Source organism: Ornithorhynchus anatinus, chromosome 13 (assembly GCF_004115215.2).
Source record: "Ornithorhynchus anatinus isolate Pmale09 chromosome 13, mOrnAna1.pri.v4, whole genome shotgun sequence".
Classification (NCBI taxonomy): Eukaryota; Metazoa; Chordata; class Mammalia; order Monotremata; family Ornithorhynchidae; genus Ornithorhynchus; species Ornithorhynchus anatinus.
In genome coordinates, this window is record NC_041740.1 from 6,857,703 (window position 1) to 7,970,685 (window position 1,112,983).

At 43.1% G+C, this 1,112,983-nt stretch overlaps 4 protein-coding genes, 1 long non-coding RNA gene and 2 other non-coding genes across 10 annotated transcripts; 3 read left to right on the forward strand and 4 right to left on the reverse strand.

The window, feature by feature from the left end:
• Nucleotides 1-77,461: 77,461 nt before the first annotated feature.
• PTPRN2 (protein tyrosine phosphatase receptor type N2) lies at nt 77,462-892,518 on the reverse strand. The gene is made up of 24 exons (XM_029077350.2): nt 892,449-892,518; nt 798,767-798,817; nt 673,735-673,848; nt 585,294-585,411; nt 577,057-577,219; nt 563,644-564,121; nt 547,892-548,140; nt 545,845-545,885; nt 544,171-544,559; nt 519,202-519,288; nt 498,342-498,421; nt 352,497-352,561; nt 325,019-325,048; nt 197,409-197,621; nt 173,194-173,388; nt 144,385-144,532; nt 137,416-137,489; nt 129,601-129,678; nt 118,844-118,963; nt 116,414-116,580; nt 110,822-110,875; nt 106,824-106,888; nt 87,898-87,971; nt 77,462-83,165 (listed from the first exon to the last, which is right to left on the reverse strand). Exons 5-24 carry the CDS (start codon nt 577,081-577,083, stop codon nt 83,094-83,096), a joined length of 2,706 nt encoding a protein of 901 aa, XP_028933183.1. The 5' UTR covers nt 577,084-577,219; nt 585,294-585,411; nt 673,735-673,848; nt 798,767-798,817; nt 892,449-892,518; the 3' UTR covers nt 77,462-83,093.
• MIR153-2 (microRNA mir-153-2) lies at nt 114,294-114,353 on the reverse strand. Its single transcript, NR_127413.1, has one exon. It is a non-coding gene; the product is annotated as a microRNA mir-153-2 (primary transcript).
• On the forward strand, nt 741,381-741,914 carry LOC120638771. The gene is made up of 2 exons (XR_005660709.1): nt 741,381-741,597; nt 741,675-741,914. It is a non-coding gene; the product is annotated as an uncharacterized LOC120638771 (long non-coding RNA).
• LOC114816318 lies at nt 883,438-883,575 on the forward strand. Its single transcript, XR_003764081.1, has one exon. It is a non-coding gene; the product is annotated as a small nucleolar RNA SNORA7 (small nucleolar RNA).
• A 15,664-nt stretch (nt 892,519-908,182) lies between the features above and the next one.
• On the reverse strand, nt 908,183-964,357 carry NCAPG2 (non-SMC condensin II complex subunit G2). Of its 2 annotated transcripts, none has more exons than XM_029078202.2 (28): nt 964,272-964,357; nt 959,923-960,025; nt 959,204-959,392; nt 957,725-957,839; nt 956,908-957,062; nt 955,540-955,674; nt 953,715-953,809; nt 952,936-953,005; nt 952,290-952,376; nt 946,760-946,855; nt 945,419-945,544; nt 943,657-943,836; nt 941,505-941,657; nt 936,658-936,880; nt 936,306-936,409; nt 935,509-935,682; nt 934,126-934,196; nt 933,402-933,555; nt 933,129-933,302; nt 931,381-931,497; nt 931,149-931,292; nt 930,025-930,124; nt 928,002-928,189; nt 925,707-925,847; nt 920,794-920,897; nt 920,501-920,601; nt 919,470-919,569; nt 908,183-909,220 (listed from the first exon to the last, which is right to left on the reverse strand). In XM_029078202.2, the coding sequence occupies exons 2-28, from the start codon at nt 959,998-960,000 to the stop codon at nt 909,169-909,171; spliced, it is 3,426 nt and encodes a 1,141-aa protein (XP_028934035.1). In that variant the 5' UTR covers nt 960,001-960,025; nt 964,272-964,357; the 3' UTR covers nt 908,183-909,168. The 2 variants fall into 2 exon arrangements, with proteins under 2 accessions (XP_028934035.1, XP_028934036.1); XM_029078203.1 differs by lacking the exon at nt 908,183-909,220 and adding an exon at nt 913,852-913,869.
• Nucleotides 964,358-971,104: 6,747 nt separating this feature from the next.
• Nucleotides 971,105-1,063,590, reverse strand: ESYT2 (extended synaptotagmin 2). 2 transcript variants are annotated; one of them, XM_029077444.2, is made up of 23 exons: nt 1,063,039-1,063,590; nt 1,031,324-1,031,365; nt 1,030,771-1,030,905; nt 1,024,480-1,024,556; nt 1,019,845-1,019,917; nt 1,019,459-1,019,548; nt 1,000,660-1,000,715; nt 998,416-998,536; nt 996,505-996,681; nt 995,694-995,776; nt 995,410-995,458; nt 994,365-994,454; nt 993,646-993,741; nt 988,418-988,480; nt 986,455-986,529; nt 984,926-985,012; nt 983,209-983,358; nt 981,589-981,974; nt 978,901-978,999; nt 977,934-978,065; nt 976,252-976,357; nt 974,644-974,693; nt 971,105-974,559 (listed from the first exon to the last, which is right to left on the reverse strand). In XM_029077444.2, exons 1-23 carry the CDS (start codon nt 1,063,405-1,063,407, stop codon nt 974,514-974,516), a joined length of 2,652 nt encoding a protein of 883 aa, XP_028933277.1. In that variant the 5' UTR covers nt 1,063,408-1,063,590; the 3' UTR covers nt 971,105-974,513. The 2 variants fall into 2 exon arrangements, with proteins under 2 accessions (XP_028933277.1, XP_028933278.1); XM_029077445.2 differs by lacking the exon at nt 988,418-988,480.
• A 5,537-nt stretch (nt 1,063,591-1,069,127) lies between these two features.
• Nucleotides 1,069,128-1,110,721, forward strand: DYNC2I1 (dynein 2 intermediate chain 1). Of its 2 annotated transcripts, none has more exons than XM_007667850.3 (25): nt 1,069,128-1,069,226; nt 1,074,441-1,074,491; nt 1,075,209-1,075,632; nt 1,077,003-1,077,163; nt 1,077,728-1,078,036; nt 1,079,855-1,079,913; nt 1,081,210-1,081,267; nt 1,084,106-1,084,171; nt 1,088,292-1,088,369; nt 1,088,964-1,089,165; nt 1,090,132-1,090,234; nt 1,091,837-1,091,966; nt 1,094,216-1,094,327; nt 1,096,195-1,096,289; nt 1,097,126-1,097,255; nt 1,099,031-1,099,203; nt 1,100,009-1,100,171; nt 1,100,827-1,100,940; nt 1,101,038-1,101,099; nt 1,101,558-1,101,609; nt 1,102,807-1,102,867; nt 1,104,776-1,104,875; nt 1,105,232-1,105,363; nt 1,106,468-1,106,691; nt 1,110,112-1,110,721. In XM_007667850.3, exons 1-25 carry the CDS (start codon nt 1,069,212-1,069,214, stop codon nt 1,110,281-1,110,283), a joined length of 3,246 nt encoding a protein of 1,081 aa, XP_007666040.1. In that variant the 5' UTR covers nt 1,069,128-1,069,211; the 3' UTR covers nt 1,110,284-1,110,721. The 2 variants fall into 2 exon arrangements, with proteins under 2 accessions (XP_007666040.1, XP_028934039.1); XM_029078206.1 differs by having other exon boundaries at nt 1,079,858-1,079,913.
• Nucleotides 1,110,722-1,112,983: the final 2,262 nt, after the last annotated feature.

Genomic DNA, 1,112,983 nt, shown 5'->3' on the forward strand with positions numbered 1-1,112,983 from the left:
CAAGCTTTCAGGTTCCACCTCAGCCTTGCAGAAAGATTGATTTGGAAATCTAGGGGAAAAGGGCCCAGACCAACCCTTGAGGATATCTCAGGCTAGTAAAAAACAGAATAATTTCACAGCAATGGGTTGTCTGGCCACCCTCACCCCGAGGCAGCACGCAGAAAAGGGGCAATTTTAAAAAATCAAATTAGCAAACACTCAGAAGCTGGAAACTATAAACAGTACAAAGATATGTCATCCCTGCCCTAAAGGACCTTAAAATCTAAATGAAACTGTGTTCAAGCACAGACATAGAAAGGCATCTTGTCAATTGCTTTAAAAAATCCTACGCTCTCCAATTCTTCTTGTTTTTCCTCCCAAATGTAATAATCCTGGCTGCCAGGTAGCGGGGATTGTGTGGGGTGATGGAGGGCAGTTCAGTAAAACATGGAGGATGACTCTCAATTTCGAAGGTTAGTCATATCCAGTCCAGGTTTTGCCAAGTGCACTTCCTGTACTCCCTCTGACTCTGCAGGAACATGTAAACCTGATATTCCAACCAGTCAGTGGGTAGGGAGGATTTTCTTGGGCTGGAAAGAAGGTAAGTACTTCCTTATCAAATCGATCAATGTTATTTACCGAATGCTTAGTGGTCTGGAGCACACCAAAAGCAAAGCAAACGTACTCTGCCCTCAAAAAGTTTACAATCAAATCTCTGTCTATGCCCATACTAAGAACAGTGTTCACTAAGAACTGAGACATTATTGCCCGTAAAATATGAAAATCTCGGTGAGTCAATCAATCAATGGTATTTTTTGAGCACTGACTGTGATTAGATAAAGCACTATTCTGGGGAAATGCTATATGCATCGAAAGTTTTCACTGTTTTAGCCATGGTATATTAATAATATATTATTGACCAAGTTTTTTTCAGTGAGAACTGTATGTTTCTCCTCCTAAAGCCATATTTCATCCAGAAAATCTATGTGGATTTTTTTGTGCTATCTATTAGGCATTTATGATGTGCCAGGCACTGTAGTAAGCACGAGGGTAAATACAAGCTAATCAGGTTGGACTTAATCCATATCCCACATGGGCCTCACAGTCTTAATCTCCATTTTACAGATCAGGTAACTGAGGCACAGATAAGTTAAGTGATTTGCCCACTCTTACAGAGCAGATGTGGCAGAGTGGGATTAGAACCCAGGTAGGTCCTCTGACTGCCAGGTCCATGCTCTTTCCAATAGGCCATGCTGTTTCTTCAATTTATGAATTCATAAAGGGCCTAACTTCATTAAGAGCCACTGATTATTCTGTAGCTAAAGGAAATGTCGATAGATGCTTGATATTAATATACCTTATCTTTGTACAGAGTCTTTTTCCTGATGATTCATTCATTCAATTATATTTATTGAGTGCTCTCTGTGCACAAAGCACTGTATTAAGCGCTTGGGAGGGTACAATGTAACAATAAGCAGACATATTCCCTGCCAGCAACGAGCTTACAGTCTAGAGATCTTTGATAGGTGACAAAAGACGGCCAATTGCCCATCATAACCGGTTAGTTCAGATTAAAAAAAATCACGATAGCCATATCCACTGGGTTTGTTTTTCTTGGACAGGTGTCTGCCCAATTGTTTGCAACCACCTGGCACTTCTGAAAGATAATCTGGGGTACGAATGAGTCAGCTCTCCATGCGGGGAACCTTTCTCGATTATTTTGTCCCTGCTGTTCTTCATGTGGAAATTCTAAGTCCAATTCAAAATACAAACTGGGACAAGAAAGTGCCCAACCAAATATCAAATAGAGAGGTCCAATTTCATTTTAAGGTCTCAACAAACTCTATTCCTCTTCACGGCAGAGACTTGAGTGGATGTTGCCTGTTCTCTGTTGTTTTTGCGGATGGAGGATTGTTTGCTCCAGGACTGATCACACAAACTCTTCAGTACCAGATTCAACAATCCACACTAATTAACTTTCTCTGCCCCTCCCAACAGGGATCCTTCATCACCTCAACACATATGAGGTTCAGACTGTCCCTAGAATTCTACCAAATGCCAGGTCCAAGAAGCACCGTGACCTAGGGGAAACAGCATGGGCCTGGGAGTCAGAAGATCTGGGTTGTAATCCTGCTGCTGGGTGACCTTGGGAAAAACACTTAGGATCTCTGTATCTCTGTTTCCTCATCTGTAAAGTCGGGATAAAAAACCCATTCTCCGCTCCCCCCACCCCTGGCTTAGGCTGCGAGTCCCATGTGGGATAGGGACTGTGTCCAACCTGATTATTTTACATCTACCCCAGTACTTAGTATAGTGCCTTGGCACAAAGTAAGCACTTGACAAATACCATAATTATGATTATTCGATCAGTGCCATCTCCTATTCAAACTCTCACGTCAGCCTTCATAAATGGGAAGATGAGAAACAGAATCCCCCAAGTTCCTGAGAAGCCTGAGTAACTCCGGAGGAAAAGTGTTTTCCTCAGGCTTGAACAGGGCCTGAATGCTCATCTGTGAGCTCGTTGTGGGCAGGGACTGTCTCTCTTTCTTGCTGTATTGTACTTTCCCAAGGGCTTAGTACAGTGCTCTTCACACAAGTGCTCAATAGATATGATTGAATTGCATATTTAGCAAGTTTCTGTGACGTAAATCCAATAAGTCAACTCTCTCTACCCCCTGCCCCCCAACCCTGTGCAATGTATTTGGCTCTAGGACAATGGATAATTTTACAATGCAGTTTTTGCAGAAGCCACTGGAGGGACACCTCCACAAAAGAAAACAGGACAGTGCCTGTGTCCATGGCTGGACCTCTACATACAGAGAGAGAGAGAGACAGAGAGAGAGAGACAGAGAGAGAGAGAAGGGCACATAAATAGGTCCTACTTCATGTTTAAGGGAATCAGAACAGAAATTTATAGGGAAACTGAGTCAGTAAAGAGGATGGGGAGGATTGGGTTATAGAATTACAACTGCTTCCTTCGGGAAGCAGCATGGCATAGTGGATACAGCATGGGCCTGGGAGTCAGAAGGTAATGGGGTCCATTACTGGCTCTGTCACTTGTCTGCTGGGTGGCCTTGGGCAAGTCAATTCACTTCTCTGTGCCTCAGTTACCTCATCTGTCAAAAGGGGATTAAGAATATGAGCCCCTTGTGGGAGAGGGACTGTGTCTAACCTAATTTGCTTGTACTCACCCCAGTGCTTAGTACAGTGCCTGGCACATAGTAAGCACTTATCAAGTACCACAATTATTATTATTTGGAGAAATAAAATAATTCATTTCATAAAGATGGGGATAAGCCAATTGAGAGGTTCTCTAAGTGCAAGATTTAACAAGTCTCCAGTGTCAGAGAATTCCTTTGAACACAATTCATTATCATAGATTATATAAAAAACAGTAAAAAATAATCCCCCAACAATTGTGCTGTCTCTCAGGTTAACATAAAATTGTCATTTTCTTCCTGCCTCTCCAGGATCCTACAGCCAACTTGCACATGTTTTAACCAAATCACATCTGACAAATTGTAATTTATGTTTTCCTGGACAAATAGAGAAAGTAATATTCTGGCAGTGATTTCCAGTACCTTTCAGCTAAAATAATTCAATAACTAAAAAACCCCAAAACAAACCAAAAAAAAACCCAACCCAAAAATGCAAGTGGTAATAGGAAGAAATGTCAAACCTGTCCAAAATATATCAGAGAGTAGTTAGGAAGGCAGATTATTCTAGGTGCTTAAGAGAATAGGAAATAAATTTCATATTTTCCCATGTCAAAACTGCTCTACAAATTGTTTGTTAAACCATTGGTAAGGGTGTGAGGCTGTTAGACTTAATTTGGACTTTTACCATTAATAATTTCTCAATGGAGCTCTCCAACATACCAGACAATGCCTTGGTAGATAGGTATGAAAATAAGTTTTTATTTTAACTATTTTTCTTTTTCTCCTGAGGACATTGCCATGAAACAGTGACTTACTTCTAACACATCTGTACTTCTAAAGTGTGTGATATTGAGCCCCCCAAAGTCCTGATTTACTGTCACTGAACAAAAGGCCAAGTTCCTCAGAATCTGATAAAAATCAAACTGTGATAGAATTTTATTTACCAAAAAGGTTCAAGTCTGAAGATTCACAATATGTTCATAAAAAACAAGGGACCTCTCATGTTCTTTAAGAACAAGCCATCCTCCTGAATTTGGTATCAACTGAAATTGAAGACCCTTGACTTTAGGTGGCCATTTCATGGGTGTCCTTTTTTGACGTCAGGGATTTACTGTTAAATTTGAAGAAGCAAAGAAATGAAGGAAAAGAGCCTGTAAAATGTGAAATCCCACTGTTGCCAACAGCTCTCTTTGAATCTAAACACACAGCCCTCTTGTGCAATGGAAAAGCCATGATTCATGTAGAAGCGTCAAACAATATTCATGCTTCCAGCCAACCTCAAAATTGACATCTATATTTTCTAAATGTGTTTGATGGTAAAGATACTATGATAATTTTCTTTTTTGCTATCATCTAGAAACACCAAATGCCAGAAAAATAAAATGTATATTTTGGAGTGAATTCTGTCTAACCTCTTATCTTCACACTCTTTTTAATCATTTTTGTTTAATAGCTACCTGCATTGAAAGATGCTTAAATATATTTACCAAGTATCTTAGTGAATATATAAGTAAGAATTTGGTTTAACAGTTAAAGTAAATTTTATCAAGGTTTGATATGTTTCATGTCTTTAGCTTTGCAGTATGAATTCATTTCCAATCAAGAAGATGCCTAAGGAACTCCTGTATTCGATTTCCATGGACCAGGTCTATACAAAAGTCATCAGAATAACAGTACCAACTACTGTATTTATAATGTAGCTGATTTGAATCTCTACATTGTGATTTTCACCTTTGCCTATTCTATGGATTTTCCTAAAGTGACATTATAATCCTCTCTTCACAGGTTATATTTATCACAGCTGGTTTAGACAGTTTGAATTAATTAGGAAATGTCTCAAATGTCAGATCATTAAATGAAACTGCAAAAAGTAAATTGTAGTCTTTAGTGATCAGGTATTTCACAAAACGAGATCTCTCTAAAATGAAGCTGTAATTGCCTTGAAACTATATATTTTTACTATCACTTTTAGGGATTCAGATTAACACCTAAAAATTTCTCATTTGATACCAATTTGAAAGTACTATAGATGTCAAGAGAAAGAACTGAATTTAATCTCTAAAGGATGACTAAAGACTGAATGAATATTCAATGACAATCTACAGCAAATTAAATGCACATGTATAGTTTTAACACCTGTCACTAGTTCTTAGGATTCGAAAAGGCTTTTGTGAAGACTAAGGCACTTTAGATATATTAGAAAATATTTAGAGACGTATTTTTACGAATTTTAGCGATTTTAAAACAAATTCACACTGATAAGAAATGACCTTTAGTGCAACATTGAAAAATATGTTTAAGTTAGGGATGTGTCTTCTGCACATGCCATTTGTGGTGCCTAATGAGGGAAACTATCACCAATAATTTCAGAAATGCCTCAAAACTGAGAATCTTGCCTCTTTCCTAATATTTGATTCTGATGATGCAGGATCAGTTTCTATTCCAATATGTTAAACATTACATTAAACAAACTCTGTCCAACTAGTTAACAGCTGAAAAAAAGTTATTAAAATGAATTTTATCCTGTGTTATTCTGTTCAATACTTTTATTAACAGTTTCAAACATCAATTAAATACTCAAAAAGCTAAGTGTCTCATACCCATTTTATAGGTAAATGGCGCTAATTTAAAGGTGTACATATTAATACAGAGAAACCATCTGCAAAGAGATAAGAACATTTCTTTGTGGAACACTATGCTTTTGTCAGGGAATTCAATATGCACAATCTCATATAGAGAGAGCATGAAGGCTAAATTTGCAATCATAATAATAGTCAAAAGGGTCTAGCTTGCAGGAGCTGATGGGAATGAATTGAAGTGAGAATAGAGGTCACTTTTATATATCTGGCATTGTTACTGCCCTCTGGTATTGTCATTTGCACCCTTGCTTACCACCTGCAAGAAGGTGAGTGCATACAGTAGCACACTGCAAACAATTCTGCCATTATTGCATCAGGCCAGACTAATATCAGAGCACTCGAGGAAAAAATTACAAACCCTGAATTGTGCCGGGATACGCCAATAATAAATCTGATATGAAAAATTCTCTTTCATATAAAGTTGTTTAGGCATGTCTTGATCCCAAAGACTTGGTTTTAGAAGTCCTAATGCTACTACCACCATACTGTGAAAATATGAAATACCTGTTATTGTACCATGCAATTTGAAATGCCTTGAAAAAAATTACACAGTGTCCTTGCACAGGTTATTCTGGACTTTCAGAATGCATTTACAAGCAAATGCAGTACATTTCAACTTCGTCAAACAGGGTAAGGCCAGTGTGACCTGGTGGAAAGAGCCCAGGCCCGGGAGCCAGGACACCTGGGTTCTAATCCTGGCTCAATCACTTAACGTTGGGCAAGTCACTTAACTTCTCTGGGCCTCAGTTTCCTTATTTGTAAAATGGTGATTAACTACCCATTTTCCCTCCCTCTTAGACTGTGAGCCCCATATGGGACAGGGACAGATCGTGGCTGATATGATTCTCTTAGTGCTTAGTGCTGTGCATGGCACATGCAAGTTCTTAAAATGCCACAAAATGAACAAGTACCACAATTATTATTATGTTATCTACAACAATACAGTCTACTAGAGGAACATTGATTTTTAATGGCTATTAGGGTTTGAAACCAATTCTATCCCAATCTGATGGATCATCATTTAATGACTTCTCAAGCATGTTGCTTTTCTTTTTCAAGCTTTTCCACTCTTCATTTATATTCTTGCCTGTGATCACATTCCTCTTCCTATTGAAAGAACAAATGCGAATCACCTGTTTTGGAAGGGACTTCAGCATTAGCTCCAGGAAGGCATACTTTTTTTGGTTTCTCTTTGTGAAAGGCTCTCAATTGCTTTTTGAAGATGGGGATACTCTTAACAGGTGTCTCTGCTCCCTCTCCTTTCCCTTTAGATGCAATTTTCTGTGCATGTCATAGATGCCTTCTTTGCTTCCAGGGAAGGCATAATTATGTTATTGTCCCCTTCCTTTTCAGAAGTTTCCTTTGTATCAACAAGCTTAGCTTAGAATTTTACAAAAGGAACCAAGAAATGGGTGTGTTGATGGGGGCATGAATTTGTGCCCTGTTTACTTTTGTTTTTTATTAGATAGCTCTCCCAGAAACAGTATTGAAGCCATTTGCCACTAGCTCACTGCTGATCTTCCACCCTGGGGCCTTTTTCTTATTTCCCCCTTCCCCTTGCTTCTTAAGATGAAGGAAGGATGTTTTTCATTCGCCCATGGCCTGAAGAAAGCAGAAGGTGGAACAGAAAAACAATATGAATTTAGGAACTGTACATTATGGACTCGGGGACTATAATTTGAGACAGTAGGATTGTTTTATGGATTAGTCAGATAGGGCAGACAAGTCTATCAAATGTGCAGGGTGTCATGTACAGATTTCTGTTTAGTGGACTTTTCTGTCTCAGCCTCCACATCTATCATTATCTCTCTGACAGGAGTGCTGCCCTGTTACCCTTTCACACAGACTTGTATGTCATTTATCAGTGTTAAGTACAACAAAGGAGTATCTCTTTAAAACCCCCTTTACCCTTTCACATGCTTCTACCCTTGAATAATGACATCTGTCCGAACAGCCACAAATATCCCATTTCGTCTCTCTTCTCTAGGTTCGGTTCTGCTCACTACAGGATTAAAATGGCCCCGGAGCAATTAAAAAAATCAGAATTATTGTATTATTGTCCAAACCATGAGTCCCATAAATAACAAATGATTCTCATTCTTCCCATAATAATAATAACTGGCATTTGTTAAATACTTAATATGTGCCACCCATTGTACTACTCCCCTGCAGTGGATGGAATACAGATTAGACACAGTCCCTGTCCTATGTGGGGCTCAGAGTCTAAAATATTTAATCCCCATTTTTACAGACAAGGGGGCTGAGGCACAGCCAAGTTGCCCAAGGTCACACAGGAGCGGGCAAGTGGCAGGGCTGGGGATTAGAACCCAGGTCTCCTGATTCCCAGTCGAGCACTCTTTCCACTACAGGTTAGGGTGCTTCTCGTTGCTTCCCCACCTACCTGTTCCAGAAAAAATTAATTCTAAATTTCTAAAGGATCAAACTGACATCAACCCCTCCTAGCTGCCCCTTCCCACCCCGCCCCACCCCCAAACAAAAGCGACTCGACTCCCCATGGGTTCTCACTAGACCTCAAATCGTCCACTTCCAGAACGAATGCAGTTCTGAGGTGGCTGCAGCGCCTGTGCTGATAAAACTCTCCTTGAATTGTGCTTGAGTTAAGTGCGGAGCCTCAGGTGGCCCGCCATTACAGATGTGTTTTCTGCTATTAGTAATTCCTGCACATTATACACAATCTGTTCTGGCAGGTATTATTGCTTCCGATCTATTTATGGCCAACATAACACTACACTAAATGCCAGAAAGTTAAAGGAGAAAGGATTTATTTCCAGGGAAGAAAATGGTGGGTTATACATTTATGTAAGGTGCTTAATAACATTTCTCGGGAAGGCATTTATCACAAGATCTCCCTTCTCCACCCCTGGCCCGGGCGATCGGCTGGTAATGCAACGGATGGAATTCCACGTGCGGCCCTGCGGATCTCCGGAGACAAGCCAACTCAAAATGGTCCTGGGAAATGGCCGGGACTGTCCATCTCATCACTGCCCCGGCCCAGGCGGGGTGAAGGAGAGTGGCTCAGAGGTCATGGGTTCAAATCCCGACTCAGCCACTTGTCAGCTGTGTGACTTTGGGCAAGTCACTTAAATTCTCAGTCACCCTATCTGTAAAATGGGGATTAAGACTGTAAACCCCATGTGGGACAACCGGCTCACCTTGTATCCTCCCCAGAGTTTAGAACAGTGCTTTGCATATAGTAAACGCTTAACAGACGCCATCATATTATTATTATTACTATTAAGGAGGAAACGGGATTTTTTTTTCACCCCTGCCCCATGTACCTTCCAGTTGAGCTCTGATTCCAGCCACCTGCGGCTTGTTGGGCGGCTGTTGGGGCCTAGTGATTAGGGTCGCCTCCGACCGGTTCGAAACCTACAGCCACCCCAGCCCCTCAGGGGTTCGTCCAGAAGCTGCGTGGATCAGTGGAAATAGCCCGGGCGTGGGTTCTAATCCCGCCTCCACCACTTGTCAGCTGTGTGACTTCGGGCCTCACGTCCCTTCTCTGGCCTCATCTGTAAAATGGGGAGGAAGAGGGTGAGCCTCACGTGGGGCAACCTGATTACCTCGTATCACCCTCAGCGCTTAGAACAGTAATTGACGCTTAATAAATACCATCGTCGGTCAACCCACCTCTGCCCCACCGCCGGGCTGTAGGGAGGGCGCCCGGAGAGACCCTCCAAAAGGGACACAGGCTTTGGTAAGAGACTGTCATTCATTCAATCGTATTTATTGAGCGCTTACTCTGTGCAGAGCTTTGTACTAAGCGCTTGGAATGTGCAATTGGGCAACAGATAGAGACAATCCCTGCCTAGTGACAGCCTCACAGTCTAAACGGGGGAGACAGACAGCAAAACAGAACCAAACAAGTAGTCTGGTGTAGATATCATTAAGATAAATAGAATCATAGATATATGCACATCATTAACAAAATAAATAGAGAAATAATATATACAAATATGCACGGTGCTGAGGGGAAGGGGGAAGAGCAGAGGGCAGGAGAAGGGGGAGTGGAGAGAGGAGGAGTAGAGGGAAAGGTGGGGCTCAGTCTGGGAAGGCCTTCTGGAGGAGGTAAGCTCTCAGAAGGGCTTTGAAGAGGGGAAGAGAGTTACTAAGCCCGCATGCGAGGAGCAGAAGTGTCCGACCCAAGTTCCCCTCCCTACTTCCTCCCTCAGAGAAGCAGTGTGTCTTAGTGGAAAGAGCACGGGCTTGGGAGTCCGAGGTGGTGTGTTCCAATCCCAGATCCGCCACTCGTCTGCTGCGTGACCTCGGGCGAGTCACTTCACTCCTCTGTGCCTCAGCTGCCTCATCCGTAAAAACGGGGATTAAAAAAAGTGAGCCCCACGTGGGACAATCCGATTACCCTCTATCTGCCCCAGCGCTTACAACAGTGCTCAGCACATAGTAAGCGCTTAACAGATACCATCATTATTATTAGGAGGGAAGATTGCCCTCCACCCCCCACCAGGAGGGGTTTTTTGTCTTTGTTTTCCTTGGTAGGGCGGCAACTCTAAGCAGGGGCGTGGGTGGGTGGAGCAGCGGTTTGCGTGGGAGGTGGAGGTGGGCCACTGCTGCGAGAAGCGTTAGGCCCGGCGGGGAGCGCCCATGTGGCCGCCGGCCCACCTGGCCCCTGCCCGCTGCACCTGGCCGGTCCTGCCCGTCTTCGTCAGCCCTCGCACCCCCCGATCGGTCAAGGTAAGGAAACTTACCCCGCATCATGACAACGGGGCACCCCAGGGTAACGGCACAGTGTGGGAAGTTGGTGCCCCCCGGCCCCAACTTTCCGTGTCGACATCAGTCAGGTCCTTAGGACCGCCGAAACGGTAGGCATGACGCCTTGTAATGATAATAACGGGGGTATTGGTTCAGTGCTTACTGTGTGCCAGGCACTCTGCTAAGGGCGGGGTTCGTACAAGCAAATCGGGTTGGACACAGTTTCTGTTCCCCGTGGGGCTCACAGTCTTATGGAGAATAATAATAATAATGTTGATATTTGTTAAGCGCTTACTATGGGCAGAGCACTGTTCTAAGCGCTGGGGTAGATACAGGGTAATCAGGTTGTCCCACGTGAGGCTCACAGTCTTAATCCCCATTTTACAGATGAGGTACACAGATGACTTTATATATAATTATGTATATGTGTATATAATGTTGGTATTTGTTAAGCGCTTACTATGGGCAGAGCACTGTTCTAAGCACTGGGGTAGATATGGGGAATCAGGTTGTCCCATGTGAGGCGCACAGTCTTAATCCCCATTTTACAGATGAGGTAACTGAGCCACAGAGAAGTTAAATGATTTGCCCACAGTCACACAGCTGACAAGTGGCAGAGTCAGGATTCAAACCCATGACCTCTGACTCCCAAGCCAGTGCTCTTTCCACTGAGCCACCCTGCATAGCGCTTACTATGTGCCAAGTACTGTTCTAAGTGCTGGGGTAGATATAAGGTCATCAGGTTGTCCCACGTGGGGCTCCCAGTCTTCAACCCCATTTTACAGATGAGGTAACTGAGGCACAGAGAAGTTAAGTGACTTGCCCAAGGTCACACAGCTGACAAGCAGCAGAGCTGGGATTAGAACCCATGACCTCTGACTCCCAAGCCCGTGCTCTTTCCACTGAGCCACGCTGCTTCTTACATATGTTGACATATATTGTGTGTATATGTGTATATATGTACTTATATACACGTGTATGTGTATATATGGATATACACGTACATGTGTATTTATACATATGTTGACATATATTGACATGTACGTGTGTGTATATATATATCTCAGCATGCTGTAGTGGAGAGAACATGGGCCTGAGAATAAGAAGGTCATGGGTTCTAATCCCCACATCACCACTTGTCTGCTCTGTGGCTCCGACCAAGTCACTTAACTTCTCTGCACCTCAGTTACCTCATCTGTAAAAAAAATGGGACTTACGAGTGTGAACTTGAAGTGGAAAATGGACTCTGTCCAATCTGGTTAACCGCTATCTATCTCAGTGTTTAGAACAGGGCTTGGCGAAAAGTAAGCGCCAAACAAGTACCATAATAATTATTAGTAGGCGTGAAAACAAACTTTTATGGCAGCTTTTTTCCAGCCTTCCAATTTCTGGATGAATTGTTTGAGGGATTTCCATTTTACCCTCACAGGAAGTGTTCCCCAGTGGTGAATAGTCTTTTGAGGCAGGCAATATCTCCTAGCACTTGAATGCCAGAGAAAAGACAAGGGAATTAAAGGGCAGTTTTATTACATATGTGCTTCAGCAACTTCTTCAGTAAATTAGAACTAGTAATTTAGTTCTTTCAGTTATAATTCAGTACGGCATTTCAAATACCTTATGATCTTAGAGTGAACATTACTGTTGATAGGCATTTGCCCTATCCTTTCTGTTTGCAAAGTACTTCACAGATATTTTAATGTTTCATACTGTAACCCTGGTAGAGACTCTTGTCTAGGATTGTGTAGTTTAAGGGGGTTCTAATCCTGGAAAGTTGGAAGGCGGAAGACAGGGATTGTGTCTATTTACTGTGTTGCACTTTCCCAAGCATTTAGTACTCTGCTTCGTAGGCAGTGCTCAATAAATTCCACTGATTGATTTGAAGTGTGGCAGGGCTATCACCAAGCTACTGTACAGTCTTCTTTAAGGGGAAAAAGTGAGCAGTTGCACAAGGAGTTAATTCCAGATCCAAAATCTATTCTTATGGTCATGGAAAAACTCAAAGAGCCAGCCGCCTTTTCTACTTTGAGTGTAGGGATGTGTGTTTATTCAGACATATGTAGGAGAAGCAGTGTGATCAAAATCAATGAATTAATTGTATTGGAGTGTTGTGTGCAGAGTACTGTACAGCACTTGGGAGAGTACGATATAACAGACACATTCCCTGCCCACAATGAGCTTAGAGTCTAGAGAGGGAGACAGACAATAATATAAATTGTATATATTTTAATATGTAATGTAAATATATATAAATAAAAATAAGTTACGGATATGCACGTAAGTGCTCTGGGGCTGAGGGTGAGGTGAATAAAGCGTACAAATTCAAGTGCAAGGGTGATGCAGAAGAGGAAATGAGAGCTTAGTTGGGGAAGGCCTCTAGGAGGAGATGTGCTTTTAACAAAAGGCTTTGAAGTTGGGAGAGTGGTGGAGAACTCGTAGACAGAGCATGGGCTTGGGAGTCTGGAGACCCAGTTTCTATTTCTGGATCTGCCCCTTACCTTCCTTGGCTGTTGTTTGTCCTTGGGCAAGTCATTTACCTTCTCTATACCTCAGCTTCCTCACTTGTAAAATGGGGATTCAATTTCTCGTCTCCCTCCTACTTAGATTGTGAGCCCCATGAGGGACTGTGTCTGTGGCTGACCTGATTATCTTGTATCTACCCTAACTCTTAGTACAGTGCTTGACACATAGTAAGTGCATAACAAGTACCACGGTAATAATAATAATAATATTTTATGTGTACCAACCTGGGGCAAGCCATTGTGAAGGGATCAAGAGATCAGGGAGAAGTATATCCACCCTTTCCAAACAAAGATTAGAAAAGGCTCAATGTCAAAGGAGATCTTGATAAAACATCACCACAAATTGTTGGAATTAATATTGAAATAAAAGCCTTAAGCACAAAATTGGATTTAAAGAATACTGGTACTTTCCAAAGCCATTGGAAGGATATATACAGCTCTTCTTAGGCAAAGAATGAAGTAGAAAGCCTCTCATTAAAATCTATGACTAGTAAGAAAAGAAAGTAGACTAAGAAAAATAAGGTTCATGGGTAGAATTTTGTATGTGTGTTCATGGAACATTTCAGTTTTAGAGGTTTTCAGTTTTTATCTCTACAAATCATGACTATCTGGCAAAATTCAAATTTTATCTTTGTGGAAACAGTTCAAGGTTTTCTTGTTTGTCCTTCTGTGTGCATCTCTGACTTAAAAGTGAATTTGAAAAATGTTTACTTAGAAATTTTCTCTACGTAACTTCCACCCACATTTTTTATGGGAATATAAAATGCCAAGAGCCTTCCAATGCTTACATACTCCAGCTCACCTCTCCTGTGCATAGTGGGAAGAACTGGCCTTGGTGTCGAGTGGATAATTTGTTTAATTTTGGCAATTTTGAAGGATTTTTTTTAGTTTTTCTGCCCTCCAGCACCCTTGCAGATAAGACTGCAAGAAATTCATACTGGCCCTCCAAATTTTCACCAGAATTTTTGAAGAATTATTTTCTGATTCTTCTGCCACCCAGCAGCCTTGCACGAGACTGCAAAAGAAATTCTTACTGTCCCACAAAATTTTCTCCAGTATTTTCAAAGTATTTTTTCTATTTCTTGGGCCCTTTGGCAGCCTTACAGATAAGACTGCAAAAAAATTTGTAGTGTCTCACTAAATTTTCACCAGTGTTCTTGAAGAATTTTTTTCTTAATTTTTCTGCCCTCCAACAGCCTTGCTGATAAGACTGCAAAATAGTCTTATTGGCCCCCCAAAATGTTCAGTAGCTCATACACCTGTCCTAGCACTCAATTTTTGTGGTCTAATTTTGTAGCTCTAGTAATTGCCATTCTAGTAATGCTGAAGAGGTGAATCCATTTCTCAGTTTTCATTCATTGTTAAAGTTATTCATTGTCTGGTTTACTCAAGCTTTAGATCCAAGGGTTTGGGCAGATGTGACTGGCACTTTTGAAGTATGGCATCTATGGACAGGGTGATGTCACTTGTCCAGTCTGGTCTCCACATAGCTGGCTCTCCCTTTTATCCGGCTCCTCTCTGGCTCCCGTTGGGAGATCAAGTGAGAATGGAGTGTACATGGTCCTCAGCTTTCTGACTGGTAACCAGAATTTAAAAATGGTGCCAGAAATGTATTTCTTCTGGGCTCTGGAAGGGAGGGATCCTCTCCTGCCCCTGGAGACAAGTTTGCCATGGTTTGGGGGTTGGGGCTGCAATCAGAGGACTACTAGAAGAGGCTCCTGAAGGGGTTGGTTGATGATTGTACTAGCTGCCTCTAGTAACCAACTTTACTGGGGCTGGCTTGTGTTTTGCCTCTAGCAAGTGGGTGAGTCAAAATTACAGTCTTTTTTTCCAACAGCCATCTATTCCGATATAATAATAATGATAATGTTGGTATTTGTTAAGCGCTTACTATGTGCAGAGCACTGTTCTAAGGGCTGGGGGAGATACAGGGTCATCAGGTTGTCCCGCATGAGGCTCACAGTTAATCCCCGTTTTACAGATGAGGTAACTGAGTCACAGAAGTTAAGTGACTTGCCCATAGTCACACAGCTGACAAGTGGCAGAGCCGGGAGTCGAACCCATGACCTCTGACTCTGAAGCCCAAGCTCTTTCCACTGAGCCACGCTGCTTCCCCCAATATGGAAATCCCGATATGGAATCACTAAAGATGATTTGGAAAGTCTCGTCTCAGAGGTGCCAAACACAGTGTCGCTACTGGGTAACCAAGGCTTCTGGGAATACAGGAAAACCCCAGATCTGTGTCGAGTCTAATAGCGAGGGCGTTGTTTCAAAATGCCTGGCTACAGGATCAGTGCCTCCCTTAGCATCTTTGGGAACTAGACTGTAAGCTTGTTGAGGAAAAGGATCATGTCTACCAACTCGATTGTACCCTCCTAATTGCTTACTATGGTTCTGTGCAGACCATAAACACTCAGTAAATACCATTGATTGAGCTGTAAAATGGGGTTGTTAACATCCCTCCTTTTCTCCACTTTCCAGGAAGGCTGTAAGAATTACAAGGGTAAAGTGCTCTAAATTTCTTGGAGATGTCAGACCTTCAGATTTAGCACTTTTAAAATGGGGCTACCTTGCGGCTTATCTCACTGAACTGATAGGAGGATGATCGAGCATTTGTTGGCAAAAAGCTCTGAATATTTCTTTGAAGGGGAGCTGTCTTGTGTAAGGGGATCATGTTTCCATTAAAATAACAGCACTGTTAGTGAAGGTAGCTTTGACTTTGAAATGTCCTTCCTGTAGAGGATGCTACTGAAATGTAAACACAGTACCGCCCGGATTTCCTGAGAATATCAGACACATGTGGTTATTGAATACAAAACAAAAAAATGACCACTTCAGAAGTGAAGGGCAAATTGCAATATTAGCTCTGGAATTCAGTCAACATTTTGGCCAGTCAGGATATGGCCGCGGTTGATGGTTTGTGCCTAAGATATATATCTCAGAGTCTCTTCCACACATTTTCCTTTTCCTCCTTGTCTTTCTTTCCGGCTGCTTGGAGTTTGGGCTGCAGAGTATTGCTCAATGCGGCCAGCTCTCTTCTCAAAGAAGATGCCACTGTTGTGCTTTTCAGTTGCCCTAGTGTTTTTGTTTCTCCCCAGCCTCTAAGTCTCAGCATTTAGAGGCCTGGACAGATTATTTTTGAAGTGTTGGCTGCCGGACCCTGGGAGATTTTGAGTCAAACAGAAGCCGCTTCTGTGAAGCTTGAGTTTGTGTGTCTACATTGACCATTTTTTACTTTTTCATTCCCAATGATCTTGGAGCATCCAGGATGCCAAAGGGTAGGATGCTAAGGCGTTCCTTTTCTCCCGTGTGTTTGAGTCCATATGTCTGCGCATGGATCCGAGTGAGAGGTGCCTTGCTGGATGAGGAGGAATTGATAGGAGAGGTTGAAACCCACACAAAACACTTACCCATAAATTTGTATGCGATGAGGTTTTTGGTCTTGGCCTTTTTCTTGCTCTCCAAAGTGTCGAATTTGGCAGGGAGGGCACGGAGAGAGGTTTTATTGTTTTTAATTATTTAAAATTTTCTTTTTAAAAGCCAACGCTGTTCAATAATTAACTTTTCCCTAAATCCTGCTGTTTCCTAAATGGAAAATTAAGGCAAAAGGAGGTGGGGACAGCCAGTAATTGTAAAAACGGATCTTTCCTAATCAGCCCTGGTTTACTGGTGAGAGGGAGCCTGCTGGCCCTCCCCAGTGCAGGAAGCCCATTGGATGGCGGCAGGGAGAGAGGAAGTGATGGAGCTGAGTCACCAGGCAGAGTGGGATGACTTGGAAAGATGCAACAAGTGTAAATTCTTGGCCGATTTCTAGAGCTGAAATAGAGCTCCACCTGGACAGAGGCTCGTCCGCAGGCTCTCCGTCTCTGATTCAGGTGTAGCTTTCAGGGCTTCTGGGCCCTGCCCAGGGAAGAGCCTGCTCTTGAATAACACTGACAGGAAAGGGAGGGCCGGAAACAAGTCTGGAGCCAATCACTCCACCTGAGCACCAACCTGGATGGGGGGGCTGATGGGGAGGGCCTCTTCTTCCAGTCCCCGACCCTTTGGCACCCACACATCAGAGAGAATCTGAAGAGCCTCTGCGAACCCTGAGAGGTATGCCTGGAATAAATGCACATGCTGAACCACCCTTCCTTATGAGAGGGACCCCGACTTTCTTCTGAGCTTTCCAGGGGTTATTCGCTTTGGTTCAAACGCTGGGCTTTTGGAGGCTTTTCCCCAACTGGTGAAACCCTCATGGGTTTTCACCTCCTTGCCCATCGGTGCTCTCTTCACGTCCCTGCCATGATAGAACTCCCGCCGCACTCTACGGCAGGAGGCTGTGTGTTGGGGACGGGGCGTAGATGAATAGCAAATGACTTTGAGTTTGGAAGGAGTGGAGGTATTGTATTCTTTCATCCTGATTTTCTGTGGCCTCTTCATTCTGTGGTCTCCTTCAGCATGCCCTTGTTCAGCTTACGCAGTAAGGCAAAAAAAATCATGTCTCTTTAACAACAGAAAAAAAAGGCTAGTTAAGCTTACTTCGGGAATGTGTTCTTTAATCAGAACCATGACAATTTATGGCTGTGAGTCTTGATTACACCTCTCCAGCAGGCACCCCCTGATTTCATGCCTCGTCCCTGATTTTTTTTTCTTTTTTTTTTTTTTCCCTCTCTCCTCCCTGATTTCTAGGTCAGAGAGTTTGAGACTTATTCTTGCTTCAAATGGGTTTTGTTGTTTGGCAGTTGTGTTCTCCCTATCCTATGGAGCCGGGGGTTAACAGATGCACTCCCATTCTGGAACTTGCGTGAAATTCCACCAATCACATTCTCCCCTATTCCTCATTTTCCCAACCCCTGTGGAGAAAGAGCTGGACCGAGAGTCTTTCTTTCTGACCTCTTCTGAACCCTAGCCCCCTACAGAGCCAAAGGTCAAGGGTCACTTTCTCAGACTCCCTCTGGCGGAAAGAACCAAAGGTCATCTCCCTTCCCCTCCTCCGTTCCCTCCCCCACCTCAACCCCTCAGCCCCTCCAGCTTCCCTCAGACTGAATGGAGCATCGAGTCATTTTTAAAACTTTTGTTCAGGGAGGGGAGCGTCTGCGATCTCCCTCCATGAGAACTCTCCCTCCACATCCCTGCTGTGTGGCTCTCCCCGGCCATCCTCTAGGGAAGAAAAGACTTTGTGAAGAGAGGAGGTCCACTCTGCTTCTCTTTGCAAATGGCAAGACCAATGCTATTTTCCCAGCCCTCCCCCTCTCCTCCCCTCTTAAAATACCAGGGGCCGTTCTCCCAGTCTCCCTTTTGGCAGGGGGAAAGGGAAAAGAAAAAAAGAAAATTCAGTGATTGCTTTAGTGGAGTTAGTTCCCTGGGCTCCCCTTCTGGAGGCAGAAAAGGGACAGGAACAATGGTCATTTCTCTGGTGCGCTCTAAAGAAGAAGGGAACAGCATGAGTCATTTCCTCTGGCTTTTCCCCTCCCCATTTTGCCTCCCTCCCCACAAAAGGAGGGGAAGCCATGTGTCATTGCCACGGCTGCTTTGGTTGAAGGCTGCATTAATGGGTCATTGCCATATCTCTGGGCCACATCTTCTCATCTCTCCTTTTCCTCCAGTTCTTCTCCACTCTACTCCCCTCCCACACAAACACACACATGCAACATCTCTTTCAGAAGGAGGGAAGAATTATCCTGGAAGTGCCATTTTCTGTTTTGGTTTCTTTGGAATCCTTAAAATTAAAATCGGGTGGAAACTAGAATTGTGGCTGGTGGGGGAGGAAAGAGGCCCTTGTTTGAGTTTTCTGCTTCTCCCTTCATCTCTGTGGAGAGTTTCTAGATTGCCCTAATCACCACTTCAACCTCCTATCCCATCAACTACTTGGGGAAGACCAAGGAACCAAACCCAACCACATTAAAATCCTTAAACTCCACTTTTGACTCTATTAAAGACATGGTGGGTGTTTTGCATTAGTCCAGTGAAATATTTTTTATGAAGATTTCAAAGAAAACAGGACATTCCATGCAGGCCAGGGTTTTCATAAACTTCTGAGATCCTCTCAAAGCATCAATCTATCAATATATGGTATTGAGTGCTTACTGTGTGCAGAACATTGTACTGAGCACTTGGGCGATAACAATATCATGTTGGAAGACACGTTCCCTGCCCACAATGACCTTACAGTCTAGAGGGGAACCCAGACACTAGTATAAATACATTACAGATAGGTATACAAGTTCTGTGGGGCTGAGGGTGAGGTGAATAAAGGTGGAAATCCAAATACAACAATAATGCAAAAGTGAGCGAGGAGAAGAGGAAATGAGAGCTTAGTTGGGAAAGACTTTTTGGTGTAGTTGAGACTTTAATAAGGCTTTGAAGGTGGGGAGAGTTATCTTTCAGATATGAAGGGGGAGGGAGTTCCAGGCCAGAGGCAGGATGTGGATGAGAGATGAGTGGAGAGATAGATGAGATTGAGATACAGGGAGTAGGTTGGCAGTAGAAGAGCAAAGTGTGTGGGAGGGGTTGTAATAGGAAATCAGAGAGTTGAGGTCAGAGGGGGAAGGTGATTGAATGCTTTAAAGCTAATGGTAAGGAGGTAGGTGGGCAACCACTGGAGGTTCTTGAGGAATAGGGAAACGTGGATTGAATGGTTTTGTAGAAAAATGGTCCATGCATTCAATCACATTTATTGAGCGCTTACTATATGCAGAGCACTGTACTAAGTACCAGGCAGCAGAGTGAAATATGGACTGAACTGGGGAGAGACAGGAGGCAGGGAGGTCAGCAAGGAGGCTAATGCAGTGATCAAGGAGGGCTAGTGGTATCACTCACTGGAATCCAAATCCATGATGATAGCAACCAATAAAACTGATGCATCATCAGTGTAGAAGAGTTCATAGGGGCTGTTTAATGTGGGTGGCTATGTGCTTTGTGAGCTGGACTTCCTGGCTGGTTCATCCCACCACTCTGAGGAGATGTGAGAACTTCCGTCTGAGCTGAAGTGGCCCTACGTGGCCGTTTTCCAGTCTGCTGGTATTTTGGTAGCTCCCAATCCCTTACCCTTCTGTCCCATCCCACTTAAAATCCCTGTTCCTCCTTGCTTGGCATGAAAAGTGGGCACCTATGCCTAAGTGCAACCTTTAGTGCCGTAGAAATTCCCTGGAATGGATTTGTTTCGATGCCCTTGTGCTTACCCTTCCATCAGAGTATACAGTGGTTTGTTAGAGTAGAAGGTGGTAAGAATAGGCTTATTTGAAACCCCCCTAGTTCCACCACCTGGATGAAAGGCAAGAACAGTGGGTTTTGCCATCAGCAACTTATAGGAAATGAGCTTCTCCATGCGCTGGGAGCTGTGTCCATTATTTCTAAATGTTTCCTTCTTTGCCATGACCTGATGCAAATCCTTTCTCTGCCCCTCTAAGCTTTATGTTCTTGAGATTCAGTTGGTTAAGGAGCTTATGTTTTCGCTAGCCATGCAACGAGGAGTTGGGATTGTGATTGTCTTTTTAATAAACAAAGTACAAATCCACTTAAAATACCAGAGATCTTTTCACTTTTATCATCAACTTGTAACCGTGTGAGAGGAAAGGAAATTCATTAGTTGTATGATCCCAACAGCTCATTAGAGTGTCTGGTGCCTTCCACTTGGAGAGGGCTTAGGTGGAATCTGTCGAAGTTAAGGATGCAAGAATGAGACCATTTATCAATCCTGCAAGGCAGTTCCTTATTTTTAACTCTGTGGGCCATAGGATTCATTAAATGATTTTAATGAACAGTTTCAGACCTTGTGTGTGTGTGTTTGTGCATGTGTGTGCGTATGCACAACTCTCCTTTTCATTTATGACTAATTGTAACCAAAATATTAAGCTAATAAATACCAACCATCCTCCTAGGAAAATAAAATGTAAATTTAACTTTATGGCCAGTTCCTGTAATCATGCTTGGCTCTTCTTTGACACTAATTGTCTGTCTGTCTTTCTGCCTCACTGTCTCATACCATAGGCGTCTTGGTTTCCTTTTTAACTATGCAGCACTGGAAGAATTTTATTGTAACTCCAAATCACTGCCTTCTCCGGAATTTTATTTTAATCAGATTGTAGGAAGCAACATATTTATGCTGAAAGAAAAAGGAGAAATTCCTCAGTTTTTCAAAATCAACCCTTCACTCTAAGATAGCCAAATGATCAAAGCAGCCTCTGAAGCAGTGTTTGTGCATGAAGGAGCAGTGAGTCACACAACATATTGTGTTAGAACTCTTTCAGAAAGAATTGTCGTGTGCAAGTACATCACCCCCAGAGTTTTTCCAGGTTTTAGTCAGTTTGTGCACATTCTGTAAAGTTCAAAACAGGATCTTTGGTCCTAAAATATAATGGAAACTTCATATCTCACTAGCTGAGCTACATCTGTTGTGGAGTGGGTTGAGGACCCAAACACTGTTGGTTAAAGTTAAGCACCTCAGTTGAAATTCCTTGTGAGTTTGGATCACTGAGTTGTCTTTCACATATTTGTAAGATAAATGCTAAGGAGTCCCCTTGTTTTATTCTTTATGCGTACATGGCAAGGATTAAACATTTTCAGGTGCCTTCAGTTAATAGGCTGATGAAATCACATTTCAAGAAATGTTTCCCATGGGGTAGATCATATGAAATGGTCTGGTCAACGACTGTGTACTTGTTTAAATTATTCTCCATGCTTGCAAGGAACACAAAGGACAATCTGTTTGTATTTGGGGGGGAAAAAGTGTTTTGATTCTAGATTGGCCAGAACACTGTATAGTAGAATTCCATGTAGTAGGGCAGGCACAGATTTTGAACCCTTTATTTCTGTTTAAAGTGCAGGCTGCAGATTATCAATTTGCTGTTGTTTCTAGATGTGTACTGAGTTGCTTTGTTGGAGTGATGGTGTTTTCAATAAAGCCCTTTTCTTCAAGAATAGCCAGCACACTGCTGGTATAAGATGTCGGTATTCTCTCAGGATAAAGTCACAGATAAGGCAATTATTGTGGCAGGAAAGGAAACCTCTTTTATAGGCCAAATCAGAAACCCAACATTTCAAAGGCAGAACTCCTAGGATCTCTTATTTGTGAAATGTCAATGGCTTTAAACCAGGTTTAATGGCTCACCTGTTCAGCTTTTTATAGGGCAGCACTGTGGCGTGTAAAAGACATATTCTTCTTATGTCGCTCCTAACCTATTCAGGATCAGATGGTCAGGAGGAAAAAAGTGGATTTCCTATTTTATGCCTAAGCCTGCAAACAGACACGTCAAGAACACTTCTCAACAGAATTCTAAAGCCAAACAGTGATTTTTGAAGATGAAAGACAAGGGCTGAAATACAGCCTTTCACTAAAAAAAAAAAACCAACAACAAAAAACCCCACAACCTCCTCAAGTATTCATAAAGGTATTCCTTCAGAAGAACGTGAGTCCAAGGTGCATTTTCTGTTGAAGCTTCTACCACTTCAATGCATAGTAATATTTTATTTTGAGTAATATAGTACCCTTCATTCTTTAGACCAATTTAAATCTTGTCTTGTATCTCCCTCTCTCTCTCTCTTTCTCTCTCTCTCTCTCTCTCTCTCTCTCTCTCTCTCACACACACACACACACATACACACACACACACACACACACACACACGAACCACATCAGATTTAGGATTTAGTTAATATTTTCACAGGGGCAAATCTCCCCATGTTTTTTCCCTAATCAAAATATTAATAGTTTAAAAAGTCCAATTGGTTGAAATTAGGCTCAGGACAGAATTTCCACTTGGTAGACAACCGATCTGTCTCTTGTCGTCTTCCCCAATTGGTTATTCGGGATCAGAAAACCTGACACAGGATTGGCTAGGGTTTACCGCTGTTGCTATGACTCTGTTGCTAGGATCACGGCTGTCTCCAGCCCCTGCAGGAAACATGTAATGAATTATGGATGGTTGATTTTCTCAAAGAGGCCTGATCTGTAATGCAGATGAGGTTCAAGTCCTCCCCCCAGCCCCCACCCCCCCAAACCACCTTTTCTTCTGGGTTCTTTAAAAAAAAAAAATCAGTTTTAAATCAGAATCTGGCATTTACAGAGTCCCAGTTGCCACAGCAGTAACTCTTGAATACTGATGTTAATTCTTATGCAAAGAGAGGGCTAGAGGTCACTATCTGTTATTTGTTCAGGAAAAGCTTGTAGGATTTTCACTGAACTCTGTGACCCTTTGGGGTCTCTCTTTTTTTGTTCAGAGACAAAATAGGATACAAACACTAGAAGTGGTATTTTCTAAATATTAGAGAACAAATCTTCTCCTTGGACTGTGTCGTTGGAGTTTGGAGAGCTTTGGTAGGAGAGTATGCTGGCAGACGAGTTAAGAGAACGTGTGGGTCCCTTTTTTTTTAATACTGAGTCAAAGAAGTATTTGCCTGAATATGACCTAGGACCTTCCGTCTGCAGACCGTATGCAATTTAGCCCTCTTTAATCACCATCCTCAATAGCTTTCTGCAGGAGAGGGGAGCCTCATTTTGTGTCAGCGACTGTTACATTTACAATGCGCTTACTTTTTTACACAAGTGAAAACCAGAATGTTATTACACACATGTAGCACACCAGCTGGTGCTCATGTCTTGAACAATACCTCAGGCTCAGGGAGTGGAAGCCCTGGAAGTCAATAGCCATTGGAGTTCTTCCCTCCTTACCAAGCGATGCTCATACACACCCACATGCCTACTCGCATACACATAAATCTATGAATCGGCAGAAATTAGAAAGGAAAACACTCTACGAGCTCATCTTCAGGACTAAATTACTGTGCGTGACAGTTTTTCTGTGTAAAAGTGAGGTTCCCCTCATGGATTTCACTTCCTAGGAACTGCTATAGGAGCATTTCCTAATATTAATAGCTTGATTTTTTTTAAATCATGCTCATAGGGGATGCTAGTAAGTAGCTAATACAATAGAAATGAGTTGGCTTCAGGGTATTTTTTTATCAAAATCAAAGACATCATCTTCAAAGGTGGCATCATCTACCTCAAGTTAACTAACTTAATCCAAAAATCCCTTATAGGGCTATTAATGGAATTAGCTCCATCACTATAAGTCTTTAAAGTTTCACGGTCAGTGTTTTGGATTATCCCATGACCCTCAGTAAGAGGTAAATGATTTGAAGTGGAGCAGATCTAACTGAATCCTTAGGAACTGCTATAGGAGCATTTCCTACTATTAAGTTTTTTTTTTTTTTAAATCTTACTTGTAGAGGGTGCTGGTGAGAAGCTAATGCAATAGAAATGAGTTGGCGTTAAGGCATTTTTTTCCAAAATCAAAGACATCATTTTCTAAGGTCATCATCCACCACAATAATAGTAATAATAATGTTGGTATTTGTTAAGCGCTTACTATGTGCAGAGCACTGTTCTAAGCGCTGGGGTAAACACAGGGGAATCAGGTTGTCCCACGTGGGGCTCACAGTCTTAATCCCCATTTTACAGATGAGGGAACTGAGGCCCAGAGAAGTGAAGTGACTTGCCCACAGTCACACAGCTGACAAGTGGCAGAGCTGGGATTCGAACTCATGAGCCCTGACTCCAAAGCCCGTGCTCTTTCCACTGCGCCACGCAAGTTAACTAACAACCCAAAATTCCCTAATAGGACTGTTAATGGAATTAGCTTCATCACTACAAATCTTTAAAGTTTCATAGTCAGTGTTTTGGATTATCCCGTGACCCTCAGTAAGAGGTAAATGATTTGAAGTGGAGCAAATCTAACTAAATCGTTCATGATCAAAGAAACAATCTTGCATTACCTCCAGAATTGAACTAAACAAAATATGCTATGTTAAAAAATCAAAGAGCATGAAAAATAAACCACTGGAAATGCAGCGAACAGAGCTAAGGCCGAGACTGAAAATACCTGTTGTTACCTGCCTCAACCAGCAGGTAATCTCTCACCAACGTGGATAGAGTGACTATAATTAAGAAAGGAGAAAAAAAATTAAAGAGAAAAAGTCTTTACATGCAGAAAAGCAGTTCAGGTGAAAATTACGTTTTTCACCCCCGTATTAGAGTGTTTATTGAACTTCCTTAAAAAATAGACTTGGTGTGAGATTTAGAACCCTGGTGATAAAGCCTAAAAATATCAGAGAGATAGAAGACTGAAACTAATCTAATAAGGATTAATAGAGTAATTTTCTACAATAACCAATAGTCTTTGAGTACCTACTTTATGCAGAGCATTTTACAACAAATTTGGGAAAGTAGGATAGAGGGTAAAGATAGACTTCCGGCCCTCAAGGAGCATGGAATCCAGTGGAGGAGGCAATCATAAAATAATTTATAGATAGGAAGAAAAAGAGAATGGAAAGAAGGATAAGTGCTTAAATAGAGGTTGAAAGTCAATATGTATATAACTGCTATTGGTGATTGTGGGTATGTAGATACTGAGGTGGTAGATGGAATATGTGAGCTGAGGAGATGAGAAATTTTTCATGGAAGGCTTCCTGGAGGGGGGATTTGAAGATGGGGAAAGCTGTGGTTTCGTAGATTTGAAGGGGAAAGAGTTCCAGGCAGGACAACAGGCATGAGCAAGGGGTTGGAGGAGAGGGTAGCAAGGATGTCTCCTGGGTGACTTAGGCTTTAGCTCAAAGGCTAACACGTATACATTTCACACATTTTGTTCTGGAATTTTTTTTTGTGTATGTGTGTGTGTGTGTGTGAGTGATCTGAATCTTTTAATAGCAATTCTCATGCACAAGAATGAGTAGAGCAGTGAGGTAGATTGCTAGGAATAGGCCAGTTTCTTCGTTTTCAGGTCTATATCTTGCTAAGTTGAAGGGACCCAATGAAGTGAATTTCTGGATAATTCAGACCAAACAAAGCACTTTTACATGGCATGTTCAGATAACTGAATAGTCTGTGACTAAGTACAGTCCTGACCTAGGGTTACCTATTTGTACAGCGCAGATATCGAAATTGATAGACTTAGGGGAAACATAGTTTAGTGGGTGACTAAGATGCATTGATCATATGAAGTGTTGGATAGGTCTAGAACTGCCTTCCCCCTAAAATCAACCAAACCCTAACTCTCCTCACCTCTTAATGTTCTTCATAAGAAACTCCTCCAAAGCATTCCCTGACTAATCCTTCCTTGATCCAGTCATTCCTGCTAAACGGTAAGCTCATTGTGGTTAGGGAACATGTAAACCAACTCTTTAATATTGAACTCTCCCAAGTGCTTGGTGTAGTGCTTTGTGCACAGCATTAAATAAATACAATTGATTGATCTATCCCAACCGTCTGTCCGTAGCACTTATATGCATTTCTATTACTTATTCATTATTGGCTTATTTTTATTATCAACTGCATCCATGTTTTCCCTTTTGTTTCCATTGTAATGTGTTTTCTCTCTGTCCGCCTGTTTTCCCCATTACATTGTAGCTCCTCGAAAGCAGAGGCTCAGTTTACTTGATGCTTTTTTAAAAATGGCATTTATTAAGTGCTTATGTGCCAAGAATTGTAGTACGTGCTGGAGTAGATACAAGACCATCAGACTGGACACAGTCCATATCCCATGTGGGGCTCACAGTCTGAATTCCTATTTTACAGATGAGGTAATTGAGGTTCAGAGAAGTTAAATGACTTGTGCAAGGTCACCCAGCAGGAAGTGGAGGAGCCAGAATAAGAACTTGCATCCTTTGACTCCCAGATCCTACTCTTTTTACTAGGCCATGTTGCTTATATGCATTCAGTAAAGTCGTGAGTGTCAAGTACAGAAGACATTAAAAGCTGCTGCTGATGAAGTATTAGGTCATTGCCAAACATTCTCTTTGATTTGTCAGAATCATAAGGAGTTCGTGGGAAACTGTGGCTTCTCAGACTAGAGAATGTTTCCCGTGAAAATAAGTGAACAAAATGTCAGAAAAAATTTCATCCAGGATATCCTTCATCTTCATGAAGGAGGAGATAGGATTTTTTCAGATAAATTGGAAAAAAAGGCAACTTGTGAATATCTCTTATAGATAAATAAACCACCATCACTTGAAAGCACTATTGATTCTATTATGAAATCTTAGCTTGTTTGGTTTACTGGGTCTTAAATAGTTATTAATACATTATTAATACTGTCTAAGCTGTCTAGTTGTCAGATATTTTCCCCAGGGAAGATGATCGTGTTTCAAATTAGGTAGAAGGTAAACAGTATATAGAGTAGCCTGTACAAGCAGGGATGGGATGGATTCATAAGTACATTCATAGCATCTGTCCAAACCCGTCCTTATAGCAGGGCCCCAAAGTGAGCACTTCCACCCCCTAAAGCAAGGCCTTTTAATAATACTAAAACCTGCAGCCAGTATGCCAGAATCGTGATGGATGGCTTGTATATATTACTGATCAAATTACTCTTTGCTATTTTAATGCTCTCTAACTTTATTCAGCATACTCTGAGGGTTTTCCCCACCAGGTGTCAGCTGATTTGGGAACCTGGCCATATCCAATTTTTCCATTTCTCTCATCTACCCCTTTCACTCTCTGGAGCTGTACTCCAGTAAAATGAGGTATATTTACCCCTGAGAGAATATTTTGGATCATTTAGAAAAATCTATAACAGTGCCTGATACATAGTAAGTGCTTAACAAATGCCATAATAAGCAGAAGAGGGTCTTTGGTCCAAATATGGCAATTGATTCAAATAGCCAGGTGATGGCAAGTTTAGCTTCTGTGCACTAGGTATGTTAGTATCTACTTGTTCCTTCTGTCCAATGAAAACCTTTTCCCCATCCCCACAAAGCTCCCTATGTCTTCAGGCACTAATCCCCACTAGTATATTCATGGAAATATTGGTTTGATTCAAGTTTATTCTCTCAGATGTAACTTTCATATAATTTGTGTCTCAGTTATCTTTGTGAATGGGGGATACTTCGAGTATAGAAATCAGAAATCAGGCCCACAGAAAAAGTTTCTGGAATCTACTTCTTTCCATATATCACACCAGGCTGTCACCAGACAACTTGGAACATCACAGCTAAAATCTCCAGCAACTGATCCCCGAAGCTTCATTAAAAAGTAAACACACCATTCTCATCTTCCTGGAGGATCCTGGGACAAGAAGGACTTTAAGAGCGAGCCAATCTGTCCCTATTTCTAGGCCCACATTTAAGTACCCACCCCTATTGAGATCCACCCTGTTTTTAAAGATATTCAGAGCAGGGGGTTCCATAAGTTCTCTGTTTAACCCATCTCTCACTGCTCCCAATTAATTCTCCTAACTTGAATCCTTTATGCTGCAGTTTAAGCTCATTTCCTCTCGGCCAACGCAGAGAGAAAACCTACTGGTCCTCATCCTCTGGGTTTGAAGTGTCTCTTATTCTTGAGCCCATCAAGGCTGCTTGAAATGAATAATAGGTTAACTTTCAAGCATTGAAAGAGGATTACACATGAGAAGAGAACACAGTATAACCCTTCCTTATGGAAGTGTTTTGAAGGGGTTCTAAACTGTAAGCTCCTTGTGGGCAGAGAACATGTCTGTTATATTGTACTCTCCCAAGCACTTAGAACAACGCTCTGCACATGGCCTTCAGTAAATATGATTATTTGCAGGGCTGGCTAATTGGCAGGCTCATGATATGGGGAATGTATCTAGTTTCTATTTTTCCCAGCACTTAGCTCAGTGCTATGCGCACAGAAAGCGCTCAATAAATATTATTCTTACTCCTGAGTGGATTTCATGTTCAGAATGATTTGTTCCAGCACTCTGCTCTATCAAGCCCTCGTGTGGCTTTGTTTTCCACTGCTGGTTTTCAATCTGGTCCTAGGTAGGTGGCTGAGAATTTTAAAGAGTCTACCACTATACAGCGATGCTGTAGTTGGGCTTATAAAGGCCCAAGTATGTCCTTGGTGTAGCTCAACATAGAACAGTGGTCACTGTAGCCCAAACATTATGTGCTTCACTCTCCTCTGGGCAGTTCACCATGAGAGAATACCTAGGAGATGGCTGAGGGGAGAAAAGTTGCTAGAAGCTCCAGGGTCTTCGGATGAGTTTACCTGTTGCTCACAACCTCCCGTGAACCTAGAACTCCCTCTCACTTCATATCACACTGTCCTCGAGACCCTACTGAAATGACACCTCCTCCAGGCGGCCTTCCCTGACTAACCTCTCAACTCACCACCCTATTTCCCCCCCCACACTGCATCATTAATGCCATTGGTGAGCACTTAGGTATTCAACCCACCCCTACCCACAGCAATTATGTACATATCTTTAAACTCTGTTGCTTCCCCTACCTGACTCCACTAGTCCTACTAGACTTCTTGAAGGCAGGGATACAGTGCTTTGCACACAGTAAGTGCTCAATAAATAAGATTGAATGAATCTCTGGAGCACTTAATATAGTGCTCCTCACACAGGAGCTACTGGTTGATAAAGTGATAAGACGTTTCACCTGGCAAATAAGAGTTCAAAGTTTGCTAGGGTGTAAAATTTTGACCACCCTATCTTCCTCACAAGAGGTACACTGGTACTATGTCCTTATTCTTTTCCATTCACCCGTTGTAATTTAATACCCACCCTGGGTGAGTAGGCAAGTGACTCTTTTTTTGAAGATTGTGCTATTTTCATTAGTGCTGTCAGTCCTCATAAAGGTGAATGATTTTGCTAATAAAGCCCAACAAGACCTCTGTTGTGACAAAGGGAAAAGATAAAGTCAAAATATTTGCTTCTTGAAATTTCAGGAGACTTGTCTAATTATACACCGTTGTGCAAATGTGGGTTAATAATCCTATTCCTTTGATAGTAAATGAGCATCCTGTGTGTGTGTATGTGTGTGTGCGCATGCGTGCAAAATAAGATTCTGGGCCGTGTTTAATATACGCTGGAGTTAAAGATAGTCCTCAGGGTCATGAACTAGATGACTTTTAGACTATCTCTAATGGGTCTGATTCACATTCATAACTTGTCCTGCTCCAAAAACCAATGCCTGAGTCAACACCTCGAGTGGCCAGGAGGTACGGAGAGTGTAATTTGATTTCTGTAAGTATAAGGAGGATGAAGGGCTTTGAAAGAAGTGCCCAACAGCTTAGGGAGGCTTTTCTGCTCCTCCCAACTCTTTCTTTTCTGCCACTGCCAGTGGTCTGTCACAACTAAATCTTGAGTTTGAACTGCACACAGCTTGGAGGATCGCTGCTTTTCAGTGAGTGAGTGGGTCCCTCAGCTGTGCTAAACATTAGATCAGGGATTGGGTGATGTGCTTGCTGAGTTTCTTGGGGCCTTGGTTTCATCTCCTGAAAAATGGTCATAACCAAAATGGCATCTACTCCTTCCTTTTAAGCCCAAGCACAGGCCCCCGTGGTCCCCAAAGAGCAATGGTGGTCTGACGGAAGCGTGGTTTGAGTGATTATAAAGTGTGAAGAAATATTAATAAGGATTAGTATTACCAGGATATTGTATCTTTGAAGTGTCATCTCTGCCCCCTTCTCATTCCCCTTTTAAAGCTCCTCACAGAACCTGCCTATCTTCATCTCTTTTCCTTGCTGGATGTCTTTCCTCCTGTACTTGGACGTTTACAGTTGTCCTTCACAGTTGTCTCCATTGCTTTCCCCTTGTTATTTCCACTGCTATGTGAGCAGTCCGTCCCTCCTCACTTATTAACTTTTGGAGCATATGAATGAGCAGGTTAAAGATGGAAATAGGAGCTAAGACTGCCGCTGCAGAAATCCCCCAGATCCATAAAAAACAATTTAGATCAAAAATCCCTCTAGATTGGGTTTACAAATTCTCAGAGATGTGTTTCGGCCACTATGAGCTCTGTATTTTTCTTCCGTCGAGCTTGGAATTGTTGTGGAGGATGCAGTCCCTTGCTGCCGAGATAATAACTAAGTATTCTTTTGTATTGCCGCCGCCACCTTCCGTAGGCTTTCTCAAACAATCTCCTGGCCAAGATAGGGCCATCTATCTCACTCCTCACACAAGGACAGCAGCCCTTGGCTCTCAGGGGGGTCTCGGAGGAGCCTTTGGGAAACGGGTGGTTTCATGAAAATTAAACACAAAGATGCCAACTCCCCGGTTAAATTTCATCTGCTTAATGGAAAAAAAATTCCGGGAGCTCCTTTGTCCTTCTACTTGACTGCGTTCCTGATGGGGGTGGCGGGGGCGGGGTGTTCATTCTTGTCAGGCTGCTCATTTCAAATGCAGGGTTGGGTGACCTTCCCAAAGAAGGGCAGAGTGACCGTGTGTGCTTTGTGACGCTGAAATCTGGCTTTTCAGGTCAGGAAACCGGGGTCCAAGGGAGAAACTGAGGCCACTTGGGCGTCTCTCCCAGCCAAATGCAGGTCACCAGGACCCCAAACCTTAATAATAACCATAATAATAATGTAATAATTGTGGTATTTTACTATCAATCACTCGTATTTATTGAACACTTACTATGTGCAGAGTACTGTACTAAGTGCAAGGGAGAGTACAACAAAACGTTACAGACATGTTTCCTGCCCACAATGCACTTACAGTCTAGATGGAGAGACAGACATTTAAATAAATTATGGATATATACATAAGTGCTGTGGGGCTGGGGGGTGGGGGGTGGTGAGTATAGGGAGCAAGTCAAGAAGACACAGAAGGGAGTGGGAAGAGGGGAAATGAAGGCTTAGTTGGGGAAGGCCTCTTGGAGATGTGTCTTCAATAAGGCTTTGAAGGGGGGAAGAGTAATTGTCAGATATTAAGAGGGAGGGTGTTCTAGACCAGAAGCAGAACACTTCCAGAGGGCAGCAGCAAGATAGATGAGATCGCGGTACAGTGAGTAGGTTGGCATTAGGGGAGCGAAGTATGCGGGCTGGGTTGTAATAGGAAAATAGCAAGGTGAGGTAGGAGGGAGCAAAGTGAATGCTTTAAAGCTGATAGTAAGGAGTTTCCATTTGCAGAAGTATATGGATAACTACTGGAGGCTTTTGAGGAGTGGGGAAATGTGGACTGAACATTTTTGTAGGAAAATGATCCAGGCAACAAGATGAAGTATGGAATTGAGTGGTGGAAAACAGGAGGCAGGGTGGTCAGTAAGGAGGCTGATACAGTAATCGAGATCAATGTGGTAGCAGTTTGGATGGAGCTCTGGATTAATACAGTATGAACAGAGTGGACACAATCTGTGTCCCATATGGGGCCAGCCTGAGTAGGAGAACAGGAATTTTATCCCCATTTTACAGATAAGGAAACTGAGGCACAGAAATGAAGTAACTTGTCCAAGCTCCTACAACAGGCAAGTGGCATTCATTCATTCAAAAGTATTTATTGAGCGCTTACTATTTGCAGAGCACAGTACTAAGTGCTTGGAACGTACAATTCGGCAACAGATAGAGACAATCCTTGCCCAATGACGGGCTTACAGTCTAATTGGAGGAGACAGATGGACAAAAGCAAGACAACATAATCACAATAATAGAATCAAGGGGATGTACACCACATTAACAAAATAAATAGAGCCCAAGTTTCCTGACTTCAAGGCCTGTGCTCCTTCCACGAGGCCCTGCTGCTTCTTCCTTTGCTCAGTCTAGTCTGGGCCTCCAACTGACTTACACTGAGAGAGCGAGGGGTTCTCTACCCAGCCTGCCTCCCCCACGATCCAGCCCTCAGCCAGAGAGGAGACTAATGGAGAAGGGAGCTGAAAATTGTGTCTTCTTTCCTCACCTTGCCGCTGGGCATCCTGCAAAAACCTTAGATAGCCATTCCTGGGTGCAGGGGCCTTAGCTTTGGATGACTTTCTCAAATGTGGAGTTATTATTGTTACTGAGCTAAGTGACTTTATGAATGCACATAGGCTAATGATAAAGCTCCCAAGTCCTACAAGTCCAGTTGGAGGGCTTTGCATTCATTCATTCATTCATTCATTCAATTTGTGTGCAGAGCACTGTACTAAGGACTTGGAAAGTAGAGTTTGGCAGCAAATAGAGACAATCCCTACCCAACAACGGGCTCAGAGTCTAGAAGGGGGGAGACAGACAACAAAACAAAACAAGTAAACAGGCATCAATTTTGTGTGCGGTACTCCACATCTAATAATAATAATGTTGGTATTTGTTAAGCACTTACTATGTGCAGAGCACTGTTCTAAGCGCTGGGGTAGATACAGGGTAATCAGGTTGTCCCACGTGAGGCTCACAGTTAATCCCCATTTTACAGATGAGGGAACTGAGGCACAGATAAGTGAAGTGACTTGCCCACAGTCACACAGCTGACAAATGGCAGAGCCAGGATTCGAACCCATGACCTCTGACTCCCAAGACCAAGCTCTTTTCACTGAGCCACACTGCTTCTCTACCCTGAGAAACACTGAGAATGTTCACTGAGTCAAATGAAGGAACCTGTAGAAGGGGTAGAAACCATTCAGCAGAAGAGAAAAGAGCATGGGAATAAGGGACAGAGCAGCAGGGTGTAGTGGAAAGAAGCACGGGCTGGGGAGTCAGAGGACCTGGGTTCTAATTCCAGTTCAGCTACTTGTCTGCTGGGTGATCTTGGGCAAGTTATTTTACTTTTCTATGTCTCAGTTACCATGTTTGTGAAATAGGAATTAAATCTTCCTCTCTCTGATGTAGACTGTGAGTCCCATGTGGGACAGAGTTTTGTGTCCAATCTGATTATTATGTGTCTACCCCAGCGCTTAGTACAGTGCCTGACACATAAATGTTTAATATGTTCCATTAAAAAAAAGTGACTGCATCCTTTCTTTGTTCTTTAATGAATCTAGGTTTCAAATACTGTACACTAGAAAATTAAGCATGGTGCTGAAAAGTAAAATTTAGGCACTTGGGTGTAGCCCAGTTCTATCCTCTCCCAGAACCATTAGCGCAAGAGAAAAAGACATAGTAAAAACAAGCACTGATTAGTATCCATTGTAGATACCAAGGCCATGATAAGTGTGAAATCTTGGCTTCTGATCTAGTCTCTCTCCTGGATGTCTTCCTACACTCAATATTGTCTGGACTCATCTCGTGGGTGCCTGATATTGAAAGCTATGGATTTGTCTTCATGACAGGTGTTCTGGCTAACGGTGGCTTTATCTAATGGGCAAGTGGCTCTGTTTGTCTTTTGTACTGGAGTTCTCCATTATTTTGAGAATCTCATTCATCCTTTCTTAGAGATACAGGAGAAGTAATTATTGGGTGGCAGGTCTACTGCATTTTCACGTGAAGCCTCAGTATTGGAAAAATAAATTTCCCAAACCACAATCTCTAAATAACAAAAACAGATACACATTGACAGAGGTATATAGAAAAGATTTCCCCGCCCCCAAACACAGAAATTTTAGCCTCTACTTTCTTTCTATGGGAAGCTGAGGCCACACACAGTAAAGTGGGAAATTGCACTTATGAATGAAGAATCTAATGGCTTGAATCTAAATAAGCCAAAAATTCTCAATAAATGATTGTGTTGTGGGTGGTAATATGTCTTGCTGGATTGCTAATAAAACCATCTTGACTTCTTTTATTTTAACATCTGACTGTACCCTCCAGACATTAACCTCCTTTGGACAGGGATTGTCTACCAAGTCTACTGATTTGCACTTTCTCAAGTGCTTAATATGATGCTCCACACACAATAAGTGCTCAGTAAACATTATAGATTGATCCTCTAGACTCATTGTGGACCTGGAAAGTGTCTGTTGTTGTGTTGTACTCTCCCAAGTGCTTAGAATGGTGCCCTTCACAGAGTAAGTACTCAATAAATACAATTGATTAATTGATTATACTATCTCTCTTTGAATGAATTATCCCGATAATTGACTCATCTCTATACTATCCATGACCAGTGTAGATGAAGAATTAATAAAAATGACCTTTGATATTTCATCATGTCTCTCCATCTCTCTTTCACTTTAAGGTAGATATAAGGTGAAAATGAGGCCTTCAGGGCAAAGATCACTGAACTAAGGAAATGCATGGGAGTCCCTGGGAGGGCTTTGTTCCTCCAGAAAGTGTGAGGACTGGATGAATCTCGCTAGTTCAGTCCCTAGCCAGACTCCCTTTCCTTCCTTTAGAGTGTAAGCTTGTGGTGGGCAAGGAGTGTGTCTGTTATATTCTCCCAAACATTTCATACAGAGCTCTGCAGACAGTAACAACTCAGTAGATACAATTGCCTGACTTTCTTTCCCTAGCGAATACATGTGTGCATATTGGTGGATGGAAGGGTCAGGCATATCCAAGCCCCTCCTTTTTCAGCCCAAATCTGCCAGACCATAACCTTCCCCATATTCTGAAAGCCCACCGCCTCCAACATGTCTTCTCCGATTGAATGCCCATCAACCATCTCTAGCACTTATGTACTTATACCCATCAACAATGCTTATGTCTCAGCCCTCTTTCAGTTGTCCATTCAGTTCTTCATTTGGACCAGGCACAAAGGAGACTCCTCTGATTCTTCCAGGGCTCTATGCCCAGGCAGAGGGAAACTGTAAAATGTCAGATGCAAGGCTAGCGCACTGGTCCAACCAAACTCGTTTTGGACCTTGGGTAGGGGGAGCTACACATCTGTGCCTAGGTGTCTGAACACACTACTTGGGTGGTTGGTGTCTCTTTTCCTATCTTCACACTCTGGATAAGCCAATGGACTTTGATTAGTCTGCTCATCCTCTTGAGGGGCCTGGCCAGGATGACAGGATCGGTTCACCGAAATTGATCTTGATCAAGTCTTCCTCCTGGGAGTTTCCAGTAAGCTGAGTCTCGACTTGTGGTGGTTCTAGCCTTGAGGAGGGATTTCTCTGGAGTGTTCTGTCTCCTGCACACACCTTTGGCATTCCATCCTCTTTCGCTGAGTTCAGCTCTCCTCTCCAAAAACTTTTCTTCAATTATAGGTAAACATTTGGGAAAATCAGTCTGTGGTATTTGAGTGCTGCAGAGCACTGTATTAAGAACTTTTGATGGCATTTGTTAAGTACTTCCTATGGGCCAGGCACTATACTAAGTGCTAGGGTAGATACAAGTTAGGTTGAACACAGTTCATGTCCCTCATGGGGCTCCCATTCTTAATCCCTGTTCTACAGATGAGGTAACCAAGGCACTGAGAAGATAAATGACTTATCCAAGGTCACACAGTAAGCAAGTAGCAGAATTGGGATTAAAACCCAAGTCCTCTGACTCCCAGGCCCATGTTTTATCCATTAGGCCATGCTACTAAGGGAAGCATTCGGAAGAGTAGAATACATCAGAGTTGGTAGAAAAGATCCCTGCCCACAAGGACCTTACATTCTAGAGGGGGAGAAAGCCATTAACATTGTCATAGAAGAAAAGGTGGTATTATTAACAGTCCAGTAAATCCCTATCCCACCATCCTTCTATTAAACCATTCAAAGTCAGTCACCTAGAATCTTTCTGCATTTGAAATCCTTTAAGATTTTCTCTCCCTCTACATGAGCTCCAGCATACTTAGAAATGCTTTTCCTGTCTTATCCCAAGAAAAACTCAAGTTCGTGATGACCCTGCCTGTGCCTTTTCCTCTGCCTACTTCTTTTGACAGGGGCTCTGCTTTGGAGTTAGGAAAGGAAAGCAATCAAATGTCTGCTACAATCTGGTCACACGGGAGTTTGGGGTCTCACACCACAACTTTCTCTAAGACCATAGTACGCTCAAGGATTAGCCTTCCCAGCATTTTAAATCAACACACATGGCAGGAAAACAAAAGACTCAATGAAAATCAGCGAAGGCTTAACCTGAAGCGATTGATCTTGCCGTCCAGGCAACCAGCTCTCTCCCTCCCATTTGAAATCAGCTCTGTTACTTCTCTGCACAGTAACTTTTTTTTTCTAACACAAACTTTTTGGGGGCTGTCAGGCTGAATGGGCTTTTTTTTTCTTTCCACCCCGACCATGGCATAAGTTGCTCTCTTTCTTGTCTATTTCCTTTTCTTCATTCTCCTCTCCCTCCCCTCTTACCTCTGCCCAAGCCCTCCACTGGATTAATGGGCAGAGTTTTCTGGCTAGGAGGGATTGGGTGATGAATCCCACATGGCAGAAAAGGGTTAGGAGCTTTGAGTCTGAATCCTTGTCACATGACCCTGGGGAAGGCATTGCCTTTTCTTGCTCTCATTCCTGGAAATGGTGACCCATCTTTTGAGCAGTGGAATCACTGACTACACAAATGCTTTATGTTAGCAAGACACAGAATTCCATCCAAAGCTCCCCCACAGCACCCCCCGCACCCTGACACACACCTCCAACACTGTTCTTGGGTTTTCTTTATCCCTGCAAAGTGAATATTTTGCCGATGATGCCAGCCAGAGGAGTTAAAAAAGACACTTGTTGCTACTCTAGCACCTGAAGCTGCCGAAGACCTAACGGGTTTTGGCAGTGTCTCGCATATCTCGCCAAAAGCCCTTGGAGTGGAATTGTCCCCTTGGATTTTTTAATTAAAGGCTGCAGCTCATTTAAAAAAATGACCCCATTGGATCTAATTATTGCCACAGCTCTAATCCTGAAGATTTTATTCCCTTTCCAGGCCCCCAAGATGCCTGGTGTCTCTGGGTTTACTCTCCTGCATACTGCCATTCCAACCTCAGTACCTGTCATTTCCCTTGCCTTAGCACATGGAATTACTCCTCCTCAAAAGGGGCAGCACAGCAATTTCTTAACTGTATCCTCTCTCCTGAATATTGCTCCAATTTGCCCCTTTCTGGCTACCCTAAATCCCTTGTCAGGCTCCTGCATATTTGCTGGTCTCAGCCTTTTCTGGGGAGTTTGGCCCAAGAGAGCAGTCCTGTCAGTCAATCGTATTTGAGTGCTTATAGAGAAGCAGCATGGCTTAGTGGAAAGAGCACAAGCTTGGAGGTCAGGACATGGGTTCTAATCCTGGTCTGCCACTTAGTTGTGTGACTTTGGTCAAGTCCCTTAATTTCTCTGTGCCTCAGTTACCTCATCTGTAAAATGGGGATGAAGACTGTGAACATCATGTGGGACAACCTGAGTACCTTGTATCTACCCCAGTGCTTAGAACAGTGCTTGGCACATAGTAAGCACTAACAAATACCATCATTATTATTGTTGTGTACAGAGCACTGTACTACACTTAGGAGAATACAGTATAACAGACACATTCTCTGCTCATAACGAGTTTACAGTCTAGAGGGGGAGACATTAATATAAAGAAATTAAATTACAAATATGTTCATAAGTACTGTGGGGCTGGGAGGGGGAATAAATACAGGGAGCAAGTCAAGGGGGTGCAGAAGGGAACTGAAGAAAAGGAAAAGAAGGCTCAGGGAAGGCCTCGTGGAGAGACTATTTGTCGGATATAAAGAGGGAAGGCGTTCCAGGCTTGAAGGGTACTGAATGCATAATGTGTGCCTTGCCCAGGCCATTAGCATTGTCCTTGGCCACTTCTGACCCAAATATCTTGTGATCTTCTCCTGGAAACATGATCTAGCTGTGACTTCACCTACACTATCCTCTCCTGGTTCTCCTCCTGTCTCTCCTCTTCACTAGTTTCACTAAGCACTTACTTCTCACCCAGACCACTGCATCAGATTTCTTGCTGACCATCCTGCCCCTCACTTCTGCTTCCCTTAAGCACTTGTAGGGCCGGTGGGGGTGTGAATAACAATACTTTGGGGCAAATTGGTAATACTCTTCCATTTCCCTTATCAGTACTTTATTTTAATGTCTGTCTCCCCCTCTAGACTGGAAGCTCCTTGTGGCAGGGAATATGTGTATCAACATTACCATGTTGTTTACTCCCAAGTGCGTAGTACAGGGCTTGGCCCACAGTAAACACTTAGTAAATACCACTGAGCACACCTGGCTCAGTTCGGGCCATAGGGTTTCACCAGTTCTCACCTAAGTGCAGAAGCTGGCCACATCCCCCAGAGAGCTGTCTGTCTTGCCCCCTCAACCCCCCCGCCGCCACAATAATTTTAGCCTTCAACGCTTTCTCTCTTTTTTATGAAGAGGTACTGTGAGGGCAACTTTAGGTTCATGGATGAAAGTTGAGGGTGTTCTGCGCGGTATGGTATGTTTTTGGGGAAAAAGGCAGAATCCATGACAGGGAACTCAATTTTCCATACCAGCTGGGTGGCTTGGTCCCATGCAAGTATGAATTAGCATGAATAAAAGTCAAGTGAGGAGCGGCTATGCCTCCTTCCAGGAAAGCAGATGAATATTTCATTGAAATGAAGCTGGTTTCATATGTAATTATACAGCATCTATAATTGTAGCACACACTATAATTTTTATTGCCATTATGCACAAGCTCCCCAAGAAGTAGGTCAGTAATCTCTGCCCCCCCCCCTTTTCTATAAGCAGAAGCATTTATTGAGTGTCCACTTGGTGCAGTGGAATTGGGTTAGGCACTTGGGAAGTACAGATTAACCAAGTGACACCCTACCTACAAGGCGCTTATTCCCTAGTGGGGGAAGGCAAAGCATAAAAGTATTTACAACACTATTAATATCAATAAAATGAGATATGTGCAAGAGGGCTGGAAGTGGCAGAAAGGAAGATAGGGCTCACGTTGCTGGGAAATGAATCGAGGAATCAGTGGCTTGGAAGAATAACTAACCGAGGTTCATGATGCCAGTGGTCAGAACTTAACTTAGAGCCCTTCAAACCTCAGGTCCTGAGTCAACCTCTCCACATGGACTATTTCTGATCACCCCCGCCCCCACCAAGCCAAGCCCCAGCTCCCAGGGGAAGTGATAGCTTCTCCTCGAGTTCTTCAGTTACAGAGAATGGCAAAAGCCTTAAACATGCAAATGAGTTTTGATCAATGAATGTTAGCGATGCCTGATACGTTTAGATTCGAGGTGTTTTCCACCGTTGGATTATATGAAAAGAAGAGCTCTCCTGTCTGGCAGGTTATATTTTGATTCCCATGAAACTAAATGGGTTAAATGAAGTGATTAATGAAGTGAGCATCTGCACAATTAGGTGGGTATTTTCATTCCATTTAACTTTTCCATTTGGTGCTGGTTGAGAAGAAAATCCCAACCCAGTCACAGACAGCCCAAGTGAAATATTCTCCTGGTGCTGTTATTCTTGTGGGTCTCTATTGTCTGTGATTCGTGTTTCCCTTGTGAAAATCTGTTCTATTCTAACTGTCTTGGCCAGGAGAAACTGGGGAGCTGGAATCCGATTTTTAAAGTTATTTTTATGTTTTAGGAATGCTACAAAAATATATCTTTTTTAGGTTGTCTCTACTCCGTTTCCCTCCTACCCTCTTCTCTGCAAAAGGTTAGTGTAAGATGTTTCATCTCTGTCTTCGTGGCCTAATGAATAGGAGTTCAAACCTGGGATGCAGAGGGCATGGGTTCTAATCCTGGCTCCTGCCACTTGCTTGCTGTGTGACCTTGGGTAAGTCACTTCTCTTGCCTCAGTTTCCTACTCTATGAAATGGAGAGTCAATACCTTCTTAAATTGGGAGCCCAGTGTGGGACAGGGACTGTGATGTTTGTTTTGTACCTAACCCAGTGTTTATTGCAGTGCTTCCCACATAGTAAGCACTTAACAAACATCAGGATTATTATTCCACTGAATCAGGAGCCTGCAGAAAAATTAAAAGAGATAAAAGAGTCTGAACAGGATTCGAATATGAGCTCCAGAGCTCCCTTGTTGACTGATGTCTCTCTGCTTGCCCAGTGTAACATACACAGTCTGGAAGGGCCATCAGGGGCCAACCTGATGGAACTTAAATGTGAACACTCTGGCTCTTTCTCTTTCTCCACCAACTGTCCAGCAGGAATATTTTTTGATTCATGGAATTCTCTTTGTAACTCTGAGCTGCTTGAAGAAAGGGATTTTATAAATATTAATTCTTGTTTCACGTGGTAAGCATCGCTTGCTGTAATGTACTGTAATACACTGGTTCCTTAGGGCCAACTACTGCTCCAGTGGATACAGTAAGAATTTTGGGGTCTGTAACTTCAGTTACACAGGTCTGTGAAAATCAAAGATGGGAAACACAACATTCTAGTTGACAATTTTGCCTTTGACAGCCCCATGAACTTCCCATTACCCTTCAAACTAAGGGAGAAGCCAGCTCCACAGTTAATCCAAATGTTGCGTTTCCCAGCGTGTGAGTTCCTCCGTGTGTGTTTGTACATGGGCATGTTCATGCATACGTATATGTTGAGAAGCAGCATGGCCTAGTAGAAAGAGCACAGGCCTAGGAGTAGGAGGACCTGCTACTTGTTTTCTGTGTGGCCTTGGTCAAGTCACTTAACTTCTCTGTTCCTCAGTTTTCTCATCCGTAAAATGGGAATTAAATTCATTCATTCAGTAGTATTTATTGAACGCTTACTATGTGCAAAGCACTGTACAAGCACTTGGAATGTACAATTCGGCAACAGATAGAGACTATCCCTGCCCAATGACGGGCTCAAAGTCTAATCGGGGGAGACAGACAAAAACAAGACAACATAATCATGATAAATAGAATCAAGGGGTTGTACATCTCATTAACAAAATAAATAGGATAATAAAATATATACAAATGAGCACAGTGCTGAAGGGAGGGGAAGGGAGAGGGGGAGGAGCAGAGGGAAAGGGGGCTCAGCTGAGGGGAGGTGAAGGGGGAGGGAGCAGAGGGTGGAGGGGGAGCAGAGAAGGAGCGGAGGGAGCAGAGGGAAAAAGGGTAGCTCAGTCTGGGAAGGCCTCTTGGAGGAGGTGAGCTCTCAGTAGGGCTTTGAAGTGGGGAAGAGAGTTAGTTTGGCGGAGGTGAGGAGGGAGGGCATTCCAGGACAGCGGTAAGACGTGGGCCAGAGGTCGACGGCGGGATAGGCATGAATGGGGGACGGTGAGGAGGTGACGGGCAGAGGAATGGAGCCTGCGGGGTGGGCAGAAGAAAGAGAGAAGGGAAGCAAGGTAGGAGGGGGCAAGGTGATGGAGAGCCTTAAAGCCAAGAGTGAGGAGTTTTTGTTTTGTGTGGAGGTTGATAGGCAACCACTGGAGGTTTTTTAGGAGGTGAGTTCTACTCCTTCCTACCTAGACTGTGAGCCCTATGCAGGATAGGAACTGTATCCAAACTGACCTGGTATCTACCCCAGCCCTTGGAACAGTGCGTGGCACGTCGTAAGTGTTTAACCAATGTAACAATTATTATTATAAAATATTTTTAAAATCAAGCAGTAATTTGAAACATTCTTGAATGAATGACTGTGAATAACCTTGACTTGGTCTTCCAAGGAGGAGCCAGGACCCTCTCCTTGCCTTTCTTTCTCTCCCTCAACATTTCATTAGGCCTCTGCCTCCTTTGTGAACCATTCGGGGTTTCTTCTTTCTCAGCAAAACCCAAGGCATCCAATGACACTTTGTTATCTTTGGGCTTGAACTGAGTGAAAACTAGCTCCATTTTGGCCTGAAAATCCTAGAGCGGGAAGGACTGGCTCACTGTTTTAATGTACCCTCCCAAGCACTTAGTATAGTACACTGCCCTCAACCATTGATGGATTGATTAAAGGGACCCGGGAAGCAGTGTGCTTTAGTGGATAGGGCACGGACCTGGGGATCAGAGGACCTGAGTTCTAATCCTAGCTCCACCATTTGTCTGCTTTATGACCTTAGGCAAATCACTTAACTTCTCTGTGACTCATACCCCATTTGTAAAATGGGGATTAAGAATGAGCCCCATGAGTGACTTGGACTGTGTCCAACCTGATTATTTTGTACCTGCCTTGGCATTTCGTACAGTGCTTGGTACACAGTAAGTGCTTAACAAATAACATTAAAAAACAAAAAATGCTGCAGTCCCTTCACGGTCTTCTTTCAGGAGGGAGTCCCCCCACCATGCCTGGCTGAGAAAAGTCTACCCTGTTTTCAGAGGCTTCTGGAGGTCATTTTATAACCCTTGTTTAAACCCATTGCTGGTTGGAAAAATCTTCTTTGTGCCTAGGTGCTTAGCTTTTTTTCAAAAATTGGTATTGTTATGCACTTACTATGTGCCAGGCACTGTACTAAATATTGGGGTAGATACAAGATCATTGGATTGGATACAATCCCTGTCTGACATGGGGCTCACAGTCTTAATCCCTGTTTTACAGATGAGGCAACTGAGGCACAGAGAAGTTGAATGACTTGCCTAAGGTCACACAGCAGACAAGTAGCCAAGCCAGGCCAGAACCCAGGTCCTTCTGACTCCCAGGCCTGTGCTCTATGCACTAGGCCATGCTGTTTCTTAGTCCCTCCAGCTGCAGGGTGAGCCTATTCCTTTTTGTTCTGTTGAGTTGCAAAACACCTTTTAAACAAAATCATGCCAAATTTCATAGGTCATTAGCCTCCACAAACAAAACAAACTCTATCCCCACTTCAATGCACTTCAATGTGCATTTGGAATAGTTCTATAGGACTGTCCTTCTACCATGTGAAAATACTGTATTTTGGATTGGCTTTTTGGAAGTTTAGAACAATCACAATAGCCATGGTAGAAATGAAAAATGTGCCAAATTTGATTTTGAAGATAATGAAATGATTTGAAGATTGTGTAGGATGAAAAACAACTCTGTTGTCATTCCCAGCATCTTGTTTGTATTATTTCAATTTACAGTGCAGAAATCATGCATATAATTGCTTTCTTGCTAAATCCCTCTGAACATTTCAGCCCTGTATCACAAGCTACCTGACCCGGGGGTAGCTTTAGTGGTCAGGGAGGATTTTGAATCCACGAACCAAAGAAGAGCAGTCATGTTACCACAGCCCAAAATGTAATCAACAGCCCTAGGATATCCATCTTAAGAACCATTTAAGTATAGAATGCAAAGTGGCAGAGATAGAAATGTAACTCCAGTGAAATCATCAAAGAATGCAATAACTGCATTAGAATGCAATGACAGAGCTAATTAATGAAATAAATTATAATCCAGTCCAAGAATAATTGTCATTAGAAGCAAAATTGCATTTATCTCTGAAACAGCCACTCATCAGGTTTGCTGTGGTGACTGGCTGTCCTTGGCAAAACCTAGAATGAACCTCAGTCTCATCACTTGTTTAATGCAATTATTGCACACAAAAATTGGTCATGAAACTGAGGATGCCAGATTCACAGTCTAGTCCCCACAAGGAAAAACATGCAATTTTAGTGTCACATTACCAATTTGTGGTGCATGTTCTTTTGTGCCTAAGCATGACACTCTATACTCTTTATTTGGAATTTTCAGAGGAACAAAGTACCTGTGTGTGTCCCTGTTGTTTTTTTTTGGACAAGATGGTATTCTTCTGCATTCAAATAATGGGCCAATTAATTTTAATATTGGCCTGCCTGTGCATCTAAGTCAGTTGGAGGGTATGTCATAGGAGGAAAATACTAATAGGATATGCACCAATTTGCAGTTTAAGTAAGGCTGCCTCTAATATGAGCTGAAGAGTTTTTGTATTAACCTCTAACAATGGATAAAATCAGCCACTGAGGCTGATTACTTAAGCAACCTCCAGATATATTCACACAGCAGATTTAAATTCCAATCATTTCACATACTATTCCCACCTATATAATTGTCAACTGGCCCTTTATCATTGTTTATTATGCAAAATTGAATTTTTTTGAAGCGTGAAGAATGGAGTAATTTAGTATGCAAACAGTTAAAACTCTCATGTGTATTCTGATTCTGTATGTGTTGATAAATTCACTTATGATGAGTGACAGTGTGAGGTTTTTGGGGTCGTATCGGTCAATCCATGGAAGACACTGATGAAAATGATAAACTAAATGCCAGAAGTGTCCCTGGCGCATCATGGGATGAAATGTATAAAATGTCAGTGTCTAGCCAGTGTCTATTAATAACTAAATATGATTGTGTGTAATGAGGAGAGATTTTCATGGTGATTGAAGTATGATTTCTTTTGATCTTCCAGATGTTGCTGCTTAGAAATTCATATTGCTCTTTTGCTGCTAAATGCATAATGACCTTTTTAAAACCTTTTAACCATTAAAAACCCCTATTATTTTCAGAGCCGATGTCAAGGCTATGGATTTATCCTTCCTCCATGTTGGCTTGAAGTTTCTTCATCCTCTTTTTTTCGCTTCTCTTCCTCCATATTTCTCTCTATCTCCCTTCCACCCATTCCTCCGTATGGCTTTAATCAATCAATCAACGATATATATTGAGTACTTACTGTATGCAGACCAGAACACTAAACTCTTGGGAAAGTACAGTATTACAGAGTTGGTAGACACTTTACCTACCCATAGTGAGCTTAGAGTCTAGAAGGGGAACACATTAATATAAATAAATACCTTGTGAGATATAATTCATAGATATATACAGGAGTGCTATGGGGCTGAGGGTGGGTCAAAAATGAAATCCTCTTAGATCTTGCATCCAAGTTCATAGATGGCGCAGAATCGAGAGGGAGCCAGGAAAAAGAGGGCTTAATTGGTGAAGACCTCTTGGAGGAGATGCTACTATAGCTTTTCTGAATTTGGCTACCCAGAGCAGCTCAGGAGAACAAACTGTAAGGATACACAAGCGGGCAAATCTTATAGGAAATCTTTGGCCCTTGATGCAAGGCCTGGGAAAGGCTCCCTCCACAACATGGGCCTGGGACTCAGAGGATCTGGGTTCTAATGCTGGTTCTGCCTTTTCTCTTCTGTGTGACTTTAGGCAAGTCACTAACTTTTCTTGTCTCCATTTCATTATCTGTAAAATGGATATTCAGTACCAACAGCTACATCTGACCTGGTTATTTTACATCTGCTCCAGTGCTTAGTACAGTCCTCGGTACATAGTAAGCACTTAACAAGTACAACCATTATCATTATTATTACTACTCAATCTCAGAATGAGCTCAGGCTTGCCTAGACATTGGGATGGAAGGCTTTTTAATTTTTTTTAAAAATGGTATTTGTTAAGCCCTTACAATGTGTCAAGCCCTGTTCTAAGCGCTGACATAGATTCATGTTAATCAGGTTGGACCCAGTTCCTGTCCCACATGGGGCTCACAGTCTAAGGCAGAAGGAGGAAAGGTATTGAATCCCCATTTTATAGTTGAGGAAACTGAACCACAGAGAAGTGAAGTGACTTGCACAAGGTCATGTAACAGGTAAGTGGTGGATTTGGGATTAGAACCCTGGTTCTCTGACTCCCAGGTCCATGCTCTTTTCACTAGGCTGCACTACTTCCCTAATTCCATATGAAGAAATATTTCTTCCTCTTTCTGAGCACATTCATCAATCAATTACCATATTAAGCATGTTGCTTGTTCTCACCCTGCCAGTGCTTGAATTCTATGGAAGAAAATGTGCAAATGCAGGCAAACAGTGTATTTTGGCCCATTCCTTTGTTAAATAGCAATTCATTAGTTAATAATCGTCAGTGTTCTGTTAACTCAGTTTCTGTTTCTTCCTCCATTTCTCCCTCTCCCGTTCCCTCTGGCCTCCCCACATGTGATTTCAGTCAACTGTGTTTCTCCCACAGAGGGATCCACTTTCTCTATCCAACTTGGGGATCTGCGATAGGAAAATGTCTTTCCTTCGTTCACTTGTATTTATTGAGCACTTACTGTGGCAGCACACTGTACTGAGCTCTTGAGAGAGTACAATAAACAGGCACATTCCCTTCCCCAGACAGTCTTGACGGGGGCTACCCTCTGGTTCCCATGACTAGGCACCAGCAGGTCTTTTGGAGCAGTGCCCCAATATCATTCGGGGATTCTGCCCGAGGAAGGTATAAAACGAGTGAGAAGGGAGCGGTACAGGCTAAATGGAAAAGGCTGGCATAGGTGGGAATGGTGCAGGTGGGAAGGGGTCACAGGAGTGACCGACAGAGACTATCTGTAGCCTAACAGTAAAGCATCAGTGTGTTTGATGCTATTAAAACTTCCCTTATTTCCTTTCTCCCCTCTGCATCATGTATACGCTTGGCTCTTACCACTCAAGCACTTAATATTCACCCCACTCTTAGCCTCACATTCATGTCCATATCCTTACACTTGGCCATTTCCCCATCAGTAATTTTTTTTTTTAAATCTATCTCCCCCTCTGGACTGTTAGCTCCATATAGGCAGAGATTGTGTTTCCCAATTCTACAGTAATGTACTTTCCCAAGTGCTGGTAGAGTGCTCTGCACACAGTAAGGGCTCAATGAATAAACACTGATTGATTTGGTTACTAAACACCTTGTGTTTGGCTCGGATCACATCTGCAAAAACAGAGAAGCAGATGGGTGCTGAGAGCCAAAGGAATCACCATCCTGGGGTTTTCCACACGGCTTGGGGTGCTTTTGGATAAAAACCCGAGCAGAAAGGGAAGGAGTTTGAGCAGAGAGGCGGGGGCATGAATTGTAAATGCATGGCAGATTCAGGACTTCCAGTAGGGCGGCAAATTTGTCTGACCTCCAGTTTAATGTATTTTCTGAGTGGCCCGGGGGAGGGGGAGCCCCCCGCCCGTTACTACCTATTTATCCTCCAGAATCAGGCACAAGGCCTTTCCGAAATGTAGCAAGGATGAGTCGATCCTTCTGCTCCCAATCCCTCCAGCAAATCTCACCACCCTGGAGCAGCCTCAGGCAGAGCAGAGAGGTTTCCCTTCCTGTTCCTCTATACCAATAACCTTCCAGGGAAAAACGACCTCCTGTGTCCATGCTGTCATTGTGGGCTACCCGTCTGAGTGCGAAGCAGCCTGGCACAGTGGAAGGAGCCCGGGCCCGGGTTCTAATTTTGACCCTTTCATTCATTCATTCAATAGTATTTATTGAGCGCTTACTATGTGCAGAGCACTGTACTAAGCACTTGGGATGAACAAGTTGGCAACAGATAGAGACAGTCCCTGCCGTTTGACGGGTTTACAGTCTAATCGGGGGAGACGGACAGACAAGAACAATGGCAATAAATAGAGTCAAGGGGAAGAACATCTCGTAAAAACAATGGCAACTAAATAGAATCAAGGCGATGTACAATTCATTAACAAAATAAATAAGGTAATGGAAATATATACAGTTGAGCGGACGAGTACAGTGCTGTGGGGATGGGAAGGGAGAGGTGGAGGAGCAGAGGGAAAAGGGGAAAAAGAGGGTTTAGCTGCGGAGAGGTAAAGGGGGGGTGGCAGAGGGAGTAGAGGGAGAAGAGGAGCTCAGTCTGGGAAGGCCTCTTGGAGGAGGTGAGTTTTAAGTAGGGTTTTGAAGAGGGGAAGAAAATCAGTTTGGCGGAGGTGAGGAGGGAGGGCGTTCCAGGACCACGGGAGGACGTGGCCCAGGGGTCGACGGCGGGATAGGTGAGACCGAGGGACGGTGAGGAGGTGGGCAGCAGAAGAGCGGAGCGTGCGGGGTGGGTGGTAGAAAGAGAGAAGGGAGGAGAGGGAGGAAGGGGCAAGGTGATGTAGAGCCTTGAAGCCTAGAGTGAGGAGTTTTTGTTTGGAGCGGAGGTTGATAGGCAACCACTGGAGTTGTTTAAGAAGGGGAGTGACATGCCCAGATCGTTTCTGCAGGAAGATGAGCCGGACAGCGGAGTGAAGAATAGACTGGAGCGGGGCGAGAGAGGAGGAAGGGAGGTCAGAGAGAAGGCTGACACAGTAGTCTAGCCGGGATATAACGAGAGCCCGTAGCCGTAAGGTAGCCGTTTGGGTGGAGAGGAAAGGGCGGATCTTGGCGATATTGTAGAGGTGAAACCGGCAGGTCTCGATAACGGATAGGATGTGTGGGGTGAACGAGAGAGACGAGTCAAGGATGACACCGAGATTGCGGGCCTGAGAGACGGGAAGGATGGCCGTGCCATCCACGGTGATAGAGAAGTCTGGGAGAGGACCGGGTTTGGGAGGGAAGATGAGGAGCTCAGTCTTGCTCATGTTGAGTTTTAGTTGGCGGGCCGACATCCAGGTGGAGACATCCCGGAGGCAGGAGGAGATGCGATCCTGAAGGGAGGGGGAGAGGACAGGGGCGGAGATGTAGATCTGCGCGTCATCTGCGTAGAGATGGTAGTCAAAGCCGTGAGAGCGAATGAGTTCACCGAGGGAGTGAGTGTAAATGGAGAACAGAAGAGGGCCAAGAACTGACCCTTGAGGAACTCCAACAGTTAAAGGATGGGAGGGGGAGGAGGCGCCAGCGAAGGAGACAGAGAATGACCGGCCAGAGAGGTAAGAGGAGAACCGGGAGAGGACAGAGTCCGTGAAACCAAGGTGAGATAAGGTATGGAGGAAGAGGGGATGGTCGACGGTGTCAAAGGCAGCAGAGAGGTCGAGGAGGATCAGAATGGAGTAGGAGCCATTGGATTTGGCAAGAAAGAGGTCATGGGTGACCTTAGAGAGAGCAGTCTCGGTAGAGTGGAGGGACGGAAGCCAGATTGGAGGGGGTCTAGGAGAGAATGGGAGTTAAGGAATTCTAAGCATCGATTGTAGATGACTCGTTCTAGGATTTTGGAAAGGAAGGGTAGTAGGGAGATAGGGCGATAACCCTGACACTTGTCTGCTCTCTGACCCTGTGCAAGTCCCTCAACTTCTTGATGCCTCAGTTACCTCATCTGTAAAATGGAATTCAAGACCATGAGCCCCATGTAGGTTATGGACTGTGTCCAATCTCATTAGCTGTATCTACCCTAGAGCTCAGTACAGTTTCTGGCACATAGTAAGTGCTTAACAAATACCATAAAAAGGTGGGGACGTTCCTCCCTGGAACATTTCCCTAGGAAGATTATAGGAGCAAGGTTTAGAGGTCAGTGTTTTGGTGGTCTTTCTGGGGTTTATGCATACTACCTTTAATGCTCCTTCTCCCCCCCCCCCACCCCACCCCTTTTAGTCCTCCTTACTTTCCTCCTTCTCTTTTACCTCCCCTTTCTACTTCTCCTCTTTCCTTCCCTACCTCCTCTTTCTATTTCTTTCTTTCTTCCTTCCTTCCCTGCCTTCCTCCTTTCCTGGTCCTATTCTTCCTTTCCATTTTCCTATTATTCTTTCTCTTTCTCCTCCTCCTCCCCCTTCTCCACCTTACTTTCAGAAGCTGAAGAAGTGGAGGGTTAGGAGTGGGGGAGAGTAGCGCTGCAGAGCCAATTGGAAGTGCCTCTGTGGGAACCACGGGTGACCCACAGATGCCACAAATCTCCTAGGCCAGTACAGAGCCCGGTCTGTCACTTGGCTTGTGGTTGTTGCCCTTCCTGTCCCATCTCTCCTTTGTGTGAAACACTTTAGTAAGCCCTGGAGCAGATATGAGCTAATCAGATTGGACACAGTCCCTAGCCCACCTAGGGCTCACAGTCATAATCCCCCTTTTACAGATGAGGTAACTGAGGCACAGAGAAGTTAAGTGACTTGCTCAAAGGCACACAGCAGATGTGGCAAAACTGGGATTAGAACCCAGGTCCTTCTGACTCCCAGGCCCATACACTTTCCAGTAGACCATGCTATTTCTCCTTCCTTTGGCTTCCCTGTTTCCAGAGCCCACTCCTCTGGAACATTTGAGCATGGGGGTAAGGGATTAATTTGCCAGGGGGTTGGTTTGTGGGGTGTGCAGAGAGGGGGAGGAAATGGTTGTCTGGGTTGTTCTGTGGATGGTTTCCATATTGCCCCCTGAGAAGTGGCAAAAGGCACCATGCCACATGGTATGATAGCTTGTGGTTCTTGTTAGAACTCAATATTTAACAACATCAATGATTAAACAACAATACATCTGAGGCTAATCAGACTTCCCCCAACCTTCTGGCTGTCAGCCTTGCTCTAGTCTCTGTTTTTCAGCTGGGAATATTGCCATCCTTGACAGCTTCTTGCACACTGCATGAGCTGTTATTTCAGTGCCTTCAGTGTATTTTTCTGACTAATACCAAAGAGCCCTAGATTTGTTCACAAGAACACAAGAAAGGCCAAACTGGGTCAGGCCAATGGTCTATCCAACTCAATCTTCCACCTCTGACAGTGACAAAAGGATTCTTGGGGTGATGGTTTCTCTCTATGACATCTGTCCTTTCTCCTTCCCTTCCTGACTCTGCCCATCTCTAATTCCATCCTCATGATAAGTCTAACACATGGAGGCCTCAGTGGTTTTCGCCTCCAGGGTGCATAAGGAGAGGCAGAAATTTAAGTACAAAGCCCAACCAGTGGGTAGGCCATAAAAATATAAAGGGACAGCTGGTTGGAAAAGTGGCCAATCAATGCTATTTGTGTGCTTACTTACAGATCTCACTTTAGTCCTTGCCTAGAGCTTCACAAGTGTCTATGAAGAACTGGGAACTCAAGGCCAACTCTGCCTGGCCCTGGGTAGGAGCGGGGTCACTGGAGCAGTGGGTAGAGTGGGAAGCAGAGGCTCCCTGAGAGGAGGGATTGAGAGAGTGTTGGATAGGAAGCAGAAGCAACATGGCCTAGTGGATAGAGCTCGGACCTGAGAGAATGACCTGGGTCTTAATTCCAGCTCCGCCACTTGTCTGCTGTGTGACTTAACTTCTCTGTGTCTGTTACCTTATCTCTAAAATGGCGATGAAGACTGCAAGCCCCATGTGACCTAGGGACTGTGTCCAACCTGCTTAGCTCATATCTACCCCAATGCTTAGTACAGTGCCTGGCAAGTAGTGTTTTACAAATGCCATAAAAAGTAGGGGGGTTTGCATCTTACCTGTCCTGCTATGCTTCTTTCATGCCACCATCCCCTCTGTAGCATGAAGAACTTAAATGGTGGGAGGGAGGTGGTCCTGGGCTTGCGACTAGGCAGGGACTCCCCTGTGTATGTCTTTTCCCCCCAGCCCCGCACTAAGAAGCCACTGGGTCATGTAGCTCCTGGAATTTTGGAGAAATTACTGTCATGGAAAGTTCAATTAGTCAGTCTATCGTATTTATTTGTGCAGAGTGCTGTTCCAAACTCTTAGGAGAGTCCGATATAACAGAGTTGGTAGACACATTCCCTGCCCATAAGGAGCTTAAAGTCTAGAGGGGGAGATGGACATAAAAATAAATTACAAATATGTATATAAGTGCCGTGGGGCTCAGGGTGGGATAGATAAAGAGTACAAAGCCAACTTACCAACCACGAGTAAATAGGGCCAACTGGTTTGTCAATAGTTTCACAGTCCAGTTAGGGGACTGAAGCCACCTGATTCCTTTATCCCAGGTAAAGTTAGTTTTAGAGGATGGGCAGAGAATGGTTTCTTTTCCCTGTTAGTGTGAGCTCCCTGTGGACAGAGACTATGTCGTTTCTAGGTTTTGTGCTCCCCAAGTAAATACTGCCGCTAATTAACGTCCCAGAGAGTTAGGCATGTTCCAAGAATCCTCCTAAGAGGAGGGCCAAGAAGTAGGATCTCTTTGAGCAGACCACAGGGCCTTGCTTACATCTGATGACATCCACTGGTGCAGTGTGTCCATGACAGAGAGCCTGAACTTTCTCCATAGAGTGAGGGCAGGCATATAAAGACATTAAACTAGCAAAAATGTGAATTAGCTTGGGAAGGTGAAATGTAATCTTTTCCCCCTCTGATTATTTATGTAATCAGTGGTAAGTGCATGATGAAGGTAGGTCCATGGAGCTTCCACTGACAGTTCCTTTGATAGAAAGACTCGGCTGTGAATAAGCTCCATGAGCTGAAGGTAAAGGTTCCAGGTTAGCCCTTTCTGTCCACTCTCTCCTCCCCTCCCCACCCTCTCCCACTTCTCTTTGGAGTGGCACCAAGATGGAAAAGTGACCGAGCAGTCGCTCTCAGACAAATGAACAGGATCAACAGACTTTTCAAGCTGTGGTGGTCAATACTGTATCAGTCAATCAGTTGTATTTATTGAGCACTTACTGAATGCAGAGCACTGTACTAAGAGCTTGGGAGAGTACAGTACATGGAGCTTACATTCCAGAGGGGGAGACAGACATTCAATAAATTGTAGATATTTATTTAAGTGCTCTGGGGCTGAGGGTGGGGTGAATATCAAGTGCTTAAAAGGTGCAGATTCAAATGGATAGGTGACAGAGAGTAGGGGAAAAGTGGGCTTAGTCAGGGAAGATCTCTTGGAGGACATATGATTTTAGTAACTCTTTAAGCGTGGCTCAGTGGAAAGAGCACGGGCTTTGGAGTCAGGGCTCATGAGTTCGAATCCCAGCTCTGCCACCTGTCGGCTGTGTGACTGTGGGCAAGTCACTTAACTTCTCTGTGCCTCAGTTCCCTCATCTGTAAAATGGGGATTAAGACTGTGAGCCCCACGTGGGACAACCTGATTCCCCTATGTCTACCCCAGTGCTTAGAACAGTGCTCGGCACATAGTAAGCGCTTAACAAATACCAACATTATTATTATTATTATTTAAACACTTTGAGGAGAGTGGTGGTCTGTCATTATGGAGGAGGAGGAGGAGGAGGAGAAGGGAGTTCCAGGTCAGAGGGAAAGGGGTCAGCAGCGAGATAGATGAAATTGAGGTACAGTGAGCACTTTGGTGCTAGAGGAGTGACTTTTGAGGCTGGGCTATAGTAAGGGATCAGTGAGGTAAAGTAGGAGGGACAAGGTGATTGAGGGCTTTAAAGACAATGGTCAGGAGTTTCTGTTTGATGCAGAGGTGGATGGGCAACAATTAGAGGTTCTTGAGTGGGGAGCATGGACTGAACCTTTTTTTAGAAAAGTGACCTGGGCAGCAGAGTGAAGTATGGACTGGAGTTGGGAGAAACTGGAGGCAGGGAATCAGTGAGGAGTTTGATGCAGTAATCAAGGTGGGATATTGTGAGTGCTTGAATCTGCATAGTAGTAGTTTAGGTGGAGAGGAAAGGGTGGATTTTAATGATGTGAAGGTAGAACCAACAGGATTTGGTAACCCACTGAATATGTGGGTTGAATGAGAGAGATGGGCTGAGGGCAATATTAACATTATGGGCTTGTGAGACAGGGACGGGTGGTGGTGCTGTCTATAGTGATGGGAAAGATGGGCAGGACAGGGTTTGGGTGGGAAGGTGAGGGGTTCTGTTTCGGACATGTTTAGTTTGAGGTGCCACTGGGACATCCACATAAATATGTCTTGAAGGCAGGAGGAAATGTGAAACTGCAGAGCAAGAGAGAGGTCCGGGCTCGAGAGAGAAATTTGGGAATCATCTGTGTAAAGATGGTAGTTGAATCCATGGAAACAACTGGTTGTCCTAAGGAATGAGTATAGATGGAGAATAGAAGGGGAGCCAGAATTGAACCTTGAAGGCACCCCCCCCCACCCCCGCCGATTAGAGGGTGGGAAGCAGGAGAGGATCCTGCAAGAGAGACTGAGAAGGAGACCGAGAATCTCCTAGAAAGATAGGAGATTCTTGAAAAGCTAAACCTTTCATCATCTGACTTCCTTCACACCATTTGCACATCATTTGCTCCATGTTGGTGTTCCAGTACAATAAAACTGCCATATAGAAGAAGGTATTAATTACAATGTAGGCAATAGAATAGACCAATAAAAACAAATGAGGATTTTGTCTGAAGGAACCTTGAATTGGCGTGACTTTTGAGTTAGAGGTGTGTGTGTGTGTGTGTGAGAGAGAGAGAGAGAGAGAGAGAGAGAGAAAAGAAGAAAAGAAAAGAAAAGAAAAGAAAGCATTTGTGGTCCAGCTAGGGACTTGAGGGAATGAGCCTGTAGCTGAGCTGTTTTAAGCATAAAGCAAATGGAGGAATAATAAAAGACAGATGCTTCTTTTTTTGCTTAGGAGCAAACTCAACCTGCCCAAACTGTTGACCATATCTCATGATCCTAACCTATAGTTCCTGTGGAATAGGCTTGCCACCCTCTCTTTTTGGCCCCATCAGTGGGTCTCTGCCTTGAGACTGCTTCCTTCATCTCTTTCCTATTGTATCCTTCAAATCTGAATGGATGACCCAGCACTGGAAGGCTGGGGAGGCCAAGAGGAAGAAGTCAATGACTTGAAGGGGTGAGGTAGCCCAAAGCATAGGGTGACTTGAGGCTGGGTTTTTGGGAGAGGCTGGAAAACATGTCATAGCTTTGAGGGGTGTGTACATGGAGTTTGGTTTGTGTTTAGTGTATTGTTCATTTTGCAATCTGTTCAATTGCTCCTGCTGAGAATTTCACACATTCTCAGTGTAATGAAACATATGACAGACACCATCTACCCAGGACTACAGAGAAGTCCAATATAAAGCATTCATTAACACCTAGACAGTGGTAATTAATGACAAAGATGTTGAAAGGAGTTAGGCTTTTCACCCATTCAGTTTCATCTTCAGTTGAATTCCACAATGCAAATGGAAAACCCATCCATCACTACCAAGTTTTCTATTTAATCTTCAAACCACGTATTGATGGGAGAGGAAGAGGCTTGCTTGAAGTTTGCCTAATTCATCTCAGAGGCTCTTGAAACGTGGGGGTCCCAATAGCCCTTCCCTTTCTCCCTCCCTCAAACACTCTCACAGTGAAAGGATGCCTGGGTGCCTCCCCTCAAAATGAGCAATTGATCCAGGAAGATGAGTGTGGGCTTGATCTAAAGGGAAATCAGTCAGTGATATTTGAGCACTTTTTTTCCAGTGGTATTTTTTAAAGCACTTACTCTCCATTAAGCACTGTTCTGAGCACTGGGCAATTAGCTTGGACACAGTCCCTTTCTCGCATGAGGTTCACAGTCAAAGTATTGAATCCCCATTTTACAGTTGAGGAAATAAGCACAGAGAAGTGAAGTGATTTGCCCGAGGTCACATACAGGCAAATGGCAGAAGTGGGATTAGAACCCAGGTGCATAGGGCTGAACTAAGAAACACTTGGGAGAGTACGATACAGTAGAGTTGGTAGACATGATCCTCACCCTTAAGGAGCATGCAGTCTAGTGGGGGAGACAGGCAGTAAAGTAAGTTACAGGTAGGAGAAGCAGGAAAAAAAATAAGAAATTTGCCCAGGAAGTGAATCTTGAGAGAGATGTGATTTTTAGGGTTAGAAATGACTAAATCTTAAGAACTCAGGCAGTCAGACTTATACATTTAATAGTCTCTTTTTCCCCTTTCTGCTTTGTTTTCATGGTTGGTTTTCATGGAAATCTGTGATACTTTGAGTATACACTTCTTGTTCTGAGTCCGCTGATTTGGAGAGTGGTAGATGAGGGAGAAGTGAACTTCAGAGAAGTAAAGTGACTTGCCCAAGATCACACAGGGGGGAAGATGCCAAGCCAGGTGTAGAACCAAGGTCTTGTGACTCCCAGTCCTGGAATTCTGGAATTCAACATTGCTAAAATACACCCTTTCCACTCCATCGAAACTACTATGTTGACCCAAACATAGCCTTTTCTGCCTTGACTACTGTATCGATCTCCTTGCTGACCTTCCTGTCTTCTGTTTCTCCCCACGTCCCTTCATTCTTCACTGCCCAGATCATTTTTTTAAAAAAAATTCAGTTCATGTTTCCCCCTTCCTCAAGAACCTCCAGTGGTTGCCCATACACCTCCACATCAGATACTCCTTCCTATTGACTGTAAAGCACTCAATCACCATGCCCCTCCTATTTTACCTCACTGCTTTTCTATTACAACCCAGTGTGCTCCTCTAGCGCCAACCTACTCACTGTACCATGATCTCATCTCCCTTGCCACATCCTGCCAATGACCTGGAATTCCCTCCCCGTTCACACCTAACAGACCACCACTCTCCCCATTTTCAACGTCTTATTAAAATCACATCTCCTTCAAGAGGCCTACTCACTCTCTCTTCTGTGTTGCCTTGGCACTTGTTTTTGTATACTTTATTCACCCCACCCCCAGCCCCACAACACTTAAATACATATCTGTAATTTATTTTAATGTCTATCTCCCTCTTTAGACTCTAAGCCCCTTGTGGGCAGGGAATTTGTCTACCAACTTTTTTGTATTGTAATTTTTCAAGTGCTTAGTACAGTGCTCTGCACACACTAAGCGTTCAATAATTACAATTTCTTGATTGATTCTCCCTCCCCCAAGTTAGATTGTGAGCCCCGTATGGAACAGGGACTGGGTCTGATCTGATTGTATAGTATCTACCCCAGTGGTTAGCACAGTGCTTGGCACAGAGTAAGATCTTACCAAATTCCATGATTATTACTGTTGTTATTATTACTGCAATTCTCTGTAGCTAGAGGTGGCCTTTGGACAGGCAGAGCAAATCATCAGTCCTTATGTGCTGCTCCTATTTTTTTCGGCTTCTCATCTAAAGCATCCCGAGGAGAGGTGGAGAGTGTATGCATTGAGAGGAAAGGCTAAGGGGAGTTAAATCATCTTGCCCTATGGGGAAGCAGCAGAAATACTGTCAAGGCCTGGAGTCATTCCGTAGACCTGAGGTGTTCTAGCTGTTGGGGAAGGGGGGGACAGAGGGGTCAGTCCACACAAATGGGAGTTTTTTAAACAGTTCCAGATCTTGCAACTTGACTTTGATGAGACTGTATATCATTAATCATGCCAAAGCCCAGGAGCAGTGTTCTCTCTCCAAATCCCACCTCTAAGATGTGGCCACAAAGCCCTCCCACCCACACTTGATTATTCTCCCTCCTTGGCTTTTTTTCCATCCGCATCTACTCTTGGTTGGCCTGCTTGATGCTTTTTGAAGAGTAAACAAGTAGAACCAAATTTGGTGGTTTTTTGATGAGACAAATGGAGAAAACCCAATCTATTGAATCCGGGGAGAATATATGATCGATGGAGTCCATATTTTCAAAGTAGTACCAGTCAACAAATCTATTCTCTTAGGTTCAAGGGAAGCATTTATTGTTTTCAGTTTTATCTTTGAAGTAACTTCTGGCTTCAGCAGGGTACCCTTCTTTCTTCTGAAGTAGATAGGCAGAGTTCCCTAATATCAAGCGCTGGTCCTTTCTAACTCTTTTTTTCCTCCCCTTCCCCATTGATTTGTCGACAAAATGTCCCTGGACACAATGGGCTGTACTAGATGCTAATTTCATATATAAAATGATTGTCTTTCATATTGGACAAAGACATCACTGATGGTGAAATTCACCTATGAGTAGTAATAATATTAATTAATCAGTGGTATTTGAGTGCTTACTGTGTGCAGAGGACTGTGCTAAGCGCTTGGGAAAGTACAGTGCAACAGAGTTGGTAGATGCGATCCCTGCCCATGAGAAGCTCATGGTCTACAGGGGGAAACATGTTAAAATAGATTATGGATAGGGGAAATAGAGTATAAGATTATTTATAAGAGTTCTGGTGGGCTGGAGTGAGTATCAAAGTGCTTAAGTGCACTGTATGAAATTCTAGGAAAGAATATATAGGTGGGAAATAGAACGGAGCCCTATCCCTCAGGGGGCTCACAGTCTAAAAATAAGTAGGGGGAGTAGTGGATTTAGGGGGAGTAGGGGATTGCAACAGAAACATAAGGTGAGATGAATGTGTGTGGTTGAAAAGGCCAGTGTGGGACTCATGGTCCCAGTCACACTGGCCTCATAAAAAGGTGGCTCCTCGTTCTGTGGTGACATTTAGTATTTGTATCACTCGACAGTGTTTTCTCTTCAGCCTTCTGGTCTTCCCTTCACATAGCATTGTGAGGTGTGAGGTTAATGATAGCATTAACTGCAGAGAGCGAGAGAGATGAGGGCTGGAGATGTAGATTGTGAATCATCTCCATAGAGGTGGTAGTTGAAGCCCTGTGGGACGGGGACTGTATCTGGCCTGTTTAACTCGTATCTACCCCAGTGCTTAGAACAGTGCTTGACACATAGTAAGTGCTTAACAAATACCATTTTTTAAAAAGCAACAACAAAACGGATTCATTGTAACTAAGAATGACCTCACTGCTTCAGTAGGCACGGGGCAAAGTTCATTTATGCTAGAATCAAAATGCAAACATTTATCCAGGTCATGTGGAAGTTAATTCAAAAAGCCTTCATCGGTATTCCTCTTTAGTGGTTTTGATAAAGCATTTTCCATAAACGCTAATAATTAATTTCCTTTTGCTGAGTAGTTAGGCTGACTATGATTCAAGGGTCCTGATATAGTAACTGACCCAGAACAGGACTGGCCTAAAAATTTTTTTATCATTAGCCAACTAAGTATACACATTTAATAAACGAAGTTTGGTCCTTGGTTTGAATTTCAGCCACGCGATTGTGATTGGTGTTTATATAACCAAGCTACCATCCTTTCCTGAAATTTGTGTGTGCTCTGGTTGGTATGAGGGCTCACAGTAGACAGTGAAACAGTCCGGGAGGGAACTGGGAGCTAGATAAGATGCTCTGCCAGTGAGGGGTTAAGCAAGAAAGCTAATGGAGTGGCCCCCTTCCTTCTCCTTCTTCCTTCCCTCTTCTTTTTCCTGCCCTCTTTTCTCTCCTTCCACTTTCTTATTGAAAGATTAGATTAGATTAGATTAGACTGCATCCTATTAGACTGTAAACCCATCAGTGGGCAGGGGCTGTCTCTATCTATTGCTGATTTGTACATTCCAAGCGCTTAGTACAGTGGTCTGCACATAGTAAATGCTCAATAAGTACTATTGAATGAATGAAAGCATATCTCCTCCGTGGTAGCTTCCCTAAACCCTCATTTCCTCTTCTCCTACTCTAATCTGCATCACCCAGATTTGCTTCCTTTATTCATTCAATAGTATTTATTGAGCACTTACTATGTGCAGAGCACTGTACTAAGCGCTTGGAATGTACAAATTGGTAACAGATAGAGACAGTCCCTGCCCTTTGACGGGCTTACAGTCTAATCGGGGAAAAAGCACTTATGTATATATCCATAATTGATTTATATTAATGCCTGTCTCCCTCTCCAGACTGTAAGCTCATTGTAGGTAGGGAATGTGTGTACCAACTCTTATTTTGTACTCTCCCACGCACTTAGTACAGTGCTCTGCACACAGTAAGCACTCAATATATACGATTGATTTTTTTGTCCTCCCTCTCCCCTCTTTGCCCCTCCCCTTTCCTCGCCTCCACTTCCACCGCCCACCTCCTTCCTCACATCATTATCATTGTCAAGGAGTGTTGATTGTGTACCGATGGGGGCATGACACTCTACCAGCTGCAATGAGACTGCTGAATGGGGATTTGTTTTTTATTTTATGAATGGATTCTAGTGTCTAAGAACCTCATCTAGAGTGCGAGCAGCATGGAGGTGTGTGTATTTGAGAATCAGAGTGCGAGACGAGGTGGGGGCATGTTCCCGAGGTTGTGAGGAGGGGGAGATGTGGGAAGTCTCCTTGGCCCAGAGCTTATTAGTATCATCAATCATCTGGGGTGTCATTTCCAAATTCCCTCTCCCTCACCTAATTTGCTAAACCTAATTCTTTATCACACTACAAAAGCCAGTATGAGAGATGGAAGTGTTAATGAGAGTTGGCTTGTTGCTCATCCATGCTCTACTGTACTGAAGCATCCAGAACCTGGCTTGTCCCTTAGAGAGGTTTCCGTTTTCTCATTCCCATCACTTAAGGCACTCTCCTTCCACTCAGCCCCTGGAAAATAGCATCTTAATCTCAACCTGAAATCTTTCATTTTACGGAGTGTTGTTTTTTTTAAAAATGGACCAAGATAACATGATGTTTATTGTGGGTGGACCCATCCAAAGTAATTGTCAAACTGCTTTTGTGCCATCTTAGAAATGCAAGAATAACTTGCTATGTCTCTGACTTTAGGGGCATTTTGCAGGCATGCAAAACATTCGCTGATGCTTTTATTCTCAAAAACCCCCCAACCAGTCTTCATTAATTTTGAAACCCCAGTGTCTCTTTATGCCACTGGAAATTGAAATGAATCTGGGGGGGGAAGAGTCCTCATCATCCACGTTTGTGGTATCGACTTAGATTTTATTGACTGGATCAACCGTCGTGTACTTGTAAAAATCAGCTCCCATGCTATAAAATTAGGAAAAGTAAACAGCCATTGAAGAATGATCACATTTAATTCACCTGAACTCCCCAATGCCTGTGAGCACAGTCCTCTGTACAAGTGTTCAAACAAAGGCAGGTACCAAAGCCATCAGAACAAAACCAAAAATGAATAGAATTAGCCATCCCTCAGATCAGGGGGTCCCCAGTAGTCAGTAACCTTCAGAGTTCAATAGGGGAACCTGTTAATGTCAGAGCCAAAGCATGATGAACTTGCTGTGAGAGTGTTTAACGTCAACACAGAGCAACAGCAAGAGGCAAAATTAATACACACACTACTCTATTTGAAGAACAATGAGGCAGAATTGGAATGCAGAGGAGATACAATTTTTTTTTATGGTTCTTGTTAAGTGATTACTATGTGCCAAGCACTGGACTAAGCCCTGGGGTTGAAACAAGATAATCAGGTTGGACACAGTCCCTGTCCCACATGGAGCTCACAGTGTAAATAGGAAGGAACAGGATTTAGTCCCCATTTTACAGATGAGATTACTGAGGCCAAGAAGAGTTAAGTGATTTGCCCAAGGTCACATAGCAGAAAAACGGCAGAGGTGGTATTAGAACCCAGGTCCTTTGACTCCCAGGCCTGTGCTCTTTCCATTAGGCTATGCTACTTTCAAAATTAAAAAACCAAAAAACATAAAAACTTCATTAGACAAATTTGTATTTTTAGAAAGGGTTTAATGTAGGAAGAATTTAGCACAGGACTTGGAGCTGGCAAACCAGAGTTCTAGTCCCACCTCTACCTCTGGTCTGCTGTATGACCTTAGGAAAGTCATTTAAGTTCTCTGGGCCTTAGTTTCTTCATCTGTAAAGTGGGGATAAAATGGTTAGTGGAAAAGGGACTGCATCTGATCAGATAACTTTGTGTTTACCCCAGCACTTAGTACATACTGAATCCTTAATAAGTGCCATGATTGATTAGAATCTGTGGGATTCTTTTTAATATGATCAGAAGTTTTCAGATAAGGAGTAGGGTAAGAAATGCTTAGTGTAGTTGCATACTGAGGTGCTGGGGTTAAAATCTTTCACAAATCTTTCACAAATCTGATCAAAGAAATAAAATGCTTGCTATAATTAGTTACTCAGGAAAAATACCACTCAACTGTCCCCGAGATTTATATATATATATATTTACATTACAAGCTAGGGTGTTCATAGTTTTTTATGGTGTGGCAATACAAAGGTAAAATTTTCCATTGAGGATGAATTGGGGCTGGGAGCAAGGAAGGTTGGAGGATGCAAGTCAAAGGAGCAGCTCTTAGGGCAAAGGAAAGTTCCAGGCAAAAGGGATCTCTGCTATTTTCAAATTACAAATTCTCTTTCAAGAGTTTCCACAAAGGGGCTTGAAAGGATAAGCATTGCCTTGGGCTGTCAGTAAAGGGGAAAAAAGGTATGTTTTCCTGTCACACAATTGTAGCAACTGCAGTGTGGATTTCTAAGTAACTCCATTTCCACTTGGGATGATATTATCAATCAGCTAATCAGTCCATGGTATTTGTTGAGTGCTTACTGCATGCAGAGCACTGGGATAAGCTCTTGGAAGAGTACATTACAACATAGTCTGTAGGCACAATCCCTGCCTCGGGAACTTTCAGCCTAATGAGTTACTTAGCAAAACCCACTCAGTATGAATTCCATTATTTTCACTAGACTTATTTTAGGGACTAAAAATGTATAAAGAGTAGGTGTGTAATTTTCATCATCAACAGCAATCATTATCAGTGGTATTTATTGAGTGCCTATTGTGTGCCGATCACCGTACTAAGCAGTTGGAAGAGTTCCATACAACAGAATTGGTAGGCACATTCCCTGTCATGAGTCTTTGTTTTGAGAGAAATGACTCTTCAAACTGGTTACTTTCTAGTTCCTCCTGTCTGATGAACAATTCAGAAATCCATCTTTTCAAAGTTAAAAGCAACCTACCTTCTCTGTAACCTTGGGCTAGTCACTTAGCTTCTCTGTGCCCCAGTTTCCTCATCTGTAAAATCTGTAAAAAAAAAAAAAAAAAAAAGACTAATCCCCATGTGGGACACAGGCCGTGTCTGTTATGATTATATTGTATCTTTCCACCTCGTAGAGCAGTGGTTGGCACTTAGTAAACTCTAAATACTGCAGTTATTGTTACTTCCCTCAGTTCTCCTTTGAGCTATGGGGTATGCTCCTGATGAATCCCATATTAAGAAGGACATGTGCATTAGAAAATGTACCTTGGTTGGTGCCACATACCTGCACACAGCCACCTCTCCCAACATCCAGTACTTTCTGTGCAGAAAGATGCAGGCTGTCAGAAGAAAGGTCCCTAATACCCTAACCGTGATCTAGCCACAGCATTTAGTGAAAACCCAGGTATCGAAAGATCCAAGCAGACCTGTGGGGCAGATAGTGCTAATGGAGGGTCTTTCTTTCCAGTCAGGTTTAACCCAGAGAGTCCGGCTAATTAGAGTCACTGAAGAGCCCAAGTGTCTGTTCCAGGATGAGAACTCACGGCCTCACGACCAAAGCCACTTTAAGGTAATTACCCGACTCCTTGGTGATTTCTTTTTAAAGTGTAAGAAGGAGGATTTAAGGGTGCAAGGGTGGGTTGGGGTTGTTTTCCCTTCAGGATGGCTGAGACATGAAGAGGAAGGATGGATGACAACTTCTCCAGCTGGCAGTGATGTACATTACCTGGGGTCAATAGTAAGTGAAAAAATCAGTCACCCTCAGCCAGGACGTAGTCAATTCAGGTTAAATCCTGTGATATGCACCTGGCTGCTGACTTGAATTTCCCTTGAATGGAGGAGAGGGCATGGTTTCCTCTCTGTGGTCTTTGCTCACTCTCTCTACCCGCAGGTAAATGGGAGCCTCTTGTGGCCTCCTCTGGCGCAAAGCTGAACTAAGGTTTGTTGTTCCATTAGCAAAGTCCGGGAGGCCCTGAAAGATGGCAAGCAAAGTGTCTATCGTTATTGCTTGAACAATTTGGGCTTCCAGTGATCTGGTAGGTCACCCAAATTCCCAAGTCTCCACAAGCCCAAGGCCTGAAAGAAGTCTTGCAATAAGCCCAATATAATTTTAAAGCAGACAGCATCTTCCTTTTATGTTGGATTTTCATAGAGTTTATTTCAGGAAGGAAGTTCTGAGAGTATTTTTTGCTGACGGTAGTTCAGGTTAACTTGACTGGGCAGTGGGGAAGAGTAGGAAATGATGGACATGTTGGGGAGTGGCTGGAATAGGTGTGGCCAGTATAAAATTTATACACTGGTAAAAATATGATGGACCCATAGTTGTTTGGAGCCTATCTTCAAGGCTTTGGTAGAAATGCGGTTCGTTTTCTAAACTCGACCAAATCATCCATGTCACTGTGTTCCTAGGGGACCATGCCAGGATTTTATTCTCCCACAGACAGAACTTTTCTCCAGGACTGTGACATTGGATCATAAGGGATGTGGTTGTGAAGAGGTTTCCAGCTCTCTAGCCATTCTGGTTGAATTCTGATTGAATTTCATAAAATCTCACAATTTTCAAAGTGGTTATAGAGTGGCATACTCTCTGTTGATGCTCAGATAACTTCTAGAAACTGTGCTGGGCTTTTAAAAGAGGATAAATTGGGAATCCTTCACCCTAAAGACAACTAAATTTCTGTCAGACCTACTACTTTGGCAATTCTCTCGGTAAGAGAATGGTATTTATAGTGATTCTGGTATACCTCCTGGTGATAATTTGTACTTGCGATCCTAATTTAATTGGCAAATATCCCAAAATATTCCTGCAGGCCAAGCAGATGTGAAGTCAGATGACTAGAATATTTCCCCCAGGGCCCCTAACCAATAAAAGCTCAGCTGTGTGCTAGGGCAAAACGACGTAAATTTTCACCTTGGAGAATAATTTTTTGTAGACCTCCTTGTTTTCAATTTTCAGCTTTTGAGGTGTGTAACTTTCTCAGGTTTATAGATCTTTCTGAGTGAAGATCTCTCACCTGCAGTTGATGTGCCTAGTCATTGATTCTCTCTATTTGACTGCATGGTCACGATGGGATGATAACTAAGACAACATGGCTCCCAAGTTTATCTACCATGGGATGGTCACTAATTCAGTTTCCAAACTTCACCTTGGTAACAAGTGGTACATTGTTATTACCAAGGAGAGTTTGGCCACAAAGCAAATTGGAAATCAATTTTTGAAGGGAGTCTTCAAAGTAAATAGATAGGTTCTAGTCAGATGCCAAGCATTTGGTTGGGTGGTAGGAGTTTCAGGTCACAAAGTTACACAGCTTGGCCTAAGAGAAGCAGCGTGTCCTAGTGGATATTAATAATAATAAATCTTGGGGGTGTTTTTTTGCATCATCATGATTATCGTTTTCATGATCACCTTTACTGTGCATGTATTGTTTGCTGAGATACCTGAAACAGTGCCATCAAGGAATTAAGTTGAAATGTGCTTATGTGTGAAAGCTATTTACTTGGGGTATTTTTTTAGCTGAAATGCCTTGAAGATTGAAGAGATTTCAGGGCCTTTGGGGAGGAGGAAGGCAGAAAGAAGATGAAGAAAAAGAGTGCTTGTGTCATGAGTGAGATGCATGCTTTCCCAGACTTAGGCTCAGAAAATGGGGGAGCTGGTGTTTCTACCCATTTTATGTTTAAATTATATGACATAAACTATATTAATGTCAGTCTCTCCTTCTCGAACTGTAAGCTCATTGTGGGCAGGGAATGTGACTGCCAACTCTGTCATACTCTCCCAAATGCTTAGTACAGTGCCCTGCACATAGTAAACACTCAATAAATAATGACGATGATGGTATTTATTGAGTCTTATTGTGTGCTTATTGTAAGTCCTCATATTGTAAGGCCTTTTGGAGATGTGATTTTTAGTAAGACTGTAAAGGTAGGATTTAGGAGTTCTCTAAAAATAATTAAGTTCACAACAAGTGCCCCTAGGTTGTGCCCATTCTGTTTTATTAATAAGTCTGAAGTTGATGAGCATCACAACATCCAGACAGAAAAAGTAGACAAGGTATTTGTAGATTTGGTCCTGCTGGGTGGAAATTTGGAAAAAAAAAGATGAAGATGTCAAAGGTAGATTTGTGTTTGGAAATAAGTTATAAAGAAGACATGTGCATGTGGTAGACTTATACAGCAGTGGCTGGGACTGAGTTGAGGAAATATTTGTTGAAGACTTTTTAAAACTTTAAAGGAACATTTTTAATGTAGAAAATTGCCATTAAATTGTAAATACCCATTTTGCTATTTGGCTTTTTTCCCCTGCAGATTTTGGAATCAGTAGACTGTGTAATGAGTTCTTTGGGAAAGTCATCAGGGCGCCTTTGTGCATCTCTTGGGACCAGATTTCTTCCAAAATTCTAACCGGTTGCTTGAGAGTGGAGGAATAGGAAAGAAGAAAGGATTGTAGGGCCTGGGCCACTCATTGAGCCAGTCACAGGCCTAGTGACTGGTAGGCCAGGAGACCTGCGTTCTAATTCCAGCTCTTCCACTTACCTGCTGTCTGACCTGGGGCGAGTCATTTAACTTTTCTATGCCTCAACTTCCTCATCTGTAAAATGGGAATTAAATACCTCTTTTCATTAGATTGGGAGCGCATGTCGAGCAGGGAGTATGTCAGATCTGGTTGTGTTCTATCTACCTCAGCACTTAGTGTGGTGCTTGGCACATAGTTCTCAAATATAATTATGATCATTATTGTTATTACCATCACTAATAATAATTATTCCTGAGCATGGGCTAGTCTGGCCCGGGTGTCCACTTTGGCAATGATCAAACCCCATCTTCGTAGTGAGAAACAGTGTTGACTAGTGCATAGAGCACTGGCCTTGGAGTCAGAAGGACCTGAGTTCTAATCCTGGCTCTGCCACTTGTCTGCTAGGTGACCTTGGGCAAGTCACTTAACTTCTCTGTGCCTCAGTTACCTGTAAACTGTAAAATGGGGATTAAGACTGTGAGCCCCATGTGGGACAGGGTCTATGTCCTATGTGATGATCTCGTATCTACCCAAGTGCTCAGTACAGTGCCTGGCAAAGTGCTTAACAAATACCACAGTTATTATTATTATTATTATTACAATGGGATCCTTGGAGACAAGGTGATCACTCTTTGAGCTTCCACATGGACATTCTGATCCTCCTGGACACACTGACGTGGGAGGCAGGGACAGTTTTAAAAATCATTTCCCTGGCCCAGTCTCAGCGGTGGGGAGGCCACCCCTCAGGAGGGGTGCTGCTTTGGCTGGCAGCCAACCTCAGACCCCGCTGATGCAGCGGGGAGAAGAGAGCCGTATGTTTCCCTCCTTAAGCCCAGCTCTTCCCAGAGCCTGCCATGGGCCCACCTACAAGCTCAAACGTCCAGAGGAGGAGGGTAGGGGTGGCTTCCTGGTGAGACGGAGCCACTGGGCTCCCGGCCCTGGATGGATAGTGAGTAATAATAATAATAATAATAATGTTGGTATTTGTTAAGCGCTTACTATGTGCAGAGCACTGTTCTAAGTGCTGGGGTAGATACAGGGTAATCAGGTTGTCGCACGTGAGGCTCACAGTTAATCCCCATTTTTACAGATGAGGTAACTGAGGCACAGAGAAGTTAAGTGACTTGCCCACAGTCACACAGCTGACAAGTGGCAGAGCTGGGATAGTAGCCATGTTGAGATGGTCACGTTTTTGAGCATTTCCTCCGCCATGGTTGGCATGGCCTTCACACCTGGCCCCCAAGCCTGGGCTTCTGCCATACAGATACCCTCTCATGGAAACCTCCTTCCACCCAGCTGTCCCTGGTGCTGTAACTCTCCTTCCCAACACACACCTCCTGCCCCCCAACACACATACACTGCCAAAGACTAAACACAAAACCTTCCAAAAGTAAGGAATCAGAAAGGGACGCTGTCCCCTCTGGCTCAGTTCTGGAGCTCTTAACCCATCGGTTTTATTTCCATTTGTTTGGAAATTACAGCCCATTCATGACGCAGGGCACACAGGAAAGTTTTTTTTTGTTGTTGTTGTTATTGTGTTGAAACTTTATGTTCGTAACAGATGTGATTTTCTTTTTAAAGCTCTGGGAGGAAGGAGCCCAATAGGCCTCTCAGGTGGCTGCCAGAAGTAAAAACCATTTCATCTGTCAGTCAGGGCTGGCTTTTCATTAATTCCATTTCAACGTGTTTTATATGACTGAACTCTTTCCTTTGCAGCAGCACGGAGCCTCAGCAGGGAAGAGCCGCTCAATCGATCGGCAATACCAGTAACCCAGAAAGGGTGTTAATTAGCCTGAATACTTTAAACACGAGACCCTGACTGACCTATTCCCCAGCCCTAGAGGAATCAAGCCAATTTTCTTCTAGAAAGCAGAATTTTTTAAAAAGCCCCACAGAGTAATCTCATAATGTTCTTCCTGTCTCAGAACTTTGCCCTTCCTTCTTTCCCTTCCCTTTTCCCCCTCCCTCCTTTCCCCCCCTTCCCTTTTCCCCCCTCCCTCTTCTCTCCTCCTTCCTTTGCTTCCCTCCCTGCTTTCCCCCTCCTTCCTTTTCCCCCTCCTCTCCCTCCTCCTTTCTTCCTTCCTCCCCTCTTCCTCCCTCCCTCCTTCCCCTCTTCTGTAGTGGATAGAGCATGGACCTGGGAGTCAGAAGGTCTTGGGCTCTAATCTTGGTTTCCCCACTTGTCTGCTGTATGACCTTGGGCAAATGATTTCACTTTTCTTGTGCCTCAGTTACCTCATCTGAAAATGGGGATTGAGACTGTGAGCTCCACATGGGACAGGGACTGTGTCCAACCCAATTTCCTTGTATCCACCCCAGCGCTTAGTACAGTACCTGGCACAGAGTAAGCACTTCACAAATACCATCATCATCATTCTTTTCTCCCTCCTTCCACTCCTCCTTCCTCCTTTCCTCCTCCCTCTCCTCCCTTCCCTCTCTCCTTCCCTTCTCCCTTTCCTCCTCCCCTCTCTCCTTCCCTTCTCCCTTTCCTCCTCCCCTCCCTCTTCTCCCCTTCCTCTTCTCCCCTCCCTCTCCCCTTCTCTTTTCTCCTCCCTCCTCCCAAGGACTTAAATGGGACAATGACCCATGTCTACTCTTTAACCCAAGGTGCCTCGTTGGTCTGATAAGGGCACAGAGGAGCTGTGTATTGACAGAGGGCAGTGCTGTGTGCATAAGAACTCTGAGACATGGGTGAATCCTAGTTCCCATTCTGGGAAGAGAACACAGTCCTCTGATGGGTTCGAGGTGGTCCAGACCCTTTGCAGGGGATTAGATCCTGAGGTGAGGAGACAGTATGTGCTTGGGCTAGGAAGATCTTAGAAATATAGTCTGTAAGCAGGCTGGAGATTCAATCCAATATTCACTCATGACTGCCCTCCTGCCCAGAAACCCCTTCCCCTCCCTCTACCTTCACATTTAACAGATCATTCATCTCCCCATCTTCAAAACTCTTCCAAAATTGCCTCTCATCCTGAGGCCTTCCCTGATTAATCTCTAATCTTCCACTCTACAGCCCCCCCAGTACTACCTCCATCCTCCCAGCACTTTTACACTGCCCAAACAGTTGAGTACTTACAACCCTCCCACATCATTTATGTCCATGTCTTTATGGTCTTAATTCCTACCTGAAATTTATTTTAATGCCTATCTCCCTTGCTAGATTTTAAGCTCCTTGAGGGCAGGGATCATGTCTTCTCATTTTATTATACTCTTTCAGGCACTGAGTACAGTGGTCTGCCCACAAGTGCTCAGTAAGTATTATTGATTAATTGCTCTTCCACAAGACAGGAGTGTGAATGCAAGGAGACTGGATGAAGGTAGGGTGAATCAATATTCTAGCTGTAAAACCTGTGAAAGAGGTCAAACCAGAGGGGCCACTATGGGCTCTGGGCAGAAAAATAATAACAGTAGTCATGGAAAGACTGAATAAATTCAGTAGCCCCACAAAAGAAACCAAACAATCACAGGTCTAAAGTGCTATTCTCAATCCTCAAAACAATCATTTCCTTGGTTACCATGGCTGCTGAAAAGTAGTAATAAAATCTCTGGGAATGAGAGCCACCCTAATTGCCTGTCGTTTGAGAAACTTTGGAAATTTTTTTCATCTCTTGGATTAAGGGTCTTTCTTGATTTTTTTTTTCCCCAAGAAGAAAGATGGAGTAATGGTCTTTGTACTAGAGAAATATAGTATAAATAATAATAAGGATGATGGTAATTATGGAATTTGAAGCCCGTACTATACACCAAGCACTATGCTAAGTGCTAGGATATAGACAAGACAATCAGATTAGACTCAGTCTCAGGCCGCAGGTATCCTATCAATCAGTTGTATTTGTTGAGCACTTGCTCTGTGCAGAGCACTGTACTAAGTCCTTTGAGAGTACAGTATAACAGTTGGTAGACACATTCTTTGACCACAAGGAGTCTACAGTTTAGAGGAGGAGACAGACATAAAAAAAATTACAGATATATAAAGCTGTGGGGCTGGGAGACTGTGAACCCATTATTGGGCAGGGATTGTCTCTATGTTGCTGAATTGTACATTCCAAGCGCTTAGTACAGTGCTCTGAACATAGTAAGCACTCAATAAATACTATTGAATGAATGAAAAGAACCCTTCATCACCTAGTTCATGTCAGAAATCTCGCTATCAGATTGTGGCCCAACTGCAACCCAGAACCAACGTGGCTATGAGGTCCACTTCCTCTGCTGTACGATGGGGTGCTAGAGGACAGCACACAATCTGGCCATCATTTGGCCAAGGGGAAGTTAGCAGAGGGGACCAACCCTCCAATGAGACAATCAGAACTGCACAACTGAGAGTTGGTTCAAGTCTGCTCGGACACCCCCCTCGTAGCATCCAGGGCCCCTCCTTCTCACCTTCCATGATTGTTAGGATGCAGCATTTTTTGAGACTTTGTTTAACTGAGTCTTTAAAACTCTCCCGCTCTCCTCCGAGCTCTCAGTTTCCCAGTTTCAGCCCCCCATACAACAGTTATTTGGATATCCCACTGTTGTTCATTCTCCTCAGGGGTCCTAACCAGTGTAGCCATGATTAAGTGAGCATAGCTGCAATGCTAGGAGACTGGCTACATTCATTGTTCATGATCTGCTCTTGCCATGTGATATTGAGCCTGGCCCATAAAAGATGCCAGTGGAACTGCTTTAGAGCCGGTTCCTCTAGGTCTCATAGCTGCAGAGAAAATTAAAGGCAGGATTAGGGCTCAGGTTTTCTGAGCTCTTAGCACAGTGATCTTTGCATGAGTCCGTACCGATGCTACTCTAAATTCCTGTAAGATTCATCTCTCACAGGTGAAGGATATGAGGGTTATCAGGCCCTGGAGTGAGAGGGAAGGAGTAAGCTCTTCGGAGATTTTTAGAAAAACAGGTAGTCTCCTCTGGCTACAGGGGGAACCTAAGGTTGCTTGTCAATGTTTAGTTCTGTAAACCTCTGATCAAATAATACACATCCTGCAGCTGGACTCCATTTAGGGGTGAAGCAAGGAGGTGAGGCCGACTGCTCTCTCCACACCTGATTAAAAGCCTGTCTGATTAGGATCAAGTGGTCTTCAGGGCTCTCTGGGATAATTAGCATTCATTGGCAATCAATAATAATGGGGGAGTTTAAGAGTTGCTGATCTGGTTTATGATACTCCCTGCCTCATTCGCATTAATTGACTATGCCTACAGTAAGTGTGGGTTATTGTCATTTTCGGTTGTAGTGGAGTGGTGCTGTGTGCACACATTCTGGGCAAACACTCCCACCCTCCAGAATCCTGCCTCCTGCTCCTCCGAGCCTGGATCTGCTCTTCTCCATTTCTGTTGGAGTGAGTCTCTGAGGAAATATCAAGAAATGGTGTGGCCTAGGGGAAAGAGCTCAGGTCCGGCAGTCGGAGGATCTCTGTTCTAATCCCGGCTCTGCCCTTTGCCCACTGTGTGCTTAGGCAGGTCACTTAACATCACTGTGCCTTAGTTTCCTCATCTGTAAAATGAGGATTAAATACCTGTTCCCCCTCCTATTTATACTGTGAGCCCATTGTGGGACAGGGACTGCATCCAACCTAAGGATCTTTGTCTGCCCTAGTGCTTAATCACAGTGCTTGGCACATAGTAAATTCTTATCCAGTACCATTAATATTAGTTTTAGTAATAGTAATAATAAGTCAGGGAAGGGTCAGGGTCAGCCTCGAGGGATCTGGATTTGGGTTCCATTTGTGAGATAGCAAGCAGCAGCCCACCTGGAAAGAAGCTTTCTAACACTTTCATTCTTGACAACTCAGCTGCCCGCCCCCCCCCCCCCCAGAACACGAAAGCACATCCTGTTTCCTCTTAAAACCATTCTTTTCTCTCTGCCTCCCTCTTGATATTGTAACCTCCTTGAGGTTAGGGACCTTGTGTCCTGTTTCTGTCACACTCTCCGAAGTGCTTAATACAGTGTTCAGCACACAATAAATGCCATTATGAAATGCCTGGATAAAGGCTGTGTGGTAAAATTTCTGGGCCTCTGGGAAGGGTTTTACCTGTTTCTGATATGATGAGGTTCTTGCCCGAGAGGACTGGTGAGGTAATGTGGTGTGGTGGCAGGGATTATGGGCCCATTGGGTGGCCGTTGGAGAAGCAGCAAGGCCTAGTGGAAAGAGCACAGGCTTAGGAGTCAGAGGACCTGGGTTCTAATCCCAGCTTTGCCGCTGTCTGCTGGGAAAGTCACCTAACTTTTCTCTGCCTCAGTTACCCGTTCTCCTTCTTCCTTAGACTGTGAGCCCTACGTGGGAAAGGGAATGTTTCCACCCTGATTATTTCTTATCTCCAGGGCATTTAGTACCGAGCATGGCACCTAGTAAGCACTTAACAGTACTACAATTATTATTATTGTCATTATTATTATTATAGAGAAAGGTTAAGGATAGTTGAAGGGTCTAAATAGATTAATGGATGATCCCTCCATGCTGGGTTATGAGCACTTACTCTGTGTAGAGCACTTGGGAGAGTTCAATAGAGTAAGTAGACAAAATCCCTACCATTAGGGACCCTTTGGCCTAGGGGCATGACCTGAAAGAAATTTGGCAGCTTAAACAAAATCAGACAGCATTATAAGATCAATTTGATATGTCCAGAGCTCCTTTCTATTCCTCTTTGTTTGGTTTTCATGGAACTCGCTGAGGAAACTGAGTGTATCTGGGGCAGGCAGCTGCTTGGACTCCTATCCTCATGACTGGGAGCCATGGCAGAGGAGGTTCTGGCCAGGAAGGAGAGGGTGGGATGGACAGGGCCAAGGCCCCCTCTCTGATAGGCCCACTGATGTTAGGAAAGCCATTTCAAAGTTGCTGTCAGGCTCTTCCATCCTGAACCTTCAGAATGAGGCCTGACCTTTCCTCAACTTCTGTTGGCCATCGGTTCGGCCTTTGCCAGGGTGAAAGGCAGCCAGGCCCGCATCAGGGCTGCGGGAAGATTAAGGACTCCGCAAGAGGCAGGAGAAACAGCAGGAACTGCTGAATAGAGCCAAATGGGAGTGGAAGAAAGTCTAAAATCTACAGCACCCGCAGAATTATTTCTAAATATGGCCACGAACAAGCTTTTCTGGGAGGCATCATCTGGGTCTTAAATGCATGTTTAAAAATAAATGCTCGAGGATTAAATCTGTGTTCTTTATCTTTCCCTTGCTTAAAATACATTTCTGTATGCGCACACACACACATATACACCCAGCTAGAATGACTTTGTGTTTGTTAGACGCCTTTCTGCAGGAAGTGCTAAGAGTCCCCTAGGTACTCACCGCACTGCCTTGGCAGCATGCTGATGAAGTAGTTAGGGAGCAGGCCACGAGAAGCTGCATGCTTAGTAGGAAGAACACAGGGCTGGGAATCAGAGACCCAGCTTCTCATTCCGGCTCCTCCGTATGCCTGGGGTGTGATCCTAGCCAAGTCACTTAACCTCTCTGGGCCTCGGTTTCCTCATCTGTAAAACAGGGATTAGAAACCTATTCCCCCTCCCCTTGTGTCCGAACTGATCATCTTGTATCTGTCCCGGCACTTGGCACTTAGTACGTGCTTAACAAATTTGATGTTTATTACTGTCAAGTTACCACCTTCCAGAGCACGGAGGGGTTGAATGACTTGACCAGGCATATAGCTGGCCTGGTTGGGGGGTGGCCAGAGTCTGGCCAGGGAGGGAGGGAATTCTGGCAGCCAAGCCCAGACCTCACCTATTCAGAGTAGTGGACTTTCTGTGGCAATGGAACTAGAGCTGCACCCAATATATTTGGCTTTTACTCTTCCCCTCAACCATCTTCTCCCTGCGAATCCTGATTCCGATAGGTCTTTTCCTCTAGGAAGAGGCCTTACCACCCTTGCAGTGAAGTAACCTCACTGGACTCCTCCCTACACTCTGTCTCCCTTTCCTTGCCCCTTTCCATATGCCCCTCTGCTTCTCTTGGAGGCTGTTCTAGTTCCACATGTGGCAGGGAGACTGCTGTTCTGGGCCTTTAACCACCTGCACACGACCATGGCCAGCTGTGGCTTCAGGGAGTTGAGGAAGTTGAGGAACCAGACGATTCGTTAAGGAAAAGACCAGATTTTGATGGCTTCCGATACAAAAGGTGGATGAAACTGGAAGTTTGTTGACCTGAGTTTTAGTTCAGTCTCTGCCACCACCACTGTGGGACCTTGGGCCTCTCTGGGCCGCAGTTCCTCAGTGAGTCCATCAATCAGTTGTATTTATTGAGTGCTTACTGTGTGCCAAGCACTGTACTGAGAGCACTAGGGAGAGTACAATGCAACAGATTTCATAGATACTTTCTCTGCCTGCAAGGAGCTTACCATTAGTAAAATGAGGATAATCACCCCTACCTCTTGGGAATGTTGTGAGTATCAGAGAAGATAGAAGGCAGGAGAGTGCTTTAAGTCTTTCAAAAGAAAGAACCCTAGAAATACAAGCCTTTGCTATCATGCCTGCATTTTGGAGAGACAAAGTAGTTTTCTCCTCCCACTACAATGACCTTCTTCTGTCATACTCAGTTTTACAAAATCCATGGCACCTTAGGTTTGCTTCTTTTTTGGCTAGTTTTCATTTGAAACCCCTCCTGGCCTTATTTGGGGGGACGGAGCAGAGGTAGGAGGGGAAGGGGGTGAAGGGAGGAAAGAATGGAGTTGACACCCCTCGCTCCCTCCTTCCCATTTGAAACCAATTCTGGAGCCTGCTTGTTTCCCCCCTCCCCACCCCCGCCATTGAAACTTCTTGCTGCTGAAGTGGGGGCAGGAGGGGTGGGGTATGCAGGTTCGAGAAGAGGTTTTCAAGCTGGTTCTTCAGCCTTGGATCTCTTCTCCTTTCCACATCCCCACCAGAGGAAAAGTGATGAACTTTGGGACATCTCTTCTGCAGGCAGCTATTACTTGGTGCTGTTGCCAGTTCATTTTTCTTCTTTTCAAATCTTGGGAATCTATGATGTTGCCTGTTCCTGTCTGCCTCCTGGGGCTTCTAACCTTCAGCAGTTCTTAAAATACTCAAATTACCTCGGCTGTATTCTGACTCATACAAAAAGATTCAATTAGAATCCTTATAGCAGACTTAGTGTTTTAAACACACACCTAAGAGGAAATTCAAGCAGCTTCACTAATTAAATTGCTTTTCCATGACTTAGAATGCTAATATTATTAAATGAGCTTTAACAGATGATGGACAAAATATAAATCATAATGGAACGCTCACTCAGGGCTTAATTGTTAAATGGCATGTAAGCGCCTGGCTTGGAAATGGTGCCACGCTGTGGGAGGTGTTCCCGGAGAGTCAGAGTGGAAAAGTGTTGGAGGACACGGGCTGGGATGAGGCGGGGAGCCCCCTCCCCCCCCCCACCGACCCCTTCCCCACTCCACCCCGTGGACCAGCTCCTCTGTCCTTTGCAGACTTTTATCAATCCATCCATCAGTGGTATTTATTTGCACGCTTACCATATGCAGAGCACTCAACTAAACGCCTAGGACACTAAGAGTAGGTGGACAGGTTTTCTGCCCTCCAGGACCTTAGATTTGAGCATAAGCTTCTTGTAGGCAGGAACTTGGCTTGTGCTTCAGCTGTTCTGTCCTCAGCACTTAGTACAGAACACAACACTCATTAGATGCTCAATAGGCACCTCTGGTAGGTGGGAAGGGGTTGGAAAGGAAGAGGAAGGTATGTGTGGGATGGTTGTAGTGTTATAAGGGGCAGAAATGTCAAAGAGCTCCTTTGTCTTCAGGGCTATTCTTCAGGAGAATGTGAAATAGGTTCATTCATTCAGTCGTATTTGTTGAGCACTTACTGTGTGCAGAGCCCTGTACTAAGCGTTTGGAAAGTACAATTTGGCAATGAATAGAGACAATCCCTACGTGGACTATTTTGTTGAGTGTCTTTCTCATCTCCTGTCCCGAGGCTGGGGATGATACTAGATGAATTATTGCAATCAGTCAGGGGTACTTATTGAGTGCTTGCTGTGTGCAGAGCACTGTACTAGGCACAGCCCCTTCCAGCCCTCCATTCGAACCAGTTCCACCCACCACTTTGAGGGAAGAACCACAGGCTCTAGAACACATTCCCCATTCGTGTCTAAGACTCATTCTCAAATACCCCGGGAGTTGCTGTGTCCAAACTGATGATCTTAGATCTACCTCAAGCACTTAGCCACAATTATTATTCCTATGCTAACCAGGGCTTGGAAAAGCTGTTAAAACACCCCAAGAAGATATCGCTAAAGCCGTAGCTATATTCATTCTGACATGAAAGTGACCACTTTTTCCTGGAAGAGTTAGAGAGTTCACTGTGGCTAATACATTTTAACCGACAATAGGGAGAAGAAAAACCTGATTCTTTCTATGAGTATCTATCCAAGACAAGCGGCTGCATAATGTTTGAACTTTATCACCTTTCTGCTTGTCTTAAGGAAAAGTTACCCCCCAAATCCAGGCATTTTGGAAAGAAAAACTTATGACCTGGACTTTTTGATAATATCAACTACACTTTTTTCATGCTTGCCCTTCCTGTGAGACTTGGTACAAAAATTCCAGGAACTCTGCTTCCCTACTGCCCCTCAAGAAAGATGGAAGGGTCTGTAGTTTCAAAATGCCATATTTTCTCTCACAATTGACCCCACTGCATAATTCCCACCCTCCCCCTGCCCAACCCCAATTTTTGAGGAGGAGATACAAGATTATTTTTGCAAGCAGTTATAGCAATGTGAGGTGGGATAGGAGGAGTAGAAGGGTCAAGCAAGCCAAAGGCACAAATACGGGATCACAGCAGAAAGTTTCTTCTTTGAAACATTTGTGCGCGCACTAGAGAAGGAAGAGGAAATGGGGTGGAGTGGGAAAAAGTCCCAGATTCAGACAAGGGCTGGGGGGTGGGGAGCTTCTTCTTTGAAAAGGGTTTGCTTTGGGGGAGGCAGAGGAAGGAGTCTGAAACCGAAATAAGACACACAATCTCAAGTGTCCTCTTACATTTTTCCTCATCTTTTTCCATGTTTTTTCTCCACCTTTATATCTGCCCCCCTTCTGCCTGACTTAATTCCTTATTTAACAGTCCCATCTCTAGATTGTAAACTCATTTTGGGATGAGAATGTGTCTGCCAACTCTGTTGTACTCTCCCAACCACTTCGTACAGTGCTCTGCATATAGTAAGCATTCAGTAAATACCACTGATGATGATGATCCCTGTTTTTGGGTTGCAAAAACTGCAAAAGAGTGGGGCAATTATGCAAGTAAATATGGTACTTAAATTATGAAGGAGTCATGAGAGACTCTTTGAGTCAACCTTAGCGTGTTCAATTTCTGCAGAGCCCAGGCGCTTTGAGCCTCCTAGCAACCAAACATCCAAGAATGGGACAGAGCACATTTCTGTATTCACAGTACCGCACAGACAGTGTGACTTTATTCACAAGTGAAATCTTGACAGAGGTAGAACAAAATACTCTGTATATTTTTTAATATGTACAAATAAAGAATCAAATTGCACAAGGAAAGAAACATCTGACGACAAACGAATGCCATCAAATACAAAGAGCATGCACAAGAACATCCTCAATATGATGTTGCTGGTGTCCCATTTTCATGTCTTAGAATGGAAAATTAAATATGTTGAGAAAATATCATGCCTTGATCGGATTATGTAGGCCATACTTTCAGCATATATAATTTCAGTGATAAATGGGTCTGCCAAAGTAGGTAGCAGTGTGTTTTTTTAAACTAAATTAGGATGCCAAAATATGGAAAAACTTGAAAACACTCAGAAAAATGGAACCATCAAATCTACAAATTGGACACAATTTGAAAGGCAAATAATGTAAACTCCACAATTTAAAAAAGTGGATTGTAACAGCTTCTAAATAAATATGCAGAATGAAAATTAAAATAGCTATTGTTTAGTGACAAAGGCCTAATCAAAATCTCATTTTCTATTCCAATAAACAATTTAAAATTAATGCCTATTCCACTAATTATGAAGGGTTTTTATTAATGTTCTACTTGATTAATAAAGCACAAAACACAATTACATGTGATGCTGCTGTCATCTCCCCATGGAATGGGCAGGGGCTATTTTATGCATGCATTTAAAAGAGGAAACGGGAGTGAAAAAAAGAGGGGAGAAGAAAGAATGAGAGAGCATGCAAATCGATTGTTTTTAATGCTGCATTCCCATTTGGTTAAAAACATAAAAACAATCAAAGTACTGTTTCGCACCATCCTCAAAACTATAAAATCTTAAATATAGGTTCTTGGTTTGAACATTTTAAAAACACAAAACTCACAATCTGTAGATTTGATTTTTATAAATGAGGTTAAAAAGGCAGATTTGTTAAATGGGAGCGTTTACCTCAGCTAAGAAAAGGGAACCTCAATCCCAAACCCTCTGACCATGAAATTGAACATCGTTGTAACCCCGACCCCCAAGATCTTTACACAAGGAACGATTTTTGTATTTCAGTTGACCTGAGGCTTTGCTCACCCAGACTCACTCGTAAACAGATTCAGAATGCAACACCCCGAAGAGGAACAAATTCTAGAAGCACCGGCTTTAGCTCATAGACCCGAAAGATGGAGGTCTCAGATAAATCAAGTGGAGGTTGAAGCCTGTGTTTCCCTCATCACTCAAACAGTGGGCCTATTAGCTTAACTAAAGTAGGAAGTGAAAACAAAATATTGTTTTTCATTTTTTATTTTCTTGCATATCAGAGTGCGGCAGCCAGAGAGGACATGTAGGTTCCCGGGCACTGAGGCTATCATTCAAGTGCTTCTTACAGTGCTTTGCACATTGTAAGTGCTGAATAAATTCCATTGATTGACTGACTGATTGATTGAGAGGTTGAAGTGTGGGGGATAGGATTGGGAGCAGGCTTGCCAGGGTCTAGCCAGAAATAAATGATTTTGAGGTCTGCCTCTGGACCAACCAACCACTATGTTGAGTTCAAACTGGTGGCTGACCTTGCCTAGGAAAGGTGGGCTTTTTCACTGACGGCTTGGGAGCTTGACTGTAACTTCAGCCAGCCTGATGTGCATCTATTTCCAGAAAAATCAATCAGTGGTATTTATCGAGGGCTTCTATGTGTTGAGTGCTTGGGAGAGTATGAATCAATAGAGTAGGTAGACATTGTAGTTGTAAGGCCATGGACATTTTCTGAATTGTCCTGCCAGCCTTTTTAGCTTCCCTCAATTCATAATTTGGCCCAGTCTGGAGAGGTAGTTTTAACCAAAAGCTTAGCTGGAGTGGCTGACTACTAATTACTATGTGAGTGAAGCTGGATTAAAAACGGTTTTATTGGAATTTGAAGAAGAGACAGAAAAGAAGAAAACATGGCACAAGGTAATAAACAGGAAGAAACATGGATAAGATACTGAGAGGACAGTTACTGTATGACTCTGATCTGGCTTCAGGCGGTGAGTGAGGCTATTGCCTCAGAGTGTACCAACCACCATGAGTTGGCTGTGGTGAAAAGTTTGAAAGTTCCCTGTCTCTCTCTGCCTGAATCGGAAGCAGCCTGTGTTAACATTGGAAGGGAAGTGCAGTGGCTCTTAGGTGAGGTGGAGGGGGGTCGGGTCCCCCTGAGGGAACACTCCAAGTTCTGAGGTTTGGGCAGACTTTTGTATGAAGTTATTCTGGAGCGATGCCTATAGCGTAGTGTGGTGACGCTAGAGGGTGGCCTGTATGGCACCTCCGGTGGGCTGAAGCCATCCCGTAGGGATGTGAGTGCTCAATGAATATTGTTAAATGACTGATGGGTTCACTGTTTGGCTCAATTCTCTCATATTTTGAAGAATGAGTTCATCTTTCTGGAAGGTTGGTGATAAAGTGATCATGACCCTTCAGAGATACTCTCCTACATTTCAGGTCACAATACCTTTTTCTAACACAATCCATATAGTTCAATTTGTGTACCTTCCAAATAATGGGAGCACCAGGTTCCTCAGGCATGGGTAAGTGATTTGTTTCCTAGAGGCGGTGGGAAGTCTTGGAATGTGATTCCTGGGCAGGGCCCACCCTTTGCAAGAAGACCAACATTTAAAAAAGGCAACTGATGCTATCATACATTCCCTCATTTTCCTGGCCCCATTGTCCTGGACAGCCATTCTGGTTTTGGTTTGAAAGTGAGCCATCTCATGAGAGACATGGCTAGTGGCAGAACCCCTACAGTATGGAGTGAGCCCTGGCTTTGCAAGGATATACCAGCAATTGATCAACTGCGACCAAGTGAGGTAGCCGTCCCTCCCATCTTGGAAATCCCCAAATAGTAGAAGAGAGAGAAGCAATTTTTTATTCCCTGTCCCAAACACAACCAAACAGAACCATCTATGCCCTTCTTGCCAAGAGGCTGAGACCGTTGTCTTTCTTTGAAATTAGTTAAAACGGATTAGGAGGGAGCCCAAGATTAACATCCTGGAAATTCAGTCTAGAAGCAGCTGCCTATGCCTTCAGAAGTTGTTTGGAGCGACCCCTTCCTGACTCAGTAGAACTCAAAAGTGCAAAGCTGTTGTTCAGATCTTATTTAAGGGTGATGAATTAATTTTACTAAACTTCATATTATTTAGTATTTGATAAAGAGATTTGGATTTAAAAAAATTTATGACATTTGCCTCCACTGGCTTTTTGTTGTTGCTCTCTATTGCTTAGAAATGCTTTCGGTGGGAATCGTTTAATAATTGGCTTCAAACTCACAGAAGGTCATTAAGCAAAGAATAGGTGATAAGCCACTCTTGCCTTCTGAAGGAATGGATTTAAACTGCAGTGTGGCAGATTTAGATGGGCTAACAGGAAGCACTTCCTTACAGTGAAGGGTTAAGCCCTGGAAAAGGGTATTGGTTACTGAGGGGGCTGTGAGAGTTTTTTCCCTGGAGGCCTTTAAGAACAGATAAATATGTTTACATATATTTAGATGAAGTTTAGATGAAGTTTACATAGAAGGAGACTTTTGAAGCTTCTTATGAGTACCTGTCAATGAATGTAAAATTCAGATGAAGTCGGTAACTGGAGTCGCTTCTCCCACACTGCTTGGGACTCTAGCCTGAAAACTCCCCTCTAAACTGTAAGTTCCTTGTGGGCAGGGAATGTGTCTACCAACTCTATTCTATGGTACTCTCCCAAGCACTCAGTACAGTGCTGTGCACACAGTAAGTACTTAATAAATACGATTGATTGCTGGAGTAATGCGGTGCACAAATATGAAGTGGTGAAAACTCAGAAGATAATATAAAAAAACACTTAGGAAAATTCCCTCAATAAATTTGATCCAATTCTTTAATCTCATAAATAAAAGGTAATTGCATAGACCCTCAGGCTTTCAAAACCCACCCCTTGCAGTAGATCAGATAGCAACTTTAGACAGTGAGTAAGAAGTCCCCCAAATGAAGACCATGCAAGTCTGAATTCAAAAGTTTAATCTTGACACAAACGAATATTCCACATTTGATTTTGAAACCTATGAAGCTATTGATTACAACTGGATGGTTCTCTTAGTTCAGATAGTCATGTCCTAGAAGTGATTTTTATTCCTTTTAAGAGAAATACATTCTAGAAAATGGTAGATGGGTTAAAGCAGAATCACATTACTATATCATTAACAGACAGACACTAATATTTTGGCATCTCTTGTCCCTCTAGTAGGTCCCAGAACGTAGATAGCATCTACTGACCGGACTGGTTTTCCAGAAACAGTCATAGCTAGTTACAATCTTGTGGCGTGGAGGGAGAAATGAAAATGATCAACAGGTTGGGAAGAGCCTTCATTTCGTTCAAACTGCAAGTGAAGCCTGGGAACACACAGAAAATGTGCATGGCTGGTTGGGCATGGTAGCTGTGAATGCCACAAAGGCAAGAAGAAATTGGGGTCTTTGAGGGTTAAACTGAGTATGACAATGCTGTGAGGAGTAAGGAAATCCTCCTCAAATTAAGAAGGCAAAGATATTACATTCAGGGGATTTCCTTTCCCTCCCCTTCTCCCATTTTATAAAATGGGTAATGATTCCCATTGTACATTCCTGGGGCAGCTGTCAGCCTGGACAGCCCTCATGTAGGAACCATAGTACTTAATACAGGTGCATGACTACAGTTGGTGTGCTCTTCAGAAATATAATTTCTTGTTAATGGCACTGACTTGTCCTTCCAAATTCTGAAAATCAAACAGCAGCAAAACTACTGAGCTCCTGCCCCAAAACAGACTGCAGTGTGTGAAGAAATAGATCTGATCAAGCCCGAAACTGTAGCTTTGCCTAATGAACAGGTACAGCAGATAAGGTGAAATGGCCTATAACCATAGATGATGCCCTTTCACCATGCCACCCAAGCACTCCTGGTCTTTCTCTGTGATGCGCACCGTAGCTCGCTGTAGAAACATCAGCAGGTTGTTTTCTGCTTCCAACAACAACTCTCTTGTTGAAGTCAGAGAACCAACCTATTGCCTAATTCAGCGGGGCTACAGAGGCCATTTATATTCTCTTGTAGTTGCCGGCATAAAAAAAACTTGATCGACAGCTGGAAAAACTTCCTTTTCCGCTGCCCAAGCTCAGGCTGAGAAGGTAGACTTTCCTACTCTTGTCTGTAAAACAAAAAAAAAATCAAGTTTTTTCCCTCCTTCCCTCTATTCTTTGGAAAATTACGGACTGAACCAGAACCCTTTTCTCCCAAAACATGAACTGAATGCACCAATTACTGTATCACCAGTGTGGCCTCATTTGTAATTAAGAATGTAATATGTGCTTTCAGGAAGTGTAAAGCAATTTATCCGAGAAGACAAAATTAGATGAACTGTTCTGTCCCTTAATTGGATGTTTCCATATATTTCTGTTTTTTAAATTTTGTTAAACAAAAATACACATTTTAACTGTCGGACTGTACTGGCTATAAGACTTTTAAAGACCCTATTACTATGCGATTACAATAGAAGACACACAGTTAAGGTCGGGTCATGGTTTCCAACAACATTCACAGGGACCGAGGACGAGAAGATGAGCGATGAACCCTCAGAAAGCCTCAGGGACAGTTACTGGGGAAGGGCCTTGAGAATTGCATTTACTTCCTCTGCCACCGCTGTCAATGCAAACTCAAACTGCTCCTGTAGGAGATTGGAAAAACAAAACAAAACAAAAAAACATTGATAGTATTTGTGAGAGTACTCCCCTACTCCGCCCCAAACCTTCTTTCTGCTGCATTATTCACAGTGAAGTATCAGAGAGAACTTGTTAAACAACTGCATCGAACAATCCCGCTTTCTTATGTTAGTGGAAGCAAAAGCAAATCACTTGATATTGCGCATGGGCCTGGGAGTCAGGGGACCTGGGTTCTAATCCTGGATCTGCCAACTGCCTACTGGGTGTCTTTGGACAGATCACTTAACTTCTCGGTGCCTGTTTCCTCATCTGTAAAATGGGGATTCAATCAATACCTGTTCTCCCTCTCTCTTATACTGTGAGCACCATGTGGGACAGGGACGTGTCTGATCCGATTATCTTGCATCTGCTCCAGGGCTTAGTACAGTGTTTGGCACAGAGTAAACGCTTAACAAATACCATGATCAGTAGTACCATATCCTAAGGGAAAAATTAAATCTTTTATCAGAGGGGAGGAAAAAGCTGCTGGTAGAAGTGTGTGACCACGGAATCACTTTCAAACAGGAGAGCTGAAGGAGAAGGCAAAATAGTATCTTATTCCAAATCAGAAAAGAGTTAACTCTCCCTGAGGGAAAAGTGGGAAGATGAAAATAAAAATCTTTAGCTGTTAGCTGCCATTCCAGACAATATCAGCTACAATTGATCTTTCAGTTTACAGATTAATCTTTGTCTGCTCTCTGTACAGAAGAATAAAAGTCCCTCGAAAGCAGGGCCTGTGTCTTTAGCTTCTGCTGTATTCGCCCAAGTGATGATGATGGTGGCATTTGTTATGCGCTTACTATGTGCCAAGCTCTGTTCTAAGCACTGGGGAAGATACAAGGTAATCAGGTTGTTCCATGTGGGGCTCACAGTCTTAATCCCCATTTTACAGATGAGGTTAACTGAGACTCAGAGAAGTTGTGACTTGCCCAAAGTCACACAGCTGACAGGTGGCGGAGCCTGGATTAGAACCCACAACCTCTGAATCCCAAACCCATGCTCTTTGCAGTAAGCCACGTGAGTGCTTAGTACAGTGCTCTCTAGGTGGAAGGAACACAGTAAACACCATTGATTGAAGTGCACACAGTGTAGAGAACGATACTGTAATTGCTGCTCAAAGGAAGTATTTCTATTGCCACAACTCACAAGTCTTTGTCGACTGTGTTTTTCCCTCTTAAACCAATGGTCAGGCACACCATGTTAACACCCCCACCCCCCAAATCCCCCGGTCTGAAAATGCTATTAACGTGGCTGTGTTGCTATGAGCTTTGTCTCAGGGTGGACTGTTTCAGGATCACATTGTGAGTTATCTTGTCCTGACGTTTGGTCGCAAAAGAATGGCACCGCATGATAGCGGGGAAGGGGGTAATGGAGAAAAGCCTGATGAAATTGGCTTGTTGCACACACTCATAAAAAGTGTATCTGATTACATAAATGCCTCTGTATCTGAGGATTGTGTCTTCCTGATGAGACCCAAGCATTTGCTGGTGCCATATTCTCATTTTAATTTTTCAGGCACCCTAAAATAAAAATATCAACCTGTGTTTGCTTCTTCCCCAAGAAGAAGCACAGGCAGGGTCCCTAGTAAGCTAAAACAGCTGTTGTAGTTACCCATCATTTTCCAAGATGACATTCCTGATGGTAAAATCTTATCCACACATGTGGGTGTACTTGTAAAAATCACTGTTTGGCTGACACTATGGCCAGCCTTCTCTCTATGACTCCTTGCCAGGTTAGTCCACTTCTCTTATTAGATTGAGACTGTGCTGTACTCTGTCTTTAAACTGTTTATTCTGCCCTTCCTCTCTGTATGCACCCCCTCCCCTTTCAGTTCACCATCCAACAGGTGTTTGGGTATGCTGCCAGGGCTGTTTCATCTCACGTGTCCCGCCTAGTGAAGCTGTGCGCTGTCAGCAGTGCTGGAATATGGGTGGGTTGAAATGTTGATGATTATCTTGTCTGGCCTTCTGATGTTGACTACGGTTCATAGGTGATCCTCGAGAAAAAAAGATGTGTTTCAGTAGCCAAGACATGTCTCCCAAATAGACGGTTGGATCCTATTGGGTGCCTTACTGGTATTCAATTTGATATGAAGCTTTGCTGGGGTTTTCTAGGTTTGGGCTAGTATATGCAGTCAGTTTTCTTCAGGCTCACTGTCAGTCCAAAGTGCTGTACTGACTCTCCAGATGGGTTCATAATCATTTGCAAGATTTTTTTATCTGTCTCAAAATCCCAGTCACTGCTTCAACTGTGGGAATTGTTTTCTTAAAACTTGCAGTTAAAAACCATGACTTCTTGTTGTAGTCAATTTTCAATTATTATTATCTTTTTAATGGTATTTGTTAAGCCCTTACTATGTGCCCTGCACTGTAATAAGCTCTGGGGTAGATACAAGCTAATCAGGTCAGACACAGTCCAAGTCCCAAGTCATAGCCTTAATCCCCATTTTACAGGTGAGGTAACTGAGGCCCAAAGAAGTGAAGTGACTTTCCCAAGGTCATACAGCAGACAAGGGGCGGAGCTGGAATTAGAACCCAGGTCCTTCTGACTCCCAGGCCCCTGCTCCATCCATTAGGCCACACAACTTCTACTCCACATTCAGATGATGGTGAGAGTGCCCTTGCCCTCTGGGCAGGGTTCCCATTTGTCCTCTTCAGTGGTATTGGGCAGAAGGGTGTTTGGGACATTCAGCATTTGTACTGTTGAGCCCAAATCCTCAGTTTGATGAAAGCAGCGTGTCCCTGGGCCCCTCCCACTCCAGCAACTCAGCACTCGGCCTGTGTGGCCTGCAGAGCATTTTGAAGCTTCCACTTGTTACTGTCCTAAGGAGCCGCCAGTTGTTGTCGATGGCCTTTTGCCCTGTTATGAGCCATTTTTGATTTTCATCAAACCAGGCCTGATGGTTTCTCCTGGCCAGACACCCAGTTTTCAGGGTGGCCTGGAAGTGTCATGTGTTGTTTATGTCATCACTTGAAGCTGAGGTTCCTGCTGTGATGTCACAGAGACCTTGGAGGGTTTTGTCATGTCTAGGAGGAGCTTGCCCTTCCCTTCTCTTGATGGTTGGTTTGGATGCCGCTTTTTGATACACTAGTGGATTGAGAGCTTGCGCTTGAAGTGTGGGGGTTGAAGGTCAGCCCAGCCCCAGCCCCATGTGTGTTTGCATCAATTCATGCCTAGTGATTAAATGTATAAGAGATGCCATTGTTTAGACCTTGAATGTACCCATGGTGACTTTCTCTTATGTGGGAGGCAGCATGTAAAGTCAGTGATTCAAAACCGATGGTAGACACATTTGGAAACTGTAAAACTATCCCTTTTAGCTGGCATTGTCCCAGGATATTCTGGACATTGCCATTTTGAAATCTAGCCAACTCCACTGTGTTCAGTGGGAGGGATTTATTTTGGGGGTCTGATTGGGACCTCACTAAACCCTACTGGTCCTGACCCCTGCAAGCTCGGCTCCATTAGGAGTTGGGGCTGATTTGAACCCACGTGGGACTCCAAGGTCAATGAGAGCCACTGGAAAACCCAGTGACCTGGGACTCAGGGGTCCAAGGGTCAATGTGATGGAAATGAGTGAAAGGGGAGAAATGCACACCAGATTTCTGGAGGACATGGAAGGATCGCAGACCATAGAGAGGGGCCAGGAAAGGAAAAGGAGAGCACTTCTGTTCACTCCATGGATATACTTTTTTTCTTCTGGTGCAGGTGATACTGTCTTGAATGTAGGCTTCTTGTCTTTGGTTAACTTTGTTAACTTTTACTGTGGAGTGATGAGAAACACATCGCCCAAGGATGTGTTACGGAAAAACCTGGACACTTTGATTGGTAATAATCACTTTTATCAGATACACTGATAGGAAGGGAAAAAAGAATATGTTCACAAGCTCACCATCATAGCATTTACTCTCCCAAAGTGATTAATTTCTCCTCTCATGGCTGTGATTTTTAAGGCATATCGGGATGTGTGTCTCCCATCTAGTCTTTTACGATGCTAGTGCAAATTTAGGATGACAGAAATCCTAATAATAATAATAATAATGGTATTTGTTAAGCACTTACTGTGTGCGAGGCACTTTACTAAGCGCTGGGGTGGGTACATGCAAATTGGATTGGACAAAGCCCCTGTCCCAGGTGGGGCTCACAGTCTCAATCCCCATGTTATAGATAATGTAACAGGGACAGAGAAGTTAAGTGACTTGCCCAAAGTCACACAACAGACAAGTGGCAGAGCCAGGACAATTTCATGAAATCAGATGCTTAAGAATCTCCTAGAAATAAAGTGCTGCATTAAGATCACAGCCTTTAAAAATTCAAAAGAAAAATTGAATAGATCCAGAGATCAGCCTTGCAGGCAAGGGATCTGGGGATCTCTAGGGTACCAACAGTTGGGACCATTCTTTAATATGACTTTTAACCCATGGTCTTGAGGACACCCCAAAGCCATTTCTTATGTGTACTGCTGCACTAGCAAGGGAAGGGGATAAACCCTCAGATTAAGGAGCCCAGAAGGCCCCTCTCCTCTTGGTCTGGAAGAAGTTACTTAGTTTGGAATATTGTCTAACTAGTTGGGGAAATTTTATTTTAAAAATAAGGTGAGGGACCGGTACTACAGGCCTCTGTTTTCTCTCTCCCAAGAATGATGATGGGGAAGACCTTTAGTGCCGGTAAAATCCAAGGGGATGGTATTGACAGTACCTTAGTCTGGACCATGCCTGGTCGCTGGTCCCTCAAGTGCTCCAGGGTAGCGGCAATATCAATCTCTTTCGCACCTGTAACAAACCACAAATTGGACCGAGTTCAGAGAACAGGATAATCTACGCCACATCTGTCAATCTCCCAGTCTTGGGTTCCCTTTAGGCTAACAGTCCGATTGAAAATGATTGCATTCGTTCCTCAATCCAAGTGGTAGACAGCTCCAATTTCTAGGTTCAGAGAGGAAAATAAGAAGTGAGGGCAGGTTTGATTAGTATTAATTGAAGAAATCTCAGGGACAGATTGTTACGAGGTTTTATGAAGTGCTTCTACCAATACTTACGAAATAAAATCCAGAACCTAATTCTTGGAAAATAAAGAACTTACCGTGGTTATTTCTCTATTTCCCACGCGTAACAGTTTAAGAAATGCACAGTAGTTTCCAAGTGGAATGTGGACAGTTGTATGGTTATATAGCTAGATGATAATCTTTTAAACCTACAAAGAAAACTTTTTAACTCAGCTGTTTAATGTGTTTAATCTTCCAAATTTGAGAACAAATCATGTTGACAAAGCTAAGTTCACAATGAAAAAAATAATGTAAAGATTATATTGCTTGGCAGGATATGAAAACTTCAATTCAGAGTGATTATGAATTGATATTTCAAAGAAGCCATCTTATTACAATTTGTTACTTGAATTTTGTGTTTGGGAAATTAAATCTTGCCAGTCAATCAATGGTGTTTACTGAGCACTTACTGTATGCATACAGTATAATAGTAGACGTTCTCTGCGCACAAGGAGTGTAGCACAGTGTTCAGACCTACTCAGTTATGTTAAGGGCACTAGACAGGGAGATGGAAAACCTCAATATGACTGAGGGGCTCACAGTATCTCAGCACTTCATTTCCCCTATGTGAAAAATGGTGGGGGAATTTGCCTGGATTCTTCAGGAGGCTGTTGCCATGTGGGAGGGTGACTGAGGTCATTAGAAGAAAGCTTTCCAATTTAAGGATATACACTGGATATAAAAGAGTGCGTGCAAGTGCGCACACACAGACACTCTTATACTGGGGGACATGGGGAGGAGGAGACATTGCCTCTACCCTTGAGGACCACCCAGTCTAAGGGAGGGAGAGGATATACATACTTCCCTTACTCCGCACTCCCTAGAAGCAGCGGAGGAAATTGAGGAAAGTGTTAAGAATGAACATTCTTTATTTCCCCCGATGTCTGTAGGAAGATTGGAAAACATGTAGGGGAGCCCTCGGGATCCACACCCTGGGGCTCAAAGAAAGCTGCCAGGGGCAGGCCCCTAGGCTGATGGTGGCAGTATCTGACTCATGGCCTTTCTGAGCCGCTTCACTAGGAGGCATCTCGGAGATAACTCTGGGTGAGGCCTGCCTCCAGAGAATTTGCCCTCAGAAGCCATCCCCTTCTTCCTCCTCCGGCTCATCTCTGTGGTGGCATTGTGGAGACGGTGGTGGGTGTTGCGTGAGCCAGAATCCAGCTCCCACTACTGCCTGCGCCTCTCCAGAGAAGCCACGGACCAGGAGAGCATGTGGGTAGTGTGGGGCGTATTCGGGGGTTGGGGGAAGTGAGTGCCCCACCTCTTAAGTGGGCAGGCACCTCTGTCATATTGTACTCACCCCAGCACACAGTACAGTGCTCTGCACACCGGAAGGGCTCAGTAAATATGATTGATTATCCTCGGAGGTTCATTTGTAAATAGAAATAGAACTAAAGAGGGTACCATCCCAGTGATGGTTCAGAAAGGGTAGCAGCTCTGCCAGAGCCATCAGAGTAAGAAAAGAATCCCAAACAGATGATCTGAGTCAACATTCCATGAGTTGTTGCTCTGTTCTTGAGCAATTCTCCTCCTTCTCTTCCTGCTACTCCTCCTTAGATCAACGATGCCATGTGCTCAGTGCCTATTTAGCAAATTTCCAGCAGTAATTACATGGAGAATTGCCTTTATAGAACACAGTTACTAGAAGAGATGAGGCAGTTACTAAATAAAAGAGGATGACTGCTTCTCTTAAATTGTATGGTTTTTCTGTTATTGGGGAACTTCACTATAGGGACAAATCTAGGGTTGCCAGATGTGCGGATTTGGGCCCTAGCTGCATGTCCGCCTCCACCGTGGGTAGAGAGGCAAAACTTACACCTGCGAACTATAGGGCATGGATGGGTTTCTTCCCACAGGCCTTTCCCAGGGTCATGGGGTCCCAGCCGCCCAGGGCCAGTGAGAGGCAGGGAGATTCCCATCAGGCACTTTGCCCTCTGAGGCTCTGCTACATACGAGGGGTGGGGCCTGGAATCGGCAACTTCTTCAAGTTAGAGACTCCAGACAACCACCTGCTTTACCCCTCCCCATCTCCCGAGTCACTTCACTTTTCTGTGCCTCAGTTACCTCATCTTCAAAATGGGCATTAAGAACTATGAGCCCCATTTGGGACAACCTGATTATCTTGTATCTACCCCGGTGCTTATAACAGTGCTTGGTACGTAGTAAATGCTTAACAAATGCCATCGTTATTATTCTGCTCTCCTCCATGGCCTCCTGCATTTTTCCCAAACCTGATGTGTTCCAAAGACCATGGCTGCTGCTTGAGGGCAAGGAGCATATCTACTAACTTTTATTGGATTCTCCCAGGTGCTTCGTACAGTGCTCTTATACAGAGTAAATGCTGAAAACATACTATCATTTGATGGGTCGTCGCACGATGGCCTGATGTTACCTTGATTCTGAGAGCCCATTTTTAAAAATGTTTTTTGTAAGTGCTTACTCTGTGCCAGGAATTGTACCAAGTACAAGTATGGGGCAGGTACAAGCTAATCACAGTGGACACACTCCATGCCCCATAGGAGGCTCATAGTCTTAATCCACATTTTACAGATGAATTCACTCTGAGGCACAGAGAAGTTAAGGGACTTGCCCAAGGTCACACAGCAGACCAGTGGCGAAGCTGGGATTAGAACCCAGGTCCTCTGACTCCCAGGCCCATGCTCTTTCCTCTAGGCCACGCTGCTTCTCTCTGCAGGCTTGTGCAGCTGCTTTGTTAGGCCACATCACATGGTTAAAGATGGTCTGTGTAGTCGCTCCAAGGGGACCTGGTGGGATTTTGCTAGCCAGGCAGGCCAAAGGGATTCCATGATAGTTTCTGTGGTCAGCTCTCTTAACCTTTCTCCCTGAAGGTGGAGTGATTGGTGTCTCTGAAATCCTATGGTGGCACTTTCTCATTCTGCCATTATGTCGAGGCAATCCCAGATGGGAAGACAGTCCTTTCCTCGCCTTCAGGTCTGGGGAAGGATCCAGTCAGATCCAGATCCAGATCCAGATCCATTCTGCACAAGTCTAGAAGCAGGAGGGACTAGGCTGTGTGGTGGAATGCAGTAGCAGGCCCTGTTTCCCTGAGGAGACAGGGGAATTAGTCTTTGTTGAGCATCGTGGTTAATGGTGAGAGCTGTGTGAAGGTGACCGTTGAAGGGTTGTTGCCAATCTTTAAGCGTCTGTCCTTATCCAGGGCTGAGGTTGGCACCATCTTAGTTCTTCCGTGGGGCTGTGGCCTGTTTTGATCTGCAGAACCTTGGCTCTTCTCTGCCTTGGTGTCCCCTGGTCTATGGACTGTTCCTCAGCTTGTTTGGCATGCCACAAAGTCGGCTCTGTAACAGTCCCTTCGTGTGGTCAGGATGTGTTGTTGATGCATCACTTGCTTTGCTACAGGTAGCTCTTTGATCTCAGGTCATTATTATTATTAGTAGTAGCAGTAGTATTGTATCTGTTAAGAATTTACTATGGGTCAGGCACTGTTCTAAGTGCTGGGGTAGGTACAAGTTCATCAGGTTGGACATAGTCCCTGTCTCACTTGGGGCTCATGGAGTAGGAGAGAGAACAAGCATAGAATCTTCATTTGACAGATGAGGAAAATGTAGCACAGTGAAGTTAAATGACTTGTGCTATGTCACACAGCAGGCTGTGGCAGAGCTGGGATTAGAACCCAGGTCCTCTGACACCGAGACCCAGGCTGTCTCCACTAGGCCACACTGTTCCTCTCATCAAAACAGTCCTGATGTATCTGCCCTTAGTCTTATGGCCACTGGGTAGACAGTATCTCACAGACACTCTGTACCCAGATGAGGCTACTAACTGCTGTGGCATTCCTGAGGTTATGGAAAGGTACCAACTTCACTCAAGGTGTTGGAGTCCCAGTGATATGGAGGCCCTGGGCTATGTGTTCCTGCCCATCCTCCCCTACTGTGGGAGCATGGGGGTTCATTTGCAAGGCGGGGAGGTGAGAGAGGGAGAGTGGACCCTTGAAGCCCTGGAGAAATGGAAGCTTTGGGCTGTCCTTCCCATGCTCACCCTTGTATTTGGAGGATTTGCACCCTTTATTCACCTCTCCCTCAGCCCCACAGCACTTATATACAATTACTTTCCAAATGTTTAGTACAGTGTTCTGCACACAGTAAGCAATTAATAAATATGATTGACTGAATGAATATGTACTTATCTGTAATTTATTTATTCATATTTATATCGGTCTCCCCATCCAGACAGTAAGCTCACTGTGGGCAGGGAACCTGTCTACCAACACTGATATATTGTACTCTCCCCAAGACATACTACAGTGCTTTGCAAACAGTAAACGCTCAGAATATAAGTTGACTGATTGACCTACTCATATGCAGATCTGTTGCTGGGCCATTTCTGAACCCTTTGGGCAAGTGAAGGGGGCTGCCTATTGCCCCAAAATGGGCCACTGCCATGCCAACCAGTGGGTGTCATGAGCCAGGGGGCCAGTTCCGAGCCATTCTTAGGAGATTTTGTTCCCCCACTCCTGCTGGGCCTGGAGGAACAGTTAATGGCTAACTGACACTATTAGTACTCTGTACTCAGTGAAATGATTCAGCAGTTCATGAGGTCTGCAGCTTCTTGAGGTGTTCCTGTTCTTCCCTGGTGGCATAAAAGTGACTAGACACAGGCTCCAGTGGATGCTACCCTTTGCAAAAAGCATTCAGTGTCAGAAAATAATACCAGACCTTGTCGTGGCATCAGAAAATGTCACTGCGTCAGGCGGGAGAAACATCTCCATATGCTCCTTTCATAAATTTTTAAAAATAGCTGATGAATGTTAAAGCTGTTTCAGGCAATGAATTTCTTTCATCTCCAATCCAATCTTCCCTACCACATCCTTAAACTCAGTAGTAAAGTCATGATGCTAAATTTGTCACATTACTAATAATTATTCCAGTAGTGCTACAAAGGCAAGCTAAGTGGGAAATATTAGATAGATGGGAAATATTTCCATGGAAACAGGTTTGTGTCAAAATGCAATATTAACTATGATTTCACTGCAGGTTTTAGCAACAAGATGAATCAGGTGGGAATGGGAGGAAAGAGGGGTGGAAGAAAGGACTCAAAAATCTAAAATGACAATTAAATGCAGGAAACAGATGGCCACGGACATTTCTGTCTGGGTCTTTCAAATCAATCAGTCAAATCAATGGTGTTGACTGAGTGCTTACTATGTGCAGAGCACTATACTAAGTGCTTGGAGAGTACAGATCAACAGAGTTGGTAGAAACATACTCTGCTCACAACGAGTTTTCAAATCTGGTCCAAGAAGGTGGCACATATTTAATGTGCCATTTACAGCTCACTCTGATATAGATTTGCATTTTAAAAAGGGAAAAAGGAAACCCGGATGCTTCTCCAAGGAGGAAAGCATTTTGGAGCAGGCATAGGTGTTCAAGGATGAGTGAACAGTTGCAGGGCAATTCCGATTTGGAACCACAGGGAGTCAAGATCTTAGTGTACATTAAACATGGATTTGCTTGTGGAACCTGGGTTGTGTAGTGGGAGAGCACCTGATCTGCTAACCAGTGCTAAAAGCTGGCACACCCCATTTGCTATTCCCCAGCCAGCAGTGTGATTTTGACAGTGGGTACCTAGATGTCTGAATCCATGGGACATGCTTCAGAGTAGGGCAGGAATGGCAAGTGTGACCAATGCCATAGTTGCCGCACAAGTGACAGATGGTGGGGAGAGGGGGGTGGTAAAACACTCATTTTTCTCTTGGGGGCGTGAGGCAGTGGGAGAAGCAGATGCTTTTGCCTTTGCCTCACGCCCCACCCCCCCCACAACTAAGATGCCACCCAACCGGACAGTGGTATCAGGGAGTGTGGCGGAGCTGGCGGGTGGATGGGGAGTGAGGAAGGGAATAAAGAGGCATGACTCTTTGTGACAGCACCTCTCACTGTGATCTTGAGTATTGTGATTTGGCCTTAAAGTTGTACTGATGAGAGGGAAGAGGTGTGATTAGATGTGTGATTGGGACTGTGCCACGGGCCCTTTGTAAGGTCTTGCCAGTATTTTAGATGAAATAATTTGTGCGAGGCACAGAATGGTCTCAGCAGCAGGATTACTTGTGCTAGGCACAGAATGGTCTCTGTGGCCCAAATGCCTTTTACACTGAGTAGTTTCTCAAAGAAAAATCAACTTTATTCCCCTCCTTTTTTGTGCAAATTGCGGTCACTGAAGAGCCTTTTTGTCTCTTTGAATTGAGCAAGTTATATTCTTGCAGCAAGTAATTTGGGAGAACATCCCTTAGTGATCTTTTAGTGTCCGACCCAATTTGTTTGCATCCACCTCAATGCTTAGGACAGTGCCTGGCATATAGTAAGCACTTAACAGATACCATAATAAGTAGTATCGTTGCATTTTTTTTCACAAGAGCCCTATGAGAGAGAAGCCAGGATGTCGCTTTCCAACCAAGAAAACCAAGGCATGGAGTGATTAAGCCAAGTTGTCAGAGGTCACAGGCAAGTCTGGAACTAGAATCCAAGATCCCCTGACTCTCAGCATTTGTCTGGTTCTTCCATCAGACCATGTGCCTCCCTTACTTTTAGATTAGATAAGCAGGTGTGCTGTTATAAGTAGAGTTTTCCTTAGGGATAGAAATGCATGCCCTGACAACTGGGGGAAGGAGAGGAGAAGGGAGGTACCTATTTTTTTGTTGGCCACGACTCTAGAATGTAAACTCTTTGTGGGCAGGAATCGTTTCTACCAACTCTATAGTACTGTACTCTCCCAAGCACTTAGTGCATTCATTCATTCATTCAATGATATTTATTGAGCGCTTACTATGTGCAGAGCACTGTACTAAGCACTTGGAATGTACAGTTCGGCAACAGATAGAGAAAATCCCTGCCCCACAACGGGCTCCCAGTCTAAACGGGGGAGACAGACAACAAAACAAAATAAAACATGCTGTGCACCACAGTAAGCCTTCGATAAATACCACTGGTTGACATCCTTTTGGTGACAAGATTTCTGTCACCTTCCCTCCCCATCTCTCCTTTTTCCATTCCCTCTGCTGCTCCAAATCTGGTCCCCTAACTTGAGCACCTGCATCTGTGAAGGCTCTCCACCCAAAATTCACTCGTTGACTATAGGGCCCTCTGCAAGTGCAACCAAACCATTGGTAATTCTACATACAGTGTAAAGCCACAAGGTTACTCCGGCAAAATAGTTTCTGTTTGCTGATTTCCTTCAGAGTGTTGCTCAACTTGAATGACCATAATTTGTTTTAATGTCTATCTCCCCTCTAGACCGTAAACTACTTCTAGGCAGGGAACATGTCTATGAACTCTGAAGACACTGTACAGTGCTGTGATTTGGCCTAAAAGTTATACTGAGGAGAGGGAAGATGTGTGATTGGGAATATGCCATGGGCCCTTTGTATGGCCTTGCCAATATTTTAGATGAAATAATTTGTGCGAGGCACAGAATAGTCTCAGCAACAGGATTACTTGTAAGTGCTCAATACCATTGATTGAGGTTTATCTGTCAATATACATATATAAGCATAAGGTGATTTTGATATTTACACTTGTAAATTACATTCACTTGGCCTGTGCAGTTGAGGTTGTAGAATTCTCATGTGAATCTGGGCCCAAATTTTTAAATTGTCAAATGCTTTCTTCTGCATGATTGGCTTTACACTATCTTTTAATAGCTGTATCCCCCAGTGTAAAGTCAGGGAGAGCTGCCCTTTCTAAATGGTTTAGGAGGGCTGGCAGTTTAGAAATTTGAGCAATTCTCTGATTCATTAAGCACATTTTTAAGATAACAAAAAAAATAATTAAAAAAAGTTTTAATATTTAATAGCAAAGATTCAGAGACAGCCAAAAGACAATCAAGAAAAGAGATCATTCGTATTTCTTTATACTAGAGTTTGCATTCCTTGTGGAGTTTGGCTATTGATTGAGCGAGACAGATGATCCAGTTAATTACATTAGACCAGTCTCCATGAAGGCACACACTGAAGTGTAAAAGAACTGGATTTCATTGTCAAAACAGACAATCCTTCAATTTGGAATGGAAAAAAGCAACTCCTGGCCGTAGGCAGATATATATGTGAGAGCTCAGGGTGTATGTGTCTCTGCTCAATTTTTCAACCCTCAGAACAATAGTTTCCCAGTAGTAATATGCAAAATTCATCATAAAGCAAATCAGCTTACATTGGAAAAAAGGCTGTTTAGCTACGAGCTCAGGGAGGCTTGAATGGGCTGGGTTTATTTAACCCAAGGGGGTCTGGAAAGCAACAGCTATTGGATCTTTTCAAACTCAAAGACCTCCCTTGGCTAAGATTTCTTTTTCCACCTGATAGTGGGAGAGGCCCTTAACTGAGCACATATCTCTAGTAGAGCTGAGCAATTCATCTGCTTCTATGCAGTATGGGGTCTAAAGAAAAAATTTTATGGTCTTAAAAATGCTTACGTAGGATCATCACTCCTTCAGATTAAGTGACATCTTCAGTACCAGTAAAACTGACTGCACTGGAAACTTGCAGCTTTCCTCAAATATCCTGCTAAAATGCCTTCTTAACACTATGACATTCAAAGCCTTGAAATCCTTAAGGAAAAATTATAATCGATATTATTCTTGCCCAGACCAGGGGTTTTTTTAATCTTGCAATTTCTAAATGTAAGCAAATAATTCAAGTTCGCACTGTACTCATTAAATGCGAGAACTTCAGTAGTGAGGCAAGCTTGATGCTCTCAATGACTACTTTTTTCTTCTGATAAGTTTTTAACTGTGCTCTAATTCCTGGGAGAGTGTAGGAGCATCTAATTGGAGGGCTGACCGTCTATAATGAAAATAGAATATCTAAATCACACCTATCGTTGCAGAGCTTTCATTTTTTTAAATGATCATTTTTAGGCCATTATTATTCATCAATGGGGGAGAGAGTAAGTGCCCCAGCTAAATATTCTGGCAATTGTGTATAAGCTACTGGAGAGCACTTTCAGCTTATTGACAGCATGAATATGAAGAAACCAGTCACTGGGTATCTAGATGTAAATAGATGCTAATTAGTTATTTACAAAGAGAAATTTAGGGGGAGGTAATTAGTAAAGCTAAAAAAAGGGGGATGATAAAATGCATCCTAGGAGAACCACTGCCTATGCAAGATGATGGTAACAGTGCAATGTTAGGAATAATTATGATTGTGCAGGTAATCTTAGCACTGTGTTTCATTTGTAGTCATGTAAAAAACCACAAAATTTAGGACCTAGAAGAAATTACCAAGTTTTTTTTTATGGTGTTTCTTAAGCACTTACTATATACCAGGCACTGTACTAAGCACTGGGGTAGATAAACTCTAATCGGGTTGGACACAGTCAGTGTCCCACTTGGAGCTCACGGCCTTATATCCCCATTATACAGATGAAGTAATTGAAGCGCAGAGAAGTTGTGACGTGCCCAAGGTCACAAAGCAGACAAGTGTCAGAGTTGGGATTAGAACCCAGGTCCTACCGACTCCCAGACCCATGCTCTATCTGCTAGGCTATGCTGCTGTCCACTTAAATTGTATGACACTGTGTTAAACTTTTCAATACTCTCTAGACGACAGTGATGGGTTGGGGTAGGTTAAGTAGCAAATGGGAGGGGTCGGGAAGACCACATTCTTTTTCAGCAAGGAATATCCTTTCTCAAGTCTTAAAAAAAAAAAAAATAGGGCAGATTCCCTTTGGCTGGGAGTGGTCTGGCTCAGGTGGAGAAGTGTGAGGAGTGGAGGGAAGGAGGGGCAATCCTTTCCTTTACTCTAATCAGACTTGGCCTTCTCTTCCAAGACAATGGGAGAGCTGTGGTTTGGACCCCCTGTTGTCCTTTCTCGGCCCTTCTCCCCTTCTTGCTGGGGCCAGAGAATGTCCATTCCACCTATGGCTTTCAGTCGCTCCAGGCCCTAAAAGTCTTGGGTGTGTGTTACCAGACTCAGCAACTAGGGGGCATATGTGCACCAGTGAGTGAGCTGCTCGGCGTTATCCGGGTGGGGAATGAAGCACAAGCATCCAGCAGGGAAAAGATATATGCTTATGGCAGGACCTCTCCTCTGCAGGTGAGTGAAAAAACGAGGAGAAAGCCTGATCACAGGAACCGACAACATGGGATTATTCACACACTGAATGTCTAAAGTGTTTCCATTTTCAACAACATGGAGCTAGAAGCAGGGGCATCAAGGAGAGGTGGAAAGTCAAATCAGTGAGAAATCCACCAAAGAGGGGCAGAAGCAGTGACTCTCCAAAGCCAGGGTAATTCAGCCCAAGTCAGTGCTAGCTGCCCCAAACTATGGCTGTACATCAGTCAGCCAAGCACTGGGATTTACTGAGCATGAACTGTGTGCACAGCATTGTACTAAGTGTTTGGAAGACTATAATACAACAGAGTTGGAAGACACATTTCCCACCCACAAGGATCTTACAGTCTATATGTATGTCATGTAACAGGCCACTTTTGTGCTGTGCCCAATACTTCTGGGTGCAGAATCAATATGCAGAGGGCCTTGCGAAGTTAATTTGAAAATGTTAAGTTACTAAGTAAGCCACTGGCAGTCCTGTATTATGCTAGAAATGCCCTCTTGTCTAGCAGCAATTTTATTTTAGGCATCTGGAAAATTGAAAGACCAGGAGACCATCATTCTGTTCCCTAGCGATTTCTCTTCCGAATTCTAGAAACCAACAAATCTACTCTTAACCCCAGCTCTGACAATCAGTTTCTTGAAAACAGCTACTCATTCCTTCACCTAACTCCAACCGCTGATGCCTCCGTCTCCCTTGGTAGTTTGGGGAAGAAATGATGGACAAAATCTTCAGACTCTCACCTCACACAGCTCAGAGAAGCTGAAAAACATATTTAAGTGCTGATCTTCACCCTAGAAAATGGAGGCTTGACACTATTGTATCATACTTTCCCAAGTGCTCAGTACAGTGTTCTGCACATAGTAAGTGCTCAATTAATATCACTGATTGATTGGCTATTCCCCCTTTCAGACACATGACGTGTGGCCTTTTTGAAAAAGGGCAATAGAGATCTAGTTTACCTTTTGATTATTGCCTCTGACACGTCATGGGGAAATAACAGAACCCTCCCTACCCAGTCTTTATTGTGGGAGAGGTAAAGTGTTCCAGCCCCTGGCAATTTTTTAAAAGTTGGTTGGAGAAGGAAAGCTGAATGTATAGGGTCTCAGCTGCTGGGAGATGACCAGAGGGTTTTAACTCCCATCCTCCTCTGTGTGCCTGGCCCATCAGCCGACTATCAAGTTAAAAGTTCAATCCTCCATCACTCCCGCCTCGCCTTATCATCCTCATTCCGTTCCTGTGGTCTGCCCTTTCCCTTCTTCTCCGGGTGGCTATCTCTACTGTAGGCCAGTAGTTCTACATCTCTGTGTGTGTGTGTCAGTGTGGGGAGACAAAGAGGGGCGAGAGAGACCACGTGTGTTATTGAGTGGGTGATGGTCACGGACAAGTTTGGGGTGGGCTGACAGAAGCAGGGAGTGTTACTGGTGCCCCACGGGCCTCAATCTACACAATCAGTCTGCGGAAGACATGAAAAATGGGTGGGGAAATCAACAATTGAGTTCTTGGTACACTGGAGGTTTGTGCTTTATGCTGTTTATGAATAATAGCCTGGGCTCCACAAGGACAGCCGTCCATTTAAAAGATGAACAATGGGACTACTGGCCGCGAGATGCTTTATAGAAATACCACTGTAAGATGCACTCTCAAATAATGTTTCTCCATAACAACGGGCCCCATTTCAAGGCAGGCCCTTCCATTAAATAATTGACCTCCGTATCCCTTATGCACCCCTGCCTGCGGCTTGGGGCACAACTCCTGTCGCGGTCAATTATCTGCTGGTAGAACCCACAACAACAAGCAATATTGCTTAACTGTGCTTCCTTGGTAACTCATTCCCAGTTTATATTGCATAATGGAATCACACTTGCAGACCTACCCTTGTTAATATACACTATGTCTACTTGGCTGCAAAGGACACTTCCTAAAATGTGGTTGTGGCATTTCTACCACCACCAGACTGTCATTATTTTTAATCCCCTGATGACCTAATTGGAAGGGAAAAAATGCTTTTTTAAAAAATCCACATTTCTGCCTTCCTGACCTTACATTATTTTGGGGATAACTACTTACAGCTGGACACAACAAAGCATTTTTTTTCCACTCATGTCTCTGGACAGGCTTAAGACTTAGCCTTTTGTGATCTAAAATTTCAGCCACTCTAGCTGAAAAAGCAAGCTGAGGACCTAATGTTGCTGTACAATTCCATTTTTTTACCATTTGCACTTCAACCTGCTTTAAATTGTAGCTAAATTCTATCCTTTTCCCCTTGCTGCATTTTATTCTAGACATTTTGCTGCCCAATTTATGGGCAAATTATGTTTTTCAGCATGAAAATGAGAATGCTCAAAGAGAAAGTTCTCAAAACGTACTGCTTTTGCTTCTTCTGAGACCTCACTTCTTAGTGGAGATGCCATGGTTGCTTTATTTCAACCCGACTTGCTTTTATCCATCCCAGCATTTACCAGAGTGCTTGGCACATAGTAAGTGCTTCACAAATACTATTATTATTATGTGCTTGGTTGCAAGGGTTAAAATGTACCACAAGGCAGAAGTAGTGGAGTATTCTGGCAAGAAAATCAAATTGTTTCAAAATGTTATAAACCAGTATGGATGAACATTAAAATTCATTCATTCTCATTTAATTTCCCTCCATTTTTTTCTTCTTTGTGGCTTCCCAATATTTAAAGGTAGAACTTAGCTGAGGTTTTGGAGGGAGCATAGGAAATCTGTAACGTCTCTGATGTGAAAGCTCCAGGGCAGGTGCTTTATACAAAGTTTGAGTAACAGAAAGTCTGCAAAATTGTCCTGTTCTGGAAAGTCATAACAGGAGATCAACTTGTACAATTATAGTGTTTTATGCTCCTGGTCTGGTGGGTGGGAATACTGCAAGAAGTCCTTCCAGATTTTGGCACTCCTCTTTCCAGGCCAAGCAGGAACCAGGAAGAAATACAGAGGTATTAAGGAAAGGAAGGCTTTATAAACTAAAATACCCTAGGTTTGGCCTGTTTTTTTGGGGGGGAAAATTAGGACAGATTTGATTGGGTCTGAAACTTCATGCAATCCAAATCAGTCCAGCAAATTCAGTATTAATGGTCAGCATTCCTTGTAGATTGTAAGCCCCATGAGAGAGAGGGAGTCAATTGTATTTATTATGTGTAGGGCACTGTAGTGAGCATTCGGGAGAGTACCAAACAACAGAATTAGCAGATATGTTCCCTGTCCATGACTAGCTTACAGTCTAGAGTGGAAGACAGACTAATGTAAATAAGTAATTTATAATATATAATTTAAAGATATGTATGTAAGTGCTGTGGGGTTGGGAGTGGGGCAAATATCTAATGTCTATAGGTCACAGATAGAATTGCATAGATAACGCAGAAGGGAGAGCAATCCAGGAAAAGCATAGTGCCTGGCACATAGTAAGCGCTTAACCAATTACCATAATTGTTATTATTATTATTATTAAGAGGAGTTAATCGGGGACGGCCTCTTGGAGAAGATGTGACCTTAATAATGCTTTGAAGGAGGAGAGAATAGTGGTCTGTGTAAATGGAGAGGGAGGATGCAGGAAAGGCGTTGGCTGTGAGATAGACGAGGGCACAGTGAGTAAACTAGTGCTAGAGGAGCAGAGTGTGCAGGCAGAGCTGTAGGAGGAGATTGGTGAGGTATGATGGGGCAAGCTGATTGAGTGTTTTAAAGATGATGGTAAGGAGTTTGTTTGACACAGAGGGGGATTGGCAGCCATTGGAGGTTCCTGAGGAGTAGGAGACATGGACTGAACGCTTTTGTTACGTGATCCATGCAGCAGAGTGATGTATACATTGGAGTGATCAAAAACAGGAGGCTGCAAGGCTCTACATCACCTTGCCCCTTCCTCCCTCTCCTCCCTTCTCTCTTTCTACCGCCCACCCCGCACGCTCCGCTCCTCTGCCGCCCACCTCCTCACCGTCCCTCGGTCTCGCCTATCCCGCCGTCGACCCCCGGGCCACGTCCTCCCGCGGTCCTGGAACGCCCACCCTCCTCACCTCCGCCAAACTGATTCTCTTCCCCTTTTCAAAACCCTACTTAAAACTCACCTCCTCCAAGAGGCCTTCCCAGACTGAGCTCCCCTTCTCCCTCTATTCCCTCTACCCCCCCTTCACCTCTCCGCAGCTTAACCCTCTTTTCCCCCCATTTCCCTCTGCTCCTCCCCCTCTCCCTTCCCGTCCCCTCAGCACTGTACTCGTCTGCTCAACTGTATATATTTTCTTTACCCTATTTATTTTAATGATTTGTACATCGCCTTGATTCTATTTAGTTGCCATTGTTTTTACGAGATGTTCTTCCCCTTGACTCTATTTATTGCCATTGTTCTTGTCTGTCTGTCTCCCCCGATTAGACTGTAAGCCCCTCAAACGGCAGGGACTGTCTCTATCTGTTGCCGACTTGTTCATTCCAAGCGCTTAGTACAGTGCTCTGCACATAGTAAGCGCTCAATAAATACTATTGAATGAATGAATGAATCAGCCAGGAGGCAGATGCAGTAGTCAAGGCGGGATAGGTTAAGTGCTTGGATGGAAAGGTAAGAATGGATTTTAGCAATGCTGTGAAGGTAGAATGATAATAATAATAATAGTGATATTTGCTAAGCACTTACTTTAAGCCGGGCACTGTACTAAACTTGGCTGAATACAAGCAAATTGGGATGGACACAGTCGCTATCCCACATGGGGCTCACAGTCTTAATCCCCACTTTACAGATGAGGTAACTGAGGCACAGAGAAGTGAAGTTACTTGTCCAAGATCACACAGCAGGCAAGTGGCAGAGCTGGAATGAGAACCCAGGTCCTTCTGACTCCCAGGCCCGATCTATCCACTAGGCCATGCTACTTACAAGATTTGGTGACAGATTGAATATGTGGGTGGAATGTGAGATGAGTCGAGGATAACACCAAAGTTACAGGCTTGTGAGATAGGGAGGATAGTGGTATTGTCTACAGTGATAGGAAAGAGGGAGAGGACAGGGTTTGGGTGGGAAGATAAAGAGTTTAGTTTCAGACATGTTAAATTTGAGGTGTTGGCGGGACAATCAAGTAGCTGGGGTGGGTACATGTTTAATTTCTACTTGTGTGTTCTCTTCCAGTGCTTAGTATAGTGCTCTGCACTCAGTAAGCACTTAATAAATACTATTACTACTACTGTTGCACTTGGCCTTTGAGGACAACCACACATTATATTGAATTTAGGGACAAAGAAAACTAAATTTGCCATTTCATGCTAACACAGAATGGATTTTCAATATTTAAAGATACTATCTACACTATTAAGAAAAAAGATTTATTTCAGTCCTTCTCAAAAATGGAAACCGTATCTTAATTTGAATAACACAAACTAAATTCATTCAAAAGCACAAAGTCTGGACTTGAGTACATTCCCAAGAACCTCAATAGAAAACACTTTCACTGTTTTGGCTCCTGGAAAAGACTAACAGTTAAAATGGAATATCATTTGTGAAGCTTGCTTCTTTTAGGGAACTGTTCTGCATAATGAATATAGCAGAACAAAATTAAATTGAATGACAAATATAAAATGGGCCGTTAAGCATAAACACTTACTCCACTTACCTCATGCAAGAACATATTTACCAATGCACATTTTGTGCCACAGAAAAACATTATCGACTTGCTCAGATTTGCGAGGATGAGAATTTTAAGGTTGAATAGTTAATATCATCATCATCTCACTTCTATCATTCTTGCAATTATATTATTTAGATTAGCACTTGGTGCTAATATAGTTTAGAAGACAACTGTTGACATGCCAAACTTAAGTTTGTGAATGGAAATTCCCATTCGTCTGTCCCGAGCCAAACAAAAGGAACAGGACCCCCCAAAATGCCTTTGAATAACAATTGCAACTGAGATACAAGAATGTGTTTACTCAGCATTGTACTTCCTCTGGCATCTAGAGACCTTTTCAAATTCTTCTTCCATCAGTCCAAACTAGATCTTGGGCCACAAAATGAAAATCTTAACAGAAGCCTTCCATAATCACAATGCTAGTCTACAAATGAACTTGACAACTATCTTGGGGAAAAAAACACCATTTGCCAGAAGTTCATTGTGGCCAAGTGGGTAGAGCATGGGCCTGGGAGTCAGAAGGACCTGGGATCTAATCCTGGCTCTGCCATTTGTCCGATGTGTGACCTTGGGCAAGTAGTCACTTCACTTCTCTGTGCCTCAGTTCCCTCTTCTGTAAAATGGGGATTAAGACTGTGAGGCCTACGTTAGACAGGAACTGTGTCCAACTGATTACCATGTATCTACCCCAATGCTTAGTACAATGCCTGACACATAGCAAGCGCTTAACAAATACCACAATTATTTTTATTATTTTCTCTTCTCAAAGGTTTACCCAAAAAACTGCATTATCTTATCAGTGACAATGTTTCACTATGCATTTTAATTACCACCTACATAACTATAATAATGATGGTATTTGCTAAGGACTTATTATGTGCCAAGCACTCAAAAACACTACTTTAGTGAAAGATTTCAATCAGGTGAATGATTAGGCTAACAAAATAATTTCTGCTGCAAAGTGTAAGTGATCTGAAAAATGGAAGCCTTCAACTCAATGTGTATCACTAAAAAAAAGTAAAGAGCAAAAACAGTTGATATCTGCTTTCTCACTGCAAAACAAAACTAAGTCGCCTCCTGTTTACTTTGATTTAAAAAACTATTATTGTCTACTCTCTAATAAACCAGACAGTGGAACAAGAACTTAAATTATTCTAAGTTTATTCTTAAAAGTCCTTTAAAAAGACTGAAGGCCTTAATCCTTAAAAGCCTTTATGAAAGAAATGTTATAGTAGATGCTGCAGTTGCAGCTGGGCCGAGACTGAAAGTGCACTTCCATTTTTATGTTTAGGGCTCTAAAGTTAGTGCTAGCACTCCACATAAAAGCTTTGGAAATGGCATTCTTTGGTCCTCGTGCAATTCATTCTTTTTAAGAAAAGGAAATGGAAAGAAAGATTTCATGTCCAGGGCTTCAGGCCTTTGATCATTTGATGAACATTGGCTCCTCAACCTGGGCCTCAAACTTCTCAGGCCAGACAAAGAAGGCCTAGGCCTCACAGACCGGGCCTAGATTCCTGTCAGAACAAAACCTTTGGCTGCCTCACAGTGTGACGGCCTGGGAAAGGCCCACCTCAGCAGGGCTGAGATGCCCGCTCTGCCCTTTGATCTTTCATTTAAACTACAGCCAAAGCACCAGGTCAGAGGATTTCAAATTGCACACCCCATTGGCAGAGGGGAGCAGGTCAAGAACAAAATGGGGGGGAGAAGAGGGGGGAGCGACCAATCTTAAAAAAAAAAAGCCCGGCAACTCCTTTCTTTGGCCAGTTTCACATGACTTGTCTTGTATTGTGCAACACTAAGCCCACACTTAAAATGGAATTTGACATTACATGGTACAATGGAGTCAATAAATGGCATTCTTTGGTGCTCTTGCAACAAAGTCAACCCTTCCTTAAGTGGTTTAGAGCCCAAAACTGGAAAATACTTCTCCTTTACTTTTCTATGAAACTAAATGGCATATATTTTAACTCTAAATTTCATCCCATTCTCCTAGTGGTGAACACCAGAATACTCCAAACATATTTAAGATGTACTTTGGCTGCTTTTAGCAAGTTTCCATTTGAAGCGGATAGGCATCCAGGAGTTTTTCCATAAATACAGATATTGCACTCATTTAAAAATATTTCAAAAAAACCAAGCTTCTACTCTGGAATATTTCAGGGTATAAATGAGGGCTTGTATATCAGTTCCTAAGTGGCCACAAGAAAATTCAGTAGAAAGTGGAGCAACATCAAACTTCTTATTGGGAAAATGGAATGGTGTTACTTCTCTTTAAAAATCTGGACAAAAGCAATGGCAAAGTCTTCTTCTGGTTAATTTGTTTCTAAAGATGCAGTAGAACACTTAGATATTATATAAGGATTTAAACACTCATTACTAAAATGTAAATTACTCTTTGCTCTCCTCACCCAAGCAAAGAACTCTCTCTAGATACTGACAGCAAGGGATTTAGAACTTTGAGAGAGAGAAATCCCATAGTAAAAAGTAATTATGTTTACAAACTATTTACAACTACTTAGTATTATTTGTGTCAGGAATAAAGATTGTGCCCAAAATATGCATCAGTCCATTCACTCAGTGAATATAAATCATAGAGGATATAATGTAGTTAGAAATTCTGAACCAGTTAGACTTAAAAATATAATGGCTACCTTTTCCCAAAGGATAAAATTAGTAACATCATGCATGCATTCCACTCACAAAGAACATACATTTTATTTCAAATTCATTAGGAGGCCTGCAAATGATTTAATATAGTCCTGGAGAAGGGACTCACTTCTCTAATTTATTTGAGGCCTTCTGTGACTATTGCATCCTATGTTACTATGACAACACCAGCACCTAGCTCAGCTCTGACAAAGCGATGGGGCTTTTGAATCTCACCTTTGGCCATCTTATTGAGAACCATGTCAATCAGCACGTAGGTGCCGCTTCTTCCAGCGCCATCACTGTCAATAGAAGGAGAGAAAATGAAAATGCTATCTATATACACCGGAAAGCAGCAACCACTTTTTACCTTGTTGGTATACGGAGGGGAGAGGCAGAGATAGAGAGACAGCCAGAGAGGGAGAGACAAAGAAAGCTCGCAATGGCCTGTAATCAGCACCAGCGCTCAGGAGGGGAGTAACTATTCTACATGGTTAGGATTTTTCCTTTTTTCAATAAAGCCGAAGAGGTCTTCATCCACTTTGGAGAGGAGAATGAAAATCCAATGAGGAGAATGTTTGGCTGCCTTAAACATGCTGGCAATTTTATGCAAAAGACTATACCTAGAAGTTACTCATTTCCGAAACCAACCACTGCTTAACTCACCAGAATAAGCTGGACACAGAGGATGAAGAAGGTGACTAGCTAGGATCCTTCAACCAGACAGAAACTTATGTTTGGGTGCAACTAAAGATTAGATACTGAAATGTACAAAGATGAAAATGCATTTACAGTATGAAATGTAAATGTGGTTCTGTCGTGCAGGGGGCCCACCTGCAGCTCACTAGATCCCTTGTATCAAAAGGGCAGACCTCCCTGCTCCACTTTGGGTGGCCTGTGTTTCTCAGGACTGGCTCCTGACATGCTAGACTGTTCTAACGTTGGGGAATGTCTATGTGTTGTGAGCATATTCCCATTGTCATTTTTAGAATTCATCTGGCACCCAAGAGACAGGGCTGCAGACTGTTCCATCTCCGCAGTCTCCTAGAAGTGAAAATTACCCAGTTATGCAATCAAGAGGGGAAAACTGGCCAGATGTTGGGGGGAAGCAGAGTACTGTCTTGTGGTGTGCTTCCCTACCTCTGTCACCTGAACTGTTTATGCTATCTAGCCTGAGCTTTTCTGAGGGAAAGAAGCACTAATAATGTGCATCTTGAATTCATCTCAGCTGGTAGTTTGGAATAAATTGGCATTACTAATGACCTACTAAGCAGTGGAGTTTCTCCTAGTTGTCCTCATATAGTGACAATACAATAACTTTCATAAGCACCTTTATCCATCTTGTCCTGTAAAGAAGAACAGTAGCAAACTGTTGGGGCTATGTTCTCATGTAATATCACTTCCCTTCCTTCTCCTCCTCAGAACAAATGCTCCCAACAGCCTTACTTTGTTTTAAACCTCCTTCTCCCAAGTCCAGGTATGACAACTCTTCTCTTGAACAGCATGGGAAAGGCTCCAACTGGGGAGAAGGCTAATAATATTAATTTCCCCAAAGATCTATTACTATAGCCCTTCTCCTGTAAGGACATAAAATCATGTTTCTGGGTTAATAGATATAATGTAGAACAAGAGTTTGATCCATGATGGGTGTCCAGGATATAAATTGACACTCACTATGAGTCAGGATTAGATCAAATAAGCCTGAAGATCTTCTAGACTGTAATCTCCTTATGGGCAGGGAATGTGTCTACCAATTTTACTGTATTGTACTCTCTCAAGCGCTTTAGTACAGTGCTCTCTATACAGTAAGCACTCGGTAAATACCATTGATTGACTGATTGATTAAGAGATATTTGTATTTATATTTGGGAGATCAGAAATGTACTCTAGGAAATTTGTGCCCGTGGGTAAAAATGCAGCAAGGAGGAAAACTGAAAGGTTAATAACCAGGGACCATCTGAATTGCTTGAACATAAATGCAAGATGCATGGGAAATTGATAAGCAATCTTAGTGGTCTTGGTTCAGGACTGAGATAATGATGTGCACCCAGTTCTTTATAATGTGGTGCTTGCATTCTTGCAGAATGCTATGTTGAGGAAGCTAGTAATACTCACCTTCTCTAATGCAGTGTGCCATGCCGTATCCAGACAGGTTTGCACTGACAGAAGAACTTTCCCTAATTCTGCCATTGCATTCTACCCAAAATGCCCAATAAAGGCATGCATTACGGCAAACTGCGTGCAGAGTTGTTAATCTAATAACTGAGAAATGGACACAACATTCAGGAAGAAGTTCTGGAGAGGGAGTTAAGGTTGTTCAGGAAAGATAGGCAGTGGTGTTTCAGAAGAAAAGGGGGTGATTCTGCTAGGGGTACATCTCAGGACTCCAGACCAGGAAAGCCAGCAAGATGAGGCCTAAATTCAACCCAGTGATTTTGGATCAGAAGAAGATGGAGTAATAATAATAATCACGGTATTTGCTAAGCGCTTACTATGTGCCAGCACTGTTCTGAGCACTGGGGTGGATATAAGCAAATCGGGTTGGACACAGTCTCTGTGCCATGTGGGGCTCACAGTCTCAATCACTCAATCAGAGAAGCAATTCAGGGGGCTCCCCTCACTGCAGACAATGTTTGCAGTGGGAGCAGTTTCCTAGAACCATAAGTAGAGGAATCAGCTAGGCCAGATGACCTCCTTGATTTGATCCTCTCTGCCAAGATATTAGTTGCTCTCATTTTAGAGGACAGGAAAATAAATTCCAGGTGACTGTGATAAATTATAGAAACTCTCAAAACAGGATGAAAGCACATTAAGGAACCAAAACTCACAGTTCAAGTGCTGGATGAGACATGATTGGTCAGGCACCAGTGAATAACTGAATGCATCAGTACCATTATGTAAGAAACCAACATGGTACTAGGATGCATTGATGGAATCTCCCATTGAGATAGACAGATAGATGACCCTCTGTCCAGTCACAAATCAATCAAGCAGTGGTATTTATTCAGCACTTGCTATGTGCACAGCACTGTGCCAAGCATTTAGTTAAGAAGAGTACAAGACAATAGAGAGACCCAATCCCTGCCCAAAAGACATTGGGACTTGAGAACCTGCATTAAGGAATTGACTGTAGTGCTATAGTGCCATACATACTCTCTCACCCCTGCCAGTCATGGTCCCGTCGGGGTAGTGGATACAGCCAGTGAGTAGGCAGGCCAGGATGCAGCCCATTGTAAACTGCAAGCAAGAAATTTACATGCGAAACCAATTTATGACCTAAATAACTACAACAGAGCTTACAGCAGAGCATCAAGATGTCTACCCTGGCAACTGCCTGCCTGCAAGATGTGGTAATCTTGGTAATATTAGAGGTTCTAAAATTTGAGTTTTATGCCTGGTTGGGACATCATACTTTGAAGACCAAATGGAGAAACTGGAGACAGCAGCTAGAAGAGAGTATAGTGAAGGAGATGACAAGCAGGTGCCGAGAGGAAAGATTAAAGAGCTGAGTTAGATAAGTCTGGGGAAAAGAAAACTGGGTGAGGAGGTGGAGATCAAAACTGTCTTCAAGTATATGGTGGCTTTTTAGGATGAGGAAGTTGACTGGTTGAAGGCCGGACAAGAAGAAATGGGCTTAAAGTCCTGAAAGAGATATTTGGGTTGGATGTAAGGAAAAAATTCTGGAATGCCTCCGTGAGAAAATGCTAGGCAAGCTATTGGGAATTTAATGCTGGGAGTCTAACCCCCATTTTTCCTGGATGGTTTAGGCAACCTGAATGCCCTCAGATTCTCTCTCCCAATTAGTTTCTCCCCAAATCTAGGGAGAACCAATCTACTTCACTTACAGAAATGATATTATTTGGTTAGCTATTTTTTGCCAGTTAGGGAGAATGGCAGATAACTCTGTGCATTTACAGCATGATCAGGTGACAGAAGTGTCTACACCATGCAGAAGGCATAAGATCTAAACAATTTTAAAATTACAAAGGACAAATATTCCCCTGTTAAAATGCTAGTGAAGGCACACCATTATGATTGTGGGATGGGAAGATGTATTATGAGACCATTAATATCCAATTATCATTAGCATAAAAAGATTATAAAGTTACTCCCAAGTTGTCTGGGGAGGGCAGCTCTTTATTATTATTTGACTGGAGTTTTTCCATTTTGCTGTTTGTATAGAAATGTATTTATGTTACAAAACCTTCTAAATCCATTTTAAAAATTGTACTTGCCTGCAATGAACAATTATTGGACAAGAACGACCCCTGTAGCACTTGTTTACTTTTCTGTAATGAAAAGAAATACAAAAGTTATAAAAATATCATGCAGATTTCGCCAGAAAATTGAAACTTAAGCAAAATTCACTCTTGGAAACGATTCATGAGTCTGTCTGTTTACAGTATATTCAAAAGTCTTTTAGTTTTCTGTCTATAACAAACAATTTCAACCCCAAAATAGAGTCCTTGAATATGTGATTTTGATGTTGCAACGGTAAACTCAAACTCATGGAGAGAGGGAGAAAGAGAGGAGACTCTTCCTAGTCTGAATTATTCTACTGCATTGAAGATCACTAGAACAAGCTTCTGATTTTGGGGAGATGGGGGTCCAATTTTCAGATTCTTCTCAGAAATGCTTGCTCATGATTTATGGCTCAAATCCCAATACTCCAGTTGTTTGGAGGGAAACAGTCAGGCACTCCTAAGACATAAACATTAGCCAAGAAATTCAGGCTAAGTCTGAGTTGGCTATTTTATATATATTCTTATGATTAGCAGAGTGTCCAGCACATGGTAAGTACTTAATAAACACCATAATCATTTTCTTCATTCTAAGCACTTAAAAAAAATGTGAACTTGAGTTAAACACATATAAAACAACCATAAACCCAGAGATATCTTTCAGTTGGGTCATTTAGAAGTTGCTCCATTCTATCAATTTCAAAGCACACACAGTCTTTCCCACTCATTTACATCGATCAAATCAATTAGTAACACTTATTGAACAACCATTGTGTGCAGAACACTGCATTAAGTGTTTGGGAGAGTACAACAGAATTAGCAAACATGATTCCTGCCCTCAAGGAGCATACAATCTATTGGGGGAGGCAGACATGTTAGTTACAGATTAGGAGGAAGTAATACAGTATAAATGATTCATACAAAAGTGCTATAGGAGATGGGCCTTTTGAGTATTTGAATGCTTAGGAGGTGTGGAAGGGCTGATGTGGGATTTAGGGTATATAATTAAGGGAGAATAGTGCTTAATCAGGCCTCTGAGAGGAGATGTGATTTCAGAAGGGTATTGAAGATGGAGAATGCTGTGGTCTATCAGATTTGAAGGGAAGAGAAGTTCAAGGCCTGGAGGAAGGTGTGAGCAAGAACTTGGCTATGGAGAGATGTTAATGAGGCACAGGTGGTGGGTTAATTTGAGAGTAATAAAGAGTAAAAGCTGGGGTATATCGAGAGGAGGGAGTGGATAAATGGGAGGAAGAGAGCTGACTGATTGCTTTAAATGTTAGGAGTTTCTGCTTGACTCAGAGAAGAATGGGTAGCCATTGGAGATTTTTGAGGATTTGGAAGACATGTGCAGGAAGATGTTTTAGAAAAACACAAACCTATCTCAAGATTAATTGGAAACCAAAACGTCACCCAAAGTACTCAAAATTTATATCAAAGGGCTTGATATATTAATTTGAAATTTCTACTGGGAAATGCAGAAAAAAGACTAGATGTTTTAGAGGAGGGAAAATGAATATATTCCTCACCTCAAATAGAAAACAGGTACATATTTCTGTATTAAAGCTGGAAAAAAACAAGTAGTTACTTCTAACAGAAATGAGAGGTCACCATTTCCTTCCACTACAGGTTGCATTTTACCCCATGGCCAGTGACCATCTGTCTGAGCAGATAATTTCCTAATATAGAATCAACTTTCCCCAGTTTAGAATGAGGTGAAGTACTCGAAGCATCACAACTTCTGAAATAAGATTAAACATGGTCACAGTGCTTTGGCTGGTTTACACTAGGTAGTATTTCTGATCAATCCTTCTATGCTGCAGTACCTGATCTATGACTGTTCCCTTCTCTGTAATTTTGTGAAAATCCTCCACTGGCCCTCCATCAGCAGCCTTAAAATGACTGATGCTGCTTTCTGAATACCTAGATAATGGATTCTTGATGACAAAAAGTCACCTAAGCTGGAGGAAAGTGAGTTAGCTCATACAGTAAGTGTTCACTTCCCCACCCACAGATCTCCTTTAGGGCTACTCTGAGGTCACTGATAAGCATCAGGGGGAGGTTAGGGGAGAGGTGACCTTGCCACAGCCTGGCATGGAAGTAAACAGTGGAAGTACTTGGCTTTTAGAGTATAAAGCAGTTGGCAGGAGGAGACAGTCTCCTTGCCACATATAAAGTCTCTCATGGTTCAGGTGAGCAAGGCACATCTAGCTCCAATAAAAGAGACGCAAGCCTTCTTGGCAGCCTCTTAAATTAGAAGTTGCAGAACCTTCCTCAAACATTATGCCTTTTTTCCCTTAGCAAATCAGCCGAGCTTACTGTCAGAGATATTTAGGATGGTTTTACCTTTAATTAAAGTATTTATTGAATGTTTACTTTGTGCAGAGCTCTCTACTAAGCACTTGACAGTTCTGCCCTCAAAGGGTCATAGTCTACTTTTAAGGGCTTTTTAATGGCAAATAAAATATTTTAAAAGATATTTCCCATTAGCTCAGTCTTTTCACATGACAACGGTTACCCCCCCCTCAATTCTGCATCCACCTTGTGACTTTTCATATTCAAGAGCCCAATCCTCATTGGTTGGAGTTTCAGGCTAGACCTTTTTTATATGCTATTCAGTGTCTTGGCAGCCATTAGTGTACAATGAAAGTATATTTTAAAGCACTGAAAATAACAGAAGCCCTTCTTCAGAATTCTTAGACATTCAAAATTGGAACCACCATCAGGCAGAAGAGTATTACGGTCAAAGACAGCCCCCTCCCTCTTTCCACACTCATTGAGAGAAAAACCTCCCACTTAGAAATGTTGTTTAAAAAGCCTAATTATTAACTAATTTGTTTGTAATTTGGCTCAGCACTACTGTAATTGCTTTTTGCATTCTGTGGTATGTTAAAATGTTGTGACTGGCTGCCTCTGCAGAATTTAGAAAGGTTGTGAGATAATTTTAATAAAAACCTTTCTAACCCTATTTACAAGAATCCCAAGCAGCTAAAGAAACATGTTATGTAAATACCACATGGTTTCTTACAAAAATTCAAACACATATACCATTACAGTTGGGGTTGAACAAAACAAAAAAAGCAATAGAAAAACTTAAAAGCCAACTACCACATCAAACAAAAGATTTTTAACCGCTTGTCCTTCAGAATAGTTTACCAATGATTAATGAAGATATTTCAGCAATACACCCAAGTTTTACTCTAAGTTTGTCCGCTAGAGGGAATTGAAAATGTATCAGCAGGCAATAGGTCTCAAACATTTAAGAAAAAAAAATATATGTATATATAGGTATATTTATCCAGGAAGAATTAACAGAGAAAGAATGATTAGTAATACAAACCAACCCATGGGTCATTGAGTGAAAAAGAAATCGTCATGCAAACCATCAGCAAGCAAAGGTCAGAGGTCGTTAGAGGCTCAGAAAAGGGGTTTCCCACATTGTCCCTGCAGCAGAGTCACAGTTTCCAATGATCACTTTTGTGACTATGCAACTGGGCTCATATTACTAGCTGCAACATCACAAAAATGACACTGGCAACCGCTAATTAGCTGGCAAAATAAGAATTTGTCCATTTTTAAAGTGAGCAGTGTTAGTAAATGCCATTGCACACAGCAAGAAGTGATAGCATAATATATATATTTTAAGCAAAGCCCTCACATGTGATGCTAATTATCTTTTAGCTTAGCAGTCTCTCTTTAAAGTGTAAATGTGCTCCCTCTGGGCTCAAGAAATATTTAATTACACATATCAGTGCATGACTAACAAGCTAGTCCAGAGCTATAAAGGTTGGTCTATTGTTCAGAATGAAATTAGGATTTTAGAAGCATTACACTGACCGGTGGTTTCAACGTAGCTTCCACCTTTTCAAATACCACATTTTGTGTGGAGATTTTACACCTAAAACATTAACTCTGGTAGCAGTTTGTATCCAGGTGTTCTGCATTCATAGAGTATGGTCTTTTTAGCTCAACTTTCAGATTAATCTCTGAAATGCAACATCATCTGAACCATGGCCTAGTGTAGAATAAGCAAAGAAATAGAAACTTTCCATTTCCAAAGAGATTTGTAAGAATGTATTGTATTTTTAAAAAGTAAAAGCACCCTCAAAACCCCTTCTCCTAAAAACAAAATATCTTCAAGTATTGTACCCATATCTCCACAGACTCTGAGGCAAGGGAATTTTGGGAATCCTATTTTTCTTGGAAATGAACTATAAAATTAGAGGGTTGGTTATGTATGCATCTATCATATATGTATGTGGCCATATAAATATACACACATGCATATATACAAACACACTGAATGCACATAAAGAGATGAATCATGGGAGTAGCCACCTGCTGGTATTATCTTAAAGATACATCAGTGTTTTTCTAGAGAAATAAATTTAAGACTCCAATACTTGTTGGAGATAATTTACTCTAGGTAAATTTTTAAATAGTTTGTCTTAGATTGCTATGAATTGACATCATAAAAGTACACAAAGTGGCCAAGAAATTAAGATCTTAATGGTGGCAATCCAGCTCTTAAGTCATTGCTTTTCTTAGAGATTTTACTATGCATTCAGCATTCTGGATCTATAATACACAATTTGTTACAGGAAAGGTGATAGAGAAGGTCAGGGTCAGGTAAAGTGTATTATATGTGCCACAGAAAATTGGGTTCTCTTGTCATGGGCTCATTCATTTGCTACCTGGTCCAAGGAAGCATGTCAATGAAAAAGTTTTCTCTTTGTTCTAAATTTGATAAAATAAGCCAAAATTTTGACATCAAATTAACAGTGAGAGTCTCCCTTGAATTGACTATGATTTGGAAAATCTACATTTAAGGCTAGAATTCATTCATACCAGAGGATGTATGCTCTGTATGCTCTTTCCCAACTCCCTCTACAATAGATCACTTTAGTACTATGAAAATGACCTAAATTAACAACTCAGAACTCTGTTGATACTGCCCCAAACTTTGAGCTCCCTTGAGCTCATTAATTTATCACTATGAAATAGCCAATACTAGCCAACCAACCACTGTAGATAATGCAACGAGTGCAGCATGCAATGAAGGATTTCCTTCAAAAAATTTGCTGTCACTGATTGCACCTCCTAGTATCAAATTAAGTCTAGTATATCTCTAGCCAGACAAATGCAGTTAGTAGTACTTTTTGTCTTCCACTGAGCCTGGACAAAATGTTTTGCATATTTTCTTGATACTGTAAGTAACCCACCTGTATATTTAAGACTGTCACCGCTTGTTGAACAGAGCCAAAACTTGCTTCTTCCTATGCCTAGCAGAATCTAGTTTAGGCCCTGTTTCTCACTTGGCCATCCTTATGTCAGTGTGAACCATAGGTAGTTATCAAGTAGAGAGATAAGGTGACTGAGTTTCAAAGCCCTATTGCATTTTCTTAAATTTAGGAGATTGAATAGTTTCAGGAAGTATCAAATGAAACTTAAAAACAAGAATTTGGTATCTCTTCCCCAGAGGCATTCTCACTTAAAGTGATTACATATGTACTTCCTTTAAACCAGTAGGCAGAGGCATTGATCCACATCGTCTCGGCATTAACATGAGACAATGCTTCCTGTGTGTACCTGCGGAAGTCCAAGAGTGACCTCGTAGAAGAAGGAACTCCTTGGTCGTACCAACTGAGGAAATGGAACTGGGTCACGGTACGTGTCTCATTGGTCTGAAGGTTTTTCAAATAAAAGCTTCTCACCAGGAAATCTTCACACCAGATGTGCTCAGAGACCAGATTTACCTGTATGGAAATAGGAAGGGGAGACACACACACACAGAAACAAAAGAGTGTACATTAGATTTGTTTGTTTAATCTTTTTTACTGTATGTGTGCAAAGTAGGTATCAATCCTTGAAGCCATCCTACAGCTGTGTTGCTGATTCAGAGACAGTGGATAAACTTGTAGCCAGGACTGTCTTTTTCTTTTTTAAACCAAACACATTCAATCTTTCACTGTCATTTCCTTATCAGTAATATCTAAATTGGGTCTGTGTCACCCATGGATTTTCAGAAGGATGTAAGCTAAACATGCCTTCGGGTCGCAGTGGACATTCCTTCTAGTTCCCTATTCCTTTCTGTTAACCCTGCTAAGATAGTAAACTCTCTGAAGTCAGGGATCAATTACACCAATTCTATTATATTCTCCCAAACGTTTATTACAGTACTCTGCACACAGAAGATGCTCAATAAAGACTGTTAAGTTGACAAGTGTTCACTGGGCATGACCTGGAAGGGAGAATTGCTCACTTTGTAGTAGGAGCTCTCTACGGACACTGACAACCCAGTTCTCTGGTACTACCTGAGAAATGGGGCGAGTGTGGAAATGTGCCAGTTATCTGGCTTCCACATCATGGGCATCTTAGCGGGCCTACCCACCACTGGTGAAGCCCCCGCCCCTTGCAGGCTCTTGGGGTGGGGAGGAGAGATGGGATGCCATACATAAACAACAACAATTAGGATATTTTTTATGCTTTTGCAATGTGCCCAGCACTGAACTAAGGACTGGGGTAGATACAAGATAATCAGGTTGGACACAGTCCCTGTCTTGCATTGGGCTCACGGTCTAAGAGGGAATGGGCTCACGGTCTAAGAGGGAAGGAGTTCGGAGTGATGAACAACCTGTTCCACAAAAATGAGAAAATCTTAATTGGGCAATATGCTTGAGCTCTGCCCCTTTGAAATTGAATAAACCTTCAAGAAACATATCCTGGGGAAATCAGTATTGCTAGTTAAAAACAGCAAATATATTGACCTAAAATTATTTCAGCCAGACATGTTCTTATATTGACCTGAAATTATTTCAGCCAGACATGTTCTGTGGGTAATGAAATGTGATCTAGGACTGGAGGTTTAGAATCGGCCCACCTTATAAATAAGGAATTCCAACTCAACTTAATAGACGACCTTTATGTCTTCAGAGCCTTCCTGACTTAAAAGAACTAAATGGTGATCTCCTGTCAATCCCTCAATCCAATTCTCCTGTGTGGTTCTAGAATTCTTGTTCTGAAACTCTGTTACTTTATTTGAACACAAAACAGAACAAAAGAACAGCATACATTCTCCTTGGACTTTGTAGTCTAAAGGCATTTAGCCTCACATTTCTAAAATGTTTTCTGAGGTGGGACTTAGGCACTCTGACCTATTTTAATGCAAAACTGTACCAAAGGGAGGAAGTAGGCCCTCCTTTACTTTAAACTCCAATTTAATCAACCCTCATGGTAGGTAGGGAGTCTAGCAAGGGCAATAAGACTATTTGGCAGGCTATCCTAAAATATAAAGGTCAAATGTTACAAATATAAAAGCTTGGACAGTGCTGTGGTTAGGACTACATTTACTGAGCCAAAGCAATAAAACCGAGAATTTAAAAAAGGAGGGCTGACCCACTTGAAAATAGGCCTCATCTCAGGGCATTTAGCACTTAGGTGCTCTGCACACAGTAATCACTCAATGAATACCATTGGTTGATTGACAGACTGAGACTTTAAACTCACCACCTTCTGGATGAAAACAGTTTGTTTTTAAATCAGTATTGTAATCAGTAAAAATGAGAAAAGATTTGAATTACAGACCCACTTGAATTCAGCTACTTTAAGAGAAAAAAAATTCAGCTTGTTTCACGATGCATTCTATTCATTCAATAGTATTTATTGAGCGCTTACTATGTGCAGAGCACTGTACTAAGTGCTCTATAGCTCCATAACACTGTCAATAGTCTAGGGAAAAGGATGAAATAAAGAATATTGGCTCCCTTGTCTCTAATAAAATTGACCTGTCATTTTCTTGCTTGGTTTCCTCCCCAAAGCTCCCTAAATCAGCTTAGTATTTCAATTGCTGCAAAGTAGAAAACTACCATGCTCATGCTCTCCTCCCTGTCTCTCGACTCCTGACTTTTATGGCAGGCCTCAGCACAGTTTTTAGGGCAAATCAGATTAAGTAATATTTTGTCCCACATGAAATCAATCCACATAGCGTCAACTTTACAGCTAGAGATGTTGCCTAAGTACCTCATAGATGTGGTAAAGGTTTGACCCTTCATCTGGCCAGTAGTGGTAGCACTGCTTGACTCCATTTTCGGTGAGGGGAGTCAGCATGACAATGACGACACAGCCGTTCTCCCAGACCATCTGCAGACAAAGAAAGACACCGTGGCCACACTGTGACTGTCTAATTACTGTGTGACATGTATAATTACTGCACTCGGAGACACAATCAAAATCTATTCCATTCACAGGAAATTTATTTCATTTTCATTAGACACTTTTACTCTGCAGCTGCTTTCAAATCCCTGAATAAACTGGCACCATATTTTCTGTGCTTCCATGAAATATTAAAAAAAAATTCCCAATGAATTCATTCCAGGCTTTTTCAAATCTCCTCAGTTCTGTGTTCAGCTGTTTGCTTAGAAACTTTTGGTGTGTGAGGGAAACTTCCCATAAGGCTGAAGAAAACATTCAATGCAACATCAGATGTTTCCTACTTAACACAGCATATCAATTCAGTCATGGAAATGCTGATGTACTCTGAGTCAAAATGAAATCAGCAACTGCCTGGTACCTGGTTATTTTCAGGTCTCACAAGTAGTCTACCTGATCGATTGAAAGAAAAAAAATATTGCACCCTGCCTAGGTGATAGTATTTCCCAAAGAAAAAGTTCTGAAACAGGCTTCGTTATTGAAACGATTGCACTTAAAAAAATGTTCGTTAAGCAAAAAGCATTTTGTAATTTGAATTTCATCTTTGACATACACAGAAATTTCATGCAAATGTCCAAACTACATTAAGTACATAAGAAAACAAATAGTGAATCTGAATTAACTGCCTGATGGTTTAATAATGTATAATAGCCCCAACTGAAAGATAAGATCAGTGGCACATTCAACAAAAGGATAAACAGCTAGAGCAAACAAAGATGTTCCTGCAAAACTGCCTTTCAAAGGCAGCTCCTCACTGCAAACACTCCTATGAATAAATACTTAACAGCATAATCACTAAAACCCATTATTATTATGGGGCACATTGATGTTATATTTACAGACAACTTTTATTAGCATATTGAATTGCAGAGTGAAAAGAAACCTGCCCTTTGCATTAAGGGTTACATTAACTTCACAGAAATATTTATAAGCAACTGTATTTAAATGTAAATTCAGTGCACAAAAAAGGCCTCCTTTCTCTTAAATGCACAAGGATGGTAAATTCAATTAAGCTCTGACTCTTTTTAAAGCCACATATACAATTTCTCAAATAGAAATGGTTTCTCTTCATAGTTCAAGTTATTAAATTCCCACTTTGTTATATTTTACAAATCAGATGTATAGGTGAACTTTTCCTCCTTTAACATTGATATATATTCCCATGTAATAGAAGCAGTCACTACCCTTAAGAAAACTCACTGGTCTCCTTAACACTGCAATTTAGTGGAACCCAGTGAAGAATACTTAAGGAAAAAACTCCCACAATAAATATGAATTACATTCAGTTCCCCATACGGCTATATTTTTAGTGCAAATCAAACAATAAGACAGGAATTCAAGATGTGTGTTTTACTTTAAAATATCTGGGCTTTGGAACAGGTCTCACTAAATCGGTTCTTTCATCACATAACAATTTAATGTGCCTTTAGAAGGTACAGAAGCTCATTGAGGCCATTACGAAAATGAGGAGAAACACAGATTTTATGAGTGTAATAAAAATACAATGATCTAGACCATAAACTAATCATCTAGCACTCTACTTGTGCCACCCAAGTGTAACATTAGAAAGCCCACTCGTTTAAAGAGGAATCCTTACAGTTTGGCAACAACTTTCATTGGTTCAAACACACAGCATTTCATTACAGAGGGATGCCTGACTCTCTGAAGATTTGGTTAAGACTAAATCCAAATGAAACTTAATTTAAACAAACAATTTCAATGGTTCTCTTGGGTATAATACTTCTTCTAGGTCACTAGGTAAGAAGCATAGAGAGGAACTTAGTAAATCATACAAAAAGGCAACACAATGAGGTAGAGATGTCATTATTTGATTTAAGGCAACTGTGAGTTTATCCAACGCTTACCACTCAAAGTATTCCTTGCAACAGAACAGTGGAGATTGTGAACTGAAAAGATGGTGCTTCATCATGTTTTTTGAAGACACACATGAGTTATCACGCAGCCCGACAGCCAAAGGGTGGAACCTTTATTCAAGATGGACTTCTCTCTGAAGGCCTTTCAGCAACTATAATAACAACTGTGGTAATTGTTAAGTATTTACTGTGTAGCAATCACTGTACCAAATGTGGGGTAGATAGAAAATAATCAGGTTGGACATAGCCCTTGTCCCATAAGGGACTCAGACTCTAAGTGGGCGGGAGAACAGGTATTGAATCTCCGTATTAACAGATGACAAAACTGAAGCCCAGAAAAGTTAAGTGATTTGCCCATGGTCAAAGAGCAGGCAAGTAGTGGACATGGGATTAGAACCCAGGTCCTCTGACTCCTAGGTCATACTTCTTCCTAACCAAGGTCAAGGGTCATCACAAATGGCTCCCAAAACTCTACAATGCACTCTGAACTGAAAGCATCCTCCTTCCCTGCCTGGGAGAGCCGGGTTTCCTATCACTGGATCATTCTAGACACTTGTGGGCTCAGCCCTGTGATGTCCCATGTTCAGTTGGAGAAGGTTATTCAGGCTGCCTCTCAATAATAGTAATAATAATGATAATAACAATAATTATGGTACTTGTTAAGTGCTTACTACGTGCCAAGCACCTTTCTAAACTAATCAGGTGGGACACAGTCTCTGTCCAACATGGGGCTCCCACTCTTAATCCCCATTTTACAGATGAGGTAACTGAGGCCCAGAGATGTTAAGTGACTTGTCCAAGGTCACACAGCAGACGTGATGGAGCCAGGATTAGAACCCAGGTCCTTCTGACTCCCAGGTCCATGCTCTATCGAGGTGTTGCTTACATGTTTCTGAAAAGATGTTTACATTTAACTCAAAGAACTGAGAAGCAGTTTGGCCTAATGGAAAGAGCACAGACCTGGGAGTCAAGGGCCCATAGTTCTAATCCCACCTCTGCCACTTGTCTGCTGTGTGACCATGGGCGAGTCATTTAACTTCTCTGGGCTTCAGTTACCTCATCTGTAAATTGGGGATTAAGACTGTGAGCCCCATATGGGAGAGGGTCTGTGTTCAAACTGATTTGCTTTTATCTACCCAGCACTTAGTACAGTGCCTGGCACATAGTAAGTGCTTAACAAGTACCATTAAAAAAATAGCCAAAACAAAACCCAAAATACACTTGCCTGTTACACGACCTTGGACAAGTTACTTAACTTCTTTGTGACTCAATTTCTTCATCTGTAAAATAAGGATTAAACTTCTGTTCTCCCTATGAGCCCCACAAGGGTCAGGGACTATGTCTGATCTGATTGTGTTACATCTACCCCAGTGTGTAGTACAGTGCTTGGCACATATAATAAGTGCTTAACCAATACACAGTTAATGTTATTGTTATTATTAAGTCTATGTCTTTATATTCTTCCCAAAGGCAGCCTGTCTCTAAACCATACTTCTTCCCTTAAAGGTTTCACAAATTTTTAAAGAATTAGTTTGGGTTGAAAAATTGGTGTGACAATACAGAAGTGTATCTGGTTTATTAAAAGGAAATCAAAGACCCAAAACAAGAAATAACATGACTCACAGATGGATCAGTTCCTTCACCTTCAAAATACAGGTAATGCATCCCACGTTCAGATAAACAAATCAAATTGAATAGAATTTCTTAGCCTATTCTCCAGTTTCCCTAGGGTGGGTTGATGTGAGCACATAAAACTCTGTCAAATATGTAACGTAGATATTGCACTTCTGAAGCTACTTGTCTATTACATGTTAACTCAGAAGCATGTGAAGCAAATTGGAATTTGGCAAATAAGGCTCAAAATAGTCAAGTACAGAAATGCCTTTGGACATTTCTACTGGAACAGGTTTCTAATCACATCTGACTTTCAGAGAGCAGAAAAATTACTATGGAATTTTCCTTGAGAGACACCGGACTTGAATAGGCAATGACTGCTACTCTGGATCTCATAGAAACTAAATGTGGAGTAACCCGAAACTAAGTATGGATACAGTAATCAGAAAAACACACTTATTCAATCATTTTAAAACACATGCACACTCCAAGTAACATAGCCAGAAGCTGGTACTCAAACTAATCATCGATAAATAGCAATATCCATCTCGAAGGTAATTTCACAGTAGCAACCAACAGTGGGGTAATTTCATACTACCCTTGGGGGAAAAAAAGAAACTGTTAAAACCTGATGCTATTAAAACAGAAGTTAAGAGAAACTTTTTGGAAAAGGGTTTAGGAGTGTGCTTCCTTTGGCAAGCTCCCAAATTCAGTTCAGCCTGGTGTAACCACCCTGTGATTTAGGAGTTACCATGACGAATGCATATTCACATACTACACTTGTGCAATTATTGTTGATGTATTTATTCTCTGTAGCTTGACATGTACAGTAAGCTACCTAAGCCGCAGGGAGCATGGTTATTTATGATCTACTTTCTCTCCTCTGCCTGCTTTTAAGTAGAAATTAAATATGCATATTTTACACCTTAGATACAAGTGACTCTTTCAGGCTGATGTTCCTTTGAAGATGAGCAACCACTAGGAATGCATCAAGTTAGTCAAGTGCCAAAAAAGGCTGGTGAACTAAAGCCAATCTCGAAAGCCAAACGGTCTGCACGTTTTCTACTGTGGGCTGTTAGTAAACTCAGCAGAAAGAAACACCGAGGTTCCCTCCTCTCCAGAATTAATGTGGGGGCTCTATTAATGGTCACCATTGCACAACTGTTGTACATGGGCTTCAAAATGGAAGACATGGAGGTTTCTGCAGCCCGTTTCCTCTCCCCATCCTGACGCCTCGGACCCTCTGAGTTTGACTGCTTTTCAAGTAAATCGGCATTATCTGGAGATTGGGTCCAAAAGGTATTGGAAGGGCAAGACTCTGCACCCAGCCTTACTAACTCCAAAACTGGCAAGGTTCATCCATGTCAACTAGAGTGTAAGCTTATTTCTTGTGGGCAGGGAACATGTCTACCAACTCCATTGTAGTTATACTCTCCCATGCACTTAGTAGAGTGCTCTGCACAAGTAAGTGCCAAATACCATTGACTGATCCCAAAAAATGCATTGGCCCATGCAAATCCTTTCTTTCTGGGATAAAATGACCAACTTTGATGATTATATCCATGAAAAAGCCTTCTGTCCACTACTAAGTAAACTTAGTAGCAGAATTCCCCCAGTGGCCAGGTGACAAAGCCCAAGGCAGGGCAGGAAGATAGTGCTTTTATTTATTAACTGTTTTGGAAAGAATGCTAGAATACTCACCTGTTTATTAAAAATGACTGCAGGTAAAAATGGCTTATAGACACATCTCAGATGACAAAACCATCTTAAATGGATGTTATCAATGTTAAAAGTACAGCATGTATTCATTTTGTAAATAAGTCATCAGTAATATCCTTTAGTGCCTGTCTCCCTACCATGATTGCAAGCTCCTTGAGGGCAGGGATTAGGTCTATGAATTCTTCCTCTCCCAAGCACTTTGTAGAGTGCTCTACACAGAGTAAGTGTTCAATAAATACTATTGATTGAGACCATTTTTAATGGAATTGCATGTTGGAGTAAATAAAAAGTTTAGCTCTCTTTGCAGGTGAAGCTGACACTTGTTCATGGTTTATTAAAAGGAAATCAAAGACCCAAAACAAGAAATACCATGACTCACAGATATTAATGATAATAATAATGTTGGTATTTGTTAAGTGCTTAATATGTGCAGAGCACTGTTCTAAGCGTTGGGGTAGATACGGGGTAATCAGGTTGTCCCAAGTGGGGCTCACAGTCTTAATCCCCATTTTACAGATGAGGTAACTGAGGCACAGAGAAGTTAAGTGACTTGCCCACAGTCACACAGCTGACAAGTGGCATAGCTGGGATTCGAACCCATGATCTCTGACTCTCAAGCCCGTGCTCTTTTCACTGAGCCACGCTGCTTCCCATATTACTGTATGGGATCCTAAAATAGAAGTTCAGTATGGATGAATATTAACAGGTCTCTGAAGGCTACTGGCACCCTTCAATTAGGTCCTTTCCATTTGATGCTTCTTGACAAAAGTGGAATGATTAAATTTTTGCCTTCCACAACTGTCCGAATGGCACTAACTTATTTTTTGGCTGCTTGGAAAGCACAAAAACACATTTAAATGCCTTCAACAGGAATACACCTTAAATTCAAGTTTGATCTACGTTTAACCAGGTCCTACATTCAGGCTAGTTGTTTTGGAGAAGGCTAGTGAAACTGACCTCTTTCCACTGTCAATATATAGCAAAAAGAAGTCTGAATCGAGCTGTAATTAATGGATTCCTTTTGTGAATTTGATTTGTGTGATCTAAGGGATCACAACTTCTAAATTTTTTGTTGTAAATCAAACAACTTCCTCCTGAGGAAGTCATTAGCCAGAAGATTAGCCATAATCTAGCTGCTGGAGAGGCAGCATCATTTGCAGAAAAAGTCAAGAATTCAAGAGCCAGGAATTATAATTATGACTTTGCCACCAACTCATTTAGTTCCCTAAAGAAAGTTACTTAAATTCTCTGTAAATATAAGTCTACTGTTCCATGTGAAACAATAGCATTTTTTGTTACATAATATGCCATTTTCCCATATAAAGTGCAATACAAACGGTAAATAATATCCCAAAGAGCCTTTTCCTATAACTAAAGGCAAGTGTAAGGTAGTCCTCATATATGAATACTCATTCTCTTAGACTGTGAGCCCCATGTGGGATGGGATTCTGTCAGACCAGATTAACTTGTATCTAGCCCGGTGCTTAATAGGGAGTTTAGGACACAGTAGGTGCTTAACAAATACCATGAGAAAAACAATTTTGATAAAATGAATGAGCATCTCTGAGACACAACTCAGTGATAAGTATGTCTTCATGAGCAAGTATCCTGAAGACTTTACACAGTGCGCATGGTTGGGATAGTGGGGCAGAAGCATACCCACAAAGAGATTAAGGAAGAGGTGGAAGGAAGTGTTAGGAAGGTGTTGGAAGGAAGGAGCTCTAAGTTTTTAAAAGCACCTAGCTCCATAATTTGCATTTGTTGAACACCTACTGCATGCCAAGTGAGCTAGTGGACAGAGCATGGGCCTGGGAGTCAGAAGGACCTGAGTTCTTATCTTGGACAAGTGACTTCACTTTTCTGTGCCTCCGTTACCTCATCTGTAAAATGGGGATTAAGATTGTGACATGTGGGACATGGACTGTGGCCAACCTTGTATCAACCCCAGCACTTAATACAGTTCCTGGCACATAGTATAGTGCTTAATAAATACCATTAAAAAAAAGTGGTGTCACTATAGTTCTTAGGTTCATTCTTAACCAGAGATTACAGTGTCACTCCTGAAACTATTACATTACTTAGGAACAAAGATGGGGTTATTTTCTGTGGGGGAGGGATGGCATCTGTTTTTAACAAAACACTTAAATATTCAATGTACAACTGTGATTTCAGCAGGGGTGGCACCTGAGGCTGCCCTGCCTCCATATACCTCCATACCCAGAAAGTGACCAATCAATCAATGAATGGCATTTTTGAGTGCTTACTGTGTGCAGAGCACTATACTAAGCATTTGGGAGATAGAGTACAACAGAGTTGGTAGACATGATCCCTGCCTACAAGGAGCTAGGAGAGATAGATATTAAAATAAATTCACCACTGAGCTCCAACAGAGCAGCTACACACTATCTTCCTCCCTTCTGCACAAGGCTCACAGAACTGTGAGGGTTACTGGGGGGGTTGGCAGGGGACCTCCCCTCTCCTCCCTTCTCTCTTTCTACCGCCCACCCCGCATGCTCTGCTCCCTTGCCGCCCACCTCCTCACCGTCCCTCGGTCTCGCCTATCCCGCCGTCGACCCCTGGGCCACGTCCTCCCATGGTCCTGGAACGCCCTCCCTCCTCACCTCCGCCAAACTGATTCCCTTCCCCTCTTCAAAACCCTACTTAAAACTCACCTCCTCCAAGAGGCCTTCCCAGACTGAGCTCCTCTTCTCCCTCTACTCCCTCTACCACCCCTCCTTCACCTCTCCGCAGCTAAACCCTCTTTTCCCCCTTTCCCTCTGCTCCTCCCCCTCTCCCTTCCCATCCCCTCAGCACTGTACTAGTCCGCTCAACTGTATATATTTCCATTACCCTATTTATTTTGTTAATGAAATGTACATCGCCTTGATTCTATTTAGTTGCCATTGTTTTTACGAGATGTTCTTCCCCTCGACTCTATTTATTGCCATTGTTCTTGTCTGTCCGTCTCCCCTGATTAGACTGTAAGCCCGTCAAATGGCAGGGACTGTCTCTATCTGTTGCTGACTTGTTCATTCCAAGCGCTTAGTACGGTGCTCTGCACATAGTAAGCGCTCAATAAATACTATTGAATGAATGAATGAAAGGGGAATGAGTAGCTCCTGACAGGGAGGGAAGACTGGAAACCGAGGGCAGGTGCCTTCCTCCGGATCCCCGATGGTGTGAAGAGGTGGCCAATCTGGAGAGGGGAGTTAGGGAATGGAACCCAGGAAATATTTTTTTTTCCAAGATGAGAAAAGTGAACAGTTTGTGAATAAGCTTATTCTTGGGCAACAAAGGCTATCAGAGACCTAGATGCTCCCAAAGGTTTCATGAGAAATGTAAAATTTTCCTTATCATGACTCTAACTACGGCAATAAAATTGACCAGAATTTTCCTATTTTTTCCCCCCCATTTCTCTCCTCCTGTGCCTTTTCTTTCTGGATTGCTTCACTGGTCACTATCACTTCTTTGCTTTCTTTCTCATTTTAACTCCATCTTTCTCCTTCTCTTCCCCTCTCCTGCTGTCCTGAGCAGATGCCGGCAGTTTAAAATTTCCACCCCTCACCTCAGATTCAGACTTCAAGAACATACCAAGTTGAACTCTCCATGTTTCATAGTAAGTAAGGTCAATTTAGAAAAATACTGTAACTGGGGCACATCTCTGAAGGAACCCTGTTATTGCTCTTATAAATGTCAAGGATGAAAAACAGACAAGTAATGACATAATGAAGAAAAAAACAAAGTCACTTGAAAATGAGGCCCAAGAGTCTTGGAAGCAGGAAACTATCTTGCCATCTCTTTTTCCAATGAAGATGGTTTACAGAGATTGGAGAATGTGTCTACCAACTCTACTGTATTATACTCTCCCAAGCACTTAGTACAGTGCTCTGCACACAATGTACTCAATAAATACAATTGATTGATTTATAGGTACCTGGACAGGTAGGGGAAGATATGGAGAGGAACATTATTTTTCCTTTGTCAAGCATCCAACTGAAGGAGATTCATATTAAATCTGGGCTTCTTTGTGTTTCTGAGCTAGTATGTTGGTCTCCCATCTCCCAGGCAGACAGGAGAACCATGGAAGGTGAGGATGAGAGCCATTCTCAACCCTCTTGGCAACAATTACCACAATTATTACTATTTGTAGTAGTAGTATCAAAACTACAAATAATAACCATTTCTCCTGTCCTCACAATATCTGACTGGCCAGAATTTTAGTCCCATTTTAATCTTTAAAAATATTCAAAGAGCATTTGCTCCTCACCCTAAGAAGCAGTGTGCCCTAGTGAAGAGAGCATGGGCCTGGGAGTCAGAGTTTGTGGGTTCTAAATTTTGGCTCTGCCAGTTGTCTACTGTGTGGCCTGCCTATGCCTCAGTTACCACATATGTAAAATGGGGATTAAGACTATGAGCCTCCTGTGGGACATGGACTGTGTCCAACCTGATTACCTTATATCTACCCCAGCACTTAGTAGAGCTCCTGGCAGATAGTAAGCACTTAAATGCTGTAACCCCACCCAAAAAACCAAAAAAATCCCACCCCTCCTGAAAAAAACCCCTCCTAATGTTTACAGGATGGCACCCTCCAGGGTGTTTCTTACAATCTTCAAAGCAGAGACCTAAGAGGCCCTGTCTGAAAACAAAATATTTGCCTTTCCATGGATGAAGGATCATTTTGCCACTATTCTTGAACAGTTACAAAGTTAAACCATCACAGACAAAAGGCAGAATTTGATAGGATGTAATCTGAAAATAAATCTGAACAGCTACTGATACTTTTCAATACAGGACACAGTGAAAACAAGTCAAATTGGGAAAAATCTCCCCCAGGTCAGTCTTTATACCTAAATGTCTCAGTGTGTGTGTGTGTGCAAAAGTCATAATATTGCTAAAGTTCAGGCTTTTTTTTTAACCATAATTATTCAGATGGAAAAACCTAGGACTCTGTTTCAAACCACGAGTTGGTGGAATACTAGAAATAAATTTCAGTATCCTGAGCCTTACCTTCCAGCTATGCAAACTCCAAAAGAAAGTTTATATTCATGCTGTTCTGGGTACATTCAGTTCAAGCTTAAATATTCTAAAAGAGAGCCACTTTGGTTAATTCTCACTTTTTGAAAACATGAAAGAACCAATAGATCTTTAATCCAGGCGGCAAGAGTCTTATCAAGAAGGTGAATATATATTCTAATCATTAGATTCTGAATTCATGGAACACCAAGACCATGTCCTTTGCTTCTGGTGTCCTCTCCCAAGCGCTTAACACAATGCTTTCCACATCTAAGTACCATTGGTGGATTTCAAAGACCCTAATTTAATAAACTGCACTTTCAAAAAGGTTTAAAGAACAAGGCTCACCTGCCAGAAGTCAGCCACCGTAGCAGGAAGTGGTCCTTGAGTAGCAATATAAGCTGGGTTCCTGGGATCGTGATCCATCTGAATAGACAAAAGTGAAGCAAAGATTTACCTCTTTATTTTTGGTTTTTGCTTTAAAAAACTGGACAAAAGAAACATATGTTAAAAGAACTTCAAGGAAGAAAATATGAATCACAAACCTTCCAGAGTAATACTAGAATTTTGGAAAAACGAGAAGGTTCTCCAGTCCCTCAGCATTAATAAATGAGCCTTACCAATGAGACAGTCACAGAAGATGGAAACACGTGTTGGCTCAGGGGAAGATCAATCAATCAATGATATTTATTGAGCGCTTACTAGGTGCAGAGCCCCCTATTATGCACTTGGGAGAGTACCACACAACAGAATTTCCTGCCCGTAACAAGCTTTCAGTCTGGGGGGAGAGGGAAAGAAATCAGTCAACTGCGAAGTGTGACCTGGGGGCAGGGGGTCCACAGTACTCAAGCCACCCAGTCCTCAGTTTGTTAGTGTAAAGCTGAAAGAAATTGGCACTTGACAGTTGGGAGGCAGAATTGGAAAAGGTTGCAAAGTCTCAGCCTAGTGCACTGGCTTGACCATTATGGCACTCAGCTCCTCCAGGGGTGGCTAAACCCCTTTCAGCCTGATTTCCATGTCCCTTCCCTCTGTCATAGAGCTACTTCCTTTTGCTTCCCCACAAGGTATCAATTAGATTCAAGTCAGTGGCAGCTCTGTGTGAAGCACGAGATGAGAAAACAGATCCCATGTCCCCTTGAGTTTGAGATGCTTTATTTCACCCAAGATTGGGGTTTCAAGAGCAACATTAGTAGAAATGAGGATCAGTGCCTCAAATAAATCAGATACTGACAAATAATTTACTCAGAATGAACACTCTCCTTCCTTAAGCCACCCAGATTCCATTACACTGGTGATGTTCCTTGATGGAAATGGAAGGTGTGTGTGTTGGGCGGGTGGGAGGGAGAGAGATCATTCTAGAACATCCCAGGCTGAGCAATATGCAAATCAGCACAGTCTATTTCTCACTAATCCGGTCCCAGTTCTGAAAGCAAATGATTTCAATTTCCACCACTGGCGACGGGTATGTTGAAAATACCGAGCCCACCTTGAGGCTGCAGAGGCAGGATGATGACAGACTGTCATCAGGAAGTTAAATCGCCACTCGGCCACACAAAGGGGGGCAGAGGTAAGCTAACAACTGGCATTCTGGTGCCCTGAAAGAGTGCATTCACCACCACCCCTCCTCCCAGCCGACTCAGCGTGCGGCTGCACCCACTTAATATTATTCATTAAGTGCCCACAGTGTGGTAAGCACTTTACAAAATATTGAGGAGATGCGGTCTCAGCCTTCAAGGAGCTAATTTCCTATTCTATTTCCACCATGCCTGTTAACAAGGAACTAAAAACAAACAAACAAAAAAGAATGCAGTTGTGGATTTTCTGGCTAGTTGATTTGTCCAAATGCATCCTGCTAGCCTCAACAGAGGAAACTGGGATTAAAGGACCTTAATTATAACATTTAATTCAGAGACTGACTGAGCAGAAAAAAAAGAATTCAAGAAACAAAGCCTTCTGAAGCAAAGAGGATTAGAGTGCTACACTGAGGGTTTTCAGACCCACTGATAGGGGTCTGTTTTTCTTTCTCTTCACCCTCCCCCACCCCCACAACCCCCATAACTCTTTAGCCATCCTGTTGGACAACAGGGAGAAGTTTGGCTGAAAGTCCAAGAACATTTTCTGACAGCAAGGCCTGGGCTTGCTTTAGAAGTGCTGGAAGTGATATCTAACTGGATGAATTCTCTACCCTGTAGGGAATGTGCCGGAGACATAAGAGACTGCCCACTGGGCTTGGGATTGAGTGGTGGGGGATGTACCTGGTGCTCCTTTCCATTTCTATTTTGAGGATAAGCAATACTATTTGGAGAGAAATTGTGCTTCAGCAATCTAACCCATCGTTCTGCAAGAGTATATGTGGGTTGGGAATTTGCTTTTCTGATTATGCAATCCAAAAGCCACAATCTCAATTTAAGTATTGTTGCCATTAAAGATGCATTTCCAGTATACTGAAAGACATGAGATAACATTTTCTCCTCTTGCAAGATGAAGCCTACGAGTTTACTCTGTCACAGATATTTCTGAACGAAGTTACAAACCTCAATGTTGCCCTAAATTTTGCTGCTCTAAGTTTAGATTTCACTGTGACCTAATGCAAAAATTTCATATTTCCTTCAACAGACATGTATGGGATTTATTCATAATCTATCTAAATTTTCAGCGATGATAGTTGTCAGTATAAAAGAATGCTCTTTATAATTATGTGCGCTATAAAAGAGAAAAAGAGCATACAAGAACAGATGTAAGGTATTCTAAGAGAACAACAATTGTGATGCTCATTGCAAAAAAAATGAAGCTGAAAAGCTTTTTATTCTTCAAATTCCTTGATTCATAATTAAAACTGGACCTGGTGTTAAAATTCACTGTGACAAAACACAATGCAGGTAAAATTATGTTACTTCTACTGAAAGCCCTAATTAAAATGTTGCAGTAAGAAAAAAAGCTCAACAGAAATAAAGGGTTTTAATTTTTAAAATACGCACTTGCTGGGTAAAAGATATTTTCTGAGACCCTAGGTCTCTTCTCTGAAAAGAGTTGAAAAGAAAAATTAAAGCACCACTTCCTTTGCTGATGGATCTTTTGCCAAAAGCTATTTGGAAGGCAAAGAATTTTAAACCACCAGTATGGGCAAACCAAGCATACTTTAACTATATTCAAAATGGGAAATATGTGATTAATGGAAAAAAACTGAGACTGGTAAGGGGAGGGGAAGTCAGTCAACATTTATGAAAGGTCATAATTTGCTTTATTCTGTATTTTTTTAAAAAATATTTTTTAAGCCAACCACCTGTTTATGGGCTAGAAAACAAAGGCAAAGAAAAGTCAGTGATGATGTAAGTAGTACTGTCATAGAAGAAATACTTGCAAACACTCAGTTCTATGGAAAATCAGGAACAGGCCACTGTTGGCATTTCAGGACTAATCAGCTGCTGTCACAAAGATGCTATTTGGGATGTGGCAAACATCATAATGAGCACAGAGTGCTGAAATGTGTCATCAATTTAACAATAACTCAAAAGACAATTACAATTATTACATTCTAGGCACATTCTGTTGTACGGAAAACAATTATGGGCAGAAACACATTTTGCTCTCAGAGCAAATATAAGGCGACAGAAAGCCCTATCATGTTATTAGCCGGTCTGTAATGGAACAATATAAAGCAAAGATTTAACTACTTGAACATAAATACAAGTTTTTATTAACTTTTGGAATTTTTTTGATGGCTCAAATTAAGGATTCATTGAGGAAAGTAAGTACATTTTCCCTGAACTCAAATTCCCACTGAAAATGTTCTCTTGGCCACTGCAACATGACAGACATGTCTCTACTTCTCCAGTGTTAAATGTACAGTGAATGAGTCTCCCTCTGCCACCTCCAGAATTCCGATCTGTCTCAGGCGACCCTTCCTTCTGCCTTTCTACCAGCATCCTGTTTGTCATCCCTTCCCATATCAATGGTTTACCTTGCTCTCACTCACCATTTCACAAACTTAATTAGTCAAAAAGTCTTTTACTGTGATACTAATGAACTTATTTTCATCATAATCAGATTACCAGGTTTTCAGAAGCCTCTTGGAATATGCTCTGAAACCTACTTGATAGACTCCACAAGTTGAAGAGGGTTTTCTCCCAAAAGCTCAGAGTTTACGTGGTTTCCAGCAAACGCTAAGTGGGCTCTGCATTTTGTGAGGGAAAGTAGGGCAATTATTAAACATTTTCTCCCATAATGGAATTTTCCACTGTAACCCTGCTGCTGCGGCAAACAAGACAGTATCACAGCGAATCAATCGTGATTTGTTGCCTTGTGATTTCATGTAAAAGAGGATCAAAGATCATCACAACCCAAGTGTAATTAACTAGCATAATTCTGCATTTACTATGACTTAAAAAAAAATAGAAATAGCTCTTTTCAGCTGTAGCTGTTTCTATGAAGAAGGCTACATTTTCAACTCTCCCCCCCACCCTCCTTCTCCAACAACAACAAAAAGAGGAAGCCAGAACGCAGTTGTCTTTTTTCATCAAGATCTAGTAGGTATGGCTTAAACAAGAGATTTGCACAATTAAAAGAAGATACCTAACTTCTCTTCCTGATTTGAAATTAAGAAACGTCGAAGCTTGTGAAGGAAACGATTTTCTTAATATCATAAACAATTCTGATTTTTACTTTATACATATTCAATGGGCAGCACTCTGTGGTGTCTGCCTCCAAGTTCAAGAATGTCTCATGATTGAAGAGCTTTCTACTGATGTTCCTGGCGACATGAGGGGACAAATGATCAAAATTCTAAAATGCAAATGAGCAGTTAACACTGGATCTCCGGTTTTTGTTAACTATTACTTGTAACAGGCTTAGATATGGGCCAGCTCTGGTTCACATGTCCTACTCTGAAACCTTGTGCAAATAGTGACTTTGCGTTGCACTGTACTGGATAATTTCTATAAGCAAATTCCTATATTTTGCTCCCGGTTTCACACTAACATTTCTGGCACAGGGACCACGATGTAAATAAAGCTAGTACATTATTACATACACCCTATACCTGTATGATTTTTCCAAAGTTTAGTACTTTTCATTTTCTTAGCTGGCCACTTATCCTGATATCACTGCATCTTACACATTTCTTTCCCTCAACCTGCATGATAAATCAGTACCTATTTGGCTCAGTTTTAATTTGTTCTGAATTAAAATTTTAAGCAATTTGGAATTTTTTCCCAAGTTAAGTAGAATGGAGAATTTAATCTGTTTTTAAGTATGTTTTATGAATTTCAGAATTGTTCTTGTAATAAAATTTGTATGCTATGCTTGAGCAAACTGTCACGTTAATGACATTCCTCAGTCTGGTGTCTTCAATAATAAGCAAGCTGAGTTTTAAAACGTAGCTGATGGGTTTCTCTCTCAAACACCCTGTGAGGGAAAATAGAATTCCCATTTACTTTCATGACCTCTGATTTAAAAGCAAAGATTGCACATTATTTACTACTGGATGATTTCCCTGAAATTTAATGAGGACTAAGTACAAATATGACAGATGTAATTATCACAGTTTTATTCTGCACAGTCAGGGTCTCCTTGTGCTATAATTGCAAGCTTTTCATTCAACTGCTGGTAGTGAAGTTATTATCATTGTACTTTCTGTTATTTCACAGAGAGAGTTGTAAAGTACGTTTCCCTCAGCTCACTCTTCCCACCCAGAATTGGGAAAGAATCCCATCTGCCTGCTCATAGGAGGCAATAAGAAAAATCACAGAATAGTATTGAAGGATCACCCTGCCCTGGCAGCATCTCAACATTTTCCCACCATGTGAGATCAACAGCAATTTGTGAGAAATGTGTAACAAAATTAAGAATGGGGACTCTGTGATGGAAAAAAAATCAACCCTTCCACCCCCTTCTTACCCCCCACATGCACACACACTCTGTGTGGGCAAATAGCCAACTTTTATCTCCAGCACAATTTCTTCAGCCAAAGCTGCTGCAGTCATTTAGACTTAAGTTAAGGTTGAGTGAGCTGGGCCCCTGACCTCATAAGCCAGAGATAGCGGGATAGTACACCAATGGAAGCCTTTTCTTCCTAGGCTGGAAAATAATTGCTTTATTTTACACTCTGCCCTCATCAAAAAGCTCAGACTTGGGGAACACTCTTTTCACTCTCTTCAGACCATTCTGATCTTGTGTTAATGTCCTTTCAATCTAAGCACTGCAAGATTTGTGCCAGAAATGTCACCAGGGTGACATAATCATAATGAGAGTTATTTCAGTGGTAAGGGGACCTTGTTAGTAAATACGGAATGATTTTCATAAGCCAGAACAAAGGGAGGGAAAAAGTCTTTATCACATTTCAGCCAAGCATTAAGTGACAAGGACTAATTTACGTATGCTCTGCCATTAGAAATACTTGAAAGCCAGATACAGTATTTCTTATGAGCAACGACTGTGCCAACACTAGAAGAAAAAAAATCGAAATCATTGAACCCATAGCTGCCTTTTTTTTATTTTGGGTTTTTGAGGAACAGGAGAGCAGTCAATACTTGGAATCACTTAAGAAGACTTAAACTCGCCACAAACCACACCTGACCAAACTTTGACTTTAAAAGGCTCACTTTCCTTTCACAAGTACCTGCCTTTTCAGTTTTGTACTGTGGTCAAGGGAAAGGGAACCAGAACATCAGAATTAATATCTCAAAATTGGCCTTGCAGATTCATACTACAAATTTACTTTCCCTGATACTGGTTCCACAGAATTCTTTCCACAGGTATTCAAAATATGAAAACAATTTCTGCAACTAGCCCACCTTGGGCAAATGTGCTGGACCCTCATCCAATACAGATTAAGGAAGATGGATGGCTTTTGAGCTCTCTTTGCTATTTAGGTGCATTTTACATTTAGGACTAAAATGGCTTGATAACTTCCTGTTGTAGTTAATAAGCTCGGTTTTTTTAGCTCAACTACGGGACTAAATTTCACTGTGCCATCCCTCATAATAGATTTTGAACCAGTACAACTTTGAATCTTCAGGGGCATTTCTTGATGGCTTTCCAAGAGACCAACTTTGTGGAACAGCAAGAACAAAAACTTTGAAAAGGGAATGTTGTAGAAAGGACATCCGTTCAAAGCTCATCATTATTTCCTACCATTGCTTTGATACCAGTTAGAAATTCAATATAATCTCCTCTTTTGGAATGTCTGATGGGACAGTTCAGATCCTCTGCCACCTGTATTCAGACTCATCACATTCTCTTTCCACTAAAATGTAAGGTCTTCCACTAGACTGACTAAGCTCTTCAATGGCAGGAAATCAGCACCTACCAACTCTATTGTGGTCTCCCAAGTGCTTATACAGTGCTCTGCTCACAGAGAATTTTCAATAAATACCACTGATTGATTAGAATGACAATAGGAGGGGAGTGAGAGGTGAAAGTTGGGCTTTCATTACGACCCAAGGTAGTCTTTTTCAAAATCCGATTCAAATGACTGACTACCTGGAGCTGCCAGAAAGGGAAAACAATTGGCAGCAGCATTAAGATAAAAAGAAAAAGAGACTGACTTGGCCCTCGAGAGCTCTGCTTCTGCAGGAGGAGTGTTTTTCCTCCTGTGTTCTCTTAAGGAAACACTTTCAAGCAGTGGGTGATAACTGTGTGTGGAATTCATTAACACACAAAGTAATCCCAGAAGGATTGATAGATGAGAAGTCCATAAAGGGTTCTTCCTGGCAGTTGGGTTGGGGGAGGTTGAAAGGAGAAGTTAAAGATGCTGGAGAGAGAGGATGGAGATTCCATAAAATTCAACTACCATTCCATTCCTCCAAGCACACTGTATGGATTCTGCCGAAAGACAAAATTCCAGGGCTGGATAAACCACTGAGCTGATCCAATATGACACTTATGTTCTTATGTTTTTAACCTTTGTGATCTCAGCCCAGTTTCCACACTGCCAAATTGCTATTTGGTCTCGGGACACCTTTTCTGGAAACTCCATCCCAAGGTTAGGGAATAGCCATTCAAGATGCAGAACTACTTAGCTCAGCTGACAGCTGCAGCAGATCAAGGCTATTTATTAGGTCTGACATGGGGCTCAAGGCATCTAATGCAGTGTTGGTTAACTTTCAGATTAAATACATTTTAGGTGATGTGAATCGTATATTTGCAGGGAGATCATGTACTTACAATGGGGCTTGCATTGATGTAGTCAGAATGGTCGTGGCTATTTTCAGATTTCAAAAGGATCCTAGAATGATCATCTGCAAACCCCAAAAAAACAGAACAAAAGGACATGTCATTGTTTTTGGCAATTCTTCCGTACAAAAACACATAAGTGCACTAGACTGCTTTAGTGAATATCAACCCAAAAGTTCCATCCTCTACTAGCATCTGGCATTGGCTTAGCCCACACCTTCCCTCTTTCAGACCCTCATCAAAATCTTCCTTCTGTGGAGACTTTTTCAGTCCATCTGAAAAATTTACTATTCTGCCTCAGCCTCCACGTGTATTCTTCCTCTGGGGTTTCTAAAGAATAGAAGATGGGGGAGGGACCAAGACAAATCGATCAATTAATCAATCTTATTCATTGAGCACTTAATGTGTGCAGAAAACTGTACTAAGCACTTGGGAGAGTACAATATAACAGACTTGGTATATATGTTCCCTGCCCACAATGAGTTTAGTCTTGAAGACATTAAGGAAACAAATCTTTCACCTGATACCCTGGTATTGATGTGTTCTGGAGTGTTTCTCTTATTAGCACGGGGTTCTTGCTCTGCCTGTATTTGTTAGCAAACAGACAGAAAATGAAAAAAAAAACAAAGTTGCAGCCACATTTCCGACCCAGAGTCAAAGGGGAAGAGTAATAGAGTAGAGTAGTAAGAATAAGAGTAGAAGTTCCTCTCTAATATTACGAGCGCAGGATTGGGGCAGGCTCCGCTTCAGAAGGGGAACATCATACCTTTGGCTAATGCCTGTGCAATTTATCAGGGACCAAAGGGGGAGACCCTACTCAGACCTTAACGGATGCTGACTGTAGGAGAGCAGCAGATAAAAGGAAAAGAGGTTTGTCCTGGGGTTAGGGCTTTTTTGTTTTCCCTTAGAACTCATTTAGGGAAAGCTGGGTTCTAGTCCCAGCTCTGCCACTAGCCCTGCTGAATGACTTTGCACAGTGTCACTGAACCCCTCTGAGCCTCAATTTCCTCATCTGGGAAATGGGGATAAGATTCCTGCTCTCCCTCCATCTTAGCTTGCGAACCCCAGGTGGGGCAGAGACCAGGTCCAATCTGATTATTATGCATTTACCCCAGGGCTTAGCACAGTATCTGCACATAGTAAACTCTTAATAAATACCATCATTACTACTTTAGAAGGTGGGAAAGTGGTGAAAAACCCCAGCCCAAACTCATTCAGAATCAGCGCATACGATGCATTTTATTCTTCATTTAAGAGTGCACCAGGGAAGGAGAAAGGATAGATGTATTCAGAGGGGATGAAATGGTTTCTACGTGACATTGTCACCTCAGCGATCAAATCACTCCATCAGCACAGAAGGGACTGATAAAATAAGAATAGTGATAAAGAAATAATGAAAGCAGTGATTTTGTTCTCCTGTATATTATGCTCAAGGAGGAATGGGAAACCAGAAAAAATAAAGTATTCTCAGGAGAAAGAAATAAGTAAAGGCCCACCCTGCCATCTTGGTCCCACCAAAGCCATTCCCTGCAAATTCACTCTCTTCAAAGACAATGTAACATCGGGACCACCAGTTTGCATTCTGCTTAGCCGTAGAAACCCTTTTCTAAAGGAATGCAGTGGGACTGGATTGTGCAAGTCGCCATATAATACTGGAATCAGAGAATAGGATTTCTGGCCGCTCCAATGGGTCTCCCAGGAGCTCGGCCTCATTATAAATATTTTCAACACAGGCAACTTTAGGCACTTGTGACAGCAAAAAACAGGGGACTCCTCCTAATTGTCAGAGAAAGCTTCACAATAAGCAAGTTCACTAGCCAAAGAGGGGGGAGCGAGGGGATTGAGCAGACGAATTACAGTTTTGCAATTTCCTGGCTTCGGGAGGTGCTTGCTTTATACACACTAAATGTGGTCTGGAGGCCCTCCTTGCTGTGCTGAAGAGGCACTTGGAGAGACCTCAGGCTTTGAAAAGCAGGCCTTCCTGATGGGCCCGAGTCAACAAACGGGGACACAGCTTTGTAAGGAATAAGCAGGAAAGAGAAAGCAAGCTTGTGCTTTCAGTGGGGTTTGGGAGATTTCTGTCATCTGGTAGAAAATTTCAAGGAAGGCTTAATAAATTTGGGAATCTAATGGCAATACCACTTGACTATCACTGGAAGAACTCTAGATTTTGGGTGGAGGAGAGTGGAAGAGGAGTGAAGAGAGATTTCATCATCATAGAAAAACAGGGTTATCTCACTTTGTGGAGAAGAGTGAGATACCTGTGCCTTCCTCTGATCGGGTAATTGCTTACACCAAGTATGACTGAGCAGAGCTTATGCAGTTTCCTCTGTTGCCAAGGAACACATCATGCTGCTTGTTCAATTCTAGGGATGTCCCCAAAGCCAACTCTTTAGGGTCTGTGGCCTGTGGCTATGTCCCTGCCTGCCTCCTACCCAAAACACTTTAAATGGCAGGAAGACTGTTCTGATGGAGACTATCCATTCTGACTCCTGAGGATCAAATACTACTTATTTTTACTAATATCAGCTCTGGACAAGAGATGGTGCTTGGGTTATCGATCGGTCATTTGTTGTCTTTGCATGATGAAAGAATGAATCATAAGGCTGCCCAGACCCTTGTTGGAATGTATGAGTGACTTTCCGTGATGTCAGAGAGGAGAGTAATTATAACAGCTCCTATTTTCCCCCGGGGAAGGAAATTAGTGTGTTTGAACAACTAAAGAAGCGTGTGGCCCTGTGTTCGAGGAGAAAACTTAAAACTTGAACAACTGAAGCAGTTACTGTCTTATTCTGTGGAAAGAAAATTTCAAATTTGACCACATCAAGAGCCTAAACTTGGGTTAAAATCATGGTATTTAAATGCCAAGTAGTAAACTGGTGGATCCCTGTAGCAGTGGAAAGAGTAGAGGTCTCCTAGCTCTGCCCCTTGCCATGTGACCTTGGGCAAGTTGCTTAACCTCTGTGCTTTTGTTTCCTCATCTGTGAAAATGGAGGTTATATAACCTGTTTTCCCTCCCCTTAGACTGTAAGCCCCATGTGGGTCAGGGACTGTGGTCCGATCACATTATCCTATATCTACCCCATATCACAACTATCATTAGTATTATTACTATAGCACTCAAGCAGTAAAATGGGCCCCTGGCATAAACAAGTTAATTCTCACTTGCTGGAAGGTCAGAAACAGCACTTTTTGATAGGCGGTTCATGTCTAAGTAGCCCCTAGGTGGCCGAACAGTAAAGTGCTAATATCACAGCCCCACCAACCTCACAACTGCCATCTTTTGTTGGGTGTCTCCATGGATAGCATAGAAAACTCTACTCTGAGGCTGGCGAGCTGTTGAGGCAGGAGCCGGCCTGGCTGTTTGCCTGCCCCATATCTGCAGGGAAGCCTCTTCTCCCATTCTGTCAAACTGACGGTGTTCTCAGTCATTACTGAACGGAAATACCCGCCACTAAAACAAACAAAGGACGGAGGCACAAGCAGAGCCGCCAGGCAGAACAAAAAGAGGTCACAGTGTAATGTGTCTCTCTAACTGTGGCCTTCACCTAATGGTGAAACTTGCTCTGAGGCTTTTAGAAAAGCTCCCTCAGCTGCTTCTGAGTTATTAGTTATCCATGTTTTCAATTAAAAAAACAAATTAGGGTTGTTTTTTTTTGGTGGGGGTGGGGGTTGCTCAGAACTAAGTGAAGCAAAACATTTCAAACTGTGCATGTGACTAGCATTCAGAGATTAGAATATGCTTTGTCAGAAAAAAATTAAAAGCTTTCTTTTTTTCAAAGAAACGTTGCTTTTGGGAGCTCTTATGAGGGATCTGCTCAGATTTTAATAGAGGGTCAAGGAACTTGACCATTACTAAGGTCATTACAGAGAAAACCATCTGCTCTCTATTCCTCCTAGACCAGCACAGGGGCCGTTGTTAGGAACAGAGATGAGGTGAGGTTTGAGTAAAATCAATTGATGGTATTTATGGAGCACTTACTATATGCATAGCACTATACTAAGCACTTGAGTAAAAACTGTTCCATTGCTCTATAAAGGCATATGTTGAGGAATTAACATTACATTTTTTATTTAACATACATTACTTAGTGGTAATGCATCAACTGAAACTGCCGTCTCAGAGGTCACAAATGATCTCGTTCTTGCCAAATCCAAGGGCCTCTACTCCATCCTAATCCTTCTCCATCTTTTAGCTGCCCTCGAAACTGTCGACTACCCCCTTCTCAACCTCAACTTCACTGATACTGCCCTCTCCTGGTTCCCCTCTTATCTCTCTGGCCGCTGATACTTAGTCGCTTTCGTGGGCTACTCCTCTACCTCCCAGCCCTTAACTGTTGAGGTCCCTCAAGGTTCAGTTCTGGGTCCCCTTCTATTCTCCATCTACACCCACTGCCCCGGTTGCTCCCATGACTTCAACTACCACCTCTATTCAGGCGATTCCCAAATCTACATCTCCAGCCCTCATCTCTATCCCTCTCTGCAGTCTCACATTTCCTCCTGCCTTCAAGACATCTCTATTTTGATATCCTGCCATTATCTCAAACTTAACACGTCCCAAACAGAACTCCTTATCTTCCCACCCAAACTCTGTCTTTCCCCTGTCTTTCCCATCATTGTCTCACAAGCCCCTAACCTTGGTATTATCCTTGACTCATCTCTCATTCAACCCACATATTCAATCTATCTCTGAAATCCTGCCTGCTTGATTTTCACAATATCACTAAAATCCACCCTTTCATTTCCATACAAACTGCTACCATGCTAATCCAGGCACTCATCCTCTCCTCCCTGTCTCCTGTCTCTCCCAACATACTTCACTCTGCTGCCCAGATCATTTTTCTACAGAACCATTCAGTCCATGTTTCCCCACTCCTCAAAAGCCTCTAGTGTTGCCCTTCTAATTCCACACTCAGTCACCATACCCCCTCTTACCTCACCTCATCGCTCTCCTACAACAACCCAGCTCGCACACTTCACTCCTGTAATGCCATCCTACTCACTCAATCTCTCTTATCTTGCCACTGACATCTCACGCATGTCCTGCCTCTGGCCTGGAATACCCTTCCTCTTCAATCTTACAGAAAATTACTCTCCTAACCTTCAAAGCCTTACTGAAGGCACATCTCCTCTAAGAGGCCTTCCCTAAGCCCTCATTTCCTCCTCTCCCACTCCCCTCTGTGTCGTCCTGACTTGCTCTCTTTATTCATCCTCATCCCCGAGCCCCAAAGCATTTAAGCACATATCCATAATTTATTTATATTTATAACTGTCTCCCCATCTAGACTGTAAGCTCAGTGTGGGCATGTGCTCTGCACACAGTAAGGATTAACCTGATCCTGGATATCAATCAATTGTATTTATTGAGCGCTTATTGTGTGTGATGCACTGTACTAAGTGGTTGGGAGAGTACAATACAACAGAGTAGGTAGGCATGAGACTGTCTGGCTTTCTGGCAACTCAAACTCAGACCCATGGGTGGTGGTTATTCAGAAATGGGGAACCAAAAACCTATAGAAGTGGCTAGACAGAGCGGAGATACCTCCCTCAAACCATCTATCCAGAGGGTGCCCAGTCCAAACCTGACCCATATCTCACTTAAGAACTTGGTCAGACTCAAGAATCCATCAGGATGCATCTTTTGATCTCATTTTAAAAACAAGCTCAGATAATGAATTCACCTTCAGCTAAGATTCTTGGGGCAGGGAGAACCAAGGGGAAGATAGAAAAAGGAGAATGAAGGGAGGGAGGGAGGAATGTAGATAAGATGCCACTAAAACCCCTGTCAACTTATTCGTGACTTCTCAAACAGCAAGAGCCAACAAGCTTGGGCAGGTGGAGCAGAGTCAAACAATAAAGCCCTCAGGCCGCTCCCCTCAGTTCTTTCCTCCTGTTCCTCTTCCCCCAGGCCCTGAGGTCCTGGGGCCAGGGAGAGCCCCATGAATTCTGGTCCTTAGTGGCTGACATCAGCTAGGAGGCCATCAGTCAGCTATCTCCCATTCTGGCCAGCTGGTGAGGTTTGTTTGTCTTTTTGCTTCTTTACTGATCCTTCAACCTTTTGCTCTCATCCGACTGGCCACCGTACTGATTTGACATAAGGAAAATTGGTTCCTCTTTCCTTCAATTTTCTAGTTTACCCACTGCACTCAAGCAAAGGCACTTCTGGATCACAACTTGCTCAGAGAAACCCATATTTTCCTTCTCAGAGTTCTTTTAAGAACCCTTTAGCCTTTCACACCAAGGGAGACTCTGCTTCCAGCCAATGAATTCATCTAATGAGAAAATATACAACACTTCATTCTAATATTTGGAGTTTGGGTTCACGCAATCCTATCACTTCCCCAGTTGTTCCTCTCAGACGAAATGAGATTTTTTTTGAGCTATCAATATTGATCACTCTTTAGCCTGCCATTCATTATCTATCGAACATTAAGAAACAGCCAGTCCCGGTAGATTTTTCAAGCCATGATAAAGGGGTCATTCGCCAGCAGTTTAAATATTTGGTGAACGGCCTCACTCTACCTCTATTTGCTAACTTCTGGGGTTAAGACTTGGGATGCACGTGGAATTGCTCTCTTAAAGCCAAGGCAAATTCATTGCTCTGAAATGGCTATTATGGCAGCTCTTCCACCTGAAACTGCAATGGGTATTGATTTACATGCTACTGTGCACTCGCAGCATTGAAATTTAGTGGAGCACATCTGGGATTTTTACAAATAAAAACGCCAGTTGATAATCCAAATATCCTACTATATTAGCAGAATAGGTGAATACCAGGAGCTGGTAAGAATCCAGCTGGGGAACACACTGCAAGTCATTTTTTTTTTAGGGAAAAAGAAAAAAGAATCAGAGCACATTTACAATGGCAATGGACCAACACACACAATTCTCCCATTCTCACCCAATAAAAACCACAGGGCCACAAGAGAGGCTCAATCACTGAGCTGAAATTGCACCTACATGTTACTACACTTGGAGAGCGATTCTTCTGGGCATTCTCTTCCTTCTGGGCCACCACGGCTGCATTGGGTTCAGCTTGATAGGCACACAACGCCTCCCACTCCTTCTCCAGGCGGTTCTTATTCTTCAAGTGATCTTCCATATAAGACTGAAATGGAAAAACATAGAAGTCAGGACAGTTTTTTCTTTCTGGGCTTTCAGGACTGCACAAATAAGAGCCAATATCCAATTCAATAAGAGGTTTGAATTGGATTCCAAAATCATAATAGGTCATTGACTGATTGGAAATCACCTAGGGTGAATAAATTCCTCTTGGTGTAGATAAAGTGCATAGTATTCTCCTCTCAAGAACTCGGAGCATTTTGTAACATTTTGCAATATACGAGTGAGGCGTAAGAGATGGGGATTTCTTTTGGTTATCCGAGAAATTATGAGAGAAAAGGGGATTAGGAATCTGTTCCAGGTCACTCGGGAGGAGCTGGGAACAGAAACCAGGTCTTCTGGCCCTGGGTGTCCTTTCTCCTGTTTTTCACCATACAGAGCTTCCCTGAGTAAACAAGCTTCAAATCCCAATTTGGAAACTTCACAGTTTGCAAACTCATCAATCAGTGGCATTTCTGGAGTGCTTACTGCGTGCAGAGCACAGTACTAAGTGATTGGGAGAATACAATGTAACAGAGTTGGGAGACAAGATCCCTGCCCACAGCGAGCTTCTGTGTTGCAAATCCAAACTATACAAGGCAGAGACTGCAGCTAGAGGGATTAACAGAATCTGGGAATTAAGTGGTAGTCATCAGGGAAGGCAGACTTCGGTTGATGCACCCCTCCACCAATAAGAACTTGGGGAGGGCCCCACAGTAATGTATTTACACTTTCAAGGTTTCTTACTTTCCTTTTCCCGATGGAACAATCAGCCTATAGACACTACAGTACAAATGATTCGTGGAAAAGGTTTCACCGAACAAGTCATTCCAATTCACTTTGTTTACTGCAAAATATTTTACATATCCAATCAGCATCGTGTCAGCCTCCTACTTCAAAATGTATTTCAGGAAGGAAAGGCCACCGTGCCCTTTATGAGTGCCTTTTAGAGAAGGTTTCAAAAGCTTTAAGAGAATCTTGTAAAGGAGGAAAAAAAACCAGTTTGCTAAATTGCAATTCCTTCAAGTTTTTACAGCTTGCTAGGATGTGGATTCATCCTACCTGCCAAATGCAACATAATTTGTCAATTAAGAAATACTGTTCCTTAACACAGCCCCAGTTTCTGCTAATTGCAATTATAGACTTTTGGACCATTTCTCAGGTGTGCCATAAAGAATTCATGAACAAAACGACCAAGTGAATGCAGACTGGATATTGGAGCAATGAGGCTTGCATAGAGAAGCAATTTATTGCTCGATGACCACTTATGTTAAACACCAGTCACTGGGTAAGTCTTCCCCCAGGAACTTCTTCCTTTCCTATTTCTTATTTCCTACTTGACTGCTCTTGTTTGTGCCAAATATTAAACAGCTTGTACCATGGAAAAAATGGACCCTAATAATCTGACCCACTGTAATGTCTTGGGTAAGAGCCTTTCTCTAGTGACCAATGGGAGGCCCAAAGAAGGAAACAATAGTTCTCAAGTCAGAACAGGAGAAGCAGTGTGGCCTAGTGGATAGAACACGGGTCTGGAAGTCAAGAAATACCTGGGTTCTAATCCTGGCTCCACTACTTGTCTCCTGCATGACCTTGGGCAAGTCACTCAACTTCTCTGTGCCTCAGTTACCTGATCAGCAAAATGGGGATTAAGACTGTGAGCCCCATTTGGGATAGGGACTGTGTCTAACCTGATTAGGTTGTATTTACCTCAGCACTTAGTAACAGTGCCTGGAACATAGTAAGCACTTAACAAACACCATAAAAACGAAACAAAACAAAATACATTTGGCTTTCAGTGACAGCCAGGCCCCAATCCCATTCAGTGACCCACTTTTTTGTAATGATTTGTCCAACAGAGAAACAACTGTTGGATTCAGGGAAAGCAAGCAAAGTAAAGAACATGTCTGTAAAATGCCCAAAGGAAGCCATATTCTCTGAGGGATAAACTCCCTGTCAAGAAATCATATTTGTTGAATGGATGGCCATGTATGCTCACATTGAAATCAAAATTCATGCAGAAAAGTAACTGCTCCACCCTGTGCAAAAACCATGTTTTCCAGTTAACAGGAACTTGAAAAATGCAGCTAGGTTGGGGCTCCAGGGCACTTGTTTCTATTTATCATCTCTATTATCTTAACAGCTTCCTCCTTCTCCTTTTGGCCTTTCAGCTATTTCATTGCTTATTAGCACCTTGATCCCTCCACTGGGGGTGGGCAGAGGGAGGGGACCTCGGGGAGTTCTCTGAAGATTGGGCATCACAGCTCACCTGCTCATTGGAGTGCCTTGTTTTGCTTTCGCCTCCTCAACTGCAGAGAGATGTGCAGGGGTGAGCTGGTGTCCCCGACTCATCAGCCGTGCTGCCAAGCTGTGAGAGTCCTAAATTGTGTGGTGGACTGGGGCTCCCAGGCCTATGGGGATGGAGGTCCAGGTGGGGGTCTGCAGTAGTAGCATCAGGGAGACTGCTCTGGATCAGAACTCTCAGGGAGGCAAGTGGATTCTGAGTTCCTCCTCTGATGCCTGAGACCGAAGCAGATCTCCCAGTCCACTCCAGGCCCCATGAGTCCCCCGGGGTGGCTCCAGGAATGCCCCAAAAGACCCTGGGTTCCAGTGAGTGTGGACGGGGTTGCCACCAGCTGTTGGCTAGTTGGCGTTGAGCAAGCAGCTGAATGTTTGGGGCCTTTCTTCCATTGTCTGTGATTATAATGATAATTGTGCTACTTGTTAAGTGCTTACTATATGCCACACACTGTACTAGGGGCCAGAGTTGATACAATGTAAGCAGATTGGACACAGTCCTTAACCCTCATGAGGGATACAGTTTAATGGGAAGATAGAGAAAAAAGGTAAAATCCCTATTTTACAAATGAGGAAACTGAGGCCCAGAGAAGTTAAATGACTTTCCCAAGGTCTCTTAGCAGGCAAGTGGCAGAGTAAAGATTAGAACCCAGGGTCTCTGACTCCCAGGCCTGGGCTCTTTCCACTAGACCATGCTAATTCTCACATCTGTGGTTGCAGCGTGTTGGCACCTTGCACTGGTGAGAGGAAAAATGTTGCAATTTAACTGACAAGTCTGTGAGGAAAGAAATGTTTGGACTCCATTTATCCATATTATTCCTGGCCTCATTAATTAGCCCAAATAACCAAGAGAAGATGACAATGTAAACTGATTTCAATGAGAAACAGAGTGCACTAGTGGAAAGAGCATGGGCCTGAATGTGTCTGTTTATTGTTTTATTGTACTCTCCCAAGCACTTAATACAGTGCTATGCACACAGTAAGCACTCAATAAATATGACTGAATGAACAAATGAGTCAGAGACCCTGGGTTCTAATTCTTATCTGCCACTTGCCTGCCATGAGACCTTGGGAAAGTCATTTAACTTTTCTGGGCCTCAGTTTCCTCATCTGTAAAATAGGGATTCAGTACCTGTTCTCAGGTATCTACTTATCAATAATAATAATAATAATATGTATTAAGCACTTACTATGTGCCAAGCACTGTTCTAAGCACTGGGGTGGATTCAAGCAAATTGGGTCAGACACAGATCCTGTCCCACATGGGCCTCATGGTCTCAGACCTCATTTTACAGATGAGGAAAGTGAGGCTCAGAGAAGTAAAGTGACTTGCCCAAGGTCACATAGCAGACAAGTGGTGGAGCCTGGATTCGAACCTATGACCTTCTGATTCCCAATCCTGTGCCCTATCCACTACGCCATGCTGCTAATTATTATTATTATTATTAATAATAATAATGTTGGTACTTGTTAAGTGCTTACTATGTGCACAGCACTATTCTAAGCGCTGGGGGAGATACAAGATCATCAGGTTGTCCCACGTGAGGCTCACAATCATAATCCCCATTCTCCAGATGAGGTCACTGAGGCACAGAGAAGTGAAGTGACTTGCCCACAGTCACACAGCTGACAAGTGGCAGCGGCGGGATTCAAACCCATACTATTCTCCCTTTTACTTAGACTGTAAGCTCCATCTGGCACAGGGACTGGGTTATCCTGATTATCTTGTATCATATCCCAGTGTTTAGTTACAGTGCTTGGCACATAGTAAGCCCTTAACATATACCACAATTATTTTTTTTTCCCCAAACTTCCTACTGTCTACCTGAATTTCACACATCTTTCAAGCTAGTCTCAAGAAAATGCCTCTGCTCTCCTTTGTATTAGAAGGGATAAAGGAACTAGTGTATTCATGCCTGTGTCTCCGCCCAGACCCTACTCTCCACACCTATTACCATTATTGTCGTACTTACTAAGTATTTACACGGTGCTAAGCACAAGACTGGAAGCAGTTCCCAACTCTAAAAGGGCTCACAGTCTAAGACGTAAGGACAACAGGTACCTCAGGCCCATTTTACAGATGAGGAAATAAAGGCATTCATTCATTCAAATGCCTCTTGTAAAGCTCTGTACTGTTTGGGAGACTACAATACAACAATAAACAGACACACTCCCTGCCCACATCGAGCTAGAGCAGTTCTGTTTGGACAGTGCTGACACTAGAATTCAGGTCTCCTGATTCCCAGGTCCATGCTCTTTCCATTAGGCCAATCCTCTCTCTGAATATAAATCCTGATTACTTCACAGGAGCTTAGCAGCTTTGAAAAATCATTCCAATGTGATGTCTAGTGTTATAAAAGTATAACCACGCTTTAAATGGCAGGCTGATTTGAATCTTAAAATATAAACCACATACTCCTCACTGTTTGGCTGCCTGGTAACAAAACCTGTCACACCGAATGGTCGTTAACTCTGTCACAAATGGAGGTGTACTGCACAGTGTCATCCCGATACAGAGAATCATGGTGACAGCATGTTTTTGATATCGCATTATCTAACATTTAAACCAGATGTAAATATTGATCAACTTCTCCTGCCTTAAATGAACAAAGGGAATTGATTAATTACCACTTCCAGTTTCAATATCTTTTTGCAAGGAGCGATTGGAGATGGTTTTTAAAGCCCAGTCTGGAAAATGGAGGCAAAAACATTTCCCAGCAGGCCACTTTTGGTCCTGGCTCTGATTTGGGCAAATGCTCTTTTCAGACATGTCATCATGAGCAGAAAATGCCTCTCAGTAAAACATGAGCAATCTTCAAATGAAAAGCCATGGCAGGTTTCATTTAATCTCAGTCATTACCTATGAAAGGGATGGTGGATAGTATCTTAATTCCTAAACAGTGCTATGCAACCAGTTTGGGGGGAGTTAATAAATGCTAAATAAATAAATAAATGGTTCTGCAAGTATTCTTGAATTTCTAAATTATATTGCAAGGAATTCAAAATAAGAACTCAATGTTGAATTTAGGTTTGTGACATTATTTTCCTCACTGATAATTAGGTGATCAAAAGACACAGTTTATTACATCTAAATGGAAATAAAATGTTCACTCACTGCATAGTAATAGACTCAGTTCTCCCATCACACATCTTTTCACTGCATGTCTTGGATAGAACACTTCTAGTGAATTTGGAAACCTTTTTCTGACAACATGTGCCTATCTAGGTAGAACACAGTGAGCTATCAGAAAGAACAATTGGTCACACGCTTATTGTGTCAGTGAAGTTACATGTATTAAAATTGCTAGTTTGTATACTATATTGCATATACACATGGTTGTATAAATGTAGTGTAACCTTACAATATTGACTGCTGGATTATAAACTTGAGGGCAGACTTTGTGTCTACAAATTCTTATTATACTCTCCGATGTGCTTAGTGGAGTGTTCTGCAAAGAATCTATGTTTAATGCAAACTATTGATTGATTGGGTGAATATAAACACAGGTTTTTCTGAATGTGAAGCTTATCAGGAATGAAACACCCATGTTATAGGAGAACTGAGAATAAAAGCAAGCTTGCTGCTGACTGTCTATGCCTTTTCCTCACAATTGGATCTGCTCCGAATTTTTCTATTAATATTTTGATACAATGCTATTTCTACAATAAAGTTATTTTACAGTAGAATCATCTCCCCTTGTTAGATATGCACATCTCTACAGCTATTCTTTTTTCAGCTTTCTGGGTAATGAAGGTCATCACCTCTTAGAAAGGTTCCTCGAGAGAAGGAACCAGCCTGAAAAGGCCCAACAGTTTAGCCACTTATTTCAAGCAATAACAAAATGAACCTCGTAGTATATTTTCCTTAAAAACACCACAGAAGGCTAAATGGCCCTGGTTTTCCCCTTTTAAGAGGAGAGGGGGATTGATGTTACAGACTTGGAGAACAGCATTCAATTATACATTCTATTGCTTTGTTTCTCACATGTTCACTCCTAGCTGCCAATTTGGGAAAGCAGCCCTTAGCCTCCCAATCTCACTTGTTTTGTTTTTCTTACCAACACCTAAATTCTTTCCGGATGTCAAAGCCCAGGCTGAAATGTCAGAGGATTCCTGCCTCTTAAGTGTTGGTCCTAGTAAGGCCCAAGCCATTGATGGTTTTATGTGACAATTAAACAGAATCCCAGAATAAGCATTAGCCAGGAGAAAGATGGAGAAATGAAAAGAAGGGAATTTAAAATTAACTGATCAATCCCTCTCAGGTATTTTATCTTCTTGCAGAGCGTTCCAATTGTCCTTTTAAAGAGACAGATTGCATCATATTTTGGTGCCCATCCCGGGTGGCTGGAATGTCTTAACGAAGTGCCCATCTGTCCATGAAGGCGGCTGGAGGACTTGTCCTGCAGTGCTGCCAATAGCGGCAGTTTGTATCCCCTACCTGCAAAGTCTTGACTGACCCAAAGCTTGAGCCTCCATGGCCCTGGGTGCCACCCTGGGGAGGAGGATGACCTGAATTGGTGCAGGCCAGGAACTGACCTTGCAAACCTCCTCTGGACCTGGACCAAACCTGACCCCTCAGATCCGGGCCTGGTGTGGGGAGGAAGAGGAGGAGTCAGAGGAATGCCAACGGCCGATTGGATTGTTATCTTGTTTGGGGCTCACTCGACTGACCCACTAACCCTTCATGCCTCTGGGATGTGTCTCTGCTGACTCCTCCCCTGGAGCCTGTTCCTCAACTCCAGGAAGCTGGGGAATGGGATGAGGAGCCCCTCTCCTACCAGGGCTGGAGTCCAAAGGGGTAGGAGGGTTTGGTTTTTCCCTGGTCTGCTCCAGCCCAGGCTGACAGAGGAAAAAGTCTAGGAGTACTGAAGGGGGGTAGGTTGATGGATGAAGTGTGATGGAGAATCAATAAATCAGTGGCATTTAGTAAACAATTACTGTGTGCAAACCACTGTTCTATATGCTTGGGAGAGTACACTGTAATAGAGTTGGTAGACAAGATCCTTGCCCTCAAGGAATATACAACCTAATCAATCAATGGTATTTACTGAGCTCCTACTTTGTGCAGAGCACTGTATTAAGCACTTGGGAGAGTACAGTGACAATATAATAATAATGATGATGATGATAATAATTATGGTATTTGTTAAGTGCTTACTATATGCCAGGTGACTGCACTAAGCGCTGGGGTAGATACCAGGTAATCGGATTGGACCCAGTCCCTGTCCCACATGGAATTCAGAGTCTTAATCCCCATTTTACAGATGAGGAAACTGAGGCACACTACAACAGAATTAGTAGTCACGTCCCTGCCCATAACAAGCTTACAACCTAGTGGATAGAAACCAAATATTGGGGGAGAGAAGACAGTAAGAGACGTCCTACAGTCACATTTGTACATAAATATTGGTATAAAGGATTCTGTTTTTTAATAATTTTTACAAAGCCCATGACCTCTAGAACTGAACCCCCTATTTCTCACAGACTCAATGGCTCAGGAGAAGAGTTTCAAGGTGAGTTGTTTTCCGAGAATGCAACAGTTTTCAAGAAAGCAAAGCTGTTCTGAATAATGTTTCACCTGCAATAATAAGAGCAATTTTAATCTCAAGGTGACATCTTACTGCTTAAATTTGGCTTAAATAATTCACACTATCACCACGAATCCTGGAAGGGGCTGCAGCTTTATCACACACATATGTGGGCACATTAACCCTTATCTAATGAAATGGAATGCGCTTTACCTAAGTCTCCCCAAATTGAAATCATTGCCTGAAATTTCCACTACAGAATCCAAAGGATAAATAATTACCATAATTCAGTACTTTAAATGCATTTGTTCATACTTATCAATATTTTATCATATTTGGGAAGGATAATGGCATGTTAGGTCGATTACTCATACTTGCCTTATTAAAACAGTATCGCTTTCACTGGAGTCAGGCCTAGTACCTTCAGGCTTGAGTCCTCTCTTACCCCTTTAAGAAACATTATTAAGACTCCCGTTTCTCTTGCCCACTGACCTAAGTTCCTCTTCTTCCTCAGAGTGGATGTCACATAAGCCACCTCGAGGAGAGGATCTGGGGCAACTGGCCGTTTTCGAGATACCCTACTGCACTTATGTACATATCTTTAAATTATATTTATAATAGATTTATATCCATTTATATTGATGTCGGGCTCCCCCTCTAGACTGTAAGCTCAATATGGACAGGGAATGTATTTGCAAATTCTGTTGTACTGTACTCTTCCCAGTATTTAGTACAGTGCTCTGCATGTAGGAAGTGCTCAATAAATGATTGATTGGTAAACGCTCAGTAAATACCACAGATTGATTGATTGATTAGAACCTTGATAAATGTGTCTCAAGGCTCTTCTTTATGAGACTACCTTGCCTGGGGACTGCACAGAGACAAAAATGACTGTAACTGATTGGGTACTGAGATTGCTTCTTGGACGTAATTTAATTGGGGTGTCATTAGAATCGAAGGGAAAAATCTCCGCAATCTCTAAGAAGCCGAATCTGTTAGTACTAACCATCGTATCATAGCAGATACAACTAAAACTTACAGCCGATATGAAGTAATATAATTCTTTCAGCTCACAAGGTGTTAAGTGGCAACTAGTGCTTTATTTGCCTCAATTAATACACCCCTTGATGCAGTGGATAGTGTTGTCTCCCCCTCTCTTAATGCTGTGATAATGGAGTTTTGTAGCGGGTAAAAGGATTATTTCAATCCAATCAGCAGGTGCTGGGATCAGTGTGTGTCAGACAAACACTTGGCTAATCCTTTTTCTTACAGTTCCCAGCTGCCAAAGGGGCTCAATGAAATCCAAATGAAATAGCAGCCTACAACCTGGTGTGGACTGACACAGGTTTTTCAGCTCTGTTAAAACTCCTGAAAATTACATGTTATCTTGACCTTTGTTCGAGTTGAAAAGGACAGGGTGTGAATTTTTTTGAGAGAGAGAGAGAAAAAGAGTCACTAAAAAGGAATAGTGAAACAGTAAGGATACTGGAGCCTTGCCTTAACACACACACACACAAACACACACACACACACTCCTCCCCCCTCTACTCCCCATCTTCTCTTTTCAAGAAAGCTACAGTGCACTCCTGTCAGTGATCTCTAGAGATGGCCAATGCCTTCCAGGTCTGCAGCCATAAAATAAATCTAAACTGTGCCATTGAAGCTGCAGCCACACAATTACAATCCTATAAGTGAACTTTCACCAAAACACGAGAGATGGATTAAAGTTAGTTTTTTAAAGGAATATACTGACTTCTCTGAAAGCACTACTTTTAACCTGTTCCTTGCATTCCTGCATACTTTCATTTACTGAAGCAATAATAATAAATAATAAAGATAATAATAATAATTAAGTGCTTACCATGTACCAAGCACTGTACTAAACCCTGGGGCAGGGGCAAAATGATCAGGATCCACATGGGGCTCACAGCACGAGGAAGAACGGTTATTAAATCCCCATTTTGCAGATGAGGGAACTGAATCACAGACAAGTTCAGTGACTTGCCCAAGGTCACACAGCAAATAAGTGGTGGAGCTGGGATTAGAATCCAGGTTCTCTGACCCTAGGCTCATGCTCTTTCCACTAGGCCACACTGATTTCTTACTGAACTGACAAGTACAGGTATTTAAAGTACATGTGTTTTGTGAAGTGACTTTAAAGATAAGTGCTTTAAAAATCAAATAAAATTAAAGTTATGCTAATTAAGACAGGAAGAAAAAAACCAACCAGAGAATAGTACAGCCCACCCTCTCTCGGGATCATGAGCCTCTTCTGGACCAGGAGCTTGGAGTGAACCAATGTACTGCATTTTTTCTCTGTTCTTGCCCGGTTTGCAAGACACACACTAGACAATCTTAATCAATGCAATTGCACATACACATACATACACAAACACCCTCCCCTCTCTATTCCCCTCTCTTCTTATCAGAAAAATACAGTGCATCCCAGTCAGCGTGCCCTTCCATGATCTCAAGTGCTTAGTACAGTATTCCACACACAGTAAATGCTCAATAAATACGATTGACTGATCTCTAGAGGTGGTCAATGCCATTTTGCAAACTCATGAGGCATGCTGCCATTTGGCTTCACCACCACCTTGAAATGTAATGTTAATTTTACTGTTAAACTCCAAGAAAGAATATTAAAAGGGCAAGCTAATTGTTTTGAGCTGGCATATATCCACAGAGATATCAATGGATACAGATTAAATTCAAAGACTTTTGTTTGGGGGTGACGTGCATTTTACATATTGACTATTATATAGAAAATATATGATTTTGACAGTTGTATACAAAATGCACCCTACTGAAAACAGCAATGATAAAATAGTCACTTAACTTCTCGGTGCCTCAGTTACCTCATCTGTAAAATGGGGATTAACTGTGAACCTCAAGTGGGACAACCTGATTACCCTGTATCTATCCCCGTGCTTAGAACAGTGCTCTGCACGTAGTAAGCGCTTAACAAATACCAACATTATTATGCATTCTTGCCAAATGACATGCAAATTGTTTGCAAATATATTTTTATATTTTTAAAATATTTTTTAACACACACACACAATTTCCCACCAAATCCCCAGGATGGTTGGGATTAGATGGATCAGCTGAAAAGTCTAACTTTCAGCTTCAAGTAACCTCGCTATACACAAAATTTATAACCGAGAGTAAATGGAACAGATATTAAAATGGAACCTGCATAAAAAGACCAATACAATCCAACTCCCCATCGACAGGGAGAATTCTGTTTTGAATCCCAAATCACATGCCACCTTAGCCTCACCTGGCCTGAGGACTGGGTGCTTCCAGGGCGCTCCCAATAAAGAGATGTTGAAGGGCATGTCCGGAGAACATTCTCCTACTCTCCCAAACACTTAGTACAGTGCTTTGCACACAGTCAGTGCTCAATAAACATGACTGAATGAAGTCCAGCAGACAAGATGGAACACAAAAGCTGGTTCCCAGTTTGGGCCGGGGAGGGGTGGGGGAAAGCATGCATATGTGTTCATGTGTATGTGTTTGTGTGTGTGCTTATGATACAGCGAATTCTACAGCATGAAGCCTGTACATTCAGGCAACCTGATGTTGGGTGAAGGGTGGATACATTTGTGAGCAGAATGAAAATAAGCATGAAAATAACACTAGCCTGTGAGCCTAGGGAGGACTTAAAAGAAAATTGGACATCAGGCCAAAAAACAAATAAATAAATAAATAACCAATGACTATATTCTGCTTCTCCTTTCCACTCCCTTTTTGTTTGGTTTCCATGGGAACCTATATTCGTGGAGGAGATTCCTGAGGGTATTTGATGTAGGCAGAGGCTTGGTTCTCAAGACCGTGGAGACGGGATGCAGTAGGATGAGTCAGGAATGGCTGACAAAAGAATCAGTGAGATTATTTTTTTATCGGTTTTGTACATTTTTACATTCCCTTAACTTGGAAATTATACAGACTTAAAAATGCAGCCTCCAAATCCAATTCAGGCAAGACCTTCGAAATAAAAAAGCGATATACGGAACTGCATCACAGAAGGCAATCTGGAAGAGTGAAAAATCAGATATAATGTGCCTGTGGGTGTCTGCCCTGAGCTATATAAGAACTCTGGAATCAGTTCCCCTAGTCCCATTGACTTTTGTGTTAGCTCCTCCCTGGACTTATATCCCCCTGGCCGGAGCACGTTTGACACTTAGGCAGGAGCATTCTCTTTTTTGAGCCCCAAGATAGCTTCTGGTACAGGACTCCTGTTTTTACAGATTCTATCCATTTTTGTGGGTCTTTTAGGCAATCCCAAAACCCTAAACCATTATTTCTGGATTTTTGGAAAGATTTCACAGGTATTTGAGAGCTCTTGGCTTTCATCCATTTGATGCTCCAGAAAAGACTAAAATCCAGATGTTGCCTTGATTTCTCTTCCAGCAGCTGCTGGTCACCTCTTCCCCTGACCTGACTGCCCGAGGCCCGAGGCTCGCTGGAGCCCTAGGCTTCGGGACTTCCAGAAGCAGAGGCAGGAGTAGGAAAATGGAAGGGCTGCCTTTGGACCTCTAAAATGAAATCTCAAGGTGACTTTGTATGAAGGAACATGCATTTGTGTGCTTGCAGGTGCCATTGTCTTGTGAGGATGTTTCGTTCGTTTCTATTATAATGGGTCTTTCCAAGGCCAGAGAAAAAATGATGCATCAGAACTGCCATAACATGTGTGACCTTGGGCAAGTCACTTAACTTCTCTGTGCCTCAGTTACCTCATCTGTCAAATGGGGATTAAAAAAACTGTGAGCCCCACGTGGGACAACCTGATCACCTGGTATCCCCCAGTGCTTAGAACAGTGCTTTGCACATAGTAAGCACTTAGCAAATACCACAATTATTATTATTATTATGTGTCTTCAGTATCCAATTTGGAGCTCAACATGATGGAAGAATTACAGAATGTTCTTCCCCAAACATGAGTCTTGTTCTAGTATAACATGACCTACAAGCTGCTGCAAGTAGACTTACAGAGGAAGCAGTTGTGCACATATTTGTGGTATTGATCACACTGTGAAGCTGTGAAACTCTGCCTCCGCCTTACTATGCTCTTCTGATTCAGAATTTGATGTTTCTTTCTGTTTTTTCAACTTTATAGGATTTAATGCAGTAAAACGAGTGACAAGAGTATAAAGTGTTCTGCTGGTGATGGACATAAGTGTCACTCATAGTGGTATCCTCAAATTACCTGTTTCCCACCCATGGATAATAATAATCATGATAATAAATGGTTACTACGTGCCAAGCACTGTGCTAAATGTTGGAGGTAGATACAATACAATCAGATTGGACACAATCTCTGTTCCCACATGTGTGGAACAGCTTCTTGAGAAAATAACAGTAGAATGAGAAAAGTAAGGGATGGGGAAAAGGCAGCAAAAAAGACTGAGAAGGAATAGACTGAGACAGAGGAAGAGAAGTGCTTTGCTGAAACCAAGGCTGGAGATTTTCTGGGAGAAAGGAGTGATCCGTGGTGTCAGAGGAAGCTGAGAGGTCAAGGGGGACTGGGACTGAGTAGAGCTCGTTAGTCTTCCTCAAAAGGATGTTACTGGTGAGTTCAGTCTCAGTAACAACCAGATTGCAGGCAGTTGAGAAGAGAGTATTTCCAAATTAGCTCAAAGCTGTTTAAGGTCATGCAGACTTGGATTTTAGGTCAGGTGGCTTCATCTGTGGCATGATTCCTGGGAATATGTCTTTTACGTTGTACTCTCCCAAGCACTTAATAAAGTGCTCTGCACACAGTAAGCTCTCAAGCAATATAACTGACTGATGGACTGCTCAAATATTTCAAAGAACCACAGTCAACCACAAGACCCACGGAACATGTAAAAACTTTAAACACCTTTTTATTCTTAGTGTACGCAACATTTTGTCCCTGCTTGCACAGTGCAAATGGGGGCTGCACGGAACGCAAGAGAAAGAAGCTGTGCTCACCATGTGTGGGCAGAAAGCAGCAACGGGAGGTCCTTTGGCCAAGTCAGCAGAGCAGTAGCAGGAGGCCTGGGCCAGAAAAGCTGAGGCTTGGCGAAAGCAGGGGCCAACATGAGAAGGCAGCAAAGTCTATAGGAGGAGATTGGCAATGGGACCTGCCAGAGAAGACTGCTGACCGCAAGCCCAAGGAAGGCTGACAGAAGACAGCAAAGGCTGAAGGAGGTGGGCCCAGCCCACAAAGAGTGAGCGGGAGGAGGAGGGAGTGAAGGCAGTCTGTTGGATGTGAATGCTCTTAGGGAGATGCTGGGAGGGAGCAGTGTCTAGAGCCACCTAAGCTACAGAGACCCGAGGTCCTGCCGAGGTCCATGGTCCTGCCTTACCTCCAAGGCCACTTGTCTCTGGGGCCCAAGACCCAGAAAACAGAGAAGGGCACGTGGGGCCCAGAGGAGTCAGGTAGAAGACCAAAGAGGTGGGGGAAGGCAGAAAAAGAGAAGAGGAAAAGAGGGACATTTGGAGAAGTGGGAAGATCTCGAGGGATGAGCTGAAAGAGCCGGGTTCTAATCCTAGCTCTGTCACTGTCCTGCTCTATGATCGTGGGTGAGGCACTCACTCTCTGACCATCAGTTTTCACCTCCTTAGAGTGGGGTAAGATACCTGCTCTTCATGCTCTTTAGATTGTGAGCCCCACGTGGGGCACTGTATCCAATCTAGTTACCTGTCTCTGTACTTCAGAGCCAAGCAAAGGGCTTGGCCCATAGTGCTCCCCTCTGAACTGTAAGCTCGTTTTGGGCAGGGAGTGTGTCAGTTTATTGTTATATTTTACTCTCCCAAGTGCTCAGTACAGTGCTCTGCACACAGTAAGCACTCAGTAAATACGATCGACTGACTACACCTTACTATCATTATTACTATTATCATCACATGTGGGAAGAGAACCTGCCTACCAACTCTGTGGTACTGTACTCTCCCAAGCACTTAGGTCAGTGCTCTGCACACAATAAGTGCCCAATAAATCCTACTGATTGACTGATCATCATAAGGAGCAATGAGGAGAATAAAGGAGGGGGCAGGAAGAAACTAAAAGAACTGATGAAATTAGAAGATACATTAACAAAAAAGTGAGGAAACCCAGGGGAATGGAGGGGAACAGAGATAGATATGCCAAAATAGCATGGACGATTTACTGGTCTCAGCTGGTTTAAGAATAATGTGGTTTGCACAGGCTTTCCTAGAATGAAGGGCAAGCAGTTTCATTAACAACAACAATCATCCCTTACACCTTGTTCCTTGTTTTTTGCAGATTCAGAACACTTCTAAGTCACACAGCTAGGAAACCTGGTTCACTTTTTCAATAGAGATGAAATGGACAAAAGCAAGGCAAGAAAGACGTTAAGAAGCAACCAAAATTGATTTTGGTTCAGATCATTTACAGTGTGGATAACCTAGGACATTTTCCCTGAAATGTTGGAAACCTAACATTTTGGCTTTAAATTCTGGTCCAAGAGGTCTGTGAAAAGTGTTCTCTGTTTGGACTGAGCTACCCCTTGTTCTAGTTTTGTTGGCAGCTTCTAATCCATTTTTCAGTTTGGGTAATTTTGGTATCAAGCCTAAGCCCCCTCTTCATTCTCAACTCAATAGGGTCCTCTTCCTTTCCTGCCCTACACTGAGAACATCAGTGATAAACCTTCCCATAAACTCTTTATTTTGCCAAGTCCTGTCATTTTAATTCATCATCTCCCACACCACCACAGAGAGGTAGGATACTGCCAATACTGGATATCAGTTTTACAGGTGGGAATGAAGCCCACAGAGGTGATAGTTTGCTCACTCACTCTGCAGGTTAGGAGTCAATGGTTTTAGCTCGTTGAATGTAAATCGTTCAAAGCATTTGCATTTCTAGAAAAATATTGAATGCATTTCAGCCTGGGAGGAAAGTATAAGGTTATGTGTGTGTGTGTTCAATTCCACATTCATGTGCACAAAAACAGTCTATGTATATAGTAAGGCAGCTCCTCCCAGTGCACAAATCAAGGCCTGACAGTTCTGTATTAACTCTTTCAGGCCACCTGGGTTCCATTTATGAAATTGCTATCACAGTCCCCTGAAAGGTACCCAGGTGGGCTGGACGGAGTTAATGCCAGCCACACAAATTACAGGGGACCCAAAGGCCCTGGGCCTAAGAGAAATTAGACCTGGCCTAAAAAGTAATCAGCCTCTGGGCAAGAATGGATTTTAATAAAACCTGGCAGAGCACAACCCACAACTCTCGTTCTGCACATCTTTGGGCTTCCACTGAGTGGCAGCTTCTGCTACTCGCTCCTACTGGATGTAGCATCGCTAGAGCACTGGATATATTTTTTTGTTTGCTGACGGATTTTCTGAAGCTATTCATTAGGCAACCCAACTTGCCACCAATAAGTAAACACATGCACTGAAAGAATCTTGCTGAAAGAATGCATATAAACAGCATACCCTCTCCACAACAGCATTCTGCCTGCAAATCCTCACTGAATCCACAGAGGGTTTCAGACAGATTGATGGTAATCTGGCTACTCATTAATAAAGTGTGTTGGAATCCAGTCTGATCAAAGGAGGTGTAATTAACCAGATATTTGCATAGCCCAATAGATTGCCAAGACCATCATTCCTGAAATGGTTCTGGAAAAATTACACCGGATAATTCTTCAGACTATATTCATGACCTCCTTTAAAGTAGACAACCGTTCAGATTAGTGGGAAGACTAGTCAAAAGTGGTAGATATGAAATACTACCAATTTTAATCATAATTTAAATAATACTACTAGTAGTAGCAGTATTCACTGAACACCCACTCGGGGTGGTGATGGCACTCAAGGAGCTTACAACTCTCTTCTAAGGCAGACATCTTGATGCATCTTACCTTCACTGATGCCCCTTTCTCTATTAAAATACAGGGGTACTAATCCCCAATTCACTCCTGGAATACACATGCAGCAAGTAACCTCACCAGCAGCTTTGTCTCCCACGAAATATTCCTTCATTTAAAAAAAAAAAATATTTGCCCCCTGCTGTCAAACTCAGACAAATTCAAACTGCTTCTCAGAAAATGGCTGTTTCAAATGGTAAATGCCTGTCTCAAAAACCTCTTTTAACTAAGCCAGTTTCCTCAAAATTATTTTAATAAGAAAGATTAACAATTTCAACATTAGCTGCTAATCCCCTTTCATTTGAAACTGCTGATAAAATTCTTTGCTTGTCATTCAAATAGTAAGTAATAATTACAGATTGGAGGCTTCCTTCTCTTGCTTCATTAATAGTAAATTGTATGGAAGTCAGAAGCATAAGTCAGCTTTGATACATCTCAAAATGCAATTTCCATAGCTTTCCTAGGCTATGTACAATTAATTACACAGTTAATAAGGGAAATATGTTAATGAACGAAAATGCATTCATCCAAACCACCTGCCTTTACTGAGTTTCTTTTGTGTTTTTTCTTCTTTATTTCTGTAAATTTGGCCTATAGACAATGAAAAACAGCATGGAAAATTTTCACTACCTTTTATTCTGTTCACACAAGTCAAAAGAAAAAATATAACCAATTCATAAAGTGTTTTGATTTTATGAAAGTTAAATGCTTTTGTCATTCTTTAAGAATCTAACTATGCATCCATTGCATTTTTCAACTAAGGTGCGTTCCTCAAGCAGACATATTCTTAAAAAGATCTTATTTCTATCATTGAGGCATTAATTTCCCTGCACTACACATTTTAATAAACACTGGAAAAACTATGGGAATAGAAGGAAAGTATAAACTCAGACAAACCTCAATCATTCTAAATTTATTCATAGATCCTAATTTCTAGTCTCATCCTTTATAATTCAATTCCTGTCACTGTTTGGTAATCAAAGTCTGACTAAAGACAGCACAATACAGAAACCAGTCTTAACTTTTCTAGGAAAGTTCATGTCACTTCTGAGTTTTGATATTAAGCAGAAATCAGCATAATGTAACCAGGAAAAATAACAGCCGGTCTGATGAAAACACAAGTTTCTGGATGCCTTTTACAAATGATATTACCCATAATGAAGAATTGATTAGCAAGTGAGCATGAGTAACATAAGACCATATAAATGTGTAAATATATGTTCTTCCTAAAATTGGAAAATTGAGAATTTGGTTTCAACATTTCCCTCATTATGTGGATATTCAAAATCCTCTACGAGGTTAATAACTTTCCAGCTATATTAATATGTAGAGATCAATTTAATACTGACAGTGGTAGTAATGGTAGAAAGGCATTGTGGGGAGAGGCAGGGAGATGAGTGAGCTTCAGGGGAATACAATCCCGGAACCTCATAGTATTGTTTAACAACATACCCTTAATTAAGAGAAGGGCCCTCAGAGAAAATAATTTCAATCTTATTGAGGGAAGAGAACCGTCGACTGAGAAGCTGCAGAGCAAAGTAACCCAAGGACTGTTACAGAGTACCTTTGACCAGAAGCAGCATGGCCTAATGGAAAGAACCCGGGCCCGGGGAGTCAGAAGGACCTGGGTTCTAATCCTGGCTCCACCATTTATTTGCTGGGTGATCTTAGGCAAGCCAGTTAACTTCTCTGTGTTTCAGTTACCTCATCTGTTAAATGGAGATTAAGACTTTGAGCCCCATGTGGGATATGGACTGTGCCCTATCCGATTAGCTTGTATCTACTCCAATGCTTAGCACAGTGCCTGGCACATTCATTCATTCATTCAATTGTATTTACTGAGTGCTTACTGCATGCAGAGCTCTGTACTAAGTGCTTGGAATGTACAATTCATTGTAAGCACTTAACAAATACCACAGAAAAAAGACCTCACAGCATGTAATCAACAAGGAGCAGTACTCCTTCAGTTGGGGAAACTGAGGCACATTGCCAGGAATTAATGTTGCTGGCTGGCCGGCTGGTCCGGAAGCCAGAACTCCCAGTGTTCAGGCCACATGCTTATCATCAGACCACTATCTTCCCAGGGTGATATGAAAAAGCCCCCAGTAATCGCTTTGACTCTTCAAATGACGTCAGTGGTTACAACAGGGAGACCTTTCAGGAAGGGGGAAGAGAGGAGTTGGTTGCCTAGCAACACACAGACAGCTTCTCTCCCATTAAAAAGCACTGGGTCTTTTCTTAGCAGTAGTCTTTTATATGCTGCACCACTGATGTACTTATTATCATTTTGTGATTAAGTTTTTAGTAAGGATAAGGGATTCCTACTAGCGCAGTTAGGGTTACCTGGACTAGCAAGTAGTTGGTCAAAACTCAATCCTAGAACAACCCCTTGAAAACCACACAGGAAGACTTTGGCAAGCTCACTCCCAAAGAAGATTGCTCTCACTAAAATTATTCTCTTTCCACTCTTAAACTTTCCCGAATGGGCAGGGAAGAGTGTGCATTGGTGAAGACCTAAAAGTATAATCATCTCACCAGGGATCTGGCTAAAATCAATGAGATCCTCAGATAGCCCCAAAGTTCAGTTGAACCTCTTCCCCAACCCAATTATTTTCATGGGACAGCTAAGAAAGAGGAAACCCTGATTGCTTTGATTTTCACCTTCTTCAGCGAAGGTTGATATGGTTGGAATTTAAGCATCAAGAGGAAGTATGAGGAAAAGCAAGAAGCCTGGATAATTTCATAAACTTTGTCATCATTCCCTAAATAAGAGTTTGTTGTCAATTAATTTTAAGGGTGGGACATGGGAGGATGTCTCTCTTGTCAATGATTTAAACTCTTGAGGGTAAATGATAATGGCCCTTGCTAAATGCATTATGAAAAATATACATACCCAGGGTTGTACCAAGTGTTTTAATCGATCCATCAATGATATTCATGATGATGTTTTTGATAATAATAATAATAATGGAATTTGTTTTCTATATGCCAACTGCTGGGTATTCAAGATAATCAGATTGGACCCAGTCCCTGAACCATAGGGGGCTCACAGTCTAAGGGGAAGGGGAAACAGGTATTAAATCTCCATTTTACAGGTGAGGGAACTGAGGCACAGAAAAGTTAAATTAGCAAGTGGTAGAGTTAGGATTATAATCCAGGTCCTCTGACTTTTGGGCCCATGCTCTTGCCACCAGACCATGCTGCTTCTCGCTTATTGTGTATAGAGCATTGTACTCAGTACTTGGGCGAATACAACACACCAGAGTTCATAGAAACAAGCCCTGTCTTCAGTAAACTTTCAATCTAGCTGGGGAAAACAGACATTAAAATAGCTTACAGGTAGGAACCATTGAACCAGATAGGATTTCACGCAATTTCATTCTTTTTGTTCCCCTTTCCACAAATGGTTGGACCATCAGACCTACTATATCCAACCACGAGCAGCCTTTATAATTGCAATAAGAGAAGCAGCAGCAGCAGCAATACATTAGGCTCTTTCTGGCACCCCAGATCATGCAATCTCATACTGTAGCACAAGAAGCAGGACTTCTAAGTTAAGGAAATTGGCAGCTAGTGATATCTGCCCCACTTCCTGATTTTCCTATCAACAAATCAATGGTATTTATTGAGTACTTACTATGTACACAGCACTGCACTAAGCACTTAAAAAAGTACAATACACAGAGTGGGTTCCTGACCACAAGGAGCTTAGAAGAAGACAGGCATTAAAATAAATTACAAAGAGGGGCATTTACTTAGCACTTATTGTGTGCAGAGCACTACTACTAAGTGCTTAGGATAATTCAGTGCAATAGAGTTGGTAGAGACAATCAAGGCATTAACAATCTAGCCTGAAGAGAGGAAGACCAAGACAGGATGAAGGGGGAAAACAAAGGAAAGCAAGCTTTATTTGAACACATTTTACCTAGGAAAATGCCTGTGTGTTTTGTAGGAGGCAACAGAGGGGAAAAAGTAAGGGAACTCTTTAGCTACTGTTTAGAACATAAGATCAATGAATTAGTGCAGTACTTTCTGGACTAGGGCAGTCTGGGAATCTACTTCGGTAATTAATAGTTATTTAGTTTTTTCAAAAATGAAGGGTTCTCCATTAAAAAGTTTTCCATTAAGGTCTCTGGGTCCATAAATTTGGGAGGTTTGGGGTCAAATTTAGGCTGGCATTATTAAAGTCTAATTTTTCCAGGAGTCAATCTAGTATCACTTGTTCTGCCACCTAATCTGAGCAGCGTAGTTCAGTGGAAAGAGCACGGGCTTGCGAGTCAGAGGTCATGGGTTCGATTCCCGGCCTTGCCACTTGTCAGCTGTGTGACTATGGGCAAGCCACTTCACTTCTCTGTGCCTCAGTTACCTCATCTGTAAAAAGGGGATTAAGACTGTGAGCCTCACGTGGGACAACCTGATTACCCTGTATCTACCCCAGTGCTTAGAACAGTACTCTGCACATAGTAAGCGCTTAACAAATACCACCATTATTATAATATTCATCCCTTTCTAACTCCAAGTGATGAAAGGAGATAAAAATTCACCTTGTCCCTTTAAATTTGAGGTCTTGTTCAAGGAATTAATTCAGTGCTCGGTACAGAGTACCTGCTTAACAAATACCATCAATTACTACGATTAAGTTAGAAAGGTTGCAGATTATGGCAGAGGACAGGGCATTCTGAACAAAGTATCAGAAATGACTCGATGGCACAATGATAATATAATAATAATTTACCACCTAATTAATCCCTTTTCATGTGCTTTGAGTGGTATTAATAATATTTTATGCTTCCTCTGTATTTTGATTCATCAACACTGTATTACACATTAGAATTACCAGATTTTAGTTTTGTGACAATAAGATCAATGCTGCCTGGCTTCACCTGCCTTTTACCTGTGTAGAGTGGAGTTTGTGTCACTCAAATACAAAATAATTGGGCATTCCCCTTACAGAAATAGGAGACATTCCACATATAGTAACCAGGATATCCACCACCCCTAATTAGTATGCTACAGCCCATCCTTCTGGTGTAACATCTGAGAAAGTTTAAGAGTTCAATTCCTTCCCATTCCTCAGATTGTCATTAGATACAGGAAGGCAAGGTCTGAATGAGCAAGAAGCACACACAGGGCCTAGGAAAACTCACCTACTAGTAGAAAGCAAGCACAACTAAGCCAACAAGGAAACTGTATCCCTTACAACTAGAAATGCACACCCCCAACAGGACATGCAAACCCCAATATCAACAGGAAATGTGCACCCCCCACCAACAGGAAATGCAAGCCCCCAAAAGGAAATGCACCCCCCCACCAATAAGAAAAAGGTGCTCCTGCCAAGAGGAAATGTACACCCCCACCAAAAAGAAACATGAGTTCATGCCAACAGGAAACATGCACCCCTGTCAAGAGGAAACATTATTATAACAGTAAACATGCACTTCTGCTAACAGGAAACATGCACCTCTGCTAACAGGAAATGAGAAAGACTCACACTAGCTCTGAAAATATTTCTCTGCTCCAATACGCACTGACCTATTTAAAATGAGGTCCATTCAATGTAACATACTTTGGAGTTAGAATTCAGTAGTACTGCCAAATATATCTTCTTCAAACTCACTTGAAAAAATATTTCCTTTTCTTTCTTCACTGTAACCAAAGGCATCCCTATTGGAGTATTTCTATGGATTTTTTTTCAAAAAGCTTCTTTGAACTGAGCAAGACTGAGCTATGCCAGCTTCTTGGCAACTTACTTCAAATAGGGTTGTATTTTCACATAGTTTGGTAAATATTAATGGCAGTTTACATTACCAGTGTGACTTTTGTTGGTAAACTGACTTTGCCCCCCAGCTCAGAGATGCACCTTTTACTCAAGGAGTTTACAGTCTACTGACTGCCATTAGGAAGGTGACAGGGTGGCAGCCTAAGACAGCCCAGGTGGCCCTGCAGCAAAGATTAAAATGCCCTCCCTGTTCTCTTCCCTTTTTAATCTCTCTTAACCATTATCCTTCTCCCCACCCTTCTCTGGCACTGGGCAGAGTCTTTTGAGGCCCTCCATAGGCTACAGGGCTGGATATGGGGCTTTTCTTACCTCCACATGCCTAACTGCCAGGCACTGGAGGCTGGGGAGACCGGGGGGGGGGGGGGGAAGGGGTGCTGCAGACAGGGACCTTCAAACTGCTTAAAGCACCCCTCGCACAAATGTGCCCCTACTCTCAAAATGAAAAGAGGCCACCCCTGGTATTATAGAGTCATTTGGCTACAGGAAGTGCTGCATCCTTCTTGTGATAATCCATTTTAGATTGCACATCACCTGCCATCTGGGGGACAGGCACAGTCCAAACCCTAGGGATTTAATTTAGCCACAGACTCTAGATTCAAGGAACTGCTTCTCAGTGAAAGGAGATGGCTAATTACCCGGCGGCTAAGATGGATTATGGTTTCCAAGTTATAATTCTAAGAGTGAAAGGGGAGGAAGAGTGGAGTTTCAGAATCCAGGTTCTCTCCAGAGACCCCAGGGCCGGTCAGTTTTCCCAGTAGAAACCGGAAGACTAACACGCAGAATCTCATCGTCCCACAAGGCTGCAGCAGTCAACGTGATGCTCGCACTGTGGTGTGAATGTGGGTTAAAAAAAGATATGTTTTCAAGAGTTCATTTTCAGAGCTAATTGGTATTTGCTGCTTGCAATGTCCCCCTTCCAACCCGGTTTCTTAGGCCTCGTTAATATATTTAGATTGTAGCACACTGAGCAGGAACTGTGCTCGCCTTCAATTTCCGCTCGGCAGAACTGAAAGCAGTGATGATATATACTGGCCTCTACCTCCCTTGCAGGATGTAGGGAGGATTAATTAGGTGGATCTGGACCGCTTTTACATTGTTATTATTAATACGGCTCTTGTTTAAAATGCATTCAGTCCTCACAGCGTCCCAGCCCCTAGACAGAACACAGAAAATACCCAGTGCGGACACGGAAATCACATTCGCTAATAATAATGATGATGATGATTAATAAAAGATTCCAAAAGCCCAATTTTGGTCCACCATCAAATCAGGTTACATTTAACTAAAGCCCACGAGCCCTCTGGGCTGAATGAGAAAAAAACTAGTGGTGTGAATCTGACGTCATGTGAGCTGCATCAGGCTTAGGGCTACATTCTATTATTGAATATGCATCTTTAGCCCTAGCTCTTCTGAGCTTTCCTGAGTGAACAAACAGTCCTCCTGCCTCACGTCGTTCACATCACAGAGTGCCTTTGTTCACACCAAAAACCGGTTGTGCACATTCAGCCAGTGACTGGTACGTGGATGCAAGGGCAGGGAGCTCCAGGATAAAATGTCCAGATGCTCCAATGGCTTTATTTTAGCCAAGTGTTCAATCTCTTCCCCCACCCAACAGCTCACCAGAGCGATTCCCCTCCAACCTGCGCTCCTTAATGTTGGCTTTAAAGCACTCACTAAGTTTCCCCCATCCAAATTTACCTCGATGATCTTCTACCACAATCTAGCCCTCACTTCACTCCTCTAACTTCAACCTCCTCACTACACCTCAATCTCTACTCCCTCGCTGCCGACCCCTTGCCCGCATCCTCCCTTTGTGCTGGAACTCCCTCCACCTTTGCATCTAACAGACTCTCTCCACCTTCAAGGCCTTATTAAAATCACATCTCCTCCAAGAGGCCTTCCCTGACTAAGCCCTTATTTCCCCTAATCCCTCTCCCTTCTGTATCACCTATGTTCTTGGATCTGAAGCCTTTAGGCACTTGATAGTCACCCCACCCTAAGCCCTACAGCACTTATGTACATAGCCATAATTTATTCTAATGTCTTTCTCCTCTGCTAGACCGTAGGCTCCTAGTAGTTCAGTCAATCAGTGATATTTATTGAACACTTACTGTGTGCAGTGCTCTGGGAGAGTACAACAGAGTTGGTAGATGCGTCCCCAGCCTACAGTGGCCTTACAGTCTAGAGGGGGAGATGAGTTGGAAGAGTTTTCCAGGGATCAAAAATGTATGCCCGCTTCCTGCTGCTTCCTCAAATGATGGACTCGCCCATCAAGAATGACGGATGAGCCTCGACCCTCTGGACTGTAAGCTCTTTATGGGCAGAGAATGTGTCTAACCAACTCTGTGTATTATACTCTCCCCCAGGGGCTTAATATAGTGCTCTGACAAAGTAAGCACTCAATAAATACTATTGATGATGATCCTGAAGTTTCAAGAGCAAGAAACTGCATAAAGGAATTGATTACAGTGGTAGCGGTTTGGGTGGTACCACTGGCCCTCTCTCATCACTGTTGGTGGTGTTCCTGCTGGGATTCAGAGTGCAACAAACAAGGAGGCCTGCAGCATATTGCGAACTGCCCACAAAGGTTACGTGCAGGATCCATTCCACTTTCAGAGGTGGTGACCGCAGCATAGTAACAATGCTGTGCAGTAGAGCCTTAGCCAAAAGGTGGTTGCCTTGGTAGCCACTGCAGTCTTTGCCACCCATGCTAGATAGCCATTTGTCATATCTGGAGCTCCAAAGCACAGAATTCCCACATCTGCTGCCGGGGGGTGACAGATGAGCGAGGCGTTTGGGGGCATAGTATTTGGGGAGCGGGCACCTGGAAGCAGTACCAGGCACATTCTGGAAAGGCCAGAAAAGGGTGACATGGAATTATTAATCCAGGGGGAACTCTCAGAGTTAACAGAAATATTCTATTGGGTGATTATGGGAAAGATGAAAGATGTCTGTGCAAAGGATTTTGGGTGGTGGGGGGAGAGGGAGCGAGAGATTATTCATTTCAGTGCACTGTCCTTGCCCTCTGGTGATAAGCTTGTTGCTTTATAGCTCAAAAGACCCCCACATAAGCAGCCACGGACCACAGTTAGGGCTGTGCCATAGGTATGTAACTGAATGTCTTCATTCTTGGCATCACGGGGGCTCTGTTTATTAGGAAAAAAAGTTTTCAAAGCTGTCTGTCAAAGACTCATGGATCTTGGACTTGAAAGGGATTCTACAGCCCCGATGGAAATATAGAAAAAGCACCCACAAATGGGTTAAGTTTCTTTCACACTCTGCCTGCATTTAAAAGTCAAGGGACCTATCTGAGAAAGTGCATCTTGCTGAACCTGAAGCATTAAATGTTTTGAGGCCTTTGATAACATCTCCTGCCAAAGGGATTATTCTGAGGCAAATTCAAGAAAAACAGGAAAAAAGTCACATTCTTATTTCTCAAAATCAGACATTAAAAAGCTAACCTAAGAGAAGGCCAAAAAAAGAGAGCTAGAAGATAAGAGGAACAAGAAGAAAGCAAAGAAAGATTTCAACTGATGAGTCAAACTGGTGAGCCTTCTATTGGGCAAATATAAAGCTGAAAATCAGGATGATGCTGTAAATGTGTGTTTTTTGGTTTTTACATTAATCCCAGTTGCCCTAACGGAAAATGAAAATAGGGCTTTTGTTATCAATATGCACAATCTCCAAGACATATATCACCCCTATATAATTACATGGTCAATTACTAACTTCTAACTCTAACAAAGGAGAAAGAAAGGGATTTGGAAGATACAATTGGGGCAGGTTTAAAATTAATGTACAGCATAAGTTCTAGGTTTCTAATACAGTAAAAAGATGCCTGCTGCGCCCAATTACAATGGATACATATCATTTAGGTATTATGGAGTGACAGCATGTGTGAGTGGAACCTTTCACCAAGTTTTATGTGCAAATGTTCTGAAAGAGTTTCATTTTTTAACTGAGGCTAAAAGTGCTTATATAAAAACAAAATGAAATAAATAAATATGGAACCAATAAAAATGGTTGGGAAGCACTCCAGAAAGGCAAAGTGCTAAGAAAATAACAAGTCATTAAAATACATTGTTCCTTCAAAATGTATAGATTTAGCCCTAAAACCAGGTCCCACTCAAGGGGTGGAAGGAATCCAATGAGCCTAGAGGGATGCTTGGAAAGCAAGGTGTTTTGAAGATCAAGGAGAGGAAGAGAATTACATTGACTGTGGCCCTATTGGAAACATATTTCAATCAATCAAGTGCTCAATATATTGAGCACTTACTCTATGCAGAGCACCTTACTAACAAACTTGGGAGAGGTCAATATAACAATATATATATTGACACCTCCCAAGGGCTTAGTATTGTTAAAAAACAAATTCCTTGCCCAAAATAAGTTTACAGTCTAAGGTATTTCTCCTGCTGTCTGAGATTCTGATTTGGGGAACAATTGCAGGTCATTTCCATCATCCCTGCTATATGAGTAGAGAGCGGGAGACAATTTCTAATTGAGAAAACAAAGACATTTCTACACATTTAGGTTGGGACTGAGACCTGAGGAGGAAACCTCATTACCATGTGAACCAACTAGTCAGGTTTCATTATCCCACTGGAATGAATGTGAACACTAAGTGGGCTTTAAAGAACAATCTTAGCCAGGGGCTCTCCTGTGTCCGACCACAGTTTCTCTTCCTGCCCTGATCTCCAGTCAACCAAGCGGGATCAACCACAGCATGGCATCTCCCAGTACTGTCAGATGTAGGCAAATCCATGCAAGGAAACCCATTTGTCAGATAACATGGAGTCGCTGCAATTTCTTTTCATCTCCTCTGACTGGGAAGTTGGCTGGGGGTGAGCGGGGAGAGCCGGGGAAAGAGACAGAGGAAAGGAAATACACAATCACGGAGACCACCCTGAAATGGTGCTCAGATTCGATAAACTCCGTATCACAGTGTAGTCGCCTGGTAGGGTGATAGCCTGGGTTAGTCTATGATTTGGTCAAAATGGGGTCCCAACGACCCTTGAGTCCAGGATACCATTTCACTGGGCTTGGCTGGGGTTAATTATATTGGTAACACTGCTTTCAAAAAGATGAGTATTGCTTTTTTACTTGGCAGGGCCTGCTTTGAGCCTTTGGGAATTAGCTACAAGAGAAACACAATTCCTGGATCCATACAACCATGCGAATATATCAGGAAGGCATTGAAATGAGGTTCTGTTTTCATCAACAGGAAGCTCCCTCTACTCCAATCTGAAAAATAATTTCACTAGAGTGTTTTACATTCTAGGCTTCACAATTACTGAACAGAAAAAGGCTGCCTTCAGCTTTCCCAATTCAGAGCATCATTCGACTTCTCCCTCCAGGAGGCAAGCAGTTAGATAAGTTGAATTGGGAACACATCTCTTAATAAACTTAGCTATTAATTATATATCACACAGCAATTTTCCACCCTTCCATCTATAGCAGCTCTCCAAATGATTAAAAAAAAACACTTTGGGAATGTGACAAATGAATACAAGTATTTTTTTTTTTGAGGGTGTCAAGCTCAAGTTTCTGAATGCAAGAGCCCACCTTATATTAGCCATTTAGGTAAAACAGTAAGGACCTACAATTCAAAACTCTTAAATCTCATCAGGTTCCCTTTTCATTGTAAGAAACCTATGGTTGATCTTCATTTACCCAAATGATTCTAGGGGAGCTGAAAATCAAGGGAGAAAAAATAACTGCTTTTTATTGGTCCTTAAAAAAAAGGCCACATCCCCATTTAGGTCTGATAGATGTGGAGGTTACCAGTTTTTGAAACAAGGAACCAGTGAAAATCTTGCACAAGCTTAAGTGTGTGTGAGATAAAGCACTGTAAGCAAAAAAAGCGGGGCGATCCCAGTGACGTGGGGGGACAATCCCCGTGGGGCCTATGAATTGTGCTCATTGAAATGAAGAGGAAGAGCTGTAGAAAGAGCCCTGACATTCAGACTTTTCTTATTTCTGTTTGTCCCTTTCCTAAGAGGGTTTGATTCTGTCATCAATCTTCTTGTCAGTCCTGGTTTAAAAAACAAGATGTGTCGTGTGGGTGTGTGATGGGAACGGAGGGCAACTGCGAATGTTTAATTGTAACAACAAAAAATTGTTTTGTTGTTAGAAACACCTTTTTTTAATCTGGGAAACGGCCTCAATGTTTTTTTCATTTGACAAAACAGAAAAACTGCCTTACCAAGATCATGTGACCGGTGGAGATGTCCATGTTAGACTGCACTGGCTCTTCAGACCACGAAGAGGTGCTGCTCCGAGCAGAGGGGCTCGGTATGGGCCCATCGCTGAACTGTGACGAGACACTATTGATGCGAGAAGTGTGCAGGGGCTCTGGGCGATCGGATGACTTGACAGCCATGCGCTGACGGCACAGCTCCTGGAAGGGAGGGAGGGAGAGAGAGAGAGAGAGAGAAGGAGGGAGGAAAGGGAGCGATGGGGAGAGGAGGGATGACAGAGAGAGAAAGCGAGAGGGAGAGACAGAGAGCGAGCATAATCTGTGATTAATGGCTTCCACCAAGGAATACAGTCTGTCAGCTCAGGGTAAGAAGCAAAAGGTTTTCAATTCACATCTCTTGCTGTGGTACCTTGCCTCTCTTCCAGTTATTATTCCTAGGATCCAAAACTTCACAGAAATTGCCTTCAATATATGGGTTTACCTGCAGCTAATCTTCAACTGCAGTTAGCCAATCCAAATAAAAGAAATATAGTAACTTAGCCTAAATTAGAAAGATGAGTTATGAAATCTGGTTGCACTCATTTTCAGAAGTGACACTCTGTGTTTCTGGCCTGGAATCTTATCTATGATAGGTTGAAAATTACTACGTGATACCTCTCTGTGCTCTTGCTCTCTGCAGATTCAGCAAGAAACAACCAATTAGATTGATAATAGCTTGTGATAATGTAACATCTACACATCAGCTGTTCCATTTTCCTCATTAAAATAATAGTACAAAAACAGGGCTAGATAAGAGAAACAAAATATGTTTTTCTATGAATGAAGTACAGATATTAGTCAATCCTTCCAAAAGGGAGACTTAAGAGATGTATCCCGGAAATGAAATCAATGTTAACAATAAACCACACCTAGGTCACCAAGGAAGACTGTTTGTTTAAACAGCTGCAGTGTTTTAAAATCTAAGTCTGCCTGCCTAATAGGACATCAACTGCATGGTTATTACAATGTATTTAAAATAGCTCGCAAGCCGAAAGATTTACACTCCACCATAAAATGAGCACGTTTAACTCCAGCCTACTGTCCACGAATGATGACATGGGATCTCCACACTCTGACAGAACTGACTGGCCAGTGTATGTGCCCTCTGTGCATTATATATGTGGGGTTGCTACACACTGGCTGCTGATTAGCAGAACCTTCCTTACTTGCCTTTAGCTAACAAGATATCTGATCTGAAGTGTTCAGACAGTTAAAATGCAATAATCTCTATTCATTCTCTTGACCACTGTACATATAATTGCAACCCAGGAGTCATCATATTGAGAACAATTTTTCCTCTTGAGATTCTTAGTTTGAATGGGTTATTTTTAAAATGTATTTGTTCAAAAGGGAGCCATTTTCAGAATTAAATGGTTCACCTGGGCCCCCATTTCTTTATAATTTCTTGTGGCAGCCACTCCAGGCATCCAAATGGGGGTCATGCTGCCCACCTGAAACTGACCAGAGGTATATATCAAAGGAGCTCTCAGCACCCCAAGGCATGTGCTAAAGATCACGAGGCACTTACATGTCATTCTTCCCCTGCTCACCCTGGGCTGCCAATCCTTGGCATTAAAGACCTCTATCAGGTGGCCTTATAGGTGACCTCTATAAGGCCACCTGACATTTTAGAGAGAATATCCTCTTTAGGTACAGCTCTCTGTGTGAATTGGAGCATGTGTCTCTGAACTTCTTTTTCCCAATTATTCATTAATAAATTTCTATACCTGGAATTTTTTTTTGAGAAAGGCTACCAGCAACAGTAGGGAAGCCCAATCCAGCTGGCTGCAATAGAGATTACTATGGATTTAGGGAAAAGGAGGGATGAAAGGCAGAAATAGGTTAACTTTCCTCAAAATTCCTGTTGGGAGGAAAAGGACAACAGAAGGAAAAAATAAAGTGATGCCACAGTAAAAATTACACAGGTACTTCCATTTTTCTGCCCAGATTATTTCCAAATGCTTATTACCTTCTTAGCCATTTCAAAAACAATGGCTTTGTTTCCATGTTATGTTCAAGTTTTTCCTGCCAAGTGATTATTTTAGGGACAACAGCACTTGACAACTTATTTTCCTTCCCCTTGAAGGGCACATGAAATTTCCTAAAAATTAGGGAAAATTCAAGCAAAGGTTTTTTTCTATTTCTGTGGATGAATAAACCTTGTCTAGAAGGACACTAATTCTATGATGCTCCACGAGGTATTAAAGCATTAAAGCTAAACAATATATAGGAAGAAAATCCAACACATATTTAATAGATCAGAATTATTACTGGGAAGAAGCTTTGAATGTCTTGAATTTCATCTATTTAAAAATCTTACTGAACTTGAGCTTCTCTGAACTCGGTATGTAGCTCATAAAATAATCATTGTCCTTTGAATTTGCAGGTCATGCACAATCGCCATAATGAATTCTGTATTTAAAGGTTTTCTCTCTGCCAAAGCTTCATAGTGGCACCAATGTACTAAAAAAAAAAAAAAGCTTTGCCATTCTCCACAACAATACAAATTGAGAGGGCTCACCTTATTAAAAGGAGTCTTCTAAATGGGGTGAGCTCTTAAAGCTTTAACTCAGTGAGAGAGAAGAGGCTGAGAAAGCATCAAAGAGGAGTGAGTTACTCCTCTGGCTGTTCCTAGGGCCATTTTTGTCTACTGATTTAATGCATAAGGGCCAGAACTCTGAATTTTCCAGGAAAAGTGAGAAAAGGTCTCAAGAAGTCACTTTCCTCTCCTGTCCGACTCCGAGATTTGTGAATACGGCAAGGTTTGCTCTATTCCTGCCAACTGTACAAGTTAACTGCCTGCTTTCCTCCTATTTCTGCCCTCAGATACAAGTGGAAGGGCAGATGGGGAAAGAGAAAAGGTGAGAGAGAAATGGGACAAGGACACCTACAGCAGTTGAAAATCCTGGATAATGGAGTTTAGACCCACTGGGGTTGGAGAGACTGCAGCAGTAATTTTCCTAACCATGTCCCCTCCCTGTTCTCAAAGCCTTCCTAAAAAGCTACCTCCTCCAGGGAGCATTTCATGATTAATCCCCTCTCCCCCACCTTCCTGGCTACCTCACCTGTCAACCACCTCAGCACTCCTGAATTAACCTGCTTCTATACTGACTAGCTTATTCACTTGTATCCTTTTATGGTATTAACCATCTCACTCCTCATGACTATATATCTTCAATTTATATCACCTGCCTCCATCATTAGATAGTTCCTCAAGGACAGGGACTGGGTCTTTCAATTTTCTCTATGCTCCCTTACCTCCTGGTATAGTGCTCTGCAAAAGCAGGCGTCCAATAAATGCTTCTGACTGATAGGAAGCTGAGAGAGAGGAGGACTGTGGGTCTTTCTGCGTGTGTGCGCATACACACAGACACACACATGCCTCCCCTGCCCATATCTGAAGATCACTTTGCCAAAATTTTTTTTTCCTGTGTACTTTTGTGTTACTGAAAGAAACATTTGAAGATTTGCTCTCCCTCCTTTACTGGGAGCCCATCTAACCTCACCCTTTCCTTGTGGCTCAAAGGACCCCTTTTCATTGTCATTCCCTCCATGTTTGCGACACAAATTACCTTTCAGCCCCAGGCGAGTGAGCCATCTACCACTTCTGGTAGCCGAGGGCCAGCATGAGGAGTTGGGCCAATATTTCTTCTGCCTACCTCTGCCTGACTTCAGGACAATCTTGTTGGAATCTGGAACCCATTTCCTTTAAGTAGTCATAGTAATCAATCAGTGATATTGACTGAGAAGCAGAGAAGCAGCGTGGCTCAGTGGAAAGAGCATGGGCTTTGGAGTCAGAGATCATGGGTTCGAATCCCAGCTCTGCCACTTGTCAGCTGTGTGACTGTGGGCAAGTCACTTCACTTCTCTGTGCCTCAGTTACCTCATCTGTAAAATGGGGATGAAGACTGTGAGCCCCACGTGGGACAACCTGATTCCCCTGTGTCTACCCCAGCGCTTAGAACAGTGCTCTGCACATAGTAAGCGCTTAACAAATACCAACATTATTATTATTATTATTACTGAGTACTTCCTGTGTGCAGAGCACCTTACTAAACCCTTGGAAGATTACAGAATGAATTGGTAGACCCATTCCCTGCCCACAAGGGGCTGACAGTCTAGTATTAGTAGCAGCTGCAGTAGTATTTATTAAATGCTTAAGTGCTCTGTACATTGTGTTTAGTGCTTGGGAGAGTACAATACAACAGAGTTGGTAGACAGATTCTCTGTCCACAAGGAGCTTACAAGTCAGATAGTAGTAGTAATAGCAGAAGTATTTATTTTGCATTTGCATTTACAGTACAGAGCACTGTACGGTATTTAGAACTGGGAAAGACTGTATCGATGGAAAATGGTATCTGGCTAGAATTTTAGAAAGTCAACTGTCTCCTAGAATAATGCTATCTATTGAATGCCATCCTGCAAATGATCCATGAGGGAGCATGTGCCTCTCAGCATATAAATGCCTTAACCCCACCCTTCACGGAAGACTCATTTACCCATTTGTCAACCTGACAGGTCACATCTTCACATTTCCATCAGGGAGTCAGGGAGGTTTGAACGTGGAGACAGGGGAGGATAGGAGTTGGAAGTTCCATCCCCTCTCATAATTCCAAGCCTGGAGAATTTTTTGTGACCACTGGGGCCTCAACCTACCAGAGAGGGTTTTGGGGTGGTCAGGGTAGTATGAGGGGTGACAGAAAACTCACTGCCCGCACATGGCAGACTTGGACGTCTATAAAGGTGGGAAGCAACCCATTTCACTCCTAGGGCTGCTTCTAGCTGTCGCGGTTCAGACTGCAGTGAACAAGAATACCAGCCAGCTAACCACTTCACCTGCTTATTTGAAATATGCGTCTTAAGAAAAAGGTTTTAAAGGAGCACAGTTTAAATATTGTAACAATGAGGTTAATGAATACTTTTATCTATGTCTTTCCCATGCGAATGAAAGCTCTTTGTGGGTAAGGAATGTGTCTTATGCCCTTGTTGCACTTTCCCAAATGCTTAGTGCAGCACACCGCACCCAATGGGCACTTGGTAAATTCTGTCATGACTACTACTAGTCCAAGTAGTCCTTCCAACTTTTTAACAGCATTTTGCTAATAGTTCTGTAGCAAAATCATTAGGCCTGACATCATCAGTAGCTGAGCTTCTTCTCCAGAGATACCCATATTTTCCAAATCTCGATGGACAGGCACCTCCTCTCTTCCCTTTATATTTAGAGCACACAAGGCAATTGCCTCTATCTTTGTTGAGGCAAAGCCAGTGTGCTTTATCATTCTTCATTTTAAAAAGATAATCTATGCTTCAAAAAGCAATTGTGACACACCCAATGACCGATGAAGGTATGATCCTGCTCACCCTTTAGGCTCTGATTTAATGGATGGGTTGGGCATAATACATTTATTTAAAATGTACTTTGAAGTTTACCACATTATTTCCCATTACAAGGGAATTGCTATCAGTCTGAGGCACGTCCTTCATTTTTATTGTCCTACACTTATTATCAAACTTACGTGGCAGACACATGTAGTATAATAGAAAACTAATATCAGTCTGTGATCAAAAAACTGTCATAGTCAAGATAAATATTCTGTGAATAATGTCCAGTTAAGTGAGTTTGAAGTATAAAGCTATGATCATATGTAAGGGGTCTTTTATTTGAACAAGAGATAATTGATAATGCTAAGCAAACCCTACAAGCATGCTGCAGAAGAAATCTTGACACCAGCCCAATTATGTTCAAAATCTTCCCAATTTCATCCTGACAAAGAGCAGGGAGAGGAAAGGAAACCAACGTCCTGGTCCTCCCAAATCCCTCTTTCAGATTATGAATAGCCCGAAGAATGGCAGGACCACCTAGAACATAACCCAAAGTGGGTGGAATAGGCAGCAAAATTGTGATTGGAGGGCACAACAAAAAGCTCAGGAAACAGGAAACCTGCTAGCCTGAGCAGAGAGATTCATTCCACTGTGTATTTGTCCATCCCACCAGTAGAGATCAATCAATCGATCAATGGAATTTATGGAGGGTTTACTGTGTGCAAAACACTGTGCTATGCAACTGAGGGAGTCCAATATAACAGAGTTGCTAGACTTCATATAAAATGACAGGGACCTCACATCCACTAATCTGCTCAGCATGCTGCACTTAATACAGAGAGATCCTAGGGTGTCTCTCCAAATGTCATCATCATTGATTCAATACTGGAAAAGACGTGTACTCACGATGGATTGATGGGTGATGACTTTGGTAGAACATTACCACTCATGGTTAGAAACTCTGCATGCAAACAGAGGCAGGAGGCACTGTTTTTTATAGAGAGTGAAGAGTCCACCAAACCCATTAAGCATGTAATCTACATGTTTTGACAATGCACTTCTCTCTTGCTATAGCCTAAGGCACTTTCTCCAGAGAAAAGTAGAAGCTGTGTGGCCTAATGGCTAGAGCACAAGCCTGGGAGTCAAAAGGACTTGGACTCTAAACCCGGCTCTGCCACCTGTCTGTTGTGTGACCTGGGGCAAGTCACTTAAATTCTCTGTGGCTCTGTTACCTCATCTGTAAAATGGGGATTAAGAAGGTGGGTCTTATGTGGAACAGGGACTAGGTCCATCTGATTTTATCTACCCCACACTTAGTACAGTAAAAAAGATCCAAAGAGTCATTAGTTGTTTATGTTGGGATCCATAACTGATATCTTCCCCAAACTCCTCTAGGCTCATTCTCTAACCAACAGGTGGGGCTCTGGGGCAGGGAGGGACGGGGAGGATAGGAAATGTGAAGGAGTCCACAAAGTTTAGCCGAGACATCTTATTTTAGGGAAAAAGAGATCCAACCAGATTCAGAGCCAGGTTCTCATGCTGACTGTGCCTTAGGCTTGTTGCAAGTAGTTGGGAAGAAGTCAGTCCAATCAACCCACACTTATTGAGCATCTGAGTGCCAAGCACTGTACTAAATGTTTGTGAGAGTACAAAAGAAGACACACGTTCCTGTCCTCAAGGAGCTTACAATCTAGTGGGAGAGTTAACCTCTCAAATGACTATTAGCCTTCAACTCTATCCTGTGGTTTCCCCAAGTGCAAAACTAGGTTAGTCCCATTTCTTCCCCACATAAGGCACTGAAGTGTTGAGAGGAGCAATGAGATAATGTCTAGGAGGCACTTCAAGTTCCTTGGGAAAAAGAACTATATAATTACTTTGATTATTATGATTTTTGCATAAAGTCCCCGCTCTCCAACAATAGCAAACAATGATTGCCGTGTGCCTTTATACTCCGGAAGCCAACATCATTCAAGTGCTGCCAACAGGTTATTAAAAAGAAGATAATAGGTACTGCAGATACTACAGCGTAGGCTGCAATTCATCAGGGCATAGGAAACTTAAGGCTAAGACAACTTGGCTTAATCAAAATGTCTGCAGTGAAAGGCAGGCCCACGTGCATCCCATTAAAAAGTATCTGCCCACAGCAGATCATGGAACTCTCCAATCAAGCCTTAAAGGGAAACTAAGAAGGCATTCTTCCCTTCCCCCTCAGGAGAAGCACAGGTGAGCTTGAAAAAATACATGAATTCTTCACAAACACCACCAAGTTTAAATTCTCCATTCAATCACCAAGGAATCTAGAATGCAAAGAGAACGTTCCACAGTGTGCCTCTTCTCTAAGAGGTGCACATTCTGTAAATGGGGCAGAATTCTGAGTGGTTACAATTACCTCTCAGACCATCCAGAAATGGAAAAAAAAAGTCTCCTGAGTTCTGCAAAATACCCATAATCATGTGGTACACTAAGCAGGAGCACACAAATAAACATACCAGCATGCACAGACTCATGATCAAACTATTCAACTCAAAGGTACATTCAGAGATGCTTTGGCTATCACAAGAAAGCTTACGTTCCCATTTTCGACTCTCGAATCAGTCATAAAGGGGAGCCTTAATGTATCCTATCTATAAAATCCAGCACTTCCTTTCCTATAAATCATAGAAACTCACGTTATCTAGATGAAAAGACCTCAATGTTGTAAGGATCTAGGCTCAGGAAATGCTTTTTTTCCATGACCAATCGATTATTCAATGGCATTCATTGAGTTCTTACTTTGTGCAGAGCACTGTTCTTAGTGCTTGGGAGAGAATGATACAAAAGAGTTGGTAGACATGATGCCAAGGAGCTTACAATCTAATGGGATAGAACACTGTCAGTGAATTGTGAGAGGGGAGGATCTGAAAGCCCGACTCTGGCTGAATAGAATGGAGTGTGATGTTGGAAGAAATAGTTGCTCACATGCATTAGGTGACAGTCCAGGAGCACACTCTATGGCGTGTTTTCCTTAATACGAGGTTCGTCAAGAATGTAACCCCCTCATTATAGAAGAATTGAGTGTTGTTACTGGTGACATCCATGCCGATGTTGGTATCAGCGTCAGTAATAACAACTGCCTTGGTAGTCAGTCAGTCAGTCAGTCAGTCAGTCAATCATACTTACTGAGCATTTACTGTGTGCAGATCACTGTATTAAGCACTTGGGAAGGTGCGATATAACAGATACATTCTTTGCCCACCCTTCCTGTTTTTCCCTTTCCAAAGTTGAAGTCTGGTCCATTATGTGCTGGATTCTTTTCTTGGAGCCTAAGTCCATTCTTGGGTAGAGGGGTCTTTGAATATTTGAAGGCCCGGTCACTCCTTCAGATCACTAAGGTTCAATTTAAAGCCGATGATAAGGCCACGTAGTACCCAAAGATGGGGATCCAGGGTCTGCCCTCGCTGCCCCATTGCAGCCATAACCTCTGCCAATACCAGCAGGGAGTCTCATTCCAAACTTCACAGGTTTTACAAAGATTAATAATAATAGTAATATCAATAATTGCAGTATTTGTTAATTTCTTACTATATGCCAAGCACTGTACTAAGCAATGGGGGGAGATACAATATAAGCAGATTGGACCCAGGCCCTGTCCGATACAAGGTTCACAGTCTAAAGGAGAAGGATGGTTGGTAACTAAGGTCTCTTCACTTGGAGCAGTAGAGAATCTGAGGGCTACAAATTCCAAGAACTATTTATGTACTAGCTTGGACATTGTTGTCTGGTTGTTGTTTGCAATCCATTACCACCACTGTTCTTCTCTGCCTACCCTCACCAGGAAAGGGTGTCTCTCATCTGTTATAGTTGTGTCTACTCCAGTGTTTAACACAGTGCTTGGCACATAGTAAGCATTTAATTAATACCATAAATAACAAACTAAAGAGCAAGCACTATATAAAGAATGACAGTCCAGAGATATTGCACTGGGGAACCAGCAAGGGAGTGTAACCCTGAAAAGCAACCAGGCTACTAAAACTTTAGCACCCAAAGCCAGTGGGGGCTTAGGGACTCACTCCAACTACGACGTTTGTGGTTTTGGTTTTTTTTGGCCTTAAGTCCCAATCAGGCAGCAAGAACAAGAGATGAGTCTCTTGCAACTCTGTCAGTTCATCAATGTGACATGATACGTTTTCATAGTTCTGTTCATAATGGGAGGAATATAAGAACAGAAAATATAACTACCTCAGTTCACTATTCAGAGTGGGAATCACTCTGAGGGTGAAGGAGTTGGTATACTCATATTCTGCCAGAAAGAAAAAAAGGCTCATTAGTAGAAATAGAGTCAAATAAGGAAAATTTAGGCCAAAAACAACAAGACCACCAATTTAGAAAACACAGGAAAGGAAACAGACACTCTCCTAAACTGATTGGGGTTTAATCTTCTGCGGCTTGAATTTCTAAGCCTCTGTTGCTACAGATAACAACCTAAATCATTTTGTTATAAATGACACAAAATCTGCAAGGTAATTTATAATTTTAAGGAAAGACTCTCTGGTAACATTAGCCCCCCGTTCACAATGCTGGGTTATTTAAAGGAAGGTTGGATGTTAACACAGAAACAGTAACTAATGACTTAAGTCACTAGCTCTACTTTGCAATAAAGGTTCTATCAGTAAATAGGGCATCTATTCTGGATGTCTATGAGAGGGAAAAATGACAGCATTGTGCCTTCTGAGGAACACCGCTGCTCACGATACTAATAAACCTGTATTCAAATGGGTCCATAGATATTTCACAAAAAGGAATACTCATATGTTTAATTTGTGTTTGAAAACCACAGCAGCATGTGAATAACAATGGGGGGAAAAACAGAGTTCAGAGATGGAGAAGATTTATTAAGGCATTCTGCCCTTAACACACAGTAAGATTTGTTCCCTACTATATATTGCAAGTGTTCAACCCCATATCATTTTAAATGACTCAACATGGCCTCCATCACTACCTGGGGAAACTATTTCACAGTCTAATAGATTTTATGGATGGAAATCAAGTAATGCTTTGATAAGTTTTTAATTTAACTAATGGACATTTTCTACACCCACCTCCTTTCCCCCCTCCTCGCTTTCCTCTCCAAATTTAAACAAAATCACCAATTGCTTAAATTATTTTAAGTGACTCCTGGGGATCAGGTTCAATCAATCACTAATGTATCAATACTACATCAAGTTTGCCATGCATTGCCCTAATATCATTCATTCATTCAATAGTATTTATTGAGCGCTTACCATGTGCAGAGCACTGTACTAAGCACTTGGAATGAACAAGTCGGCAACAGATAGAGACAGTGCCTGCCGTTTGACAGGCTTACAGTCTAATCAGGGGAGACAGACAAGAACAATGGCAATAAATAGAGTCAAGGGGAAGAACATCTCGTAAAAACAATTTCTTTCTCCCCTTCCTCCCCAACGTGCTAACTAGTAGTACTCGAACACTGAAAACTTATGTTCTCAAAGTCAGAGGCTGCCACCCCATTTTATTCATTCAATTGTATTTATTGAGCGCTTACTGTGTGCAGAGCTTTTAAGTGTTGAGCTCCCCAAATTGACCAGCAAAGTGAAGTAACTTTATCAAAAAGAATATTTACACAACAATTAAGGATGTTTTTTCCCAGCTTTGTGAGAGTTTTCCCTGAGGACAGACACACTCTAAAGTTATGTATCAAACTGAGTTTGGTCTACATTTAAAGGAGCCTAACACACCAGCATTTATCTAATTGCAGGACAGGCTCATAGCAGAAACCGATATGCAGAGAATAATCTGGATTTTAATATATGTTGACTGTAGTATACTTTTGAAAGTTTGCCTCCAAGCTATGTTGCTCAGAGTTTGACCACTATTTTTCAAGAGCAAGTGGCCTAGTAGATAAAACATGGGCCTTAGGAGCCAGAGGACCTGGGCTCTAATCCTGGCTCTACCACTTGCCTGTGGTGTGACCCTGGGCAAGTCACTTCACTTCTCTGGGCCTCAGTTTCCTTAGCTGCAAAATGGGGATTCGATACCTGTTCTCCCTTCTACTTGACTCCATGAGGGACAGGGACTGCATCTGGCTTGATTAACTTGCGTAACCCCAGCACTTAGAACAGTGCTTGAAACATAATAAGGTTACAAATACCATCAAAAAAAGGGCTGAAAATGGTTATTAATACAAGTGGATATTAAAATCACTTTATGCACTGTATCATTCCATGTGGTATTCAGTCTAAGGGAAAAAAGACAAAATGAATTTTTTTAGAAAGCACCAGTTCTCTCTCAGAAGGAAAACAAAATATTCTTCTCTTTTTCCTGCCCAGATGAAAGACCACAGGAAAGAGAAAGTTGGGTAAACAAAAACAAATGTAGTTAACTTCAAATTTTGCACCACTCCCAGTAAGACAAAAAAAAAAAACCCCAAATCTTCAACTAGAATCCTAGCAAAATCTAGAATATATCTTGAAAATGAAAGATTCATAAAGAGAGGGAGAGAGTGATTGCACTTAATTGAATCACCAACATCCTGAAAAACTGCCAGCTAATGATCAGAGACACAGCACTGACTCTCCTCCTGCCAGAGACCAAGCTCAGACAAATTCAGGAGAGAACCCAAACAAACAAATCACTGCACTTCCTCAGCTTCCTCATCTGATGACTCACTGCTCAATTAAGTTCACAGGTTCAACTAATCAGGGTTGTTTAAGAAAATCCACGGGTTGACTCTGACTTCCGAACAAGGTCAAATTACATCAGTCCCCTAGGCAATCCCCCCTCTGCTTTTTGTTTCATTATCAGGCCCCTTATAGGTGAAGTTGTGTCAATAGAGAATTACCATCAGCATCTTTATTTCACCAAGCAAGAAGTTTGACACAGGGACAAGGTGTGATGGTTCTCTCCCCAACATGAGTCTTATCCCCAGACATAGTATGAACTAGACTGAAAGTTATACAGAATTTGCTTAACTCTCACATGGCACATCCCAGGCCCATGCCGCCTGCCCTTAGACCAACTCAGTTCCCACAGAACTCAACTAGATATCTGCCATTATGGTGAGAACAACCCTAATTCCACATTATCCTATTGCCAAGCTGCGCATCCTATGTGCCCAATGTGAGTTATTCTTCTTGCTTCTTTTCTTCTTTTGATTCCTGGGAAAGAGATAAAATTTACTTTATCCCTATTCTTTCGTCCTAGATTGGGTGAATGACATGAGAAACCGGATTGGGCTGCTCTGGGAGAGACTTTTCATCTCTGCCTTCCAACATCTCTGAAATTAAAAAAAGCAGCCATCTGTTTCAGATGGTCTAAGTGCCGTCCCTGCTGAAGGTAGGGAACCAAACCACAGTTGATTTCCCTTCCAGTTTTTGGATGATACCCGACAGCCCTCTGTTTTTCAAGTGATGGAAGCCCTTGAAAAATCAAGGCTTCGTGTCATCTTTTGATATTCGGATTCCAGCAAAAACAAACACTGGGGAGTCATCTCTAGGGTAAGATTTGAAAAGGGGCATAATTGTCTTTTGGAGTCATCTGGAGGTTGGTCTGCAAGTGAGAATTAGCTGGACATGTCCATCCTTTTTGAGAAAGTCAACTCGACTGCGGTGGCATTCTATGGGCTTGCAGAAGCCCATGAAGAGGAAAGATTTTACCTCATTTGTAAAATGGAGGTAAACATTGTGAGCCCCATGTGGGACAGGGATTATGCTCAACCTGATTAACTTGTTCCTACCCCAGCATTTATTACAGTGCCGGCAACACAGTAAGCACTATGGGGAGTAAGACTGTGAGCCTCACATGGGACAACCTGAAAACCTTGTATCTACCCCAGCGCTAAGAACAGTGCTTGGCATACAGTAAGTGCTTAACAAATACCATTATCATCATCATCCCTTAACAAATATCATTTAAAAAAAAGGAATTCATCTGCTTATGGGCAGAAGATGGGCACGATCTATGATTCCCATCTCTTCTTGAGGAGGGACCTGTCTAACCCAGGATGAGCACGCTATGGGCAAAGCCACCACCAACTGCTCCCTTTGTCCCACCTGGGGAGCAAGAAAATGATATTCACATGTCACATCCCGCACAGCTCTGAGGTGCCTAATCCAGGTGATTTTCATACTTATTTCACACATGCACGGGCTTGCACCTGAGCAGCGGGGGAGCACAACTGGCCTGCCCAGTGGAACAAATCCAAATTCTCGCCAAACATCGTGGCTGGTATTAAATGTTCTGGATGCAAATATTTTAAGCAATTAATGGTATTTATTGAGTGCTTACTGTGTGCAGAGCTCTGTACTTGGTTCTTGGGAGAGTACAGTCCAACAAAGTTGGTAGATATGTTCCCTGCCCAAAAGGAGCTTACAGTCTAGTAGTTAATATCTTCCAGTTTCATTTTTGTTAAGGTAAAACCAGAAAATAAAATTTAGTAGGGGTAGCAGTAGTAGTTGGTGGGAATGATGGTGTTGTGGTGCAGTGTTTGTGTGTGTATGTGTCAGTAATGAGAAAGCCACATTAGCACAGTGCCAAGACCACTATTATGAGGCCAATATGTTACCTGCTCTCACACTTGCCCGGTGAAGTTAAGACTGCATGCCATAAATTACGATTGTCAGAGTACTTTGGCACCATTGGGTGATTTGAGATTGATAGATACAAGATGACATAAAAAACCAAACCCTATCTAAAACCAATGGACTGTACAGAACCAAAAAACCTGAACAGAATGGAGACTATCATCATCTGGATCTAAATGTTCAAAGTCAGCACCTAGTGCAAACTAAAAGGTGATGAAGGAGTCTCCCTTAGACATTAAGAGAGGACCCAAGGTGAGTGCTAATCCTTCCCTTGCTCTAAGAGGCTTTGGTCTCCCCTCACAAGTCCTTAGAAGTATCAGTGCCACTTGTGTGCTGCAGCACTCAAGTTGCTGAGGTGTAGGGAGGTAAAAAGTTTTTTGTTTCTAAATGTTATCTATTAAATGCTTACTATGTGCCAGGCACTATACTAAGCACTGGGGTAGATATAAGATGATCAGGTTGGCCACAGTCCATGTACTACGTGCAGTCTTAATCCACATTTTCCGGATGAGATAACCGAGGTACAGATAAGTGAAGTGACTTGCCTAAGGTCACAAAGCAGACTAGTGGAGGAGCCGGAATTAGAACCCAGGTCCTTCTGACTCCCAGGTCTGTGCTCTATCCATTAGGCCTTGCTGCTTCTAGTTAAACACAAATACTGGATATAAAAGGGTGTCCGGTGATGTACTGGTTCCAGGCAGAGGCAGACCAGCTGAAAACTGGACTGGCCCGTATAAAACCAAATGGCCACCCCAGCTGAAAAAGAGGCATATACACAGTTACAAAATAATCATGGCTCTAACTATCAGCACTGTAGCAATTTCAATATGGTATTGTATCATCAGGATGTGACATTCGTGTCCTACACATAAATCGACACAGTATTTTAGGTGGTTGCATTTGAAAACTGGTTTTGCCTTAATGACCTTTTCTGGTAACTTGTTCCACTGTGTAATTGGCTTTAATGAGATTTTTTTCTTCCTATTTTACTATCCAACCTAAATGCACTTTGAGGGTCAAGCCATTACCCTCCTTCTACCATCTTCTACAATTCCTTACATTCATCTGAGATCGGTAGATGTATTTTGTTAGAAGTCAAACATTAATATTTTATAACAGGCTAATACTCCATGCATTTTACTGCAGACAATCTATTATGCTATGGATTAATTCTCTGTTACATTGTGACATGAAAAGCCCATTGAAAGCAACAGCCTAAAAATGTGGTGTGTGCTTTTTTAAAACCAGAGAAGGAATTCCAGTCCATGTGCCTTTGTACCCTTCACAGTGGAATGTGTTCTGAAGTTTTATATACATTCTGGGGTATGGTTGGGGAGCCACGGGGGATACCCTTAAGATTTGGGAAGTGTTTGATTTCTGGACTCGAAAGACTTTCTCTTTGGGATTATCTGTTTAGTCCATTTAACCTGTTTACACCAGATGACCTTGGCATTTTCCTCAACTCATCATCGTTCAACCCACATATTTAGTCTATCAGTTCTACATTCACAGTATCTCATTGTGGGCAGGGAATGTGTCTGTTTATTGTTGCACTGTACTCTCCCAAGTGCTTAGTACAATGCTCTGCACACAGTAAGTGCTCAATAAATACGACTGAATGAATCTCTAGAATCCATCCCCTTCCTCTCCACCCAAACTACTACCATGCTGATCCAAGCACTTGTCATATCCTGCCTTGAATATTGTATCAGGCTCCTTGCTGACCTTCTTGCCCTCTGCCTCTCCCCTCTCCAGTCCTAACTTCACTCTGCTGCTCAGATCATTTTTTCTTAAAAACAGTTCAGACCAAGTCTCTTCTCCCCATAAAAACCTCCAATGCTTGCTCATCCATCTCCTCAAATGGAAATCTCTTGACCACTAGCTTTAAAGCACTCGATCGGCTTTCCCCCTCCTACCTTAAAAGCTCATAGATCTTCGATGACAATCCTGCCTGTCTGCTTCACTTCTCTAATGCCAACCTGCTCACTGCATCTTGATAATAATAATGATAATAATAGCATTTGTTAAGCTCTTACTATGTGCCAGACACTGTTCTAAGTGATGGGGTTAGGTACAAGATGATCAGGTTGGACACAGTCCATGTCTCACATGCAGCTAAGTGATGGGGTTAGGTACAAGATGATCAGGTTGGACACAGTCCATGTCTCACATGCAGCTCAGAGTCTCAATCCCCATTTTACATATGAGGTAACAGAGGCCCAGAAAGGGAAGTGACTTGCCCAAGGTCACACAGCAGACAAGAAGTGGAGGCAGGATTAGAACCTTCTTGGAGCACAAAGGACAAATATATATGTGTGTGTCCGTGTGTGTGTGCGCATATATATATATATATATATACTATTATATATTATACATAGAATAGATTTTTTGTGTATATTGAGATAGCATATACTAAAATATATATTAAGCGTGAACTATGTTACCATTGGCTTCAAAGCACTCAATCACCTTGCCCCCACCTACCTCACCTCGCTACTCTCCTACTATAACCCAGATGGAACACTTTGCTCCTCTAATGCCAACCTCCTCATTGTACTTCGGTCTCATCTATCTCGCTGCTAACCTCTCACTCAGATCCGACTTCTGGCTTGGAATGCCTCCCCTTTTCATATCCAACAGACAATTACTCTCCCCACCTTCAAAGCCTTATTGAAGGTATATCTCCTCCAAGAGGCCTTCCCCGACTAAGCCCTCATTTCCTCTTTTCCCATTCCCTTCTGCGTCACCCTGACTTGCTCCCTTGATTCACCTTTCCTGGCTCCAGCTCCACAACAGTTAAGCACATATCCATAATTTATTTATTAATGTCTGTTGCCCTCTCTAGAGTGGAAGCATGTTGTGGGCTCAGAATGTTTTGCTATATTGTTGTGTGGTACCCTTCCAAGCATTTAGTACAGTGCCCTGAATGCTGTCAGTAAGTGCTCAATGAATATGATTGCTTGACTGATTGCAGAACACTATGCTATATATATATATACTGCTGCTGCTGATGATAATGATGATGGACTTGTGGAAGAGATTTCATTTCCCTACTGCAGTGAGAAACTGAAAAGGGGAATTGGAAGGAAGGCAAAACAATCAGACTGGATGAATGAGTTACTTTAACAGGACAAAAAAAAAAGGGATGGCCTAGTTGTACCCTCTTATGCAATATTTTGCCTATTTTTCTTATTTCTTTCATTTTCTCTCCTTTCTTTTGTTCCCTCCTCTACTTCCACTCTGCTTCTTTATCTTTTCCATTTTTCCCTGAGGTCCAGTCTCCCTGATCCTAGGAGCCAATTAAATGCTAATTGCCATAAAGCCACACTGCAAAAATCCACTCCTGACCCTTCCACTGCCAGAGGACCCACCCCCAGTTCTGGCCAAGTTCCAAACTTCTGGAATCACCCAGATTAGGGTGGCCCAAGGGTCTGTTGGGCACTCTGACTCCACTCCAGTCTAGATCCACGCATCCAATACTGGGACCAGAACTCAACACATCACAAGGGAAGTTGCAGGAAGAAGCAAGACAGGTTTTTTTTGCCAGGTTGGAGAACAAGGGAATGAACGTGGCCTCACCCATATATGTGGTGAGCCCCTTGGGGGCCAAGAGCCCTGGCTAATTCTCACCCGCATATTCTTTCCCAGTGTTTACTACGGTGCTTTGCACACAGTAAATGTTTGGAAACACTATAACTGCAACTACTGACCAGGACCCCTTCTAGCTTGTCAGTTCATTGTGGGCAGGAAATGTGACTACCAACTTTTTATAATGTTGCACTGTACTCCCCCAACCATTTAGTACAGTGCTCTGAACACAGAAAGTGCCCAGTAAATATGACTGATTGACTGAAGAGGGTGAAAGGACTGAATACGGCAGCAGTTCTTCTACCCTGAGTGAGCATAGTAAGTGGTCAATAAATACCACTGATAGATTGATAAAGCTGTGAAGAAGGGAATCTACACTGTCCCCCTTCCTCAGAAGCCAAGCTAAAAGGTGGTGAAAACAGGCAGATGGAGGGGCAGAATGCCTTACCTGTAAAGGTCACAACGGCCCAATACCTTACCAAACTCTTCTCCACAAATAGCAATCACAGTGCAGTTCACATGATTCCAACCTGTTGAGCCACTTTACCAACCTCCCTTAAAGTTTTAGGTAACTTAAGAGAATTAAACTAAGCTCTGTCAGGGCAGAGAACTGTCTTGCACTTATAATGCATGCCCCCAAGTGCCTAGCACAACAGTAGGTCAGGAGTCCCAACTCGGGTGGACGGTAGGTACTCTCTGTGTGTTTAGTACATTGATCTGCACATTGTTAGCGCTTAATATGATGATGGTATTTGTTAAGCGCTTACTAGATGCCAAGCACTGTTCTAAGTGCTGGATAAACACCACTGACCACCACTGACTGTCTCTCCTTTTCTCCAGATCTCTCCCGGGAGCCCACCCAAGTCCAAAGGAAGAGCTGCCTCCATCCCTGTGGGAGGCACTTAGTAAATGCTGTTGCTGTTGATTATCTAAAGAATGTTCGGGGCCCAGATAAAAGGAAGGTAATGAAACAAGAGAACTGTGTCAACACAAAATTTCCAAGGAATGAATTCTCCAAAAAGTTTTATATATCAAGGACATTGCAATCCTCTGAGGCTCTCTGATGGTCTGCGGAGCATTATATTGTTTTAAATTAAACTCTTGACATTATCAGAACCTGACCTAAGGACTGACATACCAAAACAGGAGAGAGGATACATGCTTTATTTTTGTTTTCTGATGTTTGTTTGGCAAGCTTAGCAGATTTTCATGGTCTTTAGAGAAAATACTGCAGCATCAGAGAATGGCAGCTCAGGAAGCATTTAAAAGGAATAAAACTGCAGGCTGATCAGGTGGATGACGTATTTGGGAATTCAAGACTGATAAGGATAATGGACTGTAAGTAAATATTTTGAAAATTACATCCAGACTCATAAATGAGAAGGTATTTGAGTCAATTGAGCTTGTCCATAAATCTGTAAACTATGGGAGTTTCCTTTTTCCCAAACACTTAATCAGTCTAACGTATGCATCAATTTCAAATTCATACTCACAATATTTGAAAAATAAAATGTGTCCTTCACTTACCCACCAACATAAGTTCTGCAATGGACTGGGACATCACAGCTTTTAAAAACTGTGCCTGCTTCACAGAATTAGACATTTATTCTCTCTTCTTTTTTTGCAAAGAAACCATCCTAAGCTTCAGGTGTTAATGGGCCATACAAGTCTCTGAGTTTTAAACTGAATGGCATCTACTGCTTAGAGAATTTCAAAAATTACACAAGGAAGCACTTCATCTCATTACATTCAAACAAATTAAAGCTATTTTGAGCTCGGAATGTAAAGGGAAACAATCATTCCTATCCCCCACCCCCCTATCATTCAAAAGAAAAGAAAAATCCCTCACATCTTAAAACAAATGGACCGCTGACAAGGAGAGTTCACTCCCACAGCAAGGGCTCTCAAGTTTGGTAGTGATGCCGAGAAAGCAACGGACAATTTAACTGTTTTCTAAAGAATAAAAAGCATTCCACCTCTGCTTCTGACACCCCTCACTGTCCGCTGGTGAGGCAGCAGAAACTAACTCGGAGGCACTATGGTTCTCTTAATTCAAAGCCAAAGATGCAAAGCAAACCTGAAACATGACATCTCTTTGTATAGCCCAGCATTCCCTTCAAAGCAGAGGTTAAAAGTCAGGGTGCAGTTGGACTCACAAATTCATCACCCTGAGCCAATGGAGCATCCCTAAATAGCAGCAATCACCAACGCATGCTGTCATTACATTAATAATCACTTGCTAATGGGAGCAATGACAACCAAGATGCACACTTAGAGGCTCTGTTTACAGGCGGTCCCCAATGCCTGAATGTGTGCTTATCTTTGGGTTAGGTGCCAAAGGCCTCAAAGGGCACAAAGAAATCTGCTCAGTGTTGTGAAATAAGCCATCAAAGGCTACTAGCTGAAAATTCCCGAGGAGTGTCTGCCCTAATGTCACAGGAGGAAGAGTGGACTAGCAGAATACTAACCTTGCTGTTCAGAGATGATCAAAGCATCAAAGTAATGGGAGCGACATTAAAAAAACAAAACGCCATATCAATGAAGAAAAAGAAAGAGAGTCTCGTTTTAATTATTGAATAAGTTATTAGGGCTATTCTTTTTAACCCAGTGGTCACACACCTGAATGAATAAAGTCACATCTGAATTAAAATAAATATAAAATATGTATCACACACACACACACACACAAATGCATCCTATTTGTGCCTTTACATTTGCTGTGTTTTACACAATGCCCCTTTTACATTAGTTTGAAGAAAATATTTAAATGTAAGCCACTAAAAGAATTTAGGTTACATGGGGAAAAGATTGGGAACAAATTAGAACTAAGCGATACACTTATAAACTCTAATTTTGAAGAAAAAGCAAAATGTACAGATGATTCTACATTGGTGATTGGTAGCTTCATCAGACCTTATTCGTGGCTGTCTTTAAAGGTCCAGATTTTCCAAAAATTAACCCATCCAAAGATTGCACACGGAATCATCTTGGATAGAATTTTCTGAATCCGAGGGATTTTAGAGATTGTTGATTTGAAACTGGATCAACCCAACAAAGAAATAAGGAAAAACAAAGTTCCAAGGTGAAATTCTTGTTTGGCATACATACTGAACCGAATGGTTCAGAGTGGAATAGAAGAACAATCAATGCTTCAACTGCCTAATTTTTATCTGTATCTTGGAAAAATGTATAACCCATATGGGCTCTGCCAACAATCGTGCCTGAGAAACAGTTATTTATCGCTCATGGTAGAAGAACATTAACCCTCTACCTTCCAAGCCCCATACCACAAATTACATGCCCATACCTTTGATGGACCCTGTGTGGGAAGACTGTCATTGTAACTGCTGCAAAGCCTTCCAGATCTAGCAGGAGTCTTATAAGGATGACAAGGCAAAGATCATTTCAGAGGAAACAAGTTGTGAACTTTCTGATACTAGCACTTCAACTTCACAGTTCTAACATACAAATACACTAGGTACTAGTGTACAACAAGCTTTCAGTGCTGTGTTTTTGTGTGTACAACAGTCTATATTAGACTCTATATTAGTAAACACAAAAACACTACATTAAAAGCTTGTGGTGGGCAGGGAATGTGTCTATCAATTCTGTCATACTGCAGTTTCCCAAGTGCTTAGTATAGTGCTCTGAACATAGTAAGTGCTCAATAAATACCTTTGATAATGGTGGTATTCACAAAATAAAGAAAGCTAGGCACCTCAGCCCCAGGTCCTACTGCTTTTCTACAGCAGTACATCAATTTCTATTGCTACCCATTTTCTTTTATCACCAAAAAAGTGTGAGATAGCTATGTATGCTTAGAGAAAAAAAAAGAACTACCTGCAGTGATGTGCAATGATACTTGCACAGAATTGCTGTTTGACTATTACTTCTCTAGGTCTCACCTCTTGACCATCTTATTCATTCATTGATTTTCTCCCTCAATCAGTCACTAAATGCAAGTCCATTTTCCAGCCAAGCTGTAGAAAAGGGCTCATTATTTAACAGTTCAACTTTCAACTTAAGCCAGCAGAGGGGCACCCTTTGCCTGCCCAGGATTCCATTGTTTTATTATTGCCTTCACTGAGCACTGAAATCAATTCAGTCATAAAAGAAAATGCAGAAACAATTAAACATTTTTTTCTTGAAACATTTCAGATGATGCTAACTTCTCACCTCTCACTCTCAAAGAATACATAAGACAGAAGAGCTTCTTTTAGTCAAGTCAGAGAAGATAAGCTACGGAGATGTTTTGGTGAGTTAGAGTTAATATCAATTTTGCTTATGGAAGCCAATATCTTCTATCCACCCCCTTAAATTAAAAATATAAAAAAGAAAAGAATACTAAGGATTTCACACTGTTAAACTGTTCAAGCTCCAGAACTGCATACACTTCCTTCCTGTTAAGAATAGAATAGAGGAGCATTTTGCTATAATCTGATGGGCTAAAACTTGGCTCTGCCCAAACTGTGAATAATCTGCTCAGTAACCTTGCAGACAAGAAACACACTTCATCCAACTATTTCCCTATATTTCCCTAATGAAAATATTTCAGGGACATCCAAACTGAGAAAATGAGTACTAAACAAGGTTTTCAAATTTCCTGGACTAGATTCTTAAGTCTTATTTTTAGAATGTTTTCTATATCAATCTGGAAAAAAGTAGTAAAGCACACATTTCATTTAGTGTCTGGATTACAAATTCTTATTAAACAAACCAGAGCTCATTAGAAAATCAATATCAACTTAACCACCGTGCCCCCAGGAGAAATGGCAAAAAGGTCACTCCAAGAAATTCAAACAATTTTCCTGCTGGAAGGGCACGATTTTAATTACAGATACTATTAATTAGAGCTGTCACTGGGAAGATTTTTTTTCAGTTAATTATCACAAATGCATTTCTAAGTATAAATTTTGAACCTGCATTTTTTTTAATTAGGCATTCCTGCCTGCATGTTCAATCTTTCCATTTCATTAATTCTTTTTATATTTGAATTTCAAAATATATCAAAGGCTGCCATACTTTCTGAAAAATCTACATCAGTATGGTCCTCTCCCCCCACGTGGAACATAACCAGTGTAATAATTTATTAATTTGTTGACAAAGTCTTAGCCCTTGAAGATTGGGCTTCATACACTGCTGATCACCTTCAATAGGAACCCTCGATAAATCCAGTTTTCCTACATGTGACATTTTTAAGGTTTCTCCTTTTAAAAGAGTTTTCTTTTGCTTTGAACTCAAGCTGAAAGCCACTCTCTTGAAATGCCACCTTTGGCACGTGTTTGAAGTCACTGCTCTTTTATGAAAAAGTATTCACTGACCATAACAGCTGTACTTGGTTAAGACGACGATCTAGATTTCTTAACACAACGGCAGTAGAAAAGTTTAAAATTTTGGGGGAAGAAAGATAATTTATGCTTCTGACATACTGAAGCACAAAACACACAGTTCACCAATTCAAGTTTCCTAGGGGATTTTGGGGTGGATGGGGTGGCAGGGAAACTCTCCAATATTCTAGAAGGCATGTGGGGTCAGATGGGTGTAGAGTGCAAGTGGATATTTGTTCAGGGCCCCTCTGTGAGTGGGGAGCATCTCTGGAAAGACCCATTCTGATATGTGCGAGAGTCCTCGCTGAATGGAAGGGACCCATTAATTTTATCAGCCAAAGAGATCTCTTTTCTGTGAGTGCAAATCTGATGACAGAGAGTAGTGGCAATTATTACCATTGCCAAGCTCTAAATATATCATTTTTTAATTAAAAATAATGATGAGTTGTTCGAGGAAACAAAGAATAAGGAATTAAAAACTCTGCCTATGCCCTATATGGTTTAGGTGGTGCAAAACCAACTTATTTTACGTTTCCAAATGTGCATATGTCCTTAAAATTTAATAATTACAAGAAATAGAAAAAAATTCCATATATTGGGTTGCAATGGTCCTGGGTATTAAGCTCCTGGACAAGCTACAGTAATTGAGTTGAATATACATTTTCATTAAAGATCATTATTAACCATGAAATATGGGCTGGCGAAACCATAAAAACACTGTAGCATTTTTTTTTTCCTTGCCCAATCATTCTAATTCTGCCTTCTCTATATCCCCCATTGGTTTCTGATTTATTTCACAGATTCATCTGTAATATTTCTGTATTACTCGCACACAGCTGCTTCCATTGTTCTCCCAGAGACATTCTTGGTTTACCTCCCATCTATCAGCATTATATTTCACTTTATCTGAATAATGGCAGAAGGTGGCAACAGATCAGGTCAAGAGATCTTTTCATATAAAACCCCGAGGAAGTTGATAATTCAAGAGACATCTTCAAATACCTACATGATCCATTTATCATGCACCTCCAGCATTTTTTCATTAATAGTGGCCAAACTAAGAAAGACTGTGGCTAATACATAATTCATGCATTGTATAGTTTTCCACATTTCTAATTAGCAAACCAGCTTTCCCCACTACCACAAAAATAAACATAAGATGAATACAGAGCAGTAAAATTCTACTGGTATGAATTTTGATGGAACGTCCCATATTGTCACCAAAAGAGAAACTATATTATAAATACAAGAACAATTTCTGGGAATGGAGATGGGTCCCAAGACCAAGTAATGGTTTAGGCACCACACAGCTGGTAGATTTATTGGAAAGGAAATTAATAAAAAGATTATTTATTCTTATTCTTACCTGGTAAGCAGCAGTAGCATCGGAGCTTGGATCAGTACCTAGAGCTGACAGCTTCTCCTTCAGTTTGTGGTGGGAACTGTGGCGGAGGCAGTAGATGACTCCTGAAGCTACTAGGACTCCGATGATGCAGGCAATGGAGATCAGCGTGAGGATAATGAATTTGGTGGATTCCTCTTGCTCTACATGATGAGGCAGAAGCTTCAGTTTGCTTTTCTACAGAACACAGTGGATGGCAGGAAGGAGGAGGAACAGCATATTAATATACAATACATTCCCACCTCTAAAAACTAAACAGAAGCACTCTTTTGAAACATAAGGGGATCTTAAAGTCAGAAAACTGTACGTGGTTATACTGTAATTAAAATTATAAAGGAAAGGGGATGGAGGGAGGGGGGCTGGACAGGAGATCATCCTCAATTCAAACAATGTTTTATTCTGAAGATCTACATTACTGAGTTGAATGTTTAGGAAGGGCAAACAATGCAGACATGGGAAAAAATATTAATTTTCCCAATTTTCAAAAATGGGAATTACTTGACAGGCAAATTCACTTCCTTAATAAACACACACATACACACAGGCACCCACATTCACATATACCAAAAGCCCACAAACATCTACACTCTCCTTCCAAACAGGTCAGAGAAAAAAAAAGAAATTGCTTCAGGTCAGCACAACAAACACAAACAGTTTGTTAGAGTAATACTCTATCACCAGCCACAGTAAAGTCTGATAATAGTAAGATATGCTCATCTTTATACTGTAGCAAGTAGGAAAATATCATTATCATCATCATTACTACTACTACAGTATTACAGAATTGTTATTGCTACTATTATCAACATCCCCACAACTCTACCATGGGGGCAAGATCCCCAATGATTGGCTAGCCTGAAAACCATTCTGCTTGCTTGAAAAATTATGTTTGCTAGGAAACAGACTGAAAACCCTGGCCAGCTCAAGTCATTGGTTAGTTGGGCAAACACGAGCTTTTGTGTGCCTTTGGGGCATACAGGCATACATTCACCTAGGCAGGCATATGCCTCCTTCCATTCCCGGCATTTTCCTAGGAAGGAATTTTTTTTTTAAAGGAGAAGACAGGGCTAGAGCTTGAACTTCTGTCTTTAAGCTGATATACAAAAGTAATGGAAAGGTTCCAAACTCCACCAAATTCCTTTTCATTCTGGTTTGAGTTTTTTTGTGTGTGTGTGTGTGTGTGTGTGTGTGTGTGTGTGTGATTGTGAATGTGTGTGCGTGTGTGTGTGTCTGTCTGGAAGGAGGATTCAGAAATACAGGAGAATCCTTCTGCTGCATTTTACTTGTCTCCGTGTGCTAAAAGTTGTCCCATAATTTCCCCTCATTAGCTTCATTATAAGGTATATTAGCAACAATTAAAAACGCAACATGAAAATGAAAAGACCAGGCACGCCAATTGCAGCAAGACTCATTTGGCCAGCATTCCCCTCTCACAATTACCAGGGAAATGAATTGAAAAGCACGCCCCTGCCTCAGCCCTGGTTGCTACAAGATGAGAACAATTAGCAAACTCCTTTCCACCACCTAATTTCGCGTGGTAACAAAATGGATTTTTCCCCATGAATGCCTAGCCGGCCTATTCATTATCTCGCTTCTATTAGTAATTTTCTGCTCCGTATTCAGCTAGCCAACTCTTAATTTCCTCCTGTCTTGCAGTGTACACAGTGCCTCTTATGTCAGGCCCGGTCCATTTTTATCTTGTAATCATAAAGGCCACCAAAGCAATTATCGCTGGTCTTGACTGGAAACGCTGGTCATTAATTAGCCTCCTTTTGCCTTCAGTGCGGCGGATTAGCTAGGGCTGGGGCTGAGTTAATGGAAACGCGGATTCAATGAGAAAAGACTTCCAGATTTTCGTGCCTGGATGCGCAGCTCAGAGGAGGATTGTTAGGTTTGGAAACCCCGGGAAGTGGAAAGGGGGGTGGGGGGGAGAGAGAGAAAGAGAGAAGAGGGAGGCAGGAGGAGAGCCGTGCGGTGGAGAGGAAAGGAGGAAGAGCTGGGGAGGGAGAGACGAGGAAGGAAGGGAGGAGGAGAGGCGGCCAGAGAAGTCACGATGGGCACGGAATGTGTTTGCGATGCATGTGGGGCTACAATTCGCTTTGCTTGGGAGCTGTAGGGTGAGCTCTGCAATTTGGCTTTCGGCGGCCGCCTGTGCTTGTCGAGACAGCCACCCCCCCAACACACCCCCAACACCTTATCCTTCTCTCCAGAAACGAGTCCCTCCCCGGAGTCACACTCCCACACACAAACACAAACACAGAAAGAGCCCTGGCTCTCTCGGGTCCTCCCCTCCTTCCCTTGTGCCCCCACGCCCGAGCAGCCGCGGAGGGAAAGCCCGGCCGCCCACCGTTGGATGGACGGATGGATGGACGGATGGTTGGATGGACGGATGGATGGATGGACGGACGGATGGATGGACGGACGGACGGATGGACGGATGGTTGGATGGACGGACGGACGGACGGACAGCAACTGCCCACCCACCCACCGCCGCCAGGCAAGGCAGTGCAGTGGATGGTCCCAGGGTGGCTGCCCCGGTAGGTGTTGGGGTGTGTGCGTTGTGTTGCGGGGAGGGCGGGGGGAGGCGGGGCAGGGCGCGGAGGCTCCTCCCCGCAGGTCCCCGCACAAGGCTCAGCCACCGCCTACACCGTACCGTCCCCTCCTCCTCCTCCTCCCGCCCCCAGCTAGCGGCATTTGATTGTTCGAGTCTGTCCAGCGGTTCATTTAAAGATGCGCCACCGGAGACACAGCACGCCCCCCCCTCCAACCCCCAACCCCTCTGCTTAGCCTCCTACCTCAGTTTACCCCATCTCACTTGGCAGATGGGCGAGGAGGTCCATGGAGAGGGGAAATTTTCGGGGGGGGGGGGGAGCGGGGAAGGGTCCGACTCCCCTCCCCCGGGGCGCGGCCCTTGGCTGCCCCAGGGGCTGCCGCCTGGGAGTTACAACTCTCCTCTCCTCGGCCACTGCCCCAGGATTAGCATTTCACAGAAAAGAATTTCTGCCCCGCGCCGGGTGAAAGGTCGAAATCTACATTTAAATGGGTGTGTGTGTTGGGGTGGGGGGGAGCTGTTGAAAAATGATAGTGTCCCCCGGGCCTCCCCCAGCCCCTCATGCGATGGGCGGCCTGCGCCCAGGTCAGGACCGCCAACCGTTACCCCTTGGGCTGGGCCCCGGGGTCCCTCTGTCCGGGGACGGCGGACCGACCGACCGACAGACCGACCGGACAGCTGTCCTCGTCCGGGCCCCTCTCGGCCCTAAACGCCTTTAGTCCCCAACCTGCCCCTACCCCATGCAGCTGGACAGAAGCGCCTCTCCCCTCCCAAGCCGACAAGGAGAGAGATGCTAACAAAGGGAAACGTGTCCGCCCAACGGTGGGGAGATAGCCCCAGCTGCCCACCGGCAAATAGTTATATACACACACAGACACACAGAGACACACAGACACACACCTCCCCCATGCCACGAAGAGCTGTACCCACACATGAATATGTAAAGAAGAACCGGGGTCTGACTCCCAGCAACTGAACACGCTAATGAAGATAGTACCCGCACTCACTAACCTTCTCACAGGCAGGAAAGGGGTTGCGGAACCATCTGCAAGAAGCCCCTAGCACAGGTTCGTGGCCTCGCCGGGCTAACACCGCCGAAACACGCAGGCCTCTGCGGAGCTTCGTGTGCGTGGGAAAATACAAGCTCAAAGCTCACAGGGCCTCCCGTTTTCACACAACTGCCCACTGAAATAGAGGGATGCCACCGGAACACACCAACTCACAGACCACGTGCATGAACAAGTACGTCCCTGTTACACGCAGACACCGACCGATACACAACGAAACCCATTGACAACGCATTCGCCTCCCTACACCCGGAGAGGCTTCATCGTAACCGCCTCCTCGGCATACTCGGAGGGGGCGGTTAATCCACACAGCCTACAAATATATCGAGCATCAGGCCGGGTTTTTTTTTAACCTCGTAAAATAAAATACCCAAAGAATCGACTTGGAATTGAGTGTACCAACGTAGCGCGGAAGGCCACGGAAACGCCGCGGGTTTTAGCAACAGATATAACATCGCATTCTGGATTGGGTCTGTCTGCGTTTTATTTCATTTTGTTTTGTTTCAAAATTGTAGCAATATATTCTCGCCTCCCAGGCAGTGATAGATACTTCTGTCCCTCCCTCTCGATTAGTCGGCCCACTTGGTCTGCAAGTTTTACGATCTTTGTCTTGTCCCCCGCTTATTCCCGTTTATCTCTCTTCTCCTCCCTCGCCCGGCTCCAGAAATAAATAAATAGATATACAAATACATAACGAGCCCGGCCGTTTGGGTGCCAGGGACAGAAGCTTCGTTGTGGCGATGTCGAGGCTGTCTGTCCCGTTGACCCCATACACGCCTCGGGCAGGGAAGGCCCAAGGCGGCGGCCCGGGCGGGTGGGCGGGCAGGTGGGCGCAGGGGATTCCCAGCGACTCAAGTGTCCAGTCCTGGCCGGAGGGGTGGGGGGAAGAAGGAAGGGGTTGCGGGGAGGGGAGGGGGGACGCCGGGCTCCCTCCCTAGAGGGAGGGGCCGTTGTACTCTCCAAGCGCTTAGTACAGTGTTCTGCACACAGTATGCGCTCAGTAAATACGACTGAATGAATGGAAACGACCAGGCCGACGACGCTGGAAGAGATCCGGGCCCGCATTCCGCCCTCCTCCTGCTCCTCTCCATCCCTCCTTACATCCAGGTGTCCACTGCTTTTTGAAAGAAGGGGGAAGAAGCAGGGTCCAAAACGCACACTGGCTCCTCCCCAACCCCCCAGGCGGCCTGAAACCCTGGACACCCCCATTCCTCTCCAAACGCCTCCCGCCCCGGGGCATGGGTCAGGAGGGCCAGGAGGGCGAAGAGCACGGGGGGAGCGGCGAGCTGCGAGGCAGGACAGGAGGCGAACCCGGGCGGGGGGTCCGTGTCTGCCGCTGCCGCCGCCACCGACGACCATCGGCCAGGGGTCTCCGGGTCACTCTATCGGCTCTGGCCCGAGGATGGGGAGAGTCCAGTCTGCCTGGCCTGGCCCGGGGAAGGTCCAGTGGTCTCCCCTGACCCAGGGGGAAACCCCCGGGGGGGGGAGGATGGCTCCGGAGAGGAGGCAGCATGGCAGAGGTAGGGGGCTTCCCGGGTCCTGGGGGGCTGTAGGGGTCGAGAGGAGGAGTGGACCCCAGGTGCAGGCGGCGGCCCGGCTGCAGCTGAACTCAGAAAACACACACACACACACACACACACACACGGATGAAAGGAAAGGGTACTGGAAATTCATTTAGTCCAACCCCCTGCCTTCAGGCAAGGCCACCCTAATCCAGCCCACACCGCTGGGAATCTGCATTGGAGCAGATCCAACTTGTCTGCCGATCCTCTGAGCTAACCACGCCGTCTCTACTCAAATGCCCCTACCTGGAGGCTCAGAAAGGACACGTGGGTGGTTACTAAGACGAGGAAACAAGATACATTATCCAATAAACATCAGTTCCGGCTCTAACCGAAGTATTGACGGAGATAAATCCACCCCGCTGCCTGGATCCACGAAGAGACAGAACCGGCGCATATTAAAAACTTGCCATTTTGGGTCCTTTTTGCTAAGCCGGTGCGATTTACTTAATATAAAGCAACAACGAGATGTTTGTCTTGCAATACATTTCTTCCCCCTCCAAACAAGTTGTGGTTTTAGGGATCTCTAATTATTTCGGAGGATGGACGTGAAGCCCAAATTTGACTTCGTGTTGCCCTCCCCACCCCCAAATATTTACCTCCTGCCCCCTTTTCCCACCCGTTCCCCACACCCTCGCCCCAGCCTCGAAGGCCTCCCCGTCTGGCTGTGTCGCGGGTCCCTTCCTCCAGCTCAGCGCTCAGGCTTCCCGCCGGAAGAGAACCCAGGGTTAATTAGAGGCATCCTGTCAGCCTTGACTTGAAATTGAAAGAAAAATGTTTAAATATTTATGAATTTGACATTTACAGTCAGACGTCTTTTAAAAGCAGAACACCTCTCCCTGTGCAACAGAGTTCAGCTTGCTCCAGGGGTTGGGGAAGAGGGGTGGGGGTGTTTCGAAGAGGGGAGACAGAGGACGGTGAAGAGGAGAAGGAGAAGGAGGAAGCTGGTGAGAGGAGGAGAGGGATGGGAAGGGAAAGAAGGGAGGACCCATCAAGAGGGCTGTGTCAGAAGAAAAATAAATATCCTGAATAGCGTTTTAAAAACCAGTTCTAATTAAACAAATATTCATCCACTGAGGTGTAACTGCACTTGAAAAGGCCCCCTGAGCAGTCCTGGAAATCTGTTCCATTGACGGCCTCAACCCCCTCCTTATCTCCCCCCTTCTCCTAACACCGCCCCCCCCCCCCCCCATTCAGAATACAAAGTACCTCAGAAGATTATAGAGCAGTGATAAGCAGTAAAAACCCTAGCTGGGAATGTATTGGCAATGTTCTTAAAAAAAACCCTGAATTCACAAGCTTTAACGCAAACGGTTTATATGATCTTAGTCTGTGCTTAAAGGTGAAGAAAGGCCGGTGGGACTTGACTTACAGCTGGTTCTGAGTCATTTACTGAAAGTTGTATTCAAAACCATGTTTAAGTCTGTAATGTCTGCTTCATCTGATTAACTTTTTAAAAGAGAAAAAGAGTACTTTGGAGTTGAATCAAATGCTACTCTGAGCCATTCACGCAAATTCAAAACTGGGATAAAAACATCTGAAAAGTGAACCAACAATGGAATCAGGACATTATTTTTGCCATTAGGTAAGGGATGCCGCTCTACCTCGGACAATGAACTCAGATAACTTTCAATGTTCTTACCTCTACTTACTTCGATGAGTGGACGAGCAACATCTAACCTGTCTAAATATCATTTCTCCATTTTTATTTTGATTCAGGTGATGTAACAATCCGGTGATAATTTCAATTTGAAAGGTCCCATTCCCGAAAATGCAGAAGTTGGCTGCTTGTGCACCAATAAGGTCATTTTTTTCAGTGGTTTGATAAATAAACTGAGCAATATTTTACATTTCATTCCACGTTTGACAAATTTTATTTCCTAGCCCCCTCTAAGGAGTAAGAGAACAGTTAAGAGTTTTTAGCTGGAGTAAAGAACCAAACAAATCAATTTCAGAATACTGCTTTCTGTCTTAAAACATTTTGAAAAAGTTTTTCTTGGGCTGTTAGGGGAACTATTTTTAATTTGGAATTCGCCACAGAAATGTAATAAATGAGAGAAGTCAGGCGGAAATAATCATGTATTAATTCTCTGCATTACAAAATCTTTTCAGAAGCTATTATCAGAGCAAGAGGCATTGTGGTCTGAATTCAGGGTGGGAGAAAATCCTTTGTGCCACTGAAAGCTATTGTTCCTCTGTGCAGATGAAATTGTACTTGCAAATCCGCCATTCAAGGAAGCTAAAAGATGCCTATATGGGCAAAAGAAAAGCATTCTACAAGAAAATAATTATCCTTAAACATAAACTTTCATGAAAATAAGTTTTGGGTAAGCCGTTTAAAGGAGCGTTTTGTTAAAAATGTACAGGCATTGATATTACGGTAAAACATATATCGTAAGTCACTTATCTTTAAATAGTATTCAAACATCCACTCTGAGGAAACGAATGCCTATTTTTAATGGAGCCCTCAAGATTTAAGACGGGGTTAAAAAAAAATCACTCACGTGAGCAGTTTTTAGTAACGCTGATACACAATATGCTGTCTAGGTTATTCTACACAGAAAACAATCCGCCGTAGAAAAGGTCAAAACGGAGAGCAGCATGACCAAACGGAAGCACCCTCACGGCATCTTTCAGATTCACTGCAGACAATTTTACTTCCTTAAAAACCAACCTCGGCCAGGACAGGTAGCTCTTTCCCTTTCGGACCCGCCGTTTGCATTCCTATTTGTTTTAGTTTTTTTTTTTTCCAAGTCCGGTTTAAGGAGCAAGAGCGTTTGCAAAACACAAATACCCGGGGTCTACAAACTGTGTGCCCAACACACGCGGATTCTTCCTGGGTAGAGTGTGTGCAAGCGAATATAAAATATTAGAACTGTGAGTGGCTAGAATGCCTTTCTCCTTGAGAAGTCCCTGGCAGAGGTCTGCCCCGCGCTTGGGCCAAACCTGTTCGGGGTGGAGTCCCAGGGTGGGGGGTCCCAGGGTTGGGAGGTCACAAGGTGGGGGTGGGGGTCCCGGGGGTAGAGCTGGAGGACGAGGCTGGAGCCCCCGGCCCCTACCGGGCTTGCTGTTGGCATCCCTGTGGGCGGAGGTCAGTTGGCACGGCGGGTCAGACTTGGGGCTTTTCCTGGGGAAGGCTGCCCTCGGCTGGGATGGAGCCTTTTTCTAAGGCTTCGCAGAGAGGTCGCCAAGATTACACCGCCATCTCCGGACACAAAGGCTGGCGGGGTTCCTGAGGGACCCCCTTGCCCCCTCCTGCTCCCGCACCCCCAGCTTATTCACATCACTGAGAAAGGTCAGCGCGAGGAGCCACTGTCCCATTGACTGGCCGGGGACACAATGCTGCCGCCTCCAACCTTCCCCCGCGCCACAAAGCTTGCAGAGGCCGCGCCCGACCCACCCGGGGGATTAATATCCCCAACAACGACCGGAGAAGACCAAGAATTCCGCGAGTTCGACGAGGCCCTGGTCAACTGCAAACATCCTCGACTCCCTTCCTCCTCTTGCTCTCCCCTCCCGATTCCCCGAGGGCAATAAACCAGAAACCAACTGGAGTTCTGCGTACCTCTTGGTTCCTTTTTCTATTTTTTTTGTGGGGGGTAGGGGGTGGCGAAAGAGGGAGGAAGAGGGTTGCGGGTTTATTCTGCAGATAAATCTCCACAAACCACCTTAAACCCGGGTTGGGCGGTCCCCCATTCCCGCTGTTTTACACCTGTCATGAACTTCCTCCATCCAGACCTAAAAGAAGAGAGGGGCCCATAAAAAACCCACCTCTAAAGGAGATTTTAAACAGGTCTCTGGAGCAGAGACTGCCCTGTACAAGATTTCCTTAGGAGACTCGACTTGGCGCAGGCCGCCGTATCTTGGGCTGAAGTCACCGGTTTAGACAGGGGAAAAAGGAGGAGATTAAGGTGGAGGAGAGGAGGAAGAGACCATGCAAGGAGAAGGACCTCTGCTCTGCCCAAAGTTTGGCGCACCCTGGTACTACGAGGAGGGAATATGTCGCTTTACTGTTGTACTGTATAGTGTGTACAGTGCTCTGCACACAGTAAGCCCTCAATAAATACGGTCGAATGAATGAATGAATGAAGGCATCTCGGGGGCATCCTGGCCAGTTGAGTGGAGTTGTCCACGGGGAACGGGGGAGACGCCATCAGCTCTTGTCCGGGCCTGGGCAGAGCCGAAACCTCAGGCCCCCACTGGCCGGGAGAGAGAGAGAGAGAGAGAGAGAGAGAGAGAGAGGGACGGGCGACCGGCTGAAGCCCCCCCATCCCAGGCCTCGGAAAGGTTGGGCAGACCCAAGACCAACCTGAGAAAAATGCTGCGAAACCACAGCCCCAGCCAGCTCCAGGATCTGGGGGTGGGCGAGGAGACGCGACCAGTTGTCAAGGCTCAATGGATTAATTTGGAAAAGATCTCATTTCGGGATCCGGAGAAGTGTCCCACAGGAGTCTACCCCAGAGAGAGGCGGGGTGGGGTGGGGGTGAGCATTCACTCGTAAAGTGGGTGCATACAGCCGTGGGGAGAGGGATGGGGGGAGAGAGGGGACACACACATGAACGTATGTTGTGTGTGTGTAGGCGTGCGCGCACGCACGAAAAAAAATCAATCCATAACCCGGCAGGTCTGCGCGCCGGTTAGTTTTGTGGTTTTTTTTTTGCCTAGGTCTCTCGGGCGTTGGGCTGGGAGAGAGATCGCCGTTCCCGTGGTGGGAGGCGGAGGGAAGGGAGAGGTAGGGGCGGGAAAGTTATTCTTGCAGTTTCCAAGAGGAGAAGGAGGAGGAAAAGGAAGCGGCGGAAGCGGGAAAGCTCGCCTTCGCAGAGGGCGCGGAGAGAGTAATGGGATCTTCCCGGGCGCTCGATTCCCCCCGTCCCAACTCAACCTGGGACCGACGGGGACAGTCCCACCCCCAAATCCAAATTCCAAACCAGGCCCCCAGGGCGGGTGGGACCTGAAGGGGGTCACCGGGGATTGGGCAGGGGAGAAACCCCCCCCCCAATTCATGCCCCCCTCTCCCTCCCGCCGGGTCCTGAAACTTTCAAGGACCGGCGGCCTGAACCGCGACGCAGAACGCAAGAATGGAAGGGGACACAAGGATGGAGGGGGACACCCCCCTCCCCGCAACCCATCCCAGCAATGGGGTGCTGCCTGGCGCTGTCCACTCACGTCCCTCCCGCCAGGCCGCGGTAGGCCACGGAGCAGTCCAGCGCCATCCCTTCCGCCCCCCACACCCCTCCACTGGGGCGGCCCAGACCCCCTGCCTGGTGCGTGGCTCCCACCTCACCTCGCCCTGCGAGATACCTTTTTCCGCCTCCCCAGAAGCAAGAAGTTTGTCCAGAAAGGGCTCCTCCCTCCCCCGCCCGCCCCTACCTCCATTCCCCCCCCCCTTCCCGCCCCCCACTCCCATCTTCAATCCAAACCGGCGCAGCCTCTGCCGGCCAGCGACCCCTGGTTACCTGGTACCTTCGGGGCGCTCAGGGCCCGAGGAGGGGCCTTCTGTCCGAGGTTGGGAAGACCAAACGGCATGCACCCTCCCGGCTTGCTCTCCAAACAAATCCTTCTTCTGGCCACAAACTTCTTGGCTTTCTCGGCCGAGACAAAGGCGCAAGACGCAGCCGTCGCCGCCAGAGCAGCAAGAGCATCAGCAGCATCAGCAGGAGGAAGGGGGCTCCGAGCCCCCTGCGCACGGGGGGCGGTGGCAGGCAGCAGGCAGGGCAGGCAGGGCCGGCCGCCCCCCGTGCTCCCTCCCCCAGCCCCCACCCACCCCCCGGGGCGCGGGGCGGTGCGGGACCGGCCACGGGGCGCCCGGGCTGCGGCGCGGAGCTGTCCGTCCCCGCGGGCCGCGCGTGGAGGAGCAATTCCGGAGCGTCCCGGCGCGGCCCCTCCTTATATCGGCCCGCCCGCTCCCACCCAGCCCCTGCCGGCTGCAGCACATGGCCCCATCCACCGGTTGCTATAGCGATGTCTCCCCCCACATGTTGCTGACAGCAATTGGCTAAGGGGGCCTAGGCTGTTAAACCCTCTCCGGAGTGAGACTATGAATGGGCCCGGGCTTTGTCAGTCATTTGTAAAAAGCTGCAGCTTGGGGGCTAGCTTCTTTTCTTTCTTTCTTTTATCTTTCTTCCTTTCTCCTTTTTTTAAACCGCTTTTATTTTCTTGTTCTTTCATCATTTTTGCCTTAGTCCTTACCACATGGAAGTTGAGGGTACGTCTATGGCGGGAGAGGAAGGGGATGGGCGCCGATAAAAATAAAGTTCCAAAAACAACCCGCACTATTAATACCAAATATTTAGCAGAATCTTCCCCCCCCCCAAACACACTCAAGCACACACATGAGCTGGCTGATATATTTGGAAAATAACTGAATCGGATTTTTCTTGCCCGGTTGAGGTGGGCCCGTGTATTCTCTTTCAGCCAATGGATTTAGCAAGGCGACCATCTCTCAAAGTAAGACAGACGGTGCCCCGGCCCGACCCAAGACAGAAGTTAACCGACAGGCCTTTACCCTCCACGTGTCCTAGGGACTCCCGAGGCGACCCACACTGCTCACACCTTCTTATGACCGCGCAAATCTCATTCCCCGTCCCCCAACCTTCCGCTGCGCTCCCCAAACTTCCCGGATCCCTTCCCTACGAGGCCTTCTCCATCTCTAGCTAGTCCCAAGGGGCAGGGTGGGCTCGCTCTCCCCAAGGAAGGCTGTCTCTGCCTGCCACGCTAACCGGGAGGTGAGGGGGGAGAGGAGAAGGGGAGGGGGAGGTCAGGGTTGGATGTGGGTTTGGAAGACGCGGGGGTTCAGAGGACCCCAAGCCGAATAGAGACAAAGAGGCAGACCCTCCAAGTTCAGAGGCCTCAAAACGCTCCCGCCTTAACTTGCCGCCTGGGCTTCGGCCTCATCTCACCCCAATCCCGTAGGCTACAGGGGTCAGGGCCCCCCTCTCCCTCTCCCCAGCAGCCCCCAGTCCCCGACACGGCTCCGGTCGCCCCCCTACCCCCACCCCTCCCAACATGGGCTCCGGCCCCGTTTCCAGGGTGTGGGGAGTGGGGGAAGGAGGAGGGAGAGGAGAGGAGAGGAAAGGAGAGGAGGGGACGGGATGGCCGGGAGGAGAGGGAGGGAAAGGCTGAAAACCCAACATCTGTTTCTCTAATGAACTCTCCAAAGCCCACAGCTGCAGCCAACAAGGGGAAGAAAGAAAGAGAAGTGGGGGGTGGGAGGGGGCGAGGGGGAAGGGGATATTGTCAGAAGCAGATGACAAGTCTGGGGAGGATTCTTTAGTTTCTCTTTTTCTTACTCCTCCCCACCCTCTGCTGCCGCCCCCGGCCCTCCCCTCCGGGCTGGGCCAGCTGGGGCCAGCCTGGCCCTCGCAGGGGCCGGCTGCCCTGACCCCGGCCCCAGCCCATTCCTCCCCGGGCCCCAAGCACCGCTGGGAGGGGACACTCCTGCCCCCGACCCCGGCTCCGTCCTGCCGCCAGCCAAGAGCCACTGCCAACCCCTGGAGGCTCGGGGCGCCCTGCCATCTCCCCCTCCGCCCCCTTAGGGCATCCCGCTCCGCTCCCCTTGGCCCGGGTCATCCACCTCCCAGGGTCCCCATACCCAAAGTACCCGCAGACGGTCCCTGGATGCCCGGGCCCCAATATCACCCGGAGCTGGACCCGCAAAGATTCCCCGCGCCGCCCCTCGACTGGGCAGGCTGCGGGGCAGCGGGGTGCGGGGCAGCGGGGCACCGGATTCGGCTCCAAGCCCGGGGCGATGTTGAGGCGGACTTCGCAGGAGCGGAGAGTAGCCTCAGCCGACCGCACGGACTGACCACCATCTGGCTACGCGAGGGGAAAAAGGGGATTTTCATCCCGTTCCCGCAGCGCGCGTCCTTGCCCTCTTGCCCCTTTCTGACAAACGGGGACCCCGGGGGAGGGATGGGCGGCGCCGGACTCTCTCTCTGTGTCTCTCTGTCTCTGACTTTCCCCTGGCTCCCGCCGCTCCGAGGAGCCTGGATGGCACACCGTCTGTGTCTCGGGAGTTTTCTCCCCACGCTCCTCTGGGGCGGGGCTACCTTCTCCCTTCTCCATCTTCAGGGTCGGGCAGTCATCACCAGCAAGAAATTCTCCAAACGGACACTGGTCAAGGTTGGGGAAGGGTGAGGAGGGGGCTGTAGGGTGGGAGGGGAGCTGGGGAGTGCTGGTAGGAGGAGGGGGAAGCATTGCATTTCTTAAAAGGTCAATAATTGTGTGGTTATTTCTCACACGGCTCTCTCTTCTCTCCCCAGGTGGCCAGGTAGGTGGGGGAAAGTCGGGGCTGAACACCCCCTCCCCAGGAAGGCCCCGGGAAGCGGCAGGAGATGGGAGGGGGCGGGGGGGGGGCAGGAGGAGAGAGACGCGCGTTTTCTCTCTGTCCCTCACTTTCCTCTCTCAGACCCACTTGTTGTAAAGAGGCCTCTCCATAGCAACACGGCCGCGGGTCGGGGGTGGGGGGTCCGGCCACCAGGGAGGCGGCAGGGCCGGATTGGGGGTGGGGTGTGTGTGTGTGTGGGAGGGTAGACCCCGAAAGCCTGTCTGGGTGGGGGCAGAGGGGAGAGGAGACGGGCAGGGGGTGAAGGGCCTGGAAGGGTCCAGAGGTACCAGCCTCCTTGTGATGGAGGAAGAGGAAAGGGAAGGGGAGGTGGAGTTGGGAGAGGAGGAGGGAGAGGAGGAGAAAGATGAGGAGAAGGAGGAGGATGAGGAGGACGTCACCAAGCCGGGGGCGGGATGGGAAGGATGAGCGCCGGTCCCGACCACCCTGCCCCGCTGCCGGGGGACACAGGCACAGGGCTGATGCGGGATCGGGATCCTGCGGGACTGGGGTCCTGAGGGATCGGGATCCTGGGGCGGGGTTTTTCGTGGCCTTTGCTACTCAGCCCTCGAGGAGTCCTATCCTAAGGCTCGTGGCCCGGCCGCAATTCCAGGCTGCAATTCCCAGGCGCAATTCCCAGGCGCACCCCGCCGCCAAGAGCGCTGTGAAAACGGGCGGGGGGCTTGGAGCCTGGGGCGGGGGTCCGGGGCGCGGAAAAGGGTTAGCTCTGGTCCGGAGCCGGCGGGGACAGAAAGGGATGGAGGCGCTGCGGGATGGAGCTGTAGGGGCGCTGCGGGATGGAGGTGACGATGATGCTATTTGTTAAGCGCTTCCTATGTGCCAAGCACTGTTCTAAGCGCCGGAGCACTGTTCACTGGAGGGGCGAGGGAGGTGCCCGGTGAGCCGGGCAGGTGCATGCCTGAGCGAAAGCCACAGGTGTGAAGCCGCCCCTCCTCCTCCTCCTCCCCCCACCCCCAGTTTCTCCGGTTGGCGCCTCCCCCGGCCCAGTCCGGGCCGGTCCTTCCCCGAAACGCTGCGCTCCGGCCGGCCTAGCGCTCCGCGGGGGCTGCGGCCCCAGGAGTTCTCCGGCCCCGGCGGGGTTTTCTCAGCGGGGGGGGGGGAGGAGGAAGGGGGGAAACCAAGGCTGAACGTCGCAGGGTCCAGCTCTTCCCCGCCTCGGGACCCCGCGCCAGGCCGCTGCTTTGACCGCGCTAGGAGGCCGTGAGCCGCCTTGGCATACTAACCCCGACCCTTCACAGCCCCACGACCGGGTCCCTAGTTTCCTCCCTTTCACGTTAAAAAAAAAAAGAAAGAAGTTTCCAAAGTATCTAGGAAATACTGCGAGTCGGGGGTGGGGAGCAATCGCGACTGCGGAGGGAGAGCCGGCGACAGTCTCGGGGAAATCTAGTTACCACCAAAGCGCGGACGCCACCGCTGCCCCGGCGAGAGGCAGGAGGGTCCCGGGACCTTCCCGGCTCCGTCTGTCCGTCCCTCCCTCCCTCCCTCCGTCCGTCCGCCTGTCCGGCCGGGGCCGAGGCGGGGCGGGGGGCTGCCCGGGGGGCTGTCCGAGGTCCTGCCTTCAGGGGCGCGGCCGCCGCCGACACCAAACTCTGTAGGCAACGTGCGCTCCGATGGCGGGAGGGGGACAGACGGGAGGCACGGGGGGCTGGAGAGAATGGGGGACAAGCAGTGGGGACATGGGCTGGAGAGAAATGGGGAACAGGCAGGAGGGGCATTGAGGGCTGGAGAGAAAAAGGGGACAAACGGGGGGACATGGGGGCCGGGAGAGAAAAAGGGGACAATCAGGGGGGACATGGGGGGATGGAGAGAAATGGGGGACAGGCAGGGGGGACACGGGAGGCTGGAAAGAAAAGGGAGGCATACAGGGGGAGCATGTGGGGCTGGAGAGAAAGGGGGACAGGCAGGAGGCGCATGGGCTGGAGAGAAAAGAGGGACAGGCAGGGGGCACGGGGGGCTGAAGAGAAATGGGGGACAGGCAGGGGGGACAAGGGGGGCTGGAGAGAAATGGGGGACAGGCAGGGGGGGACACGCGCGGCTGGAGAGAAAAAGGGGACAGGCAGGGGGACATGGGCTGGAAAGAAAAAGGAGGCAGGCAGGGGGGCATGTGGGTCTGGAGAGAAAAGGGGGACAGGCAAGGGGGCATGTGGGACTGGAGAAAAAAGGGGGATAGGTAGGAGGGGCATGGGGGCTGGAGAGAAAAGGGGGACAGGCAGGGAGGCATGGGGGGCTGGAGAGAAAAGGGGGACAGGCAGGAGGCTGGAGAAAAAAGGGGGATAGGCAGGGGGTCAGGGGCTGCTGGAGAGAAAAGGGAGGAAAGCCGGGCGGGGGGCATGGGGGGCTGGAGAGAAAAGGGGGACAGGCAGGAGGGACGGAGAACGAGAGCCCCCTCTCCCTCCTGGGAACCCACCCTAGAACCTTTAAACCCACTTCAGCCCTCATCCCCAGAAGCGAGGCGCAGGCTGGGCCGGGCCAGGCCTTTGGAGTCAACGGGCCAAATGCAGCAAAAACCTCCCAGTGCCGCCAGGGCCTCCTCGACCGTTCCGGGCCTCGGCGCACGAGAAAGGCCCTGAGCGTACGCTCAAGTACACTCCCGCATCCTCCCGCACCCTCTGCGTGTGCCCCCGGCAGATGCCTTCACGGGGGGCCACAGCGGCGGCGGGGTTTATCTGGGGAGGGCGACCACCTGCTGCTTCCTGGCCTGACCGACCTGCTCCCCTCCGGGGGGCATTCCTCATTCTTTGGAGTGCTCACCTTCTCGGTCCCACTGTTCCCGAAAACGGAGAAATCAGGTCTCCGGACGGCCACGGTGTTGACCCGAATCTCTCTGACCATCCCCGGTCTTTTTCCGGCACAAACTTCCCCAGACACCAAACGAATCTACTGTACGTCCGAAAAAACACACCCGTATTCAGCTAGGACCTGCGAGGGTCTTACAGAGTGAATGATGATTCCACCAATCCTTTTTAAAAAAATAATGAGAGCTCAGGCTTCATTTAACAATAAATTCCAATTTCCATGATTTCGGTGACATTTCCACCGAAAAACTTTGAAGCATGAGGCAAAATATTCTTGAGAGGCATGTGGATTGAAATTATATATATATATGATAAATAATGAATGTATTATTCATATATGAGTTAGGATAGTTTGGCAGATAAATGAAAAATACAGCCTATGCAAAAATTTCCTATGACCTATGAAACAGCTAAACAATCTAAATAGTTTAAAATGATTTGTTGATACTACTCCTACTTATTTTAAAGTGCATTTTGCATTGGTTATTTATAAAACCTAATGTTCTGTGATAAAATCTCATTTTCAATTTAAGGAACACCAAACTGTTATAGATCACATATTTAAGTGATTAGAATAAATCTCCAACGTATTAAATTATCATAGAAAAATGTATTTTTAAACAAAATGGAGAAAGCTGACACGGGCAATAGGATTTTCATAAACCGGCACAGTACCTACAACGTGAATTTAAAACGATGAAGCAGTGCAGAAAAATGAAATAACCACCAAATCCGTGACCCTTTCCTCTTGGTTTAAAAAAAAAAAAATCCCCAATCAAACTTGATTTTTGAAAAGAGCCAGTAGCTTTTAGAGCGGTGTGAAATATTCTTGATTCTGAACTCTGTGACAAAGGGGATTGTTTGTAATTGTAAGCAAGAAATAAAATTAGATCCATCTAGATAGGATTCTTGCATTTGTCATTTTCTTTGCATGTGCATAACCAACTGTAAAGAAACACATGTTTATTATTTGTGGCAACTTATGATCATGGATGAGTGAATTTTGAAACATTCTTTTTGACCTGTCCTGACTGCACAACTCCTTGGTCTTCTTTGAAACTAGTAAATTTGAATATACGTAATGTATAACAAGAATTATCCATTACCCTTTGCATCAACAAGTTAAATCTACAGGATCTCCTAAAAAAACCTTTCCACATCTATACTAGTCGACAAAATTAACTGGCATGTTTTGCTTTGATTTAATTTTTTTTTCCATGTCTGTGATTAGCTTCTACGAAGTCTCAAATTTGGTTTGGCTCTTTAAAGACAGATTTTTTCTCACTGGGGACTGTGGGAATTGAAGTTCATTAGTTTTCAGTGTATTTCTAAATACTTGCCTCAAGTTCAGAAGCCACTATGAAACCTTGAGACCATAGTTATTTTGTAATACTTTCTACATTTATTTTTCACTTGTGCTTTCTGAGGGATGGCACAGTAGTATAGTTATGCAACTCAGTGGAGAAGGAAATCAATTGGTGTTTTTGTCCTTCCAGTAACTTTTACAAGGCCAAAAACTTAGTGAAATTTACATGGTCATTTTTTTTTTCCGTTTGTCTTGAAGCAGAAACAGACTGACTTTAAGCTGGATGTGTTCCTTTTTCTTTCTTTTTTTTCTTCTCTCAGACCCAAATTTAACCTGAATATTTTAAAACCTTGAAATCAGTCATTCTATTTATAATCATTCTTGAAGTATTCCAATTGGAAAAGTAAAACAGGCATTTTTCTATAGCTAAACATCATTAAATGAAAAACCTTTTATGACACCTGAAAACATGCACCCAGCTGCTTGAATAAAATTTAGGGTGGTTTTTTTTAAACATTACTCTAAAATAATGAACACGGGGCTTTCCCTTTTTATAAAGCACAACCCTAGAGCAAGTTATTAGCATTCTGAAAACCTATTTGCTTGAGAGAAGAGCCCTTGGTCTAAACATCACTGACTTCATATGTTTTAAATCATGCTTTTCATAATCTGGAACATGAGCTGCCTCTAATCCACTCTACATAATGGCTGTAAATTTTCATTAATTTAGAAAGACTACAGTAAGTGCATATTTAGTAGTTGATAGTTCTGCCTAGTAAATGATGGCATCTGTTCACGGCTTGCTTTTAGACTTGGTATTTGGGCTTCTGAAAAAAGCAAGGCAAAAGCTCTATATCGAGGTCCGCTGATGGCCCTTGCCGACACCGCTGTTGCACTCGTTAGGCCAAGTACAAACAGCATAATGTGATGATGTCACATGCACCACATTGCGGAAGTTTGCCAATTTTGAGCCATCCGCTGGGTATTTCTCTGGGGAGCCTCTGAACCCTTACTTGCACCAAACCCAAATTTTGTTTCCCTTCCAGACTGAGTTGAACTCTATCGCCAGGTCAAAACTGTGGAACTCAATAGCCAGAGCCACTGTGGGAGGAAAACTTGGCGCTGAAAATTCTGAGGTCATAAAAGCATCCAATACCATACTGGTAACCGGACAAGGGGCAGACCAGCCAAAAACCGGACTGTCCATTGTAAAATTGGATGACTGGTCACCCTAGCCCTATATTGATGACTAACCTGTAAATGGAGGGTTGTAAAAAAGACTACCTGGAAAGTGAACAGCTAGAAACCAAAAGATAGAGGAAAAGGGAATTCTGGTGTTCTAAATGTGGGATATGTAGGTATCCATCTATCTATACATCATCTCTCATCTATCCAGCCCATACAAATATTTCAATTAGAAGGCCTGTCAGATAATACTTACCTTTCATCTTCAAACAGGTCTATGGTAATAGTTGGGAATTTTTTTCTCTCAAAACTGTTCTGGAATTAAAGTTAGGCAGAACAGCATCTTTATCAAATGTTTTTCATGCAATTATTGCTTCAGAAATGGAATCAATAATGCACTGGATGCTCACGCCCAAACACACACATTTTAAATGTAAATGTAAATTTCAATGGGTGAAACTAAACTTCAGTTACATGTAAGAATATCGCTGAAACCACTTGACAAAACTAGCCCTAGCATCTGGTTCATTTTGCAAAAGAAGTCTTTTAACTCAACTCTCTAGGCTTCTGATGTGATGCAACAAATCATAACTGTACATACATTTAGTTATGACAAAATGTGGATTTAAATTCATGAAGCACCCAATTACCTTTTATGGTGACAAAATATCTGATTAATCTGAAGCAATAAAAACGAAAGGTTGAGTGCTGGTTATCACATTCTGAAGAGGCAACAAAGTGTGAGGTCCTCTCCTTGAAAAACTGAACAAAAAATGACAGCACTGAATGAGATTCCATATTTACTCCCCATAATAACTTCCATTTCAGAGTCTCATCTTACAGTGGGAAGAGTTCCTATATTATTCAATTAAAATCTTAAAGTTTGCTTCCTGAGCACTCTCAGGATATGGCACTGTACTAATAATGTTGGTATTTATTAAGCGCTTACTATGTGCCGAGCACTGTTCTAAGCGCTGGGGGAGATACAGGGTCATCAGGTTGTCCCACGTGAGGCTCACAGTTAATCCCCATTTTACAGAAGAGGTAACTCAGGCACAGAGAAGTCAAGTGACTTGCCCACAGTCACACAGCTGACAAGTGGCAGAGATGGGATTCGAAGTCATGACCTCTGACTCCCAAGCCCGTGCTCTTTCCACTGAGCCACGCTGCTTCTCTTAGACACTATATTTTCTAGACACTATACAGCAGCATCCAGCTGGCTCTAGCCTTCCCATCACTGTTAGCGGCCTCACTATCTGGCTTGCTTTTCGGGTTCACAATCTCCCTTATCTTTACTTCCCATCTCTACGCCACTGCCAAATTCTGCCACTTCTATCGCCCAAAATCTCTTAACTTTACCCTTTCCTTTCCAGGCTCACCAAAGTCCTTTTCCTTAGGGAACTCTCGACAGGACTACCGCAACTCTTACACTTCCAGTCTTTACCTGCTTCCCTCTGCCCAATGCACTAGAGCCAGGCAAGCCTCCCAGGCAAGCATTTCCAGTCTCATCCCACTCACTCCCTCTCTCATTCCCTCCAGAGGCTCCCTGTCATCCAACAGATCACACTCCTGCCTGGGCTCTCTCCCCCCTTCTCCTATTTCATTCCCCGGTACTCCTGATTCACCTCGCTATCTTGATCTACCTTGGCTATCCTCTCTGCTCCAGTCAGGTTCAGTGGGTTTGCAGAAGTCATGCTATGGGTTTGGAAAGCATGGCCATGGACCCCCTTTTCACACTCACAGCCTCCCCTACTCTCCGCTTGCTGGTAGGTAAAGATGCAGGCACAACCTGGGGGAGAGGGGCCACCGTGTGGCAGTGGGAGGCATAAGTCATCGAGACACCAGTAAACCCCACACGAAACCTAAACTCCCCACATAACCAACATCATTGGCAAAACCCCCAAGGAGGAGGGAAATGCCTGTGAAGAGAGAAGGAGTGCAGGATACCAGAGGCAGCCCTGCTACTCAGCCTTATTGTGCCCACGGGCATACACTGAGGGGTAGAGAAGCAGCGTGGCTCAGTGGAAAGAGCACGGGCTTGGGAGTCAGAGGTCATGACTTCGAATCCCGGCTCTGCCACTTGTCAGCTGTGTGACTGTGGGCAAGTCACTTCACTTCTCTGGGCCTCAGTTACCACCTCTGTAAAATGGGGATTAACTGTGAGCCTCACGTGGGACAACCTGATTACCCTGTATCTACCCCAGCGCTTACAACGGTGCTCGGCACATAGTAAGCGCTTAACAAATACCAACATTATTATCATTATTATTATTAGGAGCATGAGGGTGGGGGTAAGCGGGTGAAGAGAGGAGACTGTGATAGGGCCTCAGCATAGGTATAGGCTTGGTACCTAATTCAGTGTGGAAGCACAAAAGGTATGATAACAATAATGATGGATAATTTTTTTGATGCTGAAAGGAAGATACCAATCATCACATGGTTTCATATTGCTATGGAATGCCGAGACAATAGTAGAACATTTCTCCCATAAAAAAGAAAAGAACTAGATGATACAGACTGCATTTACGATGTGGCGAGCACTTATTCATTCAATCACATTTATTGAGCAATTACTGTGTGCAGAGCACTCTACGAGGCGCTTGAGAGAGTACAATAAACAGACATATTTCCTGCCCACAAGGAGCTTGGAGTCTAGAGGGGGAGTTTACAGTCTATATTGGTCTAAGCACTGGGGTAAATATGAGTCAATTAGTTGGATACAGTCCCCTGTCCCACAACCTAAATAGGAGGGAGAGGAGGCATTGAATCCCCATTTTGCAGTTGAAGAAACTGAGGTACAGAGAAATTGCCTAAATCCACCCAGCAGGCAACTGGCAGGGCAGGGATTGACCCAAGTCCTCTGACTCCCAGGTCCGTGCTCTTTCCATTAGGCCACACTGCTCCTCACTATTCTGTCTATGCTCTATGCAAGCTCGTTGCAGACAGGGAACATGCCCATCAACTCTGTAGTACTGTACTCTCCCGAGCGCTTAGTTCACTGCTCTTAACACAGTAGGTGCCCAATACCTACCATTATACTGTTATAAGGGTTCAAGTCATAAAAGCCAGTCAGTGTGTCTTTCTACCTAGGTCAATTTCCTAACACCTCAGGTTCTTGAGAGCTATGCACATCCCTGAGAGCAAATCTGGATCTGTCATTGGCCTTTATCAATGATCATCGTCTCTCATCTCCATTCACGGGACCCAGATTCACAGTGCCCCATTATCACCGGAAGCTGTGTGAGAGAAGCAGCATGGTCTAGAGGATGGACCATGGGCTGGGGAGTCAGAAGGACCTGGGTTCTAATTCTGGCTCTACCACGTGTCCATTATGTGTCCTTGGGCAAGTCACTTAACGTCTCTGTTCCTCAGTTACCTCATCTATAAAATGGAAATTTAGACTGTGAGCCCCATGTGGGAAATGGACTGTGTCCAACTCCATTACGTTGCATCTACTTAGAACAGTGCCGGGCACATAGTAAGCACTTAACAAATATTATTTTTAAAAAAAAAGCCTCGAGTATCATCTTGGAAATCCAGCAAAAAGACTAAGCAACATATTAAATGGCCACGGATGTTTTCTATATTACTTTCAAGGTGGTCAGTAGAGTGATTTTTCATTTCTACATTTAGCTAATTTGGTTAAACCCTGAGAAATCACTTCCTGTTTATATTAAAAAAAATTACTGATGGCTATACCCTGAACACACTCCACGCTGGATTCTCACCACAGTCTGTGGAAGTTTTGTATTAAGTTGAACCACAGAGCTATGCTTTCATTCATTGAACGGGGTAATGGAAAACATAAAGGGAGATCGAAGTAGCAATGAGGAATTCACCCACAATTAAGTGTGACTCTGTCTCCTAGTTCCCAGTGTGACTCCTAGTTCCTCCAACCAAATGCATACACATATGCACACAGAGTTTTATAATCCTTTGGTGAACTCCAAAAGAGGTGTGTCATCTACTTTCCAGGTTGACACTTGGCTTCTCTTCCACCTTTCTTGCTTGCTCCCCGCCCATTTCATGGCTCTGTGGCCCCTCCTCTGAAGGAGCAACAGGAGGAAGCGGGAGCTGCTGAAATTCAAATCAGTCAGTTCCCCTGTTTAATAAAATTCAAGTAGAAGAGGGTTAAACCAACAGTGGAAGGAAGGTGTGGAATTATGTGTGGTTTACACGGGGCTAGTGTGGGCTGAGCTCATGGGCCTGGAGACATGCTGGAGAAGACTGAGGGTGTTGGGAACTGTGCAGGACTGGACTGGTTTTCTGACCACCCTCATGGCTTGGATCCCCTGCAGTTTCCATTAGGAAACTGGGAAGTTGGCCAGTGAGGCTGCTTCCCCCTACTCGATGGCACTGGCAGGTATTGCTGCCCAGGGGATTGGGCTGGTTACTCAGAAAGATAAAAGTTGCTCCGTTGCGCCATTTGTGCAAGAATTCTACTGAAAGACGGATGGCGTTGACTCATTAATGGAGGCTAAGGGAATGTGGCAGATTGCCAGCAACCTCTGAGGCAGAAGAAAATAAAAAAACTTAGAATGAGCAGCTCTTTGCGGGGCAGCCCGGTGAAAAGGGTTTCCTGTTCTGGTGGATTTGTTTTCTCTGGGAAGCCAATCAGAATGCAGAAGGGAAAGAGCATCTTTGTTCCCTGGATGCACAGACTCCTCCTCAAAACGGTTTCAGAAAATAATTCTCAAGTGCAAGACAGTGACCAAGCTTTCAGTACTAAGGGAAAGTTAGGAGGATTATCTTGTAAAGGCAGGGCAGACATCTGGAGAGATGACTTCACTTTTCAGAACTCACCCACATCCCTCTTGCTGGTGTTGGCATTTTGGACTCTTACAGATATCATTCCTATCCTCAGCATTTACATGCCTACATACAATCTTATTTAGTTACACATTCAATTTTTGATTCAGCTATTCATCCTGACACATTTGTACTATGTCCTGTTATAACCTTGTTCTTCCTTCTGTTCTCATTATTTGTAAATAATATTTCTGTCTTCCTTCCTATTCCATTCACCTTGAGCTCTTTGAGGGTACACAATGTTAGAAACTGTAGTTTAAAAACATTTAACAATAAACATTCCTTAAATGATTAAAACTACAAGGACATCTACGAGTGATTCACCCCCAGTTTTGCTTGTTTTCTTTACACAATTTGGGTAGAACACAATGGAGGGATTAGGGAACACTTCTCCCACTAAAGTTTGTCCTGATATGATTCACAAGTTGGCACAAGGAGATTTGGTGAAGGTTCTTATGGTGCTTGAGGCATTGGCTGAAGGGTATGGGGGCTACAGTTCCCAGCCTCTACCTTAGCATTACTGTTATAGAGCATTTTGTGTTTCTTTGTGTTATTGCAACATCAAAGTTCTGAATACAGTAAAAGGACAATATTTGACAAGGGTGTAAAACATTCTGCTAGTGGAGGACATCACAGCAGTGTGGTTTTTGCATTATTATTAATAATAATAATAATAATGATAACAATTGTGGTATTTGTTTGTGTGTCAAACACAGTTCTAAGCGCTAGGGTAGATATAAGAGAATCAGGTCAGATGCAGTCCCTCTCCCACAGTAGTAGGGAGAACAGGTACTGAAAACCCACTGTGCATATGAGGAAACTGAGGCACAGAGAGGTTAAGTGACTTGTCCAAGGACACCCAGCAGACAATTGGTAGAGCTGGGATTCAGACCCAAGTCCTCTGACTCCCAGGCCCTCGCTCTTTCCAATAGATCATGCTGCTTCTCTTGAAAAATGTATTGAATAAAGTTCAGAAAAAATATGTCAGTCATGGAGGCATCTTTGAACCACTTACCCCCTAACCCAATACTATTTTTCAATTTTCCCAAAACACATGGTTCTTGAAGAACACAACATGTGCATTGAAGGAAAACTGGCTGCTTTTTTTCCTTGTGATTTGTGGGATATGATGGGATTTTGCTGTTACCTGCTTTTGAAAAAAAAATTAAAATTGCTAATCATTACCTAAGAAAACACACTTGGTCCACATAGTCACTCTGACAAAGGACAAGGAGTAATAATAATAATAATAATAATAATGTTGGTATTTGTTAAGCACTTACTATGTGCCGAGCACTGTTCTAAGCACTGGGGTAGACACAGGGGAATCAGGTTGTCCCACGTGGGGCTCACAGTCTTAATCCCCATTTTACAGATGAGATAACTGAGGCACCGAGAAGTTAAGTGACTTACCCAAAGACACACAGCTGACAAGTGGCCGAGCCGGGATTTGAACCCATGACCTCTGACTCCAAAGCCCGTGCTCTTTCCACTGAGCCATGAGACTGAAGTGTCTCCCAGGTGCAGGGTACAGATACTGGGCCATCATTTGCAAGAACAGGAAAAAAATATTTCCCTCAATAAAAATAATAGTATCTGTTAAGCACTTACTATGTGTCAAGCACTGTTCTAAGCACGGGGGAAAATACAAGATAATTAGATCAGACATGGTCCTTTTCTCACAAAGGGCTCACAATCCAGCTATGCATGGCACAAATTCCATCTTCTTTACAGACGTTGGCCCAAAGCTGATGGGTTTGGCAGAGTTGCTAATTAATGAACAACTACCCCAGATTCCAAAGACTCTCTTTAAGGATGTAGGCAGAATCACACAATTAATATAAGCATGCATATCTGTGTGTATATAAATACAGAGAGAGAGAGAACCCTTGTATTCACTCACTGACTGATGCCACATGGCTAATACAGACCACAAAATAAATTAGATTTCTATTTTATTTTTCTTCCTAGCCGAAAGATGTCAACTTCTGTATGATGAATGATCAGAAAGACAAACTGGTAATCAATGCATTTAACATTCTGAATGAAGAGAACTGGAACAGCTTGATGCCGCTTTGCTGCCCAGGGAGACACCCATTTGTGGTGTCTCATTCACTGTCATTAGGAATTGAACTGTTGCTGTTGAACAGTGTGTTTAGCCCTGCGGGACTGTGTGTTTGTGTGTGCATATAGTGCACAAGTCCATGTTTATATAGGCAGTGTGTGTGTGTGTGTTTGTGTGTAGTCAACGTCCCTATGGCAATAAAAATAAGTCATTGTCAAGCGTCGAGCATCCTTTTAAATGTGGTAAGCCAATACTGTTTCCTTCTCTTTAATAGACTCAGACAGTTAAATTGATGGTAGAGTTCACAGCAGTTGGTCTGGAGTTCATGAGAAAGTATAAATTTACAGAGTTTACAACAGAATATTACCAATCCCTTCTGGACCGTCATCTATGCATTTAATTTGCAACAGGCTTAGAGGACTGAACAGAGAGCAAGCAACTGGTTCCTTGAGCAAACACATTCAAGCCCTTCCTTGCACACACCACTGTTCCCGGGTCAGACCCCCTCTTGAAAGAAGATATTACAGAAGGAAAAGGCAAAAAAAATATACTATGTACAGATTTCAAGTTAGCCAGGTAGTGTTTTCTGCTTCCTCCTATTTCAATTTCTAACACCGCAGTTGGCTTCTGAAACCTAGAAAATGAACCACAAATTCAAGTTTTTCACTGATTTCAAATCATCGTCTTCGAAGAATAACAGCAGTAACTATTGTGGTATTTGTCAAATGCTTACGATGTGCCATGCCCTGTACTAAGCGCCTGGGTAGAAACAAAATAGCCAGTTCGGACATAGTCCCTGTCCTACATGGGATTTACAGTCCTAAGAAGGAGGGAGAACAAGTTTTGAATCCCCATTTTACAGCTGAAGAAATGGAGATGCAGAGAAGTCAAGTACCTTGTCCAAAGTCTCACTGCAGGCAAATGGCAAAGCCAGGACTAGAACCCAAGGCCTCTGACTCTCAGCCCATGCTATTTTCACTAGGGCACAATTTAGTTTTCTGTTCAGTGAAATCACAGGCAGGGGATTTTGGGAATTGGGAGTCGGGGGAATAAAGTCCATCCTCGGGGAGACATCCAGGGGAGCTGAAAGGTCATCAAAGATAATAGTAGGAGTAATGACTCTTACTGACTACTTATTTAGTGCTATGCACTGTGCTAAACCCTTGGATTAAAACAACAGATTAAAAAGAGGACAGAGAATCAACAGATTAAAAAGAGGACAGAGAATCATTTATTTGTGGTGTCACAGAATTGAACCTGAACCCCACTGGTGGACTTTACCTCATTCTGAGAGTCCTACCTTTTGGATAGTCACTATCCCATGGAGTGTGAGGATACTGCTTTTATCCCTAAATCTGGATCCTTCACTAAAGTCTCTGGGCTCTCTTGCCTCTAGGTTCACCACAGCAGTTTGCGGCAGACAAAATTTCATGAGGTCATATAAATGATTCCTCTGATAGAGTGGGCAAGTCAGGCTCTTCTCCTACAGTGGCCGGCTGCCTGGTGACTTCACGTAAGTCTGAAGCGCTGTTACGGTGGGATGACTGCCTCAGAAGCCTGACTGGAAAGGAAGCGCGACAGAGCCTGTCTCTGCAGGTAGTGTGAAATTTGTGACTGAACATGCCAGTCCCCACGGTCCGTGCCAAGACGGGCAGAGCAGGAATAAACCATTCCCCATCCAACTCTGCCTCGCTTCCTTCTACTTAAGGGGATGCATGGGCATCCCTCCAGGCACTTGGAAGATCTCCAAAAGGAGGAGAGTGATAAATGACAATCTCAGCAGCTGGCTTCAGGAACTTTGGATTGAAAATCATCTGGCCCACAATCCCTTTCACCCACTTATCTGAGACTCTGTTTCCTCCATTCTCCCAAGGGCAATGGACTGATACTAAGAACAAGCTGGGGGAATGAAATTATCAGGAGAGAGGGAGGTCGGGGGGAGCACTTTCTGGAGAAAGCTAACTGGGAAAGTGTAGCACACAATTAGGGCCAGGTTATCTGTCCCTGGAATGCAAATGCTCTTGGCCCACAAATTCCTGAGGGTCTAAATTCCAGACCAATCCAGTGCCATCCACCTCTGTACACCTGTTCCACAAGCCAGGGAAAGATGCCAGTTTAGACTGGAAAGTACAGATTAGTAAATCAATTCCTTCGAGTCTCTGTCACCAACAGTGTCACAAAAATAATCCAGGGCTGGAAAAAGAAGTGCTCTGAAATCCATTCATAAATATTTTTGGAAAACAAGACCAATTAAAATTCTAGGTCTTGGGTCAAGAAAAATTGCATTTCTTCCCATTGATCACACTTTGCGTCACAGACTCTATGAAAAGCTGATGATTTGTCATGCAGGCAAACTGGCTGCCTCTGTCAAGCTCCTCAAAAAAAAGAAAACAAAAATGAACAAGGCTGCACATTTAGCAACTATCAATCCCTTCAATTAAAAAAAAAATTTAAAAAAATCAAAGATGCACCCCCGGGCTACCTACGGAACAGGTGACTCCAATGGGATGGCTGTTTCCACTTCAAATAAGCTTGATCTACCATCAGCATGACCAGTCTTCTTTTTGAGGCTTAAAATCCAATCTGATTTTTACCCTCTGATCTTCCTGGTTTACGAGAAGACAAGGCCTGGTGAGTTCTAATCTCGCATTGCCAGAGCAGCTTGGTTGTGAACAACAAGGGAGGTTGTGTCAACACAGCATGTGTCTTTCCAGCCATATGGGCCCACACAGATATAATAAACTAAATATATGTGACTGTGAGCTCATGGTGGGCAGGGAATGTGTCAATTATATTGTTCTCTCCCAAGTGCTTTGCATAGGGCTCTGAACCCAGTAAGTGCTCAATAAATATGATCTACTGACCTACTAATAATAATGCTGTGACATTTGTTAAGCGCTTACTATATACCAAGTACATACTAAGTGCAGGGGAAGGTACAAGACAATCAGGTTGGGCACAGTCACTGTCCCCCCCATGGGACTTGTGTTCTAAGTATGAGGAAGAACATGTATTTAATCCCCATTTTACAGATAGGAAACTGAGGCCCAGAGAAGTAAAGTGGCTTGTTCAACATCCCAAGGCAGGCAACTCACAGAGCTAGAATTAGAACCCAGGTGCTCTGACTCCCAGGCCTGGGTTCTTTCATCAAGACAATGCTGCTTCTCAACATGCACAGAGTGTGAGACAGTCTGGGGTCACAGACTATTCTAAGCCACAAACAGGACCCGAGTGGTGATAGCCCCAACCGAGCTCTAGATGCCAGGATGTATTTTTCATTCCTTATCACGTCAGCTGTAAAGGCTTCAAGAGCAGAGCCGGCACATTCATCACTTCCCAAACAGTTAGATTTTTTTTTTTTACCATGAAAGAAAATTAATCGCTTTTATAACTGTGTTACTTTAAGATGTTAATATGAAGCAATTTGTCAGTCTCTCTGTAAATTACTATGAAACACACATACTGTGGTTTTCATTTATCTACACACTCACAGGCACGGGCCTAGGCCGTTCCTTTGCTGAAATGCAAATTTTAATTCTGTGATCCAGGCATGCTCCGTCCTTAACAATCCTGGAGGTTGTCTCCTGGCTGTGGTTATGTTCTCCTATTATAAACCACCTCTTGTCATTTCCCCCTAAGATAGCTAACAGGGTGAAAAACTGTGATCAAATCAACCTTCTATGAATGCTGGATTTGGGAGAATGATCAAATCTGAGTGACTTGACCTAACAAGCTTAACGAAATGTGAATCTTTTATCCACGAAGCTAATTCCAACAATCCTTCTCCCAAAGCAGGGAGCATTTTTAACAGCCTTCTCTCCTTGCCCCATCTCCTAACTAGAGAGACAGGGTGGTCTAGTCAAAGGAGAACAGGATCAGGTGTCAGGAGACCTGGATTCTCGTCCTGGCTCTGCCACTTGCCTGCTGTGTGACCCTGGGCAAGTTGCTTAACCTTTCTGTGCCTTAGTTTTCTCATGGGCAAAAAGAGGATAAAATGTCTGTTTTCCCTCCCTCTTAGATTATGAGCCTCATGTGAAGCAGGGACTGTGTTGGGTCAGTTTATCTTAATTCTATATTAATAGAGAAGCAGCGTGGCTCAGTGGAAAGAGCATGGGCTTTGAAGTCAGGACTCATGAGTTCGAATCCCAGCTCTGCCACTTGTCGGCTGTGTGACTGTGGGCAAGTCACTTAACTTCTCTGTGCCTCAGTTCCCTCATCTGTGAAATGGGGATTAAGACTGTGAGCCCCACGTGGGACAACCTGATTCCCCTGTGTCTACCCCAGCGCTTAGAACAGTGCTCGGCACATAGTAAGCGCTTAACAAATACCAACATTATTATAATTATGATAATAATATTTGTTAAATGTTTACTATGTGCCAAGCACTGTGCTAAGCACAGAAGTAGCTGTGGGATAATCAGATCAGAACCAATCCCTGTCCCTCATAGGGATTAGTGCTTGGGTCAATGCATAGAATACATTTAATAAATAGTCTCCTATATTGTACTCTCCCAAGTGCTTACCACAATGCTATGTATACAGGAAGCCCTCAATAAATACCATTGATCGATGGACCGGTTAATACTATCATTAAACTGTAAGTGCCCCGGGAATGGCACACACTTTCCCAGAGCCAAGACTTAGAGCAACTGACTTGGTCTGGTACGTGGACCGGATGTCGGCTTTCGAGCCATGCCACAGATCTCATCTCTAGAATCATGCATTTCTTCTACACCCACAGGATGGATGGCACCATATTAGGCACTAGCCACAGTCTATGTCAGAAAGGTGTGGGGAGGCCAGACTTTTGGAAGGGAGAGACCACAACTGAAAGATTCTGGTCCCGAGTGATAGGGCTGCTGAAGACTAAACAGGTGGAAGAAGTTTGGGGAAAACCACAGAGATGATTTTCCCTAGAGACGCAGCCAACTAAGCACTGTAAGCAGAGGGGATGCTGGGCCAGGCCGCTGTAGCTATATTCCTACAAGCTACAGCCTCTCAAAGGTCTGTCCTAAGTTTCCCTCCCCACTTCTTCCTGGGCTCCATATGGAAAGTTGGCATCTTTGCCTCTCATTTCCCACCACTGCCTTGAAGGAAGCAGCTGCTCCAGTCAGAACTTCTTTCCCTCTAGGTCCAACTAGACCTGGAAGAGCAGTGGGAAGGAGGAAGTGTGCAGGAGAGGGGCTGACACAGAGGGGCATACATGCCAGTCTGGTCCTGAGGTCTGGACCCTTGGTAAGGAGATAAGAGAAAGGTTCTGACATCCTATCAGATTCACCCATTCCTGCTCCATAACCATCCAACTCTCTGGTTTTCTAAGAAAAGACTCTTTGTGATCAGGCAAGGTTCTATCTTCCTCCCCATGTATAAAGCCTTCAGCTCTTTATTGATTCTGATCTTGTTTAGTAGAGGAGGTTCTTTTTTAATTGTATTTGCTAAAAGGAGTGGTTGAGATTGTTCCCTTTCTCCCTATCACTGCCTCACAATGTGTGCCTCTCGACACAGGGGGCCCGGGTGAGGGTGTGTGGATGGCTCAGTGCAAACCACTCCACTATTGCATAATCACCTCCAACACATGTTCTGCTGGTGGTAATAATAATAATGATGGTATTTGTTAAACTCTATGTGGCAAGCACTGCTCTAAGTGCTAGGGAAGAGACAAGATAACCAGGCTGTCCCAAGTGGGGCTCTCAGTTTTAATCCCCATTTTCCAGATGAGGTAACTGAGGCACTGAGAAGTTAAGTGACATGCCCAAAATCACACAGCCAACAAGTTGTGGAGCTGGGATTCGAACGCTTGACCTCTGACTCCCAAGCCCGTGGTCTTTCCACTATGCCACGGGACTCATCTTTCTCTCTTCAACCACTGGTATCTGAGCAATGTCCACTCATCTGTCCGACAAGGAGTCAGAAGATGTGCACTACTGTGTCCTGGACAAATGCGTAAGGAGAAACTCTATCAAGACACTCACACTCATGGATGGAGTCATAGCGTCTTCAGACCAAGGGACAACTCTACTAAAAGTGTTATGGATGGAGAGGAGAATCAAAGCAAACCCCACACCAAAATCTCAGCTCCAAGTGGGACTTTGTTAGGGAAGGAGCTACTGGCTCTGTGCCTCAGGATCCAGCACAATTCTGGGACTTCCTTGTCAGACTCCCAGCTGGTAATTATGCCTAGAAAGCTCGGCTCCTAGAAAAGTTAGGAAACCAAGCACTCGACTTTCCAAGCTGAAAGTTTGCAATCCTCTGAAGCATTCCTGATTCTTGGACTCACCCCTCACTGATTTGCTTTTTCTTTAAAATCTTTTTTCATGTTATAATTTTCCTATCCCTTCAGTTTATTTCAACATCATGCACCAATCAAGTCAATGAAACCACAGTAATGGGGGTCATTGTGTAGCACACGCTGTCCTCTGCACAATGTTTGCCGAGAGAATGAGCTGTCACAATATTTTAATGTCTGAGCCCCTCTATGAATTACAGAAGAGCTGGCTGTGCTTAACACTTCTTGATCATATGTTTAACATTTTTCGGCTTGAGTTGTCTTACATCTTGTAAAAATCATATCCAGCACAGCCTGAAAACGTTATTTACGGCGGAGCTGCCCTAGCTGCACGCCTCTGTTCATTTTCTAAGGTGACTTTCCGTAGAATTAATGTTCGTGCAAATGCCACCCATCCGGCTTGATGCCCTTCTTGGCCTCTCCAGGGTCCACTGTATAGAGCAGAGGGGTACAGGGTGCTAGTGCGACTTGATTCTGTGGTCAGAGAATGACAGTGCCCTGAAAAAACACTGACAGCTCCACCAGGGGTCATCCCTCCTCTGAGGGAAGAAGCCCAAGGAGACCAAACCCACTCCAAATCAATCAGTTGCATTCATTGAGTGCTTAGTCTGGCAGAGCACTGTACTGAGCTCTTGGGAGAGTACAATATGACAGTATAACAGAGTTGGTAGACACGTTCCCTGCCCACAGCGAACTTAAGGTTTCGGCTCTGTATTTGGACTCACTGATGATGCACTATTTAGCACTTAGAGATTCCAATCTCGATCATGGGGCTTTGACATCTTCTGTCTTCCGCACCTTGGCTTGACCAGCAGGAGGGGAGAACCAGGGCCTGAAATTAACACTCCTGCTTAGGTAGAATGAATAAACCCAAATGGCTAATTGCTTTTGTCTCTCCTCACAAGTGAGTGTCTAGGGAAAGGAATTGCAATCAATCTAAATATATGCTTCTGATACACTTAAATCACTAACAGCTCACTGCTATAATGAACAAATAGATCCGGCACAAAAATCTTGAGTTTTTTTTCTTTTTGGTAGTGTGTGTGTTGGGGAGGAGGTACAAGGAGTGGGGAAGATTGTAAATAGAACTGAAAATGGTGAAAAATGATCTATTTTTGTGACAAAAATTGTAAAAAGATGGGAAAATGGCATAAAGTTCACCCATTATCATTACGGTGCTAAGACTGTAATTTCACAGTCCTCCTTGGGTGCTGTAATAGGCTGTGGATATGAAAAGTCAGGCAATCTATTTCTCTTCTCCACCCCCTACACCATGAGATACAAAAGTGTCTCTAAAATTTAATGAGGTGGCTATTCACTGATAGTTTGAAAAAAGCTATTTCACTTCAGAAAAATCCTGCCTCTGTTTAGCTGTAATCTCTTTCGGGGGTCGGGGAGGAGGGGAGAGTGGGGCACAGACAAAAAGCTGCAGACGGTTTGGCAAATGCCAAGAGCTAAGAGTCCATGCAAGGGAGTTCAAATTTTATATCGGATTCTCCTACCTTGCTAGTTTTGGGGAGAGGTTAAGGGGGATGGCTTGAGTTGACCTTTGGTGCTACAACCAAGCTGGAAAGTGAAGAGGGTGGCCTAGAGGTTAGGGGAGAGGTGAAGGAGTTTCACACCTTTACAATGCCAATTTGCTCATCAAGGGGGAGTGTCCAGTTGGATTGGTCACTTCAGCCAGCCACTTCCCACAGGCTTGATCCCCCTCACCTTTCCAGCTGGCCCCTCCCTTAGCAGAAATCTCCCTCTTTGTTCACACTGTCCCTTCTAGCTAGGAACTCAGCAGCCCCTCCTCAAAAAAAGTCCCCTGCCATAAACCATTCCTACAATCCTCACAAGCTTTTCTACCTAGACTCCTTTTAATCTCTTTTAGGGGAGGAGCCATGAATTCACTACTATTGTATTCTTCCAAGTGTTTAGTACAGTCCTTAGGGCACACAGTTAGTGCTTAGTAAATACTTCTGATGGTCATAATGATTTTGCAGGCTAATACATTGCCCTAGGGATCAATATTTTAATGGTCGTTTTGGAGTGATCATTTACCCTGATCACTTGGATGTTTAAATTCTGGGTAAAACAAAATAAGCTAGCGCTCTTTTCTGGGGTACAACTTCAGTGAAAATTTGCTTATATCATGTGGAAGATTAATGCACTATAATAGCAGGGACATTATCCAATTTACAAAGCAGGGAAAATATTTTCAGGTGCCCTTACTATATTGTTAAGAAATACTACAATTCCACATAACCAAATTCACTTCAAATATTCATTTAACAGGGAACAGACTGATTAAAATAATAACAGATTGCATTCATCTCAAAGACCTCTGCCCCTATTAAAACAGCCTTGGAAATAGTTGAAGTCTCCCCTCCCCTCTTCAAATCCCTACTTAAAGCTCATCTCCTCCAAGAGGCCTTCCCAGACTGAGCTCCCCCCTTTTTCCCTCTGCTCCCTCTACCCCCCTTCACCTCACCGCAGCTAAACGCTCTTCTCCCTCCTTTCCCTCTCCTCTCCCACCCCCCTCCGCACTGTACTCCTCCACTCAACTGTATATATTTTTATCACCCTATTTATTTTTATTTTGTTTAATGAGATGTACATCACCCTGATTCTATTTAATTGCCATTGTTTTTATGAGATGTTCTTCCCCTTGACTCTATTTATTGCCATTGTTCTTGTCTGCCTGTCTCCCCCCATTAGACTGTAAGCCCCTCAAAGGGCAAGGACTGTCTCTATCTGTTGCCAACTTGTACATTCCAAGCGCTTAGTACAGTGCTCTGCACATAGTAAGCGCTCAATAAATACTATTGAATGAATGAATGAAGCCTATTTACCTAGGGCAGATCACAATTATACTAGGAGAATGAAAGGAATGCTGGGAGAGCAGTGGTCTCAATATTTTTGATTGATTTTTGTACTTATTTTCAAAACAGAAATTAAGCTCTCTTAAGGATATCTCTATCAGCCAGTTCACAATTAATCATACCTATTGAGCGTTTATGGAGGGCAGAGCACTCTAGTAAGCACTTGAGAGAGTATTATATAACAGACTCAGCAGACACATTCTCTGCCCACAATGAGTTTACAACTTGGGAGTGGGAGGGGCAGATAGTAATGTAAATAAATAAATTACAGATAGGTACACAAGTTTTGTAGGGATGAATAAAGTCCACCTACATAAAAAATTAAGGAACATATTCTGCTTTGGGAGCAGAATACAATCGACAGTCCAGGATTCCTGATTCTTTGTTTCTCCTCTGGGTTAACAAATTCAGACAGGACTAGACAACACTGATGCCAAAATGAAAATACAGAAAACAGACTCAAATGAAGGGGAGTCATTAGGCAGCCAGCACTATACACAGTGTGTGAGTAGTTCACTGACAATGCCTAGTTTAGCCTAAGTATATTTCCTAATCAGGGCTTCTATTAAGCTATAAGACTCCCAAAGTCTAAGGGAAAGGAGGCTCAGAAAACATCTCTGTTGAAAAGACACAAGCATTGTAGTTCTCTGAAGTTATGACATTTTGCCTTTGGATGATCTTCTTGACATATACTATAGTCCAGTGTCAGGAGGGAATCCGAGAAAGGGAAACTGTACAATACTTTCTATTATATGCATCACATGGTGTCTTCCGGTTCAGTAGACAAAACAGCTTTAAAGTTCAAGGCTAATTCAAATTGGATTTTAGAAACACAAAGTCTTAAAACATTTGTACCCAACTAAGGGATTACATTCTTATCTTATCCTCATAAAAGCTTTTGAAGAAGGAAAAAAGGTAGTTCAAATTTTAAATTGGGTCCTCAAAACTTGCTTGTCTGGGGCAGTCGCCTCTGATTGGCTGCCTATTGTCAAAAGGTAAAAACATCTTATATTATTGAGAAAAGGATTTACATAAATTGCCTTCACCTACTGGCCATCCTGGGTTAATAAAAATGAAAAACACCAAACAAAACAAGAATCCCTCAAAACCTTGAGTCCCCAAATCCCCAAACTCAATTGTCAAGCTGTAAATTCATGAAAGCTATTTAACTCTTTCCATGCCACAACACAGATATTGCCCTGGCTGTTGTGTCAATACAACCATTATCCATTTGCCTCTAAGGCATTAAAACAAAAACAAAACCCAAAACCAACTGGAAATAAGTTAGTGGGCTTGAAAAGTGCTTTTTATCTGAGCCCCAGTGAAGGGGGTTCAAAGATATGAAATTGATTAACCCTTCAGGTGCTCTGAGAGGATTGTTATACAGGCAGCTATAAAGCAGATACAATCAGCAATCTCCATGAAATTTATGGAAGGGGAAAATAACCTAGGAGGAAAATGTAGAAGGAGAAAAAAAATCACATTGAGTTATCTTTTTCTCAGCTTCAAAGCTCATTTCTTCAAGGTGCTATTCAAAACACCTCGTCCAAGAAGCCTTCCCAGCCTAATTCCAATTGACTCGTTACAACTGCTCCAGGCATCTCCCATCCAACTCCCCACCTTTCCAATTACTCAGCACTTGTTTTTTCCCTTCCAGCAATCGATGGTACTTACTGAGCACTTACAGTAAGCAGAGAACAGTACTATGTGCTTGGGAGAGTGCAATATAACAGAGTTGGTACTCTGCACTGATGTAGCTGCTTTTGAATATATATATGGCTATTTCTCCACTGCTTTATGCATCGTATTTGCCCTATCTTGTTGGATGATAGGTGATACTTGACAAATCAAGAGAGGAAACCATTTCCAGAAGCAAGGAAAACACATTAGTCTTTGCCTTAACAGAATGATTGATTTGGACTATTTAGGAAGCTAACATTATGGGGATTTGATTCTAATGCCTTTTGTTGCCGTTCAGTACAAAGGAGCTGGAAAGTGTTTGAGGTAGTGTGGACAGGCTATTTTTTCTTCACAACTGTAACAATCAATCGTATTTACTGAGTGCTTACTGTGTGCAGAGCAATGTATTAAGCACTTGGGAGAATACAATGTAACACATTTGTAAGACATATTGCTTATGAATGCATCCTAATTAAAAAAGAATCTAAACTCCCCATGGGCAAGGATCACACCTACCAACTCTGTTGTACTGCACAACAACTATATCAAATGAGAAGCAGCATGGCCTGATGGATAGAGCCCAGGCCTGGGAGTCAGAAGGACCTGGTTCTAAACCCGGCTCTGCAACTTGTCAGCTATATAACCTTGAACTAGTCACTTCACTTCTCTGTGCCTCAGTTCTCTCATCTGTAAAATAGGGATTAATAACAATAATAATAATAATAATGGTATTTGTTAAGCACTTACTATATGCAAAGCACTATTCTAAGGGCTGGGGAGGATACAAGGTAATTAGGTTGTCCCACGTGGGGCTCACAGTCTTAATCCCCATTTTACAGATGAGGTAACTGAGGCACAGAGAAGTTAAGTAACTTGCCTAAAGTCACACAACTGACAAGTGGTGGAGTTGGGATTAGAACCCATGATCTCTGACTCCCAAGCCCATGCTGGGAAAAGATGGGGGGGGGAGTCAAAGAAGGGGTAGGAGGAGGGAGGAACTGGAGAGGAGCAAAGGAGATCCTTAGGGAGATCATCCCTATAGTTTCAATTTTCTCACTAAAATATGTGACCAGGTGGGAGTAAAACAGATATCCCATTGTATGTACTCTCCCAAGAGTTTAGTACAGTGCTCTGCAAAAAGTAAGCACTCAATAAATTCCACTGATTGACTGCTATCCCAGAAGAAATATCATTGAATGAACAGTTGAATAACTTTAAGTGCCAAGGATGGGTAGAAAGAGACACAGAGGTGCTAGTGACTCGTCAATGCCCGTTGGCTCTACAACTCTCCCCAGTCACTCACCCCTCCTTCTGCTGCCTTGTTAACCTTCCTTGCTGGCCATCCTTTAGCCCCCTCCTCCACCCCTACTCCTTAAACATCTTTAAAGTTTGAGTGACCGTGGGCTGTACTGCTGCAGAATGCTGAGGTAATAGTTTCTAAGCCAAGGGACAACAGTATTCCTCAACAAACTTCAAACTCCTCTCTCTGTGCCAGCTGTAAGGGAAAATGACATTTTTAAAGGGTGGAATAAATTTGCTGCCGCTTCAAGTGCCCTTTGCAGAGGCTTCATGTTGGCTCCCAGGGCAACATGTTCTTTTGAAGAGCCAACCTCAGCCAATAATCACAATGGACACCTTGGATACACATAGACGGACAGTGTCCCCTGGTTCCGCTCTATTTGTTCCAAACATTCATTAAAAAAAAGTAATTTCATCTCAAATATTGTTGAGGGCTTCCTGGAGATCCTGCAAATATTTCCAAGTCATTTGCCTGTTTTTATATCTCCCCTTCCCCCGACTCTACCAGCTCTCGATTTCTCCTCCCAGTGGTGTTTCCGAGTGAAACTGAGAAGGTTAAAGTATTAGAAAGGCCAGAAGTTCTCCTCTAAACTGATCAGGGCTGCCTGAGCCAAAAGCATTTCTGGAAGAGACTATTCCCATAACCAAGACCACTGTGGCCCAGATGTGCATGGAGTTAACCTAATGTGAAGTCCGGCCTAATGTCCATTGACTCTGTGCCATCAGGACAGCAGCGACGTACAATGTCCATCCTTCTAAGGGAAGTTGGCATGCATACTTGCTCCCCAGATAACTTTTGGATTGTTCCTGCTGCTCCTCTCCCGCCATCCTGGATTTGGGGGCTCCTGCCATGGTAATGTGCAAGTCCAGATGGTTCAGTGAAAAGAGCACGGGCTTGGGAGTCAGAGGTCATGGGTTTGAATCCCGGCTCTGCCACTTGTCAGCTCTGTGACTGTGGGCAAGTCACTTAACTTCTCTGTGCCTCAGTTACCTCATTTGTAAAATGGGGATTAAGACTGTGAGCCTCATGTGGGACAACCTGATTACCCTGTATACCCCACTGCTTAAAACAGTGCTCTGCATATAGTAAGCGCTTAACAAATACCAACATTATTATTATTATTATTATTATTAAGATGAACGGGCAGCACAGAGCCACTAATGCCCCAGGGCAGAAAGTGTCAATTAAGAGGCCATCAGAAGGCACAAAGATGGATGCAACAACCTCCTAGGAAAAAATGTCCTGTTGACATGAGTTTCACTTAACACCTTCCAGCTCTGTGCCGCAATGAATTGCCCTGTTTTAGCAGTTAAATTCCCCTTACGTTTACTGAATGGAGTAGAGAAATTGATGGTGATGTTATGACCCAAGCAGATGCCATGAAAGACTTTCAACCTACTGTACAGGCCCAAATCTACTAAATGCTAGGAGAAGTCCCTATGTCTTGTGACATGATACAGTTTGATTAGTTCTCCAGCCTAGAGAGCAGCAGGCTTTTCTAAGCAATGCCCCACTGCCCAGGAACTAAGAGACTCTCAGTGACCATCCTCCAGTGTTTACCATTGCTCCAAACTGTTGCTAAATTTAAACTCTCTGGGGAGGCTAGTTTATAACCATCACTTTGGAGGGTTGGGAGTGTAACCACCACTTAGGCCTGGGTTCGCAGGTTGTCAGCTCATTGCTAACTGACCCAGGGAAGGCAACTGAAATTAGAAAGTTCTTATGGCAGGGTTCCTTTAGCCATGGCTTCACAGCAGCTGCGCTACTGCTAATTCTATCCATTAAATCACAACCATTTATAGCTGAAGCAGTATCATCCATCGTAGCATTAAGCCCAACATTTGAGTGAGATATGCTGCTTTTAACATTAATCCTGGTCTTCTGGGGGGCTAATTAAAAACGCACAGAGTAAATTGAAATATAAAAATATCCTTGAAGCCTCTCTGCTCTGATTAGAAGTGAAAGCCCGCTCTAGTAGGGGTGCAATACTTTGGAGTATTCAACATAATGAATTTTTACACATCTTAGGATCTTGACCTCTGCCAAGCAATTATGAATTGACCAACAACATGAAGAGCTGAGATTGCCAGCAGATCTGATTCCCTGGCCCCGGAAGGCTGAAGTGTTCTGGGCTTGGAACCACAGTCCTTGGAATATCAGATTTAGCGCTTACACACCACATCTCAAGTCCCCAGCACTGAGAGCTTCGGGAATTAATCAATTTTTTCAAGTGATTAATTCCCCTGGCCATCGCCCGGCCCCAGCCAACATATCAAAATTAGTCTTCTTTTTTAAAAAGGTTCACATATCAAAATTAGTCTTCTTTTTTAAAAAGGTTCACATTATTGTGATTCAGCAGGCAAGAACTTCACTGATAACATAGGCTTTCACGGTATCCATGGCCAGGTTTTGAATGTTGTGTTAACTCCCACAATTATGGCCTATCCACCCTGGCCACACCTACCCCCACTCTCGAACTAAAATTAAACAGCTTAGCTGTGCAGGTCAGCTCCCTTTGCAATGATGTGAGATGACAGCGGCTCAGAAGTGGGGTTCGATTTACAGCGGTGACTAGTTTGCCTGCAATCTTCTCATCTTCAAAACTTTACTTAAAATCACATCTTCTTCAAGAGGCCCTTTCCGAGTAAGCCCTTATTTCCCCTACTCCCTTTCCCTTCTGGGTTGCCTATGCACTTGCATCTGTACCCTTTAGGCACTTGATAATCACCCCACACTCAGTTCTACAGGACTTGTGTCTATATCTGTAATTTATTTTACTGCCCAACTCCCCCTCTAGACTGTAAGCTCCTTGTGGGCAGGGGATGTGTCTACCCACTCTGTTGCACTGTATTCTCCCAAGGACTTAGTTGAGTGCTCTGCAATCAATCAATTAATCACATTTATTGAGCACCTGTTGTTTACAGAGCCCTGTACTAAGCACTTGGGAGAGTAATAATAATAATGTTGGTATTTGTTAAGCACGTACTACATGCCAAGCACTCTTCTAAGCACTGGGGTAGATGCAAGGTAATAATAATGTTGGTATTTGTTAAGTGCTTACTATGTGCAGAGCACTGTTCTAAGCGCTGGGGTAGACACAGGGGAATCAGGTTGTCCCACATGGGGCTCACAGTATTAATCCCATTTTACAGATGAGGTAACTGAGGCACAGAGAAGTTAAGTGACTTGCCCAAAGTCACACAGCTGACAAGTGGCAGAGCGAGGATTTGAACCCAAGACCTCTGACTCCAAAGCCCGGGCTCTTTGGTTGACCCACATAGGGTTCACACTTTCCATCCCCATTTTACAGATGAGGTAACTGAGGCACAGAGAAGTTGAGTGACTTGCCCAAAGTCACACAGCTGACAGGCGGCAGAGCCGGAATTTGAACCCATGACTCTGACTCCCAAGCCCGAGCTCTTGCCACTAATCCATGCTGCTTCTCTACAGTATAACAGAGTTGTTAGACAAGAGCCCTGTCCACAACAAACTTGGAGTCTAGAGATGGGTTTACAGTCTAGAGTCAACAGTCTACACACCATAAGCACTCAACAAATACCACTGCTTGATTCATTTCCCTGCTCTTGAGAGCTTCATACATACCCTCAGAATTGGCAACTTAGCTCTCAGAAACAGCTATGGAAAAGGCCTGTAAGTAGAAGTCCTGTCTAGCTTCGTTTAACCCTTATTCTGCTGTTTTGTCCTGATTTTCCTGCAAAGGTCAATAGAATGTGGATGCAGAACTGACCTATATTTGAGAGACACAGGTTGAAGGAGGGTGAGGGTGGCAGCAGCTGGTATCCCAATCTCCCCAAACTGAAATCTGCCAACACTTATTTCCCATCCACGTTCACCCCACTGACAGGAAAGAAGGTAAACCCTGAGAAGATGTTATTTGATATACCATTTTCCCTATGGAAGGCTCCAACAGTGACCTGATCCAGACTTTGTACTCTAGCTACCCTCATTCTATACCTTTTTCATCTTTCAGAAGAAGTAAATACTTGCTGACTGACTGACAGGAGAGATAGACTGGTATAGGAGGCTCAAGGTTGCTCAGCATGTGTGTCTAGAGCAGCTGTGGGTTTTAATCTTAGCTTGTTTCCTGATTGCTAACCTGATTTGAGGAAGATTACTTAGTCTTTATGTCCTGTTCTCCGTACAAAGGAGCAAGGAGAGTGATCAGCAATAGTACCGACTTACCACCCTCACAAGAGTTGGAAGGAAAAAATAAATACCTTAGTAATGATGTGCTTTGAAGAAAGTGTACAGTTTCCATTGGTTTAAGATTTCTGTGGCACACTGGAGGGATAGAGCCTCGAACAGTTATTATTAGCAGGCAATGAGGAGCTCTTTTATACTGCAAGCCTTATTAAAAACAATGAAGTATTTCCCAAATTTAGAAAATCTGTCTCCGGCATCTGCAGTAATTTAAATTATTGGACCATCATTCTGGGATGTCCTGGTGGCGGTGAGGCTATACAGAGAGAAGTGATGTAAAATGATCTGATCACTACCGTTTTTGGGGAATTTGAATCTCGTCTGTGGAAGTGATCATAAAAATTGAATGAGTTCTGGAAATAATAAATTATACTCCTCTGATCATGCCCCAAATTTCATTTTAATTTTTTTCAAATTAAAAATATCTCTTCATTTGAAACCCATAAAAAGATGCAACATCCCAGCACTTGGTACATTCAATTTAGAATGCCCACTTGTTCTACTTTGGAGCTTCCTATGCCTAGAATCAAATCACTAATTTTCATTTTCACTTTCCCCACCTTCCCTCTAAATACTTAAAAACATTTTGGCATTATTAGAGAATAAATAAAAATAAGGGGAGGGCACAAACAACTAAGTGTGCTGTGCTGCCATTTACAATTACAAAATCAATTCCTGCTATTCCTATTAGTTAATTAGATCACGGAAAAATATCCAGATCTCAGTAAAGACCTTGAGAGTTGGATGCCGATAAAATAACTCCCTAATATTCTATGCTTTTTTTTCCAACAGTGACTATAGGCCTTCTGTCTGCTAAGGATACTGAGAAGCGATATCAGGGAGCACCTGTGAAGTATTTTGAGACCTTCAGATAGGAACAGTCATTCAATAGATGATATTTATTGAGCATTTTCTGTGTGCAAAGCACCTGGGAGAGTACAATACAACAGAGTGTATTGTAGATGTGTGGGGGGAAACAAATAGTAGTTATTAGAGATGCGGCCCACCTCCAAGTAGGACTAACACTTCTCCACTTCTCTTTATATCACATCTTCCTTTGAAGAGTTCACAGAGAAGTTTTGAGAAATGATCTAATTTAATCCTCTCAGGGGTGTGGAGAGAAAAGTGGGATTAACACCATTTTAGAAGTGAGGACACAGATTCAGAGAGGTTAAGTGACCTCCTTGGCATCATCATCCAGTTAGCAAGTGGCAAAGAAGAAGTGAAACCAAGCCTCTGGGGTGTCCAGTGCTCTCTATGGATGCCAATACCTGGGCTAATGCAAAAATCTTCATTCTTTCCCCCTGTATGGGATTTTGATATTTCTTGAAGGCTGGTCAAAAAGATTCTCTCTCAAGGTCACCCGCATTCAAGGACTCAGGACCAGTGTCAGCAGCATCATCATCTGAGAACCGAGGACAACTTTAACATCCTTCAAATAGACGCTCTTAGATCATTTTAAATGATCCAGGATGAGATTGCTAGGGGAATTCTATCCAATGTCTGGGATATCTGATGTCCACATAAAGAAGGGGAAAAAATTGTTTCCCTCATGCCATGAGCACTAAAAGGGATCAGAATGAAGAATAACACGAGAAGCAAATGGAGATATGTGATTTTTTTTTGCCTTAGCCATCTCTTTATGTATATAGATCACCATAAAAGAGAGAGGGAGAATAGCTGCTTAGGGAATAAATTACCCCTCTAGACTATAAGCTCACTGTGGACAGGAAATATGACTACTACTTTGTTGTACTGCACTCCCCCAAGTGCTTAGTACAATGCTCTGCACCCAATGAATACCACTGATTGACTGATTGATTAGTGCACATCAACCAGTCCTGTAGTACCCTAAGCCAGTGACCTAGCACAGAGGGCTGAGAACCCTGTAGGCACTCAATAAATACTACTGAATAATAGTTCTGGGAGTTCTCATACATATGCAAAGCAGGACTGTGTATAAAATATGATTTCTAGCTCGGCGTACCCAGGAAGTCAGGTCTTGCGATGAAATCCTACTGCCCCTCCACTCTCCTTGGTAAACTCCGTCATAATAGATGACCTGCCAAGTCATGAAGCTGGTAATAATGATTTTATGCACTAGAGGCAGGAGGGGGAGAGAGCGAAGGACGGAGGAAAAGAGGAGCACCTCATATTTCTCTGGATTCTGGTTCAGAGCTAAGACATTCCCTCTCGTCGCAAACATCGATTTTCTTTATCCAGCCAAAAATAAAGTAAACAGGCGCTATTTCATCCCTTCAAAAAAAATGGCCACTCCTTGGACTTATTCTGCCCATTTTCCTAGCGACCAGAATTCAGTTTCCATAGCAAGCGACAGTTTCTAATGACATCGGGGACCCATTGTGGGGCACTGATGGGCTGGGGGCCCACATGGTCGCAAGGCACGGCAGGGTCTTCCATCACGGCTGAGACGTTCTGGCTCTGGGGCTCTTCTGGGCCACTTGCTCCTCTTAGCACTCTGCCCCAGAGTGGCTGGCTTGTGTGGTTATCCCGCAGCTCAAACTGGACATGGGGCCGGTGATTTCCTTTTGCCCGAAAGTCCCCACTCAGGGCCTGGCTCTAAGAGGTATCCCCTCAACACCAGGCCCACATTCAGCTCCACAGAACAAAGGAAAACACACACTTGGTTTCCGGCTGCTCTCTTTACAGGGAATGTGACCCTGTGATGTGATGTTGGCTGAGAAGCCTGGCTGACTATAGCTCTCTGATGCGCCTGTGCTTCCAAATTTGCCCCCTCCCCTGAACGATTCTCCCCTGAAGCATGAAAGATATGTGTCGTGTATTAGTTACCATGCATTTTGTGTACTGTGGGGTTTGAGGCTGCTTCTGGGCTCAGTAGAGGCCTCTGCTAATCATAATGATGCTGTAGCTAAAATGGTGCTTAATAGTACAGGGGGTTTCCGGCATGCACAATTCATTGTTTGCTGGCTAGTGAAATCATCTTAGCACACATGCCTTAGGTTTCCATTGGCTTTACCAATTTAGCCAAAAAAAATAATAATATGGTGTTTAAAAATCCAGTTTACATCACTTACCATTCAGGCAAACACATTCAGTCTTTACAATATTAGCATTGTTAACATTCTGTTTTACAACCACAGAATCAAAGGAAGCTGGAATAATCCAAGGAATTTCCTTATGCATTACACCTTGATATTACAGTGGGTCAACCCTTCTAAATGCTGGCTTGTCAGGGACTGCTATCTCTTGTGATAGTCAACTGCGTGAATAAGGTCAGAGGCTTTAAGACGGAGAAGCAGATTTTGGGAGTGAAAATATCAACCGGGACAGCAGCTGCCCCTTTGCCCCTTCCCACACTGCACTCACATGGCAGAAGTGACTCTAGAGATTCCAGATCCCAGAGGATAACTGACCGACATGTTGCGGCTTGGGATCCTTAAGACACTCTGGTCACCTCCCTGCAGTCGGTGGCCCCTAGCCTCACTGTGATTTTAGGACTTTCATTCATTCAATTTTATTTATTGAGCACTTACTGTGTGCAAGCACTGTTCTAAGCACTTGACCTTCTCCCAAAGCAATGGATGCAGACACTGGCACCCTGAGCACAATCAGAGTGGCCCTTCTCCTTTAAGTCAAGCTTGTAGCCACAGTGGCAGTGATACTCCAGGACCCTGCTCTCTCTGACCCTAAGGGACCCAATCATGTGCTGTGTGGGGAGACTGGAAGTGTTGCCTTCCCCTCTTCACAAAAATGCTACCCACAACCTGAAGACTCTTAGGAGCAGCAACAGCAACACCCACTATCAGCATCCGCAGAGAACACACATACCTTTACCGACTCGGAAATAACAGACATATATTAAATCGGATTGGCAACAGAACGTAATATGGTCATATGGAACATTTTTTGGAAATCTGCCAAACCTAAAGTATGCAAAGGGGGTGGTGAGGGCAGGCTGAACTCCCAGCCCTTGTTCCAGAGTCCTTGCAGTCCTTTCCCAGTTTCCTGAAAACTCATGTTCCTCTATGGCCTGTGGACCTTGGCAGCAGGATGTGAGGTTGAGGGAAGTTGGGAGCTTAAAAAAAAAGAAACGAACACATCTAGTGGCAAATCCATAACACAAAATAGGGTAGGCCAGACGAAAAACAGTCAGCCCAAGATAAAAAGGCCAACAATTTTATCCTCCCTCCTTCACCTGCTGCTGCCAGAGTCCAGCTGGGATCTTTGTGGTCATGATGGAAGCTCTCAAGTTGCTGTTTTGTTGATCAACTAAAAGTCCAAGAGCAAATCTGACCACTTCAGTTGTACAAAGTGCTGACCATCTTAAATTCCAGAAAAAATTTCCCACCAGTAAGCACCTACTCAGGCAAAAATCAGCCCAAATCAGCTGGCATGAATCTGTTGTGTCCCACTGACCACAAAAGCAAGAAAAGGCACAGGTTATCCAAAATTACCATGAGGAATGTTGATAATGCTGAGGAAGTGATTTCATTCTTCATTATATACTCAGTAAAAATTATTTATTTATATTAATGTCTGTCTCCCCTCTAGATTGTAAATTTGTTGTGGGCAGGGAACATGTCTACAGTATGACTTAGCGGCTGGAGCATGGGCTTGGGAGTCAGAAGATCTGGGTTCTAATTCCGGCTCTGCCATGTTTGCTGTGTGACCTTGGGCAAGTTGCTTCACTTCTCTGGGCCTCAGTTTCCTCATCTGGACAATGGGGATTAGGACTGTGAGCCCTACGTGGGACAGAGACTGCATCCAATCTAATAACCTTGTATCTACCCCAGCACTTAGTACAGTGCCTGGAACATTGTAAGTACTTAACAAATACCACAATTATTATTATTACCAGTTACAACTCTGTTGTATTCTCCCAAGTGCTTAGTATATTAGTCTGCACATAGTAATTGCTCAATAAATAGCACTGATGATGATGATGATATCGCAAATAGAGACAAGTTGAAATGCCAAAGAAGGCACTCCCCAGATTAGATTGGGAATATTCAGAATGAAGATTTCTGTTCGTGTGAAATGGGAGGCGAGGTTCATTCCAAGGAATATCCCTCTGACTAATCTGGCAGAGTTTATTTTTGAATGGAAGCAATGTGGGTTTAAATTAAATGTCAAATATAATTTAGCATTAAGGCATGAAGTGGCTGACTGTGTTCTTAGAAAAACTGACAGCCCTTCTGAGTGGTTAATTGCTCTACCCCCTATATTGCCCTATAAAAAGATCTGTTTTTGATAGGAGAGTCTTCAATCTACTTCAATGGGAGTCTTTAAAAGGACAAAAAGCAGAAGCCTTTTCAGTAAACTGGGGTGCATCATTAAAGACCTCTTCCAATGAATGTTTACTTGAGGATCCCATAAACCTTCCTGGCTGACAGTGGTGCTTGTCTTACTCTACCCTGAAGACCGATGGAAGTTAAATAGGTGGTAGGTAGCCCAGCCCAGATAGAACAAGAGCCGATCAGAATCGCCACTTTCAACCAGAACCAAAGCCAACGTGAACCTGGCCGAAGGAAGGAAAAGGTTCGAGTAATGTGTTTCTTTCAAAAAAGGAAGAAGAAGAAAGAAGGAATTACATGCCTCTCTGCACTTCCTGATTTGGGCTGAGGATTGGAACTGGCGTCCCGAGGCAACTTGGTCTCATGGGATTTCCACTTTGGCTGGAGCCAAGCAGGGCTGAAAATCGTGTTAGAGAGCCTGGTCTTGTGAGATTTACCATCCAATTTTCAGACCGAAGAGGTTTAGATACATTCCGATAAACTTCAGCTTCCAGGCTACCAGCTAATGGATGCTTATCCGTACCACCCCGAATCCTCAACCCTGTCGAGCTCAGCCACCGGCTGCATCCTCTCGGGGACCGTTTTGCAGCTCAGACTCTCCCGGGTGGTCCTGCTTCCACCAGCCTCAGTTCTTCAAGACTGACTGTGGGCAAAGGCTGGAAGGCAGCAGGATTCCTGCCCAAACACTCCTTGCTAAGCAGAGTTGGGCAACTGCTTGCAGGAGGGGAAGAAGCATGATAGAGCCTTGTCTAGAGCACAGCTTATGGCTGAATGGGAGCCACAGCAGCAGATGGACCAGGCTGGCAGGCAGCAAGCACAGCAGAGCGGACAGGCCATGAGGCAGAGGGAGAGGTCAAGCGGGAAGTCACTAGAGATCCCACGAGCTGGCCCTGCGGTCACTGCCCATCCAGAGAGAAGGCTGTACTTGGACTCGGAGGGTTTTTTCCTACTAAAAATGGGTTTGGATCTGTTGTCTTCCAAGTTCAAGCTGGGTTTTCAGATCAATGCAAATGTAAATACAGAATGGAAAGGAGGAAGGGGTGAGATTCTCCAGTCTTAGAAGCCACAGATTGGGGGGCGGGAGGGCTATAAAGAGCTATTTCATGGTGGCAGGGCCAGGGCAGCTCTTTAAAATAATGTTTGCTATTTCAACCAGGATGAAGGCTTTCTGGCCCTTACTGCCTATTGATATTTATTAACCCCTATTGTATGCTTTTCCCTTCCTCCAGCACCAGTAGCCAGGTGTGGTTACTAAAATGGGGGAATTTCCATCTAGGATAGGAATTCCCTGAGAAGTGGTAGCAACCGTTTGGTGATAGGGCCTTGTGTCCTCAAGCCCCAGACAAAGGTCTCCGGGTTCCTCATGCTGGTCCTCAGATTCCCTGGCCATCACAGCTCCCCTCACTTCCCCAGTTGCTTGTCCACTTCTACTATGTGGGTCAGACCAGTGGTTCATCCACAGATTCAGAGTGGCATCAAAGGAGGCCCTCTTCATGTGAGAGCTGCCATCCTTTACATCCATTCTCATGTAAGCTCCTCCCTAGACTGTAAGCCCCACCATGTTGGCAGGGATCGTGTTTACCAACCCTATTACTTTGTATCAATCGGTCAGTAAATGGTCTTTTCTAAGTGCTTACAGTGTGCAGAGCACTGTATTAAGCACTTAGTACAGTGCTCTGCACACAGTAAGCGCTCAATAAATACGATCGATTGATTGCTCTGCACACAGTAAATGCTCAGTAAATACCAATGACTGATTAATTAAACTGCAAATTGGAGGATTGACCAGGGATAGAGAGGCTTCTTGCCACATGCTCAGGGCAGGCCTCAGGGCACGTCGAAACCTTCTCCTCCATGCCTTCTGCTCGGAGGAAAGTGGGAGAACCCTAAAACCCCATAAAAGTCCTCAAGTTCTTGGCTTATTTTCACTATAGGTCAAGCAAAGAGAGACAAAGTCACCAGAAGCCTTTAGGTTATATTGGAAGCAAACCCTCTCCTCACAGTCAGTAGGTCAAAAGCAGGCAGAAGCAGAGGGGCTTTGGAGTCTTTGCAGCTCCTTATAAAGGCAACTCCACCTTCTGCAGAGAAAGCCAACTCCTTGCAGAAAGTCCCAGTGGCTGCTGGGAAATGTAGGCAATCAGCCCCTTTGATTCCTGGGAAATGAAATGTTGTTCTTCCCTTTCCCTGCAATTAACTCCCTTGTCAGCTCCCAACCAGACCTCTAATTGAATGCTTTGAAATCCTTCAACTCTCACAAAGATAGACTGTGACAGGGCCTTCTTACAGGTTTCCTTCTAATGTCTCTATGCTTCTTGGAGTTCACTCAACTGTCCATTTCCTTGCCTCTGCCCCATCCCCTAGATTTGCCAGAGTTCTTTATATGCCTTGTACCTCGGGGGCACATTTGTGGGGAGCTGAGCAGGAGCTGTGCGGATATGGCAGAAGAGAAGAGGAGTGGGAGAAGATGGATGGGCTTGACTAAGATTATGGCACAACCAGGACTATGTAAACCGGCCACAAGTTTCACCCACCTAGGAGAAAACACTGTCATCCTGAGACAAGTCTCCAAATGAGGTGGATGTGAACAAATCGCCAGCACGTACAGCAATAGTTCTGATGCCCAAATGTTCTTTCTCTTTAATTATTGGGCAGCCTAATTATAATACCACGTGTGTCAGTGAAGATTAAATTCAAAATAAACATCTGAATATTGAAAAATATTAAGAAAAGTAAAATCTCATGTTTCTACCTACCATATGTTCATGGATTATTCAAGGAAAAAGCAAGCAGAAGTTCCAGCTAATCAGATGTTGTTTGCTTCTGCATCAACAGAGGCTGAGATTTACAAGTATTATAAATGAGGTTCACCTTCATAAACTTCCTTGGGAAAAATGCAAATATTATAATTTTCGATTCTAAAATCTGGCAAAGTCTTGAACAAGTTGGAAGAATGACTTAGGAGAGGGTTGGATCCTTGACACATTTTGAACAAGCAGGAAGACTACAGCTCCAAATATTTAATTCTCGGTATTTTTCTTACTTTTCTCATTATGATGTAGTATTTGTGGAGTTTCTTTCTTTGCGGTACTAATTGAAAACCTTACAACTTTACATTTTGGTTGGGTACCTGAGAGGAAGATATTACAATATGTTTCCTTCTTTTTTTAATGGTATTTGTTAGCACTTACTGTGTGTCAAACACGGTTCTAAGCACTGAGGTAGATATAACAATCAGGTCAGACACAGTCCCTGTTCCGCATGGGGTTCACAGTCTAAGTAGGAGGGAGAACAGTATTGAGTTCCCATTTTATAGATGAGGGAACTGGGTCACAGAGAAGTGACTTGCCCAAGTTCACACGGCAGGTAAGTGGTAGAGACAGGATTAGAACCCAGGTTCTCTGGTTCGCAGGCCCATGCTTATCCACTAGGCCACACTGCTTCCCTGCTTCTATTACATCAAAGTTAGCTTTCTTGCCTTCTCCAAAACCTCCCTGAGAGCTGCAATATACCGAAGTGCTTACTATGTTCCAAGCACTGTATTAAGAGCTGGTGTAGATGAAATACAAATAGATTGGACCCAGTTCCCAGCCCACATGGGATTCAAAAGTCTAAGGTGGAGAGAGAACATTTAATTTCCATTTCACAGCTAAGGAAATTGAAGCACAGAGAAATTACGTGATTTGTCCAAGGTCACAAAGCAGGCAAGTGGCAGAGCTGGGGTTGAAACCCAGGTCTTCCTTTTTACCGAGGAATTTGAAAGTGCAGCCGTGAAAGGGTATTGCTCTGAAGGTAACTCCGAGATTTAGGATTAGGGTTGGCTCTAGTCTTGGCTGCATCTCTGGTTCAACTCCTTCGCCAGCCACTGATGTGCTACTGGTTCTGGTGGCTATGACTGGGCGTGGGCCTCCCCCCTCTTATCCTAACAGCACCCCATCTGTTCTCCAGCTACTATCCCCACAGCTACAAGCTGGATTGCAGAATGGGGCAGAGAAGGGAAGGGGAACAGTCAGTGACCTGTCTCCCTGGCCGGACTTGAACACCCTCTCTGTGTCCCGCAATAAAGTTAGGAGTACAGTGACTGTGCATCAGGCTTTAGAGAAGAAAGTTTTTTGCCACACATTTGGCACATTTATTGGAAATATCCAATAATAATAATAATAATGATGATGGTATTAAGTGCTTACTATGTGCCAGGCACTGTACTAAGCGCTGGGGTGGATACAAGCAAAGCGAGTTGGACACAGTCCCTGTCCCATATGGGGCTCACAGTCTCAGTCCCCATTTTACAGGTGAGGGAACCGAGGCACAGAGAAGTTAAGAGACTTGTCCAAGGTCACACAGCAGACAAGTGCGGAGTTGGGATTAGAACCCATGACCTTCTGACTCCCAGGCCCCTGCTCTATCCACTACGTCAAGTTGCTTCATCTAGGCAATAGCATGGGACTGGGAATCTCCAGTCTGCCATGGGCAAGTCATCACCTCTCTGGGCCTCAGTTTCCACATCTGTGAAATGGGGATAAGATACTTCTTAGATTGTGAGCCTCCTGTGAGACAGGGACTGAGGCCGATTGGATTATCTTGTATCCAACCCAGTGCTCGGCACAGTGCTTGGTAGACAGTAAATCCTTAATAAATGCCATAGCTAACTAATGGAAAAAAAAATCCACCCAAACAAAATAGACCACCAAACCAGGAAGAAAAGTTGAGCCGGTTCTCTGCAAATGACCATGAATTCGGAGAAAATTACTACTAAGAGATTTGTTAGCCACCACTGGAGAAGTTCTGCTGTGTTCTGCCAAGGTAAATTTAGCCTGAGAAGCCATCACGGCTGATGTCCCTGCAACCAGGACAGGGTGATTTAGAGACTCAGGGCTGCATCTGTGGGGCCTGGAAAAGTGAAGAGGAGCAATTTCCAGCCTGTATGAAATGCTACTAGAGTATTGTAGTCACCACACTCTTTTAGGGAGCCAGGAAGGAGGAGATAAACCGTCAGTCGAATACCAGGTTCAAATATGGAAGCATCTGAATGTTCCACAATTACAGTAAAATGATCTTTTCATTTTACCCATGGAGTTTATTTTGCACTTTGAAGGTTACCTAGAACTAATTTATTCCATCCCACATGTATTCCACACAAATGATAAAAAAATCCATTCCCCCATAACTAGGGGCTATGACCAAATGCAGAAGATTCAGGTTGAAACATCACAATGGTTGAAGGAGATAAGTGGAAAAGGGATCAAATTTAGCATGATCAAGTGGCAAATTTGTTGCTCTAATTAATGGAGCAAATTCTGCCCTCAGTCAGGAGAAACTTCAACTGACTTCAGAGGGAGCAGTTCAGATACACCTGAGGACAAAATCTGGCCCAATTCGCCAAAAGCAATGGGAAGATTAATTACGCTGGCAAAATGATGTATGATATTAAACTGGAAATGAGATATGGTACCTCCTTTTGCCCAACGGATTAAAGTTCCACAGTTACGCTTGCCAATAATTTTTCGTTTTGACACCCACACAGTTCACTTTCTTCATTCTAAACCTTTTCAACAAGTCAATAGTCACCTCTTAAAATACTATAAGTGCTAATGATTGATGTAAAAATGCAAAATAGATCAAGCAAAGTACCTTAAAATGTGGAAAGGTTAGGGAATTTGGCATACTTTTGGCTAGGAGATTTGTAAACTTCTTAAATTTGAGCAGTTTCTAAATGGTCTTCAGAAAGCCAAGTACCTCTTTTACAGTTTCAAAGGGTCAAAGCAAGTGACCTGTTCCCTGTCCACAAAGACCTTACACTCTAATGGAAACTGGAAAGCTTATTCCAGTCATTGGACTCAGCCCCTTCTCTCAACTGTCACTGATATTTTTGGGGATAAGCTTGAGTTTTCATTAAATAGTCTCTTTGTCTCTTCTCAATCTGATGTCATCCTTTCTTAAATATATAAAGGACTCAGCCATTCATATTTAAATATTAAAGCAAGACCCTAATGTAAAAGACGAGTTTTCCTTTCAAATTACTTCAAATGAAACCACTAAAATGAACAGCTTTCTGCAGTTTCATGTCTTTTTTCTTCAAAGACAGAACCTCCTCTCAACCCCCATCCCAGAGGTTTGCATTTTGATCAATAATCTCCCCGTTGGAACTACAAAACATACTCTTTGCCCCCTATTCATCACATGTGTAGATTTAAAAAAAATTCCCCTTTAAAAAAAACCCCATCTTGGTGGCAACTGAAGGATTTTTCTTTTAGGTAATGAAGCTCTGGAATATATGTACACATCCATAATTTCTTTATTTATATTAATGTCTGTCTCCCTCTGCAGACTGTAAGCTCCTTGTGGGCAAGGAACTTGCCTTCCAACTCTGTTGTACTGTACTTTCCCAAGCGCTTAGTACAGTGCTATGTGCATAGTAAGCATTCAATAAATACCTCTCTCTCGCCTTCTTATTCCCCATTATGTCTTCAGGCTGAAGAGTTCTAATTTTTTTCATTCATCCTTGTATAAAAACATTTCCATCTTTCTAATCATCTTGTTTCCTAAACTTCAAAGGACCTGAAATTTGCTGTTTCTCAATACAGTTTCATAAAATTGTCTAAGATATCAAGTTCCTAGAGGGCAAGGATCCAAGTGTATTTAACTTGTTTTTCTTTCTCCACACACTCTACTCCCCTGTTTTCACTCTTTGTTTTTCCCAAAGTCATAATAATACTAACTATGGTATTTGTTAAGTGCTTACTATGTGCTAGGCAGTGTATTAAGTGCTGGGGTGGATACAAGATAATTGGGTTGGACTCAGTCCCTGATCCACATAGGGCTCACAGTCATAATCACCCATTTTACAGATGAGGTAAATGAGACTGAGAGAAGTTAAGTAACTTGCTCACAGTCACAGACCAGATAAGTGGCGGAGCTGGGATTAGAACCCAGGTCCTCTGACAACCAGGCCTATGTTCTTTCCACTAGGCCATGCTGCTTCCCTAAGTCATCTTCTAACTCTGTCCTAATCTTGAGTCTCCCACTTGTGGCACACACTGTTCTCTGGGAGCAGAAATTCCTCTCTCTTACACGAATAACTCTCATTTTAAAGTCTTTTGAAAATTCCATCTTCTCTAAGAAGCCTTTTCCATTAATTCCCAACCCTCAAAGTCTGATCAACCTAACAGCCATTACCACTCAGATATTTATACCTACCCTAAGCACTGAATGCATGTATATTTCAATTGTTTATTCAGTGATTGTCTGATATTTCCTGCCAATCTCACTTTGCTACTCTAACTGATCTCTGTTCTTCCTCCAGTTTCTTCATTCACTCATTCAAAATTTTATTGAGAAGCAGCATGGCTTAATGGGTAGAACACTGGTCTGGGACTAAGAAGGACCTGGGTTCTAATTCTGGCTCTGCCACATGTCTGCTGTGTGACCTTAGGCAAGTCACATACATCTCTGGACCTCAGTTCCCTCATCTGTAAAATGGAGATTAAGAGTGTGCGCCCCATGTGGGACAGAGATTGTGTCCAACCTGTTTAAGATGTTAATCTACCCCAGTGCTTAGAACAGTGTTTGGCACATAGTAGGTGCTTAACAAGTATCATAATTACTATTATTATTATTGAATTTTTACTATGCGCAGAGCACTGTAAATTATTTTGTACTAGAACATATACAATTCTTACTCGGCACAGAGCACTGTACTAAGTGTTTGGGAGAGTGTAATACAACAGAGTTGGAAGGCAAGTTCCTTGCCCACAAGGAGCTTATAGTTTACAGATCTACAGATCTAAAAATCTTCTCCGTTAGATTGTAAGCGTCTGGTCGACTTCTGTTGTACTCAAACGAAACTCAGTCCACTGATAAACACCTTTACTACTATCACTACCAGTGGAGTCATGGTAGTTAGTGGGACAATTGCTCTAGCTTTCTGGGTGTTCTAGAATTGTTCCCAATGGACAGGTAACTCCCAGATTGTTAATGATTCTGTCCTTCCCACTCTGCCCAGGAAACAGGGATGAGAGGAATGGGAGGGCCAAGCCTCCCTCCTCTTTGTTCATGAGATCAGCATGGTGATGTCAGGGTTCCTGCAGCGGGTGTGGAGGCATGTGCCCATCTCTAATAATAAGAATTAATGATAATAATAATTATGGTATTTGTAAGCCCTTAGTTAGTGCCAGGCACTGTACTAAACGCTGGGGTGGATACAAGCAAATCGGATTGGACACAGTCCCTGTCCCGCATAAGGCTCACAGTCTTAATCCCCAATGAAGTAACTGAGGCACAGAGAAGTGAAGTGACTTATCCAAGGTCACACAGCAGACATGTGGCGGAGTAGACATTAGAACCCATGACCTGCTGATTTCCAGGCCTGTGCTCTCTCCACTACACCATGCTGCTTGCCAAAGTGCTCCTACAAAGTGGGATCACCCACTCACTGACAACCCCGGTGGTAAGAGAGTGGCATGTCCTATGTGGAATCCGGGCAACCGCAGAAGTTTGTTCATTCTTTCTCCCCCGTCTCTGTCTTCCTTTACAATACCATTCATTTAGGAAAAACACTCTTGACTCTAGACTGTGAGCTCATTGGGGGCAGGGAATGTGTCTATTTGTTGTTCTATTGTGCTCTCCCAAATGCTTAATACAGTGCTTTGCACACAGAACGCTCAATAAATATGGTTGAATGAATTAATTGCCTGAGGTAGACACTCATTATACATCTGCCTGTTATCTGAGCAAGTTGGAATGGTGTTTCTCACTGCTGTGTCTGGCAGCATCTCCTCCCTCCACCCCACCCCACCGCACTGGGGTGTCTGACCAGAGTCTAACAGGGATCACAAGCTGGCGCCCGCTGAGGGACTCCTCAGAGAGAGGTTTATTTCTTTGCTGAAGCAGCAACTTCTACTTACACGCTCCTCTGTCCTTATTGTTTTTAATTTTAAATTTCAGAAGGCCTCCTCCCAGGAACCCAGAGAGGTCTCAGTTAAGAGGCGTTACAGACCTGAAGACACAGTAATGGAAAATGTGTCCTACTCTAGTTTCTACTTACTGCTGATGCTAAGCAATAAAGAGAGAATTGCTACCATGAATCACAAACACTACTGCGCTGTCCTAATATTGCTCTTCAAAAACTGGAGAGACAAACTCCACCGAAGTAAGCCCTGTTCCTCAAGATCCTGTGTGATCCATCTTGATTTATAAGAGAAACAAAACGGAACTCCGTTCAAGAAGAAAAAATCCTGAGCTGGGCAAAACCTATCCTTTTAAATTTATGTGGATTGGAAAGACCAGTGGAACTTTAATAAATCTCTCTACGGAAGATGACTAAGGAGCTTGTGTTTGCCGAGTTCATTTGGCAGTAAATAAAATGTAATTTGCTTTTCTAAATGACTCATTTGCATTTACTTGTCTAATCTGAGTGCATCTATTGAGGCATGCCACACGCACACGCTCACACACACACACAACACACTTATTTAATAGGGCTATTCTTTTGCATCATGAAGTGTGCCTGTCACAGGGGAAGGGTGTGGACTTTGGTCTGTGGGCAGGGCAAGTTCTCGTGGTGCTTGGATAGGATGGTCTTCTCCTGGCATAAATGCAAGAGTCTCATCTTTGTTTCACGGGTTCATCCTTACAAGGTGACACAGTGCAGGGGTTTCTGATGGAAACAAATAGGAACCTTCCAGGGTGGGAAGTGGTGGTGGGGGGAGAGGGAGGGGGAGGTCAGGTCTGATTTGGGGATTTAAAAAAGAGAGAGAGAAGAAGATTTATATCTCCAGCTAGCAGGTTCCCCCAGAAAAACTGGTACATAAAAAACCAAAACAAAAGGACCGCCAGGAGAATCATTTCAAATTTGTAAGATGTATTTCTTCTCTATCGTGGTTATTTATCTTGATCACATTTGTTCTGCTCAGGAAAAAGGAGGCTTGTAGTCTTTGCTTTAATTGCTGGGCCCTTTCTTTAGTAAACAATGAAAAGTGATTAGAGATGTTTTTTGGCACTCACAGTCCAATGCCACCTAGTGAGAGTTCAAAGAACAAAGCAAATGCTTATTGGAAGAAATTACTCAGCTAACTCAACTTGTATATCTTTGAGTCAGACATTTTTTCGACATCTTTGCCCCATTTATCAATGCACAATTACTGTCACTATTGTGTTGTGTCACTGGGCGTAAGGTTACAAGTGCCAGTTGGAATAAAAAAATTGCAGTAATGTTGGCATAATTTTTCATTATCATCTTCATTAACCACAGCTAGTGGGAGTAAGAGTTTACCCTTGCTCCTGTCATCGCCATGACAACGCCTGCAAAGCTTGTCTGCCGAGTGTCCAGCAGATAGAAGAGGCTGAATGTCCTTATTATTCTGCCTCTCACACTCCTCACCCATGCCAAGGGTGAAACGAGATGCACAGGGCCCTTGATTTATCCCCTGTGATTTCTCTTGACAGCCTGGTATGGTGTCTCAGCTTAAGGCAATCGGTCTGATTTCACAGTTTAATTACTGCTAATCTGAGGGACCGTGGCCAATGCTAACGAGCCAGCAGCAATCAAAGCAATAATGGCTGAACTCCCCCCTGTTGGATTCTGGTTTGGGTTTTTTGGTGGTGTTTTTTTTTCCTCAAACATCCATGCTCTGGAATAGGAAAGTTGCCTTACTGCCCCCTGAGTGAGGGAAGAAGACAAGAAACAAAATGAAGGTTATACAATTGCTTCTCATGTAATTCCAAACCTGCATCTAAAATACAACACAATATAAAGAGATGTAATACACGGATCAGAGAGTGTGTTTCTATGCTCCACATTCTGAATAATCCTTTCCTCTTCATTTGTTTATAACAACTTTAAGGATGGCACACACCAAACCCAACCATATAACAGGCATTCTTTGCACTCCAAGGTAAAAAAAAAAAAAAGTCTAATAAATATTGTCTATCTCCTCTAATCCTCAGTATACTGAACTGCCCCTCAAAACACTGTTCCCTCTATGCATTGGGCAATCTAGACAAGAAAATATATCTTTATAACCACATATTTAATCTACTGCATAAAAATTCTGCAGTGTGGTGGAGATTTCATATTTCAGATGACAGGAAATACACATAAGTGCTTACTAAATACCATATTATTATTAGTATCAATAAAGGTGAATTTCACCATCAGTTGTGTTGTCTTCAAATACAAATGGCATAAATGCATATATATATATACATATATATAAAATCTTCCATTCTGAATGTTTTCCCTTTTAGAATAGATGGTTTTTACTAATATCAATCAATCTGTTACCAAATGCACAGAGCCATTCCAAGATAATTCTTATTATTACTTAGTGCTAATGCTAAATAAGGTACTAAAATAGCGACTTGTTGTGTAATAAAATTCTAAATTAAACATTTTCAAGGTCAAGGTTCCTCCTAGTTTATTCTTTCTCTGCCTCGCCTGTAAGCTTTTCTGTTACTGTTAAAATGTGCGAGACCAAAACTTATAAAAACACAAATGTACGAAGCTCATTTCTTTCCAGTGGTATCAATTACCATCATTTGTATTATGAGCTTTCCCCAGCATATTTATTTCACTCCTTTCTCTGGGACAAAATTTCTGTTAAAATTAGCCAGTACTGTCTGGATACTTCTGCACATTGTTATATAAAATTATCACTCCATAGTTTCCAGGACATCAATCCATTCAGGTTAAATTAAATTTACATTCCTTCCGATGGATGCTTTTAAAGTAGATTGGGGTTTTGAAAAACATGTACGGGGATAAAAGGAATGTGTGTGGGAAATGTGGGCTTGAGCATTTAGATGAAAGAAGAGCAGTACCTTGTATTTAAGACAAACACAGACAAAAATGGTCTTGCCAGTCCTCCCAGCCAAGGACCTCACTCTATCAATCAATCAATAATATTTATTGAACTCTTACTAAGTACAGAGCACGGAAGTAAGATTCCACCTATTACTTATGCCATTCCCCATTTTAGTTCACCATTCCAACTCAGTTTCTTCAGCTGCATCCTTCCGCTTCTTCACCTACACAGCTACATACTCAAGGATCACCTTATGTGCTTATTTACTTGTTATTGATTCACTGATCCTTGTTATTTTTGTCAGTTCTTCTCTCTATTCCTCAAAAATCTTCAGTGGTTCCCATCCCTCTCCACATCAAACAAACTCCTGACCACTGGCTTTAAGATCAGCTCTCTCCCCACTGTTCATCCATTCTATTTTTTCCACTATGTTCGTACCCTTCATTCCTACTCACTATGCCTTGTTCTGGTCTCTGTTCTGCCAGTGATTTGGACCCTCTGAAGGAAGCACACTCTATGGGACACAAAGTCTCTGGGTGGCCGACGGCTACCTCTGTCCCTGCTCACTCATGATAGGCAGCATAGTGGCCAAACCTCAAGCCTGAAGATGACTTGACATCCAATCCCTGAATCCCAGTGCTAATAGGGGTAACTGATGACATGAGTGAATCACGCCCATGGTCACTCAGCAACTACACTATAGCCAATAGTTTCAACACGCTCCATCAAATTTTCAAGAGTAATAATAATGATAGTAATAGTGACATTTGTTAAGCAGTTATGATGTGCCAAATATTCTAAAGTGCCGGGGCAGATACAAATTAATTGGATTGGACCCTGTCCCTTGTCCCCTGTAGGGTTCCCAGTGGAGGGAAGGGACAGAACACGTATTTAATCCTCATTTTACACATGAGGAAACGGACGCCCGAGAAATTAAATGATTTGCCTAAGATCACACAAGAGGCAAATGGCAGAGCTGGCATTAGATCTCAGGTCTTCCAACTCCCAGGCCTGTGATCCTTCCACTAGGGCACACAGGCAGCAAAAATGCCTTATTCGAATATTTCCTCCTCTCATTTCCCCTTCCTTACCCTCTGATGGAGTTATTAGCAAGGTGTGAAATGACTAATAGGAGGATGAGGAGAGGTGGGGTATAGGACAACTTGCCCTGAACAATTAAAAGCTTCCCCGGCTCAAACCAGATTCTTCATAAATATGTAAATATTGCCAGAAACTCCACTCCCTTTCAGGACAGTGCCTAAGCACTGATTCACACCATTCTTTCTTTCAGATTCAATGTTGTATAAATCAGTTGATACCAGCCAACCAGGCATCACTCTGGAATGATATTTAAAAAAAAAACCCAAGCACTTCAAATGAAAATTATTCTGTGTGTGTCCAACAGGATTTATGATCTGCTGGTGGCCTCGTTCACAAGGGTTAGTGTCTGGGGGCCAGACTATACACGTTCCTTATCCACTGGCACCCCCAGTGGGGCAGGGGATAGAACCCTGGGGATTGGATCGTCCAACCTCCCCGTAACGGCTACAGTGAGATAACGGGGAGACCGATGCCTTCCAACAATGACTTCATTTTGGAGGACTGAGTTTATTGCTAATTAATCCAAGAAGCCCCAAGAGCCTATTTGATTCTGATTTCCTAAGGGACCGGTAACTACTAGAGCTCCAGGAATTCATACATTCTCCACAGCTGAGTGAGATTTCTTAGGTTTTTTCTTGCCTCATGACCTGGGGCTCCTTTTCTCGGGAAAGTGCCCCACCCATCTTTCTCTGTTAACTGCCAAGGAACCCAGAACAGACCCAGCTTCTCACTGGAGGCTCCAGAAGTGGTCCAAAAGGACTCTGAAACCCTTGGGGTCCAGGAGGTGGAATGGGAGAGGTGGAATGGGTGCTGGATAGACAGCGGGAGGGACTGAGGAGAGGAGAGTTTTACATCCCTGGGGCTGGGGATCTAGACCACATTTCCATTACCCCAGTTGTAGTTATCCTAAGGTGGGGCCACAGGACTCTTAACAGACCAAAGCAAAGAGGGAGAGAAGTAAAGAAAACTGTTCTTTCAAGGCCCTACAAACAAATGAGGGTAAGCACACCACAAAGTTGATTCAGGACAAAGAATCCTGGGTGAGATAAAGTTGGCAGGAAGAGAATAAGGATGGAATGGAAAAGGAAGTTCAAGGGTCAAGACAGCTGCTCTCCGGTTCCCTCTGCTTTTTCCTCCCTCCCTCACTTGGGGCATCTGGCTCTCATCAGCCTGGGCAGTTGAGGGGCATTTAGAGACTTCAATAAGAAAACAAGGACTGGTGTTGTAGGAAAGGAGGTGGAGCCCGCTGTGTGAGGGTGACTGTGAGGAGGTGGAGCCCTCTGCCTCGTGTTGGAAATGGCTCATAGGTGCCCCTCGACTTGAGACCCAGGTGGGGAAGAGGTTTTGTGAATGAAGATGGGCCGCTGTCCAAGGGAGGGCAGTTTCAGACCACAATGCCAACTGCTTCACAACTATGGGCCTGAACCACCAGATCAGGAATAGAGAATTTCCTCGAAAAAGGAACATTTTTGTCCCAGGAGGAAAGGAGGACGAGAGAATGAAACATGCAAGTGGAGTATGGCTGTAGTACTCATGGAAGGCCAGTCCTAGAAGCTAGAGAACAAAGATTGGGGGTGTCAGCGGGTGTCAGGGCTCTTCTGGTTATAATAATAATAGTGATATTTGTTAAGTGCTTACTAGGTGCCAAGCACTGTCCTAAGCGCTGGGGTAGATACAAGATAACCTGGTTAGACACAGTCCCTGTTCCACCTGGGGCCCACCATCTTAACTAGGAGGGAGAACGGGAATTGAATCCCCATTTTACATATGAGGAAACCATGTCATCGAGAAATTAAGTGACTTGCCCACGGTCACAAAGTAGGCAAACAGCAGAGCCAGGATCAGAACCCAGGTCCTCTCACTCCCAGGCCAACCCTTACTCTTTTCACTAGGACAGAGAGCTTCTCAAAGATGACTTTAGCATTTCAGTGGGGTTTTGGGATGGCTGTGTAGCTCACAGGGTAGTGCCTTCCCAAGTTGTAATTTCTCAAATGGTATTCCACTCACTGGCAAGGTCTGATGTTATTGAAATGGTATTTCTTGAATTGTTTGAACAGCTTCAATTTATAACCTATAATAAAGCTGCCGCTTCCTGTTATTCTAAAGGAATGGTATTGTGCTCCTACCTCAAGAAGAGTGAGGCAGCTGTTCAGAAATGAAGAAATCAGAGACACAGAAGAAAAGGAAATCGGGCAGGGAGATATTTGAAACACAAATAGTGAGAATAAAATGGAAAAGAAATGAGATGAAGGAAGCAGGACCCAACTTGCCTGCCCCTCCCACCTCCCAACATGAAAATAAAGAAAGGAGAAGACCTTCAAGGGTCAAAAAATACCCAGTGTGTAGTTCATTTTGCTAAACGAGCATCAGCTTCCCCCCTCCCTGACAGAAAAGACCTTGCACAGAAATCAAAGATTAAGTGTTCTCTGAACCCCACTCAGGCGATTGGGAATATCTTGATTAGATGTGTATTTAAAAGGATTGTAATAACTCCAATTATTGGAGGCACTGGAGCCAAGTGTTCTTTCTAGTTAGAGCTAAATTATCCAATCCCAAACAGAAAGTGAACCAATACTGATACCCACCATCACCTGCTTTGTGCAGTCATGAATGAGAGCGAGGTCATTTTCTCTGCTTGCCAGTAGACCTGCTGTCACTGAGGGGTCACCTCATATGTCCCAAGGGCTTTAGAGGGATGTCAGTGAGGACTCTTGCAAATATTGGACCAAGAGACAGAAGTAATGTCTCATGGCTTATGCAGGACATGCAGCATAATGTGATGACATCACACCTGCCATTTTGCAGACGTATGCTGGTCTTGTCCAATCCTAGGGCATTTCTCCAGCAGAGTCCCACTGCTTACTTCAGAGCTTTCATACCTACTTCTCTTCATCCTTGCCGATTTGTACATTCCAAGAGCTTAGTACAGTCCTCTGCACATAGTAAGTGCTCAATAAATACTATTGAATGAATGAATCCTTAGCACTTGTGCATACAGGTTTATTCAACTGCACATTCGGCTACCTATGTTGATTACTCTGTAAATACTTTGATGTTTCTCCCCCACTAAAGCGTAAGCTCCTATAGGGCAGGGAATGTATTGCTTGTTTTGTATTTCCCAAGTGTTAGCACAGTACACTGCATCCAGTGGTGACTCAATACATACTATTAAAAGTACCGCTACTACTATTATTACTATGTTTTTGTTTCCTTCCCAGAACTCTCTGAATGTGGCTGCATTTCTGAGCCATGGAACCCAGAGGCAGGAGTAGAGGTGAAGGGAGACTGATAGCATAAAATAAAATTCCAAAAATAAAGGTGCCCAGGGGCCAAATCAGCAAAGACAGGGGACAGACCAGCTGTAAAGTTGTAAACTGGACTGACCAGAATAAAACAGATGGTTGGACACCCTCACGCTTTGCCCCCAAGATCTTGAGTTATTTCACAACCCACCCCATCTCCATTCATTCAATTGTATTTATTGAGTGCTTACTGTGTGCAGAGCACTGTACTGAGCACTTGGGAGAGTATAATATAATATAATATAATAAATGGACACATTCCCTGCCCACATTGAGCTTACAATTGTAAGGAAGAAACAGTAGGTGGAAAATATAATTCATATTACATATGGGGAAAGCTAAAATTCCCACTGGCTCTCTTTATCTTTCAGTGATGGGGATGATGGCATTTCCCATCGAGAATGAAAGGTAAGCCTTAGCCTGAGACTATTCCCCATCTTACTTTTCACTCCTCCTAAGTTTTAAAGAACTTTAAAACTCTCCTGAAGTCTCATTTTTTTCCTGGAGGTCTTCCCCACTGAATTCACAAAGCACTGAATCCCAACAGCCATCCTTTAGCACGTCTTCATTTTATGTCCATACTCAGCACTTACGTGTATCCAACTATTATTCGGCTGATACATTTATTGTTACATTGTTGCTCTTTCTTCTGTTCCCATGGTTTGTAATTTGTGTTTGCTTAGATTTACCCTTAGATGGTAAGCTCTTTGAGGGGAGGGATCATGTGTATTGCTTCTGTTGAACTCTCCCAAAGGCTTAGTATCATGATCTGCATTTAAATGATCAATAATGACCACTGATTGATTGTTAGATTAAGGTCTATTACTTACACTTAGGAAACCTCTGACCGGGAATGGATTAAATGATAATCTCCACTCACCTACTTAGTAGATAACTGCCCTCCTCTACTATGTTAGGGTCAGGGCACTTGTAGTGACCAGTTTTATTTGGTTCAAATCAATCTTGCTAATAAGTACAAAAACTGTACTAGTTCACTAACTTTCCCATTGCCCTCCCCTCACCCTAAGGGGAAAGCAAAAGCAGTCACCCTTCTTTCCCATTCACTCAGAATGAATTCTCCAGCGGTTGCTTGCCAGACTATAATTAATCCATGCAAATGGGCTACAAAAGGAAGAAGTTGGTGCCCTGACCACCAAGGTCCTGGAATGGGCACGGAGGCTCAATTTCTGCTGTGGAAAACACATGCTGAGCAATTCTCACCATGCCTTCCAAGGCACTCAAGACACCTAATGCAGCCCATTTCTACACATATCATTCATGGGCTGATCCAACAATCCAGGTGCAACTAACCCATAGTGCAGTAAACAATGTTACAACCTGTGTTAATTGTTTTTCTGCATTTCATTCATGAAATGTTTCTCTTTGTGCTGTCCTCCTTGCATCTTAATTCTAAGCAGAGTTTGGTCCAGGCAACTGTCAAAAATTTACTTCTTTACCAAAAGAGCAATAGGAATAAAAGAAGAGCATTACTAAGTGAAATTATCAGATGTTGACTATTATTATACCTTGGAATTTTTGGACAGGAAATTAGGAAATGATCTCCAACATTAAAAAAACACCCCTACCTAAATGAGAAAGTGAAAAGCCATTCTGCGGAATTACAAAATACCTACATGTTGTTACCTTGGCAAACTCCAGGTTCCCAAATTCTCTGGGTAAATAACAATTAAAAAAAATATCCAAACAGCTACTATTCTCCCCTGCCTTCCAAATAAAAATTACTGAAGACTGGACTGGCTATCAGAAGGGATGATGAGAAATCACCCATAGCGAGACACTTTAATGAAAAAGATCACTCAGTTGCGACCTTTAGATATATGGGAATTGAACAGGTGGCAGGGCTCAGAAAAGGGGGATAGGAAATGTATATTTTGCCCCAAGGAGAAGCATTCTGGATTCCTCATTTATAGTCATGAAACCCTCCTCTGACTCCCGCCACCACCAGATGGGAGAAGGATGCCTAGATTTCGCCTATTGTTTCTAATGTTCTCCAGAGGATAATTTTGGTGAGAAGCGAGTAACGTAGATTGGCTAAAATTGGCCCCAATGGTCGACTCCATTCTGTGTACAATGGGAGTGGATTGGAGGCTTAGCAATCAATGAAAAGCTATCAATCTGGAGAAATTCACAGGAACTCTTTCCTTAATACCAAATGCGACTGATTTGGAGAATATCAGATGGATGTGGCCTCTGGTGTAGGAAAATGATCAGAGGCTTTTCTTAGGGGCACAGCTCCATTATTTTAGAGGGATGGGAATATAGTTTTAGGACGTGACTAGGATGGTTTCCTACCTCTTTAATTCTGATTTTCTCAGTGATTGATTTGGACATTACACCTTGATATTTTAAAGTCTTTGCATATTGAAGATGATTGGAAATATATTCCAAAACATGTTCCATTTTATTTATAATTCAATCGTATAAATCCTTCCCTCGGCAGCACTGAAATGATTACACAAGTACAACTTTGCATAATGAGATCAATAAACATTAAGATTTACGTTTCTATGTTTTGAAATGTAAAGAATTTGAATGCCTGCAAACAACAGCATTCAGGCTGAGCCCTTTTAGGACAGTCAAAGTAAAAGTAATATACTTACAAGGAAACAGACTTGATGGTCTCAACAAGTTTTAAGACAAGAGAAATTCAAGTGCTATTGAGAAGGTTCAATATCTGGCTACCTAATGGCCTTTTTTAAACCTCCTTTCTCTTTCCATCTCAGTCTCCCAGATGTAGAATAGAAAAAAAAGAAGGGATCACCTTTATGAGAACAGTTTAGCATATTACGTTAGGTCATTCATCTTAGGAGTGATATGAAATGTAACTTTAAAAACTGAACATAAGGCTTTCAAAGTGTCATTACTGTATCCTAGAATCACATTGGAAACACTTATAAACTGGTCTTTCCAAAGGATAAAATACTCACTTTTTTATTCCCACTTCTCTAATACATAGATAACTAGAATAATGACTAAAAACAATGAAAATGCAAAAATGTTAAAGAGATGTCCCCAGGGGGCAAAAGGTCAAATACTGGAATCCATAAGAATAAGCAAATACAATGTAAATATCACTGATAAGAAATTGCCCTTCTGTAGATAAATGCAGACATTTCTAACCTCACTTTGTTAAGAGATAAAAGCCAGCCAGGGCCAAATGATGGTTTACAGGTGGCAAAGCCTTGAACATAAATGAGGTTTTTGAGTGGTTTGAGTTCAATACTATTTTGAAATAGGCAAGTCCTTGCAGCTTTTGGCTGTTCCTGTTCAACATACACCAGTCAAGGTTTTTTCTACCCAGTTATTTCTCTGAACACGAAAAGCCAAATGAGGAAACCAGATTTCATCTTCATTGACTCACAGGGGGGATAATGACAGAAAAGGGCCCCCTTCTGGGGGGGCTCCCGGGAAATTTTAGCTAGTTGAGTTGGGTGCCAAAGGGCCATTGAGAAAATGTCCCATGTAGGAGACTTGTGTTGCAAGCTGGTGAAGGAATACCATAAGAAAGCACAGAAGATAAGCTCAGAACTAAGAGCAGGAGTGGGGTTATTCCTGGGGAAATTGTGGAAGGATGGGGGAGGCAGGGAGAGAGATGGTAGGAATAAGAGAGGTAGTGGTCAGGGAGGGCTCTATCAGTTAAGGGGAGCTCTGGGGGTGGAGGGAAAAAGGGGACAGTGTTAAAAGAGCAGAAGAGCAGAACTATCTACTGGTGGTCAAGTTCTACCCTTAAATCTCACCAGCACTGAAACATTTGGGTGCTCCTTAAAACTAACCTGACAAAAACGTGATCATGTTTGTGATGATAATGATGGTGAAAACAGTACTGGCAGAATGCCTCTCTCAGGTCTGGGGTCGCCCTCACCAGGAATGACAGGGTTACCTACGACACGTGGTCTAGGTCAACTGCTGCATATCAGTCTCCGAGCTCTGGACAGGCTTCCAGATTCAATGTAAGAAAGCCAGTTTCCTCTCAGTTTTCCCATCTGCAAAATGGGCATACAGGTTTCTGCCAACAGCGTCCTAGTTTAAGTACCTAGTGAGATTTAGGAAGACAATGCTTCTTTGAAGAAGAGCACTCTGAACATGAGTTATTCAAGCTTCAGTAGTTCAGCAATCATATTTACGTAGCCCTTACTTTGTGCAGAGAACTGTCCTAAGTGTTTGGGAAAGCACAGTATAACAGAGGTGGTAGGTAGACATCTTTCTTGCCCACAAGGAACTTAGAGTCTAGAGGATTACCTGAACTGCCACTGTCAATTCCAGTGAAAGGAAGCTGCTCATTTTCTTTTAAATTCTAATTCAGGTAATACTCTTCTTCACAATATTAAGTCTTTTTGAGAGCTTTTTTTTTATGATGTTTTTAAAGGTCGAGTATTTCCGTAAAAATGTTGTTAAGCTCCTTAACAGTGTTCCTTACAAGCAGAACAGCTTTAACTTTCATAACATTAACCTTTTTTGAAATTTACAGATGGGAGAGGAGGGAGAGAGAGGAGGGTGGGGGAGAATAGAGAGAGAGACAGTGAGTGAGAGAGAGACAGAGAGTGCCTGCACAGTCACACAAGGGAGAATGGGGTGGGGGGAGAGATGGCTAATAAATACGCTTTAGTTCTCCCTGTTGGACTCAGCTTACCTCCTGTAAATACCAACAGATACATTCTAGGATATTTTTCTCTCTACCATTCTAAATTCAATTCAGCATACATGACAATATTTTCAGGGTGACCTAAGGAGAAACCCAGAAATTTTCCCTTGGTCAAATGCTACCAAACCATCCAGTGTATTACTTTTGCCACTTAGCTTTTATAAACAGGGTGATCTTTAAGTGGTATGGGTAAGGAGAAAAAAAAGCACCCAAAAGTCCTTCTGGGAACCAAAAATAAATAATTGCACAGCCTGCTGAGTCTATCCACCTACAACACTACTGAAGATGGTATCTGGGGTTTGGAAATCTGTGAAAAGAAGCTTCAAGAAAACATCAGTATACACTGAATAAGTCAAAGTGAAAAGTGCAAACACTCCAAAGTTTGCTATCTGAATGTGGATAAAACTCACAAATGATCTCTTCATGGAGAAAACATATCATTTTCCTGAAAGGGAGTCTAATTCATATTCTTTTTCTCTTTCTCTCTCTCTCAAACTTACACTAGAAGCAGCGTGGCGCAGTGGAAAGAGCATGGGCTTTGGAGTCAGGGCTCATGAGTTCGAATCCCAGCTCTGCCACTTGTCAGCTGTGTGACTGTGGGCAAGTCACTTAACTTCTCTGTGCCTCAGTTCCCTCATCTGTAAAAATGGGGATTAAGACTGTGAGCCCCACGTGGGACAACCTGATTCCCCTGTGTCTACCCCAGCGCTTAGAACAGTGCCCTGCACATAGTAAGCGCTTAACAAATACCAACATTATTACACACATATACCCAAATCTGGTTGTTTACTGGTAAACTTGTCCAGTGCTTTAGAAATAAAGCTGCGAATGATGAGAATGAGTATTAGTAGTCCAGGACTGGTGTCTAATCTTTACTAAGAGGGCTGTTTTAGGCTTTGAGTTTCTGGACCAGAGCTAATCTGAGTAGCTGAAAGAGCACTTACAGATCCTGCTGGGGAAAATCTACTCTACTGAACTAACGCAAAATGGCTCTGGTTGAACATCAGAAACTCCTGTGAACGTGCAGAAGGTTCAGACCAATCTATATCTGGGGTCAGGGAAGACGAACTGAGAAAGGCTTTGGGGAAGAGTGTCAGAGGGCTAGGTCTCTTCTCTTTCTTCCCACCATTACCTCCCCTAATTTGACTGTACTGCTGCTCCCCATGGTCCACACTGCCCCCACTAAAGCTTCCATCATCTTCTCCGCTGGCCTCGGCTCTCCCTCCCTTCTCTTCACTGCCAGTTCTGACTGGTCTGTTCATATGATAGGGCCTTCATCTTGCACACCATGTAAACTTAAGTTGCTTTCAGTCTTTACCGAGGAAGCACATTACTTTAGTGTCTTAATTCTCTGCTTGTTTAGTGATCATTGAGTATTTTTCAAAGTCAAATGTCCTTTGTTTGAGGTGTACTGGGTAAAGTTTTACCATTCCCATGAGCCCAGAGAAAAAGTGGAGTCCAGGGCCAGTAACATCAGCAGGGCTCTAGCCTTCAATATTGGTAAATCAACAAGATAGGCCTTATACAATTGCCCTAAAGGTCAGATGACCACACTGTGCTACGGAAGCAGGTGAGATGAAAACAGGCAGGAGTCTCAAAAGATCAACACATTCAATCTTTCTTGGACCAGAGACAGACGAGATATTTTCTGAGAAAAAGGTCTACAAATTGAACATCTGAATTCAGATGCAGGACCATTCGATCCAGTAGCACAAACTCTGTGTTTGATCTTAATTGCTAGGTGGTTATTTAAGGGAAGTGCATTTTCTAAAGGCTGAAATGACACCTTGAAATGCTTCTCTGTGCCTCAGTTTCTGTTCTCCCTCCTCCTTATACTGTGAGTCTTGTATGGAACAGGGACTGTTTCTAACCTTATTATCTGGTACCTACCTGAGTGCTTGGGACATAGTAAACACTTAACTAACATCACAATCATTAGGAAGTACAAGGATTAGTGTGCTTCATTTTGACTATCTTCATCTTTAGCAGTCCCTCTGTGCATCTCTGAAAAAGAGACAGTCTTCCTTCATGTTTAAACATGACACTGCTGATAGTGATTGCTATCTGTTTGGGAAACAGATTCTTCCATGGGGTGAATAGACAATAATATGTATGGTAGTATTAAGTGCTTTGGGTCCATTACTGTGCGAAGGGCTAGGGTAGATAAAAGCTAATAGATCAGAAACCATCTCTGACTCACTAAGGCTCACAACCTAAGAGGTACAGTAAGCAGATAGCTTCTTCCCACTATACAAGAGAGGAAACTGATGGCTAGAGACGTTAAGAGATGAGCCCAAGGTCACATAGCAAGGCCAGTGGCAGATCTGGGATTAGAACCTGGGTCTCCCAATTCCCACGTCTATACTCTCCCCACTAGACCATGTTGCCCCTTTGACATAATCTGGAAATTTGCACCTTGCTTTACCTCTCAGAGGAGGGTAAAAGTCTCAGTACTTGAGGAAATAACCTCAAGAAAGAATACCCACCTAGGACAGGACCGAACAACATCTCATTCCTATTCAACCCCTTTGGTGCAGAGGAGGCCAGTGCAGGAGGACAAGAAGTAAGAACTGAGGTTTGAAATCCTGGAGGGCTCCAGCTCCATTCCTTGGAAGTTACAGAATTTATTTATTTTTTTTAAGGATCAGAGGGGAGTTTCTTCCTGAGCAATGATCTTGTCATCCCTGGAACTCTTTCTCTCACTGGCTCAATCTTAAACTGGTCCATACCTCCAGAGACAACAAAACCTCTTCAACTTCTTGCCAAATGAGCCCCTCCACATGGCTGGCCTCAGCCTCCCCTAAAACCAAGCACTTCTAATCTCAAACCTAAGGGGATACTGGGGGTCAAGTGAGGACTACCGGTGGGAGGTACTACCTTGGGATCCTCAACTGCTTATATAATCAGAAAACAAAGGCAAGGGAACAGCTAATTGTGTTTTGGGCTAAAATGGCCAGTTTCCCCACCAATAGGAATAGCTAACCCCCACAGTTTTTTAATATCTTTCAAGTGAAACTGCTGGATGTACACCACTGCTTTTCATCAACTTAATTTATGTAATTTTTGCCTTGTTTAATTTCCCATGGGTATTCTGAAATCCTGGAAGAGCACAATTAATACAGTGCTCTGCACATAGTAAGCGCTCAATAAATACTATCGTTTGATCACTGAATGAGGAGAGCAGACTGGACACCCTTGGTAACTTTTTCCACTGTTTCCTGGGATTCTTTATCAAGGGCTGACATTCTTGAAGCCTGCTCCCCTTCCCCCATCCTCCTCATATCCTCCAATAAATAAGTTCCTACCACCGATGAGAGCAGCCTTTCCACAAACCTAAAATGGAATCCTTTGAGCGGGGGCCTGATTATCAATGACTGAACCAGCACTGACACTACCAACATTAGCAGGCCATTTTATACTAATTGCTCTGGCATGGAAAGTTGGCCAGGGTCAATGGCTGAAATTAAACATCCCAGTTGCAAGCTCTCTACTCTTAATAGAGAGAGCAGAAATAGTCTGGGACAAAGATGCCATCTAAAAACTCATGCATGTATAATCTGGGAACCTGCACCCCCCTGGCCTCTCAGAGGAGGGGAACCGAGCCTTTGTACTTGAAGAAATTACCCGGAAAATAACCACCTAGGATAGGACCAAACAACATCTCATCAGCATTCAACACCTCTCTATCAGTCATAGATGAGGCCAGTGTAGGAGAAGAACAAGTAGGAACAATAAAAAAAGGGGCAAAAGGAAAAGCACTATGTTTCCTTCTCAGAACAGAAGATGAGTAAGAAGTGTAGGAAGAGAATAATCATATTACTAATTATGGTATCTGTTAAGCGCTTACTATGTGCCAAGCACTGTTCTAAGCACTGGGGTAGATACGAGGTAATCAGGTTGTCCCACGGGGGCCTCACAGTTTTAATCCCTATTTTACAGATGAGGTAACTGAGATACAGAGAAGTTAAGCAGCTTGCCCAAGGTCACACAGCCAAGTGATGGAGCCGGGATTAGAATCCATGTCCTCTGATTCCCAAGCCCGGGCTCTTTCCACTAAACCATGCTACTTCCCCTTGGTGAAACAAGGTCTCCAACTTCCTGGCTCACAAGAAGATCCCTTCCAAAGCCACGCTGCCTTCCAGAGGAATTTGAGGTTTATTGAGATGAACAGAGCTGCTCTTTCCTAAAGGCTTCAGTGAACTAGTCTCACTGTCAGACACTGATGAGGGTCTTTGTGATGTCAAGGGGCCAGAGGGGAGGTGGGGAAGTGGGTCGGAGTGGTGGTGGGCTCCCAGGGAATGGTAAGGATCTTTGTGAAATTGAGGGGGATGGAAGAGGAGGGAATTGGCAGCTACTGCCACTACGGCCCCTGCCTACCGTGCAGGGAGCCAATACAAGGAGCCACCCATTCAGAGTTTTCCAAGGACCCTTCCCAGGCCCAGCCTTGCTCCAATAAAGGCCTTTTGCTGGCCAGGGAGGCTTCGGGCCCGGGCCACCTCCTCCGGACCCATATCAGGCCGATACAATGGGGAAGTGACTTGCCCAGGGTCACACAGCCAACAAGAGGTGGAGCTGGGATTAGAACCTACAACCTTCTGACTTGCAGGCCAGTGCTCTATCCACTACTCCATGCTGCAAGGCCCCCTCTGAGGGACACCAGGTCACAGAAGTGGAAGGGCCCATTATCCTTCTTTTCTTTCGGAAAGAAACATCTGTGAGGATCAAGCGTGGGAGACCACGGGGAGTGGGAGAACGACAATAACATTTCACTTTGGCTCCTCTCCCTTTTTGGGACATTTATAATTAAATGATCTCCCATACAGAACACACGTGTAATCTAATACACTCATCAAACACCTTCTAACTCACAGTGCTTAAACACGCAGTGTAGCAGCAGCTCTGATGCCAACCGGCAATCACCATCCAAGGACGAAACCCTGCCTATTCACTAAGACACATTGGCAAGATTAAGGAGCCCAAGTCAGCAGGTGATTTCTACATCTACGCCTGGAGGAACACCCCCAGGAGGCAGTGGTATCTGCAGGAGATCATCCTGCACCTCAGAGCATGGATAGCATGAGCCTAGGGGAAGTGCCTTTGAGCCCCGCCAAAGTGTGATGGACATGGTATTGGGTGGAACCCTCTTCAGACGGCAGCTTAGGGATGGACCCTGCTCCTGTCTTGTTCTTGGATTCCTCCAGTCACCGACAGAACAGGGAGCCTATTTTTTCTATTTCTCTGTGTTGTATTTTAATGTTTCATCACTCCTTTTGTATATCTTCAATTCCTCCCTCTTATTTGAACTTTTAGATTGTGAGCCCCGTGAGAGTGATGCAAATGTTTAATTTCCATCTACATTTCCCCCCCCCCCCAGAGCTTAATACAGTCCTCTGCACATAGTAGGTGCTTACTAAATACTATTACTACTACAAGTGCCTCTGGGAGCAGAGGAAACATTTTGCCCTGGACTCTGGGGGAAATTTATAATGTTGGTATTTAATAATGTTGGTATTTGTTAAGTGCTTATTATGTGCAGAGCACTGTTCTAAGCGCTGGGGTAGACACAGGAAAATCAGGTTGCCCCACGTGGGGCTCACAGTCTTAATCCCCATTTTACAGATGAGGTAACTGAGGCACAGAGAAGTGAAGTGACTTGCCCACAGTCACACAGCTGACAAGTGGCAAAGCCGGGATTCGAACCCGTGACCTCTGACTCCAAAGCCCAGGTTCTTTCCACTGAGAAAGAGGAAAATTCCCTCTTTTAGAGAAGCAGCGTGGCCTGGTGGAAAGATCCTGATCCTGATCCCCCGCTTGCCTGCTGTGTGACCTTGGGCAAGTCACTTAACTTCTCTGTGCCTCGGTTTCCTCATCTATAAAATGGGGATTCAATACTGGTTCTCCTTCCTACATAGACTGCAAGTCCCATGTGCGACCCCTGATTATCTTATATCTAACCCAGTGCTTGGTGCAGTATTTGGCACATAGTAAGCACTTAAATACAATTCTTCTTCTTCTTCTTAAGAAAAGTACAGTAGTAGTAATAGTATTTATTTAACGCTTACTGTGTGCATTGCACAGTACTAAGCACTGGGATATACAGGTGGGAATTAAACACGGTCCTTGTCTCTCGTGGGGCTCACAACCTAATGTATCTGGGATCTAGAATATTCCAGCAGAGAAAAGAAGATTGTGGGGCCCCTTGCCTCATGTCAAGCTCTCTCTCCCTGTCTGTCTGTAGTGAACTGCAAGGAGTCCAATTTAACCACCTTAGATGGATGAAGGGCGGTAGCTGACCCTGCTGGGATGCAAACTTGAAGTTCCAGGGGGTCTTAGGATTTCAAAGCAAGCACAGCTCAGCCAACCTCTCAGCTTTACCGAGAATTCACTGCAAACAGGAGAAAATGAAACACATAATGCCACATCTAGCGGTCCTGTACATATTGTCTTGACAAGTAATAAAGCCAGGATCCTTTCAAGACTCACGCCAATTGTGGGGAGAGAGTTTCAAAGGAAAGTCACCTCTCAAACTACAAAATTCACCAATAACGAAAGGAAAAAGGAACTCGGGTAAAAGCCACCAAAGCAAAATGAAAAGTAGATGTGGCTGTGCCCACAGGGTTGATGGGAGGATGTGGGGAGCAGGAGGCAGAGGAAAGTGATTCAGGGAAGATTAATACAAGAAGAATAGGGGAAAATGGTCACTGGATACTTTAGCAAAACAGCTGGCCGTACAGCAGCCTAGCTCTAGGTCTGGAGAGAACAATTGGGTCTTTTACTTCTGCTGCATGTTCCCAAGAGCCTAATTCAGTCTACACCTGTGCACCCAGTAGGAGTCAAAAAACACTGCTGCTGTGGACAAGGAAGAGGAGAAGCAAGAGGAAGAGGAGGAGGAGGAGTCAGAAACTCCCTCTGCCTCTGTCGACATCTTTAAAATGGGTGATACCCACACCTGCTGGGTACATAAATGGACAAATAACTGCATTGTTCATATGGAAATACTCCCGATTGCTGGCTTTCAAATTTAGGGAAAAAAGGCACCAATCCTTCTATTCACTATGCCAATCCCAAAAGGTTACCTGGATTCTGTCTTGTGATTCTGGGGAATCCTAACACCACTAGATTACAAATGATTGACAGCTTCAGTAGATCAGGATTCTGGAAACTACTAGACTGCAAGTTCATTGTGGGCAGGCAATTTGTCTACCAAGGTGTATACTGTACTCTCTCAAGTGTTTAGTATCATGCTCTGCACATAGTAAGTGCTAAATAAACGACTGATTGATAAAAAGACTTGACTGATCAAAGAGATGGATCAAGATCCTGCGAGTCAGAGAACCTAGATTCTAATCCCAGCTCCACCCCTTGTCTGCTGTGTGACCTTGAGCAAGTCACTTCATTTCTCTGTGCTTCAGTTTCTGCATCAGAAAATGGGAATTTAATACCTGTTCTCCATCCTTTTTAGTTTGTGAGCTCATGTAGGGCAGGACTGAATCTGGCCTGATCTTGTACCTACCCCTGCACTTAGCTCTTTGCATATAATCACCTCCTAACAAATGCTATTATTATTATTATTATCATCATTATTATTATTATCCTAAGGTTGCTCCATAACCCTGTCCCATGAGGAGGGACCTGGGCTGATCCTTCACCCATCACTAGTCCCTGAAACATGGGGGTCTTATGACACAAGCAGGAGGGCAAGTTAGGTATCATCGCTATTTTACAGATTTTGAAACCGAAGCACAGAGAAAGGTTAAGTAATTTGCCCAAGGTCACCCAGTAGCCGTGCTGGGATTAGAACCCGGATCTCCTGACTCCCAGCCCTGTGCTCTTTCCACTAAGCCAAGCTGCTGTTCCTTAACAAAGTCAGGAAGCGGCAATCTTTAAAGGCAAAATATGCAGAAAGGCTGGTAGGTTTTTTTCAGCCACTCCCTCAACGGTCCCTGTCCTTAGCATCTATCAGAATCCCAAAGCCCAGCTATATTATGAAGGCATGTTGGAAATTTCCTCTACAGCTAGTGAAAACTGCTCCCTGCCTGCCTCAGTGAAAAACCTAATTTGACTTGGGGTGATACCACTTAAGCACTGGGGCAACCCCAACTGCAGCACAGTTTAGCTCATTCAAACAGATCTTGGACAAGAGTTTCCATGAGTCCAGCAAGGTGGTGAACTATATTAAATTGTCTCACAGGATACCAACGGGATGGGAAGATGACGGTGGCAGATATCCGAGTTGCGGAGTGTGGTCCCAGATGACGTTCCCGTTCACAGAGAAATTTCCCACCAGATGTTTAACTGGTCTCATGGCAGGACTCTGGAGACTGAGTTGGTTCCAGGCTAGTAACCAGACGGGCATTTTCGGGAGTTTAATCTTCTCCCAGAGGAAGACAGGAACGCCCGTCAAGAAAAGTGACGACTGACACAGAGGGGTTTGGAGACTGCTGTTCTTGGTGGGGTGAGCTCCAAGGAGAAACCTTTGCAGGTGAAGCAATGATGATGGTGATAATAATAATAATGTTATTTGTTAAATGCTTACTGTGTGCTCAGCACTATTCTAAGCACTGTGGTAGATCCAAGACAAACAGGCTGGACCCAATCCCTGACCCATGTGGGGCTCGTAGTCTCAGTAGGAGAGAAAGCCTCTGTGGGAGACTCTAGGAGTAAGGGAAATGCGAAGTGCGGGGTTGGAGGTGGCCAAGGAGAGAGGTGATCCAAGCCAATACCCTCTGTAATCGCAAACTCAAGCACTGGGAGACAAACAAGATCCATGGGGTCTCAGAGAACAGGGTGGTGAGTGTCACCTGACTTTGGCCAAGGAAAGGTCTGCACATATGCTCCCAGGGAGAAACAGGAAAATGGCATCCCGAGACATGTTTCCTTTCTTCTCCGTCTCTTCTGGCAGGGCAGTGGGGAGAGCAGGGGGACGCGGACACCTTGTTTTTCTGAGTGTACCTCCTGTGAAGCCCGAGTGGGTAGGAGAAGTCCCCCTGCCAATGGGTGACCATGTCTCTTCTTTTGTCAGAGCTTCACGCTGCCAAATTTGTGAAATGCATCTGAAATGAACCCGCAGTCCAGCGCACACAGATAATATGGAGAACCTCAGGCATTCGCCTAGCACTTTTCTCTACACAATAGCTGTAGCCAGACCACCAGGGCCAATGCATCCCGAAAGACAAAAACGCTTTCCTCAAGGCTCTACAGTTCGTTCATATGCTTCCCTTCTCCCTTCCCCACCCTCCCCACTCCATGGCACCTGCCCAATCGGCTGCTTGCCGCATCTCTCTCTCTCCTCAGCACCACAGGCCACCCCACCTGCAAAACCGCTCAGAATATACTCCTTGCCCCACAGAAGTTTTTGTTTTCTTTTTGGAGTTTAGTCTTGCATCTGCCCAGCTGTTACAAATTTATCTCTAAAATGCACACAAGCAACCTTTGTACCACCCGGCTTTATAATCGGTAGTAATGTGGGAGAGTGGAATCGTGGGGGGGCGGGGAAGGGGAGCGGCACTTGGGGAGAGGGTGGGAGAAGGGCAGGCAGCAGAAGGGAATGAGAGGCTCTCGTCCAGATTCAGCTTTCCAAACGTTCCTGAAATCCTCAGAACATTCCTGGAGAAGAGGGCCAAGGCACCTTGGCTTTGAATAGGAGGCGGGCGATCTTCGTGGCGGGTTTGGAAATGAGCGAGGTTGAGAGGCCTCTTCCTGCCAATGAATGGAATTTTATTTTCCTAATCCAGAATGCATGTTTCCCTCTCAAAGCCTGCTCAGGCTCAGTGACAGCAGCTGGCAGCCTGCCTATCAGCTCCTGGACCGGGGCCATTTATTGGCAGGTTAAAGAGCAGTATTTGGCAGATGCCATGTAAACAGAAGCAACTGTATCTAAAATCCTTTACTAAGTCGAGCTCAAATATGTCTTCCAGCTTCCAAACTTCAGGCAGTCTGATGAGCTTGTGGATGGATGTTTGTGGGGAAAGGTCTTTTAGGCAGCATTCTCATTGAAACCGGCATTTGAGAAGCAGAGGGGCTTAGTGGATAGAGCATGAGTCTGGGAGTCAGAAGGACCAGGTTCTAATTCTGCTCTGTTGCATATCTGCTGTGTGACCTTGGGCAAGTCAGTTCACTTTTCTGTGCCTCAGATTTGCAAAATGGGGGTTTATTCAATCATATTTACTGAGCGCTTACTGTGTGCAGAGCACTGTACTAAGCACTTAGATTCAATACCTGTCTCCCTCCTACTTAGACTGTGAGCCCCATATGGTACGTGATGATCTTGTATCTAGTACAGTGCTTGGCACATGGTAAATGTTAGCAAAAACCAAAGTCATTATTATTTATGACAAATGAGAACAAGCAACTTCAGCTAGTTTTGGGTGGAGAAAAGTCTATCCAGGTTGGGCTTTTATGCCCTACGGTTCCAGTGTTTGGTCACCCAATAGATCTTAACCTTTGCTCTGAGGGTTTTCAAAAACAAGAGGAGCCTGGATTACTCTCTCCTCTCACCTGACACGGAGCAGTGAGGCCTACTGGGAATTAATCTGCATCAACTGCATTAAAGACCAAGGCTTTGAGAGATGAGAGGATCTAGAAAGTGATTCTTTGACCCAAAGAATCACTAAGTAAGAGTTCAGGAGTGCTGCATTTTTTCACTCACAGGACTCAGGAGGGTTAAATTCTCCTTCCAGTTTCCTGGGCCAACAACTTTCCAAAAGAATCTCCCAGGAAGGCCCATATCGCTTTCCCACCCATATAGGGCCCTCTGAGGTTCTGATGTGGAAGTAGAAATTGCAGCATCCAACCCAGCTGATGAATTTTCTCTTCTCTCTTTATATTCCCCCAATTATCACTTCAGCACCTGCACACCAATTTATTCACAACCACCTGTTGATCTGATTGCATTGTATAATAATGTTGGTATTTGTTAAGCGCTTACTACGTGCAGAGCACTGCTCTAAACACTGCAGTAGGTACAGGGGAATGAGATTGTCCCACGTGAGGCTCACAGTCTTCACTCCCATTTTATCCCAATGCTTAGCAATCAATCAATGGTATTTATTGTGTGGTGACTGTGTGCAGAGCACTGTACTAAGCACTTGGGAGAGTACAACAAAGCTGTCAGACATATTCCCTGCCCACAAGCAGTTTACTGCCTAGAGGGGGAGATGGCCATTGAAATAAATTATGGATACGTATGTAAGTGCTGTGTGACTGAAGGTGGGGTGAATACCAACTGCTTAAAGGATATAGATCTGAGTGCATAGGCAATGCAAGGAGAAGGAATAGGGGAAATGAAAGCTTAGTAGGGCATGGCCTCCTGGAAGAGATGTGCTTTTAATAAGACTTTGAAGGTGAGGAGAGTGACACTGTCACATTCGAAAGAGGAGGGAGTTCCGGGCCAGAGGGAGGATTTAGGCAAGCAGTTGGTGGTGAGATAGAGATCAAGTTAGAGTGAGTAGGCTGGCTTTGGAGGAATGTAAGGTGCTGGCTGAGTTGTAGTTGGAAATCAGCAAGGTAAGATAGCAGGGGGCAAATGGATTCAGTGCTTTAAAGCCAATGGTAAGGAGCTCCTGTTTGATGAGGAACTGGATGGGCAACCAACCACTGGAAGTTTGTGAAGAGTGGGGAGACATGGATTGAAATTTTTTTTTTTTTAATGATCTGGGCAGCAGAGTGAGTTAAGGACTGGAGTGAGGAATAGGAAGCAATTAAATACCATGGTTATTATTATTGACCACCTACAGTATTTCCGTACATAACATCTTCCAAACCCTATTGCTTAAGCACTCATTCATTTCTACCCATCCACTTTTCTATTTGTAAATTATTTGGGTGTCTGTCACCTCCACTAGTTTATAAAATCCTTGGGGGCAGGGATTGGGATTACTAATTCTATCTCATTCTCCCAAGCACTTGATGCCCTGCTCCGCACTTGCTGAATACTACTGATGGACTAATGACTGGATCTCTTGTCCATCTCAGCTCATTTCTGTTTTTATGAGCGCTCAGACCGAACCCGCCTCCCCGAAGCCTAGTAATGGAAAGGCAACAGCTAGAAAGCCAAGGTCAACCACAGCCTGGGAAGAGTTTTCTGAAGCAGTAATGATGGGGGTCTGGATTGTTGAAAATTTTATGTGAGTCAGCTTGACACTTTGCTGTCACGAGCTTCACAGCATAAAAATTTCAGGGCCTCCAGTTCCAGGAGATTACTTTTGAAAGGATTACAGAACTTTGAACTGTTCTAAATAAACAAAAACTATATTGCTGTAAGCCACTCACGGGACTCGGAGACAGCCCAGGAATGTAAAGTTTTCCTTGGCCAGAGTGATAAATATGGGTTGGAATACTCTGGAATTATGAAAACATAAAATCCAGCTTTAAAAAACATGCCAGTGAGACAGCTGGGTCACAGGCAGTCTTTGTGGTTTAGCTGAGTGATTTCAAATCATCCCACTGGAGGTCTGGTTGAAAGATAGCAAGGGAATTGCCAACAATCAATCACTGGTATTTATTGAACACTGTGCTGAGCACTATACTAAGCACTTGAGAGAGTACAGTATAACAGGGTTGGTAGACACAATCCCTGCCCACAGTGAGGAACTGCAGGGAAGGAAAGGAGAAAACTACATTTTCCAGGAAGCAAAAGGGCTGAAAGCCTCCGTTTCTCTGCAGCCAATGGGGTTTTCTTGGAGGAGCCTGCCTTCACTGCCAGGGTTACAGTCTGGGATGGAGCTAAGACTTCATAAGGAGCTGCAAATCCTCCCAAATTTCTATCTGCTTTTGCCTGCTTTGCTTTGTTCCCAGTCTGACATAAGGGCATTTCTCTCAGTCTTCTAGACCATAAGCTTGTTTTGGGCAGGGAACATGTCCACTATTTCTGTTGTACTGTACTTTCCCAATCATTTAGTACAGTGATCTGCACATAGCAAGCTCTTGACAAATGCCATTGATTAATTGATTGATGGACCTTTGTTCCACCCCCCCTGCAATTTATTTTGCTGTTTCCCTCTCTAGATTGTAATCTCCTTGAGAGCAGGCATCTTGACTTGCAACTCTTTTGTACAGTCCCAAACAGTTAGTTCAGTGCTCTGCCCAAAATAAGTGCTCAGTCAATATCACTGATTAACCAGGACTTGTGGCAAAACTGGCCAGGTTTTGCAAACACCAACTTTTTGGGTTTTATGGCTCCAATCTTTTTCCACAGATAAGGCTTACAGATAAAGGTGCCCACGTGTGCCTGAGCACATTGACAGGGGCCTCTCCTCATCTCCTGGTCAGTCCTTGAATGTGCAGTTTAAATCTCTGTAAGTAATGATTACAGTAATGGTGGTATTTTTTAAGGGCTTACTATGTGACAAGTACTGTACTAAGCACTGAGGTAGATACGAAATAATCAGGTCCCATAGGGGGCTCACATTCCAAGTAGGAAGAACAGGTATTGAATCCCCATTTTGCAGATGAGGGGCCTGAAGCCCAAAGAAGTATTTTATTTGCCCAAGATTACCAGCAAGTAATTGGTGGATCCGGAATTAGAACCCACGTCCTCTGATTCCCAGGCCCATGCTCTTTTCACTAGGCCACCCTGCTTCTAATAGCTAGGACTGGGGCAGAGAGTGAATCCCTGAAGCACTCTCTCTCTCACCCAAATCCTTCTTGCTGGAGTGCATTATCAATAGTGCATTTATTAAGAGTTTACTATGTTCCCAAGCACTGGGCAAAGTGCTGGGGCAGATAATCAGATCAGATCCAAGTCATGTCCCACATGGGACTCACAATCTAAAATGTGGAAGAGTGGGTCTTTCATCGTCATTTTACAGATGAGGAAACTCTGACTTAGAGAAGTTGAGTGTCATGTGAAATCTTACATAGTAAGATAGGGGCAGAGTTGGGATTAGAACACGGATTATCCGGCTCTCAACCCCATGCTTTCTTCTAGGCCATGCTGTTTCCCAGGTGAGGAGAGTGAGAGCCTCCCTGGATTTTGGGATCCTGGGATCGAAGTGCTTTGGTGTCCCTAAAATAAGGGCCCAGATAACATTATTTTTCAGGCCAGTGTGTCCATGTCCATCCTCAAATTGCTTAAACTTATTATGTTCATCTGACTAGTCTGCCCTTTGGAGAGCTTAAGAGAAGACTGGCCTCCCCCCGTCTCTTATTATAATAATTATGGTATTTATTAAGCGCTTACTATTTGCCAAGCACTGTTCTAAGCATTGGATCTTTGGCAGCAGAGCTTCACTTTCTGGGTAGCAGCTGCCTGCTCAGCTGCCCCACCCCCTCCAACAGAAATCTTAGAAGGGGAATGGCAGTGGCAGCCGGGCGACTGGTAGGCTCATCTAAAGTGCTCAGGGACCACCACCCCCAACCCATCCCTGGACCCATCCCCAGGGAGTTCCTCCATTATAAAGCAAGCTCCTCAAGGGCAGACCCGGCACCTTTTCCTTCTTTCCTAGGTTTCCCAAGTATCTAGTACAGTGTTCCAGACACGGTGGAGCCTCAGTAAATCCTGTCGATGCTGATTCTGCAGCAGGGCGTGGGGACCGTGCTGGATCCCTACCCCGTGTGTGTGGGTGTTTGTGGGGAGCTAGAGTGGGAAGAAGTCCCCTCTCCACAAAAAAATGCTACCAGCATGGGGGAAGGACATGGCACCCTCCCTCTGCATGCTAACAGCAGCCCTTCTTCTCCACTCCAGCGGGAGGGAGATTAGGGCGCGCTGAGAGCCCGGTCTCTTCCAGGCCAAGCAGGGCCAGCTGAATAGCACGCCAACCCCCTGGAGTGGCCCCAGCCAGCCCTGGCCAGCAGGGAGGCCTATTTAGCCAGGCGGCCATCCAGCACAAGCCTAGAGTTTGCAGGAGAACACAAAGAAAACCCCACGTTCTGCATACTCCAGATACCCTCGCTGTTATTAGCAACTAGCCTCAAAAACAAAACCAATGCTCAACCTAGGAAAAAAAAGGAAAGGGGGTGGGGGGGAAAGTGCTCTAACCTTTTCAGCATTCTTTATTAGTCGCCACTGTCTCTAGCCCCTGGAGTGAACTGCATCATCAAATCAATGGAGCCAAAGCCTGTTCTGGTTTTAGAAAAACGCCCACCATGAAGCCTTCATATAGTAGTTATTTAAGCATTGAAAAGTCTTACCTATAGATCTTTAAGTAATTACACACTGAGAAGACCCATGCGGTGCAGATTTTCGGCTAAGGAAAGCCACTGCAGGAACCAAAGTCTTTCACAGTTGAGAACAGGCCCACGACAGGCCCAGGCACACTTTCCTTACATTTTCTCGGGGGCATTAGCATTTTATCATTACAGCTTGCTGCATTGTTGCATAATGTGGAGGGAGGGAGGGACAGAGCGAGAGACAGAGACAGAGAGAGAGAGCACAAGACAGAGACAGAGCATCCACATTCTCAGTCCTTCATTTTCAAAGGAGCAGCTTGTGGACGATACTTGCGACTGAAAGGAAATTTCACGCTGGGCACCTGTAAAGGTCTTCCTTAGCTCTGTGGATGGGCTTATCTAGTGAAGCACCTGACACTATATTTTTGAATCTGTCTCTTGGCAACCACCTAACTTTCCCACCGTGGGTCAACACCACCACCATCCACTGCGTCCCAGGAGATCGCCATGTTGGTGTGATCTTTGATTCCCCTCTGTCACCTCATGCATTCAACCCCCTACCAACCCTGCTGAGTTTTCTTCTACCACGTTCCTCTGCACATTTACTGCCATTACCCTGATTCAGAGCATCATTTCCTGGATAGACTACTGTATTGGCTTCCTTATTGGTCTCCCTGTCTCCAGAATCCTCTCTTAAAAGAGGCTGCCTGTACATATGGATGCACAGAGTACTTTCAGGGAATTCCTCAGAAGTCTGAAAGCATTCCTGGAAGTTGCAACACACATCTGCTGAATTTTCAGCATACCCCTTTCCATGAGCATGCCCAAGCAAATGGTCAAATTATTTTTTTCTTTGGGAACCTGAAAACAGATAAAATGTTGCCTCTCCTCAGTTGCCTGGAACTCGAGTCAAAGTTTACTGCACAGATTTCTTCTCCATGTTAGAGTAATTGCTTTGGCACAGAGTTGATATTAACTGCAAGTGTTTCTCTGACTCATTTAACATGAGCATGGGGATAATTATACAAGACCAGGTGGCTTCAGTATTGCCTCTCTTGTCACCCACCAGCTGCACAGGTGTAACACAGGTTCAGGAAGAATTGCACCATGTCCCAAAGGGGGAACCCCAAGAATCATGGGTACTAATCCCCCTTCCTCCTGGAGTAAACCCATTCCTCCTTCTTCTAGTCAGGAACAAGAGCAAACTAATCCATCCCTTTCACAACCATCCAAATAACATTTGAGCACTAATCTGTACACAGCACTGTGCTAATCAATTAATGCATGGCCGTTGTTAAGTGCTTACTATGGGCAGAACACTGTACTAAGCATTTGGGAGTGAGTACATTGGTGTTAGAAGAACAAATCGTGTGGGTTGGGGTGTTGTGAGAGATGAGTGAAGTTAAGCAGGAGGAGGATTGATGATTGGGAGAGTACAGTACAGTTAGTAGACACACTCTCTGCCCTCAAGAAGCTCACCATCTAGTGGGGAAGACAGAAACTAAAATGACGTTCAGGTAGGGGAAGCAGCATAGTATAGATATGGACAGAAGTGATATGCTTGGAGGAGGGGAGGGGCAAGGAGAAATATTTGCCCTGTGGGCCCAGATACCTAGAAAGGAGAAATATCCCTTTGACGAAAACCTCAAATGGACAAAGAACCTGTAGTCAAAGGAGCCCTGTACTCAACACCAGTGCAGCCACCATTTTAAAAGGACTAGAAGTATTTGCAATTTCTACTGATGCGTTTTGCATTTTAGAACTCATTTTGTATTTTGATAGGGAAAATCAATGATCATTCACTTCTAACTACAAAGCAAGCTGGGTGGGGATCAATTCCTCCGACACGTTCACAGGGCCACTGATTCCTGCACTGTGCTTTCAACAACTTTCCATTCTGAAATGGAGCAAGGAAACTTCAGGCCTGGAACTGACAAAACCTAATGGGATGGAGAAGCCTCTTTTCCTAGCTTTTCAAATGAGAAAATGAAGACAAGTCAAGCAAATGTCAATACGCTGGAATTTCTTCTCATGTTAATCATCCAGCATCCCTTAGAGGGTAAGCTCCTTGAAAGCGGCATCGTGGCTCATTCAGGATCTGGGGCCCTGGAACAATGCTTAGAGTGGGGGTCGACTCTGGATGGCCCCAGATCCACTCAAATCACCCCTTCCATGTCTTTTCTTTTCTGGCATTGGTTAAGCACTTACTGTATGCCAAGTTTTGTACTAAGCACTGGGGTAGATACAAGATAATCAGGTTGGACACAGAGAAGTTAAGTGAGTTGTCCAAGGTCACAGACCCGGAATTAGAACCGAGTTTCTCTGTCTCCCAAATCCATGTTCTCTCCAATAGGCCACTTCCACTCTTCTCCTTTCTTTCCCCCCAGAGAGGTTGGGACCAAAGGGTTTGGATTTGCTTCTTTGAAGGATCTAGTGGAGCTGGTTCAGGTAGGGATGCCCACTGGATGGAACTCTGGGGTCTTAAGATCCTATCACTGTCAGCTCTTCACTGGTCAGACCCCTCCCCCTGGACATATATTCTTTCAAATGTTGCTTTGTTGGAGCGCTTTTTTGTTGTTGTTGCTGTTGTTGTTTCCCTTGTCATTTGGAGCTGGAGCATTAAGTGAGAGAGGCAACAAATTATAAAGTTTACAATGGATGGGATACTTCTGCTAAATACCTACTGGAATCACGAACTGTTCTTTGAAGCTTCATTGCCTTTGGAAAAATCTGAAAACAGGATCTTTCTCTCTCCTTGTTCGAATGGAAGGTGGGCAATTTCATACAAAGACCATTATTCTAGGTGTATTTCTCAGCCTTTTTATGTGTTGAGATTCACTTTTGTACAGTTCGTGTGAAGACACAATAAGACATAAAAGTAAAAAAAAAAGGTTCTTCATGCATTTCATCTTTTTCCTTAAGTTTGCTACAAAGTCACCCTAATATTCCAAAAATAAAATTAATGGGGTGGATTATTCATCTACTTTCATCAGCAGAGTCTTATGATATCTCCCGTCCCATAACTCATTTAATCTCTTTGAAATGATCATTGAGAGAAAGTCAAGAAAAATGATTGAATGTGTGGTCCCCATCGCCAGCATCACCAGGAGGGCGGGTTCCTCTTCTTACAGTAGTTTCAGGTGGTCCACTGATATCTATGGGTGGGGGTTCAACACCCATTAAATAAATGGTGGTATTTGTTAAGCGCTTACTATGTGCAAAGCACTGTTCTAAGCGCTGGGGGATACAAGGTGATCAGGTTAGGGATGCCAAAGAGGTCCTTCACCATCCCTTACCTCTCCCTTGGCACTGGCCCTTTCAATCTTCTCTGCTCCACACTCTGGGTGAGGGATCAGGGATTGATGTGGATGAGAAAGAAGTGTTTTGTTTGGGAAAGGGACTGTGTCCAATCTGATTATTCTGTATCTATTCCAGTGATTAGCATGGTGCTGGGCGCACAGTAAGCACTTAATAAACACCATTGTGGCCATTATTATGGGAAACAATTCATTCCGTCCTCAAGACACCGAGCAGTAGCCAGATGGTGATGTCTGGATCACATGGGGGCACTTGTACCTCAGAGGCAGCGCAAGAGCCCAGGACTTCATTAATCCAACTCTGGCTTTCCCATTCTCTCAATGGAGAGGCTGGGACAAAGTGAAAACATGGTCTGCCCCTCCATCCTACTAGGTATCAGTAAAATGAGACTGCAACATTTAGGTAACACTTAAGTGCCCAAAGATTCCCAAGGCACATTAACTAGGCCCGAGCTCCATTTTCTCCACCTGCATCCAAACTACGTAATTTTAATTACTGCACAGCGTGACATCCCTGGCTGATTGCTCCTGGCCACCTAGGACACGTAAGGACCCAGGTGTTTGGGATCAACAAACACCTGTCCCCAAAAGTGCTCTTCAGTTGTAACGACAAGCACTCTTCTGCTCATTGCCATGCCAGTACTAGGTACCCCTTGGCAACTTCCAGCTATTGAAATGACTCTAGGCACTCTGTATCTTCCCCTCCACAGAGCCTCTTGTGGACTTGGTGATCTAATGGGGCTGATGAAGGCCCTCACCCCTCATAGACGACAGACCACCACTCTTCCCACCTCTGAGGCCTTATTAAAGTCACATCTCTTTCAAAAGCCTTTCCTAGACTGAGCCCTCATTTCCCTTACTTCCTCTCCCTCCTGTGTCAACTGTGCACTTGGATCTTTAAGACCTGGATATTTACCCCGCCCTGAGCCCCACACATATCCATAATTCCTTTTAAAGTCTGTCGTCCAGGCTGTAAGCTCCTTGTGGACAGGGAACATGTCTAGTGGCTCTTTTCTACTGTACTCTCCAAAGCACTTAGTACAGTGCTCTGCCCCTTGTCAGTGCTCAATAAATACCAATGATCGACTGAATGATCACAGGCCACCATAAATCTTCATGCTGGATCCTGTCTCAGGAGAGTGAACTTCTCACAGGAAGGACATAGGGGCATCCACAGAGGCTGCAAAAATCTCCTCTCTCCCACAGAGTCAGCTTCCAGCCTAGATTCAGTCAGACACATCTCCAGCAAAGGCAGGATGAAGCCAAGGATAAGCAACAGAGCAGAAATTCATGAAGTTCTGTTTTCTAATGCCAGCACTCCCATTAGCTTCCTGGGGAACAAACTCTCTGTACCTTCAGCTTTCCCTTCTGGAAAAAACCCAACCTACTTAACCTAGGGTCCCAGGGAGAAGAGAGGAATACAAGAAGAGAGGAATACAAGTGACTGCATAGCACCTTGAAAACATGAAGGGCTATTAGAATGTTTAATTACAAAATAGCCCAGTCAGATAGCAACATCATAAGCTTTTGGACGCAACCCCAGAAGTAAGCATTTTCACCCAGCTTACCTGAAAGAATAAAAAAAAATAATTCCTGCATTATGCTGTGTATGGCCAAATGAAGTAAATTCCAGGTGGATGAAATGAAATTTCCACATTAAAAAATCCCCCTGAATTGTCAAAGTCCATCCATTGTCCAACAAAATTACATACATATCTTACAGAGAAGGCAAATCCTCTTAGGCTCAAGTGATGAAAAATCAGTCACCAGGTTATCTTGTTTTGCAAGCAGTGATGAAAAGATTTATGACTTTTTCCCGACGGAGGTCATGTCCTTAAGTGCAGGTCTTGTAAGCTCAACTGAATGATCTTTTTCTATTCATTAATGGCTCACGGCATTTGCTGGAATGAGTGTGCGAGTGTAGGGGGACTGCAGGTCCGCAACGCAGTGGCTATCAAAGTGCATTTGTACCAGTTGCACACAGCTTTATATACTCCAGAAGAAACCACCTTCAATGGGCATCTCTAAGCACAAAAACTGCTTGACCCCACTAAGGTGTGCTTTGAGTTGCTGTACTTTGATTTGGGCTTTGTAATCAGGCATCAAAAGGAGGCACTGAAATGGCCCAAAGCAAGAGACCTGGTAAAAGTCCGTGGCTGAATTGGCTAATTCGAGAAAACATAAAAGCAACCTAATGTTAGAGCCTTATTGTAGACAAAGGGACCAACCCTCCAGCCATGCCTTAAATGGAGGTGGACCGAAAAGAATAGGGCCTGCTCACTGCAACACAACTAATGTAAGCTCTTTGTGGGCAGGGAACATATCTACCAACTCTGTTATATTGAACTCGCCCAAGTGCTTAGTAAAGTGCTCTGCACACACTATGCCCTCAATAAATATGATTGAGTGATTAATGTCTTCGAGAGACCAGGATGTAGTATGATGTTTGGCCTGGTCTCACTTCAGAACATGAGGCCATAAGCCGTGCCATGGTCAGCCTGTTGGCCCACTCATCCCCGTGTTACACCTCTGACAAAAGCAAGAAGTCCCTAGTACAGTGCTCGGGACACAGTAAGTGCTCAGGAAATACTACCTGCCACATTTCAGTTGCCACAAGACGAACCAAGCAGGAGGAATTCTGTTGCGGACTGTTCTCTTTATGAAGAGCATTCATTGCTTAGTACTTGGGGATGTGCATGCACAGTCAATTGTATATTTAATTATTTGTTCAGCTAGTTGATCCTGATCCATCTATATCACTACTGGTCATATCACTGCTTTCCACTTGTCCCCATAATTTAGGTGTGCTTCCCTCTCCTGATATACTGTAAGCCCCTTGAGGGCAGGGAACTGGTGTTCTACTCTTAGTTTACTCTCCCCAGTGCTGAGAAGAGTGCTTTGTATTCCAGGGTTGCTCAAGCAATACGATCGATCGATCAGTTGCTCGTGAGCGTGAGCTCCTCTCCTGGGGGTGGGATGCCCATAGATCCGTAGGTAGGAGACAATGCAAACTTTGCTGAGTGTATCCTAGAGAAGGTGCTCCTTTTTTTTAAAAATGGTGTTTGTTAAGCGCTTACTATGTGTCAAGCACTGGAGAAAGCACTGGGGTAGATACAAGATAGGTTGGACATGGTCCATATCCCACAAGGGGTTTGCAGTTTGCATTTTTCAGATGAGGTAACTGTGGCCCAGAGGAGTTAAGTGACTTGCCCCAAGTCACGTAGCAGAAAAGTGGCAGAGGTGGCATTGAAACTCAGGTCCTTTGATTCCCTGGCCCCTGCTCTTTTCATATGGCATCTCCACTTGATTTCAAACACTTGCTCTAGGAATGCATAACCATATGAAGCAAGCCAAATGTAGTCCCACCACCCAACTCAAAAGAAACAAATCATTTTAGGTTATCCTGATTGGCACAAAGAAAGCCTTCTACTTGACAGGGGATAATGGTAGAGGCAGAAGAGCAGATAATTTAAATTACCTCACACTCTGACATAACCATTCAACATCATCCAATCCCAAACCTGGTTGTTAGGTAATGATAATAATAATGATTATGGTATTTGTTAAGTGCTTACTATGTGCTGAGCACTGTACTAAGCGCTGGGTGGATATGAGCAAATTGGGTTGGACACAGTCCCTTTGCCCTTTGGGGCTCAGGGCCTCAATCCCCATTTTACAGATGAGGTAACTGAAGCCCAGAGAAGTGAAGTGACTTGGCCAAGGTCACATAGCCAACAAGTGGTGGAGCTGGCATTAGAACCCATGACCTCCAACTCCCAGGCCTGTTTTCTAACCACTCCATGTCCTCCCCACCACCCCCACAGCCCTCTGCCTCATATTTAACTAGTGAATGTCTTTTCTTCCCCCCTCAAAGTCCTCTTGAACTTGAAACACTTTAATTTTAATCAATACGTTATTGAAGAGAGATAATTTTCTAACTTCTAAAATATGATCATCCAATTCACAGCTGCCCTTCACAGTGTATTTTCAGTTTCATTATAATGCACTTTTTAGGTCTAATTTGATTATGTACTATACAGGTAGGAGTTATTAATAACTAGAAATTGAACTATTAAAAGGAGACTAATTGATTCCGCCTGCCTCCTCATTAAGCACTAGACGTTGCGGTTTCGGCCTATGTGAAGCTGCAACTGAGGAACTACAGAAATAACTCACTTTATTGAGAAGTGTTTGTTCCATCTCAAGAAAAGAAGTGCAGTGATTTATGCTGCAGTTTTATTTAGATCTCAAGCACATATCATGAGAGTTATTCATTAATCCATTTTGGTGAGATGTCATGCTTCCACTACGGTGACGGCAATGCATATTTTTTTAATGCTGAACGCCACATGAAAACAGAACACAAATCCCTAGTTCTTCCCCCACTGTGCAGAGAAATCTGTGGGTGACAGAGTGTAGTCAAAAAGCACATTTGCAGCCTGCATGAAAACAAATGTTATGATGGAGGAATGGGGGGAGGAAAGAAACAATTTTTAGAAGGAGCACAAACCATCATTTACCCTGGTGGGAGAAAGTGATGGACTTGACATTTTATGGCTCTATTACCGAATAAGATTTCAAGAAAAAATCTTTGTGAGGAAAGTGTTTATTAAACAGCACTCCAAAGAGAGAGAGAGATCGAAAATGGTTTGGACTTATTTGAGGACAGAAACAAAACCTTTGGCTGAACATATTGCTCTTTCCCAGAAGTAAGAGAGCAGATGATTCTGGTGTTTTCTGGTCTTTAGATAGATGTTTCTTATAAACCTAAACCCCCCTTAGTTAGGAGTTTCATTGTTTTCTAATCTGTGGGGGTACAATTGAAGAGATGCCCATTACTAGAAGCACTTAGCCAGGGCCTACACTACCGGGAAAATTGACTACTTTCCTTGTCAATGTGCATTCTGCACTGTGGATTCATATTTTCATTTCACAGTTCCCAAATGAACACTTTCCCAAAATGAGCCCTAATAGTGGCTATTGAAATGCTCACACAGGATCTAGGCAAACACGCCTAATGTAGACAACCACTTCGTGGGCTCGTAGGACAAATAGAGTGTTTTACCAGTGGGTTTTGTATTTGGGTTAGAGCTTCGGCGCCTTTAGGTTTCCTAGGAACAAAGTGTTGGCCATGGACGGGGGTTAAACCATTATTTCCACAAACAGGTTGACCCCATTAAAAGTGGTCTCTTCTTAAAGTCACACTGCATGAAGCAGGTTACCTAGGATGTTCCAGTTTTTTGACCTAGTTGTGCCAAGGGACAAGCTAAGAAAATAATCCTTAGGTTTGGTCATTTTCTTCTCTCGGATCTAAATTCCTCATGGTTTTATTCCACAATTTCCAGTTAGTCCTTGGCTCCTCTCTATATCCCACATCCTACTTAATCATCCTTTCCATCAAGATACAGGAAGACTCTTCTAGTATATAAAACAGAATTATTCCTCAATCCTTTCAACACTTTCCAGAGTCCTGTTACTGATGTGCCTGTGGGCAGTGAGCCGCAAAAACTGAAGAAGCACAGCACCCATTTTCAGTTTTAATAAGATGAATTTGCCCTCAGCATTTCTTGGCAGCCTAGCCTAAATTCTTCCAGGTCTTGGCCTGTGATCAATGTTAATTGGCCTGGCTCATGAAGGTAGCAGTTAGCATGTTCCCTCTAACTATAGAAAAACGCCATGCAGCCGCCTCAGAAGCCACCATCTCTTTCCACATCAAGCAAAAACTCCTTAGCATCGGCTTCAAAGTGCTCCATCAGCTTACCCGATCTTCCATTTCGATTCTCTTCACTCTATTCTCCAGCACACCTAACTGTACCTCACGAATAATGATAAGAAATAAACACCAAATACTAAATAATGTGGCATTTGTTAAGCATTTACTATCTGCCAATCACTGTACTAAGCACTGGAGTAGACATAAGATAATCAGTTCAGCCACAATCTCCATCCAACATGGAGCTCACAGTCCAAGGGGGAGAGAAAAGACATATTTCATTCCCCATTTTGCAGATGATGAAACTGAGGACAGAGTTAAATGACTCACTCACGGTCGCCCAGCCAGCAGACAAGTGGCAGAGCTGAGATTGGAACTCAGGTCCCCAACTCCCAGGGCCTTGCTCTTTCCACTAGGCCTTGTTGCTCATTCTCAACTCTCCTGCTGTCCCACCAGCTTGGAATCCTTCCTGCCCTTAGATCTGTCAGTTTACCGCTATCCCCAGTTTCAGATCCCTGCTAAAACCTACCTTCTTCGGGAAACTTTCTCCCATTAATTCACAACACAGGTCAGGACAAATCAAAAGCCACCCTTAGCATGTATATGTTTTATTCCTATTGTCATCACTTACATACACAGATGCATTTTATTTGTATATTCAAGTATTTATTTTTTTCATCCTCATATAGTTGCACTATTTCTGGTTATATTCTGTTTTTCCTCCTGCTTTATTGCTAAGTAATCTGGGCCTCTGTGGCTTCCCCATTAAATGGGAAAGTCCTTGAGGGAAGGGAATGTGTCTTGCTTCTACTGTACTCTCTCCCAGGTGCTTAGAATAGAACTTTGCCTCCCTTTACGTGCTCAATGAATTCCATTGTCTGTTCAATTGACTGAAGATTTTCCAGGGACCATGTGAACAGCAGCTGCTTCTCTGAATGTTTCCTTTTAAATAGACATATTTATGCTCTTTTTATATCTCTTTGCTCTTCTCTTAAATTATCTTCAGTTTGTATCTTTCTGGGTATTGTGTATCTTCAAATGATCAAGTCAGTCACTGCATGATTTTTTAAACAATAATTTGTTTATCAGATTTATGTATAAGTGAGTATGCCTTTTTTGCTCTGTTCTTCAGCAACCTGTGCTGGCTCTCCATAGTGAGAGGTGTGAGCGGTGGTGGCGGCTGATGTCGCCACTGAGGGGGGAGGATGAGAGGAGGAGGAAAAATCTTTTTTTCCCACAGGTGGAACAGAAGCTGCTGATGTACCTGAACTAGCTCTTCCAGGTTGAGGCTAATAGTGTGGGGTGAAGCCAGAAAGTCATCATCCAGCAACAGTGTAAACACCCTTCCTAAGCCCAGAATGGCTAGTTTGGGCCTACGACAGCAAAATGATCTTTGCTGACCTGAGGATTGCTGCCCATGGCCACTGTGTTGGACAGTGTGGGTGGTTGGAGAGGGATTCCCGTGCAGGCAGAGGATGGTGGAAACAGAGGAGGAAGAGATTAATTCCCCCTTTCCTATTCCTCATCCCTATCTCTCTTCCTTTTCCCCCATTCTCTCCTCCCCTTTTTCTCTTTCTCTTTCTGAGTGACCAACAGGGTGATATTAGCCTAGCAAATGTCTTTGGGCATTTGATATTTGCCCCACTCTCAACCCCACAGAACTTATGTACATAACAAACGTATCAACAAATTTATAAATAATTTATGTATCAAATTATTTATATAACATCTGTCTCCCTCTGTAGATTGTACGCTCATTATGGGCAGGAAACAAGTTCACTAACATTGCTGTATTGTACACTCCCAAGTGCTTAGTACAGTGCTCTGCACGTAGTAAACGCTCAATAAATACCACCGATTGATAGGTCCAGTCTGCCTAATCATTGGAAACAAGTATGCCACCTACCATGTGCAGTTAAAATCTTTGCTTGAGTCTCCTGATTTTTTAAAATATTTGATAAGCACTTACCATGTGTCAAACACTGTTCTAAGCGCTGGGATAGACACAAATGAATTAGGTTAGACACAGCCCCTGTACTGCTGGGGACTCACAATCTAACTAGGAGGGAGGACAGGAGAACTGAGGCACAGAGAAGTTAAGTGAGTTGTCCATGGGCACATGGCAAGCATTTGGCAAAGCCGGCATTAAAACCCAGGTTCTCCGACTCTCAAGTCAATGGGCCATGTTTCACTCCTCCAATTCCAAATACTACTGAAGAAAAGAAACCATCTCATTCCCTCTTACCACGTATCCTCCTCTATCCTTTTATATTGTGCACTAGAAAGGAGTTTTTATTTAATTCCTAGTCACTTCATTAAAATGGAAAAACTGTATCAGTGGTTCTAGGTTTAAAGACAATAAAAAGGATACCAGTTTATCACGGCAAAAAGGTAGTTTATGCTCAAACATCCTAGTTAAAAGTTTAAAGCACATTTTTCTTATGAATTAGGCAGGAGTGAAAGTCAGAGACACAGGAAAGGAAGAAATACACTTTTAAACATGCAGGGAATTGAAACAGGCGAAAGAGAAGAAACTAAGATGCCTGGAAAATAGATCAGATAAGAAGACTCCTGCACTTAACTTGCATTTTTTCCAACCTGTGAACAGTTTAAATATCTCAGCAGTATAGTTACTGAGAAACCAAAGCCATGATGAAAATATCAATTGGCTTAAAAATCAAAGTTAAATCCCAATTATCCTAACATCAATAAATACCTTACACCATCTTTTGCAAAGTGGGGCTGAAGCAATGGAACTCACAGGGAAAACGAGGACACAGCAAGGGACCCCCAAAGCTATTCTACCCACAGAGTAACCAAAGACACTGGAATAGCTTGATTTTACTCAAAGGAGCATGAAGAACTATCATGCGTCCAGTAGCTTTCTGCAACTGTTTTATCATTATATAAGGAATGCTGTGGTTTTCCACCAAATTTAAGAACCACGTGGACTCTGAAACAATCAATGCTAATGAAGTGACTTCCTCTCTTTGGCCCAGTCTAACCATGTGCTTGTAGGTCCATGGGTGCCTAAAGTCAAGGAGAGGCAAAACAGAATTTTTTTTGTAATTAGCTACTCAGGGTCCTTTGTCTCACAGAAGACCTGCTTAGGTTTTCTGTGGGGAAAATCCATAAGAAGGTTCCTGATGATCGGAAAGACAAATCACCGTTTTCTCTCAGAGTGGCCCAATCCTCATCCCCTGCCTTATCTAGCATATCTTTAATTCCAGGCTCAACCAGTAGGATCTATTCCAGGAGTTGGGGAAGAAAGGCATAGCAGACGCTTTTTCTTTAGCCACGCAGCGAGGGCGGTTCGAAAGTCAGATAGGGTTCAAACTCTGTTTTGGAAAATTGAAATAAATACATCATCTTAGCTCTCCTGAGCGCCTCTGCGCTCCATCTGCTTTTAAGGCCAAGCATGGTCATGTCTTTCATGGTGCTCAGCCTCCCAGAAGCACATCTTGCTCCCGTTCCTGAGGTGACTCTTCCTTTTCTTCCTCCTCCAGTCTGAGCCCTCCAAATCCACCCACTTTCTTGGACCTGAATGGGCTGCAACTGTTTTGGTCTAAACTTTCTCCAAGGGAGGGAGAGACCTGGCAGACAGGCCATTAGACCCCAGTGCAACACAAACTGTGGCCATGTTCTCAAGAAACCACACTTGAATATTCAAATGTTCAAATAACTAGGCGCTTCCCTTCATTTCCTGGCTGATTAGAAATCTGCTTTCTGTACCAAGGCTGTGTTTACAGGGCATTCATGGAGCAGACAGACAGTGTAATCTGCTTTCTCTGCAGTTGACAGCACACAGAGATGTTCAATGTAGAACTCAATGATGTACAAGGAATTTGTCTGCTAGGAGATAACTGGCCCTTTTCTTAACCCTCTCGTGATGGATTGTGGGAGGCAGACAAAATAAGAATCTGCTTCCCGGCTGATAAGTCATTTCTGATCTCTAAAAGGAGAGCCAGGACCATTATAAAGGTGAAACTATTTATGGCTTGTTTGGAAAGAAGCGATTACAACATGTATGAGGCAGCCGGAAACCTATATTTCCTCCAAGTATTTGAAATAAAATGTACTCTGCCACACTGAGGGGACTTCATCACTTTGAGTCCATGCTTTCCAGGCTCACAGCCTGGGCCTACACAGCCTAGAAGTCAGTCCTCAAACAATGTATTTATTGAGCATTTACTATGTACAGAGCACTGTACTATGGGCAAGTCACTTAACTTCTCTGTGCCTCAGTTTCCTCATCTGTAAAATGGGGATTAAGACTGTTAGCACCACGTGGGACAACCTGATTCCCCTATGTCTACCCCAGCGCTTAGAACAGTGCTCTGCACATAGTAAGCACTTAACAAATACCAACATTATTATTATTACTAAGTGCTAAGTCAATACTATGGTGCATGTAAATAATAATAATTAATAATTATGTACTTATTAAGCATTTACTATGTGCCAAGCACTGTTCTAAGCAGTGGGGTAGACGCAAGTTAATCAAGTTGGACATGGTCCAACTGGGCTCAGACTCTTAATCCCCATTTTACAGATAAGGTACCTGAGGCCCAGAGAATTTAACTGACTTGACAGAACAGACAGGTGGGGGAGACAGAATTAGAACCCATGACCTTCTGACTTCTAGACCCTTGCTCATGTAGAGAGCCCATCTGGAGAATTTTAGTTTCAAAAAGGACTTTTTTGGCTTGAATGATTTCTTTTTATGCATCAGGTTCCCTGAATCTTGGTCCAATTTCAGTTTGGGGTGGGGAAGAGGGGCAGACTCCCATGCCTTGGCCTCCCCTTCACCTTTGAGCCCAGGCATAACCTGCATTCCTGAGAACTGGGGCTACAGGAGGCTGCAATCAGTTTTGCCCTTATCCCCACCATGTAGCAGCCTGCAGCATATGGCAGAAGCAAGCTGCTACTTGGAATCTGGTTGGGGCGCGGTGGCGGGGTGGGGGGAAGAGAGGAGGGAGGGTGGGGATCGGGTAGTTCTGTTTGGTCAAGAGAGGGCTTCTGAGCACCTGGAGATCCCTCCAAGATTGCGCTGCACAAGGTGGGGGACGTTTGGATGGAAGTGGTGGAAGTGGGGTTGTAACCACGGCTAGTCAAAGGTTTGTGGTACTTTCCTAAGGTTTGCCTCAGGGTCATCGGGTGACCTCAGGCCTGTTTTTGATCTCCCCGGCAGCCCTACAGGCATGATCAGTCAGCCAACACCATCTGCTGGACACACATGATGACATGATCTGTGAACTGCTCGTGGTATATGTTACACTGCCTTAGAATGAAGTCTTCCGGAGCGGCAAGGCCACACAGTGTGAATGTCTTGTGCTCACCCCACACACTTCTGGGTTCTCAACAGACCCTAAACAACAGCAAGAGGTTGGAGAACTGTAATGACACCTCCCTTTCGCTGGATATGATAATGGGAATTCCACAGAGACTTTCATAATGCCACAGGAAGTTAAGGTAAAAAATACTGACACTACTTTTTACAAATTCAAACCAAAAAAAACTCCAGGGAAAATCCTTCCATAAAGGAACGGCAGTTAATTCCATCAAACGGGAGAAAGGGAACCGTTCCAGAGTCCCTTTCCTTCGATGGGATGCTGGGTCCTAGGGCTGGCTTGCTTGAGTGGAGTTTGGCAATACAGAACTTTATCACAGTTATTCAGAGTCATTGGCTCAGTAGAGCAAAGTTTCTCAGAGATATTTTCTTCGCCCCAGGAGGCAAGGTTTGTTTCAGCTCCAACCCTGACTTTACGCACTGAACAACAAACCCTTTGCCCTGAAGATTAGAGGCTGAGCGGATGCTTCCTGCAAGATCTGAAGGAATTCTATTTTGCTTGTTTCCAGCTGCCGTCTCTTAAGTGCACACACTCTCTCTCTCTCCCCACCCAACACACACATACACACACACACCCCACCCTCCCACCCCCACAACACACTTATCCAGGACTCCAGGCCCCAGTCTTGCGGTTTCCCAAACCCAATTCTTTGCCTAAAATCAATGTGGAAAGTAAAGCCAGATTCAAACCATTTAGGCTTATTTTCAGTCAGAGCTAAAAGCTCTTTATCCTTGTCTTAATCAGTCAAGGGTATTTATTGAGCACTTACTGTGTGCAGAGCACAGTACTAGTGCTTGGTAGAGTACAATAGAGCAGAGTTGGTAGACATGTTCCCTGCCCACAAGGAAAGGGAACTATTCTGGGACATTCATGTGCATTGGCCTGCTCCTCTTAATGAACCTGAATCCCGACCTTCCCCCGCAGCTTCCCCCTCGCCTTGATAGCCCTCATTCTAACTGTCAGAAGCCCAACAGAATGGGAAGTGAGAAAAGTCCCGGACCCCAACCTCCATCTACACCATCATCACCCTGGCAGCTCCACGGCTCTCTTCGCTGGCTCTTACTGCCTCCACAAATGTGATACAGGACATGCACGCAGACAAACATCACCTTTCAGCCCCCAACACTCTCAAGAATTTAATAAGCTCATGACAGACAAGAGGACATACTTCTTCACCCAGCATATGGAATTTTGTTATCAGAGGAAGCTTTGCGAGGCCAGAGGTTCAAGATGGGTGTAGATAAATTCATGGATGAGAGGTTCCTAATAGATTACTAGAGGAACAGTTCAGGCTGTAGAAGGGAAAAAGTAGGATGTGCAACGTCCTTCAACCACTGGAAAGCAGTGTGTCCTAGTGGAAAGGGCTCAGGCCTGGGAATCAGAGGACACGGGTTCTAATCCCGGCTATGCTACTTGCCTGCTGAGGGACAATGGGCAAGTCACTTCACTTCTTTGTGCCTCAGTTTCCTCATCTGGAAAATGGGGATGGAGACTGAGAGCTTCATGTGGGTCAGGAACTGAGTCAACCTGATTTGCCTGTATCCATCCCAGCGCTTAATACAGTGCCTTGCATATAGTAAGCACTTAACAGATACCATAATTATTATTATTGTTAGATTGGGTGTCCCACTGGTCTAACTCTGTCAAGAAAGTGCTTATGTCATTAAGGTTCTTGAAGCTTTCTCTTCCCACCAGACCACTCGGCGACACCACTGGGAGCTCCCAGCACCCTTCCACTGGGCATCCGAAGTCCTTGGCTCCCCACGTGCACCAAGCCAATGGGGCCACATGGGAATAAATGACAGCAGCCTCAGACTCCTACAAATTTTTAAGTGTGGTCTAATAATGATAATAACAATGATATTATGGCTGTCTTCAAACTCCTCCTCACCTTATTCTTAGATTGTGATCCTCCCGAGGGCCAGGGACTATATCTTCATTCTCATCTATGTATTTTATTCTTAGTGCTCCGCATGAAAACTAAAATGCAGAGGAGGATAACATACTGAAGTCATTTGGGAGTCTAGTGATCAACCTGAATTGCAGGGTGAGTCTCCTCTGAGGAGCAAGCCCCTATCAAACTGCCATTCTGTAAGGGTGTGGCTGGAGTCCGAAGAGGTTAAATAACTCAGCCAAGAACACCCAGCTAGTCTGGGGCCCAGGGCTAGAACCAGGATTTTGTCATTTTAGAAGCGACTTTAATCGGGCAGTCGTCTCTCGTTTTCAACACCCTTTATGCACCCCTGCCATTAATGAGCTTCGGCTTAAAACAGTTTGACTTTTTCTTAATTATAAAAAAGAGAGGCTTGTCAAGGATAGAGGAAAGCCTATATTTACATGGTGAAACTTGCTCCGAAAGCAGGCTGAGGAGCTGATTTATTGTTGTTTTTCAATGCAATTCACTATGCTGTACTTTGCCATTACAACAATGTCAGTCCATTTTAACTAGTTTTCCTCATCTGGAAAATGTGCATTTAATTTGTTACAAAAGAAGTCTGGGACATCATCCATTTGGCCTACAACTCATGTAAAAGAAAATGAAGATTCATATTTTTAATCCTGAAAATCCCATTTTTGAAAGAAAAATAAAACGTGGGTGTGGATAACATACAGAAAGACATAAAACCCTAATCTTCCACTTCTAACTACTTCTGAGGGGCTCACTTCAGTATCCCAACTCAAAGCAGGACCCATTACAGGTTTCCTCTTAGGCTTTTTGGGTGGTGGGACAGGTGTGATTGGCTGTCTGGGAACCCCGAGCTGAGAGCAGTTATTAGCAGGCTTGGAAGAGGGAGAGGTTGGGAATTATTATTATGAAGTAGCATGGCCTAGGGAAAGGGCTTAGGCCTCGAACTGAGAAGATCTGGGCTCCAATTCCGGCTTCGCCACTTATCTGCTGAGTGACTTAGGGTAAGTCACTTAACTGTTTGGTGCCTCAGTCACTGTATCTTGAAAATGGGGATTAAATCCGCTTCCCTGTAATTTAGACTGTATCAAGTGGGATTATTTTATATCTACCTTGGCACTTAGTACTGGACCTGGAACATATTAAGCATTTACCAACAAGTACCACACAAAACAAAGACCATGGAAGTGGGTCACTGTAGTTTCAAGCAGGATGTTCTTATTGGTTTTGTTGGAGAAGCATCCCGTCGAGGATTCTGTTCTCGGGGCCCTTTGCAGAACGTGTGACAGACGCCACTGTGGCAACCCCACAGGAATCCAGCATAAAATGTGAGCTACTAATTCTCAGCCAATAAAAGCTGCCATATTTTTTAAAGGCACATTTTATGCAATGCCACAAGGAAACTCTCTGTCTTTCCAAATGTCTGAGAAGGAATGAGTACCTGTGAAACATCACTGAAGATGCTCGGGGCTTCAGTGGCCACCCTCGCACTGCAGATGGGGAAATAAAGAAGAGTCTTGAATCATTATTCTCTTTAAGAGGGAGAATGCTCTTTGATGGGTCAAGTGATTCTGAGCCACTTGGTAGGAGATGGGAGAACGCTGTGACACATTCGTTCAGACATGCTCAGACTGCGCATTCTGCCCTTGTTTCAGTTGTCATGTGCCCACAGTGCGCTTGGCCTTGCTGAAAATACACGCATGACTCAGTCCCTCCTCTCTGGGGTCTCCCCTCTGGGGTGGTCTGACCCAACTTTCACAAATGGAGCACATCGACCCACAGGAAGGTTCTCGGTTGCAAACTGATTTGTGCTCAGAGAGGAGACGTGCTGCTTGTAAGAAAGGTATTATAAAGCACGAAAGGGCCTGGTGATTCAATGGCTCCTATAAATCCCCACACTAATACCCAGTAAATAGGGCTTGAACCCAAAGGTTCTCAGTAGTAATGATAATATGTGCCAACGCGGTGTATTCAGTGCTATGTGCCAAAGCAATGGGCTGAGCACTGGGGTAGATGGAAGATGATTAGAACCGGCCTAGATGTTGTCCCGCATGGAGCTCACAATCTGAGATAGGGAGAATAGGGAGCCACAATTGAGGGTTGGAACCCTCCAGAAAAATGGCTTGGGATGACGCATAAACACAAATGACAGCTGGGGGACATTCTCTGCCAAGCGAAGGCATGAAAAACTGGTCCCAGCCTGGGACAGAGACTGCCTTGAAGTCACTGAGGGAGAAAGGTTTAAGCATGAAGGACTTTGAAACTGCCCCGAGTAACTGAAGCAAAAATGGCAGCCATATCAGCAAGAAGACAGGAAGCAGCTGCCCTGCATTGGGAATGAAAATGAGATGGAGGATTTGTTCCAAGATCCCCTAGAACACAGACCTTGGCTCCGCTTTGCAAGTTCAGCGGTCCAGACCACACGGCTCTGCTCCAAACACCCACATCTCTTCAAAGCAACATCAGAAGGGGCGATAAATTTATACATAAAAGTGGATTTGGATATCTTTTTCATCTCATATTTGTGTCCAGTTCCTTCGCTTTTAAAAAGAAATAACCCACATCTTGAGCTGAAAAATACCAGCCTAGAGTCCTCAAGATAATAAAGGTAGATAAATTTCCATGTTTCTTCTTAAAAAAAAATCATGTGGCTTCCACTTATTTTTCCCATTATTTTGAGTTACATGGACCAGAAAACACTGGAGTTATGAAAAGTAGATCTTTTCTGACTTTTGATATCCTGGAATACAATGCCACATAAAGGTTAATACATTTTTTTAGAATCAATTAAATGTGACTGATTTAATTAAATGTGATTGGATTTTTTTCAATGACTCCAGATTTATGCTCATTGTGGGCAGGAAATGTGTTTACCAACTCCATCATCTTGTACTCTCCCAAGCCCTAAACAAAATACTCTTCTCAGGATCACATTTGGAGAGTTTCCAGTACAGTGCCCTAAACAAAATACTCTTCTCAGGATCACATTTGGAGAGTTTCCAGTACTCTACCTGTCTCAGCTATGGGAGGAAGAGTTGAGCAAAGGCATACCCATTCCATTCCTAGCTTCGGTAGTGGCTAGTGAGTGGAAGACAATCTGCTACAAGTCAAAACTCCCCTGTGCTGGGCAGCAGCGGCATGAGAGAGCATCGAGGATGAGAGACTCTAGTTTACTGCACGGAAAAAGGCAATTAACCACTTCTATATTTTCACCAGGAAAACTCTATGGACACACTACCAGAATGATTGCAGAGAGAGGTGGGGCGTTCTGGGAGAGATGTGTCCACGGCACCTCTATGGATCAGAGATGACTCGACAGGACAAGACTTGACAAATACAATAAGTGCCCAATAAATGCGACTGATTGAAGTATGATTGACTCCCTCCCCCCGCCTGAAAAATAATTTACTATATAATGAAGGACGTTCCTGTTGCTGGCTCATGCTGTGTTCCTGAACCTGACAAGTAAAATTACCTGGCCTAAGCCTAGAATCCAATCAAGTAATTAACGGAGTTTATTGAGCACTTACTGAAGGCAAAGCACCCGCACTTGGGGGAGTTCAATAGAAGCAAATTTCATGTTCCCGGTCCTGGAGGAGCTGGTAAGCCAACAAACTAAATGCTCAGACACAGATCCTTCATCCCCTTTGGGATGAGCTCCTGACACCAACTGCTGGAACTCCTACCCCACAGCTGTGGGGAAGCCTACAAACTTTCCCATCTGCTGCACAATTTCTGTCTCAGCAAGATTCTGCCCCTGAGGGCAGGAATCATGCCTTCTGACTCTATTGTACTCTCTGAAGCACTTAGTACAGTGCTCTTCACACAGTAAGTGCACGTGGCTCAGTGGAAAGAGCCTGCACTATGGAGTCAGAGGTCAAGGGTTCGAATCCCGCCTCCGCCACCTGTCAGCTGTGTGACTTTGGGCAAGTCACTTCACTTCTCTGGGCCTCAGTTACCTCATCTGTAAAATGGGATTAAGACTGTGAGCCCCACGTGGGACAACCTGATTATGCTGCATCTACCCCAGCATTTAGAACAGTGCTTGGCACATGGTAAGCGCTTAACAAATACCAACATTATTATTAATAAATACCACTGACTGATTGATCCTCATATTCAGACTTGCCTTGGGCCAATGAACCAGTGAACACTCACTGTGTGCAGAGCACTGCAATAGGGGCTTGGGAGAGTTCAATATAACCAAATTTGTAGATATCTTCTCTGCCCACAAGGAACTTACAGCCTAGAGAGAGGACCTTACAGAGAATTCAAGGAGTGAATACAGGATCAACTTTTTTCCTGGATCTTTCTATGAAGTGCAGGCTTTGATTACCTTGTCAAAAGTGTTGATGGTTTTCCAGTCGGTTGCTTACGCCGACAAGGTTCGTATGCAGAGAGGGACGCCTCAATCTGGCTGATCTGACACTGTTTGCCTGCAGACTGCTGAATGCTCAGGGGGTGATGGTGGACTGGGACAACCCAGCTTACTGGCCTCTTACTTGCCCAGAGCGGGGAAGGGGAGAGGAAAGGTAAGACAAATGTGCTCGCCCTTCTTGAAACTTCCCTGCTGCTGCAGGGAAGCTTATTTATTTATACTAATGTCTGTCCCCTTCTATAGACTGTAAGCTCACTGTGGGCAGGGAATGTGTCTGCTATATTGTTGTACTCTCCTAAGTGCTCACTATAGTGCTCTGCACACAGTAGGGTCCTCAATAAATACAAATGATTGCTTCTAAGACTCCCACAAGGGATGAGGTTGAGAGGCAGGTGTGACCAGAATATGCTTTCCCATCACGTCATCCTACTGTCCTTGCTGCCATCACTGCCCCCGGTCTCCTGAGTGGGAGAGGAAACCCAGCTATCACCCCTGGGGCACCCAACTGACTGCTCCAAGACTCCTGGGAAGCCACACAGTGGAGGACCCAACCTTCCCATAGCCTGCTAATCTGGAAGAGATAACTTCCTTTCCATACTATGCCAGGGTAGAAGCTGCCGCCACATTTAACCAAAACCCCGCAAGAGCGGCAGCTCCCATGTCAAATCAGCAGGGAGTGCCCAGGGAGCAGCAGCTGTTCTTCGTGACATGCCAGTAACATAGCAATTTAATTTAATTTAATAATTCAATTTATTGCTATTGTTCTTGTCTGTCCGTCTCCCCCAGTTAGACCGTGAGCCCGTCAAAGGGCAGGGACTGTCTCTGTTACCGATTTGTACATTCCAAGCGCTTAGTACAGTGCTCTGCACATAGTAAGCGCTCAATAAATACTATTGAATGAACATAGGTGTCAATATCAATTGACCATGCAAATGACCCAGTGGTCCTGGCGGGGTCCCTAGAAGTGAGGGTCTGCTTCCCCCAACACGGAGGGGGCTGTGGGCCTGGAGTCATACTAGGTTGTAGAGACATATTGGGTTTTGGTCATTCACAATTCTCATTTCATTTTTCCTGAACGTGCTGCACTGAGCTTACCCTTCATGCCCCTGTTATTCCAGGACCTGAGTGCCAGTCTGGGACCGAGCTGCCCGCTATGTTTATGACGTGCACAAAAGAGAATTGGGCTGCAATGACACGACACATTTTTCATTTGCCGAAAGTCGGTCGAGACGGAGAACTGGTGCCCAGACACACAACTAGCGTGGGACCCAGAGATGCAATTTAGCAAGCATTAGGAATGCCCAAGGACTTGAGGGTATAACAGACCCCTAGCCACAGACCTTCCTCTGACCTGCTTTGCACACATCTGGGAGTCAGACCATCTTTGCTAAGGTCAGCAGAGGTGGGAAGAAATTTCCCTCAGCCTTCTATGGGCATTTCTATTAATTTCTTCAAGCCCTGGGCGTCAGAACTCTACCAGTCATTCAGTCAATGGCATTTGAGCATTCACTGTGTACAGATCACTGTACTAAGTGCTTATCAATCAGTGGTATGCACTGAGTGCTTACTGTGTGCAGAGCACTGAATTAAGTACTTGGGACAGTGCAATAAAAAAGAGTTGGTAGACAAGTTCCCTGCCCACAATGAGCTTATAGCTTATTGTTGACAACCTCAGCTACTTTCACACTCGCAGATCTAGGGTGCTGCATGTTTCCTCCTTAACATTCATTTTACTAATAATAATAATGGTATTTGTAAAGCACTTACTGTGTGCCAGGCACTGTAGTAAGCACCTTAGGAGAGACAAGTTTTACAAAATTGACAAGTGCATCAACAACCTGTCCCCTCGTTCCTTCCCTCCTCATACAAGTTGGAGATGACATCTGACACCTTGTCCAAGTCATGCTTAGACACAGCCTGATCCGGATATTAAATCCTTAGCCATTTACTCAAGTAATGGTTATGCCAGCCACTTCAGATTCCTTGGGGGCTTTCAGGTCTCCTCCCTTCCACCCAAAGTACCCTGTTTTTGGAAAAGTCACATGGTGAAGAAGTTCCCAGCCATCACTCCGAAATGCAAAAATTAAAATCCAGCTGGGCACAGGCCCAAGTGCTGGCATGAGCGTTTGGCCCCCTGCAGACGCCAGACCCATGTGCGAAGGAAACATGAAAAGACCCTGCTGCCAGGCTAATTCCATTGTTAGATGACAGTGAGGAGACTTCTTCAGTTAATCTCAAAATTAATTCTGCATTTGAAACGGTGGTGGAATTTGCTCTGGTGACAGTGTCAACTTTTTGAAAGAAACTCTTGATTACTCTGTTATGTGTCAAACCATTTAGTCCCAGCTCCTACCGTGTGGTGATTGAGTTCATGGTGGCAAACACACTGGTCATACACACAATGCAAGCAATTTATACTTGCTCAAAATATTTGTTTCGCCTAAGCTAAATAATCACATGCAAATTATTATTATTATTTTTGGTTGGTGATTTTAATTTGGGTCTCTTTAAATTAACCCCTTTTCTTTCCAGCAAAGAGGGGTGAAAGGGAAAGCTGGAATAAATGATAATGGGCTAAGGGAGATGGATGACTCAGTATTATTTTCATCTACCCATAAGAACTAACTGAGACCTACTCCCCCATCCTGGCTCATAAAGTCCTTTAGGTGTCTATTCCTCAGGTTTCCCCAAATATTCAGTTGACATACAGCGCTGACTGATTATGTGGGAAATGAGACAAGGGCAACGGGATTGAATGGCAGGATAAAGTAGATTAAATTACTTTTAAGCCCAATTCCTGCCCTTCATCAAATCCACCGCCTGATTTCCTGCAAGGCCACCCTGATTTCTTTCAGGTCCGAGCACATGGGTGCGCTTTCAAGACTTTCTTCATCCGCTTGATTGCAGTCAAGAGATGAAGTGTGGCTGCTCAATTTGATCCTCCACTTTGATCCCCCAAATGGGTGTGTGGTATTCCTTATGAAGGAAACAGCAGGGCACTGTTCTAGGGACATTTATTTGTAGCACTCTCACAACCAAGTACAACTACTCTAAAATGGAGCTCAACCACTAAAAAAAAGACCTTCAGCTATCACCTCTAAGTGGGTGGCTCCCAGATATCTCTCTGACCTGTCATCTAATTTATACTCCCAGATATCTCTCTGACCTATCTAATTTACACTCCCATCCCCCACTCCGGCCAGTTCTTCTTGCCTACAGGACATCTCCAATCCATACCAGCCCCCTTCATTGCTATTCCTCTGCATGCTCTTTCCAGCTAGCTTCTTGCTGCAATTCGCCCTCAACTCTCTGGCTTCCGACCCCTTGCTCATACTGTTCCTCTGGCCTGGAGGTCCCTCCCCACTCCTTAATTTGCCAAACCTCAGCTCTCCCTGTCTTCAAATCCCACCTTTTCCAGGTAACTCTCCCTGGTGAATCCTCGACAATCCGGTCATGGCCACTCAACAGCCACTTCCAGCACGTCTATATTTTATTCCTATCCTCAGCACTTGTGTACATACATTTGTACCTTTTCATTTGTATACTCAGTGAAATAGTGTCTTTTACTACCACGTGTTCTATCTTTCTCCAGCTGTCAGTATTTGAAAATCAGTTGACTCTCCCCCCTCCCACCCCCTTAGACTGTAAGCTCCCCCAGGCAGGGAATGTGTTTTGCTGCTGTCCTACTCTCCCAAGCACTTTGTACAGAACTCTGCACCTAGCAGGTAGTCATTAACTTCTATTTATTGATGCAGGCTCCTGTAACACATAAAGTCAAAAGGCGAGTGAAAGCTGGTTTGTATGCATTTCCTAGAGATTTCCATCTCTCCAAGCACCATAGATTCACATTTGAAATGTTCCATTGTATTTCACCTCCTCTCTGGGAGCCCAGGGAACACATTCTGAGGTGCAATCTAAACACACTGAGCTTTAATGAAAAGTTCTTGGCCTCTGGCACGACTCTAGCAGCACTGAATCCGCAGGCTGGGCAGCCAGGCTTTCCCAGAGAGCTCAGTCAGTCCACCAGCCTTTAATGAATGCCTGCAGGGTGCCAGGTCCTGCAATAGATAGTGGGGTTCATAAAGAACACACGTGGCCACTGTGCTTGAGGAGTTTACAATCTATTAGGGGAGACAAGGCAGACAGACCTACAAACTAGGGAACAAATGAGAGAGCACAATTACAAGCCTGAGTTGTGGGGAAATATTGGGTAAAAGAGTGGGCTGGCAGAGTGGAGACTAAAAAAAGCCTTCCTTAAGGAAGAGGAAGGTTTGAGCTTCAGAAGAGGCGGTGCTAAGGTGACACTAAAAACAGTTTGACAATTGCCCAATAGTTTGTAAGGAGAACTGCAGTTTTTTTCCTGTTCCCAGTGGGACAGCATGCATCTTGGGGTCATCCCTAACTCTACTTCCCCATGATGTCATGCCCAGATGTCACCTCATCCCGGAAACCCCATCCCTGGGAGTTGGACCCAGCTGCATGACATTCTGGGAGTTTTCCTGCTTCCTGGGTGGATAAAGTCTGACACCGGAAGGAAGGAATGTGGTATAGGTATGGGGCTAGGGAGGGTGTTCCGCAAGGGTAATCTAGACCTTGGATTTGCTAAAGCTTCCAGTGAACTTTCTCATGGCTACCTGACATGGTGGCCTGCGTGGGCTTCTTAAAATGCCATTAGGCCCCGGCCCTTTCTTTGGCTTCAGAGGAGAAAAATGTTCTATGTTTGCAGGTAATTACTTAACCACCCTCCCTGAAAACAACATCAGTGTGCCAGCATATTGGCAGAAGCACAACATTTAGATAGAGATTTGATTAGTTCTTTCTCCAAAGTGCTCAGACATCACCCGGTAATGAACTATCTTCCGGTTTTTTCCTTCCTCCACTGATACAAATGTAAGCTGCTCTGTGAATGGGGAAGATGAATGCAGAGGAAAGGGGGGAGAAGAAATATAGACTATCAGGCTGAAGGTATTACTGTCGGGACCCTGACATTATACTGGTTATCACTGCACTATTTCACTTCCATCCAAAGCTCTTCGCTTCATGCACATTTGAGCACAGAGAAACACCAGATCGGCCCTTGGAGAGAAAGGGGGAAAAATTTTAACTTATATTACCTGTTGACAAGGGACACATCCAGGCCTCACAAAACAATATCAGCAGCTAGTATCAGAGTCATAAACCAGGGCAAAGGCAAGAGAGGAGTTGATATGAGAGTGGCCTGCTTCATAAAAAGGGTGCAGTCGTCTGGCCATGGTCACTTATGGTTTTTTAATGGTTAGTAATTCAACAATTTACATTTTCCCATCAGAGAAGGAGATGGCCTAGTGATTAGAGCCTGGGTCTAGGAGTCAGAAGTAGCTGGGTTCTAACCCCACTCTGCCACTTGTCTGCTCTGTGACCTTGGGCAAGTCACTCAACCTCCTTGTGCCTCTGTTATCTCATCGGTAAAATGGGGATTAAGACTGTGAGCCTAATGTGGGATATGGATGACATCCAACCTGATTAGCTTGTATCTACCCCAGCACTTAGTACGGTGACTTGCCCACAATAAGTGCTTAACCAATACCATAAAAACCTTGAATTCCCCTTAGATTTATGCTCCTTAAGGGCCAGAGCATTGTCTGATCATTTCTCTGTACTCAATTACATGTCCACTGCACTGCACAACGTGGGCATTCAGTAAATACATGTGATGATGATGATGATGATGATAGAATTCCAAGTAGCCCAGAGTGACAAGTGAGGTCAAGGGAGAGGAAGGGGCCAATTCAGTAGTAGTCCATCTAATCTGCCCACCTAGCAGTGGCACCCACTATCTCAAATCAAACACTGGTATTTACTGAGTGCACTCTATGGGGCTTTGAAGAGGGTCACAGGTAATTAGCTGGAGGAACCGAATCCATTGTTCTCTTCAAATCTCCCAGGATCCATCCCACCCAGCTTCTTGCTACTAGGTCAAGGAAAGAAGGATCATTACCATTTTCTCCTCTCGGGTTTCTTACAGGGTTGTCCAAGGGTACAGGTCAGAAGGACCTGGGTTCTTATCCTAGCTGTGCCACTTGGCTGCTGTGTGACCTTGGGCAAATCACTTTACTTCTCTGTGCCTCAGTTACCTCATCTGCAAAATGAAGATTAAGATTGTGAGCCCCATGTGGGACATGGTCTGTGACCAATATGATTAGTCTGTACCTACCCCAGTGCACAGTAACAGTGCCTGGCACAGAATAAGCACCTAACAAATACCACAATTATTCTTATAGCAACTTGAGATGATTGCTCTGAGTCCAAGGTTTAGGAAGCCTCTCCATTCCCCACCCCAGCCCCAGAGGGATAAAACCACAGTCTCACCTTTTGCACTAGCAAGTTACACTCCCACGCCAGGGGAGGTCACTATTTTGGGCATGATGGGAAGGAATGAGGTCCCAACAGGAAGAGGCATCAGGTAAACCACTCAATGAGTCTTTCAGTGATGCCCCAACTAGTCACCAGCACAGCTCCGCTGCCTAGTTGGGAAAAACAGTAACCACAGACCACAACAAGCTGCTTCTTTTAAGGTCTAGTCCACCAGTGAAAAAATCTTGTGAGTGGTCCTACAAAGAAGGCTGAAGGAAGGCTAATTAACTGCTGGGCACTGTGGAGTGGTCCCCTCACTCTTGTATTTCAAAAGCATATTTCTAACAGGTTCTTTTAAAGTGGATTAAGAATTCTGTTTAACGAGTGGGTTCTCTCACCTCGCTGGCCTCAATGCATGAATATTTGTTTTAAAATGCTTTGTTGTGTAATTTGCCTCCCTGGAAACCCTTGTGATCTCTGCCTCTCTCTGGAGGGCACCCCTTCAAGGAGATGTCCTTTCTAAAGGCAAAAGAACTGCTTTCTATTTTGGTATTTCAGAATAAAAATTTCAGAATGCTATTTCTGTTTTTGAGAAGCAGCAAGCCCTAGCAGATAGAGCATGGGCCTGGGAGTCAGAGGGACCTGGGCTCTAATTCTGGCTCTGCCACTTACCTGCTAGGTGAACTTGGGCAAGTCACTTAACTTCTTTGTGCTTCAGTTACCTCATCTGTAAAATGGGGATTGCGACTGAGAGCCCCATGTGGGACAGGGACTGTGTCCAACCTGATTAGCTTGTGCTACCCCAGCACTTAGTACAGTGGCTGGCATTCAGTAAGTCCTTAACAAATACCATTTAAAAAAAAACAACCAGGAGAGAAAGAGAGACTACCCTGCCCCCAAGCAATCTTGGGTTCCCATCAGACCCTGCTCCTAAGGGAGAGAGAGAGAAAACTGAAATGGCAGTGGGCATTCCCAATGTTTAGAAAACTGGGAAGGCTGTGGCAAAACTGCTGGAGTTTCAATGGCCGTATCCGAACCGTGGCCTCCTCCTGCCACAGCGCTCTGTTTTTTTTGTTTTTTTAAAATGACATTTGTTAAGAGCTTACTTTGTGCCAGCCACTGTACTAAGTGATGGGTAGATCTAAGCTTAAACAGGTTAGACACTATCCATGCCCCATGTTCGGCTCACATTCTTAATCCCCATATTACAGATGAGGTCACTGAGGCTCAGAGAAGACCAATGACTTGCCCAAGGTCAGAGACAAGTTGGAGAACTGAAATGAAGATCCAGGCCCATGTACTTTCAAATAGGCCATGCTGTTCTTATTGTGCTTATCACAGCCTTGTCTTATGTTATTTTTCTGTTTTGGTTTTGCCTGTCCTTATATGTTCACTGCCAATTCCTTCTCTCTCCCAGCCCTCATTCTTTGATTCTGTTTCCCTTTGAGACCAGGTATTGGGTTGATTTAACTATATATTTTCCCCCAGTGCTTAGTACAGTGCATTGCACACAGTAGGAACTCAAAATCATACTCAGAAAATGAGCATGTGCCTAGTATGTGTCAGAACAATCAGGACAAGTGCTGACGATCCTATAAAAGACATCCTAGCTGTAAACCTTCAGGTTCACTTCAGATGGTGCAGGAGCCATAGATGACATAGGACTGTGCTCTGCCTGTCTAATCCGGGGAGGGAGTGGGAATTTTTTCAACTACGACACAAGCACCACCCCATCATCCCTGAGCTATGTCCAAAGCAATTCTTTAAAGTGGCCCTTTCCCAAATCCATGCAACTCCAAGACAATTATAGCAGCTTGTCAAAAATCTCTCTTGAGCAACTAATCAAGGTGCATTTCTAATTGGGCAGATGGACTTGGTATAGGGACAGAATCTCCCGCAGCAGCCCTTTGAGGAGGAACAATGGGTGTGAAGATTGCTGCCTCTCAAAGGCCTTCTGCATTCCCCTTTCAAGGACCCGTGATACTGAGGTTTCTTCCCAGGCTTCTGTGCCCTTACGGTCCCTGGCTTCAAGAGCTTGGATTCTGTCCTAAATCCCCCTCCCTCCTCTCGGTCTAAACCGACCTGGAAAGTAAGACAACGCCATTTTCCCCGGGGTTTTGTCCTATGATCTTCTCAGAGGAGGGTGTTGGGTTGAAAACAATGGAAGAAATCAGGTTTTTATCTGCCACCTTCGAAAAAGATTGCTCCTTGCCCCGAGGAAGAGGGGTGAGAGCTGCAGCATGTAAGGCTGCCTGTCAAGGCAAGCAGGATCCTGGCCCAGGGAAGGGACAATGGATTAAAACAATTTGCCAAATGCCTGGAGGGACTCAGCCTATTAGGCTGGAGCTCAAATTTAAACGTTCCTAGCTCCTGGACCCGGATCACAAACCCTACTTGCTCTGATTCTTTTTTTTAAAGAAAGAGGGGAAGCAGACAATGGCACCTACCTTTTTTATAATTCCTTTTAATATTTACAGTCATAGTAACAAAAAATAAGAAAACCCAGAAAAATAACTAAAACACTAAAAGAATAGATAAAATAAATATTGATGATTAACATGAAATCCCTTTAGCACCAAGATATTCCTGCTAGAAAACACAGTACCAGGCTCACTGTATTAGCACAGCACTTGATAATGACCTATCAGTACCTCTGCTTTGATTACAAGCAGCTGCTTTTGATTACAATCAATGAATCACTAATTTACGCACAGCCACAAAACAGTTGGACTCCATCTATTATTCATTCTTGAAGGGGAGACCCTATTTAGAACTGGATTCCAAATTCCCCCTAAGCTCTCACCCTCTTCTCTTCTAATATTTTAATTTGGAAGAGGGACACTTAAGATTTTATCAGTGGCTTTCATTCGGAATTGATTCCAAAATACTGTAACATCTGAGATCGATGCCCAATACTTTTCTATCTCAAGTCGGATACAAGCTGATTAAGCTTTGCAGGGTTTTCTTTTCCTCTAAAAATCCTAAGGTGTTCCTTTGAATTGCCAGAACCTTGATCTGTTGTCCATCCTTGCTGAGCTAGGGATTTGATACACTTGAAATTGTCCTTCAATGATGTACGATTTTAGGTTTTGTTTAAAAACACCTAAAGATTTGAAAAACCCCAGTTAACCCTGCTCCTTGAGGTTTGAGGGGAGGAAGGGAACTGCAATGCTGGACCCTACAAATGCTACTGGCAAACTGCAGGTTTTCATCAGATACTCCTTCGGAGAAAGCATGCTCTACTTCCTTTTTAGGTGTTCACCGGCTCAGCCATAGAGAGGTCATAAAATATCGTCATTCATTTAAGAAGTTGCTCGTCCAAAAGGAGTGATCTTTGTGAGAGAAACAATGAATCCGATTCAATGCCTGTTGTAGGGTAGGAGGGAGTTGTTGAAAGGACACAAAAGGAGGCCAAGATGAGGATACCTCACACATTCTTATTGTTGGGGGGAGGAAGAGCAAATATTTAGTGTCTCCTCCAGAAAGCAGTAGACACACACAGTGGCACAGGGCATCCATGCTTCCTTCAAAGTGGTCCAGAGAGCAGAGTTTTTGGAGGGAGGTCAGGAAGTCACCATAAAAGATTCTTGATGAGGGGGAGGGAGGGAACTGCGAAAGAGGATAAAAGATAGAATGAAGACTTTTTGCCTCAGAAATGCTCCAGCAAGGTGAAACCTTTTCTCCTCTTCTCAAATTAAAGGCTTACTCAGATTGAGGAGTGGCCTGCAGATCAACATGTCTCTCCATAGGCCTTTGTGCCCATAAAATGGTCGCCCACTTAAAATAGGATTCATTTAAAGCCTTGGTTGAGACTTTTCATTAAGTGGGCCATGCAGTTTGTTTACAGTTGGGGCTTTAAACTTACAATGTTGGTTATTTCACAGTATGAAAATTGAACTCAAAAGATCACACTTGGCCTTACAGGGAATTAGTCTGCCCTGTGAAAAATGAAACTTGTTATGGCTGAGGGTGTACTACAGTGTTTTCTGATCATGGAAACTTGGAGGATGATTGTTATAGGGAAGACTCACCTCACTAGGAACACACTGGGATGAAAAATTTATCAACAGGCATGAACTACAATCAGAAGATTCTATAAGCCCTCTCACTTTCCTGCAATGGCGCTTTTCCAGAATAAAGGAGGACAGGTTGCTGAACTGCTTAAATGCATTCCCATCTGGTGGGCGAGGGATGGGCAGAGGACTGATTTAATAATTTTAAACAAGTGATCATTTCAAATGCTTAATTTCTCCCTCTCACCAGGAGGCCCAGGATTGCGGCCTAACCTCTATAGCCTAGTGGGTAAAATTGAGCACAAGGAATACATGGGAATGAGATAAAACATTTTCATTATGAACTCCCTCCTGCAGATACTGATACTCATTCCTGGCTATCAACTGACCAAACTGTTCTTTTGCTAAGAAAACAGTCGCCCAAGAGCCTGGACTTCGGGAACCCCCATTGCTTTCAGTTCCAAAGAATACTGCTTTGCTCCAAATCAAATTAAAAATAAATAAGAAGAAAAATAAAGGGGAAAAGGAGGAATCGCCTGGGGGGTCTGAAACCCTTCTGGAATGAAGACCCAAGGACTCCCTTGGATAGCCTCTTCAAGCACCACTTTGTGGCGTGGGAAATGTCAGGTTTCCATTGCTGTCAGCTCCTTCATTGCTCCTACTAAAGTTTCACATAACTGTTTGCTCTAATTGCTGCGAAAATTAAATCCATCATATCAGGAAGCTTTCGATTTAAGAGCACTTCTCAGGCTTGAACGTATGCTCTATGACAGCCCACCCAGAAACTGTTATTGATGATCTCAGGTCAAGAGAACTCCACCAGAGCCGGAGACAGTACGGGAGACTTGCACAGTCATGCCAAGTGGTGGCTGAGAGGCGGTGGTAGGTGACTTAACAAGGCCAGATCTGTGCCATGCAAGTGACGCAGAGATGGCTGGAGTTAGCCTAGTGGCCAGGGCAAAGCCTCCCCTTCTGATTACCTGGTAATTCTGGCACAGGGAATTATCTGGCCTGTCATCCCACGATTCTCTTGGTAGGATTGAAACTGGTGAGTAGGGATTTGTCAAGTGACTGTGGAGATGATGTTGTACTAACTGCCTATTTGAACTTAAACCAAATTTAACTGTGAACAGTGGTATGACTGTAGCATTATCAATCAAGTCTCTCTATTAATGACAACTGTGTGCAGCACATGTTCCAAGTGCTTAGGAGAGTACAGTAATAATAATAATAATAATTATGGTATTTGTCAAGTGCTTACTATGTGCCAAGCACTGTTCTTTGAGGACAATTACTCAACTGGGAGGGCTCAGGATTTTTTTCTTCTAAAGGTGGTTGAAAAGTTGGGTAGAAACATAATGCAAGCATTTTAGGATTGCTCTTATTACATTAACATTAAAGCATTAATCAAGGCATCCATGCAAACAAGCAGATTTATCAGTCTGCTCTTCTTCCTGGATGTCCATAACTATGGAAAGAATAAGTTATCACTGCCTGCCTAGCTTCATCTCTTATGTACTGTGGGCCAGCGGCTATTTGGAAGGTGGATATATTCAGACAGATTAGCTAATAGCTCTTATGATACATTACAGGAGATTTCTCAAGTTCTCAGAGTCTGTTGGGGGATGAGGGGGAGCTGAGGAATGAAGGTTCAATTGATGTTGAGACAGGGAGAGCCCCAACCCTCCCCGCCCCGCCTCTCTTTAACCTTTAAAGTCCTCATGGAGGAAACAATTTCTGAACAGCGCCCACTTAGCATTTATGCATGTATATAATGTTGCTATTTGTTAAGCGCTTACTATGTGCAGAACACTGTTCTAAGGGCTGGGGTAGACACAAGGGAATCAGGTTGTCCCACGTGGGGCTCACAGTCTTAATCCCCATTTTACAGATGAGGGAACTGAGGCACAGAGAAGTTAAGTGACTTGCCCAAAGTCATACAGCTGATAAGTGGCAGAGCCGGGATTTGAATCCATGATCTCTGACTCCAAAGCCCGAGCTCTTTCCACTGAGCCACGCTGCTTCTCTTTATACCCATCCCCAATACTTTTGTATACATGTTAGTTCAACTGTAAAACCAATTTTCAACTAATCAGTGCTATTTATTGAGTGCTTATTGTGTGCAGAACATTACTAGCAGTTGGAGGAGTACAACTGAGTTGATAGACATGATCCCTGCCTTTAAAGACCTTAAAAAGTATTTAATTCTGATTTTCTATAATATTACTTCCTGGCAAATTGGTTCATTTCCTTCTCTCATTATAGTTCTTCCTACAGGTCCCACCATCTCTAAATATTTTTTTGTCTGCCTCCCTAGTTAGAATGTAAGCTCCTTTTGGGTAGGGACTCTGTCTTGTGCTTCTGCTGTACTTCCCCCAAGGCTTACGACACTACAGTACACTAGGTAGGTGCTCAATAAATACCAATGTAATTATCCCAACTTCAATCTGCAGTGACAAGACAGCCTGACAAAGTATGAAACCAAAGAAAATTTCAAGGAGGAAGCTGGAAAGAAGTGAAACGGGTTGGAAATGATCTGTCGGGACAGAGTTACGTGCACTGAAAAGATGATTTGAATCCCAGCAATTAGATTAACTTGACTTTTGCAAAATAAAAATAGTAAAAAAAAAAAATTGGGGACCTCAAGGAATTCCCTGGCCCCCCCAAAAATACATAACTCTCCCCTTTGCTTTACTGTAAAGCTGACAATGATTACATTCTGAGTAAAGGAAGGTTATGCATCATCCAAAGCCAAACCTGGATACTACTTACTTTAAGTTTTTTGCAAGGTGAAGACCATCCTCAACTCCCCACTCGCCATCCTTCCCACCTCATGAAAGTCACTCCTTGAATCGGAGGTAAAACTTGTACCAAGTAACCAATGTACAGAAAGAGATGAGGGTCAATTCTAAATATGGGGATGGATTTGTCTCTCCTCTTTCAGACCAAGCTCAGGCCAGAGGAGACCTGAAACAGGTGGCCTGAGTTAGAAAAGACAAATTAGGTCCCTACTCTCAATGCCCCAAGATACTTGGAGGTTATTTGTCATCTGTTCTAATTTCTGTTTTCCCTCGCATATTTCAGAGATGGAAATTAAGAGGCAGGCATCCTATCTACCTATATTTAAAACTTTTACCTAAGAGGCAGAGCTCTAGACTCTTTTCTCTAAAATGGAATGAGATTGCAGGATGAATTTGTGATATTTTGCATCATTTATCTTCAGCATCTGTCAAGCAGATCGTAACTGGGCAGGGCTTGTTCAGATATTTCCCAGCCCTTTTTTAGGTGGACATCCATCCCATCCCTATTCAAACCTATAGGGCAAAGTTGGTAAAAAAAAAAAAAAACCAAACCCAACAAAAACCCTCAAATGAAAGTGACCCATCTAGTTCTCCAGGGTCAAAAAACCTTAGCTGTTTTCTTTCACTCTCCTATCACAGGGGGAGGAATTGGGACCTTCTCTGGAAAGTGGGTATTGTGAGCGAATGTTACTATGCCTACACAAAAATGGTTTTGGGTGCTTAGATTTTTTCCTTCAGTCCTAACTCCAACTACCCTGATGCACGACTTCCTCAACAAAGAAGTGGCCAGTGCTTTGGGATAGAAAAGTTCAGCTGGTACCAGTGCAGAACTGGATTGCCCGGATATCAGTTGAAAAATCCGAGAGAGCAGAAATATTGTGAAAGAAAAAAAAATATTCACAGCCCGATAAGACAGTGTTCTCTTCTTTTTCATTTCTGGCTTCAAAAGCATCAACCTCTAAATGGCTTCAGCCATCTGTATCAGCGGTTCCAAGTGAATGAAATGAAAGGAAATGCTTAGAAATTGTATCATAGCTTATAAAGAGATCTTGATGGAAGGATCTGGCTACTGCAGATATGATATAATTAAATAAGTTATCTGTTTATGAAAAGTTAAACAAAACCAGGCAAAGTTGAATCTATGGCAATAAACGAACTTCCTGAAAAACAGTTGATAAATTAAGTAGGCCCGGCCTGGGTCATGAGTTCTTATATAGTGCCCAGCAGCGACACATGTGTGAAAGGAGTGGGAATTTTAATGATGCTACTGAGTTTTATTTGTACAACAATATATAAGGAAGGGAACACTGGGGGAGGGAAAGGAAACCATTTGGAGTCAAAAATTCAATAAAGAGATGTCACTATCACTCCTTAATATTTCTCCATGTATCAAAGTTTCCATAATTTTCTAAGGAAAATTGATTACATCCTCCTTTTAAAACTAAAACATAATTTTAATTTGAAATGTACTCACAGTACTCCCTTTTTATGTTTTGTATGCTGGTGCTAAAATAAGATGCGAGTAAATGCTGCGTTATTGCAAGCAGCAACTTTAATTTTGAAATATGTAATACATTTTTAATAAGGACAACCAAATTTGTTTCCTTAGAAAAGTATTTTAAAGAGCCTGTAATAAGCTGCCATCTACAAAGGAAAGCTATTTAAAGGCAAAAACAAAAATTCAAGGACTCCATTCTCGAAGAAATTGCTTAAGCAGGTGCATACTAAAAACTGAATTTGCTGGTGCACAATAGACTGTAGATTTTACTGGTGTTCATAAACTTAGTATGTAAGTAGTGGCTTTAAAAGCAGTTTGTATACATAATTTCCATATCAAACAAACCCTGACATGGGAAAATGTTTATTTCTTTAACCCCCTAAAGACCATACACTGTGATACACACACACGCACACACATCTTTGGGCGTACAGTGTTTATAAGGGTATCATTCTCTATTCTACACATTTAATGTTACATTATCAAAAAATGGAGCATTCTAACTGATGAGAGACTATTATTGACTGGAGTTTCAAAGGACCTTGAAAGATGGAGAAGCAACAGATGAAACAGTGGCTTTCTGGAAAAATCAATCCTAAACTAAAATCACTAAAAAAATGAACAAAATGAAGGAAACCCAACATCCATAAACCACCTTATCCAATCCAAAATACCCTTAAATTTCAATGACTTAGCAGCATAACTACCCATTTCTTCATTGCTCACTGGTGATGTGACAGGTCCTCTGAGGCCTAGCACTTCCCTACTGAATGCTTATCTAGTCATTAATAGGTCTCTAGACAAGTAATTAGTGCAAACACCAGGCTGAACACTAATTCCTTAACTGCTGATGTTCTCAAATGCCCTGAAAGAGTTGAAGGGAAAGAAAGATCCTCAGGTGAGACAACTCCAATCACCTTTCTGCAAAGTCTCTCCATATACCAAGTATTTGGTCTGACAACTGTCCTGAGGAATTCTTATGCCTTGACTAGACCACTCTTTAGCTGGACGAGATCACTACAGCCTTTCCTCTTTGGGTTCATCTTTTTCAAGCACTTAATAGAGAGCATTGCTCCCAGAGGGCACTCAATATATACTACTACTGGATGTTGTTTGTGCTATCCTTGTCAATGAGGGGGGCTAGGAGAGAATGGATATTTGATATACATGGGAAAACCAGAGACCTCATTCCAGACAAATATATTCAATCTCTTTTCCCAACCAAATTTTAAATCAGAACTGCTAGCAGATATGGAATCCTCTGCCAGCCATGCCACTTGTGTTGGGGTCTGAAAATGCAGCCCAAGCAAGGGTCCCCTCTGAGGATACTTAAGATGGCAGCATGGGGGAAGGAAAAGATGGCGGGGAGGGGCAGGGGGAGTCTGAGAAACCCGGAAACAGGACCTGTCCATTCTAGGGCAGTAGTGAGATGGGACTGCTGGTTCACAGCTCCAGAATCATCGATCTTTAGAAAGTGGAGCAATGATGGTACTAGTTAGGCGCTGACTATGTGCCAAACACTGTTTTAAGCACTGGGGTAGACACAGGTTAGACAAGGTCCCTGCCCCACAAGGGGCTCACACTCAATACCCATTTTACAGATAAGGTAACTGAGGCCCAGAAAAGGCAAGTGACTTGCCCAAGGTCCCACAGCAGACATGTGATGGAGCTGGAACTAGAACCCAGGTCCTTCTCACTTCCAGGCCCATGCTCTATCCACTAAGCCACATTGCTTCTCCACTAAAGGTAGCCTGGAGTAGAAAGTTATGTTGGCAACTGGAAAAAAAATTTTCCATTAGAAAATCCCTCTGAAAAAATCTTCTGCTCCACAGAGAAATGATCAGAAAGTCTGATCCCAGGGCCCCGACTGACACGTTCAAGGAGTGAGAGGCCTGACTCTGCAGGGAGTATAATGTCCTTACACTCCTTACACTTAGACATTAAGCGGGCTTAATGCATCATTAGCAGATGGGTGTGGAAAACACCTACACCAAAGTTTGACCTGAATATCTCCGGAGCCACATTTTTCAGAGCCAGTTCCACCTGGCCCTTTCATTCTCTCGATTTAAAGTGCACTGGACCACTAATGCTGACAGGTAGGTTAGGCTCTGAGCTCATCCCCACAACCCACATTCACCATCATCTCTTCTGGAGAGTGCTACCTATAGGTAGAGCAGATGGGAACACGGCTGTCTGCAGTAAGGAGCTGAGTACCCTCACCCAAGAGGGAAAGTTTTTTTTCTCCTGGCTTAAACTTACAGATACTTGAGAAATGTGACAGTCATGCAGGCGAATACTTGGAAAGTCAGAATAGGTAGTTTCACACAATTCTAGGCAGGATTATTAATGGAGCTTCGGGGTGAGCCACGGTATATCTGGAGCCTCCTTTAATTCCCGTAGATGGAAACCACTTGCATGACCATGTGATTAATTCTTCTTCAGTCGCACCCAAAAAGCACTACGGATGTGAAAGGAAATAACTGAACCTGCAAGCTAATGCTTGGTTAGTCCCACTGACTTGGGTGGCTTAGACTCCATTTTTCAAATCATGTTACTGGCATAATTGGCATCTGGCTTGATGCTGCATTTTCTGTTCTGTTTTTATAAACAGAAGGATTTTTTAGATTGATCGGAGGCAGCTGCATTTTGCAAAGTGGCTTATACTGCATTGGTACTTTACACTTTGCTAAATGGACTTTTCTGATACAGCAGTTCTAATCCATTTTGTCTGTTATGGATGGCTACATTTCTGCAAACGGAATATATGGTCCTTTTGTTTTCATTTTAAATATAGATTTGAGTGGCATGTGCAAGTTGAGAAGTTTCAAAGGTTCAGTTAGTTGAGTTCACAGGTGCCTCCGACTCCCGCCCCCTAAAATTCTAACTGTTTAAGTTGGACTGGTTTGGGCTCAGGTTTCTTAATGGCAGGAAATTTTGAGCCTTTGCTTCTAGCTGCTCGAGTATCCCCTTGGAGAACTGGAATGAGAGAATGTGTTATTAGGAGGAAAATCCCAGATAACTGCAACTGATGCAACTTAAATGAATATCAAGTAAGGCCTGGGTTCCAAGTTCAAGTTAGTGTAAACTATGGGTCTGTGCTCAGAGTGAAGGGTCAGGTTCAATTCAGGGAGTGATCGAAGGGTCAAATCAGGTCAAATGCCCAAGTCTGTTCTCTGAAACCCATCAGAAACATAAGTGCTAAGGGAATTACAGTACCTAAAGAAGCAGACCAGTTAGAGCACTAAACATCAAATATAGTACCAAATCAGTTTCTTGCAGACCCACTGGCCAAAGTTGAACTACCCAATTCACAACATTCAGTGGATGAACAACAGGGCCTGGTCTTGACTCTACCAAAGATCCATTCTGAGGATATTCAAAGTTTGAACAAGAATAACAAGGCAGCATAATCCCACCATTTAATCTGAACCAGTGCAAGGCAGACAGAAGCGTTAAGCAGACACACACATACACACACATTGCGGGAAAATTGGCTCTAGTTGAGTAATGTTTTTATATGATCTAGAATCAAAATTTTCCCCTGGCCTTCTCCTGAATGGGACACACAGCAAGTATCATGTTGTGATGACATAATGAGGGTGGAACTGCTCATACTTTCAAGTGGTGGTTTGAATGTGAGTTGGAGATGTTCATAAATGATCTGCAGTAGTTTGGGGGCAGTGTAAGTGGCCTTGGACCTCTTTAGCTGTGGCATCCCACCGGCCGCTGTTAATTGATTTGCCAGCCATAGTACGGGCTTCCACAAGATTGTGAAATCCTGCAAGTTGTTGGAAAATGCACCGTTGGCTCTATGACAAGTGAGTTCCACAATCTCTGCAAGGAAACAGGAGGGCAGGGAAAAATAATAATGATAATGGAGCTTGAATAGACTGATACTGCCTTTGAGGCTAACAAATAATCTGATGATGGCCATTTCTGATTGGCTGGCTCTAATCTGTCCACATGGGGATAAAATATGGGAAATTTAAAAAACAAACAAAAAACAAAAAACGAAACTTGAGCAGGACTGGAGGGAGACCTACTCATTTCTTAAGAAGGATTAAACTGTGAAAATGATTTGTGACTTTTCTCCAATTTCTCACAAATCTGTTTACTCCACCCTTTGCTTTCAACACCAGGCTTTGATGTTCACAACATATGCTTCCCTAGTAGTGGTATTTGCTAACGTGTCTAGAGAGTCTAGAGTCTAGAGGGGAGACAGAGATTAATATAAAGAAATAAATTATGGATAAGTACATTGAGTGCTGTGGGGCTGAGGGGGGGTGAATAGAGGGAGCAAATCACGGTGAGGCAGAAAGGAGTGGGAGAAAAGGAAATGAGGGCTTAGGGAGTTCAATAAGGCTTAGAAGATGGGGAGAGTAATTGTCTGTTGGGATGTGAAGAGGGAGGGTGTTTCAGGCCAGAGGCAGGACATGGACAAGAGGTTGGCAGTGAGATAGATCAAATCGAGGCACAGTGAGTAGGTTGGCAACAGAGGAGTGAAGTGTGTGGGCTGGGTTGTAGGAGAGCAGTGAGGTGAAGTAGGAGAGGTCAAGGTGATTGAGTGCTTTAAAGCTGAAGGTAAGGAGTTTCTTTTTGATGGATAGGCAACCACTGGAGATTCTTGAGGAGTGGGGAAACATGAACTAAACATATTTGAAAAAAACTGATTCGCACAGTGGAATGAAGTGTGGACTGGAGTGGGGAGAGACAGGAGGCAGGGAGGTCAGCAAGGAGACTGATACAGTAAACAAGAAGGGATAGGATAAGTGCCTGGATTAATGTTGTAGCAGTTTAGATGGTGTAGAAAAGGCGGATTTTAGTGATGCTGTGAATGGTGAACCGACAGGATTCAGTGATAGATAAAATATGTGGGCTGAATGAGAGAGAGGAGTCAAGGTTATGGGCTTCTGAGACAAGAAGGATGGTGGTGCTCTCTACTAGAAAAGGTCCTAGTTTGCTGTACTCTGCCCAAACAAACTCTACTTTGGGTACCTGGGTGAGACCAAGTGGCCAGGTTACTAAGCAGGGGGACCTATAGCTGGCTGATAAAAGAAGAGCACCCATGAAGATAGGGATGGGTGCATTACCTAAGGCATTCAACCAAAAAAGGAGGAGAAGCAGTGTGACCTAGTGGAACGAACATGGGCCTGGGAGTCAGAGGAGCTGGGTTCTAATTCTGGCTCTGCCAATTGCTTGCTTTGTGACCTTGGGCAAGTCACAACTCCTCTGAGCCTCAATTTTCTCAGCTGTAAAATGGGGATTCAAAATCCATTCTCCCTCCTACTTGGGCTGTGAGCCCCATGTGGAACAGGGACTGTGTCCAACCTGATTAACTTGTATCTACCTCAGAGCTTAGAACAGTGCTTGACACACAATAAGCACTTAGCAAATAGCACAATCACAATGATGATGATAATGATAATGACAGTTCCTGAGCTGAACTGCTGGGAGAATAAAAGGGGAGATGGGAAGAGAAGGGGAGGTGCCGTGGCTGGAATCCAGGTGTGACTGGCTAACTGTTCCTGCATGGTGTGGGCAGGGGTGTATTTACCGGGGTCCCTAAGTGCTCCTGCTAACCCAGGAAAATGGGGAGAAGGCGGGAGAGCTTTGGCTGGCTGAAGAAAGGGGAGAAGGGCCTTTGGAAAAGCCAACTCCTTGAATGAGCAATCAGTGGGCAAGCACCAATCAGTGGGCAAGCACTGCTACCTCTCTAGCCCAATCCTCCAGGAAATCCCAACTGGATTGTAAACTCCTTGAGGGCAGGATCGAGTCCACCAACTAGATTGCATTGCTTTCCCCTAAGCACCTAGTACAGTGCTCTGCACACAGTAAGTGCTCAATAGACACCATCAATTGCCCTAGTCAATGCCGAGCTGTGGGGTCAAAGGAGATGACAATTTCAAACTGCTTGACTATAATGACCGGGGCAAGCCATAGATCTTATAGCATGTATAGATTATACGATCAATCCACCGATAGTATTTACTGAGCCCCTCCATGGCCTGAGCACTTCAGTGAGTGCTTGGGTGAGCTCGATGAAGGTCCCTGCCCCCACTGAATTTACAATCTAATGGAAAAGACCTGCAGACATGAATTATTATTTACAATTAAAAGGAAAGAAAACAGATGGAATGGCAGTAGAAAAGAAAGATGATCAGGGGAATCAATAAATGCACGAATGAAAGACTACATGAACCCACACCTACACAAGTGCTAAGGAGGGTCTTATGGACAGAAGGTAAATGCTGGGAGGAGGACATGCTCTAGGGTGGAAGAATTCAATCTGAGAATGCTTCCTGGAGGAGGTGGGATTCCAGGACAGCTTTGAAGCTTGGCAGAATTTTACACGCCTCAGCCTGGGATGGGTTTTTGAAAGTGATTTTCATCTATTTCAGGATTAAAAAGCCTACTCTTTTGCACAGGATTTCAACCGTTGTATAAATATGAGATTCGGATAAAATGCCATTGAATTAACAAACTACTCCCATGGAGTTCGAAGACCCAAGAGAAGAGATATAAATAAGACAGTCCTCTTTTAGAGTATAATCAAAGCCCCAGTAGGCCAACCAAGTGGACCATCCTGCTCAGCATTCCGTGAGTGGCAACAAAGGACCTTTACAGAACTTTCCTGTCCAAAACATCTCTCCAGGTTTATATATGCTCTTTCCAACTTCCTCCTCCATCATGGACTCATTGCCAGAATTGAGCTAAATCTTGCATGAGCTTTCTCGCCCTTTTTACTTTTCCCTTTAGTAATTCATTATAGATCTATCCTTCGTGATTGATCCCAAACCACCTTGAGTCCATGGATCACTGCTGCCTCCACAATTTCCTGAGATAATGCATTCTTGGTGCTTATAACCCATTGTGTGTAGAAGTGCATCCATTTGTCAGTCTTCAACCTAACCACTTCAGGCTTCCGACTGGTGCCCCATTCCTTGAGGTGGGATTTGGTGAAAAATGACTTTCTGCTTCCAGTGTCCCCACCCTTCCTGATTTTTCTCTTCAACTGTGTTCCCTCTCAACCTTTGCCTTTCCTAATCTCCTCAGCCCATCCTCTCCCAGAAGCCACTGCTTCTCACGGATCATTTTAGTTTCCTTTCTTTGTACTTTTTCCAGCTCTGATGTTTCCCTAAGATGCTTAGCTTTTGAAATTAAAAAAAAAAATCAAACCATGCTCCTGTTTTAAATGAAAACACGGTGAGATGCTTTTTAAATGGCTTTTAGAAAACTACCAGAGAGACCCTAAAATAAGACTTTTTTTTTTTTAACAAATATAAGTGCGGCAGTGAAACTTCTCATTAATATACAGTAATTACCCACGAACGTCAGATAAAGGAAACCGCAAGGTCTGGAGAGGCTGCATCTATTACTGCTTGTGTTAGCCCAGTTTAAACTAGCCTCACAGCTACTGGGATCTTTGTGCTTTCTGGACTGACAGACTTTCGCTCCTACTCATGCATTATTCAATAGCGAGCAGAACAATAAATGAAATAGACTTTAAAAAAAGTCCAGTTAAAAAGGGAAGCCACAACGGGTAAATAAAGGTTACTTGAGGAACCTACTATTTCTTCCTACAATTTATAAAGAAATTGTAGCTTTTACAGAACCAAAGATGTTCTGACTTGTTATTACAGGAACACCTTCAATTTTGCACATTTCTCCATGCTGACTTGCAGTCTGCAGGGGAGCTCAGAGAACAGCATATGGTACATTGAGGACAGCTTCCCCCCATTCCCAACCGCCTGTCCCCTCCTCCCCACCCCAACCCCCCTTCTAGGGGCCCACAATGCATAGCTTTGTCAAGCAAACACTTTAAGGATCAACACCAAAATTGGGAGTTTTATTTTCTATAGCCATCCAATTAAAGGTGTCCCAGACCTCCCGGAGACTCTGTCCTTTCTGGCCTACAGAGCTTGTCAGAATACTGGAACAGTGTATACATTTAAATCAACGTGAGACAGTCTCAGAGCCACACACACACACACACACACACACAACATTAGAAATTGCATTACTCACTGGCTTCTTTGTGTGAAAAGCTGTGAATCAATGTGCCTCAATCTCAATCTCACCCTTACACCATCCCACCCCACTGTACATTCAGGGTTTTCGTGTCATCAGAATGAGTTCCAATTAGGCACCCTCTCCATCTGATCATACGTTGATTACAGAGTTATTTGCTCCGGTTTGCAGGAGGAGGAGGGCAGTGCAAAACCACAGGGATTTGGATGTTGTGTGGTGAGCAGTTTCAGAAGCTCTGCTTTCTTATTATCTCTGCAAATGCATTGACCAGCACTCTGAAATGTCTCTGCCAATTCGACACTGTACAGGCACACACATTTTTATAAATACCTGCACCTATATTAGACATAGACACATACACATACGTGTATGCAGGAAATTAACAGGAAAAAACTGGTAGTATGGCAAGTAATATGCTTTGGAAAAGGGAAGCTCTGACAAGTTTCACCCAGCCAACAGACACAGAATTGTTTGATTTGGTCTCCTCACATCTTTAAAATCATGCTCTGTGAACATCATTATGACAGTGAAAAACAAGATTTTTTTCCCCCCTGTAAAATTAAATGTCACTCCTGATAGCATAATATCTGAAACATCATCTTTCCAAGTCCACACCAATACTTTACACAGAAAATTAAACTCTCTCTGTTTATTGAGTGGATAATGTAGTCTTCGAATGTGTGAGAACCCCCGCTAGGTGAGAAATTAAAAAAGCAGCACTATAAAGTCTAATGGTATGTATGAAATACAAAAAAAGGTAACTTAATTGGTAATCAGAAGAAATCATAAAACTAATCATGCAATTAATGTCTTAAAAAGCAAGCATATGAGGTGTGTATAATTACAAGAAAACAATGCAATGATGGTTTCGAGCATTAATGAATTAATTGTCGCAAGGGGACCGGCCCATCAATTTTATAGGCTAGTTTTCAATTCGTGTAAACGGTTACCTTGGTTTGTCTACCTTCAAAACCTGAAGCCTGCAACGAAACAAAGGAACCAGACTTAAAAACAGCATTGGCTCCTCAGTGATACGTTCGTAAGTTGTCCCCTTGGAAAGGAAAGAGAGTTTCCTTCCCTGGTTCCTGAAATCAGAAAATGCTCTGAAAGGAGAGGAAGAAAAAGTCCATTGGTATTAAAAATCATGTAGAGCCTGGTGGAGTTCAATGAGTGCAGGTGTTGGAGCAAATTAATGAACATATATTAACATACATAAATATCTTTTGGTTTCTTTTCTAAATGCTACACAACATATTAATAAATACAGTTCTTTGTTTCGTACACACTTTTAAAAACAAAATCTCTCCTTTAGTGCTGATTATTCATGGGCTGTAGGCTTAATGCTCAGGATGTTAATTTGTTGATAAAAGAGGAGGTGTGTGTGTGGGGGGAGAAGTGGGGAGGTTGGGAAAATTACAGCATTCATTCCCAACAACTGTATTGTGTAATCCCTGAACCCTTCCTTACCAAAGGGACTTGTAGATGAGGGAGTATAGCCCTCCTGCACACAGGACATGTTGAGCATTGGTCTTTGAAGGACATAGGGAAGGGGGAGGAGATGGGGAAGGAGTCTGTGGGGAGGAGCCACCTGCAATTTGCATAGGAAACATTTGTTTGAATTACAAAAGTGTCTGGGCAGCCTAAAAAATCTTCTGATCTCTAGCAGAAGGAACTGAGTAGGGATGTAGCTGTAATTTTATTTATTTGCATTGATGTCTTTCTCCCCCTCTCAAGATTGTGAGTTCCTTGTGGGCAGGGAATGCCACTGCTTATTGTCGTATTGTACTTTCCCAAGCACTTAGTACAGTGCTCTGCAAACGGTAAACGCTCAATAAATATGACTGAATGAATGACCCAACATGGCACCTCCAGAGGGCTGATTCCCAGAAGTCCTTGACCTGCTCCTCAGTTTCTGGCCCTGATCCTGAACAAATGCCACCGGAGACAGTCCTGGGACCTCTGTAAGAAGGCAGACAATGAAGGAGGCAGCCAGAGATACCAACAATCAACAGTGATATTTACTGTGCACTTACTGTGGGCAGAGCACTGGACTAAGTGCTCGGGAGAATACAACAGAGGTGGTAGACACGTTCCCTGCCCTCAACGAGCTTCCAATCTAGAGGGGGAGATCGACATTACTATAAACAACTCATTTACAGATCTGCCCATAAAGGCCGAGGGTGGGTGAGATACGGAATACTGGGGACTCTACCCTGGAGCTTAGCCCAGTGCTTAGTACATAGTAAACACTTAAATACCATTATCATTATTATTCTAATCTTCAGAAATTGCCTTAGTCAAAAAAATAAGTTTGCAAAAAACATATTGAACAGACTACCCTGAATTTTTGAAAATGGGAAGAAAGGAATTTGGGCTAAAACTTTTGTGACATCCACAGGGAAAAGAAGGGCTGAGAACCCCCCAAAAGGATTGAAGGGAAATATTGTAAATCCCAGGCATTCATAGGCTCCCAGTGTCTAATGGTTTCATTCAGAACTACATCGGCACAGTCCCCTTGCCCTTTGACTTCCACCCTGAATCTAGGCCTTCTTTCTACTCTTTTCTAATGACTATCGTGTGGTTATTACCAGCCCTGTGAAAAAGGTTCTCTAATGGAAACAAATTTTAATCACTCACTTAATGAGGTTGGGTTTGTTTTCTGCCTCCTACAGTTTGGTAGTTAATGCTTAATAAGCACCCGCACTGCTTTAAATAATAAAAAATATCAGTGGAGAATTTGAATTATCCTAAACTTTATCCAATAATCATAATATGCATTTTAGAATTCATAGGAACACAGCTCATGAATAACAATGTGGTTTCACTTTCACATACACACACACACAGCAAGGTCTAGGGGAAAGAACACAGGCTAAGGAGTCAGAGGACTTGAATTCTAACCCTGGCTCTGCCTTTGCCAGCTGCTTGACCTTGAGTGAGTCATTTAACCTCTCTATGCCTCAGTTTCCTCTTCTGTAAAATGGAGAATAAATACCTATTCCCTCTCCCCCTTAGACTTGGAGTCCCAGTTAGGAGAGAGACTGTGTCTGATCCGATAGAGAAGCAGCATGGCTCAGTGGAAAGAGCCTGGGCTTGGGAGTCAGAGGTCATGAGTTCGAATCCCAGCTCTGCCACTTGTCAGCTGTGTGACTGTGGGCAAGTCACTTCACTTCTCTGTGCCTCAGTTACCTCATCTGTAAAATGGGGATTGACTGTGAGCCTCACGTGGGACATCCTGATTACCCTGTATCTACCCCAGTGCTTAGAACAGTGCTTGGCACATAGTAAGCGCTTAACAAATACCAATATTGATCTGCTTGTCTCATATGTACCACAGTGCTTAATAAAGTACTCGGCACATAGTAAGTGCTTAACAAACACTACAATTATTTAATATATCCTGACAATAGGGCTGAAGAAACCCAAGATGGATGCAGAGAGGATTTTTCCTTTATTTTCCTGTTATGCAACTGCAATATTATCATCGGCAAATTTGTGACACCTAATGTTTTTAAAATGGAAGGTAAATTACCTAGGCTGAGGCATGAGATTAAATTATGTTTGCCCTCATACAAAATATCAGGCTTCCCACTGGCACAGTTTGCCTTTGTTACATGGTACTTTCTTGGCATCAATTTTGCTGCAACGGTGGAAATAGGAGGAGAGTCAAACAAGCTCTGTGCTGGTCACCACAGTAGGCTGTAGATCAGAAGGATTTAAGATAAAAACCATTTTTTGACTCTGTCTTAAGAACCCCAAACAGCCAGACCCTGAGAATGTGGAGAACATGGGACACCCAAGGTTTGTGCTTCCTCCATATATTATGACATATAAGAAGCTTTGTCTAGGAAAATGGGAAAAGGATTGAAATCACTTATTTGGGACTCAATTTCTCCCAGGCAGGAAAACTCAATCCCACTCTCTGTGTAATGTAATTATCTATAATGCCCTTTTATGGGATTTGGTGTTCATATGTATATGGAGAGGGAAAGAGAGGGAGAGAGAGATGCATCTATAGAAAGAAAAAAATAGAGAAGGATGGAGAGAGAAGGGGAGAAAGAAATATGGGAGGGTAAGAGATGGAGTGAATGTATTAAACATTGCTAAATATATTCTTGGGGAGGAGGGGAAGACAGAGATAGGCCAAGCTATGAAATAAGTAAATTAAAGGAGCCGTGTCCACAAGAGGTATATCTAAAATTATTTCAATTCTGATTCTAAGACCTGTGACTAGCTCAGGGTGATTATTTTTACACTTATTCATTAGTTTTCACCTGAGAATGACAAAATATTTTCACAGTCCTTATGAAGTTCCATAACCTGGTTACAATAACATGATGTGACAAAACAGGATCCAGTCAACTCTTGATAAACCAGATCAACCTCAGGCTTGGGTGTACTGGAAAATTGGAAAGCATAGAAAAATCAAAAAATACCTCTCTGCCAGTGAAGGTTGGAGGTTTTAGACTTAGGTGCATTGTCCAAGAGGCTGAAAGAATCGTTCATCCAGGGTGATAAAATCATCAACCTTTGCCACTTGGCCCTCAGCAATCTTTCTCTTGGTTGGCTGATCATCACTTGATGATTCATCACAGTGAGCCAACATAAATTTGCCAGATCACAGCTCTCCACATCTTCAAAGCTTAAAATCCCTAAAAAGCCTCCTTTAAAAAAAAAAAACCCACTTCCTCCATGAAGGTTTCCCTGATTAAATGGAAATACACCAGTTGCCTTAACACTGATTTGTTTTGTTTCTATCCTGGGCACTTATATGAATAAATAAATGTGTGTGCATAAGTACATTCATTTTATTATTAAGTTATTTATAAGACATTTATTCAGCTATTTCATCTGGATATATTTGTATTATTTCCAGCTAAATATTTGCTCTTCCTCCTGCTCCCCAAATTTTGTAAAATAGGAGGCTGCTTCACTGGTCTGACCCTGAGCCCAGGCTGGCCCATCCCATGGTGAATCGAGGTGAACAGACCACTATGACACTTACAGTGAAGGGTTGGGCAGGGCTGGAACAGAACAGAACCTAATGGGATTGGAACAGGCTTGAAGGGCATCCTGACTTCTGCAGTCCTTCCAGTTTTGGTGTTCCATGTTGCCCATGGATGCCTCTTCCAGAGGACTGCTGGAATTACATTCCCCTGAAGCCCTCGGGAAAACAGTACCTGCCCTCTGGGCTTATGGGATGGGAAAACAGAGTGAAAACACTGAGTGCCCAATGGAAATGCCAAGAAAGAAGCCCAAAACTGTTTATGGGTGAGCGGCGCTGGCTTCCCAGCCGGCTGACGTTCTGTTGGTGTCATCTAGGGCCAGTGCCAGGAAGGGACAAGGCATTCTGAGTAGAGCCAAGGGTGGGCCGGACACTTGATTTCTGGCCTGCGGAGGGTTCAGCTGTCAGGATTCAGTCCTTGTGGGTCAAGTGGGACTGCAACACCTCCCCCAAAGATCGGAAAGTCAAGAATGGGGCAGGGGTGAAGTCATTTGTTTATTCACAAACAAGTTACTCAGTCCATACTAGTGAATGGGGAGCAACTGGCCTGCAAATAACAACGGAAAAATAGCTCTCTAATTAGTTATTTGTAAATCATGAGAGCCAGTTCTTTGGCAGCTATTTATGAAAAGGCTACTCCTGAGGAGTAATTTATTCATGAGTGACAACTGCAGAATAGAGCCCCAAATTAGTATGATTACTAGTGGAGTTCTGACAGGGATCTTGCTCAGGACTGTATAAACCAGGGAGATATAGCTTATTTTTCATTAAGGCGGTCCAGGCACTGGAGGCAACAGAGGGAGAAAATGGGAAGAAGCTAGACAAGTATTAGGATGGGGAATTGCTCATGACAATCAAAGGCAGCATAAAAAGACAGCCAGGAGATAAGCATCTCTTTCTGGGGCCAGGGAGAAAAAGCCATCTAATACAAGGAAAACTTGGCTTAAATCCTGGTAAAGGACATTCACTTTTGTGTGGACTTTTTTCAATACTTCAATTCACAGGATTCTCTTTGTTTGACCTTTGTTTAAATGCTGAAGTGGGAAATCCCTGCAATAAACAACTTAAACCCTCTTACACAGAGCAATACCAGCCGGTGAAATGGCCCCTTTTGTCACAGCCTCATGACTCCTTGATGCTTTTTATCATGCCCATCATTCAGAAATTGTACCTGTAAAGATCAGTTCCCAAGGTAGCACTTGGGGAGGAGATGGGGACAGAGCCAATGAAATGAACTCTCCACAGAGTTTCTCAAAACGAAGTTTGGTTTTCATTCCCAATCAAAAGGAAATGTTGTGTGGGCAGCCATGATTTATGAAAGGAAAGCTGCATCTCTGCATCTGGGAAGCAATGAGCGCTAGTGGAAAGAGCATGGGCCTGGGAGTCAGAGAACCGGGGTTCTAGTCTTGGCTCTGCCATTTACCTATTGCACGACCTGGGGCAAGTCGCTAGGCTTTCCTATGCCTCAGTTTCCTCATCTGTAAAATGCAGATGACCTGTTCTCCCTCCTACTCATGTCCCCCATTTGGGAAAGGGACCGAATCTGATCTGATTGTATTGTATCTACCCCAGTACTTAGTATGGTGCTTGGCACAGAGTAAGTGATTAACAAATACCAAATACCACTATTACCATTATTATTATCATCACGATCATCCCCTCATTTCCCTCCTTCATGCCTCCAGGTTCTGACAGGTCCCTGGGTCTCGGCATGGAATGGAATGAAAGAATGTGTACAAGTTGAAAAAGGTACTTGGGCTGGTTGTTAGAATTCCCAGTGGGGGGATATTGTCACATTTGAAAACAACACTTCTATACTTATGGGAGGTGGTGAGTTCTGAGGAGTTGAGCAGCCCATTGGAAAATCTAGGCTTTGAATTCTATCATTTACTCATGTGCTGTGGGGCCTGCACAATTCACTCATTCAGTCATATTTACTGAGCGCTTACTGTGTGCAGAGCACTGTATTAAGGGCTTGGAAAGTACAATGCGGCAACAAATAGAGACAATCCCTACCCAACAACAGGCTCACAGTCTAGATGACAACGGGTTCTCAACCTTTCGGGCCATTCATCTTTCTTCATCTACAGGATAGGCAAAAAGAGCTGCAGTTATACTGGTAGATGTCAGATATCACTATACTAGATTTATTCTCTGTCTCACTCTTGCCTGAACTACTGTAATGCCCCCCTCTGATCATTTGACTCTGGCCTCTCCCAGTCAGTCAATAGTATTTGTATTTATTGAATACCTACTGTGTGCTAAGCAGTGTCCTAAGCAGGTAGGAAAGTATTAGTGAAGCAAGACACAAGTTCCATTCCGCTACACTCCATCAAATCCTCCTCTCCCTGTGATCCCTGGGTGGGATAGGGACTGTGTCCAACCTAGTTAACTTGTACCTACCCCAGCACTTAAAACAGTGTTTGACATGTAGTAAGTGCTTAACAAATACCATAAAAAAATACCTGGCTCTGCTGAGGCATGAGCCTCACAGTCTCTCCATTTCTTCTCTCTTAAAAACCCACCAGATTTCAGTGAATACTGATTACTCATTTTGATTCCAAAAAGGTTGTAAGGACAGTACATTTAATGGTGCATCTCCACATTTGGGGTATTAGTATGAGGTCTTAGATTCCTTCCATTAATAAGAAATCATTCTTTGTGGACTTCCAAGTAGTTCCAGCACTTTAAATCAAAAAAGCAGCTGCTTTTTTTCAAGCAGAAGGGATCGTGAGACTCGAAGGCAAAAGATAAAACAGCACCCAGAGATGCAAAAACAACAAACACGACAGCATAACAAGGAAGCGCCTTTGTGTGGACACGGCGTGGTTGGGGCCTTGTCAGTCACATTCACATCTGATGATGTATTCACCAACACTGATATCTTTTAAAATACAAAGGCCACCTAGATATAATATACATACAAATGTATAAGTACTTTACATTAGTTGTACATTACCTCGATACTAAAGAATTGCTTTATATATATGTAAAATCATATGATTATCCAAAATAAAAGATACACACATACACACACACCCCTATTTTCTAATGTCCAAATAAGTCCAGGACTTGATAAGTGTGCTTTACATAAAGAGCAGTGAAGAGATTTGCTAAGAAGAGGTACACTTAACGCAGACAGCCTACATGCATAATTCTGGAAATATTAGTCTTTCCTCTTGCCAAAGTTTTCCTTAATGGCCATTTCAGGTATCTTCGCTAGGCGGTGAGTTGCTTCAACTCTCCATTTCACTTTACCCCCAAAAGTCCTCGGGCAATCCCAGGGCCAGAATCTAGAAAGGGAGGGGGTCCGGGTCGGGCACCGCCTTCTTGAAGTAGGAGTGAAGGGCCAAAATGGTCCTTCGAGGCTCCTGCAAGTCTCCACAAGGACTGGTGAGGAGGGCTCCCCAAGATGCCCCCGAACCTCAACAATATTTGCAGCAGGTTTTGCTCCAAAACACCGGGTCTGGGGAATTTGTGTCCAGTTACGCTGAGGTAAGACTGGACCAGGCACCCCATGCTGCATCCTCTCAGCTTTCACTAATATTCAGCAGATCTTGGTGAAATGGTGCAGTCACTAAACAGCTGCTGAAGTACTGCCTGGAGAGGTAGGAAGCACTTAGTACAGTGCTCTGCACACAGTAAGTGCTCAACAAATATGATTGAATGAATGAAAAGGATCGATCAGTGCTATTTATTGCATGCTTAATATGTGCAGAGCACTAGACTAAAAGCTTAGGAGAGTACAATACGGTGGGTAGCTACAATCCCTGCCCACAAGGAGCTTCAGACAGAGCGGGAGACAGATGTTAATGTAAATTACAGATGGATATGTAAATAAGTGGTGTGGGGATAGGATGAAAATCAAAGTGCTTAAGGGATACAGCTCCAGGTGCATGTGTGTTGCAGAAGAATGGGCAAATATTTCCTCTATCTGTAATTTATTTTAATGTCTGTCTGCCCCTGTAGACCATAAGCTCCTTGTGGGTAGAAACTCTATTGCATTTTACTTTCCCAAGTGCTTAGTACAGTGCTCTACACACAGTAAGCACCCGATAAATACTGCTGATTAATTGAATTAGCAGGGCTTGAAGATGGGGCTGGGGAGAGAAGACCCGATTCTCCAGAGCCACGCAGGTGAAGACTGAGCCCCACTGGAACGGGAGCTGGACGTACATGGCGGTGTCCCTTTGGTGAACACAACTGGAGGTTTCAAAGGATTGCGCATAGTTGGCTGCTGCACCTTGCCTCCGGAAAGCATCTTTAGCCGTGCAGTCTCAGGGAATCCCAGGCTTAGGAGTGAGTCAGGGTGAAGAGTGCCATCTACTGAATCATCACCACCACGGGCATCTGCAGCCCCTCAGACTATCATCTGGGGAAAGCTCCAGTCTAATTACTATCCAGACAGAGTCCCTGTTCAGTGCAAGATCCTGAGGAGATCACAGCTGGAGGTGATAGGACTGCAGGTACGGTAATTACCCTTCGAAGCCATCATTCCGGATTTACCACCTAAGCCCTCGGTGGCTATCACCTATGTATACTATCACCAGGTTTAGGGTTCACTTCACGTCTCTATGATTATCTGAAAACTGCCGAAGAGCATAATGATTTTGGTACCGAATCACTTGGCATTGGGTAACACAGACATTTCTCTAGTTAACGTCAACATTGCTGTTTCTAGCAGCACTGCTCTGTGATTATCCTAGTACTTTTCTTTAAAGGTTTCAACACTGTTTTACAGACAAGAGTCCACATCTCATTAATCATCAGATTACACCACTGAGATCTGTAGCACTGAATTTTCATGGAGTCCACATTTTTGCTGAGCTGGAATAGATGACTATATTCATTCCTTAGATTAAATGGTTCACAAGGAAGTTTACATCTCTCACCGGGTGCTACTTGAATGCTTCAATATTAAGGTTGGAAATATGCCTTTGCAAATGTAATTTCTGCTCCTTAATGACCCCTTTTAATATCTAATCTTCTGCTTTAATATCTCACTTGCTAAATGTGTTTATATAATTAGGTGTTAGAACACGACAATTAATCAGTGGGCAAAGAGAGCAGGTGGCTTTTTTTATTTATATAGATACATATGTCTTTAACTAAAATATAAACTCCTACTGGCATCTGAACAGTCCAGGATTCGTGAATTCAGGAGTAGGATGAGAGAAGTGGATCTTCATCAACCGCCTCCAGAAAAGAGGATAATACAACTTGCTGCTTTCACAGGGATGTGCAGAAGAACTAACATATAGTAAGATTATCCAAGGTGCTCTTTAAGTGTGTGCAGTCTTACAAATTAACAACACAAAGACCTAGGGGTCATGATGACTGGGGCTTTGATTTAAACTAGTCCCTTTCCCTGAAGCCCCAGGTTCTGAAACACTGCTTAGATTGAACAAAGGTCAAAATGCCTTTATTCTTTCATTCTGTTTCCTCTAAAAAATCATAATAAAAAAGATGAAGACCAGTCTGTTGAATATAAGAGTCATATTGTGGTCAGGGCCCTTGGCTGACACATCAACTTCAGAAATGTGGATTCCCAACACCATCGCCACCCGTGCAGAACAGGACAGTGAGGCTCCAGTAGGGAAGGTCCTTACTCTGGGGGAGCTGAGCCTTTGGCTTTCTAAATCGGGTTAGGAGCTTGAAGACCATCCACCTTCCCACCACTTTCTCCCTTCTTCCTAAAGGGAGATGGCGCTTTCCAGTGGGCATCTACATAGAACCCAAACACCAACAACCTGGGCATAGAATCAAACACAGCTCTAGTGAGTCAGTGACTAGTACTGGTCACAGGGATTCTTCAGGAACATCTTGCTGAGTTCAGCCACAAAATCTGCACCGGAGAGCATGGCAGCCCTCACACTGGGACTACTGTTGGCCAACATTAGTAATATGGGGCTGATTCCACCATCTAAATGATTCATAACTGGAGAAAAACTGTATGATTGGAAGTGTAGAACGTTATTGGTTTAGTGAAGGGTTACCAGTAAGTCCCCAAGACATTGCCACTTCTTAGCTTAAATTCAGATCTGCGCCCTACTTGTTCACACCCTAGAAATGCTGGGTGTGACTCAGGTATACATAGACAAAGTACAGAGACAGTTACCCTGCACTTGAAACTGGACCCTGAAGGGAAACGAGGAGAACCTGATCCCATAATCAACTAACACTGGGTACCTGAATATTTTACCTGCTAAACTCTTCGCTGTGTACAGAAAAAAATGATTCTTAGTGTGAAGTCCTAAGAGTCAATGCTTGTGTTAGGTTTGGTCTGACAAGAGCTTTCGGACGAAAAAAGAATCCCAATCCCAGCATAGTTGAATGTAATTATGCATATTGGAACTTGCAAGGCAATGGATTATTAGCCAATCAGTGGACTTTGGTTCTTGGCAACATTACAGTTGTCACACATTATCCGATAAAATATGCACACTCACCTTCTGGGAACAACTTGCCCATAGTGACTTTTCAAAATGTTTGATGGAGACAACTAAGCGGACACACGAGAGCTAACAGTTTCTGTTTTGGCTGATTTGAATAGCATAAAATGAGCTGACAGCCATTTTTGCTCAGAGAAAATACAGTCTTGTGGATGAAAATGGTGAGAGAAAGCCCTTGGAGCAAAGCACGTGGTTCTTTTTTACCATGTGGATTCATCAGCTCTTCGTGTATTTTAGTATCACTGGGCGATGGGATATGGCTATGGGAACTCCTTATGGCAACTGGCCTTTTGAGGTCCTTTATTCCATGCCAGTGACCAAAAGGCAGATTCAAAAGCAGTGTCTGGAGATGTGAGGGACAAACACATAAGCGTGGCAAAGGACAAACTTTGTGGGCACCCAAGGCAGAATGACTTTTTCATTTTTCAGCCGCACCTGCATGGATAGGATCATCAACAGCATCATCTCTGAATACAAAAAAAAAAAGCAAGCTTGCTATATATACACACCTCTATCTATTTTGTTTCCTTCTCTCTCTCTCTCTGGCTATCTATAGAGAATTTTAAGCTCAAACAATGTCTCAGAATCCCTGTTCTTCATATTTGAAGACAATGCTGTCACTTTCTAGGGTTTAACATTTGAACTATGTGCAAGAGTGACGGTGGACAGGACACTCCACACAGTCTCATTAAGGATCCATTTTCCTGAGGTTACTCAAAATAACTGCTACCTTAAAAATAGGCAGAATAGACGGAGAAACAGAAAAATTAAAAAGCACTCAATACAGAAGGTGCTTACCATAACAAAAGGCTCCCCTTTAACCCCTGGCAACAATTTTTCTGTCTCATCCTAGGATCTCCCTTACCATGTAACCTCTTCAAGGACAGTCAGCCATTTCTAGTTTGGGATTTTACTCAACAGTTGTGAAAATGACACATACTCTGCACAGTTCCTCAAACTCCTCCTTTTCACCCTTAAAGACAGGCCAAACTGTAGGCAGAAGCATAACATATATAAATTCATTTTTCTCATTTGTTTTTTAGAGATTTTTTTCCTTCTCATCTTACTACAGTGGATATAGTTACTGTTGTTTTGTTCAGTAAACCTGGAAACAGACTCCCTTGGTTCTAAAATAAAGCCAAGCACTGGATGTCTTCTGGTTTCAGACTAAAGCTACAGGACCAGCAGGTAAAGGTTTCTCATCTGGGGTTACAGATGGCATGCTTCTCTCTCTGTGTCAGGAGACTGAAGAGATGACATAAAAATCAAAGGGGTAAGGCAGTTGGCCTGTGAGAGTGAACTCTCTCAGACATTTATTTATATTAATGTCTGCCTCTACCTCCGCCGCCCCCAGACTGTAAATTCGTTGTGGGCAGGGAATGTGTCTGTTTACTGTTGTGTTTTACTCTCCCTAATGCTTAGTACAGTGCTCTGCACAAAGTAAGCGCTCAGTAAATACAACTGAATGAAAGATAAAAGTCCTGGGGCCTTGAGACTTGGCAGGATCTCATCATGGGCACAGAAACATTCTGTCTTTGACCTCAAATTATGCCCCTCCCCCCCTTTTTCTCTGTCCCCTCAACACTAACGTGTAAGATTCTAGAGTGTAAGCCCATCAATGGGCAGGGATTGTCTCTATCTGTTACCGAACTGTACATTCCAAGCACTTAGTACAGTGCTCTGCACATAGTAAGTGCTCAATAAATACTACTGAATGAATGCTTTTCCTACTGCTCAGTACTGTACAATGCCCCCCGTGGGTGCTCAATAAATACCATGAAGACTTCTACCACTACAGCACCCCCTCTCTTTGCCCTGGGAAGCGTATTTCATGCCCCGCCTGGCTCATAGTTTGGTGACATGTAGAAACCAGGACAGTGACAAGGAAATTGAGAAATCTCTTTTCTGCCCACTTGCAAAGCAAAGATACGCTGGGCTTAGATGCCTTTTCCAGAGTCATAAACCGTCTGACAGCCAAGCCTGCCACTGCTCCAAGTAAGCGGGGAAAAAAAAAAAAAAGAAGACGAAGAAAAGTTTCCTTTTGTCTCAAGGGGCAGCAATTTCCTTTCTCGGCTAACTGTCCTGTCAGCAGAGCCACTTGGTTATCTTGTTTAATTAATCCAAAGCGGATAACAAACTGACCTTTTACATTCTGCCTGGGAAAACTGTTGGGGGATCTGTGCCTGCAAATCCCCAGTGCTGAAGTGGGTTGAGGAGATTCCTTCTGGGAACACAAGAAGGCTTCTATCCCCATCTGCAGTATTCTGGCACTCCTATTTGTAGTCAGAGGAGGGTCAAAGGAGCCTATGTCTGTACGGGAGGTGGTTGGGGGTGGTGGGGAGAGATGCTGTTCTATCTGAAGGGTGCAACTCGCTTGGAGCAAATAGCATCCAAATGCGGGCTGTGATATGCAGGGATATGAAAGAACAGGGTGGGTGCAAACTGCCTCACGGAATCTGTCCCAGGGGCTCTTCGGTCAACAAACATGGTCACGCTACTCTGGCTGCAGAGCTCGGATCTCTTGCAACAGACAGAACCCAAATCTCCAGAGAGGGATACCATCGCCCAGCTAAACGAGGCTTTAAAAATGCTCCGGTCTAAACTGCCTCCACTGTCCACTTTGCTGGGACTGTGCAGACCCAGGGAGAGGAAGGAATGGGTACTGTCAGAGGCCTGACTTCTCAAGAACTTCGGGGACCCATCTGCTTCACCATACCGGCCATTTCTATTACTCTGACACCATGACACTCTCAACATCCCTGTTCTATCAGGTTTTCACACATTGTTTCTGCTCACTGTGCAATCTTGGGGAAGATTTCATTTCCCCATCCCAGGGCTAAAGGCAGTTAGGCTGGCACAAGGCTCGGACTCAATCGGAGGTGAGATGAAACCCGCACGACTGCAAGACAGAACGGTGATTGTTGCTCCTTCTCCCGGTCGACTTCTCGAGGACTCAGATGGTCCTCATGGATCAGTTTAGAGGTCGAGGTGATGGGGAGTTCTGCTGACAAGCCAGGCTATCTCTGTGACCCTCTCCCTCCCAAACCTTGTTGGTCACTGGTACGGCCCTGTGGTTCTCCCTCCTCCTGCTCCTCACTCATTATATTTATTGAGCACTGTACTAAATGCTTGGAAGAGTACAATATCACAGAGCTGGTAGAACACATTCCTTGCCCACAAATGAGCCTCCTCCAGGTGTCTTTCCTACTGCTCCACCCAGAAAGACAATTTGAAAATAATTGGTCTTGTTGGGGTGGGGAAGGATGCAGAACTATTCCTGGTAGTAGCCAGGACCACCCGGAATGGAAAGAGATAGAAGAGTTGGAAATGAAGTGAGGTGTGTAGCGGGGTAGTTCCCAGTCCTGCTTCCATTAGCCTCCAGAATTCGGTGGGCAGAGCGGAGATGGGAAAAGCCAATCCCGACTGGCTCATTTGCGGCTGTGAGCCGTCCTCTTGCTTGGGACAACAGAGAGCCATCAATTGGTCACTGGCCTTGAAGAGAAGTGTTATTTCTTATTGGGGTTTTAATTATGGAATCCAGCACTCAGCTGGAGAAATCTCGGCAGAGAAGCAGCATGTCTCAGTGGAAAGAGCACGGGCTTTGGAGTCAGAGGTCATGGGTTCAAATCCCAGCTCTGCCACTCATCAGCTGTGTGACTGTGGGCAAGTCACTTAACTTCTCTGTGCCTAAATTACCTCATCTGTAAAATGGGGATGAAGACTGTGAGCCCCACGTGCGACAACCTGATTCCCCTGTGTCTACCCCAGCGCTTAGAACAGTGCTCTGCACATAGTAAGGGCTTAAATACCAACATTATTATTATTAACTCTCTTCCAAGCAATCCCGAATCCATGAGTCAGCTTACCCAACCTTTCACGCTCTTTGCAAAGTTTCTCGCATCTACAAATCCAAGTCGTTTGGCAGTGGATCAAGCCACACTAATTTTAGGATCGGGTTAACCATTAATAACAGATGTGTAAGTCTGACCCCTAGTGGCTACAATCAATGGCAGCAATTTAGACCATCATGGAGAGAGGGTGGTCGAAGGAAGAAGGCAAAGTCCGCACGGGGTGGGAGGGCACAGAGCCAGAGCAAAGAAAGCAGACAATGTCATAGCCCAGCTTTTGTTTCCATTCACTCTGAGGTCAGTGAAAATCCAGCTGGGAACAGCAAATTCAAACGAGCACTAACTAACACAAGGACGATTTGGGGGGCAACTGACCAATTTAAGGAATTCTCTCAGTCCAATGCTCTGCACATAGTAATCACTTAATAAATACTATTACCAATACTATCATCATCAGCAGCAGCTGCAGCGTTTGAGTATTGATGGCAGAGAAAATAATGTTGGTATTTGTTAAGCGCTTACTATGTACTGAGCACCGTTCTAAGCGCTGGGATAGATACAAGGTAATCAGGTTGTCCCGTGTGAGGCTCACAGTCTTAAACCCCATTTTACAGATGAGGGAACTGAGGCACAGAGAAGTTAAGTGACTTGCCCACAGTCACACAGCTGACAAGTGGCAGAGCCAGGACTCAAACCCATGACCTCTGACTCTCAAGCCCATGCTCTTTCCACTGAGCCACGCTGCTTTCTCTCCTAGACACTTGGGGAGCATACAAAACTTTGTGCATATGACAATGGGTAAGAGTTTTGCTTTCGGGTGAGAAATGGGTTGCTATTGGAGGTTTTCGAGGGGGTGGTGGTGAATCGCTCCTTAGGGTATTTTAAGATGACATGGATGTAAGAGCCTGAAAAGGGTAGAGGTTGAGGCAGGGAGAATGGTAGAGAGGCTGTTACAGTTATATCAACAGGAGATAATGAGGGCTTGAACTAGGCAGGCGATGAATATTTCACAGACTCTCTCTGTATAGTGAAAGGAACAGAAGGATTTAGACAGTAACTGAATTTGGCAGTCAAGAAATGGAGAAGATACCAAGGTTGTGAGCTTCGGGGACTGGGAGGAAGACGGTGCTGTCAGTAGTGCTAGGGAAGCTGGGAGGAGGAAAATACTGAAAAAAGATGAGGCGTTCAGGATTTGATATTTGGAGTTTAAGACACAACTGTAAGCTTCTTGAGGGCAGGAATCACATCTAACGACTCATTGGAATTGTATTTTCCTGAGCGGTTAGTAGAGTGCTCTGAACAGTGCACAGAGAGTACTCAACAAATACCACTGAGAGATTGGTGGATCATCTAATTGGCAATGTCCAGGGGGTTTGAAGAGACACGAGACTGAAAGCAGGTGAGGTTAGGGCTAAAATGAAGACTTGGAAGTCATCCACACTGAAGCGGCAACTGATGTTGTGTGGATGAGTGCCCTAAGAGAATGAGTGTAAGGGACATGAACCGAGCCTTGCAGGAAAACAAAAATTAGAGGCTGGGGATGTAGATCCAGCGTGGGAAAATTGAGATGGAGCAGTACAGAGAAATGGGGAGATAATCCTTGCTTCTGACACTTATCAGCTGCATGACCATGGGCAAGTCACATAACTCTGGGTCTCAATTTCTTCATCTGTAAAATGGTGTTCCCGCCCCCTTAGACTGTAAGCCTTTTTTTCAAATATGGTATTCGCTAAGGATTTATTATGTGCAATGCACTGTACTAAGTGCTGGGGTAGGTACAAGCTAATTAGGTTGTCTCTGTCCCCCATGGGGCTCACAGTTTCAATCCCCATTTTACAGATGAGGTAACAGGCGCAGAGAAGTTAAGTGACTGGCCTAAGGTCACACAGCAGACAAGCAGTGGAGCCTTTCTGCCCAAGTGTCTTGCCACTCAAATGCAGAAAACCCTGATAGGCAGTCAAAGATCAAAGCAAGCCATATGGTTCATTGTTTGAGACAAGGGCTGTATCCAAACTGTTTATCCTGTACCTACCCCAATGTTTAGTACAGTGCATGGCATATAGTAAGCTCTTAACAAATACCACAAGAACGAGGAGAGTGATGTATTGGAAAGACTGAGTCGAGTAAGAGATTCTAGGACGAGTTCGATATATCAAATTGCCTAGGGAACTTTGGAAGCAAACTTTATATTGTATCATGGGAAATATTTTCCATGAGCAATTATGACTGTCCCTGGTTTCCTGGCCATTCTCTTTGTACTGAAGGGAGCAGTATCTCCTAGTGGATAGAGCACAGGACAGAGTCAAGAGACTTGAGTTCTAATCCCAGGTTGCCACTTGCCTGCCATGTAACCTTGGGCAAGTCACCTAACTTCTCTGTGCCTCAGCTTCCCGATTTGCAACTGATTTGTTCTCCCCACCTCTTAGATTGTGAGCCTCAAATGGGACAGGGATTGTGTCTGATATTCATTCAATCATATTTGAGCGCTTACTGTGTGCAGAGCACTGTACTTACAGCATTGTATTTACCCCAGGGCTTAGTTTAGAGCCAGGCAATTAACAGCAAGTAAATGTTACAATTATCATTATTATTGTTACCTGGGATGAAGAGAAAAGGGGGGTATATGAGAGAAATGAGTTAAAAATTCTTCCAATACTAATGACTCCTAATGTTTATGAAGAAACAGATGGGCATTAGTAAGAAAATATTTCCCAGATATACAGTGTGGTGGATATTTGGGAAAAACAATCATCATTACCCAAATATTTAGGTTTCTAGATAAATGATTCTTTATTGATATTTGTTAGGCGCTTACTATATGTCAAGTCATGTTCTAAGTGCTAGGGCACGTACAACTTTATCAGATCAGACACAGTCGCTACTTCATATGGAACTCACAGTCTGTACTAGGTGCTGTACAAAGTGCAAAACAAAAAACACAGTATGACCCGCTGAAGAAATTTATAATCACTATTAGACCACAGTTTTCAAAACCCTGGATTTAACAGGATCCCCTCAAAATCTTATATGTCAGAATAAGAAAAGAAGTGTGACTTAGTGGAATGAGCTCAGACCTGGTTCTAATCCCAGCTCTGACACTTGCCCGCTGCGTGACCTCGGGCAAATCACTTAACTTCTCTGGGCCTCAGTTTTCTAATCTGAAAAATGGAGATTACGACCGTGAGCCCCAGGTGGGCCATGGACTTCGTCCAATCTGATTAGCTTGTATCTACTCCAGCATTTAGTATAGTGCCTGGCCCACAGTGAGTGCTTAACACCACATTTTTTTAAAGTAATTTAACCCAGTAAATTCCACTGTTACATATGCATGCTTTCTCTCCTTCACAAACTCCTCATTATGACCCACTCACACCCCAAATATTTTCAAACATACATACACTCGCCCACCCTGGAGCACCCTCACACTCTCACATCTGGTGTCTCTCCCACAACTCTTCGTTTGGTCTCAACAGCAGCAGCCCACTTGACAGGAGCCCTGGAGGTGAATTTTTAACTCTGCAATGGCAAGGAGCCATGTGGTTGGGAAAAATCCCAGCGTGGTTTGAATTCTATGGAGGGAGACTGCCACACGGTTAGAAAAAATCCATGACAGGCTTTGATCTCCACAGCAGAGAGCCAGGTGAACCCACAGATTCCCCGATGGACTTTGAAGTCTCAGTAGTAGTAGTAGCCTTTATGAGGGCCAAAAAGAGAGTGATGGGCCTACTAGTGTGAGAAGTGGCAAAAGAGGCCCACTGGCAGACAAGAGATGTTGCAAGTGAGGACTGTGTCCTTGTTATAGATGGGGCCATTGCCTTGAATCTTGAAATTCATAACCCACTTCGAAGGGGACTTACTTGTGATGTGAAAAAACTTAGTCTGGAATGATGTGGTGGGCACCCAATACATCCAAGATGCTGTTCCCCATAGGCCCACATATCCCCGTCCTTTAGAAACTCTTGGTCTATTCGGAGCTGTGTTTCATATTCAAATAAGCTGCTACACGGCCCTTATATTCTATTTATGCTGAAACCAGCCCACTAAAGGGCACAGACATCTTCCCTAAACTGGAAATCTTTACCCATATTTATTAATTGCCTCACTTTTTAATCAATGTATTCGGAAGCCAAATGAAGCCACAGCCAAAAAAGGGCAGCGGCTTCTCTTCAGTTTGAAACAGGGACACACAAACACACACCACACACACACCCAAAGCAACATATTGCAGTTATTATCTTCCCCTTTTTAAAATCATACATATTTCATTAAGCTTCACGCAGAGTGTCTTCTGATTTATGGTAATTGTCAACAAAAGCAAAAACATAGAAGATTTTAACCCTGCAGTAACTAGGAGTTAACTGGTATAAAATTAAAAAAAAAAACCCACAACAACCTACGAAGCCCCTGGGAGCACAACCCTTGAGATGTTGTCGATTTAAAATAAATAAATAAATGAAGGGAATGACTGTTGGTAGCAGCAGCAGACGCCAGCAGCAACATCTTGATACAGTGGACACCCTCCGTGTTATCCCAGCAAGCTCATGGCCTGGAGGACTTGGAGTGAGACTAATTTCCATATCAAACCCAATTTAGATGAAACGTCTTGGTTTAAAAAAAAAAAAAGAAAGAAAAAAAAGCCACAGCATCAATAGCCCCTTGATTAGATTTTCATCTCCTGAGCAGACAAATATGAATATTTATTACCATGAATGCAGATTTTCCTCTTTCCATTGCTCTGATCTTGAATATTATCCACTGCTAATTTTTATGAAAATTTGGGCAACATAATGTTTTCACATAAACTGACAGTTCTTGAGATAATCCCGTTATTGTCTGGTTGAAAATGACAGCTTCCGCTTATTCATGTGTTAACGAGGGATTAAATATTGTTTTTCATCACCATAATCTAAGATGGACTGGAAATTAAAAATTGAACATTGTATATTAGCAGAGCTTTGAGGACCCGAATTTGTTTGCATTCACTTAGAGAAGATCTGTAAATTAACAGTTTAACAATCAGTCCCTTTTATGTCGCCACTGAAAACGGCACCATAAAACATCACTGACATTTATAAAATAAATTCATTACTCTACCTGCTCCACACAGAAATGAAAAGGCTGATATCAGTTAATAACTCACAGAGAGACAGCCCTCTTGTCAGAGAACTAAAATTGCAACACAATTCATATTATTTTATTTTTGAGAGTTTTTCCAAGCTCACCCATTAACTAACTGGCCAGTGCAAGATCGCCTTGCCACTGATGGAGTTGGCTGCTTCTGCATTTCTCCCCTGAACTCTCCCTTGTACTAGTTGGAGGAAAACAGATCACACTCTGAAGCTTCAAAACTACTCCATCTTGTCTTTCTTCCTCTTGCAGAGGAAAACAACACTTTGACACAAGGTAATTGTGCTACCAGAAAGGCAGGATCAGGCCTGCAAGAAAACACAATCGAGTTCTTACCCCCAACCGAGCGCCCATTCTTTTCCAAAAACGTATGCTATGAACGCATACGTTTATTTCCACTACAGCTGGGTGATCCTGGCTGCACTGTACTTTTAACTATTTCAAACATGCCGAGTTTGAGGAAAGCCGCGCATCGCTGCCTCTCATTCTCCTCAACTCTTGGGAACTCTTCCCCAAACAATCTCCTTTGGTCTTGAAGTGTAAAAGAAACAGAAATCTAAGGATTGCAATTCCCTTGCAATACCTGGAGATAACGGGCTGGATTTTCTACTCCCAAGTGGCAGCCTGGAAATTACTGTACAAATATTTAAGCTGGATAAAAACGCAATGTTAGATTCTCCTCCTCGGTATGGTACCAAATCTCCTTATGGTATTGCTGAGAATAAGTTAATGCACTTTTGCAAAGCAATCAAATTTTCCATTCTGATGTTTTTTTTCTTTTGATGGGTAAACTGTGGTTCACAAAGATCAATCAATAGTATTTACTGAACACCTACCATGTACAGAGCTGTACTAAGTGCTTGGGAGAGAACACTAAGCGTTAGAAGACATGATCCCTTAGCTCAGAGATTGTATAGTCTAGCAGGGGAGACAGGTACGAAATAATATACTGAACACAGAAAAAGGAAAAATTGTTTGTAGATGAGTAAGTGACCAAATGGCAGGTAATGTTAGTTGATAACAGGGAATATAAAAATGATAATAGCCTATGTAAGTTGATCCATGAAGATAGATTGATGTTCTAAAACCCCTTATATCCTGTGAAATAAACGTTTGGGTTTTGGTTTTGCAGAAACTGAAGATTAGCAAAATGTGAATGAACTCAAGATGACATGGCTGCATGGCCCTCACCAGGACTAGAACTTCAGCATCTCAACGTAGCTCTGACCCTTGACTTGCTGTGAAACCCTGGGTAATGTTTTCTTCACCGTTTTTTCTTTGCCCATTGCATACTCTCTCGATAAGGGAAGGGCATTCTGACCTCTCTCACAGGTTGGAAAAATAAACACACTATAAAGTGTTACGTCCCTAGAAAGCCTAAAGTGTGCAAATAATAAGCCTTAGATTTTGGAGTTCATACTATAAATTATGTATTTATAGTAATGTCTGCCTCCCCCTCTAGACTGAAAGCCCATTGTGGTCAGAGAATGTGTCTACCAATTCTGCTGTATTGTACTTGTCCAAGTGCTTAGGATAGAGCCCAGCAAATTGAGTAAGGACTCAGTAATTACCATCGATTGACTGGGGTACAAAGCCCCTAGGAGCACCTGAGCCAAAGAGCCCCATTTCACTAGACTTTATCCTAAAGGGGGAAGTAGGGGTGGATTACCCACTTGGTTATCCAGTAATTTTGCTTCTTCAGCCAAATGAGACTTGGACAGCTTATACCAGTCAAAAATGGTCAGATCTTCTTCTAACAATTTCCACTTGAAGAGGTTGGAGATGAAAAGACTTACATTCCCTGAATTTCACATTATCTGAGCTTCAAAGAACTAGGGAATGCAGTTTAAAAAGGAAAAAAATACTACTGAGTACCCAGACCAATGCTCCGTTCGTGGGGAAAGCTGAGGGCCGGAACACTTTCCATTTTATTAGATTAGAACATAAGCAAAAGTTGCTAGTCACTATTATGAATTGTGAAATGCAATGATACACACCAAACAAGGACAAGACATGTTCCTGCATCTGACATATACATTACCTACATTTATATAAGAAATGGTCCCAAATGTGGGGGAGTTTGGGAAGGGGCGGAAGATGAGGAGTGGAAAGACGCATGAGCGGCTATAGCCACGAGGCAGACATTACTTATTTCATTTTACGTGACTATTTACTCTGATACTGAATAAAAATTGAATTTGTCACCATAGCAACTGCCACATCACATGGCACTTTGGCTGCCTTTAAATCACAGAATACTATCGTAAAGCCGTTCATGAACCAATGTGACATTAGATGCCTGTACTTTATACAGTGTCTCAGAAGAAAAAGATGTGGTATAATAAACCTATATTTGCCTGTGAATGTCAAGTGGCTTTGATTATATTTACTGCTAATTTTTTCTTTCTGTTTTCCAGAAAGCTGGAAAAGTAAAGGCAGAGAGAGAGCAACACCGTGGGGCAGCTGTTAAACGACATTCAACGGAAGTGCGTTCAAAGCTGAAGCACAGATCTTGTCGTTCAGAAGTCCAAATGCATTACTGTGGGAGAGGTGAGATAAAAGTAAGGAATATTCAGTTGACCTTTCACCTTTCATCACCAGATAGTTGAGAGTCAGGGATACACTAGTGAGGGGCCTGGTCCAAGGGTGGTGTGGCACTAGGAAAGCTGCTTAAAAGATCTTACACGCAGTTTCATGGACATTTGCTTTTTCAACCACCAATCAAATATATTTAAAAGTAAAATGGGTTTTTCTTTAGACAGATGCATAGTGCATTTGTGTGTGTAGGGGTTGGGGGTGGGCAGAAAGAAGAATTCTGTAGTGGGATGCAGATGAGAATAAAAGGTGAATATACATAAAATATCAATAATAATGAGGTTTCAGGAAGAGGAAAAAAGTCTTAACCACAATACCTGCCCAACAGTTTTTGTCCAGCTAATTGGTTCTTTCACAATATCACAATTTTTCCATTCCATTTCACATAAGATTTGCTCTTATTCTGAAGGATAAGTTCATAGGATACAAGATCCCGAGGGGCAGAAATATAATTGGCTAGAGTACAGTGGTGACATCTGAATGTTTACAACCCTTTTGCCTCCCATAACCCCACTGAGCTGGGCTTTCACACTTTTCAAAACATGGCAGAGTCTATTTTTCTCTGCTGAAAACCAAAGGAGAAGAAAAAGGCTTAAGTTGAAGCAAGGGGGATTTCAGTTAGAGTAGGGAAAAATTTTCACAGAGTAAGCACTCAATAAATATAATTGACTGATTAATAATGTTGATACTTGATGTTGTGCCCAGTAAGTCAAATAGACCTGGTTTCCTGCCCTCCATAGCAAGGTGAGGTAGGAGGGGGCAAGGTGACTGCTTTAAAGCTGATGGTAAGGAGTTCCTGTTGTTGCAGAGGTGGATGGGCATCCACTGGAGGTTCTTGAGGAGTGGGGAAACATGGACTGAATGCTTTTGTAAGAAAAAAAAAAGATCCGGGCAGCTGAGTTTAGAATGGAGCCCTGTGGGGCTACAGGGAGAAATGAAATGGCGATCCTGCTCTCTAATAATAATGTTGGTATTTGTTAAGCGCTTACTATGTGCCGAGCACTGTTCTAAGCGCTGGGGTAGACATAGGGGAATCAGGTTGTCCCACGTGGGGCTCACAGTCTTAATCCCCATTTTACAGATGAGGGAACTGAGGCACAGAGAAGTTAAGTGACTTGCCCACAGTCACACGGCCGACAAGTGGCAGAGTGGGATTCGAACTCATGAGCCCTGACTCCAAAGCCCGTGCTCTTTCCACTGAGCCATGCTGCTTCTTCAAAGGTCAGGGGGCAAATAAAAAGGGTTGGGCTGGACTTCCAGAGGGGAGCACAGGGCACATGGTCCAGCAAGAAGGAGAAGATGAAGATCAGGGCTGACATAAGCTATTACAGCCTGAGGGCCCTAGCAGCAAGAGGCTGGACAACATTGCCCTCCCAATCCGGGACTGAGTCCCCATGGCATAAGCCACAGTTGTCACATCCCCAGCCCAGCTATGATGGGCCCCAAGGGGAGAACCAGATTGCCCTGTGTAGGGAGACGCGAAAGTTGCCTATGCTATCTGGGCCTGAGCCAAAAGGGAGGAAGGAAGTCTTGGGGGAGCCACAGAGGAGGGTGTATAGGGCTGCTATGGGTGAAGAGAGGGTGAGGAAGTTAAAAAAGTGTCCAAGGAATGGATTCTCCCACCTGCCCAAGCAGCTTCTCACCATCTGGGGCTTGAGGCAGCACCTCTCATGTTTTCTGTACCGAGTCATCTCTCTGTTCCTGCACTGGCAGCAGTGTAACTTATTAAGTGTAAATCATAAGAATTTACCTTGTGCAAAGCACTATACAAAAATGTGCATGGATGAGAACTGGTCTCGTCCCTGGCCCTCAAGGGTCTCACAATTGAAGGATAAAAATAAGTGCTTAATACAGTGCTCTGCACATAGTAAGCGTGCAATAAAAAACATTGATTGACTGGGAGGGTTGGAGAAGAATGCATAAGGAGAGGTGAAAGAGGAAAAACAACCTATAAAGACAAAGACTAAAATGAATACTGTAGCTACTACATTACACATCCTGGTTAGAGGAATAGCTTCAAGCTGCTCACCTCCAGAGAACAGGGCTGTTAAGAATCGTTCATTCTCAAAGACACAGCTCCATCCCAACCAAGTGTCTGAAAGGGTAGTTTGTAAAAGATGACTACACAGCTAGTATACTGATTCACAACAGTATTTCTCTGAACTTTTGCTTCTCGAGGTCTTTTATGGAACTGTAGTCTATATTGACTTCCAGGTTTCTTTTTGAAGTAAAATGGTTTACTGTAATTTGGATATAATTATGCAACCTTTCAAAATATCGGAAGCTATGACGTAAGAAACTTGTCAAAATATCACTAATCTATTTGATTTGTGTACAGGGGCTGTTAGCCTTTCATTTCCTTTAAATTTTGATTGGTGAGAGTTCTGTTTGATTGAAAAAAAGTTTTAATTCCAATATCTGTCAGAAGCATGGAACTCAAGGTAACAGGCAAATGTTCTAAAAATGCTGCTAGATTTCCAGTAATCAGAATCTGTTTTAAATTCCCCAGTTGGAAATTAGTTGAGGTATTCACAAAAAATGACACGATTCCTTCAATGACAATCATAAAAATCAGGTGGATAATTTATAATGTAGAAATGATGCAAATTATGAATCAGAAAGACAGTACTGTCCAATATTCTGAAATTCCCACTCCACCAATCCTATTTTCTTCACCGTCAAATGGAGCCCAAATATTTTTTGAATGGCAACTTGATTATCAAAAAAGCTGGACAGAAACCAATAGAGTTCATGGATTTGGATCTCCCTTTTGATCTCCAAGTGAACATTCAGGAACTGAATTTCAAAGATAAGGGAGGAAAAGCCATATTTTGACAAGGGGAAAATTACTATCTGGATGAGAACAGCTTACAGACTCATGGGTAGTGGTTGAGAAGGAAGTTCTGAAGTCCAGCAGAGTTGGATATGTTCCAGTGCACAAGACATTGTGGATAGGACTGTGACTAGAAGAGAACACCTTAAGTCCAACTCAGGGGACCTATACAAGAATGACCACTTTATACTCTCTACTAGTGATCATGTTCCTTTCTGCAAGTCCTCATGGATCACCTAATAAAGGATTAACTAGGAGGTTACAATCCAACTGGGGAGAAGTGACAGACAAAATACTTATATCCATATATATCTACAGATCTATATAGATATAAATTTATATATATATATATATATAAATGGTTAGGCTCAATCATTATAAGAATGAGCTGAAACAGAGTGGGTCAAAGATTGGTTAGGCAGTAATGGGAGTTTATTCCCACCTCTGTCTGTTCAAGCTTTTCAGTAGAACAATTTCTAACTCTAACTCATCTTCAATGCTCCTCCAAGCTACCATCCAAGGAACTCCAGCTTTGGCAAAAGATTTTTCCATTTTTATTTCAGTTCTGCTTCAGTGTGGTCTAAATAAGCAGGTGCATGGGATAACTGAGGTAGTCTGACTGATTGGATTACTATGAATACATTTAACCTGCAGTCATTTGAATTTGACTCCTATTGCTGGAGAACTGGCAGAGTTTCAGTGCCCCATCCCTCCTGAAGGAGTGATTGTTCTGGAAAATATCTAAAATCACAATTGATAGGGTTGGTTGGGGGCAGGGTGGAGGAGCATGGAAGAAGTTATAGGGATTTTGTAAATTCACTTAATCCAAAGAGGGACAGTTGAATGCAAGTATGTGTTTCTTTATCCCTCTCTTTCTTTCTCTTTCCATTAATTGTTGTAGGTCCTTTCCCTCTCAGCCCCCAAGGCTCTTGACTTATTCCTTTCTCCATATTTGGCTGCTGAAGATGCAGCACTTTGCAAAAAATGCAGGATGTTTTCAGCTGTGAAATCTTTCATTAACCCAGTCAGGGTCAGAAAGGCATTGGAGAAACACCAAGAACAATAATACATCAAGCTTCTTCCAGGGTTGTTTAAAATGTTTATATCATGTGTTTTCCAACCCTTCTGCCCCCTACCCATAAAGCTTCAGAATGGGTGCTTTCAATATACAGTGCCCTTACTCTCCAGGACTGTTCTTAAGCAAATACTGTTTTGCATATTTAGATGTTAATAACAGTCAATTAAACCCATTCTGTACTTGGAGGACTGCAGGTACAACTGGCAACTATCAGGTCTAAAACAAACTACATGAGATTAGAAGTGGTAATATGAGGGAAACATCAGATGCTTAGGAGGAAACCTACACCGAGAATATATACCATGCTGATGAGTAGCATTTAATAGTGTGGCCAGAGAAATCTACAAACCCAAGTCCACCTTAGCAGATGTTTGTTTTGGTTAGAGATCCACTGGGTCCACTGTTTTGGTTTAGCGTTGGAAGAATAAAAATCAGGGAAGTCACCACCCTTAGAAATCGGACAGACTTTAGGCAAGGTTCTAAGGCGATGGTATCTCTCCTGTAATTAACGAGGGTATGCTATTTCAAGTGTGTCTTTCTGACACCAACGCAACAGAGCCTGGACATTTGGCATTAACAAATACTTCCAGTGATATTCCAAATGCATTCAAGCTGCACCAGCTGTTCTCCAGCTGGACTCACTTTACATATCTACTAACTGGATCTCAAATTTGGATAGCCATCCAGGCGGAGCCAAGATCCGGGCAAAACTGTGCCAAGTTTGTATTTGGTGAGGCGAGCACAAGCGAACCACACGACCTGTGGTGGTACTTGGGGATCCTAGACCAGCAGACACACAACATTACATGGGTTATACTCCAGGCACACAAACAGACAGAAAGGATATCTTATAGAACATTTTGTGGAAGTCGGCCCGAGTCTACCTAGAATGGACTGAGAGTATTTCTCTGGAGAAGCCACTCAACCCCCCACTCCCACCCCACTCTACACCTGCTCTTACTCCAGAGCCACGGTCCTTGGAATGCTGCCCCTGAATTGCACACTTTGGTGGCAGAGGGAGACCACACCATCAGAATGAAAATATCAGACATCCAAGTGCCTGATGCCATAGTTGTACTGGACAGGCCAGCTGAAAACAGGACAAAAGGTCACCCTAATAATCCACAGTGTTGAGTTGGTACCCTAGTCTTGGCACTTTGAATCGCTATCAATCACTTTGTCCACCCTAAGGGCAAACCCTTCTGGGAGACAACTACTGATTCCTGGGAGCAAAAGACAACTCTCTGATCATTGTACTCTTCTCCAGAAATGTACTTTTCATTGGATAACCAGAATAAGTGCATTTCCCAACAGCCTTCTCCATTTCCTCTGGGGGAAACAAAAACGGGTTTTTGCATGCATATCCCACAGGAGTATTAACCTGGGAATAGCAAGCTCTGATGCCCAAATCTTCTGAAAAGGCACTGCGCACAGTCTCAACTGGCAAAGTGTCCTGAATGACATCTCCCCTTTCCCGCTTTGTCACTCACCGCCCCGATTCCAGTCTGCAGGATTTTCAGTCCAGAGAGTTTTTCCAGCTTGTCTTTGTTGTCCACTGTTGAGAAAATTAAGAAATACAGAGTTAAGGAAAGATACTTCTATGGATCTGCAGCGCTCAGGATACAAATAACCTTTGGTTATTTTCTCTTGTTGGAACAACTCAATAAAATCACTGCCGATTTCTCATTTATCAATGGCACTTCTTTCATGGGCAGCAATATAACTATTGACCGGGGGATTAGTCTTTCATGATAAGCCCGATGAGAGGGGAAAACGGAATGTATTTATTCATTTGCTATGATACACACTCTTTGCTCCCCTTCTACAAAAAATGTATTCGAACAGTTGAACGCCAATAAAAGAAGCTTCCAAGTAGCCTATTGATTTAGTGGGAGTAAGACTTTCATGGAATGAATTTCACTCAATAATAGTTCTGGGACAAATGGGTTAGGGAAACAATTAGTAGATGTAAATGAAAATTCAGTAATCCGCACACTAATGCTGAAAACCCACCTGCCCCCATTTGAACCCAAACGAAGCGTGTCACCAAGCAATTGACCTTCACTTACGATGCTGAGAAAATATGGGCCAATGAGCGTTTGCAATGGACAAATCCCCTGTCACTAAGGATATGAAAACCCAGAAAAAACAGGATTGCATGGAACCCCCAGAATGAAGCATGCCCTGGATTTGCGATTAATATATGGGAATGGGAAAGCAAGAAAATAGCAATTGCTTTCACCTCTTACTGCTCCCCACATACAATAAACCTGGCTAATGAAATTATATTTTTAATGTATAATACAAAATGAGATCCTGCTACAGCCTGCCATCTCCACCTTTAAGGCCTTTCCATTGTTTTGCGAAAAGTTTCCCTTTGAAAAACTGAACATTATCTTTCTGTTTAGGTGACGATCTCTTCTTCATAAAAGGCCAAACCAGACATTTGAGAAATGAAACAATCAAGTTTACAGTGTAGCCTCACACAGGACTTTGAGATATTCAATCTGGATATTTAACAGCAATATGCTTACATATAGCCTGAAAAACAAGGCCATTAAAAAAAAAATAAACCCCAAACAGGTGGTTTCTAAAGCAATCTATTTTTTTAAGGGAGTATACATAAATGAAAACAAATATTTCCTTTGTGGCAATGCCACTTCTATGGAGAATAGCCAATGAACTCTCACAAATGGCCTGATGGTCTCATAACTCAAAATTTAAAGGAACCCCATCTTTAGTGGCAGTAATTTTATTTACTGAGCACTTAATGTAATATACTGTATTAAAAGCACTTGGGACGTTTAAGACCCATGATCCAGCAATCATTCAATGGCATTTATTGAGCACCTCTTGTGTACAGAGCACTGTACTGAGTGCTTGAGAGAGCACAATACAATGGAGCTAGTAGAAATGATCCCTGCCCTTAAGGAGCTTACAGTCTAGCGGAGGGGCTTACAGAACACAATTCCTGCCCACAAGAAGCTTACAATTTAATCAGCAGACAGAGAAAAAAAATTCACAAGCAGAGCAATCAGAGTAAGTAAAAGTGAACGTTCGATGGAGTATTTGGATCTAGAAAAAGGCTGAGAATGTGGAACACACTGTGTGTGGGAAACCTCCACTTAAATCACCACATAAACACACATAAACAGACCCCTTCCTCTCACCCCAACCTCAGGATCATCCCTCAGAGCAGGCAGTTTAACTTCCATGACCCAACCAGGTCTTGGCAATTTGGCTTCAGGGACCTTATCCACTTCTAGAATGGCACATATCAAAGGAATTACAATTCATTCCTGCCTCTCTTCCTGAAGGCTGAGGGGCAGCTGGCAGGCACAAATAGCTTCCAACTACTAGAAAACTGGATTTGCTTGAATGATTGATCAGCAATCAATCAGTAGTGGTAACGCTTGGGAGAATGCGATACAACAGTGTAGGTAGACTCAAACCCTGCCCAGCAAGCGCAGTTTTTAGGAAGCCTAACTCACACGAAAGAAGTGAGCCTGCTTAGACTGTGAGCCCATTGTTGCGCAGGGACAGTCTCTATCTGTAGCCAAATTGTACATTCCAAGTGCTTAGTACAGTGCAAAATAAATGCCCAATAAATAAGATTGAATGAAAGTGATCTTTCCCTACAGACCCTATTCATCTTTGGGAAATATTCTGCTTCTCTTACCCACCTAAGGGCCCCAGAGAGATGTTGCCAAACCTACCCATCACTACTTTTTGGGATTCTGGTGACTGACACTCTTCCAATAACCTTCCACCTCACTCCTGCCATTCCCCCACTGGAAATATCCGTAACTCTGCTATTAAATTTTCCCTGAGAAAGCGAGTCTTGCTACACCACTATGATTGTGTGTGTGCGCCCAGGTCTGTGTGTACATTAAGGCCTTTGTGGATAAAATGCTAGGAATATGTATTAGGTACTGATTTGTCTTTCTGTCTTGTCTCCCTCACAGACTGTAAATATTTCGAGATGCGATCAATGCTTCTTTCTAGTATCTAACACAGTGATTTTCTCCTGTTAGATCCTGTGATGTTTTCTGAGGAAGACAATGACAAAGATGAGGATAGTAAGCATAAGACACCTCTGAAATTCATCTGTATCCCCTAAGTACCTCGAGTTTCCTAAACAGCAGTCAGCATTCAGAACCCATCCTCTCATTCAGTTTCTAAGGCTTCAGAAGCAGAAGCATCACCAGAATCTTGCCGCCGGCCCCTTGCCCACGTCCTTCCTCTGGCCTGGAATTCCCTCCCCCACCATATATATACCAGACTACTACTCTTTCTACCTTCAAACCTTTATTAAAGTCATATCTTCTCCAAGAGACCCTCTCTGATTAAGCCTTCTTTCCCCCTACTCCCTCTCCCTTCTGCATTGTCTACACACTTGGATATGTACCCTTTAAACACTTGATATTCACCCCAACCTCAGCACCACAAAACTCCTGGACAGATCTGTAATTTTATTTATTTTTCATGTCTATATCCCCTTCTAGACTCTGAGCTCCTTGTGGGCAGGGAACGTGTCTACCAGATCTGTTATACCTTACTCTCCCAAGAGCTTAATACAGTGTTCTGCAACCCTTACGTGCTCAATAAATACCACTGATCGATCTATTCCAAGCTGCACAGCAATTATGTACAGGTACATATGCTTCCCTATTCTCTATTGCTTCCCCTACCTGCAATTTATTTTAACGTTTGTCTCCGCAACCGGATTGTAAATTCCTTGAGGAAAGGGATCTTATCTCTCTGGTCTACTGTATTGTACTCTCCCAAGTGCTTAGTCCACTGTCCTGCACAGGAAAAACACTCAATAAATACTATTGATTGATTGATAGAAAAGATAAATGGCTGAAAGAAGGTCTGAATACCAAACTTTAGTCCCAAGACCATTTTTAAGGTCAATTTTCAAGCCCTGAAATTGGGCATTTACAACCAAGGCTGACAAACGCCCAAGAAGAAGGACTCTAGTGGGAGCCGCTTTAATAAAGGCAAGGGACAACGTATAAAGCCCTTTTTTATCTTCATGGGAGACAAAAAGGGTTTCCACACACAAAAAAGAAGTCCTTTAAAATTAAATTCACTAGATGAAGGATATGCAAATTATCTGAAGAAGCGGAACCCTATAATGTTCTCAAAATTCTGCAATAGCCTATTTAATTAGTATTTTAATTTATCAGAATAATTCTTTGCACTTGACAATTTATGCAGTATTCCATATAATTAAGCACGTAGCTACAGTGGAATAATTTTGCCTACTCTCTTTATACCAGTTATTTTAACCTGAAAGAGTCTGTGGAAGTCTCTTCTGTGATCTAAATTACAATGGGGACAACTTAATGGCTTTGCTCTATTAGAGAGCCTGAGGAGAGAGAAGCTGAGAGCTGAAAGGTATAGGTTGTCAGCAGGCCTAGGCCTCAGTAACCTGAAGGAAGCCTGCTGTACTTTCTAAGTAGCATCATTTCTTTCCTGAAGCAAAGGTCAGCGCATATTAAAGGACAGTCAGCCACTTGGCAGGAGCTAAGGATATAAGAATATTACCAGTTGAAATCCTTATCAAATACAGACTTACTCTTTTATTTATTTATTTTTGGTGCAAAAATCATTTTGGGGGATATTTCCTCCCAGAGTGGGTGAGAAGCCCTTGTGTGATTAGTCTATGAAAAGCCCAGCCAATCAACTCTGCGGAACAAATCAGCTGGACTGAAATCAATAGCAATGAAGGAGGATAGGAACACTTGCAGAGGTTTTATCTGATCGGTCGCTCCCCTTCTCAAAAGCCAACTGGGGCTTCAGGTCGTCACTTCCATTAAATGAAAACTCTTGAGCCTGGGCTGCAATCTCTCTACCCCTTACCCTCTACCCTTACATTACTGTCTATTCTTCTGTTTCTTGCTAGCTCAGTTTCTCCTCTAGGCTGTAAGCTTGCTATGGGCAGGAAATGTGACTGCTATATTGTACTCTCCCAAGCACTCAGTACAGTGCTCTGCACACAGTAAGAGCTCAATAAATACGACCGACTGAGCGTCTCGGCCACAGTCAGGCAGACCCATTCAATGTCCCCTGCGTAGACTCTCTCACTGATCTCTCTACTGTCAGGGTCTCCCGCTCCACTTCACTACTTCCTTCTTCCCCCACTTTCAATTCACCTCCTACACTGACTTTCCCAGAGTAACCCTCCCTTATCTGGACCCGCTAACCCCTCAGAACCCAGCACTTAAGCATATCGTTCTAAATCTTTGTATATTTCTATAATTTGTCCTCTGCTTTTAGGCCCTGGCCTTTGGCTTTTTTGACTGCATGTAGGTTTGTGTGTTGGTTTTGGCTCATCCGTTGGATTGAAAGCTTCTCGAGGGCAGGGATTCCTCCTTATATTATTTTGTAAGTTCCCATGACCTAAATGCTGGGCTTGGTTCAAAGAAAGGTGACTATCAAATAATATTGCTGCTGCACTCAAGGCTCAGTTAAAATTGTTTTTAATAATAATAATAATAATAATAATGTTATTTCTTAAGCGCTTACTATGTGCAGAGCACTGTTTTAAGCGCTGGGGTAGACACAGGGGAATCAGGTTGTCCCACGTGGGGCTCACAGTCTTAATCCCCATTTTACAGATGAGGTAACTGAGGTGCAGAGAAGTTAAGTGACTTGCCCACAGTCACACAGCTGACAAGTGGCAGAGCTGGGATTTGAATTCATGACCTCTGACTCCAAAGCCCGTGCTCTTTCCACTGAGCCACTCTGCTTCTCTTGTTGTCTTCTTCTATTGTTTTTATTATTATTAACAATAATGATAAGAGTAATTATTATTATTATGGTACTTGCTAAGCATTTATAGGTGCCAAGCACTGTTCTAAGTGCTGGGGTAGGAACAAGTTAATCAGGTTGGACACAGTCCCCTGTCCCACATGGGGCTCACACTTTTAATCCCCATTTTACCGAGGAGGTAGTTGAGGCCCTCAAGTGACTTGCCCAAAGTCACCCAGCAAACACGTGGTGGAGCCGGGATTAGAACTGAGATCCTTCTGACTCCCAGGCCCATGCTCTACCCATTAAGCCACGCTTCCTCTCACCCAACTTACATAACTACTTCTCAGATGCTCTTTACCTGGTTGTGCTATGACTTACTGTTTGATTTAGTTTGAGGTCATCTCTCAATCCTTAGCCTTCTGCTGTCGTGTTCCCTAATTATACAAAATAATTTACGACAGGGAAGTATTTAATTCCCACCTGTGTATTCTTTCCCAGCACGTAGTACTGCACACAGTAAGCAAATAATAAATACCATTACCACCAATATTACTAGTCACCCTTGATTTTTCATTATTCATTGACGAGTAGGGGGAATATCTCTGTTGGGACCTGATAATGACTGTCCAGGATAAGCAGTTTGCTCAGTCATTTACAAATTCTGCTGTCTCACCCAGTGAAATGATCTTTTCACATCTGATTTCTAAGAGTCCCACTCTCAGGAAGGGGACTTGGTGGTGTCATATATGGTGCTAACGATTAGCGAGTGCTATATATAAATCTAAACATTTTACCTCCAGAAAATTGAACTGCAATTTTTAAGAGAGTTCTGCTCTGGTATATTTGATCAAAGAAGAAACACACCTGAATTCTGGACTAAATCCCCAATCCTCAATCTCCACGAACAGTGCTGAAGCCAAAGCACATGTAATTTGGAACACACACGAAGACAGTAGAAGCAGTATGGTTTAGTGGAAAGAGCACAGGCCTGGGAGTCAGACAGACCTGGGTTCTAATCCCAGCTCTGCCACTTGCCTGCTGTGTGACCTTGGGCAAGTCACTTAACTTCTCTGTGCCTCAGTTGCTTCATCTGTTAAATAATAATGGTATTTGTTAAGCGCTTACTATGTGCCCAGCACTGTTCTAAGCGCTGGGCACTGTTCTAAGCGCTTGGAGATTAAGACAGGGAGACCCATGTGAGAGATGGACTGTGTCCAACCTGATTTAGCCGTATCTACTCCAGTGCTTAGTACAGTGCCTGGAACATAGTAAGCACTTAACCATTAAAATCTAGCTGATATAACTTTGCATTCTGAAAGCGCAATTTAAACCCACTGCCTCAACCCATCAGTCACAACACTACCCCTTGCTCTGACACATTTTATTCCACCCTCAGCATTTTCTTAATGGACAAGTGCATTTTTACCTGTGTATGCATATTTTTATTTATTCAGCTATTTCATCCGGATATATATCAACTACTTCCTGTTATCAACCAATCATATTTATTGAGTGCTTACTCTGTGCAGAGCACTGAACTAAAAACTTAGGATAGCACAATATTTATGTTATAACATTATACACTACACTTAATAAAATAGATTACAACATGAATATATCATTTTCTATATATTATTGTATGTTCTACAATAATGATCCCATCTGCAACTTCCTGTTATAACTTTATTCTTCTTTCAGCTGTCACTGTTTATAAACAATTCTTTTATCTATCCATCCATGCCATTCAATTATACGTTTCTGGAGGACAGTGATTTTACTTCTGCTGTTTTCTCCAAAGCACTAAGTAGATGCTCAAAAGGTGCCATTGGGGATACTCATGACTGATTCCCAAAGTCACCCTGAATTCCACAGTTGAGCTTTCCAAATAGGCTACTCAAAAGAGGTGCCATCTACACCTTGTGGGGCAGCAAAGAGACATGTCTGCTCTCTCCAAACTGTTCTCCTCTTTCAAACACAGCTTCTTTTTCCCTAAATTCTAACACAGAGGGCTGTCAGTGGGCTCCTGCTTCTCTAATGAAGGGAAGTGTTGCCAGACTCAGAGAAAGCCTCACTCATTCTACACAGCCACATCAAGACTCATTTCCATTGCTCTGCTTCCCTAACCAAAACCACCCAATCTTCAAATGTATCAGGAGGGTCAGAAGCTTTCCGAGGCATTAAGAAAAGCTTGTGTAACTTACACCAGCCTCCTCAAACAAAACAGGTGAGCAATCTGTAACCACAGTCTAATATTTTATTGAGCCTCTGAATCTTCCTTAGAAGAAACATTTACACTCACCCATGCTGAATGCAGATTTCAAATTTCCTATCCAGTTACTTCACCCACCTGGCATAATTCTGTGGTTTTCAGGAGTCGCAAAGCAATGCAAAGCCTTCTGGGTCAAAACACAATGTGAAAGTGTGCTAAGACAAAATGCACTTTTTTATTCTATTTTTCCAAGTGACTGGGCCACGTTTCCATAACATTCTGTACTCCGTTGCACAGGAAAACCACAGAACACTGGGGGATATTTTGATGTTAATCATTTAACGTCATGTCACCCAAAAGGAGTATGTTGCCACAATGTTTGGATATCTAATTTTATTCCCTGTCAGAAAGGATTAAATGTTTCCAGAACACAACAGCTTTCCTGAAAATTACTTAATCAGACCAGTGCTTCAATCTCAGACTGAATTCTAGACACAGAAAATAGAAAATGGGGGAGAAAATGGTAGATTCCTTGGCCTTCCTCTTTTTGGAAACATTCTTCTGCAGCCCCTCCCTTGGACCCCAATTTAAACTGAAGCCCAGACCTTCTCCAAATTCAACCAGGAGAGGGTTTGCCAATTACAGTCTGTAGGGATAAAGAAAATCGCAGATGAGATTACTAAAACAAGTGGGACAGAGTGGTCAACTAAATATGTACATTCACCTTTCCTCTTCCCAGCTAGGGTTCAACTAATCATAACCCTCAACTTGACATTGGTTACAATGTTTCTGTTGAGAGTCCTTAAATGCCAGAGTCTCCCATATTTCTTTTTCCCTAGAGACAATATTTAAAGTGTTAGACTCCTGGAAAATATATATAAAGCATTTGAGAGCAATTAAATCATCATGACAAAAGAGATAAGGCTCAGGTTTTAAAAGGACAAGACCAAAGATGAGGAAGTGACTCCTGAAGGAGATGTTAGGGAGACATAAAAGAAAAATGGGGTCAGGTTTTCCACCTGTCTATATTTTGGGGAGAAAGTTCCTTTCTTCCTGATGGACTTTCACCCCCTCATTGACCTGTCTGAATGTGAACAATTTTCAAAATTTCCTGTGCAGTTTCCTGTGACTACTGAAAGCACAGGCTGACAGGTGCTGGGTGTTCTCCTGCATTCTTGCTGCAGTGCTGCTTGAACGGGTTGTTTGTTCACAGCAATGGCTGTCAATTCTGAGTAGCCATTGCCAAGTACCTAGGCCTCTGACAGCCTTGTATATTTTCTTCCTTTGCCTCAAACAAATCCCAGCCATGGACCATCCTTGCTTTACATCTTTCTCCACTCCTAGCTTGAGTTGGTGTTTCTTTAAATGTCCTTCAGGAGGTAAACATACCATGGCACCCAGCTTCAAATGCAAAATGGCACGAGGCACTTAAGGGGTTACTCAGAATGACATTCTCTCTTTGCAAACCTAAAGGTCAGTTTGTCAACCAGCCTCCAGCTTTCCAAGGAAGACTGCCTAGTCCTGGCTTTTCAGGAATAGCTGGTAAATAAATCAGTCTTTGATCTGCCAGGGTCTCTGGTGAAATTTCTGGCAAACTTTTAGGCCTTTGGTGAAACAGAAGCAAAAGTCACTAAGTGATAATCATGACAGACTGGTAAAAGCTAATGTCAGCTCCAATTTTCAAATCATTTTTCAATGATTTTAATTAGATATTGTTTCAATTTCACTTACATTAATTTAATTTCTGGTAACATTTCAGCAATTCAATCTGCTCAAATGATTCTTTTCCCCCACTCGGCCTTGTTGCAGGGAGTAATTTAAAGCAATGTCGATCTTCAGAAATGTCTAAAGTCTGGACCTGGTGCAGCTGATACTTCCAACAGCAGCGTCCAGGTAAGGGTGGAGAGAGAGGACCTCCTTGCCCCAAAGATATTCGTAATTTGGCCTATCTGTTTTCACTAGCCATGGCTGCATGTTACAGGTTAGCAGGGGAGTCAAAAGGATCTGGGTTCTCACCCTGGTTCCACCACTTCTCTGCTGTGTGACCTTGGGCAAGTCACTTCACTTCTCTGGGCCTCAGTTACCTCATCGGTAAAATGGGGATTAAAACTGTGAGCCCCATGTGGGACATGGACTGTGTCTAAACTGATTAGTTTGTATCTACCACAGTGCTTAGTACAGTGCCTGGCACATAGTAAGCACTTAACAAATACCACGATTATTATGTTCCATCAAGTCCCTATGCAATTGACTCTTGAAAAGGCAAAAGGCAAAAAGGTAGGAGCCCATATCTCTTAGCAAAACACCTGCCTAAAAAAGTCAAATATTGCTAATCTGGTTTTCAGACCTTGAGCCTCTAAGGGAACCCACTCCTGCAAAGCTGAAGCTGGTCTGTGGCACGGAGCATCAACTCCATAAGCAACAGTCCCTGCTACAGAGCAGCCTTTGGGTTCAGAACAGGTGCAGAACAGTCAGCAAACTATTAATAAACTACAGGTAAAGTGTAAGCTCCTTAAGGCAGGGAACATTTCACTTCTTAGTTTTGTATTTCCCAAGAATTTAACACAGTGCACCTCACCCAGTCATGCTCGATAAACACTATTACTACTATGTCCAATAATATAGTCTTCATTAAAAAGTAATTCAAACAAAAGGTAAAATTGCATTATCTCCAATGTGTTAATAATAATGGTATTTGTTAAGTGCTTACTATGTGCCCAGCACTGTTCTAAGCGCTAGGTCAATACAAGGTAATCAGGTTGTCCCATGTGGGGCTCACAGTCTTAATTCCCACTTTACAGATGAGGTAACTGAGGCACACAGAAATTAAGTGACTTTCCCAAAGTCACACAGAGGATAAGTGGTGGAGTCGGGATTAGAACCCATGACCTCTGACTCCCAAGCCCGGGCTCTTTCCTGTAAATATCACTCAGAACACTATACTTTTAGGATAACAGTCTTAAACAGATTCAGATTTGGTGACTCTAGGGGAAGGACACACTGAATGGTGGTATTTTAGAGCAGTTGGATAAATCATACTGCCATATTATAGATGTCCCAAACTCAACATTAACTTGGCAGCTGCCATATCATAACAATGAGCCACTTTAGCATTCTTCGATAAAAAAAGAAATCAGCATTTAGCATGCTCAGAAGGTTCCAGACTTGACCAACAAGTAAACAGGGACAAAGAGACTGCTCGAATACAAAGGTCGTGTAGTGTTGAAACAATTCTTCAGTTAGAGGGAGCAACTTTAAAGTGCCCAACAGCCATCCTGGAGGAGATCCAGTGAGTGCTATGAAAGGATTTACCTCCATCTCACAAGTGTTTAGGTCGATGTCCCTCATTAAACACTTCAAGGTAAATGCAGACATTCTCTAAAGCCAATTCGAACTGCCTTCTTAGTTGAAGACACCACTGATGGTGAAGTTCACCTAGAAGTGTGTGTGTATGTGTGCGTGCGGGGGGAAGGTGCTTGAAAATGCCAATGCAGGATGGGCAGCAACAGTCACACTGCACACAAAAAGGTTGTCCCTTGTGTTGTCATGCTTAAGTCCAATTATAACTGACACAAGGGAAGCAAAAGTTGGAATTATTCTCCAGATTCCTCACTCACTTGGTTCTTGATTTAGCAGTTCATCCCTCCACTTCACTTTTGCTATTACTAGCAGGAGCAGTAGTATCAACAGCAGTATAAAAGCAACACTATTTATAGACTAGCTTTGTGCAAGACACGACATTGGATGCTTGGGAGCAACAATTTTTTGCCTCATCTTATTATTCCAGATATTTCTAAATCAATGAGAGCAAGACTCCTATTTAGATGCTACATGTCACAAAACCCAAATTAAGACTCCATTGTCTTCACTGGTAAATAGAAATATGACTTGAGCAGACCTCTTAAACTTGGTAAAGTGTCTTTCAAGCTCCAGTTTATTTTCCATTACTGTTTCAGAAAAAAAATCTGAATTACAAGTCTCAGACCCACTGTTACCATAAGACTTGCCAAAATCTAAAAATCTCATGCAACATTTTAATTTTTCAGTGACAAACTATAAGCCCCCAAATCAAACTATACGTCCCTCTCCTCCCGACTATCACACCTTTCCTCTGCACCTTGAATTCAAAGCAAGTTCTGCAAAACTGAGTGAGGAAGGGAACCAGAATATAAATCTAAATCATTCACTGATCAATCAGTGGCATCTGTTGGGCCCCTTCTGAGTGCTAGGCACTGTACTAAGCACTTGGGAATTCACCACAGTAACAAGGACCACAATTCCTAACCTCAGAGAAACTTTCCATTTAAGGACAGTTAAAAGCTTTGGATAAGATATATTTGGCTTTTTGATTATTAGAAATTCAGCCAACTCTGTACCCATCATAATTTGTAAATAAATATTGCTTCTTAGTTAATCCCAATAGGCAAGGTGTCATTTTGATTCAATCATCTGTCTCAACCTCAGCTCTTCATTGTTGGAAAGAAAAGCTGGCACATTCAAGGTAAGTTCATTTCTGTAACTCTCCAAAACACATGTAACAAGTCATCTCATTTGTTATTCATCAGCAAGAACAACTTAATGTCATCATGGTGACACAACTGGAATCCGCCGGAGTTGGGAAAACATTTTCAATATTTCAACTGACTGGTTCACTAAGTTACGAATAACACAGTTAATCCACAAGGTCACTTGCTTACAAAATCTATTTGCTGTGCCTCAGAATAAAATGAAAATATATATTGCAAACGATGCCACCAGTAACAAGCCTCATACAGACTCTCTCCATTGGAAATGAAGACGAGTTACACCAACCGACTCCTCTGTTTCTCATCACCTGCAGATTTTTTCTCCCTGTAATGCCATTTTAATAAAGACTCCAGAGACTGTTTGCTCAGGTGAAAGCATTTATTTCAAACCTGCATTTAATGTAAAATTCAGCATAAACTGTTTGTGTTTCAATAAAGATCTATAAATAAAACATTGTTCTCTGGTATTTCATCTTCATCGCAACAGTTTACCCAGCACTATATTAAAGTAGGGGCCCACTGGGAAATTTTTCCTTAACCCCATCCCATACAAATCAGATAAATAAATTCAGCCTTTTTGGGGAAACCAATATGGAGTAGAGAAACAGCTGGCAATTAATGTAAAGGTTATATGGCTACTGGGTTTATGACTATTTAATGGAACAGGCAAGCATACTGTAAGAGAGTTACATCTTTTGTTTAATGGCCATATAAATGCGTGAAGGCTTGCATGTATTGTTTCAAAGCAATGCTCAAAAGGTTATTCCACTGTGCAATTTGTTGAAATAGGGGAAGTCTCATTCTTTGCAAGACAGAAAGGAAAGTCATGTGCAAAGCCACCTATACACTAAATGGTGAAAAACTCATTAATTATGGCTAAAAGGAAGAGTGGGGGGAGTCCTGACAATGACGAAGTAAAGAGCAGTTGCTCGGTAAGTATTTAAAATTTAGTTTTACTACAGTTACCTATGTCTCTGGGATTGTGAATGTGTGTAAGTGTGTGCAAATGGGTGTGAGAGAGAGAGAGAGAGAGGGAGAGACATTTGGAGCATGGGGGAAAAATAGAGTGGAATATTTGGGAGAGTGAAGGGATACTCAGAACAAACTTCAAAAGACAGCTCTATTTTGAGGATTACTAAATGGTGGTGAAATTTAAGAGAGCAAATAATAAAATACCAAGAGGTGGGGTGAGGGGAGAGGGGAGCACACCAGCAGGAACTTGTTTTTAAGAATTACTATATACACCCCACAGATCCCAGCCAACTAGAGAAAATCAATCCCAAGGCTATACTAGACAAACAGCCCACAACCAGAGACCAAAAAAAAACCAAATCAAACTAGAAGGAAGCACCACAACAAGAAGCTAATCAATCTGGGGAGTGGAGCCTAACCCACGAGATTTCCCTCCTAATGAGGCCTAGCCTCCTTTCTCAATAATAATAATAATAATGATTGTGGTATTTGTTAAGAGTTTACTATGTGCCCGGCACTGTACTAAGCACTGGGGTGGATACAAGCAAATCAGGTTGGACCCAGTCCCTGTCCCACGTGGGGCTCACAGTCTCAATCCCCATTTTACAGATGAGGTAACTGAGGCCCGAAGAAGTGAAGGGATTTACCCAAGGTCACTCAGCAGACAGATGGTATAGCCAGGTGTACTTAGCTCAGAGTAAATGCTCAATGAATACCATTGATTCATTCCCTACCACTGCTATACTGAGTTTTGCCCTTGCTGGTGCCACAAATTCTGGACTCTTTTTCTTTATTGTTCATTTCTTATAAACTTGGAAATAGCCTAAAGGAGCATTGGGGAATGCCACCAATGAAATGCAGATCACATTAAACCAAAAAAAGCAAAAGGATCACAAAACTGACTATCCTCAAAAGGTGGCAGAGGAAGTTCATGGTGTTTATGACCAGGCCACCTGCCCCGACCCAAAATAGTGGGATCAACAACAGTGTGAGCTTTCAGCAAAACTAGGGAAGACAGGGAAGATTTGAAACTACAGCTGTTCATCCCCTATCAGATACTTGGCTTCAGAGATGCTCCAATATGAGGGTAAAAGGGAGCGTATCAGGGCAGTTTCAGTACTCTGAGTTTTCCACCAGTCCTGGAACAACCTTTGTCCTGACAGCTTCTGCCTTAGCTACTGGGGACTCACCTGAAGCTTAGACACATTCATGGAAATGAATGTGGACCTTGGAAAGAATGAGGAGCAGTATGGCCTAGTGGAAAAAGCACAGGCCTGAGAGTCAGAGAACTTGGGTTCTACTCCCAGAACCATCACTTGCCTGATGGGTGACCTTAGGTAAGTCACTTAACTTTTCTGGGCCTCAGTTTCCTCACCTGTAAAAGCAGGGATTCAGGGCCTTTTCTAACCCCATACTTAGACTGTGAGTCCCATATGGGAAAGGGATTGGGTCAACCTAATTAACTTGTATCTACTCCAGTGCTTAAAACACTGCTTGACATATAATAAGCATTAAACATATAAATATTAACAATACTACTACTACTACTTCTAATAATGACAGAAGCCAGGCCAACAGATTGGTAAGCTCCATTCTCTTAATAGTATTTGTTCATCACCATTTCCCATAGGAATATCCTTCTTCTCATCTACTAACTGCTCTTATGCCTGTTTGAGTTTTATTATATATCATTAAGATGATATTCTTAATCAAAGAAACTCATGGTTCTATACATCCTGTAAATTGGATGAGTTGAAACAGCAGGTTTGCTGCATTTCAGGCTTTGGTCTATTGTTGCTACTCAACATTATTTCGAAACAATAATGTGCCAGCCAATTTAGAAAGGTTACTGAAATAACATTCATTTTAAGTTTCCTCATTTAAAAGGAATCATTCCCAGCTGAAACAGCAACACAGCACCTTTGGATTTCAAAGTTGAAGGGTTTCCCTTTGGGGCCAAAGTAGAATCAATAGTTAATAGCAAAGGCTCCGACATCTGTCAAGCTTCCAGTCCTGGAAGAGGAAGACAGATAAACTCCTTTTTTTTTTAATGGTGTTTGTTAAGGGCTTACTTTGTGTCAAACACTATTGTAAGTGCTGGGTAGGTACAAGTTAATTAGGATAGACACAATCCCTGTCCCAAATAGGGCTCACAATCTAAGTCGGAGGGAGAACAGGTATTTAATCCCCATTTTACAGTTGAGGAAACTGAGGCACAGAAAAGTTAGGTGACTTGTCCGAGGTCACATAGCAAGCAATTGGCAGAGCCGGGATTACAATCCAGGTCCTTAGATTCCCAGGCCTGGGCTCTTTCCACTAGGCCATGCTACTCCTTGCATGAATCACCAGATCTCTTCTCTTGAAGCTTCCTCTAATTCACTCTCAGCTCTGCATCCCCATCTCTGCACCATCTCTTGGGATTTGACTGAATTCCAGCTTTTTGTTAGTGGAAGCAGAGAGACCATTAAGGAGATATTTGTGGTTGGACAGGGGAATTGTACTGGCTTTCCTATTAGAAATAAGTATTTGCAAAGTCAGGAGATGGTGGATCATATTTCAGTAATTATTCTTGGCTTTCCCCCCACCAAACCATTCCAATCATATTTCATAACCTCCATTCAAGATAGTTTCACCCAGAGATATCTAGTTAAAGTCAAGAGAGACACCCAAATAGTCCAGTAGTCTTATTGACTATAAACAATACCTGTCCTCTCTCTTACAGGAAAAAGAGCATTTGGTCTAACTTCAGGTAGCTGATGAAAAACCTGTACCAAACACACAAAGGCAGCTGTGATAAATCAGTTCAACAACTTAAAAGTCCAATGATTCATGCAGCTGCTCTCTATCTCCACTGAAGGGAAAGAGAAAGTCATTCAGTCTTTATTGATGCTTACTGTGTGCAGAGCACTGTATTAAGTGCTTGGGAGGGTACAATATAACAGACACATTCCCTGCCCACAGTGGGCTTACAGTCTAGAGATTGTAATGGCCCAGAACTCTAGCCCACAGATTTAGGCAAAAAAGGAAGAGCTTACCCTAGAACTTTCCAAACGGGACAGAATGCCACCATCTTTTGGGATTTGGATGGACTCTCTAGTGTCACCCAGGGCCTAGGACCATGGTCACCTAGACTTTAAAGAATCACTGGGGAAATAAGTCTTAATACTCCCAAATGGTGATGTCTTACGTTGGTTAACAAGTTTCTGAAAGAGTGACCATTAATCAGAGTCTATAGGGCAACTATTCTACTCACCCAAGAGAGTAGTGATCATCTACCAGAGAACATTTCTGCTAATTCTGCTGTATTGTACTCTCCCAAGTGTATAGTACACCGCTGTGCATGTAGTAAATGCTCAATAAGCATGATTGATCGATTGATTAATCTAGCTTCCTTTCCTCCAGATTTTTAAGGAGAGGATTTCCAGGCAGGAAGGAAGGTGTGAGCAAGAGGGCAGTGCTAGGAGAGAGATGATAGTTATTAAGCACTTACTAGGTGCCAAGCACCGTACTAAATGGTGGGGTACATTCAAGATAATCCCCATTTTACAGATGAAGAAAGTGAGGCCCAGAGAAGTTTAGTGACTTGTCCAAGGTCACACTGCAGACAAGTGGTAGAACTGGGATAAGCAGGTGGGAGACAGTTGATTGAGTAGAAAATTTTGCCCACAGCAAAGTCGACACAATTTCCCTGAACGCCTTTTGCCTCAGGTCACTGATGTCACAACTTGGCTCTCTAACAGGCTTGAGAAGTCCGGTTGCCAACTCGCCACTTCCAAGCAAGTCCCCCAAGGACAGAAAAATACGTTTGCATTCCTGGGAGCGAAGCCCAAAATCCAAAGTATTAATTAACTGGCTTCCCTCCATTAGTTTAGTGTGCGAGTGGTGGGAGGAATGATTAAAATGCAAATATTTATCTTAATGCAGTGAATCATAATATTTTCCTCTGAGTTTTGCTTGGAGTCTACAGATTCCAGTGAGTTTTCAGAGTGAGCTGAGCAAACCAGGATGAGTTTATTATTTATTCTGGTTCATGATGTGTGAAAAATGCATTATAATCACTGATTAATTTCTCACACAAGTCCTTGGGTTAGTTGAATGAGAACCATTCTTATCTCCATTTCACAGATGGGGAGACTGAGGCACGGAGAAGTTGAGTTCATGCAGCAAGTCACTGTCAGGGTCATGAGTTTCCCAGTTTTAGTTTACACCGCTTCCCTCCCAGGGCTCTCTTCTCCCTCATAGCCAATAAACTTACTGCTAGCAGAGCTGGTGTTCCTTATAGCACTGATAGGAGAAAAACCACTGGAGTGAATGGGTTTGTTTTAAACAGGCCCTGTCTAAGAATAGAGGTATGGGGTGGGAAATCCAGTTCACTGTTGCTGAGGAGGCTTAAAGAGTGGGGGGATGGGGAAGGAAGGAGCAAAGCATAGAAGGAGGGAGATTAGAGAGGGTCTCGGGGCTCTAGCCCCCAACCCAGGAATAATAATTGTGATATTTGTTAAGTGCTTCTTATATGCCAAGCACAGTACTAAGTGCTGAGGTAGACACCAGAAAATCAGGTTGGACACAGTCCCTATCCCGTTTGGGGTAAACAGTTTAAGTAGGAGGGAGAACAAATACCGGATACCCAATTTACAGAGGAGGAAACAGAGGTGCAGAGAAGATAAGTACAGTACGGTACAGTGCTCTGCACATAGTAAGCACTCAATAAATACTATTGAATGAATGAATAAGTGACTTGCTCAAAGTAACTCAGCTGGCAAGTGGCAGAGCCGGGATTAGAATTCAAGTCATTTGACTCTGAGGCTGTTGCTCTTTCGTCTAAGCCTTGCTGCAACCCTACTATCTCCAGTGCCCCCGGACAAGCTGCTCGGGAACAAGAACAAGGAGTCTGAGTGCTGCTGTGGGGTGATTCCCTCCTTCTCTCTCCATCATTCCTTTAAATCCTCCCTCGCAATTCCTTAGAGGGCCTAGGGAGAGGGACTGGAGCGGGAATTAAGAGTGGTGGGGAAAGGCTGTTTCTAAAAAGGAACCACATGAAACTGCTTTAGATTGTAAGCTCCTTGAGGGCAGGGATCATGTCTACCAGTTCTGTTGAATCAAGCTCCCCCATGCACTTAGGACAGTGCTCTGCAAACAGTAAGTGCTCAAAAAATACCATCGAGCAATTGATTTTGCTGAGGCTGACTGATTAATGGACAGCAGTCATTTTTTTACCCTGGACATTTGATTTGGGCTAGGCCACTGGAGGGATGCAACCCACTTCCTTGAAAATACAAGTGGATGGAAATTCCGCTGTCCCTCTTGGTGCTTCATTTGACCACAATTGTAAAATATTAATCGCGTACAGTGTGTTAAACTACAGCAATTAAAACCATGCTATGATTGTATTAATATTTTATCAGTAATTGAAATTTCCCCAGCATCATCTGATTGCTGCACCATTCTTGGCTGGGGGCTGGGCGCTGCTCCGTCACTTTACACTGTGCTGTTTTTTCCTGGTTCTGCGCCCTTCTGTGAGTGCTAAAGTTGGTTCGCTGGCTGACTTCTTGTTCACCATATTCTAACTGTTTTATCTTCCCTGCATGTTCAATAACAGTTTGTGAGTGGGAAAAGTCCATAGAGTGTTTACATGAGATATAATTACCCAGAATTCTAAACCATTCTTTCATCGATTAGACTGTAAGCCCGTCACTGGGCAGGGATTGTCTCTATCTGTTGCCAAATTGTACATTCCAAGTGCTCAGTACAGTGCTCTGCACATACTAAGTGCTCAATAAATACGATTGAATGAATGAATTCAATCGTATTTATTGAGTGCTTACTGTGCACAAAGAACTGTACCAAGTGCTTGGGAGAGTACAACAAAACGAAGAACACATGTCTGCCCACAGAGAGCTCACAGTCTAGAGCAATCAATGACTCTTATTGAGCACTTACTGTGTGGGGAGCACTGTATTAAGCACTTGTGAAAGTACAATATAACAGAGTTGGCAGATGCATTTCCTGTCCACAAAGAGCATACAGCCTACTGGGGTAGATCGACAGTAAAACAGATTAGCGAGTGGGAAGTTAGTAAGGTATAAGAATTTTTACATGAGGATGATTGGACAAAGGATTTTAATATAAAAGTCTGGGTTCAGAAAGGCTCCCCCAGTACTTCTGTCCTTGGTGAAGAATCATTCTTTGTTCCATCACCCTAATACTCCCTCTGATCTTCTCTGCTGACACTGGAATTGGGATTGATGTCAATAACTCAGTGATCTTTTATAGGGCAGGAGCCCAAGTGCCAGCTCCTTGTGGGGGATAAGGGCATGGGACAACAAGCCTTTTGGGCTAGATACCTACACTCACACATCTCAGGTCTCTGACAAGACCTGGACCTGGGATCTTCCAGGCTAAAAAGACCTAAAATGGTGGCTTTCTGGCCAAAGAGCTCTTGATTGTCCCCTCCCCGGTCCTTTCCCTCCCAACCCCTTTCCTCTGCCACACTTATTCTTGGTTCCTAAGGACAGGAGAATTAAAGTGCCAGAAAAAATAGTTGCCTTTCAGATGCTGGCTGGTCGGAGAACCATCAGAAGTATTTGGTAGCGAATTGGCTTGCTAAACTCCAAGATGATCCATGCTTGGTAAATAACCTAAACATCTTAAGGACTTCCGCTCACTCTAAGGCAGTCATGGGCAGAAAATGAATCTAATTGTTGTACTGTACTCTCCCAAGTGCTTAGGACAGAGCATTGTAATTACAGTTCATTGACTGATAGATTGAATGTAAGACACCAAGAACAACACCCACAGCAGTGTAATTGGAGGGTCTGGGATATAAGAAGAGAGTATGGGCCAAATTTCCTCTGATTCTAGAGTTTGTTTTAAGTGTAAGCCCGACAAAGTTTGAAAAAAGATTTTACAATGAACATGAGCTAATTAATTCCAACTCATCGTTAAGGCTGGGCCTTCATTTGGGGGTTTCACATAGTAGGGGAATAATAAAATCAGCGTGAAGATGATAATGATGCCCACAGCTATGGAATTTTCTTAAACTAATAGAATAACTGATCAAAATAAGCCCAAGTTCTGAGAGATGAGTTTTAGAATGTTACTACTGTATTCATTATTCATTCTCTCTCTCACACACAGACATACACACACACACACACACACACACAACACACTTTCTCCCCACCCAGTTGGTAACTGTTAATGCCTCCTCCTGGACCAACCGAAGATTGGAGATCTAAAAGACCAATGTTAAATTTTAAAATTGTATCATTTTTTGTAGAGCAGATAGAATGGCCTAGTAGAAAGAGCCGGGGCTTCAGAGGACCTAGGTTATAATCTCTGTTCCACCAAGTGTCTGCTGTGTGATCCTGGGCAAGTCATTTAACTTCTCTATGCCTCAGTTTCTTCATCTGTAAAAGGTGGATTCAATGCCTGTTCTCTCCGCCTACTTGGACTACGAGACCACGAGAATCAGGGACTGTGTCTGACCTGATTAGCCTTTATCTACCCCAGTGCTTAGAACAGTGGTTGATACATAGTAAGCACTTAAATGCCATAATAATAATCACACACACGCTAATAATCAGACATACATTTTTAGCACCCATGAGTGTCCTGATGTATAGATGTAAGCATATTTTTATATTTGTGCATGAATATGTACATATTAAAGTTATGAATTCCATTCAGTTTTGCATTCAGCTGCCACCTCTACCAGATGCTGTGTGAACTGACCCAGGGGCCAATTTAGTGAATTGTTGATTTAAGAGTAGGAAGTATTTGGGGGTTCAGCAGGGCCTAATGGACAGAATATGGGGCTGGGAGTCAGAAGGCCCTGGGTTCTAATCCCATCTCTGACCCTTATTTGCTGTGTGACCTTGGGCAAGTTACTTTACTTTTCTGGGCCTCAGTTCCCTCATCTGTAAAATGGGGATTAAGACTGTGAATCCCATATGGTACAGGGACTGTGGCCAACTTGATGAGCTTGTATCTACCCCAGTACACAGAGCTAAACAAATGCCATCATTACTAGGTCACCACCTTCAACCAACCAACAAAGCCCAAAGCCCAAACCAACAAAGTACATTCACTCCAACAAAACACACAGAACGACTCTTTGGGCTGTGCAGATTTGGCATCAAAGGCTGTGACAACCCTCAAAATACGGCTGGCATAGTGACGTAAACTCCTCGTGGGCAGGAACTCTGTTATATTGTTCTTTCTAAGTGCTTAGAACAGTGCTCTGAACACCGTAAGCACTCAATAAAACCCACTGATTGAGGTGGATTTCTGGGCCCTGTTTCTATGTTTTCCTTTCCTAGTCTTTTCCAATTTACTGCATGTCTTTGGCCTATATCAATCTACTTCTTCCATCATTGAGCCATCTCATCAGGTACTTTGCTTCCCTCTTCATCTTCTCATGCTTTAGCACTCTACCTGGGGAGAAACTTTTCTTTTTTTATTTCTCTTAGGAATCAGTTCTGCCAGTGCCTTAGTCATTTGACTGTTCTATGAATTCTCCCTCCAGTTTTTGTATCTCTATAAGGTTCTGTCCTGCCCCCAATGAAACGAAGCTGTCGTGATCTCACTAAGGTCACAGCAGATGGGCCACCTCTCCTCTCATTTGAATCTTGACATTTCTGCAGAAACAGCCTGAGATCACTTTAGCCAATTTGGCTGCTGAGCCACAAGGCTATCTTCTTCCCCATTTACTGTCCATCCTGACCCCTTTGTCTCATTTGAATCAGATCTCTGTATCTCCCTCTCTGATATTATGGTCAGCTATATCTCATGTGCTCTACGTTGATCATCTGCCTATATCACTAACTTCCAAGATCTGTGTGTTACAGCGATATTTATCTGACCAAAACTTTTAAATGCTTCTGCTTTGTGAAATGCGATCGACACAGCAACAGTAATGATTTATGTTTAGATCATCCTGTATGCAAGAACCAGGGGCTCAGCAATTCTGCTCTTCCCCACTCCTGAAACTCAGTCAGGCACTCCCTGGCCAGGCAGGAGTTCTCTGTGCAACTCATCCACTCCAACCAATGAGATCTTCAGAGTCGGCTTGTCAGAAAGTGGGACACTTCACAGGCAAAGGGAGCATGGGAGGGGGTGCCCTCTCTCCCCCTGACACCCAACCTTAATCTATAGGGCTGTGGTTTAGATGAGTGGGTAAATACTGGCAAAGGATCCCAGTAAGCCTGGATGAAAGGTTTTAAATACCCATATAATTTGATTCTAAGTTAGATGGAGGATCAGTATAGCCCAGTGGAGAGGGCACAGGCCTGGGAGTCAGAGGACCTGGGTCTAATCTTAGCTCTGCCAACTGTCTGATGTGTGACCTTGGACAAATCACTTAGGTTCCCTGGGCCTCAGTTTCCTCAACTGTAAAATGGGGATTCAGTACCTGTTCTCCCTCCTTCCAAGAATGTGAACCCCACGAGGGACAGGGATTTTGTTCAACCTGATTGACTTGTATCAAACCCAGTGCTTAAAGCAGTGCCTATAGGCTCTCAAGTGCCATAATAATTATTTTTCATTATAGAGCTCTATCCTCAAAACCTTCCCGAGAAGGAGCTACAGGAACACTTCCTTTCTCTGGCCACATTTTCAATTGCTGCAACACCGTATCTTAGCTAATTGAAAATATTTTTTGCCCTTTTTCCTTTCGGCAATGACACTGTGAAAGTTAAAATGCAGCCACGCTATGGTAGAGCTCCACATGCCTGAAAAGGAAAGCACAACGAGGATATCTAAATAACTTTTCCATGCAGGGTTTGAACTCTGGCAGTTCAAAGCAGAGTATCGCTTTTGCCCAGGAACATGAAGTACTCTTGGGTTGGGAGAGCAGAGCCGCATCAAAGCGGGGCCCGTCATCGGATGATGTTGAACGCATTCGGCCGTCTCCCTGCTTCAGCCGAACGGAGGAAGCCACTGAGTGGAAGGGATCACCCCGTCTTTCTGAGGGCAGCGGCTTGAGTCTGCCGAGGAAGATAGCTCAGGGCCAGCTGTGGTGCCAAACATGCCGACTGCCTCCTGGGTGACGGGGGCTAGAGGCTGCTCAATGCAGAAGTCTAGCTGCAGGGCAGAGAGGTGGCACACAGGCATATCCATGAGGGTGCCACACCCATCAATAAGGGGCGAGCAAAGGGCTTTCTGGATCTCATGTAAAACGCCCAACCCAAATTAATCTTCTCTGCTCCCAGGGGCATCCTCCTCTGTTTCTCTCTCTCTCTCCCACAAACATAGTGGTTTCCCGAGGAGGCTCACTTTGAAGGTGCGCAACTTACCCTGCAAATACTGAAAAAAACCCAGAATAGCCAGGATGCTTTTCCCTTAAGATTCCAGGAACCTGCTTCCCACTGCCCTGATCTCTTCCGTTCCTGCAGCTGTCAGGTAATTACATCCTCAGCCGGATCCTAGGTCTGGTACTGGCACTTTTTTGAAGTAGGGTGCCGGATTTCACTTTTCCCTCACTTGTTTTATTATTAAATTTTATAACGTATTATAGACCTTCAAAAGAGCCATGTTCATTACTTTCAAAGAAAAGTCTTTTTCTTGCCATCATCAGGATGCAAGCCCCACTTTCTGCTGCCTGTTTCATTAGAATATCTGAGATTAAAAAGTAAAGCAGCCTAAAAATTCTCTGTGTTGCTTGAGATCTGAGATCCACCTCTCAATGACATTGGAAGTAAACAGCATTGCTCGCTAGACTTGTGGCACCAAAAACACTGTCAGGGGGTCTACTGCCAATGCCACCAAAACCTCAATCATGAGAAAAAAGTGATGAGTGACGAGTGACAATGTCAGAATTCAACAAGTACATCTAGTCTACAAGGTCAATTCATTAATTCATTCAGTGATATTTATTGAGCGTTTACTATGTGCAGAGCACTGTACTAAGCGCTTGGAATGTACAATTGGGCAACAGATAGAGACAATCCCTGCCCACTGACGGGCTTACAGTCTAATCGGGGCAGACAGATGGACAAAAACAATCAATTGGGGCCCCATACTCCAGCAATCACTGAACACGCCCATGGGAGGAGAGGGTTTTTCCAGGCTTACAGCCCAAATCAAATGACTCAAGAGTCATCTCAGAGCAAAACCTGGAGGGGATTGTCTAATCTGGATGTGAACTCCTGGGGCCAAACTCTACCATTGGTTTGCTTGGGTTTCTGGAAGTCTTGTTTTGAGAATGGGGATGAAAAAGAGGTGAGGCTTTAAAGTAGGGAAAAGTCAGAGGGATAAGCAGGCTTTAAAGAGGTAACAAGCTATTAAAACCTCATTTGGAGTCTTTTCTGCCCTCGTTGGAGGCTCTTGGGTTTCAGTGACACATCACCACTTTTCCCATCTCCCAAGCCCTGCTAAAATCCCACATCCTCCAAAAGGTCTTTCCTGACAAACCCCCAATTTCCCCCACCCTATTCACATTCCCCTCCACATCGCCTATGCACTCATATCTGTACCCTTAAGCACTGGATTTCCACCCCACCCCAGCATCATAGCACTTATGTACATATTTTCTCTACCTGAAATTTATTTTAATGTCTGGGTCCCTCTCTAGACCGTAAGCTCCTTATGGATAGGGACCATGTCTCCTACATCTATTGATCTGTACCTTCCCAAGTGCTTAGTACAGTCCTCTGCACACAGTAAGCACTCAATCAATAGCACTGACTTGGCATGAGCCAAGCTTTCTCTGTACAGCTGGAAACCCGGCACCTACCGCTCTAAGGGGATAATGTAGTCTTCCACGAGTCAGAAGGACCTGGGTTCTAATCCCAGCTCTGCCACTTGTCCTCTGTGTGACCTTGGGCAAATCACTTAACTTCTTGGGCCCTCAGTTACCTCATCTGCAAAAGGGGGTTTCAGACTGTGAGCCCCAAATGGGACAGGGACTGTATCCTACCTGATTAACCTGTATTTACCCCAGCCCATAGAACAGTGTTTGGCACATAGTAAGCACTTAACAAGTACCATTATTATTAGTAGTAGTATTAGTAGTATTCAGAATGATAGAGGATTCTCAATCTAGAGACTTCATGGCTGAGCACTTGAGGAGAGGAATTGATTACAGTGCTAGTGGCTTGCTCACTGGATCGTTGAGAGCCAGAAGCAGTTCTGTGGCTTTCACCATCAAAACCTGAAGGAGCCATAAGTGTCATTGTACCCATGATTGTGCTCACACTTCAGAAGGTCCAAAGGGGAGAGATGGGGAGAAACCACCATCACCCTTCTGCATGACTAGCTTGTTCTTCTCCTCACTTAAAAGTGTGTTGGGGCCATTGTCTAAAGGACTTTAGTTCAACTCATCTAAGGTTGGAGGAGTCGTTAACATGGAGGAAGTTTTGTAGTTCTTCAGAGAACAGATGCTGGAAAAATTAAGGAAAATGCAAAGGCTTAGAGGAAATCTGCTTAGTCTAGGTTGTCATGCCATTTTAGTGAGCCCATGAGTGATCTGCGTCTGATCTTTCTAGCCAATCTCTCACTTCTTTGGCTCATCCTTGTGAAAGTTACTCTTTTCCAGGGTCACACATGTTACACAGATGCAGCAGACCTTTCCCAATACAAGTGATCCTTCCAAGGAAAGATTTTTCCATCCCATTTGCAAGACAGTCAAAGCTCTCACATATGGCAGCAGGGACCAAACTAAAAGACATCCAGGCCTGGCATTGCCAAGTTTATCCATCCATTTAGAGCAGATCATCTTGGTAATTGGCTAAGCTGGATATTAGCTTTGAGTACTTGGGTTTGGCTTCTCGTTGCCTGCCGACAGCCCTTGTTACCCGCTTACAGATGGTTAGGGACTTGCCACCTCCCTCCCTGGGAAGACCAGCCAGAAATGTCTTACAGCCAGGATTTTTGCTCACTGCCTCCCTCTGCAAGCCCATGGTTAAAGCGTCCCTTTTTAGGACTATTGCTAATTCTACAGCCACCAACATTTTGAAGTTTCCCTAAAAGAACTGTTCTTGAGAAATGGACAGAGGCCTAGCTCCTTGCTACTCCAGCACCTTCTTCTGCAGTTAGGTTTGTGCTAAAGAAATGCTTGGGGGCATGGGGGAGGAAAAATCAGACAGAGCATTTGCATAATAAGGAAAACCATACCATAAGCACTACGATGTCCAGACTCCATCTACCTTGTACTGTGTCTTTTTTCTTCTAAATGAAAGGGGTTCTAGGGTCCTCAATTCTCCAACCTGAATTTACACACCCTAGATTAAAACCTCGGCTTGAATAGATAATAACCCTCTGGGCTGCATTAGCGTTTCATTTTGGGAGCACAAAATTTAGGCAGACTTCTACTCCTTTATCCCATTTTTCCCACATTAGAATGCTCCTCTGCTCCTTTGGAGGGCCTAGCTGAAAAGCTGCCATCATTTCATCTCACCACTGCATATCAATACCGCTAAAATTATAATCCATTCATGTAACCATCTCTGTAACATAGATATTCCAACCCCCAAAAGGTAAGAAAAGAACTAGGATATTTAAAGAAAGAATAATACTTCTTTGGTGTGATCTTTTGATGATCTGAATTTTGAAATCCTATTTTAGGAAAAATGTGAAAGAACATTTAAGAATCAAACATTTACCAGTCCTCTCTTCTCCCATTAGGATAAGTTAAAAAGAAAAAAAAAGTCCCCCAATTAGTGTACAGATTTTAGTTGCCAGGAATTTATGGAGAGAGTGCACGCGAGAGGAAATCTAACCGCTATTACTGGATTTAATTGGGACTACTCAGACATCCTCTCAACATCCCTTTATAGAGGGCTAAACAGGATGATATTTTTTGTTCTTCAGTAAGACTCTTTAACAGAAGATCAGGCTAGCCTGCCCCTGCTTATTTTGGTAGGACTGAGCTAAACATTTGCTGTCATCTGACAATTTCACAGGGCCTAATTGCTATTGTTTTTGTCTGTTTCCCCCGATTAGACTGTAATCCCATCAGAGGGCAGGGACTATCTCTTTTACCAATTTGTACATTCCAAGCGCTTAGTACAGTGTTCTGCACATAGTAAGCGCTCAATAAATACTATTGAATGAATCAGCGGATACAGTTAAAAGCAACTTATTTTCCAATCCCTTCTGTGCACACTAGAGGGCGCTAAGCAGGGCAGCGAGGCCTTCTGTTCCAAGTAATAATGTTGGCATTTGTTAAGCGCTTACTCTGTGCAGACCACTGTTCTAAGCGCTGGGGTAGATAAAGGGTCATCAGGTTGTCCCACGTGAGGCTCACAGTTAAACTCCATTTTACAGATGAGGTAACTGAGGCACAGAGAAGTTAAGTGACTTGCCCACAGTCACACTGCTGACAAATGGCAGAGCCAGGATTCGAACCCATGACCTCTGACTCCCGAGCCCAGGCTCTTTCGACTGAGCTACGCTGCTTCTCTGTCACTCTGTCAATTGTATTTATTGAGCGCTTAGAGTGTGAAGCTCTAAACTAAGTGCTTCGGTTAGTACAGTGTGACAGACACATCCCCTGCAGCAGCATGGCTCAGTGGAAAGAGCCCAGGTTTAGGAGTCAGAGGTCATGGGTTCTAATCCTGGCTCTGCCACCTGCCAGCTGTGTGACTTTGGGCAAGTCACTTCCCTGTGCCTCAATTACCTCATCTGTAAAATGGGGATGAAGACTGCGAGCCTCACGTCGGACAACCGGATTACCCTGTTTCCACCCCAGCGCTTAGAACAGTGCTCTGCACATAGTAAGCGCTTAACAAATACCAACATTATATATCAAGTGTCCAAGGGTCACAGATTAAGGTGCATAGATGACACAGAAGGGAGAGTGAGCTAGGGAAAAGATGGTTTCATCGAGAAAGGCCTCTTGAAGGGGATGTGACCTTAGTAATGCTCTGAAGGTGGAGACAGTGCTGGTCTGGTGTATATGGAGGGGGAGGTGGGGGTTCAGGCTAAGGGTGCTGTGGGAAAAAGGTCAGTGGCGAGTTAGGCTCTATGTGGAGCAGGGACTGTGTCCAATCTATATTTTCCCCAGTGCTTAGTACAGTGCTTTGCACACAGTAAATGTTTAACAAAAACCATAGTGATAGTTTGCATGGTGCACTGCCAACAAAAAGGGAGTGGCTCTTTTTGAGTAAAAGCTTCATAAGAAAAGAGAGACAGGATGCCAAGAGAAAACAGCATCAGGAGCTGTAAAACATTAAAGATAATAACACAAGGGACCACCTTCCTAGGGCACAATGCAGATGGGACTGTGGATCCTGCACTGGCCTTTTCATCCTCACTCACAGGTGAACTTCACTGTCAATGGTGTCTTTGAATAACAAAGGATGCCTACCTATGTAAATGAAGACAGCCCCAGGAGGAGAACAATTCCCCTCCTGCCATACCCAAAGAGGAGTGAAATCTTGCACCCAAGGGTGAATGTGCCATCTGCAATTCTTTTTCCCACCAAGAGCTCAGGTAGTTGGATCTGAGTCAAATGTTTGCCTGAGCATAACATCAAAGCAAGGCAGAACTGAGCTCCTGACTTCCTAATCCTCACATCCCCAACAACAAGCATCACAACTGCCAGCACAGGCCCTACGTGTTAGCATCAGTTCCAGTACGACTTCAGTGCTGAATACAAACAAGGGCCAGATCCCCAGCAGAGGGATTCAGGCATTGACTTCAAAAACGTTGACAGATTCCACCTACCTTTTTTTTTCCTAAGCTATTTTTCCCCTTATTTAGCATTGTATATCCCTTCTTCCTCCAAAGGCCTTTCTCTCCCTCACTTTGGCCCTTACCAAAGTTCTTGGTAGATTCTGTTCTGCCTTGAATGTTGCCTTTTCCTTCTCTGCCAAAGAGCCTCCCAATCAATGACACTTACTGAGTGCTTACTGTGGACAGAACACTGTAATAAGCACTTGGGAGAGTACAAGTTGGTGTATGTGTTCCCTAACTACAAGGAGTTTACGGGCTAGAGGGGGAGACAGATATTAAAATAAATTACAAATATGAATATAAGTGCTTTGGGGCTGAGGGTGGGGTAAATACCAAGTGCTTAAAGGGTACAGATCCTTGTGCATAGGCAACCCAGAAAGGAAAGGGAATAGGGGACATGAGGGCTTAGCTGGGGAAGGTCTTCTGGAGAAGATGTAATTTTAGGATGGCTTTGAAAGTGGGGAGAGTGGAGTTGGAGTGGAGACAAATATGAAGGGGAAGGGAGTTCCAGGCCAGAGAGACCGTGAGCCTGTTGTTGGGTAGGGATTGTCTCTATCTGTTGCAGAATTGTACATTCCAAGTGCTTAGTACAGTGCTCTGCATGACGTAAGCACTCAATAAATACGTTTGAATAAATGAATGAATGAATGTGGGCAAGGGGATGGCAGTGAGACAGATGAGATTGAGGTACAGTGTGCAGGTTGCCATTAAGAGTAGAGAACTGTGGGGGGTAGGCTGTAGTATCAGTACCCCTCATTGAGCAATCCCAGAAAGGTGGACCCCAAGTTGGCAACTCTCTGGGTCTCCAGGCTGAGAGTAGTTCCACCAGAACCCCTTGGACCAGGTTGGCATCTGAACCCCTTAGGAAACCCTTTCCCATGGGTCTTATTCACAACTCTATGGCCTCAGAGGTCCAGCTTGGCCAGGCCATCCAGGACCCTTGTAACTGCAAAACCAGGATCCCTTCCATCACAGAAACAGCCCAGAGCCATCCCAAAACTGCTTCCAAAATCCTGGAAAATTTTCACCTGTTCAGCTCCCCAGGGTTTCCTGCCACATTCCAGGTCCTACAGCAGAATCCCAGGCTGGTCCATTTCTGACCTGAACCAATGGAGCTTGGCCCAGAACCGGAACTTTTCCCTCCAAGCCACCCCACCCCACACAACCCAGGAGGATGATGGCAGCCAGGCATTTGGAATGGCCATCATTCCAGAAGGCAATGACTAAGAATTGTGGTATTTGTTAGGTGCTTACTATGTGCCAGGCACTGTACTAAGTGCTGGAGTGGATACAAGTAAATCAGGTTGGACACAGACAGATAACTGTTCTCCCTCACTTCAAAGTGCTACTGAGGGTACATCTCCTCCCAGAAGTCTTCCCTGACTAAGCCCTCCTCTCTTCTTCCACTCCCTTCAGCACTGCCTCGATTTGCTCCCTTCATTCATCCTACTTTCCAACTCCAAAGGACATATGTATATATCAGATATTTATTTATATTAATGTCTGTCTCCCCTTCAAGTCTCTGAGCTTGTTGTGGGAAGTGAATGTGTCTGTTGGTTGCCATTCTGTACTCTCCCAGGTGTGAGTACAGTGCTTTGCACACAGTAAGCACTCAATAAATAGGACTGAACACAAACCCTGTCCCACATGGGGCGCACAGTCTCAACCCCCATTTTACAGATGAGGTAACTGAGGCCCAGAGTGGTGAAGTGACTTGCCCAAGGTTACACAGCAGACAAGTGGCAGAGCTGGAATTAGAACCAACCAAGTTCTGACTCCCAGGTTCCTGCTCCATCCACTATGCCATGCTACTTCCCATAATGATGGAACCACACACTTGGTGAGAGGTTAAAGAAACTGCGATTTTTGAGTTCAGTGAAGGAAAGGCTCAGGGACCCTCTTCTCAAATGGAAGCAACTGCAGGCGACTGACTATTGCCATCACCACTGAGCCTGAACTGCCTTATCCAGACCATGGCCACAGTTTGGGTGGCTGGGACAACACATTTCAGATAATGTGATGTGGTGATTAGAAAACTCTAACTCTTTAAACAGATGGCATGACCTAACTGGGGATGAGAGTCAGGAGAGCTAAGTCCCAGTCCCAGCTCTGCCACTGGCCTCCTGCGTGACCTTGGCCAAGTCCCTTAACTTCTCTGTCCCTCATTTTCCTGGGGATGGAGATGACACTTGTTCTCCTTATACTGTGAGCTCTGCGTAGGACAGGGACTGGTCCAATCTGATTACCTTGTATCTGTCTTGGTGCTTAACTCAGTGTTAAGCCCATAAGTACTTAATACCAATATTATTACCAGTTTCTTATTTTCTAACTCTCCCAATCATAATCTGGGACAATCATTTGGGGGAAGATCCCTCTCGCCTTTCACCAGGCTGTCTTTCCCTTTTTCAATACCATCGAATGAATAACACTACTGGTATCGTTGATCCATTGATTCCATTGATGGATTTCAACCCAACTACATTTTAAATCAAACACTAGTATTGCAGGCGGTTCTCCTGCAGCCAGGAACCAGAGAGTCAAACAGCAGAAGGCTGCTTATCTCACTTGTGACTTGAACTTCTTTCAGACTCCTTTCTCCACATAAAGTAGAAACAGATGCGGCAAAGCCTTATACTATCTCTGGCTTTCGAGTCTAGATTACCATCTGCCTGGGTCTTTCAAGCAAGCACTGGGAGTTAAAACAAGAGAAACTCCCTCCTGAACAGTTTATTAGACCTCAAATGTTCCCCAGTGTCATATTCCTCCTCTCCATTCTTTTCCTCATGGAGCACTGCACACAGAGAAGTCTTTTTTTTTTTTTGGCATTTTTAAGCACTTACTATGTCCCAGGCACTGTACTGAAATAGATATAAGATAATCGGGTTAGACACAGTCCATGTCAGTCATAATTCCCATTTTACAGATGAGGTAACTGAGGCACAGAAAAGTTAAGTGAGTTTCCTAAGGTCACACAGCTTACAAGTGGCAGAGCCGGCATTAGAACCCAAATCCTTCTGACTCCCAGGCCCGTGGTCTATGCACCAGGCCTCACTACTCAAATCTTCGGTTTCATCATGGAACCATCGTTCAAATTGACAGTGACCCGCTTATTGGAGAATACTGACTGTTGGTGAGAGGGGCTAAATTCCCTCTCACAGGCTGGGATTGTGTATTTTTCCAAGAGAGGATTCGGTTTCGGTAGAAAGCTGATTGCTCAAACTAGTGGTGACGGAGGCTAGTTGGGATAATCAGAAGTCAGGTAAGTGGATGAAATTGGCTTTGACAGATGTTCTCTCAATTTTGTTTGGTTTGCCGAGTTTCGTTTTGATTACCCGAGCCTGTCTCAGTTTGGACAACCAGTCAGTTTGTATTACAGACATCTGAATCACTGGATTTTGACTGTATTTACTCTCCATATCCATACTATGGAATGCACAAATTGGCAAGTCACCAAGGAAATGTTTTCCCTTCCATTTTTGCCTTCCAGTCAATTCTCAATACCTGTGATATTAAGTGACAAATGTTTCTTGGATAATGGAAATTCACAAATGATCCAAATCCCAATTTTAGTCACTGATTTCAAGCTTGTCATTTCCCTCCCCTGCATAATTTTAACAGCGCTCTTGAATAACAGCAAAATGAACTTGAGTTTCACCTTTGTTGTTGGCAGCCCTTAGTCTGTAGTATTTTTGACTACTTCTCTCCTGGAGCAGTGGATCAATCAATAATATTTATAGCATTTTCACTGATGCAAAGGACTGAACCGAGCAAACAGGACCCCACAGCAGAAGTTAAACACGCATTCACAGCCCTAAACCATCTTACGGTCTAATGGGGGAAGATAGAAAAAATATTTACACAAAGCCAGAGCGGGAGGAAGAACAAGGACATATCCAGCACTTAGTACAGTGTCTGGCCCAAAGTAAGCGCTTACCAAATACCATTATTATTATTGTTATTATCATTATTAAAGCAGTGGTATGAGCACTTCAGGAAGGTATCAGACTAAATGATTTAATATACAACACATATAGACCCTTAAATTAATCTGGCCAATAAACTCAAATTTGTACCTCTCCTATTCTTTAGAATCTCCGGTAGTATTTCAGAGTTCTCTAGTCCTGGTTGTGATGAGCCTTTACATAACATGTAACAAGACACTGGCTGATTTAACACTTGTAAGAAATGTTTGGCTGCCCGTTCCATCAACTCTCCCACATCCACGAAGGTTGCTTTTAATCTTAAGATTTCTGTTTCTGATTATACGCTAGGTTTGCATTTTTCCAGCCTGAGCCACGTGTCATTGTTTTCTGTCCGAATCACCTCCAAGCTCAGGAGCTGTCTGCCAAATGCCTGGTAGTCTCAATCTTCAGCAGACACAGCATACTCTTCTGAGAAGAGAAGGACCTAACCAAACCTCAAAACTGAGCCCCGAATCTGGTGACCTGGTCAGTCAGGAGAAATCCTGACAGCACCAAGATGGGAGCCAACAAGACCTTAATCAAAAGAGGTTGCCCTGAACATGTCTATTGAGCCCAACCTGCAGGTTCAGGGGTCTCTATGTAAGCACCCAGGCGCTCTGTTCATCACTTGTAACACCGGACACATTTTTCAAATCTCCTTCTTGTGTGTCCGATCTTCTAGAGGCCTTTGTTCCTGAACAACAAACTCCTCTCTTGGTTGCTGCCGGCTACTGAGGCAAGAAAGTTAGAAGCAGAAAGGTAAACTTTGGAGATGGATGACAGATGAAGAGAGGAAAGGAGAGAGGAGAGAAACATGGGGAGAGAGTTTGAAAAAGTTCTTTCAACTGAACGAACCCCAGGCAGGAGACCAGCAGGGAATTTGTGATGGCATTCAAAATTGATTGCTGAATTTTTCTGAACAACATTTGTTTCGTTTCAAGCTGACTCGATCACATTTTCCATATTTATGGGGCATATTCAGGCTCTCCAAATTAAATAGGTGGCAGGTTACCCATCTCTCTGGATTAAATCATTTAGATGTAAGAGAGAGAATCTGTCATCTACTCCGGTATTACTGAGACAGGTTCCAAGATAGGGACTTGAAAATGTGAGAGGCAGTGCTATCACTGCAAGGAAGAAGGAAATAAAAGAACAAATGCCTGAGACCGCTAGCTCAGAGTCATGAGGATGGGTTCCACAGGTGCAATTCTGGGCAGAAGGGCTAGCTTTGACTGGCCTGATTCTCTCCTCCCCGGACTAGGGATGCCAGTTCCTCTTGCTCTGCCTGCCGTCCCTCACCCAGATATACACAGAACTTTAAGACTGGATTACCCTCCCTCTGTGTCAAGCAGGTTTACACTTAACTCAAAGAGAAAGACTCCCGGGTATCCAGGGTGAAACTGCATCTCTCCTGACATGGGAAGGGTGAGAAAAATATCCCAGTTCATGGCCACCAAGGAATGTAATGCAGATGGGTGTGGTGGGAGAAATGTTGTCATTACAGGTGGGCACAAGCCCAGTAAAAACCCCTTTGGGGAGTTACACAACTCCCTTTCCCACGGGTCTGTGTCCAACTGCCCCCAGCAAAGCTGGGGAAGCTACCTAATGCCCAAAGAGAGTTTCTGCAGCCATGAGGAGAAGCTCTGCCACTCTCAGGGGAGAGGTGGAGGGGAGAGGAAAGAGATGCTGGGCCCCAGGGATGTGCAGGAGCCAAAAAGATGGCTATTGTGCATTTGAGGTTGAATCATTTGCCTTTGGAGAAGACCACAGCCATCCTTTTGTAGGTGAAAAGGCTTTAGCAGAATGGCTTAGAGCTCCGAGAAGTCGGAACCCTACCAAAAGAACTGGGGTTTGGGTTTTGAGGGCCTCTGTATTGTTTTTTGTTTTTAACTGATTTCACTTCTGGTCTGGCTACTTTCATTGGGTCACTCCACACTTCCAATCCCATCTTTGCACTTCTTTGTATTAGCACCTTCTCTCTCTTTGCCTAAGGAAGCATACAGCAGGCTCATTATGCTGATTCCCGATGACCAATGCTGTGCTGGGAAAAATAATGGAGTCACTAGTAACTGTACCTTTCATTGCAAAGTTGAGATACAAAAAAATCAGAAGGAAGAAATGACCATTTATTCTTGGCCAATATAGGCAGCAATTAGGACCTGAGGGTCAACCAGTGACAATTCTGCATTCCAAGGAACACTTGCAAGCCCCCAAAGGGCTTCTGGGCCAGGAATAAATTGAGGCTGATGACAAAGCCTTCTCCAACTTGCTAAACAAGATTCATGGCTTCTCTCCTCCTGCTAAAATTACTCTTGTAACTCTGCTTACATATGTCTGTGTTTATCCTGATTGGGTCAAGGACTTTCTTTTCTTTTTTTTCTTGTCATTTTTATCTGGTGTCATGACTATTCTTATTTACCCCAAACACCTGATATAGTTCTAAGCATCCTGTGGGGTGCAAATAAATACTCTGATTGAAGGAAGCTTGTTTTAATGGCCAGAGACAGGAATTATTCCCACTCCACAGAATAGGGTATAATACTTTCTTCCACATTATTCCATAGACTCATATGAAAGAATGACAGGATAGAAATGGGAATCAAAGATAGAAGATGATATCATCAGGAGCTAAAGGAAAGAAAGAGGTCATTAATAGACTTGACAGAAGATAAATAGGAGGGTCAGGAGGGCGGTGTAGATAATAGGACAAGTTAAATGTTGATGTAGATGTATCTCAGTCTAAATATCCCAAGTCTATAATTATATATGTCGTCCGGCCCTGGACAGGCACCTATCTTGGTGCAATACACATTCACAATAGCAGTGTCACATGCGGAAGTTTAAAAAGTCAATACAAGAAGAGGGATGATGTTTTTGCTTAAAGTACCAGGCTAGTTGGGATTGTAGTTAACAAGGAATCTAGCTGCAGTTTCTGGGATAAAAAAAAGCTGGAATTGTGAATTTTGATCATACCTTGATACTTTATATCCAGGTATTTAAGGATACTTTATGTAAAGGCCAACTTATACTCAAAAGAAGGCTATTAAAAGGACTAGTCTATGAAGAAGAGAAGAGACTTTGTTCCTTTCAGCTGAAACACTGTGAACTATTCAATTTCAATCGCCCACCTTCCAGTTAAGTATACAGGCAAATTCCCTTTACAGTGAGGAGGGGCTCAAAACCTTCTTCATATCAGAGTTAGGGAGTACTCTCTAATGGCAAGATGGTCAAAACACACAAAACATTTTCAATTCCATTTCTAAGTATGGAGGGGACTGATTACTCTCAAGGTTGAAACTGGATATGTTTTGAAAACAGACTTGGTTTCTGGGATCCTTTTCAAATTTCTGCTTTGGTCGGTTAGAAAATTTCTGATTTTCAGCTCTGCATATTTTCACATTTTCCCATCAGGATACCCAGGCAGCTACTGGATGGGGAAGTGGAAGTGAGCACCCGAAGAGGACCAAAAGCAGAGTCTCAAACAATGTGATTAAGTCCAGGTCTACTGGCAGGCCAACCACCCCAGCAGACACACCAGTCTGGTGGACAGCAATCAGGAAAGGGGTTGCTTTCTATTAGTATAAGTATTATCATCAATAATAATAACCATAACAATAACAATGATAGTTGTTAAGCACATACTATGTACCAAGCACTGTACGAAGCGCTGGGGTAGATGCAAGTTAATCAGACTGGACACAGTCCCTATCGCACATGAAGTTCATGGTCTAAGGCAGAGGGAGAGCAGGCATTGAATCCCCACTTCACAAACGAGGAAAGTGAGGCCCGGAGAAGCCAAGTGACTTGCCCAAGGTCACGCTGCAGGCAGGTGATGGAGCCAGGATTAGAACCAAGGTCCTCTGAGTCCCAAGCCTGAGCTCTTTCCACTAGGCCACACCGACTCTCTTTCAGGGGAGCTTTGCCAAGATGGGGACACCATGAAGCAATCTTGAAAAGACAGGATCCATATTGGGCAAACATGGATCAACATGCAAGGACCTTTCCCTAGATGCACAAAATATGAACTGGAGTGTGTCAGTTGTATATCAATGTCACACACACACGCATATATGCACACACACAAACACACACTTCTTGACACATAGTAAATGCTGAACAAATACCACCATAGTTATTGATTCAGTATCAGAAGCATCGCCTTTGAAAATGAAGGCTAGAAACATGTAATACACATAAACCTCCTTCATTATATAGGGTAGTTATCTGAAAAATTTTATTACAGTACCAAACTACAACATCAATATACAATGCCGATTAATTTTCATAGATCAATAGTGCTCACTGAGTCCCTACTCTGTGCATAGCACTAAATGATTAACGGTACAACAGAAGCTGCAGATATGGTCACGGCCCACAAAGAGCTTACTGTCTAATGGGAGAGATAGACAGGAAAATAAATTACAGATTGGAAGGGGTAATAGAGCATAAAGATGTGTGTACAAGTTCAGTAGGAAAGGCTGCCCTGTTTGGACTAGGCAGAAAATGCTATTCTGATTAAGCGATGGTTTTCATAATAAAATCTCAGAATTTATGCATGATCAGAGCAAACGGAAGGAGGAAACACAGCATTAAGTACTAGAGTAAAGGAAGAGGTACAGAAATGTGAGCTTATTAAAATTCCCTGCAGCACCGGGGGACGATATCAAAGAATGTGACAAAGTGGCTCATAGTTTCCCTGGCAGGGATTGCAATTTTAAGTCTGAGCAGTAGTACCCTGATCAGGCCTTGGTGCTGATCCTTAACCAATTTTTGCTCCTTAAAAGGCACAACGCGTAACTCACGTAAGCAGTTCTCGAGTCCCCACAATAGAAAGAACATCCTGTGCTTACAAAAAACCATCTGCCCCCCAGAATGGAAAATGCCCGGATGGAATTTTCTGCATCTGCGAAAACAATATCCTGAAGGCTTTCAACCTCCTCCAGACAATGTCCAATCATTTTCGTTTGAAAAGGAGAACACAATTCAGAAGAGAAAGAGGGACCCAGAGAGGTAAGGTCAGCACAACGGCTAAGCCTGGTGGGGAACTATCATGGGAACCCTATTGAACGGAGGTACGGTGGAGTTACACATCAACCCCCAATTCCCTCGTCAGTTGAGGATCAGTAACCACAGCATGCAGCAGAGGCTTCTGAGTCTCGATATACAAAGGTTACGAAACCCCCAAACAGCACCTTTGTAAAACCAGTGCAATTTTCAACTGGGGAGGCAGTCGACTTTCTTTTCATCTGTTTAAACAGAGGGATGGGCCAGCAAACCAGGGAATGCTGCCACCATGTTTTAATGAACTATTTCATTATTTATTACCAGTTTAATTCTCCATGAAGTCGTTTCTTCCCATTAGGAGAAAAACAAACAAAAACAACAAAAAAACCCTTCAACCCAAGAAGCTGATTTGGATTTCTTCTACTTCACTCTCTGCTGCTGCCTAATAAGGTATTGTTTACTCCAGCTTAACAAATAAATTCAGAAAAATCTTTCATCTTAGGTTTCATTACCTCTCCCCAAAGTAAATCCCTCATATTTATTGAGCACTTACTATGTGCAGAGCACTATAGTAAATGCTTGGGAGAGTACAACAGTTGGTAGACATGTTCCCTTACCACAAGGAGCTTTCAATCTTAGGGTGAGGCATTAATACATGGTAACAATCCATTCACTGGTAGAGAAATCCAGCTTCCTACAGAAATAACTGTGTGAATGTGTTTGACATTCATTTTTTTTTTTTTTTAATTTTGCTTTCCCAAAGGAATATTTCTTATAGACCTACCCTAATTTCTCTCAAACCCTGAGCCTCTGAACCTGAACCAAACTGTATGCCTAACTCATATTAATAATTTATAGTAAGAATTGACCCCAATCACCCACACCAAACCTTATTGATAATAGGCCTCTTGCTGAAATCACAGAACTACACTGCTCAAGAAATATGTTTGAGGGTGATTTAAAGGACATGATGGAACAAGAAATAAAGGGAGCTGGGAGAAGATTCTATGGACAACAAGATTTCAGTAAACCAGTAAATGGAAAAAAGGTTCCCTTTGAAGCACCCAGGAACTCTGCCTTGAATGATCACTGGGAAAAGGAAGTTGATTTTTTGAGGGCGGGGGTCAAGCCCCAATAGACCCCCACTGTAGACTTTCACATTTCCAGCAACTAAACCTGCACTTGAAAGAGCCACAGTTTACCTTGCTCCCCAAGTAAAAACAGTGAATGGACTATGAATCTAAAGCATACGCTGTACGCTCCTTGTGGACAGGGAACTTGAGTAGAATGACTATCAAACTGGAAGTCCAGAAACATGGATTCTAGTTCCAGCTATGTCACTGGCCTGCTTTGCCAATTAAGGTAAATCATTTAATCTCTCCCAATCTCGGTTTCCTCACTGTAACCTCGTTGGAACCAATCTGTGTCCAATCTGACTACTGTATCTACCCCAGTCCACACAGCCAGCACTTAATACATACCACAATTATTACTATTTTTCTTCTGCTGAATTTTTTCCAAGCAGCGACTACAGGGTAATGCACCCAGTACGAGCTGAATCAACCCTGCTTCTATTATTTTTACAACCAGTGTTATCTGGAGGCAGTGGTCGCCAACCTATCCTTCAAAGGAAAGGCATGCATTGGAAGGAAGAATTCTGTTAAATAGTGCAAACTCTCTCTTGAATGGGTGAAGATTCTTTAGAGGGGAGAGGCTCACATCTTTCTAACTAGCCCAGAGAATGCCTGTAGAAATCCCACCCAGAAAGCCATAGCCTACATCGACTCCCACTCGCCATCTCAATATGCCGGGAGCTAGGTCATCGAGTCACGGTCAAGAGACCTAGAGCGGATTAACAAAAGCAAATGTGACCATAAATACCGAGGCATGATCCTGATGGCAAAAAATATCATCTACAGTGTCATATCTGGATGTGAGGAACAATTATACGGTTTATATAGCTGGGCCTGTCCATGTATGTATGCCAGTTGCTTGGTGTTGGCTTCTCTTCACAATCTAACTGCCAAGATTGTCAAATTCTTTCACTAGGAAGTCTGTGTTTGCTGATAAGAGCTCTTCACCCGGAGCTCACTCCCTTTAAAAGAAATAGAACTTCCTTAGGTTTAGAAGGAGACCTAGGCTGTGCTGAGACTGGGAAGTCTAAAATCCTTTGGTGATAATCAAGTCTCAGCATGATGTACTTTATTCTATAGTTTGGAGGCCTTTCTGCAGGACAGCCTTTTTTTTATCAGGGCCTAAACCTCTTCGCATGGTGGTGCCCTTTCTTGAGTGGGGTGGGAGGCTTCCCCCGACTACCACAGAGATTCTCAAGGGTGTTGTGGCCCCTCTTCTGCTGCCTGCCTGGAAATAGAGAATTAAGAGTGGTGATCCAATGGCGATGCCTCTCTGGAAAGGCTACATGGTTCCTTTAACTCCAAGTTGCCATGACTGCAGCTGAGACAGACTGTAAACTCACTGCAGTCTACCATCTCTGTTATACTGTACTCTCCCAAGCACTTAGTACAGAGCTCTGCACACAGTAAGCACTCGATAAGCACTCTGATTTATTGATGAGGGACAAGGGCTCTAGAAGTTGGGGCACCCCTTGAATATTTCTGTAGCACCTCAGTGTGCTCTGGTACCCCATTTGAGACCAGTGGGCTACTCCAATCTTGACTTTGTTTCTGATGAATTTGCTAAGCAAAAGGTAGAAACGATGTCCAAAACCCAATACGAGCATCATTAGTGATTAACTCAGGATCTGCTTCACATCCAGTGCTTAGAACAGTGCTCGGCACATAGTAAGCACTTAACAAATACCATCATTATTATTATTGCATTGCTGTTGCAATTCCCTACCTCTCCTTGCTCCTCTCCCATTCCCAGTTCACTGTGCTAAACCTAACTTACTCTACCTCACCCTCATCTATCTGTTTTAATCCCTTGCTCTCGACCTCCTCCTGCCTGGAGCTTCCTCCCCCTTCATATCTGACAGTCCATCACTCTCCCCATCTTCAAAGCCCTACTAAAAATCACATCTTCTCCAGGAAGCCTTTCATTCATTCATTCATTCAATAGTATTTATTGAGCGCTTACTATGTGCAGAACACTGTACTAAGTGCTGGGAATATACAATTTGGCAACAGATAGAGAAAATCCCTGCCCAGTGACGGGTTTACAGTCTAATCGGGGGAGACAGACGGACAAAAACAAAACAAAATAAACACGATAAATAGAATCAAGGGGATGTACACCTCGTTAGCAAAATAAATAGGGTAATAAATGTGCAGGTAAAATAAATATCTTTCCTAAATAATCCTTATCTCCCCACCATATTTTCCCTCTCTCATGTATGCCTAGGCACTTAGTCCTATCCCCTAAGCACTTAGGTCCTAACCTGATTCCCACCCATAGCCTGATGTACCTATCCTTATTACAGTTGGTTGCTTTCCCTACCTGTAATTCATTTTGATGTCATTCTCCCCCATATTAGTTCGTTAGTTCCCTAATACCCGTATCGTGTCTCTTCTTAGTCTAACATACTCTTCCAAGTGCTTTTTGTACAGTGCTCTGCCCACACTAAATACCACTGATTGATTATTGCTAAAGTAAACATGCTGTAATTATTCTTGGCTTATTGTTTGGGTCAACTACCTCGTTTTGGGATTAGTCAGACCCCTTTGTTTCTTCTTCTCTATTCTTTTTTCTTTTTTGGCTGCATTTGTCTTTTCACTATTCAGAGCATTTCCACTGTAAGGTTGGGAGGGAAAGGAAGAGGGGTTCAAGCACACACCAATTCGTTTGGGTCTAGAGAAAGATCTGATGGAGATGCTGAAGCTGTCGATTCAAATTTTTTAACAGATGTTTGGACACAACTGGGGTGAGAGTGGGGTGGGAAGGTTGATATCAGCTCTCCACCACTCCTCCCCATCTCCCTTCTCTACCCATGCTCTGGACCACAGAGGGTCAGTATTAAGACCTAAAACAACTGTACCTGGTTCTCTCCACTGCCTACACAGAGCCTGACTCTCACCCGTAATCCATCTGAGGAATTCAATTACCCATGCCACTCACTGAACTCCTTGACCACGGATAATCAAGAGGAGAGGGTACAATGAATTGCCTTTCCCAACTGTGATCGGTTTACATTATTGGACCCAGAGTTGACACAGACATAAAAAAAAAAAGTTGCACAGAATGCACTTTACCTCCCATCAGTTCAGTTGCTGTGCATATCATTAGCTCAGATTTAATTATTTCCCATTTTCTCTGTGGACGCTGATGCCCTAGATATTTCACTGCATTCCCAGGATATATCTGCTACATAGGCTGGAACATGGGGTAGCTCCATGGGAGGGACTGATGTCAATAGAGGCTGCTGAGCTTTAAGGTAAGATCCCTAAGCACTTTAATTCCCACCCCCAAATTTTCCAAGGTGACTTGTAACCACTCAGAGTCAGAATCATGACACCTTCTTGGCAGCAGGGAAAATCCCCATTTAAAATGGCAAATAATTATTAATTCCTGTCACTAATTGGATTTCATTTACCTTTCCCATTTAGCGGCAGTAATTGCTTCATGTATCAAATTTAATTTTGTATTATTATACACTTATCTATACATTACTTTCCTTAATTAAGTTCAAACATTACATACTTTTTAAAGGCAAACCAGATATTGTTGTTGATGGAGTTTAAACCCTCTACCGTCAAGAAACCATCAAGGCTTTTCTTGTCATTTACTTTGTATACAGACCTAGGCCAGTATACATGGTGATCCTTTGTATTTGAAGTTGTGCTGCTAGACATGGAATTTACCATGGCTAGTACCATTTTCAATTCTGAGTCTTGGAATTATCTTGAAGCCTCTGTTCTAAGAGATTCATCCCAGTCTTAACTGCTACTAGCCAGGCTGATCTTTCTGCTGTGTCGGGATCCACCTGTCCACAGGCATGCTGCAATACCTGAATTTTGCTTCACTGTGTCTTTAAAATATATCTTCTGTCTTTCTTGTTTACAGACTTGCCACTCCAGCTCACAGTACAGCAAATTTCATATTTCTACCACCTATGGAGAGAAGCATTTCCTCGGCTTTCAGTGTAGTATTACTGGGTCCTGTAAAGGAGCCTTCTGTTTTGTACAGAAACATATGCTGCTCAGACAGTCTTCCCCTTAACGGAGGTTTTCACTGACAGAGAATTCACAGTGGAAGTGGAACAGATTAAGTCTCTAGAAAGGTTTTCCTGATTGCCTACTCGTGATTAATATCAATCTTGGGAGTAGTCCTTCCCCCTTTCTGATTGTTGAAGCAAAGGCAACAAAGTAATGGCTTTCTCTCAACCCAAACTTTTCCAAGATACACCTGGCAGTAGCTAACCCTCCAGGTGGGCCCGGGAATCACGGCCTCCTTCTGAAGGGGCAAATCTAGCTCAGCAATGTTTGCTTGGCTGGCCCTAGGAGGTAAAGCAGCAATCAAGGGTTGCTTAGGAGCTCCCAATATGCTGTGTGACCTTGGACAAACCACTTGATTTCTCTGAACATTTATTTCTTTACCACTAATAGGGGGCAACCATGTTAAGCTTCTCCCAGAGGAACTAGCGGTTATGAAAAATGCAGAACTCTGCCAACCATCATGCTTTATACATCCTCTGTCACTATCTTTCATTCTCTAAAAGTTTCCAGGGGCAACTTTGAATTTCAAAAACAAGGACTGTAAAGAGAAGTTGCAGATAGAGCCCAAGACATCCTAAAATGACAGCAACACCAACACTAGAAATGGGCACACCAGTATCATTTCATCCCAAAGGATGATGGGAATCATCCAGCCACTTTTGGTACCCACCTTGGAAAGTGTGTGAAAAGCCAATACTGATAGGATGATAGGATGTTTGTTGTAACACAAAGGTGAAGACAGAAGCAAATCTGGGTCAAGGTCTTGATGTTCCTCCCTGAGATATGCTTTAAAAAGGGAAGCACTCGTGCTCCTAATATCCCAAAGTCAGCACCAGGCAAACAAGAGGCAGCAAATTATTCTCATGTTGCTAGCTGTTCCAGCATTTCCCACTATGCTGAATCACTGCTAAGCAGGCCCACACATTCACGGTTACACCTTGCATTTATTATTCCCTAATCAATCCATCAGTGGTATTTATTGAATGTTTACTGTGTGCATGAGCTTTATCTCATGAATATTATCTGCAATTCTGGGTTCATTGTATTTGCCCCAAGAAAATCCTCGAATACAATCAGCCAACTCACTTTTGATAAAGTGGAAGAAAGCAAGGATAGTGGAGGTAGGAGAGAGAAGGAGAATGACCTCTTTCTCCTGACTTCTGAAAAATCACATTCCTTCTGTAGGTCTCGAGTGTGTGCCTCTGACATGCATTAATACGTCAATCATTCCCTTTCCATTTTAGCATGGAAAAGTTCTGCACCTTCTTTCAATCAAAACACATTTCCAGTAGTATCCTGGACTTTAGTTAGATTCATTGCTTGGTTGCCTGGCTGTTTCCTGATTGCTGGGTTGAATGAATGTGTTTATTACCGCAACACTCACCCCATCCTGGCCTAATGGAAAGAGAGCGAGCCTGGGAGCCAGAGGACCTGGGATCTAATCCCAGCTCTGCTATTTCTCTGCTGTGGACCTTGGGCAAGTCACTTAACTTCTTTGTGCCTCAGTTTTCTCATCTGTAAAATGGGGATTAAATACTATTCTCCCTCCTTCCTACACAATGGCCCCACTTGGGACAGGGATTGTGTTAACCTGATTATCTTGTATTTATGCCAGTACTTAGTACCGTACTTGGAACACAGTAAGCACTTAACTACCAAAATTATGATTATTATTACCTAGCCCTGACTGTGAGGTCTGCTGGCCAACCTAGTAGAAAGATCAGAGATGGACTGGTCCTAGAATCATAAAGAGACCCTGGATGCAGTTACCTCAGGTGAAGATCAAGAAAGACATAGCAATTAAATATTTTGCTTCCCAGCTGCCTATATTAATCAATCAATGATATTTATTGAGCACTTGCTATGTGCAGAGCTTTACACTAAGCATTTTGGAGAGTACAGTACAACAGAATTGGTAGACACATTCCCTGCCCACAACTACATTACTATATTGGCTTCAAATCAGTGACGGTCTCTCTATCAGTTTATATTTACACAGCTCCTATGCCTTAGAGTCCAGGAATCAAATCTTTCCTTCTTTTATTCAAAGACAAGTATGTAGGAAACACTGGGTCAGAACATTGACCTATTAAGGCCAATATTCTGTCTCCAACACTGGAATCAACAGACTCCTGAAGGAAACAGAATGAAGGTTGCTCTCATCCTTCATTTTGATGTTCAGGGATGTACCACTTAACATTCCTTAACTTTGCTAACAATTCATCAACAGTCATTGCCCACAAATACAGTTTTCTGGAAACCAGTGTTATTTATTATAATCACAGCATACATTCAACATCATCTTGGGCCAAGTGGAGAATTGCAAAGGAGTCTATATTTTGATGGCAATGATGCCTGTCTACTTGTTTTGTTTTGTTGTCTGTCTCCCCCTTCTAGATTGTGAGTCCATTGTTGGGTAGGGATTGTCTCTATCTGTTGCCAAACTGTACTTCCCAGTGCTTAGTACCAGTGCTCTGCACACAGTAAGCGCTCAATAAATATGACAATGAATGAACCATAAAAGTCAGGATCCCTGCCCTCAAGGTGCTGGCTTACAACTGCTGTAACATGGAATAAGTACTGGCTGAATCCACACACACAAAAATTCCTTTTTTCCCCTGAACATTAGCTGAAAACTTTCAACTTTTTATTCTCAAAGAAGCTTATCCAACTGAGGAAACTCAGAATTGAGAAGACTTTTTGCAAAACAGAGGCACACAGACACACATGGAAAAAAATAGAAAGTTTGTTGATTTTTTAAAAGCCCTTGTTGTAATGAATAAAGATCTTTCAGTTTTCAGCAACACTTGGAAATAATGACCTAATCATTATTAATTCCTTTGGTATTTCCTATGATAACATTAATCACAGGGAACTCATTTGGTGAATTGGGACGATCACGAGTTCTCTTGGAACATTCCACATTAATTCTGCATTAATTAACTGAAGCATCAGGTGAACGTGTCACCCTGTTTTAGGAAGAAGTGCATGTCTTGCCCACTGTGATTAAGACAAAAGTCCTGATCAAAGGAAGAAAGGAAGGAAGGAAGGAAGGAAGAAAGAACAGAAAAGAAAATCCTTGTGGGGTCTCAGTAATGAAGTCTATGGTAAAATAGCTGTCTTTATTGCCCACGGCAACAGAGGCCTCTCCCATTTAACTCAATGGGAAAGGAAGTCCTTGGGGAAGTGCAATACCTTTTGGCAATACCTTTCCCTACACTTTAACTTATTAACTGCATATGTACAAGGGTAATTTTAAAATGTGTATTAAATACTCCATTCAAATGATAAAAATGGTGACTCACAAGGCTGGATGTTAAGTGTATACAACGAGGCGTAGGCAGGCACAGATTTATATGCAAACTTACATCAGGGTAAGGAAAACACCCTTTTTCCCACTTAAGGTAGATGTTCAATTTCTGAGGGTAAATTGCATGCTACCTTATTCACTAGCATAATTTTCTCGCTGATGATTGACATTTGGATATCAAGGTGGAAAAAAGCAAGCCTATCACTAGATTGCACATCTTGGAAGTGTAAAAGGCATTCATTAGAATAGGTTTTCCAGCAAATGGCATGCCAAAGTCCTGACAAAAATCATGTCAAGAGTCATGTCAATCATTCTATTCCTCCCCCCCTCTCGCCCCCGGATATAATTCAAATGCATATCTTTCTAGGGATGACAAATGCTCACAGAAGCACATGAAATATAGCAAATAATATCCCCATCCTTAAAAGATGAAAGCCAGAGCACATGGGTGAGGTACTAAAGTGCTGACTGACAAATATCCAAGGATAAGAGAATGCTGACATCACCCAAACAACTGAAGCCGACCAGCATTCACCGGGAAAAACATCCCGTTTTGTTCCAGGGGTGCAAGCCCACCGTGAGGCATAACTGAGCTCTCTGCAGGGAGCGGAACGGTGAGACAAAATGTGGGTTGCCCCAGACACAAAGGCACCATACTATCCCAGCTTGGAACAACCAAATCTTTCACAGATTAAAGGCTGGTACTAATTGGAGGCAGAAAATGCCACCCTGCCCTTCTTACCCTTGGCTAAAAGGGTAGTAGTTGGGCTAATGAGCCCCAGTGACCAGATTGAGACTCTTGGTGTGGGAAAGAGATGGAAAGCATGAAAATGTAAAACAAAAGGGCCAGAGATACTCAAGGATTCAACAGTAGTCATGGCATTTATTGAGCACCACTGCAAACCCCAGCAGGAATGTCCCTGGCAGAGATGAGAAATCATGCGAGAAATCCTGCCAGAACTATTAGCATAACACTCAATTCCACTGTGTGGGTTCTCGGTATCATGACCAAGATTTATCAGCTATTCCCTTTGGGAGACTCCTTCTCTAGGACACTAGATATAGTAAACACCGGGCATAGAACAACAGAAGCTTCCTGTCCACAAGGAGCTTCCATTCTAATGAAATAAAATGAAACATGAAACTTTCCCCACCAGCCTGCATTCTCTTCCTCTTAGTTAGTTCTCCACCTTTCCTTGGTTGGGAATGAAAGCTATCTACTGGACATTTGCAAAATCTATTTAATAATAATAATAATAATGTTGGTGTTTGTTAAGCGCTTACTATGTGCAGAGCACTGTTCTAAGCGCTGGGATAGATACAGGGTAATCAGGTTGTCCCACGTGAGGCTCACAGTTAATCCCCATTTTACAGATGAGGGAACTGAGGCACAGAGAAGCTAAGTGACTTGCCCACAGTCACACAGCTGACAAGTGGCAGAGCCGGGAGTCGAACCCATGACCTCTGACTCCGAAGCCCAGGCTCTTTCCACTGAGCCACATTAACATTCCTCAGAGTAATAAAATAGAACAAGCAGCTCATGAGAAAGAGTTACAGTGTGCTGAGCAAATAGGGAGTAGCATACCTAGGGAAGACGATATTATCCGATGGATAACTCCTAGACACACTGCTTTTCCTGGCCCACAATAATCACAAATGTAGATTAATTTTTTTTTAAAGTATGATCTGATTTGTCTATCCTGGTTCACTAAAAGCATAATACTCCCCTTAACCATTAAGTTCTAGGTCACTGTGAGAAACATAAAGTAAAAGGTTAAAGAACTATATCAGATGAAGGATTTTTTTGTGATTGAGTATATTTTCTAATAGATAATGGGTGAAGGAACACAGTTCCTTTAATCCTGTAATCTTTCTGTTAGCAATCAGTTTGGGGTACATTTCAGTTTGTTCACTTGTCATCTACATTAAGGGTCCTTCAGTGAGCTTTCTTTTAGAATACATACTGAATGACACATTTATAATTAGATCTCTCTGACCATTCCTCATTAGGTTTCAGAGGTAGAAAACACAGACATGACATGCAGTCCCAACTCCTGATCAGTGTGCTAAGCAGCTTACACTTTCACTGTTGATTAGTGAATTGTGGAATGGCTGACACGGTATATACTATGGGTGCTGTTGGTTCAGATATTCTCAGGTCAGTTATCTGTTCCACACAGGAACAGACAAGAACTTGGATAATATTTTCAACAATTCCAAAAGAAATCAGTCATTTGTTGCAATTACTCTAATTAATCTTACATTTTAAATACAAGGTCTCTAGTTTGTTTGTAATTCTGATGCTCAAGTTTTCCTCTGAACGCAGTGTAGGAAACTTCTGGTTCTTTCCTCTGATCCTTTTTCAGGGTTAAACAATCAATTTCAAGAAGGCTAAGGGTGCAGAGAAGAATTGGGTTGTATACTTTCAATGTCCAGTGTGAACCAAGGGTACTGATACATCTCAAGTATTACTGCTTTGTGAGGGCGATTTTTCTTTGGTGTTTGTGTTTTCCTGGTTTCATCAATCGGGATTCTATTTTCTCATGGAGGAACATGGGAGGGTTTGTGACAGTGTCCCAGACAGAGCTTATCTGGAGGGAGTTCATCCTTCTGGCAAGGTTGGGGAGAAGGGGAAGAGGCTTCTGGGTCCCAGAATGGTTGCAATTTAGCAGGGTATGAGCGCTGTCAATTCACTGCTCAAGTTCTTGGGATGCTAAGGTATCAATGATGGGGTAAAAGGGGCAGAAACTGCTGTTCTAGTTATGCTGACCTTAATCCTAGATAGAGAAGGGGGGGGGCTGCCAGAGTCCCATAACCCGGCCATCTTGACCCCTCATTTTTACTTACACATTCATATATACTATATAGATATCTACATACATTTATACAGCTATCTACCTATCTATCTATATATATGGAACTATGTATACACACACGTGCACACACATCCTCTAAAAGAAGATTTCCCCATGCTTCTCCCACCTCCCATTTAGCTTAGTCAGACACAAAAAATGCTGGAACAAAAAAAGCAGAAAGTCCCATTTAAGCCAAGCCTCTCTAGTCACTGCCTTTACCAAGCTCATAATCAGTTGATTGACAGTATTTATTAAGTATTCAATCTACACAGAACACTGTACTAAGAGACTTGGAGAGTGCAATAGAATCAGTAGGGTTTATAATATAGCAGGGGAAACAGATACTAAACTAAATTGCAGGTAATAGGAGCAGTGAAAGTTTAAGATAGCTATGTTTATGTGTAATCAAGCAATGTTATTTATTGAGCATTTACTGTGTGCAGAGCACTGAACTAAGCCCTTGGAAGGGTATAATACAATAGACTTTGAACACACATTTCCTGCCCATGCACGGGATCTTAAGGAAGGGGGGGGGGGAAATCTTGTTTATTCCCTAGCAGGACACAAGGAAGCTAAAATGGCTTTCTGCCACCTTCAGGTGGCCATCTTGTTCATCATAAATTTCACTGTCGCCTTACAAAACCACAAAGGCCAAGGCACTCATTTTGGTGAGGTGCCAGGACCAGCAGAAACACATTTGGGTGATATTTCACCAGGCGATCAACAGGGGGAGAGGGACTTAATCTTGACACCGTGCAGAGAAAATTCAACCTCAGTAACAGGAATGAAAGGAAGATAAGAAGGGGGGAAAAGTAAGATGGAAGGGTCTGGGCGGAGGGGGAGGGGTGGAATGATAGACCCTTGTAGAAAGTGAGATTCTCTAGTGATTTGTGGCTCAGAGATGCTAAAGTTCAAAATCATCAATTCTAGTCATGGTTTGAGAAGAGCTATCTTCCGAGGCATAGCAAGCATCAGGATCAACATGCCATGGCTTTTTGATGGTACTGACGTAAACGAGAAATGTACAGAGTGAGTTCATTGATGGAGGGCCAGCAGCACATTATCTGTGCACAATTATATCAACATGAGGCCACTCTGTCATGCCCTCTCAACTGAGGGGAGGAGAAGGGAGAACGATTGATAAGTGAGCATGGTCTGGCCTAAATCCAAGGCCATGAATGGGGAACATCAATAGAGGGGCCTCAGACAGTCAGAGAGCTTAGAGAAAGACCAGAAAGGGCAAGAGTGGAGGCTTCGTATGCCAGAAAGCAAAGAAAGAGGAGGATGCTAGGGTTGAGAGGTGAGGACAGAGAAGAAATGAAAGAGGATTTATCCCGGAAGACAGCAGTAAGAGGGTGGCTCAGAGGGCCATAAGGTCAAAGCCGCCAGATGGGAACCCCAAGAGGCTGAGAAGGTAGACAACCAGCTGAGAGAAAAGCCAGAGGCTGGTAAATCTAGACTTTAAACTAAATACTATAAATTACTTATTTCTATTAATGTCTGTCTTCCCCTCTAGACTATAAGCTCACTGAAGGCAGGGAAGACATCTACCAACTTTGTTGTATTGAAATAATAATAATTGTGGTACTTGTTATGTGCCAAGCACTGTTCTAAGCACTGGGGCAGATTCAAGTTAGTCATGTTGGACACAGTGCCTGTCCCACATAGGGCTCAGACTCAATCATTATACAGATGAGGTAACTGAGGCCCAGAGAAGTGAAGTGACTGCCCAAGGTCTCACAGCAGACATGTGGCAGAGTCAGGATTAGAACCCATGACCTCCTGACTCCTAGGCCCGTGCTCTATCCACTAAGCCAGGCTGCTTCTCCAAGTGTGTACTCTCCTAAGCGCTTAGAACAGTGCTCTTCCCACAGTAAGTGCTCAAAAAATACTATCAACTTCCACTTTTGGAGTTTGCTTGCTGTGACACCTTGGGTAAGTCACTTAACTTCTCTGTGCCTCAGTCTCCTAAACTGCAAAATGGGGATTAAACACTCTGTCCCTCCCACTTAGAGGCCCACACAGGAGAGGGATTGGGTTCGACCTAATTTACCTGTACATATCCCAGCACTTAGAACAGTGTTTAACACATAGTAATCGCTTAACAAATAACACAAAAAAAGTCATTGGATTTTCAGTAGAGCTGTTACTCTGAACCAGCGTAGCATGAAACCTGAAGCAGTTTCAGTTCAGATTTTGATTTCTGAGTCTTCCTTTCTATCAACACCCTCAGCAACACCAAAGAATTGCTGAGCAACAAAAATACTGATATTGAGACTTTTAAAAAATGTATTTATACAAAGGTCATTGCTAGGCCAAATGAATTTTAATTTTACCATTAATTAGACTAAATGAAGCATATTAGATGCACTTGTGTTCCAGATGATGGTGTCTTAGAAAGAGTGATAAAATTCTCTAGTACTTAAGAAAATGTCTTTGCCAGTGAAGGGTCTTCGAAAGGTTTTTATTGCCTCTCAGGGCACCTCCATCCCAGTGCTCCAGAACCTTACTTGCAGCAAGTGGACACACACTTTGCATGCTAATTTGTTATTTGTAACTATTTTTTTTTTGTGGGGGTGGGGAAGGGGAAAGAAGTATCCTTTCTTCAAAAGTCAAACCCCTCTACCTCAACCCAAACAGACCAAAACATTTTGTATAAGGATCCCACCAACTGAGACGAAACCTCTGATCACTAGGGAATACCTCCCTCCATGAATGTTTTAAGCCCAATATTTTTCCATTAAGAAGCTCAAGGATTTCCCTAGGTCGCTTCCTGATTTACTTTCCTGTGTCATCATCAGAGCATGCTTATGGTCCCTATTTATCCTATGCTTTTCCACTTGAGAGTTGCAGTAAATGTCAGAAAAAAAGCATAAATCTGGCAGCATTCACACATTCTCCCAAATAGGGGCCTCAGTCTGAGTCAGGTAAACAGAAAGAAAAGCATAGGTGCCTGAAGTAGAGCTGAATGCAGGCCACTAATTCAACGGCATGGTCTCGTGGAAGGAGCGCTGACTTGGGAGTCAACAGATCTGGGTTCTAATTCCAGCTTTGCCACTTATCTGTTGTGAGATCTTGGGCAAATCACTTCACTTCCTCTGTGGTTCAGTTACTCATCTGTAAAATATGGATTAAATCCTCCTCCCTCCTATTTAGACTGTAAGCCCCGTGTGGGACAGGGACTGTGGCCAACCTGATTATCCTATATCTACCCCAGCATTTAAAACACTGATTGACACATAGTAAGCACTTAATGGATACCATAAAATAAAATAATTTAAAAAAACCAGCTGCTCAAACCACTGATTTCTGGACACTGGCCCAGGTCAGGCTGGCCCCATGAGTTTGAATAAGATGTGTCTATCTGAAGCTACCTTAGGAGCTCTTCTGCTAGCAGCAGGAGAGTTGGAGATAACTGATCTCTAGGAAACAGAAATTAGGTTGGATCAATTGCAGGGCACAGAGACTAGTAGTCTGGAACCATTCCAAGTATCTATATCTATATTTGTAAGTCCTTAACAAATATCACTACTATTATTATTCTAAAACACATACGCTGGAGTTTTTCAGTAAATTCCTTTGTTACTGTTATGGCCACTGCAAGCAGAATGCTTTACATGCTTCCAACTCATGGTTATGTTACCGTACTAACTACTGCAAAATTGCTAAACAGTAAAAAAAACACACATATTGTTTGGCAGAGTATGGTTAACCTGAGACAGAAGCCAGGAAACCTAACAGCAACACACCTCAGCCAATGCCAGGAGCAGAGCCATTCTTCATTTATCAAATCTACTTTCATCACTTGTGGATTGTTCTAGAATCCAAATAGACTCATGTGGTAATGATCATCCATGGTACTTTGAGCTCTTACTATATGCAGAGCACTATATGAAGTGCTTGGGAGAGTATAACACAACAGAGGGTTTTTTTTTGTTTGTTTGTTTATGGCATTTAAGCACTTACTATTGGCTGGGAACTGTACTAAACTCTGAGGTAGATACACACTAATCAGGTTGGACCCAATCCATGTCCCACATGGGGCTCACGGTCTTAATCCCCATTTTACAGATGAGGGAACTGAGGCAAAGAGAAGTTAAGTTACTTGCTTACGGTCACACTGCAGACAAGTGGTGAATGTGAATTTAGAATCCAGGTCCTTCGGACTTCCCAGCCAATGTTATATTCCCTGGGTCATGCTGCTTCTCTTGGTAGACACATTCACCCCACAGTGAGCTTGGAGGGGGAAAATATTCCCTAATTCTTCCATCGGAGTCACCAGCTTTAGCTCACCAATCTACAACTGCTTAGATATCTCGCTGGTCCCTGCTCTCCTCACACTCACATGCTACTCAGAGAAGTTAGCATTGCCTTGGTACTAGTGGACAGCTACCTTCTGCAACTTGGTAATTTTTTATCCTGCCTTCACATTTGATAGTCGGTATGGTGTTTCTGAGGAAACTGTTCATGAAGTCAGCTGGGACATCAGTGGATCCTGTTCTAGCAACCCCAGGGAGTGATTTGGGCACGAGAATCAGACTGTGTCCAACCTGATCAACTTATACCTACCCCAGGATTTAGAACATAGTAAGCGCTTAATGAATAATAGCACACAAAAAAAGAATCACCTGCTTTGAAGTCTCTAAACTCTTGTCTATCCTTAACAAAGTAGGTGCCAAAGGGCATCTTTATTGGCAGATATCTACATGGATTTTTTTTTAGCCCTTTGAAGGATTTACTGAAGCCTTTGTTTTAAACATATGGCCTCGACTTCCTCGGAGAAAAGATACTACCCGCACATCCTGGAAATGGTGGCCCGGGTTGCCTTAAGGAGTCAATCTTTTACAGCAGAGAGAGGAAGTTTTAAAAGTTAGGATTAGCATTTCCCATGCACTCCTTGTGAGGGAGTATGTGCTGGGCTAATTAAGAACTGTTCTTTCCCATTGATGTATTGATTTAGCAGTCATTTGACTGCTGGTCTAGTGGTCAACTTTATGTATGGTCATAAACGTGATGCCAGCCCGTTATGATCACATAATGGGCCTTGTTAATGAATAAAGCAGAAATCTGGCCCTGCAAGAGAAGCAGAGCAGATGTTCTGGATGAACAGATGATTCTCAGGTGTAGACTCAGGAGCCAGCACTGCAGGGTGCCCTCTCTGGCAGCCTCTTATGGGTAATATTAATTAGACACCAGGATCTTGGAGAAGGAAGAGTTACTTTAGCCCTAATATAAGCTCACAGGCTCACTAGGAAACAGGAAAACACAGCTTAAAGAGAGGTTATTTTTGTCTAAGTCTAAAAAGAGAGAATTAAGGCTCTATTATTATCGAATAAACGTAAGCTCCACAGAGCTTTCTAAAAAGGTGTTTGCTTATTTACAGCTTTGTATTTCCCATTAATGGAAGTTTTTTTTGGTTTGGCTTGTTTTTTTGCACCAAGCACTAGTGGTGCTGCTGAATCCACTCAGAAACCATCACTTTTCTCAAAATGCTGCTAACATGCCATACCCGGAGGGCCTATCCAGGGCTTGGGCTTTACAGGTCCCATGTAAGAGGGTGGAAGTCAAAATCCAAACCTTCCTTTGCCTATGAGCACTTGAAGCTTCCTTTAATGATGTGATTTGAACAAAATACCCCTTTGACTTTTCCTAGATGTTTATATCTGCACCCAACCCTGCTGTCCATCCAGTGGAAAGAGCCAGGTTCTGGGAATCAGAAGACTGGGATTTTAGTTCTGGTTCTAACTGCTGTGACTGTGCTATTACTGATGAATGTAGATTTCTGAAAAAACCAACAAGGACATTTGGAGGGGTGGGGATGTCCAGCAGGAATCCTGAAAAAATTATTGGCTAGTTGGGATGGCAGAGACTGCAGCCGTCACCAAGGCAACTGCCTTGGCCCTGAGATACAGTATTGGAACTATGCTGCAGGTCACTCAGCAATACACAGACACCACACTGGAATAGAACCTTCGCACACACTTCACAATGTGTTGCACTCCTGCCCGCCTATTCCCTTGTTGCAGTGCTTGCCCCAGTGGGAACATAGCTTGGCGGGAAGAGAGAGTTTAAGTAGCCTTTACAAGTCACCATCTTTATAAAGCAATTCTTCCCTGACCCTTAAGTCTCCAGATCTAGGCTCATATGTCTTTCATATCTAGTGGGCCAAGGAGTCCAGGTGTTTATTCTAGTGATCAGCAGCGTAGCTCAGTGGAAAGAGTACGGGCTTGGGAGTCAGAGGTCACGGGTTCTAATCCCAGCTCTGCCACTTGTCACCTGTGTGACTTTGGGCAAGTCACTTAACTTCTCTGTGCCTCAGTTAACTCATCTGTAAAATTGGGATTAAGACTGTGAGCCCCATGTGGGACAATCTGATTACCTTGTATCCTCCCAGGGCTTAGAACAGTGCTTGGCACATAGTAAGAGCTTAACAAATGCCATCATCATTATTATTATTATTATTAATATACTGATTGATCTCTAGATTGTAAGGTCGTTGAGGACAGAAATCAGGTATACCAATTTTTTAGAACTCTGCCAAGTGTGTAAAAACAGAGAGCACTAAAAAACAAAACCCCCCACAAAACCTCTTGATTGATCGCTCCGTAGCTCTTCGTCATCAGTTTTACCATCATCACCACCACCACCATATATCCGTACCCAATTCCTTCATTACTTTTCCTCCCGAATGCTCGTCTTGGAATTTTCATTGCACCTATAGCAAAAGGGAAATCCTCATTTATCCACTTTTAAAATGGATTTTAAATGCTTGCTCTAAACTTCTCGATGGTGTTGATTTACCCATACTTTCTCTGCCCGAACTCAACTCATGACTTGCTGTAGAGGAAAATGAACCATCGCCATCACAACCAACTCCTTTTTCTCATCTTCAGAGTGGGAGCCTTCTCATTACATGCCCCTTTCCAGCTCGAAACCTGGGAGAGGCCAATGCAAGCCATCTGAATCTTGCAAGTTTTAACATATCTTCCCCTCGTCACTCTTGCTAAAGCAGAGGAAGTTATTCAGAGCATGTGGCCGGCTTTCACAAATAATTTCTATGGAAAACAGCAGTCAGACAGTAATACAGGCCCAAGGTGACCTCATTACTGAAATTTGTTCTAGTTGTCATTAGACATATCACACTGTGTCACTCAAAATGGGAAAGAAATAAGAGATACTGACACACTGCACCAGTGATTAGAGATGAAAAATACTGTTATACTATAAAAATCCCTTGGTGGGAAAGATATATGTATCATGTCTAAGATTCAATCACAACTCAGATCTGTCACTACAGTCTTTATGGCTCTATTCTTTTTCTACTTGTTAATTTTTCTTCTGTACAAGAGGCCGCATCTTTTCTTTGTATTGCAAAGTCAACCTTCTTCACTGGACAACTTTTCTTGTGCAAACTCCTGGGAGAGATTTCTGGGTAGACTGACACTGCTAAAAATGAGAAAAAACATTGGCATTTTTGATGTGATGAGAGTGAGTCTTAACTCAATTTCTACCATTTTACACAGAGCATGGCAATTTGACGTTATGGCTTTTATAGGCCTGAACTGCAGATTCACAGGATACTGTACTAAAAGGAAAGCATAGGGCCCATTTGGAGAAAGAGGTGAAAATGAATTGACTATGGTAATTCCTTTAAATCCCAAGATTGTCTGCCAGAGAACACTATAACTACCACAGATATTTGCAATTTACAACAGAGATTATACACCTATCTTGGATCCTAAGAGACTCACACATTTTGCACAATTGTCTTTTCTAATTTTTCAAAGTCTCTGGCTTTGCCCACTCAAGATTTCCAAAGAATGCCCCAGCATTTGGAAAGAAACCAAACTGCTGATTTTGAAGAGGGAGGTAACACCCAGAAAGGGAGGTAACATCCAGACCATTACTGGGAACCAGAGAGCCACCAGTCTGCCCTCATAACACAAGTCTAACTTTGAGGTCCTGATTTCAGACTTTTAATACTTACTGAAGACTAATGCAAAGTTCTAGAAAAACCAAAATAATGATAATGAGTAATAATGATGATAATAGTTATTTTATGCCTAGCACTGTGCTAAGAGCAATGAAGTAGATAAAATACAATCAGATCCCACACGGGGCTCGCTTTCTAATGGGAGAAAAGACATTCAATCCTTATTTTACAGAAGAGGAAATGGAGGAACAGAGAAGTTGAGTGACTTATCCAAGGCCACACAGCAGATAAGTGGTTAAATTGGGATTAGGACTCAGGTCATTTGACTCGCTACCCCCTTAAACCTTGATGCTTCCTGAGAAGACCCCATTCTGTTGCCATCAAATTTGGATACCTTTAAGTCAGTATCATTAACTATTTCTGAAGCATGTACATGGCACTGCATTAGACTCTATATAATCTATTAGTCTTTTTGTTCATTTATACAGCTCATTCAGGACTACTTACCACCCTTGCTACTTTCAGAGCACCGTACTAGTGACGAAGAGCATGATTAGACCTCTCTCTTCTAATAATTTATAATTGGACAGATAAAAACCAGCATAGTCTAGAGGAAAGAGCACAGCTCTGGGAGTCGAGAGACTTGGGTTCTCATCTCAAATCTTGACACTCACTTCTCACGTGACCTCAGACAAGTCACAACCTCCTAGACTACAAAAATACTACTACTCCTACTAGTATTCCTCGGTTTGCTCTTCATGTCATCTGTAAACTGGGGGAAATGATTACCTTCCAGTAATACTGTGAGGATAATATAAGCTCTTTGAGGGTAGGGATTATATATAGCAACTCAGTTGTACTCTCCCAAGCACTGAGTACCCTGCTCTACACAAAGGAAGTGCTCAATACATACCAGAGATTGAAGTAACTGAGGTGACAGCTTTCTGTGCCCAGTAAAATATTTTGCACAAATTATGATGGCATCTCCCAGCATAAACAGTAAAGGAGCTTTGTTCTAGTCATCAATAAATCAACAGTATTTATTTAATACTACTGCAGGCAAACACTATCCTGCCCTCAAGGGCTTTACATTCTGGTGGAGGAGATGAACACTCACTAACTGATAGGAAGAAGAAGGAAAAGGGGCTATGGACATGAGTCAGTGCTTAAACAAGAGAGTTTGTAAGATTTGGACATATACGTTCTGAGCAGCGGAGAGAACACCAGTGTTTAAGTGGTGCAAAAGGGGTGACGTGGTAATTGTGGGGAAGATTAGAGATAAATTGGGGAAGGCTTCTTGGAGATGTGATTGCAGAAGGGGTTTAAAGGGAGACCTGTGGTCTGTCAGATTTGATGTGTGAGGGAGATCCAGGCAAGGGTGGGGGGTGGGGAGGGGGGAAGGTGCAAGCAAGAGTTTGCACAATCTGAACCAATTATGGCATAGTTCGGGCAGGGATCCTTTCACTTTTGGCTTTCACCCACCCCCCTCCACCTTCTGAACATTTGACAAAGGCAATAAATAAAAAATAAGGTGTAGCCCTATCAAGCCCCCAACTTCTTTTCCTCCCTTTCCAGGTCAATGTCCCTAAAGTAGAATCGGACTAGAGAAGCCTAGAGGCTACAATCAGCCAATCAATCAAAAGTATTTACTGAGCCCTTCCTGTATGCAAAGCAGTGTACTATGCATTTGGGGGAGAACAATACAAAAGAGTCAGTAGACAAGTTCTCTGCCCATAGTGAACTTGCAGTCTAGATGCCTTTGGGGGTGGGGAGGGAATCATTAAACACAGGGGCATGGGAAGGGAATCATTAGCCATAGGGGCATTATAGCCATCATCAGGAGGAAGGCTGCCAGCAAGGCTGGGTCACCCTAACCGACCTGGAGAAGAGGCCACTCTTCCACCCAACAGTGTGAAGCCAATCAATTACAATCCCCTGAGAACTGCTGCGAGCCAGCTCTTGGTTCCCAAATACCGGGTGGAGAGCTCTGACAGCATGAGGACTCAATAGGGTCCTGTGATCGGGAGAAAGTGGGGGAATCCATATCCACATTTCCTTGCTCCCAAATACACCTCCCTGACCTATCCACTGTCAAAAGGACCCCAGTGAACCTATGGATGCTCATTTGGACATGTAAGATGCAGACTGGGTGCTTCATTTTCCCACCCAAAGGTCCGTGGAAACATCGGTCCATGCATTAGCCCTGCTTGAAGAGATTCCTGCACTGACTCTACAGAATAATTCCACTTCTTCCCATTCTCCTGTATTATATTCTATAGCGAGGGGGCGGTGGTAGGGGGCCTTAGATCATTAGAGTGAGCAGCCTGGGCACCTGGCTTATACTCAACAAACACTTTAAAGGTCAATTCTATAACCCTCACACTAAACCCCGAAAATGGCTCCCTAGCTGTGCTAGCAGGTCCCGGTGCCTTACCATGAGCAGCGGTTTTAAGGTTTTGGGAGGGAAGATTTTCTAGTAAATGAAGACAGACTTTCTTATTTTTTGAACAGGGTAAGGGAGGGAGGCAACACCCAAGAGGTTGATTTGTTTTTACTGCTTCACGTTCTGGATTTTTTTTTTTAAGTTCAATTCAATAAAACAACCAATTAAAATACTTCACGGATCATTTGGGCAGGCTTTTCTGGGGGTATTTACTCTCCAGAGAGAGGAGTATCAACATTAAGGACCAGGTACATATATATATAAACAAACACCTTCCTCTCTTCTTTTCTTTCTCCCACTCAATGCCTGGGGTCAAAATGTTTCCTCCTCCTTGAAATTCCAAGTAAAGGTAGAATGCAGACCAGAAAAAGAAAGGGATACTTTTCATAAATCCCAGGGTCTAGTTTATAGTTGGCTTTTTTCCCCCTCCTTTTTCTCACCTGGACTGATTTTAACCTACAGAATGATTCTGACCTTCATATTATCAGAACACTCTTGAATAACGTACTCTAGATGCCTCTTCAGAGTGTACCATTTTCAATAAAATGATTGCTTAGGCTCTAAAGGGAAGTCTCACCTTCGTAGATGAGTGCATGAAATACTCTAATACAATTAAGATACTGCAATTCTTTCAGAAGCATCGCACAGCCTGAAAGCTGGCTCCAAAATCTCATTTGGGACACATACACATTCCACCCAGAGTTCCTCAACATTGCCTCACTGCTGCTGCCATATCGACATATACCAAATTGAAAGCAGTGGGGCAAAAAGATCCACATCAAAACTGCCTGTACTGTCAAACTCCTCCTCCAAAAGAAAGCACTATATTAGTTATAAGGAAAGATGCTCAGAGTGGATATTTTTAATTCTTGAGAAATCTGAGAACCAAAAAAACAGACAAGAAATTGTTGTTCACTTGATGCAAAATGACTGATTCTTCGCTCATCCAAGCTTTCCAAGAGCTTGTTTATTAAGTGGGGAGGGCCTTACTACAGCAATTAAAACCTCTGGGAGTACAAGCAAACGAGCAAATTTGCATTTGGCCTTGAGCAATGTGCCTTCTGCACGACAGGGCACTCCCCATAGTTTTGAAGTTGCTGACAGAATAAACCAACTGAAATCCCCTGGGAAACCAAGGCTGGAAACTATAATAATCCAATGAAAACGATTACAGACATTATAAATAAAAATAACAAGACAACCCAGAGCAGAGTTTATTGAAAGACCATGATCTGAGCTGACCTTTAGTGTAACATGAGAAATGTTTCATAATGGAAAACATGGAGAAAGAGGTATAGAAATGAGTGAGGGTGGGGGTGAGGGGACAAAGCGGGAAAAAAAAATAAATTATTGACCTGGCGCTGGGAATTAAATTCCTGTCTGTGGAATTTCAGGCTGAAGTTCTCCAGGTCAAGAATGAGCATTTCTACTGTCTGAACATGTAATTCACAGAAAATTGACTTATCTTTTGAGGGGAAAAAAAGATGACAGGAGGCAAAAAGGAAAGTAGCAGTGCACCTCACCCATGGTTGGTCACTACTCAAATTGCTGTGCTGCCTCTTTTGGGACACGATACTCAGCTGACCTTCTTCATTAGCTAGGAAAGAAAATTGCTTCTGTACTTGCGTGTCAAATCTAGAACTGCACCGGGCCTTTTCTTTGACACTGAAAATCATTACTCTGAAATGAACAAAACTAAATCTGTACTTACCAATAAATCTCTTCCTCTGGCCCCCATGAAAAGAGACCCGTTTCACTCTTGAGAGAAACGTGAATGAAAGAGAACTAACTGCTACTGGTTAAATAAGCAAGGGCAGAAGATGATAGTAACATGTGCCTGGAAAACAGAGTAGGATGATTAATGTTGGGCATCTCTGAAATAAAGTTTCCCAAGTCATAAACCAGATCCGACTAGATGACGGGGCTCTCTGAAGATCTAAACCTAAACAGCAGGTCAGAGTGCTCAGCTCCAGCCCCATTGTGCTTACCTTCCTGAATCATTTGCATCCCTAGAGTCAACAAATTGTTGGTCCTAATCAGCATCCAGCTAGTCAGGGCATCCAGAGGGCAGAGGGACCATAGTGTGGTTTGGATGGCTCCCGCCCCACCCTCCCAGCCCGATTCAGGCCCACTCTGCTGCTGTGTCCTGCGGAGAGGCTGGACTTGCTGTGTACTCTGTCCCAGGGCCCAGCATCAGGAAAAGCTACCTGGCCTGATCCAAGCCCCCAGTTTCCAGGGGTAGGCACGCTTCTGTTTTAACTACCCTGCAAATGATTCTTTCAGACCAAGGGAGAAGCCACCTCAAGGATACAATTCTGGAAGGGTTCATTCCAAACACCTAAGTCACATCAACTCAGCAGCCCCCATTAGCGCTTATGTATTTATTAACACCCATCCTCAGCACTTACATATTTATGCACACTTTGACTATTTATCCCAACATTTCTACTATTACTGTTAGATACTGTTATATGCTTGTTCTTTCTCCTGCTCCCACTCTTTGCAGATTTGTGACTCTCTTCCCCATTAGAGAGTGACCTCCATGAAGGCACAGAACATGTGTTTCCTTCTGATGTTCTCTATCAAGCATTTAATACAGTGCCTTGCACGCAGCAGGGACTTAATACCCCATTTGATTGATTGATTGAAGAAACTGTATTTCATCAATACCTTTCATCTCAGAGGGTGAGCTTTCAATGTTCTGTACCCTCGATTTCTACACCGTTATCGTGAGTTTCAACAACTACAGCAATGGTGAACTACTCAAGGAGATCAGAACTGTTCCCTTCTAGAGAAAACCCTTCAAAAAGAATGAATCGCTAAAATGTCTTTTATGCGGCTTTTCACTGCAGGCCCACTTTAGTGGAGGTTTTCTCAGGGGAAAGTAGTTTAGGACTGACTGAACAGAAAGCCTAGACCACATCTTTCCTTCTTATTTCCACTACCACCATATCTGAACATCCCAGTCAAGTAAATGGCCCATTCTGAGCTCTAATATCCACTTTTGAAAAGTGGGCAAAGGAATACTTTTAAAGATCTCTGGATCCTATGCAAAGGCTCTATGTCAGGGATTGAGTTCTCAGAAAAGTTTGCTTCCTCTTCCTTTAAAAATATCTCCTTTGGCTTTTCCCATCGAGAATGCAGCAGCAAACATTGCCTGCATGTTCCCTACCACTAGACCTGAAAGGAAATACATACCCAGGGATCCCCAAAGTCATCTTAGGTGATTCATGGAAAGCTTGATATGATAATAGCAGTTTCCCATCTAGTACCTTTCCTATCTTGCTTTTAGGCTTCTATTATAGAAGGACATGAAAGAAACCGGCATGGTGACCCAGGTCATGCCTTCGCTCATAAGCATGCATATGGAGTTCTCACAAAGATCATTGCTGGGTGGTTTGCCTCTATTTGGCCATGTATTGCAACTTTCCATTTTCTGATAGCTAGCTGGAACTCATTTTGCCACAATATATTATGGGCCTCTTGCAAGATTTTCTATCAAAACATAAATAGATTCAGATGTCTCTGAAATGCAAGTTTCTAGTATCAGTGCGTACCAGCATACTTCAACATTAAGTCTGAGGACTAAATAGGAAAATAGATTTAGATAGGCTGGATTTTATGGGATGGGTTTTAATTTCAGTATCCAAGAAGGCTCCAAACAACTAATGCAAAACCTCATGAGCACAAACCCGCTTTTTCAAATCTATATACCAGGTGTCAATTTTGGGTAGATTTCTTTTTCCTGGAAAATTCTCATGGATAATGAAATGAAGATGTGAGCATGCATGTACAATATTGCTATCTTATAGGTTTCATGAAGCACCCTGTCAGTGATCTTTCTCTGGTGTGTGTGTTTGTGTGCATGCATATGTGACTGAAAAGACCAATTCCTGACCAACAATCCCATCTACAATGTGTGTATGTAAAAATTGTCCTTTGCTGCACTACTGTATGTTACCCAGAAAATGGTGCCATTTTCACTTCTTCCTCTTGGTGTCATGGTCTCCTAAAGTCTCTGTTCCAAGGCAGGCATTCCCTTTTCCACAGCCTATATGTCAGGCTGATCTGTCGTCTCCTGCTCTTTCCCAACCGTCCATTGCTGTGGTACATCACCTGAGGTTTAGCTTTGCTGTATCTTTAAGTTTCGGACTTCCAGAGTATCAGTGATAATATCCGTGGTATTTGTTAAGCATTTACTATGGGGCAAGCATTGGAATAATAATAGCAATAATAATAATGATAATAATAATGGCATTCATTTAGCATTTACTATGTGCCAGGCAATGTAATAAGTTCTGGGGTGGATACAAGCAAATCAGATCAGACACAGGCCCTGTCCCACTTAAGACTCATAGTCTTAATTCCCATTTCACAGATGAGGTAACTGAGGCACAGAGAAGTGAAATGACTTGCCCAAGGTCAAACAGAAGTCTAGTGGCATAGCCAGGATTAGAACACAGGTCCTTCTGACTACCAGGCCCGGGCTCTTTCCACTAGGCCATGCTGTTTCTCTGTACTATCTTGTAGATTCAGGATAATCAAAAGTGACAGTCCCTGAAACCTCATGGAGCTCATAGTCTAAGGGAACTCAATGTGTAGGAGCTCCTAAATGAGTAAGGGTGCTTCCAAACTATTGATTTGAGTTTCCTAGAGTATCTTTATTATACTGAAAGTGTTTGTATGCCCTCTGTGCCATCCCTGCTCCTGCCAATATATAATACCCCCCAGGGGATGTTTCTGGGCTCCAGGCAAGAAACAGTTTCAGATCTCACTCCCCACTGCGCTGAATAATAATAATAATAATAATGTTGGTATTTAAGTGCCTATTATGTGCAGAGCACTGTTCTAAGCGCTGGGGTAGATACAGGGGAATGAGGACGTGAGGCTCACAGTCTTCATCCCCATTTTACAGATGAGGGAACTGAGGCACAGAGAAGTGAAGTAACTCGCCCGTAGTCACACAGCTGACAAGGGGCAGAGTTGGGATTTGAACCCATGACCTCTGACTCTCAAGCCCGGGCTCTTTCCACTGAGCCACGCTGCTTCTCTAGTGTTAAGGTAGCTATAAAAAAAATTAGATCAGACACAGTCCCTGTTCCATAAGGGGCTCACAATCTAAGAAAAAGGGAGGACAGATATCTTAACCCTACTTTAAGGATGAGGAAACTAAGGCACAGAAAAGTTGAATGACTTGCCAATGACAATGCAGCAGGTAAGAGGCCGAGCTGTGAACAGAACCCAGATCTCCTGATGGTCCAGCTTAATTTAAGCCCTGCAAACTGCACAATTGGTTCTGGGTGTCATTGGGAGAAGTAAGGCTTAAGTGGATGACTGCCTCATCTAAGGAAGACTTATCCAAATCTAGTCAGGAAGCCAGACACAGATCAGTAGCTCTGATGGCCAGTCCTGGGCTGTCACCAACAGGCATGGCTGCTGTCTCCCTCTCAGCCCCACAGCAGGGTGGTTGAACACAGTCAGCTTTCATGGCAAAGGGCACACTAATCACCTAGGACCCTTCAAAGATTAAATTCCTTTCTTTGACTTATTCATTCTTCAGTTTCACAACAAAACGTAGGGGCCAGGTCAAGTCCCAATAGACCCAAGGAAGACGACGACCAAGGAGGTCCCCAGGCCAAAGGTCATTCATTCATTCATTCACTCATTCAATAGTATTTACTGAGCGCTTACTTTGTGCAGAGCACTGTACTAAGCACTTGGAAGGTACAATTCAGCAACAGAGCCAATCCCTGCCCAATGATGGGCTCACAGTCTAATCGGGGGAGACAGATGGACAAAAACAAGACAACATAATCACAATAAATAGAATCAAGGGGATATACACCTCATTAGCAAAATAAACAGGGTAATAAAAATATATAGAAATGAGCACAGTGCTGATGGGAGGGAGGGGGAAGGGGGAGGAGCAGAGGGAAAGGGGGTTAAGCTGAGGGGAGGTGAAGGGGGAAGGGGGAAGGGCAGGGGGGGAGGGGGAGCAGAGAGGGAGAAGAGGGAGCAGAGGGAAAAGGGGTAGTTCAGTCTGGGAAGGCCTCTCAGAGGAGGTGAGCTCTCACTAGGGCTTTGAAGAAGGCAAGAGAGTTAGTTTGGCAGAGGTGAGGAGGGAGGGCATTCCAGGACAGCAGTAGGACATGGGCCAGAGGTCGACAGCGGGAACCCCTCTCATCCTCCTCAGTCACAAGTACACTCTTACTCCCTGCCCATGCTTCATTGCCAGCCATGCTGGGGCTGGGTGTAGGCCCAGATCACTGGGGCAGAAGAGAGGGAAGGTAGAAGACCATAGGAGAAACTACTGTGGGCATGGTCATGGGACCCCTTGTGGGAAGGGTGGGGCCAGCCCCTCCCTCCAGCCCCACAAAATCTTTTCTCAAGAAATTTGGGTGGTTTTTTTTGCCTACATCTGGATTCAAAGACTACAGTCATATCAAACTTTTTCCATCTCTAAATAAAAAGCTGGACCTTTCATCTAGAAGTTTCCCTGTTTTGTTTGGATGTTGGTTTTGGAGGGGTGAGACTATGGACTGAAGGAAAGAGTTGGAAATGTACGAAATCATTAGGGGCCAAAATCAACGACCTCAAACTGTCCTAAAGGTAAGTATTCTCCTTTAAGGGCTTCCCTCCCTTTGGCCTGAATTTCCAGCTGACCAGTGGGCAGCAACGCCTACCCTCCAGATGACCGACAATCTGGACTACAATATATCCCTTTCAGGAAGAGCAGAATTATTGTTTCCAGGGATAGCTCTTAGAGAACTATCGAGTGTGTGACTAAAGGAAAAAATAAATAACTACCCAAATAAAAGAGGAAACTATCAAAAGAAATGAAAAGGTTTTGCAACTCGGAACCAGTTTTTTTCTGCATCCAAATTGTCTAAATTAATTAATTCATTCAATAGCATTTATTGAGCGCTTACTATGTTACTACATTTCTTTTAGCTCAGCAACAGATTGAGACAATCCCTGCCCAATGATTGGCTTACAGTCTAAAAGTCTAAATGTCCTCACCTGCTAAAATTTTGAAGCTAAAATTAGGTTACAAAAAAGATGGTGGTGGAGTGTGGGGGGAATACAATTGCATCTAAAATTAATAATAATATTAGTATTTGTTAAGCGCTTACTATGTGCAGAGCACTGTTCTAAGCGCTGGGGGAGATACAGAGTCATCAGGTTGTCCCACTTGAGGGTCATAGTCTTAATCCCCATTTTACATATGAGGTAACAGGCACAGAGAAGTTAAGTGACTTGCCTACAGTCACAGAGCTGACAAGTGGCAGAGCCGGGATTTGAACCCATGACCTCTGACTCCCAAGCCTGGGCTCTTTTTACTGAGCCACACTGCTTCTTGTTTGGCACACCCAGTGCGCTGTCAAGGTGCACGCCCTTTTATATTAAGGCATTTTCAGGTTAAGAAGTCTTCAACTATCTGAATTAAGAGAATTTAAGTAGCTCCTCAGTATCTCAATGCTAATCACTTTTCAAATTCAAGATTCAAAAAAAGGTATAGGTAGCAGTCTCTTGGGAGTTCTGAATATTTCACGCTCAAGGTAATGTTTATCAGTCTTTCTTGTCTAAAGATTATATAACCCTCGAGGGCAAGAACCATGTGTTTTTCTTTTGGGGTACTCTCATGAGCATCCAGGACGGGGCTCTAGGCAGAGTAGTTGCTCTGTAAATACCAATAACTGACTCTCTAAATTTTAAGTTCATTGTGGACAGGGAAGGTGTCTACCTACTGAGCTGTGCTGTACTCTCCCAAATGTTTAGTACAGAGCTGTGCACACAATAAGTTCTCAATAAATACGTTTGATTTTAAAGCTCTCTATTGGATAGAGCTTCCTTCAGGCGGGTAGGTGGCCCAGGCCGACAAGCTCAAAACCTGAAAAATAGCCTGGGTTAAAACAGAGAGGGAAATGATGGCCCAAAGCACCAGTTTCATTTTCACTGATATCAGCTGAGTCTTTGCCAATGTTTGATCAAGGTGGTGAGGGCTCAGAAGGACAGAAACGAAAAGAAAAAAAATCAGCCTATATTCTGTTCTGACAGACTGCATTACTAATAGTTATTCTTCACAGAACCCTGCAAATAAAGTCAGCATGAAATCTCCCTTTTATAGGGAGGAAACATTAAGCATAGAAAATATCATTTGGTCTTTTGAGAGAGGGTGCTGGGTTGTTTGAAAGTTTTGTACAGAGCAGAGAAGACTGTGGATGTCAAAGTTGGAATTAGAACTCACAATCCTCACAATTGCCAAGTCTCTAATGCTCTGCTTTGCTGAGTGATAGGCCTGCCTGTGGATGCTAGTGAGGCCCATAAGTAGGTACTGGACAGACTGGTAGCTAGAATGATGAGCTGACGAAGGGTCTGAGAAACAAAACATGGGGTGGAATTTAAAAGCATATATCCCAGACTCTCCTATTACAATAAGACCTTAGGGATACACAAGATGGAAATTCAATGGGCTCCCTTGGTTGTAAGTGCAGCTCCTGGCTGGTGCCCTCTTCAGCTATTTCAGAATTGGCTTTGCAAAGAGCTACATCTCCACCCAGGCAAAGGTTCTGACCATTCACAATTCAAGTGACAGAGGAAACACAGGTCAGGGTTATCTGCACCTTCTTTTGTAAGACATGCAGTGGGATTTCAGAGTTTATTTTAGCTCATCTGAAGACAGAAGTGTCCTTGACATGAGATGATAACGATGGTATTTATTAAGCTCTTACTAAGTGCCATCCACTGGGGTGGATGTGAGATAGATCAGGCACCCTCTGGACCATACTGGGCTCACACTCTAGGGGTGGACTCCCACATACACCCACAAGACAGCCTTGCAGACTTTTTTCACAATCCATTAAAGTGGCAAGAATCACACTCAATGTGTAATTATGCACTGACTCAACTCAATCCATTGGCTCAGTGGAAAGAGCACAGGCTTGGGAGTCAGAGGTCATGAGTTTGAATCCCGGCTCTGCCACTTGTCAGCTGTGGGACTGTGGGCAAGTCACTTAACTTCTCTGTGCCTCAGTTACCTCATCTGTAAAATGGGAATTAACTGTGAGCCTCATGTGGGACAACCTGATTACCCTGTATCTACCCCAGCGCTTAGAACAGTGCTTGGCACATAGTAAGCGCTTAACAAATACCAACATTATTATTATTATATTTTCCAATGCCTTCCTGGCCATTACCACCTACTCTTCTTTCTCCCCACACCATGAGGGTAAAGACAAGACTCTGCCTGGAAGTCAAAAAACAAATTGTGATTCTCTCACAAACACAAACTCCCATGAAAACCAAATGAAAAGGAAATTGAATAGGGAGGCAGAGCAGTTTTTAGGGTGCCTTCTTTTGCCTCAAGTGGGAGGTTCAAAATAAATTCACGGAAAAGCTTTGCCCAAGTCTCAGAGAGAGTTTAGATAGATTCAGGGTCAACGGGCCTATATAGGACTGTTAAGGGGAAGAGGTAGGGATTGTATTAGATCGAATATTCTAAAAGTATGAGATAAATATTGAGAGCCACCATCACATTGCTCCCAAGAGCTCCTTAGATGTCCCTGTCACAGGCAGACCAAGGGACTGGAAGGACCCAGAATGACTTATCTTATGCTCTCAATGCTCATTTTCTGATTTATTTGTTTTAAAACCACCCTGACTTATTCTAAGTCCCAAGCATGGATGTTTAATTTTTTCTTCCGATGGAACAGAAAGCATAGCATACTGGAGAAGCCATTATGTGCCATTTTAATGGCAAACATGAATTTTATGCTACCCTGGTTAAGAGAATAACACTTTAGAGGCAAAATTTACTGAATACAAGTGCAACTAGAATACTCTATCCATCGCCTCTATAGAACTGATATCTAAAAGTATTTTTTAAACATCAAGATTATAAATGGATATGCGGGATATAATCTCTTTCAAAAATTTCAACTCAGCAGTACTTTACTATGTGACATTAGTATTGTCCTGACTCTACAAAAATACTGCTAAAGGGCAGGCTGCTATGATTGCAGTGCATTGAGCCAGTTTTATTTAGAGGCAATTAAAATTTTGCCTTTACATTTTATTTTAAATTTATTTTAATAAGGACACATTTCTGCTATTAGATCAGCAGTGAATTTGCTGATACGAGTTTACCTCAAATTTTCTGTCTTAAAATTGAAAATGAATAAGCTTATTGGAAAAATAACATCCCATCCCATGGGGCACAAATTAGGGCCCAGGGTCAAACAGTAGGCGAGGAGATAGGTCAGAGATGTAAAAAATTGGATTTCATTCTCATTTGAGATTCTTGAAAGGGTTTTCACTCACCCATGGGTTCACTGGGCTGGTCCAGCCTCAGGTGGGAGATTAAAATGGCCAGACACCAGTCACACATGGAAAATGGCCAGGTTCGATTCAAGTCAACTCACATTTACGCGGTGCAGCACAGATTTCCGGCGGTGGCTGAGCAAGTGGGGGTGTCACAGGAGACAAAGACTTTGAGATCTCAGAATATCTAGTCCAGCAGTAATAGCCACTGTGGGGACGTCACTCCTAAACACCCAACTCATGGCTGGTGAGTGGATTTCTCAAACTGCTAACACAATGTGCTGTAAGGAGACCAGAAACCAGGTACCTGGATAGAGGTCTGTACTCATAAAATAACCTGTGCTGATTTGCAGCCAAATCTAAACAAGATAGATTCGGACAATTCTCTAAGCCTGCTGAATTTTTTTTTAATGAAAACTCTCCAAAATGCCCAGCTGAGTCATTTAGAAACTACTGGGCAGTACAACAGCAAAAATGTTCTTCCGTGCCAATATGTGTATGGGGATTTGAATTTCAGAATTTGTTTCGGATGTTTCTTTTTCACCGGCTGCGCCTTCCAGAATAAACTGTACCATCTGTGTGGGCCATCTGAACCGAGCTGACCTGTGCAGAGACCCAAGCCGAATGAACCTGCAGAATAATCCACCTCACTCTGTCAGTCCTGATGGTGACTAATTTACTTCCAGGCAATACAGACAGGCAACTAGACCAGAAAATGAGGAAGAGCCTTTCCTTCTTTCTCCAAGTGTCATTTCCTCCAGAGCAACAGTTTTGGAGGAAGTTGTAGCATCGGTGAAAAATGAAAAAGGAACCTAGGGATAATGACAGACTCTGAATTTGGCAGGTGTCGGCCCGCTGCTGTCAAAACCAGTTGCTTTCATTCAGGGTGAAGTCTCTGCTCTCTCCACTTCTCCTGCCCACTCTGTGGAAATGCCAAACCTGGCATGATCTCTTTCTGTCAGCGCGTTTGGGCCAAAGCCCCCTTTCTTTATAGTGGTTGCATTTTCCTCCCGAAACCAATCTTTTAAAATCGGGAAGAGAAATGGTAGCCCAGGTACGATTCGAGAAGGTGAGTGGCTTTAGAGCCCATTCAGATATACTTGGGAAGCTTTAGTTGTTCCACGTCTGCTTGGTATTCAAAGGCCCCTCCCCCCCTTCCCTTGCAACCTCCCGCCTTTAGGCATTCTTAATTCCCTTTCCGCCTCCCCCTTGAGGATTAGTTGCATGACAGGAAGTCACTGGTATGACACTACATCCTAATTTGCTGGCAGAGCTCAGCTGCTGCAGCAACGCACTAGGCTCTATGGTTCTTGAGCTCATCACCCCTGCAGGGGAGTCGGGATAGGGATAACTCGATTTGCTCCTGTCAAAGAGGAGGGTGGGCCCAAGCCAGGAGCTCTGCTTCTTGAGCCCTTGGCCTTGAAAGCAAGCCTGTGGTTCCGTTATGGCCTTTTGGTTGCTTCGGCACACAGGAGAGACCGAAGGACGTATCCCTTTCGGTGCACAGCTAAATGAAAGCGCTGTATGTGGCCTGAACTCTGCTTTTAATCAGACTCCCTGCTGGCCTTTGTCATATACGTTCTCCTTCTTCTGTGGCAGCTGAAAATGCTGGAACCGTCACACTCTCCAGCAGGAGCCCAGCCCTGATTGAGAGAACCCCGTCCTCAATGCTACCGCCTTCCCAGACTGATCATCAGCACACTGTCCCATAGGTATATCAATTCAGAAAACACGGAAGAGGAAAGTTCCCCTTTCTCCCACTAAGTCCAGTTGGTTGGAATCAGGGAGCTTGGAGGACCCAGGGAGGGGCTTCTAAATGTTGCTCATGCAGCACTGCCTTTTATTCTGCACCACCATTATTCCAGATGGAAATTAATACCCCCCAAAGGGAAATAATTCCAGGTGATGGAAGACAAGAGAAGATGAGAAGCAGTGAGGCCTACTGGAAAGAGCATGGGCCTGGGAGCCAGAGGACCTGGGTTCTAATCCCAACTCTGTCACTTGCCTTCTGCGGGACTTAACTTCTCTGGGCCTCACTTTCCTCATCTGTAAAAAGGAGCTCCAATATTTGTTTTCCTTCCTACTTAGACTGTGAAATTCATGCAGGGGCAGTGTACTCCTTAATTATCTTGTACCTAACCTAACGTTTGGTCTAGTGCTTAATGAACACCACAATTATTATTACTATTATTAGGTGGGTAATCTCGATCCAGAACTTAAATGTATTTTGTAATAGTAATAAATGTGGTATTTGTTAAGTGCTTAGTATGTGCCCCGCACTGTACTAAGCACTGGGGTAAAAACAAGATATAATCAGATAGGACCCATCTTAACCAAAACTCAGCCCGGCTTCAAATGTCTTAGTTTATCCAAAGGTCGAAAAAAGAGCCCATTTGATTATCATGGTGGATAGAAACTAATCATGTCATTCACTAAGAGAAATGGCTTTCAAAATGAAACACTTAAATCCTTCATTTTCTGGTTCCCCTGGATCTTCAGCGTTTTGCTTTGTAGTAGGGAAATAGAAGGGGAGATATACATGTTTGTAAGAAGAAAGAGAAGGAAGAGCCCAGAATTGTCCAGACCTGTACTCTACCTGGGGATAGAAGTCATTTTCCCCCATAAAACTACCAAAAACGAACACCAGACTCATCCCTTTACATTTCGGCATGGAAGATGACAAGAAGCTGGAATCCAATTTCTCAAACTCTCCCAAAATTTGGGTCCACTTCACTTTCTAAGTTGAATATCAGGCACCAGAAGGCACCAAATATTGATTAAGCAGGAAGGTTCTGCCTGCCAGCAGGTTATCTTGATACTAATACTGCAATAAGTGGGAGGCCCAAAGCCGTAACACAGCTAATATGTTCAGCCTTCAAAGTGGAAAAGCAATAAAATTTGACATTTAATCCAAAATATAAAGTGAGTTTACATTTTCATTAGTTTCTTTATTATCTTTTGGGTGTTAAAAGGTGAAGCCGAAGTCTTGAAAGGCCTAAGGTAATTTGTGTGAACCCAGTAGGGATTATTAGGGAGGGAAAAACTGATGAAAGTTTGTGAGTGTGTGTGTGTGTGTGTGTGTGTGGTGGTGGTGGTGGTGAGGGGTGGGGACTCACTGAATTTTCAGAGTAATTTGTTTCAAGCCAGGAGAAATTGACAACTTTAAGACTTTTGATCCAAGTCAGTGACCTAATACATTGCAGACTAAAACAATAATAATAATAATAATAATAATTATGGTATTTGTTAAGCGCTTACTACGTGCAAAGCACTGTTCTAAGCACTGGGGTAGATACAATATAATCAGGTTAGACAGAGCCCCTGTCCTGCATAGGGCTCACTGTCTTAATCTCCATTTTACAGAGAAGTGAAGTGACTTGCCCAAAGTCACCAAGCAGACAAGTGGCAGGGCCAACTTTAGAACCCATGACCTTCCTACTCCCAGGCCTATGCTTTATCCACTAGGTAATGCTGCTTCTCATATATGCAATACTCCTCTGGACTCTAAGTTCATTGCAGGCAGGGAACATGTCTACCAATACTATCGTAGCATACTCTCCCAAGTGCTTAGTACAGTGCTTAAGCATACAGTGAGTGTGCTTAAGAGGTACAGACTCAATTACGTAGGAGACACAGAAGGAAGGACAAATAGGGTGGGGACATGAGTGGTTCATCAGGGATGCTTTCAGTGTTATTATTACTTGGTTGATTTATTAAGATAACTGGGAATGAAGAGGTCCCCATTAGACATATAATATTTGTTAAGTGCTTACTACGTGTCAAGCACTGTTCTAAGTGCTGGGGTACATATGAGGTAATCAGATTGGACACAGGCCCAGGCCCACATGGGGCTCACAGTCTTAATCCCCATTTTACAGATGAGGTAACTGAGGCACGGAGAAGTTAAGTGGCTTGCCCCAGGTCACACAGAAGACGAGTGGCAGAGCCAGGATTAGAACCCATGTCCTTCCGAATCCCAGGCCCATGCTCTCTCCACTAGGCCAGGCTGCTTCCATTATTGGGTGCAGTAGTAATAGTATTTACTAAGCGTTACTGTGTGTACAGCACTGTACTAATTGCTGGGAAAGAACACACGGGTGGGAAATAGTCCCAGTCCCTTTCCCTTGGGAGGTTCACAATCTACAAATGTAAACGGGGAGAGGGGACAGTAAATAGACAAAGGGAGAGATGAAACTGAACACTAAGACAACATAAAGATAATAAGAATCTGTGGGGCACCGTGGCTAGGGGAAGCAAATTTCAGCCTCCCTAGTGACCCCAGGACACTTTAATCTTAAGAGAAGCAGCATGTGGGGTCACTAATCGTATCTACAGCCACTGCGGGAAGAACTTGGCTAGGCGGATACAGCTCACGGGCCAGTTTTCCCTCACTCTGGCTCCAAGGCTTGTCATTGTCTCCCAGATTTCAGAAAGTAGCTCCTCTCCATTCCAGTGGAATGGTATATGGAGCCATAGGTCTAAAATCTCGCCCAAACAGACACTGCCACCAGCTGCCTCTGGCTAAAGCAAAGCGTGGGCAGTCTTGGGAGGGGGTTGGGTTCCATGAGAGCTGGTACTAGTTATGAAAATAACATTTGGCTGGGTTGCCTGGGCCCCTAAAAAAGTCACGAGTTTCTCAACAGAAAAAAAGTTATAGAGGATCTCCTGAGCTAGAGGGTAAAATGAGGGTCGAGCTAATTAATCTCTCATCTCCCCCACCCACTGACCATCCCTCAACTCCACGTCGCCGAAGCGCCTGGATACTCACACTCCCACCAATGCACTTAAGTACATATCTTTACACTATATTGATCCTGTTACCTGCTATTTGAGTGCATCTGTCTCCTCCACTAGCTTGTAAACTCCTTGAGGACAGGGATCATGTCTACTACCAAATGCTTAGCATAGTGTTCTACACAGAGTAAGCATTCAATAAATGTTAATCACTGATTGGAAAGACAGCAGAGAGAAGAACTCGATTCTGTGAATCTGAATGGCTGTATGAGGTCGGGAAACGCTGAGGGGGCCGAATCTCTTCTTCCTGCCGGGACCCATCAGAAGAAGACACAAGGAGATTGGAGGATGTTGGGACACAAATTAATTTTGCAGGTGGCACCGGTTGGGTGAGTTTGAATTTGAAAGCGTGGGTTTCTGTGTGTGCAACTCTTCTGTTGATGGTGTACCCCCATGCCTACCCAAAGCACCCAGGAAGGAGCTGCATTTCCTAAATCACCCAAAATAAATGTATCTAAAATTAAATCTAAAAACACCCCACACAAACTGAAATTCAAAACAGCCCGATCAACCTGTGTCAGATGCAAGCCACGATATCATCGGAATCATTCGGTGCGAGGCGGGTGCCTGTCCAATGTGCATGTTGTGCCCTCTCCATTTTGAGAGGCAGCGACTGCACTGCTTGGAAACCTAATCTTGGAAAACTGGGCAAAAGCTCTCTGTATTCCCTTATTATCTTGCTACAGGCAAACCTGCTTTCTCCCCATGCTCAGAGTCACAGGCAGGCTTTAATGGGGCAGTTTTAGCCTACTGTGCATTCGGTGATGCCTGCTCCTCTGAAACTCTATTCACCCTGCAAAAATACACAACTGGCTTTTAATAAGTTTCCTACCTAAGTGGCCAAGCTGCATTTCTACTTGGAAAAATCTGTTTGGATGGTTTACAGACAAGTGTGTGTGTGTGTGTGTGTGTGTGCGCGTGCGTGCATAAGGAAGGTGGGGGAGAGAGAGGGAAGGTCTACTTTTAACTGAGAAACAGGGAGACTGACAACTGAAATTCCACAGATGATTACATATTGTAAAGGCGTTAAGAGCTTCTAGAAAATGGGGCAAGGTAGGATGTTGAGCCTTGTTAGTAAAAGTCTCACTTTGATCTCTATAGACAATATACCTTTTGAACTGCTCCTATAATACAGCTCCTAATGTTCGGCAAGTAGCTACCTTTGAGATCACCACATATCTGTTACCCATAATTCCTAAATTTCCCCCTTGAGGCTAACAAGCTACAATCTTTGAGTTGTCATTATGTGTGACATCTCTTGATGCCAATGAGTTGGGAGAATGGATCCTGGTGTTAGAAGGCAGCATGATTTTTAGTTTTTGTGCTGCTCTCCATCACAGGTCTTTGCTGGTTTCATTTTTGCTGTGGTAAATGAAATCTCATGATTGCACATAACTGTAGGAGAGTCTGTGTGTGTGTGAGAGACAGGGGAGAACACAAGAGAAAGAGGGCAAGCGCAGGTATGTTAGTGGGTGGGAAACCTAAGGAGAGTGGGCAACTGCAGAATTTCAAATCAGCTGCTCTAAGTAGAGCTGAAATGGGGAAACTGGAAACAAGAAGTGCAGAAAAGAGACAATGAAGCAAACGCTCAACTGACGCGGCATTGTTGTAGACAACAGGAGGGACCGTCTAGGCTAGAGTACAGTAGCTAGAAGTGGATAATTCTCTTGAAACAGAGCCCTTGAGAGTACAGCACTGATAGTACCAGACATTACAGGACAATGAGGAACAGTAAAGAAGACATTGTTAGTCACAGTCTTCTCACTAGTCACCTAGGCTACTGACAGAACAGCTCCACTAATAAGACCATCTTTGAACTTCAATGGGAATTCCTTGTGTGTTGCTCTTTGGTGAACTGCTTGATCAGTGCTTCACCAAGATCGCTCTTTGCCCAACGTCGGAGTAATTCTGTAGTTTTACAATGAAACCAGATTGTGGGACCATTATGAAGTCATCCCGTGAAACCTAAATGAAATGCCATCTACAGCAGTTCAGCAGCAGCAGTAGCCCACACCGGTTCTAATCCCGGCTCTTCCAATTGCCTGCTGTGTGACTGTGGACAAGTCACTTAACTTCTCTGTGCCTCAGTTTCCTCACCTGTAAAATGGGGATTATATTTTTGTTTTCCCTCCTCTTTAGACTGTAAATAATTTGCGGGGCAGGAACTGTGTCCTGTCTAATCAACCTGCAACTACTCTAGTGTTTAGCATACTGTTTGGAACATACTAAGCGCTTACTACCACGATTATTAGTCTAGTGCACGTATGCAAGTATAATGACAGCTAGGAAAAATGTCACTTGGATTAAATATTGTCCTTCCTTATTCTCCTAAAATATGGGGATTTGGCACCCCATGATTTAATATTTTCATTTTATTCAATATCTATGACCTCTTCCATTACTGAATTCTTTCATTCATTCTTATTTATTGAATGGCTCCTGTGCTCAGAGGACCATATTGCCATCCAAGGAAATTTACATCCAAGATCCACAGAAAGCTATCATTTGTATTTGAAAATGATGCTACTGCTGCAGAAGTTCATCTACATTTATAGCTGAAAGGGCCAAAACAGGGCTCGCAACCATACTATACACTCACACACACACCTTTTCCATACTCTTGTTTTTGTGGTTTTACATGTGGTCTCCTTGCCCCATGTTCTCCTTGAAGCTTCCATTATAAAAGAGTAGCTCCTTTCTCTTTTGTTGGGTAGCACACTGGTCTGACTGCTGCAATTTTCTAAGTTTTTGGCTGTGATACCATATTGTCTGAGGTTTTACTTTACTGCATCCTTAAAATGCATCCATGACTTAATGTGGAAGGAAAATTGGGAGATTGAGGGTGGGGGAGAGGAAAGGGAAATGAGCCAAATAGGACTGTGAGACAAAAGCATGAGGAGCAGGAAAGTCAGTGGTGTAGTGATAGGAAAATTAGGCAGGAAGATACTGAGCTGAGTTTTCAATATGTTTCAGGCAGACATCAAATAAAGGTGTCTTGGAAGCAGGAAGCAGTTCAAGAGGGAAGAAAATGGAGAAAACAATAGATGTAGGGGCTCAAGGAGTAGAAACTGTTCTAGTAATAATAGGAGCAGTAGCATATTATTTATTGAGCATCCACTTGATGTGGTGAGCTGTTTCAGGCACTTTGGAAGTACAGAAGAAAGAAGCAACACACTCCTTGTCACTTCCAGAACATACAAAAATGCTTGAAAAGAGGAGCTACCCATGAGGGAGCATGTAAGGATCTAATAAATCCGACCACAGAGAATGTGATGTGCTCATTGCCCAGACAGCCTCTCCCTGCCAACGATACATGGAGCATCCAGAGCACAGAACCCCCAGCAAGTCAGAAGAGACACTGAATTATCGTAGGAGTGCCCAATATAGCAGAGCTGTTTTGGTTTGTCTGTTTTTAATGGTATTTTTTAAGGGCTTATTCTAGGTCAAACACTGTTCCAAGTCCTAGGGGAGACACAAGCTAACTAGGTTGGACACAGTCCCTGTCCCACCTGGGGTTCACAGTCTAAGTAAGAGGGAAAATAGATATTGAATCTCCATTTTACAGCTGAGGAAACTGAGGCACAGAGCATGTATGTACCTTGTCCACGGTCACACATCAAGCAATTGGCAGAGCTAGGATTAGAACCCAGTCCTCTGACTCCCAGTCCCATGCTCTTTCCTCTAGGCCATGCTGCTACTCTGTTGCTGTCATCTGTGGAACCGAGCTACTCTTTCTGTTACCTTACCATAAACACTTAAATACACTTTTTGTTCAGATGTTGACCAAATTTAGTGCAACACAGGCTATTTAGATGGAACATTCGTGATGTAGTCTAATAGAAGAAGCCTCACTCGAGGGACTTGGCTTTTGGCTGTCACTCGGACTACTACCGTCACCGATTAAAGTGGCTGAACAGCCCAAGGCGAAGACATTAGTCCTAGGTGTATCTTGCTGCTCGGCGTCTGCTAGCTTGAGTTCATAAATACACTGTTCACTAAGGTTAACTGAACTGCAGTTTTCTTGGTAACTGGAAGAATTGCTGCCGCACAGAAACAGATGGCAGGTTAAATAGTCTCAGCTGGCAGGAGATATGGTTTTGGCCTCTTTCACCTTATTTCCCTATAGAATAATACACGATCACAGCATGACAGGCAGGTCTTAAATAGTGTTCCAAAAGTTAAAACTGCCTCTTCCTATTGTTTTAATTTCAAGATACAAATATGATCTCAGCCAGAGTGTAAACAAACCCCGAACCTGCTTCCATCTAATGTTGGTTTTATCCCCAAATGTGGTCAGGAAAATATCTATTCACTGGTCAGAGGGTAGAAGAGAGTCTTTATGGGATTCTCAGGCCCTGAACTGCTAAGAGTTCCCCTTCCAAGAGGTCACCACTCGAGAAGAGATGGTTTCTGGAACAACCACGATCTCCAGAGTGGAATTATGTAGCCTGAAGCTTGGTATCCAAGATGGCAAAAGGGGTCCAGAGCTGTGGAAAGATCCATTATCTAATTCCACAGCAACTTCTTGGGCACAGGGGGCATACTGCAGAGCCTGACTTTTGAGATGGTTGAGGTTGGGCCTTATCCTTGGTACAAAGTATTAATCACAACACCCCTATTTGTCAAATCTTGACAGAAAGACTCAGTGAAATTCAGCAAGAGCACAGCATCCAGGATAGGGTCTGGCAAGCAATCACAGAGCTACGAGATTATTGAGCAGACTGTCACGGAAATCACACAGCCCTACTTCTGGGACTCCAATCAATCTATAACACTTATTGAGCGCTGTGTATCGAGCACTGTAATAAGCACTTGGGAGAATGCAATAGATGTAAGAGACATGATTCCAGCCCTCAAAGATCTTCCAGTCTAACAGGAAAGACATGTTGATACAAAATTGCCATATTTGCATTTAGGTGAAAAAAAAGAATAATTGGTTATATCGAGAGCATATAATGATGGATAAGTGAATAAGTGCACAAGCAGTACATTAAGTAAATCAAAATGTCCATATTTCCATGTTTAGTTCCCGCTTGTTGTACTCTCAGTGCTCAGTACAGTGGTCTACGTGTAGTAGGCCCTTAAAAAATACTATTACTCTCAATCAATGTTAATTATGGATGGCTGTGTATACACAGTTCTGAGATGGCAGGTGGGAAAACCCTCCCTTGTTCTGATCCTTTACTCCCTCCACTCACCACCCCACCAAATCAAAACAAAATGACCTCTCGTTCAGCACATAAACTTCTGGCATTGTCCGGACCCTATTCTCATGCTACAGATTGAAGCGGAGTTTCTCAAGGAAAGGACAGAACAAGGATATTGAGTCCCCCTAGACAAAAACACCCAGCCCCTCCACTCTGAAGCTGCCAATGGCTTCCACTCAGATTGTCTCGTTTGGTCTATTCTCTAAGTAAACAGCAAAACCGTTTTCACAACTCATCTCCCAAAATGAAATTAGTTTCATGGTGGCTGAGCAGTCTGCTCGACCCAAACTCCTCACAAAGCCCCACCGCTTTCATTTGCGCACACTGCCGTACCATGCAAAGATAAAAGGAGTCAAATAAAGATTATTGATTTCACGTTATCGTTTCTCACTCCCTTCTTACTCACGCACGTCACTGAGTATTTTATCCCAACATATGCAGTGACAGTCATGGCCCCAGAATGTCAGCTTTTGTGACTCCTTGCTGGCTTGAATTATCAACAGCCACCTGTGCTATGCGGTGTACTGAGGAATTAGTGATTTGGAAAATTACCCAATCCATACTATCAAATCAAGGGAAAGATCTACTGCTTGCAATTACTCTCTCAGAGTTGGTTCCTCGGTGGGGCCTGATAAAAAGTTCCAGGAGCTGGAAATTCAGCGCTGATTCTGTGCTCTCGTTAGATTGCATCACCTCTTAACTGCCTGGACACTAGAAAAAGAGGGGCTTGGGATGAGTGCAAGGTTGAGCAAGACAGGCACCCCCAATTCCGCTCCAGCTATTTCACTCATGAATTCCATCCCCTTGATTTTGAGACTAATTGCCTGCCATGGTCATTCTAAAGTGTTCGTAACTGGGGCTGGCGCTCTCTTGAGGGATATGATTCAGGATTCGGCCTGTGAATCACTGACAGCCTGGAATGGCAGCTTGTTGTCTGAACAGAATTGGCATTAAAAAAGAAAAAAAAAGGATAAAGTAGAGCTATATGTATATTGGATTTTAATCCCCTAATTTTGAATCTCAGCATGGAGGTTTACTGTGGAATACTTCCTTCAGTAAGTCCAGTGGATGTCAGAAAAGCATTATCCATGTAGAATGGTTCCAGCTCTTTCAATCCTCCTACGCAATGAATTTTACCACCAGTACACCTTCCTTCTTTTCTCCTTCACCTCCCAAGGAGGCTGTAAGCAGGTCCCAAGCCTCCACCACCACCTCCCCCCAACCCCACCACCACCACCACCACCACCACCACCCCGGCTAAAGATGGATATACAAGGGAGTTGTATGAGTTTAGCAAGTGGGTCTTGGAGATCAACCTTTTCCTCTGGTCTTTGTGACTGGGGTGGCCCGATCAGTGGTGGTTTACAGTCAGACACAGTCTCCGCCCAAACATGGCCTCACTCCAACTCAATCAGCTCTGCCTCTGGGCATGAAGGCCAGAGCAGGAGAAGAGCCTGGAGCCTATTGTGTTGGACAGCCAGGTGTGCTGTTCCCAAGTGAGCAAAGAGAAGGCCTAATGGTGGTTTGCTCCCGATGGGGTAATTGCCACTAGACTTAGGTAGGCCCTTGAGTCTGATTTGCCTCAGTAGCTCTGACCCAAAATTGGTTTTTCAAAAAATATTTTAACAAATTCCATTTGTCCAATGTGGGCCTAGCACTGAAAAGAGGAAAAAAAATAGTTAATGGGCAGGAGCGATTTCAACTCTTAGTCCCATTTTCAGGGCTACCTATTTCCTCTGATTTTGTCAGTTTTTTCCTCCCACGGTTCTCTTAAACTGTGTCCCGGCCGGGACGAAGCCAAACAAAATCCCAAGAGATGCCTTTTCAGAATCTTGGGTCTCTTCCCTTTCGTTTCCTTCCCAGCCTTCCCCACTCTCTACAGTGTGACTTCATCTCCTCTTGCAGCCCACCACCCTCCAGAGATCAATCACATTCTATTCCTTGCAATGTTTCCTCTCATTCTGGCCCAAAGTGGAAAGTGCAGAAGCACATAAACAGTTATTAAAAGCCAAGTAAACTCTGCTGAAACACTGTTGGCAAAGGCGCAGACTCATGGACATGACTTTTGAGGCGGGGGGGGCGGGGAGAGGGAGGGACGGGAGGGAAACTATTCTACACGCAATGGCAGCATCTCTAGAGACTGAAAAAAAAATACACAACCCCAGAAACCTATTGGACAGAATATGAAGTTATTAGGCCTCTCACTAAGCACTTCTTTGGTCGTCGATAAGTTGCAATAGAGTTAAGAGTTGATTTTAAACAGGATATCCTAATAGACCTGTCAAACTATTGATGGAACTATAAATTCATGCCATCACTGACTGACCTAACCAGCAAACTTAATTCACAGTTCTAGAAACTGCAAAAGGTGGTTTTGCAATTCGTACGATTCCAGGAAATGCATTGGCACCTTGTAAACTCGGCTGCAGTTTCTCACCTTGCCAAGGTGCAGGACGTCTTTCTACTTGGTGTAAAATGGAGGCTGTGTTGATGATGTTTCCAGGCCTTAATTTAAAAGTTGGATTACTCAGAGGGCCTGAGAGATGGCAGAAATTGTTCAGGAGAGACTCGCGGTATCCAATTTGGGAAGAGAAATGGATGCTCACACAAAGGGAGGAGAATATCGTAGGCTACTGCTTGAGAAACACAGGACCAAGGAGGAGGGGGCAGGAAAGAGGGGACCTAGGTGAGCTCTCTGAACTACAGAAGTCATAATCCATTATGTTTTATGAGCACCAGGAATAAAAAATGCTCACATCTTCTTTCCCGTCCTGAGGGACAGGCACCCAGAGCAATGATGAAATGTGACCTTTCCAGGCTAGCCGGCACAAACATTTAAAAGATACCGTGGGCTTCCAAACCTCTCCTCACTCTCATGTTCATTCATTTTTCCTTTGTGTCTATAACAAGGGAGTGACTGCGAAGAGAAAGCCTATCAACTTGAATTTTCAAAAAAACATCATCTCTTCTCCCTGACTCTCAGCGTCTTAGGGGGTTACAAGCTAGAAGAGGTTTGAAAAATTAAACTCACTTCTCACCATTTGTGCTGCTTGTTTACTTTCACTCAGATGATGAAAACGGGCAAGTCAGAGCCCTTTACCGACAATGTAATTTTCAAGACCTCATAACACAACGGGTTTGTGAGGGGAATATTTATCCCAGTGCTCCTTCCACTTCAGAAATTTGTTTTCATTTTTAAAAATTCCCAACAATATTCTAGTCCCGAGAGGTTTCATAAATCATGACTCTTGAACAAATAAATGCAAATCACATGCCTACACCTATATACCCAGTTATAGAAGAATTTTCTCAAAAGTGATTCTTCGCTTTCCAAAATGTCATCTTTAGCTCAGTCCTTTTTGCAGCAATGATCGTATACATGTCAGATCATTTTAAAGTTTCTTTGTATAAAAAATGGTGCCCAAATGCTAGTACAAATAATTATACAAAATGATGATATAAGATTAGAAAAAAATTAATTCTCTCTTCCCTGATTCCCAGTCCACAGAGTTTTCAAGTTCAGGAAATCAGAACAGCTACACAAATTCAATGCCCACGATAAGCATATGGAATCGAAAAGCTGCTCATTGACTGTTTCTTAAGGTCAGTGCAGCTTATGATAATGAATATGGAAAGGTTACTATTGTTGTCTTTTGTTGATTTCTTCCAAAAAATGCAAAGAACAAAAAGGTCACTAAGCAATGTGTCTAAGCTAGTTTGGAATTCACTAATCTATCACGGAGAAAAATAAAAAGGGGTTAATAAAATACACTTTAGACACATAAAATAAGATTAGAAGTGGCATTTCGGATGAGACTCTTTCTTTACAGAGTTAAAAAGGGGCGGGAGGACAGAGAAAGAGGACAGGCTACAAAGCAAGTCCCAAACTTTGATCATTGAGTAAATATTTACAACCCAAATATACCATAAGCACGGGTAATGCAGTGAATAACTCAAGAATCTGTCAACTACAGAGAAAAAGAAATCTCTTTCTAACACTGGCCAACTTTAAACTGATTCTCGCAGGGAAGGCCACAGCCATTCATATGTGCCCAGCTACACCTGATACTAACAGTGATCACACTAGGGAATGTTACAGTTAAAGGCTAAAGCGGTGAACGTAATCCAGCAACTATAACGTTCAGGACTGTGAGTCAAGTTTGCGATTGCATTTCCATCGTAAATCTTGTCTTGAAACCACAAAACCCACTGCAAAAAAACTCATTTGAGAGGGGTTGAAATTTTTCAGGTCTGGCCTTGGCCTAAAAATGATTTTCTTCAGAATGGTGACTTTGAAACCATGCAGCAAGTGTTGAGGCTCTATCAGAATCTTCTTTTCTAGCCCAGACTAAATGGATTAAAAATATAAAACTGCAGCTCTGGGAAAGTCTAGTTTCCTACGATTAGTAATTGCTCTGTAATAAAACATAAAATAGCCATCAAAAAACGTTATAAACAGAATCTTAAATGTATTTAGAGCAGAAGAGGAACAAATATAGACTGTGGGCCCATGGTTGGGTACGGACTGTCTCCATCTGTTACCGAACTGTAATTTCCAAGTGCTTAGTTCTGTGCTCCGCACACAGTATTCAGTAAATACGACTGAATGATCAAACTAAATGAATGAATGAAATGCACCTTTTAAACAACAAAAGTGGCTTACTTTATTAAACTTCAGTAAATTGCAATCTGCTTGAGGATGATTTTACAAGGAAGAAATTCCATTTGATTTTTGATAACTCTGTTACTCAGGTTTCACTGCTATTTAGGGTCAAATCACTGGAGATCCAGCATGTTTTTCTCCCCTGTTAGAAGGCTCCCACCCATTCTGTCTTCAACTCAGTGGACCAGAAATCAAGGCTTCTCATTCATGGCCTGTGTTGAGCCTTTCAAAATCCCAGGCATTCTGGATCGTAAGGTGGAAAGCAGTGTGGCCCAATGGATAACAGCGTGGCTCAGTGGAAAGAGCCTGGGATTCGGAGTCAGAGGTCATGAGTTCGACTCCCAGCTCTGCCACTTGTCAGCTGTGTGACTGTGGGCAAGTCACTTCACTTCTCTGTGCCTCAGTTACGTCATTTGTAAAATGAGGATTAACTGTGAGCCTCACATGGGACAACCTGATTACCCTGTATCTACCCCAGTGCTTAGAACAGTGTTCTGCACATAGTAAGCGCTTAACAAATACCAACATTATTATTATAAAGCTTGGACTTGGGAGCCAGAAGACATGGGTTCCAATTCCAGCTCTACCACTTGTCTGCTGTGTAGAACCCAAGTCCTCTGCCTTCCAGGCCTGAGCTCCTTCCACTAGTCCATGCTGCTTTCTCACCTCTACCCAGGTAGTTGTAGATGCACAGTTGGTCTAGTAGTATTGTAGAAGTTAGCTGGGAGACTATAACCTGAGGAACCTCTTCTCAAGTGCATGCAGAGCTTAATGCTATTACTGTTTAATAAAATGTCAGCGCTGCTTTTTGGAACAAAGGAAAATTGAGAAAGTGAGGAGGGGTGAGGGATTTAAATATGTAACTGTTGTAGCCCAGGACAACCCAGGACAGGCTAACATTTTCACCAAAATTCCTAAATTCAGTATCTTTTCTTCCAGAATGATGAAACAATGGTCTGTCTGACTGGCAGAAATTCAGCTCATTTTATAAGGGTTTTGGGGTCCGATCTGGCCTAAATACATCCTCCCCTCAACGGCTCCATTTCATTATTTTTTTTTTTTTTTTAACTTCAAGCAAAAGCGTATTCCTCATTCCACCTGACCATGCGATTATTCCAGCTGCATTTAGCACTCAATTAAACAGGCTTCACCTTGCATAGTGTGCACTAGTTAAATCCCGCCCCACACAAAGCAGTACTTCAGACACTTTAAATGCATTCCTTCCAGACCAGGTTTTAAAATGCCTTCATTAATCACCAAATTGTTATCCCACCAATTTAAATTCAAGGAGTTCCAAATGAGCCTCAGACTTTCACTATGATTAGCAGCAAACCCTAATATAAGTTCTTTACAAATGAGTGAAGTAACAAAAAGGAAAGAAGGTCTTCTCTCTGAAGTGATACTTGCTGATGAAAAACAAGTTGTTTTGTTTTAGAACACAACAGAAATCAATCAAATGCTAAGCGGTCCAGTGTTAGTGGGGCACAGCGGTGAGAGACATAAACCTGTGATGGTAATTCTACTTGCAGGTTCGAGAAGTATCGTTAAGTACAAGAAGCAGTGTCACTCAGTTGGCTATAATTCAGCAGCCATGGTTGTTAATTGCAATTCTGCTATTGATTTCCTATGTGACCACGCTCGGCGGCCTCATGCGCAAATCATCTTTCAACAATGAGTCGAACGCTCATTCTCTGTAGTGGTGAGTCTTTCAACAATGACTACTCTACCTGCTGCGGAGGATAAATAAAAAGTGATTGTGAAGACACCGGCGCCTTGAGTGTCTTCCTAGGTTTCTTCTATTTCCCTGTTTCCACGAAAAAGCCTCACCAGTTTATGTTTGACTTGTGACTATGCACATAAAATTGTACTAACACACCCCAAGACTATCTAGATAATTAGACTGTGAATCCCAGGTGGGTCAGGGACTGTGTCCAACCTGATTGTTCTCAATCTTACTACAGTGCTTGCTACATAGTAAGCGCTTACCAAATACCATAAAGATGATAACTATTATTAAGACTATAAAGTTTCTGTAAAATCCATGTTTAGTGTCAGTCTTCACTGTTAGGTTGCAAACTCCTTGAGAGCAGGGAGCATGCCTATCAACTGAACCATATTTTCCCAAGCAGTCAGTCCAGTGCTGTGCAGAGAGTGCTTAATAAATGCCAATTTATTTATATTAATGTCAGCCTCTCTAGACTCCAAGTTCACTGTGGGCAGGGAATGCATCTACCAACTCTGTTATGCTGTTATATTGTACTCTCCCAAGTGCTCAGTACAGTGCTCCACACGCCCTAAGTGCTCAGTGAATACAACTGACTGATTTGATGGTGGAAAAAGCACAGGCCTGGGAATCAGGAGACCTGCATTCTAATCCCAGCTCTGTTTCTGGTCTGCTCTATGACCTTGGACAAGTCACAAGCTCTCGGTCTCAGTTTCCCTATCTGTAAAATGGGGATATTATTACCTGGCTCTCCCTACCTCAGAGGGATGCTAGTGGCTCGGTACTCTTACTCTTCTCCTCACCAGTCACATTCCCCATAGGGTGCAACAAGGGAATAAAGGAGCAAGTGCCTGGCCCACAGCAAAGTACGAATCATTTTGAGCCATTTATCGTTGAGCCACTGTGGCAGCAGGCTGGTCTGTGGCTCTGTGGCACAGAGCGGGCTCTACACACCAGATGCCACTGTACCACGGGTTAGGTCTATTTAAAGAGGTATACATGCATGGCTCCAAAGTTCATGAGACCTCAATTTAGTGAACTGACAAATCTAAATTCTCAGTTTAGAGAAGCAGCATGGCCTAGTTGACAGAGCACAGGCCTGGGAGTCAGAAGGAACTGGATTCTATCCCTGCTCTGCCACTTGTCTGCTGTGGCACCTTGGACAAGCCACTTTACTTCTCCGTGCCTCAGTTCCCTGATCTGAAAAGTGGGATTAAGAGAAAGAGCCCTATAAGGGACAGGGGCTGTGACTAACCCAGTAATCTTATAACCACCCCAGGGCTTACAACAGTGGTGTCTGGCACATAGTAAGCATTTAACAAATATCACAATTAGAGAAACCTTGATTAGTGGGTCTGGAAAATCCTGCATCTAACTTACACCTGGGAACCCGGTGGAGAAATGTGAGTCTTAGGGCACATTGTAACCAATCCTCTCACTTTTTCCAGTGAGTGGAATAGTTTTCTTTTTGGTGAGTTCCTTTCCATTTCGGCCAAATCATGTTTCAGCTTGTCAGACCAATTCTTGGCTGCCTGACCAAGTCTAAAACTAAAAATACCCAACCCCAGGAAGTTTTCTTATCTTCGAAGGAAGAGGCCATTATTAAGTGATCTCTGATTTTGCAAGTTCATTGTTGGTAGATGCAACTGGGCGGTTTTGATGTCATAACCAAACTAATGATGTAGCTCTCTATAGCACAAGACAATGATGTCTTGTAGACACTGCAAAAGAAACAACTGTGCTCCACAGTTATCTGTCACTGTGGTTAAACACATATAGAAATGAGGGAAAAATAGAGGGTACCCCAAGATTAATGGGGTCTTCTTTGAGCACCGAAGCCAAGGAGGTGGACAATTGGGCGTGCGGGGAAGGTGTGACCCCGGACTTAATGGCCACCTCTCCAAGAGGTGGGCAACGGCCCAACCCATGGGAAGCCACTTTAGAGAAGCTGGGGATCGGGAGGCCAGGGAAAGAGAGGGAAATAACCCCACCCGCCCTGACCGCAAACGAATAAACAGATGTCGGCTAGCATTAAAATAATCCTTCAATAAAACGCAAACCTCCATAACTGGTTCTGTGGGGCTCTTGAGCTAACCTCCAGCAAGGCAGAGATGCAGTTTCAGACACTGACACTGCAAATCATTATTCTTCAAGGGGGCATAATCAGGAATCTATAGCAACAAAGCGATTGAAAACAGTCTCTCCATTAAGAACCAGGGAACGTTTTCCAAAGACTGCCAAGGTTTTCAGGTTCAACAAGGGAGGAATCGAGATAGGGAGCCAGAAGCCGGTGGATTTTTGTTTGTTCCTCTGGAGGTTTCTGTCCATTCTAGCACCGATACCACACTCAGAATCGAGTCTAATGATAACTTTTACATCAACCTGATGTGGGTGAAATTGGTAACTGAAATCAAACTCATAAAACAGGCAGTGATGTTTCTGAAATAACGATGTCACAATACATTAACAAATATTATTTAAAAGGCTTGGGAAAGGGTCACTTAAAATGATTATTGACCCTTAAAGAATGTTGAATCAATCAATCACATTTATTGAGCACTTACTATGTATAGAGCACTGTACTGAGCACTTAGGAAGGCAAAATGCCACAGAATTTGCAGACACATGAAAAAAGCATATTGAAGACTAGTTGTTTTGAATCCCTCATCAGGTAAATTACAGTCCAGGGAATATTCCTCAGGCCACCTATGAGCAGGCCAGGGGTGATCACATTAGAAGAAAATTTTGGAGTTAGCCCAATAACATTTTAAAATGTCAATGGCAGAGGCCTAGCCATGCTTATCATCGTCAAGTCACATGATGAGGATTTTCCCTCCTCTCCCCCTCCAGTTCCTAGTGCTTTGTTGGAAGGGTTGGGGAGGGAAAGGAAGAGGCAGCACAATAAAGAGGGAGGAAACCCCTAGGCAGTATTGAGATAGGGCTGGGTGTAGAAAAAGCCCTGTTTAAACCTCAAATACCAATAATCATGCAGAGTACCCACTCGCTATGATAAGCCAAACTTGACCTTCCCATTTTCAATCATCTTTACAGAATTCAGGGATTTGGGATGAGGGAATCACTGGAAGTCCTTCATAATTCTCTTCCAGGTTCTTGCTTCTTTTGTATTTTGTTTTTACTTAAAACAAACAACAGAAAAGGTGCAAATGGACTTAATGCAACATAAATCTAAAAAGATGAGTACATTAAAAATCCTCAAGGCTGGCAGGTAGAAGGAGAGCAGCAGCCTTCCCCTAGGATGAGGGCATCCTATTTCTTCAGAAATAGCTTAGTCCATCTGATGGATGAACACTTTACTGGTAATACAGCTATCCATTGTACTGGGAGAAAACACCATGGATGGGGAGGTTTCCCCTAGGAGAGAGGGGGAGAGAGGGAGAGAGACAGACAGATGGACAGATGGAGAGAGAGAGAGAGAGAGAGGGAAAGCGCACACACGTTTGTGAGCGTGTGCGAAGAGGTCAATGTGAGATCTGCAGCCCTGGCCACATTAGACAAACAAAAAGGTTGTCCCTCGTTGTGGTGATGTTCTTAAGGCTTTCAGCGTATGGTGCTGTTTTCTCTATTGCCCTCTCCCTTATTTCTTCTTGCAAAATTTTGGCTTAAAGAGAACCATTTCCCTTTTGTCGGCAGTGCATCATGCATGTCTGTCCCCAGAAAGTGATGCCTAGTTTGCTGACAGGATACAGCATTGCTGGAGGGTTTGTTTTCCACATCCTTAAAACACTTCCTCTCCCCTCCCACCTTTCAGTTTCCCACATTCAGCTTTTCATACAGTGGCAATTTGGGTATAATAATTATAATGATAATAATAATAATTATAGTACTTAAGTGCTTACTATGTGCCAAGGACTGTTCTAAGCACTGGGATAGATACAAGGCAGTCAGGTTGGACAGAGTCCCTGTCCCACTTGGCGCTCACACTCTTAATCCCCAATTTACAGATGAGGGAACTGAATCTCAGAGAAGTGAAGTGATTTGCCCAAGGTCACAGAGCAGACACATGGTGGAGCCGGGATAAGAACCCTTGACCTTCTGACTCCCACGCCCGGGCTCTATCGAATAAGCCAAACTGCTTCTCCACTGTATCCCACTGTTGCTCATTTCTCTCATGTCACACCCAGTGTAGCTGTGTTAAGGTGAGTGACAATCCTGTGGGCTGATTCATTCTCCAAATAGGCCCTGGCTGTGCAGGAGGCCTGACTAAAAAAAATCTCTGACGAACCATTCTTCATCCTTTCTTGTTCAGCTATCGATTTCTGTCCTCCCCAGTAGTGAGCAAAAGGAGCAGTAGGTCTCCAAGCTTGGGGAAGATGCGGCTTCTCGTCTAAGAGTCCACATTTGTGAAATGAGATTAAGAGGCTGTGATCCTGGGAACCAGTGGCCTTTTTCTACCATCCTCCAACTCCACAAATGTAATTCTTGTCCATTCGGAGCCGTTGGGACCCCTGCCTTTGGTCCAGACAGTCAGAGAAAAGAGTTGCTTAGTGGATAGATTATGGGTCTGGGAGTCAGAAGACCTGGGTTCTAATCCCAACACCACCACATTTCTGTGTGACCTTGGGCAAGTCACTTTACTTCTCTGGGCCTCAGTTACCTCAACTGTAAAATGAGGATTAAGAGTGTGAGCCCCACAAGGGACAGAGACTGTGTCCCATCTGATTAACTTGCATCCACCCCAATGCTTAGGACAGTGCTTGGCACATAGTAATCAGTTAACAAGTACTGATGATGATGATGATGATTATTCGGGCTAAAGTAGAGACTCCAGGATACAGACTGAGTCCATCCTCGGCTTCAGCAGAAACATGACGCTGTTTATTTTTGTAGCTAATGGATCATCTTGTAAATACTGAACTAATAAGGGCTAATTGTGACTGCGAGCTGTGTCGCTCTGAGTTTCTGTCCTGCAATATAAGTACCTAGCTATTTGTAGGATTTCAAAACAAATCATGAACAATTCTGCATGTTGCAATTGTCTGACAGTTCCTGTGTTAATTGGTTATGGGAAAAACACCCATGCATTTGGTCCTGGTAATTACAGCAAAATCAACAGTGAGATGTTGGGCTCTAAAGAAAGGCTCCTTAGTTAATATCTCCTCAGCCATGCTGCCACCGAAATTCAAATTCACCTCTTTATCACATGTGCAATTTGTTTTTAGTCATAAAGAAAGGACTTACATCCTCATTTAGATTCCACTTCAATAGGAAGTGAGGAAATGCACAGAAAAGTCTGCAGCCTATTTTCCCCCTGTTGTAATAATGACCTCCTTCTCATAAGCATTTCCCAATTCAAACTAAATAGGTTCATTCACTACCACTGGCCGACAGATCAGAAGACAATTTTTTCCATAGCACTGGCGAGCTTAATTTCTGAGGTAAAAGGTAACTCTTTGGAGTCAAGAGAGGGGAAGAGAAAGATTTAGGGGAGCATTTTAATGACAAAATTCAAGCCCTGAAAATTGGTATGATGCAGTTTCCCCCACTGAACATTTCTAGCTGAGAACGTGAGCCAATCACACTTTACAGAGATGGCACTCCTTCACCCCCTCTCCTCCTCCCACACTGAAATCGAAACCTCTGGAACTGAGAACAGTCATCCCGGACCCAGACATGAGAGGGAGAGGGCGAAGGGAAGGGGAAGGGAAAGGAAAAGTTCACCGAGAGCCCCAGTGGCTGAGTTAAGGATGTAATCGCTTAGCCGGGGCCTCTGACCACAGGGGTAGAATAGTACTATCCAGCTGAGTTAGTCTCTGAAGGTCATTAGAGATGTGTACCAATAAACATACACACTGCTATCAGATTAGCAGACAAAACGGTTTCCATGGTAACGATTGGACAAGAGAGCTCGCCTGCATTCAGCATTAATTTAAAATATTTTTTTTTCCTCCGAGTCTCCTTGGAGTCAGTTCTGTGAAACACAAGTGCTTGCAAGCGCTCTAATCTGCGGCAGCCTTTGAAAGCCCATCCAATGTGTGTTGAAGCTGAGCCAATTAACGTTAAGAGAATTGGGTGAATTGCAGAGAACCTGGCAGGGCTGTGTTTACCAATTAGTTTTTTTATGATGCAAATGTTGCACACCATGCAGCTAGAATAAAAGCTAGCTCTGCTGAATATGAAACTGTTAATTGCATTTTCAGAGACACGGCTACAAGGTGAAACTAATCATACAAATGATAACTGGGTTTTACCACCTACGGTGCTTCGGTATTGCACTTTCACTAATCTGTATTAAAACAGCCCATAAATCTTTCCAGGGAGGGAAGACATACCACTTGGGGTAACCTTCCAATTTTAAAGGGGAAAAAAAAAAATTGGGGATGGGGAAAGAAATGTCAAGATAATGCCCAGAGAAATCCGATTGATAATATTATCGAGGTCTTTCACACGTTTGCTTTTAAAGTTCATTTTTGTATTAAAATTACACAATAATATTTTCTCTAAAATCCAAGACAGCACAATCTGTGATGTTCAGCTCCAAATGAAACATCTTAGACTTGCCTTGTTTTAGGGGAAACGGGCCACGATAATTAGCGGCTGCCAATTGGCCTAACTAGAGACATCAAGTAAAGGGGACATCCTTGAATGAATGGAAAAGTTGAACTGATTGTGCCCCAGACTTTTGGTAGCTGTCTGACAATCCTTCACTTCGGGAGAAGAGGACCCTCACCTTGCACATGGGATTAGGGAAGATCACACACCAACTCATCTCAGACACCCTCACTAAGAAATGGTATGAAATTGAAAAAAAAAGGGATGGGGGAAGGGAGAAATGGTTACAGAGAAGACGAGAAGGTGATGGGAAGGGAATGGGGTGGAAGGCCGACAGGGCAGTATGTGGAGGTAAAAAGACCGTACAGTTAAACCATTAGAGTGTGATGGTCTAGGAGGTGGGGAATGTGTCCCGTGTTTGTGTCGCACTTTCTCAAGTGCTTAGTGCAGTTCATTGCACCAAATGGGCACTCAATAAATACTCTTACTAGCAACTGTTAAACTTTAATCATAAAGATTTCACTATGGGTTGGGCAATGGATACTTTCTCCCTGCTGGACAAGCTTGTTTCTGTCAACCAGTTAACCTAATGGTGTTGGAACACTGAAGATACAGAGACTAAAGATTTGGGGGGGGGGGGGTCAAGGTTTGGTAGAACTCATAAATGGCAACAGATAATAATAATAATAATAATAATAATAATAATAATAACGTTATTTGCTAACCGCTTACTATGTGCCCAAGCACTGTTCTAAGGGCTGGGGCTCACAGTCTTAATACCCATTTTACAGATGAGGTAACTGAGGCACAGAGAAGTTAAATGACTTCCCAAAGTCACGCAGCTGACAAGTGGAGGAGCCGGGATTAGCTCCCACGACCTCTGACTCCCAAGCCCATGCTCTTTACACTCAGCCACACTGCCAGAAGAGAACTCGTCAGTAGCGAAGGAAATATCACCGAACATTACTGGAAATCAATTGTCATTAAACCATAAGAACACTAAGTGACTGTTCATAGAAAAAGGGGTGTCCCCTTCCACTTTGGGAAGGAAATGTCTGGCGATACCCATTCTGAAGATTTGCAGGGAAATGAATTCTGAAACTAAATCATGGTCCCTAGACAATGACAACCAATGGGATCGTAAGCTCAAAGCGGAATGCTGATTAGGCAATCTTCTATCACCATGTTAATCTCTGAGAAGGGGTCAAATGAAATCTTCATGGTCATGAGGGGGAATAAATAAATAAAAATCTACACTGAGCTCGTTTTGGAAAACTGCAATTCCATCCACATTGGGTCCATTCACATGGGCAATGTCGCCTCTCAGCGAGCTCTCAAAATGCCGTCAGGTTACGTGTTGGGCCGTTGAAGTTTTCAGCTCAATGCAAAAGAGCAAGGGACTGTGAAAATACACATTCAAATGAATTTTTTGTTTCTATAGCCTACATCAAGCTCACAGAAAGGATTCCACCACCGTACTACACAGTCTGGACTGGGGTGTAGATATAGACAGAATAATTTCCTAAAGAGAACCCACGCCAACTGACTAATGAGTGGGTGGGTTTGTTTTTAGGATAGGATGCCATCAATCAGGGAGCAGTAGACATTCCAAGCCAAGTGTCTCTTGAGTGCAAATATTTGCTGAACCAACAAATCTCATGATCAGCAATCCCATGTGGCTGACATGAAAAGAGGAGGAAAGCACTGGGCCAAAGCAATTTTTGAAATCGAAACTACAGGGTGGCCATGAGGATAAATAGTATAAATGACTAATCGGTAGTTCAAAGAACAGGCTAGAAAAGGTAACAGATGTAGTTTATGGAGAAAGATACAGTCACTTTAGACTATCAGCTCAGTATGGGCAGGAATAGTGTCTGCTAATTCTGTTGTATTGTACTCATGGACTTAGTACAGTGCTCTGCACACAGTAAGTACTCGATAAATACGAATGACTGATGGATAACATTCTTAAAAGCATGACGATATTTGTTATTTTCTTTGATATATTTGGGTGCGGAGCAGGGGGCTTTCCTCCAAGTAATTTAGAGAACACCTCAAAGAAATTCCCCCATTATAATCTTCTTCCTATAACTCATACAACTGAACTACTGACTTTTCAAGCCAGTAGTCCTCACAGGACTCTCTTATTTTACATTAGTAATCCAGTTTTGCCAAGCAGAGCCTGTGGGCAGTTCAGTGTGCTGGTCTTACAGCCCCTGGATTTGTTTTTTTCTAATGGTATTTGCTAGGTGTTTGCTATGTGCCAGGCACTGTACTATGCACTGGGGTAGATACAAGTTAATCAGGTTGGACACAGTCCATGTCCCACATGGGGCTCATGGCTTTAATCCTCATTTTACAGACAATTTAACTGAGGCCCAGCAAAGTCAAGTACCTTTTCCAAGCTGACAGGTTGGGGAGCCAGGATTAGAAACCTGCTCCTCGGATTCCCAGGCACATGCCCTTTCTACTAGGCAACACTACTTCTCTGATTTTACAGTGACGTAACTGTAGCTACACCTCTAATAGTTACGTTACAGGAAAAAACCTCAAAGTGAAGCTGAAATCATGCAACAGCGGGGCTCCGCTGGGAAGCAACAGGGAGCAGCGTGGCTCAGTGGAAAGAGCCCGGGCCTGGGAGCCAGAGGTCATGGGTTCTAATCACAGCTCTGCCACCTGTCAGCTGTGTGACTGTGGGCAAGTCACTTCACTTCTCAGTGCCTCAGTTACCTCATCTGTAAAATGGGGATGAAGACTGTGAACCTCATGTGGGACAACCTGATTACCCTGTATCTACCCCAGCGCTTAGAACAGTGCTCTGAAAAGAGTAAGCGCTTAACAAATACCAACATTATTATTATTTACAGACTGGTATGCAGCAACAGGTGGCTCCTTGAGCAGAGTCAGTTGCTACAGGTAGCAAAAGTCAAATGGGTTTAAGTCTGTCAGGCAAACTGTGCTGAACTGTCTGGATTCAGTTGAGCAGCAAATCAATGTTTGTAAAGCTTCTGGTGAGGATATTTTTAATGGATTCATAGTTTAGCATTTAATTATTTAAATTCATCTTTTATTACTGATACACTTTGGCATTGCTCTTTGATCATGTAAGTTCATAAAGTGTTAATTTTATTTATTGTTTTCATCAGTATGACACAGGTTTATAATGTCTTGATCAATTTTGGGGGAGGCGGTTGGGACTGCATTGATGCACTTATTTCCTATGGGAAATTATCATTCTTTGTTTTGCGCTTTTTTTGCTTAACACTATTTTTATGGAACTAATTAAAAGCACTAACAGGTTTCTCAGTATAAAACAGGATTTTTAGGAAATGGTCACTTTTAGGCAAGAAACAGTGAAAAACAGCAGGGAGATGGGGAGAGAATCTCAGAAAAGGGGACAAGAGCATAAAAGCAGGGAAGAGGAAGGACACAACCACAGCTTTACTAGCCTTAAACCTGAGGAGAGGACCAGGAAATTGATGGCATTTAATGAGCGCTTACTGTGTGGAGAACACTATTCTATGCACTTGGGAGTGTAAAGAAAAACAGAGTTGGTAGATATGATCCCTGCTCACAAGTCACTTCGATCAAATTTACTATGCACTGACTTTATGCAGAAGACTGCTCCATGCTTTTGGGAAAGTATAATACCACGGAGTTGGTAGACATGAGCCCTCTCCGCAAGGAGCTTAGTCCACAAGGGGAGAGAGAAGTCAGATTCCTGAAGCTACATGTCCTTCCAAACAGGAGACAGAGCCCTGGCTGTAGGTTCCAAGGCCATGGGGCCTGGACAGAGCCAACCCCTGGATGGGATGGGTGAGACTCAGGCCTCCTGGCTCCCTGCAGCCACCCTTTTTAGGGAGGGAACTGCAGAGTTACAAACTGCAAGTGTCTGGAAATTTACTTCTTAGGGAGCTGGTAAGGTCGCTTTATGGGGTAACCTCAAAGGCCCCTTAAGAGGGTCTTCCTGGCCATTTCCGGTTTGGGGCCCAACAATTCGGATGAATCGCTGCTGGTTCAGCAACAGTGCAAGCCCTGGATTTCTGCCCTGGGAGAGGCATGAGAAGACAGGGGTAGAAGAATGCTTTCAGTCGCTCAGTGACTGGTTTAAATAATGCTGTGGTTTTGTCCCTATTTCTTCTTAACTGTCTTTCTGGTTGCACTGGGACCTGAGAGATTCGTAAACATGTGCCCGACATAGCAGAAGAGTGTCTAATCCACCATGCCGTGATACCAGACACGCTGCTTTTACATATGATTCATAATTATGGTATTTATTAAGCATTTGCTACAGGCCGAGCTCAGGAGTAAAATAATAATTGCGGTATTTGTTAAGTGCTTACCATGTACCAATCACCATACTAAGTGCTGGAGTAGACACACGGTCATCAGGTCCCACATGGGGCTCACAGTCTGAGGGAGAACAGGCATTGGATCCCCATTTTGCAGATGAGAGAACTGAGGCACAGAGCATGTAACTAACTTCAAATGTCACACAGCACCTAAGTGGCAGAGCCAGGATTAGAACGCAGGTATTCTGAATCCCAAGCCCATGCTCTTTCCACTAAGCCATGCTGATTCCTGTGTGAGAAGATGAACAATAATCAGATCAGACACAGTCACCGTCCCAGTCTAAAAGGGAGGGAGAACAGGTATTTTATCCTTCCAAGGTCACACAGCAGACAACATCCCAGGTCTCCTGACTCCCAATCTGGGGTATTTCCACTGGGCACACTGTCCCTTAAAATTTCATTTTGAGCACAATGCTTCCTTGTCATCATCACCACCATGAAGCAGCATGGGCTAGTGGATGGACCACGGGTCTGGGAGTCAGAAGGACCTGGGTTCTAATCCTGGCTCCATCACTTGTCTGCTGTGTGATGCATGGCAAGTCACAACTTTTCTGTCCCTCAGTTAGCTCATCTGTAAAATGGGGATTAAGACTGAGAGTCCATTATGGGACGGGGCTGTATTCAACCTGGTTGTCATGTCTACCTCAGCACTTAGTACAGAGCCAGGCACTTAAGTGCTAAAACAATATAAAAACATTCCAAAAAAGTCAGCGTTTATAAGATGCAGTCCCTGCCTTTGAGGGCCTTGAAATCTAACGTGGGAGGCAAAAATACATTCATTCAATAGTATTTATTGAGCGCTTACTATGTGCAGAGCACTGTACTAAGTGCTTGGAATGTACAAATCGGCATTATCCATTGTCATCCATACAGCAGGTAGGAGCATAAATACAAATGATCAAAACAAATAGCACCACTCTCCCATCACAGTGAACTTTGCATTTGCAGGCTGACTCAGTGGACTGGGCCAGAAAAAAGAGACTGATTTAAAATAACCCAAGGAAGAAGTGTCCCGTCATGGAGGCAGCAATACAGAGCAAAGTTTGCTTTGGGGCATTTGGGAAGTGTCAATAGGGGAGAGCTTCAGACGTTGCTCTGGGTTCCCCTGAAGTATAATCATTTCCTCTGTGAAAGAAGAGACACTATTTCTAGACCAGTGAGGATAATAGGCAGACCAAAGCTCTTGTCCCAAGGATATCTCAAACAGGAAATGTATTCCAAAATGAGAATGCATTAAGCTTTAGCATATTAAAAAACAAAACCTTAGACAATGATTTGGGCAAAAACCCTTCAAAAATACAGAATAACATTCCAAGAATGATTACAAACCCTACAACAAATATACTTTTCACTATACTTTCACAAAGACGACATTCCTGTCACATCTTTTTCCTTTCCTTTCTGGAGAAAATTCCACAGTGTGGCTCTACTGTCATAGACCATTCCTTGGTATTCTGCCTAAACTTTCTTTTTCCTCAAGAGCATTCCAATACTCTAATTAAACTCCTTCTACCCTCTAACCAATATTTCTCCTTCCTTGGGTCTTTTTTTTTTCCACTTCAAATCCTTTGAAGACACTTACATACCTCCTAAGCCATTGCTCAGGCAAGCCAAATATATTTACTTCTTGTACTCTTTTCTCACAAATAAATCCTTCCAGCCTCTTCATCATTTTTGTTGCTTTTCTCTGAATTCCCTCCAATTTGTTGCTTCTAAGGTTTTAAATGGCTATATTTACTTTGTTAGAACCCAGCAGGTACTGGGAAAGATTGGATGCCATTCAAGTTACAGTAATTATAATGGATAACAAGTTCGAAAGCCTTGATTCAAAACTACAAGTGAGAGAAAAATGAAAGACATCAAGATAATGACCAGTGGACAATAAAACACTATTCCAACTGAAAGCAATGAAGACCATGAAGCAATGAGAAATGAATAAATGATATGATCCCCCACCCCCAGAAAAAAAAACAGTTTGAGAAATGCTGCCTCATTAGAGGCCAGGAGGAAAAGAGGTACCTGGAAATATTTGGTAATTTACAAGTTACTGAGAGTATTTTTTTAATCCGCCTCCAAACACAGATGACAGTGTGATGTCCCTTGGGATACTGCAGTTCCTAACAGGTTACAATTCAACTCGCTTTTGCAGTAAGGATTTCCTATGCTCCAGTGACAACCTGTTTTTGCTCTGCAGGCTGCATTATCTCCTACCTAGTTGAGAAACCATAATATCTTGCTTTTTTAATGGTATTTTTCTTTTCCAAAGTGATTTCACATCAGTTATCTCTATCTTCGCAACATCTCTATGGGATAAGTAGAAGTAGACATTATACACCCCTACAATGCCAATGAGAAAACTGAGGTCCAGAAAGGTTTAGGGGCAGTTGCCCGGGCTTATCCAATGGATATTTTATCCCCATTGTACAGATACAGAAAGTGAGTCACAAAGAAAGTTATTTGCCTAAGCTCAAACAGCAGGGAAAGTGGCTAGGCCTCCAGCATGTAAATTGAGCTGCTCCATCCTGGATGAGGAAGGTGAAGCATTTAACAGTGAGGAATGGCTCCCCTCCTTTGTTAACTGTGAAAAGTAATAATAGTACTGATTGTGGTTTTTGTTAAGCTTTTACTATGTGCCAAACCCTGTGCTAAGGTCTGGTGTAGATACCAGATAATAAGGTCAGGCAAAATTCCTGTCCCCCACAAAGCTCACAAGTGGTTGGGAGAGCAGGGAGCTTATTCCCACTTGACAAAATCACAGAAACAGGCACAGAGAAGTTCAGTGACTTGCCCATGGTTACTCACACAGCAGGCCAGGGGCAGACCTGGGACTTCAACCTGGGTCCCCTGACTCTCAGGCCCATTTTCTTTCTAAAAGGCCACACTGTCTTTCTGGTTTCTCTGAAGCTAGAATTAAAGATAGGGTTTTCATCAGAGAGAAATGGAATCTCTCTATTTTTGATAGTTCAGTTTACTATCGAGTACCATTTTCTCAAGGGCTGTGATAAGGGCAGCTGGCCAGAAAACATGCCCTCAGATGGCACAGGACGAGTGCAATCAGCTCCTTTTTTCCTTCTCATTAAAAGGTCTGCCTTACAAACAGCTCTCTCTGCTGCTGCAAAACATGCAAGAGACCCCAGGAAGGGTAAAAAAAATCTTTATTTTAAGTTCTCTTCAAATAGGCTCAGATGGCCACCAAATCTTTAGAGTGATTAGTGTCCCTACAAGTGGTGCAGACAAATGCTTGGATAATGGTTTTCAAAACTTGAACATGGGGAAAAGGAAAAAAATAAAGAGAGAGAGATGTTTTGTACTGTTTTGTGTATTGATTGACCTTTGAGCATGACAAACGTCCTGTACTTTGGGAGCCCAGATGAGAAGAACATCATGTCAGAGTAAGATAGAGTTACCTTTTCCCGTCTTGGAAATAAGATGAAGAGGTAGCACGGTTATTCAGTAATTAGGCCAGAATTTGGAAAATGGTACAAGTGAATCCAGTTCCCACTTACAATGAAGAAATGAAGAAAGGAGGTGGAGTAGGAGGGGTTGTTTACATCCAATACCCAACATAGATAATTATAGGGATAGACCTATAAATACCATATATATTCAGACTGATTTGGGCCATATCAATCGGTGGTATTTGAGTGCGTACCGTGTGCAGAGCACTGAACTAAGCTCTTGGGAGAGTGCAATACAACAAAGTTTGGTAGACATGTCCCCTCTCCTCAAGGAGCTTATAGTCTAGAGGGATATCAATTCCACAGAGGTCAACTGACCAGTTTCTGCATTTGCTCCTGACACCTTGAGGCATTTTATCCCCAGAGACTGGGTCAGCTATTCAAAGTTGGATGATTTAGCCCTGCTTGTTTACTCACTGAGTAGCTTCGTTGGCATGCAAGCTGTAATAAAGGACTAGGGCCCAACTCTGTACTAAAGAAATACAAATATCAAATAACTTCACTTGGGCTTAAAAATACCCAGGCCCAAAGCTTTCTATGCATGTTTCTAAAGGAAATTTTCATTTCTCTATTCAACAAGTATTGTCAAACAAAATTTAGAAGGAAAAGCCCAAATCATTGACCAGGAAATAATCAGAATCCTTAAAAAGAAGGATTCAGCATATTGTGCGGTGGCTTTCTGTCATTGCGGACAGAGATCAGAAAGCAAAGACCAAGAAAAGAAATCAAACCATGCCACCTGTGCCAGGTCTTATAGATTAACAAGCTAGAACAGCCCATTTAAATCCAGAGTAGGATTTACTCTTTAGTTTATTTTTCATCTTCTGGGTTGATTTTCGGTTTCAGTGTCTTTCATACTAGAGGTGGCAGTTGTTATTGACAATTAATAGGAGGCTTCAAAGGCTGGAGCATTTCAGGGTCGGGGGAGAGAGAGGAAAGCAGCTTTATATGAGGCTCTCTCTGCTGCTTTAAAGGCTGCAACTGTTTCAGTATGCCAAATGCACAGCATGCTAGGAGCTATCTCAGCAGTACACAGATATCGATTTAGATAGAAACCAGAGGGCTGAGGAAGATGGAAAGGGCACGGTGTGCTTATGTATTATTTAGCTTTCATACTTTCATTTGAAGTTAGTGCCTATTTAGATAACATTATACAATCGGTATCCCCGTTGTCAATACAGTTACAACAAATTACGTTGGCAATAAAGAGGCAAGGGCGGGTGATTTTGCTGCGTGGATAGCTTGGTGAACTGGCTGATGGTTGTGGAGTAATGTGTGCTGGAGAGCAAGTCAAGTCCAAGATCGACAGGGCCCAGCTAGTTGGCCCCAAGGTATGATTGCTGGACTGATTCATCAAACCACTGTCACAGTCATTAGGAAAATTTCCTGAAGAGCTGGGCCAGGGGACAGTTTTAAAACACCGTTAACACTGTTAACTCAGGATTCCTTAAACACTAGAGGATTTTTTAAGAACACACAACTGAAGTCTCATGAATATACACCGAGGGGGTGAGGGACACGAGAAGAATGAGATTTTCCTAGGAATAAATGAAGGAGAGAACTACCCCTGAATTCCTGGGAAATGAGGATAGTTTGCTTTACTCACTGCCTGACCTCTAGCATAATAGGCCCATTTTAAACCTAGTCTCTGAAATGGGACTTTGGATAGTGATAGGCCACGGAGGAAAAGACCAATATTTGCTTCCAATCAGTGGTGTTTACTGAGCACTTACTATGTGCAGAGCACCGTACTAAGTACTTGGAAGAGTTCAATATAATACAAGGAGCTTGCAGTCTAGAGGGGAAACAGATATTAAATGAAATTACAGATTTGTACATAAATTATGATCCCTCCAAAAAAGAATGGGTTTTTGCCCAAACTTGGCCAAATAATGCAATTCTCCATCGGGTGGAAAGAATGAGCAGAGTTGTGTAACTGGGAATTCAGATAGGTAATAAGTCAATGCCACAGTGTTGGAGAAATTATTAACTAAGTGGGCAGTGCAATTAAACACAAAGAAAAAATGAAAGTATCAAAAAACTGAAAACTGCCCAGAAGCATTTTTTTAAACTAAGGCATAGTGTTCTCGGCAAACAAGTCCAGACATATTGTAGGTGAATTGTGAAGGTTTAATGTTTCCCTTGAACGAATCCTGTGACAAACTGAAAATGCAATAGAAACAGCAAAGTGTTTCAGTACGGGAGGGAATATTGGAGAGCCACGGCCAGTGATGTGGATAAAATTCAGAGTTAGTAGCATTCTCTTCAAACACTTATGATAGTAGCTGGTCAAATTAGGATGGCATTAAAACCAAAATATGGATATTATCTTTCCGCAGCAGCCACGAAAACTTGGTAAGATTTTTACATGACTTTTAGTGAGGCTAACACGGTTAAAATTAGGAAGGGTTATAATGACACAATGTACTTATTCTTTACACCGATTTTACTTCTTAATATTCCTAAAATGTACAGTCCACTTGCGTAAATCTCCTTTATTTGGTTAAAAAAAACCTCCAAAAACCAAGGCCATTACCAAAGCCAGCAAATGTTGCCTGATATATTCCAAATTGTTCACTTGCTATTTAGTTCACAAAGGCACTACGCTATATCTCTCTGGACCCTAAGCAAAACAAGGTATAATGTAGAGGCTGTATGTCCTAGCCAGGCTCAGCACTTTCTCTTGTTCACCAACACGGACCACTGAACCTTCATGTCCTTGATAAATAGACAGGTAGAGCCAGCCCTAGAAAGTCAGAGTAGCCTAAAAAAGCTTCTAACTTCCCATCCCGTTCCTCCCTTTAATCAATCGAAGGTTATACATGTACGCGGTTTCACAGGCTGTGAAATTTTAACATGGTGTAAAAATTCTGAATTTTTTCCATACTCTTCTGCAACACCTCACCAATAAATTACATTTAGCACTATTTTCCCCTTATGTTTTTATTTTAAAAAAATCTCCAAACCAAAGATTCTCTGGGCAGAAACTAGCCTGTTTAATTTGAGAATCAGGAATAATTCAAATTCCTGAAAAAGATAACACTTGCTCGTTGTAATTCCAGATGAGGAAGGGTTTCCAGTTTGCTGCTGAACTCCCCTTGAGGCTCACCCTAAATTCTGTAACATTCACAGCAAACAAGTTGGCCTGCGAACTCTGAAATTCAGTTTCTGGGCCCTGGTGGGATTCTCCCGGCACTTGTATGGCTGAAAGCAGAACAAGAACAGCTGCTTTTGCTGGATTTTCCCCCACCCCTATCTCATGGGATCAGCTTATATTAGTTCAGACTTCTGAATGACAGTCAGCTAGCACAAACAACAGGAGAGTAGAGGGAGGTGAGAAAGCCGACTGTAGGGAGAAGTTGGTAGGAGAGAGAAGGGGAAGAAGAGCCAAGGAGATGAAAATGAAACAAGAGCACTAGCAAGAGACCTGAGAATTGGGTAGAAAGCAAGAAAAAAAGGGAGAAAAATCATAATAACTAAAACCCAAACAGACACAGGGAATGTAGCAATAAAAATCACAGTAGAGGAAGAAAAAATGAACTAATCAATAGTCAGAATGATGAAAGCACCAAAAAAGCAAAGCTGATGGAAGGAATAGGCTGTCCTGGGTAATGGAAACAGACATATGAATGGTGAATGCACAAATGCATACCAATTCTGTACTTACGAAGGCTTCTACCAAGAGTATGAAATATACTTAGAAATAAGAATTTTGTGCCAAGAATTGAGATTCTAAATTCCATGGAATGCAAAATCAAACTCACTTACCCTTCCCAATACTGATGTGCTTTCCCCAACCTATAGAGGATGTGGAGGGGCAAAGGGATCCTTATCTTACTTCTGCTTTACCTTCCCAGGAGCCAGTGATTTGAGCACAGTGGGCAGTCAATGCTGAAATGGAGACATGGCCTATGAGCAGGCAACATAGACTGTAAATTTCTTAAGGGTGGGGATGGGGTCTACCTACTCAACTGTATTGTTCTCTCCCAAGAATTCAGTGGTCAATAAATACCACTGATTGATAGCATGGATGTCAAATAGGAGGATTCAGGCCTGGACCAGTTTAAAGGTCCAGGATGATGGAAGCCAGAGATCCCTCAGGATCATGTCTACCAACTCTATTGCCCTGTACTTTTCCAACAGTGCTCTGCACACAGTAAGTGCTCAATAAATACCACTGATTGATTCCCCCAAGAGAGTGTAGCATCCGGAGTACATCTTTACCCTCCCATCTCTTCTCACTGACTGCAGGCTTGCACTTAGGAGACTAAGATAGGTGGTGGCCTGGGGCAGGCTCGAGGCCCATTGCCCTTCATTCTGAATCTATCACAGCAGCATCACTCAACACTCCTAGCTTACTAAAAATTCCTTTCAAGTTCTGGCATTGGGAAAGCAACAAGTCTGGGCTCCTCCCCCAAATTCTAAAATCCTGTGTTTACAGGGTTTTGTTACTATCTAGTCAGCACTAAAGGGCTTCCCTTGTTAGCAGCAGCAGCAGCAGCATCATGGTATTTGTTGAGCACTTACTGTGGGCCAGTTAAGGACAGACATAGTGCCTGTCCCACATGGGACTATCAGCCTAAGTAGGAAGGAGAACCAGAATTGAATTCCCATTTTACAGACGATGAAACTGAGGCACAGAGAAGAGAAGTGACTCACCTAAGTCATACACCTGTGATCAGAACCCAGGCCTTGTTCTGCTAGGCCACGCTACTTCCTTTATGGCATAGGGCACTAAGTAGGGCCCCCAGTCTACTTAACAGCTTGAATAGTTCTGGTCAGCAAATCTTAGCACTGTTGAGAAGAGGCTCAAAAGCAATGATTGAAAACACACCCTCCCTCATCACAATATTCATATTGCTCTTGTGGTTCAATAGACTGCAATCTTTGAGAGGGCAGGGAGGGGCTATTTCTTGCTGTATGTTCATTCCAGCTCCCCGAAGGCACAATTAAAGTTAGTTTGGGGGAATCACTGTCCGAGGGGATGAAGGAATGGTGAAAGGAAGCATCAACAGAATAGTAGTGGGTAAGCATATCCAAGTAATCTTTCTAACAGAACATGGAAAAAACTGAACCAGAGTTGAGAGTCATAGTAGCCACCTGTTTGGATGTCTTAATAAAGTTATATGCAGCAGCATAAGGGTTGGAATAATATTGACAGAAAACATTGTTCAGTCAAGGAAGGGCATGGAATATCAGTGATATCAAATGGAGAAGCTTCATGTGAATGAAAGAGGAATTATTTTAATATACCTAATTTTGAAAATGCCCCAATTCTCAAAATTTTTGAAATCTGTATACATTGATTTGTGGGAGTTTTTTATTTTTAATAAAATAATATAAATTCACCAGGGGTCAACACCTGAAAGAACAGATCTTCTACCATGTCCTGGAGGCCAGGAGACTAGACCAAGCAATAGATGTTTGGAGAAATAAAATTGGGTCCTTGTATGTAGGATGAATACTGGGAAGTTTGACAGGGTGCCAAAATACAATTTAAAGGATCTACATCCAAAGATTCTTCGGCATCATTTTCTCACGTTCTCTGCCTGGAAATCTCTTCCCCAACACCTTGCTGCTGTTAAATAGTGAATAGAGAAGGAGAAACCATACTAGATAATAGTGTTAAGTAACAGAATCCCGCAGGATTTCAAAGACAATAAGCAGTATTTAACTCATGCACCATATACTACTTAATGCCAAAATACAACTTTAGAAGGGACTAAAGTTGTATTATATACCCATTTTTCACAATTTTACAAAATCCTACATTAGACAACCAGAAGATATTTGAACCTATAATAGAAACAGAAGTGTCAAGATAGTGATTCATACGTCATATCCTTCTAGGTTTCTTTCAACTTGTATTGAACTTCAACTTCTATTAAAGCTGACAGCCAGGAGTTTCTACTTGATGTGGAGAGGGATGGGACAATCAGTGGAGGTTTTTGAAGAGTGGGGAGATGTATGCAGAGTGGTGTTTTAGTTTAGTGGGCAACAGAATGAACCATGGAATGAAAAGGGGAGAGACAGAGGCAGGGAGGTCAGCGAGGCGCCAGATCCAGTAGTCAAGTCGGGATTTGACCAACCTGTGGACCAGGGTGGGTGGCTGTTTGGTTGGAGAGGAAGGGGAGGACCTTGGAAGTACCGCAAAGGAAGAACCATCAGATTGTGGCAACTGATCAAACACTAGGGTTGAAAGAGAAGGCGGAGTCAGGATAATGGCAAAGTTATGGGACAGAGAAACTGGGAAGATCATAGAGGTATCGACTGGGATGGGAAATTTAGGTGGAGGACATGATTTGGGTATAAAGACAACAACCATAACCTTCGGAATGTTTCCAGGGTGCAGCTACCAACCCTTCTCCATAGGGTAGGACCCACCTAGGTGGCCGAAGTGGCAAGGAGTAGGAAGGGGTGGAGGAGACGGTGGCATCTCCCGGCAGTGGGGTTCAGGACTCCATCAGGGGAAGGCAGTCGAGGTCCTGGGGTGCTGCCATTCTTTCACAGAGCAGAATTCCCCAGGTTACTAAGGAATGAGACATTAGATAGTGTGAAAGAAGGGGCAAGATTGTTGAAAAAGCCACTTCCAGAGGTGGGTGTGCCTTAGCTGCCTCTCTAGCCTCACAAATATTTATGGTTGGTTTAAGTAAAGAATTGTTTGCAGAACTGAGAAAGCAAAAAGTGCCCCCTAAGGGATTTGAAATTCATTCTTCTGTTGGAAAATATTAACATACTTGGGCAGGAATTGGAAGATTTAGGCAGGAATTTGAAGACTCACACCTCTACTGGCTTGAGAGAATTTAGTTGAAGGGCAGGGGAAGGATATTTCCTAAAGATTGGTTCCACACACGCAAACCTTTGAAATATTTTAATCTCCACTGGAGGTGACTACTCATTTGTTAACAAGAACAGAAAAAAGGGTTAAGAGCTACTAAATAAAGATGACAGATAGTCGTAAAATAATTGAAATTAACCAGAAAAAGACCAGGGCAAAAAACGAAGATGCTGCTGTTTACAGTAACAATATATTTAAAATGCATTAATTATACCACAAGAAAAACTACAAAAGGGAGAGGCGCTTTGAAGATGGGAAGCTCTGAATGCCACGGGCGGCTTTGAAGTTTCTGGTTCCCTTTGTTTCTCACTCATAATACATGAGGACACTATGGAGCAGCTAAGCTTTAACTTTCAAGGGACCTTTTTCTGTTTGTTTCACCATTAATGAGACGCCAGACCATAAGTCTCTGCTGATTCTCAGCTGTGGGCTCAGCCTGGCCAAGAAGCTCAATGGTCTGGGGATCCTGCCAGGGGGCTGCCTGGGTATTTAAGCATCATTTAGAATAGCTGGGGCTCCCTGGCTAACGCCTTGGCTCTTTGGCCAATATGATATGGAGGCACAGACACTTGTAACCTGATGGGCAGCTGTCTCATGTCCTTAAAAATCAAAAGCTGATTTAAGGAGCACAGAGGCAACTTGGTAAGAGGGGGCAGAAAGCACAGAGAAATGAATGAGAGACAAGAAAGTCGAGGCAACCCTGGCACTAAAGTTCCCTTTAGGGTGTTTCCATTTCTCAGTTCTCATTGGCCAGCAGCAGCAAATGGTGTCACAGGGATAGGAAAAATGGTTCTCTGGGGAAATCCACAGAAACTAGAGTATGTGGTCGGGTGGGCTACAGTCTTTGGTCTTTCCCCTCCCTGGTCCCTGTGAAGAGAGGCTCCACTTCCGAGCCGCAGCACTCGGCAGCAGGAGCAGAAGCAGAGTGAAGCTTTGTATTTCTAATAACAGCACTGGGCATGAAGGTGTCCAGTGCCATAACAGTATCGGGTAAGGAACTGACCACCTGAAAACCAGCCACTCTAGCTTTAAATATGGCTAAAAACATTATATAAACTACATATATTTCATTATTCAATTCTACACTCCTCTCTTCCAGGAACTTCCACCTCTTTCGCATCCAACAGTCCACTTCTCTCCCCATATTCAAAATCCTCCTGAAAGCATGTCTCTTTCAGGAGACTTTCCCTGATGAACTTTTACCCTCCCAATATGGTAATCTCAGTATTGACCCTTGAGGACTCCCACGCCACAAAAAGCACTTGTCTCACAGCTCCCAATCGTACATATCTTTATACTCTATTACTTCATTCATTCTGTAATTTATTTTAGATCGGTCTTCCCCACTAAATTTTAAGCTCTTTGAGGGCCAGGACCATCTCTACTAACTCTAATGTATTCTCCCAAGTGCTTAGTGCAGTGTTCTGCACACAGCAGGTGTGCAACACACAGGACTGTCATTTAATTGATATTCAGTTACTTATTTTGATATTTCATATTGGCATATTAACTCTATTACCAATTTTATTTTTGTTCTGTTATGTCCCTCTATTTGTCAATTTTGCCTTCCTGACTCCACTAGTAGACTATAAGCTTCCTGCAGGCATGAAATACGTTTTGATTCTGTTGTACTTTCCCAAGTACTTAGTACAAGATTTTGTACTCGGTGCTCAATAAATATCATGGATGGCTTCACCAATTGGCACACATGCAGTCTGCTGGAAAGCAACAGTGATGGATAGACTGGCTTAGGTCCAGTACATAGGGATGGGTGGCCTTATTTGAACACCAACCAAGGAGGCATACTCGGAAAGAGCAGTGGGTATTGTCGCCAGAGCCATTCGTTGACAGTCCAGCAAGACAGCAGTAGTAATGTGAGAAGCAGCATGGCACTGTGAAGAGAGTCAGAAGGGCCTGGGAGTCAGAAGGTCATGGGTTCTAATCCCGGCTCCACCACTTGTCTGCTGTGTGACCTTGGGCAAGTCACTTCATTTCTCTGGGGCTCAGTTATCAGTGAAATGGGGATTGAGACTGTGAGCCTCACGTGGGACAGGGACTGGGTCCAACCCTATTTACTCGTACCCACCTCAGCACTTAGTAAGCATGTAAGTGCTTAACAAATAGCACAATTATTAATAGCAGTAAGGGTATTTGTTGAGTGACACTGAGCGCAACTCACAGTAGGAAGAGCATGGGAAGGGTCAACAGAAGCACGAGAGCTGTTTCTTGCCCACAAGAAGCACTGGGCATCCCCTGCCCAATAACACTGTCAAGGGAAGGATGATGGTCTGATATGGACAGTCTTTATGCCTTTCCCTCTGCTTAATGACCCTTTGCCACATGCTCCTAGGGCTCTATCCAGCAGGAGAATATACTGCTTCCCTCATGAATTCTGCTGGGGAAGGAAAGGGTCCTGACCAGTCTCCAACAAAAGGCACTTACCACCCTTGCTCATCCAAGCTCTGGTTGCAGTAGCAAACCAAAAGGGAGTGTCGGTATTTTTGCCCCAGAAGGAGAAGTCAATTCTCTCAACCTCCCCCAATCACCTTCAAATACACTATAGACACAAGCCCACCACACGCACACAGCACACACATACACACTATCTCCCTCTCTCAACTGGCCTTTCAACAAGACTGGCTTAAGGGTCCTTCAGAAAACATAAAATGAAACAGATGTTCAGATCCAAAAAACTGCCAACATCGACTCGATATTTTGCAAAAATCTACTCAAATTACAACATGCTGATTTTCATAGCTGCAGAGGACCCTGATTTTGTGATTAAATTGGATAAGAGAAGATAATGGTTTTAAACCATTGCTGACAGTGGTTTTTGGACAGCACTTGCTAATATCCTTTATTGTTGCTCTCTGCAGAACACCCAAAAAAGGAACTCAAGGAATACTCTTTGCACTCAGCTCCAGTGGTGTTTGGAAAGACAGCTGGAGAGGGTCAAGGCAGTGTTGTGAAAAGGAGGGAGTTAGAGTAAGGGGCAGAAGGATGAGTGAGGCTCAGTCCATCATTCAGTTTGATTCTCAACCTTGACTCTGCCTTTCCCCACCCCTCCTTCCTACTCTCATCTCTATTTCCTGGCTCTCTCTCCCCACCCCCATTACCAGGCCGCAAATACCTAGATCCTCAAATGAGGCTTCAGAGAGCGGACAAGCCTAATGCAAGACTGTAGTGGGTATACACGCGGGTACTGCAGAAACACTCCTGACACCCCTCTCACGCAGTCATATGGAACTTCCATTTGTGTCCACATGCCTTTCAACTCATTTAAAGTTAGGATTCGAGAAATGCTGAAGGAATGCAAGAGCCTCTAGGGGAAACTGACAACAATGGGGCTAGGTCAGCACAGACACCACTATAGAGGAGAGCAAGAAATCACCACAGTGGAAAGACACAAGAGCGCTTGGGGAAACAGAGAGAAATGGTGGAGTGAAGGAGAAACACAAAATGGGGAACGGTAAGAGGCATGGCAGGAAAAAAACCCAAAAAAACCGCTGCCATCTGAAAGCAAGAAAAAATAGGCATACCAAGCTTCTAAGGAAAACAGAGAAAAAACACGGAAACTGTGAACACAGCAACTGCTGTACATTAGCTGAAATATACTAGAATTATTAGAAAATTAAGAAGGGACTTGGACTCAGGAAATAAATAAAAGCCAAGGCAGAACACATGGCTATTAGCTGAAACCTACGTCTTACAGAAACCCGGATGAGGGTGGAAGGTTGTGAGGGAAGAGAGCAGACAACACAGTCACTGCTAGAGCGACCCACAAGACACTCCAGAGCAAGAAAACCAGGTTCAGAAAGCCAGCTAGAAATGAGGCTCTGAGGTGTGGAAAAAGCAAATCAGGATCAGCACTCGAAAGAGCAAGGAAACAAGCTGGACATGGGACCCAGGAAGCCCAGATAGCCAGTCATGACTTGGTAGAAGCAAAGCCAGAGATAGAAAACTGAGCGGTTTAAATGAGCAGCTAGGAGATCTTAGATTCCCTGCCTTATCTCTGGGGGCCTTGGCTAGTAAATTCTATCTGGCGGTGGTTCAATGCCTTCTTGAAATAGTACTGTGTGCATTTTCGTCCTCTAGAGGAGGAGGAATGAGAAACGTGTCCCTTGCAAGATGGGAGGAGGCGGAAGCTTGCCTGTAAGTTGAAGCAAGTGACGGGGACTCTCGCGGCTGTGACTATGACTACTGGAACCCCCAACTCCCACAGTGCTTTGAGAAAGTGACATCGTGAACCAAGAGACAGAATCTCAGCCAAAAACATCTGTCGCTGTGACATTTATAAAGTGATATGAAAATATAGGTCAGACAGAACAGGAAGGGGAATCTCTAAGTGAGGAGAGCGGAACGAGGGTTGCACTGGACTGAAGGCAGGGGTGTGAGTCATCATTACATCTTCCTCGGGCTTTTTCGAATCCCATGTTAGGAGACTCCAAGCCAGACATCAGAGGACAACACTGTTCTGGCCGGCAGACCAACTGGCTATCCAGAAGCCTATCTGGATAGGGAGAGCTTGGCCTCAGAATCAGTTCAGCATCTTCTTCACCAGACTTTGTCTGGACATGGTTTACTTTCTTAAAGAAAAACTGCAGCTAGGGAATTACCCATTGGTAGGTAGCAAGTTGCACGCTGGGTCAGGATCAGGGTGAGTAAAAGACAACACTCAGGATTGTGGCCCTCCCCTAGGTGATTGGAAAGCAGTGGTAGCACAGAGCAAACCGATAGGCCACAGAGGTGACAGGAGAAAAGCAGAAGAAAGTCTATGAGAACCAAGGGGCAGAGCTGGAACTATCCTACTGAAGGCTGCGGCTGCCTCCTCTCCCTCCTCCCCCACCCCACAGGGGCAGGTGTCCTGTGAATAGCGTGTACACATGGGCCCATATATTCCCAAAGTAAATGCCAATGCATTTCCTCAGAGAGCCTGGAGCATCACGGGCTGAGAATGTCTAAAGTTAGGGCCTCCAAACCCAATTTGGTCAACGTTCAAGAGACCTGAACAACTAGGATTTGAGGATCATTTATAACAAGAAAAATTAAATCTTCATTACTTCATTTCCAAGAGGCCAAAATGCTAAAACCAACAAGCACCTAGCCATAGAAACTCTCAGAGTTCAAGGAGAAGAAAGAGAACATATGTCTAGTTGTTTAAAAGATAAAACAGGCTTCTGCCTCTGGTTAATTAAAACATTTCTTTAATAACCTCTGCTCCCCATTTCCTCTCATTTAAAATGAGCCAGAAAAAGAGCAAGTCAGATTCCAATTGCCAAATTACATACAAGTCATCAGCAGAACGTAGTGGCTGTTGCAGCTACACTAAAATGAGGAAACTAAGCCCTTTGAGATCAATTGTCATCACATCAATGGCCAAATGTTCAAGCATCAGTTACTGCCAAAATTCAGTAATAGGTATCTAGTTTTAGTATTACCTGTTCTTGCTGCTTCTGCCCCTCTTCTTGCTGAGCTCCCACAAGCAGGTCCTTTTCTTAGACCCTTTACCCCACCACAGAAGTCCTTTCCAGGGCCCACCTTGCCTGACACCAGCCCAGGACTCAGTTAAGTGGTGACAGAGCAGGTTACGTGTTGCTACTGAAATCACCAAGGATGCCCTCCAAGTTCTATCTATCCCAGGAAGACAATGACCATCCTCCAACCCTCACTCGATATTCATATAGTGCTGACACTCAATTTTTCAGTGTAAGCCAAAGCCACTGCTTCTCTAGCTCTATGCCCACCATTTCCTACCATTTGGCTGTTCCCTTATTCCTTAAAGCCTCCACCGTTTAGCAATTCTGGTAAACAGGTTCAACGAAGAAAGGGATTACAACAAATGACTCATTGGGCTAATTAAGAATTGGCTGGGTAAAGCCCAATTTTATTCCCATGCTAATCTAGTCAAATTTAGAGCATTAGGTTCCAGATAATGTGGTTCTTTTTCAAGGGATTTGGTCTTTATGCTCCATTTAGAATTTTCACTCACCGCTGTTTCTCTACCAAGGACCTCAGAGGGCATGCTCCCCTTAATTTAGATGATTAAGTCTTCACTTGAAAAGGTAGACTTCCTTCAAGGGATGTCTGGCTCCTTTATTAATTTCAGTTATTATGAAAAAGTTCTTACTAATCATATTGGCTTGAGTTCTTTTTGTTTAGATAGTAACTGCTTGATTCTAGTAGAAAACTTTAGTTAATGGAAAGCTTTCTGTAATAAAACTAAATTGGGATAAGAGAAATCAGAACTTTTTACTCTTGGGAATACAGCATCTGAGTATAAGTCATTAAACACAGAAAAGACAGCATGTGAAATCGTTCTGTATCTACTTCAAAAGAGAGAAAAGAAAATAGAACAAAGTTTCAAAGAATTATATGCACGTCTGTAGGTATGCATATATACCTATGCATTCTACCACAGCACACACTTATAAATTTTCATTCACACTATGTATGTTGATGAACATTAAAGGGGAAAGTTCTATTTTAAGAAAGGGCATTTTAAAGGAAACACCTTTCTCTCAAGTTCACATGTTGAGCCCTCATGGACTTCAGATTTCAGTTTTGAGACTCCAGGATCTCACCCCAAGTTGGGCTTGGTCAAGCTTCAACTCTTTCGGAAAGATGAAGCTTCTATCCCTCTGTTTGCAATGTGGGTCCACTTGCTTCTCTCTTCACCCCCCTCCCCCCCCCGCCCAATTAAGTTGTAATCTCAAGGAGAGGGAGCACAGCTGTTTCTTCTATTACCAATTCCTAAGCACCTAGTATGCTTTTCTACACACAGTAAACTTTCCATAAATTCTGAATACGATAATGATGAAATGAGATGATTAGATATCACCTAGGAGCAGAAATTTCAGGGAAAATGGGAAAGGCAACAGAAAAGATGATTCCCTAGGTATGAGACATGGAGCAAATGAAAAATGGTCTAGCAAAACATTTAACCAATCAATAGTAATCTTTAAAAGCTTGCTCTGTGAAGAGCACTGTACTGAACACTTGGGAGAGTACAATAGCCTTAATAGACATGATCCTTGCCCTCAAAGAGCTTACAATTTAGCTGGGGAGATAGATAATCAAATAAATTGCTGGGAGGGGAAAGCAATTTGTGCTACAGGTGAGTGAGAGAACCCCAAAGGTTTAGATATATTTAGATCTAGTGGCCCAGATGTGTTGAAGTGGTACTAGGGAGAGAAGCAGGACAGAGAGATGAGAGATTAATCAGGGAAAGCCTGATTTCAAAATGGCCTTGAAGTTGGGGAGAACAGTGGTCTGCCAGATGAAAAGGCGGAGGGAATTACAGGAGGGAAGAGGTGAGCATGAGAACGGTAACAAGCGAGGCAAGAAGGGGGCGCAGTGAGTCTCGATGATACATGTGAATTAGTGCACAGCTTGCTCAAAAAGAGGATCTTCCATGCATGAAGAAGTGTGAAACAACCTTATAGTGACCTGACAGTGCCGCTTCAAGGATTCAGTGATGTGGTATATCCATTCTCTATCAAGATTTTATCTATTAAAGGAGAGTCTGCATTTGATTCATCCTTCTCCAGAGTTAAGAGAACACAATTTTCTGTTGAAGATAATACTTTCAGCCCTTACATGGTCAGAACTTACAAAAGGCCATTTTGAGAAGGAAACACCATTAAGTCTGTCTGGGCTGAGGGCCTGGTGTTGGGGCTCGAGTGGTGGGAAGTGCTTGACCTCAGCTCCAAGACCATCTGCATTCAAAAGACCAATTCCAGAGCACAAAAGTATGGTGTCATGGAGAGCAACTTGACTCGAACACACACCCACATTGCCTTTCTTCTAAATTCTATGAAACCAAAGGGTGAGCACACTTCACTGAAACAGTTGACACTTCGAGAAAACACATTCAAACCTCCTGTTTTAACAGCCAAAATCTTCTTTCTCCAGTGTTGTGGAGACAGCTAAGTAAAACCTTGCAAAACAACATATTGGAAATGAACAAAGTACATAACTACCCCAAGTGCTGGGGTAGATACCTGTTCTCCCTCTCCTCTTGACTGTGAGCCCCTTGTGGGACAGAGACTGTGAATGATCTGATTAACATGGATCTACCCCAGTGCCTAGTATAGTGCTTGGTACATTGAAAGCACCTCTAACTACAATAATAATACTGTTATGATGATGATTTTCATATATATTTGTATATACATCCCATTTGGATCATTATATTAGCTCATCATGCTCATTTCTGAGTTTTCCACAAACAGGCAACTCCTTGAAAGCTGGGTTGTCCCGCTTCTTTAACTCAGAATCCAAGTACAATGCCATACGCTCCAATAGAACTCAATACAAGTTAATGACAATTATGAATTTGGTCATGTGTGGGAGGCTTCAGGCTTAGAGCAAGGACTACTGGGTTCCTACTCTTTCTAGTCTAAGCCTTCCAGGATTCAAAGCCTGAAGGCAGGGATTGTGTCTCCTAATTCTATTGTACTCTCTTAAACCCTTAATAATAATAATGATTATGTTGCTGCTTGTTAAGCGCTTACTACGTGCAGAGCACTGTTCTAAGCCCTGGGGTAAATACAGGGTTATCAGGTTGTCCCACATGGGGCTCACAGTCTTCATCCCCATTTTAAAGATGAGGTAACTGAGGCACTGAGAAGTGAAGTGACTTGCCCACAAGTGGAAGAGTCGGCATTCAAACTCATGACCTCTGACTTCCAAGCCCGGGCTCTTTCCACTGAGCCACGCTGCTTCCCTTAGTACAGTAACCTGCATCTAGTAGGCCCTCAATAAGTACTACTCATTGATTGGTGCCTGGGAACAAACTTAAAAGGTAGACAGAGTTAGTTAGTAGAGATGACAGACTGTTGCCAAAAACAATGAGGGATAGCCTACAAAAAGGCGCTAGAGGAGCCCATGTTACCACCTTCCTTTCAGACTTGTACACTTTTGCCTTTTTGTTTTCAACATTTTGGCCCCCAGATTTTTTTCTGCAATTGTAATGAAAACCACAAGAGTATATTTCAAAAGCAGTGTCACGCCCATCTAGAAAGATATTAAAAAATAACACTGCTCAGGCCCCAGAGCAAAAAGCACTAGTATGATGGAGTTTTCACCAATCCCAGCATTCGTTTCAGTTTCACTGGAGCCTGAGTAAAGTACTTCTCAGTTAAATCTTACCAGGATTCTTGATCCAGTAGATCCGTGATCCAATACTGGTCTGTTGGATCTTCCTAATTCCCACCTAGGTACTTTTTCATCTCCTGTCACGGCCAGTTTACCACTGCCGATGAAAATTTCCTTGAAGGGGCCAGGAACAGCACAAGCTAGTTTTGCTTAATGACTGAGGGCTAGAGCAGTTCCTACAACTTGCGCCATTACAGCTCCCAGCCTCCAGCAAAGCGACTGAGTGAAACCTATTCAGCCTATTTCTCTAGGGACAGAGATTATTGGCTTGGGACACAAATGAAATGTACTGCAAACGGGTTTAGGCTTATCATGTTTTTTCTGCTTTCAACATGAAGATCTGGGGCCTGAGATCCCACCTTTTGAAAGCATGCTGAATCCCCTTCACATCCCTGACCTTATGACACCATTTTAAATATTTATGTCAAATCAAAGATACAGGGTAGAAGGATGAAGAATGGGGAGATGGATATGGAAAGAAAAGGACTTAGATATTTTCACTAGCACACAAGAAGCAAATGCACATCCTCTGCAGGATTCATCACAGTTGAATCTTCTTTTCTTAGCTCTATATGGAACATAATTTTCTTTAGAAAACTGCATTTTTGGCCAGAACACAGAATCACAGAGCTGGAAGGGAATCTTAAGAAACTGTCTAGGTTAACCAGGGCTAGGTCTGGTACTCTGGGTAAAGGGACTAAGCAATCATGGATGGATGGATAGATGGCTATTCTTTCCTTAAACATCTTCCAGAACAGAAACTCTATAACCTTCCCTGGGATACTGTTTCATCTCCCTAAGGCAAGAAGTTTTCTCATCCCTATTCCAAATCTCTCCTACTTTAATGTGGTTTTTTTTCTTAATTTGACTTCGGTGGGCAAGGAGAGCAACTGGTTGTTATCCTCTTGGCAAAGCCATTTCATATGTCCGAAGTCACATTTTCGATGTGTCTTGTCTATAATCCTAAATTCCCGAATGACCCAAATCTTTCAGACACTAACATATCAAGCAGGATTGCAATGTACAAAGCAAACATTTCTCTTGCCTTGTTCCATTAGTCATAACTTCAAGCTGCCCTGAGAACTTTGATCTGCACTTCAGGTGGACATGCTAATATCTGATTTCAGGATTTTTCACCCACAGCCCAATCTCCTCAACCCTACAGCATCTTCAGGTTGCTTTAGGTTACTCCAGGTCAATGCTGAGAGTGCAGGGGTGCTGGTGGTGGGAGTAAATGTGGTGCAAGCAAGGGGAGACCAGGGTTGTCAATACCCTTGGACAGCAGCAGTCAATTGGGACCATGACTTGTGCCAAAGTAATCCAGGCATTTGGGGGAAACTGATTAGCATGCTTACTCCTCCCCTAAACTTCTTCATATATGTACCATTGATCCTACATGGATCTTCCTTGCTTTTAAGGATGCCCTTTGGGCATTTGGTATTCACCCCACACTTGGCCCCAGAGCATCTCTATACATACCTGCAAATTATTTATATTTATATTGGTCTCCCCCTCTGGACTATACAGTCCCTGCTCACTATGGGCAGGGAACATGCCTACCAACTCCAGTGTAATGTACTCTCCCAAGTGCTTACTACAGTGTTCTGTACACAGTAAGTGTTCAACAAGTACCACTGACTGATCAGGAATGCTAGATACCCCACACCTGCATTCCATCATCCCCCTTCCTTTGGGTTTGCTTGGCCTCAATTTTAACTTAAGCACATCATTCAACACAGTTGTATTTCACTGCATCCTTTGGACAATTCATTCCCTCTAGGCTTATTTTTTTCCCAAAGAACAAAGGAAACTGGAGGTAGAAAAAAATTCCCTTAGGGAAAAATTTCAGGTACAGTTATAATACAATCCTGAGGGAATGTTCAAAGTAATCCACTAGGACACGTACACCCACATGCCTCATTACATGTCCTCGTCTCACGGTGATATTCACACACTACTTGGCATAAGAGCCATCATAAAGCAATGACCACTCAAGCTCGGTATTCTCCTAACTGGGCCAAAAGTAGGAAAAAAAACCCCACAATATGTCTGTGGCCTCACTGACCACCAATTCAGAAGCAGAAAAAAGTGCTGCATTTAAAAATAATGACAAGTGAGGCATCACTAGTATTACTCTCCTTACCCCAAAGCTGGGGAAAGGATTGGGATTCAAGACTTCTTGAATTTTTGATAAATTGGCACTCAATCAGTCAATTGCATTTATTGAACACTTACTGTGTGCAGAGCACTGAACTAAGCGCTTGGGAAAGTACAGTATAACAAAAACATTCCCTGCCCACATCGGGTTTACAGTCTAATGGGGAAGACAAACATTAATAAAAATATAATTACAGCTATGTACATAAGGGTTGGCCAAGGGATCAGAATAAGTTCCTAGGGCTCAATGTGAAGTAAGAGTTCAACTTGTCCACCTTGTCCCCCTAAAGTGTGTCATTTTTGATCAACACCCTGATGCCATAATTGCACTTAACACATACCCAGTATTTGAGCGCTCTATTCTCCAGGGACCAAAATAAAATAGATATTTCCTTTTCTGTTGGAAGCAAAGAATAATGGGAAAGAATTAAGAGATGAAAGAGACAGATCTAGACCTTGTATTTGGCCTTCTGGCAGTGGTCCATTTCTAAATTCCTGTTTCTTTCAGAAGAATGAAAATCTAGTAGTGAGGGTAGAAAAGGACCAACTAATTGCAAAAGCAGGTCGACTTTTAAAGGTGAACAGTTGTTGTTGTCGGGAAACACCCACTCTGATCAATTATGCTTAGAGCTATGGCAATTTAATGGAGATCCAAAGCCGTGGTGGTCGGAACCTTCACAAGAGGCTGGAAACCTCAGTAGCTCCTGCTATTCAGGCCCAGGAAGAATCGACCCCCCCCCCGCCCCCAAATAATAAATTTGTTTCAGTGGAGCAAGAAAACAGGCCCAATTTCAGAAAATCAGTTTCATTAATAATGCCTCCCTCATTTTCAGGCAAATATCTAGCACTTTTATCTTTCTGCATTTTGATGACGCAGTATATTGATTACAAAGTGTCTCAGCTGGTAATAAGTTCCCTTCATTTTTTTTCCAAATGCTTTTTTCATGTAGTTCACAGATGAATCCAATTAGCATATCACTGTGACTGATTAAATATGTCTCATGCAAATTTACATGTCAAAATACATACTGTACTTAAACAAATAGACAAGGTTGCCAGCCTTCTGTAAACAGCTTTGCATGCCTAAGCCAAATCAGGAACACAAAAGCTTATATTTAAATTCTCAATGACTACCTGAACAAAGATAGAATGTGAGGAAGATGGGAAAGGTACTGTTACTCATGCATGAAGTGAGCGGATGAATATAGACATTTGTCTCTCTTTGTCTCTGACGAAAAACTATTGACAAGAGATTTCCCATCTGCATATGAGGCTGTCACGTCAGATTAGCTCATCAGGTAATGGAAATTTGGCCTCTGATCCAGAAAAGGTCCCTCTGCACTAAGAATCAAGACTGTTTCAAAGAGATTGTATTATCTTAGACAGCAGGATTAAATTAATATGGGAATGATTTCTACTGGAGGAAATTTTTTTTTATTTAACATGTGCTAATGTTTATTATGCAGAGCATCCACTTCTCCTAAGTGATGTTTCTTGACACTTTTCTCATTGCATTCTGACCTTCTTTGTAAAGGGGTGGGGGGAAAAAATCCCATGGATGAAGTGAAGACAGTAAAGGTTAGGAAATACAAGAAGTCTGGACCAGTCCGCTGCAAAGCTGGCGATATAACTCTCAGACTGAACGAGCAAAGATCTTGGTCCAAACTGCAGGGTCTTCTGTAGTTGTTACCAACTAGCCAAACAACCCAACCTAACCACCTCAGTGGAAGCATCTAAGTCTTGACTGTCTCAGAATGGCTCCGAGGAAACAAATGTTCAGTTCTCTCATTTCATGAGCCGCTCTTTGCAGCGTGGTTACTTGATAGCTCTTAAAGAATGCCAGCAGAAACTAGTCCCAGTAATGACACTGGCCTGCTGGGTGACCTTGAGTAAGTCACTTTACCTGTTTGGGACTCAGGTTTCCGCTCCTCTAAAATGGTGATAAGATTTTTTTTCTCCTTTCTTCTTAGTTTGAGAGCCCCATGTGGGACAGGAATTGTGTCCAATCTGATTCACTGGAAGACACCCCCGTAATTACAGGTAAGCTACCTTTCGTCCATGACCTTTTCTTCTCCCGCTCTCTCCTCCTCCTCGCCCTTTCGGAAACATGGCTCTCTCCCGAAGACACGGTCTCCGCCGCAGCTCTCTCCAGCGGAGGCCTCTCCTTCTCCCACTCCCCCAGACTCACCGGTAAGGGAGGAGGCGTCGGCTTCCTCCTCTCACCCCGTTGCCGCTTCCGCACTATCCCTCCTCTCCCCTCCCTCTCCTTCCCCTCCTTCGAAGCCCATATCATTCGCCTCTACCACCCCCTCCAGTTACTTGTCGCTGTCATCTACCGCCCTCCCGGTCCCACCTCCGACTTCTTCAACCACCTTGACCCCTTTCTCACCTTCCTTCTCTCCTTCTCTGCCCACTCTGATCCTTGGAGACTTCAACATCCATATGGATGTACCCGACGACTCCTCTGCCGCCCACCTGCTATCCCTCCTCGACTCTGCCGACCTCCTCCTCCACCATACCGCGCCCACTCACCGACTCGGTCACACCCTCGATCTCGTCATCTCCTACTGCTGCACTATCTCCTCCCTCACCGACTCTGAAATCCCTCTCTCTGACCATAACCTTCTCACCTGCCTCATCTCTCACACTCCCTCCCCCTGCAAATCTTCGCTACTGCCCCACAGAGACCTCCGCTCTCTCGATCCCATCCGTCTTTCCAATAGCATCTCTCCTCACCTTGCCGCCCTGTCCTCTCTTCCCACTCTCGATGATCAGGTCTCCGCTCTCAACTCCACCCTCTCTACTCATCTCGACTCTCTCGTCCCCCTTTCCCTCCACCGCTCTCGCTCCACTAACCCACAGCCCTGGATCACCTCCTCTGTCCGCCTCCTACGCTCCTATGCTCGAGCTGCTGAGCGCTGCTGGTGAAAGTCCAAGCACCAAGCCGACCTCACACACTTCAAATTTATCCTTTCCTGCCTTAACTCTGCCCTCTCCTCCGCCAGGCAAAACTTCTTCTCCTCCCTCATTGACACCCATGCCCGTCACCCCCGCCGATTGTTCCAGACCTTTAACTCTCTCCTTAGGCCCCCGTTCCTCCCCCTCCCCCATCTCTCACCCCCAATGATCTGGCCACCTATTTCCTCACGAAAATCAACAGGATCAGGTCTGAGCTCCCCAAAGTCACCCCTCCGCCTCTCCCCTCCCCCCCACCAACCCTCTCCCCTACTTTCCCATCCTTCCCTGCAGTATCCTCAGAGGAGATCTCCTCCCTCCTCGCAAGTGCCACCCCCTCCACCTGCGCCTCGGACCCCATTCCCTCTCACCTTCTTAAAACCATCGCCCCTGCCCTCCTACCTTCCTTAACTTCTATTTTTAACCACTCAATCTCCAATGGCTCCTTCCCCGCTGCCTTCAAACATACCCACGTCTCCCCCATCCTAAAAAAACCCGCTCTCGACCCCACTTCCCCCTCCAGTTATCGCCCTATCTCCCTCCTACCCTTCCTTTCCAAAATCCTAGAACGAGTCGTCTACAATCGATGCTTAGAATTCCTTAACTCCCATTCTCTCCTAGACCCCCTCCAATCTGGCCTCCGTCCCCTCCACTCTACCGAGACTGCTCTCTCTAAGGTCACCCATGACCTCCTTCTTGCCAAATCCAATGGCTCCTACTCCATTCTAATCCTCCTTGACCTCTCTGCTGCCTTTGACACTGTCGACCATCTCCTCCTCCTCCATACCTTATCTCACCTTGGCTTCACGGACTCCGTCCTCTCCTGGTTCTCCTCTTACCTCTCTGGCCGGTCATTCTCGGTCTCCTTCGCTGGAGCCTCCTCCTCCTCCCATCCTTTAACTGTTGGAGTTCCTCAAGGGTCAGTTCTTGGCCTTTTCTGTTCTCCATTTACACTCACTCCCTCGGTGAACTCATTCGCTCTCACGGCTTTGACTACCATCTCTACGCAGATGACATGCAGATCTACATCTCCGCCCCGTCCTCTCCCCCTCCCTTCAGGCTCGCATCTCCTCCTGCCTCCGGGACGTCTCCACCTGGATGTCGGCCTGCCACCTAAAACTCAACATGAGCAAGACTGAGCTCCTCATCTTCCCTCCCAAACCCGGTCCTCTCCCAGACTCCTCTATCACCGTCGATGGCACGACCATCCTTCCCGTCTCTCAGGCCCGCAATCTCGGTGTCATCCTTGACTCGTCTCTCTCGTTCACCCCACACATCCTATCCGTTACCGAGACCTACCGGTTTCACCTATACAATATCGCCAAGATCCGCCCTTTCCTCTCCACCCAAACGGCTACCTTACTGCTACGGGCTCTCGTTATATCCCGGCTAGACTACTGTGTCAGCCTTCTCTCTGACCTCCCTTCCTCCTCTCTCGGCCCACTCCAGTCTATTCTTCACTCCGCTGCCCGGCTCATCTTCCTGCAGAAATGATCTGGGCGTGTCACTCCCCTTCTTAAACAACTCCAGTGGTTGCCTATCAACCTCCGCTCCAAACAAAAACTCCTCACTCTAGGCTTCAAGGCTCTACATCACCTTGCCCCTTCCTACCTCTCCTCCCTTCTCTCTTTCTACCACCCACCCCGCACGCTCCGCTCCTCCGCCGCCCACCTCCTCACCGTCCCTCGGTCTCGCCTATCCCGCCATCAACCCCTGGGCCACATCCTCCCGCGGTCCTGGAACGCCCTCCCTCCTCACCTCCGCCAAACTGATTCTCTTCCCCTCTTCAAAACCCTACTTAAAAAACTCACTTCCTGCAAGAGGCCTTCCCAGACTGAGCTCCTCTTCTCCCTCTACTCCCTCTGCCACCCCCCCTTACCTCTCCGCAGCTAAACCCTCTTTTTCCCCTTTTCCCTCTGCTCCTCCACCTCTCCCTTCCTATCCCCACAGCACTGTACTCGTCCGCTCAACTGTATATATTTCCATTGCCCTATTTATTTTGTTAATGAATTGTACATCGCCTTGATTCTATTTAGTTGCCATTGTTTTTACGAGATGTTCTTCCCCTTGACTCTATTTATTGCCATTGTTCTTGTCTGTCCATCTCCCCCGATTAGACTGTAAGCCCATCAAATGGCAGGGACTGTCTCTATCTGTTGCCAACTTGTTCATCCCAAGCGCTTAGTACAATGCTCTGCACATAGTAAGCGCTCAATAAATACTATTGAATGAATGAATGAATAAATAGCACACAGTAATTGTGTAATAAACAACATTAAAGGCAACCCTCTTGCACCTTTTTCAGTCTCAGATACCACAGTGAGGGATTTTAGTTGATGTATGTGGAACAAGTCCAATCAAGGGCTCCTTTTCGAAGCCCAGGTAGGAGAGGCCTCCAGGCAAGACTTAGAGGTGAGGCCTCACCCTTAAACTGAAGTTAGAGAGGATATCATGGCTAACTTGAAGCATCTAGGGAAAAGGATCCAAGTGAAAACCCAAAGTTGTACTAAGGAACTATGCTCTATTCTGCTAGAAAGCAGGGCTGCATTCTGGAAGAACCTTGCATAAGGCAAAACTGGCAGCAGAGTACTCAACCCACATCCGGTGCCACGTGAGTGATTAAATACTGAAATGAGTTCCAGGAGATTGTGGAACCCCTCTCCTGGTGGGCCCTGTAAAATCCCATTGTGTTTGGGCTGGCTTAGCTGAAGGGGGATGGAAATGGTAGCCTCAGAGGATCCTTTTGGAGGAGGCAATTTTTGTAGGTTAAAATCAGAGAATTAGGACCAAGACATTCCTCCATGGGCTCCAAGGGGATTTAGGGAAGTGTTCCTGTAACTATCCCATTTTTGCATTTTCCTAAATGAACCAATTTACTCAGTTTAAAAACCTACCCTTTTCACATTATTTGGCTCTTCCCTGAGACAACACATGCAGACCCCAGAATTGAGAACTTTCATAATTTTCCCCCCATCTGCAAATTCTCTCATGACATTCAGTGTGATATAAAACTGCACTGGGAAACCAGCATCTTCACTTCTGAAACATAATTGAATTCTCTTCCCATGCTCCTTATAATTTCTGAATGCAGTGATCCCCAAAGATCATGAAATTCCTTCACCACCCTCTACCTTCTTTTTCCTCCTTACTAGGGTAGCATCCTTTCTCCTTGTAGCTCAATTTCCCTCTTTTCCTTACACCAATTCCCTTCACAAAGAGGAAACATTCTCTACTTTGATGTGCTTTCCAAATGCAGTTTCAGTAGAACAATTTTCAGGGAGCTCTGTAATACTTATTTTCTGGAGTTTGCAATGTGATCACTTGGGAAAATGAGTGGTTTATATAGAAAGTCAAGCCAGCACTGAAGTTGGCATGCTTATTTGGTGTAAGGACAAGGGCAACAGTGAATGTAGTCATCACAGTTGATTTCTCTAGGGCTATGTTTGGGGGCACAAAAACGCTTTGGGGAAACCTCTCTCCAGGAAAGAAGGCACTAAACTGAGAAGGCAGCACACTGTGATGCTTGAAAAGCGAAAGGAAATTGCCCTGTAAAACTCTATTTTGAAATATTTCTGTATTCTGAAAAACTCTGTGGCGGTTCTCTTATTTTTGTAGTTACAGAAGTCTCCCAGAATAGGAAGAAAAGGAAAACCATTTTGCTTTAGTCATTAATGTTCATTCTACATAATTATTACTTGGATTTGGAGACCCCTCTGAATTCATCACAGACACCCACTCAAACACTGCAAACTGGAGAGGCATAAAACACCTCCCCTACAAGCCTAGGAATTTTTTAAAAATGCATAAAATCCCATGTTACAGGGCTTGATTTCAGAGCTTCTCCTCTTAGCTCGTTAAAAACCAGTGCAAAGTATCTTCCTCAATTGTTCAGCATTTCCCTAGGGTGGAAAGAGTAAACTTGTGTTCAGCTCATTCAGACAGGCAGCCAGTGGTCAGAGAGGATTTTTGTTTGTTGTTTTTTTAAAAGGTAATTTTAATGGTATTTAATGGAATTTGGTGCTTATTAAGTGCTACCATTGTACTAAGTGCTCAACAAATTTTGGGCCCTGGTTTTCTTCAGGGCCTAAAGGTAACACATTACTACTGACTCTTTGACATGGCTTTGCTGTAAGTGAACACAACACTTCACCTATTATTATTCATTTAGGGATTTTCAGCTTGGTGGGAATTTAAAGAGTGGTTAACCTTAAAAAAAATTGCCAAACTTCAAGCAAGGTTTTGATACTGGAGACTCTGTGCTGCAAAGGTAATACTTTATTTTTATCATTTTAAATTCTCCCCCTTTTAGACTGTGAGCCCGTTGTTGGGCAAGGATTGTCTTTATCTGTTGCCAGACTGTACATTCCAAGCGCTTAGTACAGTGTTCTGCACACAGTAAGCACTCAATAAATATGACTGAATGAATGAATGAAAAAATAATTGGGAAACATGACCATTTATAGCAAATGCATAACTTTATTTGCTCTGTCTCACAGAACCTATGCATCCAGGTTCTACAAACCCATCAAAGGGAGTCATCTCAATGAGAGAGAGAGGGAGAAAGAGAGAGAGAGATCCCAGACATCGAGCTTGAGAATACAAAGCATCAGCTCACCAAATAAGCACACATTTGCCACACGGTTTGAAAGGGGAGACATTGGAGTTAATTTTATTCAGTGGAAAGAAAAATCACCTTCAGTCCAACTCCTGCTCATTTGAGCCAAACTTTAGAAAACACTCTAGTTCCCATAGTGGGAGTTTCCTGCCCAGATGTACTCTGGGCAGGGAGTAGCTTGCCCTGCAGCGTCGCCCAGAAACCACAGAGGTGGAGGCCGTCGATGGCACTTGTGGATACCTTACAGTGAGATGCGCAGGATGCCACATGTGCGATGCCAGGCAAGCAGTGCTGTTTCTTCACCAGACCTGGGGGGGAGCAGAGGCAAACCAGCAGAAGGCTGGACAAATGACCACCTAACCACAACATTAGCAAGCTGCAGAAGGACCAACTGCAAATCCTGTTCCAGGCACCCAACCCTCAAATCCTAATCTATTCCAGGAAAGAGTTCAAAAGCAAAGAACAAGGTAACAACTAGAGTTAGGTGATATAATGTGGAAGCACTGTGACTGGGGAAGAGGACAACAACAAAACACCAGTTCCACCCCAAAGTGGGTGTCAAATGATAGGTTGACCCAAACACCACACAGCATTCTCCTGCTCCCTCCTCACAGCTCTGGGATGAATCTCCCAAAGGGGTGAGGACTTGGGGTTCTGCAACCATTCTTCAAACTATTTGCTAAAGACTGAGCTTTTGCACCAGAGAGAGCAGCATACGATATCAAGGAAGAGATAAAATATGCATTGAGAATAAACTGCGAAAGTCACAGTCAGACAGACATGAGGAAATATTTATTGACCAAAATTGCCAGCCTCCTAATAATAACCCTGACCACTTGACTTTACACGGCCAGTTTTAGTTTCTAAAGCATTATCACATCATTTGTCCTCAGAGCCCAACAAGGAAAGGAGAAGCAGGTAACAGCTCCATGTTTCAGATGAGGAAAACAAGATACAGAGCATCTGCCTATGGCTACCCAGAAAGTTAGAAGAGGAAGATTCATCCTGACCTGTGTTCCACTAGATTACTCAACACTGTGAGCTCACAGGCCTTAAGGCACTCAAACAGCTCTTCCCCTCCTACCTTACCTCATGGATCGCTTACTACAACCCAAACCATTCACTTCGCTCCTCTAATGTTGGCCTACTCATTATACCTCTAACTCATCTGTTCCAATAATGCTCATTTCCTCTCTCTGGACTGGAACTCCCTTCCTTTTCATAACCCACAGACCGCCACTCTTCCAACTTTCAAAACCCTATTAAAATCATACCTCCTCCAAGGGGCCTTTCATAACTAGCCCTTCGTTTTCCCACCCTATTCACTCTCCACTCTGCAACCGGATGGTCTTCTTCCAAGCACTTAGAAAAGTGCTCTGCATATAGTAAGTGGTCAATAAATACCACTGCCTGCTGACTAAAGCCATTTATGAACACAGTACACCATCTACACGATGATGAAATTCATTGGCAGAAATGTAGATGATTTTTGAACCTGAGACTTCAGGACCAAGAACCAGCACAGAGGAATTAAACACAGCACTAGGGGTTCAAGCAGTATCACTCACACTCCCTCATTCCAGTTCTAAGAGCTTGGTACATCAGAAGCCCATAACATGCTCCCTACATTCTTAACCCCTATGATGACATTATATTCAAATACATGACAACAATAATAAATTTGCTACTCAAGAGAAAGTTAAATACAATGTCCAACCCATGGAAATCAGAAGAGTCTTTACGCTGATATCTTGATTTTATTGAACATATTTATTCCCAAAGTGCTCTCAGATTGGTTAGCTCATATTTGTCTTCCTATGAAACACTGAAAGACTGATTTTGTCCTCATCTTGCAGATGAGGAAACAGGTACAGAGAGGCTAAACGTCTTGCTCATGGTCACGCAGCAGGCACTAGGCAGAGTAGAGACTAGATTCTGGACCCTCCAAATCTAAACACGTGATCTTTCCATTATGCTATGCCGCCTCTCTTTATAAATGCTTTGCTCTCCATAGAGCCCATTTTCTGAAACTATTAATGTAAAAAAGAACACAAAAGTTGAAATATCACTGGAAGAGGAACACTTGATTTTAAATAGTACATTTTGTTGATGGGTTAACTACAGTACCCATGGATCTCTAGCAGTACCCAATATTCTCAGGCAATGAGTTCCCTCCGATTAGTGGTAATACAATGAATTCCAAATAAATGAGAAATAAATGATAATCTTACACTAAACGGATACTCAGAACCTCTTTAAGTCATTCGTTTCAGGAACAATCAAGTTACAATCCACAAGGACTTTCAGAGAATAACAACTTGTGGATTTAATTACAGATAAAAGAAATCTGGCTTTCATTAAAAATATGAGAAATTATGCCCTAAAAATGGAAATTGCAATAGAGCATGGAAGTGGCAAAGTCTGTTAAGAAGGGGAAAAAAAGGGAAAGGATAAGTAAATTAGTTTGTCATTCGGTTCTTGAAAATGTTTTCAAAGAAGAAAAAGAAGTCAATGGATGAAAAGGAACGTGAAGAAAATTTTCTGGAAACATAGCACTTAGACGAAAGATAGGAATAACCACGTGTTCCAGTTCCTCTTCTTTGGAAGTTACATCAAGGTCTCTATTGGACTGAAAGCTGCTTAAAGGCAAGGACTCTGATTGTTTCCAGCCCCCTCCTCACCACATGCTAGGGACCCTGTGGACACTCAGTTATTTGTAGAAGAACTCTCTTGTTCCTTCAAAAGCAATTAAGTTTGCTGTGCCCTGTCAGGATTGTTTCTACACTTGCTCTGTAAATGGTATTGGAGGGTGTCCTGATGGCCCATTACATTTGTCAGCCAAAGCTGCATTCACACATAGGGCTTCTTCCTCGGTTATATCTTCTTTGAAAATGAAGGGTAGCTTTACGAACGCATGGGTTTGGGCACGGAAACATGTTCACCCAGTGAGATTTTCACTGAGGCATTCCCTTCAGCAGCTGCCCCCACCATGAGGTGATGATACTTTTTGGAAGGCTGGCCTTCACTGCCTTGGGCAAAATGGCAATTTGCTGAGTTTCCAATGGGTTTGGCTCCTGTTCCTCAAATTTAGGGCTATAAACCTGGACTTGGGATCATTTTACTAACCAGAGTTTGACCAAGCTCTCCTCAATATGGCTCTTGAACAAGCTGGAGTAATTATGAACTCCTCATTTGGAGGCTTGTTGCCAAAATCATTTTTCTTGCTGAGACATTATGACTAGTAGTAATAGTATTTATTAAGCATATATCATTCATTCATTCATTCACTCATTCAATCATATTTACAGAGCGCTTACTGTGAGCAAAGCACTGTACTAAGAGCTTGGGAGAATACAAGATAACAACAGACATACTCTGCCCACAATGAGCACACAGTCTAGAGGGGGACCCAAACATTAATATACATACATAATTAAATTACAGATATGTACAAATATATACATATGTGCTGTGGGGAAGGGAGGGAGGATGAATGAAGGTAGCAAGAAAGGACACAGAAGTGAGTGAGAAAAGAGGAGAGGAGGACAGGAGGGCTTAGTCAGGGAAGGCTTCTTCGAGGAGATGTGCTTCCAATAAGGCTCTGAAGTGGGGGAGAGCAATTATCTGTATGATATGAGGAGGGAGGGCGTTGCAGGTGAGAGGTAGCATGTGGGTGAGAGATGGGCAGAGGACTGTTCTAAACAGCGGGAGAGAAGACACAGGTGAAAATTAAACATAGAACCTGTCCCTTGTAGGACAACTTAAAGGACTACTGCCCAAGTACAAGGATTCTGAGCAAAAATTCTCCCACTCCAAATCCTTATGATCTTATAATATCTGAACCCTACCTCATGGAAGTGTTATGAGGGGTAAACTGAAACAACTGGTGTAAAATACATTGGTTAAAAAACACACTAAATAGAACTCGGCCCACTTTCAACCCCGTAACAGGTATCTATAAATTATTATAAATTATTTCTATTAATGTTTGTCACCCCTTCTAGCCTGAAAGCTCACTGTGCACAAGGGATGTGTCTACCAACTCTTGTATTTTCCCAAGTTCAGAGTTCTGCACACAGTAAGAGCTCAGTGAATACCACTTTGATGATTTTTTCCCCTCAACATCTCCAGGTACTACAGATTTCTGTATGGTATAAAATAAAAATTCAAAGTCAAACAGGAAATGTTTTCAAATAGGAGTTGGAGATAAAAATGAGCCACCTTTAAAAGTACAAATCTGTGATGGAATTGTACATTCCAGTGCTTAGTACAGTGCTCTGCACATAGTAAGTGCTCAATAAATACTATTGAATGAATGACGGCCCACCTTAGAATTTCTTTTCCTACATCAAAGTGATAGGTTAAACTAGGTTTAAAGAGAGGGATGGATTGATATTGTGTTTCCAGTAATTTTCCTTTCAAATGAAGCAAACTCACAAAACAGGAGGAAACACCCTTTTTGTGAATCTAGATGAAGTTGGTGCTTCCAAATGCTCTCTCCCTTAGGGTGTTCGTACGTACGTACATTTCCCCCCCCCCCCATCAAAATGGGAAAAAAAAAATCTTCCTCAGATATTTCTCTCGCTTCCTCTGACAACCACAGAGTAAATGAGGAAGTAAACGACCTCATTTTTGTGAGAAAAAGCATGTCAAAAAAACAGGCCCTTCCCATAGGGAAGTCAGAGTAGAGACTGAGATGTGATCCTCCAGGCGCATTCCAGCTCTCCTGTGCTAACCCATCTGTGAGGGAGAAAACTGACCTCAGGGAGGAAGTTAGCCATCTCCTGACTGGAACTCCCCAACCTGGTGGCACCTCATTAATAATGATCATAATCATAAATAATAATAAAGTTTGAAAATGAAATAAAGAATATGCAGCTGGGTGATAATGTGGATGTCAAATGTCAGCCTGCAGCAGTTTTTTTTCACAAAGCTATCAGCACTTGGGCCTCCTAAACTGAAAACACAGACAAGTCCCCAAAAGATGGCTGTTCAGTCTGCCACAACAGAGTTGTTTTGGGGGGGCGGGGGGAGGGTGTGTGTGGGGGGGGGCTTTCTTACTACCAAAATTCTTTAATTGCACCTACTGAGTTTATTTCATCCTGAATGTGCCTTTTCATATTTTGCAACTGTAATGAGACAAAGTGTTGATAGAGTGTGAGATGCCTTTAAATTTAAAAGGTGTAATTGTACAATTCACCTTTAATCAGTCTTAAAGTATCAACACGGGTAGAGTAACTTGCCTTCCATACACTACCCACTTGATTTGTTAATTGTGTGTGCTGGCCCTTCAAATGAACTTCAACAACCTTGCAATCTGGCCTATCATAACACCAGCCAAAAGCAGATATATTCAATATTTATACAAAAGAAGGTTTAATGAAATACAATAGCTCATTCAATCTCAACTTCAACACTACTCAAACAGCTTAAGTTTCTATTGCTACCTTACTATTAATAGCTGATATAGCATTAAGCACTTACCAGATGGCAAACATTGCACCAAGAGCTTGGGCAGATACAAGACAGGACACAGCAGGAGCATGGGCTTGCTAAGAGGTAGGAAATTACAATAAGAGGTAGGAAGAATAGGTTTCTTAACACCAATTTACAGATGAGAAAATGGAAGCCCAGAGAGGTTAGCTGATTTGCCAATATCACATAGCCGGACATCGGCAGAGTTGGGATTACAACCTATATCTCCTACACCCATGTTCTTTCCACTAGGCCACATGCCCACCAAACTGACTTATAGCTCAACTCTCTGCCATCAATCTAATAAAATGTATTATTCTTCTTCCCAACAACTGCGCTATCACTTTACCAATCACTACACAAAACAAACCTCAATTCCTTACTTTGGAAATTTTGACTTGACATTTAAAAAAGAATCACATCTAATTATTGAAGAGGTGGAAAGAAAAAAATTCACCAATAGTATTTGAGTATTTGCCGTCGGAGAGCACTACACTAAGCATTTGGAAGAGTACAATTCAACAGAGTTGGTAGACACGTTCCCTGTCCAGAATGAGCTTACAGTCTAGAGGGGAAGATGGGCATTAAAATAAGTTCCACACACTTCTATAAGTGCTCGGGGGCAAATATCAAGTGTTTAATTGGGAATTCTGTGGTTTAGATAACATAAGACAGTGCCTTCACATAAAATGCACTTCCCAAACAATATCCATTTCTAATATTCGTCAAAGACAAAATCAGGTCAAATTGCAAAAAGGAGTTAAATGAGATAAAAAAAGAGGAGTCACTTTCTGGTCTGGGATCATAACCACCAGAAAGGGTTATTACTGGTACTTTCCTCCCTGTCAATCTTTAATTATAGGGCAGTTCAATAATAATTATAAAACTTGTTATGCCTTTACTATGTGCCAAGCACTGTTCTATGCACTGGGGTAGATACAAGTTAATTAGGTTGGACACAGTCCCTGTCCTACATGAGGCTTACACTCTTAATCCCCATTTTGTAGAAAAGGTAACTGAGGCCCAGAGAAGCTAAATGACTTGCCCAAGGTCACACAGCAGACATGTAATGGAGCTGGGATTAGAACCCAGGTCCTTCTGACTCCCAGGCCCATGCTCTATCCACCAAGCTACACTGCTTCTACTTCAGATGCTAATCTACCTAGAATGGATAAAATCAGCCTTACCTGCAAGCCACTTCCACCCCAGGAGGGGTTTAGCTGGCCCACAAACATTGAAGAAGTAGTGTCTCAGCAGCTCTACAATCTCTTTAATAGTTAAAATGACCTTATTAATTTCTGGTTATTCTTTGCTGTGCTCCTATTGTAAGCTCATTGTGGGCAGAGAACATGCGTACAACTCTGTTGCAGTAAATTCTCCTAACCACTTAGTACAATGCTCTGCAGACAGTAAGTGCTCAATAAATAGCCTTGATGATGATGATGACTTCACCAATTCAGAAATTGCAATCATTAGTTCAACTGGCATCCATACAGCTTTTCTCCACATTCAAAACAAAGAGGAGGCCCTTTACTGATGTGTGAAAGACCAATCCATTCCTGACAGAAAGTAAGTTTTGGGGAGGATGCTGAAAGAGGGAATATTGGTGAAAGAGGAAATGATGTGATGTTGCTTTGGTGACAGGGGATGCTCTAGGAACGGGAAAAGACCTTAGCATTGGGTAACAGATGGGAGAACAATCAGAAGGCATTTTGTGGAGAAGTATCGAGCAAGATCTGGAGGAAAGGGAGAGGAGAAAGCAGATAAATGAATGGGAGTCAGTTTATGGTGAGCAGGAGAGCAGTGACCCTGTTTTATACTGGTGAGTCCAATTTTCTGCTGGTCTGTCCCTGACTGACCCTGTCCTCTAGTCTGTAAGCTCCTTGAGGGCATGAAACGTCTCTACCAACACCGTTATACTCTACTTTCTCAAGCGCTTAGTACAGTAGTACAGTGCTCTCCAAATAGTAAGGGCTCAATAAATACTATTGATTGATTACTGCCTGGTCCTGATACAATACCATGTGCTCATTTGCCTATTTTTTTCGACACCGGGCCTCCTTCTGCTGCAGCCCTGGAAGTCGAGTTTTGTAATTCAAATGCAGGGTCATAATTCATACAGTCCTGGGAGGGGAATGCAAAGGTTCTGAAGCAAGGTGAGGGAGGGGTGGTAGGACAGGGTGGCCTCAGGCATCACTGGAGAAACACTCTGGGTCTTACAAAACCCACATCCTTCCCCAAGATGGCTGTTATATCATCACGTTAACCGATGGGTCCATTGAAATGTATGTGGTATCTCATGCATCTCTTTATCCAGTATTTGGGACATCCATCCATCTCCATCCTAATGGAGAGGCACTGTTAGACCACATCGTTTGAGGTTATGCTTCATTGAATTCTAAAAGAGTGTCTTCCATCTTCCTGCTTCTACACACCATAAAGCATACCTTCATTCAGAACACAATCAGTACCTGTGTAAATAAGGAGTTACAAAGGCATGGAACGATTAACTCTGAAGACAGCAACATCAATATTATTCTGATTCCAAGGAAAATAAATAAGAGAAAACTCATTCATCCATCGGTTTTTCCTAAATTGAATTTTCTGCTCATTCAAATCACAATATCATTCTAAATACTTTATCATCCATGGGTTTGTTCCAACCCAAGCTACAAATCATACTGTAACATGTCATAAGCATAAGAATGTGAAGTTATTATGACTGCTTTCTTCAGCACAGAGCATACCAGTGTGCACATAGGAACAATTAATAAATCATTTCTGATGGTTATCCAAAATGTTGGGTTATACTCTATTTTCCTTACCCCTAATCTTAATGCTTTTCTACCCCTGTAGACTTTGGTAGCTCCTTGTGAGCAGGGATCACAAGTACCAATTCTGTTGTCTTGTACTCTCCCAAGTGCCTTGTACAGTGCTCTACACACAATAAGTTCTCAATAAACACCATTGAGATATTTCCCAGAAGACAAGAAACTACCTTGAGACCAGAATTTTGGGAGATATCATCCAGCTCTTTTTCTTTCAGAATTCCAGAAGCAGGATATGCCAAGAGAGTGAAACCAGAACAGATGGCATTAACACATCTCATTTCATCTTGGTAAAGTTCAGCAGAATGAAGACATACGTTCCCTGCCCGCAAAGTGCTTACACTTTCTTCTGGTATCTACAAATTACTGAACCAAAACTAGACATCTCAACCTCCTGGTGTTAATGCAACCTTGTTTCAACTTTGCTGATGTCACATCCTATTTTAAAAGTGCGAGTTATATGCTAGAGCAAGGAGAATAAGGGTGTAAGTGCAAAAGACAAGCAAAAATTGATATTAAAACAGAGAATGGAAATCTCTGAAAAAAATATTTAGGACACTTAAAACTATCAAATGATCTGATACCCTATTTCTAAACAGGTACTCATTTTATTGATTGCAGTGGACACTTTGTAATTCACCACACAAATCATTAAAAAATTAGGAATAATTTGAAAATCAACTTTTCGTCAATGAAAATATTACAGCATACTTAGTGTGGAAAATGGTTAATAGGAATTGAGTAAACTCTAAAAATCCATATCCTACTTTTGTTCATAGATAATAATAGAAATTGTACAGGCGCGTGACTACGCACTACTATTTGATTTGAATGTATACAGAATTCTATTCTAGATGCTCTGAGCTGGTCTAGACAATCTTATGAATACTACTTCCACCACTGCATTTACATATTGCAATGTTCAAGTCTTGTAAAATTAGCACCTGCTCATAGTCTAAATGAAACAGAAATGGGTCTAAAATAAAACGTAATGATGAATTCTACCCCCTGTTCAACAGGAATCTGAACTTGAGGAGGCACAACCAATGAGCCCAGTGCTGGGCAGATATTTGCATTTCCTTGACCTAATGATTTGGGGACAAGAGAGAAAGGACAGAGATGCAGTTAGAAGTCATGGCAGTGGGTGAAAATTACATCAATCCAGTGCTTACTCTGTGCATAGCACTGTATTAAGCACTTGGGAGAATACATCCTTCTAATAATAATAATAATGATGGTATTTAAGTACTTACTATGTACCAAGCACTGTTCTAAGTGCTGGGATAGATATAAGGTTATCAGATTGTCCCACACGGGCTAACCATCTTAATCCCCTAACAGTCTTAATCCCCATTTTACAGATGAGGTAACTGAGGCACAGAGAAATTAAGTGATTTACCCAAAGTCACACAGCTGACAAGTGGCGGAGCTGGGACTAGAACCCGCGACCTCTGACTCCCAAGCCTCTGCTCTTTCCACTAAGCCACGCTGCTTCTCACATAGTAAGCGCTTATTCTAAATATCTGTTCTCCCTCCTACTTGGACTTAAGCACCATGTGGAACAGGGACCATGTCTGATCTGATTATCTTGTAGCTAACCAGATGCATAGTAGGGTGCTTGGCACACAGTACGCACTTAAATACCATTTACAGTAGAATTAGTAAACATGACCCTTGCCTTCAAAAGAGCATACACTCTAACAGAGAAAATGGTTAAAATTTGTATAGACCCAGAGATGATCTGGAACCAATCTGCAGGAAAAAAAATTAACTTTAGAAAGTATTACGTCTTCTCTCAGAATACAAGACTAATTTAAAGAAGCTCCACGGCATTATGAGAGTCAGTTTAAAATAGATCACTCTCAGGAGGTAGCTAAACCTAATGGCAAAGTCATTTGTGATTTAAGACAATGGAAGCAAATGGAATGCTGTTTATCTATAAATGGTGAATCATGATGAAATACCACTGAACGGTGAGTAGGAATTTGGTAAACTCTAAAAGGAACCACTCATCGTGCTTTTCCAGGTGAGGTAACTTTTTAATGAGTTATATACTGTAATGAATGACCAGGGCAGCCTGCTGACTGAATACTGAAGACAAAAATCTCAGTATCTTAATGTCAAATTAGAGCCCACTTTAATTTCCACCACTAAAAAACAATTTAAATTTGAACTCTCAAAAGTAAACATTTTACTTTACAGCCAAAGGGTGTAATCTGTTACCAACGTGCAGACTCTATCAGCAGGCCGTTCACCACTGATGTTAATGCAATTTACCCAGTTCAATCTCTGCACATTGGGCTGAGGATATGCCCTGGAGTTGTGAAAAGGCAGTGAAGAAAGAGAAGAAAGCAGCTGTATTTGGGTAAATGATGTTACCAGGAGATAAAGGGGAAAAAAAAGAAGCATAATGCCACTCACTTTAAAAATGAAATCCCAGGTTGCATATATACTCTGGGGTCAGGAACAACAATTCAAAGTAATGTCTTTTGCTAAAACAGGAACTCTTGATTTCAAAGAAGTATTAGGTACTTAATTTTGTTATGTCCACACAAACAAGCTCAGCTGACCTTTGTATTTGACGATGATGGTGAGATTTTATTCAAGAGGTTTTATTGGTGAGGGTAGCTGAACATACATACAGGTAAAAAATATTCTTTGCCACTATTTCTCCTACAGTTTGTCATATTCATATCCAAAATCAATTATAACATGCATAGCTTATATATATATATATCTACATATAAAGCTGCTCTTTCTACTCAAAACTGAGCCTGCCAGTGGTGTGATTTCCCACACAGAGGAGTGGATTTCCAGCCTTATTTTTAAATTTAAAGATTCAGTAAGGAGTCGACCACTGAACTGTCTCAATTTCTCCCATTACTTGACTGTTTAAAAATAAACTTAAACAATCCGATTCTAGAACAAATTTATAGCCCCCAACAATTATGCCTGGAGCTATTTCTTAGATTGCTAAAAACAGAGTGAAACCAAACACTTCTCATCAGCAAGTGTGCTTTGCATCATTTGGTTTATTTGCAAGTGGAGATGTAGTCCTTCCATAAATGCTACTTTGTCATAGTGAAACTTCTTGACCATCACAACTTCCTTACCTACTCTAATATTTAATTCACCCAGAATTCCCTAATCTTCTACTACCCTGTTCATGAACCTATACACAGGCAACCTGTAAATTATGACAATGAAATTACTTCATATTATTGGCTCATTTATGCTCAGTGTAAAGCTGTGATGAAAACTGGCTTTCACAACTTCTAATTACAGAAACATTGGCTACCTGAGTCTTCTCCAGCTGAGCAGATTAGCATAGATCTTCTATGCTGACAGCTTTGACCTTCACTCCAGCAAACACTTGTCAAAATGCCAAAAATAATTACCTGGATGTTTAGGAAGGAGTAATGGGGTGTGTATCTACCTACCTTTTCTTGTTGTTAACCAAAACATCTAGGAAGCCTTAGCCATTAGGCATCTGGTGTTCTCTGGAATGCAAAAATCTGTCCCTCATTTTTTATTGATGAAACCTTGTATATTGGAACCAAAATCTTGCCCATTATTCTGATGTCAAATCAAGGGGCCAAGGATAAACAGATTCATTCTAATTGAAGTGGTTCCCCACCTCCAAGAGCAAAATTATTCTGAAATATTAAAGAAAAGAAGGTGGACATGCTTTTTTGGAGGACATGCTCTAGTAGAGCAGCCCTAGATCCAAGTCGAACATCCTGGGACTTAGCCTCACTTCACCCTGCCTCAGTAACCCCTTCTGGAAAATGGGGAAAATGATAGAAGTCCTCCCCTTTCTCTCAGACACGTTATAAGGAGAGATGAGGTCATGAATGGAAATGCACTTTGAAAATTAAAAGTGCTAAGAAAATGGGAGATATGATCATTAAAGGTATTAGTCCTAAATTCAATTTCTATTCCTCAGAGGATCACTCTTGCAGAGCTATGTGGGAAAGGCAGGCACCAGGATGGTACCCACACATTTGCACTGTGTGATCCTGAGGACACCAGAAGCAGTCTGGTGGGTGGGTGCAAGCTGGAGCTATGAATAGGCAGGTGCCAGCAGGGATTCTCAACCGTGAACTATATTTCCAGTGATTTGCACACAGTAGGAGCCTAATAATTAGTACTATTAATATTACCATGTAACCGATTCTCTCTCAGTGCACGGTGGAAAGGTAACAGTATTTGGGGAGGTTGGCAAAGGATCTTTGATTTTCCCAATTAAGGAAAAGACTAAATCCCCCAAAATGTAAAGAATGGATTATATTCCGCTCCCCCCACCTTGTCTCTCTTTATTGCCGTATTGTACTTTCCCAAATGCTTAGTACAGCGCTCTGCACACAGGAAGCGCTTAATAAATACGATTGAATGAATATAATAGAGCACCAAATTGGGTAAAAAGTTCTAGACTTCCATAGTTGAATGGAGCTGGACCAAATTAATACTTGCAGGAAGGTACACTGTAAGTTTCCTCACCCCCAACTTTTAAACTGGAAAGCCAAGGTAAACACAATGGCACAAAGCAAATACACTCCCCTCCTCTACTTTAAAGACTTTCTAGAGACTCCAGAAAAGAAAACAATGGCAGTTTTCCTTCAATGGCTTTTTTAATAGATCACAGAGGGGCTCTAATTGTCACTTCTTTTTAAATGGTGGATGTTAAACTCTTACTATGGTCCAGGCACTGTACTAAGCACTGGGGTGGATTCAAGCTAATTAGGTTGGACACAGTCTGTTTCAAAACATGGGGCTCACGGTCTTAATCCCCATTTTACAGATAAGGTAACTGAGGCATGGATAAATTAAGTGACTTACCCGAGGCTACACATCAGGCAGATGGTAGAGTCAGGATTAGAACCAAGGTCTTTCTGACACACAGGCCCAGCTCTATCTACTGTCTACTTCTCCTTTCTCTGAAAGCCCACCCAAAAACTTCCCCCACAGGGCAATGGTGGTGACTGTCTGCCAGACACGTACTAACCAGGGACTAAGCAGTGAAAACAGTGCTCACCCACTCCATCCTCCCTCCACTCTCTTATAGTCTTAGGCTGGAATCACACTCGGGGGCTGAGCTCATTTGGTCTAGATCTTCCCAATGGAGTACTAGGATAAGCTGTTCCCCCAATTGATGTTCCCTCTAGTCCTCTAAGACCAATACCCACATACACTCCCTCTCCCTAGACGGAGGGCTTTCACTTGGCAGGAATGCAACCTCTTTTATCCCCATGCACCCCTCCTTACTGCTTTGCCTTGACTAGAATGCTTCGGGATGGGGCTTGGTTGATAAGGATCAAACTCCACGAGTCTGAACTCCAGAATACTGAATGGTTGTCCAAGGGCCATTTTGGTGGCTCGGGAAAGGGAGCAGACCTAAAGAACACCCAGACCCTGAAACTAAGTTCTCACCAACAAAACGCAAGGTCTTAGGTACACTGCAACAAGTTTGAGTTTCCTGCTCATATATATTCTGGTACTTTTAAAAGAGTTTTCTTCTCATATCAATGGCTGGAGACATTATTTCTGATAGAATACATCTTGGATAGCATTGCTGTGTGTGTTCTTCCTTTCCGAGACCTAGAATCGATCAGGTCAGGCCAGTGAAGAACAGACTGTGCTATACTTTTCCAAACAATAATCAGCATGGACTACAGACCAACCAGAGTCACAAATGTAATCGATTTTTCTCTTAAAATTGCCCCGTTAGTGTTCCGCTTCACTTGTCGAGTTCCAAAATACATACAGGCTTGACAATAAATAACCACCTCATTCATCGAGACTAGAGCTTCATTCATGCAGGACACCATTTAGAGTTTCATTACTGCGTGTCTTTGAAACTCATTCTCCTTCTTCATCTTTTCCTTGAACCTCCTCTTCTTTTTATGTGTTTCCCCCCATTACCCTGTTCAAGCACCCAGAATACCTAATGGATGTTTATGCCAACCTGGTTCAATCTTTAATGTACTGTATATAAATACAATTCAGCGAATCAATAGCCTTTCCCATTTGTTTCTCTTAGAGAACGTGGACGATGGCTGCAGTGCTTTTACTCTATAGATTATTCCATGAGGCTCAGAAGCTCTGCCACCTTACTTACGAGGAAGGTGTTCGGAAATTTAGGGCAATCTGAAAAGCTTTGATATGTCCCTCAACCTCTCAGCTGCTTCAACAAGAACAGGTGAAACTCGGATGTTTCAGTTGCGTTCGTGGAGTCTCACAAGTCTTAAATGAAAAAATAAAAATAGGGAAAAATCGGAGCATAATTTTAATCTACAGTATCAGCTAAACTCACAGAGATCTCCTCAGAGAAATTAGTAAAGTACTTTTGGTTGACTTTACGTTGTGGAGTAACAACCGCTAAACTTTGTAAAACCATGACTAACGCAGTGAGGTTAAGGGCACTTTAGAAGGCTGGAATATTAAAAACATCTTCAAATCTGGAGAAAAGAATAAGACATCAATCAGAACCCGGTTCTAAAAGATGAGTTTTTGAATATAGTGGGTAAAAGTGGTTCAACTCAAGTAACTCTGTGCAGAGGTCTTCTCTTAGAAAAACTCTTCGCTTAACTGAAAAGATAATTTAGCAATCAAAAGAGAGAAATGAAGGGGATAGTTTAGCTGAGTTGCAGGGCATTTAAAAGATGACCTCATTGTCATCTTTTAGTTAAGGAAAGGAGAAATCTGTTTAAATGGTGGGTTCAGAGACTACCAAAGGCAGAGGTGACAATGTCTGTCAAGGTGGCAAAACTTTAGGAAGGTCATCCTGGAACAGAGCTGGTTGGAACAGTAAGGGAGCAAAATGGCGAGAAAGGATATAACATCTGCTGAGCAGGGAGCGATTGAAACAAAGTAGTTGCTACACAGATGTAAACTGCAACATATAGAGAACATGCATTATTCAGGCAACAGATGGAACATGTAGGATTAGGTGGGAAGGCAACTTGGAAACTATTGAGGAAAAATCTGAGAAATACTAGATTCTCGAGAGTTTTAAATGGTCCTGAAATCAGACCATCAGGATTTACATGAGTGCTGTTTGAGCCTTGGAAATAAAAGATGCACAGCTGGGGGAGATTTTCTGTTGGTTTTCAGGGAAAGCCCATGTTTTTCACTGCTCCTCCTCAGTTCCAATAATACTGTGATTAAGTAGCTGGGAGCCTAGGCTCATGGAGGTCAAAGGGGAAAATGACCTTGTAAGCTCATTTTATGGGCTAATTCTGTTGTACTGAACTCGCCCAAGCACTTAGTATAATAATACAGTAGCACATAGTAAGTGCTCAATAAATACTAGTGATTGATTGATTCTCATTCTAGACTGTAAATGTGTTGTGGGCAAGGAACGTGTCTGGTTGTTATACTGTACTCTCCCAAACGCTTAGTACAGTGCTTTGCACACAGTGGGCACTCAATTCATTTATTCAATTGTGTTTACTGAGCGCTTCCCTGCCCACGACGGGCTTACAGTCTAGAGTGGGGAAGGCAGACGTCAGTAAAAATAAAATTCCAGATATGTACATAAGTGCTGTGCGGCTGTTAGGCGGGGAAGAGCATGTGCCTAAATATAACTGAATTAATGAAAGTTCACTTGGTCCATTTTCTGTCAGTAAAGGATGATTCCCTTCAAGCACTGCCCGATTTGATTAGAAGTCAATCAGTGACATTTACTGACAGTTTGCTGTGGGCATAGCACTATGCTAAGAACTTGAGAGACTAACAGTAGTTAGTAGACATGATTCCTGCCCTCAAGGAGCTTATAGATGTGGATATATCTATAATTCTATGTATTTATACTGATGCTATTGATGCCTGTTTACTTGCTTTGATGTCTGTCTCCCCCCTTCTAGAATATGAGCCCATTGTGGGACAGGGATTGTCTCTATTTGTTGCTGAATTGTACTTTCCAAGTGCTTAGTACAGTGCTCTGCATACAGTAAGCACTCAATAAATACAACTGAATGAATGAACATGTAGAATTTAGTGGGAATGGGATTATTTTGGATGGGGAATGACATGTAAGGCCTAAGAATGAATCACACGATGAACCAACGTATGCTGGCCTCAACCTCGAGTAGCAAAAACCTTGTTAAAGCACACATCAATGAGGAAATATACCCACACATTTTTCTGAAAAAAAAAGTGACTAATTGCATTTTCACAATGCAGGTTGCTGGTGCTTTTATATTTAAGCTAAAAGAAAAGCAGGAGTGGAGTTCAAAAGAGTATCAGTTTTAATTCCACCTAACTTGAACAGATGCCTTGAATGCAATGATTAGAAACCAACTGTCCCTGCCATTATAATTGCATACAGAGGTGACATGGTACAGATATCTTTGTCCTACAAAACAACCTCCACTTATTCTTTATTATTCACTATTACCTTATGTTCAAAATCAAGGTCATATGAGGCAGAATACCCAGATTTTAAAAAAAACACCAACTTTTCTACATGCTCAGATAATTTACAAAGTAAATATTTATTGAGAGTATCTGCACTCTTTTGGACTTGATACAGAGAAGCAGCGAGTCTCAGTGGAAAGAGCATGGGCTTGGGAGTCAGAGGTCATGGCTTCAAATCCCGGCTCAGCGGCTTGTCAGATGTGTGACTTTGGGCAAGGTACTTAACTTCTCTGTGCCTCAGTTACCTCATCTGTAAAACGGGGATTAAGACTACGAGCCCCACGTGGACAACCTGATCACTCTGTATCCTCTCCAGCGCTTAGAACAGTGCTTTGCACATAGTAAGCGCTAAACAAATGCCATCATTACTATTATTCACTTCACCCTCGACCCCACAGCACTTATGTACATATGTGTAATTTATTTATATCAATGTCACTCTCCCAATCTAAACTGTGAGCTCCTGATGGCAGGAATCACATCTACAGACTCTGATGCACTGTATTCTCCCAAGCACATAGAACAGTGCTCTGCATGTAGTAAATGCTCAACAAATATCAATGATTGATTGGGTGCCGCCTTGGTGAAAAGTACATGGGGGAGTATAATGCAAGTAAATGGCAGGGTCTCTTCCCTTCAAGGAGCATACAATCTAAAGAGGGAGAAAGGCAGCCCTAAAAGTTTTTAGAGTTAAGATGAATGAGAGAGAGAGGAGAGAGAGAGAGAGAAGAGGGGTAGGAGGGGGTGGACCGGTCATAGCAGGAGAATAAAAAAATGAATGCAAGTGTAAACAGTAGAGCTAGTAAATCAATATGTATGTAGAGATTCAGTATTAGGTTAACACTATAAGCACTTTTGGGATGGAGTCCAGCTTGGCATATTTATTCTATCACACATTAACAAGTACATTTATGGTTCCAAAGAAAACATTGACAATGAGATGCTGATGGAATTCTGCTCAGTGTACAAATGTCAGAAAGACTCCCCAGGATAAAAGCCTATTTTTAACATGAATTCTGATCAAAGTATACGTGTAAATAGATCACTTTCCCCTGTTTCAGAGTTTTTACACAATGTCATTAACTTAAAGTAAATTTTTCTGATAATTGGTCTGATTTACCTGACAAAGTAGCCAAACCTGAAAACACTATTTGATAATTACGCATAGACACAGATAAAATAAATATGACATTCATATATTCATGTTTACTCAGAAACTTTCAGACCTGAGAAACTCCAAACCAAAAGCAATCACTCTTGGTACTAATGAATGTTTTTCCTCCCATGAGAGAATTACCCAACAAACTAGTGAGCTTTGCTCTTCTAAGGAGCTATCTACCAGACTCCTTTCTCATCAAACTATGCAAAGATGGCCCTCCCAACCCTGTTTGTGCATCATCTTTTTCCCCGCCCTCAGATCTTCTCTTCCCTGCCTAACTCTGCCTCTCACCCCACCAGTAGCCACAAGCATAGTCACTGGTCCAGCTGGAAAGAGGCTGAGGAGGCAGCAGGATCCCAGGGTTTGGTTGGTGGCAAGGGAAGGGCAGTGGGAAAGATGTGGGAGGGGACCTCTTCCTTCATTCCTTCCTTTGTCACAGGCTCCACCTGGTCACCCTCTGTCCTGCCTTGCTTTTGCCAGAAGTAAGGACATGAGGGATGAGCCTGCTGTGCTGGAAAAGGACCAGACACCTGCAGGAATCCAGAGGGCTGGACTAGGAAGGCCAGGATGGAGCCACTTTTCCCACAAATTTGCTAAAGTGAGGACTCAAACTAGTGGACTTGGACCTACGAGTGATCTTTAACTTGCCTGTTTTAGGCATTTGTCAAACCATGCTTGCCCCCCTTTTCTGGTCCATGAAGACCTGGGAGGTTGGTCCTCTGCAACTGGTTGAGTCCCATACATTGAATAAACACAAACTATACCCAAATCACCAATTCTCTTCTTTTTTTAGGTGGTATATATGCCCTTCGGTGAAAAAGAGCACTTGAGTCTTGTTTGCTAATGTGATGTTACTCTATTACCATGTGTTTTTGTGTCATAATTGCCTCCTGTCTCTCTCTGAAATTTCAACCCCAGCATGCTGACCAGACAATTACTTTCCAAAAGCTGTTTCCAGAAGACTGGAATTCAAAGAACCGAGAAGCTTAAAAAATCTTTAGTAAGATTTTCCAATCAATCTTTCTGCTTAAATTCCCAAAGTTAATCAAACTCAACCAGAACCTCTTGGCTCACCAACAGAGATGGACACAGCAAAATTCCATTAGCTAACAGGATACCTAAGACCTCCAGTTGATCTCATCTGTCCGCTGTATTTCAGCCATGAAGGGCCATTACTAGTCTTCAGATCTTATTATTAAATACAACAGCAACCGCTAACCCCCAGGTTGTGCTGTGGAAAGGTTTCCATTCAGTGAAACACTAACAATACAACAAAGTAAAAATCAAGTCTGGTATTTAAACATTTCTGCCCTGACAGTGAATGGTAGGCAGTGACCACTTCCCTGCAATTTTTATAGCCATTGAGTCAGTTACGGAATGTTTTTATCCCAAGACTTCTGGGTCATAGGATTTATCAGTCCAAGTCATAGATGAAAGTGAAACTAGTTGGTGCTTTTTATGGGGGGGAGAGGGGGAGCAGCAAAAAAAAAAAGTTCATTATAAAACATCATTCGTGTCAACACGGAGGTTACCAGAGATGCCAAAGCATTGCTTTTGTGAAAGTCAATCTTGTTTTCCCTCCAACACAGCCCTTGGGTATTTTTCACTATTCTAGACCATGTCCTTGTTGCTCTGTTTAATCCAGTTCCTCCACAAACAATGAAGTCTCAGGCAGTTTTAATTGACTCAGGGATGTTACACTTCAATTTCCCCTCCGTGCCAAGCCTAACCCCTCAACTGTCTCCTTCATTAAATGTCAATCTGACCTGGAAAGTGACTTTGTTTTAACTGCTTACAATTTTCTCCACTGAATTGTACCCACCTGCATGGTATATGTCTTGTGTTTGTGTGTATATGTGTTTGTGTGAGAAAAACACATTCTTACCTGCAGCTTTTGCAACATCTGCAGTTGTGATGTTTTGGTCATTGGAGCTCACTTTGAAGGTCACAGCTGGTCCCAGCACACTGGAAGAGATCATTTTAAAGTGAGACATTTATAACCTAGTCACATCAAACACATAGTATGATGTTTCCAATCTGAAAGCATAAAGAAACATATTGGTTCAAGGGAAAATGTGCAGGAATACCATTTAGACCCCAATCTGGACTTCCTAGGGTTTTGGTTTGTATGTCTAGCCTCATCGTTCTTAGGTCCCAGATCCATGTATTTCATATGTAGGGGTTTCATTTTTCTCCTTAAAACACATATTTTAGAGCTCTAAACTAAAATAAATTCACATCAAAAAATTCACATCATTTATGTGGGATACTCGTAACCCACCAATATCGAGCAGATGTGCGTGTAACATGAAAGGCAAAATTAGCTAGCAACAAACAACTTCTAAGTAATTCCTGGGCAGAGAAAAATTGAAAATGTTTTTGGCAAGAACCTTCTAAGACCTACAGAAAGTCCTTAGGAGCTGAACCACACAGGCAGTACAGGTAAAAACAGCTAACCACTAGACTGCAATTATCATTACTGGGTTCCCTAAATACCATGCTAAATGCTGTTACCCTTAGGACAACAGCTCCTTTCCCCAACACTTGTCCTTTTACATGTGCACTCTACAGACAAAAGTGGCCAGCCTCATTCTTCAGAATTTAACCCCCAAACCCAACAGCACCTGGGATTCAGTGTTAGAATTTCATTAAAAAAAACAAAACCCACACATCACACACCTCAGCAGGGTCCTGAAACCCAGAACTTTTTCTGAAGAGGGCTCTCTCTTCCCCTGAGAGTTGCTGAGATGAGGAGGAGACAATACTAACTTTCCCGGCTAGCCTGACTGAGTGACAGATCTCAACCCCACCCAGTGTTCCATGCATTCAGGAGGTTCTCAAAACAGCTGCCTGCAATCAACCCAATCTGAAATTCCACACACCTGGTGCACACTGTGGCCTGTTCTCTGGTTTCTTGAAGAGAAAGGGGGGAAAGGGGAAAGGCAGGAGAGGGAGAGCTAGCTCACTGAGACCCTAATGTTACGAGTGAACCTTGAACTTGTCTCTTGGGCTGAAGTTAGGCTGGGACTTCAAATAATAATAATAATAATAATAATAATAATAATAATAATAATGGCATTTGTTAAGTGCCTACTATGTGCCAGGAACTGTTCTAAGTGCTGGGGTGTGTACACGGTAATCAGTTGTTCCATTTGGGGGTCAGTATGACCTTGGTAGAGCCACTTATTTTACCTGTGCCTCAGTTTCCTCATATGTAAAATGGGGATTAAATAACTGTTCTCCCTCTTCCCTACACTGTGAGCTCCACGTGGGACACAGACTATGCCCAAACTGAATACCTTGCATCTTCCCCAGCACTTTATAGTGTTTGCCACAAACTAAACACTTACATAGCACAATTGTTATTGGTATTATTACCATTATCATTATTATAAGGGGAGTTGGAAAACTCTGAAAATACAGTGAAAAAAGCTATCAGTGCCTCTCTAATTCTCCCCTTAAGAACTCTCCCAAGATGACATAAGCAGAATGAGGTAAGAAACTGCACACACGATTCAGATTAGAGAATTCACTATAGAAAGAAACCTCAATGCCTTGCGTGGCCAGAACCATAACCATAAAATTCTCCTTTGGAATAATGATTATTTTCAAAATTCAGTTGTAAAAAATTTCAGAGGTTGTCAATGCTTCTTCACAAAAATCAAGACTTTTACACACTAGTGTGCTGCAAGGATAATTATCTTAGTGAAATTAATGGAAATAGATGCTACAATTGATGGGTGATGCTATGGTAATATCAAGGCAAAACAATATACTCTACTGCAAATAGGCACACTTGATAGTTGTAAGGTCCTCTGTGAAGAACTTATAATTATTAAGTGCTTACTGAAAGCAGAGAACTGTACTAAGTGCTTGGGAGGATAAAATACAATATCGCACATACATTTCCTGCCCACAACAACCTTATAGTCTAGAAAATGAGTTTGCACTCTAAGCTCCTTTTTTGGCAGGAGACGTGTTTACCATCTCTGTTATTCTTTCCCAAGCACTTAGTACTCTGCACGCAGTAAGCAACCAATGAACACTATTGACTATCCTTTCCATTCAGCTGTATACTTTTAATGAATCAAGAGTATTTATTGAGTGCTTGCTCTATACAGATCACAATACTAAGGGCTCTGGAGAATACAATAGAGGTATTAGACAGAGTCCCTGCCCACAAGGATCTAGAAGTCTGGCAGGGAAGTCAGACACTAAAATGTATTACAGGTAGGAGGAAGCAATGGGGTATAAAAGTATGAACATAAGTACTAGAGGGTGGGAGTACATTCAGCCATATTTATTGAACGCTTACTATGTGCAGAGCACTGTACTAAGTGCTTGGAATGTACAATTCGGCAACAGAGACAATCCCTGCCCAATGACGGGCGTTGGGGACAAGTGCTCTAAGTGCTTCATTGACCTGAAGGTGCTGAGATGGCAGTGGTATGGGAAACGTAGTAGGCATATGAGCAATTAATCAGGGAAGAGGCCTTGAAGAAGAGGAGAATCAAAATCTGCTGGATGAGAAACAGGGAGGAATTCCAGGCAGGGCAGAATGAAATACAGAAACAGCATGGCCTGGAGGATACAGCACGGGCCTGAAAGTCAGAAGGTCATAGATTCTGATCCTGGTTCTGTCAGTTGTCTGCTGTGCTACTTTGGGCAAGTCACTTCACTTTCTGTGTCTCAGATACTTCATCTATAAAATGGGAATGAAACTGTGAGCCACCTTTGGGATAGGAACCATGTTCCAACCCGATTTGCTTGTACCCACCCCAGTGCTTAGTAAGGTGCCTGGAACACTGTAAGCCCTTAACAAATACCACAATTATTATTATTATTATTAATGTGTGAGCAAGAGGTCGGCTGTGAGAGAGATGAAAGAAAGGCCCAGGGAGTAGGTTGGCTGGAGAGGATTGAAGCTTGCACGCTGGGGAGTGGTAGGAGAGCAGCAAGGATAAGAAGGGGGAATTGAGCCGACTGAATGCCTCAAAGCCAATGTTATGAAGTTTTACGGGAATGGGAGAGGAACGGGCCACCACTGGAGGTTCTTGAACAGCAGGAAGATGGAGGTAAAATGACATGTCAGGATAAATGATCTGGCAGGAGAGTGAAGTGTTGGCTGGAGAAGCAAGAGACTGGAATCAGCGAGGCCTGTGAGGGTCAAGAAGGTAGTTGGAATAGAGGAAGTGGAGGCCAAAGCTTCGCAACTGAATGCTGATCTGTAAGATGGCAGGCATCAAGGGCTGCTAGCCCCACTTCTCCCCACAGATGCACCAACCTAATATAAATGGCTGAGTGAACCAATTAACCACAGATGTGATTCATTAAGGGACCTTTTTTTTTTCATAGTGGAAAGTACAACTGTGTTGCAATGTTTTCTTAGGATACCAGACTACACATTCTGTCCCCAACATGTTGGATTGCAAAGCAGTTTTGTATCTGTATACTGGGACAGAATGTTACCATCTTGCCTGCAGGGCTTGGAGCAGCATACAGGGTGGGTGTGAGGCTGAACCCTGGAAATGACTAAGAATCCTTATTTGTCACCAGGAGCCAAAGATATGACCTAACCTCGGGACTGTGGCTCTCAGGGAAGCATGCTCTTCTTGTTTTCCCCACCCCTCCACTCAGCCACATCAACATGCTCTGCTGTCTCCACTGTTCTTGGAAGCAGGCTCTTGAAAATTACCATGCAACACACTTGCTATTTGGTATGGAAGGAAGGGGAAGGAAAGATAGGGGCAGCAAGGAGGGGGGCTGCACTCCAGGGGGCAAATTCATTTATAAAGAAATTGTTTAGCTGCAACAGCAGGTCTCAAAGAAAAAAAAAGGTACGATTTTCCTGCAGGTTCATGCATACTTTCTTGGGATTCAACTCGGGTAGTGCACTCTCTGAAATATAGTACTGAAATATCGGGACTGTTCTCAAAATACTGTCTTCCAGCCGGAAAGTGATGGGATTGTCATTGTCTAGCAAAGGATGGAGAGGAAGAATGGGGATTTTTGCACATTGATCTCAATCAGAAAGCCCATACATTTTTGAGCTCCTCCAAACTGGCCAGATCCAAGATCCTACTATACATTTAAGCAGCCCTCAAAGAAGAGCAGTATTCTTCAACAGTGGAAGCAGCAAAGGTTAGTAAAAACAGTACAGGCAGGAAGGCAGGAGAACTGGGTTCTCATCTCGGCTCCATTACTTGCCTGCTGTGTGACCTTGGGCAAATCACTTAACTTCTCTGTGCCTCAGTTTCTTCATCTGGAAAATGGAGATCACATAGCTGTTCCCCCTCTACCTTAGAATGTGAGCCTCATGTGGGACAGGGATTGTCCAATTTGATCATACTGTATCTACCCCAGTGCTTGGCACATAGTAAGTAATTAACATGTACCATAATAATTATCATCGTTAGAAGACCTGACATCACACACAAGTTTTATGTCATGAGTTATGAAATAAAACATGGATTTAATTGCATGCTTCCAGAGGGCATTCTGTTGCCTCGATCATCTTTCTAAAACACATCAAAACCCTCCAGTAATTGCTCTTTCCTTTCCACATCAAACAGAAACTCCTGACCAGTGGTTTTAAGGCACTCAAAATCTCTTGTCCTCCCTACTTACCCACTTTCTTCTCCTGCATGCCCATTCTCAGACTTCACTCTTTACAAGCCAATCAATTCACTTTGCCTTACTTTCATCTCTCCCTCCTCTTGCTCTCGCAGTCTTCTCGCCCACACCTTCCCTATCGTCTTTCAATTGATTTTAGTGTTTAACACTGTGCTGGGGTAGATATAAGAAGATTAGATCAGACACACTCCCTGCTTCAACTGTGTCCTAAAATTTAGAACAGTGCTTGGCACATAGTAAGCGCTTAACAAATACTATCGTTATTATTATTGTAAGACGTAAAGAGAAATTAGGAGAGATAATAATAATAATGTTGGTATTTGTTAGCACTTACTATGTGCAGAGCACTGTTTTAAGCGCTGGGATAGATACAGGGTAATCAAGTTGTCCCACATGAGGCTCACAGTCTTCATCCCCATTTTATAGATGAGGGAACTGAGGCCCAGAGAAGTGAAGTGACTTGCCCACAGTCACACGGCTGACAAGTGGCAGAGCCAGGATTCGAACCCATGACCTCTGGCTCCCAAGTCCGGGCTCTTTCCACTGAGCCACACTCCTTCTTCAACCGATTAAACTGAGGCCTAGAGATATGAGATGACTTGTCCACTGTCGCACAGCAGACTGGTAACAAAGTTGGGGTTAATCGATTGATGTTATTTATTGAGAACTTCCGGTGTAGAAAGCACTGAATTAAGCACTTGGGAGAGTACAATACAACAGAGTTGGTTAACATTCCTGGCCCACAGGAAGCTTAGAGTCTAGAGGGGGAGATGGACATTAAAATAAATTATGGACATGTACATAAATGCTGTGGGGATGGGGTGGATATCAAGAGCTTAAAGGGTTTCCACTGGTCTCCAGCAGGGAACTGCTCTAAGGTTGGAAGGAAGAGGCAACTGAAAGGGGCGGGAGCAGTGCCGGAGACGTGAAAGACGGCACCCTTCTGCCGCAACTCTCTCCAGCTACCCCTGAAGATGTTTGAGCCTCCTTTGATATGGCTGCTGCCAACTCTCCAGGCCAATCAATGCTAATCCTAATTCTGGGCTCTTCCCACTCGGCAACACTGCTTCTCAACTAGTCCCAAGAGTGCTAAGGCTGGCTACTACAAGCATGGTGGAGGGAAATGATCTGGAAATGTCTCCTGAAGGAGTGGCTTTGAAAGGGCAGAGGGTCCAATTTTGGCAGATTTGGCGTATACGAGTTCCAGTCTTAGTTCTTGCTCCAAACCTTCAGTATAAATATGAGTAAGTAAGTAGGGAGGACAAGAGATGTTGAGTGCCTTAAAACCACTGGCAGAAGCAGCGTGGCTCAGTGGAAAGAGCCCGGGCTTGGGAGTCAGAGGTCATGGGTTCGAAACCCGACTCTGCCACTTGTCAGCTGTGTGACTGTGGGCAAGTCACTTAACTTCTCTGTGCCTCAGTTCCCTCATCTGGAAAATGGGGATGAAGACTGTGAGCTTCACATGGAACAACCTGATGACCCTGTATCTACCCCAGCACTTAGAACAGCGCTTGGCACCTAGTAAGCACTTAACAAATACTAACATCATTATTATTATTATTATTTTGCCACCCCCTCCCCCACATGCTCTAGGATGTTTCTCCATTTCTGGGGGATGCACAGGAAATAGCCTGGAAAAAGTTTGGGGGGATTACTGGAGGGCAGAAAACACTCAATAAACAAACATTTCTGAGCAAGTAACTGAAAGCTTGGGCCCCCTGGGCTGTGGCTCATGGGTCAGAATCTGTTGCTCCTCCAAATAAAACGATAATTTATTTGATAAATATTTTTGGTGAGAGCTGATGGGTACGTCAATCTGTGAAAGGGGTGTAAACTGTTCAAATGAGCCTACAAAATTCTCTACAAAAGAACTTGAAATTAGTGAGCAGGGATCAGGATGGGATTAGTTGGTTTGTATGATGCTGCCAAGGGCTTGGAGTCAAGCTAATATTAACTGTGTTTGTCTTTACATAGTTCCAACCACTGATGCTTCCTCCAAAGCACTCTATTGTTTACAACCAGTTGGACACAAACAAACTGTTCCTTCAAATCACCGCTATGAGAATGGAACCCTCATGGAGATCACCCTAGGCACAGTCACTGTGCTGGCTGAATGAAACAGTGCAAGAGGAAAAAAAAAAGACCTGCCAGGTCTGTGCAAAACATGAAAAAGACATGAAACTTTGCATCCCCTCTTCTAGAAGCAGTGCATTTGGCCTTAAAATGCAGTATGTGGGAGTTGTTGTTGGTAAGTTTTTCTGAGGGCTACAGTGGGTGGTCTCTTTTGGGGCCTTTGAATGGCAAACCACTCCAATTGCCTAATCACATTCAGTGCTTGCCGCAGAGACTTTTGTTAAAATGCTTTTCAGCAAAGGTGAGCAAATCTGACTTAGAGAGTAATATGTGCTAAATTCTCTTTTTGCACAAGGTAATGTCTTAATGATCTGCTAAATATATTACTTGAAATTTACAGACTAATTACCCCCTCTGTTGGATGTCAGAATTTCTGCTAGTAATTTTTTTCAATAATGTTGCCTTCAGCCATAGAGCAGTCACTATACCCCCGGTGCTCCCCGCCACAAACCGGGCCCCAACACCACAAAATTATCCCCCTTTCTGCGTCCCGGCCTCCCATTTTGTTTCCAAGAGAGAATGTAATTACAGTGTTTTTAGAGAAATGCCTCGAAGGCTCATTGCTGAGGTTACAGTACTGGTCCTTTTACCTCCCAACCTCACCTCATCCATTTCATCTCCCACTCTGTCACCTCAGACTCTCCCGACGTCCAGTTGGCAGGCACCGTGATGAGAAAGCAGCAAAGGCAGTGTTGTTGGGAGATGGGTGGGTGAGGTGGGTGGGAGAGGGGTGGGTGAGGTGGGTGGGAGAGGGCGACACCGGGAAGCTTCTCCTTTCACAAAGCGTACTAGAGATGAGGAGGGTTCCTGTAATACCAGCTTGGCTTGGCTATTAACAAAATAACAACCCCGCTCACCACGGCAAAGCCTGATCGATATAGCGATGTCCATATCACTTTCCGAGGCCTAGGTTACAATTACATTTATGAATGACAGGATTTAAATCCCTATAAATTATGTATCCAGCTTGGCACTGCCTGGCTTCTCCCTTGTGTGTGTAACATTTAGTATTAATGTATCACACTAGAGGCTCTGCTCTGGAATACAGCCTGCCATACCCCCTAGTGGAAAAGAGTTTGAGAAACAAGTGGTAGGTGTTTGTCTCCCTCCCAGAGAAAAGGCCCAGAAGCTCCGGGGTTGAATGGCACTTTCTTTCCAGGCTGTGGTATGGTATTTTGGAGGTGGAGTTTAGGGAGACTTAGAATTTAGGAAATAGTCCTGTAGGAAACATCCAGTTAATGGTTCTAGCTCACTAAGTTAAGAAAAACTGAACACAATTCACATCTGCAATTATAAACAAAATACATCGCTGTTTAAAAAATTCTTTTATCTTTTTCTGGGGGAAGGGAAAAGAGGATGGGGGCCGGGGGCGGGCTGTGTTAAGAAAACCAATTAGTAATGCTCTAGAGAACTGTGCCAAGTAAATCTGGTCAGAGTGAAGATAATTATTTCCGTGAATGTTCAGCAAGCCTGAACAAATGACTCGAAGTCCATACACAATCCTGTGTCTGCCGTACTAAGGACTCTAAAGGCTGTGTCTACCTTTTGTCTTCTCATTTTCTTTGAGAGAACATTCAGACGATAAAAAGGCTAAAGCTCAAAGATTTATGAAATATACGCAGAGAGAAAACAAAACAACGTTTTTATGTATGTAGAGGCAATGGGATAGTTGATGATGTAAATGTAACATAAAAAATAGCAGTATTACTAGCAATAATAAAAAAAGTACACAGCTCGGCATTAAGGCACAAAGCCCATTGAACTGAATCGGACAAGCTGTGAAGAAACAAACATGGGGAGATTGGGGAAACTCTCAAAGTCCACAGAATTAGTCAACTTTATTCAACAAACTAAATATGTCTCTCGTTCAATTTAAACCTAATATTATGCATAGGTAATCTGTCACTTCATCTCCATTTGCACAAATTCTTTAGTGTTTTGAGATAAATATTACTAACTTTAATTTAAGTGTGATACTTGTTTTTCCTCCAAAGCACTCAAATCTCTGAAATATGAAGATTTACCCTACTGACCTATTGAAATTTTGGTGTCCATTTTCTCTTTGTTTTAAAAACAGAATAGGAAGTTATTTTAGAAAATGGAGTAAGCCCTTTTCAAGCGCATCTCCAAGGGTGTAGTTTCAGCTAGTCAGGCTATACACAATGACTACAGTCCACAGGTAGTCCTCTTGGGGAACCAAAATAACTAACCTTGGAGAGAAGCTGGAATTTCTCTGAATTTTCCTATTAAGCACTAATTAAGCAAACACAATCAGCCCCAAACCCACTGAACATTTAGATCCTGAATCCAAGGCCGTCGTTCACATGGCAGGAATTTCAGGCTTGACACCATCGAACAAAGATCAATTTATGATAAAACAGAACACATCAAAGATGCAAAAAATCCCTGATGCTTTATATCTTGTTTCATGTTTATACAGTCATTTCAAAGTGAATGCATTTGCCTAGGTACTGCACCTCAAAACCATGGAACCAACAGCGCAAATGTCATGTCACCTTTTCTCTTTTTGTTCCACCTTTGCATAATTATGGTACGTGTTAAGTGCTTACTTTGAGCCAGACACTGTGATATTAATAATAGTGATAACAATGATGGCATTTGTTAAGCACTTACTATGTGCCAAGCACTGGGGTCGATACGAGGTATCAGATGGTTCCACGTACGGCTCACAGTCTTAATCCCCATTTTACAGATGTCACTTACTCTACTAAGCGCTGAGGCACATACAAGCAAATCAGGTTGGGCACAATCCATATCCCCTTTTCGGGATGAGATAACTGAGGCACAGGGAAATTAAGTGACTTGCCCAAGGCCACACAGCAGACAAGTGGCGGAGCAGGTACTAGAACCCATAACCTTCTGACTCCCAGAGTCATGTTCTATAATAATGGTAGCATTTATTAAGCACTTATTGTGTGCCAAGCACTGTTCTAAGTGTTGGTGGAGTTACAAGGTAATCAGGTTGTCCCACATGGCGCTCACAGTCTAAATTCCCATTTTACAGAAGAGGTTACTGAGGCACAGAGAAGTTAAGTAACTTGCCCAAAGTCACACAGCTGACAAGTGGTGGATCAGGGATTAGAACCCACGACCGCTGACTCCCAACTCAAGTAACACCCAGCTGTGCTGCTCTATATTTTAATCTGATCAGAAATATAGAATTATGAAGCTGGAAAGGAACTGGTATAGACGTTGATACTTTACATCTGCCACAATAATTATTGCTATTCCCACTGGCGTTAAAGTTTTTAGCTGACTTGCTATGCTTCAGGTGGTGATATCAAATGAACTCCTCCTACATATATATATGTATATATATATATATGAGCCCTTGGCTTTATCTTTTTATTTATAGTAGCAAGGGGAATGTAGCCCATCCCTCTGCTTCCAGGCAGGACCACCTCCCACCCCCATTCCATGTAGATAATAGTCTTCCCTGCTCTGCAGCCCTCACAGCCCCCACCTCCTCCTCCCCTGGCAACTCCCATCCCTCATCCTTGGAAAGGTTTTTGGGCTGGCAGGGGTAGCCCAATTCTTCTCGCCCTGTCCTTGGGGGAGAGGATGTCCAGGGGCAGCACCAACCACAGTGGAAGGAGAAAGGCACGTAATGGGGGGGCCTCTATGCAAATAGTTGGGATTGCAGGTGGCATGGGGCAGAGTCATGGGTCATCAGAAGCAGCATGGCTTAGTGGAAAGAGCAGGGCTTGAGAGACAGAGGTCGTGGGTTCTAATCCCCGATCCAACACTCATCAGCTGTGTGACTTTGGGTGAGTCACTTAACTTCTCTGTCCCTCAGTTCTCTCATCTGTAAAATGAGGATTAAGACTGTGAGCCCCACGTGGGACAACCTGATAGCCTTGTATCTACCCCATGCTTAGAACAGTGCTTGGCACATAGTAAGCACATAACAAATACCATTATTATCATTAGTATTCTTATTACTGAAGAACCAGAAGCTTAACTCTCATGGACCTCCTTGGTCCATTTTGACAATCAATCAATGAGTCCATTGTTCCAGCAGAAGGTGGATTTGGGTGAGGCTGATTTAAGAGAAGGCATAGGGGATATGAGCCTGGGCCCCCAATCATGGGAGCCCCTTAGCAGGGGTAAATCCCCTGGGGTTAGGGGGGACCCTGACTCCACCGTGCAGTCCCATTCCTTGACATGGAATTCCCTGCCCTAAAGAAAGGCTGTGGCTCTCCAGCCCAACCCTAGACTTGTCATTCCCACTAGGCTCTGGAGCTGGACTAGAGGCTCTTCCTGACCCAGGCCCTCCCGGAGGGCTTGTTGTGGGCCGGGGGCCAAGAAGGGTGTTGAGACTTATTTGCAACTTTGGGGTCAGTCTTCCAGCTACTTGTGCAGCTTCCAAGTTCCTGTCCTAGTTCAGGGCTCACAGAAGTAGAAGGATTAACAACGCAAAAGGCGAAGAAATAGAAGCTTGAAAGTTATATGATATTTTAACATAATATAGAACTTCACCGAGCGGTAATTCTGTCAAATTTTTTTCTTTTTATCATTTTAAGGGTTTGGAAAGTTGTTTTGACATACAGGTTTTTATCTTATTTACAATTACTTTGTATTCTATGTAATTCAGAAATAGCTTTCTGTCATTAGGGAATTCCTTGAAGAGCGAGCAGACCTTCTCTTTAATTGAGACCCTAGAGGGAAAGCCATTATTTAGTATTTCTATGGGGTTTTGAATTTTCGAAGCACTTGGTCCTAGTTTTCATTTGTTATTCCTCACAACACCCTACTGGAATCATCACTATTGTTTGCCTTTCGAAGAGGAAACTGAAAGACAAGATAACTGGAGAGCCTGGAGGTCATCTGCACCCATTACCATTCTGTGAGCCCTGCCTTCTAGGAACTTACATTTAGGGTCATTTAGGGTCAGAACAGGAACTGAAATTCAAACTCAAGCTCCCAGCCCATTTATTAGTAGATGGATTTACTCAGTGTACAAGATCCCTGTGGACAGGGAACGTGTTTTGAACTTCCCAGGCATTTAGTAAAGCTCACTGCCCCCGGGTGGCAATCAATGAGTGTTATTACTACTACTTCCCTACAGATGATTTTACTCTTGGCAAGTCACTTAAGAACCAGCCCATAATAAATCAGAGGGAAATCAGGGTCTGGAGGACTATTTCACCAGATTCCCAAATTGGGATTTCAGGAGTAACAGACATTAACCCTCTGAAGCTCACACTCATCTCCTTGCCTGGAATTTCCTCCCACTTCACACCTTGTACACTACCATTTTCCCCCTCTTCAAAGCCCTTCTAAAATCACATATCTGCTGGAGGCCTTCCCTGATTCATCTCTTACCTCCCCACCCAACCTAGTCTGCCCTCCACCCACGGTCCCTCAACTACTTCCCTGAGCACTTGCTACCCATTCACCCACGCAGCCCCTTATGTACATACCTTTAAATTCTGTTCCTTCCACCTACATGCAATTCAGCTCAGTATCTCTCTCCCCTACTATATTGTAAGCTTCTTGAAGTCAGGGATTGTGCCTACTACCTCTACTGTACTCTCCAGAGCACTTAACATAGAGAAGCAGCGTGGCGCAGTGGAAAGAGCACGGGCTTTGGAGTCAGGGCTCATGAGTTCGAATCCCAGCTCTGCTACTTGTCAGCTGTGTGACTGTGGGCAAGTCACTTAACTTCTCTGTGCCTCAGTTCCCTCGTCTGTAAAATGGGGATTAAGACTGTGAGCCCCACGTGGGACAACCTGATTCCCCTGTGTTTACCCCAGCGCTTAGAACAGTGCTCTGCACATAGTAAGCGCTTAACAAATACCAACATTAATTAATTAGAGTAAGTGCTCAATAAATCCTACTATTGTTTGCACCCTTTCCCTGCTTCTATATTAAGAGAATACGCATCCTGATGAGGCTTATGTGTTGTTGGTAACTACATGCCATGTGATTGTCACTGTCCTCTTCTCCTCCAGCTTTGCACCAATATACACTTGTTTAAAACTTGGAAACCCACAGGGTGGCTCTCTCTTGGGCATCCCAGAATTTAGAGCACCTCTGAAATTAGAAATCTGGATGACCCTGAAAAAAAAGGCACTCAAAACTAAAACTCCAAAATAGAGGCAGCCTAATAAACGCTGGATAAAGTCCTACAATACGTAGACACCCTAATTGTGGAAATTAGTGGCACTGTCAGACCTATGACAAACAGTAAAATCTCTGGTTCTGATGGCATATCTCCTAGAAATATTAAAGCTGGCAGGGACGAACTGCTTAGATATCTGTGTGGGCTTTCCCTCAACCTATGGGAAGCTTAAAAGGGCTCTTTCAGTAGATAGGCAAGACGACACAAAAATATCACGTACCTCTCAACCAGAGTGTCAAAGACACAGTAAAGCTGAAGAGGATTCGAGGACATTTATCGACCAGCCCAAGTGAACCCATGCACAGCCAAAATGTTCTACTGACTATCCAGAAAGCAAAGACGCCCACGACAACATGCTATCAAGAAGGATAAACACAATCATCACCCAATGGTGTGCTGATTTTTGAAAATATAAAACTGAGGTGCGGAAAATTCCCTGCAATTAAGGTGATCTACAAAATAGCAAGATTGTCTAATCTTTTATGTAACTATGCTTCTTAGATCTACTTGATCTCTCCCAGCACCTTTCTGGATAAGCTATCCCCTCAATCAACACCCTTTACACACTTGGAGAAGCAGCGTGGGCTTGGGAGTTGGAGGACATGGGTTCTAATCCCGGCTCCGCCATTTGTCTGCTGTGTGATCTTGGTCGAGCCACTTAACTTCTCTGTGCCTCATCATCTTGTATCTACCCCAGTGCTTAGAACAGTGCTTGGCACATCACCTTGCCCCCTCCTACTTCACCTCCCTTCTCTCCTCCTACAGCCCAGCCCGCACACTCCGCTCCTCTGCCGCTACCCTCACTGTGCCTCATTCCCGCCTGTCCCGCTGTTGACCCCGGCCCAACGCACCACGCTGGTGGGAAGCCGAGTCATTTGGTGATCATCACATTGATTACAGAATGAGACTGCCCTGCCTCATCCAGTATGTTGAGTGACTAATTTGGAAATGTGGAATGAAATATCTGCTGGATAAAATGTTGGGATTGTATCCATTCCCCTTTGAACTACCACCACCACAATACAAAAACCCCACACATCCTCATCTTACCACCCAGCTGAATGTGATACATCCTACACTAGTCCAACAATCAATCACCAGTGGCCATGGACACCCATAATTAGATTATAAAATCATAACTGTAGTCATTTTACGTCTGCTTGCATAATTACATCAGCACACTAATGTCCTTTTAATGGTCCCTAATGATGTAATAAGAAATAATGGAATTTATTTGACAGCTACATAACCATTAACAAAACATATTAAGCATAACTAGTACTTGCATAAAAATGCCTGCAATATCGGAAAATGGCAGCAACTGGGTTGGTCCTTTCTTTTTTTTTCTTCCCTATTCCTCCTAATGACGAAACTGTTCTGATTCTGTATCCTTAAATGCATCCCTCCTCCACTGAGCAAAGACAACAGCGTGCTGTCATGCCGTTCACCTTCAATGTCAAGGGAGGGCCTGAAAAGGCACCGGGTATAACAAACTGGGACCCTCAAGTTTGACTTTTGATTTTCAGGACCAGCTCTGAATGATAGGGTGGACCCTTTTCCCGGCTCTGCCTCCAACTGAATCTGTGGGAAGCTTTTGCTCAGAAAGGGCCCGGCCATTCCAATATCTCATTTTCAATCAGAAGTATTTACGGAACACTTACTGTGTGCACAACCCTGTCTTAAGTGTTTGAGAGAGCACAATACAACAGAGTTGACATGTTCCCTGCCTAGAAGAAGCTTATAGTCTCTCCACTACTGTTGGGTCCCAGCAGGTCTCAGGGTGCCGTGTTGGCTTCCGTTCGAGGTTCTGCGTATATTTTAAGCATTTCCCTTTCTCGCTTTGCTTGGGGTGGGATCCCTGCAGGCCCAAGCAGTAGGACCAATAGGTTCTACCGGGGCCTCCTGCTACCACCCATTCTCCACTCACCCCTCTCCACGGGACTCATCCTTAAAGCAGAGCTGTGATGCTCAAGCCTTTAGCTGTGTCAGCTGCCAAATGCAGACGCTGATGCTCAGAGCTGTCAGAGGTATCTGCCTCCCCCCATGCCAACGGAGCCTAATAGATTCAGAAAGAACTGCCCGGGCCTCCCCCCGCCGATCCAATCTTCAGACAAGGGAAAAGGCATTAACGGGAAAGGTTAAAAACACAAAGCGAAACACTTTACCAGCTGGCAACGGGAAAGGCAATAAGATCAAAGAGATGGAAAGACAATAAAAGAACCACCATCTTTAACTACCTTGGGAAACAATTAAATGGCACAGAGAGGCCTAAGAAACAGTGATGAAAGCTGAAAAGTCCACAGTGCACTGGGCGCAGGGACTGTAGGTACACAGGCACTTTTCAAGGATTCTTGAATTTTCTGGAGAGGAGGAGAACAGGCCCGGTCTCCTGTAACCTTTTCCCACAATGAGAGGCATAGTAACTACCATGGGGGGGAAGAGTTGGAGAGAAAGCAACCAATGTAATTTGTGTTTCCGCTCTCAGCCCACAGGGTGGTGAGCCCCCAGGTTCCTCAAGAATCGGAGCTTTCCCACTCTTTGCCCTCATCCCGGAGTCTAAGTCCTTTTCCTTTGTGTGTGCCTGGTTTGCCTTCCAAGTTTGATTCTTTGCTCCTTTGCTCCTTTCGATAGCATTCCATTTTCTGCAGAGAATCCGACCCAGCGAAGGAAAGCGGGAGAACTGTTTTAGGAAAAATGAAAGGCTCCGGAGGAAGCCCCGGGTTGTCGGTGCCTTGCTGAGAAGCTTTCCTCCGAGGGGCCAAAGCTTTCCCCTTCGACAACTTGGGGAAAATTGGAAACCTCTGGGCCTCGCTTGGAAAGGTCAGAAATGAGAAATCTGAGACCAATGACAAGCAGTGTCTTTTCTGTGGGGGCTTTAGATGAGATTCCACCACCGCCACCACTAATGCCTACCCGTTTTTTCCTCTTTTCTCTTCATAGGATAACTGAGCAGGGGCATTGGGGAAACTGTATTACTGTTCTCTAATGGACTTTGCCCATGATGGAAACAATCGCCGCTTCCTCGCTCTGAATAGAACGAGAGTCATCTTCAGGATTCGAATGGATTGAGGCATTTTGTAGCTCTTTGCTACAGAATGGGGTGGGGGAGGAAGAGTGGAGTTGAAGGAACACAGGGAGTACAGCAGCCCTGCAGACTCCAAGGCTAGCAGCAACTAAATGAAAAGAACTCCGGTGTACTCGAACCACTGAATTTTATCTACTGTGAAATCACCACGGAGGGGTTTGTACCACAGGAATGTAATGAAAATTCAATATGTGCAGCCTCGGGTGTGTATGTGGAGGTTTTATTTTAAGGCTGTTTCATGTGATTTCCTTTCCTGCCGTCCAGTGGTCTTAATAACAGGCCTGGGCCAGAGAAATATCATTCAAATGCTGCTAGGTATCCCCTTAGCAGCTTCTCTGCACCTCCTCCTTTGAGCCCCTCCCTGTCAGCTCTCACAAAATTCTATTTTTTAATTAATGTTTAGAGGGAACGGGAAACATGGCGAAACAAAGATTTTCTGCTCTTTGTCCTGTCGAGGTGTCTAGAAGAGTCAGGGCCCACCATCACTTCATGGCGATGGTTAAAGAGTCGGGGACAAACGTCAGGAAAAGCCCCGACCTCCACCCAGCTATTTTAGAGGGTTAGTCTGGTGTGTGAGCATATGCCAGACCACTGGTCTGCCAGTGCTTTGAAGCCTGAGCTCTGTAATGTCCGTCATCATACCTCATTCTCGCCTCTCACCACTGGCCTCTAGCTCCCCCCTTCCCTTCTTCCTGGAATTCTTTCTCCTTGCACATCTGGCAGACCACTGCTCTCCATACATCTTCAAGGCCATTCTAAAACCACATTAAAATCTAAAAATCTCTCTTCCAGGAAAGCTTGGCTACTTAATCTCTCTTTCCCCATCCTATTCCCATCCTCATCCTCCTTGTCAGTTCTTTGTCACCAACCACTTGGATACTCAACCCCCACCATAACTTCTGTATCTTTACACTCTGTTGCTTCCCCATACCTGCAATTTAGGTTAGTGTTGGTTTTTACCCTTAGATTTAGAACTCCCTGAGGGCAGGGATCAGCTCCATTAACTCTCTCTTATGCACCCAAGTGCTTAATGCAGTGCTCTGTGCAGAGGAAGCAATCGATAAAAACTTTTGGTTGACTAAGTGAACAATCCACAACAAAGCAGATTAGAAACCTGGGCTCTAATCCTGGCTTTATCGCTTGTCTGCTGTGTGACCTTGGGCAAGTCACTTAATTTCTCTGGGCCTCATTTCCCTCATCTGTAAAATGGAGACTAAAAACTGTGAGTCCCATGTGGGATATGGACCGTGTCCAACCTGATTGGCTTGATTCTACCCAGTACCTAGTCCAGTGCCTGGCATTTAGTAAGTGCATAACAAATGCCATTTTTTAAAAAAGGGCAGCAATTGAGAGGATTTTTGGTTAACGTTCTTCGCATTTCAAAAACGATGCTACTGCTGGCAGTATACTTTGCCCAAATCTTGGATCAGATATGATCTCAAACTTAGACGCTCTATTTTTAATTTTTTTTTTTCCTGAGGCTGTGGGAAGAGAGGTCTTGAAGATTATCCATTAGGCTTCACCTCTGGGATTCTGCTTCAGCCACGCTCCTCTTGGATTATACCTTCACTCTCACTTATGGGGCTGGAAACCATTGTTTGCTCACTCATCAATGAAGAGATTTTATATTTACTGCTTCCTAGGAGCCTAGACACATGTTCTTCGCAAACTGAATGCCCACAGCACAAGAGTAAAAGACCCCTGGCATCATCTCCCAAGTGCTTAGTACAGTGCTCTGTACACAGTAAGTGCTCAATAAATATCACTGACTGACCTGGGTTCATGCGTCCTAAGGCATTTGTAGAGTATTTTTATTTTTCAATAGGGTTTTACCTCTATTATCTCATTTTGGCCTCACCAAAATATCTGCACAAAAGGGAGAAGCAGAAATCATCTCCATTTTATAGATGGGGAAACTGAGGCAAAGAACAGTTAGGTAATTTTTTTTTCCAAAGTCAAGGAGCATGGTTGCAGCAGAACTGCTGCAACTACTCCTTGCTACTACTACTTACTTACTTACTACTCCCTCTACTCCCTCTGCCATCCCCCTTTACCTCTCCGCAGCTAAAGCCTCATTTTCCCCTTTTCCCTCTGCTCCTCCACCTCTCCCTTCCCATCCCCACAGCACTGTACTCGTCCGCTCAACTGTATATATTTTCGTTACCCTATTTATTTTGTTAATGAATTGTACATCGCCTTGATTCTATTTAGTTGCCATTGTTTTTACGAGATGTTCTTCCCCTCGACGCTGTTTATTGCCATTGTTCTTGTCTGTCCGTCTCCCCCGATTAGACCGTAAGCCCGTCAAACGGCAGGGACTGTCTCTATCTGTTGCCGACTTGTTCATCCCAAGCGCTTAGTACAGTGCTCTGCACATAGTAAGCGCTCAATAAATACTATTGAATGAACTGGGACTGTAGTCCAGGTCTCCTGAATCCCAGCCCCATGAACTTTCCACTAGATCATGCAACCTCCCATGTGGAAGACACCTAGATTTACCATTACTGCCACTGTCATCTATTCAGGTAATTGCTAACATTCAGAAAAAAATAGAAGAGGAACATCACCCAGGGGGTAGGGCACAGAAAAACACGGTACTTAACTCCCAAGTGGATGGGCCCAAAATCACACTAACATTAGAGGGGTAGACAAAATTATTCCTTATATTTACACAGTCTTGGTTCATAAGGCCTGGAGATATCTTACGGACATTCTGATTCTAGTTTTTCAAAACTGAAATCTTCACTTTAAACATAATGACATCCTTATTAAATAATTGTGTCAAGGTGAACTGGGCACTCGCCATCTCAAGGTCAAAATGCTATCATGAGACCGCCTGAGCTAGTGGGGTGTAATTTGGAAGTGCCAGCCCCCACCTCCCCCGTGTTTGGAACTGCTAGACATTCCAGACCAGGAATGTGGAAGGAGGTGTCCCCCATCCTCGTGCCAAACAAACTAGGTATAGAGAATTGGGGGGAGAGGGAGGAGCAGAGACTGGACAAGTGGATCCTGGAAGCCTGAATGGCCTGGAAAGAGAGGTCATAAATACCTGTTGACTCTGACATTCTGGGCAGTGGATCTAGACTTGCAGCAGCTGGCTGCGAAGCACCTAATCCCAGAGCGTGGGATGCCTGCTCTGTCTCTGGAACCGGTGTATTAAGTGAGGGAACATGGAGCAGAGGTGTAACCTGCTGCGTACTCGTGGGGCCGGGAGCTGGGTGCTTTACCATGTGTGAGTAACCACATTCATGAAATTCCTCCCAAGAGGGAAGGATACGTGGGGCAGGACTGCAGACTTGGCCACATGTGAACAACTAAATAAGTGTATTCTTCCTGAGATGGAAACCTTCAATTTGAGTGGACACAGGGTAGCATAGGATGCAGGGGGCCAAAATAAGATAAACATATTCCTTCTAAGAGGGAAGCATTCATAGGCTGGAGCTCAGAGCTTTGTCACATGCGAGTAACTAAATAAGTGTATTTCTCCCAAAAGGGAAGTTCCATTCACCACTTGCGAATAACTAAATAGTGTATCCCTCCCCAGAGGGAAGTTCAATTTGCCATGTGGAATTAGTTTTGCATGGCTCAGCCTTTCTGACTCTGGTCTCTCACCCTCGCCGAGCCAATCCTAGAACTCATCTCCCCGTGAGGGGTGACAGTGTTACTTTCCGAGCCAGATTCATCCAGCCCATCCTTGGATGCCTCACTTTGGAAGCAGCGTTAGCTCATTCAGGTCGTGTGGTCACTGTCTAATACATTAAAAACTGGTAAATGGGATAGTCTGAGCAAAAGCTATCTTCCTCGAACTGGATGTTCAAGGCTGGAATTCTTGGGGTGGGGAGGGGGGTATCACATGAACGGATACTCAAATGGCATAAGCCAATAATGCTATTCACTGAACTATCAATCCTCTCTCGAGCCCTCTCCTTAACCCCAGGCCTAACCCAACCTCACTGCTTCCTTCTGACGACTACACTAGGCACGATGGGCTTTCATGGGTACTGAGTTTGCATGAAATGATGGTTTTTAGACTCTGTGAAAAAATACTCTTTTCCCAGGGATTAAATGTGGATGACTAAATGTTTTTACCATCTCTCCAGTCCCTCCTGTTTCCCCTTCTCCTCCCCCAATCACTATTCTTTCTTCTACTCTGGAAAGTTCTTATGTTTGTTGACAACCCTGGGCTTTAAAGCTATTGACCTACAAGCTCCCTGCTGATGGCCATCGAGTCAGGCAATGTTTATTGAGTGTCCACTGATAATGGGCCTCGTCCAGATCAATTTGGCTCTGAAGACAGCTCGTCCTGTAGAAGGGTACCTTTCCGCTCTGCCTCTTTCAATATGAAACTCCAAAAAGAGCACCCGAAAGGTAGAATTTGCTGAGAACTGACACATTCTTAGTGATGGAGCCAGGCTCTGGAGTCCAGCTCGCCTTATAACAGTCCCTAAAACACTGCTGTCCCTGTTGTTGCATCTCACCTCCTTCCATCCACGTCTCAGCTGAACATTCAAGGAAATGGCCTTTTACCCATGCTTATGTCTGACCATTCTCCTTTAAACTCAGGTCACACTTACTAACAGACCAATGGCAAAAACCAACAGGATTCCTTTCCATTCTTCTGTGCCAGACTGATACCCTGTGATATAATCAAGAAAACCCACCCATGTCTTTCCCACCCAAGCTGGTTTGCAAAAGTCACCACTTTGGGAGGGGAAATAAGATTCTAATGCCTGAGCACCATGAACATACTTGATATCTGCAAAGATGCTTGTCTGCAGCTTCAGGAGAGGTGCCACATTCTCTAGCAACTTCTTCCCCTTCTCCACACTCAGAGGGCTGTTGAAAGGAAGCAAGGGAGAAAAAAAACTGCATTACAAAAATGGAACTCATCAATACTTGAGAGGCTAAAAGTCCCCCAAGAGCTATCACCTTGGCCTGTTAGATTCTGAAAGCCACTGCCGCTTACTGTATTCCTGTCACATAGTGATCATGATATCAGGGGAATTGGGATCAGGTGCTTCTTCAGGCATGATGAATCACCTGAATTTTCCAGCAATAAGACAAACAATAAGGTGCAAATGGAATTGTTAGGAAGTGTAATGGGCCTATGATGCAGCCACTGGCTCATCTCAGCCTTCAATAAAAAATATAATAAAAGGGTGAAAAACAGAAAGGGGAGGGGTAGGGTGGGGGGAAGGAAAAAGAATGGGAGACCAGGTTGGAAACAAAGGCTGAAAGTCAAATTGCTGGGCTGTGTATCAAACGGACAAGGGACAGGCATATTTTTCAATGCGTTAGTTTCTTCCATGAATTTTCGCCCGCTGAAAGCACACCAAAATATTGGGCATTTAAAAGTAAACAATGGAACAAGGCAGATAAATCCAAGAAAGGGCCTGGGAGATGGAAGCTGGGGATGCCAAGGAGCTGTCCTGGGTTCTGATAGCACAGCTCCCTTGCATCCTTAAACGGGCATCAATCCCACATTTATACAGAGGCATCTTATTTTGGAGGAAATGTGGTGGACTCCAGCCCAATATCCATCCATTATTCATATTAAAAAGGACCGAGTCCCATGATCCGGTGTTACATTTCGCAAGACATTTGAGGGCGATTAGAGCTGCATGAACTGGTTTGGACATACGCTAGAAGGAGCTGCCACTTTGCCTCACGGGGCACAGGTCACACCATGTTGTGGGCTGGATCTAATCACTGAGACCATTGATGGAGTTTCTGGATTGCTAATCCCAAGAGAACTCAAATCCCCAAGAGAATGATGAGTCAAATTATTATTTTCATATTCCTAGATAGCAAAATACAACAAATCCAGAGAGACAACTTTATCCAAGCCTATTCGGCCCAACACCAGGGAACTCGGTAACTTGACGGAACATCCCGGCCCCTTGACGATTCCGACGAGACCCTGCCCTGTGGTATTTGTATTTCTGGGCTCTTTGAAACAAAAGAAAAATGGCATTTTGTTGAAACGATGCTGCTTTCACGATGAACGAGATAAGATAATCGGTCAGCGATCTGACCGTTCTAAGAGTTTGGGGTCCTAGCCTTTTATTCCGGTGAAGATGGGGTACCTGTAACTCTTGTGCCCATGACATCATTTCAGCCACTTTCCGCTCAACTAACCCAATCGTCACTTTTCTATTTCCTTGTGGTGCTTTTACATAAACTCCCAATGCCTCCAGGATATCTGCATTTAAATAAAGGTTGATAGGAACAAAAACGTTCACCATCCTATCACATTCTCCCAGTCCCAATTGCTCTAGGGATGCCCTGTCACACTGACAGAAGCAGCTCCTTGGGGAATGGATATACTTGTATTTTGTCAGATGTTCTTGTCCCCAAATCAAAGGATTTGAGCATTTCCATGGAATAAAATGGAGCTCCGAGTGTTTAAATCTGAATTTCAAGGGTACGTATTCAGAGAACTCAAGTCTCTAACCAAGCATCATAAAACTAAGTAGTCATAGTGATTCAAGGAGAGACGTGTTAATTAGCAGCTCTTGTCTTTCAGATATGGCTCTGCATTTGACTGAGGCAGGTTGTTTAGTATAAAGAAGTCTGTTTCAGAATTTTGATTACAATGACATTTGCTGTACAGAAGTGCCGAGCAAGTCTGATGCTGACTGCTGACTGTTAGCATCTTTCACTGAAGAGGAACAGTTATCTCTCCTCCAAAGAAGGAGAGTTTATAAGGCTCAAAAATCAGAAACCTCAATGTCAGATCTAATAACTGAGGCCATTGGTGGAGTTCGTGGATTGCTAATCCCAAGAGAACTCAAATCCCCAAGATAAAAAGTTGATGAGTTAAATTGTTGTTGTTTTCATATAGCATGATATTCACAGAGGAACCTTAATTACAAAGCACAGAGATGGATGATTAAACCCATTCTTCTCAGTAACATACGGTATTCATTCACCTCGAGAACTTGAGCTGTCTAGGCACCAATGGATGTGGTTACCATAGCACCATGAATTCCATGATTTTATATCCTCTGCATCCCCTCTAAAATTGCTGCATTGGATCCTGGTCATAGATTTCTAGGGAAGGGACAGGTCAAAGTCAAAAGTAACTTCTTGGGCAATAGTAAGAGTGATACTAACCATTGTCATAATTGTGGTATTTCTTAGCCACTTACTATGAGTCTAGCACTGTGCTAAGGACTGGGGTAGAGAATCGGAATAGATCGAGCCCCTGTCCCAGGTATTTAGTCCTCATTGTAAAGATGAGGAAACTGAGGCATGGGGAAGTTAAGTGACTTGCTCACTGTCACCCAGTAGGCAAGTGAGGGACCTGAGATTAGAACCCAGGTCTCCTGTCTCCTAGTCCTGTGGTCTTTCCACAAGACCACACGGCTTGATAAATCCTTACTTGTCCACCCCGGTCAGTTAATCACACTTATTGAACGCTTAATGTGTGAAGTCAGTCAATTGTATTTATTGAGTTTAATGTGTGCAGAACACTGGACTAAGCACTGGGGGAATACAATATAATAATAACAAGACCAGTTTAGACACCCAACTATCAAAGGTTAGGGAATCAACCCTCCAAAGCAAGAAGTTGTTGCCTTTCCTGGGAAAACAATGAAAGGGGAAAGTCATCCACATTCATTTTCATCCTGTAAATCTTCACTTCCTGCCCAGGAACTTTGGGCTGGGCATTTGGAGACTTCAGGTCTATTCCTGGTTCTGCATATAGTGAGTGTCTGAACCTCCTGCAGTTTCATTGCTGAACTAGGTGCCTAGTTAGCTAGGGTGACAGCTGGCTGCCTCAGATGGACAGATTAAACCATATGTACCAAACTCAGCCATTGATTTTTGAGATTAATGCCCACAGCTTCCTAAGCGAGTTCGGAGCCTGAAATGACAGATGATGGCCATGTTTGTTTTTTTTAAAAAGAAATAACTACATGTTCATTTTAGGCACAATCGGTATCATCTTATTTGTCCCCAGTTATTGTGTATGTACAATTAACCAAGCTATTTGCAACCCTGCCTGGAGCTAGTAACAACTTCTAAGTAATAAAGAATATAGATTTTTTTCCTTCCTTTACTATTTGAGTTACGCAGAACATGTGACCTTAGGGGTTGGATGAGAAGAGTCAAATACAGTTATGGGCTGATAACTTTGGCAATTATCCGCAAATCTGGGTTAAAAAAGAATAATGATTCATTATCTCCATTCTACAGATGAAAATATTTACGAAGAGGAAGTTTAAATGAGTTAGGGCCAAGTCAGCCAAGTCATAGGTGAAGTGCTGCGACTAGACTAGTGGTACTTACTTATTAAGCTCTTACTATGAGCCGAACACTGTACACTAAGCACTGGGGTAGATACAAGATAATCAGGTCAGACATGGTCCCGGTCACAGGTGGGACTCATAGTCTAATAGGGAGGGGGAATGGGTATTTAATCTCCACTTTACAAATGAAGAAAGGAGAATTTATGTGACTTGCCCAAAAATAAAACCCAGTTCTTCTGACTCTCAGGCCCATTCTCTTTCCCCTAGGCTGCACTGCTTCCAAGGGCTTTCTATTTGACTACTCTGCCACTCCTACTCAAATGACTGCCAAGTCCTTTATTAGCTTTGGCAACCATACAAAAATCCATCCTGATCATCGATATTCCAAACTGGAATGTGGCTATTAGTTAAGACTAAAGTTGGATGAGTAAGTGAAGGAGACGATACAGAACTATTGATTATATGCAGCTAGATACATGGTTTAACGAGTATGTTACAGAGCTGTTCCCTACTGCTTTTTGTACTCTCAGTGAACCACTCTAAATTCACTCTCTATTTTCTTAAGATCCATTCCTCATCTTGCCCAAGGGTCATTTCTGAGTAAACTGCTGTTAGGTGCTGAAACAAAGCACCTTACTTCCACTGTCTTATCCACTAATACAGCAGGGTCTCTGTCACCAGTGCAAGCTTTTTAAATGGGAAGGCACAGGGCTGAAAGGTTTCATGAAGCAAAAGCAACTTTAACAACCTATTTTGTTTATGTCTTCTCTTCTCCCCACCACTCCCATTTCATCTTCTTGATCCTTCCCTCTCCCCCACAACGTTTACATTCAGTTAAACAGCTAATCGTGAAGCTAAAAAATGCAAAGAGAAGATTTGTTTCTAGGGCCTGATCTCCCTCCTCCTCGGGCCTGTGGGTATTTATCCAAGCACAGAGCTCTCTTTGAAGTCAGTGGGAGAGCTCCCTAGGCAAAAAAGATATCCAGAGTGGAAAGGGAAAAAAGGAATATGACTGAATAATGAGAAGGGTGAGTGTTGAAACTTCATAAGCCTTCCAGACCATTTCTACCCTACTCAACCCTGTCCCATGCCATGCCCATTCCCTAACTATAACATCAGGCTCTGCCAAGGGCTACTCTGGGGAGGAAACCAAACAGCAAATCATTTCGATATAGGGTGGCCACCAAGGGCATTCAGAGAAACCAGCCTCCGAGATATGCGTAACCTCACATGTTTTACACTGATATGGCAAAAAGGAGGTCAAGAGTAAGAGACGGAGGGAGAGAAAGAGCACGAGCAAGCAGGTTGGCTTGGGAGGAGCAAAAGGTGCGAGTTGGGGCATATTGAGAGAGGAACAAGAATAAGTGAAGTGGAGCGTGCTGAAGTCCTAAAAGCCAATGGTCAGAGTTTTTGTTTGATGTGGAGAGCAAAGGGCCACCATTGAAAGTCTCTGACAAGTGGGGAGATGGGCACAGAATGATGTTTTAGAAAAAATGATCCAGGCCACAGAGTGACGTATGAACTGGAAAGGGGAACAACGGAATTTAGCAAGGAGGCTGATGCAGTAGCAAAGTGGGGATAAAGGATGAGCGCCTGGACCAATGTGGTGGCAGTCTGAATGGAGAGGGAGGAGAGGATTCTAGAACTGTTGTAGGGGAAAAACCGACAAGGCTTAAGCACTTTGATACTCACCCCAGCTCCACAGCACTTATGTACATAACCTTATACTCTCCTCTCTGTAATTTATTTTGATCTCTGTACTCCCCCGTAGACCATAAAACCCTTGTGGGTAGGGATTGAGTCTACCAACTCTATTGTACTGTGCTCTCCCAAGTGCTACGTTACACTGCATTGCACACAATAAGCTCTCAATAAATACCATTGATTGATTGGGTGACAGAGTGAATATGGGGAATAATAATAATGACAATAATACCAATAATAATAATGATAATATTTGTTAAGCTATCACTAAGTGCCAAGCACTGCACTAAGCACTGAAGGAGCTGTCACGGATAATACCTTGGTTAGGAATTCTGCTGACTCCAGACTTTATCAATGGGGTGGTGACTTTGGGTCCAGAGCCCAAGATTGGAGGACAATCTCAGCTGTGTTCTTTGTGTTTGTTTTTTTACGGTCTTTGTTGAGTCCTTACTTACTCTGTGTCCGGCACTGTTCTAAGCACTGGGGTAGATATAAATTAGCCAGGTTGACCACAGTCCATGTTCCTCATGGGGCTCACAGTCTTAACCCCTATTTTATAGATAAGGTAACTGAGGCAAAGAGAAGTTCATTGACTTGCACAACATCACACGGCAGACAAATGGAAGATCAGGGATTAGAATCCAGGTCCTTCTCTCTCCCAGCCCCATGTTCTACCCACTAGGCACACTGCTTCTCACACTACTGATTAGTTCTCAGGGCAGAGAATTGAAGCATCAACTGAGAGCACCCTTCTTCCTCTCCAAAGTGCAGAGAAGGAGGAAACGCCGGAGGCTGACTGTTCTGCTCCTATCCCAACCAATACCTGATACTGCATGAGTTGAATCCTGGTGATGCCAGTTCAAGATATCCTTCTTATCTCCTAGGGGAATCACCATGGCAGCAGTCAGAGATGGGAGAGGAGATTAAGAAGTCTAAAACAAGGCCCAAGTAATTAAGAACCATTTCCAGATGGGCTCCTCTGAGGGAAATCAGAGGGGATTTAAAAATACTTGGCCAAACTTCCCCTTTGACTGTGCCGATAATTAGAAGTTGGAAATTAAATCCTCACCGGTTGGATTGGTCCATTAAATTACAGTGATATTTGTTGGGCAAAGTGAGAAAGTCACTTCCTACAGTCTGGAGGCAATTTCTGAGGAATCTGAGGACCTTTCTTTGTAGAAAGGGGTATGCTAGGGATAGGTCTGTGGAGGACCAATAGGTCACAGCTCTCCCTCTCCCTCATATGCTCCTGGGGTTGGTCCTCTTCTGGGACACCTGAATATGAGAGGGAATTGGGCTAGTCAGGGGCTCCTTTAAAGTAGGGCCAACCCTCAGAGCTAAGGACTCAGGAAGACTGGTGGACTGTGGATGCTCAATCCAAAGGTTGCAATCTGTGGGTTTGAGGTTCCAAGTAATTATGGTTTCTCAAAGGACACTGGTCCCAGTGGAACTGTGACTCAAACTCCTAGTTGCCTCGACTCAAGGTCCTCTGGCCAGGATAACCCAGTTCTATCCTGACCACTGGTATCCACTGCTCATCCATGAGAGACCCAGAAAACACCTTCCCCGCCCCGCAGTCTCACAACCCTTGTACAGAAACAATGAGGGAGTGCTGTCTCTCTCCCAGGTAATGTTTGTGGGAAGGGATATCTCCTGATCTTCTAATCATTTGCTTTCTCTCCACCTAAACTGACATCCAATTATATTGTGGACTTGTACTTACAAATATTTGGGAGACTCAACTTTATTACCTTGTGAAAAACATTTATTTTCAAAGTCACTCTCCAAAATCTGATAGATTTTACTGCTCTGCTTCAGAAACATTTCTCTGCCCATTAAAAAGTTCTCTTTAGAGTCTAGAAGGGGAAAAAAAAACCCCTCCCACAGAGAATATTTCTGACCTGGAGCTAAACTTCACTCACCTAAGGTCCTGTTGCCCACTGTTGGTCCATGGCAACCGGGAAACATGCCTATGGAAGAATAGGAGATGAGAGGAGGAAATGGGCAAGCTACCTCGAGTTCTTAGCCTACCAAAGAGCAGCACTTGGCAACTTATTGGAGCAAGTCAGGCGGATCTGGCCAGAAAGAAAAGCTGGTGGGTAACAGGGGCTGGCAAAGGGAAGGCTGGGGAAAATACCACGACTGAGGTAAACAGAGAGGAAGAATGCATTTCACGCATCTTCTCACAATTCAGAAAATTGATCCATTTGGGGAGAACAAAATGGATCCAGTTACAGATGGCTTCATTGTTTGTGTCTGCCAAGCCCATTCAGAGGCCAAGAAGATGACATGTACAGTGGGTCTCAGTGGGGTATGCTGGCCTCCTCAAGTGCAGAGGGAACTTTTCATCTTGAATTCTTAAAATTCTTCTTTCCAAGTCTGGGCAGAGCATCACCACCCCACCATCTCCAGCCGCCCATCTAATGCCTTCAACTTTGCATCATTTTTTCCAAACTGCACCTAAATCCTTGAATCGTGTCCCAGGATGCCTGCAGAACAGCACGGTCATGGACATCCAGTCCATCCTGTTGGATGAGCTGAGCTGAATTATTTTATGCCCCTCAAATGAGGAGCAACCTGACAATACAGAAATCTGTCTGACACTGAGAATCTCCCTCCTTAAGCCAGAGAAACTGAATAATTCCCAGTGACAGCTTTAAAATTCTAAATTGCCTATACTCTCACCTGGTAACTCCAGAAAAGAATAAAAAAAACCTTAAAGGAAAACAACTTCTTCCCTTACTGGAACATTTCACAATAAATTGGGGTCTTGCCTTAAAGAAGTCAACCAGGCAGAAGATGAAGCAGCATTTGTTTTTCTGTTTAACGTAACATTTCCCCCCTCCCAGACTGTAAAATTGTTAAAATGGGCTGGTTTCTTCTTCTGTCTGCAATTAAGTCTTACAACATTGTTTTTGTCTCACACCTGAAGTGAATTAACAACCAAAAAAAATGTTTCTTTAATAAGTACCGGAGGCTCTTTTCTGAAGAGAAGAGTTTTTAGGCCAAACCTCATGATCATTAATAGGTATTGATGATAGGTTGTGTGGGTGTGGGGCGGGAAGGTTTAAAAGCGGAAAGCAAGACCTAAAATGCTAGAAGGAAAATAAGGATTTAGCTTCAGCTTTGCTGGTGTAGGGCTGGGATGAGTTACCTGGGCAACTGAGATGCTCATATTCCCTCTGCCCTCCACATCCTTTGTTTAGGCAGTAGGGAGAGCACAGTGCAGTAGTGGAAGATGGGAGGGGAATTAATGGGGAAGTGCCTGAAAACAGTGGGTGCATGACTGATTCTCCTCTCAGTTCGGCAAGTCATTTTGGGAGGGCAGGAAACTCCCAATCAGAGCTCTGGGGCTTCTGTTAATGAGAGCGGGGAAAAATAAACTCCTACTATTCCACTCTCTACTCTCACTAAATTCCAGCCCATACACTCATCATTTCTCTCAAGCTAACCTACTCATTGTGCCTCATTTTCTTTGCTCCCTCTGCCCCCACTCTTTGCCATGCCTGAAACTTTCTCCACTTTTGTAGCCAACAGCTTCTCCACCTTCAAAGCACTTCTGAAGTCAGATGTTCCAAGAACACATCCCTGACTCATTTCTAACTTACCTGGTTTACATCCCCTAGCTGCCACTTCAGCACTTCCATGCTACCTAAATTCTCAAGTACTCACAAACTCTTAGAGCCCCTATTTATGAATTCTACATACTCGTATAATTCCTCCTGTCTGTACTTTAGTGTAGTCGTCTTTATTGAGCACTCAATTGATTCAGTGCACTGTACTATGTGCAGAATAAAGAAGTGACACATTCCCTGCCCAGAGGAAGCTTACACACAGGCCAAAAAAAAAAAATCTGCCTCCCAGATAAAAAGGAATCAGTCAATTGTACTTATTTGTGTGCAGAATATTTACCAAGCACTTGGGAAAGTACAAGGTAGACACTTTCCCTGTTCACAAGGAGTTTACAGTCTAAAAGAGAAGAGGGCAGGAATCAGGTCTATTAATTCTATTGTAGTCTCCAAAATCTTTAATTTAATAGTCTTCATATAGTAGTGCTCAATAAATACTTCCAATTGATAAATGTCAACAGTAAGAAAGCAAACCCTGCAGTTGGGAAAAGATAAAGAACAGGTTTGCGGATAGCTGTTCGGCCCCCGCCATGACCAAGTGATGTCGGCTGTCCCCAGCTGCTTGGGCTGGGACCTACCTTGTGAGGTAATCTTGCCCTCCTAGCTATCGCTCACTAAATATGTCAGAGTTCAAATCCAACAAGTTCCAAAAATGTTTTTGAAGAAAAACAAAAAGAAATGGATTAGTTAGAATGTGTTCGGTGCGAATGAGTTCGGTGCCTCACTATATTACAATTGGGAATGTACTGAAATTAATTACGATGATAAGGAGACAATTTTGGTAGCATAAGGGATTCATGGTAATGGTGTCCCTTCAAATATAATTTTACCTGAATTTGGGAATTATGTGTATAATAACTGGACTATGTCTTTGTACCTGCACATCAGTCCATCATCATGGGGTATTGGCCTGTCACCTCTAAGTAATAATAATTATGGTACTTATTAAGCACTTCCAATTTGCCAAGCACTCATGAGGCTATGCGGTAGATACAAGTTAATCAGGTCCTTGTCCCACATGGGGCTCCTAATCTAAGTAGGAGGAAGAACAGTTATCAAATCCTCATTTTACTGATGAGGAAACTGAGACACAAAGAAGTTAAGTGATTTGCCCAAGGTCACACAGGAGCCCAGTGGTCCAGCTGGGATTAGAATCCAGGTCTTCTGATTGCCAGGCCTGTGCTCTTTCCACTACGACACAGTGCTTCCGAACCACTAGCTGTTATTTCATTAGCTTTGTTAATGACACAGTTAAATAATGGTGACCTTGTTTATAGATTTACTTGAATTTTAAAAAGTTATCGGAAAAGCGAGCCATAAAAGCCAGCTGCAGAAAAGCACTGCTTAACAAGAAGAACATCTCTTCATGGATTAAAAACCAATTTCACAATGGGATGCAAAGAAATGTCAAACACATCAGCTTCTCTGGCTAAAGAGAGGACAATAATGGGTACTCCAAAGGATCGTCTTGATTGATCAATCAATTGTATTTATCGAGCACTGTATTAAATGCTTAAGAGAGTACCATACAACAGAGTTGGTAGTCACGTTCCCTGCCCACAAACGAGCCTATGGTCTAGAGGATTAGTTAAATCAAGGAGTGTTATTAATTCAATATTGCTTATTGTGAGCAGGGAATGTGTCTACCAGATCTGTTGTATAATACTCTCCCAAGTGCTTAGCCCAGAACTCTCACACAGTAAGCACTCAAAAATACCACTGATCGATCTATTTAAAGGCAGTGGACTGAACACCAGAAGAGCAGGGTGGATTTAACTAGAGTATATGTGTGCCTGTGTACACAAATCCTCATAATGTACAATTTACATACTGTAAATATGACTGCCATGTGGGCTGTTGAACTGATCATCACCTGATAAGATCCAAACTAAAAATAAAGCAGGGGATTGCAAAGGGCCATCTACACTATGTCAGTGGCTGAATGTCACTCTCCAGAAGAAAGAAGGAACTTCACAACAACATCAAAACAGCCCTCTCAGAAGAAATCCTATCTTGCCTCTATTAATGCGACCGATGCTTGGGTGTCTAGGGGATACTCAGTCAGTTAATCCATCAGCGGCATTTATTGAGTTGGCAAGGCCATCAGGAGCAAGAGAATGGGGAGGGGAGAATACTGTGAGCTTCGGAAACATAGCCAAACTTCTGGGCATGGGAATCGAGGAAGAGGAGAGGTAATGATGCTGAGGAGAAGAGAGGGCAGAGTGTAGAAGATGGGGATGATCTGAAGTGTCCAAAATCAGTCTAGGGGCTGGATTCCTGCCAACAGCACTTGGTGTAGTGGACAGAGGAAATGGGGGGTGAAACAGGTGTGGGAGCTGGTGGTTTGGAATTAATAGAGAGATGTCTTCCCTCCTCTTTAAACTGTTAGCTCCATGCAGAACAGGGAATGTCTGAACTGATCACACTGTAAATACCCCTGCAGTTAGCATTAAGTAATCATTTAACAAATACCACAGTTATTATTTCGGTGGGGTGAGGAGTTGGATTCACCAGAGCAGGTAATGTTGAGGACATGGATTTGTGCATAAAGAGAGGGAAGGTTAGGATGGTAGCCCAAAAGGTATGTTGGCTGGGAAGAATGAAGGGGGTCTGGAGATCAGAGGTCTCTGGGAGAAGAGACAGATTTGCAAGGAATGGGTGTGTGGTTGAGATGGCGGGTTAGGAGACTGTGGTTAGAGCAACCCTTCCCAAGGTACCTCACAACTACTTGCAGTTTAAATGAAGATAAGGAATGGGTTGACATATACAAACTAGTCTCTCATAGGTTGCATACAAAAATGTCAGCTCTACTATCGTGGTTTCGCTCTGCACTTGTTAGGCATTTAACAGTCCCAGTCCCTGTCCCACATGGGGCTCACAATCTAAACAGAAGGGAGACTAGGTATTTAATCCCCATTTTACAGCTGAGGAAATGAAAGCACAGAGAAGTTAAGTGACATTCCCTACCAGTCAAGTGGTGGAGCTGGGATTAGTACCCAGACACATTGACTCCCAGGCCTGTGTTTTTTCCACTAGGTCACACTGAGGACGCAAGTATCTGAAGAGGCTAAATCAGGTAGCCCACCCAGGCCATACGAGGAAAACATGTGCAGTTGTGAACACGGATTAACACGGTCATATTATTTTAAATCCTACTTCAAAATAGCCTTTAGAAGCTGAGGATTATTTTTATTCCATTTTACCAATGGGAGTTTTTATTCTACATAAATAACATGCGATAAGTAACATAAAATAAGGCATAACATAATGTAAACTACTGCAGAAGACAATTTTCAAAGCATTCCATTTTCAGATAATTTGTAATTATACTTATAACATGTATTATAATGTGTAGAGAGATTTCCCATTTGCATTTAGTTATTATAGATTTTGACACTTGATAAACACCAAGCGATCAAAGCAAGGATGTAATTCAAGCTTACGTTGCTAAGAGATTCTTGTTCAATTTGTGTGAAATATTTCCCATCTCATTTTTGAATTCTGTCAAAAGAGTAATACCTGTTAATCTAAGAATTGAAATAGTCACTTTGTAAAAATGGCTTAAATTTAATCAGGCATTGTAATTGAGTCAGTCCTGGCTGTATGATTTTTTAACACCACTACCAAGCCCAGAGTTATGTTTTGAAGAACTCTGCAATTCGACTACATTTGGATACAATCAATTTTTTCCATCCTTCTCCTCTCTGGCCCTATTATCTATTCAACATTCATATGCTTACTCCTGTTTTGACAGTACAGCAAATCTCCACTTTCCACATTTTCCCTTCCCCCCACCACCCAATAGGTGTGAAATTTAAACCTCTTAACTTAGACAGATTCAAGTCCAGACCAATTTATAACGCAGATGACACTTTGCAAAAATCAATTTCAGTGGTCAGACTATGAAGGTCACTGGAGATTACTACACCATGGAAGATAGCGGTAATGCTAAAGAGGAAGAGAATCAACTCTCCAGGGCTATTATGGAAATCTCCCACCAAACTATGCTAAACTCAAAAAACATGCAGTGCCCCACACAGTTCTGTCATGTCTCAGCATGGTTAAAAGAGAAAATAGTCCCAGGGTTCCTTAGACCTTTCTAAAAACCCCTTAAATCTTCCAAGTCATCTGTGCTAAAAATGAGAACACTGAGCAGAGATACTGCCACCCAATCTCACTGGATCTAGACACGGATTTAAGATGAGATTAAGGGACTTCCTTCTTTCGCTGAAATGTTGAATTTTTTTTCCTTGCAGGGTCCAGTGTTAATTTGGGACCTTGATTTACAGCAAAGAGTATAAAAGGCTGAAAGTCTGGAAAAAAATATCAAAACTACACTTGGCACACATTAGTTTAGAATTAGAATCTGAATAATCACGAGTGGATTAGTTCATTCAATTGTATTTATTGAGCACTTACTGTGTGCAGAGCACCATACTAAGCGATTAGTTTCTCAGAACTGGGCAAGCAATTTCTATGGTGGCAAAACACGGGACAGAGCATTTGGGGCATGAGATATGGGGGTCAGAGAGATGAGAGGGGACATGGAAAAATAAAATGAATCCAAACTACTTATCCACAATGCCCAGATTACAGTTTCCACATTTTCAAATTTCACATGGGAATCCCCACTGATGGGTTCTACTCGTTCCCCTTCCATTTTTCCCCCCTTTTTAAATAGGCATTTGTTAAACTCTTTTTATGTGCCAGGCACTATACTGAAAGCTGGGGTAGATACAAGATAATCAGGTTGGACACAGTCCCTGTACCATATAGGGCTCACAGTTGAAATGGGAGGGAGGATTTAATGCCCATTTTACAGATGAGGCAGCGGAGCCACAGAGAAGTGGGGTGACTTGCCCAAGGTCACACAGCAGACATGTCATGTAACTGGGCCTCTGGCTTCCAGTCCTGGTCTCTTTCCACTAGGCCACGCTGCTCCCTTATCCTGTCTTTCAGTGAGGAAGGAGAGATAAACTAAAGGAAGAGAGTTAAGTGTCACACCTAGAGAGAAGGAGTCAGAGGTAGCATGTATGGACCACAGCAGAGACGGGCTTAGGTACCAGGCCGTAGTTGCCTCCAGACTGTTGATACTGGGACTGTCAGTCTAACTGCCCTTCCTGCCAATGGGAAGAATGCTGGGGTCAACTGGAAGAGAAAGTTTCTGCAGCTACAATATTTCTGTCATCTGCTCAATATCAAGGCACAAATTACCTAAATGGAAAAGCAGATCTTAGACCTGAAAAAAAAAAGGCTCAGTGCAGGATGCAGCCTTTAGATAATTAGCAAAGCTGTGAGCTAGGCCACGACAGGGGAGGCTTCTCTTCCCTCATCGACCAAAAGGTGAATATGCAGTGGTGCTCTGATTCAAACCCCAAGCGTTTCTCTTTTGACACATTTAAACCGATAAGGATGTCTGCAAACCTGGATGCAATGGACCTGGCTGGGGGAAAATAGAAGCGCTCTAGAAATCCAAGCTATTATTATTATTATTAGAAATGAAAGGCAAATGCACAACAATGATAATAGAGAACAAAAGGTTGAACTGGAGGAGAAGAAAAGGTGAAAAAGACAAGGCAGAAAGAAATGCAATCTCTAATAATTCTTTTGTGTATGTGTGTGTGTGTGTGTGTGTGCGTGTGTGGTATTTAAGCACTTACTGTATGCAAGCCACTGTACTAAGTGCTGGGGAGATATGCAATAACTGAGTTGGACAAAGTCCATGTCACACATGGGGCTCACAATCTTAATCCTTATTTTACAGATGAAGTAACTGAGGCACAGAGAAGTGACTTGCCCAAGGTCACACAGCAGACGTGTGAGAAGCAGCATGGCCAAGTAGAAAGAGCACAGGCCTGGGAGTCAGAGGATCTGGGTTCTAATTCTGTCTCTGCCAATTGCTTGCTTGGTGACCTAGGGCAAGTCCTCTTTATTTCTCTGCACCTCAGTTTTCTCAACTGTAAAATGGGAATTAAATACTACTTCCACCTATGTAGATTGTGAGCCCTCTGTGGGACAGGGACTGTGTCCAACCTGATAAACTTATATGTACCCCAGCACTCGGAACAGTGCTTGATATAATAACAATAATGATAATAGTGATGGTATTTGATATATAACAACTGCTTAACAAATACCATAAAAAGTGGCAGAGCCAGAATTAGAACTCAGGTCCTTCTTACTCCCAGGCCTGTGGCTCTACCCAATAAGCCACACTGCTGGTTTTAAAGGCCACAGATGTAAAATTTGTAGCCTGAGGAGAGTTTAAAGTCCAATTCAAATAGGGAGGGCACCCTCAATGGACTCTCTGAGAGCTAATCTCTGACACTGAATGAGGTGGAAGCAAATTCTCAATTTGTGGGGAAAAGGGACTGCCTAGCAAATGGAGAGTAATAATAATAATAACAGTGATTGTGATATTTGTTAAGGGCATACTAAGTGTCAGGCACTGTACTAAGTGCTGTGGTGGATACAGCAGAGAGAAGTGAAGTGACCTGCCAAAGATCACACAGCAGACGAGTGGTGGAGCTGGGATTAGAACCCATGACCTTCTGACTCCCAAGTCCGTGCTCTATCCATTACGCCATGCTGTTTCTCTAAGCTCAGAGGAGAACCGATAGCAAAAGGTTAGTAATTAGGCCACACTTCTCCAATTACACCCAAGCAGGTTCTCTGAAACCCCAGTTCTTATAACTTTTAGATTTTTGAACCCCATGAGGGGCAAGGATCATGTTTAATTCTCACCTATGTATTCTCTCCCAATGCTCAGTACAGAGCTCTGCACAGAGTAAGTGTTTACTAAATATTTTTACAACCATTACTGTTACATAGAGCAGCAGGAGCAAATTAGTTCAGGGCTGGCAGCCACTGAGAGGAGGGCTCCTTGACATCTAAAAAAGTCTTTGTTCATGGGCCTCACCACTCTCAAGGATTTAAAGTCAAACCATCAGGATTTCTCCCAGGATATTAGAGGTTAATAAAACCTTATGTTGCAATTCTATTAAAAAAAAGACACCCAAACCCTTAGGATTTGCAAAGGGCATTTCCCAAGGGGATCCCATTTTTAAGGTCCTAGATATCACCCCTGCACTGGAGAGATTAGATGATGATTTTTCTAAATTCTCCCCGTGAAATGCAAATTTCACCAGCTAATCTTTCTTGAGAAAGTCTCAGTGGGGAAAGTGGCCTCCATTTGAGATCTTGAACTGCCTGCCCTTCCTCTGATAGACAAAATTGTTTTGTTTTCCTCCTGACTTCTGCCTTGGAGCTATGATGATAGGAACCAGAGAGAAGCATAGATAAATAAATCAATTTAGAGAGCAAAAGCTCGTCAGCCATGGGCCTCTTTAGAATCAATTATGGGGCTTTGCAGACGGACAGTGAGAGAGTGTGGCTCTCCTTCATTCTCTTTTTCCCTATTCAGGCAACTTTAACCCCGAATGCAGGCAAGAGGAGCAGGAGATGTCTTGTGATTCCTCTTCCAACCCAGGGATCCCAAGGGGTGCCATCTCCATCCATTAACTGAGGGCGTTTATTGAGCACTCTCTATGTGCACAGCACTGTGCTAAGCATTTGGCAGAAAACAACGAAATACAGAACAAAATTCATTGCCACAAGGAGTTTATCATTTAATAGGGGAGACTGGCACAAAATTATTTAAGGGTAGGAGAAAAGACAGAATGGGAAGATGGTCAAGTGAATAATGGTAGAGTATTAGATTTTTAGATTTTAGATTGTGAGTCCCATGAGAGCAAGGAACTGTGTTTAATTTCCCCCTGTGTATTTTCTTTCAGCATTTAGCACAGTGCTCTACACAGAATAAGTGGTTAATAAATACAACCTCAAGACTGTAAGTTCCTCTTTACTAAAAGCTCCTCTAGACTGTAAGCTCATCCTACAGAATGTGAACTCGTTACGGGCAGGAAATATGTCTACTAATTCTGTTGTACAGTACTCTCCTAAGTGCTCAGTACATTGCTCTGTACATAGTAAGTGCTCAATAATTACCATTAATAGACAAACATTATTACTACCATATAAATCAACCCTTGCATAAATGCTCTAGGTGACTATGTGCAGAAATTCTGAGGTGAGAGTTGGAGGGATAAGGTATGTGGGGAGGCCCTCCTGGAGAAGATCATTATTTAGGAAGGCTTTCGAAGATGGGAGACCTGTGGTGGGGTGGATTTGAAAGAGGAGGGCGCTCAAGGAAAGGGTGAGGACATGCACATGGGGTCAGAGGCAGGAATGGGACAAGTGAACAACTGAGAAGATTCACTTGGCACTGGCAGGTGAAGAGTGAAGATAAGTAAGGAGGCAAGAGCTAGTTGAGGCCAATGGTCAGGAATTTTACCATTAAGGGCTATTTCCCATGCACCAATATGGGGAAGCAGAGTGGCCTAGTGAAAAGAGCCCGGGCCTGGGAGTCAGAGGCCCTGGGTTCTACATCCAGCTAATAATAATGATAACAATAATAATGATAATAGTATTTGCTAAGGGCTTATTATATGTAAAAATAATAATAATAAAAATAATAGTATTTTCTAAGCGCTGGGGTAGATACAAGCTAATCAGGTTGGACACATTCCCTGTCCCACATGGGGCTCACAATCTTAATTTCCATTTTACAGATGAGGAAACTAAAGCACAGAGAAGTTAAGTGACCTTCCCAAGGTCACACAACAGACAAGTGGCAGAACGGGATTAGAACCCAGTCCTTCTCACTCTCCAGTTCTTGCTCTGTTAGGCCATGCTACTTCAGGCTGCTTCAGCTCTGCCACTTATCTCCTGTGTGAGCCCGGGCAAGTCATTTCAGTTCTCTGGGCCTTAGTTTCCTCATCTCTAAAATGAGGGAGCCATACTTGTTCATCCTCCTGCTTAGACTGTGGGCCTCATTTGGGACAGGGACTCTATCTGATCTGCAAAATGCACTGTATCTATCTTGGTGCATAGTAAGCACTTAAACACCACAATTATTACAGTCAGTCTTCTATGCCAACTCCTCTATCACAAAGCAAAGACCATGAGTTGAGAGTCTTCTGGCTAACCGATAATACAGCTACAGATGCTTTTATTGCCAGACAACTGCCATACATCTTCCTTTAGATGAGCATAAGGTATATCAAACTAAAGTTTCAGATAAATACACGGGGATCACCTGCAGATTCCTAATTAAAGATCTTATAGGCTAACAATCATACACTGAGGATGGAAACCAGTTGAGCTCATCTCAGCACTCTGACGGATCACCTACAATTAAAATGGAATGGTCGAATGTGGCCACATGAACTCAACTGATGCTCAGTCACAGACAGTCCAGTCCCTGATGCCAAAAGACTAGATGGCATACGAACCAATCCTTCCGCTTCAGTGGATCTGACTCCCTGTGATTAGAGCAGGAACCCCTTTGAGCCCTGTCTGCTTGAGCAGAGGCAATTTCTCCCATCAGCACCAGTCTCTGCTCAAACTTCCTGGAGCACCAATCAAATTTCAATCTGTTCTCCAACACCGGTAATGAGGCACAGTCTGGGTCTTAGATCCCAAAGCTTTCCCAATTAGGCTGAACATCAGGTGCAGGTGAGTGAGCTTCAGGGTTGAGTCCTGAGAATCTGAGAAGCTCATTTTAGCCTGTCTCCTCACGGAGTGTGCCACCTGCAGAGAGAGCTAGAGCTTATCTCTGGTCAAGCTGGGCCATGGAATTTCATTCATTCATTCAATCACATTTATTGAGTGCTTACTGTGTGCAGACACATTCCCTGCCCACAATGAGCTTACTGGAGCTGGACTGGAGGAAGACACTCCAATGGGTTTAGCATTCTCTGCTCCATGGAGGGCCTGGTTGAGAAGAGGCTGTAACAACTCGAACCCTACTTTGTTGATTGGTCTCCCTAGATGTTCTGACACCTACAGAGTAGATAGTTGGGCTTGTGCTCACTTGTAGCTGTTTAGTTTGTGCTACCCCTTAGTTCTGCTCCACTGAAGACAGAAGAGGGGGATGGAGACTGAAACTGCAACAAGAAGGCTTTGGGTGAGATACATAGAATGGCTTCCTAACGGTGGGGATGATTAAAGAGTATAATGGGAAACTAAGGGAAATTGTGGCACCTCCATCCGTGAAGGGCTTTGAAAATAGGATAATGCTTATCTCTCTAGGCTATTATAAGTGGCTGAGAGCAGGAGCACGGACAATGGCATTTTAAGGTCGCTTCAAAATCTACGATTTCTGTGAATATCTAAACGCCTAAAAATGACCAAGAAGATGGTGAATACAATGCTTTAAGGAAAGAGTTCTAAAGGATAGTTTCTGAACCAATTCACTGAATAAACTATGGGGCTGGAAAAATGACTGGACTTAGAGCATTATTTACAAGGTCAATCATACAAATAAGGGACTTGGTAAATAGCTGACCATTAGACAGAAAGGAGGCTCTCTTAAGGTAGAAAAAGTAAAGGAGATTTCACAATAAATTTTCAAAGACCTGATTTGAGACTCCGGGAGACAAGTGGCGATAACATGGGCATCCCTTTCAAAACGTCCTTGCTTTGTTCTCAGCCCCTGCTTTGCTTTTGACATCACTCTCACCACCCCCTCAGGTTTTGGTGGTGGTGGGTTTCCACTCCCCCAAATCCAATTTGATTGGCCGGTTCCAAATTACCTCATGAATCGAACATATCAGATACACCATGAGGCCTTTGGGAAATTATATAATCCAGTTAAAAGGCAGCTTCTTCCCTGCTGGGAGATAAGTAACCCTTTGTTCCAGTTTTTGAGGCGATTTTACAAAAGATTTCCACCCTGGGTTAGCTCACAAATCTGTTCATATTGACCAAAGTCCCAATGGCTGAGACGTGCCATGATGAAACACTTCTTCTCAGAGGGCTGCAGATGAATGGCTTGCTCTTCGCCCAACTATATGGAAACCTTCAAATTCATCAACAAAATAAAAATCAAAGTGACAGGGCCCTGGACATCACCCCCTGTTGTATCAGAAAACTCACATATAAAAACAGTGCACTGATCAAAATAAGCCCAGTATCCTTCTTTGACTTTGGTCCCAGTGAAAAGAACATCTACCCTCATGCAATGATGCTACGTTGCAACCTTAAAAGGTCTGGTCATGTGACCTCTGAAAGGGAGTTTAAGCAGAAATGCAACCCTAATCTGGCTTTTCATCAGGAGCAGTATGGCCTACTGGAAAGAGCACAGGCCTGGGAGTCAGAGGACCTGGGTTCTAAACTTGGTTCTGCCAGGTGCCTGCTGTGCCTTGGGCAAATCACTTAATAACTTCTCTGGCCTCAGTTTCCTCTTCTGTAACATAGGGATTCAATGCCTGTCCTCCCTCCTACTTACAGGGTGAACCCCATATGGGACACGGACTGTTTCCAAACCGGATTAACCCAGCTCTTAGAACAGAGCTTGATACATAGTAAGCCCTTAACAAATACAATAATAATAATAATAATACCTTACTTATTATTAAATGCACCATTCATTCCAATGTCTATTTCCCAGTCCCTTCTACTAACATTGATCTAGAAAAAATTATTTGACAAATACATTTTCTGAAATGATAACTGTCAAAATAATAGAAGCAACAATAGTACTCAACAGAAATTATACTGTGGAGAAGGGAATCCATCAGCTCTTTCAGGTCTGTCCCTTGCTAAGGAATGACTATTAGCTGCAGGATAAAAAGGCTTGTTCCACAATATTTCTGGTATTTAAATGGCAAAGAAAGCTCATTTACCATAAAAGATGGTTTTCCATTTTTTAGGCATTAAAACTGAACTGAAATACAGTGCTGTTCAGAAAAAGAAGGTTGCATCCACTCAAAATATCACTATTGTGATAATTCCATTACTCCTGGAAAATGACCAATAGTAACAGGAAACAACCCATTTTGATAGGGTTCTCTCCATTAGAAAATACCGAGACAGCACCGGAGAGGATCTGTTAGACGATTGCCTACACTGAAACTGTCATTTCATTCCTAAGATTAGCCCTGATGTATAGTAAAGATTGGGATGGATTGCACTGCTCTAAGCTTCTGAAAGGTCACTAGACAAACAGCAGGAGTGACCTATTGTTCTTCCCATTGACAACAGGGCTGCCATTTTGACAAGCCTTTAAAACTATCACAGATCTTTTCTTCAAGAATTACATGGAGATGTTCATTTCTTCTTTGGGACACAATTAAAACCTCACATCTTAGAAACGCGGCTCAGCAATCTGAAACATCTCCTTGGTTCACACCCAAAGAGCCAGAAAAGCCTGGGAACCTAGTGTTGAATGAATCACCTCTGACATCTGTCAACTCTACCGCTGCATGCCATCTTTTTAGGAGCGCTTGGAATCAGAAAGTAAAATAACTCAAGTTATCCTTCTGGGTGTATAAATGGACTGACCATATTATTTTTGTTGAAAACCGGGACATCGGGTATTATTTCAATTAAAAAATAGAATCTTGGGACACTAGCTGACACCTTCTCTTTCCTCAGTGACTCTGAGAGCACAATGGGGCATTGGGCCAGGGAGGGGCGGGGAGGGAGGCGGGATTGAAGGGGAAGCAGAATGTGGGGTCAGAGTTCCATGCCATTTCTGGGCTGTCCATATTTCAAGAATGCAGACGGACCTGCACTAAGCATGTACTGAACACGGTCCAACCCAGAAATGGAAGTCCAAGCATTGTCAAAACACAAGAGCCGCACTGTGGGGAGGTTGAGAGCAAGAAAGGCTGACCCATTTAGCCAGAGGAGCCCCAATTCCAGGACATCTGTATATTTTACTAAATTGCCTTGGAAGGCAGCCAAAAACTTGAGATTGTCTCTGCTAAACTTGGATGTACGGTTACCTGTAGACAGGCTCTTTAGCTGTCTGACCACTAGTTGCAGCTGGATTTCTACTGGCCAATAAAACGCTAATGAGAGGGAAAGGTAACACATCATTCTTTGGTACCAGAAAATTCTATAACTATTCTATAATTCTAATCTATATGTTTTGGAAAGTCCGATACTATTTGGAACAAAGATTCCTGCATAATGCTCTAAGATTGAGGTGATTTTGTCTATAAACACATAAAAGATGCCCCCAAATACAATTCACTACTGGTGTGTTCTACACAATTTATTAAGACATTCATGCTTATTATTAGGCACTTATTGGTTCTTGGGCTGGGCTAGGGCCTTGTCCAGGAGGCGGCAGGGTTTCTGTGCTGAGGCAGGAGCAGGTGAGGGTAGGTGGTGACCTTTGTGCCAATTCTTTCTGAGATAAGAGATGAAGTTTTGGGAACGCAATCCGGGATGCAGACAGTGCTGTATCTCAGAAATGCCCAGGACAACAATAAAGGGCTACACAATCAGGGCTTGATAGTCTCTACGGTTACTAGCCTGATTCTAGCCTTGGTAGACTATTAGCCCATTGTGTCCCGCGAATGTGTCTATCTGTTTGTTGTTGTACTGTACTCTCCCAAGCACTTAGTACAGTATTTTGCACACAGTAAGTGCTTAATAAATATGATTGAATGAATGAATGGTACAGCAAGTAGCCCCTCTGCAGTGGGGTTGGGCAGGGATCTAGGCCTTCATAGCGATGATGGTGGAGGTACAGGGTCCAGCTGAAAGAAACTGGATGGATGGCCTGCCCTGGGTCGGATAAAGAGTCATTTAAACAAAAGGCCTGGAGAAGGAATGGAGAAGGTGAAGTTTCTTAATGAATCTGATCACTGGCAATGGCCATGTCTGACCCAAGTCAGTGTGGGAGAAACAGAAGTCTTGTCTCATACAAATGTCTATAAAAATAACACCGTGCAGCAAGGTGAAGGACTGCAGGAATCCCCAACCCCACCAGAGTAACCTAACAGATAGCATTTCAGGTTATTCAAAGCCCCAGCCCTTGGGCCTCCCCTCCCCTGTTCTCCTGGATGGTGAACTCCACAGGCCGGTAACTGGGTAAAGGAACCAATATCAGGACACTTAGGAGGCAGCTGCCAATCAAGTTGACTCGTAACCAATGAGGACAAACCCACAAGAATTCAAGTACCTGCCCCAATATCTTGCCTGAATGACCTCATGCAAAGGATATCTGCTAATCTGGGTAAACAGTGGCATAAGCAACAGTAGCAAATTCCATCTGTTACATTGATATTATTCTAAAAAGATATTCATTATTGAAAAATAGGTGGCTTTGGGGTTTTTTTTGTTTGTTTGTTTTGGGTTTTCTTAGGCAAAAGAATGACTTTGGTATCCCTCCCCACCTAGGACCTAGCTTATCCTCATGCCAGAAAGAAGATAATTGTGGAAAGGTGGCTCTTTATGAAAAAATTCTACATGGATTAATGAATATTTTCAAGGGAATTTGAAATGGTTCCTCTTGTAACACCCAAGCCAGCTACTGTTGAAAATTCCAAACCGGCTCACTGTTTGCTATCGTGCTCCAGTATGAACAAAGCAATGGATCAAAAATAACCAAGTTGCCTGGTCAATCTTGGGGCCCAACTAGTTTTCCTGTCTTTCCGCACTCTAGTCCATACTTCACTCTACTACCCAGATAATTTTTCCACAAAATGATTCAGTCCATGTTTCCTCGCACCTCAAGAACCTCCACTTCAAATGGAAACACCTTATTTTAGGCATTTATGCATTCATTCACCTTGCCCTCTCTGACCTTACCACCCTGATTTTCTATTACAACCCAGCCCACACATTTTGCTTTTCTAATGCCAACCTGCTCATTGTGTCTAGTTCTTGTCTATTTTACCGCCTACCACTTGCCCATGCTCTGTTTCTGACACGTTCCGTCCTCCCTATTCATATGCAACAGACAACTAATTTCCTCACCTAAAAAGTCTTATTGAAGGCAAATCTCCTCCTAAAGGCCTTCCCTGACTAAGGCCTTATTTCCTTTTCTCCCATTCCCTTCTGCTTCACCCTGATTTGTTCCCTTTATTCACCTCCCCCTCAGCCTTGAAGCACTTATATACATATCCACAATTTATTTATTTATATTAATGTCTCTCTTCCCCTCTAGACCGTAAGCTCACTGTGGGTAGAGAATGCATCTACCAACTCTGTTATACTGTACTCTCCCATGTGCTTAGTACATTGCTGTGCTCTCAGTAAGTGCTCAATAAATAGGATGGATTGGAACAAACTCCTTCTTAAATCTGACAATCACTCCCCAGCTTCAAAGCCTTAATAAAAGCACACCTCCTCCAAGAGGCCCTCCCTAAGCCCTCATTCCCTCTTTTCCCACTTCCTTCTGTGTCATCCTTGCACTTGGATTTGCACCCTTTATTCACCCCTCCCTCAGCCCCATAGCACTTATGAACCTATCTATAATTTATTTATATCATTGTCTGTCTTCCCCTCTAGACTATAAGCTTACTGTGGGCAGGGAACATGTCCACCAACTCTGTTATATTGTACTCTCCAATCGCTTAATATAGTGCTCTGCACACAATAAATACAGTCGATTGATTCATTGTATTTCCTCAAGCATTTAATTCAGCGCAGTGCACCCAGCGGATGCTCAATAAATGCCATTCCTCTATTAACAGACACATACAAATCTAAAATTCCTGAATAAGCTTTTCCATTTAAAACACTCCCTAAGTTATCCAAAGGAAATGGTCTTTCTGAAAGCATTATGGCAAATGTCAGATCCATTAGTGATACCACCTGAAAAGCAAAGGGTCCCTTATGTCCAGTTTAGTAAGTACACGATGGTTGGATTTCTGCCTGCGTTACTTTCAGATTGAATATCAGACTTTGCTACTGTGAATCAGGTTTTTTTTTTCCCTTTAAGATTACTGAGGCCCTGGTATTTTAGATACTTTGATGTCCAGCATTTAAAGCTTGGTCTTTAATAGAAGGAAGGAAACTGGATTAGGGCACAGGTCATAGGGGACATCAAACACCCAGGCCTCATGCAAGCTCATATCACAAACCTAAAGGAAAAATGGGAAGTCTCTTCTCTCACTTTCACATTTGCTAGTCCAGAAAGAAAAGAGCTCATTGATACTTCGAGAAATGGCCTTCGTGTCGATTGGATTGCTATTTCACTAAAGCAGATTTCACTCTCTATTTTCCCACTGGAAAACAAATAAAAACTACAATTCAAATTTTCTACTCACTCTTTTTCGGTGACAATGTAGCCATATTCCTCATCATCAGAAGACTTCACTTCTAACTGTAGGCCTTCCCCTAGGTTTTTCTGAGGTCCTTCATGGTGTCTTTCATCCTGCTTCAAAGTCCCCTGCATCCAATGCTGGAACTCCAAAAACTCATCGGACTCGGGCTCAGAACTCATTTTCTTCTCAGCTGTCAGTTCTTTGGAAAAAGTCTCACTCTTGACATTTTCAACCCCGGTCTTCTCTTCCTCTGAGGAAGAAAAGGAGGCCTCTGAATCTTCGGACTTCTTAGCCTCGGTTTTCAAGGGTTTTTCAGGCGGAGGCTCCTTTGACAGGCGTTGGGATTCGTGCTCATTCACCAGGTCCACGAGTGTGGCACCCAAACCTTTCACCTGTGATGAAAGTAGAGTTTTCTTTATAGCAAGAGGCTCTCTGTACTACTCAGGCAGAAGGCACCTTTATGTCATAACTCTCTGCATGGGAACTCTAATTAGTAACCGAAAGTGGAATCAGGGGGGAGCAGAGAAGCCTCCTGAAGGATTAAAATGGAAAAGCTGGTTTTCGCAAACTTTATTCTGAGCTATGCCTATTGAGTACAAAATAAAATGCCCTCTGGTCAGTGATAGAAAATTAGACATCATGGCCCATTTGAAAGACCACAGGCCTTGAAGTCAGAGGACCTGGGTTCTAATCCGAGCCTCGTCACTTGTCTGCTGTGAAATCTTGGTTAAGTCACTTAACTTCCCTGTTTCCTCATCTGTAAAATGGGGGTTAAATCCTATTCCCACCTATTTAGATGGTGAGCTGATTACCTGGTATCCTGATTCCCTGATATATTCACCAGCTCTTAGTACAGTGTGTGGCATATAGTTAGAACTCAACAAATGCCATAAGTAGACAGGACCTGGAATTAAAATTCCCTATTGCCGCTACAATGTGACTTAACTCTACAAAGAGTTCTTGTTAATTTAAATAGGAAGAGTAAAAACAAATGCAGTTTTTTTTTCAGATTTCATCTGTTATAGCATCCAGGAAAAGTATCAGTTATGATCTAAGCCCTTGCCCAAGGCTCCTGCCTGAAATCAGCCCACTCACATTATCAAATTAGGCAGCAACAACTTGCAGTTGAAACTGGCCTGAGTTGAATTTAAGTAGAGAGCTCAGGGCTATAAAAAGTTCCAGATCTCATCTTCAAATGTGGCATGGATTTAGTCCATACTATAATTTCTCCCTACTTAGGACTTCAGTCCTCACTGCGATAGCTTTTGGTCAAATAAAGTATGCACTGTTCATTTAGTATTGATGCTAAATTTAGCTGGTGAAATTCTCCCTCAAGAAAAATAGAAATCGCTTTTAGACAATGAAAAAGTCAGAGTGTGTGTGAGAGAGAGAGAGACAGAGAGAGAGAACCCTTGCTCATGCCCTGAATTGATTGCAAACCATAAAATGTTTCTCAGATTATAAAATCAACCCCGGTTAGGTATAAATCTGTCACTTTCTTTTTATTGTTGGTGTTGCTTTCATAAGAGTTTTCTCAATGGCTTTATAACTAGTAACAGCTTTATTAGTCCCCCTTGCTGATTTATTTCTTAGGAGTATTGTTACATAATTTACTCTAATAACCCTGGTCTAATCATTCTCGGTATGATATGTAATATTTGTGCAGAAACACTTTACCTCCTCATAAACTCGATCACCGCCTTCCTGCACACCATTATCTGAAAAAGACACGAGTGTTACATAATCATCTTTGTCAACTTATGTCACAACAAGTCACATCAACGGTCTCCCCAATAACCAGGCATTTCATGCCTTTATGACATATTTGGCACCGGGACAGTCTAATGAACCAATACAGTGAATGCACTGTGGCGTATTTCATTAATTTCAGAGGGACTGTGAGTGTAAACTCGTTGGGGTCAGGGAACATGTCCACCAATTTTGTTAGGTTGTCCTCTTCCACTCAGTACCGTGCTCGGTACTCAGTAAGCACTCAATGAATATGTCTGATTGATTGAGTGTAATGGCTTCTGTTAAGTTCAATCACAGTTGTTGACCCAAATTCTCCCCAGAGCTCACATGACTTTGGAATATTAAAGCCAGCCCTTCGGGAGAAGTATTAACTCTTTCAGGTCACTTAGATGCTGCGCAAGATATCTTGACTAGTCCTTTCTTGGTCTAAAACAATTCCCAGGCTTCTGAAGCACCTATCTCTCACAGTGAGAGCAAGAGAAATTGGACACCTTGTAAACAGACCCAACTAACGACATTGTAGTAACTGCCAGTAATCTAACTCATTATTCCAAAATTGGAGTTCATTTTCCTTACTCCAGAGACAAGCGGGAGTGTGTGTGTGTGTGTGTGTGTGTGTGTGTGTGTGTGTGCGCGCGCGCACAGAGAGATAATTAGCTTCAAAGCCTGTTCTACCTTTCCCTTAGACTGTTAGCCCCATGTGGGACAGAGACTGTATCCAATCTGCTTATCTTGTGTCTACGCCAGTGCTTAGTATAATGCCTAGAACAAAGTAAGAGCTTAACAAATAAATTCAACTTTACTATTCAATAGAAATTCCTACAAAAATGAGTTTTTTGGAAATTCATATCTTTCATCTGTTACTTTGTTAAAAAAAAAAAGTGGGCAGTTTTCATATGCCAAGACCACAATTACCAGCTGGGAATCTTACTGCTTAACAGACTGGTTTGGTAAATACCCTGAAGTCAACTAACTAAATGACCCTCCTGCCCTAGCCAGACTGTGAATTCACACAAAAAGTGGCAACATGGTCACATTCATCATCAATATAAATGAACATCTGCCTGTGAATGGAAAAGTACAAAGCACTGTAAATGTAGAGCTCACCCTACCCTGTCCCCTTCCCAGTATAATCAACTCTTGATTATCTAGGAGTGGATTGTCCATTACTGATTTTTGAATTTTTCACCCACTGGGAGCCTGCCTTTCTTCTGACCTTCTCCCCATACTAGGTTGACCCACCACTTCAGCAAGTTCTACTGCCCCATCCTCCCTCACAGGTTCATCATTCCTCTGATGCTGAGCTGGGGTTCAAGCTGCCTCCCATTCCAGGTTATCTCCCAATTTGCATCATCCATATTAACGCAGATGTGTGGCCAGTCAAGAGCTGATGACAATACAAACACTTCTGCTGAACCTGCAAAGACCTGGAGAACATTCCAGGAGCTTTGGAGGAGGAGTGAAGGCGCCCTTTACTACTTCTGTTTGCAGTGAAAGAAGGGAAAGAGGTTTTTGGGAAGGCAATTTTTGTTTTATCCTGTAAGCAACCATGACATTCAAAGGCAGAGTCATGTACATTAAAGCAGAAAACAAGTGACTGTTTTTTACCCCATTGTTCATATATTTTAAAACATTCCCTCTTGGAACTAAAAACACTTTCTATTATTAAGATGATTTTTTTTTAAAAGGAACTCAGTCTCTAGGTAGAGAAACTACCTTCTAGCAGACAGCTATTTGCCTTTCAACATAATTGCCTATGTAAGCTTACACTGTTTAGAAAGCTTTTAGAGACGGAGTTCAAATAGATAAAATTTGATACCACAAATCCCTGAATCCGCAGTGCACAAGAGAAACTAAGGTCTCAGAACTTTCTTAGATCTCTCCCCAGCACTGTCCTCTCCAAAATGCAAGCCTAGAAAACGTAATTGCACTCAGGGAAGATTTTTCTTTCAAAGGAAGCACAAAATCTTACCTGGTAAATCATCTTCCCTCATTAACTCTGCCTCATAATCTTCCCACTCTGAGGCATCTACTCTCTTCTTCTCTTGGTCCCCTCGCTCTCCTCCAGCTTTTCTTCCAACACCTCCCTGTCTGTCTCTGTCCACACCTTGCATGACGTCAGCAATGACATCTGCCATCTCGTCAATCTCCTGAGGACTCAGATTGTCCACGTTCACTTGGTGCTTTCTCAGGTCCTTCAGCACAGTCTGAATGAAGGCTTCTACAATCCAAAAACAAAGCAAGGAAAAAGGGTTTGAGTATCTACAGAAGGAGGCTTGGGCAGGATGGGGGGGCAAGGATGTCCAAGGACTGGATAGCAAGCTCACATTAGAAGACTGGAGCATGGAGGCACTTTCAAGTAAATCCCTCCATCATAGTCGGCAGGTTTTCTCAACTGACATGGTCAATCAATCAGTGGCATTTAATGAGTGTTTTCTGAGTGCAGAGCACTATACTAAATGCTTAGGAGAACACGCTGCGATAGACATGATCCTTACCCTCAAAGAGCTAATAATTTAGTGGAGGAGCTTACATCCTGTGGAAGAGACTTACAAAGGGTCTCGACCTATCATAACCTGACAAAATTATTCCCCTTTGACTGTGAATTTTTGCTGCCAAAGGCCTGCATTTTCTATTCAGTGTAGAAGAGTATAAGAAATGTCAAACTGGGTCAGACTAATGGAACTATTCAGTTCCCTGTTCTGTCTCCAATAGCAACCCTACAGGTTGCAGGGAGGAACAGTGTGATAGATGTCTCCCTGGATATCCATTCCAGTTAGAAATGAACCTACAGTCCACAACTTTCCCCTCTAATAACTCATCTGAACTCATCCCCAAATTTATACAAGTTCTTTTTGAGTTTTCTAACATCCTTGCAATGTCCATCTTATTTGAACTTGATCTTAAACACCCTGAGGAATGTCATTACTATCTTATCTTTTATTGTGGGGCCCCTACCTCAGATAAATTAATTCCATATCAAGCACTCCTGTATGCTTGATGAATGTGAATTGAACCACAGTCTGTGAAGCAATGGAATCAGTGTAGCTCTGTGATTCAGTGTGGCTTCTGAGGGAGAGAAAAATCATTTTAGGTTGCAACTACTGCTCAATTCCGAGAGCCCCATGGCTGAGACTGTTGCTCTCCTGAGACTGTTGCTCTCCTGCAGAAGGCAAGTAAGTATCTAAGCACCCTATTAAATCTATCTTGGAGGGACTAAAATTCGAAAACAGTCCTTCTGCAAGTGAATGGGTCTATTTAATCTCACGAGTGTCCTCTCCCAACACTGGCATCGAAAGCCATGAAGCATCTTTTGTGGTTAGCGATGGCTCCAGCAGCCATCTTTTGCAGTAGCTGTAAAAATATGTGGCACCAAAATTCATATTTAATGAGGATGCATTTGTGCTTGGAAGTTTCAAGGAATAAGTTAAAGTTTCTGCTCTTGAGAAACTTGCAATGTAAACACTGAAAAATTCAACACTTCAAATCTTAAAATTTGACTGTCGACAAAGAATTCTCATCGTGGCATCATGGCTCTCTCCAGCCTCAGAAACCCTCTACATGTTTCAAAAAAGTTTCATAAGGTTCTTGGGAAATTTTATTCACCACTCTTGTGAATCATTTTCCTTCTCAGCTCCTTCCCACCACTCCCGGGCTCCTCACTCCAAACACAATCCAACTTGAAGGAAAAATAACAATAAAGGATTTTCTTTGTAATTGAAAGCAAATGCCTTACTCCATGGTTGTCTGCGTCTACGTTAGCTTATTATTAGGATGTGAGGTCCTCAAGGGCAGGGGCCATGTCTCTTTGGATTTAACTTGGTATAGCACCTAGCAGACCTGGTGCCCACCAAAGATCATTCTTGATTTCACTTGTTTGACAAGTTTGACAAGCCACTGACTGGAACGCACAGCAAAAGCAAGTGATTCTGTCTAGTTGGTTCTCATCAGAACCAGCCAGCTCTGTGTCGCTTTCAGAGGCTCTCCAGCCCCTTGTGAATTTGATAGCAATGACACAGCTGAGGAGATCCTAGGTGCCTTTAGCAGTGATGGCACAATTAAAATTTTTCTGCCACATATGGGCACTGGCTTCATTAAACTGGAAAATGCCAGGTGTGGAAATCTAGATACATCCATTTGAAGTCACAGCTTCAGATTCAAAACACCAGTTCAAATTTGGAAGAAGAAATTAAGTTTGGGGGGGAGAAAATGAGGATGAAAGGAGGACAGAAACAAGAGGAAGATAGAGCAAGGATCTTGGAGTAAAATAAATAAACCCTCTCCCTGCAGTCTCCCATTACCTTAAAGAGTGCCTAGAACAGTGCTCTGCACAAAGTAAGTGCTGAACAAATACAATTGATTGATTTACTGATTGCCTGTTTTATCCCATTCATTGGTCTGGGCAGATTTCTGAGCCCAATCTCTTCCCAAGAGGAAGAGCATCAGGGTCACTGATTCTTCACTATCTGTTTGCAAGGCAGCCTAGTCTCCCCACTGCCTTTGGGAGGGAACACTTAAGCCAAGTCAAACCATTGCAAGTCCTTCAGAGATCCAGGAAAGCCAGGTTACAGCTCTCTCTGGAACCAGTGCTTCTCATCTCTCCAGAGTTGTGGGGAGTCTCAAAAATCGACACAGACCTTCATCACCATCACCACCACAAAAAAAAGTTCCTTTCTTCCAGAATTGTCCACTGTTAGCTGGGGCTGGGACTGGCCAGCAGTGGAATGTTACTTTCATGCAGGAGGCTATCAGGTATGCAGTCTGGAGGACTTTTGCATGACCTGAGGGGTTCCATAGCTGCCGGTGCTTGGGAATTTTGCAGCCATCCAAAGCCATGTCAATAGCACTGTAGAAAAATGTGGTTGCAAAGGCCAAAATGTGACCTAACGGTCACTTCGGTCTTCTGCAGCCACAAGCAGGGCCTGACCCCATTTTCAACTCTGCCTTCTTGAATTAAGGTCTGGCCGGAGTCTTTGTTTCAACAAGGGCCACATTTCAGATTGTTGCATACCAGACAGCAAAGCAGGGCCCTACAGTCTTGCTGGTGGCCTGCCCACAAAATAGCACTGCCAGCTCCCAGTGGCCCTGCTCACTGGTGACTGCATTGCTGCTAGGCAAGGCTTTGGGAAAGGAGGAAATGCCATGTGACCTGCTGGACTGGATATACCCTTCCTAGTTAAGTTCTGGTCCCCAGATCCCAGCAGGGGCAGATTTTTTTTCTTTTCTTGGAGAAATAGGCTGGGAATAGAAAAGCAATCCCGAATGTGACAGGCTAACTACTGGGGCTTAAAATAAAAGTCCTCCCCACAGAAGGTAGTCATGGAGATAAAAAACATCACCTCATTTGGAGAATTCCCCTTCTGCCTGCCACATCTTCCTCTTGCAAATCAAAAGCAGCTAGATCTCTGAAGCAGCTTTTGAAATGCAATGTCAAGCTTGCCCAGTCCATACAAGCTTTAGTCACAGGAATGATGGGTGACAAGGTTTGGGTTACTTAGACGTGGTCCTCAGTGCAAAAATAAGCAGGCATCACATTATCGAAATTTTGGAGGGGAAAATTCAGGCATCTCTTCCTTCTAACCACTTAAGAGGTTTGCCTTTCAGAAAAGTTTGGAGCAATACGATCAATTCCAATAGTTCTACTTTCTGAATATGTCTTTTTAACTGAGAGATCACCCTCTTTAATCACCCTCTGACTTACTCTTTTGAAATGACATTCAGAAAATGGAAGCATAAAAAAATATATTGAAAAGCCTTCTGTTTTATATCCTTGACAAAATCCTCTGGTTAAGGATGTCAGAATTCTCCCTCCCTTAATCCTAATAATGTGTGAGTACCTTATCTTTGATGATCAAGACAATAAAAGCTGAGGTTTTTATTGAGCACCTACTTTCTGTGAAAAGTCTTTTCTAGGGGCTTGGAAACATGCAATAGAAGGAAAGGCATGATCCCTGCCCTTTAAGAGCCTACAATCACACAAGGTGGACAAGTGGACACAAACTGGAATATAGACAACTGAGTTAGAGAAGAAGGGCCTGGGTAAAGAAAAGTAGTCAACATTGATATAAACAAGAATGCTAAGGGGCAGTTGTCTGACCTGGTCAGGGGAGGGACAGGGTAAATTTGAGCGGGGAGGCACAGGCAATGGGTCAGACTGAGGAGAGTCATGACGAAGATACAGTTAGACAGCAAGCTTGGAAAGAGCAAAGTACAAGCTAGGGCACAGTTGGAGAAGACAGTTGGTCGAGAGCCTTAAATCTCAGTTAGAAATTTTTGCTAGGCAGAGAAAAAATGGAGATCAGGGATGTATACTGAATGGCACTTTGAGAAGATAATCCAAGCAGCTGCACACTGGATCGGCTCAGGAGGTAAAAAGTTTGAGGCAGAAAGACCAGCCAGGAGGACGCTGTGGTATTCCAGTGGGGAGGGGAGGATGTATTCATACTCTGTCATATTCGCTTTTCCTACTGTTCTAGTTCTTGTTAAGTACTTCCTGTCTGTTTTCCCCAGTAGACTGCACACACTTGGAGGGCAGGATAGGTGACATCTGTTTTGCTTGTTATACACTCCCTCATTCTTAGTATGAGCCTCTGCACTGAGCAGGTGTTCAATAAATGCCAGACAGAAGCATTAATTGGTTGGTTGAGACACTGAATGAGGAAAGTGGTTTTAAGGGTGGAGAGGAAGGGCTGTACCAAAGTCCCACTGGATAGCTGACATGTGGTGACAGCCACATTTGCCATTTCCTTGACATGTATGGCCCTTTAAAGGGATGCTAACTGAAGCTAAGTAGTAAATGAGAAATAGCATGCCAAGTGGTTAGAGCATAGGGCTGGTAGCCACAAGGACATGGGCTCTAATCCTGGTTCTGCCACTTGTCTGCTGTGGGACCTTGGGCAAGTCACTTCAATTCTCTGGGACTCGGTTTCCTCATCCATAAAATGGGGATTAAGACTGTGTGGGACAGGGACTGTGTCCAACCCTAATATCTGTATCTATCCCAGGACTTAGTACAGTGCCTGGCTTATAGTAAGTGCTTAACAAATATCACAATTATTTTTACTGTTAAGGACCTGAGTCCTAAACCCAGCTTGGCTCCTTGTCTCCTGTCTGACCTTGAACAAGTCACTTCACTTCTCTTTGCCTCAGTTAGCTCATCTGTAAAATGGGGAAAATGACTGAATTCTATGTGGGATGGGGACTGTGTCCAACCCAACTGCCTTGTATCTACTCCAGTGCTTAGTACAGTGGCTGGCACATAGTAAGCACTTAGAAAACACCACAATTATTAATCAATGAGATTTTTGAAGGCAGAGGTACAGCCCAGACCTGAAAGGGCTATAAAATGCCCCCCACAGAAAATACTCACAGGGATCCCTGCAGATTAGAGCTCATTCTTTCCTTAGTCTCTTCCCATCCTCGGGAATATTCCAAGTGGCTCATTGAAGCAGGCTTTGCTCCACTCTGGAGTTCTGGGGCCTGAAGATGAGATTCCAAGGCCCGGGAGGGGCCAGATGCTTGGATATCCTTGGAGTTAACAGTATTGAAGGTTGACATGATGCCTATACATTCTCTATCTCCACTTCAGCTATTTATATGTCACTGAGAAGGTGTACAGCTTTTTGTGGAAAATATAAAAGATGCAAAGCCCTCAGGGATGCTTTGGGATTAAAGGTGTTTATGTGTTATCATCACTGTTGTCGTTTTGAAAGTTCATTTTACTGTCTCCTTCAAAACTATCTACCTCGAACCATATAACTGAGTCACTGGATAACACACTAACAACATAACCTTTTCATTTCTATTTTGTTTCTTTTTCTCCCAGAGCCTTTTCTTTTCTGGTATATCTATTATCTCAGCCAAGTCTTATCTCTCCAGCCTACTTCCAAGATTTTGCATTGGGAACAAAGCACTAGTTCTGTCCCCAACAAAATGGAAATACGGAAGGAAAAGCATACAGGGAGGAAGGTAAAGTGACATATCCCCTGCCCACAAGGAGCTTACACTTTAACTGGGAGAATCTCATTGATGATGGCTCCTCCTGCTCTGGCCAGAATCACAAAGGGTACCTTCCACCAAGAAGATGCCTCTTGAGGAAGAGCACAGAATCAAGGCTAAAGATCAGTGGGAAAGAACCAGTCAGACCGTACTGAGCTCCCCCATTACTGAATAGTGTGGTCCTTAAGAGTTGTAAAAACCACCCCAAGCACTTCTCAGAGACAGAGAAGGCCAAGGCTGCAAATCAAGTGATGTGATACTTGTAGGGAGAGAAGTAGCAGCTGCAACCCTGGCCCGGACACTCACTCACTCACTCACTCACTCACTCACTCACTCACTCACTCACTCTCTCTTCTGTCTCGCTCCTCTGAATACAAACTTAATAAGTCTGATTGAAAAAGATGCTGAAGGATGGGAAATGAGCCAAGGCCCTTGCGGTAGAAAAAATTCATTCCTCCCAACATTAAGGAACCTAAAAACACAGCTTGGTAGCTCACTTGTTTTCTTGGGGTTCAGGATGGAAATTCCACTCAAAGGGATCCCCTTCCTCCTGAAACCTTTCTCAGAGCTGATATTTTGGGCAGAGCATAGAGTCTGCATTCTGACCCATTCGGAAGCAACACTAGCATCCACGTCTGCTATCTGGCTCAACCAACAAAGCGGTGCTCTCTCTCAGGTCAACCACCTCTTCCTGATCCACAAAATGACAAGTAAAAATTTTCCAAAGGAGGGGTGAGGGATCGGAAGATGTTGGCTTAGGTGACATACTGCTTAAGCCCCAGTTGAGTGCCGAGCCTTACACGAGGTGCAGGTAGAAGTACAGGACATGGTCCTTGCCCTCAAGAAGTGTACCATCTTAAGGATCAATAAACGTGCCCTACTGAAGATAACTTCCAGATCTGACTCAAAGAGAAGCAGACAGTACATCAACCTGAATCTCCATTTGGTACAAATCTTTAGTGTGACTCACTGAACTAACAAGGAGAAACTATTGATGCTCTCAGTTGTTGCAAAAACTTGTCTGATGTTATGGAAAATTTCCTCATCTTCATTGTGACCACTGATTTTACTCTTTCTGAAGTCCCTTATTTTATTTCCACCATCATTTTTTTATCATTGATTACAATCACCCTTTTGTTTGGCTTAGGCTCGCTCCTTCAAAACCACAAAAACAAATTCTTTTTGATCTCATGCATGTTGCATTCATTTTGGATTGACCTGCTTTGTCATTGGATCTGCCCAAGGCAGTCCCCTACTTCCATGTGGAAATTTTCTGCTTCTTGGGATCCAGTCTGTTAGGCAGGAGATCCACTTTTTGCCATAGCCTCCCATAATAATGTATAATATAAATTATTATTATTATTAAGGTATTTGTTAAGTGCTCACTATGTGCCGAGCACTGTTCTAAGTGCTGGGGTAGATACAAGGTAATCAAATTGTCCCACGTGGGGCTCACAGTTTTAATCCCCATTTTACAGATGAGGTAACTGAGGCACAGATAAGTTAAGTGGCTTGCCCAAGGTCACACAGCAGGCCAGTGGCAGAGCTGGGATTAGAACACATGTCCTCTGACTCCCAAGCCCGTGCTCTTTCCATTAAGCCACACTGCTTCCCCATACGTTTATATTATGTATAATAATATATTATAATATCATGATGGCATTTGTATAATAATGACGGCATCTGGGAACTGCTTACTACGTGCCAAGCACTGTATATCAGTAAGAACATAAATAACTTTACCGAAGCATTCATCTGGTAGGGAAAAATCACCAAAATTAACCTGCTATTCAAAAACACAAAAAAACACACCACAGAAATTCCCACTCCCTGATTCAGAGCATTTTATTCCCAAGCAACTATTTATCCTAGTCCCAAGAACACATTCTCCCTTCCCACCACTCATGAATCTACCTAGAAATCCATCTCCAAATCAAGGCAGAATGTTATCTAACAAAGGAGGCAGAATAGGGCTCATGCATGGAAATAGGTATGTGTTCTACATTTAGAATGCACTTTTCCCCTCATGAGTTCTAGAGGTTATGTACCCCACATGTTACACCATAGAAAGAGAAAGAGCTGCTGAATTCATGGGACCTACAAAGCTACAACTAACGATCCTCAGAAGCAACATGGATCGGAATGTTGTCACAGATTTCTGTGACCTAGGCAGCACACTGAACAATGACGCAAAGATAGACGAGAAAGTAGAAAAGTGAATCAAGAAAGCCAGCTTATTCTTCAGGTAACTATCAACAAAAACCTTCAGTTCATGTCTCCCCACTCCTCAGGAACCTCCACTGGCTGCCCATCTACTTCTCCATCAAACAAAAACTCCTTACCATTGCTTTTAAAGCACTCAATCAGCTTGCCCCATCCTACCTCACCTCACTAGTCTCCTACTACAGTCCATCCTGCACATTCCACTCCTCTAGCACTAAGGTTGGGCAGAGGCCCTGTCCCACATGGAGCTCACAGTCTTAATCCCCACTTTACAGTTGAGGTAACTAAGGCACAGAGAAGTCAAATGATTTGCCCAAGGTCACACAACAGACAAGTAGCAGAGCCAGGATTAGAACCCAGGTCCTCCTGACTCTTAGGCCTGTGCTCTATCCATCCCCCTAGTCTGGAACTCCTTCCCCTTCAATTTATTTTAAAATACCACTCTCTCCACCTTCAAAGCATTTCTAAGTTCACATTTCCTCCAAGAGGCTTTGCCCAATTAAGCTCTCTTTTCCCCAGCTTGGTCTTCCTTCTGCATCTATACACTTCGATCTGTGACTTTCGAACATTTGATATTTGCTTCACCCTTAACCCCACGGCAATTATGTACATATCTTTATATTCTATATTATAAATTACTTATTAATTCACATTAATGCCTCTCTCCTCCTCTAGACTGCAAGCTTATTATGGGCAGGAAAATTGTCTGCTAATTCTTTTGTATTGTACTCTCCCAAGTGCTTAGTACAGTGCTCTACCCATAGTAAGCACTCAGTAAATTCAATTGATTGAGAAAGATGACATCAGTCTTCAGACCAGAACTGTATTGCTGTCCAGTAGTGAAACCTGGACATGACAAATGACAAACCTAGGTCTTTCAGCGATTCCTTCAGCACAGTTAGCTGGCAAGGCAAGTGGTGAGAAAAAAAATCACTAACAACTGTCCTGAAATGAGTAAAATATACCATCACTAGAGCTGTGTTCATCTCAGAACAACTTTGCTGGGTGAAACATATGAGGAGAAAGGACAACAGTGGGATACCCAAAAAACAACTGTGTGGTGAGCTGAAATGCAGCAACTAAAAGTGAGGGGGGGAAAGAAGAAACACCACCTTAGACAAGGAGACATCCAAGTTGAAAGCTGTGAGACAGGCGACATCCCAGTTGAAAGCCGTGAGATGACTGTACCCAACTTCAAGGGGATCATGAGAGAAAGAGGCAGAAAAAACCAGCACCAAGCAAGTGCTGCCAACATCAAAGACATCAGCACCACGGGGAACGATCTTTGTGTACAACTGGTGTGGTTGAGACTTTCAGGCCATATCTTCATTTTCAGCTATACTCGCACAACCAGAAAACTTTACCCTCTGGGGATTCACCTTCAAATATGAAGGATAGCTACATATTTAGAGTTTTATTTGCTGCAAAGTTGGATTACAAAATCATTCTCAGTTAAGTAGGACACCTCTTCTTAATCCCTGGAAACATAAATCATAAGATCACAGACTGGAAGAGTCAACAGAGGTCATCCTTATGCCTTAAGCCACAACAGGATAGATGAGTGTCTCTATTCGTTTTAAAATTCTCCATGAAACAGGGGGCCTAGTGTCAAACGCCCTATCATAGCCAGAAAGTCCTTCACTGTATATGACCTACATTGCTCTTGTTGCACCTTATAGGCACATCCCAATATCTACCCCAGAAAACCTAGGAAAAATAGCATTCCCTTGCCCCTTAGTAACAACATTGATAACTCCCCTTTAATAACTGTAATAATATTTTCAGGTTAGATCAAATAAAAATATTGGCAATTCTGTCAAGAAAATTATATGGAAGCCCATTTAGATGTTTGTTTCTGAGATGCAGCAAGGCCTAGTGGAAAGAGCACGGGCCTGGGAGTCAGATGATTTTGGTTCTAATTCCAGCTCTGCCGATTGCTTGCTGTGTGACCTTGGACAACTCACTTCACTTCTCTGTGTCTCAGTTTCCTCAATGGTAAAATGGGGATTAAATACCTGTTCTTGCTCCTACTTGGACTGTAAGCCCCACATGGGACAGGGACTGTGTCCAACCTAATATCTTGTACCTACTCCAGAGCTTTGAACAGTGTTTGACACATACTAAGTGCTTAACAAATACCATTTAAGAAAAAGATGACATACAAGCAAGGTGAAAAGGTTTGTGGTGGAAATCTCTGGCTCGCTGAAATCCACAAAAAGAGAGAATAATGTTTTAAACCACCTCCAGATAACTACTGGGAATGGACCCTCTGCTAGAGTTACTTTGACAGTGCCACCAACAGTCACAGGAAATGACGTGATATAGGGCCATTCTAAAAACGGGTAGGATGGTCCTAGTGGACCAGATGTGGAATATGGGTTGGGCCCACATTCAATTGCCCTAAAGATCAAAGAGGAACTTTCTTTTGTGCCATCAATTCCACAGTATGATTCTGAGATTGTGAGCTATCCATAATGACATTTTAGAGTTTTCAACATTTCTAAAGAGATAGGACATGATAATTATGGGAAATGTCACAGGATCAGGTATGCAAGGATTGGAGTAAGAGATCAACTTGTCTACACCCTTGCTGAACCAATGTGTTAAGAAGGACATAATGGCAATTATATGCATTCCAGATTTCCCAACAAAATGTTTCCAGTTAACATTTAGCAGAAGGTGCAAGGATTAAATGAAGACACCCAAAAAGCCTCATTATAGATTTGGGAGAAAAGACACAAATTTTATACAATGATGTACTTCTAAATGCTGTTATTCTCAAGTGGTCTGAAAACGGAACTGATGTTGCCTCATCAGTGGCTAAATTACTCACACAGGAAGTAGTTTAATCACCCCTGTGTATTGAGCAATCAAACTATCTTCAAGGTAAGTGAAAAGTACTACTATTCCCATCTTTGAGAAGCAGCATGGCCTAGCAGAAACAGTAAGGATCTGGGAGTCAGAGGACCTGGGTTCTAATTCCCGGCTCTGCCACTTTTCTGCTGTGTGACCTTGGTCCAAGTCACTTGACTTCTCTGCACCTCAGTTTCCTCATCTGTAAAATGGGGATTCAACCCTATTCCTTCCTACCCATACTGTGGGTCCCATGCAGGACAGAGACTGTGTCCAACCTGATAACCTTCTAGCTAACCCAGCACTTAGTACAATCCGTGGCACATAGTAAGTGCTTAACAAATGCCATAATTACTATCATAACCTTAGAAATGGGGATCCTGAGGTATTTTGGAACCCCAAGCTTTACCCCTTAAAGCTATGTGGTTTTTCAAGAATTGTCCTTTTTGCACACAGAATTTCAAATAAGCTCAGTTTTTACTTACTGAGTCAGCCGATGAGCTTCTAGGCTCCAACTTTCTAAATTTGGTTCATAAAGGAAATGTGACTAAAGCTTAATCTTTTCAATTGCCCTTTAAACAGTAAAGTGTGATTCCTCAAGGCTGGGTTCATGACCAGATACGTGAAGCTAACATGGTAGCTATCCAGGTAGGGAAGGCTAATCTGAAATCCGTGTTGGGTTAAGGATCCAAGTTGGATTACCCTGAATCAAATGTGCATATGGGCACTTGATAAACACTATTTGGTGAACTGAGGATCTCATGACAAGCAAAATTAAAGGCTATGGATTTCGTATATTCTCATAGGTGAATCAATCTCTTCAACATCATCAGCTTAAGGAAGGAGTAGGGCTTCCTCCAAGTTGTATAGGATTCCCAGAGCAATGGCCAGTGCCCCGTACACATGCCTGAAAGCTTCTTCAGAGGTGATACAAATGAACTGTTCTCATTAAACTCAGGGCCGCCTTCAGATGTTAAGCTAAAGGGAGTCGCTCAGAGTGCTCAGCCAGATAGGGTCACCAAAGGGCAGCGATGTGTCCAGCTTTCCTCTGCCTAAGTTGGAAGTGGAACCTGTACTAACTAGGACCTGGGAAGGGAAAGCAATGGCTCTAGATCAGGTCAGGGTGGGAAGGAGGGAGCAGGCCCCCTCCTCCAACCACCCTCATAAATGCGTGGCTCAGTGGAAAGAGCATGGGCTTTGGAGTCAGAGGTCATGGGTTCAAATCCCGGCTCGGCCATTTGTCAGCTGTGTGACTTTGGGCAAGCCACTTAACTTCTCGGTGCCTCAGTTACCTCATCTGTAAAATGGGGATTAAGACTGTGAGCCCCACATGGGACAACCTGATTCCCTTGTGTCTACCTCAGCGCTTAGAACAGTGCTCGGCACATAGTAAGCGCTGAACAAATACCAACATTATTATTAAATGCTCCAATTTCAGGCAATAGGGTAGACTTCCATTTAAAATCCTGACACCATGCTATGGACCTGGCACAATCCCCGCAGTATCACGTGAGTCAGAGTGACGATTTCCTGCAGTAGCATGTGGAAAATGAAATGAGCAGGGTTATGTATGAGAACGCCTTTTAAAAAAACCATCCCTCTCCTTCCTCCCTGGGAGCACCCTGGTTAGAATCCAGATAAAGATGACAAGCGGTATGTGCCGGGGATGCATATATTCTCAGTTGGATTCTGGCAGCTGGCTCTTCTCTCTGGAAGTCTCATGGCCTTCTCCTCTGTACCCTACCCTCCACCCTTCTCTCCACAGCTGCTCTCAGATGTCTTGGGCATGTGGTACCCAGCTCCTGGACGTGTCCTCCCGGGATATACAGGGAGTGGCAGGATGCTGCAAAGTCCCTTCCCTAGCCTTGCTGTGCTGAGGCAATGGTGCTAAGTGAGCGACTGGCCCCATTATTCCTCGGCCATGCAAATTTTCAGGCATGAAGTGTCAGGGATGAGGCTCACCTGACACTGCCGAAGGGAGACTCCATCAACAGCAGCAGCAGCGGACCCGGCAGCAGCAGAGGCACCGTTAGTGGCTGGGGCAGGATGTGAGGGAAGGTTAGGCCTGGCATCACCGTTTGTTACTGTTCAGTAAAGTGAACCTCCAAGAAGATTAAGTGCTGGGCAGAACAGCAAAATGGAGCTGCTAAACCAGCTGGGAGTGGCGGGTATTATTTCTGCTTTGACCTTTTCTCAACGCTGAGGAAGGGGAAGGTCCAAACTGCAGTCAGGCCGAAAGCCTCGATCCTGTTTCTAAGCGGGTTTGATTGTTCTGATTTACAGATCTATTTAAGGGCTGCAACGGACTCGGAAAACAGGATGGCAGGAAAAGAGCACTGCTGCTCTGAGTCTCTTCAAATAGCCCATTGGGCTGTTTGCGTTACGAACTCGACCCAGCCGCTCCATACAGATGCCCTGAGAAAGTTATTTTCTATGCACGTTCCATTCTGCAAAATGCTGGATGGTCTGATGAATTTTAGAAACAGATGAAGAACTGCAAATGTGAAGTATTTTTCCCCCAGTGACTTCTGCTGGCAAAGGTGAAGTGGAACTGTTGGGAGATAATGAAACCAGCATGAACCCAGTTTGCTTTGACTCGTCAAACCTGTTGCAAAGTCCCACAGTGCCACCTGGATTCCATGCTGCATTACAGCGTGATGATCTATTCCAGCCTTTTTAAAGGGGATGCTAATATCTGATGTAGCCTACGTTATGACACAAAAGAACGGTACGGTTTAATAAGATCAAAAGTCTTTGCAAGATTTGCAGGCCTTCAGCTGCTTTATCATTTAGGGCGGTTTGCTTTTACTGTGGTTGGACAATTGTGTGTGAGGTGGGCTACGGCTAGAGGAAATGCTGAACAATCCACTTAGGACAAGCCTTAATAAATATGGGGGGGAGGGGTGTGTGTGTGTGTGTGTGTGTCTCCATCTCTGACTATATATCTATATATATAAACTATATATATATATATATATATATATCTGAGTAAGCGAAGTGTGAGAATCATACAGGAAATTCAAGCTTTCAAAGAGAAACTATTCAAAATAAGGGACAAACTTAAAATGATTTTTCCCTAAGGGGTCTGGGAAAGAAGAAGACTGACTCAAAAAAAAAAAAGAGGTCTACATTGTTGCTGGGACATTTAAAAATTATACTAACTTGATAGAATGACTTATGATAATGCCTAACTGTCTTTTCTCCTGATTTTGGCAGGATCTTGGAATCAGGTTGCATATGAAAGAAGTTTTTCAACCTCAAGATAACCACTTCAAGAAAAGAACCCCAAATAATTATGGCATTTGTTAAGCACTTACTAGGTACCAAGAACTATACTAAGCAATGGAGTACATACTACATAATCAAATCCCATGTGGAACTTGCAGTTTAAGTAGAAGGGAAAACAGGTGTTGAATCTCCTTTTTGTAGATGAGGGAACTGTGGCAGAGAGAAGTGAAGTGACTGGCCTAAGGTCAGGGAGCAGATAAGTGGCGGAGCCGGGATTAAAACCCAGGTCCTCTTACACAGGCCTGTGCTCTTGTCACTAAAGAATACTTAGAGAATGTCATGCTTGGGAGTGTAAATTGGAGTAGAATTACCCAGAGTTGAAACTCTGTTAGAATTATAAAAAAGTATCAAAGGAGGAAGACCAACCCTAGGATACACTTCATGATTTATAAGTGGCCATTATATCTGTTCTTTTGGAACCATGAGCAGTGGGAAGCAGCATTCTCCAAAGACAATTTTCCATTAGACTGAAAGTTCCTTGTACGTTCTCAAGAGCCTACTAAAGTGTTCTCCTTCAGATTCCCCCTAGACTGTAAACTCACTGTGGGCAGAGAACTTGTCTACCAACTCTGCTATACTGCACTCTCCCAAGTGCTTAGTAGAGTGCTCTGCACACAGTAAGAACTCAATAAATATGGCTAATTGATTGGTTGAGTAGGGCCTCAGTAAGGAACACGTAATGCCAGAGTAGGGGAAATTAGAAGAAACATCTGAAACTATCAGTTCTTGTCCCATTGTGTCTGTACACTAGCACAAAAAGAATAGTAAGGTCTGGGTGATTATAATCGATTATGCTTAAAAAATACAGACAGTGTATTTCAATCTGCTCTCGCTAAGGTTAGGCTGAGGGTAAAGCCAATGGAAATGAGTCAACATGTCTTCTTGCATTCTGCTGAGGGATCGGGGAAAACACGGCACTGATATGACTTAGAGGAGGGAGAATGGGAATTGCAGAGTTGGAGCCACAGAATTTGGCCACCCAGCTACGGCTCCAGAAGTACTCTCTTTAGTAACTTTACTCAAGAGAAGTGAGATAGTTCTAGTTCAAAGGCTCTCAGTTGAAGAGAAAGCATCTGGTAGTTCTTTGAAAATTCCCAACTCTTTAGCTCTGGATGCTGGGGGGTCTAGACCTCACAGTTTTTTCCTCTGGTCGTTTCATTTGGCCTAAATGGAAACACTGAGATAGAGAACTGAGTGTAGCGAGCCAATCGTCTTCTAGACAATCAGAGCTCTCTCCCATAATTCCACTCTCCTTGTCCCCCATCCAGGGAAATGGTAACTCCTACAGTTCAGGAAAGAAACGAATGGTGAAGAGAGGTCAACGGTAAGCCAAGCCTCGGGAGGCCAGGAAGGATACATTACCATCCACTGTGCTCAGAGGCTCTTTGGGATCGGCTGCAGGAGAAGCAGACTTCTGATTTGACACTCCCGAATTTGGTCCCAGCAAGCGTGCTCCCATTCGTGGAAGGAACCAGGGTTTTGAGGTCAACCCGTCTTCCCCTTCTTTGGAGTAGACCTCATTGTACTGGCCGGCCGGAGAGACAGGGAATCGGGTGCCATAAAGGGGAAGGCCCTTAGTCCTGCCGTTTGAACTCTTGTCAAGGTTTGATGCAGCCACCTTCTGAGCAGTGTAGGCGCTGAGGGTGGCGATTAGAGCCTGTCGGTTGAGATCGGCCTCTGTTTGTGGGCGGAACTTGTCCGGTTGGAGTTGCTGGAAGGTCCTCAGAGGAAAATTCTCAGGATAATCTGGATGGGTTAGCTGGGGATAGGTCAGAGAGGGGCCACCGCCTTTGGCCTTTTGCAGCACGTAGTCCAGCACCCACTCAGGTAAGCCATCGCTCTGGGGAGGCAGAAGAACAAAATAGAACTCAAGGTCAAGTTATCGTCAACACAGACTGGCAGGAGTCTGCACCAAAACTGTATTTGACCTCTATTTCCTGGGTCCCGATCAACGTCCAGGGCATGTCTGAAGTTGGAATTTGAATCCAAGATAATATGGAATTTTTAACCCCACTGGCATTCCAAGTGGCCTGGGAGAAAGAGCATAGGTCTGAGAACCGGGAGACCCTGGCTCTAATCCCAGGTCTGTCACCAGCCTGCCATGTGACCTTCAGCAAACCAATCATGCTCTCTATTCCTCAGTTTCCTCGTCTGTATAATGGGGGAATAACAGATTATCTCAGACTGTAGGGATCACACGGGATGGGGAGGGTGTCCCATCTGATTATCTTGTATCTCAGCATTTAGCCCGATTGTTTGGCATTGAGTAAGCATTTAATGATGATGATGATGATGATTATCATTATTATTATGTTACTAGTTTTTCATGCCCTGGCACTTAGCTTTCCCAGTCTGGGACATAGTCCTTCCCCACAAAGCAGACTCAAGAGTGGGAGCCTTGGCTAAATTGTTTTTTAAGGTTTGAAAACATTCGATCAATTATTAAAATCCCATTTTCCATCAGGATAATTGCAAGGTTCCTTCCCTTCCGAGGGCAAATAGAACCCCAAATAAACACACCATTTTCTGATCAGGGCCCTCTCAGTCAGGAGCGGGGCTTTTCCAGCCAGATGGAGACCTCAGCCTTTGTTGGTCCTCTCAATCTGACTCTCAACAGCTAACAATCTTCAGGTCAATCAGTTCCCTAGAATTCCTGACTCTCAACCCCGGGACCTGAGACCGAGAAAAAATGGGCCTGGAAATTGTTCTCCCTTGGAGAAAAAAAGATTTCAAGCCAACTGGGGCTTCCCCTGGGATGGAGGGGAGGCAACTTCAAATGTCATTTAAGATGAGCCGTGCTTGTTCGGTCGAACTCCAAGACACCCTATTTGCAAAAGCTTTCAGTCAGATCTCTAGGACAGCATTTAGGCACCTATCCACCAGATTTAAATTCTTCCAAATACCTGTCGATCCCCTGTTTTTGCTCTAGAAAAGGGGCAGGCATGAGTCATTAAAAAAAATAAAAGAGAAATCTGAAATGATACAACAACAAAATAAGCCCAGAGGCAATTTCCAACAAATTGGATGTAAGTGTCAATCTTGTGCTCTGAGCTGAACCTACATTAAGGGGGACAGTCTCGGATTCCCCAGCCAGGTCGCCGCACTGGTGCTTAGGGGTCTGAGGCAAAAGGTTCTCATTAAGGGGCTTCTGATGTCGCTGCAGTCGCTGAGAGCGCATTCAGGCCCAGCGAATCGATTCATGGGACCTTTAATTACAGGCAGGCTAGGACGACGGATGGAAGTAGGCAAAACCAAGCTTAAAATGATTAATTAAAAATCTGGCCTAAATGCAATCCGTGCAATAAAGGACCCCGAACTACAGATTCCAGTTGACCTTAGTCATCTTCAAAGTCCAAAGCAAGCAGGGACCGGGGTAGAAACTCGGAACTGTGACCTCAAACACAGTACACATCGAGTTTGAGGAACTGTACCATGCACTCTGAAGGAACTCTGCACATTCTCAAACAGCTTCTACTCTAATAGTAGCAGCAACATCACACTACCTCCAACAAGGAAAATTTTCTCGTTCAAAGGCCAAGACTCCAGTTTACTTTCAATAGGCCATTTTAAATTAAAAGACATTTTATACTGATTAAAGACCACTTTAAATGGGCCCATTACATCCTCCCAAAGAGTCAGCAACTTCCAAATCTGGTTTCCACCAGATTCCCACCTCAGAAATTCCTAGTGGTATCATTTACTGAGCACCCACTTGGTCTCTGCCTGTACTAGGTGCTTGGGAAGTACAGAATAAAGAAGTGATGCGCTTCCAATTCACATGAGATTACTCTCTAGCAGGGAGGCAAATGTGAAACTATACATAACTAGAATGGCCAAATTAAATAACTGAGGACATTTATACTTATATCCATCCTCAGCACACCCACACACATGTACATGTGTGCTGAGGATGGATATAAATACATTCATAAAGGCTGGAGTTGGCTGATGTAATATCCTTCTTCTTCCTCCTGCTTTCAAGATCTGTAAATAATTTTTGTCTATCTCCCCCATTCAATTATAAGCTCCCTGAGGGCAAAGAGCACATGTCTTGCTGTTGTTGTACTCTCCCAAGCACTTAGTACAATCCCTAACACTCAATAAGTGCTTGGTGAATACGTTCCCCCTCAGATTGAATTTCCGAGTCATCTGGATTGTCCCTCGGAGCACAGATTACCTTTGAATGACCTGAAACATGGAGGAGCAGCAGTCCCCATTTGTTGCATCTTGGACCAGAACGCTAATCCTCTGGGACCTTCTCCAGGTCCACTCACGTGTGTGGTTCCAGTGGAATTGTCTACAATCCTGGGAGAACCAAGCATCAGAGTGCACCAGGCCAGACCTATCCTATTTAGAGGTGCTACCTGTGGGGATACCTGAATAGCCACAGAGAAAGAGCCGCTTCCTTTTTTGGGATGGGCTCAAGGCAGGAAGAATCCAAGCTATGCAAAGCTTTACGACACAGCTGTTCTTTAGCCCAGATGTGCTGGCTCCTGGAAATCCACTTGCCTTAAGACTTGATAGGAGAATTATGAATCCTGACTGACAGCGTGATGCCCAGAAGGGTGAGGCTTTCAGCATTACTCAAGATAGCCCTGTATTCAATTTCAATTGCATGCACGAGGCAGTCACGTGGCTAAAAGTCCTGTTCTGGCCCCTCCATTTCCCTTCCTCTGCCGCCGCTCGTAACCCATGAAACCCATTCTCTCCCGGACTCACAAATTAGGGACAAACATACAGGCTCATTCCGCATCCTCTGGGACCATCAATTGCCTTCACTTTCCTGCTGAAAGCCTGCAGGCAGCTGTGGGCAGGAACAACGGGAGAGAAAGGCTTGGGCAGAGTGTATGATCACGGTGTTTGAGAGATGCCTACTGTTGGCAGGATGAAGCATGCTCCTACAGGACTGTTCCCACACTTCCTAATGAGAAGACACCTCCGAAGCCGTGCCGTCGGCGCGAGCTTTCCAAGCTCAGAGGGGATTCTCAGGAAGGGAACATCGCCCTAAGGTAGGATTGCCGGGGCTTAACTGTTGCATTTCTGGGCTTGCTTCTGTGCTGCACTAAGTTACTCAATCTCCTTGTTTGCCTTATTTCTGTTATAGCCATGAAGAGGGAGAGAAAAGGCAGTGTCAGTGCCTAATAGCATTCACATGCATGTGGCCCGCATGGATGGGGGTGGAGAGCTCACAGCTTGCTGCTTCCGCTGTTATCCATCAATCAGTGGTATATCCCGAGCACTAACAGTGTGCAGAGCACTGTACTAAGCACTTCGGAGAGTACGATACAACAGAGTTGACAGACACGCTCCCTGACCACAACAAGCTTATCCAGACAATGGATCTGGAGAGACAAAGTAACGATGCCCTGGTTTACATGAGGATACCTATCTCCCTATCCTCCTCTTTGTGAAAAAGAGTCTCTCAGAACAAATTCAGGTAGATTTCATGGGGTTGAAAATGCTGCAAACCCAAACTGCAGAATCTTCCCAATACCCCACTCCCCAGCCACTCGTCTCAATAATGAAGGCACACTGACCACAGAACGGAAGTTAAAGAAATAGGTGACTGTACAACAGCCTGTCTCAATCTGTTCTTTGGTTGGCTCCCTGCATTGGCAGGTACATTTGAAGATCAGACTCGACTCCTGCGCAGGGAAAAAACAGAATCCAATCCTGGCTGTCTTCAGGAAAGAGCACACGGGTTCTGATGGCTCCTTTGATTCGGCAGAAAAAAATACATGAAGCTCATAAAGATGAAACTTGGAATTTGGTAGCCATTTCAGGCTCTATATAGACTGCAAATATAATGAGAAATGCAGACATTAAATACTCCTCGAACCTTTTCACCACTCAATAGTCCAAAATGAGCAAAAAAGAAGATTTGGTCCCCCCCACAGCTTCCGACCTCAGAGAGCTTACAGGCCAAGAAAAAGACACTGAAGTTCTGAAAAGATGAAGTAATTCCATTAATGAGTCCTAACCCAATAAGCGATGGTGGAGCAGGGAGGGGAGAAGAAATCTGATGCTAAAATGGTTGATTGGGACACTCGGTGCCGTTGACTGAATGTGAGTACTGAGCCTTTCCTGTCATCATTAAAGCTTTGTTTAACAACTAATGACATCTTGAAATCCTTGGAAAATAAAATGGCATTCATTGATGGCTCCAGAGGGACCATTGGCAGTACACTCAGTATTAATCCCCCAAAGGGCGAGAGGCAAAAATAGAAACCAGCCCTAATTCCACTCAGAAGGGGCTGACGCCCCTTTCCTTTCGGAAAGCAGCTTTGATGCCATTTAAAAGCTGTAGCCGAGATGGTGGAGATGGCTAATTAATATCTTGTAGTTAACAGTGTCAGAAGCTTTCTTCTGATCAAGCAAAATGGTTCCACGGAATTTCTTTTGATCAAAACAAATGAGTATTCGGGAATTCTGATTGAGCAGTTGAGGCGAAACATGACGTCCAGAAGTCTGATTGCCTGTGTGGTGGTTGTCGGACTGGTGTTCAGTCCTTGAGTTTAATTGCAAGTTGGAGAATCTGTAATTACAGGTCAATTGTACATCATTGTTCCCTGATTTCAAAGGTGCTGCTGCTGAAGTACTGCTACCACCGTGTGGGTGTGGATAAAAAGGGTTGCGTGTGGCCTGTTCCAGCTTTTGCTCATATGGTCCCTAAGAATCACAATAATAATTGTGTTATTTGTTAAGCACTTACTCTGCAACAAGCCCAGTGCTAAGTACTGAGGGAGAGATGATGCGATCAGATTGGATAGTCTGTCCCACAAAGGTCCCGTTTAATTCCCATTTTCAGAGGAGGAAACTAAGACACTGAGAAGTCAAGTGACTTGCCAAAGCTTCACACAATGGGCTGGGATTAGAACCCAGGCCTCCTGAATCCCAGGTTCATGCTCTTTCCACCAGGCCACAATCCTTCTCTGGTCCCTGATCTTTGGTTTCTAAAGCCCCCTGCAAGATGTGGCCCTGAGAATTTGCCTGTGGAGAGTTTTGATCAAAATAAAGCCTATTCCCCATAGAAGATTCTCTCTGCTGCCATGGCTTTTCTGAATTCAGCAGCCACTCTGCAGCTTCTGAAACAGAACTTCAGAGTCTTTTCGGAAATCTTTTCTCCACCCAACCTCAATGTGGTAATCCTCCGTCAGGTCGCTCTATAGCAACGGCTTAGGGATCCTGCTGAATCCGTCTTTCAGCCCGTCCTGCTCAGCTTCAATGCAGGTGAAGTGGCTGAGCTGCAGGATTTTGTTGTTGGAGTGTCTTTCTTGCTGTTCCACAGTGAGGGTGGCTTTAGGGGACAGTGCTGCAACTGCTCATGAAACTGAATGTGGCAGATGCAAAGCTCCCTGCCGCCTAAAAGATTTCCCTCTCTGGTCCTGCCATGCTTGACCTGAACTCCCTTCCCTCTTCACTTCCAGTAGTCCACAACTACCTCCCACCTTTGAAACCCTCCTAAAATCACATCTCTTCTAAAGGGCTTTCCTGACTAAGCCCACAATTTCCCCTATCCGCCCTCCCCTCTGTGTCAACTACACATTTGACTGTGTTCTCCTTAAGCACTTTGCTACTCACCTCACCTCCACAGCAGTGGTGTAAATATCCTCATACCCTACCATTTCCCCTATCTGTAATTGATTTTAATGTCTGCCTCCCCCTATAAGACTGGAAGATCCTTGTGGGTATGGATCACATCTACCAACTCAATTACCTCACACTTTTCCAAGCATGTAGCACAGTGTTCTGTACAGAGTAAATACTCAATAAATACCACTGATTGGTCTTAATATCCCTTTCTCTCCGCTAAATCCAGAAGGACATGCAGGCCTTCAGGATTCAGCTTTGTCTATCATTGCCTTGGGAAGGGGAATTCATTGATGACTTGCATGTCGATACTGTCAATGACATACTGTCTGCTGTGTGACCTTGGGCAAGTCACCTAACTTCTCTGTGGCTCAATTACCTCAACTGATATATGGGGGTTAATACTGTGAGCCCCAGATGGGACATGGACTGTCCCTGATTGTCTTGTTCTGTATCTACCCCAGCTCTTAGTACGGTCTCTGGTACACAGTAAGCGCATATCAAATACCATTAAAAAAACAATAATAAGTTCTATCTTCAGAAATGAGCTTCCAGATTTTGGCGGGGAAGCACCATTGTCTAAGGCTTTGTTTTATACTGCATCCTTAAGATGCTTCCTCACCCCTCCTTGCTTTCCACCTCCCAAGTCTGGGCACGAAGCTATCAGGGCAGAATCCTAATTCCATCCATCTTTTGCAGTTTTTAGGGATAATAAGACCTTCAAGTATAAAATGTCAAATGTCCTGCTATTTCTGTGTCTGTGTCCCAAATCCCCCAGAGTGAATAAAATCCATGAAAACAGCAGTTTCAATGTGCATAATGGCATCCAAAGCGTGCAGGGAGTGGGAACTATTGGAAATGGCTCTGTTCAATAGGGTAGAGTGGCACGAGGGCTTCTGCCCTTGCAATGACAAGTGTGGTAACTCTCTTCCTCTTGATGAGAAACACCAAAGTCAGCAAGCCATAGTCAGTACTAACATTTTGATTGGGTGATCAATATCAGATCAGTTAGGGTGCTGCTGCTCTGAGTGAGCAGGCTGGATTTAAAAGTGGTAGTGATTTTACTCCCCACAGCTTCTTTCATTAAGTAATCTGAATTAAAACCTCCTAAGAGGATACACTCAAAACACATTTTGGATTGTCTCTAGTGGATTTGGATATCTGGCGGTGAAATATTAATAGTGGATGGGTTTTACTGGAGCCTGAGGAAGTTTATTTGACCGTCAGAAAAGTCTGCTGCAGGTAAACCTTCAGTTTTAAATCATTAGCTGAACAAATGAATTACTTTACACCATTCCAACCGAGTATATGAGCTGAACAGTTGCTTTGGGATCACCTGACATTGGACATACAGTCTTAGATATGGAAACTGCTTTAAAGAATTGCTTTTGCTCTTTTAAAAAGGGTGCACACACATGTATTCTAAAGACACAAATCCAGGATCTTTCTCCCACATGCAGACCTTTCCAAAAGGAACAACTACCTCAGCCTAGGAGAAAAATGCTAATACCTGAGTCACAAATGCCACCAAGTGCTCACTGACTGAATAATCCTGGGCTGTGGAGAAATGGGAGGGCTTTTAAAACTGAACAGTGGATCACATTATGGCTCCTTCCTCCTTTGACACACTATCTACTCTGCATCTGAATGACCTGGAGGGGTGGGGGTGGGAGGGCCTGAAGAAAGAGGAACCTGAAAAGAAACTGAATAATCATCCCTCTGAAAGCAAGCGCCCAAGTTAACCAGGCTACTGAAGGAAATTTGGCATTTGGAGGGATCATGCTGGGATCTTGTTCCTATTGTGTTGGGGATGGGAGGTGTCAGGCAAACCTAGACTTGGTGGTGTTCTGATCCTCAGCAGATGAGTTGCAGCACAGCAAAAATAATGATAATAATATGGAATTAGCTAAACTCTTACTCTACATCAGACACTGTATTAAATGCTGGAGGTGATAGAAGATAATCTGGTCAGACTCAGCCCCTATCCCACATGGGGCTTATACTCTATAGGAGAAAGAACAGGTATTGAATCCCCACTTTACAGCTGAGGAAATCAAGGCCCAGAAAAGTTAAGTGACTTGCCCTAGGTCACACAGCAGACCGGCGGCAGAGCTAGGACCAGAACTTAGGACCTCTGACTCCTAGGCCTGGGTTCTTTCCACTAGGCCAGGCTGCTTCCTGAGAGATATGGGGGTTTGCATGACCTTGTATCTTCATATTTGCTTTAAAAATGGTTGGCTTACACCTATCTTCCAGGTAATATGACTCTTTCACAAATGAATCACTTTACTCTGCAGCCTAGAAATACACAGAAAATTTGAACCAGCTGGAACATCCTCTCTCTACCTCCAGGAGTGGTTAGGGTGAAGCAGAAGGTCCTCAAGGATCACTTTAAAGGAGAGTACTTCCTGCCTCTGACTGGGATTTACATTTCCCAATATTTCGGTATCTTGCAGGCCTAGGATGGAGGGTTTCCCATCTTCAACAGGCTTTTGCATTTTGCTACGTTATTTTCACCCACTGAATGTCACACCTGTTTGCATGATCTTACATCTTGTTGTTCACAAAACGGAGAAGAGAGAGACTCCAACTCCGAACGCTATTCGTGCATCTAGCCGCTATCATGCCATCGAGTATATGTAGTTGTGTCATTTCTGGATAAATTCATAGCCTCTTCTCCACCTAATCAATTCTGATTGTATTTTGATGTGTTCACTCCAACTAAGGGCACTGGGTGGCCACAAGAACTGAGTGAACAAATCAGTTTTAACTGTGAAAAGCTGATTCTTCCACGGGTCTTTGTCAGTTACAGCCCCTCTTTCCACAAGGCACATGCTGGAATCATCCAGGTCAAAAGGTTGTCGGTGCTTTAATGATATTTTTCCAATGAGCTTTCATGGAAAAAGATCAAAACATGAGTGTTCGTGTCTCCATTTTCAGTAAACATATATATATATATATATATATATATATATATATATATATATATATATGTTGTTTTTTTAATCACACTTGCCCATAGCAGGCTGTATCCATCCTAGAACAATATCCAAATCTAGATCCAATACTTCTACATAGTTCTAAAATAGTATTGTATCTTTTTAAAATGGAAACAATATGCAACTCCAATTATGTAATTTATAATAATTATAATTTAAGAAGCTAATGTCAGATTCACTTGGTTGCACATATTTTCAATGCTCTTTGTAATTCATGTTTCCATCAGATGATCAATCAATGCTGTTTATTGAGTGCAGGGCACTGTACTAAGTGCGTGAGAGCGTGGCCGAATGGAAAGCGCGAGGGTCTAGAGGCAGAGGATCTGGGTTTTAAAACTGACTCTGCCACTTGTCTTCTGTTTGACTTTGGGCAAGTCACTTAACTTCGCTGTGCCTCAGTTACCTCATCTATAAAGAGGGATTCCTTCCTCCGATTGAGACTGTGAGCCCTATGCGGGACAGAGACTGTATCCAATCTGATTACCTTAAATCTACCCCAGTCTTTAGAATGGTGCTTGACACATAGTAAGTGCTTACCAAACACCATGGAAAAAATATAATAGAGCAGGTAGACACAATCCCCAACCCGAAGGAGCTTACCGTCTAGAGGGTGATGGAGTCCCCCATCAGGATGGAGGAGCCCCAATGATCCTAGGTCCTGTGACCGGTCCTCAAAGTCTGTGCAGGGCCACATGCTCTCCCATCCTTGCCTATCTTGTTCCCGCTAGGGCACGGAGTAAGTGGGCAGAGACACAGTACAGAACTAAGTGCACACATGGTCTTCTCCCAGGTTAGCCGATGTGGACAGAATGGGGACTTGAGCCCAGGTCGCCTGATTCCGAAAGGGTCTATGCTAGCTCCCACATTCACTAGGGTGATTGAAACTAAATCAAATTCCTTTTCGAAAGAAAAATGGGGTCTTCCACATCTTTGGTAGGCCAGCACAGGGCTCTGCACACTGAAGGAACTAAAATCTTAACTAAATGTCCAATTCCAACTTGTCCTGTAAGGACTGAAGAAAGTGCAAGTCTCCCCATCCATTTAGCTAAAATTCTTCTCAGGAGGAAGTCTTTGCAGTAACTTTAAATGCACATAGCAAACTTTAGAAGGACAAAATGGGGTGACTCATTCCAGTTACCCAGAAATCTGCTTTCCCAGAGAAGCAGCATGGCCTCATGGATAGAGCACAGTCCTAGCAGTCAGAAAGACATGGGTTCTAATCCTGGCTCTGCTACTTGTCTGCGGTGTGACCTTGGGCAAATCACTTCACTTTTATTTGCCTCAGTTACCTCATCTGTAAAATGGGGATTAAGTCTGTGAGCCACATGTGGGACTTGGACTGTGTCCAACCTAATTAACTTGTATCTACCCCAGCACTTAGAACAATGCCTGGCACATAGTAAGCACTTAACAAATACTATTAAAAAAAAATCCCAGAGATCCAGGTAGGTCCAAACACACTCATCACCACCATCAACAAAAGCAGTTATAGATGGTGAGTTGTGTACAGGGCACCCAGCACTCCCTCTTGAAAACATACAAAGCAAATAAAAGGCATAGTCCTTGTCCTTAAAGGAGCTCACAATCTCAAAGCCCACTTGATTGAGATACAACTGGACATTAAAGAGAAGGAGGAAAAAAACATTTGGTCTGATTAACCCACTAAAACACAAGAGAATGTAGGAAAATGCCCACTCGTATTTCTAGGTGATCCAACATATGAAATTTGAATCTCTTTTTGGGGCAAATATCAGATCATTATTGTTACACTGATATTCCTTTCTTTCTGCTTTTTTCCTCAGAAAAGCAATCGTGCTACACAACCTCCCAGAAGTTCTTAAGCACTTGCCTTTTTTTTTTTAATTAGGAAGAGATTAGTTGTTTGATAACACGAAGCTATAATGCTCTCAGGCCAGCTGAATGAGAACTCTTCACTTCCAGCTGCCATACCTCCTACCTACATAAGCAGAGGCTTTGGGAGGCTCTTGAGCTCCTGTGGGGGATCTAGAAGGGGGAGAATCAAGAATTCTGACCTTGACAGGAGCTCCTCAACTGCAGAGATATGGCCCCCTTACACCCAGAGACACCCCCCCAACCTTCCAGGCAGATTTTCAATTATCAACCCACTGCTTAGCACAGGGCTTTTGCACCAAGGAAACACATAATGAATACCGGAATTGATAGATCATCCCTATCTGTAACCCTTTCAGAGTGTATTAAGACATTCTGCACAAAAAGTCATAATATTTTAGAGATAAGAAGCTGTCTTCAAAGACAAAAAATAACATGGAAAAGAATTGTTCTGGGCCATTTTATGTGCTTTATTCAGACTTTTTATAACTTGGAAAATTCACCAATTCTCTTAACTGCCTTTCTGAATGGGCCTCTCTAGAAAGAATCGTATTGCTCCTCTGAGCAGATGCTTCATCTCCAAATTCCCTGATCTTTATGCCAGCTCCTTAGCTTTGTAAGTACCAATCTCCATGGTAACACTCAGTGATGGTGGAGGCAGGTGACATCATTGCAGGCCACTCAACAGCAGACTCGAGCAATGCAACTTGTTTTGCAGCACGACTGTGATAGCGAGAAGTCCGAAGAGATAAGTTCCTGACCAGCCTGCAGCTCCTGACACGATACTTTCCAAGGACAGACTGTGCTGGATGCCTCCCTCTTGCTAGGAGAAATGGCTCCAGAGGGAGGGCTACACTCCAGTTGCTGGGAGGAAGTTTAAGAACAGCTGCTTTGAATTGGGTCATAATTACACTGCAGGTCCCATCCAGTGCTCTGCAAAGGACTGTCCAATGACTCTGGCTGCCAGTATTTCCAAAAAGGAGGTCAGGGTTAAGTCAAATCCATTGATGCTTCCAACCTTTTCTGGAAAGTTATTCGCAACTTCTGTTTCTTAAGACTGCACTAAGAAAACTCAAAGCCCCATCTCCAACTCCCTCCAGAAACTTCAGTATACTTCAGAGAAGCCGTCTCCCTGCACCCCAAAGCTCCCTAACTAAGAGAAATCAAAATATACCAGACAGCATTTTCCATTATGCTTTGTGCTGGCCATAAAACATGTTTTACTTGCCTGACATAGAAGCAACTTGCCCAAGCTGAACTGAAGTAACTGGTTGCTTGACTATATGGCCTGTGTGTTTCCTCTAGACTGTATGCTCGTTGTGGCAGGGAATGTGTCTGTTATATTATGTGGTACTCTCCCAATCGCTTAATACTGTGGCCTGCACACAGTAAACGCTCAATAAATATGATTGACTGATCTACTGTTTGCTTTCTACGTACCCAGGCATAGGTAGCAGCATGGTCTAGTGGATAAAGCAGGGACCTCGGAGTCAGAAGGACCTGAGCTCTAATCACGGATCCACCACTTGTCTGCTGTGTGACCCTGGGCAAGCCACCTAACATCTCTGTGCCTCAGATCCCTCATCTGTAAAATGAGGATTAAGACTGTGAAACCTATGTGGGACAGGGACTCTACCCAATCTGATTACCTTGTATGTTCCCCAGCGCTTAGTATGGTGCCTGGCACATGGTACGTGCTTAACAAATGCCACGGTTTTTATTATTGTCATCATTATTAAGTAGCTGCTATTGGCCCGAACTACTGCTGACCAGGCTTTCTGTGGCTCCCAGAGATGCTCTGACCTCCTACAGAAAGCCTTAGGGCTGCGCCGGTCTTAATTTGTTGTGTTTTGCCCCAGCAGGTTTCCAGCATTGTTTTGCGCTTCCCAAAAGATCATTTTCCCAAATTCCAGCTGATGTTACTTCCCTCAATGTAACGAGTGGCCAAAAATCAATATAGGTCCTTTCTTGTTTGAAATAACCAGGTCTTGGGTTTTTATTAAATGCCCTTTCGGACCTGCACCGAATCCTGACGTGGCGGCATGAGTCGGGATTGTGTTTGCTGAGCTCTGGTCTAAACCCTCAGACGGTGATTATAATCAAAGCGCTGACCTTCTTGGAGCCCCTCTATGAGAGGTGCCAGAAAAATCTCCCTCAGTCCTTCCTCGGTTCTGGTCTCTACTTTGTTCGTACCGGTAGTGGGGCTATGTGACAGATGTAAACCCGATCACTTTAATAGACTGCTGGGCAAATGAGCCAGAGGAAGCCAGAAACAAAGGGGAAACACCAGCCCCCAATGGCACAGTACGGAGAGGTAAAAACAATAGGTTCCAACCTTAAGAAGTGACTTGTCGCTCTTCATCCCGGGGTACAAACTTGAAGCTGCAGCCTGGGGGAAGAGCCCCAGATAGGTGAGATATTGTTGGAACGTCTTGGCTAAGTTGATGTCCTTTTCCAGGTCATGCGTCCTTTCATCATCGAGCTTTGGCTTTGAAGTCCTGAATGTTAAAATGAAAATAAAACAAAAACAATATTATCCCCACCCCACGTGTTGTCCCAAGTTAACAACTGGTTAGGGAAGCATTGTGGCCTTGTGGAAAGAGCATGGGCCTGGGAATCAGAGGACCTGGGTTCTAATCCCACCTCCCCAACTTGTCTGTTGTGTGACCTTGGGGAAGTCACTTCACTTCTCTGTGCCCCAGTTTCCTCATCTGTAAAAATGGGGATTAAATCCTCCTTTTAGACCATGAACTCTGTGTGGGATAAGGAGAGAATCCAAACTGATAATCCTGTATCAACCCCAGTGCTCAGCACGTAGTAAGTACTTAAATATCAGAAAATTCTTCTTATTATTATTGGCAGGAGAATTCCATTCATTCTTATTTCCACCAGAACGGACTCGAAGTCACTACCAGACCATTGTAGCTGAGCTAAGAAAAGTGTTAGAAAATGGCACCCGATCCACTAAGCCTCTGAAAATCCCCAGCAAGGGTCATGTAAATAACAAGGACTAGCAAATAAACTGACTCAGCAAAATAAAATTGCTTCAACTGGACCAAACTACCTAGCTATGTCCATGGGGAAAAAAAACAGGGAATGCTTACAGTTAAGCTTCAGTCTTTCAGTCTCTTACCCTTCATTAACTGTTTTGCCAAGAGCTCGCCGAGAGCTACAACGACCATATATGCGATGTAGCGAACAGCAAATCCTCTCCTGCCATTCATCCACAAGCCCTCACCTTTCACCGCAGTTTACTCCAGCCTATAGGGCAGGGAACATTTCTGCTGATTCCGTTGTATTGGACTCTTTCAAGGGTCTATCATAGTGCTGTGCAAACAGTATGCACTCAATTAATACCACTGATCGATTGATTGATTGAAGTTGGGTGAGTTAGATGGTTTCTAGATCTTTTCTATGTTTTTGCTTTTATACAAGAGATAACAGAACCAAAAGGGCATATTTTATCTATCAGAAAAGATGATAAGGAGGAGTAATCAACGAACTGCATCCCAAAGACAAAAGGAAAATCTAGCAAATGGAGAAGTTTAACTGGGACAAAAGCATCTTGCTTTTTTTCCATCCAGAGGCTTCACAGAAGCCTTTTTCCTTGGCAGTATATCTAATTGCAATGTCTTTATGATAATTATTTTTAGGCAAGCAGGATTCTGAGGACACAGCCCTTCCAGAAGCCTTCATCCTGCAGGGCATTGGAGGTCATGGGGATCCCCTTAGGGTGAATGAATCCAGGGGCAAGAGAGCAATTGCTCTCGGTTCTGAGTTTCGGGGGGGGGGGGGGGCGGGGGAGATTGTTTTGGCTTGAACTGAACCCAGATGAAAAATTCTAAATGGCTGCAAAATACAGCTGATGAGTTCGCTGGGGCTCGGTTGGAGTGGTACAGCTCCACTGACTCGAGCGGAATGTGGGAGTTTCTTTGCTTCCCCCAAAGAATTCTTTCTGCTTTCAAGCTAAGGAGCCCAGAGATGCAGTAGAGGGCTTGCAGCTCCTCAAATTGTACTGCTCCCTTCAAGCCACTTTCCAAGACACTCATTTGAAGCAGCGTAGCCTACTGGAAAGAGCCAGGGCCTGGGAGTCAGAGGACCTGGGTTCTAATCCCAGCTCTGCCACTTCTCTGCTGTGTGATCTTGTACAAGTTGCTCAACTTCTCTGTGCTTCAGTTTCCTCATCTGTAAAATGGGGATTAAATCCTTCTCCCTCCACTTAGACTGTGGGCCTTGAATCTATCCTAGTGGTTAGTACAGTGCGAGACACATGGTAATTGCTTTAAAATATTGCAGTTATATTTACTATGTGAGTCGGTGAGGCCCTGAGGGCCCCTTCAAGAGTAACTCTTTTGCACCCTTAATTTCATCTGGAATTTCCACAACCCCCTGGAATGTCTGAAGAAGTTTAGTTTAGAAATAATTTCTAAATTACCTTCTGCTCATAGATATCTATTTGAAAGCAAACACTCTCTGGCTACATCAGCACAATGCAAAAGTGTTATTGGCAGACCCCGGAAATCTCATAGATTTTCCCTGCATATTGGTTAGCCAGCTAATAACTGGGGGATTTAATAATCATTTGACTCAATTCTCCCAGGACCTCAATTACCTCCTGGTAGTGTTAGGTGCACAGAGAGTTGCACTAACTCTTCCATGCCACCGTTTCGTGCACTGCTGCATCTGTTGGGCCTAACCTGCTCCAATTACTAGACAGTTCCCTAGTGATCCAGATGACGTAATGCTCTGTCTAAGCTGCCTTGTGCACTATCAGAGGGTAATTTAGGCATGGTGAGAATTGAACTCAATACTGAACTTTACATATTACACGGTTTGGCTCAATAAGGTTCCAAAGTAAAAGATTCTGCTTGAAGCCAGGCTACTTCTATACTCATTCAATAGTATTTATTGAGCGTTTACTATGTGCACAGCACTGTACTAAGCGCTTGTAATGTACAATTCGGCAACAGATAGAGTCAATCCCTGCCCAATGACAGACTCACAGTCTATACCTTGTAGTACGTGCCAACAATAGGCTCAGGAGCCAGCCCGGTTGAGCGGTGTTTTCTCAGAGTCCTGGCGGCTCTACACTTCCCATGAACACAACCACCGGCAGCCTAGGCCATGGGGCCTGCCCTGAGACCACCAAGAGTGGCAATAGGGGTGGGGAAACTGGCTGGAAGTTGGAAAACTTGGGGAGGGTGAATGCTGGGACACCCAATCCAGACCCCGGCTGCATGGTATTGGAGTAGCAATTCTCCTACAAGTACCAGTAATAGCCATAGTTGTAGGAGTGGTATTTGTTGAATGACTCCTCGCGGCACTACCCTGCAAAATTGCCAGTAAGATCAACTTGGTTCTCTACATTAAGGGTTCACTCCATGCAGATCTGACTTAAAAAAAAAAAAAAGCAAATTTCCACCAGAAAATTACATACAGAAATCCACCTGGCCCTTGCAGATATATCCTGTGTTCTGTGAGCATTCATATGCTAATAATATCTCCACAAATATGTGATCCTGAAAGAGAGATGAGGCTAATCATGTTAAATACCTTCTGTTCCTCACATTTGAATAAATGAACAGAATTCTAGGTTAGCGCAGAACGGTATTAAACCAAATGACTCATTTCTGCTGTTAAAATATCCTCATTAAGTTTGAAAAAGGCATTCTTAGGAGAGGATTTAAGACAACAAAAAAAGGTCCTGTTTGGTATATATGGGAAGAAGTTGAGAGTTTACTTGAATGCACAATCCAAGTTTCCTTTTTCTTTTCTGCTTAACTAGAGAAATGAAATGCAAAAAGAAAAAAAAAACAAAGCTGTTCTATTAAGACATAAAAGTTAACAACCTTTTCAGCAATCCCGAATACTACATAACAGAAGGAGGCCAACTTATGGTTGCCATGGAAACTGGACTGAGATTTCTTGATAGGGATTTGTACTTGATTGTATTTGAAATCCACCAAGAGGCTGTAGTGGACTAGGTGATGAATAGGAAGATATGAACCCACCAAAAAAGACCTCCTAAATTTATCAAAAACAGTGGCACTTCCTAAGATTAGTGGGTGGGTGGTAGTGCTGGGGGCTGTGTAGAACTTGGTCGTCATTTTCTTAAATGCTTCAATGCCAGATTGGCTAATTGCACTGAGGAGCATTTTTAGACATGAGTGCCAGATGCAGAAAGAGGTTTAAAAATACATGTGAAAAACAGAGAGTTACCTTGATTGAGGGCAAAGAATGAAACTAGGCTAGGCCAGGGCAGCCAAGGAGAAACAGGGAGGATGGAAGAGAAAGAAGGAACAAAAAGATGGTCAAAAGAAATTAAGAAAATGAGACTTTGGGATTTGAGGCCTGAACCAAAAACCAGAATTGTCCACATTTGACACTATATTCTGATTCTTAAGTGTCCTGAGGATTTCGGGATGTCATTTCTAGGGGAATTTTTTGAAATTATATGTATATTCAATTATTTAAGCTTATTCAAGTCTGCCTTCCCCATAAGAGTGTGAAGTCCTTGTTGACAGGGAATTTGTCTTGTTTCTGTTGTACTTTCCCAAATGCTTAATTCTCTGCATTGCACTCAGTAGGTACTCAATAAATTCCATTATTACTACTACTTTACTATCAAGTATCCCATCACTGAAGACATCTACAAAGTCTAGAAGACACAGAGATTCCTCAATAATAATAATAGCAATAATGATGATGACGATAATAGTATTTAAGCATTTACTATTTGCTAAACACTTTATTAATTGCTGAGAGAGATACAAGATGATGAGGTTGGACATGGTCTCTGCCGTACATGAGGCTCACAATCTATGGGGGAGGAAGAACAGAAAAGTAAACCCCATTTTACATTCATTTATTCAATAGTATTTATTGAGCGCTTACTATGTGCAGAGCACTGTACTAAGCGCTTGGAATGCACAAATCGGCAGCAGATAGAGACAGTCCCTGCCCCTTGACGGGCTTATGAAACTGAGGCACAGAGCAGTTAAATGATTTGTCCAAGGTTGCCAGCAGGCAAGTGGTGGAACAGGGATTAGAACCCTGGACCTTTTTCTCCCAGGCCCATATTTCTTTGCATTACACCACACTGCTTCACATGAAGCCCAGCCTCCCCTGACTGTTCGGGCCAAGTAGCCCAGCCAGAATCTCCACTGTAGGAGTTCCCATGAAATACCGTTAACTTCACTGGGGCCATCATACTGGCTAAGAGGTGTTGGTTCAGCTCTCCCACTGTTAGTCCTTAGGGGGGGTCTTAAGAAACCACTCAATTGTGGGCAGTAAAAGGGACTTGGGCTTCTGTGGTACTCTTCTGTTGCCAAATTGCACATTCCAAGTGCTTAGTACAGTGCTCTGCACAGAGTAAGCGCTCAAAAAATACAATTGAATATCCCAAGTACTTAGTGCTATGCATTGCATTTGTTAGGTGCTCAGTAAATACCATAGTATTTAAATCCATCATCAGATTCACCTTTATGGAAATGCCTCGTTGGGTGTTTTCTTTGGTAAATGGTTTTAACAATCCTTACCTCTCCCTCTCGTGTTATGAGTCACATGTATCGATTTTAAATGCTCAGCTTAGAGTACAAAGTGGGAAGTTTTATTCTTGCTCAGAACCCGGCATTCATTTACGTGTTATTTTTTCCACCCAGCACATGGTAAATGTAGCCCAGTATGGAAGACAAACTGAGGCTGTAGAGTTGTATTAGCTCACCCAGCTCTGCCCACATTTAGCCTTAGCAGAACCAAAATGCACTGAATTTCAAAGTCTATCTGCTGTATGAAAAAAGTTCAGTATTCGTATAGGAGGCCTGTTTTCAATCATTTTAAAAATTCTCACCTATCCTCTGGCTAATTTGTTCTAAGCAAGGTCTAATTTCTTATCAGTCTTGAATACCAGGGCTCATTTCAGTGACTGGTGGAGTGAGGACACATGGTGATTTTTAAATGAGAATATTCTCCTTCCAGTGGAAAATATAAAAGCGACCCAGAGATGGTTTTCTGAATAAAAAAATTATAAGCTATAATTTGTATGATTTATGAGCCACAAATTAAATTTGGCAGAATATTTTTCCTATTTTTTTTGCCTAATTGCATTGCTTAAATGCATATTTCCTTTTTCCAAGCCCATTCTGTTCAGATTAAGGAGGGATATATGCAATTTCTCAGTCTAAAAAAGATTTTGTATCTTAAATCCACAATCCTAACTTCCTTGACCAATTTCTTAATGATGAGGTTTCATTTTCCATGTAGTCAGATGGTAGGTAATTTAACCCAATTCTATTTAACATTCTGGTACTGGAGTCTATTTTGTCTTGAAATGCTAATCAGTTTGGGTAAAACTATATCCTAAATGTGCCTTTGAATGGTCTAATTCCCCTTGCCAACATCTTTGTGTGTGCTGAGAAGCTTGTTTGGAGTGTTGTGATGTAGGAGGGATGGAAAGAGGTGGTGGCTTGAAGTAGGTGGAAGGATGAGTGGCAGGCATCCTGGCACTCAGAAGGGCACCAGCAACGGGGAGTTCTGAGGAAGGCCAAAAAGAGATTTAGGGCATGAAGCCGACAGGGCAGGCTCAGAGTGGGACTGGGTTCAGAGAGGGGGTGCGCTGAGTGCACGTGTTTGGGTTTTGACTGACTGATCTAAGTAAATCTATTTTGGCACTTTGAGGATTCTGGTTTACCCTGACTGAGGATCTGCTCATTTTCATACCTCACTGTAGGGCCCATAAAGAGCAATAAAAGCAAGGCCATACCCATACAGTCAAATCAGGAAGGGCTCGGTCGGCCAGGGATAGGAGACTGGGCATAACAGAAATGGGATTTCGCTAGCTCTCAAAGTTTTGAATGCCTCCTTTTTTGTGTCCAAAATAGCTTCTACCTTTAATCTACTTCCATTCTATTTTCCAAGGCCAGTCGGTCGGTCAGAATTGTTGATCGAGTGCCCTCTGTGTGCCCTTTGTCTGAAGCACCGTATGACTTATTACCCTATGAAAATCGGGGAATGAAGAAGTTTGGAAGCTCTCACCTGGGTAGAGCTCTCTAAGAAACCAGACTCTGGCCTTGTCAGCACAATAAATAGACTTTGTTCTCCTGTCCAGCATCTCCCTCACCAGTCACTATAGAAGTGGAAGGTGAGAACACAGAATAGGGACAAAGAGGGCCAAAGTTATCAATTTGGGGCAACTGGGAGTTCTAGTTCAATAAATTCATAATGTTTACTGAGCGTCTACTGAGCCTGAAGCGCTGTACTAAGTGCTTGGGACAGCACCACAGAAAATGATCAATGAATACAGGCTAAGAGACCCAATCCCAGCCCTTGAGATTCTCAGCACAGAGCAGGCCATCAGAACTTCTGAGTACTAGCATCATCTTTACTCCTGAGAGGGCAGGGGATGGGGCCTCAATTTCCTCATATGAAAGTAGTCATATAACCACTGCTTATTTGCTTGTTTTCACCCCAGTGCTTAGTACAGTGCCTGACACATAGTAAGCGCTTAACAAATACCACCATTAAGGGAGAGATCTTGAAGAATAGACAGGTGCACAGCTACCTGAAATAGCTGAGCCACGATCAATCAACTCACAGTATTGAGCGCTTACTATGTGCAGAGCACTGTAATAAGCAGTTTGCAGAAGCAGCATGGCCTAGTGGAAAGAGCACAGGCCTGAGTGTCCCAGAACCAGACTGCCAACCCCAGCTCTGCCACGTGCTTGCTGTGTGACCTTGGGCAAGTCACAATTTCTCTGGGCCTCAGTTTCCTCATGTGTAAATGTCCTTCCCATCTAGACTGTGACCCCAGTGTGGGACAGGAGCTGTGCCCTACCTGATTACTTCTCACCCCCATGCTTAGTAGACTGCTGGGCACATAGTTAAGTGCTTAACAAAAGCCACTAAGCGTTTGGGAGAGTACAACACAGTAGAATTGGTAGATATGATCCCTGTCCTCAAGGAGCTTACAATTGCTTAAAGCTTTGGAAATTGCTTGGAAACCAAGTCTAGACAACTGACTTTTTGGGGCCCCTTCCTAACCCACAGTTCCAACATTATCAGGATTCAACCAAATGCTTGTGTTAAGGCTGTAAACTCCATGAAAGCAGGGACAGGACCTCCTTCAATTTCACTGAACTTCTTCATCACCTAGGACAGTCCTCTGCTCATCGAGCATCCTTAGTCTTTGACATCCTTTAAAATTTAAATCTAGTCAGAAGGTTAAATGGCACCCGATGTTGTGTAGCTACTTCTCTCCTATATTGCTTCTTCAACTCCATCTGTTCCAAAACTATTTTTTTCAATAGCTTATCCTCCCAGTGATGAGTAATCCTAGCCCTGGTCAACATGGAGTTGGACTTACTCAGCAGTACCCTGCCAGAGTCAGGATTATTATTAATAATAACGGTATTTGTTAAGCGCTTACTATGTGTGAAGCACTGTTCTAAGAGCTGAATTCCACTTCCTAGTCCACCAAATTGCTCTGGCTTCCAGTTAAAACAATGGCTAAAGAAAGGGTTCACGTCAGGACCTCTCATGAGGCTGATTCGGAAAATGATTCACTGGGAATTTTACCTGGCTGTGCTGGACCCATCTGATGAGAAAGCTTCCGAGCGCCAGTTGTGGATTTTCTGGACACTTGAGAGTTCCTGGGCAATAATATGCTGAGTATAATCATCCTGCCAGCTAAAACCTGTCAAATGAGGACACAGAAAAGTATTTCAGCAATGGCAAAAGTTTCTCCAACTCTTTTATCCCAGCCCGAAGAACGGAGGCCACGGTTTCTGAAAAGTCTTTCGCTCTGATTTTGCCATTCATGCAACTGCAGGCTCTCGTTTCCTGCAGACGGTTTTATTAATCAGACCTTTCTCCATGCAGAAATCCCCAGCCTGCTAAAGAGCTCTCCTCTAGAAAGACAGTGGGTAGTGGACTGGGTATAAGAAGAGATTATGCTGAATGGAATTTTACTGTTGCTAAACCCAAAGGCAGCCAAAGCTAGAGAGAGATATTTTAGATCCTTAAACAGATGAAATAACTTTAGCCATCATCAGGCTGGTGACGATCGCAACAGAAAGTTACTTCTCATCAGCCACTTGACTCAGTCGACACATACATATGCCGCCCCCTCCCATTTTCTTAAGAGCCAAGCATTTGGATTGGTATAAAGGGTATTGTTACTGTGAAAGTAATTATCATGGGGTTTAATGTACTGTATCTGGGAGCCAATTTACATTATATTTATACTCAAATGTTATGACAAAGAGCTTTGTAACAAGGGTGAAGTGTAGTTATGAAAGCAAATTCATGTGATTACGCATTAATTACATGCACTGCAGATCACATGATAATTATGCTCAGAAATTACCAAATAACTCCCCAGAATAATTATTATGCAATTTGTACATTTTAGATCTTATGGTAACACTTTAGTTCTTAGAACTACCCCATGCAATTATCCATAATTATCTAATCACTAAATATCACATAATTATAGAGATATATTTTTATGCCCTGCACAATAACACATTACCAAAATCCTCAAAGCAGGATTGCAGTGTGTGTGTGTGTGTGTGTGTGTGTGTGTGTGTGTACACATACATGTGCATATGTGAACGAGGTGGCACAGATCTTGAGGAGCCTCAATCTGAACTGTGGGGGCTCGAAAGAGATGTTCAGTAGATATTCAGGAGACCCCAAAGTCAGACTGATTTCATGGTACTGATGACAAACCTGCAACCTTTTTCCAATGCAAAATCTCACCTTTCCGAGTTTACAGGTGGCAGAGGTCACACCGTTTGCCCATTTCTAAATCTAATCCTGCACACGGGATTTACCCATTATGGGAGTTTGAAAATTTCACCAAAGAGGAAGTTGTTTGAGGAGGCTTTGTTTCGAACAATACAGTTCATATGGAGCAAATCACTCCAGGTAGTCACTGCAATATAGCCATTGTTACTCTTATTTTAGGATTAATGGTATTAAGGTGAGCAGGTTTACTTCACTTGCCAAAGTCATCTAAAAAAAGCCCCAGAGAAAATCACAACTCTGGGCTTATTATCGGTTCACCTCTGAGGAACAATCTAATAAGAAGGCACTTTAGCAGCATTAACATGTCTATCACGTAGCTGGCTTAAAAAACAAGTGCACACTTTTAACCATCACCTCCCAAAGTTGTGCCTGGAAGTGAACATGGTTCTCCCTGTTTTGTTTGATCTGGAGGCCTCTGAAGATACTGTAAGAGGCAACGGTGTTTCAGCGGTATGCGGTTAACCCTTTCCTCCTAATTTATGACTTCCGCCTGGTCCGTGCCCTTCTATGTGAAATGCTTCACAACATGGGAGACCCAGACACTAATACTCGCAGACTAAAAAGAGTATTGTCCAGAATACTGTAAATACTGGAAGCTCTCCCCCAATCATTCAATCATTTATTGAGAGCTTACTGTGTGCAGAGCACTGTAGCACTGTACTAAGCGTTTGGGGGAGTATAATACAACCGAGTTGGTGCACATGTTCCCTGCCCACAAGGAGCGTATAGTCTAGATGGGGAGACAGACATTAAAATAAAGAGTAAATGATTCAGTTCTGCCGAAGGGCATGTTTTCACCACGCATTTCGGCCTTAACCTGATGGCAAAATCTGGGACTGTCCCTCTCCCACACACATCTTTCTGAATACAGTACAACATGCTGTTGGAAGAAAGGGCTGTGTGTATGAGGGGTGATCAATCAGTCAATCAGTGGAAGTTATGAACTAAGTGCTTGAGAAAGTACAATACAGTAGAGGCTTATGGTTAAAATGGGGCACTGAGACAAGATACCCAGGGGACTTTACTACACAGGGGAGTGAGTGAGGATTGACAACTGGTGCGTCACACTCGTTGGACCAACATCAACATCAGTGTAGAGACCTTCTGCTCTTTGGGACCCCATCACATGGTCTCACGGTTGACACACTTCTCACAAATCACAATCAAGCCAGTTCTAGTGGGGCAGAGCTCTGAATGAGGACCGAGAAAGTCCCAATTTTGCCACTGCTTTGCTGTGGCATGCTCGTTCCTGACACAGAGTGTTTCCAACTACACTTTTTGGCTAGAAGGCTGATAGGGAATTGGGGAACGTTCTTCCGGCCATGAGATGCTCTCTGGCTACAGCCCTACGTACAGAGGGGAAGAAACCATTTTCTGTGTTTGTGCGCATGCCTGTGGTGTAGGATTCCATGAGAGCCACAACCTGCATCTCCTTAATGTGGGTATGTGTGAGCACGCATCCCCTACCAGACAGGAGAACAGCACAAACAGTCCCATGTCTCTGAAATCCTTGCCTCACTTTCCTACCCATCTCCAAATTCCCCACAATTTCTCCACCTAAATAGGTGTGAGTTCTCCCTTTCTGAAGCAGCCGTAACTACATCCCCCACACAGGCAGCAGAGAAGGAGAATGGGTATGAAGTATATGGATAATCCACACTTCTCATTCCTACTACTTCTTCTTTTGGTTTCTTGGCACCTGGCTATTTTCACTGTCAGTCTGCCCCATGGCAAATGGAGGGGACCCAAGAGAAAGAAGAGAAGATGAAAGCCATTGATTCTACTCAATATTAGCAGATAACGGAAAGATTTGGTCAGGGGAGAAGGGGCAGGTTGAAACTAGTTTCTGCCACAGTTTTGCAGGCTATAGAAACCGACCCCACTCATCCTTCCTCCTGGGAGGCAGGAGGGGACCCAAGGGTCATAGCCAAGCTTTGAAAGATGAAGCATGAATGTGAGACCCAGTTCCAGATGCAAGGACAGCAAGCAAGGTCATGTCTCAATGCCTGCATTTCTCTTCAAACTCTGTCTCCCCACTGGCTGGGCCCGGGGACCACCTCGTATGCGTGATTTCCCTGCTTTGAGCTACCTGGAGAACATGGAGTAGAGAGTGCTGTTCCACACGCAGTACTGCACATGCAGACCCCTGCTTTTTTTTATCGTTAGGCTTTTCACTCCTTCACAGTCTACAGGTCCTTTCACACTCATCTCTATTTGGTTTCTGATATTTTAAAAAGTGAAGATAAAGTGCCTTACTTCACAACTGGATACTGACCAGATGAGGGCATGTTTTACTGCTGCTGAGAGAGTGCACTGAGATAAGCCCGTCAAAGGGCAGGGACTGTCTCTATCTGTTACTGATATGTACATTCCAAGCGCTTAGTACAGTGCTCTGCACATAGTAAGCGCTCAATATATACTACTGAATGAATGAATATGGAGATATTGGTTTCTACACCCACCAACCACGTCGCTTCCCAGGGAAGAGCCCAGCGATAGGTCTCACTTGGCAACGGTGTACAAACCAGAAGAGGGCACAGTAGGGTCTGTTGCTGAGAGGATGCACAGAGCTTTGTAGCTTCAAGGACCCGGTCCTCACCCCTATGCTAACCAACCACCTCACAGTACACGATGCTGGCTACACAGGGACTGGGCAAGAGAGTATGGATGGTGCAATGCAGGCCATCGCCACTCCTGAACATCAACTCAAGCACATGTTCTACTCCTGGAGAGATACCTCATATCTTACATTCAGACTCTGCAAACCACAAACCAGGCAACCCAACAAGGTACAGTCTTTGTATGAGGACAGTGCGGTTGTGAACACGGGTCCCAAGATGGTCTTTCCAGTCATATATACACACACCCGCACATGGGAACTTCAACATCAGCAGCATCTCTTTCATGTATAAACACAACTATATGTGTATACATTGAATGCATTTGTGAAAAGAGGACAATAGGTGAAACTATAAAACATTTTCTGCTTATTTTTCTACTGAAACAAAACAGAACTGCTAGAAATACCACAGAAGTTTCTTCGACCTTAGCTCCCATAAAATACACACCGTCTGGGCCTCTCCAGCTAATAGCACCTTTATATCGCTCTGTCACACCCCTTCTTTCCTGCTGCTCTGGGCCCTGTGAGTAGAACTGTCAGAGCTCAGAGCAAAGTAAAGTGAATAGTAAAATGAGACTGCACAGATTCTTCCTCCAGAGATCGTTCTAGCAGTCCCTCCCTTCTCGTGGGTGCGAGTGGCCCTATGGCATGGATTTGTAGGTGGGAGTCCTACCATCTCCACCCAGGTTGCTGCTGTCTCCTTTAGGAGCTGGGCCATGTTCTTCCTCTGCTCTTGGTCTCGATTTCCCCATTTGTAAACTGGACTGCAGTGGGGAGGGGAGTGTCTCCTCAGGAAGGTTTTTTTACAGTACCTTCCAGTCCTTCACTGGATGGGCCACATGAATGCCAAGGGGACATCTTTTGTGGGGTTCAAAATGATCATTTTGATTCCACGTATGCTCCATTCTTTCCCCTGGCAACCCAATCAAAGAATCCTCACAACCACAAATACTAGGTAAGAAAGCAAACTAGCCTTCAGAAACCTGAACAAAAGGGAAGTTGATTTAAAAATGCGGCACTATCCCTGCCATAGTGGGCTGATAAGCAACTCTAAGTGGGGCGGGAGGGTGTTAAGGTTTGCTTGAATCCTATTTTCAGGTGGATACCTTAAAAAAGCAAAATTTTAGGGCTGTCAAGGCTACAGCCACCGAGAGAACGGGGAGGCAGGGCTACGGAATGGTTTTTCCCTCTGAGCTGAAACCAGGAGGGGAGTTTGCTTTCCTTTACTCGCTCATAACCCATTGCTGACTCTGCAAACTTGCATCTATCCCTTTAGCCAAAATTATCTCCCATCTCCACTAGCCCAAACCAAAAACCAATATTTGCCTACAGAGGCAAAACTTTGTTTTATTTCAAAAGAAGAAGATGAGAAAATGATCCCACCCACTGAACCCAATAAAACGGCACATCCAAAGACTCTCATCCCAGGCTGAAAGCTCCAATCAAACTGAAGCTGGGCCATGGTGCGGGATGCCGTGTGCCAACTTCCTGTCCCCCTATTATCAGCCGCCACACCTACTGGCCACTCTTGGCTCACACCCCGGTTATAACAATTTAGCTCTGCTGACGGAGGAGGATCACAGCAGGACTGTAATGTACCCACATTATTTGCATGTTCACTAAAGTGGAACTGGACTGGAGGACATACAAGCTACTGACTCACCATTCCTGCTGAGGTCTGCCTAGGTCGTGTGCTCTCCAGCTGTGGATTCACACAGATGGGCTACCCCAGACCCCGCGGTTCGGTTAAACAGGAAATGCTGTGTGGATCTGGCAGGTCACTGTTGCAAGGAGAAGGGGAAGCAGCATGGACTAGTGCAAAAAGCATGGACCTGGGACACAGACAACCTGGGTCCTCATCCTTGCTCTGCCAATTGCGTGTTGGGTGAATTTAGGCAATTCACTGCACTTCTCTGTGCCTCAGTTTCCTCATCTGGAAAATGGGGATTCAATGCCTGTTCTCCCTCCTATTTAGACTGGGTGTCCCATGTGGGAGGGACTTACCTGGCCCAAATAACTTGTTTCTACCCCAGTGTTTAGGATGGTGCTTGGCACATAGTAAGCAAATAACAAATACCATGAGGAACAAAAAAGGTAGAGAGGGGGAGGGGAAGAGAGAGAAGAAGCCTTGGGTTTTCACAAAGAAGAAAATCTAATTCCTCTTCCTGGACTAAGAAATCGGGTGGCACAGGCCCAGGACTTCATTCAATTTGCAATTAACTCACCCAGTCAGGGGTCTGGCATGAAGGGAGGAGAAAGACTGAGCCAGAGGAAGGTCCAGGTTTTCCTCAAGCCCATCACCTCTGGATTGCTCATTTTTACCTTCCATGCTCTTTTGAGTCACCGTCAATTTACCCTCCAAATCCAACTAGTGGTAACAAAACCTATAAAATCCTGTTTTTCTTTGTTGGTTTGAGGCTGATTGCTTTCGCTTCCCTGGTCACCTGCCCGGGTCCCTCTTTCCTTTGGCCACAAAATGGCGACTCCTCATTGTGGTTTTCCTGAATGGTCAGCAATTGTCACTTTTTAATTTGATCATGAGCAGGGCTCTGGATCTCTTTGGGAAAGATTAGCGAGATTGGGTCTCAAAGGTTCTAAGGTTCTGAAGAGCCCTTTGAATACTCCTCACCCACCTGACTAAATAGAAACATCCTGCTGGGAAGAGAGTACCTAAGTTCTCTTCGGCAGGCTTTCCTTTCACCCTGAGATTCCACAAGGTCTTTCCAAAGAAGAGACCACAGTAAGACAGCAGACCAGTGCTGAATGGGTTAACTTGTTATCTGACATCCTCAGTTTTGGAGACGGTTGAATGCCACCCGGACTAATGCTATTTTCCAGGATTTTTCTTATCAATACAATTGAGGGCCCGGGGATTTCACATACGACTATTAGAAAATAGCTGCAATCTTGCAATGCTGACCCCTTGTCCTGTCACTGCCCAGAAAGGAAAGAGCAATTCTTCTCTCTTGAAGTAACCCAAGAGCTTTGTTCTAGTCAATTTTCTGTGAGCCTAATTTTTAAAGATGAGGCAGAAGCTATTTCTGTTACTTCCTCCAACGCAAAACATAGGAACCGAGTCCTTTTTACACCCGGCTTTACTTTGTCAAGAAACTGTTCCTCTCGGCTCTGAGACCTCCGGCCCCTGTGCCATGTGTTGCAAATTGTTGATGCCTCCGTTAGCTGTCAGAACATCCCCAGAATTGCGTGTGATTGGCTGTCTTCCCTATTTTCACAACAGACAGGTCAACACATCGACGTGACTTTCCGAGGGCTGCCTTGCCACAATCCCCAGAGTCATAGCCTTCGTTCTCATCTCAGACTTCCATTTTCAGAGCTCAAGGACACATCAAATGATGTCCGCGTCATTTAATGTGTTTCTCCTAGTTATCACGGTTTTAGTGGCCAGGCCAGCACGTAAAATCTGATTCCTGTTATCAAGCAAGTGCTTCATTTCCCACCTATGGACCCCGGCGAAGACAAAGTCTTCGGGCACGTTCTATTACAGTGAAATCAAAACCAAGTTTTTCCCCGGCAATTCTGCAGCTCAGCCCTCTCTGATTGTTGATGGGCCTCAGAATGGCACTATAAACAAGAATTAATCTCTGAATGGGTGAATTAAGGGTACTTAAAATACACATCACTGGTTCTATATCGCCAACATATAAACGGGGTAGCTGAGCTGCTGGTACAAGCTACTTGAAATTTCAAACAGTAAGGGAAGGAAATGTTAAGAGGCCCTAATGGAAGAAGCCCAACAGGAAAACTAAGTAATCAAAAACAAAATTCCAACTGAGAATCTGTAGAGGTCAGAAAACAAGAGCTGTATTACTTTCAGGGGTGATTAGTATGTTTCATTTGCCAAAAATCATCCTTTTTGGCAGTGGTGAACAAGTGGTTTGGACAGTTGGACTTCGACAAAATGTATTTGGGGTTTTCTTTATTTTCCATAATAATGGGATTCCATTAAAAAAGACCGATGCACAATATTGTACACGCAATTTACTTTGCTGCTTTTTAATATAAAATAGGGGGCAGGAAATGGCACACCAGATAATCAGTGCTCCTGAAAGCAAACTGGAAAAAAGGGAGGGATGGAATAAACAAATCTAACGAATAAATAAAAGCTCAAACTAGGACGACTGCCACCTCTGAATGAATAGGTAGTATAAATAGCCAAAGAAAAGGCTGTCTCTAATCTAGCTGCACAGTTTTCCGAGTTGGGCCATCTCGTTCAGTGCCGATTCTGTAGGGAAGCGTATTTTGCTAATAGCCAAGAAGGGAAAAATCATTAAGCAAATAAAGTCAAATTCCCATTTTAAGTCAGTCACACTGTTCAGTAAACAAGATAAGAAAATACACATTCTAATTGGATTACTCAGGAGAAGCTGACCTGTCAATTCTCCATGTATTTGATGAATGTCTTTCTTGAGAGAGATTTACTTACACACAGTGCTTTATTAACTCTTTAAAGTCCCAATGCCCACATCCTTAGGTAAGAAAAACCTCAATTGTCATATTCGTTCTATACTGAAATTTTTTATCAGTTTGGGCAACTGTGGCCAAGATGACTGACCTATCAGTAATCTCCACCATGTGCTGAACCAGTAAAGATGGCCCCTCAGTGCTCTAATCTTCCAAGGTCTCTGCCCCACACAGCCCCCAGGGATTTCCTTGTATCTACCCCAATCAATCGATGGCATTTACTGAGCACTTGCTGTGTAAAGGGCCCTGTACTAAGTGCTAGAGAGGGTTCACGATCCCTCCCCACCACTAAATTCTGAACACATCCCACAGATTATTACTCTCCTTCTCCCCCTTATTTTTGATGTTTGATTGCCAGGCTGACTCGCCTCCAGCTGCACACATCCAACTCTCTAGAGCCATAATGCCCTTGTTTGCTTCCTGACTGCCATTTTTAAGGTTGACCCATTCCAGCTCACCACAGAACAACAGATGGGGACGTGGCCATCACCCTCAGTGAACTTCCGCCCAGGCAAGGTGGGGCCCGGGGATAGCATGAGTCACTGCAGCTCTTCTTCGCTTATTATGGGGCTCACAGGGGACAGCTGAGTCACATATGCTTCATTATTTAGCCATGGTGGCAACTGCGGTAAGTTGAAGGGTGCTGATGCTTCACTTTCTTGGTGAGGGGGAAACAATCAGCCCATATCCCTCTCAATGGTGACAGGACCAGCCATATTACCCATATCTCAATAGACTGCTCAGGATGGTCAAACCTTTTTAGTAGTTCCTCGAGCCACTTATTATCTTTAATATTATAGGGTTTATGGAGCACTTACTAGATGCCCTAAAGCACTGGAACAGACGCCAGCTAACCAGATCAGACACAGGGCTCATATTCTAAGGGAAAAGGAAAACGAGAGCCACAGCCCCATTTAACAAATAAGGAAACTGAGGTACTCCAAGGCTAAGTGACTTGCCCAAGGCCACACAGATGGCCGATAGCAGAGCTGGGATTGGAACTCTGGTCTCCTGATTCACTGTCTCATGCTCTTCACACTAAACCACAAGGAATCCGAGTGTTTAGAATAGTGCCTGGCACATAGTAAGCATTTAACAAATACCATTATTATTATTATTATCAAGGGGGTCACATTTCCCACAACGGTGTGATAGTTGTTCCATGTGCTTTTCCTATGGCAGATGTGTCATTCTGCATCAGACCCAATGGTCAACCTAGGCCAGTTCTCCGTCTCCGACAGTGGCCGAGAAAAATCTTGGGAAGAGCATCCTGGGATTTTGTCCAACACCTCTGGAAGCTACTCTCACTCTTTCAGGTTACAAGAGTGACATTAGGTCAGCTATTGCTCTGATTCACTATCCAATCAATCAGTGGAATTTACAGTGCTTACTAAGTGCAGAGCACTATACTCAGTCCTTGGGAGAGTACAATGCAATAGAATTAGCCGACACGATCCCTGCCCATAACTGGCTTACTAAATACTGATGGAATCCTGGGGGTCGAAAAGGGTTAAATATCTCTTTCCCATGTCCTTGAATTAATCCTAGGAAATAATTTATAAGCGTTAGCCAAATTGTACTTCAGATTTTCAATAAAAATGGCTTCAAAGTTCTCCCCTAAATGCTCAAATACCTGCCTAGAATTACCAATTCCGTAGTGCACTTTGGCAGGTAAAGAAGTTAGGTAGCTGCAAATGTAATTTCCCTCAAAATGCACGTAAAATGGTGTGAGGGGAATGCAGGACTTTGATCTCAGGACTGAGAACTGCAAGACTGGGATGCTAACAAATCAAAAGGCATCCTGTTGCTCCATCCCGGATGGTGACCGGACTTTTCGTCCTACTCACCGTCAACCACTGTCACCACTGTGACTGGGAAAATGCAACTCAAATCTTCGCTCTTCTTAATTCCTGACATGATCTGCTCGGTGACTTTGCCTTATGATTTAAGTGGTTGAGAGAGTGCCCAGGACCCAGTTCCAGGAATGGAAACATTCCATTCCAATGGTTTCTCCAACAGGAAAATAATGCCTTTGTCTACATCCAACCCTGCCCTAATAGAATTCAAATTTAAGGTTTTAATTCTACTCTTCTATACCAGGGACACAATGCTAACTAATGACAGTGGAATATTAGTTCCTTGTTGTTTGCTAATCAAGAAGCAGTGTGGCTTAGTGGACAGACCACGGGCCTGGGAGTCAGAGGTCATGGGTTCTAATCCTGACTCCACTTGTCAGCTGTGTGACTTTGGGCAAGTCACTTAACTTCTCGGTGCCTCAGTTACCTCATCTGTAAAATGGGGATTAAGACTGTGAGCCTCAAGTGGGACAATCTATTTACCTTTACCCCAGTGCTTAGTGCTCAGCACATAGTAAGTGCTTAACAAATACCAACATTATTATTAGGTGGGACAGGGACTGTGTCCAACTTGATTAAGCCGTATCTACCCCAGCATTTAGAACAGTGCTAGGCAAAGAGTAAGTGCTTAATAAGTACAATAATAATAATAGTAATTAATATTATTAATCTGCCTCTATCTCTGTGCTCAGTGCTTTGAATCCTATTCAAAGCTGAATACAAAATAGGAATACAAATAGGAATTGAGGAATACAAAATAGGAAGGACTTTGCAAGCAATGGAGATGTGGAGGGTAAGAACTTAGTCCTTCCTTATCTATCTGAAGGACTAACTCCAGTTACCAGAGGAAGCCACACTCCCTCAGGCTTCAACTGCGATTTCCTTGCATGCCAGACTGCCCAGTTCAAGGACATCAGGAATCGTTTAATGAAACCTCACTCAACAATTCGAATGGTTGACAGCTGGATGACTGCGTAAGAACAACCACCCCAGTTTCATCAAAGTCTCCTCCCTTCTCTCAGGTAGGGTCTATTAATCTGTGCCATCTCTTCCCTGCATTAGATTCTCAATGATATTTGCTGAGCCATTATGGTATGTAGAGCACTGCGCTAAGTGCTTGGGAGAGTACACTTGTGTAAATATGTACATATCTTTAAAATATTTATTATAAATTACTTATTTATTCATACTAATATCTGTTTGCCTTCTAGATTGTAAGCTCATTATGGGCAGGGAATTTGCTAATTTTTCTTGTATCGTACTCTCCCAAGTGCTTAGAACAGTGTTCTGCACATAGTAAGCACTCAATAAATACCATTGATTGATTGAGTACAATTCAATAGAGTTGGCAGATACAATCTCTACCCACAAGAAGTTTATAAAGTCTACAGGGATTTTGGTTCAAACCTGCAATTCTGTCAGTGGTATCCACTGGAAGACTCCTCTATCAGTTTCTGTGACTGCCCATCCAGAAGGCATTTGAAACTGAGTTTTATCTGCTGTAACTGTGAGCCGTGGGTTTCCCATTTAGATGACTTGTGCAATAAATCTATTTCCATTCCAACCTGGAAAAAGGCTTTAGCTTCCAAAGCCAGAGCAACAAGAAGGGTTTGGAAACACTGTTGGATATGAAACAATGTTAGAAGGGTTTTATCTTGAGAAGCAGCATAGCCTAGAGGAAAGACCATGGGACTGAGAGTCAAAGGACCTGGGGTTCTAATCCAGGCTCCTCCATTTCCTGGCTGTGTGACCTTGGGCAAGTCAGTTACCTCATCTGAAAAATGGTATTTGTATCTGTAAAACGGCAACCCCGTGCAAACCACTGACACACTAATCCACTCCTTCATTGAGCTTTCGGTCCTAAAGTTCCTGTACCCGGACCAAGGCTCATCTGTTGTTTGCGATGGGAGAATCCATGAGGCAAGTGAAAGCCCAGAGACAACTCGCCAAACTGACAGCAATGGCAGCAGAAAAGGTGGGACTAAAATTTACAAAACAATTACAAAAAGACACTCATTTCAGATTATGAAAATGTTTCCTTTGAGGTCAAAATTCAAATTGCCCGTGTCATCCTAAACACGGGTCACTCATCCCAAAGCTATCCCATCAATATCACTTTTACTGCATTTCATTGGGAGTTTCTGACAGACTGATTACATTTTCATATATATATGCAGGCACACACACAAATTTATATATATATATATATATATATATGTAAAGACAGACAGCACAATGCTGCCTAGTAGTTCTGTGCCCTAGTTTTTGTTTTTTCATTTTAAACTCAGGATCTAAACGTTGCAGTAATCTAACTCTGTGGTATTTGTAAAAAGTGACCTTCAATATCTACTCTGAATGGAATGAGAAGTCTGAAAAATAATGGAGGGGTCTGAAAAACACCTGCAAAGGCAGGCACTGGTCAATCATATCAGAGGATAAGGGAGTCTGACTACAGACGTCAATTCCATCTCACAATCGCCCAGCCTTCCATCTGCAAATGGAGTTCCAAAAGATTTAATAAGTCCCGGAGATTAAAATGGATCTGGGAGAGTTGGGCTTGGGACATTGCTTGGTGGCTGATGGAGAAAAATCTCAGTTCAAGAAAAATACCTGCAAACCCAAACGAGTTTAATTTTACAGATTAGAAGATTAGAAGATGCCCATTTACTATCACCCTTAACAACAACGTTTTCTCGGGCTACACGGAGCTAATGTAAATTCTACCTGGTCAGTCCAAAGCAGAACAGGCCTCTGAATCTACCTTTGCAAACAAAGACCTCTAGATTAAGTTCATCCACTGTACCCAGAAGGCCATATTTTCCTGATTTCCTGTCCTTGAAAGGGAATCTGTAGGTCCTACGATTTAGAGTAGCAAGCACTTCTGGTCCTGAGAACAGAACACAACATGCACGGAGTTTCTAAATATCAGTTCTTCGTTGACTCTGATTCTAGGCATCTCTGATTAATGCCGAGACACAAATCAGGCTAAAATATGTAGCAATGAGATTAGCGGACAACCCAGCCAGTACCTGTGATAATAAATACTGCATGATGTTACCCTCCAGATATCAAGATTCATTAAAAATGAATGCTCTTGGCCGGGCCACAGTCACATATTAATTTATTTATTTATTAGGCTTATTTAAAATGCACCCTCTCCCCAAAGGCCTCTAGGCACATGTATCCAAATATAAATACTCCAGATAAATTAAATCAAATCGCATGCAGGCACTTGAAAATTCTTTCTAAAAGAAACGGAAGAGGGAGGTAAAAAAAAAAATGGGATCCACTGGAGTGGGAATGATAGAGCAAAAGGTTAAGGGTTTGTACATGGCCCTGAGGATCCCTAAAATTCTTCTGGTCCAGGAGAGGGATGGGCCCTCAGCAACAAGAGTTGCTTCTCTCTCTGATATGGATCTCTCTGGCAATGAAAAGCAGGGTGTTTCTGTCCCCCAGGCTTCTCTAGTTAAGGATGGAATGTTAGTGCCCCATCTGATCTCCTCCTGCCTCCGGGACGTCTCCACCTGGATGTCGGCCGCCACCTAAAACTCAACATGAGCAAGACTGAGCTCCTCATCTTCCCTCCCAAACCCGGTCCGCTCCCAGACTTCTCTATCACCGTCGATGGCACGACCATCCTTCCCATCCCGCAGGCCCGCAATCTCGGTGTCATCCTTGACTCGTCCCTCTCGTTCACCCCACACATCCTATCCGTTACCAAGACCTGCCGGTTTCACCTCTACAATATCGCCAAGATCCGCCCTTTCCTCTCCACCCAAACGGCTACCTTACTATTAAGGGCTCTCGTTATATCCCGGCTAGACTACTGTGTCAGCCTTCTCTCTGACCTCCCTTCCTCCTCTCTCGCCCCGCTCCGGTCTATTCTTCACTCCGCTGCCCGGCTCATCTTCCTGCAGAAACGATCTGGGCATGTCACTCCCCTTCTTAAAACAACTCCAGTGGTTGCCTATCGACCTCCCGCTCCAAACAAAAACTCCTCACTCTAGGCTTCAAGGCTCTCCATCACCTTGCCCCTTCCTACCTCTCCTCCCTTCTCTCTTTCTACCGCCCACCCCGCACGCTCCGCTCCTCTGCCGCCCACCTCCTCGCCGTCCCTCGGTCTCGCCTATCCCGCCGTCGACCCCTGGGTCACATCCTCCCGCGGTCCTGGAACGCCCTCCCTCCTCACCTCCGCCAAACTGATTCTCTTTCCCTCTTCAAAACCTTACTTAAAAATCACCTCCTCCAAGAGGCGTTCCCAGACTGAGCTCCTCTTCCCCCTCTACTCCCTCTGCCATCCCCCCTTTACCTCTCCGCAGCTTAAGCCTCATTTTCCCCTTTTCCCTCTGCTCCTCCACCTCTCCCTTCCCATCCCCACAGCACTGTACTCGTCCGCTCAACTGTATATATTTTCGTTACCCTATTTATTTTGTTAATGAATTGTACATCGCCTTGATTCTATTTAGTTGCCATTGTTTTTACGAGATGTTCTTCCCCTTGACGCTGTTTAGTGCCATTGTTCTTGTCTGTCCGTCTCCCCCGATTAGACTGTAAGCCCGTCAAACGGCAGGGACTGTCTCTATCTGTTGCCGACTTGTTCATCCCAAGCGCTTAGTACAGTGCTCTGCACATAGTAAGCGCTCAATAAATACTATTGAATGAATGAATGAATGAATCTGATTATCTGTAGTAACCCAAGTACTTAGTACAATAGTCTGGCACATAGGAAGAGCATAATAAATGATATCATTTATCAACAAATCAAGATTCTAGTTCAGGGATAAAATGTGGGTCAGTCAGTCATTTATTTAGAGCTTACCATGTGCAGAGCACTGTCCTAAGTGCTTGGGAGAGTACACTATAACAATATAACTGACACATTCCCTGCCCACTGTGAGTTTACAGCCTAGAGGTGGAAAGGAGATCTGTTCCCATTTCTAATTTCAGGGCATTTCCAATTTCAGGAAGTCCCTTTAGGATTTGAGGTTGGGGTGGCTTGGTTTTTTTGTTTGTTTTCTGTTTTGTCTTGCTTTTTCCCTAGGGAAGAAGTGGCTGTGTCAAATAAAACACATTTCTGTCTTTCAAACTTGATCCCACTCTATAGCCATTCCGCACCCGCATCCCCATACTTTCTGGAAGGCAACGTAATAGTGCCAAATGAGTTGCAAGACATCAATACCCAAACACAGGTAAAGAGAGGCAAAGATCTAGAGCACTGAGAGAAAGAACTAGGCTCAAAAAAGTTGGAATATGTAACCAGTTCAGATCTCCACACCTTTCAGGACTGGAGGAGAACTGGAGACGGTACAGAGAAGAACATGAGAAAGGTTGGAGGAAACAGGACCTGAAACCTGAGGGATGACTTTATAACTCTTCAAGGATATGAAGGGATGAGAAGGATCCTGATCACCTTCTCACCATTCAATCAGCCAATGGCATTTACTGAGTCCTGCCTGTGTGCAGAGTACTGTACTAAGGGCTTCAAAGAGTACAATACAACCAAGTTGGTATACCCTGTTCCCTGCCCTCATCAAGCTTACAGTCTAGAGTTATAGTTTCCATCTCCTGAGAAGATCATTAGGAGGTTTTATTTTATTCTAACCCAGAGCTCCTATTGCAACTTAAGCTGATTCCTTTTCAGTCATTCATTCAAAAGTATTTAGAAAGCAACTAGCACGGGCAAACCTCTAAAGGAAAGGGATGGTGCCTTTATGGTACCCTTCTATGTCCAGTAGGTGCTCAATAGACACTAGGCTCCTTGTGGGGAGGGAATGGGTCTACCAACTCTATATTTTACTTTTCCAAGCACATAGTACAGTGCTCTGCACATGGCAAACACTCAATGAATACCACTGATTGACTGTTTGATTTGGTAGGCTGGGAAGTGGGGGCCCTCACAGCAAATGGAGAGGGGTTTACTCTCTCTCTGAATGAAGGTAAGAGCCAGGGAAGGAGGGAATTGGTGGGCGTGGGGGGACACAGAGGAACATCTGTCAGAGTCCACATCCTGCCTTGCAGATGTGAGATGGCCTTGCCATGTGGGAAGCCCTGGAGCGGAAAATCAGCAAGAGGCAGATGCCCCACCTCCCTGATTAATGAGGAATTCTCATTTACCAAAGGAAAACGGTGGAAGGGTCATTTGTCCTCTCGGTGTCCATTCTTTCCTCTTCCCTGCCGCATATTAACACCTGGCTAGATCCTCCTAAAATCCAAAAATCATTGAGGGAAGAGAAAGGAGATCCTGGACCTTTAAAAACACAGAACCCGAGCGAGATCCAACCAGAAGGCTGACTTCAGCAAATAGTGCTTAGGACAATTAACCTTTCCTTAGCTTTATAACCACCAGAGACAGAGTCTCCAAATTAAGCTCTCTAAGCAAGATTACATAAATGATAACTGAAATGCAGCCAACTAGGCAGGAGAGGAGAGGAGGGAAGCGAGAGCGGTGAACACCTCTGAATCATGATTGCAACTCAGCCAACAACTAGAAGAGGTAGGGGAAGACATCTTGTTCTGAGCCCAACTCACCCATTATTGATATACCCCAGTTTGCACTTCTTCATTGGTTCCATGAAAATAGAGCCCTAGGCAAAAATGGGCCAAACTAAATAGAGTTTCCCAGAGGAAATAAAGGGAATGGAATTAATGCATTCCCAGGACCCCCAAAATGAACAAAATAATAAAGGGATATTTTGAAAAGTAATATAACACATGAACATAGTTATATGATCATACAGTAATGTAAATATGTGGCCATAATACATGATTTTGAATTAGATTGTACCACATATGTAAAGTACTTAATTTTCCAAGTTTTATCTTTCACATCATAATCAGCAAAAGGGGACTTTGTGCTAACAAGTTAGAGAATATCATTATCTATGCTAGAGATCGCCCATCTTCTCTGCTAAATCAAAATGGTTATAATCATTCTATTCAAATCAGTCAAAATACTCCAAATGGAAGGGAAGTGTCTACTGCAAAGTAAAACTTGAAACCTGGAAATGAGAGAGCACTATAAGTAATACTGTCCTTAGAATGGACTAGGGCTATCACAAAAGAGCATTCACACAGTGAATTGCCATTCTACAAAGACATCTAGGCTCTGGTCCGACAGGCAGTGGTACGAGTCATGGTGGTCAGGTGGATTAAAATTCTGAGATGCCAAACACTCCACTGGTCAAATGGGCACAGATGGGGTTATTTATAATCCCATCCAATCTCTGATCACACAGCCGCCACCCCCCCCATCCTTCCACCTGCCCCATCCAAACATTCACCCATGCAACTGGGTAGAATTCTATAATGTTGACGTGCACATGTTTACTAGATCTGTTCCTACATGGGCATCCCAAGCAATAGCACTTATAAGGCCTTCAAAGCATTCTATGTAGAAGCACTTATGAGGCCTTCAAGGCATGGGATGACCCAGCCCTAAATGTGGAGATTTAGGTGGCTCTACAGGGGCAAACATTCTGTATCCTCAACCCATGGATTGAGCTCAGCCTCGATCCATGTTGCAAAAAGAAAGAACCCAGGCCATTTTCCATGACAAAGCAACCCATCCCACCCATAACGATGGCACTTCCGGCCCCTTTGCTGCACAGCCAAAAAATCCCTGTCCCTCAAGGTGGGGAAGTGAGGGCGATTTGATGAACTCAGAGTGCTCCCCTGCTCCCCTCCCATGCCCTGGCAGGTTTTGCTGATCTTCCATCACCTTGCCTTTGACAGGAACAAAGCCACAAGGCAGCAGGGCGCCCCAGTGCTCAGCAAGCCTCTCGATGCCAATTACTTGTCAGAAAAACAAAATAATCCCTGTGCCTCTGGGTAGTGAGTGGTGTCACTGTTTGTATCTTTCAGATTGAAGGGAACTGCTCTGCAATGGTAATGTAAATGTTTAGGAATCCTGAGTGTGTTGCAGTTGAATTATTTGTATTTTGTGGGTTGATCCGTAGACTAGAACGGCCTGATGGTCCTGGAGCTACAGCTAATAATGGTGGTATTTGTTAAATGCTTACCATGTGCAAAGCACTGTTCTAAGTGCTGGGAGACATACAAAGTGATCAGATTGTCCCACATGGGGCTCACAGTTTTTTTAATCCCCATTTTACAGATGAGGTAACTGAGGCACAGAGAAGTAAAGTGACTTGCCCAAAGTCACACAGCTGGCAAGCGGCAGAGCCAGGATTAGAACCCATGACCTCTGACTCCCAAACCTGGGCTCTTTCCACTGAGCCACGCTGCTTCAGCTACAGAGAAGCAGCATGGCCAAGTGGATAAAGCACAGACCTGGGAGTCAGAAGGACCTGGATTCTGATCCCAGCTCTAATCCCAGCTCACAGGCCTGCTGTGTGACCTTGGGCAAGTCATGATGGGACAGGGACTGTGTCTAATCCAGTTTGCTTGTATACCCCCAGCACTTGATACAGTGCCTGGCACATAGTAAGCACTTAAATGCCAGAGATATGATTATTATTATCATCTCTCTTTCCTACATGCTTTTCTACTCTGGTGACCAAAGGCCACAGGGGCTCATTGTCCTACTCCCTCTCCCTTCTGTGTCCATCTATGCACTTGGATATGTACCGTTTAAGCACCCCACCCTCAGCCCCACAGCACTCATGTACATAACTGTGATTTATTTTAACATCTATCTCTCCATCTATTCATTCATTCATTCAATAGTATTTATTGAGCGCTTACTATGTGCAGAGTACTGTACTAAGCACTTGGAATGTACTATTCAGCAATAGATAGAGACAATCCCTGCCCAATGACGGACTTACAGTCTAATTGGGGGAGAGAGACGGTCAAAAACAAGACAACATAATCACGATTAATAGAATCAAGGGGATGTACACCTCATTAACAAAATTAATAAGGTAATAAAAAGACTGTAAGCTCCTTGCGAGCAGGGAATTTGTCTACCAACTCTGTTGTATTGTTCTCTCCCGAGCACTTAATACAGTGCTCTGCACACATAAGTACTCAGTAAACACCACTGATTGATTGAAGTGCTAGAAAAGGGCTTCTCAACCCAATTAGAAGCTGCACAAGGTGGCACTTCTATCAAACCCATCCCCCACACAGTACCTGTGAGAGCCAAGCTTCCCCCCCTTGACCCCCACACACCCCCTTCATCTGTCTGACTGAGCAAGCAGGCACAGTCAAGAAAGAAACAAAACCAAACCAGAAAAATAAGAAAGGAAAGCTGGAGGAAATTCCACTTATGAACCTAGGGTTGTCCTTGGAGTCAAGGATCTACACATTTCATCCTTCAGGCACGTCAGTCTACGCAATTAAATGGTAAGTTCCTTGTAAGCAGGAAATGTGACTCATGCTTTCTGTTGTACTTTCCCAAGCTTTTAGCACATTGCCCACCATAAGTGCTCAAAAATTACCATCATACCTCCTCCTCCTCACACTACTAATACTAATATTCCCTTCCCCCTTCTCAAAAAAAGCTGTAACCCTGGGAGCTAGTCCCTCCACAGGGAGAACCAGCAATTAGCTACAGGCATCAACCAAGTCCAGAATTAGCTCTTCCTCCAGCTCCAGGAGGAACAATTTGCAAAGTGTATCCTTATGAAGGGAAAGATACTGCACGGCCAAAGACACAGCAGCACAGAGAATGGATTCCTCTTAAATTAGATCTCAATAGTTTAGCACATTTAAGGCCAGGAGGCTGTAATATCACCTAACATGCATATTTATGAAGCTCACTGAAGCATCGCTTTTTCCCTTCAATTTTGAAAGGCTAAAGGAGCGTTTCAGAGGCGGCTTAAAGTGCCTTTCCCTATTGGTCTAAGTTCTAGAAGTCTCTAGGGTTTGTATTTCCATGTCTGCTATAAAGTCTAAGAAGACAAAAAAGAAGGAACCCTCTATGGCCCTAATTCCTTGTTCCACAGAAATTAGATCTACATGTAATAGCAAATTGGACCTCAGAAAAGCACGCAAACCTCGTGAGTCCAGGGAGACCACATTAGGACACACATATTCACGGAAACAAAACTGGCAGTCAGTGGCATATCTTGTCCCACGATGGTGAAGCCTGCTGCCTTTGGGAAAGGAAGGGAGGCGCAGAGGAGGGGAAAACCCCTCCACTGACTGAATCCTGGCCAGGTGATGCACACAACGACTTCAGAGAAAAAGCAGTCTCTGGTGTGTGCTTACAGGGGCTCGATCAGAAAGCCTGCACTGCATTTCCTTCATTTCCAGCCACTTTCCTGAAGGCCCACAAAATGGGGATTTTTTTTATTATTATTATTATTATTGTTATTTGGTTCAAGGTCCCAGTGCACTTCAGTTGCCAAACTAGAAATCCCCTCTGCGCCAGTCAACTGAGAGCATCACTTCAGGTGTGAGTCAATCAAAGGTACTTACTGAGCACTTATTGGATGCAGAGCCCTGTACTAAGTGCTTGAGCTGCAAGCACCATTGCAAGTCCTGAACAAGGTATACCAACCCTGCATTCAGTGGCAGTCTAAAGCAAGGGCCCCCTCAGTGGGTAGAGAGCAAGCAACAAGTATCATGTGTCTAGGAAACCGGTCGCTGCCTAGCTATCTTACCTCAGAAGTGTTGCCGTGAGGAAGGTACATTTTGGTTCTTTACCTCCCAACTCCCCTGGGTCTTGTGGTGAGATAACCCACACTGTTTGTTCTCACAGTGAACATACAAGTGCAAATTAATTCTTTAATGGAGGCACAGAGGGTGCCAGAGTAAACTCTCTTTTACTGAAAACCCATCCGAAAGCCGAAGCTCTAAATCTTTAACCCTGAAAACAGCGTGACAAGTCAACCTTTCGTTTTCAGGAAAAGAACACCATCAGGATATGATTTTCCAAGAGCCGGTTTCATTTCTCAAGAAGCGTCTCTGAGATCATCTCGATTTAAACTTTTGAAAAATGTCACCAACAAGTATGTCCCTGCTCCTTCTTAGTGGCCAGACTACCGTTCCCCTCTGCAGCTGGCCAATCATGCTGGGGAAAATCTAAGTTTAGGTTGGGAGAGTGAGGAGGGAGTGGCAGCACAAGCCATCACATCATGAACAAATGAGGAGTGAGCTCCATAGAGACAGGTGGGACTGGAGCACAGATAACATCAACAAATACAAATCCAGACCCAGAAACGATGATGGGACCAGGCTCAGAAAGGATCATGGGACCAGAAGAGAACAGGACTTAGAAGAGAATAAAACCAGGATTCAGCAGGGAACGAGTTAGTGCAGGCAGGACTGTGTTCAGCCATTACAGAGAACTGCCTCAGACTGAAATTTCCTTGAAGGCAAGGATCATCCCTTCTAAATCTCAGTGCAGTATTAGGCACACAAGAGGCTCTCAGTAAATGCAATTTGATGATGATAATGAAAGAGAACACCACACCAATCTGAGGGAATTCCCCTGAAATAATACGAGCTTTTTCTCTTTGTCCAACATTTCAATGGACAAATATTTATTGAGCATTCACTGAAAATACTTGGGCAGTATAGCAAACTGAACTAAATGGACCCGGTTCTTGCTCATTTAGAATGTGCCATCTAAGTTATGGAAAACAGATAGGATACCATATTGTTCTGAAAGTGGAGACTACGTATAAACTCTCCCTCCTGCTGAAACAATGTTTAGCTTTAGTGGTAGTCAATCAATCAGTGGTGTTTGAGTGCTCACTGTGTGCAGACCACTATCCTGAGCACTTGGGAGAGTATAATACAACAGAGTTAAAAGACATGTTCCCTGCCCACAAGGAGCTTTCAGTGTATAGATGGAATAGACATTAATATAAGTTATAACATAAATTATGTATATACATAATGTATATATGTATAGACCTAATAGCTTTATACTACTAATGGTAGTAATAATAGGAACAGTATTTATGATGGGCTTTCTGTGTGTAATAATAATAATGTTGGTATTTGTTAAGCGCTTACTATGTGCCGAGCACTGTTCTAAGTGCTGGGGGAGATACAGGGTAATCAGGTCGTCCCACTTGAGGTTCACAGTTAATCCCCATTTTACAGATGAGGGAACTGAGGCACAGAGAAGTTAAGCGACTTGCCCACGGTCACACAGCTGACAAGTGGCAGAGCCGGGAGTCGAACGCATGACCTCTGACTCCGAAGCCCAGGCTCTTTCCACTGAGCCAGCACTGAATAATCAAAGGCAAAATTGAAAAATCTGACCTCAACTATATATCCTCCCAATTATTTGTACTAATGGGAGGGATGCAATATACACAGAGCTCTGCACCCCATTCTGACTTTAGAATCTACCTGACGCCTGACTAAAGCAAGGTGGATTTCCCAGCAGCCCATGGGATCCGCTCAGGAGAACACGCTGGAGGAAATCCATACCACTTTTTGTGGGTGCCCAACTGATTCTAAATTCAGCTCTGAGCAGGCACTGGAGTCTTTTTCATCTGAAGAGAAAGGTAAGTGTCTGCTTTTTTCCTCAAAAAGGAGATAAATGTGAGTGTGTGCTCATAAGGGTCAGTCTGTCTAAAGCCAGAAAGTGCTTGAGAAGAGTAAACAGCCCAAGTGGGGGTGTAGAGGAAGAAGAGAGCGGATAGGTAAGAGGGAGCCGGCTCATGGACGGAGCCTTGAAACTAGTGGTCAGGAGTTTTTGTTTTCTGTGAGAAACCGAAGGGGCCAGAGGAGGTCTCTGAGGGGTAGAGCACTGCATTCCAATCAGCATTACTGAAAGATGCATTGTTCAGCTGCCACATAAGATAGACGAAGAGGAGAAGGCTGGAGGTAGTCAAGAAGGCCAGTATTCAACTCTGGCTAGGAGATGGTGGTATGAGAGGGGAGAGAAAGGGTGTGAATGTATAAAATACTATAAAAGAAGAACTATCAAGAACAGAGGCAGGTTATATGTGGGAGGTAAATGAAAAGGGAGGTGCCCAAAATGCCACCAAAGCTGCAAACATATGGGACGGGATGACGGTGTGAGCTCACTGTGGGGAGGATTATGTCTACTTGTTGTTATATAGTCCTCTCCCAAGCACTTAGTACAGTGCTTTGCACATAGTAAGTGTTCAATAAATATGACTGAATGAATGAAATGAATGGTTGGTTGTGTTAACTACGGAGAAGAGTTAGGAGGGGGAAAGGGTTTAGGAGGGAAGATAGGAACTTGACCTTGACATCTTCCGTTTAAGAAGGTAACACGTCATCTAGTTGACAGTAATAATTATGGCATTAATTATGAATACCATCATAGTAATTATGGAATTCATTGAGCCTTTACTCTGCTGCTGACTGTTGTCCTGACTCACACTGAGCTCACAGGCTAAGAAGTAGGGAGATCAGGTATTTTATCTCCATTTTACAGGAATCTGAGATAGAGAGAGGTTAAGTGACTGCCAATGTCACACTACAGGGCCATCTCGATTAGATCTCAGTCTCCTGACTCCAGACTCAGGCTGTTTTCTACTGGACTTCTCTGCCTCCCTTCTGTCCCAAAGGAAGGGGGAAATATGAGATTGCAGCATAGGTAGGGCTGAAGATTTAGATTTGAGAGTCCTCTTATAGATATGGGAATTTGAAACCATATGCACTGAAGGGTATCAAATGAGAAGAACAGGGGCTCTAGAATTGAGTTAAAGTACCAATAGCAAAAAATAACAATCTCAAGGTTGAACATATATTTTCATATCTGGAAGCAACCGATTACATGGGGAGTTACCTTGGTTTGGGAGTAATAAGATTCCCTACTAGAAATGCCACACACAAAGAATCCAGCAAGGAGGGCTTTTTCAAAGGGGAAACCAAAGCCTATTACTATAAACACTGAGTTCGAGAGTTCGAGAGTCATTGCCCTAAACTTCCAAAAGGAAACTCCGGGCACTGAGATTAGAATTCCTAGTAGTAGTCTCTGGTAGTCTGTGGCTCGATGATATTGGGCTAGAAAAAAAAAAAGAGAGAGGACAAACCACAGGGACTGAGGAGCCTGTAGGATCCTTGACTTTACATCTTGAGGCTGGACCTCATTCTTTCCCAAATCATCATCACTATCATCAGTGGTATTTATTGAGCACTACTATGTGCAGAGCACTGACTGAAGTGGTTGAGAGAGAGTTGGCAGACCTATTCCCCGCCCACAATGAGTCCTTTTGTAAAAAGAGGTCAAAAGAGAAGAGAGTAAAGAAGAAACCTCATTCTTGGTTGAAAACAAAGATGCTTTCATCGCCACGAACTTTGACGAGAAACCAGTTTCTCTAAGTAATATCCCACCTGGAAGAAGCCTTAACTGGCATGTTTATTGTTTTTGCCTGTCGGTCCCCTCCTTTAGACTGGTAAGCTCCCTGAGGTCAGTGGAAGTATGCTTGGCTTCTGCTGTACTTCCTCCCCTCACCCCAGGTGCTTAGTAGAGTGCATTTAGTCATGCTCAGTAGATATCATGTCCTAACCTTAGGCTATATCGCTGAATGAGATCTGAAAAATGGAGTGGGAAATGTCCTCTCGACCAGCATCTGAATCCTTTGAAACTTTAAAGCCAGAACCATTTTCCTTAAAATGGATAGGCCTCACTGGGGCTGGAAAATCCAGTCTGTCTCATCACAGAATCAGTCATGGCACCAGTGCAGTATTAGCTGCATCCCTGAGCTGCCCATTATTCTGTATGACATTGCAAAAATGTGCCCAAAACAATATATCTCATATACCCACCCTCTCCTCCTCTGCCACCCCAGGATCCTCACTGGAGTGAGGAAATAACCGGGTAGGAATCAAAGTTTCATAAAGTTGGAAAAAATCCAAGTGCAGATCATCTCACAGCATGCAGCTTCTCCTCTCCAGAATAGAAATTCTCCAGATAAAGCCTACCACAGCCAGCTTGATGAATGTTCTGATAGATACAATCTCTCTTCAAAACAGTCAGGTGTACTTTAGTCTATCGACTGGTCTTTGTCATTGGTCTTGGACTAGGTGAAAATGGAGTGAAGAGCCAGTCTGAAAAGTCAAGTGTACAAGTAAGCACTCAATAAATACACCTGATATTGATTGATTGACCAGAGTCACCAATTTCAACGAGGAAAGGTTGAAAGAAACGATTGCAGAAATTCCTGGGGTGTCGAGCCAAGTACTAAGAAAAATTCTAGTCGGATGCTTCCAGACAGCCTCCTTGGAGAATACAGTTTACCACGCGCTAACCTGAAATGCAACATTATTAAAACAATGAGCTGGAGTTAAGCAGACGTGATCTTCGCAGCACAAGATGGCAAGACATGATGACCAATGGGGGTACTGGAGCCACCTCAGGACTAAGGCAACCTTTTGAAGCAATACAAGTCCTGGCTGGAACATAAGAGAATGTGTGACAGCCTACTATGCCAAGCAGCTGCTGCATTAGCGTGCTGAAGTCAGAGATGCAACAGCAGGGAGGACAGAACACATGGTAGAGCAGAATGTCCAACCATGAGCAATAACAGTAGGCTACTTGGAGAAAGCAGACGCAAGCACACCAGCCTGGCGTGCAGCAGCTAAGAGAGGGGTTGCTGTCTCTGAACAGAGCTTCAGGGAAGCTAGCCATGCCAAAAGGTAGATTAAAAGCAACGACATAGGCCGTTAGTGAAAAAAGGATCAGTGTGACGGGGACATTCTTTTTGGGGACACAACGTGGAGTGCACTGTTGACACCTATCAGTTTAATAGGCCGTGTCAACAACCACACATTAAGTCTCTCCAATAGTGTCACCTACATATTTGAAGGACAGCTGTTTAAAAACAAAGAGGGGAGAGAAAGGGGTGAATGTATAAAATACTATAAAAGAAGAACTATCAGACAGAGGCAGGTTATATGTGAGAGGTAAATGAAAACGGAGGTGCCCAAAATGCCATTAAGGCTGCAAACATATGGGACAGGATGACAGTGTGAGTTCACTGTGGGCAAGATTATGTCTCTTGTTGTTATATTGTACTCTCCAAGCACTTAAGTATAGTGCTTTGCACTAGTAAGTGCTCAAAAATATGACCCGAATGAATGGTGGTTTGTTAACTACGGAGAAGAGTTAGGAGGAGGAAAGGGTTTAGGAGGGAGATAGGAACCTGACCTTGACATTCTTCCATTTAAGAAGGTAACATGTCATCTAGTGACAGTAATAATTATGGCATTTATTATGAATACCATCATAGTAATTATGGAACCTTTTGAGCCTTTACTCTGTGCTGAATGTTGTCCTGACTTACACTTCTCAGTGGGCCAAGAGGACTCTGATTTTTTTTGAACAAAAAGACTGTAAGCTCCTTGAGCACAAGGATCGTGTCTTCAGCTGTGTCCCAAGTGCTTAATCCAGTGCTTTGTACAGCGTAAAGAGCTCAATAAATGCCACTGATGATTCGAATAGAAAATTCCAAACCAGTACCTTTCCAGTGCAAGGTGTAATACACCATGCTGTCACCAGATGTCACTGTACGTAAATCACCTTAATGGAAAGCTGCCTTCAGGAAATCATTTTCCAGAACATTTGAATGATTTGAGTGATGCCTCTGCCCTGTCATTAATTGAAGGGACTTATTGCAGATGACTTTCTCAGATGGCAATGTTTGTGAAATACAGGCGATTAGAGTGGCTGGAAAAATAAACCAACAGGGGAATGTGGTCCTCATCCTCCCCAGGCCTGGATAGGATTATTCCCGTCCCCTCTCCTGCGTCTCAGCATTCAAAGCCACCATTTACTGAAGTAGCCTCTACTGCTAGAAATACGTAGATCTATGCTAATAAATCTTCAGGACAAGTCCTAGGAGGTGTCACTTTTGCTTAAAGGGTCCTGCAGGCTCGATGGCGAGTGATGTCGACTCTGCCGAGCCTGGAGTCACAAGGGGGCCGGGGAGGGCGTCAGAAACCTGCCACAATCAATTCTGAACCTCTTCCCGAGGCTTGCTTATGAGGGGCTTTGAAATAACCAGAAGATGGAATGAGGACACAACAGAAGAGAGGGTTAAGGAGAAAAGAAAAAAGCAGCAGGCTGCTGGAAAGAAGGAGCAATTGTAGGAGGGACAAAAGTGGAAAGCAGCAGTGCAGAAGCGGCTGTGCCGAGTTCTCTGGGGCCCCCCATTGAGGGCTGGGGCCACCCGAGACGTGGTCTTCATATTTTCAGCTCTGACACTTGTCTGCCGTGTGACCCTGGGCAAGTCACTTAACTTCTCTGGGCCTCAGTTCCCTCATCTGGAAAATGGGGAGTAAGACTGTGAGTCCCTCATGGGACAGGGACTGTGTCTGACTCAATTTGCTTGGATTCACCCCAGCGCTTAATACAGTGCCTGGCACATAGCAAGCACTTCATAAATGCCATCATTATTATTATTATCAGAATGGCAAGATGACAGCAAATGGTCCAGGGCTCCAGAGTGCTTGGCTCTGGATCGGCTCTGGACCCAGTAGACCCCCGACCTTTCCAAGCTCTGGGTGTGACCTGGAAGTATGGTTCAATCAGGTAGGCCCTGTGCCTGTGAGGGACCTAATGAGGAGAAATCCACAACAGTTGCTAAAAACTATCTGGAATCACAAGCCAGGCCTTATTCCACAGTGAAAGCTGCCTGCACTCCTTCTCTATTCTGCTGTGGGCTCTGCCACAGACCAAATTAACCAGTTTGCAAGTAATAATAATTTAAGCCAAGGTATTTGTTAAGCACTCATTACAGGCCTAACACTGTGCTAAGCACTGGGGCAGATACAACATAATCAGGTTGGGCACAACCCCTAAACCACACTGGGCTCAGAGCCTAAAGGGAAGAGAGAATAGACATTTTATCCCCTTTTATAGTTGAGGATACCAAGACACAGAAAAGGTAAATGACTTGTGCAAGATCATTGGGCAGGTAAATGGGGGCGATGGAATTGGAACCCAGATTCCCTGACCTCCAGGTCCCCTGATTCTCAGGCCTGTGCCCCTTCCACTAGGCCACCCTGCTTATTTGGGCTTAAACCAAAGATGGAATCCGGTTGATTGAGAAGGAGAGGTTTGGGTTTGGTGATAATTCTGGCAGTACACACAGGTCAGATTCCTCAGTTGCCCTGGATCTGGAGATATGAAGGCAAGTGAGAAAATGAACCGAGAATGTAATTCCCAAATGCCCATGTTCTTCTCAAATGGGAGGACCTGATGCACTTTGCACTTTCCTTCCCCTTCAGCCTCTCATTCTCACCTCTTTCCCCACAAAACCCCACCCCATCAAGATGATATGGCAAAGCATGGAATAGAACTGCTAGAGGAGCCAGAACGGCCTCATGGAAAGAGCCCGAGCCTGGAAGTCAGAGGACCAGGGTTTTAACCCTCAGTCCCACCGCTTGCCCATTGTGTGACTGGGCAAGTAAACATCTTCTGTGTCTCGGTTTCCTCATCTGTAAAATGGAGATTCCGTAACTGGTCACCCTCCGACTTTGGTTGCGAGTTTAACGTTGTCAGGGGATTGGGTACTTACCCCAGTGCTTAGAACAGCGTTTGACACATAGTAACACATGCCATAATAATAAGTAAAAACAGAATTAGCTACGTGTCCTTTTCTGTCTATTTTCCACTTTGGAGACTTGTTTCACTATTCCATTTTCTGCCTTCAAATCTATCTTTATGCTCATTGAATGAAAAGTCTCCAAACACCACCTTGCACTCCCTAAAGGAAAGGTGCTACAGAAATGAAATAAACAAAATGAACAAACTAAAAATAAAGCTCAACTCGCTGCCCTGGTGTGTCAGTCCATCAGTGAAATATCAAGTCCGTAATGCAGGCCTGCCCCTTCCAGGCCAGAGAAAGCTGCAGCCACACAGCCACAGGGCCCCATCCAAGAGCTAAGAGTCACTGGGGCTAGTAAAGGCCAAAAAATTATGAGTCACAAGCTTTCAGAAAACCATCCCTCCTGCTATGATGGCAACCCTCGGAGACATCAATTGACAGGACAAAATACGGCATTCATTACCATTTGGGAAATCAACATTCTCAAAGGCCGGGGGGGCTGAAGAGGCAACGGAACCTATGCTGGAAAAATGGCACCTTTTCCACGGCTTTCCTACTGTGCTATATGACTCCACAGTGAGAAACTGCTTGAAATCAATCAATCAATCATCACAGTGAATGATGGATGCTTCACTTCTGAGGTTCATCTCTGCCTGAGCCCTGTCTGATTCTGCATGACATTCTGTATGACACGCAGAAGCAGTGGGCCAAGTGGAAAGAGCCCAGTCCTGGCATCAGGACATGGGTTCTAATCCCATCTCTGGATCCAGTTGCCTGGTCTGTGACCTTGAGAAAGTCATTTAACTGCTCTGTTCCTCAGTTCCACATCAGTAAAATGGGGGTTCATACCTGTTCTCCCTCCCTTTCGACCTGGAGCACCCTATGGGATGGGGACCGTGTCTGACCTGCTTATGTTGAATCTACTCTGTATTTTTATACAGTGCTAGGCATTCTAAAAACACTTAACAAATACAAACAATTATGCATCAATCAATCAATCAAATTTATAGAGCGCTTACTGTGGGCAGAGCACTGTACTAGCAGCGTGGCTCAGTGGAAAGAGTCTGGGCTTTGGAGTCAGAGGTCAAGGGTTCGATCCCGGCTCCTCCACTTGTCAAGCTGTGTGACTTTGGGCAAGTCACTTAACTTCTCTGTGCCTCAGTTACCTCATCTGTAAAATGGGGATTAAGACTGTGAGCCCCACGTGGGACAACCTGATTCCCCTGTGTCTAACCAGCGCTTAGAAAAGTGCTCGGCACATAGTAAGGGCTTTACAAATACCAACAATTATTATTACTATGTGCTTGGGCGAGTACAATGTAACAGAGACATTTTCTGCCCACAAGGAGCTTACAATCTAGAGGACTAGCTGAAGGATCAGAATACTTCAAGGCCAAATTTACTGAAGAAGAAAATACCTGGCTTCCGTATAACCCCTACACTAATCTTTGCATTTCAGAATAGCACTTGGTAGGCTGGGAAAAGGAGGGGGAAAGGACGGTGGATTGAAGAACAGATGAGGACAATGCAGAATCTGGTGGTAGCATCTGAAACAAAATTACCACATTGTACGGCTGCTCAAGTACTTACAAAATTGAATTTCAGTGAATGATGTACTATCAATGTAATTTATAATTAGAGGGCGTAAGAGGGCATCTAGTGAAAAGGAAACTCTGGGACCTTTGAATATTCCAAACACTTCACTTGCAGAAGAAGGGGAGTTGATTAATTTGTAATAAATAATAATAATGATAATAACAATTGCTATTATAATACTTAACTGAACATTTATGTTCTTAAGCACTGAGGAAGATATAGATGATCAGATTGGACACAGTCTCTCTCATATGGGACTCACAATTAATGAGGGTGGGAAAGCAAATATTTTATGCCCATTTCATGGATAAGGAAACTAATGGACCAAAAGGTACAGTGACTTACTGAGATAACATCACAGGCCAAAGGAAAAGCTGAAACTAGAGGGTGGGATTCATGAAATCCAGACCCATTTGCTTTCCACTAAGCCTTGCTGCCTCGCAGACTCCAGATTAATTTCCAAAATTCCCCCCAAATTCACTGAATACAAAAAAAGAATGGGTACAGTGCTCACTAATTGATGGCCTGAGTTGGGTAATGTTATTTTCAGGAATAATGTCACTTTGTCATGCTTTAGAGCAACTTTTTGCCACATCATTCAAAAGTATAATATCTAAGATCCTTAAAGATGAGCAGAAATTTGGATCCCAAAATGTGAAGTTAATGAACAAGGTCACACAATTAGTCACAAAGTGTATCCCTGGCGGCCAACAACTCCCACTCCAATGTTCCTCCCAGAAGATTCCTAAATGAATGGCAGGAGCAATGGATTTTTTTCATCTCAACTTTGTCACCATCAGTGACAAAAGACATGAAATGCCAAGCTTGGGATGAAACTGACCAGCAAAGAACCACAGACAGGAAAACATTATAAGAAGCCACTGGGAGCCCCATAGCCTGAGGTTTAAATAAGGAGCTGGTTATGCTGCTTTATTCTCTTCTCCATTTTCCTTCATAAAGGATAGGCACTAGGGATTATATTTCTAAAAGGAGCTGAGGAATCTTCTGTTTGCTCTCTTTACATCATAAAAGCTACAAAGATTTTCTTCTCCTGCCCCACAGACTGGAAACAACCTCATTCTTTAAATTAAAAAAAGTCAACTCCCTCCCAAATCATTCAATCAGTGGAATTTTATTGAACGCTTACAGTGAGCAGAGCAGTACTCAACACTTGGGGAAGTATTCTGCATCCGAGTGGTAGACTTAATCCTTGCCTGTGAGAAATTTACAGTCTATAGGGTCTAAGGTCTATAGTCTCCCCTGCTTTGAATGCCAGTGAGGCTCCCTTCTTCTGGAGATCATTCATTCATTCCTTCAATCGTATTTATTGAGCACTTACTGTGCGCACAGCACTGTACTAAGCACTTCGAAAGTACAATTCAGCAACAAATAGAGGTAATCCCTGCCCACAACGGGCTCCTTCCCACCTCAAACTCTATCAGTTAAGATGCTGTTATGAGGGCTGGAGGAGAAGAGTTAGGGGGCAAGCCGGTCCTCCTCCCCTTCCCCCTCTGCCAGGAGCTAAGGAGGTCACTGAAGCCTGGGGATTCCCCGGCCCACCGGCAGTATGGCCATCATCCCCCGCCACCTTCTCACCTCCTGCAGGAATTCCTTCTAGGAACAGGAAGAGACCGGGGAAGAGGTGGGCAAAGCTGGAAGTCTGGCCCGATCCACAGCAGTGGTGGTGGGAAGCAGCAGTGAAGAGCTGGAGGTGACTCCACTGGGGTGGTACTGCCATTCCGAAATCCCAACTGCCCATGGAGCTTATTCCAGGCCTCCCCTACCCTCCTCCCCCCGTGCCCAGGAAGAGTTGCCTCCCCGTGAACGGCTCTGACCTGGGCTAGACTGGGGGCTGAGGCAGCAGCACAGAGCCGATCTCTTCTCTCTTCCGAGTGCTAACTAAATCGTGATGTTGTAACTGGCTCCACTCAGATAAATAATAATGATGGGATTGGTTAAGCGCTTACTACGTGCCAGGCACTGTACTAAGTGTTGAGGCTCTCATTTTTAGGGTATAAGCCTCATTCAGGCTGGGAATGTGATTTCCCTATAGCCTGTGCCGCCCACGGTCAAGTGTTTGAGCCACATTAAATGATGCTCTTAACTCTGGGAGCCTGTTCAACCGACAGCAGCTTCTAACACCATTCTGCTCCTGACTCTCTGGACGAATCTCACACTAGGTAATTTTCTATCGCAGGAGAGTGTGGCATGGGTTAACTCGCGAGGAAGTGCTCCAGACAAAAAAGCTCTTTCATCGGGTTATTATCTTTTACCAAGTCTCCAGCCACAGCCAGATGCCACTGAGAGCCCCTCCACAGTGATTCAAGGGAGAGGAGCCGTTTCAAATGTTAACAGGGTTCTGATGACATTCTCTGTCACCTGCTCCCGGAGAAGGGGGCAGCTCAAACGATTAGGAAGCTTCGCTGAAGCTTCTCCAGGCTGATCTAAGCCCCTTTGGTCTGGAAATCCGGCTGTCAATGCTGAAAAGGCAAACTGTCTCCTGAGGTTTCTTCACCCACCTTGGTTGAGGACAGGTCTGAGGTGCTGCTCTGGGAAAGGAGTTGACGCATCCTCCCACCAGATTCACCTCCAGTTGACCAAACCCCATTAATCAGTGGTATTTATTGAGCTTTCTACTGGGTGCAGAGCACTGTGCTAGGTGCTCTGAAGAGTACAGTGCAACAGCGTCAGAAGAAATCATCCCTGACCTGGAGGAGCTTACAGTTTAGAACAGCGTCCCACTTGAGGTCTTGTCAGAAGGTTGGGAAACTGCAAGAGTCCACTGGTAATACCCCAGCTGGCAATCTTGGTTCCTCTCTGGTCAACCTATTCAACTGGTCTCGTTCTCACCTCTCCTACCACTGACCTCTTGCTCAGGCCCTTTACCTTGCCTGGAACCCCTTCCCATTTCACATATTCAAAACCCTTCTTGAAATATTTCCTAATACCTCCAGGGCTTTTTCCCCTCAATTGTCACTTCATTCATTCGATTGTATTTATTGAGCGCTTAATGTGTGCAGAGCACTGTACTAAGCACTTGGAAAAGTACAACACAATGATAAACAGTGACATCCCCTGCCCATAACAAGATCACATTGTAGAGTGGGAGTGATGGACATCAATACAAATAAATAAAATTACAGATACATATAATTCTCCTGGGGGCAGGGAGGGGGAAGAGCAAAGGGAGTAAATCAGGGTGATGCAGAAGGGAGTGGAAGAATGAGGAAAAATTTCTGCACTACCTACAAGCACTTGTGTTCAAATCTTGAATACCCTATTTTATAAACACCAATGACTTCATGTACAGATTCCAGTTCCTTCTTTGTCCCATCTGAAATTGCATTTGTGCCATTCTTACCTGCTAGATTATAAATTTCTTGAGGGCCAAGAGCATGAATTCTTGCTTTTTCTCTCCCAAACATTTAATACAGCATTCTGCACATAGTACACAATAACTACGATTGACTCTCCTCCTCCTATTTACCTCACTGATTATCCTACTATAACCCAATCTGCACACTTCGCTCCTTCAACGCCGACCTACCCACTGCACGTTGCAGCTCGGTCCCTCTCACCACCGATCCTTCTTATACAACCTCCCTCTGGCCTGGAACTGCCCTGCCCCTTCATAAAAAAAAGATAATCACTAAGCTTTTAAAATCACATCTCCTCCAAGAGGCCTGCCCAATGAAGCCCTTTTTTCCCATATTTCCTCTCCCTTCTGCACTGCCTAATTTACACAGATACTGTACCCCTTAAGGAACTTGATATTCAACCCACCATCAGAACCACAACACTTAATCATGCTACTTGTTAAGCGCTTACTATGTGCCAAGCACTGCTCTATGCACTGGGGTAGGTACAAGTTAATCAGTGTTGGACACAGTCCTTGTCCCATATTGAGGCTCACACTCTTAATCCTCATTTTACAGAGGAGGTAAGTGAGACCCAGAGAAGTGAAGTGACTTACTCGAGGTCACACAGCAGACAGTGGCGAAGCCGGGATTAAGAACCCAGGTTGTTCTGACTTCCAGGCCCAATGTTCTATCTGCAGTTTATTCAAATTAACATCTGTTTCCCCCTTTATACTGTAAATTCCTTGTGGGCAGGGAATCTGCCTACCAACTCGTTGTACTCTCCCAAGCGCTTAGTACAGGGGGTCTGCACACAGTAAGTACTCAACAAATATCACTGATGACTCAGGTTCAATTGTCAACTCTGCTGAATTGTACTCTCCCAAGCACTTAGGAAAGTGCTCTGCACAGTGGTAAGTACTCAGTAAACACCACTGATTGTCACAGCACCCAAAACCAGTTTCCTCTTTTCTCCTGTTCATCCACAGGAAGCTGCATTTGTTAAGCATTCGGCCCCACAGCTCCATCTTTCAATTTGGAGGTGAGTGCCCTCCATGGGAAACCCCCAAGACACACTGCTGCCCGGGCCCTATTTTCTTCGAGCCAGGGTCCCATTTTGCATCTCGTCATGACTAAACTCAAGCATGCTCTGTGCCGCATCAGCAGACTTCAGTGGCTGCCATTGATATAGAACAGAGAGGTCAGACTCATTCCTCTGGTGGCTGAGTAGCTGCTTCAGGACATTGAACATCGCACAAGGTGGGTTGCTAGCTCCTGGGGACCTGCCCAGACCCAGTGCATTTTTGATCCTACATGGAATACTGCCACTGAGAGCCCCTCCTCCTGCTGAGGCTGGAGGGAAGGTGTTCTTTCCTCCCTGATGATAGACCTACTGGGGATAGATGGGGATAGTTGTTTCTTGTAGTCCTCTACACTTGTCTAATTCACTCCTCTTCTCTGATTCGCCTGTCCCCTCGGCACCAAAAGGGAACCAAGAAACAAGGAAGAAAATTGGGCAAGAAGCAAGAGAGGAAACTACGGGAGGTGGTTTTCGTTCAACCCGTCTGGACTCTTCTGCCAAGCAAAATGCCTTGATCCAGGGATTATGTTGGTGATTCCTTTCACCCTGGTGCTTTTGTCCATTAAGTAAAAGCGAAAGGCAAAACCCCCCCACTGTTTTGTGTGCTCACCCTTTCAAGAGATCCGTGTGACCTTGCACGAGCACACCCTCTGTGGAGATGCCCATCCACTTGGTGGTCATCTCCTGCTGAATCAAATCCCAGTGGCCTCTGCCATCCTCAGGGCCCCCTCGATCCTAAAAAACCAGGCGGCTGTGTGTTCCAGCAAAGGAGCCACTGACCCTTGTAATTATTTAAACGTCCCCTCAAAGCAAATGCGACTTTATTACTTCACTTCTTTCTCATCCACAATCCAACATTTAAATCCTCCTCTGCCCCCTCTGGAAAACAGTTACACAGGTGCACTTTGGTCCTCCCTGCCCAAGGGTACATCTGAGAAGGTTAAATATTTGTCACAAGCTATAGGAGAGAGACCTTCCCTGCACTCACAGTCTTCTAGCCAGGGAGACTGGGAACTGAGATCAGAAGTCTCTGAATGTGGGTGCTGGAAGGGAATCATACTAGACGAGGGTTTCGGCAGAAGCGGCTGCATGAGCAGACACAGCTGTAATATCAAAAGCAACTGCAATATTATGCTTTTAATCAAAGGGGAGACAAAAGCTTTGTTATTTTTGAAGGCTGAATTCATATTCGGTTTAATAACTCAACATATCAAGGCTTGACACCATTAGGGAGATGGAGTTCAAATATGCCAAGTAAAAAAAAAATTACATTCATCGGCCATACAAAAGAGAAAATAGGCTCAAATTGTTATGAAGTGCAGTGACATTATTTAAATGTCTTTGTTAATCAGGGTCCTGACATAAGAGATGATGCTCGGTGAATTTGCGCTTCAGACTCAGCTCAGCATGGGTCAGGACTGCTTAATATTCCAAACTTGCTGAGTCTTAGCTGAACGTTGCCGCCCTTCCATGATCTCACATTTTGCTTCTCTCTTCATCTCCGAATTCTAGATGCAATGGTATTTTCCATTTTCTTTGCTGCTTAAAGGGCAAGGAAGCTGCCGTATAAACACCCAACTTTCTTTCAAGCCTTGTTTATAATGATTTATACATTATACAGCTGCTACACCTGCAGAAGCTTCCTCAAAACACTCAGGAAGCTTTTTAATTTAAGAGGTTCAGAAATGTTTACTCCTCACTGTGGTATTTTAAAGACTGCTTAATCAGGAGGGAAACGAAGACAGCGAGAAAATATTACCTCCATCTCTGGCTTCCTAAGATGGAAATCCAGCATTTGCACAATAGGGTGGTGGTGGTTTTAATTAACATACCGCTACTTAGAATATACTCAATTAACCAAAGGATGTGGAGAGCCAGTCAGACCCCAAAGCTGGGTAAAACTGCAGTTTGGGGGAGTGCCTCCCTTCTCCTTCAGCCTATTCAGGGAAGGATGGAGGATCCACTTGGACTTTCCAGGGTGGTCTCAAAGAATGGAGAAAGAATAAGCACCTTCAACCTAGAAATAGTGAATTAAGGAAGGAGAAGTAGCGGGGAAAATTCTCAAAGGAAATAAGATGGAATCGTGACTCTAAGAAGGGCAGACTGCAGGATGGGCTAGCAGATAGAGATGTCAATAGAGCCAGCCAAGATAGGTGAGCCAATTTACTGGCCCTTGGTCCCTCGGAAGAACCTCTTCCAGCAAGAGGACTGGAAGAGAATGGAAACATCATTTTAAATGGAACTGACATGGTCCTATCAGCTTGATACAAAAGAGCTTGGCTTCTTTACACTGATAGGCAGGGATCCCATGACCACACTTTTGCTACCAGGCATTTTAGGTTTCCTGGACGACTGGATTAATTTATAGTTGCTTTCCTCCCCGCCATGTTCCGGTCTCTTCTCCCAGACATTCACCTCAAAAAGTTGCTCATTTCTGCATCCTGCCCATTTAGCCTGGATTACCACTACCTCCTAAGAACCTCATGCGACAAGCCAGTCAACCTTGCAGGGTTTTATTTTTTCAGCTGTCCAAGGGCTATTAATCTGCCTGAAACCAAATCTTTTAAAATCAAATATTAATAAATACATTTCACCAACAATTTCAAGAACTGCTATTCAAATAAGTAAACAAAATGAATCGCCTCCAACTAAAGTTACGGTAAGGTCAGTGATGACCCTAACACTGTTTGTCTGGTTGAAACTTGGAGAAGCAGCACGGATTTAGTGGAAAGAGCACAGGTCTGGGAGTCAGAGTACCTGGGTTCTAATCCCAACTCCATTACCTGACTGCTGGGTGACCTTGGGCAATTCGTGTAACTTCTCTAGGCCTCAGTCTTCCCCTTGATAAAATATGGATTCAATTTCTGCTCTCCCTCCCCATGAGACTGGGAGCCCTAAGTACATACAACCCAATTACCTTGTACTGACCCCAGCACTAAGCACACAGTAAGCCTTTAACGAATACAACTACTGCTTTTATGCTGCTGATGTAATATGATTGGCTGTTGATTAACCACGAGTAGTTTGATTGTGGATGACTGGTTTCAGTGTCAGATTCTTTGAGTTAGTTGCCCCAGCCAACTCCTCAGGGTGAATTAGAGGAGGGGTCCTATATTCAAAAGATGATGTCCCCGAAAGCAAAGGTAAGAGCAGGTTTTGCACTGTATTTAATTTGCGCTGGGAGAAAAAAGTCAATTGTGAGAACATCAAGTACCGTACTATACACCCTGCAGGGACTCAGTGAGTAAACACTGATGAGCATGTCTAGGCCTACAGATGTCCAGCTTGGTTCCCATTTTCTACTCTTTCTTTTTTCATTTCTCAATAAAAGTAACTACAATTCAGATTAACTGTTCTACAAACTCTAGCAATCTGTTCCTTAGGACAGTGTTCGGAACTCATTTAAGTGCTCAGGAAATACCATCAATTGATTGTACCCTCTCCACTCCCTTCCTTAGTTCCTGCAAGCAGACAATATTCCCAATTCAGACTGGTTTGGGTCACACACACACACACACACACACACACACAAATACACACAAACTTCCCTTTTGGAGGTGGTGAAGAGAGCTATAGAGAGCTAAAAAAAAATCAGGAGACCACCATCGGGCATGAGATAAATGGTTTGAGTATAGCCTGGTTGCTGCAAAATCCTCTGATTTGGTGACCATTTCTTTCTCCACTATTTTCCTTTGTCTCGAGTATGTATTTCTTATTAGTTGAATGATTTAAAGTTTGCTTATTTGTCAAACCTTCTACATAGTTGCCCAAATGCCAGAAAAAAACATTAGAGCAATCCTGCATCCAGAATTAACCAAGCACGCTTCTTCAGTGTCCACCTTAAAGATCAAGACATCTATACCTTTCTTTCACACTGTTCATTTCGCCAATAGTTTTAAAAATACTATTTTTCCTCTCAAATCACCCCAAAATAAATATAACGTACTCTCCCCAGCCTGCCATCTGAATACATATTCACAGGCTACATAAAACATAGATTGCTCTTCCAACATTGCACTGAAGGACTTTTATACTACAGTCCATGGTGTGTGGGGGCTTATTAGAGTGCTCTTCAGGGCATGTGGGTTCTCGACACAATAGACCATGACAGCTTCTTTGGAGCAATTACAGTCTATCATACCAAGGGCTAATTAGAGATTTCTTAGTGGATCAATGACACAATATAGACCATAACACTGTCAATGATGCAGCTGCAAATACATGCTGAGCCTGAGTACGAAATATCTTTATGACATTGTTATTGAAAATAGTTGCTGGGCCTGCAAATTGCTGCTTTTCGGCACAACATACTATATATCTGAGCTAGATTTCTACTGTGCTTTCCAGATCATCCCAGAGGCCTTCGTTAAAATAAGAACTCAGTGGCTGCCTCTCCATCCACAATCTCTCACAGTGGCCAGTGCTAGGCCAAAAGTCTCCAAGGGGGCTTTGGGGACGACTGAGTCCCAGGCAGGGAAGCACCTAAATGCTGCAAACTTGGACCTGGACAAAAGATGTGGAAAGGCATCTATGCTGTACTTGCAGATTCCCCATGGAGATCCTTAGGCTGCCCTCAGCAGCCCCATGCTCTGCTTACTCTAATCCACGATATCTGCTGGCCACCAGCTGTAAGACCCTGGGCTAAGCACTGGGAATTGAACTGCAAGAGTTAAGGACACAAGCTAATGGACATCACTATCGAGAAGTTCTTCCAGGAAGGTAATCTTAATTTTAGCTATTTCAGCCAGAGTGTCCCTTCCGGACTCAGCTGCAATGGAAAAATGGAATCTGACAGTATCAGAGGATAATGGCTTCTGTTTTTTGAGGTCCAATATTAATTCCCCTCACCCAGTCTATTCTTCTACACATAAATGATCCCAATTCCTTTCCTTGCAGGTCTTGTTTAACAGCAGGACCTGGGTTTTAATCCTGACTCTGCCACTCATCTGTAGAGAGATCTTGGGCAAGTCATTTAACTTCTCTGTGCCTCAGTTACCTCATCTGTAAAATGGGGATTAAGACTGTGATCCCCATGTGGGACATAGACTGTGTTCAACATGATTAACTTGTATTTATCCCAGTGCTTAGTACAGTCCCTGGCACATAATAAGTGCTTAACAAATACCATAAAATAAATTAAGTTTCTTGTGGGCAGGGGACATGCCTACCAACTGTCATATTGTATTTTCCCAACTGCTTAGAAAGGTGCTCTGCACACAGGAAGCGCTCAATAAATATCACTGAATGATTGCTTAATTCTCCACTCTCTCAAATTGATGAGGCAAAAGCAGGATTTGTCTCCAAGTGGGAAACTTTACTAAGGAGGCATGACCAGTACTGAGGACAACCCTTCCTACATACTCCACTCCTACTGATATCCTGAAGAATCAAACTTTCTGTTTTTGAACAGCAACATTCCCACTTTGTTTAAGATTTATAATGCTCCTTATGCCCTAATCCAAGACACTGATAAGCTAAATAGAGAAGCAGTGTGGCTCAGTGGAAAGAGCCCCGGCTTGGGAGTCAGAGGTCATGGGTTCGAATCCCAGCTCTGCCACTTGCCAGCTGTGTGACTGTGGGCAAGTCACTTCACTTCTCTGTGCCTCAGTGACCTCATCTGTAAAATGGGGATTAACTGTGAGCCTCACGTGGGACAACCTGATGACCCTGTATCTCCCCAGCGCTTAGAACAGTGCTCTGCACATTAGTAAGTGCTTAACAAATACCAACATTGTTATTATTATTAAATACTTGGTCCAAATTGAACAAATTTACATTTGAAAGGCTTAAAGCTCAAACTGCAAAGCTGATGGTCCTTTGGAAATTGGGCTGGGAACCCAATCGACCTCTTTCCACACCCTCTGTGTCCCAGGTCCTAGGAAGCAATACCTGTGATTTAAATTCACAAGAGGTAGTTTTGCTATGTTCCTTTGCAGTTAGCTTGCAAAAGAGGGCAACTGAACCAATAGAATATTATCTGGTAATTCTCATCCTACGTGAGATAGAAAAATGGTGAGGAATTATTGGAAAACAAGAATTGGATGCTTAGAAGGGCAGGGGAGGGTTCCTTTGAAAAATTAAAAATGGCGTTTAGCCCACTAGCTACTGAAAGTGAGGGGAAAATTTTTTTACAAGTGGGAAAGGTCTTCTAGCTTTGGACAGGTAGAGGCAGGGGAGCAATGCCTACATGCCGGAAAGCTCTTCCCATCTCAGGCTGCAAGGGGCCGTGTCCATGGCTGGCTTCCAAAAGCAAGAAAGGCCCCCGCCTCAGGGGCACCAGCAAAGGAGTTGGTGGGCTACGGCCTGGCCTCGCATCTTCCCCATAAGAGTTTCCATTCACAACCTTCAAAGCACCATAACTTTGACAATCAAACCACTGGTAGTTAGCTCCTATCATTTACTTTTCTCTTTCATTAAAGTCTTAACATTGTCCACCAAAATTGATCAATGCTATTTATTGAGTGCTAGTATGTGCAGAGCACTGTACTAAGCTGCTTGATGTTCTATCTGACTTCACTATCCCCATTACAGTGGACAGGGGACCAGTCACTTCTTTATTTGTATTTGAGCACTTACCACAGTGAACTGCACTCGAAAGGTACACAATTCTCTCACAACTGCTACGTTAACTTTTGTGGGTATAGTGTAACATCCCCATTGTCAGGTATTTGGGGTGGATGCCTAAAGAGGGGGATGGCAATTTTTCCCCTATCTCTGGGAGGTCAGAAGACTGAAGCTGGGCCTGGCTGTGACAGATCAACCTCCCGCAGGGCAGAGACTTTTACTCCATTTCCTTGGGTCAAGGGTGGAATTGGGTGGTGGTGGGAGGAGGTGAGGAAACCTGTGGCTTTCTTTTTTGATACATCAAGTAAATTCTCAGAGATTTTCCCCTCTCCAGGATTTTCCTAAAGGAAGGACCTCTCCCCATTAAACAGCTTTGAATTTATAAGAAAGCAGGAAGCCGCGGTATCTACCGAGGGGATCCACTGGCATTCAAAGAAGCCCATGCAGGGTAACAATTTGTCAGGGCCCTGCTTCGAGTTGGTCCGGAGGAGTCTGACTTGATGTCTTTTTTCACTGACTATGGGTGGCTCCGCAGGAGATTGGATACCATGACCTGTTGCACAGCTTTACATCACTCTGTCATTTGTTCATGCTTTAGTATCTTAGCTGTTTAGCTGGTGTTAGAGAACCTATTAATCTTTTCCCCTATCTGTTAAATGCATAAGTTGGCCAAGTGGGAAACAAAGTAAAAGAAGATGAATGATTTGACCTCAAGTTCTGAGGATTAGCTGCCCAGGCTTCTCGGTAACCTTCTGGAAGAAGAAGCACATAAAAAGAAGAGGACTGCTCTTTCCCCTCTAGTCTTTGGGGTTTGAGGTGTCCCAATTCCACCCATTTAAGCGTGCAGCCAACCTTTCCTGTGAGGGAACAAGATGGAATGGGCATGTGAGTTCTCAAACACATCGAGAACAGAAGCCCGACTCATCTCCTAAAACTGTTTGAAGCTGGTGCTGCAGCCCGCTTGCCTTCTGAAACTCACCCCTGATATCGACTGGCTTCCCCTGGACTCATCTTTATGCTTCTGGAATCCGCTAGTGAAAAATGCCAACCTGAGCTTCACTTTCTGTACTGAAACTTACTCCGGGGCTATGAAGCAAGGTGGCTTAGTGGATACAGCCCGGGCCTGGGAGTCAGAAGGTCATGGTTTCAAAACCCCGCTCTGTCAGCTGTCTGCTGTGTGGCCTTGAGCAAGTCACTTCACTTCTTTGGGCCTTAGGTACCCTCATCTGTAAAATGGGGATTAAGAGTGTGAAACCCTATTTGGGACAGGGACTGTGTCCCAATCTGGACTACCTGTATCTATCCCAGAGCTTAGATCAGTGCTTGGCATATACTAATCACTTAACAAGTACCATATTTTTTTTTTTGCTGACATTTTCTCCAATGAAAAAGCCGAAGTCTGCACCAAATTGATTCCCATGGACATACAGAAAAATACGACTCAACACCATGACCCAAAGAGTCAAGGTTTGGGGACAGAGGAACAGGGTAACTGAGAGAAGAAGTTAAGAGGAAGATGCTTACCTTGAAAAAAACAGACCACCTCAAATTTGTACAATGCTTTCAAGGGCTTTCACATCTCTTATCTCAGTTTGTTATCACTACATTCCTGGGAGGGAGTGGCAAGCACATTAATACTCCTGCTTTACAGATGAGGAAACTAAGGCCCAGAAAGGTTCAGTGCCTGTCCATGGTCACACAGCCGAACAGGGCAATGCTAGGGCTAAACCCCAGGTCCTCTGACTCCCAGATCTGGGCTCTTTCCCCTTAGATGATGCTCGGAATCACTGACTCATTTTCTAAAAGGGAGTCCAAACAGATTTTCCCAAACAACACATTATGGCACAGGAAATAATTATCACCTCGCCTGGCGCTACAGACCTCGGGGATTCTCAATGAGTCCCTGACATATTTACATGCAACTTGAGTGTAATTAAAATAGAAGCTGCATATGCCTCTATGGATTGGGATCTCCATTCTCAGGCAGTTTTCAACTTAAAATATTACCATAGCAGAAGGTCGTCATTACTTGATTTTTCTCTTCTCCAGCCTTATGACGTGCCAACTCTCCCTGATCTACAGGCAGGTCCCCTCTCCGAGCATCTCCCTTCTAGAACTGCTGAGGGGAAGATGAGCAGATACTGGAGTTGGGCCAAGGGCGCAGCATGGCCAAGTGGAAAGAGCCCGGGCCCAGGGAGTCAAAGGGCCTGGGTTCTAATTCCAGCTCCTCCGTATGTCTGCCATGTGCCCTTGGGCAAGTCACTTCACTTCCTCTGTGCTTCAGCTGCCGCCTCTAGAAGCAGCGTGACTCAATGGAAAGAGCACGGGCTTTCGAGTCAGAGGTCATGGGTTCGAATCCTGGCTCGGCCACTTGTCAGCTGTGTGACTTTGGGCAAGTCACTGAACTTCACGGTGCCTCAGTTACCTCATCTGTAAAATGGGGATTAAGACTGTGAGCCCCACGTGGGACAACCTGATTCCCATGTCTACCCCAGTGCTTAGAACAGTGCTCGGCACATAGTAAGCGCTTAACAAATACCAACATTATTATAAAAAGGGCATTAAGACTGGGAGCATTGGGTGGGACAGGGACCATGTCCCACTGGATTATCTTGTATCTACCCCAGCACTTAGAACAGTGCCCGGCATATAGTAGGTCCTTAAAAAAATACCATCAGAAAAATTGGTGATGGGATGCAGGCACAGTGCTCAGATCCCCTTAGTACAGTGCATAACACACAATAAGCATTCAGTCCCATTGACTGATTGATTTGGAGAAGGAGGCACGAATCAGGACTCCCGAGTGTAGTTCCTTGACTCCCACAGATAGCTCATTCCTCTGCAGCTTACTGGATGAAGTTCTCCCTCCTCTTTGCCTCTTCCCACCTGGTGCTTCTCCGAGGCACAATCAACACTGTCATTCTCACTTCCTTCTCCCATTCTGCTCAAAAATTTGATCCTCTTATTCCCCTGGACTGTCCCTTGACTTCCCCGCAGCGGAAGAAGTTGCAGCGAGCCAGCAGCTCACTCTGCCTCACTTCCCTCCCCATCGTCCGCCCGACTTGATGAAACGGCTGGCAGGTCCAGTTGCTGCTTGTACTAGGGAAGACACAATAAACACAAGCTGAAAAGGTCACGCCTCACCACCGGTGCTCCTGACTACCCATGCAGAATCGCCCTTAACAAACGACTAAGACGCAAACAGAAAACAACAATCGTTTCCTTGGACCCTGACTCTCCCACTGGGGTAACTGCGTGCACCTGGGAACGAGAGGTTGGAGGCCTTAATTACTTTTTCAAACTGGACCCCTGGGCTTCTGGCTGGAACTACCTTATGCTCCGTGAAGCGCACCGCTTCAAGAGATGGCTCTGCACCTAACACAGAGCTCCTTGAAATGAGGCATCCCGAGAGGGAGATTCACTGGGACTTTGGCTCCTCTACAGAATCCTTGAGTGGAGAACGGATGTGGAATGGTAATCTCGGGCAGTTGCCCGGCTCCTGCAGGAGACTGCCCAAGTAAGGTTTTTGGGGCAGGTGGTTTTCAAAATCCCTTCCAAAAGGAGAGTTTGTCACTTACTTCCTTTGGATTCCACCGATGAATCACCCTTACCGTTGGGTCCATTTTGCTCTACATGACTCAGCAGCACACAGAAAGTCACCCTAGTCTTAGGGGGTTATAGCTTTGAACTGCAGATCAAGAGGTCCCTGGTTCAAATCCAGGTGTCCCTTCTGAGGCTTGTGGATTTTTCCCTCTAGACTGTAAGCTCATTGTAAGACAGGGAATGTGTCTGCTTATTGTTATATTGCACTCATCCAAGCACTTAGTACAGTGCTCTGCACACACTAAGTGTTCAATAAATACAGTTGACTCACTCGTTCTCAACCTGCTGGATCTCAGTCAGTCCCCAATTCACAGCATTTTAACTAACGCTGGCCTGGACCATCCACGGGGTAAAAGACTGGAACATCCCATTTCCAGCAGGAAGGGGTTAAAAGAACCTCTAAAAGGAAACATCCGATTGTCTTCTCTTGATTTAGCTCTTGCCAGGAGACTTTGTGGTAATTAAAATGCCTGCATGGGGCTTCTCCACTTATCAATTATCTTGGTATTTTCCTTAGTTGGAGATTAATCTTTCTATAGTGAGCAATATTAAATCTACTGTATATCAATTCACTCATGCATATGACCAGTTGATTGCCTCACATAGATTGTTTGATCTAATTAGCATAAACATAGCTATTGCAGGGGGAATTCAGGCTTGAACTCAAAATAGGGGTCCCGAAACCTCCAGAAGAGAATGGAATTTTAAGAGAATGGATTTGACGCTTTAGATTGGAAATGTGCACGGTATGGCCTTCTGCTGAACAGGAAATCACTTCCGTCACAGCAGCTGCTGAGGGAGATGGACCAAAAGGTTTTTTGGTTGTTTTTTTTTCATGGTATTTGTTAAGTGTTTACTATGCACCAGGGACCATTCTAAGCGCTGGGGGAGATACAAGCTAATCGGGTTGGACACAGCCCCATCCCATATGGGACTCAATATTAATCCCCATTTTACAGATGAGGTAACTGATGCACAGAGACGTGAAGTGACTTGCTCAAGGTCACACAGCAGACAAATGGCAGAGTGGGGATTAGAATCCAGGAGCGTCTCACTCCTAGGCCCATGCTCCATCCACTAGGCCACACTGCTTCTCCCCTAAAAGTTGATACCTGAGATCAAGTTTTCACTTCCTGGATCTCTAGCTGTAAGCAACAACTATTTTCAAGCAGAAATAAATAGGTGAAAGGAAGAGCAACTATTGAAGCTTCAATTACAACCCGGAACAGTGGGAAGAAGTCCTGCAAAGCTGAAATGACTCCTTTGCAAAGGGAATAAAGCATGTTTCCAGATAAACTGAAGTCATTTCATTTCTGAAGAATTTAGACCGAATATTTATTCACTACTTGATAAAAAGAGATGACAGCCTTCACGGGGGATAAAATATTTTCACTTCCTTTTTGAAACAAAGACACAGTTACCCAGCTGTTTTTCACATATAATTCCTTCAATTACTGGTTTTATTACCTCCTCCTCCGCTGGTCATCTCCTTATCTTTTTCATGTCTCTCTGGATTCGCCAACACTCACAATCCCGCCTATCAGTGATATTGATTGAGCTCTGACTGTGTGCCAGAGCAGTGTACCAAGCACTTGGGAGAGTAATAATGTTGGTATTTGTTAAATGCTTACTATGTGCAGAGCAATGTTCTAAGCACTGGGGTAGACACAGGGGAATCAGGTGGTCCCACGTGGGGCTCACAGTCTTAATCCCCATTTTACAGATGAGGTCACTGAGGCACAGAGAAGTGAAGTGATTTGCCCAAAGTCACACAGCTGACAAGTGGCAGAGCCAGGATTTGAACCCATGCCCTCTGACTCTAAAGCCCGTGCTCTTTCCACTGAGCCACGGTGCTTTTGGTAGACATGATCCCTGTCCATAATGAGCTTACAGTCTAAAAAATGTGGCTGAGGGTCATTCAGGGGGTACCCTAGCAATTAATGCATATTTAAGACTGAAAAGCAAACAGGAAAAAAACAGATCACATTGTCCCATCCTCTCCATACAACATGAAGTGGCTAGAGCTTCTGAAACCTCTGTTTCGACACTAGGTGCACTCAGACATGTGACAGCTATGAGGACAGAGTGCCATGGGGGGGAGGAAGCGGGGAGACAAAATTCCAAAGAGAGGAAAGCGGAGCTGCTTAGGGAAGCCATTCTTCTTATTTTCAGTCAGCCTATCCCCTGTCTGGTAATGAAACAGAACAAAATTCTTTTCTCTTTATGTCTGCTTTATGGGGGTTGTTTTTGAAGCACCCAGCCTCCCTCCACCAAGGTTTTTATTGAGGAGTTCTGAGGCTCTGATGCAGCATTCAAGTTCATGTGTTCCTAAAAGGGGAATGCAGTGGCTCTGGAGCAGGTCAAGAGTTGAGGGGGTCCCTCCAGAGAAACCATCTTGGATTAAGCCACGCTTACACTTACTTTCTAAAATGGCAACTGGAGCATCAGCTGTCAAACAGTGGGCTCACCCCATAATATGTCTGGCATGAGGTGCGCATATTCTTGTCCGGGATTCATTGGGTCTGTCAGAAGCCACAAGGTCACCTCTCTTGGCTGTGATTCCTCCAATCGACCTGTTTCCCCGAAGAATGGGGAGAGGCTCTCTTTTGGTTACCCCTCTCCCTGCCATTCTCCGAGACTAAGCATTACACATTTAAGTGCTATGCTCCTCCTCGCATTCATTCATTCATTCAATAGTATTTATTGAGCGCTTACTATGTGCTTACCTCCTGCCTCCAGGATGTCTCCACCTGGATGTCGGCCCACCACCTAAAACTCAACATGAGCAAGACTGAGCTACTCATCGTCCCTCCCAAACCCGGTCCTCTTCCAGACTTCCCTATCACCGTGGATGGCACGACCATCCTTCCCATCTCTCGGGCCCGCAATCTCGGTGTCATCCTTGACTCGTCTCTCTTGTTCACCCCACGCATCCTATCCGTTACCGAGACCTGCCGGTTTCACCTTTACAATATCGCCAAGATCCGCCCTTTCCTCTCCACCCAAACGGCTACCTTACTGCTACGGGCTCTCGTTATATCCCGGCTAGACTACTGTGTCAGCCTTCTCTCTGACCTCCCTTCCTCCTCTCTCGCCCTGCTCCGGTCTATTCTTCACTCCGCTGCCCGGCTCATCTTCCTGCAGAAACGATCTGGGCATGTCACTCCCCTTCTTAAACAACTCCAGTGGTTGCCTATCGACCTCCGCTCCAAACAAAAACTCCTCACTCTAGGCTTCAAGGCTCTCCATCACCTTGCCCCTTCCAACCTCTCCTCCCTTCTCTCTTTCTACCGCCCACCCGGCACGCTCCGCTCCTCCGCCGCCAACCTCCTCACCGTCCCTCGGTCTCGCCTATCCCGCCGCTGACCCCCGGGCCATGTCCTCCCGCGGTCCTGGAACGCCCTCCCTCCTCACCTCCGCCAAACTGATTCTCTTCCCCTCTTCAAAACCCTACTTAAAACTCACCTCCTCCAAGAGGCCTTCCCAGACTGAGCTCCTCTTCTCCCTCTACTCCCTCTACCGCCCCCCCCCTTCACCTCTCCGCAGCTTAACCCTCTTTTCCCCCCATTTCCCTCTGCTCCTCCCCCTCTCCCTTCCCATCCCCTCAGCACTGCACTCGTCTGCTCAACTGTATATATTTTCATTACCCTATTTATTTTGTTAATGGAATGTACATCGTCTCAATTCTATTTAGTTGCCATTGTTTTTACGAAATGTTCTTCCCCTTGACTCTATTTATCGCCATTGTTCTCGTCTGTCCGTCTCCCCCGATTAGACTGTAAGCCCGTCAAACGGCAGGGACCGTCTCTATCTGTTGCCGACTTGTTCATTCCAAGCGCTTAGTACAGTGCTCTGCACATAGTAAGCGCTCAATAAATACTACTGAATGAATGAATGAATGAATGTGCAGAGCACTGTACCAAGCGCTTGGAATGTACATTTTGGCAACAGATAGAGACGCGTCGCAAGAAGCCAAAAACAGCTCAATGATTTTTGACTTATTTTGAGAGTTTCTGAAAGTTTGTTTTTTTCTAAAAAGTAATAAATAAATAAATCCACCCAGGAAATTTTCAGAGTGATGTAATAAAAATATCAGAATAAAGGCGTCCTCCAGAAAATGAATTAAATTAGTATTTAATTGCTAGAAATTACTTTCAATTACAAAAATTACTATAAATTACTTGTTGAATAGACACATTCTTTCACCGCCATTAATAATTACGATTCCTAATTGCATGTCATTGTGAGCAATATTTGTTCTTTGGGGTAAGCAGAGAGAGATGCCACACATGTTCAGCGCCTGCTTTGAAGCAAACAGGAGCCATGCCACCCCCAGCTGTTCTAAACATTTATGACTGTGGGCAGCCAGATCTCAGGGTCGGAGAGCAGCAACAGCGAGGGGCAAACTGAAACCCCCAGAGAAGACATGATTCTCTGGGGTCCCAAAGCATCAGTCTGAACGGTAGCCCCCGCCCTTAGGTGAGGATAGAACCTGGTGTTTCCAGATCCTCAAAGACAGTGGGGTCCTAGTGGAAAGAACTCAGAGCAAGCAGTCCTCATGTCAGTGAAGTTGGTGCAATTTACCTCATGACAGGGTAGGAACTGTCAGCATTTCATTGGCCTTGACTGAGCTCTCACTCTAGAGTAAAACATTCTACTAGGTACTGAGGTGTCAAAAGAGGAAGTAGAGATACGGGTCCTCTTCCTGAGAAGGGTGGCCACTGATGGACCTAGCAGACCCTGGACATGCCGTCTCCAATCTGGGACTAAGATGTGCGCGACACAGCTTATACAACACTATGTAATGATCTCATCGGGAACCTTTTACAGGAAGCCACAGAACCTTGGGTGTTCCCTGGGTCCGCTGGCTCCTTGGGTGAGCCCGCCCCCGGCTCCAGACCGTTTGAGTTCCCGACTACAACCCAGGGACCCCGTAAACAGACGCCGTTTCTGAGCCATGGAACTCGACTGTGGAAACTGAGGCGGAGGAAAGCTTAAATGAAAATGAAAATAAACGATTCTAAAATGAAATGAAAATCCCGGACATAAAGGTATCTAGTGCTAAACTGGTATTGAACAGGAATATGACCAGCTGAAAATCAGATGTACTGACACAAAATTGGATGAATGGCTACCTTATTCCTAAGGGCCTTATATTACAATGGTGGAAGGCAGGAAAAACACAAATGATACAACAGAAATCAAGACAAATGAAAGAAATAAATATGCCTCAAAACCCCCCAGAAACACAAACAAATACTTGGGGGGGTTCTTTTATACCTAAATCTTTTGTATTCTCCCAAGTACAAGGAGACACCTCACCTTGGTAAAGAAGATTGTTGGAAGAGTAACTTAAGCGGTGTCGTACAATATTTAAAAAACAAAGGGGAAATCATACTTGTGATTAGAAAGAGAAGGGCATTTGTCAGGAAGTGGAGGAAAAACCTGGGCCTGAGTAGAAAATCTTTGGGTGACCCATTTCCCACCTCAGAAATATGAAAGAGAAAATCTGGAGATATGACCCTAAAATGGACACTGATTATGGGGCCAAAATTAGATGGCAAGAAGTAAAATAATTTAAGAGAGAAGTCTCTTCAATCTCTGCCTAGGGAGAGTTGTGCAGTGGGCAACAAGGAAAAGTCAGCAAAACGCTAACGACCTTTTGCTAACTAAAGCAATTTCCTCAGTTAAAATTTCCCTCCAATCTCCAAACTACCTGCAAACCCAGAATCCAAAAGGTCGGGCATTGGTTGGGATAGAGGGAAAGTCTAAAACTAGCAGCCTCCAAATACCTAAAGAAATCACTGTAGCCAATGTAAAGGTGACCTAACATATTCATTATTATATTTTCAATCTTAAAACAAAGGAACTACTCAGTGGTCACTGGAATAGACACGTTCCATAATACCCTCAAGTTCTCAAGATTATAGAAGTTTCACAGTGAAAATGTCCAGGGTCAATCTGCCTTCTTTCTACTGCCTTGAAGATTTTTGGTGAGCAGGATTCAGAGAGCCTTGTCTCGAGTATCACAGGATCAACAGAACAGAAAGCCCGCCACCCCTCTCCCTTCCAGATCACGTCTCGTCTTTTTCTGCGGCCAACCATACCTTGGCAGACTGCACTGCCCCAGTGTGGCCCTTTTCTGAGGGAAAAGAAGCGTCTCAGGTTCAGAGAGAGAGTCAGCCAGGGAGTGAGAGAATGGGAGAGAGATGAGTGAGAGAATGGGAGAGAGACCCACGGAGAGACAATGGACGAGTGAGAGCACGAAGGAAGAAGGGAGAGAATTGGAGAGCAGGAGGCAGAGAGAGAAAGATAGCATGCATACTGGAGGAGTGGAACCGCTTTATTCACTCAATTCATTTTCACCCCCAATTACTTTCCATTTAACAAATGGAGGGTGAGCAGAGAACCAAGGCTCTGTAGGAAGAACAAAGGTTGGGGATACATTCCAGTCTCTTCAGGCTAGAATGAGAGAAGAATTTTCTATCGGAGAGGGCCGCCTGGAGGTTTTCCTCCCGTCTCCTGTCAGTGCATTAGTATTATACGTCTTGTCTGAGAAAAAAAGGCTCTCAGCATGTCATGAACCCTTGAAAATTTTCCAGCCCACAATACCACTCAGAAATAGAACACTCCCGAGAGAAAATAACCTTTGTGTTAGGAACAGGCTTTGTTCTTGGATGTTTCCTAAACGATCAGTGACATAAAAGGAAGGCTGAGCCTTTGCGGTGGTGCTATCCTAGCTCAGATACCTGTCAAGCCCCAAGCCACCACCTGACATCACGGTATCCTGGACTGTCCTCTTCCCTTCCTTCCTCCTGGACGCAGGACCGGGAGATATCTCCCAAGGAGGAGTGCCTCTAGTCTAGTGCTAAGCTGCCATGTTCAGAGTGCCCACCCCCTGCTCTTGATCCATGTGGGGACAGGGTGGGAGAAGTGGGGGGAACCCAGACAGTTTCCAGACTAAAGGGCATTTCTGAAGCCCCAACAACAAGTATGTGATTTAGAGAGAGAGAGAGAGAGAGAGAGAGAGAATGCTAAAAGGATGCGCTTTCTCTTTGTGCCATTTTTTCTGGGGGGAGGGAAAATTGCTGAGGTCTGTGCTTCCCCATCTGCTGAAAAGCCTGAAGGCAGTCAAAATGAACCACTGCTCTCCGAATTTGAAAACCAGCATTTCCCAAACAAGACGAAGTTCTGCCCAGAGGGAAGTGCTGTGTCTCCACAGGCCTTGCTGGACACAATGGTGAAAGAAGGGACAACTGTTACACCACTCAGGTAGAGAGGGACACCTCCAGCCCTCTTCTGACAAGGGGTTGAGAGAGACACAGAGAAGGAGAAAAGGATGAGGAAAGATGACAGCTCGAGAAATGCATCTCGCGTTTCTTTCTCTACCTGTAGTCTCAAGATTTTGATGGCCCCATAGAGTCCAATTTTCACACTCCAACCATTTTTATGTCTTTAATTGGCCCTCTCCAGGGGCTGTTTTTTAAACTAGGACTCTGAAGAGTTTTCATTATTGAGATGAAGGGAGAAAAGAAGGGGGTTATATGGAAAAAAGGGCAGATGAAAGGAGGCGCAGGAGATGAAAGGGGAAGTGAAATGAGAAAAGAAGGAGAAATGAGGAAAGGGAAGGAGAGGGGAAAAAGATTTGCCTCCAGTCTCAGTAAGGAACACAATCAAGGGGCAGAGCCGGAGATATGTGGGCTCATCCAAAAGACACAGGCACTTTTCACCCAGACCTTCCAGCCCCTCAATTTGCTTCAAAGAGAATAAATCACTAATCCCGCAACTTGAGCACCACCTTCCAACACTCGGAAAGCCATAAACTCTGATGAACTGGTAAAGCTAAAACACCTTGAGGCCGGGCCAATTTCAGAGGTTAAGAGGGAGTAGGCAGAGAGGATTCTGAGGTCGGATCATTCCCCCAAATTCCCAAGCCCACTTGGCTTTCCACCGAACAGCAGTGTCCTTCTCCCTTTTCATTTAAAACAAACGGAGAACAAGGATCAGCAAATCCTGTCCTTCTTTCAGGACCAGCTAGAGTTTGGTAACTGCCTGCCTAGATGAGGGTTTTGATGATGAGAGCGAGTCATCATCTGGTTTTGTGACTGGTCCTAAATTGGCCTGATTGATGAGGGAATTTATATCCAGGACCTCTCCCCAGCTTATATTCATAGATTGGGACCTCCCTGAGCCCCCTGAGGGCCAGGGACCGTGCTTAAATCTCAGCTGGTCATGCTTAGTACAGTGCTCTGGCCCAGGAAATGTTTAATATGTACTATTACAATGACAACCGATGCTGCCCAAGAGGAGTGCAGAGACACCAGGCTGCTTCCCCTTGCAACTTGCCAGCCTGCTTGGGCTTGGGGAATCATCACAAAGCCCTTCCTTGGGGGCAGGGGGTGGGAGTGACAGGAATATAGAAGAAATACTTGGAATGTTTTCAATGAGGCAGATATGCTACTCCAGGCTCAAGAATCTAACTGTAAGGGCAGGTTTGCACCATGCAACCAAATCAGAATTGGCAGCGCTAGCCCCCAGGTAAGCTGATCCATCCTGCTCAGGGAAGAGGTAGTTGAAGCAAATAGTCAGGAAGGAAGCAGGGATGCTGCCTCTTGCCCCTCCCTTCTCTCCCTTTCTCCTTTCCCTCTTCTCTACTGTTTTTAATGGAATTCGTTAAGCACTTACTAGGTGCCAGACACTGGGATTAATCAGGTTGGACACAGTCCAACCTGCGGAGCTCATGGATGAGGTAACTCAGGCACAGAGAAGATACACGACTTGCCCAAGGTCTCACAGCAGAAAAGTGGCAGAACCAGAATTAGAACCCAGGTACTTCTGACTCCCAGGTCTGTGCTCTATCCACTAGGCTTTGCTGCTTCTTTCTCACCATCTCTTTAGTTCCACCCCTGTCCTGCCTAGAGAGACTGAGTGTTGCTCACCTTAGGCTGAGGGACTGTAAACACAGATAAGAGCTTTATCTTTGATAAAACCCAGGGCTTAGTCCAATGCTTAGTACATAGTATGCACTTACCAAATAGCACAATTATTATTACTATTGTTAGAACTTCTGCCCACCACCCACCTCCACCCGGCCAAGCACCAGGAGAATGAGATTAATCGAGCAAGAATATAGAATCACCCTTGTCAGTGCTCCAATTATTTCGCAGGAAGTAGGGGTAAAAGCAGTTGAAAAAATAAACAAGGCAGTGGCACAAGAAAGAGGTTAAGTTCCCTGCCCTAGCAGCTCACAGCAAATTCCCGTCCAATAGAATGCACACTTCTCTCCAAAATGGGGAATAGCCAGGGAGGCCTGCAGAGTTATTTTTTTTAGATGACTTGCTTCAACTGAAGGGGGAAAAAAAGTATCTTTAAACACTGTGATGTGATCCAAGGTCTTTGAAAAGAGGGGTGGAAAATATGGAAAAACAGCAATCGACCATGATGAGCTGAACATCCAAATGTCTGGAAACAAAACCAAAAAGGAAAGGTCAGAAATAAATGCTGTGGGCTTTGAAAGAGAATTACTCTTGGCCTCTGCTCCAGGATCAAAGGGTAAAATGTTATTTGGAAAAACGTGCCCCCTTTTTTAGAGCTATGTGGCCATCCATTCCAAAGCTAAAAAGAAACAGAGGTGAGTCAGGGTCCTTCGGGAAGCAATGAGATCTACTGGAAAGAGCATGGGTCTGGGAATCAGAGGACCTGAGTTCTAATCCCAGCTCTGCCATTTGTCAATCTACTCTGTGACCCTGGGCAAGTCTCAACTTCTCTGTGCCAGTTCCCTCATCAGTAAAATGGGATTAAGACTGTGAGCCCCATGTGGGACTGTGTCTCACCTGATTATTTTGTATTTACCCCAGTGCTTCGAACAGTGCCTACCATATAGTAAGCATTTAGCAAATACCATTAAAAAAAGAGAGGGTTCTTCATCATAAAATCCAGGGCTATTTGCTTAAATGTCATTGTGCCAGGAATGTGTCCTGATCCCCAATTCTGGCCAAGTCTCAACCACCCTTTTGCCCATCCACCTGAGGAAGTGAGATACTTTCCTGCTAACCAACCTCTTCCTCCTTGATAAATTTAGCTCCCTTATGCTATGAAGTCCTTACTATGGGCCAAGCAGAGGGCTAGGTAGAAGATAATCAGCTTAAACCCTATCTTCGCTTATAAGGGTCTCACAATCTCTCTCTCTCCCAACACCCCATACAAGCAGTCCTAAGGCCCAGATATTCCATTTCCCTGCCACTTGATCTTTTTGCCCATCCCTGCCTCTGCCCCACTTGTGACTTTTTAGGTGCTGGGGATGGGGAGGGGAGGAGAAAAACTGAAGACCCGGCAGGCAGCAACGAGCTGTCAAAGGGAACCGACCTTTGGTGTGGTTTAGATGGCTGAAGAGATGGAGAAACAAGTATCAAGTCTCACAGACACCCACAGATAATTTTGAGACTCATCCGAATTTCTGATACTTTCCAAAAGAAGCTCAGTCATCTGTTGCTTACTTTGGAACTTTAAATGAAATGATTTTTTTCCAGCTGCAGAAATCTACACAGGCTGCAACATGGATTTGGGAGTTTCTCTATTGTTTGTTACTCAGCTTTTCGTTTTCTGATATTTGTATTTAGTAATTAGCAATAGTTCATTTTAGTGTGAATCTCGCAGAGTACGCAGGTGGATTAAAAATTAATACTTTACCTTCACCTAAAAATATAGAGACTTTTTACCATTCAATTCCTGGTAGTTTTAGATTTTACCAACCCTCTCACCAGTTAACATCCCTAAACTCCTGACCTTTAAATTTAAACAAAAGCAGAGAGAGAAAGAGAGAGAGAAAAAAGGATAAAGAAGGAAAGAAAGGAAGCAAAAAAGAGAAAAAGAGGTTTTTAGAACCATTCCTAAAATGAGAGGTCCAGAAATCAATTTGTAATTATCTGCCCACAGAAGTCTAAAGGCTTTTATTTGATAAGGCAAGTAATACACAAGACTGTAATATGAATTATTTCAAAGTATAAAAGACTGATTGTCTCCATGACCTATATAGCTTTTGGTGAGGTTAAAAACAAAATTACATTTTATAGAGCTCATAAATGGCTCTCTTCTCCCCTCCAACCCCCAACCCATTTCCAGTTAAAAAAACACCAGATTTTTGTTCCATCTGGTACGCTTCCAGGTTTAGATAGGTCTCAATTTCTCTCTGTTGATACATCTAATTCTGCTGCAGATGAAGGCTCTTACTCACGAGTGATGCAGCCTCTTTTAAACAAAGACCACCCCACTCCGGGATATGTAAAAGCAGGCTCCCAACCACCTCCTTCTGTGACATTTCCATTAAAGCTCAATAGTCCTGAAAGCTTTTTTCCTTATTTTAAAGAGAAGCTACCTACCTGACCTCATTTTTAAATGTAATCAACAAAATACGCAGCTTGGGCTAGAAAAACACATGCACACGCGTGGTGAGAAAAAGTCCCTGAGGTGTGTCATTTGGTTCCAACCCAAGTCCCAGAAGTCCCCGCTTTCTGAAAGCTCGGTCATTTACCTAAATTCCTTAAATTTGCAGGGATATTTGGAAAGATATGAGATTTAAAAAAAATTAAAGATGATTTCTTACATATACTGAGAGACGGGATATCAGCCCCGGGCAAGGATGTAGGGTCGAGGGGGTCCAATCAATCAATCAATCAATCATATTTATTGTGCACTTACTATGTGCTGAGCACTGTACTAACCACTTGGAAGAGTACAGTACAACAGAATTAGCAGGCACATTCCCTGCCCATAACAAACATACAGTCTAGAGGAGGTCCACTGCTGGCATCACTGGCTCTTTCGGTAGGACAGGCGACGGAAGTCAGTCTGCCCCACGGCCTTTGCAGATGGGGTCATCAGTGGAGCTAAGATGTCAGCTCCACCTTTTTTTTTCATTTAATGGAATTTAAGTGCTTACTATGTGTCAAGCACTATTCTAAGTGCTGGGGTACAAAGAGGTTTATCTGGTTGGACATGGACCCTATTCCACATGGGGGTCACAGTATAATTGGGAGGGAGGAGGATTTAATCCCCATTTTACAAATGAAGTAAATGAGGCCCAGAGAAGCTAAGTGACTTGCCCAAGGGCACACAAGCAAGCAATTGGTCGAGCGGGGGATTAGAACCCAGGTCCTCCGACTCCCAGGCCGGGCTACCTCTGCTAAGACTCAGTTATCCCATTCTCAGCTGGTAGTTGAGTCACTGTCTCAAGGCTGGTGACTGCAGCTGCAGTGGTATCAGTGGAGGAGATCTGTACATTCCACGAGACTGTAAGCTCCTTCATGTGTATTTACTCTATGGTCTCCTATGCACCTAGTACAGTACTACACACACAGTATATGCTCAATATATTTATTGACAATGTTTGAAGAGGCAGTGAGGAATAGGAGGAAAAATATCCTCTTTTCTTCCTCTACTTCACAATCAAGTAAGTCACTTAGTGGCATTTTCTGAGTACCTGCTCGGGACTAAACACTCTACTAAGTGCTTGGGAGAGCACAACAGAAACAAAACATGCTTCCTACCCCCAGGTGCCTTACACTACAATAGGGGAGACAAAAGCATTCAAAAATTGCTTACGAACTGTGGGTACAAGAGGAAGAATGAAGATATAGTAGGAAGCAATGCGTCTTCCCCTCTTTCTTCCCTTCCACTTCTAAAGCCCACTCACTTTACCATTTACCCAGTCAAAAACTGCATGGACTCTGAATTTTTAGAAAAGAAAATGGATCGATTGATTGATAAATTAAGTACCAAGTCACCAGACCTATACACTGGAAGCTTATTTCCAGCCCCAATTCTGCCACCATTCCACACCACTATTTCATTTATCTCCATCACAGTTTCAAAAAGCAACTAATAGTTATTGCTATTCTGCCTTGTAAAAGACAATGTTTTCAGGCCTCTAATTATTACTGACTTACTCACTAATCGAACCAACTTAGCCACCCCAAAAAGTAATCAAGATCCTAAGCCTACTTTACCATGGTTTGGCTACTTACTGGAGTTGAGGACAGCTTGTTTGACCCTGTTCCCTGACCCCACAGAATAAAAGCTAAATAATAAGTCCAGACTTATTTAAGGTATTCTGCACAGCCATGCTTGAGAATACAACAAGGGACCTTGATACTGATGTCAGAATATGATTTTGATCCTCCAGGAAATTCTTCCAACTCAACGGGCTACAAGCATCATCGAAAGTCCTTGAGACAGTCTTTTGGGGGCTCCTGTACGCTGATGCCTGTGCTCTGGAAGCACAGGCAAGGGAGGGCATGCAAATGATTAGGAACTTCTTAGCAGAATCAGCAAAGCACTGTGGATTCACAATTAACTTGAAGAAGATGAAGCCTGTGTACTAGCTTGCCCCCACAGATCCCTAAACGCGGCCCAAGATTCTCATCAGTGATTCAGAACCAAATGCCGACACTGATTTCTGCTCCTGCGACAGTGGTAGATGAAGCAGGACGCTGAATCAAATACTGAGTAGGATGCCAAGGGGGCATGAAGCCTTGGGTAAAACTTGGTGTTAACCAGTCATTGGGAAGAGTTAACTGTTAATAAGGCTGAAGAATGGGAGGCTTATCAGTCACTTATGTTCTCTGTGCCTCAGTTTCCTCATCTGTAAAATGGGGATTAAATCCTACTCCCTCCTAGTTAGACTGTGAGCCCCCTGTGAAACAAGGACTGTGTCCAACCTGATCATCTTAGATCTACCCAGAGAAGCAGCGAGGCTCAGTGGAAAGAGCCTGGGCTTGGGAGTCAGAAGTCATGGGTTCGAATCCTGGCTCTGCCAGTCAGCTGTGTGACTGTGGGCAAGTCACTTAACTTCACTGGGCCTCAGTTACTTCATCTGCAAAATGGGGATTAACTGTGAGCCTCACGTGGGACAACCTGATTACCGTGTTTCTACCCCAGCACTTAGAACAGTGCTTTGCACATAGTAAGCGCTTAACAAATACCAGCGTTATTATTATTATTACCCCAGTGCTTAGCACCACGCTTGGTAGATAGTAGACATAAAAAAACCCCATAAAAAAAATTACATCCATCTTCTTGAGCAGGCTCTGTTGGCCACATACATGCCACTTAAAAAATATCAAGATCATCACAGACAGCAAGTTCCTAGAACTTAGGGGGTCTGTTTTATGCCTCCACAGAGGCTTCCTTGGGAACTGAAATTGGGACTGCTTGGCTGAATCAGCATAAACAAGGATCGAGGTCTGACAAAGGCACCATACAGGATTAAAACTTCGCCCACCTGGATAAGGGTGAGAGTTCTGTGGAGGGCCCAGAGGCCATGACTGAAACAGATTCTCCTACCGCTCGAGGTTGAGGAGTTGGGATTTAATCATTAACACAAATGGGGAGCGATCATAACGGTAGACACTAAAACTAAGGTTTGCAAGGAACTATTTACAGCCACTGAGGTTTATGGCTCACAGGGGCAAACTGAGGACTTTAGGACCAGAAGCTAGGTAGTTGGGTCTTGCTTTTGTTTTGCTCTGTTTTGCTTTGCTGTCTGTCTCCCCCGATTAGACTGTGAGCCCATCACTGGGCAGGGATTGTCTCTATGTGTTGCCGAAGTGTACATTCCAAGTGCTTAGTACAGTGTTCTGCACATAGTAAGCGCTCAATAAATACTACTGAATGAATGCAGCCTGTCAGAAAGCTCTGCTAGGGGAAATAGGTTTAGAAACATGGTTTAGTTTAAAATAATTCACAAATTAAGATCATACCTCTACGTGCACAGTACTTGACTGTGCTTAATGAACACCTTTAAGGTAATCATCAGGTGCTATTTCCTGCTAGAAGAGACGTACAGGAACTACTGCTGGGTGCTGCACAATAGCTTCGTCGAGTGACCAAACAACCACCCAAATATTTAATTCTATTCCTGAGCTATAGGATTAACCTACTGGGTGATAAAGGTAGCTCATCCTGGAGAGGAGAGACAGAGAAAGTCAGAGAGACTCAGAGAAACAGGAGATGGACTCGAATCCCTGACAAGAATTTGATTCTTCCTTTTTTTTCTCTCTTTCCCCCATCTTTCTCTTCTCAACTCTCTTGTATTGCACTCTCCCTGTGTTAAGATTAAGTTACAATCATTTTTGCCAGAAAATACCTGGCCCCAAAAGGGTTAAAGACCTGATCTGGGGGTAACCTCCAAAGAAAGTTATGCATGGAAAGAACCCAGGCCTGTGAATCAAAAGACGTGGGGTCTAATCTCAGCTCCACCACTTATGACCTTGGACAAGTCACTTATCTATACCTCAATTACCTCATCTGTAAAATGGGATTAAGACTGTGAGCCCTGTGTGGGACAGGGACTGGATCCAACCCGATTACCTTGTATCTACCCCACCACTTAGCACCTTGCCTGGCACATGATGAGGTTGATGATGTTGGTATTTGTTAAGCGCTTACTATGTGCAGAGCACTGTTCTAAGCGCTGGGGCAGATACCGGGTAATCAGTTTGTCCCACGTGAGGCTCACAGATAATCCCCATTTTACAGATGAAGTAACTGAGGCACAGAGAAGTGAAGTGACTTGCCCACAGTCACACAGCTGACAAGTGGCAGAGCCGGGAGTCGAACTCATGACCTCTGATTCCAAAGCCCACGCTCTTTCCACTGAGCCACACTGCTTAACAAAACTCTATCTCAGCACTTAGTACAGTGTCTAGCAAATAGTAAGGACTTAACAAGTACCATAAAAAAATTGAAGGGAAATTTCTTCCAGTGTTAAACCCCACATTAAGAAACTCCCTGGCCAGGGAAATGACTGGGTCTGGTGCCGCATCAAAAAGCAAGCATAAGAACCCACATAAATAGCTGATTCAATCCAAGTGCCTCCATCTTTGTTTGTGTCCCTTTACATTACCCTCAGTTTGTCATTCTCTCTCTGTTTCAGCACCACTGAAGCTGAATTTATCACTTCAAACACCTCAAATCGTGCGGGGATTAAAGTCAGGGGGTCAGAGTGCAAATTTTTAATTTCCCAGGTGCGGAAGCCTTTGGGTTGCCAAATGCTATTTTCTAAGACAACTCCCAAGAGGGTCAGGCATGACTGTGACCTACGTGGCATGACTCGCTATAAGCCCTCGTCTTTGTCCGCATCTACAACTGGAAACAACCCGAGCAACACCAGGATAACTAAAACTTGTTACGCCTGGAAGGGCTTCACACATTTGGGCTTATTTCTGCACTGAATATCTAATCGCCTTCCCCAGTATTATCACCAACAAGGGAGCCAACAGGTTGCTTAAGGGGCCGTCCAAAGCTTCCCCTTCCCTCCCCGACCCCACGAAGCCCTCAGCTCTGGAATAAAATCACCCCCGGAGAGCACAGAGAACTCTGCCTGAGAGAGACGCTACTTGAAGTGGAGCACTTCATCCCTATTGTCCGCAACAGCCCTCGCCAAACAGTGCTGTCGGCTCCACCTCCCGTCCTTCCTTCCCTTCCCTGGAATCGATTGGTACATTGGTAGCAGAGAAGTTATTAAAAAGGAAACAGACAACAGAAATGAAAGAAAACTACGGATAATCGCAGGAGGAGCTGTGATAATTGCTAATGCTAGCCCTAGAACTCAAGTGGCGAACAGCCTCACCAGACTGCATTGATCCAGAGGCAATTTGAGCGTGTGCACTGTCAAATCAGCTTCTTTTCAGTCTCGGGGCTCTCCAGCCCTTCCTGCCAGTCCCCGGGTGTCAGGCACCCCGGAGAGACAAGCCGGCTTCGCGGGCGCTAAAGGAGGCCCGGTGTGTTGCGCTGAGCTTTCTGTTGCAACCGCCTCCACTAATGGTCGTTGTGGGCAGGGAATGTGTCTGTTTATTGTTATACTGTACTCTCCCAGGCATTTAGTACAGTGCTCTGCACCCAATAAGCTCTCATTAAATACTACCGTCTGACTGAATGGTCATGCCACCATTCCTGTGAGGAAGGAGAATGGAGCCAGGATTCACACACGGTTTTGGAGAGTTCCTTCTGTGAGGAGACCCGGCTTTTACAGACTGGGGTCCAGGAATGGTTAGCGTTCTGGTCCCCACCAAGAGTCTGTCACTCAGATGACCCAATTACGATGGATGATGATGGAGTCTCCCTATAGGACTGACAGACAGGCCTCAGACTGAGCCTTCAAGACCGAGAAGACACATGGAGGAATTGATTTTAGTGGTGGTAGCCAGCATGGTGCCATTCCTACTCTCTCCTCTACCAGTTATGGTCCTGCTGGGCCCCAGAGGGTAGTAAACGAGTAGGAAGGCAGTGGTGCAGCACAATGCAATGTGGATATGTGGTTTTTGCTCCCATTAGTCAGCTACAGGCAGAATGCAGGCTAGAACCCTGAGAAGCAGTGTGGCCTAGTGGAAAGAGCATGGGTTTTGGAGTAAGAGGACCTGGGTTCCAATCGCAGCTCTACCACTTCTCTGGCTGTGTGACCTAGGGTAAATCACTTCACTTTTTTGTGCCTCAGTTATCTCATCTGTAAAATGGGGATTAAAGCTTTGCACCCTTTGTGGGACATGGATTATCTACCCCAGTGCTTAAGTACAGTGACTGGCACAAGTAAGCACTTAAAAATACCAGTTATTAAATACCATAAAAAAATTAAGTCTGCTGATTGCCAGAGGGGAAAAAAATCCAGGTCTACTGATTGCCAGAGTAATGCTTTATCCTCTGGCCCAACAACAGGACTACCCCATAAGAATGAATTATAGTTCCCACACCCACGGCCTTTCTCTCCGCTCTGGGAATGAACCATGAATTCAACCGTACGACTTCCCCCTGCAAGTTCTGTGTGCAATGAGGCACTCACCCCAACGACAGGGGATCGAAGCTTCACAAAGACAGATGGTTTGAAATAGCATCTCCAACAGTCCATTGTTGTTCTGTTGTATCTAGTGAGCTGTCCTGCACAGCTGAAGAGGACAGCATTAGTAGTGAAATTACTTGTGGGACCGGTGTGTACCGACAGTGGCCCAGACGGTTCCCCGCTGTGCTGGTGAGTGGCTGCTTGCGGCACCCAGCACGGTTTTCATTTGGCCTCCAGGTCATTGTCTCCAAACTTCTACTCAAAGGGAGGCCTTCCTGAATGCAGGCCGGCCTGTCTGCTGCAGTGGACACCCAACGTCTGTCTGTCCTGTTACTCTGTGTGAAGCCATGGCCATTTCCCATGGTAGAAGCATTGTCTGCAATTCTCATTTCTGTGGTTCTCACTGCATTCTCATCTCTTGAGTGCTTGGCAAGGAACAGGCTGCTCTTTCACCTCACATTTCAGGTCTTTGTTCTGTAATTTAGCTAGTCTTCAAAAGCCCTCAATTCCTCCCCAAAACACTAATAGGCAGCTTTTAGTTGAAGCATTCCCATAGTTCCCTCTAGGGTTCAAAGACGGCTATCCAATCCAAACTGCCTTCCAGCAATTCAGATTAATCACCCAGGAAGACTGCATACAACCCCCTGCCCTTCTTGCTCCTCGGGCAGCAGCCAAAACACCCAGCATTTCTGTCCTTTTAATAATAATGTTGGTATTTGTTAAGCGCTTACTATGTGCCGAGCACTGTTCTAAGCGCTGGGGTAGACATAGGGGAATCAGGTTGTCCCACATGGGGCTCACAGTCTTAATCCCCATTTTACAGATGAGGTAACTGAGGCCCAGAGAAGTTAAGTGACTTGCCCATAGTCACACAGCTGACAAGTGGCCAAGCCGGGATTTGAACTCATGACCTCTGACTCCAAAGCCCGTGCTCTTTCCACTGAGCCACGCTGCTTCTCTATGCTTCTGCTAGAGCTTCTCTATGCTTCTCTATGCTTCTGCTTCTTCTTTTTTAAACTTGCTATGTGTTCACCATCTTATCCTGGACCACAAAACCCCACCTCTTGGCCTACTGTTTTAAGGATTAATACCAAGAATAAAAAGGCTACCTTGTAAATAAATTCCCCCCACATTAGCTATCCTGCTCTCCCTCAGAGGTGTACGCACAAAGTGGAATGAGCAAAACGCACATTTTTTATAATGGCATTTTTAAATGCTTACTTTGTGCCAAGCATTACACAAAGCACTGGGGCAGATATAAGATAATCAGGTTGGATAGAGTCCCTGTCCCACCTGTGGCTCAGTCTTAATTCCCATTTTATAGATGAGGTAACTGAGGCACAGAAAAGTTAAGTGACTCGCCCAGGGTCACCCAACAGACAAGGGGGAGAACCTGGATTAGAACCCACATTTTGTCCACTGGCCTGAACTATCAGCAAGGCTACGTTAGGCCTTTTCCTATATAGAAATGGAATCTTCCTGCTTTTTACAGTCATAGGGTCTGGTCCTTTCCAAGGTAATGGACACAAGTGACAGGATCATAGTTTTAAAGTAGATGATTCTCCGTGCAGTTGTTACTCTCAGTCCTTAATAAAAACCACCCACTAAAAATCCTCCAGCTGTTTCCCTGCTCCTGGGAAGTTGGAGATCACAGGGTTGTTAGTGCTGTGCTGTACAACTTCTTAAACATCCTGTTTAGGGAGAGAATACGGCAGGCAGGGAGCCTGCTGCTCTATGTCCTCCCAGCTTCAAGGTGACTTGATAAAAATGCAGGAGAGCACAGGGAAATGAGGACATTTTTGTAGTCGTGAAAGCAGGTCGGTTGTTCAGTTTGGCAGCTCTAGTGGCACTGAACCATGGGGAGGCAGAGCCAGTATCAGCAATCAGTGGCATTTATGGAGCACTTACTGTGTGCAAGACAGTTGGGAGGCACAAGCCCTGCCCACAAGGAGCTTACAGTTGAGAAGAGGAGACAAACATGAAAAGAAATTACAGACACGGGTCACGGGGCTTAGAAGAGTGCTTTGCACATAGTAAGTGCTTAACAAATACCATCATTGTTATTATAAAGGGAGGGACAGGAGAGCAGGATGGCAGAGGGAGGGGTAAATATCAAGTGCTTGAGGGGATTGGGTGTTCGTCATGCTGTCACAATCCATCAATCGAAGGAACTTACTGAGTGCTTACTCTCTGCACTGCACTGTACTAAATGGTTGAGAGAGTGCAATACAACAGCAAGACCAATATGTGAATGAGGATGCTGAGACAGGAAATGAGCATTAACCATTTCTGAAACACAGCCCGGATTGATTGATTTATATCCTACAAAGGCCAGGTCGCCCCGCAGGAAGAAATCTTGGGGACCGTCTTCCTCAAAGGAATGCAGTATCCTTAAATGACAATACATCAGATGGACGGAAAAAGGACTGACCAAGAACCTGACTCCCAATTACAGTTTTTCATCCTCTCGGTAGGGTTAGTAACAGTGCTTTCTCACTGGCGCAACGCACCTTACTAAGCGCTTAGTTAGTGATTAATGGTCATATTTCCAGCTATTATAAGTTAGAAGGGGTTTTTTTTTTGGTTTTGTTTTTTTCGTGGGGATGTGTGCAATCTCACCTTTAAGAGTCAGGGTTTTATGGAATAAAAAAGTCCAGTGCCCCATGCATGGCACAAACACCACAATAATTGTGTTATTTGCTAGTCTCATATTATGTGCCAAGCACTGCACTAAGCACTGGGCCAGGTCAGACCCTATCCCACTGGTGGCTCTGAATCCAAGGGACATCTTCTGGAATGGAGACAGTTCTGCCTTACGGAAAAATGAAAGTCCTCAGTATCTGCCTATTTGTTTACCTCGGTTTAATAACTAGTGTAGGAAAAATAGAAATTTCATTGTGATGCTGAAAAAAGAAAATGTTTGCTTTCCTCCTAAAGGTTACTGCTAAATAAACTATCCCACCTGCAAAACCATTAGGAAGAGGGGCCTGCTCTCTAAACAAGGCTCACTTCTTGTTGCCAGGATAGGATTGACTTCCAGTCTCTGGGCCTCCCACATCCTCCGTGCCCACCCCGATATTTAGTGTTCTAACATCACCCTGGGCCAACAGGCTCTCCTCAAATATCTGTGCTGTTGAGGGCTAAGGGAACCGATATCTACAAACCTCTCATTTGGGTCCACTTGTTTCAACCTTCTCTTGCACCTCAGCCCCACTCTGGTACCCGAATGGACTGACGGCAGTTCTCGACTCACTTACTTTTGCATCTCAACCTCTGGCGAGGGTGATGATGGATGGTGAAAAGGCAGACCGCGAGATGGAGGACGAGGAAAAACAAAGAACCTGGCTGAGCCCCAAACCAGATCATTAGCCCTTAAATAACTACCATGCTCTAACTGGCAGAGTCACAGTCCCTTGACTATTCTGTACTAACCTATTTTCTTCCCAGTCTTTCTGAAAAGCATTACAAGGACCAGCACGATTTGCTCTTCTAACAAATAATCAATAACCAGCGACCATTGGTTTGAGCGTATGCTAAATTATTGACAATCCAAGGGGCACCCAAACCAATTATTTAACTCTACCCTTAATGGGGCTTTTCAGGGATTGATTTCATCTGTGATCAAACTTCAATTCTTGACATTGTCAATGAAATAGTTTACTCAATGCTGGACTGTTAATTGCCTAATTTGCAATGGTCTGTTATCTGCTAGTCTCCACTCCTGGTCAGCACCAAAACAAGACAATTCCTAACTTGTTCTCAACTCACTGTAATTAGGATGGAACAGTGTTCTTCTCAATATGTCCTTGTCAGTGTATGTTTGGGGGTGGTGGTTGGGGGGGGGGGGGAGAACGCATGGCAGAACTGTGCATAAATGTGTACAGAGAGTTGTCCTTCATACAGGATGCTGATACAGGTACCCGCTGGTGGTGCAAACCGCATAAGAGGCATTGGGTAGGATTTCAAACCCTTGTTCCCCACACATCCGATTCTTCCTGCATTCAGGACATCTCTACTTAGATGTCCTGCCGATACCTCAAACTTAACATGTCCAAAACATAACTCCTCATCTGCCCACCCAAACCCTGGCCTCCCCAAATCTTTCCCATCACAGTAGAGAACACTGTGCTGCCAGAAGCAGCGTGGCGCAGTGGAAAGAGCACGGGCTTTGGAGTCAGGGCTCATGAGTTCGAATCCCAGCTCTGCCACTTGCCGGCTGTGTGACTGTGGGCGAGTCACTTCACTTCTCTGTGCCTCAGTTCCCTCATCTGTAAAATGGGGATGAAGACTGTGAGCCCCACGTGGGACAACCCAATTCCCCCATGTCTACCCCAGCGCTTAGAACAGTGCTCTGCACATAGTAAGTGCTTAACAAATACCAACATTATTAACACCACTCTCCTCCCTGCCTCACAAGCCCGTAACCTTGGCACTAAATGCGACTCATCTCTCTCATTCAACCCACACATTCAATCTGTCACCAAATCCTGTTGGAGCTACCTTCACAACTCTGCTAAATCTGCCCTTTCCTCTCCACCTACGCTGCTACGATGCTGATCTGAGTACTTATCACATCCCATCATGATTACTGCATCAGCCTCTTCACTGACCTCCCTGTCTCCCGTCTCTCTCCACTCCTGTCTATACTTCACACTGTTGCCTGGATCATTTTTCTAAAGAAAACCCATTCTCCCCACCTCCCCATTCCTTAAGAACCTCCAGTGGTTATTCATCCACCTCTGTATCAGAAACTCCTTATAGTCGGCTTTAAAGTATTCAATCAGCTCAGACTATCCTACCTTACCTTGCTGGTTTTCTACTACAGCCCAGCCTGCACATTTCGCTTCTCTAGCACCAGTTGGTTCCCTGTGCTTCCGTCTCATCTATCTCACAGGCAAACACTTGCCCACATCCTCCCTTTGACCTGGGACTCCTTCCCCCTCCGTATACAACAGATTGCCGCTCTCCCCATCTTTAAAGCCTTATTAAAAATCATATCTCCCCCAAGAGGCCTTCCTTGATTATGCCCTCTTTTCCCCTACTCCCTCTCCCTCCCTCGGTACCCTTTGGGCACTTGAGATTCACACCACCCTCCATTCTACTGCACAGCACTTATGCACATATCCCTAATTAATTTCTATTAATGTCTGTCTCCCCCTCTAGACGGTGAGTTCCTTTTGCGCAGGGAACTCGTCTACCAGCTCTGTTGTATTGGACTCTCCCAAGTATTCAGAACAGGGTCCCGTACACAACAAGTGCTCAATAAATACCAGTGATTGATTCACTACAGGGTCACCCCTGATTCGAGTGCCTGATGTGATCTGCCTGAGGAAAAATAGATATTAAATCCCCATTTAACAGGTGAAGAAACTAAGACACTTGAGAAGTGAAGTGATTTGCCCAAGATCACATAGCAGGCAAGTAGCAGGACTGGGATTGGAACCGGCGTCCTCAGATGCACAGACCTGTGCTCTATCCGCGTGGCAACAGTGCTTCCACCTGCAGTTTGAAGCCCTCCAGATATCAATAATTGGGGGATTCCCCAACCTCTGAGCATTCAGTGAACTCAAGGGCAGTTCTGTCTCAGCTATAACGTAATGTGGACCAATACTTGGCCACCATTCGCTAAACTGGTAAATCTGAGCCCCCGCTGGATCACTTTGGAAGCTGTTCTACATCTTGGAGGCCATGGGGGGGACTCTGGAGTAGATTAAGGCTCCAATGCCCTGGAGCTGTAATTGACTGGAGCAGTAATTGATTAAACGGTTCCCCGGAGGCCTCCAAAAGTTAAGGCAATTTTCTAACACCCTGGGAATGGCTCATGTAGGTATTGCACAAAATTATCACATTAACAGTTCAACACCTTTTATTTAATCTGAACTACTATACCCCGAGCACCATTTTGCATGCCCGTGTGGGGGGTGGGGTGTCACCGCAGCTCTGCAGAGAGACCTTGAACTGGTCAGTGGCAGCAGTCAAATGGTAGCCTGATATCAGGGGGCCTTTAAAGCAAATATTACAACTAAATCTGTTGTCTCCTCATTCATTCTGCTTCTAATCAGGCATTATTATGCGCCTTGATTTATTTATTTCAAAATGATGGGGAAAATGTCTCTATTTAAGCACATTACTCAAAATGTACGCAGGCAGCAAGATATTCATGGGATCCTAACAGCCTTCCCCATGAATGATAATGCAAATGCACAATGCACTCACAACAATATGAGAACAACACAATGCATTTTGAGGGAGAAAAATCTTTTTGAGACAGACTGCCTCTGTTTTAGAGGATGATCGATGCAGGACTACTGTCCCTGTCACAAGCTTTTTTGTCCTTCCCTCCTCTTCCCAGCTTCATCTGCTTGAGAGTGCTGAGGTGACCATCATCTGCTTGTAAAGAAAATTTCACTTTGAGAATTACAGAAAAAGATCGCAATCTGGTGTGGGGTTCTGTGGGCAGCCAGGAGTGGTGACCGTTTTCTCCCCTTGCTGAAAGATGATGAGGGAGGTTCTTTCCTGTACTACAACCTACAACGGTGTGTATTCCGTGTTCCTTTAGGCCTGGGGAGCATTTTTCATGAATGCCCTGTAAACATTAATGACCTGAGCATCCCAACAGCCTCGTGAGCTATTATGAGTCTGCACTCTTAAATCCAAAATGGGAGAAAGTTTCTGGCACTAATTGCTGCTTTTTCTCTGTCAGATCTCTATGGCATTCCTGAGAGGAATTCAGTGTGGTTACTAGATCACTGACCTATCAACACCCATTCTCTGAAAAGCTCAACTACCCATTTGGGAAAGACTTGATTAGGAGTCCATCCTTTTTACCTTTCTGCGGAATCTTCAGCCTCCCCAAATACAATCTTTCAGCTCATTAGCATGGCATAGACAAATAACAGGCACTGGCTGCAAGCTGTAAATGAGCTTTTTACCTCTCTAATAGTTTTTACTAGCCATAGATTACGTTCCCAGACCTGAAGCTGTTTACCACATCTATCATCAATACCATTAAATGACAGTTCATCTCATATATGCCTTCAGGAACAGCAGAGAGTCAGCGAGCGTTCATATAAATGTAAGCATGATACCCGCTTAGCTCTTGCATCGATATTTAGAAAATTGAAATGCTGCTGTCTGGGGAGCCTCCCCCTCACCCTGTGATTGGCTCAAAGTTACACTGGGGTGGCAAGAGGCTTCCTACCTCCACTGGTTCCTGAGGGACCTCACTGAGAGTGCACTGAACACCATGGTGGAGGGTCAGCAATTTCACAGTAGGCCTTGGTCAACTGGCTGACTGATTCTCTCCTACCCAAGACAGGACCGGCACCAAAAGGCTGACTGGGAAACCAGGTGTCTCATAGCTGGACTCCAGAGAGCTCCACACATATACCAACAGTACCATCCTTCATGGCACATCCTTCGTATTTGTTATTATATTGTACTCTCCCAAGCACTTAGTACAGTGCTTTGCACACAGTAAGTGCTCAATAAATATGATTGAATGAATGAATGAACAAAAGCAGTTCAGATCAGGCCACCCAGGTGTAGGCCAAGTGGGATCGTCCCAGCATCCCTGAGGGCCAATCCAGCCCCGCTTGTATTCATTCAGATCTGAGGTCTTTAGACAAGTACCGCTTGAACACCAAACACACCAAAGCCAGGGGAAATCGGCCAGACTGAAAACCAAGAATAAATGAATTTTTGTCACTGTACTATTTCCATTACAGAAGTCAAGTCTTAGCAGCACTGAGGGTCAGAGATAGAAAGTCATAATAGGAGGACAGAGACTATTAAATAGGATTAAAGCTTGTAGCATTTACATGGGAAAGGAAAGATGGCTCCATTTCACTCTAGTCCAAGGAGGCATAAACAATCATTTCCCACCCATGTCAACTGCCACAATTCCAATTCTCTGCAGCAGCAACAGAGAAGTCCTCAAAAGAAGAAGCAGCATTTGAAATGATCTCTTCCTTGGAGTCTCTTTCTCTGTATATCTTGAAAGTAACACTTGGGATCCCTATAAAGCCAGAAAAGCTTCTCTCTAGTTTCCAGCCCTTTGGTTCCTTCACCCTCCTGTAATTCTCCCCTCTCCCCCATTAAATGAAGGTCTGAGTAGGAGTCCAGTAAAAATACTTAGAATCATACATCAACCTTTTTCTCTCTGTTTCTCTTTGTGCTCTGAGTGAGAGATGAAGAATAAAATAGAAGCTTGGAATAAATCCAAAGGATGTGCACAAGTATACGATAGAGATTTAAAGTTCAGAACCAACATTAAACCAGCTAAAACATTTTCCATATCAACCAGTCATAGGGACAGTAATTATTTACTCTGGAAGCACTGACAGCCTTTCTATCATATTATATAGATTCCACTTACCTACCCTCCAGAAAGGGAGGTCCTGGAATTGACCTTCCCCATCTGCCACTCCCAGGCAACCCAACCCCACCACCATCTCCAAGGTTATAAACTTAAAGATTCCATTGTTACTCAGGGATTCCATTAAATACCGGACAGCCCAGTTTCCAGCTGATCTGTCTTTCAATGAATAAAGAGCATTTATTGAGCACCCATGTGCCAAGCACTGTACATAGTACTTGGGTGAATCTAATCAAGTTAGAGCTGGTAAGGAAACAAAGACCCGAGGCAAGTGTGGGGATCAGGTGGTTCCTCTGGCTAAATGCTCTCTGTTCAGGCTCTAGGCTCTGTGTGCCAGTGTAAAGTCAAGTGTTTCTGGGTGTCTGGTCCCCATAGGTGCCATCCCTGGCCACCCAAACTCGATGCCATCTGAGGAAGTTGGCATGGGCATGGCCTCAGAATGACAAATTCTGCAAAGCCCTCAACCTCACACCCGCCAACAAGGCATAATAGTTTTTCAAGGGTCTAAAGAATTAGAAAGAGCCTTATGAGTGCAGAAAAAATATCCTCCCTCAAGGCTGAAGATCAGCCTGGACACCAACTGGGTTTAAAAGAGAAAAGGCCTATAAAATTAACTCCTTCAGCTAGAATTAACCTTGCAGCACAATTGCGACAGTCCCATTGTGAAATCCATCATAAGTGTGCCATAAAATGACGTGGAGAACAAATTAAGATTTATCACCCTGAGATTGTGAAGGTCTAACAGTGTGCCTGGACTAAAGAATCTGATTAGCGGAAAAAGATGAAAAGTTAAAAGGACAGCAGAGTGGGGATGCAACCAGAACCACACAAGGGTGGGCATAAATTCAATCCCACAGTAGCAAGGGTGGATCGCTTCCTTCCCCATTTATGAATGGCTGTAATTGGGAATTGGAGGATTGGACCAACTCCTTGGGAGGAAAATGCTGAGGAAACTCCTTCTTTGGAGAAGCAGCATAGCCGAGTAGAGAAAGCATGGGAGTCGGAGGACCTTGGTTCTAATCCCAGCTCAATCAATCAATCAATCCACCAAGTCACTTAACTTTCTGAGCCTCAGTTTCCTCATCCGGAAAATGAGAATTCAAAGCCTGCTCTCCCTCCCACTTAGACTGTGAGCCCCATGTGGGATAAGGACTGTTTCTGACCTGATTACCTTTCATCTATCCCCGTGCTTAGTAAAGTGTGAGGCACATAGTGTTTAAATGCTACTACCATTACTATCATTATGCTTTAACCAGTAATTTTGAGAACCCAGAACCCTTCAGAGTCTGACTTTGGCCTTAATTTAATAGTCTGGCACGGCCAGATATGTGTTCAAATACTAATAGCCACCTGCCAGCATGGGTAGGTGACCTGAGGTGGTCAGCCGCAAGCAAAAAGGTAAGGAAGGTGGGCATTGGATCAAGTAGTAGGAAACAGCTTAGCCCCAGGTCTGTATTATCACCATCAAACCCCACTCAGAATGAACTTCTCAACAATTCATCTCCAAATGGCTGTCACCCAGCGTTCCTCTCCTTAACGACCACTACGGCCAATATTGTTTTTCTGGGTCCTGTCCCATATTGTTTGGTGATTTCTTTTAGTTTCTCTTTAAGGATTTATGACACTTTTTTTTTTTTGCTTTTGACATATAGCTCAATACTTCATGAGAGTCTTGCCAGGAAATAAATCCATAGTTGTTTTCATGACAGCAAATTACATGCCAAAGTGTGACATTTAAATGCTGAATTTTAATGGCTTGTCAGAAGAAGTGAAATGTATTTAAAAAAATTTAATACGTGAGAGAACAATGTGTCTGTCTGAAATAATGCTGTTCCTGGTAGACAAGAATGGTAAATACGATGTGAACTTACTCTGCTCATCAAAGCATCTCGATAGTGAAGAAACACTCTTGCACAATTAGGGCACAATTTCCCCTCTTCCCTATCCCTGTGCATAGGGTTTAATTTCTGATGGCAGTGCAAATCTGCTCTTCTCCACACTGCTCGCTGACAGCAGGTGGAAGAGAAGGAACAACTGTGACATACACACACTTCTCTGGAAACACACCCGACATTGCCCTAAAAATCTCCAAGACCTCAGCTCTCCCCATATTCAAAGCCCTCTTAAAATCCCACCTCCCGCAGGAGGTCTTCCCCAATTAATGCAAAACTCTATGGTTATATCAGATTACCTACCCCCAGAGACCCTTAACACTTGAGTACTGTAATCCTATCCTTGGCACTCATATGCACGTGTATACTTTTATGTACTTGTATCTTGAGATTTTTCTCCATCTATTCAATTGCCTGCTCAGAGGCACTGTCCTACTGTGCTGATATTCCTTCCTGTTCTGTACTTACTCTTCGTCCAGCTTTCACTATCTGTAAACCATTTTTTCCCTGTCTCCCCCATTAGCTTGTTAGCTCCTGGATGACAGGAAATGTGTGGCTTGCTATAGTTGTACTCTCCCAATCACTCAGTACAATGCCCAATATTCCAAAGGTGCTCAATATATGCCTGGATTGATCTACTTATTGAATAAGTGATTGAATGATATATTTCATAAATCCAATACTTCCCATTCCCTATGCACACTGAAATGTCCATATGAGAGTCTATTCAGAATCTGGACGCTTCCATTTTGGAAGGCAAGGGCAGCTTCAGAGACCTGAACCCTGCAAGGTGGAAACATTTGCTGTCCTTGCTTACTAAGTTGGTCAGTGAGAGCCTGACACTTAGATGATACAGAGTACATTTAATACAAGTGTCAAAGTCATCAAGCATATAGCAGTATAAATAAGTGATTTAAAAAAAATTAATAGCAGCATTTATTAAGCACTTACTTTTCCTAGAGCAACTGTGGATCTCAAAAGTTCTAAACTGAACAATCAATTTCTCGAGTGTTTATTATGTGCAGGGCACTGTATTAAACATTTGGGAAAGTACAATACCATCGTGTTGGAAAGCATGATTCCCACCCACAACGAGCTTACAGTCTATAGACAGAATGTCCCCATGACGGATGATTAGGGCTCAGTGTTTCTAGGGATGTAGGGAGAAGACCCAGGATGAATTGTCCATGATGGGAAAAACATTAGGACTGAAAAGAGTCCATCCCACGTTTACATTACATGGGAAGGGTTTTTCTCCAGTATGCCTTCTCCAACGATGAGTGAGGCAATCCTCAGGAGATAAAAGCCCCAGAGCTACCAGGCAACCCCACCATCCATTAGCGGTGAGTCCCAAGGTGTCCTTCTCTCTTGCCTACAGTCTAAAGTCAGTCCTGCTGAAGGGAGAGAGCTGGGGCAGGAGGAGGGACTTGGGAGCAGCCCTAGAGGTAGAAGCTGGAGAAAACTGGGCCAATGGTTTTGCGTCTTTCCCACCAGCCTCCCCGGGAGTATCATTCCAATATTCAAGAAGATCATCCAACTTCCCTACACCAGGGCAGAGCCTTATGATGCCCTCCAGGGATACAGCAATATTTTACAGGCCAAGAGGATAGGAACTAATTCCCACAATCACTGGAACCCATTCTAGTTATTGATGGGCTGAGGCAGGTTTAATCATGGAACCTTGCTTGCAATTCATTCCATTGGACAGGCTGGGTTGACATGTCTCTAAGAAGGGCTTGGCTGGAGGGGAAACCAAGGGACCAAAATGAGTGGCAAACAATAGAAGAAATCTTGAAGAATGGGGTCAGGTAGGATAAAAATATTAAGGGACCCTACTTTCAGGGATGGTTCACATAGGGTTTAGGGAAATTATTCTGGTTACCCAGAACAACCTGATAATATAAAAATCACTGAAATCATCAAATCTTTTTAATTTGGAAATCCTGAACATGTCAGAAATTGAAACTGGACAAACTAAAAATCCAGTCATCATAAAGTCATGGAAGACACATAGTGAGTCGTATTTCGCCTTTTTGGTTTTTGTTTCTCTTCATGAATCTTGGATGATGAGATGACTATTTTAGTGATTTGTAAAGAGGTCTTTTCAATGAAGTACAGGGAACCCCAAGAGACCGACTGTCTCCTATCCAGAATGGGGAGCCAATATTACCGTTTTCTAGAATGACCAGAGAAGCTACCCGCTTAACCAATTTTGTTTCTAAAGACTGTCTACAAATTCTTTTTTTACAGTTTCAATGTTCAGTGAACATTTTCCATTGTCTAAAACAAAACACACAAAAAAACCAACCTCTCCACGTATAGGCCAATTCATGCTTCACATTTTTAATCAATTCTGACTACTATTGCAGGCTACCGTTTGGAGGCAGAGATATAAGGCATCCCCATCATTTCTGCTTAAGACCCCCCCACCCCCCACCCCACCCCCAGATCAGGCTGAGCCAGCCTCCCAGCCTAGCCGGCAGTCGTATGTACAGCTCCCTCTGGAACCCATTAACCCTGCTAGGGGACCGGCTAGAAGAAATCCGTTCATGAACACTAATGTGACCTCTTCCTCTCACATTTCCAGGACTGAGGGCTGGGTCTCATCTCTTTAGCCAGCAGTGACTCCCTTGGGGACCTTTTGACGAAGCAGCTGTAGTGACACAGTAGGTCACCCAAGAAGAACTGTGGGATTGTTTTCTAAAAACAAAAAAACATAGAGATGGATAGTCATCCCAAAATCTCTCTCACCACCCTCCCTTCCCCCTTTCCCCCCACTTACACACATACATACACACACATACACACATTCGTTCACCACCAGATTTTTCTTTTGGAAGAAAGAAATCAGTCAGTTCCAAAGAAAAATGACAACATCCTGTGCATGTCCATGTTGGCACACAGAGTAGCAAACACTTTTCAGGAATGGCACGGAGTTCTCATTTGGCAACCATAGAGCTTTAGGAGGGCAAGTCAGGGGGTAGCCGGCTTTAACCCCAAAGATACAGAAAATGTTTAGAAATCCCAGAACTCTGACTTTTCTTCCAGCAACAGCGTTTTGGAGTTAAAAAGAGCAGATCATGAAAACTTCTCATTACAGTAATGGCTTCTGTGCAAGTTTATTAAATGTGCTTTTCCCCCCAACCCCCTCTTCTCTACTGCATTCAAACTGCAGCCAGTGTTCTAGTGTCACTGGTGAAATCCGCTGTTTGAAAAGTACAACTACTAGGGAGAGGTGTTGAAGGCAACACTGTCTAATTAAAGCAGCAGTGACCTGACAGAAATGTCTTCTTTACAACATCAGCCTCAAGCATTATTTAGAGAACCTCCCTATTGCATTGTAAAGAAAAAAAAGCAAAGAGGAAAAAAAAAAACCCAGCAATTCAGCGGCAAAGATGAAGGGCTGTCAATACAGTGGCATTAGAAAGCACTTTTGATGTTCTGTAACTAAATACCATTAAACATTTTCAGCTTTCCAAAGGATAATATCAGGATATCAGACAAGCGGGATACCCAGTAGAAAGGTAATGAGGTTGCTCTGTGGACTTTATTAATGAAAGTCACCGGAAAGTTGTCTTGCTTCCTTGGGAACTTTTCCACGTCTCCCGCAGCCTCACAGGAATTTCTCTACCCTCTTCCCATCAAGCCTCCCAGAGGCCTTAATGAGTCCCATATCCCTCTGTGGAGTGGAGGGGCCCACTCCACCATTTGGACATCTGCCAGGAGTTTTTTGATGTAAGCGAGTGGAGGAGATGGAGGTACAAGGGTGGAGGGAAAGGACACAGAGAATGGGGCCCATTCTAAATGGGTCATAATGAAGTTGGCCAGGGATTGGGAGAAAGGGAAGAGCAGAGGGCCCAGGGCTGAGTTTCAGTAGGACCCTCACTGGCAACAGGAGTGGGGAAGGGTGTGGTCAACCCAGAGAGATAGTGAAGCAATGGAGAGCAAGAAGGAAGAGGACTCTGAGAGGACAGCATTCATGTCTGCCTGGAATTAGTTACCATTTTGGAAACGGTTCACAGGATCATTTGCTTCTTAAAGGCAGTCAGAGATCCAAACTTGTTCTACAGCTAATAGAAATGGAATGTGCTAATAATAATAATAATATGTTAAGTGCTATGTGCCAAGCACTGTGCTAAGCACTGCGGTGGATTCAAGCAAGTCGAGCTGGACACAGTCCCTGTCCCTTATAGGGCTCACAGTCTCAGCCCCATTTAACAGATGAGGTAGCTGAGGCACAGAGAAGTTAAGTGACTTGGTCACACAGCAGACAAGTGGTGAAGTCCAGATTAGAACCCATGACCTTCTGACTCCCAAGCCCGTGCTCTATCCACTGCGTTATGCTGCTTTTCCTAGCTCTCTATCAAAATTCATCTGGGAGGACTGGGCAAGTACCGATTAGGTCTGGCAGGTCTGGCATTCTGATGGATCCAGGAGTTTTCCCTTTGACCCCAAAGTGATGGTGACCCACCTCTTCACCTTCTGGTGCTCTGGAGACTGTCTTGGTGCCACACATTGTGTGGAGGGGATTATCAACCAGGAAGACTTGCTGATCTGAGCTAAGAGATGGGATTGTGATTCATACTTCCAATAACTTGGGTCTTGTTCATTCAGCGTGTTGCCTGCTATCTACACATAGGATGGTATAGGGTGAAGCTTGCCACAGCGAGAATTCTTCCCAAGCAACGTTTTAATAGAATCCTGGCTGGGCTTATTTTTATCTTAATAAAGGCTCAGAGTCGTCAAACATTCCCTGTTAAAGGATATTTCATCTTAGGACTGAAAGGAATAACATAAATCCTTTAGAATCCTCCCACGGCCTGTAAAAATGGAAGACTCCTCAACTTAAACTGACCAATACTTTTGAAGAGGAGGATTATGGACACGCAAGGAAACAGCCTAAAGGGACAAGAGGCAGGCGGCCTCATTTTTCGATTGGATCTGATCAGTTTCTTTTTTAGGGGATGGGTATTAATTTAAGGTTAGAGGGGCCATTTTTAAGTTTGCAAGATCACAAAGCATGGAAATGTACCCGTTCTTCAAAATTCCATAATGCTATAAATAAGGGCCACCCTTTGAAGTCTGAAGGAAATGGATTCCAGATGAACAGGAGGGGACATTTTAGCCTGTCCATGATGGCAGAGTCTCCTGATGAGAATGATGGACAGGCCTTGATCCTGAAAACTCAGGAGAGAGGCTGCATGTAGGAGTTGATTGTGATGGTAGTGCCACCTGCACTCACTCATTCCTGAGAGTAGTGTTCCCACTGGGGTATGAAGTAGGCAGAAAGCACATAGAATTTAGTATATCAGACAAAAAATAACAATAGATTCCAGAAATGTTCAGCTAAATTCAAGGACAATGGGTCCAAAATAGCTTATAGTGGGAAAATTTTTGAAGAACCACGGGGGTTTTGATAGATTCTTGTACAATAGGTCCATGATGGGCTAGAGAAGCAGCGTGGCTCAGTGGAAAGAGCACGGGCTTTGGAGTCAGGGCTCATGAGTTCGAATCCCAGCTCTGCCACTTGTCGGCTGTGTGACTGTGGGCAAGTCACTTAACTTCTCTGTGCCTCAGATCCCTCATCTGTAAAATGGGGATTAAGACTGTGAGCCCCACGTGGGACAACCTGATTCCCCTATGTCTACCCCAGCGCTTAGAACAGTGCTCGGCACATAGTAAGCGCTTAACAAATACCAACATTATTATTATTATTAGTAGTAGAGAGGGGGGGAGGGGGGGAAGGGAGGAAGGAAGGAAAGAGTGGGGAAACATGTTCAGCCAGGGGAAAAGGTCTCAATGAAGGTAACCATCATACTGCCCTCCTAACACTACATGAATGAGGGAGACATAATACTAGGCTGGACAGATTGTCTGACTCAGGGGAGAGGCATTTTTCATGCTCCTTCATTTCAATATCAGCTACCTCAAGCGAAAAGTGCTCTGGAGAAAAACTGCCAAAGGACTATAAAATTTTATACTGTCCCTAGATTCATTTAAACCAAAGAGGTATAGGAATGATATACTTCTCAAGTAAATACTGTATAGACTTACTGGGAGTGATGTTAAACTGAGTCACCTTAATACCACGCAGAATACTTTGCTGTTTTTAACAACCATCAGGGTATTCATCTATGAAAATAATTAAGGGAAGATTTCATGTAAAATTTGTCTGGTCCCATTTTGACAGAGGTACAAGGTGGTAAGATATTATATTTAAAGCATCAGTAGAATTAAAGTTCTTTTATGACTACTTCCCAAAAAAACTCACAATCTATGAATATGAAAATAATTCAGGCACTTGGGATGGGGAATATCAATGTGACACTTTTAGGAGGCCTTTTGTACAAATTAAAATTCTGTCTCCAGCTATGTCTGTAGAGAGAATATTTAAACTGCATTCCAAGCTTGCCCACCGTGAGTAGTTATACCGTGTAACCATAAGATTTTTCCAAGCAGATGGATTTCAAGCCTCTGAGAAGCTCAGTTTGAAGAAAATTAAGGGGCATTTTATTAGTCCACAGCACAGCTGGATCTGCGTGAATCCCATAGTGCCAAAATAGGATTTGACAGGGAATTATGGTAGAATGGCTTTCAGAGATAACTTTCCTAGGCTTCTGCATCAAGCCCTCAGTTCAGCAAGAATCGGCCCATCTGTTTTGCTATTCCAACCAGAAGGTGTGGCTAGAGTTCTTTTTCATTTGGATTCAACATGATGGATGGAAAAATCACAGCACGTCTTCCTGGCTTTGCAAGCCAAATAAGGCAAATTAATGGGCTACAAAATGCTTATATTCATGGAATAGTTACATTTGTTTTTCCACAGTGACTGGAAACCCTAGTCCCCATAAACCCTAAGGAACAAGAATAGAGTTTCTGAAAAGCATAACATTTCTGTTGGTTCTTTAGTAGTACAGATAAACTCTCCCTCTAATAATAATAATTGCATTTGTTAAGCACTTATTATGTGTCAGGTACTGTTCTAAGCTCTGGGACAGATACAAGCAAATCAGGTTGGACAAAGTCCCTATCCCACAAGGGGCTCACAGTCTCAATCCCCATTTTACAGATGAGGTAAATGAGACCCAGAGAAGTGAAGTGACTTACCCAAGGTCACACATCAGATAAGTGGCAAAGCTAAAATTATAATCCATAACCTTCTCACTCCCAGTCCCGTGCTATATCCACTACACTATGCTACTTTAAAAAGGTACAGTGCGATGCCCTTTCACTCTTTTCAAAGAGAACCTATTTAACGAGTTGATGTGCTGAGAAATGTTCATTAAACATGATCCTTACAGAAAATCAGTGTCTGCTCATTTGGATCCAAATTATATTTAAACTTATAGATCTAGAATAATTCTTAGCCTAACATTCGGTCGATTCCTGATTAGTCAAGCTAATAGGAGCCTGGAAAGGCATGAATAATTAAAATCTATAGATATTCTCCAAATCTTAGTTTAACCAATAGAGTCAATTTTCCTTAGAAAAACATAAGGAAATGCCATTGCTGGATCAGACCGAAAGTCCAACTATTCCACCACAATATTGTCTCCATCAGTGGCAACCGGATGCTTGGAGGCATAGGGTGATTGATGGTCCTCTTCTTTGACGTGCATCCTCCTGTGTACAGATGCATCATTTAACATCCATACCATTTCCCCTGAGTAATTCATATGGCCCTCTTCTCCACGAATGTAACCAAACCTCTCTTAAAACTACTGCCATTTATGACCCGCACAACTTCCCAAGTGAATGAATTCCATAAATTGAACAACTGCTGTTGCTGTGTGGAGACGTATTTATGTCCTGAAACTATCACTTTCAAGCTTCAATAGATGCCCCAGAATTCTGGTGCTATGGTATTTGGAGAACGAAGCTCAGGGACTTCAGAAGATAATTAAGAGAGGCTTCCATCTCAAGCTGTGCTGGACAGTGGGTAACAACTGTTGAGAACTGGAAAATATCACAACACTGGAGTCCCATAACTTGGAAGCAGTGACTGAGTTAACAGACACCTGGGGAAAAAAATCAACGGTATTTACTATCAGTCAATCGTATTTATTGAGTGCTTATTGGGTAGCAAGTATTGTTCTAAGTGCTTGGGAAAGTGCAGTATAATAGACACATTCCCTGCCACAATGAGCTTACAGTCTAGAGGGGAGCTTATTTAGCACCTACTGGGTGCAGAGCACTGTACTACGCATTTGGGTAAGTAGGATACAATGCGGGAGATAGATGTATTCCCTTTCCACATGAAGGTTACAGACTAGAAGGGGAGACAGACATTGAAATAAATGACAAATAGGAGAAATGGCAGAGTATAAAGACACATATAGGTATTGTAGGGCAAGGGGTGAGGTGAATATCAAAGTGCTAAAAGGGAACAGATCCAGGTCCACAGGTGAAGCAGAAGGGAGAGCGAGTTGGGATAATGAGAGCTTAGTTGCAGAGGGCCTCTTGCAGATGTGATATTCAGATGGCTTTGAAGGTGGGGAGAGTGGTGGTTTATCAGATACGAAGTGAGAAGGAGTTCCAGGCCAGAGAAAGGACATGGGCAAAGGGTCAGTGGAAAGAGAGACAAGAACAAGATACAGTGAGAAGGTTGGCATTAGAGGAGCTGAGTACGCAGGGTGAACTGTAGTAGGAGACCAGCGAAGAAAGGTAGGAGAAGAGCTGAATGAATGCCTTAAAGCTATTGGTAAAAAAATTTGATACAGATGCTGATGGGCAAACGTTGGAGGTTTTTGAGGACTGGGGAAACATGAGCTGAATATTATTTTAGGAAAATGATCTGGGCAACAGAATGAGGTATGAACTGGAGAGGGAAGAGACAGGCCGCAGGGAAGTTAGCGAGGAGGCTGATGTAGTAGTCACGGAGGATATATGTGCTTAGATAAATGAGGTAGCAGTTTGGATGAAGCAGAAGATGGCAGATTCTAGAGAAGGTGAGAAGGAAGAACAGATAGGATTTGGTGACAGTGAGTATGTGGCCTGAATGAGCGAGATGATTAGAGGATAATGCCAAGGTTATGGGCGTGTGAATCAGGGAGGATTGTGGTGATTTCTACAGTGGTGGGAAAATTAGATGAGAACAAGAGGAGTTCTGTTTTGGACTTGAGAATAGAATGCAATGACTCTGCATCATCATCATCATCATCATCTTCATCAATGGTATTTGTTGAGGGCTTACTATGTGCAGAGCACTGTACTAGGCGCTTGGGAAAGTATGATGCAACCGAGTTGGCAAACACGTTCCTCGCCCATAACAGGCTTACAGTCTAAAGGGGGAAACAGACATTAATATAAACAATTTATAATATTTTACAGATATGTCAAACAAGAGGAAGGAGGTGAGGTGTGCCCCTGAAGAAGTGCCCTAGGCTCAGGCAGAATTTGTGATGTTACTACTGGCCCTGCTTGCCTCACATCATAGCTGGAAGCCTGCTCTTCCATTCTGAAGTCACAAATCGTTACCAGGAAAGAAAAACACTTCCTATCATTAGCCTGCAGAACAAAGTCCATCACTGTGAATTTGAGGGATAACTCCTGCTTGAAACACAGAATAAGATTTTCATTACACCTTGGATAAAGAAGCAGTGTGGCTCAGTGGAAAGAGGGCAGGTTTGGGAGTCAGAGGTCATGGCTTCTAATCCCGACTCTGCCACTAGTCAGCTGTGTGACTTTGGGCAAGTCACTTAATTTCTCTGGGCCTCAGTTACCTCATCTGTCAAAAGGGGATTAAAAAACTATGAGCCCCACGTGGGACAACCTGATCACCTTGTATCCCCCAGCGCTTAGAACAGTGCTTTGCACATAGTAAGTGCTTAATAAATACCACAATTTACTTTTTATTTTTTATAAAGAGCCAACCTAAAAGCCTTTCAAAAACTGATTTCATTCTTATGTTGTTGCAAGTGTAATTAGTAACATTTATATTTTAAGGATGGTTTCCTCTGTTAAAATGAAAGGTATCCCTTGGGGACAAAACAACCATCAATAAAAATCAATCTGTAATATTTACTGAGAGCCTATTGTACATAGAGCACATTACTATGCATTTGGAAGGGTACACAACAGAATTATTATACACGATCCCTTTTCTCAAGGAGCATGCATTCTTGTTGGGAAGACAGATAGTAAAGTAAATTACAGGTAAGAGGATGACCCTCTAGACTGTAAACTTTTTGTGAAGAAGGAAAGTGTCTATCAGCTCTAATGTACTGTACTCTCCCAAGCACTTAGTAGAATGCTCTGAGCTCAGTAAGAGCTCAATCCCAGCTCTGCCACTTGTCAGCTGTGTGACTGTGGGCAAGTCACTTAACTTCTCTGTGCCTCAGTTCCCTCATCTGTAAAATGGGGATTAACTGTGAGCCCCACGTGGGACAACCTGATTCCCCTGTGTTTACCCCAGCGCTTAGAACAGTGCTCGGCACATAGTAAGCGCTTAACAAATACCAACATTATTATTATTATTAATAAATACTATTAATTGATAGTACGATGAAGCAAGACAACAAATGCATACATAATAATAATAATGGAATTGTTTAGCGCTTACTATGTGCTAGGCACTGTTCTATGCGTTGGGGCAGATACAAAATAATCAGGTTGTACACAATCCCAGTCCCACATAAGGTTCACAGTCTTAATCCCCATTTTACAGATGAGGGAACTGAGGCACTGAGAAGTTAAGTGACTTGCCCAAGGTCACACAGCAGACACGTGGCAGAGCCGGGATTAGAACCCATGACCTTCTGACTCCCAGGCCTGTGCTCTATCCACTAGGCCATGCTGCCTCTCTATATAAATGCTATATAAGTGGTATGGGGGTTAAGGTATGGTCACCTAAGTGCTTAGGAGATGGAGAAGAGCTGAAGTAATAATAAAATAATGATAATACTAATAATGATATATAATGTGTTAAGCATTTACTCTCTGCCAAGCATTGGGATAGATAGGGTCAGGCCCAGTTTCTGTCATATGGGGCTCACAGTCTAAAGAGGAAGAAGAACAGGTATTTAATCCCCATTTTTAAAATGAGGAAACTGAAGCTCAGAGAAGTTAAGTGATTCGCCCAAGGTTACACAGCAGGCAGGTGGCCAAGTTGGGTTTCGATTTCAGGTCCTCGGACACACAGGCTTGTGTTCTTGCCAACAGGCCACGATGCTTCAAAAGTGGCTGCTGAGGGGATATAAACTGGCAAGATGAGAGATTAATTAGGGAAGGTCCCCTGGAGGAGATGTACTGTCAGAAGGAAGCAGCATGGCCTAGTGGGTAAAGCACCGGCCCGGGAATCAGAAGCACCTGCGTTCTAATCTCAACTTCACCTCTTGCCTGCTGTGAAACCTTGGGCAAGTCACTTCACTAATCTGTGCCTAAATTACCTCATCTGTAAAATGGGGAGCCATGTGTGAGACAGGGATTGTGTCCAACCTGATTAACCTGTACCTACCCCAGCACTTAGTACAGTACTTGGCACAAAGTAAGCACTTAAATGCCATTAAAAAAAGGACTTTGAAGATGGGGAGAGCCATGTTCTACTGCACGTAAGGGGCAGGGAATTCCTGGCAGAGGTCGGAGGCAGGAGATATAAGAACGAGAGACAGTGAGCAGTTTGGTTTGAGGGACAGAAAACCTGCCTCTCCAGTTCTAGCCACATGAACAGTCTTTATATAATGACTATTCACTTCCCTTATCCTCCGAATAATCAAAATCATCTTTGTAGACCAAATGAGTTACTGCATCCTTTTCCTCCCCATTGCACCTTCCCCCTGACTTGTGTTCTTTTAGGAAAAGATAACTGAGAGCTTATTGCACACTTAAAGTGACAAAATGAAAAACTACAGCACTTTAGTCAACAGACCTTCTCCCTATGAGGCTTATTCTATTGACGAGAAAATAAGCTCTGTCTCCTGTTAGCTCTTCCAGTGCCAAGGTAATGATGGTGGAGCAAGCTGGAAAGTATTCCAAGATGCATCTCAACCGATGGACCTAAAACTGAAATTGAGCCAGATTGAAGGGAAATACCGCCTAGGAGTAAAATGCTTAATCCCTTGAGGTAAATTAATTCTCCTCTAGCCAGAGGCCCCATTTGGCAATTATTTTGAGAGTAAATCAGCACTAATTTACTTTGAATGGGTGAAAACCTTCTCTCGGACGATGTTTTATCCTCTTTGTTCACCGAAGGGCTAGGTAGAGGAAGACCATTTGGAAGGCTACTCACCATCATCCTCAGCAGAGTACGCAGTGAATTAGGAGATCAGGCTGGCGTAAATGAGGTAACTGGATAAGACACTGAGAGAATTAAACTCAAGACTGAAATTATTGGGCATTTCTAGGAATCCAATATTCCCCTAGATTGTAAACTCATTGCTATACTGCCCTCTCCCAAGAGTTTAGCACAGTGCTCTGCACACAGTAAGCACTCAATACGACTGATTGATTGATTCAAAGGAGGTCGGCCATGTGTTGCCTGCTCAGGTGAACAGAAAGTGGGGTGAGAGGGGACCATTCACACTTATAAACCAGACCAGTAACCTTCAAGGAAATCCCACTCCTGCTCAAAATAAACAGAGGTGGGGGGAGCCACGGTTTAGAACTAATGATAGTGCTTGGGAGGTGAAACCTTGATAGAACAGAATGAAAAAAAAACCAAAACTAGCCAGCAGATTGCATCAAAGAAAATAGTTGATAAAATGTTGACCTACATTTATAAATACCCTGAAAAGCTACTTACCATTCAAGATGCAAGGTATTTAGCAAATATGCAGCTTCCAAAGTTAGCCTTACAGTTAGTGTAGCTACTGTGATTCCTTGCGAGGCCTTTGCCAGAATATAGTCAATTTGTGGGGACAAATTAGTCTGGCTCACCTGCCTGAGAAAACTCACACTGAAAAAAGGCCTGACTTGAGATGGCTGCAACTAGAAGTCCTGATATCTAGGAAAAGGAAGATATGTGATGTATTTCAGATGAAGTTATATTGTCTGTCGATCCTTCCCGTGATACGGTGACCAGATGTCCCCTTCTGGGTAGGACAGCCATACTTTACGGAGCCCTGTCCCACCTTGTGGAAAGTCTGGTGTGAAACCTATTAGAGCTCCCTCCTTAGGCCAGGGTTTGTGGTGGGGAACAACTCTGGTTATATACTGACCTGGCTCTGTGGGACCAGGGAGAGGAGTTTCTGATTGAAAGCCTTAAAGCCAACAGTAAAGAGTTTCTTTTTGTTGCAGAAATGGATGGGCAGCCATTGGAGGTTTTTAATGAGTAGGGAGATGGGACTGAAGTCTTTTTTAAAAAATGATCTGGGCACAGTGGGTATGATTCCTGGCCCAGAATGGGTAGTTTGGTGTCAGTCAGATGGCCAGGATTGTCGCCGGTCCCCAGATGCCTGCTGCTTGAGTGCTTATAGCACTGACAATCAGGAAAGCCCAGTGACTGGCCCAGGGACGAGTAATGCCAGTTTGCAATTCCAGGGTTGATTTATAGATTAGCTCTTGGAAGAGCCTCTATGTACGAGCCCATTTTTATTTAAAATTAACAATTAAAATGATGAATTTGTATTTATTTATATATTTCTATAGCACTCTATTTATCTCTCTCATTTAACCCACATCTTTAGTCTGACAAAGCCCTGTCGGTTCTACCTTCACAACAACCCGAGAATCCATCTTTTTCTTGCCATTCAAACTACTACCACTCTAATCCAAGCTCTTATCCTATCCCACCTTGACTACTGCATCAGCCTCCCTGCTGACCTCCCTGCCTCCTGTGTCTCCCCATTCCAGTCCTTACTTCACTCTGCTGCCCAGAACATTTTTTTAAAAAGCCTTCAGTCCCATCTCCCTACTCATTAAAAACCTCCAATGGCTGCCCATCCATTTATGCATCAAAAAGAAACTCTTTACCATCAGCTTTAAGGCTTTCAATCAGCTCTCCCCCTCTTACCCTATCCTCACTGCTTTCCCATTGCATCCCAACCCTACACTCGTCACTCCTCTAATGACAATTTACCCACAGTACCATGGTCTCCTCTGACTTCATTCCTTCAATCGCATTTATTGAGCTCTTACTGTATGCAAAGCACTGTACTAAGCACTTTGGAGAGTACAATATAACAACAGATATATTCCCTGTCCACAACGAGTTCACAGTCTAGAGGCCGAAACAGACATTAACATATATAAATAAATTACAGATGTATACATAAGTGCCATGAAGCTAGGAGGGAGGATGAATGAAGGGAGCAAGTCAGGATGATGCGGGGGGGAGGGCGTAGTCAGGGAAGGTTTCTTAGAGGAGGAGGCTGCCTTAACCACACCCTCTCACTAGCCTGGAATTCCCTCCCCTTTCATATCTGACAGTTCACCACTCTCCCCACCTTCAAAACCATCTTAAAATCACATCTCCTCCAAGAGGCCTTCTCCAGCCAAGCCCTCATTCCCCCAACTCTCTCTCCCTTCTTTTTCATTTACGCTCTTGGATCTGTACCCTTTACGTACTTTGATATTCACCCCAACCCCTTGCCCCACAAGATTTACAAACATATCCTTATATTCACCCATTTCTCCTAGCTCTAGTTTATTTTAGTGTCTCCCCATCTAGACTGTAAGTTCCTTGCGGGCAGGGACTGTATCTACCAACTTTATTATACTGTACATGAGAAGCAGCATGGCATAGTGGATAGAACACAGGTTTGTGAGTCAGATGGTCACGGGTTCTATTCCCAGCTCTGCCACTTGTCTGCTGTGTGACTTTGTGTCTTTCTCTGTGCCTCAGTTACCTCATCTGTAAAATGAGGATAGAAACTGTGAGCCCCACATGGAACAAGGGACTGTGTCCAACCTGATTGGCTTGTATCTGCCCCAGTGCTTAGTACAGTGCCTGGCACATAGTAAGCATTTAACCAATATCATAATTACTTAAATTACTCTCCCAGTGCTCTGCATACAATAAGTGCTCAATAACCACCACTGATTGATCGATTGACTGAAGAGCTCTAATTAGGTCTGGGGGCACAGAAAATCCTTGAGGCAAAGTTGGGCAGATTCAAGTGACTTAAAATGCATTGTTTAAGGTCATTCATTTTGTGAAGAGCTGACTCTGTTCCACCTGCCCCATCCAATCCCTCCAGGACCTGGAAGAGTTATGATCTCAAAATGCACTAACACCCTTGGAATAAAAGACAAAAAAATTAAAGGCTTTGTATTCTCTGATTCAGCAGTCTCTGGCATTGTCAAACAGTAAAAGTGAGCAAAGGGTCATACAACCCTCCAGGATCAAGCACTCCAACTCCAGCCTAGCCCCTCCTGGCCTGCAAGATAACATTCAGGCCTAGGAATGGTATGGTGTTACTTTCACCTATCTCAGCCACATTGATGCCTGACAGAGGACATTTTGGTAGGGAGTTCCACAGATTCCCTTCCATCCAACTCCAGGCCCCAGTGATAGATTACCACCAGACTCTGCATCCCCACCTCTCCAGTTCAGCCCACACTGTACCTCTGTGAGAGAGCTTCTGCAAGATGGTCTTTAGATGCTGAAGGAAGGAGGGTGAAACTTCATATCGGTAGACATCTACCACAGGCACCCGCTGGCATCGTCCAAACACTCCGTCTGCAGAAAGGGATGAGGGAAGAGCAGAGAGGCAGGAGGAGGGGGGGAAAAAGATGCATCATTCTCCATAAAAGAAAAAAAATAGGCAGTCATTTGCAATATACACTAATCACATGAGGTAGGCAGCCTTGAGGACACGATTTTTTAAAAGTCATCAAAGGGCCATTAGAATTTTGAAATTTTGAGGAAGAGGCACTGCAATATTTAGATAAAATGGTGTACTCTGGAAAACAGAAATTAGGAGTGGGGAAAGGAGGAAAGAACAAATACAATAGTCTGGTGAAGAAAATACTCTTTCTTTTCTTTTGATTTTTTTTCTTCCTTTCTGTAATTTCCTGCTCTTGGTTTTCAAATCTTTTGATTTGCAAGTCTTGTTCCTGACAATTCAGGGATACACACACACACACACACACACACACACACACAAAAAAAAAAGCCAATAACATTCGGTGTTGGGTATGTTCCAGATGAAAAGCGGAGCACCAAGAAAATATAAATATTAATTTGTCGAAGCCATGAGGATTTGTTGAAATATTTTTAATGCAAGCGCCTCGTGTTAGACGCTGGTAAATGAGGGCTGAATCCATAATGCCCAGTGAAGCTTACTTCAAGTAGTGCTCTCTAATGAATGCAATAAAAGGGAGCTGCTCACAGAACAATGAGATATTAATGGGGCCTAATTTATTTAGCTCTATTCCATTTGTCTAAAATGACAGACTCTTCTCATCAACGTCTTTTCAAACCACACCTTCTAATTAATTTAGGCCCTAATTAGTCTTTATTTGGTGAATTGTTCATTTTGAGACAAGCTTCCTGTGGGGGGTTCAAACATTCAAATTACCTTCCTTTCTTACACACAAAAGACTAATTCAGAGACTAGGTGCTTCACACACAGTGCGGCCATCTGCAGTTTTAGGTCTCGGGTAGAAAGGGAAAAACGGTTTCGTTCATTGTTCGGGACTGTTTCGCTGGATCCAGTCAGCCAGAGAAAGCCATTCAAATGCAACAAGTTTAATTAGCAGAAATACATTCTGCATCGTGCCAGGTTGACTCAGTAATTACCGGTCTGATATCACATATATGCTCAAGAAGCCCAGCTCCACCTGATTAGCAGAAAACAACCTTAAGTACGGCAAGCACCCCATTGATTTCTGTGGGACTCCGCTGCAGCCAGAGAATACAGAAAGATGACCGGCCCAGCTGCTCAAAGGTGCCAGACAAAGCTCATGCAACAGAAGAGAAACCAAGAGCCATTTCCTTTTTCAATGGCAGGCTACTCTGCATTGTCCTGGCTATACAACAAGTGCCTCACTGAAATTAATGCAACTGCAAAATAAAAACAAAATGTTTGCCAATGGCACTTTCAAAGCTTTTTTTTTTTACTTCATTCTTAATAGGCAGAGCTTGCTCATACACACACACACACACACACACACACACACACAAATGAACTTCCCAGAGCAGCTACTTTTTCTGAAGGGTAGTATGAGATCGCTAAGTAAGATTTTGATATTTCTATAAATGGGACCGTGTACCTGAAATTCTGAATGTATCTGTGAGCTGTGTGGTTAAGCCACCTATTTATCAGGTTAGAGAATGTTGGGCTGAAGTCTGGCTCTGAGCTAGCAGTGGATTTTGCATCTTTTCAGTCTGGTGCCATGTAAAATAAGCAGGAAATTGAACTGAAAACCACCAACAGTTATAAATGGGAGGTGGTGTAAGATGAATAAATGCACTGCAGCAAGAAGGGAGCAGTAAAAGCCCCGTGAGATGGGGCTCCTATGGATATTCCATAACTACATCTCCCCTCCAAGATCTGAAAAGTTTAAAATCACATTTCGAAGAAAACTATACCAATTTATTTTCAAAAACAAGCACCTGAATAATAATGTCCAATTCACTCCAAAAGATAAAGAAATCTATTTCTTTTTGACAACATTATTACATCACAAATGCATTTGGGATGAATTTTGAAAATGCAGTGAAAAAATTCCCCAACATTTATTTGTAATACGTTATAATCCTTTTCCTCATAAGAGCTCAAACCCTGAAAAATGATAAAATAGAGAAGCAGCGTGGCTCAGTGGAAAGAGCACGGGCTTTGGAGTCAGAGGTCATGAGTTTGAATCCCGGCTCTGCCACTTGTCAGCTGTGTGACTGTGGGCAAGTCACTTAACTTCTCTGTGCCTCAGTTACCTCATCTGTAAAATGGGGATTAAGACTGTGAGCCCCACGAGGGACATCCTGATTCCCCTGTGTCTACCCCAGTGCTTAGAACAGTGCTCGGCACATAGTAAGTGCTTAACAAATACCAACATTATTATTATTATAAAATATGCATTCTGATTAAATATTGCTGCCCACCAAAAAAACCCCCAATGAAGTGTTAAGTTCCACAGTGATCCCAATATAAAATAACTAAATATCTCTTCTCTCTCCCTGCCTTAGAGGGTGCATTTATGCTACTAGTTTGCAAATGTTACATCTAGTGCAATTGGAAACTATTAAAATCCAACTTCCAGGAGTTGAAATTTACCCAGAAAGAGTTTTTCCCCAAAAAAGCATTAAACACCACTGATAATCAAAAGAAGTTAATCGCATCTATGGAATACTTCAAGGTACAGAGCACTATACTAGGTGCTTGAAAATAACATGATGGAGATATATCAAGTTGGCTTTCGGAGCCATCAAATTGACTGTCAAGCTTGTCCCCACCACCAAAATTCTCAGGAGCCTTCAATTGGCTAAATCCTTGCAAATCTAAGATGGTCTCTGTTAGAATATACCCAGTTGCTCAAAGTATTTAGATACAGAAGGAGGTGAGAAAAGAAATGAAGTGAGTGAAAGGAAGAGATAGCAAGGGGAAAAATGTGTTAATTCCAGGAATTAATTTACTGAGAAATTCTTAAAGCAGACTTCTGAAATTCTGCTAGCCAATACTGGTAGCCAGATGGGGGAGGTACTCAGTCCTCAATGGTCTTAAGTAGGGAAGTTCTGTCACTTTAATGATAATCCCTACATGTACAAAATGCAATTTGGAATACAACAATTTCCAACAAAATGATGGTTTTAGGCTCAAAACTAACCATCTCACCCTTGCTTAACTGCCCTGAAATGATGCAAAAGCAAGATGAAGTATATCCCTCTGACCTATTCTTCACTCTTCCTTTTGCACCATTATAGCCTTCTCTCAATTATCTGTGCTGGAGAACGGGGACAGCACTGATCAATGAAATCCACAGATAATACAGAAACCCATTTCAGCCAATAACTTCATCCTCGTCACCTCCCCAAATCATCTGCCAGAATGGCTAACAAGTCATATCGACTGACTTGAGTTTCACCTTTTTTCTCTTTCCCTGAAAGAAGGCTATCCAGATTCCCTCTGTAGAACAAGTGTCTACCATTTTGTTCATTTTGCCTCAGCATCACTAGATGATCAGTGGGACAGCAAGATATCCCCATTTTCTTAAGAGAAAACTGAGTTAGAAAGAACTTGTCAATCATTTGTATTTATTGAACACTTACTGTGTGCAGAGCACTGTACTGATTGGGAAAGGACAATACAAAGAGTTGGTATATGTGTACCCTGCCCATAAGGAATTCAGTCCAGAAGAAGAGACAGACATTAATATGAATAAATAAATTATGGAGTTGTATGTAAGTGTTGTGGGGCTGAGGATGGCATGAATAAAAGTGTATAAATCTAGAGGCCTGAGATTGTCCCAAGAGAGCCAGAGAGGAAGGGTATGCTGAAGGGGTCAGGTCTTCCCTCTATCACTTTCTTCTCTTTGCAGACCCTCCCCATGCAAAGTGGCCAGGAATCCAATCTGCACCTCCCTCACGGAAGGCAAGAGCAAGCCAGAGTTTTCTGCAAGAAGAAAACGGTATGAGAAAGATCTAGGCCACCTCAATTGGTGCCTTTGTCTCATTTGAGTGAAGGGGTAAAAATAGGACAAGCAAGCAAGCCCTTAGAACAGTGCCCGGCACATAGTAAGCACTTAAATACCATAATTATTATTAAATCATGTGCCTGAAAATCTAACATTCAAAAAGAATTCAGCACAGTGACATATGCAATTATCATGCAGAGAGGCCCACCAACACACATACACACACATACACACACACGTCAGACAGAAATCACCTAGTTTATTAGGTGGGGGGACAGAGGGGCAATTAATCCCAAACCTATTCTCAGTGAGGAGAGGGGCATTAAAGCCTCCAAAATGAGATAACCGCTCTATCTGGGTCTTGGCAGGCGAATGGTTATTTTGTATGTCTTTGGTTCATTTGTACTGTTTCTGCATGGGGAGAAGTTCAGCGTTGCGGTCAAGTCTGAAATGCCCTGTCCAAATGATGGTGTGTAACAGTTGTCCTGAAACAATTCCGGGGAGCCAGCCTTAGCTAGCCAAGCATACAAAGTGATGCATAATCCCCAGGACCACCCTGCATCCACTGTGGCTGCTTCTAGGACAAGAGGTTAACCACGCTCCTTTCTGTTTTTCCACCGACAATGAACTTGGACCGCACCCTCAGACTTCGGGGGGAGAGAACACGGCAAGCGGCTGGCGGATTCTATTTATGAAAAGTCACAGCTCCTCGCCAAGCAAGGGAACAGGTGATTCCATTTTAAAAGAGCCCCAGAGGACCGTGCTTGGGAAATGTGTTAAGCAGTAATAGATTTGACAATGGGACCTCTTGGGCCACAGTTCGAAAACGCGGTCCCATGCTTAGAAAGGGCAAATGCTGGTGAGTCTCAGAAAAGCATTACCCAGAGAAAGTCCTGCTTGTAGTCACTGAAGCTCTTTGCCATACCTGGAGCATTTTAAGCATTCATCAGTCCAGAGAGAGAGGCGCCTTCCTAAGAAGCAATCTCATTTTTAAATCCGACCCATCATATATATATATATATATATATATATATATATATATTCGACTGTCCCTTTTCCTCAGCAAAGCTCAGAAGGGCTGGGTGGACTGCCATATAGGAGTTACAACAGTGGCCCCTAGTGGGAATCTCAAAATCATACGCTGCTCTCCGATCCACTGACCCAGAGCTGGGCTGCCCCTCCGCCCCCCGTCGACACTGTCACTGTGGACACGGGTAGTTTTCCAGTTCATAAGCTGATGGCCGCGTGTTGTGCGTGAAACTGGGTAAACAACCATGTTCTCTTCATTTTCAGAAAGCAAAAAGCCCTCAGCCTTGGCAGATCTCTCACGCGCTGTAGCTCCTCGTGAATCGGGACGTCACATAAAGTAACTATCGAGGAATCACCCAGGATCCTCTCTTCCTCCTTGCCCATGGAGTCATCATCATTAAGAGCAAATAGTTAGTGAGTGCCTCCAAGGCCTTCAATTAGTTCCACTCTCATTCGGCCACCGGGATAGCCTGAGATCTGCCCCAAAGAAAATTAAACCCACGGCATTGGGTATGGAAATGTGGGATCCATTTACTCAGCTCCAAATATAAGAATGGCCCTCCTCTCCAAGACCAAACCTGAATGGTCATATCATAAATGTTTACAAATTGCTCTCCCAAAGAAGCCAACACCAAGGGGGGAAGTAGGAGGGGGGGGGAGAAAGGGAGGAGAGGAGTATCTGAAACACCAGGATTCCTTTACCCTCTCCCAGTTTGCAGGTGTGTTTACCTACCAATCCCCGTCACCCCAGGACAGCTGCTGCTAATTCCCTAAATCCAGACAGGCCTTGTGAGAAAAATGGTTTCTGGGACCATAGAAGGCTTTTCGCTCAGACATCTCTGGGGCCAGTCTTAATAAGCCATTCAGACCATGACCCTCTTCAGAGACAGGGATTGCTGGAGGAATGTGAACAGCTTAGGCTCTAATCAAACTCCTAGATAAACAGACGCCCTATTTACTAGGAAATTACTGGACATTTTTAACTATTTCAGCCTAGCCACCGAACAGTCAATAGACAAAAGTGTGTGTGAGGTGTTCGGTTCGATCGACCGAGACTTTCGCAGGAGAGAAGGGCCCGGACAGTCTTGCGTTCCCGGCACCTCACTTGCTTTCTTAAGAATAGTATTAGCGGTCTGGTCAGAAGGTAGCCACCCCCTAGATCAATGACAGACAGAAAGGATTGTGCTGTCTTGAGGTTTGACAAGCAGCCGGCTATGACCTCCCGATTCAGAAGGTAACGATTTTTCTCCTCGCTGAATCACGCCATCTCTGCTTCATCATATCAGCCAAGCAGACAGACAACAGGCCAAGAAGGCGAAACCAAATAGTAAGCCGACTCACTGCAAGCGGCCAGCACCAGCACCGTGGCTGAGACAAGTACAGCCCAATCAATGTTTTCTGACCAATGGGCTAAATGGCGGCTCGTGGTCAGGCAGGAGGAGGGTTTCATGGGTAGATGAGAACTCTAAGCATCCTTCACTTTGGCCACACACTCCTCTCACCAGTGGAGAGAAGACAGATCCTATCCTCAGGAATGGCTGATCGGCCTGGGTTTTACAACCAGATGAAGTAAGACTACAGCTTTCAAGCTTTAGGAGCCACTCCATCCACCGTTAATGGTTCAATAATCAAAGGAAAGGTACCGATCTCCAGGAACCTGGCACCCAAGTCAGGAGAACACTAGAAAAATCAGGCCCCCTGGGAATCCTGATCTCATGGTGAGTGGTAGTGACTACATCAAGCCCTAGGTTTAAACAGCTCTTTCAGGACAACGTGGCATTGTTTTTTAGATTACTTCTTTTCAGTGTACTGAAAGACCCCTTATCACACTAAGGGAATTTCTTTTCCTCTAGCAGGGAAACCACCGCATTCACTGGAGGTGAATTCGCTTCCTTGAGTAGGCTGGGAAATAGGTAGCTCAAACCCACACCTTCCCCTGCTCCCCCTCTATCCAGGTTGTCTGGGTAGAATTGAAAATGAGCCAGAATTTCAGCAGGTGATTCTTGGAGAGGCTAGGCAGATTGACTGAGCACAGGTTGCGGGGGGGGGGGGGAGCAGGGAGGGATTGGAATATTCCTGGAGACCCCTTCGGCCCTATATTTCAGGGATTCTGGGATTTGAAGGCATACAATTCAGTTCCTTGGGTGGACCATTTAATTAACTGAGTGAATTTTATTAACTTCAATGAATGAAATGATAATTACAATAAAGGCCAAAAGTAATTTTGCAGTTAAAAAAACTGGACTATATTATTCCCGCAATAGTACCAGGATCAACTGACAGGTGCCTCAGAAATATGCTAAGGAAATGAGGGGCCCTTCCCTCCAGAAGTTTGCAGTTTAATGGATGATCTAGAAGTCATGTGACAAATTTTACCATGAATTAAGAGTGTTTCGGGCCACAACTGACCACATACCCATCCCGTTGATTTCTTCTGATCTCTGAATCTGCAGTTATTTTCATGCCTGAACTAATTAATGCAAACAGTAGCAAATAGAAAATTCAATATAATCATTAATCACAATTCTAAGACCTAAATAGATAGGTTCCAATCAAAGAAGGTCCCTTAGGGTTGGTTAAAATGTGGGGAATTTGGGGTAAATTGTGAACTCAGAGAGGTCAAAAAGGAAAGGACAATCTGAGAATCACAGAAGCCATAAGTAAAATTCATTTGTTGAGAACGTGGGCAAAGAGGATAAACAAAAGGAGGTATATTTCCTTAAATTCAATTTTAATAAATATAATAATGCATCAGAATCCATCTTCCCCAAAGTCAAAGTCTTCAATCAGATGGACTCTCACACCATGATATTCAGAGCCAGACTGGTCGCAGCTAGTGGTGATCAAAGAGAGAATGGGTTCAAACATGTCCACTTGTCAGCAAGACCAAATTAACTCTCGTGGGCCCTGGGCTCACAGATTGTTGAGGGGGCACTCACGGCGCAGGACCTCATCCCCTAAAGGCCCTGGGATAATCCAGCCCAGTTTGTCAGATACGAGAAAGGTAGAAGCAGTGTAGCTTAGTGGATAGAGCACGGGCCTGGAAGGCAGAAAGACCTGGGTTCTAATCCCGGCTCCACATGTATCCTGTGTGACCTTGGGTAGGTCACTTAACTTCCTTGTGCCTCAGTTACTTCATCTGTAAAAAATGGGTATTAAGAGTGTGAGTCCAATGTGGAACAGGGATTGTGTCCAACCTTATTAACTTGAATCTATGCCAGCGCTTAGAACAGTGCTTGGCACATAGTGAGCATTTAAACAAGTACCATAATTATTATTACTAGAGGAAATCTACTCTGACTTAGACCACCAAAGTTCTGAGAAACCAGTCATAACACTTCAAACGATAAGCCCCCACTTTACCCTTCAATAGGATGGCCACTGACAGTACTCAAGAACACCAGACCACCCTATGCTCTCCTTTCTTTGATCCTCCTCCAGACCCACAGGACTGGGCAGGAGTCAAGGCAGTTGAAAACTGAGCAAATGACAATCCAACCCTTCACCCTTCCAGGCAGTATGACTCTAATGGGAATATACAGAGTCCACAAATCTCCCAGAGAACAATCTGAAATAGAAAAAGACTCAGAAGAGAGTGCTCGCCTTTCGGTTGCTGTATGCATGACTAGTTCTGATTGGGTTCAGCCCCACGCTGACTGTTCTCCTTGGATGAAATGAAGAGTCTTATTAGCGGTGCCTTTTAAAACCTGAGAAACACTCTGAATGCCTGGGGGTTAATGAGAAAAAACAACCTTATGGCCTGTCCCTAGCCCTTTCTAATAAATTACAATTTCTTAACTTTGGGCTTTTAATGTGATATCTTAATCAGAGCAAGAGTGGGAGGGGGAAGGCGCTTGATAAGGATTGACAGAAAGCTCTTTGTAGGGCACGAGACTGCCAAGACTACTGAAAGAGACGGCTATCACTGGAACTACGGAATATCTGAGGGAAGGTGGAAACTTCTTACTGAAAAGAACCAAAAGGAGTGGAACAAATGAACTAGCTAGACTGTAAGCACTGAGATCAGAGATCATGTTTCCTAATTCTATTATACTCTCCCAAGAGTTTAGGACAGTGTTTTGCACAGAGTAGGTGTTCAACATTCACTGCTGGAAAAGAAGCTTCCATTGGTCTCCAAGGGTGCCGAGAAGCAACCTAATTCACCACCCTGACACAATCTAAACCATGAAAGGACAGGGAGGCATGGCTGGGGATCCACTACGTAAACTTCAGGATGTGCCATTATTGAGCCAAAGGAAGGGGGAACTTAATACAGGAAAATCCTTGTTAAGAATGAATATACCTGACAAAGAAAATCACAGTGGAGAATCAGGAGTGGAAACAAAGAGACTGTCGAATGGCCTGCTCTTTGGTTTGAAGATAACACTGCTGATAGTGAGATCGCATCCCTGGATGTGTTACACTGAGACTAACTTGTCTGCTTTGCCCCAGAAAATATAGCAGTGAACCTTTTCTGGCTACTTGCATTCAGGTGACCAATGCTCAGACCACAGTGGATCAGAGGGGACAGGTCTGACTTACGGCTAACAAGATAGATGCTTGAGTTGTTATTGCAGTCGAGGTGATAATTTTCACAAAGCCCTCCACACTTTCTTATCCTGTCCCCCATGTCCAGCAGCACACATTGGAAGAACATGTGAGTGGTTCCGGAAGGGGATATATCTGAGATCCCAGCCTCAGCGGCCACCACTGTACTCTCACCCATTTTGTATTCCATCTCTGTGTATGATACACAGAATATGTTAATAAGAATTAAGGAAGTTTTTTTTTTCCACTTCCTGGCAAAGGAAAAAAACCAGGAGAAAAGCTAAGAACAAGAAATGAAAAACAAAACAGCAGCAGCCACAACACACATACAGCTGTCATCCACAGCACTAGACAGACCAGAACTGGAGCAAGAGAGCAGGGCATACAAAGGTAAGGGTGGTCGTTTGAGAGGCATGGAGGCCTCTGGGTAGATTTGGAAGAACTAGTCCAAGAAACAATATGACTGCAAAACCAGCCCCTCCAACAGCCACCACACTGATGATTAAAGACCTCTCCAAAGCGAGGTGCAACTACTCATGGTGGACCAGAAGGAAGGGAGAGTCCAGGTGGCGGTGAAATATGGCTATTGGAAATGATTACCAAGAAAGGTCGACCTTCCTGGGAAGACAGAAGGATTTGGTAATCAATAGCAAGCACAGGCAGGGGTAGCCCCCGTTTGGTCTTCGGACATGAAGGTCTTTGGAATAAAAACCCTTTTTACACTGTATTGTCTGCTGATGCATTCTCGGATTTTCCAAGAGGCACCGAGCTGTACTTCAGCTATTTCACAGATACCAATTATGTCCTTAGCCAATGCCAACATGATGTGCCAATTTCATATCCTGGTGCTGGCAAGGCCTTGGTTGGATAATTAGACAACAGCTGTGACTGGATATCTCTTCTCGGGGATTTAAAATTTTCCCTTGAAATGAAATCGTGGTTGACGCACAACCATTATTCAGTTTTCTTTCTTATACAAACCATCACTCTTAGTCAAGTGGAGTACTCCTGATCTCAGCAGCACCAGGAATGGCTTGGAGAGTCAGTGGCTCCGGGAAAGGGTTCTTCCCCCAAAACTCTCCTTCGGGCCATTAAGGACGTCCAACACAGTGCAATAAGCAGCATCACAAGAGAAAGCGTTTTTTGCTCTTGCTTCCTAGAAACCCAGGAGCCTAATAAACCAATCACATTTACTGAGCGCTGAGAACACAATAGATTAAGAGTTCTTTAAATGCCTGCTTTGTTTTCTGGGGCATGTGTTTGAGAACCCCAAACTCTGTTAAAGGTTTCTGCCTTGTGTCCACGATCCCTTGCTACTCCAACCCGGAGTTTCTCTTCATCCCCCAGTTCAGTCCATGTCCATGTCTCCCCACTCCTCAAGAACTTCCAATGGTTGCCCATCCACCTCCACAACAAACAGAAACTCCTCACCGTCAGTTTGAAGGCGCGCAATCAACTCGCCCCTTCCTTCCTCATTTCACTCATCTCCAACTTCAGCCCAGCCTGCACATTCCACTCCTCTAGCACCACCTTACTCACTGTGTTCTGATCTCATCATTCTCACCACTGATCCCTTTCCCACATCCTCCCCCTAGCCTGGAACTCTCTCCCACTCTGTACACACCAGACCACCATTCTCCCCATCTTCGAATCATTTTTAAGGTCACACCTCCTCCAAGAGGCCTTCCCCAATTAAGCCCTCTTTTCCCCGAACCCTCTCCCTTCTGCATCTACAAACTTGGATTAGTGACCTCTGGGACTTTGACATTTATCCCAATCTCACAACACTTTTGTACTTATCTTTAAATTATATCTTGTAAACAATTTATAATTATTGCCTGCCTTCCCCTCTAAGATGTAAGCTTGTTGTGGGCAAGGAACTTGTCTGCCACTCCCAGACTGAGCTTCCCCTTTTCCCTCTGCTCCCTCTGCTGCCTCTGCCCCCCCCCCCCCACCTCCCCTCAGCTAAGCTCCCTTTCCCCCCTTTCCTTCTGCTCTTCCCCCTCTCCCTTCCTCCCCACCCCCAGCACTGTGCTCATATGTATATATTTTTATTACCCTATTTATTTTGTTAATGAGGTGTACATCTCCTTGATTCTATTTATTGCTATTGTTTTTGTCTGTCTGCCTCTCCCGATTAGACTGTAAGCCCGTCAATGGGCAGGGATTGTTTCTATCTGTTGCCAAATTGTACATTCCAAGTGCTTAGTACAGTGCTCTGCACATAGTAAGTGCTCAATAAATACTACTGAATGAATGAACTTCTGCTGTATTGTACTCTCCAAAGTATTAAGTACAGTGTTCTTAACAGAGCAAGCACTCAATGCCACTGATTAATTGCTTTCCTGAGTGCTGTTTTCCTATCATTTCACACCAAGAGAGAGTTGAGCTGATTTTCTTAGACTAGTTTCATGAAATAAAACCATGAATTCAAGGTCAGAAAGGAAAAACTAGAATTATAGCAGCACTTAGTACAGCCCTTGGCTTATAGTAACCCCTCAATAAATACTATCAAATGAATAAAACACCAGGTAGGTGGAAATCTCTTCCAATATAAGGCAAAAGGAATTAATCGAAGACTTTCTTTCCTTACCCAGCTGGATACCTGAACAACCAACTCTAAACTGCTAGTATTTGGGTGCCTCAGCCTCACAGTTACTACTTTGCATTTGATTCGGCGATTTCCGGGAACATTTGAATAACATTAGACTGGCTATTTCATCCTTCACTTTATAATTACTAAACACTTGAAGACTGATTAGACTTGTAGAACAAAATGATTAATTCGGGTTTTATTTAAACTTCCTGTTGACTTCTCACCCCTGAAAATGAAGTGAGTTGTTGGCACTGCTTGAAATGGGGTGGGGGAGAAAAAGTCTTTTTTCCCCTGGTACTTAGCAGGAAGGTGGGATTCTGAGATATTGGTAGTGGGATCGTTGAGTGCAGCGCTGATCAGTAAAAAGTAAACACTCTCATGCTTCCCTACCTCCTTAGCCTCTTCTGAAAAGAAACTGCCCCTTTCATATGCAGTAAAGGTTTCTCTCCCCACTGTGTCGCACCTAAGTGAACAGGTAGGCTACTCCAAGAAAGACATGCATCATCCAGAACTGTTTACCTCCAACTCCCAAAGACAGAGTCGATCAATCCAACAATGGCATTTACTGAGCGCTTACTGTGTGCAGAGCACTGTACTAAGTGCTGGGGGGGGGGCGGTACAATACAACAATAAACAGTCACATTCCCTGACCACGAAGCACAACAAAATAAACACTATTACTATTACCACTGGACATAAGGTGACCAAGTGACCTGCTTTAGGAGGGGCGGTCCCATTTCCAGTGTTCTGTCCTTCCATCCCAAAGGCAACCTGTGGCAACCTGGCTTGGAGAGTGGTGGCACTGGCAGTCGGCGGCAGCCATGGCCACCAAGCTTCCGAGCTCAGAGAGGCCTGGAATGGCAATCAGAAGATGGCTGGGCAATGGTGGCAGAGAAGAGGTCAGACCCTTTTCTGACTCTAGCTCCCTTCTCCCCTTCACAATCGGGCCTCTTCCCTTACAGTGCTCCTCTCCAGAACTCTGCTTCCCGGGTCCTGTGTTTTCAGCAAAATGTGACTGAGACCACCTGGGTCACCCAGGTCCGGCTCACGGTGGCAGTCAGTAAACGCAGTGAGACGCAGGCCAGAAAGGCCTTTCGTTGGGCAGAAAATGGGTGTGGTAGGTCGGTCCACATCTCCACGCTCCTCTCTCTTGCCCCACTGCTGTATCAAAGGCTCAGCCCCTAGGACAGGGAACTGTCCACACTGGAGTCCCTCTCGCCCCACTGGGTGAGGAAGAAGACTGAGGAAGGGAGAGGTGATCTGTGACCTACAATACCATATCTTGGGGGCAGGATTCTCCACTTGTTCCCTTCTTTCCTCACAGAGCTAGATAATTTGAAATCTCCAAGTTTACCTTTCACTTCAGCAGGAAGTTAATGTTTGATCAAAGCCAGCTCCCACCTCACTTAGATACCAACAGCCAAAAGAGCTGACGTGTGGAGCTCACCCATCATGAGGCTTTCTGCATTGCACCACACCTGTTTCATTTCTGAGTGTTTTGTTTTTTTAATTTCAACTCATGGCATTGCATTTCCAGGGCTGCATTCAGATGGTAAGCAAGAGAGGCAGTGCCTCAGGTCACTCCACCAAGGGGGTGGTGGTGATTGAAAATTGGAAAAAATTTCTGACGTTAGAAATTTTATCTGCAATGAAGAGGCCTCGAGGCAGCCAAATGTCTTTAATGGGTTCTGGACATTTCTAAATGAGCATAACAGCATCTTCTCCACATCCCCAGCATTTATATGCACATTGTATTTGCTTAAAGTGAACGTAAGATACTGTATGGGCCTCAACGAATGGAATAAGAAATTGGTTAATACAATATCAAATAAACACAGAAAGGCTCTTGAGGGGCAATAGTCCACCAAAGACATCAGATGGCCTTTTTATGTTTCCATTCATTTATTTAGAAAAGGTCCCAAAATCAGCATTGTGAAGTCGGAGAGCAATCAGAACATCTTCCCTGTTAATCTACAGACCCACTTGATACGAACGACACTCTACCATATGTTTTAGAAATTTCCTAAATTCATAAATGTAAAGGTCAAAAAAAATTAGACTTCAAATATCACCTTTCCACTCAAGATCAAAAACCCAAAAATCCGCAAATATACCATTAGAACATCTTTAGTGGTAGGTATGCAAATAAGAGATCCTAAAAATTGGAATATAAAGCAAATTGCTCCAACCCCGATCTTTGTAAATACCTCTAAATACAAGGGGACCATCATGACCAGTGACCAATTCTCTCTTTTCAGCCTTAGTTAACAAACCACCCATCTTTTTATCCTGGCATAGTTTACATGCTTCTCTTTAACCTTTCTTCTTCATAGACTAAACCCAAAGTTACTCACACAGAGCTCACTCCAATAACCATGTGCCCCACCTCAATTTGTATTCAGAAAGTTAGAGAGAATTTCAATCTAAGTGGAGAGAAGCAAGAGAGACATGGGGAGGAGGGAAAGAAAGAGAGAAACAAAGAGAGAGAGAGAGACGTGGGGAAGAGAGAGCGACAGACATGAGGCGAGACACAGAGAAAGACATGGGGAGAGGAGAGAGACAAAGGAAGACATGGGGAGAGGATGGAGACAAAGAAAGAGATGGGGCAGAGAGACAGTCCAAGGAAGAAGAGAGAGCATGCTTCTTGAGAAGGCAAAAGGAATGAAATGACTCAATTACAGCATTTTTGAGTTCTGATTATTAAAGACAATCCTCAGATCATCAGGGCCTAAGGGTAACTCTTCTCAATGCCCTGCTGGTTTGGTTTCCGGAAACATCGAAGGAAAGAGAAATGAACACCAATGCCGGACCTGCACTTGCAGTTTTCGTCCACAAAAGCGCACTGTCTCTTTTACCAACCGTAATATTTTTTTTTCCAAAAGAGCGGTAGCTAAATCATTCTGTTATTTATTGCCCTTTGATCTAGCCAGAGCAGAGTATATTTAACAACACTTCAATAATTTCATACAGTATTTTCCCTTTCTTTTCATGTGGGTGACAGCAGGAACTTTAGCCATTGATTACAAATGTTTGCTTCTTGCTTTCAGCATTTCAAAACAGGCTAAGTCTGCCCAGAGCACTGCCTTTCAAGGCAACATCTGGAGCATCTTGCCTGATTCAGAACAGTCCTGAAACAGAGAGAGGAGGTTTTCAGGGGAAACGGCAACACCCAGCAAGGCATTTTAGGGACCGCAAAAGGACTGCCGGCTGGACTCTAAATCTTTTGAGCAAACTTCATTTGCTGCAAAGCTCATATTCCACCTAAAACACTGAGGGCTGTCATATTGGGAACAGCCTGTTATGGGTATAAAGATAAGCAGCAGGGAGGCAAAAAAAAAAGGGGGGGGGGGAGGTTTATCTATGGCAGCTAATCTCCTCAATCAACAGCACTCAGCTCTCCTCAACAGCCGTTGCCAAGTAACGGAGGCCAGCTTCCCTTATCAGCTTCATAATGTTTCATTGACTATTCAGACAAGAATAGAAAGCCGTGACACTTAGGGTTATAAGCAGTAGAAAATGAAAATGGCACATTATGTGGGATGAAAAAAGAAATCTTTTAGCCCTCACCTTATCTGGACAGTGACAGTTACTCAAAAAAGACCCATCGATCATTTTCTACTTTGCTCATTTTAATTCCACAAATAAAACCCACCAAAAAAAGCGGGTGGGGGGATGGAGAGTGGGAGGGGGGAGGAAAACAGATTTACAGGTTTTGCCTTTTCTTCTTCTCTTTCTTTACTGAGTGGAAGACCTCTCTCTAACATCACCAAGACACCTCATACAGAGATGCAATCTTTTTCAAATTCCCCAAATCCGATACCTTGAGCGCAGGGACCTACAAGCAATCTTTCGACTGTTGCAGGCAGGTTTGGTGGGGTCCAAAATGCTGTTCAATTAGGGGCTTCCACATTCCCAGAAATCTTGATTCTCACTTTAAGCCCAAACCTAAAGAGCACCCCACCTGCTTTGCTGAAGTGGGCTGAAAAACCTTACTTTCTCTGGCAATGATTTTTTTGACATTTAATTTCATCCATAAAAGAGGTGGGTTGGGGCAAGGGGAATTAAATATATGACTCCATCCATTCATCAAGTCCAGCCCCAACAAAAATGTGTCTCTTTTTGGAAATGCTATCTTCACATTCTGTCTGAATTGTACTTAGACTGGGAACTCATGTGGGACAGGAACGATGGCCAACCTGATTATCTTGAATCTACGCCAGTTTAGCACAGTGTTGGGCACACAGTGAATGCTTAACAAATACCACAATTATTATCATTATCATAATTATTATTATTATTCCAAGCTCCAGTTCCATTCTCTGGTTATATTTTAACTTCTAGAATCAATCACTTAACAAAATTTTTACATGTACAGTACTGTGGGAATTTCAGGTAAACTACGACACCCAATATGTGAGCTGTATTTTACGGCCTTTTTGAGGATGATTTTGACAACCTCTTTGTCTCCGTGCTAAATCTGATTTGACCTAAGCAGATCAACCAGATCCCTAGCATCTGCCCCATTTTACGGTTATGGGAACAGGCACAGAGAAGTGACTTCCCCAAGGTAAAAGCTCCTATGGGTAGTATGACCCTGTCTTCTCCATACAGCCTGGTTCAATGTCTATGCCATGTTCTTCCTCTCCCTGAATGGAGAATCTGCTCGTGGTCAGGATGTGGTTTCACACCCTCTACCTGCACAAGGGGTGGTCCTGGGGATCCCTTGTCAGAGGTGTAAAGCACTCAAAAGTGTCTCACTGACTTATTCTGTTCCTGATAAAGTAAAATGTTCCCAATAAACATTTCCAGGATGGAGCAGAGAGAACTATACACACAAAAGTACCTAGGGGCTTTAAGACCATACGAAGAGAGACTCCTGGAGGGAAGTCAACAGTCAAGGCAAAAAAAACACACAAAAAACAGTAGAAAGCACATTTCTGCAGAGTCCTGATCCAAAATCTTCAATTTAGGAGTGAGATGCAAATCAATAAAACAATTCTTCCATAAAATGTGAGCACAAGTAGCACCTCTCTCTTGAACCTGAGTGTGAGCGCATACAACATCTCCACCTCCAGCTGGCAGCCACAGGCTACAATGTGGAAACAAGATGAGCGGCCTTCCAAAAGGCGAATATAAAATTTCCCTTCCAAGCCGCAGCCACGTTTCAGGCCTCCAATAACAGAAGCCAGCAACTGCTTCTTCCTATAGCATGTGTGCAATCCAAGTCATCAGATCTCCCAAAGAGATCCTGTCCAACTGCAGCCCTCCAGTTCCAAAGAATCAGTTTCACACGTACCATATGGAAATGGAGGAGGCTGGGGTCATGTAGGTGGCTGCTTTCAGGAAACCTGAGGAGAATCTAGAATAAGGGTTCTCCTGTGGAGACCGGGACTTGTCCTAGGCCCTTGCAAAGACACAAGCAGAACTTCTGGAAAGGGAGGAAAATACTACCAATCTCTGCCACTGCAATTCTGGGGACATATGGAGCATGTGGCTCCCAAGCTCACTAAGGGTCCTTGGATAACAGGCACTAATGAAATTAGGAGGAGGGAAAAGAGACAGTGACCACCTCAAACAAGAAGAACTTCAACTAAATGAAGATTTAATCAGAAACATTCAGTAAAATTTGGTATAAACCAACATTCGCTTGCAAGCGCTTAGTACAGTGCCCTGCACATAGTATCACGTGGCTCAGTGGAAAAGAGCCTGGGGTTCGGAGTCAGAGGTCATGAGTTCGACTCCCAGCTCTGCCACTTGTCAGCTGTGTGACTGTGGGCAAGTCACTTCACTTCTCTGTGCCTCAGTTACCTCATCTGTAAAATGGGGATTAACTGTGAGCCCCACGTGGGACAACCTGATTCCCCTATGTCTACCCCAGCGCTTAGAACAGTGCTCTGCACATAGTAAGTGCTTAACAAATACCAACAAATACCAACATTAATTGAATGAATAAATACTATTGAATGAATGAATGAAGTTCAATATAGCACATAAGGTGGAGTAATTGTGATCTCTAGGGAACGAGATGCCTGAAGGATTGGGGATTTTTCTAATCCTTTGACTTTGAATGAAACAGACCAAATTGTCCTTTGCATCCCAACAAATCCAATCTAGCTGATGCAAAGGAATGGAACTACTCTATTGTCCTTTTCTCCTTCCCACTAAAAGGTTTTTACTAAATTGAATGATGTGAGTCTAGGGTATAACAATAATTACAATAATAATAAAAGCAATATTATAATGATGATAATATCATTGTCAAGCACTACTATGTGCCAGGCACTGAACTAAGCGCTGGGGTAGATTCAAGATTATCAGAACAGACATAGTCCCGATCCTTCATGGGGGTCACAGTCTGAATACAATGGAGAACAAGTATTTAAATCCCCATTTCACAGTTAGGGAAACAGGCACAGAGAAGTGACTTGCCCAAAGTAGAAGTGTCTATGGTTAGTGTGACCCTGTCTTCTCTGCAGAGCCTGGTTTAATGCCTGTGCCATGTACTCCCTCTCCCTGAATGGAGAATCTGCACGTTGTCAGAAAGCAGCTTCACATCCTCTACCTGCACAAAAATTGCTCCTGGGACTCCCTTGCCAAACTTGTAAAGGACTCAAAAGGTTCTCCTCTCCAAATTATGACTGGAAATCTCATGAAAATATTTTTGGGGTACTGTGTCAATGGAAAATGCTCCATAATCACATTATTTATTGAGCATGAGGCCTCTAAGTATTTTTCTTATTTGGTTTCATTTGCCATCTCCACGACACCACGTTAACTCGCGGTTGGCAGCAGAAAAATCAATTCAAACCCTCATGGTGTCCGTGACTCTAAACCAGGCACTCTGACACCGTCTGATTACCAATTTGCATTGAGGTACAGTAAGGATCATCTCATTTGCCTTTCCCCAGACTTCTAACCTGGTTCCAAACACACAAGCTAAGGCATGTGTTAGAAAAGCAGCATGGCCTAATGGAAAGACCATGGAACTGCGTTCTAAATCCTTGCCACATCACCTGGGCGCTGTGGGACCTTGGGCAAGTTACTTAACTTCTCTCTGCCTCAGCTTCTTCATCTGTAAATTAGGATTCAATACCCGTTCTCCCTACTACTTAGACCGTGAGCCTATTTGGGATAGGGACTGTGTCCAACCTGAATGCCATATATTTTCCATGAGAACTTCATATTTGGCTTGGCACATAGTAAGCGCTTAACAAATACCACCATTATTATTTTTAAGTATTAAGGCCAGGGAGATCAAACACAATCATCTTCAGATCCCATGCAGAAAACACCTTTGTAAGGGTCTTCCCCTATCAAGTGCACATTATTATGCCTTATAGGGAATTAATGGGATGACTCAGTATAAATCAATCAGTGGTATTTACTGAGAGCTGTGTGCAGAGTCCTGTAATAAGCAACTGGAAGAGAACAATCCAGAGTTTTATGGACATGTTCCTGTCCACAAGAAGCTTACAGTCTAGAGGATTCTAGACTGCAAGATTCTAGGATTTCACTTGGAAATCCCCAAATCTGGGAAAAGCCTACGGGAGCTACATCTGGTTCTGAGCAGCTCCTTACTCTTTTGTAACTCAAAGCAGTGAGGAGAATGGCACTCATTCCCCGACCCCTTTGTTCGTTCAAGCATTCACCTTGGGGTTTCCCAGTCAGCATTTCTCAGCCATTCCCAGCCTTGGATCAAGCAGCCCAGTTAGTCCACAGCATCCATCAATTCTCCTATGCTAATTTTTAGGATAACCTAAAGAACCATCCATTACTTTCATTTAGAGTACAGCAGATTTGCAGGGGTTAAAGGAAATGGACATTTCTGAATGCATGAGGAAGTGAATTTTTCCACCCAGAACCAAGGCAGCATCAAGAAGACAACAGCAGAATTTTTTTTTCCCCACCGGGGAGGCTGGCATGAGTAGAAAATGACAACAATAGAACCCAGTTCTTTCTGATGCTAGATAATTAAGAACAGCCTTCTTCTGGTTTGCTATTTAGTTATCACCATTCTAGTGCCCCAGTCCAGATATAAATAAAGCAGTTGGCTGACTTATGAAGTATTCGAGTATTCATTGCTAAAGTACTAATTTCAGCAGCACTCTGGGTGGGGCTTCTTGAAGGCTGCAAAATCATTTCTGTAAAACCAACATGGATCATCTTTAATTACTGCATTGCAACCACGGCTATTTAAAAACCAAGTCTCAGCAAAGTAGATGACAAACATTAATGAGCAGTAATGCACACATGGTATTGTAAATGAAAGGATAATGAAAGCAATTTATTTGAAAATTAAAATATGATTAAGAATGGCAGTCTGTATGGGAGCCCAGATGCCTAAAGAAAGCTACCAATGTGCATCCAGACTCTCATTAATTTAGGCACCTTATGAAATTGCTTTCCTTTCTTTGACAGTTTTTAATATAAAGTAACTTAACTAATAGACAGCTTATGTACTCAGGAAGCCCCAAGACTCTTGGAGATATTCAGAAGAAGAGACGTCTCCGAAGGACAGACCCAGTTCAGCTCAAATACCAGCTGGCTGGTTGCCGTGCAGACAGGGTGGAGATCACGATTGGAGCTATGGAAGATTTGAGTTCACCCAAGTGACTTTCACCAGAAAGAATGGGGGATGGAGTTTTGAGGAGGCTTCTCACTGACTGCAAAGACAATCGAGGTATTGGTCCAATATCCATACTGTTCGTTTGGTAATGACTGCAGTACAGATTCGGATCTCTCAGAAATACCTGGACTGATTTCAAATGGAAATGCAGTCCAAGGAACACATATGTTTAAAGCAGATTCAGAATGTTTGCCTAGGGCGCTTCCGTCTGACTGCAATGGAAGCCCTTTGGCAGACTTTGTGGTTAACCCATTAGGATCCCAGAACTGGTAATGACCTTAAGAGGCCATTTAGACCAGCACTCTGCCTTTGGGCAGCTGAATAATGAAACCTCCTAAAAAGGATGAAAATGGTGCCTCCAAAACACTCCCTGGCATTTTTTTTTTTTGCGGAGGGGATATTTATTTATTTTTTGCTTTTTAATGGTATTTGTTAAGCGCTTACTATATGTCAGGCACTGTACTAAGTGCTGGGATAGGACGCAGTCCCTATCTGACATGGGGTTCAGTCATAATCCCCATTTTACCCCACAAGAGGTCCTTCCAACTTATATGTGAGCCCAATGCAGGACAGGGACTGTGTCCAACCTAATTCTATATACCCCAGTGCATAGAACACCATTTGACACATAGTAAATGCTCAACAAATACCATTTAAAAAGAACAAAAAACTTTGGCTATATCGGCCCTGTCCCCATCACCTTGAATGACAACGATTTGGCTGTTCAGCAGCCTCCACGAAGGAGGAATGAGGCAGCTGAGATCCAGGCAGAGTGGCTCCATGGGTCCTTTGGCATACGCTTTGAGGCACTACTCCACCACTCCTTAGGTGACCGGAAAATAGTGGCCTGCCTCGAGCAATGCACCATCATTACAGAGATCACGATGTAAGGAAAGCGATGTCGAAAACATAGCAGCTTACCAAAAAGTTTGGTAGCTGAATGTAGCTGCAACACCGATATAGAACCTACAATCAATCAGTCGTGTTTATTGGAAGTCTACTGTGGGCAGGGCCCTGTACTGAACGCTTGAGAGAGAGTACAATATAACAGAGTCAGTCACATTCGCTGCCCACGGTGCTGGTGATCGGCTTTCACAGCATAAGGTATTTCCAATTATCTTTAATGACGATCTAACCAAAAGGATTGTGGGAGACTTGCACAGAACTCAGAGCCTACTGCTTTATTTAACTCACCTCAAATGGCCAAAATCCTATCTGCCAAATAGGAGTTTTTCATACCTGTCATACTAACATCAAATCCTATTTAAATACAGACCAAATATGCTTTTTTCCCCCAAGTAAATCTATAATAAGATCTCCCGCTATGGTAAAGAGGCTGAGATTTGCATAGTTTTCATAAAATAGAAACACTTAATAAATCATGAATGCTGGAAGAAAAACCTCAAAATTTACACAGAAAAATTGGGCATATGGGTTCTACATGCATAACTCTCAGTTCCGACATGAAATCACTTGAGATTTACTCCTACAGCTGGTCTGACCTCATCAGTTCTCCTTGATATGTTTGCTTTGCCTTATCGCTAACCTGGGTTGTTCCTACAATAGTCTCTCTTTACGCACAAATGGATCACTGAGGCATAGTCATTTTTAAATATATACTATAGGCAGGAGCTGTTACCTACAATTTTACAGTAGCACAACTTCTCTAAAGTGAAAAGAAAATGAGCAGTTAAAATTTCCAGGCAAACGTGTGACGGCTTTGGGAACTGGTGATTGTATGTTTCTAAAAAACACACACCCTCACCCGCCTTCTTCCCCCAACTCGCGGCTCTCCCCTACACAGAGCAGAAGCCTAATGTAATGATTACTTTGAGAAACGGTCTTTGATTCTCCAGTCAACAAGTGAGGATCTAAAATGCATTTCCCCCCAAATTGGAGCTAGAAACATTTAGATCCTTATGAACTTAATAACTGTTGTACTACCTAAGCACTTACAGCACTGTACTAAGCACTGGGGTAGATATAAGATCATCAGGTCCCACATGGGGCTCACAGTCTAAGTAGGAAGGAGAAGAGCCCGTTGTTGGGTAGGGATTGTCTCTATTTGTTGCCGAAATATATTTTCCAAGCGCTTAGTACAGTGCTCGGCACACAGTAAGCACTCAATAAATACGACTGAATGAATGAATGAACAGGTATTGAATCCCAGTTCTGCAGATGAGACAACTGAAGTACAGAGAAGTGAAGTGACTTGCTCAAAGTCAAAGAGCAAGTTAGTGGCATTGCAGGATTAGAATCCAGGACCTCCAACTCCCAGGCTAAGTCTTTCCACTTGGTCGCTCTGCTTCCTCCCATTCCTCACTCATACACGAAGAAAATGTTGATCTTGGAAGAACAGAGTAATGCAACAGGTTTTTATACATGGGGAAGCGCAGTCAAATTACCAACCATCGCTAATTGGCATTTCTGGGAGCTGGAGGTCCTGGATTCTAATCCTGAAATGTCAGTAACTTGACACTAAGAAAGATGGGAAGCCCATTCCGACCTCCAAAAAAAAATCATTTTAAATCTAAGCCTCCAGTCAATAGAAGCATCGGTCAAATGCTCAGCATCAACACAAATGGCATTTGGTCGGTAAGATTACATCCCTAAGGTGGAAAAACCTTTCTAGGGGGTGGTCAGTGAACCGATTTTGTGGGTTTGTTTTTTTTAAACACATTCACAGCACAAATGCACACACACTCAAGGAAACAGAAGAAAAATAGGTGTATAAATTGCACCCAATCCTGCCCAAGATTCTTCCGGATTCTCAGGAATAATGAGAAATTACCATAGCAACCCTTGCAGAGACATACACAGCTATTCTTGCTCCCCTGAAAACAGTGCCACAACACTAATGAATGTCGGCAGTTTCCACCTCCACCTACCAAAAACATACATTTTTTTTTGTGATAGACACAATGAAACAGTAAGATCCTGAGATGGTTCTTCTGGCAGCCAGGGCTGTGCATCGTCTTTAAGTTTCTCCCTTCCATTCCGACTGCCTCTAACTGCCTCCATCCCCACTGCGGACATGAATCTGTCATTTTTATCGATCACTTCAAGAGCCTTCATGGGCCTGACTGCCAGATATCCTCTGTAGATAGAATTATCTCTTCTCTCATTGCATGGACTCCTTTCCCCAGAAAGTAATGGGATGAATAATAGCTCTGAATTTGAATTACAGAGATCTGCTTCTCTGCAGGGGTGGAAGGCAGAAGGCAGCATGCTGCAGTCGGTGTCCCATATTTTCGCAACTGAAATCTGTCAATTCCAGATATGGAAAGGAAAAATGGAAGAAAGGATTTCAAGCCTTGAATCTGCTCCTTCCCGGAATCCTGTTAGAGGCCCTTTGTGATAGAAACTCATTTACGTGCTGCTCTTTTTCCTTCCTTTGAGCAATAGAGAAAACATGGATTTAGATTTAGGGACCGAGTCAGGGTGCATTTAATAAGTCTGGATCCATTCTAGCTACATCATCAGGATCAGTGGTGAGAAAGAACATTGGCTCTAGCGCTGTCTGGGGTGGGTGGGGCTGAACCTTATCTACCCAAGGGAGAAATCCCATCCTGGCTTAATTGGCAACTTCCAAGAGCATTTCCCAACCATAGGCTTCCCAGAGGAAACCGTCATCTTCCTCCAGACTGCAGCGGGCTTCCAAACTGTGAGCCGAAGTCACAAGAGGGAGGTCATCCCAAAGGGGGAGGTAGGAAAAAACCAAAGATTCAAGAGCACCGGGATGCAGAAACCTGAAGGTCAGCCACAAGGAGTCTCAAAGAGGGGAATGACATTTCAACTCATAGAAGACCAAGAGGGGATTATTTAAATCCACTCCGAGCCATTTAACTGCTCTATACTCCATAGTTTTTTGGGGAAGGGTCAGTCACTTCAGCAGAGTTTGCCTTAATCAATCAGTCGTTTGTACTTGAGCAATGCCTGTGTCCAGACTACTGAACTAAGCGCTCAGTAAAGCATAGTATAAGAGAACTGGTAGACATGTTCCTTGCCCACAGGGAGCTTACAGTCTCAAGACTTTCTCCATGAAAATAATACCACAGCACCAGGTGCTACAAGCATCAACCACAAACCACCACAAGAGACAAGCTTTTTGTGTACTCAAAGTGGCCGGGCTCTGGATTCTGCACTGGCCTTTTCAGTCACACGAGCACTCATAGATGAACCTCACGTTCAGTGGTGTCTTCTTCGAATACAAAGTATGATTCTATGCATCGAGGGACTACTAAGACTTGCTTCACTGTAGAGTTTAGGTATACAGCCCCTAATGGTTTTTTATTATTATTATCAACAAAAATGACCCAAAACCCAACAACCTCTTGACCTTAGCCTGGCTGGAAGACAGCAGGAGAACTGGAAGAAGAGAGCTCTACAGTCTGTTTGAGCCAGGGCAGAGCATCACTTTCAAAAGAATGCAACTCTAGACTCCGTTTACCCTTTCTTAGATCTTATTTCTGCCTGGGCCCTTCTCTTTGTTGCCACCTGTTTACCGAACATCTATTGTGTGTTATTACCTCTGCCACTGAGGTACCTGAAAAGCATTTCCATTGTCTAATGGAAAATAATATTTTCCTGAATATCCACATGCATATGTTAAGAAGTAGCTATAGCGGATTTATCAAATGGGGCTCATGTTAAGGAGTAGCAAATTGTGAATTTACAGAATGGGTTCCTATGAGTCCTGCCCATCTGAAGGTGCTGCTATTTGTTGGCAGGGGCTGTTGCCTCTTGGGACACTGCCTTCTTGCCTTTCACCTCTGGTCAAACAATGAAAGAACTGCCCCCTTTCCGATCACTCTTGTGACAGGCTAATCCGTCTGCTGCCGTTTCCCTGTCCCCTGCAGGCTTGGCATATGCCCTCGATTAAAAAACAGAATATGAACCGCCGTCTCATAGGGCCCCTGGAGCAGAAGCCGTAGTCCCTCGATAAACCAGGATACAGTGCATTTGGCCCATTCTTGTTTTGCGCAGGTCAAACCCCCATCCTGCCCTGCGCGTCTCTAGAGCTCTCAGCAGAGCCCCCTTTGAATTCCACGAGCCCTCTGAGAAGAGTGGGCGGAAGAGAAAAATGGAGCTGTGGGAAAGACAATCAAAAGAATGCAGAGAGGAAACTCAGAATACTCCACGCTGGACTCTCCGGAAGTGGCACTGAGGGGTCCGGGGCAGGGCCTAGATCCCGTCTCAGTGGATAATGATGAGAAAACCACCTCTTGAACTGTTAATAGTTCGTGTTTTACCCAGAGTAATTACGGGGCATCGGGAGGTGAAGTGCAATTGCTTGATCTCTGCACACAATGAAATATCTGGATGTTCAAACATCTAACGCAGCCCAACTCTCCCAGTAATGGGAACATTTTGGAAAAGTTCAATCACGTGAACCGATACTCCAGAACTTTTATAACTTGGAAGCTTCGGGATAACAGCATTTTAGAATGGTCTGCCCTTCTCGACCTAGACTACAAGGCTGCTGGAGGTGGAAATGTAATTCTCGATTTAAGTGCTGAGCTTCTGGGTGTGACTTTGGCTTGTGCCAAACTGTGGGAAGCAACCGCACTCCTCAGTGGTCCCCGGCAGGGGACAGTCAGGTCTGCATGGGTTTGACCACTACTATGATGCCTGGGGCTTCTTTTCTGCCCTTGCTTGGCTGCTCCCTCATTTTGCGATTTGAAAAGGCGATTGGATTTCTTCACTACACGATAACCCACTGAGGTTCTTCCAGAAAGGGCTGAAGACGATGCTTGCAGGGTGACTCCCCTGACCCTGATCTGAGATGTGCAGCTTCCTATCCCCCAGAGGTGATGTTTTACAATTTCTCCTGGAATAGGAAAGCTTCCCCCTGAGGTTCAATTCCCAAAGCCCGCTGGCCGTCACAATCACGAGCTTCTAAATTTTCAACCATTTCCTGGGCTCACGGAGTTTTTCTCTGCTGTTTTTCCAGCCTATCTCAACCACAATCACCAAGGCCTGGCTCCCTCCAGACTACAAGCTCGCTGTGGGCTGGGAATGTGTCTGCTTACTGTTATACTGTACTCTCCCCAAGAGCTTAGTACAGTGCTCTGCACACAGTGAGCACTCAATAAATACTACTGAATGAATGAATGAATGAAAGGAAGAGGGGCTGGGTCTTGGGTGGGCCTGCACTGAGGACTCTTCTCAACCCCAAGATAAAGCAACAGAGCCAACCAATGTCATCTTAGGGCCTGCACTGTAATGTCGAAGAAGCCCACTCAGGTATTAACCGAAGGTGGTTTTGTCTGTGCAGGCGTATTAACATAGCCATTTAGAAAACTAATATGAAAGCAAATGTGGTTCCAATAATAATGCAAGTATACTGCAGAATCACATTATGGAAATGGAATACCAAATTGATGACTTGACCTTGGGCCTTGGCTTATTCTAGATGAAGATGACTTCTGGAATGAATTTTTTTTTTTGCTGTGATTTGTTATTGCTTTTCCTAAAAGGTTGAAGGCATTTCTTGTCTGGGTAAGAATAACATTCATCTCGTAGCTTTGCTTAGAATATTCTTAAATACAGTTAACTTGGTAGAACAGAATAGTTTTAAAATATTGTGGGTTTTTTTAATTATTCTGAGCAAAACACTTTATAATATGTTAAGCTTCAAAGGTACGGAGACCAGGATTTGAACACTCATCAGATTTCCTTCCTTGGGTGGCCCCTTCTGCCACCATCCTCTCACAGCTTTTCTTTGCACAAGTACAAGTTCCAGCTTCTTTCAGATCACTTATTCACACCCTTGCCAAAAGGGGCATACAAATGCATTATCCCAAATACAATCTAATCAAGAAGGAGGAAAGAAAAGGAGAAAAGGCAAAGAAGGAGGCTCCCCTGCTGGGTCCCCTCCCACCACCCAGCAGAAAGATTATTTTTTGGCGGGGGAAGGAGGATTGGAAAGACGGTCTTGTCTGAAATGGGACATCTGGTCATACTACTATCTCCCAACTGAAAGATGAGCTCACAAAACAAAAGAAACAAAAAAAAAGGTGTGTAACCTAATTGCATCTCTTTATGATGAGTGGAAAGAGCATCTACATCACCAGAGTGGAACCAGTAAGGAAGTCAGGAAAAGAGTTAGAAAGATCAGGGGTTTTGCTTTCCATGATTTAAGGTAATCTTTCAGTGACTACCCAGGGTTAAAATTCTTGACAAAGGGAATTAAAATAGATGTCCTTCCTGCAAAAATACTCCCTCAGAAATTTAGCTTCCTTACTTCTTGTACATAGCAGTAAGGTTACACAGCACTACCACTGGGCTATTCTCAAGAACATTTTTCTTTTATTAAATCTGAATCAAAAACCCTAAACTTCCCTCAGAATCCCAAGAGGGAACTCCAAAAGATGTATCAGCAAAGGAGCATCAGAATTTTTAACTGGAGTTCAAGAGGCAAGATGTTGTCATTACAGTTGTCGAGAAAATTGGAAAGTTTAAGGAAAGAATTTCAACAATCAGGAAAAGGCAAGTTTAGATTTACAGCCAATTGCAGAAGATTGCCTCTACCGTTCTGGTGGGACTCCCGCTCTGAAGTGGGTGAGAGCTACAATTTAAAAAGCAGAATAGAAGCTCTGGTGTACACTAGAAAACAAATATGAGTGAAGACAGAGAGTTTTAGACTAGCCCTTTGTCATTCATTATGCTATTATTGTATGTTACCCATTATTATGAAGAGCTTCTAATACATATCCATAATTTATTTTAATGACTGTCTCCTTCTCTAGACTGTAAGCTCCTTGTGGGCAGGATATGTATCTACCAATTTTGTTAAACTGTATTCTCCCAAGCACTTAGTAAGATGCCTTGCACACAGTATGTGCTCAATACCACTGATTGATTTATTGATTGATATTTGAACTGGCAAAAGCATCATTACTTGTGTAAGGCCTCCCTACGAGACTACTTTGGAAGTTAAGAAAGAGAAACTCAACTGAAAGGAGTAAAATTTTAATTACAAGGCACAGACAACATTTTAATGGGTAGAATGTTCTCCACAAGTTTCTGATTACATAAACAATAAAAGCCTTTGTTTTGTTTTTATCAATGATCAGCAAAAATATCTGACTGCAATATTGCTAGAGAAATCAAATAAACCCTTAGAATTATAATTTGGAACGCAGGCACACAGTTTCTACTTTTATTATTTCCCTAGATCTGCACAACTTATTACATAGAAGGTAAAAATGAGAAGTTATGTATTGAAGAGGTTTTGATACATTTCTAGGTCAACAGTGGTGGGACTCTAATCTAAATCAGTTGCCCTCTGGGCTAGCCTTCTGCACAAAGGAGTGCACAGCTCTAGCTGATAGTACCTCAGGCTGTTTCTGTTCCATCAGTCATATTTATTGAGTGCTTACTGTGTGCAGAGCAAAATCTGGGTGGAAACTTTATCTATTGGAATTCTACCTCTCTGGAATTAAAGTGTCCCAAAATTAATGGTAGAGCTTGTGCCACCTGCTTTGAATAGTATTCACTGAGCATCTACTAGGTGCTGAGCACTGTACAAAGCACTTTGGAGAGTACAGGAGAAGAGTAGAAACTGTCCTTGTCCTGGAGGAGCTTACCATCTAGAGGGGAATCAGATAATCAAATAATTTACAGAGAGGAGCAAGAAGGAAAAGGCCTATGTAGATGAGTGAGTTCTTAAATAATGGGGAATGTACAGAGAAGCTGCATTCACTTGTGAGTATGTGTAAAGACAGAGTTGGGAGACAACTGCTGAGGTGAAAGTTGGGAGTCTGAAAATGATGGGAGAGGATAAATTAAATCCAGAAAGGTTTCTTGGAGGACATTTTGGGATTAAATCCAAAAGAAAAGTAGCATATAGGAGCATGTATTCTCCCAAGCCCTTAGTATAGGCTCTGCATATAGTAAATGCTCAATAAATGCTACTGATTGATCGACTGATGATCATGGGGCTTTCACCAGGCCCACCTTACTGAACCAAAAGCCAATGTCTCCACCATCTTTCTCACAGAAAGCACTTTCTTCAGTTGGAAACCTGAAGCTAAAAATTCATAGTGGAAGGACTCTTCTTCTTACTTTTAATACCTTGAGTTATATAAGTTTATAAAAATGTGTAACTCTTATCAGGAGTCAGAGTAACAAAGAATTGTGCTTTCGGAGGTTTTTGTTCCTTCCCACATACTACATCTTGTTCAACTACTGCAGGCAATTCTTTATATTTTAAAGGTGAACTACACATTTCCAAGCCAAATGCATCCTTATTTATTTTCATCTTTGGCTGAAACAGTGCCGAGATGATAGGGATCCTTATGGGTGCCACTATCAGAGCCAGAATGTTAGGCTGGATGGAACATTTAGTTTGACCCATTAAAGGCATTGCCTCCATTACTGTTTGAGAGCTCGACTGTCAAAATCCTAAGCCAGGTGTGTTTTTCCAAGTCATGTCAAGCGAAAGGATAATTCAGACCCAAAAAGTCCGCGGGAAGCAGCATGGCTTACCGGCAAGAGACTGGAAGTCTAGAGACATGAGCTGTAATTCTAGCTACACCGTTTCCCTTCAGTGTTAGCTGTGTCTCAGTTTCCTCAACTAAAAATGACAATACAATTCCCATCTCTCTCTACAAACTGTGATGCTCGTGTGAGACAGGGAATGTGTCAGATCTAACTGCCTTATATGTAACCCAGCTCTTATCACAGTGCTGGGCTCAAAGTTGATGACTAACACCACATTAATAATAATTGCTGTCCAATATCAGTTTGTTTTTTTCTCGAATATCAGAGATAAAATTCACCACATAATCTCTATGCTTCATTTCACTGTATGGACCTGATTCAAAGAGAACAGGAATCACAGGTGATAAATATGGGCAAAGCACTGTTTTAAGCAATGGGGAGAGTGCAACGGAATTGGTAGACATGATCCCTGACCTCAAGCATCTTAAAATCATTCATCTATACTATCCGAAACCTGGGGAAATTCTTACCGCAGAAGATATGAAAGGAATATTTGGACAAAGACCACTATAGAAACTGTATAAGGTAGAAACACCCTATTATGCTTATTATTATTGTATGAAGAATGCTCTCTAAATTACTAGCCAATTATGATTTCAGTTTCTGGCCTGGCATCCTCAAAATGCAATTAAGCTGGAATTTTCTGGAAAAAACAGGAAGAATTGTCAAAAAATATACGCAATCTCAAAGGCTTAAGTTCCCTGCTCTGTTTGGAGTCATTCATTAACATATTTATTGAATTACTCTCTTAATGAAAACAGCACAATCTTGAAATTCATTGATTTTAAAAATTTTACTTGTGACATAGATGCATATTTCAAAACAGGAGTTTTTCACATGTGTGCGCGCAAGCACGTGTTTTTAAAAGTCCCCTTTAACAGGCACGGGCACTGACAGGTTCCAGCTTAATTGTACATTCAGCCTTTACCGTTAATATCATTAGTTAAATGGATCACATCAGAATGCAGTGTATTCAAAGGGATCACATGGGCCATCATCCAATTTTAAAATCAAACAAGGATCTCTGTAGACTCTGATTCTTCAAGGTGCTGATGAGCCAAATACTAGAGAATATTCTGAATGCCATTATACATCAAAAGATGAAAACTATGCCTTCTCTGCCGCCCCTTCCACCTCATCTGAGGTTCTGAAGCTCCATTTGCACAATACAGTTTAATGATCTTAAAGTCATGTCTGTAAGAAGCACTACAGGATACAGGGCATGCTGGCATTTCTGGGGCAAACTCCTTGTTTTTCAGAGCTTTTAACTCAGCCATCCAAATGGGCTCTTTTGTCAAAACAGGAGGTGATATTGTACAGGGGTACACAGTACTGAGAAAGCCAGTGGTAAATAGCAAACTGATATTTGAAGAGGAATTTTAAGTCCTAATGCTGCTATGTAAACTCAAGTATCTCAGAGAGGTTTGGTTTTTTTTTAATGAGCTGTAATTATCACATTCAGCCCCACAATGCTGGAAAGTATGCTGATTTTTTGGGAGTAAGTCCTGATTTTCAATCATTCATAACTTTCCTTCGACCATATGGTATAACTTTTGTCCAACTGTGATTAACTGAATGCAGGGGCGGGGAGGGGTGGGCGGAATCTAAGAAAAAAGCCATACACATATTTTTAACACCACCCCCACCCATCCCCGGCCGCCCAGGGAAAGAGCAACACTTTTTTTTTTTTTTTTTTTTTTACTTTCATATAGTTCAAAGGTTGGTTGTTTTTTTTCCCGGTCTGCTAATCTGTTACTTTTCGGTTGGGAGGAAGTGCCTTGGAAGATGCCTTCCAGACCTATGATTTTATGATTGCAGACCCTTGGCTTTCTGGCAATTAATAACGACTTGGGAAAAATGTACCGAGAAGTACCGACTGCCTTAATCTGGTACGGAATCCAGCTTGTGGGCCCTCCACTGCCTTCTGACACAGACCACAATCAGCTAGGAGAAGTGTGTGCAGCAGGTTCCTGCTGGGACCCGGACAGAAACCAGCAGATGGGAAGGCGGAGGTGCACAGCATTGTGCAGGGCACTGTGAAGTGCATAAGCGGCCTTTGCCTGTATTTTTCCTCCAGAGACCAGGTCCCTTATGACCCTCATGTCAAATTTAACTGTATTCTTTACTTTAAAAAAGACCTATCCCATTTAAATGTCCCACTCTACAAGTTCTCTTCAAGCCAGTTATACCTTGTGGAGTCTTAAAAATGTCTATATTTTTATCAAATGCAAGCACGAGGACCATCCCCGCCTAAGTATGATAATTAGTCATTTTGCTGGGACTCAAAGCAAAAAACGCTTTAACAGATGGTCTCTTTTTTTTGGTCTTAAGGCATTTGTTAAGCACTTACTATGTGTCAGGCATAGTCCTAAGCACTGGGATAGATGGAAGCTCATTGGGTTGGGCACAGCCCCTATCCCACATGGGGCTCACAGTCTTAATACCCCTTTTACAGATTCAGAGGTAATAGGCGCAGAGAAAAGCTAGGTGACTTTCCCAAGACTTTATTAAGTGCTTACTTACAAGCACTGTTCTAATGCTGGAGTAGATATAAGTTAATCAAGTTAGGCACAGCCCCTGTCCCACATGGGGCTCACAGCTTAAATAGGAGGTAAAACAAGTACTGAATCCTCATTTCACAGATGAGGAAACTAAGACACAGGGAATTTAAGTGACTTGCCCAAAGTCACACAGCAGACAAGTGGTGGAACTAGGATTAGAACCCAAGCTGACTCCCTGGCCGGGACTCTTTACATTGGGCTACGCTGCTTCTCCATGATGTTTAATTGATAAAAGATGCCACGGCATTTGCACACCTAGAGAAGCAGTGTGACCTAGTGAATACAGCACAGGTCTGGGAGTCAGAAGGACCTGGGTTCTAATCCCGGCTCTGCCACTTGTCTGCTATGTAACCCTGGGCATCTCATTTAACTTCCCTGTTTCTCAGTTACCTCATCTGTAAAATGGGGATTAAGACTGTGAGTCCCATATGGAACAGGGACTGTGGCCAACCCGATTTGCCTGTATCCATCTCAGTGCTCAGTGGAGTGCCTGGCACATAGTAAGCACTTAAATACCACAATTATTATTATTATTACTATAGTTGTTCTTTCATATTTGAAGATGACACCACTGACAATGAAGTTTACCTATAAGCTGCTGTGAGACTGAAAAGTTCAATGTGAGATTCACAATCCTGTCTGCATTGTGTGCCCAAAAGGATTGTCCTTTCTTAGGCTGTTATAGTTAATATTTCCACCCCTGGTGCTGCTTTCTTTTTTGTCTCCTTGTCTTCTGTTCCTTAGCACAATAACTACCACTGCAACAGAAATCTTTCTCAGGATGGAGGTAAAATGCAAACAAGGACTCAGCTGCAGATTCTACATTTCATGGCCTCTCAAAGTGACATCAGGGGTTTCTACCTAAAGCTGTTGCCGTCATCACAAAGAAACACAAACACCTTCTTCTGCAATGACATTGAATCGAAGGGTTACAAAGATTGGCACAAAACATATGTCCAAAAATTCCCACCGTTAGATCGGGCAGAATCTTTGCTTCCTCCCTGCCCCCAGTGCACTGAGAGCATAAGTGGCTTAGCTAGGAAAAAGGAAAATGAAACAGGAACACACCTACACTCAAAATATTAACGTGAAGAAGCACGCAAATGTACAACTAAGAAGATTCAAGGCTCAAGCTTTATCCTTAACACACTGAATTATCCCTAAGTGCTGTAACCTAGAAGATGTCCATCTAGTTCCTAGGTGTCAGAGTCCCCTGTGATAGCCAGTCCCGAAAAGGCAGCTGGAGCATGGTGTGACCCCGTTGCCTTCCATTTCCTTGTGCATTTAAAAAATGCTTCCATTTTCATGTATTTTGTCTCTGTGCGGTGAACACACCATCAAGCCAATTATGACTGCAGCCTAACCTCCTGAAAGGTGTCCAGGTCACTCACAAATGTGCCATCTCCTGCAATTTGCCAGGGAATCAGCCCTGTAATTTGAACACTAATGCAGGCATCTCGCGAAAATACACCGTTGGGCCGACTAGGTTTTTTTCTCCCTCCACGCCCCTCTGCCCTCCTTTTGCTGAAAATCAACTGCCTCCAGCACTGCACAGGATCTGGAGAAGGAGCAATCATGTCTGTGCATTATTCATCAAGACACCTTCATTCTGGCCATTAAGAGCCCTAAGCTTTCCTAGGGTGCATTTCTCTGGCACTGTTCTTTTAGCTCAAGGAAGGGTTAGCTGCAGGGAGGGGGAGCCTCTAGATTATAAGCTTGCTGTGGACAGGGAATGAGTCTCTTATATTGCATTATTGTAGTCTTCCAAGTGCTTAGTATAGTGTTCTGCACACACTATGCGCTCAATAAATACGAGTGACTGAGGATTCACATATCATTGTGGAGTTAGAGCTTCCCCCTCAGGTGAGCTGAAATGAAGTGGACCCCATAATTTACTGCTGCTATTAAAAAAGTTTGCATAGCCCTAGAATTCATTAGCAAGAGGTTAATACTCAAAATCCGTGAATTAATCCTCCCCTCTCTAGCTGGCCATCGTGAAGTCTTCCCTGGAGAAATGGATTCTTTTGGGGATTCTCATTTTAAGTAAGATGAGGAGGAACTACAAAAAACAACAATATGACCAAGAGCTGGAAGCTAGGAACTAATAGAAAGGTTTTAAGGATTAGATTATTTTACCTGGAAAAAACTAAGGCATAACAGGAGCTGAGACAAAGCACAAAAGCAAATGAACCTGAATACCAGGTGAATAGCAGTCATATCTAAGGCAGAAATTTCTGGCTTTTGGACTATTAGACTCGAGACAGGTCACTGAAGGATGTTGAGAGTGGAGGGCCACCTACCTAAAATGGATCAGAACTTCATTCCTACATAAGGAAAACACAACATGACCGCAGTACATCAAGGAAGATACCCAGACTAAATTATGGATGGACGGGTTTACTCTGGTTACAAATATATTTCCAGGAACAAGGAATTGGTGACACTAATATAAAGTAGATGGGATGGAAGGAAGAAACATGGCATAATTTAAGCAAAGTTTGATCACTTTCATGTGCGGGAGCATACTCGATCAACAGTTCTGCCCTGGCCACAAATGCATCCAAAGGCACCAATTCGCTCTCTCCCTATTTTTCTTCTATCTTCATTTTCTCCAATCCTTCCTTCCCCCACTTCAGGAAAACTGAAAAGTGGATAAGCTGGATGTTCATATGTGTAGATAACACATATACCTCATAGATATAGGTATTGTATGTAGAAATACCCAGGGACAATTTCTCTAACACCAAAAAAGAAGCAACCATTTTGTTTTTCATTACAATTCTTATCTCCTTTCCTTTCTCAAGGTGCAGCTAGGTCTTTGTTTCCTGCCTATAACTGCAGTGTTGAATGCTGATATGATAATACTATTTTGAAGCATCAGTCATTTTCATGTAATAATTTTAAGCTTAAACATCCAGCATGCCAGAAACGGGTGAGTTCTGGCACTCACAGGGCAATATAAACCTATACATCTCTGGCCTGCAGTTTTATAAAAGTAGCAAGTAGACTCTTGATGCATTTCCCTCATGGTGATGTGATAGCTTCATTCAGTAAATCCTCTTACACTGCCACCACACATCAAATTTCAAGTGCAGCCACATAATATTAGTTTGGGAGATTATCATCAGATAAGATATTCACAATTCCACCCTGTGAGAGACCGGTACTTAAAAATGATCACTTTAAAAGAAAAAAAAATCTACCAAGGATAAATTCACCAGTTACTAGATGTATCATTCAAGACTTGAGAAAGGAAAAGTTTGCTCAACGATGCTATTAATCAAGGAATGCAAATTGGCTATCTAATTATGAATGAGCTATGAATACTCGTTCAAGTCTCTGATTGTCCTGGGGAAGTTTTCCCCTACACAACCAGGAGGGTGAACAGAGGAACAACATGTTGCATTTGCCTGATACATTCTGAAACTTCACACTCGGCTGGATGTCCTCCAGCGAATTTCCCAGATCCTTAAAAATAATGGTATTCATTAAGCCCTGATAATGGGAAGCAGTGTGGCCTCGACTTTAAAGTATAGGCCTGGGGGTCAGAGGACCTGGGTTCTAATCCTGGCTCTCATTTGCCTGTGTGACTTTGGTAAAGCCATTTAACTTTTCTGTGCCTCTCAGTTCCCTCAACTGCAAAATGGGGATTCAATACCTGTTCTCCCTCCTATGTAGACTGTGAGCCCCATATAGGACAGGAAATGTATCCAGCCCGATATGCTTCTACCTACCCCAGCATTTACAACACGGCTTGACTCAGTGTTTTTTCTTGAGCTCTTACTTTAATAATTAATAATAATTATGATATCTGTTAAACACTTACTATGTGCCAAGCACTATACCAAGCATTGGGGTAGATAGATACAAGGTTAACAGTTTGGATACAGTTCCCATCCCTCACAGAGCTCACAGTCTAGGTAGGAGGGAGTGGGATTTAATCCTCATTAAAGACACAGAGGCATAGAGAAGTTAAGTGACTTGCTCAAGGTCAACCAGAAGGTAAGAGACAGAACAGGGATTAGAACACAGGTCCCCTGACTCCCAGGCCTGTTCTCTTTCCACTAGAGTACCCCATTTCTCAAACAGGTAGCCTAGTTTTGTGAATGAATTACCTTCAAAGGAACATTTCCTTCTCCCAAAATTTGGGATAGACTTAATTGTTCTTAATATGATCAACCACGGTGTCAATAGGTGCTGGGGGCTACCAGAACAAAAGACATGCACTGCGTCATCCCTCAAGTTTGACTAAGAAACAGTTCCTTTTAACAGCCCTGTCTTCTTAAACCACTATTGATTTTTAAGTGTTAAAACCTTCAACTCGCTGTTTGCTTTCAAGAATGGATTTTAATCAAAATAAATCAGGGTACCTTATATACTGTACTAAGTGTACCGAAATAAGCCATTCTTTACTGGCTGGCATATTGATTTCCAATAAAGATGACATTACTTAATCAGAACATCCTGCTGAACACTTGCTCTTTAACAGTGATGTGAGATTGAAATATTTAGGCAAGACCAGGTATTCCTTCATGGCCCCTCCCTTCAAAAACAAATATTTCCCCTTTGAGAAGACTGTGTGAGTGAAGCACCATTCATTCTGGTACCAATTCCAATCCCCCAAACCAAAGGCGGTGCCTACAGAACCCATGAAAAGCCAATGGCCTTTATTAAGTGCCCACTGGGTGCAACGGACTATACTAAATGCTCTTTAGAAGACTGGAAAGATCCTTTGGCTTTAAGGGTTTTTCTAGTTTCTCCTTGAGCCCACTCTTTCTGCCCCAGAAAGAAACAAGCCCGGAGGTGTCACTTGTGTACATATCTTATACTCCTTATTTTTTCCCTTATTGGTAATTTATTGACGTGTCTGGCTAGACTGTAAACTCTTTAAGGGCAGGGGCTGCGTCTTCTAATTCTTTTGTACTCTCCCAATCAGTCAATGGCATTTACTGAGCACTTACTGTGCACAGAGCACTGTACTACATGCCTGGGAGGGTACAACACGAAAGAGTTAGCAGACACATTCCTTTTCCACCAGGAGCTTAAACACTCAGTACAGTGCCCTGCACATAGTAGGTGCTCAATAAATGCTACGGATGATGATCATTTGTTTTATTGCAGTTAGGAAGGTCTATTTTAGATGGTGGCCTGCTCACAACCTAGTTCTGTGTGAAAACCATTATTTTCTGTGGGGGGAAATGGCTTTTGGTGCTTTTCCATTAGGAGGCGAGACCCTCACTCTTGCACCCTTTCAGAATTCTTACTACCTACAGCAAGGCAAAACTCCCATGTGCATATCTACTGCTGATTTCGGGTTTTATAAAAGGGTTTACACTTTTGACTAGAGCCGCCTCATTTATTCACCAACTACTAATACTCAAGGGGCGAAAACTACATTTATTCTGTAATCAAATGAATGGGGGAGTCCTCCATTAACCTCGAGTGCTTTACCATCTTGGCTTGCTGCCTGTATATTTTATTCCTTGTTGGTTTAATTGCTGTCACAGATACCGTCTCTGTAGCCTTATTAGTAAAGACAGGAAAACTGCAAAAAAACTTAAGCAGTCCAAGTGCTCATCAGAAGTTTTAGAAACCTCCTTCCTGAAACAATCCTAGCCCTTCCTTGCCAGCTTCATTCTATGCTTACCTTTTAATCTACCTGGGCCATGACAGCATTTCCTGGTCTACGATTTCACCATCACCTATGGGAGACAATCCTGGTTTGGTGGAAAGAGCATGGGTCTGGGAGTCAGGACACATCTTGACTTCTTGTCTGGGAGTCAAAGAAGAGGTGTTGCCTCGTGGAAAGAGCACAAGCTTGGGAGGCAAAGGACCTGGGTTCTAATCCCAGCTCCACCTTTTATCTGCTTGGTGACCTTAGCCAAGTCACTTAACTTCTCTGTGCCTCCATTCCCACATCTGCAAAATGGAAATTCAATACCCATTCTCCCTCCTGCTTAGACTGAGTGCCCCATGTGGGACCTGATCATCTTTCATTTAACCCAATGCTTAGTAAAGTGCTTAATAAGTGCTTAATGTATACCACAGTTATCATTATTATTATTATTATTATTATGAGACTTGGATTCTAGTACCAGCTCCGCCACTGGAACTGCTGGGTGACCATGGACAAATTGTTTAACCTCCCTGAATCTCAGTTTCTTCACCTGCAAAATGAGGATAATAATAGTAATGAGGGTATTTAAGCGCTTACTACGTGCCCAGCACTGTTCTAGGTGCTGCTACCCCAGACTCTCCCTATCTCACAGGGATGCTGTGAAGATAAAATTATGCAAGTTGCTGAACTTCTCTGTGCTATTTTCTCACCTGCAAAATGAGGAAGCACCTAAATCTCCTTCCAATTTAGACTGTAAGCCCCATGTGGGACTTGAGCTAGTTCCAGGTCCCAACAGTCAATATCAGGACCAATTCCTGAGGGCCCCACTCAGTGGGCTCCCCAGAGTTGAACACTGGCTCAATGATGATCTGTTGCCGAATTGTACATTCCAAGCGCTTAGTACAGTGCTCTGCACATAGTAAGCGCTCAATAAATACCATTGAATAAATGAATGATGATTACCCCCCCTCTCATGCCAGCTGAAAACCTATCCAACATTCCCGGCCTGCTGATTGAGAATGTCAGGTGGGAAGGAATCAAGAGCCATACATAAGTCTTAACAGGTTACATCTATTGCCGCCCCCTTGTCTACAAGGCTTGTCGTGCTCTCAAACAAGGATAGTCCATTTGTTTGGAACCATTCGCGCATCAGACAGCCATATTGGTTGTTTGCTGGTATCTTCTGCTCATCTAGGGGCTTGTAAATTGATTGTTTGATCATTTGTTCTAATATCTCCCCAGGTAGTGATGTTAAGCTGACTCAGCTGTAATAACCGTAGTCTTCCTTTTTCCCAATCATCAGGGACTCTTCTAATCTCGAAGGAGTTTCCCAAAATGACGGCTAGTGGTTGGGCCACAGCAATTACGAACGCCTTATGTACTGATCCTACTGACTTCAACCGTCCAGTATTTGAGTGGGGGAGAAATAGGGTTTTCTTGTTAGAAAAAATGATATATTGTAACCACACTTTTCTTGGTTTCCAGACTTCGAATGCACCTAACACTGGTTCTGTTCAGTGTTTGCTTCTGTTCTTCTCTATAAGACAAAGGTTTAAAAAATGCTAAAAGTCTCTATGGTTTCCTCGTCATTTGGGCAATTTCTTCAGGCCATGGACTATATGTATTAGCTCTAGGATATTAGTAATTGTGGAAAGGACTGAAATGGAAAGCTGCTAAAAATGAGAGTGGATGGATATCTTAAACAACTTGTAAGGCAGAGTTTAGAGGATTAAAACCTACAATACCCCCTGTAGCACCTGAATCCCGGCTTCCCTGATCCACAGGATCGCACTTAGCAGGAGGAGGAAAAGGATGGACCATACATAACTCAGCAAATACTTATACTAGAAAGGACTGTAATTATAGTTATGGTATGTATCAAGAGTTTACTAGATGCTAAACCCGAGGGCTGGGTAAGATGCCATATAACGGTCAATCAATACTGGTATTTATTGAGCAATTACTTGTATACACAGAGCACTGTACTAGGAGCTTGGGAAAGTACAATATAATAGAGTTGGTAGACATAATCTCTGCCTACAAGGAACTTTCAGTCTTCAGTCAGATCAGGCAACTGTTCCTGTCCCAGATGGGCCTCCCAATCTAAGAGGTAGGGAGAGCCCATTATTAAGGATGTGGAAACCGAGGCACATAAAAGTTAAGTGACTTGCCCAAGGCTCAGCGATTCAGGACAAGATAATCTAAAACCCTCGCTTCATCTTCTCCACTCCTCTGTTGCCCCCTTTAGAGCACTTTGTGATTCAACAGCCTTTCCACCGGTGATGGGCAGAGGCAGGGGAGTAAGTAAAACTTACCAGTCCACTCAGCTGCCCATCAGACTCCCTTTTAAAAAGATAGGGAGGCAGGCCAAGGCTGAGGTGGATTACCCTAATGAGCTGTCAAAATTTTCTACGCAGTTCTCTTTGACCCCAGAGAGCTCCATAAAATTGGGAAGGACAGAACCCAGCTCCCAAGATTTCACTTTCTAATCATTTAAGAGGACAGAAGAGAATGAAGTGAGCTCGTGGAATACAGCATCCTTTGACTGCACCGATTTCTTCCACCCCAGTATTACTGAGGCACTAGTTGTCTTCAGTCAGAACAACCATACGTACAGTCATTGGTTCATAAAAATAGCTATAGACTCATAAGGCGGGAGAGTCCTCAGAGATCAACTGACCCAACCCTTTGTCTTATTACATTATTACGCTAGTCTGCTGTCTTCTGCAAGGCCCACCTATGGTCATCCGACTATTAATATATAAGGGGTTCCTCCCCACTACAAAATTCATTTTCTGGACTTCAAAAAGAGAACATTCTCGACAGGAATCCATTCAAAAATGATCTTGGAATGATTGTGCCCGAAGGGGCAAAGAGAGTTCATCTCGCCCATCCTTTGGCTTCAGGGCAGTGTTACATACAATCCACTCCATAAAACTGTCTATCATTTTCTTAAAATTACCTAGAAAGCCCTCACAACTTTCCCTGTGGTAAGGGGTTCAGTGGCGGTCTCCCACTTGTCAGCTGTGTGACTGTGGGCAAGTCACTTAACTTCTCTGTGCCTCAGTTCCCTCATCTGTAAAATGGGGATTAAGACTGTGAGCCCCGAGTGGGACAACCTGATTCCCCTGTGTCTACCCCAGCGCTTAGAACAGTGCTCTGCACATAGTAAGCGCTTAACAAATACCAACATTATTATTATTATTACTGCAGAATTGTTCCGTTCCATCCTGCCGTTGGTGGACACAGAGTGAAAGTGCTCATTATTATCCAAGAAGATTGTCAGTAAATCCCCTTTCAGCTCTTCTCTCTATGCTAAATTAACCCAGTTCCTTTAGCCTTTCCTCAGAGGGGCTTCATCCTTTTGGCTCCTATTCTACTAATCAGCTCGAAATTCTCAGCTTAAGTTCCACTCGGGGAAATAGAGTGCAACTTAAAATTGTAATTATTCACAATACATGAGACTTGGCCACTATAGGTACCCAGATAATCCAGATATGGACTGATTGTCATTCCAGAATAGCAGCACGGGCAAGCTGATATACTCTCAGGGCCAGGAAGGTGGGGATGGGGACACACACACACACACAAACAGGGTCAGGGAAGTGAGACACAAATCCAGGCATAGGGCAAGTCAAGGGAAAAAGCAGATAGAGCTAAGGAAATAAACCTCCTCCAAGAAGCTCTCCATGAGGAATCTCTCCTCTTCCCTCCTTAGTTCTCCCCCTCCCCTCCCATTTCAACACTCCTGCGTCATTTGTGCCTGAGTCCTCACCTCCTAAGCATATAATACTGTCAACTCCACTCAGCACTTTCAGACAGATCTTTAAACTCTTTCACTTTCCCATTACAGATGAAGTAAATGAAGCCCAGAGAAGGTAAGTGTCTTGTCAGATCTATTAGCTCTTGTACTCTCCCAAGTGCTTAGTACAGTGCTCTGCACTTAGAAAGCATTCAATAAATATTACCGACTGACTGATTGAGAGAAAGCAATCAGAGCTGGCTGGAAACTCATTTCCTGCCAAGGCTGTTGCTCAGCAGAATCCGTGCTACCAATTCCCAGTTGGAGGCTGGGGGTGAAAATGTCACACAGCAACCCACATCCAGTTGGCCCTGCTCCATAGGACCGCCCACGGGGCCACTGGTGAGTCAGACCAGTGATCCATCCTGCCCAGTGCTCTGACCTTGGCAACTGGATGCCCCAGGGAAATCATGGGACAGTTGTCAACCTTAACACCAATACTACGGTTAAGCACTGCTCATCAGAGAAACTCTTTCCATTACCAATCTGGATCCTTTAACTTTCCCTCTAGTAACCCATTTATGAATTATCTTAAGCTCTAGAAACCCATCCCTGAATTTACCCCCCTTGACATTATTTTCTGCCTATACAATCATGTGTAATCAATCATATTTATTAGCCCTTGCTGTATGCAGAGCACACTACCTTAAGTACTTGGGAGAGTATATTACAACAGAGGTGGAAAACATGTTTCCTAGCCACAATGAGCTTACAGTCTAGTGGGGGAGACAGATATTAATATAAATTACAGATATGTACATAAGTATTGTGGGGCTGAGGAAGGGGTGAATAAAGGGTGCAAATCCAACTGCAGGTGTGATGAAGGAGTGGGAGAAGAAACCAATTCCACATGCTCTGGGAGAAAAAGTGATTCTCTCTGCCTTGAGGCTCTACTAAGAGGGACTTTTGGTTGGAATCTGGCAGACAGGGAATTAAAGAGGAGGGAAGAGAAAAGGGGAAGACTGAATGGATCTGTGCTTTTCCTCATTTTTCCTTGCTATCATGAAAGGCACTAGCATTAGTAAACTCTTCCTCTCCCCTCTCTGGGCAAATCCTAGGCTGTAAATTTATATCCCCCTACTTAGCTCCCCCTTAGCAGTTTAAATTTAGTAAGGGCTTCATTTTCTTCCCCTCTCTGCCCTAAACTAAGAAGGGAGGGTGCTCTGCACTGTTAGGCAGCTGCTATCACCCTCCAGGGGAGGCTGCATTTCTGTGATGGATTGTGTGCATTCCTCCATAGCTCTGGTTTCAAGGAGAAAGCGGGGAGGCCTGATTAGCACTGACATGGCGCTTGGAGACCGCCTAGACTACAATGTCATAGAACTCGCCAACGAGCCCTTCGTATGCTTGAGGCACTGAGAATATACGGCCTGACTCATTTCAGTCTTGGGCAACTAGAACAATTAATAATAATATTTATGGTACTTGTTAAGTGCTTACTAGGTATCAAGCACTCTAAGCCTTGGGGTAGATACAGGTTAATCAGGTTGGACACAGTCCCTGTCCCACATAGGGCTCCCACTCTTATCCCCGTTTAACAGATGAGGGAACTGAGGCCTAGAGAAGTGACTTGCCCAAGGTCACATAGCGGGCATGTGGCAGAGCCGGGATTGGAACCCACAACCTTCTGACTCTCATGAGATGTGCTGATGGCTCAGGCTGAGCTCCTTTGCTGGGTGGAGGGGGTGGGGCTGAGGGATCGTTCTTGAATGCAGGATTCCCTGAAACACTCCATCTCAGGGGAGAACCACAACTGGAATGGTCCAAGGAAGCTGAAGAATCTAAATCCCAATGAAAGGTAATCCCCTTGCTCTTTGAGATGTGGTGATTTTGTAAAGCGAAACATCAAGTTGCAATTAAGAAAGCGTGTGAACAGCGACCAATATTTTCATTCACCAAGCAAAGTAAAAATGAATTTTTGTCGAAATATTCAATTATTTTACATGTAGGTGCTGAAAATGCAAGTTCATTAGAAAAAAGATTTATTACACCTTCTTTTTGTTGTGGCACTTCAATTAATTCTCTGGTCATTGAAGAATGAAAAACACCCAACCACGGGGCCTTTTTTGGATGCTAAGATATCACGTGAATGTGAATGATTATCATTTGGATTCTGAATTATGAAACAAACACTCCTTCTTGTTAAGTGAACGTTTGCTAAAAGCAGGCTGGGGGAAAGCACAAATCAATGGGAGAAAAACCGCCCAATGAGATGCTGAGAGCGCCCAGGTTAACTCAGGTTAACACGATTAGCCTGGCTCGAAGTGTAAGATATTTAAAATCTTTGCAAACTCCTGAAAGGTGCAATGGGGATCTATGTGTGGTACAGAGTAAAAAAAATCATCATATTCTAGTACCCTCTTTGAAAAATGAGCATTTGAATGGAGAATCATCACCTGGTGCTTTCTGGACTTGCAGAAGCGGCTAATAAAACTAGCAGTTCATGAGGTTACAACAACTTGATGGCCATCTTCCACAATGGAAGCACTAATGGAGTTTAGTTTAAGATCTGCTTAAACTCCAAATTTATATTTAGTCCCCAAAAAGCAGCCACATCTTGTAAGGATGGTAATAAGGTAGAAAGTCTCACACTACCTACCAGGAATTCCTATTTTTCCATTTTCTGGGACTAATATAGAGAACTTGGTTTGTTTCTACCCTCAAAAATATAAAAGAAGAAATTGGAAAATTAAAAAAAAAAATTAAGTCAACTAAACTTGTTTTATCTAAACCAATTTTCTCCTTGTTCCCACTAAAGTCAGCACTCTTCCCACCCCTCTTCATCGTCAAATTCACTGAAAAGCTCAGGAAAAAGCAGTCTTGGGTTAAATGTGAAAGTCCCAGTGCTCCCACGGCAAATGCCACCCCGTCCCCTCTTCGTTTGGGGGCCCAAAATGGAAATGGCCTCGTCTTTGTGCCAGAAGGTGACTGGGCACCTTGGGACCGAGGGAAATGTTACGAAGAAATAACTCAGAGGCGATGAACTGGAGCAGCCAGAGTCAAACCGATTTGCTCTGTGGAAAAGGATTCACCCTAAAGGAACCTGTAAAAAAAAAAATCAGCTAAATAGAAAGGAGTTGAGGGAATCGTGGGGAAGGGTGGGACAAAGTCTCCTAGACAAGGCACTGGCTCCACCCTGCTGTGCCCTAGAGGACTGCAATGGCAGCCAAACACACAGATCCCATGGATCCGACTTGCAAGATAATCATCCTCCGCACCTCCCCGGGCCCGGGCTTGCACTACCCCAGGACAAGGGGCAACAGTCCCAATCTCCTTCTCTCCTGCCCACCACACTTACTCCCTACTTTCAACCCTGTCTCATCCCTTCCATCTCTTGAAATGACACACTCTTCTAATTGCCCCATCCCTACTCCACTTTAATGTCTATCTGTAAGGACTAGAAGCTCCCTGTGGACAGGAATCATATCAACCGATTCTATGGTATTGTACCCTTCCAAGTGTTTAGTACAGCATTCTGCACCCAGTAAGCGCTCAATAAATACCCCTGATTGACTAATGACATACACCTCAGTCATTCATTCAATCATTCAATCGTATTTATTGAGCGCTTACTGTGGGCAGAGCACTGTAGTCAGCCATGCCAAGTGACAGCATTCCCAGCTGGGATTGGATTTTACGACATAAGTCCTGTGAAATCTCAACAGAAAGGTAGACCAGGCCCTTAAATTTCAGACCTGTCACCTCTGAAATCAGATTGTCTGGTCTCCTCTACTTGCCCTCCCGTGAGAGGCCTTCCTCGGTAACATCGGGAAGCCATGTTCCCTGCACAAGCCCGGAAAGGCTTTCTATTCTGCAGAGATCGGATTCCATTTCACCTTAGACTCACAGTCGACCTTTTATTTCTTCCTGCTTCCCTTTGTGGCTCTACAGGAAGTTAATACTCTAGCAAGACCACCTGGTAGTGCTGTAGAATCAATTGAGGAGATTATGCAAAATACTTTTGAAAAGACAAATGCTTTAAGGCTTCATTGTGTTTTTGCTTCTAGCTAATTCTGAAGCACAAACCAAATGAGATTCACAGGTAAATTATATTGGCTCCTTAATGTTTCCTCTCCAGGCAGAATGAAACTCACTTCTTATATGGGAACTCGAGATCTGTTAGAGCCAGAAAGGTCAGCAGGGTAAAGCAGAGATTATGTACCCCCCACTAATAAGGATGTTTCCCAGCTCCTCTCCAACCAATAACAAAAATAATAATAATCAGGTTTTACCCCAGTTGAGCTCCAGAACAAAGGCATTCTCCATTTCCTGTCTTATCCTTGCTTGGGAGAATTTTTAAAATAGTAAAGTACCATCAATTCCAGAGACCCTGTATAGGGATTAATGCACTACTGAAATTTACTTTACATTCTTAAATGCCACAAGTTTGACAAGTCCAGGACTCCAGTATTATTAACCTTAAGGTGCAAGTGACTGAGTACTGCTGCTATGGGGAGGGAGCCTGTGCTTTTCAGTTTTGCACATTTTCCCTAGTCATCAGAGGACAGTGAGGCTTTTAGGCCTGAAGCAAAGAAACTAACATCGTTCAGTCAAACTGGGGAAGTTATAATGAAGCCTTATGCGCACCAGGTTCCTGGCTTCATGGAACTTAATGTCACTAAAATTAGCATATTTGGCATTTATTAAGTGTTTTCCTTGTGCTAAGAACTGGGGAAGCTACAAGGTTGTGAAATCAAACACAGTCCCTGTTCTTCACAGAACTCAAATCCATTGTATCCCCATTTTCCAGCTGAGGATACTGAGGCCCAGTGAGATTCAGTGACCTGGCCTAGGTCACACAGTAAGCCAGTAACAGAGCTGGGACTCAAACTCAGGTCTCCCAATTCCCAGCCTTGTGCTCTTTTCATTAGGCCACGCTGCTTCGCTGACTTACATTGCAAAGGGAAAGGAGATAAATCCCAGAGAAACATTAAGGTTGCCAAAACAAACAGGGAGAAAAATTTAAAAGGTTAAGACCGCCCACACCTAACAGCCTGAACCCAAAGGGGCAGGAGGGGTCTCTGAAGAAGCAGTTCCTGCCTGAGGCTTCTCAGTTTTCATCAATGCTCTGAGAAGCTAAGGGAAAAAATGTTAAGTAAGGCAAGTTTCTGCTCACTTCTAGCTAGGGTGGGCACTGTCAGATGCCAGACCCACTGTCAAAATGCCAGACCCAGAGAAGGATGTGATCTCACATGACTAACACTAGGCATGTAGCATAACATAATGATGCCTTAAGTGCCATTTTACAAAAGTACTCTGAGCTCACCCAAACCAACAGCATTTTTCTTGGTTCTGATCACCTGCTTCTTGCTCCCGAGCCACTATTTTCTCCTGCAAGGTCTCTCTACTCACAGGCACCCCTTGCGAGGCACGGAGCTCAGAGGAACCCAGCCATGGCAAGAGGAAACTGGGTACTGAAAATGAAAATGCTTTTCTCAAAAGCACCCAATGCTGTGTTCAAACCAGAAAGGGGTCAGAGCAGCAGAAAATTTGACCGTTCAGTATAAAACTGAACCATCTTCCCCCCCCGACCCCCCCACAACACACACACTGCTACAAAGGCACGATTTAGGCTCCTTCCGCAGGGTCCGGGGACTCCACAATGACGTCTCTCTAAAGTCACAGAAATGAGAGTCACACTTCACAATCAGGGCCAGACTTCTGACGACACTCACTGTCTACCTGAACACTGTTAACTGTCCGACATTCTCTTTTATAACTGGGCATGTGTGTAGGCGCTCATTTGTTGTGTGATTCCAGGATTCTCCTCTGGAACCCATCATTTTATCAAAGCCTGTGCACAAAATGAGCAACACCATGCTTGCCAGGGGTCCAGTGGGCATGTAGTAGCTGAGAGAGATCAGGAGCTAATGAAGCAGCGAAAGCCCTGTTACACTAGGAGAAACCAAGAGGCAATCCTGCAGTGTCACCTCGTATTTCGGGGGCTGCAGGCAGGGAATGGCAGTGGATTTAATCCATAATCCACAGATGCCACTTTTGACATGGGCAAACCTGATTGATAAAACCACATTTTGAACACCAGGGGGACAATATGCAGCTAGCTGCCGTGAACTGAACATGTATTTTCAAAGTCCACTCTTTGCCATGGACCCACAAGTGGTGCCTATGAGAAGGTTTCCCTGAAATTCCCTTTCAATTATGTCTACATTGCTCTTCTCTCATACTTGTGCCTCAGGCTTCATGCTTCCATGAAGGAAGTAGTCAGAATTTGGGGCAAAGAAAATAATATGATCCCCAAATAAAAGATTACTAAATGATTTAAACTTTGGGGCTAAGAATGAATAAATAAAATACTACCCATTTGCTGCACAGATTGCTGTATTTTATTTTTTTTTCCTGCTGACCAATAGCCTATAATCCATTGCTAGTCCTTAAAACTGTACTTTGTCCCAATTTTTATGGCAACTTTAAAAAAAAAATTATGGTATTTGTCAAGTGCTTACTGTGTGCCAAGCACTATACTAAGTGCTGGGGTAGATACAAGCTAATTACCTTAGACACAGTCCATATTCCACATGGGGTTCAGACTCTTAATCCCCATTTTATAGATGAGGTAACTGAGGCCCAGAGAAGTTTAGTGACTTTCCCAAGGTAATAATAATAATAATAACGGTGGTATTTGTTAAGCGTTTACTATGTGCAAAGCACTGTTCTAAGCACTGGGGGGGGGGGTACAAGGTGATCAGGTTGTCCCACGTGGGGCTCACAGTTTTAATCTCCATTTTACAGATGAGGTAATTGAGGCACAGAGAAATTAAGTGACTTGCTCAAAGTCACCCGGCTGGCAAGTGGCGGAACTGGCATTCGAACTCATGACCTCTGACTCCCAAGCCCGGGCTCTTTCTCCAAGGTCACACAGCAGACAGGTGATAAAGCTGGGATTAGAACCCAGTTCCTCTGACTCCCAGGCACATTTTCTATCCACTAAGCCAAACAGCTTCTACTTAGAACACTGTAGATTTACAATGGAAATAGTGTACTGAGATCCAAAATAATGAATATTTACCAGGGCAGAATAGCTACATTCATTGGAGCACATTCTGTTGCTGATTTTTTCCTGGTAGGCTTTTTTGGTTTTGGAACTTGGAAATCATGGAAATGCACTGGAATTTTTTTTGCTGAGCTAACTCAGAGGAGGAGGTGAATGCATTACTGGGGAAGGCAGAGTTGTAGTGGTGATTGTGGAAGAATTATTTCGAAGTGAGTTATTTTCTTTCACTTTAAATGCTTGTGTATTTCGTATAAACCCACTGAATGAGGAGGCAAATGATAAAAGAGAGGAAAAATAAAAAAATAGATCATCTCAGTGATGCAATTTAAAAGTGTAGAACCTAAAGAAACAGAACCAACCTTTTCAAAATCGGATGAAATTATCCATCTTCTCAATTAGGTGCATTTCATTCTCGTTTTCTAAATAAAAAGCGCCTTTAAATTCAAATGGCAATTGACTGAGTAAAGTCCCCATTAATCAAGCCATGTCCAACCCACTTTTAGGATTATCCTAGCTCATTTTTTTCCCCCCCAAACAGCGGATGCCACGGATTATAAATGAACACTTCCCTTTAGAAGCCGCTGAAACTTATCTATCTTCACCTCGTTTCTAAAAAGGAGACGGATTACTATTCAGAAACCACCTACTAATGAGAATGGAAAAGTCTTAGCGCGGTAATTGATCGGGTTCACTCTTTAAGGCTTCAGATGAGGAGGAGGAACTACATGTCTTGCAAAAGCCGGGGAAGAAAAACCTTGCCGGCAACTTTAAGGGTAATTACGGTAGGCAATTCCTGAAGAAACCCGCCCTCTGCTGGCCGACTTGGAGAACTGCAGGAAACCCACGATTTCCCCTCCAACCCCCAAACCTACATACATTCATTCATTCAATAGCATTTATTGAGCGCTTACTATGTGCACAGCACTGTACTAAGCGCTTGGAATGTACAATTCGGCAACAGATAGAGACAATTCCTGCCCATCGACGGGCTCACAGTCTAATCGGGGGAGACAGATGGACAAAAACAAGACAACTTAATCGCAATAAATAGAATCAAGGGGATGGACACCTCATTAACAAAATAAATAGGGTAATAAAGATATAGACAAATCAGCAGAGTGCTGAGGGGAAGGGAGAGGGGGAGGAGCAGAGGGAAGGGGGGCAAGGGGGCTTAGCTGAGGGGAGGGGAAGGGGGAGCAGAGAGGGAGCACAGGGGAAAGGGGAAGCTCAGTCTGGGAAGGCCTCTTGGAGGAGGTTAAGTACATAACACACATACATACATACACACACACCCTCCCCCTCCCCCAATGTGTACCTGCAATGCACCAAATTGTTTGTGCATGTACATGCATAACTGGGATCCATCCCTGGAAGAGGCATGTGGGAAGGGTTAAAGCTAAAACAGGGCAGAAGAAACAAAGCAGAAAAACATCAAACAATGCGTCCAGCATTACGCCCAGCAGCAGACAAAACAGCCTGGCCTTCAGCAACAGGAACTGCCTGGGAGCTGAAGCTGCAGGAAGACCATAACACCGAGAGGGTGGGATGAAAATGGCCTCAAGCCCTGGGGGTAACAGACGGAACGGTGCAGCAAACGGCAATCTTCACACTGATTTTGGTCTCTGTAGCCACACTCTCAAAATAGTGCAAATCTCACCATTCAGAGCATCATCTAGTCTGGAAGGTCCTTGCAGGCAGGGGTCCTCTCCACCAACTCTATTGTTCTGCGCTTTCCCGAGCACTTAGCAATAACAATAATGATGGTATTTGTTAAGCGCTTATTACGTGCCAAGCGCTGTTCTTCTATGCACCGGAGTGGATACAAGGTAATGAGGTTGTCCCACTGTGGGACTTACAGTCTTAATCCCCATTTTCCAGATGAGATAACTGAGGCACGAAGAAGTTAAGGGACCGGCCCAGAGTCACATGGCGGACAAGTGGCGGAGCCGGGATTAAAACCCATGACCTCTGACTCCCAAGTCTGGGCTCTTTCCACTAAGCCACCCTGCAATAAATATCACTGACTGATGAAGGGCAGCACTTTTGCACACATATCTATTATACCACAGTTGCCTACAATATGTGTTATATTACAGTATATTAACACAATGCATTATATTATATATTAGCATTCTCCAGTTTAAAGGTGACGTTGCTGGCAGTGAGATTACATCCACAGGTGTGACTGTCATATTGACAATCTCCTGCACACCGCACCCATGAAAATACAGCAGTTCATCTTTTCTAACTCCTTAGCATTTGGGATGAAATAGCTCAGACACCAGTGGTTAAGAGGGGGAAGATATGTCCCACCACCAGCAGGACATGGGCTTGTTGAGTTGTTTTCACAGAAGTTGTGATTTACAAGGAATCATCCACACTCTCTCTTTCCCATTCGCCAGTGGCACACATTACAGGACAGCTGGTAAGGAAATCGGGGGCAGTCAGGTCTAGAACATCTCTCAGAACCCTCAGGTACACATGCAAACAATGGGGAGAAACATAATGATAATACAGGACCACTCTCCTTCCGAAGATGAGATGTTATCTTTACATATGAATATGGCTTAAAAGCCTCTTCGAATGACGGAAAAAATCTACTCTACTTTGTGTGTATGTTAAGGTTAGTCTTTCCTACGCAGAACTCGTGTTAAAATTGAGATCGTTAAAATTGAGATCATAGGGAGTCAACAGGTACAAAGCATGTATTTCAGAGCTAAAAAAAAAACCCCACACTGGTGAATAATACACTTGAATTTAATTTTCCAAGTGATATCACTAATACCAAAGGCTGAAAGCCACTGTCTAAAATTTGTCAAGCTTACTTCTCATGGCCATGTTCATTCCCTTTGATCTTGACTGGCATGAACTCCTAATGTTATAATCCCAGTCTGGATTGGCAGAATGACTGGTGGTTTGGTGATCTGGGAGGTCGATGAGCCAACTAAATTCACTTACATCTGTTCACCCTGATCTATTACCGAATTGCTGACCATCACTGGATGCCAATACACCATCTAAGTTCACTTTGGAATTCCTGCATAATGAACTTGTTTTTAAAGATAAAGAAGTACAATCTTCTGTCAAAAACAAAAAAACCCAGGTGTCACTCCAGTTTTTAAAATGGGGATATTGACCTGGAGTTCCACATGGACACAGACTGTGTTCAACCTGATTACCTCATTTATAATAATGGTGGTATTTGTTAAGCATTTACTATGTGCAAAGCACTGTTCTAAGCGCTGGGGGGATAGAAGCTGATCAGGATGTCCCACGTGGGGCTCAATTTCTATCCCAGAGCTTAGTACAGGGCTTATTGATAATAATAATGATAATAATAAAGGTATTTGCAAAGTGCTTACTATGTGCCTAGCACTGTTCTAAGCGCTGGTGAAGATACAAGGTTATCAGGTTGCCCCTGGTGAGGCTCACAGTCATCATCCCCATTTTATAGATGAGGTTACTGAGGCACAGAGATGTTAAGTGATCTGCTCAAAGTCACACTGCTGACAGGTGGCGGAGCCAGGATTAGAACCCACGACCTCTGACTCCCAAGCCCATGGTCTTTCCACTAAGCCACGCTGCTTCTCTACATAGTTAAGTCCTTAACAAATATCATCAAAAAAGAAAATCATAGATTAACCAATAACTGACAATTTAGATTCACAGATATTTATATACAGAGAGATACAAAATAGGCATATAGTTTTAATATATCTATATAATCAGTTTAGCAGCAGACTTCCTAGGAAATTAGGTCTTTCTAAATTAAGGGTCCTGAATTGAACCTGTCTCTGCCTGTAGAGCCTTAGCTGAGTTTGGCTGATAAAATATTGCCCAAGATAAATGAGTGGCCTCTTTATTCTGACCTCTGGCTTGACCGCAGCGCATTATGTACAGTCCAATAAATTCGACAAAGGTTTAGACTGATTTCCCCTTCTAGACCGTAAGCTCCTTGTGAGCAGGAAATGTGCCTGCCAACTCTTCTGCACGGTACTCTCCCAGGGACTTAGTAAAGGGCTTTGCCAAAGGAAGCACTCAATAAATATAACTGATGGATTGATGAACAGGCACAGAGTGAGAGTTCAGAGTTCTAGTTTCTCCTCAGCCATCACCTCACTGGGAGACCTTCAGGGAGACAAGACCTCAGGGTGTCAATTGCCCCATCCACTGGCAATTAGCCATGGGCATTTCTTGGTTTCTTCTGACTTTGGGGAACTCCAGGCTATTCACTGTGTTGGCATCCAATGGTCCTACATTTGTAGCTGCCCATAAAATTTCTTTATGATCACTTCATAGCCGAGGGGATAGAGCAAAGGGCTGGGAGTCAGAATGATCTGGGTTCTAGTCCCAGCTCTGCCACTTTTCTGCTGTGCGACCTGGAGCAACTCATCTCACTTTTCTGGGCCTCAGATCCCTCATCTGTAAACTGGGTCTTAATCCTCACTCTGGGCTTCAAGGCTCTCCATCACCTTGCCCCCTCCTACCTCACCTCCCATCTCTCTTTCTCCTGCCCACCCCACAGGCTCTGCTCCTCTGCCGCTCACCTCCTCACTGTCCCCTGTTCACACCTATCCCGACCTCTGGCCCACATCCTACTGCTGTCTTGGAATGTCCTCCCTCCTCACCTCCGCCAAACTAACTCTCTTCCCCTCTTCAAAGCCCTCCTGAGAGCTCACCTCCTCTAAGAGGCCTTCCCAGACTGAGCTTCCCCTTTTCCCTCTGCTGCCTCTCTGCTCCCCCTTCACCTCCCCTCAGCTAAGCCCCCGTCCCTCTGCTCCTCCCCCTCTCCCTTCCCCTCCCCTCAGCACTGTGCTCATTTGTACCTATTTTTATTACCCTATTTTGTTAAGGAAGTGTATATCCCCTTGATTCTATTTATCACGATTAAGTTGTCTTGTTTTTTTGTCTCCCGCGATTAGACTGTAAGCCCATCAATGTACATTCTGTTGCCGAATTGTACATTCCAAGTGCTTAGTACAGTGCTCAGCACATAGTAAGTGTTCAATAAATACTACTGAATGAATGAATAATCCTGTGAGGCTCATGTGGGACAGGGACTGTGGCCAACCTGATTACCTGATCTACCCCAACACTTAGAAAAGTGCCTGGCACATAGTAAGCGCTTAACAAATACCATTAAAAAAAAAACACCTCTGCTCCCACCTCATAACTTCAGTATCTGATCAACTTCTACAGAGCTCCAAGGTTCCACTGAACCCAACTGAATCCCCACCTCCCACCTAACACTCCAGAGAGCTGGAATTCATCATATTGCTCTGAATGGAGAATAGAGTGCAAAAACCATATCCACATTTCCCACTTGTAATAATTCCACAACCTAAACAATGTCCCAAGACATGATCCAGAAGGCTTCCACTGAACTAAGATTTCTCATCAAAACTATGTCTTGGGAGGATGATCCCAAGTAGACAGTCTCAACGTTCTGAAAAAGAGGAGGAAATCTGAAAGAGGAAATTCACAGCGTGACTATGGGTCAGAGCACTTTCTGAGGACAGAGATGAAGGGAGTTTGCTCAGAGGGTCTTCATACAGGTTCCTGTTCAGATGAAGATTTTTTGGCTTCTGTGCATTTGCCTTGGAACGGAAATTCTTACATGTAGTTTTATGTGAAGTTTCTTGTTTTTTCAAGGCAATTTCTCATGGTTTATTGGTGACTCTTCCAAATGGTGTAATTACTCTAATGGTTTTCATTATAATCTAATTACCCAATACTTGTAAAAATGGAATTATAATGTGTAACTGCATCACACTGCAATGAAGCTCTGACACTTAATGACAGAATAAAACTCCAGATTGCCTTCTGAAAATAGGTATCAAGTGATCCATGTTCACCTTTTTCTGACTTGTTCCTTTTCTTTCTCAAAATTAAAAATGAAAAAAATGATTACCCGCTACCAGTTTACAAGAAACAGTGGGGCAAGAACAAACATCTGAGACTCCTTCATGCAACCAGGCATCTGAACAAGAAGCCAAAGCATGGACATGTTCAAAATAAGTTTCTAGAAGCACAGCGTTTCACAGGGGCCATTCTGGACTTACAACCAATAACTTCTTGGCTTAGGTTAATCAGCCTGGGCCAGTTCCTCATCTGGAGAGTTCAAAAATGCATCTCCAGAATTAACCCTTTAGTCCTCACCTGGGAGGTGGTGACTCAACTCCCACAGAAGCATGGCCTATTGGAAAGAGCACAGACCTGGGAATCAAAGGACCTGGGTTCTAATTCCGGCTCTTTGGCATGCCTGCTGCGCGACCTTGGGCAAGTCACTTTACTTCCCTGTGCCTCAGTTTCCTCATCTGTAAAATGAGGATTCAGGACCTGTTCTCCCTCTCCTCTAGACTGTGAATCCCATGTGGTGCAGGGACTGTGTCCAACCTGTTTAGCCTATTCCAGTACTTAGTACAGTGCTTGACACATAGTGAGGATTAAACACCATTATTATTATTCAATAGTATTTATTCATTCAATAGTATTTATTGAGCACTTACTATGTGCAGAGTACTGTACTAAGCGCTTGGGATGAACAAGTTGGCAACAGATAGAGACAGTTCCTGCCGTTTGACGGGCTTACAGTCTAATCGTGGCTTACAGTCTTTATCGTCTTGGCTATGATGCCTACACACCAAAGATCTAGATTTGTGTGACACAGCCAAGCGTTTAGTAGAGTGCTCTACTAAACAGTAAACATTCAACCAATACCACTGATTGAAAGCAAGAGAGTTTGTAGGGATGGAAGATTGCCCGTTGGCTGAATCTTGAAAAAGAAAAGCCCAGGATGGAATGGGCTCATACCTGCTGTTCCTTGGTCACTTCATTCAATGGCACTGATTGATCACCTACTGAACATAAAACATCGGAGAGTTCCCACCAAGCAAGAGATAAAGTCCCTGACAAGGAGTTTACAATCTAATGGGGGAGATACAGACAAACACGTGAGAAGGATCGAGTATATAGCAGGAAGTGGTACAGATATACTGTATGGGATATATGGGATAAATAGCTGCAAAACTGAATACGCCAATAAAAATACCTATGTACAAAAGTGCTCAGGACACCGTAATAAAACACATAAGGGATAAGGTTGACTGATGGGTCGATGGGATTAGGATTCTGTGAATTAATTGGCAGAGGCAGAATTTGAGAGACCTTTGAAGATGTGGAGAGCCAGTAGACCTGGAGGGGAGAGGAAGCTTGTCACAGCAGTTGAAATGCAGGGACAAGTAAGGTGATTATTATTATTGCTACTATATAATAAGGGGATTATTATCATTTCAATAACAATTGTGGAGATGGTTAAGTGCTTACTAGGTACTGAGCACTACACTAAGTACTGGGGTAGATACAAGATCACTCTCCGATGTCACTCTCAGGGGTCCTGAGGAGGGGCTGCGGCAGATTTCCCACAGAATGGCTCGACTGTGGAATAGCTCCAAATTCAAGAGTTTAGAGAAACATATTTGTCAACAAATTCATTTCTAGAATGAGCTGAAGCTAGAAGGGGAGGTGGGAGATGGGTCCTGGGGGGAGCTTATCAAAAGCTTCGGACTCAGCACTAAAAATCTGAGATGATCCATTCAGAGGTGTGATAGGCCACCGTACATTTACCCAAGCAAAGAGAGATCAGGTTCGGGCGGGGAGAAGGAAGGCATAGAGAAGCATCATGGTCTGCTGAAAAGAACACAGGACAGCTAGTCAGAGGACCTGAATTCTAATCCTGGGTCTGCTACTTGTTTGCTGCATGACCTTGGGCAAGTCTCTTAAAATCTCTGTGCCCCATTTACCTTATCTGTAAAATGGGGAGTCAATGCCTGTTCTCCCTCTCAGACTGTGAATCCCATGGGAAACAAGGACAGGGTCCAACCTTAACACAGGGCTTGGCATATAGTAAGCACTCAAGAAATACCAGAGTGATGATGAACAATGTCCTGACACTTGAATTCCCACTGGCATCAGTGGTGGCTCAAATAAGGTTTCTGCAAAACCTGAAGTTCTTGAAGAACAAGATCCCCGGGTCAGTGCAGAAATGACCACCCTGCATCTCCATATGGAGAGACAGAACAAGCCTGGACACTGAATGTTTGGGGAGCAGAAGCCACTGGTCCTGTTCAGCTGCCACTGCAGGGGGATACCTACCTCTGGCTCCGTCTCTCAACTAGCAGTAGCCTCTCAGACTTACCCACCTTGCCACCAGCCTGGCCCCATGCTCCTAACAGGCCTTCTCCTTCCTGCAGCTATTTGGCTGTTCTCCCCACCTTGCAAATCATCACAAAGCCTTCACTCTCCCAGGCAGATTCTCAGGCAAATCAGTTTGTCACCCAAGGACAATCTCCCACCAAAAAGCCACTGTTATTAGGGCCTCGATTGCAATCTCCATGTTGTTCCCTTGAAAATGAGAATAAAAACATTTCCACATTAAGAAAGTTATAGATCGTCATTTTCTCCATAAGGACATTTATTTGCCCTGAGTAGACTCTGACTAGCTCTCATGCTCCCTGGGCATAATTCTGAAGGCAATTTGATGCATAAGAAAGAAATGAAACAAACAACAAAACTCCCAGGACCTAGGAGGAGACACTCATTCTTCTAGAGATGAAAAGTGTCAGCGTTCTTCAAGGGAAATTTCATTTTCTAGGTTTTGAATCCAAATGACCCCATTACACGAGTGTGTATCTGGATAACACCCCTGGCTTCCCATGCATTCTTGTAGGCATTCTACAAGGGTTATGTGAGGTGACTGCCTGATATTTGTGTGTGCTGTGACCCTTTCAAGGCTAATAATTTTGATATTCTCTTAACTTACTTTCCCCCATAATTCTAAATAGAAATACCAGATTGAAAAAAAAAGATTGCCATATCACTTTCGAGTCACAATCTAAATATCTTCCCCCACACTCCTTTCAAACATACAATTTGGACTTCCCCAAACTACAATCCATCCTCAAAGACACTGATGATGCTGTTTTCATGTCTTTCTTCCTTGACTGAACATGCTGACTTGTCACTTTGTGTTTGTTTACGAGGATGATTGCTTGCATTGTGCCACTCATCCTTCCTTCTGTGACCCCCAGGACTCATTGGGTCTGGAAGTAATCAGCGCTTGCTGACCAGGAACTCCATTTGAGTCAAACTGGAAGACTGGTGTCCAGTTACCGTCAATTTTGCCATAAGGGGTGTTTTCATTAAGCATTTTCTTGAGGCTGCCGTTGAGGAACTGGGGGGAGAAAGGAAGGGAAAGAAAATCGGGGAGAGGGAGCGAGAAAGAGGGCAGGAGGGAAGAAATATGTCACTTCCCTATCTGTAATTTATGAATGTCCATCCCCCACCTCTAGATTGTAAAAGTGGTTTTTTTTAAAAAAAAGGGTATTTGTTAAGCGCTTATTATATGCCAGACACTGTACTAGGCACTGGGGTAGATACAAGATAATGCGGTTGGACACCATCCCTCTCCCACATGGGGCTCATAGTTTAAGTCGGATTTAATACCCATTTTAGAGATGAGATACCTGAGGCACAGAGAAGTGAAGTGACTTGCTCAAGGTCACAAAGCACACAAGTGGCAGAGCCAGAATTAGAACTCGGGTCCTCTGACTCCCAGGCCTCTTTCCTCTTTCCACTAGGCCACGTTGCAGGGATTGTGTGGCAGGGACCGTGTCTACCAACTCTATTGTACTGTACTCTCCCAAGCATAGTACTCTGCACCGAGTGAGCACTCAATACATATCTCTGATTAAGGAAGGGAGAGAGGGAGCCCGGGGGGAGAGAGAGAGAGGGAAAAAAAAGAGGGGAAGGAAAATAGAGAGTGGAAAGCAGTGAGTTAGCGGAAGGGATAGGAAGGAAGAGAAAGAGTGAGTGTGAGGGAGGGAAAGGGGGGAGAGAAGCAATAAACCCTTAGGATGGGGGAGAGAGGGTCAAAACTCGGTCTGTCTTTATCTAGAATGTTAAGCCTCCGCAGCCACCGGGACCAGTGTTTGAGGTCTGTGAAAACACCCCTTAAAGGATTTGACAGACCAAAGCAAGCCCCAGCCTCACCCCTTCCACTCTTCCCGAGACGGCTTACCTCTTTGCACTGGGTAACAGGCCTTTAGATTGTAAATATGTTCCTTTCTTTACCTGAAAACTAATTACCGTCTCTAGGCAACTTCCTGCAGGAAATGAAATCTCTCTTGCATTTAAAAACGTTCATAAAAACAGCTTCTTAAGATGCCATATCTTCCTTCCCTTCCAGCCCTGGGGAGCTCTCCAACAAGCAGTTTGAATGTATTAAAGAGTCGTTTACCACAATGCAATATGCTTTCTCCAAAACTCTAACGGGCAAATTCATCTCTAGGAGTTTTAAAGCATGTGGGGACTACATGGAGCAATGAATTTGACAGTCAGGTTGTTGTGCAATTTAAAAAGTAAAAAGACACCTCTGTTTCCAACCATTTCTTTGGCAGTAAATGAACACTAATTGAATCTAATAGAGGCTCAGGTCAGCCCCTCCCCACCCCATCATAAATGTTACAAAAATTCTAGCCAGGCCCATCACAGTGGACCTGATCCTTTGGTGACCCACTGGGAGTAGAAAACATTCTCTAGGGGAGAGGAGTAAATTCCATTATCTGAGTGCCAGCCATATTAACAGTTTCTCCAAACCTAAGTTCCTTTGCAAATTCACCAAAATGAAAATTGACACCATTTTTTGGAAAGACTAGGCCTGCTTTATTAAGTGTTAAGATCTGCTGCCCGATTTTCTCTCAAACCTGATTTCCTTTCAGCTAAGAGCGCTAGTCCACATGCTGATACTCCTGGTGAGAACAAATGAGATTTCTCAAGAACTACACCAGTTTTGTATGATCATCATTTTCTGCACATTTCAGGCTTTCCCAATAATTTTACTGCTAAATATTAATCAGACACATCGCTCTACAGCTTAGTTGAAGAAACTAGTTCGCAACGGCAACAAAATACATCACCCCCAAAAATAAAAAATCAATGGAGTTCATATGATTACCAAAGTAAATTTCACCAAAAGCACTAACAGATTTAATATTATACAGGTTAAATTAAAAAAGTGACATTAACCAGCACATCCTTGATTTCAACCAAGGGGAAAGATGGGAAGTTGTTAAGCATCCTTACCCTTGGATGGCTCTTTGCCAATCATTGTAACATTTGGAAATATTTTTAGAGCTGCCTCCCCGATTAGAGAAAAATACTACTAATAATAATTATGGCATTTGTTAAGCACTTACTATGTGCCAAGCACTGTTTTAAGCACTGGGGTACTTTGAGCTGAGTTCCATATTAAGAGAAAATACAGACAGTTTCTGGTCCAGTGAATCCCTCTGAGCCTGCCTAAGCAATGAAGTCTTTCCTTCAGACTAGAGGCAAGGTGTCCGACTAAATAAATGGAGGGATGTGAAGTCTGGTCCAAGAAAAACGAGCTCAGAAGGCCTTCAAGGCTCTATGCTACTCTTGCCTAGAGATAGTTATTGAAACTTCACCCAGTTTTGATTAACACTGAGTTTTTCCTCCTCCTTGGGTGTTCTCAACTCTCATGTTGGTCTCTTTCCTTCCTGTCTCCATTCACCCTGTCTGGCTTTACTGCTATCAATCAATGGTACCGCTTGACCATCGGCTGAGTACAAGACATTGAATTAATGCTTGGGAGAGTACAACAGAAGCAAAATACACATCATTTGTCCCTCTCTCTGCCCTTATTCTGCTGTCCCTCCTGGTCCCTTTAGTTCCCCTTATCACTGCCCTTCCCATTGCTCTTGGTTGCTAAAATCCATCATCCCTCTCCATCTCTTCCACCTCTGCAGTCTCCCCATCTCATCTTCTTTCCATTTACCTGTCACTCTCTCCGTGTACTCTCTGTCATTTCTCTTCCTATCTATTTACATTTTTCCACTTAGCCTTTGTATAATGCTCTGCTCTTCTCCCTCTTTCTCTCCCTGTATTCCTCTTTGTGTCTAATACTTTCACTCTTCCCCTCCTTTCTCTCAAAGCCCCTTACCATCTCTCACACTCTCTTCCTCCTTCTTCCTTTTCTGTGTCCATCCTTGGTCTTTCAGTCAATGCAACCGGGCTGGAGCCACAGCCTAGCAGGCATGCGGAAGGAGAGAGCCTGGTGGCTGAGCCCCTCTTTATCCAGGCAGAGTCCAGCACCCTATTTATGCTCTAGCATCTTAGCAGGCAGGAGAGATAAGCCAGGGACCAGCCTCTGGTCCTGTTCCAGAGAGGTTTGGCAGGCTGAAGCTGGCTTATCCTGGTGGCCAGGTGGCAGCTCGATGAGTGAATGAGAGAGGTAATGTTGTTAGGTGCCCTCCCTTCCCGGATTCGGCCACAGTTCTGGGCCAGCTGCTGCTCTGGTTGGGGTGGAAGGCCAAGTGGGGAGTCCGGCTGCGGCGGTGCCAGTGAGCTGGCTGGTGGCAAGAAGGAGAATGTGGGAATTGCTCTGACTCCCAGAATCAGCTCAACATCAGGCTCTTTCAAAAGCAGGGTGGGCAGATAGGCAGAGGGACAAGGAAGGCAGGAGTTGGTCTTCACGGTCATTTTGGTCATAGCTTTTATCCTATGAGACCCTCCCCAAAAATCTGTGTAGTGGCAAAATAAATATGTACTCTTTATACAGTAAGTTTTCCTTTCTCTTCAAAATTGGGTGATTTTTTTTTTCCATCTCCCTCTATATCTGTCCTCAAATTCTTAAACTGAGATCCCGCTGTGGGCCAGGAAGAAGTATGAATTAACATCCAAGGATTCTTTCCAGCACTTGGTGCCGCATTTTACACATTACAAGCACTTCAAAGCTATTACTGACTTATTTTAATGGAATCTGATTCTTATGTGCTTTGTAGTTCTAGGAGATTTACTCTGTGCATCTGCCTCAGATTATTATCTGATTTTCCTCCTCGCCCTCTTCTATCCTTCCTATCCACATCAGTCCCAAGTTTGCTCTAGACTGTAAGCTCATTGTGGGTGGGGGATGTGTCTGTTTATTGTTGCAGTATACTCTCCCAAGTGCTTAGTATGGTGTTCCACACCCAGTAAGCCCTCAATAAATATGACTGAATTCATTAACTTTATCTAATCTTCAATTGAAATTGGATGGGCACATGCCCATTCCACACCTCTGGTTTTGTTTGTGGTACCAGGACAGCTTTCCCTCTGCGCCTCATCTTTCCTCTCCCAGTGATGCCCCATTCCTCCTCTCCCATAGACCCCCTGCTCATCACCATGGTCCTTAGCTAGTAACCGCTCATGCCCGTGACAGTATGGCCCAAAATACACTGCAGCAGAAGCCGCATTTGGAGTCACTGGGCCCTGCCTCCCACGGCTGGATCCCACAGCTCAGAAGCGGCGCTTCTGCTTTCAGATACCTCGAGAAGAACGCAAGGGCTGGCCACAGTAGGCAGGAGTCCCCACTGGAGACTTCCCTAAACAACTCTTTCGAGTGTCCCTTAGCACGCCCCTGTGTGACATAACCTATATGACACACATCTATTGCTTCAGTGGGCAGAGGACTAGCTGGTGTTACTGGGGGGGTCATCAGAGGATCCAGGGCTCTGAAAATATCACCGAGGCAATAAAGCACGTGGCGGCAACACGAATGAAAATGGTCGTAATGAGGATAAGAGAAAACTGTCCCGACAAAACATTTCCAAAAGCCCCAGCTTCCACCAGTGAGCAGACAAGCAGAGGGCTCTAAACAGCGGGCATCCCGGTACAGCAGCCGCCACCGCCGTGGTGCCGCCAGGCAGGTGGGAAGACCGGGGAAAGCCCTCCCCCACCGCCCCACCACCGGATGGGCCCGATGAGAGTCAGTATACCAATTCTCCCACACAACAGATGGTCTAGCTCTCCCTCGGAACCCAGCTTCACGGCAACTACTCAAATACCAAACGAGAGCTCACGCTTTTCCCGAACGGAACGTGGAGCATCATGGGCTACAGACGTGTGGACCGTCTCTGTTCCAGGAAATCTGTGGCTGCCCACGTGGTTTGTGGTGGATATGGGAAGAAGTAAATGTGCGTGGGCAGGTGGAAGATGGGGATTCCTTGCAAATGCAGATTAGAAGTGGGTCAGCCACCACCGCTCTAAACCCCTAGCCTCATCCTTGATCCTTTGGTTCCAGGGCATCCCGATATTTCTGCCCATGTCCTCCATTCTACACAGGCATCTAACTCCCCTAGGTCTCCCCCTTGTAGCCCTCTACACCCACCTCTTCCCTTCTCCTTTTCTGCTGACCATCACTGCATCTGCATACTCAAAAGGCAGAACTCTGAGATCGGAGGTGTGCCCTAAGAGGGGGCCGGGATATCACTGTTGCCACAACAGTGAATATTCCAGGCTGTGGGTGTGGTCACAGAAAGGAAGGATTCCCACCTGAGTAAGTGGCACTGGGGGGTGGGGGGGGGGGGGGGGTTAAGAATCTAACACAGGTGTTGGAACAGGGCTCAGTGCCCTGCCCCCAGAAACAATGCTGCCCTACACAGCTGAGTCTGAGGAGAGGGAGGGAGGAGAAAGGGGAAAACTGAGACTGTGAATGGGGACTCATTCATTCAATAGTATTTACTGAGCACTTACTATGTGCAGAGCACTGTACTAAGCGCTTGAAATGTACAATTCGGCAACAGATAGAGACAATCCCTGTCCAGTGCGGGCTCACAGTCTAATCGACTCATGAAGAGTCCTGAAAGCCCCAGCTTTTCTTTACCAACATTTCATCAACAACCCTCTAAACTGTAAGCTCCTTGGGAACGTGTTTACCAACTCTGTTGTGTTGTCCTCTTCCAACTGCTTAGTACAGTGCTCTGCACACTAAGTGCTCAACAAGCCTGATTGAATGATTAATCTCAAGGGTCTCTTGGTTGGCCCACATCTGGAGCCTGTTCACTCCTGGTGCCAAGACCAGATCAAGGGGAGAGGCAAAAGGGGGGAGGAGGAGGAGGGAGGGAGGGCATGAGTGCCACTGGCACCTCTCCTCTGCAAGGGGTGAGTTGGCATCTCCCAGGTCCATTAGCTTTGGGACCCATTAGCCAGGGAATAGGTGGTGGAGAGAGTAGCAGGCCCAGTCAGTTAACAAAGCAAAGGGGGAAAGTGTGGGTCGGCAGGGGTCCAGCAAATAGATGTCTTTAGGGGACCACTGCAACTCCCATCACAAGCATTTGTAGTACTCATTTGATTTACAAAGGTTAGATAGAGCAAGAAAATGCTACTAGATTAAAGAAGGAAAGAAGATGGTTTTTCATTTTGTAGCTCCATAATTTTTAATCTTCCTAAACAGGTTAAAAACCCACCTACTTGTGTTTTCTCATAAAACCTGTGCCTTGAAAACCTCCTTCTCCTTCTCTCGAGAAGCCTCCCGACTTAGCTGTCCCATTTGCCAAACAGTGAATCCATAAGGAACGGTGGAAGAGGCTCCGAAACCTTCAGTACAATAACACTTCCCCTCTCCTGCCACCATTTCTCTCTGCCTCGCCAACAAATACAGGAAGAGTCAGAAGTGGATCATCTGCTGTCACTGAAGATGGATTTTACCAACTCACCATTACCAGGCTAACAGGATCAAAAGCACAAGTTACTACTTCATCAGAACAGTTCTTGTACTCTGTAGACACTACATTCTTCTGCGGGCAAAAATCTCAAGTCACTTTGAAGAAATTCCAAGAATCTTATACCCAATATTTCAATCCGGGACACGCAGTCCCACCTTCTGCGGTTGAAGTATGATCCCTAATGAGATATACTTCCTTCTCTCTACTCTCCCTTTCTCTCCAGATACATTAAGATACACCACATATACAAACTCCACTGTCTCTAGGACAACATTCACATACATACACAGGGAAGAAGCACGGCAATCCTGGTTCGGCTGTATGACCTTGGGGCAGTCACTTCTCCGTGCCTCAGTTACCTCATCTGTAAAACGGGGATTAAGACTGTGAGCCCCAAGTGGGATATGGATTATGTCGAACCTCATTAGCTTGTTTCTACCCTAGAGCTCAGCACAGTCCCTGGCGCATGGTAAGTGCCTAACATATACCATGAAAATAGTAATAAAAAACCCTACCGCAAACATACACACATGCACACCCCACAAATGTGAACCACATTGACTCAAGGCGAGATTTAGGTTGGGTGACAAATTGCCCCATACAGAAGATAAAACTTCTCTTCAAAGGAATCTCTGTAACAAGGAGACCCTTATTGCATGGTGAATTAATTGCTCGGTCTTTCCCTCTGCTACGTTTGGTCTCCAAAGTGTCTGGTGGCACCTCAGACGGCCAGGAAACAAAAAAGCACTGTTGTTGTTTTCATTCATGCTTCCATAACTTTCAAGCCTAAGATTAAAAGTGTGAGGCAGTTTATCCACTTTTGAATTCTTGTCACTTCTGAATAGCTCCATAATTATTGCAGATAGGCAGATAAAGTTTATGCTCCATCTCCAACGCAATTACTTCGTTGTGTTCTCCGATCCAAAAGGTATTCCAAGAGGTTATCATGACAGGTTCTCATGTTCATTTCAATCAACCTCAACCTGAAAAATGTATTCAGCACTATCAATGCCAGCTGCTAAAATGTCATATGAAGCACAAAGATAATTACAGAAAGAAATGGGGCCTGGACCCCTCACGGCCCCTCATTGCTATCAATCAGGGAGATGTATATACGCACACGTTCATGGATGTCTTGTCCAATAGATTACATACACCCTAAAAGGGATGAAATGCTAACGAAAATGCTATCCATTTCTACCCTAATTCTTAATACTAACATCCTCATTTCCCCCCAAGATGATGACCGATTCTGACACAAATCTCCATTTCATCCACTATGATGAAATTTTTCATATTTGACCTTTGCATGAGAGTACCTCTTTGGTTGGTTTTATGTTTTCCAGAAAGCCTCTTCAGCCACTTTTGAAAGGCAAGAACAGACAAAAACCATGAACTGTTCCTGGAAGCAGAAACAGCATTTTGACAGGGCTACCATTTTGAAAGGGTTTGAAGGATAGCTTGAAGAGCCTGGAATAACCAACCTTCCCCAGATGTAAACTCACTCACTGCTCCAAACCCTCATGGGCACAGGAATGTGAAGGATGAGGATGAGAAGTGAGCAGAGAGGACAAACGAGAGAGAGGAGAAAAAGGACATGGAAAGGATAGCCACAGGAATCCAGCAAATGGCTCCTGTCAGAGTATAAGCCCCTTGAAGGGAGGGAAAGGGTCTGGTGCCTGGCATGGTTTTCCCTCCACTTAATTCAGTGCTTTGCACCCAGTGGGTGCTCAATAAATACCAGTTCTAACTTTAGACATTGATCTGGGAGTCTGGGTCCTTTCATTCCAAAGGCCAAGAAAGTGCCGGCTTGAAAGGGAAATCTTGTCAGAAAGACAAGAGACAGAACAGTCAGCTCCGTTTAGCCTTCAAAGAGGGCTGGAGAACTTCCAGTGCAGCTGGTCACAATGCCCTTGGCTCAGATGTGCACCCATTCTGCCAAGTGACCTAAGAGTGCTTCCTCATCCGAAGGCCTTCCCAAGGACTAACTTTCTTCCGGTGCCACGTGAATCCCTGGCTCCCAGACACTATCGTTAAACCTCTCCCACTGTGAAGGCTTGGTGTGTCAAAACGCTTAGAAGGGACCCCAACAGCATCAGTGGACATCAGATGGGTCTTTTCTGAGCCAGAAATAATAGACATGCATTATGATAATGTGTAGATTTTGTCACATAACTTAATGAGGTCAGAGAGAACCTACTATGGAAATCCACAGAACCTAGAGTGTATCCCTGAGAGGAGTCCTGACCCTCTCCCTTTCCTCCAGAACCATCACCGTCTCCTCCTGGGTCCCTGGGAACCCACAGAATTGCAGAGTCCTGTGGCAGGAACTGTGCTAGAGACTGGTTGTTCGAAATAAAAATATTGGACATAAAGGCTTCTGGGTCCACATCCATTCCAGGCAGGGGACACACCCACTGCAAACCAGACTGTCTGGTGTAAAAACATATTCATTCAATAGTATTTATTGTGCAGAGCACTGTATGAAGCGCTTGGAATGTACAATTCGGCAACAGATAGAGACGAACTCCGCCCAATAACCGGCTCACGGTCTAAACATGAAAAATCATCCTAGAAACCCCGTCTGGGTTCTCCAAGCTCTTACGTGTGTGAGGATTTGGGCCTTCCTGGGGGTACGTGGCATAATCAGAGTCGGGGGCCTAAAGCGGAGTTGCTACAAGACAGCCAGGGAAGCCAAGTCCAGAGCCCACCGCCCGGGGTTAGGCTCCAAGCAGGGGAGGCTTGGCTATCACCATGGCAACAGGCCAGGTGACAACGCCTCCATCCCAGGGTGGCTCAGGACGCGTCGTTCGAATCACGGCTAAGTCGAGGTCACTCTGGAATTGACACCGTGCTCCCCCTGCTGGAAGTCGTGCTGCCCACTGAGGCAGGGCGGTGGCTCAGGCATCTCCTGCTGCTCTCTCGGGCCCTGAGGAACACCTGGCAGGGGCCAGCATTCACCTCGTGTCCACACGGGGAGAGGCCCGTCGGCCGGGTAAGCGCTCCATCAGCCTGCAAAGATAGGCTACGATGAACTGGGGACCGGGATTCCCTAAACTTTTCGATCCGCAGGGAGCGGCGACAGATTCTGTCGGGCGGGGAAGCGCTGGACTTCACCACTCCATGACACTGGCCCCATCGGGCTCTGCTGAAAAAGGAGGGGTCGTGAGCTGATGTCTTCCACAGTAAGACTGCGGGGGAGGAAGCAGGATGGGGCGTGTGCATATTTTTTCTCTTTCCTGTCCAGAAAACTCTGCAACCCAGGACGCGGCGGTCACCATGAGCAAAATAAAGCAGGTCACGAAAACCAAATACGGCCCACTATATCCCTAGGGTGGCATTATTTAAAATGTTTAGCAACATGGAGAGGCAGCCAGATCAGAAGGAAAGTGCATGGATTTGCGAGTTAGGAGACCCAAATTCTAATCCCAACTCTGCCACTGGCCTATCATAGCCTTAAGCTGCCAGTCACCTAACCTTTTCGGCTCTTATTTCCCTCATCTCTAAAATGGGGATAAGATACCAAACTCCCAGTGGGCAGGGAACGGGGCAACCAACTCCATTGTAGTACGCTCTCCCAAGCACCTAGTACAGAGCTCTGCACAAAATAAACACTCAATAAATAACACTGATTGACTGCTCCCTCTCAGATTGTGAGCCCTGTAACACAGACTGCCTAATCAGATTATTTTGTATCGATACCAGGGCTTAGTACATAAAAAAACACTTGCTAAATGCCAGCATTATTATTACTTCTATTACTACTACTAGTAATAATAATAATAATGAAAACGGCAGCTACATTATTGTGAATACTCCACAGATAGGAAAAAGAAAGGCTAAAATGTCTACTAGGTCCTGGGGCCTCTCTGGTTATTGCGAGGAGCTACTGCTTTCAAAAGTTAAGCTAGCTCCTTGCGGGGAAGGAACGTGTCGACCGACTCTGTGGTATTGTACTCTCCCAAGCACTAAGTACAGGGCTCTGCGCACAGTAAGTGCCACTGATTAATCTGGGCTGCAGAGTGCTCAAGAATTAGAAAAAAAATCCAGGCAATTTCTAGCTACAGAATGATTAATTCGGTGCCATGTTAGCTATGACTTCATTCTTTAAGTCACACTGACATCTGGTGGCCTTTAATGTCAGAAAGGAAATAGTGGATATGATGATTTGGGGGCTCGATATAAACACCATGATGAGAAGCAATTCAATGTTAGCTGTCTCTTGAGAGAATTGCAACTACTCTAGTTTTCCTGGTTACCCACAACATTTGGCAATAAGGCAACTGACTGAAATCCCCTATATAGCCTGGATAAGAGTGATCGTTGCCTCTTCTAAATCAGAAGTACTTACAATGAAGAAGAATGCACTGTGGTAAATTTCAGCTAGTATCAGTCCTGGGCAAACAGAACGATGTTGACAAGTACTTCTGTATTGTAGTGCTTGATGAAACCAGTTTAAAACCCAATAGCCATGGCATCGACAAACATACAAAGATGCAGCATGGCCTAGTGGAAAGAGCATGGGCCTGGGAGTCAGAAGACCCGGATTCTAATGCCGGCTCTGCCACTTGTCTGCTGCGTGACCTTGGGCAAGTCACTTGACTTTTCTGTGCCTCAGTTGCCTCATCTGTAAAATGCTGATTAAGAGTGTGAGCCCTATGTGGGACAGGGACTGTGTCCAACCTGATTATCGTCTATTTACTGCAGCACTTAGTCCAGTGCCTGATACACAGGAAATGCTTAAATACTTTAAAAAAAGTAATAGTAATAATAAAAATGACGGTATTTAAGCACTATGTGCCAAGCACTGTTCTAAGCACTGAGGCAGATACAAGGTACTCAGGTTGTCCCACGTAACGCTCACAGTCTTAATCCCCATTTTGTAGATGAGGGAACTGAGGTACAGAGAAGTTAAGTGATTTACCCAAGGTCACACAGTAGACAAGTGGCAAATCCAGGATTAGAACCCATGACCTCTGACTCCCAAGCCCAGGCTCTTTCCACTAAGCCTCACTGCTTCCTACTCCATTAACGCCACTGCCTCTGCCACCCATTCATTCTTTACTCTCCATGTTTATGGTAAAAAAATAAATGAATGGAACCCGACCCCTTCTAAATGTCATGTCTTGAGTCCTAAATGGCTCACTGCCATCAAGACAGGAAGGGCTCTGTTGAATGGTAGTTTTGTCAGGTTCCTGAGACAAGGAGACAGAAGTGAAAACAGGGCCGCGGCCCCGTACCGAGAGGACAAGGGACAGGATGTGGGTGTGGACAGTGCAGCTGGGGCTGCCCGTTGGTCCTGCAAAGACCCTTTCAGCCACACACGCACCACAGGTGAATACTCAAAGGTGATGCTACTGAAGGGGAGGCCTCCAGAGGACAGACTGGGGGGGGGGGGGGGGGATCTAACATTTTGGAGTTTCTACTCCTTAGCAAGTGTTGCCTTCCTGCTTCTCTGATTGGCCACCAGAGATGTTCACAAGGTAAGGCAATTTCTCGCTATAAAAACTCTACTTGGGGTTAAAAGGAGGCTAGATTGGGTTAACTGGGTGATCACCTTAATTTGGAGATTATCTTGCTCTAAACCCTATTTCTCAGGTTTTCCCCCAAGCAAAGTTCTCAGACTACCACACGGCATTTTAGGAGAAGCAATGTGGCCCTGATAGAGCCCGGGCCTGGGAGTCGGAAGGACTGGGAGTCTAATCCCCGCTCTGCCGCTAGTCTTCTGTGCGGTCATGGGCAAGCTGCTTCACTTCTCTGTGCTTCAGTTACTTCATCTGTAAAATGGGGATTAAGATGCTAGTACCCTGTGGGATACAGTATAACCTGACAACCTGGTACCTACCCCAGTGCTTAGTACAGTGCCTGGAACATAGTAAGTGCTTTACAAATACCATTAAAAAACAAACAAAACTAAACATCTGCTATCTGTAATCATCAAATCCTCATCATGAGCCTCCCAGAATTAAACCACCATGGCATTAAGTAATACCTGGGAAACCTTCGCCTTGGGTTGGAATCTTTTACCATTTGTGTTTCCAATTAAATCCTGATTTCAAGATAATGCTACAAAGTTTGCCTTCAATTAAACACCTCTTTGCCTCCTCAACCTATGAAGTACTTTGACTAATTTAGAGTGATTAAAGTCTATTTTAATTCAGCATCTGATAAAGGCAGGAGGTGCTATCCCAGATAAGAACAAATTCCTAATGTGCCTTTTGCTAAAGAGGACATCAGAGATAACACAGACTTAAGTATTCACATATGTACATTTAAAAAATCAAATTCAAAAGATCATTTATATTCACATTATAATTTGAGAAGCAGTGTTCCCTAAGGGATAGAGCACAGGCCTGGGAGTTAGAAGGTCATGGGTTCTAATCCCAGCTCCCCCACCTGTCTGCTGTGACCTGGGGCAAGTCACTTCACTTCTCTGGGCCTCAGTTCTCTCATCTGTAAAATGGGGATTAAGACTGTGAGCCCTATGTGGGAAAGAGACTGGGTCCAACCCAATTAACCTTGAATCTACTCTGGCGCTTAGATCAGTGCCTGGCACATAGTAAACCCTTAACAAATACCATAATTACTATCAAGTAATTGTAATGTGCTTTTCATATTATACAATACAATACACAATAATACAATATTATTATTTCATCTGTCACAGTGCTGAGCCCTAGGACAGGGACTCTGTTCCTTCTCATTATACTCTGTTTAGTCCAGAGCATGGCATATAATAAACACATATATTGTTATTAGTATTATTATTATTGTTAGGTGATTCCAGTCCCTGGATTACATATTCCAGTTCTCCAAAATCCCAAGCATGTTCAGAAACACAAATTCAAACACTAAGGGCAAATGAGGACCAAGTAACAGCTAGAATTAGAACTTCAAGATAGGCTTCAAACAATTTGGGTTTGTACCATGCTATGAAGCTGACGTGGTCCTAGCTCGTGGCTTAGGGAAAGAGCATGGGTTTGAGAGTCAGAGGACATGGGTTCTAATCCCGCATCTGCCACTTGCCTGCTGAGTGACCTTGGCAAGCCACTTAACTTCACTGGGCCTCAGTTATCTCATCTGTAAAATGGGAATTAAGACTGTGGGACAACCTGATTACTTTTTATAATAATAATAATGTTGGTATTTGTTAAGCACTTACTATGTGCGGAACACTGTTCTAAGCACTGGAGTAGATACAGGGTAATCAGGTTGTCCTACATGAGGTTCACAGTCTTAATCCCCATTTTACAGATGAGGTAGCTGAGGCACAGAGAAGTTAAGTGACTTACCCACAGTCACACAGCTGACAAGTGGCAGAGCCGGGATTCGTACCCATGACCTCTGACTCCCAAGCCCGTGCTCTTTCCACTGAGCCACGCTGCTTCCCGTCTACCCCACGCTGCTTCCCGTCTACCCCGGATCTTAGAACAATGCTTGGCACATAGTAAGCACTTAACAAATACCATAATTATTAATATTATTATTATGATGGGCACTAAATCCTATGACCCTATCCACTGCATTTTCAAGTTTTGAAACAATTACCAACAGGAACAGGTTCACTCATCAAATAAATCTTCATCTGGAATATCTGCTACAGAGTCTGACGCTCAATTTGGAGTCTAACAGAGGAAAATACGAAACGTGATTATATCTCTGATCCTAAAAGCAGATGAAAAGCAGTTGCTTGCACCTTGTCTGTGACCTTGCTTTCTAAAGTTTTCCAAAAACTTGAAAAGTCTGGAATATGCTTAAACAGCTTCCACCCATCCCCAGGGGGATTTTTAATCCACGTGTGTAGCACTTACTCATCACATCACCATAGGGCTGTGGGAATTCCATTTGCATTACAAAGGGTTTCTGTATTTGATCTGTTTCTTCAATCAGTGCAGGAAATTTGCCTTCAGAATCAACCAGACATGTGTTCAGACATTGGTCCTGATCAGTAGTTTGAGGGGCTGGGGGAGCCAGCCACCTCTCCTCATCCCTGTGCCAGTCTCTTCCTGACCAGACTGTGAGAGGCCATCTTCAATGAGGCCTTTCCCTTCACTCATCACATAGACAATTCCCTCCTATCCCTGGCCTCTATTTATACACACCCGTCTCACCCTAACCGACAACCCAGGAAAGAATTTCCCACCTTGTCTGACATTAGGTCCCACAAGTATATAAATGTTTGCCAGAATCAGCACACATTTACACTATATGTGACTTTCTAGGTGGCAATTCTGTCAGCCTCATAACCAAATTGTGAGGCACAACCTTTTGTTTTGTTTTTGCCTGGCTTCATGCAGAGAAATAAAGAACAGAGCAACCATTACAGTCAAGATGGCTGACCAAGAACTAAATTAACTGAAATGGGAAGCAAAAATTGCTCTATTCACAAATAAGGCAATTAGTGTCACGGTTAGGGAGATAAAAAAGATTCACACTCCAAACAGCATATTCACTGCTCTTAACTGACCCCCTTCTTCCCAGAGCCCCCAAAGACTGTTCTCAAACCTGAACCTGCCTTCTCCTTGGAAGCTCCTATCCTCCTTGACCTATGCTTGTAAGACACAGATTAAAGGCCATTTGATACCAGGACAAGGTCATTCATTCTCTAGGGCCTCTTATACAGACATTAGACACACTTGGGCACAACCGGGAGGTGGGGGACTCTGGCTGATGAAGATTTCGGAAGGAGGGAGGAAGGAGTTAAGTAAGAGGACCCAGGACTCTCAGATGCTTAGGAGTTTTTCCTCTCAAAAAACAAGGAAAACTTATTTTGAAAGGTTCACTAATGCCTCCAGTTTGGATCTGAGATCTGTTTCATAGAATTCAACTTCTACAGCAAGTTCCTCTTTGCAGTTGATTTTCCATCGGTATGTGCCTGTTGTTTTTCCTCTGGATTTCAATGAAATCAGGTCTTTTGAATTCCTAATTTCTTATTCTGCTCATCTCACTGCTCATCTGATACTGCTTGAATGTGTTGCATCTACACCTGACTAAACAGAATCCTGATCACCTGGCCTAGGAGGGGAACATTTATTATGGCACCTGTGTTTTTCAACACTTTTAGAGCAAAGAAACCCGAAACTCAGATCTTCATCTACAAATCAAGAGCCATGGCAATAGTTAGGCAAAAGCAAAATGAGTCAGGCTACTAAAAGATCAAACATATATTTTCCAGAGACAGTAGCTAGCCTATTCACGGCTTCCTCCTTTTAATCAATTTCTTTCCACTCTTGTATCATCCTGTCACCAAAGATACAAAAGGGGACTCCATCTTCTGACAGTATTCAATACTGCATCATGAAGTGTGGTTAATGTTAATTCAGCTGAGATCTTGGAAAGAATATTTACAAAAGCCAGGTCCCCAACTAAGCTCTCTTTTCTCCTAACCCCTCTCTCTTCTGTACTGCCTAGGCACTTAGATCTGTACTCTTAAAGCACTGGCTATTCACCCCACCCTCAGCCCCACAGCATTTACTTTCAAAGCCATAATTTATTTTAATGTCTGCCTCCTCCAGTAGACTGTAAGATCCTTGTGGGCTGGGAACATATCTCCCAACTCTGTTATACCAAACCCCCCAAAAGTCGGTGCAGTGCTCTATGCACAATAAGCGTTCAATAGGTACCACTGATCAATTGACTGGGGAGTGAATCAGAACACCCAACAACGGCTATTCAGTCAGAAAACTCATTAGCCGAGACAGAAATCACCATAAAATAAATTCTCATCTGCTAAATACTCTAACCGAATTTCAGGTGAGCAATCTCATCTACGAAAGTGAGACGACCAAAGAAATCAGCATCACCCTGGTTCAGAAGTAAGTAATACATCAGAGGCACCCGCTGAGAAGCCCCATTAAGAATATGCCAGCTCAGACTGTGTTGGCAATGGAAGCTAGAAGCAGCCTTACGTTTTTATTCCTCCACAAAGACATCCCTGAGGTTCTAAATCCAGTGTCATAGTTTCTTATCGTAGACCACCTACTTCCAAGGTCTTAGCAGTATAAGGTTAATTCTTTGAGTTTCCCCACGTAACACTTGGTGCTGTATTTCAAGGTTGGGGAAATTTTGGCTTGATAAGTCAGGTCAGATCCATTGCACTAACTGAATAAATGAACTTTTTGGAAGGGAAATGCTATTAGTCATCTACAGGAAAAAAGAGGAGCTTCATTTTGCTGCAGAGAAAGCCACACAATGAAATTAAATGGGCTCTTCCGGTTGTAATCATTTTAAACAGAAACTTCACAGTTAAATAATGCTCAAACCAGTGTACTTTCTTGACCCATTTTGTAACGACAAATTGTGCCTCCAGCTTTGAAATTTAAAATTCATTTTCTCCAATTACCACTACATAACCACTCAAATGCATTTATAAATACCTGGAATCCTCTGAAAATTGAAAGACATACATACACGGGCAGATAAATCTAGCTAGTAAGAATGTTCCTGGGATTTAGCTTGGATCAGTTTCTTTTTTCTGCCACTAAATATATTGCTCTGACTACCTTCAGTACATCTTCATTCAGGCATTTCAATTAAAAAAAAAAACTCTGATTAGCCCAAAGTGTGATTTTAAATAAAAAGCAATGCAAATTTACCACTCAAGTCATCCATCTTACCCATCCCTTTTTTTTTTTTTATTTCAATGGCTCTCTGTATATAACCTCAAGGTGAACTGTTAGCTCCTCTATTATATCAGCTTCTTAGTACAGTATTCTACACATAGTCGATCCCTCAATAAATACTACTGATTGATCTAAACTCTTCCAGGTCATTTCTGGTCCACTTACTACCCTAGTCTCCCCCATTCACTCCCTCCCTCCGCCTCCTCAGCCAATCTTCCAGCTTTCTCCTACCCAACCCTGAGCCTTCATAAATGGTACCTTTGCTGGGCAGCAAACATCTACAGCACTGGCTGAGCTGCTCTATGCTGCAACCTCCCGTCCCTTAAAGCACCATCCCAGACACTTAAAGCCTACACTTTCTCTGCTTGTGACACATCTATACACACTGTCCTCTGTCCATATTAAGAGTTGGGTCTGCCAGGACACGTGCTTCCTCTAGAACTGGGGAACAGTCATCCAACAACACAAACCTAATTTCGATACAGCCACAGGCGGTGCTGGAAGAATCCATTTGAGCACACGAACGTCGATGTGGAGGACCCAGTAAGTACTATGAAGCGAGTTTCTCTTCAGCTGGAGCCTTGCAACCACTCTACCCCCATGTTCTAGATGATTGACACTGGGGATCAGCTGTCTTGGTCTGCACGTCAACTCTACATGCTATTTTCTCCAAAAAGGACCTGAAGGCCAGAGGTGGTTTAGTTGGTATCTGTTCACCTATCTTTGTTCAGGTGATTCAGAGTTCTGCACCTGTGGGGACTTAGTGCTTGCTACTGGGGGTGACTATGAAATGGTTCTATACATCCTGTGCCTCTTCTATGGCCGCTTGAGATTTTTACCACCTAACAGGTTTTCTACATGAAGCCTTTCTTGCCTGAGGGAAGCAGGCAAACATTACACACTCCGTAATAAGCAAGGATCCGTAATTACAAATCATACACTTAGGAAGAGGCGATCCAGTGCATTAGGAAGCCCTTAAGACTCACAAAAACATGTAGGTTAACAAAAACATTGTTAAAGTGGAAAGTCAGACTAACCTCAGCTCTTTCCGACACAATATCGTTCCTAAAGGATTGATTCTGGCTCTAATGGACCTTTTGCAATTCCATTTCACGCCAAAAGGCCATTCAGCATTTTGCAACAAACTACTGAGTTGAAATTATGCATTTGCTGTGGGCAAAGAAACCTAAAATCCAACCGGCTGGGCCAAAAATCAATGTCTCCTGAACTGAATTTCCCTACTAAGTCTCAAATTCATCAAAGCCCACGTTGCTGTTCCAGTATATATTAAGCATGTAGCTTCTGAATCGGGCAGTGAATGGCAGGTCATTTCATAGGGCATTTCTAATTTTTTTTTCATCCTGGTCAGACTTGCACAAATGAGGAAGAGACAGTGATATTTCATCCCTGACAAATTTAGTTCTTGTCGTGTTAAGTAGACAAAATTGAGGACACACCAATGTCCCAGAGGGTCAGTGTGCTGGAAAGGCTGCAGGACAGAGTCAATGAATGTGGGCGTGAGAGAGTGAGTAATTTTAGCCTAGAAAAAGGGACTTTCATTATCCAACTGACAAAGCCAAGTCTATTTCTCCTCGAGTTAGGCAAGGTTTGGGTGAGCTTGGAATGAATTCGTCAAAGGGGCAGAGTTTAGCCACTGTTCAGTGAATCTCACGAGCGAGACTGGTAAGTGGATTCTGAATTCCACAAGAGCACATGGGATTTCAGTACTAATGGGCTTCATTTGAAATTCTGCCCTAGATGACCGCTGGAGGAAAATGGGCTGCACTCTAGCTTCAGACATAGTAAATGACATCCCCAGTGTTCCCAACCAGATAGGTGGACTCCTACCGCTCATCTTCCTTGGCAGAGGCCCTGTCTGGGGCTCTAGTGTCTGCTTAAGAATGTCAGCTGTTAGAGGGCCGGGGCCAAGGTGACTTAATAGATGCTTTGGATGACAAGGAAACAAAATAAATGAAGCCACCCATGTGTGTTACACTTCCGGCACCCCCACTTACATGACTTGATCATGAGGGTGGCCACTTAGCTGCATTGAGAATGAACACTTATAGCTGCTTCTAGTTTGAATGTGCCACTACTGATGTTACCAGAAATAGATACAACTGGGCAGACGTGGTTGAAAAGATTGATGATTGATAGGTGATCGACAACCCCTTCTACACTGGATTTTCATAATCCTTCTCACTGTGCTGCATTTGCTTTCCTTAGGCCTTTGAGAATTGTAATAATATAGAAACTAAAAAACAAGAAATATAATACATTACACAGAGTGCCTAATCCGTTTAGCTACTGAACAGTATTTCGCACCGCTTTAAGATTATCTGTATTCCCCCAGTATCTGAGCTGGCATGACCGTAGGTTATTAGAAAATTTGCTTTACTTGCAAAACAAACTTGATACGGATGCAAAAATCATGAACTGTTTCTTCACTTCTTTCTGATCTCCAGTGCATCATTTTGGGATTTGTGCTGAAATGGCATATCTTCTGACCCGGTGATGGGATTGATGCATGGACAGAAAGCACTCTACTGTCTTAGCCCCAGGGAACCTGGTATTCCCTGATCTGGACTTTCTACCACACTTAAGGCACTAATGCAGGGCTGAATCGTGGACTCCCATGCCACCCCAGTCCCACCTGGCCCCTGGGATGGACTTGGGTCAGGGGACCACAGAACTACTTCTTCACAGCAGCAGAAGGCCACAAGTTCTCTCACCTCCTAAATTGGCCAAAGTGTGCTTGGCGAGTGGGGGAGGATGCAGCTGAGGAAGTGTTTAGGTGCACGGTTCATGGGAAGATAATCCTCACATTTCCATTTAAGAAGGGAAAGCCTCGAGGAGGGAAGTGAGGTGATATCTTTAAAAGCCGGAAAGAAGGGACCTTGGTGAGGAGGAAGAGAGAACTTTCCAGATGTAGGATGTGTTGGAGGTAAAGCTGAGAAGTCAGGAGGAGGAGGCAAGACTAAGCAAGCCAACTGGTATTGAGTCAGAGGAGCAAAGACAGAGGATATGAGACGTTACCTAGCTTGGGGCAGGCTGATGGTGGTCTGGTTAGCTAGACCTAGGGAGTGAGTGAGGGGAAGGGGGCTGAAGTTCAAGGACCTGAACCTGGATTTAAGATTCTGGCTTGGGGCATGGGAAAGATGGGCAGAGGGAAAAATACAAATCAGGAAGATACAATGAATGTGAGGGCAGGAGCAGTGAGTGGGTTAAAAGTGTCAAATAAGTTCCTTACAGGTGAAATGATTACACTCTCTCCAGATATACAGACGATGGGAAAGCGATTAAATGATGGAGGCTAGGTAGGAGGGTAGCAAAAAAAAAAAAAAAGGGAAGAAAGAAAAGATGAACACTTCTCTTTCTGCCTGGTTTCACTTGAGTTCGGGTGGAGTATAACCTGCTTGAAACACCCTAAAGATAGAGAGTAATGAAGGACTGTGCTGAGGTTATGTGTGGAACAGGAAAATGGCTGCCATTCATGAACACAGCCCAAAGGGGTGCGATTCCAAGACCCAACTTATGCCCTGCAGTTTTGATTAGGCTGGAAGGGGGGAGGCGAGGAGATCTCAGAGAGGAGACTCGGTTCTGTCAAGATCCTCCAGCCCGCTGAGATCTCTGGGAGAAAGAAAGAGGGGCTGGAAAGAGAAGCAGGAGGTGTAGGTTGCTTAAGAGAAGACCTTTGAGGCCTGATCTGGCTCCCTACCTAGTTGTGGGTACCTGCCAGATTTATTCCAGACAGGCCAGTTTTCAGCTTGCCCATCCCCTTCCAGTATGGACACAGGGGTGGGTCCCTTTAACATTACAATTCAGTCCGGGCACAAACATCTGACTTCTCGTCAGCTGGCCTCCCCTCAGCTTTTGCCACTCATTCACGGAGCTAGGTTCCAGCACCCACCTTTACAGGGACCTGCAGGAGGAATTCAATGCCTCTGGAATGAGGAGGGAAGGGGGTCATGGTCCCTCCCATGGTCATGCTCCAGATTCTATGGACCTCCACATAAAGTTCCATACTCCATTTTACGCTCTATGGTGCGTAACTGGCATAGCCCACAGGACCTGTGCATCTTATTTCCAGATCAGTAAAAGAGCACCCAATTTTCACAAGTGCAGTCAGTGACCCCTCTAACGGACCCCCCAAGATGGTTTCAGTGGCCTTCCCGGCTTCTGGCAGTAGGTGTGAGCCCATTGTTGGGTAGGGATTGTCCTTATTGGTTGCCAAATTGTACTTTCCAAGCGCTTAGAACAGTGCTCTGCACACAGTAAGCACTCAGTAAATACGACTGAATGAGTGAGTGAATGGGACTTGGCCGTCCCGAGGCCCGATTTCATTGACTGGGCTTAGCTAACTGAATATTAGCTTCCCGAAAAGGGTGGGAGGAGGTTTGTGCTGGGTCCCAAAGAGTAGAAATCTGTCCTTTCTGAGGTTGTAGGATGAGATCTCCAAAGCAACTTCCCATTGACCTGGAAAATGTTCCAGGAATATTCACAGTAGCTCTTTCTGAAAGCAAACCTTTGCATCACGAACTAATGAAGCTAACACCTCACAAAACCAGCACATCAAAACTTTTTATCCTGGAGTTTCGGGAACACAAATCTCTCAGATAGAGCCTTTATAACAGTTCTGGAACGGAAGAAAAATATAACCTGGCAGTTTCAACTCTTCAGATAAGAGGTTTGTTCCAATTACCTGATAGGATCGAACGCTCAAAACCAAGCCTTTAACCTAGAGATTATTCAGTTTTCTCCATTTAGAAATACGAAATGAAGAAGATTTAGTATGAATTTCTGGTGCCTCTCATTCCTTATGTATGTCGTAGAGGCATGGAAAGGGGTCTTTGATCTCTAACTGAAACACAACATTTAATCCTAACCACAAAATACTGTTAAAATGACATCTAAATTTTTGACATGTTTTCCTTCTTGTAGTTTCTCAGAGTGAGATATTTCAAGAAACAGCTTTTCTGTGATCTGCCTTGAGAAAAAGAGGGAAAAGAAATATAACAGATGGTTTGGATTAAATCTGCACAGTGATAAGTAATGGTTTTTTTTAGGACAGCTGGGTAATGTAATGCACTCTTTACTCAAAAAACACGTCTGATCAGAACTCAAAACAACAGGCTGACAGTAGCCATGAAAGTGAACCAAAAATGAATCTGACAAGTAAAAACCTGGGTTTTTCTATTGAGTATGTTGCTTTGGGGTCTCAAAATTCTACTCAGTGATTGAGAAGCAGCAAATGCCAGAAAAGAAAGTCTCTTTTCAATGATCATCTATTTGTTCCGGCATAACTATAGAACAGTCCCAGATGTTTTGGACTGGCCCCGGTAATCTTAGAAAAATATCCCTAGGATCAGAAATTGGACCTGGCTTACTTACAGTGGTTAGCCTACTTTGTACCAATCTCCAGCGAGTCTTGCTCATTTCAATTACCTGAACTTCCATGTCCCAGCTTGAGCACGCTCAGTAGAGTCTCACAGTAATGACTTTCCAGAATACTGGAGGACCTTTAGCTGACAATTTCCCACCCCTTATCCCTCTGCTCTCATAAATGGAAAGGGAAAGGCATAAAAAGCATGGGTTGGTTTTCTCATTTTTTCAGCCCAATTAATATGGTCAGCCTGTTTTTATGTATATTTCCAATCACACTCGGTGTGAAACAGAACTATCTGTATATACACTCTTTCCCACATTGGAATAGATGTTCAGATGGATTTTCAATGTTTAAACACGGCAGAAAAGTGTTCTTCAGTAGGCCTAAATGGGAATGGACTCAAAACAGAAAGTCCTAAAAATAGTTAGCCTCATCCAAATTATAGTAAAAGGTGAGCGTGAACTGAGTGTGCAAATAGAAACACCTTCCAAATACACAGAAAACAGCACTCACATCTGAATGGACAGGGATTGTACCTTCTAATTCTCTCAAACTCTTCTAAGGGCTTATAGTGAATTGCTCCGCATGCAGTAGCCGTTTAATAAGTACTACTGACCGCTCTGATGAGACTTGAGTGTAACATGGTACAGTTGTGAAGTCAGTAGGGCTGGCATTACTCTAAAGTGGGCGATCACCAGTCTTCTGGACTGGATCCTGCATCACTGGGAAACATGAACAGGAGTCAGGTCTGCCCGAGAGGTAGCACTCAAACAGGGGGTGACTTATGGAGCTGAGGTTATGGGGAGATGGTGACACCAAGAGGGAGAAACAAAATTAGTAGTAATCATATTTATTAAGCACATACTGTATGCAGAACACTGAACTAATCAAAGAAGAAACCCACAATTCACTCCTGCCTGGGAAAGCAGTTGGCCTAGGGGAAAGAGAAGGATCCTGGGAGTCAGAAAGCTTGGGTTCTAATCCCAGGTCTGCCAGTGGTCTGCTCTGTGACCTTTGTCAACTCAGAACTCTGTCAGTTACCTCATCTGGAAAATGGGCAGAAGATACCTGCTTTCCCTTTGACGGCATTTGTTAAGCGCTTACTATGTGCCAAGCACTGTTCTAAGCACTGAATATGAGCCCCATAAAAGCCGGAGGCTGGCTTCAAACAGATTTTCTTTTAATTCAGTGCTTGACATATAGTGAGTGCTATGAAATGCACTTTCAACATTCCATTCAGACCAGGATTATTTTTAAAGGGAAAACTGCCTTCCAGGCTAACCTAATGAGTTTATTATGAAAAGCACTCTGTGGCTAAAGTACACCGTAACAAATCAGCTTGGCGATTCTAATTCAGTTCCTGGAGAAGCTTGTAAAAATATCAGCTTTGATGTCTTTACTCTTTAACCAGACATTTTACCAATAACTGCTCGGCACAGACGACCTGTGATGTTCACCTTAAAGGACATTAACTCCCTAGAAGCAGGAGAGAGGGTGACTGAGTCACACCCTAAGACTTTTCCAGGGGCTTCATGTTAGCTGCTGCCCGCTTACACTCTTCATTCAGCTCCCACCCTACAGGCCCCACACCCTGCTTCTCCAGGGGCATGTGTCATCAGCCTCTGGCACACTGACCGTACACGTCCATATCAACTGCTTAAAAGCTTGACTGAACCAAAAATCAAGCCCATCCTGGCCAGGCATACTCAATAATAATAATAATAATAGTGATGGTATTTAAGTGCTTACTAGGTGCAAAGCACTGTTCTAAGCACTGGGGGGGGGAGAATACAAGGTGATAGGGTTGTCCCATGTGGGGCTCACAGTCAATCCCCATTTTACAGATAAGGTAACTGACACACGGAGAAGTGACTTGCCCAAAGTCACACAGCTGACAAGTGATGGAGCGGGGATTAGAACCCACGACTTCTGACTCCCAAGCCCATGCTTTTCCCACTGATCCACGCTGCTTAGGGCCCAGTGGTGCCTGGACAGGGTCAGGAAGAAAAGCAACACGGGTCCGCATCCTAAAGGGGCTGCTGAACTCAGGGATTATTCGATCACTTAAATCTCTTCGACTTCCTCATTCTGGGATGCTGTGATAATTCTAAGGGTGAGGCACTTTGTTTCAATATACTTGTCGATGATATAGGCTTGAAATCGCCAGGCAGAAACAAGGGTGCACTAGATCCATCCACAAGCTACTGTTTCAAGTTCTTTTGGTCAACAGAAAAAATTCTAAGTCGGGGGGGGGGGGGGGGGGGGGGAAACACCCTCATCAGCTGTGTGACTGTGGGCAAGTCACTTAATTTCTCTGTGCCTCAGTTCCCTCATCTGTAAAATGGGGATTAACTGTGAGCCTCACGTAGGACAACCTGGTTACCCTGTATCTACCCCAGCGCTTAGAACAGCGCTCTGCACATAGTAAGCACTTAACAAATACCAGCATTATTATTATTACTCCAGCCTACTACCAGTTTACTCCAGCCCTCTCTGTTCAGCTGAATGACAATAAAACTTGAAGACCTACCTTAGGAGCTGTGCATAGATCTTTTCTGGTACATAAAACTGTCATTTATGATTCAATCCTACCTCGCAGGTTCTCCACGAAAAGTCTTCTTATGCAAAACAAGGGAACATTGTGGACAGGGCCTGTGTCTATTTACGGCTATACCGTAGTCTCCCGAGAGCTAGATATGGCGCTTTACACACAGTAAGCGCTCAATAGGTCCAACTGACCAAATGAATGAACCTGAGCCCCAGGTGGGACAACCTCATCACCTCGTATCTCCCCCAGCACTTAGAACAGTGCTTTGCACACAGTAAGCGCTTAAATACCATAATCATCTACCCAACTTATCATTTAAGTCCATCTCTCTCTGCAGACCGTAGGCGCTTTGTGGGCAGGGCCTCTATTCTACTGCACTCTCCCACATCTTCCCTCAGCTGTAATCCCGGCTCCGCCACCTGTCAGTGGTGTGACTTTGGGCAAGTCACTTAACTTCTCTGTGCCTGTTACCTCGTCTGTAAAATGGGGATTAACAGTGTGAGTCCCACGGGGGACAACCAGATCACCTTGAGAAGGACCATGGCTCAGTGCAACGAGCCCGGCCTTGGGAGTTAGAGGTCATGGGTTCGAATCCCAGCTCTGCCATTTGTCAGCTGTGACTGTGGGCAAGTCACTTAACTTCTCTGTGCCTCAGTGACCTCATCTGTAAAATAGGGAGTAACTGTGAGCCTCACGTGGGACAACCTGATGACCCTGTATCTACCCCAACGCTTAGAACAGTGTTCTGCACATAGTAAGCGCTTAAATACCAACATTATTATTAACATCACCTTGCATCTAACCCAGAGTTTAAAACAGTGCTCGGCCCATAGTAAGCGCTTAACAAATACCAACATTATTATCCGGTCCTGCCCTCGTGCTCATACTTGAGGCGGCAGCATGAGGACCACGTACAGCGGGAGGGGAGCTGCAGTGGGCGGGAAGGAGAGCGTGGGGGGCTGCAGTGTGTGCAGGGGGCAACGGGCGGGGGGCTGCAGTGCGTGGTGCAGGGGCCAGCCGGTGGGGGGGGGGGGGGGGTACAGTGCATGGTGCAGGGGACAGCGGGCTGGGGCTGCAGTGCATGGTGCAGGGGACAGCGGACTGGGGGCTGCAGTGCGTGCAGGGGCCAGCGGGCTGGGGACTGCAGTGCGTGGTGCAGGGGGCAGTCGGAGGGCTGCAGTGCGTGCAAGGAGGAGCGTTGCAGTGGAGGGGGGAGCTGCACCGTGTGGAGGGAAGCAGGCGGGGTGCCGCAGTGGAAGGGGGACGGTGCGAGCCGAGGCGTTGCAGGGTTGGGGGGCGAGGGGAGGGGGGTGTTGCAGTGGGTGCGGGGAGGCGCGGGCTACTCGGGACGCTTCCACTAAGAAGGGCCCGGATTCAACCATCAGAGCATCCTGCAGCCACGGGCCCCGCCGGCTCTCGGCATCGTAAGCCGCCTTCGCCACCTGCACAAAAAGCGGCAGCCCCTCCCTGTCTTAGGGAGCTTGAGCAGGTCGGGCAACGGGCGTTATCTGCCGGGCTCAGCTCTTTTCCCCGACCTACGGAATTGACGCCTCGGTCGGCCTTCCCGTCTCCCCGTCTGGGTGCCCGCCGTTGACGAAGAAAGCGGTCTGAGAAACTCCGCCGGGAGAGGGAGGGTGGCAGTGACGATCAGAACGGGTTTTCAAAGCAGGCGATGAGCTGAGCCGCCGTTTTAGGAAGTGAAGGGAGCGCCGGCGCCCTCTGTGAATCCAGAGCGGGCCCACGCGATTGGCCTGCCTCTCTGCCTCTTCGCCTGCGCCCGCAGTTGGCGGAGCTCGGACAATTTGCGTATTTTCGGGTATTTCCGTCCTCAAGGCGGGGACGCTCCCTATTTGGTGCCCAAGTGTACCTTCCAAGCGCTTAGCCCAGCGCTCTGCACAGAGTACTAATCGTGATGGTATGTGTTCAGCGCCTCCCATGTGCCAAGCACTTTTCTAAGCGCTGGGGGGATCCGAGGGGATCGGGTTGTCCCACGTGGGGCTCACCGTCTTCACCCCCATTTTCCAGATGAGGGAACGGAGGCAAAGAGAAGCGAAGTGACTTGCCCACGGTCACACAGCTGACAAGTGGCGGGACTGGATTTGGACCCATGATCTCTGACTCATTCATTCATTCATTCAGTAGTATTTATTGAGCGCTTACTATGTGCAGAGCACTGTACTAAGCGCTTGGGATGAACAAGTCGGCAACAGATAGAGACAGTCCCTGCCGTTTGACGGGCTTGCCCGGGCTCTTTCCACTGGGCCACGCTACTTCTCCAGTGCAGAGCATTATAATAATAATGTTGGTATTTGTTAAGCGCTTACTATGTGCAGAGCACTGTTCTAAGCGCTGGGGGAGACACAAGGGAATCAGGTTGTCCCACGTGGGGCTCACAGTCTTAATCCCCATTTTACAGATGAGGTAACTGGCCCAGAGAAGTGAAGTGACTTGCCCAAAGTCACACAGCTGACAAGTGGCAGCATTTAACACAGAATAGGCCTCTGTGTTTATGAATGCAGGAGGAAATAAAAGTAATTATATATTTATAATATACCCCTCTATATGGGTCTCTTCAGTTATTTACTCAATTCCACCCTGATTCATCTGTACTGCTTTCGGTTGCATCCTGGCTCTTCCTCCTACTCCCACTTTGGACCAAGTCTGCTGCTCATCCAAATCGATTATAAGCCCCCACAGGGCAATGACCGTGTCTCGTTTCTGTCTGACCATCTCAAGCACTGAATCGAGTGCTGCTTATTCGCTTCTAGTAAGCGCTCAGTAAATACTATTGAATGAATTAATGAATATTTCCGTACACAGCTCCCACCCCCCTCCGACCAGGTGAATCGGGCCGGAGCAGGGGCTGAGGAATCAATCACTGGGCTATTTACTGAACGGTTACTGTGTGCCGAGCTCTGTACTAAGCGTCTGGGAAAGGAAGGCACAACAGAGTTGGTAACCTCGTTCCCTGCCCGGCCATTTACAGATCTCGCACACCTCCATCTCTCAAAATCGCTTTCTCACTCTGGGAGGCTGGGAAGCAGCGTGATTCAGTGAAAAGAGCCCGGACTTGGGAGTCAGAGGTCATGGGTTCGAATCCTGACTCTGCCACTTGTCAGCTGTGTGACTGTGGGCAAGTCACTTAACTTATCTGGGCCTCAGTTACCTCATCTGTAAAATGGGGATTAAGACCATGACCCTCACATGGGACAACCTTACTAATAATAATGTTGGTATTTGTTAAGCGCTTACTATGTGCCGAGCACTGTTCTAAGCGCTGGGGTAGACATAGGGGAATCAGGTTGTCCCACGTGGGGCTCACAGTCTTAATCCCCATTTTACAGATGAGGGAACTGAGGCACAGAGAAGTTAAGTGACTTGCCCACAGTCACACAGCCGACAAGTGGCAGAGCTGGGATTCGAACTCCTGAGCCCTGACTCCAAAGCCCGTGCTCTTTCCACTGAGCCACGCTGCTTCTCCACCCTGTATCTCCCCCAGCGTTTCGAACAGTTCTCTGCACATAGTAAGCACTTAAATACCAGCATTATTATTAATAATTCTAAAACGGAGACAGTTGCTTTCAAATCTGCCTGTCGATAAGAAAGGCTTGAACCCCTCTCTAGGCGTCATGCGAACATCTTTTCTGATACCCAACACTGTCAATTATGACTCAGTCTAACCTCACAGGTCCTCCCTGCAAAGTTTCCTTATGGAAGGCACCTCCAGTCCTCTCCTCCTCATTCCCTGCCCCTCTTCTAAACCAGCCCCACCCCTAGCCCCTTTCCTCTCTGCATCCCCTCCACCCTCCTTCCAAGATAAAAATGTTTTATTATGGTATTAAGTGTTTACAGTGCGCCAGGCACTGTTCTAAGCAATGGGTCAGATTTGCTCGGCCTTCAGCCACCCGAATTTGACCAGAGGCATAAGTCACCGACTGACGACCATGAACCGAGATGCGTTTTAATACGCCTACTGCCTGTACCGTTTGGGAATGGCACATCCCCTGCTATTTTTATTACACAGTCTCTTAAGGTGATGAAAATGGCAGATGAAACAAGAGGTTGTATTGATTCCATCTTAACTATAACAGAAGGCAGACTAAGAGCAAAGTACAGGAGCATTTTCAGAAACACTGCCGATTAATTTTTCAGTGCTCTTAAACCTTGTAATCATAACACATTAGCTGGGAGTGCCTCAGTGAACACAGCTTCATTCAGAAACCTGAGACACCATCCACATCTGTCAAAGATTAAGAGCAACTCTTCTCCTTCAGAACCCTTTCTTAATAGATCGCCAGCTAAAGTTGAGGAAATATATACATATTAATCTGTGCGATAGTTATTAGGAAATAAATAATGTACTAAAGCAACTGTTATGTAAACCATATAACAAAGTGGCTTTCCATTAAACTAGTAAGTGAAAACTTGCCTGCAGTCGGAATGGGTGAGCACTATAGGCCCACTGTGAATAGATTGGCTGAATTACATCAAGGGAGCAATTTACTAGAGAGAGAAATGTCATGGATCCTTAAGCCTTGAAAGAATTATTCCCATCTTCAAAGCCCTCCTAAAATCCCACCTTCTCCAAGAAATCTTCCCCGACTGATTTGCATGACCCTAGTCATATCATCCTGATCCTTCTTTTAGAATTTATATATATCTCTAATCAATGGTACTTCTTGGGTGCCTTCTCTGTGCAGAGCACTGTACTTAACACATAATAGGCCTCTGTGTTTATGAATGCAGGAGGAAATAAAAGTAATTATATATTTATAATATACCCCTGTATATGGGTCTATTCAATTATTTACTTAATTTCACCCTGATTCATCTGTACTACTTTCAGTTACATCCTGGCTCTTCCTCCTGCTCCCACTTTTGATAAAGTCTGCTGCTCAACCAATTAGATTATAAGCCCCCAGAGGGCAATGACTGTGTCTCATTTCCGGACCATGTCAAGCACTGAATGGAGTGCTGCTTATTCGGAAGGCCTCTGTTGTTGAGGCTGACAATCAGGAATGTGGTCAGTGGAAACCAGAAGGCCCTCCAAACTCTGCCAGTGGGATTTGCTTCTGGATATAATGAAGAGCACTCGTATACACTGTCAGGAATTCTTCACAAGATGTGTGTTCAGTGCTGAGGTCGAACGTGTCAAAATGGAAACAAAATGAAGAGCAATCAACCACTTACCTGAAAAAAGGTAAAACTTGGAGCTGCTCCAAGAACCACAGAAATATAATCCTTTAAACAAATCTATCCCAGGAACCAAATTAAAAAAAAAAAATCTCCAATTAACATCCTTTCAGAAAATGCCTTCCTAATCTGCTCTCAAATTCTTGGGGCGGGGAACCTCCCCTCCACCCAAGCCTCTTTTTTGAGCAGGAATTTCAATTCAGTAGAAGCGGGCCAGTAAATGCTAACAAATGGGGCTTGAAATTATTCAAGTACCTGTCTTCACACATAGGCAAATCTATAGAAGGCAGCAGTTCTAGAGAAATGGGAAGGATCCAGGGAGGTTTAAGACTCATCATATACTAAAGGAAAAAAACCCCTATCAGTCATTAAATAAAGCCAAGGTAAAAAATACATGCTGAGACAACAACATAAGACTGGAAAAATGAATGATGGGATGTGTAAGGCCTTAAGTACAGAAGTGGCCCTGGTGGTTTTAACAGCCTTAAGTGCAGAAAAGGCATAAAAATGTAGAGGTGGTCACTGGAGCATATGACCAGGAAGAAGAAAAATTAATTGGGGGAAAGCCTCTTGGTAGCATTACAGGAGGGCTTTCTTTTCCCAGATTTTAATTGCCCTTAACTCAATAAAACTATAGAATTGTGCTATTTGTAGGGAACAGGAGATGCTGGGGTAAGTGAAGAAGAAAAACGAGGAGAATGAAAGAGGTAGGCAAACACCACCATGCGTTTCCAAGTGCTCAGTACAGTGCTTTGCATTCAGACGCTCAATAAACGCCACTGACGGAATGAACGGAGAAATCATTCTGAAATTGTCCCGGCCCACAAATGTATTTCATTTACTGGACCGCTCCATGCAACTATTCAGCAGGCTATTCTCTGCAACTGTCCTGGAACCAATTGCTACAGCTTTAGGCAAGTGGGTCTATTCAAGGTGGAGATAGATAATCAAGAATGCCCCCAGAATAGCTTTTCCATCTTCAACCCTTCCTACACGCCAGTTCTCCGCTCTTGCCCAAATTGCATCCCAGATGTTCTCCAGGCTGCCTGGAGGAGCAAATGCTGGGAGTTAATTCTGCAGGTTGGGGCTCAGCTGTCAATTATCTTTTCAGGGAAAGCACACTTAAGCCCTAATTCAATGTTGGCCTTCGCTTCCCCAAGTTGTACATAAATCCAGCTTCCTGGTTTGGGTCAAATGAGAATGTTCAAATCTAATTTATCAGGAAACAGGAGAACAAGGCAAAGGAGAGTTAATAATTAGGGTTTTTTTTGTTTTCAATTCATCCTTTACTAAGAATTTTTTTTTCTTCACACCTGGTCAATCACATTGTGGCGCTTGTTATATTTAATTATTCAATGCACACCTGTGTAGCTATCAGCTGCCAAGAAGCATCTTATGGCAAGGGAGAGTGTAGAAAAAAAGTTAATTAGTTTAGGAAGTTGCATTCTAGGGTTAACCCTTTGGCACCAGGAATTAGAAATTTCTTCACAAAACTAGATAGTGGGTATGAGCAACATGTATCCATAAAGCGCAACTTCAAAAATGAGCAAGTATCAGGGGTCACTGAATTGACCACTCTGGACACACATCATATCCCTCACAGACAAACATGACCATGCAATTTAAAGCCCACAGGAGAAGCCTGGGAAGGAGCATGAGCTAGTGGTAAGAGCAAAATCCTGGGAGTCAAAGGACCTGGGTTCTAAATCCAGCTTTGTCATTTGCCTGCTGTATGACTTTTGGCAAATTGACTTCTCTGTGCCTCAGTTTTCTCATCTGTTAAATGAGGACTAAATCCTGTTCTCCCTCCTCTTTAGACTGTGAGCCCAGTGAAGGACAAGGGTTGTATCTAACCTGATTATGGTGTATCTACCTAAGTGCTTGGTACATTGTTTGGCAAAGAGAAAGTGCTTAACAAATACCATTTGGGGTTTTTTTTGTTTTTGTTTTTTTAAAAAGAGAGACCTAGCTAGGATCACAAATAACCCTGAAAAAAACCCACAAAATCACTAATTTTATTATCAGTAGTAGGAATAATCATGGTACTTGTTAAGTTCTCAGGAGGTACCAATGACTATACTAAGCACTGGGATAGATACAAAATAATTAGGTTGGACACAGTCCCCTGTCCCAACTGGGGCTCACCAACTAAAACTAGAAGAGCTGGACACAAACAATTCCGGGGTAGCATAAATGAGGTGTGGAAGAGGAAGAAAGCGATTTATATACCAGCCAAGTCTAACTTGTCCAGAGCCCCTCACGTTGACCTCAGCCTGGGTACCTTTTTTTAGTCTGTAAAGTCTTTTAGTCTTTAAATCAGGAAAAAACCAAGGAGAGTTCAGGGCCAGCAGGTGTACTCACCGGCAGCTTGGTGCAGCTGGGACTCAACTCGCTCACTTTTCATCTATTAACATGCCTCCTCTCCTCTTCAGTAAACAAAACCCTAGTAAACAAAATGACCATACAGGTGGAAGCCAGGCAGGCACCTCAGTGGGAAGCAGCTCCTTCCCGATGGCCTGCATTTTGAGGTGGAAAGCATTTGGAGGCAAACCAAGGTGGCTTCTCCTTTGTCTGTGTATAGGGTAGCTATGGTCACTGATCTACCCCAATTCTTTTCATGTGGAGGCAGGATGGGCCCATATTGTTGTCATGACTCACGACAGATCCAAACTCTCTCCCTCTGATGGACAAGAAGCTATTCAAGCACTTAGTACAGTGCTCTGCACATAGGAAGTACTCAATAAGTACGACAATGAATGACTGCCAATAACCCTACTGCCTGCACGAAGAGGTTCACACTCCAGCCCCTGATCATGCAGAAACCACACGCGGTATTCACGGTCAGATTTCTAAATCCATGTTTCTTTTCCTTTTTTCCTCTATAACTTGAATCCTCCCCGCCTAAAGCAAGGCCTTTCCCACCCCATTTCCAAAATTCGAATGGAAAACCATTCCTAATCAAAGGAACAAATCCCAAAGCCAATTTCAAGTAACAGGTCCAACTTGTCTGCTCTGCTCACAATGTCTCTGCCCGAGCCTCAGATGAGAATAGTTGGCTAAAATAGACCTGATCAGAAATGGAAATGCTGACAGAGCAGTAAAGATAGTGGCCCCATCAGTAGCTATTTGGATAAATTCATCTTGCTTAATAACTGTGTCCTCTCTGCAACCTGTTGCCCATTGGAGCCTGAAAGGGGGGAATGAGGAGCCGAGGTGGGTGTCGGTGCTGCTCCCGAGATGCTCTAGTCTGGTCTCCTCCTTGCCTGCCTACCTCCCACCTCCCCCCTCCCTGCCCTGGACCCCTGGCACTCTCCGCCCACCACAGCAGAGCTCCATTCACCATTGTTTGAAGAAGACATCGACAGTGGGGTAAATCATCCTAATTTGGTGGTTACTGTTCCTGAAATGAATGCGGGTCTGCAGGAGAAAGCGCACAGACGGACCACCCAGAGGGCCTCTGTGAAAATGGAACAATCTATTTGTCTGAGCTGAGCCCATTTCGGGCTGGGCAAGCAGGCGAAATGAAGGCCTCTCATTTTCCTGGTCTGGCGGATAAAACATCCAAATTAATAAGTATGACGTCAGCCACGAGCCCCGCTGACCTTCTGAAATGTATTTTCCAGCTTTGCCTTTCATTTCCCCACTCAGAAGTCCAGTGATTCATCAGCTCCAGGAGAAAGAGAAAGCTCCCATCCCCAGCCCAAGTGAACATTCGGCCCTTAGGTTGTTGATGGGTTCAGAAAGGGATCTACCTGCTCGCCACTGGGCACAATCTGTGTATCTGTGTGACATGTAGGTAATGCTCTTTGAAAATACTTTAACCGATTCAGGATAGCAGCTTGAACTTGGCATATGCAAGACAATAAGATTTAGAAACCTAAACCCTCACCAGCTAGCTCACCTCCTCCAGGAGACCTTCCCAGACTAAGCCCTCCTTTCCCTCTGCTCTTCCTCCCCTTCCCATCGCCCTGACTTCCTCCCTCTGCTCTACCCCAGCACTTGTATATATGTACATATTTTTATTCCATTGATGTATATACAACTATAATTGTATTTATTTATATTGATGCTATTGATGCCTGTCTACTTGTTTTGTTGTCTGTCTCCCTCCTCTAGACTGTGAACCTGTTGTTGGGCATGGATTGTCTCTATTTGTTGCTGAACTGTACTTTCCAAGCACTTAGTACAGTTCTCTGCACACAGAAAGCGCTCAATAAAATGACTGACTGAATGAATAAAGAATGGTGACTGGACCTAGCACCAGGAGCCAAATACCCATTTCAAGTACATAAAGGGCAAGTTTAAATTAATTCTACTGAGCTATGGAGCCATGTTGTCCCTCAATCATGCTTTAGAATCATTTATGACCCTGTGGGAAGAGCCCAGGTCGGGGAGTCAGAGGACCTGGTTCTAATCCCGGCTCTGCCACTTTCCTGCTGGGCAAATCACTTCAGTTCTCTGAGCTTCAGGTTCTTCAGCTGTAAAATGGGGATTCGATGCCTGATTTCCCTTTGGCTTAGACTGTGAGCCCCAAGTGGGAACATAGATCCGTCTGACCTGATCATCTTGTATCTACCCCAACCCTCAGTACAATGCACCCTCAGTACAATGCTTGGCACAAAGAAAGTGCTTAACAAATACCAGTTACTTTTATACCTGTGAGAGCACAAGTGACTTTTATCTTGGTTCTCTCAGTCCAATCCCATCTCACTGTGAAAGTTTCAGTTTGGGATTTAACCTCTCATAATCAATCAACGGTATTTAGTGAGCACCTGTGAAAAGAACGGGCCAGAACCAGCATGACCTATTGGATAGAGCAGAGAAGCCTGGCAGTCAGAAAGACACTGGATTCTATTTCTGGCTTTGCAGCTTGTCTGCTGTGTGACTTTGGGCAAATCAATTAATTTCTCTGGACCTCAGTTCCCTCATCTGTAAAATGGGGATTAAGACTGTGAGCCACATGTGGGACAGGGACTGTGTTCAACTTGATTAGCTTGTATTAACCTAGTGCAGCACGGCATAGTAGATAGAGCCAGGCCCTGGGGGTCAGAAGGCCATGGGTTTTAATCCTGGCTCCACCACTTGTCTGCTGTGGGACCTTGGGCAAATCCCGTCAGTTCTCTGGGCCTCAGTTACCACATACGTAAAATGGGGTTTGAGACTGCGAGCCCCACCTGGGACGGGGACTGTGTCCAACCCGATTTGCTTGTATCCAGTGCTTAGTACAGTGCCTGGCACACAGTAAGCACTTTACGGATACCACAATTATCATTATTATTACTATTATTACAGTGACTGGTGCATAGTAAGCACTTAAATACCATTTAAAAAAAGCAAGCTGCATTAAGGATTTGGGAGAGAACACATATGACCCTTGCCCATAAGGAGTCACTTCCTTCCTCCTTACCCAAAATTTTCCCCAAAGAACTTTTTAATGGGCATCACTATTGAACATCCACTAAGGAACAGACTTATCAATCAATTATCAATCATACTTACTGAGTGCTTACTCTGTGCGGGCCACTGTATTATGTGCTTGCAGGACTATGACATGACAATATAACAGACATCCCCTGCCCTCTACAAGCTTTCAGCCTAAATGGGGAGTGGACATCAATATAAATAATGGATATATCCATAAGTGTTCTGTGGCCGGAGGGCGGCAGAAAGTGATGAGTAAAGGGAGCAAAGTCAGGGAGACATAGAAGAGAGTGGGAAAAGAGGAAATGAGGTCTTAGAAGCACACTTATAATGTGCTCAACTATCTGTTGAGATGCAATGTTGGACTCCCCACTTGGGAAAGTCAGGCATTTTCTAGGAGGGGTTGTTGGGGCAATCTGCACTTGCCCAGACCATTGTAGGGGAAGGTCATCTGTCGAGTCCCACCTCTATTCAACTGAAACAAGAATCTGGCCCTCTCCCTATAAAACTCAAGTGTCTTTCTCCTAAGAATTTCCCCATTGCTATAGTTTCACAGCAAACTTTAGGAAAGTTGCGTAAGTGCAGTAGCTGCCTTGCAAAGGGCTCTGTGATCTTTGTTAAAGACATTGGGGTTCATTGTTTGAACTAGAAAGCAAAAAAAAGAAACAACACTGAAAATCCTTCCTGTGTGGAGATAAGATAAATCATTGTCCCTTTATCCTCTAGGGGATCTAATAGTTACCCAGAGCTGAAATTGGGAAACTGAAAGCAAAGAGGACTGTGAGGATGTTTTAAGGACAGTGTAAAATAAAGCATCTGACAATGCTGCATTCCAGCTGAAAACTGGTAGTCAGTCGCTGAGGTTTGAACGAGAAAGAAGCAAGCAAAACAGAAAATGGTGCTAGGAACTGCAAATACTAAGCATAACATAAGGGATAGTCTTTCTGAATGCATGGAATGGCTGAACTGTGGATTCCACATTGGCCTTTTCAGATACACTCTCTCTCATTGGTAAATTTAACCATCAGGGTTGTCTTCAAATACAAAGGACAACTGTACAAGGGGGATAGTCCTTTCTGATCAGTCACTGTATTTTAGTGCTTATGATGTGAAGACCACTATACAAAGAACTTGGAAGAGAACAACACAGTACAGTAGGTAGACTTGATACCTGCCTTCCAGAATCTTACAATTCATCAGCAATGGAAGGCAGATCCAGTAGATGGGAAGGCATATTTATGAAACTTAACCCCTTGTAATAAACAAAGAAGTAATACCTATGATTGGCATGCTCTTAGGGATTTAAGAATCTCACCCCTTTAAAATACATCCCATGTATTACTATGAAGATTAAATCATGCTCTTCTTAGAGCCAAAAGAGCAATACAAACATCAGGGAAAAGGCAGTTAAATTAGAAAAGAAAACCTTACTATTCACTTGGATATGCTCAACTATAGAATCAGTTTTGAATCATCAGTTCTTTCATTTGAAAAATTAAAAGCTTGCCAAGATGTCTAAGCTAGGAAATGTATTGTTCCTAAAGACCTCTCTCTCATGCCACACTGGCCAGCATTAACTATTTCTCCATTCATCTTTTGTAAACCAATTGAATAAATGTGTAAACACAGGCTTGGCTTTCAATCTCACATGATGCAATATGCCATTGTGGAATAGATTTGGGTCTTAAACATCATTTGGACAGTTCTCTGTCCTCATTTCCAAGACAAATTGCTCTTAGCGCTGATGTTTCTGTGCTTCGCTTTATCTAGGCATGTACAGCTTGGGCCTACAAAAGAAAAAACAATTGGAGATTTCAGGCAATTATCTGAGTAATCCAGGCCAAAAGTAAACTTCTTTTACGGCACAAATGTCTGGTTATATTTTGAGAGGGTAAAGAAAAGAGGAAAGAAGGGAGCCCAAATTATTTAGACCAGCTGTCTAAACTGATCAAATCCACCAGTGTTATAAATCAGATTTGGTACTTTCAAAGAAATAGAATCTTTCTTCTTTCAGGAAGTTATGTACATACCAAAGGAAAAGGAATATTTCTTTTCACAGAGGCACTAATTAGGACCAAAGAAAACTCCAGCCAGCACAATTTCAAAATGGAGCTCAGTCACTCAAGTCTGACTACAACCATTCTTAAATGTCCATCCAAATACTGACATTTTAAACTAAAACAAAGAAGTTGTCTTTCCAAAGTATTTTTACTCTCAAAAGAAAAGTCCTTATTGCCACTAAGCATTGGCACATCTTTCTGAGGAATAAATAAGATTAACGACCATCATTCTCCTGTTTGCTTTTCTGTTCTGGCTTCTCTTTTGAGTCAGGTGATGAGAGTTTGAGCAGAACAAAGTCAGCTAGAGGGCAGGGTGCAAGAGCAGAAGAGAGAGAGCCAGAGAAAAAGATTGGGGGAAACTAAATAGAAAGAAAGAGATGAGCGGGGAATAAATAGGAAGAAGAAATAGGGAGTAAGAGTGGAGGAGAATGTGGTAGAAAATGGAGGATGCAAATACTGTGATGACAAGAGGTAAGCCCGATATCTGATTGTCTTAGATAGGGACAAAAGAGCAGAAGAGGGTGAAAGTATAAAGGAAGGAGGGAAAATGAGAAGGAAGGAAGGAAGACGGGGAAGTACTTCCCATCACCTACCTTTCCTCACCGCCCTGAACTCTGGATGTGTCCCAGGAGCAGCTCCTCTTTCTCCACAGCCTCCACTTTTTCTCCCTTGAAGATTTTTCAGGACACAAAGACGTTCCCAAAAACTCAAGTGGAAGAGGGAGAGACCCTGAAATTCTATGACTATCCCTCCTAAAGCGGGGCACATGGTCCTCTTACTTTTTGATAGGAGGTGTTACATTGATTTTCCTCATTTTCAATTCCGCCGAAGGATCAGCATTCCCTTTTAAAGGGAGCTGTGCTTTTCCCCTCCACATCTCTTCTTTCTTTTTTGTCACCTTCCCTCTCAAGGTTGAACTATCTTCACTCAGCCAGCTGGGCCAATTCCACAAGGCCAGATGCCTGGATATAGTTGCCAGTGGCTTGGAGGGACATCCTGCAGAGGGAATTATAGGGACATGGCTTCCTGGGACTGTGATATCATTCCCACTAGTTACCAAACTTCTATCCTAGGAAACATTTCCAGTCTGTTCTCCCCCAAAACACTGGGCTATTTTCGATTTCTAAAGAATGTTAAAGCTAATAAGATTCTATCTCACTGAAGCCCCCTGCTACCTCCCCCACACTCCCCAACTCAACCCTTCTTTTCCTTCAAATTTTCCTCAATCATTCACTTTTGGTGACGATGTGAACCCATTCTGACCTTTAAGTTTGGCACATAAGGTAAAGGACATAATTTCATTGTTGAGGAAATGAATTGCTGTCAGTGTAAATAACAATTGTTGATTTTTCTTTAGAATAGCAATTTGTGCACAACTCTCTCATGTACAAGAGCCAAGAAGTAGGAATTCAGGAGTAGACCTGAATGAAGGTGTCTTTGAGAAGTGATCTCACTTCAAACCCCAGTCCAAATCCACTTTATATCCCTGCTATTGGAACCTCTTATGTAGGTTCAAGGCATTTCTTCGCTTATCCTTAAAAAACCAATGAAAGTACAGGGGTTAAGCTGTTAAGGAACCTAGATATTAGCAAGGATACTTTAGCAAGGGTATGGAGATTTTATTTGAAGGTTCCACAAACTGACACTGCTAACAGCCAACAGTACCAGGAAACCAGAGGATTTTCTCATGGAATGTTCTGATCAATTAAAAATATAAAAGATCAATCAGCTACAGGAGCATTCCTTTCACACTAGACCAAAACAATCTTTCAGAGCATAAGGAAAAAGAGTATAGAGAGCAAAATTCTAGACAACTTTTGTTGGACTTCTAAGCTTCCAGCTTTCACAACAATGCGATGTGGTTAGTTGTTTTTTTGTTGTTATTGTGGTCTTTTTTTTTTAATTGGGAAAAATGGACTTGTTCCCAGTGAGGGATTCTCTCTGAAAAGTTTCATCAGGCTACATAACTCTGCAGCGACACTGAAGCTCAATTCTCATTAATGAGAATGTTGGCAAACTCTCGCTCTTTTGCCTCAAATGGGGTTGCTATAACAAAACAAGAATTAACCAGTGGTTTGTTTAGCCATTCCATAAACTGATTCATTCTCCTAATCATATAATCTTTGTGATTTTTTTTACAGCAAACAGGCATGTTTAATGTAATGTGTAGCTCTAAAGTGTTTCGCTTTTAAAGTCATACTATAATTATCTTTTAAATGAAAATGGCAGAACTAATACTAACCTATAATTTAGTCTTAATAGAGATAAATTAAGAGAGGCTACAGTACAGATAAATTAGAAGTGGCTATGGTGCTTAGATCCATTGCATTTAATTGATAGTCACTTACTTCTCTTGCTTTCCCTTAACAAAACATAAAATCAGATGTGTTCTTGGGGAGCAGGTTCAGTGACGACAGCGACAATTTTTACATCATTCCAACTTCCTGCTCACCTTCTTTCATGCCAGAATCTTGTGGCTTAGCAGGTCTAATTTCTTCTTGACTTCTATTCATGGCCCAGGGAGTTAATGAAATGAAATACGTTTTTTTCTGCCTAGCTTTATAATGATGACTGTATCCATGATTATCAAAAATTAGGGTTTTCAATCCCTACTGCAGGTATTAGAGGCATTGGGATTGGTTAAAAAAAAGTAAAAAACAAACAAAAATGCTCTTTCCTAGTAGTAATCTAGTAGTAGTAATAGCATTTATTTTTCTTAATTCAAAAATTTAACACCTGTTATATAATAGGACCTTAGTCCTGTGATGAAGTTGCACACTAACAATGGCGCACAGATAGTGAAGATAGGAAAAAAAAAGAGAATCAGTATATCCTAGTGAAGAGAACACTGCTCCACTCCTACTTCTTCCTATTTCCCTATTCTTTATTTCTCTCTCTCTCCCCCACCCTGCCCCCATCTTTTTATCTGGCTTTTCATCTTTTTTCTGCTCTTTCAGTCCTGACTTCTAGCTGATTTTGTTCTGCTCAAACTCTCGTCATCTGACCCAAAAGGGAAACCACCACAGAAATGTAATGATGGTCTCCTGCTCTAGACTATCACAGAGGCAGGGAACATTTCTACAAGCTCCAGTGTATTGTCCTCTCCCAACCACTTAGAACAGTGTTTTGCACATAGTAAGCATTCACTAAATGCCATCAAATACTACTGATTGATTGTGTGCACACATCTGCAAGACAGAATCTCCTGCACACTTTGTCCTTGAATATAGGGGGAGACCAACACAGCTAACATCAGCCTGGCACGCAACAGTCAGGCAAGAGACTGTTCTCCTTAACTAAGATGATTCAAAAACAGCAACAGATGTTGCAAAAAATAAATGCATCAGTAAGGCAAAAGGCAATCTTTATGTGCACCCGCTGTGAAATGAAGGTCAAATACACATTAATCTTTTTGGCCACACCTTCATCTCACTGTCAAGTGTATCATCTTTGAATATTTATATGCCTATGTTCATGAATATGCAGATCATTTCCCCAACAGCCTGTTTAGCCTGGGTCCTACATACCCATACTCTATAAAGCACTTCTTACTTCCTGGGGTAATAAAAACTGTGTTCCAGCTATGCTTCCAAAGGTTTTGGAACCACAGTGAGATTTGGTGGAGACCAAAATGGGGTGGTGCTAAGGATGAATCATTTCCATCCCCTCTTAGTTCTTTCTCAGTAAGAAATATCGGGCATTTACCTCCTCCTCCAACCCTTCCCACCCCGCTCCCCACCCATTCTGAATCATGAGAGAAATGCTTTAGGTGCAAATATTATTTAATTGTATTAAATATTCAATTAAGTCTTCAACACTGTTCACCACGTGCATCCAGAGACTATGACATTAACAACATTTTTACAAGTTGAAAGAATAGCTTTGAAAACATGTCCCATTTGATAAAAAGGCTTCAGATCTCTTGGGAGAGAATATCGCAGAGAAAATTGCTCATATCTGAAAAAAGCCTGCAGAATTTTATGGCTGAGCCAATGGTCTTAATGAGCTCAGCTCTTCAGGCCTCAAGGCCAGGCTCCTCAATCAGCAGGCTGGCCCCACAGCAGCTACAGTGGAAATACGGTTGTGGAGGTGGAAGAGGCCAGCGGGGCACCTACGCATCTGAACCCCAAGACTCCTGGGATCCTAAGGCAAAAACATGGAAAATCTCCCCAGAATACCCACCATATGCTATTTCAGCATTCTAGTTTCTCTCTCTCTGTCTCTTTCATCTCCCTATCCTCCTCACCCTTGAAGGGAAGCCAAGAACATGCAATACGTACAGTGGCCAACGGCCCATGATGTCAAACACAGTAAGCCTGGCATGTAGTGTAATGCAATGAAGTCATATTGCCCCATTTTGCAGAAACCTGTTCAAGTCCACCTGAACTTACAGTGTTTTTCCAGGGGGTAGAGGACCTGACCAAACACACACACACTCTCCCTCTCTCTTTTCAGAGATATTGCATTCCTTTCCCCAAATCCCTATAAATAGGGACACAGCTTCCAACCACTGAACTTGGTGGGAGGAGCCAAAATGGAGGGAGACTAGGTGCTTAAAATAAGACTACCAGCCACAAAGGCGTTTGCTACAATGTCTTCATGGGACAGCTGAAACTCTGACCGTCCACATTCCTGCCATCTCCCTATTCAGTTTCCTCCTGGCAGGAAACCGAGCTGTCACTGTAAAGTGAAGAAGACATCACAGCCCTCCATGGACCATTGGCCTTCTAGCCTGGGTCTGTCAATTAGTGATATTTATTGAGGGCTTACACTGTGTGCAGGGAGACCTTCCACTAAGCACTTGGAAGAGTACATTATCACACAGTTGACAGATGAGATCCCTGCTCTCAGAGAGCTTACAGTTTAGGGTCAAGGTGGGGGTCTAGAAAAAACACCTAGCTGGAACTCTAGGTCGCACCACTGACTTCAAGCCAGTATTGCCTCGAAGCAGCTGTTTGTGCTGCCCCCCGGGACACCTTCACCCTTTTGTTCTCTTTGAACAGGGAGAAATGGGGGTGATGTGGAGAGCCCAGTGCCAGTAAGAGCCGCCAGCCGGCAATCCTGTTGTGATGGTGAGCAACACGCTGGGTGGGACAGAAAAACAGGCTCATTAATCTTTACGAGATCTGAAGATAGATCAAGACTGGTATTAATATCCGCTACCTCTCACAATGTTCTTGTCATGCTATCTTAACATCTCAACTCGGTCCTATTTTCAGAGGTGAGTCAAACTTTCTGTGCGATTCCTGATGTCTGAAAGCTGAAACACGACAAGACGACATTATTTCCTGTTCTCAGAGAATATTCACTTCGGCAGCGGGTAGAAGATGGAATATAGGACGTTGTCTACAATCCAGCTCTTGAATGAGCAGTGCAATTAGCTGGACCTTAAAACAGTGGTCTGCCTTGTGAAAAAATCTCTTCAGACAGAAAGGATTACTTTCATGCATTTGGCAGTGTGCTTGTAAATGTATTGCTCCAAATCCACCAGACCACAGCTAGAATCCCACCTTCTTCTGGAAGACTTCCTCAAATTAAACCAAAAGCCTCAGATATTTTTTCCTATCTTCGGCATTTATGAGCAAGTGTATTTTCATTAGTGTATTCAATTATTTATTCAGCTATTTCATCCTGATACACCCTTGCTCTTCCTCCTGATCACACAAATTGTAATTTTTGTCTGGCTGGCCCAGAAGACTATGTCAGAGTTCTCTGAGGGCAGGGAACAGGTGGCTTGCTTCTATTTAACTCTTCCAAATGCTTAGTTCAGTGCTACGCATCTAATGCACACTCAGTAAATTCACCCAAATGATATTATAAATCTTCAGTTCAATCGCTCTTCACTGTATTTTTGTGCATATCCATTTATATGAGACACACGTATCTGGTGAGTTTGTGAGAATGGCAGGGAGAGTCTACTCAAGTTCGTGGTGTGGCTTAAAAAAAAAAAAAAAAGGATGGAATCTTTTTTTACCCAAATTACCTGTTCCACCTTTCTCCAGCCAAACTTTCCTTGGGTCCCTGGAAACTAGAGGATCATACTACTGTATTAGACTCCATTGGAGCATTCCAGTAGCAATTCCCCACTACCTGATTCTGAGGTCACTTGGAAGAGCAGGATGAATTTTAGGCAAAAAAGGGCACTCCACTGTCACACTGCTCAACAACCACCCTCTTCCCACCACCGCCTCCCGCCCCCATTTTACTAAAGGAGACTCTTTTCAACAGAGAGTAGTTTCCCCCAACTCACTGAGTTAGCAAGTCAATCAATCAAATCAATGGTATTTATTGAGTGCTCACTGTGTGCAGAGCACTACCCTACGCGTTTGAGAATACAGACAACAGAGAATTGATTGACGCATTCCCTTCCTACAAGGAGCTTACAGTTTTGAGTCAGTGATGGTGGAAGGGGGAATAAAACCCTTGAGGGTCCCAATCCAAGGTGTGTTTTTATAAATGCTTAGAGGGAGGGTTTGGGAAGCTGGCAGTACTCTCCTTCTAAAGACAACATGAAGTAAGAGCCTGGGCAAGGCTTAGTTTTCCAACTCTGAAAAAGGATGGCAGATTTTTTTTCTGAAGGCTCTCTCTATACCGCCGCTTATCTGGGAGGAAGAACCTCTGCCAAAATCAGCAATGCTAAGAGACCCTTGCGTAAGCACAGCCAACATTCCTGTCTGGGTTCTGTCACAGTGATGCTTAAAGAGATGCTGAAATGGCCTCCATCTGAGGACTCCTACGGTTATTAATAACTGGCCTGCATCTGGCATGTTGATAAAACCCGCCACCTCCCTCATACTTACTGCACGGAATCGCTTCAGCCTTTGGAGAGAGAGAGGCTTAAGGTTTGATAGGAAAATTAGAGGTGCCTTATTTTGTCAGATTGATAAAATAGTGAAAAACAGAGGGTGGACAACTGGATTGCCCGCCCACCGGAATGTGATGACCTACTTATAGCATTCCTATTGATCCCAGAACATTGCTTAACTCCTCTCCCTGCTAAAGCTATCTCCCAGACAAATCTTTATCCCTAGCTTCTGTGGCGTCTCTCTCTCTTCCTTTTATTAATGGATCTTGTTAAGTGCTTACTATGTGTCAAACACAGTTCTAAGAACCAAGGTAGATACAAGTTAATCAGATCACATAGAGTCCCTGTCCCACATGGGGCTCAGGGTCTAAGTAGGATGGAGAAAGGGTATTGAATTGCCATTTTGCAGTTGAGGAGACTGAGGCACAGAGAAGTTAAATGACTTGCCCAAGGTCACAGAGCAGGTAAGTGGCAGAGCTGGAATTAGAACCTCAGTCCTCTGGTTCCCAGGTTTAATCCACTAGCTTCCCTTCTCCTTCATGCTATGTCTGGTAATCACTCCCTTCCTCTCAGGGTCCTCCTGGCAAATCAAGACAACATCAGCAGGATGAAATTTCTAAAGATTGCCACAAAACCATCCAAAATACAGCTGCTACTGCCACAAACTCTGGGCAGCACCAAATGTCCAACTATCTGTCTAGTCAAGTCTGCTGCTGGGCTAGGATTTAAAGTCCTCCTTCCTCTTCCCGCTCTCCCTAGTTTTCAAATCTTCAAGACTAATAACTGGAAAAGGACCTTGGTAATGAAATGCAAAACACTGCCGTTCAATCAGGGATGCAGCATGGCCTAGTGGAAAGAGCATGGATCTGGGCGTCGGGGTCCTGGGTTCTAATCTTCATTCTGCTGCTTGCCTGCTGTGTGACCTTGGACAAGTCACTTCACTTCTTGGTGCCTCAGGTTTCTCATCTGTAAAATGAGGTTTCAAAACCTGTTCTCCCACCTACATAGACTGTGCGCCCCAGGGCAGAGTACAGTGCTTGGCGCATAGAAAGGATTTAAATAGCACAGGACACTTGGTGTTGCAGTGGCCATGTGACATTGTCAGTAATTCTGCAAACAGTGTATGAGGCTTTTTATGGTGGAATACCTACATTCACATGCATTTCCTCTGAGAAAGATCCTCTCCTAATCTTAATCCCCTTTTTTTTTTTTTTAAACTATTTTGCATAAAAGAAAAAAAGCAGGGAGCTAATCATATCTTTCTCTACCTGCTTCCTTACAGTTTTATTTCACTCGAAGCATATCTGAAATGTTTAGAGCACACTAAAAATTGGATGATTGGGTTTAATTTTTTTTAAACTAGGTGAGAAAACTGCCATAAGACTTTCAGATAAATAAAAAGGGACTTAAATATCACCGATTACTTTGTTGACTTCAAGAGGATCTAGATCTACTTAAAATTATTGAGGCTAGCTAGCATATATCAATTGCTGTCTGCACTTTCATTTTTTAAATATGATATTATTTATGCATTGCCTAGCATGTGCAGATCACAGAACCAAGGACTTGGGAGAGTAAATCCCAACCCTCAAGGATCCTACATTCTAAATCCATGAAACCCAGGAAATCCAGGACTATCAAGAGATGTTATCCAAAGTGTAAAATGATGCAGCCGGGTGCTTAATCCAACCATCTTCACACCCAGATGTCTTGGAAAACATTTTTTATACTGTTTGTTAAGTGCTCACTCTATGCTAGGCACTATACTAAGCACTGGGGAAGATACAAGCAAATCAGATTGGACACAGTCCTTGTTCCACGTGAAGCTCACAGTCTTAATCCCCATTTTACAGATGAGGGAACTGAGGCACAGAGAAGTTAAATGAATTATCCAAGGTCATACAGCAGATAAGTGGTGGAATCCGGATTAGAACCCAGCCCTTTCCAACTCCCAGGTCCGTGCTCTATCCATTAGGCCACGCTGCCTAAAGGATGAAATTTAATTGATTAGGTAATATGCTTTACTATACTATCGCAAACCAAACATTATCAGTGTTTGACATACACAAGGAATTCACACCTGTTTGCAGTCAGCTCTTACAGAGGCAGGGACCTGAATGGTCTGCCTTAAAATCAGGAATTTTAACCAGTGTGTGCCATGGCCCCCAAGGATGGCTTGGACATCCTTTCCCAAGTGGGCCCTGGAGATCTGAGGCAGAGCCAGGAGTGATTCTACTGGACATCTCAAGTCTCTCTCCTGAGCGCGTAAACACAAAGCCAGATTCTTTTCCCAGACAGTGGGCCACTCAGTGCACTGAGATCAATTTGAAAAACCTCTCCCCATCCCATCTCCTCCTCTTCCTCCTCTTATAATTGGAAATGAGGAAATTATCGGTCACTTTTAGAGTGATGGACTTTCCTTTGTTAACTCGGGAACAATAGACATATAGGCCATGGGTTAAAGTAAAAGCATCACAGGAACACATGAAAATTTTTTTGGGAAAATCTACAGAATTTAGACTGCATCACTAGGTGGGACCCTGGACCCCTGCCTTGCTTCAGAACCACTGCATTCCCCTCTCAGGTCTTTATAAAGACAGGCTGAGCCATGGGACTTGGCCCCAGGAAGCAGAAGGAAGCTAGGCTCTGAAGACGAATCTGGTGCCAAATCAATGCCAGACCAGCCGACAATCCCACAAAGAGTCACCCTCGGTCCCTCCCACAGATGTTCTTCATGTCTCTGAACAAAAGGGACAGGAAAGCACTTATCTATCTCCCCATGTAGCCTGCGTGCTCCTTGTGGGCAGGGGTTGCATCTACCGACTCTGTTGAACTGTACTTTCCCAAGCGCTAAGTACAGTGTTCTGCACACAGTAAGTGCTTAATAATATCACTGATTGACTGATTGATCCGATTATTAAGAGACTGTTTTTGCACAGCTTGTTTTTAGAAGGCTGGGGTGCAGACCTGTGAAGAGCCCCCCGGGATGGGTTCTAGGGGCTGGGAGTGTGTTGCCAGCCTTCTCCAACACCATCTCAAATCTGGGGGCTGTGCCCACCGCCTGGGTACCTCAGATTGAGCAGGGCTGGTGGAAGTCCTTCAAGGCCTCTGCAGATCTGGTGATGTTTTGCTGTCAGTTGGGATCAAAGGGCGTAAATCTTTCCTCCTTCCCTCATGCAAGAGGAAATAACATTTTGGTCCTGTTTTGTTTTTTTTTTTAAAGAGAGGGTGGAGGAGGTAGGGCCTACCCCCTAATTAACTACTGAAAGCCAAACTAGAGCAGACGTTTTCTCACTCAGAACAGATAATGCCGAAGGTAGACACAAGAGGGGGTTGCGTGTTCTCTTTGGTGTGGGTCAAAGCCACACACCTGTCTCTCGAAACATGCTGGGGTGGGGGAAAAAACAACTGAGTTCCCTAAAAGACTTTTGGAAAACTCTCTCTTCAACAGGACACTCTCCCTCCTCCTGGATTAACCAGCTTCCTGCCGTTACGTGGGATGCCTTCCAAACCTAATCACTGGCTAAACACACCGGTGACAAAACAGGAGGACGATACTCGATACCTCTGAAGTCAGCCGAGTAGCAAAGCACCATGCCTGATTTCTCAAAGCAGAAGGAATGATGGCCACCCATTTCCAAATTAATTGCCTGCATTTGTAGAATCTCTCTCTGCTTTTAGGTTTTGTTTCTTTTAATCAATTCTGACCATGCCAACCCATCTTTCATGCTATAAACAAAGACGTAAGCTTCGTTAGAGGCAGGAGCAGATTACTGGCTTAACAGACACTTGAGTTCGTGGTTTTTTTGAACATGCAGCATGTAATGACATTATTCACATCAGCCGTGGAATAATTAATAAAGGACCATTTCCTCCTTTTATCCTGCAATAAAGATGGCTCAAAAGGGCAGGCAGAGGCTCTGGTAATGCTTTAAACTGAGCACAACAAAGGCTTGACAGGCTGGTGAAAATTAAGCCGCCAAAAGTTTTGTTAAGGATTTCCAGTAGCCGGAAAGGTGGCCAATACATCCAGGTGAACAAACACTGAGGTCACGGGGCCAAGGTGGCCGTTGGTCCATTTTCCAACCTGTGAGTTGGGTGTGTCCCTTGACTGGTCCAGATATGGCACTGAGCGCCTTTGGAGCCTGTATTTTTATGATCAGTACTCAGATTCCCTCTACCTCAGCTTCTGCCACCAAGTTTTGTGGCTCACAAGTGGTGCCCATGTTTTCAAGGGACTGAGAGGGGGATGCGATCATCTGGACCAAGAGCAGGGGTCGGGTCCTCCCTCCACCCTGGGAAGATAGGCTCTGGGTTCGAGTAGACTTCCATAAAATAGTCTGAATGACTATCTACATAAATGCTCTGTGCCCGGGTTAACTCAGATGCCGTGACATCATCCAATCGAAGTGCCATCACTGTCAATCCTACAAGGGCCGATTTGGGGAGGTGGGGGGAGAGGGGTCCTCCCAGTCTTTGTCCTTAACAGAGGTCAAATCACGACATGGGCAGGGAAGAGCAGTGTCAGAGTGAGGGAGCCCCAACCCCAACCAATGCCCAGTGGAGGCTGAGTGGCTGCCTACACTTGCCAATTTGAAAGATCCATATTTTCCATCTACCAAATTAGATTTGACCAAATAATCTCTCAATCCTCTGGCTCCCTTAGACCATTTGCTTCAACTAGCAATGGGAACCTTCATTTAGGGATCTGTTAATAGGGTGTGCAGTGTCCATGACTGCTACTTCTACTAGTAATAATAATATTAATAATAGTAATAACTACTACTGCTACTAGTAATCTCAAGCTATTACTAAGCTAATGTGCTAAGCCCTGGGGTAGATACAATATAATTAGATCAGACAATCTCTGCCCCACATGGGTTCCAAGTCTATTGGATTCCCCAACTGTTACAGCACCCAGTGTGCTAAGACTATGGGATGGCCTCAGAGTTCTTGCTCAGCCTCCCCTGCTCTGTCTCCCACTGTGGAGGAGAATTGGCCTGGCCAGAGTCATGTGGACATAGACACTTGATTAGCTCTTCAAGTCCCCCAGACACAATCATATTATCAGGAAATGTAGGAAAATGCAGAATAAGGTCTTAAATAGTAGAGTCATCATTACACAAACGTGGCTTTACTGAAATGATAGTCTGGGAGCACGTGTCCTGGGGACAAGAAAAATTGACCAGAGAAAGCCTCCTGGAGGAAGTGAGATTCCAGAGGGGCTCTGAGGATGGGCACAACTGGTCTGGTAGATTTGAAAGGGGCAGTTGTTTTGGGCAGGAGGAAGAGCCTGAACAAAGGGTCAGAGGCAGGAGAATTGAAAACTGAGTAAGAAGGTGAGCTTGGGAAGAACAAAGAGTGCAGGCCGGGGTGAAGTTGGAGAGGAGACCTGGTGTCTCCCAAAATCTTCCTTCCGTCTGCTATTTTCTGCCTAGCTCCAAGAGAGGTTCTAGCCATCATCGATCCTTTAAATCACCTGGCCAAACCAGGCCAGCATCTGCCAACATTTACGACAGTTAATCCTGTCAGAGCAATAGTCAGTAGCTGACAGAGGGCTGGGAAGACAGAAAACTATAACAACCATTTCTCTAGACTGAGTTGGGGGCAGGGGATAGGCTGTAAGATGACTAAGTATTAAACATTTTAACGTGCACTGCTGACCTCTCCCTCATTCATAATTTATTTACAGTCACCATGGAAACTGGATGGATGAGGGGTGCCTCGCTCTCTTGCCACAGCATCCTCTCTGGCCCAGTGAAGTAACACAGAGGGATTGATTTAATCTATCACAAAGATACATTTTCTAAATATGTTACACTTGAGATGGCCCTATTGGAACTCATTCTAGGTTGATTTGAATTAATTGCTTATATTACAGCGGTTGCTCCACAAAGAAAACACTGATTACAACCTCCGTTCAAATGCTATAAATCGCAAGATGGGAAAAACATCCATTTAAAACCTAAACTTTAGGTGTAGATATCTTAATACTGAAGAGTTGTAAAAATTGAAGACAAAAGGGGAAAGAGGCAAATGAAACAATACTGTATAAAGTTAAAGGTCAAGGGAATATTAATTCCCCTTGAGCCTATTACAACTTGGATTTCCACAGCATCTTTCTTGCGCCTGTTATCTCCATTTTATTCTCCCCACTTCCTGGAGGCAAGAAGGAAAGCATTACATTATCACATCCATTTTATAGAGGAGGAAACCAAATCCCGGAGTGCTTAACCCTGGCAGCACCCAGCACCTTGAATTTGAGCTTGCACATAGTGCATCTATTTCCTCTCCATCTCAGTAGGGGAGGTAGGTGAAGTACAAAAATCCACTAAGTCACGGAGGCTTAGTGCAATGTCCATGTCCAAAATTAACAAAGGAAATCAAGGAGAGGGAGAAGAGGGGACAGAGTAGGCATTTCTGAAATTCCTCTTATTTCACTAGGCCACCACATTGTAGAATTGAATAGTGTCACCTGTTCGTAGCCCAACTATTAATCACCGCCGAGGCTGGATGGAAAACGAAGAGGTACGACCCCTCTCTGGGGATTAAAGGGTTTGAATTAGCTCATTCATCAAAATGGCCAATTAAACGGTCTTCCTTTAAAGAAGGCCCTGGGTACTGTGCCCCCTACAAAACGTTAAATGAAAGCAAGAAAAACCACACACAAAAATACTTTCATTTTTAGATAACAAGGTTGTTCAAACAATGAAAGTGCTTTCAATTTACTGGAAACCCACTGTTCTTTTTGCATTTGCAAATCAGAGGTGAAATTTGGGGTGATGGCTAGGGAACACTGCATGCAGATTGGAGGCAGGTAGAACATTGCTTGACTGATTAATTATGGGTGCTGAGAACTATACCTAAGTAAGTGATAAAGTCTGGAAGTCTCCTTCCTCCACCAACCTTTTCTAGGCTGGTAATGCACTCTCCTGTTTTTGAATACTTGATAGTTTCCATTCTCCAGGGCAAAACACAACAAACACCACAAAAAAAATATGGCAAGGCCTTGCTATAAAGGGGATGCTCTTCTCTCTGGATAAGCCAGGCCCAAACCCACAAGCCAAGCAAACATTCTTGCTCCTCAGTGACAGTTTGCAATTCAGAGGCAGAAATATTTTGTAAGGAGGAAAAAAAAAAAGAAAAAAGAATGACAAATCTTACAAATACCAACAATAGTATAGTGCATCCCAGCCAGTAAACGTTAGTACTAGCACTAGAATTGTAGTAGTGGGCTTTTTAAAAATTGTACTTTGCTATCTCGCATTTCACTCTAAGCTTTCACACTCACAGCACTTCCCCTACCCAGTGCTGAACTCGATGTTATTTGCACATATGCAAAAGGAAACAAAAAGGATTTGGCCAGGATTTAAATTTAATTACAGGGCAAATTGAATCGCTGTGTTTCCGATGAAATCTGCAGGTACATTGGGAGTGAATATTAATGTCCAGTAACTTTATCCCTTGCACATAATGGACTGCAGAAAAAAAACAATCCTGATCTGTTTATGAAATTTACACTCTCCACTGGGCAAATCATGTGGCAAACAAGATCTATAACATACATATGCAAAATACAAAATGCCCCAGATGTTTCAAGGAGATAGAAATACTAGGGAATGAGGAGGGAAAAAGGAGAGAAATAGGAGGCAGAAGCAGTGTGACCTTGTCGATAGAGCATGGTCCTGGGAGTCAGAAGGAACTGGGTACTAATCCTGGCTCTGCCACTTGTCTGCAGCATGACCTCGGGTAAGTCACTCAAGTTCTCTGTGCCACACTTCCCTCATCTGTAAAATGTGGATTAAGACTGTCCCCATGCGGGACATGGACTGTGTCCAACCTGATTAGCTCATATCTACCACAGTGCTTAACAGAGTGCATGGTACTTCGTAAGCACTTAATAAATACCATAAAAAACTCAACAAGATAAAAAAGAAGAAATGTTTTAAGAATTGTGAATTGTAAGTCTGCTGAGGTACCTCGCCCTCTTGGATCACGAGAGCTCTAGGTCCCAAAATACAAAAAGCATTCAATATCATTCATATTAGAACTTGAATTTTCTCTAAATAGTGCAGTGACATGAGTCAATTTTAATGAGCCTCAAATCATTACCCAAAGACTTACAATTACATTTCTCTGCCATTTCAGATTAAACTCTACTTCCCAGCTCAACTCAGAAATTGAATTTCAATCCCTTTTAAGCTTATTTTTTTAGGTGAAACAAAAGCTTATGGTCACACAGAATTTGATGTGGTCACACCTCACATTTAATATGGTTTCACATGATGGAGCACTCAATCATTTGGAGATATGAGGCATAAAACGCAATTTTAATCCAATAGGGAAAGATCACTGGAACCAAGTTGATTTGAAATTTCAGTAGTAAAGGATATAAATATTTTCCACACATACCTACCCATACAAAACTAGTAATTATGTCACCAAACAATTTTAGAGGTCACCTAAGCTCCCGGGCACTGAATCACACTTTTACTTGGAAACAATCCGATTGCTCCACCTTGGAAACAAGGTAGTGTAACAACAGTTATCTGTCACGTATTTTTTTTTTTTGGAAGGGGGTTTCTCTGTCATCACCACTGAACAGTCTTTGGGTAACCTGGCTCTAAAACCTCAATTTTCATTCCCAGTTCACATCGATTCCATCCTGCTGCTCTCTTTGACCAAGGCAGGGTGACTGCCATCTGTAAGAGGTGACAGGCAATCACCTTTCCATGTAGTGTCTCAAGGCATCTGCTTAACTTCTTAACCGCCAAAGCTGGCCCTGACTAAGATTTCTTTATCGTTGGTTCTTGGGTGACTCCAATGTTTAGCCCTCTAAAATGCTTTGGAGGGAGCTACCCCACACTCTTCTAATTAAAAATTTAGACAAAGGGCATTTCCTGTTGTCCTATTATTCCAGACTCGTGCCAATCCCCATCTTCGTTCATGCGTCTTTCCAGCGTTAATCATTCCTAGCTTTCTCCCACCCACTGAATAACTGAGCTGCAACATCCAATAGGCACACTAACACTTCAATCAGTCACTGGTGTGGATTGAGTGCTTACTATGTGCAGAGCACTTTGGGGGAGTACAAAACAACAGAACTAGCAGACACGCTCCCTGCCCGCAATGAGCTTCCAGTCTAGAGGATGGGATTCCCTCCTTCCATCAACACTTGAAGCTAGTACCATCTGCAGGCCTCATTAGTGCATAGCTAACCCTTCTTGATCAGAAATAAAATGTGGCATTGCTTCACACCACGTCATTCCTGCAGGGAGCCACTAGATTCTAGCCCCAACTGGATTAACTCAATCAATTCATCAGTAGTTATTTACTGAGTGCTTACTTTATGCAGAGCATTGAATTAAGCTCTTAGCACTGAAATGCATTTTTAGAGACTTTTGGCAACTCCAGTTTCCCTTGACAAAGTTCAGGAGTCAGTCAATTATGATCACATTTGGAAGTGAATTTGATATTCTAATGCTAGAGATTGTAAACTCTTTGAGGGCCGGTATCAGGTCTTCGAAGCCTGTTGTAGTCTCCCCGACGCTTAGTACACAGTAGACCTGCAATAAACATTATTTATTGATGATTTTGCCAGGCTAAAAAAATTAAAATCTATACAGGGCAGACCCTTCCTGCTTCTAATTTCAAAAAGGTCAAAATTTTAAGTAGAGTGAGATTTGACAGAATAATTTTTACTTTGAAGGTTCTATCAGGTTTTCAAGTGTTAACCCCATTTTAAAGATGAAGACTTCATTTGGTTTGCCTGTCATCCAACCCTCTCCCTCCACCACCCACCCCAACCCACCCACCAAACCCAGTGAGGTTACTGTGGTACAAGTCCAATTTCCCTTTTGCCAAACCCCACTTCCAACCATTAAACTTGTTCTTGCCAGTAAAATCCCCTCCCAGAATCACTGAGAGCTATTTCATGTGCAGTCCTGGGGCAAGAATGCACTTAAGTAGTTGGTATATAAATCAATGATCTTTCAACTCCAGAAACATGATTTAATGACTGCTCAAGGTTAATGCCCGACAGCCTAATCCGGCCCTTCTACAAGGCCACAGAGCTGGCGTCCGCACGCTGCTATTGCCGTGATGCTTAAAAGGTCACAGTCTCAAACGTGTTTACCCAGGTCAGGCAGTCAGGCGGGCAAAAGGCTCCATGAGGGAGGACGGTTCTCAAAATCTGCCTTGTGTGAAAGCTAGAAACCCAATTGGATATGCCTCCTAGTCAGTGAAGGGCAGCTCATTCATTCATTCATTCATTCAATCATACCTATTAAGCATTTGAAAGAAAGAACTCAGCAATAGAGAGAGACAATCCCTGCCCATACCGGGCTTAGTCAGCCAGGACCCAACTAAGTACTCTGGCTGAAATCAGAATCGTCATTTTCCTCAAGCTGCATCCTAATGTTTACAGAACACCGAGCCTCTCATTTGAAGGCCGCATCTGCTGTTCTTTCCTCTAGACATTGCAAATCCAAAACCCAGGCCCTTCGTGGCCTGGCTACAACAGATCGACTTCGTTCTGCTCAGTCCCCGCAGACCACACTGTCCTTTCCGGACTCTCTTGTGTTTCATGATTCATAAAGCACACGTTTTATTGCGGTTCCCTTAATCTCTTTTCCAAACCGACTGTACTTTCTCACCATCTCCCAGTTGTCAAATTACAGCATCTTATTATTCTCCCCGGTTTTTTTTTCTTAGTGCAAAAAGCACAGAGAATGGCTCTGTTTATCAAATCTGGCACAGCCTGCTGGGAAATTCTCTAAATCTCAACAAGCAGTTACTGACAGACCCAACCTGTGATTGCAAAATCTGGCGATGGAAAAACAAAAGTTAACCCCTCCCACTCATATTTGAACACAACATTTATTTGCATTTTTTTCTGTTTCAGGTAAGGCCAAACATGGTATTCCCTATCCAGGGCACGTTGGTTTCTGACCAAGTCTGAGGACTCGGCACCCCACACCAGCTCTAGTCTCACAGAACGTTACCGAGCACCACTACTGTTGAGGCAGGGAAGGAGGAGGAGATAAAACAACCAAGCCTGCCCTTGCCCCACTCAATGCTCTGAGCTGCTGCTGCCCACTGATACCAAAAGCAGAATGGAAGTGGGAGTGGGAAAGAAAGAATGAAGAGGGGCAGGGAGAGGGAGGGATGCTCTGGACCCTAATGCCTCTACACCAGAAACTCAAAGCAGCCCCTTCAGCCTCGAGCAAGGAATAGTGAGCCACTTGAGGGAGCACGGAAGGGAGCAGTGTGGCATACTGGAAGGAACCCGAGCCTGGAAGTCAGAGGGCCTGGGTAATCCCAGCTTCCGCCACTTGGCTCCTGTGTGACCTGGGACAAGTCATTTAACCTCTCTGAGCTCAGTTGCCCCACTGAGAGCCCTAAGTGGCACATGGACTGCGTCAACCTGATTAGCTCGTATCTACCTCAGCGCTTAGTACAGTACCTAGCATATAGTAAGTGCTTAAATGCTATAAAAAAAATTTCTCCTAAAAAAAGCGTGCTTTTCAGGAAAGGTGCTAGGTCAAGATAGTAGTAGTCTCAAGTGAGGGGTGTAAGATATTTTAGGGGGAAGGGTCTACAGGGAAGCTGCTTGCTCATTTCCTGCTAAAAATGATAATGGAGAGTAATACTAACATACTTCTAAAATCCAGCTCACCCTTACCCACTCTTCATCAAATCCCCCACGCAAAGCAATGTTGATGTCATGCTCTGTCAGGGAACAGAAATAATTTTGTTTCCTTGCCTACGGTAGTTTGCTGACAGGGTGGTTCCTGAACCTGCTCTGCTTAATCAACAGCCCTTATGTTACATAGATTTACGAGGTGTTTGATCGTCGTTAACAATGAGCAAATACATACGGCAGTGGGTTTACTCAAGCATCAAGGCTTCTTTCCTGTCTTGGGACAGAAAGGAAAGAAATACATTGGTCAAAGATAATTACAGACTCACAAGCCTGTTCCATCTGCTGAACAACTGAGAGTCTGTCGATCTTCCCTGGCTTGTCAGTTTTGGGTCTGACAAGCTTGGGCATCCAGAATGTGCCATTAATCCTACTGGGATAAAACAATGACCCAAAACAGAGCATCCTGCCCCATTCCATGGGAAGATCCAAGACAGAGAGTACTGGCTGGTTACTCAACTCCCCCTCCCCTTTCCCATCCTGCAGTGACATCATCTGGCATAGTAGCAGGAAGTAGGTCCAAACTACGGGTGATCTGGGCCCATAGCACTTGCTCCCGCTTCCCCATGGACATATATTCTTCTCTACCACCCTCGGCTAGTTTAAAAGTGACCTGAATCCATCTAATAATCCCCTTCTGGCAAGCCCTTCTTGTTATCCCTCACCCAATCCATTACTGCTCAGATAGTCAGAAGCCATCTACAGGCAATAAGACAGAGAGGAAGCTGAGTGGGATAGAGGGGTGGGAGGAATTCATCTTTTCCCTTCCTCATGAGCCAACTCTGTCACCCACTCCATTTATTCCAAGTTACCTAAGAGTCTCTTTACCCACTGGGGACCCAGAGTGCTCATACCAGGGAGAGACTATTGTGCCTTCAATGAAGCAAAACTGGGCACCAGAAAAGGGGAAGGCGGGAGAGGGAAAAGAAAACATGAATTGAGCCCCTGTGGCCTGAGCCCGGAACTCAGAATGAACTGAGGGTTGCTGAGTGGGGACTCAGAGCAGGCAAGAAAGGCAGGAACCAGGGAGATAACATCCCGAGGAAGAGGAATTAGAAGATGAAGAACTAGGCCACAGTCGAGGCAGGATTGGAGGGGCTCAGGCTTGGCCATCCCCAAACTGGGCCTAGGGGTCAGATGCCAAAGTTACCATGATCCCCCACAAGAAAGTGAAGCCCCTGTGAGCTGTGCCCATTGGGAACTAGCCCAAATACAGGGAGTCCAACCCTGCTCAGAATCATCTTCCCCCCTCTTCAAAACCCTCCTTAAAGCTCACCTCCTCCAAGAGGTCTTCCCAGATTGAGCTCCCCTTTTCCCTCTGCTCCCTCTACCCCCCCGCCACCTCTCCACAGCTAAACCCTCTTCTCCCTCTTTTCCTCTGCTCCTCCCCCTCTCGCATCCCATCCCCTCAGCACAGTACTCGTCCGCTCAACTGCATACATCTTCATTACCCTATTTATTTTGTTAATGAGATGTACATCATCTTGATTCTATTTATTTGCTATTCTTTTAATGAAATGTTCTTCCCCTTGATTCTATTTATTGCTATTGTTCTTGTCTGTCTCCCTCGATTAGACTGTAAGCCCGTCAAAGGGCAGGGACTGTCTCTATCTGTTACCGATTTGTACATTCCAAGCACTTAGTACAGTGCTCTGCACATAGTAAGCGCTCAATAAATACTATTGAATGAATCTGGAAAAAATCTGCCTCCCAAGCGAAAGGCAGGATACCAGCCATTTCTCTACTGAATTCCTTTTGGGAACTGGGCTTCCTACAGGTTGAGCAAGAGGTGCTTATAGGTTTCCCAGATGAGCTGGGGGATCCTAGAAAGTAGCACTATTCAAAGCGGGTCATATGGAAGAATTTTACTGTGTTTAAAAGCTTTAATCTTCTGAATCATAATGCATCTCATCACACAGATATACTCACTAAATCTGAAGATGAAGAAAATATAATTTACAGTTTCTAGCAAATAACACCGAGGTCATTAAATATGCACTAAATCAGCCCACCTTCAGACCCACAGCACTTACGTACATATCCATAATTTATTTTTATTGATGTCTGTCTCCCTCTCTAGACTGTAAGTTCCTTGTGGGCAGGAAGTATGTTTACCGACTCTGTTGTTTTGGAGTCTCCAAGCGCTTAGTACAGTGTTCTGCACACAGTAAGCACTCAAGAAATACCACTGATTGATATGCAAACACAAAATATTTACTCTAGGAAGTCACTGCTATTTTTCTACAGGAATGATTCCTTTCTGCTGATATATTTCCTACTTCTGTTATTGCTTACCTTTGGTCTTCAAACGAGGACAAGCAGATAAGCAGGTCTCCAGAAGATAATGTCTCAGAGGGCAACCACGTAACGTGAAGAAACTCTCATGAATCACCATTTGTTTCACATGCATGATTATTCCCTTACTGCATCATATCATGAATAGTATTTACAACAAAGAGTATGTGGCTTCCCTGGCTGACTCCATAGAAGGTGGAAGGTAGGGAGAGGAAGGAAGAGAGGGAGGAGAGAGCAGTGGAGAAGAGGGCAGGGAGGGGATTTGAGGGGGAGAGAAGGTCTTTATCATCCCTTGATCTCTGCTGGCAAACCCTGGGTTTATATGGTAGGGAAAAAGCTACCAAGGTGTGGTAGGTATAGGTTTGTGCCAGTGGGTGAGTCTGTAAAAGGGAGAGAAAAATACCTGTGCAGTGTGGTAAAAAACCGTATTTGACGGGGCAAGGAGAGATCCAGCAATTATAGGCTACAGTTAACTTGGCTTCTCTTTCTCTTTAGCATTCACTGGAGCCAAGCAGACAGGAAATAAGGTGTTAGGCCCATGGAATTGTTAGGATCATGCTCAGTGGGAACATGTCAAAGTCACAAACCTCTTGCAGGCTAGAATCTCCAGCTTAATAGGGTTGAGAGTATTGAGGTCATAATTAATCGAATTTTAAATGTCAGTACAAAACCTTAACAAGTATTTTCATTCAAGGACTGCTTGCTGCAAAGATTAAAGTTGTATCTTCTAGGATGTTATTTCCAAATCTGCCATAAACTTGATATTAGACCTCAGATCAGATCAGACCTCAATGTAGCTGACCCTAAAAGGCAGTTCCTATTAAGTTGTTGAAGAAAAGGGAAGCAGGGGGGCCTCGTGGAAAGAGTCCAACCTCGGAGTCAGAGCACCTGGGTTCTAATCCCGGCTCTGCCACCTGCCTGCTGTATGACCTTGGGTAAGTCAATGAACTACTCTGTGCCTCAGTTTCTTCAAATGTAAACCTGTTCTCCCTCTTAGACTATGAGTCCCATGTGGGACAGGGACAGTGTCCAAAATGATTACTTTGTATCTACCCCAGCACTTAGAAAAGTGCTTGCTATATAATAAATGCTTAACAAATACCATTAAAAAAAAACAAATACGAAAGAACCCTGAACCAGTGGCAATGAGCACCTGTTCTCCATTTGTTGGAGGACAAGGAAAGCAAGAATAGATAAATCGCAGCAGCAAAGGAGGCCGGAGACTCAGGGAAAACGTCTTAACTAAAAGATCTGTGAAAACTTGGAAGACTTTCCCTACTTCTCTGAAGATCATTAAGATGAAAGCAGACTACTTTCCAGGAAAGCCATGCCCGGAAACCATTTCCAACCAGGCCGCAGATCTGAACAATCCTTTATGTCTGCAATGGGCTCTGTCACATTATTTATCATTCACAACAACCCTGAATAGAAGGCCAAATCACCAGCAAGTCAGACTTGGGAATAGATCCAGACCCAGCAGGGCCACTTCTCTGGCTCTAAGGTCATTCCATTCTAAACTGATCTTGGGACAAAGTGACAATGTCACTCATTAGGAGCCTTGAAAGAGTGTAGTGTAGGTAGACTAGGTGGTTAGCCTTGTGCTGGGATCAACACCTCCATTCAGACCAACTGCTACAGCTCTGAGGCAAAAAAAGGCTGAGGGGCCTCGCCTTCTGGGCCTGCCATCCTATGAGCTGGTGACCTGGCAAAGTTCAACACTGCATGTCTTCAGCCAGAGAAATTTCTGCAGGGGCTCTGTCTCTTCGGTCCCGGTTCGTCCCCGGAACTCATTGCTGGAGAGCAGAGACAACCTAAAAAGGCAGGGCTCCAACCGCTCCCAGGAAAATTAGATGTGGCAGTGGCCCTCTTGAGCTTGGAGGCGGGTCTTCCTCGGGTGCCTTTCTTCTCCCTGGTACACCTTGGCTACTGACACGGTAAGGATGCACCAAAGGTGCATTAGTGATTCCCCACTTTTAGGATCACAGCAATCTTCAAGCACTATTTTGGTCACTCAACAAGTCTTGCTTCAAAAGGTTTAGTGCTTTTCAATGAGCCTCGACTTAATTAAGTCTGGCAATGAGATAGCCTCATTAACGAATTTGGTGTCATCATGGAGCTATTTCCAAGCATCAACTTAAGTCTACAATTCTACCTCCAGTCTCCACTAAGCTCTTCCATGGCCCAGTGCTTTGCAGCTTACAGTAAAAATACCTGGCATCTGTTAAGCGCTTAGAGTGTGCCAGACACTATACTAAGCTCTGGGACATTCACAATCAGACTGGACATAGACCCTGCCTCATATAGATCTTACAGTCTAAGAAGGAAGGGTTCCAGGAATTTAATCCCCATTTTACAGATGAGGAAACTGGGGCACAGAGAAGTTAAGTGACTTGCCCAAGATTACACAGCAGGCAAGTGGAGGAGCCAGAATTTGAATCCCGGTCCCCTGACCCCCGGGTCCATGCTCTTTCCACTCGGCCAGGCTGATTTGGTAATCATTTAATATTATTTCCTGAATAAAACTAATCAGGCCCAACTCTCTCATTGCTAAAACTTTAACAGGGCCATAGTAACTCTTGGAGGGGTATTAACTCTTCCAGACCAAGAGACTAATTAGTGCATTGCTACAGTATATTACCCAGGAACCTCAGTTCTCTCCTCAGATAGAGCCAGCCCCAAATCTCACACTGCCCACAACGATGAAAAACCATTGGCAAATACCGGGCCCTTCCGTCATGCATAGCACTTAGGAAAGCACAATAGAAGACCCATATCCCCCGCCTTCAAGGACTTGATAATCTAATGCAAGCCATGGATCCTTGAGTGGTGAGGTGTCAAATCAAATTTTAATCGCTCTTATTAAGAATATTTTGGTGGGGAGGTAAGAACGGAGTGGAGTGAGGGAAAGCAGAGACTCACAATGAAAGAACGGTTGCTTTTTTTCATTATCAAAAAATCATAAGTGAGAGAAGCCCAGGTTCCTTTCATTTGCTTATGCTCTCCAGATAAGATTAACCTTTCATTCTAATCAATCTTCCAGGAGCCTGCCCAGTTGGGAAGAATGCAGATTCAGGATAAGGATGGCAGAAGCCTGTACACGTCACCAGGTCGGGAGAGACCGATGAAGCTTCTGGGAATTTGTCACAGACACGTGACATCACCCAGGGCTGAGGGTAGAGACAGCCCAAAGGTGCTGCTTATGGCTCTCTAGCACCTGAAAACACACAAGGAGGTCAGCTTCCCTCAAAGGTCCCTGGGCAAATGCCCGAAATGAACGTCCTCTGGGGTAATGCTTTCCTGCTTGAGATTTAGAAAAGGCTCTCGTGTGGGTCCCCTTCATTCTATGGAATTTGCCAATGCCACTGCCCATGGAGCTCAATGCACATGAGCAGCTGGACTCGTGGGTGACATATGGCCTAGCAGATGATACCTATGGGGCGGATAACCGTCTCTGAGCTTTCACACTGGATCTTGCACGATCCTAGTGCCACAAGAGCTTCTGATTCAGTTCCGTTCTAACTCGCTTTCTGAGCGATCACTGGATCGAGTCCCTTTGCCTTCTGAGTTACCACAGTTCTGAAATATTTATCAGGAGGCAGAGGTCTCTGGCTGAGGGAAAATAAAGGAAAGACAAAGGAATCCCTGAGGTAACTGAATGTCACATGATACTGTAAAAATTCATTTCAGTTTGAATTCCTACACAGGTACCTGCTCAGAGCTGTATGGCCTAGTGAAAACAGCACCTGCCTGGGAATCAGAGGACCTGGGTTCTAAACCCAGCTCAGACACTTGCCCTCTACATGACCTTGGGCAAGCTACTTCACTTCTCTGTACCTCAGTTTCCTCATCTTTACAATGGGGATTCAAAATCTGTTCTTTCTCCCGTGTACATTGGGAGCCCAAAATAATATTAATGATGATAGTAATAATAATAAAAGTATTACTATATGCCAAGCACTGAACTAAGTGCAGGGTTAGATACAAGATATTCAAGATGGAGTCCTTGTCCCACAAGGGGCTAACAGTTTAAGTAGGAGGGAGAATGGGTATTAAATCCCCATTTTAAAAATTAGGAAATTGAGGCACAGAAAAGTTAAGTCACTTGCCCAAAGTCCCACAACAAGCAAATGGCAGAGCTGGGATTAGAGCCCAGGTCATTTGAGTCCAGGCCCATGCTCTTTCCACTAGGCCACCTGATGTATTCCAGCACTTAGTACATTGTTTGGAACATAGTAAGGGCTTAACAAATGCCACAGTTATTATTATTATTAGACCTGGCTTCACTTTAGACAGTTTGCGACTGTTTTCCCTCCATTGGCTCTGAAATATTTCAGAGATATTGAAAATGAAGTTTCCTTTTTCAAGCCTTCCCTCCCACCCCACTTTAACTCATATCATCCATCCACCTCTGAATCCTATCATTTTGACCTTTTGGGCATTTTCCCCTGGTTTGTTTCTTTTCTTGCTTTCTTTTTGTATTTAATTATCCCTAGAGCTCAGTGCATACCAGCTTCTATTAGAATCATAATTCACGCTTGCAAATGCACAAGCTGCCTTTTGTTATTATTAATATACATTACATATGATAAATATATTAATGATGAATAACAGTATAGTAATAATATTACTTTATTTTTCCAAACATTTTCACATTAGTTATTTCATTTTTCATAACAGCTCTATGAGGTAGGGAGAAACAAGTAATATTATTCCAATTTTGAGAGGAAAAAAAACTGAGGCCAAGAGAGGTTTACTGACTTCCCCAAAGCCACACAGCAGATCGGGGGAGACTTTGAGCTAGAATTCAGATCTCTTGATCCCCAGTCCTATGGTCTTTCCACTAGGCTATGTTGACTGGGACATAACTTGTTGGAATTTATCTGTGATTTTAAGTCCCAGATTTTTCCTAGAGAAATATGCTTTTCTAGCAAGGTGTATTACTTCAACCCAACCATATTTCCCCTATCACTCGTGCATGAAATATTTCACTTGTCGACTGAGAAATTATAGCTCTTATTTGGCAAGTAAATCAGCAAAGAGGAAGCCTGAACTTCTCTGGCAGCCAAACTCCAAGTGACAAACCTAGACTAGACACATGCTATGATTTAGGTAAAGGAATGATTTACCTCTGTAAAAAGGAGCATGTGCTTTTAATCAGTCAGTATAGGGAGTCTAAGTGGACATGATCTTTCAGAACATCAGATCCACAACTTATTTGGGTAGAGATGGGACTGGGAAGTGAACTATTAGTTTTTCAGTGAAAGTGAGCAATTTAAGCACCTTTGCTAAATGTAACTATCTGATCTGAACACATCTTTCAAGACTATTAAAACTCCACCTTCTCCAGAAAGTCTTTCCAGTTAATCCACAAGGCTATAAGCTTCTTGAGGGCAGGACCTTATCTATAAACTTTATTGTTCTCTCCCACGTGTTTAGGACATTGCTTGCCACACAGTAGATGCTCAATAAATTCTATTGATTGACTGATTACTTCCCTTGACTTTGGTCAATCTGATCAGAGCCAACTTTTCCTAGCAGTTAATTATCATTATTATTGTTATTCTCATTATATATGTTAAGCACTTACTCTGTGTCAAACAGTGTTCTAAGTGCTGAGGGAGACATAAGTTAATCAGGTCAGACACAGTCCCTGTCCCACAAGGCTCAGAGTTTGAGGGGGAGAAAAAACAGGTATTTAATCCCCATTTTGCAGATGACAAAACTGAAGTGCAGAGTAGTTAAGTGACTTGTCCAAGGTCACAGAGCAGGCAAGGGGCAGAGCCAGGATTAGAACCCCAGTCTTTTGACTCCTAGGCCTGTGCTCTTCTCACTAGGGCATGCTGCTCCCATGAATGTGTTTCTGTGTTTGTTCCCAGATGCAACTCATGCCTCTAAAACATCTATTTATATCTATAGATTTCAATTTATTCTATCTCCTCCATTTAGTATGTAAGCTCTTCAAGAACGGGGCCCAGCCTTGCTAGTTCTTTGTAACTCCCCTCAGTTCTCTGCACACAGTAGTTGTTCAGGATGGCCCTGCCAAAGAGTGAGAACCTAATGGCTCTCCATGTGAGAATCAGAGGCACACTGATCATTAAGCTGACATCCACAATTGTACAACTCTACATATCATTTTTCTAAAGGGAATATCACAAACATTTCCTTACTCAATTCTAAGATTCTGGGCATTCAGGATGACAGTGCATCTGCATTAACAAAGCACATTTCAGTAAGAAAGGGCAGCCAGGGCATGCAAATGTATGTTTCCTACAATTCAGCTGCCACTTCAGTGGACTTTGAGCCGAGCAAAACAGAGTGTTAAGTCTGCTTCCTTGTCTAATGGGAGAGGAGGAGGAGGAGGAGAAGTGGGGAGAGAGGATTCATAATACTTACTGACCAGTGGAGGGAGCAAAATTTGGTGAAATGCAACAGAATAATAATGGTTTTTGTTAAACGCTTACTGTGTGCCAAGCACTGTGTTAAGCGCTGGGGAAGATATAAGATAATTAGGTCCCACATGGGGCTCACAGTAATATTAGAAGGGCGAAGAGGTATTGGATCCCTATTTTGGAGATGAGGGAATTGAGGGATAGAGAAGTTCATTCATTCAATAGTATTTATTGAGCACTTACTATGTGCAGAGCACTGTACTAAGCGCTTGGAATGAACAAGTCGGCAATGGATAGAGACAGTCCCTGCCATTTGATGGGCTCACAGTCTAATTGGGGGAGACAGACAGACAAGAACAATGGCAATAAATAGAGTCAAGGGGAAGAACATCTCGTAAAAACAATGGCAACTAAATAGAATCAAGGCGATGTACATTTCATTAACAAAATAAATAAGGTAATGAAAATATATACAGTTGAGCAGTCGAGTACAGTGCTGAGGGGATGGGAAGGTAGAGGGGGAGGAGCAGAGGGAAATGGGGGGAAAAGAGGGTTAAGCTGCGGAGAGGGGAAGGGGGGGGCGGTAGAGGGAGTAGAGGGAGAAGGGGAGCTCAGTCTGGGAAGGCCTCTTGGAGGAGGTGAGTTTTAAGTAGGGTTTTGAAGAGGGGAAGAGAATCAGTTTGGCGGAGGTGAGGAGGGAGGGCATTCCGGGACCGCGGGAGGACGTGGCCCAGGGGTCAACGGCGGGATAGGCGAGACCGAGGGACGGTGAGGAGCGGAGCGTGCGGAGTGGGCGGTAGAAAGAGAGAAGGGAGGAGAGGTAGGAAGGGGCGAGGTGATGTAGAGCTTTGAAGCCTAGAGTGAGGAGTTTTTGTTTGGAGCGGACGTTGATAGACAGCCACTGGAGGTGTTTAAGAAGTGGAGTGACACGCCCAGATCGTTTCTGTGGGAAGATGAGCCGGGCAGCGGAGTGAAGAATAGACTGGAGCGGGGCGAGAGAGGAGGAAGGGAGATCAGAGAGAAGGCTGGCACAGTAGTCTAGCCGGGATATAGCAAGAGCCCGTAGCAGTAAGGTAGCCATTTGTGTGGAGAGGAAAGGGCAGATCTTGGCAATATTGTAAAGGTGAAACCGGCAGGTCTTGATAACAGATAGGATGTGTGGGGTGAATAAGAGAGACGAGTCAAGGAGTCAAGAAGTTAAGTGACTTGCCCAAGGTCATACAACAAAGTGGTGTAGCTGGGATTAGAACCCAGATCCTCTGATTCTCAGGCCCATGCTCACCTCACTAGGCCACACTGCTTCACCAGAAGCAGAATTGTAGAACCAATGGGCAACATTTGGTAAAAAAAAAAACAAAAAACAAAAAAAACCAATAAACTGTATAATGATCCCCAGAGAGAAGATGCATTCCATTCACATAACCATCTTTGGGAAGAGAGAAATTATCGCCCATTATAACAATAGCCTATAAAAAGTAACCTAAAAGTCAGAGGATAGTGCACCTCAACAGTATTAAACAAGGACATTTCCATTTCCATTGATTTTCCATTTCAACTTCCCTTTAATTAGTCAGAGAGTTTTCCACTATTCTGCTTTCTTCAGCCCTATTCAACAGAAGGACACTTAACCCAAATAGCTGTTTACAGTGATCTTATTCAGAGCCGGCTCTCTCGGCGTTCCTTTGGCAAGGAATATAACTGCTCAGAGGACCATCAGCTGGCCAGGGCCAATCTTCCCACTTACCGTTCACGCAGATCTCAAATGGCTTGCAAAGGTCATCCTCAAATAGACAGCCTGAGGGGAGAAGGAAAGGAGAGAGGGAGGGAAAAAGGAGGCCAATTAGTACAAAGAAATCAGCATAAAGAGAGACTGTTTGGAATTTTATTTCTAGACTAGAAGAAGACGTCAGGCTGACGCTTCATAATATAAGCACATAGAACATTGCCTTACACACAGTAAATGCTCGATAAATGCGACTGACTGAGTCAGGTCTTTTGCGGCTAGTTGCGTTTTGGAAGAACCTCATTTTATGGGAAAAATTGTGTTCTAGCAAACTATTGATCCCATGGGAATTCATGGATTCATTCAATCGTATCTATTGCGAGCTTACTGTATGCGGAGCATTGTTCTATGTGCTTGGGAAAGTAGAGCACAATAAACATTCCCTGCCCACAGTGAGCTTACAGTCTAAAGGGATCAGGGAGTAAGTGGTTCAGAGATACCAGGGACATGCGCACACCATTCCTTAATCCATCAAATCTACATGTACCACCTTGCAGATTCAACACTCCCTAATTCTTCCATCATATTCTACTCAAAATGCCTAGGGAAACACACATAGCAGAACTGATATCTTATTCTTTCGATTGATCCATCAGTAGTATTTACTGAACACTTAGGTGCCCAGCATTGGACCAAGTTTTTGGGGAGAGTAGAATAAGTAGACATGACTTCCACCTTCAAGGAGTTGAAAATTTTGTACGGGAGAGAGACACTAAAATGATGAGCAGACAGGAGGCAAGAAGGTACACGGAAAGTAGTCTAGAATGAGTCATGGAAAATTTAGACAATGATATTTATTGAGCACTTACCGTGTGCAGAGTAATCTCCTAAAAACTCGGGAAAGTACAATACAATAGAGTTGGGAGTCATAATCCCGGCCCAGAAGGAGATCATACAAGCCTACAAGGGGCACACAGAAACACCAAGCATGCTTGGGCAATTTTCACACAACAATCATCCTATTGGTAGCTAGGTAGAACATCCACAAGGCAAGTCCCCGTGAAAGAGTCATTAAACTCCTTCTTTCTTACCTTTAATCAAAGCTGACAATTAAATGCTGATTAAAATGGGGGAGGAGGGAGAAAAAGACAGTGAATTGTGAATGACCTTGGAAACCAAAACTTTGAATAGCAGTCTCAGAGAGCTCATGTTTGCCCAGGTTGTCCTGCTCTGACAACCAAGCCGGGAAGCCCTCTAATGCTCCTTGAGAAATGAAATAAAGGCAATATTTCAAGTTATTTATTACCAGAATTGCAAATGTTATGCATATTTCACCCAGCCAGTCAATATGCTAATTTGACTGCTAATTTATTTTTGTTGTTATTTGCTCGAACATTAAGCAGGACTATATTTCATTTTAAATATCAGCCACCTACTAATAGTGATTTGGACTATAAATCACCAGCAGCAAGGCAAAAAATTTTATCTACCAGACATTTTGCTCAACCCGTACATTCCAAGCCCTTAGACACATCTCATTTTCCAAAACAATAATGTCTCTCCTTCCCTTGGCAACATTAGAGGGTGTGAGAGCTTCCCCAAAATGAATGGGCCAAATGATTGAAAATACTTTCTCGCAAAAGTGGCAGCTGAAGTCTTCCTCCAAGCATCCTAATTTCAGCTCATGAAGTGCTGAGAGACAGAGGGTCGAGAAATCTCTATAGCCAGATGAGATGCATTTTAATTAAATAACTGAAAAAGCACTGAGTGCTGTTTCATATGCTAACTGACAATTAAAGGGAAAAGTCTTTAGCCTCCTTAGTTTGCCCCCATAATGTAATCCTGAGTTAGAAGGGGAAAAAAAAAATCCATAGATATTGGGCTGCCAAATGATCTCCCTAATGAGAGACTAAACTTTAATGAAGAGAAGAAGTTTGCAACATGACCGGATGTCAGAACCGGTGTCTTGTTGTTGATCTAAATCGGACCTTCTTTTCCCCCCCCAATCGCTTGGCCATGGGCATCCAAAATTTTCAAGGGGTATTAGGCCTGGTTTCGTGGATCTTCCTTTCTCCCTGTTGACATCCCCAGGGTGAAGAAAAACATCTTACAAAGAGCTCAGCCCTTTCCACTGAAGATGTGCCTCTTCCCACCTTCAGGAAAACTAAGCTTACCAAGTTAAAAAAAAAATTAAGAACCCCCCCCCACACACACCATCTTCCTCTCTCCTCATCTTCCACCCTCTCATATCTATGATAGCAGTTGGACCTTCTGAAGCTGTGGGTATGCCAGGAAAGGGATACATCAATCTAAATTGTGTTCCGTTTTGCCTTTGGCCACTACAGGGCCAGAAGGCTCCCAACTCCAACTCACAGACTTCCTCTGACCTTCCACCCATTTCAGAATCCAGGTCCAAGCTGTCTCACAAAATTGGCTTGATTTTTAGATGGTTTGTTTTGTCCATCTGAATAGCTCCTCTACTTTTCCCACTCCCTCACCCAAAGGTTCATTGGGCCTGTCAGAGTGAAGTCTCTCTATGGGCAGGGAACATGTCACTTTCTATTCTGTACTTCCCAAGTGTCTACTACATTCCACTATACCCTCTGGATGCTCAGTAAATATTACTACTTACTATTGTCACAAGTTAGTCCAGGAACCTTTTCTTATGAGCCCTTACTCTACACCTGGGACATGTTCTGCAGTTCAGTACAACCAAAATAAACTAAGCAGCCATCCTGCATTCTTATCATTATTATCAATGGTATTAATAATAATGGTGGCATTTGTTAAGCACTTACTATGTGCAGAGCACTGTTCTAAGTGCTGGGGGAGATACAGGGTCATCAGGTTGTCCCACGTGAGGCTCACAGTCTTAATCCCCATTTTACAGATGAAGTAACTGAGGCCCAGAGAAGTGAAGTGACTTGCCCACAGTCACACAGCTGACAAGTGGCAGATCCAGGATTCGAACCCATGACCTCTGACTCCCAAGCAAGCCCGGGGTCTTTCCATTGAGCCATGCTGCTTCCCCAGCCACGCTGCTTCCCCAGCGTTATTTAATAACTTCCCCAGAAGTTATTTAATCAACTTCTACTGTGTTAGGCACTTGAGGAGTATATTAAGGATCTCTATCTTCAAACATTTTACAGTCTAATGGGAAAAAATCTAATGGACAAGTATATGCTAAGACAGTGAGAGCCAATTTAACAGTGCCTAAAATTTGTTAGTGTTTTCATTTTTCCAAGAGTTTCACAATTACTGAATTCGGTTCTCATGCCGTCTCTCTGAAAAGAAGAGGCAGGAGGTATTGCCATTTTACAGCTGAGGAAACTGAAAAATGATAGGACTTGCCTAAGGTTACACATCAGGCCAGTGGCAGAGCCAGAACTAGAATCCAGGTCTCTCAACGTTTAGGATCTATTACTCATCTCCTAATCTACATTGCCTCCCAACCTACACAGGTGGATAAATCAATCAATAACCAAAAAGCATCAGGCATATACATAACAGTGCTGAGGGGATGGCACGATCAGGAAGAAGGGAAAATGAATTGGATGAGGGGACTCTATAGAGGGGCAATAAGGAAGGGGTGGAATGCTTAATGAATCCCAGAAATCATCTCAGGAAAAAAACATTCAGAAATTAGATAGCCAAGCAAGAGGGGAAGAAACAAGAGACTGCTCCATTAACTGTTGAGAGGAATTGTGAACTTCAGAGCCAGGTACGAAGAGAGTCGGAATTGGGGCTGGGCTCTATCATCATATACTTCAAAACATCTCTGTGTATAGAGAAGCAGCGTGGCTCAGTGGAAAGAGCCCGGGCTTGAGAGTCAGAGGTCATGGGTTCGAATCCCAGCTCTGCCACTTCTCAGCTGTGTGACTGTGGGCCAGTCACTTAACTTCTCTGGGCCTCAGTCCCCTCATCTGTGAAATGGGGATGAAGACTCTGAGCCTCACATGGGACAACCTGATTACCCTGTATCTACCCCAGTGCTTAGTACAGTGCTCTGCACATAGTAAGCGCTTAACAAATACCAACATTATTATTATGTTCAGTTCAACCGAGTTCTTACAATCTATGAGTTTGATCTATGAGCATCCCACCCAGCATTCAGCTGCCACTACTCTCATTCACAAAGTACCACTCTTAAGTGTTGGGGAAGCCCAGCCCTGGGGAGTTTTAAGATCATTAACTAAATGGGGGACTCCAGTCTAAAAGAGCCAGTACCCCGTCCAAAAGTCAAGGGTCTGATCTAACTAAGGGTGTCCCCCTAGCAAGGAGAAATAAAGTTGATTTTCCAATGAAGAATTCCATTTCTTCCATTCAAATAGTTAAACCTTTTGAGAAGCACAGGTCTGGGAGTCAGAAGGTCCTGGGTTCTATTCCCAGCTCCACCACTTGTCTGCTGTGTGACCTGGGCAAGGCCCTGAGCTTCCTAGTTCCCTCATTTGGAAAATGGGGATTAAGACTATGAACCCCATGGGGGACATGGACCGTGTCCAACCTGATTAGCTTGTATCCATCCCAGTGATTACAACAATGCCTGGCCCAGCACTTAAATACCGTGAAAAAAATTAAAATAAGCCTCAAGAAAAGCAGCAGAAATAGGGCGGGCTATTGTCTTCAGAAGCAGTTTGAACTCTGAGGCTGATTACTGTTTCGCCATTCCCTCTCTTAGGAGAGAGACGAGCAATTCAGTTGCAATCTCACAGGTTCAAGAAAGAGAGGAAGTGACTGTCATCCATTCTCTTCCCCATCATAAACAACCACAATAACTCAGAAGCGCTTCCAATGAACAAAAAGACCTGTTGAGTTTGACAAACATGACTTGGCAAGTGTATCAAGCTGTGGCAACTGCACACTTTCAAAATTGTGTCAGGAAAATCCAGGCAGTATTCAAGAGAGTGTAAGGCAAGGACACCTAGAAAAAGTCCTTGTATGGGTTCCATAGAGGTTTCCAAATACAAGACACTGTGTTGGCTTTTACACATTCAATTACAGCCTTAGCCCCACCCCATAAAAACATTTTCCACTTTAAGCCAGTTTGGATCGGAGAGTGGTATGTGCTTCAAGGAATTACTAATGAGATGCTGAAAAGCCCCTAATAATTTAGTTAGCCAGATTTTCCTGGTACCAAGACGGGTCTCCATGGCCCTCTTCTAGTTTACGTTCCTTTCTTCAATCAATTGATCAATTGTATTTACTGTGTGTAGAGCACTGTACTAAGCACTTGAAATAATACAGCAGAGCTAGTAGACATGTTCCCTCCCCACAAGAAGCTTCCCAACTCCTTGGCCTTTCAGATGCCTTTAAAGCATGCAGTGCCTGTTCCTTTCCAGCCCTAAGATGCTCTTCAGCTGGAGACAGAAACATCAGTGGATTTAGAAAGACGACCAGGACTTGTGGGCAGCGAATATGTGTGTTTATTGTTCTAGTATACTCCCAAGTGCTTAGTATGGTGCTCTGCACTCAGTAAACGCTCAATAAATACGACTGAATAAATGACTGGCTAAGTAACCCTGAATTTTATAATTCTGGCTCCTTCGTATGGATTAAATGGCCTATGTGGCTTCCTGCGATTCACTTCAACTTTTGGTTTTTCAGTTTCCTGGAAAGTGGGGGCGATGAGTCAATTAATGATGGCAAAGTATTCTGTCAATATAAAGTGCACTGTGAATGCTTAACATAATGGCAATTTGCCCCAAATCATTCTGTCTTCCTCTTCCTGATCATTACAAAATGCTAAGGTCAGAGATGCTAAATGTCCTGTTTAAACTGGTTCAGGTCTGGTGCAGCCATGAAATCCTGCCAGGCAGAAAAGGAATAAATTCAATTCGAGATGAAAAAAGCCCACAGTTCCATTTAACCCTTCAGTGTGACCCACCACCTGTCTTGGTGTCCATACATAGGTCTTAAAAGATGCATCATACCTAGGTGGGACTACAGAAGACTTAATCAGTCATATTTATTGAGCACTTACTGTGTGCAGAGCACTACACTAAGCACTTGGGAGAGAACGATATCGCAATGTAACAGAGTCGGTAGACATGTTCCCCGCCCAGAGTGAGCTTACAGTGTAGAAGGAGAGACAGACATTAATATAAATAAATTACAAATATGTCCAGAAGGGCTTATGGGTCTGAGGGAGGGGTGAATAAAGGGAGCGAATCAGGGCGACACAGAAGGGAGTGGGAGAGGAAGAAATGAGGCCTTGGGAAGACATCTTGGAGGAGGTGTGCCTTCCATAAGCCTTTGAATGTAGGGAGAGTAATCAGCTGCTGTCTAATAATAATAATAATGTTGGTATTTGTTAAGCGCTTACTATGTGCAGAGCAATGTTCTAAGCACTGGGGTAGATACAGGGTAATCAGGTTGTTCCATGTGAGGCTCACGGTTAATCCCCATTTTACAGATGAGGGAACTGAGGCCCAGAGAAGTTAAGTCACTGGCCCACAGTCACACAGCTGAGAAGTGGCAGAGCCAGGATTCGAACCCATGACCTCTGACTCCGGAGCCTGGGCTCTTTCTACTGAGCCACACTGCTTCCCCTAAGGGCCCACGGATTGGAGCCGAGAAGGAGATTTGCATCTGGGTAGGCCTAGCCTATTGAACCAAGCCCAACCACTTGGCATACTGTTCTTGGTGGGGAAAGAAAATACCCTGGAAAATTGACCTTCCAATAGAGCCCATACCAGAAACTTTTATCTTGGGAAGCATGTAATTTGGAGGACAGAACATCTTATTTTCCATAGTCTGAGATTTCTGACCACAGTCTTTAACTGCAATTTCAGAGTCGATAGAAAGGGAGTGGGAGATATAAGGATGCTCCCCTTTAATCCTTTGGGCACACCTTTGGTGAGGGGAGCCGACATTTCAGTATGACCAAATGAGGCATTTTCCCCGACCGTGTCCCTTTAATCCGTCATCAGACCGGAGTGCCGAATAAGCGTCCCAGCTGGCGACACTAAAAGGAGGAGCGTGGGTTGCTTCTGGGCCAGTCCACTCAATTGCTTGTCCATCTGTAGTTTCCCATCCACCAGGAGAACCGTGCGCAGGCAAGAGTCGGAACTAATCCATCTTGGAGCCGAAGGAGGGAATTCTAATTGCCATCCCAAAGAGGTCGAGCAGCAGACAGCAGGCCGGCCCAGGGTCCCCAGATGACGTCAATCGCTTTAATGTCCCTGGTTCGCTTCTGGACTTTCTGCTGCTCATCTTGCCTTGTTTTATTAAATCAACACTCCTCGAAAAAGTGACAGATTTCTATCCCCATCACACGTGTGCATCCATACAGAGCAGTTTAAATGCTGCTGCTCTGTAGTTTCGATCGCCTTATCAGAAATTCAGTTTCTCGGGGAAAGATGAGTCGAGGAGAGCCATTCTTTCTGTTTTCTCGTAGGATGGGTTGATCTGCCTTTCGAACCGAGCCTCCTGTTTAAGGCATTCAATTCTGCTGTTTATTCCTATCTAGCGAGGAGGAGCTGCAGACGATGGCAGTTTTACATGCCACACAGGGTTGGGGTGGGTGATTGAATCTTGACCGCTCCCCCCTCCCCCCGCCTCCACTCCCGGAAACACTCATATGACTTGGGAATACGGTGCTCAGAGCCACCCCCAGAGCCTCTCTTCCCCACCCACTTCAGCCATGTAACTAGACAAACAGGGCCTGGCACACAGTAAGCACTTAATAAATACCGTAAGTATTATTATCTCCATACGCCAAAGTCCACTTTCAGTAAACAACTACTCGGATGCGCTGAACACTGACCTCTGCATTGCAGATGGTGCAAGTGGGCAGCTGACGGGCAACAATCCCCGGCATTCCTTACCCAAGCAAACAGCGGGAGGCACATTTTGGCCCTTGCACCTTTTGATCCTGTCAAGCATTAGGCTTCCCTGTACACACTAAGAGGCAAAACAGGCCAGCTCTCCCGCTATCTGGAAAGAGCCAGACGGCTCCCACAGCACTGCTAGCTCATGAAATGGTGTTACTCTGCCCGGGCCAGATCATTCAACGGCCCTGGGAAAGTGACAGTTTCATGAGTGGATCCTTCCTCGGCGAGGTCAAAATGGAAAGCTGCAGAAGGTACATAGAACCCCGGTTAGCAAGTACATTAGATATCAATTCACCTACTCCACTTGTTTATCCACTTGTTCCTCTTTTCCTTCTCCAGCTATTATTAGTTGACACTGTTTTTCCTCTTACTCCCACTATTTCTATCTGCCTGTCTCCATTAGATCGTAAACTCCTCGAGAGCAGGAACTGCACCTTATTTCTGTTGTGTTCTCTGAACTGCTTAGTGCAAAGCTCTACACATGGGTACTCAATAAATGCCACTGGTTGGAAGGTGTGGGAGAGCTCACTCACCTGGAGCAGATCCTCATTCCCACTTCTTTGCCCACAGTTCTCCTTTCAGGATAATTTCTGGTTTCAAATGGAGAAGTTAATTCTTTGGCATTGATTGAACACCTGAGTGAAAGGCATTCTACTGAAAGCTTGCAAGAGAATAACAAAATAAGCATTCTACTGAATGCTTGCAAGTGGAATATATGCTCCCTACTCTCAAGGAGTCTCCAATCCAATGGAAGTTTCTATATTCCAGTTCTTTCTTCCCACTTTTCCCTTTCATGGAAATGATTCTTCTCCCTTCACCTCTACCCCTAGGAAAGGCAGGGGCAGTCAAGGACACAAAACACACTCCTGGCAAAGAGAAACCTCAGGTGGTCCCACCTTCTGGTAAACAACCCTATACATCTCTGGATGGGGGTTTTCTCTAAATGAAAGAAGGGGCTGATCTTCAGCACTGGATTTGGGAACTAGTAGGAAAACAGGAGATGGGGTTCAAACATACACAGTATGGTCGAATCTAATTCTGCAGTGACTGCCAAAGCAGAGAAAGGGAATGGGCCAACTTTCATGTCAATAACTCTTCATCCTATCCAGATGTACTATACCTAGATAATTCAGGCTAAAGGGTTTCTAAGCCTCAAATATCCAGATAATTCACAAGGATAGATACATCCAGAGTCCCAAGGATAAGAACCCATGGAATCACATCTCCTCTCATTTGACAACTGGGTAATTGTTTCGAAGAGGAGTCAAAAGCAAAAGGACATTTTAATAAAGCACATTTTTGTTTGTTTTTACTTATTTCTCTGATTTTTTTTTTCAGCTCATTAGCTAATAGCCTCCGGGAAAAGGTACAATGAAATATACTCCTAATTAGAATACTTAAAACCAGCAAAAACAGCAATTGATATAATTACGGTGATCCCAAAAATGAGATTCACCTCAATCCTCCACTGTGCAACAGTAGGTCTCCTCTCCCTCCGACTAAGGTTTTTGTTGATACAGATGAGTTAGGTCTTGTCTGGGGAGGACCTCTTTGGTACCAAGAAGCCAATGTGACTTTATGAACAGTGATCCTGCCATTTGGTGAAATCCTCAAAGCTTAACTGTCTTTTCAAAGCAACTATTCCCTTTCTCAAATGTCCTAAGGTTCATTTTCATCACGGCTAAATGAGAGGAGACACGGGAGTAGTGGGAGGTCGGATGAGACTGCCTCCCAGCCCAGGCAGGTCAGGCGGTAGGGGTTCAGGGTAGTTGTCCCATATTTCCCAGAGGATTCACTTCTCCTCTCCTGTAGAGAGCCCCCCAACCCTAACTCCACACCACCCAGGCCTGCTCCTCTCCCCTCCCGATCCCTGCAGGGCTAGGGACAGAGGTTGGCTCCAGTCTTGAAGAAATGGCTGCAAGCTTAACTCAGCAACTGAACCGTCTCCCCTTCCTCCCTTTCCCAGTTTCACTTTTGCTATGGAAGAGGCATGGGATTGATAGTCATGAGACATGGGGAACAGAATGCCTGATAGCCCTTTTCTCTGAGTTTCTGCTTTCACTATAGAAAGAGCTCCTAGGCACCCCAAGAGCTGTGTCTCCCATGTCGCAAGCAGCAGACACACAGCAAAAACAATATGTGGGGATTGGAAACATAGGACCCAAAGGAAAGGTTAAAAGGAAACAGTATCAATGTGCTGTACTTTTCCAAATCCTTAGTTCAGCGTATTGCATTCAGAAGACCCTCGACACATACGATTACTACTGTTACTGCCATTAGAGTATGCCTGAGGAGCTGATCGACTATGTCCAAAATGAAATTCAAACGTACACAGTCCCATTCTGCTCCCCTGCTTCACACTGCCCCAGAGGCCCAAAAGGAGAACCCCCTGCCATCGGTCACGATCTAGAAAAATCTTGCAAGTGGAGAGACTCTGCACATAGTGAACTCTCAATAGATACCAATCGATTGATGTTGTCGCCAAACAAGTCGAGGCTTATCTTTAACCTGTGTTACTGACCAACATGAGACTCAGAGCCAGGTTGCAATTATGGAATGCCCTGTGCTCCTGAAATTGGCTGTTGGACAAGACCAAAGATGCCACATAGGTGGACGCACTGTAGGCCTACCCTGGTAAACCCCACTTTCCTTGCCCTCCCATCTGCAACAGCCCAAAGCATCTTGACAACTGCAATTAGAAGAGCTTTGTTGAGTGTTTGCATGCCCCCAATCTAAGCCATCCACTTGCACAGCTCTACAACACTGGCCCTTTGGTTTCTCAGAGGGCGGCACCCACAGAATCTCTGAATAAAGGGATAAAACACTAAGTGAGCTACCGTGGAATCTCTGACCCAGGATGACTTTAAAGAAAGAACAAGCATCTCCTCGATCTCGGAGTCATTTTCAGGCCTGGAAGCAAGGATCCAGTGGCCTTCAAAAGGATTGCCGGCTCTGCAAGTTTAAGCATTGGGTGAGGTTTTTGAAGTCCCTCCCGAGCATCTGGGGAACTGAGAGAAAATGTTAACTAGGAACCCTCCTAGACCAACTGCCAGCCATAGAGGCCCTTGCCATTATTGGGGCTGCAGTGGAAAACAATTTGAAAATTATGGAAAAAGGATTGGCCTGTTTTCCTACCCTGAGACAAAATCTACAAGTGACAAAACACTGTTAGCGCCAAACAAGATTTAGAAAATGATAAGCATCATTAAAGATGAAAGACTTTTTTTTTTTAACAATTCGATCTCTTCCTTAGCAAAGACTGTGAAGTCCGCAGAGTTGGGGGGAAAAAAACACATTAACACAGCTTCCATTTAATCTGGACGAACGCTTAACAGTTCGGTAATTTGCTTTATACTTTTGTCAATTCCATTTTCTTTTCCAGCATTCTTAGGGTTTTTAATTACAAGAGCACAGAAGAATTTGTTTACTCTTGGCGTTAGGGATGTCACGACTTCTCTTCTTAAAAGAAAGATTACACATACCAGGCTTACGAATCAGAAGGCTAATAATGTAAGGAGTAAAGCAAACAGCAGTAGAAGTCAGCAGCAGGAGTCTAGAGGGTAGGCAACACATTGCACCTAGTTTACTGTGGACCTTCCATCAAAAAAGGAGCGTTCACATCCTACATTTCAGTAGACACCCATCAGATTCCGTCACTCTCACCTACAGTAGTTGTTTTAATTTATTTGGCCAGCTAGAGTTATTTTTAGTAGTACGTTATTTATTAAGCACTTACTGTGTGTCAAACACCATGCACAACCTTAGGGAAGGTACCCAGGATCATCAGATTGAACAGTCCTCACTCCACACTAGGCTCACAGATTACGAAGTTGGGAAAGTGGGTACTTGGTCCCTAGTATATAAATGTGAAGATGGACATAGAGGAGGTGAAGTGACTTACCCAAGGTCACCCAGCAGGTCAGAGGCAAAACTATGACTAGAACCCCGAGCTCTTTGCAAGAGACTCCACAGAATTGCAGCTATTTGCCTATCAATAATGGTACTCTTTTAAAACAGACCTGCAGTCAGGTCAAAACCTGACTCCAGAGGCTGAAATGCCTCAGCTGCTCACCAAATGTGTCTCCAACTCCCCCTTCAACTCACCACACCAAACTCTGCCAACTCTCCTTACCACTCCCTGTCACCGGGCAAAGAGCAAGAGCATCTTCTTGGTGCATCCCCAGTGAAACGTAACAAATTCACCCAGGAGCTCCCTCCCAAGAACCCACTAGGCTCTAATAAATCCTTGCATTAGCTCCCTGACTGAATCCTTAGGTCAAGAGTTTGCAAGCACTTACTAATTTCCCCTGCAGTTTTACAAAACAACTGTTTAGTACATGGCTTTGCACACAGTACGTGCTCAATAAATACCATCGATTGACTGACTGGTTAGCCTGGGCTCACATTCTAACACCCCTAGATAATGAGTCCTTCCAATGGCGGAGAAGAAATGTCCTCTTCTGCCAATCTTCCCAAATACTGGAATCCCATGATGACCACCTCAGTATCATTCATTGAGTCTATTAAAAAAGATTAAAAGAATGGGACCCACAATCTGAGGGATTTTCCACACCACCTCCCTCCTCCTGAATGTTCGTTCTCTTTACAGTCCCACTGATGTCTGGTGTCTTGGGGGCAGATGCTTTGGCCTAAGAGAGCAAGACCAGTTCACTGCTTCACCCCACTTTCCAGAACCTGAGTGAACTTTCTGCACTAAACCACGTGATTTCGAGAAGTGGTATGGCGCCTCCTGAACTACCTCAGCATGACAGACCATAGTGTTCAGAGACCTCTTGGGATATGCAACAAGGGGAATATGATTCAGCCACCTGCTCTCCCGATTTTTTTTTATTTAAACAAGAGACCAACTTTCTAATTTAAGAAACTCCCCTTGCTAGAAGAAAAAAAGTATCCAAATGGTTAGTTCTGATTTTATCTGGCTGCAAGTTAGAAAATGGGTCCCAACAAATATAGGAGACATCTGGTAGGGAAGCTGCAGCAATTCATTTGGTTTACAGATTTAGTTGAAACCAGTTAATCCTAGTCAACAGTCAGGGTGGCTGTTTGTCTAGTTGCATATTGGACTGTCCAGCTTTAAGCTGGTCTATATCCTTTCCATTATGTGTGAATCATAATAATAATTTTTTTTAATCACCTTTATGTCTGGCATTTTTATTTTCAGCACCCAGCCTCTTTCTACCTCGGCTCCTGACACCCAGAAGTGGTGTCTTCATTTACAGGAACCCATAAAGGGAACCCAAGCACTATGATACTCACCCCCAACCTGCCTCCGGCCCCGCATGTACATATCCTTACATTCTGTTGCTTCCCCAACCTTTATTTTATTAATCTGTCTCCTCCGCTAGACTATATGCTCCTGGTGGTCAGGGATCATGTCTCCGTATTGAGCTCTCCCAGGTGTTTCAGACAGCATTCTGAACATAGTAGGTACTCAGTGAATTGACTGATTGAACCCCAAGGACTCTGGAGCTAGCAGGGAGGGAATGAAAGGGATCAGGACAGCCTCCAGGAGAAACCCTCTAAGTTCAGGTGGACTTCTGCAGAATGGTGCAAATTCATTATTCTACACTGTGTGCCCATCAAAATCCATAGGCTTGTCATGAGTCCATTCAGTAGCTACAAGGGAAAACAGTAGCCACATATCAGCATTACAAGAGATTGGTTCTTGCTTCCTTCCCCCTTAGATTTGATTGTAGTTATGTCTTTGGCCCTTTGTCTTGCATACCAGTAGGCAGATTTCTAAGCTAGACCGACATTTTCAAAATTAGAAATTTCATAGGTTTAAGCATCTCTATCCATGGGAGAATGAAGCATCTGTACTGAAGGAATCCCCTTTTCCGGAGGCCTTGAAAAACCAAATACGATTTTTGTGTCTGACAAGATCTATCCTATGAAGCTAGGGTTTGTATAGTTGTACTCCTCTTTCCCTCCACTCCTCCACATCACCCCAGCAGTCCTCCTAGACTCTTTCCTTTGGGAACAGGGAGAGCAGGAGGAGCCGGTAGCAATGTTTCACAGCTTCTGAATGTTGGACACTCAGAAAACTGTCTTTACTGCTAAATACCTGACACATTTTGTCTTCCTCCAGAATATGGTTAATTGGCCCAGATTCATATGCAAAAACAGCTTGCCTCTTGTGAGGAGGAATCCTTACTCCCACCCCCATGGAAGGCGAGGGTGAAATTTTGTACTCTCCAAAACACCCACGCTTCTGAATAAACGTCTGAGAGGAAGGAAGCCTGAAAGGAGCAGATTTGCTCCCAACTGTTGGCTCTCTCGGTCCCAATATCCTGATAAAGGATGAGGCCGGAACAAAAGCCAACAGCTCCTCTTCTTTACCCTGCACAGCACTGCGATAGGCAGGAAATGAATGAGAGACCTCTTTACTCTACATTCTCTACTGCAGCCACGTTCAGGTCCTTCTTTCTCCAAACTCATTTCCCGACCCTCCTCAGAGCAGAAGCTGGCCAAGAATTCTGGAAATAGTAAGACTTGCCATGGGATGAACAGGCCTTCATCTTTTAATTCCAGCTGGTCCAGTCCCCTTCCCTCCACTGCTAAACCATTACAAATTCTGGAGGAAAAAACACCTGCAAGATGGAGACTCCAAAAAACTACAGTTTTCAAATTTCAACATCCCGAAGTGCTTCAACCATTTAACGCTTTGAGGTCAAGCCGACCCAATTCATCGACCACACAGGATCGCCGAGCATTCAGTCCATTGGCTGCCTTTTTGCTAAGAAATTCAATTGCAGTGCATTTACAGAAAAATCACTTGGTGATGGCTCAGTCATCTCAGAAAATGTCAAGCACACAGTGAAGTTTTGGGGGAAACTGGAGAGGCCAGCTGTTTGGATGAGTTCCAGTACCTTCAAACACGAAGTGGATTTGCTCTTTCTACTGTTGCACCTTCAAGGTTCCAGCAATTTCGTTTCTTAGCTCCTGGTGGTGGCACTCATTCTGCCTTTCCTCAGTGATCCTGCTATAATCCTACTCAGAATAGCAGTGTTCGGCTGAAAGGACATAAACAGTGACTTTGAAACCATCAGGGAGTCTGCCAGGAACTGCGGGACCAATGGACTGAATGAAATAATTCACACATGTTGCACTCTCCCCCTTGAAATAGAGAAGGGGTAGGATGAAGGAAATACAGACATCATCCCAATGCAAATGTGAGCAAGAAAAGTATCGGGGGTTGTATATTCCAGCCTGTAAGGTGTTTAGGGCAGGTCACACCATATGTCTTTTAAACCCTTCTGTAACTTGCATCTGTTTCTCAGGCACAGGACACCAGCTGCAACTCTACCTTATTCAGCCCCAACTCTGTTTTATTTTCAGTCCTATCCTCCTCGTGATAATCTTAGTTAAACCACACCAGTTGACACACAGATTTTATGAACCAACACATTTGGGAAAAGAGAATCTGAACAGCCCAAGGTTTGGACATAAACTTTTAAAATCACTTCCTTTTAAGACTCACCAGCCCCTTTTCATATTTATATTGCTAACTCTGCTGATACTGGTCTTAAAAAAAAGACAGAGTACTTACAAAAACTTTGAAATGAGACCGAAAAATGGTTGGTCACTGCTCTGGATACCACCTTTTTGAGAAGACAGGACATTTAGACTGGAAGCTCCTCCACTAGACTGGGCACTTTTTGTGAGCAAGGATCACATCTACCAACTCTACTGAATTCAAGAATGTACAATGCTCAGCACACTTTTAAGTGCTCAGTAAATACCATCGGTTGACTGCCTGATGCCCAGATGGAATGAGGTGTTAAGCTAGAGGAGTGTTGCCTGGGTGCACTGTGCTATGCTAACAGTTGGAAAGTATAAAGCAATGATTATAATAGCAATGTGACCCAGGGGCTACACAAGCTAAACAGGGTAAAGTATCAATGGGACAAAGGAGACAGCCATTTCTGGGTACTGGCTTCTAGAGCTCTTTGGAGAGGGGCTTAGTCCCTGGTCTGAAACGAATGGGGCTGGGGCATACTAGCAAAGAGCTGAATCCTGCCAGTTTGGGGCTGGGCCCTGGCAGCACTCCGACACTCCCACAGCCCTCTATTTTGGACTGTTTCAGGTTTTGGAATTGGAGATGGAGGGAGGGAGAAAAGCAGAGAGAAAGAAAAGAGAAGCACAATATGACTGACTCAGATGAGCCTACCCGAAGCTTCTGGACTCAGAGGAGATGGACATCAGTCACCCCATGAGCAAGCCCTCATGCAGGCAACAAGAAAGGCCACTCAGCCCTGGGAATGGATCAGCCCCCCAAGTCTCCCCCTTCACCTCTTGGCACAGTTCAACACTCTTGCTCCACAGAGTTCAGGGTGGAAGGCAGTAGCCATGGTCTCCCCAAGAGAGGGTAGACCACCAACCCATGTCTTGAAATCCCAGGCACCCTCCAGCTCCAACTGACATGGTTTGGGTAGTTCTTGACCACCCATCTGCTCCTCTTTGCTACCACCATACACCTCCCTGCCTAAAGAAATGGAAGAAGAATCAGCATTCCCACATAGCTTACTAGAGACCTTTTTCCAGGGGCAGTGGGAGAGGGAAGGATGATGGGGGAGGAAAGAAGTGAAATGGTCCCCGTTGCCTGAGAGTGAGGTTTGGTGGAGACTCTGTACATACGCAGAGGTCATCTTGATAAGGTCAGCTCCAGGAGGTCAAACATCAGAAGAGATGGAGAGCCCCCCTACCACATCCACTTCAGCAGGCACTGCATTGAACTAGAGCCCACCGTGCATGTCCTGGGCAAAAACATACTGAGGTTTTGGGTCACAGGAAAGCATCCCCTCCACCTTCCCCCATCACCAAGAGATCTCTGTTTCATCCCTCCAGGACCTGGGTTCACAGAGGACTGGTCAACACCACAGCTGACAGACATCCAGAATTTCTACTCTGCCTTCCAAAAGAGTCTGCTTCTAAGGAAGGGATTTCGAGCTGGGAACAATGGGCAATCCAAATCTATGATTCAATTTGAATGGGACCGTCAGGCACGCAGCTGCACACCCCCCAAAATAATCCTTTTGAGAGCCGGGTTACAAGCAAGCTGATTTTCCCCAGGATCCGGTAGCCACAGAGAATACACAATCACTGTCACCCTGGAACGCCTTCCAGTTCCTTTTCGACAGGCAGAACAATGAGTCTCCAGGTTCCCGGGAAAGAGCTCACCAGAAGGGGTAAAGTGCTATAGACCTAAGGCCGGACTCCATCGCTCGGCAGTCCGAAATGGGTAGCATTTCTTCTGTCAGGGAATGGGAGTGGCCTAGTGACTGTACCCTGAGCAGGCAGTGCTTTCTCCAGTTATTACGTATATAGAAGCTCTGAGCTGGGGAAACGTCGCACACCTGTCTGAGTTCCCCCAGAATCAGGGTCAGAGTTTGACCGTAAGCTCCTTGAGAGATAAGACTGTCTACCACCTCTATGGCACTTTGCTCTTCTACTTAGTATAGTGCCATGCACATAGTAAGCGCTTAATTCCATTGATTGATCAATGAAGGCCACACAGGGTAAGAGAAACACAAGTGAAGGAGGATGTCCCATGTTATTAGTTGGCTCGAAGCCAGGGTAGAATCCTGATGTCATAAAACATCACAGGTCTAAGAGTAGCACCACCACTGACTCCAACCACTACTGATCAGGGACTGTGCCAGATTGGTGGGAAGTGATGGCAGAAACCCGTCCCTGGGGCACTCAGCGGGTTGGCCAGAGTCAGAAGACAGCTCTTCTCTATAAGGGGATGTAAAAAGAGGCACAGGGAAAGGGAAAACTGGTGGTGCTGCTGCTCTGTAAATTGCTGTGGTCAGGGCCAGAGTTGTTATTCTTGTGGTATTAAGCACTTGCTATGCATCAAGCACTATACTAAGCACCGGGGTAGATACCAGTTATTTAGGTTCCCACCGTCACCCCTGGCCAGAGTGGCGACACCACCCCAGAGCAATATTCTCAGCGGCTGCTTGGCATGGAGTCTGAGAAAGTCACCCGCTTGCCCGTCCCATTCTTCCTCTGGTTCTGACCAGCTGTACCTCATCACCACAGTGTTCACAGCCATCATGTGAAATTTCAAAGGTTTGAATCAGGGAGGGTAGCCCTGTTGCCCTAGCAGAAATAAGGGAGATTTGACAGAGAAGTTTAGTAGATTTCCACCTAGCACAGACAATACTTTTTGTGTTTTTTGAAATCATACCTTCTGATTCATTAGGACAATGGAAATTGGGTTCACAAAGCCATTCCTTGCCCAGGTACAGTTAGAGACCCAGAGTCAACCTGTGATGTAAGCTCGTTGTGGACAGGAATGGTTCTGTTATATTATTATGTTGTACTTTCCCAAGCACTTAGTACAGTGTTCTGCATGTAGTAAGCACTCAATAAATATGACCGACTAACTGACTGCGGCAGATTGCTTCAGGAAATGAGCTCTCATGTTCAGAAGGTGGAGGGCCACACTGAGTCGCAACTCCTGTCCTTCGGGAGGATTTCATAGAATTCTTCCCTGGGGTTTGGCATTTAATGCCCTCACAGATGCTTCTCCCCAAATTCCCCTGAACCTGAGTTTCCTAGAGAAAAGGCAGCCGGTGGGTTGGCCGGTCAGTAGTTCTGGGAGGTTAATGGATGGGGTCAGACCTCACTGGAGCTTGCTCAAGCTGCACGATACCCACCTTGACCCTGGGTCCCGACCCAAATCAATACTGGGTGGAAGGTGGACCGTAATTAGTAATACTCCAGCTACTCCAACACCAGCCCAGCTAAAATTAGTCTATTCAATACTGGCAGGGCTGGAGGCCTAGGGACGACCCACATCTTGGCAGGGCAGATCGCTTTACACTTTACCTTCTGGGAAATGGATTATTTCAGTATGCCATGTTTTGGAGCATGAGCATATAAGGATAACATGGTCTGTGAGGTTTCCCTGGCACATTCATCACCAGAGGGGAGGCTGAGAGCTCCCAGGTAGAAAAGTGGAATTGTGCCCAAGCAACTCAGAATCAGAAAACCAATTTAGAAGCTGCCCTCATCCGAGCAGCTCATATGTCTGGCACATTCGGGCTTCGAATGGCACAATCCCTGCTCACTAGGAACTTACCTTCTCTGTGGGGGATAATTTTGGATCCAGATATGGGCCCCTACAATGTAAAAATCACAGCTGTCTCAAACACATGTGGGTTTCAAAGTAATCAACTTTTCCCAAATGTAGCAGTTCTATGTGAATATGAATCTCTCCAACACCCACCTCCCCCACCCCCAAACCAACCCTTCACATTACGTCAAGTCATGTAAGGTCACAAAAACAGATAAAACTCAAATGACAACAGAACATGACGTGCATTCCAAATCCACCAAAAATAATAAAATTGAATAAAGTCATTTGCTTGATATTTCCTTCCCCTTATTTGAATTTAATGGATTGGTTTATCCTGATTACCTAGCAGAGACTTAACTCTCCAGCTGTTTTACTTAAGGTAAAAAGGAAAAGGGAGGGTTTGGAGGAAATAGAACAATAACTCAGTATCCCTGTCTACTTCCGGAAAGTGTTCCTACCCATCTCTCTGAGAGAGTTCACTTTCATCATGCTCATGTCACTTATTCAATGACATTTTGAAAGGGTTCATGTTTTCTTGCTATTTTTTAATGTGTGCAGTACCGCTGTCATCTGAGAATTTGGGATGTTGGTATAGGTCCCTGCACTTCACATGTTCTAAGCCCCCACTGCCAACCCCTAGAAGCAAAACCTCTTTTTTAAGTTTCCTTCTTTAGATTAGGTCTTCCTCCAAGGTTTCAAGCCTCTCGAGCAATTTTGAACTCCAGTCTCCTCTTGCTACATGGCTGTAACCAATGGCAAAATAGGTGAGCCTACCCCAGTAGCATCCCTCACTTCAGTGGCATTTCTGGAATTAAAGGTGAGAGGGGAGCCTGCAGATGTACTTCTGGGTGGACAGGAGGGACAAAGAATCTGGGATGGAGTGGACAATCACTGTCCCAGTCCATGAGAACTTTAACCTGACCTTTCCAGAGCACAGGGAAGGAAAGAAGAGGATGACAGGAGAGGAGAGGAGAGAGGGAGGGAGGGGGACGGAGAGAAAGAGTTCTTTGTTCTATCTTCTCTCTGCCAAGCTGTACACTTGCCTTGTTTTATGTATCTGCAGTTACCCCTGCTAAGCACTTAGTTAGCCATGACAGCTGAATTACTTTTCCACTCCAAGAGTAAAAATTTAATCTATAAATAAGTAAAGAGGCAATATTTTTGCTGGTGCTGGGTATTAAGTGCTCAATCTATGGGAGGTTTCCCATACCCAAGGTGGTGATTTTCAGGCAGCCAAGTCTCCCACTTGGGTTTTAGGTGGCAAGAGAGCTGTGATGCCATTCAGTTTGACCTGGGAGTCCAAGTGAGTCAAAGTGAGCTGGAGAAGTCTGGAGGCCCTAGGAGGGAGGCAGGGTAAACTGAGACCTGGGTAAACCTTTTAATCCCAGAAGCTTCCAAACTTAGGGTGGCCATTCACCTGGTTTCCAGCTGGTCCATCCCCTGTCCAGGCCAGATACGGCTGGACTCTTTTAGGTTTCACATTTAGGTTCTGTTGCCAAGTTCCGCAGCTCAGAAGCATTCTGAGGGTCCAGGAAAATGAATGCTAAGACTCTGGAGTAAATGGAAAAAAGGGGTCAGAAGACAGGACTTCAGTAACTGCCCTGCCTATCCTGACTATAAAGCATATGACATCAGTGGTAACCCTATCCAAACCTGATCCATTCCGAGGGAATACAATTTAACTTTTTTCTGAACACCAGCCCTATGGGGAGAATGTTCTAATCCATCATGCCCGACCATTTGGGGAAATCTTTGCACAAATGTCTTCTCTCAGTCTCTTTTTCAATTCTCCTGTTTCCATGTAATGCCAGTGCTGCTCCACTTCCCCAATTAAACCCATCTGCTCTTTTTGTGTTCTCCAACTTTGTTTATCATTAGAATGAAACCAACTTTCCATGATCAGTGTAATTACTATTCTGCCAATCGCAGATCCTGGGTGGGACACATGCCATGAGGAAACAGTTTGCTTAATGAGCTTTTCTGAGACAAAACAGAGGAATTTTGTAATATCATTCCACAGTACTCAACTCAACTACAATACAACTGAGATGGTGGATATAGTCCCTGCCCACGAGAAGTTTACAATCTAGGGGAAACTGAAATTAAAATATATTCTCCTCCTCCAAAATGAAAACACACAGTCTTGTCCCTTGTGTAAACTTCCATTTTTCTCTCTCTGGGGAGGAGAGTTTGGGCACATTTCAGACCTCCTGACCCCAATAACTCCCTCCTTAAGAAGCCACTCTCAGAGAATCTTTCATGGTCCTTAAAAAAAGAGATCATCTTGTACTTATGATGGACTTTCATTTCACAATTGATTTCATGCCAATTTTCATTTGATATCATAGAGTCCCAGTGAGTTAAGGAGATGTAGGCACTTTCACCTCTATTTTATAGGAAGATTGAGGCACAGATTGGTTACATGGCTTGTCCAAGGTCACACATGTCAGGAAAAGTTGAAAGTTACAATCCATATGTCCTAGCTCCCGCTCTTTCCCTGAGACCACAATGCCTCATGCCAGGTTCTAAAGAGATCCCCTAATGAGTGGTACCCTCATATTAGGCACCATGTATTAAATACTATTGAATGTGATTAAAAGTTATTTTCTCTTGTGCTTCTCTCTCTCACTCTCTAGGGATGGAGTTAACTGGTCAGCACTGACTTTACTGGGAGAGAACATTTGTCTCCCTTTAATCTTCTCTTCTCTGTATTAAGGGATACTGTCCACCCTTCTTTTAATCTTCTCTTTTAGAAACTAGTTTCTATCCCTTTAATTCATTCAATTGTATTTATTGAGCACTTACTGTGTGCAGAGCACTGTAATAAGCACTTGGAAAGTACAATTCAGCAACAAATAGAGACGATTCCTGCCCAACAACAGGCTCACAGTCTGGAAGTGGGGAAACAGACATCAAAACAAGTAAACAGGCATCAATAGCATCAATATGAATAAATAGAATTCTAGGTATATACACATCATTAATGAAATAAATAGAATAATAACTATGTACATATGTACACAAGTTCAGTGGGGCGGGGAGGGGGAGCAGAGTCAAAGGGGGGCTTTCCTTCAATCAAATAGTATGTGTAAGAAACACTGCACTAAGTGCTTGGGGGAATACATGGAGCTTACAGTTGAGTGAAATCACTACAGCTACTCTTTTCTGGATGCTCCAGTTTCTCTGAGTTGGTTTATACATGGAGACTGAGATGGTGTCAATACCCCAATAATGGTCTCACCTTGAGCAGAATTCACAGCAATAGATGAATTCCCATAGATCTATATACCAGGTGGTGGGGGGATGGTGTTCCCCAAGTTCTTCTAGCCTGGAACCCCAAAGCCTGTGCTAGTCCCAGGATACCCAAAAGGCACAGCCAGGTTGAGGCTGGGCAGCAGGCAAAAAAAATCACCAGCAACTGCCAGCTTCTCCCCACCCCAAGATGGTTCTGGCCAGTAGCTTGGGCAACGCGGGGCAAGTATAGGCAGGGATAACACCTAAGTCACTGCACATGGTTATGGAAGGTTGGAAGGGTGTACTGGCCACTATCTCAGAACCACTTAAAATGACAGAGTTTAGCATTCAGTTTTAACCGTGAAAAGAATCAGAGCCCTCAAGTACCTGATGCTAAATTCTCTCTGACCAGTGACTTTTGTAGAACATGGTTTTACAAATGGGTTTTCCTAGGAAGACAGCTCTGGAACTGTATTGTTTTATAATTTTCCAATTGGTTTCTTAGTAGCCATTCCACTCTTTGCACCCATCCACTAATGCCACGGCCCACAGATGAATGGAGGTCATGTAACCTTTCTGGGGATAGTACCAATCTTCAAGGTTATGCTTCAAATGAGGGCAAGCTCATAGAATCATACACACATCCTTCCAAAGCTTTAACTCATTAGGGGCACCTCAGAATTTACTGTGTCATTTCCTTCTGTTGTTTTTACCCCAGTACTTACTTTTACTTGGACATCACACCAGAAATGTGTTGGAGCAGAGAGAAATGAAAAGGGCATTGAAGGAGAGGCACAAAGACGACTAAGAGGCTAAAAATAGCCTAAGGATTATGGCTAAAAGGAAGGGGCATTATTTAGAAGAAGGTTAGGGAGCAGTTTAACAACAGTAGCATAAAGATGAATCTACTCTATCACTTTCTGTAAATACTTCCAAAAGGGTGAACTGCATCACCTCCCCAAGAAACTCACTACCTGAAAATCCTAAATCCAATCTACATCCTTCTTGCAGCAGTTTTTGTCCTGACTGCAGTGGAACTATAACCATCCTTCCAATAACCTTAAGTCCCCCAGATGCTTTCTCTACTAAACACGAGGTGTCAATTCATCTTTCCCCAGAGGATCTGCTTTGACCTTCATGGCCCTGGCAACTGCTTCCTGAGCTTCTAGGCTACAGTGTCATTTGTGCAACAAGCCTTCGCGAATACCACCAAATCAAGGTCTCGCTAACAGTAAGAGTACGTGGGAGTTCATTCATTCAATAGTATTGATTGAGCATTTACTATGTGCAGAGCACTGTACTAAGCGCTTGGAATTTACAATTCAGCATCAGATAGAAATAATCCCTGACCAGTAACGGGCTCCCAGTCTAAACAGGGGAGACATAAAGCAAAGCAAAACAGAATGAAAAAAACATCATCAAGACAAATAGAATCATGGATATATACACCTCATTAGAGAAGCAGCGTGGCTCAGTGGAAAGAGCCCGGGCATGGGAGTCAGAGGTCATGGGTTCAAATCCTGGATCTGCCACTTGTCAGCTGTGTGACTGTGGGCAAGTAACTTAACTTCTCTGGGCCTCAGTTACCTCATCTGTAAAATGGGGATGAAGACTGAGCTTCACGTGGGACAACCTGATTACCCTGTATCTACCCCAGCGCTTAGAACAGTGCTCTGCACATAGTAAGCACTTAACAAATGTCAACAAATGCCAAAATTATTATTAACAAAATAAATAGGGTAATATATAATATATACAAATATGCACAGTGCTGAGGGGAGGGGAAGGGGGAAGAGCAGAGGGAAAGGGGGGCTAAGTCTGGGAAGGCCTCCTGGAGGAGGTGAGCTCTCATTAAGGCTCTGAAGAGGGGAAGAGAGAGTTCATACCCTGAAAGTGTCTAAATGGGGAGGACAAACTCTCTTTCTCTTAGTCTCTCTCTAATTGCTTTCTCTTTGAGGCTCTTCCTAGGATTAGAACGACTTAGAGAAAGAAACTCTGCTTTTCAATAGTGGCGGAGCCTTTAAATCCAGACCCCCGCAAGCAATCGTATAGCATGAGGGCCACCTTCTAATGGGGTGAGCAGGCTAATGCATGGTCCCCACACCCCTTTTGGCTCTCAGCATACCAAGCTGCTCCCGCTGCCTCCCCAAAATAAGATCCAGAAGTTCCAGGAATGGGGAGATGGTCTTGGAAAAGGGGCTTTACACTTGAGGAGCAGGGCCGGGGGAGGAGAGCGAAAGCAACAAACTTGGTCTCCCTCCTCCTGTCTTTTTTGAGGAGACATCAGCCCTGCGGAGGCTGCACAGGGGGAAATTTACACACTCTACTTGTGATAGTTTTCTGGCTGCTTTGAATCATGAAGCTGACTGCCATTTGCCACTTTCTGAAAGATATTACTTGGCAGGTTAAGACTCCTGCTTGCCAAGGGCAAAGGGAAAAGAAAGAAAGAAAGAAAGGAACAAAGAAAGAATATGACCCCATACAATGTGCCAAACAATTTGGACCCAAAGGACAATAGAAAAGAAACTAAATGAGGAGCGCTGGAGTACATGGACAACCGGGTGCTGGCGAGGGATAGAAATACTAAAGCAGAGGCCAGAAGCTCGCAAAAGAAAAGTACTACTTCTGGGAAATGATCCAGAGGTTAAGGCTTAGTTCTTTTGGAAATTTAGCATATGCTATGCCACAGAGAAGAACACGGTCACCCGATGAATAACAAAATGCCACCCGACCAGCAAGAACAGAAGCAGGCAGAGGGAAGAAGGGGAAGTGGTATGCTGAGCCCTAGAGACTGCACACAACACAAGTTCAGCACCAACCCGGAATACAATCCTAGGACACATATCCTCCCTGATCTTTGCTAACAGTCTTGGGAACTGACCACACAACCATTTCAAAATGCAATATTCTACTCACCTGGGAGCCGGTGACTGATGACATGGCTACCGTAGTCATGTCCCATAATTCCACCGGCCATTCTATCTGGGCTAGGTCAGCTGGAGGCCCGTGAACACCTACAGGAGACAGGACACACTGTGCCCCGCTCCCACTCCCTCAACACAGACCCTTTACACTCTCTGCAGGCTTCAGGGATGTAAATGCTAATGAGGACATGATTAACTGTTCCAGGGATTGCAAAGTTGTTGTTTAAGGAGAACAAAAGTTTCTTCAGTCTGCAATTCCTCTTTGATTAGAGTGTAAAATTGAGGTGGATTGGTGCCAATGCTCTGCCCACCCTCTCTATCCTAAGCCCTCAAACAGCAAGAGCTCCATAGCCATCCCCCCCCCCACCTCCCTACGCTCCAGCTGCCTCTGCTCCTCAGAGATGAGGGCATTTAGACTTACATGAGGCTATTTGACCAGTGATGCTTGTTGGTGATTAAGTCCTAAACCCAGCCCAACTTTCAAGACAAGTTGACTAAAATGGAAACCTCAAACTCTCCCACTTCAAACTCTCCTAACACATCCAATCAACACAGTACCTTCCCAGTGTACACTCTAACCCTGCCCTGCAGAGTCCAAAGTACACCTAATGCCCATTCATCTTTCTGTGCCTGCTCCCAAGAGATCCAACCTCATTCTTTCCCCACTCTGATTCTGTCCCTATCTGCTTGCTCTAACTTAACTTGGAGCTACTTTACTCTCCTGACTTATTCTCCTTGGGCAACTCACTTAACTTCTTTGTGCCTCAGTTACCTCATCTGCAAAATGGGGATTAAGACTGGGAGCCCCCTGTGAAATATGGACTGTGTTAAACTTGATTAGCTTGTAACTACCCCACTACTTAGTACAGTACCTGGGACATAGTAAGTGCTTAACGAATACAAAAAAAAAAAGGTAAAACCATTCCACTAGCCAGTAGGCTCTTTAAGGATAAATATGCTCCTGAAGGTCTGAAACTTCTAAAACCAAAGTGAAAGTTTACAAGGTGTCAAACTTTTACTGCGGAATTTAAACCGCCAATCGTCTCACCTACATACTGTGGCAGATGTGTGGGCTTTAATCTTCATTTGTCACCTGTAGACTATTATAAAGTAATTGCTCCTGAATCACCAACTGTCTCATGAGTGAATATCTTTATAACATAACACTTACATCCTCCCTCGGAGCAATCTGTGGGTATCCAGTTCTCCCATACTGGAGGCTTTGAAAACACTAAACAACACAACAACAACAGAAGTTGATCCCAAGAAAGAATTAAGTGCCATAGAAATCCCAAGGAAACCAAGCTGCTTGATAGGCATAAGGGAAGGGTAGGACAGTGAGCGATGGAGAGGAGAGGAGAAAAGGAGCCGCCTCAAACACGTAGGAGGAAACAGAAACTGAGTATCCCGCTGGGCTTGACCATGGTGAAGCTCTGTCATGGAGAATCAGTCCAATGTCCTTTAAACAATGTAATTCACCATATTTTACTCGGTTTCAGAAATCACCTTGTCATTCAATCCCACCTGAAAAAAATTGCTTTTGTTCTATTTCCTCTGTCCTAATTAAGCCATGAAAATGGTAAAAATTCCTCCAAAGCCTGAGGCATCCGTGACCTGCACCCCCTCCAACCCCACATTTCTCTGCTCATCCCACAGTTGGATTTTTGCAATCCCAGCTCCAGTGACTGACCAACAGCAGGAGGAAGCATACAGTGGCCAGGTCTATGGGAGCTTAACCTCAGGTCACATATCCTCAGCTGGAGGAAGCTTGAAATACGTCAAACAGGCCAACCTGAGCTCCGCTTCCATGGCCCATGAAAGGCTTTCAGGGCCAGTACAGCAAGAGATGTGTATTTGGATGTGTACAAAGTGATCCCAGACGTCTAAGGAAGCTAAGTGGCCTATCTTAACAAGGCTTTCTCTATGTAAAAATGGGTTTGTTTTTAAACCTATTTACCTTCCATTGCTTTTATTCAGAACACAATCCCAAAGCAAAATAGGAGGGACCTGTAATGAATGGATGTGGTCATTATTTCTTTTCAAGCCTGCACCTTCCTGGCACATTTTGGCTAAGGTTTATTAGATTCCATATCAGTGAATGGTTGACATGATTGTCACCATCACTGGTATTTATTGAGCACTTATTGGGTGCAGAGTACAGTACTCAGCACTTGGAAGGGTGCAGTATAACAGAGTTGGTAGATACATTCCCTGCTACAACGAGCTTACTGCTTAGAGGGGGAGCTTACAGTATAGAGTCATAGGTTCTGCTTTCCCAACCTATTGATTGCATCTTTAGAATTTACATTTTTCACCTATATCTTTTCTGGAGCACCCAGACCCTCTTGTAGCCTCATTCCTTCTTTCTAGAGCTAATATCTTGTCTCTCCCATTCCCGTAATCACCAATACACCTTTTTTCCCTGCCACTCCCAAAATATGTACATTCTCCTTCCAAAATCTGCCCCTTAACACCACCCTCCAAGATGGCTCCATAAAGCCAAATGACTAAACCATCACATCAAGCAGTAGTATTTATTGAGCACTTACTGTGTGTAGAACACTGTCCTAAGTGCTTGGGAGGGTACAATACAACAGACTTGGTAGGTATGTTTCCTGCCCACAACAAGCTTTAAGTCTAGCGGGGGAGGCAGTCATAATATCATAAATTAATTATATTATTTATATGGATTACCAAAGTACCTCCCACTCCCAAGCCTTAGGAAATTGTAGCAATAGTGTACCCCCGGCTCTGAAAATTCCAAGCAACAAGCCCTCATCAAGAACTTCAATTATTCCCTGGTTCATTCACAGAATGTCCACATTTTGACTAAAGAGCAGAATCAAAGTCAGTCAGCGCAGCTACTGACAGGGAGGAGAGTTTGTAAGGTAGAACTTAGTGGAAAAACTTCTCTTCCCAATTTGAGAACTCACACAGGTTATCAGAATTTTATTTTTAGAAGTTGCACATGCCTCTTGTGATATAGAGTGGTTTGTAAATGGGGGGGATATTATAAAATGCAATCTTTTAAAAAGGCATCAGATTCATCAATGGGCAATGATTGTTCTGCTGACTTGCACTTCGAGTCCCTAAATTTCAATCCATTTGAGATTGTCAGTGGATAGGATTCCTGGCACCTGCTCAGTCCATAATGGAATGCAGATGAGAACAAAATATGCTAAAAATTGAGAAGATAAGAATATCGTGTCCTAAAAGGTCTGGGAGCAAAGCAGCAGAAGAATCAGGGCTCTGACGGCTAGTGAGAGAATCAATTAGAATGCAACTCCTGCCGGTGGAAAGGGATTTGCCAGTGTGCAGTATAACCTCGTACATCTGGATCAGTCAGGATGGGGCATAATATTCCAGATTTGTTAAAATCCAGATAGTCCTGATAGGCACGGGGATCACTAGATTACCAGCACTCCTGGAGGACTCCAGATTCCAGGCCCTCTCCTCTCTCACCCTATTCATGGACCAATTAAAATGTGGCATCATTCTACTCTCATGCACTGTCCCAAATACTTCATTTAGTGCCCTGCATACCGTAAGCGCTCAATAAATCCCACTGACTGTTAATAATAAAACAATAATATGGTATTTGTTAAGTGCTTACTATGTGCCAGGCACTGGAGCAGATGCAAGATCATCAGGTTGGACTCAGTCCCTATCCCACATGGGGCTCACAATCTTGATCCCCATTTTACAGATGAGGTAACAGGCACAGAGAAGTGGAGTGATTGGCCCAAGGACACACAGCAGACAAGTGGCAGAGCCAGGATTAGAACCTATGATCTTCTGACTCCCAAGCCCCTGCTCTATCCACTAGGCCATGCTGCTTCCTTGATTGATAGTGGCACCAACCATGTACTTTATCTCCCTTCCCCAGCACAGAGGAAGAAAGAGGGGTGCCAGTCTCATCTCAGCCCCATTCTTGTCACTGGATCAGTCTAAAATTGAGAGTGAGGAGCAGGCAGTGGAGTCAAAGTATCCTGGGGAATCTCCCATCCTCAAGGAGGTAATATTTGGGAGGCAGGGGGTGGCAAGAGGGGTAATAATAATAATGTTGGTATTTGTTAAGCGCTTACTATGTGCGGAGCACTGTTCTAAGAGCTGGGGGAGATACAGGGTAATCAGGTTGTCCCACGTGAGGCTCACAGTTAATCCCCATTTTACAGATGAGGTAACTGAGGCACAGAGAAGTTAAGTGACTTGCCCACAGTCACACAGCTGACAAGTGGCAGAGCTGGGACTCGAACCCATGACCTCTGGCTCCCAAGTTCCTGCTCTTTCCACTGAGCCACGCTGCTTTTCTGACATTCTCCTGATGCCCCATTTTGAATGGGTTTGTGCATCGTGAGTGAACCTCAGATGATGCAGTCCAGGGAAACTGGAGATGGGATAAATTAGGCTAGGGTGGACCCGAGTCCTCTATATTGAGAAACTTGGTGCCAAGATACGCCACAGAGAGAAATTACTTGAATCCCGTTATGTGGGGTTCAAAATGTGGCAAAGATATAAAATGTACAGGGATTATGATCTGGCTGGAAATATTATCTGGATTCTACCTATTGACTGGTTGTTTTAAACTGCCATTGCGTGTTCAGGCATTTGTGGGCTGGGGAGAGAAAAATCAAAAGACTAACATTTGCAAAGAACCTTAGGCAAATTGGATTCTACTGGTTTGGAAACAAAAGGCAGGAGAACTCAATTTTGTTCCTAATCTATGCCATGTAATCAACAGTGGATAACCACGAAATATAGGGTTGTGTAAGGATGTATTTATGTAAACAAAAGGAAAGAAAAGCAAGGTTACACTTAGGAGAGAATGCTCCTTTCTACTGCCTGAGAAACTGTAGAAGGAACATAGTATAGTGGATAGAGCAGTGGACTGGGAGTTGGAAGGTTATGGGTTCTAATCCTGGTCCTGTCACCTGTGCACTGTGTGACCTTGGGCAAGTCAGTTCACTTCTCTGGGCCTCAGTTACCTCATTCATAAAATGGGGATTGAGACTGTGAGCCCATAAGGGACAGTGGCTATGTCTAACTCGATTTGCTTGTAACCAGCCCAGTGCTTACTACAGTGCCTGGCCCACAGTAAGCGCTTAACATATACCATCATTATTATTATTATTAAGGAGTCAGCATTACAAAACAAGCCAAATGGGGCCTGGTGTGGATCCTGACAGTTGCAGGGGAATTTGGAATGGACCATGGCCAAGGGCACTACTGGTAGAATGACACCAAAGGTCATTTGGCCTTAAAGGTGCACAAAAATAAAACAAGACCATTCAAGAACACAGTAAATGTATTGTATGGTTGGATGGCTAAGGTATACCTATGTTCTCAGGCTAAATTCCGTTCCCAGAGTTATCAGAGAATTATTCAGAACTATAAGACAGCAAATTATGAACTCTCTTCACACCAGGGAACTTTATGTAACTGCCTTTTAGTCATGCTTCATTTCTCCTTCCCTATCACACTGCCACCTTAGAAATCCTCGGGGAAAAAGAAACCTGTCACTTCTGTCAAATCACATTTCACTCCTAACAGTCCCGGGTCAGACCTGTGGCTCCTACTGCTCCATGAGTCCATCTCTAGTGGCAAAAGCAAGACACCAGCACAAAGAGGATCCAGGGTGAGAGAATGAAGTTGTGATCCCCTGAGGGATGGGAGTCCTAGGAATGTTCAGCTTCCATCCCTGGGTGTGAGCTCCAGATAGCCCTCTGATATAGGAGAAGTTCTGATGAGCACAGCTAGGTTCAGCCTTCTCAGCTTATACGAAGACAACCAGAAGGTAGCGGTTGAACGTCGTGAGAGAACTAATCAGATGTGAACATTTGGCTCAGAAGAAACCTAAGGCCACTGAAGAATCTTGGCTTGATAAGCCAACCCTGTCGTGACTTTTACTGTACTAGATAAATGGGATGTACATTTAGGGAGAGCCAAGACCCTACCTCCATTTTGTGTCTCTAGCATCTAAACAATTCCTTCCCCCCAGTCTTTGTTCAATGACAGCAAACTGAACAATTCTACAGAACTTGAAATAGCTGGAGCTACTCCCATCTGCTCTCCCTGGACTTGTTCCCCTGGTATCATTTATTGATGCCATTATGATCCCAGCTACAGTCAGAGAAGTAACCACCACGGCGACTCCCACCCGGAGGCTCCCAAGCAGAATTCTGTCTGCTCCACCTCCCAACCAGGATCCAAGCTGCAAACAATCGGGAGGCCGGCTTGTAGACTAGAGGAGAGGCAGGTTTACAGAAAGAGTGGAGAGGCAGGCCTTAAGGACATTTCCATTTGAGGAACCACATTTCACAGCTCCAAGCCTGTCTCCCAGAGGAGGAGTATTTTGGAGGCAGAGAGAGATGAAAGTAGACCATGTCCATCTTTCTCTTCCACAGAGATGATCTACGGGACAAATCGGCTGAGGTGACAATTTCCCAATTCTATCTCCCTCTACACTGTAAGCCCCTTGTGGGCAGGGGACATGTCTATCAACTCTGTTGTATTCACCCAGCATTTAGTATGTTGCTCTGCACATCCATAATCAGGAGGAAAATTGATCATTTTGTGACAATAGTGGATTGCATTTCAGAAATAGGGTCCTTTTCCAAAGTAGACCAGAATATTTTTAACAAATCTAGAATGTGACTCCCTAGGCTACATTTTCCCCAATCTGTTGAAAATGGAACCAATAGAGCAATGAAGTTTTATGCTATAGCTGGCCTGCCTGGTTTGGGAGTCACCTTTACTTTTATTTTAGCAGTCAATGGTCATAACAAAAACTACTTCTCAGGAAAGTGGTGCAGATTTAACCTGGATTATTCAAACTGGCCATCTGCAATGACCAAATTAATCAGAAAGGGTGATTTATTTCTTCCCTTTTCCACACTGCCTATGGGAACCCAGGTAAAGATTGGAAGGATTGACACAAAAAAAATTCAGTCAGATTCCAAGTAGAGAAAAGCGAGCCATAGGGACATCTGAATGCTGGGAGTCTCCTTCTAGAACTGTGGGACTTGAAATTCCTCAAAACTAACTTTCTTGTAAATCTTTTGTTCTTTTTTCAACCAGTTTGGCAAAACTAAGTCACCCAGTTTTCAAATGTACTCCAGATGAAAAAAACATTAGAGACTGAGATGAAGCCCCCCTCCTTCCTACATATACTTGGTATTTCTATTAAATAAAAATGCACAATAGTCCCATTAAAGGAACCCATATTATGAAACATCCCTGATAGATTATTTATAAATTCAGTAATCAATTCACAGTTGTGGACTTTTTTTTTTTTTAATGATCTTCGTTAGGTGCTTACTATGTGCAGACACTGTATTAAGCGCTGACCAGCCTCCCTGAAAATTTTGGTGTGGGCAGGGAATGTCTGTTATATTGTACTCTTCCAAGCGCTTAGGACAGTGTTCTGCACACATTAAGCGCTCAATAAATGTGACAGACTATATACCGTTTTGAAAAAACTGCTTGAGATGCACACTGCCCTTATTGCCATTCAATCCCTCCTGTTCATTTTCACAACTTTATTCCCTTCCCACAAGCATGGGTCTAGGGTTTAAATGACACCTTTACTTACCATCTCTTTCATTCAGTCAGTCATTCCTCACATCTGTTCCTTATAAATGAGTTTCTCTCAGCTTCATCTATACATGTTCCCTCCCCAGTAATCTGTGCGAGGCTGGCCTGAACATCATCACTCTGGTTTGTTGCTTCAGATTCTAGCTAAAGAAATTCAATTAAAACTTGCCCAATAGCCATCGTTTTAGTTTGAATGAGAGAAAATGTCATTTGTTCTCATAAACTCATTTCTTTTAGCACTGGAATTGAATAGCCAGGTCTCCAAATGCTAAAATGTGTGCTCAACACATGGGAACTCAATATTCTACCTGGGGCTGTTGGGAAAAAAAAGCGTTTTCCTTGGACTGTTGTGTACGAGCACAGGCTTTCCAAGAATTGGCTGAACTTGTGCCAGCCCCTTCCTGGGGCTTTGTTGTTTTTCTGGGGAAGTAACTCAACCCCTCTCTCTCACCTCATCTGTCTGGTGGGGCCATGTCTGCCATCTGTGATCTAGACTTTCACTCACCAGGTACTGGATCATTATAAACATTACAATTCATTATTTTTGTACCCCTTCTTCCAAGAATCCAGATCAGCTCCAGCTCCCACGAAATTGGCAAGTTATAAGTAGCATTCTGTCCTCCGAAGAAATAAATCAATCTGTGCCTTTAGATGTGATGCAGCTTAGTAGTTGGGCCAGAATGGACTTCCTTCCCCATGTATTTCCCACATCACCAGGATGCTCTGCTCCTAAGCCCCATCCCAAGTCCAAATGGGGGTATTCCAAAGCCCAGGTACCTCCTCAGTGATTGGAGTGGGACTCCCTCCTACAGATCGTGCCTCTCAGTTCAGGACCATCCACCCAAATTCAGACCCGTGTAACATTTTCACCAGTCAATACCAAGGTTGTTACAGGGCTAGATGTGGCTATCCTTCTCTGACTCCGAAGCTCCTGGAAGCCCCCACAGGTCCCCGACCCAGAGGCAAAGCAGGACCTGGAGGACTGGTAACCACTAGCAATGCCCCACAGTTCTCTCTCTCTCCAGTTCGGAGGCCACTAACAGTCCTGGAGAACACCAGATCTCCTTCCCACCCCGGCCACCTTGCTGACCTACCTCTACTCTCGCAGTATGGGACTGACAGACCAGATGAAAGCCAGTTGGTCACTCTACTCTTTTCTGATTTCAGATGCAGGCAGCCCTAAATCAGCAGCAAAACTCCACCAGTAGCAGAACCACCATCTAGCAGTCTTTCACTCCTTCTGTTCTCTCCCGGTCTCTGTCAGTTTCTGCCAGGTCACCAGGTTTCTGCCAGGTCACTTGATCTTTAGATCAAGTGCTTACTGTGTGCCGAGCACTGCATTCAGCATTTGGGAGGGTATAAAAGAGTAGGCATGAACCTTGCCCTCAAGGAGTTTACAATCCAGTGAGGGAAACAGAGGGTAAAATATTATACTGAGCACTTGGGATCTAGACAAGGAGAGGCACACAACCTAAGTAACAGATAAGAGGAAGTAGACAATGGAAAGATGGTGAGTGCTTGCCTCCAAACACTTTTCAAGTAATTACCATTCTGAGCTAATTTTACAGATAAGGCATATAAAGGCATATAAAAGCATAAAAGGCCTAAGGGATTTGACCCAGTAACAAGGCAAATCAGTTCCAAGGTCAGAATGAGACCCAACACCTTACTCGGTGTTGTGATCTAATTCTAGGACTCTTAACTTTGAAAGTGGCTGGAACCGCTTTCTGCGAGTATTCTCAGGTGAATTATAGTCCACACTGTATTTATATTTATTGTGTTTAGAGTCTGCATCTAAATGTTACCGGTTTACTACTCGTCTTTTGTCATTTTTATGGATGAGAAACACTAATGGAGCAAAAATACTAATCCCCAATAGGCTACCCTATCTCCCTGATTTCTGACCTGGCATAGTCTGCTAATTTATACTAGAATATTTTTCATCTAGAAGCCTTCCCCTAGCAACCACAGAAATATCTTCCTGAGAGAACCACAGCATCCCTCTCCTCTTCTCCACATCCAGCCAAAGCAAGGACAAAAACATTTCAATCTCATTTTTCGTCTCCCTCTGGAATGCCTTACAGTCATACATTATTGATAGGACTGCCTTTTTTAAAAAAAAAAAAAAAAAAAGTCTTGTTGTCCAGCACAGTTAGAGAAATTCAAAGTCATCCTCAGACAAGCGATCAGCAAGCAGGGCTGTTATTCTGTTCTGGAAATGGGCCCCCAGGCCTCATAATAGCTATTTCTATGTAACATTTATTAACTGCCTGTAAATACAGTCAGGCTCTGAGCGGGTGGAACCTCTAGACAGTGAGAAAGAACACGGCTGCCCACTCTCCCCAGATAACAATGGGAATTTTTCCAAAAAGAGAATCTCACAATCCACTCATGGCAGAGACTCCATAATAAGAACTATATTAGGGGAAGGACAGCAGAGGCTCCCACTCCCAGACATACTGGCAAAGAGCCAAGAGTATGATAGTAGTAAGAATATTAACAATTATGATGATAATAATGATCAAGTGGGAAGCAGCATGGTCTAATAAAAAGAGTAAGGGTGTGGGAGTCAGAGGACATGGGTTCTAATCCCAGCTCTGCTGTCTGACCTTAGACAAGTCACTTCCTTCTCTGTGCCTCAATTATCTCATCTGTAAAATAGGGATTAAGACTGAGAGTCCCATGTGGGACAGGGACTGTGTCCAAACTGATACCATTCTGTCTACCCCAGCACTTAGAACAGTGCTTGGCACATAGTAAGTGTTAATAAATACCACAATTATCATTATTATTATTATGTGACACCATATGCTAAATAGAGCACTGTGCTAGGGGTTGGGGCAAGATCCCTCACAGAGTTCACAATCTAAGAATAAAGGAGGGTAAGTATTTGATCCTCATTTTACATTTTAGGAAAGTCACGTGGCCTAGTGGAAAGAGGCTGGGCCTAGGAGTCGGAGGAACGGGGTTCTAATTCCAGCTCCACCAGTTATAGGCTGATGAGCTTAGGCAAGCCCCTTAACCTCTCTGTGTCTCAGTTACCTCATATGTAAACTGGGGATTAAATTCAACTCTCTCCTACTTAGACTGTGAATCCTATGTAGGACAGGTACTGTGTTCAACTCGATTATCGTTTACGTACTCCAGTCCTCAGTACAATGCTAGGCACATAGTAAATGCTTAACCATCACCATTAAAAAATGAGTGAACAGGTAAAGAGAGTTTAAATGATTTGCCTAAGGCCACACAACAGGCCAGTGGCAGAACTGGGACAGGAACCTGTATTTTCTGGCTCTCAGGCTGTATTCTGTATTCATAGGCCTCACTGCCTTCCTTTAGAAAATCAGCGATCTCTGTTCCTATTTAAACCTAGAGGATAGAACCCTGTCTTTGACATGAGCTCAAAGCTATCATTTTGAAAGCTGGGTTTACGAGCAAAAATTAAAGACATCCCTCATTTTCAGCCGGAAGTTGCATCAGAAGTACTAACCTACTCACCAGGGGTCCCCCAGTGCCATTCAGACACAGACAATTCTATTTCTCCTTTGCCAATGGGCCTCAACCCTGAACCATGCCCCAAACTGCTCTCCAGAATGTGTCTGCTGAGATAGCAGCAGCCCCAGCCCCACTCAAGGGGAAAGGGGATGAACAAGGAGCAGCGGGAGGGGGCCCTGAAGTGGTAACAGCTTACACTGACATTGCAAACTCAATCTACCCACCCGCCAGTTTACCTAGGCCATCCCACTGGCCTGGCAGAGCAACAACAAAATGTGCTAATGCCTGGCCTACACCACTGGGGTGTTTCTAAGTTTTGCTTACCGAAGACCAGAGGGACAAAACACAGGAATTACCCTAAACCGCATTCCATCCAGCTTGTGCTATTAGGGATGCCCGCTAAATCACTCGTTTCTTTCAAGGCCCACTTCCTGGCAAGCTGACAGTTATTACGACTGGGTATCTGGACCGATATAGATACAGTGGGTCCCCAAATGGTACTTAGGGATTCTGTTGCCTCTGTCCTCCGTGCAGTGTCTGCTACTGGCTCTGAAAACCACGCCGGTAAGCAACACTACCCATCCGCGAGAGGAGAAGCTGCAGTGCATGCATATGGCACATCATCATGAAGGAGAAACTCACTTCGGTTCCCAGTAGTAAATATTCAGATTACATGACCATCTGGCTGCCATTCCGCAAACTTCTTCAGAAACCTGGCTCAGGATCTGCCAAGGCCACTAACTACGGTTAATTCCTTTAGGTCTCAAAGTGAATTAAGGAAAAACTGAATACTTGTAAAAGCTTAAGAAAAAAACCCGAAACGACAGAAATGCAGAACCTACAAGTGATAAAACAGAGTATTCTAAAGGAAGAAACTGATAAAGATAAACTTTATGGAGTCAAGAATGTGATTTGATATTTACTTAGGAAAGTTCTATGAGTATTTCTAAGAACCTATCCAAACAATAGTTGAAGCAGGCCTTCTTTTCCATCAGCAAAGCATTCTCAGTGGCTGCAACTGCAGGAATGAAGGCTCCCACAAATGACTTGCCTGAAATTATCTAGAATATTAGTGGTGATGTCAGGGCCACAACTCTGCCCTCGTGACTCTCAGATTAGTGTTCAACCTGGAAGAACCATCCATTCCCTCAGAAGGGTTTGGGGTTTTCTATGTAATAAAAAAGCACTCAGAGCCTGTGTACAAGTTCAGGTATCGTGTAATGAATGGTAATCGTTGTGGTATTTAACTGCCTATCATTTGCCAGGTACTGTACTAAGCATTGGGGTAGATACAAAATCATCAGGATGGATGCCGGCCCTGAATAAAGCAAGAGAAATGCAGGAAGGTTCCGACTCTGCCAGTGGTCTGCTGCGTGATCTTGGACAAGTCACTTAACTTCTCTGTGCCTCTGTTGCCTCAACTGTAAAACGGAGATAAAGTACCTGTTCTCTCTCTCTTTAGACTGTGAGCCCCATATGGGACAGAGATTGTATCGAACTGATTGTCTTATATCTACCCCAGCACTTGGAACAGTGCTTGGCACATTATAAGCACTTAACAAATAACATGATAAAGAATAAACAAATAAATAAATACATAAGTAAATAACATAAGCTGCAGAATGGGCGGAAACCTAAGCAAAATAGAGGAGGCATGTGCTGTGCCCTAAAGTTGAACAAAGGGACCAAGAAGAGGAAGGGAATTTCAGAACCTGGGGCACTGGATTCTTTGAGGATCCATCTAAAATTCAGACCCGACATATATCAGAAACATTCATTTCTGGAGGGGATTCGGAAAGAGAGACAGACAGACAGACAGACAAGAGCACACACCAGATCACCAGAAGGGAGGAGAAAGAAACCCTGCAGGACAGAACACATTATGCAAAATGAGTTTCTTGCATTAGTAGCTTGTAAAGCATCCAGGGGCAAGATAAGAACATCTGTCATTATCATTTTTGAACATGTTGCTTTTAAATTACTTACAAATAAAAAGTTCTTTTAAAACTCTAAGGTCTTTTGCCCTAACAATCATGGGATTCCTTGACTTTCTATTTGCTTCACAGTTGTCAAAGTCACACTGACAATGTCACATCGGCTTATGCTTTCTTTTAGTTGAGGCCTGTACATTAGGGGGAATTCAAGTTTTACATAGCTGGAGAACACTGAGGGTGCTAAAAGCATCCTTCCCATTCTCTCTCTTTTCCCTCCTCCCACTTCCCCATATAGCTTACTGTGGCAGTAAGTGTGACCTCTTTAACCACTCTCTTCCTATACATATATATACCACATGAAGGTAACAACACAGCTAGACAATTTTTTTCAACTGATGGTATTCTTTGAGCATTATTTTCTACTAAAGAAGAGGGCTGTTATGGATATTAATGAAATGGATATGCATGTGCACAGATAATCATGTAAATATTCATGCCAATTAAGGGATGGGCTCAGAATATGATCATATGATTCTACGTTTACCTGGCCCCCTTGATTCTCATCTATCTAGCGTTATCACCAATATTTCAAGGCTTCCTAGCTTTAAGACTCTCTCAAGATGCTTTGGAAATGTATCATATTAACCCGGTTCCTGCTACTCTCCAAAGCAGTTAGTACAGTGCTCCATAGAAAGTAAGCACTCAATAAGTATTAATTATTGACCAATTGTGAAGTGTATTACAAAGTGAGACTGAGGCATCTGGACATTTCCCAAAGAGTTAGTGGTGGCACATCTTGGGCTCCCTCCGTTAGAGTTCAAGCTTCCTTCTGGCAGGGAACGTGATTCATACTCTATCGTACCTTCACAAGCCCATAGTACAACACACCACTCACAATTTGTGTTTAATAAGTACATTTATCACAACAACTTTCAAGAAAGTCCATCTCAGGACTTTTCCTGTCCTGCAGATTTCAGACCTGTGAACACTTGGGGATATAAAACCCTGATTTGGGAGTAACCATCTGGTCCAGCTCTTCTGAGTTTCCCTGGCCCCAAATATTGGGAGTATTTTAAGCATTCTGTACTGTATCTATGTCCCCAAATTAATTACAATACGCGCTCTATCCTTAGAGGTGTTTAACAGAAATACTCAGTGCTATAGTATGTCAGGTGAAGCAGCATGGTCAAGTGGAAAGAGCATGGGCCTGGAAGTCAGAAGCCCTGGGTTCTAAGTCCACCCAGCTCTAGGACCTGGCTGCTGCATGACTTTCGTATGTCACTTAACTTCCCTGGCTTTCAGTTTCTTCCTCTGTAAAATGGGGATTCTACATTCATCTCCCACCCCTTCTTAGCCTGTAAATCTCATGTGGGACAGGGACTCTGTTCTTGTTCAACCTGATTATCTTATATCTAACTCCTAGATATGGGGGGTTTAACAAATGGCTTAACAATACCACAATCATTTCTATGCCCTGCAAAAATAGATTTCAATCCTGGCCCAACTGAATATTGAATATGGGTACTTGTGACAATCAGTTGGTCTCCATGATATACTTGATGTAAGAGATGCTGGAAGTTGGATCTGGAGTGACCATAGCTGGTCACTCTCCAGTTCTATGTCTTTTAGTGTCCTTCATCTACTCCAATTACGGTGGCCAATTTGGCTTTCTAGTTAATAGTCCGTCAATCCTTTACCCAAAGCAAAGTCATTTGTACAAATTGTTCCAAGTAGGATTGATATACTCCTGACTTGTTTTCAAGATCAGCCTGTGTTGGCAAAGTCTCGCTCTTCTCAAGCAGGAAGGGCATAACATTATGTCCCACCATAAGGTACTGAATGCCCACATGCTCCGGGAAGTCTGCAAAATCCAGTGTTGACTTCACAAAGTCCTGTGGATATATTACTTAATTCTCCATTTCCCTAATCAGATTCTTTCCTGTAAGAAATAATCTTCACGTCTGAAAGCAGAATGTTCATTTCCTTTCCGTTTTGAGAATCCAGCAACCCAACAGCACTTATGACCTATATTTACCACCCTCGTCGCTTCTGTACATATATATTCAATTATTTATTCAACTACTTCATCCTAACATCTGTACCACAACCTATTACAACCTTGTTCTTCCTCTTGTTCCCTGATGATTGAATTAGCCAGGGCTTAGCCCAAACTCAGCACAGAGTAAATACTTAATAAGTACAGTAATTAAATAAAATTTAAAAATAGTTCTAAGTGATTTTGTCTGTCTCCCCCATTAGACTGTCAACTTGAGAACAAGAAACATGTGCCTCAGTGCTGCAGTGCTCTCCAAAGTACTTAGTACAGTGCTGGGCACTTAGAAGGCATTGATTGATTTGTAACCTAACAATGGCGATGTCACAGATGCACGGAGCTGGCTCGGGACTGAGCCCTCCTGCAGCCCACCCCGACTCCCTTCAGGCAGAATTACTGGTCTGGGTCAGCTTGGGTGTGATTACCGCCCCATTTTCCCAACATTTCACAAAAAGGAGATTCCACCACCCTCATCAATATTCCATTCCCAAAATTGAACAATCCTTCTTGTCAGGAAATTCTCTCTTATAACCAGATTAGTGCTGCTAAGAAAATAGATTGCTGTCCTAGGGAGCTTTGCCCTTAGGTCTTTTCTTGGACCTAGGATTTTTTCTTTTTCTTTCTTTTTTTTGTTTTAAATCTTCTCACACCAAGTATCTTCTTAACTAGCTGAGCACAAAGACTGTGACTAGGTATGCAGAGGGTAAACAATGCCAGGCCGAAAAAATGGCATGGAATCTGCTCAACAGTACTAACAATATCAGATTTGGAAGCCAGCCACCATTAGGGTGATTCGACACTAGGGTCATTTCTTCATTCATTCATGGGTCTTCATTCATTCATGGGTTCTAATCCTGGCTCCACCACGTGTCTGCTGTGGTGACCTTAGGCAAGTCACTTCACTTCTCTGGGTCTCAGTTCCCTCATCTGGAAAATGGAGATTAAGACTGTCAGCACAATGTGGGACAGGGAGCTTGTCCAACCTGATTATATTTTTCTACCCCAGTGCTTAGAACAGTGCCTAGCACATAGTAAGCACTTAAATACCATAATAATAATTTATATTGAGCACTTACTATGTGCAGAGCACTGTACTAAGCACTTGAGGGAACAGTACAACAATAAGCAGACACATTCCCTGCCCACAATGAGTTTACAGTCTCCGTTCCAGGGGTGCCAACTTTTCATTTTGAGGGTGAGGGTAAAAGGCAAAATATCCCAGTGCTTGGCATAAAGTAAGAGTTTAAGTTTCTGATGGGAGATGGGGAGAGGGTTGAAGGCAAAATTCATGATCCAAGGACCTGTGTCCAGAGAGCATTTCCCATTCATGCTAGTTTGGAGCCCGATGTTTTATGTGCCTTGTGCAAATCCAGGTCATTAATGAAATTATCTCCAGGATTTTTTTTTAAATGCCCCGGGACAAGGCAGGCAGATCCTAAATGGGCTCCCTAGGAATCCAGTAGAGCAGAAATACTGGCCCATCCCATTCTCTCCCTCGTGTTTCAAATGTGATTGAATTTCCTAATAATTATGTTCTGAGCTCAGCTGGAATCATGGGCCAGGCAGAGCCTGATCCAGACAGTGCTCTCAGGGACCACAGAGAAGGGTTTGTTCATGCAGCAGCTGGCATTAGGCTGTAATTTCCACACATCTCAGGCTGCTGTCAGAAAGCAGTGAGGGAGCTCCAGAAAGAAAGAAAGAAAGAAAAAATACCTTAAATCCAAGGACAGACATTTTACCAGGAAATGTGCTAGGCTAACATCTCATATGGCTTCCCAGAGGCATAGCTGGTTCAGGCTTGGGGCCTGAATTATCCAGATTTTTTAACTGTTACTCTTCAAATTCTCTAAATGCAATTGTTCAAGTCTCTGCTCCATTTGCAAAGAACTGGGCACTGCTGGTGACTCCCTTCTATGCTTCTCATATGGTTGTTTCCCATTCTCTCCAACACACACAAACACCACCCACCACGTTCACCCACCCAGCTGCTCTGGTTGCATCAGCAAGGACTAATAATGCTTACTGCTGTCAATGGATTCAAAGCAGCTTCTGCTACTTCCTGTCTCAGATGCTCTTCACACTCGCCCACCTCTCTGAGGTCCAAGCCCCGCTGAGAGAGGACTGGTGGGCGTCCATTAGTATAGTAGCAAAGTGCTTCCCGACACCACCCTTGTGTCTGGAAGTTACATGCGAAACATTTCTGGGGGTGTCCTTTGGAAATCTCACTCCTGCGGAACCTTCGGTCTTTGGTTTTCAAAGTCATTTGTTGGAAAACAGCTCAGTAGAAAGAGCACAGGCCTGGGTGTCAGAGGACCTGAGTTCTAATTCCGGTTCTGCCACTGGCCCACTGGGTTACCTTGAGTAAGTCACTTAACTTCTCAGCGCCTCAGCTTCCTTATCTGTAAAATGGGATAAACAACTATTCTCCTTCTTCGAGAGTGAGATCCCCACGTGAGAGAGAATACTAGAACCAGTATTTATCAAGTGTTTACTGTGTTTACAGCATTGTAATAATAATAATAATTTTGGTATTTAAGCGCTTATGTGCAGAGCACTGTTCTAAGCGCTGGGGTAGACACAGGGGAATCAGGTTGTCCCACGTGGGGCTCACAGTCTTAATCCCCATTTTACAGATGAGGTAACTAAGGCACAGAGAAGTTAAGTGACTTGCCCACAGTCACACAGCTGACAAGTGGCAGAGCTGGTATTCAAACTCATGACCTCTGACTCTAAAGCCCATGCTCTTTCCACTGAGCCACGCTGCTTCTCTAAGTGCATTGTACTAAGCACTGGGGAAGAATACCACTTGTCAGCTGTGTGACTGTGGGCAAGTCACTTCACTTCTCTGGGCCTCAGTGACCTCATCTGGAAAATGGGGATTAAGACTGTGAGCCCCACGTGGGACAACTTGATTCCCCTGTGTCTCCCCCAGCGCTTAGAACAGTGCTCTGCACATAGTAAGCGCTTAACAAATACCAACATTATTATTATTAAGAATAGACAGGTAGGAATTTGACCTCATCCCTACCCCTCAGGGAGGGCTCACCATTTTCTGATATCTACCCTTGTGTTCAATATAGTGCATGACACAAAGTGCTCAACAAATACCACAAATATTATTCTTCCAGACAATCTTCCTCAACTTCTTATTCAGCTATCCAAGCTACTGATTTCAAGCTATTATACCTAAGATATTGTCAGGTTTCAAAATACCCCTAAATTACTACAGATATACAAACTTCCTTAGATGCAAAGAATTCTAAGTCTGTGTACTCACGAGCAGCACATGGGGCAAGACATTCAGCAGGAAAACTAGAGTTTTCCACCAGGCAAGAGGGTGTAGGGAAAATGACAGCAAGATTCAGTTCCCTCATCTGGAAAATGGGGATTCTCCTGCATTAAAGAGCTTAGCCAGCTTGCTGATTGGCACCCGTTCCCAGTTGATTCTGGGAACTGTAGTTTCCAGGTGACTAGTACTTCATGAATTAAGATTCCTACTTCCAGTTCAGTTCTTTGTCCTCAGATCCACCTCTAGTGGGAGTCTGAACATCGTCACAGTTGGGCTCAGCCAACATTCAGGTTGCTTGAACCTCTATCAGATGGCCTCATGAGTTCAGAAAATTGCTCCTTAGCTCTCTGTTTAGAAAAAAAAGCACAAGAAATTAAACAATTTCCTAAGGGATTCTTTTAAAATGGAAGACACCATCACCCCAAACACCTAGGAATTAGAGATGAGAAACTTTGGATGATCAGCAAATAGCCATCTTCCTGCTACAGCATTACTCTGTAGCTGCTTCACTGAGACATTTTAACATCTCCAGGGATAATGTTTCCTCCACTTAAGCAGAAGCCAAAAAAAAAAAAAATCTGAGAAAGTTAAACTCAATTTCAATCTAAATTTTCCAGATCGTCATCCCATAGGTGAAATCACTGAGTGATTTCTGTATCTCAATTGGATTTTTTTCAACTTCAACTCTGAAAAGCTATGAACTCTACTCAGGATTCATGAGAAAACTATATGTATTTGCTCTTTCAGCTTTCCCTGTTCTTCATAGATTCCCTTCAATTTACTGCCATCTTTCTAATTTAAAGTGGTTCTACTCAACTGGGAAAAGAGTGGACTTCTCAGAGGATTGATTGCAAAACTGTACCATATTCTGATCTTAAGAGGTATATTGCTCCCTGATAAATTAATATATTTAGCTGACTCCAAAGAGGAAAAGGTTTAGTGGAAACTTCTAATCCTAGTTCTGCCTCTTGACTGCCGAGTAACCTTAGGCAAGTCACGTCACCTCTCTGTGCCTGGGGATTCAGTACCTGTTCTTCCTCTAACTTCGAGGGATGGAGGACTGTACCAGACCTAATTATCTTGTATCGTCCCCAATATTTAGCACAGTGCTGGGCACATTGTAAAATGCTAACCAAACAGTTATTATTATTCCCCAAAATACCAGGCTCACAGTACTGCTTCCTCTTCCCTGAAATTTTTGAGGGAGAACTTGTTTCAGGGAGGGATTTTCTTGACTCAAAGATGTGAACTCCAGGGTAGGAAGAGGAGAGGGAGGAAGAGTTCATTCATTCCAAGCCTATTGTATGCAGCACTGGGGAGAGCATAATAGAAGCAAAACAGGAAGTCGCAAGTAGCCACTTACCTTTTTATCCTTTCTCCTCTCCTTTAGTCCTTTTTTTTCCTGTTTCCTTTATTGCTAGATTTAATTTTTCTACAACCCCTGTTTTGGGGTTGCGAATATGATTTTTAAAAGTGGGACAACTACAAAGAAAAATACAGTATTTCTAGTTCCCCTACTGCTCCTCTGACATCTGTCCAAAAACTGACAGCATCGCTGTGAAGATATTCCTGTCAGTATTTTCAAAATGCAGTCGGCATCTCACCACTCCAATCCAATCCAGAATCCTTAATAAAGGAATAACATTAAGACTGATCACCTGCATTCTATAGATAATGTATAGCCAAATCCTTGGTTCCAATAAATAATGACTTCACCACTCCTTTGCTCCCCAAACTGAATGTTCAAAAGGCACTCTTACTTTTGAGTCCCCTCCAAAAAGTGCATTACCTCTTTCAGGTGTCTAGGAGTCAATTACAGGAGAAAGCCTCAATGCCAATTAGCTCAGATAATTGGCTATTGAGGCACATTATTGCTGCAGTGCTCACAATCAACCACCCAGTGCATAGATATGAGGCTTCATTGAATGATCTGTGGTTGAAACCTGGCCCCATTCTCTTCTGAGAAGGTAATTTATCAAATGGTGCTCTACCTTGGAAACCGAAGAGAGCTAGAACGCCTCCCAAATTGCTTCATTTACTTCCAGCAACATTGCCACCACCAATGTAAAAGTCTTATTTCATAAAGCCCAAAGTGATAGAGCACGGTGGGACACTGATCTGCCTGGAAAAAGTCAGAGTGGAGTGACTTTCCTCCATGCCAAGTAAAAAGCTGAGAGAAACGATCCTACAGTTTAGGTAAATGTGCTGAACTCATCCATCACTGATTCTCCTTTACATCCTTCTAATGACTCTCTTTCCAAATCCCAAGGATTCCATTTTTCCATTCAGGATTAGCTCTGCCATTCCACTCACCCCAATGGAAGTCAAACCAATCTCACCTTGCTTAATGCTGTGAAAGAGTAGCTCAGCTCCCAGGATAACCATCATTTGTTTACCATCAATAAACCAGGGGACTCTGTTTATCATTGATTTTTAATTAGCAGCAGCAGTGCTGAGTCTGGTGATGGAAGTAACTATATTGGAAAGGAACCAACAGGGCCTGGAACTGGGAAATGCCAACATTCACAGCTTAAAGAGTTCTACTTTGCTCCAGTGGTAATTAAAGCATAGAAAAGAACAGTGGATTTACAGTAGAACAGTGTATATGCTGTTTAGAATTATTTTGGAGTGTTTTAGCACTGATTTCAAGGTTCCGTTAGTAAGGCTTATCCCAAATTACTGAGTCTTCACCTTACCTGGAATATTCCAGAAGATCTCAAATTTTAGGCAGAAGGATTATCTTATTGGCCAGAATGGGTAACACTCTCAGAGGTCAGAAATTCAATAATTCAGACCATGCTGGGAAATTCCCTGATCAACTGGAATGCTCATAGGACTGGGAATCAGGAAACTTTGGTCCTAGTCCTATCTCTGCCTGCTCTGTGTCCTTGGTCAAGTCATTTAACCTCCCCGGCCAGTTTCTCATCTGTCAATTGAGGATGACTACCTGTTCTCCAAACCTCAGATCTCCAAACCTCAGACTATAATTTACTTCTGCAGGCTAAAAAAGTGCATGTATGGGGGTGTGTACGCATGTTTATACATTTAAAAAGTCCAATTCTTCCAGTGTTTACTTACTTCTTGGGAGTTTTGAGAAGATCAGAACCTTAGTGATTGCTCCCTACAAAGGTACCAACTAATAAGCAGGGAGTACATTGGGAAATGGGCTCAGCAGTATTGAACACCTTCATGGGCATGGTGATTTGTTAGACTCGGTCAGCAGGCAATGTCAGCATACCTTCCTGAATTTTTTTTTTAATAACTTTATGCATGCTCAGTAGTCTACCACGAATAAGGGTGATAACACCAGTATCCCCTGCTCCTTCAGTTCCTCCCAAAAGCCACATGAGTTCAAGCTAATCCTGCTCTAGACCCCTTTTCCTTGCACAGAAAAAAAATACTACTGACTCGGTTACTACAACTATTAAAGAAAAAAAGCCCTTTTCCTACAGACATCAAGGATGACCTGAGCTAGACTACAGCTCTTCCCAAGAACGCCCTCCCCACCCTTCAGGACACATCTAAATCCGGCTGCCCAGGGTAAGAAATATTCAGGGTACAGGGAATATGCCCCAGCATCCTCACCCAACCTTCCATCAGGCCCAGGTTCTGCAAGAGAATCAGTCCTACAAGAGAAATTGGGGGAGGGAGGCACAGGACACAGAATGAAGCACTTCTAGGGGGAAGTTGATTTTTCTGAGGGATCTGAGGTGTGGAGGTGGATTACTCAGCCATTGAGTTCATTGGTCCCTGGAGTGTGAGGGTCTTTATTGGTAATGTTTGTTGTGACTCAGGCTTTTCATGAAAACAGGAGACTTATATTTAGATTCCAAGGTTGCGTGCAATATTCTGCAGTGAGTCAGTCAGTGGGTGGTTTCTTCCAAGCCCATTCAGTGACAGATAATTCACCTCGAGTGTACAGAAATGCTAAATCCTTACACATGTACCCCCGGGTTATTTTAGTAAGGCTAAATATATATATAATATAGCACAAACTCTTCAGGGTTTACTTTGCCACAAACTCTGCCTATTAAATTTAGAGCCTGGAACAGGGCAGTGACAATCCTTAAGCATGCTGGTAAAGTGGGGTGAAAAGGCAGGTAAGGAAGCAAAGTTCCATCGAATTTCAGGACTTGGCTCAAACTCAGTTACAACTTAACCTATTTTGTAATTTAACTTGACCTGTCTCTCCTACTTCCAGTGGAAATTCAGAATTCCTTCTCTTCCTCACTGAATCATAATATTTTCAACGGCTACCACACTTGACATTTTTCCACAGCACATTCACTAAAATGGTCTCACTTTGTCTTTACAAATTCCCTGTGGGGAGGGGGGAAAAAAAAGGATAGTTTTGTTTATTTGAAACTGGATCATTTAGAACCACAGTTCTGAAACTATAATTTCTTATCATATGAGAAAACCTCTCAATCGAAATAGACCTGGCTTCCTTATTCACCAAAAGATAAAGGGTTTTCCCAAGGATAAGAGAGATCAAAAAGTTTGTGCCCAACTTTTCAATTTTGACTTCCTCTCATCACATATTAGTCATCCTCTAGACTGTAAATTCTGTGGACAGGGAAGGTGTCTGCCAACTCTATTGTATGCTTCCAAGCACTAAGTACAGTGCTCTGCACATAGTAACTGTTAAATAAATACCACTGATTGACTGATCTCCTTGGGGGATTTTCAATTCAATTCAATTGTATTTCCTGAGAGTTTACTGTTTGCAGGGCACTGTACTAAGTGCTTGGGAAAGTTCAATATAACTGTCGTTACTCTGAGATCACTGGGAAGACTACAGAGAGGGCCACATATTTTATATGTAAGAGTAGACTGACACACTGAATATAAGATCCCATTTAATGCATTGTTTTAAATGATCTAAAAAAGTTAAAATCTCTCTGAAAAGGCTTCCTTTGCCTTCAGTGAGTTCTTTGATGATTCAGGGAATTGGGTTCATTATACAGTCACCATCATGAAAACAGCACTACCAACGATGAGCTAATTTTAAAAAGACCTAATTATTTGGATTTCTTATTTTATTGTTTTAAAATTCCTCTTGGTTTGAATTTCTCTTTCGCATGAACAATTGCTTTTTTTCCTCATTTATGGTACATTTTCTTAGGGCCCCTTGGTCCTGTTTTCTACTGACAGCACTTTTATAAGCCCTTTTTATTTTTCAGCTTCTTGCCATCTAAATCTAATGTGGGGTCGAACTCTTTTAATTTCATTTTGCTGCCAGTTACAGAGTTGCACTTCAAACATCTGTTACTATCGATCTCCCTCTAATGATCTCTAAGAATCTTAAAGAATCTTCAAATGAAAACTGCCCGGTAGCCCACACCCCCAGTTTGGCACTATAAAGAAAAAAGAGCTGGCTCTGAAGCCTATCAGCCAGTAGGGCAACATGTAAGGGAGGGCTGTTTGGAGAAATCATTTTGCTTCATCATGAGACTTCTCAATCAGTGAAAACAAACTCAATTCCCTCCCATCTGAAAGAAAGAGGAGGAAAGATGCTAGAGAAAGTGGCCTCATCCCAACAATGGCCTCCTGCCCTTCTCAATCATTAAAACATTCTCTCTTAAGGCGTTGATGTGTGGTTTCCAAAAGAAGACTACAATGATCACCAAGGCACCCAATTGCAGTTCTGATATCTGTATCATTTGTTAAGTACTTAATGTGTGCTTAAGCATTATACTAAAAGCTAGGATAGAATCAAGGTAATGGTGGAAAGAGCACGGGCTTGGGAGTCAAGAGGTTGTGGGTTCTGATCCCCACTCCGCCACTTGTCAGCTGTGAGACTTTGGGCAAGTCACTTCACTTCTCTGGGCCTCATTTACCTCATTTGTAAAATCGGAATTAAGACTGTGCGCCCCATGTGGGACAACCTGATGACCTTATATCTACCCCAGTACTTAGAACAGTGCTTGGCGCATAGTAATAATAATAATAATGATGGTATTTCTTAAGCACTTACTATGTGCAAAGCACTATTCTAAGCACAGGGTGATCGGGTTGTCCCACGTGGGGCTCACAGTCTTAATTCCCATTTTACAGATGAGGTAACTGAGGCCCAGAGAAGTTAAGTGACTTGCCCAAAGTCACACAGCTGACAAGTGGTGGAGCTAGGATTCGAACCCATGACCTCTGACTCCCAAACCCGTGCTCTTTCCACTGAGCCGCACTGCTTCTCAAGCACTTAACATACACCATTATTATTATTATTCAGTCGCAGTCCCTGTCCCAGTCACAGTCTAAGTTGTTTCTCCATATCTCCTTGGACTTGATCTTGAAATCCAACACTTACGAAGCGTTTCTTAACTCTGCAGGTGGTGAGCCTATGGAATGCCTCTCCGGAAGTTACAGGCAGAAAATATCAGAAGGTTCAAGAAAAGTTATGAATAACAGAAAATACATGCCTAGCCACAGGATGGAGATCAAGGAAGGCAATCAACCTACAATGCCTTCAAACAACCTCTGTGGAAACTACTGGAATCCAAATAATGGTCCAGATGAAAATCATTATCTTGACCCAGTTAATCATTTAAGTATTTTTAGGATCAGTGTTGTAGCACAAAAACAAGTGCAAATTTTGATAATTTTGCTGTGACGGTACTTAGAGAAAAATCAGTCATTGGTATTGATTGAGCACTTACTATGTGTAGAGCAGTCCCTAGTGGATAGAGCAAGGGCAAGGAGGGCAAAAGGTCCTGGGTTCTAATCCCGACTCCACCATTTGTCTACTGTGTGAGCTTGAGCAAGTTACTTCACTTCTCCGTGCCTCAGTTACCTCATCTATAAAATGGGGATTAAGACTGTGAGCCCCATGCAGGACAGGGATTGTGTCCAACCTGATTTGCTTGTATCCACCCCAGTGCTTAATGCAGTGCCTTGGACATAGTAAGCGCTTAAAGAATTATTATTATTTTTACTTAGCACTCGGGAAAGTACAACAGAACTGGAGGTCCTGTTCCCTGCCCACCGTGAACTTGGTCTTGAGTGGAAGAAAGACAGGAGTATAAATAAATACTTTACAGATATGTACAAGTGCTGTGGGGCTGAGGGAGGGGTGAATACCAAATGCCCAAAGGGAACCGATCCAAGTACAGACATGATGCTGAAGGGATCAGTCCGATTAGACTGTAAGCCCGTCAAAGGGCCGGGACTGTCTCTATTTGTTGCCTATTTGTACATCCCAAGCGCTTAGTACAGTGCTCTGCACATAGTAAGCGCTCAATAAATACTACTGAATGAATGAAAGGGAAAGGGAGCCAGGGAAAAAGAGAGGGAAAAGTGCTTAGTACAGTGTTCTGCACACAGTAAGTGCTTAATACAGGGCTAAAAGAAAAAAAAAAAAACTGACCAAAGTTGAAAACCCTCACCAATATCTCCTTTTCTAACAAAAGCTCTTCTCTGGAAAATCTTTAGGCTGCCATGGTGCTTCCCGTACTTCCCGACATCAATGTTTCAGTGAGATTTTGTTGCCCTAAGGCTGGAGCAAGGTTACAGTTTAGCTAAAGCACTCAAGTATTCATTAAGATAAGGTATTTTCCTTGGAGCAACTCACTTCTCAGGAAATGGTCCACTCTTCTACAGGAACCTGCAATTTAACATTTTAACTAAGCCCCCCCCCCCCCCCACTAAGTTGTGGAAATAAAAAACAGAAAAACTCCAAATTTTTTGAGCTACTTTATACATTTTTGAAAAGCTGAACGATAATGTGGATTAGCAGCCATTAAGTTTCAATAATAATGCATTGTGATGTTTTTCTTCTATGAATTACTGACACTGAAATTTTTCTCCCAAAAATGAAATATGCAGAGGTTAGAAATTATGGGATATAATTATTTGATTCATTTTCTACAGTTCGGTAAATCAGTATTTCAGATATTTTAAGGGAAGTTGGGACAACTTTAAAAGCTTTGTAATGGGTTTTTCTAATCTTTAAAATTGATTCCTCTGTCTATCTGCAGTGTTCTGTGATACCTTTCTGATAAATGTAAAGTTGTCAAGTCACAGCTGTCGAACAACCAGGAGTCCATTAGATTGAAAAATACACTGAACCCTTGCTTGGATTAATGTAGTATAGTCTGGTTCTTTTAAAAGATTGGTCTCACTTTTCAGACTGGTGGAAGATGTAGTCCTCACATTCATATTTCTTCTAGTGCCTTAAAGTAAAAATGAAAACCCTCAACTGATTCCCTCTCCATCCATCCTCCATTACAATATCTGCCTATTTTTCTCCAGGTGTCTTTCCACGAGACCACTGTTTTCCAGTTTCAAATGATTTCTACCTAATTTAATTCTTCATCTCCATCTTAACAGCTTCTCTTCCTCTGTTTTTTCTGAGGCTCCCTGTCCCTCTGCTTGAACTCCCATGTTAGACCCAGAAAATTCATCTTTTGGATTGTTTTTTTTCCTGCCTTGATAGGTTTTTCAACTTTCCTTCTTCCTTGCCCAAAGTGATGCTTCACCAAATCTCTTCCTGAGACTCACCTCTAATTGATTTACAAAACATACCGTGTACCTGAAATATTTCTCCATTCAGAGGGTTGTATGCATCCATCTCATCGGAATATTGGATTATAAAGTGAATCCTCTTTCCCAAAGAACTCAGAGAACTCATGATTCATTAGGCCAACCCACACCCCCAGATTTTTCATAAGACCCAATTAGTAACTTGTAGTTGCTATCTTTGCTTGCCTGCTGAAAGTTTGACTATTTTTTTTCTCAGCACCAGAGTCCAATAAGATGACACTAAAACAAAAAAATCAAGAAACAAATGGAAGATTATGGGTAATCTATCAACATACACTAAGAAAACACAGACAATTTAAGGGGTCCAGGGACATAAAAAAAAACCAACTTCATGTGGATTACTTGGCATTGCTAGTCACATAATATATACATTGAAAAGTGAGCTAAAGTGGTCAGATAAACATATATGAATAGAGAGGCAAACAAGCAGGTGGGCCAGTTTGGACATTTTGTAAAAAAAAAAAAAAAATACATCTCTTGCAGAATACTAAAACTCTTAATTCACCATTTCCCATTTTAGACCTTTACAGAAATCACCCTCAGATATATTTCACAGCAGTGCAACATGCAATTATTGTTTCTCAATGTCACTGTTGGTCTTGGGCTTTAATTAGCACCAAGTTCTCAAAGGGATCTAGATTGTAAGCTGCTTGAGGGTAGGAAGTTCGTGCTTTGCTTATACACTCCCAAGCACTTAGTACACGGCTAAGTACTAAGTAGGCACTCCATAAACATCATTGATTGGTATGGAATAGATCACGAAGCAAAAAATTGTGATATACTCCAATAGGTAATTTATTTTCATCCATTTCACGAGGAACAATGTCAGACCCCAACACTACTAGCTTCCTGAACAAGCCAGTAAACCCTTTCCTAAACAATAAACCATGACCTACCAATCTAATGAGAAAAAAATATCCATGTCCTAAACCCCCACCTCTTTCTAGGCTTTGACTCAGTTTTGGTTTTTTTGTAAGGGTATTTGTTAGGCACTTACTATATGTTTTCTTAGTGTATGTTGAAGCGCTGGGGTAGGTACAAGTTAATTAAGTCAGACATGTCCTTGTCATGCATGGGACTCATAGTCTAAGTTGGGGAGAGAACAGAAATTTAATCCCCATTTTACAGTTGATGAAGCTGAGGCACAGAGAAGTTAAGTGACTTGCCCAAGGTCACACAGCAAGCAATTGGCAGAGGTGGGATTAGAAACCAGGCCCAAGCTCTTTCCACTAGGCCATGCTGGTTCAGTTGTCCAACTGGATCCTGTAGCTTCATGGTTTTCCCTGCCTTAAACTTTGAAAAATAAAGTTTTTGAACTGCAGGCTGTCTCTTGGAGACAGTTCACCTTAAATGGCTGAAAGTTTGACTAAATTTTCTAAAGTTCTCCCTCTGGGGCTACCACAGTTCCATTCCAACCCTGTCCTCGGGGAGCTGTAAGTACAATTAATTCCTAAGTAGAAACTGCTTTTTCTATCACCCTCCAGCTCCTCATTAGTTATAATCATACGCATATTATTTCTCTACCCGTATTCTAAGGATGTGATGATCCCTGCACATTTGAGAAAGAGGGCTAATTCACAAAAGCAATTTTTTTCAGTCTTTTCCTCTGAACTTTTTTTTTAGGGAAGTTAATTCAATGGTTTGGCCTGCGAAGAGAATAGACATCAAATTTCCCAACTCTATGTCGGGGAAAATGTATGCTCTGTGCAATTTCAATTGAGAAACCGATCGAAGTCTTCTTGGGAAATAACAGAAAGGGTCAAGATAAAAACAGTAAGAAAGAACGCGGGTAACAGCAACAAGGATGAAACAACAAACATGACTGGAACCTGGACAAGCGACAGTCACAGAACCAGAAAAGACCTGAAAAGCAGGGCTGCTGGGGAAGCACACCAGATTCGCTGTATACGTATGTCCCAACTTAATGTGCTGAAACATATCTAGCTGATGCTCAATTACCCCTTTATTCACACCAAACTCAGCCCTACAGCACTTTCTTACATGCCTGTATTTGATTTTAATGTCTGTCTCCCCTTCTAGACTGTAAACTCCTTTTCGGCAGGGGACATTATGTACCAGATCTGTAATACTGTACTGTACTGAGCAGCGTGGCTCAGTGGAAAGAGCCCGGGCTTTGGAGTCAGAGGTCATGAGTTCAAATCCCAGCTCTGCCACTTGTCAGCTGTGTGACTGTGGGCAAGTCATTTAACTTCTCTGGGCCTCAGTTCCCTCATCTGTAAAATGGGGATTGACTGTGAGCCCCATGTGGAACAACCTGATTCCCGTGTCTACCCCAGCGCTTAGAACAGTGCTCTGCACATAGTAAGCGTTTAACAAATACCAACATTATTATCATCTACTTACTCCCGATGTGTAGACAGAACCCAGAGAGATGCTAGGGTTATCTGGTTGGAGCCCAAGGCCCCTAAGCTATTTTTGATGACCTGTTTTGTCACATTACCCAAGTCTTGGTTTCCTCTACTACCATGGATAAAGGAGAGTTGATCATAATGGAAAAGGATTCCCCTCGCCTGCACTTCCCTGATGAACTTTCTTTTAGTACCAAAAGCCATGTCCCACAATCTACTTACCTTTTTTTTTTTAAAAAAAGTATTAAGCGCTTGCTACATTCCAGGCACTGTATTAAGTACTGGGATAGATACAAGCAAATCAGGTTGGACACAATCCATGACCCACACAGGGCTCACAGTCTTAATGCTCCTTTTATAGATGAGGCAACCTAAGCACAGAGAAATTAAGTGACTTGTTCAAGGTCACCGGCAGACAAGTGGCAGAGTTGGGATTGGTTTTTATCAGCGAACACAGGTCAGCAACACCCGGTGAGCTTTTCAGAAGGGAGGGCACTCTCTTCCCCAGGATGCCCCGTGCTCCTTTTTCCCCCCTCTTTCCTGGACCGACAAGCAAATTAGCATCAGCCCACAGGTTCAGAGCCCCAGATGTCGGAAAACCAACCTCCTCCAGACAAGTAAGAGTCGAGAAGGGCACAGAATGCAAATGCAGCTTTACTGAGAGAAAAAGTGCAAAAACAAGTGAAATTGCCAGGGTATGAAAGGGGGCAAGGTTACTGAGCTATAATGGAGTGGCTCAGCTCCTACACACGGTACTAATTAGGGGCCTGGCCAAATGATGGAGTCAGGGATGGGCAAGAGAAGTTAATGATGGTATTTATTAAGTGGTTATTATGTGCCAGCAGGAGGAGTTGGAGGAGAAGTAGTTTTGGGGAGCTGAAACAGGGGAGAATTGAGGACAGGAAGTAGGGGGCAGAGGCCAGGTCATGGGGAGCCTGGCTTTTCTGGCCTCTTCCCCTGTGCCCTCTTCCCTGAAGCTTCCTTAGACTAGTTCCCCCCTTGGCCCTAGGGCAGCTGCCCTTCATAGGAAGCGGCAGGACAATTATGTTGGCTGCATAGAAACTCTAATATCCTTGCTGACTTGAGAAGGAACGGCAGGCCCCTCTGCCTGGGTAAGCTGGAGGTTCCCCACTCCTTGCCTGATCATCAGGCTGCTCCTCAGAGATCCCCTTCTGCCCCTGGAAGACTACTCTCAGAGCCCTCTCAGGGGGACTCATCCTCCAAGCTCCCTCTTCAAAGGACAGGAAAACAAAGAGAGGAGAGAGGAATCAACCTGCCAAGCCACCATCGTCATCTTCTTCCACTGCCAGCTGCCACCAAAGCTGAAGCGATGGCAGCCCCTACAGCAAAGCAGAGAGGGACAAGCGAGGGAAGAGGTTCCGCCTCCTCTTTTTTTTTCCTCTGAAAGAAGCAGCAGTAGTCACCACTCTGATTGAACTGGTCCATCCTGCAGCCATTCCTGGGGCTTTCCAGAGTGGCCAGAAATGAGGCATTCTAATCACATTGGCCCCAGGAGAGCCAATTCAGTCATGAAAGTGTGGGATTCCCTCTCCAACCACAGCTAAAGAGGGATAATAACGAGGCTCATCTTAATCCCTTCAGGGGACGGGATAGTCTCCCAGTAAGAAGAGGGGCTGGCTGGTCGCCTTAATAATAACAATAATTATGGTATTTATTAAGCGCTTACTATTCCAGGCACTGTACTAAGCGCTGGGGTGGATACAAGCAAAAGGAGTTGGACACAGTCCCTATCCCATGTGAGGCTCACAGTCTCAACCCCCATTTTACAGGTGAGGTAACTGAAGCACAGAGAAGTGAAGAGACTTGCCCAAGGTCACACATCGGCCAAGTGGTGGAACCAGGATTAGAACCCTTGGCCTTCTGACTCCCGGGCCATGCATTATCCACTGTGCCACGCTGCTTGGCCCGGACAGCTCTCTGCTGAGGGTGCCGGACTCTTCCTTTAGGCCGGTATGGTCACCACTCTAACGACAGTGCTGAGAAGCAGCGTGGCCTAGTGGAAAAAGCACAAGCCTGTGAGTCAGACGACCTGGGTTCCAATCCCGCCTCCACCAAATGCTTGCTGTGTGACCTTGGACAAGTCACTTAACTTCTCTGTGCCTTAGTTATCCTGCTCTGACCCCTACTTAGCCTGTGAACCCCACGCAGGATCGGGGCCGTGTCCAACCTGATTAACTTGTATCTACCCCAGCACTTAGAAGGGTATTTGACACATAGTAAGCATTTAACAAATACCATAAAAAAAACATGCTTTGCAAGGTGCGATTTCTCACTGATCCCCAATTTCTGTCCTGACACCACCACCTGTCTTTGCCAGACTCACCCACCAACATGCATTCTGAAGAACTACTGAACACCAGAGAAACGTCCAGGGTGGAATGCATCCCCACCCATCAAGTGTCTAAATATGGAAATTCCTCACAGATAATGATGCCTCACGCTTCTCCTATTTTCAAAAGCTAGCTAAAATTCCACACCGAAGGAGCGCCCCGCTCCTCAGTTCCGACCCTGATGAAGAGATGACAGTATATTTGCTGCAGAACAGAAGCAAAGACAATCTGCTGCGATCACTCAACACCTGGCCAGTATTTGGAAATCTCTCAGGACACGCTCATGTTGGAGGAAAGCCAACCGAGGAAGAACGGAAATATACATGCGGCAATCTCCCCACTCAGCCCTCTCCCCTTCCTCCCGCTCCACTTGTATTTTGGCAAATATCCTAACGGGCCACTATCAGAATCCCACATGAGGCCGCCTCCACGACCAAAGGTCAACCACTAGCATCAAGAACAGCAAAGTCTCCACTCCCAATCCTAGATGAATGCTCAAAGAGAAATTCAGGTTCCAACTCGATTATTCAATGCAGCCTGGGCAGTGTTACTAAACAACAGCAGGAAACATGCCAGTAGCTACAGCTTTCCGAGTAATTTGGAATCGATTACAAGGCCCAACCCCACCACCGTCACAATCCCTAATTAGGCCTCCTCTGGATAACAGCCCCCCTCTTCCCTCTCCACAGTTGTGTCCGTGCAATAACAGAGACATCATTTTCGCGAGCACAATGAAATAAAGGCACACATTCAAGAAGTAGGTATTTATGAAGCTGGTTTCCGATTTCTGCTTTCTGTTAAAAAAAAAGTCCTATTTATCTGCCTCCTCTGGTTCCACTCTCCCCCCACCCTCTTTGAGACAAAATGCTGTGCTCTTTTTCTCCAATCCTTTGGGATCTTGGCCAACCTTTTCTGAAGTCAAAAGTAGTCGATCTTCCTTTCCTGCCAGTGGGTGTTTCATTCAGATGAAAACATGACCAAAAAAAAAAAAGAGAGGGACACATACACATTCCTGAAATAACGTCAATCAGACCCTTGCCCTAAGAGGTACAGAATGCAAGAGACTTTGCTAAGCGCTGGGGCAAATACATGGGTGTTAATTAAAAACTGGTCCTGCATCCCAGAATGGTTTCACAGGCTAACACAGTCTAAATCAAAGACAATATATGGAGAAAATAAAAGCTACAAGACCACAGGCAACACTCTAAGTGTAGACAAGAGAAAAGAAAATGTAACAGCTGATCACGGCTTGGTTCTTTGACTCCTCCTTGCTCCAGGCAGTGCTGCCTTCAGGCAAACTACCACAACCTCCCCATCCAGCTAAAAGCTGCGTGCCTTACTTCTCCTCGCTTTTCCCTCCCAGCTCAACTGCCTGAAAAGCCCCACTCCCATTATCACATAATTATTCAGGTGAAGGGGAGTACTGCCATTCTTCATGCTCCAAGATGATGTTTCTGACAGCAGAATTCATCCGCCTGAGGCCCTGGAGGACAACCTCCTTCTAGCCTTTTGCCCCATTGGGTTGAGTCATGAAGCCCACAGTAGAGCCGCTAAGACACTGGGTCTGCCAAATGGCCTGGGTGCCTCATCGGCCAAGACAAATAAGGGGTTGTCACTTCCCTGAGATTTCATCAGATCAGGAACTGGAGCAGATGAGTGAAAGGGAAGGGCACGCAGGACAGTGGCTTGATGAGGATAGTTCAGAGCAACCCTTGATCTCAACTCTAAGGAACACTAAGGAAAAGGTGATATGTGATAATAACCACTTCCCTGCTGTGTGACCTTGGGAAAAGTCACTAAAGTTCCTGCTAGGCTGGAAGCTTGTTGTGGGTAGGGAATGTGTCTACCAACTCTGTTTTACTGTACTCTCCCCAGTACTTAGTACAGAACTCTACACAATAAGAGCTCAATAAATACCACTGATTAACTTGTCAGTGCCTCAGTATCCCCCTCTGCAAAATGGGGTTTCAATACCTGTTCTCCTTCCTACTTAAACTGTGAGCCCCATGTGGGACAAGGGACTGTTCTATCCAACCTGATTAACTTGTATCTATCCCAGTACTTAATAAAGTGCTGGGCACATAGTAAGCACTTAATTATCATTACTATTATAAGAACCTCCTAGGGATGTACCTAGGCCTCTTGTAAAGAACCAGGAGCACTTGGACAGGAGGAAAGTGGCTTAAGAGGCCATGAGAGGGGAGTGAGGCAGCCATAACATTGAAAGACAGCCCACCACCTCTCCCTCTGCTTTAGACACAAATTAGGTTTGAGAACATTTCCACCCAAGGGGCCCAGCTTTATATTTTATTTACCTCTGAAGCTCCACTTGGATCTATACAAATCCTTTCATTAGGACACTGCCGAGAGAAAGGAAACCAGGAGTTGAACTTTTTACATAATCGGGTTTATTCTGCACACAGCATTACTCCTCCTGGCAGAAAGAATAAAGTTTACAACTTCAGCAGAGCAATAAAGAGGTCTGGTTCAGCCTTGCACAGCGCCAGAGAAACAAACTGGAAATCTGGCCACACCTTCAGCCGACATCTCCCTTTCCAACCCCTCCCTTCCCGGAAAGTCTGCAGATGCTTTTGAAGAGTTAAACAAAGCAGCTAGGAAGCCACTGTAAAGCAGGGGGATGGAAAATGATAGGAGAGAGTCTTTTTTTGGTTGCCTTTAGGCCCTCCACGGTTACTGGTTATTTCCTTTTACCTTCAATCAATCCTATTTATTGAGCACTTGCTGTGTGCAGAGCACTGTACTAAGAGCTTGGGAGAGTACAACAGAGGTGATAGGTGCCCTGCCCACAAGGAGCTTATAGTACAGAGGGGAAGCAGACATTAAAATAAATTACAGATATGGTCATTAGTGATTTGGGGCTGAAGATAGAGTAAATAAAGGGTACAATCCAAGGGCAAGGACTATGCAGAAAGGAGACGGAGTACGGGAAATGTGGGTTTAGTCGGGGGTTTCTCGAAGGAGATGTGATTTTAACAAGGCTTTGAAGGTTGGGAGAGTGATGGTCAGTCAGATATGAAGGGAGAGGGAGTTCCTGGACAGAGGCAGGACATGGGAGAGATACACAAGATAAGCCACATGGACCGATGGTCTGAGACCAAGGACGGGATTAGCTAGGGAACAGCCTGATCCATCCCTCCACCTGGACAGGCCCAAAGAAGGACCTTTTGCCCTTCTCCTCGGCTGGTTTCATTACAGTAGAAAGTAGATTACCCAAACCTGTATGGATGAGCCTAAGGCACGTCATCGACAATTCCGATGACCAAACCAAAAGTAGGTCTGGATCTCTCGGAAACACCTGGGCCCAATTTTGTTTGGTTTTCCAAACCTTTAGGTTACATCCAGTTATCTGGAGACCCAGCTAACGTGGCGAACAAAGTGTTCGCAAATTCAGGTTTGAATCTCTTCAGCGATAAAGCCCCATCTCCTAGAGACATTCAATAGACTGGTGAAATGAGGCACAAAAATGCCTGGGCGCTTTACCAATGTTACCATTCATCATGGGGATGTCTATTGAGTAAATGATAGGTCAGGTTGTTGTCTTGGCATGGCAGTTACAGAGCAAGAGGAACAAGGAAGAAACAGTCCTCTCAATTCAGATTGGCCCTGGGCCAGAGGCCACAAACATTATCGGGGTTTTAGCAGAAGAAGATACTGGTGACTGTGAGGCCCTATGGCAAAAAAGCCCAGGCCAGAATGCTTGCTATTTGAGTGGGGAATCAGTGGGAGCCGTCCTCTAAAGAGCAGGTCAGAAAGCCCGGTCAAAGAACAAGTTGTGCACCCATTTCAATAAAAGTAAGAGACTGCTGCCCTGGTCTTTGGAGAGCCCCCTTGTCTTAATATTATGTCAGAAAGCCTTGCCCAGCCCTGTCTACTCACACGAAATCTCTCGGAAAGCCCCGTTAATCCAACTAGCTTGCAGGATCTCTTCAGCCTGCAGAATTCTTGCTGATGACAAATACAATCCAGGACCTTATCCCACAGCAGCTATGGCTCTCATCAATTCAATAAGTATATTAACAGCAACTATTTGGCTAGTGCCTGGAGGAACAATAAAATGAAGAGACACAGAAAAGCATTGTTGTCTTTCCCTTTCTCTCTGGCAACCATCCTCGCTCTTATTCTTCAAAGGTCAAAACATCAATTCTCCCTCATCTAAAGTCAGCACTATAGAGTTTTTATCTCTGTGTAAAAATCAATTGGGAAAGAAACAGAGGCCTCATTTTTAGAGACCAAGGCCAGAGATGTCCCTCAGGACCCAACCCCAAAATCAATAAATAATATAGCCAAATGACCTCCAGTGGCATGGAAAGAGGCAGCCTATCTCATACACCTTCGGAGTCCTTTGAATGCCAAATGCAGACTCATTTAAGTGGTAAGGAAGAGACCCTTAGAGACACCCTCCTCCTACAAATCAGAACTCATAGGCAGGCAGCTGAGACCAAGTAAGTACATTTTTACAGGGTTGACTATAACAGAAATGCGGAACCGAACATTAACAACTGTATGGAAGCCAGAGCCAATAGCCAAAATAGTACCTCAAAGGAACCAAATTCTTAACAACATGTAAAAGCATCTACTTCCTGCTTGAGCTACTTTACTTCCTTTTTTTTTTTTTTTGGTTTGCCTATTCTATCTTAGTTCTAGACTCTGCCAAAATGCTCTTTACAGTATAAAAATATTTCTGGGATTCCACACAAGTCCTAAATTGGATTTCTCCCTAACTTTCATGGATGAGTGTCCTAAGAGTTTCTACACAGCAGATAACTTGGATGGAAAATGACGCCATCCAAAAACAGTTGGGGAATGAAAGTTCATTTGGTCTCATGCTTTTCCTCCCAGAAGATTCAGAGATGGATGTTCACCTCTGTCCAGGTACCCTTGGGACCAACACCGTGCACTTATTTTTCTCAATCAGATTCTTAGGGCTCCCATCATTTACTGTCACTCACTACTTTGCGGTCCCTCTCAGGATCGCAGATCTAGTAAGCGCTCAATCAAAATAATTAATCAGTGGTATTTTACTAAAGATTTATTGAGTGGAGAAGCAGCATGACATAGTGGATAGAACATGGGCCTGGAAATCAGAAAGTCACAGGTTCTATCCCTGGTTCCAGCACTCGTCTGTTGTGTGACCTTGGGCAAGTCACTTCACCTCCCTGAACTTCAGTTACCTCATCTGTAAAATGGGGATTGAGACTGTGAGCCCCACATGGGACATGACCATGTTCAACCCGATTTGCTTGTATTCACCCCAGCGCTTAGTACAGTGGTGGGCACAAAGTAAGTGCTTAACAAATACCCTCATTATTATTATTATCATCATCATCATCATCACTTCTAAGCAGCAGTGAACTAAGTGCTTGGGAGACTACAAAGCAGCAGGACATATATTGTTTCCAGTTCCCAAAGAGTTTACAATCTAATGAAGTAGATGGACAAATGAAATATAAATAGCGAGAGAGGTGGCAGAAACAAGAATAGAGCAGGAAGTACTAGATATCTGGAAGTTCTTAACAAACTGCTGGCATAAGGTCCCCCTAAACCTTCTCTGACTCACCCCATTCCCCATCACAAGCCCCCCAAAGCTAGCCATCTATTTCCCCGTTTCTGTCGCTCTCTGATCTTGCTGAGTTTCATCTCTTTCTGAACTTACTCTCCAGCTCCCACCTCTTCTGGCTTCCCTTTTAAGACAGCCAATTGGCTTTGGTCCATTTTTAGGCAAAGCAATCAACTCCCTCCAGCTTGGAGATGCAGGAATCCCAGCCACCACCACATTTGTCAAAAAGCACTGTACTCTGTGTGCTCCATGAACCTCAGCACATTCATCGCAAGAAAATAAAGGGAAGCTCCCTACTGTATTATGTTTCCCTTTCCCCGGCTGAGCTGCACTGACCATCACGCCCCCCCGCTCCCCACCCCCCACCTACCGTGCCAAGATACTGAAGTTCTGTCCCTGATTAAGGAAATTAAAACGCATAGATCATCGCACAGCCGTGAAAGTGTTCAAGCATGTCCCTTGCCAGCTGACAGTTCTTTCCCTCACCCTCAGTTCCCCCAAACCTTCCCCACATACACATTTGGCGGCTCGTGCCGGCTGCGGCATCAAATTCAGCAGCCGGCTTCAAAGTGCCAAGCCATATTGTGCAGATATATCAGAGCTTCCTCTGGGACAGTGTCCAAACAGCTTCTGTGATTAAGACAACGATTTCCAAAAGAACAGCATCTTTTTGTGGTCAGCTGTTCTATTTCATGAGAGACGAGGGAGATGTATGTTCCTGGCCGGCTACATTAGGAGCCCACGCAGCAGCTCCCACCTGTGAACAGCCCTGGAAGCGAAGCATAGAGAACTGACCCAAGAGCTGGCTGGGCCTCCCATTTGCCTTGCGGGCTCGGGTAAAGGTAAGTTGCTTCGCTTCTCGGCACCTTGGTTTCCTCCTCTACAAAATGGTGGCCGAGAATGTAGGAGCCATTATGAAAAAGATGATGGATGAATGAAATTATGGACTCTGCTGTCAAGTGCAGTTCGGCGAGGGAAGATGAGAGGGGTTATTTAGGTGATCTTCTACCTCTTCCCAATGCGGCGATCTGCCCGACCAAAAATGAATACCCGATCTGAGACCCTGTGAGATGCCTTCATCCCTCCTCCATCCTGCTTCTCCTCCAATTAACACCCCCTTGCATAATGCCTCTGTATTTCTATAGAATTGTAACCCTGGGTCACCCAGTCCCATCCCCTGCCTCTGGCCAGGCCCACCTTTATGCCGTTCTAGTTGGCAGGATAATAGTTGTTACTGGGGACTCTGCCCCACATATTATTATTATTTTTTTTTTTTAGAGTTGCCCTTTTCTCTGGATGGTTCTACCATGAGGCTCCCACCACACTTCAACCTCCCGTTCCACTACCATTAAGCTTCGCCACCAGGCTCTTTTTCTCTTCCAAAATATGGCACTTCTGAGAGGCGAAGCTATCCAAACCCCCAAAACACTAATAATTATGGAATTTGTTTAGAGCTTACTAAGTGCCAAGCACTGTTCTAGGCACTGGGGTAGATACAAGGTAAGCAGGTTGTACCATTAAGGCTCACAGTTTTAATCCCCATTTTACAGATGAGGTAACTGAGGCACAGAGAAGTGAAGTGACTTGCCCAAGGTCACAGAGCTGGCAAGTGGCGGAGCTGGCCTTAGAACTCACGTCCTCTCATCCCAAACCCGTGCTCTTGCCACTAGGCATGCTGCTTCTGCCCCGGAGGGAAGAGATAAGCTTGGAAGGCACCAGAGAGACCTGCCCTGTTGACTTGGATCACTCCGGTCCACCCCTAAGAAGATGCCCTAGGCAACAGAGGATGCTGGGGAGTGGCTGGGGTAGTACCAAAATCCCTGAGATCCTTGTTTCCCCCCTACCCATTTTCTCCCGGTTATGCTGGGGCTAAACTCTACTAAATGTTTAGGTCTTATTTATATTAAAACATCTTTTGGAGCGGTACCAGGGACAATGAGGGTTTGAAGGCCAAGGCTGCTGGGAATTTTCTTAAAGCCAAGTAGTTTTGCATTTGCCACTAGAAGGGCCCCTAGGGTCACACATGAACAGTAAAATCTCCATAGGAGACCGCCTCTATTTAGTCATCACCTGCCTAAACAAACCATTCACCTGACTAAACAAACCATTAATTTTAAGGCCAGTAGGAACAACAGTAATGCATTTTTGTCCTATATTAAGCTCCCATCAGTGACCAATGACCAGCTCCCCCTCTAAAATGTAAGCTCCTCTTGGGCAGGGAATGAGTCTCCCAACTTTGTTGTATTATAATTATTAGGGCACTTGTAAAGAGCTTACTATGTGCCAAACACTTGTTCTAGGCACTGGGCTCCATTCAGATTAATCAGGTTGGACTGAGCTCCTGTCCCGCATGGGGCTCAGAGTCTCAACAGAAGGTAGAACAGGTATTGAATCCCCATTTTACAGATGAGGAAACTGAAGCGCGGAGAAGTTGTGACTTGCCTAAGGTCACGCAGCCTACATTTGGCAGAGCCTGGATTAGAAACTGACTCCTCTGATTCCCCGGCCTGTTCTCTTTCCACGAGGCCATACTGCTTCCCAAGCACTTAGTACAGTGATCTGGACTGATTAATGCAACTCAACATACAGCATTAGATTGTAAAATGACCTCTGCCAAGAAGACAGTAGAGCAGGATGCACAAAAGTGGCTGTTTCACAGAAGTCATGGCCTTATCCATTTCTTCGCTCCAACCTTTCCGCCCAGCCCAGTCCAGTGTCTCAGCCCCTCTCTCTCTCTCACCCTAGGTTCAGAAGCTGGACCCCAGTGAGGCTCAAGTGATGCCAGTAGCGGCAGGATTCTGATAGATGGTTTTAGTACCCCGGGGAGTCAACGTAATCTAGTGGCAAGACCACTGGCCTGGGGGGCAGGGGCGTTAGGTTTCAGTCCCAGCTCTGTCACTGGCCTACTGTGTGACCTTGGGTAAGTCTTGTAACTTCTCTGGACCTGAGCTCTCTGGTCTGTAAAATGTGGATGAGCCCCATGTGAGATAGGAAGAGGGACTGTGTCCAATCTCACAATCTTCTATTTACCCCAGCTCATAGCAAGTGCTTAATAAATGCCAAGATTAGAGTTAAGGTTATTATGATGTTATTAGATTATTCTTGCCTACAGTACCTCTATCTGGGGTCCCTCAGTAGATTTATGGCACTTGGTAAGATCGAAACAGCCAGCCATTTAATCCGCCCGAACAAAAGACGGCAAAAACCCACAAAAGGGGTCTCTACAAAAAGGCTTCAATATAGTAATTTTCCAGCACTGCAGTTGTTGGAGCACAGGGATAATTAGTTAGGGACCATCATTTGAGTCCTCTTTAAGATTACTGCTCTCTCTCTCTCTCTCTCTCTCTCTCCATTCAAAGTCCATGACTCTCACAGTTGACTGTCTCTTCATTCTGTAGGAAAATTGGGCTAGTGGGATCAGGGCTCAAGACCTCCGATCCAGGGCTCTGCCCCTGGTTCAGTAAGTATCCCTAGGACAGCCATCTAAATTCCAGGTGCCTCAATTATCCCTACTATCAGCCAAGGCTGCTGCTGCAGGGGTGTTTGTTTACAGGCCTGAGAGTCAGAAACTCGGGGGCTCTAATCCTGGCTCCTCCGCTTGTCTGCTGTGTGACCGTGGGCATCTCACTTTCTTTCTCTGTGCCTCAGTTACCTCATCTGTAAAATGGGATTGAGACTGAGTCCCACATGGGACAGGGACTGTGTCCAACTCGATTTTCCTGTGTCCACTCCAGCGCTTAGTACATTGCTCGGCACACAGTTCACGTTTAACAATTATCTGAGGAAACAATTTCTAGAGGGGGTTAAGGAATAAAGTCGTGGTGTTACAGAGAGGGAGAGTCTTTGTGATATATCAAGGATTTCTCTCCTTCTGCCAGGTATTCTGTTTTAGAAATAACGATAATAGCCTGCCATATTCAGAGGAAGCTTGAACCTAGAACTAGGTCAGTAAAGAGGGGCCATTTTGATCACAGAGCAAAGAGATAAGCTGGGGCACTGCCCAGGGCCTATCGCCTTCAGATGCCCCCTGCGGCCAGCCGGGAACCCTTGTTGGTAAGGGGACCTCATCACTGCACACTTCACAGCAGGCCCTACTGCCTCAGCTCTGCCACTGCTAGAGTCCAGAAATATCCCCCAAAGGGTCACAGGTGGGCAGCTGCACAGGTGTATTGGACTCTGGAGAGTCCGGGAAGGAAGGAGTGAACTTTGGCTTGGAATCTCCTGAAAATTCCTCATCCAGGGTTTGCCAAAGCCCAGAAGTGCTAGCATGTTTTGGTGTCCTGTCAGGGCAGTTGTTTCACATCAACCCCAACAGCCATCCTCCATACTGAAATATTTTATTCCCAGCCTCAGCACTTAGAAAGGTACATGCCTATATACAATTGTATAGTCTATTATTTATTCAGCTATTTCATCCCGACAAATTTGTTCTGTTGCCTGGCTCTTTCTCCTGCTCCCACTATTTGTACATAAATTTTGTCTGCCTATTCCATTAGGTTGTAAACTTGTAAACTCCTTGGAAGCCAGGAATGGGTATCTTGTTTCTATTGTAGTCTCCCCAGGGCTTATGCTTTACACTGAGTAGGAGTGCAATAAATATCAAAGAATGATTAATTCAGGAATCCAAAAGTGATGATAGGAGGCAATCTGACCTAGAGGAAAGGGTACAGGACTGAGAATCAAAAGATAGGAGCTTTAGTCCCATCTCTCTCATTTATCTACTGTGTAACTTTGGGTAAGTCATTTAACCTCCCTGTGCCTCCATTCCCTCATCTGTAAAATGGGGAAAAAATACTTGTTCTCTCTCTCCCTCAGGCTGTGAGTCCTATGTGGGACAAGGACTGCCTCTGGGCTGCTTATCTTCTCCTGTGCTTGAAACATAGTAATAATGGCATTTATTATGGGTTCACTAAAATTACCATTAAAATAATAATAATAATAATAAAGTAACCTCATGCATTAGTCTAACTGAAGGTAGAAGGTGGCTTTAGTGCCCATCCCAAGGCAACGTCTCTACTCAACTGTTTTACTGTACTCTCCCAAGCACATAGTACAGTGGTTTGCACACAGTAGGAGCTCAATAAATACAATTGGTTAATTAAAATATGCTTCCCACTGGCAGACTCATGGGTAATAAAAATATAGTATTTGCTAAGCACTTACTACATGCCAGGCACTGTAATAAGCGCTGGAGTGGATACAAGCAAATCAGCTTGGACGCAGTCCCCGTCCCACACAGGGCTCACAGTCTCAATCCCCATTTTACAGAGGAGGTAACTGAGGCACACAGAAGTGACGTCACTTACCCAAGGTCACACAGCTGACAAATGGTGGAGTCGGGATTAGAACCCATGAACTCACTCCCAGGCCCCTGCTCTAACCATTACACCATACTGCTTCTCATGTAACCCACAGATGTCAGAGCAGAGGAAGTGAGAGTTTATATTCTGGTCTTTAGGCCCTGTCCTGGCTCAAAATGCTCAGCATCTGAGGCAGTGTTCAAAAACTAAGAGCCCGAGAGATCTAGGGTGAAGAGTACCAGAAACACTTGCATCGACTCTGTACCAATCTTAGCACATGAGAAGCCCCGGGCATTCCCCCAAGACTCTGTGCCCCCTTACCTTCAGCAGCATCCACTCCGCTCACCCTTAAGGCTGACTTTAAATGGCCCGGGGGAAACCCACTACAAGGATCTCAAATGATGAACACAAAACCAGACCCAAGTTCTGGACTGGTTGGGAGCTCTTACTCCCAGGAACAGGAATCTTAAAAATTATCTTATCCTGCAAAGCCTGGGAAACTCTAATTGGAAATATGAAGACCCATCTCCCTATAATCATCCTCTAGATAACATGGTGGATTTATCAGAGCTCCCTGGGGGTGGGCAATGCTTTAAATAAATTAATAACAGGGGGAAGACGTCATGAGAGGAAGCTAACATACAGTAATTCTCTTTAGTAGTATAATACATCTCAGCACTTAGAGTTGTGGGTACTCTTCTTATTGCTAGAGATCCTGATTAAATTAAGAATAAACAAGAGAGTAATGTTTTCTCCAAATTGTTCTTATGACCTATTAAAGACATTGCCTTCCACTATATGAAAAATGTGTCTACTGTTGGTCTTCCTTGCAGCCTTAGAAAGACAAAAAAAATTGCAGAAGATCTGAATAAGTAATTCTCTCAAACTAAATCATAGTTCATGTTATCATTAAGAGTTCACTTGGTATTCAACAAAATAGGACCTATTTAGTTCCTAAGAAAAGATAAGGGATAAAGAATGTGTTGAGTAATCTTCAATGAGTGAAAGCTCTTCAATTATCAATTTATTTGAATAATTTATAAGCTGTTTATTCTGTTATGCCACCCTCCCTCCTCAGCAACACAAAAGGATTTCCACTTTCACATGAGACCATTTATAATCAGAAGCAAGGTAAGACCTGCTTCAGCCACATGCCAAAGCACCACAGAGCCCAGATCAAAGTCTTCTATATGAAATCAAAAAGATTAGCCCAGCAAACTAAACACAGTAAATACCTTACAAATGCTCAACTCCAAATAGCCTAACCTGAAGGTTCTTCAAGGCCAGCTCCAGCAAATTGAAACAGGAACTGCAGACTCCCCAACTGCTCCTAAGAGTTTCAAAAACCCAGGGTTCCAGGCTGTGACATTTGTAGAATTTGTTGGAAATGGTCCACACTAGTATTCAACAACACCTGCAGATGTTTAACATACCAATTTGTTAGAAGTAAATTGACCATGTGGGTGGAAGAATTATACTGGGGAAAAGACCAAGGGCTAAAAAAGCATTACTAAATAAAAGATAAATAAAATATCAGTATAATCCAAAATGAAGCAGTCACAATCAGACCATCATTGAAATCACAGAACAGGAAACAACCAAACTAAATACACACACACACACTCACCAAGCCATTAGTAAACAACTGAGAAGCCTAACAAAATGCAAATCTAGCCTCATCCAGCCGGTTGCAATTTGGCGGTGATAGTTTCCAATCTGAAGTTTAGGAGAGGGGTTGGCATTGCCCAGCTGGCACAAGTAGAAAAACAATCAAGCTGTAAAAATCTTGGAAATATTACTTGATTAAAATGAATGCTTCTCCCAAACAGAGCTAATCACTCTACATGCCTCCAGCTACTGGCACCATTTGAGGAAGACGTTAAAGGAAGGCAACTGGGCAGAAATGTTCAACCCAGCTTGAGAAAGGAAGGCTTCAGCAGAGGCCTGTGGAGTGACAGGTGGATCTTAGGGCTCCTCACTGGGTCCCCCAATGACATGAAGTAAGGTAGTGAGGCCAATTTGTCAGTCAATTGTATATACAGAGCACTTACTGTGTGCAGAACACTATCCTGAGTGCTTGGGACTTGATAGAGTACAATAAAATGATAAACAGACAATGACCTTACAGTCTAGAGGGGGAGACTGTGGAAGAGACCAGCCCCATGGATCAAATTCTTTGTGAGATGTTATGCTTACTTATTTATACATTCACTTATCAATCAATCAATAGGATTTATTGAGTACTTGCTGTGTGCAGAGCACTGTACTAAGCAGTTGGGAAGTACAATGTAACAGAATTGGTACATATGTCTTCTGCCCACAATAAGCTTACAGTCATTCATTCATTCATTCAATAGTATTTATTGAGCGCTTACTATGTGCAGAGCACTGTACTAAGCTCTTGGAATGAACAAGTCGGCAACAGATAGAGACAGTCCCTGCCGTTTGACAGGCTTACAGTCTAATCGGAGGAGAGCGGGAGTCCAGAGCGGGAGACAGTCCAGAGCGGGAGACAGACATTAATATAAATAACACATTACCATCTATTTCATCTTGATGCATTTGTACTACTTCCTGTTATATCCTTGCTTTTCCTCTTGCTCCCACTAATTGGAAATATATTTGACCAGATTCCCTCCTTAAATTGTTGAAGTCCTTGAGGAGGGTCGGGGTTTTTTGTACTTTCCTGAGAGCACAGGACAATGCTTAGTAGTCAGTAGGCACTCAAAAAAAAAATAAATCATTGTTTGACTTAATGTTTTCTCCCTTGGGAGCTGAGAGGGAGTCAGAGCCTGAACATGTTAGATTTTCATTAGAGGTCAGTTAGTTTTACAAAGGAATTAGGCTAATTGTATGCCAGGACATGTACCTTTCAGGCTGTATCTACTCTCAAATCCAACTACCCTACCAGAATGAGTCTGGGATGAATCTGCTTAGATTTGCCAGTCACCCATCAACATCCTATATCCCAATTTAATCCATTTCTTCATTATTAAAGCAATGATTCTCCAACCCATGTTTAACTGTGTTCCTGTTAAGAAACTGAAAATGCAAGGCACTATTTTGTATCTAGTAGCACACACCTGGCCATCTGTGGGTCTTTAAACAAAATACAAAGATGAAGGCAGCCACTAAAATAAGCTCTGATCCAAATGCCCCCAGCATCAAAAAAAAGTCAGAATGACCTAATGAAACTCTGATACACTCAGATAAAATCTGTATCTACCTTTTGTTCCTTTGTTCTTTTGTTTCAGGGAAATCTCTGTTTACAAAGAGAAGCAGAATGGCCTAGTGGAGAGATCACAGGCCTGAGAATCAGAAGGATCTGACTTCCAATCCTGACTTCACCCTTTGTTTGCTCTGTGACCTTGGGCAGGTCACTTCACTTCTCTGTACCTCAGTTACCTCATCTGTAAAATGGGATTTAAGACTAAGTCCCAATTTTTTTTAAATGGCATTGGTTAAGCACTTACTATAAGCCAGGCACTGTTCTAAGCACTGGGATAGATACAAGGTAAGCAGGTTGGACAGTCATGTCCCACACTTGGAGTGCCCTCTTCACTTAGTGAGATGTGCAGCAGCAGAAGGAAGAGATGGACAGAGGAAGAGATGATAAATGGAGTCTCCAACTGAGAATATGGATAAAGAATTTGCTTGAGGAATTGATCACAGTGCTAATGGGGTGGGTGAATAGGGGCAAAGCCCCTTCAACTATCTGGGGCCAAATTGTTTTGAAAATAATTTTTTGAAAGTGTGGGCAGGCCACTAGGATGGTCCAGAGACCTAATTCCTGGAACAATAATATTGGGGAGACTGTGAATTGTGAAATAACTAAATGATCTCTGTGGAACACTTCATATCTGGATACCTCCCAGAGGTGAGAGGGGATTAATGAACTCACTCAAATCTATAATATCCTTGGAAATCCCACTACTTAAAAGCCTTTCGGATTGATGACTGCCTGCACTGGCTCCCTGACAATGAGGGCCCTTCACTTCCATTCCAAACTTTCAAGGTATCCTTTCCTTCTCTGCTACACAGTACTTGTGAAAGAGCTATAAGTCTGCATTGGCAGCTAAGTCTCTGAAAGAGTTCTTTTCCATTTCTAAAATCTCTGGTTTGAAATTTCCTATAAGCAAGACTCACAAGAGTTATCTCACAGGCAGCATTAATGTAGATCCTAAATTTCACTCTTTTGCCTTCTTTGAAATTTTGTTCTCAACTCCTAACTAAATCTCCATAGAATTGTCTATGCTGAATTTTAGCTTCTTAAACTGTTCTATCTAGGCAGATTTAGGGGATGTTAATTACCTAATTATTGCTTCTGAGCCATACAAGAAGAGAAGATGGTAAAGATTATTAGTAGACTCTGAAGGTGGACTCTGAGGCTATGGGATCCCCATTCAGTGAGATGCCTTGTTAAATAGACTAGGCTTTCTGCTTTTGCCAGAATTTGATCCTGGCCTCCATTCTAGCAGGATCAATGAAAGGTGGCACAAGATATCGAACCCTCTCTTCCTCACAGGGAAATTTCTCCCAGTATAAATTTTTAAATTTTCAGCACCTGTCAGTGCTTTTCCCAAGTGCCAACAGTCAGTAATTCACCAAGTTCTTCACCGCCTCCCAACCCCACCCCAGGCCTCCGGAAATCATGGAGTGGGGAAGATGAAGGGCTCACTCGCCTCCCACTCAGGACAGGGGTGGCATGTGTGGAACAGGCTGTGGGATTTAGAAAACAAGGCCAAAAAAGAACTTGAAATCTATGGGGAAAAAAAAATCTGAATTTGACAAACAGAAGGGATAGCCTTTCAGCAATAGAATAATTTAAACCATCACTAATTGAGAACACACACTAATGGGAACATATTCCTCCCCCCGAAATGCTGAGAAGTTCCTGCATATCCGGTATCTTCACAAAAGCCCAGTGGCTCAAGGGCAACCGGGAGCCAGGCTACATGATTGTAAGAAAACAATCCCTACCCCAGAAACCAAACTGCTTTATATCATCAGTGACAGCTGTCTTGGAGCCAGAGATTTACATATTGTCTTTTGGCTAAATATGACTAATTTTATGGCCATCTCCCCAATTGTGGAGCTGCTAAACTCAGGGATGGGAAAATCACAGCTGCCTGTGTAGCTTTTGAGTGTGGTGAAGGACAACTGACTAGTCACAGGGGAAGATAATAAAGTAAAGCTTAGTGTGTATTATTTCAATAAGAATACCCTGCCCGCGTATAGCATTTTGTGGCCTAGTTAATGAGTCATCCCACATGCCTGGGAGCAGGGCAGCAGAATTATCCCCCTTTAACAGATCAGAGATCAGAAAAGTGAAGTGGCACCAGAATAGATGACGATGATGATGATAATGAATAATGGAGAGAGCTGGGTGTAGCTACGTGAGTTTTGAACTTCAGGTCCTTATATATGGTGAGCCTGTTGTTGGGTAGGGATTGTCTCTATCTGTTGCCGAATTATACTTTCCAAGCGCTTAGTACAGTGCTCTGCACACAGTAAGAGCTCAGTGAATACACCTGAATGAATGAATGAAGTTAGAGCTCAGTGGTCTTGGCTCTGAAAGGCTTTGGGTTCCAGGTGCCAAGGAAAGGCATTGTCCCAGGGTTACTAGCAGAGAGGGAGGGATTCTCACTGTCAGAGATCCCTCCTTCTCCTTGGACAACCCTCCCTTCCTCTGAAGAAGCCCAACCAAGAGGAGCAACAGATCTGGGTCCAGAGACCCAAAATGGCTCTTGGCAAACATGGCTCAGATGGAGGCCGTGTGGGGAAAAAGCAAGATGGGAGTTGGGAGACCCAGGTTTTAGTCCCTGCTCTTTCACTGGGCTATTGTGTGACCTTGGGCAAGTCACTTAACCTGTCTTTGCTTTCATTTTCTCAACTGTACAATGGGGATAAGATACTTGCTCTCCTTTTGAACCCCAGGGCAGGAGAGGTCCTGGGTCCAATTTGAGTATCTTGTATCATCTACCCCTACCTTTATCAAAGTGCTTTGGTATAGAGTATGTACTCAATAAATATCATAATTATGATGATTGTTTCACTCCCCAAACTTCCTCAGGCTATAAGTTGCCTCTCTGATACCTTTCAATATGGAGTTCAGCAAAAGAGTTCCAAAAATGGAGTTTCTAAATTAAAGAAAAAAATCTTGGAGGTTTTAAAAATACCTTTCTGGGGCAACTTATTTCCATAGAGAGTTAGTCATCCCGACATTTAAAGGCCAACAGGCTTACTGGATTGAATCAGACTCCAGCAGCCATTTGGTGGGCAAATATGTTCAAGAGTACCAAGAAGTAAAGCTGGAGCTGGTGGGTAGAGGTGTAAGGGGAGGGGCCAACCTGATACCCTCAGCTCCCACTTTTTTTTTGGGGGGGGGGTGGTCACCACTTCTACTAACAAATTACCCCTCAAAGAAGTTTTATCAAGTGCTTCCACATTCTAGGCATTAAAATTGATCCAAAATGAACAGTCCTGTCCTTTAGTAGTTTGTTTTAGAAAGAAAGGACACCATCATGGCAAATATGCCCTTAGGAAGGTATTTACCCAAATAAATGGGAAGAAAAAGGAGTAGAACTATCAGTCCAGATAGACTGCTTTAGTAAATGGGGAACTTTTAGAGATTTGGTGTTTTTGCTGAACTTTCTAGGGGGAACAGGAGGACAGAAGTAAGAGAGATTCTGAGCCTTGCAAATTAGCAACCAGCCTGCTCCTGGGTAGTGAAGAATGCCAAGAAAGTAGAAAATGGTTCTCATTTTATTGACTTTGATGACAGGTAGCCAGCGTGGCGGGGGGGGGGAGGGGGCGGAGAGATGCAATGTATTTTTCATGGATCAGTAAATTTTCATCCTTATTTGCATAGTTATAGGGAGAAGAGATAAGGACCAGGTTTTTAGAATAGTGCTTGAGCCTAGTAAGTGCTTAACAAATATCATTATGATGATGATGATGGTGGGATAGGTGACAATAATTATGTTATTGATTAATGTGCTAGGTCCTAAACACTGGACTAGGCATTGGAATTTACACAAGATGATCAAATCGGACACAGTCCCTGTCTCTCTAGGGGCTAACCATCTAAGAGGTAAGGAAAGCATGTATCTTATCCCCATGTTATAGGTGAGGAAAGTGAGACACAGAGAGGTTAAATTACTTGTCCAAGGTAACACAGCAGGCCACTGGCAGAGCTGGGATTAGACATGGGATCATTAGATACTCAGTTGTTTGCTCTTTCCACTAGTTCATGCTGTCTCCGATCAGGAGATATAAGAGCAAAGAAAGTGTTAGTCAGTATGGAACATGGGCAGTGAAGGGCAAAGGCTTAGGCAGGGAGACAGGGTCCGGTCAATGGGTGGGTCAGCGTGTGGATCAGCACTCGGCACCCCTTGCTCATTAATATGGATCGGTGGTGAGGGAGATTCTCAAAGGTTATGCCTGACTCTTGTCCCTGTGCTGCTGTACTGGACCACCTGCCAATGAGGCATGTACACATTTCATTTCTTGAATGGTATTTGTTAAGCACTTACTATGTGTCAGACACTGTACTAAGTGCAGCAGTAGATACAAGATAATCACACTGGACACAGTCCATGTTCACGTGGGGCTCAGAGTCTGAATCCCCATTTTAGAGATGAGGTAACCGAGGTACAGAAAAGGTAAGCGACTTGCCCAGGGTCACACTGTGCCCGAGCGAGGATTAGAATCCAGGTGCTTCTGACTCCCAGGCCCACGCTCTATCCAATAGTCCATGCTACTTCTCAAGGTAATTCCAAATCACGTCCATTTCATTTTGTTGTAAACTAGTAAATCTGCCTTTGAAGCCATCTTATCTCTGTAAACACTCTGCAGAGTATAGTCTTCCCTGGAAAGTACTTTCTATCATCTCAGCTAATGTCCACAACCTGGTCTTCTCCATTTTATAAATGGGACACACAGTTGTTTCCTATTTTTCACAGTGTTCTGATGGTTGTGTTTGTCTTTTAATGCAGCCTGGATTTCTCTGCATACTTAATGAAAGGCATCAATTTCTTAGGAATCATAAAACCTAATAAGATAATTCTCCTCAGGCGGTACTTCCATTTCCTGGCAAAGATTAATTGAGGAAAGAAGCAAAATCGTTGCCCATGTGATAGAAACTGTAGCATTTGTTTGTGCCAGCAGTGATCACATCGAGTGGAATGAGAGCAACTCAAACTGTGAATAGAATCATGTGGAACACTTTATCTTAGAGGAAGAAAATCACTTTGGATGAAAATGTTTTAACACAAGGCAAGAGTGAAGGGAAAGATCTGTAAGACAATAGGTGTTTTACAGACATCTGTAAATCAGTAGGTGACGAAGTAGGGGTGGGTCATGGATTATACCGGGTGGGTCATGGATTATACCGGCAAGATGGAGACCGAGTGGAATTACTGAGGAAAGTGCACATAGGATAAAAAACCTTTTTATCTTTACTTGTCTCTAAGATAGGTGGGTTAGTTTATCGGTGGGAGGATGGAGCACTGGTGTCTGAGGATTGGGACTCGAGAAGGGAAGAAGTGAACCAGCTAGTCCAGTGACCCTGATCAATCTTCCCTTAGTGACTACTGGTTCCAAGTTGCAGCTCTTTCTCCTAGAGAGAGAGCTGGTGCCTTTAGGGTACTAGATTATTAGATTATGTAGTGGGATGATTGTTTACAGAACAGAATATGGAAGAATCAAATAAAATGGAAATCAAATCGGTCGATCAGTGGTATTTATGGAATGCAAAGGAGAAACAAGGCTTAAATGAGATGTTGGGAAGAAGTTTTTGAATAATTTGAATGGAAAGCAGCTCTGGTAACTTCTACAAAGCTAATCAAATGCATGATTTGAAGAAAACGAATGAGAAAAAACTGAGCAAAATTGAGAAAATTAATTTTATAAATAATAATTGCTATTATTATTATTGTGGTATTTAAGTGCTTACTAGGTGCCAAACACTGTAACGATATTCAGGTTGGACACAGTCCCTGTCCCATATGGGGTTCATATTCTAAATGACAGGGAGTAGGATTTAATCCCCATTTTACAGATGAGGAAACTGAGGCACCGAGCAGTTAAGTGATTTGCCCAGGGTCACAAAGCAGACAAGTGGCAAATTCAGGATTAGAACCCATGACCTTCTGACTCCCAGGCCCATGCTCTTATCTACTGTGCCATGTTGCTTAAGAAAAAGGATTCTTTTCAGGCACTCTATAGGAAGAGAAATTTAGGAGCACTAGATACTCCAAAGAAAGAGCAGAAGAGAAGAAAAGAAAAAGCTTAAGTAGCTAAATAAGGACAGAAACACAGAGATTCATTTTCTTACCATACTATTGGACTGAAACCACTCTGAAAGCAGAAACGGTATCTAATCATTAAATAAGTTAAACAATGGCTGGCTTCCTAAACCAAAAACCATTATAAACTCCTGTTTTATTTGATTCTAATTTTATTTTGTTCTAATAAAATAACTTCAAAAGTTCTTGGTGGTATATTTTACAGAGTTCATTCTACTTTAATTAGGGAACACTTACTGAATTTCAAACCTAAAATGAATACCTAGTTTAAAAAATTAGCTAATGCAAAGAAATATGACTGAATGATTTACATGCAGGTAGATCACATCCGACAAATGCGGCAACTTCTCAAATGCTACTGACCCACGTCACTCCTTCATCCAAATAGATACTTGTGGACTGACTGATTTTTTATACCCTATAAGTACAAAAGAATAACTACAGAGCCCTTTTCTTGCATTCTCTTTGCTCTGCAAAATTTAGTGGGCATCCATTTCAAAAAGACTCCTCTTTAGATCATGCTGTCAATATTTGCATTCTAGGCTATTTAACACCATCCACCACTAAAGCAGGATGCAGGATACTAGCAGATCCTAAAATGTCTGCCTTTGTGAGAAAATGGAGAATCAATAGGTAACTGCAATTTAAATCAGATCAGATTAGGTTTGAAAATCTGATTCTGTCACAGGTACTGAAGATAGAGGTACTTCTAGGGGAGGGGTGAGCATCCTAAATTTTCCCTACAGCTTTTTTCAAGATCATAGTAAATGAGTTTTTCCCCCTTTAAAAACTGTCAAGGAGCCTAATTCACAAGTATTTGGGTTTGGAGCAAAATGTTAATGAGATATAAAACAATAATGCTAAGTTAAGAAGCATGCTGCGTCAAGGGACTGTCATTAATTCTAATTATTTCTTTGCAAATTGTGAAAAAAGAATGTGTGTTTCAAAAATGGACCCAGCTGATGCTTATACTTCCTAGAACTACTAACTGTGGGTCACGTTAACCTCCATAACCATCACAATAATTTAAATCCCAGGCTTAAGGATGTTGTAAAATAAGTTCCAGTATGTCAAAATACAAGGTTTACGTCATCGTGAATGCTACACAGAACTAGAAGATTTATGTAAACAACTGGAATAATGTGTTAAAGCCCTACCAATCCAAATTCTCCCAGCCTGGGGGAGGCCTTCCCCAACCGAGCCCTCTTTTCCCCGGCTCGTTCTTCCTTCTCCATCGTCTATGCACTTTGATCTGTGACCTTTGGACATTTGATATTCACTCTACTGCATTTATGTGCATCTCTTTAAATCCTACATTACAAATTATTTATTCATATTAATGCCTGTCTCCCCCTCTGGACTGTAAGTTCATCGTGGGCAGGGAACCTGTCTGCTAATTCTGTTACTGTTCTCTCCCAAGCATTTAGTACAGTGGTCTTCACATAGTAAGTACTCAATAAATATGATTAATAACTACATTTGGTAGCCTGTTCCAGTGTATTAGCCCCCTCAGAGTAAATCAGAAGCCTCTCCGGTTTGAATTAAAGTCTGTTTACTCTTGTATGGACCTCAGTGGATGCAAAGAGCAATGGGTCAGCATCTCCTTCACTAAATCCCTTCATATACCTCAAGATGGTTATTAAACTCATTCATTCAATTGTATTTATTGAGCGCTTAGTGTGTGCAGAGCACTGTTCTAAGTGATTGAAACGTACAATTCAGCAACAAAGAAAGACAATCCCTGCCCACAACGGGCTCACAGTCTAGAAGAGGGGAGACAGACATCAAAACAAGTAAACAGGCATCAGTAGCATCAATATAAATAGATTTATTTATTACGCTGCTTTTCTAGTGAAAGAATTACACCCCCAACCCTTACATATCTAAGCAGCTGTTGAATGAAGATTTAACAGAGGGTATACCCAAGTCAGGAGGGAAGAATAAAAGAGATAAAGGGCAGAGATTATGATTACTAACTCTACTGTACTCTCCCAAGCGCTTGGTACAGTGTTCTGCCCAGAATAAGAGCTCAATAAATACCGCTAATTAATTGATTGATAAAGACAGAGTAGCACAGTCTCAAATGATGTAGAACAGCAGTCTACTGCTAACCTGAGTACTGAGAACCTAACACTGCACCCCAGATCAGTCTGGTGTGCAGCAATCAGGAGAGGAATTCCTCTCTTTGAGCGAAGGTTTCACTAAGATTGGGATTCTGAGAAGCAAGCTCCCATCTGGGTATTCTCTCCAAGAGCTCAGTACAGTGTTCCACATGCAGTAAATATTTAATAAACACTATTGCTACAAGATCATTATTACTATTACTCAAAACGGAGACGGGTCCTGCATGGGACGAACCCATTAGCAATGCCAGGATCTATCTTTAGGTGATGAGAGTGGTGAAGCTGGGTATGTTGATCACTTCAGACACCCGCACACATAAATCTCTCTCTCTGCCTTTTTTTTTTTTTAAATAAGGTCTTACATAGCTGATTCATGTCTAGTTTCTGATCCACTATGGCACACATACCTTTTCTCTGCTATTCTTGGGCCTATTTATTTAGTCTTTGCCCATCCTGCATTGGTGGTGGTTTGTTTTTTGGCCCTAAGTAGATTACTACTTTGCATTAGTCCTTATTGAAATGTATCCCTTTTTAAAAATATATTTATATATGTATATATTTAAGTTCATCAAGGGCACTTCTGATTCTATTTCTATTTCCAAAATTAGTTAGCAAGCCTGACCAATCAAATGTAATCTGCATATTTAAGTGAAGTTTGGTATCTGTATCTTGGGGTCTAACCTAAATCTTTGGAACCTGGAGCTTCTACTTAAATACAATTTCCTTCCTCTGCAGCTCTCGGTTTAGAGCTGCTTCTCTTTTAGAAGGGCCAAAGGATCCTGAAAAGAAAAGAAAAAATAACTACCTCTTCAGCCAGGCGGGACACCTACCGAGTGCCAAATAACAAGGATGATGATGACGAAGTTCAGAAGAAAGAATAAAGTAGGCAGTCGCGGGGTGAAGGGGAGAGAGGGAGGGGAGAGAGGGACTATGCATCTTTGGAACAGGATTGCAAAATACTGTTTTTTGGTTTTTTTAACGGGTAAAGTATGAACTGATTCTGTAATTCACTTGGAGTGATTAACTCAAAAAAGTCTGGGTCATCTTTAACTACTCTCTGCTTCAGGGAATGGTTTAATGAAAGAGAAACCTGTCTATTAAAACAACTCTCTTTACACAATGAATCAAAGACGATCACTGCAATTAATCATAGCAGTTGCCAGCAGGAAGTCAGGTCCATCAATCCCGTAAACTCTCTTTGCAAGCCTTAAACCTAGGTTTTTGTTGATTTATTTTAACGGTATTTGTTAAAATAGCAGACAACTTACCAAGTGCTAGAGTAGACGCAAGATAATCAGGTTGGGCACAGTCCATGTCTCAGGTGGGGCTCCCAGTCCTAATCTCCATTTTACAGATGAGGTAAGTGCGACGCAGAGAAATTACATGACTTGCCCGGGGTCATGCCATAGACAAGTGGTGGAGCTGGGATGAGAACCCAGGTCTATGCTCTTTCCACAAGGCCATGCTACCTCTGTTAATACCTACCTTCTCTCAGGTGTTTCCAAAAAGGCAGTGAAGAGTTTTCACTTTGAACACTGCTTGAACCTGCCTCTCTTCCAAGAACAACTGAATTTGTGTGCTAAATCAGCCATCTTGTATCAAAGCTGGGCAAATGCTACTGTATATCACAGTGCCTGGACATTCCAGGACTCCAGTCTGATCCTATGCCTGGAATTCTTTAAAGCCCTCCTCCCCCAGCCCCCTTGGAAAGCTCTCCTGTTCATATGGTTTCAATGGTTACCTATTCATGAATTCATGAATTCATTCAATCATATTTATTGAGTGCTTACTGTATGCAGAGCACTGTACTAAGCACTTGGAAAAGTACAGAACAACAGTAAACAGACACATTCCCTGCCCACAACAAGCTAACAATCTAGAGAGGGAGACCGACATTAATATATATAAATTACCTAGGCTGGATGACTCTCAAATCTGCATCTCCATCTACTCTGCAATTCCCTTACCTCTTGCTACTGTTAGGACATTTCCAATTGGATGTCCAGAAGTCATCTAAACCAGAGCTTAATTTATCTCTCCCCTAGCTCGCTGTCCCTTCCGTTATTCCCCATTACAGTCTAAATTCTCCAGATCTCTGTAATGCTGGAATCACCTTAGACTCCTCTTTCTCATTCTCCTCTGGGGGGCCAGTTATTCCTAGATTCACAAAGCTTTTTGGATCAGTCTCCAGTTACCTCTCGTAGAAACAATGCAATATGACTCTTTGCTAGGTCTTAGGACTCCAGCCCCACTTTCCTCCTCTCTGGGCTTCTCCCAACAGGGACAGTAATCTCCCTGAAGTACTACTTTGAGAACGTCCTTTGACTGTGAGCCCGTCATTGGGCAGGGATTGTCTCTATCTGTTGCTGAATTGTACGTTCCAAGCGCTTAGTACAGTGTTCTGCACATAGTAAGCACTCAATAAATACTATTGAATGAATGAATGAATGAAGAAATTTTAATTGTTCCCAGCTGCCTCCTGTAGTCTAAACTCTAATCACAAGCTTCAAGGTTCACCAAACAGAATTCAGGGAAAAGGAGTGACAAGGTTACAGAAGAAAGGTCAATGAATGGTCCCCAAATTTAGAATTGTGGGTTTCTTATGAGCTCCCACTATATTGTTTATTAGCTCTTCATACCCTATTTCTTTAGCATTAACTCATATATATATCCCCACTTCCTTCTCCTTATCTATAAATTATTTCAGTGTCTCTCTCCCCTTTAGATTGTCAACTCCTTGATGACAGGAATCTTGTTTAACTACTGTACTCTCCCAAGCACTTAAAAAGGTTCTCTGCCTGCAAGAAGTTCTCAATAAATGCTACTGATGATGATGACTGCTTCCAATCTCTCCATTTTCTATGTCGGTGAGCCTTTGAGGCAGTAGGCACTGTCTAAACTGATTCATTTGTATTTTACCTAGCACTCAGTACAGTGCTCGGGATACAGTTAAGTGCTTAATGAATACCTTCATGGGTCAATCAAACTCCCTTCCCAGGCTGCAGCTAGAAAAGACACTGTTTACTCATGAATGGGTCCCACTCTTTTTTCCTTTTACCTCTGATGATAAACCCCACTCTCTGGTCTTTATGTTGTGTATCTGAGGGGGTGCCAACTTTAGGTTGGACTCAACTGAGTAGCAGTGTGGCCCAGAGGAAAGAGCATGGTCCCGGGAGTCAGAGGACGTGGATTCTAATTCCACTCTTTGCCACTTGTCTGCTTGGGCAAGTAGCTCAGCCTTGAATCAGAACTGATTCATCCCATCAGTCAATAGAAACCTAGTTTCTACAGAGCCTGAAAAACATGACAATTGACAATAATACCCCTTGATCTGAGATGGATCGCACTGCACCTCGGAATATCAGTGGGCTTCAAGAACCATCTGGTGACACCATTATCACAATCACCTCGCATAAATCAAAATTCTCATTAATCTCATATTTTCCCCCTAACTTCCTAATAGTTTACAAAAAGTAACCTCTGATGGGAATGAGCAGACCCTTTCTCCACTGTGACAAATGACAAATGTAAAGAACGTACCCTTTACAGATCCCCCCCAAATGAGAGTGCCCCTCTTCCTTGCCCAGAGTGAAATGCTAGAGGATGGGATCTTCGTGCGAGCCAACTTTGAAGTACAGTTTGTTCTTGGGTGTTTCCATTAGGGTGATAAAGGAAACAGTAAGAGTGTTTCAAAGTGATTCACAGAGCTAACACTGATGACATGAAATGTGGGATTTCCTCGGAAGTACGTTTAGTGACCTTCACCCTGGGTGACTAAAGATGCTGGATCTGTCTACATTTATATTTTACAAGCATCTTACCCCAAGATTAAAATAGAGTTTAATGCATATTTCAATACATAAACATACTTCACTTGAATGTACCATGCAAGTTATCACATAAAATAATCCATCACCCTTACGACCAAAAAATACAGTGACATTCTTTTTCATCAATGGCTAATAGTGATGCTTAAATACCCCACTATCTGCATCGGCAATCTCCTTACTGTACAGGTTAAAATGCCATTAGTTATATTACAACACTGAATTTTGACTTGCTTCAATTCCTGGAAAATACCATCCTTAGGGATGGAGATTTCTCTGCCAACCTTTAAACTGAAGGTCATCATCCCATCATCATCATGCAAGATAGTGTTCAAAGCCACAGATTCTGCCTTCAGGTAGCTTGCCACCTAATGGGGAAGACATAAATGATACACTAATGGTCTTCCCTCACCCCCAGTGCAAATCCCTCTCCACCACAATCCGCCAACTATGCCCCCCCTATCTACAAAGTTCTTTTAAAATGTCACTTCCTTCTCGCTCCCCAAGACCACTTTCACATCATTCCACCTCCCCCATTCTTCTCTCTCCCTTTTTTTTAATGGCATTCATTAAGCACTTACTATGTGCCAGGTACAAGCTAATCAGGTTGGACACAGTCCGTGTCCCACACAGAGCTCACAGTCTTAGTCCCCATTTTAAAAATGAGGAAACTGAGGCCAACAGAGAAGTGAGTGCCTTGCCCAAAGCCACACGGCAGACAAGTGGTAGAGCCAGAATTAGAACCCAGGTCCTTCTGACTCCTAGGGCCATGCTCTATCGACCAGGCCTCGCTGATTCTCTGAAATCTGTATCAGCCCCTATCTCTGAAGCCCTTCCTTTGAAGCCCATATCATCCGCCTCTACCACCCACTCCAGATACTAGTCCTGATCATCTATCACCCCCCGAGGCCCCACCTCCAACTTTCTGAACCATTTTGATACCTCGCATCCTTTCTCTCTTTCTCCATTCCTACGTCGATCCAAGGGGACTTCAATATCCACATAGATGTTCCTGACAACCCTTCAGCCGCCTACTTTCTATCACTCCTCAACTCCACTGACTTTCTGCCCTATCCCAGCTTTCCCCTTCACCACTTGGACACACACTTGATCTCATCATCTCTAGTACAACCTCTACCCTCACCGACTCTGAAATCCCCCATCTGACGCTAACCTCCTTACTTACCTTCTCTCCCACATGCCTCCTCCTCACAGATCTGTCCTGTTCCCCAGACTGTCAGATCTTTCGACCCCATCCAATTTTCTCAACGCATCGTGCCCCATTTACTTTCCATACTCAAACTACCTACCCTTGATGACCAAATCGACGTTCTCAACATCACCCTCTTTATTGCACCCAACTCACTTGCTGCCCTATCCCTTCACTGACCTCCTACCACTAACCCGCAGTCGTGGATCACCTCCACAGTCTGCTTCCTTTGCAGAACCAAGCCTTTATTTCTTCTGTAAGTATTGCAAGTGCTTAGTTCAGTGCTGTGCACATACCAAGTGTCAAAAAATTGGTATTGATGGGATAATCTGTTTTATAGCCACTCAATTCTCCTGTAACATGAGTGTTATATTAATTTTATTTATTCTTGATTCTGTTTATTGCCATTGTTCTTGTCTGTCTTCCCCGATTAGACTGTAAGCCCGTCAAAGGGCAGGGACTGTCTCTATCTGTTACCGATTTGTACATTCCAAGCGCTTAGTACAGTGCTCTGCACATAGTAAGCGCTCAATAAATACTATTGAATTGAATGAAAGTGTTTCATTCTTGAAGAACCTTGAGTTAAAAAAAACCTTGCCTTCTTAATGTGCCTACCTTGACCAGGTCCTCTTGGGGTTGCACTTGGAGAATTTCCAGTACTCTACCATTCTCGACTACGGGAGGGAGAGTCAAGCAGAGGCATATCCATTCCATTCCTAGCTTGGGCAGTGGCTAGCGAGTGGAAGGCAATCTGCTACGAGTCAAAACTCACCTGTGCTGGACAGCAGTGGCATGGGAGAAAGTCGAGGGCATAGACTTAGGTTAACTGTGCGGAAGGAGGCAATGGTAAACCGCTTCTCTATTTTACCAAGAAAACTCTACGGATACTCTACCAGAACGATTGCAGGTGGAGGTGGGGCATTTTGGGAGCGATGTGTCCATGGCATCGCTATGGGCCGGACATGACTCAACAGCATAAGACAAGAGCAAACCTTGACCAGACCAGCACATATGGGCAAAACCATTTTTTGTCCTGACGCCACATGAAATTTTATCAGGAGAGAAGCCCATTATAGGAAAGACATTCCCCAATTTTCCCAAACCGCATTCCATCCAAATGTCCGTTAGAGAAGAACTGGGGGTGCGTGAAAAAAAACTTGAAAGACCTAGGGAGAGACCCTAGCAACACCGAACCTTGCCGTATCGAAATGACTGCTACCAAACACTGACAAAATGGAGGGTGACCTCTCATTCAGGGGCAATGCTTCCAAGTGGAATCAGGGCCAGAACCTATTAGACTGTAAGCCCGTCAGTGGGCTGGGATTGTCTCTATCTGTTGCAGAATTGTACATTCCAAGTGCTCAGTAGAGTGCTCTGCACATAGTAAGCGCTTAATAAATACTACTGAATGAATAAAAGAGAAGTCACTAAATTTAAGCTGCTTTTTAAACAATGTTTCAAACCCTCATTTCTCTTTCTACTATTTCTTTGAGAGAAGTAATAACTTTCGAGCCGTGATGGGCCGCTGAAGAGACCGTCATGATATTCTGGAAGCGTCTTTCTTTAAATAAGCCAGAGATACTAAGCATAAATAAAGTGCTTGCAGGCTTCAATGCTCAGAGGCCAGGACACGTGAAGAGAATCTCCTCACATTAATGTTAATTCACCTACATTTCATATCCACACATACCCACAAAACTAATTTTTCCTTCTCCCAATTTATCTGTAAATGATTTTAGCATCTGCCCTCCCGCCACTAGATTGCTAGATCCTTTGAGCCAGAGCTCTTGTCTCCTACCTCTCAGTCCCTCAAACACTGAGTTCACTGCTCACCAGCTAGTACCACGTTCATTAACTATGTGGATTTCCTGATGTATTGATGCAAGTTGTAAACATTCTGAACAACCACCCAAAAGACCACCCAGCACAGGAGCAAAGTGAATATTAGCATGGGGCTTAGAGCTCTAAATGAGTTGGCTTTGATACAGCTATGAGATACACCACCAAATTTATTTTCTGTTTATTTCCTTCTCTCTTGAACCAACTGGGTTTCCATAGAGTCTCTAGGCAGTAATGAAGAGGGTTATTTTTTTCTTCTCAAGTTTCCTGGCAGTCCCAATTTGCCAGCATGAAAAACAAATCCAGCTGGACCTACATTTATGAAGGTCAACTGATAGAGGGAAGAAAACAGCCAGCAGGTGTTTTCACAGGTAGCTGAAGCTTATCGGCCAAGGGTTCAGCTGTTTGCTTTCTCTAGGCTCCAAAACATAGTGTCAGGAGAGATAAGGAGGCAGCAGAGCCGAGGTACAGGGCATGTGGTGGGGAGTCAGGAGAACTGGGTTCTAATCCCAGCTCGGTCATTCACCTGCTGGGTACCCTTGGGCAAGTCCCTGAACCTCTCCGTGCCTTGGTTTCATCATCTGTAAAATGGGGATTAAATTCCTGTCCTCCCTTCCTCAGGGCTCTGAACTTCATATGGGATATTCTACCCCAGAGTTTGGTTTGTAGGAAACCCTAAATAAATATTCTAATTATTGCTTTATGTTTCAGAAGAGACTTACTTTTGCTTCATCAACTCAACTGGCTCAGGCAAGCTCCTCCCACCCTCTCCTTTCAAATTTATGGGAGCTGCCACAGTCTAGAAGACATAGCCATCAACCCCAAGACAGACCAAAGCAGACACAAGGTAAAAACGAGCAGGTTATCGAAAATCGAAAGAGGAGAGAACATATTTCATTGTGCCAACTCTTTCTTTACCAAAGGGACATTCATTCTAAAATGCAAGGTGTGCTGAGGAAAGGGAATTATTATTATTATTTACTAATATTTATAAAGCACTTGCTCTGGGATAAGCACTGGGGTAGATAAAGACCAGACCTACTCCCTGACCCAAGTGGGATTTCTAATCTAAGAGGTAGGAAGAAAGGATTCCCAATAGACAGATAAGGAAACCAAAGTACAGAATGGTTCAATGAGTAGGCCAAGGTCAGGAGGCCAGTGGCCAGGCTGGGATCGGGCCCTCCAGTCTTTTGACTCCCAGGCCCATACTCTTTCCACTAAGCCACGCTGCCTCCCTAGAATAAGGGTGAAGGAGAAAATTTTTAACGGCACCATTTACAATGAACGCTCAAGTCAGAACCTCTTCCTTCTTCTCTGTCCTCCTTCTTCTTGACTTTGACAAGATGTCAGAATGAATGGATGCATTTTCCAAATGAGACTCCACTTTAAAATATATGTATATATATATATATATATGACAACCTGATCATCTTGTATCTACCCCAGCGCTTAGAAGAGTGCTTTGCACATAGTAAGTGCTTAACAAATGCCATCATTATTATATACATACACCCATACATATACAAGTACATATATATATATATGCAAATACATACAAGTCCAACTGGGTGTATATAAATACTCAGCTGGATTTGTTTTTCATGTATAATGTATATATCCATTTTATATATGCACATCATAAAAGTAGAAGTAATGATACAGCATTATATAACTGCAACCAAAGGACAGTAATCCTTTAACTTGCCCTAGGTGTGTTAGGCCAGCTTTTGATTTGTTTAGAGTCAGCCTCTAGAAACTTTATCCATTTGGCTCAAGAGCCAGCCTGGGGGGAGCCTTATTGTAAACACCTCCCCCCCCCCCGCCAAACTCTTAAACTAAAACTGACTTAAGGCTGGACATATCTATTTTCAAAGGCTCCATCTTCATCTCCCATCACAGGGGTCTCTATGGTGCTGGGAGTACGCTGCACCAAGTGGAGAACTGGGGAAGCAGTGGAGCTTGGGCCCCAAAGGGGGAAACAAAAAAGCAAGAAAAAAAGAAAGACTAATGGTTGAGTCCTGGACGTATCACACATAACCCGTAGCCTCTGATCTGTAGCAGCTGTATAAGGTCATGCAAATCGATTAGGAGACCACGTGCATTCCTATAAATATCAGGAGCGATTCAGGATGCTCACATACATCTGTAAGGTGGTTCCGAAAAGATGCTGCTTAGAATCCTCTTTTATTCTCCGCCATCTTTTTCTGACTATCATTTGTCTGTCAGCCCTGGACAAGTGAAACACGTTCACAAATCTGCCCACCTTCTTCTCCTTCCCTGTGTCTCCGCATCTCTCCCTTCCTCGATACAACCGGATGCATCTGATTTCACAGTAGACTGCTCTCCTTTCCCACTTCCATCTCCCTTCTCCTCCTGGCACCTAGGATTCCTCATCTAAACTCATCTTGAGTTTAGCCCTGTCCCTCCAGTAGCTGGGGGAAGAAGGATCCTGCAGGAGTTGAAAGGGGAGAAGGGGAACAAAATCCAGATGTCCACCCATCTATTCATCCAACCATCCCATCCATCCACCCACAGAGATGTGTAAACATTGCTTTCTGGCCCTTTATTTCATCAGTCTGTCTTTCATTCACTTTGTTGGGCAACCAAATACAGACATTCAAATCTACTGCGCAGGTCAGAGGAACAGGAAGTAAAGACTGACCGGTGCTTAGGAGTTTAAAGGGATCTTTCATGGGATTTAAAAATAAACAACCAAACCATACAGTTAAAAAAATGCAGCACTGACTCAGTGCTTCTGGCTGCACTCCTTTTTCTAGGTTCTGTGAGCATCTTCAAAGATTGAAAAATGTGTGAGGGGAAGAGAAGGGAGGTAGGAAGGAGAGGGCAAAGAAGAAATATAATCTATCCCTTCGGCCCTGGTTGTGTTAGGGGTGACAGGAGAGAGTGTAAAGCTATGCCTCTCGGGTGGTCCTTGGGGGAAAGAGGATAAATGGCTGTCTCCGAGCTCCGGGGATGGGAGGGGAAAGAAGGAGAATGAGGGATAGCTGTGCAGAGATGGAAGACAACACATTTCCAGTGCAATTTTGCAGCCTGAAAGGGCAGTGCTATTTTGGGCTGTGAGTGAAGAAGTATCACATCATAGAAACCAAGTGGCATTTTCCTTCTTTGTTCTTCCTCGGATAAGGTTGCCGCTGATTCTGAGATACTGGAGTTCAGTTTGGGGTGCCTCAGGATTAGGGAGGTGCTGACAAATTGGACTGGCTCCAGAAGAAGGGAAACCACAATGATTAAATGGAGAAAAGAGACAATCTTGGATCAAAGGAGCCAAAACAGCCTTTGCCAACACAGGCAGATGTGGAGCTGGAAACACATTTCAGGTATTTCAAGTCTAAAACCCCCCAGCAGAAATGCAATGAGGGTAGGGGAGAGCCTCCAAGGGAAGGGAAGCCAACTAGGAGCTACAAGGTGAGATTGAAAAATGAGGTATCAACAAGTTCGGGTACCCGGTGCAGGGCTCCTTCTTCCTCTCCTTCATCCCATATCTCTCCCCTCCTTCAAAAAAACAAAACAAAACAAAAACCCATCAGTTCAAAATCCCTCTTCACTGAAAGATTCTTCCCCAAATTTACCCATCTCTCATCTGCCCCTGCTCTAACCCTGAGTGACTTCGGCAGTCCCTCTTAGCACTTGGGTTACCCTGGAGTGATGTAAAGACCTTTGGGCCATTTTTCCGGAGTCCGCCCGCCTCCCTCCTCAAGGGCGAAAACCATGTCCTCCACTTCCTTGAAATGTGGATATCCTCAAGTATTAGGGAAAGCACATGAGTGTGTACTTTAGGGTACAGCTGTTGAACAGTAAGGTAGAGTCAACCCAGAAATCCAATACCAGCTTTCCGTATTCCATCGGTCAATCGGATTTATTGACCACTCGCTGTGTTCAGAGCACTGAACTGAGTGCGTGAGAGAGTACAATATAACAGAGTCGGTAGGCACGTTGCCTGCCCACAACGAGCTTCCAGTCTAGAGGGAGAATGCTGATGAGACAGTTTTTCCACCCCCAACCAAATTTTGAGGGCAGAGAGGAGAAAGGGGGAAGGAAAGTAACTGTACGAGCATGTGGGGTTGGGCTTGGGAATAGCTGTGTATCCTCTCAACTGGGGTGAGGAAATAGATAGGGCCATTACTATTAGCAGCTGAGGGTTGGTGCATGGGTTCTGGAAAGTGGAGAAGTAAACCAGCGACTACAGTGGGTTCTTTTGTGTCCAGTCCCCTCGCTTTCCCCACAGCTGCCACGTGACTACACTGCCTCAGCACCACCGCTGACCAGTGATGCTATGAATGGCTTTGAAATGGCATCAGATTTGAGAGCACGCTAAAGTTTCTATAGCCACGAGGGTTCTACTTCCACATCTGCTACTGGCCTGCCGGGTGACCTCGAGCAAGTCATTTCACTCCTCTGTGCCTCCCTTTCCTCAGCTGCAACACGGAGACGATATTACTATGTGCTTCTCCCTACCTCACGGGGATGCGGTCTAACTGAAATGGTGGGGAATGGCTTTAGAAGAAAGCAAGTGCTATAAAAACCCAGGACAGTTCTTATCGCAGAGAGCTTTGTCCAGCTGAAGATGTGGACGCATCCAGCTTCTTGACCAATTTCACTGACGTTATCACCCTTTACTCAACACCCAAGAGCAGTGTGAAGTCTTGTGAAGCCTCATCCACCGGCATCACCGGCTGTGCTAGCTGTTGTCTGGGCGGAAACGCAGGACGGGTCACGGCAGAATGCCCTAAAAACCTCCGGTAGGGCCAGTTGCGGGGGGAGGTGGTGATGGATGGAGAGAAGGAAAGCTACTGAAACACTCACTGAAGAACTTTCAGAAATGTTGGCCTCGGTTTTTGCCTGCTGGGAAGCAGATCTAGCTGGCATGTGGCACTTGGAGATGAGGAGACCGGTTCACTTGGAGCCAAGACGTAGCGCAGCTGGGAGGCAAAGAGCCAGAGGCAGGCGGCAGTGACAGGCTATATAAGGAACGGCTAGCCCGGGGACAGATCACACAGTTGTCCAATGCAAAGACTGCACCCGGTAAGCGTTCAATAAATGTGACTGACCGACTGATTGATTGAAAGAGGGTTTGGGGGGTCAGCATCAGCCTTTGTCCTCACACTTTACGACAGGGGCTGTAAATCCACCAACAGCTTCATCTTTGAATGTAAAGGAAACGACAGACCACCTTCCCGGTTGAAACTTAGGACCAGAACAGATGGAAAATAGGCTTCTCCTCCCCGTCTCTCCCGCCCAGGCCCCGGGCTGTACGACAGAGGCAGTCTCCGGGAGCGGAGATCGAAGAAGCAACTATTATAAATCAGTGGGGTATGAGCAACCCTTACCAGTTCTTGTGTTTGCCTCTGTCTAGGCCGAATACATCCTGCCACCTCCCAGTTTTCATTTAGAGGGGGCTGGGAAGGGAACGAATGTTTGAGATGCAGGTAGAGGTGGTGAGGACCAGGAAGACAAAGCCATTTAGTACACGGTCTATCGTCCGTCTCGACCAACTGTGCTCGCGGAGCACACGCGGCGTATCACCCCAACGCTGAGCGCCGTGGGAGGCCACGGAGGAAGCAGAAAACCCCATTCCAGCCCTTCTGGGGCTTTCAGGTTCTCACTCCCAGAGGCTGTGCCAGCGTGAGAATGGGTTCACCTTTCTTCCCTTTAAGCTACCTCATGGGCAGTAGTTGACGTTGCTTTTAGCAATTCTTAAAAATCCCTTCTATCCTTACCCGTTCCCCTCTCACCCCCAAGCACATTCACGAAACAAGTGCAGATGCAAACCCAAAAACTAACACACACACACACACACACAAACACACACACACGAGCTCCGTCAACATCTAATTGCTGGCTCTTATTAATTCTGGCCTTGAAACCGTCTACAAAAAAACACTGGCTTTATTTTCAATCCTTCTTAGCAAATGAGATTAGCACTAGGGAAAAGCAGACTACGACCGGGTTTAGAATGAAACCGCCACAGAAGCGAGCCGATTCTAAGAAGGCTAATTGAAGCTTTGTTATCCCAGTGCCTTCTCTGGATTTCCAAGTTTCATCCCTTTTACCTGGCACTTAGCCCCTGACATTTCCTCCCCCTCCCCTCTCCCTCCAACGGTGCCGTCAGCTGGAGAGTCTGACAGTTCTCTCGGAGGAACTGAAGATTTCATTTGAAGAATGGTGAGTGGAGGGTGGGAGGGGACCTTCTGGGGTAGGGGGAGCTGAGGATGCGGTTGTTTGAGGTGCTGAGATACTTTGGGTTGGTAGTGGGAGGAGATGAGTGGGATGGAGGATTCGTTCACTCCTCTAGATGTTACGTAAAATTCACGCACATCCTCTTGCCTTTCTTCATCACCTATAACCCTCTCGACGAACATGCACACACACATTTTACGCAGATCAAATCTTGGGGAGTTGGGTATCGCCCGATTCTCACAGACAAGGGCTGCTCTCGATGAGTGGGAGCGTGTGAAGAGGGCAGAGTTTTAGGTTGCAGCCTTCAACAGTCTGAAGGTCAAGGAGTTGGGGAGAGTCAGTAAAAGGGTGCCTGACTTGGGGGGGCGGGGGCGGTGTCTCAGCCCAAGAGTTGTTATATTTGAAGGGAGTGAGGGCAGGGGAGATTTGGGGGCAGGAGGAGGGCTGCCTGCTGGGGTGGGGGCGGGGAGTCCTCACCCCAGAAGTTATACTTGAAGTGGGGAAGGGGAGAGGGATTTGGGGGGCAGGAGGAGGGCTGCCTGCTGGGGAAGTGAAGTGTTGGCAGGAGGAGGGCGGGTCCTCACCTCAGGAGTTATCCTTGAAGGCTGTGAGGGCGGGAGGGGGGACTGGGGGGCAGAAGGGGGCCCGTCCGTTGGGGCAGGGGTGGAGGGGCTCGCCCAGGAGTTATCACTGAAGGGTGAGAGGGCAGGGCAGGGTGGGACAATTGGGGGGCAGAAGGAGGGCCGCCTGCTGGGAGGTGGGGGTGGAGAGATGGAGGGGCTGACCCGGGAGTTATATCTGAAGGGTGCGAGGGCGGGGGGGGGGGGGGGCGTTGGGGGCAGAAAAAGGGCTGCCCGCTGGGAATGGGGGTGGAGGGTCTGAACCAGGAGTTATATTTGAAAGGTACGAGGGCAGGGTGGAGGGATTGGGGGGCAGAAGGAGGGCGCCCGCTGCGAAGCGGGGTGGAGGGTCTGACCCGGGAGTTATATTTGAAAGGTACGAGGGCAGGGTGGGGGGAATGGGGGAGCGGAAGGAGGCCCGCCTGTTGGGCCGGGGGGGATGGAGGGTCTGACCCGGGAGTTACATTTGAAGGGTGCGAGGGCAGGATGGGGGCGTTGGGGGGAAGGAGAAAGAAGAGGAGGAGGAGGAGGAGGAGCAGGAGGAGGAGGAGGACGAGGAGGAGGAGGACGAGGACGAGGAGGAGCAGGACGAGGAGGAGGAGGAGGAAGAGGAGGGCCGGCTGCCGGGGCGGGGGTGTCGGGGTCCTCGGCAGGTGTGATGGGAGCCGGGTTCGGGCGGGCGGTGCCGGGGGGGAAAGGACAGGAGAGGCGAGGAGAGGCGAGGCCAGGAGAGGAGAGGAGAAGAGAGGAGAGGAGAGGAGAGGAGAGGAGAGGAGAGGAGAGGAGAGGAGAGGAGAGGAGCGGGCAGTGGGGGCGGCTGGCGGGGGCAGGGGCGGTGGGGAGGACGAGTCTGATCGCCGGGGGCGGCGGGGGTTGGGTTGCGGGGGCTGCGCCCTCCGCCCGCCCGCCGTGTGTGTGTGTGTGTGTGTGTGTGGGTGGGTGGGTGGTGTGTGTGCGCGCGCCCCGGCCCGGACTCACCGAAGCTGCCGGGTCTGGCGGCGATGGCGGCGGCGGCGGCGGGCGGGGGCAGCGGCAGCGGGGCCGGGAGCAGCAGCAGCAGCAGCAGCAGCAGCGGCGGCAGCGGCGGCGGCGGCGGCGGCGGCGGCCGAGCCCCCATCATGTCCGGCCCATCGCAGGCGGCCCGCTCCGCACGCCTCCGGCGCTCAGTCCATGCCGCCCCCGCCCCCGCCCCCGCCGGCACCACGGGAGCAGAGGGGACGGGAGGGCACGGGAGGAGGCCCGGGGCTCCGGCGGACGGCGGGGAGCGCGGAGCGCGGAGAGGGGCGGCGGGCGGGCTGCTCCGCTGTCGCTCCGGCTCCGTCTGCGGCTCGGCTCTGTCTCTCGGTGGCTGGCTGGCTGGGTGGGTGGCTGGCTGGCTGGCTGGCTGGGTGTCCCGGCGGCCCGCAGAGGAGCTGGCGGGTTTCAACACCCCGGACAGCGACCGGCGCCGCCCGCCCCTCGCCCCGCACTCGCCCCTCGCCCCGCCCCTCGCCCCGCCCCTCGCCCCGCCCGGGCCCGCGCGCGCCCCCGCTCCCGCTCCCGCCCGCGCTCCCGCTCCCGCTCCCGCCAAGGCTCTGCGGCCCCGCCCCCGGACCCCCGCCCGCGCGCCCCCGCCCCGCACGTGCTTCCTCCCAACGCGCGCCCCCGCCCGGCACGTGTTTCCTCCTAGCGCGCGCCCCCGGCCCCACGGGGCTGCGCGCCCCCAGCCCCCTGGCGCTCCGCCCGCGCGCCCCCGCCCAGCACCTGCTCCGCCCGCGCATGCGCGCCCCCGGCCCGTCCGCGCGCCCCCGGCCCCACGGTGCTCCGCCCGCGCGCCCCCCGCCCAGCACGTGCTCCGCTAGCGCGCGCGCGCGAGCGCCCCCTGCCGATCGCTGCGCCGCCCGCGTATTTATTGAGCGCTTAGCGGGTGCGGAGCATTCATTCATTCAATAGTATTTATTGAGCGCTTACTATGTGCAGAGCACTGTACTAAGCGCTTGGAATGAACAAGTCGGCAACAGATAGAGACAGTCCCTGCCGTTTGACGGGCTTACAGTCTAATCGGGGGAGACGGACAGACAAGAACAATGGCACTAAACAGCGTCAAGGGGAAGAACATCTCGTAAAAACAATGGCAACTAAATAGAATCAAGACTAAATAGAATCAAGGAGCACTGTGCTAAGCCCTTGGAAAGCACAATTCAGCAACAAGGAGAGACCACCCCTGCCCACAACGGGCTCACAGTCTAGAAGAGGGGGGGAGACAGGCATCAATAGCAACCATATAAATAAATAGAATTATAGCTATATACCGTGTGTGTGTATATATGTATACATATATATATAGGCAGGTAGTAAGCACTTTACTATCATTATTATCATGATTATTATATCTGCCTGCAAATTTTATTTTGTCGTTGAGGTATATAGCTCCTCGATTCTATTTATCTTGATGATGTTGTCTTGCTTTGTTTTGTTCTGTTTTGCTTTGCTGCCCGTCTCCCCCATTTAGACTGTGAGCCCATCATTGGGCAGGGATGGTCTCTATCTGTCGCCGAATTGTACATTCCAAGCGCTTAGCGCTCTCTGTGCTGTGCACATAGTAAGCGCTCAATAAATACTATGGAATGAATGAATGAATGAAATTTCTGTGCAGTCAATAATAGAGATGAGGGGGTGATGCCTCCCCTCGAGGCAGGGAAAGCATTGGCATAGCTTGTCCTCAAGAAAAAATGAACATTTTCACAGCTGGAAGGCCCAACTCCACCCTGATTCCTGCCTCCCACCCAAGGGTGAACCTGCTGGGTTCTCTTTACTTGTTGAACATTAACGTGGCCTAGTGGAGAGGGCACGGAGTCAAAAGGACCGAAAATGGATTCCCAAAGTGGCTGAACTGTGGAAGATACCTAACCAAAGGGAAAGGCCTAAGAGCGCAGCTAATGCTCAATCAGGGTTGCCAACTACCCGTAAATCCACAGACAGTAAATAAAAGCGCAGTGCAAGGGCTTAGTACGACGCTCAGCACACTGTAAGGGCTCGATAAATACGACTGAATCAATAAAAGTAACTTGGGATCAGTTGTGTCTGGAAAGCACATAAAAATATTTAAATGCCCATAAATGCCGGGGTCCGCCACAGTTCTGTGGCAGCAGGAGAATTCCTGTTAACAGAAAATGAACTACTCCATTTCCCAGAAGTCCCGGGGAGGGAATTCTGTCTTCCCTGACAAAGCAAAGGAGGCAGCGACTCCAGCCCTGGGATTTGAGCCATGTTGCCTCTTCCCATCTTGGGCCGGGGAGGGAGCAAGTCACCTGTAGTAGCAGGCGGGTCTGCTAGCAGTAAGCAACCTATCTCCCTCCTCCTCCACCTTCTCCTCCTCCACCTTCTCCTCCTCCTCTCTGCCTTCTCTCTGTGCCCTGGGCCATAGCTGCAAGCTTCCATGGGCCATCGGGTTTGGCCACTTTGGCCAGATGTCCGCTCTCATCCCCACTTCCCCGCCCCATTTTTCAAGTGAAGCCCCTGAACGGTGCAAGGTGACCAGAAGAAGGAGAAGGGAAGGGAATAAGGAACAGAAGAGAGGGAAATAGAGAAATCAAGAGAGATCTTTTACTCTCTCCCCTTCTCTTCCTCTCATCTTTCATCTCCCTCCTCTCCTTTCTCCCTTTTCCTTTTCTTTACTTCTGATCATACAGTAAACACTCGATGAACAGTATTACTATTTTCTTTTCTCCTCCCAATCCCTTTTTTCTCCCTACACTCCTTCTCCCTCCTCACTCCTTATTTCCCATCTCTCTTCCCTCTCTCTCCTTCACCCTCCCTCCTCCTATTTTCCTTCTTTCCCCCTACTCCACTTTCAGTGTCCTCTCTGGAAGATTTCAAACTAGAACAGGTGATCTGCTCTTGACCATTCCTTCTTACTTCCGATGCTGCCTTTATCATTTGTCCCAACAAATACTCTTGAAGTTTTGCTCTGGATGCTAAATAAAGAACATAGCCCTTTCTTCTGCTGAATTACCCATTCTGAGGAAAGGAAGTAGTTCTCTCACACTTTTTTTTCTCCTTTCTCAGGTCAGGTCTGGCTGATTCACTAAGTTCCTGACCCTACACAGCCTCTTGTCCTGTGGCCTGCTCACTAGGCTTTTTTCTCTGACGGGTGGTCACTGCACTGTCGGCCTCCACTGGTACCCTGAGAACATCCAGCTGAGAGACTTTATAAAGTGAGTGAAGAGGGAACCCGGGTTTACCCGGAAAAACAAGCGCTATTTTATTCCCCGAGTCTGACCGTATTGCAAATGGTCACTCACCCAAGGCCAGGAATTATTTTCTTAGAGCAAGCAGTAAAAAATGGGGAGAGCAGGGTAGTATAGGAATTATTTGTGGGCTGAAACATTTTTGAACTTATTTGCAAAACTATTTATCACATCATTTTAAGTCATTTAGGCCCTGGGAAAGTTGCCAGCGTGGGTCTGTTGAATAATCCCGAGCAGAGTGGAAATTATAAATGGAATGATGTGGTGTGGACTCCGTAGGGGGCTGCTGTCCGGGAAGTTGGATTACAAGACATTAAACCATTCTTGAATTAACCTGGTATTAGCCCCCAAAACATGGAATGGGTGTAAGTAGAACACCCGATGAAATATGGGAGGAATCAAGAACCATAACTGCAGCCAGAAAATTAGGGTCGACAGCAGAATGAGGTGGAAGAAATCAAATGGGAGGGAGATACTCAAAAAGGGACTCAGTAAGGAATGCAAAGTGTACAGAGATAAATTAGTGTATTCTCAGAGGCTCTGCAAGCCATCTGGCAATGCATTCAGTGGCAGATACAACAATAAAAGAAAAATATTCAAGTGTGCATAGGGACGACTGCTCAGAAAGGAAACAAAGCAAGAGGGGTAAGCAGGCAGTGAAAAGATATTTACGATATACGATCTTGCACCAGGTCAACGTTATCTGTGAGATCACAGCATGATGCCAGAGCGTTGGTCATCAAATACTAGTCCAGGTTTCATGGTGCTTCTGAAAGGAATTGGTGTCAGCACTGGACACAGAATTATTCACAGAGAGTTGGAGAAAGAAGCATCAAATAGAGTTGAAGGGAAAGAATAGCAGACAGTGAAAGTAGAATTAGGATAGAGGTGGAAAAAACAAAGAGAAAATCTTCTGAGGACATCATCCTCTGTGGAAGAGGCAAATTGATGCTTTATTGGAGGGGGTTGTGGTAAATTACCAATATTGGGACAGTAAAAATAAAAATTCAGCATTTTCTTTCTTAGTACAGCCTGTTCAAATTGTTCATCATTAAGTCTCATTAAAACAGATCGGCATTATATGGTGTTCTGAATTCCAACTAGCTCATACTCTGCCGGGTCTTTCAAGAGAATACCCAGCCTCCAGCCCCATGAGTTTCAACCCCTGGGAAATATCCTCAAACTCTCCTTGGTCCTCGGTAACCTCTGAGTTCATTCTGTCTTGGCCGGGGGGATGAATGAAGCCTCAGTCAATCATTCGATCTCTCTTTTGTATGGCAGCACACCATACTGAGCACTTGTACTAAGTACACTGTACAAGATCCTACTTAGATTTGAGCCCTACATGAGACGGGGATTGTGTCTAAGCTGGTTATCTTGTACCTATGTGTCAGGTGTTGTACTAAGATCTGGGATAGATACAAGTTAATTAGGTTGGATAGAGTCCATGTCCCACGTGGGATCAGTCTTAATCTCCACTTTTTACAGAGGAGATAACTGAGGCGCAGAGAAGTGACTTGCCCAAAGTCACAGCGGACAAGTGGAAGAGCCAGGATTAGAACCTAGATCCTCTGACTCCCGGATCTGTGCTCTGATTTTTTTGTTTTGTTTTTTGCGATATTTGTTGACCACTTATTAAGTGCCGGGCACTGTACTAAGCACTGGGATTAGGTACCAGATAACGACGTTGGACCCAGTCCCTGTCTCTCACAGGGCTCATAGTCTAAATTGGAGGGAGGAAGATCTAATCCCCATTTTACAGTCGAGTAACTGAGGCCCAAAGAAATTAGGTAACTTGCCCAAGGTCACACAGCAGGCAAGAGGCAGAGTCAGTGTTAGTACCCTGGTCCTCTGGCTGCCAGACCAGTACTCTTTTCACTTGGCCACGCCGCTTCCCTGATCCTTACCAAAATGGTCCAGTCTGCACTGGACTCTAAAGGTAAAGATAGGAGCTTGGATTAGAATATCTCTAGGCTTCAAGGCCAACTAGAGGCAGTGAGCGTTAGGAAGCCCAGAGGATGAACTGAGGAAAGCACAGGATGAGATTGGGAATGAAAGCCCTCTGGATGGAAAGTCCAGTAATATTCAAAGAACATCAGTAATGATCATTTGGCTCATTTTATATTCTATGACAGTGAATTAGAAGAGAATGCAGAAAGGTGATAAAAGATGTTAACAGCCGTGGATGGGATTGGGGGAGGAGGCCGGGGGGAAAGGGAAAAAGAGCAAGTAACGTTAACATGGATGGTGACTGAGTAGTTATGCATATATCACTGCAGGGAAATCCAATAAAGACAAGGACGGGGCTGGGAAGCAAAGGAAGAGAATGGGCCCTTAGATGGATTTCTTCCTTATCCCTTTGGAAAGCGTGATTTCATAGGGAAATATCAAAAGCTACAACCTTGACCCGAACTCTGAATAACCGGCCACCTCAATCGATCCGTCAGTTCTATTTATTGAGTGCCTACTTTGGGCAGAGCACTGTACTAAGTGCCCGGAAGGGTACGATACGATAGAGTTGGTGGACACGTTCCCTGCCCACAGTGGACGTACAGTCTACAGTTGAATAGATGGAAAGGAAATTATTCTAACAGTAAGGATTCATAGGCAAGAAAAAGTGTCATTATTTTTCTTTCAAAAGGAAGGCAAGTGTATGTCTGAAAATATGGGAGACACATGTCAGGCTGAGTAATAAATTCATTATACTTATTAAGCACGTATTATGTATCAAGCACTATACTAAACACTAGGGTAGATAGAAGATCATTAGGATGGACACAGTCCTTGTCCCTCATTGGGCTCACAGTCTAAGTAGGAGAGACAACAGGTATTTAACCTCCATCTTACATATGAGTAAACTGAGGCACAGAGAAGTGACTTGCCCAAGGTCCCATGGCAGTCAAGTGGCCGAGTAGGGATTAATTAGCACCCAGGACCTCTGACTCCCAGGTTCATGCTCTTTCTACTAGACTATGCTGTTTCTCTAAATCATAACCATTTATTGAATGTGAAGGTTCTCAATGTATTCTGCCCGCTTAAAAAAAATTCTGAGAGAACTTCCATTCTCATAGAAGCCTGCAGTCAGATCTAGCAATCATCTGTCTTTATATTTTTTGATTTTCTTCCTTCACATTGGAAAACCCAGTTTTCTGCTTGTCTTGAGGCCAAGTGGTAATAATCCATGTCTATTTCCAAATCAAAAGAGGGAGGAGATTTAAGGAGGGCTAGAAGAGGGGAAAGAGATACCTTTTAAGGATCCCTGTGGATTTTTGGGTGGTCTGTGTGCTTCTGTTTAGATATTAACATTTCCATGAGGTATTAACCTTCATGCTTCACACTCGTTGGGGTGTTCTACCCATTTTCTAGATGAGAAGCCTAGAGCAATTACATTCATAACCAAGGCCTCATGGGAAATCTGTAGGGAAAGAATTGAAATTAAAACCAAGGCTTCAGCCAAATGGTCTTTTCTCCACTCCATTCTTCTTCTTGGTTTTATAGATCAAAAAAAGGGAAAATCTGGGCTGCAGGTTAGCCAATGTAAAAAACTGACCAACTGGACGAAGGTACTCTTAGAGGCAGGCTGCTTTTTTTTTTTCTTTAATGGTATCTGTTAAGAGCTTACTACGTGCCAGGCACTGTACTAATCATGGGGTAGATACAAGCTAATCAGGTTGGACACAGTCCACATCTCACCTGGGGCTCACATTCCCATTTCTTGTGGGCAAGGGAACATGACTACCAACCCCATTATATTGTACTCTCCCAAACAGTTATTACAGTGTTGATGAGCTAACTGAGGCCCAGAGAAGTGACTTGCCCAGGGTCACACAGCAGGGAGCCTAATTAGAACCCAGGTCCTTCTGACTCCCCATCCCTTGCTGTATTCATTAAGCCACGCTGCTTCTCCTTAACCCATCCCTTATCCCATAACCTTCAGCTCCAATTTTACAGTGAATCCCAGCCCCTTTCCAGATTGAGAGTAGACTTTTTGCAGTCTGAAGGTGTCCAAATGTGTGGGAGCTATCCTCTCTGAGCCGATTTATAGTGTAGATTAACTGCGCATGGAATCATTCAGTGCCACAATTCCCAAATCAACAAGATTAATTGTTTTTATTTGCAATGTGTGAATCTTCCTTCCCTCTCTGCCCTCCCCTCCCAGTTTGTCCACTTTAAGGCTTAACCGGCCTATATTAATTAAGCTTCACAAGCCCCCAAACAGGCTGGTGCATCACTGACCAAGCAGAATAGAGCCGAGACCGCTTGGTGTGGTTGACTGGAGCTCAAGCCAACCCAGTGCCTGAGCCAAACGACCAGTGTTCCATGGCCTGGGCCAACAGATATTTGATTCTTACTCATTTATTCATATTAATATCCGTGTCCCCCTCTAGGCTGTGAGCTCGTTATGGGCAAAGAATATATGTGCTAATCCTGTTGCTTCGTACTCTCCCATGCACGTAGAAAACAGTAAGTACTAACAAGTAAATAATAAGTAATAAATATCACTGATTCATTGCTCGATTCCATCCCATTTGCAATGCACCTTTGATGACATCTAAGAATCACTTTGCCTTGGGCTGGGGCAATACAACGAAGGAATCCAATCCATCAGTCAATCAGTGGTATTTATTCAATGCTTACCGTATGCAGAACACTGTATTAACTGTTTAGTAGAGTACAATATAATGGGGTTGGTAGTCATGTTCCCTTGCCCACAAGAAGCTTAATGAAGTAGAATCTTAGGTATGTCCCATTTTCCTCTCCCACCCCGCCATGCTTCAGATCTTTCATATCTTTAGATCTTATCAGATCTTTAAAGGACTGAGAGTCAAGAGACCTGAGTTCAAGCCACAGCTTTACCTTGGCCCAATGTTGGAACTTCGACAAGTCTCTTAATCTCCTCTGGGTCTGAATTTCTTCACCTTTCCCTCTGGAGGACAGGGACTGTATCCAATCTCAAAATCTTGTATCTACTCCAGGGCTTAGGTCATTAATAAATTAATAAGTGACACAATTGCATCATTGCCTAGAGGAGAGGAGTGGTAGGGTTTGTCACGAAGAAAAAGAGCAAACTGTGGCTAAGGTTGCCTGCTGGTCGATATAGGAACAAGGTATTTTAATCCAGGGAGCTTACCCATACGCGGGCTATTTACTCACTGTCATCAGAACCTCTCCTCTGGGGGAGTTAAACGTAGAGAAGGGGAGAAGGCCTAGGGAACCTAAGCCACTGTCCTTATGGCTGATTTTCTTCCACCAGTGAAGACAAACTCTAACTGGAAAATCGACTTCAATTCGTCTTTGATTATGCATCTCCCAAACGAGGAGAGCTCATTTCTCTGGTAAGCCAGAGAATCAATTCAAACCCCTTGACCTCAAACGTTATTGCTTCTTGAATCCTCGGCATCCCACCAGAGTCAGGTGAGGCTGAGGAAATCTTTGAAATTAAAGCCTGAGGAAACGAATGGTCTGAAAGGGCTTTAGGGCTCCTTCACATTTCTTATTAACATTGGTGTCCAACAGAAACTGAACACAAAGTGGAAGTGAGAGAGTTGGGCTGATTTCAAGGCTGCTACAGAATCTTTGATGAGCAACTGACTGGTAGACATTTTCTTCCTAAGGAGCTTTTCCTTAGATTCCTAAAGACAGTTGAAGGTAAAAAGTGCCGGCCAAACCAATACTTTACTGGCTGAAGTTCACCAGCCTTAAAATCATCTATAACCTCTTAATTCTAAGAAAACCTCATCTAAAGGAAAGTGGGCTGGGACAAATTAACACAAGATATATTCTGGGAAGCATAATAATAATTATGGTTTTTGTTAAGTACTCACTGCGCCAAGCACTGTGTAAAGTGCTGGGGTATTAGTAGTAATTCTATCAATCATTAATCGTATTTACCGAGAGCTTACCTTTGGACAGAGTACAGTATTAAGCACTTGGGAGAGTACAATACAGCAGAATTAGCCTGTTGTTGGGGCAGGGATTGTCTCTATCTGTTGCCAAATTGTACATTCCAAGCGCTTAGTACAGTGGTCTGCACACAGTAAGCGCTCAATAAACACGATTGAATGAATGAATGAATTAGCAGGCATGTTCCCTGCCCATAACAAGCCTACGGGGGAGGAAGGAGGAAAGGGGAAAAGAAAGAATATGCCTTGTCCCATAGGAACTTCTTTTCATCTTCAGAGCATTGACATTAGCAAACTAATCATATCCGTTCTCTTGGAGGTAAGCAGAAGTAAAGCAGTTTGGGAAACTGAGGATGGGACCGTGGAAAAAGCTGGGTACAGTGTTTGTATTGCATAAGAGAACTCTTCGTTCAAAAGGGATAGTGACATGGCTACTGCGTGCTCTCCGGTAAAACTAAGGACTCGGAAGAGTACGGTGAAAATAGTAGTTGTGGTCCCTCCCGTCGAGAGATTACAATATGATAGAATGGTCACATACAGTCCTCATGTTTGCCAGATATTAAATTATTCATCATTGGCTCATTCTTAGGAAATAAACTTTCCTGGGAGTTTTTCAGGGTATTAGATGTATTTCTTTTCCAATATTGATTCCATTCAAGTTCACGAGATTAGCCTCAGTGAAGTTTTTTTAAGCCCCTCCATGGACTCAATTATTGTTTGGGGAGGGGAATTGTCACTGGGGTTATTCTCCAAAAATGAGAATGTAATAAACAGAATAAATCTTCTTCTGGAGTCAGAGTTTCTTTCAACTCAGGTAGTGATAGCATATTACTGGAGCTTTGCAAAAAGGTAGCAGTGCTCTTCAGGCCTGTGAAACCTGCCCCTGGTCCTCTTGCTCTGCCATAATATCCACGTCTCCTCTCACCCCCACTTCTTCCTACTGCTCTGGGTGGAGAGAGCACAGACTTGTCTTCCTGCCACCAAACTTGTTCCGAGGTCTTCCACCAGCTCCTTCTCCTAGCAGAAGGTGAAAGAAAAGGCAAGGCTAATTAAATGGCTTTTAGGCTCACTGCCTGATTTCCATTAGGCACCTAAGCACAGGTTCATTTTCATGATTGCCCGACTTGGACGTGACATTTAAATGCTTTCCTAAGCAATCATGCAATTGAGAATCCCCTTAGGTCACTGGATCCTTCCCTTCGACCAGCTCAGGCACACAACTCCTATGCTGTGGGAGCCCACCCTGTGCCCTGGGCTTCCCTGCGACTTCCTGAAGCCCAGCGTCCCTGGCTAGCAGTTTTCCGTGCCCCAGGATGGTGCTGAATCTACCGGTCCGTCCGTTTTCTATAATCGCCATGTCCTCTTTTGGCTTCTCCTTTTTTTTCAGCCCAGCAGTTTCTCCTCTGCCTTCCCTTCCCCTTAGCTTAGTTCTTTCCTCTTTCAAAGCACTTCCAAGTATCATTTCATTAGAGCTAAGCTCCTTTGAGAGGCAGGTTATTCTAGTGGAAAGACCACGGGCCTGGGAGTCAGGGGGTCTGGGTTCTAATCCTGACTCTGCCACACGCCTGTTATGTGACTTAACTTCTCTGGGCCTCCGTTTCCTCTGTCAAATGGGACTTAACTTCCTGTTCCCTCTCCCCCGTAGAATGTGAGCCCCCTGTAGTACAGGGACTATGTCTGATCTTATTATCCTGGTTCTACTCCAGCACTTAGCACGGTGTTTGGCTCATAGTAAGAGCTTAACAAATATTATTGTTATTATTGCTTTGTTTTAGCAAGGTAGCGTTGCTCTAATTCTTGGATGGAAGGTGAAGCTATCGTAGATCTCGGTCCCTGGAGATCCCCCGTGGCCTTTCTGGCAGTCCTCTGTTACTCTGTCCTCTCCTGTCCTCTCATGTCACTGTAACCGCTGCTGGCCTGATTCGGGGGAGCCCCCGGCAGTGTCGGGGAGGGGAGGATCCACCCAGAAGTAGCTCCCTCTCTGCCTGACTAGCATAGAGCTGGTCCAGAGAGAAGGCCCAGGATGGCCTAATAAAGGGGTCGTGGTGGAGGGGAGAGACTCCTTTATACCGGGATTTGACCAGCAAAAAAGTTGACCCAAAAATTGCCTGGGAAAGGGTTGCCCTGTCCATGAAGGCATTTGCCAATTCCTTGCCAATTCAACCTGTAGCTCTTCTGATCATTTCACACAGCTGGGAAAAGGCTTCTGGAAAATTTTGATGGATACACTTCAGGATCAAATGTGGCTAGGCTTCTGTGGTTCAAAATCCTATTTTCTCCCCTTCTCCTGCCATATGTTTTCTGGGTTATGAAGTTTCTTCTAAGCACTTGTTCCAGTTTTTAAAATGTAAATTGCTTCCATTTTAATCATGTTATTAATATCTAAGCACTTGTTCCAAACTTGAGAAGACAAATGACTTCAATTTCCACCCATTTCTACTGATAAAATGCCAAGGAATCTAACCTTGTTATAATGAAGTTCGTGCATCTATCGTAGAGCAAATAATGTCTTAGAGGCTTGAGTCCTGTTCCAGGATGAAGATTGAAAAGCTCTTAGTGTTTGTGTGTGTGTGTGCGTGTTCGTGGGAGGGGAGAATTTTATTCTGATACGTGCTTGCTTTGCAGTATCTTTACTCTATTGTACTCTTCCAACTGCTTAGTACAGTGCTCTGCACAGAGTAAGCACTCAATAAATTCAATTGATAAACTCTGGTCAACATTCCATTCACATCCGTCAATCCGCAAGGGATATTAACTGAGTGTCTCTAAGCACTTGAGAAAGTACAACAGAGGCAAGACAAGTTCACTGAACTAAGGAACTCACAATCTAATGCAGAAACAGAAATTATTTAAAAATCTTGAACAAAGTAGTGACATCTTGGGGACGGGTCACTCTACAACACTGCTGCCTGGCTGACGGCTTCTCAGGTTCAGATGCGTAGTGGTGCTGTCTTATGGCTCGTAATTCTGAATTCATACAGTGATCCCGTAGCCTGGCAAGACCTGAGTTCATTGTTTTGATTTCCATCCTGGGATGTAATATGAAACATATTGTTCAGCTTTGACTGGAGGGTCTCAGGGGAAGATGAATCCAGAATACTTAATTACTCTTTGCTAAATGCTCCCATCTCCAATTTCTTCAGGACCAAGCTGGAGATTCAAGCTCTTGAAGTGTTTGGGAGAATACAATAGAACGAAGATACTATTGTTTCCTGGTAATAGGTAGTATCCCTCGAGTAAATATACTCCAATGCTTTCAGGAGAGTAGTTGTTTTACTTAAACTATGCATTTAATGTGAGTAGGGATTGGATTTATTGGTAATGAGGTTTCCACTCTCCTAGCTTAACCATTTACGGAGAAAGATTGCTTGTGCCAGCAGCCAATCAAAATATAAGTTTAGTTTTGTCCACTGGGGTAGTGTAATAAGGGAAAGCAGTAGAACACCTTAAAGTACCCTTTGCTAACATAGTAAAAAAGCTGGGGCCAAAGAACCTGAAGTGCAGATTGTTGTTGCAGTTCTTGAGTTCCAGATTCTCATCTCTGGACAGATGAGGAAATACCTCATCTCACTAGAAAATAGTTTAACGTCAAGTATACGGAGTGATCTTTTACATTCAAAGATGACTCTGCCGACGAGATCCCACTGTGGGGTACGGCCGATAGAACTGCCAGACAATTTCCAGACCAGCCCTCGACTATATGTGGAGTGTTTTGCTGCATCGATGTGCTGGCCAGGCCGTCTATGATGTGCAAGCTGACCTCTTAGGATCCAATTCTTCCCACTCCCTCTGGGCAAGGAAAGTCACCTCTCTTCTGCTGTAGTTTGAGGCAATCTGCGCTAGCCGTTATCACAAGGCAAAGGCAAGGGCAGGGATTGGACCAAGGGGTAGGGGAGAGACCAACCCCCCAATTTCACCTCCCCCTCTTTCTCTATCTTCCTCTCCCTCTTCCTCCATTCATTCCAAGTTCTAAACATACCTAAAAAGAAGTGCTCATTGTAACCCACGTCCCGGAGAAGCTGGTTTTTTTCCGGCGCTACGCATTTTCCCCATTATGGAAGCATGCTGTTTGTTCAGTCAATGTTGAGTTGATGTACCTCTGGTGGAAATGATCTCCCTCATAAAAGGGCTAGAATACAATCATGGCTGCTAAACAGAGTGAGAGAAAGCACCCTACACTTTCTTTACTATCAGACTCCATCATCAAAAGTGAATGGAATTTTTTTGGGGAGAAAGGATGCAATGATGTTCAAGAGGCTTATTTCAACTTCCCAAGGGAAAAATTGTTCATTTGCTTGTAGTTAACATACATATGGTTGAAGGCATGTAATTTGGCTCTCCAGGGACATTTTATTAAGAGATTAACAGAATGTAATCGAAACAGATTTGAAAGACATAAATTTTAACAGAAAATTACTTTTGCGCATTTCTCCCTGATAAACGCATAGAATTCGGGCAAATTCTGTTTGGATCTTGCTGCCAGCTGAATATTTAGAATTAGGAGCATCCGATGGGAAAATAAAACAAAGTTAATTTACAGGAACTAATTACCCCAGATGCAAGTGACACATAGCATCTAGAATATGCAAAATCAAATAGACTATAGGGTTGCTTTTGCTAACATTACGAATCCTACTTCTGGAGAAAGCTATTTATTCTGGGGTGTCCTCTGGCCTTGATATCCACTGTGAACATACCCACATTCAAGGCAATCAAATATGGTCAAGAGGAAGAATGGAAAGTGACATGTCTTAGCAATTCTCACGAAGACAGTGGATTTATTTCTGAGGAAATAAAAATAACAGTAATAATCATAGTATTTATTAAACCTCTACGTGCCAAGCACTGGGTTACATGCTGGGGTAAATAACAAGATAATCAGATTAGACACTACCCTGTCCCACCGTGGCTCACAACTAAGAGGCAGGAAGGAAGCAGCGAGGCCTAACGGAAAGAGCACGGGCCTCAGAGTCTGAGGACCTGGCTTCTAATCCCAGCTCTGCCAATTGCTTGCTGGGTGACCTTGGGCAAGTCACTTGACTTCTCTGTGCCTCAGAGTCAACTGTAAAATGGGGATTCAATACCTGGTCTCCCTCCTACTTAGACGGTGAGCCCTATGCAGGACAGGGATTATTGTGTCGGACCTAATTGAGCTATACCTACTCCAGTGCTTAGAAGAGTATTTGAAACATAGTAAATATTTAACAAATGCCATAAAAAAAGAGCAGGTATTTGATGTCATTTTATAAATAAGGAAACTGGGACTGAGAGATTTAAATAACTTGCCTAAACTCACCCAACAGGATCAGTGGTCCAGTGGGGATTAGAGCCCAGGTCTTCTAACTCCAGTCCTCTGGTCTTTCTACTAGGTCACACTGCCTATTTTAGGTCAGCATCGAGGGAGGTGAACAACACAGGTTTCTCTTACCTCTTTTAATCGAACAATGGCATTTATTGAGTGCTTTCTGTGTGCTGAGCACTGAACCATTCCTAGTAATCAAAGCATTAGTATCGTCCATCTTCTGGTGGTGTCTTTTGTCATGGTGCTCTGGCAAGGACTTGGACTAATGAGTGCCATAATGGACACCAGACATAAACAAGAACAAAATCTCCTCTTTTTCAAATTCAGAAGACAAAAAATAAGCTTGGAGCAATCTTTTCTCTTCTCTGCCTTTACCTTTGCCCTCCATTCTTTTTCATTTTGTAGGCAATTCACTTAGTTTAGTGAATCCTTAAAATATTGGACTTTAGTTTGAGGCCATTTACTTTTTCCCAAATCCATATCAAGAAAAGAGATGTTTGCCATGTCCCACACAGTTGAGTGTCCCAAGAAGTCTATCATTGTTACTTTTGCCAAAATATCTACTAACACCTGCAGAATGGAGCATACTATTACACGTGCAGCTCCTTGTGGGCCGGGCACATGTCTAACTCTGTTATATGTTCTCTCCCCAAGTGCTTAGTACAGTGCTCGATTAATAAAATTAATTGATGTGCACTGGTTATACTGATATCGCCATCCAACCAATATAGGAGCAATAACTTTTAAGTAAGAAAAACTATACATACTTTCAGAACATGCATCCTCAGAGCAGTTTGAAATATAAAACTCATTTCTACAACTTTTATTCAATAAGTTCTAGTTCATGCCCTGTGAAAGATGCACAGCTACATTGCTCAATAGTTTCTCTTTTATATTGCAGTAATTAATTATAGATTTTTGTTTTGGTTTTTTTAAAGGCTGAAGCTTTACTGATGGCTTTCCCCCCATTCCTTTGCTAGGGAAGTGATAGTGGGATTTGGAGCCACAGGAGCAGAAGTGGAAGGAATTTCAGGGTTCTACCCCGGAGATAAGAGATGGCCACCCCAGGTAGCTCATCTGTCACTGGGCAAAAAGGTCAGAATCAGAACAGCATATATTAAAGCCTCCATGTGTCCAGGGTTCTGATCACATTTTAAAGGAAAAAAAAACCAACCACCCCAAAATGGTTCCTGTCCTGTAAGTACTTGCATTCTAATGCTGAGAATGCCACATATAACCAACATATAGGTGACTTGGAATAACATACATATACTTGCATTTTTAAAGTTTCTGGATTTTATTGTTTTTTTTACTCTTTGTCTCTGGAGAGAAGGAATGTTTCAGTTTCTTTCTCTGGGTTTGAGGGAAGAGTGGAAGACCTAGACTGAGGAGAAAGGCTGAGGGATGAGGAAGTAGAGGATGGGGACAGGTAATGACAAGGAGGGGAGGTGGTGGCTGAGGATGAAGAGAGAATGGGGCAGAGACTGACAGTCAGGAAGAGGTTGGTACAGAGTCAGGGTGGAAGGCCAAGGGGTTGGTCCGACAGTAGCCCCAGTGCCAAACTAAATTTGGGGAGGTGGTTTAGCCGTCACCTGAGAGGAAAGTGGAATGGGATCTCCCAGCTCAGCAACATCGGGCTGCTGCTGCTTCTCTTCAGCTCCAGTAGCCTCAGTCTCAACTCCCTCTTGGACAAACACAAAGATCATTTCCGCTCTGAGTCCTCTCACTACTCATGTAGTGGATTTAATGACTTGAACAAGGCCTGGCCAGTCTCTGACACTTTCCCCATCCACATGGGTTCTCTACTCTGGCTTCCCTAAGCTACCCAGCTCCTCTATTTCAGTCAGAAGGAGAGCCAAATTTGAGAAATGTTCACCTTAGTTGGTGTTCAAAAGAAACATTCCTTTCACATGTAACGTTACCCATAAGTTTCACTTCATTTATTAGACTTTCGGTTCACTTCTTTGTTATTATATTATTTACATACAAAAATCTATTGAATAATTTCTTGTGGAAGTAAATCTCTTTTTTCCGCCCCATTCTAAAAAATGTATTCTAAATACTCTATTTTACACAAGTGAAGGCAGAATCGGTTTTACAAGTTCAATTCAGCCACTCACGATCATGCACGTTTTGAATACATACAAGTCCGTGTTTTGTGATATATGGATTATAGATCATATACTATACATTTAATATACTTTTTATAAACAAATGCATCATTTTTCTCCTGCAGTTTCACTTGTCCAAAGATAGATCCTCGCTTATAGATTCAAAAGTTCGCCCAAAGCTCTAAGGGATGATTCATATAATGTTCTGAAACATTAAAAAAAAAAAAGAATTAGCTACAGAATAGCACATGTAAGAGATAAGGCAAAAAAATGCATCATCAGTCAAGTCAAAAATATTTTCTAAGCTGTATTTCTCTATTATCAAATATTTAATTTGTCGAAGTACTTTTTTTACAATAATTCATACTCAGTACATTATTCATTTAGTAACCATTGCTGAACGATACTTTAATTCAAATCAACTCTTACATTCTTACAGAAAGTTCTACCTTCCTTTTGTCCACCGATAACATATAGATCTATCTCAAAGACTTTACACTGGCATAAAGTGCTGGTAATTGTTGAGAGAATTTAATCCACGCCCTTTCCATACTAAATATGTGGTAAAAATGGGAAGCAGCATGGCCTAGTGGATAGAGTATGTGCCTGGGAGTCAGAAGGATCAGGTTTCTAATCTGGGCTACGCCACTTGTCCGCTGCATGACCTCAGGCAAGTCACACTTCACTTTCCTGTGCCTCAGTTACCTCAACTGTAAAATGGGGATTTTACAGTGAGGCCCATGTGGGACAGGGACTGTGTCCAACCCTATTTGCTTGTATCTACCCCAGTGCTTAGAAGAGTGCCTGGAACATAGTAAACACTTAATACCATTAAAAAATGCAAGATGACCACTTTTGAGACTTTTGTGCATATTCATCATATACTAAAGTGAAAGGTTTTTGAGATTCAGGCATTTTAGACCTTATAAGCTTTTGTTCTTTCTCGTTCTCTTTGGCAAAAACACAAGCAGCACTAATATAATTCCATTGGTTAGGCTCTGCTAATCTAATTGGATACTTTTACTAATTCCATATTTCTTTCTTCTTCCCTTCGAATTCCCTAGAAATGCCTGGCTCATTAACACTCTTAAGTTTACTCTCTCTGGGCCTAGCTAGACTTCACTATAGTACAGAAAATAAAAGTAAAACATTTATTTTCTTCTTCTTCATTAGAAAAAGGCTATAATTCCAAGCTATCTTGACAGAGAAAATTTTGCAGGGAATTAAGGATCGAGCAAAGTTAATCAACTCTCTCTGTTGGTCATTAATCCCGAGAAAATGTCCTCAAAGCCCTTTATTGCTTTATTAATCATGTTTCAAAAGTTTAATTTCCTATTGAGAAGTTTGGCCGCCATCAAAAGTATTTCACAAAATTGTTACATCGTGAAAGAAGATAGCTTGGTTAATGCCCACAATACAATTTACTTACCACAGCAAACATGCAATTATAACTATTCATGTGCTGGTTATTACCAAAGACACCAGAACGTGTATTGCAAAGAATACTACTTCTGTTCAAAACTGGTTTTGAACCATGTATTTTCACTTAAATTGTGAGCCTCCCTGAAGGAGCGGGATGTTGTCTTCTCTCCCAGTGCTCTGCAAACGTAAGTGCTCAATAGGAAAGGGGTTATAATTCAAACTACTCCCTCATTAGCTTTGTCCACAATGCGGTATTCTACTGAAAATACATCACTAATATTTTGAACCAACCCCCAACTGCTAATCAACTGATCCCACTGGATATTTATTGCATCCATTTTTCCTCTCTTTGTGGTGGAATCTCAAACATTAATTCTGTAAACAATTACACTGACATTGCCTCAGTTAAACAGGGTATAACAGGGAGGGGAACGTAGAAGTTTTATTCAGCTGGAAGGAGCATCAGCCCATCACAAGGAAGGTGTACTTTGCCTTATCCTTTCTTTTTGATCCTCCGAAAGCAGAAGACATTTATCATGGGTTACAGTTCAGGAATGGCAGGTGTTTTTTTTGAAACAAGGTCCTTTAAACCGAAACGTGGGGGTATAGGACCTCATGTTCGCAAGTGACCATCAGAAGCTCAGAATTTCATTTAACTACATTTCAAGGGAGGGTAAGAAAGTAATTCCTATAGAGGTAAATACTTATTCAAACTAGGGGAAAGCCTTTGAAATGTACACATCCTGTTTAGGAAGTTTTGGGGAATTATGAGGGATGAGGAAGAGGAGTAATGATCATAGAATGAGAGACCAAAGAAGCCGACTTGTCTGAGGGAAATTATTTGGGTGCAAGAAGAAAGCTGTAAGATCCTCAAGGGCAGGGATGAGGGAGATAGAAGAATGTGGGTTCTAGTCCTGGCTCTACCACTTGGCTGCTATGTGACCTTGGGCAAGCCACTTAACTTCTCTGTGCCTCAGTTACCTCATCTATAAAATGAGGGTTAAGACTGGGAGCCCCATTTGGGACTTGGATTGGGTCCAACCTGATTGCCTTGAAACTACCCCAGCACTTAGAACAGTGCTTTACACATAGTAAGTGCTTAATACTGTTAAAAATTAAAGGGGGGGGGGGGTTGGTACTTTAGTATCCCTGCCAAAGAATACCATCTCCTTTGTATTTAAAAAATTCTGAATTTCTATTTTATTCAATCAGTTGTGTTTCTTGAGGGCCTAGTTTGCAGGGAATTGTACTAAAGAATGTTCAAGATAAATTAGTAAATATCCTCACACTCAACATCTGTAATTTATTTTAATGTCTGTCTCCCCCTGTAGACTGTAAGCTCTTTTTGGGCAGGACTCATGCCTACCAATTCTCTTGTACTTTCCTAAGCACTTATTACAGTGCTCTGCATCACATTAATGTGCTTAATAATACCACTGATTACTAGTAGACATAATCCCTGGTCTCAAGAAATTTACAGATGAGTTAGAGAGGACTTATTGAGAAATACTGAGACATCAAATTCAGACTTTACAATATTCATATAACTCCCGTAATAGCTTAAAATTTTCATTTATTCAAATGCTCTTAAAACTGTGCTAGGGGCAATTTCCTTGAGGTCAGGGTGCAGTCTCCTCTGAAGGGCAGTGACAGGACTCACATATAACCTTAATAATCCACACAATTCAGACAGATCCAGTTTCTGAGTAAATGCTTTTTGAAGCTCTTAGAGTTGAATCTGTTTATCCGCTTCCATAGAACCATAGGCAGGATTCCACTTCAGTTAACTATCTTTTTATCAGATGAGAAGGGTAACTTTTCAATGTTTCCCTTTATGGATCAAACAATGAAAATGTGAAGCAAGGGGCCGATACCTAGAAAATGTTGGGGGGAAAGGAGGAAATTGCGTGAGCAGCTTAATCACGTATTAAGGAATTCAGAAAAATGGGTACTGTCCCTCTTCTGGGGCCATCTTAATAATCATAATCATGAAGGTGAAATGTCAATCAATCAGTGGTATTTATTGAGGTCTTACTGTGTTCAGAGGACTGTACTAAGTGCTTGGGAGAGTACAATACAGGGCAATCAGATTGGACATAGTCCCTTTCCCACATGGAAGTCACAGTTTAAGGTGAAAAGAGGAAAGGTATTTAATCCCCGTTCCATAGATGAGTTAACTAAGGCTAAGTGACCTGCTGAACTGTCACTTACAGCAGGCAAGTGACAGCAAAGACAACCTTGGAGATCATGGAAGGGCCATCAGAGTCTGATGACAGTCTGGCCTTTTAATTAGTTATGGTATTTTTTAAGGTCTTACTGTGTGCTGAGCACTGTTCTAAGTGCTGTGGTAAAAATAGGGTAATCAGGTTGTCCCACGTGAGGCTCAGAGTCTTCACCCCCATTTTCCAGATGAGGTAACTGAGGCACAGAGAAGTTAAGTGACTTGCCCAAAGTCACACAGCTCATAGGTGGTGGAGCTGGGATTAGAACCCATGACCTCTGACTCCTAAGCCCATGCTCTTTCCACTGAGCCATGCTGCTTCTCATGAGCCACACTGCTTTTATCATGGCCAGATCCTTCTTTGCTTTCTTCCCACTTTACAGATGAGAAAAGGGTTCCCACAATAGGCAGGTTGCAGAGCCAGGAAGAAATCTTAGACGTACTGGTAGAGGAGATAAAGTTTAAGAGGGAATAAATTCAACAAATTTTAATGATCATGATTCCTTAGATTAGTATGCCTCAATCAAGCACTTTAATAAAATCTGTTAAGCCTATCCAAGAAACATTATTGCAGTCAGGGAGTCAGTATCAACAACTTTATGTCTGGTGTTAATGAGAGCAGGTTTTTTTTTTCTTTTTATCTAGCCGTTTAATTTTTAATAACTGCTGCTAAGCTCTTTCTCTTCTTCCTGTTGTACATGTGACAATTTGTGTCTGCTCCTCTACTCCATTATACTGAAAGCTGCTTGAGGGGAGGGACCAGGTTTTCAAGCACAGTCTAAGTACTTAGTAAATGCTGCTTCAAACCACTTCTTCCCCAAACCGTATTTCTTGTCTTCCCGCTGGTAAATATATTTCACGTGGGAGTGAATTATGAGAACTTTTCATGGAGAAATGAGTTTTCCAATCCCTGCCATATGCTGGCTAGTATTATTTGGCTTAAGGGTCCATAGCTTACCATTCCTTTACTATACCTGTTGGGAGAGCAAAATCTAACACTTAGCCTCTTGGTGCTTCTTGCTATTTAAAACATTTCCAATTCACTCGTTTTTCAACACCTAAGGGCTGTGGGGCTATAATAGGTATCTGAGAAGTAAAAGTAGCTGGGTAGACAACAGCTGCTAGGGAAAATGAAAATACAAGTAGAGTTCTGGCAGGAAACCCACATGCCAACAAAGATGTTCAAAACTTACCGCTATCGCTAAGTTCTGCTACTTAGGAAGCACATTTTCCAATGAAGCACAGGTAGAAAAGGAAGTAGAAAACAAAATTGAAAAGGGCAGCATGGCTTTGGGCAGATCAATAGAACGAATGCAGTGACAATGGGACATTATGCTCCTTTCCAAGTAGAAGGTGTCTACAAAGCTGCTGTGGTGCCCCAAGTTCTATAAGTTTATGAAACGTGGACTTAACTTCAAAAGATACAGCTTCTTGACCGTTTCTCAAGCATCACCTACAAACTACACTCAATATCAAATGGCAGCGCTTAGAACAGTGCTTGCCACCTAGTAAGCACTTAACAAATACCATTAAAAAAAAAAAGAGAAGATATTCTCAAAGAGATCATGGACGGTAGACAGCTCATCGGCCTTCAAGCAGTGTTCACAACCAGGCAGTTTTACTGGGCGGGACACAAAGACAACAGATGATGTGAAGATACCCAAGCAGCAGATGTATAGCTAAATGAAAGGCAGCACATCGTGAGCCAGGAAGGAAGAATAGACAAAGAATACAGTGGAGCTATAAGAAGACCACCAGAGCCCACAGTAAAGAAAGGAATGCCCGGTTCACACATCTGTCTTTTCATCCATACTTGTAAACTTGGATAAGATCTCACTGTCTCACTGTGTCATCTTCAAAACTGAAGGATGGGGGGGGGGGGTAGGGGGTATTATTATACCACTCTGCAAAGAATGACATTAATTAGAATAGCATCCCTTTAGCCGTGTATGGTATTTCCCTAAATTTGGAATTGGAGAGAAAACGTGAAAATCACAAACATGATGCAATATTAGAGCAAACATAAGGACCATTTTTGCAATGGAAAGAGCAATTTCGGTTGCCAAAGAACCTAAGGAAATGGGGTTTTGACTTGAAACATCTCGAGGGCAACTTTTTGTCTTCTGAGTTTTGTTTCATTAAAGTGCCAAAAGAGCACTTTGGCCTTCGGATATTAATGTTTTTGATGATGGTGAGTTTTAAGATAAGCTATTTAGCACTCAGTTCCAAGCAAAACATTGTGTTAAAAAAAAATCCATAAATCATTAATTCAAGAAAGAGAGCCTGAGACGCATCAGGTCCAGCAGATAACGTGAGAAAAAGCTGATGAAAGTTTTTAAACGACCTCCCTTTGAGTTAACAAGATTTAAATGTTGGTGACTCTGCACTAAAATACCATTTAAACCTTCTTACATATAGACATAATTAATATTAGAAAATAATTTGCTTGAAATAAGATTATCATTCATTAGCTCAATGGGAAGGAATCCAAAATATAAATTTTAACCTCGAGACTTCACAAAGAACATTTACATTTCTCTGCCTCCCAAATTACAAATCCATGGCTATATTCTCACTATCTACGATAGTAATAAACATAACATATTTGACAATTAAATGTGCTACTGCATTAGCAACTGCATACTGCTCCTCTTGAGGAAATCTGCCCACTTTACAGTATGTTATTCTGAGTAAAGAAATTGAGCAGCATTTTTTATTTAACACCCAACAGGCCAGTCGACAAACTGCTAACTCTGCTGGAGAGAAAACTAGATTACAGTTATTAACAAAAACTTCCAATGCTGAATTAATGCTCTGGCAACTGAATTATAAATCATCCTGAGAGTCTCCATCACAAACTCCTTCAGTTAACTGCACCTCCTATTTCCCCATCCAGATTTACACCAAGGGTTAAGGAAATACTTTAGTTCAGGAGCTCATTGAAGAAAAGTCACAATGCATAAAAAAGTGAAAAATTGATTCTTTTGTCAGCTCTGCTCAATTGATTTTTTTTCAGGTGTGTTGGCCTTGGATTTTGATTTTTGGCATATGGAATCTGCCAGATGATCACCGAGTGACCAGCTACTGTTCCTGAAGCCTTGAGGATGAAAAACGAAGTGCAAGAAATTGGAAAAAGGAAGAAATAGGACATATCTTCTAAAAATGGACATGAGTGGAACTGCAGATTATAAACCCGTGATATCTGGAAAATATCTGAATAAATGGTCGCTTTCCAAGCATTGATTGGAAATCAGTATTGTGAAGAACAAAGTCAGCTTCACTACTCCAGTGTCTTCATATGAGACGGAAAAATGGCCTACTGGTAGGGAGAAACCAATGGATTTCATTTGACTTTAATCAAAGGCAGCTAACTGCCTGAAGTGCCTCCTCTGTACTCTTTAGTTATTAATCCATGAGGAGGCACTCATTCATTCAGTCGTACTTATTGAGCACTTACTGTGTACAGGGGCAGAATAGCTTAGTGGGAAGGGCATAGGACTGGGAGTCAGATTTGGGTTCTAATCCCAGCTCTGCCACAGGCCTGCCATGTGAGCATGGACAAGTCACCACCTCTCTGGCCCTCAGTTTCCTTGTCTGTAAAATGGGATAATATTACTTGTTCTCTCCCAACTTTAGACTGTTAGCCTCATGGGAAGTGGGACTATGTCCAATCTGGTTACCTTGTATCTGCTCCTTCACTGACAGTTCTTGGCCAATTCAGCTGAACAAAAGGTTGATTATCATCATCACTGGTATGATGGCATTTGTTAAGCGCTTATTATGTGCCAAGCACTGCATTAAGCAGTAATCAGTTTGTCCCACGTGGGGCTCACAGTCTTAATCCCCATTTTACAGACGAGGGAACTGAGGCACAGAGAAGTTAAGTGGTTTGCCCAAGTCACACAGCAGACAAGTGGAGGAGCCAGGATTAGAACTCACATCCTCTGACTCCCACGCCCGTGCTCTTTCCACTAAGCCATGCTGCTTCCCTTAATTGGGCAAATAAAGCACAAGATATAAACGATCGGCCTAAGTATCCCATCAAATGCCCAGGACGGTGGCTGGAGAGGACAGAGGCAAGGGAAACTAGAATGTGTATGATTTTCCATTTTATTGGGATTGTTTGTTTCTTTTTAGAATTTCAATAGTTTCTCTGTTATGGCTGAACAACCGACAAATGAGTTCCCAACACCATGTGGTTGCCCAGCCAGCCCAATTTAGCAGCACTGCTATTCTTTCATGAAATACAAGGTCCCCATTAAATTATTACTTTGTTGAATACAATTTTTACAAAATTAACATGCTACTTCCCAAGGACCAGATTGTTAAGCACGGGGCCCTCCGTCATCAAATTATTTGGAGGCTGCATATGGTAATTTTTAAGAAATCATTTTGAGCTCTTTGGAGAATGACTATGTAGTTATTAAAAACAACAACATAATTTGTTAAAAAGACTGGAGGATATGGCAGTGTGTCTTGATGGAAAAGAAGCATGCTGGGAAGCAAGGGGTTTTTAAAGGTTTTTGGGAGAAGGAAGCTATGTAGAAGAGGGAATTTTGGAGGCAGAACTCCTGAGAAGTAGGAGGAAATATCCTCCGTAGGGGCAGTAGGAGGGAGTTTATTGTGACTCTGGGGTAGGTAATTTCAGAGGATCATAGTTATTTCAAAGAAAAACTACTCAGGAAATGAACAGTACAGAAAAGAAAAACCAGAAGGAGAATATGAGAGTACAGTATGCATTTATTTTTCATCGGTAAGATTGCATTCGAGATGCAGGTGGATACTTTAAAGAAAAAGGCTTACATCTTAACCTTTACTTCCCTTTGACTGTTTCTGTTGCCCCTGACAACGGATCACTCCTTGCATTTCACTCTCTTTTCTGATCTCAATTTCTGACCACTTCTTGAATGTTTGCTTCTCACTGTTGGGGAATACACCCCATTTTCCGTATCTTTGTCTTGGGCACCCAACTTTTCTGTCACCGAATTCAGCCTCTCTCAGTGATCCCATAAATTACCATGATTACCATAATTTTCACCTCTGACTCTTCCCCAGAATCTCAGCCTGAACTGCACCACCCAAAAGACATTAAAAAATCCTCCCCATCCAGGCTGAAAGTTCCTTGTGCACAGGGAATGTACCTACCAACCCTGTTGTATTGTACTCTCCCAAGCACTTAGTAGAGTGCTCCGCATTCAGTAAGCACTCAATAAATGCCACTGATTGATTGGCAATCATTACCAATTCTAGCTTTACACGATCGAGATAGAGCTCTTGGATTTGTCCTGTGAAACGCTATGGTTTATCTCTGTCTTGTCAAAGGCTTTCATTGCCACTCGTCCCTCATTCAATTGCATTTACTGAGCTCTTACTGTGTGCAAAGCGCTGTACTAAGTGTTTGGGAGAGTACAATATGACAATAAACAGACACACTCCCTCCCTTCCCACAATGAGCTTTCAGTCTGTGGGAGAGCTGACAGTCTAGAGGGGCACTTTTTAAGTGCTTACAGCCAAGCATTGTCCTAAGGGCTGGGGCAGATATGAGACAATCAGGTCTCACATACAGTTCACAGTCAGAGTAGGAGGGAGGACAGGTTTTGAACCTCCACACTGTAGATGAGGGAACTGAGGCACAGAGAAATTAAGGGACTTGCCGAAGACCATGCAACAGGCAAGTGGCAGAGCTGGGATTAGAAGCTGGGTCCTCTGACTCCCAGGTCCGCGCTCTTTCCGTCACCGAGGGCAGGGAATGTGTCTGTTATTATAATGTACTCTCCCAAGCACCTGGTTCTTCTCTTGGTGAATACTGCTTAGAGAGGAGGAGGAGGAGTATTTATTAAGCACTTACTGTGTACAATGTGCTGGGAAAGAAGTACACAGATGAGATACTAGCACAGTCCAGAACCCCAAGGAGCTCAATGATCTTAGAATGAGGCAGGGAAGGGGGTTGGGGTCAGACACATATATAAAGATGACACAAAAAGATGAAAGACAAGGAAGACAATAAATATGACAAGACCACCAGGGCACTGTGGCTAAAGACTAGGGTTTCAGGTTCCTCTTGGCTCAGAACAAGAGTCACAAAAGTCACACGGTGTTGGCCGACCCAACTTTCTAAAATGTTAGGAGCCACACTGGTGGCATTTAAGTCCTTCAGGCCTGGGGCGGGGGTAGGAAAGGCTTCTTTCCTGCACAGTAGGTTCTGGCAGTGTGGTATAAGGAGCGGAGTTGAGGGCTAACCTTCTTGCCAGCGTCGGCGTCCTTTCCGGGCTGCCAAAAATCAATTATCAGAAGAAACTCCTAACTTCATCACCTTGCTCCGTAAAACTCTACACCTCTATCACCTCAGCTGAAGAGGAAACAAGTATCCAGATGTAAATTCTGTATAAAGCCGCCTCTAGTGTCCCTATCCTTTAAGCTCATGCCACCTGGGGGCACGCTGCCAATCCTAGTCCAACTGCCTTGAAGACAATTCCAACCCTTAGTCCATATCTCTCTGGCCACCTAGAGTACCCGCCCCTCCACAAACCTGCCCAGCCCTTCTCATTCTTCCTTGAAAAATTCTGTAAGGGAAATGCAACAGTATGCACAGTACTCAATAGCGTGCTAAAAAGTGATTGGAAATTGGAGATGTCAAGCAAATGGGCAAAGTAGATCATGAAGTAGATCACACTAAACCCACACTCTTCCGGATATTTGGACCCAATTTTCCTCCCTTCCTTCATGTGGACTTGGAATGAAGACTCCTTTGTATACTCACACTTCGGTTGTGACCTACGCTTTTGTTTCCAGAAATCACTTGGTTTTTTACCTCTCAATGCTATCCTCTTCCAAGGTGATTTCCATAAATGTCTTTAATTTTCTTTCAAGAGTGGCAGCAACGCTCTTAACATTTAAGCCCTTGTGTTTACCTATTTTGAAAAAAAGGATAAAACAGGCAATGTTTAATGAATTAATACATGTTTGGATCAGGGTAAACTTTTCTCATTCATCCATTCAATCATATTTACTGAGTGCTTACAGTGTGCAGAACACTGTACTAAGTGCTTGTAAAGTACAATTCGACAATCCCTACCCAACAGTGGGCTCACACTCTAGAAGGAGGAGACAGACAACAAAACAAATCAATAGCATCAAAATAGATAAATAGAATTATAGCAATACATATACACATCATAAAAATAAATAGAATAATATGTACAAATATACACAAGTGCTGTGGGGTGGGGAGGGGGACAGAGCAGAAAGAGAGAGTAGGAGCAATGGGGAAGGGAGGAGGAGCGGAGGAAAAGGGGGGCTCCGTCTGAGAAGGCCTCCTGGAGGAGGTGAGCTTTCAGTAGGGACAACAACTGAATGAATGTATGTATCTCTCCTGTTTCTCCTCTTTCAATCTCTCCTTTTCTCTCACGGAAATCTCTTGATTCTCCTATTCCTGTCACCATAGTTGAAGTCAGGCCACCCTGTGGGTCAGTCTCTACTCCCTCTGCCTGTGCCCACCTCCCCAGACTCCCAAAGTTGAGTTAAACCTGACACCAACCAAAAGACACCTGAAATTTAGTGATTTTTTTCTAACTGAATTAGAATATGTAGCGTTATGAACACAATTAACAATATACTATCATTCAGACAAGTCCTTTAGTGGAAAGAAATATATTCCAATAGCCTAACAATCAAGAACAGAGAACTAAATACTTGTATTCTTTATGAAATTTGGACATTTTTTCTGCATCCCATTACTTTAAAAAAGGCACTGGTGTGAAGAAATCACTGCTTATTGAACACTGTGAAGGCCAAATTTCTCGTGATATAAGACACAGTACCATGAGGAAAAATTCAACTTACATTTACTAATAATCATCAGCATATGTACAGCAGCTGAGAGACATCTGATGCCTTCAATATCTTCAAAAGTTATGCTTTCCAATAATTCATGTAAAAATGACCTGAAAAAAGGTAGAGCAAACATTATCCATCCACTTCCCACCACATAAATCCACATGGTCATCCCTCTACAAAGGGAATAGAGGGTGTGGCGGGGTGGGAGGGCAGGGGGAAGAATCAAGCACAACCAGAATTGTGCACTTGTTTTCTTCTCAAGTAGAATTTTAGAACGAATGGAGAAAAAAAAAGTTTACCTGACAATATTTGTTGACTTTATTATTATTGTCAGCAAATACTGTGAAAATGGTGGGAGGTCTGAAAGGCTCTCTGGTGGAGCAAGCTCTTCTTTATTTGAAGCCTAGAGAGAAAGCAATTTAATTCCATAAGTCAGCAAACACACAAACAAGTTTGAAAAACAGGGAAATGTTTACCATATGTTGCATTTTATTATTTTTAATTATGAGAAGCAGCGTGGCTCAGTGGAAAGAACCCGGACTTGGGAGTCAGAGGTCATGGGTTCAAATCCCGGCTCTGCCACTTGTCAGCTGTGTGACTGTGGGCAAGTCACTTCACTTCTCTGTGCCTCAGTTACCTCATCTGTAAAATGGGGATTAACTGTGAGCCCCACGTGGGACAACCTGATGACCCTGTATCTTCCCCAGCACTTAGAACAGTGCTCTGCACATAGTAAGCGCTTAACAAATACCAACATTACTACTAATGATAATAATACTTATTAAGCACTTACTCAGGCACTTAATAGAGTGCCTGGGTAGATACAAAAAGATCAGATTGGACAGTTTTCGTCCAACGTGGGGGGTTCGGGGGAGGGTCTCAGTCTAACTAGGAGAGAATAGGATTTCATCCCATTTCACAGATGAAGCTGAATTTAGAAGCTGCATTGCAAAAAGAATACCTGACATGACAATAATTTGCACTGGGGACAAGTTCACAAACCTATACTGAACAGGTAGAAGGAAATGATCACAATTTCATGGGCCAAGAATCTGAGACCGAGAGACCTAGTAGGTTATTTAGTGCTATATAAGGCACAAATGAGAATAAGACATAGATCAATTGACTCAAACTGATAGCTGGAGTAACTGTAAAAATTGTCCAGAAGGCAATCTGCCTTTCTGTAAGCTCCTTGAGGGCAGCAATCCTGCCTACCAACTGCACTGTCCACTCCCAAGCACTTAGGGTGGTGTTCTGCAGAAAGTAAGCACTCATTAAAATATTAATGATTGGTTGATTGTGTCCTAAAATAACAACTTTTCAGATTAATATAAACAGATCTTGGTCCCGTTTCCACCCACTCCCTTTGTCAGTTACCTCATCTGTAAAACGGGGATGAAGACTGTGAGCCCCACAAGGGACAACCTGATCACTCTGTATACCCCCCAGCGCTTAGAACAGTGCTTTGCACATAGTAAGCGCTTAACAAATGCCAACATTATTATAAATGGTCCTTGCTAAGCATTTACTAGATGCCAAGAACTGTACTAAGTGCTGGGGTAGATTCAAGATACAAGTCCCTGTCCCACAAGGAGATTACAGTTTAAGTAGGCCTAGTGGAAAGAGCACGGGCCAGGGAGTCAGAGGACCTGGGTTGTAATTCCAGTTCTACCAAATCTTTGCGATGTGACCCTGGGTAAGTCACGTAACTTCTCCGTGCTTCAGTTCTCCTGTTCTTCCTCCTACTTAGACTTTGAGCACCATGAGGCGCAGGGACTGTGTCCAACCTAATTAATTTGTATCTACCCCACTGCTTAGAACAGTGTTTAACACATGGTGAATGTTTTACAGATACCAAAAAAAAATAAAATCCACTTTATGAGGTAACTGAGGCACAGAGAAGTTAAGTGACTTGTCCAAGGTTGCCCTGGAGGCAATTATAATTAATTATTATTTTATTTGTTAAGCAGTGACTATGTGTCAAGAACTAGGGTAGACACAAGTTAATCATGTTAGACATAATCCCCGGGTCCTCATAGGGCTTACAGTCTAAGAAGGAGGGAGAACAGGTATTGAATCTCCATTTTACAGTTGAGAAAACTGAGGCAAAGAGAAGTTAAGTGACTTGCCCAGGGTCACAGAGCAGGTACCCGGCAGCACTGGGATTAGAACCCAGGTCAATCGATAGTATTTATTGAATGCTTACTATGTACAGAGCACTGTACTAAGCGCTTGGGAAAGAGGACATAACAGGATTAGCAGACATGTTCCCTGCCCATAATGAGGTCCTCTGACTCCCAGGCCTGTATTCCTTCCACTAGGCCATGCGGCTTGTGCTCATCACGCATTAAACACCCGATAAATACCACTGATGATGATGCTGCCCTATCCCTTTCAGAAGTCCCCACTCAGCACTTTGAAAGTGAAGCACACACTTCCGCTGCTAGATTTCGGCTAACTGTCCACTTGGTGGAATGAATGGCAGCCTTTGCTTATAAACAATCTTTTAGGTGAAAGCAAATATTAAATTAACTGCTTAAAAAAACCCTTCTGATTTCTAATTACAATAAACTTCATCTGGTAAAAACAAAAAAACACCAAAAACACCCCAAAGTGTCATCACTCACTGTGGCACACTATTTCAAACTGAATTTCTGTAATACAGTCTGTCCTGAAATGAAGCATCAGAGTGAGGGCATATGACTGCTGTCTCTATCAGCTCCCATGAAAATGAGATATGAATTTTGTGTCAATTTCCCAGTAAGCAGAGCTTCCCATAAATTACTGTAAGGAACATTTAATTGTTTTACTCATGGTACATTTAAGAACAAATTTTATATAGCTCTTAAATCAAACTGATTGGTGTTAAAATAAATGCTGTAAGTCTGGTCTGTCTCTACTTGGAAATCTAATACTCCCTAAAGCACCTGTGTACACACTGTATTTTACCTAAATGGCTTTGAATAAAAATTCCATCCAACAACATTCCAGATTAAAATTGTAATAAATTTATAGTAAATGCCCATTCACACACAAGAAAAATCTCCCCATAATTCTCTTTTGCTACATGAAACTGACATGGTTATATATCACCATCCTTGAAATACCAGCTTCTAGCCCTGCTATAGTGTTGAGGTGAGGGCTTTCAGCTGATTATCTGCTTGTGAGAAATAATGATTTTAATTGCCTAGTGGCTGTTTTGGAAACTTTTTTTTTTACAATTATTCTTCAAGTTTATATGTAGAAGGAACCACCTTTCCTCTTTCCCCCAGGACTCAAAACAGAAAGCGTTATCAAAATTTCAGAGAAAATTTTCTTTCCAAAAGAGTACAAGTCACAATAAATCCTTATTCACATTGGGACACGTGCCGAGAATCCTATAGCAGTAAGTAATGGTAATAGGTTTAGTATTTACTGAGCTCCTATTGGGTGCAATGCACTACACTAAACACTTGGAAATCAGACAAACCATTGACACTTACCATAAGGAGTTTCCTCCATAATGGGGGACATAAACATAAAACAGATCAATCAAAATAAGTAGCCAAATATACCAATGAACGAATATATTAAAGTGCTGAAATGATTTGTTTGCCTGGGTAGCAAGAGCTAAGGGGACCAGTAGAAGCTGGGAGACACTAGCAGTATCGCAGTATTTTTGCCAGTAGGGCACAGTGTTTTGTTGCCTTTTTTATGGTATTTAAGTGCTTACTATGTGCCAGGCACTGTACTAAGCGCAGGGATAGATACAAACTGATCAGGTTGGACACAGTCCATGTCCCACATGGGGCTCACAGTCTTCATCTCCCTTTTACAGGTGAGGTAACTGAGGCACAGTGAAGTGACATGACTTGACCAAGGTCATTCAGGAGACAAATGGTGCCAGGTCCCTCTGACTCCCAGACCTGTGCTATATCCACCAGGCCACACTGCTTCTGAGTAGAAATGTTTACAGATATCCTCCAGTATTCCCTCCCTTTGTCTCTTTTGCCCTTCTTTGCATCTCTTCTTCCTCCCAACTAATTCTCCTACATCTCTGTTCCTCACCCCCAACCATTTGGCCTTTACCCTTTCCCAGTAAAATCCTCACCTTCTACATGTAAACTCATGAGCGCTCTATGAGAGCTCAATCAGTATGACTGAATGAAGTCTCTTGCTGCATCTTCCGGGATGGGAGCATTAAATTGAACAGGCCAGGGCCACTACACATCCCTGCTTTTCTCCATTAGCAACAAAGACAGTGGATCAGACAGAGCACCTTTCACATCTGACCCAGCCAGCCATGGCAACATGAAGCTGTCTCAAAACCAGTATGGACCTTTCAGGGCAGCCAAATTTGTAAGTGAATTCCAAAGCCTAGGTATATCGACTGCACCTATGGAAACTGAGTATGCATCTTGATGCTATTCCCTGCATTCTTCCTTTATCAAATGTGCAGCAGAAATCATGTCCCCCGTTTCCGTTGTGGTCTGAAACAAATACGGTGGTCTGGGAGCACTGAGTTGAAGATATTCTTTGTGTGCCGATGTGGGAGCGCTCTGGTGAGGATCTTGCCAGAAATGGAGAGTAATGTGATGCCCTGATACTTGCTGCACTCTAATCTTTTGCTTTTCTTCTTGAAGATGCTATTGATGGTGGCGTCCTTTGAGATCCTTTGAAATTTCCTCAGCGGTGCAGATGTTGAGGAAGAGTTTAAGTGCTTTTAAGGAGGATGTTCCCTCCGTGCTGGTAGATCTCAGGAGGTATGCCACTGGGTCCAAGTGTTTATTTCAAATTTCATGGCTCTGCTGCAGGGGATCTCCCCAATAGTTGGTTCAAGTACCAATAGCTTCACATATTGGAACGGTACGTGTATTTCACAGAACTACCCAATATGAAGGAATTCAAAAAGAAGATTGACCGCCATTAAAAATATATTAAATACTGTTGATTGTCCTTCCTATTCAAAGATGACAGTTTCAAACCCCAATATTGCAACATAAAACATCTTTTTAGTTAAAACTTTCACCATTTTAGAAGCTCCTTAATATAGCACAGTATGGAAGAGGGTTCAACCAAAACAGAATTTTTCTGGGACCAAGAACCATATTATTTTTCACATTTGGAAGTGTACCTAACCAAAGGAAAAGTGGGGACGCTACTGGAAAACACTGATAAACTAGAGTAAAATAGAATCTGACTCTATGGTATTTTCAAAACTAATTCACTTTACCTTTTGGAATCCGTGGCTTATTTCGACCACCATTAGCGCTAAGAGAGTAGAAAACACTCCTCGCTGAACAGCTGTATTCATATGCCAAGCCTGCACGGCACAGATAAATTCATCAAGGGGTATTTGAATGGATCGAAGTAACTAGAATCAAGCAAAACAGACCAAACGTTTTTAGAAAAGTCAGTGTTTTGAGATTGACATGTATATCAAGATTAGTTTTACAAGCCTTAACTCCATTAACCAGGGGTGATTATCTATGAATTTTAACAATTTCCCTTTGCTTTTTCACCTGTTTTTTTTTCAGCTGTTTCAGTGATCATTAGCACGGCTACCTAAAATTGAAAGCACCCGGGAGAGGGGCAGAGACTTCACATTCTTGAACTTGATTTTATTTTTCTGATCAAAAATTTACAGAGGGAAAAAACTGAAGCAACCACTTAAACTATCGACGGATTTCATTTAGTCAGGCTATCGTGTCTTCCTCTAACCATCAAGCCTTGATATTTACTTCACCCTCAACCCCAGAGTATTTACATACATATCCATAATTTATTTTAGTATGTGTCACCCCTCTAGACTGTAAGCTCTCTGTGGCCAGGGAACACGAATACCACTCTGTTGCATTGTACTCTCACAAGTGCTTAAAACGATGCTTTGCACACAGTAAGTGATCGGTAAATACCACTGACTGATTTGATAACACAAATGACTGAATGCTTTGGAAAAGTCACAGAGGTAGGGTAAAGGGGCAAATTCTGGGCCCATCACCCAACACCTTGGGGCCATCCTGAGACAGACTCAATCAGTCATATTTATTGAGAGCTTTACTTTGTGCAGAGAACTGTACTAGGCGCTTGGGAGAATACAATAGAACAATGAACAGACACATTCTCTGTCCATAACAGGCTTACAGGATGGGAGGGAAGAGGAAGGGAGACAGACATTAATATAAACAAATTACATTCCATCAGTGACACGGGAGCACTGTGGTTCATGCCGTCCAGATCCCAGGCTAGCTACACTGGGCTGCGTGGCTGCTGAAGGATGAATCTCAGGGGTTCCACAGAGATGGAGATGATGGAAGATATAATGTGGGGTCAGACTGACTGCAATGTTAGAAGTCTTCTAGAAGCCATAAGGCATGCAATCCCCTCGCTCAGAGGCCCCTTCTACCCATCCTGCTCTTCTTCAGTGGCATTCTTATGAAAGGATCAGGATAACCCTTGACGGTTATTGAAACGGGCTCTTAGATTGTGAGCTCCCCCCAAAAGACAGGGACTATGTCTAATTCCCACGTGTGTATTCTCTCCTGGAATTTAGTATAGTGATATGCACACTGTAAGCACTTAGTAAATACTATTAATAATAATAATGCTGGTATTTGTTAAGCCCTTGCTACGTGCCAAGTATTACCAAGGCTGGGGTAGATACAAGGTGATCAGGTTGCCCCAGGTGGGGCTCACAGTCTTAATCCCCATTCTACAGATGAGGGAACTGAGGCCCAGGGAAGTGAAGTGACTTGCTCAAGGTCACACAACTGACAAGCGACGGAGCCGGGATTAGAACCCACGACCTCTGACTCCCAAGCCCGGGTTCTTTCCACTGAGCCACGCTATTACTATCATTCTTTTCCATCCCTCTATTCCAGTCAGTAAAAGTGCTTCAGAGGTTGAGGAGACAGAGGGTGAAAGGAGGGAAGCCTCTGAGCCAAATTAATGTTTTACGAGCTACAAAATCAGAATGTTTTGGCAGAGTGTTCCAAAACTAGCATCAAAATTGACAGGCGTTGAATAGCAAACATTTACATTTTAGCAGGGATCACTGTAGCAATATGTTGAGATGTACTGGGTGTATAGCGTGTAGTCACGTGGCCTATATGTTAGAGCTGGGGCCTAGGCGTTGGAAGGACTTGGGTTCTAATCCCAAATCCGCCACTCGTCTGCTATGTGTGACCCTGGGCAAGTCACTTAATTTCTTTGTGTTAGTTCCCTCATCTGTAAAATGAGGATTAAGACTGTGAGCCTCATGTGGGACATGGAACTGTGTCTACACTGATTAGTTTTTATTAACCCCGTCACTTAGTATAGTGCCTAGCACATAGTAAGTGCTTAACAAATACCATTTTTAAAAAAAGGAAAAGTTTAGTGATTTGTAGCCGTGTAGCAGAATGTGTAGCCTCTTCTTCTTGTCTCCACTCTCTTTCAATTTGACCCTCCCGGCTAATCACTGAGCTCTTGGGGGGACCCAGAACACGACTGTGTCTCCTATAAACGTGTACACCGGAAAGACAATTACCATTGCGCTTCCTTCTTGTTTCTTTTTGAGACTGCGAACGACGCATTCCAACATTTTCTGGAACACCTTCTGTACAGCATCAAATATTTCTGTAACCTCTTCATCGGAATAAGTATTGTGCACTGAGAATATGGCTAAAATGTCTTTCAGAGCATTAAGAAGTACTGGAACACAAAAACTTCCCCTCTCTAGAAAAAAAAAGGCAGAGGTGGTAGAAGAATGGGCTTTTATAATTCAAATATCTCCCAAATGAAATTACAACTTTAAGAAATTTAACATCAGCTCATTTAATTTTATTTGTTGAAAAAAGTCAGCACACCTATATTTAAATAAATAATTCAGCTATCATATCAATTCCAATAAAGATAATGTTAATACAAAAAAACTCTTTAACTTAGAGCACTACTCTATTTGATTTAATTTTGGATACTTTGGTAATTTTTTTAAAATGAGAAATAACTAAGGGAAATATATCCATACAAAGTGAGTTTTTAAACATCTAATTTGAAATAAATACAGGTCTCTAAAATAGAGTGCCAGTTCAGACACTCAAAATGTTCTAAGTCATTAGTACTTCATGGCAACTAAATATGGTCCCAGAAATACAGAAATCTGCAACTACAATTTTTTAATTCATTCACTTTGCTCCTCAATCACTAACCTACTCTCAATGCCCCTATCTCGTCTATCTCACCACCGACCCCTTGCCCATGTTGTCCCTCAGGTTTGGAACTCCCTCCCACTTCATATCTGACAGTCTACCTCTCTCCTGACCTTCAGATCTCTTTAGAATCCAAACTCGTTGTTGGGGTCACCAGCCCAGAAATGAATATCAAGTGAGGGGAATGTACCACACTGGAAATCTTGAGAGAAAACAAATTCCCCAGTAAAGGCATTCTTAGCAGTAATACAATAAATAGCCTACTTCTGCGGAAGAGTCACTAGCTCGGGAATGAACTCATATTCTAGTACCACATTCACTCAATGCAGCTTTTAATATTTTGTTTATGAAAATTATTTAAATCATTAAATCACAATTTAAAAGGTAAAATGAAAGTACAATCAAAGTAATTTCAATTGATCCAAGCCCCTTATTTTGACTTAGGGAAAAAGTGTGTCTTAAAATTCAAGTTTGATTTTCGTTAACACTGACCAATAAAATAGTTCAGACACAGCAGACTTTCCTTACTTTTGATGTAGTTGAAAAAGGACTCAGTACTATCAATAGAAAAGTGATCAATTTAGACATCATGAGAATTTGCATTTAAAATTATATTTGCAAACCACCATGATGTTGTTTGAAAGTAATGGATTGAGAAGGAAGGGTTGAATCCGGAGGGAAGACATGTGGAGAGAGAAATTAAATCAAATGAATTACTCTGAACAATTACCCGAGTGTACCTAATTTGAAAGTATGAAATTAACATTTTGATTCTCTCAAATGTGGATGTTTGATCATAGCAAATATTTCAGGAAATAGGTAGTCTTTTCAGGAAATGAAAGAGACAACAGTCTCAAGATGACAGAATTTTATAAAGTTTTGGGAGAATGCAGTTTGAACAAAAGAAGCACAGTGGCCTAGTGGATAGAGCATGGGCCTGGGAGCCATAAGGACCTGGGTTTTAATCCCAGCTCCACCACCTGTCTGCTGTGTGACCTTGGGCAAATCACTTCACTTCTCTGTGCCTCAGTTACCTCCTCTGTAAAGTGGGGATTATGACTGTGAGCCCCATGTGGAACAGGGACTGTGTTCAACCTGATTATCTGTATCCACCCCAGTGTTTAGTACAGTGCACAGTACATAGTAAGTGTCTAACAAATACCAGAATTATAACAACAACAAAGTTCACACCGTGATGAGGGTGTTAGGCATTTAAAAATAGCTACCTTTACATAACAAACCTATCACTCAGAGTTTAAACTCTTTATGAAAAATGATTTTTGAAAGCCTAAATTAAAGTTAGTTTTGCAAAAAGAAATCGGGCTTTGATTCAAATCATTTCTCTAGTAAATGAAAGGGTACCTGTTTGTATGATTGCCAAAGTAAGATTTAAGAATTGTAACTGAAATTTGCTGTTTCCCAGGCCGACCATTATAACATCTTTACACACCGTCAGGTAGGCCTGAAAATGAGAATGAAGGCAATTAAAACACTAATAATCAGTAACAATAAAAGCAAATGAAATAAAATTAAATAAGTAGAGCTTATCTTAATTATTAATATTTTAGATGGATAGAGCTTATATTTCTTTGAAAATACAGCACTAGAGTCTTATCTTCACTTCTACAAATAATTTAGACCACCTTGCTCTTTCTGAAAATTACGACGGAAGGAAAAGAGCGTGCGCTAAAACTAATTATGGCAAATTCAAAATATTTAAATACAACTCTCCTTAATGAAATTCTAATGAGTAAAATTCAGTCTTGATAGTAAACAAAACCCCAAAACAAAACAATAACTAAAATTCAGACAGCTAGGAAGGAAAATTTACATGTATTGCTCCAAAACCAAGATTATATTGGGTTTAAGGCAGTCCTCCAAAATATATTTCAGAATGATAAAAAAAAAAATGCATCTCTCCATACATCTTTTTCACTGCTTCTGGGAATCCTCTGCCTCTAAATCACTCTGTTGTTCATTGCTTTCTTTACTGTCCCCTATTTTTAATCTGATATTCTCCCTCAACCTCTTTTAAATTTGTCTGCAGCAGTTATAGAAGAAGGCTAGAGGACGTTCGGCTTGAGGACGAATCAGGTGAAGCCAAAACCCAAAAGCCACAAGAGAGATTGGGATGGACTCCAAGAACGACACACACATCAGCAAACAAGTAAAGGATTTTAAAAAACATATACAAAGATGTCCTCTTGCTGTTTTTCTTTGCTGAAATGAATTCTGCTCTCTGCTTCTCTTTTAACAATTCATCTCTTGGTATAGGGCTTCACCTGATCTCTTGGCTCAGAGGAAAAGGGGAGCTCAGCTCTCAGCTCTTGAAATGCAATTCTCAGAGCTATTTCGTTTGAAGATGAGAATAAAAATTCCTCAGTCTCCCTTTTCTCCCTCTTCCCCTCTTGTGCCTCTTCCCCCCCACTCCATGCCCAAATTCCAAAAATCTCATTTTGGCTCTCAAGCAATATGGTATATCTAACCTGGATGATTTGCTGGTAAACCTCGCTGTTGTGTGTCAAATGTTCCTCTTCTTCTTCTTTGTGAATCAAAGGGAGAACATTATTTTCTATCCAAATCCTAGTGTCCTCCAAAACTGACATATAAGTCCTTTCTTCAGAGCTGAACTAGCCATCAAAAAGAGGGAAAATGTGAATAACGAGGTGAAACAGTTAATTAGCTATTTACTCCATTAGAGATACTCTAAATTAATACCTTGTGCTGGAGATGAATACTTAATCGACAATAGAGACTGAAGGCTCGTAAGGCAGTTACTTGATTGAAGTTATGAAACGTTGCATCTGATGACTGTAAAATTGATTCCAAAGCTGCCTGAAATAAGATGGCCCAAACTGAAATAGCCATAAAAATATTCAGGGCCTACAAGCAGTAACACTACCTACAGTTGATGTCACTGAAGCATATGATATCATAACCTCAAATAATTTACTTGTAAAATTATTTTTAGCTGTGGTTTAATGTGCCCTAAGCTTTTTGCATATATTTCTATTCAGAAATAATAACCAAGTTGGGAAAATTGAAATTCACACACCATGTTTTTAAATCCCTTGAGGCAAACTTCATTATCTCTCTTCCTAGATAACCTAGTTCAAATCGCATGAATGCAACCCCAAAAGATCATCAGGCTATATCATTTTTCCAGCTATAAAATCTAAGTGCTCTTAAAATAAACAATTTCCAAATGTGTTTTCCTGGCAGATGGGGTTGACATGTTATTCTCTTAGCTCCTAAAATCAACTAAATTCATTTGACAGTGAAAAATAAAATATATAAAAAAAATCTTTTAGCATTGATTACTTTCAGAGTATTCTATAAGTGGGGGAAAGTTTGTCACAAAAATTCTGTAATACATCACCTGATTTTGCATATATGAAGTTATTTCAAAGAACTAGGGGTGTGAATATTTTCCTTTGCATGCCTTCTTATTTCCTGGACAAAAAGTATTCAAGTATAAAGAAGTATCTGCATAACTTCTAGACCGCAAGCTCGCCGTGGGCAGGGAATGTCGTTTATTGTTGTTTTGTACTTTCCCAAGTGTTTAATATAGTCTTTTGCACACCATAAGCGCTCATTAAATATGATTAAATGAACGAACAACTCAATCATAGATGCAGGGGGATGGAAGGTGGGAATGCAAAGGGGGCGTGGTCTGGCTTCAAAGAATAAACAAGCCACAAAGCCATCATATAGGGTCTTTTTGGCCCGAACAGAAACTCTCAGGTCACGTTAGTGATCTGGGATGAGGCAGGTTGAGTTCAGCTCCAAAACCTGTGAAGGGACTATCACCTGACTGCCTCCCAAGATATGGAACTTGGGCACAATAATAAAAAGAAAACCTACAAAAAAATCCTGAATTTGAAGAATTAGCAAAGAAAGAAACTACAGTATCACAAACACAGCATTTATAAACTTTTGTTACTTTCTCATTATAGTAGTTTATCCTGAACCATCTATGCACTTCTGTATTTTTCAAAAGATAATGATTTTTATGGCAACTTGGCACTCAGGGAAAGAGCAGGTAATGAGAGATTACTTTGCTTGGGTGCTTCAGAACCATAGGCAACTGTGCTCTTCTCCACCAGGAGGACAATTCTGCTCTAGTATTTTTCAGAATACATGGGCGTGCATATTTGTGTAAGCGCATCTGTGTGAACGTGTGTAGGAGATGGGGTTATTCAGATGAAACCTTAAGACTGCAAAAATGATTAAAACAACCTAATTTTACACAGTTCAATTATTCTTTAGCAAATTTTCTTTTTAATCAAAATATAAACTTGTATTTTAATCAATCAAACTTTACTTAACCTGGTGAAAATACCAAGCCCTTAGTACAGTGTTCTGCACTTGATAAATACCCCTGACAATGATTTCAGGTCTTGAAAGACAATTTATGAAATTTGGGTGAGACAAAAAAATACTCATGCTGGTACTCCTGATATTACCTTTGAAGTTTCAAGTGCTTTCAAAAGGTTATTTAATATATTTGTTGGGGCAGAGAGGAGGCAATCTCGATTCTCAGTGTGAGTCAGCAAATATTCCATGTACGCCAATGCTAATTCCGGTCTTGCTTCCCTCGTATCCTGAATCTGTACTCGCCGCAAAGATGTTGAGCTATTCTGAAAGGAAGGAAAAAACAATTTCTAGTAAATGCATTTTTTGAAGCAAATAGGTAAACTTCACATGACAAAACAGAATTTGGCCAATTTTCTGCATACCTTTCTTTGGGGTTGACCATCTGGCAACCAATCACAAATCAGCTCAAGAATATGTCCCACTTGCCCCCAGCGACAAAGACAATCTATCAGGGAGTGATATTTGTTTTCAGCAACTCCTTGTTCTTGATTTCTCAATGTAGAGATTACACTACAGCTGAAAAAAAATTACAAATGCACAAAAACTGATTTTAATACATCAATAAAAAATGATCGTCTTTGCGCCTAAGAGGGAAGCTTCAAGATCCTACATAGTTGATCGATCATTTCAACAGAATGACTATTTTTTTAGAAACATTCAGCACAGGCATTCTGGCAATTGATTTTCCTAGACTTAGAGGGAATGCATTTCCCACACACAAACATATGTATCGGTAATGGCACCTGGTTTAATGCATCCTGGAAAATAGACTCCTATGCTTTCATAGAGGATGGGTATCGTTCCAGCAAGGGGCCCCAAAACTCCTCCTTCTACTGGAGGAGGGTCACTGAGACCCCGTGCCTGGCTCTAGATACACACCACCTGTTGCATCTGCAGCCTGACATTCTCCTGACCCCATCTGATGGGACAAAACAAGGAAGAGAACAGCCAGCAGCACGGTAAGCAGCTGCTTTGCTTTGATTTTAATATTTACCAGGCTGCACGCTTCCGAGAATGAAAATAATAAACAGCTAAAGTTCTAAGAAAACAGATTACCCGTCCATGAATTTTGCACATGTACAGTACCTGAATGGAGGAATAGCAGAAGGCGGAAGAAAAGATATCAGGGTAATTAGTGGAATTATACAGCGATCATCCTAGGATTAAAAAAAATAAATAAAAAGGATGTACATTTTAATACTTTATAGCATTGAATCCCTTCCTATTTTTCCAAAGAGCATAACATTTCAAGAATTCATTTATTTCTAAGTAGACCAGTAAGATAGTGCGTTCTTTAACTGAAACATACTCAGGATGTAAAGGCCTACAATTTTCTACCCACCCCCACCTTCAGTGGTCCTTTCCCAGACACTTTTATCTACATCTGAATTTTCTCTCTTTCCTTCTCTATCCTGCCCTGCTGCCTCTCTCTGCCTTGCCATCCACCTCCTTCATATACTTGTTTAGTACATTTAGAGGGCATCTATAGTCAGGACTTTGCCCCTGAACCTAGGTAAAGTTGATTGACTCCAATCTTTGAAAATCCCCACTAAAATATTCAAAAAAACCAAACACAAAATCTAATTAATGCCAAAGATAAACTCAAACTCAAGAAATTTAAAAATTATATTGTGTGCAAACTCCTGAACTTACACTAATGATGATAATAACTGTGATTATTTGTTAGTTGCTTATAATAATGTTGGTATTTGTTAAGCGCTTACTATGTGCCGAGCACTGTTCTAAGCGCTAGGGTAAACACAGGGGAATCAGGATGTCCCACGTGGGGCTCACAGTCTTAATCCCCATTTTACAGATGAGGTAACTGAGGCACAGAGAAGTTAAGTGACTTGCCCACGGTCACACAGCTGACAAGTGGCAGAGCTGGGATTTGAACTCATGACCTCTGACTCTAAAGCCCGTGCTCTTTTCACTGAGCCACGCTGCTTATGCTGTGCCAAGCACCATACTAAGCACTGGAATAGATACAAGATAATCAGGTTGGACACAATCCCTGTCCTACATGGGGCTCATAATCTAAGTAGGAGGGCAAATTGGTATTTAATCACATTTTACAGTTGAGGAGACTGAGGCCCAGAAATGAAGTAACTTGCCCAAATTCATATAGCAGATAAGGGTGGAACCAGGATTAGAACCCAAGTCCCCTAACTCCAGGGCCCATGCCTTTTTGTAACATTTGTAACAATACAATTTGAAGTGCTTTCAACTCATGCTTCTACAATATTTCTGTAAAATCCCAAATAACCATTTTCATTACACAAAAAAGGGCACTTCAATCTTTCCTCTGAAAAGTTTGAAAACAAGAGGATAAAATAAGCACTGTAATATATTTTGCAGGTAATCAAAAGGTTGAAATTTATGAGAAAATGGTATTATATTTTAGTGATGATTTATTACAAACTTCTCAAAAGCTGTCAGCATTGTTATGACTGGTTAACTAATGCTCACCTTAAACACTTTAAGATAACCTGGAAGAACAGCAGCAAACTTGCTAATGGTGTAGACTTTAGCTTCCTTATTGTATTCCAATGCCTTGTGGATGCTTTTCCAAAGAATTACAATGATTTCCAATAAGCTTGCCATGGAAGCCACATCATTTACTGACAACACATCATTCAATACCTGAAAAGCACACATTGTGAAAAACAAAATTAAGGATTTTTACACATCAAATTTAAAACAAAATTTCAGAATCACTGAATTTGAGAAGTCCTCTGGTCTATTCCCGCCCTGCCTAATATGAAATTTAAAAACTGTGAACAATCACCCTAATAAGACATTATTTATCTCACAGTTCTATAATCCTCAACCTCACTATCATCCAGCTACAAAATGTCCAAATCAGCCTAATCTAATAAAGTTATGTCTAAAAGAGTGTTTAAATTAAAATACAGAACAGGAATTAGAGGGCTCAAACCATTCATTTAGAAGCTTGAGGTACTGCTAATAAATATGTACTGTTCTCTTTTCAAATCTGGCAAAATCAAGAGAAGTAGTTGATAAGAAGCAGCTCAATTTAAAAAAAAAATTAATTTCACATCTTTCCCAAAAAAGGTATTTAAACAGTATTAAGATTGTGACCCCCAAAACCTGGGAAAGTAAGTAAGTCTCCTTTTCATTCATGACTGTCCTTCCACTGAGCAGTTTGAGGTAAATGCAAAAAGCTATTTTTCTGCTTTGAGAACCCAAATGATGGCCCCAAACAGTTAGTTATAGCTAGAAGACTTTTAGACTGATTTACTTACAGTTCTGTTCTCCTCTTCGCTATCACTGTCATCCTCTTGACAGTCTTTTTCTGCTCTCTGAATGCAAGCATTCAAGCAATGACGGATAGTGTGCATCAACTTTGCTACAATTTTAAAGACAGGGAATCTGATTAATTCATAGCTTCTTTTACCCAAGGAAATCTTGATTGTTATAAGTAAAAGTGATGAAAAAGGTAATTTGAAGAAATTGTTGGGAAAGGAGACATTAAAACAGGAAATCTAATTTGTATGAATCTGATGTTGAACATGTAAAACACCAAAACAAGATAGACTTCCATTAGAAAAATGAACCCAATGGAGGTGACTTGAGAAAAAAAGAAGGGAACGTCACCTATGTTGGTGGGAGCTGTGTATTCATAAGCATATTGATAGAACTTTCGGGCTGCTGCAGGGTTCATCTGGATTAACGTAACACAGCGTTCGCACCACACCTCCTCTGGCTCATTCACCGGCAGGAAAGAGTTAAAGAGGAGGTTCACTATGCGCCTAGACACGGGACGCGAATCGAATTCAAGGCGGGCGAGGAGATGCTCCATAGAACACACTTTCCAAAACTGAAAACCAAAGAGAACAAAAACAGTCAATTCCAAGGCAATTTCATGGTTTTCCATCTGTTGGAAAAATTATACAATTTCCCAAATTCACAAAGGTGACCGTAGATTTACTTCCTAGTTCAGATACACACAACTTCCTACGAGATAAAAGTGTGGCCACTTCCATCCTGGGCGGCTCCTACCTGGCTCCCAGCCTGCCGCAGGGGCTTTCCACAAACTCCAGGCGCTGCAGTCCTTGAGCTCTGTCTCCAAGGCCGACCAGAAGACAGGCCGGAGCCAGAGCAAGCACCGGTGTAGCTGCTTCAGCAAATTGATTGGCAGACGGATCCCGCTACGCAGCTCAAAGTACCCAAAATGGCCATGGACTGTGTTGGCCCATTTTTCACTCATTTCCACCTATTTAAAATAGATGTGTGGAACTGGTCCTTCTTTGAAAAGTAGGACACACACCAACAACTCTGGTATGGTTGGTGAAGGAGAAGTAGATGCTGTAATTATGAATCCTACAGCAAATGGCAAGACTGGATAACAAACAATGGGATCCTGGAACTCAGCTCATTCACACTGAAGTTCATCACATCACCTGATGCTGGGCCGGAAACGGGAGAAGAAAACTCTCACAGTTGCCCTAGGGTCAGCTAGAACTTGAAAGACAAAAGAAAGGAGGGTGGTGGGTAGAGTAAAACCTCTAACAATGCTTTATATTTCAACTGAAAACAGGGAGTCAGCTACCCCAGAAGATCAGTAGGGTGGGCTGTCATCAAGAAAAGAACAACACTCTTCAAGCAGAAGAGTCCTTAGACAAGGCGACAAAAGCAGAAACGTCAGGCCTGAATCATCCTTTTGAATGTTTTAATTTTAAATTCTCTCCTATCCAAATCTGAACCACTCTAATGAATTTTCTGCTGCTAGTGGGGCCAGAAAAATGGACATTATTTCCAGAAACATATATCACAGGATACCAATTAGCATTTAATGCTACTTGAATGTTCTGTTCCCTGCTTAACTGAATTATTAACAAGATGTGGCTTGCTCTAAAACTCTAAGCAATATTTCTGATCAATATGTTTTATCCTCCATACACCCAGAATTACAGAAGCTACAGTATTCACGTTTTATTCACCTCATAAATGTCAACAGCTTTTCCTGTATTTGGATGATAGAAAGAATTAACCATTAAAGCACCCTTTCTTTGCAGCAGTGATAGCTTGACTTTAAAATTCCTAAGGATAGTGTTTTCACAATTTTTAGCCTTAATTTTAAAAATTATACTTAAGTACATTTTGACAGATACAAACAGAGCCATATTCCATCTCGGGATCAAGCTTGTCCGAATTTATCCTTATTAAATGCAAAGATATTAATAATCAATCAATGATATTTATTGAGTGCTTACTGGGTGCAAAGCACTGTACTAAGTGCTTGGGAAAGCACAATATATTAGCAGTAGTCATAAAAGTATTTACTGAGCACCCATTTTGGGCAGTGTGCTGTAAGAGGCATTTATGGGTGTATATATTATTTCTTGTGTATACACATACACACGCAGCACGAGAAGGTATAGGAAGGTGTAAATAAATTCCTAAATTGGCTGAAAGGATAATATTGTTCAAGGTACTGGAAAATCAACTGGGGAAAGCTCATCGAAAGAAGTTTGATTTTATTTATTTGAGTGCCATTATGTGCGGAGAACTGTATTGACCTTTTGGGAAAGTATAATACAGTTGTTAGGCAAAATCCCTGACCCCTAGAAGCTTATAATCAATCACAGAAACCTACTGCAGTCGCCACTTGCAATTCACTTTTGACAATCTGCACGAAAGAAGAGGAAACGCGACAGGGATAATCTAATATGTTGTATCTGGTGATGGTGTAAAGATTCTGAGTGGTAGGATGGCAGAACAAGGCCTAAGGCTCAAAAAATAAAAACGTGTAAATGCTGAGTGCTGATCATGTTGGAAAAGTGTGGGGGACAGAAAAGTGGTTTTCAAGACCCCTGCATAGTTGGAAAAGCTACCGGGGGCAAGGGAGTAGGAACTTAAAGTGGCTCTGTTAGTTTATGGAAGAGCTATAGAGTGCTGCAGAAACTCCATATCCAATGGAAGTATTCTGAAATATAATAGGGAATCCCCCAATATTTTTGAAAGATTAGTCAGAGAATGGAAATGAAAGAACAAATATTAAGTTAGCAGGGTTTGAATGGATCTGTCATGACCATACAGGGACAAGACCAGAAGGCCCCACACTAATTCAGGACGCTGCTGGAAATTACAGTTTCCATGTTAAATAATATAGAGATGCTCAATAGAAATTAAGAATTTCACTATAAATGGTTTCAGAGCAATGAAGTAGTACAAAATGATCAGAGTAGGTCATGTATCTGTGTTCTCTATGATCACACAGAAGAAGGCAATTTTATACTTGTTTATTCAGGAAGCTCCTGGGAGTGTTCCTCAGCCACAGATTCCTAGCTAATTAAGGGAACATACAAATCCAAAACAGCACATCATCACTCACTGAATGACTACTGTAAATGGCTTTCAGTGTGAAGGGCAGAGGCAGGTTATTTATTGATGAGTTGCCGGTGACCTGCTTTCTTCAAAAAAACATTCCAGGTGAAAAGGAGATCTTCAGATGTGTGTAGGGTTTTCTAGATGTAAGCTGAAAAAAAATTCAGTTTTCTACAGAATTTGTAAGCCCGTATTTTTAAAAGTATTTTCCACTATTAATAGATTGGGGTCTGACAGCTAATAAACAAACCTAGTTGCTTTGAAAAGTTTAACAAAGCATATGGGCATTCATAATGACATCACTGGTCACATTAGAGTTCATTAATAATAATAATATTTGTTAAGTGCTTATTCTATGCCAAGCACCGCACTAAAGGCTGGGGTAGATACAAAGTAATCAGATTGAAAACAGTCCCTGTCTCTCATGGGGCTCACACACTGAAGAGGCGAGAGAGAACAGATATTTAAGCCCCATTTTACAGATGACAAAATTGAAGCCCAGAGAAGTTAAGTGATTTGCCCAAGGTCATACAGCAGGCAGGTGGAGGACAGTTTCCAATCCTTCCCCATTACTAATGACTATAAAAACAAGAGTATAAAATAAAGTCCACTTTGGGGGCGCCCTATCCAAAAATGCAAAAGTAATGATGTAGAAAGTCGAATAAAGAAAGGCATGTTGATAGGAGTGACACCCATATGTCATCTAGGTATGGATCAAGATGCAAGTACACAAAGAATCTTCAGCGTTCAACATTTTTTTTTGGCTTTGAGACCTGAGCTAACCACAGATGTCACACCTGCATTAAGCAGTTCCATCAGCACCACCTGTACTTGTTTTAGTGAACATCAAAAGATGGGATCACATTCACACTGTCTCAGAATAGACAGTCCACCAGCAATGAAATCATGCTTGCTGCAATACAATTCGGCTAGTAAGGATGTGTGAGGAGACTAGATGACCACAGTACGTGAAGTTGAGAAAGTGAAGGGTTCAGTCTTCCCCACAAGATTGTAAGCTCCTTGAGGGGAAAGGTTCACATCTACTAATTCTGTTTTATTCTCCCAAACGCTTGTTACACTGCTCCCCACCCAGAAGGTGCTCAAAAACCACCGGCTGATCGAGAGGACTGAAGAAACATTTTGAAGACATTAAGAAACACAACCCGAAACTATGTAGCCTGCCTCTGGAGAGCTGGGAAACAAGACCAGTCTAGAATGCAGCCGTCAGATAAGGGATCCTTCGAGAGACAACGGGAAGAATGTGATGTCAAGAGACGAATTGGAAAATGATGCTTGGACATTCCAGGCAGCAAATGCAACAGCAAAGGATGAGTGCTGTTATCCGTGTGGATCGTGGAAGAAATTGGTGGTTCTGTACTTGGTTCATTCATTCAATAGTATTTATTGAGTGCTTACTATGTGCAGAACACTGGTTCTCAGCCACTTCTACATAAACTGATAGAATCTTACCGTTATATCATATCTGCTAAGCCTAAGGATAGAATGTGCGTGCTCTCTCAAATGTCAAACACATTGAACATGGGAACAAAAGTCTAAAATGTGAGCTATAATATAAGAGCCATTTCTGATAAACACAAATGTAAACACACAATAGTGTTTTGTTAGACTAGACCTTTCACAGTTGAATGGTGATTGGATTGGAAATATAAATTGCACTTTAACGAGAAAAAGCCACTGTGGGTTCAGATAACATGATGAAAATTGCTGCTTTCTGCCATTTTTAGAAGTGAAAATTTAGCATCTCTGTAAAATATGTTTCAGTGTGAGAAAATGATATAATTTTCAAAGACAGCTATGGTTACTTAAGAAAAACAATACCCCCATTCATATCGTGTATCTGTAACATTTAACAATAAGGCTAAGTTAACCAAAAAAAAATTTAACCATCTGTAGGAAAATTTTGACAAACTACTGGCCAAATGGACTAGTGATTGAATGATTTAAAAGGAGGCATTAGTGAAACATTCAGAGTAGAAATATCAACATATTATTCGCAGACTCCTTTGCCTTGTTTCTGGAAATATTGATAAATTTATAGCTTTCAGAACAAATTTATCTCCTGTCTAAGACCTAGCAAGCCCTATTTATCCTACCTTAGCAGCCCTGACAGCTTTAATTTTCAGCAGCATATCAACAAAAGCCACTCGCACTTTCTCGGAATTGTCATGGAGACTGTATTTCAGTGCTGGCAGGAGCTGTTCCAATAATGGGTGGCTTAGTTTGTTGTCCAAAATTGTCGGCAGACACTGCAACAAAGAGAGATGTACATTTGCAGAAAAAAACAACCCACCATCAAAGTTCAGGCAAGACAGAGAATTTAAGTAGCTCTTAGAGAATCGCTAAGCTAAATTACATTTGTGTAGATAAATAAACCTAATGATGATACATCATTATTTTGATACAGGTTTTCTCCAAAAAAGACTTCAATGCAAAACTGGTATCATTTCAAAGACATTATTTTTTCAAAACAAGAAAGAAGCTTATTTTAATTTACACTGAACATTTCTGAAATGGTGCTTTTTAATACTTTCACTGCAGTAGTAAGCAATTTCTGGGAGAGATAGTTTTCCATGTACTTTGGAAGCACCTTTACCTAAAATTGTATCAAAGGATAGCCTATCGATGTTAATTTGGCAAACCTACAGTCTTTGAAATCCAAAGGTTTTGGTCCTCAAAACATTTAAACACAGGGGTAAATATGAGTTCCTATCAACAACATTTTCATAGCCTACCAATGTTAATTTGGCAAGCCCACACTCTTTGAAATCCCAGGTTTTTGTACTCAAAACATTTAAACACAGGGGTAAATATAAGTTTCTAACAACATTTTCCATTACATTTTAAATGAATATAAACAATCTAATTGAATTAGAATGACTAATTCTTTAATCACAGGGTGCATATTCCCTATTATCCTATAGTAGATTCAGAGGGGCTTCTACGTTGTGGGGCCCCAGGGTCTCGAGGGGAATCGATTAATCAATCAATCATATTTGAGGGCTTACTGTGTGCACAGCACTGACCCTGGGGAGAGTACAATATAACTAGAGTTGGTAGAAACATTCCCGGTCCACAAAGAGTTTACAGTCTACAGAGGGGACACAGACATTCAGTATAAATAAATAAATTACAGATACGTACATAAGTGCTGTGGAGCTGAAGGAGGGGTGAATAAAGGGGGCAAATCCAAGTGCGAGGGTGACACAGGAGGGGGTGGGAGAAGAGGAAATTAGGGCTTAGTCGGGGATGGCCTCCTGGAGGAGACACAAGCAGCAGCAATGCATAAGAATCTTGCTCTGTGCCCAGTCTACCTAGCTCCACTTTTTTAGACTTTGTCCTGTGAGTCTGGGGGAAGGGGATGCGAGAGGGGAGCGAAGGTGATGCTTAGCCATCTGGACCTTCAGTTCCTTAAAATACAAGAGACCTAGCCCAGTCGAACCAGTGTCTTTCTATCTCTATAGGGATCATCCTCAAAGCAGATGGTTACTTTGGAAAATTTTCCACCGTTTCACCTTCACTCTACTCCTGAAATTCCCCACGGGCTTCTAAGGCTTCCCCAAGACAACCGGTCTTGACAGAAGCTGGGGCCGTCATGGAATGAAACAATTCGGAGGAACTGTGGTGACGGCAGGCAGCACGCTTGTCTATGTAATTAGACTTCTTAAACTATGACCCCGCTGAGGGTCAGGAACTATATCAAATTCTCACCTATATAGTCTTTCCCGGCACATAGTACAGTGCGCTACGCATGGTAAAAGCACTTAAATACTTTTACTACCACTATTTTCAATTGGTTGTATTTATGCTGATTTCCATTACTGTGTAATTTGAAATATATTTAAGTCTGTTAATTTTTAACAAAATCCTTCCCCACCCTCATGAGACTTTTACAGACCAAATTATCCTTAAAGTGTAAACTCCCAGTGCTCTTCTTATTTGGAAGCTGCAAGCACCACTTCTTAAATAAGAAAAATAACTTTAGAAAATTTCTTAAGTTTTCAAAGGTGGTCAATGAAATATTATTGGTACGACTACCACCATCTGATCCCAGGAAAATGATAAAATTGGCCACCTCACCTTTATTTACTGAATACATAATAAGTACCGATTGTACTCGGTGTTTGGGAGATTTACTGCTGATGTTTAAGACGAGATCCCTGATCCCGAGATGCTCCCATCCATTAAGTGTGAAAGAGATTAAATGAATTCATCCCATTTTTCTTTGCATTTTAAAAAAAACCTCACCTTAAAAACAGAACAGCGAACATCAGCTGAGCTTACATCACAAGCCAAATCTCCAATGACTTTCTTTAGAAGGTCAGCGAGGATGGTTGCAGGCATCATCTCCCAGTATTTGGATGTTATTTTACTGACACCAAGAATCCCAGTAGATCGGACCAGTGGTTGAGGATCTTCTAAAAGGCTCTACATATGGCGGGGAATGGGAGAAAGAAAACAAACAGTGGCTCTATTTAGAGAATAATGCTCTTTCTCACTACTGAATCCTTGTAAACATTTGCTTTCTAAATTAGAACTTTTCATCAAAAATAAAAATCTAAGAAGAAAGATATGAATAGTATTTTTGAGTGCCTTTTGTTTGCAGAGCACTGTATTAAGCACTTACCCATCTAACACTTGGCATTAAATTTAAATATCTCTAGTCAATACGACGTTGAGAGGATATAAATAAAATGGACCCAAGAACACAGGTTCTGTTAAGAGTGCTTTCTAAAATTAAAAAAATCCTCCTCCAAATAAAACTCTTGCTTCAGGACAAAAAACTGAAGCATTATAGCTAAAGGAACCAAATGGGCGCCCGGTTCTACCTGCAACAACGCCGCAGATTATTCGATCCAAAGTAAGCGGCAACATATCTAAGCTTCAGTCTTTCCATCTATAAAATGAAGATAGTAAACCGGACCTATTCCTTGCTTGCTAGAGGAAATGGCACAAAAGTAACTGTAGAGCATATTGCAAGAAGAGGGACAGTCTCTACTGAAATGCTAAAAAAAAGCACCTCGGTTTACATACACTGACCACTGTTTTTCTATTTACTGCAGGGGAGAAATCCTACCAAGGTAAAACTGTCACACACTACTATTAATTTCACTGCCCAAGATTTTTACAGACTGGAAAAACTACACAATAAAGGGAAAGAGAAAGAAAAGGCGAATTTATTGCCCAGGAAATTTAAGATTGAGACTATCGGGCAATGAATGCGGTATCTTCCAACAGATCCAATGCTTGATACTACACATTTTTATTCTGCTCATTAATTCATGTCTCCTGAAATATTACTCCATTCCACATTCTAACACCAGGTTAATATATTTCTAACACCTTCCTGAGAGGTTCATATACGAGATAACAATTTCATTATCCCTATGGGTGACGGACATGAAAACCTAAGTCATTCACACACATTCATGTGAGCATGCTTAATATTTGATTTCCCCTCCTAGTTGCCCATCTAATAGAGCAGTGGCTTCCAAATTTTCTTGAATGAAGCCCTGTCAAATATACTTTTCAAGAAATGATTCTCAACACTCCACCTCCCACAGGATGTCAGGCCTGGCTAATTGGTCACGAAATGAGGTGCATTAGCTATGGTCCTACAAGGATCAAGCCATCGGTCAGAGCCACTAGAGCACCTTCTGGGGAGTGTTGGCTTTTCTGTGACACCACACACCTCTCTCCCAGCTGCCAAAAATGAAGAATGAGGGATGCATTTGTGTGTTCTCCAGAGAGGCCCTGATACTCTAAATCATATATGAGGAGGGCAAAATGAAACTCTTCACCATTCCACCTTTGGGAAGACATAGGTCTTGCCTCCCACTAGGCACAAAGAGGACAATCCATAAAGTCACCTAAAAACCTAAAGGCTCTACAGCCGGTTTGGAAAACACTCACAGATCTTGTTTAATGGGCCTGTGCTTGCTCTAAGGGGGCCTACATTTAGGATGTTATGAATAACCCGACTGCTATTGTCCAATCTGGGAAAACTTACATAAAGTTCATCAAACTGCTTCTGAATTTCGTTATCCATTTCTACACTGTTCAGGTTAGGATCTCTTATAGGAAATGCTTCAACAAACAATAATGCAGCATTTGACCGGACTTCTGAATTTCTGGCCTGTTACAAGGGGAAACAGAGAGGTAACGTAAACCGTTAACAAAAGCTATCTTTCAAGTTATTTCAAGTGAGAATGACACAAAGAAAGAATTCCCTTGTGAATGTCACCTTACCGGATGAATTTATACAACCAAAAATATGAATTTGCATTATATTGAGTTAGAGGCCGCAAACAATACAGGCTTTCTAAATTTTTAAGATGACAACCCTTCTACATGAATCAAAATCTGATCAATAATCCACAGTTAAATTTCCTGAATGACTGAATGATGCCTTGTGCTTTAGAAGTGACAAATACAAATAAATGCTTGATTAGACAGCTTAAGTAAATAAAAATCCTAAATACAAAATTGTCCAATATTGATTCATTTCCCTAGATAGAGAAAATTTAGAAATGTGTTGCCAGGAGGAGATTCTCAACCTGAACCTAGAAGTGACAAAACACTAATAAAACTTTGTAAAAGTGCATTCCCAATACAAGAGAAAATTAGGTTCAGGAGTACCAAGTATCAGGAAGCCACATAGTCTAGTGGATAGAGCATGGGTCTGGAAGTCAGCAGGACCTGGGTCCTAATCCCAGCTTCACCACTTGTCTGCTATGTGATCTAGGGCAAGTCTTTTAACCTCCCCGTGTCTGTTTCCACATCTGTAAAATGGGGATTAAGTCTGTGAGTCCCATGTGGTACATGGACTGTGTCCAATATGATCACTTTTATCTACCTCTGCACTTAGTACAATGTCAGGCACATAGTAAGCGCTTAACAAATACAAATGTAAAGCAAGTCATATGAGTGTGGAGAATGGAAAAACCAAACAGAAGAAGGAATGTGAGAATTGACAACCCTAATGAAAGAAAAATTTTTCCTAACACATAGTAACCACTTAGCAAATGCCATTATTATTATTGCTATTGTTACCACAAAAAAAATACTGACAATTTTAGGATGAGGAAAACTGCTGTGTCTTTAAACTTGAGCATTCTTCCAAGGAAATGCTTAAGAGAATATTTTCTGTAGAAGCAAAAAGTAAGCAACCTCACCTCTGAATGATATCCTTCCTACTTTTACATGTAACATAGCCAGTCTCCAAATGAAGGTCTTACCTTCAGCCTCATTGAGATTTTCATTTGTACATTGCAATGTAACCATTTTGAAAAATAGGAGGCAAATTTGAAAGGTTCAGTTAATGTGCTAACTTCCAAAGAATGTACATTACCTTTAATCCTCTCCAAAGGATGGGTTGATACAATCGACATAACATTTCTTCCACTCCTTGACGACACTTTTGTTGATGATGAAAATAACTTAATACCTAAGGGGCAGAAACCACATACGTAGTCAATATTGTATAACGGCGAGTAGAGAAGAATTACAAAAGTTAAGTAGCTCTACTCTTCCTAATAGGAAGAAATCCACAGAGGCCTACAACCAGAACTCACCATTCTTAAGAGTTATGGTCATAGTGCTTGCTTCAAAAAGCCTGCAATTCAACCCTATTGTAAAAATAGGTTTAGGTTCAACATTCCTACACCTGTCTCCATGCCACCAAAGGACAAAAATGTCTCCCTCATCTGCCAGAATATGTCTTCATGCATTGAGAGAGGCAATATGGCCTAATAGATAAAATACGGGCCTGGGAGTCAGAAGGACCTGGATTCCAATTCCAAAGTGGCTCTACCCCTTGTCTGTAGTGTGACCTCGGGCAAAATCACTTAACCTCTCTGTGTCACAGTTATCTCACCTGTAAAAATGGAGATTCAGACTCTGAGCTCCACTTTGGACATGGACTGCGTCCAACCTGATTATCCTGTATCTACCCCAGCGCTTAGCACGGTGCTTGTCGCATAGTAAGTGCTTAACAAATACCATAAAAAAGAGAAAAGAAAGGCAGTGCTTGACAGAATCTGTGATTTATGGAACCTTCCCTATTTAAAAGAGGGTCTATTTGATTGTCATTTATGGGTTTACAGATCACTCACAAACCACAAAATAAGTGAACCCAAGACGTTACCATGGATAAGTGAAATCACGAGCTAGAAAGCCACAAATGCCAAGGTATAGGTGAATGTCACTGAACAGACAATCCTTAGTCAAAAAAAGCACCTGAAAAACCGTAATTCTCACAGCCTTTATTTTGAAGTCTTTTAACTTAACAGCACATACTAGAATTGATGCAGTTAAAGAAAATCGGTCTTCCAACCTATTCTGTAATAAGAAAAAAACTATGGCCAAAAAAACCCACAAAAAAAAAAACCCCAACACAATTGCAAGTTGTACTGTTCAGCAATATGCTGCAGCTCCCTCTGGAGTCAACTAGAAGGAACTTTGAGGTTGTTTTTTTCAAAGAAAAAAATGATTTATCTTGCCTGGCTTTTTCCATCCTAACCCCTCTTCTCTCTCCCTCTCGGTTGACACTGTCCATATGTATCCTCTTTCCAGCCCTTATTGCATTATCACTCCTCCAACATCCTCCCTCCTCCCCCTTCATACGTAAAATGCAGAAAAGAAAAAAATAATTAAATATGCCTTTATGGAAAAACACTCTATATGTATCTATGATACATAATTTGTCTCAGGACACAACAATCGATCAATTGTACTTATTGAGTGCTTACTCTATGCAGAGCACTGTACTAAGTGCTTGCGAAAATGAAATGCAGTTGGTAGACATGATCCCTGCTCTCAAGTTGTTTACAATCTAATCGGGGCGACAGTTCAGAAACCTTGTATTAATAATAATAACAATAAGAATAATAATGATGATAATAGTAATTATAGTATTCATTAAGCACTAACCCTGTGCCAAGCACTGTTCTAAGTTCTCCGGAAGATACAAGATAATCGGGTTGGACACACAGTCCTTGTCCCACGTAGGGACTCACAGTCTAAATATTTAGATAGTTTTGGGGGTATGGAGTATAATTTCATTCCCTAGTCACAAATCAAATGTATATAGATGAGTATTTTTACAGGAAGCATGCCACTCAAGGCACTGAAAGAATATAACAATTCTTAAAATCAAGTGAAATCCATAGTTTTCCCTTCCAGGATTATGTGAATAATTATGTCACTCAAATAAGACTTGGAATTAGTAACATGCTTTATAATTTTCTAAATCATTCATAAACCAAAGAATTTGGGTGAGAGTATAGGAAGAAAGTTTTAAACATTAATGGAAGACAATACATAAAGTGGCATCTTCATCTACATTTCAGAAAAAAACTTTTTTCAGTGAAATTAAATAATCTGTCATTGAGCCAGAGACACAACAGTATTAGAATCCAAATGATCTGACCATAACATTCAAAATTGCATATAAATGAACATTTTCACTAAAAATATTTGTTTTCATTCCTTTTCTAACTCTTGTTCTCCAATTTGATTCTCAAAATCGCAGAGTAAAAATCTACCAAAAAAACCCTTTAGCTTTAAGAAATTATCTATTCACTTGCACTCATTTTTTAAATAAAGCATTGTTAAGAACTTCAACACATGCATGGCTATGCTAGCTTCTACTATTTTGCCGTCAGCCCTGGAGAAAAGATTAACTGCATATCATTCCACATGAAAATAAAGGATTTTTTTAAACTTTTTTTCCCCTAAAAACCAAAGCATATAATAAAAACAAACAGTGCTATTGCCATTTAATGGCTTTCTAGTTAAGACACTCAGAAATGGGAGATAATCCTTAAGCACCACCTTTCACCACATAATACTCTGAAGGCATTATGGATCATTATAAGACTCAGTTATATAAAGGCACTTGCCCACGGTGAGTCTTAATTATTCACCATAAAAATGAACCCTCCCCCTATCCATGACATCCAGACATTGGTTCCTCTCAACCAGCAAGTCTCATTAATAGTATAATTCTCACTACAAGGGGGTAATGCAGGAAAAAGTCAACACCTTCACAAGAGGAGGCAAAGCAATATTGGAGAGAAGCAGCATGGTCTAATGGATAGAACACGGATCTGGGAATCAGAGGAACTGGGTTCTAATCCCAGCTCCACGACTTGACTGCTGGGTGACCTTGGGCAAGTCACTTAACCTTTCTGCGCATCAGCTACCTCATCTGTTAAACGGAGATTAAGACAGTGAGCTCCATGTGCACTTAGAACAGTGTCTGGCGCATAGTAAGTGATTAACAAATACATAAAAGCAAATTCCATAGGGAATCCAAGGAAGCACTTCTTCCAATCTCTTTCATCAAGCTTTCTTATCCCCCTCTGCTCCTAAAATACAAATTTCACTGGTTCAGTCTCCACATTCAATGGATGACCTATGTGGAAGTCTAATCTTACTAATTTTACTAATCTAAGTACTGGGGAGAGTACATTACAATCGAGTTGGTAGACATGCTCCCTACCCACAAGCTTACTGTTATATGAACTAAGATTTGGCAATTATCAACTTAATGAATTTTTGCAATAGTTCTAAAAATAAATTCAAATTTATTTTCAGATCAACAATTATGGATTTGAATTCAGAGCCCAAAGGCACAACTCAAATATAACCTGATGATAAGTGCATACTTCACACACACACACACACACAGAGTGCAAACTGCACAAAAACACCGATTATCTTTTAGGAGATCCTATCTACTGAATAGTTAGAGGTAATGAGGTCACAGTGCCTCTTAAAATATACCTTGCTTTCAAGTAAACTCATTTTCCTTTAACCTCTAGTAATGACTAAATTTTATCTAGGAAAGACAGATAAAGAGCAAGTCCTCTGAAATAATAATTCTTGACATTAATTTCATGCAATGACTTTAAAATTCTCAAAAGTCCACAGTAATTGTCATTTCCCCAAGAGTGTCCCTGATTCAGGTGTTCAGTCTCAGACACGGCCAGCTACTCTCCTTCATTTGGTCTGCCTTTGCACCATCTCAGTGGTCTTCCTAGAGCTGTCCATCTCTAAAAAACAAGCCTCAAAACTGAGATTGGAATGCTGTGGCTCAATTTATGCTGCCAGATTATATCTTGAAAATTGAAAAGAAAAATCACTGCAGCTATCAAATTTACTCTACAGTTCACCAAGAGTGAGCTAGTTGCTGTGCAAAGCATAGAGGCAGACAATTCATCTATCAACTGCAGAAAAACCAACTACAAGCAAAGGAATCACCCCGTGGACTAGGCTTCTGGTGAACAGCATCTGCTTTAACATTCCCAAACACAACAAAGGAACAGGTTTTTCACTCCCTTCTGCCAGGTTCATTAGAACCAATTAAACACCTCTCAAGGTAATAATGACACTTAGGCAGCGACTCCACTCCAAACACGACTACCAGCTGAAATCACCAGTGATTCAGAAATTATTGGCATCCTGAGGGGATCTGTATTTTAAATGCATTCTGTCTTGCAAGTTCTTATTAAAACCTGAGCTAAGAAATTAGGTAGGACTGCCAGAAATGTTGTGCAAATGATAGGAATCTTAGAGTGCATAATGAGAATTAGCAAGGCATTAAAATAAACCTTGCAAGTGAACTTGACTAGTTTCTAAAGTCTAAACAATATGGTAATAGAAACATACTGGTGGTCTTATAGCTCTCCTGGGGAATTTAAGCTTTGAGAAAGGTAGCTTCCTCATAAATATTTCCTTATAAATGTTTCAAGATGTAATTAAAGATTGTTTAAAAGTGTAGGGCTCTATATTTTACTCCAATACAAGCGAACTTAATCCTTCGCTTCATATTCTAAAATCTTGGCAGGGAGAATAAAATGGCGGCCCAAAACCCAGGTGGGACTTTTGGAAGGTTAAGGATTAAAGTGGAAGCTCTGGGATACTATCCTATGCTTCTTCCACAAGCTCCCCAAGTATGTCTTAGTTCAGTGCTCTTCCCACAGTAAACGCTTAATAAATACTGTTGATCAATTGATGGTATTTCTTGAGCATTTACTATGCGCAGAACACTGTACTTAGTGCTTGTGAGAGTACAAAACAACAGAATTAGCAGTCTCTGCCCATAACAAGCTTACATTCTAGAAGATACAGTACCAGATACTCCAATTGACAGACTAGACATCCTGACCTACTTGCCTCAACTTAGCGAGTAAGACATCAGTGATGTTCCCAATTTAAATCCCACCCGATCAGCAAAGACTCCAACTCCCTATCTGCAATGCACAGAGAGAAGATTATTCAGAGCACGGGCCAGGGAATCAGAGGGCCTGGGTCTGCCCCACACCTGCTGTGTGACCGTGGGCAAGTCACTTAACTTCTCTGTGTTTCAGTTCCCTCATCTGCAAAATGGGGATTCAATACCCATTCTTCCTGCTACTTAGATTGAGAGCTCCATGTGGGACCTGAGTATCTTATTTCAATCAATTGTATCTATTGATACAATTAAGTACTTACAATTATTAGGTACTTAGTGTGGGCAGAGCACTGTATTAAGCGCTTGGCAGAGTACAATTCAACAGAGTTGGTAGACACATTCCCTGCCTACAATGAGCCTCACAGTCTAGAAGGGGAAAATCAACCCCAGTGCCTAGTACAGTATTTGGCACATAGTAAATGCTTAACAAATACCATAGTAATTTTATTATTAATATAATAATGATAATAAATCATTTACCTAATCATGTAGAATACATACAATATATATGAAAAATGATGTATTTCTAAACACCTGCTCCATTTTAAAAAGGCAATCAAATTTGTATGTCCATTTAACCACAAAACATAACTTCTGTGTTGTCTGTAAACTGAATCACGTTTCTTTGCTGTGTTTTCCTTACCTCTCGTACTTTGGAATGTACTGGAGAATTCCTGGGTAGATGAACTCCGTAATGCATGAAATCTTGAATGCAGCCATTTTCAATGACCTGAAAAAGTGTTCAAAGAGAAGGCCATAGACAAACAATGCTGAGGAGTCAGTACGGCCTTCTGGAAAGACCACAGTCCGGGTCCTTCCAGTTGCTAGCTCGGTTCCTGGTCTGCCGAATGGCTGTGGGCAAGACACAACCTTCTTGGTTCAGCTAAAATGATAGGGCAGATTGTCCCGCTTAAGTGGCAGATTGCACTAAGTGCTTAATAAACGACACAATCGTTCAGAAAAGTAGTCTGAATATAAGCCTTAACCAAACGAGAGCAAAATCAGATTGTATGATACCTCTATTCTCAGAAGCTAGTTTAATTCTACATAAACTCTGCAATCCAGAGGCCTCCTGGGAGACCAGACAGACTTTGTGACCACCACCGTATAGGGTCTGTGCCCAGAGTGAACCCAATCTTCCCTGGCAAAAGGTAGGGCATGCCTGAGGCCCTCAGAATGGCTTCACCACTTCCCATAGACCTCAGCGGACCACTTGTCTTGGTCTAGACCACCCCTCTGGGCACCGGCGGGACAGAATGTTCTCTTCTGTGGAAAGCAGCTGTAAATACCTCCAACGTCTTTCCAGAAGCCTTCTTCCATGCTCTGAAATAAATTTCAGCAATGTGCACCATCAAGGATCTGTGTGAATTTAGAAACAAACCATCAAAAAATTGAAACGCCATCCCTTCCTGAAACAATTTCATTTTGATAACTTGGAAAGTACCTACCACTTAAATATCATTTGATGCAGATGAGAACATTTCATAAAAAAGTACTAGAAATAAGCCCCTGGACATATTTAAAATAATACCTGCGTATGCTAGCGTTAAAGATAATACTAATGTTGATGTGCCATTTTTAAGTGCTATAATTAAACCACAGATATCAGAGGCGGGGCTAATTTAATTTGCTGCAAACCTCCGCTATATATATGTGGCTTCACCAGTTTTAAGGATAATCACCAAGGGGTCCTTTACGGATTACAGAAAAAAAATCAAGCTCTCAGCTAAATAGCACTAAATATGATAAAGAATAAAATTATAGAGGAAAATTTTAATACACTCAGATTTGGATAGAACTTGATGGCAAAATTACAGAATATTCTTCTGTTCATGGGTGCCTGTCTACATACAGCATGAAGCAGTGTTGGAGGAAACAGTTGTGCAAGGGCACAGTCATTGGATAAGGCAAAAGAGCTAGGACATGAGTTTTTCTTGATGTGGGATTCTGCCCAAATACAAGTCCTTCATTATAAGAGAACTACATGGATTGAAAAATGCTCAAGCAAAGTCCTTCCGAATATTTCCGAGATTCAGGACAGCACAGCAAATGTATCTTCAACACCTACTTTGGAAAGCACTGCAATTGGTTTTTAATGGTCCCATGGATCATTTTGATGAAATTTATATTCCAGCTGAATAGAAAGCTGAGGAATCTCCTTCCCTGAAAGTAAAAAGTTGGGAGTGATGTCAAAGTTTTAACTATCAGTAACGTTAGAAAACATTTTCAGAAGTAAAAGTAACAGAAATGACAAATGGAACAACTTGAAGCACACTTCTTCCTCTCTTAAAAATGACTTATTACTGAGAGTACACCTAAGCTTGGAGTATATTTTGGAGCACCCACGTATCATGACCCAGTAAAAGTGCTTCCTGTCTTTCCCGACTCCAGTCCATACTTCACTCTACTGCCCGGATCATTTTTCTACAGAACTGTTCGGTCCTTGTTTCCCCACTCCTCAAGGACATCCAATCCACCCATCCACCTCTGGATCAAACAAAAACTCCATACCATAGGCTTAAAAGCATTCGATCACTTTGTCCTCTCCTACTTTACCTTGCTGCTTTCCTACTACAAGCCAGCCCTCACACTTCACTCCTCTAATGTCAACCTATTCCCTGTACCTCAATTTCTTCTATCTCCCCCCCGACCTGCCTCTGGCCTGGATCTCCTTCCCTCTACATATCCGGTAGACGATTACTCTCTTCACCTTCAAAGCTTTATTGAAGGTACATCGCCCCCTAAGAGACGTTCTCTGACCAAGCCCTCATTTCCTCTCCTCCCACTCCCTTTTACATCACTCCTGCACTTGGATTCGCACCCTTTATTCACTTTTCCCTTAGCTCCACAGAGCTGATGTACATAGCCATAAGTTCTTTTTATTAACGTCTGTCTACCCCTCTAGACTGTAAGCTCGTTCTGAGTAGGGAATGTGTCTACCCACTCTATTACACTGTACTCTCCCAAGCACTTACTACAGTGCTCTCAGCACACGATAAGCACTCAATAAGTACAATTGGTTGATTGACTGAAATGTAAAATATCTTTTTTGGGTAATTTTTCTGAAGACTTTGCTTTTAGAATAATAATTTTTTTTAACAATCTATGACCTAGGGTACTTGGGTATTTTAATCCATGGAGATAATTCATGTAAAGACATGCTTGCTTTTTCCATTTGAAAGAGAACGAACAGAAGAAACTTCATTTGAGTGACAGATGGAAGACCAGAGAAAAATTCAAATGTACATGTTATTCTCTAAAGCCTTTATTAAACCAATGCAGTCATGGAAGATAGCATGAACCCATGAGCCTAAATATAATTTGTCTAGGATTATAAAAGTCAAGTGGTGAATAAATTGGAATAAAAATTGGTATAGGATCTGTACTTCTTCAGGTTTTTATTCAGTGACATCAAATTCTTCTAAGGTAAATGTGGAAAATAATTTTTTTTAACCATGTATGTAGATCTGGGATAATAAATAAATACAATTTGGGTTTCTTGAGTATTTATTTAAAAGTAATCTTTTTCCATTTGGGTAGAAATCACATTTAAATTAAAATACATTTAATTTTTTTAATGGATTTTATTTGAGCCTAAAAAAAGGTTTCCCTGGTTTATGAGATCTCCACAGATGTAGTTTAGAGAAGGAGCAGAATAAAGGGTAACAATATGGGAAATCAATCAATGGTCTTTATTGAGCTACCAGTTGATAACTTAAGTAAAAAAAAAAAACCACACCCTACACCTAATTAAGGTTCTTCTCCAGGACCATAGGCTGGATCAGCGGAATGCACAATCTGAATATAGTACAGTCAACAACAATTTCACAAAGAAAACTTTGAAAGCATGTTCTCCGAAGAAGCTTATAAGATTAGAAAACATATCTATTTACCTCTTCTTTTTTAACATGATTGGCACTCATAAAGGACTGAAGCAACATATCTTTAATTTCTTGACTTTCCTCCAAATCATAATCAAAGCAAAGCAATGCTGGATGGATGTGCCACAACCGACATATATCTGCACCCTAAGAAAGATGAAAACAAATGGTGAACATAAATCAGACAATATTCTCACAAATGGTTAAACCTGTGTACTATTCTCTCAGTCATACATTTCAAGCTAATTACAAGATCTATTTGGAATTTTGAAGCATGAGCTACACTCAGTTGTTTCATAAACTATATCCCATTATGCACGTTGGTTAGAGCCTTTGCTGCAAAATTGGGGACCTTTCTTCCCACAGTTCAGGTTGTGGATAAAGACCCGCATTGCGTAATGGCATCAAGCAAGGTTTAAGTTTCATAATGAGAGTTTTTTCGGGAGGTTCTTTGGGAAGACAATTCTTGAATTGTGGAGTACGCCTGAAAATAGTGAATCCACTGGGTCAAAAAATGGAAAAACTAGTAACACCAGCAAAACTACAAAAACAATGAAATTCATAACAGCTGAAAAATGGATTGGTGTCCTGCTTCCACCATTAGATTGTAAACCCTTTTGCACATGAACTACGGCTTGTGTTTCCACTGTGAGAATATTTATGGGGTGCCTAGACAAGCATTTGTCTACAATGAGAGCTCAAATTTTAGAAATTACTGTTGACTGAAAGATAGCATCTTTTCCAACATCCTCAATTTTACCAAACTAATTTAAATAGCCATAACTTTATGCTATTACTAGGATGCTTATTTAAAATGTATTAAGCAGCCAACTGAAGTTGCTGTATAAGGTATAATTTTTTGCTGACTGCTGGAGTCATCTGTTCAAATTTTAAAAAAAGGATATATGATATCACATGTTGCTATGGGTGGAAATTTTGCACACGAACAAATCTCTATATTTGTCACATTTTATCTTCAAGTGTGCTCTCTGTACAGGAACAGGCGACGGATTGCAGAATCAATATAACATCAGAATGGCGTTTTTAACTTTCATTCGACTAGAGCCATTGAAGAGACATACATGGAGCAAAAAATACTAGGTACTGTAGTAATTCTGAGGTTTAGCCCTTTTTTTAAAAAAATAGGCATTTTAGAAAGTTCCCTAGATGTTTCATATGTTAAAGGTTTATAATCAATGGGAGGGCATCCAAAGACCCCAGCACATCCCAATAAATTTGGTACACAAAATCATGAGAATTAATGTACAGCAGACCCGTAAATTACCCAGAAAATTAAAAAAAGAAGGCAACTTTACAGTAATATAGAGTCATTAAGAACTAAAACAATACCAAATAGTTATGTAATGCATTTCAACCTACTGTTTTACTGGTGAGACTCTTTCTTAGCAAAATAATCAGAGCACTTTTCCCTAACTCTTCTTTGGCATCCAGGCCTTTATCCCACCAAGTCACACAGAGATGCTGAATGACTGTCTGTAGTTTTTTTTCAGATTCAGGTAATGCATATAAAATACCTTAAACAGAAAAAAAGCAATTACTTTCTGCGAATGTAATTTAACCTATGGGATACTCGGATTTTAGACAGGAGACTTCATCAACAGCCAGGAAGGGTTTTTTTTGTAACTACAAATCTAAGGGTGTTTCTAAAATGTGTGGCATTTATTCCCTTCTGATTTCTAGGATGTCACCTGCAGTTTTTTAAAAAAATATTCTTTGTTACAGACCAAACAGTAACATTTTACCTCAGTGTTTCCAACTCCTGCATCAAACTAAGAAATTTTTCCTTATAGTAAACTCTACAACATGACCAAACAGTAACATTTTACCTCAACGTTTCCAACTCCTGCATCAAACTAAGAAGTTTTTCCTTATAGTAAACTCTACAACAATCAAGAAAGGCATGTACTTGTGGGATTCTTGATTCATCAAACCCATTAATTATCCAAGAAAGAATAACACAATGAAAAAAACCCACATCTTATGTGACTCAGTAAAACCCATGAAGGAAAATTTTCTACTTTTCTTGCCAAAAAAGGAGCCCAAGCAATGAGCCTGTTTCCACCTAAACAGTTCTCAAAAACAAACTGACTGATTCCAAACCATTTTTTTCCTGTTCCAAAACTGAGTGCACATATAATTCACTTCAAAAAATAATGTCATGAAGTAACCAACTTACCATTCAATATGATTGCACACTCAAGCAGAGCTTTGTAATTTTCATTTTCATTTACTACGGATACTGAAGTTGTAACGACAGATGCAATCCCATGAATGATGTCCAGAGTTTGTTTCTAGAAATGGAAAAACAAATATCCATTCATTAAACTTAATCTTCCCATTTTGAAAGAATATAAATGCAATGAAAATTCTATTAAGTGGACCAAATTCGACAGAATACATTGAGGTCTCTTAAAATGCAGGGAACACATTTTTGTAAAACCTCGTTTTAAGTAAAACTTGTAAAGTGGTAGTCATCATGACAGTGCCAGACACATACACAAAATCCATTTCTTTCCCTTTGTGGTCTTGTTTCCTCATCTGTAAAATGGGGACTAAATTCCTGTTCTCCCACCACCTTAGACTGTATGCCCTAACTGGAACAGGGACTGTACCCGACCTGATAATCTTCTATCTATCCTAGTGCTTAGTGCAGGGCTTGGCACATATTATTAGTGGTAATAGTATTACTGTGTTTATTAATCACTATGAGTCAAGCACTGTTCTCAGCACTGGTGTAGATCCAAGTTAATCAAATTGGATCCAGTCCATGTCCCACATGGGCCTCACAGTACAGGTATGAGGGAGAACAGATATTTAATCTCCATTTTACAGTTGAAGAAACTGAGGCAGAGGGAAGTTAGGCGATTTGCCCAAGGTTACACAGCAGGCAAGTGGCAGAGCCTGGATTAGAACCCAGGACCTCTGACTCTCAGATCCATGCTCCTTCCCCTGGCCACGCTACTTCTGATAGTAAGGACAAAGCACTCAATAAATACCACAATTATTATTATTATTATTATTAACCCCAAGGTTGCTATTGTTGTAAAGATGTTCCCTAATTCCCCAGCAGCATTCTAGCCAAAATAAATAAAAATGGCATCATGGCAAAACTGAATACAATTACCTTTAATAGCTAAAATAGCTTAATACTTAGCTTAATAGCTTAGTACCTAAGCTATGTCTTTTCAAGCTAAATATTATTGTCTCTAATAATGGTGCTAAAGACACTTGGAGAAATAATTTAATAGTTATTCTCTTTTTTGAGCTCTTCTTTCTCTGTAACATTCCTAACTTTTCTCTTTATGGATCTTTCAACAACTAATTAATCCAAATCTCTCAAACCGATTTATTTACCATTCTAAGCTTCCATAAACACCCCTTAGTTTTGGTGTGGAATTTTGTGAACAAGGGTTTTGTTCCCTTGAGGATTTTGTAGGTATTACTCATTAATATCAACCTACCTATCTAAATGAACTAACTCAAAAACCTCGCTATTATTCTAGTTCAAAATTACAAAGAACCCTTGAGGAAAGCACATTTATTTTCAATTTGAAATGAGCACATTTAAAGATAATCAGTAGAATTTGAATTTTCTTCAAGTCCTTTAGTTTAAATGTTCACATCAATTTATGTTTTTGGAAGAGAAAAATACTACCATTTCTGGACCCCGTTCTATTTCCATCTGATCTTCACAATCATCTTCAAATCTCTGCCACCCGTCTACTGGATTTTCTAAGAGCACCGCGGTTAATAAATTCTTCAGCCTTTCCCATAATTTTTCTTTCTGTTTCCTTGGTAACTCCTCCAGCAATTCACTTAGGTTGAAAGGGTCAGAAGCATCTTTCTGTAAAATGATCAGAAATAGAAACACAGAAAACAGTTTTCTTTTTAGTATAATGACTTTTCACAAATACTTTTGTGTGCCCCCTTGAATTTTTATTGGGAGTTTTACATTAATTTTTCAGAAAACCAGTCTCAGGAAAATAAAATATGAATGGAGGATTGCAGGAAGAATATTTTTAAACGGAAATCTGCAGCAAGTGTTGTCCAAGCGTATTTTCACATTGAATGCAATGGCAGAGTTAAGGAACATTCTTATGACAACGCACATCCGTCTGGATATAGCGTGCTGCGGTAACAGACTCTGGTACCACAACACGAGTTTTCCTTAACACGAAATCCTGCAAAGAATGCAAACGAATATTTATAGGAAAACTGACTTTATACTGCTTACCTTTAGTAAAATGATGAACTAGATTCAATTGAGTGGCCATTTAAGAATTTGCAGAAGTGCTATGATAATTTCTCAAAATGAAGAGTTAAGATTGTTGAAAATAAAATTTATGTAACGAATACAAATCTCCTAGTACTTACATTAAGCTGGATAAAATGTAAAAAGGCTCCAACAGAATCTTTGGATATGCAATTTATAAATGCCTCACGTTTTTCCATGATGTCATTCGGCACTTATTTTAATCTATAAGGGAAAATATAGAGTAATTTTTAAAACATTCATATTAAAAAGTTTCTTTTTCCTAAAATATTTCATAAAGTTTTATTTAGAACAGGGAATCCACAGTATTTAAGGAAAATACCTATTCTTGCCTGAGAAAGGCACAATAAAGGAGGAGTCAATCATCTGTATTTACTTAATATCCAATGGGCCTAGTTATTTGCCCACTTCTTTAACAGATACTTCTAAGATCAAAGAAACCTATTATTGGCCGTCGAGATGGGGAAATCATGTCAGTAGTTGGGTTCCAAGAATTTATCACAGTAAGTAGGGATGATGCTGATGTTCTTACACAGAATCCATGCATTAATAGTCCTCTTGCAACTATTTAGAGGTGAAATAAAACGTTTGGGGATGCAAGAAAGTACGAGGAGAGGAGAGACGATTATAAACATGCAAAAAGGGATTAGCCATATAGGGAAAATGATGCCTCTCACGTTTGCCCATCCCCTGCCGCATTGACCAGAAACTCCTTCCCACTGGCATTAAAGCACTCCATCAGCTCTCCTCCTCTTTCCGTACCTCGCTGATTCCCTACTACAACTTTGCCTCCATACTTCAACCTCCAACCCCAAAACACTCACTGTAGCTCCATCTCCTCTATCTCGCCACCGACGCCTTGCCTTCGGCCTCCCCCCTCACCCGGAACTCCCTCCCCCTTCATATCCTAAAGTCTGCCACCCTCCCCAACCTTCAAAAGAATCCTAAAATCACATCTCCTCCAAGAGACCTTCTCAAACTAAGCCCACATTTCTCCTTCTCGCCCTCCCTTCTGCATCACCTATGCCCTTGATATTCACCCCACCTTCAGCCCCTCAGCAGTTATGCACATATCTATAATCTATTTTAATGTCTGCCTCTTCCTCTAGACTCTTTGGCTCCAAGTGGGCAGGGAACAAACCCATCTACCTACTCTCCCAAATGCTTAATACAGTGCTCTGCATGCGGTAAGCTTTCAACAAATACCTTTGATCCTGCTTCTTTTGGTCCTCTTCTCTTGCTTTAATATCTCATCATGTGTTGTTTACAGACCCCTTGCTTTTGGTCTCAAAGATATTTTGATGCCATCAGAGCAAAGAAAGTGGGAAAAGAGTAACTCTACTTCCCTTTGGTTAGCACACTACCTACCTCTCACATTTCCTCCTGCCTCAGGATAACTGTACCTGGGTTTTCCACTGACACTCCGAACTAAACATGTCCAAAGAATTCATCTCCCACCCAAACCTCAACCTCTACCTACTTGACTTTCCCATCATTATAGCCAATTCCACCATCCTCCCTGGATCACAAACTTGGCATTGGCCTTGACTCATGCCTTTCACTCAATCTGTAAATTCAATCTCTTCCCAAATCCTGCTGATTCTACCTTCGCAACATCTTTTAAAATCTGCCCTTTCTTCTCCATTCAAACTGGTCTACTGATCCAGGTCTACTGATCTCTCCCTTCGACTACTACGTCAGCCTCATCTCTGACCTCCCTGCCTCCCGTCTCTCTCCACTTGAGTCCATACTTCACTTTGCTGCTCAGGTTATTTTTCAATCAATTATATTTATTGAGCACTTAGTGTGCACAGAGCAGTTTACTAAGCACTTGGGAGAGTGCAATATAACAGAGGTGGTAGAAATGTTCCCTGCCTGTAATAAGCTTATAGTCTAGAGGATGAGATTACAGTCTAGACTGTTGCTTTTCTAAACAAAATCATCTAGTATCAATAATAATTATTATAATGGTATTTGTTAAGCGCTTTCTATGTGCCAGGCACCATATTAAGCGCTGGGGCGGATACAAACAAATTGGGTTGGACACAGTCCCTGTCCCACATGGAGCTCACAGTCTTAATCCCCATTTGACAGATGAGGTCATTGAGGCCCAGAAAAGTGAAGCAACTTGCCCAAGCTCACACAGCAGACAAGTGGAGGCAGGATTAGAACCCATGACCTTCTGGCTCCTAGGCCCGTGCTCTCTCCACTATGCCACGCTGCTTCTACATCTTTTAAGCACTTGATATTCATCCCATCCCAAGCCCCAAAACACTTATGTACAAAGCCTCATACTCTACTACTTACCTTCTCCATAACTTAGGGTATTTATTGAGCCCTTACTGTATGTAGAGCACTGTACTAAGCGCTTGGGAGGGTACAGAACAATAGTTTTAATGTCTGTAACCCCAAAGCTTGTCCTCTAGATTGTAAACTCGATGTGGGCAGGAAAGAGGTCATTTGTTAGAGAAGCGACGTGGCTCACTGGAAAGAGCACGGGCTAGGGAGTCAGAGGTCATGGGTTCAAATCCCAGCTCCACCGCTTCGGGCAAGTTGCAACTTCTCTGTGCTTCAGTTACCTCATCTGTAAAATGGGGATGAAGGCTGTGAGCCCCACGTGGGACAACCTGATCACCTTGTATCCCCCCAGCACTTAGAACAGTGCTTTGCATGTAGTAAGAGCTTAACAAATGCCATCATTATTATTAATTGTTGTACTGTACTCTTCCAAGCACTTAGTACAGTGCTCTGCACACAGTAAGCGCTCAATAAATACGACAGTGAAAAAATACGACAACGAATTAGATTGTAAGCTTCTTGTGGGCAGGAATCATGTACACCATCTCTATGATGACATGCTCTCCTAAACCTTTAGCCCAGTGTTCTGCACTAAGCGCTCAACAAATAGCATTGATTGACTGGTCCCCACCTTCAAGGAACTGACAATCTAGGAGGGGAGCCGGATCCTTAAATAAATTACAGGTAGGGAGAAGCGACTGAGGGCACAGCTAGGTAATAATAATAATAATGTTGGCATTTGTTAAGCGCTTACTACATGCAGAGCACTGTTCTACGCGCTGGGGTGGATACAGGGTACTCAGGTCGTCCCACGTGAGGCTCCCAGTTAATCCCCATTTTACAGATGAGGTAACTGAGGCAAGGAGAAATTAAGTGACTTGCCCACAGTCACACAGCTGACAAGTGGCAGATCTGGAATTCAAACCCATGACCTCTGACTCCGAAGCCCAGGCTCTTTCCACTGAGCCACAGGGCAATGTACTAAGCGCTTAGAATGGACAAATCGGCAACAGAGAGAGACAGTCCCTGCTCTTTGACGGGCTTACAGTCAAACCCAGAGGTCATGGGTTCGAATCCCGCCTCGGCCACTTGTCAGCAAGTCACTTAACTTCTCTGGGCCTCAATCCCTCATCCGTAAAACAGGGAATAAGACTGTGAGCCCCACGTGGGACCACCTGATGCCCCTGTGTCTACTCCAGCGCTTAGAACAGTGGTCTGCACATAGTAAACGCTTAACAAATACCAACATAAAAATAATCAATACTATTGAGTGAATGCTTGGCCCAGAGTTTAAGCGTTTAACAAACACCATTACGACCAAGCGCTTAGTCGAGTGGTCTGCACATAGGAAGCGCTTAACAAATACCCACATAATAATAATCAATACTTGTCACTTCACTTCTCGGTGCCTCAGATGCCTCATCTGTAAAATGGGGATGAAGGCTGTGAGCCCCACGTGGGACCACCTGATTCCCCTGTGTCTACCCCAGCGCTTAGAATAGTGCTCGGCACGTAGTAAGCGCTTAACAAATACCAACATCATTATTATTATTATTATTATATGAATGAATGAAGGCTTGGCCCAGAGTTTAAGCGTTTAACAAACACCACTACGACCAAACGCTTAGTCGAGTGGTCTGCACATAGGAAGCGCTTAACAAATACCCACATAATAATAATCAATACTTGTCACTTCACTTCTCGGTGCCTCAGATGCCTCATCTGTAAAATGGGGATGAAGGCTGTGAGCCCCACGTGGGACCACCTGATTCCCCTGTGTCTACCCCAGCGCTTAGAATAGTGCTCGGCACGTAGTAAGCGCTTAACAAACACCAACATCTTCATTATTATTATTGAATGAATGAAGGCTTGGGCCAGAGTTTAAGCGTTTAACAAACACCATTACGACCAAGCGCTTAGTCGAGTGGTCAGCACATAGGAAGTGCTCAATAAATAGGACTGGATGGACGAAAGGGCCGTGGGCCTGGGGGAAGGGAGCTGAGGCCGGGCCGCTGGCGGAGCGCGGGGCCGTCAGTTCCCCGGCGGGGCGCGGGGCGGCGCTGTCGCCTCCCCCCGCCCGGCCCCCCCCGCCCCGCATCCCCTCACGTTTGGCCGCCGCGCGGCTCGGCCCGGTTGGGTGGGGGTCGCTCACCTCCTGCCCCCCGGACGAAGCCGGACCGACGCTGCTCCGATCCGCCGGTCCGTCCGCCCGCCCTCCCGCCGCAAATTCAAAATCGCGCGCCGGCGCCACCGCCCCCGCCGGCCCCGCTTCCGGGAAGGACTTCTCGCGAGACGTGCAGGCGGCCGGCCGGGAGGGAGAGGCGGCTGAGGCGCGGGCTTCCGGCCTCCTCCGCGGGGCCGCCCGCCTTCCCTCCCTCCCTCTCTCCCTCCCTCCCTCCCTCTCTCCCTCCCTCCCTCCCCCTCCGCCCCGCCGTCCTCCAGATCTCCTTCCACGTGCAGTCAGGCACTCGGTCGCTCACTCAGTCAGTCATTCAGGCAGGCAGTCAGTCAATCAGTCATTCAGTCAGTCAGGCTTTCAGTCATTGCCATCCTTCAGTCATTCAGTCAGTCACTCAGTCCTTCAATCAGTCCTTCACTCAGTCAGTCATTCAGTCAATCTCTCAGTCATTCAGTCAGTCAGGCTTTCAGTCATTGTCATCCTTCAGTCATTCAGTCAGTCACTCAGTCCTTCAGTCAGTCCTTCACTCAGTCAGTCATTCAGTCAATCTCTCAGTCATTCAGTCAGTCAGGCTTTCAGTCATTGTCATCCTTCAGTCATTCAGTCAGTCACTCAGTCCTTCAGTCAGTCCTTCACTCAGTCAGTCATTCAGTCAATCTCTCAGTCATTCAGTCAGTCAGTCTCTTTCAGTCAGTCACTCGGTCATTTCAGTCATAGTCAGTCCTTCAGTCAATCACTCAGTCATTCAGTCAATCAGGCTTTCAGTCATTGTCATCCTTCAGTCAATCTCTCAGTCATTCAGTCAGTCACTCAGTCATTCCACTTTGTCAGCTGTGTGACTTTGGGCAAGTCACTTCACTTCTCGGTGCCTCAGTTCCCTCATCTGTAAAATGGGGATGAAGACTGTGAGCCCCACGTGGGACAACCTGATTCCCCTGTGTCTACCCCAGCGCTTAGAAAAGTGCTCGGCACATAGTAAGCGCCTAACAAATACCAACATTATTATTCAGTCAGTCAGGCATTCAGTCATTTCAGTCATTGTCAGTCAGTCCTTCAGTCATTCAGTCAATCACTCGGTCATTCACTCAGGCAGTCAGTCATTGTCAGTCAGTCATTCAGTCAGTCCTTCAGTCAATCTCTCAGTCATTCAGTCAGTCTCTTTCAGTCAGTCACTCAGTCATTCAGTCATTTCAGTCATTGTCAGTCACTCAGGCAGTCAGTCCTTCAGTCATTCAGTCAATCACTCAGTCAGTCAGGCATTCAGTCATGTCAGTCAGTCAGGCAGTCATTCATTCATTCAGTCATTTGTCATTCATTCATTCAATCAATTCAGTCAGTCATTCAGTCATTGTCAGTCATTCCGTTAGTCATTCAGTCAGTCATTCATTCAATGGTATTTATTGACCGCTGCTTGTGCGCAGGGGCCAGTACTGAGCACTTGGATAGTACAATTCGGCAAGAGAGAGACCATGCCCATGCTGTGCGCATGAGAAGTTCAGTGTAAAGAGCCCACGCTGGGGAATGAGGTCATGGGTTCGAATTCCCGCTCTGCCACTCGTCAGCTGGGGCACCTTGGGCAAGCCGCTTCACTTCTCTGGGCCTCAGTGAGCTCATCAGACTGTGAGCCCCTCCCCGCCCCCATTAACTTATAACTAACCCAGCGCTTAGAACATTGCTTGGCCCATAGTAAGCGCTTAATAATAATAATGATGTTGGTATTTGTCAAGAGCTTACTATGGGCCAAGCACTGTTCTAAGCACTGGGGGAAGATACAAGGTCATCGGGTTGTCCCAGATGGGCCTCGCAGTCTTCATCCCCATTTTACAGATGAGGTAACTGAGGCCCAGAGAAGTGAAGTGACTTGCCCAAGGTCACACAGCTGACAAGTGGTGGAGCCAGAATTAGAACCCATAACCTCTGACTCCGAAGCCCGGCCTCTTTCCACTGAGCCACGCTGCTTCTCTGCTTAACAAATACAAGCTTCTCTGTGCCTCAGTTCCCTCTTCTGTAAAAAGGGGATTAAGACTGTGAGCCTCACTTGGGACAACCTGATAACCTTCTATCTACCCCAACGCTTAGAACAGTGCTTGGCACATAGTAAGCGCTTAATAAATACCATGATTATTATTATGATTGTTATTATCCCCTCCTGCCTCGGCATCCCCTAGAGAAGTAGTGTGGCTCAGTGGAAAGAGCCGGGGCTTGGGAGTAAGAGGTCATGGGTTCTAATCCCGTTTCCGCCACTTCCCAACTGTGTGACTTTGGGTAAGTCACTTCACTTCTCTGGGCCTCACTTACCTCCTCTGTAAAATGGGGGTTAAGACTGTGAGCCCTACGAGGGACTATCCACGTATCTTCCTCAATGCTTAGAACAGTGCTTGGCACATGGTAAGTGCTTATCAAATGCCATCATCATTATTGTTAGCAGTGCTCAGTACATAGTAACCGCTTAAATACCACTGTTATTATTCATTCATTTATTGACCGTTTACTGTGTGTAGAGCACTGTACTAAGCACTTGGAAAGTACAACTCAGCAATAAAAAGGGTAAATTCTTTCCCTGAGCCTCGGCTCCTGTGGGTTTCCATTCTTGTGCCAGTATTATTTATTTATTAATTTTCATTCATTCAATCATATTTATTGAGCGCTTACTCTCGACCTCCCCTCATCTCCTTCCACCCGCCCTCTGCCCCCCCCCCCCCCCCAAAAGCTGCTGTGCAGTGAGGGAGAAGGGTCTCTTTGCAGTTTTTGGCAAGTGAATGGCATAGTGCATAGTGCACAGGTCTGGCAGGCAGGGGGTCATGGGTTCTAATCCTGACTCATCACTCATCTGCTGTGTGACCTTGAATGTCACTTCACTCCTCTGGGGTCTCAGTTATCACATCAGTAAACTGGGGATTGAGACTGTGAACGTGGTACAGAGCCAGCAGCGTGGCCTAGTGGATAGAGCAGGGCCCTGGAAGTCAGAGGGTCTTGAGTTCTAATTCTAACTCTGCCCCTTGCCTTGTGTGACCTTGGGTGAGTCATTTAACTTCTCTGTGCTTCATTTACCCCGCCTGTAAAATGGAGATTAAGACTGTGAGCCCCATGTGGGTGGGACACAGACTGTGTCTAACCTGATTAACTTGTACTGCAGCGCTTAGTGCAGTGTCTGGCACATAGAAAGTGCTTCAGTACCATAAAAAAAGGATTAAAACCCTGGTCCTCTGACTCCCACGTCCATGCCTAGGGAATGCTGCTCCCTTGTATGACAAGGCTATACATTACTTTGAGCGGACAGTCTTGGAAATTTGGAAAGGGGGTCCACAGATTTCTCTTGTTTTGTTGTCTGTCTCCCCCTTCTAGACTGTGAGCCTGTTATTGGGTAGGGATTGTCTCTATCTGTTGCCGAACTGTACTTCCCAAGCGCTTAGTACAGTGCTCTGCCCACAGTAAGAGCTCAATAAATACGATTGAATGAATGAGTGACTGCCTTCTAGGACTGCGGTCCAGGCTATGGCCTCTGGGGAAGCCAGAACACCTTTTTTGAGCTTTTTTTGCCTCAAAAACTCTGAGAGGTGGCAGACACAAGTCAGATTTCAACTGGCAAACTGCTTCCCAGGATGGGGCACATGAGGAGGATGGCCAGCTGCAAAATAACCAAATAGCTGCTACCTGGTGAATTGGAATGGGGCATACACAAGCTGGAAGGGCAGAACAAATGTTTTAAAAGCAAAATGAAACACAATCTCCAACAATTTAGTGTATCCTCAGGCTGCTGCTACAGAAAGAAGAGTGGTTGCTGGTCACTGGATGGACACTCTGGGAAAAGGAGGAAGCACAGAGTCAGATTAAAAAACCAAATGATGATCAATTTAGTTGTCCACTTGATAAACAGTGCTTGGCACATAGTAAGCCCTTAAATACCATTATTATATGAAAGATTCCTTAAATAAAGGTGCATTCCTTGGTCTCATCACTTGACATACACTCACTGAACCCCTTTACTCTGGTGTCCTTGGACTCCTCGGTCAATGCTGTAATAATAACTGTGTTTTTGTTAAGGTTAATGTGCCAAGCACTTACTACACACTAAGGTAGATAAGATACAATCAGATTGGATGCAGTCCTTGTCCCACTTGTGGCCCACAGTCTACGAAGGAAGAATAGATACTTTATTCCATTTAACAGGAGAGGTAAATAAGGCACAGAGGAGTTAAGCAACTTTCCCAAGGCCACAGAACAGACAAGTGGCAGGGCCGGGATCAGAACCCAGGTCCTCTGACTCCCAAGCTATTGGTCTTCCCTATGCATCCAAAAAAAATTAGTACTTGTTGAAAACTGCCTACTGTGGGTGCAGAGCACTGTACTACACGGTAAAATTAGAAAATACAATCTCTGACCTCAAGAGGTTTACAGTCTAGAAGGTAAGACCTCCACCAAATAACTTCCAGATATGAGGAAAGCAGTGATCTGATAGACTTTATGGGAGAGTTCAAGTCTGTGGCTCCACTTTCCACATTTCTAACCCGCCTTTCCCAGAACTAGTATGTACAGTTATCTTTGACATTCTTGAATGTCCGCTCAAAGTATTTATATTCTTCGATATTAATCTCGCAGTTATTTCCCTGTCGAGTCTAGTTACGGCAACAGCAATAAAAATGGCACATCTGCAGGTGGTTGCTGAGCAACAGCAATTACCGATTTGCTTGTGTGTCATCATTCCATAATACAGTTGCTTTTTTGGTTCAGTGGTGCATATGGAGTAAGTGCATCAGGAACAGACCTTCAAAAAATATTTTTTTTAGGGGAAGGCGTCAAACCAAATAGATGGAACTGGGCTGTAGCTAGGTTCTGTAACTCCCTAATATTTCAGATGGTATTAAGAAGCATTATCAGAAATGGGCAAACTTACACTGTCTAGGAGGGATTTAGTAAGAAATGGTTTGATCAAGAACCTTATCGTTTCAAAGTCTTTGTTTTTCTACCCTGCAGAAAATCTTTCCAGTAGTACATGGTAGCCTATTTCAAAATCCTTTATATAGCATTTCAGATTTATTACCATGTGTTCCTCAGACAGAAAACTGATCACCACCTGTGTCAATGGCTTTTCATATATTTCTAACTAGTTTCCATCCCTCCAATCATGACTTTTCCAAAACAAACACTCCTCATTCTTTTGATTTCCTTCAGAGATCCTGTTTTCTAACTGTAATCCAGTCAAGCAAATCATGTTCAATTGGCCAGTGGTCGGTAAAGTAAGTTATACCTACCTTAAGGTGTGGGATAGTGTGTATCTCTACTTTGGGCCTGCCCCAAACCTCATTCATTAGGATGCCACAAAGTTCCCAGTATGAAGTTACAAAGTTCTCCAAGGATAGAGATTTCCCAACCTTATCTTGGTTGCCAAATTACTTAACCTTGTAGTCTTTTAATCAATCACTGGTATTTATTGAGTGCTTACTGTGTGCAGAGCACTGTATTAAGCACTTGGAGTACAAAACAACAGAGTCGGTAGATGGGTTCCCTGCCCACGAGGAACTTCTCTCTTGCGACGGACAGCGTTACTGTAATCACTGAAGGACTTGGGGGCATGGAAATTCCCAAGTTTTTCTTTATTAATCAAAATATGACAAGGAAATGTCAGGGGTTCCAAAATTAACTGAAGAAAAAAATTTCATCACACTCTATTAGGTTATAGATCTAGAATGAGAATTGCAAAGATGCTTCCTTCGATGTGTTGGAGGGAATTGATTATTTAGTTAAATCTGTATGAAACACAGGTAACACATAAAACTCCACCAGAGATACAATTGTATTCTCTAACACTACGCACACTATAGGTGGTTATTATTGAATGAAATGAAAATAAAAATTAACTTAATCTTAATACCAAGTAGGACTCATTGCACCATCTAGTGGAATTTATTGCTTGTAGCCCACTCATAAATTGCCACCTTGCCAGATTTCAGTAGAGTTTTCTTTAAGCCTCCTCTTCCTTCCCTCTTTGTTTCTAGTGGGTTTCTTAGATGGCATTCAAGATAAAAGACCCAGTCTTCATTTGCGGTCATTAAAGTCCTGAGAAAATTCCTATCCGAACAGCACAGATACATTATTTAAATGGAGTTTTACATGTTCTATTTAATGTTAACCTGGATTTCTTATCTGGAGGTGGGAGATAAGGAACAAATCACTTTTTGAGCATGGAAGAGATAATAAGTAAGAAATGATAATAATAAGCTAAGCAATACTGCTGACCGGCAGTATACTAAGTTGCGTTGGAGTTGATGTAAGATAAGTTGATGCAAGATGTTGGTCAGACGTAGTCCCTGTCCCAGAAGCCTAAATTACTCACCTAAGTGCCTGAAACAAAGGGAAAAGGGCATCACCAGCATTCCCCTCACTGACTGGCTCAATTTGAAACTAAGTCATTACTCTACTCCCGGCAAAGCAGAACTACGTTTCAAGAGCTGTTCATCGGACTGACATTAAAAGCACTTCTCATAATGCAGTATTGTCTCATTCTGTTTTGTGGGCAGGTGACTAGGGCCCACTGTTATCAGGGTCGCCTCGGTAACTGCAGCAGGCCAAGATGAAGACTTTTAAAAAAATTCCTACAGGAATACCAGGAAAAAGTGAAGACAAACCAAGAGGAGCATTCAGTCCATTGTTTTTTGCCTCGGAAACAGTCCCCTTGCATTTGTCGAACAGTAGGGCAACTGAAAAAGCCTTTTCTCTTCATCTTGGCTCCCACTCTCATGACTGAGTTCTTGCCGAAAAGGTTTCAATTTGGGGTAGGGATTACCGGAAGAAAGTGCCACACCATCCACAATATGATCTGTTTATTGAATAAATACATGCACTGACATGTAGAATTGAGCAAAAAGGACGACTTGCTCAAAAAGGCCCCTTTTCACTCTGATTTCCACTTTCCTTGGTTGCTGTAACTATCTTTACAAACAATCAAGTTGAAACAAAAAAGCAACTAATTCAACCCAAATCCAATTGCCAAATACAGTCATGTTTGGATTTACATTAACCAATAGTAAAAATGCTATTCTTTGCTCCCAAAAGCAGAGCAGTTTTACACACATTTTCATAGCACAAAATATAAAAACGGTGGTATAAGCATTTTGCTTTTAATCATTTGAAAAATTAAAACATTTAAACTTTCATACTTTTAAGGCACAGGATAAACGAAGTACATGAAAAGCTAACAAGAACTGGCTTTCAAAACTGCCCTCAGCCCCCCCGAATTTAACCCAAAAGGAAAGGTGATACATTCCCTCTTCTCACTTATACCACCGCCAGAAGTGAAGAATGAAGGCAATGAAGACCCCTTCTTTCCAGTTTATAATACCTTTTCCCTTTAACCGTAACCCTATCCTTCTTTCAAAGCATCACTCTGGAGGCCACAAGGTAGCCATGTGGGAGATGGTGTGCAGTGACTCTGACGCATAAGGGCACACAGTCTTCTTTTCCCAGGAACGTGAGGGTATTTTCAATTAGGATCAGGGCTGTGATGTTGGGGAGAATAGGGTTGGTGAAATTTCTTTTTAGTTGCTTGAGAGGCCCCTGGGACAGGCCTCATCATTCAGGACAATTACTTAGCACCCACTGAATAGCAAGCACAGAAATAAGCACTTGGGAAAGTAAGACAGAAGACATACAATTACTGCTCTCCAGGTCCTTATAATCTCATGGGAATGGGCCAGCCTAAACAATTGCCCAGTTTACCCAGTGATTCCAGGGGCCCACCTTAGAATCACCAACTAAACCTTCCTTCAAGATACTGGGTTTCTTGAGAAAGACAAGAGTGTATGAACTGAGCCCCCGACTCCTTGGGGAAAGTAACCAAGGATTTCAACCACCCGAAACCGGATCTATACATCTCCAAGTTGGACTCTTTAGCCACTAAAATATGCATCTTGTTATCTATTTAAATATGTTGTTCTCCTCTAGTTGTACTGCCCTCACATATAAGTAAAATACCTATTTCAAGTTTAAAAACAAAAAAACCCAAAACCCAAACATGCAGGAAAAGAGAGAAGCACAAGTCACTCAGGATTCGGGGTGGAGAGCAAACAGTTTGTACATTTCTCCTTTCTGGTTGTGGCAGAGACCATAGGCCTTGTTATAAAAATAAGTTTTTAATACTGCTAGCCCTATTGATCAGATCTTTCCCATATTTGAAATATACGTGTCCTATAATCCTGGAGTGAGAATTTTATAAATATAGGTTTTCTTTCTCCCTGGAATAGTTACCCACACTGTACATCCACTGAAAAGAATCCGCTGAAGCCTTCTAGCAAATTTTCACACAACTGGAAATAGCAGAAACATCTGGAATTACTTGAACACATCAAGCCATCTTCATTTTGGTTACAGTGAAAATGCAGTGTGAAAATACTGAGTCCACCACAAGCAGGGTGTGTGGGGGTGAGAGGCAGAGGGAGTGCTGACAGGGATTGAGAGGGTTGAGATTAAAATCAGATGGTTCTGAAATCAGGTTCAGAGAACAGCCACAACCAACAGTAGGCACTTTGGTAGGTTTGGTCATGTCACGTTCATCATCAAATTTCCTAGCCCACTATTTTCTACATTGAAAGAATATCATCAAGTAGATGGGTCTTTTGAAGCTTAAATTATAGTTCTATCGCTGGTTGTCTGTATATTTTTTCTCCCAAAGGAATTATTTTACATGACCTAAAAAAAAAATCCCTCCGGTCCAGGGAAACTTTTCATCACTTAGCCTTAAAAAAATTCTTTTTTTTAATTGTTCATATGTTTGCATATTTTGTGTATGTTTGCATTTTCCCCACAATGAGACTGGAGTGAATCTGGCAGAAGTACTGAAGGCTCTTGGGTAATTCGGTCCTTAGGAGTCAAGAAAAGATTTCCAAGACACAGACCAATTTTATACCATTAACCTCCCCCACTCCCTGCGCCATGTCCCCAAACTGTTGACAGTATAGAGGGAGCTATATTAAGGCCAACAATTGCTCTCACTGAGCAACAGACTAATCCTTTTGGACTGGCTTTCTGGTGACAACTTTTGTGTGGTGCAGAATGCAGCAGTATTTCACTCCGAGGGTTACAAGCCCAGCTGGAACTTTCTGTAACAATGGGGACAAATTCTGTAAAACACATCAACTTTTAATTGGATACTCAATAACTCTTCCAGCTCACCTCATGACCTTCTCAGTAAACACTTTTTGGTCTTCAATATTGGGATCTTTTACACTTCAAAGAAAGCTGGAGCCTGAACAGTAACTACGAAGGCTGGCCCCCAGGATATTAACACTTGACAAGTGGTTATGTAAGAGACCAAATTTCTAAAGTGGAAGAAGCCTGTCCTCATGACCCTTTTAGGAAATGCATAAATCCGTGCTCTAGATTACATGAATAAGTTACAACAAGCAATTTCAAAAAGTGAATAAAATATTTTACCGTAAATAGGTCTTCATTTCCGTGTAAGAAACGCTAGATTTATACTCTGATTTGTGGATCTTAAATCTTCTTCATATAATATTTGTATATATCTTAGTTCTAAAACAGTTTTGCTTATAATACTCTATATAGAATGACTTTTTAGTGAAACAACTTTATATTTATGTAGAAATGCTATTTTGTACATTTTCTTTCACTAGCCTAAGCGAAAGAAAAATATTAACTTTTTACGTCTTTCAGGTTTGTTTCTTTTTTAAAAAGAAACACCAAGGGTCACTTAGACCATTTTGCTGCAAAAACAAAAAAAAATATCTGTCATAGGAATTTTTCATGCACTCAGAAGAAAATATACATTTGATCCATTTTCTTCTGACCTCACACTAGCATGGAAAGATTATAAAAAAATAGAATCTATTTACATGGTACCATGTACCTTGGTGATATACAAAACAAGGCAGGAATAAAGCAGAGCATAGATTGACTGTCTAAAATACACGACTGTCATTCAGTTCAATTTAAACACAACAGTTCACTATCACCCTATTGCACATAATAATGATACATATAATATTTGAGAGCAAATTATAAATTTGAAATTTAACAGTAAAATTGGTTAAATCTGCATAAAATGTCAAAGTGTTAAAATTTATAAAACCACTGGGGTGTTTAACTAAATACATGAAGCTATAAAAATAATAGATACATCTGTGAGAACAATGCATTCAAAATGTATAAAGATTGGCTAAATACATAATCTGAGGAGAAACTCTTGGTGTCCGAAGTGGTCTAGTTTACGACATGTGGCCGTGAACCATCTTCAGTTAAGTCATACCTGAGAGAGAAGGTACAACGGTTTATTGATACGGCTCTGCGACTCTCTGGAAAACAGCCTCGTAACTAAGGAATCCATACTTACCACTGGGTCCAGCCTTTAGCGAGTTCTTCTGATGCCAGAGCTATTAATAGCTATGAAACAAAAATGAATCGAGAGCCTCAATACATCAGTTTTTCTTTTTAAACAGGGGAGGGCCCTGTTTCCAGCTTGCATTTCATTCCCCTTTCCGCTTAATGTTTCTTCCATTTTTGTCCACCTCATCCCATCCTGCTGAAGTTTCCTTCCTCCTTGTCTCTCTTTTTATTAGGCTTTTTCGTTTTTTCCCCCTTTGTCTAGTAACAACAACTTCTGCTTTTGCTTTAGGACCTTGAGATCAGGTTCACGAATCCAACAGCCCTTTGGTGCACTGGAACACTTACAGTACGTTTTTAGTAAACACCACTCAAGTCACTTCACTCCCTGGCCAATCAGTCATTTAAGGCACTAGATGCAAAGCTAGCCACTGGCTTCAACTCATTCAACCTTTACAAGAACTGCTAAGGTACTTGAAGTTGAGCTTTACCTCTTAATGACAATAATAATTATAATTAATAATGATGGTACTTGTTAAGCGCTTACTATGTGCCAAGCACTGTTCTAAGCCCTGGGGTATATACAAGTTAATCAGGTGGGACATAGTCCCTGTCCTACATGGGGCTCATAATCTTAATCCCCATTTTACAGATGAGGTAATCGAGGCCCAGAGAAGCTAAGTGACTTGCCCAAGGTCAGACATCAGGCACATGGTGAAGCTGGAATTACAACCCAGGTCATTCTGACTCCCAGGCCTGTGCTATATCCACTAAGTCACACAGCTCTTCTGCCTTTTCTGATGGTACTAACTGGAAGAGAAAGGGCCCACACTGGCCCCGCATCTAGGATTAGCTAAAACTCAATAATAATAATGATAATAATAATAATAATAATGTTGGTATTTGTTAAGCACTAACTATGTGCAGAACACTGTCCTAAGCCCTGGGGTAGATACAAGGTAATCAGGTTGTGCCACGTGAGGCTCACAGTCTTCATCCCTATTTTCCAGGTGAGGTAACTGAGGCACAGAAAAGTTAAGTGACTTGCCCACAGTCACTCAGCTGACAAGTGGTAGAGCAGGGATTCAAACCCATGACTTCTGACTCCCAAGCCCGGGCTATTTCCACTGAGCCATGCTGCTTCTCACTGAAAAAATAGATACTCTGCAGACAACCTCATCATCAAAAACAGTTGAAATGCATTAGTTTCCTTGTTGCAACTCTCCAATAACTAGTACAGTATCCTGCACACTATGGAGTTCTATAAATGCTAATTCATTGATGCTGTAAAATTCATTCCTGGATACCAAATTGCTTGGTTTTCTCCACCCCAGTTACCTTAGGATATTCACCCTCTTTAGGTGATAATCTGAAGGATGACTACAAAAAATAAAAGTACAGCTGCTCGCCCAAAGTTGTTCAGGAAAGTCAGAACCTTCTTTTATAAATTATATTACTGTTTTTCTCCTGCTCTAGACTGTAAGCTCATTATGGGCAGGGAACATGTCGGCTAATTTTGTTGTATTACACCATCCCAAGCACTTAGTATGGTTCTCTGCATGTAGTAAGCACTCAATAAATATCATTGACTGACTGACTGATTATAAAAAGTGCTTACCTTGCCAAGAAGCCCTTTGTCTTTGGACAAGAAACCACCACTGTTTTTCACAGCTACATCCAATGTTCTCCTTTGTACTTCTGGTAGCGAAACACTGAAATCAAAGCTGACACAGAAAATGGAAGATGTTATCCGAGGGACAGTTATATGTCTCCAGCTTGTGGAATACAAAAATAGTGGAGCTCAAACTGTTGTGGAGTCAAGACTCCTTCAGACTTCATATTCTTCAGATTCTTCAAATGTTAACTTAATCTCTTAGCCTTACCTACCACCTCCAGAAGGACTGATTTCAAGTGTATAGCTTAAAGGATAAAGCCACTTTCCCAGAAAACATAGTACTTAACAAAAAACTTTGGAGTTGGGCTCAAGAAAAATGAGGGACATTGGAAAGGGCAAATGTGTAGCGTTTACATTTAAGCTTTCACTTCAACTGAATTCTACAGACAGTTCCGGGGTTTATAAAAAACACCACTTTTGTCCCGAATTTTCACATAAATTCTGTGTTACCTTTTCATGCGCAATGCATTAAGGAAATTGATTATATGATGTGAGAGGCAGCCAGCCAGCTGTCCTCTAAATGTTCAGAACTCAATGCATTTTCAATTTCCAAATATCGCAAGTAACAGGCAGGTCCCTTCTCTGATCCAAGGTAGAATTCAGAGAGATTTCTGGAACCAACCCCGTGGTTAGAAAGGAACCTAGGAGGAGTTCCCTTTTCTGCAGCAGACTGAAACAGGGAATGGAATATTTTTAATTGTACTGCCCTTTCAAATTCCAAAATAAATTTGAAATTCACCTAGGAATATCATGCATTTCTTTTCCACTGAATTGTTCCTGCTCTCATTGTTGTAGAAATACCTACTGACACATTCCCAGAGCAAAATTAAGAATCAAAAATGAAGAAAACCTGACACAGACAGTAAAATTCATATGACTCAAATGCCTAGCCTCTTAGCTATGCTCTTTTAAAAATGCCACTGGGTTGGGAACCATCACAGTGGTTCAAATCCCAAATTGATCTTAAATAATTCTACTCTCTCAAAAGTTTGTTAGTCCAGCCGACCGGAAGATTTTTTTCCCCCCCAGTACTACACAGGGGGGATTCAAGAATAAATAACACATTTACATTTGGGGAAAAAAAAATTAGCTTAACTACTACCACTGAAAACATGGGAATATGGAGGTGAATCACAGGTAGCCTAAACTTCAATATAACAACTGGCATGATAACGAACCCTCTGGACTATAAGCTCATAAGGGAACGTGTCTGCCAACTCTCTTAAATTGTACGCTTCCAAGTGCTCACAGTAAGTGCTCAATAAATACGATTGATTCCCTTGGATTTATTCTCCATGCTTTTTCCAGAATTCAAAGACTGTTTTTCCTGATTATTCTTCCTTGTATATGTGTGTAACTAAATACATTCAAAGTGCAACAGTTTGCCACTGAACTTAGGGTATTCATTGGGAATGGACAGCTGGAGAAAAAGAGTTCATATGCCCCTTTAAGAGTGCGAAAGCTCTGAATAACTATTCTGTTTTTGGCATTTATATTCCTGTACATCCAAATCTTGGGTCTAACTTATGTAATTCTTGGGAAATATCTTGCCCAATTCAATTGGCATAGAAGATGCTCTCTGACATGGTACATTGTGAAATGGCAGTAAAGTTATATTAAAGAACCTCTGGTCGAACACTGGATTTAACGTTTTCTTTGATACGTGGGTTTTTCTTCTCCCGGATCTTCTTTTATCTGGCAGTAAATACATTCGGACATAAGGATCAGAGCCATCTTCAGAAAAAGCAATCAGATTTCTGGAACGGAAAACAAAAAGGACACAAGATTTTACACTTCAGAAATGCAGGTCGCCTAGTGTCCCGTTTCAGTTAAATGCTTCAATTTCCAACACTGCCTATCAAAATTCCAGTAATATTTACTAAATGTTAAATTGAACCCAAAGAGTTCTGCATCCCTCTGTGCACATTTTGGCTACCCCCTTCCTCCGAGTGCTTTGTCACCATTCAAGGAAGAGCCCCGCCCACATCAGCCAAAACAAGCCGGATTCTGGCACTGTGGGCCTGGCTGACCTGAAGCTTCCATCAGTCCAGGCTCACTTCCAAGTGGGGGCCGTTAGGACAACAGACCAAGTTTTCCCGTGGGCTGGTGGGACTACAAGCCCCAGGGAGCTCACACTCTCTCACACCTGCAAGACTGAGTGGTACTGCTATGCTCACCAGAAGCCACCATTCCCAACTAGCCCTCGATCAGTCAGAATTAAGGTTTGGGCCTATCCAAGCTCCCCCAGTCTTGCCAACTAGCCTTTGCCTCCTGTTCATCGACTCATGAGATCCTATGCCTTCTAATCCCTAAATCTCTTTCTTGTTCCCACGTTCAAATTGTTGCTGTCACATCTTCCTCTGCAAGAGGAATCTCTGCAGCTAAATTCCTCATTACAGCTGAGTCACTTAATGCCTGTCTTCCATAGCTTTCTCCTCATGCCTCCTTCTCCCTTTTCCCTCTGCCTTACTTGATCAGTCTCCAAATACTGCTGAATCATTCTTAGCTGCCACGATCAACTTTTAATAGTTCCCTCTTCCTTAGGTTTAAGAAAATCTTCTTCCAAAATAGATCAGCATACGTTATGCTCACCTGCAAGAATGCACAACCACAATCAGCTTGTTTCTTTGGGAACTGTGACGAATAGTCAGTTGAATCTGCCCAAGGGGCGACTGTCCCAAAGTTGTCCCACTGTGGGAAACAGAGAGGATATCAATCCTACGTGATCAGAGCTGCCCCTAAAACACGAATGATTAAGATATTCTAGGAAGACTAATCCTTTATATTTCAGCTTGGAAGAAAAGGAGACCCTTGACTACCTAGAAGGATATTCAGCCAATGGAGTATGGTGTCAGTGTCTCAGCATCCAGACTATAAACACAAACCGGAACTTCGAAAAAAGAGTAAGCGGTTAGAATTTCCTCCTGTACCCTGAGGGTTTCAAATAGTTTAAGAGCTAATTCCTTTTCAGTTCCTCAAACTTCCCCAATACCATTTTTATATACCGCCCACAGAGTATCCAATATAAACCATTCACAGCATAATAGGGCATTTGAGAGCAAAGCCTCTCAAACTTTATATACAACGAATAGCATGCTTTATGGAGGCAGCGAAGACCGTCCTTTCCCTTCATCTTGTTTCCACTTAGAGGACATGTCATCAAGCAGAAGCTGTGTGGCCTAATGGATAGAGCACGAGCCTGGGGAACAGAAGGACCTGGGTTCTAATCCTGGCTCCGCCACCTGCTTACTGTGTGACCTTGGGAAAGACACTTCACTTCTCTGTATCTTTGTTACCTGATCTGTACAATGGGGATTAAAACTGTGAGCCTCTTGTTGGACAAGGACTCAGTCTAACCTGATTAGTTTGTGTCTACCTCAGCACTTAGTACAGTGCCTGGCTCATATTAAGTAACAAATACCAAAAAAAAAAAAGTACGATCAGAAAAGCCTTTACAGATCTTGGCAGTGTGAGAACCACTTCCCTAAATCAATAGTTCTCAAGTTTCTCCTGTGAATATGCCAACACAAGGTTTTTGAGAAATACTGGTCCCCACCGTGAAAGCTCAAAGGATTGGTAGTCCTTTTGACACTGATAACAGGCAGGGCTGCTTGAGGAGGGGGTGACTTGTCAGAAAATGGTTTTCATGGGGGTGGGTGTCTGCTGGACGAAGGGTGCTGTGGGAATCAATTTGATTGAGGCTGACAAGGGTAGGATTACACAGGCGTAACTCCACCAGATCCCCTCCAGTGCGGGGAAAGGAATCTACACCACAGAGACCTCTGTAAACCAGCAGAGATCACCATGGCAACAAACTCCCTCTAACTCCCTCTGGGAGAAACTGATTGTGTTCAGAGGTGAGGGAGTTGGTTTGCAGCTGGCTCAACGCAAGCAGTGTAAATTCTTTCAGTTTATCATTCCCTTTCCAATGCCATTATGATGTGTTTGAATCAGGAAATTTCTTCTAAACAATATGAGTGAAAACTCTCCCAAAGGTCAAACTAATTCCCTTTCACTAATCTGAAAAATCAGAGAGCTTTGGGCAGCCTGAAGGTAGAATTTACAGTACAGTCAACCCATTTTAGAGCCCTGCTACCAAATCAATCAACTGTATTTACTGAGCACTTACAGTAAGCACAGCACTGTATTAAGTGCGGGGGGGGGGGGGGGGGGGGGCGTTTATTTGGGTGGATTCACCCCTCCCTATTTTGAGCCCAGGGAGCCAGCAACCTCTGGCAAGTGCAGGGACTGTTGAACCATAATACTGGCAAGCCTCCAGGAACAACCACTTATTTGAGGTCTTGTTCCATTATGACGTGATAGTGGGTAACCTTTTGCTCTTTGGGTGATTTAAAAGTTATTTTCTAAGGTGTGGCTCCCACAAGGCTTCAGGATCTTGGCTGGAGCTGGGTTCAAAGCCGAGTTCCAGAAAAATAAATATTAACTCACTTAGGGATTATACATACACTACAGACACATGACCCTCAAGGCCGACAAGTAAATTGGGGGGGAAAAAATGGTGCAGCCAGGGAAGAAGAACAGACTTCACAACAAAAACACTGCCTTATGGTCCTCCTTCACCAGTTTCTTGGCCTGACTCCTTGTTTATCTATTCCTGGAATCAAATATTTTCCAGGCTTTTATTTAACAGCCAATTAACAGCTGTGTCCTAGTGGAAAGGACACAGGCCTATGGGACAGAAGACCTGGCTTCTATCCCAGCTCTGTCATTTGCCTGTTGTGTGACCTTGTGCAAGTCACTTAACATCTCTATGCCTTAATTTCCTCATCTGTAAAATGGTATTCAATAAGTGAATCTTTCTATCTCTCTTTCTCCCTCTCTCTCTCTTTAGAGAGGAAGAGAGAAAGCAGCTCCAGAAGTTGTGACTGTTAAACATAAGAGCACAGGAAGAATCAGCCTTTGAGTGTGCATTTGTTTAACTATTTATAGCCAGGGCTGTGGGTCTGCACTATCCTTTTCTGTCACTATAAATTATTTTCACCATCAGTAGCATCTCCTTGGAGGACACAGGACAACTATAAATATTCGATTCCTAAAACAAATTTCTTCCACAAGATGCCCTGAAAGATTGGATCATTGAACTATGCAAACCATTTCACATCAATGTTTGGGTTGTTTTCATGACAGGAGCCAATCTTAAAAGACTTTTCTCTCCCAAAGAAAACAGAGACAGACTGCTTCCCTCTGGTAACGGCTCATCCGTGCCTCTCCAAAGCAGAACTGACAATAATGAAACAAACTGAGTACTTAAGACTCTACTTTTCAAGCTGTCGTAGTCTCTGCCGCAGCTCCTGGGTGGCAATGGGCAGTGATATGTCCGAGGCGATGCTTGGGGTTGGCTCCTTGACAGAAAGATGGCTGGGGGAGTAGGCAAAATTGGAAGCATGAAGGCTGGAGGAACTCCTGCTGAGCTCAGTTGGCCACTGGGGACTGGCATTAGCCGGGTGGCCTTTTTCTCCCAGGTCAGCCTTTCTACTATCAGTCACTGGGGTGGTTGGGACGGTTTTGCTAGAGTCGGCTGTGGTGGGCGTGGGGACCTGAGATTTGACAGATATTTTTCTCCCTTCTTTGGAAACTGAGGGTCTCTTCACTTGGGCTGAGTGTTGGTAATCTGCAGGTCTTTCTTGCTTTTCAAGATGAAGAACCTAGAAGCAACAGAAACCAAGATGGTTCACAGCAAATGTTTGACACAGAACACCATTTTTATCCACTCCCTGAAAAAAATGCTTCACTGAAAATTTGGTATGGACATTTTCTAAAATGGTTTGAACACCCACTCTAGGCAAAGCCTGGGAATGGGTACTTCAGGGAATAGCCTTTCCAAAGCCAACTTTCTAAACTCCCTCAACTAGTTTCCACCACTCCTTCTTAACCTGCAATTTCTTATCATCAATGGTGTTTACTGAGCACTTACTGTGTGCACAGTTCCGTACTAAATGCTTGGGAGAGTACAATACAGCTCTGTTCTGAAACTTAATCTGGTCAGTGTGAAGCAGCAGGACCTAATGGGAAGATCACGGGCCTGGGAGTCAGAGAACCTGGATTCTAACCCTACCTCTGCCACTTGCTTGCTGTATGACCTTGAGCAAGTCACTTAACGTCTCTGTGACATACTGGACAAGGATTGTGTCCAAATGATTAATGTGTAACTACCTCAGCACACAGAACAGTACTTGACACAGAGTAAACACTTTGCAAAAGCCATGGAAAACATTTGTGTACAGGACTCCCCTCTAGTGTACCATTTTGATTACTCCATTACATTCTCTCCACTGAGTCCCCCTTGGAATTTAATCTTAAGAAAGTGAAAAGGGCAGAGCATCACGAGACATTTTTAATGACCATATTCAGTGGTAAAACCATGGTTAGAGCAGGATCAAGTTGCACTGCTTTCACTGGGCAGTTAATTGTGACCCATGTCAATGCAGACAGGATGCATTTTCCTTCAAATATCAGCCTTCAGTGTTCATTTATTCACCTTACGGGCACCTCCATGACACTAACTCATTCCTATATTTGAATTCAGTATAATCATTTTGAACAGATTTTCCCAATGAACTGCAGCATAAGTGGCCCATCAACTTTTTTTCTTCAGAATTCACCAACTATTTCTCCACCTCAAAGCTCTTTAAACTCCATTTCTATTTCTCCCTTAATGGCCTTCTCTTCACCACTTACACATTTTTTGCCCTTTTGCCTGACCTATGCATACATTTCATTTATTAAAATTTTCTGAGCAGTGCCCAGAGAGCTTTCTAGAAATATTTACACAAAGATTACTCCCCAAATTTACATGCAGAACCAAAGGATCATCGACAGAGGAATCCCGTTCAGTCCCCAACTTATTATTAGGTTAATTTCAAAAGTGATAAAAAATACCCTGAGTGCAATCTTCATTTTTATAGTGCTGTTGGGACCTGAATTACTGAGTTGGAACCGTTGATTCATAGTTAGATCGTCACTTGCCAAAAGCTGGCTGAGAGGAATCTTCAGGTTCCCCAAGGAACACTGATGCTGTTCATCCTTGACCTAAGAAAAACAAACAAGAAGCACACTCAGTTTTGAGAGGGGAAAAAGAAACCCTAGAAAACGAACAAAAATTACCATCTTGATGAAAGCCACTCTATCCAGGCAGATATTGCTTAAGTCCAACTCATACAAAACAATGTCTAATGAACAGAACAGCTCTTCTGTTCCAAACTTCCACTCCACCTCCCTTTTTACCATAAGACAGCAGTAGCCACTTTCTCCAAGCTCAGAAATGATGGATTCTGTCCAAATCTATTGAGCATGGAAGGAAAGGTAGTCTTTCAACACTTCTCAAACCACCAACCAACACATTAACATTCACAACGCAAACCTAAACTTTCTAAAACTGTGCTTGGAAAAACTGGCTGGAGAGCTTACTGTAATCTACCTATTGCAAATGCTCAAAATGCACATAATGTTATTTTCCTTCAGTGCACTTGTTCAATAGATGAATATGCTGCCTCCTTACAGTATGCAAATCATCTTGGGAACATTTTTACATCCCACTTGAACAGAGCTATTTTCAGTAATTCATAAAATAAATACGAGAACAGGATCTCCAGAGATTAGTCTAATAGCTTTAGGGAGGAAATGGCCACCACGGAATTCTCTCTAAACAAACACAGATCAGATGATAAAACAAAGGCACAAGGGTGGCCATCGGGGCTGTTTTTCTCAAAATGAAATAAAAGAAAAGAAAGATAGGTCTGCTAAGGGGCTGCTGGGTCCTAGCCAGGCAGCACATCTGTCCTACCCTAGATTCCCTACAGCATCTTTAGTGGAGGGGACTGAGGGAGGCTGAGCCCTGCAGCAGGGAAATCCCAGAATGTCGGCGGCACATTCGATGGGGGAAGGGAGGGGAGACTAGGGAAGCTCTGGCAAAAGCAGTCTGGAAGTGTCAGCACATCTGGCAGCATCACTCACTTGGAGGGGAAATATGTACCACTCCAAGATGAGGATATAATTAGTTAGGCAAGGATAGTGCAGGGAACGACTCATGAGTCCCAGTAAAGCTGCAGCACAATTAAGGCAAATATGTGGGGGAATGGATCAAGTAGAAATCACCAAGTGACTCTACTCTGATTAGGGGTTCTACTTGTATTGTTTGAGTTTTGAATCCACCCCATCTAAGAAAGATGACTAAGGATGTTCAGATATGAGTGATGAAATTTGGAAATGTTTGCCCAGTGGGATACGTGAAAAACACATTAGAGAAGAACTAGGATTAATTCCAATCTAAAAAAATGTGAAAAGATGAAGGATTATCAGATAGTCTCTACTTACACTGGGGAAAGATCGGTATTGTTCCAAAAGGAGATTTTTTTAGGATAAAGGAACTTTCAACAGTAAGTAGGGTAATATAGTCTTGTCTTCAAAGGGGAGGACGACTCTACTGCTAAAGAACTGGAATGGGTTATAAGATCACATTCCTTGAATAACTTAAGACAGACACCCACCTACCTGGAGTGGTACAGGAAGAGTTTGCTGAAATGCAGAGGGAACGACTGCCACCTTACAATTCTGGTCCTCTAACTTATGTATTATATTGAAAGAAAGCAAACAGTACCTCAACTTCAAGGTCCTGCCGCTTGGGATTGTGAATGAAAAAAGTAAAGTTTTCCTCCCACACAGGTTCATTGGTTTTGTAACGAATCTGAAACAAACATGTTATATAGAATATTTTAGGTTAAAAAAGGGTCACAGAATGTTGAAACTTGTGAAACATGAGAAGAGGCTCAAATTATTTCGATTTCTTTACTGGAATGTACTGAGGGGCAGTATGGCTTAGTGGAAAGCACATGGGAACTGGGATTCAGGAGAACTGGGATCTAGTTTCAGCTCCATAACTTGTCTGCCGTGGGACCTTGGACAAGTCGATTAAATTTTCTTTGCCACAGTTTCCTCAACTATAAAATGGGGTTAAAAATTCTTGTCCTCCCTCCCATTTAGATTGTGATCTCTACCTAGATCAGGGTTCTATACACTATTACTATGTCATAGCTTCCCCAGTCCTTAGTACAGTGCTTGACACCTATCATCCCTTAATAAATACAATCAAAAAATTATCCGCCTAATTTGTCCAAAAAAAATGAACACATCCATTTTTGCTGATGTCAATTCTCTTTAATGCCATCCACTGGCTATATGTTGGAATACAATGATAAGAAAAAAATCACATCATTTGCCAATATTTTTTCCCATGAATTTAGTGAATACTCATGGAAGGGGTCAAAAAACAGATTTGAAAATCCTTGTTCAGGTGGCAGTGAATACCCCTTTGAACCCTGTCCCAGCATAGTTACCTTAAATTCACATTTCTATCTCTGGTACTGGTAAAGGAATGGCATGATGCCATTCTCTGAGGATCAGAGGAATTTTCTCCTAGAATCTGGATTTCAGTGATACCTTTCTAAGGGGATGGGAGTTTCTCCTGAGATTGATAAGAAGGATCTACACCACCTTGTGGATGGGGGTTGCTGACCCCAGTTTTCCCCAGGGGCTCAGGAAGATTTGGGGCCTTATCCAAAAGTCCCAAGCATTCTGGAAAATCCTGAAAAAATCTGGTTTAGATCAAACTCTTTGAGAAGCTCCAGAATAGCTGCAGAGAAATGACCGCTGATTTAAACCCTGGGTGGTTTCTCCAAATTTCTTTGGCTAAGTGTCTAAGACGGATGTCAGCTGGATCTTATCTCAACCTGAATCCCAAGAGTTTTCCTGGACATCCTAAATCTGACTAGTTGGTGATATGGTGAGGAATTTCAAACCCTCTGGTTGGTATTAAATGATTACTATTCAGTATTAACTGACTGGCCATGCCCAGTGGGACTGACAGAGGGAGAAAAGATTGCTTTCTCCCTGAACAAAATCTTGGACTCTATATTTAATGTCTCTTAGGGAAATTGAGTTGAATTTCAATTATATCCAGGAGGAGCAAATGTGGTAAGTTATTAACTTACTTTTAGTTATTCAATGAGCAAGCAGTAGGTAGTAATTTTGCCACTTATAGCATTAACTGAAACCAGCACATTCAACTTTAAAAGTTTAAAGGAGACATTTGTTCATTAAAACAAAGCCAAAATATCATCAGTTACTTGCCTTGCTCTCCTGAGCTGTGTGTCCAACTGACATTTGAACAATAGGATTAGGGTTGCTGTTGATTTTCTTCCCTGACTGAAAGAATAAGAATAAATGAGCATAGAAAATATAAAGTTCATTTTGGGTCTTTTTAAAGTGCAAATTTCCTGGACATAAATCACAAATGTGTGTGTCTCTCTCTCCCTCTCTCTCTCACACACACACACTCTCTCTCTCTTTTACTCTCCTTTGATGCTAGAACAGAAGACAAAAATGCAAGCAGTCAGGGTATCCTTAATTGTTAAAGAAACAGCAACAGCATTATTCTCTACACTTGGGAATAATGCAAGAAAACTGTTTTTACCCTACAATTTAGAGTTGGAAACTTTTATAAAACTTTATTTTGGAAAAATTGAAAAAAAAATCATCTCAGTGTACATTACCATTTCCAAAGTTGAGACATCATTAGTGTGATAAAATGAATACAGCAGCATGGATGCAGATGGAAAAATATATGGAAAAAACCCAAATGTACGAACCATTTTTTTTCCTTCAGGAAAAGAAAGTTCTTCTTGGAAGTTGATCAAACACAACGGTAACCAAAACTTTGCTTTTGAATGGAAAAGGGAAATACACTGAAAAGAATCTAATACTGTAAAAAGTATTTGGTAAAATGCAATCAATGATATTCATTGAGCACTTATTCTGTGCAGAACACTGTACTAAGTGCTTGGGAGAGCATGATACAATAGATTTGGTAGGCACCTTCCCTTGCCCACTAAGAGCTCACAGTCTACAGTGTATTCCACATTCATTCAGCCCTCATAGATCTGACTTTTAATAGCCACCTTCATAAAATTCTAAGAATAAGCATTTCATTAAAGTTACAAAATATTCCAAAACAGTTTTATAAAAATGAAAAATGAGTAAGAAATAGACATTTAGTGCAAACAGCTACTTAAAGCAATAACAGACAACAGTATTAACTGACTGGCCACGCCCAACGGGACTAACACAAAGGAGAGAAGATTGCTCTCTCCCTGAACATCAATCTCGGACTCTACATTTAAATACACGGAACGAGGTTTACTCTGAACGAGGTTTACTCTGAACTCTGACCCATAAGACGGAAACATTGCTACATGTAAATTAAACATAAATGTTGTGTTAGTGAAAATTAATTGTAAAATCTCTAACAAAATTTTAGCGAGAACTGCCCTACATTTAATGCACCAGACTCCTAAACAGTTAGCTGTGTGCACAGACCAATGACAAGACTGAGAAAAAGACTTTAAGTTAAAACACTGGGCCTACCTAATGTGATTAAACTGTTCCCTGAGTATAATTTGCTCATCTTCTTTGTTTCACAGAGTGTAGATCAATTTTCAATACACCTCATTTGATGGAGTTTAAAACTTCTTGAGAACATATATGTCCCCCAAATCCAACATTACCAAATGCTCTTTCAAAGATGGCCCAAAACCATTTAACTCAACATAATGGGAGAAGTGATAATTTAATAATCATGTGAACTTGGGTGCTAAGCAAGACAAAAAAAATCAGAGGTGAAATTTACTCATTTTAAATAGAACTACTCATTTGGTGACTCTTTAAAAATTCAAAGTGATTCAGAGTCTTGCAGGTAGCTGAACAGTTGATGGTAGTAGTGAAAGGTTTTGCCTTATTTTAATATTTGTGAGGGAGATGGAACAGAAAAGGGCAGTTTATGTGAAAAATGTTATATTCACCTGCAAGGCAGGTTTAATATATTTTGACAGTTTAAATTCATTTTCATTTGGAAGGGGAGGATGGAAGGAGGAGAAGAGATAAAAACAAGAAAAAAAAGAGAACCCATTTTTCAGTGCCAGCCTTTGATCATTGTTGGATTTTTTAATGAATACATTCAGATGGAAATGAAAGGATTCTCTCCAACAATGTGTTTCAGTTAACTGTGTGACTTTTATGGAAAACTGTATTAGTTTACCTTTAAAGCTTTCTGAACAGCAGCCTTCTTCAAGCCATCATGGTTAAATTCTAATGGATTATTCTTTCAAGTCAGAAGAAAATGAATATTCCAAGGGTTAATCAAACATGCAATGAGGAATTTATGTAAGGTTAATGACATGAAAACATGGAAACCATTTTTTCCCAAAAGAACAAAAAGGGAACCACGACCAAAACCAAAAATTAAATAAAAAAGCATCCAGTAAAAACCATCTATTCATCTCTCTCTTCCTTAATCACAAGAATCATTACAAAATGAATCCTAAGTCTATTAACATTGAGACAAATTCCCTGCAACTTCTGACACTGTATTTTTGGTCTGTAAGAAACAACTGTAGTAATTTAAGGAAGGCTTTTATTTACTATTTCATGTACTAGTTTATACTACTTATTATTAATCTACAAGTTCAAAAGCAGCAACTGATCTGAAGAGAAAAAAGGACCAATAGCTTTTAAATAAAATCATGGCACAGAATGGCACATAACCTTATTTAAAATGCCTATTATATAGTCAATCCCCAGAGAGAATCTTTCTGAAGGCATTTGCAATCTGATATTTAGGACATAAGGATTCCTATTCTTGCTTGGGCTTTGGTGATCCAAAGAACCAAAAAGGTATATGAAAACCCTTTGCAAAACTAAGGGTGATTTTTCTATTTTATCCCAATGTTCCTACCCCCCAAAGAAACAAATTCTATAGATTCCCTTGTCTGACTTAGGTCCAATATTGAATTTTGGGAAATATAAATATTTTTTTTTTGCCATCATTAATTCCAAGAGAAGACCTCAAATGTTTTAGGCCAGTAAAGTCTCTATTTACTTCATGTGATAATAAACGGAAATGTAACTAATATACTGATTTAATGACCATGGCAATCTTCCAGGAACTTGGTTAGGTGAGAAGATAGAAATTTGCTTCAGAGAAATTCTAATCAGTAAGATAAGCTGAGAGATAACTAATGATTATAACCCCATTGTAATTCTCAAGTGTCATAAATGTCTAGGAGCAGGGGCCCTTCCTCTGAAGAGTCACAGGAGGGCGTTGTATAATGCATGCAATTTTTTAGTGGTATTTGTTGAACACTTACAAGCACTGTTTTAAGTGATGGGGAATATACAAGTTAATCAGGTTGGACACAGGCCCTGTCCCACATGTCCCAGTCAAAGAAGAAAGGGAGAAATAAAGGGAGTAATCTGTACCAATCAAAGATGGATCAATCAATCAGTGCTGAGAGCACTTTACTAAGAGTTCTTGATCAAAATTCAGGTGGTAAGCGCAAAATAGAGGTAACAGAGGGGAGTGAAATCCGGGTGGTCTGGTCATATAAGTTTCCTAGGAATCTAGAATAGTATATATTACTGACATCTACTTGTATAAAGCAGCAAAAAGGGGTGATTTCCTAAAAGAAATACCCCCAAATTATAAAACAGTCATGAGAAGAAACTTCCGACTAAAATGTACAGAAATAATTCCTTTGAAAATCAACAGAAAAATAGTCTTAGGCACTTTGAGAATTTTTCCAGAGCACGTTATACAGTTTTATCCTTCTATTAGCCATATTTAGCTATGATCTTTTTCAAGAATGACCCGGTAACTATTAAGAGGTTCCATTCCCCGTAATTCCATCAACACTCCAGGAAGCAAGGCACGACCTCTTTCAGAACACAATAAGGCCATAACTGATAACCTGGATCTGAAGAAATGTGTCCTCCTTACCAGGAAAGTCCCTTAAGTGATTAAGGAGAATCTGGCTTGGGATTTTTCTTTTTTTCTTTAAAGACGATTGATAACACCTGCAATGAGCACTACTATGGTTCACAGGAGGTTTTTACCTTTACTTAGTAATTATATAATGAATAAACTCTGTTAGGCAATGTCTAATTATCTACTCTTTCAGAGACTACATTCAAAACAAGGACTTTATTCAAAGAGCCTATCATAGAGAAGACACTTTGAAAGTCATTATTGGATTTCTGTTACTCTGAAGCAAGCAAAAGATCCTCTTCATTTGGGATTGTTGCAGGGGAAGACTATGGGAAATAAGAGGCAAGGGAAACAGAATCTGCACCAGAAATAATATACAGTCAACCCATGATTATCTGGGACAGATTATCTAGGCTCCTTTTTCTTGTCTCCCGTAGATTTATTCACTTCCACCAGTTGGCAAGAGAAACCGAAGACGATGAAAACGCAAATGAGAGTTAGTAGCTCTGATATATGGTTTGGTAAAGGAGGCAATTACAACTAGCAGGATAGCAGGATATGAACCGTGTCCCCAGTTATAAGAAATAATCAAAGAGTTGGCTGTATCTAGCATTCACAGGGGAATTAGGACAAAGAGAGAATGCAGAATCATAATTTATTTTCAAATGTGAATTGGCATTTCTTGAGGTAGATAAGGGACACACTGGAGGAAATGGTATTGGAATGTTTTCCAATAACCTTTACATCTCATGTTAAAAACAGCCAAAGTGAGATGAATTGGAACAATTATGCATTCCTTTTTTCTCCAAATGCAGTCAATAATTTTTCTGTTGTGCTTTCAACATTTTAGCAACCTAATTTTTTTTTCCAAGAGTTTATGCTTAATGACTTAGTAATGATTTACTCTTAGGTGACTTTCATAAGATGCAATATACTTACCAATGTTAGACTGCTCAATTAACTTGGAAAAAATGGAAACATTTGAAAAGTAGCACAACCAAATGCACATTCATCAAAATCATGCAAGAAATATTTAATAAGCATGCTTAATCATTCCATTATAGAGTACGTTGCGGAAGTAGCACCAGTCCACACTCTAGCAGTCTCCATAGAAAAAGAAATAACACCAGAGAACTCACAAATAGTGCTCTATAGAGTGAGGTAGTATTTTCACAAAAGACTAGTCCCGATGCTCTCCTCTCTTTTAAGTAGCCACACCCAAAGTTTCCCTCGTAGATAATCTTAAGAAGATGGAAATGGAAGGAAAAAGCAAAGAGTGATGGACTGTGGTAAAACGAATGCACAAGAAGCATTGCTATTTAGAGGTGGAAAGGGAAAGGGTCAAAAGATTCTAAAATTGCTGACGGAGACAATCAGTGAATAAAAATCTAAACAGTAACCATATCTATTACAGCCTAATTAAGTTGAACCGGAAAATGCTTTGCCATGGTCAATCAGATTATATATCACAGTAAGAGTCTTCATTAAGAGATTCCTTAGCAGTTTTTAACATTTTGGCTTCTCCGACACTTTATAAACGGCTGTCTTGACATTTCCAAATTCATCCCATTACTGTAGTGAGATTAAGGCCTAAGGTCCTCCCAGCCATTTCCCATTCACCCACACAGTTCTTCTGAAACTCCAGAGCTATCGGTTCATTTTCAACTGACCCCAAAGTATTAAAACAGCAATACCACTCCCCCGAGGCTCTCCAAAGGCCCACTAGCATCCCAGGGGGACACGATAACTGCTCAGTTTGAGAGGGCTCAGATTGGGAGAGATTGGCCCTGACTGCCCCAGGGCACTGTCCACCAGACAACCCAACACCCCTGCCTCCCAATTCAGAGTTATTTTGGCCCCTGAGTGAACCCTTTGGTTGCCAGCTTCAAGGGATGATGATACTAATAATAACAGTAATTAAGCACTTACTATGTGCCAGGCATTGTTCTAAGCTCTGCGGTGGATACAAAGTGGGTTGAATACAGTTCCTGTCCCACTTGGGGCTCAAGTTTTAATCCCCATTTTAAAGATGAGGTAGCTGAGGCCCAGAGAAGTCAAGTGACTTGTCTAAGGTCACAGAGCAGACAAGAGGCAGAGGCGGGATTCGACCCCAGGACCTTCTGAATTACAGGCCCATGCTCTATTCACTAGGCCCTGCTGCTTCTCAAATACAGTTATACTCCTCTAGTTCCGGAAACCAGTGGGTTAAGAGCCAGCAGCAGCAACGGCAGGGCTGTCAATATCAGAACTGGGTACACCCCAAGTGCAAATCTGCATAGTCGTTTTTCCCCCTTCATAGTCTCTTTGAAGACAGGGTATGCAGTGCATAACTTCAACCCAGAAAAAAGACAGTGGGTTCCCGTCCAAAGAAATACACAAAGGCTAGAATACGCAAAGAGCTTTGTTGTGGCTGAACTTCTGAAACTGAACAGTCTCCATTCACCTAAGTGTGAAGACAGTCAATATCTGCTTAAAATGATAAAGCTGAATATTGAAGGACAATATTGCTGGACAAAACAGGAACACTGCAAGCTATTCTGGGGGTAGATTGTCTATAATATAATGCTGGTGGTGCTTGCAGAATTTGCCTGAGTACAGCCAGCTTTTATAACCTGGGAACAAAGCATGAATGTCTGTTGAAGGAGCACCTATATGTCAGCATGATTAGAGGACAGATGGGAAAATCTAAACTTTCATTTTTAGTAGAAATGGTAAAATGTACCAAATGAAAACATAAAATGCCGCAGACATACCACTTTGTACACCATTCAAATGAGAGATAAGTCTCTCAGAGGAACTATTTATTTTACATTCAAAATCCCAGCAATATTGATAGAAATTATGCAAAATCATTTAAGGGACAAGAAAATAAAAGCATACTGATATTTTCAAACTGCACATAGTTATGCTTGGATATTTCACAATTTAGAATTTTTTTTTATGTGCTAGAATTTCCCTGAAACTTCAAAAATATCTCTGGGATCAAAGGAATAATTTCTTAAGTGAACATCATACAAATCTAAACATTGCTTTCACTTTCACAAACTGAAAAGTACATCTTAGGCCAGACTAGGACATGTAAGGTTTGAACTTTGCTTCAGTTAACTCTTGTTCCAGAATTTATTGATTCCTCCATAATTACTGAAAAAGAAGAACACACTGGGGCTCCAACTACTAGACCAACTTCATGAGACCACTGAGAACGAAAACCTAGTTCAGAGACTGTTACAAAAGCTTCCTCCAACAGAAAAAATAAAGTTAAACACAAAAGGAAATGTTGAAAATCCTTGGTCTAGCCATAAGAACACTTGGTCTGTGAAAGTTGATGTCTTCACACGACTGTTAGACACATTCAAGACCTAACAGTGTGCAGGTGAAAACATGAACAACATTAAAAACGTGGCATAACGTGGCTCAACAAAGCAGTGTGACATACTATCAAGCAAGATGTGCAAGAAGGAAATAAAAGGCATCGAAGTGAGATTTACCACTGCTTTACTTACTGGAAGATTTCTGGCTGAATCCAAATAGAGGATAAGTAATGCTGAAGAAAGGCCATCATTGGCTTGGTCTTTGTCAGCTTTAATGCTTGTTAGCACCTAAAATAAAGATATTTTCAAAATAGGTTTCAGTCTTTCTTTTCCAACTCCGTACTACGCTGTTCTTAAGACTGTGCAGAGTTCTATTTATGGAAAAGGGATTCTTTTCCAAGCTAAGAAAGGAGGAAGATAAGGAGATGAAGTCCAAGGCTATCAGTCAGTTAATGGTATTTACTGAGTGCTTACTTGGTGAAGAGCTCTGTACTAAGCACTTGGGAAAGTAGAGTATAACAACAGACACATTCCCTGACCACAGTGAGTTTACAGTCTCTGGATATATAGAAAAGAGATAAAGATTGGAACAGTGAAGACGTTTGCTTTAAGGTAAAGCTACTGAGCTCCATACACCTCTTAAGAGAATATTTTCAAGTGACCACTTCATTGTCAGAATTTACAGTTTAACTTACAAAGTTCTGATCACTTTCACTCCTTTCAAACAGATCCAATCAGACTTCCAGACATTATATAAACTAAGGGTGAATGCCTTTTAAACTACCCTTAAAATAATTCCATTATTTGGACTTTATATTAAGGTCAGTAATCATGAAATTAATAATTATTTTAATAAAGGTTACTCTTAGAAGGAACGGGAAAGAGTGGATACCAAGAGAGATGCATCGTACCTTATCAAGATTCTCAGCATTTGGCATCAATGTGAGCCACTCCAGTTTTAAATGCAGCTTTCCTTTAGGAACCTCATCCAAAGTGAACCACTGAATATAAAATATTTGAAAATATTTGATTAATGTAGATAAAGTTCTCATAAATCTAAAGTTCAAACTAAACCACTCTTTTTTTAAAATGAAGGTAGCTAGCTGCCCACTGCTCCAAGGACCAATAGTTTCTAGTTCTTCAGTTGCTGAGAGGCAGCTTCAGCGTGGTCTAGTGGATTTAGCATAGGCCTTGGGATTCAGGAGACCTGGATTCTAATGCTAGCTTTGCCACTTTCCTGCTGGGTGACTTGGGCAAGTCAGTTAACTTCTCTGTGCCTCAGTTTCCTCATCTGTAAAATAGGGATTAAATATCTGATCTGTCCCCTACTGAGACACTAAGCCCGATGTGGGACAGGGACTGTGTCCAGCCTGATTATTTTGAATATACCCCAGTGGTTAGTACAGTGTTTGGCACAGAGTAAGTACTGAATTCCATTATTATTATTCAGTTCTAACATCTTTTGAATTTTAAGATTTCTAGAATTTGAATTAGTTATACAAACCCATCTTTAAGTGCTAAAATATGGAAGTGACACTAATGAGGGCAGAAAAAAGCTACAGACATGATTTCTTATTTGAGGTTAGGTGCATTTTAAATAAGTTAATAACAAAACTGATCTATTTTATTATCACTTAGATTATACCAGTTGGAAAAAGCATGCCAACTAGCTACATAATTAGAACATTTCAATCCACTTGCACAAGAAGATGGATCCAAGCTTTCTTCTATGCATGAGAGGATGTTTTGAGTCGCAGATATAAGTGTCTATGACAATTAAGATTCCCTAAATCTGAAAGAACATTTCATTTCATCATCTCATCTCCTGCTGCTCAGACATTCTTCTTTAAAAAGAGTCTGGACTTCTGAATTTTGGGTTGATAGAATAAAATATTAAAAGAGGAAGCTGGCAGAAATATCCCAGAAGATTCCAATCATCAGCAAAAGTAGACTTACTTCATCTAAGAGACGTTCCTTCTCAACTTCAATTAGATCAATCATGAGACTGGAAAAAAAAGAACAGTTCCTTTACTTTACAATTCAGTTGTTTAATAGCATTTCACTTTATACAACAGTAAAGGCCCTTAGTAGTGGTGTGTAGGAAATCACTAAAGGAACACAATCTATTATCAAGGAAATAATTAACAGGCCAATGTCTGGTAGTGATGTTGGGGTTGGAGGGGAGCGGGGACGGGGAGAAGAAAGAAAAAAGCAGGCCAATTTGAGAGACTGAAATTTACCTTCCAAGAAAGTCATCCTTGTCTGGATCTTCATCAAAGAGTTCAATCTCTAACTCCTGCCCCGGATGTTCATAAACTAAAGCCTAAAAAGTGCATCTTTATTAGTTATTTTGCATCACGGTAACAAATTTACCCATTTAAGTAAATGAGTTTACCAATTAAGTAGTGTAACAAAAAATACAATACGCTTTAGTGCAATTCTGTGCTCTTAAAGCATGGCTATTAACATTTTTCTTGGCTCACTGGCAATAAATACATTGTAAATATGTCAAATCAATACCATAACTCAAGTACACTTTTCCTTTTAAATACACAGATAAATAGAGCTAAATGGCAAAATGTAAAAAAACAAAACACATTTGCATCAGCAGTCCACATCTGAAGAAAATTTCCATGCTATTTCAATATCGCAAACATGTCAAAATGTTTCCAATAGGAGCAAACGTGTACATTACTTTAGAATAAACTTTGAAATTACATGGGTATAGAGACTATTAATCAGCTAAAATAAAGTGAATCTTTTAGAATACCTCACAAACTCCTACTCCTCTCAGCTATTAAATTTCTCCAACTGGAGTATTGATTTTGGGACATTTTTGTGAGCCTCTAATTGTAAAATTAATATAAAAATAATTTACATGACAAAGAGACATTCATTCATTCAATCACATTTATTAAGTGTTTACTGGTTGCAAGAGCCCTGTACTTAGCGCTTGGGAAAATACAGTACTGCGATAAAAAGTGACAATCCCTGCTCAAAATGAGCTCAGTCTTGACATCATTTTTCAGGAGCCCCCAGCAGTTATTTTACCTCATAAACTTCATTCCACTTTGGGCTGAGATTTTCCTTGATAACCTTGCTTTGGAATATTTGGTTGCCAACTCGAATGACTCCATAAGGATCTGACTTCCCTTTGACAAGGCCTCTTAGGTAAGTATCTTTGCCCTGAAGATCCTGAGCTTCAATAAAATGAATCCTTAGAACACCCTGAAGAGTAGTGAGAAAGATGATTAAAATTCATTTTATACATCACAACCTTATAATAAAATACTTTTTCTCTTTCCCTCCACTCAAATTCTTACAATACAGGATTTTCCCAAAACTTTGCTTTAATAGAATCAAAAGAAAGGAAAAAAAGGAACATAAACTTTGAGCCCTGTGTGAGCTCACTGTGGGCAGGGAATGTGTCTGTTTGTTGTTGTACTGTTCTCTCCCAAGTGCTTTAGTACAGTGCTTTCCACATAGTAAGCACTTAATAAATACGATTGCATGAATGAATGTGGGACAAGCACTGTGACCAGCCTGATTAACTTGTATCTATCCTGGTGTTTAAAATGGTGCTTTGCCAAATAGTAAGCACTTAACTACAGTAATAATAACAATAGTCAATAATAAAAAGGTAAATACCTAATTGTTTTTGGTACTCTTTTGGAGAGAATGTTTTACGATTATTACAAAAAACTGTAGGAAGTTAATGTCTTAGCATGCAAGGATGTTTTGGGAAGTGGCTCGGGGGGAGAGAGAGGTATAAAGGCAGCTGTAGAGCAAAAAATACTCTAAAGACTTTAAATCACAATGCTTTTGGACTACTCCACAAATTTCTACAATCAATAAAGTAGGTCTGGAATAGAAGTTAACTACTCTTCTTCTTCCCAAATAAAAGATTAGGCTCTTTCTTCCTTACTCTCCAATGATCACAAAAGGCTTTAGAAAACGCCTTTGAAGTGTTGCAGAGCTAGATTTCTATACCTAACAAAACTCTTGGTTTCTTGGTAGTGACTGTTAATGAATATTAAAACAGAATCTTCATTTCAAAGGAGGTGAATGTCACACTTAATTTGATGACAAGAATGTAATCGTGGCAATACTATTAATTATACTGTTTTGAATTTGTATGGTGCCTTTATTTTGCCAAAGCTCTTTTATATCTATGATCTCATTTTATCCTCACAAGAATCCTGAGAGGTAGGAAGAGGCAATTAAAGGTAATAAAATAGGTACAGAGTTTAAGCGAGGTGCCCACGGACATGTCGCAGGATAGTGTAAAAGGTGGAATTAGAATTCAGTTCTAATTCTCACATCTATGCCTATTTCTATTAGGTCACACTGTTTCTTCTTGACAATACATTTATTAGAAAAAAAATACATACGTTTCAATATTAATAGATTTGATTTAATACATCTTTATATGGATCCATTCTGCTTTAACCCTCTTGGTTTCCACCCTGTTGGTAACTGGAAGAAGACTAACATCTACTACTGCAACTTCTGATACAAAAAAAAAAAAAGGAAGTTCCTTTCTTTCTTTCCATTTTCATAAAAGAATACATTGATTTGACTATGAGAGCCCAAACCATTACTGACTCCTTTCTCAGGCCAACCTAACTGAATTCTAAACATATGGTGTTCTGTACCTGGGCTTTACCATTTCCTCAAGTAACCCCTTAAAAAGACTGCTAAGATCAAATGGACCACTGATCTCAACTGGGTTTTCATGAGCTGTCTGAAATCTTAATCTGCAGTTGAAGAGTTGAACACTAAATGACTCCTGACCAAATCACAGGCAACTAATTCTGCATTGCCCCTTCAAGCAATATATTTACTCTCTCAAGTTATATTTTTACAGACAGAAGAGAAGGAAGGGTTTCCACCATAAAACTCTGAAAGCTTCTAAATGCTTTATGATTGGACAAATTCAATTCAGGACAGTAAGATGCTCACCTTTGGTATAGGGAACCGCAATTGGGCAATCTGAACTTCACTGACAAGAGGAACTGTAATTCGATTGGGAAGCACCAGGTAGTTTGATATTATATCCAGAATGATAGTGTCTGATAAGCCGCTGTTAAAAGAAAAATATTTGTTACACTTTGACAGGTAACTCAAAGTTTTAATTTTAATAATTACTTATTTGTGTTTAAAGTTGTCAAAGTCATATTTTGCCTCATCACTCAAGTGGGGGGAATTTAAAACTGTCCCCCATCAATTAAGAAGGAAAAAAATACCACAGTAACAGACTGGTTTCTTAAATAACTTCCCAAGAATTAACTATTGTTTTAACACAATGCATGGAAGTACTTGAATTTCTAAGTTGACCTAATGTGTGATACAGTCTTTGTATATGGTGGCAATTTGGTGCAAGTTGTTTCATTCCCTAAAGAGCAACAAAACAACTTTGCTTTCCTACTTTAGTAGTAGTGGTAAATATTTCTAAGTGTATTATAAGTTTTGGACCAAAATCTACTATGCCTTTACCTCCCAGGGCAATCAGGCACAGGTTTGGAGGAAACTGATTAGACTCAAAAATAAACAACAACAACAAAGAACAACTGGGAGCTAAAGTGGATGGATTACAAGCTGCCAATTTACCAATCCATTATGCTGCTATTTAGAAAAGGTAACAACATGTTTTGGGAATGATTCAACAGAATTATAACATGAAAGAATCAGGAAGTTATATTTCCATTAAATTTATCATCAGCCCCTTAGAACAATCTCTCCAAGTTTGGTTCCCACATCGAAGGCAGGACTGGAGAAACTGGATGGGGTCCAGAAACATAACTGAAATGATCTAAGAAGTAGAAAAGAAGTCTTTGAGTAAAAGTTATCAAGGAACGAGTGCACAAGTGCAGTGTTTCCATCTCAAGATCTTTCAGGAGAGGTAACCATCTATCCTGACGTGATTTATTCATGACTGGAGGCAAAGGGCTGGACCCAAGTTACCTTTTCAAGGTTCCTGCCAGCTCTTACTCTGTGCACAAAAGAACAATATGCTAGTGCAGAGAGAGAAATAAACTACATTCATTTGAAGGGGAAGGAAGAGTATAGAAACTGGAAGACTGATGTTAGGCTTTCTCCATTAAAAATTTATAATATGAGAAAAGTGTTTAAGCGGATAATTTTTCTAGGTCTCTCAGGATATTAAAACTAAATATATTTTCCCCAAAATAAAGATTTAAAAGAGAAAGTGAGGGAGTTTTTGATAACTTTAGAATCACAGGTGTTGGTAAAACAAATTTGAAAATTGATTACTCTAATACTACTAGAGAAGCAACACGGTCTAGTCAGGACGAGCAGAGGCCTGCTACACATCTGCTGTGTGACCTTAGGCAAGTCACTTTACCTCTTGGGACTCAGTTTCCTCATCTATAAAATGAAGAGAAAGGACTTTCTTCCTTCCCTTAGACTGGGAGCCACTTGTGACATAGGCTTATATCAACTCCAGGGCCAAGTACAGTGCTTGGCACATAGTAAGTTCTTAAGAAGACTATTGCTACTAGTACTACTATTTTTATCAATGCACCTCAAAGAGTGTAAAAATTCCTGGATTTCATTTTCCAATATGTTTGAGCTCTGAAAAAATAGAGTGTCTACAAAAGCCAGGGACAAGGACCAAAAACAAAGTAAGCAGAAACAAACTTTTTACATCCCTTGGATAATAAACTGGCCTTCTACGCTTGCTTCGGTACTGAGAAGTGCCACCCTAAACCAAAGACTGGAAATACCAGCAGTTTCAGACTTGAAAGTGATAATTTCAGCCCTCAAATAAAACACAAGAGACGCACCACAAGGGAGTGCTCAGCATAGGGCTGTGATTATAGCAGTCCCCACTTTGGGTGGTGATTTACAGGTTTAACCACAAATAATCACCAAAGACTGGCACTACTGGATAATGACAGAACTAGGTTGGCTGCATTTTTCTCTTCAGGAAGGGGCGTGTTCTAACATGGCTTAACTGAATCATTTGGGTACCAGTGATTCAGGATCATTACATCCACCATTACACCCAACTGCAAATTCCTCCTCCTCATTTATACTGTGAGCACATATATAGGAACTGTGCTTAATTCTATGATGTGAACTGTATTAAGCAGACTGATAGTTCTGAATGGGTCTTAAATGTCCCTAGCATAGAAAATGCACTTTGGAACTATAGTACTAATAGATTACTTGTTTAATGCTTACTTCAGTCCAGGGACATCCAAAAGATTAGTCAGTCCTGTCCAGTTAATTTCCAGGAGCTGTATAAGAAAAAAAAGCAGAAGAAAATAAACATTCCTTCACATTCCTTAGAAGATCACGTCTATTGCAGCATAAGAAAATATAAGATACTAAAAGGAAGTTGGAAATATGAAAGGAACTCATTTCACCTACTGCCCATGTTAACCCTCTTCCCTGAAACTCCCTCCCCCTTCATATCAGACAGATCATCACTTCCCCACCTTCAAAGCTGTACAAAAGTCACATCTCCTCCATGGGGCCTTCCCTAAACTTTCATTTCCCCTATTTCCCCTATATTGCCTATACAATTGAGTCTGTACCTCTTAAACATTTGACAATCACCCCACCCAACCCCACAGCACTTAATCAATGGCATTTGAGTACTTACTGTGTGCAGAGCATTGTACTAAGTGCTAGTGTACATATCCTCATTCTCTGCCTTTCCGCTATTCCTAATTTATTTCAAGGTCTATTTCCTCTCTACACTGTAAGCTCCTTGTTGTACTGCACTCTCCCAAGTACTTAGTACAGTGCTCTGCACATGTTAAGTGCTTAACTGATAGACTAAAGTGGAGTTCTGCAAGAACACAATCCTCATGCTACAGGAGAACTTGGTATACTGTTTATCTACGGATTGGCAGACACCACTGAAATGACCTCTATTTCAACAGACTCACATAGATGCAATTGAGCAGCAAAAGCCAAGCAGTTCAAGGAATTTCCCAATTAACCTTTATACATAAATTTAAACTTTTACAAAAAAAAATAATCTAAAAATAAAGATGCCCAGACAACAGTGTTTTTGCTGTAAAAGAGTTTACCACTTCAAAATAACCTTTTGGAACACTAAATTTCAGATCTCCCAAATATTGATGATGATGATGGACATCATGGACTGTACTCTGCCCCATTACTTTGAAAGCTCAAAGGTAAAAACTATGTCTTTTCCTTCTACTCTATAATCAACAAGCACATAGTATATTGCTCTGCACAGACTAGGAACTCAATATATCCTGCTGATGATGTTGACAATGTTAAGTGGGGCACTCAGAGGCAGTTATTTAAAAGCAGGGAGCTAAGGATCTGCCAGTGCTTCCAAGAAATTACCTTTGGGCAGTTTAGTGCATCTTGAAACCTTGACATCAATTGGAACAGAACTACCTGAAGCAATTAGCCAGATTACCACCGGCCTTATCAGCTTTAAAGCACTGTGGCATATTAAAAAGGTAGAGACATTCAGGTGAAAACTTGGGAGCGCATAGTTTATTAAAGGAAAGTTGTTTTTATTTGATTCTCAAAGAAGCTCTATGCCCTTCAACTTATAGAGAGATATGTCACTTGCTAAAAGCAATTAATTACTCAAATAAAAAAATTACAGATCTATTTCAAACATGAGTGCTATCACAAAAGAGACGAAAGAAGGAGTAATCAAATTATAATCCTCATAGAACTCAGATAGCTCGCATATATTTGCAAATTACTTTCACGAAAATCACGGGTCTGAAAGCACCCTGAGAATAACTGTAGCCTCCTATATTCTAGTCAGTCAGTCATATTTATTGAGCATGTACTGTGTGCAGAGCATTGAACTAAGCGCTTGGGAGAGTACAATACAGTTCTCTGCGCACAGTAAGCACTCAATAAAATACAATTGAATGAATATAACAGTAACAAGAGACACAATCCTTTACAACAAGCTTACAGTCTAGCAGTGTCTGCTTCTCATGAGACTGATGTCACTAACCACTATTTCAGATTAATGGGATGTAAGAGGCAGTTATTACATCAACGGCTTGGGAGGGTTCCCTTGACTAGTAGTCTTGAGAGAAGCAGCATGGTTGAGTGGAAAGAGAATGGCCCTGTGAGCCAGAGGACAGGGGTTCTAATCCTGGCTCTGCCACGTCTGCTATGTGACCTTGGGCAAGTCACTTAACTTCTCTGTGCCTCATTTATCTCATCTGGAACATGGGGATTAAGACTGCAAGCCCCATGTGGGACAGGGATTGTGTCCAACCTGATTACCATGTATCTACCCCAGTGCTGAGAACTGTGCTTTGTACATAGTAAGCACTTATTTATCACAATTTAGTGGTTCTACCAGTGCTCTGGATGGATCCCCATGCCTCTCTTCCATTAGCCCCCACTCCCCAAGGAGGCGATGGCACTATCCTGTCTCAGATTCTAAAGGTTGTGCTTTGCCTTCTGTCACTAAAAACCTGCCAGCCAGAGTGGAAATTTTTCACTGGATGGTTTGTAAAAGGCTTTTTCATTAAGTGCCTCTCCTAACAAATCCTACTTATTTGCAGCAAAAAGCTGCTGACGAATGAGGAGTGTCAGGTAGTCAGAGGTTAAAGTTGATAACCGTAGGCTTTTGCTATTTCCATTTAGGACATTCTGCATTTCAATCCTCGCTTCACTACTAAAAGAGTGAAGGCAAGGCAGTGAATGATTGACTGGCAATAGGAAAACCGCCAGTACAGTAAATTCCTGGTTTACTTTATGTATTTTTCACAACTCAAACTTCTTCCCTCTCCAACATCTTTCGTTTCCCCATTTCATTAGCAAGCTTCAGAGAGGATTGGAGAAAGGGGACTGAGTTTTGGTGCTCCTTATCAACTCTTGATAGAATGGTGGATTCGGCTTCTCTGTGCCTCCTTCCTGACATGGTAATGGATAATAAAGTCTGGATGGCTTCCAGACATTATACAACAGCACATCACCCTGTGTCCCAATAAATTTCTCTTGAAATGTTTAGAAACGGTCTTTACAGAGAAGCAGGCAGTAATTTCTACTTTCCAAAACAGATGAAAGTTTAAAGATACTTGAGGACATGATGTACAGTGGAAATAAACAGTGGAGCACCAATTTATTTTGGAAGGTAACCAGTATCCATTTATTCACCAGTGCCAAAATTAGGGACATCCTAAAGGAAGTACTGTACTGTTTTGCTAATGCTCTGTTCGTGGTTAACATGCACAATAACAGTGAGGCTCAACAAAATTAGGATTTATTTCCTACTTCTGAATGGACCTCAAGGCACCCCACTATTCTACCACCTGGAGTGGAACCTGAAGAAGCTGTCTGTTTCTTCGAACCACACCAAAATTCAGGAGTTTGGGTAAATTATGTAGAGATCAAATTTTGGTCCAAGCCATCCCCCTGAGTTATGCTGTGCACAACCAGGGGCCTCTGGTGGTCTCTCAAAAGCAGCACTTGATCATGTTTTTGTTAAATACAACAATTTCAGGCCAACTCCCTCTGCTGATAAACCCATCCTCAGAAGGCAAGTTGCCAAACAGATCAAAGTGCTCAGCTCTGATTGCTACACACTTTCTTAAGAACACAAACTGCAACCGCAGATTTCAGAAGTATAACATTTGTTCTCCAAGAGGCCCTCAAAGAGAGCCGGAGAAAATAGGAGAGTTTGGTGTCCCCTGACATCCTACTCCCCCTCTCTCTATTGTTCAGCCCGCCCCACAAAAGGTCTTCCACTAAACCGGAAATCCAGGGCCCAGCCAGGTATTAGACCTTGCCGGTGGATGCCTAACCCAGTACCAGTAGACTGGAACATGTCCCTTGATTTTGCTGCATTTTTCCAAGGACTTAGTTCAGTGTACTGCACATAGTGGACACAAATACCACATAGCAGCTAATCAATCAGTGGTATTTATTGAGCACATAGTTTGTATAGAGAGCACTATACTAAACACTTGGGAAAGTACAACACAAGAGAGTTGGTTGGTGTTAAATTTCAAGTATTTTAAATTCTTATGTAGTTTATATACTGAAATGCAATTATTGGGACATTTTGGTATCATTAGATTGTATTTTCCCCCACTCCCTTCAACATCTTATATCTTTCTCTCCATTTCATTCTCCAAGCCTACCCCTACTCCACCAAATATGCAAAAAGAGTATGAATTGCTTTTTCTAATGCCTCTCCTCCTCACCCATTACTCTGTTTCCTTGACTAGTGGGGGAGGGCACTTTTCTGAGGTTGCTATGTCCCGTGGTTTTCACAAGGCTGCATGCATCTTCTGTTCTTGCCTATAAAAGGCAATAGATGTTTGGGGATGGAGGGAGTCAGAGAACAACTTCCCAACACACCAGAAAGTGGTGGTAATATCCTCCTGTCCTTTTACGGTGCTGGTAGCATAAGGTAAGGCTAAGACTTGTCCTAGATGTACTGCAAGATCCAGCTGCTAACAGTGCTTTCTCTCCTTCACAGACTCACACTTGAATCTAACTTTTGGGACAAAGACATCGACTCTATGAACACAATACCATAAAAGGATGTGCTATTAACAAGCCGTGTCCAGACACTAAACTGTCTCCCTCGTCTCGGTAAATCCAATAAGAGACTGTTTTGGCTGAGAAGGCATAGAGTTTTAGCCCTTCTCCAATCAGTCACTAAGGAATTACGTATTAAAGTCCAAGCATGGTGTTGCAAATGTCTAAAAATAATAAAAAAAAATCCCTAAGAATAAGGCTCGCTTAAACACTTCCGTATACAGGCATAAGGGATGCATCTTGGCTCGGGCACCAGGCCTTAACGTCAAATCCTATAAAGACGAATCAGCCATTCGTGAGGCAGATTATTTTTACAACAGGGAAGACACCAAGTGGAATTAAGGCTAGGTCATCAAGGAAATGTACTGGAGCACTTTGCATTACAGATCTGTAGTGTTCTCTACTGTGGAGAGCACCAGGCAAATACGTCTTGTAGCTTTAAGCAAACTATTTTTTCATTGTTTAGATAATTAAAATGTATAGAGGAAGGCACTCAAGAATAGGCATCCATGCCTACTCATTCACTGGGGCTGACCCTGAAATATTGTCTAGCAGTAATAACTGTATGAGCCAGCCCATACACATAGATTATTATAAAGAACCAAGTCCTGAAATTAAAAGAATCTATCTTTGCTCTCCCAGAGCCAAGATGTAGATCTAGAACACCAAAGATGCTCTTCTTAAAATGTCTTCAAATGTTATGTCAGTATAATTTCCTTCCCCAGTTCTTGAGATGCTTTTAACTTGTTTAGAATCCTGAACTGATCAGGAGGTTAAATAAGACTCTCTAATGCCAGTGTACATTCTCAACATTCAAAATGTTTGACATTCAATGGAATTGACTGAGCACTTACTCTTTGCACAGCACTGTACTAAACACTTGGGAGACTAGAATACAACAATCTCAGTAGACATGTTTCCACAGTTGACAATCTAGAGGTATACTTGTACACTCTTTCCCAGTGCTTAGCATAGTGCTCTGCACACAGTAAGTGCTTAATAAATACTATTACTAACTACTACCACCGGTTGAGATACTACCAATAGCTGAGAACAATACAAAGCCAGGCCAAGGTCGAATTAAGTCTAGTCTTAATATGGATCTAATCTCTCAAAACCAAGCAATACTTCTTCAGGCAATTATTCTGCTCTAGAGAAAAGAATGCCAAATGGAATGGCAATTGCTAAGATTTTAGCATATTACAAAAACATTTTTCTTCCCAGTTCAGCTTACATTCGTTCGTTCATTTGTCCTCAAAAAATCATCTTTCTGGGTTGTTGAAATCCAACCAGATCTCACTTCTTTGAAGAGGCAAATTAAGATTCTAGAATACTCTTTATGGATGAGGATTATTATCCATTTCAATGACAGTGGGCATTCAATAGACATCACTTCTACTATTCATTCATTCAGTTGTATTTATTGAGTACTTACTATGTGCAAAGCACTGTACTAAACACTTGGGAGAGTTCAATATAACAGACACATTCCTGCCCACAACGAGCTCACAGTCTAGAAGGGAGACAGACATTAATATAAATACATAATAAATAAATAAATTATAGATATATAAATGTGTGCTGTGGGAATGGAAGGAGGATGAATGAGGGAGCAAATAAGAGCCGCACAGAAGGGAGTGGTAGAAGAGGAGAGAAGGGCTTAATCAGGGAAGGCTTCTTAGAGGCTTTTTCTATTAGTGCAGCAACAGTGCTAATCAAATATATCTATTTCCAATGTCTTCGGATAGCGGCTATAAAAAAAAAGAGATTCCCATCTAAACATTCAAGAATTTTAAATTGGAACTCATGAATGGAAAGTGGTATTAAATATTAAGAACTTGAACTAATGATTGCCCTACTTCAATTCTATTTGATCTCACGCCAGCTGAATCACCTCTGAAGTTCAAAGCTTCAGATTCTTAGATATCAAAGCATTTTCAACCTAAAATGTATTTTCCAGGGTTTTATAAGCCATGAAATGGGCGTACTGAATCTTTAATCTACCTGGAAAGATAAGGATAGAAGTTCAGTGCTGATGAATCAATATCATACTTTGTAGAAACAAGAAAAAATTACTTTTATTCAGTCAAGGTAACAGGTTTCCATATATTTGACTACTAGTGAGTAGTATGTGTCAGGGGAAAAATGAACATTAGAAAATATTATGCTTATTTTCAGTATTTATTAAGTGTTATTATATGCCAAACATTATGCTATACCTTAGGGCAAGATGGTCTGTGTCCCCTAAAGCGCTCACAATTTAAGAGGTAGAGTATTTTATCCCCATTTTGCAGACGAGAAAACTGAGACTCAGAAAAACTGCCCAAGGTCAGGAGGCAGTAGACAAAATTGATACTAGAACTTGGGTCTGACTACCAATCCCAGGCTTGTTCCTCTAGGCCATGTTGCCTCGTCAGCCAGAAGTTCATCCCCAACCATGAGTTTAGATGTCAAAAAGAGCAACTCTGCATTGTTTAGCTGTGCTTCCTGTGGTGTGCTTGTTGAAGATAGAGTTCTGGTCTGGATGGACCACTGGAGCTGGCCCAGGATAGTATTCCTTATATCCTTTCTTTTAAAGTCAAGTTTTCAAGGACCAATTTCTGAAAGGACCAATTTCTTTGTGCAAATACCATTGACTCTCCTTTACCAAAGTTATGTTTTTAAGTTGTCCTTGTATTTGACCTCAATGAACAGTGTCTTGCACATTTATGGTGCAGTATTCATTATTCAAAAAACGGCAATCTCAGCTACTTACTGCCAACAGTCCTTTTGGCTATGTCCTGCTTCCTGACATAATTTGTTGCACAGGAGATTTGTAGCAGAGTCCACCAACTGTGATGTCCTCTTGAATGAGAAAGTTTATTAGGCTCTTTCTATTTTCTTATAATTCATCTAACCCCAGTTTTTCAGCCTCGCTATTATCTCCTCACTTCTCAGAGTTGAAGGTCACTACACACAGGCGTATTGCAAAAAATGATGTTTCTTAGTCTTTTTCCCTTCTAATTAGATTCTAGACTATGAGCTCAATATGGAATAGGGATTGTGTCCAACCTCATTGGCTTGTAGCCATCTCAGCGTTTAGTACAGTGTTTGGCATACAGTAAGCACTTAAATTCCACCATTATCATCAGCATCATTATTATTGTTTCAGTCTTAATAATAACAGATTTATGCATTTTAAGCTCCCAAAATAAATGTGGGCCCATCAAAGGCTTAACCAAAAGCTACACTGTACAAAGCCAATAGGGTTCATTTTAAAGGAGTGATATACATACTTATATACCTATGTAGATGTGAACAGACAGTACACCCTAGATTGCTAATACCAAATAGACTTTTTAAAAAAGTAGTATTTATTAAGTGCTTACTATGTGCCAGGCACTGAACTAAGAACTGGGGTATTCACAAGTAATTCTTTGAAAGCCAAAGTAACATCATACGCCAATTCTACACCTTACTCTCATCTCATTGAAAATGTGAATAACTTCGCAAAATAAGTATTTACCCAAATCCATAACATTAAACTGGCTTTTCACATTTGAGGCTACAGCAATCATTTTTTTCCCCCCAACATATTTTTTCATAGAAACTAGTTCACACCTAGTTGAATCTATTTTTTCCCAATGCAGACATATTACATGATACAGTGGGGTTTTATTTCTTACTTCTGAAAAGTGTGAATATACTGTCTATTTCAGTAGTGTGGGGTATATTTTCCCATAGACTTCTGCATGTTATAATTGAGGATGCAGTTTAGAACATCTAGAAGAATAATGAAACGAGAAGTTGTGTTGATTTTGAGCATTTGCAGAAGTAGAACTCGACTCTTACGTGGTAGTGTTTTTTCAACTTCAGTGAAGAATATGCCCAATTTAGGTTGAACAGAAGCTTTCTTCTTTCCCTCGTCCTGTTTGTTATAAGCAAGCTAACTCCTTGTAAGCACCTCCGCACTTCTGAACTCCTTATGAAGCATGCTACTTTGGGCTTCAGAGGTTACTGCACACAAAGATGAAAACCAGGATTTCCAGGTTCCATTACTAGTTCCTGTCTCGCTTTGAAATCGATCACCTTCATTTCTCAGTCCCTTTATGTGCAAGGAACCACAATGGCCTGGATCTAGTGGAGGGAGGAAACTGGTCCTTGAATGCACATTAGGAGAATAGTATCTAATTTACACTCATTCTTGACACCAACCTTATTGTAGGTATTAAATGCACTCTCTCAGATTTTGACCCATTACAGTACTACTGAAAACATCCATTAAGCCTAGAAATAGACTCAATCTGAGTATAGTATAATTTGAAAAATATGCCAACTTCATCATCACTAGTGAATGTGGGAACCAGCAACTTAATTAAGAATTCCAACAACATGATTCACTCTTAGAATTCAGAGTTATATATAGCTATATTGGGAGGCAGTTAGGCCCAGTGGAAAGAGATTGGGCCTAAGAGCCAGAAGACTCAGGTTCTAGTCCAGGCTCTGTACCAGGCGTGCTGTGTGACTCTGGGCAAGTCATTTAACTGTGGCCAACCTGATTAACTTGTATCTACCCCAATGCTTAGAAGAGGGCATATTTCATGGCACATTTCAGTGCTTAACAAATAGCACAATTACTATTATTACCACTTTCCTTTTGGTGCCTCAGTTTCCTCATCTGTAAAATGGGCAAAGAAACCCACTCCCTTCACCCCAAATCTAACTCCCTTGTATCTACTCCAGCACTTAGCACACAGTAAGTGTTCGATACATATCATCATCATTATAGCTTTTCCTCCACTTTCAAAATTTGCTTTATCTAATTTGGCTTCAATTCTTTGATTAGGTCATCACCCCTTCCCAAAAAGTAACCAGGAAATACCCCACAGTGCAGTGTTTGCTTAAACTTCACAACTGACATCTACTTTAAGTGGCAAATTGAAAACAGAAAATCAGTAGTTCTAAAGCAGCTCTTTCTTCATTATTCTCACCTCACAGTCTTCTGATTGTGAAACAGGCAGTTATATTCCACTTCTAAGAGTTATCATTACATGGCATTAGTCCACATTTTTCTTTATCTGTGTACATGTAGCCTTCAATGTTGCTAATTACATGGAGACTAATAACTAAGGCAAGACGTTGAAATGCAGATGTCTCATTACAAAGCTAAAAACGCCATTTCAATCCTGGAAGAATGCCAACTGGCAAAAGGTAAATGTACTGAATAAAAAAATATTCCCACTTTGAGAATAGTCTCTGGCTCAAGAAAATTTTCATTTCATGATGACATGCAAAGATTTTCATTCACTTGATGAGCACTGCTACTCCTTGATGGCACCTATTTTCATTATTTGCAAAAGAGATGCTTGTTGTCCCATCCCTCTTAGCCCTGGTTTCACATAGGGCTGGGACTAAAGGTGCTGGTCAGTCAGGGCTGGGAAGGAGAAAGACATGGAAGCTTGGATCCATGCTGGCCTGGGCAATACTCAGTGGTTATTAGTACTGTATCACCACCATCCCAAACATGGGATATTTCTCTGGGCCATTGAGTATTCTTCCAAGAATCCATTGTGCTAGTTCAGCCCTTGACATTAACCAATTTGCTTACGTTCTTTCTTCCTGAAAGTCTTTCCCTGATGTATGTACATACTTTGCATACTGAAAGTCAAAGTCTTATCCTGATGTGTGGGTATAAATTTTGCAGATTGTAAGTCTTACCTCGATGTGTGTGTGCATATTTTGCAGACTGAAAAATCTTGTTCTGATGTGGGTGTTGCAGACTATTAGCATGCATTTTATATACAAAAGAGGTACATGTTTGTATAGTTTCACTACAAGGACCAAGTATGCAGATTCTGTCACAGCCAGCACTCTACATGAGTGCAACATTTCACAAAACATCCAATTGCCTTTTGTATTCTCTTCCTGGGAAACAATGAGGTAATTCAATTTAAAATAAGCCAAGTAAAATGTTAAACAGACTTCAACAAAAGTAATTCAGTTCAGATTTAATCTATAACAGAATATGTGGACTCCATCCAACCCAGTTTGCTTGTATCCACTCCAATGCTTAGCACAGTGCCTGGCACATAGTAAATGCTTAACAAATGTACAAGTATTATAACATTGAAAACTACATTAAGATTATACCTGCATTTTAAAATTTATTCACATTTGTCATAACCACCCAAGTTCCCAAACTCAAGAGTTGGATGACATAGCGTGGCTCAGTGGACAGAGCCTGGGCTTGGGAGTCAGACATCATGGGTTCGAATCCCAGCTCTGCCACTTGGCAGCTGTGTGACTGTGGGCATATCACTTAACTTCTCAGTGCCTCAGTTTACCTCATATGTAAAATGGGGATTAACTGTGAGTTTCAGGTAGGTCTGATTACCCTGTATCTACTCCAGCGCTTACAACCGTGCTCTGCACATAGTAAGCGTTTAACAAATACCAACATTATTTTCGTTACCCTATTTATTTTGTTAATGAATTGTACATCGCCTTGATTCTATTTAGTTGCCATTGTTTTTACGAGATGTTCTTCCCCTTGACGCTGTTTAGTGCCATTGTTCTTGTCTGTCCGTATCCCCCGATTAGACTGTAAGCCCGTCAAACGGCAGGGACTGCCTCTATCTGTTGCCGACTTGTTCATCCCAAGCGCTTAGTACAGTGCTCTGCACATAGTAAGCGCTCAATAAATACTATTGAATGAATCTCCGTAAACCTTATTTTGAGAAGTCACAGTACCTTTGAGGTTACTTAAAAATCAAAATTTTAAATTTAGAACTATTTCTCAACAGACCAATTTCATTCCTAGCATACTGCAGGGGTTCAATAAATTCTCATGAAGTAATAATTAGGCATGTAATTACAGTGCTTGTGCATTCGGGATCTCCCACACTTGGAAAATTAAGAGTACCCTCTCGTGTTCCACAAAGGGCTAGGTATAATGTAAATCTACTTAACCTCAGGTACGAAATATCAGGTCACGCAGGGTACTTTTTTTTTTTTATTAAACACTAAGTGCATCCACTGCCAAAGATCACACTTTAGATAGCAGCGCTAGTTTTAGAAGCAGGTGAATGGGGTCATCGCTACTGAGACCAAACATTCACCGCCTCAGAGCAAATCTGGCCGCAGCCCCTCTTGTGACCTGACCCGAAAACCACCTCACAGTGAGTGAATGCTAGCTCTGGGTCATTCAGGACTGAACCCCCTTGGGGTAGGGTGAGATTGTACCCCAGACCCACACTCTACCTGTACTAGGTCCAGGAAGGGGGCAGCTGAAGGGCAGCCCTACTGGAGTGCCTTGTCATTCTGCTCTGCCCACCAGAATGCTAATACCAGTCCCACATGCAACCAACTAACTGTCACAAACAATAGCAATAGCAGACACCTCACGTGCAGACCTAAAATAATGGTTGGGTTGAGGAATACTTGGCGGGGGAAAGGGAAGGAGATAGGGAAGAGAAGGGGCCAGTGACACATTGGCAGGAGTTCTGCCAATCAAGATACATGATTCTAAATTACTAGGGCTTGCGTTGTGCCCTGAAGGCAAAGAACATGGGAATCTTCCGGACACAAGCTGGAGGGAATACCACAGAGCGGTCTCCTACACTATCAATGTGCTGCATGCTTCTGGGGTTTTCTAAACCGCTGGCTTCTGACTGGGATGATTCCAGCCAGTAGGAAGAACAGCAGCTGATAAATCCTCCCAGAGGGAGGTGTGATGAGATCCAATGCACAGGTGCATTTCTGAAATTGCAGGAGATTTCATGGGAAGCACCTGCTTCAGGGTCTCTGGAGCACCAAGTTGCAAACTGCCAGAAGAATGCCAGCTGATTTCAATTATTGGGATGGTGCCTGGGGAAAGCAGGTCATGCCCCCAGGTACTGGAGGACTATGGTTTTGAAAGGCAGCCTCTCCTTTCTCTAGGGCACACACACCCTCACAGACATAAATATGTTATGATGTTATGTGATTGGTTGATAAGAACCTTGTGTACCAGCCTGGAGAGGATAGGGTCAGGAATGAGAGAAATGACAAAAAAAGTGGCGGGGGGAGGGGAAGGGGCCGAGGGGCAAGGAGAGGAAAAAGGTGAGAGAGAAAAAGAGCAAGGGAAGAAAAGAGTGGGAGAAAAAGAATAAGAGAAAGAGAGAGAGAGGAACAAAAGAATGAGAGGGAAGAGAAAAAGAGTGAGACTGTGTTTACACTGGGTCCCAGGTCAATTCTGGTGGTTTAAATGCTTGATAGGTCCCCAACTGTACAAAAATGAATGAGGAAAGGAAAAGTAGAGGGGTGGGGGAAGGGGAATAGGAGAGAGGAGGCCATAAATCAAGTAACATTTTACAGGAGTAAAAGTTGATTTTATTAAAAATCCATTTAATGAAAAAGGTAAGCTTGGTGGCATCTGCAAATTTAAAATAACTTGGGATAGACAGTACCTGGGGGACATTAAAAATATCTATGACAGGAGAATTAGGCAGCCAAAGGGCAGAGTAATTCGCTTAGAAAAAAAACTCACACACTCTCTGTAAAGAGGGCAAGACTGGATATAGGCACGAATGGCAGGTCATGGTGGTCCAAAAGATAGATATGAGTTGCTCAAACAGTGTTTTTGGTTTATTTTGTTTAAAGCCTGATAAAACGATGCATCGGGAAGCATCTCTTATGTAGCAACTCAGCTTAAGAGAGGTTGGAGGAATTTAACTCTGAAGTGACTTTGAAAGGAGTCAGAAAGCTATTACTTCCAGGCTGGGCTGAGGGCTGGCTTGAAAGCAAGAAGATTCCATGACTTCAGTTCTTTCCTGCCCTAAGACAATTTCTCACCTTTCTCATCAGACTTAAAGCGGGGCCAATCCACATCACATGCACATTTTTCAGTGTTTAGGTGGGAATTAATCCTTTTATTTTTGAAGATGCTTCAACTCATGGTAGAGAAACATGTGGCCTGTGGGTGCTGAATGAATATTTAATGTTATCAGACCCATGTATGCTTGGGATAGAACAGCGATTCTTGAGGTTTACACTTTCTATACCTAAATATGACTAGTCCAATGGCAAAAAGTCTAACTATGGTTTTTGGGGAGCTCTCAGCTGTTGAACCACACCATTTCATCAACAAATATATCCATAGTTATACCCCTTCCTCCCTACATCAAGCATAAACTCCTAGCCACTGTCTTGGTGGGTCTCAATCAGCATTCTTCCTAATTATCCATAATAATAATAATAATAATGTTGGTATTTGTTAAGCGCTTACTATGTGCAGAGCACTGTTCTAAGCGCTGGGGTAAACACAGGGAAATCAGGTTGTCCCACGTGGGGCTCACAGTCTTAATCCCCATTTTACAGATGAGGTAACTGAGGCACAGAGAAGTTAAGTGACTTGCCCACAGTCATTCTAACATATGTTTACTCTCAAGTCAACCTACTTCCTTTGCACCATTCTTATCTCTCCGACCACCCTCTTGCTCACATCTTCCCTCACGGATACTTTCACATCTGCTGACCACTGCTCTCCCCATCTTAAAGCCCTTCTGAAATCACATTTCTACCAGAGAGCTTCCCCAATTCATTTCTTATCTCCTCACCCTCCTCCCAACTGCCACACGAGCATTTCCACTTCACTCTAGTACTCAAGCATTCAATGATATTTATTGAGCACTTACTGTGGAAAGTGCTCTCTACTAAGTATTTGGGAGAGCACAATACAATAGAGTTGATAAGACAATCCCTGACCTTAATACTTCTTCCTAACTATATCTCCCTCGCTGGACTGGTAACTTCTTGAGTTCAGGGATCTTGCCTACTAATTCTATGGTACTCTCCCAGGTACTTAGTACAGTGCTCCACGCATACAATATGTGCTCAATAAACACTACAGACTGAAGTCATTCATTCATTTGAGCGCTTACTATGTGCAGAGCACTGTACTAAGGGCTAAGTCCAATGACAGTTCTCCTCTCATGGAGCTTCATTTGAGCATTGAATATAAAGATAGTTCAAAAAAATTGGTTGTATCTTAGGTGCCAATTCTCTCACAGAAGGATGCTCAAATGGTAAATAACAATCGCTAAGAATATAGCTTAAGGGAGTGCAAACAAATGTTTAATGTCACCAAGGACTTTAAACACATACATCTTTTGAATACATTAGTCACAACCATGTTTAATATTGACTCCAAAACGGGGCGGGGATCATATGGGATCTAATCATCCTGTACTTATCCCAACATTTAGCACAAAGTAAGTGCTTAAAGAATACCATAATTATACCATTTCAAACAGTTCAGTATATCTGAAGATTTCCTCAGTTCAGAAAACATGAAAAAGTAAAGTGGCTCAGTCCCTAATTTCTCACACAAGTAAAGAACATATGTAATGAGCTACAGGGTTGGGATAAACATTCCACACCAGAGAAATTATTTTTAAAAACATGTTTGATATCAAGTTTAACATGAAGACTTTCAAAAGGAACTTGCAAAATGCTTGTGAAAGAAGCAAGTGGCTGAGAGGTTCAGAATCATTCAGTTAGGCAGCATTGCCTTATATAGGCACTAAGGCAGCAACAGATGCTTCCCAGTGAAGGGAATTTTTGACAGTTGCTTTAGTCTGGAAAATATGAGAACAAAATCTTTTACGGCTTGCCAAACAATGGCTCCTTCTCCCTCTGGTAGAAGTATTATAGAATATAACTGAGAGGGATTTTTTGTGACTACCACTAGTATTCAAACAGAATTCAACAAAGAAAGTCCTTACTATTAACTTAATGGCACTTAATCAGCTATTCTCCTCCTACCACACCTTGTTGATCTCCTACTACAATCCAGTAGGCATGCTCTTCTATCACCAACCTACTCTGTACTTCAGTCTCATCCATCCCACCACTGAGCCTTGCCCATATTCTCCCTCTAGCTGAAATTCCCTTTCCCTTCAGATCCAACCTCTCCCTACCTTCAAAATCCTCTTAAAATCACATTTCCTCCATAAGACCTTCTCTAAATCCTCCCCTCTGTCGTTTATGCACTTGGGTCTGTATCCATCCAATCATATTTATTGAGTGCTTACTGTGTGCACTAAGTGCTTGGGAGAGTAGGATACAACAGAGTTGGTACACATGTTCCCTGCCCACGAGCTTACAGTTAGAGGGGGAGACATACATTAAGATGAAATATGGATATGTACCTAAGTGCTGTGAGCCTGAGCGTGTGGCAAATAAAGGGTACAAATTGAAGTGCAAGGGTGATGCAGAAGCAAGAGGGAGTAGGGCAAATGAGGATTTAGATGGGGAAGGCCTCTTGGAGATGTGATTTTTTAAATAAGGCTTTTAAGATGGGGAGAATGAAAGTACATCGCATACGAAGGGGGAAGGAGTTCCAGGATGTGGGGAAGGGGGTTGGCGGCAAGACAGACGAGGTCAAAGCAAGTGAGTAGGTGGGCATTAGAGGAGTGAAGTGAGTTTGCTGGGTTGTGGTAGGAAGTCAGTGAGGTATGATAAAAGGGGGCAACTGCTGCTGCCCACTTAGTCTTTCAGAATTTTAGGATTCATTAGGCAAGAAAGAATTCTGGCAGAGCCAGAATGGAAAAACACAAAAGAATGCACATAGCTACTGTTCGAAAAAAGGAAGCAAGAAGTCTACTCTGATTTGTTTCGCAACAGTTTCTGTACTGTCCGAAGTAGCCTTAACGTTCCCTCATCTCAAGCTGGGTTGTGCTCCATTCCATCAGAAAAGCCACAAATGCTCAGATAGAATGACTTCAGTGCTTCAGTAACTACAAGTAACACAAGCTACACACAGTTTCCAGGAATAGAAATCTTACTCATCCAGATGTAGCAGCTTCATTTGCTCTGAGGCTCCATTCTGGCTGATAATGAAGTTACTAATTTTAGATGTCTTGAAAAGCCTTATGTTTTTTTTTTCTTAAGGAGTTGCATTTCATAGGCACTACTTGAGAATAGAAGAGAAAATAATTTATCCCACAACAACAAAATAGCTTGAAATCATTTCAACGAAATTGGAAATATGGTACCACAGTGGGTGTGGTCATAAAGTCTTGAAATACAAATCACTTGTTTGGGCCAATTACAAGAGCATTCTAGAATCAATTGTATTTATTTAGGGTTTACTATGTGCAGAACACTGTACTTGGGAGCTTGGAAGAGTACAATATAACAATTAGCAGACACACTCCCTGCCCATTACGAGCTTACAGTTTAGAAGGAGAGACAGACATTACTATAAATAAGTGAATTACACATGTGTAATTTAAAGATGCGTACGTAAGTTGAACGTAGGGCAAATATCTAATGCCCACAGGTAACAGATCCAACTGCATAGACGACACAGAAGGGAAAGCAAACAAGGGTAAAGAGAAATCGGGGTAAATCAAGGAAGCCCTCTTGGAGGATATGTGGCTATAATAATGTTTTAGAGGTGGGAAGAGTGGTGGTCTGATGTACATGGAGGGGGGAGTTTCAGGCTAGGAGGAGGACATGGGAAAGGGGATGCAGTGAGATTGGAACAGAGTAAGTTGGTGCTAGAGGAGTGGACTGTGTGAGCTGGAGTGTAAGAGATCAGTGAGGTGAGATGAGGTGAGGGATTTAACCAAGCTAAGTGCTTTAAAGCCGGTGGTAAGGAGTGTCTGTTTTGATGTGAAAGTGGATGGGCAACCACTGGAAGTTGCTCTGGAAGAGTGGGGAAACAGGAACTGAACTTTAAAAAAAAAAAAAAGACCCACGCAGGAGAGTGAAGTATAGATGATTTGGGAGAGACAGGAGGAAAGGTCAGCAAAGAGGCAAATGCACTGCTCAAGGAGGGATAGGATAACTGCTTGGATCAGCACGGTAGCAGCTTAAATGGAGAGGAAAGAGGATTTTAGCAATTTTGTGAAGGTAGAGCTGACAGGATTTGGTGAGGGATCGAATATGTGGGAGGAATGAGAGAGGTGACTCGAGGACAACACCAAGGTTACAGGCTTGGGAGACAGGGAGGATAGTGGTATTGTCTATAGTGATGGGACACTAATGAACAAATTTCACTCTAAATCAGAGTTGTCAACACCCACAAATTACTTTCCTGGAGAAATGTCTCACAAAAACAAACAAAAAAACCCCATAGAAACCTCATCCTGCAATGGCACCTGGATAGAAATTGGTAAGAGCTAACATACTGTCCCAGTCAGCTGCCCGTCTCTGATCAAGCTTAAAGACATCCTGGAGCGAGACAGTAAGAAAGACAGCTCAGACTACTAGATCTTGTTTACACAGTGGCCCAGAAGGCTAGCTCTGCCCTCAATTCCCTACTTCCTTCAGCAGGAGGCAGTTCTCAAAATCAAAGAAGCAGTGAAATCAATCAGTGGTATTTAATGAGCACTTATGTGCAGAGCACCTTACTAAGCACTTGGGAGCATACAGCAGAATTAGGGGAAATGTCCCCTGCCCATAATGAGCGAGAGCTGAATTTGTCTTGGGACTCCTGACCCAAAGGCTGATGGTGTCTAGATACTTCTAGAATGAGGTGGGCCAAAGGAGGACAGCTCTGCCCTCCTATGGGCACTGGCACTGGTTCTAAGGGCTCTGGGTATCAACAGAAGCTGCCAACTTTTCATTTTGAATGCAGCGGTGAAAAGAGGGCAGGGTCTAGAACTGTTAGAGTGGATCAGGGAATGGAAAGGAGGCAGGTTTTGAAGAGCACACAGATCAGTTTTCTGCCCTGACTTCAAACTCAGGCCTTACAGGTTCTCTTTCAACACTTGAGACGACTGAGGCTGGGTGTTCACGATGGCTTTTTGAGCTGGAGTTGGCCCCCATGGTATCAGAAGGTTTCTGGCAAACCATCCTTTTCACTTCTCTGCAGATAATAGGGCTTCCTGGGACCCCTCTTGCCAGGGGATGAGGCCAGTACAATAGACTTGTAAAGGGCAGTGGGATTTAACCAGTTGCCTTGTGAACGCTCAATGTGACAAGACGTAACAGTAGTCGACATCAGTAAAGTCAGAGATTTGTATTGTGACTGGTGAGAAAGTGGGAGCTATAAGCCTGCAGTGCCACCCTCTCTGCTTCCTCCTGGGTGAAGTTCTACAAACCTAGGCATTCTGGGGGCCCTCCCAGCTTTCCTGTTGGAATGCAGTAGAGAGTTCCTTTAAGAGGGTTTACTAGAGAAAGGGGGAGACCTCAGAATGAGGACAAACAACAAATGAAGGGGGAAGTGGGGGAGATGATACAGAACAAGAAACACAGGAGTCCTGTACATAATTTATGCCACTCTGGGACAGAGATCGTTTCCAATCATATTCACTTGCATTTACCTATGTTTAGCATGTAGCAAGTGCTAAATAAATGCCATCAATATCATTATGCATATCTGCCATTAAGTGGTTAAAAATGCCCTACCATTTTCCTACTCTCTCCAATATATCAAGGTGAATATACAAACCACATAGGGATGGTCAGTGAGCAAAGAATACATGGTATTTTAAGTCTGACTTACTGGTTTCCTAAGGAAGAAGATAGACAGAGCTCCAACTAAGGGCATGTCTCCAATCAAAGGCTCTAAGATAACTCTCATGGTACCATGAATCTAAATGAAAAAAAGGAACAAAATTTAATGCAAAGAATAACTTACAGTAATGTTCACCCCCCACTAAAAGGAATCAATCACATTTACTGAGTGCAGAGCACTGTATTAAGCGCTTGAGGGAGGGAGATTATATATACACACACTGATTCTGAAATATTTTCGCATCCAGATTTATCAAAAGTGATTTAGATTGTGCCATAACTCAGTATGAAATAAAAAAGAATATATTTCTAGATGTGATACTTTTTCCCCACGTATAACTGAAACCTCTGTGAACAGTTAAAAAAGGAACTTACTTGCATACTTTTCACACCAGCTCTGCAGAAATATCTCTTGATCTCCAAATCAACTTCACAATTTCCTACGTAACTGAAAGAGAATGATATATATTTCAAAATTTTTTTAAAAAAGAGTACTTATTAACCTAAATTCCTGGGGTTCTCTCCAGCCTTCCATCATATCAAAGCTCCATAAAAAGAACCTCCAAAGTGAAAGCACCAGACTGGCTTACTGTTCTGGAAGGAAGCCAGCACAGAGAGTAGGAAGCTGCCACACCCTCTTGGGGAGACAGAGGCATGCTGAAGAGTGTTTCCTGGTGGCACCCTGGGTGAAAAGTTGGAAACGGCAAACACACCGCTGGGAGAGGGAGGGATTGACATTCCAGGGGATGGGTACAGATGATTTCAATGGTAACAGTGAAAAACTAGAAAGGTTGCCATTTCTGAAACTAGTTACAAGGCTGACCCACTGTATAGATAAGTTTAAACTCAAGAGATTTAAACAAAGAAGGAGTGTGGCCTGATGGAAAGAGCTCAGGCCTGTGAGCCACAGGACCTGGGTTCTAATCCCAGCTCTGCCACTTGTCTGCTGTGTGACCCTGGGCAAGTCATTTAACTTCTTTTTGCCTCAGTTACCTCATCTGTAAAATGGGGATTAAGACTGTGAGGCCCGTGTGGGGTAGGGGCTGTTTCCGGCCTGATTATCTTGTATCTACCCCAGAGTTTGGTACAGTTCCTGGCACACAGTATTTAAATAACCATTTTTTTTTAAAAAAAAGGGGGTGGGGTGAGGGACAGTCAACTTATTCAGTTAGAGTTCCTCTCACAGGATAACCTTATCTCTTACTGAATTGTACTGAAAAAGTCAGAAATACTCAAGCCATTTTTTTTTATTTCATAGGAATAACTTTTTTAGGGGCGTAATCAAGCTGATTTACAAAGAGACAGGTCTTAAAAACAAGTAAAAAAAACCAACAGGAATATTTTCAAATAGAAATTTTTTAGAAGAACTTTTATTGTAGCCATTTCTTGGAGTACATTTTTCAACAAAGTTACAAGGCTTGTGTTCACGAACATATCTAACAGACTGTTTCTGAGATTTTTTGAGCTGGAATTTTTTAAAAAATACTATTTTTCTACCCAATACAATGAATTTGTTATTCTCACATCTTCATTCCTATCCATGTAAAATATAAATAAACTTCAAGAGGAATGTGGAAAAGAAGTGGCAAGTAAGACTAGGTAGTGTTTGGTTTTATTTACACTGTTGGTCAGTTCTCTCAGTCTTGACTTTAAGAGAAAGGAAACTAGAAGTGACGTATGTGTTTGATTTAATTACAGCTAAGTTTCTCAAACATATTCTTTGCCATTTAGTCATATAAGACATAAATTGAAATTATCCTTTTATCCTATTGCTAATAAAACTACCATTTTCTCATTCAGGCTAATAAAACGGTGGTATTTGTTAAGCGCTTACTATGTGCAAAGCACTGTTCTAAGCACTGGGGGATACAAGGTGATCAGGTTGTCCCACGTGGGGCTCACAGTTTCAATCCCCATTTTACAGATGAGGGAACTGAGGCCCAGAGAAGTTAAGTGACTTGCCCAAAGTCACACAGCTGGCAAGCGGTGGAGCCGGGATTAGAACCCACGACCTGACTCCCAAGCCCAGGCTCTTTCCACTGAGCCACGCTGCTAGTAGTGTTCCGCCTCTCTTGCTGCCCCCATTACCACCCAGGACCTCCTATTCCTCTGTTGATGTGTGCTTTTTCTCCTCTCTGCATTTATCTATCTGCATTTGCCCCGCCCCTTCTGACCCTCTAATGTGTTCATTTCCTTGTAACACCTCATTCTCCTTCCGCCCCCTTCCTCCTCTACTCAACAATTCTTTCTGCTTTTCCTGGTTCCCCAAATCCTTTATCCTCTGCACTTCAGCTTCAGTCATTCCCCTGGAGCCTTTTACACCTCTTTCTGTCTCTTTCCCTCTCTCTCTCTATTCCTCCTTCTCTTCCTCTCACTTTGATTCCCCCCAGCCTTTTTTTGCTTTGCAATCATCTTTCAGGCTTTCTTGGTCCCCTTTTTTCCCCCTTTATCCAATATTCCCTTTACTCTCTGACACTCACCTCTTCTCCAGGGGTGCTTCTCCTCTACCCAGGCCACTGCTCTGGGCTAATTCTTGCTTTAAAATTCAATTAAAACCACTAAGTGCTCACTCCCAGAATGGTGAATCTATTTGTTCAGGAAAAAGTAGACTGGGCCTGCAAGAATCTAGGCGGTCTGAATCTTAGAAAAAATCCAAGTTTTTGTTATTTTTTACAAAGAGGAATAACCATGAGTGCAACTATTGCACAGCTGCTGAAAAATAAATCTAAAAGAGCACAAAATTAAAGCAAATCAATATTTTATGGAAGACTGAAGAATATGGAACACTGGAGAATATTAAAATTGGTAGAGAAACAAAGCATAAAGCAACAACAGAGGGGAACACACCTATTTCCTATCCTCTCATTCTGAAAGCATGCCCCTGAACACCTCCAGGCTATTTCCATCTCTCACAGGAAACCTTTCTTCTAACCTAGTAGGTGGCCCTAGTGATAAGATTTCACTGAAATGTTTTCATTGGTTACAGAGTCAATTAATAGGAAAAGATCAAAATTCCTGTTCTTTCATAATCAGCCTAAAATTAGAAAACTGAATTAAATCCAGTTTCGTCCCTTGATTCTTTAGTTCTAAACCACTTGGAAAAACCCTGTTCACTGTACTTATATTAGTCAAGCCACTCATTTGTGAAACAGAACCCCTGTCCAGAACTGAGTCATCTCATTCTGTGGTGAGATCTAGACTGTAGATCCCTCTAGACTGTAAACTTGTTGTGGGCAGGTAATCTGTCTGCTTACTGTTATACTGTACTTTCCCCAAGTGCTTAGTACAGTCTTCTGCACACAGTAAGCGCTCAGTCAATACAACTGGATGAATAAATGATGTCTATGGATCCGAATCAAGTGGACTCCTTCCACAGTAGAGAGGAGTTATCGGAAGGCAGTTTATGTGAAAGGAATGATTATTACTACTATTATTATGTTTGTTGAGCACTTGTGTGTCAAGCCCTGGTCTAAGTATCTACAAGTTAATCAGGTTGGACACAGTCCTACATGTGGCTCACAAGATTGGAGTGAGAACAGGAGCTAAACCCCCATTTTACAGTTGAGGAAACTGAGGCACAGACAAGTGAAGTGATTCACCTATGGTAACACAATAAGCAATTGGCAAAGCCGGGATTAGAATGCAGGTTCTGTGACTCCCAGGGCTGGGCTCTTTCCATTAGGCCATGCTACTTCCCTAGATCTTCCCTAGAGAAACTGTGATTACCACTAAGTTTGTAAAGAACTAAAAATCGACGCCACACATGTAGAAAGATGATAACGTTGTTGAAAATTTTATGTGTCAGTACTTAAGTTACTAATGTTTTAATAAAACCACTTAACATTTCCTTAGCATTCTGAGCCAGGATTCAAATGATCCTGAAAGGAACTTTTCAGAGGTTCAGTGCCTCCCTCCTCCCCTGCATCTCCAGCCACCAGCCAGGGGAGAAAGAAACTGTGTTCTTCACATATCCTCATTTCAGCCACAGGGGAATGATGGGACCCTGCAGAATGGCCTGTATATTTTGGTTATAAACTGAGTGCATCATAGGCCCAGAGGCACTGGATATTTTGGCCTGGAAAGGGGGCTAACTGCTTTAACCTATTTTTGAAATGTCTTACTGGGTGTTCTTGGACTGTGAAATATATTTGGTTTTGAGATTAACACTTTGGTTTTCCCAATATTAGGCTGGCAGCACCATGAGAACAGGAACTGAATTTATTATTTTGCATTGCATCTGCCCCACTTCTCCACTTCAGCGAAGGCAGACTTGAGAAGCAGTGTGGTCTAGTGGATACAGCATGGGCCTGGCAGTCAGAAGGATCTGGGTTCTAATCCCAGCTCTGCCACTTGTCACTGTGTGACCTTGGGCATGTCACAACTTCTCTGTGCCTCAGTTACTTCACTTGTAAAATGGGACATGGACTGTGCCCATTCTGATGATCACTTATCTCAGTGTTTAGCAGTGCTTGGCACATATTAAGCACTTAAATACCCCCCAAAAATTAGTAAGGAGAATGCTCATCACCTGAAATGGTATTTTATGGGAACAAAAACAAACTACAATTCTGAAGTAATTTGTCTAAAATCATCATCTGGAATAAAATCTACGAAGTTTTTAATTCAAGGGTCTTCAATATCCACCTAAATTGCATTTAGCACTGAAATAAACATGCCATAGAAAAATTCTAGCTTTCAAAAAAAGCTGTTTTAGAAAGATCAAGAAAAAAATTCCATCAGAAACCCTAAAAATACCTTCTATTCACATTTCATCTTGGTGTTTTGCTTTTTTTTGTTTTTGTTTTTTTTTTTTTTTTTTACAGACGGCTACCACCAGGATGGTCACTGCAAATGAACCACAGATAGTTCAGCACTGTTTAGTAAGAGACATGCAGCCAGTCAGTGGACTGCTATGACTTTCTCCACTATAGGCATCTCACCCCTAGAAACCTTTGTGCGAAGGTCATTAAAAATGGAATACTGATGGAATGGAAATGCAAACACGCATACCTGATTTGAAGGTCCAAAATAATCTGCCTTTTGTCCACGTTTTCAGTATAAACTTTGACACCATTAATCCTTAGGGGCTGAAATGTTAAAAAAAAAAAAAAGACACCAACTCAATTTTAAAGTTCTTTAAAAGCAGACATTTCTGCCCAACTTTGATGTATTTTTAGTCTTTCTATGACAGTACACTGAGTATATTTCAAATACTTTGTTATTTAAAAAGCCTGAGTTATATAAACTTCCAGATTCTAGGAGGAGAATAATAAGAGACCTATTCACAGATTCCTTCCCTCTCCCCCTCCTCTCTTTTTCTCCCCCTCTCTCATTCCTCATCCCTTATGGGTCAAAGTCAGTAATATCACTTGGAGGGAGCTAATTTTCAGACAATGATTTTTACAGTACAGATCCATAGATCTGCCATTTATTTTCTTTGAATTTTCTGAATAATCTCTCTCTCTCTCTCTCTCCCCCCACCCCCCTGCTTCAGGACACTGGAGGGGCCATGGAGTCCAGACCCGAGGCTCTCCAAACATTTTTTCAGAGGAGAGGGCAACCACTAACCATTCACCTTTTCCCCATTGATCCTGCTTTTAATCACTGCCTTTTCCCAAACTTCTACCCTCCCTTATCACTCATCCATCATCAGCACCTTGCTGTGCTCACCTGCCCATTCTCCTGAGCAGAAAGCTCCCCTCAAAGATGTCACTACTGTTCTCTCCTACTCAAACTATTTTTGGGGGTGTGAAGAGGTTTTGGGCAGTGAAGAGGTTCAAGATCCCACACTCTGGAAAATGAAGTAGTCCAATGCCAATCAGTACTTGCCTAAATGAAACCTGGAGATAGGCCTAAATGAATTTGACACCTCCTTTAACCAATAAATTGCCTCTGTGCTCTCCAGCTCCTTCTCTCATTCCAATGGGAGTTTCAACTTTCAAACATACATTACAGTTGATCTTTTACCCAGTTTCAGGACCTTTTCTTAGGTTTCTATGGACGCGTTTGTGGGTGGATTCAGCATACTTAGCAGCAGCCATATGATGACGTTCTTAATTTAGTGACTTGGGGAAGGAGGGCTAGGGGATACGTGAAAAGGTTAACAAGCAGAGAAAGACTGGGGAGAATTAAGGCCCAGAAAACTTCCACTATCTAACGATGGGGCAAAAGGAGATTTGACACTTGAAGGGAACCCTAATGTAAACTTTAATCATTCTTTAAAGCTCTCCCAAGATCCTCAGAATTTAAGATTTATCCCTCAGAATACTTCAGGGTAAAGTTCAGGAAACTCCTTAGGGAGAATCGCTATTGAATTAACTAACCAGAAAGCAATGGTTGGGGAAAATATCACCTCTCAACATTTTCCCTTGGCTCACATTCATTGGAAGTCTTAAATCTCCGCTTAGAGGGCTTTGGCTTGGAACCAACCTTCAACTTTAAGGGATTTGCAAGTGTGGAATCTTTCTGATTGTATACACAATCAGTGTGGGGCAGGTGTTACTTCCCAAAATGCCTATCAATGAACCAGTGGTATTTATTGAGTGTTTACTATGTGCAGAGCACTGTATTAAGTACTTGGGAAAGTACAATACAACAAAATAAGCAGACACAGTTCTAGTTTACAGTGTAGAGGGAGCCTACTGCTCCTTTGCCTCTAGACTGACCTTAGTTATAAGATCTATGAAGCAGAGGGTGTGTTTCGCATTTTTAAACTGTATTGCTGTGTCATCTGTCCCATAAAATTATAATTTATTCCATGTCAACTGGGGGAGATCTCTCACATCTGGTCACATTTTCCTAAGCTCTGCACACTTGCCAAGTAAAACTCCCTGGATGTCTAGACAACAAGACCAAATCAGAAAAGAGTCAGAATGGTATTTACTTAATACTCACTTGGGCATATCCTCACGCAAATCAAACTAAAAAGAGCAAACCTGAAAGGGCCTGAAAGGCAGTTTTTAACAGAATGTCATTAATCACTCAACTGTAGCCACTGATCCAAAACATACAGAGTTGTGTGATTAAAATACAATGCTCCTTATACAACTGAGTTTTTGTTATCAAAAAGTGTATTGCAAGTTTACCTCCTCCCACCCCATTTTACCAATTTAGATTTCCAGATATATAACTTTAGGTCAGACAAACATGATAAAATATAGCCTCCAGGAAAATCTAAGTGCAAAAATATCAGGTCCCACTATTTCAATTTCAACTGAGGTTCACTGACCCCAGTATTACATGTGTATTACTGTCATGCAACAGTGTTCAAATGATCCAATGATCTCGTTTCTGATATTTCATTACTTATGAGACATGTGACAGCCATTCTGCACCAACACTATTACACAGTGTACAGAATTCAAGAGGAAAAAAATAACTACTATGACATCGGGAAATTTTGAAAGTCTCAGAATTGCCTGCATGGAATTTAGCCAGAAAATTTCACGCTAATGCTTCTATTCTTGTAAAGCCATTCAGGGTTCAGAGTCCTTGTTTTATAGCTAGCAATATAAATCCCAATTTGAAAGGCACCAATATAATGTACAAGGAAGCCTCATATTATTGACTTCAAAGGGGAAGGTGTCACCTATGGATTCATTAATCTCTCTCCTGGAACAATCTTGGTTTTCCTTAATCATTCTCCTTTCAAGAACTGATCAGGCTCGACACACTTTGTAGCCATCTACATTTAATCATGTGAGCCACTGAAGGTGCTTAAGCAGTGGTGCTGATCCCTTAAAATAGCAGAAAATCTGCCACCTGGTTGTTCGAGCGGCTTTCTCTCTCCAGCCCTCTACTAGAGTTGAAGAGCTGCAGGGCCTATTGGAGAAAGCATGGGCCCGAGAGTCAGAGGACCTGGGTTCTAATCCTGGTTCTGCCACTTGCCTGCTGTATGACCTTGGGCAAGTCACTTGGCTTCACGGACTCCGTCCTCTCCTGGTTCTCCTCTTACCTCTCTGGCCGGTCATTCTCGGTCTCCTTCGCTGGAGACTCCTCCCCCTCCCATCCTTTAACTGTTGGAGTTCCTCAAGGGTCAGTTCTTGGCCCTCTTCTGTTCTCCATTTACACTCACTCCCTCGGTGAACTCATTCGCTCTCACGGCTTTGACTACCATCTCTACGCAGATGACACGCAGATCTACATCTCCACCCGTCCTCTCCCCCTCCCTTCGGGCTCGCATCTCCTCCTGCCTCCAGGACATCTCCACCTGGATGTCGGCCCGCCACCTAAAACTCAACATGAGCAAGACTGAGCTCCTCATCTTCCCTCCCAAACCCGGTCCTCTCCCAGACTTCTCCATCACCGTGGATGGCACGACCATCCTTCCCGTCTCTCAGGCCCGCAATCTCGGTGTCATCCTTGACTCGTCTCTCTCGTTCACCCCACACATCCTATCCGTTACCAAGACCTGCCGGTTTCACCTATACAATATCGCCAAGATCCGCCCTTTCCTCTCCACCCAAACGGCTACCTTACTATTACGGGCTCTCGTTATATCCCGGCTAGACTACTATGTCAGCCTTCTCTCTGACCTCCCTTCCTCCTCTCTCGCCCCGCTCCGGTCTATTCTTCACTCCGCTGCCCGGCTCATCTTCCTGCAGAAACGATCTGGGCATGTCACTCCCCTTCTTAAACAACTCCAGTGGTTGCCTATCGACCTCTGCTCCAAACAAAAACTCCTCACTCTAGGCTTCAAGGCTCTACATCACCTTGCCCCTTCCTACCTCTCCTCCCTTCTCTCTTTCTACCACCCACCACACACGCTCCGCTCCTCTGCCGCCCACCTCCTCACCGTCCCTGGGTCTCGCCCATCCCGCCGTCGACCCCCGGGCCACGACCTCCCGCGGTCCCGGAACGCCCTCCCTCCTCACCTCCGCCAAACTGATTCTCTTCCCCTCTTCAAAACCCTACTTAAAACTCACCTCCTCCAAGAGGCCTTCCCAGACTGAGCTCCTCTTCTCCCTCTACTCCCTCCGCCACCCCCCCTTTACCTCTCCGCAGCTAAACCCTCTTTTTCCCCTTTTCCCTCTGCTCCTCCACCTCTCCCTTCCCATCCCCACAGCACCGTACTCGTCCGCTCAACTGTATATATTTCCATTACCCTATTTATTTTGTTAATGAATTGTACATCGCCTTGATTCTATTTAGTTGCCATTGTTTTTACGAGATGTTCTTCCCCTTGACTCTATTTATTGCCATTGTTCTTGTCTGTCCATCTCCCCCGATTAGACTGTAAGCCCGTCAAACGGCAGGGACTGTCTCTATCTGTTGCTGACTTGTTCATCCCAAGCGCTTAGTACAGTGCTCTGCACATAGTAAACGCTCAATAAATACTATTGAATGAATGAATGAAAGTCACTTAACTTTTCTGCATTCAATTCCCTCGTCTGGAAAATGGGGATTAAATCCTACTCCCTCCTACTTACACTGTGAAGCCCATGTGGGACAGAGTCTGAGCCCAATCTAATTAGCTTGTACCTACCCCAGTGCTTAGAACAGTGCATGGTGCTCAATAAGTATCATAAAAAAAGAAAAAAAACCTCTCACCCACCCTAATCTCACCCTAGCTGCCACTTCAGGATTTCCACGTCACCTAATCCCTTGCACACTTAAGCCCCTTCTTCCTGGGTGCATTTACTGTACTTTCCACTGAGTTGTAGTCTCTACCTGGAATTTATTTTAGTGTCTGATTCCCCCTTCGGTAAATTCCTGAAGGGCAGGGACCATGACTACTATCTCCTCTGTATCATCCCAAGTGCTTTGCACAGCGCTCTGTACAAAGCACTCAGTAAACACTATTGATTGACATACTGAACTTTCACTTCAGAGTCAAAATTCCAGCTCTTTGTGGGCAGGGAAGGTGTCTGTTTGTGCTCTGCAGAGTAAGCGCTCAAATATGACTGAATGAATGAACTCAGCTTCAATAACAGACCTGAAATCCCAATCACTGCCTGAATCTCACTTGGGTCCTTCCCCTTTCTAGTCTTGAGACTAGACTATTTTGAACCTGCCATTAAGCAGGCGCTAATGTATTCTACCTTAAAAGCCTCAGTTTAAAGGCCCTGGGCAAATGTGCTTTGCAGCTTCCCGAGATACTGCAGGAGCCTTCTGCTGTGATATGCAGGGACCATGAAAAGAAGGGATGGAGGGTAATTTCAGTAGGCACATGGGGTTTGTAGAGTAGATTTTAATGGCTGAATGAGAACACTAGGGAAGACTTTCATTAGCTAAGTTCTGAAAGTGTGTTGGACGATGATAGAGGAAAAATTTTGGGCAGTGAGGACACTGAGCTAGTCTGAATAAAGGAGAGAGCAGGAAACTCATACACAGAAAACTGGTATCTGTACTCGACACACGTAGGAGTCCAACTATGTTGGTGGAACTGGCTCAATGGCACATCTTTTAGGGAGCAGCTCAACTGGGTGTGTCCCTAGAGTACATTTAATGTGGAGCAATGAGGAGCACAACTGGAAAGGGGCAGAGGTGACAACAGCACACAAAATTCTTCGCACATGGCCTCCTGTTTCACATCCACTATTAGGACTATTAGTGGCGTGCCCTTGGCTGCCCAGTTCATGTGCTAAGAACAGTGTTGGATTTTGGGGGTGGGGGGTAATTAGTGTTTATTTACAGGGATTAATAAAACCTCCCACTTATTTCCCCCTCCTACTTAGTCTGTGACCCCTATATAGGCAAGGATGTGTTTGACCTGATTGTCCACCTCAGTGCTTAGTACAGTGCTTGGCACATAGTAAGCACTTAAATACTATAGTTAAAATTACTTACCTTTCCCTAAGGAGTGGACAACAAATTTAAATTACGCCAAATCCCCTAAAATGAACTATAATTCTGAATTTATTACCAGGCCAAATCCCTAAGATGTACCAAAATTCTGAATGCATTCCTGGCATCATTTTTTAAAAAACCAAAGCAAAGTCTAAGTGTAGCTAAATATTACATCAAAAACAAAGGAACCCACAAAGAGATGGAACCTTAGGCACTGACCTACAAACAACTCATGACTGAAAAATCACAGAACCTAGAATTGAGGTTTTCCTTAGTGCGGATGCCTTTGGTCTCTGGAACCGGGAGAAAAGGAAATGAACCATGAAAGATGAAAATTGTTTTGGCCAAAAAGCCTAGTGACAATCTGTCCACCTAATCTAGGTTACAGAACACATGCACCTTTTAAGTTACCATGGGTGTGCATATATGCAAAAAGTACCTCAAGGTTCCTGTGCACTGAGCTTTTAAGACACCCTGTTTATCTGACACAAAGGAGCATCCTGAAGAACTGACCTGGTGGCCCATATCGATTTTGGTGAAACTGAAGGTGCTAAGATGGGTGTTCGCTCCACGCACAGCTGGCTCTATTGTTTCCCGAAACAGCTTCTCTATGAATTGGCAGATGAAAGGCCACATGTGCTTTACAGTCTAGGGAGGAAAAAGAAAAAGAGACTTGTAAAAAAGCAGAAGCGCTCCATCAACAGAGTCTACTCATCGTGTCATCAACTGCTATACACATCTTTCATGAAGAACTCTGCCCTAAACCCATGGGTACTCCCAGAAATGCTACCGTTCTTCAGATGACAAAATAAATGACTATTTCTATAAATAGGCTTGGACAATGATCACCACTATGACACATTATACAAACCTTACAAAGGGAATGTTTACATGCAACATGAATTCCTCAGGATGTTTTCATCTGGGTTTAAAAAAACCCACTTGGAGACAAGGAAGAAGTCCAGCTGTTACCATGATCTACGCTACTATTGTAAATGCTACTTCCAATTTTCCAGATCCAATATGGATGGATATCTTAGAGACATTTGGATGTTTCCAATCTTACCTTGTTTAGCCATTCTGCTCTTTCAGTGTCTGGAAAGTGGACCTAAAAAAACCAACACAGATATATGATTAATTCACGCTCCGTGGGTAACTAACAAAATTACAACTGAATTATTTAGTGGTTTTAGAGTACTTTGCACTACTTTATGAAAATACATGGCTCCTCTCTAAAAGCTCCCAAAAAGGGACCATATGGGTCTATTTTAATGAAGAAAAATTAGGTGTGGGACAACTGAAGCCTAGTCAACACAACCGATAACTTTAAGCAATCTGATCCTAAACCCACATCAACACACAGCCTTACAACATACAAAATATAACCTTATCACTGATCCAGACAGTGAAACTACAATCAAATTCATTGAGCGTTAACTGAGTGCAGGGCATTGTACTAAGCACCTGGGAGAGGAAATAACAGAATGGTAAACATGGTCTTTTTTTTTTTTTAAAAAAAAGGTATTTGTTATATGCTTGTGTTAAATGTGGTGTGGTGAGAAGCAGCATGGCCTAGTGGAAAGAGCACAGGTCTGGAAGTTAGAGGACGTGGGTTCTAATCCCAGCTCTGCCCTTGTCTGCTGTGTGACCTTGGGCAAGTCACTTAACTTTTCTCTGCCTCTGTTACCTCATCTGTAAAAATGGAGATTAAGACTGTGAGCCCCACGTGAGACAATCTGACTACCTTATATCTACCTCAGCGCTTAGAACAGTGCTTGGCACATAGTAAGCGCTTAACAAATACTATCTCCTAATAGGTGCAGAACAGTTTCTTCTCATTAAAAGCCTTGATCTGGGCATACAACTCCCTCTTACTAGAGTACTCAAGTTCTAGTGCACTGCTCTGCACACACTAAGCACTCAATAAATCTCATTGATTGCTTCTCCCTCCCCCACAGTGGACTGCCTGGAACTCAAGAGACCTATGGACACTCCCATTCTTTCAGCTGGGAGATTTCTTCATCCCTGAATCACACACAGTTCCCTTAGTGTCAGGGAGGACTTCAGGTTGGGCACTCCTCCAAACCCACTCAGGGGGAGGGGGCAGCGGAGGAGCGGAAATTCTCTGAGCTAGAAATTACTCCCCTCTTAAGTGGACCACAGCTCCTGTGGTCCAGGCCTACCAAAGGGAAGGAAACCAAAACAGGAGGGAGTGCTAATGGATTCCGTGGAGACCCATACAGCAGGACTTCTCTTCTCACCACTGTTTTATGCTTCTGGTGACCCTTCCTATGCAGTACGGTCCCCTATCCTCATTGTGCTCCACCTCCATGCCTCCAGGGAGCCAGATGTGGGGTCTTTGCTCTCCCTTAAACATTTTAAGGTAATGGGAATATTGCTATGAGATGCCCCATAGTTTCTCTGTGGTGGGGAGTGAAGTGAGGGGGGCTGGAATCCTTTGAGCCCCATCTTTTCAGAAGAAATTCCAGAGCCCACAGGCTGGGGTTCATCTTAGGGCTGGAGTCACAGGCCTAATCCTCAACTTCTGTGGAACCTACATAGCCTGCATGATGCACACAATTTATGTAATCTAGGCAACCTCCACAAATCTCTCCCGGACAACTCGGTGAAGAGATAGAGATGAAGCTTCCAATCTAACTGTGGCCCATGGATGTGTCAATCAATCCCTGGTACCGAGTGCTTACTAGGTGCACTGTACTAAGCGCTTGGGAAACTGCAATACAACAGACCCAGGAGGCACATTCCCTGCCCCAAATGAATTTACAACCTAAGTCCTTATTGAGCTAAAGCGGCTCAGGTCAGTAACCAATCGATCGTATTTCTTGAGCGCTTACTATGAGCAGACCACTGCGCTACACTCTTGGGAGAACACAATACAACAGAATTAGCAGACCTGCTCCCTGATTGTACCAAGCTAAACTCCCATCTCAGGTTATGTCCCTTATGGTGCATGAGGAGGCTTCTGTTAAGCCAGCCAAAAGCCGACCATTTGCGGTTTTTTAATAATGACCTATGTGTTTTATGTTTAAATAGTTCATCTTGCTCCAAAACAGTTGGGTAGCAACATACCAAAAGTTTAACAAACACTGTAGCTGTTCGCAGTAAAGCTTCGATGCCAGACCGTGTCTCACTGGGTAACCAAGAGGGTGTTTAACGGTTGCTCTCCTCCTTCTGTTTGTTGCGTCTCAGACTCCAAGCATTACTTATTCTATGTGCCATGGGGTTGTGGGCGTGATTTCAGCAGGAATGAAGCTAACACGGTTCGGCCAATTGCTTTTCTTAGATTTTGTGTCTGCCTCCCTGACTCCTCACTCCAAACCAACAGCTAAAGAGTTGAGGGAAACTTAAGGATGAGGTTTCTTTCCTTTCAATAAACTGACTCAAAGGATGAATAAGTGACTCACTCAGTCATGTCTGCCTTCGCTGGACAAAGGCATTAAAGTAATTTCATGATCCTGGCTATTTTGAGATATACATCCCCCTTAATTTGCTTTCGATCATTCAATATTATCGTGGTTTGCAGGTCATTCTAGAATCAGAAGTTTCTGGGAGACTTTTAGGTTGGCATGAGCAACCCAAGGAGGTATGCAGCATGGCCTGGTGGAAAGAACACAAGCTTGGGAGTCAGAGGACCTGGGGTCTCCTTTTCTTTGAATTTAGCTTTGTATATAACAGCTATCTTACATCACTGGATGATTAGAAAACTATCTTAAAAAAAGAATCTTGTTGCCAGGTGGCATTGCTTTCAGAGTTACTGCAAGGAGGATACTACTCATATCAGAGTACTACTCATACTCAGAGAAGCAGCGTGGCTCAGTGGAAAGAGCACGGGCTTTGGAGTCAGAGATCATGGGTTCGAATTCCGGCTCGGCCACTCGTCAGCTGTGTGACTTTGGGCAAGTCACTTAACTTCTAGGTGCCTCGGTTACCTCATCTGTAAAATGAGGATTAAGACTGTGAGCCCCATGTGGGACAACCTGATTCCCCTGTGTCTACCCCAGCGCTTAGAACAGTGCTCTGCACATAGTAAGCGCTTAACAAGTACCAACATTATTATCATATACAACTATGAGCTGAACCTTCATCACAAGCAGTACAGAATTTACGTCTTTATGAAACCTACACATGGCATCCAGCGCAATTTATGTACAACCTGCGTATTAAGCACCCTATGCAATTTACAAATCACCAGTAATTTACACAACCACACAATTTACTCTATGCAGTTTGCATAGAAATACACATTGCTGCTAGATTGTAGCAGGAAAATTAGCATTTCTGAGACAATTAACAGGATCTTTGAAGCTATTTACGAACCTAGTGCTATTTGCATAGAAGTGTGTCTTAAACAACTGTAGCCAGGCCAATGTCAGAGCCAGTCAAGCTTCCTGCCAACCAAAGGTTTGCAGAATTCTACTCGATTCAATTAATCAATCATATCTATTGAGCACTCACTGTGTGCAGAGCATGCACTAAGCGTTTGGGAGAGGAGATACGCTCCTTGTCCCCAAGGAGAATACAATGCAGAGGAGAAAACAGCCCTTAAATCTAGGGTGCAAATCCAGGTGCATGGACGATGATCCACCTTTAAGAACCTCACAAGGCTGTTCCTACTCCCCACTCTTGTTTTTAATTACAGCAATTACAATGGCATTTAAAACAATTAGCAGGCTCTTCAACACTATCACGGCCCATCTCAACCTTGTGAATTAATTGAAAATCTCCCTGTGTCATTAGAGCTCTCGCTAATTCTGTTGTATTGTGCTCTCCCAAGCGCTAAGTTACAGTGTTCTTAACATAGCAGGCGCTCAATAAATACGACTGGTTTATTAGAGCTGTGACAGTAGGAGTGAGGACTGGAATCAGGTACATTAGAAACTTGCCCCCTGGCTCCTTACTCTTCAAGAGGGATGCTATATGGGAAGGCGTGGCATTTGTCTCCATAAGGCTTCAGCAATTAGAAGTGGTATTTTGGGAGGGGCAGAGGTGATTGTTCCCAAGGAACTCTTGGTGTCTCCTTTGATTTACTTAGTAATTTAAAAAGGCATGGTCATTTCAAGTATTTGAGAAGCAGCAGGACCTAAGGGACAGAACACAGGCCCGCGAGTCAGAAGGACCTGGGCCTAACCCTGGCTCCATCACTTGCCTGTTGTGTGACCTTGGTCAAATCACTTATCGTCTTTGGGCCTCAATTACCTCATATGTAAAATGGGGATTAAGAGAGAGTCCCATGTGGGACAGGGACTGTGTCAACCTGATTATCTTAAATGTACCCCAGTACCTTGTACAGTGCCTGGTATATAGACAGCATTTAACAAAATACCATAAACAAAAGTAAATTTGCAAAGATAAACTATGAATAGGGTGTCTTTCAAAAATAGCAAATAGCCCTTTCTTCAGAAAACACCCTTCCTTAAACTGTAAGACTTTCTCAAGTCTCCCACCTCAAAACGCATCCTTACTCTGAAGAACACACATACGTCAATATCTACTTCCAATAGCATTTTACCTGGAAGAACAATAATGCGTATTTACTCTACAGAAGTATAATCCGGAACCCTTTCCCATAACTTTTTTAAACCACTCTTTTTTATATTTCTCCTTTTCTTTGAAAATAGCATTGTATATAACAGCTATCTTAAATCTTTGGATGCCTAGAAAACTATCTTAAAAAAAGGATCTTGTTGCCGGGTGGCATTGTTTTCAGAGTTACTGCAAGGAGGATACTACTCCAGAATAAGTGATTTGACTAATAAGTATTTGTCCAGTGACTCAATGTTCAGTAATCTCTAAACAAAAATAGTACTTCCTATTTTCAATCATTATCAAGTCCCTGTGATGAGTAAGACCAATGTTTCCTGAGTTAGCTAGCCCTTTGGGAGTGATAGCAAACCCCTGTACTTATTTTAGAATAACGAAGAAAGCTATAAAGACCAAATGTCTTTCTCCTAGAAGCATTTTTATGTGCTTTCTATGGAGAGCAATGCATATACAGATATTCAAAAAATAACGGAGCAGTTAGCCATCATCTTGCACTGTCTGAATAAAATTGCTGCCGCATCAAGGCAGGCTGTGGCCTTATCTTTAGATTGTAAGCTTATTGCAGAAAGCGAATCTGTTCATTGCTGTATTGTACTCTCCCAAGAGCTTAGTACAGTGCTCTGCACACAGTAAGTGCTCAATAAATACGACTGAATGAGTGAATTTGGTTAGTGACAAATGATGAAAATTGTTGGATGACCAGAGGTGGCTCCAAGGTCAAGGTGAGAAGCAGCCTGATTTAGTGGAAAGAGCATGGGCTTGGGAGTCAGAGGTCATGGGTTCTAATCCCAGCTCTGCCACTTGTCAGCTGTGGACGTTGGGCAAGTCACTTCACTTCTCTGTGCCCCAGTTACCTCATCTGTAAAATGGGGATTAGGACTGTGAGACCCACCTGGGACAACCTGATAACCTTGTATCTTCCCCAGTGCGTAGAACAGTGCTTTGCATATAGTAAGCACTTAAATACTATTATTATTAGCCTTCAATCCTGTTCAGGTTCCATGATTCTGCTTCCAGAGGCACTTAGGAACCACCAAAAGAGGTATCTGAATCACCATCAGTGCACCTTCCTCCTCCCTCTTCTTGGAAAACAGCATATTCCATTTTGGGAAACAAAACCTACTTCCAAAATTTGAAATTCTGCTCTTTAAATAAAGTGCATATTTAGATGCAATGCATATTCATTAGCAGAATGCGGGCATTCCATAGAGCTGTATTTTAAAGCAAGAAAAAAAAATCAGATTAGAAAATGAAAAGGAAAAACAAAAGCTATCACCAGGAAGGTGCAAAATGCATTCATAAATCTGTTCACAACTTTTTAACTTCAAGCACGAAAGCACCGACACCTTCAACTCTTTCATTTAGAGCGTTGGAAAATAAAAGACATTACACCTAGCATTGGCAACACCCTGGGAGTGACTAAGTTTCTGATAATGTGATTGATTGACTGTATTGTTACTGCCACTTTGAGAGTTGGCATCATGAAGGGACTTTCAAACTCCAATCTGAAACAGAAGCAGCATGGCGAAGCAGCATGGTCTGGTGGCAAGAGCAACAGACTCGGAAACTGAGGACCTGGGGTCTAATCCCAGCTCTGCCAATCGCTTGCTGTTTGGCCTTAGGCCAGTCATTTAACTTCTTTGCGTCTCAGTTATTTCATCTGTAAAATGAAGATTGAATCTTCCTCCCTCCAACTTGCACTGTGAGCCCCATGGGGGACAGGGGCTGGTCCAACCTGACAAACCTGTATCTCCCCCAGTGCTTACAACAGTGTTTGACACATGATAAGCACTTAATGCCACAGAAAATACCTGCTCTCCTTCCAATTTAGACCGTGAGTCCCTGGTGGGACAAGGATTGTGTCCAACCTGATTATCTTATATCTAGCTCCTTGGTAATAGTAACAAAACAAAAACCGTATTATAATAGTATTTATTAAGTACTGTATTAAGCACTGGGATAGATACCAAATCATCAGGTCAGATACAGTCCCTTTCCCACAAACTCACCATCTAAGCCCAGTGCATGGCACATAGTAAGGGCCTAACAGATATGATCCTTAGTATTAGAACAGAGAAACAGTTGTTGGCTCCATGGGGAAAAGGTTACTTCAAAAACCAAGAATTTATAGAAGTCATGATTGGAAATAATATTTTATTTTGATCAGGTTTATATTTCCTCTTGTTTCCAGGACCATCTAAGTGGCAACTCAAACTTATCAAAAACTGAACTTCTAATCACTCATCTCCAAACTTTCTCATCATTGACAACACTATCAACTGAGCTCACCCACATATTCACCACCACTTTCCAATTTTGCTGTCCCATTCTCGCCAAAATGCACACTGAAAATACCCATTCTGGCAGAATCGAGTGTATTTCGTGCTTTTTTTCCGACAAATTTTACAGATACTTTGGAATGCAGACTGTTACATTTATCTTAAAGAGCAAAGAAAGATGCTTATTGTTGAACAGTGTGGCACTTCTTGGAAGAATGCTTCAAGGCATCAACTGATAGCAGATGGCTCTCAGAGAAGAGCTGGAGTGTTAAGAGGTGTGATCCATATATCAGCACTGGCTTGTAGCTCTCAGCTGCTCTGAAATCTTCATAGGGTTCTCACTCATCCAGATCAAAGGAAAGCCCACAGGATTTCAAACCACTAAGGAGGCAGTGTGGTGTAGTGGATAGAGGAGGGTCCTGGGAGTCACAAGCACTTGGGGTTCTACTTCCTGCTCTGCCATTTGTCTTTTGTGTGGCCTTGGGCAAGTCACTTAACTTCTCTGTGCCCCAGTTAAAATGAGGATTAAGACTGCGTCTGACCTGTGAGACATGGACTGTTGTCCAACTTGATTATCTTGTGTCTACCCCAGTGCTTAGTACAGTGCCTGGCACATAGTAAAGTGCTTAACAAATACCATTAAAAAATGAAACAAAATAAAAATTACTGCTATTTTCAAGAAGAACGGGGAGAGAGTGGAATGCAGGGAGAGCCTCAAATGCGAGATGTACCCTGGAATATTCCCCTGCATTAGCATCCTTATCCCATAAGCACTTAAGCACTCACCTAACCCCTACAGCACCTGATCACACATCCTTATACTAAGTGGGGTTTATTTTAACATCTGTCTTCTAGCCACTTGGTTGAAGGGTCCTAGAGGACAGGGATTGTGCCTACTTACTCTACTATACTTTCCCAAGCACTTAGTGCAGGGCTTTGCACACGGTTAAGTGCTCAATAAATACCACCGACTGACTGGATCTCACTGCTCTCCTTCACTGCCAAGTCGATCCAGAGTTCTCTTGGACAAAGGCACTGCTTGTCATGTAACACCTCTGTAGAATAGGAAAAGGGAGGAGGATGGACGACAGCAGAATCAGTCAGTATATAGTATCCACTGAATACTTACTGTGAGCAGAGCACTGTACTAAGCACTTGGAAGAGTACATTTCAATAGAGTTTGTAAGCGTGTTTCCTGCCTACGAGGAGCTTATAGTCCAGAGACTAATCAAGAGGCTCCTCTCTGGAGATCTGAATGGAATAATTAGAAACTGAGGCCAAAAAAAAGCCTTAAAGAAACAATGAAGAAAGGTGATGATTCACAGAAATGGACAATTAGAGGATATGTGTAGACTACAGATCATCCTGGCATAAAGTGACTGGAAGTGAGGTGCCTGTCTTGGAGCAGAATGGCCTTGTGGAAAGGAGCTTAGGAGTCAGAGGACTTGAGTTCTAATCTTGGCTCTGCCACTTGCTTGTTGCATGACCCTGGGCAAGTCACTGAACTTGCCTCAGAGGTGCCTTGGTTTCCTCAAAGTGTCAAATAGAGATTCAATAGCTGTTCGCCCATCCTACTTGGTTTCTTAGCTTCTATCTACCCCAACGCTTACAACAGTGGTTGACACATAGTAAGTATTTAACAAATGCCATTACTATCATTATTATTATTATCTGGAAGATCGTGACACAAAGGTGAACAAAAGCTGCATCAGATGCTATGGTTCACAATGCAACAATAAGCAAAAGGGTCATGTGCAATACGTATAGAATGCAGAAGGACATGACAATCACTCATGTCTTATCAACTAGCTCTCCAAACTCTGATAACATTTTACCATCAGTAGCAAATTTTTTGAACCTGAAATATATCCTCTCCAAACACGCCTCCTCCCCCAACCACACAAATTCCAAAAGTTTTGAAAAGTAAAACAAAATGATTCAAATGCAGAAATGTGTAATTCAATTAACACAACTTTTCAATTCATTCAATCCTTCAACTGTATTTACTGAATGCTTTACTATGTGCAGAACACTGCACTAAGCGCTTGGGAGAGTACAATGAACAGACACATTCCCTGCCCAATAAACACGACAGATCATGGTAGCTGAATTAAGTTACTGAAAAAACAGCACTCGACAACAACAGTGACTGAACACAAAGTATGCTTACAGTTGGTACACATGTTGAATGCAGGAGACCGTAGGAGGGGAAAGGTAAGGAGTGACCAATAATAAATATTGAGGACACCTCAGAAGAAGTGATCCTCTGTTTCATCCAGTCCAAATGAAGTACCACTACCTAGTACAAGACAATAAACTTCCCAGGTTAAATGGCATGAAACAAAAAGTCTTCATTTAGAGGTAAACCTCTAGGTAAATGTCCTGCTACAGCAGGTTAATTTTGTTCTCCTCTCTAGTCATTAGCATTCCACCAATTGAAAAACAGTATCACCTGGGGAAAATGAAAGTTCAGTAAGAAAAAAAATTTATTATTTGGATGTAATTGGGGGAAAATCACTTCTAGAAAAGAATTAGAATCCACTACAAACACTAAAAAAAACAAAAATCACTTCTTAAACTCAGTGACTCAAAAGAAAGAATGTACCCTGCCAAATTATTGTTCAAAACTATCTTTGTGAAAAAGCTTGGGATACAAAACCTTGAGCATAAACTGGGTTTCAACAGTTAACAGTTTCTTACCAGCCAAGAATCCTCTAATGAATCCCTAGAGTAAGTACTGGTATTTACTTAGCGTTAACCGTGTGCAGGGCACTGTACTAAGCACTTGAGAGAGTGCAGCACAACAGAGTTGATAGACACATTCCCTGCCCACGAGTTTACAGTCTTATCAGGAGCAACCAATTCATCACCAGCCTTTAGCAAGGGGTACCAGAAGCAGCAGTTAATAAAGTAGGGGAAAAAATGCATAGGGGAGTCAAGGTGGAAGCCATATTTTGCGGCACAGGCAGATGGCTATGTAAGGGGGTGCATCTAAAACAGGGGTATTGCAGGGTTAGGAAAGTTTGAAAAGGAAATCCATGCAGTCCCACCCATCTTTTCTTTTAAAAAAGAGGGGGGTAAGGGAGGTGGATTTAAAATTTACCTTTGTTTTGCAGATTATTTGCAGGCACGGATAATGTACACTTTACAGCATCGTATGAAATTTTTCCAGGTACTGCATTATTAACAGTGTCAATATGATTGTTATTTATAATATAAATACATTATCATAACAATACTGCTTACTAAAATTGACTGCGTACACAATTCTGGGCAATTTTGTTAAAGAAATTAGGTAATTGGCCTTGGTTCAGGAACCGACTCACCATTATAATATTGTCCCTGTGGGAAAGCTGGCCCGGTCTCTTATTTCCACTTAAAACATAAGTTTTCAGGAAACAACTCTGTTCTAAGTCAGGTGACTGCTTGTAGGTCACTTTTTAGGGGAGAGTAATAATTAATGGTAATTGTGGCACACGTTATGCACTTACTTTGGGTCCAGTATTGTATTAAGCAGTGGAGCAAATACAAGTTAATTCATTCAATTGTATTTAATGATCACTTACTGTGTGTAGACCACTGTACGAAGAGCTTGGGAGAGTACCATATAGCAATAAATAGGCACGTTCCCTGCCTGCAACAAGCTAAATCAAGTCATCCATGAACAGGTTTTAAACCCGCATTTTACCATGAGAAAACTGAATCACTGAGAAGTTAGGTGATTCATCCAAGGTCACACAGCAGGCAAGTGGCGGAGCTGGGATTAGAACCCAGGTCCCCTGACTCCCAGGCCCATGCTTTGAGAGTCAGGGGTCGGAGGGGAATGTGCAATTCCCTTTTCTGGTGCTTTTCCCCCCAATCCCAGGAACCACAGGGACAAGAATTCACCATCTCAACTGCGAGTCGAAGCCAAGTAATCAGAGCCCGAAGGTGAGCGTGTCCGTTGCATGATTGCATTTAGCTCTCTGGTCGGGCTGACACAAGGCAAACAGCACCTTTACCACGTGCCTTCAAAAATAAACCCCGCAAATCACACATCCTCTTGTGCTTAATATCTGTTCACCTTTCTCTTTTCCACAAGAAACATTTTGAAAGCGGTATTAAAAAGCCACCAACAGTAGTGATTTCTCCACGCTTTCTAATAACGTGCCTTCAAGAGCCAAGGAGTGGGTGGCTCAGGCCCAGAAGTGGCAGCTGCAGATCGAAGGGCCTGAAGTTGGTGCAGATGGGGAATCTTGTGACCAGGGTAAATTCCTCTTTTCTCTCTCTTTGTCCCTATCAACCCAACCCTCCCCACCATAACAGTGCTTGGCACATAGTAAGCGCTTAATACTATTATTATTTTATTGCCCAAACAGTGGACCGGGAATCACTCTGGCGCTAAATAAGGCTTTACATCAATCGTACTTACTGAGCACTCACAATGTGCAGAGCACTTACAACAAGCTGTAAGTGACCTAATGATAAAGATCATAATGGTACTTGTTAAGCACTTACTATTTGTCAAGCACTGTTCTAAGCTCTGGAGTAGATACAAGGTATCAAGTTGGACTCAGGCCTTGACCCACATGGGGCTCACAGTTTTAATCCCCATTTTACAGATGAAGAAATTAAGGCACAGAGAAGTGAAGTGACTTGCCTAAGGTCACACAGCAGAAAAATTGCATGGGCCGGGGAATCAGAAGGACCTGTGTTCTAGTCCCGGCTCTACCACTTGTCTGCCGTGTGACCTTGGGGAAGTCACTTAAATAACTCATCTGTAAAATGGGAATTAAGACTTTGAGCCCCTGGTAGGACATAGACTATGTCCAACCTGATTACCCTGTATCTACCCCAGTGCTTAGAACAGTGCTGGCACATAGTAATTAGCAAATACCATTAAAAAAAAAAAAAGAGAGGAGAAAGACACAACGGCAGTGGAGGGGAATGAAAATGCAAGAGAACAGCATGGAGGGTATCTAATAGCATCAATCCCAGGGGAAAGAGGATTGGAAAGATATATGTGGAATATCTTGGATCCAGGCTCCTACCATTCCTCTCCAGCTCCACTGAAGGGACACTCTCTCTGACCTTTTGTTATTCATTGGGTGGATGACGATTGCCTCGAAACTTCTGATACAGGTGGAAGGATTTTTTGATCAGCAACTGCATTCTTGTAAGACAGTATAGGAAGTTAATTCCTGGTCATATAACAACCTACATTGTTTCACGATACTATAATAACAAAGAGTACAAATATCTTCAATCAGTGGTACTTGAAAAGTCTCACTAAGGGCCAGACTTTGAGGAAACTTCTAATGCTATGCCAGATTCCCCATCTTGTAAAGTCAAATCCCATTAACAATTTGGCTGAAGATACCACTTTTATATAAACAGTGTAGGCTGGAGGGGTAGGTCTCGCATCAGTGATTTCAGCCACAGCCTCACGCATGGATGGGATCTCGCCCTCAGTATTGTCAACTCTGACTTGAAGGTCAGATTTTAAATGCGTGTGCCTTCCGTATGTAGATATTTGGGTCATTCATTCATTAATATTTGAGTGCCTACAAAGCAGAGAACTGCAGTAGGCATTTGGCAGAACACAAAATAAGAAACAAGGTCCTTGCCCTCCAGATGTTTCTTCCAGGGTTCTTTATAAGGAAAAAACTCTTAAATGCCAGTTCGTTCAAGTTGGGCACCAAAATCAAATAAGCAATCTAATCCAATAATCTACGGAAATACATGTACCAGGAAGCAAGAATGGTGGCCAGACTCAGCTCAACTGTTCCAATGACTCACTTATTAGCCCTGGGAAAGCCATTTCACTTTTCTTCAAGCCATACTTTCTTAAGGGGCTTATTGCATGTATAAATTAGGTTAATGCTTGTAAAGCATTATTTAGGAAGGGCAGCCTAGGCATTTATTAATGTTTTGAATAAAGAGTCTACCCAAAAGCAACCTTACAACTATTACAAACCAATTACAGTACCTTGAGAGGAAACAGAATCTCATTTCCAATCCTCTTGCCTGACTTCGGTTACCTTTCTTCCTGCGACCTATGAATCTACCACATCCTCTCAGCTTTCACCATCATCATCAATCTTGCGGCCAATTTCAAACGTGGTCACTCGGCATGTTACGGAAGAGGAATTCATTTTCTGTTCCTGCCACCATAGCTTAAAAGAGATATGGATGGTTTATCTGTGTCAGTAAAACCAATGCAGTCATCTTAGTGTCATTTGTAGTTTCCAGACAAATTAATTACAGTCAATTGCCCTGACCTGTACCCAACTCAAATGGATTGTTTAGTGTCGAACAGAATGCCAATAGAATCTTTGTTCAACCTACCAAATGCAAATAAGGCACTCTCATAAGGCCGGGATAGATATTCATTCATTCAATAGTATTTATTGAGCGCTTACTATGTGCAGAGCACTGTACTAAGCGCTTGGGATGAACAAGTCGGCAACAGATAGAGACAGTCCCTGCCGTTTGATGGGCTTACAGTCTAATCGGGGGAGATGGACAGACAAGAACAATGGCACTAAACAGCGTCAAGGGGAAGAACATCTCGTAAAAACCGATGGCAACTAAATAGAATCAAGGCGATGTACAATTCATTAACAAAATAAATAGGGTAACGAAAATATATACAGTTGAGCGGACAAGTACAGTGCTGTGGGGATGGGAAGGGAGAGGTGGAGGAGCAGAGGGAAAAGGGGAAAATGAGGCTTTAGCTGCGGAGACGTAAGCGCTGAATAAATACCATCGACGATGATGGTGATATTCACTTTAGGTAGGCAGTAGCTTGGTGCACGCAGTCCCAATCACACCTCTATCGTGTGAACAGTGGCTAGTTAGAGATGAGTGAAGGTGCTCAGGGTCCCTTCTGGATAGCTAAGGTCAATGTCAGTACTAACAATAATAACTGTGATATTCGTTAAGCGCTCACTATGTGCCGAGCACTGTTTTAAGCGCTGGGGTAGATAACAAGGTGATTAGTTGGGCACAGTCCCTGACCCACATGGGGCTCGTAGTTTTAATCCCCATTTTACAGATGAGGGAACTGAGCCCCAGCGAAATTAAGAAACTCGCCCAAGCTCACACAGCAGACGTGTGGCAGAGTCAAGATTAGAACCCATGTCCTCTGACTTTCAGGCCCATGCTTCTCCCACTGATATGCGCTTACAATCCTGTTACAGTAAAAACTCCTTGAGGCCAGGAGTCCTGCCTACACTTCCAAATACATAGTACAGTGCTCTGCCCAGAACGAGTACTCAATAAATACTATTGGTTGATTGAATCATAGGATAGTTTGGTCCAAGGAGTCAGGACTAGCTGTAGCCTTAACTTTATTCTTTCCCTCTAGACACTAAGGTCTTTATGGGCAAGGAACGTGTTTGCCAACTCCATTGTACTGTACTCTCCCAAGCACAAAGTGCAGAGCTCTGCACACAGTAAGCACTCAAATACCACTGACTGATCAAGTGATCATTCTACTGATCTAGCATCATCTTGACTAGGCTCCAGATCAACTTCACCGAGTTCGAGAAAAAGTTCTGAAACGGGAATTTGTCAGCTGAGCAACGTGCAGTTGGGAACAGAAGGATTTAGGGAAACACAGAAGGCAATTTTGAATTTCAGGTGCCGAGAAGAGAAGCAAGCCAACGCAAATGAGCAGTTACAGGTTTGGAAAAACATGATTCTCAGTCTCTACGCAGGACCGAATCCATTAGAAGAGGACAATTAAGAAATGGGTCGTGTTTGCCTACTGGGGAAAACAACCTTCTTCCCCAGCTGCCTTCCCTTCCTTGGAACAAGGGTCAGTGTCCTTCCCCAACCTTTAGGACCGTCTCACCTCTGTCACAATAATCCAGTGGTCGTTGGACTGAGGTGGCACCTCCATCATCAGAAGCCTTCCCATCATATCAACACTTGCACTCAACCCCAGACTTCTAGGAAGAGCAAGAGAACCAAGACATTTTCCAATTATTACGTTCCATAACAGGCAGCATGGTAGCAAGAAGGCTTCTCCACAGCTCTCCCCTTCACTCTTTTTCCTTTTCCATCCATTCCCTTCCTTGTTCCTTCTCATCAAAAGAGGGCTTTTCTTCACACTACTTCACTGAACCCAAACTTCCAGAAAGAAACCATATCGTTCCATAATTTATATGAACACCATTTAGCATTTTGTAGCTGTTTTAAAAAAAAAACAAAAACGATTGGTACACACTGTTTCTGTTTTGAAAAACAAAATTTGGCTATCTCTAGGTGGAGACGGAATGTGTTACCAACTCTGTTATATTGTACTCTCCCCCAAGCGCTCAGTACAGTACTCTGAATACAGTAAGCAGTTATGAGTGATTGATGATGCATAAGCCATGTGTTCTCATTATGATTAAAGATTGATGGCGTAAAAAAAAAAATAAAGCCATCATATTCCCCAAGCAGAGGCAATAAACCTGACTCTCTTAGCACAGAGCTACTTTTTTGCCAGCTGCCATGACATTAAATATTTCCACAGAACACTCCTGGTCTCGAAGCTTTCAATAGCTCAGACCTGTGCCAAGCTTAACTCAGACTTACCAAGAGACCAAACATACACAATAGGCTTCCCTAAACCCACATCACTGGATTTCCATTTCTTTAAAAAAAAATAAAAATCACTGTAAAATATTGCTGACAACATAAAATAGTGCTGACAACACTAAATATCTGGTGTCTACAGTATCGATTCATAATACATATAAAGGACCCTTCATGTCATATCACACGTAGTTACAACACAAACAAGCTTATGCATTTGATGCAGATCTCTCATGGCCAATGACATTCTCTAGATATATGGATGGGCCAAAGAGAAACAAGCCAGATGAATTTTCTGGACTGAAGTTTGTCTGCCCCTGGTTGAGAATCATCAAGCCAACCCATTGCTTATTGCTGCATTGTACATTCCCAAGCACCAGTGGTCTGCACACAGAAAGCACTCAATATGATTGAATGAATGAATGAACTCAACCCGGAATAACAGCTATCCTAACATGGTCTGAAACAACAACAATGGTGGAGTTTATTAAGCACTTATGTGCTAAGCACTGAGATAAATACAAATACCTTAGATCGGACAGGGTTGCTGTGCCACATGCAGCTCAGAAGGGAGAATAGGTATCTGATCCCCATTTTACAGATGAGGAAATTAAGTGAAGTGACTTACCTAAGGTCATGTCGCAAGCATGGTTTCCTGACTCCCAATCTTTTGCTCTTTCCCCTATTCCACCTGAGCTATCAGCATACAGACCCAATGCCTTAATTCGGGAATTTTATCCAAATAGATTCACTAACACCAACAGCCTTATCTACTAGGATTACTCTCAAACACACCTAAATAACATCCTGTACATCACTAAGTGCGTGACCCTTCCCACCTATGGAAGAATTCATATTATGGAGGACATAACATATAGGAAAAGGACACAATTTTACAAAAAGACTGACACTGCAAAGGCACGATGCTCTGGCTTGAATCTGGAGAAACGCTCAGCAGAAAAGCACCAAACTACAAGAACTGGGAATCTGTCCTCTTATGCTCAGGAACATGAGACAATATGCTTGTTTCTTTTTTGAATGCAAATCAAGTACTACTATGCAAATGTGTAAATTCATGTTTTGACTAAAATGGACTAGAAGATAGATGTGTAATTGTAGTTCTGAATTAACTGCATGTGCTTGGTTCGCCATGTGGAGTCAATCCAGTTTTGTTCTCCATTAAGAAACACCACACCAGATTGTGAAATTCCAGAGAAAACAAGAATGGCTTCAGAAACCATGTATGCTGATTCACACTGTGGGTTTTTTCTTATATATTCAATGGTGAATTTAACTGAATATATAAATATTCAATTTGGAGGAAGTCTTTTCCCAAACTAGCTCAGCTTCCACTTTTAGCTGTGGATTTCACACCCCTAATATTCAAAACAGCTTTAATGGTTCTGCAGATGAACTTGGGAGCATCTACAAATTTCTCTCACCAGGAGAATACATATTTAAATTCATCAGGCAGGAAAAAATTAATTCCTTCTTTCCATGCTGTTAATCTCCTGTCTTGACTGATTTGCTGAAAAGCCAAAGTAAACATCTTTGTGGGACTAGAACTGTTTTCCATCCTCAAAACTGCAGAAGGTTAAATCACATATCATTTCCCTAAAAAAATTACTAGAGTATTCTGCAAATAATATTCAGTGTCTTTAGGAACAGGTTGTGCACAATAATAATATATATATATATATATATATATATATATATATATACTGTCATCCTCTATCACTGGAAAAAGCATGCATGAACACTAAGTCTAGGCAAACAACTCTGATATTATTAATCCAAGTAGAACTACAGCATACTTCTAATAATTCCAAAAACACTTTGGTGGTATTATTTTACAGTGCATGTCACTAACTCTGATAGTTGATTCTGTTAGTATAGACACATACTTCGTTATGTTATTTGAGGTTTATTCACACTTACAAATGAATAACTACCTTTGTTTTAAAGACAACAGAGCCAAATGACTTCATAGACCGAGATTTGAAATACTGGTCAAAAGAGAGCCAACCATAACACATCAGCAGGTACGTTCTTGTTTTGTCTCACATTTTCTCCCTCTCTCGTTCTCTCTCTCCCTCTCCCCTGCCCCCCAAAGTAACTTGATAACTTAGAGCCTTAAATAAAACAGTGCAGGACTTCTTGTCTCATGATACAGAATATAAACATCTATACAAATATTTGTACAACATCCTAGTAACTTCTCTATTTGAATAATGCAAAATCCACATCAACTCTGAAGACATTTTATTTGCATTTAAATGAGAAGCTATAACTTTAGACCAGTTACATGCATCTCTTTGACTTTATTAAAAAAAAAAAAAAAAAAGGTGGGGAAAGATTTGACTTCATCATCTATGACCTCTGACCAGTCACTCATATTCCTGTTGGGTGAAATTCATTATTCCACCCACAAACTAAAACTAAGTTGCAGTAACAAACACTTTGAAAGAGCTCAAAAGTCATACTGATGTGTGAAAAGAATATGCTTTTACATTGCTTGCTTACCACACCTACCCAATTTAGGTTTCGGACTTCTCTCAGAGAATCTAAAGAGAAAACAGAACAGTGTATACCCTCCTTAGAAGCAGTGTGGCTTAGTGGAGAGAGCACAGGCCCGAGAGTCCAAGGACCTGGTTCTAATCCAGGGCCTGCCACTTACCTGTTGTATGACCTTGGGCAAATTGCTTACCTTCTCTTCACTTCTGCCCTCTGGACTATGAGCTCCCCATTACACTATGAGCTCGTTGTGGGCAGAAAATGTGGGCAGTTACACTGAACTCTCCCAAATGCTTAATACAGTGCTCTGTACAAAGTAAGCACTCAGTAAATACAATTGGTTGAGTCTCTGGGTCTCGGTTCCTGCATCTGTAAAATGGGGATCAAGTACCTCTTCTCCCTCCATGCTTAGAATGGGACCCCCATGTGGGGCAGGGCCTGTGTCCATCCTAATTATCTTGTATCTACCCCGGTGCTTATTAGTGCTTGGCACATGGTAACTACTTAAATTACTAATAATCATCTAGAAAAAAGTTATGCTTATTGCTGTGTTCGTTCATAGTTCATAATCCTAAATGTGATATCACTATAATGATTTTTTTAGACCCCATATCTTCAAATCCTTCTCCAAACAAACTTTGCTTAATGTGAAAATATGGTGCATTTCGAGCAGATTACTAAAATTCCATGCCTGCTCTCTGGATATTATTTACCTTGGGTGCAAAAAGACATTAAAAATACAAAGCAGCAGGCTTCAATCTGGTGAGATAACACGTTGCTTTCAAATTTAACTACTCAACAAGAAACATGAGGCATGAATGACAGGTCTTGCTGACCTGTAAATGCTTGATCATTTTGTTGAAAGGTGGATTGTACACTAGATACAGTTGCCTATATTCTTCCATTTACTGTGATATTTAGACCTTCAGTCCCACGTGGAACAGGGACTACGTTCAATCTATCTTGTATGTAACCCAGCGCTTAGTAGAGTTCTTATACCAAGTAAGCTCCTAACACCATAATTATTATTATTCTTACTGTTATAGACCAGGCAGCAGCAATCAAATATTGCTGGTGTGCCCATCCACTGTGTTGTCACCCCTTGGTGAGTGTGTTGAGAGCAACTGACTCCAGGAAATTGCTGGTAGTCTATAAAAATGCAGAGAAGAGTCTAAATTTACCTAACTCTTGTACTTCTCAAATAAATCCAGAAAGAGTCATCGTACTTTGGTTTTACTTATGTATTCAGCATAATGCTAGGTCTTTGGGGGCATGGTGTTTCTTCAAAAACTTAAGTGGAAAAGTGGAAACTTCTTCAGGGGCCCAAATTTATTTACAGTATATCTAATTTTGGACAATGTGCTAACAGTTGTTTATCCTTGCAATGGTATACTTATCAGACCCATCCCAGAACCCTAACACAAGCCAGGCTACTTGATGTTTAGGTCACATCCAAAACACTTCCATTCACTAGCCCCATTTCCTCTCCCTAAGGAGCCTTTTGGAAGTTCCAGAGTCCAGGCAAACTAACAGAAGAGTGAGATGAGCAATACCAAGCCTTTGGCAATTTTCAATCGCCTGGCCAAAAATCCCAGTCTCAACAGGCTGAAACCAATGGCTTCCAGCCAACCTTGGAGTACGTAATCTTCTACTGCCAATGCCCTTTGGGTTTGAATGAAAAGAGAACTGAATTCCATAGACACATGGCTTTGAGATGTGTTTTCTTTTCTGAAATGAGCGTTGGTTTTGCTCTTTGAAGACTTGGCCATAATTTTTGGCTCTGAAGATAGAAAGCCAAGAAACTGGGTTGCAGTTAAGTACTGCTTTGATGCTGGACTGACTGGGTTTGGCTCAAATAACTATTTAGTAAGCAAAAGTTTGGCATTTACCTCACTTTAGGGAGAATAGGAAGGAGTTCTGCTTGGGGTGCTGTGGAAATTGAACATGAATAGGGTTTCTTCGATCAAGTGATGGTTTTCCAAAAATGGAGTAACTCAGCAAGAAAAGGATTAATGACTGAGAACACAAGCAACTCTAATGCTCTGATAAAATAGGGAACCCAGTGAGTACTAGGCAAAAATATCTGAAGTATTTGTGTGATTATTTCAAAGCTAAAAGCATCTGAAAAAACTTAAGACTTGTTTGGTGCTATGGTAGGGGACATTTCACTAACAGAAATTTTCATGTTAAGTAGTCTTTGAGAACAGTATGGGCACCTACCTAAGTCCTAGCTGTTGGAGTTTGCTGACAACCAGATAATAGAATATTTGCAACTGTTGGTTGGGTGGTGAAACAGGTCAAGTGTTAGCATGGCTTTTTCTTGGAAAGGATGAGAGAGAATTATTAAGGTTTCTCTCTGACAAACCACTTCCTGTCCCTCCTTTCGTAATGCTCTTTAAAAGAAACAGGGACATGCTGTATGAAGTCTACACTAGGAAGGTTTTGAAGAAACTGGCAAAGGTATGTTGTGTGTGTGTGTGTTTTTTAAATGCGCAGCAAATTGTTACAATACCAAATGTATTTAGCCAGAACCAATCTTATGTAAACAACCTTTGGAGAAGTAGCATTCTCCTGCACTGAGTCAGACATTCTGATCGTTTTTTCCACTGTGCTATGTAAGAATACTTCATTTCTCAACTTTAGTTTAAAAAGTTGAAAATGGGACTAGAGGTCTCAGGGAAGAAAGAGCACAGTCTCAGATTTCAAACATCAGAATTGGATGGAAAATATTAGACTGCAGTTTTATTTTGGCTGAATAGGACACATCAGAGGACTTCCATTAATGACACTGACAGGCTGTAAAACAATTACTACCACCTATGTGAACCAAAGAGTAAGCACTCCGTAAATTCCACTGACCGAAAGATAAGTTTTCATCTGCAAGCCTGTTTTCTCTTGTAAATCCCTAGATGGATGAAACATCATAGTTGCTCAAGAAAGTTGTCTGATAGAAACAGAACCTTCTCCATCAAGGGCTTCCAATTCAATCAGCCCACCTGATGAAAAATGCTCAAATTCTTACAGTTGCCCATAGTTCTAAACAGTGTCTCAAATCAAGGTCTTGCAGTGACTGAATAATCGGGACTGATCAAGTCACAGCAGCTCCCTTGGACACAGGGCTCCCACTCACATGCTCCTTGTGGTCAATGGCTTGGGACCTCGGTTAACAGAAGTAGAGAGCTGCATTGCTGAAGCCTGACCGAGATGGATATGGGTTGGGTCTGGCTGTGTGAGGCCAAAGAAGTATCGTGACAGCTTTCCCACAGCCTTGTCTTTCGGATTTGTTAAACCGCAACAACTGCTAGACGAAAGTCAGGCTTTCACCAATTCTGTTTGAGGGAACTCACTTCCCAAATGTATCGTGTGAGTTGTTGCTCAGGTAAGTCTTATTATTGGACAGCAGACTCTTAAATGTTTAATATTCTAGACTGGAGACTTGCTGTGTGCAGAGAACATGTCTACCGATCCCCTGTAATGTACTCTCCCAAGTGCTTAATACAATGCTCCCACACAAGAAGCACTCAATAAAAAAACAACAATCATGGAGCACCGGCACCAAAACTGTCATGAGCGTAAGGCTAACAAATTCAGGGGCACCATTACCTGACTGAAGCAGAACTACTTTGGTTCAGCAAGTTAAGTTGCATGAGGGTCCATCCCTTTAAGGGGACCTTGTCTAGCTGAACCAGTGGCCTATTCCCAGGCCTCAAAGTCCCACAGTGCTCTGCAGAGAACAAATGCATTTTTTGTGCACCTCATACTATCTGTGCCAGAACCATCCCTCTAAATGAGGGCAATAGAAATGGGTCAAAAGGTGAACTCCCCTCACTGGGGCTCTACACCCCACTAGCTCTGCTGGCACCTGGTTGGAGTCTGCAAGATCAGCTTCAATTAGATTAGTTTTTCTTTTCCTTGATACAGAAAAGGAAATAGAAAATCAAATCAAGAAGGCGAACACATCCTTTTGGATCACTGCCCAATAGAGTGTGAGGGCAGCCCGGTATTAGGCTCCCGCCAAGCTAAATTCGATATGTAGTGTTAATAATAATAATGTTGGTATTTGTTAAGCGCTTACTATGTGCAGAGCACTGTTCTAAGCGCTGGGGTAGATACAGGGTAATCAGGTTGTCCCACGTGAGGCTCACAGTTAATCCCCATTTTACAGATGAGGGAACTGAGGCTCAGAGAAGTGAAGTGCCTTGCCCACAGTCAGCCAGCTGATAAGTGGCAGAGCCAGGATTCGAACCCTTAACCTCTAACTCCCAAGCCCGGGCTCTTTCCACTGAGCCATGCTGCTTCTCCAAGTTGTAGTGCCATTCAACCTCCTCCCCAGCAGAGAGGCCTGAGCTCCCTACTGATGCCACACTGGACTCCTTAAACAGTTCTGCTGGCGTCTGCTAGGGCCGTACTTAACATCAAGTGGCAGAATAGGATCACAAACCACCAAGTCCTGAAAACAAGTCTAGCACTGAGATTCTGCTCACCTCCACGCAGTTGTGCTGGATGGCGTGGGTGAGGAGAATGGATGACAGTAGGAAGCCCAAACAGCTACTGCGTGGGAAAAAGGAACTGGGAAAATGAAAGCTCCCAAGCGCTCAGTATAGTGCTTTGCACCCAGTAAGCACTCAATAAATATTACTGAATGAATGAAAACAAGACAAACAGAACAAAAGTTCCAGGGATACAGCAGAGTTTAGTACAATGCTCTGCTCTGACAAGGTGCTCAATAAAATGGACTGTAAGCTCGTTAAAGGGCACGGAATGTATCTGTTATACTGTACTCTCTCAAGTGGTTAGTAGAGTGCTTGGCACATAGTAAGTGCTCAATAAATACGACTGATTACCAAGTGATTCGTTAAAATGAAACCTCAGGCAATACTGCAGCATCTCACCTGAAAATTTGGAGTCAGATGCTCTGGATAAACCACGACTGCATAATACATCAAAGCACAGAAACTTCATAAGGACTGTAAGGCCAGCAAGCAAAAGTGAAAACAGTGCCAAGAGCCTCAAACAATAAAACGAGGGGCAGTCTTTGTGCGTGCACAGTGGGGTCAGCATGATGTATCCCACCCTGACCTTTTTAGCCAAATTTATTGAACCATACTCTCCCAGGTGATTAATACAGAGCTTTGCAAATACTAAGCCCTCAATAAATACCACTGATTTATATTTTCAGCCACATACACACACACCTGTAGGTGAATTTCAACATCAGGGACATCTTTTTTTAGTTTGAAGGGCAAATCTATATATTTTCTTGATAAACAAAGTGAATCCTAAAAGCTGAAAGATCCAAAGAATTTTTTTGGTTTGGTGAACACAAAAAGACGGGGAGCCAAATAAGTGGTTATTACCAGTGACAAAAATCCCTCTCCAATCACACACAAATAAAGCACAAGAACTACTCCAATAAAATTCTGGCATTTCCCACAGGAACACTGAAACATCCCACTAAGCAGCCAACTGACAATTCCTGTCCCCTCTACTGGAATAGTGGGGAGAAGAAAAATGAGACCAGGAAGTGTTCTTTAAAACCGGAGCCTGAAGTAGAGAGGCTAGGCTGGGCTCCATGCTCTGATGCCCTGGGCATAATTGTGGGGTAGGTGAGCGGGCAATTAGCGTTTGTGCAAGCTATGGAGTACTCTAACCCCCTAAAGCAACTTTATGAAGCAAGACCTTAGGGAGAAGGTATTAGTGGTTTCTGACCCCTCCGGGGTACCAAAATGTTGGTGGCTCAAGGAAAAACTAGTTTCCTCAAAGCCAAGGAAGATATCTAACTAATTATAGTGGCTGGTAACATCTGGGGTCGACTGTACATTACCCACTGAAAATAATTTCACTGCTGAAAGGGGCTGGCCACATTACCGCATGGTCTATGCTCTTTTCTATCGTTCACTTAAGAACCAAGCAAAGCCTCCATAATACACGCTAAAAACTCACCAGAGTAAAAAAACAACAACAAAAAAGCGCTCAGTTTCTAGATTTGGGGAGTCAGTTGTTGCTATAGGCTTGTGCCTGCTACTCCAAAACCAAGCTGCATGGACCACTGGTTGGATCCAACTGGCTTAGGGTTAGGCCCAAGAAAATTTAAACAAATGGGTTAAATTCAGGCCAACTACATAAACTCAGGTCCCATGATATTTTTGCATCTGGTCTGACTTCAGTCCCGTGCAGTACAGATAAAGAAATTTTACCATTAACTTGACTGAAATTTGTGACCCTTTTCCTCAGGAAGTCAGAGGACCTAAGGACAGGAGAGTCACCATTCAAAATTCTTTGGTTCATTTCCCACATTTACAGTCCAAGAAATGTACTAGCCAAGACAGTGAAACTTAAAACTACTAGAGGAGTTGACAGCACTGTTAATCCAATCATCTCCAAGCAGCAGATATTTTTAAAGTCCTGACATTCATTTTTTAAATAGAAATTAGAGATGGTCAGCATAACTGTGTATATCACTGCCATTCATTAATCAATCAATGAGATTTATTGAGTGCTTACTGTGTGCAGACCACAGCATGTACTAAGCGCTTGAGAGAGTACAATTCATCAGTGTTGAATTTATTCGGGGTCAACTTTGTGCAGAAAATTGTACTAGACACTTGGAGATGTTCAAAAATAATAAGAACAATGATCACACTAAGTAGGAATATAAGTAAACAGTATGTAAAGGCATGAAAATGTCTTTGAAAATCCCAGAGTACCAGGTTTAAAATGGAATTATGAACTATTGAAAAGGTTCGTCAGAACAAAAAAGTTGAATAAGGTATTGAAAGAGGTATTCATTTTTGGAAAACATTAACTCTTTCACAGGAGTTATAGTTAGGACATTACTTGCTTGTATCAAAGGTTGAATTGTTACAAGAACATCTACTGCTTAACAAGCACTGGTTTGGACTCCAGATAACTGAAAACTCCACTTGACTTCTTCATAGGAAGCATCAGAGAAACAGTTTTCTGGCAAATTCAGAGGCGCTGCTTTTACTGAGAGCACTCCAACTCTAACAGGAAATTCCCGCGCAATGGGATGGCCTCCTAAACAGCCCTCTGCCAGATTTTACAATCAAGATTTCTTGCCGCCTCCTTTTTTGCATAGTTAAAGCACCACGTTGAACTGGCATTTTAAGCCCTGAACCAGATTTTCCAGAATGACTGGTTGTTGAAATTGTGTTTTTCTATACCACTCATAACCCCAAAATAGGCAACTCAACCAGTATTTCTATAGTCTCTCTGGTTTAATGAAGTATTAAGCACATGACAAATATTCCATATCAAGCCAACTGATCAGGATATTCAATAATATCCATGTTCTGCAAATCTCTTCAGAAAGACTTCATCTGAACTCCTGCTGCATGATCTCTCACCAAAGTGAGCTCTGTTTCAGGGCTTGAACAATTGAAACCAAGAAACTTGAAAATTGCCGTGTTCCTTGTGGGCAGGAAACACGTCTACTAACACTGTTGTATTGTGCTCTCCCAAGTGTTTAGTGCAGTGTTGTACACACAGTAAGTGCTCAGTAAGTACCATCGATTAAAGAAAGAATGGATTGTCCCAAGAAACAAGGTGAAGGCAACAGTCAACAAAATCCCACTATGCAGCTTAACTGTAACCCTTTGGTGAAGTTCCTTGCTTGAATAAGGAACAGCTGAAATATGGAACAAAAATTGGTTTGCATCTAATTCAACCTTAAAAAGAACCCTAAATAACATCTGAATAGTCTCCCTAGCAATTAATTCAATACTTTCAAAACTAATGGGCAACAATGTTCAACCTCTACCACAGTTATAAATCCATCTCAATCTTCAACTGCTGTCAAAATTTGGATTCAGTTACTCAGCAGGGACTTGTTCTATGTCCTGGAAGTTATGAAGTATTTTAGGGGATGATTTTTTGTTTGCTTTAACCTGCATTTTAGTATCATTAATATTCATCATTTAGCCTGTGAGCCCGTCATTGGGCAGGGATTGTCTCTGTTGATGAATTGTACATTCCAAGCGCTTAGTACAGTGCTCTGCACATAGTAAGCACTCAATAAATACTACTGAAAGAATGAATATTTATTGAATGCAAAGCACCAATATTTGGAAGAGTGTTTTAAAATCATCCTTCCCCATTCCCTATTACCACACCTTCCTCTTCCCCAACCCATCACGGGCAAACAGGCTTTTATGCTCTCTCTACATTTCAATCCTTCCACTTCTTCCTTCCAGCTGTGAAATGAGGCTATTTACCAGCAACAAAGAGATGTTATGGAATCAGAAAACGTTGGGAACTTGACAGTAAGCATACAAACCCAGAGTTTAACTGCAACATAGAATTAATTTTAAATTTGGACTATATTTATGACCTTATTTTTAGAAACGCATCTGCATTTAACTCCTAACTTAATGATGCATTTAAACTGAGAGTAACCCACAGTGATATAATTATGTCACTGTCTTTTCCTCTCTGAATTATAGCAGTAGTGTAGTATAATAATAGAGCACAAAAGCAGCATCTGTTTCACAATCCAAGATAAAATCAAGGTACAATTTTTGCATCTACTTCTCTGTGCGGTATACAAAACATGTAGATCTTAAGTTTAAGAGCTACACTTGCAATCACATTTTGGTTTTGAGGATACTGTACTGCAAGCCATAAAAGCAGAGGTGCCCAAAAATTACTAAAATCCCTTCTTTTCTATATAGGTCTTCCCAAAATTTGATTAGTTAACTATAATTCTACCAATGTACCAACACTGGGCAACAATAAATATTTGCACTTTTTACTCATGGTTAAAGTTTAAATGTTACTTGTTTTTATTTGATTTTAGGATTCTACTCCTGAAGTTTTGACTACTGTCAAAAGTGACTAATGCCCAGTTCTGGAGAACCTTTGTTCTATTATCTGAAAAGGAAAAGGACTTCTCCCTCTGCAGATAACTGTAAATCCTTGGGAGAGTTCAACAGAATGAGTTGACAAGTTCCCTGCCCTCGAGGAGTTTATAATCTGGTGAGGAAGACAGACATCAAAATTAAGAGGAAGAAAGAAAAGGGTATACGTACATGAGTTTAAGTTATAGGGTTGATAAGATCTGTAAAAATGCCATGGAAGTGAGTACTTAAAACGCTTAGGTGACACAGAAATGCTGAACAGACAATATGGGGTAGATTAAAAAAAAGGGAGATTAGAAACTAATTAGGGAAGACCCCTGGAGGACATGTTATTTCAGAAGCAGCATGGCCTAGTGGAAAAAGTATGGGCCTGGGAATCAGAAGACCTGGATTCTACACCCTGCTGAGTGACCTTGGGCAAGTCACTTAAGTTCTCTAGGCTTCAGTTTCCTGATCTGTAACAACGGAGATTAAATCTTACTCCCTCCTACTAAGGCTGTGAGCCCTTATGTGGGACAGGGACGGGGTCCAACCTATTTTCTATCTACCCGAGCACTTAGTACAGTGCTTGGCACACAGTAGGCACTTAAACGAGTACCATAAAAGAGGACTTTGAAAAATGGGGAGAGGTGAGAATGAGACCCAGTGAGTAGGTAAGCCTTAAAGGAATGAAGAGTACAAAATGAGGTATAGTAGAAGAGAGTGGATAAGTAGGAGGGAGCTGATTCAGTTCCTTAAAAAAAAAATCACTACATTTCTGTGAAGTTATGTTCTGGCACTATCAGCTCCTTGAAAGTAGGAATCATGATAACTAGTTCTACTGTACTCTCCAAGTTCTTGGTAGAGTGCTCTATAGGGTAAACACTCAAATACTGTTGACTGATTGTGTCATCCCAGGGTTCGCTACCTTGAAAGCCATATATTAAAGACTTTAAATGACAAAAGGGATGTGGGCAAGGTGGTCTATTTGAGTTCCCTTCAGTTCCAAATCACCACACTAACGCTGCTTAAAAGTAAAACCAAACAGATTAGTAATGAAAACATTCTCCATCATCATATCCAGGAAATAGTTCTTTGGCAATGTCTTCATTTCTGACAGGAATGTAGGGCAGGCAACCTTCCAACCTCCACCTCACATAGAGGAGAGAAGTCTGGGGGGCTCCAGTTAGGGCATTAAAGGGTAAAATGAAGAAACATTTAAGAAAACTTTAAATGTCCTACTGTACAATCATCTTAGCATGGGGACTGAAAATGCCAGTATGCTTTCACTCTCTTCAAACTTGGTCAATTGCTTCATTTCATCTCCAGCATTAACTACTACCTGAACAGAAGGTCACATTCTAATGTTGACATCATCCAAGAATGACAATCATCCCTTCATACACATCCAAAATTTCAAAGTTTTGGAACCAGTGTCATAACTACAGTAACCAGTGTCAACACTACAGTACATATTTTCTCTTCAGATACCCAGTTCAATCCCCTGCTCGATTCATAGGCAGTGGGGATAATCTATGAAAATCTCTTTTACTGGATGATAGGTACATGGGTGTGATCAGAGTAGAGCAGCACTCCTGCCCCAAGTTCAAGAATTTAAAAGTTCAGGTTTCAATCCCCAAAGTCATCTTCTTGGCAGTTCCTCACTATTTTATTATCAAAAGGAATAGAGACGTTAAAGAGGGAAGTCGACAAAAGTTAAGCTTAAATCTCTTCTTTCAGAGTTCTCAACTGTGAAATACTCCTGAACAGCTTTCTCTTTTAAGGGCAGGGCATCACCACTTTTAGAAGAAACTTCAATAGTCAACTATATTTCCTGGACCCCAAATAGGAGTGAGAATAACAAAGGAAGGATACACACAGTCCCAGGCTTCAAGAAGAGTATTCATTCAATAGTATTAATTGAGTGCTTACTATGTGCAGAGCATTGTACTAAGCGCTTGGAATGAGAATATCACACCACCAGTCACTGCAGAATAAATGAGTAAAATTTCCTACAAAAAGTGTGCAATTCTTAGTCCCAAGAGCAAGGGAACACTACCATAGAAGAGTTTCAAAGACAAACTTTATAAAATGTGAGAAAAGGGGAACTGGATCACCGGAAGGGAGTTGATGTTTTTGCCCGTTGCCTGAAAGAATGATGTCAAATCTTCTCACCTTAAATTTTCTGCTGTTAAATCTTAAATTGCTGTTAAATTGACATCTCAGGCACTGAATAACATACATCAATATTCTTAATAATGTGGTGCTGATACAACTGATTCCTCTATACCTAAGAATTAAGTTTCTCATTTTCATTAATATACCATACATACTCAAATGCTGCTTTTAAAGTCTCAGCTCTTGGCATTCTCAATCAAAGGGAACATTAATATTCTACCATACCACATTTAGCAGTTTACTACTCTCTGGCTTCCCTTTGATATTCCCTGTTCTACATCCAAAGCGCTACTTTTTCCTTCGTACTCTCAATACCACTCCCTGAATTTCTGCATTAGCAGCACTTGAAGATTAAAAAAAAAAACTTTTAAAATTTCTTTATAACTCCACCCAGTTAACCACTACAGTTCCTCCTCAATTAGATATACTCATGTACATGGACATATTTCTGCTCTTCCAAAATTTTTCTGCTGCCCTTAATTCTTTAATGCTTGGAACTGGGATGATCTATCAAGTCGCATTCCTTCCAAAAATAAAATGACCCATCTGAAATTCTACCACCTTGCAGTGCATTACAGTATTTGTCTTCAATACAGCAAAAGATATACTTTTAAAAGTGATACCTATAATTGAAGAGGGCTTGGGTTAAAAGAAGGGGAAAAATAGAAAGGAATCCATCAAGTCTATTAGTTCCCATGTTCAACTTAAGACACTGCTGAAGTGCTGTATTAGAAAGAGTACGGATAAAACATCGATTCTGTGATTCTGCCCAGTCACCCTTATATTCCCATTTTATCCAGATGAAATCAGCCTAAATTCAAGGGCAAATGAATCACACCTTGATAGTTCGTCTGTATTTGCAAGGTATTTTACAAATGTGCCTGTTAACATCAAAATGGTATGCATGAACAGTGGCTGAAATACACCCTTAAAACTTTTTTATCCTCAGCCAACGGCTCTCGACTGAGAAACCCATTGTGGTTTAAATTCTTACTTTCTTAATCATGTGGCAGAAACGCCCATGGACCGAGTGATTCAACTCAGAGCAGGAGGAGCATTTTGATTTTAGGGGAGATGGTGGAAAAGTAGCTAATACTGTTAGCATGAATGTTAAGAAACCAAAATTCTATCGCTGCCACCATCAAATTCCATGTTCCTGGTTCTGCCCTGACAATGTGAAACTCAGGGATCGGGTAGCCCTAATGGTTTTGGAAAGCAAGTAGCGATTCCTCTTCCCAGAAGATAAAGCAAAAGTAGCCGTTTCCTACAGCATTTATGCACAAATCCATAACTGAGATCAATAAATCTGTGTCTCCCCCTTTCAGCTGTAAGCTCCTTGGGGGCAGGGAAACGCCTCTACCAACCTTGTCATACTGGATTTCCCCCAAAGCGCTTAGTACACACAATAATCGCTCGGTAAATGCCATTGATTGATTCCTCCGAAGTGAATACCTTTTGGGGGGAGGGGCATCGACTAATAAGCGTGGGGTTTCTGGCAATCGGCATTAGGTCGTGGGTTCTAATCCCGCCTCCGCCACTTGTCAGCTCTGTGACTTTGGGCAAGTCGTTTAACTTCTCTGTGCCTCCGTTACCTCATCTGTAAAATGGGGATTAAGACTGTGAGCCCCACGTGGGACAACCTGGTTTCCTTGTATCTGCCCCAGGGCTTAGGACAGTGCTCGGCACATAGTAAGCGCTTAATACCATCATTATTACTATTATTAGGAGAACATTGCCTGGCACATAGTAAGCGCTTAACAAATATCATTATTATAAAAACAGTACTAGGCACATAGTACTAAGCGCATAACAAATGCCATCATTATTATTATTAGGAGAACAGTGCTCGGCACATAGTAAGCGCATCACAGATGCCATCATTATTATTATTATTAGGAGAAGAGTGTTTGGCACATAGTAAGCGCTTAAATATCATCATTAGTAGTAGAACAGTGCTGGGCACATAGTAAGTGCTTAATAAATACCATCATCATTATTATTCGTAGGAGATCAGTGCTGGGCACAGAGTAAGCGCTTAACAAATACCACTATTATTAGTAGGAGAAGAGTTCAGGGCACACAGTAAGCGCTTAACAAATACCATCACTATTATTAAGTGGTAAAAGCGTGGCAGGGGTGGGGAAGTTGTATTAAACGCCAGTGACATGAGGTTCTTGCCCTCATTTCCCGGGACTCGAGCAGGCCTGGGGAATTGGGCAACTGGGGGGGACGTGTCCACTAATTCTGTTGCACTGCGCCTTCCCAAGCGTTTAGCACCGTGCTCCGCACAGGGGGAGCGCTCAATAAATACCATTTCTGAGCGGTTTGGGGGGCGGTGGAGGAGAGAGGGGAGGCAAGGAGGGGGGTGAGGGCAGCCTGGGGTTGGGGGGCCGCGCCGGGAGGGCAGGAGGAGAAGCCAGGGGCGGCATCCCGGGCCCATTCATTCATACTGAGCGCTTACTCTGGGCAGCACACTGTGCTAAACGCTTGGAGTGCACAAGTCGGCAACAGATGGAGACAATCCCTGCCCAACCACGGGCTCGCCGTCTAAACGGGAGAAGACAGACGGCAAATCACAACAAGCAGTCTGGCGCAGACATTATCAAGATAAACAGAATCCCAGAGATATACTTATCATTCACTAAACGATCAGGGTAATAAATAATATCTCCAAATACGCACCGTGCGGTGGGGAGGGGGAGGGAGGCGGAGGGCGGGAGAAGGGGGAACGGGGAGGAGGGGCAGGGGGAAAGGGGGGCCCAGGCCGGGAAGGCCTCCCGGAGGAGGTGGGCAGGGGCGGGCCGGGCCGGGCCGGGCCGGGCACTCACCCAGGCGGGCAGGTCGGAGGAGCAGATGCTGAGCCGCACGGCCTGCTCCTCGTCGTCGAGGAAGGCCAGCGCCCGGTGCAGGCGGGAGGTCTTGCGCCCCTTGTTCCTCCGGCACCAGAGCAGCAGCAGCAGCGCCAGCAGGATCCAGCTGAAGCTCAGCCCCAGGTAGCCCAGCGCATACACCGGGAAGAGCAGCGCGAAGCTGCGGGCCAACTGGGCCAGCAGCCCCGGCACGTCCACGCTCAGCAGCGACGAGGCCGGGGCCGGGGCCGCCTCCGCCCCGGCCTCACCCCCGGACGGCGGGGCAGGACCGGCCGGCTCGGCTCCGCCTCCGGCCCCGGGACCCTTCTCCCCCGGGCTGCTGCTCATCGTGGCGCCGACCGCCAGCGGGGCCGAGGAGCGCTGAGTCAGGAAGACCCGAGGAGCCCCGGGGCGGGGACGGGGACCGGGGCGGGAGCCCGGAGCCAGCGCATCCCGCTCCGCGCCGCCACCGCCGCTCACTGGGGAGCGCCTCCTCGGGGAGACGGAGACGGAGTCGGAGCCGGAGCCGCCGCGCTTCCGCCTTCCAGGCGGCGTCTGACGTCATCACGTCGCGGGACGGGGGGGACGGGGGGGGGGCCACAGCCCCCTCAGCCCCTCGACCCTCACTCAGTCGTATTTATGGAGCGCTTCCCGCGCCGCGGACCGCTCTACTAACTCACTCGGTCATTTAATCGGATTGATGGAGCGCTTTCCGCGGACCGCTCTACCAACTCGCTCAGCCCCTCATTCGGTCGGATTTATGGAGCGCTCTACCAAGTCCTTCATTCATTCAATCGCATTTATTGAGCGCTTGACGGGGGGCGGAGGGCTCTACTATGTCATTCATTCATTCGGATTTAGTGAGCGCTTAACGGGGGGCGGAGCGCTCTGCCAAGTCAGTCATTCATTCGTTCATCATTCAATCGTGTTTATTGAGCGCTTAACAGAGCGCGGAGCGCTCTTTTAAATCATTCATTCGTTCATCATTCATTCATTCATTCATCATTCAATCGCATTTATTGAGCGCTTAACGGGGGGCGGAGCGCTCTGCCAAGTCACTCAGTCAGTCATTCAATCGTATTTATTGAGCGTTTAATGGGGTGCGGAGCGCTCTACCAAGTCATTCATTCGTTCATCATTCATTCATTCATTCACCATTCATCATTCACTCGTATTTATTGAGCGCTTCACGGGGTCCGGAGCGCTCTACCAAGTCATTCATTCATTCATTCATTCATCATTCAATCGTATTTATTGAGCCCTTAAGGGGATGCGGAGCTCTCTACTAAGTCATTCATTTAGTCATCATTCAACTGTATTTATTGAGCGCTTAACGGGCTGGGGAGCGCTCTACTATGTTATTCATTCATTCATTCATTCATCATTCAATTGTATTTATTGAGCACTTCACGGAGCGCGAAGCGCTCTACTAAGTCATTCATTCAATCGCTCATTCATTCAAGCGCTCTACTATAATAATAATAATGTTGGTATTTGTTAAGCGCTTACTATGTGCAGAGCCCAGTTCTAAGCGCTGGGGTAGATACAAGCTAATCAGATTGTCCCACGTGAGGCTCACAGTCTTCATCCCCTTTTTACAGATGAGGTAACTGAGACCCAGAGAAGTTAAGTGACCTGCCCACAGTCACACAGCAGACAAGTGGCAGAGCTGGGACTCGAACCCATGACCTCTGACTCCGAAGCCCGGGCTCTTTCCACTGAGCCAAGCTGCTTCGCTAGGTCATTCATTCATCATTCAATCATATTTATTGAGCGCTTAACAGGGTGTGGAGTTCTCTACTAAGTCATTTATTCATTCATTCATTCATTCATTCATTCAGTCAGTCAGTCAGTCAGTCAGTCATATTTATTGAGCGCTTAATGGGCTGTGGAGTGCTCTACTATGTCATTCATTCATTCAGTCAGTCAGTCAGTCAGTCAGTCAGTCAGTCATATTTATTGGGCGCTTAATGGGCTGTGGAGCTCTCTACTATGTCATTCATTCATTCATCATTCACCATTCATCATTCGATTGTATTTATTGGGCGCTTAACAGGATGTGGAGCGCTCTACTAAGTCAGTCAGTCATTCAATCAATCATATTTATTGAGCACTTAATAATAATAATAATGTTGGTATTTGTTAAGCACTTACTATGTGCAGAGCACTGTTCTAAGCGCTGGGGTAGACACAGGGGAATCAGGTTGTCCCACGTGGGGCTCACAGTCTTAATTCCCATTTTACAGATGAGGGAACTGAGGCACAGAGAAGTTAAGTGACTTGCCCACAGTCACACAGCTGACAAGTGGCAGAGCCGGGATTCGAACTCATGAGCCCTGACTCCAAAGCCCGGGCTCTTTCCACAGAGCCACGCTGCTTCTCAATAATGTTGGTATTTGTTAAGCGCTTACTATGTGCCGAGCACTGTTCTAAGCGCTGGGGTAGTCAGAGGGGAGTCAGGTTGTCCCACGTGGGGCTCACAGTCTTAATCCCCATTTTACAGATGAGGGAACTGAGGCACAGAGAAGTTAAGTGACTTGCCCAAAGTCACACAGCTGACAAGTGGCCGAGCTGGGATTCGAACCCATGAACTCTGACTCCAAAGCCCGTGCTCTTTCCACTGAGCCACGCTTTAACGGGGTGCGGAGCGCTGTACTAAGCACTTAGAAAGTACAACTCTGCACCAGAGAGACGATCCCTGCCCACAACAGGCTCATGATCTAGCAAGGGGGAGAAAGGCATCAAAACAAGGAGACATTCATTCATTCCTTCAATCGTATTTACTGAGCACTTAACGGGGTGAGGAGTGCTCTCCTAAGCGCTTGGAAAGTACAATTCAGCAGCAGAGAGAGACGATCCCTGCCCACAGCGGGCTCACAGTCTAGCAAGGCCGGGGGGAGGCAGGCATCAAAACAAGAAATCAGGCATCAATAGGGCTTGGCACAGAGTAAGCACTTAATAAATGCCTCAGAATAGCATAAATATAAATTAATAGAATTATAGATTCAATCGTATTGAGTGCTTACGATTGGCAGAGCACTGGACTAAGCACTTGGAATGTACAATTTGGCAACAGAGACAATACCTCCCCAATAATGGGCTCACAGTCTAAACAATAATTATGGTATTTGTTAAGCATTTATTATGTACCAGGCACTGTGCTAAGCGCTGGGATGGGTACAAGTGAAGTGACACAGCAGGTAGGTTCATGGAGAAGGTGGGAAAAGAGCCCAGTTGGGCTGAATCCCAGGCCTGTGCTCTTCCCACTAAGCCTGGCTGCTCGTTGTGCTCGTTGTGGGCAGGGAACATGGCCAACTCTATTGTTATGTAGACTCTCCCAAGCGCCTAATACAGTGGTCTGCACGTAGTAATCACGCAAATGCAATTGGTGGTGATGATGATGATGCAGCCCAGATAGTCTACTTGTGGTTAATTGGCCCCTGGGTTGTCTGAAAGGAAACAAGGGTGGACTTGTGGTAAATGTTTTATTTTTAGTTGTTCTCAGCCCTTACATACTTCTAGGTTTAAAGTAAGCAGTATGTCTACGGCATCCAGCCTTTAAAAGAGTGAGTGGTATACGTGGTCTGCTTTAAGGAATGTAATTTTATTCAATCGTATTTAATAATAATGTTGGTATTTGTTAAGCGCTTACTATGTGCCGAGCACTGTTCTAAGCGCTGGGGTAGACACAGAGGAATCAGGTTGTCCCACGTGGGGCTCACAGTCTTAATCCCCATTTTACAGATGAGGTAACTGAGGCACCGAGAAGTTAAGTGACTTGCCCAAAGTCACACAGCGCTTACTGTGTGCAGAGCACTGTACTAAGCGCTTGGAAATTACAATTCGGCAGCAGATAGAGACCATCTCTATCCAACGACAGGCTCACAGTCTAGAAGACAATGGGCTCACAGCCTAAAAGGGAAAACAGGTATTGAATTCCCATTTTGTCACTTAAACCCAAGCAAAACGCGCTTGGCAACTATCGATTCATTTTTCATTTTGAAAAAACACAATCAATATAATGTGCTTTCCTTGCAACCACTGCCTTGCACTGGTTAGTGCTAAAAGCAACAGACAGCATATTACATGAGTATGTTTGAAATGATCCACTGATTTTAAGCATATCATCTTTCAGTATGGATGCATCCGGATGATTTATCTCTCCCTTAATCACACCACTAAGCAGTTTATGTGAAGTGACTGTAGGTAAGGGAATCTCTACATCTTGGTTCACATCATTTTTAATACCCGTGAATCATGTTAATAGCCTTCTAACTATTTATAGACAAGATCCACTAAGTGCTTGGGCACAGTGCAGTTCTCTGAAACTTAAAGGTTCACTCATTGCAAGGTAAACGATAGAAATTGTACAAATTGATAGGTACCCCGACATTAAGACCATGGTATGCCCGTGATTAATTTCATTATAATATTATTAGGTTTGTGGCAGATGCATCAACAGTATTGTAATAATTGTAGTATGTATTAAATTCTTGCCCTTGATATTCGTTAAACACTTACTATGTGCCAAGCACTGTATTAAGCCCCCACATGTGGCTCACAGCCCAAAAGGGAGAACAGGTATTGAATTCCCATTTTGCGGATGATGGAACTGAAGCACAGACGAGTTAAGCGACTTGCCATGGTCACACAGAAGGTAAGTGGCAGAGTTAGGAGTAGAACCCAGGTCCTCTGACTCCCAGGCCCGTGCTCTTTCCACTAGGCCGCACATACATATGCGCAATACATATATGTCTCACGCCTATGTATAAAAGAGGCATCAGTATAAATAGAATAAATGGATATGTACATATATATCAAGCAAAAACTCCTCACTTGGCTTCAAAGCTGTCCATCCCCTTGCCCCCTCCTCCCTCACCTTCCTTCTCTCCTTCTCCAGCTCAGCCCGCACACTCCGCTCCTCTGCTGCCGCTAACCTTTTCACTGGGCCTCCATGTCCCCCGTCCCACCGTCCACCCCGGCCCGCGTCCCACCTCTGGCCTGAAATGCCCTCCCTCCCCAAATCCACCAAACTAGCTCCCCAAATCCACCAAACTAGCTCTCTTCCCCTCTTCAAAGCCCTACTGAGAACTCACCTCCTCCAGGAGGCCTTCCCAGACTGAGCCCCCTTTTCCTCTGCTCCTCCTCTCCCCCTCTGCTCTGCGAAGCAGCGTGTTTCAGTGGAAAGAGCCCGGGCTTGGGAGTGAGAGGTCAGGGGTTCGAATCCCGGATCTGCCACTTGTCAGCTGGGTGACTGTGGGCAATTAGACTGTAAGCCCGTCAAAGGGCAGGGACTGTCTCTATCTGTTACCGATTTGTACATTCCAAGCGCTTAGTCCAGTGCTCTGCACATAGTAAGCGCTCAATAAATACTATTGAATGAAAGTCACTTCACTTCTCTGTGCTTCAGTTACCTCATCTGTAAAATGGGGATGAAGACTGTGAGCCTCACGTGGGACAACCTGATGACCCTGTATCTCCCCCAGCGCTTAGAACAGTGCTCTGCACATAGTAAGCGCTTAACAAATATCCACATTATTACCCCCTCCTCGCCCCACAGCCCTTGTGTATCTAAGCACATATTTAGTATCCCATTTATTTTATTAATGATGTGCAGGTATCTATAATTCCATTTATATTGACCCTATTGCTGCCTGTTTACTTGTTCTATTGCCTGTCTCCCCCTCCCTATAGACTGGGAGCCCGTTGTCGGGTAGGGGTTGTCTCTGTCGCCGGATTGTACTTTAAGCGCTTACTCTGTGCAGAGCACTGTTCTAAGCGCTGGGGTAGCTACAGGATAATCAAGTTGTCCCAGGTGAGGCTCACAGTCTTAATCCCCATTTTCCAGATGAGGTAACTGAGGCACAGAGAAGTGAAGTGACTTGCCCACAGACACCCAGCTGAGACGTGGCCGAGGCGGGATTCGAACCCATGACCTCGGACTCCTAAGCCCGGGCATCGGCGCTCGACGCTGGGCGCTCGGCTGCTTCTGCCTGGCGGTTGCTAGGGAGAAAAGGGACGCGCAGGCGCCGAGGCGGGGACGACGAGGAGGAGGAGGAGGAGGAGGAGGACGACGAAGAGCAGGAGGGGGAGCGGGGGCAGGAGCGGGGCCGGTCCTGCCGCCGCCCGCAACCCGCAGCCCTCCGCTCCCGATGGAGCCCGGGAAGGTGGGTGCGGGCGTGGGGGCAGGCCGCGGGGCAGCCGAACCTCCCCCACTATGCGAAGCGGCCTGGCGGCCTACAGTTTAAGGGGTCCCGCAGGGCGGACCTCCCCCTCCCCTCCCTTCCGTCCCGGGCCCCCGCCGAGCCCCGCACCCCTCTGGACCGATGCAGCGGAGGGACTGTTTAGGGGCCTGGACAGGACAGGCCGAGGGCCGAGACGCCGACAGAAGTGAGATGGGTCGTGTGGCCTCCTCCTTCTTCTCTTCCACGTCCTCCACCTCCATCTCCTCCTCCACTTCCATCTCTTCCTCCATCTCTCCATCTCCACATCCTCCCCCTCCTCTTCCACCTCCACCTCCTCCTCCTCCACCTCTTCCTCCACCTCCATCTCCTCCTCCACCTCCATCTCCTCCTCCACCTCCATCTCCTCCATCTCCATCACCACCTCCTCCTCCACCTCCTCCTCCACCACCTCCATCTCCACCACCTCCACCATCTCCTCCATCATCTCCACCTCCTCCAACTCAGAGGGGACGCCCTCAATTCTTTGTTGCTGAATTGTACTTTCCAAGCACTCATTACAGTGCTCTGTATACAGATTGAATGAATGAATCTTCTTCCTCCTGGAAGAGGCCCAGCTGGTCAATCGCCCCTTTCCCCCCCTTGCCATCTCCTAAAGATGTGATGGAGAGGAAGGCAGGAAGGGGCAGAGCCAGTTGGAGGAGTGGATTCATTCAGTCAGTCGTATTTATTGAGTACTTACTGTGTGCAGAGCACTGGACTAAGCACTTGGGATGTACAATTCGGCAACAGATAGAGACAATCCCTGCCCAACAACGGGTTCACAGTCTAAAAGGGGGAGGATTATTAAAGGAGAAGTATTAAAGATGTGATGGAGAGGAAAGCAGAAAGGAGCAGAGCCAGTTGGAGGAGTGGATTCATTCAGTCAGTCGTATTTATTGAGCACTTACTGTGTGCAGAGCCCTGTACTAAGCGCTTGGAAAGTACAAGAAAGAGAAGCAGCATGGCTTAGTGGAAAGAGCACGGGCTTGGGAGTCAGATGTCGTGGGTCCTAATCCCGGTTCTGCCAGTTGTCTTCTGTGGGACCTTGGGCAAGTCACTTAACTTCTCTGTGCCTTAGTTGCCTCATCTGTAGAAATGGGGATTAAAATATGTGAGCCCCATGTGGGACAGTCTGATTACCCTGTATCTACCCCAGTGGTTAGAACAGTGCTCAGCACATAGTAAGCGCTTAAGAAATACCATAATTGTTATTATTGCACTTCGGCAATAAAGAGAGACAATCCCTGTCCACACCGGGTTTATAGTCTAGAAGGAATAATCAGGCCTGCCCTTTCTGGGGCCAGCCCCACATCACTCTTGGCAGAGCTTTCAAGGCTGGAGACCTCAGGGAGATCTCCTAGTCGCCCTCTGCTCTGCTCTAGTGACCCAAGTTCTCGACAGCTTTGGGAAAGTGGCCATTTTACTTGTTGGAAGGGAGGAGTAACCAGTTAACCCATCACTGGCATTTTTGGGGCACTTATTGTGTACATTCTCTGTCTACAAGGAGATTACAGTGTAGAAGGGAAGACAGATATGAATATAATTGGATAAATGAGGGCTAGGTACATAAGTGCCGTTAAGATGAGGGTGGGGTGAATACCAAGTGCTTAAAGGGTACTGATCCAAGTGCTTGGGTCATGCAGAAGGGAGAGGGAGTAGGTGATTCCGCCCCTCAAAATTCTTCCACCGCAGTCCGAGCCCCAGGTCTCCTCCGTAGACTAAAGCCTCCTGACCTTATATAAGGGAGAGGGAAGTATAAAGTGTAAACCCTTTGTGCTTATCTGTTCACTATTTGTCCTGCTCAGTTCTTTAAAATATTGTATTTTTGTCCACTATCTTCTCCCCATAGATTACAAATTTCTGGAGTCATTTAAGTTACTTTATATTTTGGGAGGAATTCTTTAATATACCTCCTGAGATGGTCAGAGAATGTACTGAAGAGCAGTTTCAGAATGTGCTCCACTGACACAGATGGCTGGGGACTTGTGACATGAGACAAGTCCTCCTCAGCTGCCACTGAGCTATTCAGTCTTTTGGGAAGAAGGAAAACCCTGCAGCAGAAGAGGAACCTCAACAAAAGAAAAACCTACTAGGTGCAAAGAGACGTTAAGCACTGCACTATAACCAGCTCTAACTTTCGTGGACATGGTCTTCCCAGGGGACAGGGATCGGGTCTAATTCCCACCTATGTATTCTCTCCCGGCCTTAGCACAGTGCTTTGCACACAATAGGAGCTATTAGATTTGGTGTCTTTCTGCTCATTTCTGAAGATACACCAAAAGACTAGAGACAAGTATGTTTTTCTGTAGAAAGCTTTTAATAGAAATTTTCTTTGAGTGATGCAGTGTTGCCAGAGGTATAGTTTTAGAATGCTGTCTTAAGGTTCTTTTTCACCCTCATCTTGCTGGTAAAATAACCCATCTGTTAATTAAACATCCTGCATTGCTTGCATTTTGTATTTCCAAAGGCCTATTGCTTTTATGGACATCTTTTAGAAATCAAAATTAAGTAATAGCCTTGGTTGATAACCACAGCGGTGACCTCCAGGTCAGGTATTTCCTGGCAGTTGATGACAGGCTGTGTGAGACTGTCCGTGGCAAGTTATCATTAATTTGGGAAGAAATTAACCCAGAGGTTATGATTGCTCGATTAAACGATGAGCATAATATCACTTAAATGAATTATGTGCTTTCTCCCGTAATGAAAGGAAGGGTGTTAGGTCAAGTGACTCTAACTCCTTTCCAGTCAAGGTTTCTAAAAAAGGTTTGTTTTCTGTTACAACTCTTTAAAAATCTGAAGTCCGTTTTCCTCCTTGAGAAAACAGGAGACAGAAGAAATAGGCAAGAGAGGTCAGAAGAGAACCGGGAAAGCCCTGTGTTGTTGAAATCAAGGACCCAGAGAGTGTCAAGGAGAAAAGAGAGGTCAGCAGTAGCAAAGGCAGTCAAGAAGTTAAGGGGGATTAGGACAGAGTAGAGCCCAATAATTTTGGCCAAAAGAAGGTCATGGGAGATCACGAAAGCATGATCTGCAAAGAGCAAAATGGTTACAAACCAGATTACAGAGTTGAGAAGAGTTGATGGAGAGGAATAATAACAGTAGTGATATATGTATGTGTGTGTGTGTGTGTGTGTGTATCTATCTATCTCTATGTGTATATATATATATATAATTTGGGAAATAGTTTGAAGAGTGGCAGTAGTTGAAGGGGACCATGGGAAGACATTTTATTGTGGGAAAGAGTTGGGTATGTTGGAAGGGAAAGACTGAAGGGAAAGACTGAAATAAGAGTGAGAGGTTGAAGGGAATGAGGGGTAAATGTTTTTAAGAGTTCAGAAGGAATGAGGTTCATAGCAAAGGTTATAGGATTTAGATTTTAAGATCAGGCAGGAGTCCTTTAAGACTAAGCTCGAGGTGAGCAGGGGCCATCTCTGCCAACTTTGTTCTATTCTCCCAAGCACTTAGTATAGTACTTTGCACACAGTAAGGGCTTAATAAATACCACTACTACTAATAATAATGTTGGTATTTGTTAAGCGCTTACTATGTGCCGAGCACTGTTCTAAGCGCTGGGGTAGACATAGGGGAATCAGGTTGTCCCACGTGGGGCTCACAGTCTTAATCCCCATTTTACAGATGAGGGAACTGAGGCACAGAGAAGTTAAGTGACTTGCCCACAGTCACACAGCCGACAAGTGGCAGAGCTGGGATTCGAACTCATGAGCCCTGCCTCCAAAGCCCGTGCTCTTTCCACTGAGCCACGCTGATGATGATGATGATGATCATGATGGTCCTCAATTTGAAAAACAGCTGGGGAGGAGAAGGTTGGGATTAAACCCAGGAGAGCACTGAGGGGTAGTGACAGCCATTTAGAAAGTTCACTTTTGTTGGCCCGTATCCTGCTCAGCGAGATTGTCAGGGCTTAGGAGAGAAGGAGTTTGGGGCACTGGGGACTTCAAGAGGGAGTTAAAAGTCCAAAATAGTTGGTTTGGGATGTGGGTGTTGGAGTTGGGAAGGGAGGTAGAATAGTGCTTGCTGTTTAGCCAATGAAAGGGCAGAGTCAGAAGGTACATTTGAAATGGCAAAGGCTGTCCTTTCTCCTCTTCAACTAGCCCTTTCATCAAACCTGATGGATTGCTAAAATTTGATCTCAGTAGGCTTGAGCTATTGTTTAGCTCAATCTCATGCAATATTTCAAAATGACACAGAGGTTGGGACAAAATCTGGCCTTTCAGATTGCCATCTAGCCACCATCATTTCCATGTGGGGTAATATAGGGTCTTGCAAACAATGAAATTTGAAAGTACTATTATCATCTGTTTCAAAATTAATAGTTAAATTACATACAAAACTCAAAAGACTTAAAAATGTAGTGACACTAGGTGACTATCTTTTTAGCAAGCGGATTTAGTTTTAGTGTATGTAAAAAGCACAAATGGGTAAAAAAAAAAGTACCAGAGCTCATAAAATTCAGTCTTTTCTTTTTCTCTTTTTTTCAAAAAGGGCTGCATTTTAGCCTCAAGTCGTATCCTATCATTTTATTTGGTTTCATGAAACCTCTGATTCAGGCTCAGTTTAAGAATCAGAGGTTTAAAATTATTTAGAAGGTTTTTTTGAGAGAAAAATGCTTTGATTTGAGGGTGATAATTCTGTCAGTCTAGATATAGTCAAGTTGTTTTTGGTGTCTTCATTGCAATTATCCAAGCTACATTTTTCAGATGCCAGATAGGTAGTATAGGTAGTAAATGTTCACAAACCCATGATACTAATTAATGTGTTAGGTAAGAATAAATTAAATGTCTGGTCCCGGTTAAACTTGAACACCATATGGGACCTATTCTCAATCAGTGGAGTAATATTTAGTAACATTTATAATGAGTTCTGCTTGTGAGAGTTTTATAAAATTTGGAGATGTGATCAGAAAAATACACTATAGAATGGTTATTTAAGGAAATAGGTCCCTATAGAACTGAAGTTTGTTTTGGGGACATAGTTTATAGTAGGTTCCCTCTAATAAATGAACATATTATCTGCACTACCTTTAATAGCCCCATAAAACATTCCTATTCAAAGAAAAAAATTAAATCTAATAGTTGTTTATCCCAGCATTCAAATGGCTTTTTTTAAGCTTAACTGCATTCTTTTTTTTTCTGTTTTTAGAGGACAAAAGAAGATACTTGGAAATCAGATGACCTTAAGAAACATATTAGGGTAAAACATTTTAAAGATTTTAAATGAGATTTCCATAATAGGATACATTTACTGTAGTTAATATTCATCCATGAGAATGTGCTTTCCAAGGACTCTGCCGCTTTAAGATGCTCTTCAATGGCCATTTACTTCCCTGCAGTCCAAGGGATAACCCGAATCCTGTGGAATTGTAATTGGGGCTGAGCCAAGATAGGACTCCCTTGGAAGCAGCCTGCTCTCACTTCCAGACGATCAAAGGGAACTAACCCCAAGGGTCTTGGAGAAACACACATAGTAAGCGCTGCACCCAATAACTGCTCAGTAAATGTCACTGATTAACTGATTGATTGAGACTCCTCAATTCCTATAGCTCCACTGAAACTTTGGAAATTAATAGGTGCTAGATTCCCTTGTAGAGTTCAGGGATTTAGCAGTCATAATGGGGGCAGAGTTGGGATCGCCCTGTCAATCAGTGATATTTACTGAGCACTTACTGTGTGCAGAGCAATGTACTAAGCACTTGGGAGAGTGCAATACAACAAGTTGGCAGCCATATTTGAATTAAAATACATTGCTGTAAAGGTTGATTTAGCTCATCGTTATGAAGTTGGGGAATTTGAGAGAACTCTGTTACTGGAGAGCTGGAGGTCTTTGGAATCCTTCAAGATAAAATGGATTTTAAGAGGGTAAAGAACGCTTTTCCTTGAGCACTAATTTTTTTTCATTTATCAATTTTAGGTATCTCAGTCAGATGGTCAAAAAGAAGAGAAGAAACATAGAGACAAGAAACTGCAAAGAGATTTAGAGGCTAATGACATAGTTGAGTACAAAGACTATAAATACCTGGAAAGAGACAGAACTATAGTAAAGAATAAAGAAAGAACTAGAGAAGGGGACAGTCATCGTACTGAAAGAGAAAAACAAAGAGAGAGAGAAAGAAAGAAAGATCCAAGGGAAAGTGAAAAATACAAAGAAAGGCATCGAGAGCAAGATGTGGAGAGGGAAAAGCATCTCAGCCGAGGAAAAGATAAAGACCGAGCCCGAGAGAAAGAGAGGTACCTTAAAAAAGAACATAAGCAATTGGTTGGACATCATAATCTGAAGGCGTCTGAAGGAAGAGGTAAAGAACATCTTGAAAGATTAGAAAAAAAGAGTCTGTCGGGTAGGTTGACTTGCTTTTTTGGTCATATTTTGAGCTTTTTTCCTCTATTACTGTTATTGGTAGTGGTATGCATTAAATGCTTGCTATGTGCAAAATAAACACTGCGTACCTATGAAGTAAACAGATGAGATGTGTTCTAAAATGGGGGTAAGCCAAAGGATAGAACAATATCAGTGGAAAACAAAGCAACAATAAACTATAAAGTTGACCATCATTAACTATATAAGCACAGTTATTAGAAGGGAGAAGTCCTGACTTGTCTTAAAGCTCTCTTGAGGCAGAGTCTTTCTTTACAAACCCCTACAACCTCTCCAGCCTTAGATCAGATCTGATCTTGGTGGCAGGAGCCTGCTCAGAGTTAGTCTGGCAGGAAGAAGAGAGGCTGGTTTGGCACCAAGTGGCCTAAGGGGCCAAGGTGCTCCTAATCTTGGGGTGGGCTCTGGGCGATGTCGATCTCTTGAAATTTTGCCTTCCACTCACAAGTAATTAGTTCCAGGAGTGGATGGATCACGGGCCTGGAAGTCAGAAGGACCTGGGTTCTTATCCTGGCTCCATCATGTGCCTGCTGTGCCATCTCTGTTTATTGCCATTGTTCTTGTCTGTCCGTCTCCCCCGATTAGACTGTAAGCCCGTCAAACGGCAGGGACTGTCTCTATCTGTTGCCGACTTGTTCATCCCAAGCGCTTAGTACAGTGCTCTGCACATAGTAAGCGCTCAATAAATACTATTGAATGAATGAATGAATCTTGGGCAAGTCACTTCACTTCTCTGTGACTGTTACCTCATCTGTAAAGCGGGGATTAAGACCGTGTGCCCCATTTGGGATATGGACTGTGTCCAACCTGATTAACCTGTAACCCCAGAGCTCAGTACAGTGTCTGGCACTAAGTAATGCTTAACAAATACCATTTTGAAAGTCTGGGCATCACCTTGAAGGAATTGCTAACTACTGAAAGTTTCTCAAAAGTTTCTAAAATTCATTCCTTTAGAACAACATCTTTTAACTTAACTGTTTTTTTTCTGAAGGCAGTCTTTTTTAATCATTTGTTTGGTGTTAATTATAGCTGTTAGTCTGAAGGCACCCTTTTATGGGTGTCTTTGAACATTAGACATCTAGGGTGCTGTCTCAACAACAAATGAAAATTGGATGTAGGTCTTACAAAAAGTATATTTTAAAAATCATTCTGTTCTTTGAAATAATTGATCCTGTCACTATCCCCACCCGCTAGGAATTCTAAGACTAGAAATGTTCAGCCTTCACAGTGCAGAAGATGATTTAATAATAAATGTCCTCAGTAATGAGATGTTGCAAGAACATTCTCGAGTGATCTGGGCTTGCGAGTGTAAGAAAATGTTTTTCATTATTGTAGAAAATAAGACAAGAGGTAAAGAGAGAGTGAGAAGTTATGAAAGCGGAGAAAAAAGATATGAAGACAGAGAAAGGCGACATCAAGAAACTAGAGATGACAGAGATAAAAGGCACCGAGAAAGAAAAGATGAAGACAGAGAAAGGAGGCATCAAGAAAGAAAAGTAAAAAATCCAAAATGTATTTCACATTTTAGAATCACAAAGTAGAGGAAAATGTAAACTAAAAGATTTTCTAGTAAATTTTGTCAAATGGGTAGTTAAAAAGCCTAGGAGGAAACCTCAAGTTAAATTTTCTACTTTTAGATCTTGAATATTATTCTTTTAATAAATTCCAGAATTGTATTTATTTTTGATAAGGGCACTATGTTTCTGAAATGACTAAGGGAATAATGTTTGTAGAAGGTTGTTACGCAAATTCAAATTCAAAAGCTTAACATAAAGACATTACTGCTCATGGTGAGTTTAAAGCTACTACTGTAGCCATCGAAAGAAACTGAAGGAAATCAGGTCATGTAAACAAAGGTAGACAAAATGCTTGCAAGGAATAACAGAATTTCTAGCCCACCCTTAGGGCTAGAAGGCTCAATAGATCTTTTGAAATACTTTCATTTTCCAAGCAGGCAGATGATTTCCTTTTTATTTTCCAGGGTTAGAAGTAAGAACTATTGTGTTTTAATTGAAATCATACGTTTTCCAAGATATTTCATTTTGGTTTTGATTTTACAGTTTATTGATGGCAAAGACAATCATGTTAAATATTTGCTCAATAAAGATGAAGATCGAGAAAGGAGGCACAAGAGACAAAAAGAGCAAATTCGAGAAACTAAGGATCAAGAAAAAAGTGCCCTTAGGGAAAAAAGAGAAGGATTGTCAAGAGAAAAAAGTAGCTCATTGCCTGGTAAAGATGGTGAAGAGAAGCATAAAGAAAAACAACAAAAAGAAAGACCTTCTTTTGGTGATGATAGACAAAGAAGCACTATGGAAAAAAAAGAAAGAAAAGCGAGAGAAGAACCCACAAAGAAAGGGGATTTGAAGGTTATTTTCCCTCCCATATTAGAAATGGAATCTCTCACAAAGTTCAATTATTCCTTTATATTCCACCTGAGACCAACATGCTTGGAAAAAAATCATATTATTTATAAAATCTAATAAGCAGCCTTGGACTGCTGAGGTTAATGCCAAGATTTATTGCCCCAAACTAAATATTGGCATAAGCAAGACTGAAGTCAATATTCACTTTGAGGGGTGATAAATCTTGCTACGCGGAGAAATATGAAGTCATTATGTATCATTAGATTCTGAATGTATTCATGAGAAATGTCTAGAAATCCATTACCTAGTACTGTGCTCCTCACACAGAGGGCATGCAGTGAAGACAGCCTACTGACTGACTTAAATAGAGCTTTTAAAAGAAACTTTTTTATTGTAGGAAAGAGGAAATTAAAGATCTAGGAAAATGATTTTAATATCCCAATCAAGACACGAGGTGGCATTTTGATTTTATAGAACATTGTAATTGACTGCAAGGAATTTAAAAAGGGGGCATAGGTTTATAGTATTCTGAAATCTATTTGGTTGAAATTATTCTAATCTCAATATATTTATTTCCAAATTGTTCGGCGGAAATTTTTATAGTCATTACCTGGGAGTGACCTGTGACCTATCCATCTTAACTGAAATGTGTAACAAGCTCATTGTTTTATTCTTGGAAAATGCTCCCTTTAAATGTTAAGAATGCTGATTGTTACTTTCCAGATTAATTACAGGTCAACTTTTAACATGAATGAAAAAAACATGGAAATAAACTGTCTGGCTGAAAGGGTGGGTAGGCAGGAAACCTAGATTATAGTCCAGGGGGTAGGAAGATTTTAGAGAAGAGTAACTCCTTAGCTGCTCTTAATCAGAGCAGTTTCAAGGCTTTGTGTTTGTGAAAAGCAATAATGAAGGTGGTAATAAAAAAGCTAGCATTTCTTTCAAAGAGCTCAAACTATTTTCCCAAGCTTTGGCATGCTATTTTTAATGAGTTAGGATTCAGGGTCTTTGTAATTAATATTTGATGGTAATGTTAACAATAATTATTTAAATTCCTATAGTTTCTTTAAAACAACTCATAGGGCTTTGGTAGATATTATTTTGTTTAACTTCACCCCTCCTTATAACAGAGGGAGAAATTGAGGCAAAGGGAGTGACTTGCCTAGGGTTTCAATTGTGATTAGAACCTGGACTAAAATCTAGGTTTCCTGCCTACCCACCCTTTCAGCCAAACAGTTAATTTCCATTTTTTTCATTCATGTTAAAAGTTGACCTGTAATTAATCTGGAAAGTAATAATCAGCATTCTTAACATTTAAAAGGAGCATTTTTCAAGAATAAAACAATGAGCTTGTTACATATTTCAGTTAAGATGGATAGGTCACATTATTGAAGTACTAAAATAGAAAGAAAAAAAGGGTCTTCAGTTTTATTCCTGGCAAGACAAATAAATATACCTGGAATATTCATCCTTTCTATTATAATGGTCCTCAACAATCTCATTACAAATATGCAAAATTATTGTGTATATTTTAAAACAATTTTGAATCAGAAAACTAGTCAAACTCATTATTACTTGGTAAGTAGTACACTGCCCACGCAGAATTGATGATTATGAATGTTTAGCATCAAAAAAATACACATTCATCATTTTAACATCTTTATTCACCAGCTTCCCCTATACATTTTTCTGGGCATGATGGCTCTCCATTTCATAGTGCACTGCAAAAGCTGTTTCAATTTATTTTAAATTGGAATTCAGAGATGTTTGACCAGTAATGGAAATATAAATCAATACATGGTTTTCTTTTTTTTTTATCAGCAGGATGATCACAGAAATCAAGGAGCAAGTTCAAAAAGAGAATCTGGATTACACAGCTGGTATGCAAAATCAGCATTTTAACCTACAGTTGACAGATTGATGCTCACAAACAGAGCATCATGGCTTAGCGGATAGAGCACGGGCTTGGGAGTCAGAAGGACTTGGGTTTTAATCCCGGCTCCGCCACTTGTCTGCTGTGTGAATTTGGGCAAGTCACTTCACTTCTCTGGGCCTCAGTTATCTCGTCTGTAAAATGGGGATTAAGACCAAGAGCCCCATGCGGGACAGGAACTGTATCCAACCTGATTAGCTTGAGCCAATCCCAACGCTTAGAACAGTGCTTGACAAAAGCCATTATTATCATTATTATTAGTAGTAACCCCTCCCGCCCCACTTCTAAACACTATCCAGGGACTGAAGGCAAGGCCCGGTGGCAATCTGATTGTCAGAGGTTTGGCTGGAGCAGAAAGTGGGATTGAGAGCAGCTAAGGAGAAATTCTTCTCTAAGGTCTCGCCACCCCCTGGCCTAAGGTCTTGTCACGACTGGAAGGCTCTGGAGAGTCATCGTTCTGCAGGCAACAGTTTGTTACAACATCATTTTGCGCACATATACTTGCGGGAATCGCTACAGAAACGACCTACTGGTTGTGTTCCCGCTGATGGGAAGAAAGTAAGTGGCCCTTTTTAGGAGGTTCAGGTAATTTTACTGCCCTGGAAATGTACTCTATGAAACCTTAGAAAAAGTTAAAACCTCTGCCCAAAACCAGCCACTTATTCCCTTATTTTTAGAAGCACTATTGAAACAGCAAGCCCTATGGGAAAAATGGCTTCTAAGGAAATGCAGAAAATAATTGTGTGAAATAAGGTCATTCCAGAAATTAGGCTTTGCCAGCAAAGGTCTAAAAAGAAGAGCAGTTTTGAAGCAGGACTTTCAATTGATGCATTGGTTTGTTAAGACATTTTTGGGTAAGAGTTACTTTGTATGAGCTTTGAATTGAGATAGGATTTCTCAGAATAATATTTAGGAGTTTATATAAGAGTTTCCTAAGGAGAGAGTTCAAATTCATTTATTCAGAAGAAGAAGGGCAAGTATCTTTTTATGTTAATCCATATATTGCCATTTTTAATTTCCTTATCCTGAATGCTTGTTGAAATATTTAAAGTTGTGGGAATATTTCAATATACATTTTCTAGTTGAGCAGAAAAAACACTTGACCACTTTGGTTATGATACCTTTCTCTTTGGACATTTTCATTTCTCCTTTTCAAAATGTGTAGAGGGTTTTTTGGTAGGTAGAATGATCTTGCTTTTAAAACAACCTTCTTTTTTTTATTATGATCTCTGTTGGTTTCTAGGAATATACAGAATTCAATAAAAACCATTGGAAAAGAAAACAAAGATACCAAAAAAAAGGTAAAATATTTCACTTTGGGATATTATAATTCATGGATTTTATTAATGAATGGTAATTACTGAGTATTTACTAAACTACTTGGGAGAGGACAGTACAATAGAGTTGGTAGACATGAGCTGTGCCCTTAAGTGTACGGTCTAGTAGAAACAGATAGGGGAAGGAGCAGAAAAGAAGGTTATGTACATAAGTACATAGGACTTGAGGTGGAGTGATGGTACTTAAGGGGTATAGGCCCTAAAGGGTGAGGGAGCGAGAGGTTAGTCAGGGAAGGCTTCTTGGAGGAGATGGGATTTTAGTAGGGGTTTGATGATGGGGAGAGGATGAGCTGTCAAGTATGAAGAGGGAGGGAGTTTAGGGCAGAGGGAGGATTTGCTCAAGGGGTTGCCCAAGGAAGGTGAGAGGGGAGATCAAGATACCGAACTAAACAGGGGAATTAGCAACATAATAGAGTCAAAAGAAACAGTACAGTTTTACAGCAAAGTAACAACAATATAGGCTTGGAAGAAGAATCACTTATACAAAATTGAAGGTATTTAAAATCCTTAGTAATATTGTGAATGTACTGTATAATGATGGAAACAATGTTTTGATTTTCATATCTTAATACGACTTCGTGCGATTAATGACAGTAACTATCAATTGTGCTTTTCTGGCTATTGTTCTACTCCTTTCTTCCTGCTTTGAGAGAAGGCATTTCCTGGAAGGCCAGATGCCACTAAAGTGATAGTATGTTTTTCCTGCAAGAAGTAATTCATCATTCTGGGGTTAAGATTCAGCTTTCCCGAAGAGTAGTGAATTTTAAACTCAGAAAGTATTCAGTTTTGTTTTTGAAAGGTGCAGGAGGTGATTATTTTTGTCAAAAAGCTAGGAGACTTTGTTAGGGAAAACATGACTCCCACCGAAAACTTGTTTTTCAGGATCATAAGCTCCCTGATGTAACTCTTCCTAGCCGTATATGGAAAGGCTAAAGTATCAAACAGACTTGAAACTATTCACTGAGGGAAACTGAAAATATATTCTCAGAGGGATTTAATTTAGGAGGTAACTGTTCACCGATCTAGGATAAACTTTCTATTTAAGGGCATTAAATGGTAACAAACCAAACAAACCATCACCAATTTTGGGAGAAATTGGGGACGAGAACTGAGCTGTTCAATAGGGCTCTGAGCCAGTGTGGCTCCTCTTCTACCCCTTTCAGCAATCCCAGATCCTCACTGCCCCCAAGTTCTGTTTACTGTGCTCCAGTTCTGATGGAAAAAGAGCCTAGAAGACAACAAGCAGTGTGAAAACAGTGTGGCATAGTGGATAGAGCATGGCCTTGGGAGTCAAAGGACCTGGATTCTAATCCTAGCTCCACTATTTCCCTGCTGTCTGACCTCAGGCCAATCACATAACTCATCTGTGCCTCAGTTTTCTCATCTGTAAGATGGGGATTCAGTGCCTGTTCTCCCTCCTGCTTAGGGCGGGGACTGTCTCTGAATTGATTACACTGTGTCTACCCCAGCGCTTAGTACAGTGCTTGACACATAGTAAGCACTTAGTAAATACCACAATTCTTCTTATCATTATTATTATGCTTATTTTTCCCTTGTAAAATTCTGTATATAAAGGTGATGAGAGCTTTTAAAAGAATCATATATGCAGCCATGGATAATGCACTCTTTGATAATCTGGAGTTGACTGTTTGAATGCAGCCATCAAATAAAATTTTTTTTTGTGAATTTTGAAAAACTTTTCACTAACTGGCTTTCACGTTTTCTCCCTTACAATTCATGTTATTACCTGTACCCGTGACCCGCAAGGGTGAATCAAATACTTCCTGGGAGGAAACTATTCCTGAATTAAAGTTGCCTGACCACCAGGTTAACATTAAGTATCCAGGAAAATCTAATTTATTAAACCATGCCTTTCTATGAAGAAAGAGTTCATGAGTAATCAGTTTACTTTCTGAAAGCAATAGTGATGTTATTTGTGAAGCACTTACTGTGTTTCAAGCACAGTTCTAAGCCCTGGGGTAGATACAAGGTCATCCTTGTGAACACCATCCCTGTTTCACCTGGGGCTTCCAGTCTGTGAGAACAGGGATTGAATCCCCATCTTCCAAGTGAGGAAACTGAGACCCAGAGAAATTAAGAGACTTGCCCAAGGTCACACAGCAAGCAGTCGACCGAACCAGGATTAGAACCGAGGTCCTTGAACTCTCAGGCGTGGTCTCTTTTCATTAGTCCATGCTGCTTCCCATTATTGACTGAATAATGATAATAATACTGGCAGTTGTTAAGTGCTTACTATATGCCAAGCACTCTTCTAAGCACTGGGATAGATACAAGGTTATCAGGTCATCCCACTTGGGGCTCTGTCTTGTTCCCCATTTTACAGATGAGGTAACTGAGGCCCAGAGAAGTTAAGTGACTTGCCCAAAGTCACACAGCTGATAAGTGGCGGAGCCGGGATTAGAACCCACGACCTCTGACTCCCAAGCCTGGGCTTTTTCCACTATGCTTATAATTAGTTGGATTTTCCTGAGCTTCGGTAACGTGACAGGTTCTAAAGCTTCTTTGCAATCTCCTTCCATATCCACATTTAAATAGTATTTCCATGAGTGTATGTTTGCAGGAAAGCATCTTGTTTTTAATGTTCAGAAATGGTACATTTAGTGTTAGATTGGTTTCAAACACTTGCATTGGTTTAGATTGTGCCTTCTGGCAGAGATTTTATGAGAAATTTTATGAGAATTATGAGAAACTTAGTTTTCTCATAGTTAAGTCTAAATTAATGGCTTCCAGTTTTTGACATTCAAATCCATCTTGCAATTTCTTTATGTTCCATTACATTAGCCCAGCCAAGAAGATCACATGTCAGTATGGACATCTGCCCAGAAGCCAGCCAGTGATGAAGCTGATGTAAGGAAATGCCTATTTATTCACGATGTTTTCATTCCTGAAAAATATCTTTCAAAAACATATGTCCAGAATGAAATTCAAGGGCTTTTTAAAATGAGGCTTAATATAAAATCTTCCTTTTTTAAGAATACTGAAAATGATTTTTAGATACTGTGAAACTTACAGTTTTACCAGATTGAAAACACTTGATATTCCTAAGAGCAATTTGAAACATTGAATGAAGGTGGAAATGTAATAAAATTGAGAAGCAGCGTGGCCTACTGGTAAGAGCATGGGCTTGGGAGTCAGAGGACCTGGGTTCTAATCTCAGCTCTGCCACATACCTGCTGTGTGACTTTGGGCAAGTCACTACACTTCTCTGGGCCTCAATTCCCTCATTTGCAAAATGAGGATTCAATACCTGTTCTCCTCCTACTTAGATTGTGAGCCCCATGTGGGACCTGACTATCTTGTATCTACCCCAGCGCTTAGTATGGTTATTGACATGTAGTAAGCGCTTAAACACTATTGTTATTATTAGGATGATGATTATTGTTATTGTCATCATCATCATCACTGCACACTTCTCCCAGAACTAAAGCCCCTTTTGTCAGGAACTGACATTTTTGTGTGAACTTCATAGAGAGGAAATGTGTAAAGGGCTTTGCATTTTGAGAAGCACGTAATCTGGGGAGTGGTCCTCCATTTAATAGAAGAGTTGCATTACCCCAAAGTGTACTCTCTTTGCTCATAGCCCCCAGTTCAGTAGTGTCCTCCTCTTACAAGACAGGTTCTGGAGGCAGGCCACCTCAGCATAATGGTTTAAGGTGCCACAAATGTTTTACAGTTTAGTGCTCAAGGCATAATCTGAGTGAAGCTTCTTTGGTTGGTTTGTCTGTTCAGGGTATTGGCGATACCCCTAGCTCCCCTAGTATATGCCTGCTTCATGTGGAGAATTTCCATCTAAGTTAGCAGCTCTCTGATCTGCTGCTGGCTCTATCACTGCCTAACTTAGCTCTTCCGGTTGCCAGTGAGTTGGTGGTGGAAAATCAGCAGTGTCCACTGTAACGGTTCCCTTGCTGCCCCTGGGTACCACTTTGGAAGGTGCTGTGTGTCACCTGCTGTTATGAACAGGAAAGGAAAGCATATAGTAATAATAATTATGGAATTAAGCAGTTACTAGGGGCCAAGCGCTGAAATAGATGCACATGAGCAGCTAAGATGCAGATAAAATGAGAAGCAGAATGACCTAACGGATAGAGCACAGCTTGAGAGTCTGAAGGACCTGGGTTCTAATCCCAGCTCCCCCACTTGTTTGCTGTGTCTCTTCATGTCTCTGGGCCTCAGCTACTTCATCAGTAAAATGGGAATTAAGACTGTGAGCCCCATTTGGGACATGGACTGTGTCCGACTTGATTAGCTTGTATCTACCCCAGCACTTAGAACAGTGCTTGAAACACAGTTAAGGCTTAACAAATAGCATTTTAAAAAAAGAAAGATAATCAGTCCGTGTCCCAGAGAGGGCAATCTAAGAGGGAGGGAGAGCAAGTGTTATTAGTTCCATTTTTTAGATGAGAAAACTGAAGTCAAAAGAGGGCAAGTGACTTGCCCAAGGCCAAACAGCAGGCTAGTGGCAGAACTGGGCTTTAGAACCCAGGACACCTGACTCTTAGCTTTCCTTGGCTGTCCCCTTAGCACTTGCGGGAGGAAGGGTCAAGCTCACTGACATTTAAGTTGGCTTGCAAAGTAACCCAAGTGAAGAAGTGCAGTTACCCTCTAAGGGTTTTTCAGGTAATAAGATTAAAGGTTTTGAAACCAAAATTTCATATTTACTTATGATACTCCAGAAGGTCAATTGAGATGATTTTTATATTTACCCAGCAACCTGCATAGTTGTGCCTTTTCTTCTTGGCCTACCCTTCGTAACTCTAGCTGCCTGAGAATCCTCTGAGAGACTCGATGGTGCATGCCAGAGATCGGAAAGATTAAAAAATTAATAAAATAATAAATGGAAGTATTGTATTTATAAAGTCTTAAGTTACTGATTAATTAAAAAGAAAGAATTCCCTCTGCTTAAAAAGAAAAGAGGCAGTGGTACAGACTTCCTTGGCTCCATTCTGGTGTGCTAAACATTTCTGTAGTAGCATATGCTTGATTAAACTAACGTACTCAAATAATCAGGTAAACACCAGGCCGTGTTTCATAACCTTAACTGTTTTACTTCAGGAAAACTCTTAAAGGAAGCAGAAAATGATACTGTCTTTACTCCTAGAGACTATGATAAGGATAGGGTGTGAGCAAAAACTCTATTTCCATATTAAAGCTGGCTTCCCTCCTGACTCTAATTTTAGAGTAAATGTCAAGTTTTGATTTTATATGCACACAAAGAAATGCATGAGATTCCTTGGGAGACCACAACTAAGGAAAGATGACCTCTGAGCTACTAGGAGCCTGAAGTTCTTCACCTCTGGCCACAGTCATCTTAGAGAGCTTTGTGTTTTTTTTAATGTTAGTGCTTTGTTTCATCTTTCCTTATGAGTCTTTTGCCATTTCCCTCTCTCCCCTTTTTATTTTTAGTTTGGAAACCCCCTGAGGGCCAGGCATTGTGCCTAATTCCCACCCACATTATTCTTTTCTATTCCTTAATTCAGCGCTCTGGCACACAGATACTTAGTAAACACAACCCTTCCTCCTTCTCCTCCTCCTCCTCCACTCTCCTCTTCCTCCTCCTCCTGGATCCTCCTTAGGATCTCCTCTCTGGTATCAGCAACCTCCCATTCCGTCATCGTAATTAGCAGGAGCTGCTGAGACAGCTTCCCTTTCAACTAGGCTGCCAGCCCTTTCCTAAGTCTCTGTTTTGTGGGTCGAATACCCCAGCACCCTGAATCTTGAAATTTGAATTGTGTTCTCCCAGAGTCCTTCGTGCAGTGCTCACTGTAATCCGATTGGCATGTAACCAGCGCTTAGAACAGTGCCTGGCATATAGTAAGCACTTAAAGATACCATTTAAAAAAAATAAAAGCAAGGAATCCAGTGGTAAGGCTTGGCTGGATGGAATTCTGTAAGGCCCTCAGGCATCCAGCCGCTCACAGACAGGGTAGTGTATTTTACTGTGTTTCCCTACACACAGGCCCACTGGAAAGGTCAGTTTAAACAAGGTTACCCACTAAATAGAAATTTACATAAGCGGAAAGAGAGCCATATAATCAGAGACCTGTTTTCTCCCTTTTTACAACAGAAGCATGCTTACAAATAAGCAAGCTCACTCACATAATACTCTCTTTAGTCCCAAAATGTGGATCTGATTTATTGAATTTTTCACATTGAGTTGACCTTTCCTGATAGTAAACCAGCCTGTTTTGTAACCAGGACATTCTTGTCAGATAAGTCATTAATGATTAGCAAAACACGAAAGGAAATGTAATAAAATTTTTCTTATCAATCTGAAGTTATTATACATTTAAAGTAGAATTTACTCCCAGTTGATTTTGACCAATTACACTGTGGGGCATTCTAGATGACTGCCTTTTTTTTTTTATAGTCAGTTGCTGTCTGTCACCTAAGACTTAGTGGGTGAACCACAGGATCTTTCCAAATTCAAAATTTAGTCATATTCAATTTATATAAGTTCCTTTTCAAGTTCTAATTTGAATTTGATATTCTCTGATTTCTTCAGTGAGATCTTTTCTGTCTGGGGTAGATTTTATCTACCCTAGTGTTTAGAACAGTGCTTGACATATAGTAAGTGCATAACAATACTATTATTAGTATTTCCTTTTAGTACATGCTAATAGCTGACATTTCCACCAGAGAAATAACTATTTTACTAGGGGGAAAGTAGGTAGAGTGGTGTATAGATCAAACTGGGGGATTGTGTTCCACAAGGCTATGAGACCTTCATCCAATTTCTTGAGCACTCTTACTAGTATCATTTTGAATGCCTTACTCAACATCAAATAAGGCAGAATTACAGTAAATGAAATGTATTTTTTCTAAATGAAATTTGAATTGCTTTTGCTAAAGCAGAGGATTTAATTAGATTCTCCAGAAACCTTTTGATGGAACCATGTTTGCCGTTTTCAGATATATATTATCAATCTCCTTTTTTGCATTTAATCAATTGTTATGCTTACTTCCGAAGGATATGGAAAAGGAAGATATCAATTCCGAAAATGGTGCTAATGATGATTTTGATGAAAATTATGAAGATGATTTTGAAGTATGTGCAAAATCAGATGATTATTCTTGGCTTCTGCTTATTTTTGAATAATAGAATGATATTGAATAAGAAGAATTCCATATCTGCTTTTCATACCTTATTCTTGTCTTTAGTTCTTCTTTGGCAACTATTTGGAAACAGTTATTACTTCCCAACTCCTTGCTGTTCTTTTGACTTAAACTGAAGACATGAAATGGCTAAATTGGTCATAAAATGAAAACCATATGCAAATGTACTGTTTCCAAAGTCATTTGTGTATATACACTCAAAATACTCATTTATCACCTTGAAAATTGTTCTCCTTATGACAGATATTAGCCCAAGTATCTTAAGTGTCTTCTGTTTAGAGTGTCAAATGATCAGAAATTCAGGAGGTTTTCCAACGTGCCACTCCTCAACAGGAAACTCCCGTCCCTGGTCTGGTTAGCCTCATGCCAGTCAGCTGCAGTATCTAGACATTGTAATTTTGAGTCACTGGCCACTCCAGCCTACCCCCATAATCCAGAGTGGCTTCAGGGTCCCTGGGACCTTCTGGACTAGGGTGGATCCATAACAGTTAGTTTTTTTTTTTACAACTATTTTATATTCTTGAAGGACTACGAAGAAGATTTTGATGATTTTGATGACGATGAGGAGGAAGAAGAAGAGAGTAAAGAAAAAAAAGAAGACATTCCCTTGGCCAAAAAAATAGAAATAGAGGAAATTCAAAGAGCTATTAATGCAGAAAACCAAAGGATTATTCATGCCCTACCTTTGAAACAAGTTCAAACTGAACCTGAAAGGGAACCAAGAATGGGTATGTAGCAGGAACCAAAACACTTCCAAAGGTGTGTCTCAAACTACAAACTATTTGGGCAAAAAGGACCTAATGATGGATGCTGTCCCGATCAGTATTTCATTCCTTGCCCACGAAGCTACATTCAGTGTTGAAAGAACACTTTAGCTTTATGATGCTGCCATGTCCTCTGGGCTCATCAGGTGTCATAGTCACTGGTCAATCCTGTTGGCATTTACTCGGTTTGGGGGAGAACCGAGGTTGTCTCCTGAATGGTACTCGCTTGCTTTCCTTCCTTTCCTTCTGTTACTCAAAGGAGCCCTGGAGAGCCCTGACAGCTGGAAGACCAGGAGAGGCAATGGTGAAGAGGATGGGATCCCCCAGAGAAATCCCGTGGGGGTGGGGTTGGGGCAAAACACCTTGGTGGTATTGAAGATAGTGGTACCTGCTGGGAACTAACTGTCAAGAGCTGTGGGCCCTGAATCTCTCCTGCCCAGTGCCATCCAGTATCCCCCTCTAGACTGTAAGTCCGTTGTGGGCAGGGAATGTGTCTGTTTATTGTTATATTGTACTCTCCCAAGCGCTTAGTACAGTGCTCTGCGCACAGGAAGCACTCAATAAATATGATCGAATGAATGAATCCAGATGCTGTCCCCCTGGCAGGATGCAGAGCATTATTCTATTGAGCAAATTTCAACATTATCACATCCCTAAATTGCTGGAAACTGCTCTAGGCTTTCCTATGAGTCAAAAGGAAATTTCTTAACTCAGAATTCCTATTGATTTCCCATTGAAGCTCAGCTGAAGCACTTAAGATTCAGTTCCGTTTCCAGTCCTGGCATTATTGAATTAAAGCCCTGTTTTTAAAATGTCATGGATATGATTGCACAATGTGCCACGAATAATCTCATTTGTTTCTAGGTCTCATCTTTTTTTTCAGAAGTTTTTTGGGTTTTTTTACTAAAAATGTTGTCTTCTGTTATCTAGAAGGAAAAGATTCTCCTTCCAGAGGCTCTCTTTGCGGAATACTCATGGATTTTGTAACAGCTAAAGAGCGGCAAGTTAGTCGAAATCTGGCCCTTAAACAAAAGTAAGTGTCATTAATAAATTCAGCAGGTGACTTGCAGTCTTCCACTGTGTCCCCAAATACTCCCTTTTTATAGTGTCAGTCGATCAGTTGTATTTATTGAGAGCTTACTGTGTGCAGAGCACTGTACTAAGCACTTGGGGGAGTTCAGTATAACAAATAACAGACACATTTGCTGCCAGTATGCTTTGTAACTTAAAGGTTTGCAGATATATTTTCCTACTGTGTTCATATAATTATATAACAATTCCGTTTCAGACATGAGTGTTACCATAAGTATCAAGCTGATTTCTAGAGCAAAACAAGCAAAACAGAATAGCTTTTCTTTTAATTTGCATCTCCACTGTAGTCAAGATTCAAAAGATTAGTATACTCCTGGACTTAATGACGTTCTGGCTGAGAATGTTTAAGCAGAGAGGATTGAGCGTGCTGTGGTTCCACAACAGAGTTTTGAAGAAGTTCCCCAATGTCTCAAAGCCATTACTGTTTTCATTATTAGTTCATTGTTAGTGACTGTTTGGCAGGAAATCTAGCTGCATTCTCAGAATTGTAGTATCTCTCTAGCCTTCAATGTGGAATAGACGACATGATCTTTTTGGCAAGGCAAATAAAGAAATGCAGGAAAAAACACTGAATATTTCCTTATATTCTTCTATCTCCAAGCATTTGACACCACCAGTAGAGCAAGGCCCTTGCAGTTTTTACACAGTTCTGGCTACCCAGGGAAGTCCATGGTTACCATAAGATTGCTCCATGATGGTATTGCTGATGATGACAAAGTTGACCAGTGTCCTTATGTCCATTTCCCATCACTAATGGAGTGATCCAGTATTTTTCAGTGAGTTTCATTAATCTGGTCTTGAAGAAGCAGCAAGAAAGCTAGTAGCTAGTGTTAGACTTCTAGAAGAAATAAGCTGTGAGGTAGTCATTTAAGAAATTTGATATGCTCGTGATGTGTTCTGGAAATACATTTAATCTTCTCCAAGAAGAAAATGTTATGTTTGAGACATTATATAATACTGGCAATGGAACAGCACAGACATCTTATCACGAGGAAGCATAATTTTTATGTTTGTGGTGCTTTTACTGTAGATATTGAAATGTTAAGACAATGCATGCAGCAATCACAGTAAAGAAATTCTTTATCTATTTCAAATATGGATTAAGGCATGATCCTTAGTGTTAATAAGAGTTTTATATGCTCTAAAGGAGTTAAAATGCAAGTACTATATAACAAAAATGTCAAATTTGAGTATTTTACTAGTCGTAATAGTAATAGCGTTTATGGATGCTTAATTGTTGTGATATTTTGTATCTGATTCCTGGAAAGTGCAAAAATGAAGTGATACTTTCTATGCCCCCAGGGAGCTTACATTCTAATGGGAGAAGCATACTTAAAAATATTTACAAATAGATAAGTCAGAAATAAATAAATTGAGTGGACATATATAAATGAGTGCTAAGGAGGGTGTACATAGGTCCATTTATATTGTATTCTCCAAATCATTCAGTACAGTGCTCTACACATTAAGCAGTCAATAAATACGATTGATTGATAAATAGTGCAACTTAATCCTTTCTTGTTTTGTTTCTTGCATTTTAAAGGAAACGCAGCACAAAGCTGCTCCGACTAATTGACTTGGATTTTTCGATCAGTTTCTCTATTTTGGATTTGCCTCCGGTAAATGAATATGACATGTATATCAGAAACTTTGGCAAAAGAAACACCAAGCAGGTTAGTGGACTACTTGTGACATTAAAAAGGGTAAATGAAAAAAATGCAAATGAGAAATTCATTTGTACCTTTTCATTGTAACTCGGTGTATCTCTTCAAACTTTCCTAATTTGGCATATGGATAAAAAGTGTCCCACTGTATTCTAGCCAACCAGTGGTATTGAGGATGTTTTTTCACACCTTATACTTGGGGGCAGAGAGTGGGAAGTCTGAAGGATAATATGCAGAATAATGGGGTGGTATGGAATGTTTATTGTGGAGGCTATCCTTTGGATTGTTGGATGGAGGAAATGAAACATGATGGTGAAGAGTCCCAATAGCCTGGCTGGAGTGGAAGAGAGATAATAATGATAACAATGAAATGAATAATAATATAATAATGAATTGTGATATTTAAGTGCTGTCTTTGAATCAAGTCCTCGAGTAGGTACAGGATAATCAGATCGGACGCAGTCCCTCTCTCAAATGGGGTGACAGTCAAGGGGAAGGGAGTGCAGGTATTTAATACCCATTTTACAGATGAGGAAACGAATGCACAGAAAAGTTAAGTGACTTGCCGAGGTGACACGGCAGGGAAGTGCTGGAGCCAAGACTAGAACCCAGGTCTCTTGACTCCCAGTCCTGTTCTCTATCCACTTAGACCACACACTGCTTTTCAAAAGAATAGATAGGTATTGTGGCCTTGGTCTGCAGCACCAGTGCTAATACCCTGGCATGGTAGATGTGACAAGTGGAGGACTCCTGGCTTGTCATGCCCCATAGGGAGCTCACCTCCTCCAAGAGGCCTTCCCAGACTGAGCTTCCCCTTTTCCCTCTTCTCCCTCGGCTGCCTCTCTGCCCCCCCTTCACCTCCCCTCTGCTAAGCCCCCTTTTCCCCCCTTTCCCTCTGCTCCTCCCCCCTCCCTTCCCCTCAGCACTGTGCTCATTTGCTCATTTGTATATATCTTTATTACCCTATTTATTTTGTTAATGAGGTGTACACCCCCTTGATTCTTTTTATTGCTATTGTTTTTGTCTGTCTACCCCGACTAGACTGTGAGCCTGTCAATGGGCAGGGATTGTCTCTATCTGTTGCCGAATTGTACATTCCAAGCGCTTAGTACAGTGCTCTGCACATAGTAAGCGCTCAATAAATACTATTGAATGAATGAATAGGGATACCACTGTACTGAGAAGTACCACACACCCGAGAATTGAGAAATTACACTGCCACCCTCCCACCCCCACAACTTTTGATTACGTAGTTCTCCCTGCCTCCCTGTCAGCAGAGAAAAATCTGCTGCAGTGCTGATTAGGGGACCTAGATAGGGTTCATTACCTCACTGTGTCCCTTCTTTCCAAACTAGTTAAGAATTATGAGATTCTTTGACACTAATAATTCAGGATTGGTAAAGGTCCCCCAGAACTGAAACTTGATACATAGCTTACATACTCCACATGTTACCAGGCATCTGTGTGGGATTATAAAATGCCGAAAGCTCACTTTCCTCTCCTGAAGGCAGTTTCTAATCTTGCTTCACAGTCCAGCAGGCTAAGCCAAACTCAGCCATTATTTGAAGTCAAATAGGAGACCAGGGTTAGATAAACTCCTCTGGACTAGCAGGAAAGGTTTGATAAATAATTTTCCCCATAAGAGTAGCCATATTCTGAATGAGTAGAACAACTTACATTCAAAGATCAGAATTCTCTGTGCGCAGAATAGCTCATTAAAGTGGCTGCATGAAATTCAAGAACCTGAGAATTCTAATCCCCGCTCTGCCACTGACTCACCATGACCTTGGTTAAATGACTTAACCCCCTTGTTCCGTTTTATTCCTCTCTTAACTGGATCTGGGAGTACTGCCTTTATTCAGTACATTGCTTTGAAGAAATAAAAATGCAGAAATTGTTTTAACAGAGCAACTTAAAACAACTTAGTGCAGGCTTTGGGGTTGCCTTTAAGTAGAGAACATTTTCAGGCTTGAAATATAAGCACAGCATTATTTGACCAGACTCTTGGACACTATCTGTATCCAATTTAATCCAAACTAATGTGAAAAAGTAATTGTATATGGAATCACATAGATTTTTTCTTTTCCCTTGTCATTCAGTGACAGCTTGCCCCCAAATCAATTTTTGAGCCAAAAGGATATCGATATTAACTGTGTTTTAAGATTATTTTCTTTAGCATGGAATTAAGCTTGGGAGGATTTTGAGAGTTACCGTAATCTTTGGGGAAAAATGCAAATAATTGGTTTTTGATTCTTAAGGCTTATGTTCAGTGCAATGAAGATAATGTTGAAAGAGAAATTCAAACCACAGAAATAGAAACTAGCGAAGCATGGACACAGCATCCAGGAGAAAGTAATCTTGTATCTGGAGGTAAATTAACTTTTGGTTTAATTATTCAAAGTTTTGCATAATTTTATTTTTTTTCCTTTTCCCTTACTCTTTTTAAAAAGGCTTCAAATTTGTTCACATGTATACCATACCTTTCCATTCAGATTTGATCTTTCTAGTAAATTAGCACTTTTTGAATGTCCTTTAAAATATCGCAACACATGCTAGTATTTATGTATTAAAGAATTTTTATCATGAAACCTTACTTTTAAACCTGAATTTATAAATAAGCCTAGCTATAGCCAAGTAGCCCTGCTCTTTGGGAATGTGTACCCCCTACACGCTCTGAATATCAACCATGGATTCTAGTATAAACAGTAGCCTTTTTAAAGGTAAATACTTCCTCTCATTGTAGCTGATGACAATTTCAGGAATAATCTCAAGGGGAAATTCATTCATTCGTATTTATTGAGCACTTACTGTGTGCAGAGCACTTTTCTAAGGGCTTGGAAAGTACAATTCATCAATAAAGAGACAATCCCTGCCCACAGTGGGCTTACAGTCTAGAAGGGAAATAAGTATGTTCATGATGTAACCGAACACGAGTGAAAAAAGATATCAGCCATAGGAATCCAGAGAACTCTCTGTGTTGTTTCCTTACTATAATATTTGTTGAGACTGGTTTTTCTGTTATTTATTTAGTCATTTCCCTTTTAAAGACCCCCAATGCTTTAGAAGGTCTCTGTCAAGGTGATGAATTTATATACCAAAACACAATCTCCCTGATGGTAAAAAGAGGGAGGGAGAGATGGAAGTGTCACCATATTGTTGGAGTGTGCCATACATGGATTGCACAGTGAGCTCCGTGGATTGGCATTTTGTCCAGTGTTCAGCTAGTTATTTTCAGGATGAGGGTAACATCAGTGAAAATATGATACCTCTACAAAACCTCACTACCAGCTGCAAAAAGCTGCAACAGAGAAGCAGTGTTGCTTAGTGGATAGAGCCCAGGCCTGAGAATCAGAAGGACCTAGGTTATATTCCTGGCACTGCCACTTGTCTGCTGTGTGACTTTAGGCAAACCACTTAACTTTCCTGTACTTCGTTTACCTCATCTGTAAAATGGGGATTAAGACTTTGATCCCCGTGTGGGACACAAACTAGGTCCAACCTGACTAGCTTGTATATACCCCAGCGCTTAGAATGGTGCCTAGCATATAGTAAATGCTTAAAAATACCATAAGAGAAAACAAACCATTATAGATATGTTTCGCAACATGATGCAGCATGGCTCAGTGGAAAGAGCCGGGGCTTGGGAGTCAGAGATCATGGGTTTGAATTCCGACTCTGCCACTCATCAGCTGTGTGACTGTGGGCAAGTCACTTAACTTCTCTGTGCCTCAGTTCTCATCTGTAAAATGGGGATTAAGACTGTGAGCCTCACGTGGGCAATCTGATTACCCTGTATCTACCCCAACACTTAGAACAGTGCTGTGCACATAGTAAGCGCTTAACAAATACCAACATTATTATTATTATTATTATTATATTTAGTTATAGTCCTGTGATTTTTTACTTTCTCATAAAGTCCCCATTTTTAACATTATTATCAATTTTTTTTTCCAGACACAGGGTCCTAGTGAAGTTACCAAGGTCTCTATACTTATTAAATATTTATATTTTACATTTTTTCCTCATTGTTAAAAGGAGAAACTGAGACCAAAGCCATAGAGAAGATTGATAATTCAAACCTAATTCTAATGTTTTTCCCTTACCCCCTCTCAACTTCCCAGTTATCTAGACGATGCAATGCCACTCTTCATTTTGTATTAGTTATACATTCGTCTTACAGGTTGTACTACGCTGACCTGGTGAAGTGATTCATTACATAACCTTATGTCCTTTTTAGGTAATAAAAATAGCAGGGATTCCCTGGTTGAGTCTGCACTCGTACCAAAAGTAGACACACAGAGATTATCAAACTTTCTCCAGGCTGCTTGTAAGGTACGCTGACTACATTCTATAAATATTTAAATGGGGGTGAAAACGAAAAACACTTCTTCCTGCCAGAACATGACATGTTAGTGTGCTATTTAGCTAGCATGTGATGGCAGAATAGAGGAACGCAGTGCCATTTTGAGGCCGTGAATTGGCAATACCATGAGGAAGGTTTGCACAGTACCGCTTTCAAGCAGAAATGCATTGCATTTCTTTGTCCAAATGCTGTCTCTGTTCATTAGCATTGCCCAGCGAACTAAGTGTCAGTGTTTCAAGTTCACTGTTATTACATGTTCAAACGCTGCTGATGGTCCAGTGGCAAGAACACTCCTCTGGGAATCAGGAGCCCTGGGTTTGAATCCCAGTTCTGACTGCTGAGGGTATGCCATCAATAGTGAAGGTCTTTGACCGGAGAACGATCTGCAACATTCCATAAGATGGCCAGCCCAGCCCTTCATTTCTCTTGTAGGGGCAGTGATTCCTCCACTTTCTCCTCTTAAGGAATGGGATTTAGGCCTTGGGGGTCCATTAAATTGTCTCAATCCACCTGGCCTCTGGTATTGTGATGTTCAGTGGTGCTTTCCTTACCTCACAGATAAACCTTTTTTCTTTAAAAAAAAATTGTAGGCCCCAGCTAGGGGGGAAAAAATCCTAGACACCTTATTCAGGAAAATTTCGAATTTCCTTTTACCAATTAGTGAAATAAACTGGAAAAGATAGAAACAATAGTAAAATAGAGAAAAATCATGGTAAAAGAATTTCAAATTAAAAAGCAAATGCGTTTGAAACATAAGGGTATCCTTTCTTTTCTCTAATCAAAGTAATCCTGTGTATGTTGCAAGGTGATCGCAGTTTTGCTCGAGGAAGAGCGAGCTGCAGCAGAACCCAGCTGGAATCTTCCACCTCAAGAAAACACCCTGTCTATAAGCGATAGCTGCTTCCAGTTGAACACGGATCTACCATTCCTCCACAGTAAGATGACGTTATTTGTCTGTTTTAATAGGTTTTCACCTGATTTGGTCAAAAAAGACAAAAAATACATAAACAATGATTTTTCTTATTTCAGTATCTGCCCCCACCCTTGTTCTGAGAGCTGAACTGAAGCTGTAGGAGGTTTTGTTTACCTGATTTCTCCAAAGTCAGTCTTCTTTCACACATTTGAGGAAAACACATTAAAGGGTGATCATGCTTGAATTAGTGAGGGAAAAATTAGGCATTTTAAAAAGAACATTTCAGTGATAGAAATAGATGTCTAAACTGTAAGCTCGTTGTGGGCTCGTTGTTGTACTCTCCCAAGTGCTTAGTACAGTGCTTTGCACACGGTAGTTGCTCAATAAATACAATTGAATGAACAATCGGAGAAGCAGCGTGGCTCAGTGGAAAGAGCACGGGCTTTGGAGTCAGGGCTCATGAGTTCGAATCCCAGCTCTGCCACTTGTCGGCTGTGTGACTGTGGGCAAGTCACTTAACTTCTCTGTGCCTCAGTTCCCTCATCTGTAAAATGGGGATTAAGACTGTGAGCCCCACGTGGGACAACCTGATTCCCCTATGTCTACCCCAGCGCTTAGAACAGTGCTCGGCACATAGTAAGCGCTTAACAAATACCAACATTATTATTATGTCCTTTAAATGACCTCAAGGGCAAAGTTGGAGATTAAGAGTACTACATTGGTGGCTCCACTGGTCTGATCTTCTGTGAAATTTATTTTATTCCCATGTGCTCATTTCAAAGCAGAAAAGCAGAGTCATTAAATATTTTTTTAATTTAAGGTAAGTACTATGATTTACGTTTCCTGTACTATTTTTATGTTTGATGATTTAGTGTCCACTCTGTTCTACTTTTTGATCTTAGCGTTCTTGAATTTGAATTAACAGGGCAGTTGAGCAGAGCAGGATAACAGGGATGATAGCTTGTTACTGAAAAGGCAAAGACCTGGAGGCAAAAAAGTTTTGAATATCTGGTCTATTAATTGACTTAATTTATGTGCCACTTCATCCCCCTGAGAACATTGCAGCATATAGTGTCATTTGCAAAATGCTTTGATGGATAAAAGGTCTGAGATTGAAATGGAGCCCAAGATGTGAGATTTTTAAAGCCTTCTTCAAACAAAACCTTGTAAAAATGGCATGCCTTTGCAAGTTACCTGTCTAGCCCCTAGATGTGAACACTGGCAAGCAGAAGTTGATCTAGGAGGCAGCCAGGGAAATGTGTGTGCAGGATTGGAGATCTGTACTTAAGCAATAGCCCTAGCATGGGGACCGAGGGTTTGCAGAAATCCAAAAAGTCTCATGGCATGCATCGCAGGCACAGACATCTGTTTACACGGGTGATCAGAAACTCACCTGAAAGCTGATATACAGTTTTATACTTCCTTCTTCACTGTCATTTTAAAGAAACATAATATTATTGATTTGTCTGGAAATATGCCTTGAATTTGAAGGAGTCTGTGCTGGAGGAAGTGGATTAGTTCGTAAGAAATAGAGCAAAAGTTTGATGTATAGCAGTTGGGGAATTTGAATAACGTTCACACTGTAGCCCTTCTTTAGGCTCTTGGAAAAATCGAGGAGGTATGTCTAGGTCATGAAACTTGACCCACACTATTATTCTTGGTTTAATGAGCCATGGTATGCTAGGCTTTAGCAGGACCCTGCAGTAATTTGGATTTCCTTTTCAATTTTTTGTTTGTTTAATTTTAGGAACTTGTTTTTCTCCATGTCAGAAATGCTATCCTTCATTTCTTCCCTAGATCGAAAAGTCTCCAGTTTACATATCTCTGAAGTTCAGAGGCAGATGTTGGTCTCTGTCCATGAGTTACCCAAAAAGCCTTACTCTGACCAACTAGATAAGAAGTTTATTCTCTGCATATGGGATATTTGGCAGCCTTCCAGTCCTCAAAAAATTTTAATCTGTGAATCAAAGGTACAGTGTGATGTTGTCTTGAAGGTGAATTATGTGAGCGAATGAATAAACTCATGAATCCGTGAATGAATGCCTGTCATAGTTAACTGTGGCAAACTGAAAGCCACATCCTGGGTAAAACGAGAGGAGTGTGGTGGGCTGCAAAATCCAAGAAGTTGTATGGAGACTAGAAGGAAAAGAGAGGAGAAAAAAACAGCAGTCAAATGGAAAAAAGATTAGGCAACACTTTTGAGAGGACTGGGATATCTGTTTAATTAAATCTGAAGATTCCCAAACCCGTCCTCTCCTTTCCATTTGTCTTTTGTTAGCCATTGTCACTGCAACACACTAGGAGGGCTCTGTTGGCTCTCGGTGATGTTTCCACTAGCACAGGGGTGGACAGTTATTTTGGCTGGAGCGCCTCCCCTCCCGCCCCCCTCACATTTTGAAGTGGGCTGAAGGCTGCACACAGATGCCATTGCGGGAGGGCTCGATAGAGGAAACCAGGGGAGGCCGGATGGGGAAAAGTGATTGTAATTCCAGCCAGATGCAGAATCATTCGCCAACCTCCCACCACCCACGATGCTACTCTTTGGAGCAGGGGCTGGTGCAGTGGCCTACTGGACCCACGCAATCCTAGAGCCTGGTAGGAACCCCAGCAGGTGCAACAGAACTGCCTCCACAGGAGTTGGAAAGGAAGATCAGCCACCTTTCTGCAGAAACCGGGACATGAATGAGGGGAACCAAACATTGGGTTGGCTTAGGGCTTTACTTTGCGTTCTCATTGTGTTTCTTCTTCTCAGTTAACGCTTTGATTTATTTTCAGGTCAAATGTTGTTGTTTTAGCCCTTTTAAAGCAACATTATTGTTTGCTGGAACAATGGATGGCTCAGTAGTCGTATGGGATCTACGTGAAGACTCCAGGATTCATCAGTATCTGAAGTTAAAGGGTTCTGATTGGATATTCAGAACATCAACATTTTCTACGGGTCAGTGGGATTGGCTTTTTGAATTCCATTAACCTCTCTGACGTTCAGGCCAAAGCAAATATTATTTCCTGTTAAGGATTTGGGGGGGGTGTTACCTTGCTCTAGCCCTTAAGAACACATTTATTGCACCACAGTGATAAAAGGTGTTTAAAGCCAGAAGAAGGTAACACCTCAGCTAAAAATACTGTGCTTACATACTGCCACCCCAGTGAATCTGACTAAATGCGTCACACTATCAAGCTAGAGTTAACATATGTGATTGGTCCACATCCTCCCATATTGCGTATTTTTATGCGTCAGCACCATCAAAACTGTAAGCATACTAGATCAGCTTAGTGATGCACTTACCACAACCATCGTGAGTCTGAAATGAGAGAAATCATCATTAGCAGAGAATAAATTGAGTATGCTGTTTTGGGGGTTTTGTCAAGAGTTAAAATTAGTTGTAAAAATAATCTTTTTAAAAGAAAGATTGGCACAAGCACTGAACTTAGAGAGAAAATGGGTTTTCCTTCCTTCAGTGAGGTTTCCATAACTGATGGCATGTAACAGCTTTTATTGTATGCCCATGGAGGACAGGGATCATGGTTCCCCAAACACTTGGTACAGTAGGAGCTCAGAAGCATTTATGATTGTGTTTTTTTTTAAATTCTAGATGGTGTTTTTACCACAGTAAACCACAAAAGTCCTGTTCAGGCGATAGAACAGGTTTCAACATCTGTCTACAAGAAACCAAGTTGTGTGCTTTCCCCATTATCATCTCAGGAAGGTACATGTACCATAATCCCAAAGTAAACAGGCATATATTAGCATTTCATATTTGTAAGACTTTGATATACATCCTCCACCTCCCTTTTTTTTATTAGAAATGTCAGATCTGTTATTCCAGATTGCTTCATTGGATGAGAGTGGAATCCTTAATCTGTGGGTGAGTACATGTATAAAAATTGGTGAATATGGGACTGCAAAATAAACATTTTTCAATAGTTCTCTTGGAATTAGCAACCAATATGAGAACTGTTTTCAAACATTTATTTAAAAAGGCATAACTTTTAAAAGCTCAGCATGCGAAAAAGAAATTTGATTCTGTCAGAATATAATGAGCTCTATTTTTCTCCAGCAAATAATATTTTTAAAGCATCCAGATTAAAAGTCATTGCAGAAGGCATTTTACAGATTTGGTTAAAATTCATCCAAAGCTACCCCTCCATATTTATGCTTGGCTTGGGGCTTATCACTTATCAGTATTCTCAGCCTCCAGTCAGCTAACATCATTTGTATTCCAGTTATAAAGAACGGGGTAAAATATATATGAACTAAATTGACGTCTTGTTTTTGTTTTATTTATCTTATGTAACTTGAGACTATATTCTTTCCCATTTCCAGGTAGTGGTTGAACTACAGAAAGCAGATCTGGCAGGTTCACAAAGTGATTTAGGTAACTACTGAATGTGTCTGGTACAATTATGATGTTTTCTGAAAATTGGGGATGAAAGATCATTGAGTCTCTTGGTATTTTGAAACTCCATATCAAGGAAATTGTCTAGGCAGTTTGAAATAACATTAATCTAACATTTTAAAGAGTTATACTATTGAACATCGTTTAATTAACCACCGGATACCTGAGGCAAGCTGATTTGAGTAGTAGCCAGAAATAGGTGTTAGGAGGAGAAGAAAAGCAGAAAGATTGGAAACTGAAGACCACATCAGGGATGAAGTGTTTGGTTAAAATCGGGGTGAGGGGAGAGGGGTGGGGTCTCTATTGGTCTCACTGTAGGAAGAAGCTTTTTTCAGCAGACACCCCTCCCCTCTTTCCAGCACATTACTTTTTCATCCGTTGGCTATGAGAATTTGGCCCATTTCACTGATCTCATTAACCAAGAGAACTCAGTACCCTCTGAAGATGATCAAATGTTGATTGGACCTTATGCACAGCCCAGTTGATCTGAGGTGGTTTTTGGATAAAGTCAGCCAGGGCACTCAACAGGGTTGCTCAACCCCATCCCTCCTCAATTTGAATATCCAGGCCGTTGATTCATCAGATCAGGTGCTGTGGCCGCCTCTCACTCTCCCCTCCAGATTTCCCCAGCAGATGAGGGACACCCACTCTTTTGCAAGTCCAAGCATAAATCCAGCATTACTTCTTGTCATCTGAGGACTTATTTTGTACACTGGGCCATTTTATAAATCTTTTGGGATATTTTTGCTCTGCCTTTTAATGAAAAGGAGAAAAGCATCACTTCTGGGAAGCCAGATATAATCATTTGCAGGCAGTAAGAGGTATTGGTCCCCTAGGTCTTGGAGGAAAAAGCATACCCTTGTTTCCAAAGCCTCAAACTTATCAAGAGATCAAGACTGTCTGAGGCAAGAAGGAAAAGGCTGATGGCAAATTTATCCTTATTGAGGGCTGGAGATAAAGTAATCTAATGTAGAATAATGGGTCTACCCTTCACTCATTTCAAGTTGGTGCCATCTTAGCCTCACAAACCCCATATTCCTGAATTTCCACATCCTTTTCACCATGGAGTAATAGATCTCTCTGTGACTGGCAAAATTGATTTGCTATTTATTTGAAATTATTTGGTTATTATATGAACAGAGAATTGTACTTTATTATTGGTGTGTTTGTTTTTAGGTTTGATTCCTGGAGGGAAGATAAAGTTAGTCCATAGTTCTGTGGTTCTGTTGAATACCAGGTAAGAAGAAACAAAGAGTACCAGAAAAGAAGAGACAAAGCAACAAAAATAACCTAAAAAGGAATATAGGAAGGCTCTAATTTGGTTTGCCGACAGCATACATGACAAGGGAGTCATACATATTTAGAATCAGGCTCGTGATTTACCTCTTTAGTTGAACTTATACATTTCTCATTGCTTTATGATCATTATTGAATGGCAGCGTTGTCATTTCTTTCCAATATAACAGGAATTGTAATCAAATCTCTGTTAGATGTTAGACTGTGAACCTCTTTTGGTAAAGGGACTGTGTCCACCCTAATTATCATGTATCTACCCTACCACTTAGTACAGTGCCTGGCACGTAGTAAGCACTTTACAAGCATCATTTAAAAAATAAAAATGATAAATCAGTTCCTGGGATAAACAGGCATACGAGAAAGTTTGATGAAATAATCTGGATGTTGATCCAGGAATACTATGTCCTATATGTTATGTATAACTCCCTAATGTTGCAGTCAATTAGTAGTAGTTATTTATCTACTGTTTGGAGCACTATATTGCGTGCTCTGAAGAGCACAATAGAAGCAGAATACGGTCCCTAACCTCAAGGAGTTTACAGTTTTCCAAGGGACACAGATATATAACAGTAATTTGCATATAGGAAGAAAACTACTTTAAATAGTAAAGTTAATAGTTTAGGTTTTTGATGTAAAATTAGAATGATTTAGTTCTAAAATAGTGTACTTACAGAATTCATTTTTAATGTATGTTCCTTTATCTCATTTTATAACTCACCCTAAATAATTACTAATCCTAAATTATTACTACTCTGATATGTGCAACTGGGGATTAATGAATTGTAGGAATAGTAATAATAACTAAACTAATGTATTGACTATTGGTGTGTATATATTTATAATTCTGTTTACTTAAATTGATGCTATTGTCATCTGTTTACTTGTTTTGATGTCTGTCTCTGCACACAGTAAGCACTCAGTAAATATTGAATGAATGACTAAGCGCTTACTACATGCCAGGCACTGTACTAAGCATTGGAGTAGATACAAGATCATCAACTCCCACATGGGCTCACATTATAAAAAGGAGGGAGAACAGATTTTGAATCCCCGTTTCACAGTTGAGAGAACTGAGGCCCAGAGAAGTTAAGTGACTTGCCCAAGGTAAAACAAAAGAGAAATGGCAGAGCCAGAATTAGAACCGAGGTCATCTGACTTCCAGGCCCGTGCTCTTTCAGTTAGGCCACACTGCTTCTCTATCTTCTATATGGAGTACAGATATGGTTTTGGCACAAAGTCTCTTGACTCCCAAACTTATCTTCTGCATTATACTGCTTTACCCAAAATTTATCAATTGATTGTGCAGTGACTGTTCTATCTAAAGACGTAGTATTTTCCAGTGCTCTTGTTCTAACAAAAAAAAATAGGTTCTGTGCATCTTCAGGAGCAGAGCTCTGGGGTCAGGTATGAGAACAGGAAGTGGTTGAAAGGTCAAAAGAGTAGGTCTTTGTAGTCTTTAGTCTCGGACTTTGTAGTCTGCAGGGCGGGTAGCCAACTGGGCAGGTACAAGTTCTGAGAAAGAAAGTAAAGGATGTCATGATTAAAGTGCCAGAAGCCGGTTATCTTGTTCTCACCATCAAGTGAGAATGCCAGTCCATGGTATTTACCGAGTGCATACTTGCACCGAACACTGTATTTACTAGATCCTTGGGAAAGTACAATGCAGCAGAGTTGGTAGACATGATCCCACACCACAAGGAGCTTAGGCTTACAGGAAAAAAGGGGATCTTGGTGTTAATTATTCTTATCTCAAACGGATGCAACTGAAATCTCTTATGTTCACGATGTTTTCCTATTCCATTTTTCCAGCCTCTATGTTCACAGTGTTTTTCCTCTTCCATTTTTCCAGTTTCTCTCCAAAGGAGGACATGGGCCTGGGGACTGTCCAGGCACTGAATGTTAAATTTTTACCTTCTGATCCTAATCGTTTCATTTTTGGGACAGATATTGTGAGTATTGTTTGATATTTGTTATCATTACTGATTTCTTTGCTTCACTAATGTTTTACAAAATGAGTCCTTATTTAAATGCACCTTATAACACACTTAGATCAGGTTTACATTAGTAATATCTCAGCCCCTCCTCAAAACAGTTTGTTCTCAATGATTTAGATATTGCAGGTAAAAATGTTTTGTGCCTGACAAACATCCTGATGATTTACTCAAAGATTCGATCTTAAGAATGTGATGTTAAAGACCTTAACTGGTTAATTTGGATTCTTTCTGGGGTGGCTGTTTGTGTAAGCTTCTGGTTAAAATTTTTGTTTAACTAGAAATGCTTTGAATTCATCTGTTTTTATTCCTAGGGTCTTGTAAGGCAAAGTGCAAGACATGATTTGAGAGTCTGCCCAAAATTCTTCAAACCCCAGCAGAAAGGCACAAGACCAATAAGGGTCAATGCAATTGAGTTTTCACCATTTGGAGAACCAATATTTTTGGTATGGAGAGTTATCTTTTTTCTTGTTGGATTGAGGTATTTCTTTTGGTAATTTGGACCCTGGAGAGGTGTCAAGACATATTTTGTTTGAGCGCCTTTCAAGTGATGGCATTCAGGGTCATCCTATTTCAGTTGCCACATTTGTTTCAAACCTCAATCATGTTGTTGTTGTTGTTATTACTGATGTAATGTTCCCTAATGTATGGCTTTAAGCAATAGCATATAAATTAGGTAGACTCTCACTTAATTTTCAAACAGAATGTCCCAGATGAATCTTTACTACTGTTTGATGTTCTGTTAGCGTCTTTAAAAGATGTGTTGTTCTGGATTTGTCTTTCATAGGGAGTGCTCAATAGACTTGATTAAAATTAGTATGAATTAATGCCGTATTGACAAAAAGAATTGGAGTGCATTGCTTAAAGCCTGAATCTGTATTTTTTGGTCAGTGAAACTGTAGTTTGATTTGTGGGCATTTTCTCAGAAGTTGTGTCTGCCACACAATATTGTTATTGTATGTGGAACTAACAAATTAGAGCTGGATAATTCTCTTCCTTAGAGTCAAATGTAATTATCTGTAATGTGACAGCACAAATTGTAATCATATCTAATAACACACAGAGCAAATGAGATATCCTCATCAAATGGAGTTGTGATTCATTCAATAATATTTGAGCGCTTACTATGTGCAGCACACTTTACTAAGTGCTTGGGAGAATACACATTCCCTGCCCATAACAAGCTTACAGTGTAGAATTTACTATTTATTTTGTTAATGAATTGTACATCGCCTTGATTCTATTTAGTTGCCATTGTTTTTATGAGATGTTCTTCCCCTTGACGCTGTTTAGTGCCATTGTTCTTGTCTGTCCGTCTCCCCCGATTAGACTGTAAGCCCGTCAAACGGCAGGGACTGTCTCTATCTGTTGCCGACTTGTTCATCCCAAGCGCTTAGTACAGTGCTCTGCACATAGTAAGCGCTCAATAAATACTATTGAATGAATGAATAGAAGGGGAAACCAAAATTAACATAAATAAATAAATTACAGATTCTGATTTTTGAGAGCCAAGATGTTTTAAGTTTTCTTTCTTTTTCTGGCCTGCGTAGGTTGGCTGTTCAGATGGAAGCATCCGCTTACATCAGCTTGCTTCGGAGTATCCCCTTGGGCAGTGGAACAACAGCACCGGTGGCCAGCCCATCACAGCCGTCCAGTGGGCACTCACGAGACCCGCTGTGTTTTTTGTCCAGGACGCATCGTCCACTATTTACATCTGGGACTTACTGGAAAGTGATCTGGGGCCTGTAGCCAAACAACTCCTCTCTGTAGATAAGTAAGTCCATCGGAGGTTGTGGTGGTCGTGATAAGCAGTTTCTCGCTTAGCACCTGTAGAGTTCTGCCTTGAATTCATTCATTCATCCATTCAGTCATATCTATTGAGCTCCTACTGTATTCAGAACACTGTACAAAGTGCTGCTCCAGCAGTTTGCAGACACATCCCTTGCCCATAATGACCTTACAGTCTAGAGTGGGGTAGAGGTGAATAATTGAACCTGATCATTTAAACAATGTTTAATAGTAATTTAAACAATGTTTAAATGATCTGGGGACTTAGAGGCTGTCTACATTTTGATTCCCCCCAGCTTTTTTGCTCCTTTTTTATTGTTTGCTACTGTTCCAATGTTATGGCCTGCCTCCAAATCATTTGATTATGAGCCCATATTGAAATTTCTGTTTGTCCATGGCAGTTAGCTTAAGGTCATTTGGTATCAAATCAAGGTTGTGAATGCAAAGCACATTAAGGCTTTAAAGAGACTTTCGGACGGACTTAATGCTGTGATGGTTTAGTGCAGACTTTGAAGGAGAGAGAGGAATCCTTTAACCTGATCTTGGACCCTGTCACAGTGGTTTAAGGGGATTCTTGCCATCTCTAACTTAGAGAGGTGTCCCTGTCCTCTACTTTCCTTTCTTTGCTGTGGTTTAGGTGCCTTCCCAGCCTCCAGGTCGTCCTGGTGTAAGCCCGACATTTTTTAAGCTTTCCATGAAATAAAGGGATCATCGAAGAATGGAGTTTTCTCTGACTTGGTAATGAAGGCATCAGTGCTAATTGCCTTTCTTGAAGTCCAGTGTTTCCAGTAAGCCATCTTCAAGAGCTGATTGACAATCAAGAACAAAGGTTATTTGTGAGGCCTTCCTCTTTCCTCACGGGTTGCCAGAACAATTGAATTTCATCCAGCAGTTCTTAATAATAATAATGATGATAGTATTTGTTAAGCACTTACTATGTGCCAAGCACTGTTCTAAGTGCTGGGGTAGATACAGGGTAATCAGGTTGTCCCAGGTGGGGCTCACAGTCTTAATCCCCATTTTATAGGTGAGGGAGCTGAGGCACAGAGCAGTTAAGTGACTTAAGAGCTGGGATTAAAACCCATGACCTCTGACTCTCAAGCCCTTGCTCTTTCCACTAAGCCATGCTACTTCTCTTAATATCATCTGCAAGAGAATTCTGCATCAGGACTGGTTCCCAGTTTAACTAGGAACCAGTTCAATTCCAGGAGTCAGCTCAGAAAGTTTCATCCGTAGAAGTCAGTAATGTTAGAGGCGGAGGAGAATGCTGATGGTAGAATCGGCATAAATATTTTAACCATCAGGTCTCATAACCACAATGAGAAGTTTCTTAAGAATGTCGATATACATTTCGGGTGATTGTTTTCAGAATGAATAAAAAAAAAATCATCTACACCTGTTCTAAAAAGGCCCCTGAGATGGACCTCCTCCTTTACTGTCAGGGATTGAGAAGCCAGGCTTAAATTTGAAGCATGAGGGATTTGGGTTAGTCACCAGAAATAACCTATCTGAAAGAGTTGGGAGATACCGGATCTAGCTAGAGAAAGTAGGGACATTTTCTTCTGTGAAAAAGACAGTGGGTGTTGTGTGGGTGAAGTGTAGTCCTGCCTGGAGACATGTGGTTGAACTTCAATATGAACCTTTAACCTGATTACTTCATAATTTAAAAGAAACATACCATTGTAAAACCCAGCCTGACACTTTGAATATTTCCACTCTTGACATTTTTTTTTTAACAACATCTAGGCAGAAAATCAGGAGTAGTTTTAAAAATGGGGCTAATAACTCCGGAATAGGGTTTATTTCTCCCATTCTGAAATGTGAATTTGATGTGTGAATTTTAATCATCCCATGGCACACCAATCTTAATTTCACAGTCCTGCCGTCATGAGAATCTGTGGTGTTAATCAGCCATTACTAATGTGTCACTGTTATGGTGATTAACTTTACCTGTTCCGTGAGCGGTAACTTCATCTCAGTAATTGGAAAGCAAATCACAGCAGGATGAATATTTTGCATTCAGTGTATAGCTAGGGGAGATGGTTGCTGTTATTGGTTTTGCTCTTGTAATTTGTCTTGCTCTTAAGTCTTAGAGGAGAGATATATTCATTAAACTATACCTAAGCTTTTTCCCTTCTCCTCTTCTAACCTCCTAGTCCTATCACCGTCTTCCTTTTCTCAGCCCATTTTTACTGTATGTAAGGCCTGTTATCTAAATACTTTTCCCTAGTCTTTCCCCATCCCCAACCCAAATTCTTCCTCTCAACTCCTTCATACCAGGCTCAGTGGAAAGAGCCTGGGCTTCAGAGTGAGAGGTCATGGGTTCAACTCCCAGCTTTGCCACTTGTCAGCTGTGTGACTGGGCAAGTCACTTAACTTCTCTATGCCTCAGTTACCTCATCTGTAAAATGGGGATTAACTGTGAGCCTCACATGGGACAACCTGATTACCCTTATCTACCCCAGCGCTTAGAACAGTGCTCTGCACATAGTAAGAGCTTAGCAAATGCCAACATTATTATTATTGTTATGGGCAAGGAATATGCTAATTCTGTTGTATTGTACTGTTCCGAGCACTCAGTACAGTGCTCTGCACTCTAGTGCTCAGTAAATACGATTGATTGACTGATTGAAGGGCAATGATGAATTGTTCAGGGGATGGAGCAGCTTCTGAAAGATGAGAGGCTGGAGGATTCAGATTCCAGGCTAGAAAGCGGCAGGCTCAGAGAGGTTCTAATTAAAGGGTGGGAGTGGGTCCAGGTTGTTTGACCTCATCGAGGCAGGCCTGCCTATTTTGTCGTCCAGGTTTCACCTGGAGGTTGTCTGGGTGGCCAAGCCAGTTCTGGACCCACCCTGATGGGGAGGGAACATTGACAGGCATGAAGTTTGCCTTAGGCACAGATGTGAAACAAGGAAATCAGTTGCTAGGAGAGTCTAGAATTTCCCGATCTCCAGAGGCCAAGAGCAGGAGCACCCCTGGAACTCAGCAAGCACCTGGTAGATTTCCAGCCTTTTGGGTGTCAGGGAGGTGCAAGAACACCTATTGTTTTTGAAATACACCAGGGAAGAAGGGGCATCACCAAGGACTGAGAATAAGGTCAGTTTGGAAATTCAGGTAACACAAGAGCATCTCAGCTCCATCCTTAACATCTTGCAGCTCTCCAACCATCACAAGTCTGACCATTTCCAGCCTGGGTCTGCCTTATTGTTGAAACCAGAATAAGAGTATAATACTCCACATAATTCAACTAATGGATCCTTTCCAGAATTGCTTGTGATTCTCTCATTGTTCAGGGAATTCATGTGGGGACTTGGCAACAAAAGAATAGAACTCACAACAAAGGTGTGTGGTGATTCTTGTCAAAACCTAGCCTGCCACAGAATATAACCCCTCCCTTGTCTTTTAGGCTGACAACCATGAAGGTCTTGGCTGAGCCAGGAAAGACCAATGGGCTCCTCGGGCTTGCGTTGGCCAAAGAATCTGGCACCGTAGACATTCAGTTCGTAAAGAAGAAGTGGGCATTTCCCCTGGAAGACGAGCAAAAGAAACTGCATGTGCTTCTCCAGCAATCCTTCTAGAAACTCGAAAAATTGCCTTCCGGTGAACTCATAAATTGAATTGACTGTTAACCAGAGAATGGTGTTTGTTTAGTGAACAATTTATTCAGATGCAATTAGATTATATAATTGATTAGCTCACTATATGAGTGTATGTATATTTCTGTATGTATGATTTATATTCTGTATATAGTTTATTTTATTAGTGTTTTGACATACAGTATTTAAAGATAATCAATATTTTTAAACAAAAATGACTAAAGAAAACTGGATATGTATTTTTAAAAGAAATATAAATCAAGAGGACTTTTAATGCGATTACTCTTCAGTTACTTTTTTCGAAGCAATTATAAAACTTTTTTTTTCCCCAGACAATTTTAAAATAAAAATCATTTGCTAGGTTTCAAATTGTCCACCATGTGAGGAACAATTAATAAATTTATTTTCTTACTCTTAATATATAATTCATTCAGTCGTATTTATTGACTGCTTGCTGTGTATAGAGCACTGTACTAAACGCTTGGGATAGTACAATCAAACACATTCCCTGCCCACAATGAGCTATAATGAAATAGGTGCTCTTGTTTGAACTAAAAGCAGGTTTTTTGCAGTTACCTTTGGATCATGACTTTCTCAAAAGCTCCTTACAGATCATTTTGATGAACTATTTTAGAGGATTCATATATTCAAGTATGTATTCTTTAGGATGAATTATTTATGCCCTCTGCATTATTTATTCACTCGCCTGGCTTCGAATAAAAATGATGCCAGCTAATATAGCCTCCAAAAATGAGCAACGAGGCTGTAAAGGGAATTCTGCAGAGCGGTTGAGCTTATTGGCAGGAAACTAACAAGCCCAGTTCGAGTTTTATGAGGTGTTTTCATAGGAACCTAACAAGCCCAGATAACAATCCTGTCCATGCACCAAGATTTGGAAAAGGACAGTTGTCTAGTTGCCACTTGGGGAAATTGGTCAAGTCCGCATGGGGCAGCCATATTTTTTAAGAAGATTTTTCCGGTGGATCCAACATGGACCAAAACCATGCTTCTTGGAGTTGTGTACTGGAGCCCTGCCTTTGGACATCACCTCGGGGTCTACGCGCCTCACCCTCCGCTTGAATCTTAGACTGTGTGGGGTCCTAAAACTACCATTTTGTACTTCTGGCTGTGTTGTTCCAGTGATGATGTTAAGCAGCTGTCTAGAGGGGAAAAGGAAGCAAGGAATCCTGTCTTCCACCTCTATTGTACTTCCTGGGGTTCTCAGTCCAGTGCTCCACATAATTAAATACAGTTGATTTGACTGATTGATTCATCTGTTGAAGGGGCAAGATGAAGCCTGGAAGCAGGGAAAATGTAGCCTGTTTCCCTCTGCCGATGGCAGAGCATCAGAGACACGGGAAAAATGACCCCAGGGAGGAAAAGACCACCAAAACCTAAGAAGTATTCATAGTATGAATTCTCAGCCAATGCAAGATAAGTCACTTTTTAATTTAAAAAAGAACAACACTACCCCAACAGGGCTTAACTCAAAATCTTAATTTTCCAACTCTAACTGAATAGTCTTTAGAATATATTCAATGCAATAAAATGGTTTACATGCTGAATGTAGAAAGGCATGACAAATATTCAGAATTGAACATTTCCTTCTCTAAGGAGGAAAAGGAACCAAGAGAAGACATGAAGTTCTGCCTGCTCCTCAGGAAGCAGGTCCAAGTATCCACCACAATTCCCCCCAGGTGTATTTCATTCATTCATTCATTCATTCATTCATTCATTCATTCATTCATTCGTATTTATTGAGCGCTTACTATGTGCAGAGCACTGTACTAAGCACTTGGAGTGTACAGATCGGTAACAGAGACAGTCCCTGCCCTTTGACGGGCTTACAGTCTAATCAGGGGAGATGGACAGACAAGAACAATAGCAATAAATAGAATCAAGGGGGTGAACATCTTATTAAAACGTAAAATGGGATAATGCCATGTCTGCATCTCCCCAGTGCACCAAACATTCATTGTCTTTGAAAATCAGTTGGAGTACAGTTCCACCATAAAAAGGAGACTGTTCATTTGGGATGTGTTTTTTTTTCAGGTGTGTGTTTTGACCTGGACAGACTCCTCCATTAGGCGTTCTTGGTGGTGGAAGTAAAGTCTCCCTGGGATAAACCACAGTTGAACAATTTGCAAGATAGAACCTTCCCAGGATATGTAAGGAGTTCCGTCTGGGTAATACCTCGAGTTATTCATTGTTCTAGCAAGTTTTAACTTTATCCAGAACATCTCTCAGAATGCTTCTTCTGTCTGCCTTTTGTGGTTACAAGAAGAGAAATTAGGTTTAAAGATTAATTATGTTTTAAAGGTGATAGGAAGGGAGACAATCTGCCACAAGATGGCAGCAAACATTCAGTGGTGAGGGAGGTGCTGTGTTTATTATTAATAATAATAATAATGACATTTGTTAAGCACTTACTATGCGCAAAGCACTGTTCTAAGCGCTGGGGAGGATACAAGCAAATCGGGTTGGACACAGTCTCTGCCCCATGGGGGGGGGGTGGTCATAGTCTTAATGCCCATTTTACAGATGCGGTCACTGAGGCACGGAGTTAAGTGACTTGCCCAAGGTCACACAGCTGAGAGGTGGCAGAGGTAGAATTTGAACCCATGACCTTCTGACTCCCAGGCACATGCTCAAACCACCAAACCATGCTGCTAAGCTTCCGGG

Excerpts from the sequence above, each read along its gene's own strand:
- PTPRN2 (XM_029077350.2), bottom strand. The coding sequence starts at position 577,083 with ATGAAGAGCGACAAGTCACTTCTTAAG. Across the intron at positions 325,049-352,496 it reads TGCAGACTGGAATCGGGGCG|GCTTCAGGTTTTGAAGGTAG; the intron begins GTGAGTGACAAA and ends GTTTCGTTGCAG. Across the intron at positions 110,876-116,413 it reads TCACTCTTGGACTTCCGCAG|AAAAGTAAACAAGTGCTACA; the intron begins GTACACACAGGA and ends TTTTCATTACAG.
- NCAPG2 (XM_029078202.2), bottom strand. The coding sequence starts at position 960,000 with ATGGAAAAACGTGAGGCATTTATAAATTGCATATCCAAAGATTCTGTT. Across the intron at positions 953,810-955,539 it reads ATCATGTTAAAAAAGAAGAG|GGAAGGAGATTCCTCAGCTT; the intron begins GTAAATAGATAT and ends TTTTACTTTCAG. Across the intron at positions 952,377-952,935 it reads CTTCTGGAAAGACGTTGGAG|GTCATTGAAAATGGCTGCAT; the intron begins GTATTTACAGCT and ends ACACTTTTTCAG.
- ESYT2 (XM_029077444.2), bottom strand. The coding sequence starts at position 1,063,407 with ATGAGCAGCAGCCCGGGGGAGAAGGGTCCCGGGGCCGGAGGCGGAGCC. Across the intron at positions 1,024,557-1,030,770 it reads AAATCGATATGGGCCACCAG|CCCCTAAGGATTAATGGTGT; the intron begins GTCAGTTCTTCA and ends TTAACATTTCAG. Across the intron at positions 985,013-986,454 it reads ACACAGCTCAGGAGAGCAAG|ATTCGTTACAAAACCAATGA; the intron begins GCAAGTAACTGA and ends TGTTTGTTTCAG.
- DYNC2I1 (XM_007667850.3), top strand. Across the intron at positions 1,089,166-1,090,131 it reads TGAAAGGGAACCAAGAATGG|AAGGAAAAGATTCTCCTTCC; the intron begins GTATGTAGCAGG and ends TCTGTTATCTAG. Across the intron at positions 1,100,941-1,101,037 it reads CCCATTATCATCTCAGGAAG|AAATGTCAGATCTGTTATTC; the intron begins GTACATGTACCA and ends TTTTTTTATTAG.